Below are 1,028,808 nucleotides of genomic sequence, written 5' to 3' on the forward strand. Positions count from 1 at the left end.
TAAAATTCTTTTTTAAGTGTGTGTGTGTGTGTGTGTGTGTGTGTGTGTGTTTAGAATGGTAGAGTGTGCTTTTGAGGAAGAGCCTGGGAAGGTTGTACATTAGACTTCAGGATGAATAGCTTTGTCCTAGAGAACATGCTTAGAAAAAGATACAAAAGATTTGCAGAATCCTGGACACAAACTGGCATAGAGAACAGAAATCCTGAACAGAAGCACAGAAGGAAAATGTAGCAGACTAGACATTCTGAGAATAACGTGGGGCAACAGAGGAATTGCCAGAGTGACAATTTGGAGATTATAAAAGATACTCTTTACTTTTTGTAAGCGGTAGTTTTATTGGTATGCTCATAACATTTCATAACATTAATTTAGAGCTTGTACCAGAATGAAATAATGTGGTGATATGTTAAATTTTCCACTTTAACATTCACCTTGTAGTAGAATTCTGAAGTACCACTGCTGCCAATGGTTGACAATCCCATTTGCACTTCAAAAATTATCAAATCAGGATGACAAAAATGATAAGTGTTTATACATCCTGGGCAGGAGCTGCTTTATCAAATGGCAGTACACTACCTAAATCCTAATCTTATTATTTATTATTGGCATTACTATCTAGTATGTCCATTGGAAGAACTGTCTCAGCTTGTTTGAATATGCCATCTATACATAGGTACAATGGCAGTCCTTTTTAAAATATTGGTACTTTTCATTTGCAAAGAGGAAATGATGACATCAGATGGTCTTGATAAATCATGTCACTGTGAGCCACCTCTCTCCACAAACAGCATGAATCAAGAGAAATGCAATAAAATACCAAATAGTGTTAATATGGTAGTATTAATAGAAATTAACATATGTTCAAGAAATTCCAAAATATTTAATTTTGTCTCACTAAATGTATTTTTTCTGCTTCAGAATGTATGTTAAAGGTGCCCTGATTTAGTAATTTTATAAAGAGCAAATTATAAACATGCAGTAAATTTCAGATTCTTGTAATTAGATTTTTAGCTTAAGAGATATTAAACTCTGTATGTAAGCGACATTATTTAAAAGACTGTCTTCTAAAAGAAAATTGCTGTTTGACAATTCTATAGAATATTCAAGAAAGGTAATTATACTGTTCTGGTTGTTGAAGATGCAGGTGTTGAATAAGGTCACTGCTTCGGCTTTTGCGGAAAACTCCAAGGAAGAAGAGAAAAGAGATGCGGTGACAAAACTCCACTGCCAAATCTTTATCCTCAAAACATCAGAATGTTGGTTCACATTGTCTCCCTCTCCTCTAATGGGTAACACAAAAATGATCAGACGAAAAATTCCCAGCGAAGGGCTTCCCTGGTGGCGCAGTGGTTAAGAATCTGCCTGCCAATGCAGGGGACACGGGTTCGAGCCCTGGTCCAGGAAGATCCCACAGGCCGCGGAGCAACTAAGCCCGTGCGCCACAACTACTGAGCCTGCGCTCTAGAGCCCACGTGCCACAACTACTGAAGCCTGCGTGCCTAGAGCCCGTGCTCCGCAACAAGAGAAGTCACCGCAATGAGAAGCCTGCCACCTCAACGAAGAGTAGCCCCTGCTCCCTGCAACTAGAGAAAAGCCCATGTGCAGCAATGAAGACCCAACGCAGCCAAAAGTAAATAAATAAAATAAATTTTAAAAAAATGTTTAAAAAATAAGAAAGAAAAATTCCCAGCCAATCTATCAACGCTGAGAAGCTGTGATAAAAGAAAGCAGATTTCTCTGTAAAATTCATATGGGACACTGCTATTTTCAAATCAGATATTAAAATAAAACATCAACCACAAAAGGGGGGGCATTTTTTTTAAAATCAAAGGCCATATAATAAAAGGGGAGAAAAAAATGACCACAGTAAAAATTCATCTCGACTGACCGAGTTTTACAGAGATGCTTACGGCTTTTACATTCATCTATTTACTCAGATATAGGTAACACACCTAGAAGAAAATATAATTTTGAGAATTACAAATGTAATTAAAATTTAACTAAATTATTTAATTCAACTCTAATGTTTTGTAATATTAAGAAATGTTGGGCCTAGAGAAGCCCTAAATATCTTTATCTTTTTGAAGAGTAAAACGCTTTTCATGGACAGTGGGATGTAAATCCCCAAATGCGCCTGTGCACAGGTGCACACACACACAACTGAGTGGCCACAGCTACTGAAAAATATGTTCTAAGAGATATCGAATCTTTAGCTCAACAGCAACCATAAGGCTTGTTCTGAGTTTGAACACATATAAAGGTTCCAAAAGACGTTTATGTCATCCCTTCAACATTGGATGAGAACCAGAACTGAAGAGATCATAGGTCAATAAAAAGACAAGACGAACACAAAGATTTTAGGTGTTTGCACTTTGTACTTCTGGCCTTTCCCACAGATACTTAGAGCTGTTTTTGAGTTGAAAAAGAAAAGGCGGGTGCCACAATATTTTAAGTCCCTAAACTATTCCCATATTTTGAATAGAAATTTAAGAAAAGAGCAAGAAAGTCACATCATTTTCTCTTCCTCTTGATGAAAACATACCCAATGATTCTTATACTCTTAATTTTATGAAAGGTCTTTTGTCTCTAGTCTCTTTCCCATGAGTATGTTTCCTCTTCTACCAAATAGCTGAAGTCCCATCATTTCTATTCATCTTTTTTCAATGTCTCCAGCCACTGAGCTCCTAACAGTACTTAACTGCTTATCCTTTAATTGATGCTAACATACATTATCACTTAATTCTTTCAAATATATGCTTAAACCACAATGCAAATGGCACCCCCTAGAGTTGTGTAGTACAGTGGCCCCTGAATGCATGGACCTCCACTCTAGTATAATTCCTAGCTCTTTAAAGGCAAAGGGTTTATTTTTCACACACCCAGCCCCCCTACCATGCTTCCTCAGTGCTCTTCCTGTAACTGACGGTCAATTAAAACACACTCACCAATTTGAAACTACTCCATTTCTCACTCTTTCCATTTATACATAGCAGCTTAAGTTCACAAAGCACTTTCCATGGATAAGAGCGACTTGATTCCCACCAAACATTGTCAGAACAGCAGGGAAGGACTTTTGTCCTGACTGCACACCTCAGGGAATTGAGGCTCTGAAAGTGGCAGCTTCTAAACTTGAACTCTGTTCTTTTGACTCCCAATGCAGTGTTCTTGCTACTCTCTCTTTGATGCCTGTTTTCACAAAGTTGAATCATCAGAATTTGATTTAAAGAAGTGAAAAGCACCTGCATGCTGGCCAAGGCAGGGTTTGGGGGTGCTGCTTCTCTTAGGCTAGGGCAGGGAGCCAAGGCAAGGGCAATGACAAAAGGCTGCTGCTATATTGCCTTTCTTGAAAACAGGCTTAAATCTGTGCTGGGCAGGGTGAGGGGAAGGAGGGAGTAGGACACAATTGCGGTTGATGGACTGGATGATTCAAGGGTCCTTTGAAGCAAGTAGGTCTTAGAGCTCCCCAGCTACCTCTTAGTGACACCTATTACTGAAAGAAAACTGCCAGGGGAATGTAGACATAATGGTGACGACTTTAGACGTTGGGTAGTTTACCTTCTCATGAACAGAAATGCTGTCTGAGAAACCTGACGGGCAGAACATTTGAAGCTCTTTTCTGGTACTTGCACAAAGGAAACTGGCTTTTAGCTAATGATGAAAACATGTTGGTTATGATTTCTCCTTTGAAGTCCAGCTTCACCAAAACAAGACTTCAGGAAATAGCATGTAGGTGTCATGAAGTTTTTATTAACCTGTACAGAGCAGTTGGCCCCCAGGATTTACTCTAAATCTTTTTAGGACAGAAGTAGCTGCACCATTTTATGTGAACAACCTCCTTAGTCTATACTACTCCAAACTTCTAGCGCAGGGGGACTTCCCTGGTGGTCCAGTGGTTGAGACTCCACACTCCCACTGCAGGGGGCAGGGGTTTGATCCGTGGTCAGGGAACTAAGATCCCACATGCTGCCCATGGCCAAAAAAAAAAAAAATACCCCCCCGCAAAAAAATTCTAGAACCTTCTATGGCTTTCTGGAGACTGCAAGTCCTACTTCTCTGAACTTATCTCACCTCACCTTTGCCAGTGCTCGTTACACATCAGCCTCACAGATTATTTCTGTTTCTCAAACATTTGAAGTTGGTCCTTTCCTTAGAGTCATTGTATTTGCTGTTCCTATGGAAGGGAATACTCTTCCCTAGGTGATCTTGCTGGCTGTCTTTTTATCCAGATTTCAGATGGAAAATCACTCCTCAGAGAGAGGTCCATTTATAACTGTCCCTCAACTGTCACAGCACCTTATGTCATTTTTGTGGTAACAGTCATGACCACCTGAAATCATTTGTTTATTACTTTTTAATGTTTTTCTTCCCATTGCTCCATGAGAGTCTTGTCTGCCTTTTTTAAAAATTGAATTTGGCTTTTAGAACAATTTTAGGTTTACAGAAAAACTGAGCAGATACTACAGAGAGTTCCCATGTATCTCCCTCTCCACCTCCCCTCCCTCACACAGCTTCTCCTGTTAGGAACAACTTATATTAGCATAATAAATTTGTTATAATTAATGAACCAATATTGATATACTACTATTAACTAAAGTTTATCATTTATTCAGATTGCCTTAGTTTTTACCTAATGTCCTTTTCTGTTCCAGAATCCTATCCAGGATAATATATTACATTTATTCATCATGTTTACTTGGGCTCCTTTCTGCTGTGACAGTTTCTCAGACTTTCCTTGTCTGCCTTTTTGACTGCTGATTGCCAATGCTGAGAACAGGGCCTGCCATATAGCAGGTACTCAAAATATCTGCTGAGTATATGTGAATGAGTTAATAGCTTAAGTGAGGAATTCACAATTAGTATTATGCTACTTTGCATTTGTTTAGCACTTTACAATTTACGAAATGCATTCATTTAATTTATTCTCTCTCCTGATAATCCTGTAAGGTGGACTAGAAGTTAGCAAATTGCCTTTGGCAGTGACTTGCTGAGACTGCATTCAGGTTCCCTGATGATCCTATTCTTTCTACTACCCCAGTGGAAAGGATGGACCCAGGAAGAAAATAACAATGAAATCAATTTTATCTCAGGTGGTGGGTAAATCAAACGACAAAAGTGTCTATAATCTTCACTAAAATACAACAAAATGAATACACAAGCACAACACAGTAGATAGATAAATAGATGATAAACAGATAGATAATTCATGCTTGACTTAAGTTTTGGGGTCAAGTTGATTTTACAGGTGTAATTTTTTCAACAAACACCTAAACCTGTGTTTGTTGAGTGACTGTTTAATGACTCGATTATATATACATTGTTAAGGTTTAATTGGAAAATATAATTTATTAGCCTAAGGCAAAATTTTAAGAAAAAGCACCATAGTAGAATTGCTATAGCTTTGGTAAAACATGTTATAGTTCTTAATCCTGGTAAGGGCAACAGTTAGTGGGATATCGGTATACAATTACTTTATTTCTGGGGTTATAGAATAATCAAACTTTTAAAAGATAGAAATCTAAATTCTAAGATTTTACAGAAATTACTTCTTTATTATGAATAATGGTATGGACTCTCACAGCTAGAAGGGACTTCTGTAATTTAACTTTCATTTTACAAGTGAGGATACAAAAAGCAGAAAGAGGTTGAGTAACTTCCCAAAGTCAACACCAAGTTACAGTAAAAGATGAGTCTTGATCTCAGGCATTTAGTTTCCATTCCAGTGTTCTTTCACTTTATCAAATTATGAGTTTAATACCTGAATCAAGGGAGTTTGAATGGAGTTGTTATTCTAATAATAAAGCTTTGCTTTTTAATGGAAGTGTAACCATTCATTTCCTTCTAAAAAGTGATAGACCAATTCTTAATGATTAGCAAATACTTTTACTTCTACCTATCAAAAGTATGTTGGATGAAAAAGGGCATGATTCCCCATTTTTTATGGAAAACTATAAAGGAGGAGTAACATACTTGTGTCAATCATCATTTCTATTGAATTTTCATTCTATTTCTCCTCAAGAGAAAAATTAGCAACCTTTGTGGTTGCTTCTGAAATAGAAAAAATATTCCAGAATAATGAAGTATTTTAGATACCAAATCAATACTTGCTGTATTTGAGTGACACAACGATTAAAAATACCATTATAAATAAGCAAGAAACATGAAGTGCTCTCTAGATGGTAAAGAATGGTTGGGACTTGATACTACTGTTACCATCCTCCTCTATTGCAGGAATTTATAATGGAATAGCCAAGCCTACGTGAAGCTGGTGAACGTTATTTTTCAGCTCCGTGTGTGATGCATAATGCCTCCTGACCTGATTAAAAAAGCTTATTGGGAGGCAAATGCTATAGCTCAAAATGTTATATGGCATTTGGTGACGGTGAGTAGGTTTACGTCATAAGAATGGGAAAACCCTACTGATTCAGGGAAAGAAAAAGAGGAATATATTTGTTGTTATTAACAAATTAAGTTACTTCAGACTTTTGACTGAGCAGGTTATTGAAGAACAATATGTCCAAAAGAGATGATAACCTGGACATAAAATAAAGAAACCCATAAGGAACGGTGATAAGACTCCTGGGGCAATACCCCAACTTTATTTTATCCTATCAGTGAAGGTGAACGTGAAGGATTATCAAGAGAGCCTAGATCATGATTAGGGGAAGGCAAACACTCACTTATGTAAGGAAGTAGCAGCTATCAATAGAGTTATGCTGTGATGTGCTTTCTTAATTAATGAACTGATTTATTTATAGGCAATGCATGCTATTTTTTCATTCTAACTTACAAACACAGGCACAGACTTGTTCACTTTTGTTAAGAAACTAAAAGATGCAAAAAATGTCAAGGTATTTGCTCAAGGCCAACATGTGAGCTATCTACAGCTATAGTCTTGCAGAACCTGCGTGGTCAGAGAAATTAGTCAGTCAGTCAGGTTGTTGTCATTTATTGAGTTTTCTCTGTGTCTGTGGTTTTGAAGTAGAAAGAAAGCCAGAGGCAAAGCTACTGTGGACAAGAATTTAAAATTAAATCTTAAATTAAAAATTAGAAAGCCGTCTCTTATGTGACTTTGGGCAGGCCACTTAACTTTTCCATTTTCCCTTGTTCCAAGAATAAAGTGAGAAGAGAGATTTGCTCTTAGAAGAATCATAGCATAGTGTTTAAGACTATAGGCTTTGGATTCAAACCAAACTACACTTGATTCTTGGTCAACATTTACTAGTTACGTGATACAACCTTTCTATGGTGCCTGATATGTATAGGTCCTCAGTAGATGAATGACAGATCAGTTTTACTAAACACAAACAAATCAGAGAGTTGCATGTAAGTACCAAGAAATTTTTGACGTTCTTACTACAAATAAAAGTTTTCGAGGCTAATTCATAAAAGTGATGCATTTTATAGGAGAAAGAAAAAAATTTGTCATTATCGATGGAAACTGTAAATATGCACATGTAACAACAGAGCTGTGGAATAGTGTAGCGATAACAGTATGATATAACAAATAGCACAGGGATATTCATGGCTGGTTATTTGAAATAGCAAAGATTTAGGAAAAATTAAATATCTGTAATAAAAGTTATAACTGCTAGTTTACTGAGTGTTAACTATATTCTAAATATTATTATAAGTTTTTAAAAATTAGTAATTTATTTCTCACAAAACCCCTATGGAGTAGGTACCATCATCATTGCTACTTATAGTCATATCACAAAATTATGTATATTTATGTATACACTCCTGAAACGTTATTCAAGCAAAAATAAGTGAGATTCAAAACTCCGTTATACACACACACACACACACACACACACACACACACACACACACACAAAGATTGTCAGATTGGGTTTAAAGAAAACCACAACAATAGATTTCTTACAAGAGATTCATTTTAAATATAAGGACACAGAAAACATAAAAGTAAAAGGATAGAAAAAGATATATCATTCAGACATAAACAAAAGTCAATTATATTTTTATATACCAACAACAAAAACATGGAAAGTAAAAGACTAAAAATTATTCACCTACAAAAGAATAAAATATATCAAGAGCTTGGTAGAAAATCGGACAAAGACATTTAAAACTTCTATACTGGGCTTCCCTGGTGGCGCAGTGGTTGAGAGTCCGCCTGCCGATGCAGGGGACACGAGTTCGTGTCCCGGTCCGGGAAGATCCCACATGCCGCGGAGCGGCTGGGCCCAGGAGCCATGGCCGCTGAGCCTGCGCGTCCAGAGCCTGTGCTCCGCAACGGGAGAGGCCACAACAGTGAGAGGCTCGCGTGCCGCAAAAGAAAAAAAAATTAAAAAAAAATAAAACTTCTATACTAAATACTACAAAACATTATTAAGGTCAATTAAAGACTACCTGAATGGAGGCAAATACCATATCGATGGATTAGAAGACTGAATAGTATAAAGATGTCAAAATTCTCAAAAATTTATCTATACAATCAAAGCAATCTCAATAACTATCACAGCCAGGGTGTGTGTAAGTGTGTGTGTGTGTGTGTGTGTCTGTGTGTGTGTGTGTGTGTGTGTGTGTGTGTAATTTGAAAAGCTGATTCTAAAATGTATGCAGAATGTGAAGGGTTTAGAATAGCTAATGCAATCTTGAAGAAGAACATAACTTGGAAGATCTAAACTACCAGACATAGTAATGACTAGTAAATTGGTATTGGTGCAAAAATAGACAATGAACCAATGGAACAGACTACAATTCAGAAACAGATCCAAACACATGGGGTCACCTCATGTTTGACAAAGATGACACTACAGTGCAATGGGGAGAGGATGACAATTAGTTTTTTCAATAAATGGTGCTGGGTCAATTGGATATCCATTTGGAAACAAATGAATGTTGAACTTTTTATCTCATATCATCAACAAAATTCAATTCTAGTTGGATTGTAGATCTAAATGTGAAAGGTAAAAAAAAAATAAAGCTTTTAGGAGAAAACTTAGGAGCATATGTCATGACCTTGGAATAGGCAAAGATTTCTTAAACAGGACAGAAAAACACTAATCATAAAAGAAAAAAAGGATAAATTGGATTACATTAAAATTAAGAACTTCTGTTCATCAAAAGACACTATTAGGGGAAGGAAAAGGCAAGCCAGAGTGGGAGAAATTATTTGCACTACATATATCAGACAAAGAATTCATATGCAGAATATAAAGGACTCCTAAAAGTAACAATTAAAAGCAAACAACCCAACATAAAAATGGGTGAGACTGAATGGCACTAAACAAAAGATTAGCAAGTGGCCACAGGAAAGCAGAGGAATGCACACCTTATCTGCAATGAGATACTTGCAGTGGCTAAGTTTGAAATACAGGCAATATCTAGAGTAGTAATAATGTAGAGCAACTGAAATTAATTTACACTTTTGGTGGAAGTGTAAATTGGTACAATCACTCTGAAAAACTATTTGGCAGTATCACCTGAAGCTGAATATTACGTTCCTGTGAAAGCATAGCTAACCCTTCGTCCTGCTACATAATGAATAAGCGTATGTGTCACTTACACAGAGATGATAAAATATTTTGCACTCTGAGATACTGTCAATGTAACAGGACTCCCAGTGCAGTTCTGGGACTCATTAAACAAAACCTTGAACATTTCCTATAAGCCTTGCCTGCCTTGCAAAAACAACTTCATCTCTGACTTTTGTGATGTTCGTATCTGAAAACAGATCATGACATTTGTGGATATGGTAATCATGTGAGAAAGCTGAACTTTCCCACCATGAAAAGATGAATCAGCTAATGCAAACTTGGAAATCTTGAGGGTTTTTTCCCATTCCAATAACCTCTCGGTTTTCAGTTTTCATGAGCCTTCTGAAATATGAATCTTTTTACCCGTTTGCAAATAAACTTCTTTTCTTTTTCAAATCTACAAGTCTTCTTTTGACAATCTTAAGACAGTAATTCTGCTCTTAGTTATATACCCAACACATGAATGCATATGTTTAACAGACATGTATGACTGTTCAGAGGAGAACATGAATAAATGAATTGTAGTATCAAATGGATAGAATAGAATGAATAAATGAATTGTCACATATATTCAATGGAATACTATATAACATGAGAATGAACAAGTTATTGTTGCATACAACAACACAGATATATCTCACAAACATAATTTTGAGCAAAAGAGGCCAGACACACAAAATACTTACTTTATGATTCCATTTATATAAAATTTTAAAATAGGAAAATTTATCTATGGTGCAGGATGTCAGGATGGTGTGATATGGTTACTCTCAGAGGTGAATAATGATTAGTTTGAGTGATTCATGTGTGCTGGTAATATTCTTGCTTGACCCACATGCTGGTTACGTGGATGTACTCACTTTCTGAAAATCCAACCAAGTTTACATTTAAGATCTGTGCACTTTTCTGTAAGTATGTCATACTTTAGAATAAAGTTTATTTTTTTTAGGCATTTTTCTTTTTTTCTTTGCTTTTTTCTGGCCACACCGCGTGGCTTGTGGGGTCTCAGTCCACCGGCCAGAGATCAAACCCGAGTCACAGCAGTGAAAGCAAGTAATCCTAACCTCTAGGCCACCAGGGAACTCTAAAGTTCATTTTTAAATGAAAAAGGACACAGATTGATGATGGAAAGATGAAAGCAGATGACATGACAGCTTGGGGTGAGGAGTAGCTCAGTGCCCGTGTGAGTGAAATTGGTCTGGCTTGTGTGGAGAACAGAGCTGCGTGTGTGAAAGAAAGATAAGCTGAACAAGTTTCTTAGAATCCTTCCTAGAATCCAGGAAGACATTTGTCAGGGATAATGGGGATGGGTGTAGAGGTTGGTTGTCATCTGAAATAGTCAGGAGAAATATGGAATTAAATTTCAACAAGAGCAAGAAGAGACTTGGGCCTGTAGTGAAAGGAAGGCAAAGGAGAGTCAAAATGTTCAGTCATGATTCTAGCCTTTTCCAAGAGTGGATGAACAATACATTTTCAGCTGCATTCTTTTCTCTTCCATTCTGGCTCATGATTAAACTGATCAGCTTAATACAGCTAAAAATTTCATGTATGTAATATCCTTAAATGATGGGTGTGAATGTAGCCAAAACAGGTTACACAACTGCAGGTTCATTTGCTAGAGCTTCCTGATTATACTATGCAAATGTCTGAATCGTCAGATAGTATTTAATGATCAGCTCCTATATGCTCAGACACTGGGAAAATAGAATAAAAAATAAGATGTTAGGTCCACAGAAGAGCTGTCAACATACGTGGAGATATAAGGCTACCACATAGAAAACCATGGAGTGGGTGAAAGATGACATTCCAGTGTCTACCTTGTGTGAAGATCTAACACCAGCACCCAGCAAAGGATCTCAGCTGTATGAAGGGACTGTGGGGTACAGCACCAGGAAACATCCGGGAGAATTTTCTTGACCACACCTCTGGAACTGCATATATCTTTACGTTACAGTCATACTTAGACCATTCGTGGTATCAAACGTAAGTTTTGCATAGGTGTGAAGACTATTTATTATTTTCCAACATATTCAGGAAGGATACCAGCTTGATGACCTTAAGCAACAAAACCTATGCATCATGGAACATGGATGACTCCAGATATTGGAGCTCATCTTGACCCTGGTCATTCTGGCAGTTTTTACATGAAACGGAAGGTCAGTAACACTTTGGAGCCCTATGGACACCTCTTGCTGATCATAACACAGAAAGAAGATGTGCCCATTCTCTCACTTTAAAAGGAACTGAGCTGCCAAAAACTGAGAATCAAGACAGTACTAGAAGAAGTAAACTTCCCTCTCAAAACCAGCAAAGCAAAGATCAGATATGGAGTCCAGCTTACAGGTGAGCACCTGGACTGTAGTGCCCTGGCAGGCAGCAAGAGTTATGAAGATGGATTTGCAAGCAGATATAAGGACCACAAGAGAGTTCCAGAAATATTTGGGAAGAGTCACTATGAGAAATGACCAGGCTGCCTTTCAGTGAAGGTACTCAGAGCATCAAATTTGGAGGCTTTCATATAAATCTCTCTCAATCCATTCCCTCAGCAGATATTTATTGAGAATCTGGAGTGCCTAGAATAGGGTGAGTGGGCGAGTCCTTCAGCCAGGGCTGCTGGCCAGTGCACCCTGCAGACCGAGTTGATGAGAACAAGGTAACAGTGAGAAGACCTGGGGGGAGAAACAACAGCACAGGAAACCTTGGACATGCTGGTTACGGCAGCACTGGGGAATTTACTTGACTTCTAGGGTCACTGGTGAACATATAAACAACTGTCACCAAAGGTTCTTGGGGAAGTCCTATAGCCTCTGATGTGTGCTAATGGATGTGCTGGAGTCGAAGGGGAAAGACAGAGAAATTGTGTACAGTTGGCAATGCCCTCACATTGATAACGTGTCTGAAGACAACCTATCCAAAGATACTCCCTAGCTCTACCCCGACAAGCACATGCAGAGGTAAACTAATCCCTGAATCTTGTGGCGACTCTGCAGCTCTCAGAGTGCACTGAAACAACCTTTACTAATGCAGCCACATTCAGTGTCACTACAGAGGCCTCATGTTTTAGTGGAAAGGACCCAGACTCAGAGTTTGAAGACTTGAGTTCAGGTCTGGGCTTCACTTGTCAACATTAAATAAAACTCAGACCAGCTACTTGAGTCTCAGGTTCTTCATCTATATCCAGAAGGATGAAACTAAGATCACAGAGTTATTGCAATAATGACATGAGGTCAATACCTATAAAGATGCTTTGTTCATTCCAAAACATAATACAAATATTTGTCATTAGAATTTATTCACCCTGAACCAAATCCAGCCTTGCTGCATTTAAGATCATCCTCTTAAATACCTGCTACTATAGACATATGCTTATCCTCTCTTTCCCTAAGAGTTGCCAACCAAGAAGAGCTGACTAGCATTTTTACATGAAGCATCTGACTCTGGCTTCTCTCCATAAGGACAAATTAATTCTCAATTTTTTGGTTCAGGTGCTGTGTTTATCCAGTGCACTGTGCACAAATTCAGGGCATGATTCCATTCAGCCCTAAGCAATTCACATTAGAAATATGCAAGCCACATCTCATTCATTCACCTCTGTTTCCGATGGAGCCTGTGGCCATTCTTGACTCATCATTCAGTCTCCAGGTGGGAAGGAGGAGGACTGCAGCAAGAATGTTTCTGTAACAGCAAGAATGTAACAGGGATTCAATGTACCACTGATAACTAGTCCTACTGTGGGTCATATTTTTCTGGTCGGCTACATTCCTCAAAGTTTCTCTAAGTTTTTTTGAGAATATATGAGTTACTCCTTTCCAGAAAATGAATCACAGGGCTACCCATCTCTGAAAACAAGGTACACACAGACAGCGCAGCTTTATAATGAACCTTGTATTTTTAGTACAAAATGATTAGAATGCAAAGAACAGAATCTCCACAGATGGTTTAAACCAAGTATGAATGAAGTGATTGCCAGGACATGTATGGCCTGCCCAGCTTTATAATAAAGCTTATGATCTAAAGTCAAAGCAAAATGATTCAGTGGGAAAAGGCTCCCAAGTACTCCACATCATTTGTAAGGAACCTGGACATGTGCCTTTCAGCCAGGTGGTGCCAGGGCTGTTCTATCATATATAGAGTTGAGTCCTGGCATCTGGCTCTTACGGGAAATTAATGGTATCTGGGCTCACATTCACTTGGTGTATGTGTTTCCTACTCCTGTTGTAACAAATTATCACAAACTTAGAGCTTAAAACAATACAGATTTGTTCTCTTACATTTCTGAAGGTTCGAAGTTAAAAATGAGTCTTAAAGGGCTAAAATCAAGATGTTGGCAAGTGTGATTCCTTGTAGAGGGTCCAGGGAGAATCAATTCCATGGCTCTTCCAGCTTCTAAAGACTGCCAGCATTCCTTGGCTTGTGGTACGTCACTACAATCTCCGCTTCTGTCATCACACTGTCTTCTCCTCTTACTAACTTTGATCTCCTGCCTCTCTCTTATGAGGATCCTTGTGGTTACACTGAGCCCACCCAGATAATTCAGGATAATCTACCCATTTCAAAATCCTTAGTTTAATCACATCTGCAAAGTCCCTTTTGCCATATTAGGTGACATTCAGAGATGTGGACATCTTTGGGCACCATCATTCTCATTATTGATTGCCTGGTTCAAACTGTCCTGCCTAGCTGAGGACGAGACGAATCTAGCCAGAGAGGGAAAAAAGCTCAGACTGGCTTAAATTGACAGGCAGTAGCCATATTTTCTTTTTTTCTTTATTCCGTATCTTAACTATATAGGTGCTTGACACAATAGTGCTCAAAATAACAAAGATTGCTAGTTGCTGCCCAATATGCATTTCACACATTGTCCTTTGTTAACAGAATGTCCTGGTTTAGTTGAGTGCAAGGCTGCTCACCATTAGGTGTTTTTAAGTTCTGGCGAATGGGAGCAGAAAAGATGTATACAACTTCCAGACTGTGCTCCTAGAGTAAAACAGGGAGCCCTTCTTCCCTTTATCCTTCCCTTCCTGCTGACTGGAATTAAGATGTGGTAATGGGAATGAAACCATTGCATTAGACCATGAGATGAAGCTGTGAGCTGAGGACCAACAAGTAGATGGAGCCTGGGTCCTAGACATTGTAGAACTGTTCTATCAGCCTGGGACTGTTTGTGCCCAGACACTTATAGACAACTGAATTAGAAAGGAATAAACTTCTTTCTTGCTTGGGCCTTTGTTACAGGAGCCAAACTTGTAGCCTAGCATAGTTCTCAATGTATGAACTTGATATTAGAACAAATTATTTCTCTCCACAGCTTTGCCACTAAATGGATATATGATCTCACATAGATCAGTTTGCCTCTCTGAACCTTGGTTCCTTTAGCTGAAAAATAGAAATGATAATAATATGGACCTCCTGTGTTACAGATAGTAAATGAGAGTGGACATGTGGCCATCATTTGTGAACTCTAAGGCACTTTACAAATATAAGGGTTGAAAGATTAAAATGTAATTTCTGATTCCTCCTCAAACATGCTTGGCTTTTTAACATTTTATTGCCTAAAAGGCTCTGCCAATTTTCTCATTGACTTTCACTTATTTAATAAGGTCAGCAATATAATTTGTAGAATATATATAAATTTTTTTCTTCCAGAATTTAATAAATATATTTATTTTGAATGGAAAAGAATGAGACCCATTAATTTTTGTTTTTTGAATTAGCCTTTGTATAAATGTTTGCTCACCACAGTGGAGGGGAATAAAACTAACCTTTCCTTCTATCCTTATAAATTCTTAGCTAGGGCTCTTGTAACAAAAGACAGATTAAGAGGAGAAAAGCATACAAATTTATTTAATGTAAATTTTACATGACATGGGAGCCCTCATTAGGAAATGAAGACCCAAAGACGAGTTAGAGTTGAGTGTTTATATACTGAATTGGACAGAGTGGTAAACCATGAAAACGTGACAAAACAAAGGGGCTTGGGCTAGGGCAGTTAATGGTGGAAAAGAAACTAGGAAGATAAGGGTTAGTTTAACAATGTACAGATTTTTCTCCACTTCCACTTCCCATCTTTGATGATAAGAATGTTACTTTCCTCCTGGTGTAGGATGGACACCTTCCTCGTGGGGTTTTACCTCCTTCTTATCAGAGCACCCATCTTGCATCTGCTGTTTTTTAAGTTCTTTAGCTAAAAATAAGCCCTGTGCCAGAGTGGTATATTTTGAGATGACATGTTTTACACCTTTCACCAGGCTTAAACAATATCTATTCCTCCATTGGTGACTACATGTAAGAGAACACGGTTCCCATCTGTGGATTCTGAATGACGAACTTGAAAAGGAAATGTGAACAGCTGTGTGCTGGATGGGGTGAGAGGTCAAATTACAGGAACTCGGACTGGTCACTCAGAGTGTCAAAGTGGTAAATAAGCAACCCTTTCCACAGAAAGAAGGTCTAGAACACCCTGCCCAGGGAGCAGGGAGACAATAGTCTCTGATGTTCTCAGTAATGTGTTTTGTCTCCCAGCTTCAGATCTCTGAGCTCTGGGTTATAAGCCACAGCTTAAACTCCATGTTCAGAACATGCTTATAGCAGAGTTTAATGAGCATAAATATAGAAGGGCACAGGCTGGCTGCTGGACACATTCTCCAGTGTCCCAGTGGCCATTTGAGTTTGGATCAGGGACTGACAAGCAAGGATGCTCTAAACTTCTCAGGATGGCTTTTTTTTTTTTTTTTTTTTTTTTGCGGTACATGGGCCTCTCACTGTTGTGGCCTCTCCCGTTGCGGAGCAGAGGCTCTGGACGCGCAGGCTCAGCGGCCATGGCTCACGGGCCCAGCCACTCCGCGGCACGTGGAATCCTCCCAGACCGGGGCACGAACCCGTGCCCCCCGCATCGGCAGGCGGACTCTCAACCACTGCGCCACCAGGGAAGCCCAGGATGGCTTTTTGATTACTCTTTATACTTTGTTTTCATTCCTTCCCATTCTACCCTCTGTGGGACCAGAGGTGTGGCAAAATAAAAGGAGCATTTCAGAATAAAAGAAAGAGGGTAAAATTGAACTCTTAAGTTTTGGTATCAGCAGTACTTAAGTAAAGCCTTTATCAATGTGTAATATGATGGGAGAGTGAAGTGAATATATGGTTCCTTCTGTTATCCTCTTGTCCACACATGTAAGACTCATGCTTGCATTTTTTTCTTTTCTTAACCAAAGTTTCTCATTGACAAATTTTACCATGTTTCTGTGCAAATTTAAAGACAATCCGTAATAGGTAATTGAATTTCAAATTTGCAACTCAGTGGTCATGCAGAGCCTTCTTCTGTTTCTTTTGTGTTTGCTGTGTATTGGGCACCTTTTGGGAGCTTTTATGTATGCAAAAGGTTGTTCTTCTGGATGAATAACAAACTGGTGCACGCAAAACCACCCAGTACACTGTAATTACAAACTGGAAGCTCATAACTGGTGCATGAACCACTTCCTTTACGAATTGCTGGGCTTTATTCACAACTTTTCCCATTGGAAGGGCCATGTTTCCTGGCTCTACCTTTAATAATGATGATAATCATAGTAACTGTAATGATGCAGCATTACTCCCTAATTACAAAGAAAATTTCTTCTAAAGAGCTCAAAGCACTTCACAGACATTATCTCATTCATTCCCATAACCCCTGTGTGCTGCTTGTCGGCCACCAGCATGATCATAGTAACAAGATGGTCATGTTCACTTCTCGACACTCTCATAAGGCCAGGATGGCAAGGGGAACCGTCACACTTCCCAGAGTGGCTGAAGCTTTCAGCTATTTCTGAATAGTCTTCGTTATGCAACTTTAGACATCAGTAATGAGATAGAAAGCATTATCTGCCAGTGCACCTTGATGGAAGAGAAACTTTTTATGGTATCGTCATGTCCTTAGAAGGTGTCCATTCTAAGGCAACAAAATAAAAAAGAGATAAACTAGAGTTCATCAAATTTAAGAACTTTTCTGTATTAACAGACACTATCAAGAAAGTGGAAAGACAGCTGACAGAAAGGGAGAAAATATCTGCACATCATACATCTGATAATGAATTAATATCCAGAATATATAAACAACCCCTACTGCTTAACAACAACACCGAAAAACAACTCAATTTAAAAATTGGCAAAGGTGACCCACAGAAACTAGCCATGGTAAAATGTCAGCTCCAAACAATATGTTGTAGGGGTCATGTCGAGCCAGATTCATTGAAAAATCTCTCATGTGCTTCTGTAGACCACATTTGACTAAAGCGTGGTTTGCTAACTCTGTAGAGGAAAGATAACTGGGTTGAGAGTCAGAAGAAGGGGGTTAAGTCTTATCTTTGCCTTTTACTAATGTTGGGCTAATCACTTGGATTTCCTGCACTTCAGAGAATCAATAAAAATGGAGAAACAGGGCTTCCCTGGTGGCACAGTGGTTAAGAATCTGCCTGTCAACGCAGGGGACATGGGTTCAAGCCCTCGAACGGGAAGATCCCACATGCCGCAGAGCAACTAAGCCCGTGCGCCAACTACTGAGCCTGTGCTCTAGAGCCCGCGAGCCACAACTACAGAGCCCATGTGCCTAGAGCCCGTGCTGCACAACAAGAGAAGCCACCACAATAAGAAGCCTGCGCACCGCAACGAAGAGTAGCCCCCGCTCGCCTCAACTAGAGAAAGCCTGCACGCAGCAACGAAGACCTAACGCTGACAAAAATGTATACAATAAATAAATTTATTAAAAATATGGAGAAACATGAAAAAAATAGGCAAAGGACCTGAATAGATATTTTTCCAAAGAAGATATACAAATGACCAATAAGTACATAAGAAGATGCTCAGCATCATTAGTCATTAAGAAAATGCAAATCAAAATCACAGTGAGATACCACTTCACACCTACTAGGATGACAAGAAGAATAGTAATGACAAAAACTGGAAAATAACAAGTACTGGTAAGGAAGACTGGAACCCTTGTGCGTTGCTGGCGAAAATGTAAAATGGTGCAGCCATTGTGAAAAATAGTTTGGTGTTTCCTCAAAAAGTTAAACACAGAACTATGATATCACCCAGTAATTCCACTTCTAGGTATATATCCAAAAGAATTGAAAGCAGTGACCAGATATCTGTACATCAATGTTCATAGCAGCATTATTCACAATATCCAAAATGTGTAAACAACCCAGTGCCTATCAACAGATGATGGAATAAACAAAATGTGGGATATACAGACAATGGACTGCTATTCAGCCATAAAAAGGTACAGCATTTTGATATATGCTATAACGTGGGTTTGTGATTAATGAAATAAGCCAGACACAGAAGGACAGATACTGTATGATTCCACTTATGTGGGGTACCTAGGATAGGCAAATTCACAGAGACAGAGAGTAGAATAGAGGTTACCAGGATTGGGTAACGGGTACAGAGTTTATGTTAGGGATAATGAAAAAGTGTTGGGTATAAATAGTGGTGATGGTTACACAACATTGTGAATGTATTTAATGCCGCTGAACTGTACACTTACAAATGATTAAAATGATAAGTGTATATTGTTATATTTTATGTATATTTTACCACAATGAAAGAAATTTTTAAAAATAATCTTTGATATTCACTTCAATCCTTGGTTTTTGCCGAAGAGCTAACATTTTTATTCTGATTTTGGGCTTTTGTTCTTATGATTAGGAAGGTGGTTTCTAACTGGAAACTGACAGCAAAGCTGCCTGAAACAGCAGCTGTGATTCTTCACTGCTCTCCAGGAACTGGAATCGTGTCTGTAGTTATAATTTCAGCACATGCGGACTGAGCTTGTAATACGTGTATTATGGAGCAGAGCTACAATTCATCTTAATGATGGTATGTGAAAGAACATCTCGGCAAGGCACCTTAATGAAATGACAATTGGTTGAAGACTTAGAAGATTAAAAATACCCAAGACTTTCAGAAGCCATATCTACTTTCATTTGGATCCTTTAAGGGAGAGTGTAAAATAATGTTCTCTGCCAAATAACAAGAAAGCTTATAGCAAATAGAGTAAAAATCTTTTAAATATATTTTTCAAGGATGTAACCATTAAAAATATCTCATCAGAAAAGCTAAAAATAGGAGCCAAACTCTCAAACTTGAATATATCATACAGACACCTTCTGACAAAAGCTTCCCCTGAGTGGACTAAAATATTGCCAAAAATATTTAGATTCTCTTAAAATGAAATGCCTTTAATTTCTTCCATAGAGGAGATATTATTGGTCAAACCCTGTGTTAGACACAGTACGCACAGTCTTTCATTTAACTCTGAGACCAGTCTTATGAGGCAGGTGATAGTAAACCCGTTTCGCTGATGAGAAAACTGAGGCTCAGAAATGTTAAGTACATTGAGTGGAGCTCACAGTAGACAAGACTTCACTGTTGTTAAGGCATGATTGTCATTTAATAGCAAACTGTGGCCATATTGTATGTCCCATTTTATAATCATCACATTAATCAATACTACAAAGAGAAAAATTATGGTCAGGCAAGACTCCTTTTCTAGGTCCAATATGGCAAACAAAAGGCAACACATTTCATGACAAGAATTCTAAATTCTCTCCCTGGCTCCCTGGCTCCACCTCAAGCACACTGGATAACTTGAGATAGCCATTCCCTGTGTTAGTTTCCCCAGGAAAAATATCATTGAGTACCTACTTGTTCCTAGTACTCCACTAACCATTTTCACATGCATTATCTCACCTAATTGATTCAACCTAATTAAAAAATTTTTTTCCTTCTGCATAGCTAGCAGATATGAAAGGTGTGATAATATCCTGTGTGAAAAATTATGTGCCAGTATTTACTGATAACATAACAAACTACCATCATGGTCAATTAACCAACAATATTCCTTGAATTTTTCTTATACTAAATACATTTACCAACCCTAAAAAATTTTAAACTAATATATTTCAGAATTAGTAAATGATTTTCAAATTAGTACCCAATGCATAATATAAGTCACATGTGGTGTTTGCCAATAACTGTGACTAATATTTGGATATCTTTTCAAAAAGTAGGCTATTCTGAAAACTTCTTAATATTCATATCGCTAGGTGAATTAGAGATGAAGGCTATTCTCTAAGGGCCAAAAATGTAGCAGAATTGCATGATTGTTTACTTTAAGTCTATCTTGCACATTCTGTAGAGCCATGATTTAGTACGTAATGAGACCTAGAAACAAATATTAGAATATACTCATAGTCCTGTGAGTAGACTGGGAATTTTATCTAGAGTACATGAGTTAACAATCTAGATTTTAAAGTATAGCCTTGTCCTACTGCGCACCTTTAAGCCCTCAGGTCTTGCTGTGCACCATGTAGCCAGCACACAGAGAAGTGAGATTCTACAATCCATGCATTGTTCTCTGTGTTAATGCAGAACCATTTGCCTTTGGCTGTTTTTATTATACATCCTTACCTGCTCCCATTCTTCCTGGCTTCTGACTTTGACCCAGCTTTGCTTATGCCCTCACCTTGGCTCTCACACTTGCTCTGCAACACTGCTTTGATTGCTTCCAACATCTTTTGCATTTCCTATCATGATTTGAGTTTTCCCCTAGCAAGTCAACCTTCAGTTTCTCTGCATTAAGGTTCAGTATGGTCTATGTTAGTCCTTAGAACACTCTGATTTGGCATGTTTCATAAAGGTAGTACTACTGTTGTGCTTGTGCTGTCCTTTGAGCAGAAATCTAGACGTACTAAATGTAATTAGGATGATGTTATTAGGTCAAAGTTATCCTAAATTCAACAACATAAACTAAGCAACTTGTTATAAATCAGACACTGACTCTACAAAGATCTTCAAAGGAGAATCATCTTTCATTATATTAGATTATTTTTTCAATATACACACATACATAAATGTGTGAGTTGGCAGATGAAGTGGAAAACCAGATTTTGAGGGCCATTATGTCATCTGGAAGTATGGGTCAGTATGGTCAAAGAACTGAGTATGTGAGAGATCCCCTATTTCAAGCCTTTAGCAGTTTTGCAAAGATTATCTCTACATCATGCTTAGTAGCAATGGTTACATGTGGTGGTTAATTATAAACTTTTGGGACCACAAGAGTCGTCATACTAACTGAGAGCTGAAGAGTAGGCTAGAGATGAGGGAAGAATGGTTTAAAGTAAACACATAGCTGCTAAATATGAACCAGAAGAAATGCTGATTAGATCTTAGCCACTAGGGAGAAAAACACAGATTAACTGAGACCAGCAGTTCTCAAACAGGGGTTATTTTGTACCCCAGAAGACACTTGGCAAAGTCTGGAGACATTTTTGGTTGCCACAACTGTGGGAGTGGAGTGTGTGTTAATAGCATCTTGTGGGTAGGGGTCAAGGATGCTGCTAAACATCCTACAATGCACATGACAACTGCTCACAACAAAGAACTCTTCAACCTAAAAGTCCAGCAATACTGCCCAGATTGAGAAATCCTAATCTAGAGTAGAATATTCTGAAACAAGCTGGCTAATATTTAATCAATGTGTTAAAAGGAGAGCCACGTATGAATACAGCTTGCAGAGTATAAATGTACTCTGGGCCACGTATCAAGATTGCCTCTGCTGTTTCAGTCTTCTCTGCTATCCTAAATCTACTTATTAAGTATAGAGTTCTTTGCGATGTTTCTATTTACCTTTGGGTCAAAATCTTACTCAAGAAAACTTATAAAAACCATCAGTCCCAATATAAAATGGCTTACCACTCCATGAGCAATTCTCTCCTAGAAGTGGAAATATTTTCATAGGCAACGAAATACAAAAGATCACAAAGAATGAATCTCTAGTTATGGAATCTAGGCATGAATCAACTTAGTGTAGAAGGTTTTAGCTTGAGGGGGAAGTATTTATGCATGCAAACCAAGTAATGGGTAAATGGACACTTGGTAATCTAGATATCTCAGGTAGGTTAATGGGAAACAAACTAACTTCATAATTTTAAGTGAAAGCCATGCAGGTATAGGTAATTTCAGGATTCTGCAGGCCAAGTTTCAGATTTATATGGGCTCAAGACCCTGGCTGTACAAGTCTCCCCAAAAGGAGGAAAGGACCACCACCAACAAAATAAGATTAGGTTGTACAAATCTATATAAATCAAAACTAATGAGTTATCCACAGTTCTAGAAATAGGACTATTTCATTTCTTTTCCTTTTAATGTTTGTGAGCATCATAAGGCTAAAGTCAAAGTATCCTGAAAATGTACTTCTTTGAAAATAATGTTGATTCAAACGTATTATTAACATGCGTTAACATTATTAATATTATTAACATATGTTATAGGACTATAGGTTATAAGCAGTAACCTATAGTTTGTATAAACAGCAGAGTCTGAAACTTTATGTAGAAAGGATCATGGAGACTAGCAACAAATAAATAATATAGAAAAGAAAAGATAGTCCCAAATTCTATTAGAAATATACTCTACTTAGCATCCAGTAATCTGGGATTTCTGTAGCATGCTCTGGAATGCACAACCCTTACGCTCACTTTGGCTTTGCTCTCCAGCTCTTTTCTAGCCTTTGTCTGTGTTTTTCTCATTTCTGGCTTCTTTCCCCACCCTCTCCTTTGTATATTTTCCCTTCCGTCTCTTGCTTGAGCTAACCCCTGTTTTGTATTTCTTCTCATTCAAATTCCATCATGTAGTCAAAACACACACACACACACACACACACACACACACACACATACACACACATACACACCAGTCTAGAGTTTCTACGTTGCTCAAGATCACTCATTCAGTCTCAGTGCAAATTTTAGTATTTCTTCTCAGCATTAAAAAGCTGATTTCATTGTGAAAGTCAGACAAGGATTTTAGTCCATGAATAAAATATGCAAAAGGGACACATGCCCAGACAGACTGAAAGGAAAAAGCAACACAACACATTTTTAAACTAGGTAATGAGGACACATAAAGGAAATATATTTTTCTCCTTATGAAAATAATATATATTCTTTTGAAAATTTAGAAAATATAAAGAAGAAAATTAAAATCATCTGTAATACTTCCACAAAAGATATAATCAATGCTCACCCTTTTCTATATTTCCTTCTAATCTTCTTATATGTTCATATACATGTATAAATACACACATTAAAAATAACAAAATTGGAAGCTTACTCTTTGTATAGTACATACACACATACACATATATTTAATTATACATTTAAATATATAGTTAAACATCTATAGATTAAGCAGTTTTTAAACATTCTAAAATAATTTGAGATTTTTTCAAAAAGCAAAGCGAAACAAAACACGCTCCCTAAGGAATTTGCTGTATATCCTCATAGTAAAGATGTATCACATGATTGGTTGGTAAGGCATAGCACAGATCTAGAACGGTGCTGCTTTTTTTTCTCTTCCAGTTTTACTGAGATATAATTGACATACGGCACTGTATAAGTTTAAGGTGCACAGCATAGTGATCTGACTTACATACATTATGAAATGATTACGTCAATAAGTTTAGTGAATATCTACCATCTCATACAGATACAAGATAGAAGAAAAAGATATTTTTTCCTATGATGAGAACTCTTAGGGTTTACTCTCTTAACTTTTATGGATAACCTACACCAGTGTTAATTATATGAATCATGTTGTACATCACTAGTACTTATTTATCTTATAACTGTAATTTTGTATATTTTGACCACCTTTGTCACCATATAAAGATATTACATTATTATTGACTATATTTCCCACTATGTACATTTCATCCCTGTGTTGCTAATGAGATTAAGGCCATGAGTTCAACCTCTGAATCGGTGAGTTTAGCATCACACATACAAAAGCTCTATTCTGTGGCCCCAGAACACCCCCCAACCCCAAACAGCGACTTCATACATACGCATCATTGCTCAAGAGATGTGCATCAGGAGAATGTGAGTGGCTGGTGAAACCCACTATCTCATAAGCCTATCTGGGCACCCGAGCCCTTCACTTAGAGTAACAGTGTTCCCATCCTGAAGGATTACTATTCCCCAGGATGCACTTTAGGAAATGCTGGCCATACTATTTAAACTTCCCAACATCATATCATATGAGGAGCTTCGTGATCTGGCTCCATCTAACCTTAGAAACATAATGGGAAAAAGCTTATGCTCTGGAATCAGATAAATTTGAGTTTGAATCCTTAACCTTTAGAAACCTCATTTTTCTCTTCTATGAAAGAATTAATCACAACACTTTGCACATAGCTATGAGGATGAAAAATAATGTGAATAAGATTTATCATAAGAGCCTCTCTTATGATAAATAAATGGTGGACGTCTTCATTATTATTGTTGTTGCCTTTTTTTTTTTTAAACACATTTATTCTATTCTCCCACATAATCCCTCTCCTCAAGCCCAACAGTCGTCCTGGCAATCATATGCAAGTTACACCACCAAGTTTTGACAAAAGTGCCAACTTTCTTCTTGTTAGAACTGAATGTATATTGTGTTTTGCCATTGCCTATCAGGTCAGCATACTTAAGCAAGGGAGTAAACTGCGTCATGAGCATATTTAAGCAAGGGAGTAAACTACTTAAGCACAGTCACATTGCTGAAGAGTGACTGCTTAAGTAGTGTGATAACTATGGGTAATTTAATGTATGCTGGGAAATATTCTTACAGTCTAGTGCCAATTGGGTTATGATGATTGCTGGTTAGTTTAGTGTTGCCTTGAATCTTCTCATCCTCTAAAGAGTGCTGCCCACAATTCTGCAGTGCCAGGAAGAACAGCACTTGAGAATCACTGCACTAGTCATGTCAAACCCCCAAGCTTGCTCTTGCTTCCTTGACTTGGCACAAAAAAACAAAAATTACTCTTCTTCTTGTCTGTCTAGTAAGCTCTACTTTCAGCACTCTCTTTAAATGTTTATCTACTGTTTAAAATCCAGGGTAGATGTAAATTATAAATGGTAGCCTAGAAGACAGAAGACAAAGATGAGAAGATAATAATGCTATAGGAAATTTAGAAAAGATAGGGCACTTGGTGAATGCAAAAACAGATTTTCAAAATATGAGCATTTAGAGCCAATGCATGGTTCTCTGTGACAGAATTTACACATATTATTGGTTCTGAAGAGGAAATAACAATGCTCCACAGGCATTGCTATTGGGGGATATTTAATGATACTATACACAAGAAGTGTCATGGCACTTAAGCTCATATACCAGAAGGGATTGGTTCTTTCCTTTGATGGCTGGGGAGTATAACCCTGGGCTGGAGAACATGAGCTCAGGCCAGGTTGTTTAGTTACTCTGAAGTAATAATTCTAAGGTGAAACTCAGGAATCTACATTTTATATAATGCCACTAATTTATTCTGATGCGCTTGATCCATAAACCACAGTTTGAGAAACAAATCTAAAAGTCATTTTCCAGTCGATTAAAAAAATTCAAAAAAGATATAACTGAAACACAATTTTGAAACTTGGAGGAAACACATACATACACATACACACACACATACACACACACACACACACACACACACACATCTATGTTTCTAGCATTGGAAACTAGAACCATGACTCCTATATACTCAGAACCATTCTAGCATCCTTTCTCAACAAATGGCAATAAAATCTACTTGTTATGGACTGAATTGTATCCCCCCCCACAAATTCATACACTGAAGCCCTAATTCTCAATGTGACTGTATTGGAGATAGAGCTTTTGAAGAGATAATTAAGGTTAAAAGAGGTCAGAAGGGTGGTCCCTAATCCAACAGGACTGACGTCCTCATAAGAAGAGGCAGAGATACCACCCACACACAGAGGAAAGGCCATGTGAGGACACAGTGAGAAGGCAGCCATCTACAAGCCAAGAAGAAAGTATCACCAGAAACTAACCTCCTGGCACCTTGATCTTGAACTTCCAACCTCTAGAACTGTGAAAAAATTAATTTCTGTTGTTTAACCCACCCCGTCTGTGGTATCCTATATGGCAGCTCAAGCTGACTAATACATCTACTATTCTAAAAACTAAGAATATATCTATAGCCCAGAGATAAGGTCTATTAATGGAAATTACTGATGTGGACACAACTATTTATCTCTAAAAAAAATTTCTCAGAAAACGATGTTTTCACAGGTCTTTACCCATGGAGAAATTTTTTTAAATGATGTTTTGGTTTCAGTATCGTATTTACATACATTAAAAATTATTGATAAAAATGTATAATTTTTTAAATAAACAAACTGAAAAATAAACTCTTCTTAGATCCATCACAGAAGTGAGGTCACAGGGAAGAGCCCTGCCCCAAACATAGGAGAGACAGACAGAAGGCTACAGAGAATCACAACTTATTGGAATAGAAACCTACAAGCAGAAAACACTGTAAGAACCAGTGCTGGGGTAGGAAATCTTGAACTGTAACTGATGAATTGCTGGAGGTCCAGTGGGGACGAGTCTGACAGTTAAAAACTCCAGGTGGGTCCAGTCATAGGGCAGTCCCCACACTTTTGAAGCTTTTACCTCCAGGAGCTCTCCGAGGTTCTCACAGTAAATATTAGAGAAAAATCCCCTCACGCTTCCAGCAGAGGGGAGGGCAAAAGTAACCATTTTGAAATACTCTTCTCAATAATTTCTGCCCATAAGAGAAACTTTTATCACAGATCAACCTATCAGGATTTTATTAGAGCCTAACCAACCTGAGGGAAGGGAAATACCTAATTCTAGCATCCTCTAGCCATCCTGTCCTTCTTAAACAGGGAAGAAAACTGAGATGTACTTGTGAAGTTCACAACCCAGAGGCACGGACTAACTAAGAGACTGAGATCTAACCATAGGACTATACAGTGCTTCACCTTCCCCCTCCTCTCACCTCACCACCACATCACTAAAGACCTATCTAGTTCCTTTATCTAGTATATCATGCTTGGTTTTCAACAAAAAATTACAGGGTATACTAAAAGGCAAAAAAATAGTTTATAGAGACAGAGTAATCATTAGAACTAGACTCAGATATGGCAAGGATGTTGGAAGTACCGACTGGGAATTAAAACAACTATGATTAATATGCTAAGGGCTCTAATGGATTACACGGACAGCATGTAAGAACATATGGGTAATGTAAGCACACAGATGGAAATTCTAAGAAAATCAAAAAGAAATGCTAGAGATCAAAAACAATGTCACAAAAATGAAGAGTGCTTTTAATGGCCCACTAGTAGTCTGGACATGGCAGAGGAAAGGACCTCTGAGCTCGAGGATATGCCAATGTAAACTTAAAAAAACTAAAAAGCAAAGAGAAAAAAGACTGAAAAAATGAAACAGAAAACCCAACAACTATGGGACAACTACAAAAGTAGTAACATATGCAAAATGGGAATACCAAAAGGAGCAGAAAAAGAGAAAGAAATTGAAGAAATATTTGAAGCAATAATAACTGACAATTTCCCTAAATTAATGTCAGTTGCCAATCCACAGATGAAAGAAGTTCAGAGAATACTGAGAAGGATAAATGCAAAAATTAAAAAAAAAAAAAAAAAAGACATCTGAGCCTACTATATACAAACTGAAAATCAAAGAAAAAGAAAAAAATTTTGAAAAAAGCCAGAGGAAAAAACACTTTAACTATGGAGAAGCAAAGAAAAGAACTATATCCAACCTCTCCTCAGAAAACATGAAAGCAAAAGAGAGTGAAGTAAAATATTTAAAGTGTTAAGAGGGAAAAAAAAACCCACCAACGAAGAATTCTATATCCTGTGAAATTATCCTCCAAAAGTGAAGGAGAAATAAGACTTTCTCAGACAAACAAAATTGAAGGAATTTGTTGCCAGTAGACCTCCCTTGCAAGAAATGTTAGAAATTCTTTAGCGAGAAGGAGAATGATACAGGTTAGAAACTTGGATCTATTTTTTTTTTAAGGTAACATTAGAGAAGGAATAAGTAAAGATAAAATAAACACTTTTATTTTTTATTATTTATTGATCTAACAGATAAGAGTTTGTTCAAAATAATAATAATAGCAAAGATGTATTTGGTGATTATAGCTTATGTATAAGTGAAATGAATAACAACAATGTATTATTTGAAAGTAGACTTAGATTGCTTGTAAATGTATATTGTAAACTCTAGGGCAACCACTAAAAAAGGAAAAAAAAGTAGTATAATTACTATACTAAGAAAGGAGAAAAAAATAGAATCTTATAAAATACTCAATTAAAGCCACAAAAGATATAAAGAGTGGAAGACTGAAAACAGGAACAAAGAAAGAAGGCAATGAATAGAAAACAGTAATAAATATGGTAAATATTAATTTAACTAGCAGCTTTATTCATAATTGCCAAAACATGGAAGCAACCAAGATACCCTTCAGTAGGTTAATTGATAAATAAATTGCAGCACGCCCAGACAACGGAATATTATTCAGCACTAAAAGAAAAAAAAAAAGAGCAATCAAGCCATGAAAAGTCATGGAGAAACATTAAATATCTGTAATTAAGTGAAACAAGCCAATCTGAAAAGGCTCCATATTATATCATTCCAACTGCATGACATTCTGGAAAAGGCAGAATGGAGACAGTAAAAAGATCACTGGTTGCCAGAGGTTAGAGGAAAGGGGTGGATGAATAGAAGAATACAGAAGATTGTCAGGGCAGTGAAAATACTCTATTTTAGAGAGTGCCACTGGAGAGATATCTGTAAGTCTTTTGCAAATACAGGTTTAGTACATAAAAAAACTTGGGTTAAAGACAGTGGTATGCTAGAGCCTATTCTAAGCTTACTAGATTTGATTGTTAAATATTCAGGAATTTTGTGTGCTGGTTGTTAAAACATTGTAGCTTGAAACCAGATAATGTGGGATTATTTATGACACAGAAATTGGCAAAGGCTACAAATCAGGCTTCGGTGTTTTTTTGTTTGTTTGTTTAGCTTTGTTTTGTTTTGTTTTGTTTTTTAACCTCTTCCAGAAGTAGTCTATCAGCACGCCACTGCTTAGAGACAAAATTTGAGAGCTATCAAAATAAAAGTAATGACAGTGGTTATATTTTCTGCATAGTAACTTACTTTGAGGTGTATCAGTATAAACTAGGAACATCTGTGAATTAACTTTAATCCACACCCTAGGGGTAATTAGTTTGCATTTGAAGCAACCTAATCGTGAATACACACTCCAGCGATGGTTATAACTTGTACTACACTTTAGATATTATTACAGAAATCTGCACCAGGGGTTTATTAGCTTAAGAAATATTCAAAATAACTTTTGTTGGTGGTAGTGGTGGTGAGATGAGGGGTATTGAAGACATGTGCTAGATTAGAACAGGTTACAAAAATCCAGCCAGCTCCAAAAGCCAAAACCTGAACTGCCCTCTTAAGACCAGAGTTCCATTTGATCCATTGTTCCCTACTTCCCATCAAAGGAACCGGTTAAAAAGCTGGTGGTTCTTACCTAAAGAATTTTCTTGTCTCCATCTTGGAGTGACTCTTCCATGCAAGGTACTTGTTAGAGTGTTTAAGGATAGAAAGCAGAGGTATCATCATCTTATAATAACAAGGTTTTTAAACTGTTTTTGTGCCTTGATAACAAGTGGATATATATTTGACATTGGACTAGTATCTGGTGGAAATGGTATGGCGAAGACATCTTCTTTGAGACACCACTAGCTACCAATTTTTACCAAAAGAATCTGGCAGTTTCTGAACTGCCACTTTTTTTTTTTTTTTTTTTTTTTTTTTTTGCGGTATGTGGGCCCCTCACTATTGTGGCATCCCCCGTTGCGGAGCACAGGCTCCAGACGCGCAGGCTCAGCGGCCATGGCTCACGGGCCCAGCCGCTCCGCGGCATGTGGGATCTTCCCGGACCGGGGCACGAACCCACGTCCCCCGCATCGGCAGGCGGACTCTCAACCACTGCGCCACCAGGGAAGCCCTGAACTGCCACTTTGACTAAGGTCATTTTGTGGTGGAAGAAAGTAAGAGTTGATAAAGAAGTTAGGGCTTCAGCCCCTTACTTCTGGGATTATGTCAAGTCCCCTCTAAAGATTTTGTTTCCAAGATGCCTTGTCTTTATTGACCTTACATATTGCCTTAAGAGCAATCTTTGAATCATGTTGTTCCTCTGCTCTAAAACTTTCCACGAGATTTATTAACTTAAAAATTACATCTCTTAATAAGGTATTTGGAATCATTCATAATCTGGTTCTAATCTAAAATCCTAACTAAATGTCTGGCTTTTCCTTCATTCTAGCCAGACTGCTTTAGACAGTCTTTGAAACATACTATGTGCTTTCCTTTATAAGCAATGTGTTGTTTTTATGATGCTTTACTTGAAGATTCTCAAAGTGTTGTCCCAGGACCAGCAGCATCAGCATCACCTGGAAATTTGTTAGAAATGCAAAATTTCAGGTCCTATCCCAGACCTGCTGAACGCTAAACCCAGAGGCTGGGCCCAGAAATCTGCATTTTAACAAGCGCTCTAGGTGTTCAGATGCATGTCTTGAGAACCACTGATACATTCTACGTATTCTTTTATTGAACATCTGTTGAGCCCCTTACCATTAGGCTTTAAGTCCCAGATCAAACCCAGCCTCTCTGTGAAATCTCTATCTTCTGAAAATCTAAAGTACTCATTGTTCTTACCACATGTTCATCTTCTACTGTTTGGTCCTTTCAAATGTTCTAAGGCATATATATCTAATTCCCATCTAGACTGTAATACAACAGAGAAAATTTTTTTGTATCTCCCTTATCACCTAGCAAGGTAGTTACTGTTGAGTAAGGAGAGGAAAATGGACTTTGATGAGGTGTCCAGTATAGGCCCTGATCCCTGTAAGGGAAGTGTAGTCAATGCTGTGGTGCACACCCAGATTTCCCTTACAACACTGAGACACTCCTTACCCCAGCTTCCTGGGTCAGCCTCTCTCTAGGAGTTTCCCACAGCCAAAGAGCACCAACATGTCTCACCCTTCCCCCAGGGGAAGTCCAGTGACTACTCATAAAACGTTAAAAGGCCAGGCCCCCCTCAAGGTAGGACAATTCTGCAGTACCATCCCAGCTCCAGAGCTCCCCAGAGGATAGGCCAAACCCTCTGCTACAACTGCCTTGCAGTTTAACTTCCCCCCTTCTCCTTCCTGCTTCCTTTTCCCCTTACAGCTGTTATTCCTGAGAGCATTTCCCAATAAACCTTCCTATAAATCTCAGAGTCTTGGAGCCTGTTCTCTGGGAAACCCAACCTATCACAGAAAGCTAGAGGGCTTCTGGGCACTGATGGCTTTCTCCCCACATCATGATGCACAGTTTGATTCAAGAACCAAGAAGGCATGATACAGATATATATAAACCTTCCCTTAAAGGGAAGCCCATGGATTGTGAGTATAAATTCCTTCAAAGTAGTAATCTAATCTTGAGTGTAGTAAAAGAATAGTGGCACAGAAGGAATTTGGCCTCTCCACTCCTGTAGGACCCTGCCCTGTGCCTACAGCATCCTTGGAAGCTGATTCGTTCCATTAGAGATTCTGGGGCCTGAAGGACACCGTACTGAGAAGCAATGCATCTGCTCCTGCTCTGAAGCTCCTCACTTTGGATCAGTTCCTGTTACCTGGGCTACTTAAATCTGGAGCATAATTTAATTGAAAGGTGGGTGTGTGGGGCGATGTTCCTTGTCATATTCTGTATCCACCTGAAGTTCTATAGTTGCTACAGTGGGCACACACATTTTTAAGAGAGAGGCCAAGGCCCTACACTTCATTTTGTTTAGGCAGAGTTATGACAGATATAGGTTGAGTAGACAGACAAAACCAGTAGACGCGACTTATGTAGTGTGATTTGAGATGTGTCAGGAAGGTGAAGTTCTCATTTTTCTCATATGAACTTTGAAATTCAACCATTCCACCATTAAACGTTTCCTCCTTAAATAACAGAATGCATATGGAACAAGACAGGCAATCAATAGCTGTTGGCTGAATTCAAATTTAACTTGTTGGATTTCTAGGTAAGTTTCCCACTGAAGTTTCCTACTGAAGTTCAAATACCTTATGTGCTTATTGGATAAAATGTCTCCAGAACTGAGTTGTAAGATTAATTTCAAGATGTGGACAATTGAGTACAGGTCCATGGAGGTAGAATGAGAGGCAAACCTGAAACATGAGGGCAGGAGTGGGGAGAATGGATGCTTAAAAAGAGAGATAAGATCAACCCAAAGAAAACTTTGTATTCCTCACAATTTTGCTGCTTCATAAAGGTAATGTCAAAATTTTCATATGAAATCCACATTGGGAGACACCATTGTAGGTATATGCTTACTGCTGTGGGCCACATTGAGAATAATTATTTAGACTATAAGTCCAATGAGAATGTTATGCAATTATGGTTGGCCCTCACTATCCACAGATTCTATATTTGTGAATATTCCTACTCTCTAAAATTTATTAGTAACCCCCAAAGCAATACTCCTGCTGCTTCTGTGGTCATTCACAGACGTGTGTGTGCAAAGAAGCAAAATTATTTCGCTTTTTCCCACTGCACATTTCCCAGTGAGTATGACCAAGGCAACAACTCTGCATTCTTCTTTCAGCTGTCCTACTCTTAATGAGTGTCCTATTTGCAATCTACTTAGTGCCAAATTTTCTCATTTTTGTTAGTGATTTCACTGTTGAAAATGGTCCCTAAGCATAGTGCTGACATGCTGTCTAGTGTTCCTAAGCATAAGAAGACTGATATGCCTTGAGGAGAAAATATGCATGTTCAATATGCTTCATTCACACGTGAGTTATAGTGCTATTGGCCGTGAATTCAATGTTAATGAATCAACGATATATATTAAATGTCTTCAAACAGAAACACACATTAAACAAGGTTATATATTGGTAGGTTGACAAAAATGTTTTGACCAGAGGATTGCAGGAAATGAATCCTGTATTTCCACTAAGAACAAAGGTTCAGTGTTTGTTAATTCAGTGTTCCTGGTGACTTTGGAGAACATAACTACTGCAAAAAATGGAACTTGACTGTATTTCCACAGATAGTCTCTCCATGTCCCTATAGAGTGCACCAAAAAAACAATCATTTTGAATGTTCCTCAGATTCTGCAGGTCCTTCGACAATCTACTAGGCTTAGAGTCTTACTTTTTCAGGTTTAAGAAGCTGCTATAACAGAACTGTGTCCCCACCCCAACCCGCCAAATTCATGTGTTGAAGCCATAACCCCCAACATGGCGGTAGTTGGAGACGGGGCCTTTACAGGTCATTACGTTTAGACGAGGGCTAAATCCCTCATGATGGGATTAATGCCCTTATAAGAAGAGACACCAGAATGTCTGCTTCCTATCTTTCTCTTCATCTGCATGCACCAAGGAAAGGCCATGTGAGGACACAGCAAGAAGGCAGCCATCTGAAACCTGAGGAGAGAGCTCTCACCAGATACTGACCCTACTGGCACCTTGATTTTGGACTTCCAGTCTCCAGAACTATGAAAGATGAATTCTTGTTGTTTAAGCCACCCAGTCTGTGGTATTTTATTATGGAACTTGAGCTAATTAAGATGAAAGCATCTGTATAAGAAGCTCTGAACTCACATATGTATTATTCTTTCACTAAACATGTGTGCATTCCTTTCTTCCCCCTTCTTGATCAGGGCCTAGGTGAGTTCACCAGTGCAACAATCCAAGTCCAACTAACTAATAACCCTGTCAAGACCATGAAGGTAATGACATATAGTGAAATGAAACTCCCCAGGTCAGGAGGCAAGGAAGCCAGGAGAGAAAGAGTAGGATGTGAGTAAGCAAAAAAAGAGTACAGGATTAAAGAGTGCTGGAGTTTCCCAGCTTTGTATTCCAGTGGAGAGTGCCGAGGTGGCTTAAAGGTACAGAAAAAACAAGCTAGGATGGTGGGCTAGAACCTGAAAGAGGATTCTAGGGGTGTGATGTCCTTCTCTTTATCCCAGAGGAAATCCTCTTCATACTTCCACTGATCTAAATTAAAACTAACCACCCAAAAAGACAGAGGCACAACTTTCTTTTCAAAAATAATTTTGAAAGATTAAAATTTTTTTTCTGATTATAAAATTTATATGCAATCATGAAAATTCAAGCAATACAGAGAATCACAGAAGCTATCCCCACAAATTCCATCCATAAGAGACAACTATTGTTTGCATATTAGTGGCCATCCTTCCAGCTGATCTCAACAATATGTCCTAGACATCAATAGTTATAGAGCAAGATAAACATTTTAAACATATGCATGAATCAATGGCATTTATGTATCATAATTTATTTTTAATTGCCTATGCAAAAACAATTAGATTTTTTTCCACAAGATAGACTACAGTGAACAACTAACTCTGTACATCTGGGCACACTGGTTGAATTATCTTTCCTTATTAAATTTCCAAAAGAACTATTTCTGAGTCAAAGTGAATACACATTTAAATTTTAGATTGATATTGAGAAAAACAACCTTATCACAAGCCTGTCAAAGGGCATTAAGAAAATTTAATCCAGGAGAGATACTAAGTTTAAACAAATAGATTGTGCACACTCTTCACTTCTTTGGGTTTTCTGACTGGTATGAAGTCTCTGATATTGGCTGTGGCATGAAATCAACCACTATTTACATTGCAAGTAAATTTATCTCCACAATGCATGTGTCGATACTCTAAAAGTCCTAACTTCCTACCAAAAGCTTATTCAATTATCAAAGTCAAGTTGATGTAGAAGCTGTGAATGCAGAAATATCAGTAGCAGTCTGAGAAAAGCCTCACAGGAGATGCCTTAACCTCTTCTAAACTGTCTCTACTCATAATTGCTTGTGAATATGTGCCTTAGTCAATTTGGGCTGCTATAGCAAGATACTACACACTAGGTGCCTTAAACAACAAATAGTTCTTATGTTTGGGGAAACTGAGAAGTCCAAGATCAAGGTGTCAGGAGATTCAGTGTCTGGTGAGTCCAAGATCAAAATATTGTCAGATTCCCTGTCATTTTCAGATGGCCATCCACTCCTTGTATCCTCACATGACACAGAGCGGGCCAGCTCTCTACCTCTTCTTGTAAGGACACTAATCTCATCATGGGAGTTCCACTCATAACTTAATTAACTCCTCCAGGCACCACCTCCTAATACCATCACATTAGGGGTTCAACATATGAATTTGGGGCAGGGGGACACACTCAGTTCATAACAATATGTTCCAAATAGTTGCTCTATGTAATTAAAGTTTTAAAATTTGTGAATTGTCTCAGTCTTTCATTTTCAACATCTTATCAGACATTTCCACTTGCATGTTCTATAGCCTCTCTAGACCCAATCAAAAATAGGGGGGTTTCCCTGGTGGCTCAGTGGTTGAGAGTCTCCCTGCCGATGCAGGGGACATGGGTTTGTGCCCCGGTCTGGGAAGATCCCACATGGCGCGGAGTGGCTAGGCCCGTGAGCCATGACCGCTGAGCCTGCATGTCCGGAGCCTGTGCTCCACAATGGGAGAGGCCACAGCAGTGAGAGGCCTGCGTACTGCAAAAAAAAAAAAAAAAAAAAAAAGGAATACTAACAAATAATATTATTTGTGTTTTTTTAACATCTTTATTGGAGTATAATTGCTTTACAATGGTGTGTTAGTTGCTGCTTTATCACAAAGTGAATCAACTATACATATACATATATCCCCATATCTCCTCCCTCTTCCATCCCACCCTCCCTATCCCACCGCTCTAGATGGTCACAAAGCACTGAGCTGATCTCCCTGTGCTATGTGGCTTCTTCCCACTAGCTATCTATTTTACATTTGGTAGTATATATAAGTCCATGCCACTCTCTCACTTCATCCCAGCTTACCCTTCCTCCTCCCCATGTCCTCAAGTTCATTCTCTACAACTGCGTCTTTATTCCTGTCCTGCCCCTAGGTTCTTCATGACCCCCCCTTTTTTTTAGATTCAATATATATGTGTTAACATACGGTATTTTTTCTCCTTCTGATTTACTTCACTCTGTATGACAAACTCTAGGTCCATCCACCTCACTACAAATAACTCAATTTCATTTCTTTTTATGGCTGAGCAATATTCCGTTGTATCTATGTACCACATCTTCTTTATCCATTCATCTGTCGATGGACACCTAGGTTGCTTCCATGTCATGGCTATTGTAAATAGAGCTGCAAAGAACATTGTGGTACATGATTCTTTTTGAATTATGGTTTTCTCAGGGTATATGCCCACTAGTGGGATTGCTGGGTCATATGGTAGTTCTATTTTTAGTTTTTTAAGGAACCTCCATACTGTTCTCCATAGTGGCTGTATCAATTAACATTCCTACCAACAGTGCAAGAGATTCCCTTTTCTCCAAACCCTCTAGAGCAATTATTGTATGTAGATATTTTTGATGATGGCCATTCTGACTGGTGTGAGGTGATACCTCATTGTAGTTTTGATTTGCATTTCTCTAATGACTAGTGATGTTGAGCATTCTTTCATGTGGTTGTTGGCAATCTGTATATCTTCTTTGGAGAAATGTCTGTTTAGGTCTTCTGCCCATTTTTGGATTGGGTTGTTTGTTTTCTTGATATTGAGCTGCATGAGCTGCTTGTAAATTTTTGAGATTAATCATTTGTCAGTTGCTTCATTTGCAAATATCTTCTCCTATTCTGAGGGCTGTCTTTTCATCTTGTTTATGGTTTCCTTTGCTGTGCAAAAGCTTTTAACTTTCATTAGGTTCCATTTGTTTATTTTTGCTTTTATTTCAATTTCTGTAGGGGGTGGGTCAAAAAGGATCTTCCTGTGATTTATGCCACAGAGTGTTCTGCCTATGATTTCCTCTAAGAGTTTTAGAGTGTCTGACCTTACATTTAGGTCTTTAATCCATTTTGAGGGTTTTTTTGTGTATGGTGTTAGGGAGTGTTCTAATTTCATTCTTTTACATGTAGCTGTCCTGTTTTCCCAGCACTACTTATTGAAGATGCTGTCTTTTCTCCATTGTATAGTCTTTCCTCCTTTATCAAAACTAAGGTGACTATATGTGCATGGGTTTATCTCTGGGATTTCTATCCTGTTCCATTGATCTATATTTTTGTTTTTGTGCCAGTACCATACTGTCTTGATTACTGTAGCTTTATAGTATAGTCTGAAGTCAGTGAGCCTGATTCCTCCAGCTCTGTTTTTCTTTCCCAAGATTCCTTTGGCTATTCAGGATCTTTTGTGTTTCCATACAAATTGTGCAGTTTTTCTAATGCTGTGAAAAATGCCATTGCTAGTGTGATAGGGATTGCATTGAATCTGCAGATTGCTTTCGGTAGTATAGTCATTTTCCCAATGATGATTCTTCCAGTCCAAGAAAATGGTATATCTCTCCATCTGTCTGTATAACCCATGTCTTATAGTTTTCTGCACACAGGGCTTTTGTCTCCTTAGGTAGGTTTATTCCTAAGTAATTTATTCTTTTTGTTGCAGTGTTAAATGGAAGTGTTTCCTTAATTTCTCGTTCAGATTTTTCATCATTGGTGTATAGGAATGCAAGATGTTTCTGTGCATTAACTTTGTATTCTGCTACTTTACCAGATTCATAGATTACCTCCAGTAGTTTTCTGGTAGCATCTTTAGGATTCTCTATATACTGTATCATGTCATCTACAAACACTGACAGTTTTACTTCTACTTTTCCGACTTGGATTCCATTTCTTTCTTTCTCTTCTCTGATTTCTGTGGCTAGGACTTGCAAAACTATGTTGAATAACAGTGGTGAGAGTGGGCAACCTTTGCTTGTTCCCAATCTTAGTGGAAATGGTTTCAGTTTTTCACCATTGAGAACAATGTTAGCTGTGGGTTTGTCATATAAGGCCTTTATTATGTTGAGGGAAGTTCCTTTTTTGCCTACATTCTGGAGGGTTTTTATCATAAATGGGTGTTGAATTTTGTTGAAAGCTTTTTCTGCATCTATTGAGATGATCATATGGTTTTTCTCCTTCAATTTGTTAATATGGTATAACAAACTGATTTGCGTATATTGAAGAATCCTTGCATTCCTGGGATAAACCCCACTTGATCATGGTGTATGATCCTTTTAAACTGCTGCTGCTTTCTGTTTGCTAGGATTTTGTTGAGGAGTTTTGCATCTATGTTCGTCAGTGATATTGGCCTGTAGTTTTCTTCCTTTGTGATATCTTTGTCTGCTTTTGGTATCAGGGTGATCGTGGCCTCGTAGAATGAGTGTGGGAGTCTTCCTCCCTCTGCTAATATTTTGGAAGAGTTTGAGAAGGATAGGTGTTAGTTCTTCTCTAAATGTGTGATAGAATTTGCCTGTGAAGCCGTCTGGTCCTCGGCTTTTGCTTGTTGGAAGATTTTTAATCACAGGTTCAATTTCAGTGTTTGTGATTGGTCTGTTTATATTTTCTATTTCTTCCTGGTTCAGTCTCGGAAGGTTGTGCTTTTCTAAGAATTTGTCCATTTCTTCCAGGTTGTCCATTTTATTGGCATATAGTTGCTTGTAGTAATCTCTCATGATTCTTTGTATTTCTGCAGTGTCAGATGTTACTTCTCCTCTTTCATTTCTAATTCTGTTGATTTGGGTCTTCTCCCTTTTTTTTTTTTTTTTTTCTGGTACATGGGCCTCTCACTGTTGTGGCCTCTCCCGTCGCGGAGCACAGGCTCCGGACGCGCAGGCTCAGCGGCCATGGCTCACGGGCCCAGCCGCTCCGCGGCATGGGGGATCTTCCTGGACCAGGGCACGCACCCATGTCCCCTGCATCGGCAGGCGGACCCTCAACCACTGTGCCACCAGGGAAGCCCTCTTCTCCCTTTTTTAATTGATGAGTCTGGCTAATGGTTTATCAACTTTGTTTATCTTCTCAGAGAACCAGATTTTAGTTTTATTGATCTTTGCTATTGTTTCCTTCACTTCTTTTTCACTTATTTCTGACCTGATCTTTATGATTTCTTTCCTTCTCCTAACATCGGGGGTTTTTTGTTCTTCTTTCTCTAATTGCTTTAGGTGTAAGCTTAGTTTGTTTATTTGAGATGTTTCTTGTTTCTTGTGGTAGGATTGTATTGCTATAAACTTCCCTCTTAGAACTGCTCTTTTTGCATGCCATAGGTTTGGGGTCATCGTGTTTTCATTGTCATTTGTTTCTAGGTATTTTTTGATTTCCTCTTTGATTTCTTCAGTGATCTCTTGTTTATTAAGTAGTGTATTGTTTAGTCTCCTTGTATTTTTTACAGATTTTTTCCTGTAATTGATATCTTGTCTCATAGCGTTGTGGTCGGAAAAGATACTTGATATAATTTTAATTTTCTTAATTTTACCAAGGCTTGATTTGTGGCCCAAGATATGATCTATCCTGGAGAATGTTCCCTGAGCACTTGAGAAGAAAGTGTGTTCTGTTGTTTCTGGATGGAATGTCCTAAAAATATCAATTAAGTCCAACTTGTTTAATGTATCATTTAAAGCTTGTGTTTCCGTATTTATTTTCATTTTGGATGATCTGTCCATTGGTGAAAGTGGGGTTGTTCAAGTCCCCTTACTATGATTGTGTTACTTTCCATTTCCCCTTTTATGGCTGTTAACATTTGCCTTATATATTGAGGTACTCCTATGTTGGGTGCATAAATATTTACAGTTGTTGTATCTTCTTCTTGGATTGTTCCCTTGATCATTATGTAGTGTCTTTTTTGTCTCTTGTAATAGTCTTTATTCTAAAGTCTATTTTGTGTGATATGAGAATTGCTACTCCAGCTTTCTTTTGATTTCCATTTGCATGGAATATCTTTTTGCATCCCTTCACTTTCAGTCTGTATGTGTCCCTGGTCTGAAGTGGGTCTCTTGTAGACAGCATATATATGGGTCTTGTTTTTTTATCCATTCAGCCAGTCTATGGCTTTTGGTTGGAGCATTTAATCCATTTACATTTAAGGTAATTAACAATATATATGTTCCTATTACCATTTCCTTAATTGTTTGGGGTTTGTTATTGTAGGTCTTTTCCTTCTGTTGTGTTTCCTGCCTAGAGAAGTTTCTTTAGCATTTGTTGTAAAGCTGATTTGGTGGTGCTGAATTCTCAGCTTTTGCTTGTCTGTAAAGGTTTTAATTTCTCCATCGAATCTGAATGAGATCCTTGCAGGGTAGAGTAATCTTGGTTGTAGGTTTTTCCCTTTCATCACTTTAAATATGTCCTGCCACTCCCTTCTGGCTTGCAGAGTTTCTGATGAAAGATCAGCTGTTAACCTTATGGGGATTGCCTTGTATGGTATTTGTTGGTTTTCCCTTGCTACTTTTAATATATTTTCTTTGCATTTAATTTTCAATGGTTTGATTAATATGTGTCTTGGTGTGTTTCTCCTTGGATTTATCCTGTATGGGTCTCTCTGAGCTTCCTGGACTTGATTCACTATTTCCTTTCCCATACTAGGGAAGTTTTCAACTATAATCTCTTCAAATATTTTCTCAGTCCCTTTCATTTTCTCTTCTTCTTCTTGGACCCCTATAGTTCGAATGTTGGTGTGTATAATGGTGTCCCAGAGGTCTCTGAGACTGTCCTCAATTCTTTTCATTCTTTTTTCTTTATTCTGCTCTACAGTAGTTATTTTCACTATTTTATCTTCCAGGTCATTTATCCGTTCTTCTGCCTCAGTTATTCTGCTATTGATTCCTTCTAGAGAATTTTTAATTTCACTTATTCTGCTGTTCATCATTGTTTGTTTGCTCTTTAGTTTTTCTATGTCCTTGTTAAATGTTTCTTGTATATTCTCCATTCTATTTCCAAGATTTTGTATCATCTTTACTATCATTACTCTGAATTCTTTTCCAGGTAGACTGCCTATTTCCTCTTCATTTGTTTGGTCTAGTGGGTTTTTACCTTGCTCCTTCATCTGCTGTGTGTTTCTCTGTCTTCTCATTTTGCTTAACTTACTGTGTTTGGGGTTTCCTTTTCGCAGGCTGCTGGTTCGTAGTTCCCGTTGTTTTTGGTGTCTGCCCCCAATGGGTAATGTTGTTTCAGTGGGTTGTGTAGGCTTCCTGGTGGAGGGGACTAGTGCCTGTGTTCTGGTGGATGAGGCTGGATCTTGTCTTTCTGGTGGGCAGGACCACGTCCAGTGGTGTGTTTTGGGGTGTCTGTGAACTTATTATGATTTTAGGCAGCCTCTCTGCTAATGGGTGGGGTTGTGTTTGTATCTTGCTAGTTGTTTGGCATAGGGTGTCCAGCACCATAGCTTGCTGGTCATTGAGTGAAGCTGGGTCTTAGCACTGAGATGGAGATCTCTGCGAGAGCTTTTGCCATTTGATATTACGTGGAGCCCAGAGGTCTCTGGTGGATCAGTGTCCTGAACTTGGTCCCCCCTCAGAGGGACCTCAGAGGCTCAGGCCTGACACCCGGCCAGAGCACCAAGACCCTGTCAGCCATGCGGCTCAGCAGAAAAGAGAGAAAAAAAGAAAGAAGGAAACAAAATAATAAAATAGTTATTAAAATAAAAAATTATTAAAAATAAAATATTAAAAAGTAATTAAAAAAGAGAAAAAAAGGAAGAAAGAAAGGAGAGCAATCAAAGCAAAAATCAAATCCACCAATGATAACAAGCGCTGAAAAGTATAATAAAAAATTTAAAAAAAGAAACCAAAAAAAAAAAAAAAGAAACAAAAGACAGACAGAACCCTAGGACAAATGGTAAAAGCAAACCTATACAGACAAAATCACACAAAGAAGCATACACATACACACTCACAAAAAGAGAAAAAGGAAAAATATATATATATCGTTGCTCACAAAGTCCACCACCTGAATTTTGGGATGATTCATTGTCTATTCAGGTATTCCACAGATGCAGGGTACATCAAGTTGATTGTGGAGATTTAATCCGCTGCTCCTGAGGCTGCTGGGAGAAATTTCCCTTTCTCTTCTTTGTTCACACAGCTCCCGGGGTTCAGCTTTGGATTTGGCCCAGCCTCTGCACGTTGGTCGCCTGAGGGCATCTGTTCTTCGCTCAGACAGGGCGGGGTTAAAGGAGCAGGGGCTTTGGGGGCTCTGGCTCACTCAGGCTGGGGGGGAGGGAGGGGCATGGAGTGCGGGACGGGTCTGCGGCGGCAGAGGCCGGCATGACGTTGCACCAGCCTGAGGCACGCCGTGTGTTCTCCCAGGAAAGTTGTCCCTGGATCACAGGACCCTGGCAGTGGCGGGATGCACAGGCTTCCGGGAGGGGAGGTGTGGGTGGTGACCTGTGCTTGCACACAGTTTCTTGGTGGCTGCAGTAGCAGCCTTAGCGTTTCATGCCCGTCTCTGGTGTCCGCGCTGACAGCCACGGCTCGCGCCCACCTCTGAAGCTCGTTTAGGCAGTGCTCTGACTCCCTTCTCCTCCCGCACCCCGAACAATGGTCTCTTGCCTCTTAGGCAGATCCAGACATTTCCTGGACTCCCTCCTGGCTAGCTGTGGTGCACTAGCCCCCTTCAGGCTGTGTTCACGCAGCCAGCCCCAGTCCGCTCCCTGGGTCCGACCTCCGAAGCCCGAGCCTCAGCTCTGAGCCCCCGCCCGCCCCATTGGGTGAGCAGACAAGCCTCTCAGGCTGGTGAGTGCTGGTCAGCACCGATCCTCTGTGCAGGAATCTCTCCGCTTTGCCCTCTGCACCCCTGTTGCTGCGCTCTCCTCCATGGCTCCAAAGCTTCCCCCTGGCCCACCCCGTCTCCACCAGTGAAGGGGCTTCCTAGTGTGTGGAAACTTTTCCTCCTTCACAGCTCCCTCTCTGAGGTGCAGGTCCCGTCCTTATTCTTTTGTCTCTGTTTTTTCTTTTTTCTTTTGCCCTGCCCAGGTACGTCGGGAGTTTCTTGCCTTTTGGGGGGTCTGAGGTCTTCTGCCAGCGTTCAGTAGGTGTTCTGTAGGAGTTGTTCCACATGTAGATGTATTTCTGATGTATTTGTGGGGAGGAAGGTGATCTCCGCGTCTTACTCCTCCGCCATCTTGAAGGTCTCAGTATTATTTGAGTGCATGGTATGTATCAGGTGTTGCCACAAAAATACATGATCACTCAAATTCTCAGCAATTCTGCATGATAAGAAGTATTACCTCATTTTTATAGATGAGAGAGCTGAGGTTCCTCCACATATGATTGCCTAAGGCCACCATCAACCATTAATACAGGGAAGAGGAACTATTTATTTATTTATTTATTTAGCTGTGCTGGGTCTTAGTTGCGGCACGTGGGATCTTTAGCTGCGGCATGCTTGTGGCATGTGAACTCTTAGGTGCAGCATGTGGGATCTAGTTCCCTGACCAGGGATCGTACGCAGGCCCCATGCATTGGGAGCTCAGAGTCTTAGCCACTGGACCACCAGGGAAGTCCCAAGAGGAACTATTATTATGAAAACTTCCTATATTCTAGTTGTTTTATATACATGCAACCCTTGTAGTTACCCTGTGAGTTAGGTGTCATCTGTAATGTATAGGTAAAGAGTTTCCCACTCATCCCCTCCATTTTCTAGCATCTACAACGGAGCACCAGGCACACAGCAGGCACCAGGGAATGGATACATGGGTAACAGTGCCCCTCAGCAAATATGGGGGCAAATATCCAGCACATGGATACAAAATAGCCATTTAAATGTCTCATCAAACTTATGTCCTTCAAAAGAAAAAAAAAACTCTTAAATGTTCAGGTTTAAGAAACAAAAGCAAAACTTTAAAATAAAGTGATCACTTGCAGTCATTTTCAGATGTCCATCAGCTCTCTGAAAGCAGTCTCCTTGGTAAAGAATTACAACAGCATCATACTGATGGTGGGAGGGGATGTACATAGTAAATATATTACCTTAATACACAGTTTCCTCTCAAATTTAATCCTAAAATCGTTACACATTATTTACAAATTTCAAGATGTTATCTCACTGTATCATGGGCTCCATAATAAGTAAAGACTAATGTTTAAAAAAAGATGAATAAGACAAATAATTTCAAGGCCAAGTACTTGTCGCTTGTAGATTAAATTTGCAAATCTATTCATTTAGCACACTCAATTGGGAAGATGGGAGATACAGAGTTAGTCCCCTAAGTGACCTTTTCCTGAGAAATAATTAATTGGCATGTGCTGTGCTTTGTTAAAGAAAGCAAACACCCTTCATGAATATGAATTTAATGCCTTTTGAAACAAATAGATCTAGATTTTTTAACCACTTCCTCCTTTTTTCGGTCTCTGCATTTTTGAGAAACCTAAACAAAATTCTATTTAGTCAATATAAGTTTTCACAAACAAATAAAAGGCTTCTGGAACCAGTCTCCTATTCATGGGTTTCCATGAACAATTACTGGAGATGTGACCGCAGTGTATAACTCATGTGCAAGGTATTCAAAATGCATCAGAAATGAGGAATGTCTGAAAAACACTTGATTCACGATCTCCATTCACAGAAGCCAAAGACAGAGCTAGAGACAAAACTAAACGTTCAGTTTCTATAGCAGAGGGAAACGTAAGTATTATGATATTGTATTTAATGCAGACTACAAATAAGGAGGAGGGGATATCCCACCTGCCTTGCCTTTCCCTTTCTCTCTTCCTGAGGAGCAAAATGCGAAACCTGAGGGCCTGGGACATGTTTGGGACTCTATGATAGCAAACACAACAAACAACCATGAAACATTTAAATTGTTTGTGTGCATGTGTTTTATTAGGATACTGGAAGAGCTACTATTTCTTGAAACAATGTGGGACAAATCTTGATGTGCAAGCAATTTTAAGGCTGAGGAAATCTACAGAAACAACTTTTAAAACGTGCAGAAAAAAAGCCTTAGGTGAGAAAGAGGTTGGGGGGGAGAGAGAGGGAGAGAGGAAGGGAAGGGGTGGAGGAAGGAGAAGGGAGGAGGAGGGAGAAAGAGAAATAGAAGAAGATTAATCTTCACACAGTTTATTATGTAAGGCAAAATGCTTGGTAGTTATTATTTGCCCAGACTATTTAAGACAAATGAGTCTATCTCCTGATGAAGGGGGGGGGGGGGTGGAGAGAAGAAAAAGGAGAGAGAGATTGAGAGAGAATGGCTCCGTCCATTTTAAACTTAATCAGTATCCATGGTGATGTATTTCTCCAAAATAATAAAATGGATTAAGCAGGAGCTAAGAGAGAAAAGAAGGCGACCATTTTATGCAGCCCCCCACAAGCCCAATTCGGATGAAATATACATAACATAAGAATGTCTGCTGGCAAGTAGCCACAGGAAGAGCCCCTGGAAGATTAAAGCTGTGGCCATAACATTAACAAAGTACAAACCACACTGAATTAATGAGCACTGGAGATAGACATTCAGTGGAGTCTTAATTTATTTTCCTTTTCTAGCTCATCCTTTAAGAAAATGACAGTGTCTTCTTATCGATTTTACACTCAGAGATCAATCAGAATTGCCCTGACTCAGACAAAATTTACAGCAGGCTCTGACACCGCCCCGAGCATGTGGGCTCAAACAGACATTACAAGGAAGCAATAGATCATGTTTGTATGTAGAGCTTGACATGCTTAAAAATAAGCTAATCTGTAGTGGAATTTCCTTCTTTTTGACAAGTTGCTCTGCCCAGCTCTTCGGCCCCTTGTTATGAATTTCTCTCTGGGCTCCACTATTAATTATAACATGCGAAAAGGATTCATGTAGTTAGGCCCTGAGGGAGGTCCTCTGATCTGCAGTTTTAGATAAAATATAAACTAACAGATCACTCCTACTTAAACAATGTGAAATGTCACTCTGAGGCACTCCATAAAAAAAAAAAGCTAGAGGTGTTCTGTCAAGAGCTATGATCAATTCTGACAACCCAACAATATCAGGGCTAAATGATGGGCCTGTACATTCCTAAACAGCCCCCAGTGGAAATTGCCGTATCCGGAAGCTCTTTTGTGCAAGTAACTAGCTGTATTAAATGCAATAATTACAGAAAAGACACTGATGTGGTGCTCAGGCGGTTGTTGGCTAACCTGACTTGTTTCCACAACACCATTTATCTTGTAACTGGGGCCATGTGTGCCCTGACTCGACACATTGGAGCAAAAGTCTATGGAGCTTCCCTTTCCGAGCCCACAAGAGGTTCTGGCTCACAGTGTGCCAGTGGAGAGAATTATTCTGGGAGGCATTTGCTCATCAGGGACCGAGGAGAAACATGGAAACAGTTGCCTGGGGAAAAAGCATTTTGTGTGTGGATCTGGCTGCAATGTGGCTGCCTCTGCCAGCAGCTCAACTCCAGGGAAAGCCCTTGCTGGCTGGGTGAAAGGCCTGCTTCCCGCCCAAGGCGTGTGGCACCTAAGCCCCCAGCAGACGCAGGCGCTGAACAAAAGATAGTGGAATAGATCCAGTGACACCTTTTCCTTATGACTGACTGACCAATAGTATAAGACGATGTTACTCTATACCGTTACCTGGAAGGAAATGAAACCATTTAGGTATCAGAATGTTTATCTTAACAAAGCAAGTGATTTACCGCAGTTGGGGAGACCTCTCTGAGATCACTGTTTATGACCATATCACAAAAGAATGACAACTAACTTTAAAATGTATGTGGAGAGCAACACAGACATTCTCTCCTATATGGAGGAATGCCACAATTCCTAGAGTTTGATTCTTAAAGTTATCTTTTTCTTAAACCTGCACACTAGAATATAGATTGATATCTTAGAAATTTTCAAATGGTTAAGGAGGTAAATTCACAAAGGACTTCTCTAACTTCTTGTAAAAGAAAACACCACTGCATTAAGGCTCAAGGTATTTCAAGGAGCGGGTTTTTATTTTGCTTTGTTTTTGCTATAAACACCCATACATGGACCTTGACATTTTATTTTGCCAGCAGATAATAAATATCCATAAAAATCATATCCAATAGCACCAAACATAATTTAAAACTATTTACTGAGAAACTCCTCTGTGCCAAGCTCTGATAGATGCTGAGGATACAGATGAGGAAGTTATGACCACTTCTTAAGCTGAATGTAAGTAGGAGAAAGAGACAGGTCAACAATTATCTTAATACACTGTAATAAGTTTTTCATATAAGTATGCAGTGCTACGGAAACACTGTTGAAAGGGATCCACACTGCTTGGAGAAGAAAGAGGCTTTCCAGAAAATAACAAAGAAAAAAATAACAGACATTTCATTTGGACCTTGAAAGATGAGCAGAAAAAAAAAGAAAGAAAGGAAGAATGATGAGCAGAAATTTTCCACGGTGACCTGGGAGAATGGAGAAGAAAGGTGTCCTTGTCAGTGCGAACAGCATGAGCAGAGAGAGGTATGGAGGTGTGAGAGTGTCCTGCACTCTCAGGACATGGAGGTGTGAGGTCCTGCAACAGGAAGTACTCAGGGAGACCAACACAAAGAAGAATGGCAGAGGAGGAGCTAGGATGGAGGTTAGGTTAGGTCAGTTCATAGGTCTCCAGGAACAGAGACAATGCGGAGCCTGTGTGTATGTGGCAGGGAGCAGGGAACACACACACGTGCACACATACACATGATCCTGTTTAGAAGGAGCTTAGCATGACTGTTTCCCAGAACAAGAACTCTGGCAAAAGTGTCAAAGGGACCGAGGACACGGCTGAGATAGTTCAGGCAAGGGATACTCAAGCCTTCATTTCCAGGTGGGTTTGCTATATTTATATGTCCCCCAAATGCTTTCTCGATCTGGGCAGATTAGTTTCTCCTGCTCAAATTTTGTAAATAGCCATTTTCTCCCTGTGAGTAATTTTGTTGTGCTTGTTCTAGAAAAAGGTTAGGGACCCCTGATCTCTGAGAAAGGTGAGGGAGTGCAGTGGTTGAGTGCCCAGACTCTGGAACCATAATGATTCGATTCAATGCTTAGCCCCACCTCTTATTTGTGGTTTGACTTTGGGAAGTTGCTTAGCTTTGCTGTGCCAGGTGCTGTCCAGTGTAAGATGGCGATAATAACGGCACCTACCCTTTACGCTTGTGAGAATCAGATTAGTTCTCATATTAAGTGCTTAGAGTAGCATCTAAATTGCCAGATCTCTTTGTCAGATTTGAAGAGGGGTTTCAAAATTAGCATAATGGAAAATTATCTAGATCTAAATATTATAATATGATCAAATAAGTTGATCAGTGATTTCAGGGAGGTCTCCCAAATTGCTCCAAATCATTTTATTCTTAAGCTAGATATTCTGATACCTAACTGGGTCTTTCCAGGTAGGTCTAAATCTCTTGATCTAAATATTGCTCTCCATGATGATTCAGATCCATTTTAATATACATTGGAGCTGTTATAAAATATCATGGATCTAGAACCTGAGGTTGCTGGGTCCTGGCAGAAAACCAGGAGGGTAATTAAAACTTGTCAGGCACAGGGACTTCCCTGGTGGTGCAGTGGTTAAGAATCCACCTGCCAATACAGGGGACACGGGTTTGAGCCCAGGTCTGGGAAGATCCCACATGCCGCAGAGCAACTAAACCCGTGTGCCACAACTACTGAGCCTGCGCTCTAGAGCCCGTGAGCCACAACTACTGAGCTCATGAGCCACAACTACTGAGCCCACATGCCACAACTACTGAAGCCTGCACGCCTAGAGCCTGGGCTCTGCAACAAGAGAAGCCCATACACTGCAACAAAGAGTAGCCCCCGCTCACCACAACTAGAGGAAGCCCACGCTCAGCAACGAAGACCCAACACAGTCAAAAATAAATAAATAAATTTATTTTAAAAAAAATTGTCAGGCACACACAATGCTGTTCCATGCCTCCCTCCACATCCACAGCAGAGAAAAACCAGCAAGAATGCTGATCCAGAGAGTAAATGTTCTAAAAGACAAGATAAGGATACACAAAGTCAAAGCGGATCACCTCTGAAATGCAAGAAAGACAGGTGATTCCACCACATCAGTATGAACATGATGTAAATGTGGTGTTGTTTAAATTGGAATTTGACTTATCAGTTGACAATAAGATGAAATGTCAAGGACCGTGCACAAGATCTCCAATAGTATACTTGAACATATGTCAAATGTATAACTTAATATTTCAAAGTCTATTAACTTGTAGACTAAAACAAATGGCTTTAAAATGGATGGCACAACAATATAGGTATCTACTACCTTCAGATTTCTGTGGCCTGTAGACTCAGTCTCCCCTCTTCAAGTTTTTTCAGATAATCAAACATTACTTTATGTTATCATTTCAAAGTGATGGCTAGGTAACCAGTACTCTTTTTATGATGTTACTCTCAGGCATGTTAACTCACTGGCTTTGCTTCAATTTCTTCTTATACATAAGGATTAATTCTTTTTAAAATAAAAAAAAACTTGGTGGTTTTCTTACATTCATTCATTCATAGTTGTGGTAGAAAAACATGTAACAGAAAATTTACCATCTTAAACCATATTAATGGTACATTTCAGTAGTGTTAAGTATATTTCTATTGTTATACTACCATTACCACCAACTATCCACTTAACTCTTTTCATCTTGTAAGACTGAAACTCCATACCTATTAAACAATTATCTATTTCACCAGCCCCTTGCAATCACCATTCTACTTTCTGTCTCTATGATTTTGACTAAGTATCTCATATAAGTGGAGTCATACAGTATTTATCTTTCTGTGACTGGTTTATGTTCACTTGGCATAAAGAGATACCATAATAAGTTTCTACCTCATGTCCATTAAGATCGTTACTATCAAAAACAACCAGCAGACAATAACAAATGTTGGCAAAGATACAGAGAAATTGAACTGTTGGCAAAAAATGTAAAATGGTGCAACTGCTCTGGAAAATATTATGGTGGTTCCTCAAAAAACTAAAAATAGAATTACCATATGATCCAGCAATTTCATTTCTGGGTATATACCCAAAAGAACTGAAAGCAAGAACTTAAGCAGATATTTGTACACCTATGCTCAAAGCAGCTCTCTTTACAGTAGCTAAAACATGGAAGCAACCAAGTGTCCATCAATAGGTGAATGAATAATCAAAATGTGGTATATGCATACAATGGAATATTATTCAGCCCTAAAAGGGAATGAAATTCTGACACATGCTGCAACATGCATGCACCTTAAGGACAAAGATTGATTTTTGCAGATTACTACCACTGCCACCTCACCCATACCTGAGGTTGTTGTGGATACCAAATGAATTGTGCACTCATGAAATACTCATACTGTACAATACACAAACGGATGGGTAACTGAAGGCAAGTACTTATTTTACCTCTAAACTTTTCACTTTCGTACAAGGAATACACAGATGTTTACATTTGCTCAGCCAAATGGTAGAAGAGTTATCCTTTTTCCCTTATCTAGCCTCATAACAAATATTCAGCTGCATTTCCTTTGTTAGAACCAATTCACAGTATATTAATGAAAACTATATTAGTAGTTTATTACATTAGTGAATACTCTGAAATAATGGATGCTTGACAGTTTCTCTTTCTTTGTGACTTATGGGTCTTTGGTTCTTTCTTATATATTTATATACTCTACAGTGTACATATAAGTTTCATTTTTAACTTCTGAATTAAATATTATAAAGTTGCATAAGAGAAGGAACGACTGAACAGATAAACTGTTATACTAAAGTGAACATAACTTGACCCCAATCACAAAATTTAATAATGTTTTGCTATGTAGCATGTAATCATACCTAGTTTAATTTAAATCAGTGCTACTGTGAATAAATTGTAAAGATCTGGTCCCTAAAGTGATGAGATGAAGTTATATTAATTCATTCTTTCTTTTAAAAAATTCAACCCATAAATGTATACTGAGAACTTCATGTGTTCTCTGTGTGAGTCAGCCACTGGCTCCTACTTTTATTTTTATCCTAAGAGATATTTCCATATGTTCACTATCCTTCCCATAAAAATCCTATTTCCATTCATTTGTCCTATCATGTACATTTGCCTTATGAAATCATTGTTTTATCAATTTGTTCTATACATTGTCTTTTCAGAATGAAGTTCCAATGTCTTTTGGCCATTGAAATCATTCTTTCTGTGGCAAGAGATAGCAGAAGAAATAATGCTTCTGAAATATCTCCAAAACTAAGTTCAACTAACCCCACTTAATTTCTTCCCAGGTAGAATGTTTCCTGTTTGCCAATTAACTTTGTTTGCCTTCTTTAGCAACTTAATTACTGTTCAGTGGTATAAGGTAAACAACCCAAAATGGGTGGATTTAAAAGGTACAAGGGATGTAGAAAATTACTTAAATTTGCTTATTTGCTGTCAGTCCCTTCCCAGAGGTTTGCTTTCCATCTCTCTGCCTCTCTTGTCATTTTTTCTCTTGGTGATTCAGACTCTCCTAAACTTCAAGGGAAACTCCCATATGGATAATGTTCCATTTGATTTTTGTCTGTGCTAAGGGTCCCCCATTATGCAAATACTCAGGAATTGCCTTAACTTATAAATCAGATGTTTTTTGAAAATGAGTGGGAAAATTAACTAAATATTCTTTGTGTTATTTTATTTTACTTTTTTCCTTATCATACAATTAATACACATTCATTGTAGAAAATACAAATAAAGAAAGATAAGGCTTCAAAATCGTCCACAAATCTTAACCTTACACCCAGAAATAATCACTAACAACAGTGTATGTGATTCTGGTCTTTTTATGTATCATGTTTATATATTTTTAAATATGTCTATGTTTGCATATATCTATATTTATGTCTTCAATGAGATAGTAATGTGAAGCTATTTTGCATCCTTTAAGTAAATACTTTTTCACCAACTTCTTTTCCATTTGATAGATACTTCCTTTCATTTTGTATTATGGAAGGATTATAGTTAACCAAACTCCTATTACTGGTCTTTCAGATTATATTCAAATCTTTGGTATTATAAACTATTAACATTGTAGACTAAGTTTTGTCCATAATCTTATTTCCCTAGTGTACTTTTCTAGAAAGTAAAAATATTTGGTGAAACAAATTGTTGGTAATTTTTTCAGGGTACTCTCTACCTTTTTTTCCAGAATAACTGAAGGTTGAGAAACGGATCCACTGAGTATCTATTTAAGTATTTTGTATTTCTGTGAAGGCAGAGTGAACTCCATTGAGAACATCTGGACTCCCCGTTTTCTTCCCACTTGGGGCAACTCTGACTTTCTTAGGAGATCATAATGGTGAAGCAAGCAACAAGTGCCTAGAAATATAGACTGAACTACATAAAACTGCTACTTTCGTAGCTCAGAAATGGTTGAAAGTTGACAACTTCATGTTGTTTAAAGTTAAGTCACTTTATCCAGTAGTGAAATAGCCTTTTTTCTGGCCCTCCTCACTTAGAGCATTTTGCTATTCTGATGTGTTTTGGTGCCCTGAGCAATTTTTATTTTGAGGCTTGTGATAGAAAACATTGTCGTATCAAAAGTAGTTAACTGGCTTCAGTACAGTATATGCATTAAGTCAAATAAAATATCCCCCCAAACTTAAGTAGGTTCTAAGTATGTCCGTAACAGCTCTAAATTGTATTGAAGGAGAGTAATAAGAATGCTCAAACGTAGTTTAAAGATGTGCATGTTAGTTGAGAGGATGTTCTGATTTCATTTTAAGTAAGAAACTATTTCAAAGCATCTGTGTATTCTGAGCCACCTAAATAGATAAATGCCAGCAGTTATACCCTTGACTCAGAATTTACAATTATGGAAGTTCTACATTGGCATGCTGTGCGGGCCACCTTAAAGGTACTGTAACGTATGCCTGTGAAGGAAAATATAGAACTTTCATGCATCAAATGAGCAAGGCTTGACAGGCAGTTCCATTTTGATATGGGTCATGCTGCTGATAACTACTGCACTTTTTAAAGGTTACATTTTAAAGGTTACATTAATGCTGAAGTTGTGCATGAAGATGAGTACCCTGTGTAACCATAAGCTTTATATTTCACTCATCTTCTGTCATCTCAAAAATATAGCTAGTGATACAAGTGGGACATAACATTTTGAAAAGCTCACTTGGCATGATAAGAACTTACCCAACCAAAGCACTGTTTTTTTCTGAGTAGTAATTCCATTAAGGGGAAAAAAAATCCACATGACCTTATTTCTTTCCTATCTTCTTTCAATCATACCACAATATTATGAAACAAATTGCTACTAACAGTGAGGCTGTCATATTCAGGAATGAAATGGGTGAGCCTATAAAGGCAAGTGATTGGCACAGTGCAAGTTTCTTTTTATCAATTATACCACTCAACAAAATACCAATGTTTTAAAGGGCTCTACAAAGTCATGAACTAAGATGCAACCCATTCATCCGTTGAATACTAGGATGTCCTCATGGAGATTCTTCCTAGAGCTTACCAATAAACACATCAGAAATTCAATAACTATAGATCATAATTCCTGCCTGCAAATAGCTAGGTTATGTCCATGAATTTCATGAGGGGCTGATATTCTTATCTATAAAATAGAGATATCAATGTCCAATTTCACAACAAAAATACGTATCAATATTATTAAAATCAACCTGATAAGGCATGAACCCTAGTTTTAAAATCTGTATCTGTTTACAATTTCAGAATCTTCATAAATATCCCCCACCAAACACTTGTCACTTCGATACATTTTAAAAAGTGACTTATTTGTTCAGTAAATATGTATTGAGCACCTGTTTTATACTAGGTACTGTGCTAGATGTTGAAGATAAAGCAGGGAACTGGACAGAAAGAGCCTCGTTTTGTTGTGTTTTCATTCTCTGAGAGTAAAACATTGAACTGAATGAAAAACAGAGAGAAAGACATTGCATCTTTGGTTTCATTTCTGATCACTATTGCTCACCAGTAGTCCCCAGAGCAAAGTCTAAGATTGGGTTATTGAGTAGAGTGGTTTTCAAACTCTGTTCACTGGAGTCCTATGGGTCTATGGATGGGAATTAGGAGGAGGAGTTCAGAGTGATGAGCAGGGTATGTAAGACCCCCAACCATCCCCCTAAGATTCCACCACAGCAGTCCCACTTTTAACAGTTTTATATACTATAAAATTTTATTTGGGAGATGAAGCATTCTGTTATTTGTTATTAAAAGGAAAAAACTCTCTGGATTAACAAATCTTTCCAGATATGACTGAGATATTGAGAAAGAATAATAAATAGATTTGTTTAAGGTGTTAAAATAGTAGCACACCAAGGGTTCAAACACAGGTCTCCCAAATTAGTCGAGGGCTCTTTGTACTTTGCTACTGAATTGCTCAGGCATACACTCAGTCACCAGTTGGGTAACTTGCAATTTTTAACTTTTGAAAATTACAATCTTAGAGCTAGAAAAATGTTAAGAATTATCTACTGCAACCCCTCATGCTATATAAGAGTTTCTCAAATTGTGGCTTGTGATCCATTAGTTGGACAACAGATTGAATTAGTAGTGGATAGGAACCAACATTTTTTTTCTTTTATTTCTTTTTTCTTTTTTTTTTTGCTTTACGTGGGCCTCTCACTGTTGTGGCCTCTCCTGTTGTGGAGCACAGGCTCGGGACACGCAGGCTCAGCGGCCATGGCTCACGGGTTCAGCCGCTCCGCGGCATGTGGGATCCTCCCAGACCGGGGCATGAACCCACATCCCCTGCATCAGCAGGCGGACTCTCAACCACTGCGCCACAAGGGAAGCCCTATTTTTTCAATGGAAGAGAAAAAACCAGAAAATATCAGAATGCATACCATGTGGGATAAAGGTAAGAGTTATTTCATGAAATTTGTGTAAAATATACATGTATACATAAAATACATATAGGTACATATGTATGTGTGCATATATATATATGCATACATATATACAAGATCATGAATAAAATGTATTTCTTATGGAGGGTCATGATCAAAAACACTCAAACACCATTGATATATACGAATCCCTTTACCCTTATTCAAAGATGAAGACTGCAGTAACAGAGCCACGGAGCTCTCATCCCTTCCCTAGGTAACCATTTGTAGTTCTACTAGATCAAGACAGTTATATAGCATTATCCCTTGATCACGTTATATTTTTGTCCATTAACCATTCCTCATTTTTTTAACAGCTGCCCTGTGATAATTTCTAGACCTTCCTCCATCGTGTATGTTGTTAGTGGCTTTGTTAGAATGAGACGTCCTTAAATTTTAAATAAACCTCCTAGGAGCACCTCAGTACATAAGGCAAATGCTAACAGTTATAAAAGAGGAAATCGACAGTGACACAATAATAGTGGAGGACTTTAACACCTCACTTACAACAATGGACAGATCATCCAGACAGAAAATTAATAAGAAAACACAAGCTTTAAATGACACAATAGACCAGGTAGATTTAATTGATATTTATAGGACATTCCATCTGAAAACAACAGATTACACTTTCTTCTCAAGTGCACACGGAACATTCTCCAGGATAGATCACATCTTGGGTCACAAATCAAGCTTCGGTAAATTTAAGAAAATTGAAATCATATCAAGCATCTATTCTGACCACAATGCTATGAGATTAGAAATAAATTACAGGGAAAAAAACATAAAAAACACAAACACATGGACTCTAAACAATACGTTACTAAATAACCAAGAGATCACTGAAGAAATCAAAAAATACCTAGAAACAAATGACAATGAAACACAACAACCCAAAACCTATGGGATGCAGCAAAAGCAGTTCTAAGAGGGAAGTTTACAGCAATATAAGCCTACCTCAAGAAACAAGAAAAATCTCAAATAACCTTATGCTTAAAGGAAGTAGAGAAAGAAGAACAAATAAATCCAAAGTTAGTACAAGGAAAGAAATCATAAAGATGAGAGCAGAAATAAATGAAATAGAAACAAAGAAAACAACAATAAAGATCAATAAAACTAAAAGCTGTTTCTTTGAGAAGACAAACAAAATTGATAAACCTTTAGCCAGACTCATCAAGAAAAAGAGGGAGAGGACTCAAATCAATAAAATTAGAAGTGAAAAAGTAGAAGTTACAATGGACAGCGCAGAAATACAAAGCATCATGAGAGACTACTATGAGCAACTCTATGCCAATAAAAGGGACAACCTGGAAGAAATGGACAAATTCTTAGAAAGGTATAACATTCCAAGACTGAACCAGGAAGAAATAGAAAATATGAACAGACCAATCACAAGTAATAAAATTGAAACTGTGATTTAAAATCTTCCAACAAACAAAAGTCCAGGACCAGATGGCTTCACAGGTGAATTCTATCAAACATTTAGAGAAGAGCTAACACCCATCCTTCTCAAACTCTTCCAAAACCTTTCAGAGGAAGGAACACTCCCAAACTCATTCTACAAGGCCGCCATCACCCTGATACCAAAACCAGGCAAAGATACTACAGAAAAAGAAAATTACAGACCAATATCACTGATGAATATAGATGCAAAACTCCTCAACAAAATAGGAGCAAACAGAATCCAACAACATATTAAAAGGATCAGGGACTTCCCTGGTGGCACAGTGGTGAAGAATCCACCTGCCAGTGCAGGAGACACAGGTTCAAGCCCTGGTCCGGGAAGATCCCACATGCCGCGGAGCAACTAAGCTCGTGCACCACAACTACTGAGCCTGTGCTCTAGAGCCCAGGAGACACAACTACTGAGCCTGCGTGCCACCACTACTGAAGCCCACGTGCACCTACTGAAGCCTGTGCTTCACAACAAGAGAAGCCACCGCAATGAGAAGCCCACACAACGCAATGAAGAGTACCCCCGCTCGCTGCAACTAGAGAAAGCCCACGCACAGCAACGAAGATCCAATGCAGCCAAAAATAAATACATTAAAAAAAAAGGATCATACACCATGATAAAGTGGGATTTATCCCAGGGATGCAAGGATTCTTCAATGAAAGCTAACCAATCAATGTGATACACCATATTAACAAACTGAAGAATAAAAACCATATGATCATCTCATTAGATGCAGGAAAAGCTTTTGACAAAATTCACCACAAATTTATGATAAAAACACCCCAGAAAGTTGGCATAGAGGGAACTTTCCTCAACATAATAAAGGCCATATAACCACAAACCCACAGTAAACATCATTCTCAATGGTGAAAAACTTAAAGCATTTCCTTAAAGACCAGGAATAAGACAAGGATGTCCACTCTCACCACTATTATTCAACATAGTTTTGGAAGTCCTAGCCACAGCAATCAGAGAAGAAAAAGAAATAAAAGGAATACAAATTGGAAAAGAAGTAAAATTGTCACTGTTTGTAGATGGCATAATACTATACATAGAAAATCCTAAAGAGGTCACCAGAAAACTACTACAGTTAATCAATGAATTTGGTAAAGTTGCAGGATACAAAATTAATGCACAGAAATCTCTTGCATTCCTACACACTTACAATGAAAGATCAGAAAAAGAAATTAAGGAAACAATCCCATTCACCACTGCAACAAAAAGAATAAAATACCTAGGAATAAACCTACCTAAGGAGGTTAAATACCTGTAGTCAGAAAACTATAAGACACTGATGAAAGAAATCAAAGATGATACAAACAGATGGAGAGGTATACCATGTGCTTGACTGGAAGAATAAATATTGTGAAAATGACTATACTACCCAAAGCAATGTACAGATTCAATGCAATCCCTGTCAAATTACCAATGGCATGTTTCACAGAACTAGAACAAAAAAATCTTAAAATCTGTGTGGGGACACAAAAGACCCCGAATTGCCAAAGCAATCTTGACGGAAAAAAACGGAGCTGGAGGAATTTGATTCCCTGACTTCAGACTATACTACAAAGCTACAGTAATCAAGACAGTATGGTACTGGCACAAAAACAGAAATATAGATCAATGGAATAGGATACAAAGCCTGAGGAAAACATAGGAAGAACACTCTTTGACATAAATCACAGCAAGATCTTTTTTGACCCACTTCTTAGAGTAATGGAAATAAAAACAAATGGGACCTAATGAAACTTAAAAGCTTTTGCACAACAAAGGAAATTATAAACAAGACAAAAAGACAACCCTCAGAATGGGAGAAAATATTTGCAAACAAATCAACAGACAAAGGATTAATCTCCAAAATACATAAACAGTTCATGCAGCTCAATATTGAAAAAACAAACAACCCAATCAAAAAACGGCCAGAAGATTTAAACAGACATTTCTCCAAAGAACACATACAGATGGCCAAAAGGCACATGAAAAGCTGCTCAACGTCACTAGTTATTAAAAAACTGAAAATCAAAACTACAATGAAGTATCACCTCACACCAGTTAGAATGGGCATCATCAGAAAATCTACAAACAACAAATGCTAGAGAGGGTTTGGAGAAAAGGAAACCCTCTTGCACTGTTGGTGGGAATGTAAATTGATACAGCCACTATGGAGAACAGTATGGAGATTCCTTAAAAAACTAAAAATAGAATTACCATATGACTCAGCAATCCCACCACTGTGCACATATCCAGAGAAAACCATAATTCAAAAAGACACATGCACCCCAGTGTTCATTGCAGCACTATTTACAATAGCCAAGTGTCATGGAAACAACCTAAATGCTCATCGACAGACAAATGGATAAAGAAGATGTGGTACATATATACAATGGAATATTACTCAGTCATAAAAAGGAACGAAATTGGGTCATTTGTGAGACGTCGATGGATCTAGAGACTGCCATACAGAGTGAAGTAAGTCAGAAGAGAAAAACAAATATCGTATATTAACGCATATATGTGGAATCTAGAAAAATGGTACAGATGAACTGGTTTGCAAAATAGAAATAGAGACACAGGAAAAAAAAAGAAAGAAAACTATATTAAGTATAAAGATATATATATATATATATGAAAAAAATAAAAAAATAAACCTCCTATTACATAATGAAAATAAGGAGCTTCTTGTTTAAAAATTACTAAGAACTTCAGAACAGTGACTACAGAACATTAAGCTGAGCATGGACAGCTTTTAAGCATAGGGCCCTGTGCTACCACACAGCCTGTATGCCCAGGAAGCCAGCCCTGCCTCAAGGTACAGCCTGCTTATTACAAGGTATCCCTGGGTCTTTCAGGGATCACACCTCTATTACTGAAGCTGTGACCACAAGAGTTTGTTATTTCCAGAGCGAGCAGCAACTGCAAAGGTTCCTGGCCTGCAGAAACTCCATCTAGTCTCTGAACACACCAGGAAGAACTCTGCCTGTTTTGTGCATTCTCTTTTGCCCTGGACACACCACCCCCTTGCATCTCTGCTCCTCAGGCATGGAGGTCTTTGATGTGAAATTTCATGCTCAATCTCATGGTAGCCAGACCCATGAGTTATGTGGTGCTCAGGGTTCCAGAGACAGCAGTGTTCAGCATGCCTGGCTACCGAGTTTGTTTCAAAAATGCTCTGTTCAAACAGTGAGCTGCTCATTAAAATGCTGTGAGTTGGTAAGATATCCCTAAAATAGATATTTAAAAAAATCTCAGCAAGTCTGTGAAAACCCAACACTTATGATATTACTTAGAGTGCTGAAAAAGTCTATCTCACATTTATAAATAAGCCAAAATAAGATAATTTCATCGTAAAATGCTGGAAGCATTCAGGGTTTTATCTTAGAAGGATATCCTAAGTAAGAAAGTCTCAATCTTTTATTTTAGAAACATTAATCTAAATTGCAAATACTTTAAAACACAGGCCAGTTAAAATTTTAGATTAAATATTCATTGAATGTCAAAATGAAGTTTAGGAATCAAGTCAAGTTAACTATATTCTTAAACAAATTATTATTATGAAATTTGCCTTATATCTATTAAAATGATAAGTAGAAATAAATATTGGCATGTGAAATTTAATGTGTTAAATGTACTGGCACACTTTTTATAATGAACCATCCTAGGTAAAGCAAGTCTCCATTTAATGCAAAATTTTATTCTTCGGTCTGCAACTTTCTGCTTTTTCCACTCCCATTTAAACATACATGGTTCTCAAACTGACTTATTTAATTAAAAGAAAATTCTTTCTTCCAGATAGCACTGCATTCTAAAAGAAGTGCCTTTGTAGCTGACTCCAAAGCATGTCACCAGAATACAAGGCTCTTAGAGAGGAGCTATGACTCTCACTATGTGCCCCTACAGCGTTGGACTCATAAAAAGTACTCAGCAAATGTTCACTGAATGACTGAATGGATTCCTCCACCCATGTCTCCAAGACTGAAGATTCTCCTTGCTGAGAAATCATCACTCTGGTTCATACACATTTTTGGGTGTGAGAAAAGCCCATTTTGATTTTGGAATGACTTCCCAAATAGCTAAACATGAGTGGAGGGCATCTCAAAAACATCTCTCCTTAAATATCCTCTTATACAGTACACGTTAAATAGAATGAGTGCCTGTATCATTTGGGACCCGGGCAGAAGTAGTACGTTAAATTTGTCTTGGGGTCCATCTCCCTGGATTTTAACACCATTCTCTCTCCTGAGTCTTGCCTTTTTCTCTCTGCTGCTCAGCTAACTTAAGAAGAGCCCTTGAAAAATCCATCTTAAGAGAAAGAAAGGAAGTATTTTTACATAGGGGTCTCCATCGATAGCTTCTTGCTGCGTGGAAATTTGCTTATGTTGAGATACCAATACCATCTGCTACACCATTATGTGATTGACAATAACGTTTGCCACCCAGAAGCTAAAATGTAATGAATCTTTCATTGGTCAAGAGTCAACTGAAGGGCTTCCCTGGTGGCGCAGTGGATGAGAGTCCGCCTGCCGATGCAGGGGACACGGGTTCGTGCCCCGGTCCGGGAAGATCCCACATGCCGCAGAGCGGCTGGGCCCGTGAGCCATGGCCGCTCAGCCTGCGCATCCGGAGCCTGTGCTCCACAATGGGAGAGGCCGCAACAACAACAAAAAATCATGTTTAATATTTATTTAGGGTTTATTATGAGCCAGCTATTGCACTAAGTACTTGACATCTATTAATCCATTTGATAGTTCCAGTAACTCTATGAGGGAGATACTGTTACCACCCCTGTTTAATAAATGATGAATCTGAGATTCAGAGAGATTAAGCAGCATTTCTAAGATGGTTTGTAAGTAGTGGATCTGGGATTCTAACAGGGATAGTCTGGAAGTCATTACTGGCTTCCAGTTGAACAAGAAGAAGGAGGAGGAGGAGGGGAAAGAGGAAGGAGGGAAGGAGAGAAGGGAAGGGAAGGGTGCATCTTAGAAATTAAGAAAACCAACAAGGGGCTGTGTTATCATTAACAAGCTCCCAAGTGCCTGATCATGCACCGTAAGATTTAGAATTCTCCACAGGTTTCTGTGAAGCCACTTCTTACTATACATCCCTGACTGGGAATCAGTAATAATTCTTGTCTTTACAATCTTTTTTTTCAGTTGACTCTTTTTTTTTTTTTTTTTTTTTTTTTTGGTGGTACGCGGGCCTCTCACTGTGTGGCCTCTCCCGTTGCGGAGCACAGGCTCCGGATGCGCAGGCTCAGCGGCCATGGCTCATGGGCCTAGCCGCTCCACAGCATGTGGGATCTTCCCGGACCGGGGCACAAACACGTGTCCCCTGCGTCGGAAGGCAGACTCTCGACCACTGCGCCACCAGGGAAGCCCTAAACATGATTATTTTTACTAGCATATCAAATAGATAATCCTCCCTAAAATATACAGAACCAATGATTATCAATCTGAATATCTCAGATTGTTGATCCTGTTCCACAAATTGTATTGTCTCGTCTACAGCATACCATTTCCATTTGTTTTTAAATTTTATGATCTTTCTGACGGCGCACCTCAGAAAAATCATTTATTAATTAGAAATAAGAGTTGTGGGTTATTTTTCTTGTGAGGATGTTTCATAGTTTATCTTCTTAAAGAGAAAGAGTGAAGGCAACTAAGCTCAGAGAATTTCTGCTTCCTAGGAAGGAATGATGTCATTATGAATGATGAAAGCACATTGCATCATACAAGTCAAAGAAAAGTTTAATATCCGTGAGTGGTCAGTTAGTACCTGCATGTTCAATCTAGCTTATTCCTTATTCTTGTTTGGAGTAAATGGATGCTGTTTGTTATGAAGGAACATGTGATGAGAGAAAACAGATGATCCTCACAGATTCACGCCCTGCAAGAGTGCAAGGAGTTGCAGCAGTAGTGCAGCACAGAAGGGCACAACACAAGAGATACATTCCTACAACTGTGAGCAAACGAAAACATTACACTATTTTTTGTTCATAAATGAAATAAGGTATTAAATCTACTCAGGATATTTATTAAATAAAGACGTCATAAATTCTTATATAAATGATCCTTTTCTAAGTTAATATTCCCCCCCCTTACCAATCCTTCAACCCTGTATTAATCTTTGTGGTAAATCCAGAAATTGGTATATGAGTCTGTGTAAAGGGGAAGATATAGATAGAGTGCTCTCCAGCTTCCTGCTTTTTTCCAAGTTTCCCCAACATTTTGATCACTGAGCCTAATATATGATCCTCTGGGATAGAACATGCCGTTACCTGCCATTTAAAAGATTAGAGAATATGCACAAGGCTCCCCACTGGCTGTCCATGGCTGAGTAAGGATTGGAATATTAAACAAGAAAACATCTAGGTTTCTGCTTACATCAATTTGACAAATGTCTCATGTACAAACTCAAAGAACATTTCCTTCATGCTATAATTTACTTGCAGATTACTTGAAGTGGAAACAACTCCCATTTCCCCAACCTCATTCCAGCACCACCCCCTAGCTCCACCAACCCTACTCATTACAGGAAGAAATCTGTTAATTATTCTTACTGCAATTACTCTGAAAGAGCTCTGGACTAAAATGAGGTACTTGCAAACATCAACAAACAAACTCCAACAATAATTCTAGCGTACATTATTTAACAGAGGTGATAAGAGGGACTGGCTGGATATTTACTATTCCTACAGTATTCAGGTCCCTCTTTCCAAAGGAAGAAGAAGGAGAAGGAGAAATAGTTGCAGGACCGTCTGTGAGCGTTGGCATGCGTAAGAATTCTTTTGCATGCAGAAGCTGAATCTGAACATCTGAGTTTCTTAGAGTTTTGCATGTAAAACATGAATATCAGTGCCAAATCTGTACCATGTACAAAGAGGTGAAAAGAGGGAAAGACTTCTGGGTACACTCTATTTTCTCAATAACTACTTTAAATATTCTGGAAAATCAGATATTTAGATTCTATGTAAGCCAAGCAGCTTTCCTTCCTTAGTTCAAGAAAGAAAAATTAGAAACTGGGAAACTAAACTCTTCAGGCAGTAGAACACAGGCTCTAGGGCCATACTGCCCAGGTTCATATCCCAGATGCATCACTTATGACCTGCATGTCCTGTGTCAGCCTCTGAATCTCCTCAGCCTCAGTTGCCTCATCTATAAAATGGGAATAATACTAGTACCTTCCCGATAGGATTGGTGGGAGGGTTAAAATGAGATGGGTCAGTTAAAGAGCTTAGCACAGAGCCTGGCACATCATAAGCCTGGGCTCTGTTAGCTGTTGTTGTTGTTATCCATTTCACCATCACAGGACAAGTACTGGTCTAGAAAGAAGAATGAGGAGAATGAGCATTCACAACCAACCTCTTATAGTAACGTCTGTGCTACTCTATGTTTCTCCCCTATAAATGAAAATAAAATTGTCTTAAAAGTCTTTCCACAAGAGTTATTTAATAAAGTCCCTCCTCAAGGTAAGAGTTTTTCTGGGTCCTGCTCCCAATTAGCAGGACACTCAAAGTTTGGAAACTGAATCATGGGTCTAATTGTTCCAAAAGAATATATGTTGCCTATACAAAATAATAACTGTATTAGACCTCAATATCACAGTGAAATTGGTTGTTATGAACACTTTCATAAGCAGCAGATAATAAACGCATTTCTTTGCTTTCAAAGAATAAGATGCTGTGCTGTAAATAAATCATTACATTACATCAAAGATACTAAAATCAACAATCACCTGATTATCATTGGCAAGCCTTGTCTAAACTCCATTTTTTTCCTAATTAAATGAGAGGATAGAGTAAAAGAAATCTTTGCAAAATGTCCCTCATACAATAGAGTTTCTAACTGTAGGGGGTAGAATGATGCATCCATTTCCACTTACTGTATTAGGGAATGACTAAATTACTTGTAGCTCCCTTTCTGCACATACACTTATGAGTAATGATATAATTTTCTAAATCACATAAAAATACATAAACAGGATTCAGTACCGTTCTGTGCCTCATTTTTGTGAGAATTCATGTGGATGCTAACTTTATAGAATATATCTTATGAGAATTTTTAAAAAGAGGCCTTCTTAGTTCTGTTACAATTCAGGCTATATATCTGCATTATACATAGTTTTAGCTCTGAACTAATAACATAGTCATGTTTTGCTGTGTTTTGTCATCTATATTCAGAACCTGAGATCATAAAAATTCACTATTTCTCAGCTTGCTCATAACTTTCTCTTATAAAATTAAGCTTTTATTCCAAGTCTTAATATTTGAATCATTTAAGGTTCCTTTTTAAATGCTGAGTAGCCACAAAACTAGCAATGTAAATTTTATTTAAATTGATTTTATATCTTCATCACCACTCCTTATAAAAAAATCTCCTCTTATTACTAGAGATAATGTATGTGTCAAAAAAGAAGCCTCAAATGCACTTCCTGTGCACTTGACAGGGTGACAAAATATTTCTCCTATCCTTTCCTAATTGAGCTGCAGTACAAAGGCGGACATTATAATAATATTAATAATAGTTACATGGATATTTGTAGGTACTGTGTAACCCTTCAGTCCATTTTCCCAGACAATAGTGGCTACAAAGAGGCTTCAAAATAGAACATCGCACAATATGAATGCCACTTTTTTCTATCTTACATTTTAAAAACATCATTGAAATCAGAAAGTTCATTTACAAAGGACTGGCAGTTGCAATCACAGCAATAATGTAGTGCTGAGAAAAAAAGGGTAATTGGTTTGGTAAAGATCGCTTTCCATTACACCATAAAGCACTACACAATAGGAAAGGTCGCCAATTAAGCAATCATGAATACCAAGTACTGAAGCTGATGAAAATAGGGCAGTGGTTTAAATAGATTTGCAAGCAATTTACCTTTTCACAATGTTGGCAATCTGATGCAATTTGCTTGCAATTTTGTCTGCTTTCAGTAGCACTCGAAGCTGACACTACACAGACCAAATGGCAAAGAGGCCCTGCATAGAAAATGTAAAACTATCTTGGCTGCATCAGGAAACCAGAATGGTGGTTCATCAGGAAAATTACAACAATTAACATAAGTGCTGCAAAAATCAACACTTTAAATGTCACACTCACTAGTCTGTCCAAAGACTGTAGAAGTACCATCCCCATCGCCGGACTAACAGTAAATATGAAGCAATCACCACCAAACCTTGGGGCTGATGGCTTTACAATTGACGTGACATTCTCTGAGTGATAAAATAGCCTCTCATTTTACAAAAGTAAGTATTTTTCTTTTTTAGACTTAACCTGAATTATGTCAACACAAAATTTACGTTTAATTTTTTTCCAACTTTTTCGACAAAGCCATTCCATGCCAGTGTGGGTGTAGTTGGTCTTGACATTTAAAAAATAACTTTATATTTCAGAGAATTAGAGCCGAGTTGATAAAAAATAATCCCTCCTCCAATATTGATCTGGTGCTTTCAAATGTAAATCATGTTCCAGATTCATGTCGAAAGCTGTTATACTGTATGAGGTACAGTGTGTCTGACCAGAGCCTATTTTATTATCTTAGAGAGAGCTCCAAAAAAGCATCCGTGGATATTCCCTTGAGGACTGGCTAGAATTACAGATGCCATCACATATCTATATCAATGTATTCCCAGCTAAAAGTTAGACACCTTGACAATAATTGATAACTTCTGCTTTGGCGTCCATGTTTTGAGAAGCTATAAATTTGTCAGGCTTCGAGGAGAATTGGCTTATAGTGTAAACCTAATGATTTCTCAGTGAACTGGGAGGATCTAGTGGTGAGAAAACAAGAGTGGAGTGTCAGAAAATCTAAGTTTAATTTTCATCTCTATATTGGCTGACTGTTATTTTAGGGCTGTGTCTACAGAGGGCCCATCTTTTAGTTTTGAGTGAATTGACTGATCATTTAGGCTTAAGAACAAAGTTGGATTTCTCTGCTTATGAACATTCCTGCCTTGCTTGGGTTCAGACACCATAATTTCCACAGCAGCAAAGAAAGAAGAGTATCAGACACACATGTATATGATGTGCTCAAAGTTAAGGGTAAACAATTTTATTGTGAATTTAGTGAAAAGATCCATTGTGATAACAGCCACTCCATCCCCTATCAGCTTTTACTGCACAGCAAGGCTCATCTTTTACTCTTAGGTCTGTAGAAAAGCATTTCTTAAACAGAAATTGAGACTTGGCCTGTAGAGCCCAGATGTGTCCATAACTATGGACCTAATACATGGTGGTGACACATGACTCTGGGATTCTTCCCCCACATGACCCCTCAAGTCATCACTAATGAGGCATTTCATTTTGTCAGGAGTTACCTCCCCCCTACGCCCTGACCTGCCCTGAGTACCTTACTCCCTACTACTCTGTACTAAGCAACAGTGTCAACTCCAGGGAAAAGTTTTATCAGCTGCCTCTTGCTATGATCATCTTAATCAACATCAACATAGACTACTCCACTGACAGAGTCTCCAGGGCTGTCATCCATGCTGCCCAATGAAGGCCGTCCCCAGACACCGAGACACTGTCCAGAGGACTGGGGCCCAATGATGGCCATGCTAGCTCTTCCAGATGCCATTCATTGCTCAGCTGAAAGTTGAGGGCTCAGCCTCCATAGGAGCTGCACAATCCTCTTAAAAGGGTTTACATTTTCTGCAAAGTGAAGCTTGCAGAAGGAGGTAATTATTCCCTACCTGGTTTTAGGTGGCCTGAATGCAACCATTTTCTGAAGGAATGCATGCATTTGATATCTATTCTCTGACAGACTTGGAGAATAAGTCACTCCAGGAAGGGAGTGACCTTCTGTTGCCATCTGCAACATGACAGGGATGATTCTATGAAAGGATGGCATCAGCAGTCTCCAGAGTAAATTACAGGCTTGGAATAGCAATAAGACATTTGCTATCTCACCAATACAAAATATTCAAAAGTTTCTAAGACTGCTTCCAGAGAAACAAACGTTGAGAAGAATTAGCTATTTTTTCCTGTGTGTGTGTGTGTGTGTGTGTGTGTGTGTGTGTGTGTGTGTGTGTGTATGTGAAATGCAGCGTGATCAAGAGAGTGGTATACAGGAGGGTGGGGAGAAACTATCGTTAATTTTGATAAATGTAATGACCTGTGGGTTTTTTTCTCAGCTGTTGATTGGTACCACCGAAAACAATTATTACTGGTTAATTTAGTTGCTGGCATAGTGCATAGTAAATATTGCTGTTGTATCACTCTTTATTAACTGCAGAAAAAGCCTTTCATTTTATTTATCAAGTTAGTCAAAAACACACACAGCAACCGTATGACCATAGAGTGTGTCAGAATCTCAAAACTATTTCAAAGTCTCCTATTATAGTCCTCATGGTCTGTCTCATAGAAAGATTAGCATTTACTGGAATCCAGGCCTCAGAGACTTTAATTTAAAAGATGAAATTTCCCAAAGAGGAGGTTTCAGAATCTTTACTAGTTTGGGTTGAACTACATATATACATTGATTAGACTTGCCCAATCAAATGTAACAGCATGAATAAAATACCATGTAAATTCTTGTAAAACTACTCCATTGGACTTGCCACCATCAAGCAAGCAAGATACATAAAAACCGTAGCCCTTTTTGGGAAACAATGCCATTTACACAAATAAATATTCTTAGTCTTCAGAGTAGCTTAAAAAGACAGTTAATTAATAATATTTATAAATAAAATAATAAGGGTTTAAAATATGAAAAGAGATTTCCTCAAGTGGCAGTTACTCGAGGAAACTGACTACTTTGAGGTCAGGTATGAGTTGAATTTTGGCTCTGTTATTTATTAGTTGTGTAGCCTTAGGCAAATCACATAATCTCTCTGAGTCTAAATTTTGTCATTTGTAAAGTGGAGATGATAAATCTTACAGAGCCTGTGAGCAGTAAGAATATCGCATGGCAAGTGGGCTGTACTAGAGGTTTAAATAACGATCGTCAGCTATTATGATTGTGGTTGTTGATTTTGGGGTGTGCGATGATGACGATGATGATAATGGTTGAGAATCTAACCTGGTAAGCATCCAAGGGCCTCCATTTTAGTGTTTTTTCTATGCATTTCAAGGGCAGATAGTGTACCCATGGGCAAAAATGGAAAGTAGCTGCTATATTCAAATGAGCAATGCACCTTGTATTAAAATTTTTTTAATGTGCAATAAAATTCAAGAAACTTTTAACACGTCTTTTTTCAAAAAGAAAAGAAATTACTCAAAAGGTACTTATCAAGTCAGTGAAATCACATTGCAATTGTTTGTCTTTTGGTGATTTACTACAAAGCAGTTTTCAAAATAGAATGAACAATATTCCAAAAGCTTGGCATATGTTTAAAAATGTAAATTGTTTAGTTTCTCCAAAAACTACAAAATTAAGCATAAAATTTCTGTTCTTATAGTATTTCCTATACTCTTGGCTCTTGATAAACCTACACACCAGTGTGGAAAACTCTAGAGAATGTCATTGGAAAGCAGAAGGGGACAGAGGAAGTCAGACTTGAAGCCCAGTCTGTTCCAGAGCATCTCTGAACCTCCAAGCAGGATGGCAACCCAAATCCAAATCCTGAACAAGCTGGGACGAGCCCAAGACCAGCAGGATTCACAGTGTCCTCCTGGGATCACAATTCTGAATGCTTTAGGAAGTCCGGGTGGCTCTATTAGAAGGAGTTTGGCCATTCCTCACTTTAGTGGAATGCTGGTAGATGTTTCCAGTACCATACCTACAAGACACCTTAAATCTCTGAAACCAGCCTCTCTCAGCCCCCAGCTGGCCTGTGGTGGCTGTCTCCCGGCAGCTGGAAATACCAGTGAGTGTTCAGGGTTCACAGAGCTTAGTTCTAGTGCACACTTTCACCCAGAAACCTATCACTACTTTTGAATATTTCCGATCTGAGCCAAATTATATTCATTCAAAAAACATTAACTGAGCACCTATTATGAACTACACTTTATGGGGTGCATAAATAATGAATTGCCTGTCTCCAAGGAGCTTATAGTCTAGTATAAGAGATCAGAGGTACTCTACGGCATTACAGATATCTAAATAAAAGATTAGAAATGGCAAGTATCATAAAAGAATTGCAAAATGTCAGTCGTTGAGAAGAGGTAGATGATGCAAGTAAGTATGAAGTATAAAGCATAGTAATTTCACTAAGTTTTGCTCTTTCCTTTAAACTAGGTTGATAGTGTTATAGAAAAGTTGGTGTTTGAGACCGTACTTAAAGGCTTTATTAGGTAAGCTTTGGATGGATAGGAAAAGTATTTCAAGGTGAAAGAAAGATCATAAGAAAGAAGGAAGGAGGAAAGGAAAGGAAGGGAGGGAGGAAGCCCACTTAGATCAGAAAATTCAAGTCCAGTTTGGCTAGAGTTCTATAACAAAAACATTCAGAATTCTACATGTGATCCTGTGTGAGTTCATCTAAAAATCCTGAATGCTCTGGGTAAATAAGTTTCCCCATTTATAACTTCACGCATCAAGCATTTCATAAAGCATGTCCTCAATTACTGAACTTTATCATACATTGTAATTACACCTCACGTATGCTTGGGAATAATAATAATCCTGTACTTGAATTATCTTGAAAGGATGATACTAAGTCAGCAAAGGGCTGATTTTTCATTCTTCTTAGGTCAAATCACACTCTAATAAAATCTGATGCTGTAATCTTATATATTCTTAATCTTTTTCAGGTTGAATCTGAACTTGGCCCCGGGCAATGCAGCTCATATAAACAGCTGTAACAGAGCAAATGAGGATTTTACCAGCTCAAGAACACTTCAAACTGCATTTTCCAGTTTACTGCGAGCTCGAACAAGAAGTTATGATTTATGCTCACCCACAGGTCAACGAAAGTTTTTACTGACACTGGAAAACCCTGTGTACAATGGCCTAATAAACCTGATAAAATCAGATCTTTTGGTTTCAATTGCCTCCTATAGCTGTCTATAGCCACAACATATTCAGCTATGAAAATCCCACTTTCAGAACACTCTGCTCCTTTTTCTTTTGTTCCTTTTTAGTACCTGATCATACAGTATATGTCACTTCTGCAAAATCAGCTGAGAGCTTCCCCTATTCAAAACAAACAAAACAAAGATCAATTCTTCAGAAGCTATAGATTACCCTTCAGTCACCACAGATGGTGACTTCGGGATTCTACGAGTCTTTCAAATGAAGTTCTTGGGGCCAGGATTATCAAATGTCATAGACCTAACAGGTCTAACAGCCTCACTGCTATTGAACTACTTTATGTCTCAGCTCCCAAGTTTGGTGGGAATAAAAATATTGCACAGATGGGACTATAACTGACCGTAGCCTGCTCCATTGTATGTCCAACCATCTCTAATTGCAGCAACACACGAGAGGAAGAGATTTGAAAGGGCAGGTGACGGGAGAGGAGGGGAACCTGGTTTGACTTAAACAGCACAGGATCCCTCACCATCAGGCCTGATGTACATCAGCCTGACAGCTAATTAGGGTAGACATGAATTTTTCCAATGTAACAGATGTTCGCTAATCAGGCCAGATTTGGAGCCCTTGCGCCAGCAACATTTCATGCACAATTTAACTATCTAAAAGGAATAAACTACTTAATGCATTGTACTGAAGGCACAGCTGTTTCACAATCAGAAAATTTGCTGTCAAAGATGTTCTCTTTAAAACTGACATGTTTTTATATAACTCTGATGGGGTGTTTATAATGTATTAATAGTTGTCAGCAAGAGCTGCTGTCATCATCAAGAAGTAAAATATTTCTGAAGGTATATTAAAACGAACAGACTCCTTTCTCTTCCCCCAAAATACATTCAGATAATTTAACTAGGTTGGATGTGGTCTGCTGTGTTCCAAAATATATTTGAAACAAAGAACATCGATGTATTTTTTTAATTTATTCTAAATTTAAGACTGAGACCATGCCTCTGCCTTGCTTGTGGTTTAAAGGTTTAAAACAATTACAGGTCCACATTTAGCTACAAAGTGGGATTTTTTTTTATCATTTTAGTTTTACGTAAATACACTAGGGGGAACATCATTACCACACCAAAAATGCTTTACTGGGTAAAATGAAGGTTTGACATCTTCATAAGCACAAATTAATTTGGTTATGAATGAAATGGGATTTTTCTCTCTCTTTCTCTCTCCCTCTTTACACCTTAAGTACTAACTGACCTTCTATTATAAGAAAAGTCCTAAATATGAATTTGACAGTTCAGTTTTCTTTGACAGTTTAGTTTTACAATTTATTTGCATTTTTTAAATGATAAAGCAAAATAACATTTAATACCCTATGAATATTGAAAAGTTCACATCATTTAAAAATATGGCTTTGTAAATCTTAAAAGTCTGTATTTGAAAGAGACGTTAAATATAAGCCAGTGACTTCAAATTCCACAATAAAGACAGGGTGTAGGGCTATAATAATCTGTTTGTATTGTCTACATAATTTAGCGATTTGCTTATTTTAGTAACATTTTTAGCAGTTTTTCCAACCATTTTATGACACAATTTTGTTACATTCTTTTCAACCAATACTGATATTGGTTGAATTCAGAATCATGAATTATGATTTATCTGGCAAGAGAACTACTGTAAGTAATGTAGTTTCTATGCTGACTAGGGTACTGTTGACAACTTCTCCCTGTGCTGGCCCAAGTGGATATGTGACTCCTAAAAGGCCCTATATTGAATTAGTAGTATCAGTAGCCGAGATCTTCTGGTAAATTCAAGAATAATATCTTTAAAATCCAGTCTCAGGTAAAGAAATGTTTTCAGGACTGATAAGGTCATCTAGGAGTCTCTGCTATGACTTGAGTTTATTATTTTTATTGTATGTTTTCCTGATGTGATGACTTATCCACTGGAAACTGGCTATAGACCAAATGTTTAAACGTCATATGTTTCCAGCTGATGACAAATCATGCCACACCTAGAAAAGAGTTTTCAAATCTGCATTTCATAATTGTGCAGTTTAGCCCTGAGAGATATTAAAAATTAACTTCACCAAAGATTAAAAATGAAATGCTGCGCTTCCCTGGTGGCACAGTGGTTAAGAATCTACCTGCCAATGCAGGGGACACGGGTTCGAGCCCTGGTTGGGGAAGATCCCACATGCCGTGGAGCAACTAAGCCCATGCACCACAATTACTGAGCCTGTGCTCTACAGTCACGAGCCACAAGTACTGAAGCCCCTGCACCTAGAGCCCGAACTGCACAATGAAGAGTAGCCCCCGCTTGACACAATTAGAGAAAGCTGCGTGCAGCAACAAAGACCCAATGCAGCCAAAAATAAATAATAAATAAATTTTTTAAAAAAAGAAAAGAAATGCCTCGAGTCTATTACTCTTCTTTTGGATATTCTATGTAAGTAGATTGTTTGCCATCAGTAATTACAATATCGTGCGGACATGACTCTTTGAATCTTTAAGACAATTTCATAACCACCAGCAGCTCTTTAACACGGGGCTCATTTTCAATTAAACTGTAGAAAAATCTCTTTCAAGTAATAAAGCTCCAAAATATCACCCATTTCCTCTTTAATAATTCAACTTTGCACACAAGTATTTTATAGGATGATTTAATTTTTTAAATATTATCTGTAAATTTGGATTTCATTTAGAATAAAATCCATATTCTTTACTACAATCTACGAAACTCCACATTATCTGGCCCCTCCCACCTCCCAACATCATTGCATGTCACTAGCTCTTTGTTCACCATGATCTAACTAACATTGATCTGCTTACTGTAACTTGAACACACCAAAATCTTTCTCTGCAGGGTATTTTTTTACTTGCTTCTTTCACTCTAGAATGCCCTTCCCCTATTGTTGGCATGTCTGGCTCCTTATCCTCACACAAGAATCAGTTAAAATGGAACTTATTCAAAGAAAACTTCCGTGACAACCCTAATTAATGTTGCCACTACTCCAACCTCCACCATATCACCCTGCTTTTTTTCCATAGCACTCATCCAAATAAAAATAATTTGCTTATCTGTTTATTTTCTGTCTCCCCACCACCTCAAATCTTCAAGAACTGTGATGACCAATACCATAACCACTAACCACATTTGGTAATTTAAGTTGAAATTAATTAAAATTAAATAAAACATAAAATTTTAACATAGCATTAAATCAAATTCCATTCCTCAGTTGGTCTCAAAAACACAGATACAGGGCTTCCCTGGTGGCACAGTGGTTGAGAGTCCGCCTGCCGATGCGGGGGACATGGGTTCGTGCCCCAGTCGGGGAGGATCCCACGTGCCGTGGAGCGGCTGGGCCCGTGAGCCATGGCCACTGAGCCTGTGCGTCTGGAGCCTGTGCTCCACAGTGGGAGAGGACACAACAGTGAGAGGCCCGCGTACCGCAAAAAAAAAAAAAACAAAAAAAAACCCACAGATACAGAACATTTTCATCGCACAATACGTTCTATTGGACAGTAGTGATCTAGAATATAATCTCTGAGAGCAAAAGAAAGCTCTGAGCAGTGACTACAAAAGCAACTGATCCGTAATAGTTCTTTTCTATTTTTTAAAAATCTTTATTGGAGTATAATTGCTTTACATTGTTGTGTTAGTTGCTGCTGTATAACAAAGTGAATAAGTTATATGTATACATATATCCCCATATCCCCTCCCTCTTGCTTCTCCCTCCCACCCTCCCTATCCCATCCCTCTAGGTGGTCACAAAGCACCGAACAGATCTCCCTGTGCTATGCGGCTGCATCCCACTGGCTGTCTATTTGACATTTGGTAGTGTATATATGTCAATGCCACTCTCACTCCGTCTCGGCTAACCCTTCCCCCTCCCCGTGTCAAGTCCATTCTCCACGTCTCTATTGTTGTCCTACCCCAAGGTTCTTCAGAACCTTTTCTTTTTTTTTTTTGGTTCCATATATATGTGTTAACATACGGTATTTGTTTCTCTCTTTCTGACATACTTCACTCTGTATGACAGTCTCTAGGTCCATCCACGTCAACACAAATAACTCAATTTTGCTTCTCTTTATGGCTGAGTAATATTCCATTGTATATAGGTATCACAGCTTCTTTATCCGTTCATCTATCAATGGACACTTAGGTTGCTTCTATGTCCTGGCTATTGTAAAGAGTGCTGCAATAAACATTGTGGTACATGACTCTTTTTGAATTATGGTTTTCTCAGGGTATATGCCCAGTAGTGGGAGTGCTGGGTCATATGGTAGTTCTATTTGCAGTTTTTTAAGGAACCTCCATACCGTTCTCCATGGTGGCTGTATCAATTTACATTCCCACCAACAGTGCAAGAGGGCTCCCTTTCTCCACACCATCTCCAGCATTTATTGTTTGTGGATTTTCTGATGATGGCCATTCTGACCAGTGTGAGGTGATACCTCATTGTAGTTTTGATTTGCATTTCTCTAATGATTAGTGATGTTGAGCATCCTTTCAGATGTATGTTGGCAATCTGTATATCTTCTTTGGAGAAATGTCTGTTTAGGTCTTCTGCCCATTTGTGGATTGGGTTGTTTGGTTTTTTGATATTGAGCTGCATGAGCTGCTTGTATATTTTGGAGATTACTCCTTTGTCAGTTGCTTCGTTTGCAAATATTTTCTCCCAATCTGAGGGCTGTCTTTTCATATTGTTTATGGTTTCCTTTGTTGTACAAAAGCTTTTAAGTTTCATTAGGTCCCATTTGTTTATTTGTGTTTTTATTTCTATTTCTCTAGGGGGTGGGTCAAAAAGGATCTTCCTGTGATTTATGTCACAGAGTGTTCTGCCCATGTTTTCCTCTAAGACTTTTATAGTGTCCAGTCTTATATTTAGGTCTTTAATACATTTGGAGTTTATTTTTGTGTATGGTGTTAGGGAGTGTTCTAATTTCATTCTTTTACATGTAGCTAACCAGTTTTCCCAGCACCACTTATTGAAGAGGCTGTCTTTTCTCCATTGTATAGTCTTGCCTCCTTTATCAAAACTAAGGTGACCATATGTGCATGGGTTTATCTCTGGGATTTCTATCCTGTTCCATTGATCTATATTTCTGTTTCTGTGCCAATACCATACTGTCTTGATTACTGTAGCTTTGTAGTATAGTCTGAAGTCAGGGAGCCTGATTCCTCCAGCTCCATTTTTCTTTCTCAGGATTGCTTTGGCTATTCGGGGTCTTTTAGGTTTCCATTAAGATTGTTAAATTTTTTATTCTAGTCCTGTGAAAAATGCCATTGGTAGTTTGATAGGGATTGCACGGAATCTGTAGATTGCTTTGGGTAGTATAGTCATTTTCACAATGTTGATTCTTCCAGTCCAAGAACATGGTATATCTCTCCATCTGTTTGTATCATCTTTAATTTCTTTCATCAGTGTCTTATAGTTTTCTGCATACAGAACTTTTGTCCCCTTAGGTAGGTTAATTCCTAAGTATTTTATTCTTTTTGTTGCAATGGTAAATGGGAGTGTTTCCATAATTTCTCTTTCAGATTTTTCATCATTACTGTATAGGAATGCAAGAGATTTCTGTGAATTAACTTTGCATCCTGCTACTTTACCAAATTCATTGATTACCTCCAGTAGTTTTCTGGTAGCATCTTTAGGATTCTCTATGTGCAGTATCATGTCATCTGCAAACAATGACAGTTTTACTTCTTCTTTTCCGATTTGGATTCCTTTTATTTCTTTTTCTTCTCTGATTGTTGTGGCTAAAACTTCCAAAACTATGTTGAATAATAGTGGTGAGAGTGGGCAACCTTGTCTTGCTCCTGATCTTAGTGGAAATGGTTTCAGTTTTTCACCATTGAGAACGACATTGGCTGTAGGTTTGTCATATACAGCCTTTATTATGCTGAGGTAAGTTCACTCTATGCCTACTTTCTGGAGAGTTTTTATCATAAATGGGTGTTGAATTTTGTTGAAAGCTTTTTCTGCATCTATTGAGATGATCATATGGGTTTTATCCTTAAGTTTATTAATATGGTGTATCACACTGATTGATTTGCATATATTGAATAATCCTTGCATTCCTGGGATAAACCCCACTTGATCATGGTGCATGATCCTTTTAATGTGCTGCTGCATTCTGTTTGCTAGTATTTTGTTGAGGATTTTCACATCTATGTTCATCAGTGTTATTGGCCTGTGGTTTTCTTTTTTTGTAACATCCTTGCTGGCTTTGGTATCAGGGTGCTGGTGGCCTCATAGGATGAGTTTGGGAGTTTTCCTCCCTCTGCTATATTTTGGAAGAGTTTGAAAAGGAGCGGTGTTACCTCTTCTCAAAATGTGTGATAGAATTCGTCTGTGAAGCCATCTGGTCCTGGGCTTTTGTTTGTTGGAAGATTTTTAATTACAGTTTCAATTTCAGTGCTTGTGATTGGTCTATTTATATTTTCTATTTCTTCCTGGTTCAGTCTTGGAAGGTTGTGCTTTTCTAAGAATTTGTCCATTTTTTCCAGGTTGTCCATTTTATTGGCATAGAGTTGCTTGTAGTAATCTCTCATGATGCTTTGTATTTCTGCAGTGTCACTTGTTATTTCTTCTTTTTCATTTCTAATTCTGTTGATTTCAGTCTTCTCTCTTTTCTTTTTGCTGAGTCTGCCTAATGGTTTATCAATTTTGTTTATCTTCTCAGAGAACCACCTTCTAGTTTTATTGATCTTTGCAATCATTTCCTTCATTTCTTTTTCATTTATTTCTGATCTGATTTTTATGATTTCTTTCCTTCTCCTAACTTTGGGGTTTTTTGTTCTTCTTTCTCTAATCACTTTAGGTGTAAGGGTAGGTTGTTTATTTGAGATTTTTCTTGTTTCTTGAGTTAGGACTGTATTGTTATAAACTTCCCTCTTAGATCTACTTTTGCTGCATCCCATAGGTTTTGGGCCGTCGTGCTTTCATTGTCATTTATTTCTAGGTATTTTGTGATTTCCTCTTTGATTTCTTCAGTGATCTCTTGGTTATTTAGTGGTGTACTGTTTAGCTTCCATGTGTTTGCATCTTTTACAGTTTTTTTTCCTGTAATTGATATCTAGTCTCATAGTGTTGTGGTCGGAAAAGATACTTGACACACTTTCAATTTTCTTAAATATACCAAGGCTTGATTTGTGACCCAAGATATGATCTATCCTGGAGAATGTTCCAAGAGCACTTGAGAAGAAAGTGTATTCTGTTGTTTTTGGATGGAATGTCCTATAAATATCTTTTAAGTCCATCTTGTTTAATGCATCATTTAAAGCTTGTGTTTCCTCATTTTCATTTTGGATGATCTGTCCATTGGTGAAAGTGGGGTTGTTCAAGTCCCCTACTACAATTGTGTTCCTGTCGATTTCTCCTTTTATGGCTGTTAGCATTTGCCTTATGTATTGAGGTGCTCGTATGTTGGGTGCATAAATATTTACAATTGTTACATCTTCTTCTTGGATTGATCCCTTGATCATTATGTAGTGTCCTTCTTTGTCTCTTGTAATAATAGTCTTTATTGTAAAGTCTATTTTGTCTGATATGAGAATTGCTACTCCAGCTTTCTTTTGATTTCCATTTGCATGGAATATCTTTTTCCATCCCCTCACTTTCAGTCTGTATGTGTCCCGAGGTCTGAAGTGGGTCTGTTGTAGACAGCATATATACGGGTCTTGGTTTTGTATACATTCAGCCAGTCTATGTCTTTTGGTGGGAGCATATAATCCGTTTACATTTAAGGTAATAATCGATATGTATGTTCCTATTCCCATTTTCTTAATTGTTTTGGGTCTGTTATTGTAGGTCTTTTCCTTCTCTTGTGTTTCTTGCCTAGAGAAGTTCCTTTAGCATTTGTTGTAAAGCTGGTTTGGTGGTGCTGAATTCTCTTAGCTTTTGCTTGTCTGTAAAGGTTTTAGTTTCTCCATTGAATCTGAATGAGATCCTTGCTGGCTAGAGTAATCTTGGTTGTAGGTTTTTCCCTTTCCTCACTTTAAATATGTCCTGCCACTCCCTTTTGGCTTGCAGAGTTTCTGATGAAAGATCAGCTGTTAACCTTATCGGGATTCTCTAGCATGTTATTTGTTGCTCTTCCCTTGCAGCTTTTAATATTTTTTTCTTTGTATTTAATTTTTGATAGTTCGATTAATATGTGTCTTGGCGTGTTTCTCCTTGGATTTATCCTTATGGGACTCTCTGTGCTTCCTGGACTTGACTGACTATTTCCTTTCCCATATTAGGGAAGTTTTCAACTATAATCTCTTCAAATATTTTCTCAGTCCCTTTCTTTTTCTCTTCTTTTTCTGAGACCCCTATAATTCGAATGTTGGTGCATTTAATGTTGTCCCAGATGTCTCTAAAACTGTCCTCAATTCTTTTCATTGTTTTTTCTTTATTCTGCTCTGTAGTAGTTATTTCCACTATTTTATCTTCCAGGTCACTTATCTGTTCTTCTGCCTCAGTTATTCTGCTATTGATTCCTTCTAGAGAATTTTTAATTTCATTTATTGTCTTGTTCATCATTGTTTGTTTGCTCTTTAGTTCTTCTAGGTCCTGTTGAATGCTTCTTGTATTTTCTCCATTCTATTTCCAAGATTTTGGATCATCTTTACTATCATTACTCTGAATTCTTTTTCTGGTAGACTTCCTATTTCCTCTTCATTTGTTTTGTCTGGTGGCTCTTTACCTTGCTCCTTCATCTGCTGTGTGTTTCTCTGTCTTCTCATTTTGCTTAACTTACTGTGTTTGGGATCTCCTTTTCGCAGGCTGCATGTTCGTAGTTTCCTTTGTTTTTGGTGTCTGCCCCCAATGGGTAATGTTGTTTCAGTGGGTTGTGTAGGCTTCCTGGTGGAGAGGACTGGTGCCTGTGTTCTGGTGGATAAGGCTGGATATTTTCTTTCTGGTGGGCACGACCGCATCTGGTGGTGTGTTCTGGGGTGTCTGTGAACTTATTATGATTATAGGCAGCCTCTCTGCTAATGGGTGGGATTGTTGTCCTGTCTTACTAGTTGTTTGGCATTGGGTGTCCAGCATTGTAGCTTGCTGGTCGTTGAGTGGAGCTGGGTTTTAGCGTTTAGATGGAGATCTCTGGGAGAGCTCTTGCCGATTGATATTACGTGGGGCCGGGAGGTCTCTGGTGGTCCAATGTCCTGAACTCAGCTCTCCCACCTCAGAGGCTCAGGCCTGACAGCCCACCGGAGCACAGAGACTCTGTCAGCCGCACAGCAGTGAATGTGCAGTCTCCATTATGAAGTCAGATTATGAGGGTCTACAATAGCTATTCAGCGAGAACAGGCTGACTTGGTAGCAATTTGTCTACGAGGCTGTCCCCAGCAGCTGGTGGCTAAAACAGTAGGTCTCCGCATGTGATGCCAGAATATTAAACGTTTATAGAGATGTTTTCACTGGGTTCAGTCACAGATTCGGTACAGAGAGTTTCAAGAACACCTTACTCTCTCAAGGTTGTGTGCTTGAAATAGCTCCTAAGTCTGAGTGTCTACAAACTGCAGGAAGATGAGACCACCCAGGGTGGCCTGCAAGCCGTGATTCTTGCCACGAGCCCTGCTGCTGCCGTCATGGAATCCAACTTCCCCCGAGGCTCTGCAGTGAGTTTTCAGTGAAGCTTTCTCTCTGTGCTGATGAGATTCATGTTACCTGAGTTGCCCAAAGCCATAGAGTGCTTAAATGTTGGGGCGGGGGTACAAACCCAGCAAATCTGGCTCCAAGGTCTGTGTTACCTCACCCGCTATGAGTGTTGGGCCAAGGCTTTCCATAATAGTTCTTGATTACTTAAATGGATGGATGGGTGGGTGGATGAGTGAACTCCAATTTATACATAATCATTGAGAAGTATGACATTCCAGCTAATATAATACTATGGTTTTGATTTAACCTTCTATTCCTAATATCAATTATTTTAATGGGCTGAGATAAAGTATACTGACACTAGGGTATATCTAATATGATTTCATCTTTTTCTGGAAAATACTCAAGAAAGAAATTCCCATGTTGACCAAACTAGAACCACAGGACCAAAAAAGGTCCCTTTATTTTATTTTTTTAAATTTATTTATTTTTATTTAATTAATTTACTTATTTTTATTTTTTGGCTGCCTTGGGTCTTTGTTGCTGCGTGCGGGCTTTTCTCTAGTTGGGGCAAGCGGGGGCTACTCTTCATTGCAGTTCGCGGGCTTCTCATTGGGTGGCTTCTCTTGTTGCAGAGCATGGGCTCTGGGCATGCGCACTTCAGTAGCTGTGGCACTCGGGCTCAGTAGTTGTGGCTCCCGGGTTCTAGAGCACAGGCTCAGTAGTTGTGGCACAAGGGCTTACTTGCTCCGCGGCATGTGGGATCTTCCCGGACCAGGGCTTGAACCCGAGTCTCCTGCACTGGCAGGTGGATTCTTAACCACTGCACCACCAGGGAAGTCCAAAAAAGGTCCCTTTAGAATCAAAGGAACCTTAGGCTTTAGATCACAGCTAATGTAAAAGTAGAAAGAGCAGGAGTTTGAGCTCTGGTAAATGCAAGCTCAAATCCTAACTCTGATATTTACTAGATGATGATGATGATGATGATGATGATGATCCTAATTTTGAGGAATTGACCTAGTCTCCCTGAACCCCATCTGCCTGAAATGTAAAATGGAAAAATAATACAACTTCACGGGGTTATTCCAAGATTAGATGTCTTGAGAATGCTTGGCTTACAGTAGACTCACATTAAATGGCAACTATCATTATAAATCTCCTTGAATTAATGGCATGATAGCAACTAGGTCTTTGGAAATCCTGGTCTATGTTATTTCACTCCTTTTCTGGCATTATTCTTCAACTCAGGAATTTTTAGAACTGAAGTCCTACCCCAAAATAAACACTGTTATGACTTTTAGAGGCTTGTCATAAGCATTGTACTCAGAATGGGAGATGGAAAGTAGTTAGGGCTGTGGATGAAGGTTGTGGGAACAAGCTAAACACAGAAACAGCTGCTTACCAGACAGCTCCTAAAACAGACTGGCTCATGTTTTAAATTTTTTAAAAAATCACTGAAAGTATGAAAGATTTCTAAGGCTCAATAAGTACATAATTTATATACAGTATCTGCTTCATCACTTAACTTAGAGAGTTAGGTAGCTGCTGTTAAGCTTAGGAAGCAGAAAAAATGGAACCTACGAGATCAACAGAGAGGAGATCCCAGTTTTACGTGTTTTTCTGTTGATTTAAAAACAGGGCAATTTTATAATGTCATCAGAGACAATGAAAGTCTACAACCTTTATTATAGTTCCCCTTAGGAAGAGTGTTTATGGAGGATCAGTCTGCAGTTATCAGAATCAATGTGCTCTTAAGCTTATAAAAAAAAATTGGTAGATGGTACAAACTTGGAAAGGATTGATTGAAATTAGCATATGAGTATAAAATGAGAATTTTAATTACTAGTGTATTTACCTGATTTTCTACATTTCCAAAAGATTGGGGGTTTTGTTTTTAGTTTCTTTCTTTAATAGTTCCCATGTTACTTTAGAGCTTGATCTTATCCCAGGGAAGGAGCTCCAGGGAAGGAGCACAAGAAAATTCCGCCTTAAAGCCCTAAAAGTGATCACTCTTAAGTACCCCTGATTCTTCAGGATATTTGAAAGTTATTTAGTTTAGAATGAAAATATAGGACGTTAAATATTTTCTTGAATGGCAAATTAAGTAGCATCTGTTCTGTTTGTTTTTTCTGAGAGTTAAGCCAAAATAAACAGAATGGTCTACGTTATAACTATTTGGAATTGGTCAGTGTTATTAGTGACTCAATATTATTGTTAAATCACATTTAAAGATTGTGAGCATCTTTGATGTGAACCTTTGTATGATGTGGGTCCAGGAACTGCGATAGAAAACATATTTTTTTAATTAACTGTGAGGAGGAAAGAGTTCATATTCGTGCGACATTCTCCTATTTCTGGAACAAAATTTCGAACACTTCTTAGCCTACCATAGAGAAAAACATATATGAAGAATAAACTTAAGCTTTATTAAAAACAAATTGCTATTTATTTATTTATAAATAAACAACAATATGGAGGTAAAAACCTGCCTTAAACAGAATTTACTGAGGAATATTTTGGAAGAATTTTTGTAAGACACCTGTAGCAGAGTACACGTTATACAGCTAAAAACCGTGAAGGGGCAATTCCTTCTTTTTTGATTTATAGACAATTAAGAGGATGATTTTTTTAAATGCTTTGTAATCATTTTACAAAAAAGCCTTGGAATGAGAAAGGTACAGAGCCACTGTCATGCATCTCTTGCCCTGTGATTCCCAGAACAAGCTTTTCTAGGCCCACTTTCAGCACAAATGATATTTTTTGTTTATTTATTTCATATGCATGTCCACTATTTGCTGTTATCACTTTACTTTCATTTGCAAGATTTAATCTCTCTCTCTCCCCACCACAACCGCCCCCCCCACCCCCGCCCACTCTCCTCCTATTTTCTGGAAACATAGACGGTGATTATGCATGTTAAAATGAAAGCCTCCAAATGAAATAAAATGGAGAATTAGCAAGAGACACTAAATGAAAGTAAACAAGCAAGTGAAGAACAAAACAAAACAAAACAAAAACGGTAGGCTGAAGTCTCAGACATGATTTTGGTGTGATCCTAAATGGTTCTCTTCACAGCTTAAGGGCTTGTCTTCCTTGACTATAAAATGAGGGCATCGCAATATTGCAGCCCTAACGGTTCAGGTCTGCTCCTTGGGGATCTTTGGGATATTTCTCAGTCATGACCTCCAGATAAATCAGTGTTAACAGCCTCTTGCCATTTGCATTTCCCTGCGGATGAGTTTCCTCCTTTCCCTTCCCCTATTATCTTTTGGGTCTGTAGTTTCTTTGGACTTTCCTAGATCCTGTCTGTCTGCATGTGGGTGATGATTTGGGCATTTCATTCTCCCTTCTCATTTCCTTCAAGTATTTCTCTCTTTCTCTTTTTAAATTCACTTCCAGTGTTGTTTCTTTGTGTGTCTTCTAGGAATACTTAACCCATTTTTAAAGCAAAAGCATGTCAAGCTTGAATAAGAACTCAATCATTTTAATGTCCTGGAACCTTTCCTCCACACACAGCAAGTATCAGTTTACCGAAAAGCTTTGACCATAGGGCAGAGAACATGTCAAAAATACTATTCCTCCTGTGATTTCCAATCCTCCCCATATTGCAATGCATGGAAAATGTTATGGGCAGAGGCTCTCTTAGTGATTTTACTCGGGACCATAGCTTACAAAGTTAACCACTGGCAAAGGAGAAAGAAAAAAGCAAATACAAAACCCCAGTGCCTGAAATGAATAAATAAGCTAATAACTGAAGTATCAAAATGCTGAGTGAGACAGAGGCAGATTCTTTAAAAAAATTGTGAATGATTAATATATCTTCATAATTTAAAAACCAACAAATATTAAAACATATACAGTAAAGGCACTTGCTTCCACCACTGTTCCCATTTGTCAGTTCCCAAAACCTTCCATACAGAGTACAATTTTTAATAGTTCATCTGCATAATTCTTTGTATAAATAATATTATGCAAGATAGAATATACATTTATATTCTTTCTCTTGGAACAAAAGGTTTATACACACTGTTCAGCACAATGCTTTTTTTTCACTTCATATATCTCAGAACTCTATCCATATTACACAGAGAGGTTGTCCAGTTTGTTTGTTTTTTAACTTCATTGCATATTATTCCATTGCATAAATATACCATGATTAATTTAACCAGTCCCCTATTGGTGGACATTTGAATTGATGCCAGTCTTTTGCTACAGAAAACAATGCTGCAGTACATAACCTTGAACATATGTGATTTCACATATGTATAAGTTTATCTGTAGGAAAAATTCCCAGAAGGGGGATTGCTAGGTCAAAGTACATATGATTTGTTACTTTGACAGATAGTGCCAAACTTTCTTCCATAGATGATGAGCACTTCATATTGCTGTCAGCAATGTATAAAATTGCCTGTTCCTCCACAGCCTTGAAATCAAAATGTTAATAAATTTCTGCATTTTAGAAATTTGGAATTTTGATTATGTACTCTGGTAAATTATCGTACCTTGCTGTGGTTTTAATTTACTTTTATGTTAAGTGAGGGTGTGCATTTTTTCACATGTTCAAGGGCCATTCCTTTTCTATAAAATGCAATTCAACTCTCTTTTTTTTAAATTGAGTTTTAAATCATTTGTAGAGTGTCTTTACATATTAGGGCAATCAGGTATTTGGTTGACAAGAAATTATTTTCCTGTTTTGTTGTTTTTCTCTGGATTTGCTCATTGTTTTTGCTTTGTTTACATTCAGAAGTTAAAAAATTATTTTTCTATAAATGTATCTAAATTTTTTATTATGGTGTAAAGGCTTTAGTCACAATTTAAAAAGCCCTTGTCACTCGAAAGTTATACAGAGATTTTTCATGCTGTCCTCTCTATTATTATGGCTTCATTTTTTAAATCTTTGAAACTTTTAGAGATAATCCTAGAGTATGATATAAAGAAAGGATTAAATGTAACACTTTTCAAATGGCCTTACCATTGCCCAGCATTACTTACTGAATAATCCACCTTTTCTCCCAATGACTTGAGATTCCACCTTTAGAAAATGATATGTTCCGGACTTCCCTGGTGGCACAGTGGTTAAGAATCCACCTGCTAATGCAGGGGGCATGGGTTCGAGCCCTGGTCCGGGAAGATCCCACATGCCGTGGAGCAACTAAGCCCATGTGCCACAACTATTGAGCCTGCCCTCTACAGCCCGTGAGCCACAACTACTGAGTCTGTGCGCCACAATTACTGAAGCCCGCACGCCTAGAGCCCGTGCTCTGCAACAAGAGAAGCCACCGCAATGAGAAGCCTGCGCACCGCAACGAAGAGTAGCTCCCGCTCACCGCAACTAGAGAAAGCCCGCATGCAGCAATGCAGACCCAACCAGCCAAAAATAAAATAAATTAATTAAAAAAAAAAGAAGATGATAAGTTCCTTATTCAAGGGGGGGTCTTTAGGTTTTCTGTGTTATCAGTCTGTACAACTACTTTGGATTTAGCTAGAGAGAGTTTCCTTGCCTTTTCTCTAATAATCCATGCTTTAGCCACTCAGAACTACAGTTGACCCTTGAACTACGTCAGTTTGAATGACCATTTTTCAACAGCAAATACTACAGTACTGCACACACAGCCCATGGTTGGCTGAATCCGTTGATGTGGAAGAACTGATGATATGAAGGACCACATATAAGTCACACATGGATTAACGAGCTAAACCAGCTCACCCCTCCTTGTTCAGGGGTCAGCTACACTCACTCTTCCACACCAAGCTCTTCAACAATGAAGCATCTCAGTTACCTCCATGCCTCTGCCCATGCTGCTCACCCTGCATGGAATGCCCACCTTGCCCTTGTCTGCCTAGTAAACCTTGATTTGTCTCTTAAGACACAGAAAAACTATAACGCTTCCAAAGAAATAAAGAGCAGAAAATGCTACTATAATAAAAAGGGGAGAGAATATTATGTGTATATGTAAACAAGAGGTGATGAGAGCAGTTGGCTCTGAAAAGAAGAGTTATTAGATTAGGATGAAAAGGGGATACACTTTTCCCTGAGTTCCTTCTGTATCATCTGCGTTTTTACCATGTGAATGTATTAAGAACAATTTCGTTTTCAAGGAATTATAATTAGACAATTTGTTGTCCAAGGAAATTAAGAATATAACAATATAGTAAATAAAAGACTATGAGAGAATTTTTTAAATTAATAATACATCGTCTCCACTGTGAAGCATCCTTCACCATTACTCTATTCTCTATGGCAAATAAAGGCTCCTTCTGCTATGTTCCTATAGCACATCATAAAAACTTCATAATAGAAGCATACTGTGCATTATGGTGTTATCATTTGCCTGTCACTCCACTGAACTTCTGGATTCTTGTTCGTCTTTGGAGCTCAGACACTGAACACCAATTAGTGTCACTTAGTAAGTGTACAATAAATGTTTGAAGAAGAAAGGAAAGAAGAAGCGGAGGGAGAAAGGGAGGAAGACATTCAGGGACATTACATTAGAAAATGTGCCTGTTGGGAAAAGGGGAATGGGAAAGGGAATGGGAGTGTAAATAAATAAAGCAAATAAAAAGTGACCTTACACAGACCAGTGATGAGAGTGTGCCACGAGCTGAAGTGTATGGTCCAGGGATTTCTTTCTCTCGCGCTCCACTCCCACTGTTTCTAGTCTACATATGGCAGCTGGAGTAATCTTGTTAAAAGTATGCCAGATCATGTCTGTCCTTTGGTCCAATCCCCACCCATCACCTCCAGCCAATGGCACCCAATTTTTACAGAGCATAATTCAACATTCTTATAACGGTCAGTGTGGCCCCGTGTGATCTGGCTTCTTGTCACTTCTCACCTCCTCTTTTACTCTTCTTCCCCTAAATACTCTTTTTCCCCACTCACATTGTCTCCTGGCTGTTCCTCCAATGCTGTGGATACGCAACTTTTGTAGAGCCTTTGCATTTGTTGCTTCTTCTGCCTGGAACATTCTTTCCACCGATTGTTCCATGACTCTCATAACCCACTCAAGCCCCAGAGAGCACTTTCAAGGCCTCATTCAAAATTACGAGCTGTCCCTAAGCCCTGACCGCGCATTCCCATCTACTTCCCTTGCTTTATTTCTCTTCACGGTACATATCAGCTTTTAACATACTATATAATGTGCCAAATCATTTTGTCTATCCCTACTAGAATGTAAGCGCATGAATGAAGGGGTAATCTGGTACAACTTAGATATCCAGTAAATACTTGTTGAATCATAGAACAAAAGCATTTTAAGTTTATCAAGTGAAACTGAGCTTTCAAGAAACAATACTGTATTTACTTATGTTTTGCAAACTGCTGATCCATCAAAGAACATGTCCCGAGATCTGGTGGGTTTGGGCTTTGGTCCAAAGTTCTTCTCACTTTCTTTTTGGATAGTCTTATCTACTACCATGAATTCAATTTCCATCCATAATATAAAGTCTACATTTGAATGATATCCAAGTGGAACTCTAGCCCAGAGCTGGAGGTTCCTGAATTCTAGATGGGTATATCCCAATACCTTTGGACATTTCCATTCTGATAATTTACAGGCACCTCAAATTCAACATGTCTAATACTAAACTCATTCTCTTCTCCTTTAAACCTACTCTTTAAGTTTCCTTTCTCAGAGTAATACATCGTCTCTCAGAGAACAATGTGATATTCTTGCCAGTTGCCTCAGTCATAAATCAGAATGTCATTCTTGACTTCTTTTTTGCACCCAAACTTATCCAATCAACCACAAAGAGGTACTAATGCTCATTTCTCAATATCTTTTGAAGCATTCACTTTTGCCATTGCCACCATCCCCATTTCAGCCATTACTCTCTCCCATTTGGATATTGCTACAGCTGCCTCACTTTTCTTTCTAGCTATTTAAATCTGATCATAGTAGTTAACTTCATTGGGCATGTTCTATGCACTTTACATCCATTTAAACCCCACAATAATCCTATACCATAAGTTCTATCATCATTATTCTCATTTTACAAATAAACAAAGGCATGAAGTGTCTATGTAACTTCTCAAAGTCTTGTCACTAGAAAGTGATGGATCTGAAATTTAAACCCAGGGAGTCGGGCTCCAGAGCCCATGCTGTTTACCATTATCTTATTTAACTCTGGATTAAGTCGTACCCTTGCTTAAACACTTCAATGCCTCCCTATTACTCTAAGGATGATGCTCAAATTCCTTACTATCCCCTCCAAAATCTGACTCTTACTCATCCCTCTGTCTTTATCTTCAACCTCAACAGCCACCCTCACCCCTACTTCCACCCCTACTTCCCCCACCCCTACCCTCTGCTCCATCACTAATGAACTTCTTTCAGTCCCTTGAATGCTTCTGTGCTCTTAAACACGTTATTCTCTGTGCCTAGAATACTTTCATTATCACTCAATCCCAATTTGCCTGTCTTATCCCCATTCACCCTTACTGTTTCACCATAGGTCTTTCTGAGGGAAGACTTCCCTGATCACCCCCTCTTGCCTCCACATCTAGCTGTGGGGATGCTCTATTTTGCTCTTATGCAAGCCTATGCTCTAGGATTCCTTCTTCCTTCTCACTATACATGGTCCCACTGTGAGCAGGCCCAGCCATGTGCCAGTGGCTCCTAATCTCTGTGTGATCTCTCCCTGAACTCTAGCCTCAGATATCTGACTGCCAACTTGACTTCTCTCCATGGAGGCCCAACAGGCCTCATTCAAACTTAACACAGCCAAAACAGAATTCTTTCTCCATCACCATCTATTTATTTGTCCAAATCTATTATTTTATCTTATTTTTATTCTTGTTATTACTTAGCACTTTAATATAGCCCTGCAACAAGTCCTATTAATCCTATCTCTAAAGAATATCCCAAATCTATCCACTCCGCTCTGTCTCGCTTGCTTAGAATATGTCAACAGCCTTATAACTAGATGCCATGCTTCGCACTTGCCACATTCAGCAAACAAAGTAAATTTTAAAAAAGTAAATCAGATCATGCCCTCTCCTCAAAACATGGCTTTCCATCATACTCTGAATAAAACTCGACTCTTACCCTGGCTCAGCTATCTCTTGGACTTCATATTATACAACTCTGTCCTTGCTACTATCCCCCAGTCATACCCCTCTTCTTTCTGTTCCTTCCTTCTTAGCATCTGTGTCTGCTAAATTTGGATTCATCTGCAATGACAGAAAACCCCAAATAAAGATGACTTACATGTATTGCTTATTTTATCCTCAAATAAAAGAGATCCATGGGTAAGTAGTTCAGGCTGGTATGGTAGTTCCATAATTGTCAGGGTCCCACTCTACTTCTATCTTGTGGTTCTACTATCCTCTGTACAGGGTTTAAACCACATAGTCTAAGATGTTAGCTTGAGCTCCAGCCATCACATTCACATTCCAGCCAGCAGGAAGGTTAAAAGGCATACTTCTGCTCTTTTAAAGGTATATACATTTTTATCCCACCAGCCAAAACGTAGTGACATGGCCACATCACCTTTCAAGGGAAGCTGTATCAATAGTTTCTCTTTTTTGCTGAGTAGTATTTCATGGTACAGATACACCACCAATTGTTTAACCATTTACTCACTGAAGAACGTTTGAGTGTCTTCTGGATTCTAGCTATTGCAAATAAAACTGCTATGAATATTCATGTATAGGTTTTAATGTGAACATAACTTTTCATTTCCCTGGGATAAATGCCCCAAATCACAACTGCTGGCTCATAAGTACTTGTTTAGTTTTGTAAGAAACTGTCAAAACTAGCATAGTTGTACCATTTCACATTCCCACCAGCAAAGTATGGGTGATCTAGTTTCTTTGCATCCTAACCAGCTTTTGAGGTTACCACTATTTTTTATTTTAGCCATTCTGACAGACGCATAGTAACATTTCATTGTGGTTTTAATATGCACTTTCCAAACGGCTAATGATGTCAACCATTTTCCATGTATTTATTTTCCATCTGTATATCCTCTAGTGAAATGTCACTTCATGTCTTTTGCCCATTTTCTAACTGTCTTGTTTCTTTTTCTACTGTTGAGTTTTGAGAGTTTGTGATGTATTTTAGACACACGCCCTTTGTCAAATGTGTGGTTTGCAAATGTTTTCTCTCAGTCTGCAGCTTGTTTTTTCATCCTCATCATAGAGACTTCCACAGAACAAAAGTTTTTAATTTTGATAAGTTCCAATTTATTAATTTTTCCTCTTTCGTATCATACTTTTAGTGTCAAATCTAAGAACCTTTCCCTAGGTCTGAAAGATTTTTACTATGTTTTTTTTTTTCTAAAAGTTTCATAGTTTTGCATCTTATGTTTAAGTCTATAATCCATTTTGAGTTAATTTTTTATATAAGTTATAAGAATTACATCAAGTTTCTTTTTTTTTTTTAATCTATGGATGCTCCAGAAAGAAAATATTTTAAAAGGAATTTTTAAACAGATGGCTGTCCACAAATTTTTAAAAACATGGTGATTAACAAGAGCCAGAATGGGTTCACTAAAACCAAGTTAGGCTAAACCAACTTCTTTTCGTTTTGAAAACACTAGATTTCTAGGGCGATTTGGAGAATGCTGGCAAAATAAATCAAACTTAAGTTGAACACATACCCCTAGATGGAAATACAGAACTCAGAGAGGGAACTATAACAGCCCCACTGTATTTAATACTTGTCAGAGCAGTTCTGGAGTAAGGCTTTGACTATGGGCGATATGAGCCCATGTGCCACAATTGCTGAAGCCCGCGTGCCTAGAGCCCGTGGTCCGCAACAAGCCACCGCAATGAGAAGCCCGTGCACCACGGCGAAGAGTAGCCCCCACTCGCCGCAACTAGAGAAAGCCCACACGCAGCAACAAAGACCCAACGCAGCCAAAAACAAATTTTTAAAAATAATTTTTTAAAAAAACTTGAAAAAAAGAGTACATCAAAGCATTTGTGGAGAAGAAAGGCCAAATGATAAGGTCTGCAATTATGACTTTTGAGGACTGCTGAAGGACCATGTATTGCTTATTTCACTTTCAATGGACAGTGAGATAGTGGCTAGTCAGGCTGGAAAACAGTAAGCATAAAGAAGACGTGAAGCAACTTTGAAATGTTTGGCAGGCCATCTCATGGAAGAAGAAGAGGAAGGGTTATGCACAGCTTTGGGGAGGCCAAGCTAAGACAAGAGGGTGGAAATAATGAGAAGCTTGATTTCAGCTCAATGTAAGGAAAATCTTTCTAATACTTGTACTAGTCAATCACAAGGAATGATCTAGCTCAAAAATATAGTGAACTCCCTGTCAATATAACTGTCATGAGAGGTTGATCCAGATGACCTCACCAGTACGTAGCCAGGATTAAAGATCTTGAATTTGGAAGAGGAGAATTTTCTTATAGGCTGGAGAGGTGAGGCATGATTTCACAGAGTGAAGAGTGCACTTTAGGTTTATTAGATGGTTGGAGGCGTTGTGCTTTAAAGACATGAAAGTAGGGATCTTGGCCAAGGAAGAGATACAGAGGTGTTCATCTTGACTGAAGCAGAGATTTTTTGTGGGGAAGTATCTAAAGGTACCTCCCAGCTCTGAACTAACTATTAGGTCACATCTAGGCTGTGATTATCTAAAGGAATATTATTCACAGACATAACACTCAACCTAATGGTTGCAATGAGGACATACACGGTAGACTAAGATCTCAACTGGAGTCTTTTGCCTGGAATCAACCTGCATACACTCTTCCAACTATATTTTATTTTATTTTTCAAATTACTTATCTTTTTTTTTAGGGTATATACTTAAACGTATTTCTTAAAATTAATTTACTTTATTTTTGACTGCGTTGGGTCTTCGTTGCTGCCCACAGGCTTTCTCTAGTCGCGGGGAGCAGGGACTACTCTTCGATGAGGTGCACAGGCTTCTCGTTGCAGCGTATTCTCTTGTTGCGGAGCACGGGCTCTAGGCACATGGGTTTTGGTAGCTGTGGCACGTGGGCTCAGTAGTTGTGGCTCACGGGCTCTAGAGCACAGGCTCAGTAGTTGTGGCACACTGGCTTAGCTGCTCCGCAGCATGTGGGATCTATTAGTGAGAGATATTTAGGCACCCTTATTCCAAAAAGTTGATGTTTATTGGTTAGTTTCCATGTGTAGAGCACTTCATGTGGATTATATAATTTAATCCTCACAATAATTCTATAATCTGGGTATTTTCATTAATGCCGTTTGCAGATGAGAAAACTGAGGCTCAAAGAAGAAAAATTACTAGCTCCAAATTGCACAGCTGGAGAATAGAGGAGCTAGGATTTAAAGCTAAGCTATCAATTTATAAGACTGTATGTTTTTAAGAATATTTTAAGTGTATTTTATTATTAATTTTTAGTTAGAAAGGTAATTTGAGTCCAACAATACAGAGACATATAAAGAAAAAGTTAATAATCTGCCTCTCTCCTCTCCCCAACCACACTTCTTGGGGTCAATAAGGTTTCCAGTTTGGTGCATATGATCTTAGACTCTTCTCCAAGCAATACCCAAATGCTTAACCATTACATTACGTGGTCTCCCTAGTTCTGCCTCCTTTCTAGTATAGCAAACTACCTCCAAATAAAAGAGAGAGAAAGAAAGGGAAACTTTAGAAAGGACATGGTAAATAAGTGTCAACTGCCCATATTTGATTAATATTTAACAAACTAAACTAAACTCACCTGGAGGCTCCACAAATGTGGGGATAAACATTTTCTGGTAAGATTTATTCTGATGAATATGTGCAACTAAATTGAAATGGGCAGGTCTAACTGTGTGACTGTGCTATGGAAAATCATTAATTTGTCCTCATAACAAACAATTGTTCCTTGTCTGAAAACCAGATTTGGATGTTAAGTTTGACTCTGGAAAATAAATGATCATGGGTAATTGTAGGAAACTCTGAAAATTTGTCTTTTCTAGTGGGGATCCAAAGGGGCCTTATTTAATGTGGTAAGATCACAGTGTCCAGCTCTCTCTCATCCTATCAGGAAACAAGGTGCCCCTTTTACTTTTCAGGTAAAACAGATTTCCATTTGTCATGAGACAACTGTATTCAAATACTGTTTCTCTTCTAAAGAAGTGCCAGATTGAAAGGGATAAAATTAGTTCATTCCATATAATCAGATGTTTAGGAAACAGTGCAGAGATTTGTAACAATCTCACAAATAAAAACACATTTATCCAGAGTCTTTCCTATTTGGATTCCTATGTTGCTTTTAAAATCTGGAAAAAAAATATTTGTCACAAAATTATTCTGACTTAATTGAGCACAATTCCCCCAAAATGTGCTATTTCCAATCTTTCTTGCCACAAAGTTTTTCCGTAAAACTTTGTGCAGAATAATGTCTCCTTTCACAGTTTCAAACAGCTTAACAGCAGATCAAAATTTAGGGTCAACATCAGCATATTGAGATGTACCCAAAATAGGAACATTTTTCTTGTATCTAAAAATAAACTACGACTACTTCATTTTATGGAATAAAATGGATCGAGAAGAGAGAGCTTATAGCACTACCTACAGTGTGAGTGACCGCTTTTTTCATTTCTTGTAAATTTACCAATGCAAATTCAGCAATGGTTTTGCCCAATGGTTGCCAATTTAGGCACCAACTTTCTCAAAGAAATAGCCTGATTAGAAAATAATTGTACTTCTTTCTCGCTACTGTTACCACACCTGCACTTTTCATTTCCTATAAGGTACAGTGGCAAAACTGCATCTTTCCACTCTGCCTCTTTTATCTGATGTAGTGGATGACAGGTAATCTAGCTGAAAGTTCCAACAATTGCACCACCAGAAAAACACTGGCTGATGAAATCTGAGCAGTTATCACACTAACCATCACCTGTCAACCCTCTTGCTTCAATTTAAGGGCGCATCAATTTTCTGAAGAGGAAATCAAGGGCAAAGAATAAAAGCGCTTCAGATAAACACTGACAAAGGCCCTTTCTGCCTTTTTTTTTTTTTTTTTTTTAATTTATGATGGGATGTACTATCATAGGTTGCTCGGTGAGGTTTTATCAACCATCCTGATACATCCCAGATAGCTCGGAATTCTTTGGCCGTTGATGAAGTGTTATACTTGCACTTACTGAAAGGGCAGAAGATTTCCAACTGAAAATTACTTTCACTAAATACTACAAAGATATTGAAGCCAGCGAGAGCCAGGGGATGGAACAAATGACAGCTGCATATAACAATGAACCTCTCGGTTCTCGAGGCTGGCAGACTGAGTAGAGTAAGAACATGAACTAATGTTTTCTTAAAGCCAAGGAGCATATTGTGTAACGTGTTAGGCACAAAGAGTTCGTATGTTTTTTGTGGTAAGTTGGGAACAGAGTGCTGCCAATTGTACTTACAGTGTGTCCTGTCACTGCTTCCAGACCAAGATTTTTTTTCTAAATGTATCTGGTTACCACATTCAAAATACACATCAAATAATGGTATTTGGTGAGAGGAAAGATAAGGGCTAGGGAAGTAAAAGATATAATGACATAGATTTTATGAGGCACTTGGAACTTGGCCCTTAGCAAAACAGATCTGTTTTCCTTCTGGAGTTGAAAGCCATAGGGTTGAGGTGCTGAGCCTTCTGTGTTTAAGAGCAGTTTCCAAAATCAGGCAGATCTGGGACTAAAAGCTGTCTCTAACTTTACTAGCTGTGTGGCCTTAGCAAGTCAGTAAACTACCTAAACCTCCATTCCTCCTTTCCAAAATGTCGCTAATAACAGTACCTAACTTGTAGCACAGTTAGCAGGATGAAATTAGATATTGCATTTAAAACATTTAACAAACTACCTGGCACAACACAGGCCTATAGTAAATGTCAGATCCTCTCACTCTAGCTCCTAGTAATGTGTTGCGAGGCCAACCGACCCTGAACTTATTTCTCCTCGAATAGGAATAATTCCTAGAAGACCCTTCCCACTTTTTGAATCTTGCAGTTTGTCCCCAAAATAAGATTCTCCCAGGTCAAAACAATTAAAAGAGATGTATTCTAAACTCTGGTTTAACTGGGGAAAAACTATTGCTTGTTTTTGATTTGTTTATACAACACATTTCTCGTTTGCATTTTCCATGAGAACCTGAAACCAAACCACAAATATGTTTTGCTATCCACTCTTAAATGATGAGATTGTTTTCATTATTATTCAAATGTAAAAGGAAAGTGTGGACTTCTTAGAACCTCACAGTATTTTTGTATTTGTTTATATCTTTTAAGAATCCTGAAGTACTTGGAGACATCTCCTCAATTTGCACAATATTCCTGTGACTAATGAACAAGAAAAGAAGAAGGTGGAAAAAAAAATGAGGTATAGAGACAGTTGATATGGTGCCCACATTACTCAAGGAAGCCATGCTAGAGTGGGACGGCTGCCAGGACACTGGGCAACCAGCCTGATCCCCCACCATTGCTGTGCTTCCTGAACGTGGCAAAGCATGTGGCTCTCTGGTTTCAATATTTCTCACAGTCCTCCTTATGATGACATTCCTTCTGCCTGTGCTTGTCGCCCTCTTTAGACTGACGATAAACACTTAAAAGGCAGGGACTGATACTACTTACTATTTCCCCCAGCACACCATCTGATAGGCTAAAAATGTGTGTTTCATCTGTTTTTACTTGATGAAAAAAGCAAATTCACAAATGTGCAAATTATCGACTAGACTGTTCATCATCTCTATAAGGATAAACTCTTGGGATTCTTATCTGTTTCATTTTTTCCAAGAAGTTAGGAAAGGTAGGTTTTTTGGGTTTTGTTTGCTTGTTTGTTTCACTTTTGCTGTCATTTCCCAAATATCTGTTATATGGCAATCTTGCATTTTCTGCTTATTTCCAGTCTCCCTGTCCCAGAGGTACTAAACAAAAGTGAAAGGAGGAAGGCAATTATATTTAGATGGAACTAGACCCAACTGCCATCATTGGGCAACATTCTTAATAGCTCTAACATTTGCTTTGCCTTTTTTTTTTTTTTTGGCTTTTTAATGGCTTTACTAATGCATAATTTTCTTCTTTTTTTTAAGATTTTTTTTTTTGATGTGGACCATTTTTAAAGTCTTTATTGAGTCTGTTACAATATTGTTCCTGTTTTATGTTTTGGTTTTTTGGCCGTGAAGCATGTGGGATCCTAGCTCCCCGACTATGGATCGAACCCACACCCCCTGCATTGGAAGGTGAAGTCTTGACCACTGGAGCGCCAGGGAAATCCCATCAATGCATTATTTTCATAAAAATATACTGTACTTATTTAAAGCAAACAATTTAATAAGATTTGACCTACATACATACTTGTGAAGCCATTGCCATAATCAAGATAATGAATATTTTGCATCAACCCCAAAAGCTTCCTCGCGTCTGCCCCTTTGTAATCCTTCTCTCTACCCTCTCCCCACCTCCTGCTCCCATTTTTATGCAACCCTTCTGTGAAAAATTAGTTTGCATATTTCATAATATCACATTTCATTTCTTGTCTGAAACTTCGTAAGTTTGTTAGGCTGCTTAAGTAAGATGATATGATACAAGTGCACCTAAAAAAAATCACTCAAGAATGTTCCCTTCGTCTGCTCATTTTCCCTTCTCTATTCAGACAACAGTGTTTATTCCAACAGTATTTATACTTGGATAAATCCATCTGAAGGCAGCATTTCTAATATTTTGTTTGTTTTGTATGGGAATTTTTAATTTATTTAAAGCGGCACTGCTTTCCTACAAAAGCCATGCAGGGTGCCAGTGACCCACGGGCTGAACCTATAAATAGGAAATATTTATTTTGGAACAGTAGTGTTTCAAGTATGATTTGACTCTAGGCAGTTTTTTACAACAGTCATTGTACTATTATCTTTGCCATAGTTTTAACAAAAAAATAGGGACTACCTCATTTATGAGCAGAGCCATCAGAGGAAGTACTATTCTTTTTCATCCTACAGAAATATTTTAATGATGGTAACTAAGGATAGGGGGGCATAAGGCCTTTTGTCGTGCTGATTTACAGATTAACAAAGACTCGAGAATCACTGCTTTACAGCAATTAATATACACTCTTGGTGAGAACTAGCAAGAATGAAGAACCAACTATTTCAGTTTGTCTGATTACGTAAGAAAGCAAACTGATTAACTTCTCTCTCCTGGACAGTGTCCTCCTTTGGGAAGGAAGGTATTAGCAGCCTTAAAACCAAGGAGGAAAACTGTTCTTTTTATAGTGAGGTGTAGAAAATGAGACAGCTTTCTTACCTCTGTGGCTTTGGGGGGGTGCTCTTTCCATTCAGTGTAAGTTGAAAGAAGTATTTTTCTTACAGCATTGTATTTCCAGCTCTAGGTTAAAGTTGCTATGTCAAGAGAATTGATAATATAATCCAAGGTACTTCTTCCTATCACTTCAAATTTCTGGGCATGTCTCCCAGGAAAAAAAATTAATCTGCATTTCCATTTTTAAAGTGCTTTTAACTTAATGTAGTTAATTCCTCCATTTTTGCAACCAAAATATCCCCATTGTTGTTCCGACAGTTCTACTTTCCCCTCCTACAAGTAGTCTGGGGCACAATGGAAAAATTACAGTAAACTGAAAACAACCTTGGTTTTCAGAATTTTTTTAGAAAGTTGTATTATTGGTTCACGACTGATAACCAGTTTTACAGACAAAACCATGGCAGAGAATCTTATCTTAAATAAAGTCAAACTAATTTACACACTGTTGATGACAAATAAATGATGGTGGATGCCTCTATTCCACAAAAACCAAGCAATCAAAATGTTCAGATTGGGTGGAACCAACCTTTACCCCAAAATCAGTGAGACCCTCTTCCCCAAGCAGATGCTCTTCCCCTCTTATAAGGAATGGCATTAAAGGTACAAGTTCTATGATACAGGGAATCCCTTCTCATGCTTCTATCAGCCCAAAGAGAAGTCGCTTCTGATTGGCATTGCTGGAGCCCATTGAAGTCTTGTTTGCTGCCAATGGTCATTATGACAACATCTGTGACTAAGATGTGGAGGTTTAACTGCCTCATTTTCCTTCAGCTATGAAACCCCTTGGTTCATATAAAAAGGCTTGGTCAGGAAATTCCACCAACAGCGTGCATCGGTTGGTGAAAATCACATGATTCTGACCACAAAATAAGCTATTTCTAAATCCTTGGCTCAGTTAGGCCATGCACAAAATCTGGATGCAGACACGTACTGGATTTCCTTGACTTGATAAAAAGAACTGCTCTCCTAGAAATATGCAATGTATGACTTCTTTTTTCTTCCTTGGTCACATAGAGTTTGTAGTATGCTTGCATACGGGCCTGTTTCCTCCAGGGTGTGTGTTACACCTGCTTGCTCCTTATTTCTCTCCTTAGGCTGCATAATTAATTCTTTTTTTATTCAGAGAAATTATTATATTTTTGTATTCTAAAGCCCCATTTCAAATAAGAGATGCTAATGTTGTTCAGAATTGCCTAAGCTAAGCTCTCGTGCATATTACCGCAAGCAGTACAAAATGTATATATAAAAGGAGTTTCTCAGCTAGAGGTAATATTTGAGTAATTACTACCAAATCATTACACTGGGGGCCATTAAAGTAAACTGTATTAACAAACTATTAAACATTTTTAAATAAAAAGAAACCAATATATTAATACATGTTTAGAAACTTAAAGATTATATTTTAAAATATCATACATTTTTATGACATCATAGATAAAAAGTTTGTTTCTTTTCACCATAAAGCTATACTTTAAGATTTTTTTAATGAAGAAAACCTGAAATGAAATTAGTTACCTACAAATACAGATTGCAATTACTCATTGGAAAATCATTTTTCTAAGCCTTCAACTAAAGTCTCAAAGTCATAGAAAGTTAGAATTCTTTCAAAACTAATTTTTGGTTAAATTATATTTCATTTAGCATCACAGCCTTGTTGTTCAGCTGGTTAGCCATCCACTGACTTTTAAATGTACAATATCCTGTGATGGAGACAATTATTTGTCATTTAATTAAATCCTAAAGCTATTGTGTTCCACTCAAAATAAATTCTAAAAGTAACAGTTTAATAAAAAGATTATTGCAAAACATAAACTTATTTTATAAACCCTTTAAGGGTGGGGAATTTGTCTTCTACCATGTTATCTTCGACACACTCCGTGGCATATAGTAAATGGTTTTTGAAAAAAAAAGAACATAATAGCTCCTGATTCCATGATTCTAAAATCTAAGAAATTCCTATTTTAAAAGGAATAGTAGTAAACTATATGCTTATGACTGTACATTGATCTGAATGGGAGAAATGATACAACCTCCTTTTAAAATACAAAGAGTTAGTGAATTGTCTTCTTCTGATCAAGTGGGATAAGATACCTAAGTTACAATAATGGATTTTATCATGAACATCATTTGTACTATTAACACAGAAAGTTTTGTCTAGTACTTAGAGGTTATTACTTTTAAGTAACTATTACTTTTAAGTTAATAATGATAATTCTGAATCCTAATATCTTACTTTCAATGAATAACATTCCTATTCAAAGAGCAACTAGATATACAGAAAGTGGTCTCAGTGGGATTGCAGTAGACACAAAATGAAAGAATAAACAGTTGAAACACCCTACAGAAAAACCTGAGAGGTCTGGTTTTAATTTTTGTTGGTGCTTTTATTTTTTCATTTCTGAACTAGTTTCACATCAGTACCTCTTACACACACACACACACACACACACACACACACACATACACTCTCACCAAATTCATAAATGATGAGAAGGCAATTGGTCGTTTAACAGGAATTACTAACTAAATTTTTCTGTGATGCTAGTTGTACATACTGAGTTGCGTGATGTGAGTTATGAACATGAAATTGCCTAGAAAGCACAAGAACCTTGGCAAATATTCAGAGTAGAGCACAATGCTTTAACACAACTAAATGGTTTAATGACAAGTGGGGAATTACTGTAAAATATAAAGCTGGCAAAAGGCAGCAAACAGCGCCTGCTGGCTAGACTAAGAAATCCAAAATGGATTCCAGGAAGAGAGCACAATGCCCGGCTGCTGCGGTGGTTGCCTGTTCCTCCTATACTGTTATTACTGTTCAACGGTCCTGAAATCTGAATGACAGTGGCCTGAGCCCTTTCAAACAACAGAAAGAAGGTCAATTTTTGTAATGAGGAAATGGAAGTGGTGGCACCGGAGATCACTGACCCTTACAGTTTCCTGTGCGATGAAGGAGCAGTGAAGTGCGCGGGGAAATTACGGTGTAGGAGAACAGTGACACCACCATCATGAAACACGGAACCAAGGAACAAGTAGCAAATGCACGAAAATGTGCATAAATCAAGTATATGCCATCAACCCTGGGCTTATTCCTGGGCTTATTCCTATTCTCAAACTGTGAAAAATTGGGCCCAACAGTTCTGCGAAGAAAGGAAAAGGCAAAGGGCCAAAAATCAAGTTCAAGAGTATAAAATGATATTTTTAACCATGGGTAATATTTAAAATATTCTGCAACTAGAAGTCCTAGGTACTGACCAATCAGAACAGATGCTGGTCAACGTGCTGAAGCAGGATCCTCGAGACCAGCTGTCCTGCCAGGGGCTACCTAGTTAATTCCTAGATCCTGGGTGGGTGTAGAGGTCCAGACTGAAGCCAAGGTAGCTCAGGAAAACAGGTGAGATAGGTGCAGTTGGGACTGGGCCAGTGATTGTCTATCAACTGATGCAAAGTTATTTCAATATTGTAACATCTAGTGCAGGCTACCAGTGTATCCCAGTGCATTAGTGCTGGTCTTAACCCTGCTCAGTCTACTGCCATTGCCTACTCACAGGGTATTTTGTGGTGTAAAGAAAGGTAAGAGTAGCTTATTAGCAGGGCTAATTGAAAACCTGTCTTTGATATCTGATGGCCCTTTCATATTTCATGTCCCTCAGTATTATGTTACAAAATCATTGTCACATTCATAACCCAGGAGTTTCTGAATTAGGAGATGTGCTAAAGTCACTAACGTAATTAATGAAGTTTAGGGACTAGCAGATGCAAACTACTATATACAGAATGGATAAACAACAAGGTCCTACTGTATAACACAGGGTGCTATATTCAACATCCTGTGATGAACCATAATGGAAAAGAATACAAGAAAGAATATATATATACACGTATGTAAAGCTGAATCACTTTGCTGCACAGCAGAAATGAATACAACGTTGTAAATTAGCTGTACTTGAATAAAACAAGTTTTAAAAAAATAAAATAATTAATATTAAATTTTTTAAAATGAAGCTTATTCCACTGGATAATAATGATGGTTATCTGATGATTCAAGGAGCTCAATAGATTTTTTTTTAAACTCCAAATATTTAGTAAAAAATTCATAAAGAAATCAATTGAAACAATAATTTTAAAGATCTTTCTGAAAAACGTGAAATAATATTTAATCAGTTTTCTTTGCCTCACCAGATACTGCAATTTGAACATGCCACAAGCTTTACTTCATATTGAGATATTTTCCTTTCAGCCAGAGTTTTCATATAATTTATTGATCTTTCTCAGTTGCCAAAAAGGCATCCAGAAAGAAAAGTTTATTTAACATTCTTAGACAACACCTTCTAGGGTAATGTTAGCTGATTTCTCATGGAAAAATGTCAAGATAGGGCTTCCCTGGTGGTGCAGTGGTTGAGAGTCCGCCTGCCAATGCAGGGGACACGGGTTCGTGCCCCGGTCCGGGAAGATCCCACATGCCACAGAGCAGCTGGGCCCGTGAGCCATGGCCGCTGAGCCTGCGCGTCCGGAGCCTGTGCTCCGCAACGGGAGAGGCCAGAGCAGTGAGAGGCCCGCGTACCGCAAAAAAAAAAAAAAAAGTCAAGATAAGAGAACACATTTTGATTCAGATGATAAGATATCTTGAATATATATTTAATACTACTGCATTTTTTTTTAAATTATGGAGACTATTTTTGTGATTTGATTGCCACAAGAATTCAGGTGAAGCAAACAAAAAGTAGAAGGTTTGGTTATGAAAGTTGCAACATATTTCATAGTCAGGGCCTGCAAAATTTTTAGTTACATTTTGATTTTCTCTAAAAACTGACATATCATTGAGACTATACTGATGTTGACAGACCAGGCTTACAAATATATTTATGGAAAGAATTGTTGCATTAACTAAACAAGCTATTGCACCAGGAACAGCCCCTGGGCATTTATATTCAACTTCTGCTACATTTCCAAGGGCAGGCCACCCTCATATGGCATGTTTATGAAAAGTAAGTAGCATTGAGTACCGGCAAGTCCCAAAATAACCTCTGCAGAAACGTTGTATGGGAGCTCAGAAGACTTTTATGATGGCATCCTAGACTTCTCTTTTGCAATAAAGCAGAACTGCAATCATGACTATAAAGCAGACCTAGCAACAACATTTATGGATTTGACAACTTTGCATTTATACTTAGCATGTATCAGTTTAGTACTTATAGTAATTTTAAAGGACAAAATGTGAAATATTAGCAAACGGGATATAGAATGAAGATTTGGAAGTATCAAGACGTCAGAGGGATACAAAGACCAAATGTTAGTTATCTTCTCTTTTTTTTAATTAATTAATTTATTAATTCATTTTTGGCTGCGTTGGGTCTTTGTTGCTGCATGCGGGCTTTCTCTAGTTGCGGCAAGCGGGGGCTACTCTTTGTTGCTGTGCACGAGCTTCTCATTGCAGTGGCTTCTCTTGTTGCAGAGCACTGGCTCTAGGCACACGGGCTTCAGTAGTTGTGGCTTGCGGACTCTAGAGTGCAGGCTCAGTAGTTGTGGCTTGCGGGCTCAGTAGTTGTGGCTTGCGGGCTCTAGAGCACAGGCTCAGTAGTTGCGGCGCACGGGCCTAGTGGCTCCGCAGCATGTGGGATCTTCCCGGACCAGGGATAGAACCCGTGTCCCCTGCATTGGCAGGCAGATTCTTAACCACTGCACCACCAGGGAAGTCCCTAGTTATCGTCTAATATGGAGTAAATGTGATCACTTAAAGATGATTCAAGAGACAGTGGCTAAGATTTTAAGAGCACCTGGAAGGACAAAGAAGCTGTAACAAAAGCAGCGACTTTTCTAAATTTTTTTCCCACGTGTGACAAATGGAGGAAATGCCCATCCTAGTAGAGAAAAGGAGACACCTAGTCACCAAGAGGAAAGCCAGGAGGCATGATGGCAGAAGAACATGACACACAATTTGCACAATGCACAAGCCTGGACTGTCATTCATCTACATCTAAAAGAAATATTTGATCACATGAACTGAGCTTCTAAGTAAGTAAATTATCACAGAAAAAAATTTTTTCAGGCCATAAAGAAATGAATATTTGAGCCATATTTTCAAATATAGCTATTAAACACTCCAAAAGTGCCACCACTGAGCAACACACTGTCTTTGACTTCACGTGCTATGGGAGGGCAATAAGCAAATACAGAACAAGGACAGGGATTGGTGGTGGAAATGAGTGAAGAAATCATGTTTGTCTATATTCTACCTTGCAGTGTACCAAAAATTGAAGGTTTTTTTAAATAGTCAAAAGAAGATAAACTGAAGTCTAAACTTCTTTAAAGGCTCAGCCTTCAAGGAGCATCTTCTTTGAGGCTACACACATAAGGAGGCAGGAGAAAATGCCCATAAATTTGAAAAACTACGTGTCCCTCATACATTTCAAGTTGACATCTTAAATTAATCATAAGCGAAAATAGTTGTAAAGGATATAATACTGACATTTTAAAATACAACTTTACATTACCTTTTCAAATGAATTCAATGGGACATAAATGCCACAGTGATTTGACACTCATCAACATCCACTGAAAAATAGATTCAACCAAGTTTGCTTAAATAGTTGCAAATTTTACATGATTCTTTTTTCCCACTGAAATTGTGTTTCCATTTCTCTTTTCTCATACGGTTTTATCTTACTATAATAAGTGTTTAATATTTGAAAGTCCTTTATTGATTATGCTATCATACTTCTCTGCAGCAAAAAAGTATATAAACTGAATTTTTTTAATTTAAAAAATACCCTGTTATCATGAGGTCTTAAGTATTAAAAAAACATTATTCTGCACAGAGGGTTTTTTTTTTTTTTTTTTTTTTTTTGCGGTACGCTGGCCTGTCATCATTGTGGCCTCTCCCGTTGCAGAGCACAGGCTCCGGACGCGCAGGCTCAGCGGCCATGGCTCACGGACCCAGCCGCTCCGCGGCATGTGGGATCTTCCCGGACCGGGGCACGAACCCGTGTCCCCTGCATCGGCAGGCGGACTCTCAACCACTGCGCCACCAGGGAAGCCCAGAGGGTTTTTTTTTTAAGCATTAGTAGTACACAGTTTAACAAAACAATATAAATATTTCAAAAATGTTTGATAAAGATCATTAAATATAAGAAGTAAAATTTTATTGGAAATGCATCTCCTAATGAGGCAGGGGCATAATTATAGTGTCTTAATTAGAGATGGCTTCTGCACACCAAAAGATAAACTGTCCCTTCGTTTGGCATCCTGGGAGTTTTTAAACCCTGGAGCTGTTGGGAACATTGTGATGATGTGGCTAACTTTGGGGTATAATATAAACCTAACACTGTGTAATATAACTTTGTAATATAATATAATAACTTTGTAATATAACTGTGTAATAAACTTTGGGGTGTAATATAAACTTAACAGAGCCTTCCACTGTTCAGCACAGCTCCCAGCACCCAACAGGTAATCAATGAATGTTCATTTTCTTGGTCTTCTCCTTTCTCATCCTTTCAGCTCTCAACCATGCTGGGGCAACCACTAGCCTAACAAATGAAGCCATCCCAGCTCCAAGAGCATCGTTTTAACAAGGATCTCCTCAGACAAACCAGTGTAAATAGAAACTTCCTTGATGTCACCATGTTCTCTTTGTAGCAGGAAACAAAGATTTATAAAAATAGGTTTATATGTGTAGATATACTTTTAATCAAATGGCTTAATGTAATATATACACATATAAAACTCTAAAACCAATGTTACTGAAAAATTAAGTTCTATGTAAGGGCATTAAAACTACAACATTTACTGAAAAAATACACCAACTTAAAAAGCTATATTTCTTTTCCAATATTAAATGCTTACAGTATGTCAAGCAAGTAGAAACTGCACTTGGATATACAATGCCTGGAACATTTGAGTCATTTTTAAAAACACTGACGGTGTTTTAGAAGGATTGACCCTTCTATTAGCATAAGTAGGCTGTGGATTTTTTCACATGTAATGACTTCTGTTTCTACCCCCTGCCTGAGTATACCGCCTACTACTGCATCGTCTGACTCCACACTTCCCCGCTGGTCTCCCTGTATTCTTCTCACATGACGAAAACACTCTACGAAGTAGGTACTTTTTTTTTTTTTTTTTTGCGGTACGCTGGCCTCTCACTGTTGTGGCCTCTCCCTTTGCGGAGCACAGGCTCCGGACGCACAGGCTCGGCGGCCATGGCTCATGGGGCCTAGCTGCTCCGCAGCATGTGGGATCTTCCCAGACCCGGGCACGAACCCATGTCCCCTGCATCGGCTGGCGGACTCTCAACCACTGCGCCACCAGGGAAGCCTGGTACTCTTTTTTTTTTAACAGATAAAAAAAAAATTAATGGCTCATTATTTTTTTTGCGATAGATTGTTTATTAGTATTTTTTTGGTTTTGTTTTTAGCTAGAATATTTCTGCTTCTCTTTCAAAGAAATGTGCAAAGGATGTCAAAACTCTTTAAAAAATAAATAGAATCTTTTTTCAAAATAAAGATTTTAGGAGAACTTCTTTGTAAAAGCAAACTATTGCATTTTAAGTGTCTTTGTTTGTTAGCAATCCCTAATATAGCAACTCAACAGTAATTGCTATTTTATAATCTCCTGAATATTGAACTATTTATTATGCAAGTTAATACTCTTTGGAGTATGCACCCGCCTAGCCATGGAGTTCTTTTCTGTTTACATATTTTACTTTTGCAGCTTTTGCCAGTCACTGTAAAGAAGCATCTTGAAATTTACTAATTCCAGGCGTAAACAGACTTCTGCCAGACACATAGCAGCTACACTTCATGTCTTTGTTTTTAATTAAAGAAAGACATACGGCAGACTGGCAAAATTTGGGGAAAACATTTTTTTGTAACAGCTAGGAGTTCTCTTCAGCAGAATTTTATTGTCATCATGACTACAGGGCCCCAGGACCAGGCTGTGACTCCATAATCCCCAGCAGAATGCGGGGGTGTAACAAGAGGTATCGGGTTGAATTCCATATAATTGTCCTTTTGCAGGTCAAAAATGGTTGAATATTGCAATTTCATGTGGTTCAACCAAATAATTGCTCTGCATATAGGCTCTTTCCTCAAAGAAAGCTCCACAACATAGACTCCTTCAGGAACATGCTAGAGAAATGCTCCCCAGGAACTATTTCCTAAATTTGGTAAAACTTCATAATACAATATTTATTAGTTTCAGTATAGTCTACCAAGTCATTTCATGCAGCACAGACTTGGTGGGCAAGTGTTTTGCTATTCGACTGGATATCTGTTCAATTCACCACAGCCCTTCTTCTCGCAGAAGCAACTGGCCCCATCACAGTCCTAGAAGTATCAACAAGGAGCGAGGGATGTGCACCCTGGTCTGAAGTGCACAAAGTTGGTGTATTAGAAAAGTTTACTGATTGCATTAAGAATGGGCAAAGGAAGGAAAATAATTCCAATGCTGAGATCCTAAACTCAAACCTCATAAGACACCTCCCCCTTCTTGAGCTCAGTATCAATTTTCAAACAAGTCAGTGCCCAAAAGGGTTGAAGAAACAGCGAAGAATAAACGCCCTAAGTCCTCACTCAGTCAATGTAACCTTCACTTCTAATAGAGGCAAAAGTCATAATTACCCCACATCACTTAATATTAGTTGCAAATATTAAGTGCAAAATAGCAATTGTCCAAGTCCTAGATTTTTATTTATAAAAATAAATAAAATTTTGCTTATATTAAATCCCATCAAAGTCTAATTTCCAGAAGTTCCCCTGGACTTCCAAGTGGTCAAAATAAACCTATCTCAGTCTCAGAAGGAAATTCATGGAATGATTCAGCACAAATTCTATCTCCAGACAAGACCTTCTCCCAAGGTTTCAAGAAACATGGATGTTCAGCCTGTTCTCCAGGTTCTGCAGAACTGGGTCCTACAATTACCCTTGTTATCTTATCTGGTTGCAGTACTTAATCAGCCTTGTTGTCAAGTCTCTTTCTTCTGGCTAGCCTGTGGCATTTCAACCCATTTTTTCTGCCACATGGCATTTAACTGCTCAGCACCTTCCAATGTGTACCCCTTCCCCTTCTGTGTCTGAATGGCAAGCCCGCCTGTTGTTTGTTTCCTGTAATATGTAATCTAACATCTTTCATAGATGACTGTATTAGTCTGAGTTCTCCAGAGAAACAGAACCAATAGAAGAGAGAGAGATTTACTGTAAGAAACTGGCTCATACAATTAAGGAGGCTGAGAGTACCAAGATCTATAGTCCACAAGCTAGAGTCCCAGGAGAGCCAATGGTGTAATTCTAGTCCGAGTCTGAGTCCAAAGGCAGAAGCAGACTAATATCCTAACTCAAAGATAGTCAAGCAGAGAGAAAGAATTCTTTCTTACTCAACATTTTATTCTATTCAGGCCTCCAATGGATTGAACGTAGTCCACTTACATTGGGGAAGACAATCTACTTTACTCACTCTATGGATTCAAGTGTAAATCTCATCCAGAAACACCATCATAGACACATCCAGAAATAAAGTTTAACCAAATATCTGGACACCCCATAACCCAGTCAAGATGACACAATGCACACTGCAACCCTCAAACTAGCATGGTCCTCTCTGAACCTCTCAAATATCTCCACAATCTTCTTAACATGTGGAGACTAACACTGACCACAGCATGTGACGACAACTGGACCAGCTCAGAGGCAGGAAGGATCGCTTTCCAGCCCTGAAGAGGCACATCCCTGTTCACACAACCTGCCACCAAAGGTGAAGTTGTGAACACAGAGAGAGAAACAGTCCTTGCTCCTTGCTCCTGCCAGCCACAGAGGGAGCCCACTAGTCTGCTTTCAAACCTCTGCAAGCCTGAGGATTCCCCTTTCATTCCATATGGCCCCAAGAGTACTGCATGTTTCAGATCTGGACCTAGGATCCAATTTGGGTGCTATTGATGATAACAATAGTGATACTGCAGCTACCCTTTATTGAATACCTACTCAGTGCCAGACATTTTACATAATTATCTCACTTAGTGTCATCTCACATGGTTAATATTTATTACCTCACTTTCACAGATGAGAAAAGTGACTCTTAGACAGGTAAATAACTTACTTCGGGCAAGTAAAAGTTCTCTAATTCATTCCCAGTCCCAACTCCAAAGTCTGTGCTATTTTCACTGTCTGCACAGCTCCCAGACTTGGCTGAGCAGGAGGACACCCACTGGGTGGCTTAAGTGTTGCCAGTCCTCTCAAAAGATTCTGGACTATATGGGCTATGACAAGGGACCGTATTCAGTCCTAGGGAGCTTCTCCAAACTCCAGCCCAGGATTATAACTGGAGAGTCCGTTTCCAGGGATGAAAATGACTAACTGATCTTGGCATCCCTCACAACATCAGACAAAGACACCTTACACTTAACAGACAATCAAACTTATACTGAATTAGTGTTCCTTGTGCAGAGGCAGGGTTAGCATTCCCCTTGGGTCTTCCAGAATTTGCATAGAATGACAAGGCTGAAGATGAGAAATATCCATGGCGGAGCAATTTTCAAGTTCTACTTGTAGGACAGTAGGGTTGTATTTTAAATTTTTCTAATAGACTAGCTCTCCTAACCACCTTTGTCCATTATTCTATTCATGCAATCCATCATCAATGAATATATGAATATTTATGTGTAGCTCTAATACGTATAGCACTTTAGCAGGCAATTCCCTTAAAGACTGCTGCAGTGGTCTGTGAACAAATATCAGTGGGGTCTCATGACCCTCTTCTAGGCCAATTTTTAACCTGATTAATTGGAATTATAATATCACCAGGCAAGCGATAGTGGGTAAAAACAAAATTTAAGTCAGATTACTAAGACAGTGAGTTAGAAACACGAGTGTGTGCCAGAATGCCAACTGCTGTAACTAAGAGAGTGAGGTTTGCAGACCCAGTTCAGCAGAGGGGAGGATAGAGAAGGGAGGGACAGCGAACTCGGCCTTGACACTGATGGGTTATTCCAGGAAATTCTCAGGACTTCTTTGTTTTCATTTTCTATCTTAATGAACACTTACAAACTTAATGTTGCCACAACCCCAAAAGGCTAAATATATGCTTCCCAACATTTTTTGTATTTTTAGACTGTTTCCAACAATTACGTTTTATCAAGAGTTACGTGGGCACAATATTCATTGCAGCTCTATTTACAGTAGCCAGGACATGGAAGCAACCTAAGTGTCCATCGACAGAGGAATGGATAAAGAAGATATGGCACATATATACAATGGAATATTACTCAGCCATAAAAGGAAACGAAATTGAGTTATTTGTAGTGAGGTGGATGGACCTAGAGACTATCATACAGAGTGAAGTAAGTCAGAAAGAGAAAAACAAATACTGTATGCTAACATGTATATATGGAATCTTAAAAAAAAAATGGTTCTGAAGAACCTAGGGGCAGGACAGGCATAAAGACGCAGACGTAGAGAATGAACTTGAGGACATGGGGAGGGGGAAGGGTAAGCTGGGACGAAATGAGAGAGTGGCATGGACATATATACACTACCAAGATGTAAGCAGCCGCATAGCACAGGGATAGCACAGGGAGATCGGCTCAGTGCTTTGTGACCACCTAGAGAGGTGGGATAGGGAGGGTGGGAGGGAGACGCAAGAGGGAGGGGATATGGGGATATGTGTATATGTATAGCTGATTCACTTTGTTATACAGCAGAAACTAACACACCATTGTAAAGCACTTATACTCCGATAAAGATGTTAAAAAAAAAAAACAGTTATGTGGGCAGACCTCAGGAAGGGATTATATGTATGCCCTCTGGTCCTACCTTCTCTCTCCAATGCTGGGGAACAAGACAAAAGTCTAAGGGTCTGAATTAGGGTATGCATGGTAAGGGAAAGGGTCCAATGAATTATTCTCTTTCCCCATCCGTGGTCAGAACCAATTAAGCGACAGATAAGTCAGTCTGGCAGAGGAGGACCAAATTGTCAGCTTCATGACTGATCAAGCCCTGGAGAATATGCTTAGATGTGTGAGCACAACTGTATTCCAAATTGCAATCTAGAATTCAGCTAGGCTTACCCCTAGGTCCTGGCATAGGAGCTGACTGCTCTACCGCACCGCAGAGAACAGCTGGGTGTATATTCCACCTGCAGGAGGGAGACACAAAAATAGGGCTCAGCAGGGATGGAGCCACACAGGCCTGCTCCTCCTCTACAACCCACCCATCCCACGTGCGCTGCTTTGCCACACTTCCTTCCCTCGGCAAGCGAAAGCGAAGAGCGGCCAGGAGTGCATCTCTAAACTAGTAGTTCTCCAAGTGTGCTCCGAGGACCAGCAACATCAGTGGCGTCCGAGAACTTGTGAGAAATGCAGATTCTCAGGCCTCACCCTTGACCTACTGAATCAGGAATACTGGGGCCCAAAAAGCTGTGTCTACAAGCCTTCCAGGTGATTCTGCTGCTCACTAAGGTTGAAGGACCACTACTCCAAAGAGTCATTCTAAACCTAGAATCACCTGGGACATTTTTAAAATGTCAGGCCGTCCAGGCCTTCCTCCAGACCAATAAGACCAGAATCTCTGGGGTGAGGCCAGGTATCAGTATTTTTAATACCTGAGGTAGTGACTGAATATGAGAGCTTTCTGGACATTGCAGATGTTTAAAACTAACTCTTTTATGGACACATTTGTGGGTGAAGAGACCTCCTCCCTCTCCCACCTGCACCGCTCATTGCTGGGGATCTCCCTTCCGTACTTTGCTACAATGGTAGTTCTCAACTCAAGGCAATTTTGTCTCCCAGGGTACATTTGGCAATGTGAGCATGCAGTTTTGATTGGCAGGACTGGGAGAGGGCATGGAACTGGCATCTAGTGGGAAGAAGCCAGGGATGCTGCTAAACATCCCACAATGCACAGGATAGCTCCTCACAACAAAGAATTATCCAGTACAAAACGTCAATATTGCCAAGGTTGAGAAACCCTGCCCTGCACAACAGCCTATATTTCTGAATCTACTATATACAGTAATTGTATATACCAAAGTTTGGCAGTAATAAAACTGCATTTTTAAATGATTTACAAAACTCTTTCCTACAAATTGGACACGTTTTTCTCCTCCCCATTTAGAGTGGAGGTTCTGGATCCTTTATCAATATTTCTTCAGTTATCTCCTTTATGATTGCATTTCAGTGTAGATGTCTAGACTACAGGCTGACAAAGGCTATCTGCCATATCTGTTTTCTCACTTTGTAAAACACCTTGCAGGGTCCCATGCAGACAGGCACTTGATTAATGCTATTTGATGATGACTGAATTAGCTTTTCTTAGTTGGGAAAGACAACTCTTTTAAATGCAAGTACCACCTAACCTCAGTATAATTTCAAAAGCATTTTATTATGTGCAACCTTTGTATCTGTAGTTCTATAATTCTGCACTTAATATATTTCTTGCCATATCACAGGAATTCCAGAGCAGCTCTTTGTCAAGTATGTTCAGGTGATCTCAATGTGCTGGGCTCCTTTCTGTTCTCTTTCATTTACATTTTCAATAGGATACTGATACATTTCCAGCTAAATGCATTCTGTTTAGGGTTGCCAGATAAAATACAAGGCTCTTAGTTAAATTTGAATATCAGATAAACACTAAATAATGTTTTAGTATAAGTTTGTCCCAAATATCTCTTGGGATATACTTACATTAAAAAATTTGTTGTTTATCTGATATTCAAATTTCATGCACATTTCAAATTTCACAGAAATTTCATGAGTTTTCCTTTAATATATGCCATCTTTTTGAGAAAATTTACATTCTTTTTTCAGTAAAATTACTAGTTAACTTTCTATTAGAATAAGGGCTGATATTTTAGATCGTGTACACAGAAGGGCCATACTGTTTACTAAAATATTCGTATCTTCCAGACATGTTAGAAAATGGGCACTACTCTGAGCCTCCTAAGTGGTCTTCCAACCTCCCCCAAATTTCTTCTGAGTCAGCAACTAAAGGGTTAACACCTGGCAACTGTATAGGGTCACCAAGACCTGGCTCAGGTACCTCCCCTGACATCCATTCTGAATGGTCAGTGCCTAGATGCACTGCTATTAAATGTTTTTAATATCAGCCCTAAGTACGACTCTCAGTTTAAAGTATACAAATGCTTCCCCAAAGAATCAAAATACAGATACAATTACATCCCGTGTATATATTCGAATAAATATATTTTTAAAGTCAAGCACACTTTCATCTCATTTTACACCCATGTCTTCTCCCCATCTTCCTCCTTCCTAAGTAAACAGGGATGGTGCCTCCTTTTTCGAGGTTGCTTTTGCTACCATAACAATTCTCCAGCTTTCCCAAGGGATTAGCCATGGTGCGATTTACTTTTCAAGGAGGGCCCATTTATCTTCCCCCTGACAAATTTCAACACAGGCACAGCTCTAGCATGAACATTTCTGCAGATTAATCTCTCACCCTTCTCAAAGAGAAGAATTATTCTTAAACAATCTATTTCAATACAGAGTTCCTGGTGTGAAGTTAATTTCTACAAACCTTGTGAGCATGCTACTAAACACCATCTCAGTTATTCACTGAGAACAACAGAAGCCCTCTGGTTTGTAGTTTTTCATCCTTATTGTTTAAATGTAAACAGGAAAGAAAAAAAGGCCAAAGCATGCTTTTTAAAAAATCAGTGTTTCTTGCAAACTCTTGAAATGGTTACTGTGTACAATGGTCTGTGGACATTAACTATCAATAAATATTTATTCAGCATCTACTATACATAACATACTATGAAAGGTGATATTTTGCATACACAGGTGAACAGACATTATGTGGTTTTGAAAAAAAAAAAAGCTAAGCAAAATTAGCCATGTGTTCAGATCAGTGTTTTATAAAGCATGACCCTATTTTGCTGTTAGAAGAAATTAACACTTGACTATTAAGAACAGCTAAAAAATATTTAATAGGGCAAGAACAGAGTAATATAGCCTGGAAAAACTATCAGGCACCACAAAGACATGATGGGGAAAAGCAAATAAGAACAAATAAAACAGAAAGAGAGTGGGTGGATGGCCAGAAGCCGAATATGAATCACCAATTCAGTGCTATTGTGTTAAAAGTCAATATGATACCAGCACAAATCAATAGGAGTAGAGTAGGCAAGGCTGAAACATAATTCTTCTTCTCTCCTCCCCATTAGTCAGAGTGAGAAAAGTATCCTGTTTTGAACAGCACACTAAAAAAAACTGTACACAACCCAACTGTATTCAAAGAGAAAGCTGACTAGCTAAAGGGACGGAAAAGGAGCCTGACAAGGAAAGATGAAAACAGATTCAAAAAGAGGCTCCAGGGTGACTTGAAGTCTATTTTTAAGTATCTACAGTTTTTGAGGATAATTCTGGCCAGTTCAAATGAGAAAAAATATCAGTCTGAAATGAACCTTATAGTCATTTCTGCTAGACATAAGGAAACTCTTACTTCGCCACTAGGACAATAAAACAATGGAATAAGTGTTACCCTAACACAAAGATTGCCAGGTGTCCATTTCTTAATTTTTTTAATTAAAAAATTTTTAAAGGTAATCTTTATGAGTTAATCATTCGTATGAAGGTTAGGGGATCTCTCATAGTCATGTCCAACTATATTATAATTATACAGATTTATACAGACTATAAGACTCACATATCTACATGTTAAATGAACATTTTCTTATAAAATGCCCAGAGTCTAGTGCAACAAGGGGAAGCTGGAAAAAGTTGTACTATATTATACAGCTATTTCTCAATAAACACACATCACTAATATAAAAGCAAACCATATCCCTCTCCCATCAACACCTACATATACACACATTCCCCACTCCTGTTCCTAGCTCAGGCACACAGCCATTGTAGAACTGCATAAGAGCTAACAGTCTAACTACATTCTCGATCATCTTGCAATTTGTTGATGATTAAGGAGATTGTGTGTGATAAATAATGATATGTGGCAGGCACATTTTTGTTATTGGATGTAGAAAAACAATACTCATTAATTTGACTAAGTTTCTGGCTATTTTCTTATGGTTAGTTTTAGTTTCATGGATACGCATATCACATTGAATTGGGTAGCTAGAAGGTGGTCTGTTATGATGTGGTTAAGCTTTTTTCATTACAAGTCCCTTTTAAGGAGTTTTTTTTTAATATTAAGAAGATAATAATAGCACATTCAGCTTCAATTTCACTTTTCACTCTTTCCTGAAATTGCCTTACTTTTTACACATTAATATTATGCTCATCTGAATATTAAGACACCCATAAAAGGAAAGGTAGGCTCTGTGGTCTGGATTATATTTTTAGGATGAGAAAGAATGTTACTTTGGTACAGAAGATTAAAATGCTGATGGCGCTCGACACTGCTTGCTAGAACCCTAAGAAGTTTTAGTGAGAACATACTACCTCACATTAAAAGTTCTTTTGTAGTATTTGAGAATTGTTTATAGTCTTGGATGAAATGATTGTCCATATTTCTCAAACTGTAGCTGCATTAGTACTTCAGCTCATACCTGTTCCGCTATTATGTCATATAAGCACTGTTCTTGCAGTGGTCTCATGCATACTCATTAGATGGTCCAAGGAACCTCCCCCCGCTACCCATCCCCAGTGTGACACAGAACAATCGAGTGTGAAGAGGCCAAGAAGTGAGAAATGTCCTGCTCTTCTCACATTTATATTCCCACTCTTGTTTTCCTGGGAGTTCTTAAGGAAACATCCTGGCAACCCCCAAAAGTTAGTTACTCATGAATATTAAAGAAGAATCAGAATTAAAACAAGTGACTGTGGGCATAGTGACTGCATATATAGAGGAAATACTGAATGCTTACTAAGGTTCAGACATTGTTTTAAACACTCTCTGGGGATCTAAAGATACACCAGAAAGAGACTCTATAGGAAAATCCAAAGTCTGGGATTTGAAACAATGATTTTCGAAACTAGCCTTTTATTTTCACCCAAATTTTCTACAGAATATTTTTGTCTTGAGATAGCTTCAACTCCCTAACACACAGGGAATTTCATATATTCCAATATCAAAACCTACGCAAATAATAAATACTTAGAGAACACTATGAGCAACTGATGCTACATGGTCTTCTGATAAGTGGAAATTCTTTTCACACAAGATCATATTATGGGATTGCATTGATTGGGAGAGATATTTACTTTTACTCACCACCCTTCACCACTGAGAATCTTAATTTAGGATGTGTGTAGCCAGCAGACAGGCTCATGAATTGTGACTTTCACCTGAACAACGGATAGTCGAAACAGCCTCACATACGTTTTGGCACTGATGTGTAAAAAATTGCCAGCGAAATGTCTTGGTATTGCCCGAGGTCTTATATCTTACAGCAAAGTGGCGGATTAAGGGTACAAACACACTACAAATAACTGCGTTACAGTATCTCGGGTCAGAGACTGAAATGTGAGTCCTTATATTTCAACTCTTTCCCTTTTATTAATTTTTGCATTTTGTTTTGTCTGTCTCTTGGTATGTACTTTAGAAATCAGATAGAAAACCATAATTTGGGGCTCAGTTTCCTCAATTAGCCCTTCCTATACTTGCTTTGGGAAGTTCTTTTAAACACTGAAGTATTAAGATCAAAGTTCTGGTCAACAATTTAGAACACTTTGATTTTCAGAAAAAATACCACATAGTTATTAGGCAGCAAATTCTAGGTTGTAAGTCTGGGTTTGTCAGCCTAAATGTGTATATACATGGGCAGAGTCCTAAAATTCAAGCTTTGTGTTTTGTATGTACAAAATTTTAAACATTTGGCCTCCAAATGAGTTAGAGAAATCAGTGGTACCTTATAAATGTGATGTTCTAAACAGATATTTCAGTCTCTCAATCCAACTACAAATTCCCTTCCTGGTCTTCTGGTGGTTCTAACTGGTATCAGATCTTTACTTAAAACACTTTCTCCTGAAGCCAGTTCATCTAATCACCATGTAGTAGTTTCCTATCGATGTTGCAACAAATTACCAAAAACCTAGTGGCTTCAAACAAAACAAGTTGTTTATCTTAACAATAACTTTTAGCAATAACAATAACAACAATAACTTGTAATCTTTACTGTAAACAGCTTACAGTTCCGGAAATTTAAAGCCTGAAATGAGTTTTAGAGGGCTAAACTCAAGGGGTTAGTTGTGCTACATTTCTTTCTGGAGGCTCCAGGAGAGAATTCATTTCCTTAACTTTTCCATCTAAAGGCTGCCTGCATTCCTTGACTCATGTTCCCTTCTTCCATCTTCAAAGCTTATCACTTCAGCCTCTACATTTCAACTGTGCTGCTCCAAAGTGTGTTTGTATTCGCCTCTTCCAGGAACCACAGACCATCTCAGCCTGGATACCTATAATGTACAGTATCAGTCTGAGTTTTTGTTTTTCTTTTTTCCACGTAACAGTATGGTAGAATGAATCCTGGACCAAACTCTTGGGAGAATAGGCTTTGAGAACCAATCCTCAGAGGAGACTTTCTTTTTAAACTCTTTACCCAGAGCCAGTGTCAATATGGGCAAGTACCTGCATGCTCTCTCCCTCTGCAGGGAAGCAGTTCCAGGTCAATCTCTGAGCATCTTTTTGGTGCCCCTTCTTCATCAATCCCCATACAAACTCCCACACTATTCCAGCCTCAGACTTTGCTTCCTGTCTACCTGCAGATGTAGTCTAAGCTTTAGGGTTTCAATGTTTGCTTAACTCTCCCCATTCTCACTTTCTGGTTTCTGGCCTCCAAGAATTCTCCTTACTTTCCATTCAATTCAGTAACGTGTTTAAATTATTATTTTAAAAACTTTATCCAAGCATTCTTAAAAGTTCTGTACTGAGAAAATTTATCTGAATATTCAGCCCACCTTAAGTAGACCCCGTAAAAATTAAACTTTAACAGAAGGGTCTTTAGACTTTAAAAGCCTCTTACATTCAAAAGTATAGTAGATATTTTTAAAAATAAGATGCCCATGATTATACAAAACAGTTCTATTATAAAAGTCATAAAGTGAAGCAGAATCACCTAAGTCAAGTTAGGTTGTATTTATTTGGTTTTAATTCTAAGAAAGCTATAAAGATGAAGAGAAGAAAGAGAAAGAGAGAACACTCAATTACAAAGCCACTCAATAAGGAATTGAGTTCTAAAATAACTTGTTCAATAGATAAATTGATCAAAAGGTAAACTCATTGTGGATAATATGGCTGTTCATGAAATGACAGCTGTTCTAGGTCTCTGTTGCATCTTCTTTCTACGTGAACTTTTATCTTAGTTTATTTTTTTTTTAATGAATTTGTACAATTAACGTGAGCTGAATGACATGTGGTCCTGGCTCACTTTCTATTGAATAAAAGTGTTATTTTCTTCACCAAATACAATAGATACTTGAGAAACCCCACAAGGAGATATTAATAAAACAATTGAAGTATTTTACTTTTCTTTGCTTTACATATCTGATAATTATTGCCTAAAAATATTTCACACAAATCAGCTAGTTTCTATAATATTTAATTTGATGAAAGCATTGTTAGAAATACATGACTGCCATCAACAGAGACATATTAACATACACAATAACCAGCATCATAAAACAACTGGCCAAGTAGCTATACTGTTCAATGATTCTGGCTCCTTCATTTTGAAACTGCCTTTGAGTACTCAATGTTGAAAGATGACTGACCACAAGAGACGCTGAAATTTAAAATACATAATACAATTGATTCATAAAGCCAAGGTTGCTAATTGGGTAATATTGTGCCTGCCTATGAATTGGCTATCATAAATTTGACTAAGGCACCTTAGGATATTACATGAATTCTTTCACCCATAAAGTATATTTCATTAAACTGGACATTGCCCGGCACTGCCCAGGCAAAATAGTATATTATATATACTATAGTTTAAACAAAACTATTATACCACCACAAAACTGTTTCTTGAATCACTTAACCACCCAGCATAAAATCCATGGACACATAACAGGAGTCACTACAATAGGAAGTAAAAAACTAATTAAAATGCCACAGTTGTGTGCCAATTTTTCTTCCCTAATGGCAATATTAGAGACCTAACATAACTTTGCTTCAAAAGATTAAAAAAACTTTCCTCTTACCTACTCTCACATAAATGAAAAATCATTTATACATATCTGGCAGAAATTACATGCTAGTTTAATAGGATATTTTATTCTCTTTGTTCACTCATTAAATATTGGTTTGTACACTAACTTATTCTTTTGTGCTGAAGGAAGTTATGTATCAACTGTCTATGAACTGGTCACAGAGATGGCATTTCCATGTTACCAAGCCACCTCTATAGTTAGTGACTGTTCAAACCTATATGTACATCCAGATAAGGAGTACTATTTTTAGGATACAGCTAGCTTAATGTAAAAGGCAAGAGCAGACAACATAAATGTGCTACACTGTGAGATCCTTGAGGGCTAAGACTGTGCTTCCTTGGCCACTCTCAGCACAATGCCTTACACACAGTGGACATGCAATGCGTATAAGCTTAAAAAATCATTTGATGCTTACTACAGAAGAACCAGTTCTCTAAAGCTCACCATGTACACGCACATGAGTATGTGTACAGCTGCACGCACATGCAGACACACACCAGTGTGCCTCTTTTGAAGAGAAATAAGATATCCTTCAATTTCCTGCCCCAATCTCAGCTAATCTTTGAAAACTAAACCAAGACTGAGGAATATCTCAGCAATTTGTAAAAATTCAACTCCCCCACGTCCATCTTTTAAAGAGTGAGTGCAGAATTCTCCAAGCAACGAATACCCATTAAAATAGGCCCAATGCCACAGAAATCTTGACTGGGAAAAAAGATTAACAAAGCCCATCTCCTAGTGAATAGAATTTCTTATCTCTTCCGAAGGCGGAGCACCTCTGGTTGTTCCATATTTTACCACACAGCCTTTTTATTTGAGGAGGGATGGCCAGAGCCACAGGTCTAGGGACAAATTGAAGACAGGTTATTCCCCTTCCTCACAGAAGATCTAGGCACAAAAGTTTTTAGAATGGTGTTGTGAGACTCTACCTTGAAAAGGAAAGAATGTTTATTGAATCTTCAATATAATAATTATGTTTTTTCTATCGGCTCCTCAATGGTGAGGAAGTGAATACCTCTTAAATTCAATGCTTGTGTCCAAATGACTCATGAGTCTGGAGACAAGAATATCAGTATATTAAGAACCACTTTTTGAAAGCCTCCCTGAGGCTACCCAAGTATATTAATAGCTAAGACATGTGCTGGGACACTGTCAAATGAGAATTTAAGGTGAAAAGGATCTTATTTATCTTAACTGAAACATGATTTTAGAAGACTACTATTTAGCTTCATTTATTGACTTTTTGAACTTTCTAACAGCTTCTAGACTTCTTCTGCCGAGTTTTGCAATCTTCTGCTCTTTCTTCCAACCTTCCAAACACTATATTTTTATAAGATTATTATTTCTCTGAGCTGAGACTGGAAAATGTTTTATCAAGAAGCATTTTCAGTTGCCTATAACTTGGTGAAAAGATACTTACTCTTGTTGTTGAAATTTTGTACTGTTATGGTGTTTGAAGAAATATTGATTAATATGAGTATATTTTAAAACTGTTTACTTAAGCTTCACCAGTCAACTTTCAGCCTTTCTTTAGGTTGCACTCCCATAGCCAGATGCACTAAGGAGTAGTTTTTGCTACTACTTCCTCTTCTTTCCTCCACTTAAAAAAATCTTTTCTACTTAAAAAACTTTTTAAAAATGTTTTTTGCTTTTAAAAAACCTAAATTCTTACATTTAGAGACCCAAAGCAATCTGAAACCACCATCACTAGAACAAAACAACTACAGAAAAATGACAAGAAGTGTGGGTAGGTATCAATGTATTTCAAGCGTTTCAAGCACACTTACTTTCCTGTAGTTAACAAATACACAAGTGAGCAGCACATGTATAAGTCGTGAAATTGAGATGGGTCATTCCTATGTATAGAATCTCTGGAAATACCAATCACTATTATTGTCAGTCATCAAGTGATTTAATTTTCATAACTGCCAAAGAAAATAATTTTAATTTCTACCACTAAAAAAGATGCTGGACAAAATATATTTGCATGAACAAAATGGACAAGTTAGTAATAAGGAATGGACATTAATCTTGTAATTTTCTTTTTACATTTATGTACCGTACTAATGAAAATTGCTGTCATCCACTACTAAGTGACTCATGTCACTCTCTATACCAGGGAATTCAGATCCTTTCCCTAAAGGACCTGGAAATTAATAATGCAGCCCTGTTCTTTATCTTTTTATATGCTATCTCAACAATCTCACTTGAGAAGCTGTTTCCTCATTGTCTCAGTTACCCTTCGCTGCACAACTAACTACCACAAGACTTAATGGATTAAAACAACAATTCCTCTGCTGGCTGTGCTTACCCATGTGGCTGCACCAGGTGAAAGATGAGAGAGGCTGGAAGATCCAAGGTGACTGTACTCGCATGTCTGATACTTGGTTCTATATGTCACCGGAAGCCTCAGTTCACCAAATGGCTTCTCGTCCTCCAGCAAGCAAAAGTTGCTTCATATGGAGGTCTCAGGGTGGCATTCCAGGAATGCAAAGGCAGAAACGCAAATCCTCTAGAGTCCTAGCCCCTAGAATTCACACATGTTGTTTCTGGTACCTTCTATTGGTCAAACAAATCTCATGATCAGCCCAGATTCAAGGTATAGAGAAAGACTCCATTTCTGGATGGAAGGAACAGCAAAGTCATATTGAAAAGGGGCCTGGTACAGAAACTGGAGGTATTTGTGGCCATTAAGCAATCTACCACATCTGGTTACAAAGGCCAGCTTCTCAGCTCATAGGGCAGGTGGACATCGCATCCCAGGTATTTGAAATGGCAAATGTCTGATGTCTCCGTGTGTCAAGCATTTGAAAAACACTGAGTGCAATACTAGAAATAGTAAACATTCCATACAATTTTGAAGAAGAAAGAAGGAGTCATCTAGAACTTTGGTAAATACTTTTTTCCTGATCAAACCAGGAACTGATGTCATCAGCCTCATGTTTCATGCTGTAATCCAACATTTCCTGTTGTGTGACAGCCACCGTGGTATCTTGTAAGAAAGGTCACTGACTCAGAACTCAGCAAGTGCTCACCATGGGCCTACTGGGCGACCATTTCTAAACTAAACCGTGCTTTAAATACTCTTTTGAACCGGTACTATATGCACAGAATTGTGATACAGGCCTTGGATGGAAAATATAGGTAAGGGCATACAGAAATGGGAGAGATTTGTCCTGGGTACTTTGAGAGAACAGAGGAAAGGAATCTCATCCATCCTTACCTGGAAGACAACAGAAATAATGATTTGACCACTATAAAAGATATATCCACTTTCTTTGTTATCACCCTTTTTACTATATTTTTCAAATATCAGATTATCTCCTAGAGAAACTACAGTTAAAAGCATAAATTTTTTTTCAAAGCAATGTCAACGGTGAAAGTTGGGTAAAATTCACGTCCCCTTTATGTTATTTAAATTCCAGTGACAGCATCTACATTTTATACCCTAGTAAACTTTCACCTTGATGTATATAAAGATAGATAAATAACAGAATTAATTGCATTTATTTTATCTAATTCAAAGATCTCCATTATTTGTGCTATAAATAACACTAGTCATTAATACTTGTCTACAAACTGTAAGTACATTTTAATTATATCTCATTATGGCAAACAACTACAAAACATAGCTTTCTGTCTCTTTCCTTCGGGGTGAAGAATCTCTAGATTTTGAGAGGTTCATTTCCTACACATATGCATATTTCTTTGTGCACTGAAAGTGGAAGATTTCTTTCAAGTTTAAATGTTTCCCTTGGACAATGATCAATTTTTTGTGAGTGGCATTTTATCTTTTAATTTATTTTAACTGCCTGAAATGGACCAGCTGCAGAGTGGGAAGTGTGCTGACATTTATCTGAAGTCTTATCTTTATTAAATCACTTGTATTATTACACTACATAAACAACTTAATAAACACGGCAAATACTTATCTAACTGGAGTCAGTAAGTCTATTGAGCCAGCCAATTTACTTTTAATTTTCTGAAAAAGATAAAACCTGTATCAGTTGAGTCACTAGGGAAATTAAGTCTTCAGTTATCAAATCTGTTACCAAATCTGAAGTACCCCCCATGAGTACCTGGACGGCTTTGATTCTTTCTTTTCTATAGATACCCAATGGAACCTTAAACTGACCTTTCTCCTCATTCCACTTTACAAATGTAAACAGTCAGGAAGGTTTCTTTTTCTAACTTCCCCCAATACCCCAATAACTTCCAGTTGCCCTTTGCCATACTTGCTATTAACAAAAGATTATTGAGTTTTCTTCAAATATTCACACTCACATTCGTATTAAAAGAACAATGAGATATGGTCTTCACAAAATTAAGTTAAATGGAAGGTTTGTGGTCTAAATCTGTGCTGCCTAAAATGGTAGCTACTGGCCCCATTAAAATTTAAATTAATTTAAGATTGAGATTAATTAAAATTATACAAAACTTAAAATTCTGCTTCTCAGTCACACTAGTCACATTTCAAATTCTCAGTAGCCGTATGTGGTTAGCGGCTACCTGATTATACATCATACAGATAGAACATTTCCATCATTGCAGGAAGTTCTATAAGACAAGACTTATCTGAATAACATAGAAAATGACCATTAGCCTAGTCTAAGCACCTCCATTTTTTTTATTCCAAGGGTATTACTTCCAACTGTATTTTAAGGCACTTTTTATTGTTTTTTGTTTTTTTTTTTTAAGTAAAAAAAAGTATGTTGAAGCATCCTTTGTTTCTTTCCTCAACGCAATTCCCTTCATCCCCAGGGGGAACCACTATCCTGAAGTTGATGAGCATCTCTTCCACACGTTTTTGGGGTTTTTTTTCCCACACATTTTTTAAATATATTTTTCCTAAATTAGCGTATAGCAGCATTTTATTATTTTATATTAATAACAATCCAATTAAAAATTTTCACTCAAAATTTTAATTTAAAAATGTTTGCATGTTAATAGGTTGTTTAGTATTCCATTGCAGGTAAGTCTCAGGTAATTTTTGATTCCATTGAATGAATATACCCTATTATTCAGTCATATTTCACCTCATATATATTTTTAAAATATTTCCCTTCTCAGAAATAGCCATTGATTAGGTACTCAGTATAGAAAAAGATAATGGAATAAAAACTATTATTTCATTTGACAAGTATATTCTACTCTCTTATTCCTCACAGCCAAATCCCCTCTACAAAGTAAAGGCCTGGGTAATCAAGTACTATTAAACATAAAGGCTTCTGTGCTTCTCTTCCCTAGATACTGTTTACTTCAAAGAAAGCAAATAATTGCAGAGATTAAGGTATAAGGTAGTGAAAACTCTCAGTGAAAAGAAAGAATTGATAATATTATCTTTTCATAGTTTAAAATGATATTTCTGACACTTATTTTTGACCTGCTAGAGGATAGGAATATGATCTCTGCCATGTGGTGAAACATGCTAGAATGAACCACTGATGGTAGGGTTAAGGAGAAATCATCCTGTAATCAGTGTGATCCAACTCACCTTCTTGGGGAACAAAAAAAAAGCAATATATTTCTTTTTAGTATTCAAACTAGTCACTTGAGTTCTTGTAGTATCCGGGTTAGACTCTGCCACCTCCCTGTGGCTCACAACAATCAGGTGAACTTGCTTAGTTTGAAGATGGAAGACTATTTCCAACTGTCTCTTAGAGAGAGCTGGAGAATATGCTGAGCCTGTCTCAGATCCTTGTTCACCTCCCCAAGTCTTCTGTCGCCAATATTTGGCAGCCATATTAAAAACAGGTCATCTGGGCTTCCCTGGTGGCGCAGTGGTTGAGAGTCCGCCTGCCGATGCAGGAGACACAGGATCGTGCCCCGGTCCGGGACGATCCCAGATGCCACGGAGCGGCTGGGCCCATGAGCCATGGCTGCTGAGCCTGCGCCTCCGGAGCCTGTGCTCCGCAATGGGAGAGGCCACAACAGTGAGAGGCCCACGTACCGCAAAACCACCCAAAACAAAACAACAACAACAACAAAAAAAGGTCATCTATATAATCAGAGGCTGCCTGTTTTGAATTATTATATGCCAAGAACTTTACATATCATATTTTACTAAATCCTCATAAAAATCCTCAGAGGAATGCATTACTTTTATCTCCAATTCACCTGTGACAAAACTGAGGCTCAGAGAAATTAAGAAATTGGAGAAAATTGTGCAGCTAGGAAATAACAGATCTTAAATTCAAATCCAGAAAAACTAGATACTAGTTCTAGTTTTGAACAAATAAGCTATGTGAACCTGGCAAGAATATTAATGATCACAGCTCTTTCCAGTACTTTATTTTTAAAAATTCTATCACCTTAAGCCTCCCTTGTCTCACCTATACAATAGGAAGATTAAATTATATGATCTTTAAGGCATCTTCCAAGGCTAAAATTGTGTGTCTAAATGACAAAATCATTAACAAGTGCTGATTAAGATACATTTGTTATAAGCAGGCCTCCACCAGAGACAGAAAAAGAAAAATCCCTATTCTCGAGGATCCAATAATCTAAAACAAATACCAGTGTCACAAATACAGACGATGAAATAGAGAGCAAAAAAATATACGATATACCTTTAAAACCTAGTGAATGCTAAATGTACAAATAAATACTGGAAAATGTGAATTATAATTCTACTTTCAGTATACATTGACAAATTGCTTTGTTTTTAACAAACAAGACTGTAAGCCCCATGAGGGCAAGAAATGGTTTGCTCCTCCTCATTGTTTACCTAGAATTGTGATTCACATCAAAAAATATTTGTTGCCTAGACAAATGAATGAATGAATGGGCATCATCAAACAATGGGGGGGGGTGCCCAATAGGAAGGCCAGTTCAGCCAAGGGGAGGTGAAGGAGGAGTCCAAGAGAAGATCACAAGGTTTAGATCAGCTAAACCTACTTCTGCAAGAGTGGATACAAAACCTAAAATGGCAACAGGAAAGGTTAAGTCTTCAGACAAAAACAAAAGGGAAGAGGAGGGAAAAGGGAAAACAGGCTAAAGTGTGTAAACAAGAAACTAAAGATTAACCTGCAGAAAATGGAGAAATTAAAAATGAGGAGAGTCCAGCCTCTGATGACGAAGAGAAAGAAGCTAAGTACGATTGATATCATATGCCAGATCTTACCTGTGGTTCCTATTTCCCTTTTTGTAAAACCCAGAGAAATATTTTTAGTCAGCTATTTTCTAAGTGGGAGTTTTTTAACAGACACACTTTTAAAAAAGAGAGAATCCCACCTCATCCCATTTTTAAGTGTAAATGCTTTTTTTAAGAAGTGAAATAATTTGCTCATTGTTTATTTCTTGGTACAACCAGAGAATAGTGAAGTATTGAATTATGCGAAGCTTTGACGGTCTTCAGTGTCAGCCTAACATTACATAGAAGGAAGGGGGGAATTTTATACCCTATAATACAAAGCATACCAACTGGCAATTTGTAGTCACAGTTGTATGTTTAATATGTCCTGAACATTTTAAATTAATTCTATTCCCATGTAGTAGAATTGTCCACTAAAGAAAACCACTCCTTGACCTTGGCTTTCCTTATCAGAATTATGTGACTTCTGTCACATAACGGTAGTAGTAGTAGTCCAGTTTGCCTAATTACTTTGCTAATGTGTGATGAAAGACTGAAATTTGGGGGGTGTAGTGTAGATGATATTATATTTTGAGTCAGTGGGACTTATAATGAAACAGCTTATCAATACAGGAAGATATTGATACTTGGTATCCTCTTAAGGAAAATTTGCCTCCCAATTTTGAGCTGGGAAGTCACTGGAATAACAGTTTAGCAAAGAATCAAAACTACAGAGCTTTTTAGATTTTCAGTGTATATGTCTAAAATTGTGTGTAAATTGAAATGTCTATGTACTGATTCTCAAAATAACCAATAAAATATCAATTATAAAAGTAAACAGGGACTTCCCTGGTGGTCCATGTGGTTAAGAATCTGCCTTTCAATGCAGGGGACACAGGTTCAATCCCTGGTCGGGGAAATAAGATCCCACATGCCATGGGGCAACTAAGCCCGTGTGCTGCAACTACTGAGCCCACACCACAACGAGAGAGCCCACGTACCGCAACTGCAGAGCCCACATACTCTGGAGCCTGCGCACCAACTAGAGAGAAACCCACACGCCACAACTAGATAAAAGCCTATGCACCACAACAAAGAGCCTGTGTGCCACAACAAAAGATCCCACATGCCATAACTAAGACCTGACACGGCCAAAATTAAAATTAATTAATTAATTAATTTTATGAAAAGATTTTTAAAAAATAAAATAAACAAAATAACAAGATCCTTTATATCTCACTTCAGTACCTCTTAGGGCCTATGCAGCAGGAAAGAGTCAATTAAAGTATAAATTACTGACGTCAGTTTGCAGAGGTTAAAAGATTGAGTTTTACATCTGTTCACTTACTTATACAGTATAAGGGAGATAATACCCATCTGTCTTAGTCCATTACAAAATACAATAGACTGGGTGGCTTAAACAATAAACTAATTAATTTCTCATAGTTCTGGAGGCTAGGAAGTCCAAGATGAAGATTCTGACAAATTTGATGCTTGGTGAGGACCCTCTTCCTGAATTGCCACCTTCTCCCTGTAAACACACGTAGTGAAAAGCAGAGAGAGGTAGTAAACTCTCTCACATCTCTTTGGTAAGAGCACTAATCCCATCATGAGGGTTTCACCCTCAAGAGACCTAATCACCTCCCATAGCCCCATCTGCAAATACCATCACATTGGGGATTAGGGTTTCAACATATGAATTGTGTGGTCCAGAGCACTACCTTAATGGGCTCTTATTTTGTAGTTTTGATTGTGTGTTTGTTATTAATAAGTTATGCTTCTCCAGCCTGACCTGGAGAGAAACTGGAAGGTAGAGCATAATTTTGGGGGATTGGAGGAGAAGGGATATTACTAAGAGACAGCTTACCTGGGAGAGCTACACTGGACTAAGTACTATTACTATAGAGGCACAGATAAGCACTCTCAGTGTCACGTAGATGCCTGCATTTCTTCAGGCCATAATTGGGGAGTGGTAGTTGTCCTCTTTAGAAGTTTTCACCACTGTGGGCTGAGAGCCTGCTTTTCCAGCTGCCCACCTACATCAGCATTGTCTAACAGAAGGACTTGCATCCCTCCCCTGAGACTTTGCTGAGCCCATCCTAACTGCCCAGAATACAATTAGCAAGTACCCTACAGGAGAAGTTGGGGTAGTGTGGCATTTCAGCCTACACCCCAGGTACTAGGTGGGACCAGCTGTTAGGGAACCCCCATCCCAGTTACATTAGAGTTTCTAGATCTGAGATACTTTAACAGATAATCTGTACTATGTATTTCAAAGCAAAAAAAGAACACATAGCCATAGAAACTACATATCCATTCAACACTGATTAACATTTAACACATATTATTAAGCAAAAATTTCTACCACCAAAAATGAACAATTAGCAAAACAGAATAATGGTGGGTGTTTAGTCTAAATTGTTTATTTGATTTTATGGCTAATTGTAGCCCACATTTTAAAATATTTCAACACTGTATGAAAGCTTTTTAGAGTAATAATTTGACCTGGAAACATTTTTAAGAATCTTTACTCATTTCTACATTTTATGAATGAGAAACTGGGGTGTAGCAAGGTTAAATAAGTTGTGATATTTGGGAGCTCAATTCTCCCTTTCACCATATACTTGACCATTTCTCTGGCCAGTAGTTCTTCTACTGCCCAGGAAATAAAGCTGCGGGATTCTCCAAACAGCTGGAAAATTTCTGACTATGAATAATATTTTAATTCTCTTTGAACTCATCAAGCCATCTCTATTTTCCATGACCTGGGTAAATCATGAGAGAAAAAAAAGCAATTCCTTCACTACTTTCAAAAATACATGGTAGCACCACATGATCATTGAACATCTAAAAACATTCTAGTTGTGTTGCTTTGATTCCAGTTTTATATATATATATATATATATTTATATATATATATATATATATATATATATATATATATAAAAGTGTGTGTGAAAGAACTCTGAACCAGGAAATTTTTGGCAGTTTTAAACAGGGAATTAAAAAGACGATTAGAACCACCAGAATGTGAATCCCCCCGCCCAACACTCTAGAATGGACCCACTAAGTGTCACTCATTACCAAATAAAGTTTAAGGGATGATGTCCTTAAAGCAGTTCAAGAACATCTTGAAGGAGAATTAAGAAATGGGTGATGGAAGTCCCCTGTCTTGATTCCTATTAAATAAAGCTCTAGCTATAATTATAGCTACAGGCAGAAGAAGATGGATTAACTCACTTCCATCAGAATTAACTGTGTGGCAACAGAAGGAGTTGGCTTTGGCTGGAATTATGGAAACCCAGTGCTAGATTAGCTCAGTGACCTCAGGCAAGTAATACCACTTCTCTGAGTCTCAATTTCTTCCACTGTAAAATGGGGATGATAATAGTAACTTCTTCCCGGGATCACTGTGAGCATTAAAGGGGTCATTTGTAAGTGCTATGGGGTTGGACTTTGTTTCCCCCCAAAACAGGTTGATGTTCTAACTCCTAAAACCTGTAAATGTGACCTAATTTAGAAAAACAGGGTCATTACAAATACAATAAAATTTTAAGATGAGGTCATACTGAATTAGGGTGGGTTTTAATCCAATTTGACTGGTGTCCTTATAAGAAGAAAAGACACAGAGGGAAGACAGCTGTGTAAAGACAGAAGCAGAGACTGGAGTGATGTTGCCACACACTAAAATGCCTGGAGCTACTAGAAGCTGGCTTTGGAGGGAACTAGGCCCTGGCAATAACTTGATTTTGGACTTCTAGTCTCTAAACTGTAAAAAAAAAAAAAAAAAAAAAAAAAAATTGTCGTTTTAAGCCATCCAGTTGTGGTACTTGGTCACAGCAGTCCTAGGAAACTAATATAATAAGGTTTTAACATAATGCTTGGCACATAGCAAGAGCTCAATATATTATTATTATTTCTCAAGAGTGATGTGTACTTTGTTTTATACAAAGATGGATGAATCATTATGTTATAAATCATACCATAAGCTTCAGGGCCTTTCTTTAGCAAAGACCACTTCAGAGGCCCTATGTTACATCTCACTTTGTATTTCTAAAATTGTGTCAATATAAGCTTCAGTCCCCACAAAACCATGATCCACTCCTGCCTCTGAAAAGTTTGAAGTTTCCACCTTTGGGTCTTGCTGTGTTTCCAGGAAAAGGCTGGGCAAGCTGACTTGGCTCTACTTTCAAGGCCTATGGACTCTTGGGGCCCTAACCTTGCCCTTGCTCTCTCTCATGAAGTTGCAGCTCTTTAATCATTTACCTCCATGCTTGGTGTTCTTGCCTCTGAGTTTCATGAACCTGCTTCACGGATTCCCATGAAACGAAAAGTAAAATGACCCACAGAGAAGTTGCCTTTTCAGCTTCCAGGCCCCTTAAGAGTTGTCTTATCCCACTTAGCAAGTACTACTATTTGTCTTGTTACATAGCAGAAAGGGCTGTGGAATCCCTTCTGGTTCATGACCCAAACCAGGGAATCTGTTTCTAGCTCATTTTCAAATCTGCACAACTGCCATTCCCCTCCCCCACCCCCAAAATTACCAACACCATCTGACAAGAAGTGCTGGATTTCCATAGTTGTGTGGAAAAGCCACACATTTGCTTGTGGTTGCAAACACTCAACTTAAACGTACTGAAACATACCTCACTCCATGCGCTTCAGAGTACGCCTAGACATTTTAAAATGTAGAAAACCCTTCGGAACTAAGCAAATGGATATAGGTTCTTCAGATTATTAAATTCCTCACAGACTCTCAAGGGATTATTCCTTTGTAAAGGGCAGGTTAAATTTGGATTTTCATAAACTGGATTGTCTTAAAGCAGGTTACATCTGCACAGCAGCTGTGAGGAGAAATCGATAAGATGTGCTTACATACTTCTTTCTGCTTATCAAAGGAACATGTATGGATGCCATCAAAAAAATATCTAAGAAGGCATTTGGGGGCCAGCTGTTAAGTCTTTATTCCTTTTCTTGTCACAATTTAACATCACACAAACCAGTAACCTTAGGTTGGGGCTATGGAGTCAAATTTGGATGCAGTACTCCAAGGAGATCCCAGTCAATCAGCTTCACTCACCAGTTAACAAGGCTGCAACTTCACTACATGATCCCCAGGAAAACTGTGTGTGGGGAATGCAATACTTTCCTCAACACATTCTGCAAAAGTCTGAGAATCCTTGGAAACTGCTAAATCACCTTTGACTGACATCCCTCCTGCTAAAGAGGTGAAAATCTGATTCCCTGATTCAAGGTGGAATTCCCTTTTCCAGGAATAAAAGGGCATAAAGCAATGCGGCACAGCCATGATGAAAAACAGTCTGAGAAACATGATGTAATACCCAGAAGTAATGCAAACTTGAGAGCACTCGTACATGCATTTCCATTTTAGGTCAGAACACCAAAATGAAGTTCTAATACTGTTCCAATTCATTTCGACCTTAAATAGATTAGGAGTTGGATTTTTGAAAAATGTGTGCCACGCTACATTGTTAAATCACTGTAAATCAAGGGATGATGAACTAACCTGATGTTAATTGTGAATACTGCTTCCAGGCCTCATTTTTAACAATGTAGGACTATGCTTTATTTTCAATAGCTTTTCAAATATGCTTAATTGCGTATTATAACAGAAAGCTCTTTGTAAAATTCTAAAACCTTATCTATTAAACGTTTTTCCATTATATATCTGCGTTCAACTCTCACACAGAAAACCCTCCCATTTACTTCCCTCAAATAAAGCTTTAGTAATTGTGAGTTTTCCTAATATAAAGATCTTTACACATCCCAATCAACTCCTCTCTCTCCCCTTTGATTCACAGAGATTTTAATCTGATAATACAACTCATCAGGTATCCACTTTAATAACTATTAAATGTAAAACACAGAAACATTCATGGTTAGAATATTCCTAAATCTTTTGATTGAACAGATCCTAATACTAAAAGCACTTTCAAAGGAAAAGGGGAAAGACACAGTCCCATTATTACATTATTTTCTTGGCATTGAAAAAAAGTTCCATGACCCACTTTATTAGCAGTTTTCCAAATCAAGCTTATAATGATTTCTGGCCTCTGCCCTTGGGTGCTTTCCAAGGGATTTAGAGGAATATATCACCTTGGCTGATATGTGATATAACTATTTAGTACAGCTATGAAATTAACTGTTCACCCCTTAGCCTGGGGCTTAATGGGATCCAGGCTTGATATCATGGGCATTATTTAATAACACAACACTCAACCCCTTTGCTTCGTGAAGTTTAACACTTTAACAAATGCTGACCACTTGTTGCTTTTGCTGAGAATCCCCTCTTTAAGCCTCACAAAGAATATTCTTCCTATTCATTTAACAAATATTTGTTGAGTACCTACCGTGCGCCAGGTGCTAGGTGCTGAAATCTGATGGTGAACCAAATAAACCCAGTCCTCACGGAGCTTACGTGAGACCCTTTCCAGAAAACTACATAGTATTCATGCTCTTTAAAGGTATCTATATACTCTCACTACTACATTTAGCTAGTTCTTGCTCATCTGAAATTCTGGGCTTTTTTTTCTAAGTCTTCTCAAGTCCCTGTGTATTATATTTACATGGGAGAAAAGCTGAAGAAGTCCAAATAATTCAGTTTGTTGGGAAGACATTGTATTACATGTGACACCATATTTCTAATCATGCTTTTCCAAGACAACCTAAATTTATGAGACAGCATTGAATTCCATGCTAATATTGTAGTGTTTTGGAATCATCATCTCGTCACATGACTTTGCCTCATTGTTCCTCATGAATTGGATGTGGAAGGGAGGTGGGAGAGAATTAAGAAAGTTAGCAACTTTGTTTTAAGGTATCACAAGCATTTTTTGCTATGTGTCCCCACAGCACTCAACACATAAATCTATATATATTGCATATTATTTTCTATAACCTGCCTTTTCCATTCCAATTGCCAATTCCTACCCTGTAATTTCTAAGTACACATAATTACTACTTCAGGTGTTAAATTCTACATTCTCAAGTATCTACACCCCAGCCCTCCAAAACAAAAGACATCAGCTAGCAAAATACAATTACCACATTATAAAATGTGCAAACTTTAGCAATAATCATGGTCTAAGAATATTCAGACACAGACACTCTTCCTCAAGGAGCTGAATTAAAAGACCTACTGGTGAAATCTAGGTTTTACCTTCAATAATTTTGAAGGTAAAACCTAGGTACCTTCAATAATTTTGACTTCAGGATACACCTTTAATAAGTGACCAATCTCCAAACCTTAGGAATCAGAAAATAGGTATAATGAGAAAAATAACTGTTACTATGTGAATATTCACAACTTTTCACTGTCCTTGTAGGGAAGATTCTCTATCTTCCTGATACTCAGTTCAATATTAATTTATTTAATCAGTAGGGATCAGTTGGATTTGAGCTCCAACTACCACCAGGCATTTTTCTAGGTGTTGAAGATATTGTTGTGGGAAATAAAAACAACTTCCTGCTCCAATGAAGCTTACCTTCTAATGAGAGAGGCAGATAAGCCCTCTGCTCTAGTCACCTACTCAGTCACATGGGCAGCTCTGCATGGTGTAAACATTGATAGACAATTCTGAACTTGGCTTTGTTATATACTACATTTAATATGCAGTCTGAATATAGCACCTGTACCACTCCAATCCACCAGTGTCTCCAGGTAACGTTTTATTGGCAATAATGTTCATACAAAAACCATTGAGATTTAGCAAATTCTGTAAATGGAAATAATAATGGAAGAGCATGGTATCTATTCTCATAAAGATGATTTAAAGCAGACCAATCAATTAGTATGTCTTTGGAGGGCAATTTGACAGTGTTCACATCTGATATCCAGCCTTTACCGGTTGCCTATGGCTGGCATCCATCCTGATTGATTGGAGCCCGTGCTCTAGTAAATTGTTAAACATTCAAATATCACCCTGGCAATGCTTCCCAAAATTTTAGTTAAATATGCCCTTTGACCCAGCAATTCCACTCATGAGTATAACCTACAGATATACTTGCACATGTAAGAAATAATGCATGTAAAAGGAGAGTCATTATAATATTATTCAATATAGCAAGGGATTGGAAATGACCTAAATGTCCATCAACAGAGGTCTGGTTAAATAAATTGTGGTATACCCATAGAATGGATTATTATGCAGTTTTGTAAAGTACGAGGCAACTCTGGGTGTAATGATATGGAAAACTCTCTAAAATGCATCGTTAAAGGAAAAAAGGTAGAAAACACTCCACACATACAGATACACACTTATGGTTCATTGAAAGTGCCTCCGGTGGTATATACAAACAACAGGTAACTAGTGGCCTGCAGGGAGGGATCAGGTAGCTTAGCTACTAGATGGTAGAGGGGAGGCTTACTTTTACCACAAATCTCTTTGCTACCTTTTGAATTTTATACTATGTGCATGTAGAGCCTGCTTACATTATTTTTTGAAAGAAAACCAAATAGGACTCCCTGGTGGTGCAGTGGTTAAGAATCCGCCTGCCAATGCAGGGGACACGGGTTCGAGCCCTGATCCGGGAAGATCCCACATGCGTGGAGCAACTAAGCTCGGGCGTCACAACTACTGAGCCTGTACTCTAGAGCCCGTGAGCTACAACTACTGAGCCCACAGGCCACAACTACTGAGCCTGCGCTCTAGAGCCCACGAGCCACAACTACTGAGCCCGTGTGGCACAACTACTGAAGCCCTCGTGCCTAGAGCCTGTGCTTCGGAACAAGAAAAGCCACCACAATAAGAAGCCCACACACCGCAACGAAGACTAGCCCCCACTTGCCGCAACTAGAGAAAGCCCGCATGCAGCTATGAAGACCCAACACAGCCAAAAATAAATAAATAAATTTATTTTTTAAAAACTGTCTGTATGGGGCTTCCCTGGTGGCGCAGTGGTCAAGAGTCTGCCTGCCAATGCAGGGGACATGGGTTCGAGCCCTGGTCCGGGAAGATCCCACATGCCTTGGAGCAACTAAGCTCCTGCACCACAACTACTGAGCCTGCGCTCTAGAGCCCGCGAGCCACAACTACTGAGCCCGTGTGCCGAGAGCCTGTGCTCCACAACGAAAAGCCACCGCAATGAGAAGCCCGCGCACCGCAACAAAGAGTAGCCCCCACTCCCTGCAACTAGAGAAAGCCCGCGCACAGCAACGAAGACCCAACGCAGCCAAAAATAAATAAATAAATTTAAAAAAAAAAAAAAACTGTCTGTATGTGTCTGAGTCACTTTACTGTACAGCAGAGATTGGCATAACACTGTAAATCAATCAACTGTACTTCAATTTAAAAAAACTCAATAAATAAATAAATAAAATGAGGGATATAAAAATCAAACACTGTCAAGTAACTTCTACTCTAACCAGAAGGTATACCATGCATACATATGCTGTGGGGATTTTTTTCCCTCTTTGTCTTATAATTCTAATAAAATGCTACTAAGCTTTATATTTTACATTCTTCCATGATGTATAATTCAGAAGACTGATACACAACCCACATGTACTTTAGGTCTAGTTCCTGATTTTTTTCTTTGGGCTTAATGTTGTTAAGTAGAATAGAAAGTTGCTTGCAGAGCCAGCACACTTTTTGATAAAAGCTGGTTCTTAGGGACTCTGAGTCAAGGTCACACTCATTATTCATCCTTCAGCACATCACTTGTCAATGTCTACTCACTCACAGGTATACAGAAAAGATTCAAACCCGTTGAACTTTACCTTTTGTTTTCAGAAAGTTCAAAATTCCTTTACAAGGCACAAAGGTAGATAATTGCAATGGTTTTAAAAAAGAAGAAACTTAATTCAATTATTTTAAGGGCAATGTCTTTAATTTTTCACTTTACTTACTGTCTATTGCTGACACATATTGACATAAGTACAAATTTTTATTTTTTTTTATTTTTATTTATTTTCAAAGACTGTCAGGGAATATTTTTAATCTATAATAAACAAAGAAAAGTTTGCATCTCCAGGAAAGTAATGAAACTTTGTGTCAAGATAAATTTTGCACTTAACATTGCTGTAGATTTAAATCAATGCAGATAGCACTAAATAAAGCAAAACAAAACAAAACAAAAAAATACAAGGGAAGATTCAGAAACATTGATCATGGCCAAAATACACCCCTACACTGTTAAGAGGCTTACTTCAGTAATATTTGTGGTCATTGACTAAATCAATGAAACTCATTCTTTCAAGAGTATCTAATTATAGTTCACAGTAAAGTGAGCCTTCTAATAAATCAGCATACTTTACATAGAATTAGACAAAGCCAACATGGAAGTTAATAACACAGCACGAAGAATCTAGGATCAACTCTCAGTAGGCCCAGAAAAAAGTCTCATGATAAATTATTTCATTTAATTCATAGATGGAAACATTTCAAAGCTATGCCTTTCTGATAGATAGTTTATGGCTAGCAGTATTAACAGAGTTTGATTAAGCACTTAAGAGAAGAGATCAATATACCTGTCATATTTACACAATAAAAAAACGGCATGTTCAGTGAGTGCAAACCAACATGAATTGAGGTACTATACTATTCAGGAAGTTAACTAATATTTCTCACAACTACTCTGATGATTTGGAAAATAGGCCTTCTTAATAGAATTCAACAGCTTAGAAGCAATGGACTGAAACATGAGTGAAGTAAGAGAAATATCAGAAACAAAATAAATCATGTCAGTTAATATTGGCTTGAATTTTTTTCCCAAGAAGTATACACTTATCATGGGTAAAAAATATTTGGTTGACAGCTAAGCAAAACACTAGCAACAAATGGCTTACTGGTTTTTGGCCACTGGTGGTAAGAGAAGAAATTCAGACATTGAACCAAATTTGCCCTGGAACAACACGGGGTCTCTTGCAAGATGCATTAACAATTACAGTTCATTAAAATTGAAATCTGATTTTTATCCAGTCAGACTGCTGAATGTAGACGGCCAATCCGGATCATTAATATCCCAAAGTGGACTGAGACAAAATGTGCTATTGAATTTAATTCCTGTTGATTCACAACAAATGTTTCCAGAAGCAAAAAGCAGCATCTGAAAATGCTTATCAAGAAGGTCATGGGAATCTCTGTTGTTCCTCTAGGGCTGGAGGCACTGGAATGCTCCTAGGAGCTGAAGGTACTATATTATTGTACCTTCAGTACAACAGGGTTTGAGGACTTAGGCTGATTGACACAGTCTTGATTCCAAAAAGTAGACCAGTAAGGCTGGGTCATGACTGGATTGAGTCTTAAATTTAGGAGCTGGAGCTTTAGACTGGAGAGACAGAAATCCAAAGTTACTGCCTTGGCTTTGCTCTGTATCAACAGGGAGTAAGAATCAGGTATTGGGAAGCGAATGAAAGGAGAAAGCTTTTGAAAAGCAGTTCAGTAGAGATGAAAGATTATAAACTTTGGAGCCCAAGAAATCTGAGTTTGACTCCACTAGCTACATCCCTGCCTAGCCTCAATATTCTCATCTATAAAACTGGGGATATTAATTACGCTTTGCTGTAGTATCGTAAGAATTTAATGAGAGCATACGGAAAATATCCATGACAGGGCTCAAAATGGGTATTATTTAGGAAGGTCCACCCACTGTTTTCTCATATTATAATTCAGAGGTACAGGTTTCATTATTTAATCTTTAAATACTCATAATAGGAAGTGCGATGGGGAACTAAATACACAGTCCAATTTGTTTTAAACTTTGGTGATTCCAAAAATTTAAGCTAGTGATTCTCGTCCATAGCTGCTGTTGAGCTATTATAAACACCAATGCTCTGTCTCATGCTTCACCAATTAAATCAGCATTTATGGGGGTAGATCCCAGGCTTCTGCATATCAGCAAGATGGAGAACCATTGGTTTATAGAGTCTCTTTTGGGCACTTTTCAGTCATTTTGGATAACTGTAATTTACTTAAACACTCAAAATTCATCCCTTGAAGCTGGGCACAAAGGTTGGATTCTGTTAGGAAGATTAGAAATGGGGGGTGGGGAGATAGCTATTGGATAAGCAACAATGCTGTCGGTCACATTTGCTAAAGAGATTTCCAATGTCCTTTAGTATCCAAAACTGGTTTCAAGATTATTGCTAATCCTGTTCTCTCCTGTTTGGAACAATTAACCTCATGACATAATCTTGGAGGTAGAGGTTTGCAAACATGAAATAAGGAGGAAATCAAAGCATATCAATTTAATATTTGCCAAAGTTTATTCCCTACACGCCATTTTATTACCAAAAATGGACCACTTGGCCACAACCATGGCAGCTGGAGCTCACATGTTTGTGTGCATGCATGTCAATAAACACATCTAAGCACAATTTTCCATTTCTCCTCTATTCTGAGCCCCTATTTCCTCTGACATACCATCGGGCAGTGGGCTGTTTGTAGGTGCAATAGTTGCTGGACAGTAATATGCATTTAGAATGGGAGTTAAAATTACAGGGCATCAGACTCTAGTTGTTATTCTGTCAAGCATTAGGGAAGAATGCCGATTATTAAAAACCTGAACAATCAATTAAAATTGATTCTGGTTTGCTCCCCATTGATTCTCTGGCTGAAACTTGAACAGAGGGGAGGGCTTTTAGAAGACAAAAACTATAAAGCAGAGTTCCTCCTGTTCATATTCTTGCATGCTGAGGGATATTGAACTTCTTTTCTAATTGGCAGGTACTTCAAGATGCAGATCATTTAAATGCGAAAAACTCTTATGTGGAAAAAAATGCAAGAAAAGGAGATGTTTCCTGCCAGCCAATATTCTACAATAGCCCATTCTGTTAGTAATCTATCACTGTTATTCCTATTAGAGAAAGCTAGAGGGAGCATTACTAGTTGAGAAAGGTGTAAATTGATAAAAGCTGATATTTGACTAGTTTAATGTAATAACTCACCTCCAGATTATTATCCTGTAAAGAGCCTATTGCTGCTGCCGATTTAGCCTCTTACCCGGGTGGCTTCTTCTCTAAGCTTAGCTACTACATCTCTGACAGCCAATTTCCACAAGGACCACCTTCAGCTATTACCTTTAACTTCCACATGCTCTATTGCGTTACTTTGCCGCTCCCTGGGTTAGTCTCTGTAGAATATCTATTGCCAGCCCTACCTGTAATCACCACCCTTCACCTCTCCTTATAAAAGCTACTTAACATCCTGTTGCTAGCTCACCTTTCATTCAAATGGAAGGCATCAGTGTGATTACAGTGAAGAGTGCTTCAAATCCAGTAGGCCAGTGATTCTCAAAGTCTGGTCTTTGGACCAGCGTTCTCAGCATATCTGGGAACTGAAAGAAATGCAAATTCTTGTGCTCCATCTTAGACCCACTGAATCAGAAACACTGGGGAGAGAGTCCAGTAATCTGCCTTTTAACACATGGTTCTGTGCGTGTATATATATATATATATATATATATATATATATATATATATATATATATATATATATATATATATATAACTGAATCACTTTGCTGTACAGAAGAAATTAACACAACATTGTAAATCAAGTATACTTCAATAAAATTAAAACACAAACACACATGGTTCTGATACATGCTAAAATTTGAGAACCACTGTGGTAAAACAAACTTTGCTCTGAGATCTTTCTCAGAGGGTTGTCCCTTTCCATTAGAGGGTGAGAGTAGATGGCTGGTAAGTACTGCTCTTGTTCTTAGAAGAGATGTCGTTAGCAGTTCTCTAATGTCATAGCTACATGATAACTTGGCTACAATTGCCACTCTGTAAATCTTTACTTTAGGCTGAAGATCAATGGCAAATTAATTCTATATTCCTCTACCTCATGCTCCCAGAGACATTTGGAACTTCTTGATCAGTTTTGTCTTTATCTATTAGATATCATTTGTCACAGAATGGACAAGTGACTGATGAGTGGGCCTTAGTGGAAAGCTGCATGTTTCCCTGTATGGGCAGATGGAAGGTTTGGGTTATTAATGCACAGAAGCTTCCAGATAATTTTCTCTGGAACTTTTCTTGAAGACTGTGATACATAGAGCTGGAAGAGTTTGCCAGAGGATGGGAAGTGGACTTAAACAAAACTGTCAGGTAACTCAGTACTTCCTCAAGTACAAGCTGTATGAACTAGAACAACTAGAACTGAGCCTAAGAACAAGTAAAGCTGTGCTCTCCTCACTTGCAAATAAAGGATGGTTTTGATGGGATGCTGATAGCAGAAATCCAATCAGCCCCATCTTTAGACAGTAGCCTTTGTCCAATTTCCAAACATAAAATCTTCCAAATATTAAAACAGAGAATTTGGGGATCAGAAGGAAACTTAATAAATATAATTTTATAGATTCCCTCACTTTATAGGCTAGGAAACTAAGGCACAGAGATGTTAATGTTGCTGATGTCATACAAGATGATGATGGAAAAGCTGAGACTAGAACCCAGGAATCCTGTCTTCTATTCAGCGTCCTTGCATTACTCTGTGCTGAACCACCTGAGACCTGCCAGGACACATATCTACTCGTGCTGAGAGATGTTCTTATTAACTAATGACAACTGTTCTTGACGGGCATCCTATGTGTCATGATTGAAATTAAGACAAAAGTTATATCTCCTACATTTCCTGATTGGCTTGACCACCTTGATAAGAGTGGGGGTAACAGACCAAACACAATTGGTCCTTAGTAATTTCACTTTCGGAAGTAGAGCCTGAGAAAATTATCCAAAATATAAACAGTGGTTTATACTTTTTAAAATTGTAAAGAGCATAATTGTTAGACAACAGAGGAACTGTTGCACAAATTTTGCAATTTCTGTATGATGGAATGCTATGAAAGTATTAAAATTATATTATAAAGAATTTTTCATGATATGACTTAAACATGTTTAAGCATAATGACAAGTGAAGAAAAGCAGGATATAAAAGACTAACATAATACAATTTCAACTACATTTTAAATTATATAAATTTCTGTTGTATATTTAGAAAAATCCTGGAAAGATATATATCAAAATATTAATAGCACTAATCACAGTTGTTCAGGAAAATAAAGATTTTATTTTCTTCTTACTACATGTATGTATACTCTATATTTTATAATCTGAACCTGTATTACATTCAGAATAAGAAATTGGGAGGGAGAAAATGTGAGCAATTACTCTTATATCGGTGTCTTGCTAAATTTCCTTACTCACAGGAAAATAAAGCAAATGTACTGTCAACTTTCATGTCTCCATATCCACCATAAAAGCAGGTTCCTTTGAAAAAATAAATTTAAATTACCCTCAAGAATGTCTTTTATAAGTCCACTGAAGAATTTAGTTAAAGTTTAGCTTTTGAGATAATTCAAATTCCCAAACTCAGATGGACGAGTAACTATGATAAGGTGAACACAGACTGCAGGAGCTTCTGATTAACCTTAGGAATCAACATTCCTCTAAAGATATACGTAAAAGTTTAGAAGCTATACCTGCAATTATCTATACTATTGAACATGACTTTTTAATTTACTTATTACACACCTAGTATTTTAGCAACTATTTCAATATCAAAGTGCTTCTGATAAATTTGTCTGGTGTATATGTGTGAGTTTGTGTGTCCATAATTTAAAACCCTCATACAATATTCTGGCCAGTCACTAAATAACTTTAATATAGTCACAGTTAAGTGCCTAGAATCTCCTCTGAAATGAACTAGAGTATAAATAAATAACAATTTTTTTAAAAATGGCCTCATGTTGTAACTGAGAAGGGATGAGTTCCTGAGAGGGGTGATTCTAGGGAAATATTCAAGATAGAAAAATCTCCATATTCTGAAATCTGTTACCACCCAGGAGTAGGGGGAAGTGGGATCAGATCCATTAGCCTGTTGAGAAAGGGAGCTCACAGAGAAGCTGGACTCAGAAAGAGGCAAGATTGAGAGCAGGAAAAGATAAGATTATTGTAAGGTCATCCAGGCTTTCAAATAAGGGGCAGCTCAAGGAAGGAAAGGTGAGTCTTTACTTCATGGACCCTCTGAGTGAAATGAAAGAAACTTCACTGTTGCACTCAACATTTATGGAATCCCTGCTCCAAGAAAGGTCAAATGTTGAAGCTTTGTATATTGTGGTGGAAGGCAATTTGGACAAGAAATGGGGAGGTGAACCAGAAAGACTGGGCTTCTTCAGAGGCTAAAAGAACTGAATGTGAGAGATCATGCTGGAACCAAAAAAACTAGGAGACTTAGCCTGATGTAGCCACCCATACCACACATCTATGAAACGTAATGAGGAAGACCTGTAAACACTGCAGAGGAATGAGTGAGCCCAGGGATGCACCCTTAGGTGGAATAAGCAAGAGACACAAGGATATGTGTATTACAGGCTATCTTTATGTAAGATGGAGAAAGGGGCATTCTGTGTTGTGTGTGTGTTGTGTGCGTGTGTGTTTGCACACATATGTATGTGTGTATTTACTAAAGAAATGGTGAAAGGATAACCCAAAATACAAATTTAAAAGTTACCTACATGGGAAGTGAAAGAAGGGAACAAAGACAGGAGTTAAATCTCTCTGAATTATCGTATGGTTTTGATTCAGGAACTGTGTAACTGTTTTACGTAATTAAAATAAAATTTTTTAAAAAGGGAATCCTTTAAAATTGAAAACAAACTGAAAGTGAATCTAGCCATTTATTAATATGGTGGAATAGCCATATTAATTACTTAAGATCACTTTAGGACTTCCCTGGCAGTCCAGTGGTTAAGACTTCGCCTTCCAGGGGAAAGGGGGAAGATGGCGGAAGAGTAAGACGTAGAGATCACGTTCCTCCCCACAGATACATCAGAAATACATCTACACGTGGAACAACTCCTACAGAACACCTACTGAACGCTGGCAGAAGACCTCAGACCTCCCAAAAGGCAAGAAACTCCCCACATACCTGGGTAGGGCAAAAGAAAAAACAGAGACAAAAGAATAGGGACGGGACCTGCACCAGTGGGAGGGAGCTGTGAAGGAGGAAAGGTTTCCACACACTAGGAAGCCCCTTCGCGGGTGGAGACTGCGGGTGGCGGAGGGCGGGGAGCTTTGAAGCTGCAGAGGAGAGCGCAGAAACAGGGGTGTGGAGAGCAAAGCGGAGAGATTCCGCACAGAGGATCAGTGCCAACTGGCACTCACCAGTCCGAGAGGCTTAACTGCTTACCCGCCGGAACGGGCGGGGGCTGGGAGCTGAGGCTCGGGCTTCGGTCAGAGCACAGGCAGAGGACTGGGGTTGGCAGCGTGAACACAGCCTGAAGGGGTTAGTGCACCACGGCAAGCCGGGAAGGAGTGGGAGGACATACTTAAAGTGATGAAGGAGAAAAACCTACAACCAAGATTACTCTACCCAGCAAGGATCTCATTCAGATTTGATGGAGAAATTAAAACCTTTACAGACAAGCAAAAGCTGAGAGACTTCAGCACCACCAAACCAGCTTTACAACAAATGCTAAAGGAACTTCTCTAGGCAAGAAACACAAGAAGGAAAAGACCTACAATAACAAACCCAAAACAATTAAGAAAGTGGTAATAGGAACATACATATTGATAATTACCTTAAATGTAAATGGATTAAATGCTCCAACCATAAGACACACACTGGCTGAATGGATACAAAAACAAGACCCATATATATGCTGTCTACAAGAGACCCACTTCAGACCTAGGGACACATACAGACTGAAAGTGAGGGGATGGAAAAAGATATTCCATGCAAATGGAAATGAAAAGAAAGCTGGAATAGCAAGTCTCATATCCGACAAAATAGACTTTAAAATAAAGACTGTTAGAAGAGACAAAGAAGGACACTACATAATGATCAAGGGATCGATCCAAGAAGAAGATATAACAATTGTAAATATTTATGCACCCAACATAGGAGCCCCTCAATACATACGGCAAATACTAACAGCCATAAAAGGGGAAATCGACAGTAACACAACCATAGTAGGGGACTTTAACACCCCACTTTCACTAATGGACAGATCATCCAAAATGAAAATAAATAAAGAAACACAAGCTTTAAATGACACATTTAACAAGATGGACTTAATTGATATTTATAGGACATTCCATCCCAAAACAACAGAATACACATTTTGCTCAAGTGCTCATGGCACATTCTCCAGGATAGATCATATCTTGGGTCACAAATCAAGCCTTGGTAAATTTAAGAAAATTGAAATTGTATCAAGTACCTTTTCCGACCACAACGCTATAAGACTACATATCAATTACAGGAAAAGACCTGTAAAAAATAGAAACACATGAAGGCTAAACAATACACTACTTAATAACAAAGTGATCACCGAAGAAATCAAAGAGGAAATCAAAAAGTACCTAGAAACAAATGACAATGGAGACATGACGACCCAATATCTATGGGATGCAGCAAAAGCAGTTCTAAGAGGGAAGTTTATAGCAATACAATCCTATCTTAAGAAACAGGAAACATCTCGAATAAACAACCTAACCTTGCACCTAAAGCACTTAGAGAAAGAAGAACAAAAAATCCCCAAAGTTAGCGAAAGGAAAGAAATCATAAATATCAGATCAGAAATAAATGAAAAAGAAATGAAGGAAACGATAGCAAAGATCAATAAAACTAAAAGCTGGGGTTCTTTGAGAAGATAAACAAAATTGATAAACCATTAGCCAGACTCATCAAGAAAAAAAGGGAGGGCTTTCCTGGTGATGCAGTGGTTGAGAGTCTGCCTGCTGATGCAGCAGACACAGGTTCATGCCCCGGTCTGGGAGCATCCCACATGCCGCGGAGCAGCTGGGCCCATGAGCCATGGCCACTGAGCCCGCGCGTCCAGAGCCTGTGCTCCGCGATGGGAGAGGCCACAATGGTGAGAGGGCCGCGTACCAAAAAACAAAAAAAAAAAAGAAAAAAAGGGAGAAGACTCAAATCAACAGAATGAGAAGTGGAAAAGGAGAAGTAACAACTGACACTGCAGAAATACAAAAGATCATGAGAGATTACTACAAGCAACTCTATGCCAATAAAATGGACAACCTGGAAGAAATGGACAAATTCTGAGAAATGCACAACCTGCCAAGACTGAAATCAGGAAGAAGTAGAAAATACGAACAGACCAATCACAAGCACTGAAATGGAAACTGTGATTAAAAATCTTCCAACAAACAAAAGCCCAGGACCAGATGGCTTCACAGGCAAATTCTATCAAACATTTAGAGAAGAGCTAACACCTATTCTTCTCAAACTCTTCCGAAATATAGCAGAGGGAGGAACACTCCCAAACTCATTCTACGAGGCCACCATCACCCTGATACCAAAACCAGACAATGATGTCACAAAGAAAGAAAACTACAGGCCAATATCACTGATGAACATAGATGCAAAAATCCTCAACAAAATACTAGCAAACAGAATCCAGCAGCACATTAAAAGGATCATAAACCATGATCCAGTGGGGTTTATTCCAGGAATGCAAGGATTCTTCAGTATTTGCAAATCAATCAACGTGATACACCATATTAACAAATTGAAGGAGAAAAACCATATGATCATCTCAATAGATGTAGAGAAAGCTGTCAACAAAACTCAACACCCATTTATGATAAAAACTCTGCAGAAAGTAGGCATAGAGGGAACTTTCCTCAACATAATAAAGGCCATATATGACAAACCCACAGCCAACATCGTTCTCAATGGTGAAAAACTGAAACCATTTCCACTAAGATGAGGAACAATACAAGGTTGCCCACTCTCACCACTCTTATTCAACATAGTTTTGGAAGTTTTAGCCACAACCATCAGAGAAGAAAAGGAAATAAAAGGAATCCAAATCGGAAAAGAAGAAGTAAAGCTGTCACTGTTTGCAGATAACATGATACTATACATAGAGAATCCTAAAGATGCTACCAGAAAACTACCAGAGCTAATCAATGAATTTGGTAAAGTAGCAGGATGCAAAATTAATGCACAGAAATCTCTGGCATTCCTATACACTAATGATGAAAAATCTGAAGGTGAAATTAAGAAAACACTCCCATTAACCATTGCAACAAAAAGAATAAAATATCTAGGAATAAACCTACCTAAAGAGACAAAAGACCTGTATGCAGAAAATTATAAGACACTGATGAAAGAAATTAAAGATGATACAAATAGATGGAGAGATATACCATGTTCTTGGATTGGAAGAATCAACACTGTGAAAATGACTCTACTACACAAAGCAATCTACAGATTCAACGCAATCCCTATCAAACTACCACTGGCATTTTTCACAGAACTAGAACAAAAAATTTCACAATTTGTATGGAAACACAAAAGACCCCAAATAGCCAAAGCAATCTTGAGAACGAAAAATGGAGCTGGAAGAATCAGGCTCCCTGACTTCAGACTATACTACAAAGCTACAGTAATCAAGACAGTATGGTACTGGCACAAAAACAGAAAGATAGATCAATGGAATAGGATAGAAAGCCCAGAGATAAACCCACGCACATATGGTCACCTTATCTTTGATAAAGGAGGCAGGAATGTACAGTGGAGAAAGGATAGCCTCTTCAATAAGTGGTGCTGGGAAAACTGGACAGCTACATGTAAAAGAATGAAATTAGAACACTGCCTAACACTGTACACAAAAATAAACTCAAAATGGATTAAAGACCTAAATGTAAGGCCAGACACTATCAAACTCTTAGAGGAAAACATAGGCAGAACACTCTATGACATAAATCACAGCAAGATCCCTTTTGACCCACCACCTAGAGAAGTGGAAATATAAACAAATGGGACCTAATGAAACTTAAAAACTTTTGCACGGCAAAGGAAACGATAAACAAGACCAAAAGACAACCCTCAGAATGGGAGAACAGATTTGCAAATGAAGCAACTGACAAAGGATTAATCTCCAAAATTTACAAGCAGCTCATGCAGCTCAATAACAAAAAAACAAACAACCCAATCCAAAAATGGGCAGAAGACCTAAATAGACATTTCTCCAAAGAAGATATACAGATGGCCAACAAATACATGAAAGAATGCTCAACATCATTAATCATGAGAGAAATGCAAATCAAAACTACAATGAGATATCATCTCACACCAGTCAGAATGGCCATCATCAAAAAATCTAGAAACAATAAATGCTGGAGAGGGTGTGGAGAAAAGGGAACACTCTTGCACTGGTGGTGGGAATGTGAATTGGTATAGCCACTATGGAGAACAGTATGGAGGTTCCTTAAAAAACTACAAATAGAACTACCATATGACCCAGCAATCCCACTACTGGGCATATACCCTGAGAAAACCACAATTCAAAAAGAGACGTGTACCAAAATGTTCACTGCAGCTCTATTTACAATAGCCAGGACATGGAAGCAACCTAAGTGTTCATCAACAGATGAATGGATAAAGAAGATGTGGCACTTATATACAATAGAATATTACTCAGCCATAAAAAGAAACGAAATTGAGTTATTTGTAGTGAGGTGCATGGACCTAGAGTCTGTCATACAGAGTGAAGTAAGTCAGAAAAAGAAAGACAAATACCGTATGCTAATATATATATATGGAATCTAAGAAAAAAAAATGTTATGAAGAACTTAGGGGTAAGATGGGAATAAAGACACAGACCTACTAGAGAATGGACTTGAGGATATGGGGAGGGGGAAGGGTAAGCTGTGATAAAGTGAGAGAGTGGCATGGACATATATACACTACCAAATGTAAAACAGATAGCTAGTGGGAAGCAGTCGCATAGCACAGCGAGATCAGCGCAGTGCTTTGTGACCACCTAGAGGGGTGGGATAGGGAGGGTGGGAGGGAGGGAGACACAAGAGGGAAGAGATATGGGAACATATGTATATGTATAACTGATTCACTTTGTTATAAAGCAGAAACTAACACACCATTGTAAAGCAATTATACTCCAATAAAGATGTTAAAAAAAAGACTTCGCCTTCTAATGCAGGGAGTGCAGGTTCAATCCCTGGTCAGGGAGCTAAGAGGCCACATGCCTCGGGGCCAAAAACCCAAAACATAAAACAGAAGCAATATTGTAATAAATAAAGACTTTAAAAATGGTCCACATCAAAAAAAAAAAAAACTTCATTACAAAAAAATCACTTTAAAACGAAGTATTTGTACAGTCTGGTAATAGAGATCAAAAAGGCAAAAAGAACCACAATGAAATATTAAACTGCATTCAGTTTAAGAGTTCCTTACTAAGAGCTGTTAGTAACATTACTATATATGTAGATATATATGTATATATGTGTGTGTGTGTGTATATATATACACACACACACATATAAATACACATACAGGTGGAGAGAGAAGGATAAAGCAAATAAAATGATTATAGATTATGTTAATGTTAATTAGAAAACCAGATACTCAGTTAAGAGAAAAGAGAAGCAAATATAGAATCAAAAGGATTAAGTAAAATAAGCTGCAATTTTATATTTGAATTGGAAATATCAGTACACCTTCATAATTTATTTCTCTTTCTTAAAAACATATCATAACTGCCAAATAAAAAAATTTAAAACCATTGACAACCCAGTAGCAACGAGAACTCCTAGGGCCCAGAATATGACCTTTAATACCATTTCTCACTAAAAAGAAACCATTGCTAATTCCAGAGGTACAGGAGAAACTAAACAGAATGTACCTAGGATACCTAATAGCAAGTATGCTATCAAAGTTTACTAGAGTCACATCAAATGGGCATAACAATCAACTTCAAGTGGTTCTTCCATTCGGAAATGGGATAATGTAAGTACCAAGAAGAATATGACTGCAATGCATTGAAAGCTGTTAAGTTTATAAGGGCGCCAAAAAACAAAACAAAACAAAGCCCTGAGTTTCTTTTAAAAGTTGCCAGGACACCAAATTCACTAATCTGAAAACTGATGGGCAAAAAAATCAAAAATTTTACTGCATATTTTGTACAAATTGATTTCAGATTAATTAAAGAGCTGATGAGCAAAAGTTCTCCTTTACATAAAGAAGAAACGTGGCTAATAAATGAAGAAGGAATGGTTTAACTGGAATATCGCCATTTTCAACCCCTGATGAAATAACTGATATTGCAACCACCTTCAGTGGCTAAAAGCCATTAGGCAAAAGGTTGATGGGGAACTTTATAATGGAGGTTTCAGACTGGCAACATTTGAACTCACTGATCAATCTCATCATCCACTAAAAGCAGGACAACCAGGTATTATGCGCATCCTGCTGTGCTGCAGTAGGAAATAAACATATTTATGAAGTATGCTTGCAAAAAATCAGAATCCACATGCAATCAAGGGTCTAGATCTTATCAACAATTTACAGGAAGCACAGTGAATAGAAAGCATGCTAAACGACAGCAGAATACAATCAGCCAAGTTTAAATCATAGGTTATTCTATAGGAGAAATGGCCCCCAAGGTTTTCAACAGATAAATAGCCTGATAAGGGGGAGAAGGCTACTATATATCAGAGTCACTTAGACCAAATGTAATGCAAAGACCTTATTTGGAACCTGATTCTAGCAAACTAGCTCTAAAAAGACATTTTTGATACAATTTGATAATCATATTAATAAGGAATCTTTAAAATTATGTTGGTTGTGATAATAACTTGTGGTTTTGTTTTTTAAAGAGTCCTCTAAAATTAATAAATCGAGTTATGAGGGTTTACTTAAATTTACCCACCTGGAAAGGTCTTGCCCTAAGGTTTCTTCATAGACATGTGCAAAGTATATTGAATGGTTGGGATATATTGGAGAATGACTGCGTATGAAAGGGAGTAGGGCCCAGGGATCCCAGGGTCACTAGGTTGTTAAAATTACACCAGTGGTGAATCAGGCTGGACATCCAGGAAGCCTTCTGTCTGGGTCTGTCCTAGGCCAACTGTTACCACAATTTTGATCTATTCACAAATACAGAGACCTGGGGTCTGTAGAGTTCGACTCATGGACACTGAGAATCGGCACCTGAGGCACTGCTTCCTGCCAGAGGATTAGTGACACGCTTTTACAACCTTTAGAAACTGTGGGTGATGGGCACAGACAGGAGGCAGGTGGAGAACAGCTCCCACCCCAGGGCCTGGAGCAGGACTTCTTAACCTTGGCTGCACGTTAGAATCACTGAGGGCGGGTAGCGGGGTGGGAGAGGTGGGGACACTTTGAAAAGTGTCCTTGCCTGGACCCCACCCCTCAGACATTAATGTTTTCTTTTAAAATCCAACCTCTGTCCCCCTCCCATATCAAGTGATTCTAATGAAAATCCAGGATTGAGCACCATACTGACCAAAGACATGGGCATAAAAATATCAGCCAGTCCTCTTCAGACACCACGGTTAAGAGCTCAGCTGTGGGGCCAGACCACTTCAGCTTGAATTCCAGCTCTGCTGTTGAACAGTTATATGATCTTGTACAAGTTATATAACCTCAATGCCTCAGCTTTCTTATCTGTAAGATGAGGATAACTAAATACATAAAGTTGTGTTCCTCGTATGACTGTTGGGAAGATTAATTGATTTAGGCATGTAAAGCATTTAGAAGAGAGCCCAGCATTAAATAAGGATGACTATTATATCTCACAGTATCTTCTAAAAGAGAACTGCCTTTAAAGTCTCTTTGGCTTAGTGAGGTACTTAACTCAGGGATGGATTTCAGTCATGCTTACTGAATTCTCTGATGTAACCAATGAGACTAACTACTCTTTCTAGGATGCTTTAACTGATCCCCAGGTTGGGTAAACGTCCTCATACTTTGAACTTTGCAATCTGACATTTACATTTCTTACAATATCCCAGAATATGTCTTTTCACATCTAAATCCTCCCACTACACTAAGTTCTCCAGGGCACTCTACGGTGAACAAAATATTGATAAAATCCAGAACAGGCAATGATGTGGGGAAATGAGCACTTTAAAAGTGATCATGGACTCCTTAGCTGACTGTCACTCTGGAAAACAAAGAATGAGAGACTGAGGGATAAGTTACAGAACATGTAACTTTTAATGGCAGAGAAAGAAAATAAAGGGGGAGAACAGAATGATCTGGCAAAGAGAATAGTACAGACTAGCTTAGGACATCACCAGAAAGGTGAGAAGGGAGATACACAGGATGAAGTGGGTGACAGGGATCCAAAGATAAACCTATTATTCTTCACAGTACTACAAAGGTGTTAGAGATTCCATTTTTCCTAATTTTTTAGCCAGAAGGTTACTTAGAACCTGAATCTTATACAAAATACAACAGCCTTGTAATGTTAAGGGTTAAGAAGTGAATGAATCAAAATATGCAACCAGTAAATTAATCCCCATCCTTGATTATCTTAACTATGAACACTGTCATCAAACACTGATATTCAGAGGAGGGAGCAATCCATAAGCAGAAACCACAGAGACACTAGTACCATAAAACACAACTCACATTGTATGCTTTTTAGTCGCTACTGTAGGCATCCAGTTTTCATTTACCCATCAGCATAGATCCTGCATAAAATGTGGCATGTTTGCAGATGATTTGTTACCTAAGTTTCACTATACGCTCAACTGGAACATTTCTTTTTACTTAAACAGCTATATAAACTTTGTTTTTCTTTTCAATCACACCACAGTCCTCACCTCATCTTACACATTAAAAAACTTGTGTGGAAACTATGAGTTCATTGCTTGTACCTATTTTGAAATTTTAAATGATTTAAACTTAAACCTGAGTGAAAACTGGATCAGTCTTATATGAGAAAAAGGTAACAGCCATCCATACAAGTGATTGCCTGGTATGTATTTTTGCATTGATGATTTGTTGATTTCTTCTGTGATTTGTTTTATATAATACTCTGTAGCACGTTAGGAAATGATCTAAGCATTATCGATTTCCTACACGGGAGGCTACACTGAATGCAGGCATAGCGCACCTTGATATTTCCCTGTGCATCATTAGCAGAAAGCAGTGACTCTGCAGAAGAATAACTAGGAAGAAGAAAATCAGATTAAATAATTAGTGTCAATTAGCTCTAGCAAAATCATTCGATAAACAATTGGTCTCCAGTGCCCTGCTTAATTATGTGAGACTTCCATGTTCCTTACCAAGCCTGCTTTGATTCATGTTGACTCTTGAGCTTCCCAGAGGTATAATTAATTATTGTCTTGTAAATAAACCCTTGGTAATTAATGGTGGCAGAAAACACTACAGTACCTTTTTTTAAAAAAGTATTCAAGGAGAAGACCTTGAGTATGTGAATGACTTTTGCAGCATTTTTCAGGAGGAACCCATCATATAGTTACAATAAATGGCTGGGAGTTGTGACTGAGAGCTGACAAGTGAAATCATCCCCCCCACTTTACATATCAGGAAAGAAAACACTTTATGTTCTGTTGCCTTTGAAAATGTTTGGTATTCACTAGTCACCATTCTAATTTGGTCTTGGACCTAATTAAAATACATTTTCAAACACCCAATTATAAATAATCAAATAGTTTATTTTGAGGGTATTATAGATAGTGCATTCACAGCCCAACAGGGAAAAAAAAAAAAAGAGACAGAGAGAAAGAAAGAGAGACTGAAATGGAAATAGCATTCCATTATTCAGGTGTGCCTTTAAAAGCTGGCCTCTGGTCTCATCAGCTCTTAAATGGCATTCTAATCTCCTTCCAAGAATGGTAGATGTCAGCAAGGTTATCACCCCGCACAAACATAGCTCAATATTTTGCACATCAGTGATGACAGTTTCTTTCATATGTATATTTAGATCTTATAAATAATTTACCTGTTTTTTGTTTGTTTGTTTTTGGATCCTTAAAAGCATTACAATATCATATGGGAGATCATTTTTTAAAGAACCCATAAAGCTTCCAATTTATAAGATATTAGACATACAAATCGAAATATAGGGAAATTCCAAACCATGGTCATCAGTATACAACTGTCATACTGGGATATTTTAGGAAGTTTTAGGTCTCTGTCCAGATTACTAATTTGCATGTGCACTCACAGGATTCTAAAAGAAGTACAACGTGGAACCCATTCACTAAATTCCAGTAGCCAAAAATTTTAATATTAAGATTGCTTCCAACCATGGTCATATTTCCCTTGCCATGTCCTTCCCTGCAACAGACACTAATGTTATGGCTGAGATCTTGGCCTCTAATTCACTGTATCCCATAAATCTTTGGTGACCAGGAGAGTCTACTTTGAAGTGAGAGTGATGAAGCATGATTGTATTGAATTCTACGTATTAGATAACAAATAAATAACGTGAAATGATAAATCACAGGGTTTTTAGTCTTTTACATGGAAATACTTTACTCCTTTTATAAGCTATCAAATTATATTCAGTACTAATAAAATTAGCAAATTTAATTTTGAAAAAAATTAAATATAACCAGAAGGCAAAATTATAGCTCATACTTTTAAATAAAGGACTCATCATGCCTAGAAAAATTAAGATCATTGAAAAAATCTCTGAAACATATAAACTTTACAAAGCATTCTATCATTTACCATGCTTGGTATATTTCCTAAAATGACATGGAAATATGTGCAATGACAATTATGGTTTTTGTTTTTAAATTTATTTATTTTTGACTGCATTGGGTCTTCATTGTTGAGCAGGGACTACTCTTCGTTGTGGTGTGCGGGCTTCTCATTGAGGTGGCCTCTCCTGTTGTGAGCACAGGCTCTAGGTGCACAGGCTTCAATAGTTGTGGCACGTGAGCTCAAATAGTTGTGGCTCGCTGGCTCCAGAGTGCAGGCTTGGCAGTTGTGGCGCACGGGCTTAGTTGCTCAGCAGCATGTGGGATCTTCCCGGACCAGGGCTCGAACCCATGTCCCCTGCATTGGCAGGCGGATTCTTAACCACTGAGCCACCAGGGAACTCCGACAATTATGTTTTAAATAACATTCTAATACATAACAAAATTACTAATAATGTACCTCATGTCATAGTTTGGCAGTAATATTTGCCCAAACCTAATCAAATTTTAAAAATGGGTGCTATATAATAAGCAAAGAATAATGAGAAAACCACTGAGAAGAGAATGATGAGAAAACATTTCTTGTAAATTTGTACTGTGAAAGTGGTATTAACTCTAGCACACAAATAAGAGTACTAAAAATTAACATGGATTGAGTTAATAATTTCAATAGCTTTTTCCAAGTCACATCAGATTTTAAGACATATATATGATTAAGGGAAAAGAAAAACTCAAAAGGTGAAGAATTTCCTAATAAGTTTTACCATATATAGTGTGAGGGGAGCCCATTACAAAAACAAAATATATTTTTGTCCCAAAACATATTAAATAATTTATATGAAATGTTTAACATGTCTAAAAAATTAAGTATGCATAATAGAAAATGTGCAGCAAAAGAAGTATGAGGGATGCTTCTGTGTAGAATTCAGTGAGCCAGAGATACAACTTTGAAACTCAGGGCTGTGCATCGTCAAAGCAGACAGCCGGCACAATGACATGTTAAATTACCCACATGATGTATGGCTTAATGAACCCCCTTGTGTTGATCACGCTTGGCATTAATCAAGAGCCATGAACAGATTCCCTTATTTTCTCAATGCTGTTCTGATAAACTGCAATTTCATTTAACCTTGGACAGCAACTTTAATAGCTTCAACGGGACAACTGTCGATACCTTCCTGGGTATACAGTGATTAAACCGCAACACAAGGTGCATGTCATGAATTTTCTTCATTTGAAATTAGAATTTTTATTCTTAACAACTATTTGCATAAAATATGCTAAACATGCTGAGATGTGTAAAGACTTGCACTAATCTGAAGTTTAGACTTGCCATGCTATACTATATAATATTAATTAATAACATATTCATGTGCATGTTTATTGGTGTATTTGCTTTACTTCTTTCAAATAACCCTTGCCCTGGACAGAAACAACAAAAGAAAGAAATTCAAAGTTGAAGTTAACTTTCAAGCAAATCTCCCCAACTGTCTATTGTATGTCCCAAGATACACCCTCCAGGTACTTGGGTACAAATGGGAAGATCTTCCCACCAGGTCCAATTAGGAAGTGAGTGATGCCTTCCCTTCTTTAAAACTTCACACGTAGTGGTGAGGGGCAAGATAGGGGTATGGTATTAAGAGATACAAACTACTATGCATAAAATAGATAAGCAACAAGGATATATTGTATAGCACAGGGAAATATAACCATTATTTTATAATAACTTTATATGGAATATAATCTATAAAAATACTGAATCACTATATTGTACACCTGAAACTAATATTGTAAATCAACTATACTTTAATTTAAATAAATAAATATTCAAGCAATGAAAAAAACTGCACATGTAATAGTCACATACTATGACTAAATTCAACTAAGAATGCATTGCTAAATAAAACAAAACCATCATTTTAATTTCCTTCCTATAACTTAAATGTATTTGTTTGCTAAATATATCTGATGGCTGGTCAATTTCCTAAATTTTAAAGACAAGAGCTGGATGAAGAATATTATGAGGTGATGTTCTTTACACATGATGATCCATACATAATGCTAAGACACTTCCACCAAGTCAATTCACTTGACGTTAGATTATGTGGAGTTTTCAGATGTGAGATTTTATTTTGAGAGTTCATAACATCTCTGATGCCAGTAGAGGGTGAGATTAAGAGTAAGGGGCCAAGATTCATCATAGCAGAATTTCTTTCCCTCTGAACAAAAGGAGAAAATTAATGAGCCAAGAGGTATAAGAGTGAACAGGATGGGGAGCAGGGAGGCACAGTAAAGGTACAGATGGGGTCACACACATATACAATCCTCTATTTTATGAGAAAATACTCCTGACCATCAGTGTGATGTGAATACTATTTTCAAAAATCTGAAAACTGGCATCAGTGTCTACAAATTACACTGCATGTGTTCAAGAGACATTTTCAATAAGGTACCCCAGATTAGACATAACCTTAGGAATCACGTTGGCTTTGTGTTTAACAAGTTTTTTCCTTTTGTAATGTTGATATAAGCATTTGGTTTTTTGGGGATCAGTAAGCCACAGTGGAAAAGGTTTGGATTAAAAATTAGGGCACTTCAGGCACATGGAATGGTCTCCAGCACAGATCATACGCTAGGCCACAAAATGAGACTCAATAAATTTAAGAAGATTGAAATCATATCAAGCATCTTTCCTGACCACAATGCTATGAGACCAGAAATCAACTGGAAAAAAAAAAAAAAAACCTGCAAAATCCCAAACAACTGGAGTCTAAACAATATGTTACTAAACAACCAATGGGTCACTGAAGAAATTAAAAAGAAATTTTTAAAAAGTGGGAAACAAATGAAAATGGAAACACAGCAATCCAAAATCTATGGGATGCAATAAAAGCAGTTCTAAGAGGGAATTTAATAGCAATACAAGCCTATCTCAGGAAACAAGAAAAATTTCAAATAAACAACCTAAACTTACACCTAAACTAGGAAAAGAAGAATAAACAAAATGCAAAGTTAGTAGAAGTAAACAATAATAAAGATTATAAAAAAATAATAAATGGGACTTCCCTGGTGGTACAGTGGTTAAGAATCTGCCTGCCAATGCAGGGGACACGGGTTCAAGCCCTGGTCTGGGAAGATCCCACATGCCACAGAGCAACTAAGCCTGTGAGCCACAGCTACTGAGCCTGTGCTCTAGAGCCTGTGAGCCACAACTATCGAGCCCACATGCCTAGAGCCTGTGCTCCGCAACAAGAGAAGCCACCGCAATGAGAAACCCATGCACCACAACGAAGAGTAGCCCCCTCTCGCTGCAACTAGAGAAAGCCTGTGCACAGCAACAAAGACCCAACACAGCCAAAAATAAATAATAAATAAATAAATAAATTTTCAAAAAAATGAAATAGAGACTAAAAGAATAATAGAATAAATCAATGAAACTAAGAGCTGGTTCTTTGAAAAGATAAACAAAATTGATAAAGCTTTAGCCAGAGTCATCAAGACAAAAAGAGAGAGGGCCCAAATAAATGAAATCTGATGTGAAAAGGGAGAAGTTACAGTCAACACAATACAAATACAAAAAATCACAAGAGATTACTATGAAACATTACACGCCAACAATTTGGGCAATGTAGAAGAAAGGGGTAAATTCCTAGAAGCATAAAATCTCCCAAGACTGAATCAGAAAGAAATAGAAAATATAAACAGACCAATTACTAGTAATGAAATTGAATCAGTAATTTTTTTTAAAAAATTCCCAACAAAAAAAGTCCAGGACCAGATAGCTTTGGTAGGTGAATTCTACAAACATTTAAAGAAGAGTTAACACCTATCCTTCTCAAACCATCCAAAAATTGAAGAGGAAATAATGCTTCTGAACTCATTCTATGAGGCCAGCAACATCTTGATACCAAAACCAGCAAAGACATCACACACAAAAAAAGAAAAGAATATTACAGGTCAATATCACTGATGAGCATAGATGGCAAAATCCTCAACAAAATGTTAGCAAATCAAGTTCAACAATATATTAAAAGGATCATGTACCATGATCAAGTGGGATTTACCTCAGGGATGCAAAGACAGTTCAGTATCCACAAATCAATCAGTGTGATACATCGCATTAAGAAACTGAAGAATAAAAACCATATGCTCATCTCAATAGATGCAGAAAAAGCTTTTGACAAAATTCAACATTCATTTATAATTAAAAATTCTCAATAAAGTAGGTATAGAGGGACCATACCTCAACATAATAAGGGCCATATATGACAAACCCACAGCCAACATTCATACTCAATGGTGAAAAGCTTAAAGCATTTCCTCTATGAACAAGACAAAAATGCCTATTCTTGCCACTTTTATTCAATGTAGTACTGGAAGTCCTAGCCACAGCAGTCAGACAAGGAAAAGAAATAAAAGGAATCCAAGTTGGAAAGGAAGAAGTAAAACTGCCATTATTTGCAGATGACATGATACTATATATAGAAAATCCTAAAGATGCTACCAAAAAATGATTAGAACTAATAAATGAATTCATTAAAGTTGCAGGATACAAAATTAATATATAGAAATCTGATTCATTTCTATACACTAATAACAAATTGTCAGAAAGAAAAATTAAGAAAACAATCCTATTTACACTTGGATCAAAAAGAATAAAATACCTAGGAATAAATCCAACCAAAGAAGTAAAAGCCTTGTACTCTGAAAACTATAAGACATTGATGAAAGATTGAAGGTGACACAAATATACCATGCTCATGAACTGGAGGAAATAATATTGTTTAAATGGCCATATTATTGAAGGCAATCTACAGATTCAAAGCAATCCCTATCAAACTACCAAATGCATTTTTCACATAAATATAACATATAATTTTAAAATTTGTATGGAAACACAAAGACCCTGAATAGTCCAAATAATCTTGAGAAAGAAGAACAAAGCTAGAGATATCATGTGCCCTGATTTCCAACTATACTACAAAGCTACAGTAATCAAAACAGTATGGGACTGGCACAAAAACAGACACATAGATCAATGGAACAGAATAGAGAGCCCAGAAATTAACCCCACTTATATGGTCATTTAATCTATGACAAAGAAAGCAATAATATACAATGGGGAAAAGACAGCCTCTTTAATAAGTGGCTTTGGGAAAACTGGATAGCTACATGCAAAACAATCAAACTGGACTACCTTCTCACACTATATACAAAAATAAACTCAAAATGGATTAAAAGACTTACACATAAGACCTGAAAACATAAAACTCCTAGAAAAAAAACATGGGCAGTATGCTCTTTCACATCAGCCTTAGCAATATTTTTTTACATCTGTCTCCTCAGGGAAGGGAAACAGAAGCAAACATAAACAAATGGGACTACATCAAACTAAAAAGCTTTGCCTGATGAAGAAAACTATCAACAAAATGAAAAGGCTGCCTACAGAATGGCAGAAGATATTCACAAACAATATATCTGATAAGGGGTTAATATCCAAAAAATACAAATAACTCATACAACTCAACATCAATAAAACAAACAACACAATTAAAAAAAATGGGCAGAGAACCTGAATAGACTTTTTTCAAAGAAGACATACACATGCCCAATAGACACATGAAAAGATGCTCAACATCACTACTCATCCTGGAAATGCAAATCAAAACCACAAAGAGATATCACCTCACACCTGTCAGAATGGCTATCATCAAAAAGACAACAAATAACAAGTGTTGGAAAGGATGTGGAGAAAAAAGAACCTTTGTGCACTGTTGGTGGGATTGTAAATTGGTACAGTCACTATGGGAAACAGTATGGAGGTTCCTCAAAAAATTAAAAATAGAACTGCCATATAATCCAGCAATTTCACTTCTAAATATTTACCCAAAGAAAACAAAAGCACTAATTCAAAAAGATATATGCATGCCAATATTCATAGCAGCATTATTTAAAATAGCCAGGATATGGAAGCAATGTAAGTGTCCACTGACAGGTGAATGGATAGAGATGTGGTGTGTATATATATATGTATAAATAATGGAATATTACTCAGCCTTAAGAAAAGTGAAATCTTGTCATTTGTGACATCATGGATGCATCTAGGGACATTATGCTAAGTGAAATAAGCATAAACAAATAAGCTGTTTTTAAAGGAACAAAGAGTGAAGGGTCTTCTTAGAGCCCATACAATGATTTGAACAGGGAAGTAAAGACTAATATCCATAAAATAAGGTCATCCATTTACAAAAGAATGGTATTAAACCAACTCAACAAATATTCACTGAGTTTGTAGTAAATGATAGTCAGTGGAAGGTGTGAATAAATCCTGACTTTAGGTTAATATATTATAAGTAGGACATAAACATGTTTGGGGGCACAGAGATGGATGTGCTTTTTCTCCCAACAATAAAAAAAATCCCACCAATATGGTGTTAAAATTAATGTGTTCATTTTATCACTTAGATGAGGGCTTTCTGCTTGACTCCAATATTTAAAAAAAATAAAGGTACTTCCCTGGTGGCGCAGTGGTTAAGAATCCTCCTGCCAATGCAGGGGACACGGGTTCGAACCCTAGTCTGGGAAGATCCCACATGCCGCAGAGCGACTAAGCCTGTGCACCACAACTACTGAGCCTGTGCTCTAGAGCCCCTGTGCCACAACTACTGAGCCCACATGCCACAACTACTGAAGCCCGCGTGACTAGAGCCTGTGTTCTACAACAAGAGAAGCCACTTCAATGAGAAGCCCACGCACCACAACAAACAGTAGCCCCCACTGGCCACTAGAGAAAGCCAGTGTGCAGCAATGAACACCCAACAAAGCCATAAATAAATAAGTAAATAAATAAATTTAAAATAATATAAGTTGCAGCCCATGTTTCTTGAATCATAATTTTGATTTTTGTTTGAGGCCAAATAAGCATCAAGTCATAACATATAATGTTCTAAAATTTGGATGTTTAGGGGATTTCCCTGGTGGTGAAGTGGTTAAGAATCATCCCGCCAATGCAGGGGCACAGGTTCAAGCCCTGGTCCAGGAAGATTCCCACATGTTGCAGAGCAACTAAATTCGTGCACCACAGCTACTGAACCTGCACTGTAGAGCCTGTGAGCCACAGCTACTGAATTCGTGTGCCGCAATTACTGAAGCCCGCGTGCCTAGAGCCGGTGCTCCCAAGAAGAGAAGCCACCACAATGAGAAGCCCACGCACCACAATGAAGAGCAGCCCCCATTCACCACAACTAGAGAAAGCCTGCACGCAGCAACGAAGACCCAATGCAGCTAAAAATAAATAAACAAATGAATTTATTTTAAAAAATTTTAATGTTTATACAAATACTTAATAGTTAAAATGTTAATTGTACCATGATAGTGAGAAAACAAAGACACTTTTTCCAATACAAAAGCTTAGATTCCTTGGATATAGTATTAGAAGCACAGAGGGGTTTGTGGAAGGGTTTTTTTCTTCTCCACAAAGATGAAACCTCACAAATCTGCGCTACAGAGAAAGCAAGATAAGGAATTTTTTTATTTGAGTCCTAAAATAACAAAACTATATTTATTTAAATAATTTAAGTTAAAATTTAAATCACTATTGCTGGAGGAACCTATGATCTATAAAATAACAACAAGAATTTTCTACCTTCTGGTTTTAATAAAAATTGATCTTCAGTGGGCATTTACAGTGTGTTAGGCACTGTACTCTACAGGTACTTTATAATCAATATTTGATTTTATCTCTGTAAGAACTCTATGATGTAGGTATTATATGATGTAGATATATCTCTCTTTCTCACTTTGTTTTTTACATCTTCAGACAGTTTAAATACTTTCCCAAGAGCACACTCTTAATAAGTTTCAGAGCCATGATTTCAGCCTGAGCTCCTGTCTCTAAAATCAGACCTCTCCATCATAAGCAGTAATATACTGAATCACCTCCATTCCACCACTGGGGAGCAGTGCTAGTAGAAAGAAAACCAAATAGAATTTAAAAGGCTTCCTAGGTTGTCATATGTTTGATTTAGTGAAATACAAATCATGCCAATTTGCCACATAACATCAACAAGGCAAAGTTTAGAAGGCAAAACACCAGATCCCAAGAATCAAAACATAGAATTTCTTGGATATATGTATAACTAAGTCACTTTGCTGTACAGCAGAAACTAACACAACATTGTAAATCAACTATACTCCAATAAAAATTTTAAAAACACACACAGAAAACACAGAATTTCTGTTCTCACTTATCCCTACTGATTTATAAATTAATCTCGAAGAGCTTGACTCTCAGCTTGTGCATATGCTTTTCAATTCATCCAATAGGAATTGTGATAAATATCTCCCACCTACCATATAGAAAGGTTCTGAAAATTAGTAATGTTTGAAAAGATTTAATTTCTCTTGAGAAAGAAGCTGTGAGATATTGTATATTTTTATCCCAAACAACTAAATTGAGTACCAATGAAAATTCATTTAAAAGGGTGAGAATTGTCCCTTTAGAGCATGTGAAACTAAGAATTAAAAATTAAAGGATGAAAGTCATAACCCATTAGTAAGAGATGTTCAATGCTAGGCTAGCAAAGCTTAAATATCAACCACACTCAAACAATCTGAAAGAAAATTTGCTTGAAAGGCTGGCTATCTGCTGGTCCAATTAAATATCTTTAAGATACAGATTTTGTTCTACTATGATATTTACCCATGACCTACATTTACATTATTAGATGCCTTAATTTTTATTTTTCCCTATTGACTCTATTGAGATTTTAGCATTAAAATCTCAACTTTGTTAACAAAGGGAAGACATCCTACAAAACAATACTTATATTTATGTTCTTGCATGCTTAATTATAAGAATCCATCTATGTTTTCATGCTTTGTTGTAAAATAATTTTTAAATATAATTATAACTTATTTTTCCTTCTCTGAATTTTTCTTTTTTTTTGGCAGTATGTGGGCCTCTCACTGTTGTGGCCTCTCCCGTTGTGGAGCACAGGCTCTGGACGCTCAGGCTCAACGGCCATGGCTCACGGGCCCAGCTGCTCCACGGCATGTGGGATCTTCCTGGACCAGGGCACGAACCCATGTCCCCTGCATCGGCAGGCAGACTCTCAACCACTGCGCCACCAGGGAAGTCCTGATTTAAAATTTTCTCATTCAAAATCTCTGTTAACTTTAGCACTCTAAAAAAGGAATCTTACACCAAGACAATGGAATATAATTCAGCACTAAAAAGAAATGATCTATCAAAGCCATGAAAAGGGATGGAGGAACCTTAAATGTATATTGCTAAGTAAAAAAAGCCAATCTGAAAAGACTACCTACTGTACAATTCCAACTATATGACATTCTGGATAAAGTAAAATCATGGAGACAGTAAAAAGATCAGTAGCTGTCAAAGATTATGGAGGAAGGAGGGATGAACAGGCAGAGCGCAGAGGATTTTTAGGGCAGTGCAAGAAACTATTCAGTATATGATAATGGTGGGTACATGCCATTATACATTTGCCAAAACCCGTAGAATGTACAATACCAAGAATGAACCCTAATGTAAAGTATGGACTTAGAGTAATAATGATGTGTCAGTGTTGATTCATCAATTTCAACAAATGGACTATTCTGGAGTTGGTGGTGGGGGGTGGGTGTTCATAGTAGGAGAGGCTGGGGGGAGGTTGTGGAGGGAGTATATGGGAAATCTCTGCACCTTCTTCTCAATTTTGCCATGAACCTAAAACTGCTCTATACAAGTCTGGGGGACTTCCCTGGTGGCACAGTGGTTGGGAGTCCGCCTGCCAACACAGGGGACATGGGTTCAAGCCCTGGTCCAGGAAGATCCCATATGCCAGGGAGCAACTAAGCCAATGTGCCACAACTACTGAGCCTGTGTGAAACAACTACTGAGCCTGTGCTCTAGAGCCTGCGAGCCACAACTACTGAGCCCATGTGCCACAACTACTGAAGCCCGCACACCTACAGCCCGTGCTCCACAACAAGAGAAGCCATTACAATAAGTCTGTGCACCGCAATGAAGAGTGGCCCCCGCTCGCTGCAACTAGACAAAGCCTGTGTGTAGCAATGAAGACCCAACGCAGCCAAAAATAAATAAATAAATAAATAAATTTATTTAAAAAAAATAAAGTCTGTTGAAGAATTTTTTTAAAGGAATCTAAAACAAGTCTTGTGTTCCTCATTTAGAAGATTTGTCTTACTTTTCATTTCTATATCATATTATTTTATTAACAGTGAATCAAAAATGCTCTGGCCCTAAGCTATTTTCAACAGAGGTGAAAAGAAACTGGATTCCTCCATTATTTATATATTTAGTGAAAAAAAATGAATAAATGGAAGGAAAGTAAAGAAAACCTACTATCCATCAAAGTGAATGTGTTGCTCACCTTTTCAGGTGCTATAATTTGGCCTGGTCACTAGGGATCCACTTAGTGTCCTGGAAGAAGTAATTAAATAAATGGGCCCTTGTGGCCCAAAGAAACTAATAGAGCTGCCTTTTCAATAATAAAACATACCATTTCATCCTGACAGCATAGCAGTTAATTTCTAATCTGAAAAATAGGAGCTGCCAGGCTTGGCTGTGTTGTTCCTTTCAGATATGCTGCTGATGACTCAGAATTATAGTTTTTTAGCCAACTTACCTATATTCAATTTTAAACTCTTCACTGAGTTTAGATGAAATGGAAAATGTGAAGATGCAAGAGATCTGCTTTTTCTCAGCTTCCGACTCCATTCCCTTAATACCGCACATGATAATTTTCTGCTTTCATGTCTTTATGTATTTAATTGACTGTTTTACAGAGCAGCAGCCACCTCTGCATTCCAGTCTTGGCTAGTGCAACTTTGGGTAAGTAACTTGAACTTCTGGGGCCTCAGGAGGACTAGATGAGTTATCTGGTTATTTACAAACTTAAAAATCATAAAACTATCATAAAATCATATTAAATCCTAAAGATTGCCTCTGGAACAACATTCCACACCCTTTTACGTGACTGACTTCTTCTCATTCTTCAGGGCTATATGATGCCCTCCAGAGAGGACTTCTCTGACTACACGATCCACAGTATCACATACATAAATACAGATGACCCCTGAACAACACAGGTTTGAATTTCACGAATCTACTTACACACAAATTTTTTTAATAAATATATTAGAAAAATGTTTGAAGATTTGTGACAATTTGAAAAAACTCACAGACAAAGCACATGGCCTAGAAATATCAAAAAATTAAGAAAAAGGTATGTCATGAATGTATAAAATATATAGATACTAGTCTATCATTTACTAACATAACATATAAAAATCTATTATAAAAAGTTAAAATTTATCAAACTTACGCACACAAACACTTACAGACCGTACATGGCGCCATTTGCAGTTGAGAGAAATGTAAACAAACATAGTCATTATTAAAATCATTATTAAAAATCCGCTTAAAATGCCATGTGACACTAATCCTCTCCACATGAGCAGTTTGTCTCTCCAGTAAATTGCCTATCACAGTAAAAAGTAAAAAGTGATCTCTCATGGTTCTTGCTTGTTTTTTATTTAGTCCAATACCATAAGCCCTGGATAACACCATGGGACCCATATGACACACCACTAGTGATGCTGGAAGTACTCCCAAGAAGCAGAGAAAAGTCATGATGTTACAAGAAAGAGTTGAATTGCTTGATATGTACTGTAGAGTGAGCGCTGCACCTGCCGTTGCCTGCCATTTCAAGATAAATGAATCCAGTGTAAGGACCACTGGTTTTTTTGGTGTTTTTAAAAAATTTATTTATTTTATTATTTTTGGCTTCATTGGGTCTTTGTTGCTGTGCACGGGCTTTCTCTAGTTGTGGTGAGCAGGCTTCTCACTGCAGTGGCTTCTCTTGTTACAGAGCACAGGCTCTAGGCACCCGGGCTTCAGGAGCTGTGGCTCATGGGCTCTGGAGCACAGGCTCAGGAGTTGTGGCACACAGGTTTAGTTGCTCCGTGGCATGTGGGATCTTCCCGGACCAGGGCTCAAACCCGCGTCCCCTGCATTGGCAGGTGGATTCTTAACCACTGAGAGACCAGGGAAGCCCTTTTTTATTTTCTTTTTTAAAAAAAAGGAAACTTGTGAAGCCATCACCACAGCTATGCCAGCAGCCATGAAAACCTTGCCCTTTTGGCAAAAATACCTTTTAATCTTGCATTGAAAATGCAGACATGCAGGTGCAGGATTGCTATAAGAAAGGCATACCTATATACACACATACGATTCTAGAAAAGCAAAATCATTATATGACGACTTAAAGCAAAATGAAGGTGAAGAATCTAAAGCTGGAGAATTTAATACCAACAAAGGATGGTTTGATAATTTTATAAAGAGGTTTGGCTTAAAAAATGTCAAGATAACAGAATAAGCAGCTTCTGCAGACCAAGAGGCAGGAGACGAGTTTCCAGAGGCCATTAAGAAAATCACTGAGGAGAAAGGCTATCTGCCTGAACAGTTTTTTAATGCAGACCAAAGTGCCCTATTCTGGAAAAAAATGCCACAAAGGACATTTATTAGTAACGAAGAGAAGCAAGCGCCAGGATTTACAGCAGAAGGGATAGGCTAACTCTACTATTTTGTGTAAATGCAGTCACGTTTGTGATCAGGTCTACCCTTATCTGTAAAGCTCCTAATATCCGAGCCTTGAAGGGAAAAGATAAACACGAGCTGCCAGACTTCTGGCTGTACAACAAGAAGGCCTGGACAGTGTGAACCCTTTTTCTGGATTGGTTGCATTGATGCTTTGTCCCTAAAGACAGGAACTATCTTACCAGTAAGGGATTGCCTTTTCAAGTTCTTTTGATATTGGACAACGCCCTGGGTCACCCAGAACCCCATGAGTTCAATACCAAAGGCATCAAAGTGGTCTGCTTGACCCCAAACACATCTTTAATTCAGCCTGTAGATCAGGGGGTCATAAGTAGTTTTAAGACTCATTACATATGGTATTCTAGGGAAAGGCTTTTCAATGCTGTGGAAGAAAACCCTGACAGGGAGAACATCATAAAAGTCTGGAAGGATTACACCACTGAAGATGCCATCTTTGTTAATAGAAAGAGCTAAGAAAGCCATCAAGCCCAAAATAATAAATTCCTGCTGGAGAAAACTGTGTTCAGAGGTTATGCATGACTGCACAGGATTTACAACAGAGCCTATCAAGGAAATCATGAAAGAGATTGTGGTTATGGCAAAACAGGTGGCCATAACCTGTTTCAAGGATTTCAAGATATGGATCTTGAAGAAATTCAACAGCTTACAGACACCACACCAGAAGAATTAACAGAAGATGATTTGATGGAGATGAGTGCTTCTGAACCAATGCCAGAGGAGGAAGAAGAAGTCATAGAAGAAGCAGTGCCAGAAAAAGACTGACATTAGACAACAACTGGAAGAGTTCCAATTATCCAAGACTGCTTTTGACTTCTTTTTATGACATGGACCCTTCCATGATACAGGCACTGAAACTAAAGCAAATGGTAGAAGAAGGACTGGTACCATATAGAAACATTTTTAGAGAAACGAAAAAGCAAAAAAGTCAGGCAGAAATTACTGTGTATCTCCATAAAGTTACACCAAGTGTACCTGCCTCTCCTTCCTCCCCTTCGACCTCCTCCACCTCTTCTGCCTCTGCCACCCCTGAGACAGCAAGACCAGCCCCTCCTCCCCCTCCTCCCCCTCCGCCAACTCAACATGAAGATGATGAGGATGAAAACATTTAAAATGATCCACTTCCACTTCATAAAGAGTAAATAATTATCATGCCATACAGTTAATAAATGTATCTGTTGGGTACGTGTGTGTCTTCATGTGAAAATCTAGTAACTCTACAGCAAGAATTGTATGAGACATTGTTGTGCCGTCATCATCACTGCCTAAGTATTCATCATGTAAAACATCATGTGCAAGACCTGTATTGAAGTGGATAGCCTATCCTGCCATAGGCATAAGGTGAGTGACGTTTAATATAAAATTAACATGTTAGTTTCCTAACACTGTTTCATAACTTTCAAAGAATTACATTACCATACAGTAGGCCTCTCTGTCTTATAATTAGAGAAACCACATGTCAGCCTATCATCACAGGTAAGTGGTTTTTTGAAAAATGTAACAATGTTTCCAAAAATGTACTATGAACATGGTAATCATGTATCCCATAAAAACTTATTCAATTCATTCATTAATGTATAGGCTAGGCTACTGTGAAGAAGTTGTATCGATTATACTAGCAATCATACTGCTGCTTCTTCGTTATCAATGCGTGAATAACGTTATACCTGTAAATAAGTATGAATTTCTTTTTTACATTATCATTTTTTGATGTCTAGTATTAGTAATATGTATAACATCTACAGTGTTTTTTATCTTATAAGACAGCATTGACATAGGTAATGACAGAACACTCATCTTCTTAAACAGATGATGTAAACTTATAGTATCAATAAATACAGTACAGTACTATAAATGCATTTTTTTATGATTTTTGTAATAACATTTTATTTTCTCTAGCATACTTTATTATAAGAATACAGTATATAATACATGTAACATACAAAATGTGTGTTAACAGTTTGTGTTACAGGTAAGGCTTCTGGTCAACAGTAGGCCATTAGTAGTTAAGATCTGGGGGAGTCAAAAGTTATATGCAGATTTCTGACTGTGGCAGAGGTCAGTGCCCCTAACCTCCTCATTGTTCAGGGGTCAACTGTACGTACACATGCAGACACAGAACACATCCATACATATACATACACACAAACACACAGGGGTATGCACACATACACAGGCACACACTTAATTGCCAAGACCAGTTACTCTGGGCAGTTTTCCTTCATGGTTCATGAAAATATTTAATTATGTTGCTTACCTGTGTACTTATTTCTTTTCTGTCTTTCTTACAAAAATATAAGCTCCCTGAAGGCTGAGGGTCCATATATCTTACCCAGAGATGTATTTCTGGAGACTAGTACAGTGCCTGGCTGATGGATGGCCCTCAAATATTTATTAAATGTATGAAATAAACATAAAACCATATTGAAATTTAAAGTTCGTTTTTATAATATGCAATCTGTGAGGAAGCCATGTCAGCAAAATGCACATGTGGATGTGTGCGATGTGTATAATGCATTAAAAGCATTATAATGACTGTTTATTAAACAATTTCTATGTGTCAGCACTAAATAAATGTTCAAGATGAATAAATGAATGAATCCTAGAATTTCAGTGCACCACCATAATCAGGTGAACCAAAACAGAATTCTAAAGACTAAGCTGTAATCAAACCACATTGCCTTAATTTCGGCTTAAGTTTCTTAACATGAAGTCATCACTTTTAACTTTTGTTTCCTTTCATGTACATTATGGTATACATATGGACAAAAAATTACAAGATAGTTAATCAGATAGCTAACCAACTCTAGGGTAAATGGGCCATTCTCTTTGGTTACATATTTTTAAGGCTAAAAATCCATACTCATAACATTTTTAATTTATCTAATAGAATTTTTAAAATTTAACATGTACAAATAAATGAGCAAAACAAAAATGTCAAGAAGCCAAAAATGATCTCTGAAATTATATGAAAACAATAATTATAAAACCATCAAGGTTATATAACTTTATATTCTGGGTTTATTCTCACAGAAGTGCAATCAGAAAGGAAAAAATATAGTGAAATAATGAATAAAGCAGAGGACACTCATTAATTCACTAATCTTTCAGCCCATCACTAAACTGATCAACAGCTGAATACACAGATTCACTGGTTATTTTATGTGTACTTTAAAAAAATCATGAAAAATATTTTTATTGCCTTCTATATCAGCACCATTTTATAAAGAGAAGACACTTGGTTTCTAATACTTTTCATATCCTCCTTCACAGAAACAAATCTCGTACTATCTTATTGTTGCTTCCAATGAAACACAGCTGTCTTTTATTAGAGATGTTTAGCTTACTGACTGTATATAGGTGGAATTTTACATGCTTAACAGAAGATTTTAATACAGTTTTAGCTCCTGCTTGAGATAAATCAAACTCAAACTGACAAATAAGCAACTCCGTCTGCGAGAAGTGGGGGCTGTCTAATTTAAAACTCCAAGAAGCTGAGAAAGCCTTCAATCTCAGGTTGCACAAAATACACATTTTATTCAGCAAGACATGATAGATACTTTATTGCAGAGTCATTCTTTTTTGAATTCACTAGATGCAACTGAGACTAATCTAAAGCTACAGTTTATTAATAAAATTAGCCAGAAATAGAGAAAGAATAACTAGTAATATAAGTAGTATCATTTATCAATTGCTTTAGAAATTTTATGTAAACATCTTCCAATCTTAAATGCCTTACTTGGTTCCCTTGTTTTCATATTTCTGTTCTATTATACTTGGTGCCAAGCTCTTTTTTTTGTACAGTCCAAACATTTTCCTGATTATTACTGTGCATGATTGTGAATAAATGCAAAGCAGTTTAAGATTATGCAGGGGGAAATGGCTGATGCACGCATTACACTTCATAGACCTAACTTATTACCATTCTGCTGCTTGATGAAAAATTCAGAGCATTTGTTGCAATAGCTTCGTTCTTCAATGGAGTTATTCTTTTTTTTTGCCTTTCCAGATTAATTACCTGTAGTAATACTGTGCCCTTCTTGTTGTCTACAGATGTATTAATCCCTATGATAACCTGTTTTACACTCTTTTTTAAAAAAAAAAAATCACTGGTAAAAATTTCTGCTTGATCAAAATTGGTAAAAATAAAATATTTGGTAACCAACATAGTAATAACTGATTTAGGCAAAAATTATCAGTAAATGTTACAGCCTCTGGGCAAAAGTTAGTTGGGGAATAGGACCTAAGTATGTCCTCTTGGTTTACATATTAGTTAGCAAAGGGAATGGCATCTTTAAGTAGAGACAGTTGCAGACACCTCCTTAGGAAAGTAGTAAAGTTAGCATCACCAATAATGAGATAAACTGGCATTGTGTTACATGGGGTCATATGTTTGAGAAGGACAACACCATGTAGACAGTACTCCTGACAGAAATGCACAACCTGAATCTAATCATGAGGAAACAATCAAACACAAATTCAGGGATGTTATACAAAACAACTGGCCTGTTATTTTCAAAATGTCATGAAAAAAACAAAAGGATTGATGGGCTGGTCCTGATTAAAAGAGACTAAAGAGACGCAATAACTAAGCACAATATGTAATTCTGGATTGATGCTGAGATAGGAAAAAGGGTATTTTGTTCTAGTTTTTTGTTTTTCTCTAAAGAACATTATTAGAACTATTGGAAAAATCTGAATATGGACTGTATATTAGGTAATTTGTGTTGTATTAATATTAAATTTCCTGAATTTTATAATTAAGCTGTATTAAATGAAATTAATACATGAGGCTGTAAGGACATATATGCTTCAAGTATTTAGGGGTGAAGAGTCATGACATCTTCAACTTACTCTCAAATAATTCAGCATGATTAGGTAGATAGAGATAGATAGATGATAATTATGCATATTCATAAAGAGATAAAAATGTGAGAAAACACTGATAAATCTAGGTGAAATGTACACGGGTGTTCTAGAATTCAGTAAAGTTTCTATAATTTTTCTGAATGTTTGAAATTTTTCAAAATTAAAAAGTAAAATAAGAATTTCTGCAAGTCATATCACAATGACAAAAGCATCAATATTCTTGGGGAAAAAAAAGGAGGAAATCAAGGTTTAAAAAATTAAGCATTCCACAATCTAGTGGACTTATTACCTTCCTTCAACATTGAACTATATTGTCAATGTGCTTGTTTTTCTGTAAGCGTTTAAGAATTTTCCATTTGTTCAGTCTGGTATATATGTCTATCAGTCTAAAGTAAGGTACCTTCTTAACTGCTGAAGTTTCTCATTTACTTTTGCCATAGTTAGCCAGTTAAAAATTGTACTTTAGAGTCACAAACTTGAACACCGGAGACACTTTTCAAATTTTTTTTCTTGCTTACAACTCAGCTTAACTTTTTTAAAAAAACCTTTTTCTCTCATGGAGAAAGTACTGCTGCTTAAATACAAAACTAAAGTTTGGTTATCAGTTTTATGTCTTTACAGAATCTTCTTTTACCCCCACCCATGCATCTCTCAATTCCAATTGCGTGTGTGTATGTCAGTTTCTATCTATTTAAAGGGAAGCCGTTGATATATTGCTATATTCTTGATCCGTTGATATATTCCTGGTCTGCTTCCTCCATCCTAATCTTCACTTTGACCTAAGTTTCTGAAGAAAAACACCTTTAATAATTCTACTTCTTTACTCTTCTACTCAAGTCTAACTCCTTGTCACTTCTTTGCTAACTTTTCTGTGAATCCTTATAAATTACGTTAATCATGAAAAGCAAATATTTCATTCCGGAAAAATCTCTGTTATTTTCTTCTTTTGCATTTTGGGGTCAATAAAGAATGGATGAGAAATATGCAAAGAGAATCGCAATATGCTCTCTTCCCAAGAGCCAATTATTATACTAGAATGTTTTACTTGATAAAGGCAAAAGGAAAGGACTTCAGTTTCAGCTGGATTCATTATAAAGATGGAAACTGCCCCAAACAGTAATACTCATGCAGTTAGGAAATGGAACAAATGACCAGTAGACGCCAAAGTAAAGTGTAGTCCCCTACACTTTTCTATAAACTCCAACCTCCAACCAGTGATGTTTGAAAAGAGATCCCCTAATCCTTAGCACCATAATGTAAAAGCTTTCTCATTATACTGAGAGGAGGTCATGCTCCCTAGATCTAAAAAAAAAAAAAAAAAAGTGCTTTTCAAATTCTCAATGTTAATTTTTCTGTTGTTAAAAGAGATAATGACATAATCCATGAAAGCTACTAGCACGGTATCTGGCACATGACCAACACCCTGTAAATGTTAGATAGTATTAATTTTTGTTATTTTTCACGCTGTCTACCCTCAGAAGCATTTTTCTTTCTATCCCCTTGCATTTTTGATAGCTCAAGCTCCAAAAGCAGAGAAATCTATATAGTCCTGATATTCAGCAAGTATCATTTACCAAACTTGGAGCCATAACTTGAATTTTCCACGGCTGTATCAACGAGCTGCGTAACCAGTCACCCAAAACTTGCAATTTCAGCAAACTTAGTGACCTTTTAGCACGTTGGCAGCTCTTTTGCTAGCATAGAAACTTGGCAGGCTTTCTATGCGTCAGATTGTAGTCTGTTCTATTTAGCATAAGACTAGCAAGCAGATTGTTGCCATAATAGCCCCGAATTTGTTCACACCTTTCTGTACTCATCCCGTCCTTCAGTGTAAGCCCTCGGGTAATTCCACACTCACTTTGGTCTGGACTTGGCCATGTGATTTGCTTTAACCAATGTGACAACAGTAAATGTGACACAGCAGAGACTTAAAAAGTGCTTGCACATTGGGGCTGGCCCTCTCTGGCTGATCTTGGAATCCCTGCCATCACCACTGCTTGAACAAGCCCAGGCTAGCCAGCTTGATAATGAGAGACACGTGGCCCAGTCTCCCTGTTGCCCCTCCGCAGCCAGCCAACACTTGCAGTCAAGCCTCTTCTCTAACTGTCAAAGACTGCGGATGTATGAGTGAGTCCAGCCAAGACCAGCCAAGTTCTGCCCTGCTGAGCCCAGCTCAGATTTTCCAGTACACATGTGTCACAAATGATGGTTTTAAGCCACTAAGTGAGTGAGCACATGAGTGACACAAATGATTGTTTTAAGCCACTAAGTTTTGGAATGCTTTGTTTTGCTGCAACAAGAACTGATAAAGAAATTAGTACAAAGAAGTACGGTGCTTCTGTAACAAAAGCCCAAAACTGTGGCATTAGCTTTGGAATAGGTGGCTAGTGGAGGCTAGAAAAGCTGCAAAGAAACTATGCCAACTGGAAAAGTGGTGAGCACAGTTAGCAGAGGCTATGAAAGTGGTAAGGAAACCGCTATAGCAGGCTAGAAAAATAGTGACCTAAATTACGTAGTTGTGAAATAATTAATAAAAACTTTGCCCGTAGTAGCTCATAAACTTCTGGATTTGGCTAGGGAGATCACCTCACAAAAAGCTAAACTTGTCAACTGGCTTCTTTTAGCTGCCTATGGTAAGGTACTGGAAAGGAGGGATGAGCTCAAGAAAATTCTTTTTGGAAGCAGAACTTAGGGGGAATATAGAGGGGCCAAGACATGCTGGGCAAAGAGTTAACTGTTCTTTATCTTCAATCTCCCCAGTCAGTAAAAAATTGTCAGAGTAATAAATAGCTTCAGGATAAAGATCAAATCAAAGTGTGACTGTAAGTCCTTTGTTAAGAACTCTAAAATTTTTAAGGACATTTATAGTAGATACTCTCAGACCAAAAAAAAAAAACAATGACTTTCAAAATTCTTCAGGGTGCTTCCCCAGCAGCCTGACACACCCAAGTAAAAAAGAAAACTGTCTCTGTAAGAATTGTGAATGTGGCTTCTAGACCTGAATCAGATTCATAGGAAACTCTCAAAATGTTGAAGTCAATTACACTGATCAAAGCACAGCAATCCTGGGTTGAAAGAGACCACGTCAGCTCAAACTAAAAAGAGCCTCTGGGCCCCTAAAACTCCATAAGAATGAAGAAGGCTGAGGACGATATTCAGCTGCATACACAATCCTTTTTTTTTTTTTAATAAATTTATTTATTTTTGGCTGTGTTGGGTCTTCGTTGTTGTGCACGAGCTTTCTCTAGTTGTGGCGAGCGGGGGCTACTCTTCATTGCAGTGTGCGTGCTTCTCATCGCGGTGGCTTCTCTTGTTGCGGAGCACGGGCTCTAGGTGCGCGGGCTTCAGTAGTTGTGGCACGTGGGCTCAGTAGTTGTGGCTCGCGGGCTCTAGAGTGCAGGCTCAGTAGTTGTGGTGCATGGGCTTAGTTGCTCCACAGCATGTGGGATCTTCCTGGACCAGAGTTTGAACCCGTGTCCCCTGCATTGATAGGTGGATTCCTAACCACTGCGCCACCAGGGAAGTCCCACACAATCCAATTTTTATAAATAAGGTATGACATCTCAGAGGTCAGAGTAAAGAACTGTGAAGAACAATGGACTAGGGTACCACTCCCCGAGAGCTGTAAACAAAACAACAGACTGGAGAAACACTCCCAGGAAGCTGAGTCTCAGCCTAATCAAGGAAAATCTCCTGATCCTGGAGTACAGGGGATCTGGTAGCACACGCCTGGCAGGATTTCAGAATTTCTATGGACCAGTGACTGCTATATGTCCACCATTCTTCCCCTTTCAAATGGTTCTCTCTAGTGTAGTTATCATATTCTTGTCCTAACACTGTATGTTGTAACTTATCTTTTTAGTGTAACGAGATAAAGAAGAGCTGCATCCAAAAACTTACTTCAGACATCATTATATATCAAGAGATCCTGGACTTTGAGCCTGATGTTGTGACTAGATGAAATTTAGGGGGTTTTAGGAGGGAGGAAATGTATTTTGCCTATGGAAGGGATATAAATCATCATGACAGGGGCCTTCTATGGTAGGTTATGGCAGTAAGACTCTAACTGTTCACACTTGCCTGTATCCATACCTTAGTTAGTTAGTCCTCTCCCACACACTGGACTTGGCCAAGTGACTTGTATCAGCCAATGAGACAGTAGCAAAATGGACAGCACAGAGCCTCGAAAAGTACTCAGACATAGGGGCTTGCCTATTTTGGCTTCTCTTAGAACCACCATGTGAACAAGCATAGACTAGCCTGCTAGCTGATGAAAGATACATGACCTTCAATTGCCTTGATTACCCCAGCCAATAGCCAGTAACCCCTAGAAACAGAGCCAACTATATGACCAACAGCTGACCACAGACACATACATGAAACTAGACAAGAACCGCGCAGTGGAGCCCATCCAAATTGCCGGCCAACAAATGGCAAGCTAAATAAATAAACAGTTTTTGTTTTAAACCACTAAACTTGTGGTGCAGAATAACATGGCAAAGAATAATGTTCTAGTTCACATCCAGCAAATTACAGTCTGCAGGCCAAGTCTAGCCTGCTCCCTGTTTTGGTACAGCCTACAAATTACGAATGGTTTTTACATTTGTAAATGGTTGATAAAATCAAAAGAAGAATATATTTCAAGACATGTAACAGTTTGGGAAACTCACACTTTAGTGTCCATAATTAAATTTTATTGGAATGCAGCCACACCCATTTGTTTATCATTATCTCTGGCTTCTTTTGCACTGCAACAGCAAAGTTAAATAGACAGAGACTATATTGCCCGTGTTGAGGAAGAATGTCACCTGCCATATCAGTAAACAAAGGATGCTGCAGCCATCAAGCCCTCAGCCACTGCAGCCACCCCCAACGGTGCACCCTGAGAGGATTCAGGGTAAATAAAAGGAGGATACCCGGTCCTAAATAGTTAACGTGCATATCAAAGGAAGGATTTCAATGAGCCCAGACTCTTGCATCTTCCCAGGCATAAAAAAATGCTAAATTCACTATCTTGTGGTATCTGTTTTTCTTCAAATCTTCTTCAAAAGATTAACAGTAATCTTTTGCTGTTCTGACTACCTGTTTTGTCTTGTTTTGTTTTGTTTTTGCAAAAACTCCTGTATATCCTGGCTCCTCCCTTACCTCTTGGGAACAGTCCCTCAGAGCTAGCTGAGAGGCTGTCTCCCAGGCTTAAGTCCTCAGTATGTCCACTGAATAAAACATAATTCTCAACTTTTAGGTTGCACTTCTTTTTTTCCACTAGATAACTGCAAGCCTAAAATATTCACTATCTGGCCCTCTACAGAAAAAGTTTGATGACCCCTGTTTTAGCTATAGTTCAGTTGTTTACACATGGTCAAAAATAGCGCCGACAAAGTTTGGCATTAAGAAGGAAGGTGACTGTTCCATGTCTTGGCAGCCCAGGCACAAGCTTCAGGCTACCATCCACACCCACAGGACACCACCCATAGGTGGAGTTCAGTGAGATCCTATTAGAAGAGCAAGGGTACACCACAAATGACCAGGACCCTTCAGCAGTAAGTGAAATTAGAAGGAGAAAAGGAAACAAGGCACAAGTGACCTAAGAGACCCTGAGAGGAATCTGTGTTTGCTGTCACAGCTTTTTTCACCTCCTTACAATATAGCTGAAGCAACACAACTAGCAACAAAACTCCAACTTTAGCAATTCAACACAGTTATTTACTGTGAGAGAAAATCTAAGTTTACATCAAAAAAAAGCAAGCAACTAAGATTTCTAAATATTATGATAAATTATAAATTTATAATAAATAAATACATTTATAAATTATAATTTATAATAAATTATAAATATTCTACAAGTACAGACATGGTGAAAGAGAGGACAGTGCTTTGGAAACAAATGCCTAATATAACTTTTATGGCCTTACCCTCATTATTTCCATGGTAGTATCTTTGCTTACTCATTTTCCCTCATGTTCTTTTTCCCTGGCTCTTCCTTTTGATTGCCCCAACAAAAGAAAACTGGTAATTGAAACTCATTAAACTTGAGTTTGACCACTGATGAAGAAACCAGAAAAGTTACCAGTGGGTGCTCTAACTATATCCCTTCATAACTTCACTAGTAACTGATGATCCACTATTTTACGTATGGAAAACAGAGCCAGAAAGAAAGAACAGGTAGAATAAAATAAGAGAAAGAAAAACAGGAGGGAAATGAGAAAGAAAGGACAAAAACTAAAAAACAAACCCAGGAACCTATTCTGACCTCTTTACATGTGCTAAGAAATCGACATAGAAAGGAATTCCAGCTATCAGGAGGACAAGAACATTGTTCTCCACATTCCCTATTTTGGGAACTGCCTCCGATCTACAAGTACAATAGAATGGCTACAAATTAGGACCAAACTCACCAGGGACTTTGAAGCATATTGGTCACTTAGGTTCCTGAGACATCCTGTGAGTTGGTACAGAACATCTGAAAAAAAAAAAAGAGTGATAAGCTTCTGACTGAAATTCCTACAACATTTGCCTTATTTTTTTTTTTTTTTTTGCGGTACGCAGGCCTCTCACTCTTGTGGCCTCTCCCGTTGCAGAGCACAGGCTCTGGACGTGCAGGCTCAGCGGCCATGGCTCACGAGCCCAGCTGCTCCGCGGTATGTGGGATCTTCCCGGACCGGGGCGCGAACCTGTGTCCCCTGCACTGGCAGGCGGACTCTCAACCACTGCGCCACCAGGAAAGCCCTACCTTACTTTAGAGTTTTTGCTTATTTCTAATGACAGACCACGGTAGGAGGGTGGGAGGAGCAGTCTGCCTGGATGCCTGTAATCAGGAGACACATTCGTAGCAAATTCAAAAAAAAAATAAAAGTGAAAAAAAAATCTGCTTTTTATTATCACCCGGCACAGAAAATTCTAAATGATTCTAAATAAATGATAAAATATTCCTTCCTACCCAAGCAAACTGTATTCTACTTCTTAGTATACCACTGCTTATTTTACCCAAAACTCTAAAAGGTTCCCACTCTTTTCATAGCCACTGACACTTTAAAGCCAGCCTCACACATACATCCAAAATCGTAAACAAACATAAACACTCCAAAAGCATGGACCAACAACTGAATTTTACTAGAGGTTTTCTGGGGTGGCTGAGAAAGGAGTTACATAATAGATGACACAACAAATGTTTAAAACTCTTTCCCTCCTACCCCTGATCCCTTTTATCTTTCTTTGAAATCCCTCAGATTATCCTCCCTTTTCCTATCACCTGAAACTCCTTCCTTTTTCTCCTCAAACTCCAATCTCCCTTTAGTGTCTCTGTCCTTTTCTTATTTAAAGACATTTATCCAATTTATATCTTCACCCATTAGCCCCTCCACAAAACAAATAATAAACATGTTCCTGGGATACTCTTTCCTTCTTAGCCTAAAAAAGCACGAGGTAGGAAGTGGTTGTAAATAACTAATACTAATCTAAACCATCTAGTTGATAAAATAACAATGTGTGACTACATTTTAAAAAATGTATAGGGCAAACTGCAACAGCTGTTTAAATACATCACAGGACTTCCCTGGTGGCGCAGTGATTAAGAATCCGCCTGCCAATGCAGGGGAAATGGGTTCGAGTCCAGGTCCCAGAAGATCCCACATGCCACGGAACAGCTAAGACCGTGCACCACAACTACTGAGCCTGTGTTCTAGAGCCCATGAGCCACAACTACTGAGCCCACGTGCCACAACTACTGAAGCCCACACACCTAGACCCCGTGCTCCACAACAAAGAGAGGCCACTGAAATGAGAAGCCCGTGCACTGCAACAGAGAGTAGCCCCACTTGCCGCAACTAGAGAAAGCCCGCACACAGCAACGAAGACCCAACGCAGCCAAAAATAAATAAATAAATAAATAAATTTATAAAAAATAATAAATAACTAAATAAATACATACATTACAGAAAAACATAGAAGTAATAAAGTATGAATGGGAAGTATTTTCTAAGGGTATTTTTAAAATTTATATTACACCTTCTGCTACGAAGATAACATATATTTTACCCAAATTAGTTTGGCATTTGTGGTTTTCAATTTAATAACATCTATAATATCAAGGGAAAACTCCTGATAAATTGAAAGAAGACTTGCATTTTGACATTATATAAACCATCTAAAATGCGTGCCACAGACTGTGTTTTTCTATATTCTCCCTCTTTGTAAAGTTGCTTATAGTGAAATTCTTCAATAGTGAAGTGGAGTAAATGGTCTAAATTGCTTCAGCACAGTTCAGCAAGGTTTCATTACAATTACTGAAGTATACTTTTACCTACAAGCATGTGCAGTATTAAGTGATATACTTGTCATGCACCGCATGGGTGAAAAGTACTTATACTGAAATGCTCCCTTTCTCCTCTCCCAGAGTACAAGAATGGGAAATAAAACTGGGTTCCCTTCCCAAGGGTTAAAATGACCAGAAAACTCTTCAGGATGAAGTTTAGCTTCTCCCTGATAATGCTTCCTTCCCCCCGCAAACCCCTACTCAGCATCAGGCTAAAAGAAAAGAGAAAAGAAAAAAAGAATTAAAAAGTCCATTTTGTCAGGTTTTCATCATCACGTGGTCTATTTTCAAGATAGAAAAGAAAACATCAATTCTAGACTATAGAGGTAGTAGCTGACCCATTTGGAAATGTGTTATCCCTTGTAGTATATGCTAAATACAATTCTCCTAAGGTGCCATACATGCATATCTATGTTATCTTAGAATAGATGCTAAAATTATCAAATCCAAGTGATCTGCCAAAAGATAAATCTAACCCAGAACCCCAGTCTTTTATATATGAAAGGCCTAAAAATATGTTCCTGCTCTGTAGATTCTTCGTCAACCGACAATCAGAAATACATTACTGGGAGACCTTCAGGATGGCGGAGGAGTAACACGTGGAGATCACCTTCCTCCCCACAAATACATCAGAAATACATCTACATGTGGAAAAGCTCCTACAGAACACCTACTGAATGCTGGCAGAAGAACTCAGACTTCGCAAAACACAAGAAACTCACCACGTACCTGGGTAGGGCAAAAGAAAAAGCAGAGTAAAAAGAATAGGGACGGGACCTGCATCTTGGAGAGGGAGCTGTGAAGGAAGAAAAGTTTCCACACACTACAGGGCCCCTTCTGGGCAGAGACTGCAGGTGGCAGAGGGGGGAAGCTTCAGAGACACAGAGGAGAACGCAGCCACAGGGGTGTGGAGGGCAAAGAGGAAAGATTCCCAAACAGACGATCAATACTGACCAGCACTCACCAGCCTGAAAGGCTTGTCTGCTCACCCGCCAGGGTGAGTGGGGTCTGGGAGCTGAGGCTCGGGCTTCGGAGGTCAGATCCCAGGGAGAGAACTGGGGTTGGCTGCGTGAACACACCCTGAAGGGGGCTAGTGTGCCACAGCTAGCCAGGAGGGAGTCCAGGAAAAAGTCTGGAACTGTCAAAGAGGCAAGAGACCATTGTTATGGGGTGCACAAGAAGAGGGGATTCAGACCACCGCCTAAACGAGCTCCAGAGACGGGTGTGAGCCGCGGCTATCAGCGTGGACCCCAGAGACTGATATGAGACGCTAAGGCTGCGACTGCAGCCACCAAGAAGGCTGTGTGCAAGTGCAGGTCACTATCCACACGTCCCTTCCTGGGAGCCTGTGCAACCCGCCACTGCCAGGGACCCGTGATCCAGGGACAGCTTCCCCAGGAGAACGCATGGCATGCCTCAGGGTGGTGCAACGTCACACTGGCCTCTGCAGCCGCAGGCTCACCCAGCATTCCGTACCCCTCCCTCCCCCCAGCCTGAGTGAGCCAGAGCTACCTAATCAGCTGCTCCTTTAACCCCGTCCTGTCTAGCGGGGGGAAGAGGCGCCCTCAGGTGACCTACACGCAGAGACAGGGCCAAATCCAAAGCTGAACCACGGGAGCTGTGCAAACAAAGTAAAGGAAAGCTCGCCCAGCAGCCTCAGGAGCAGCAGATTAAATCTCCACATTCAACTTGATGTACACTGTATCTCTGGAATACCTAAATAGACAACAAATCATCCCAAAATTGAGGCAATACACTTTGGGAGCAACTGTGCACTTGCGGTTTGCTTTCTGCATCTAATTTGTTTCTGGTTTTATGTTTCTCTTAGTTTCATATTTAGAGTTTATTACCATTGGTAGATTTGTTTATTGATTTGGTTGCTCTCTTCCATTTTTCTTTTTTTAATATATAGTTTTTTTTCCTTTTTCTCTTTTTGTGAGTGTGTATGCATATGCTTCTTTGTGAGATTTTGCCTGTATAGCTTCGCTTTTACCATTTGTCCAAGGATTCTGTCTGTCCGTTTTTTTTTTTTTAGTATAGTTTTTAGTGCTTGTTATCATTGGTGAATTTGTTTTTTCTGGTTTGGTTGCTCTCTTCTTCCTTTCTTTCTTTCTTTTTCTTTTTTTCATTACTTTTCAACTTTTTTAACTTCTTAATAATTTTTTTTTATTTTAATGATTTTATTTTTTCTTTCCGTCCTTCTTTTTTTCTCTCTTTTCTTCTGAGCCTTCGGGCTGACAGAATCTTGGTGCTCCAGCCAGGTGTAAGGCCTGTGCCTCTGAACTGGGAGAGCCCAGTTCAGGACATTCATCCACCACAGACCTCCCGATTCCACGTAATATCAAACGGCAAAAGCTCTCCCAGAGATCTCCAACTCAACGCTAACATCCAGCTCCACTCAATGAGCAAAAAGCTATAGTGCTGGATACCCTGTGCCAAACAACTAGCAAGACAGGAACACAACCCCACCCATTAGCAGAGATGCTGCCTAACATCATAATAAGGTCCCAGACACCCCAAAACACACCACCAGACGCATTTCTGCCCACCAGAAAGACAAGATCCAGCCTCATCCACCAGAACACAGGCACCAGTCCTATCCACAAGGAAGCCTGCACAACCCATTCAACCAACCTTATCCACTGGGACTAGACACCAAAAATAAAGGAAACTACGAACTTGCAGCCTGCGAAAAGGAGACCCACAAACACAGTAAGTTAAGCAAAATGAGAAGACAGAGAAACAAACAGAAGATGAAGGAGCAAGGTAAAAATACACCAGACCAAGCAAATGAAGAGGATATAGGCAATCTACGTGAAAAAGAATTCAGGGTAATGATAGTAAAGATGATCTAAAATGTTGGAAATGGAATAGAGAAAACACAAGAAATGTGTAACAAGGACCTACAAGAACTAAAGAGCAAACAAAGAATGATGAACAACACAATAAATGAAATTTAAAATTCTCTAAAGGAATCAATAGCACAATTACTGAGGCAGAAAAACCAATAAGTTACCTAGAGGATAAAACAGTGGAAGTAACTACCCCAGAGCAGAATAAAGAAAAAAGAATGAAAAGAATTGAGGATAGTCTCAGAGACCTCTGAGACAACATTAAACAAACGAATATTCAAATTATAGGGGTCCCAGAAGAAGAACAGAGAAAGAAAGGGACTGAGAAAATATTTGAAGACATTATAGTTAAAAACTTCCCTAATATGGGAAAGGAAATAATCAAGTCCAGGAAGCGCAGAGACTCTCATACAGGATAAATCCAAGGAGAAACACGCCAAGACACATATTAATCAAACTTTCAAAAATTAAATACAAAGAAAAAATATTAAAAGCAGCAAGGGAAAAACAACAAAAAACATACCAGGGAATCCCCATAAGGTTAACAGCTGATCTTTCAACAGAAACTCTGCAAGCCAGAAGGGAGTGGTGGGACATATTTAAAGTAATGAAAGGGAAAAACCTACAACCAAGATTACTCTAGCCAGCAAGGATCTCATTCAGATTCATGGAAAAATTAAAAACTTTACAGACAAGCAAAAGCTAAGAGAATTCAGCACCACCAAACCAGCTTTACAACAAATGCTAAAGGAACTTCTCTAGGCAGGAAACACAAGAGAAGGAAAAGACCTACAATAACAAACCCAAAACACTGAAGAAAATGGTAATAGGAACATACATATCTATAACTACTTAAATGTAAATGGATTAAATGCTCCCACCAAAAAACATAGACTGGCTGAATGGATACAAAAACAAGACATGTATATATGCTGTCTACAAGAGATCCACTTCAGACCTAGGGACACATACAAACTGAAAGTGAGAGGATGGAAAAAGATATTCCATGCAAATGGAGATCACAAGAAAGCTGGAGTAGCAATTCTCATATCAGACAAAATAGACTTTAAAATAAAGACTATTACAAAAAACAAAGAAGGACACTACATAATGATCAAGGGATCAATCCAAGAAGAAGATGTAAATATTTATGCACCCAACATAGGAGCACCTCAATACATGAGGCAAATGCTAACAGCCATAAAAGGGGAAATCGACAGTAACACAACCATAGCAGGGGACTTTAACACCCCACTTTCACCAATGGACAGATCATCCAAAATGAAAATAAATAAGGAAACAAAAGCTTTAAATGATACATTAAACAAGATGGACTTAATTGATATTTATAGCACATTCTGGGCTTCCCTGGTGGCACAGTGGTTGAGAGTCCGCCTGCCGATGCAGGGGACACGGGTTCGTGCCCTGGTCCGGGAAGATCCCACATGCCGTGGAGCGGCTGGGCCCGTGAGCCATGGCCGCTGAGCCTGCGCTGCGCAATGGGAGAGGCCACAACAGTGAGAGGCCCGCATACCGCAAAAAAAAAAAAAAAAAAATATAGGACATTTCATCCAAAAACAACAGAATACACTTTCTTCTCAAGTACTCATGGCACATTCTCCAGGATAGATCATATCTTGGGTCACATATCAAGCCGTGGTAAATTTAAGAAAATTGAAATCATATCCAGTATCTTTTCCAACCACAATGTTATGAGACTAGATATCAATTACAGGAAAAAATCTGTAAAAAATAAAAATACATGGAGGTTAAACAATACACTACTTAATAACCAAGAGATCATTGAAGAAATCAAAAAAAATACCTAGAAAGAAATGAAAGTGAAAACACGACGACCCAAAACCTATGGGATGCAGCAAAAGCCATTCGAAGAGGGAAATTTATAGCAATACAATCCTACCTCAAGAAACAAGAAATATCTCAAATAAAAAACCTAAACTTACACCAAAAGCAATTAGAGAAAGAAGATCAAAAAACTGCCAAAGTTAGAAGAAGGAAAGAAATCATAAAGATCAAATCAGAAATAAATGAAAAAGTAATGAAGGAAACGATAGCAAATATCAATAAAACTAAAAGGTGGTTCTTTGAGAAGATAAATGAAATTGATAAACAATTAACTAGACTCATCAAAAAAAAAAAGGGAGAGGGCTTCCCTGGTGGCACAGTGGTTGAGAGTCCACCTGCCGATGCAGGGGACATGGGTTCCTGCCCCGGTCCGGGAGGATCCCACATGCCACGGAGTGGCTGGGCCCGTGAGCCATGGCCGCTGAGCCTGCGCGTCCAGAGCCTGTGCTCCACAACGGGAGGGGCCACAGCAGTGACAGGCCAGCATACTGCAAAAAAAAAAAAAAAAAAGGGAGAAGGCTCAAATCAATAGAATTAGACACAAAAAAGGAGAAGCAACAACTGACACTGCAGAAATACAAAGCATCATGAGAGATTACTACAAGCAACATTATGCCAATAAAATGGACAACCTGAAGAAATGGACAAATTCTTAGAAAAGCACAACATTCCAACACTGAAACAGGAAGAAATAGAAAATATAAACAGACCAATCACAAGCACTGGAATTCAAACTGTGATTAAAAATCTTCCAACAAACAAAAGCCCAGGACCAGATGGCTTCACAGATGAATTCTATCATATATTTAGAGAAGAGTTAACACCTATCCTTCTCAAACTCTTCCAAAATATAGCAGAGGGAGGAACACTCCCAAACTCATTCTACGAGGCCACCATCACCCTGATACCAAAACCAAACAAAGATGTCAAAACGACAGAAAACCACAGGCCAATATCACTGATGAACACAGATGCAAAAACCCTCAACAGAGTCCAACAGCACATTAAAAGGATCATACAGCATGATCAAGTGGGGTTTATCCCAAGAATGCAAAGATTCTTCAATATACACAAATCAATCAATGTTACACACCATATTAACAAAGAGAAGGAGAAAAATCATATGATCAGCTCAATAGATGCAGAAAAGCTTTTGACAGAATTCAACACCCATTTATGATAAAAACCCTATAGATAATAGGCATAGAGGGAACTTACCTCAACATAATAAAGGCCATATATGACAAACCCACAGCCAACATTCTTCTCTATGATGAAAAAACAAACCATTTCCTCTAAGATCAGGAACAAGACAAGGTTGTCCACTCTCACCACTATTATTCAACATAGTTTTAGAAGTTTTAGCCACAGAAATCAGAGAAGAAAAACAAATAAAAGGAATCCAAATCAGAAAAGAAGAAGTAAAGCTGTCACTGTTTGCAAATAAGATGATATTATACATAGAGAATCTAAAGATACTACCATAAAACTACCAGAGCTAATCAATAAATTTGGTAAAGTAGCAGGATACAAAGTTAATGCACAGAAACCTCTGGCATTCCTATACACAAATGATGAAAAACCTGAAAGAGAAATTAAGGAAACACTCCCATTTACCACTGCAATAAAAAGAATAAAATATCTACGAATAAACCTACCTAAGGAGACAAAAGACCTGTATGCAGAAAATTATAAGACACCGATGAAAGAAATTAAAGATGATACAAATAGATGGAGAGATATACCATGTTCTTGGATTGGAAGAATCAACACTGTGAAAATGACTCCACTACCCAAAGCAATCTACAGATTCAATGTAATCCCTATCAAACTACCACTGGCACTTTTCACAGAACTTGAACAAAAAATTTCACAATTTGTATGGAACCACAAAAGACCCCGAATAGTCAAAGCAATCTTGAGAAAGAAAAATAGAGCTAGAGGAATCAGGCTTCCAAACTTCAGAGTATTCTACAAAGCTACAGTAATCAAGTCAGTATGGTACTAGCACAATAACAGAAATATGGATCAATGGAACAGGATAGAAAGCCCAGAGATAAATCCACACACATATGGTCACCTTATCTTTGATAAAGGAGGCAAGACTATACAATGGAGAAAAGACAGCCTCTTCAATAAGTGGTGCTGGGAAAACTGGACAGCTACATGTAAAGGAATGAAATTAGAACACTCCCTAACACCGTACACAAAAATAAACTCAAATTGGATTAAAGACCTAAATGTAAGGCCAGACACTATCAAACTCTCAGAGGAAAACATAGGCAGAACACTCTATGACATAAATCACCGCAAGATCCGTTTTGACCCACCACCTAGAGAAATGGAAATAAAAACACAAATAAACAAATGGGACCTAATGAAACTTGAAAGCTTTTGCACAGCAAAGGAAACCATAAACAAGACGAAAAGACAACCCTCAGAATGGGAGAAAAGATTTGCAAATGAAGCAACTGACAAAGGATTAATCTCCAAAATTTACATGCAGCTCAATATCAAAGAAACAAACAACCCAATCCAAAAATGGGCAGAAGACCTAAATAGACATTTCTCCAAAGAAGATATACAGACTGCCAACAAACACATGAAAAGATGCTCAACATCACTAATCATCAGAGACATGCAAATGAAAACTACAATGAGGTATCACTTCACACTGGTCAGAATGGCCATCATCAAAAAATCTGCAAACAATAAATCCTAGAGAGAGTGTGGCGAAAAGTCAACCCTCTTGCACTGTTGGTGGGAATGTAAATTGATACAGCCCCTATGGAGAACAGTATGGAGGTTCCTTAAAAAACTAAAGATTGAACTACCATATGACTCAGCAATCCCACTACCGGGCATATACCCTGAGAAAACTATAATTCAAGAAGAGTCATGTCCCACAATGTTCACTGCAGCTCTATTTACAAGAGCCAAGACAAGGAAGCAACCTAACTGTCCATCAACAGATGAATGGATAAAGAAGATGTGGCACATATATACAATGGACTATTATTCAGCCATAAAAAGAAACGAAATTCAGTTATTTGTAGTGAGGTGGATGGACCTAGAGCCTATCATACAGAGTGAAGTAAATCAGAAAGAAAAAAACAAATACCATATGCTAACACATATATATGGAATCTACAGGAAAAAAAATGGTTCTGAAGAACCTAGGGGCAGGACAGGAATAAAGATGCAGACATCGAGAATGGACTTGAGGACATGAGGAGGGGAAAGGGTAAGCTGGGACAAAGTGAGAGAGTGGCATGGACATATATACACTACCAAATGTAAAACAGATAGCTAGTGGGAAACAGCCACATAGTACAGGGAGATCAGCTCGGTGCTTTGTGACCACCTAGAGGGGTGGGATAGGGAGGGTGGGAGGGAGAGAGACGCAAGAGGGAAGAGATATGGGAACATATGTATATGTATAACTGATTCACTTTGTTATAAAGCAGAAACTAACACACAATTGTAAAGCAATTATACTCTAATAAAGGTGTTAAAAAAAATGAAATACATTATTTTCCACACAATAATATGCATGGAAGATACTACAGAATATCCTTAAGGTTCTAGAATGTTGGTTCTCAAACTATTTGGATAGCACAGTGCAACAGTAAGAAATGTTCAAGCATGAAACTCAAATAGTCAATATTTACTTGTTTTTAAATTATATACATGTTCTATATTATCTAAATATACATCTAAAACACAAAAATTGAAAAATTTTTGTAAAAAGATAATGAAGCACACAGTATTTTAAAGTATTTTATTGGTCATTTGTATTTCTATAAAATATGATTCTCACTAAAAACATAATATTAAGTTATTAATATAATAATACACTTCAATTGTTTCACAAATTTTAGTTTAACACCTGATGACAGGATGTTAAAGCCTGCTTCTAAGTTGTTTCTTTTATTTATTTATTTTTAATTCTTATAAATATTTATTATAGATAACACTGTTAACATTTGATGCATTTCCTTCCGGTCTTTTCTCTCTGTAATTTTTTTTTTTAAACATCTTTATTGGAGTATAATTGCTTTACAATGATGTGTTAGTTTCTGCTTTGTAACAAAGTGAATCAGTTATACATATACATATGGCCCCATTTCTCTTCCCTCTTGCGTCTCCCTCCCTCCCACTGTCCCCATCCCACCCCTCTAGGTGGTCACAAAGCACTGAGCTGACCTCCCTGTGCTACGCGGCTGCTTCCCACTAGCTATCTATTTTACGTTTGGTAGTGTATATATGTCCATGCCACTCTCTCACTTTGTCCCAGCTTACCCTTCCCCCTCCCCATATCCTCAAGTCCATTCTCTAGTACGTCTGTGACTTTATTCCCATCTCACCCCTAGGTTCTTCATGACCTTTTTTTCCCTTAGATTCCATATATATGTGTTAGCATACGGTATTTGTTTTTCTCTTTCTGACTTACTTCACACTGTATGACAGGCTCTAGGTCCATCCACCTCACTACAAATAACTGAATTTCGTTTCTTTTTATGGCTGAATAATAGTCCATTGTATATATGTGCCACATCTTCTTTATCCATTCATCTGTTGATGGACAGTTAGGTTGCTTCTATGTCCTGGCTATTGTAAATAGAGCTGCAATGAACATTTTGGTACATGTCTCTTTTTGAATTATAGTTTTCTCAGGGTATATGCCCAGTAGTGGGATTGCTGGGTCGTATGGTAGTTCCATTTTTAGTTTTTTAAGGAACTTCCATACTGTTCTCCATAGGGGCTGTATCAATTTACTTTCCCACCAGCAGTGCAAGAGGGTTCCCTTTTCCCCACACTTTCTCCAGCATTTATTGTTTGTAGATTTTTTGATGACGGCCATTCTGACCAGTGTGAAGTGATACCTCATTGTAGTTTTCATTTCCATGTCTCTGATGATTAATGATGTTGAGTATTCTTTCATGTGTTTGTTGGCAGTCTGTATATCTTCTTTGGAGAAATGTCTATTTAGGTCTTCTGCCCATTTTTGGATTGGGTTGTTTGGTTTTTTTGATACTGGGCTGCATGAGCTGCTTGCAAATTTTGGAGATTAATCCTTTGTCAGTTGCTTCATTTGCAAATCTCTTCTCCCATTCTGAGGGTTGTCTTTTCATCTTGTTTATGGTTTCCTTTGCTGTGCAAAAGCTTTCAAGTTTCATTAGGTCCCATTTGTTTATTTGTGTTTTTATTTCCATTTCTCTAGGTGGTGGGTCAAAACGGATCTTGCGGTGATTTATGTCATAGAGTGTTCTGCCTATGTTTTCCTCTGAGAGTTTGATAGTGTCTGGCCTTACATTTAGGTCTTTAATCCAATTTGAGTTTATTTTTGTGTACGGTGTTAGGGAGTGTTCTAATTTCATTCCTTTACATGTAGCTGTCCAGTTTTCCCAGCACCACTTATTGAAGAGGCTGTCTTTTCTCCATTGTATAGTCTTGCCTCCTTTACAATGATAAGGTGACCATATGTGCATGGGTGTTTCTCTGGGCTTTCTATCCTGTTCCATTGACCTATATTTCTGTTTTTGTGCCAGTACCATACTGTCTTGATTACTGTAGGTTTGTAGTATAGTCTGAAGTCAGGGAGCCTGATTCCTCCAGATCTGTTTTTCTTTCTCAAGATTGCTTTGGCTATTTGGGGTCTTCTGTGTTTCCATACAAATTGTGAATTTTTTTGTTCTAGTTCTGTGAAAAATGCCAGTGGTAGTTTGATAGGGATTACATTGAATCTGTAGATTGCTTTGGGTAGTGGAGTCATTTTCACAGTGTTGATTCTTCCAATCCAAGAACATGGTATATCTCTCCATCTATTTGTATCATCTTTAATTTCTTTCATCAGTGTCTTATAATTTTCTGCATACAGGTCTTTTGTCTCCTTAGGTAGGTTTATCAGCTGTTTCCTTTAAAACGTGGTTTTTATAAGTGAAAAAGATTTCTCATAAATATATGTATTTCCCAAATGGATGAAGTGCCAACATTTGGTTGCTCTTACTAAATCATGATGCTCATTTTGCAATGCCACCCAAAAATTTTACGGTTTTTGGTGAAATTCAGCTAATAAATTTCCAGTTGTTGCAAACTAATCACAAATGTATTCAAACACACAAAACCTAAGTTGGAAGATTTTTAAATGGATTTTTAAAAATTTTCTAAGTTCTTACATGCCAAAATAATCATTTTTTAGGTACCGAACACATCATTTTATGCAATACCATATGACAGTAGAAACATTTCCCACTATTTTGTTTTAAAATACTCCTTTTTGAGGCCTTCCCTGGCAGTCCAGTGGTTAAGGCTCCACATTTCCACTGCAGGGGGTTCGGGTTCAATCCCTGGTCAGGCAACTAAGAGCCCACGTGCCTCACAGCATGGCCAAAAAAAAACCCAACTCCTTTTTAAGAAAAGAAAGGAATTTTCTCACTAATTATGAAAACTGTCTCTGTTTTGTTGGTACAGAGTAAATGTGTTAAGTGGGTATATGTTAATTTTCTATTAGGTTGGAGTCTACTCATAGTTACTTATCACAGAAAGGTTAGCAAACTTGGAACCTTGTATTTTGTAAAAGAAATATGCACTATTCATCTTTAAATTTGACAGCTCCTCCACGTGTTTTATCTCAAAATAACCACTGAACTTCTGTAAGGCATAAGAGATGCCCATGGTCACTTCCCACCTCAGTACTAAACATTATGAGGATTCTATTATTTAGGATAGTACACTATAATCCATATATCTGCTTAGGAGGGACACACAAACGGCAATATTCCGAGAAAACTGAAAGACAACAGCAACTTCTCCCTGCATTAGAAGTTCCCCTGTATTCGAAGAAAAGCATGCCCTCTGAATCACGACTACCCAATATACAGGGTATAGTTAAGCTTAATTTCTTTATAATTTTGTAGACTAGGGAAATATATAAAGAAAAATTCTAAAATTTTCTGCATACTTAGAAATAAGTAACTTTCTTGAGCAACCCCTGGGTGTTCTTCAGAGTAATGGTTCCAAGCAGTGACTCTGAAAGTACTACCTGCAATTTGAATTATTGCAGGATCTTGTCAAAATAGCAAATCTCTAGGCCTCATCCAAACCTACTAGGTCAGAAACTCTGTGGAAAATGCCACATAATACATACATAATGCTATGTATTAGCATTAGTAACAAGCAGGTTGTTTTAGTTACTTGTTGCTGTATAACCAGTCATCCCAAAACATAGTGGCTTAAAATAATTATTTTTTTCTTACAATTCTGTGGATTGGCAGGACTTGTGATCCACATGGTATCAGATTTCATTTATACAACTGCATTCATCTGGGAACTGTACCAGCCTGAATTATCCTCAGAGGTCTCATGCAGTATGGTGCTGACCAAGGATGGGGCACCCCAGTCCTCCTCTTTCCCATGGTCCCTCATGGTATCTCTCTTTCCCATGGTCCCTCATCATTCACTAGGCTAGCCTGAGCTTCCTGACATGGTAGCTGGTTTCTAAGACCATGGAAGCACAAATCTCTTAAGGGCTTGCTCCAGAACTTAGACTCTTCTGCTGCATTCTATTAGTCAATGCAAGTCACATGGCCTGCCCAGATTCAGGTGGAAGGGCAAGAAGATTCCACCTTTTTTTTTTTTTTTTGCGGTACGCGGGCCTGTCACTGCTGTGGCCTCTCCCATTGTGAAGCACAGGCTCCAGACACGCAGGCTCAGCAGCCATGGCTCACGGGCCCAGCTGCTCCACGGCATGTGGGATCTTCCCGGAGCAGGGCACGAACCCATGTCCCCTGCATCGGCCGGCGGACTCTCAACCACTGTGCCACCAGGGAAGCCCCAAGACTCCACCTTTTGATGGAAGGAGCAGTATGCATGTATAGAGATAGGAAGAACTGTTGGTGGCCACCACTGGAGACAAACTCTTACACAGATGATCTCACAGTTAAAATTTGAGAGCAGCTCTTATAAGGTGATAAATCTAGCCGAGACTGTTAGATTCAAAGTAAGAGCAGTTTTCAGCATTCATAATAAGTTGTTACATAACTTTTGCATCAAACTAACCGTTACTGATAAGAGTAAAAACCCTATATCAAAAAATATATACACGTATATATATATCAAAATATATATCAAAAATATATATACGTAATATAAAATATTCTTCTTTTCCATGATGCTAAATTATATGGTAATAATTAGTTTTTTAACCATTCTTTCCTAAGACATTGGTCTTATCCTTGCAAACAAATAAATTGTAAATAAATAGACTAAAATTTATTAATGAAAGAAAAAACAAACTATTTCAATGCCATTGTTTTACCTTAACCAAACCAGCCATATGTATTGGTAAATCTGTCAGCTGTCCTCAGTGCAAAACCCTACCATTTATGGCCAAATAGCAGCTGAAATTCTACCATGAGAGGGTTAAACTCACTGGTGGTTTTTTCAGAGGGAGGCCATGCTGGCACTGGATAAGAACAGAAAGCAACAGAGATGGTCCTCCAAATCACCAAGGGTTAACCCAGTTTCCAAGTACAGGAGATACTTGGTTTCAAAGATTTCATTCAAAGTTTCCATTAGAGATCTTGAGACCCATGGCTTGTAGAGATGTGTCGTTTTCCTAAATCGTGAATTTGAATCACATAATTATATAAAGGAGTATTAAAGATTGAGCCTGTATTATCAAAAAGACAAGAAATAACAAGAATTGGAGAGAATGTGGAGAAAAAGGGGACCGTCATACACTGTTGGTAGAAACGTAAATTGGTACAACTACGATGGAAAACAATATGGAGATTCCTCAAAAAATTAAGAATAGAACTACCATACGATCCAGCTATTCCACTTCTGTGTATTTATCCGAAGAATATAAAAACACTAATTAAAAAAGATTTATGCACCCCTATGTTCACTGCAGCATTATTTACAATAGCCAAGTTATGGAAACAACCTAAGTGAAGACATGATATACAATACAATGGAATATTACTCAGCCGTAAAAAGATGAAATATTGCCATTTGCAATGATATGGATAGACCTTGGGGGTACTATGCTAAGTGAAATAAGTCAGAGAAAGAAAGACAAATACCCATGATTTCACTCATATGTGGAATGTTTAAAAATAATAAATGAACAAACAAAACAAAATAAAAACAAACACAAATATACAGAGAACAGATTGGTAGTCATCAAAGGAAAGAGGGGCTGACAGAGGGCGAAATAGATAAAGGAGGTCAACTGTTGTGACGGATGGAAACTAGACTTCGGTGGTGAGCACGCTGTAGTACATACAGAAGTTGAACTATAATGTTGTATACATAAAACTTATACAGCAACGTTACCTCAACTTAAAAAAAAAAAAAAAGACTGAGCCTGGCTGATTGTCCAGAATCTGCTCTCAGTTAGGATTTGTTGTCCTCTACTTGTCATGAATGAATTTTCTAGGAAGAAATTATATGCTTCAAGTCAGATGTCAAAAACTAAAGACCCATAGGCCAGATACAACGACATGTATTTAGTTTGGTCTAAACTTTTTTTTAGAACTAGAATTAGTGGCAACTTTACATTAAAAAAGAAAAACATAGCACTTCAAAAATTTTTTAAAACATCATGAGAACTTGCAATACTGGACTCACATTTCTGCATGGCAACACAAGACTGGAGCTGATTATAGCCCACCCCCTACAGATAGGGCATGTGCATTCCAGCTTGCCATTGTCCCTACTGCTCCCTATGAACTTACTCTAGAATGCTTCCTTCATTTACATTATCTACCTGACCTTTGGAAGTAATTTAGTTTTTTACCCCCATAGTGGTTTTTAAAAATTCAGGGATTTTAAAGTGACTAGAAGATGTCATTTGTAAAGACTTTTGAATATAAAAGATCTACTCTATTTAAGACCAGACTTTTCTGATATACATCCTAATACATATTTAATATACAATACATGTAGTACAAATTGAAACTTTTTCTTTGTTCTTGTCACAAAAAAAAATAGCTAATTTCACTTATTTAGAGTAATAGACTTTTTAGGGAAAAAATCAAGCTAATAACCCCTTTTTATGTAGTATCATTTTTTTCCAGTTGAAGAGATGAAAGGGGAAAAAAATACCCTGAAATTATGCAAAGGGCAAAAAGAGAGAAATGCAACATATGTGGAGTTTTTTCTATAAAACAACCAACCTACTTACAGGTCATTATCGTTATAAAATCTAAAAAAATAACCCAGGAATTTGTCCACTTCTGTGATAGTTAACTTAAATATCTGGGTGCCCAAATATTTGGTTAAACATTATTTGGAGGTGTCTGTGAGAGCGTCTTTGGATGAGATAAGAATTTAATTTGGTAGACTGAGTAAAGCAGATTGCCCTTCCTAATCCAATCCATTTAAGTCCTGAACAGAACAAAAGGTGGATTAAGAGAGAATTTGCTCTCTCTGCCTGATTATCTTCAAACTGGGACATTGGAGTTTTCTCCCCATGCCTTCAGACTCAGACTTGGACTAGAACTTACACCACTGGCTCTCCTGGTTCTCAGGCCTTTGGACTCAGACTGGAATTATACCATCCGCTCTCCTGGGCCTCCAGCTTGCTGACTACAGATCCTGGGGCAGATCCTGGAACTTCTCAGCCTCCATAACTGTGTGAGCCTATTCCTTATAATTTTAGGTGTGTGTGTGTATATACATACATATATATACATACAAACATATATGCATATGATCTCCTTTGGTTCTCTTTCTCTGGAAAACCCTAATACAACTTAATATTTAATATCACCCCTACTGGCATTAATATGACTTCTGTGCTTACCAGAATTGTCTTTCTAACATAAAATTAACTTTTTAATCTAAAGGATAGTAATAGCAGAAAAAGCACTCAAATTGGAGTAATCAGAAGACCCGGATTCAAATCTCAGCTCTACCAGTTACTGTCGGCAAGACCTGGCAAATCAATTTACCTCCACGGATCTTCTTTATTAGTGGCAGGGCACAGCTAGGGACTCAATATTTAACGTCCAACTAATTCTTATGTTTTAAGATTTTATAATTTATTGTTCTAAATAGAAACTTTCTCCCAGTCTCACTTGTGTGTGAATCTCCAAACCACAGGTTTCACTGACACCTTTGAGGAACTGAATGCAGTTACTGATCTCTTCTGATGTCCTCAAAGAGAGCTCTCTCTGTAAGTTAGTGTTTGTATTAGAAAGAGGCATTGTATTTTAAAGATACAGCACAAAGCACTGGCATTAGCATAGAATAACATTAAACTCTAGTACAAGATTTGAAAAGCCTAGTCGGGGTAGAGGTTCCAGTGACTCTTAGCTAGAATAACCAGCTTGATAGGACTGAAGAGTCATTTGGCTACACGTGATTTTTACACATCTGTCAACTAAATAAGAGCTCCAGATGAAAAATCTGGCACCTAGAAACATTATGAGAATTTGTGAGTCCCCCTGGAGAATTCTGGGTCCATAAACCAATGAATAGATTACTATGACACATAGAGTATTTTCATCTGTGACAGATATAATCTTGCTCTGGTATTCTCTGTGTCATGTTGTAGAAAACTATACTCACTGTCCTCAGACCAGCTTTAGAAAATGTTGAAAGATGAGCGACAACATTAAACATGGAAGCCCATTTGTGAAGACCTAAATCCCCAATCTTTTAATACCACTAACTTCGATCTTTGAGTTACTCCACTGACTCCAGCCCTAATGTAAGTACTTTACATTTCAAATCATTTCAACAGTTAAGATCTCATTCATCCTTCCAAAAAATCTGTGACATAGTAAGTGTTACTAGGAAGAAAACCAAGATTCACTGATTTTGTGACTTACCTAAAGGCCCACAGATGATAAAGATGCTTCTATCCAAATCCAGGTATTCTTTCACCAAGTAATAAAATGTTTTTAATCCATAAAATGAGAATATAGCAACTCAAGTTTTGGATTTCATTTATCCATTCAGAAAATATGTTATTTATAAGTTGGATGGACCAAAACATGGGTATATAAAAAGAGGATTTATGTGTCTCTAGAAGACAAAGATTACAAGGGAAATATGTAATGTTCTTTGGAAATTACATTAGTATCAAGTGCTGCAGAAGCACCCCTAAATGTGGCAGTACCAGCAAAACTGCACCACGGGCTTTGGGAACACTTCTTAGGGAATTTTTTGAGGTCTCTCTAAAAATTGTCAAGGAATTACTTACAAGATAACAATAACATATACAAGTGCCTGAAATGCTATCACATATTTTCTTATCTATTTTTGGACACAGATCTATATGGATATATTATGTTAGCCTTTTGGAAAGCACGGTGTATAAGTCTAAGGTTTAATGAAAACAGACTGATGCCTCTCCTTTTTATCGATATTTGAATTAACGAGGTGTTTGAAATGTTGTCTACCTTCTACCGTGTCCAAACCCTGGGTCAGTGACCTGCCTTGAAAGCCAAGCTCCCTGGGTCTGTGACCAAAGAGAGAAACCTGTCTCCCTGGATGAGATCAAACTGCCACCAGATACAGCCTCTCTCAAACCCCACACTGCTCAGTAGCTCTATCTACCACTCCTGTGTTCTCTTCACAGCATTTTGTAGCTGTGGTTTTGATCATCATAGAGAAATATTAGAGCTGGCAACTACAACATTCATGACCTAGGAGAAGGTTAGAGCTGGGTGGAGAGAGTTAGCTTCTCAGTGTCTAGAGAACCCTGATTTCATTGTGCAGGGGAGTGTTTAACTGAACGGTGACATCTTTTTAGAAAGTCTCTGGAAGTGTGCTTAGTGCTCCTTGAAGATGGGTAAAAACTCTGTAAAAGTTTGAATATTCTGTAGGAGCAAATTACTACCATTTTAGAGTAGAAAATTTACATTTTTCAAGAGGAATTTTCTATGGATTTTATATTCTTTCTTGGAAATGCTTCCACAAAGAGATAATGTACGGAAGACCCATTTTTTCAAGTTTAAGTTTTTAAGTTAAATAACAATTGAAAATAAAATCTTCCCATTGGGAATATTGGGATCTTGATTTTAGTCCTTTTGCCAACTTAACAATTATTGATACAGCTTAGCAATGACATACAGCTAAGAGCGAAGTGCTTATGGTGTTACCCTCATCTCCTCGCCTCCCTCCCACTAAAGAGCAAGATAACATGTTTCCCAAGCTAATGGTCCCAATATGGGACTGATTTTTTTTTCACTTTTTATTTTTCAATAATTATAGAACCACAGGAAGTTACAAATATAATATAGCCAGGTTCCATGTACTGTTGACCCATTTTCCCTCAAAGGTAACATCCTACATAACTATGATAAATATCAAAACCAGAAAACTGACACTGGTACAATAAACAACCTTGTTCAGATTTTACCAGTTTTGATATGCAGTCTCACGTGTGTGAGATTTTATACCATTGTACCACATGCAGATTTACATAACTACCACACAGTCAAGGTACAGAACTGTTTCATCACCACAAGGATCCCAAGTGGTACCTTTTATAATCACACCCATGTTTCTCCCTCCCAGGCACTGTCCCTAACCCCTAACAACAACTAAATCTATTTTCCATCTCTATAATTTTGTTATTTTGATAATATTATATAAATAATTACTTCAGTACATAACCTTTTGTTTGTAAATTTTTTCATTCAACATAATTATCATGAAGCCCCCCCCCAAGTTATGCATGTATTTCAATAGTTGATTTCTTTTTGTTACTGAGTAATTTTCCATGGTATGGATGCAACACAGTTTTGTTTTGTTTTGTTTAACATCTTTACTGGAGTATAATTGCTTTACACTGTTCTGTTGGTTTCAGCTGCATAACAAAGTGAATCAACTATATGTGTATATATATATCCCCATACCCCCTCCCTCTTGTGTCCCCCTCCCACCCTCCCTATCCCACCCCTCACAGTTTGTTTAATCAGTCATTCATCCATAGAAAGATATATGGGTCATTTCCAGTTTTTGGCTATTACTGTTGCTAGGAACAGTCACATAGATATTTTAATACGGACATAAGTTTTCTTTTCTCTGGGATAAATGCCCAGGAGTGTCATTTCTGGGTTGCATGGTAAGAGAATGTTTACATTTCTAAGTAACTGCCAAAACATATCCCAGGGTGACTGAACTGCGTTTCATTCCCACTGGCAATGCATGAGTGATTCAGTTTATCAGCATCCTTCCCAGTATTTGGTGTTATCAATTTTTTTTTATTTTAGCCATTATGATTCCGACTGGATTGTTTCCTTTTTTTTACTGTTGAGTTTTGAGAGTTCTTTATGAGATATATGGTTTACAAATGTTTCCTTTCAGCCTGTAGCTTGCCTGTTCATCCTCTTAAAAGGATCATTCCTTGAGCAAAAGATTTTGAGGAAGCCCAATTTATTAATTTTTTTCTTATATGAGTTGTGCTTTTGATGCCGTGTCTAAGAACACTTCATCTAGTGCTAGGTCCTAAAGATTTTCTCCTACGTTTTCTTCTAAATGCTTACACATATACCATACCCTACGTACTAACACTTATCCAAATTCATATCCCATGTACTTAGGGTCTCAGCAGAAACAAATGATACACTTGAACAGATAATTGGAAAAAAGTTTAATAAAGTGATCATTTATGGGTATAGAAGGAGAAAAGAAAAATCAACAAGGGTGAAGCACCCAGAAAGTAGCAACAGTGGGACACTGTTACCACCCCTAGTCCTAATGAGGCAAGAGGGAAAGCAGGTACTAGGACCCAGAAGGAGCAGCTGTAGCTCAGAAAGTCCCCACAGCAGGAGCTGCGGCCTGCCTGTCAACCCAGCAGGGCGGGAGTTAGGAGAATACATACCTTAACTTCACTTTCTTCCCTCCTACCTGCTGTCACTAGAGGCCAAAGAAGCTAGTTCATGTAGTCCATAAAGGGCATGGTATCAAGACAAGTTGGATTTTAGAAAAGGTATCAGAATTCCTACATTTAGGTTCTTAAGGTACAAACATAAATAAAAGCAAGCAAGAGGCAGAAAGAAAGGAGAAATCAGAAATTCCAATCAATTTGTTAGACTCTTCGGATTACATCAATGCTGCATGTATTCACTGCATTTAAAATAAAGTATAAGTGACATAAGAAATGCTTACTCCAAAAGCAAAGCAAGAACTGCAAGCTTCACTGAAGCTATTTACTATCAACTGTTTTTCTTTTCTCCAAAAGCAAGCAACTCTCAGCAAGGTTGAGTAATGGCATTGCTTTCCCCAGCCTACAGGCACTTTCTGGACTGTCAGGCAGTAATTAACTTGAGTGGGGGTGGGGGAATAGGCAGAGGTTGCTAGGAAGGAAAGTGAGCCAGTGGATGGCAGATGGTTATCATCTAGGCATTTTGTCCATGTGGAGGGAGATCCTTGCCAAGAGACAAGGGGGTGTTAGAAAACAAGCAGCAGGATAGTCCTGAAAATTACAACCAATGGAGGAGGGCGTAACTGTGCCCACTGCAAGGTCTTAAGGTCATTTGGGGACACAGAGTTCCAGATCTAAGAGCAGCCTATAAGACTCTCCGTCCTGATCAGGAGAGGGGTCTGCAGAACCCTGTGCTGGGCTGGTGACCACTGCACCACCAACACTACACACCCACACCCTGGGCCCCACCTTGACCTGAAGGGGGATCTGAGGCTGTTTACTTTATACCTCTTTTAGTTTACATTGGTCTGGAAAATGGAGAGCTTGAGCAAATCAAATGTGACAGCTGAGAAAAGCAAGAATGGGGCACTGGATAAGAATTTGTTTTATTCATTTATTAAATACTTATTTATCAGGTTCCTACTAAGTGCCACGTACTGGTTTGGGTACTAGGGATACAGTGTTAAGTAAGTAAGGTCCAGCTTCCATGGAGCTTACATTCTAGTAGGGAATGCCATCAAAGAAAAAAAAAAAGATAACAGAGAAAATTTCCAGAGTGACAAATGCTATGAAGAAAATAAAACAGAGTAACTTGATCATAACTGGGGGTGAGAGATGGGAGGACTGCCATGCAAAAGACCTTTCTGAGAAGATGATTCGAGTTGAGATGGGATGAGCTACTGATGGGATGAGTTACTGATGGGATGGAGTGAGTTCCGCAGGGGAAAATCTGGGAGAAATGCAAACAGCTGATGCAAAGTAGCTGCAGCAGGCACAATCTTGCTCCATTTAAGAAATAGAAAGAAGGTGGTTAGGCTGGAGCAGAGTGAGCCGAGACGAAATCATACAAGATGAAATGAGAAAGGTAGGAGGCTGATACCAGATCTTACCAGCAGAAGGGCTGGAAGTGCTCCTAGCTCCATCTCAAACCTCAGCTGCAACACTCAGCCTAGCTGCTGATCAAGTGCAACCCACTGATAATAATGTCCTGTAGCTTCTGACAATTATCACAACCAAGTTGATTAATTTGTAGTCAAGAGCCACCTGAACCAAGACCCTCATGCCCTATTACCCTTAAGCTACTCAGTATAAAAAGATAGTGCAGACCATTGAGGGTGAGTCGACACAGGTTTGCTACAAGACCGCTCGAGATTTGCCAGGCACTCGTGTCGATCATGTTCCCTCTATGTTCACCCACTGGAGCCTGTCCCATTTCATAATTACAGGGGCTCTACTTCAAAATTTGCCTCCATCCTAACCATCTATCCAGAACCGGGATTCAATAAGAATATACTCTGAATGCTGCTCTTAAGAAACTTTACCTTAAGACTTAGCTTTTGCTGGGAACTTCTCCCACTGTGATTGAAGGGTATGAAACTCACTAGCTGTGGACAGCAGATGTGCTGGCATCATGTTGTCACGTTAATCCCCTCTCAAGGTATTCATTCCAGGGAGACACAGGGACACAGAACTACCTGATGCACCACTTCGAGAGTTCTCTGGTGGTGGTTTTTTGACCAGGCTTCCCGAGGACAGCACAAAAGCAGACTAGAAAGGAAGAACTATGTCTTCCTTGACCGCCTTCACTGCTTAATGTAGTCACAAGACTATCACAACCATAGAGGTGTTTCTCAAATACCTACTCTTCTAATTGGCTAAAAAATCGCGGAGAGTTCTGGTTCCACATAAAAGGAATTTGGAAGTTACCACTTGGTGCTAACAACATGTAAAAAGCTGAAGAGACTGAAAATTCAACAATTCTTCTTGGATCCATAAGAGAGAGGAGGACACAGGTCAAACTGCCACCCCCAAGATTGGAGACACAGACTGGCAAATACAGACAGTCACGGCGTCCTGGAGCGGAGACTCACAAGCAGAAACCGCGGTGGGAAGCAGTGCTGGGGGAGGAAAGCCTGAACTGTTAATTAATGAACTGCTGGAAGCTCAGTATGGAAAAGTCTGAGATTTTAAAACTTCAGGGGGCACTCAGAAGCAGAATTCCCACAACATTGTGACTTACCTTCACGAGCTCCACCAGGTTTCCAAAGTAAATAACGGAGAAAAGTCCCCTCATGCTTCTGACAGGAGAAGGGGAAAAGCAACCATTTTTAAATACGTGCCTGCGCTCAGGAAAAACTAGTTAACCAGCCCCTAAAGTGTTGGAGTATTATCAGAGCCTTACTGACCTGGGGGAAGAAAAATACACAACTCCAGCCCGCTCTAGCTATACTGTCCCACTTAAGGGGACAGAAAAAAAAAAAAAAAACAACTGAGAAACTCTTGTAAAGTTCACAGTACAGAGGCACAAGCTCACTAAAAGACTAAGACCTAAAAAAAAACCAAAAAGACTAAGACCTAATCACAGGATTATAGAATCCTTCCTCTCCCCCAATACCTCATCACCACATTACTAAATACTTATTTATTGCAGTTCCTTTTACCTGATACATATGTCTGGCTATCAAGAAAAAATTACATGGCATACCAAAAGGCAAAAAACACAATTTGAAGAGACACAGCAAGCACCCTAACCAGACACGGCAGGGATATCAGACTGGGAATTTAAAACAACTGTGATTAATAAACTAAGGACTCTAATGGGTAAAGAAGACAGCATGCAAGGACAGGCAAAGGAAGCAGAAAAAGGGAAATCTTAAGAAAGATCCTATCTTTCTTAATCTTAAGAAAGATCCTAGAGAAAAAAACAAACAAACTGTGTAACAGAAGTGAAGAATACCTTTGATGGGCTTATTAGTAGACTGGATATGGCTGAATGGCTGAGGAAGAAATCTCTGAGCTAGAGGATATATCAATAGAGTCCTCAAAAACTGAAGCAAAGAGAACAAAAACTGAAAGAAAAAAAGAACAGAATATCCAAGGACTGTGGGACAACTACAAAAGGTGTAACGTATGTGAAATGGGATTATCAGAAGAGAGAAAAAGAACAAAGAAATATTTGAGAATATAACTGAGAATTTCCCCAAATTAACATCAAATACCATACCACAGCTCCAAGAAGCTCAGAGAACACCAAGCAGGATAAGTTCCCAAAAAAACTACACCTAGTCATATCATTTTCAAACTACAGAAAATCAAAGATAAAGTCATGAAAGAAGCCAGACTCTTATCAGTAGAGGAACAAAGATAAGAATTACATCCAACTTCTCAGAAACCATGTAAGGAAGAAGAAAGTGGAGTGAAATACTTGATGTGTTAAGAGAAAAAATCACCAACCCAGAATTCTGCACCCTGTAAAATTACCTTCAAAAGTGAAACGAAATAAAGATTTTCTCAGACAAAAAAAAAATTGAAGTAATTTGTTGCCAACAGACCTGCCTTTCAAGAAATGTTAAAAGAAGTTCTTTAGAGAGAAGGAAAATAATATGTCAAAAACTTGCATCTACATAAAGAAAGGGAGAGCATCAAAGAAAGAACAAGTAAAGGTAAAATTAAAACTTTTCTTATTCTTTATTGATCTAACAGATAACAATATGTTCACAAAAACAATACCAACAACGTACTTGATTATGTGTGCTTATGTATATATCCACATGCAAAATATTTAATCTGGACAGACCTTATACCCTTCACAATAATTAACTCAACATGGATCACAGACCTAAAAATATAAACTCCTATACTACAAATAGATATAAAACTATAAAACTCTTAGAAGGTAACACAGGAGAAAACCTAGATGACTGTTTAGATACAATACCAAAAGTATGATCCATGAAAGAAACAATTAATAAGCTGACCTCATTAAAATTAAAAACTTCTCCTGTGGAAGTTAATGTCCAGAGAATGAAAAGATAAGTCACAGAGTGGGAGAAAACTTTTGCAAAAAACAACTGATAAAGGACAGTTACCCAAATATATATAGAACTTTTAAAACTCCACAATAAGAAAACAAACAACCCAGTTAAAAAATGGCCAAAGACCTTGGCAAACACCTAACCAAAGAAGATATACAGGTGGCAAATAAGCATATGAAAAAATGTTCCACATGATATGTCATCAGGGAAATACAAATTAAAACAACAGTAAGATACTACTACATTCTTATTAAAATGGCCAAATCCAGAAAACTAACAACACCAAATGTTGGTGAGGATGTGGAGCAACAGGAACTCTCATTCATTGCTGGTGGAAATACAAAATGGTATAGCTACTTTGGAAGACTGTTTGGTACTTGTTTATAAGACTAGACGTACTCTTATGATATAATCCAGCAATTGTGCTCCTTGGTATTTACCCAAATAAATTGAAAACTCATGTCCTCACAAAAACCTACACATGAATGTTTATAGCATCTTTATTCATAATTGCCAAAACTTGGAAGCAACCCAGATATCCTTTAATAGGTGAACGGATGCATAAACTATGGTACATCTAGATAATGGAATATTATTCAGCACTGAAAAAAATGAGCTATCAAGCCATGAAAAGTCATGGAAAAATCTTAAATGCATATTACGAAGTGAAAGAAACCAGTCTGAAAAGGCTACATACTGTCTGATTCCAACTATATGACATTCTTGAAAAGGCAAAACTATGGAGACAGTAAAAAGTTCAGTGATTTCCAGGAGTTGGAAGGGAGAGGGAGATGAATAGTTGGAACACAGAGGATTTTTAAGCAGTGAAAATATTCCATATGATACCATAATGATGTATACATATCATTAAAATTTGTCCAAACCCATAGATTGTACAATGCCAAGAGTGGATTGTAACATAAACTATGGACTTTGGGTAATTACAATGTGTTAATGTAAGTTCATCAGTTGTAACAAACATGCCACTTTGGTGGGGGATATTGATAATGAAGGAGGCTATGAATGTGGTGAGCAGGAGGTATACGAGAAGTCTCTGTACCTTCCTCTCAATTTTGCTGTGAACCTTAAAAAAAAGTTCTAAAAAATAAAGTCTTAATTCTTTAAAAAATCTAGGAAAAACAGTAATGTTATATAGACACACATGTCCATTGGTATTATGGTCCCAAATAAAGAAATTTTCTGTGGATTCCTACAGTTGTCAGCTATTAGTGGAATTCCTCCCATCTCTGCCCCAAAGCTCCACTGTTACTGAAGGATTGTGTTTAAGAGTTACCTCTTTGCTGCTGTCTCAATGCTTTTGTAGGACATTAAAATATCGTAAGTATTTATGAATTGGCTTCCATTAAAGTATTTGGCACTATTCTTTAAGCAAATTTCTCCTGTTGTTTAAAAAAAAAATAGCGTTCTCACCTCTACAATCAGCAATTATACATATTTATAATTTTGAATATTTCTGCCAATCTGCGATCTAAATTATAAGCACTAGAAATAGGCTCATGAGAGAAAATTACGTGATTAGTAACGAGTCTAATAATATTTTTTAAAATTCAAAACTACAGTAATCTCTAGCACTGAATATTTGCTACATGTTCATGGAAATAAAAAGACCTATACAATCTAATATAATCAAAATACACTTCAAGATTAAAATCTTCATTTAAATGATCCATGTTGCCTGACCTTCCTTCATGAAAGTTCAAGGCTTTTTGTGGAAAAGCCTTTCTTAGAACGCCCCAAATTGAATAGCCACAATTGAATGGCAATTTTCTACCTTCCACTAGGAGTCAGGTTGGCCTGCCTTTTTCAGATGTCATCAGTTTATCTGGCTAAAACTCATGCCTCTCCTGATTGCCCCTTCCTACACCATGAAAATGTCAAATCAAAGCCACTTTTCAAGGAAATGTCCTTCTTGGGAGAGGTTGGCCCGGTCCCTTCCCTCCTGATGTGCAGGACCATCACTTCTCAGGAAGAAAGATAGAAAGGGATATGAGAGGGAAAAAGAAATTCCTTGACCAAGGCCTATAAGTAGACAGGAAAATTTTCTCTTTTCTTAGTAATTCAGAGATCCTGACTGGCATCACCTCCCAGGACTCCAAATGCTTCCTTTCTTGTTATAATCCTCTTAAGTTCTTTTTTTCCATTCCCCCTGTTATTCTGTCAGTGTTTCTCACTCATTCTCTGCTGGGCTTGGTGCCCCTCCTCCACCCTGCAAGCCTCACCCAGGGACAGGGAAAGAGGCCTGGGAGGCTTTCAAGTTTATGACCCATTATAGGTGAATGCTGGGAGGTGTTGGCAGGGCTGCGGAACTAATCAGTTTTCTTAACACTAAGGACAGTACGGGTAGGGTTTGTAGATGGCTAAATGTCACAGCTTATTTTAATTGTAAGAAATAAAGAAAATCAGTTTTATGAATCATTGATCGGTGCTTTGAATGACAACAAAAACAAATCCCCAAAATCACCCACCAGAGCAGACCAATTAAGAAATGGGAAAAAAAAAACTCAAAAGAAAATTCTTCGCTTAGTGAACAAAACTAAAGGTAAGGTAAATCAGTGCTACTGCAGAAAGTTTAAATGAAACAAAGAGACATGCTCCATGTTCAGATGAGCCTCATGAAACCTACACCAAGATTCCATATTCAGAGTTAATCACAAAACCACAGAATTTGGATTAAGCTACTGTGAAAGGTAAAATACAAAGAAACAGGATAGAGAAATTTTAATCAGGAACAAAGATTACCATAATCCCCAAATGGGCTTACTTTTGAAAGAAGAGACATTTGTAGAGGACAAACATTCTTAAAACAATAGGAGTGGTGTATAAAATTAACCCAAGTAAGATCTAGGCTACTGTTTCCGTGACTAAGGAGAGGTACTTTCTAAAAGCAACACATTTTTCCATAACTTTATCTACTCATCTGTTCAGCTTGGTCCAACTTTTCTAAGATTAGAATGTGAGTTTTTGGAAGCAAGTGTTTCTTCATGCTTCAAGTCTTCTAATATGCAGGGATTACCTAATTAACAAAAACTTAAGTTATTCACTCTCTTAATACTCTCTTATATTCTTGGACACTCTAAAGGTATGATTGTTACTGTAAAGTTCCTCTTCCATTCGTTTTTCCTAGAGATTGAGAGAAAATTCCACATAAAGAGTGCAAAAATGAAAATCACAGGCAATTATAAGAAGTAATTATTGTTCGACAACAATCACATCATTCAACAATGATAATAGAGCATATTATAAGAAAAAATGAATTGGTTATTTTAAAAATAAATGGCTTTTTTTTCCTTTTCCCAAGAAGAGGCAAAATGTTTACAGGTTTCTTCTCACTCACTAGAACAGGCACACAGCCACAGGACAAACAAGCTCCTTTTGTTGGGAGATCTGTCTATGGAATTGTTTCTTCTCCAAAGGGTTTCTTCTCCAAAGAACATTCTAAACAATTATGAGAATCTTGGATGAAAAAGATAGTACCACAGTAAACAAAAGTAAATTTTAAAGAAGATTTTTCTGAAAGAGTAAGACCAAATTGTAAGAAATAAACATAATTTTGGGAAACTAGTGTATTAACAATATAGGAAATTTTATGAGTTCAGTACAGGAAGGTAAAACTGCATAAATATATAGATTATGATAATGAAAGCAAAGGGTTTAGCTATATTATTCATTTCTGTGACAAAGTCTGTTATATTTATCATCATATTTTAGTCACCTTTGCAGAGCACATGGAACTCTCCAGGATAGACTGGAAAAGTGAACTGGAAAGGTCAAGAACAAAATGTCTGTATATGGAGTTCAACTCTTTCTTAAGCCAATTCACATAATATCCTATAAGGAATATAACACTTTCACTTGTGTGATAATAATACTATAATAATAACAATCTTGCATTGGTACTAGGCTTCACACTTTCCAAAGTGCTTTTATATTCATTATAGTTTATTGATATCCCCAAGTAGTAAGTATTTATCTTTGGCCCCTGAGGAAAAATGTATTCTTCATCCAGAACATTCCTGGGCGGGCTTCCCTGGTGGCGCAGTGGTTGGGAGTCCGCCTGCCGATGCAGGGGACGCGGGTTCGTGCCCCGGTCCGGGAGGATCCCACATGCCGCGGAGCGGCTGGGCCTGTAGGCCATGGCCGCTGAGCCTGTGCGTCCGGAGCCTGTGCTCCGCAGTGGGAGAGGCCACAACAGTGAGAGGCCCACGTACCACAAAAAAAAAAAAAAAAAGATTCCTGGGCTATCTGGCTTTGCTTGAGAAAACTCGGCCCACATCAGTGAGTACTTTACTCCCAAGCATGAGTTTTGTTCTCCACATAGCATGATAAAATAGCAAACCAATGGACTATGAAAGCAGGTTTGAGTTGCTACGAATGAGTGAAAGAAAAAGTTTATTGAAATAACAAATTATTTATCTTGGAGATATAATTCTGCAAATCAACAAAATAATATATTTGGGGAAACTGCTAGCAATCTACCAAAATCTGTTTTCCTTCTATTTCTGGGCATATGACTATGGAGCTAGACATTTCCCAGCATCCCTTGTGGTTAGGTGTAGCCTCACAATGTGAGGAGAAAGATAAATGCCACTTGGCCTGAGCCTTAGGACACTGGGCATGTTTCCTCATGTCTTCTTTTCCCTTTCCAGTTGAAGGGAACTGGTTAGGAGGCAATCCCACTTTGATCAAGCAGATGGCAATAATGCCCTAAGGGATGCTTGTGCAAGCTGAAGAAAGGTACTTGGGTCCCTGAATGATCTTATGGAGCCAAGCTGCCCTGAACTGTTCTCCTTGTTATATACAAGAGAGAAAAATAAACTTCTATGTTCTTTAAGCCATTGTATTTAGCATCTGTTTGTTATAACAGCTTGACTTTAGCTAATATATTTCCCTTGAAGACTCAGATTTTTCTCATGATAATGAATGTCATATATTTGTGAGGACACAGGTAATGGATAGAGGATACAGGCCATAACTGTTAAATGGGGCAAAGTTCACACATCCACACTGGTATCCAATTATGATCAATGCTAACCAATTAAGTTAACCGTCCAAGAATCCTTACAAATATTAGTAATATTAATAAATGAATTTTGGTCTTAAGCAATTAAACATACAGTTTATTAAAGGAAACTAGGAAGCAAAGGGAATAAAAAGCCATCAGCGTTTCACACACAAAAAGATTTGGACCTTGTCTGAAACTTAACATCTGATAAGTGTTGCCAGAGTTAAATATTCAATCTTGGGATGTTTACAACGAGCTCCTTGTTTATCCAGAAAGTAGTCTGGGAAAATGTAAAGCATACTTTATATCTTACGTCTGACATTCATGTACTTATTGAGGTAATTTTCAGCCTCATTCATTTATTGCTGGCTCTGCAACCCTGCAAATGACAACCCTGATTTTGTGACATAGCAAGTCTTTGAGACCACTCATCCCCTAGAAATGTTTACATTTACTCGTGAAATGTTTACTTGCTTGTGAAATCTGCTTCTAGTTACTGGGGAAAGGGAAATGCTATGAATTTTTTAAGCAGAGAGGGGCTTTTGCATTAAAAAATTAATAGAAATTTAAAAGCAAAAGATTCTACCATGTCAGTCTACCTCATAAATAATAACTAATATTTACTGAGTGCTTATTATGTGTGAGGCACTATTCTAAATATTTTACATGTATTAACTCATTTTTCCTCACAACAATCTTGCAAGTAAGTGGCAGAGCTAAGATCCAGCTGAGACAGTCTGGCCCCTCTGACTACAACCCTCCTCTGTCTCGTTGGGGCTAGAAGACTAAAAAGAACAGTAATTAGTAACATGTTGTTATATACTACAGAATGTATATTATTAAACTGAATCCTCACAGCTCCATGAGGTAGAAGATATTATATCTGTTTCACAGATTAGGAAACATTAAAGAATTCCATCACTTGCCCAACATTACAGAACAAGAAATTAGCAGACTAAGGGCATAGGATTTGAACCTAAATTTTCTAATCCTAGTCCATCCTCTTTCATTTCAACAAGTTGTCAGAATTTTATTTGTCCAAAATATAAATAAGGTCTGATAATAACTTTGGTTTTGTTGTTTCCTATTGCATTCCCAGCACACAGCACAGTTCCTGGCACACAGTAGGGATTAAATAAATATTGAATGCATAAATGCATGAAGTAGGCCTTGAAGGTTGAGTAAATTTTGGTTTACCCTGTCAGGTTTGGAGTCAGGGGCTCAGGGGTCATATTTAAACAAAACCAAACCACCACCACCCTTACAGAAGGGCCTTGGCTGTATGTGTGGAGGCTCTTTGCCTTCTGAGCATTGGGAAAAAAGCCCTAGGGATATACCCAAAAGAAATGGAAACATATGTCCTCACAAAAACTTGTACTTGAATGTTCAGAGCAGCATTATTCACATTAGCCAAAAGGTGGGAACAACCCAAATGTCCACCGACTGCTGTGTTGACAAACAAAATATCATATATCCATACAATGGAATATTATTCATTCATAAAGATGAATGAAGTACTGGTACACGCTACAATAGAGATAAACCTTGGAAACATTATGCTAAGTGAAAGAAGCCAGTCACAAAGGCTACATGTCATATGATTCCATTAATATAAAATGTCCAAAACAGGCAAATCTATAGAGACAGAAAGTAGTAACTGTGATGGGCTGGGGTGAGGAAGAGATGGGAAGTTTGGGAAGTGACAGCTAAAGGGCATGAGTTTTCTTTTGGGGGTAATAAAAATGTTCTAAAATTTACTGTGGTGATCGTTGCACAACCCTATGAATATACTAAAAAACATTGAATTGTACACTTTAAATAGGTGAATATTATGGTATGTGAGCTACAGCTCAGTAAAGCTGTTATATATATTTTTAAAAAAAAGAGTTGATTAGGAAAGTCCTGGAAAATAGTAGAAACAATCCATTTCTCCCTTCCTTTCTTCCTTCCTTCCATCCTTCCTTCCTTTCTTGCTTGCTTGCTTTTCTACCATCCTGTAAGAGAGCTCTTTTCTGAAGAAATGCCCGATTTGTTTTCCTTTATTTTACAAACTCTTGTAAATCTGGTTTTCTCTGACCTCTCTCTGACAGCTTCTAAATCCCAGGGAGTTAGTTTCCTTGGTGGAATGATTTTTAATTGCAAGTTCTCTGTTGACTTTCAGTGGGTTCTTTGGTATTTGACAGTGGAGTCTGATGGTTTTGGCATTGGCCAATTCTTTCTCCCAGGTATCAACCAAACAAGTCTATGTATATCACAAAAGAATATAGTTCATGTTTACATGCAGCTTTTTAGGAAAAAACTTACTGCAATCCAGGCCTTTCTGTTTTCTCTGGAGTCATTTAAACAGCTATTTTGAGTATCAATTCACTATAAGAACATTGATCATGTATAGATTATATGTCACCCACTGTGTTATGCTCTAAGATTATAAACATAAGGTCTCTTCCATAAAGATATCTCAATTTAGAAAAGAAAGTAATCATGAACTAACTCTACATGCCATAAGAGAAATTCAGTGCAAGAACCCAGGAGATAGGGCTGGCAGTCTTCAGACAATGAAGGGGCAGGATGGGAGAAGGAAGAAGCAAGGTGAGGAGGGTGTCAACAAGTAGGGCCTTAAGGGATACGCAGGATTCCACTAAGCAAGAGAGGAAGTGAAGCATTCCAACAAGTGAAGAGCATAGGCCAAGGGCTTGGGGTTGTTGGTATGTTCCAATACAAGGCAACATAGGTTACCAATGGTCCAGTGACCTCAACCACCCTCTTCTGTGCGTATATACCCTGTCCATATTCTACCCCTCTCAGTCTCATCCAGGTTGCCAAGGCCTTTCCTTCTACCCCATATCCAACAGTTCAAAAAGAGAACACAGTAAGTGGATCCATGCTCTGCTTCATATACTCCTCATTTTCATGTACCCATAATTCCATTTAAAAGGAATTCCATTTCTGCCATCTGTCTAGCTCCAGAGTAGAGGAATCAGAGATGGAAAAACTTAACTCCAATACTTTGCCATTCAGATCATAGGCTTTATAAGGGTCCCATAAAAGCTCATTACCAGAGAGACATTTGGCATGGGGCACAAATTGGCATAGAAAGGATGCTGGAAACCTATTAAGGCAAGCTGAGGCAGCTCTAATATCACGCTGGAGCAGTGGTCTAGGATCACCGCCTCTGCTTACGCCCCATTGTACTGTTCAGATAGTGATGGCATATACTGACCTCAATTCTGCAGCAGCCATGTTTTCCAAGAGCGTTCTTCAACATCATCAGGGCAATGAAATTGAGTTACCTAAGGTTCTGAGGCCTTCATCTCTGATTCTTTGGTAAACTTGTTGGTACTAATTCCACTTGCACTCCCCAAAAGATCCTACCCTCGCTTAAGCAAAACCATTTCCCTATTTATTTTGGTAAAGTTGGGGATGCCTAGTTTAGACCCTATATCTGAGCACCTTCTTAGCAGCTACACCACTGGATCAGATGGTAGATGTTTAACCAATAACTAACCTCATATAGTTTAGATTCTTAAAATGTAACAGTGATTGAATATTAATACAAAACCAATAATTACAAGTATTAATATTAAATGGATAATCTAGGAAGATTCTTTAATTCAACTTATTAATTTTTCTTATACTCTGTAAAAATGAACTTAATTCAAATATGCAAAATAATTATTTTTCCAGTCATACCCCAATCACATTATTTATCATTCCTTCTATAGAAATCATCATGTATTGAAGTCAAAGATTTATGGAATCTCTTTAAAAAATAAATAATTCATTGAATGCAGGAGCTGAAGTACTGTAAACTTTATGAAAATCACCTGTACCGATCTTTCTTCTTGCTCATTCTAGTTGAGATACTTTTAGTCCTTTAACAGTTTTATGGAATCATGCTGCATCAATGGGGGGATAAAGAGTCAAAAATGGAAGGTACAAAAATGCATTTAAGAGGAGAGAAATGATTTATAAGATCATGCTAAATTGGTAGTGAGAGTGATAGATAAATGATATTTATTCCAAGATTAAATAACAAATTAATAAATGGACTATTTTAAATTTAAAAATTAAAAATTGCAGAATAAATTGGGCTCAGTTTTTTGTGTCCTGATTTGTTTTTTAAAGATATTTCAAGTTCAGTGATAAGAGCATGACCCAAAATATGTAAGTCAAAGTCAACTGACCACATAAACTGGCTTCCTGCTGCCTTGCAGACATAAAAGGGTTAAGATGGACTGTGATGAACTAGTACATTACATTTGAAATAACAATATTGTGGTTAATGTGAAACCACAATGTTCACTGACTTCTATAGGTCACTTTATAAATTCAAAATATTGGTCTCTCAGCAAGAGGTAGATGGTATAGTGAAAATAGATCAACACTCCCTCTGTGTCACTGCATGAGGCAGGAAGCTGCGATATTCTCCTCCAAAGGTCTTATGAATTATTTGGCTGGGATTGCAAAATCATACCCAGGGATCTGGCAGTAATTTAAGAAGGACTATACAGTGGGACCAGGCTGAATTTTCTGAAAGATGGTTTTTTGATCCTGAGATATGCTCAGTCACTTTAATTTAGTATCTATGTCTTGGAATTTGATTGTTGTGGTTGTTGTCACTTCATTATAAATGAGAAAGGTATTCAGTCATGCTGAATGAGGATATTTATATGTAAATAGAAGATGTTTTGCTTTGAAAATATCACTATTTCTGGGACTGAAGTGTATATGATTTTCCAAGTGCTACGGTAGCCATTTAAGAAAAAAAGGAAGAAAAAAAGAAGTCAAGATTTTAAAAGAACCAAAGACACTATGTATTTTGAATATTAATTTCATTCCATTTTATGTCTAATATTTAGTGTTCAAAAAAAAACAGACTTAGAAGCAGTCTACCTTACACAAATGATTCCATATGTTCATCTAAACCATTATTTTACAATGATAATGTTGAAGAGATATATGTTCATCAAAATATTTCACTGAGCATATCTTGTCCACAAACCCAGTGTTTTAATTGTTTTTTTTCCAAAACAACATGATGAACCCTGTCTAATGTTGCTTGATCTTCTACAACCTAACCAAAAGTGATAGAGGTTAAAAATAATATGAATAAGAATTATTAGACCCAGATAAAAAATTACATTAGAGTTCATTCCAAAAATTTCAGACCTCAATTTCATCATGTTTGATGTTCATTGAATTCATTTGAGTATTCATTTAGGATTTTCTACGTGCAAGGCAAGATAACATATGCTGGGAGGGAAATAAAGAAGCCTAAGATACTGTCATTGCTCTCAAAGAACTTTCAAACCAATGAGGGAGACATACATACAAAGTTCTAGGAGATGACTAATTTTAGCCTCTTAGTAACTCAGCAAACACCATCTTTGACTCTCGTACTTATATGTGTCATTTAGACCTCAAGTTGATTCCAGATCTACTTTCAAGGGGAACAAGTATTTCAAATTTTGCATCAAATATTCTTTCTTTAAGAGTTGTCTCATGAAGGGACTTCCCTGGCAGTCTAGTGGTTAAGACTCGGTGCGTCCACTGCAGGGGGCATAGGTTCAATCCCTGGTCTGGGAAGTAAGGTCCCGTGTGCCACAAGGTATGGCCAAAAAAAATAAAGGTCAAAGAGTTGTCCATGAAAAATTCTGTTTTCAAAAATTCGTAAAGCTTAAAACCACAATGAGATATTAACTCATGCCTGTTAGAATGGTCATCGTTAAAAAGGCAAGAGATAACAAATGCTGGCATGGATATGCAGGAAAGGAAACCCTTGTGCACTATTGTGGGATTATTAACTTATACATCCACTATGGAAAACAGTATGGAGGTTCCTCAAAAAATTAAAAATAGAACTACCATATGATCCAGCAATTCCACTTCTGGGAATATATCCAAAGGAAATAAAAGCACTAACTCAAAAAGATAACTGTGTCCCCATGTTCATAGAAGCATTATTTACAATAACCAAGACACAGAAACAACCTACGGATTCATCAATGGATGAATGGATAAAGAAGTTGTGATATTGATATTACTCAGCCATAAAAAACAAGGAAGTTCTACCATTTGCAACAACATAGATGAATCTTGAAGGCATTATGCAAAATGAAATAAGTCAGACAGAGAAAGACAAATACTGTGTGATCTCATTTATATGTGGAACCTATAAAACAAAAAACCAAACACCAAACTCATAGGAAAAGAGATTAGATTTGTGGTTACCAAAAGTGGGGGTGGAGGGATGGAGAATTGGAGAAAGGTCGTCAAAAGGTATAAACGTCCACTTACAAGATAAATAAATACTAGGGATATAATGTGCAACATGGTGACGGCAGTTAACAAAGGGGTATGATATATGGGAAAGTTGTTAAGAGTAGGTCCTAAGCATTGTCATCACAGGGAGATTTTTTTTTTTAATCTATGTGAGATGATGGATGTTAACTAGACCTATTGTGGTAATCATTTCACAATATATGTAAATCAAACCATCATGTTGTACACCTTAAACTTATACAGTGATATACGCAATTATTTCTCAATAAAACTGGAAAAAACACTAAGCAGTATTTAGAAAATTATGCTTGCTGATTAAAGCTTTAAAAAAATTATATAATTAGTAAAAACTGTTAAAGAGAAAAAATTCTTAAAGAGATGTAAAATATCTATTATCAAAATATAAGTAAGCAAATGATCATTTTTGTAGCTGAAATTTTAGCATTAAAATGTTGGGATTTGGGGGGCTTCCCTGGTGGCGCAGTGGTTGAGAGTCCGCCTGCCAATGCAGGGGACACGGGTTCGTGCCCCAGTCCGGGAAGATCCCACATGCCGCAGAGCAGCTGGGCCTGTGAGCCATGGCCGCTGAGCCTGCGCGTCTGGAGCCTGTGCTCCGCAACGGGAGAGGCCACAACAGTGAGAAGCCCGCGTACCGCAAAAAAAAAAAAAAAGTTGGGATTTTTATGGAATGTATGGTTAAAATATACATATGATTCAATAAAAATATTCCACACTATTCTTACTTGCAAAAAAATTACTTTTGTATTTTCAGAGTCACAACAATCCATTACTTTTGTTGATATAATAGAGAAAAAGCAATATTTGTCATACTCTTAATTATTAGGTACTCCATACTATATAAACCAACATTTAAACACACACTTTTGGGAATGATGTTACTAACCTATTCACAATTTTTGAGGCTCTGTATAAATTTTCGCTTGGTGCTATGATACACTTGTGGATGCAAGTTCAAATAAAAATATGAAAGGACTCCTGGGAAATAACCACCAGACAAGTGAAATTCAACAAGTTCCCAATATCCCAATTAATATATCCCCGAGACTTACTTATAAAATCTCACAGTAACTGCAATTTCAGGGACGGAAGGACAGTAGGAAGGTCTCCATCTGTAGATCCAGTCTCTGGAAATGAGGCAAATACCAAAGTGAGACGTGCTGGAGAAAGGGCACAATCCTCTGATCAACCACAATAGAGGGAAGATACAGAAGAAGTGCTAGCAACCTCTGCCTACTTGTATTCTCTGCAAAAATTCATGCCCAGCAAGGATAGAGCAAACAGTAAAGCCAAACAGTCTGCTTTAGGTACTTAGAATGGTTTATTCTTCACAACTGTATGAAATTAATACTACTATGCTCTCCTTTCACAGATAAGGGAACTGCACATAGGGAGTTAAGTAATTCACCCAAGATGACCGTGAACAAGAGCCAACATTCACATCACTGTACTCTTAGCCAGTACACTCCACCTTAAATTTTTGGATGATATATCAGCCATTGTGGTCACACTACACCTATCTGTAACATTCCAATATCAGGAAGTCACAAGGACAATGGACAGACCAGGGCAACACAAACAAGCTAATGCAAGTCATTAGGGGATCATTATGGAAATCCCATATTCCTCCTATTTATAGAGACACTGAAAATGTGGAGTCAGAGGTAGTATAATGTAGCGATGGAGCATAGAATTTGTAGTCATGTTTGTCAAGTGCCTCCATGAGCTGGACCCCAGAAAACTAAACCCAGTCTGCTATTCACTTGAAAATTGGTATCCAAAGCCAACAAGCCAAGAGCCTTACAAACTAGAGGCCCATTCATTAAGATTAAGATTGAGATTAGAATATTGACCCTCATAGTAGAGGATCCGAGAGAAACTGGGGGGCTTGGGGCAGGGGGGCAGGTAGTCAAAAGGGCTATTGCCAGAAAGGAGCGGGAAATGTCATGGCCCTTTCCCTGAGAAAAGTTTTTTTAAAGGGTAATGCCAATGCAATGTGCCTGGGGTCACTTCTCAGAGAGAGGAGGACAAGTTCCAGAGGAGCGGTCCTGTGCTCCCAGAAAGTCTAGGAGGGACTGGCCTAAACCAGGTCTGACTTTCTCTGGATACACCTAGGTGCTAGTATTCTGGGAAACTTGTTCACATTTGCATTATGTCCTTGACAGCATTGTGCTGCAAATGCATACAGACAGATCTCCCTACTGGACTGCTTGAGGGTAAGAACCATACCTTTTCCACTGTGGATGCCCAGCCCCAAGCAGTGTCTATCATACAGTGAGCACTCCATAATTATTGAATGAATAAATGTACAAATAAACCAATCAAAGTAATCAATGGGGAAAAGCCTTACTGACCCTGCAGCAACCAAGGGTAGCCCTACAGCTCTTTAGGATTCAAAAATGTTATCCAATTTGTGGCACAAAGTTATCACTAACTGCATATTCAAGTTTTGAAACATTGTTTTATTAGCTATTCAGCAGCACTTATGATAGTGCGAAAATGATGAAATCAAAATGAATTAAGGCATATAAAGTATTATACTATAACAGAACAAAGTGCCTTTTTAAAGATATAAACTATATAGCCTATAAAAATTATATACCCTCTTCAAACCTCAGTTTTCTCATCTGTCAAATGGGGATAATAAATTACTCAAAGGTTTAATTGCATTTTATACATATAGCAATTTAAGCTTGACAAATGAAAGTCATAGATAATTATAATTAATATTAAATTTACTCCCTCAGAACATCAGAAACTAGTTACCTGTTCTTGCATAACATATAATTAAGACACAGTAAGAAATTAATTCAGTTGTACATCTTACAGTGGTCCATAATTCATGTGCTTATAAAAATAGATGTAGAGCTTCCCTGGTGGCGCAGTGGTTGGGGGTCCTCCTGCCGGTGCAGGGGACGCGGGTTCATGCCCCGGTCCGGGAGGATCCCACAGGATGCGGAGCGGCTGGGCCCATGGGCCATGGCCGCTGGGCCTGCGCGTCCAGAGCCTGTGCTCCACAGCGGGAGGGGCCGCAGCGGTGAGAAGCCCGCGTACAGCAAAAAAAAAAAAAAAAAAAAAAAAAGATGTAGCTAGAGATAAAGAGACAACTATCTAACAGGCCAAGTTAAAAAGCATCTAGTTACCCAGTGGTAGAAGACAATGCATATTAATAGAGCTGTTAGAGAATATTCTGTTTTCTAGGAAGAAAGAAAAAGGGAAAGGAAAGGAAGAGTAAAAGCAGTTAGGAGTAAGTAATGCCTGTGATGTTCCAAACACTTTGCTAAGTAATATACTTCCTTTCATTTAATCCTCACAACTGCCCTATGAGATAGATACTCTTATCATCCGATTTTTAGAGAAGAAACTGATGCTTAGAGAAGTAAAACTACTAGCCCGAGATCACATAATCAGATCACATAATCAACCCAGGAACGTTGACTCCATTGTACTTCATCACTAAGAAATCAAAGAGGTGCAATAAAAACTGCAAGTAAATTACCTCCTTCATTGTTATAACCTGTTTCTTTTTTTAATTGTTTGATTAGAACTCTGAGCCCATTGAACTGAGTTTCTGAGGCCTTTAACTTTGCATTCCCAAAAATAACAACCTGAAAAGAATATTTTGAGTTGGGAAGGCTTAAAAACAAAATCACACATATACATGTTAACTGCTTTGGAAGTGAAAGATTAGTTTGAGGGTGTTTCTTCAAGCCACATGTTTGGGGTTTTTTTAAAGGTATTTCTTGAAATTAATTTTAATTTTTCTCTATGTAATACATGTACATGGTGTACAAATCAAATACTATTAAAAAGCCTTCCCTATCCCATTCCCACTTCTGTCCACCATCCCCCCAACAAAATGCTACAGCCCAAAGAAACCACTTTTAGTAATTAAGTACCTATTTTCAAATTGTAAGTATATAAAATTTTTTCGTATCACCTATTGATTTTCTAACATGGATGATATGAATGATGATTGAGATCTCTTATACCACCTCACCTCCCTTCCAAAAAAATACACATTTATCTCCCCCATCCACCCAATATAATTACCTCAAAAATTTTATTTAGATCAATAATTGATATTTACTCTATTACAACTACATAAATATCGTTTACTATTGAGCCAAGTGGTATTTTCTTATTATGTTTCCTCTCTCATTAAGCTTTTTTGTTTTTCCTGTAGGTATTAATTTCATTGATTTCACATTGATTTAGTTTTCTATGTGCTTATGGCTATTTTTTCCCCAAAGGCTATAACATTTGTCAAATGTTCATCAATTTTTCTAAAGGTTTATGCACATCAAATAACCCATTACTTCTGTATTTTTTCTTGAAATCCTCCCTCCCATAGCTTCCTGTTTCAATACAGATTGGTGGCTCTCTCTAAACCTAATTACCCATTTGTCACTCTTTCCTTCACCTATTTTCTTTGGTTGGATTGTTTCCTGGATTCCATGACTATTTTTTTCTCGGTTTACTTTCTGGTTCTACTTTGCTCTCTCATGTTCTTCCATTATTATTTTGATAGGTTTCTGAAGAGAAGACAAGAAATAATACATGTTCAATGTGCTATATTTAACTAGAAGTCCCTAAATCTCATTTACTTCAGAAACTATTCACATCGAGGTAGCTTTTGATAATGGAATTAGATTTGTTGTCTTTATTCATTAAAAAGAAACCAACATGATGAGTATAGGTGCAATTTAAAATAATCATCATCACCAGTAGTTAACTGACTAGATTAAGTATATAATTTGATTGTTATGACTACCTGCTATACAGCTGTATAGCTTCCCAGTGGCCTTTAGTTAGGTGAAGGGAGGATAAAAGTATTTCATGCTACTTTTCAGAGTCTATATGAGGGATTTAAACATATTTGGATAAAGGCAAACTCTAGTCAACTTTATTCTTTTGAGTACAATTTTTCTCCTTCAATACATAAAGCTTTTGTCGCAATTGGTGGCTGTTTCCTCTGCTGAAGAAATATGGCAGAATCAACTTCACCATCATGAAAAGTAGAAAAATCAACCTCTTCATGACTAGAAAAGAACTTAGTGCCAAATGCATGCACAAAATAGTTATAATTTTAGATTAGATTTTCAATAAAAATTATTAAGTAGGGATTTAGACAGTAAATAGGAATGTAAAGAGGTAAAAAACTAAACACATCAAGGTAAAGGAATAAATACAGTCCACATTCTTTGACTCTGGGGTTAGATATATTCCAGAATTTAAAATTTTTCACATTTTAGAAAAGTTAATTTTCTACATACTACATAATAACAGAAACTGATGCAGCAGTCTGTAATCAACAATATTTCTACATTAAATTGTATAAACAGTGACACAAAGTGGAAACAAAAAACCAAAACAGCCTCACATCCATTCAAGTAAGGTTTTAGTGCCAAACTTACAAACTTTCCACTTTCAAAATTAAATGCAAATAAGAAATTGTAAACTATGATTAAAGGAGAGACAAAATTAGGATTACCAGTAGACCACCCAAAAACACCTCAGAGGATTAACTGGAAAATTATAATAAGAATTTATAAAGGAGTTTTTAAGAATTATTATAAAGAATTTATAAGAATTTTTTTAAAAGATAAAGATCAAGAGTACAAGAGTAGGTTTCTACAGATAAAGTTCTGAGAGAGGATTCCTTTCCCTGTAACTATCAATGGAGAAATATTCAACTTCGACTTTTTTCCCTAATACAATAATAACAACATTAGGCTGAATTTATTGTACATGTGTCAGGGGAGGGGTATGATGAAAGAGAGCTGAAATAACTATTATTTAAACATATCTACAACGTGCTTCCAGGTACATGGTATTATATAAGGAAAGAACAATGCCTTTTAAGAGTTTAAAATCTAAAACAACACATTAGAACAGATAAAATTAATAGATATATAGAGAGAACATTACATCTTTTTTTTTTTTTTTTTTTTTTTTTTTTTTTTTTGTGGTACGTGGGCTTCTCACTGTTGTGGCCTCTCCCATTGAGGGGCACAGGCTCCGGATGTGCAGGCTCAGTGGCCATGGCTCACGGGCCCAGCCGCTCCGCAGCATGTAGGATCTTCCCGGACCAAGGCACGGACCCATGTCCCCTGCATCAGCAGGCAGACTCTCAACCACTGCGCCACCAGGGAAGCCCTAGAACATTACATCTAAAAGGAGCAGAATACACATTCTTTTCAAGTGCACACAGAACATTCTCCAATATAGATCACATGATAGGCCATAAAATAACTCTCAGTAAATTTAAGAAGACCGAAATCATATCAAGCATCTTTTCTGAACACAACAGTTTGAGACTAGAAATCAACTACAAGAAAAAAACTGCAAAAAACACAACACATGGAGACTAAACAATATGCTTCTAGACAATGAATGGATCACTAAAGAAATCAAAAAAAAAAAAAAACCTGGAGACAAATGAAAATGGGAACACAATAATCCGAAATTTATGGGACAGAGCAAAAGCAGTTCTAAGAGGAAAGTTTATAAGTGATACAAGCCTACCTCTGGAAATCAGAAAAATGTCAAATAAACAACCTATGCTAATACCTAAGATGATACAAACAAATGGAAAGATACACCATATTCATAGATTGGAAGAACTAATATTGTTCAAATGGCCATACCACCAAAAGTAATCTACAGATTCAATGCTGTCCCTATCAAAATACCAATGGCATTTTTCATAGAACTAGAACAAATTCTAAAATTTGTATGGAAACAAAAAAGACCCTGAATAGCCAAAATAATCTTGAGAACGAAGAATTTGCTCCCTGATTTCAAACTATAGTACAAAGCTACAGTAACCAAAACCATATAATACTGGCACAAAAACAGACATAGATTGAGAGAACAGAATAGAGAGCCCAGAAACAAACCCACACTTCTATGGTCATTTAATCTACAACAAAGGGAGCAAGAATATACAGTGGGGAAAAGACAGCCCCTTCAATAAATGGTGCTGGGAAACCTGGACAGCTACACACAAAAGAATCAAACTAAACTATTTTCTCATACCACACAAAAAGAACTCAAAACAGATTAAAGACTTAAATGTAAGACATGAAACCATAAAACTCCTAGCAGAAAACACAGGCAGTATGCTCTTTGACATTAGTCTTAGCAATATTTTTTTTACATCTGTCTCCTCAGGGAAGGAAAACAAATGCAAAAATAAACAAATAGGACTACATCAAACTAAAAAGCTTTGCACAGTGAAGGATACTATCAAGAAAATGAAAAGATGGCCTATTGAATGGTAGAAGATCCCTACAAATAATATATTTGATAAGGGGTTGATATCCAAAACATACAAAGAACTCATATAACTCAACATCAAAAAAGAAACAAATTTTAAAAATGGGCAAAGGACCCAAATAGACATTTTTTCAAAGAAGACATACAGATGGCCAATACACACAGGAAAAGATGCTCAACATCACTAATCATCAGGGAAATGCAAATCAAAACCACAATGAGATATCACACCTGTCAAAATGGCTATCATCAAAAAGACGACAAATAACAAGGGTTGGTGAGATAAGGGAACGCTTGTGCACTGTTGGTGGGATTATAAATTGGTGCAGCCACTATAGAAAAGAGTGTGGAATTTCCTAAAAAAAAATAAAAATAGAACTACCATAGGATCCAGAAATTCCACTTCTGGGTATTTTCCCAAAGAAAACAAAAACACTAATACGAAAAGATATGTGTACCCCTATGTTCACTGCAGTATATTTAAAATAGCCAAGATATGGAAGCAACCTAAAGTGTCCATCAATAGGTGAAGGGATGAAGAAGATGTGGTATATTTATACACAATGGAATATTACTCAGCCATAAAAAAGAATGAAATCTTGCCATTTGTGACAATATGAATGGACCTAGAGTGTATCATACTAAGTGAAATAAGACGAAGACAAATACAGTATGATTTCACTTACATGTAGAATCTGAAAAAACGAACAAACATAAGAAAACAGAAACAGATTCATAGATATAGAGAACAAACAGGTAATTGCCAGAAGGGAGAGGGATGGGAGATAAGTGAAAGAGGTGAAGGAAATTAAGAAGTACAAACTTCCAGTTGAAAACTAAATGAGTTATGGGGATGAACTGTATAGCATGGGGAATATAGTCAATAATATAGTAATAGCTTTTTGTTTGTTTTTTTTTTTTTGCGGTAAGCGGGCCTCTCACTGTTGCGGCCTCTCCCGTTGCGGAGCACAGGCTCCGGACAGGCAGGCTCAGCGGCCATGGCTCACGGGCCCAGCCCCTCCACGGCATGTGGGATCTTCCAGGACCGGGGCACGAACCCGTGTCCCCTGCATCGGCAGGCAGACTCTCAATCACTGCGCCACCAGGGAAGCCCAGTAATAGCTTTTTTATGGTGACGGATGGTAATTAGACCTATCATGGTGATCATTCTGTAATGTACAGAAATAAAGAACCAACATGTTGTACACCTGCAACTAACATATTATTGTAGGCCAGTCACACTTCCGTTTAAAAAAAAAAAGAGTTTAAACTCTAAGGCAACAGTTTTAACACAAATGGAGTCATTTAGTGCAGGATATTAAGGTCATTAAATGAGAAAAGTGTCTAAACTACAGGGCTCTGAATCCTGTTTACTTTGGCCCCATTCTGAATTTATGTAACTTACCCTACCTGCTTCTCTCCTGTAGATATTTGGGATTGTCAGCTCTAACTGAAGACCTGCAGGAAAGACCTGGAGAGGAGCTGCCAAACTCCTCAAGTAAGCTCTTGAGCATACTCCAAACAGTCCACCCTTGAGTCCATGGTTTCCTACCTCAGCTGTAAATTAGAATCATCTGTCAAAACTCTTTGGAGGAGTTTTCAAAATTCCAATCCCCAGGCCACATTCCAGACGAATTAAATCAACTTCTGAGTGTCAGGCCCAGACATCAAGATTTCTGACACCTTCTCAAGAGAGTATGACAGTACAGCCAAGGTTAAAAACAACTGAGACTCAAGGGAGAACACAAAGGATGTGATGGCCATGCTTCAAGATTATGCATTCAAGTTCATAGCAATTGAGCAAGGACTATCAGATAGCACCCTCGCAGATGCCTTATTACAATGCTTCCTGGGGATTTGGGTAGAACATAATAGAGTAATTAAGGCAATTTTCTGATTTCTCTGCTGTTGAACATTTAACAGTTTAGAATAGAAACGAAGCTGAAAGAAAAAGAACAGGCAAACCTAAGAGTTACTTGAAGCTGAAGTCCGGATGCAGTCACAGCTAGCTTTAGGTTAAATGACTCCCATCTTGCTAAAATCTACAGTACAGTTGTAATAGCTGACAGACTGATCTTCCAAATAACAAAAAGTCTTCTCATTTTTTCTCAACAATTAAAAAGAAGTAATAAAGTTCTTTTCTTTTTCTTATTTAGTGTTTTATTTAGTTTTAATTCTAGTTACTCTGCTCAAATCTCTGGGTATGTATTCGTGTGTGTAGAAATCTCATATTCTTGGTTATTTATGTCACTAAGTCTCTGGAAGGTAAGTAGCTGGGCATGGTATTCTTTGGCAAAATACTCTTAGGTCTAGAAAATAATTTTGAATTTCTAAATGGAAAATATCTTCAGAATTCATGTATTTCTCCCACAATTTGTATTTAGAGTCTTCCTAGGAACTTGGTGTGCTGTTTGTTGGCTCTAAAGTCTGTGTCATTGGAACTGCCCCAAACCCACCTGTAGAGTGATCTAAATTTCTGGGGCAAGAAATTAGAATTACTACTTTACCATCAAAAATTTTGGGATGATTAAAAACTAATTCAAACACACAACCACACACCAGCCAAGGAAAAAGAAAGTGCAAATGAACTTTGATTTTGTCTCCACCAATTCCATTCAACTCAAAGCTGCAGAGTTTAGCCAGAACGAGCCCAGTCACCAACCGATAGAAAAATCATTTGATTCTCTATATTCAAGTTCCTCTGACAAATCCAAGCCATTAATTCCGAATTAGTAGAATTTGCTACTTCCAAACACAAAAGACTCTTTGCTTATGTCCACATGTCTTATGTGGGACGTCAACAGATTAGTCCTTATTTGGAAGGAAACCTAACCTGAACCTTGTCCTTTCCTCTTCCATTCACTAACTATTCCTGGCTATGCAAATACACGAATGTGCATGGTAGAACATAAATTATGGCTAACAGTTTGACATCATTGTTTTATTAACAAACACAACTCAAAGCAAAATAATTAAATAGGGACACATAGTAAAATAAACATTCCAATGACCTTTCAGACTGAAAAGTTCTGCTCTACAAATAAAGGGGAGAACAATACAATTACAGGATAGTACTTGTACAGAAGTACTGAATATGCGATAAACCCTTGACCAGCCAGCCAGTCATCTCATCTCTTCCATCACAGAAAAGGTTGAAAAGAACAGGACAGCTGTAGTGTCCTGACTTTGAGACTCACTGGTGAATGGAATGACAGATGTAGAGCAGTGTCCCAAAGTGGGCAGGACCTCACCCCTGACAAACAAAACAGAATGACAGTCTTGGAGCCCCATTTACTTCAATGAAAAAAAAAATTTAAGCCAGCTGTCTTTTTTATGTATACAAGATACTGGTACAAGGTAGTATTTACAGATTAAGTCTCAGAACACCATTTTACCCGATAATCCAAGCAAAACACCAACAATTAGTTTTTCCCTAACTCATTATTACCTTTTAATTATATGTGTGTGTGTATATATACACATATGTATATATTATATGCTACAGCTCCATCTATAGCTTTATCACATGTGTCAAATAATAAGGGCAGCTCTAGATGTGTCTTAGGTTTACCCAAAAAAAATCTGAAAAATGAAAATTTTAATCTTCAGAATGTTCCACATCTGTTACATGTATCTTCTTATAATCCACCAAAGACCCTTAGGTTTTGTCTTCTTGAAACTCCCTACTGACCCAAAGTAATGATTTGTACAACTCATTAAACACATATTCAATTCTCTACCATATGTTGTGCTGGTGACTTCCTGCACTTTTCCTCTCCTACTCAGTGACTGTAAATATCTTGAAATCAGGTGTCTATTGATTATTTTTTTTGTTTTGGGGGATTTTTTTCCCTACAGTAGGTGCTCCGTAAAAAGGGCTATTTCAGATACCTTATCTCATTGGAGCCTCAGAGCCATCTTGTGGAGTTGGCAGGGCAAGTAATAGCCCTATTTTAGAAATGAAAAACCTGAGGCTCAAGCAGGTTAAGTGATATGTCATCTAACCTAATACAGAGAATCAGTGGGGAAACTGGAAATAGAAACCAGTTTTCCCAATTTATAAGTCAGTATTCATTATACATATAGCTTCTCCAATGTATGGACAAGTATATCAATTGTAAAAGTACTTTTATTCTCAATTTCTTTACGTTAACTAGTACTAAGAAATTTCCCAGGGACAGAGACAATAACCATTACTAGTTGTCAAAAAACATGTTTTATAATTTAGGTCATACATTTCTGAAGCTTAAATTCTGATTAAAATTATTCATTCTGCAGTTCTTGGCTTAATAGGATTAACACAACCATCAGCACTTTTGCTTTGCCTTGACAAATAGCTTTAGAAGATAAAGACTTTATTGAAATATAGTAGAGAGACATGTTTAAAAATGTGAGCTATTTACATAAGAATAAAAGAAAACATTAAATTACATTTAAATAGTTAAAGTAACAGTGATTCTAACCCAAGGAGGTAATGGTATGTATAAAATTTAAAGTTCCCGCTAATTCTTACATAAAGCTGTATGAATTTCACATCTGAAAAACTGCAAAAATTCATCAACATTTATTTGTAAGATGGCTTTAAGGTCCACGCAGTTAGAAGTTGACTTTCCATAGAAGAGAGAATGATGCTAATGAGTGAATATTAAGTATAAGGCACTAACACTACAGAGGTAAATATGTAATTATATACATTTCCAAAAGTGGGATAAATCACACATTAAGTTATACCATAATTCAAGCACTTGTAAGAGGCAAGAAGATGTACTTGATAGCCTTTGGATAATTACTTTTAATTAACATGCCTATATTATAAAAGATATAAGAATATTTTAAATTAGGAATGTAAAAATATTCAATACAAGAAAAATATGGATCTTTAAAGCTAGGGGAGGGCAACCATTGGAAAGAGGAGTGGGTTTACTTCTTCTGCTTATCCATAAAGGCCAAGTCTAGACATTCATAATTACACCAATTAATTGGCCATTTTGGCTAAATTATGTAAATTGTCTGCATACACTTCTCAAAGTACATAACTGCCAATGCTATTTTCAGTTTGGTCAAGTCTACACTAGCTAGCAAAATGAAGTGGATAATTAACACAATTATTCTGCAAATTTAGATCAAACATTAATTAAGGTAAAAGCAGATTAAATTTGCGGGGGAGAGGGGCTTGGATTGGAATATAAATGTTCGTCTCGTGTTCCATAGCATGTCAAAAAGGTCTTCTGTTTCTTGAATTGTTTTTGAAATCTGATTTCAAAATACTTAGTATATATTGTTTCTATAATAATTCTTTAATCAGGTTCTTAAATTCCCAAGACACCTAGGTAATACAATAGTATTTTAGATTATTTATGCCAGCATTGGCTTAAATCTCATTTCCTAAGTTCACAGACAACACTGATAAAATTTATGGACATTCTGAACTCAAAAATAAAGTCAATAGAAAGCTTTTTAAAAATCAACAATAAGAATATATTCTATATAGGCATTATAGGTAGACAAAAGAATGTCCTTTACCAGAAGTGTGCTGAAGCATTTAAGAGTGAAGTGCAATGATGTTCATAATTTAAATGGGTAGAGACAGAACTATGTGCATGTACATGAATATACAAACAAGAAAACAATTTTATTCCATATCTACCTATTTAGGTACAGTATGTTGACACCTATCTATCTATCTATCTCTCTATCTATCTATCTATCTAAAGGGAGAGAGAGAGGGAGAGAACCTAAGCAATTGTCACAAAATGTTAACAATGTTAACCTAGATGAAAGGAATATGGGTGTTCACTGAAATGTTTCATTGTACTATTATTTCAACTTTTCTGTAGGTCTGAAATTTTTCAAAATAAAAAGTTTGGGGAAATATACACTTTAAGCTTCACATTAAATAACTAATAAATATTCAGTACCCATCAAACCCCCACGAATATGATACCCTGAGATCGAACATTCGGCAGTACCTCATTTCTTAAAACCATACTGTGAAATCTATACTAAAGATTCTTTCCAATAGACCTTAAGTGAGCACTTTAAAATATTCCCAAGGTTTCCCATGCAGGGTATAGTTAAAGAGCATTCCACTTGAGATCTTTGCCTGAAAGGCCCTATAGAATTGCAAAGTATCATTATTAAGCAAATGTTCCTGGGCCCTTGGGTGGTTCACTTAAAACACATTTCACTGTATTGAATATTCAGTGCCAAAAGCACACTGTTCACTGTTAAGATTTGCAATTTAAACTCAGTTGGGAGAAGTAAAAGGTTCTTGTAATTTGCCTATACTGTATTGCACTGATGTAGTGGCTTTCATTGATAATTAAGTTCCAAAAATATGAGTTAGAGTGTGTGAACAATGGAGGAAAGCTAACCTTTCTATTATAGCTTTAGCTCTTGACTTCTTGTATTTAAGATTACAGATGCTCCATTAAATCGATTTTGTGTTTAATCTCCTCTTTAAAAACAGTGAATGCAAGTCCCCAACTTTCTTCCCTTTGAGAGAACCCAAGTATTTGACAATGAAACCTACAAGGCTCAAACCAGATGATTAACACCGCCCACTGGGGATAAGAAAACTTTAGCATGTCTCTTTTTCGGGAGTTTTCCTCAACTAACGCTCACTGGATTGGAATGTCAAAATACATTTCACACTAGATTTTCAAATAAATTTTTTGGCGTAATCAGATTTGAGAGTGCAGGGGGTGCATTTAAAATGATAAGATTAATTATGTTCCCTTTAAATACATAGATACGCTTTTAAAAAACAACAGAGAAATTTTCAACAGTAATGTGGCTTTTTAAAAAAGTTTCTTTCCAATATCTTTTCTGCTTACCTAGTTCTTGTGCCCTGTTTTAACACTTTCAGGTCCCTCAGTAAAATATAAAACAAAAATATGGAGAATATAGGACGGAAAAAAATCAAAAATTTAGAAAGAAAAGCAGACAGGAGATTGTCTTTATACCAAAAGGAAATTACTTGATTCCCTTTTGAATTTGTGCTGGAGAGGCAGGACCTATCTCTCTGGTTCAGGCTTTCAGTGTGGGGAAATGACCAGCTGAACTATGGCGTTCACATCTATGCAGCCTCACTTTCTCAAGCACCACTGGCGCTAGGATTACACTGCAGCATTTGGTCAGTCTCGAATTTAGAGCTTCTGGCAAGAAAATCCCATTCATACTCGATATACAGCTTACCTTCAGGAGGTAAGACTGCCTTGGCAGTGAGAACACAAGCAGTGCATTTGGGAATCCCTGTGGAAGATCCTCTCCCCACTTCTACGGGAAGAGTGGTGAGGAAGGAATGGTGTAGCAGTGATTCTCAAGTGCGGTACCCGAATCTGCAGCTCAGCATCACGTGGGAACTACTTGGAAATGCAAATTAGCCGTCCCCACCCCAGACCTACTTAAGCAGAAGCTCTGGCGATGGGGCCCAGCAATCTGCGTTTAACTAGCCCTTTGGGTGATTCTGATGTATTATCGCTGACAGAGAAACGAGAATATAAATTTTCCAAAGGAGCTTTTACATCCAGTCGGGTCAAAACCTGGAGGGGGAGACGAGGGGAGCAGGAGGTTCAACCACCGCCCGGGTGGGATGGGTCCCAGGCCCCCTGACCTGTCCGCGACCCCCTCCCGCACCCCTGCGGCCCCAGCGGCGGGGGGTGGGCACCCCGCCCCGGCCTCACCGCCCACCTCTCTCCGCCCCTAGGCCGCGCCGGCCGCCCAGCAGGAGTCAGGTCGACGGCCAGGGCGCGGCGGGCCCCTCCCGCGGCCGCGCGTGCCGGCCGCAACCCCCTTCCGCCCGGCCTGCCCCTTTGTCCGCCCCGAGGGCGGCACCTTCCCGCCCGCGGGGTGTGCGAACCCTCGGGGGGTGGGAGAGGAGGAGGGACCGGGGAGGGAAAGAGGAGGAGCGGGGCGGGCGGCTGAGTGCCAGGGTAAGGAGCCGCCGCCTCACACCCGACTCCCGTCCCGTCCGGCCCGCGGAAAGAGGCTTCTGTGGACGGCCCGGGAGTCCCCGCGAAATGACCGCCGCGGGGCGGGATGGTGCCTCCCCCTTGGCGGGAGCCGACACAGCCTTCCAGGCCGGGAAGCCGCGGAGGCCGGCGGCGTCCGAGCCGGGCCAAGCGCGGAGCCGGCGGCGGCGCTCGGCGGGAGAGCGCGGCTAAGCGGAGGGGAGGGCCGGAGGGTGGGGCGGGGCGGGGCTGGGCCGGGCCGCGGCGGAGCCCTGCGCCCGCGCCTCCGCCTCCCGCTCCGGCTGCCGCCGCAGCCCGGACCGCGCGGGCGGGCGGGGACGCGTGTGCCCCCCGGCGGGCGGCCTGCGCCCGGGGCCAGAAGGTGCGAGGCGGCGCGGGCCTGCGCGCTAGGCCGGCAGTGGCTGGCGCGCGGGTCCCGGGACGGCCGGCAAACGCGGTGGGGGCGGGGGCGAGGGGAGAAAAGAAGGGGGAGTGCAGGTTCTGTGACTGCTGGGTGCCGGTCTGTCAGAGATTCCGGCTCCAGGCTCCGGAAGACTGCCGGGAAGGCCGACGACCCCTCGTTTGCAAGGTCTTCCTGACCGCCTCCCAGACAACCGTCGCTCATTTCTTCCCCACTGCGACGGGTGGGGAAAGTTGTCCACTACTCACCTTTTATCCTAGAGTCCCCAAGGACGGGATACTAAGCTGACTTCTTGGGGAGCTTCAGCTGCGGAAAAACGCTGGGCGGTTGCCACCTTTGCAGGCGGATGTGAGGGGGAGCGTCTCCTCTTCCTTCTAATCCCCCTACCCCACCCCTCGGCTACAGTCTTGGGTTTTTCCTTGCCTGTCTCCCGAACTCTTAGATAGCCACAGCACAGAGAAGGGACATGAAACCAAAAGTACCCTCTGGAGGGCAAAACACCCCGGGGATACGTGCAAGCCGAGAGCGGGAGCACCTCTGCGGTTGCCCGGACAATTAATCGCGGGAACGCAGGGATCTTCGCGGCTTCCTGTGGCTACGGCGGTCTCCGCGAGTCTTGCCCCTGCGCAAAGCGTGGTGGCTGGCGACGCATTACGTGATATCCGCGAGGTTCTCCCCTCCAGCTGAGTTATGAACTTGCACAGATCAGGCCTTTTTAAAGTCGACAATTAAAGTTGACTTTAATTTCCTCCCGCAGATTTCTAAACCTACAATTTTCCTACTTATTTCTGACCGTTCTGGAATTTCTGTTCTTAAATCTTAGGTACCTAAGGGGAAGGAAATTCGAATCACCGAAGCTTACGAGAAAGAACAGTTTTGGTCAATACTCAGCTGGTCAATCAACAGCAAATCGCCTAATAAAACAAGTTGTGCATATCTGTCTAAGGTTTATTTTGAAACTTTACGTATATCAATTGGCCTATTTTCAGTTCAATCTGCTAAAATCTGTTGAAACACTGAAATTGAGCAAAACACTCTTTTTAATGCCATGATACCAGTCAGTCAATAAAATCGATAGTGCGGGTGTCTTTTAGCAACAACAAACAATGCTTCTTTTGCTTTGACTTTGGCTTTTATTAGTTTGCTACAAGAGTTCCAATTGATAAGTATGCCAGAATTGCAGAAATCAGTTTTGTCTTCCTTTTGTTCTCTGAAGCTTCTTCTTGAACCAGAGCAGAAAAAGTTTTGAAGTGGATTCCTTAGTTCTTCCAACATTTTTATACAGAAAGCTTCAAATAAACTGACCTTGGACAGTACTAGTCAAATCGTTTCAATTTGCAGCAACTGTTTTTTCCAGCTTCACGGTGGTGAGGCTGAGGTGAGGTGGGGGTTATGCCTCTGTTAGGATAGGTGTCATCTTGAAAAAACTACTTGAAGTACCACCTACAGAAAAATGAGAACGTTCTGCCGTTAATAGCTGCCCTTTTGAAGGTAATGGCCATTCCATTTCAGGGCTGTAAATGTAGAGTGTAGACTCCAAAGTAGTGGGCTTTGGTCCTTCCAATGTTTGCTTTCTTCAGTGTTGATCAAAGAGCTATGTGTTTGCGTTATGAGGCCCCTTTGGAAAATGTTTTTAGAGCAATTACAGACATGACAATAATTAGTTCAGCTTATTTATCTCACCTTAAGAAACTGCAAAAAATTTGAGAAAGAAACCTTTAAATAAAGACAACGGGGAAGGAAAAAAGGACTATATTGCCTATTGCGGGTTAAGTGCAGACATTTCAAGAGGAAAAAGTTGGAACCTCACTCTCCCACTCTCTAAACCCTGCAGTCCTGGTCTTGTTTTGAATTAAAATGGGGCAGCAGCCTTCCTTGGTGGCCAGCAGGGTCCTTGTTATTTAAGAGAGAGAATCTTCACAGCGACGTTGGGGGAGGGGTGGTGCTAAGTGTTAGGGAGAAACCGAGCTGCAAAATGCAATTCCGTGAGTCGGTTACGTTCCGGTGAGGCGATTGTGGAAAATTGCGTTCTCAGTATCTGAGCAAACTATTACTTTTCCAGAATCCATAAGCAAGAATCAAGGTTTTATTTCCTCTTGAAAAGTAACCTCTGCTGAGTACAGAAGTCGTTACTTGTCAAGCCTTCAATGAAAACGTGCCACCTCCTTTAGTCGAGATGGGCGTTTCTGTCTGGATTTGGAAGGGGGACCGCGCGGGTAAGGTAGACGCCCTTGAACTCAAGTGTTTAGCGCATCATGTCACGAATTTCCTAGAATTGCTGTAGATATTTTATTTCCAACACCTTCTAGAGTGGGGGCGGTATCTGCTAAGTGGGTCCCCCTCTCTGTAGGCTTGTATCCATCCTTCCCGCTAACCCTGCAGCCCTGAGCTCCTGGAAATGAGCCTGAGGTGGCTAGCGCCTGTCTGAAGAGGGAGGAGGACTGCATAGACGTGATGCCGTAAGCAGCAGTAACCCAATTTGTAGGCTGCGTTGACGAAATTAATCACTGAGGTTCCTTCCGTTTCCATCTAGAACTCTCCAGTCACAAGCCAAACCGTCTCTGTCTTCCCAGAAGGAGGACACTGGGCATGTGAGGCTGTTTGGGCCAAGACCACTGGGAAGTCCTGCAAAAATTCACTGAAAACAGGCATGAAAGATGCTCACACATGACCTGGGCGATGCGTAGGGAGGAGCGGGGTATGGGGGTGTGGCGGCGCTAACCCCAATCCACTAGGGTCTGCGGGGGCGGGACTCACCCCGACGGCTGTGCGGGACCAAGCTACTCCAGGGTTCACAAGACACCCTTTGCAGTGACCAATGCAGACGTCCAGTTCGATTACCATGGAAGCTCTGCAGGCCGATTCAACTTGACCCAAACGCATAACCCATCTCTTTCACAAGGGAAAGAGGGACCCGTGACTCCCTTCACTTTGACGGCACTGGAACGCGTAGAGCTGTGAGCAACAGCTTGTGTGTGTGTGTGTGTGTGTGTGTGTGTGTGTGTGTGTGTGTGTGTGTGTAGGTGTTGGCGCACATATTCGATTTCCAAACATCTTTGAATCTGTTTTCTCCTTTGTGACTTACAAACCCAGTAAATTCCAAAGAGCTTGATGGTGTTATCAGACACCTAAATGCACGGTCAGCTTTCCTCCAAAATTGGGTTTTCTGTTTACTCTTCAAAAATCTTTTAGAAATGTGTGAACTCACCATATGAATCCCCCTATAGGAATCACTCAGTCAAGAGAAATGAGTTACATATATAAAATGACTGAGGTAGATTTTTAAATAAAAAGTTAAAGTGAGGCACGCAAAAAATATTCCAATATACTGTACAACCTCATTCAGAAAAGCAGATATCTTTCACGTCCCCACAAGCATTCTTTGCCCTAGTGTCCTCAGAGTGACTTCTGATATCCCCACTTCTTCAAAAAAAAAAAAAAAAAGTTAGAGAAAGCCTGTACCCAAGTTTTGGGTGGGATTCAATATACTAAGCAAAATATGCTCAACAGATGATAGTAGAGATGAAGCCAGAAAACAACTCCAGCTATTTAAACTGCCAAATGAGACATAAAGCTGCATTGTAAAAATCATCTGGAAAACAGGTTTTCCCATTGAAGTCGCTATGTGTTAATTACTGTGAGCTGGAAGACTGGAGATCGAACGCCTGGAAGCCGACTTTCACCCCGCATACGTAAACGGAAAAAGTGCTGAACCGCAGCCAGAGGGCTCCTGCTCGGACTCATTGCCATGCATGCCTGGACATTAATATGTGTTCATGGAGAGCTCGTACAGTACGAGGTGTTATTTCCTTATAAAGAAACACCAGGTCTCGCTTTCCATTCTTCTTACAAAATTATTCGCATTATTTATGCTACATTGAGCGATCTAATTTCTTCGTGATAGTCAGCTAATTGCTCTGGCAGGTAATTAGAAGCGGTTTACAACGCAAAGGGCTTTTGCATTGCCCCTCGGATTATTAAGTTGCGCTGTAAATTATACCATATTTGCTGGGGAAAAATTCTTTTGAGCAAGTTCTGTTCCTGCGATCCGAGATGAAATCGGCTCCCCACCCCAGCTCCCCCTCATACACACCCCTCCCTAGCCACCCCCACTGCCACCACACCCCCTGCTTTTCCTGGACTCAGAGTCGAATGATTCTAAAGCACGCGATTTTGTTCGTGTTCACTGGGCCGAAATAACGTGGCCATTATGGCCTGAAATGGGCCAGGTTTGAAGCGAGCTTCCTGCGCGCCTGCAATATCCAGCAGGCATGTGGGAAAAGAACGGCTTAAATGGGGACATCTGTTCAGTGCTGCTCATCTTACTCTTACAGCCAGGTCAGGTTAAGAGAATAACCTGTTCGCCACCTTTTTTTTTTTTTTTTGTTAATAAGACTATTAGAAAAAAAAAGCGAGCACACACACAAACAACACTAATTGAGCTGCCGTAGAAGCAAAGAATCAGACACACAAAGGTAGCAGCTGAGTTACAAGAGGAACTGTAAAAAATAACCATTGGGCTATTTCAGTGAAAATCTACAGGGCTGCGAGGAAAAAAAAAGAAAGAAAGAAAGAAAAGAAAATTGAATCTGTGAGTTTAGAAATGCTCTCTACAAAAATGGTTTTACATTAAGAGATTTTAAGAACTCAACAAAGACTGGTTTATTTTCAGGTTTTCATTTTCATAAAATTGATCTGAAGGTAAACGTCAATGGAAAAAAATTTTCTTACGCTTTCAAGTACTCTGAGGCCCCAACTTTTTGTTATTGGTGTTTTTTGGTCTGTGTTATCTCTGAGACAAACCCCAAGTGGGGGCATCCTAGTTTGTCCCCTGATTTTAGAAAAGCGAAATGTATCCCCTTTCACAAATATCACCCATTTGTAAACCTTGTACAATGATGTGAACACATGTGCAGTTAAACCTAGAGACCCGGTGCAGCTCCTAGATTATTTGTAATTAAACACAATTCCCAGAGTAACATTTATCTTCCCGAAACTGCGATTGCAATTGTCACCCGTCTGGTGGAGACGACGGGGTAATCTGGGAGCATTACCTCCTCTAGTAATAGAACAGAATGAAAAGAAATCAATATTGTTGAGGATAAGAATTTAGTAGTTTTTAAGTCTGCGTGTTAGCTGTGAGAAAGTGATATATAATACCAAAAGAGAAAACAGCCGAAACAAATCCACTCTAGGAAAAAATCAGGGACAAACTTGTCTGAATGTCTAAGCCTCTCTCTTTCTCTCTCCTGCCTTGCACAACAAGAATACACACACACACACACACACACACCACCCCCAAATGAGCAAACTCTCTTTTCCCTACATGTGTTTCCTTCATTTACGTGATGAAAGAGAAATATGAAGTGCTGTAGAATTAATTATCAATTTCATCTGTGGGCTGTCAGGGAGATGAATACGACATATACCATAGAGTACACGTCTGCCTGTAGACCTAGCACACGATCATATCAACATACTATGATGATATGAACATTATGCATGCATACAACAAATAAGGAATTATGATTTTTCTTCCTTTACTATAGGAAGAAATACCAATTTGGCTAAATATCTTCATATTTTTCCTATCTATGAATTTACCAATACATTCATATGATTGATATACTGGAAAACTCTCCCTTGTCTTTCTGAATATAGGCAATTTGAATGCCCTAGCTAAAGGGAATCAAAGGATGTAATATCCTAAGTTAGATGAGTCTCTTTCAATTAAAACGTCCCTAACTTTTGAATGTTTCGAAGCGTCAGAGAAAAAGAATAAATATTAAGCAGTGTGATGGTGGGGGGGGATCGAGTCAATTAAGAAATAATGTGCTTTCTCAAGCAGTCCTATTTATTTAAAAAGAGTCACCAAGGCAAGGCTTTGCATCCAGCCGGAGATCCTATGCAAGTAGATCAAGAGTCACTACTGCTTCGCTGTGGTCAACAAATGCATCCAATTAAGCAGTACCAGGAAAGTAAGGACTCGGCTGTAAACGTGGCCGGATAGTTTGAAACCGAATAGCCTCACTAATAGGGGCTATTGTTCAGTATGGAAGTTCCCATTTTCCTATCAGGAAAATACAGCCCTCTCTGGGCTCTGGCTGACTGATCCCTTCCCACCTACAGCTCAACAATCTGCCACCAGCGAGGGGCTTTTATTACCTCCCTTCCCAGGAAATGTTAGGCAACTTCCTAGTAAAGCTGCCCGAAAGCAGGAATGGACAGCAAAAGGGCACTCCTCAGGAATCCACAGGTCCATGCCTGGCCAGATTTTCTTTTCAGCAGGAAAGAAACTTTGACTAGAGAGCTCCGGGCGAGGAGACACCCCCAACCTGGCCCAGACCGCTCCTCCCCGCAGCCGCCGGCGGCGCTCGGCTCTCTCCCCACCCTACTTCAGGCTTTATTTAATAGCCAACGAGTCCGCGCACGAGGTCCCCGCACAGTGTCCAGGGATTGGGGGCTGTCTCCCTATTTGGGGAGAGGCACCCACCAGGGCACCTGGGTCTTCAGCGGGCACTGGCCGGTCAGCTTCCAGAGCTTGCGCGTCCCTGCCAACGCTCAGGAAAGCCGAATGCGAAGAGCCCGGTTTAAACGTACCCAGCAGAGACAGGCGCCTATATAGTTCATGTGTCCTTTTTTTTTCTATTAGGCTTTTTCAGCGCTGTGTATTTACCAGACCACACTTAATACGTTCAAAACCTTATTTGGTGTAGATGTGTGGCCGGACACTTGAAAGCCTGGATAACTTTGATGTTTTCAACTATAAATCCCCACTTGTACTTAATGGTTACAAATGGTTTTATTTACTTGTCGTTCTATCTACACATTTTAATCTATTTAACCAAACAGCAGAGGCATATTTCATTCCCCACTCCCCGAAAAGGAAAAGCAGGGATAGAGGCCTCTAATTTTTTTTGGACCTTCCATTTCTTTGGTTGTGAAAGCGTAAGAGCTCCAGATTGCAGCATTGATTAGTCTTCAAACCCGGCTGCAAAAAAGCTCCCCTTCTCCACTCCATCTAAGGAGATGTTGATGTATATTGTAGCTGCAAGGTGTTAGATATACTTGAGCAAGTTGTCCCCAGGATGTAAATTAGGTCCCAAAAGCTGTTGTCCAAATCGAAGAAACAGAGAAATTAATCTGGGAGACTATCCATCATCACCGGTAATAAAGAGAGCGACATGGATGAGACAGATGATATGATTAAGGGGCTGTGGTCGTTTTAATTAACTTTTTGCTGTCCTGTAATGATCAAACTGGTCACCAGACCCGGTCAATAAGCATGTTAATATCAAACAAATAAAACCAGGGATGATTAAAAACCTCCTGGTTTATTAAATTTGAAATTCAAATGAAATTTATGCTGCAGATGCATACAGAATGCTAATAGATTTTAGCTTTATTGAAAGTGGATCTCACAGGTTTGCAAGAAACAGCAGAATATCCATCTACCCCTCTCCCTGCCAGCACTTAAACTTCATATGCGGTGGGGAAACTTTTAATTAATGTTAGAAAGGCTGCACTTCCTGTCTTTCTTCCCCTTCCAAACCTCCATATTATTATGGTATAATACTCAAGAGCAGTGATCAATATCACCAAAAGTAAACTGAACTGGATGTGCCATGAAATGCTTTGCTGGACAGGCTCTATCTACAATGGATTACAGATGTTCCCTCCTGTGGGCGATTCAAAAATAATAGAGTCACTTCTGCAAAGTGGAGAAAGAGCTGCTATTAAGACCAGTTTCACTGAAACCAGAAGCAAGATTATTGTTGTTTTAATTTTTGGTCAATTATATAATTCTCTTTGTCTTTCCTTTTAAATTCTGCTGTCTTATGCCTTATGACAAACACTAACCACTTCTTTTGGGGTGGGGGGGTAGGATGAGAAAAAACCTTTGACACTACTACTATAAAATAAACACCTAACTTAAAAATGGGAAAAAATGGAATACACATATACATGAAAACATAAATATATTTTTCCATAATGAAGAAAGATGCACGTGCAAACCTTTGTGAAAATCTGCTGCGAGCCAACCTTACGCAAACTGAGAAATCCAGTGTGTTCATTAAATCCATACCAACACTGTGATCCATTGTTATAGGCAGAATTACATGATTCTAAAGTGAATTTATATAAATGAAATCTTAGAGGTAGATACTCAAAATTGTAATCACATGATGCTGTTTTTCTAATTCCTAGCATTTTTAAGGAAACAGTGGTTAATGCCTCTGTTTACTCTCAGAATCAGTATTTAACTTTTCAATAGTCCTGCCACACTTCCTACCAGAGATAGGAGGATAAAAAGATAAAATAAATAACTATTCATAGAAGAGAGTCTTCCCTCAAACCTTTTTTTCTCCACCTTTGAGGATGATGGTATTGATTAGAATTAAACCCCAAATTTGAACAACTGTATATTAGGTTCTTAAAATGAATATCATTATAGAAGGAGACCAAAGCAATGAAGTTAATTCTCTTTTATTTGTTAAACAGAGTTCCCTCCTTTCCCCCACCCCTTCCTCCTTCTGGGCTGGCCTGTCACGCCTTCTCAACACGCTAAAATCATTCAGAGTGGCTTGCAGGGAGAAACACGACATTTATGGTAAGCGTCAGCCTTCAGAGAAAGAAAGCAGTTCATTAATTTACTTCACACTTACTTCAAAGTATAAGAGTGTACCTTACCCCCTTAATCAATAGATATATATGATATACAGTCAATATCCCAACACTGTTAAAAAGGGGTCAGAAACACACTCTCATACCACAAACATCAGCCTCAACTCTGCTCCATGAAACAAATGCTACAACCTGACTTTGGAGTTCAGTAAACCCCAGGAGGATTTTTTTTTTTTTTTGACATCTCCAGAAGCTGTGACGTACTTGAGGAAGGTTCAAAAACAATAATAAAATTAACATGTTTCTCCAGTCAAAACAAAACACTTCTCTCAGCTAGTATCATTTTAATCAACTCCGACTTAAAATTAGATTTCTGGGAGCATTTGCAACTGCTTCAAAATGTGAATTACTTTTTTTAAACATATGAATATTCAATAGGGCTCCAAGGGCTGTGGACTTTTTGTTACACTGGTATGGTGCTTTCTGTAGTTTATGATGTTCCCTTGTGGTGGCAGTGAAATTGTAATTACATTTCTGAAGGCAACTAATAACACAAATGGCAAGCAAGTTCTAAAACCCACCAAATTTGAACTGTCTATTGACATGCATACACACTCATAGATATCCGGCCCAAACGCCATTAGACACAGACGCCTCCATACATGTGGTCCACGATTTGTCAACAGCTTGTTTCTATTCTCAGATAAATAAAACTCAAAGATTTCAGTCAAAATCCTGATTTTTTTTTCTCAGAAAGAGGCGGCGGGATTTCCTGCGAAAACTCCTAAATACCATAAAACGCTCAATTTCTCACCCCCAGAAAAAACAATACTCTCCCACCCCCTTCTCTATCTAATCCTTTTGTATTGAAATTTACTCATCGCCACGGGACAAACACACCCTCTCCCCTAGAGTGAGACTTGCACTTCCAAAGCCGAATCCCACCTCAGAAGAAAAAACAAAAAGCTACCGCAGCAAAGTAACAACTCTTTGACGCAGGCGCACACAAGCCCTAACGCTCTTAAAAAAATACCCCTCAGCCTCCCTAAATTTCTACCCTTCGGCTGTAGAGCCAGGAAAGGAGAGGAAGGTATTAATACGATTTTCTTTTAAAATGTAGTGATAGTATCCATGAAATTAAGGGGGGAAAAATCACTCAAGATTTGAGCTACAGGAAACCAGAGGAAGTTGGCGACAGTGATAGCGTTTGTGAATATTTATTTATTCAGCCTCACTCAACTTCGCAGTTTCACTCTTCAAATCACCATGTCTCTCTTTTACGTATGTGCACTTCACTGCACTGTTCCTGTTCTCCACCCCCAGTTCTGTGGCACAGACACACACAAGCACACACGATTCCCCCCTTCTCTCTCACACAAACATTCACACAGCCTTCGTCTCTCCCACATCAAGCGGACACACACTCATCCACCCTCCCCCTCTTTTCACACACTCATATTCACACTCCTTCCTCTCCCACAACACCAAACACACTGAGACACCACCTCCCCCGTCCACGCACACTTTACTGCACTGTCCCTCTTCTCTCCCGAGGTTTGTCACTCACAGTTACACTACACTCACACCCTTCCCCTCAACACTTTACTGGTCCGTCCCTCTTACCCCCCTTTGTCACACATGCAGCTAAACTGTCACTCACAACCCCCTCTCCCTCTCTGCACTGTCCCTCCCCTCCCCCCGTCACTGTTACACTGCTATACTCTTGCCCCAACCTCCCCCCATCCCATCCCTCAGTCTGCAGTGTCTTCTTCTCAGCTTGGTCACACTTGTACACAGTTACACTGTTATACACACACACAACCGCTCTGCAACACACACACAGTAACCCGCGCCGCTCCCGCTCCAAACACCACCCCCCCACACCCCCCCGAGGCGGCCGGCGGCGGCGCCGATGACCTCACGGCGCGCGCGCGGCGCGGCCAGGCGAGGCCGCAGATTGGCTGGCCGCGCCTCCGCGGCACTTCAAAGCCGGAGAGGGAGCTACAATTGTGGTGGAATGGGCGGAACTGATCATTGTATTGCACACCTCTAAAAAAAACACTGCCTCTGATTTATCAATATAAAAAAGATCCTCTGAGAGGAGGAGGGCACTTTTGTGTGATGGCAACTTCACTTCTAGGGGTGAGTCTCAGGATTTTCTCTTGCTGGTTTAATTAGTTTCCTTTTATTGCCGATCGGAGGGGGTTAAAGTCGCCCCGGCCAGGCCACGGGCTATCAGTCTCTATTGAGAGCTTTTTTTCCCCCCTTTAAATACAAGTGAGTTTGGAGAAAAGAAAGAGGGGGAGAGGGGGGCAGAGTCACTTTTTTCAGAGTAGGAAAAGGTTCGAAGGGCATTTAGACAAGCCACCTCGCAGCGCCCGGCCTCTCCCCGCCCGGGAGACGTGCGCCCAGCCCATTTTACGTGCGACGATTTCGAGGGTAAAGAGAGCAAGTTTTTCCTCCTGGGCAAACTGCAGATTTTCCCTCTTCCCCTTAGAAAATTCCGCAGCCCGCCTTGTCTTGCAGGTACGTTGAACCCGTCTCTCTTTCTCTTTTTTACTATTGTAGACTTTTTTTTTTTTTAAAGAAAATCAGGAAGAGCGAGCCAGCCCTATAGTTTGACGTCTTTTGGCCTGGGAGAAACAACCCAGGATGGGTTTGTGGGGACCGGAACAGGATTTTCAAAGCTCTTCTGTGGATTACAGGGGTAGCGCTCTTAAAAGCAATCCAATGGTTTTTCCCCAGGCTTCTCCGCAAAGGAATCTTCCTTCCTCCCCAATCTGGACTTTTTGCTTGCTTGTTTGTTTCGAAGTGCCTGGGGCCTTGTGTGCGCAAGAGTGTTGTTTTAGCTGAGAATACTTGTCAAACTCTTCTTTAGCATGGCGCTTTGCTCCCGAATCAGACGCCGGCAGCCAAACTTGTCCCCTCCCGTAGAGTAGAAAGCAGCCGGGCGCCGGGGCTGTTGGGGGAGCCAGGTGAGTTGGTGGCGCCGCGCCGCAGCGAGAAATGGGGTGCAGTGGGGCGTTTTGGAGGCTACCGGAGGACTAATGCACATTTCCTTCCTCCCTCCCCCACTGGCCCTTTGCCCACCTCCCCTCCCCCACCCCGTCTCCTCTCCTCCTTCTCTCAGGAAGAACCGAGGTTGGGATCGACTCCTTTGGCCATGCTTGCTGCTACCTGTAATAAGATCGGCAGCCCCAGCCCGTCTCCCTCCTCCCTCTCGGACAGCTCATCTTCCTTCGGCAAAGGCTTCCACCCCTGGAAACGTTCCTCGTCCTCCTCCTCCGGCAGCTGCAACGTAGTGGGCTCCAGTCTCTCGAGCTTCGGCGTGTCGGGCCCCTCCAGGAACGGCGGCTCGTCCTCGGCCGCGGCGGCTGCCGCGGCGGCGGCGGCTGCGGCTGCGGCCCTGGTGACCGACTCGTTCAGTTGCGGCGGCTCGCCGGGCTCTAGCGCCTTCTCCCTAACCTCCAGCAGCGCTGCCGCCGCTGCCGCGGCAGCCGCCGCCGCCGCCTCGAGCTCTCCCTTCGCAAACGACTACTCGGTGTTCCAGGCCCCTGGCGTATCGGGGGGCGGCGGCGGCGGCGGGGGCGGCGGCGGCGGCGGCTCCTCCGCGCACTCGCAGGACGGCTCCCACCAGCCAGTGTTCATCTCCAAGGTGCACACCTCTGTGGACGGGCTGCAGGGCATCTACCCGCGCGTGGGCATGGCGCACCCATACGAGTCGTGGTTCAAGCCCTCGCACCCCGGCCTGGGCGCCGCCGGCGACGTGGGCTCGGCCGGCGCCTCCAGCTGGTGGGACGTGGGCGCGGGCTGGATCGACGTGCAGAACCCGAACGGCGCGGCGGCGCTGCCCGGCTCGCTGCACCCAGCCGCCGGGGGGCTCCAAACCTCGCTGCACTCGCCGCTCGGAGGCTACAACTCGGATTACTCAGGCCTGAGCCACTCAGCCTTCAGCAGCGGCGCCTCTTCACACCTGCTCAGCCCCGCCGGGCAGCACCTCATGGATGGCTTCAAGCCGGTGCTGCCCGGCTCCTACCCGGACTCGGCCCCATCGCCGCTGGCCGGAGCTGGGGGCTCCATGCTGAGCGCGGGGCCGTCTGCGCCGCTGGGGGGCTCCCCGCGTTCTTCCGCCCGCCGCTACTCCGGCCGCGCCACCTGCGACTGCCCCAACTGCCAGGAGGCGGAGCGGCTGGGTCCGGCCGGGGCGAGCCTGCGGCGCAAGGGCCTGCACAGCTGCCACATCCCGGGCTGCGGCAAGGTGTACGGCAAGACGTCGCACCTCAAGGCGCACCTGCGCTGGCACACGGGCGAGCGGCCCTTCGTGTGCAACTGGCTCTTCTGCGGCAAGCGCTTCACGCGCTCCGACGAGCTGCAGCGGCACCTGCGGACCCACACCGGCGAGAAGCGCTTCGCCTGCCCTGTCTGCAACAAGCGCTTCATGCGCAGCGACCACCTCAGCAAGCACGTGAAGACGCACAGCGGCGGCGGCGGTGGCTCGGCGGGGTCAGGCAGCGGCGGCAAGAAGGGCAGCGACACCGACAGCGAGCACAGCGCCGCGGGCAGCCCGCCTTGCCACTCCCCGGAGCTGCTGCAGCCCCCCGAGCCTGGGCACCGCAACGGCCTGGAGTGACGCGCACCCCGCCCCTGCCCCTCTCGCCTTCCCCCTCCCACCTTGGTCCACTTGGGCCCTGTGGGTCCTGGCCTCAGTTCCAGCCTCTCTACACTGCACCCTGCTCACTCTCTCTGTCTCTTTCTGCCCGTGTCCCTCTCTCTTTTAACTCCCTCTGTGACAACTTTGTAAAGGGAATGTGGACATGTAAGTAACACGCGTTGCTCTCCTGGGCCCTGGCTGTCTCTCTCCACCGGGTGACACTGTCGGAGCCCAGTACAGCCCAAGCCAGCGCCTTGCCGGGCCTTTAATTTTGGTCCTCTCCTCCTCGTCCTCCCCCCGTCATCCCCAGCTTTGACGGGCACATCTTTTAGAGGAAAGCGGCCACTGGAGGTAGAGCTGGACCGATCCAGTGCCTGGGAGACCGGGGGCCTCCGCACGTGCGGTAACAACTAGGCTGAGCAAGGTTGAGCAGCGCCGTGGGGAGGGCGAGGCAGTAGGCCCACCCATGGCCTCCTCCCGCCCCCCCCCCCCGGGCTAGCGACTTGGTACCAGAACCTCAGTCTTGGGCGTCTAGGCTGCGGAGCGCCCTGCCCTGCCGCTGCGCGCCGCTGCCTGTCCTGCGCTGAGCCGTCGGGAGCCCATCTGGCGGCACCGAGACCAGAGTTTCCTAGTTTAGCTCTCCGACGTCAGCTCTGCCTCTTTTTCTTTGTTCCCTGGGGTGGAACCGAAGCAAGTTTCAGCTAAGGGCAGTCTTGGTGAATCGCTGCAGCAGCCTTCCTTTATCTTTATAACTTTTTTTTTTTAATGAAAAAGAAAAAAAAAAACTAAAGAAAATAAGAAAAACAGCATCCTTCCATTTGGTTTCCCTTCTAGATAGCTTTTCCTCTAGCAGTGAGCAAGTCTTTCTCTCGAAACTTTGCTAATATTGATCCCAAAGTTATTTTGATCGCATTAACTTAACTTATGGGTTGGGGTTGGGGGTGGGGGTGAGGGTAGGTGTCTTTTTCTTATGCAAAAATACCCCTTTCCGGTGAGACCAGATTAACTATCTCCGTGTTTGTCCTTTTCTACCTCGTTTTCACCACTCCCGAGCATAATCTCCTTTTTTTTTTTTTTTTTGCTAGTCTAGCCGTCAATTTGTATAGTACCCATTTCTGTAAATTTTTGCAATTCGTTGAAGATTCTTAGGGTTAAACTTTTTTTGTGTGTGTGATTCAAACTTATAAAGAAGTGAAGAAGCTGTCGTTTATTTCAGACGAGGCTGTAGTTTAAATGCCAAAAGGGAAAATAGAAAAAAAAATTGTAAGATATATCTGAACCTAATGGTTTGTACAACTGGAGAATCGTTCTAGATTAGGTATCAATTAACTATAACTCCACCAATGTATGGGTGCGAGGTGCAGTTGTCCAGGAGACGATTTTGTATAGTATTTTTCTTGTACATTACTTCCAGTAAATATTTGAAAATATATTGAAGTAAACTTGATTTTTTTTTTTTTTGGTCACAAGAAAATATTAAGAGTTATTCTTGCAGTTCTGATGAGCTGCAGGTTTATTGAACTCACTTCTGGAGGTGCAGAGCCACAAACGCACTTTCCGGGCCTAGTTTTGCTCGAGTATGAATTTAGATAGGTATCAAACTGTAACTAAGACAATATTTGATAAATGTGGGATGACACTTAATTTAATGGAGCATGTACTTATTTGCATTTGCTGGCAGTTCAGGCATAGTTAAAGTGAGAGTTCACCTATATTTCATAATAACTGGGTCTGCCAAAACCCATGTGTTAAATAAATTGTCCAAGTGAATCTCAACTAATTTTGGCCTTTGTGTATTTCCTAAAGGTAATATTGTTAACTGTTAATAAACACTCCTGACACTACATTTAAATGTTTGCAGATTCTGCAAATTAATTGCTCATTGTAATGTTGAAATAATTTGGATATTTCACATTGAAATGAAAAGCCTTTCTCTGGAACATTTTAGACTTGCATTTTAAATGCATGAAATGTAATTGATTTATTTGTAATATTTTAAATGGTATTAATAAACTCAGATAAAAGACTAGGTCAGTTAATTTGTATTTTTTTTCCTTTTTAAACTACGGACATTTGCATTTATCTTCAGTTAAATGTCTAATTTAAACAAAATATAATCCTGTTTGTGGTAATATTTAAATAATTGCCTTTAAGATATTACTTAGATGGAATGCTATATTTGGCAAAGCTGTGTTTTCTCTATTTACCAAGATAAAGACTGTAGTGTCTAAGAAATGTAATTAATTATTTACCAGTAGATTTAGCTCCAAGCATCAGGATTTACTGACCTCTTAAAATTTGTACAAAGTCACCAAACAATCTAAAGAAATTTCTCTGTTCTGCTTCTTCTCACTCTCCAGAAGGATTCAGGTTGTTGGCCATTGATTGCATTTGGTATTTAAAAGGCCACATCTTACACAAGAAGATCAATACATCTAAAATAAAAACATGGGTTTGGGGATAACTTTTGTTGTTAGGGGGTGGAGGAGGTCAGGCTAACAAAAGCTGGTTTTTGGCATTCCATGTCTTAGCTAAAGATTATGTAGAGGTAAATATCAGTAGTAGATTCCTGTTGAAATGAGTTATCTGTTCTTTTAAAGTCTCTAAACAGCCACCAAAGAAAAGGAAGGTTAAACCTTAATCTATCTACTAGGCTACTGTCCATAGGTGTCAATGATGCCAATAAAAAAATATTGTCTTGTTATGTCTAAGTGCATTTAAGCAATGGGTGTTCCTTGAGCCATACTTTGAAACATAAAATACTTTAAATGTTGATTGCTGTTTTATCAAACTATTTCACTATTAGATTAATATTATTATTTTGAAACAAACTGAATAAAAAGTTAGAGTGTTCAGATTCTCATAAGTTTAGCTTCTTTCTTTCTGTTTGCATTCCCCCACCCTAAGTTCAGTCTCGGTGTGCATCTTGAACTAAAAATTTTCCAGTGAAATTTATATAGTCTTTATGATCCATAGAAACGGAAGTGAAAATAGAATGCTATAAATACTGTAAATTCAGAAGAAAAAAAACAATTAGGGATAAAATATTTTAGAATAATGCAGTTTGTGCCCAAGTAGCAGAGTGCCTTAATCCTGTTGCCTATGCTGATGTTTGAGACTTCCAATCCTATGGTTTTAGGCAAGCAAGTTAGCTCTGATTCTTTGCTGTACTATAGCTCTAAATAATGTTTTTAAAAAGTAAAATAGTCTCCTTCGTCACTTTCTTCCTAGGAATCACACACAGAACACAATTTAAGTGTTGCTTCTTTTTTATTGAAAGTTGCAGAGCTGAGGGATTCGGAGAAAACAGTTCTGAATGAGTTAAATGTAGTGGCAGGTAAGCAGAAAGCAGCTTGGTACATTTATAATATCAGTTGTATTATACACAGAATCACATTTGATTTACGAAGTGGGTGATGACAAGGAGAGATATTGTCTGGAAGAAGACTTCTTTGGGGTGGATGAACGGGGACAGATTTTGCTGTAGCATAGATGTTCAAACTTTCACTTTCTTCCTTTGGCTCCTCCTCTCTGTTCTACCTTTGGTTTATTTTGTATTGTTGGTTATTGAGCAATATTTCTAGATTCATTTTCTGCAGGGTGGGCAGGGTTCCCTTTTGGGGATGAACATCTTTTTGGAGGATAGAGGATGAAGTGCAAAATTGTGGTTTCTTCCTGCTTTATCTGTGCTAAAGCACCTCTTAACAGTGCCTGCAGGCTCACTCAAATGAAGCCAAAGTCTTGGTCTCACTTTGAACCAAGGGACCAGCTTCCAGTCTTACAGATCAAGGTAGAGTTAAACTAGTTGTTGACCCAGAGGTCAGGCCAGCATATATCAGTCCACCCTCTGGAGACTAGAATAGGACTGCAGCTCAGTCCAGCTTTTCTGTTAACCTGTCTCATTTCTTCCCCAAACATGAGTGTTTCTTCCTTATCCTGCTTTTTCCTGTTCTGGTCCAACTTCTTTTTGGATGATGTCTTTTGCTTAGGGACGTGACTGTGATTTGTTAAGGTTGGGCTATCAACAAAAATATTTTAGGCTAAAACTTAATTTAAACAAATGTGATGAGTTTTTCTCATCCCTCTCCTATAACAACTGATATTAGAAAAAGTTCCTGGATGGGTTTGCCCTCCTTCCACTGTCCTCTTAACTCCAATCTTGGTATAACTTCTCAACTGAGGTTCCCGTGGGGACAGAATGCTGAAATTAAAAAAGACAAGCACGTGATGAGACTGGACTCCTGGGCGGACAGATCGATAATCCTGCCATCAACATTTTCATCTCCCCGTGGATCTTTTGGTTTGATTATTGAATGGAATGTTACAGAAGGCCACTGGAGGAATTTTTTAAACAAATATTTTATTTTAGAGGATTAGCTCAAAGGTCAGATGATCTTTTAGGCTGGTAAATTAAGGTAGGAACTTTACAGAAAAAAGTAGATTTGATTATTCTCTGGTGGCCTAAAATGGTAAAGATGAATATTATTATGAAAGAAGTTCTACATTTTGCTCAATTTTTCATACAAATAGCCTCAAAGAGGGGTTAATTTGATGCAGGTATTTTGAATAAACTGGGGCTTTTAATTTCCTGCTGGCTTTTGCTGCTTCTGTCCAAACAGGCAGGAATTATTATTTCTTCCTACACCCCTAAGAAAAACTCAGGTATGATCAAGTCTCCTCTCTCTTTTAAAAATATGGTTTCTATAGTTGTTTGCTTTTTTCCCCCCTTTCTTTAAAAAATGCCCCAGCAGATTAATTCTATCGCTGTCTTTAAAGAAAATCGTATTAAGGGATCAACAGGAGTGAAGTGTACTCATTTTTAAGTTAGGACTGTAGTTCTGGGTGGCATCCTTTGAAGACTTTGCTCGATATACAATTGTTGCTGTTGTTTAAAAAGTAAGATTCAGAATTTGCTTTCGCCCTATTTATTCCCTGCTTCCGGATTAAAGGAAAGCCGATAATTCCTTGCTGTCCTGGGCTCCAGCGGCTGAGGTTTAAGGGGATGCGCGTCAGTGGCCATCTCTTTAGGTTCGCTGTATTCCCTGCGCGCAGAAGTGTTTATTTGCTTGGGGGCGGGGTGGGGTGGGGTGGTGGAATCTATTTCTTTTCGTCCCTGGGCGCGTGTTTAATTTAATTTAATTTTCTGCGGAGTCTCCTGGCGGTGAGGAAGCAGCCTTATACATTTTACTTTGGTTCCTAATGACAGTCGGGGCTTCTAGAGCGCTAGAGACAGCGAGGAGAGCTGGTGGGGCGTGGGGAGTGACTGGGAACAAGAAATAAAGCGCCCGCTCAAAACTGCCGCTTTTCATGGTGTTCTTTCAAGTCCATCTTATTGGGGCTTCTTTTAAGCCCACTCCCTAACTTTACTCCTCAGACAAGCATTTCTTGCTGCGCAGGAGGGAAGGGTGGAGGCGCCCTCTGCATCCCTTGCGGGGTTCGAGGCGGAGGTCTGGGCTGCCCAAAGTTCCCCTCATTCTCTGTTCCATTGAGTTCAAGGGTAGGTTTTGAGCCCAGGAGAATTTCCCAGCCTTTCTAAACGCTACCTCCTCTTTCCTCTCACTTCTGGACGTGCCGGCTGCTCTCAAAATGAACCTCCGAGGCCCCCGGGAAGAGTTCGGAGGAGGCGAGGCGCGTCGTCCGCCCGAGGGTTGCAGTGAAGGGTGGGGCGGCAGTCGGGTCTACCCGCGAGCCCCGGTCCCCTCCCGCAGTCCCCCCCGTGCTGCTGGACAAGCCGCCCTGCGCGGTGCCAGCGCACACAAAGGCGTCGCGGCCGCCTCCGCCCGCTGCGCGGACTGCGAGCGCCACCACGTGCCCCGCGACCGCGCTGCAGCGCGCCCGCCGCAGGCGACACCAACCCGAGCAGCCCGCGCTTCCCGGAGCCTCTCTGGCTCCACCAAAACCCACCGTGGGAATCGCCGCGGTGAGCCTCCCCCGCGCTCACCTCCCAGCTCAAAAGACACTCGAGGGGCTTTCCTGGTGGCGCAGTGGTTGAGAGTCCGCCTGTCGATGCAGCGGATACGGGTTCGTGCCCCGGTCCCAGAAGATCCCACATGCCGCGGAGCGGCTGGGTCCGTGAGCCATGGCCGCTGAGCCTGCGCGTCCGGAGCCTGTGCTCCGCAATGGGAGAGGCCGCAACAGTGAGAGGCCCGCGTACGGCAAAAAAAAAAAAAAAAAAAAAAAATACTCGGGCCGGATAGGGATGGGGGGATTCCCTTCCCTTCTTTTTCTCTCCGAATCCCCAAGCATCCTTCCTCTGTCCTTGGCCATCCGAGCGCCTGGACCCTGGGGCCTCTGTCCCACCCTATCCGGGGCTGATAGGCCAAGTTCTGCGTCTTGCCGGTGCCACCCGGGCCTGCCGCGACGTGGACGGGCTGAGGGTGTTCATCCCGAACTTGTTGGATATTTCTCTCCTGGCTTTAGCAACGACTGTTCTCTTTTCTTGGCCAAACTACTTTGTTCACTCTCACCCGCCTCCTCCCCCTTTCCTCCCCCGTGGCAGATCAACAAACTGCAGCGTCCTCCGTCGGCAGGAAGTGTTCTTCTTGTCATTTTATTATGGGTTTGCCAGGAACTTGTGCACCTTTTCTCACGCTGTTATCTTAAGGGAAGCAGAGTCAAGTCTGATTGGCTGTGATTTTTGATTTCAGGAATCAAAAGAACAGTTTAGCCACTTAAGGGACTATCTAGGGGAGAATCTTACCGATAGGTAGATATAGACATATAATCACTGTACCTGTTGAACAGAACTCAACTTGTCTTTACCAAGTTGTACCTAAATCCCAACAACCTCTCTTGGGCTTTCTTCCCTTCCCTTCTTGCCCCTCCACCCTTCGGGCAGCTGGATATTTGGGGAGCGCTAGCCACATTCTCCAGGCTCCGTATTTTGGTGACATCTGAAGGAAGGGGAGGATGGATCAATCTCTAGGAAAGAGTACCGTACTCCCTTTAAAGATCTTTACTTTGAAAACGTACCTGCCGCTCCCTGGGGGCGGGGGGCTGAGGAACAGAGCCCTCTCCCAGGAAGCCTCTCCCTGCTCCTGACTCTCTTAGGCGCCTCTAGGACTTGGGCCCTCTGGTCTTGAAAGCTCATCGTGCAGGTTTGGATCTATGGGTTCCACTTTGTACTCTCTAGATATGCCAGGGATTCAACTTGGCATGTATTTTTGGTTATGCATGCACCTTCTATACGCGTTTAAGGCACCCTGTGATGCGCTGCAGTATAAGCATCTTCCTTAATACTCAAGAGTTCTCAGAGCTGCACACCTGAGTGTGATATGGCTCCAGCCATTCCCGCCTGTGGTTAAATCCACGGGCTCCATTGACCCCAATCCCAGTAGCAGGGAAGGGAGGGGAATGGCCTATCTGGTCTGCAGTGAGGGCCTCGCGCGCCAAGCCCCTGGAGCCTCCCAGTAGAAGCAGTCTGGCCTCCTGGAGCTGCAGGATATATTTGACACATCCACCTCCGGAGCCTCCATCACCCTCCCCCCTCAAACCAGCCGGTGACGAGACCCCCACCTCCACCCCTCTCTCCAGGGTCCGGAAAGCCGGGAAGCGCTGGAATGTCGCGTTCTCTCACCCTATTGTGCCTAGGTGTTGCAAACCACTGAAGGACAGAGCTTCGGGCTTTGATCTCATGTCCCGGTCATTCTTTAGCACAGAGGGGTGAGTTTAAATTAAATTTCTTTCTCTGCTGATAAGTTCTAATGGGCCTCAGAAGGTGAATAATTATGCAGTAACATTTCATGGGTTGTTGGAGTGGGAATTCCCACTGCGCTGTCACCAGGAACAGCATTTCCCCTGTACCTCAATGGTAAATGAAGCTTCACAAGTAAGCTACAAGCGTCTTTCAAAATCTACGAGTGGATAGATTTTGATCCTTCCCTGCCCTCGCCTTTCTTGCCCCTGCAAAGCAGTTTGGTGTCACTTTTTAAATTTAAGTTCTATTCGTGGCTTAAAAGTACTTTAAAAATCTCTACTAAAGGATCTTATGTCTGAGTGTAAAAAATTTTTGCTTTGATGATTAAATATGCATTCCTATCAAGACAAAGTACACATTGATGAAAGCGGAGGCCGCATTTTCCTGGAAAAAGGCAGACAAGACACCTGGGATTTGCCACCAAATACCTGGACTTAGTCTTGCTATCTCTCTTCACTTATTTTAGTGAATTAGTGCTTTTTTGCTTGCTTTCTGAGAAAAAGGGTCAAGACCTGGAACTGCTACAATCAGTGTTCTGAACCCACCTGGTTTGCAGTTCAGAAATGTACTTTCTGTGGGGGAGGGGGAGGCTAAAAACCATAATGCATTGCTGCTTCATTCAAAATAGCCATCTACCTATTTGAGACTGTGGGCTTCTTTAAGATTTTGATTTATAGTTACTTTCCCCCTAAGATAGATAAGAAACAGCATCAACAGTTTGAATATTTAAATGGATCACGACATTTTGACAGACATTTTAAAATCAGACTCTTAGCTTAAATCAAAGAAATCTAAATTTGTAATTTAAAAGCACAGGGGAACTCTTTATGGTTTTCTTCTTTAAAGAAAATCCTTTATACATCAGTGTTTCATTGCTTAGCATTTTCCTTGTTTACTTTTCTTCCCTTTAAATTTCTTCCTTTAAATGAATTGAGCTCCCACAAGTTTTAAGATTTCTAAATCAACACATAGAAACTGGAGCCTGCTTATCAAGTTTTCACTCCTCTCTTGGCAACTAATTTGAAAGGGCCCAAACAATGAGTTGATTTACATTATGCTCATTTCACCCTGTACTCCATGTGAATGTTGGAAAAAACCCTCAATACTTTATCTAGGGTTATCTTTACAGCTTTGAGGCAACCGATCCTTCCAGCTTTAAGTTTTTTAGCCACTCCATTTTAAGCACTGAAATAGAAGAAAGAAAGTAGATGTCGTGCCCTCCGCCTCCCCCAGAGTTCAGGTGATTGTCTAGTTCAACTGAAAATAAGGGATTTGTACTGCCCAATTTTGCACCCAATTTAATGTCCCTAATTATTCAGGTACCCTATCATCAGGTTTCCCATCATTTCAGGAAGTTTTGTGCTCATTCTTCTTCAATGCTTCGTTTCTCTCTTACATACCTGTCCCTTATTTTTTTGTTTGTTTTGTTGTTTTTATAAGCACTTTCCCCTTTCAATTAAACAAACAATGGCCTTTGTAAGGGAGGGGGAACCTAGTAGGTAGAAATGAATTTAAGTTATTCACATTGATTTAGTGAATGAATATTATCAAGTTATACATACTCTAACAGAATTTGACTATAGATATATGAAGTCTCAATGTAAGAGAAAATAATCATTTTTATAACATTAAATTCTATTTCTCCCAAACTTTAAGAAAATAAGGTTCTTGTAGGTGACAATTCAATAGCCTTTGTACTATGAGGCAAACTAAGTTTTGCTCTTTCTCCCAGTAAATATTTGCTCTTTCTCCCAGTAAAAAAAAAAAAAAACCTGTAGTGGTTAAGTAGAGGACTGTACACATATATTTCCTATACCCTCAATAGTGACATATTTTAGTTTATTATCACAATTGAATGTTATAATTGTAATGAATAGGAAGCAGTAAAACCACCTTGTAAATATTTTGGCAACAGAACATTATATATTCTTCAGCTGCATACACTTTGTAGAAAGCATATGATATAATTTATTTAGTATATGGTGTAATGATTAAATTTGAACATACTTTGCTTAGTGACATGTTCATTTGAATGTTTTAATATGTATACCCAGGAAAATCAGAATCAGTGAAGTGTTCCATTCTTAAAATTCACCTGTTGTTTTGTAGAGAAAATTTTAGTTTCAAAAGAGGGGTATAATAGTGATCCCTGTTGTAGAGGAATGGCATTTATGTCTGTAAAGTGGTTTAGAATGACTTATTACTTTATACTCCAAAAGAAGTAGCAATTTTACTTCATTGTTTTAACGTAAAGTTTTCATTTTGGAATAATTTTAGATCTACAGAAAAGTTGTAAAAATAGTATAGTGAGCTCTAGTAGTTTTCTCTGTTATTAACATCTTACATTATGATGGTATATTTGTCAAACCCAGGAAATCTATATTGGTATATAATTTTTTAAAATAAAGAATTAAAGGCAACAAGTGTTGCACTGCACATCAGTCAGTGGTAGACTGCAGCTTAGGAAAATGCTGACTTCTTTTTGCTCAACTTCTTATATAGCCAACTTGCCTATGCAGAGGCTATGTACTACATTAGCAAGTTATGTAGAAAGCTATTCCTCAGGAAGGTTTTTAAAATATAGTGTCTTAGAATAAAAAGTTTTTTATTTCTTTCATAGTTAATTAAAATCTAAGAAAATATATCTAGTTCAGTTTTCATTTTTTATTTTATGTATGGAAGCATCAGATTAAATTTTGAATGGTTGACAGTTTCACTTAAAATTATCAAAAATTTATTCTTAGCAATGTTCTACTTGTAGCCTAGACCTATTTTTTGTTCTACAATTTAAAATGGCTTATTTACTCATTATTGTACTACAAAATACGAATAATCTAATGTTTCTATTTATTTCCTCCATATTTTTGAAGTTAAATTTTAGGATCATTTTTACTAAGGAACTGAGTTTGTCAGAATATAGAAAGCTTTAAAACTTAATGGTTGAGTCTTTTTTTTTTTTTTTTTTTAAGCACAAATAAATGTGTCTCTACACTCCATGGAGCAATACACTTGCATGGGTCTTTGTCTTGTTTAAGTGAGATTATAAGGAGTTTCAGAAAAAAGGAAAGTATCCTTTATTTAAAATGTATTTTCACTCTACATAGAGTTGTTGGATAAAACACAGGAAACGCAGTTATATTTGAATTTTAGATAAACAACAAATAATTTTTTTTAGCATGAGTATGCCCCATGCAATTATACTAAACGTGATTTGATGTTTTTTTTAAAAATTCAGATTTAACTGGACGTCCTGATTTTTCATTTTTTTTTCATTTTTGAATGAAATTCATGTATCTATAAGGACAAATCTAAAAATAGAAGACAATATACAAACAAAGTAACTCATGCCTGTTCATGAACATGCTAAGGATAGCGTGCTGTACTATTTAAAAGGGAAATGCAAGACATAATGAAGTTAAAAGTTACTTGTTACCTGTAGGGTGAAAATATAAAATTGATTTTCCTATCACTCTTTTCTGTTTCTTATTTTTCAGCTTGTTTGGCTTCCATCTGGGCTTTACACTTTTAGAATGCTAGTACTACCTTGCCATACTAAGAAACTACATTCATCTAGCTTTCAAGAAAGTAATATTATACTGATGTGTGCACTCTTCTTTTTAATATTAATGCTATAAAAAAGGAGGTATCTAAAAAATCACCCTAATTCATTAGTTTCATGCAGTTAGGACCCTATACTGAAGTTTTGCTTTTGCAAATTCGATTCCGTAGATACTTTACACTACCCCCGGTTTAATTGCTCTCACTTAAACTGCATAAATGTGGATTCCTATATTTCCAGAAGTCATGTATAAGTTGTAGTAGCAGTACTGCATATGAAATTCAGTTGCCAGGTATTCCATCGATTACAACTAAATAACCAGAAGTTAAAGTTCTCTGTACCAGGAGAGTTTGTTTTTCCTTCTGTGCAAGTAGTGCTTTTTAGGACATAAAGGTAATAGCCACTTATTATTTTTTTTATAGGGTTTTTTTTTTTAATATTAAAGTTTTGGTCTTTTTTTTTTTTAATAAGTAATTCAGTGAGGAAGGCAGAATAATTCTTTATTTTATTTATTTATTTTTGGCTGTGTTGGGTCTTCGTTTCTGTGCGAGGGCTTTCTCCAGTTGCGGCAAGCGGGGCCACTCTTCATCGCGGTGCGCGGGCCTCTTCACTATCGCGGCTTCTCTTGTTGAGGAGCACAGGCTCCAGACACGCAGGCTCAGTAGTTGTGGCTCACGGGGCTAGTTGCTCCGCGGCATGTGGGATCCTGCCAGACCAGGGCTTGAACCCGTGTCCCCTGCATTGGCAGGCAGATTCTCAACCACTGCACCACCAGGGAAGCCCATAGCCACTTATTTATTCATGACATTTTCTCAAGAAGCAATCCATTAACCTAATGTAAGAGTTTTCTTTCTTGCGATTCATTTATACTATTAATTTAATTTTTCTAACAATTTCCTATCTTTTGATAATTATTGTTTGTGATTATCCCCAGAAATAATGAGTAAAATTCTGTGTAGCTTAGACACGATACAGGCTAATAAAAAGTGAGGGGGAGAATGAACCTGGCATCTGAGGTTTATCCATCTTGCTTTCACACAGCTCAAAGGGTAAGTAAAAACAATATTTACAGGCCATGTATGCCAATCAGGTAGATCATTAAGAACAATACAGGCAGTCTTTTATCCATAAACAGGAAATTTATCAAAAACCCAGGCTTTAAAGGTAGCTGCTTTTACCAGGCAATACACCTATTACTGTAAGTGTCCAGAAGAAATGGGTAAGTGGGAAGTGTAGGAAAATTTACTTTGGAGGCTGCCTTGATGGTAGCACTCCCTGAAAATTAAATTGTAAGCAAGTTTCCACAAACTGCCCTACTTTTTTTCCCCACTTTACTTTGTTTTATAAAACTAATTAGATATTCATTTGGATTAATAAATATTTTTTAAAATGTAATTACCTCTGTGAATTTTGAGGGAGGCCTTCACATACAAATGCAAATTTGTCAACTCATAATACCTCCATCCTAATCCAAAGATTTTCCATTTCAACAGAAGTTTTCAACTTCATTTTTTTGGAGACTCTTAGATGCTCACTGAAGATACCCTAGAAAGTACAAGGAATTGTGAAGAAGCAGAGAAAACAAATTACCTTAAAGCTACTTCTGAGAAACAAAAATTATGTCTTATAATCTTTGTTCCAAGTGACTTTTTTCTTACATGTATGTACAAGAGTATAACCTACTTTTTTCCCATTAATATTAAAATAAATTCCCCCCACTATTAAAAATTATCTGCAAACACAATTTTAAATGGTATGGACCTCATATATCAAAATTTTACTACTTCCCCAATATGGGGCATTTAGCTGTTTCCAAATGATTGAACATCCTTTTGCATGACTTTTTGTTCTAATTTCTGATTATTTCCTTAGGATACTAAAAGAGGAGGGAATTCTTGAGGGATAAGAACATTTTACAGGCTCTAGATAGGGATGACCAGATTACTGTCCCTGTAGCAGTTTATACTTCAGGAAACAGCTGTTAAAAGAACCAGCCTTAAGTGCACTGAATTCTTTGTTCACTTAATAAGGAAGAAATGAATCTCATTATTGCTTTAAGTTGTATATTTTAGATCCCTAACCTTTTCTTCCACATCTTTATTTGCTATTTTTATTCCCTCTTTTGTGAATTGTCCTTCCATGGTTATGACCTTTTGAATGAGGGTCCACTTGGTTGCAAAATCAAGCAGATGATCTGGGCCAATGGAGAACATTGTGGGGAAAGAGAGTGCTGGCTCTGGAAGCAGAAACTCCTTTTAAGGCTTTGCACCATACAGTTCCAGTAAACTGAAACCTGCAGATCAGTTTCCATTTGTTAGTACCAGATTAATTACAGTAAGTGGGCAAAATGGAACATAATATGTGTTATCATTTTACAAAAGAATTTTGGGAAACAATCTGTTGTATTTCCCAACTGAGAGTGGACACCACTGTCACATGGTACTAAATATAGATTCACTTGAACATGTTAGCTGTAACTGGTTGAAAAGTTAAAAAAAAAAAAGATTTCAATCAATGAGTCTATAGGATACCCCCCCAAAATGACATGATTTTTATAGTTTACTTTTTTAACTGAATTAGCCAGATGTTTTGGCCCCTGGCTGCACGAAGCCACAGAATTGACCTTTAAAGAGAGGTAATTCATTCATGGCCACCATACATAATGAGTCTGATTTGAATCAGCTGTCTTAGCGGGACAAAAAGATCTGTTTTAAAATGTTGATATTTTATGACTGTTGGAGAAGTAACGTCCAAGAGTAAAGTTACGTCTACTTAATCACTAATTAATTCTAAGTTTCTTAAAAAGGTTTTCATAATTCTACATAAGTTATTCTTTAACAAGCTTGAAGTAATACCTGCATGACATATTCATTAGCCCTTGAAAGGAATGCTTAAATGCAGCCACTAAAGAGGCTGTCACTCTTGAATTGTTGGGAAAAGAGAAGGAAGAAGGGGGTAAGTAGATTGGACATATACCGTATCTCTAATATAGCCTCAGCTTGTAGTAGAGTAAACTGTATCTCATAGTGATTTTTTTTTTTTTTTTGCGGTACGCGGGCCTCACTGCTGTGGCCTCTGCCGTTGCGGAACACAGGCTCCGGACGCGCAGGCTCAGCGGCCATGGCTCACGGGCCCAGCCGCTCCGCGGCATGTGGGATGTTCCCAGACCGGGGCACGAACCCGTGTCCCCTGCATCGGCAGGCGGACTCTCAACCACTGCGCCACCAGGGAAGCCCCATAGTGATATTTTAAATGATACATTTGCTGCTGTTCAAAAAATTTTAAAAACAAGTCAACAGCCTACTTTGTGTTCAGTACTTTGGGTTAAAAATAACCCTTAAGCATGATCGTGAATCACAGTCATAATTGGAGAACTTACTTAAAATTGTAAAACAGAAGTAAAATATTTCTTGTGTCCTTTCTTTAAGGAAAAAATGATCATTTGAAAAAAATAAAAAATCACCCCATCATTCTGACCTTATGACTCTATTTAAAAATTTAATAATATGTACGCATTATAGCATTATAATTTTAAAATGCTCAAACTGTGTTAAAATAACTTAAACCTTGGTCTGTGAGTCTATATGTATTTACTTGGAATTAAGCCCAATCTATTTTGATCTAAAATTGTTACAAGGGGACAGAGGTTAATTTAGTTTGTCCTCCAAATAAAGTTACTTGATTATTAAGTAAATTTAAATATTCTATTGCGTATAACAAACTAATAGAGCTCACTGATGTTGCTAAATAGACTTTTGTAAAAGTAACTGCTCTTTCTTCTTTTAACTATATATAGGAAATTCTGAATACACCAAAAAAAAAAAAAAAAAGGATACAAGAGCCTATGCCTTTTAAAAACTATACTACAGCAAAGAAAATAGGTGAACACTTATTGGACTTCATTAATTATTCTATCCATGCTCAGGTTTACAACTTTTATTTATGAATCCTATATTTAAAGTGGCTGGTTTTGGAGATAGTTTTTTTGTTTTTGTTTTTTAATTCTGGTCTAGAACAATGGTTCTCAATTTTGTTGTTGTTAATAAACCCCTTTGAGAATTTGATGCAGGCTATAGACCTTAATTTAAGAATATGTTAATCTCAAATCAACACCTCTCTGACACCTATAAATAGACTTAAGATTTAGAGCTAGAGGTGTACTTTTGAGTCCTTAGTTTGTATGCTCTACTAAAATGTTACACATTTTAGAAGAATTTTACCTGAGTAAATCAAAGAAAGTGTCTTTTATCTTTGGCTTTGTAATCTACCTTGGTAAAAATGAATGTGGAGAAAGGAGAAAGGTTAACTCTTTTCTGACGAGACTGGAGTTTCTCTGAAGATTCCAATATTCACTTAAGGAGCAACTTGAAATACAAAACATCAGCGAAGAACCACGGGATTGTTGTCCTTCACATTTCAGAAGTTAATGATTAACATTTTGTGATGTTTTGTACTTCTCTTGCTTATTCTGTGTATGCTGGGTTCCGAATGTTTTGTCTAGGTTAATGTCATAGACCTTCCATCAGTATGGAAATATATGGAATTTTATAGTTTTTATAGTCCATCATTAAATATCCCTTTTAAAATAATTTTATTACTGAAGCAGTATTTATTGTACAGTATCTGGAAAGTTGTTCTTATGAACAGGAGCCTCAGTATAGTTGAGCAAACCTGAACCACTTTTGATGGCTCCACCTTAGCCAATACATTACCCAATGCATATGTTACTACGTTTTTTTTTTTTTAGTTGCAACATTTGTAAATCTGTCTTAGTTTTTGTATAACATAGCTGTCAAGATCTTTTTTATCTTACGCAAAGAGAGGAATGATGCATCAGCAAGTGGGCTGCAAATGGAACAAAGAGTTATGATAAACACCCTGAAAATAAGATAGCAGGGGTGATTCAACAGTGAGAGAAACAATCTATGTACATCTCAGGGTCTAATCTTCCTCTACACTTGTGAGTGTGTGTGTGAAGGTAGAGAAAACTGAACACTTGTGGGGAAAATGTGCTATTGCCAGAGCAGCTATATTTCTAACCCTTCCGAATTGTAATCGGGTTGTGTACGAGAATTTTTTTCAGTGTGGGTGGGCAGAAAATAAAATCCAGCTTCACATCAGAATGTTAACCAAAGAGGAACCGTGCACCTTTGTATGTCTGCAGTGTAAGGGGGAGGCACAGTGCAAGTTGTTTTCTATGTAAATAATTCAAAAGTTCTACTTTACCACCTCCGGTTCCATCTTAGAGGGCTAATGGGTTAGTTGAGTGTGGGTTATAGAGTCAGATTTTCTGAGCTGAATCTTCATTCTGTCACTTCCTTGGTGTTTGACCTTGGGAAGATTCCTTAATTACTCTGTGCCTCAGTTTCCCCATTTGGTAAAATTTGACTAAAAGAATGAATCTTACCGTCAGTAAGTTAATGCCTATAAGGCTCAATTGTAGTGCCTGATAGATGAGTGCTCAGTGTGAACTTAATTTTATAAGTTCTATATAAAAACTATATATTGGATATAAAAACTAGAACTTATGAATCTAGCTTATTTTATATTATTGATCTTATTATTGCTACTACTACTGACAGGAACATTTCATTTTATAATAGAAAGCATTCTCTGTTACTTTGGAGGTTTTTTTTTCCCTGTCTCCCTCCGTGGGAGCCCTGTCGACCTTGCTCTTATTTGGTGACCCCCTCTTGCTCCTGTTTTCCTTTGGTGTCCTGTACATACCATCCTGTGAGAGCCAGGCTTTTTGGCTTATATGTTGCTCTTAACCTATCTCTTCTCAAGGGATTTAGCCCTAGGAAACTGGGGACTAAAGGAATTTATGAAACTAATGTAGGCAAAGGTGTAATTCTGCTTTACCTGGGGCCATGGAAGTAAGAATTTTACATTTAAATTTGTACACCTTTTTTAGGTTTTCTGAGGATTTGATGGTAGAATATTTTTTCCTTCCAATCCTAAGGGGATTGCTTGAGTGTATTTCATTCTTTATTGTTTGAGTATTTTCAAATAGGTTTTTCTTCTTTCTCTAGTTCATTCTTTCTCTTGCTCTCTCTCTTTTTTGCTTTACAATTGTCCAGAATGTTCTGGTAATTTAACAACTTCAACTCTTTTCCTAGAATCTCTTCTTGACTTTCAACTGGGAAGAAAATATTTTAGCCATGTATTACATTACTGGATTGTAGTAAAGTTGATGATCAAACAAAATACCTCCATTCAATAGCAAATTTTACTTGGCTTATAAAGAATAGCATTCCATCATTTACTACATCTACAAAAACACAGATCAGTTTACAAGACCATTCTTTCCCTCAGTTTAATAATGCAGCAGTGATTGCATTCATTTACAGAATTTCACACCTAATTGTCTAACTTTTGCTTTTCTGAAATCTCAATAAACAGATCCTCAAGCAGTTTAAAAAGTAAAACATTTTAGAAGGATTAAATTGGACCTTGATAATTACGTATAAATCATTAAGAAAACATGCCTAACAAACTCAATTACATTGGTGATGCTTTTCAGCATATTTCCATAGACATTATAATCACAGATACCATGCTTTTGTCTAAGAAGTGTGACTCTTTCAAAAATTTTTTAGCTTGGAATTCTCATATTTCTACAATTTTACCAGGGTAAAACGTGTCCAAATCCACAACACTTATACATGTAAGTAAGCACAAAAGGAAAAACATATCTCGTAACTTGGGCTGAATTCAATCTTGTTTCAGCAGTGTGGATGTAGAGAATATTTTTAGGGTGTGGCTTGTTAATTTTATTAGACTACGTAACTGCTGGCAAAACTTTACTTTGATCCTCACATTGATATACTCCTGTGAGCAATGACTATACTCTCAGTTTGGCTAGCCATCTTCCTGAATAAATTGTGGACAGAAGTACTTGGTGCTATGATGGAGACTGTGGGCTCTGGAGTTAGATAACGCTGTGAATACCAAAGCCCAGGCCTCAGCAAATTACTTAATTCCCTTAAGCTTCAGTTTTCTTCTCTTTAAAGAAAGATAATGTTAATATTTGTCATTATAGGGTTGATATAAGGACTAAAGAGACAATGTACATAAAGTGCTTATCCCATGCCTATGTGAAAAATTTCACACAAAAAAATTAGCTCTGATTAGAAGCAGTAGTTTAAAATGGTTTTAGGAAAATTCAAAAGTATACTGAGTCAGAAGTGTGTGAAAGCTCATATATTTACAGTATTAAGGATGCTATTTTTACTTGCTAATGCATAAAGCATTTTAGTGGAAAGAGAAAAAGGTTAAGAAAGTAGAACTTAGTATAAACTTCTATTTAATAAATCTAGTCTCAGGATAAAAGCGAATACCAGCAACAGCAGAATCCAGTAGCAAAAGTGAAGGGAGAAAGACAAACACATTACAAATCCTTGCCTAGCAATGAGGATGGGTAGCATGTTGCAGTGGAAATAGCACAGGGCTTGGAGGCAAGATTTGTGAGTTTTTGCTCTCTCATCAACATATAACGATGATGTTCGATTGGATGTTTTCAGGGTTCTTTTTTAGCTTTTATTCAGTGGAAATCTAAGAAAAATTGTCTTTTCTTTTCAATGGAATAAAAGTTTGAATGCTTTGTAGTAAGCTGGGCCTCCCAAAGATAGCCACATGTCAAAAGGGTCTTTGCAGATGTGATTAAGAATCTTGAGATGGGAAAATTATCCTGGATTCCCTACGTGGGCCCAATGTAATCGCATGGGTCCTTATAAGAGTAAGAGAGGAAGGACAAGAGCAGAGAGAGATGGATGGAGGTATGATGAAGGAATCAGATATCCTCAGGATGCACGCTGAGGAACGTGGGAAAAGAACAAGGAATAGATTGTTCTCTAGAGCCCTCAGAGACTGATTTTAGACTTTTGTCCTCTAGAACTGTAGGATAATAAATGTGTGTTGTTTTAATCCACTAAGTTTGTGGTAATTTGTTATAGCAGCAATAGAAAAGTAATACAGGCTTTATCAGTGTGGTTTTGCTAAAAGGTGGCAAGCTGTGTTACTTGAGGTACTATGTAGATATTTGATGATCCATGCATTTTTTTTAATAATTATGGCTTTTAAATGAGCTTTTTAATTTCTGTTTTATTACTTCCAATTTTCCCAGTTTCTTCCCTTCACCAGTTCTTATAAGTGAACTTTCCAGTCAACCTATGATTCCACTTCAGTAGCCCTCTGGGAATAAGAGCTCAAATTAGAACAATGAATACACAGGTGGACACTAACAGGAAATATTTTCATATAATAGGTCATATGCAAAGCACGCTATACATACGATGAAACTGACACATTGAGTAGGCTAAAAACCAGGTTATTAGCTATGACCTAAGTTGACTTAACATAAAAACACACCACAGCTTGTTTTAAGGAATAATAAGATATAAGGTAGGTTGGTTGGGCTAGTTATAAAAGTGTGACATAGTGGCTTATTTCTTTTTGTTAATATCTGTGCCTTATCCTTGCTACATTGGTTCAGTTTCACTGGTACCCTCATTGGTGTTTCAATTATTTTAAGACTCAGTGAACAGCCCTCCTTTCCAGGAAGGAAAGGTGGTGCAAAGGACAAGATGTGGCGATGGCTGAGAGCTACTACAACATACTAACATTTAAAGGATGACTCCGATGGATCCTGACCTCCCTGGTCTGCTGCCTTCACTATATTTAGGGCTTTCCAGGCCAGGTATTTAGAGGTTCTCCTGTACCCACCCCACTGCCCACCTTCCCCTGCTCACACCACCCCCCCTCCACTGGTGCTTCCTTTTTGTCTCCTGTAACATATCCAAGCCCAAAGGTCAAGTAGAAGCAGAGGGCAAGAGTGCTTGGACAAGTTTGGACTGAGGTCAGCCTAAATGAGTATTAGGCTATGAATCATGACGGCAGAAGTCAGTGTTTTCCTGAGACCAGGAAGTCCTCAAGACTAGTGAATGCCTAGTAAGATAGATAGAAGTCTTGTGGGAAGTTAGGCCCACAAGGATCTAAAAGGGATTTGGCAAGGTACACTCAAGTGCCAAATTATTTCAAAATTAAATAAATTAAACCAACTCAATCACTATGATAAAAGACCATAATTAATTAAATTAAAATTGAAGTTAGTTAAAGTAAAATTAAAATTGCGTGTGAGTGGAAAGAAAACATTTTTATGGACTTAGGCTAGCCTAGAATAAAAGCTAACCATCCAATGGGTCACCAGTGATGGATAATACCCGTGACAAAGGGATGGCAATATGTGACTGTTGAAGCAAAAACCATTTGCAGCTCACTAGCTCATCCTTTCAGTAAAATGTAAGCCTCATTTCTGTATCAATAAAGCATACCTGCTATGAGAGACGTCCTTCTGAGCTGAGTCACCTAGTATTTATTTAATATCTACAATATCTAAGGCACTATAAGAAGATAATGCTGAATCAGCTAAATGTGCTGATTTGGTGCCCTGAATAATGCAGCATTCATTACTTACAGCCCTTACGTAAATATCAAGTTGGGAACTATAAACCTAAACATATTATTATTTAATAATTAATTTATAAGAGCTTTAAGGAGTGATTTAAAATTTAAAACCTAGACTTAAATCTGCTAAAGTACCTTTTCATTTCATTTTTTTTAAGATAAAAATCTCAGTTCCTAACTTAGCTTCTTTTCCAGTTATAGAATACCCCGATTTAAGAAAAAGTATATGGATTAAAAAGTCAGACTTACAAAACTGATAAGGTATGTGCAAATGGTAGTTCATTTTGAAAAAATTTCTACAAGTATTCCTAAAATCCTGACCTCACTGAAGTAATTCCATAGCTGGCTGGAATAATTTTGGGGATGGGGTGCCTTGGTTCTATTAAAACTAGTGTTTTAAATAAAATGATATATTATAAAACCATTTTAAGAACAGTACAGCAACTTTAAACTTTTAAACTGCGGCAGTCCCTAAAAGCAGCTGGTCTCTACTTATTTTCTGCCTTCATCAGCTGATAACCCCACAGATCCTTGTAGACTCTCTGGGACCCTAATTCTCAGCATGGTTGCTTGTTCCCATGAAGGCAGTGACTTTAAGAGAATGCTGATGTGGAGCATTCTTTAAAATCTTTTGAAATAAAAATGCAAATAAAAAATTAGACAGGTCTATTAATTAGAAAGGAAAGTGTTTCTCTGACATCTGTAGGTATGACGGTAGGATTGCTATGGATAGGCTCAAGGGGAAAGTAGGCATTGCAGGTATTTGCTAATCTAGGAGGCATTACAGACTTGGGCCTGGGCTGCTCCTGTTCTGAGGAATTAAGCATATCCATATCATATTGCCCTTTCCCTCCTTCCCATCCTACTCTGGAAAGAGAAAACACCAAGGGCTCTATATCCACACATAGCAAAGGGGCCACAGGCTTTCAGTGCCAATGCTTTTAAACAATAATCTGGTTCTCAATCCCCTAAGCCTATTTTTATTTTGCATTTTCTAAAAAGTGGCATAAGACAAAAATGGTTTTAATTTTTTTCACAAGATTTCAGATTACTGGTAGAGGGTACTTTAGAGAGGCTGGCTGTAAGTATCACTGTAAATGGAAGAAAATACAATTAAGGATGGAGATAAATCATTAGATGAAATGACATATTTAAGTAAATGGAAAACATGATTCAGTTTACCAATATTGTTATTTACACAGAATTTTTAAATCATACATATATTACATAAAATACATATAAAGTTTAAAGAAATTACTTGATTGAATAATAATAGAGAAAGGCATTTAAAAATTTTCACCCGTAATAAACGTAGCTCTTATTTTAAGTAACTAAGTGTTCATACACGGGTAAGCTTGTGACTTATTCTGCCTAACCGAAAGCTTGGAATAATGGAATCTTCAGAATGGATCATGTAAGGCATTTCACTTACTGAAGTGGAAGATAACTACTTAATTCTGCCAGAAATTTTACACTGTAATCCTATCCCCCTGACAAAGGAATATAATGGAATTTTGGGAAACAGTGGATATTCACTGAAAGAAGCATTGAGAGATATTATGAGAACGTCCTATGGTCTGGAGTGAAGGACTACCTCAAAGTACTCTAATTTGCTACAAAATTTGGGAAGTTCCAAATTAAAATCATTCTCCCTGCAATGCCACAGGCCCAACTACATCTTACTCTCTCTTTGCTAAAATCTTTTAATTTAGTTAACTGGGTAATTTTTCCCTCTGGGAATATATTCCCAATTTCATAGTGGAAGTTTAAAGGAAAATATTCACTTTGCAGCAAATTGCTTTATAAGCAAATGTGCTTTTTATAAAGTGAAGGATACAGGGATTATCTCACTTAAATGAATTTAGTAATTTTTGTTTCCTTTTAAAAATCTGAAGGGGGGCTTCCCTGGTGGCGCAGTTGTTGCGAGTCCGCCTGCCGAGGCAAGGGACACCGGTTCGTGCCCCGGTCCGGGAGGATCCCACATGCCGCGGAACGGCTGGGTCCGTGAGCCATGGCCGCGGGGCCTGCGCGTCCGGAGACTGTGCTCCGCAGCGGGAGAGGCCACAACATTGAGAGGCCCGCGTACCGCAAAAAAAAAAAAAAAAAATCTGAAGGGAAGATGGTGTGTAAACAGAACATGTCTGTACTTGAATAGCATGATTCTATTGATACATGCAGTAAAGGAGATCAAAGCATGCCAAATAATTATTAATTCCTAATTCCTACTAATTATTCTTTGCATTACACAAAGATCAAAATATGGGTTAACTCCAACAGCATCACTGCACTGACTGTGCATTTACTAATTTAAAATGTATGTCTCGATTTCTCAGGAGCTCTTGATGAGTTCCTTGTTCCTTTATTTTTCCACTGTGCAGAACCACTATCAGATCTGCATTCTGTATCGTGGAGAGTCTGTGAGCCACAACTAGGCATGTCCTCCCCTTACTGGCCTTATCAAGGGCATGCTGAACCACCTGGAAGAGAGAAGGACCTGTGATTGCTACCTTGGGTTAAATGTTAATAAACTTGCACAAGTCAAATTAATTAAGGTAATCTAATAACATTCATTGTGTATTTGCTTATCTCCAAGGAAACTACCCTACTTTGTGAAATACCCTACTCAATAGAAATCTAGAAAAAGTAATTATAGACACATTAAGTAATACTTTTAATTTGAAGAGCTTTCATGACAATGAATAAAAATTAGGTGGTTATTTGTGTGTAAGTAAGTGGTTCCAAAGTCAAAGCTGGAAAGTAGTATTTCCATACCCAAGTGGAATTGTCTAATTTACTTACTTCGTTTCTTCTCACAGTTTTATTTTTTTATTTGTTTGTGTTGGTTTTTTTTTTCTTTTTTTTTAATATTTAGTTGTAAAACTGTCCTGGCTAAAACAGCATCTCAGCTACAATGAGGTTATAATGCTATATAAGAAGAAATGAGGGAATTCCCTGGTGGTCCAGTGGTTAGGACTCTGCACTTCCACTGCAGGGGGCATGGGTTCAGTCCCTGGTTGGGGAACTAAGATCCTGCATGCCATGAAGCACGGCCAAAAAACAAACAACGACAAAAAAGAAATGAAAGTGGAGGGTGAAAACCAATATTTGCTGAGTATATAAAATATTCCAATGATGGATATTTCATTTAAATTCTTTCAGTAACTCTGTGAGGATTATTTTCATTTCCCTGATGAGTAAACCAAGATTTGAAAAGTCCAGGTCCCTGGACCTAGGCCACACTGCTAGTAACTGATGAATCCAGGATTACAGCCCAAATATGTCTGGTTCCAAAAGTCCCATTTTTTTCTTTCATAACACACTGTTTCCTTGGAAATAAAGAATGATAATCATCTACAAATAGCAATTGTGTGGTGATTAATCACATGGGATCTTAGGTCAGACACCATCTATTAAAATTTAGGGAAGTTTCTTAACTTTTCTAAGCCTTAGTGTGCTAATCTGTAAAATGAGCATAAAATAAGCTAATTCATCAAGTTGTTGTGAGGATTGAGATAGTAGTATATAATAAGCACTTGATAAATATGAAAGATTATAATTCATTCAACCAACATTCATTTAACAAATAAGAACATGCTATATGCAAGAACTATTAGGGGACAAGGACATAGTAAAATTAAACATCTGAAGCACCTTGCAGTGTAGGTTTATTGTTACATGTCTGTTCGCCCCCTTGTTTCCTTCTCAAACAGAGCTAATAGTCTATAGAAGGTAGAGTAGCAGGCTCCAACATTGCAGGGTAGATCACTCTTTTATATATGTAGATTGCCTTATTATTTTGTTTGGTATCATTAAAATAATAATAAAACAGGAAAGTAATTTTCATTGGGCTTTTTCCTTGAGTGGAGAAACATTTCAAGAATTGGGTCCCTTTTGAAAATGAGACCAATTCAAATGAGAAAACCTTTCTAAAACATGAGATGCCCTGTGTCCCAACTCTCTCCCACCTCCCCACCAGCCTCTAACCTTTTTATAAAGGCCAAAACTTTAATTACAACTGGTGACCCTATGACTACAATTCTCTCCAGGCCTTTCTTCCCCAAACTGAGCTTCATTTCTTCCACAATACTCCACTCTCATACTTCATATTACATCCTGAGATGAAAGAAGAGGCTGTTACCTTTTCACTCTCATTATCAAGGGCTGAAGTGGCCTCATCCAACAAGAAAATTTTTGGTTTTCGGAGAAGAGCCCTTGCAATAGCTAGTCTTTGTTTCTGGCCACCAGAAAGCTGTGTTCCTTTCAGTCCAACTTGTGTGTTGTATTTCTATTACAGGAACGTGTAATTAAGAAAGCAAGGCTTGGTTATTTAAATTAACATGGCGACTGTGGGCGAGAGCCATCTAAATATTTCAAATTTTGCTACTCTCTAAAATTTGTGTCCCAACAAGTACTAAAATCTATTCTTGGGCTTTGTTGCTAATAAATGCTAAACCAGCAGTAAACACTACCATCTCATTTACATATCTAATCTGATCACAAACAGTAGACCTTTGCCATTGTGCTTCTACAAAGGAATTGTTCAAATTAAAGCATAAGAAAAAAAATTATTAGGGAAAAAAAGTTCCCAGTAAGCACAAATCTTTCCCCATTAAGTTAAATTGTCTTCTGTTTTCAGATCAAAATGATTTAAAGTATCATTTTAAAGGAAATCATTGGGTTCTGTAACTTTGACTTTCACCAACCCTCTATGGGCACATCTCTCCAGATGCCATGATGCCCTTCTCAGAGGTCCAGGTATCATCCTAGCAGTAAGTTAGGCTGACATCTTGAGACAGTCCATTCACCTTTTCAGGCCATGATAGTGACATTTAGCACTTCACAATGTTTCTACACTCTCCTACATACTAATGACCCCTTTTTCAGTATTACCCTCCATGGAAGGGTAAAGGAAGTTTTTCACTTATCCTGAAGCCATCCTAAATCACAATGGATCAGCAAGCAGGCTCCCACTTGCTTTCTAGGTTGTCCTATTAACTCTGCTTCCCTCCAAGGTTTCACACTGCTTTCTAGTAGCCCTTGCCAGTTTTCTGAGAAATACATGCCATTGGTACCCCGACAAGGATGTGTGGATGGATGAGCTCCACTGGGAAAGTGAGTCCAAGTGTACAGCCTTCTAAAGGTGGATCCTTTAAAGGTAGCAGCATTATAGAGAAGATGCAGCACATGACTGATGTGCTATTTATCTTAGTGCCCTGGAGAAGCCTGATTCAATTGCTTTCCCTCCATACCTGACTGCCTTTAGGAGGTGCCTTTCCAGCAGAGTGGGTTTCCAGAGAGCCTATGATATAACTTTATAACAAATGTGTCTGCTTCATGTCAAAGTTCATTTTTCAACTTAAAATGCTCAGTTGCTTACTTTATATCAAACAATGGGTATCTGAATTACTAACGCCCAGTAAAAGTATCCTTTCTGAAGTGAATGCTCTACGAAGAAAACAGACTTTAGCTAGCTCCTCTGTGATTTTTATCTGGGACTGCTAGCACGCTGGGTCTCTTCCTCCTAAAATGCATTTTATTAAAATTGGAATCATAGGGCAACAGATAATCAGATAAAACTCTGTAGTTCATTTCCACACACTGCAAAGTTCCCATCTCATTAGGGAATTCAATCTTAAGCCAAAAATTGAGAGAGGATTGGGTGGGAATGATAATGGGCTTGTAGCTCTTTCTGCCAGTCCAGCTTAAATTGTATGTGGATTCCTCTATTATAGCTGAAGAAGATACAATACTAGCTTAGAAATCACTTTGCATCTCTTGGCCTTCTCTGGCTTGCAGGGAGATGTAAGTCTCAAGAATGAATTGGTTGAAAATACAGTTCAGATGTTTTTGCCCATCATTAAGCAGAACAGATTATAAATGTGACTATACACGTTGTCTCAATAGCAACCCCAAAACATTTTCAGACACTTAAACTGAAGGCTTTTGTTTGTTTTTAATGAAGAACTATAGGATTTCATTCCTTCCTGTTTAAACTGAAAAGCTAAATTTTCTGGCAAACACTGGGATAGTGAGTGCCCTGAAATCACCTGTTTTATGAGACACTGAAGGGGCAATGGCTGTTCAATGTGAACCTGGGTCTAAATACCAGTTGGATCCTGGAGGGAACATCAGAAAGAGTCTAGTCCTAAACCAACTGCATTCTGGAGATCCCTGCAGGCCCTGGAAAGGAGTTTCAGTGTGGTTCCAGCGGGAGACATCATGTGGCTTGACTGAGAGCTGCCACCCTGTGAAATTGTGGCCACTAGGGGACATCTACACCTGCTGTGTTTCTCCGAGGATCCTCAAGACCAAGTCAGTGTTATGCCAACTCGTCTTCCAGGCTGATATTTCGAAATGCCTGCAGGTTATCTCCATGGCACATACAATAGATGTGTTACCCTTAGCATGCTCTGAGTCGATGCTCTGCTATTCACCCTCCTGCCTTGATCTGCCAGATAGGTCCATAATCCTTTATCTGAAACCCACAGGGCTATATTTGTTTAAGAAGTCTATTTTTTTTTTTTTTACTTTAGAAAAAAATATACTGTAAATTGTACATACTATATATTATTTATATTTAATATGTGATATATATTATTTAACACCCCCAGAAAGGGCTGGGTAGCAACCAGTAATCAAATATATGAATATTTCTGTAGAAATATTTGACAATTCATTCTAAGTAGGACTAATAAAGATTTCATAAAGCCTCACATCATTTTGGCCACCCAACAAATTGATATCAAACACATGGTCTTTGTGCGTGGAGGGGAGAGGAGGGCATGGAGTTTAAGAACTTTTGGAAATTGGAGCTGGGGGAAAGAAAATGCGGACCTGAATTTCTCTCATCTAGACTGTTGTAATGTACCAGGACTTGCCCCTTTCATGCAGTGTATGCCATTGCCACAGAGACCACAGAGCCTCTTGAATGAGCAAACAAAAGGCTGAGCTGCAAATGCAATTATTTTCTTTAAAAATTTGATCATGTCAGTTCTCGGCCTAAAAATGTCTAGCGGTTTCCCATTTCCAAACGTAGCCTGGTAAATCAGAACCTTCGCATTTAGTCCATGTGCATATTTTGTTTGGCTTCTTCTTCTCAATTCCCCAGTTTATGCTTTATGCTCAGAATTTTAAATTTATTTTCCCCAAAATACCTAAAACCCTTTCACATATACGTGTTTCTTCATGAGCTTATTCTGCCTCCTAAGAATGGTGTTGTCCCCTCTCTGCCTAGTGAACTACTCATTCTTCAAAACCCAGTTGAAAGCAACATCCTCTGTGTGGTATTCTCTGAGCTCCAGTGACACCATCGAGAACATGAAGGCCAAGATCGAGGATAAAGAAGGCATCCCCCCTGATCAGCAGAGGCTCATCTTTGCAGGCAAACAGCTGGAAGATGGCCGCACTCCTTCTGATTACAGCATCCAGAAAGAGTCGACCCTGCACCTGGTCCTCCGTCTGAGGGGTGGCTGTTAATTATTCAGTCTTGCATTCATAATGCCCAATGATGGCATCACTCTGCACTCTAGCCATTTGCCCCAATTTAAGATTAGAAGTTATCAGTTTTAGTAATAGCTGAACCTGTTCAAAATGTTAATAAAGGTTTTTTTGCATGGTTAAAAAAAAAAAAAAAGAAGACTTTGTCATTCCTTCTTCTGTACTCTCACCATATGCTCTGTGTGTTTTCATTCCAGCAAGCTGCCCAGTGTATTAGGTACTTTCTTGCTCACTTTCTACAGACAACCTTAAGGCAAGTCCTGACAATCCACTTTTATGACATCTTTTACATCCTTTTCCTTGTTTTACTTCACTTTATAATTATTAATTCAGGCCTTCATAACTTAACCCTGGAAGTAGCTCCTAAGTGATCTTCCAAATTCCCTATCTTCTCTTCACTCCAAATGGTCATTTTCATTGCTGCTAGACTAGTAGTTCTACTGTCCTATTCCAGAATGATATTTTGGCACCAGATTTCTCTATGGTTGTATATATTTTAGGGGTAACAGTGATATGAAGGTAAACTAAAGTTAAAAACACTGAGAAACAAGCTATTCTTTCTTTTGGAAATAACATCATCTTGATTCTCAAAGTTTATTGTAAAAAGGACACTGAATCTCTGCAGTATGTAGTTTTGGGTAAATCTGAGAAATAGTACAACGAAAAGAATGAAAGATAATAAGCAATTTAAGGACAAAAGTCAAATGGTACAAATATAAAATGGATAGCATTTTACCATGTATAAATTAAAGAAAAAAACCTATCAGGAGTATGTGGATAATAATCTGACCCTGACTCAATAACGCAATGAATGCCTTAGTAAAAAAAGGGAAAGACATAGGGTCACAATATTGATAAAAATATGTTACTCCTTCTATTATAGGTAGTAATGAAGAACCTTACTGGAGTTAGGGAAATTGTATTAAAGGCCCATTTATAGTTAGAGGCATCAATTAGTGTGGACAGGAGATGGTGAGGGAAGATCTGGTAGTATAAAAGAAAGTATGGTGACCAGTATCCTCCCCCAAAGAACAGGGCACTAGATTAGTTGTTTGATATAATGCTTACTAAACTTTGGCATTTCCTTTTAAAGTGAGCTAGAAAATCACATTATAAAAGTTGTTTCCAATCAAAAGTAGGTATCTATATTTTTATTTTATCTATGTGTATATGTAGGTTTAAACAGATATTGCAAGAATTTTAAGCTGCAGTTACAGTGTCTCTATGCACTACTTCTGGATTTGTATCAATGCTTGCTATGCTAAAGGCTTCTCTACAGTTAGCCAAGATTTTTAACTTTTCTGAGATTTTGTGTCAGCCGTCACAGCCAATACAGAGAGGTCACAAAGATGGCAGGCATTTACTTAACATTTGAGTGGGAAAAGGAGGCCCTAAACAAGTCAATAAGCACCAGGGTAATTTTAGACTGCGATGAGTGCCCTGAAGACTATGTGATAGGCTGTAAGGGCTGGTGGGGACTCTTTCAAATAAGGTGGCCAAGGAAGGCCTCTGCAAGAGTGACATCTGAAAGATCTTGAAAGTTAAGGAGCTGCCTCTTCAAAGAGCCAGAGGAAGGGAGGCCCCAGCTGAAGAAATGGCAAATGTAAATGTCCTGTGGTAGGGAAGAACTTGGCCAACTGATGAGACAGAAAGAAGCCAGTGTTGCTGGAGCAGAGGGAGCACATGATGTGCAAGGCGCTGGAGAGGCAAGCAGGGCCAGATCATCGAAGGCCTTGCCAGCCACATAAGGAGTTTTGACTTCATTCTTCGTGCAAAGGGATGCCATTAGGAGGTTTTAAGCAGGGAGGGGTATGATTTACTTTATGTTTTTAAAAGATCCTTCCAGTTGCTGTGAGGAAGAATTAGAAAGGGGCAAGACTGGAAGCAGGAAAATAGATTAAGAGGCTACTAAGGTTGTCCAGAGGGGGATGATGGTGATGTAGACATGGCAGAGTATAAATGAATAGAAGGTGTAGAATCAAAATATGAAAATTAATTCCGTGAATATTAATACAGTTTGGTCTTGGAAAAAATAGTCACACAAAAATCTCAAATTTTGCTTTTTATATCTAACTTTACATTAGATGCTAGCAATAACTAAATTGTATAATCCATGGAGCACATAAAAATAACCACTTAGGCCCAATAAAATACTTGGGCTTACTTGACAGCTTTGTAGTTCAAGATTTCAGACATTTTCTTACCTCAGGGAGACTCTCAATAAAAGAGTGGATATTCGCTGCATTTGCTACTTCTTTTATCTCATTCAATGGCACAACACGGCTGTTATCACCATAGGCAATGTTCTCAGCAACGCTACAGTTGAATAGCACAGGCTCTTGAGAAACGATTGCTATTTGGGAACGGAGCCACTGTACGTTCAATTCCTTTGCATCCACACCATCAAAGAGCTGAACGGAAAATGGTATGTGAAGATCCAACAACTGTATCATGTTACGGTTCACTGTATTCAAACATATACAAATCATAACAAGAAGGTTAGGAATTCAAGCTGTTTCATAGTATAATGTTACCCAAGGAAGGTTCATAAATCATATGTTGTATAGAAGCAGACAGCATGTAACTGACTAAAGTACCGACTCCTAAACTTACTTGACATTTCTAGGAATGGCTATATATTCTAGAGACCTGCTCAGAGTCTAGGATAAACGTCTGGTGCTCTGTACTGAAGTCAGATGAAAAAATACCAACCTCCACTGCAACAGGACCCCACTTTATTAAAGCCTGGTGAGAGAGTAGGTGCAGAATGATACAGTAGTCCACATGCAGAAATAAGTCATTTTGTACAAAGCCATGTTTATTCACATGGACGTATAACAAAATTCAAGTGACATTTGATGAGCATACCTATTATGTGATGGGGACTCTTCAGACACTGGGGAAACAGTAATAAACAAGACAAAGCTCTTACCCTCCTGTAGCTTATATTCTGGTGGAGAGAGGCAGGCAATAAGCACACAAACAACTCAATAACATCAGAAAAAGAAAGTGTCATGAAGACAAGATAATGGGATAGAGGGTGACTAAGGATGTGGTGAGGATTTGGGAAGGGGGCGACGGGATGCATTATATTCTATCTAAGGAAGTAGCATTTAGAATGAGACATGAATGATGAGAAGACATTGGCAAAGAAGTTAGAGGAAGAACATTCGAAGCAGGGGAATAGCAAGAACAAAGGTCCACAGTGTGTTTAAAGGACATAAAGAAGCCAGTGAGACTGACACACAGTGCATAACAAGCTAGGAGGGATAGGAGAGGACTTTGGAGAGAGAGGCAGGGGCCAGATCATGAACGACCTTGATTTGATGGTATGGACTCTGGTTTATTGTAACTGTGGTGGGAACTCATTGGAAAGTTTAAAGGAGGGAGCGTGCTATGCTATGTGCAAATAGGTGAATGTCGCCTGATTTTCATACTCATTGTTTTCTCTTGTAACAAGGCAGCCATTTTGGACTGTTCCATTTTTCAAAGAGTCTTTGAGACTCTGTGATGGGGAAAAGACTGTAAATTGCAGCAGAAGGATGACTAACATGACAATTTTTGACTTTTATGGACTTATGGTTTTTTGTGGCAGTAGGAGAAGGCAGAACAGGAAATTGTCTTTGTGTGTGTGTAATTTGGTGGTGGTTGTGGGGAGAGAATAATTGAAAATCTGAATACAAGTTAAAGTAAGAAAAGTGCCAGGTGAGAAAAACAGTCCTTGGAGTTCAAAGGAGGGAGAGGTTGCATTTTTTTGAGATCAGGATGCAGAACTTAACGGAGCTGATTCAAAGAAGCTCTAATCATGTCTAAGGTTTTGAGAGTTGGGAGGTGGAGATGGCCAGAGTGAATAGTCGGAAGCCTGAACCAGGGAGGCAGAACAGAGTGACAAAAGAGCCCAGATGTTGATATTACACCCATCTTCCAACACCTGTATTCTAAGAGAATTCCATGGCTTATAAGATCAAAATTTCTGCTCTATAATGGCTGAAGAATCTTTGGAGCTTTGATCTTAGCCTCAAAGTCCTAGCCATCATTTCTTTTATTGGTTTGCTTATCCTCTTAGTTAAGGCATAGAGTTTTTTTTTTTTTTTTTTAACTACTGCACTGTTTGCCCTCCCCAAATCAGCGAGGATGCTTAAGCCCAAGGGAATGTTTAAGAATAGCCCCACTAACCCCCAGATAAGTTGTATTTGAATTCAGTCTTACCACCTGTCCTTTCACTGGGTCATAAAATCTCTGTAGAAGTTGGACAGAAGTGCTTTTCCCACAGCCACTGCTCCCAACAAATGCTACAGTCTTCCCTTTCTCAATGCTGAGGGATAAACTGTGAAGGATTAGAACATCTGGGCGGCATGGATAGAAGAAAGAGACTTTTCGGAACTCTATATTCCCTTCACATGTGTCCTGTGAAAGAAAGTTGGCAGTGTTTAGAGGATGACTTAGAAAGGCTGTAACAAATTATAGCACATTGGCTGAGTGCTTTCTGAAAATTGTGCATGTTTCCACAACCATTTTAATTTTATTATTTTTTAAATAAATTTATTTATTTTTGGATGCATTGGGTCTTTGTTGCTGCGCACGGGCTTTCTCTAGTTGCGGCGAGGTGGGGCTGCTCTTAGTTGCGGTGTGCAGGCTTCTCATTGTGGTGGCGTTTCTTGTTGCGGGCCCTAGAGTGAGCGGGCTTCAGTAGTTGTGGTACATGGACTCAGTAGTTGTGGCTCGAGGGGGTCTAGAGCAGAGGCTCAGTAGTTGCTGCGCACGGGCTTAGTTGCTCCGCGGCATCTGGGATCTTCCCGGACCAGGGCTCGAACCCGTGTCTCCTGCATTGGCAGGAGGATTCTTAACCACTGCGCCACCAGGGAAGTCCAACCATTTTAATTTTAAACATCGTATTCCTTTCTATAGAGTTGCTGACTGCATATTTGTTTCTGTCACTTCTGTTGAGATTTTTATATCTGTAGTTCTTGTCTTCACTACGGGACTTCACCAAGTTCCTAAAATCACTAGTTTCCTTTGGCTTCAGTACCCAGTCACAGTGCAATCTGTAAATTAGCTGTTTGACCAGCTGCTCTAAATAAATATATTTTTTAAAAATTAGTTTGTGCTTTATAGACATTTATTGCTTAATTCAGCATAGCTGGGGTCCTCATCAACTGTACATATAAATGTTTTTCTTTTTGTTTTTTTTTTTTGCGGTATGCGGGCCTCTCACTGTTGTGGCCTCTCCCGTTGCGAGGCACAGGCTCCGGACGTGCAGGCTCAGTGGCCATGGCTCACGGGCCTAGCCACTCTGCGGCATGTGGGATCTTCCCGGACCGGGGCATGAACCCGTGCCCCCTGCATCGGCAGGCGGACTCTCAACCACTGCGCCACCAGGGAAGCCCCTATAAATGTTATTTTTGTAGGTTGGACCATGTTTTACAGTTAATATACATTATATTTTGAATTCAGATTTATGTTAATTGATCATTTTTTGGCAGTGACACTTGCCTAAAAGTTTATCTTTCTCTCTATGCTTCTTTCTCTTTAGTGGTTGGTAATTTGTAAACCAATACTTATGTACACCAGGGATGTTTATAAAAGACTTTCCAGAATGATCAGTAAATGATGATTAACTTTCCATTTATATATTTGGTTCATAAGATTTTAGCTTCTTTTGAACTTCATGTTTGCCCTCAATCAACTGCATTTTAAGTAGTCAGGTTTAATAGTCATGCTCAGCATATTCCAAGCCCAGTATATAGGTAGGAGGCGGGGGTAGGTGGAGGGGAGGAGTACCAAAAACTGTTTGACAATGAAATTATTCTGTTGTCAAAGGAAAGAAATGTTAACATATGGTTAAGAGGTCTAGAATTAGAAAAAATATATCCTAGAAGGATATATGCCAAAATATTAAGTTATAGTAGTAGCTTATTTTAAGCTTATTCAATGCTTTTTGTTTTGCCCACTACAACACATGAATATTATTTGTGAAAAAAAAGTTTTTAAAATAACCTCAGGATACTGCAGAATAATGAGAGTGCAATTATTTCTGTGTATGCTCTGGTGCCTTTTGGAAAGGCATAGAGAGATGTTCTAAATTTCTAGACTTAATACGTTTAAAAATTTATTCCTACTATTTTAAACATTTTGTTATGGAATATTTCAAACTTCTATAAAAGTAGAGAGAATAATATGTAACAGACTGCTATATGCCTATCTCCCAGCTTCAATAACTATCAATATTTGCCAATTTTGTTTTATCAGACTTTAACTTTTTTAAAGCATAGGGACTGATATTTATAAGTATTCATATATTAAATAAAATAAAGATTAAATAACAATTTTGTAGGCTTTATAAGGAACATTTCCACATTCTATGTCTTGTATACAGTTCTATGAGGACATTTATCAATGAGATGCTCAATCCCTCTATTGTAATGTTTAGAAAGAAATGAGTAGTAATATTATTAAATATCTAAATTCTAAGATTAAAAAAGTTTCCTACATACTTTACTTTCCAAAAGACAAGTATAAAATCTTATTTTGACAATAATGTATCTTAGAATATTCTATTTTGAGAATTTCATGATCTTTTTGTTTCTAACAACCAGGATTCCTTTTAATAATTATGAAGTTCTAGTGATAATGTACTATTTTAAGCTATCGTACATATAAATCTACTGTTAAAATTCTAGAGGGAAATACTTTCAAATGAAAATTTTCTTTTAAGTATATACCTAATAGCTATTCTTTTAAATTTAAAATGTCTAGAAAAATTGAATATATGTTTAATGTATAAGACTACTACTGAGAGGCTTATTTTGAAATTATACAATCTTCCTATTGCTTCCCTTTTAATATTCACAGTCTTTTAGAGTTTGTGACTAAATATGTGCATGTGTTTTAATATTTAATAATTTAATAAATATAGTTCCCTTTTTCTCTCTTTCGTTTGCAGATATATTTCCCATGAAAAATGGCATCTGAAGTTGCAGGGCACTATTTACTTTGCATATGTTACCAGAGGCAAAAAATGAATAAATCCTAATGCAAATCTTTATCCCAGACTAAAACTTTTGCAGTCTAAGTAAAATGAAATATATAAATCAATCATTTGTTCCAGAATATTCTCACGGCATCAGGCAAATAAATAAACTAGAAGCACATATTTTTAAATATAAAGTCTGTACATTTTAGTAACAGAGGTGAAAATTTGATTAAGACCCCCTTTCTCCCTTTGTAGCCGTAACAATTATTTATACAAGCTTTTAATTCTTTATAGCACTCTCTTTTGCAGTTATCAGATAATGCCTTCATTTAAGTCTCTATTTAGAGAGCATGCATATAGACAATTAATAATAAGTGGACATTTAAAATCAGAGTTGTGCTTACGGGTTTTTTCCATTCTTGACTATAGCTGTCTATAGTTGGTTTCTTTTCCAACAAAGCAAACAGATGTGCAGCCCCAGATTTGGCTCTCGAATATTCAGGTGCCAAAACAAGTGTTTCTCCAATGGCCATAGCTCCATATGCAACTGCAGTAAAAACTCTATCAAAATATAAAGCATTTGAATCTCAATTAGGTCTGTTTTCAAACAAGAGCTGTAAAAGCAAAGGAAAAATCAGGCACTGGAATATAATCTTTTGGCCCAGACAATACCATCAATGCTGAAGGCCTAACAATGGTATCTCTTTTGTAATTTTCTACCACATAGTGATCATCCCTTACCTTGTACACCAAAATAACCTTTGGAGCCCAGGTAATCTTAAAAATTTCTTTTCCAATTAGAAAGATAGCTCAAAGGCTCTAACTAATGAATATAAAACTTCTTAGCCTCCTTGATATAAGGCTCATTTGCTTGGAGATTTAACAGAGAATTCAACTAACAATAGGAAGAATGTGTCACCAGTAGTGAGATCTGAATTTACACAGTAGATATGAATGTTTTTTTTTCTTTTTTTGCATATAATGTAGTTAGAACAGATAACTGATGTCAGATGATTGGTTATCTGTCTGAAGTGCTACATGATTTAAAGAGAGCAAAGCATGGAGATTGTACTTTGTTAAGGTCCTCAAAACAATATCTGACTAAAATATACCTTAGCCAGGCTGGAAGAAGAGCTTTGATCTTTGGTCTGCTATAGATTATGATCTCAGTCTTAAAATATGTTAATTATAAAATGGTAAGTGTGCAAATGATGTTTGGAAGCACACAGATTGTTCACAGAAATGTGGCATATCATGTGGCCATGGTTAAATATTTTCCTCTCATTTCCTTTTTCATTTTAGCCATGAAAACATATTACTAGAATGAAAAATAATGCATCTCAGTGGCAGAGCTAAAGGTATAATTCCGTTTCACTGGCAATATTTAAACATTAGGCAGTAAAAAGACATCACAGAACCCAGTTGTTTGTTTGCTCTGCTGGATCACAGCAAGGTAAACACACTGGTCTCCTTGTGAATTTCTTCAGAGATGGGACCTACTAAGCGCTGGATTTTGATGCAATCTCTTCAGTGACACAGACCTCAGATCTTGAATCTTGTTGTCTTTACAAATGTCAAACACAGTATAAAATATAAAACCAGCTTACTGGGATGTGAGACGCTAAAATTTTGTAGCCACTAGTTCTGTGATGTCAAGGCAGTTTTAGTACTAATATTTAGTAAAATTATTTAGAGCTCAAAATGCCATTCAAAATACTTAATACTCAGCTATAAATATCAGAAGTGGTTATTGAATTTAGGTTACACATCAGAGGTTTTTTTTTTTTTAATGCAAGGAAAAAAAAAACAGGCTGAATCAGACTCCAGCCTCAGTCTGATCCAAGAGTCAGCGGGTAAGATGGGAAGAGAATTGGATTATGAGTCAGGAGACCTGGATTCTAGTCCCACAGGGATGGAGGCTTCTCAGAACAACTAAGAAAATACCATTTTCCTCTGATTTGAGATGTGCCAAAATATCTACCTGTCGTAAAATTTGTGTCATTAAAAGTCAATTTAATCATTTGGCATAAATGTACAAAGGCTGATGTCTTTGTTAGGTCTCCCATAAAATGAAATTTACTGAGAAGGGTAGAAGGGAGAACTTGTTTCTGTGAGAGGTAAATGATCCAAAGGATGCACAATAGAGCAAGAAGAAAAGTTTTAGTAGAGAAGGGAGAGTACCACCTAAAAGCCCTGATGCTGTCTTTATTGTGTATATGTTGAGGAGAGGCTAAGTGGGATGGGGGTTGACGTTGATGAGGATTACATTGAGGAACCTAACTTTGTGGTGATGGGACTATCTGGGGGTTGAGTCAGGGACATTAATCTCCTTTATACTTTTTCCCCAGGTGCGTTCTTTATAAAGAGGCCAAAGCTGGTCTGCTATAGAATCTGTCCTAACCTAGTCTGGCCCAATTAGCTAGAGTGAACTAAGTTGCATTTCACTTCCACTTAGAAAGTATTTATTGCACAATAACCAGTGCTCTAACTCCATGAGAGAGTTAAACCAGATCCTTCAAATTGGTCCAACCTCCTGGAGGCATCTGAGCCAAGAGCTTACTCCAGAGAAATATTCAGGCCGACTTCCCATGCCAATGTTGGTCTTGGGAATTTCACCCATTTGGGATATACAAAGAGGAATGATTTGCTATAATGATGAATGTTTTAAAGTCACTAACAACACATTTGTCAAAGTATTAACCTATCATAAATGCTTATATAGCCCCTTCATGCCCAAATAAGATTACAAGAAACATTCCACCGTTCAGAAATGATTTTCACGTTGAAACAATTCTTGAACCATAAATATGTAAAGCAGGAATTCAAAAACCTAAAATTTAACTTCTACAACTTTCTTAATTTAAATTGTCCATGGAAGAAGAAATCTTATCTATAGTTTATCCTTATATGGATTTACACTGAGTTTATACTGCTTTACTGAATTTATAGCAAAAACCTCCAGGTTGGCTGGGGTTGAGGAAAGAGAATATTGAGCAGGAAGAGGTCTGGAGAGGGTTTTCACGTGCTAGGCTTCTTCTTTCCTAGTTTTATGGATTCTTCATGGGTTCATGGGGCCGTTGTCACTGCACCATTGCTACAATGATCCTTCCAAGCATTTTCAAGCAGTGGGGAAATCCCCTTGCCCATCATTGCTGCTGAAATAGAATTAGAATTTTTTTTTAAATAAATGTATTTATTTTATTTATTTATTTTTGGCTGCATTGGGTCTTCACTGCTGCACGTGGGCTTTCTCTAGTTGCAGCGAGCAGGGGCTACTACTCTTCATTGTGGTATGCGGTCTTCTCATTGCTGTGGCTTCTCTTGTTGCGGAGCATGGGCTCTAGGCGTGCGGGCTTCATTAGTCGTGCCTCGCAGGCTCTAGAGCACAGGCTCAGTAGTTGCGGTACACGGGCTTAGTTCCTCCGCGGCATGTGGGATCTTCCCGGACCAGGGCTCGAACCCGTGTCTCCTGCATTGGCAGGCGGATTCTTAACCACCACGCCACCAGAGAAGCCCGAATTAGAACTTTTAAAGGATCTTTTGGCTGGGAACAACGTAAAAAAGCATAGAAATGAATAATCCTAATTTTAATACAATTGATCCAAATAGAAATACCCAGCATAGTTACTGGTTCAGGTCTATTTGTCTCCCCTTAACTCTGCTCCCATATCCAGCTTGTATACCTTTGGTGACTTATTCTAAGAGGAAATATACTGGGCAGTTCAGAGACTGGACTCTGAAGCCAGATCACTGGGACTACATCCAAACTCCATCATTTATTTGCTAGTTCTGTGACCCTGTGCATGTTCTTTGTGCTTCTGCTTCCTTACTGACAATTGGAGATAACAAGACCATCTACATCTTATGGGGTTGTCGTGCGAATTAAATACATTAATAATATGAAGTGTTTAGTATAGTGCTCATTAAGTGTTTAAGTTATTGTTATTCCTCTCATAGAACTGAAAGTTAATGGGACACTTTCTGTTGGAAAGTAAGTTCTCACATTTCTATGGATGTAGATTAGCATAGCAGGTCACACCACAACTTCTGAAGTCCCCACTCAGTAAGTTTCTTTTTTTTGATCGGAAGATAGAGTATCTTTCCTCACAGGGGTGGCTATTACAATTATTCCTATACTCATACTCTTTTCCCCTAACATCCATATAACAGTACAAAGATCCTTTTCTTTTCACCATAAATCTCTTTCTCAACAGAAGGGAGAGAGAAAATATACAACTTATATTTATTTGGTACTTCGGGTTTTACAGAATGTTTTTGTATACATGTTACCATTTGATCACCTAGGAGTAAGGCACACACATCACTTTTTAATAAATAAGGAGACTCTTTATCTCAGAGAAATAAGTAATTTGCCCAGAATCACATAGCTATGAAACTGTAGGACTGGAACTTGAACCTCCTTGTTAACTGTTTTCCCTTACACAGTGCTCCTTCTAGTGGAAAGCTGACCTGAACTGTCTCTCCCTGCATGTTGGGGTTTGTTACCACTTGTTTCCCATTTTAGAATCTTCAGAGGACCCTAGAGAGCAAATCCCCCTTGATTTGTCTCCTTTAGATCCCTTCAATGGTTGATCCCTCTATCTGGTCTCCTTATCTTTTCCTCCTAACCTCTGCATAATCTCTGGGGAGGAGCCTGGCAGAAGCTGGGTGGCTGCCATGGCAACGAACACAAAGAAGACTTTCCTGTTTTCCTTGTTTTGGCTAACTAAGGTTGTTTTCCTAATTATGTTAACACAGTTCCATGGCTGCCTGGCCTACCAGAGCAAAGATGATGGTGGAGACCTAGCTTGCTTTCTATCCCTTTTTATTCCAAGCTGTTAACTTACTATTAATATTCACTGAAAACCCACCTATTGTTCTTTTGGCCAATAACCACATTAAATATTCAAAGTTCAATATGATTTCCTGTCAAGAACTGCATTTGGATTTTTGGAGGACTAGGCCACAACACATAAGCTGCTTGGCTCTCTGCTTATCAGGCAGTTTTCAAAGCTGTGGCTTTTATAGTTACTGTACTGAAGGCTGTCATGACTTGATTCTTTCTTACCCATCTGCTCTACTTAGCTTCCTGCTAATATGCGTAGCAAAGAAGGAAGAAACAGAGAGAGGAAAGTTCTGACGTGGGAGTATGGAGAATAACAGAAACCTCTGCTGGAACACTAATGGTTTCTGGACTATACTGCAAAAGGCAAGTTAGCTAGAAACTAACCTAAAGGCACTAAAATTCAGATGGGAGAAAATAAATTTATGTTGTATTTCTCAAAGTCTGTACATTTAGACTGAAGTAAATCCAAAGTGTTGCTACGGCTAACAGAAGCAGAAGGGGAGATTTTTACTACACGTATGTGTATGAGAACGTAAGAAAGAGATTTTCTGAATGCCTATGCATTGGCTGCAAGGCAGCAGAGGGAAAATGTCACCACCTTTTAAAAAATGCTCATTTCAGAGAAACTTCTACAATAATAGAGATGGATGGAGACAGTTTCTACCATAAGAAATGTATGTTGCCTATTTTTTTAGAAGAAAAAGCTAAGGTTTTGGTTAAGCAGCTTTGCTGATAACGTAACTTTATGAGCACATCAAGGGATTCTGCTGTTAAAACTCCCGTTGTGCATCTCCTTCTATAAGGCACACTGTCATTTCTGAAAGAGAGACAGCTTATCTATCCTGGTAGCTATAAATCATGAAAATACATTCACATTTTATACAGTGAATAAAGCATCTTTATTTTATACAATAAACTAAAATATGACTTCCCCAGTTCTTATATAATTCTAGAAAAGTTTCTGGTAATGGCCAAAAGAAAACCCTGAGGTTTCAAGTAGCTGTGGAGAGCAGCCTGGAATTCAGTCCCTATGCTCATATTTCTTAAAGAGTGATCTTCAGATCCTGTGCCTCAGAACAGTCTGGGATGTTTGGTAAAACGTAGTTTCCTGGCCCTACACCAGATCTACAGATCTCTGGGTTAGATCTGTAGGGTGAGCTCCAGGTATCTGCATGTTTAACCAGCTCCTCGATTGATGAGTTGGGAAACCATTGATTTAGAGAATGGCACAAAGTTCTTTTCATGTAAGGAGGGTTCTAGTAGGAGAGAGTTTTCTTTGTAAAATCTTCCATTCAATTAGCTGATTATATAGAAAGCTGTCTCTGTCCTTAGATTCTGGAAGGCACAGAGTCCTTTAGGCCAGGTGTAGTTTAGTGTGTCTAAAGGGACACTTGTGATATGTTTATGGTAGCTGGGGACCACTTTGGGTCTCTAAGAAAACTGAAGATTTTGCTATTGAAGACAAATCTCATCTGTTCACATTTTGCACAGCCCCATACCCATATTTCCCAGAGCCTCTCTTCTTTGTCCATACTATAAAAGTATGGGTATCCTTACTTTGTTTGTAGTCTGGTTGAATGAAACTCAAATCAAAAATGATACTCGTGGTCCAAGCTCAGATAGCTCCTTGTTTCTTCCTTCCCTCAGGGCACTAGGAAATACCAGTGTGATTACTGTTCATTAATCGTTGCTCTCATGTTAACAGTCCTACATATGTTCTGACAGCTAAAATTCTTACGTCTCCAGAAATGACCCTTTTCAATGAACTTAATGAAAAAAAAATTCAGGATATATGGTAGTCCAGCAGGAGGAGGAATTTTTGTATGGGGGCCTTTTGATTCTGCTATATTTTAGGGTCATAAACTAATATTAAGCAAGTTACTTGTTCCATTTATGGTAAGAATCAGCCCAGCTCTGGATATTTAAATGTTTGGAAAACTATACAAGAATTTTTAAAAAAACAATAATTTTATAGAAAGGTTCTATGAAAGTTTGTCACAGAATTAGTAATAATAATTAATAAAAATAAATGTCAACTAAGCAAAGCCCCTAGCATCTTGAGTCATGAACTTGAATCTGTGCTCTGCCACTTGCTGATTAACTGACTTTGGGCAAGTTAGGTAACTTCCTTGAGTGTTAATTTTCCCCATCTGTACAATGGGAATCATAGTATTTCACAGGGTAGTGGAGAAGATTAAGCAGAAAATGTATTAAAAATCCTTAATACTAAGTAAGGACTCAATCAAGTTTGGTGTTATAGTGATTATCATATGAAACAGAATTGTTGGCAGCCTTGAGAGGCCCCATTCAAGAAATGTCCTGCCTGATGTCATTTGCAGGCATGATAGTGATTGCATGATTTTGAAGTTGTATCATTCTTTAACTAAGAAAATTCTTTGCTTAGTTTTAATCTAAACAAATCTCAGTATGGAGAAGTAGACTCCCAGCTACAAACATTCTACTTTTCTATAAATGGCTGTCTTTGACTTACATCCAGTCCTTATGCCAAAGCACTTGGATGTAGAAGGGAAGAAAAAGAGAAGAATCTGTAAAAAACAGGAGTGATGTGGAAAAGTTGAATCTGGGAATACATTTCCAGGAATGACTGGACTGCTTAATTATGCACCACTCCAAGTCTCTCCCTTTATTTTTGGTTCAGTCTTTTATTCAGTGAATATTTATTGCATGCCTATGATGTTCCAAGCTCTTGTTTTTGGCTCTAGGGAAACATCAGTGACCAAAACAGGCTAAGCTCTGCTCTGACTGAGCTTACAGTCTATGCACTCAATAAATCTGGAAACAAAAAAGATAATTTCACATAGTGGTAAGTGCTATACACAAACTAAACCATGGTAATGGGATAGAGAGTGATGAGGAGAAGGGCTAAGAGGACTACTTTGAGCCATCAGCAAAAGTCCCTCTGAGGAGTGGACTTGGGAGCAGAGGCTTGGATGGTGAGAAAGAGGCAGCCCAGTAAAGAACTGAATGATTATTCCAGACAGAGGAAAGAGCAAGTGCAAAAACACTGAGAGTTCCAGGGACAGAAATGCAAGTAGGGGTCTGATGTGCAGATCACAAAAAAAGACAATGGTAGATGAGGTTAGAAAGGAAGGCAGAGGCCCAAATGTGTAGAGCTTTCAGGTCAGAGTAAGGAATTTGGTTTTATTCAAATTTCAATGGGAATTCATTACAGTATTTTAGTAAATTGATGGAATTGGATTTGTGTTTTAAAAGATTAGCCTAGCTACTGTGTGGAGAATGGATTACAGGGAAGCAAGAGAGTGAGTACTGGGACATCAGTGAGCAGGTAGTTGCAGTGGTCCAGTCAAGACAGGCAAAGAGATAAAATGGAAGGTAACATGGGTAGAGATGGTAAGAAGTATTTTGGAGTTACAGCTGTTAAGACTTGGTGCTGTATGTGGTGGGTGAAGGCAAGAGAAGAAATAAGGGATGACTCTTAGATTTTTGGGCCGAGCAACTGCATAGATGGTGGTGCTGTTTATTAAGATGGAGAAGTCTTGGAGAAGAGACACTTTGGGAAGGAAAAACTTCAAATTCTGTTCTGGACACATTAAGATATGATTAGATGCCTAAGTGGAGATGTCCAGTAGGTAGTTGGATAAGCATGTGGTATTTAGGAGTGGGGTCAGAGTTGGAAATACACAGAAGGGAGTCATCAAGATACAGGTAATATTTAAAAAACCATTAGATTGGATGAAATTACCAATTAGAGTGTGTGGATGAAAAGCACTGAGAACTCTAAAGCCCCCCAACACGTGGAGGCCCAGCAGAAAATCAGGAGCCCGTAAAGGAAATAGAGGAGGAGGGGCCAATAACAAAGGAGAAAAAGCCTAGAGAAGAAAATGTTTCAGGAAGGAGAGTATAAAATGCTGCTGAGAGGTCAAGTTAAATGAGATGGGAAAACCGGACACTGGATGGGTCATGGGTGGGCAAGATGGAGGTCAGTGGTGACCTTGACAATGAGTCTTTCTAGTGGAATGGTGGGAATCAAGGCTTGACTGGAATGAGTTTAGGAGAGGTTGGAGATGAAAAGGTGTAGATAACAAGAATAGGCTACTCTAGAATTTGTTTTGCTGCAAAGGAGAACAGAGACATTGAAAGTAGGCAGAAGGGGACTTAAGGTCATGGGAGAGATTTCTTTCTTTTTCTTATGACAGGTGATTATAAAGCAAAGAAACAGTAGTGACAGAAACTGATGTGAAGAGATGATTGCAGGAACCTATTGCAGACGAGGACCTTAGTTCTTGCATGGAGATGGCAGGCATGGTGAGTCAGTGGTACCCTAGTGAGTTTGGTGATGGGAAAATGAGGTGATTCTCTCTTGATTGCTTTGTTACACTATCTTCAGCTAAATCCATTAGAAAGTAACTGGGATTATAATTGCTTTTATAAATGAAAATTCTTCTGTGAGAATTGATAAAATCATCAGACATCCTACATTAGTATAAATATATTTAATTGGCTTGCTCTCTACTAATACCAAGGAACAGTTATATGAAGGAATGGGACACTGGGGATTTAAAGATGCCTGCAGAAAGTTTAGAGCAACGTAAGGAAGACATGTTCTGAGTTTCAAACGATTGGCTTGCAAGCAAACTTTTGGAATACAATCAAATTTTAAGCTTGTGATTGCCTGCATTTCATAAGAACCAAAGAAACAACTTGCTAATTTAGTGCAGGCTGGTGAACTGAATGAAGTAATTTAGGTGATTCTACATTTGGTTTCTTGCTAATTTATCTCTGTAAACTAGTCTGTGTAATCAGAATGAAGTCCAAGGCTAAATGTCATAATTGTGATTTATATGTTCACACGGACAGTACTGCACACTGTTTTAGAGGGTAGGAAAACATGGTAGAACAGGGAGCCTAAAATTCCTGTTGACATTTTACATACAGATATTCCATTTTATAAGAAAATCTGCTTCATGAAACCTCTAAGTGGCCCCACAGATTCAAAAATATTAGGTTGGTGAACTGTGGATGCTTTCCTTCTGAGTGCCTAGCAAAGAAACTTCCTGGGAACTCAGTTAATGTTTGATAGATAAACAAACAAACAAACAAACAAACACATGAAGAGGAACTGAAAATTATTCCAAGTTATTCTGAAATTATTTGGCTTCAAATGACTTTTGGCCATTTCTTCAAATTGAATATATCCTCAAAGTACAAATATGTGCCACCAATAAGGATATTCAAAAGAATGTGTCTGAGTGTTGAGAGGTAAATCCCAAAGAGGAGTTCCCGACATTTTTTGCCAAATGGAAGTATCCTTGAAACAGGTGTAACCTCCCAAGTCATTATATTGAAGAGGCTGATCCTTGCTTTGATGTGTATGTTTTGGTGGGCTTCTTAAAAAGAAAATAACGTTACTTTTTGGAGTCAAATATTGTATGGATTTCTCTAGCTCTAAACATTTAGCAGTGACATTTATGATACAGATTAGTAACAATCTGACATTTTAGGGAGACTTAAGAAGCTCAGAATTAATACCCAAGATAAATTTTTCTAATTTCAGAATTTGAATTTAGGTGTTTCTGTGAAGTAAAGAAATTCATAACTATGTGAACAGAGTTCCAAATAGAAGCACCAACAAATGCTTTGGGAAGAGACAGCCTCATTGGGATGCCATGATCAATTCTCAATGTGACTTTTCTGAAGAGAAATACTCATTTACATGTGTTTCTCCTGGAGTATTTGCTTAGCAAGGAACTTACCTCACTGATTTACAGTCACACTTGATAAAGCCATCTCCACCTTGGAAGACAATGGATAACAAGAAGGCTTTTTTTTGTTTTTTTTTTTGTGCGGGACGCGGGCCTCTCACTGCTGCGGCCTCTCCCGTTGCGGAGTACAGGCTCCGGACGCGCAGGCTCAGCGGCCATGGCTCACAGGCCCAGCCGCTCCGCGGCATGTGGGATCTTCCCGGACCAGGGCACAAACCCGTGTCCCCTGCATCGGCAGGCGGACTCTCAACCACTGCACCACCAGGGAAGCCCAAGATGGCATATTTTACCCCTACATTCCCAGGTCTAGTAAACTGAAGTAGGAAGCAATTCATCTGGGAGTTTAACTCAGAGTACCTGTGTTATATCAGTATTTTACCAGCTTGACTGCACTTATATCAATAGATATTAAATAACAAAAAATTTTAAAATTTCCCCAACATGTCTTTTGCACATATATGATTTAAATGATAATACACTCTAAACTAGACATCTTTCTGGTTAATTTAAGTACATAACCCATTTACAGGGTTTATATATTTGTCCAACTTACCTGAACATGCCCTCTGGGGTCATTCGTCCTGCTTGAATTAAATAAGTTCCAAATCGAAAACACGCTGCATAGGCAAAATATACAAAGGCATGGCTGAATGCGTAACAGATTCCAATGATCTGTGCTTTCTTCAAGGTATTTCTGAAATGCACAAAATTTACTAGATAATGGGGCATGAGGTATAGTAAGGTCCTTTAAATAAACGTAGAGTAATGAGTACAGAAGGTAAAACATGTTATCATTTAGGGGGTATACACTTTTTCTAATTATTAAAGAGAAAATGACTTTTTTTTTCTTTTTTACTTTTTTTTTTTTTTTTGCGGTACGCGGGCCTCTCACTGTTGTGGCCTCTCCCGTTGCAGAGCACAGGCTCCGGACGCGCAGGCTCAGCGGCCATGGCTCACGGGCCCAGCCGCTCCCGCGGCATGTGGGATCTTCCGGGACCGGGGCACGAACCCGTGTCCCCTGCATCGGCAGGCAGACTCTCAACCACTGCACCACCAGGGAAGCCCCGAGAAAATGACTTTTTAACTACTGAGAATTATTATAGAGAAAACAATAAATGTAATGATTTTCTCTATAGGTATATGCTTTATAGTTCAATGTAACAAAGCTGCCTCTATGTATTTTCAAATGAATGGACAAGGTCTGTGAAAGGATAGTTACTGAAAGAGTTAAAGAGATTTGGTTTAAAAATATTTTCTATCCTAATGTTGCACTAATAGAATAGTGGGAATTAAATGGCGGTACCAACCACAAGCGTGAGTGTAAAAGAGTACAAAGCTATCTTTCTGATAAAGTAATACAAAGAGTATCACTAAGTAAATGTGGTAAGGAGGACTAGTTTAAAATTAAAAGAATTGATCACATTTGTTGTGCATATATTCATTTTAAAATGTGAACTCTTTATAGAGATTCAATATAAAGGGCTAAGCAATATTATTTTCTTTCTTAAATATGTTATTTCCTCAATCATGTTTCATGGAAATAAGAAAAATATGCACACTTTGTTATAGTTCATGGCAATGTGGGAGGACCTAAAACATATATTCTAAATGTGCTTGCTCTCAATCCTCTTTCTAGTTTCCTCTTGGTGGAGTCATATAAGGAATTACGCTATGCCATTACTAGGAAAGATTCCAGAGCAAATGAGTTGGCAGGCAAACCACTGGAGTCACCCAGGAGTGCTGCCTTTATAGGAACAAACTATAGTTAACACAGTCAGTATGAATCTACAATCACCTGTGCTGAGTCTGAAGCGTCTCCTCATACATTTGCCCGAAGGCTTTTTCTCTTGTTAATGACACTGTAGTGCGTATATTCTCCACAGTTTCGGTTGCTATGTTATAAAACAAGATAATAAAATAGAGAAATAAAATTAGTAATGGCTGAACTTCTGGTTGTGAGTTACAGTCACAATGGGGACATAGTAAGTACATTAAGTCAATAAGTTTTTCTGATGAGTTTTCTTAGCTTCTTGTTTTTCCTTCCCCAAAATAAGACAGGAAAATAATATATTAGGATAATAAGCTCAAGGAAAATTCCTTTTGAAAAGATTTCGTCCACTGGTCTAAATTTAGCCCTCTTTAAGTCTTCATTGAGTTTCTATTTAAACTAGTTCCATAAGCAGAGAGATCAAACATTAGTGAGCATTATGTCCGTATGTAATTATGCAAAGGAGCTGTCCTATGAATTATGAGCTGATTTAAGAAGAAGACAGAAGAGAGAATCAAGTAAATAATTATTTTATTCTAGCACAGAAATGCAAATAGCAACCAAAGTTCTCAGGAACACTGCTGTAAAGTAACATGGAGTGTGGCTTTTGAATTCTGTATAAGATATTGTATAGCTGTTTTTCATGTTGATGTCTGTGAACTTAAAAAGATATTTAGGTCAAATGTAATGCTTCTTCATAGTTATATAGTTTTCAAAAAGAAGGGGGATCAAAAATGGAGGAGACTTTTGGCGCAGAATAACTTCTTGGACATGAGAACACATGTTGACTTGAAAGAGAAACTTTTTGCTTCCACATTCTCTTTCCAGGCTGGCAGAGTGGACTGTGGGACAGATGAAGACCTAGGTGGATACCCAAGGTTGTTTGAAGGAGAACTTGGGTTACGGGAGAGAACTGATATGTAGACCATGGTCAGGACACCTGGATTCTGCTCTAAATTCTCATAATTTCAAAATGAACTCAAAGAAATCTCCATCTGTAACATTTTGTAGTGCATGAGGAAAATCGATGAGAATGCTGAAATCTTGAGGAAAACAAAAAGAAATGAATGAAAAAGTCTTGTGATCATTTTTCACAATAAAGAAAGGACTGAAAGCAGAACCTTAGAAAATAGTCCTTTTTTAAAAACTAATATGGTCATTTTATTTATTTTTTACTAATATGGTCATTTAAAACCTGAAAAATAAAACACTTGATGATTTTTCCAAATCTACACATGCAACCAAAGAAGGACCAATATGTTTTATTGGTCCATATTCTAAGTTTTGGTGTTTGGTAAAGTGACTGATTGAAAAGCTAGTGGGAAAGGACACATTGCTTATTTGATTGCAGTTATTGATTGTATACTCTGAGGTTACTTTAATAATACAAAAAGGAAAAAAATCAAATGGCACATAAGCAACTAAAGCTCATGACATAAAAATTAAGATGAATAAAATATAATTAATTATGGCCAGATTAACTTGGAAATTGTGATAATTTGCTCACACGGAGGGCTGAACAACTTTTCTGTGTTTCTGAAGCAAATATATGCTATGTAGTTCAGTCTGTACTGCTCAAGCAGACATTCCAAGGGTCCTTATCTAGTGCAAGAAAGGTGGAAAAGTCCAAGGGTCATGAAAACCAGATTTCTATGAGTCCTGTGCTTGGTTGGATCCCTATTCATGAATATTCATGCTATTTATAATATGATACAATCACTGTGATACAGACCATAATGATACTAAAATCATCTTTATATTCAGGCCTTTCACCAATGTGATATAGATCTTTGAAACTATATCATGAGAGGAGTTGGGGCTGGGTGACCAAGAGAAGACTTGGCATTTACATGATGCGGCTTCATAGCGTCACGAGAAGCAGGTTTTGGACCTCAATCAAGATGAAAGGCAAGAAGAGAAGGATAGAAGGCCACCAAAAAAAAAAAAAAAAAAAGAACTCCCTACCATCTAAGGTGTAGGCAGCAGCCTGGGAAAGTAATGCACTGCCTGCCACTGGAGAAAAGGGTGGATAAAAGATGGATATATGCTCAACAGGGATGTTGTACAAGAGATTTCTACTTTGGGTGAGTGGCTGGATCAAATGACATCTCTTTCAACTTTTAGATATTATGGTACTACATTACTAATGTTTCTCTAAATCACTACTACAATGATTATCTTTATGAATATGATTGATTCTGAGAAACTTATATATGTCAAAAAATTTTCCAAGTAAATACATTGTTCATTTTGATCATTTTAAAAATGGTCCTTGTCTCTAAAGCTTTGTTTTAGGCACTACCAATATCAGTACCTTGCCTTGAATTTAGTAACTATTATATTTCCTCTTTATTTTGAAAAATAAAATACCCAGAATTATTCAAGACATTCAATTATTCAATAATCAGAGAATGTAGAATCACAATGTTAACAAATTCCCCCACGATTTGGTAACAGTAATAATGGCTGACATTACTGAGTGCTTACTGTTTTCCAGATACTATTGCATATACTAATAAGACTAAGTGTTTTCTGTAATAGTCATAAATATCTCTAAGGGGATACTATTTTATTTCCACTTTACAGAGGAAGAAACTGAAGTCCAGAAAGGTTGATGTAACTTGCTCAGATCACACATTTGTTAGTAGTAGAATCTGGATTCTAATTCAGCCAGTTTGACTCCAGAGCCTATGCTCTAAATTATGCACCCTATTGCTATGACATTATCTAAACCCCATCTTAAACTGATCTGTATGAATTTCAATACATATACATCACTTTACAGATTCCTAAGAAAGGAAGTTATGTATTGTAAGGATAGGAGCTCTTATTGATTTTCTCTTAAAAGGTTATGATGGGAACAACAGTCTTTATTTTACCTTTCCAGCATGCTTAAGTTCTTGCTTATCCTTGTTGGCAAATCCAGTCATTGCTGCCATTTCAATCATTCCTGTCAGAGCAAGTACCGGAGCAATACTCAGAATCAAGAGTGTCATCTCCCATCCATATATGAAGGAAATGATAACTGAAAGTCCCATGTTAGTTACATTTTGTGTTAAGACACCAACCCTTGAACCCGTTGCCTATAATCAGACATATTTTGGAAAAAAGTCAGCTAATTTTAAATTTACAAGAATTGCTATTATAGTTTCTTGCAAAATAAGATAAGCTTTCTTTTTTAGGATTTATACATAGATTTTTATTTTGAATTTATACTTAGAGATTAAATAATAGTTATACTTTAAAAATGTCCACTACTAAGGAGTCATTATGTTTTATTTGTCTATATTATGTCTGATATTGTCCTTTGACATGTTCCTATTATTTTTGAATATGTTCTTACTTTCTGGCACAAAAAGATTTTCCAGGCCCTACACCTGAAATCTGTCATTTCTCCAAGGAGTTCCAGTTCCTGTTAGTGGAGAATGTTATTTAGGACTTACTATATGAAGAAAAAAATTTTTTTAATTAAAAAAATCAATATATGGTGCTAGTTGTACTCATTATCAGTGGAATGTTAGTAGATAGAACTGGGGAGTGTGTGTGTGTGTGTGTGTGTGTGTGTGTGTGTGTGTGTGTGTATGTGTGTGTGCATAGATGCAAGCACATATTGAAATCTATATTTATTTCTCTATTTATATTTCTTGAAATCCGTGAGTTCATACCAATACCTCCAGTTCCAATCCAAAAACACAAGGTTATTTCCAGCTTTCTCCCTTCTAATATTTGTTATCCCCTTCTTCAACAGTCAGAAACCTGGCTCCCATTTTCTTTAACAGAGTTCCTTGATCAATCTCTCTGCTATCATGCAGATCGTGACCAATCTGCTATCATGACCCCTGTCTCTCCCCTGCATGCATACCCTCCTCACTCTTCTCTGGCTTGGCTTTCCCACATGAGGCTGCTGCCTCACATGGATGCCCAACTTACCATATGTGGGCTCCAAAACCAACCCTGCCCCTTCCCCTTACACTGAAAAAGGGCCGGTACTTTTTAGTCACTACACTGTAGTAGTGCTGAATGGAATGATTGAGGATATTCATTGAAGTATATACTTTGGATATGATATCTTGCGGTCCCTTTTCTGCACTTCATAACTTGGTTTCACTCAGCAAAGGTCTAAAGAGGCAATATCAAGACAGAAAAGGAGTTGGAAACATCATGGTATGAGGTAACTTAAAAGAAATTTGGAAAAAAATCTTAAATTAAGTAGAAATATCTTCGTAACTGCTTTACGAGAACTGCATGTCTTATGAATTAACTTTCAGTGGGACACATGTTAAGTAATAAACTGAAATGTTAAATTCCTTTATGCTGTGATGAAAATATGAAACACCTATTTACCTAGAAACACAGCTATAATCAACCAAGATATCAATTCACATTTTCAAACATATGTTTTGCTCTGATCATGAAAACATGGCCATTGGAAAAGGTCTAAATAATGTTAAAAATTACATCCTTCCAGACATAAATACATACACACATTCAGATTAGGATTATTGTGTGTATTCAGCTTTGTATCCTGCTTTTATCTCTTTACATTATACAGCAAGCTTTTTCCTGGGTCACTAAATAGTCTTCAAAAAATATCTAGTAGATTGCTTCCAATTTTTCACTATTGAAAGCAAAGATGTAATGAACATCTTTGTGCAAAATATTTGTGCTCATCTTTTATTTCCTAATGTTAAATTCCTAGCCTGGAGTTATATGTTAAAGGGTATATACTCTTACATTCTTCATAGATATTGTCAAATTGCTTCTCTACAAGGTGATATCAATATTCACTGAAGTATCCCCCAAATTAGTATCATCATTAAAATAACAATAAAAAGCCCTCTTTCTCCACAGGGCTCTGACTTATTCCTAAAAAACTTTTGTGGTTTTAGTTTCAAGACTGCATCTGATAATGATCCACTATTTTCCCATTTTTTTCACTGAACTATCAAAGAAAACCCCAAAAAAGTAAAAACAAATAACAATAACAAACACCAAACAAACCACTAAATACTGAAAACTCAGACAGGTAACCCATTTTACATGCTTTAGGGCGTTATACACTAACTCTAAGCTATGAGGCTGAAATAAAAATGTCATTTGGTACTAATGCTTGCTTACACTCTGCCTCTTGAGAGTTTAAGGATGATGCAGAGATAAATGATGCTGTATATTATGGACTGAATGGTTCTACACCCCCCACCCAAATTCATATGTTGAGGTCCTGAATCCCAGTTCCTCAGAATGTGACTGTATTTGGAGATAAGGTCTTTAAAGAGGTAATTAGATTAAAATGAGGTTTTGAGGGTGAGCCCTACTCCAATATGACTGGTGTCCTTATAAGAAAAGGAAATTTGGTTGCAGACATGCTTGCATAGAGAAAAACAATGTGAGTACACAACACGAAGAAAACTATAAGTCAAGGTGAGAGGACTCAGAATGAAACCAACCATGCCAACACCTTGATCTTGGTCTTCTAAGCTCTAGAACCATGAAGAAATAAATTTCTGTTGTTTAAGCCACTCAGTCTGTGGTACTTCGTTATGGCAGCCCTTACAAACCAATATACTGTACTTGCTCCTCTCCTCCCACCCTCACCATGAGTTTCAAAGTTATATAGGTCAGATAGCTGGATGAAGAGGCTGTGGAACTTAAGTACTTGTACTGTTGAAGGTCCCACCCCACATCAGATTAACTATGGAATGCTCCTACAGCCACATAAACATATATATTTTTTGCTGTAAAATAGAAGTATTTTTAAAAATTACAATCAAGTTTTGTTAAGAATAAGATAGTCACTGTTCTTTTAATGTAAAATTTATCTAAATATTACTAAGAAATTACTTGCCATCAATTACTTGATAGCTATGTTTTTAGGCCTTTATACATTCATTAATTTCCACTTTGTACTTTCTTATTTTGAGGTCAATGACTTTTCCTTTTTCAGATCTCAGTTTTTGGCACGATATCTATATTAACAAAAGTGGAAAACATATCCAGGGAACAGTTATTCTTTTCTGTTTGGGTATTTCCTATTAGGTGGCCATAATATAGTTCCTTTTTTCACCACCTTCCTCTGTTTTTATCCTATTTACTTTAAGATTACAGCTCTTTACAGGAAATCAAAAGAAAATGAAGTCAAAAGGTGAAAAATAGGAAAAGTAAAGACAGAAAGCATGCTGAGGATTGTAGTTTTTGAGTATAAAATTATGCGGCGTGTTGGAAAAAGAGGTAGAGGGAATTATCAGAGGCACATCAGATGAACATTTGAGAGTCACTTAAAATTAGTCTAAGGAGTATGCAAACCAACCTCATGTCTAAAAACATACAAGTGTAAACTTGCCAAATTTTTAATGGAACGGTCTTGTATTTGAGCTTTTTGTTTGGGACATAAGAACTTTCTATAAAGTGACTTGCACTTGCATAACCTTGCTTATTCAATAAGCTTGATTTATTCACTCTTGTACTAATCTGCTTCTTGAAAGTAAGATCATATACCTTTCTAAATGGCATTTTAGTTTAAGCTACCAGAAACTTACTGAAATATTCAGTCAACGCAGCCATGGACAGGCCACAAACCCTGCCTTTTGGTGATGGTAGTAGGATAAGAAGGATCTGAATATATCTTTCCTGTTCCAGGAAGAATTAACAGAAAACAACAGACATCTGGCCTTGAAAAATACTACAAGAACTAAAAGACAATTTAAAATTGCCTTAAAGACCTAGAGAAATAGTGTAGCTCTGGAAAGAATTTAGAACTGCAATCAGAGGAAATTTAATTAAACTTCTTTAGATTCTTTATCAACGTGCATGAAGATAGAATTTTTCCTTGGAAATCAAGAGCAGAAAGTCATAATTAAATAGTTCTACAGATAACAATTATTTATGGAGTATCTACTATGTCCAAATACTATGCTAAATGTGGGTCATACAACTTTGATAAGAAAGTTCCAGAGGAATGGCTGCCATAAGGAAATAAATGGAAAGATACTCAGTAAGCAATTGTAGAAATAAAATTCTATATAGCAGGATTTCTGCTTCTGGCTAACATGAAGAGAGGGAATGGATTTGTCCTCCCATCTGAAACAAATAAAAAATAGACAAAATATATGAACCAATAGTTTTCAAGATACTAGACCTAAGGCAACCAAGGGTGAAATGGGAAACAAACGAGGTGAGCCCTATGTTTGCCACGGTTTACCCCTTAAAAGAGCTTCCAGGCTTCAGGATAGGAAAGGTAAACTGAGATAGAGCCTAACAGACTCCATAAGTGGAGTAGACAAAGCTGAGTCTGGAGAGGCCAAGGAAGCTAGAGTTTGCAGCACAGAACACTGAAGAAGAGAGAGGTATACAAAAAGAGAAATCTGGATATCTGCAGAGGGTCCTCCTTGAGTATTCAACTGAACAATGCATGTGTGAGGGCTAGTCATACCAGTCATACCAAGACCACACGCTTGGTCATACCAGCCTGACTGAATAACCTCATGATTCACTGGTCATAGGGTAGAGTATATTGAAGGGTCTTGCCTCAGTTGTTGGCTCCAGTCCTGCTTAATAAATCTTAAAATCAAGACCCCCCGCAAGATCAAACTGTTCCCAAGTAACTTAACTGCATCCCAGAACAAAACAAGAATATTTCTAGAAATACAAAAATATTCAGCACCCCAAAACGCTAAATTCACAATGTGTGGCATCTACACAAAAATTACTAGGTATGACAAAAAGCACCAAAAACGACCCATAATGAGCATAAAAATCAATCAGTTGAAACTCACCCAGACAGACAATGACATTAAAAGTTATTATCATTGTGTAACATACATTCAAAAAGTTAAGAGATAATGAAAATAAATGAAAACGACCCACATAAAAATTCTACAAATTCAAATGTCAGTATCCATAAAAAAAGTTTTATTGTAACACAGCCATGCCTCTTTGTTTACCTATTGACTATAGCTGTCTTAGGACTATAATGATGGAGTTGAGGGGTTGCTAGAGAAACCATATGTGCCGCTCTCCTTGCTTTGTACTGCTGCTCACTGTGATGACATTGTATATAATTTGGCAGCATGTTGAGTGCCCTGTGTGTTGCTGTACTGTGATATTTCATCCTAGTTTTAAAAATTACCATTGTATGCCCATCATCTAAAGACAAGAAAGGAAGAGAAAAGTGGACTTTGGATGTCCTGCTTTTAAGGAAGGCACAATGGACTGTGGATCACTTTGTGTTCTAATTAGATGTCACAGTGCTGTGTTTATTATGCCATGAGACTATACAGTCTTAAAAATATACAAAACAGGTCGACATTAGCAGACTAAGCACGCATCACAAAATTCCTGTTTCACAGGAAAGTAACATTTATAAAAATTAGAAATGGGAAACAAATGGAATGGAAATAACACAGAATGGAATAACAGCAGAATTTCTTCATAAAACTAAAAAGTGAAAACAAGGCTGAATCTAAAGTAAGTTTCTGAGTGGCTCATTTATTAGCTAAGCAAAGAAAGTCACTCACAGATAGTGAGTTAATTAAATCATGTTTGACTGCAACAGTGGAAGAAATCTGTTCAGAAAGCATAAACTAATATCAGATGACTAGCGTTTTGATGAGAAGAACTGCTCAAAAAGCTGAGAAAAACGACAGCAATATCAATTATCAACTGAAAAACAACATAGGTCATTTTGAGTAGTTTTCCCTGGCTCTTGATGGGTTGACATAGGTTACTGATACTGCTCAACTGTTGGCTTTTTTGAGGAGTAGATACTGAGTTTGAAGTGACTTTAAAATTAGCTGCTATGAATAGTCTGTGTGGAACAACTGAAGGTGAGAATATTTTCAAAGAAGTTGAGAGATAAACTAGATGAGTATAACCTGAAGTGTAATCTGCTAAGATGTATTATAACTGATGGTGGCAAAAATATTTGTAGAGCAGAAAAAACAAAAAGGTTTAGTTGGACAAATTACAAAGTTTGTGAAAATGTAAGGTGTTTAAGGCCTATTGTTATTCACCCTATTATTCATTAGCAAGTATGTTGTGGAAAATAAATGAATTTATCACACATTATTGGACCAGTGGCGAAGTTCATTTGCTCCTGTAGACCTTACTATCTTTATTTCTTTTTTTGTCAAAAGTGGAAGCTGAATTTCTTGACTTGTCTTCCCAGACAACAGTTTGAGGGCTTAGCAGTGGTAAAGTTTCACTGCAAAGTTTTGAGTTCAGGGCTGAGATTGAAATTTTTTTTTTATAGGAAGGACCACCTTTAACCACTATGGTTTTGGATATTAGCTTTTGCTGTAGACTTGATAATGTCTCAATTAATTCAACCTAAAATTGTAATGCAAAACAGCAATTATATGCCAACCTTATACTGTGGTAAAGTGATTTCAAAGACTACTCACATTGTTTGAATTATAAGTAATGTTAAGCTGTTTTATACACTTTCCATGTCAAAAAGTTAAACCAACAGGTGAGGTCACCATTGTCCATGTAATGATACCCTAGCTCTACCTAATCAATTCACTGGGCTCTAGGAATTAATAAAGGAAATTTTTATTTCTTGGGGCAATGTAACTGTAGTTCTGATGAGAATTCTCGGAACTAACATTGTGTCTGTCGGTATATCAAGTGTACACTGTGGCATCAGTCACACACTTTCATGTGGACAAAAGTGAGGTAAGACTTCTGGTTGATGAAAAGGGGTTGCTAAAATATACAGAAATAATACTTTGTAACTTTGTGAAATTCAGTCTCCCAAAGAATTTAAAATGGCTTTATACCTTTAATAAAACTACATACTACACAGAAAATAGTCTGTTGACAGATGTACTGGCAGTAAGCCATTGCCTTGGGCTGAAATAATACCAGTTAAATTGGTTGTATTCAATCAACTATTTCAGGAATCATTTTGTCCTATAACCTTATTTCACTAACATGTTTTTCTCATGACTCTCAAAGTATCAGAACATCTAAAAATAGCCAGGAGTTTATATTTTTGGTAATTAGTAAGGGCTTCAGAATAAAATTTACTGTTATTAAAGGGTTAGTTTATAAACATTCATCCTAATACATTTGATAAAATAACATGTAACTGAAATTACATGATGAAGAAACTGAGATGGAAATATCTTAAGTTGATATGATAGGATATATGACCCCAAATTATTGTTTACTGATTCATCTCTAGTGTGGTGTGTCTTTGTGATAAAAGAAATAGTGGACAAATAGGATTAGTAAATAATCTTCCTTCGATAGAAAGAGAATCCATTCAAGTTAGATATGAACCTACCTATATATGGCAAAGCAAGGGTTTATGTGAATTATATGCCAGTAGACACAGTCTTATTTTTGGAATCCTTCTTTGGTTGCTATGCTTTCCAAATTCTTCAACTTTAAATGTGCCATCAGTATTCCACCCATCTAGTGTTTAGCTACTACTTCTTATTTAATGAAAATGATTTGACTTGCCCAGAAGTTATCATGAGACCAACATTTACTAACTGAAACAGGAAATTTTCAAATGATTCAAATAGTATTAGTCAAAGGCTTATAAGGAATCACACTGACAAATATTCCCATTAATTCTTCTTGATGAGAGACAACATTATGTATTAGAAACAACTAATGGGTATTTGGAGGGTAATGTTCGTCTTTAGCACTAATTTGTTCTTTTCATTTAAGTAAATACTAAAAGAGATGTCTCACGTATCAAGTATAGCTTATAGTAAGAATACCTATTTCACTGGAGTCTTAAAAGATCTGAATGATGATAGGTAGTAAGAGAAAAACGTGCACACAGCAAAGGAAAAAAAAACAAATTTTGTAGAATGGGGATTCAAAGGGAATTATAGGGATTGATACTTCTGCCAAAAGTAGTGAACCATTGAATTTCTAAACACAGATGTTGTTATTTATCTGATTCTATTGTGCTATGGAAGATTAATGCTATGCTCATTAGTTACCTATTAAGTGAAATTTTATCCATCATTTTCTTCCCACTTATACAAGTACAATCCAGCTCCTCAGCCTTACTTTAAAATTTAAATACTATCTAGTGAAATTTGGAGTCTTGTTTTCAAAATTATCAAAAAAAGTTTCAGGAAGAGATGAAGATGATGCCCCCTTTCCTCTTGAGCTCTTTCTACATCATAAAATTAGTTTTCCAAACCAATACAGAAGCATGTGAATATTCATAATTGTAACCAACTTGTTTTATTCTCTAGTAATATAAATCTATCCTTATATGTATATATTGAACAAAGAAGTCTTGCAAAAGTTACAAAAATTAGAATAGTGGCCATGTCCTGTGGAAATAGCTTCCAAAAGAAAATACAATTTTGAAGAGCTGTTTCAGTTGACAATTTGTTGCTCTGGTAGCAATGCTGTAATCAACATTTCAGTATTTCTAACCAACAAAAAAATACTTTTAAGATTTTTCTGTCATTCAGAGGTGCATCATTGACTTTCCTTTTCTCCCACATGAACGATAAGGAAAAAGGAAAGTCTATAATTCTCGTAGAGTTCTTATTTTAACAGAGATCAAAAACTTTACCTCACTTAAAAGTGGGAGGGCTTCCCTGGTGGCGCAGTGGTTGGGAGTCCGCCTGCCGATGCAGGGGACTCAGGTTCGTGCCCCGGTTCCGGAAGATCCCACATGCCGCGGAGTGGCTGGGCCGTGAGCCATGGCCGCTGAGCCTGCACGTCCGGAGCCTGTGCTCCGCAACAGGAGAGGCCACAACGGTGAGAGGCCGGCGTACCGCAAAAAAAAAAAAAAAAAAAAAGGTGGGAAATCTTGTTTTGCATTCCTTTTCTCAATTATAGTTGAAATCCTGCTTGTAATATACAGGTTAATTTTATTAAAATAATTGGAAGAAAACTAATAAATTACTCTTCATCTCTTCCACACTACTCTACTCCCCATAAATATTTAAGTGTCACTTTGACGTACATACATTATGCTGGTCATTCTGTCATTGATTTTGAATATGGTTCATAAAAATGAATTTTATTTATACGTATTGTGACCAGTCATGATCACACATATCTCTTTAACTTGATCTGTATAACAACTAGCACAGAACCATTTCCAGATGCATATGAATTTAACATGTTACATATTATGCTAAATAAGATTTTATTTTCTGGGGGGAAGGAACAACTAAACTTCATTCTTTTATTAAAACTTCTAAGTTACGTGTGTGTGTTTTCATTTTGTTACTTTTTCTTATCTTACTATTTAATTCTGAGCTCTTTTCTCTAACTCATTCTTGGTATCTTCTTTAGTCCTCTGGTTATCCTATTACATGTCCTAAATCTTCTTTATTTTTGGTTAAAAATGTCCAGAACAGAAAGGCTTCTTTATATCTTTCACTGCGAGCTCCCTGTTAGCCCTGAGACATATCTGGTCTCCTTAATGATGTGGGTCATCTCAGCATAGCTCACATATATGCACAAACACATGTGTGTACACGCATGCATGCATACCATATACATACACCATTTAAAAATAAAAGCAGGGACTTTCCTGGTGGCACAGTGGTTAAGAATCTGCCGGCCAATTCAGGGGACATGGGTTCGAACCCTGATCCGGGAAGATCCCACATGCTGTGGAGCAACTAAGCCCCTGGGCCACGACTACTGAACCTGCGCTCTGGAGCCCGCCCCCCACAGCTACTGAAGCCCGCGAGCCTAAAGCCCATGCTCCGCAATAAGAGAAGGCACCGAAATTAGAAGCCCACGCACCCCAATGAAGAGTAGCCCCGCGCACAGCAACGAAGACCCAACGCAGCCAAAAAATAAATAAATAAATAAATTAAAGATAAAAGCAATATACATACTCCTTGAATTTGTGCTGTATCTATGGCTAATATTGTTGTCAAGGCTCCTGTGCTGTTTTCCTTATCATCAAACCAGGAGATATCCTAGAGAAAAAAGGGAATTAACATATGGTCATCAAAAAGATCCTTTTCTGACTTGCGATTTTGCTACATTAACTTAGAAGCCATTTGCCTGCCTCCTTACTCACAGGCGCTTAATTCTTGTAAAAACTATGGATCAAATAACTTTTGTTTCTTACTTCACAAAGATCTATATTTAGATACAAACTGAAGAACTTAAGCCCAACAGCTTGGACTCATTACCATGCTGCAATATTGTATAATAATCAATGTTTAAAATGGCCATTTCGAACCACAAAATAATTTGTAATTTTACTCCACAAGTAATTTGTGGAGAGCAGATTTTACCTAAAAAGTAAAGTAATGCACAACACAGTTTAGAAATATTTCCAAACCTTTCTGTCTAAACATATAAATGATAAAAAATAAGTCTGTCTCCTTCTCTACAGGACCCAGATAGGTGAGATTTTCCCTGACACTTCATATTGCCCCTTAGATCTTATAAGTACTGGGCCTTGTGGGAAGCTAAAGATGCAGAAAGGCTGCTGTAAAAACCCTGCAGCCAAAAAGCATGCAATTTGAAGGAGACAGGTCAAAAATACAAGCAATAGGGCTTCCCTGGTGGCGCAGTGGTTGAGAGTCCGCCTGCCGATGCAGGGGACACGGGTTCGTGCCCCGGTCCGGGAGGATCCCACATGCCGCGGAGTGGCTGGGCCCGTGAGCCATGGCCGCTGAGCCTGCGCGTCCGGAGCCTGTGCTCTGCAACGGGAGAGGCCACGACAGTGAGAGGCCCGCATACCACAAAAAACAAAAAACAAAAAACAAGGAATAAAAGCCTAATGTTATAACCAATTTCATTTTCAACAGCAAATAGAGATAGCACTTCTTAGCACCTCTCAACTTGAGGAATGCTGATTTCCTTTTATTAGTTATTGACTGTTTCCTCCCATGTACTCAAACCAGTTATATCTCTTGTGGATTAAACTACATGCAGACTGTCTCCAAAAAAATGACTGATTTTTAGTGAGTGAAGAGCAAAAGAACTGTTGGCTTACTACAACCCAGCCAGGGCCCTGATGCCCACGTTACACATTTTTGCCAACTAAGGAAACAAAAGCAAGAGAGATAGAAGGCTGTGCATTAATCATGCTGTTGTGTGAGAAGAAAGCCCCCGTGGAGGAATACGGCAGCGGCCAGGGGGATTACAATCCTGGCATGACATCACCACTCTTTAAACCCCTGGATTGGGAAGGTGTCCCAAAGAGTTTAGGGTCCTAGACACCCAAAGGGCATCTTATAGAGATCATGATATGCACTACACAGTAGCCACTTTGAGAATACAACCCGAGTCAAGAGCCTAACATACCATGAACACACATCAGCAATGACAGTAACTACAGCACTCTTGATCTAGAAGACATTACCTGTTTTTTTATTGTATACTAAAATATATATATATATATTTTACATTGCATAATTCTTTCTATATTTCAACATGACATGGAATACACAAAGAATTTCTAGAAACAATATAAAGTAAAAATATAGAAAAAGAATTTATCACTTACTATTACATTCCTGATTCTATAGTATAGTAATTGCTATAATACGCAAGGCAAAGGATACATATATGACTAGTCTTAGTCTTTCTCTGATGTTCAGTCAGCAAGATATCCAAAACTGCTTTTCAACAAGTCAGCAATTATGCACTCTAGAGATTGTTTTCCATCATAGGCATTATATGCTAAAACACTTAGCAGAGTTTCTGGAGCACAGCTGGTATTGAGTAAAAATTAGCTTGCTTCTTCTCTTCCTGATGGTAAAATGATTATAAGCTAGGCTAGCAGGTTTTCTGATACTAGTAAATCCATTTTTTTCCTGCCAATAATTCTATTAGAAATAAAAAATTACAGTAGCACTATCATAAGTGCGTGGTATGTCTTTTCTCATTTAATCATCACAACTCTATGAGATGGATACTGACTATCCATATTTTATATATGAGGAAACAGAGGTACTGAGAGATTAAGTAACTTGCCCAAGGCCACATAGCTGGAAAGAACTGAGGCCAGGATTTAAACCTAGGCAATCAGATGCCAGAGTTTTTAATCAACTATCCTGTTCTGCCTCCCATCTAACTGAAACGTTACAGCTGAGTTTCCTGACATGTTTTTCCTGCTTCAGGATTTGTTACCTCAAATCCTTTTGGAAGTAGCTTTTTGAGATTCCTTAGTGATCTCCACTAATGCCATCAACTTATGATTTAGTGACCCTCCACAGAAGCCCTAGCCAATCCAATTTAGAGAGAAATAGGCAAAAAAAACCTTCATATCTTTTAAAAAACCTAATAGATTTATAGGTCAATATTTATCATTAAGAAATATAAATTTAGCTTTAAACACAATAAGCAATGGATTATTTATAACCACTGAAGTCAGCGACAATTAGAACATTCTTTTCAACTGGAGGGATCTCAAGTCATCAAATAAAATAGAGATTTTATACGTACAAAAAGACCACACCTGATTCCATAAATACCTCTATTTCAACTGAGGTTTCAAAATGGTTATAAAAAGCACTGCAAGTTTCAGCATGATTTCTAAGACTTAAAATATCTTATCTTAGGGGAAAAAAAAACAAACAGGTAATAGGAGTTAGGGCGAAACTGTACATTAGGAACTTCCCTTACTACAGAGAAAAGTGAAATTCGTTAAGACATTTATTGAGAAAAGGCCAAATACATTACTCTTTTCTTTCAATTTAAGAAAGCAAATAAGCAAAAAGAGTGCTAAAGAATGAAGAGGTAAAACAAATGGTAAGCTGAAAGGGGCTCAGGTGAATTTATGGGAGAATTTAATAACATCTGCTGAATAGCACAGAGTTTCTGTCTGTTTGTCTTTCTATGTGTTTTGAAGAAGAGTTTATGGTTTACAGATTGCTGTATTCTTATGGGCAGAAGCTACTTAATCCAAGAATGTTACTGTCCTACTGTTCACGTGGCTAATGCTAGGCAACGGAGTAAGATCCAGTATCAGCCATCAGGATATTTGATTAACAATATTCACTGGTTTAACTGGCTTGTGGTCTTGGGACTCCTCCACCAAAAGCATCCTGTAATCCTCTAGAAAGAAAGTTCAAAGTAATGATCGGAAAAGTTAAAGTTTATACTCTTTAAGACATTCAGAAAACATTTTCAAAAGTTCCTGAAAATTGAAAATAAATGTCCTTGAATGTATAAAAACATAAATACACAAAAACCAAAAATGACCAAAATTGTCGTGTGAAACATAGTATTAGTTAATTAAAATCCCACCTAATTTCATCAAAGATTTGAGGTAGACATAAATTGTTCATAAAAAAAAAACCCAAAAGTACAAGCTTAATGTGAGCGAGACAAGATGTGCAGTCATTAAATCATTTTATGACCCTTCAAGTAGATTTTTGTTTTTCTGGATTAAGGAGTGTCTGCAGTTGTCTCTGACAGGACCTTTTTGAGAGAAGAGGTTAGGCACCAACTGCTTCAGAGCATTAAGTTGCTATGGGAAACGTCCCACTCGCTTCATTTTATATCTTGTTGTCCTCTAAGAGCACATAAAGGTGGAGGAGTTTTGTTACTCAGCAGTCCTTTGAGCACTACTGCTAAAAGTCACAAGATGTAAAAACTGGTTTTGACAACTCGGCTGGAGTGACAGTAACTCTACTTTTGAAAAGAAATGACCCTGGCAGGAAGCTATTTGCCCCTACACGGTGAGCTCTGGTGACAGAAAGTGTGGCAAAGGGCTTCAAATGATTACTGGCTTTCAGGGTAACCCAATATACCTTGGCCTTCTGAAAGAATTTTAGAGGTGCCAGTCTGAGACATTCCTGTCATTTGCCCCCAAGACTCACTTTTCAGGATTACTATTTGATACACCTAGTTTTAGTTATTTCACAGGTGTGAATGATCAGCTGTGGCAAGCCAACCTGCCAGCTAGACTGATGTTATCTGAATTCAGAGAATGGCTGCCTTCAGAAGTCAGCAATGAAAAAACTTAAACTGTGCAGATGGATGAGAACTATAGAAATTAACTCCTTTTTAAACATGTTTCCCCAGATACTGTAGTTCTTAACACTCCTTTTCAGTTTTAATTTAGCCTCCATTCTGATTCTAGAACAACTACATTATACATTAAAAGAGAGTTGTCAAGATAAATGCAAGGAACAGGGAGTGGACTCTAAACCTTGTTTTCTATAAACTGCATTTTTGAACATAACAATTTTGGACTTGCTTCTGTTAGAAAATACAGTACAATAATTCTAATACAGTTGCTGCTTGGTACACAAAAAAGGATGCTTTTAAATGATCAAAGGAAAGCTTATGTCAAGAAATTGATGTGAAGAAAAACTAAAAGCTAGAATATTTTAAAACACATTTAAAATAAAATAAGAAAAAAGCCCAACTAAACACTGACCTGACATAACATGGCTTTAAATGCCAAGTGTCTTAATCTCATGGTTAAAATGTCCCCTGCTCTGCCATAAAATAATCCCTGGAAAAGAAACAAACAAACAAAAATCTACATTTATTTTTAACTGTCTTATTTATTTCTTTGGAACATTTAGTTACTATATTTACATATTTGTATTTTATTTAGTTATTATATTTAGTTACTATTTTTAACTCAAATAGGATGACATAAAACAGTAATCACGTACATATTTGTTTAATTCATTAAAAGTTTACCTGAATGAAATAACTGACAAAGCAAATAATACCCCAAATTACAAATATCATGGAATAAATTTCTGCATCATGCTTTAATGTGGTTTTATCATCATTTTCAAACATCTGAAAAGGAATAGATTTTTTTAATCAGGTGATTGGAGGAGAATATATTATAAAAGAAGGAGAAAAAACTAAAATGTCTATTCATCAGGATTTTAAAAGTGAATTCCAACACAGTAATTTCCACATATTTCTGGGGGAAAAAATGCACCATTATTCTATCCTTTACATTCATTACATAAAAAAAAATTCACTACTTCAATAAAAAAAATAATTCACTCTTAATTCTCTCACTTAAGCTATGTAAATACAGGATCAGACAAATGAGTCCTCTATCTGCTATTAATATCACCACATATTTTCAAAGAAACTATTGAAATTAGTTTTCTGTTTGAGTTATTATTTCTAATAACTTCTCATAACTCAGGTTTCTTGATATTCCTCTATTCAGAGTACTACCTGCAATATGAGACCTTTATAAATTTCTCCAGAAATTGTTCCTAAAATTAGTAGTTATACATATACTGGCATCTATGTTGACACAGTGTAGCAACAGTCCAGGAGACTGAAGACTTAAGGTGGCTCTAATAAGATCCATGAATTCATCAGCTCTCCTGGGTTCCCCAGCACAATCCCAAACTCTCATTATTTCCTCTCTCTGAGCTGGCTGGTAATAAAAAATGGCCATTGTTCAGACCAGTTGAAAGAAAGAGTGGTCGTATTTGTCTCTTTTATTACTTCAGTGCTTTGGAATGCTGATACAGCACTGGAGTCAGAATTAGAAAACAAAGCAATTTCTTTACTGATTGCCCAGTCAACAAGGTCCAGCCAAACACTTCACAATAGAGGCTGGCTTATCCCCTGAGAACATTAGTTAACCTTTCTATCATGGATCCCACACTAGGGGTGACCTACTACACGTCCCAATTTTCCCCTTGCTGGGTCAAAGTATACCAAGTCTGTTCTCTCAGGTTACACATTGTTTAAAATTGTTAAAAATATTAGCAAATAAATTTTACTTACAGTTACAATTTTTGCAAAGATGATGGAAAATACTGGATGAACAGTTCCATTTAGAACAGAAGCCAATATCCCCAGAACCACAGAAGGCCATTCAGACTTGTTTAATTTAAAAATTTTTTAAAGAGAAACTTCAGGAAGACTTGTCTATAAATAAAATACCTTGGTTATAACCCCAGTTTGAGAGCATAATGGAACCTAGAGAAGTTAGCCAATCTTGAATAAATCTATAATGTAAAATGTCAAATATAATAGGTAACAGAGTAGAAAGTAGAATTTTTCTTAGAAAAATTTTACTGCCCATATTACTGATAAAGATCTCAAAACAAAATAAATTTTACACAAAAGTGACTATTTGTGCAACTTATCACCTTTTGGCATTTCACTCAGCCACTATCATTAAAAAAGTACAAATTAACCCACATGTTCTGAGACCTAAGACTCACAAAAGAAATGACAGGCATATTTTCCTTTACACCTGTTAAACTGGATTGCACATCATGCTCTAGCATAGGACAAAATCTAGATAGGAACTAAGCAGAGACAAAGATAAAAGTTCTTCTAGCATTTTAAGCTTGAAAATTTTGTAGCTTTGTGACTTATTTATGGAAATATTTTTCTAATATCTTGGTTAAAAGCTTGTTTTGGGGTTCCTATTTATAAGTTATGTGTTGCAATATCTGAACATATTATTTACAATCACCAAGCCTCAGTTTCCTTATCTTTTTGAGGAAGGTATCAGTTCCTAACTTACAGGATTTAAAATAAAAATTTTATTTTATATTGGAGGATAGTTGATTTACAATGTTGTTTTAGTTTCAGGTGTACAGCAAAGTGATTCAGTTATGCATATAACCATTCTTTTTCAGATTCTTTTCCCATATAGGTTATTACAGAATATTGAGTAGAGTTCCCTGTGCTATACAGTAGGTCCTTGTTGATTATCTATTTTATGTATAGCAGTGAGTATATGATCCCAAACTCCTAATTTATCCCTCATCGCCCACCTTTCCCCTTTGGTAACTGTAAGTTTGTGAGTCTGTTTCTATTTTGTAAATAAGTTCATTTGTATCATTCTTTTAGATTCCACATATAAGTGATATCATATGATATTTGTCTTTCTCTGTCTGATTTACTTCACTTAGTAAAATAATCTCTAGGTACATCCATGTTGCTGCAAATGGCATTATTTCATTCCTTTTTACGGCTGAGTAGAGGATTGTTTTTATTTTTTTATTTTATTTTATTAAATTTATTTATTTATTTTTGGCTGCATTGGGTCTTCGTTGCTGCGCGTGGGCTTTCTCTAGTTGTGGTGAGTGGGGGCTACTCTTCATTGCGGTGCGTGGGCTTCTCATTGCTGTGGCTTCTCTCATTGCAGAGCAACGGCTCTAGGTGCGTGGGCTTCAGTGATTGTGGCTCGTGGGCTCTAGAGCACAGGCTCAGTAGTTGTGGTGCATGGGCTTAGTTGCTCTACAGCATGTGGGATCTTCCCTGAGCAGGGTTTGAACCCGTGTCCCCTGCATTGGCAGGTGGATTCTTAACCACTGAGCCACCAGGGAAGCCTGAGGATTGTTTTTAGAATTAAGCTTAACTCAGTATTTGAAAACAGTATGTACCCAATAAATGTTAGCTGTTGCTGATGTTATTATAAAAGGAAGGATAATATTATGCAAAATCCCAGATCTTATACAGAGAAAGAACACTGCAAGTAGCTCTGGTGTCTGCCAGTCTTTCCTGGGATCCATGGAGGGTGCTATGGGGAGGTAGTGGTCACAATAATCAGAGGATAAATAACACAATGGTGAATTCCCCTTACTCTTGTCTGGAATATGTAGAGGATTTATTTCAGAAACTTAAAAAATCTATGAATAATTTTGTAGTGAGTAATTATTTTGAATAGGAAAGTAGACAGCGAACTACTAGGCATTTCATATGTTAAAACTTCCTCATGGTATTCACTCTTGAAGTAATGGCGTTTATGAACCTAATAACCAGAGAAACATGTCAGGAAAGACTATAAAATAGTTTATAATTCTTGCTTTAATTTTAGTCTGGCAACTATAATAGAAATTCCATTGTTTGAACAAAAGAACTTTTAAAATTCTAAAGCCTTTAAAGTCTATTTTCAGGATTGGCTAAACCTGGGGTTACTTAATAATTTGATTACCTATTATCTTTCTGAAGTTTTCTGAAGATTAACATCATAAAGAGCCTTATTTTTCAGTTAGGTCACTGTCCAACAGAATATACAGAAATTTTAAAAGTTCCATTCCAACTCTTTGTGGAGCACTAAATACAGATTTTCTTTTTTGTCAAATTCTTTATAAAATTACCTCATTTTGTAAGGAAACTAAGGCTTAGCATGTCCTAGGAACAATACCAGTAAATTACAGAGCCAGTAAATGTAGGAGGGCTGTCTTGCTCCTACAGAATAATCTACCCTTTTGCCTCTAAAAATATAAAACAGATGGAAAAAAATGGGTATTACTTAAATAAAGTTATAAGATAGAAAAGAATAAAATGAAATAGGATCAAAACAAAATGAAAATTTTTAGTAAAATCATGAAGGACTCTGTGCTACCTAACTGTGTTACAGGTTATAGCATATTTTAACAGAATTTGATATAAAAATATATGAAATTAGAGGCATTTTGTAAAGAGATATGAAAACATTTAAAAAAGCTAAACAAATCTCTTAAAGATTTAAAAATTTAATCTGATATATTTTAGAGCTTTATTGCGTTATAATTTTCATGCAATAAGCTGCACATATTTAAAATGTACAATTTGAAAAGTTTAGACATAACTACACACCCATGAAACCTTCACCACAGTCAACATAGTGAACATATCCATTACCCCTGTAAGTTTTCTCCTGCTTTTGTATTCCGTTTCTTCTATACCTCTCAGCTGCCAGTGCTCTTCCACTAAAACCACTCATGTGTTTTCTGTCACTATAGATTGTTTTGCAATTTCTAGAGTTTTCTTTTAATAAATGGAATCACATAGTATGTGCTCTTTTCGTCTGGATTCTTTTGCTCAACATAATTACTTTGAGATTTACTCATTCTGTTGCATGAATTAATATTTCATTCATTTTCATTGCTGAGTAGTATTCCATTGTATGGATATACCAAAATTTATCTGTTGACATAAGTTTGGGTCATTCCAAGTTTGGGGCTATTACAAATAAAGCTACTATAAATACCCACATACAAGACTTTGTGTGAACATATGCTTTCATTTCTCTTGGGTAAAAACCTAGAAAAGGAGTGGCTGGATCATAGTAGGTATATGTTTAACTTTTTAAGAAACTGCTAAATGATTTTCTGAAGTGGGATTACTAATTTTTTATTCCCACCAACAAAATGTGGAGTTCTAGATGCTCCACATCATCACCAATACTTGGTACAGTCTTTTTAGATATAACCATTCTAACAGATGTATCATGACATCTCGGTTATGATTTAATTTGCATTTCTCTAATGCCTAATGATTTTAGGCATCTTTTTGTGTGCTCATTTCCCATATGCATATCTTCTTTGGCAAAATGTCTATTAAAATCTTCTGCCCATTTTTCAATTGGGTTATTGGTATTTTTATAACTGTGCTTTGGGAGTTCTTTGTATATTCTGGACACAGTCCTTTATCACATATGTGACACAAATATTTTCTTCCAGTTTATGGCCTATGTTTTCATTTCTTAAAAAGTTTTACAGGGAATTCCCTGGCGGTCCAGTTGTTAGGACTCAGCTCTTTCACAGCTGGAGTCCAGGTTCGATCCCTGGTCAGGGAACTAAGATCCATGTGGTGCAGCCAAAAAAAGGAAGTTTTACAAATAGCAATTTTATGGACTTTGGTGAAGTCTAATTTATCAATTTTTTTCTTTTATGAATTGTGTTTTTGGTGTTTATAGCAAGGAAATCTTTGCTTAATTCAAAGTAATAAAGATTTTCTACTGTATTTTCTTATGAAAAGTTTCTAACTTTAGGTTCTTCAGTAAGGTCTGTATTCCATTTATAGTTAATTTTCATCTGTGCTTTGAGGTATGGATTGAGGATGAGTCTTTTGAATAGATATGTAATTCTTTCAGCATCATTTCTTAAAAGGACTATACATTCTCTGTTGAACTGCCTTTGCCACTTTCGTCTAAACAGTTGACCATATGTGTGTGGGTCTATTTCTTGACACTCTATTCTGCTCTATTGATCTATTTGTCTATTTTTGTTCCAATAGCACATTATTTTGATTACTATAGCTTTGTATTAAAAATTGGAATTAGGAATTATAAATCCTACAACTTTGTTCTTTTTAAAAGTTGTTTTATCCATTTTATCCTTTTGAATTTCCATCTAGAATCAGATTGTCAAATTTTACAAAAAAGCCTGCTAAGATGTTTACTGGGATTGCCTTGAACATATAGACCAATTTGGGGAGAACTGACATCTTAATAATATTGAATTTTTTTATTCACATACATGGTATTTCTCTCTATTTAGGTCTGCTTCCATTTTTCTTAGTAATATTTTATATATTTCAGTGTGGGGGTCTTATAATCTTTATCAAATTTATACCCAAGTATTTAATATTTTTGATACTACTGTACATGACACTGTTTTGAATTTCATTTTCCTACTTTTTGTTTTTAGATTATAGAATTAGAGTTGATTTTTATATATTGATCACATATTCTGATCAGTTGTCAGCCAAACTCAGTTGTCAGTTGTAGTACCTTTTTTTGGTGTGACACCATAGTACCTTTTCTTGTGGATTCCATAGAATGATAATCATGCTGTAATTATGTTGTTTGTGAATAAAGACAGTTTTATATCTTTCTTTTCTATATGGAAGCCTTTTATTTTCTGGTCCTATTGCACAGGCTGGAACTTTCAGTAGAGTAGAAGTGGTGAAAGTGTACATACTTGCCTCATTCCTGATCTTTCACCATTTAGTATATTGTCAGCTGTAGATTTTTGGTTGATTCCCTCTATCAGGTTGAGAGAATTTCTTTAAATTCCTAGTTTCCTGAGAGTTATCAGGAATGGATGGTGCATTTTGCCAAATGAGCTTTTTGCTTTGATTGAGATGATTGGATAGTTTTTTCTTTTATATTTTTAGTAAGGGAAATTACATTAATTTCTGAACTTTAAACCAAGCTTGCATTCCTTGGATAAACCCTACTTGGTGATGATGTATTATTCTTTTCATACATTGTTGGTTAGATTTGCTAAAATTTTGTTAACAATTTTTCCATCTGTGTTCATAAAGGATATTTGTCTATAATTTTCTTTTCTTGTAATAGCTCTAATTTTGATATCAGAGTAATGTTGTGCTCAGAATGGAATCTTCTTCCTCTTCAATTTTCTACTTCATAGAATTCACAAGTAAAGCCACCTGGGCCTTCAGTTTTCTTTATGAAAAAGGTTTTAACTTCAAATTCAATTTCTTTTTAATTGATATAAGATTATTCAAGCTATTATTTTATTCTTGAGTAGGCTTTGGTAGTTTGTGTCCTTCAAAGAATTTGTCCATTTCATTGGAGTTGTAGGATTAGTTTCCATAAGATTACTTTATTATTCTTTTAATAGCTATAGAATCTATAGTGATATCACCACTCTCATTCTTAATATTGGTAATTTGTGTCTTCTCTCTTTTCATTTGCTCAGTCAGTCCAGAGCTTTTCAGTTTATTGATGTTCTCAAAGAAGCAGGTTTGGATTTCATTGATGTTTCTTCTTTATAATTATTTTCTTCCTTTTAGTTTCGTTTTTTTTTCTTGCGGTATGCGGGCCTCTCACTGTTGTGGCCTCTCCCGTTGCGGAGCACAGGCTCTGGACATGCAGGCTCAGCGGCCATGGCTCACGGGCCCAGCCGCTCCGCGGCATGTGGGATCTTCCCGAACCAGGACACGAACCTGTGTCCCCTGCATCAGCAGGCGGACTCTCAACCACTGCGCCACCAGGGAAGCACCCTTCTAGTTTCTTAAAGGGGAAGTTTATTCATTTGAGATCTTTCTTTTTAATATAATATAGGTGTTTAGTAGTATAAATTTCTTCCTCAGTACCACTTTAATCTTCATACCACATGTTTTGATTATGTTTGGTTTTTATTTTCATTCAGTTCAAAATACTTTTGAATTTCTCTTTTGATATCTTCTTTGATTGTGTATTATTGAGAAGTGAGTTATTTAGCTTCCAAATATTTCAAGATTTCCCAGGCCACTTTTATTCTTGATTTCTGATTTAATTCTATTTTGGTCAGGTAATATACTTTGCATTACTTGAAATTTTTAAAGTTTGTTGAGACTTGTGTTATGATCTATCTTGGTAAATGTTTCAGGTACATTTGAAAAGAATGTGTATTTTTCTGTTGATAGGTGGATTCTTGCATAAATGTCTGTTAGTTGGTTGTCAGCTTGGTTGTTGTCAAGTTAGTTGACAGTGCTATTAAAGTCATCTATATCCCAGTTGAATTTTTATCTACCTATTCTATCAATATTTAAGAGAGGGTATTAAAATCTGTGAATATAATTGTGAATTTGTCTGTTTCTTTTTTCAGTTCTTGATAGGTGGATCCTTTTATAATTTTCAAATAACCTTCTTTATCCCGGGTAACTTTTTTGCTCTGGAATATACTTTGACTGCCACTAACATCACAGTCTACCTTCAAGTAATATAAGTATATATTACTATAAGTAATATTATAAGTAATTATAAGTACTACCTTCAAGTATATACCATTTAAGAACCTTGAATAGAATACTTCCATTTCCAGTCTTTTGGCTATTGTTTTTATACATTTTTACCTTTACCCCACACTATAATGCTTTTTTTCTTTAAAGTAGATTATTTAAAAAACATTATTGATACTCTTCATTCCTTTGTATAGGTAGAACATTTTTTTTTTTTTGCGGTACGCAGGCCTCTCACCGCTGCGGCCTCTCCCGCTGTGGAGCACAGGCTCCGGATGCGCAGGCTCAGTGGCCATGGCACACAGGCCCAGCCGCTCTGCGGCATGTGGTATCCTCCCAGACCGGGGCACGAACCCGTGTCTCCTGAGGGTCAGCAGGCTGACCCTCAACCACTGCGCCACCAGGGAAGCCCCTAGATAGAACATTTTGATACTCTTCATTCCTTTGTATAGATTCAGATTTCCACCTGGTACCATTTTCTTTTGCCTGAAGGACTTCCTTTAACATTTCTTGTAGTCTGCACTACATCTACAGGTGATGAATTGTTTTAGCCTTCTTTTACCTAAAAATTCTGCATGTTGCCTTCATTTTTGAAAGGTATTTTTCTGCAGGTAGTATTCTAATTTGAGTTTTTTTCCTTTCATTACTTTAAAGATATTGCTCTATTGTCTTATGGTTTGCATTGTTTCTAATGAGAACTCTGTGATATTTCTTGTTTTTTCCTTTATACAAATTGTGATGATTTTCTCTGGATGCTTTATAATTTTTCTCCTTATCACTGTTTTTAAGCAATTTGACTATGGTGTGCCTTGGCGTAGTGTTCCTTGTGTTTCTTGCGCTTGGAATCTATTGAGCTTCTTAGATCTGTGGGTTTTCAGTTTTCATCAAATTTGGAAAATTTTTTTCATTATTTGTTCAAATGATTTTTGGTTCCCTTTCTCCTTTGGGAACATATAAAATATAGTTATAATAATTGTTTAATGTTCCTACTATTTCTATCAAGTGTGTCATTTCTGGGTCTATTTCTATTGATTGATTTTTTTTCTTCATTTTGGGTACTATTTTCCTGCTGTTTTTCTTGCCTGGAGATTTTTGATTAGATGCCAGACATTGTAAATTTTACTCATTGGTTATTTTTGAATTCTTATACATATTATTGAACCTTGTTCTGGAACACATTTAAATTACTTGGAAACAGTTTGATACTTTTGAAATTTGCTGTTGGGTCTTGTTTGCTGGGCTCAGAGCTGAGTTTAGTCTGGGAATAATTTTCCTACGCTGAGTTAATACTTTTCTTAAGATTCAACTAAATTCCCCATGAATTTAGAGATTCCTCACTTTGGTTGGTTTAATAAGAACTATTCCTGGCCCTTTGTGAGCTCCAAGAATTTTTCCTTCTTATACTTTCCTTTGCCTTTGTCAGTTTTCTCAGTAAATGCACTAATTAGTACTCAGATGAAGAGTCAAGGGAGAACCTCTGCATATTTGTGGAACTCTCTCTCTGAGCTGCTCTCTTCCCTCTACTTCTTTGCTCTGAAGACTGCCTACTTTGGCCTCTTGGGCTCTGCCTAGGTTCCCGTTCCAGCTCTTAGGCTTATAACTTGACAGTAACCTGGGTCAATGATAAGATTCATTTCATTTGTTTCCCTTTCCTCAGGGATCACTGTCTTGTTATGCCTGATGTCCAATGTTAGAAGACTGTTTCACATACTTTTTTCTAGTTTATTAGGTGTGTCAAGCGGGAAGGTAAATCTTGTCCCTGTTAACCTATCTTGGCTGGAAGTAGAAATCTCTAATTTCATCTGGTTTCCACAGCAATTGACGTAAATGATCTATTCCTCTTTTTGTAGTACTTTTCTTAGTTGGCTTCTATGATGCCACACAATCTTAGCTTTCTTTTTATTTTCCAGCCATTCTTTAGGTGTCCTGTTCTGGCTACTGCTTTTCTACCTGAATTTAAATTTTGCAGTATCCTGGGTCTCAATCTCCTGTCCTAGTTGCTCCTCCATCTATTCTTTCTCCTTACACTGCTTTAGTCAGGCATATCAGTCCATTTGTTTTCACCACTATCATCTCTTCTCTGCTCTGCTCTCCCTGATCCCACTTTGGCTCCCAAGTGCCATTCTCCACACAGCAGCCACATCAAGCAACTCAGTTCATGCACTCTTCTGAATAAGACCCTCTCATGCAACAGGTTTTTTTTTTTAAGTAGATTAAACATTTTTTTTAATTTGAGTATAGTTGATTTACAATGTTGTGTTAGTTTCAGGTGTATAGCAAAGTGAATCAGTTCTACATATACCTATATCTACTCTTTTTTAGATTCCTTTCCCATGTGGGTCATTAGAGTTCTTAACCTGTTTGTGTCATGGACCCCTTCAGAAAACTGATGAAGTCTATGGAATCCTTCCTAGAAGAATTTATAACAATGTACCAAATAACACATCTCAAAGAAAGCCAATTATATTGAGATATAATATTTAAAATGTTTAACAAAAAATTCAAAGCTCTGATACAGTTATGTGCTTCATTATTGGCACATTAAATAACAAGATCTAATAGTGATGAATATAAAGATATTCTGGGGAATTCCCTGGTGGATTAGGGCTCTGTGCTTCCACTTCAGGGAGGATGGGTTAGATTCCTGGTTGGGGAACTTAGATCCCGCATACTGCATGGCATGGCCAAAAAAAAAAATAAAAAAAGATATTCTAAGATATCTGTAATAACTATAATGTGATATAAATATTTCTGTGATTTTCATTGGCGACATCGCAGGCCCTGGTAATACTAATGTAGTCTGTTATTTATATTCATAATTAAAGTAAATTAAATTTCTATCAAGTACAGGTAGAAAAAATAGTTGTGATTTTTTTTTGCCCATTCAGGTTAATTCCTGTGAGTCATGAACCACTGGTTAAAAACCCCCAATGACATTCTGTTAGAGTAAGAATAGAATCCAAAATTGTTTTTATGTCCTACAAGGTGCTACATGATCTGGTCCCTGAGTATCTCATACACTTCTCTGCTCACCTCTCTCCTCCTTAGTCACTGTGGCTCCCAATTCCAGGCCCTTATGTTTGCTGATTCCCCTGTTCAAAATAATACCAGCTCTGTCCTGGTTACTGATTTTTTGCTTCTCAGGTCCAAATTCATCCTTTTGTCTGATAAACTTTTCTCTTTTACCACTTGGTAAGATGTCAAGCTCCATCAGTAGAGGCTGCTGGAAAGACATTGTAGGAGGGGATTATTCTTCCTGCTCTTACCGGTAGCTTACTGGGAAAGCTCCTGCAAGATGAACTTTTTTCTCCGCTGTTTTGCCTGAACAGTTTTTTCAGAGTTGGGTGCCTGTAGAGTGCAATTTTCTTCTGTGTTTGGCCATCAAGCGCTTTCTCCAGCTCTTGGCTTACCCATTAGAAGTGTAGCCATGGGGCCCAGACAGCACAGGCTTATGTTTCAGCCAGGTCGCTGATGTCTGCACCTCTTATACACAGAACTGCACTTGACTCCTGCAGAAGGCAACCTCTCCAGCCCCTGGTTTCAGCAGTGCCCAGTAGCTTCTCCTGGCACCTAGTGGGTTTTGAAGCTCAGAACCTCCCTGTGGAAGGTCTCCCTTGGCACCTTGGAGGACAGATTTCAAGCAAGCTCCACCAGTGAGGTACCTGGGCATCTTCTCTGCTATCCAGTGAGCCAAAGCTGTGCCCTTTGCAGTAAGGCCTGTATCTCCACTTCAGTTTCGGGCAATAATGAATGCTCTTCCTTGGGTCTCTTTTCACCCCAGGGGTGGTAGTTGGTACTTTTTATTATGACCTCTGAATTCTTTAGAGTTCTCTTAATTTCCACTAGCCAATTCCTATTACTCCAATTCCCTACTGATTCATTACACTAAACTTTCTCTGTTCAAATCATTGTGTGGTTTCTGTCTTCTGACTCAACCCAGACTAATATAACCTCCCATTAACTATTCTAAAATCCTGTTTCACATTTTTCATTTCGTTATTCACTTTTAAAACTTTTTTTTTTTTTGCGGTACTAGGGCCTCTCACTGTTGTGGCCTCTCCCGTTGCAGAGCACAGGCTCCGGACGCGCAGGCTCAGCGGCCATGGCTCACGGGCCTAACCGCTCCGCGGCATGTGGGATCTTCCCGGACCGGGGCACGAACTCGCGTCCCCTGCATCGGCAGGCGGACTCTCAACCGCTGTGCCACCAGGGAAGCCCTCGTTATTCATTTTTATAGTCCTTTCATTTCCTTGTTCACTTTTCACTGCAATACCACAGGCTGAAAGAACCCTTTACAAATATGGCCATGGAGCTGGTGCTTGGCTTGTTTCAGTTCTTGGTTGTTAATACTATCTTTCCAGGCTCTCAGCTTTGTACTCGGTATAGCTCCAGGCACTGGTAACCAAGTTTGTAGCCTCCTGTTAAGAGTAGGTCCATGACTGTAGCACAGCTCACCACTTTGTACTTTTGCTCTATTTCTGGTTGGTAGAGATCTTGTTTTGGAGCCTGGGTATATCTAATTGGCTTTTCTCTTTTTATGTTTTATGTATCATTCCTGTGTGTATGGAGCAGAGCAGTTGTATCAGAGTGTAAATTTACCCTACCATTTTCTCCAAAGTCTGGAAATTGCTTTTTAATTTTATGAATTTCATCTTTCTTAGGTTTTGAAAATCCACTTTATAGACCTAGTGAATTTGCAGACTTTGAGGTAGATTTTCACTTTGTTTGCAGCAATTACGGTGGCAGGTCCAACAGCTATTAATAGATGTTTTCACACAGTGTTTTTACAATATGGTACAAACCCTTTTACTGTATTCTTATACTCAGGCCTTTTGCCATATGGCAAATTATCTACGCTATTATTTACTTAATATTTTTCTTTGCATGTTTATGTAAATGATTATTATTATTATTAGTTTTTGGCTTTCAAATGCATTTTATTTATTTATTTTTTTATACTTAGGTTTTTTTTTTACATCTTTACTAGAGTATAATTGCTTTACAATGGTGTGTTAGTTTCTGCTTTATAACAAAGTGAATCAGTTATACATATACATATGTTCCCATATCTCTTCCCTCTTGCGTCTCCCTCCCTCCCACCCTCCCTATCCCACCCCTCCAGGCGGTCACAAAGCACCAAGCTGATCTCCCTGTGCTATGTAGCTGCTTCCCACTAGCTATCTACCTTACGTTTGGTAGTGTATATTTTAAAGAAAATTAATAGATAAGAAAAAATATAGGGGCTTCCCTGGTGGCACAGTGGTTGAGAGTCCACCTGCCGATGTGGGGGACACGGGTTCGTACCCCGGTCCGGGAAGATCCCACATGCCACGGAGCGGCTGGGCCCGTGAGCCATGGCCGCTGAGCCTGCGCGTCCGGAGCCTGTGCTCCGCAACGGGAGAGGCCACAACAGTGAGAGGCCTGCGTACCGCCAAAAAAAAATTATATATATGTGTATATATATATATATATATATATATATGTTATATATATATAAGTGTGTGTGAATGCTATGTATGACCACGTACCTAAATGGAAAGTACTGAATCTAGAATTAAAAGCAGTAGACTGGCAATGCCGGAGAAGGGCAGAGGAGGAGGTTTGGGGCAGATAATCCTAGGGCTTCAGGCTGATAATTGGCAGATGAGACCGAGAAGAGTGGGTAGGAAGATGGTGGGAATAGTTAATGGGCGGTCAACCTCAAGTATCTGTCAGACTCAAGGAGAAGAAGGGAATTCCAGTTTGGGAGGAAATAGCGGACCAAAGAGAGGAGTGGGATGATGTGGAAACTGGTGGTTAGGAAGACAGAAGCTAATATTCAGGGGCTGGATGAGAGATTTCATGGTGTCTGAGGTTAGTTAGTTAGATAGTTGGTAACATGATAGTTGGTAACAAGTTACCAACATGTTGGTAACTTGTGATAGTTGAACCATTACCTCTTTATTTTGGATGGATTCCTCAGACTTGTCAGTAAAGTCTGACTTGATGCTCTTCATAGAGCACAGAGGAATTGAGCTGATATCTTTTTCAGTAGAGTATGCCATTGAGTTCATCTGTTCATCAGCATTTTTAATATCCTAAATGAAGAATATACATGTTACCACTAGAAGAATGCCTTAAAAATTCAAAGCAACTTTATTAAGCATCCCTCTAAAATTGTACTGCTTCTGTTATTGAAAGTGGTGTATTCCTGAGCAGTTCTTGCTAACGTTTTCGGACTCGATACAGAGACAGTAAGTCCAACTCATACTAAAATGTTAGTGAGTAACAATAGCTTTTATTGTGCCTTTTCCCCCAAAGACCTGTACAATTAACTAGAGAAAACAATGTCTTAATTCAAAACAATTATTCCACTAGCAAGGACGGATCTTAGTAAAAGGAATTTGTGAGGGAGATGACTCAAATATACCCTCTCTCTGATCCCTTCTTCCCAGCCTTCTGTGGAGCTTACAAATTGATAACATATAGCAAGGCAGTTAAATGTGAGGTTGGTCCTGGGCCTGAGATAGATCTCAGGAGACAATAACATTTTCCAGGCTTGCCACTGCTGCCCATTCCAATCTGACCAAAAAGCAAAATTGGTGGGTCCACCTCCAAAAGAAATGAGAAATTCCGAAGCCATCAAGTTAACCTTAAAGCTGCTTAAATCATAGAACAGGATAAAGTTCTAAACCAGATTGCTCTAAGTCTAGTTTTTTTTTTCCTTGTTACTCCAAGAAATAAGACCAGTTTCAGTGAAATAAAGGAGTTACGTATTCTCTGCTTATCTGAATGTGGTGCGAGTAAATTTGTGACTTCCTCGTGAAGAGATGGGAGGAGGGGAGAAGACAGAAATGAAGAGGCCAGTTGGGGTGATGGTGGCCCTGACCATGGTGGGGAGTAGAGATGGAAAGACTTAGATAATTTTGGGTGCAAGGGAGAGTATGTACACGGAAGGTTTCCCAGGGACACTGTGATTCTTTAACAAGAGTAACAACTGTTAATCAGGCATTTCAAACTAACATGAACTTTAACCAGCTATCCTAATATCTTTAATCAGATATTCCTTTATGCTATCACTTTCTTTTTTTCAGTAAATTTCTCTACCGAGAAAGAAATTTTTTATTTGGCATTTTTTCAGGAGCTATTTACTTTGTGCCAAGTTTAAAATAAAATTTTTACTTCTCATAATAAAATTTTCTAAAGAGGTGCTTTAACAGATCAAAGACAATTCCTTTTCCTGAGAAGGCTGCTAGACAAAATAAGAATGACAAGAAGTTTTGGTATGTATGTGTCTCTACCAGTTTTTATTTCACTTTTGTATGAAAACTCACTAAAGGAAGCTCACAGACTCACTATGTCTGTAAATAATTATGTACATCCTAGATAAATAATTACAGCATTGAATCTGTACCTGATTGCAGCAATAACCATGGTTTGAACTTTCTTTAAAAGTTTGATTGGATAACAAACGCTAATGCTAAGAATGGTAATATAATAAAATTTATTATGCTAACAATAATTCTAGGTACTTTACATAATTGAACTCATTTACTACTCAATGTAATTAATTAATATGTTATTATTTTCCTCACTTTACAGTTTAGAAAACTGAGGCACAGAGAATTTCAACAACTTACCCACAGTCCTAAAACTATTAAATGGCAGAGTAAGGATTTCAACTTGCTGTGTCTCCAGAGCTTGTGACTGTAACCATTTTCCTATGCTGCTTTTTGGGATTGATTTTCTTAGCAGCATTAACTTTGTAATACTTATGAAAATCATGAATTGTCATAAATTAATTCATTTGGACACTATAGGCAATAGTGGCAAATAAATGCATCCAGAGTTTCAGAAATGTGGTACTGTTTATGTAGATATCACGTATGTTATGTTTACTATATATTTCCCAGAATATTAGAGCTGTTCATTGAGTATTAATATTTAAAATTGTATTATTATATCAGAATGAAAATTATTTTAGGTAATCAGAGAGTACTAATCCATTTTGAATATGGTATTTTAAATTTTTATACACTTATACCACAAACACTCCATTTTTGTTTTCCTTATGTTGTGGAACTCTTTCACCTAACACCTAAAAATGGAGTTTTAATTTAGTTATAATGAAAAATAAAGAAGTGTTGCTTCAAAGAAAGATCTGAGTGTAGTAGTTTTTTAAAATCTCAAAGTAGTGTTAATTTGACCACAGTTATTTCCTTTTATTGTTACAACTATTAGTTTGAAGATACTGAACTTAATAACTTCATAAATTATTAATTCTACTGTGGAATGAAAATCATGAAAATTCAACTGGCAAATAACATGTACATTTTATTTTTAAAGAAAAATATAGCCTAATATAAAATAAAATCGGAATCAAGTGTTTTTAAATCAATATAAGATTACATTTTCAAACTTTTAATTTTTTTTTATTATCATTGCTTTAGAGGATGTGTTTAAAAATCCTTCATTCTAGAATTGTGGAGAAAGCTGGGGTTTGAAATTCTAAGTTTGATGAGATGGAGACTCATAACTTTCTAAATTTCCTAATTTGTGAAATAATAATATTGATATCAAAAATATAATCAGAAAGTTGAAGAAGTAAAATAAACCAAAAAAGGTTGATATTAGTTGTCTGCAGAAGACCCCTTGGAAAGAAGGCTGCCTTCCAGACCAAGAGATGAAGGCAGAATGAAGAAGAGAGCTAGAGCCTAATCACTATCACTTACGTTAATGCACCCTAATGGAAGAACCATGTGAAATTCAGTAGGCTGGGTCATATGCATGCAAACATGTGGATCCTCAAAAACAGGAGTTTGTCAGTGTGCCTCCAGGATTATCGTGCCTCCTCTTCATTGCCTAATATGAGCTTTCTGGTCTCCCTGTGAGAATTTGATGTATACACGGTATGGATATATGTGTGCATCCTTTCATTCAGCAGATAGATTTTGAGTGTGCCAAGCACTGGGGTAGGTGCTTCCGACACAGGAAGTCTCAGCCTTTTCATAATCTGACCTTCATTATCCAAATTTTCAATTATTCCCCCAACACTCATTACTCATGGCAGGCTGGTCTCCTTTCTGTTTAGCTACAAACCAAGTTCCTTATTACTTCCACATTACCTAGATTTCTCCTCCTTTTCCACCTCTTACCTTTATAATTTTTAAAATTTTATTTATCTATTTTTGGCTGCATTGGGTCTTCATTGCTGCGCACGGGCTTTCTCTAGTTGTGGCGAGTGGGGGCTACTCTTTGTTACGGTGCATGGGCTTCTCATTGTGGTGGCTTCTCTTGTTGTGGAGCATGGGCTCTAGGAGCACAGGCCTCAGTAATTGCAGCATGCAGGCTCAGTAGTTGTGGCGCACGGGCTTAGTTGCTCCACAGCATGTGGGATCTTCCCAGACCAGGGATTGAACCCGTGTCCCCTGCATTGGCAGGCGGATTCTTAACCACTGCGCCACCAGGGAAATCCCCCTCCTACCTTCTTGCCTTCAAGATTTCTTCATGAATACTTCCATGGGTAATCTAGTTCCCTATATCCCCATCAATCTTGCTTCTTATTTCTACAACTTGTAACATCTGTATGCATGATTCTGCATTTTGCCTCTGTAGCTAAGTTTTAAGTCTTTAAGTAGGGATTGTGTGTTATATTTCTTTGTGTTTTAACAAAAAGATCACGGAATATAGAGTTAGATTGCTCTGGATCTGCCACATACAAGATTTGAAGCCTATTTGTAGTGTGCCTGGCAAATATTAGGTACTATGTAACAATTAGTTCTTTAACTTTCATCATTGTCTAGCACAATGCTGAGGATATTAGACTCACTGAATTTCTTCACTAAGGAACTATAAATAAACCTTGGTTGCCTTGTGAAACCTAAGATTATAATTCAAGACTTCTATTTTCTAGCATGGCGTGATTTCTGAAAAGTCAAAAAAAATCTGCAAACATACATTATGTCATGTAAACATTACCTGTGACATTGCAAGTGAATAATATAGACCCTGTTTTGCCATTTCCACCACCATCCCATCTTTTATAGTCACAATCATATCTACACTTCGAATAGTGGAAAGCCGGTAAGCTACCACAATTGTAGTCCGACCTTCACTTGCCTATAAAACAATAAGCAAAGAAAATAAATATAAATTAGCAGAAATAACAAACTCTGAATATTCAAGAAAACTTCTTATAGTATTATTTGAGTATCAAAGAATCTTACCTCTGGATATAGAAGTTTGAAAACTTTGATTAGGGAGGCCAATAGAAATTAAAATAAAAAGGCAGGAAGTTAGGTTCCAAACTGGTGGATTTATAAAACCATAGTATCTTAGAACTAGAAAGGAAACTAAAGACCATTTAATCTGAGCCACCTAACAACCGCCTGGCTATTAGTAACTAAAAATAACTAACTTTAAGTAACTTAAACTTAGTATTTCTTATTTTTTCATCTCTAAAATGGGGTACAGATTCAAGATAATATGTTTTTGACTTTTTAACAAATATTATATATCAATACATACGGAAAAGTACACATAAGTGTACAGATAATGCACTTTCACAAACCAATTACATCCAGATGCATAGTACCCCGATTACAAAACAGATCATTACCAGCACCCTGAAACCCTCTTCAAGCTCTCTTCTAATCACTGTTACCACTCACCTACACCAACGGTAACCACCCTCCTAACTTCTAACAGCTTAGATTTATTTTGTTTAGTTATTTTCTTTTATATAAATGGAATTATACAGTACATACCCTTCTATGTCCAGGCATTTTTGTTTAACATTATGTTTTTGAGATTCATCCATTTTGTTTTATATCATTGGAGATCATTCTTATTGCTGAATAGTATTGCATTGTGTGAAGATACCACAATTTATTTTCCATTCTACTGGTCATTGACATTTGGGTAGTTTCAGGGTTTTCCTATTATGAATAGATTCCTACACATATTTACTTGGTGAACATATGTCCCCAATTCTAGTAGATGTATACCTAGGAGGGGAATTATTGAGTCATATGCTCAGCTATTTTAGATTCTGCCAAACAGCTTTTCAAAGTGGTTGTCCCAGTTTATAAATGTTTTCCAACAGTGAAAGAGAGTTACGTTTACTCTATATTCTCACCAACACTTGGTATTTTCTTTGTCTGGCAGGTGAATACTATCATATTGTGGCTTTTATTTGCACTTTCCTGGTGACTGATAAAATTGAAAAACTTTTCATATCGTTAGTGGCAATTTGGATATTCTCTCCTGTGAACTGTATGTTTTTGTTTGTTTTTCTATTGGAACTATCTTTTTCTTGTCAATTTTCAGAAGTTGTTTATATATTCTATATATGAGGACTTTGTCAGATACTATGTATTACAATTATTTTTCCCCCTCTATACTGTTGTTTTCGCTCTCAATGGTGTCTTTTGATGAATAAAATTTAAAATTTTAATGAAGTCCAATTTATCAACCTTTCTCTAATAATTTATATTGTGTCATGTTTAAGAAATCTTTATCTACTCCAACGTCACATGAATGTTTTTCTATCTTTTACAATCTTTATCATTTTGCCTTTCATATGTAGATCTATAATTCATCTGGAATTGACTTTTGTGTGTGGTGTCAAGTAGGAGTCAATGGACATTTCCCTATGTAGTTAACCAATTGTCCCAGCAGAATTTTTTGGAAAAAAAAATCCTTTCTCTATTGCACTACAGAGAAGTTTTTGTTATTAAATCAGGTGACCATTATTTTGGGTCTGTTTCTGTATTCTGTATATTGTTCTACTATTCAGTTTGTCTATAGGTCTTTATATATACTAATCTAAGTCTTCTAGCTTTATTGCTACTCTACAAGATTGTCTTAACTATTCCTAAGGTAATATATTTTTTGTAAATGCTTAGCACAATAACCGATACGTTTGGCATACTACAGGCACACTAAAAATTTCTGGATATTCAAGGACTGACAGTTAATATTATTACAATTATTATTACTGCTATTTATTTTTATCATTCTCATATTTTATCCTTATCTATTACAGAGAAGGAAATTGGAGCTCAGAAAACTTTAGAAGCTTGCTCAAGGCTTCAGCCAGTCATGGGAAAGACTGGTATACTAGAATCTGGTATGATGTTCTCTATTCTCTAAAAAGGGTCTCTCCATTGCAGTAGTTGATGAAGGAGATAAGTATTTCTTTCAAACTCCTCTATTCCAAATCTATAAGAGAAGGAAACTTGAAAACAATAGTTATTAAGATTAAATAACACTGTGGAAACAGATTTATGATATAATGTTATATGGAAAAAATACAGGAAAAAAAGTTGCATCATGTTATAACTAAGTTAAAAAAAAAAACTATCCATAGAAAAAGACACCTATATAGTAATGTAGCAAAATACTAAGAGTGCCTATATTTAACTATTGGGCCTATGTGTTGTATTCTTCTTGTTTCAATTTTCTCAATTTTATTTAATGTATATGTATTTCATTTTTGTTTAAAAGAAAGCTAAAACAATTTGGAAAAATATATTCCATTTTTAATAGCTTTTGTTTTTATGAGTAATATCTATATGCTCATGAGCAAAAAGTAGGTGCTATTATGAAAAACTGAAAATACACTGTTTTGATTAAAGGCCTTTTTAACTATTATATTTACAGCACCTTATTTAAAATAAAAAAAGGATGAAAGTTATATTCTGATATATTTGGCTAATATTAAGGTGATCATCTAAAGTATCATCAAAAGAAGGACATTCTTGAGTGGGACAAAAGGGGCAAACTGGAAATTTTTCAGGACAACTGGGAGATGTAATTATAACTTAAAATCATTTGAATTTATGGTCTAGGGTCAGGAAAGTTAAAGAGAAATCATATATACCACTCAGGTTCCAAATAGCAGTAGAGAAATGCTTACTACGTATATCGAATATTCTACCTGGGCATTAATTTTAAAAAATACCCAGGGAAATAGGACTGGGAATGAAGACACTATAACTTATCAAACCTAGGTTTCTGCATTAAGCAAATATTGTTACTAAGTTTGGCTCTTGAAACAGACTTATCTGTAAATATCATATATATGTATGCACACATATATTTATGTCAGGAATACATGCACATATATAAACATATTCAATATATGTATAGACATATACATACTTGATGTGTATGCATGCGCATTTTGCATGCACATTTTGTACTCAAGCCAACCAACATGCATGTGCATTTTGTACTCAGCCAAACAACAACCAAGAATGTTATAATTTGGGTTAGTAATGAGGAATGATGCCTAAAGTTCATAGGAGGGGCTAGGTCACTGTATCACAGTCATCTAAAGTTCCTCCTAGTTGTGGTGGCAGTAAAGAGATCACTGGCAGAACCAGCTTCATGGGTGTGTGAACTATGCAGTTGCTCAGGGCCCCATGCTTAGAAGGGTCCCACTCTTGGTTTAATGCTCTGCTGTTCCATCTTGTAATTCTTAATAATTTTTGAGCAGGAGGGCCCATATTTTCATTTTCACTAGGGCCCTACAATCATGTAGCTGGCCCTGATCATTGTTAAAGGTAAAAAGGTTTCCATGTGGGTGTACCTAGCTGGTTTGTCTCAAGCATAGATATTAAGAGAGCTCTTTAAACAGGTAGATAAAAAGAAAAAAAAAGAAAATTTAACATCTATCCAAGGTAGGATTCCTTTTTGTCACGACCTCAATAACATTCTAATAATCAGACTGTAATTATTATTCAAAGCATCTAAATTTGTATTACAGTTAACCTACATCTCCTGTCACATAGAGTAGATAGAATAGATAGTTACTTCTGCCCTCAGCAGCCCTACCTGTGTTTCAGACCTCTTTTTTAAAAATACAAGATAATGAGACAATATGACTGGCACCAAATTCCCCTTGATTTTTTTAGTCTGAAAGCAGATCATCACACTGCATGAATAGCTAAGCAAACAACAGACTAGGAATGGAGTCCACTGTTTCAAGTAAAACTCACAATACAGTAACTCTGACATATATAATGATGGACATAACTGTTATTGTATTACATGCTAATTAAGTACAAATGGTAAGCAATCTCATATATAGACCATAAAGAGTACCATGTTTATAGAGGAAATCTTAATTTTCAATAATTTTTTCATCACTTCTGTTCTCTGGAGTCACAGTTTCTAGGTTTGAGTCTTGTTTCTGCCATTTTTGGGGGTCTGCAATCTTAGACTAGTTGCTTAACTTCCCTGAGTCTTAGTTTCCTCATTTGTTAAATGGGGAAAATTATGCTACCTATATTTTAGGGTTATTGCACAGATTAATATCCTTGGTACCATGCCTCAAACATGGAAAGTTTGCAGTAAATAATAGCTTTCATACTATTAACTGTCTTCAGGCTGCAGACCCTTGACTATTTACTGAGAGCAAGCCCAAAGATAAGTCAAGGTCTTTAACTTTGAGAGAGCTAATAAGGGAGGCAGAAAAATAATTACAATGTAAAGTAATAAATCTGTAATTGAAGTTATATAAAAATACCACAGGAGAGCAGAAGTGATTAACTGTCTAGTTGAATGAAGATTGTCAAATAGATGATTTTGAGTAGGGTCTTAATGAAAGAATAGAAGTTTGCCAGGGAGGAAAAGATGAGGGGTAATTATGATAGAGGCTATAGCAAATCAGGCAGTTGGGCTTAAAAGGGCATGCATTCAACAGGTGAATGGATAGGTGCACATATACAATGGAATATTACTCAGCCATAAAAAAGAATGAAATAATGCTATTTGCAGCAACATGGATGGATCTAAAGATTATCAAACTACGTGAAATAAGCCAGACAGAGAAAGATAAATATCATATGATATCACTTACATGTGGAATCTAAAAACTGATACAAATGAACTTATTTACAAAACAGAAACAGACTCACAGAAATAGAAAACAAACTTATGGTTACCAAAGGGTAAAGGGGGGGGAAGGGATAAATTAGGAGTTTGGGATTAGCAGATACAAACTATTATATATAAAATAGATAAACAACCAGATCCTACTGTATAGCACAGGAAACAATATTCAACATCTTGTAATAAACTATAATGGAAAAGAATCTGAAAAAGAATATATATATATATATATATATATATATATATATACACACACACACACACATATACATATATCTGAATCACTTTGCTGTACACCAGAAACTAACACAACATTGTAAATTAACTATACTTCAATTAAAAAAAAGGGCATGGATTTGTGAAGAATATTGAGGTTCACATGTAGCAGAGTTGTTTGAAGAATGGAAGGTCATGGAGCTAGGAATAGAATTTAAGGCTAGTTAACGTAAAGCAATTTTAAAGAGTGTTTCTTCTGTACGGAACAGAATTTACGGGAAGTTTCTGAACAGGGGAAAGGTGTATATAAATGAAATTTGTTCTTTACAAATTATCCATCACTCTGTATTTACATATGGTTTCAGGACTTTTAAGGTCTTTCTAAACCCTTAGATTCTATTTTTTCCATACAAGTTATTTTATCATGTTTTTGAGATTTGAGTGGTTATAAAATAATCAAGGTAAAAATGTTGATGCTGTGGTAAATAGCTACAGACATAATAGTTTGAACTGTCTTTATTGCTTTTTTTCTCTTTTTACTCCTTAAGACAACTTAATTTATATATATATATGATTAATTATTAACTACTGATGGCAAAAATAATTATTACTTTTGAAAATATCTTACATTTTAAAGAATGTTAGAGTTTAAAAGGTTCTATAACTAACAGTTCTCTGTTTGGTTTTGCTCACACTGTCCCATGAGCTGATTTGGAAAGTATGCTTATTTTCCTCTAAGAGATAGAGAAACTGAGGCTCAGGAAGTTATGTAATGGATGTCAGTCCACATAGCAGGCAGTTGGTAATGCTGAAATGCACACTCAGGTCGTTTGAATGCTTTAAGTCCACAAACCCCGCTGCATCTCTGTGAGATGTCTTCCTGTTAATGTGACTAAAGCCCTTTGCATTGACTGCTTCTTATACCCTACAAGTTTTCTTTTCCTGTACCTTACACCAGCACTAAGTGTAGGCTTTTCATTCGGCCTACTCTTTTTGTACACTTCTGTAAACAGTTTTACACATGAACAAAGTAGAACTATTTAAACTCCTTGTGTTGAAATGCAGGTAATGATGAAAATTACTGATCCTTAATAGTGATCTTACAATACTGAGCATGCATACCAAAGAGCTATTTTCAATTCTATAATATATACTTCATTTAAATAATATTTATAAACTCTACTCTCTAATAGTTTATACTGTATGGTTTTAAAAATGGGTGATTTCTGAATTTTGTGAAATATAAGAAGTAAATATATTGGGAAAGGAGAATACCAAGGCAGTGCCTCAAAAAATGAACAGTCAACTGTATAAAATAAAAGACAGAATTTTCCTTTGAACCAAGATGGAGTATCATGGATAAGATTTATTCTCCCACCTGAAACCAACAAAACAACTGGAAAAATGGTTTTCAAAACACTGAATATTTATTAGGCAATGAAGCACAGTGACCCCTTGAAACACAGAAGGTGAGTACTACAATTGCCCCAGTTTATTTCCTTGAAAGAATTTTCAGGGTGCAGTGTGTGGAGGAGGAATGCAAGTGGAGTTGGTTGACTTGCTGAGTTAAGGAGGTGGGGTTAAGGGTCTGGGAAGACCATGACAGCAAGAGTTCACAGAGAACAGTGCTAGAGAGGAAAAAAATGCAGAGAGAACTTGGGAAATCTTTAGAGGATCCCTCTCATGTATTCAATGGAGAACTGACTGTAGAAGAATGTGGAAACTACTCAAGGCTAGAGAAGGAGGCACCTGAAAGGATTAGAGGGTATCATACCTGTTCCAACCAGCATGACTGCGAAACTTTATAATTCACGGGGGCATTGGGTAGAGTACTCAAAAGAGTCCTGCCTCCATAGTGGAGAATACTTTGCTTTAGACTAAAAATAGCTCTGGTCTAGCCTAACAAAAATTAAAAGTAAAGAAAAAATGTCAACTTGTTTCTAAGTAAAAGCTGCATCTCTCAGCAAAAGTCAAGAATATTTCTAAGAATATAAAAATAACCAGAATCCTACAAGGTAAAATTCACAATTTTTTTTTTTTTTTTTTTTTTTGCGGTACGCGGGCCTCTCACTGTTGTGGTCTCTCCCGTTGTGGAGCACAGGCTCCGGACGCGCAGGCTCAGCGGCCATGGCTCATGGGCCCAGCCGCCCCACGGCATGTGGGATCCTCCCGGACTGGGGCACGAACCCGTGTCCCCTGCATCGGCAGGCAGACTCTAAACCACTGTGCCACCAGGGAAGCCCAATTCGCAATTTTTGACACCCAATAAAAAATGGCCAGGCATGCAAAAAAGCTAGAAAATACAACTAATAACAAGGAGAAAAATCAATTAATGGAGCCTGCTCCAGAACTAACACAGATGTAAAATTTAGCAGACAAGGACATTAAAGAAATAAATAGCACTGGAAATGGTAAATACATGGGAAATTATATAATTTTTCCTTATTATTTAAATCTCTTTAAAAATAAATGATTTAAGTAAAAGAAAACAACAACAGTGAAAACAATGTAGCATTGGGTTTATAATACATGTATAACTTTATAACACATGTATATTACTATTAGATAATTAGATAATTATAATAATAATAGCTTGAAGGCCATAAATGGAGGAATGGAAGTATACTAATGTAAGTCCTTTTTACTCTATGAGAGGTGATGTAATATCATTTGAAGGTAGATGGTGATAAGTTAAAGGTATATACTATAAACCCTAAACCCATCACTGAAATAACAAAGAGTTATAGCTAATAAACTTACAAAAGAGATGAAAAGGAATCATAAAAAGTACTCAGGTAATCCAAGTGAAGGGAGAACATGAGGAAAACAGGAGCAACGGCAGAAAAATAGCAAAGATGATCTATTTAAATTAATTCATATCAATAATCACATTAAATGTAAATGGTCTAAATACTCCAATTAAGTCAAGGATTGTCAGACTGAATACAAAGCCAAGAACCAACTGTATGCCACCTACAAGAAACACATTTTTTAAATAAAGACACAAATAGGTCTACATTAAAAGGATGGAAAAAGACATACCATCATAACTCTAAGTAAAAGAGAGCTGGGGTGGGCTATATGAGTATCAGAAAAAGAAGACTGAGGAGCAAAGGACATAACCAGAGTAGAGAAGTTTACTTCATAATGATAGAGGGATCAATTTATCAAGAGGACCTGACAATCCTGAATGTTTATGCCCATCATAACAGAGATCCAAAATACATGACACCAAAATGGATACAACTGCAAGGACAAATCCAATCTACAATAATAGTTGGAGAATTCAATACCCCTCTCTCAATAATTTATAGAACAAGTACACAGAGAATCTATAAGGATAAGGAAGACTTGAATAACACTATTAACTGACTTCACATAATTGATATTCATAGAACACTTCGCCCAACAACAGCAAATGCACATCATTTCCAAGTCTACATAGAATATTTACCAAGATAGACCATATTCTGTGTCATAAAGCAAGTCTTAATAAATTTTTAAAAATTCAAGTCATACAAAGTATGTTCTCTGACCACAAAATTGTTAAATTAGAATTCAATATAGAAACATCTCTGAAAATCCCAAAATGCTTGGAAACCAAATAACACTTCTCAAGTAAATTACCTCAGATTCAACCTAAGAAAACAAAGAGGGAAGAGCAAGTTAAATTTAAAGTAAGCAGAACAAAGGAAATAATAAAGATCCAAGCAGAAATCAATTATATATAAAGAAGGAAAATAAGCCATAGAGACATCAGTATAACAGAGAGTCCAAAGATAGACCCATACATATGTGGACAAACTGATTTTCTACAAATGTGTAAAGGCAGTTCCGTGCAGAAAAACAGTCCTTTCAACAAATATTGCTGGAACAACTGCAATGTGCAAACAAAATAAAACAAAACAACAACAAAACAAACTTCTCACCATACAAAACACCATGAACAGAAATTAACACAAAATTTATCATAAACCTAAATGTAAAACTAAAACTATAATACTGCTAGAAGAAAACATAGGGGAAAATATTTGTGATTTTGGATTTGGCAAAGATTTCTCAAGCAGAACACTAAAAGCTTGATTTACAAAAGAAAAAAATGATAAATTGAACTTCTTCAAAATCAAAGTCTTCTGTTCTTTGGAAGATCCTTGTAAGAGGATGGAAAGACAAGTCCCAGATGAGAAGAAATATTTTCCAATCAGTTATCTGATAAAATCCTTATATCCAGAATGTAAAGAATATATAAAGAACTCTCAAAACTCAAAGACAAGAAAACAAAAGACCACTCAAAAAATGGTATGAGGATAACATGTGAACAGACACTTTAACAAAGAAGAGATATGGATGGTCAATAAGCACATAAAAATGCTCAACATCATTAGTCATCGGGATAACTCAGATTAAAAGAAAAATAAGACACCACTACATATTTCTAAAATCAAAATTTCCGGATATATCAAGTATTGACAAGTATGTGGAGTAGCTGGAATTCTCATATATTATAGGAATGTAAAAGGAAAATAGTTTTGCACTTAATTAAAAAGTTAAACATACTCCTATCATAAGATTCACCCATTCAAATCCTAGGTATTTACCCAAGAGAAATAAAAGCTCATGTCCACAGAAAGACTTACACGTGAATGTTCAGAGCAGCCTTACCTATAATATTTAAAACCTGCAAACAAACCAAATAACTCAAGTGGGCATCAATACCAATAGCTCAAACTGTGGTATATCCATATAATGGAATACCATTCATCAACAAAAAAGGAAGGAACTACTAATACATTCCACAACATGCACGAGTCTCAAAACAATTATGCTTAGTGAAAGGAGCCAGACAGAACAGGATACATACTGTCCGATTTCATTTACATAAAGCTCTAGAAAATACACACTAGTCTATAGTGGCAGTAAACAAATCAGTGGCTGTTAAGAGTCAGGGAAGAAGCATTGGGAAGGTTGGGATGCAGTGATTACAAAAAGCATGTAAAAATTTTTGGGAGTGATTGGTTGACAAGCTTGACTGTGGTGATGGCTTCACAGGTATACATATATGCCCAAACTTTTCCAATTGTATACTTTAGTATGTGCAGTTTATTGTAAGTCAATTAAACCTCAAAAAAGCTGTTAAGAAAGAGAAAGTCAAACAAAAGAAACATCAGTACACAGCAACCCAGCTGGCCATGCTTGAAGTTCTGCAAGAATCCCCAATGAGACTGAGACATTTTAATGAATGTTATGTAAATATAATGAAAAAGCAGATTGAGGAGCAATTAACTGCATTGTAGGTAGGAAGATTTCTTTTTCTTAACTTCAGCAAGGTCTGATAATGGACATATGTGGTTTCTATAGATGATATTTATGTGTAATATACTCTGCGGTAGAAGAGAGGTCTAAGTACTGCAATGCTTAGTGCTTCCTTTATTTTTCATATTGCCAAACACAGACATTTTATTAAACTGATGAGTGGATAATACTTGGGGAATGATTTTTTATTTGCTTTTTGTTTTCCTCAGTCTCTTATTTACTTTTATGTGGTAATTCTAAGCCTTGCTTATATAAAAACATTCTTATGAATGGTATGAAAAATTAGTAAAAAATGTAGTTAGCTTTTTCGTTTTAGTTTTTTTAAATAAAATTTTTATTTTAGAATAATTTTAGACTTATAAAAAATTTGCAAAGGTAGTACAATATCCATGTACCCTGCACATAGTATACTCCAGGGTCAACATCTGAGATTTCTATAGTGCTTTTGTCACAACTAACAAAATAATATAAAACTAATTATTAACTAGACTCCAAACTTTATTCAGGTATCCTTAATTTTTATCTATTATCCTTTTTCTGTTCCAGAATCCTCTCCAGAATACCACATTGCATTTAGTCATTATGTCTCCTTAGGCTTCTCTTGGCTGGGACAATTTTTCAGATAGCTCTTATTTTTGAGGTACTAGACAGTTTTGAGGAATACCTGTCACATACCTGATAGAAGGTCCCTCAGTTTGGGTTTGTCTGATGTGCCTAGTTTTTAGGGGTAAGACATTCAGCCTATACTGATTCCCTTTCTCTCATTCAAACTTGAAGTTTGAATTCTACTTTGGGTCTTGGAGACCCTAGGACTTAATTACAGTGCCTTAAAAGATAATGTTAAGAACACTGTTGTTGAGTGTGAATGCATTAGAAGAACTATCACTGCAAAAGTGAAAACACCCAGATACCCAGGCTCCCGGCCCATATCTCTCCCATTGATTCAATTACATTTCCTTGAGGTTACAAATATTATTTCCTAAAAGCAAACAGAGCTCAAACCTTATTGATGAAACTATGTTACCAATTAGCTCAATGGTTTTCACAGTACTAGCAAACATTTCTTAAAACAAATTAATGCATATGAAGTTTAATTTAAAACTATAAAAGGGCACATATAACACATCATACTCAAAGGAGAATGTGGGGAGAGAGAATGCTGTAAAATGAAACAATTAGGAGATTGCAACTAGAAAAGGTCAAGAATGGTGTGCAGCCTCTTGTGACAGAATCAGAATCACAAGGTTTCCTGGTGCAGGTTTGTACTATTCCAGCCCTTCTCGTCTTCAAAGAGGGGCTCACAGGCATTTTTATACACATATATTCTCATATTTCCTCACTTATTAGGCATTACACATGGTGCAGGTTTACTTATTTTGCGAAAGTTCATACTGTTGTCTGACACCTGAAAACAGACAATAAGTGATGACCATTTCTACATTTGTGCCTTAGTGTGCATTGATGTTCCCCAGATGGGAACGGCCTGAGCTTACCCATTTGTATCATCTTTATGCTGCCAGGCTCCTGGCCTAAACTACAAACATTTGAATAAAGTCTATGTTATGTTACAAGTTAATTTGTTATATCATGAATTAGTGTCTGAGTATATGAAATAAATTACAGAAATACCTAATACTTTAAAAGGGAAAAACTGCTCCAAAGGCCTATCAAATGAGCCTACAAGTACCATACACACTTAAGGTACTATAAAGTATACTACAAGAATACAACTTCACTACATCATATGTGTGACCTAAAACTTGATATAATAGCCATAGGGGAGAAAACAATTTCCAAACTAATCATTTCAGACTTAAAACAGAGAAGAGATTTTGGAAGCCAAGGCCTCTTAGAAAACTGATCAAAGAAATGAGAGCATATGCTTTGTCTTTTAGCAAGAATTACTGTAAAGATAAGGAAGGTAGTGCAATCCATTCCACTGTTTTCCTCAGATGCCTAGGTGTGATAGATTTTCAATATGTCTTTGTTGCTATTATTTCTTCTAGAAAGTACCAATTTGAAAGGATTTCCTAGCATCTCCTCTCCTCCTTCACAGTTTATACAAAGCTAAAAGCCACACAATTAGTTATATGACCAAAGAAAGGTCAACAGGAAGATCTGTACTTGACACTGCTGGCATTTTCAGATTACTTCACAATTCCATGCATAACCATAAATCATCAGGTAATTAGCTTGGATTTTGAAATAGAGGGTGCTTTAAAACATTCCTCCCAGAATTGCTAGGGCAGAGATAAGGGCCTGAGGAGACCAGCTAGCTTCTCACCATTGGTGGCCATGGGCCTTGAATAAGTGTGGGCAACAGGAAAAGAAAGGAGAACAATGCAAAGCTGTGAGCATTTGAGAGGGCCTGCATTTGACTGCTGGGTCAGTTAACAGGAGTAATATACTCTCTGGAGAAGCCTGGAAACACAGAGTTCTAGTGTCTCACAGAAAGCATAAGGTGGGAAACCTATGGGACCACAAGTTCCCACTGACTGCCTCCTAGAAAATTGCCTCAGGTGGACTTGGGGCCCACTGATAACATTTGCTCCATGATGCAGTCCTATGGTCTTCAAACTCTTTTTTTTTAAGATGAAAAATCCTTTCATCAAATGAAAGCACATGTGGAAACTTGATATATGTAAATAAACCATACAGGTTAATGAGTAACTCCTCTATATGAATTGTTGATGGCGGGGGTGGGGGGAGGTGCAGCCCTACCTGCTCATCTACCTCACCTCCCCACCTTCTTTCATACCTCAAGAGGCTCCTGGAAAACCCTAGTACCCAATACTTCAAAAATACAGTCTGACAAATCTCTCACTACTCTTTAACAAATTTCCACATCTTTTAGCTACCAAATTTTAACTGATCATCTACTACAAGAAAGTCTCTATGGTAGTTATATGGGGAATACAGGGTTTTTGGTGTCTTAACTACATCATTATGATGTTGAAAGCCAATTGGCCTGGCATTCTTCTGGGTCAATATTGGTACCGTAGCTGAACAATATGGAATTACTGTCACATCACTATGCCTGTCTGAGAATGCTTTCTCTTTTGTAAAACATGGTGACAAAAAGAAAAATTTCAGGCACTTAGAAGCTATATTTAATAAGGGACTCACTTCCTCACCAATCTCTTCCTTTCAACTTGCATGTGAATATGTATGCATGCTTAGGTTAAGACCCTTTAGAAAAGAAAACACATTCAAAATCTAAACTCTTTGCTGAGTTGAAGCCATGTGTACTACCTAATTAGGAACTTGGAATAGTACACTATAGTACAATGTTTTCTTTTTATAGCCTGGAATCTGTTCATTCTCACTTCTAAAAAACTTAACAAACAACTGAAGATAATAAAATTATTTATAGTCACTTAATACCATTTTCCTTCTCTTAAATTTATTAAAAAGCTACTATTTGTGAAGAAGTTTACAACAAAAAGCAAATGATGAAGTAAACAGTGAATAAAAAAACACTACAATAATTAGCTCATCTTTCTTCTAGGAGGCAATACTGTCTTACCTAGCTCAGAGTGCTGACCAATAAACAATACATTAAAGATGTCTTATTTGGTAAGAGTTAGGATAATCAGTATTTTATATAGGAGTTTTCCTTATTTGTGGGGGAGGACAAAGCTTAGGAATAATTTAAATTCACAGAAATCACTAAGATAAGTATCCGTATCATGGGAAAATACCTTGCTGTATATTTTTAAGTTTTTTTCCTATGTTTTTTAAAGACTTTGAAATGTCCTGCTAAGTAATAATGATTTAAATTCATTTGTGGAAGAAAAATTTACTAGCTATATATACAATAGGGTCAAAATAAGCAGCTTAAGGGGACAAAAACAAGTCTATTACAGTCCTACATAGCAGCTTCAATTTGGGGTACAGTTTGAGTTTCTTTTCTAAGAAGGCAGTGTGGTTTTGTATAGAAAATAGTTGTTCTTTTTTTAATGCTGGTAAAGTACAGATAACATGAAATTTACCATTCTAACCATTAAAACTATTTTTTATTGACATATACCTGACTTACAATATTATATTAGTTTCAGTTGTACAACATAGTGATTCAATATTTTTATAGATTATACTCCATATAAAGCTATTATAAAATATTGGCTATATTTGCTGTGCTGTCATTCTAACCATTTTTAAGGGTAGGGTCCTCCTGGATCTGAGAGGTCAATTCCTTCTGTGTCACTATCCTTTTATGCTCAGGCTTAGATCATTCTTTTTTTGTGTGGTAAAATAACACAACATAAAATTTTAAAGTAATTTTAACATTTTTAAGTGTACTTTAGTGGTTTCATGTATATTCACATTGTTGTGTAACCATCACCACTCTCAATCTCCAGAACTTTTTCTTCATCCTATACTGAAACTCTGTACCCTTTAAACCATAACTGCTGATTCTCCCTTCCCTTAGCCCCTGGTAACCTCTATTCTACTTTCTGTGTATGAATTTTACTATTCTAGGTATCTCATATAAGTGTAAGCATACAATATTTGTCTTTCTGTGTCTGTCTTATTTCAGTTAGCATATGTCTTCTAGGGTCATCCATGTTGTAGCATGCGTCAGAACTTCCTTCTGTTTTAAGACTGAGTACTATTCCATTGTATGTACATACCACATTTTGTTCATCCGTTCATCTGTCAATGGACATTTGCGTTGTTTCTACCTTTCAGCTATTGTGAATGATGCTACTGTGAACCTTGGTATACACACGTATCTGTTTGAGTCTGTCCTTCCAGTTTTTTTGATTACATGTCCAGAAGTGGAGTTGCTGGATCATATAAGTAAGTCTATAAGAGGCTAGTTTAAGAGCGATCTGGTTTCAAATTTAGCTTCAAACCCTAGCAGGTGTATAATCTTGAGGCAATATACCATGGTGGTTATATGAATGAGCTAGAGGGCTGACTGTCTGGGTCTAGGTTCTGACTTCATTGCTTCCTATCTACTACTCAATCTCCGTGCTTCAGTTTGCACATCTGTAAAATAGGAGAATACATGTACGAATCGCATTGGGTTCTTGTAAGGATTAGTTATTATTGTTCATTTGTTCCTTTATTACACCTAAAATAACGACTTATGAATGGCTTCAGGGGGTCTGTGAACCCCTCAATATTATATATAAATCTTTCTGTACAAGTGCACTTTTAGATTTTTCGGAAGAGTTACAGTGGTTTATTTTTCCCTTTCTTAGTCAGATTCTCAATGGGACCCTGATCTATCAAAGGGGGAGAAGTGCTATCCTAAAAGAAGTTAGTGGCCTATAATTTAACACCAAGCCTTATAAATGTGAGCTTGATTAAGCAAGCTTGTAAAATGTCCCATGATGCTTTGGGATGAGGTATTCTCTGTGTTGCCTTTGTTCTCCTGGCTAAATTCCAGCCAAGGAAATCCCCTTGCAGCAATCCCTTGTCTGTTCCCAACTATTATAGTATTGCTACAAATGGTAAAAAAGAAAAAATCTAAAAAATTCCCAATTCCATATATAAAGAGAAAGTAAGATATCTGACAGACACACCAAAACATGTGTGAGTGTGTGTGTGTGTATGTATAATAATTAACCTAACTTCAGCTTTGGAAAACCACTTCTTGGGCTTAATATAATAAGGTAACCCACAGCCTAATGTAATATACCAATTTACTTATTAATTCTCCAAGTAGTATAAACATAATGTAAGGCACCTCAGAGGAAGACAAACAATGCACCACATGAGAAAGAGAAGTGATGATAAAGAAAAGCCTATGAGGGCTGCAAAAAAGCAGCTCAGTCTCTTCAAAGCATAAAGCTGTGATGGAAACCCATCTTTCATAATTAGCAAAGGGTCTTTTTAAAGGTACTCCATTAATGTGGTGTAGCTGAATCTCCCTTAATAATAATTATTCCTTAGATTTGCATACTACTTTTAACATTTCAAAGAGATTTTACAGGCTTTATCCTAAAATCAGTGTGGGCTTCCTCTGCTTCCCCAGGGGCCTGCAGGTGTTCACTGCCACGACTCCTCATGGTAGGGTAACCTGGAAGCCTGCTGCATTGGCATGCTGGGTCTAAACAAGTAGCAGAGTGGAACTCCATAGCTTGCAGTATAGATCTTTATCCACTAGTCCTAAGTCCTCCTCTTGAACAAGATTAGTGAAGCAAAACTAGATTGCAGCAAGCCTAAACTAAGAAGTCCAGAAAAGAGCACTTCAGGCCTTGGAACTATTCTGTATCACACTCATCCAGATACTATTCAACAAATATTTATTGGCTGTCTAATAGTGGCCAGGCATTGTTCTAACGCTGGGTATGCTGCAGTTAACCAATTAATGCCTTTGACAACAAAGAGTAGATATTCCAGTGGAGGAAGGGAGATAACAAAATAAACAAATACATATATAGTATGTTAGCTGATGAAAAGTGTTAAGGTATGTTTAAGGGGCAGCCAATGTGGGGTAGAGTGGTAGGGTGTCAGGTTCCAGGAGGAGCTTGGTACCCAACTCCATAGAACCTTGTAGCTACTGTAAGGAATTTGGTTTTTACTTAGCGTAAGAAGTGAGATAAGGAGGCATTGAAGGATTTGAAGCAGAAGCACGACATGATCAAATTTACATTTTAATAACATCGTCTGGCTGTGGTGTTGAGAACAGATTGAAGTGGGCATGAGAGACAGCTATTGCAATAATCCAAGTGAGAACAAGAGTGATATTTCCCTCATGCCCCTTTTCAATCAAAACCCACCCCCTGCCCCAGTAAACTATTGATCTGATTTTTTTTATCACTATAGATTAGTTCTACTGGTTTTGGAGTTTCATATAAAAGGAAGACAATGAGGTAATGGAGAGGAGGGGCTGGGAGGATATCTGAAGGCTGGCTCTGGAGGGAGGTGGATGCAGCATTCACCAGTAAGAAATAATACATTTTATTGTTCCCTCTTTGTTGGTTAGTGGTTTACATGGTATTTTGAGCTATAAAACAATCTGTCAACTGCTGTGGGTTAGGCCATGTCATGCCACAGCGTCTGAGAGTTTTTAGACAGATGAGCAGAAACAAGACATGTTGAATGCCCTACCCTTCTTAGGTGGGGACCTCTTTAAAGACTCAGTTCTGCAACCACCATCTGTGTAGTGGGTGTACGGGACTGTCATGGCACTAGAGTGTTCATTTCCTTGCCTGTATTTTAACTCTCCTCTTCACCACAAGTCAATTATATACTGAAGCATATGTATTTCATGAGTTTACTGCACTACTTGTCACCTCATTTGCTACCATTTACCCTCACTCCATAAAAGATCAGCAAAGTCTATTTAAAGCAGTTTTACACCCATACAGCTCTACAATGTTAATTTAATTACACCCTTTAAAAACTGGAAAACAATAACATAATTGAATTTTAAAAATATATACTTGGAATAATAGCTTACAAACATTTTGTATTCTTTTCTTTTCACTTATGATATAGATTTCATTTCTACCAGTAGGAAAATAATATTTATTAGTTTATCATGTCACTAAGCAACTGTTTATTTTAAAAGTCTGAACAAGTTTTGATTGCCTGAAGTGATTAACATATTGGATGAAAAGACAATGGGTACAACATTTAACCTCTAAACAACTTCACAGCCTATTACAGTATTTTTAAAAAATTTTATATATGTATATCAATTATATCTCAATAAAACTAGAAAAACTGTAATTTGAGATGGTTAAGTGTAATCATTTTTCAGTACGTTCAAGCCCTAAGTAACTAAACATCACCGTTAATAAACACAATTTGAGTGTATTCTATAAATAGAGCCCTGTCCTAGTTACTAAGTATAAAAAAATGAATAAAGTATGAGACATGCTTTTGAGGGAATCATCGTTTCTTCTCCACCAAAATGAACCAAATTGGCAAAGTGTCCACAATGAAAATGGATTTTCATATCACTTGCTTATTTTATGAAAATAAGAAATATCATGAGCAACATGTGGCACTCTCATCATTTGAGATGGAAACAATGGTAAAAACTTATAAAATCTGATCTGTAAGTTGATAATAGTAACTAATAGATTTTTCAATAAGCAGTGGGCAGTCTGGCTGCCAGTATCCATTTCTGGTCACACAAAATCAGTGTTTAAAAAGAAGAGCCTGTAATTTTCTTACAGAGAAAAACACAACCCATTTTCAGACAAGCACAAAGTAAAAAGTTCCATTAAGCCTTCTGAAGAGTTTGAAGGTTATGATTTAAAAGAGTGTTCGGCCACTGAAAAAACTATTCTGTGGCTTTTCATATCACCAAAGGGCCAAAGAATTGGCCCTTTACCATATTGCACTGCATCAGGGAGGGTAGTATCACCAGGGAGGGTGATACTACCCTCCCTGATGCAGTGCAATATGGTAAAGGGCCAATTCTGCATTGTGGCCATGAAGCATGTGTAATAGCTTGCAATGAGCAGGAAGTCAGTGCGAGGGCCCCAGGGCTGTTGAAGGAGGATGGTTCAAGGTCAAGGCAAACCACACTGTATGCTTCTCCACTTGAAGTGAAATTAAGTTAAAATGAGTACTCTAGGGTTGCCCAAAGAGGAAAAAATGGCCAGAGAAGAAAATCCCACGGGTGTATATGGAAGAGACAAAGGGTGGATGCGATTATAATTCTGATAGTGGTAGAGGTGTGGAATTACTCTGGGGAGGTGGGAAGTGCAGACCTGTTGGAATGGAGGTATATATGGGATGTTTGCTTGGATATGAGCCTCATATATATTTTTAACACTAAGTATAGCATCTTGTTCTTTCTTCCAAATCACTGCATCCATACCTTAAGGAGGGCTCTGAAATTAATAAATAATCCGCTATGGAGCCATACTTTCTTGTATTTAAAAATAATGCTGAAAGAAGAATATGAAAATAATAAATGAATCTTCTCACTTACCTTCTCCAGTGTGGCTTGAACCATTGATTCGCTTTCTGTATCTAGGGCAGAAGTAGCCTCATCTAAGATCAGAATCTTCGGGTTTCGAACTAAAGCTCGAGCAATCGCGATTCTCTGTTTCTGTCCTCCACTCATTTGAGCTCCTTTTTCCCCTACCAAGGTATTAAATTTCTAATGAAAAATAGGAAAGAAAACAGAAACAGAAGGCAGCATGGTTAGATGATTAGAATAGGAAATGGCAATCACAGTTGTGTTTTAATGCCAGCTTAATCTCTACTTCAGCCTGGCTGGTATTGACTTATGATTTGTTCTTTGTAAAAACAAACAACTATTTTAAAAGAGTGTAGTGAAGAGAAGCCCTAAGAAAAATTTGGCTAGGACTAAAAGACATGAGAACATAGGATAATCAAGGATTTTAAGGAAGATTAATAATAATCTGAACCGATTTTCAAAGTTTTAAAGACATTTTTTGAATGCACTGGTATCTTTAAAAGAAACACTATCCGGACTCTGTTGAATTGATCTATTTGTTTTTCTTTCACCAATACTGTACTGCCTTGATTACTGTAGCTTTATAATAAGTCTTGGAAAGTTGGATAGTGTAGTCTTTTAACTTTGTTCTTCTTCAACATCGTGTTGGCTATTCTTGGTCTTTTGCCTTTCCACATAAACTTGAGAATCAATTTGTTGATATTCACAAAATAACTTGCTGGGATTTCGATTCAGATTGCGTAGACTCTATAGATCAAGTTGGAAGAACTGACGTTTTGACAATATTGAGTCTTCCTTTCCATGAATATGGACTATCTCTCCATTTATTTAATTCTTTGATTTTATTTGTCAGAGTTTTGTAGTTTTCTTTATATAAATCTTGTATGTATCTTGTTCGATTATTACCTAAGTATTTCATTTCTTAGAATCCTAATATAAATGGTATTGTGTTTTTAATGTCCAATTCTACTTGTTCATTGTTGGTATATAGAAAAGTGACTTTTGTATATTAATCTTGTATACTGCAGCCTTGATATAATTGCATTCTGTACTTTTTGGTCTGTTTTCTTTTATCTAGCATAATATTTTTGAGATTCATCCATGTTGTGTGTATGAGTAATTCACTCCTATTTATTCACAATGTGCATCTATCTTGGGTTGCCAGATTTAGCAAAAACAAAAACACACCAAGAACCATGGAGCTCATTTAATTTTGATTTTCAGGTAAATAATGGAATACTTTTTAGTATATTTCATACAATACTTGGGATATACTCATACTAAAAATTATTATTTATCTGAGATTCAAATTTTACTGAAAATTCTGTATTTCATCTGGCAACCCTATATAAATCACAATTTGTTTATACATTCAGCTGCTGATGAACATTTGGGTTATTTCCACTTTTTGAATATTATGAACAAAGCTGTTATGAACATTCATGTACATGATATTCTTGTAGTCATATTTTCATTTCTTTTGGAAAAATATGTAGGAATAGAATGCTGAGTCATAAGTGTTATGTTTAACATTATAGTAAACTGTCAAATTTCTTTCTAAAATGATTGTACCAATTTCACTTTATTCAGAATGAAAGAGAGATCCAACTGCTTTATATCCTAACCAGAAGTTACCATTGTTATTCCTTTTAATTCTGGCCATTCTATTGAATGTGAAATGGTATCTCATTGTGGTTTTACTTAGGATTTCCCCGATGACTAATAATGTTGAATATTTTTCATGTATATTTTCTCATTTGATTATTTTTTGGTGAAATGTCTGTTCAAGTTTTTGTCCAGTTTTTATTTTATTTTATTTTTTGGTCTAATTACCATTTTGCAAAGTTCTTTATATATTCTGGGTGCACATCCTTTGTCAGGTCTGTGTATTGAATATTATCTTTCACTCTGTGTCTTGCCTTTTTATTTTCTAAATGGTATCTTTCAAAAGGTTTTAATTTCAATAAAGCCCAGTTTATCATTTTTTTAACTAGTAAGTGCTTTTCCCAGAATTTTTTGCCTACCTTAAGGTCACAAAGATTTTCTCCTAAGTTTTTATTTCTGAAGTTTTATGGCTTAAGTTTTTACAATTGGCCTAAGATTCATGGCAAATTATACGTGTATATAGTATGAGGTAAGGGCCACATTTCTTTTTTTTTTTTTCCCATATGGATATCCAATTTTTCCAACACCATTTGTTGAAAAGACTTTCCTTTCTCCCATTGAATTACATTGACCTTGTCAAAAATCAATTGACTAGGTATGTGTGGGTCTATTTCTAGACTCTCTATTGTGTTCCACTGACCTAAAAGTCCATTGTTATGTCATTACCACTGTCTTAATTGCTGTCTTAAAATTAGCTATTGTAGGTCTTCCAGCTTTGTTGTTCTTTTATCAAAATTGTTTTGTCTATTTTTGGTCCTTTAAATTTCCAAATAAATTTTGTAATCAGCATGTTGATTTCTGCACATGCAAAAAGACTGCTGGGATTTTGATTGAAATAGCATTAAACTTATAGATCAATTTGGGGAGACTCCATGCCTTTAAAAATATTCAATCTCTAAATCAACGAATAAGGTACATCCTATTTATTTAGGTATTCTTTATTTTTTATTTTTTTAAACATCTTTATTGGAGTATAACTGCTTTACAATGGTGTGTTAGTTTCTGCTTTATAACAAAGTGAATCAGTTATACATATACATATGCTCCCATATCTCTTCCCTCTTGCATCTCCCTCCCTCCCAATCCCACCCCTCTAGGTGGTCACAAAGCACCCAGCTGATCTCCCTGTGCTACGCAGCTGCTTCCCACTAGCTATGTATTTTACGTTTGGTAGTGTATATATGTCCATGCCACTCTCTCACTTTATCACAGCTTACCCTTCCCCCTCCCCATATCCTCAAGTCCATTCTCTAGTAGGTCTGTGTCTTCTCATCTTACCCCTAGTTTCTTCATGACCTTTTTTTTCTTTCTTTTTTTTTTAGATTCCATATATATGTTTTAGCATATAGTATTTGTTTTTCTCTTTCTGACTTACTTCACTCTGTATGACAGACTCTAGGTCCATCCACCTCACTATAAATAACTCAGTTTCGTTTCTTTTTATGGCTGAGTAATATTCCACTGTATATATGTGCCATATCTTCTTTCTCCATTCATCTGTCGATGGACACTTAGGTTGCTTCCATGTCCTAGCTATTGTAAATAGAGCTGCAATGAACATTTTGGTACATGTCTCTTCTTGAATTGTGGTTTTCTCAGGGTATATGCCCAGCAGTGGGATTGCTGGGTCGTATGGTAGTTCTATTTGTAGTTTTTTAAGGACTGTCCATACTGTTCTCCATAGTGGCTGTACCAATTTACATTCCCACCAACAGTGAGAGAGGGTTCCCTTTTCTCCACACCGTCTCCAGCATTTATTGTTTGTAGATTTTTCTCCCTTTTCTTCCTTCTCCCTTTTTTTCTTGATGCATCTGGTTAATGGTTTATCAATTTTCTTTATCTTCTCAAAGAACGAGCTTTTAGTTTTATTGATCTTTGCTAATGTTTCCTTCATTTCTTTTTCATTTTTTTCTGACCTGATCTTTATGATTTCTTTCCTTCTCCTAACTTCGGGGGTTTTTTGTTCTTCTTTCTCTAATTGCTTTAGGTGTAAGGTTAGTTTGTTTATTTGAGATGTTTCTTGTTTCTTGAGGTAGGATTGTATTGCTATAAACTTCCCTCTTAGAACTGCTCTGCTGCATCCCATAGGTTTTGGGTCACCGTGTTTTCACTGTCATTTGTTTCTAGGTATTTTTTGATTTCCTCTTTGATTTCTTCAGTGATCTCTTGGTTATTAAGTAGTGTATTGTTTAGCCTCCATGTGTTTGTATTTTTTACAGATTTTTTCCTGTAATTGATATCTAGTCTCATAGCATTGTGGTCGGAAAAGATACTTGATATGCTTTCAATTTTCTTAAATTTACCAAGGCTTGATTTGTGACCCAAGTTATGATCTATCCTGGAGAATGTTCCATGAGCACTTGAGAAGAAAGTGTATCCTGTTGTTTTTGGATGGAATGTCCTACAAATATCAATTAAGTACATCTTGTTTAATGTATCATTTAAAGCTTGTGTTTCCTTACTTATATTCATTTTGGATGATCTGTCCATTGGTGAACGTGGGGTGTTAAAGTCCCCTACTATGATTGTGTTACTGTCCATTTCCCCTTTTATGGCTGTTAACATTTGCCTTATGTATTGAGGGGCTCCTATGTTGGGTGCATAAATATTTACAATTATTATATCTTCTTCTTGGATCAATCCCTTGATCATTATGTAGTGTCCTTCTTTGTCTCTTGTAATAGTCTTTATTTTAAAGTGTATTTTTTCTGATGTGAGAATTGCTACTCCAGCTTTCTTTTGATTTCCATTTGCATGGAATATTTTTTCCATCCCCTCACTTTCAGTCTGTTTGTGTCCCTAGGTCTGAAGTGGGTCTCTTGTAGACAGCATCTATACAGGTCTTGTTTGTGTATCCATTCAGCCAGTCTATGTCTTTTGGTTGGAGCATTTAATCCATTTACATTTAACGTAATTATCAATATGTATGTTCCTATGACCATTTTCTTAATTGTTTTGGGTTTGTTATTGTAGGTCTTTTCCTTCTCTTGTGTTTCCTGCCTAGAGAAGTTCCTTTAGCATTTGTTGTAAAGCTGGTTTTGTGGTGCTGATTTCTCTTAGCTTTTGCTTGTCTGTAAAGGTTTTAATTTCTCCATTGAATCTGAATGAGATCCTTGCTGGCTACAGTAATCTTGGTTGTAGGTTTTTCCCTTTCATCACTTTAAATATGTCCTGCCAGTCCCTTCTGGCTTTCAGAGTTTCTGCTGAAAGATCAGCCGTTAACCTTATGGGGATTCTCTAGTATGTTATTTGTTGCTCTTCCCTGGCAGCTTTTAATATTTTTTCTTTGTATTTAATTTTTGATAGTTTGATTAATATGTATTTTGGTGTGTTTCCCCTTTGATTTATCTTGTATGGGACTCTCTGTGCTTCCTGGACTTGACTATTTCCTTTCCCATATTAGGGAAGTTTTCAACTATAATCTCTTCAAATATTTTCTCAGTCCCTTTCTTTTTCTCTTCCTCTTCTGGGATCCCTATAATTCGAATGTTGGTGCATTTAATGTTGTCCCAGAGGTCTCTGAGACTGTCCTCAGTTCTTTTCATTCTTTTCTCTTTATTCTGCTCTGCAGTAGTTATTTCCACTATTTTATCTTCCAGGTCACTTATCCGTTTTTCTGCCTCAGTTATTCTGCTATTGATCCCTTCTAGAGAATTTTTAATTTCATTTATTGTCTTGTTCATCATTGTTTGTTTGCTCTTTGGTTCTTCTAGGTTCTTGTTAAACGTTTCTTGTATTTTCTCTATTCGATTTCCAAGATTTTGGATCATCTTTACTATCATTATTCTGAATTCTTTTTCAGGGAGACTGCGTATTTCCTCTTCATTTGTTAGGTCTGGTGGGTTTTTGTCTTGCTCCTTCATCTGCGGTGGGTTTTTCTGTCTTCTCATTTTGCTTAACTTACTGTGTTTGGGGTCTCCTTTTCACAGGCTGCAGGTCCATAGTTCCCGTTGTTTTTGGTGTCTGTCCCCAGTGGCTAAGGTTGGTTCAGTGGGCTGTGTAGGCTTCCTGGTGGAAGGGACTAGTGCTTGTGTTCTGGTGGATGAGGCTGGATCTTGTCTTTCTGATAGACAGGTCCACGTCTGGTGGTGTGTTTTGGGGTGTCTGCGGCCTTATTATGATTTTAGGCAGCCTCTCTACTAATGGATGGGGTGTGTTCCTGTCTTGTTAGTTGTTTGGCATAGGATGTCCTGCACTGTATCTTGCTGGTCGTTGAGTGAAGCTGGGTCTTGGCGTTGAGATGGAGATCTCTGGGAGATTTTCGCCACTTGATATTACTTGGAGCTGGGAGGTCTCTTGTGGACCAGTGTCCTGAACTTGGCTCTCCACCTCAGAGGCATAGCCCTGATGCCTGGCTGGAGCACCAAGAGCCTTTCATCCACACAGCTCAGAATAAAAGGAGAAAAAGTAGAAAGAAGGAAAGAAGATAAAATAAAATAAAGTACAATAAAATAAAGTTATTAAAGTAAAACAGAAAAAATAATTGTTAAGGAAAAAATTTTAAAAAGTAAAAAAGCCCCCAAAGAACAGACAGAACCCTAGGACCAATGGTAAAAGCAAAGCTGTACAGACAAAATCACACACAGAAGCATACACATACACACTCACAAAAGGAGAAAAAGGGGGGAAAAATATATATCTTTGTCCCAAAGTCCACCTCCTCAATTTGGGATGATTCGTTGTCTCTTCAGGTATTCCACAGATGCAGGGTACATCAAGTTGATTGTGGAGATTTAATCTGCTGCTCCTGAGGCTGCTGGGAGAGATTTCCCTTTCTCTTCTTTGTTCGCACAGCTCCCCGGGGCTCAGCTTTGGATTTGGCCCCACCTCTGCGTGTAGGTCGCCCGAGGGTGTCTGTTCCAGCTCAGACAGGACGGGGTTAAAGGAGCAGCTGATTCCGCGGCTCTGGCTAACTCAGGACGGGGGGTGGGGGGTGGGGGGTGGGGGGGAAGGGAGGGGCACGTGGCGGGGCAAGCCTGCGGCCCGCAGAGGCCAGCGTGACGTTGCACCAGCCTGAGGCGCGCCGTGCATTCTCCCAGGGAAGTTGTCCCTGGATCCCGGGACCCTGGCAGTGGCGGGCTGCACAGGCTCCCGGGAGGTGAGGTGTGGATAGTGACCTGTGCTCGCACACAGGTTTCTTGGTGGCGGCAGCAGCAGCCTTAGCGTCTGATGCCCGTCTCTAGGGTCTGCGCTGATAGCTGCGGCTCGCGCCCGTCTCTGGAGCTCCTTTAAGCGGTGCTCTGAATCCCCTCCCCTCGAGCACCAGGAAACAAAGAGGCAAGAACAAGTCTCTTGCCTCTTCTGCAGCTTCAGACTTTCTCCCAGACTCCCCCCCGCGGCTAGCCGTGTTGCACTAGCTCCTTCAGGCTGTGTTCACGCTGCCAGTCCTCTCCCTGGGATCCAACCGAAGCCCGAGCCTCAGCTCCCAGCCCTCGCCCGCCCCTGCGGGTGAGCAGACAAGCCTCTCAGGCTGGTGAGTGCTGGTCGGCACTGGTCCTCTGTGCAGGAATCTTTCCGCTTTGCCCTCCGCACCTCTGTTGCTGTGCTCTCCTCTGTGGCTCCGAAGCTTCCCCCCTCCGCCACCTGGAGTCTCCGCCCATGAAGGGGCTTCCTAGTGTGTGGAAACCTTTCCTCCTTCTCAGCTCCCTCCCACTCGTGCAGGTCCTGTCCCTATTCTTTTGTCTGTTTTTTCTTTTTTCTTTTGCCCTACCTAGGTATTTGGGGAGTTTCTTGCCTTTTGGGAAGTCTGAGGTCTTCTGCCAACATTCAGTAGGTGTTCTGTAGGAGCTGTTCCACATGTAGATGTATTTCTGATGTATTTGTGGAGAGGAAGGTGCTCTCCGCGTCTTACTCTTCTGGCATCTTGAAGCTCCTCTCTATTTAGGTATTTAATTTCTCTCAGCAATGTTCTACCTTTTTTACATAGAAGATTTACAGATCGTTCATTATTCTACTTTATATTTTTTGTTGCTATTGTGAATGCCATTTTTAATTTTATTGGTAGTTGTTGCTACTATTTAGAGATCTAGTTTATTTTTTTCATAGTTATAGGTCTTACTAAAGTTATCTATCTACTTCTCTTTGAGTGAGTCTTGGTAGTTTGTGTCTTTCAAGGAAAAGAACTTCATCTAAGTTAGCAAATTTATAGGCATATTTTTGTTCATTAGTATTCCTGTATTAACCTTTTAATGTCTTTGGGATTAATAGTGATGTACCTTCTTTGATCCCTGATATTGGTAATTTCTCTTCTCTTTTTCGTTTCTTCATCAGGCTTCCTACAGTTTTACTGATTTTATTGATCTTTTAAGGAAACAGTTTTTGGTTTCACTGACTGTTTCTAATGTTTTTCTCGTTTTGATTTCACTGATTTCTGCTCTAGTCTTTATTATTTCTCTTGTACTTGCTTTGGGTTTAGTTTGCTCTTCTTACTCTAGTTTCTCAAGGTGGAAACTTAGTTTACAGATTTTAGATCTTTTTCTTTTCTAAAGTAAGCACATAATGCTGTAAGTTTCTCTTAAAGCAGTGCTTTAACTGTACGTTGACGCTTGAACAATGTAGGTGTTAGGGGCACCAACCCCCGTGCAGTTAAAAACCAAGTATAACTTTACAGTCAGTCCTCTGTGTCCACATCCTTGAATTCAACCAGCTGTGGGTCGTGTAGTACTACAGTATGTATTTATTGAAAAAGGAATCCACGTATAAGTGAACACATACAGTTCAAACTCATGTTGTTCAAGGATCAACTGTATTCCACAAATACTGATATCTTGCATTTTCATTTACTTCAAAATAGTTTTTTATTTTCATTGAAACTTCCTCTTTCTGCCATAGGTTATGTAGAAGTAGGTTCTTTAATTTTCAAATATTTGTGGATTTTCCAGATATATTTCTGTTATCGATTTCTACATTTTAATTCTGTTATGGCCCAAGAACATACTTTACATGTTTCCTTTGAAATTATAAGTTTTTTCTTCCAATGGTAAAATCGATAGCTAATGGGAAGCAGCCACATAGCACAGGGAGATCAGCTCCGTGCTTTGTGTCCACCTAGACGGGTGGGAAGGAGACTCAAGAGGGAGGAGATATGGGGATATATGTATATGTACACTTGATTCAGTTTGTTATAAAGCAGAAACTAACACACCATTGTAAAGCAATTATACTCCAATAAAGATGTTAAAAACAAAAAAAGAATATTGTTTAGCTCAGTGAACAGTCCATGTGCACTTGAGAGAAATGTTTTCTGCTGTTATTGGGTGGAGTGTTCTATAAATATCAGTTAGATCTAGTTGGTTGATAATATTGTTCAGGTCATCTATATCCTTAGTGATTTTTTGCCTGCTTGTTCTATCAAGTACTAAAGCCTTCAGCTAAAAATGTGGATTTGTCTCTTTCTCCTTTCAGATGTACCAGTTTTTCTTCTTGCATTTTGAAGTTTTTCTTAAGTGCATCAACATTTAGTTGTTGTTTTTTTTTTTGCCTATGGATCATAGTTTCCTGTTTCTTTGCACATCTAGGTATTGTAGAAGATGTACTGAATTCTGTGCATGAATGTTGAAGAGACTCTGAATTCTGTTTTCTTAAGAAAATGTTGACTTTTATCCTCATAGGCAATTCAAATATTGACTGATCATCTTGAACTATGTAATCTTGGTTTTATGCTTTGTTGGGGTTAATCTATAGAAAGTCTCAAAACTTGGCAGGACCCAACATCCAAGTTCTATCTCCTTTAGGGATCTTGTCATGGCTTGGTTTTAGGATTTGTTAGAGCAGGTCTAGAGTCAGCCTTACTCTAAGGTGTGGTCTTTACTCCTAAGGTGTGACTTTTTTTGGTGTCTCAGCTATATGCCTGAGGTATTAAAAATGGTGTTAATGTGACCTCTCCACTCTGGCTGGGTTGTGTTTTCAACATCTCCACTATACTGCTTGACTTCTATCTCGGCTCTACTCTCGGCTTTGTAGCAGCTGCTCTGTGGTAAGCCACGGGTAATCTTATCCTCAGAGAAGGATTCCCAAGGGATGTCTACATGGACTTCTGCCCCCTACCTCATGTCCACAGCTCTCTCATTTTGCCTCTCCAGTTATTTAAGCTGCCCTGAAATTCTACCTCTGCCTTTTAGCTCAGTGGGACTGCCATGTTCTCTCTGGTTTCCATTTTACAGAAATATGGTCAGAAATTTGTTCCCAGGAAGCATGCTGAAAATTCATGGACTTTCTTAATGAGTTTCCTTTCTCTCAGGAATCACAGTTTTGTGATATCTCTTATCCAGTGCTTGGAAACAATTGTCCTATGTCTCATATATTTTGGCCAGTTTTATGGGTGTTTATGGGAAAAGGCTAGCAAGTATCAGTTAATCCTAATATATTAATTCAAAAATATGTGTATATCATAGAAGGAGTAATGGTATTTATTTCTGAGTATAGTTTTCCCTAAATTTTCACCTATACGAATTAACCACTTCTGTAACTTTTATTTATTATTATGCTCATTCTTATTTCCCTGGTTAACCATGGCTGTGGAATTTAGTTTCTATCATAATAACCCAGCATCTTTAATTTGTTCTTTGGATTATATCTTTAGGATTTACTATTAGATTTATAGCAAGTGACATCTTTGTGTAAATATTGGACTTTTAGTAAAAGCAAGTCATAACTTATAGGGAATGACTTAAGAGGCACCAGAAAACTTTCTAATTCCAGGTGGGAAACTGAAGATCATTGGTGTTTTGAGGAAAGGAAGTCACTGAAAATGTCAAAAGGTCAAAGAAAGGAAGTCTTTGTTTTCCCAAACCACACGGCAAAGAATGACCTCAAGCCTTTAATGTTTTCTGTCCTAATTATGACCCTAAATAATGGGGATAGGTGGTAATGAATGGCAAACATAAGTTTTTACGAAATAAACAAAAGAGAACAAAATTATTATGACCTATGGAGTGTAGTTTGTAAAATATATCCATTAAAACAAACTTTTTTTGTTATGGTTGCCTTCTGGCATGTTGGAATTTTATTTGTGTTTTTAATTTCAAATCTCATCCTTTCATATTTCACGAGGTTCTCCCCACAACAATTTCAGAGGATGCCGATGAACAAATACTTTGAGAAATAGAAATATTTTTAGAGCTCTCTATCAATTTTAAATAGCCATTAGGATCCTATATGTCCTAATACCCAAAATTATAGTTTACTGTATCTCTTTCCAACTATCATTTCACATGTCTTGTCCAATATTAGTTCCATGTACTTCTAAAGTCAATGGTATTTTTCCTTTGCCTTATCACAGAACCGATCTGAGCACTGTGTGTGACATTCCCACACTTAGCCACAAGATGGCGTTGCAAACCAACATTTTTGCAGATACATGATCTCCCTCAGCTTGCACTGATGATTTTGTTTCATATTTCTTTGTTATATTTTAACATTTCCCTTATTTTTTTCTTTTCCATTTGCAGTGAGAACCAGTAAGAACTAAACAGATTAAAAATTGGACCTTTCAAGGATGTATTTCTTCTTTTGGTTGTTACCATGCTCTCTCATTTTCAGATGTGTCACCTAGGACAATGCAAAAATTAATCACACTCCCCCTACTCTGTAGATGTTATTGTTATTTAACTTATTTTGGAATATTTCAGTGCTTTACACTTAACCTAAGGATTTAGGCTACATAGTGTACTTACCATGGGGAACTGCATTATAAAATCATAAGCATTTGCTTCCTTTGCTGCTTTCTCAATGTCTTCATCAGTCACGCCATCTCGCCCATATCTAATATTGTTATTAATGGTTGTCCCCCAAAAAACAGGCTCTTGGCTGACCACTCCAAAATGTTCTCGATAATGCTGCACATTTAAAGTTCTGATGTCGTTACCATCCACCGTGATCTGTGAATCCAAAGGAATGAATCACGTTGTGATGTCTTTCACTGCATTGGGTTAGAGTCCTTTTTACTACTGCAGAACATAAGCTGAGAAGCAGGTTATTTCAGGAAACAATGACTGACTATATTTTGATAAAATATTTATAGCATGTATAATGCCAATAGACTTTTTCTGGTAGTTGGGAATTAATAAAACCTAAAAAAAATGACTTAAAATTTGGCCAAACTACCTGAATATCTTTACTCTACGATCCACAAATTAGGTATTATGAGGATATATACTCTAGGAGCCACAAATATTATCATGTAAACACATGCAAAAAACTGCAGTTTTGTTATTTTAAGACTGATGTGACCTTTGCACTTTTTTTCCAGGAAACATCCTTTCTTCCCTTCAACAGCCCACTCCTCTGCAAGAGGTAAAAGTGCATTCTATTCACTGCTATAAGTAATATTAAATGAACATTGTCTTCTCCATAGATAGTACCATTACCTATTATCCCAACATACTCCAATGACAGAAGCCAAGGTTTGATAATTATAACTCTGGTATTTCACACCAACTGGTATTCTGTCTGGGCATGGATATTCTATGCAACTGCTTTATGTAAGGAATGCTAATCCAGTAATTTATTTATTCAATATTAGCATGGATACATGAGTCTAGTAAACTCCAAATGAAGACTTAAGAAATCAAATTTAAGTTTTAGAAGAGTAGATTTTCTTTTAAAAATTACAGTTGAAAAACTGAATAGAAGCATTAAGAGTTATGCTTCTGTGACTATGATAGTCTTGTACTCTATGCTGTTTACAAGGGTGAGAAAGTTAAGTGCAACATATGGATGACAGAAAAAAATGAGACAGTATATTTTCTACAGATATTATTCTTTTGGGATGTTTTGAGAAACTGAAATTCTTGATAAGTTCTGCGTACTACAAATTACTATTTTATTTTTCTCTATAGCATTTATTATCTTCTAACATATTATATAATTTACTTAGTTTATTTATTGTCTGTCTCTACTTATTAGAATGTAAACTTGATGAGGGAAGAGAGGTTTTTATGCTTTGTTCACCAATGTATTCCCAGCACCTAGAAGAATGTCTGGCACTTTGTAGGTGCTCAATAAATATTTGTTGAATGGATGAATATGCAGTAAAGAAAACAATATGGTTTCTCTCCCAGTTCCACTGTTAAAAATTAAAAGTTGACACAGGTGTAAGCTCTCTGTAATAGGTGGAATTTCCAAATCTTGTCGTGTGGACTGTGTGTGATCTTGCTAGGTGCACTTACAAAGTTGTCATCAGGATCACATAACCTCTGCAAAAGTTGGACTGCTGTATTCTTCCCATTGCCGTTGAGGCCAACCAAGGCTACTGTCTCTCCAGACTTAATTCTGAGATTCAGACATTTCAGAATCTATTTGGAAAGTATGGGGAAAAAATTCCATAAAACTAGGATAAGAATATGATTTACCTATCTTCAGAAATGTAATGTATAATTATAAACAGGAAAAAATTCTCTGGCACTTAAAAACAAATTTAGATCTTATTACGTTTTTTTCATGTATGTGTATAATAACCTACAAAATTTTGGAGAAAAACACTAATCATCTCTCTATATAAAGAGGAGATCTAAATTGAGTACTTAAAGATTATTAACTAGCCACAGGAATCGTTTTTTCATATTTTCAACCAAAATAATTTATGTGAATTTCATGACTACGAAGTTAGTGAAAGTTGTATCTTCTAACTTGCAACAATTGAATGAAATCTTGCCAGATATCCCTGTGAGCTATTTAAGGAAGTTCTTTCTTAGAATATATGTAACATTGTTGCAAAACAGACTCCAAACTAAAACAATTGGCAGACTTCTTAGCGACTCCCACGAATAGGATTTCACCACTAGAAAGCCTCTTTTTCTAGCGGTGGATCTCACAGGGACATTTCAACTTAGGGGGACTACTTCTACAATTTTCTCAATAACTGAGGGTTGTTACCAGCATTTAGTGTCCCAGGGACCTGCAATATGAGAGAAACCTCACAAAAATTACCTTCCCAAAATGACAACAGTAATCCTGTTGAGAAACTCTCACCTATCTTTGCTTACATTTTCCCAAAACATGGGACTATCCCCTTGGATTCTTTCACTTTGATCTCCTCATTTGTAAAGAAAGAGACTCCGTAAACAAACCAAATGTAAAACCTTCAAAGGGCCAAGCAAAGAAAAATTCTCTAAAGGAGGTGACAAATCAGGGACCCCCAGTGAGAGTACCTCCTCTCCCACCTGCACTTTTACTCTAGAATTCGCATCTGTTCTTTCTTTGGAAGAATCTGTGTTTTGTTTATTTAAAGTGGGTGGACTTTCGGGGGGGGGGTAATTATTTATTTTTCAATTTAACAAAAAAGCGTATGTTTCAAATGTTCATTTAAAAAATACTTGTTTAAAACCCATACAATGTAACGACAGAGTCGGTGCTTAAGTCTTCAGGAAGCCAACCCAAATGTAGTTGCAAAATGGAATTAAAATGCTCTATTTATGTTAAGAAAAATGATAGAAGACAACACTATTCCAATAATGGTAATTAAGTAACAAAAATTTTTAAAAATAAAGACCTTTGAAAAAAAGAATTTCAATCAAAGACTTACAGAAAAATAAGGAAGTAGGAGTAGGTATATATTTTTTTGATGCAAATTATGCAGGAGATATTTGGACACTTTAAAAGACATTGAAGGTTGATGGCATCAGTAATTTTACCAATTTCACTTAAAATCATGTCATCCTTTTTCTATAAAGCAGGTGTTTTATTAGGAAGTACTCTTTGCAATCTTTAACAGTAACTACCTTTTTAGATAAATACACTAATAAGATGAAAGGATGAAGACAATAGAAGAGACAGACACATTTTTACAAGAATTTGTCAAAGGCTGAATGATAGAGGGAGAAGGATGCACTTTATGCTGAGTGTGTGTGTGCCTGTGTAAAAGTGAGAGAGAAAGAAACTGAGGCAAAAATGCTGGTGTAGTAAAAGTCCTAGGAAAGGGATAATGGAAAGACACAATATATGCACAATTCCCCCAGGTTAGAAACTTTAGAAAGTTCAAATAAGTTATCTATGCTGAGTGGGAAAACATCCAGGGACCACCAGTAGGTGGCAACATCAATCCAAGACACTTTTGCTGTGCTCCCAAACCCAGAGTGAAGGAATTCCAGGAAGTCAAAAATGCTTTAGTCATTTCAATATAGAGAGGAGGCTGCAAAATGTAACTAGCTCTCCTAGAGTTATTTGTCCATTACGAATCTATCCTTCCCTCTTTCCTTCCTCTCTCTCTTCCTCCCTCCCTCTCTATCTCTGTCTCTGTCTCTCTCTGTCTCTCTCTCTCTCTCCCCTCAAGTCTCTAAACAAAGTAGCCAAATCTTGGTCAAAGTGATCCTAAACAATCTCATATGAGGAGATCCTAGCCAGTGGAAGGTAATTAGAAAACTGTACATTTCCATAATTAAATTTTACTTACTTTGATAGATGGTCTTGATGGATAACTGAAAGAAACATTTTTAAATTCCACATTTCCTACTATGCATTCCAATTTATAGCCTGTTGTTGAAAACTTATCTATAGCAGTTTTCTTGGAAAAACAAAGAGGACATTATAAATCTTAGAGAAACTAGGCTGACATGCTCTATATTCTAAAAGTAGTTTAAAGATGGGTTTTCTTTTACAGTGTTCTCCTTTCTGCTTTAGAAGTGCATTGAGTTAGATATGAAGGTTTCAATAAAACACAATCTCCTTGTTGAAGAGTTAAAATAATCTGTCTTTCCATAGCCAACTGGGCAACATGGATTTTGCCCATCTTTTTAAGTGTAATGAAAGTGCCTGTTTTTTGGTTTCCTTCTTGCAGTAATGATAGTTATCTTTCAAGGCAGTTAGGAGTCTTACCTTAACAATAATGTGGAAAATATTAAAGGCGGCTCCTCTGGCTATAGTGAAGGTTTCAAAGCTAGGGGCTGCTGCTCCAATGCAATAACTACTATGGATTACACTAATAAAAACCTACAGGAAAAAAAATAATATTTATCCGTCACAGTTATATAAGAGGGACAACAGAATGAAGTGTATACTTGGTTGAGACTCAGGTATATCAGAGAAATTAGGTAGGAAAGAATGGAAGATGCTGCCAAATATAAAGGAAATATTAGTGAATCCAAGTGCAGCTGGCCTTTTCCTAATGTTGAACGACTTCTAATTGTCCCCTAATCTTGTCGTTATTACCTGTTGGGAAGCTGAGCAGAAAAATCTGCTTACTGAGGAGTGCTGAACATACATGAACCTGGGTGGGTAAGGAGGTGAGCTGTACTTCCCTGCATGCTGGTTAACTCCTTAACTTTAAAGAAAAGGATATTATAGATTTCATTGTCTTAGAGATGCTGTACTATTTTTTCCCAAACTTTTCTGAATTCATATATTAGTGGACACCTGTTCATTTTCAGACAGACACATCTCTGCCAAAAGTCAAATAAGCAAAGAACCCCACAGGCTAAGTGCTATTTTCCCTGTCTTATAGATGAGGAAGCTAAAGCTTAGCAAGTCATACACCTATAGTCACACATAAATTGAGGAGGAAAAATGTGCTAAAAATTCCTCATGCTCAAGTTTCATTTATCAGAAATAAATGAATAAGCTTAAAGACTTAAAAATGAAAGTCTCAAGTTCAAAAGATGACTTTAGTTGACAGAAAAGAAAATCTACATACAATGGGAAGGCCAAATGAGAACTAAAGTATACAGACCAGATCAATTTAGTTCAGCAAGACAAATGGTTCTTAATCCTGAGCCAATCTGTTTATTATTGAAACTTGGGAGCATAACTGAAAAAATTACAATTTAACGTATAACCATTAAGAGTTTAAAAAACTCTAAATTGATGTTGGACAGAGCTGTGTATAGTCTGTTTTTAACATTACTGTATGCTGAAAGGACAGAGGAAGAGCAGGAAATTCCAATCTACAGAATATTTCCAGAAGAAAACATTTAGCAAGGTGAATGTAGAGCGCTCTCTTATTTCAGCAAGATGGAAAGGAAGCAGTCTCACTACAGGCTGGTCTTTTTGACTTCTGGATTAAGACAACTCTGTCTCCCAGTGGAGAATTCAATTATGATTCTTTTAAAAACATCATGCTTTTAGAAGACACTAAGCATGCAGGATGAGTAAATCCTGCCAATGTATAACTATAATTTAAAGGTGTATACAAATCATTTGAAGGAAACAAATATTTGTTTATTAAAAACACTCATCTTCAAACATTCAGTCATTCAGAGAGAAATTTTTAATAAATTCTAGGTAAGAAAATATTATCCAGGCCAGTTACCTTTGTTCTCAAATAAGACTTACAGCAAGGAGAGTTCCGATGGTATAATCAGGTTCTCCACTAAGAATCAAGGAGGTTCCATACCAAAAAGCAAGTCCGTAGGTTCCATTCATAAAGAAGTACACAGCACCAAGAGAGAGTTTTGAAGCTATAGCTTTTTTCATGCCAACATTCTTTGCACCTTTTAGATTCTGAGTATACCTTAAAAAGACAAAACACAATATAATAGCCTTGGGGGAAAATAAAACCAAGCAGATATTATCATAATTAAAGGAACAGACCTTTGAATTTCTTTTTCCTGGGCCCCAAAGGCTATGACTGTTCAGATTGATAACAAGACTTCTGCTACAGCCCCAGCTTTGGAATAAGCATTTAATTCCTTACTGGACAATGAGATAACTATCTGTAATAAACAAAGACCACAGTTAACCAAAGAATAACCTGGGATGGCCAAATATCATATGATATCACATATATGTGGAATCTAAAAAAAGGCAACAAATGAACTTATCTACAAAACAGAAGTAGAGTTACAGATAAAAAATAAACTTATGGTTACCAAGGGGGAAGGGGAAGGGAGGGATAAATTGGAAGATTGGGAATGACACATACACACTACTATATATAAAATAGATAACTAATGAGGACCTGCTGTATAGCACAGGGAATACTACTCAATACTCTGTAATGGCCTATATGGGAAAAGAAGCTAAAAAAGAGTGGATATATGTATAACAGATTCATGTTGCTTTACACCTGAAACTAACACAACATTGTAAATTATACCCCAGTAAAAAATTAAAGTGTGATTGATTATCAGAAAAAAAAAAAAAAAAGAATAACCTGGGGTAGTAACAAGGTGCAGAGAATTCAATTCAGGTAGAATCTAGAATAACAAAATTTTACTATTGAAAAGGTACTTATCACTTATTCTAACACCATCAGTTTGCAAATGAGGAAACCAATGGTCACGGGTATTGACTTTTTAAAGCCTCACCACAGTGAACAAGCTTAGCTTAACGTAACCTAGAGTCTAAATCTCTATTTTTCCTTCTAATAGAGCTTCACTGTTTTTTCTCTGTGCTTTTAAAAGCTTAGAAAATGAGTATCTATATTAATACAATTTAGAAAAATTTGATTTGGAGAAGGATATCAGGGCCACAGTTCTTCTTATGTGCACCCTGGAAATCAGTGTGCCTGATGTGACTTGATTTGATTTGTTATTATGTAAAAAACAAGACTTCCAGAGAGTATGAGTCACAGAGTTGTGGCACGAAGAGGAATATGACTCCTGAAACTAATACTACATAATGCAGCCTGCCTAGTAAACACTGTATCGCCACATAGTAAAATGTGAGATTTTAGAGAGAGAGAGAGAGAGAGAGAGAGAGAGAGAGAGGAGACTATCATTCTTGGTGATATTAGTCAGGTTTACCGGATTTATCAAAAATTTTAATACAGAATGTGCCTTTTTCTTTATTATACACCCCACTTACTATTCCTTTAATTGGTAAAGGATTTAATTTAGTAATTAGCATAAGAATTCAATGAAAGGAAGAAAGGAAATTGTCTTCAGAGTTGTGAGTCTGTAACTACAGCTTGCTCATATAACAAATCTATCCATTTTCAAAATACAGTCCAGGTAATTGGAACTAATTTTATGTAAGACATGCACAGATGTTTGTTAAAGCAGAAGGTAGTATAAACTGAGTAATACTCATTATTTACTGATTTCACTTAATAAAGACAGCTATCACTGGAGGGGAAGCTGCACATAGCACAAAACCTTGTACATAGCCAGTATTCAATATGTGTTTGCCCAATTAAATTGAACTGAAGGATGCTAGAAACCATCCAGCCTGGCTTCTTTAGTCATTTAGATAATTTTGACTTTACTTGCTTCCTACTTGCAATTAGTTAACAACAATAGCAGACTTTAGTTTCCCCACTGCTGTCCTTTTAAATTTCATTGTCCACTTCACTTCTTGGGCAGTTAAGGCTCTGATTTTAGTAACATATTGTGGGTAATCTTCCTACTGAGGGGTCCTCATTTCAAATAAGCTGGGGATGAAGATTTTGACAAGGGTTACAAGGTCAACACTAGAAGTCACACTAAATAAAGATCTGCTGTCTATACACCCAAGTCTATTGTGAAGGAATTATTCAAACACAGAATATTTTTGTTGCTGAAAATTCTTATTTGGTTGAATTTGTATGTTGCTAGCAAATAAACTCAGCGAATTTTATGGCTTTGACTTCCATAAAGAACAACTGGTTTTGAAAATTTTTTAACTCCAAAAAAACCCCAAAACAAAACAAAACTCCATCTCTTAAGAATACAGTGTGCCTCCAATCTAGGAAATGGGTATACACATTGGTAGAACTATATTGGCAGAGGTATATATATTTTGCCTTGCACAAAGAGCATTGGTTTCAAAACCAGGCTGTAAATAGATTAATATCTTGTAAAGAGATTAAAATTAATACAGTATAGCAGTGCTAAAAATATAATTTAAATGTAAATACAAAGTTTGTTTTAAAAAATTGAAACAGATTTACATACTACATAAAAATATACATTAGCAGACATTTTAAATGTTAATTCAGAGCTTTATAAAAATATAAACTTGAAATGGCTGACATAAAATAGTCACATAATAGCTCAGGTGTTTACTGTTTTAGGATTGTCTCATTCTGTTCTAGTGAAATGAATTGAAACACATTTATCTGGGAATTTAGACAACACAAGGCTTTCCCAGCATTCAATGTATAACAGCATAAAGCTTTATCCATGCTATTATTTGAAACTGCATTAGGTTCTAAATGAAGTGGAATGTTTTAAAATGTTAGTAAGGTATTAAAACCAAACCTCACTGTAGCCAAATAACTTGAAGATAGAAAGGTAGTTAATATTCCTTCCTACTTTGGGACACAGGAAAAAAAAATAGAAATGCCTTCTTTTTTATACAAACTCAGTAAAATATCTAGTTCACATTCCTGCTTCCAGTTAACACTACATTAGTCATCTTGCCTACCCTAGAAAACATGGCTGCTGAAGCAATTATAAGAGGTGATGTGGACAGAGTCACCAGGGTGAGTTTCCAGCCCTTCACCAAACCAATCGCCAGGCCAGCCGAAAAAGTAGACATGTTTTGAAACAACAGAGCAATCTTGTCTCCAATACCATCATTGATTTTGTTGATGTCACTGAAACAAGAAAATAAATGCAGTTAAGTCATTTATACATCATATATGAGAACAAAGTTGATAAAATGCATATCCATCCTCTTACTCAGTCATGCGAGTATTAAGTTCACCGATGCCACAACTGTCAAACCAGCTGGTGTCCTGAGACAAAATTGAATGAAAAAACTGTTTTTGAATTCTCTTGGTCTGTCGAGCTGCAGTCATAACCCCAAAGGAAATCTGTATGTAGCCAAAAACCAAGGCAGTAACTCCTATTCCAACATAATACAGGATCAACCTGAAAAAAAGATTATTGGAAATTTTAGTGAGACTGAAGCACAACTTTTTTCCCTTGTTACCAAAAAAATGAAATCTGTCATAATATTTGATTAAGAGTATTTGGGCTAAAGCCTATAAGATAACTAAAAATAAACCACCATGAGAAAGACTGAAGTATGCTGATGTAGGAATCTAGGTTACCCTTGTAAGATGTTTAGAGTATGTCTCTCTTATACTATTAGCAAAGATTAGCATTTCAAAACATATTCGCTACTTATAGCTTCTGTCCATATTTTTAATACTTTCATTTGAAAATGTTACATTGATGTAATTATGATAGCTGTATGTGGAAAAGGAGGGTAAAGAAATGATAGTAGTCAAAAGCATTTTATAAAACTCTTTAAATACATATACTTAAAATCCAAAATTCAACTTAAGGAATTTACCCTAAGGAAATATGTACAAAGATTAATCTAAATGACTGTTCATTATAGCATTAATTATAATATATAAAATTGAAAACATTCTAAATAGCTACCAGTAGGAGACCAGATAAGAAATGTAGTCATTTCATACCAAAATCTATGGAATGCAGCAAATGCGATACTAAGGGGTACTAAGGGGAAGTAGGCCTATAAACAAGAAAAATCTCAAATAAACAATCTAGCTTAACACCTAAAGGAACTAGAAAAAGAAAACAAATGAAGCCCAAAGTCTGTAGAAGGAAGGAAATAATAAAAATCAGAGCAGAAATAAATGAAATAAAGACTAAAAAGACAATGGAAAAGATCAATGAAAAACTAAGAGCTGGTTCTTTGAAAAGATAAACGAAATGGACAGACCTTTAGCTAGGCTCACTAAGAAAAAAGAGAAGGCTCAGATAAACAAAATCAGAAACAAAAGAGGAGAAATCACAAGATACCACAGAAATACAAAGGATTATAAGAGAATATAATGAACAGCTATTTGCCAACAAATTGGACAACCTAGAAGAAATGGATAAATTCTTAGAATCAGGCAAGCTTTCAAATAAACAAATGGGACTACACCAAACTAAAAAGTTTTGCACAACAAAGGAAATTATCAACAAAATGAAAAGATGACCTATTGAACGGAGGAAGATATCTGCAAGTCATATATCCAATAAAGGGTTAACATCCAAAATATATAAAGAATTCATAAAAATCAACAACAAAAAAACAAACAACCCAACTAAAAAATAGGCAGAGGATCTGAGTAGACATTTTTCCAGAGAATGCATACAGATGGCCAAGAGACACATGAAAAGATGTTCAACATCACTAATCATCAGGGAAATGTAAATCAAAACCACAATGAGGGCTTCCCTGGTGGCGCAGTGGTTGAGAGTCTGCCTGCCGATGCAGGGGACACGGGTTCGTGCCCTGGTCCGGGAAGATCCCACATGCCGCGGAGTGGCTGGGCCTGTGAGCCATGGCCACTGAGCCTGCGCGTCCAGAGACTGTGCTCCGCAACGGGAGAGGCCACAACAGTGAGAGGCCTGCGTACCGCCAAAAAAAAAAAAAAAAAAAAACCCACAATGAGATATCACCTCACTTCCATCAGAATGGCTATTATACAAAGACAAGAAATAACAAGTGTTGGCGAGGATGTGGAGAAAAGGGAACCCTTGTGCACTGCTGGTGGGAATTTAAATTGGTGAAACCACTATGGAAAACAGTATGGAGATTCCTCAAAAAATTAAGAATAGAACTATCATATGATCCAGCTATTCCAATCTGGGTATTTATCTGAAGAAGTCAAAACCACTAATTTGAAAAGATATATGCACCTCTACATTCATTACAGCATTATTTACATCCAAAAATATATAAAGCCAAGATATGAAAACAATCTAAGTGCCCACTGATGGATGAATGGCTAAAGAAGATGTGGTATACACACACACACACACACACACACACACACACACACACAGTGGAGTACTACTCAGCCATAAAAAAGAAAAAAATCTTTCCATCTGTAGCAACATGGATGGACCTTGAGGATATTATGCTAAGTGAAACAAGTCAGATGGGGATAGACAAATACTGCATGATTTCACTCATATATGGAATATTTTTAAAAAGCAAAATAAATGAACAAACAAAGCAAAAATAAAACTAACACATAGATACAGAGAACAGAGTAGTGATTACCAGAGGGGAAGGGAATGGGAAGAGGGTGAAACGGGTGAAGGGGGTCAACTGTGTGGTGATGAACGGAAACTAAACTTTTGGTGGTGAGTATGCTGTAGTATATACAGAAGTTGAATTATAATGTTCCATTATAATTATAATGAAACTTATATAACGTTATAAACCAATGTTACTTCAGTTAAAAAGAAAAAGAAATGTAATCATTTAATAAACCTATACTGGGTGTCCACTAGTATGAACTTCTAGAAATAAATACAGTCAAGAGCAAGATAAGAAGTCCCTATTCATGAAGAGTTTACATTCCTGTGTGAGGAGACAGACAACACACAAAGAAAAAGAATTTTAGGTTGTTTTATGTGGAAAGTAAACAGGGTGATAAGTCATGGAATAACTGGTGGGTAAAGGTGAGTTGGGAGAGCTAGTGAAGATAAAAAGAGTGATTAAGAAAAATTTCCTTGAGGAAATGATATTATGGCTGGGATCCAAAAGGAGAAATGGAGCCAGCCATAAAAACGCAAGAAGAGCATTCCAGGGACAGAGAACAGCAAGTAATAAGGTCAGAGGCAGGAAAGAGCTTAGCTTGTTCCCAGAAGAAAAAAAGTCCAAAGAGTTATGAAATTATGAGGCTGGAGAATTTGGCATATCATAGGGCTCTTAGCTATGGTGCGTTGTACAGGTTTTCTTCCAAGAGAAACAGAAGACCATTTAAGCGTAGAATGTTCTTATCTATTCAACTTTTAAAAATATTAGTCTGGGTCCTCTGTGGAGAATGGATGGAGGTTACAACAAAGCAAAACAGACAGTTTACTTAGGAGGTTACTGCAGTGGTCAAGGTGAGAAGGATGGAGGCTTGGATGTAGATGGTAGAAGCTGATTGCCAAGAAGCAGACAGATTCTAGATATATTTTGGCAATACAACAACAAACAAGAATTGCTAATGTAATGGATGTGAGGAATGCAGGAAGGGAAGAAAGTAAGGATAACTCCTTAGATTTTGTTTTCAGCAACTAAGTGAATGGGGTGCCATTTACAGATGTGGGAGACTGAGACAGGGACAGATTTGCAGGAGATATCAAGTGTTTTGATTTAGACATAAGTCTGACATGCATATTAAACATCAAAGCGGTTATCAAGTAAGAAGTTGAAAATGAGAGACTGAAGTGCTGGAGAGGGGTATAGGCTGGAGATGGAAATTTGAAAGTCACCAGCTTACAGGTGGCAATTAAAACAAAGTATTGGCTGAGATCATCCACAGAGACACAGAATAAAGTATAGATAAAAAAGAGGACAAAGGACTGAGCTCAGGGACTCTCCAAACATGGTAGAGTTTAAGATGAAGGCAAAGAGCCAGTAAAGAAAGCTGAGAAGTGGCCAATGAGGTAGTTGGAAATCCAGGAGAGTAAAGTACCAAGAAAAGCACAGAGGACCATACACTTGAGTCTCATTATTCCCAGATTCTGTGTTGGCAAATGTGCCTGCTCAATGAAATTTATTTGTAATCAAAAATCAATTTTTTTTTGTTTTCATTGTTATTTATGGACATGTGTAGAGTGGCAAAAATTTTGAGTTACCCAACACAGGTACTCCCAGCTCAGGCTGAACAAGGCAACACTCTGCTTTTTTGTTTGTGCCCTCATACTGTAAACAAGTGTCATTTTTGTCATCTAGGTAGTGGCAAGTTTTTCTAATTTTTGTGCCTTTTGTTATGTTTTCACTGTTTAAAACGACTCTCAAGAAGCATGCTGAAATGCTGTCTAGTGTTCCTAAGTCCAAGGAAGCAGTGATGTGCCCTATGGCACATGAAAATACATGTGTTAGTTAAGCGTCGTTCAGACATGAGTTATAGTGCTGTTGACCGTGAGTTCAATGATAATCGATTGATGAAAATGTTGTGACTGGAGGTTCACAGAAACCAGGAAGCAATGGTTCAGTATCTGCTTATTCAGTGTTCATGATGACTTTAATAGAACATAATTATTACAATAACAATAATTGACTGTTTTCTAATAAGAGGGACTGTTCAAGGACAGCATAGAACACTATAGGTTTAATAGAAATCTTACTGAACTTTTTTTAATGTTGTGGGGAAAATGTTTGCAATATTGTAAGAGAAAACTGGGTTAAAGATCAAATGCAAAGGAGAAAATAAAGACTTGTACACCGAAAACTACAAAATATTGTTGGCAGAAATTAAGGAAGATCTGAATAAATGAATTGGAAGACTCAATGTTGTTAAGATGACAATCTGCCCAAATTAATCTATAGATTCAATTAATCCCTGTCAAAATCCCAGCAGGCTATTTTGCAGAATTTGAAGAGTAATCCCAAAATATGTGTAGAAATATATGTGGAAATGAAATGTCTAAAAAGAAGATTGAAGTTGGGGGACTTTCATTTCCTGATTTTTAAAAATTTATTTATTTATTTATTTAAACTCTAAAACTATAGTAATCAAGGCAGTGTGATACCAGCATAAGGATAGACTGTCAGTAAATGCAACAAAAATGAGAGAACAGAAGCTAGCCCTTACATTTATAGGCATGTGATTTTTAGCAAAGGTGCCAAGGCAATTCAATGTAGAAAAAATAGTTTTTTCAAGAAACAGTCTTGGGAAAAATGAAAAAAAGAAGTGCAAAGAAGAAGTGAGGTCCTTACCTCACAACAGTCACAAAAATGAACTCAAAATGGATCATAGACCTAAGTGTCTGAGCTAAAATGTTGAAATTCTAGAAGAAAATGTAGACGAGAATCTTCACGATCCTATGCAAAGAATTCTTAAATCCAAAAGGAAAATCCATAAAATAAACACCTGGTAAACTGTACCTAATCAAAATTTAAAACTTTTCTGTTTCAAAAGAAATCTTTAAGAAACTGAAAAGACTAGCCACACATTAGGAGAAAATATATGCCAATCATATATCTTACAAAGAACTTGTATCTAGAATTTACAAAGAACTTTCAAAATTCAACATTAAGACAAACAACACAATAAAATAGGCAAAATATCTGAATATGCGCTTCACCAAAGAAATATATGAATGCTTAAAAAGTAAATAAAAAAATGCTCATTAGGGAAATGCAAATTAAAGTCACAATACGATACCACGTCATACCTACACAATAGCTATAATAAAAAAGACAATAACAAGTGTTGGTGAAGATGTGGAGAAACTGGAACACTTACACATTGTGGTGGGAAAGTAAAATGATATATCCACTTTGGAAAACAGTTTGGCAGTTTCTTAAAAGGTAAACATAAACTTACCATGTGACCCAGCAATTCTACTCCTAGGTATCTAACCAAGAGAAATAAAAACATATGTCCACACAAAGATTTATATATCAATGTTCATAGATTCATTATTTTTAAATAGCAAAGAAATGGAAACACTCCAGAAATCCATCATCTGGTGAACAGATAAACAAAATATGATATATCCTTGCAATGGATTACTATTAAGCAATAAAAAGGAATAAACTACTGATTTACATCATAACATGGATGAACCTCGAAATCATTACATTTAATAAAAGAAGCCAGGTGCAAAACCCTACATGTATGTTTCCAAGCACACGTAATGTCTAAAAAATGCAAAGCTTTAAAGATAGCAGATAAGAAGTTGCTTGGGTCTGGGGTGGAAATGGGGATTGATTGCAAAGGAGGAATCTTATTTTCAGAATAATTGTTTGATAAGTAAGACAAAGGCACAGACAACATTAAAACATTAAAATTACAGAAAACCATAAGTCATTGTATTTGGAAAATAGGTAAAATAAAATTTTTCAGTTCTTGATTATTATAGACGTAAGAGGTATTATCTTATCCCCACCAAAAAAGTTATATAAAACAAGGTTTCCCAGAAATGTGTTCATCAAAACATTAGCTCAGCAGGATGTTTAGTTTCCATAGTCAAACAGGTTTGGAAAGCTTTGATTAAATTTAGCCTTAAGTATGCTTATCTGTCCTAAGTGTATCCAAAGAAGCTGTCATATACAGTGTTTTCTGAACCATTTTGACTATGGAACCCTCCTTCACCATATACCTCAAATATTTCCAAAACAGTACACTGGTTTGAGAAACAACAGCATAACAAATACAACATTATAAATGTTAAGAATGTTTCCTTATAAGTTTAGTAATCTCTTAATAACCATACATAGATTACATAGACATACCTTATTCTCCCTTTTATTATCTGTTTTTAAGATAGATGCCCCTATTTTTAAAAGTTCCAAACATTTTTGTAAGAAACTCATACTTAATGATTGTAACATCAGAACCCTGCTTTAATATTGTAAGACTAGAATTCAGTAGAAGAAAGTTCCTGGATCCTAATCAGGAATTTTTAAAAGATGCAACATAAATACACTTTATGTAAAAAGTGCTAAAAAATAGAAAATTTCCCTCAAAGAAAGTTGAGACTACAGCAAAGCACAACTTGAGGCAGCATTATTCACACTGTAGTCCAGAGCAGCACTGTCCAATAGAATGTTCTGTGATGAAGAAAATGTTCCATATTTGTGCTGTACAATATGGCAGCCAGCCATATGTGACTTGAGCACTTGGCAAGTGACTGAGAATGAGAAACTGAATTTTAAATTTTATCTAATTTTAATTAATTGAAGATTAAGTAGTCACATGAGGCTGTGGCTAACAGTGTGGAAGGTCAAGAATTATGGCCCAGAGGGTGTCACTACAATGTGATGGATGTCTCTTGGGGTTGCGTAGGATGGAGGCTTCATTTTTTGGGGAAAAGATTAAGAGATCACTTAGGTCTGATAAGACTCTGTTAGTTTCAGTGAGACACTACTGAAATCCAGCGAATATACTCAGTAAGTTTGCACAAACTCAACACATGTGACAGAGGAAAGCATATTGCTTAACATACAAGCCTACAAAAACAAAATGTCCCTATAAATTATCTGTTTCAGACTTTACAATTAGTAGTCTGAATACAACTTTACTATAATAGTCTGAATAATTAGTCTCCAAAATTAGCCTGAGTAAAACTTTACTCTTTTTATTTATTTTTTTATTTTACTATTTGTTGCACACATCTTCCTGGCTTTTAAAGTTTACAGAAGTGGCATTTTTTCTGTAAGTTTTGTAAGAAAAAAATTTTAAAAAGGAAAAAGTAGTAATTTAACCTCTAGGTTATGTACCTTCAGTCCTAGGAAACAAAATTTATATAAAAATGCAAATCCCAAAACAACATTTCTATTGATGTCAATTTTGTCAAAACTGAAAGCATATGAACTTATATACCTTTCAAGTAGGAGAAAAAATTATAGTTACACAATTATAATTGTGTAATTATATTTTCTATACCAAACAAAAGAAGAGGACATGTTTGCTTTACTCATTTATATGCAATATTAATGATCAGACAAACATTTCAGTTTTCTTCCTTATAAATATTGAATAAAGCAGCATGCAATGAATATGATATTAACATTTCATTTGGACTTACACAATCATATCTTCATTCACCTTCTCTTGAGACTGAGTACAGTTCCGATAATTTGCTGTAAAAAAGTTTTTTTAATTATAAAGGAAATTAATAAACTTATAATTGGCCATGATGTCTTTTATACATAGCCCTCCAAACCAAATATGGTCCCTTCTCAAGAAAATGGACTTAATGACTACACACTGGTTAATGATCATCTTATTTTCTATTCTTTAACCTAAAATTTGAAATTGTTCTCTCTGGTCTCAAGAAGCACACATGCAACATGAAAAATTATAAGGAAATATTAACCATGTAGCTCATAGGTGGAAAGAATTCTTTAGGACATCTCTGATTTCAGGTAACAGGCACGTAAGTAATAGTAATAGAATTTTCCTTTCCTGTCAAAATTATGCATTTAGAATTCAGTTTGAGATACTCCAGGGAGTAATTTAGAAAGTCCAAGAAAAGCAAGAACACAAATGAAAGTTGTAGAGGTAGGAGTCACAAGAAAAATTTAAAAGAAGCTCATCGAAATTTGTTGGGTATAACAAGGATAGCAACATCATAAAATGGTATTTAAATAATCCTTGGTTTACCAGTTTGCCATGTAAACTTTTCTATATATATTCTAGCAAAATCTACTTCATACATTAATTAGTATACCAAGGTTGTAATTTTACCAGAAGCACAAAACAGTGGTTGATATCAACTATCATAATTTTCTTTCTTAAATAGCCATAATAAACATTTGTAATAAATTGCAGACAACATGTTCTTCGTATCTTACATAACCACAGTATCATCACATATGATGATGTCTATGATCTTTATTTATGTGCAAACAATCATTTTTCCTTTATTCCATTTCGGGAATTGTGGCAGGAAGCACTTTTAAAGCAGCTTATTACAAATATCAGAATTGACATAGAAGTATTGACATAGAATTGACATATAAAACTCAGTAGAAAGTTTTAATGAAATTTAACTGAGTTAATAAAGAGAATACATATTGTTTCTAAAAGTAGTTCCTACAGTCACACTAAAATGACATAATGTCATTTTGGAGATTATATTAATAGACGTAGAATGTGCGAAAGTTCGGTGCTGGCATAAAAATGGGCCTGTGATCAATATGATAGTTACTATTCATATTTTCAATGGTAGGAGCAAAAAAATCTTCCTCTATTATTCTTTAGAAAACAAATGCTAGAAGGTTGACGACATATGCCTTAATATCTCCACTTCTCTTTAATAATATGTTATACCAGTAATATCCATACATTTATCTAAATCTTTATCAACCTCTTTATGTGTTCATTACATTTGAAAAAACACACAATGAAACTCGAGAAACATGGAGAAGGCTTAAACAAAAACAAAATTAAAATTCAGTAATATCAGTCAGGTATGTATTGACTATTCTATCTAAAACTGACAAAGCAATTAATTATAGAGCAAACCTAACCAAAGGAGTACTCCTAAACAGACTGCCTTAGGTTGCTAGGTTTATTCTTTCTCCCTCCTGCCCTCCTTCCCTCCCTCCCTCCTTCCCTTTCTTCACTCACTCATTCACAGAGAGAGAGAGAGAGAGAGAGAGAGGGAGAGACATATTTGGCAATCAATAAATATCTGCTCAATGAATTGGCAGTTCCATTTGTTTAACAAAGTGGCATCGTTACCTTCTGTCATTAAAATATCAAAAAATTAATAACTGTGTAGACAGGAAGACACATGGAAGATGGAAGCTATGGATTTATTCACGTAAACAAGACTAGGGCATTTGAAAAATTAGGCTTTGGGTGGGAAATAAGAGGGTATGAATTAGTATTTAAAGTCAAATAGGGGGCTTCCCTGGTGGCGCAGTGGTTGAGAGTCCACCAGTGGTTGAGATGCAGGGGACACGGGTTCATGCCCGGGTCCGGGAAGATCCCACATGCCGCGGAGCTGCTGGGCCCGTAAGCCATGGCCGCTGAGCCTGCGCGTCCCGAGCCTGTGCTCTGCAGTGGGAGAGGTCATAACAGTGAGAGGCCCGCGTACCGCAAAAAAAAAAAAAAAGTCAAATAGGGCACAGATGGTCTCCAGCCTGCCAACTCACCTTACAGATTTTGGACTTGCCAGCTTCCATAATTGTGTGAACCAATTTCTTAAAATCTGTCTCTCTCTCCCTCTCTCTCTACATAAACACACACACAGACACACACACACACACATTGTATTGGTTCTGTTTCTTTGAAGAATTTTGACAAATACAGATTTTGGTTCTTTGGTCCCTGGCAATACAGAAGAATAAATGACTTAAATGTTATATAGATATTGTTTGACAAGAAAATAATCTGTATTATGAGTTTAATGTTTGTTTTATTTAATGCTTTTGAGTCCCTAGCAATATAGAAAAGTAAATATTGTACTCACTTGTGTTGGTTTTGACTAGACATCCACTGATAAGGCTGTCACTCATTTCTCCTAAAATCAGTGACATTACAGGAAGACAGGCCCCATTTACTAGTGATGCTAGTAATCCTAGGATCATGAGTGTGATGTCCAGTCCATCAGCAAAGCGAAACTGAGGAAAACAAATAAAACATCGTAGCATGACAGCTGTTAAAAACAAACACCAAAAACCAACCTACAGTTTTTGCCATCAAGTAAATGTTATTTTACAAATTAAGAGGCTAAATAAATGTATAAGATCATGGATAAGTATTTATATATTAAGTAAAAAAAAGCCCCTGATCTTTAGGATTTACAATGTACTCTGGAGAAACTATTGACAAATAAGGTAGAAAAATCAGTACAAATTGTAGATCTGTGACACAAGTCAGGTCAGTTGTGCATATAAATCAGAAACTTCCTTCCATTTGGTTGATTCTGAAATAAATTATGATATTTGAAAAGTCTGTAATGACAATATCTTGGCTTAATGAAATATCTTGCCTTATGAAAGTTGATCTTCAAATTTTCAGTGCCCTAGGTGTATCAACGTAACATCAATGACACAACTAAGTGCAGAGAACAGTAACTATCTAGTAAAAATTAGTTCACCAAATGTAATGAATCATATTTTTCATCCTTATTTTAAATTCCTCAAATTTTTTGTATCCAGGACAACATCTATCCTGTAAGTAAGGGTCTATGATAATTTTAAGGTTGTTTGGAATGAGAAAGGAATGCCTGAAAGTCAAATAGTAAACGCTTTGTATTCTATGCTATAATGGGTCCCTACAGCACTATTCCAAAACCAAAACATGAACAAAACTTGAAAAAGTGGATTACTTATCTTACTGAGAGAGGTCAAGATAAAACATATAAGGTATTGAAATAAAATTAGATTTGAATAGCAGCAAAAGGAACTTAGTACATATTTTATGAATGGATATTGAGAAAATTTCATGTTTTTCCATTCACTCATGCAATAGCTAATAAATATTTATGGAGTAACTGCCATAGCATTGTACTCAGTACTACAGACCATAAAAAGGTATCTGCTCCTCCACCTTCCCCTAGAATAGTGTGTTATCTCCTTAATAAAGCTTGTCATGCTCTGCTACTTTCCAAGTTTTTAAATTTTTGACTTTTGAAAAAACAGGCACTGCTGCCTATGTATTTCTAATGACAATGACAACCAGGCTGACATAGAGATTAGGGTCAGTGGAGGTGATGTTTTAGGAACACGTCTGAAAATGTTCCTTGAACATAGTCCCAAAGAATTGTGCTGCCACACTTTTTGATGCATAGGATTTATAAAATATTTATGTAATTTTTTTTATTTTAAAAGGATTTATAACATTTTAAAAATAATAAAAGCAACTCATTTCAATGTATTATCATTGGAAAGTACTGAAATGTAAACATACAATAGCAAGAGTCACTCATAATTCCCCACTACTGAGAAATAACCTCTGATAACATTTATGCAGCACACACACACACACACTTGCCTGCACACACATACACACATATACATGCTTTTTTGGGCAAAATTGGATCATTGTATGGATATTATGTTATTTTTATTATCTCTTATTGTGCAACTTATGGGTTATTTATATATATTGATATTTTTCCTATTGGAAATAATAGTTTAATGAATTCTTTTCTTAAAATTCCCCTTTTCCCCAAATAGATGTAAATTATCAAACAAAAACAATCATTCTATGCACTCCTGACAATTCTCTAAAATTTTCTGATACATAGACATATTTTCTAACTAATTTCACTTACTTTCTCAATAGGTCCAACAACTTGCTGTCTTACTTTGGGCAGTTCTTGCAGTTTTCTGGAAAACAAATGTTTACAATGGAAGGATTACCATGTGAATATAATTTGCAAAAAGTTTTAATTAAAATTGTGTTGAAGTGTCAAATTTCACTCATTGGTAACCAGTTTATATCAACACTGACATTTTCAAAGCAAACTTAATGACAGACTACAAAGATTTTTAGTATAATCACTGGGAAAGTTTAAGTCATCACTGGTTGTCTCTACATTATTTAGGTAACAAGACACACATCTGGAGTAGAATTTTTTTTTTATTGTGATAAAAGACACATAACATAGAACTTACCATCTTAACTATTTTTAAGTGTGTAGTTCAGTGGTATTAAGTACAATCGCACCGTTGTGCTACCTTCACCATCACCCACCCATAGAACTCTCATCTTGCCAAACTGAAACTCTATACCCATTAAATAACTCCTCCCCCATAGCCATTGGCAATCACCATTGTACTTTCTGTCTCTAGGAATCTGACTTCTATAGGTACTTCATTTTAGTGGAATCATACAGTATTTTGTTTTTTTCCTGAAGGGCTTATCTTGCTTAGCATAATGTCTTCAAGTTTTATCCATGTTGTAGCACATGTCAGAATTTTCCTCCTTTTTAAGGCTGAATACTATTCCATTGTGTGTGTGTATATATATATCCCACACTTTTTTCATTCATTCACCAGCAATGAACACTTAGGTTTCTTCTACTTTTTGGCTATTGTGAATAACACTGCTATGAATATGGGTATACAAATATCTCTCTAAGTCCTTGTTTTCAATTCTTTTGTATCCAAGAGTAGAAAAGCTGGATCATGTGGTAATTCTATTTTTAATTTCTTGAGGAATCACCGTACTGTTTTCCATAGTAGCTGCATCATTTTACATTCCCACCAACCCTGCACAAGTGTTCCAATTTCTCTATATCCTCAACAACACTTCGTATTTTCTGTTTTATTTTATTACTATTTTTTTAATAGTAGCCTTCCTAATGGGTATGAGGTGGTAGATTAGAATTTTCAAACCCTTTGTAACAAATTACTCAAGAGCAACTGAGAGGTTTAAATGAAAGAAGTTCTATTAAACACACATTAAACAAATGTACTGAGAATTTTGTCCCCCATTGAAAATTTCATTTCTTAGCTCACATTTCAAGGAGTTCCAGATGAAGAATGTAAATTTTTGCCCATTGATTTCAGAGAAATCTGTAATCTGTCAATTACACACACACACACACACACACACACACACATAAGATTATGAAACTTTAAAAGAAGGGTGGAGGGGATCAGATTAAATTTTCCAAGAGAGACGTCACAGAAGGATGAACTTCCAAGTCTTTTCTTCAGCTTTATAACATATTGTTCTGGTGGCTTTGATAAATGACAAGTCACTTAATTTTATTCCATCTGAAGTTAATAATTTACTTATGTATTGGGCCAGCTTTCTCTGAGATGATTCATAGATGACAAAAAAATATTCCTGCAAGATTATAAAGGCTACAACCCTTTCTCCCTACCCAGATGTGGATTTTAAAGCTTAAGACCTAGTAAGTTATCTTGTTTTGATAAATTTTGTTTCAGGAATATTAAATAACTAGTGATCTAGAGGGGTTCACTACCGTTTTACAGTTTATACATCAAAATGTAACACAATTATTATGGTAAAAGTGGAAATTAAAGATTTTAAATCATTTCCATTTTAAATCTCTAAATTAATGAATTATAGGTGTAGGAAATTTTATAACACACATACGAACACACACATAGACACCTATTTATGGAAAAAATAATCAGAATCCAATATTTTGTTATGTACCACATGGAATGAAGGATTCATGGAGAATTAAAATATAAATATTCAAGTATTTTCTCTCTATATGCTGGTAAACTATAAGAAATTCAGAAGAATAAATATCTGAAGTAAATACTAAATCAGTAAATCCTGTAGCTATTACACTTCCTAAATTTACTATTAAACCACTTATAACACTGATTATGTTGAAGTCCAGCAAAATGCAAACAGCCCTGCTATTTTTGGAAAAAAACTATAAACACTTTTGCTACAGTTGAGAAAAGGGTAAGGTGTATTTGAAGTTGCAGAACAGTTTTTGTAGAATTTAGGCAAAGCTTACCTATTTCTCTGATAATTTTCTTGCATTTCTTCAACTCTTTCAGAATTTGCCATCTTATTTACAATGTAACTCTTCTGAAATAAAATATTAACAAGTATATCATGATGATGTGAATTTTTATCACTTAGTCGATATAAAGCATTCTTTACATCCCTAACAGCTTCTAAAAAAGCATGCTTCTGAATTTCACCCTGCCCCCACCACCCCCAACTCCAAATAAAGTTTCTGGTTACCTAACTCACCAACTCAGAGTTTTTTATGAATTTATAACTTCTTTGCTTAACTCTGGGCTTAGATTTGGAGCTAATAAAATTCTAGAAATGGAATAAAAGGAGGAAATCCAGACTCCATGAACAATGCATGTTTTCCCAGAATGTTAGATTTTATTCCTACTCTGACCCTGATTTTATTGTTACTGATGAAAATCTTTAAATTAACTATTGCTTAGTTTTCTCTGTAAAAAAACTGATGCAGTAGTTTCTGTTAGCCAGCAGCTTGAAGGACTAAGGTTTTTAGTTCACCAAATATAAGGCAGTTAGAGCTTCTATCATATATGAATTAACCGCTCTTAAAAATTAGAATAGTAAAAAACCTCATTATTAAAATTATATTAAACATAATGTATTATTCCTTTAGATGATACTTTAGGATCTTAGCTTGTCTTAAGTTGCAATTATCAATATAAACTATCATTTCATTGCAAATATGCAGAGATGTTTTTGCCTCAATCTGATTTGTTAGACCATGTAACATTATTACCTATATTAGGATGATTATAACAAATACAAATTTAAACTCTAGAGTGAAATTAGTAATTAATTAAATACTTCCTAAGCCTCTGTAAAAACCTGTAAAATACACTTTCAAATAGTATGTTTGTCCATGAAGAAATGATCACAATGAGTCAGAAATGGTTTTAGCACTTGAGAAGGAAGACATGATACATATACATTGGCATATGCTTCCTGTTTTGGAAACCAATGGTCATAACTTCATACAAGAAATCTTCATAATTGCTGTACTGATGTTATACCATCTCCAGTTATTTAACGTATATGTAAGTAATTAAACTCTATCAATCATTACACTTTATAGAAATTAACAGTTATATAATAAAACTCATAAATTCATAAAAAGGAACCAAAACAATTTAGGCCTACCTTGGTAAGTGCATGATCTCTTCATTTACACCAAAATTATGTGTAATTTCCCCCCTCAACAAATAACTAACTGCTCTTTCAGAACCGTGTTTTGCTAAGCTTATTTTCTGATCACGCCTTAATATCTGATTACAACAATGGTGAATTTCCAGGTAAAGCACACTGTGTTCTTGTCATACTGTACTTGGGTAACAAAGTGAGCAAAGAAAATTCATTGAGCCAAATAACACTTTTTTTTAGAATTAAAAATTTTTTTTTAGTTCGCTACAATTTAGATTTATTTATTTATTTTTAGTTCTCAGATGGCTTTTCTTTTTAAAAATTTTTCTATCGTTATTTTTTATATCTTTATTGGAGTATAATTGCTTTACAATGTTGTTAGTTTCTGTTGTACAACAAAGTGAATAAGCTATAAGTATACATATATCCCTATATCCCCTCCCTCTTGAGCCTCCCTCCCATCCTCCCTATCCCACCCTTTTAGGTCGTCACAAAGCATCTAGCTGATCTCTCTGTGCTATGCAGCAGCTTCCCACTAGCCAACCATTTTACATTTGGTAGTGTATATATGTCAATGCTACTCTCTCACGTTGTCCCAGCTTCTCCTTCCCCTTGTCCTCAAGCCCGTTCTCTACGTCTGTGTCTTTTTTCCTGCCCTGCCACTAGGTTCATCAGTACTGTTTTTTTTAGATCTTTTGACCTACATCCTAGAGTAATGGAAATAAAATAAAAAATAAACAAATGGGACCTAATGAAACTTAAAAGCTTTTGCACAGCAGAGGAAACCATAAACAAGACCAAAAGACAACCCTCAGAATGGGAGAAAATATTTGCAAATGAAGCAACTGACAAAGGATTAATCTGCAAAATATACAAGCAGCTCACACAGCTCAATATCAAAAAAACAAACAACCCAATCCAAAAATGGGCGGAAGACCTAAATAGACATTTCTCCAAAGAAGACATACAGATTGCCAACAAACACATGAAAAGATGCTCAACATCAATAATCATTAGAGAAATGCAAATCAAAACCACAATGAGATATCACCTCACACTGGTCAGAATGGCCATCATTAAAAAATCTATAAACAATAAATGTTGGAGAAGGTGTGGAGAAAAGGGAACCCTCCTGCACTGTTGGTGGGAATGTAAATTGATATAGCCACCTTGGAGAACAATATGGAGGTTCCTTAAAAAACTAAAAATACAGCTACCATATGACCCAGCAATCCCACTACTGGGCATATAGCCTGAGAAAACCATAGTTCAAAAAGATTCATGTACCACTATGTTCATTGCAGCACTATTTACAATTGCCAGGACATGGAAGTGACCTAAGTGTCCATCGAGAGATGAATGGATAAAGAAGATGTGGCACATATATACAATGGAATATTACTCAGCCATAAAAAGGAGTGAAATTGAGTTATTTGTAATGAGGTGGATGGACTTAGAATCTGTCATACAGAGTGAAGTAAGTCAGAAAGAGAAAAACAAATACCATGTGCTAATGCACATATATGAAATCTAAAAAAACACTCTTTTTAAAGATGGGTAGTGTCTATATACCCAGTTTTCTATTGTTTAGCCCCATAATATTTTTTAGTTAGCTGAGTTAGTAATTATAATAAGTAAAATAAATCTTTTCAATGTCAATGGCACATTTGCACAACAAATATTCATTGACTAATCCTATATGAAAAGCATTCATTTAATTATCTCACTGTCGTTACCTGTAAATAATCACCTCCTTCTCTGATTTCCTTCTGAACTTTGCTCAAAGCTGTATTATGTTCATTGAAGCATTCTGACTTGTATTACAATTCATAGTTACCCTATTAGATTATATTTATTTACCTATTCCTTCATGAATTCATTGAAACAAATTTTGAGCTTATATGATGTGGCTGCTAGTTTATAAAAATAAAAAGATATTTTCCCATCTCCTAAGGAACTCACACACAGTTTTTCTCTGTACTGCAGCCTCACTACTCAGTGTGGTCCCAAGACCAGCAGAATCAGCAACACCTGGGACCTTGTATAATTTATTCATTCATTTATTTATTTATTTATTTTGCGGTATGCAGGCCTCTCACTGCTGTGGCTTCTCCCGTTGCGGAGCACAGGCTCCAGACGTGCAGGCCCAGCGGCCATGGCTCACGGGCCCAGCCGCTCCGCAGCATGTGGGATTCTCCCGGACCGGGGCACGAACCTGCGTCCCCTGCATCAGCAGGTGGACCCCCAACCACTGCGCCACCAGGGAAGCCCCCTTGTATAATTTAAATTAAAAAGAAAATTGTGGTAAATCCTGTTCCATTGATTTAAATATCTGTTTTTATGCCAGTACCATAATGTTTTGATTGCTGTAGCTTTGTAGTATAGTCTGAAGTCAGGGAGCATGATTCCTCTGGCTCCACTCTTCCTTCTCAAGATTATTTTGGCTCTTCAAGGTCTTTTGTGTTTCCATAGAAATTAAAAGAACTTTTTCTCTGATACTGTGAAAAATGCCATTGGTAATTTGATAGGGGTTGCATTGCATCTGTAGATTGCTTTCAGCAGTACGGTCATTTTAACAATGTTGATTCTTCTAATCCAAGAATACGGAATATCCTTCCATCTGTTTGTGTCATCTTTGATTTCTTTCATCAGCATCTATAGTTTTCAGGTCTTTTGCTTCCTTAGGTAGGTTTATTCCTAGGTTTTTTTTTTTTTATGTGGTGGCAAATTGGATTGTTTTCTTAATTTCTTTCTTTTTTTAAATTGAAGTATAGTTGATTTACAATGCTGTGTTAGTTTCAGATGTACAGCAAAGTGACTCAGTTACACATATGTATATATTAGACTCTTTTCCCTTGTAGGTTATTACAGAATATTGAGTAGAGTTCCCTGCGTTATACAGTAGGTCCTTGTTGGTTAACTATTTTATATATAGTAGTGTGTATATGTTAATCCCCAACTCCTAATTTATCCCTCCCCCACCCTTTCCCTTTGGTAACCATATGTTTGTTTTCTGTCTGTGGGTCTATTTCTGTTTTGTATATAAGTTCAATTGTATCATTTATTTTAAGATTCCACATATTAATTATATATTTCTCTGTCTGACTTACTTCACTTACTATGATAACCCCTGGGTCCATCCATGTTGCTGCAAATTGCATTATTTCATTCTCTTTTTTATGGCTGAGTAATATTCCAGTGTATAAGATGTGATATAGTTAATTTTTCTTTCTGATCTTTGTTGTTTGTGTATAAAAATGCAACAGATTTCTGTGTATTAATTTTGTATCCTGAAACTTTACCAAATTCGTTGATGACTGTAGTATCAATAGTTTTCTGGTAGTATTTTAGGATTTTCTATGTATGGTGTCATATCATCTGTGAACAGGGACAGTTTTACTTCTTTTCCAATTTTTGATTCCTTTTATCTCTTTTTCTTCTCTGATTGCTGTGGCTAGGACTTCCAAATGTATGTTGAATAAAAGTGGCCAGAATGGGCATGCTTATAGAAAGCCCAGAAATAAACCCACACACTTATGGTCAATTAATCTATGACAAAGGAGGCAAGAATATACAATGGAGAAAAGACAGTATGTTCAATAAGTGGTGCTGGGAAAACTGGCAGCTACATGTAAAGGAATGAAATTAGAACATTCTCTAACACCACATACAAAAATAAACTCAAAATGGATTGAAGACCTAAATGTTATGACTAGATACTCTAACACTCCTAGAGGAAAACATAGGCAGAACACTCTTTGACATAAATTTCAGCAATATTTTTTTGGATCCCTCTCCTAAAATAATGGAAATAAAAACAAAAATAAACAAATGAGACCAAATTAAATGGAAAAGCTTTCGCACAGCAAAGGAAACCATAAACAAAACAGACAACCTGTGGTCTGGGAGAAAAATATTTGCAAACAATGCTACTGGCAACGGATTAATTTCCAAAATATACAAACATACAGTTCATACAGCTTAACATAAAAAAACAAACAACGCAATCAAAAAATGGGCAGGAGACATAAAAAGACATTTCTCCAAAGAAGACATACAGATGGCCAATATGCACATAAAAAGATGCTCAATATTGCTAATTATTAGAGAAATGCAAATGAACACTACAATGAGGCATCACCTCACACCAGTCCGAATAGCCACCATTAAAAAGTCTACAAATAATAAATGCTGGAGAGGTTATGGAGAAAAAGAAACCCTCCTTCACTGTTGGTGGAAATATAAATTGGTACAGCCACTATGGAGGACAGTATGGTGGTTTCTTAAAAAACTAAAAATAGAGCTACCATATGGTCCAGCAATCCCTTGCCTGGGCATGTATCCAGAGAAAACCATAATTCAAAAAAATACATGCACTCCAATGTTCATTGAAGCACTTTTTACAATAGCCAGGACATGGAAGCAACCTAAACGTCCATCGACAGAGCAATGGATAAAGAAGATGTGGTAGATATATACAATCGAATATTACTCAGCCATAAAAAGCCGAAATTGGGTCATTTGTAGAGATGTGGATGGATCTAGAGACTGTCATTACAGAGTGAAGTAAGTCAGAAAGAGAAAAGCAAATATCATATATTAATGCATATATGTGGAATCTTGAAAAATGGTATAGATGATCTTATTTGCAAAGCAGAAGTAGAGATACAGGCGGAGAGAACAAATATATGGATATCAAGGGGGAAAGGGGGGGGTGCAAGGAATTGGGAGATTGGGATTGACATATATACACTATTGATACTATGTATAAAATAGGTAACTAATGAGAACCTACTGTATAACACAGGGAACTGTACTCGATGCTCTGTAGTGACCTAAATGGGAAGGAAGTCCAAAAAAGAGGGGATACATGTATACGTATAGCTGATTCACTTTGCTGCAGTAGAAACTAACACAACATTGTAAAGCAACTATACTCCAATAAAATTAAAAAAAAAACAAGCTCCAATTGTTTACATATCCTCTAATATTTATATTTTGTCTTACTGCATTTCCTCAAATGCTGTTATCTTCTTCCCTCCACATGTCTACCTAGATTGCAGAGTTGAGAATTATATATAAGAGCTCCAAAGTTATATATATCTGATGTGATGGTTTATTTTATGTGTCAGTTTGGCTAGGCAACGACACCCAGTTTTTTGATTAAACACCAATCTAAAGGGTGTTGTGAAGGTATTTTTTTAGTTGTGATTGATATTTAAGTTGGTAGATTTTGAGTATAGCAGATTACCCTTCATAACGTGGGTGGGCATCATCTAATCTGCTAAAGCCCTAAGAGAGAAGACTGAGGTCCTCTAAAAAGGAAATAATTCTACTTCAAGGACTGTCTTCAGACTCAAAACTTCAACTTCTTGCTAGAATTTCTAGCCTCCTAGCTTGCCCTGAGGATTTTGGGCTTGCCAGCCACCACATTCATGTGAGCCAATTTTTAAAAATCAGTGCTCCCCATTTCCAATCTCTGTCTCTCTAGATAGACAGATACAGATAGATATAGATATAGACAAAAATACGTTTTTCTGGAGAATCCTGACTATCACACCCAGCAAGACAGAAGTTATGTGATGAATAGTACATAGAGTGACTATTCCAGCATCTACAAAGAACATTATGACCTAAATGGCTTTACCACAGATGAGAAGGGCCCTGAGGTTAGTCTTTGGAGGGTGGTTAAGATGTCAATAAATGGAGATTTGTGGAGGAGGAACAAGAACATAATTTCAGGAATGCAAAGGTGAATTATTTCACAAGAGGCATGAGATCGGTCTGGTTAGAATGAACAGTTCATGCCAAAATCAAGAAAGAGATAAGGTAGATAAGATTGTAGAAGGCACTGCCCAATTTTTCAGGCAATTATTATAATCTTCTGAGAATGAGAGTGACAGGGCCATTGATATTTGATATATTTCATCTGATGTCAAGGGTTGACTGTAAGGACTTGGGAAAAGACAAGATTTAGGCAGACCCATTATGGTCTAGTTTGATAGCAGTAAGAAAGTCATATTTGAGAGATATTTTTAAGGAAAGGTTGACAAGATACAGATTCAGAGGACAAGAAAGAAGGAATCAAAAATAAAAGTTCAATGACTAAACTTCAGAGACTGGGAATAAAAGAGTAGGAAAGATGGAAATGGGGAAGTGAGGAGAGGAAGCTGGTTTGGGGGAAAAAGTGACATTCTGTTTAAAAATTAAAGTTTGGGTTTATATTAGAGTGTCCAAGTGAACAAATCTGCCATACAGATGGAAATGTGGCACTGATAATTAGGAAAATTGCCAAGCTAGATATATACTTGTAATAGTCATCTGCAGAGAAGGAATAATTAAAATTTTGAGAATAAACTTGCTTTAATACTCTGACAATATTATATAAAAGCACAGGTGAAGTGGTGTAGTAGAGATGTCGAGTTTTGCTTCTAGGGCAGTGCTGTCCAATAAAGGTTTCTGCAAAAATGGAGATATTCTCTACATTGTCCAGGATGGTACTCACTAGGCATGTGTAGCTATTGAGCACTTGTAATGTGGCTGTTAAGGGAACTGAATTTCTAGTTTTATATAATTTAATTAATTTAAATTAAAAAGCCACACATGGCTAGTCACTCTCATGTTGGAAAGCACATTGCTAGAGTCAAACTACCTAAAGTCAAATTCTGGATTCCCCACACATATAACTTTGGGCAAGCTATTTAATTCTTACTACAGCACTAAGCACAATGTCTACAACTCAATAATATCTCTCTTCCTTTTTGAATTATGTCACTACTTGCTTAATTTTGTCAGTTTAGGACAAACAAGCCATATCAATTACCACAAGATGTCAGTGTAACATCATGATTTAAAAAAAAGAGGTGAAGGCAGAGTTAGATATCAAAATGGTGAAGTAGGAGCTTTCTACCATCTTCCATCCAAAAAACACTGATTTAGACAATCACTCACAGACAAGAGTGCCTTTGGAGATGTCTGGGGGTAGTCCAGCGGAAAAGTTCCTTTCACTGTTGGAGCAAAAATCTGAGGTTGAATGGATTGAAGGGGGTAAGAGGAATAGTTTTACTTTCTCAGCTATGCAGGAGGCCGTTAAAGATACCAATTCCTTTCTTGCCCCATCTAGAACAGTGAGGTGTGCTGCATGACTAAGGGACAGGGAGTAGCTGGGATGATAGCAGTCAGAGCTCAGAATGGAACATATCGAAGGGATGCAGATCCTACTAGCCATATGGCAGACTCCATCAAGAAGACAGCTCTTAGGCTGCTTCAGATACCTTGCCTACAGATCTCCCCAGTTGGCCCGTGGGTACCCCCAACATTCTGCATGCTTCACCCACACTCTACTACCTCCCAACCCTGTGGCTGGCTCCCCGTGTACACGCCTGAGGATGGTGGAAGCAAGGCTTTGCAAATAGCTCGGGAGCATGTATGCACATGTGTAGAAAGCTGACCCAAGTTTACAGGACTGGGAAAAAGCACACAAAACTGAGAAGTGCCCTAGGAAAATAAAGAAAATGAGAAGCTGTCAGAACCTGGTCTGGCTTTGCAGGATCAAGAGAAGGCAGTCTTAAGAATTTCCCTCCCAGAGGGAGTAAGAAGTGTGGAGTAGACATACCCACAGAAAAGCTCTAAGAAAACCTCAGAATCCCTAACAGGGCTGATGGAGTACATTTCTCTCCTGAAGTCAGTCAGTAAAGACTAGAAGAGGTGGCTGCTTCTTCAAATGCAAAGACAGCAATGTAAGACTTCAAGAAATATAAAAAATCAAGGAAACTGGACACTACCAAAGGCTAATTACCAAGGCTAATTTTCCAGTAAGTGATCCCAAAGAAATGGAGGTCTGAGATTTGCCTGATAAAGAATTCAAAATAACTGTTTTAAGGAAGCTCAGTGAGCTACTAGAAAACAGAAAGACAATTCAACAAAATCAGGGATACAATACATCAACAAATGAGAAGTATAAAAGAAACAAAAATCATAAAAAGAGAACTAAACTAATTCTGGAGATGAAGAATGCAATGAATGGAAAAAATGAAATAGAAACTGTCAACAGTCTATCAATGAAGCAGAAGGAAGAATCTATGAAGTAGAATACAGGTCATTTGAAATTACCAGCCAGAGGATAACAAAGAAAAATTGAAAATAAAATGATAAATGAAAAAGAGTGAAGAAGGTGAAGAAGGCTTACATGAACTATAGGATACTATCAAGAGAAATAATCTATGTGTTATTAGAGTCATAGAAGGAGAAGAGAGGGAGAAAGGGGTAGAAAGCTTATTTTAAGAAATAATGACTGTGAACCTCCCAAATCTGGGGAGAGACTGGACATTCTAGTTCATGAGGCATATAAGTGTACAAGCAATTTCAACTCAAAATGATCTTCTCCAAGACATATTATGATAAAATTGTCTAAAATCAAAGACAGAGAATTTTAAAAGCAGCAAGACAAAAGAAATTCCTCATGTATAAGGGAACCCTCTCATAAGGCTAACAGCAGATTTTTCAGCAGAAACCTTGCAGGCCAGGAGAAAGTGGGATGATATATTCAAAGCACTGAAAGAAGAAAACTGCCAACCAAGAATACCTTGGCAAACCTGTCATTCATAAATGAAGGAGAGATAAAGACTTTCCCAGACAAACAAAAGCTGAGGGAATTCATCACCACAAGACCTGCCTATGCTGACAGGAGTTCTTAAAGTTGAAATAAAAGGACATTAATTAGTAACATGTAAATATATAAAAATATAAAAACCACAGGTAAAGTTAAGTATATAGTCAAATTCAGAATAGTCCAACACTGTAATATGGTGGCACTACTTAACTCTAAGTATAGAGGTTAAAGGACAAAAGTATTAAAATAACCATAGCTACAATAATTAGTTAATGGATATGCAATAAAAAGAGTTAAATTATTACATTAAAACATAAAATGGGGGGAAGGAATAAAAGGGTAGAGTTTCTAGATGTGATCAAAGTTAGGTTGTTATCAGCTTAAAATAACTGGCAAAAGATGTTTTAAATAACCCTCATGGTAACGAGAGAGTAAAAACCTACAGTAGATACACAATAGATAAAGAGAAGGGAATTAAAGCATACCACTATGATAATCATGAATTCACAATGGAAGCTAGCAAGAGAGGAAGAAAGAAGCAATGGAAGTACAAAATAGCCAGAAAACAATAAGATGGCATTAGTAAGTCCTCACCTATCAATAATTACTAAAATGTAAACAGATTAAATTCTCCAATCAAAAGGCATAAAGTAGCTGACAGAATAAAAAAAAAACGCAAGACCCAAGTATATGCCTACAGGAGATTCACTTCACCTTTAAGGACACACATAGGTGCAAAGTGAAGGAATGGAAAAGATATTCCATGCAAATGGAAATCAAAAGAGAACAGGGTTAGCCACATTTACATCAGACAAAATGGACTTTAAGTAAAAATTGTAACAAGAGACAAAGAAGGCAATCATTATATAATGATAAAGAGGTCAATTCATCAAGAGGATATAACAATTGTAAATATGTATACACCTAACACTGGAGCACCTAAACATATTAAGCAAATACTAACAGATCTAAAGGGAGAAACAGAGAACAATATAATAATAGTAGGGAACTTCAGTATTTCACTTTCAACAGTGGATAGATAATCCAGACAGAAAATTAATACGGAGATATTGGACTAGAATTTTACTTTAGACCAAATGAACCTATCAGACATATACAGAACATTCCATCTGACAGCAGCAGAATACACATTCTTCTCAAGCATGCACGGAACATTCTCCAGGATATATCATATGTTAGCTCACAAAACAAGTCTTAGCAAATTTAAGAAGATTGAAATACCAAGTATCTTTTTGGACCATAATAGTATGAAACTAGAAATCAATAACAGAAGAAAACTTGAAATTCACAAATATGTGGAAATTAAGACAACATACCCCTAAACAAACATTGAATCAAAGAAGAAATCAAAAGGGAAATTTAAAAAGTCTTGAAAGAAATGAAAATGGAAACACAACATACCAAAATTTATAGGATGCAGCAAAAGTAGTTCTAAGAGAGAAGATTATAATGATAAATGCCTACACTAAGAAAATGAAAAATCTCAAATAAACAACCTAACTGTACACTTCAAGGAATTAGAAAAAGAACTATGCCTAAAGCTAGCAGAATGAAGGAAATAAGAAAGATCAGAATGTAAATAAATGACATTGAGACTAGAAAAACAACAGAAAAAAAGAAACTAAGGGCTGATTTTTTAAAAAGATAAACAAAATTGGGACTTCCCTGGTGGTCCAGTGGTTAAGACTCTGCAGTTCCACTGCAGGGGGCGTGGGTTCGATCCCCGGTCAGGGAAACTAAGATCCCGCATGCCGCGCAGCGTGGCCAAAGAAATAAATAAATAAACAATAAAGATAAACAAAACTGACAAACCATTAGGTAGACTAACTGAGAAAAAGAGAGGAAAGACTCAGATAAATAAAATCAGAAATGAAAGGAGTTATTAAAATCAATAACACAAAATACAAAAGATCATAAGAGTCTACTATGAAAAATTACATACCAACAAACTAGATAACCTAGAACAAATGGATAAATTCCTAGAAAAAGATACAATCTATCAAGATTCATGACAACCAATCAAGAATCATGAAGAAGTAGAAGATCTGAACAGACCAATAATAAGTAAGAATATTCAATCAGTAATCAAAAACCTCCCAAGAAAGAAAAGGCCAGAAACACATGGTTTCCCTGTAAATTTTACCAAGCACTTAGAGAAGAATTAATGCCAATCCTTCTCATACTCTTCCAAAATTTGAAGAGTAGGGAACCCACCCAAACTCATTTTACAAAACCAGCATTACCCTGATACTAAAGCCAGTATGGAGGTTGCTCAAAATATTAAATGTAGAACTGCCATAATGATTCAGCAATCCCACTTTTGGGTAGATATACAAAGGAAATAAAAACAGCATATTGAAGAGATATCTGCACCTCATGTTTATTAGAGCATTACTCACAATAGCCAAAATATGGAAACAACTTAAGTGTCCATCAATGGATAAATGGATAAACAAGATGTGGTATATGTATACAATGGAATACATTGGAATACAATGGAATACAGCTCCAAAGTCATATACAATTTTCAGATCTAACAAAGAATATAAAAACTATGGAGAAGAGGGAAAAAAAGTATTGTGGGAAAATATCTTTGTCTTTTACTTAGAAAAATATCTACTCAGTAAGGCAGATGTGCTCTGTAATAACTGTAGGAGCTGTTAGCAGCTACAGTGTTTGGAAAATTATGGAAAAGGAGGAAATCTTGCTATTTTTAACAACATGGATGGACCCATTATGCCAAGTGAGATAAGTCAGACAAAGACAAATACTGCATGATCTTACTTATATAGGCATGCCTCATTTTACTGCATTTAGCTTTATTGCACTTTGCAGATACTGAGTTTTTTACAAATTGAAGTTTTGTTGCAATCCTGTGTTGAGCAAGTCTATCAGTGCCATTTTTTTCCAAGAGCATTTGCTCACTTCATGTCTCTGTTTCACATTTGGTAATTCTTGTGATATTTCAAACCTTTTCATTATTATTGTATTTTGTTATGGTGACCTATGATCAATTATATCTGATCATAGTATTGTAAAAACATTACAACTTGCTGAAGGCCCAGATGATGGTTAGCATTTTTAGTAATAAAGGATTATTTAATTAAGGTATGTACATGTTTTTAAAGACATAATACCATAGCACGTTTAATAGACTGTAGTACCGTGTAGACATAACTTTCATATCTTTTGGGAAACCAAAAATCTGTGTGACTTGCTTTATTGCAGTGGTCTGGAACCAAACCTGCAATATCTCTGAGGTATGCTGTATGTGAAATCTAAAAAAGCTAATTCATAGAAACAGAGTAGTATGGCTATTACAAGGGCTGGGAAGTGGGAGAAATGGGGAGATGGAGGTGATAGCCAAAGGGTACAAATTTGTGGTTAGAAGATAAATAAGTTCTGAAGATCTAACGCACAGTAGTGTGACAATAGTCAACAATCATGTATTATATGCTTTAAAGTTGCTAAGAGATTAGATCTTAAATGTTCTCACACAAAATGAAATTATAATTATGTCATGTGCTACAGTGGTAATCATATTGCAATATATAAAGGTATCAAATCAACATGTTGTACACCTTAAACTTACACAATGCTGTATGTCAATGATATCTCAATTAAAAAAAGATAAGAGTTAACAAAGTAAGAAATTTGACTGAATGTTAAAAGAAGAGAAGGTACTTTAGCTAGATAGATTTAGGAAAACTATTAAAAACAATTATTACATTATTTTAAAGATAGAGTACAATAGAAATAAAATGGTATTATTCTTTTAATCTTTATAGAATTATTGGATACTAACATTCATCCTAATACTAAACGATGGCACCAATATAAGACATATTTTTTAACTTTTAAAATATATTTGAGCCATGAGTTCTTTCAGGAAAAAAAAGCCCCATTCTCCATAACTTATGAGAAAGAATTAAGAGCAGAATATCAGCTTCCCATCTCAAATATTCCTGAGGGTGAAAAAGCTCCAAAGTCATATACAATTTTCAGATCTAACAAAGAATATAAAAACTATGGAGAAGAGGGAAAAAAAGTATTGTGGGAAAATATCTTTGTCTTTTACTTAGAAAAATATCTACTCAGTAAGGCAGATGTGCTCTGTAATAACTGTAGGAGCTGTTAGCAGCTACAGTGTTTGGAAAATTATGGTTCTTCACTGTCATGTTAGACTTTTAAATTTTCACTGCTATAGTCAATAAAAATTTTTTAGAGTTATTCTTTTATACTGGAAGTTTGATATTTGATATTCAGCAAAATATCAACTTTATGACAACCTTTGGCATTGGTACAAAGTATAAATATTATGTGTGTATATATACAGATATATATTCAAAACACTTCTAATATTATGGGAGCATAACACAGTAGGAACTTTTGTGAGAAAATTCCTTTGTGAGAAAGTTCCTTTTAGTGACACCATGGTCACTTAATGGCCTGCAGTATCAACCAAATTCTCAGTAGGCTTTGCTTACCACATTTCCTCTGAATTCTAACCCTTGTTCCTCTAAAATCCATGGGAATAGATTGGTCAGTTTACTTTGGTTTGAGCCTAAATGAATGCTTTAAAGTGACTCTTTAAAGAAACCCATTAAAAAATCCTCCCACTCTGGAAGTGTTTTGCCAAGACTAACTCAAAGCCACAAAAGATTTAGGGTTGGTTCCAAACTGGAACCTGTAAGAACTGTGTGGGCCTTTAACTCAGCAAAAACTCCATGTTTAACAGAAACTCAGAATATTAAACATCAGAGTATAAGGTAATTTTCCAGATCCCAAACATTTGGTATAAAGCCATGGAACTCTACGAGGGAATTCTCCAAGTGAAAGTCTTTCTTTTGAGTAAAATGAAAGGATCGCAGTGATCCCTGGAGAAGAGACAAGGTCTCGGACAGGGCAGAAATCTGACCCTGCCATGGAGTCATTTTGTGATCTGGGCCTAGCTACATAGTTTCCTCATGTTTACTCTGTTTCCTAATAAAGTAAGTGGTTATAATACCGACTAATAATTCTTCCATTAGCTATCTGTTCACATTAATAAAAAATTTATTGCTTTACTCTTTGTTAGTAACAGTAATAACCGTTCCTATACATTAGCAGTACCTGTAGCATGTGTGGGCGGCTGGTTTCTTATATACTAGCTCTATTCTGAGCATTACTCTGCTATACACTGTACAAAATATTTTATGGAGGCGTCAATAAATATTAGATATTATTATTGCTATTGTGAAAATTATCTTATTTAATCATTGCTTTATTAGTCTCATTTTTATAAGAAGCTATCGAGGCTTAGAAGACTTAAATACCATTGTCAAGTTAACACAACTATTAAAGTGGCAGAGCCAAATTTGTCTACTCCAAACCTATGCTCTTAACCACTACTACTCTGCCATTCTACAGATTGGAAATTCACCTTGAGCTCTGAAGTTTTAAGAAGCATTCGGGGGCACACTAATTCCTTGGCTTCAAAAGGCAAAAGAAACTCCTACTCTCTCAACCACTTTGAGGCTCATTTTTTCCCACTAAGCCTATGATCAAATGATCATGGCAGCAGACTAAGATTAAACTTCATTTTAAAACTGGAACAATAATCTGTACCCTCTACCTCACATGCACATTGTGAGGATATAATTGAATGATGTGTTTGAAAGAGCTCTGGAAACCATACAACAATTTCTTTACAAATGTATAAAACATCAATCAGTTGTATTGTCTCCACTCCTATCCTTGTTCTTTGCTGGGTACTGGGTTAAATGCATTATATACAAATGCTCCTTTAATCCTCATCACAATTTTGTGAAGTGGCATTATAATTCCATTTAAAAAATGAGGAAGCAGATTCAAAGTGTTTAACTTGGTCTGACTTGGATAGTCAGTAAGTGACTGAGCTGGAAATTTTACCCATTTATGTCTGGATCAGATGAGGTGGTATCAGTAACATAACTATATCTAGGTATCTAGATCTACCTACCTATAAATGTATATATACTATATACATGAACTTAATATTATCAACCCGATGTTTAGAGAGAAGCTGCTACTAGGAGATACTTTAGAACCCAAAAGCTGGCAGCTGACTGCATACATGGCTCAACAACGAGTCTTCCAAAGCAGGCAAAGCAGGCTAGTGGTTTCCCTGTGACTATTATATTGTGATTCTTGGAACACCTGTGTCAGGATACAGACTTCTTGATAAAAATGCAGATTCTTGACCCTCTCTTCAGACTTTTGAATTAGAATCTCTGGAGAGTATGGCCCATGAATACACACTTTTAATAAGCTCTACAAGTGATTTTATTTAAATTAGAGTTTGAGGTCCATTGCATAAAGGAATGGGCCCACCTGGCTCTACCCCTGGTTGTTTTTATATACAGAACTTTTTTCAAGTTCCTCTTCTAAATGGAGGAAAAATAACTTCTCTGGGACAATGATGTTTTTATTTCATAATATGAATTATGAAAGGTTACATTAATGTAGCTCTTGTATGTAGCTCTTGTGTGTAGCTCAGCCAGGCATTTATAAATATATTTTGTCCACATCCAGGCCATGAACTCCATTCTCATTTAAACATCAACTAAAAGAAAATGCATAATTTGTCGCAAGATTAATTTCCTCCAGGGGAGGAAACACTAGCTAGTCACATGTGAGGGTCACTTGCTTCTTAATAGCTCCTTCCTAAATAAATTACAAGATAAACCACCAGTTCTGAATGAACAATTAGGGAAGTTGTTAGAAGCAATGCCTTTCCCCTTGAGTTTTGTAAAAATTTCTGAAATCACTTCTAATCTACAAAAGGGAAAATTATTTTTCCTTAGGTGACTCACAGTATTTTATTCATATCAAAAAGAGATTATAGAGATTATTAGACCACTAATCCAACTCAATAAACTTTATTACTGAGTTTTTCCTAAAGAATATGGAAGTGATTCATTCCAAAATAGTCTCAGTGGGGTTGAATTTTCCTCTCTTGAAGTCTTACTTAAAATGTTTCACAAGGAAACCTCTGAATATTGTAGAAAATATTAGATTAATAATACATTTACTACTAGAAGCTATTTTGCTGAATAGTTAATAGGATTAGGATGTATTTTTAAATGTACCCAGGATTTATTTTAATCAGATATGGTAAGACATATAGACACAGAAATGACTTTCATGAAGGAAGAAGTTCATACCCACAGATCCCTAGAAACATGAAGCATACTTCTCCACCAGTGCCACCCAAGAAAGCACCAGAGTTGGAAAGCAGGCAGAGGAAGCAGAGGAAACTGTGTGCAAGAGCCTTTACTGTAGTTTCTGTGAAAAAGGCAAGGCAAAGCAGGATAAGCAGGCTTAGAATTGGCCAGTGTGAATAATTTCAGTGGACTGTGGGGTGTAGGGGCTGTCTCTAGTTGTCTTGGCACCTTACCTTCCTTGTGGTGATTAGGGCAGGATAGTGACTTGCTCAGCATGTGATAGCCTAATAAAGGAGATGGCTAAAGGTATGGGCTCTGGATTTTATATGGCTTGCATATAAAAGGAGTACTCCAGGATGAATTGTCTGCTATCTCTAGGAATTAGCTAACCATAGGACGGGTAGTCCCTCTAGGGTCAATAAGGCCCCAAGGTGTCAAAGCATCAGAAAATAAAGAAAATAAAAATACATGACTAACATAGAAGTTCTTGTGCTACTGCTATAAAACAAGACAAATTCTTGTATTCATATATTAGATGTACTTGTAGCATATGTCTGTGGGTGGTTTTCTATATACTAACTCCATTCTTAGGTAATGTGTTAATGTACTACTACTTCTCCAGGAGTTATAGGGCACTTTTTAAAAACAATAGCTTTAAATTCTTCATAGACTGAGTATTATAGTGACATTTTAAATTTAGAGCAAGAAAAACGTCAAACTTTACAGCAACATTTGGCATCCAGGTCCATCTGTTCTGAAATTCTGTGTGTGACCAAAGAAGTAATAATTGGAGCAGCAAAGAATTGAATATCATGAGTTAAGGATGGAGAAGACCTGCTTGAGAAACTTGTAAATCTAAGGAATGGCTACGTCTCAACAGCTGCCACTACAGGCATGAAGGCGAGGGGAGGAGCTAAGATTGGGTTAGTTTCTTGATGAACGGGATACCTTCTCACACAGAGCTAATGCTATCTAAAGAATCTCTTGAGAAAAGTGGGACTTGGTAAAGGGCTCAGGCGTGGAGTATATCAGAATGTAGACAAAAGGGACAGGAGGGGAGAGTCAGAGAAGCTTAGAAGAAAGGCTCTTTGAGCACGGCATTCCTCCATTTTCCAAACGTCCTCATCTGGTCAGAAAGGTGGTTTTCCTTTTACCTTCCTGGAACACCTACAACAGATTTTATGTTTCTTGGAAGTCTGGCTTCTAGCACCATAGGAACTTCTGTAGGTGACCGAAAGGCCTCAACATCAAAGGCAACAATGGTATGGCATGAATTGTTTTAGCACTGGTAGTCTGAACAAGGTTACCTACCTGGTTTACTTTGCAAATTTTATGTGTTAAAAGTTGAATATTCCTGACATATTAGTTAGGACTCTAGGTTACAAGTGACAGAAATCCAGGGCCAAATAGTTTAAGCAAAAAACAAAGTCTTTGGGTTTGCTGGGACTAGGGTCTAGTTTATTTTCCCCAAGTCTCACCCTACGAGTGGATATGAAAGTCTGGTGGGCCAAAGCACTCGTGTTAGAAACCCCAAGGTGCTCACTGGATTAGGATGATCTTACCTGTAGGTTTTCCTGGGTGGTAACAAAGAGTCAGAAGTCTGAAAGGTTTTTTTTTTTTTTTAAGTTATAGGGAATAAAGTTTATTTTGGCAGAGAGTGTTAAAATTACAGTTGCATACATTAGTAACATAACTCAACATCCTTAATTTGGTATGTGTGACACATTTTCTTGCTTTCCTGTGTTCTGCTAAATCACCATAACTTAAACTGCTTTATAAAATTGATGTGCTGAAATTTAATTTTACTGTTTTCACCTATGCTCTGATTCCAAACAAAACTTTTCATAAGCTTCTTCTATCTCTGGGTCCATCTCATCTGGAGAAGAAAAATGCTTCCTGATGGATACTGGGATCATGAAAGTCAATCAGGAAGCCCTAATTTTTCTTGTTAAGCTGCCTAATAAATATTTATTGGCCACCTAGTTTGTGTTGCTTATTGAGGGTGTAGTATGTAATAAACGAAGGAGAGCCTTTGTCTTCAAGTTGCTCCAAGGCTAGTAAAGACTATATTAGATGTTAAAATGATAAGAATAAATATTCTTCTTGATCTCAGCAAAGGGTCAAAAATGATAATGAGGAAATAACCTCCCACTGGAGGCATGTTCTGAGTGGGGAACAGGATAACATCTCTTGGACAAGTCTGCTGTTCCAATGAAACTTTCTCTCTCTGGGAATGACCTCAATTTCTCCACTGTTAAAACACCCTGTGTCTATAAGTCTCATAGAGGTCCCTGGATTTTGTAAAGAAAGATACCCCAGCTAGTTTTTTGTTAGCTATCAGATGTTGTTGATTGGCTGATTAAAAAAAAAAAATCTTAGTTTAAGGAAGCTCACCCATAAGAATCAATGCCATTAAGTCACTATTCTAATTTGGTAACTCAATCAGCACTGCTGGATACTGTGGGGAGTTTGGGGTGGAAGGTGAAGGAGAGTCATGATCCAGAGACTGGCATGTCAGATGTACTCTTCTGTGAGGGATGTGATGGCTAACTGATGTAGCCATAGGACAAGATGTGCCCTTATCAAATGATGGGCATCAGTAACACGACTTTTCACAACTACCTTAGGAATGCTTAAAATTATTTTTAAATGACTTTGAGCCATAAAATTGTGAGAGTCACCTCATATCTCTATGCTTTAGCTTGCTCAGTAGCTAAACAAAGGAGTTTCCTGGATGTTACTAAAAACTCTGGGCTCCAAAATTTTATGTTTCTAGGGAGGCTTCAGGGATGCAATGGAATATACATTAGTTTATAGCCATAAGATGTGGGTTTGACAGTAATTTCTACCTGTTTGTTACATCACTTTAGGCCAGTGGTTCTGAACCGGGGGTGATTTTGTGCCGCTCCCCCCTCTTCCTCCTCCAGAGAACATCTGGCAATATCTGAAAACATTTTGTTATAATTGGGGGTGGTAGTTCATCTAGTAGAATCCATGGTTGCTGCTAAACATTAGGCAATGCATAGGACACAGCCCTGCAACAGAAATTATCCAGACCAATAATACTTACGTTTGGAAATACTGATGTAGATAAATCACCTCAATCTTGGCTTCTGCATTTTGATGAATACTGTTTTTGAGGACAGTAAATGAGACAGTTGTGAAAGCACACAGTAAATGACAAAGTGTGGCAACACTTGTGGTCATCAGTCTGAGTGTTGCCTTCACAGTGACAGTGGCAGAAAGGGAAGTCTGGAAGTGGAGCGGAAGCCTCTGGGACACAGCAATGAGGGGAGATCACTGAGATGTTGCCACCTGGCAAATACTACTTGACGATTTTGTTACTCTTTGCTCCCCCACCTTTTGTGGCCTCTTTGATGGAATTTCCTGGAAGGCGTATGTGACACTGACATCTGGGTACTGCTGTGGCTGAGATCCTGTGCTTTGAAGTTAGACAGACTTGAATGTGAATCATGCTTTACCACTTCTATGTGACTCAACTTTTCTGGCACCCAGATTAATATAGGTATAATATTTCCTACTTCATAAGGCTATCTTGAGGCTTCATGTTAAGCCAGAGCCTGTGATCACAGAATAAATAGGTGCTGTCATTACTGTTACTTCTGCACTCAGTGCTATATAGTCACTTTAAGTATCTCTCCCCTTTACTTTTCCTCTTTACTTTTTGTCACCCATCTCTTTCCCCAGCTGAGCAAACTTTCATTACGACTTTCTTATGAACAAATCAATACCTGTTCTTCCCTGGTTAACATTAGTCAACTCAATCTGTATTAGATTGAGATACAAAAAATGAAGTTTCTAACAGAAAGTTATATAAGCAATCAATAAAAATTCCCTGCTCCCTGAAAAAAAAGGGGAAGTTATTGACTACAGGTTGCAGAATTTTGTTGTTGAAAAGGATCTATAGCTCAGGTTTTCCTGCCTGGTCTTAACTCAGAATCTCACAGGAGCTTTTAAAAATACAATATCTGGGGCTTCCCTGGTGGCGCAGTGGTTGAGAGTCCGCCTGCCGATGCAAGGGACACAGGTTTGTGCCCTGGTCCGGGAAGATCCCACATGCCGCAGAGCGGCTGGGCCCGTGATCCATGGCCACTGAACCTGCACGTCCGGAGCCTGTGCTCCGCAACGGGAGAGGCCACAACAGTGAGAGGCTCGCGTACCACAAAAAACAAACAAACAAAAAAGAAACAATATCTGGAACTCCATCCCAGTCCTGGTGAATCAGAATCTTTGGCTTATATGAGGCCCAGAACTATGCATTTTCTAAAAGCTCTCTGGGTTCTGAGATGCACGGGAACATTTAAAAAATAGAGACAGTAGAGTTCCACATGAGACTTACTTACAGAATCTCTGGAAAAGGATAAAATAACAGACACACACATAAAAATATATCCATAGTCTTACTTGATCTTTACCACAATCCTGAGCTTAGGCTGGAGAGGATTGTTACCGGCAACTTTGGGGTTAAGTCTTAGGACTAAGAGACCACAGGTGATCTGTTTACAGTCACATAATATATTTCAGTATTTGTTCAAAATATTTGCTGACCTTCCCTACTTTGCCCTTCTCTGGAGCTCTACCCCATGAGAGGAGTATACTTACTGTTCTATTGACATCAGGCTTGGCCCTATAACTTGCTTTGATTGAGGAGTGTGAGTGCAAGAGGCCCATGCCACTTCCAAGCAGAAATTTTCAGGCATTTCATTGGTCAATTTATTTTTTCCTTCTGTCACCAGACTACCATGTCCCTGTCAGTGGCTGCTATTTCAGTCAAGTTCACAGAATGAAAAAGACTTGGAATGCAGTTGCAGTCACCCTGCAGTGGTCATTAATGTGAGCACAAAAGAGACCTTTGTTTAACCTTATGGGATTTGGGGATGATAATCCCCACTCCCTTCTCCTATAACAGAAAAAAGAGTGAGAATTTGAGCCCAGGTCTTCTGTCCATGACTTGCCGTTTCTGTTATAATTCTCAGCAGGAGAAGAGAGTTATGTCTGATCTAGGTGGAGAGGGGATTATTTGCTCCCTTTGCTAGGGCGGCAACTGGGGGAAGGTGTGTTTTTGGTATGCTCAGTTGGAATTTAGAATAGAGATCTCAAATTTCTTCAAACCCAGAAATTCTATTGTTCTTTGACCCTCCTGAAGAAACATCACTGTCCATTGTTGCTACTTGGGCTAATACAATTTGTGGGGCTGTATAGTTGAGGCTTAACTGTGGCATTAATCTGGGATTGACAGCAAAATAAATCACCATATATAACATCCCTTATATGGAAAAAAGTTTTCCAAGTTCCATATAATAGGTAAAAAGGGTAAACTTTTGAAACAAGTTCTTGCTTTACCTTAGGGTTCAGGTAAAGCTCAAATGATATTTTCTAAAAAAAAACACATACATTTAAAAAGGGTGTTATTCACATTTCGCCCACAGGGGGGCCACACAAGTCAGTACTTAATATTTTTTTTCCCCAATGTTTCTAATATTATTATTTTTTACCTATTTATTGGCGTATAATTGCTTTACAATGTTGTGTTAGTTTCTGCTGTATAACAAAGTGAATCAGCTATACATATACATATGTTCCCATATTTCTTCCCTCTTGCGTCTCCCTCCCTCCCACCCCTCCATCCCACCCCTCTAGGTGGTCACAAAGCACCCAGCTGATCTCCCTGTGCTATGCGGCTGCTTCCCACTAGCCATCTATTTTACATTTGGTAGTGTATATATTTCCATGCCACTCTCTCACTTCATCCCAGTTTACCCTTCCCCCTCCCTGTATCCTCAAGTCCATTCTCTACGTCTGAGTCTTTATTGCTATCCTGAGCCTAGGTTCATCAGAACCATTTTTTTTTTAAGATTCCATATAAGTACTTAATATTTTCTTGTGATAAACTTGTTTACATATTTATTCCTAGTGCTTTTTTCTCCCTCCAGAAATCCAGGTTGTCTCACAATTTATAACTTGAGCTGAAGAGGTTGTTTTTCAAGTTCTCTATATAAAGATAATTTCAGTCTGCTTCAGTTCTTCTAAACCCTTCATTACTATTCAAATTTTGATGTCTATGGTAGATTAAAATTTCTATTTTATTTTCAGAGATTTAAAGTAGTTTTCCCAGACTCATTTTTCTAGAGCTGAAGCCTCTGAAACCAAGAGAGATGAGGTAATTTTAATCAGAATCAAAATCAGTTACTGATGTTCCTAAATTTAAAAACCAGGATTTTGTTTTTAAAAGATGTCAAATTGGAAACATGATGATAATAATTCTTAGCAAAATGTAAATAATAATAATAGTAGCTATCATTTATTGACTACCTACTCCGGACCAGAATTTATTGGTGCATGATTCTATTTAATCCTCTCCAAAGAAGCTTGGCAAGGTATATGTCATCTTCATTGTTTGGGATGAGTCCCAGAGATGTTAGTTGTCATAACTACCACATGACTTTAACGGAAAGACCTGGCATTTGATCCCAAGTCCCTCAGAAGCCAAAGTCCACAAGCTTTCCTCTACACCACAGTGCCTCTCCCATTTGGCTTTGAAATGAGTTTCTACTCTGGCTATCATATTTGTCATCTCAAGTTTCTTCCTCAATTACATATTTTATTTCCAAAATAAATATTTATGCACATAAACGTCTATCTCAACAGGAAGCACAGAATTAAAAATCGCATAATCACCATGAAAGCTTCAAGTGATCTTCCTACGGGAAAGGGAAGTTGTGGTTTGCAAGGAGCACATGCAGGGACCCCTTACCAGCAGTTTGTGGGCCACTGGACCACAGGAGAGCAGGGAAAGCACTGGGAAGGCAGAGATCATAAATTTGCATTTGAAGTCCCTTCATGAGCAAGCGTAATTGATAGGAATCATTTGGGTTCATTACTTAATCTATATCGTTCTCCTTATAAATGCAACTATTAAAAAGTCAGAAGAATCCATGCAAACTTTCAACCACTAGATGTCACTGTTGCTTACGAAATGGAATTGCCCACTCAGGTGAACTCTATAATGTTCATCAAGAGATTAAACACATGTGGCTCCTGACAAGGATCTTGTGTTTTTCTTGGAAGAGACAAGACACACCTATGTGAATAGTTACAGAGGAGCAAAGGAGTGTGCATTCATTCGTGACTGGTTGCAAATAGTAAGGGTAGAGGTAACAGGAGCTGTAAGATGTGAGAGAAATAAATGTAAACTGGAGTCGCTGTGGAAGTTTCCACAGATGTGTGACTAAGATGATGTTCTAATGATGAGTAAGAGCTGACCAAGGTAGGAAGAGAGCAAGCTGATCCCTACGAGGAGTAGTGACATGAGCACAAGTAAGGAAGTGGAAACAAATACTGACTTCCGGTGAAGGGGAAGATTCCTTTGGGGAAGAGTGGGAGTTGGTTGTGGAGGAGACAGATTGTATAGAAACAGAAATAACAAAGAGGAGGAATTTATTCTCCTTCCTGAATGTGCCTCTAAAAGTTTCTGAGCAGAAGAATGATGTGATGAACATTTCACTGTAGGAAGATGAACTGTTTGGGTACTGGGGTCAGGTACCAACGAAGGATCACGACTTGTCGAGCTGCGTGATTTGGGTTTTCTTCCCCATGTAATTACTTTATCCCGGTCCTTTCGCCATTTTTCATGTTCCCTTCCCGCCAAATCTCGATCTGGAAAGAGCAGAGATAACCCCTCCCCCGCTTCCCCGCGCCCAACATAAAACTGGCACCTGTCAGTCTTCCTATAGAGCAGGGGCTTCTGCTTGTCTCGTCCCCAGAGACTTGCCTTCCTCTGCTTGACCATTTCTGACATAATCTGAATTTGTGCTCTGATGTATTCAGCCAGTCAGCTCCCCTTTAGGAAAAAAAAAAAAAAAAAAAATCAAAGCTAGGCTTTCACCTCAGTGAGAGAAACGTCTGCAAGCAAAGGCGCCTCTATTCCACTTGTCCTGAACCAAGTGCGCGACAGTTTCAGGGATTTTCTTTTTTGCCCAAACGTCACCTAATAAAGATCTGAGAACACAAGGGAAAAAAAGAACAAAACAAAACAAACCAAACAACTTTCAGACTTTCAGCTCCTTTACCTAGATGCTCTGAGGAGAGTGCAGAGGGCGACCAGCGAGTAGAGAAGGCGGCCTTTCTTGAGCCCCATGCAGCAACCGGTCGGTCCTCCCCTCCGTCCGGCAGGCAGGCGGACCTTGCTGGGGTCGAAGCAGACGTGGAGCCGTTGGCCTTTCGGACTTTCACAAGCCTCTCAGTTTCGCAGGCGACCACTCCGGCATCCTGTCCTCAGGCAGAGAAGCCACGAAACGCGTCGCCAAGGACCAAGATGATGGAGAAGCCACAGGGGAAGACGAGCAGCACGTTCCGGAAGGCCACAAACGCTCGCCGCGTTCACCCTGGGAGCCCGAGCTCCTCTCACAGAGGGCGTGTCCTCAACATCCGGTTCCGCCGCCGGCGTCCGCTTTCCCGCCACAGCGAACTGACGGACGCGGCCGTCTCAGTCCTGAGGTGGCTGGGTTCCTACTCAGCGGTGTGGACCACTGAAGACCCTGGCAGAGGAGTTCACGGTAAGAAGGCCATGTGCTGTTAAACAAAGCGGACGGCAGCGGTGGTGTCCAAGTGGCGGGCTGTGGCAGAAGACGTGTACGCTCAACGCCAGCTCCCGCGCCGTTCCCGCTTGGCTTTCTCTAGTTGAGAATTACGTGGTGCCGAACGCAGTGAATGTACAAGCCTAGCGGCTTAAAGCATGTGAGTGGCTTCTCACTGTCCTCAGGACAGAGGCCCTCCAGGCTCCCCTAGTCCCACAGTTCCAGGCGTCCTGGGTGCTGTGCCTTCTGTCCTGGGGTTCACCAGGCTCCGGCCTGCGAGGCCCCAGCTCATTTTGTTCTGTCTGGAACGCCCTTCCGTCCCTTTCTTCCCCTTCTTACCGCGGACTCCAGGTTAACGCATACTCATTCTGCAGCTTCAGCCCAACTGTCACTTCCCTCAGGGAAGCCTTCCCCACCGTAGCCTTTCTTCGTAGCATTAATGGTGCTTTTCCTTCGTAGCATTTATCTTCTAAATTACGCCCCATATTTGTGTGACTTTGGTAAACCTCTGCCCCTCCTATTAGAATGTAAATTCCTTGGTAACAGGGTTCCTGTCTTCGTTTGCTCACCATTATTTCTAATCTCATCACCGTGGGAGACCGTGGTGAAAACATTGGTGCTCTAGTCTGGGTCTCTCATGATTCCATGGGAGTGGGAGGGGACATGGTTAAGAAACTGAAAATTCAGAGCGAAATTCTTCTAGATAAGAGGGCTCTTATCTTTTTAGCTTCATTCCAAGTTGCCTGAGAAAAGCCACTTTACATTTTATTAACAGGGCATGAAATACCGAGCCACTTGTACTCTGAGCCCTGTAGGGCATAGAAACCTCAGCGTCTTACAACTTTAGGACTAAATGGCGTGGGGCTGTGATTGTTGTTGTACTCCGTAAGTGAGATGAAGCTAAAAGTGTTCAAACCGTTCTGAAGACATTTCCACAAACGATAAAACCCTTCCTGAAATGACTGCAGAATCATTAGGGATTCTTGGTCAAGACGTAGAGATTACTGCCTAGAGAAAGAGAGGCACCCATGGCAGTCTGGGACAAACAGGTTCAAATGGTCTTTTAATTGAAGAGTCAAATTCAAGCCTTTGGACACAATTTTTAGCTGAGTCCTTGTTGCAGACAGTTCATGAATGTGTTATTTGGATTTTGTGCAGAGATGACAGGATCTCCCTGTGCCCAGCTTATTGTGTGGATAGTGAATGACTTAAATTCTTTTCTTGGTTTAATGCTGTTAACCTCCTCCAAGAAAGATACGAGTCAATCAGTGATCTCATCCAGCTAATAGTGTGATTAGATCAGGAATGACAAAATTGTTATGGGAGAGGGCTATATACATTGTATATTGTTCTTTCATGTTTATAGTTATGTCCAATTGTATATTGAAAAAATGATCACAACCATATTTCCAGTGCCACATGCTCCTCCAAAACCTTGCCATACACCCTCAAGGGTTGAGGTCTTTGCTCTGTTTGAAACTGGATGGTGTTTTGTGGCTGTCTTGACAAAGAGAAGGTGGTAGAAGTGACACTGCATGACTACAAGGCTAAGTCAAAAAACGTGATATGGCTTCTACCTGGTTTACTCTCTCTCAGGATGCTCACCCTTGTAACCCAGCCACCATGTTGTGAAGAAGCTGAAGCCAGAGGGACAGGCCAGGGCTAGGCTGATCAGGCCACAGACTCAGCTGTTGCCATTATCAACTCACATATGAGACAGCCTTCATTGATTCTAGCTCTAGCCTTTAAGCTCTCCCAGATGAAGCCAGGCAGTGCAGAAATAAGCGGTTCCCACAAAGCCCTGTCCAAATTGCAGGTTCGTAAGCAAAATAACTGCTGTTATAAGACACTAAGTTTTCAGGTGGCTTGTTACACAGCAGAAGGTAACTGGAGAAATAGGCCTAAATAGGGAGCAAATCATTCTGTTTAAGCTTGCCTATGTGCTTTCGTTGATTCAATTTCTTGGGCCTGAAAGACCCTTTATTTTCTTCCTCTCTCATTTCTTTCACTTGCCTAAACTTCCTGCTTAGCCTTCTTGAATCACCTCAGGTCTTAATGTCTTTAGGAAGTCAGCCATAATCCTAGTCAAATGCCCTGCCTATGTGTGTAAACCTCAGTAACAGTCCTAGCCACATGGGCTATCAGGGTCCATTTAAGTGTCTGATGTCTACATCTTATTGGTGCATTCATCTTTGTATTATTCATCTTTGTATCATTAATCTTTGTACACCCAGGGACTCACATAGTGCCTGGCTCCACCATCTACTACCTGTGTGAACTTAGCCAAATTAATAAGCATATCCAAGACTCCCTTTCCTTATCTGTGAAAGGAGATAAAAGTTCCAACTCATAATGTTTTGTGAGGATTAGAGGGTAAAGTCATCTAAGGTGCTGACGCATAGTAAATGCTACATAAATGTAGCTATTACAGTTATTAGAGTAACCTCAAAATAGGAGAAACAACAGCATTCCAGAACACATATCCAGCAAATGATATTTTGAGATACATTTGTCAGAGTTCTTGACCCCGCTTTCCTGTTCCTCTGTAGGGCAGCGTGGAACCCATTACCTTTTTTCCGTAGTATAATTTTCTTTGTACACCACCCACAGAGGGAGGACATGTGTAGCTTTGAAAGGGAACATCAATTGAATTGATGAATGGATTTTGAAACGTAGAGCCGAGATGAAATTTTTGGAAGCCAAGTGCTTGAGACAGATAAGGTGCTTTAAAGTTCAAGTGCTTGGCTTTGGATATCAGAATCCAAAGTCCTGAGGTAATAAGGCATGGAGATTATGCCAAAATCAAAGAATGTATGATGATGTAAGAGTTAATGAGAGAGACCCAAATCCTGCCCTGTATTCCCTCACTCCCACCTCCCAAGCAGAAGGGAATTGGTTCATCATGTCCCAGGGTTCCAAGGTGTAGCCAGGGGAGACTGGAATACTGTTAGAAGCCCCTTGGTAATCTTGGGGCTGGAGTAGCAGACCAGCCATGGCCTGATGAAGTGCCTGATCTAATAGCTCTGAGGATCTCCTCAGAGTTTTGTGTACCCCAAGGGTGAGAGAAAGGACCCAGTGGAGGTGCAGAAAGAGATCCAATGTAATTGAAAGAACTTGGGGCATAAAAGGAAGACATGGGGAGAGAGAGAGACAGAGAGAGAGAGAGAGTGTGTGTGTGTGTGTGTGTGTGTGTGTGTGTGTGTGTGTGTGTTTGCATGTGTTTGCTAGAGGCCATTTAACATCAGCACCTGCCAACCCATGAGAAGCACCTATTGAAGAGATTTACAGCTCAGCAGATACCAGACACTGTAATAGTTACTTTTTTCTTGGTATGATTGGTGTAAATTCCCAGGTGTGGGTAAGTGAGTAATTTGAATACAATTTATTTAGGCAGAAGCTCATTTTTTCTTCAATTACTCCGCCTTTAGAACAGAAGGGGTCCTTTAGTCTTCAAGTGAATGGACAGCATGGTAATGTCCAGCCCGTTGCAGCAGCAGCCCTCTGCGAGCTCAGTGGATTTAAGGCAATCTAGTGACCATTTCCTGTTGATGGCCCTTCCAACAGCATGAATCTCTTAAGTGTGGTTTCCCAACAGTCTTAGCCAGCTGCTCCCCAAGAAACCATTGCACAGGCTTTTGTGGAGGCCAGCGGAAATATCCCTCTCCTGGAGACGTGCTGCTTCGTTAGGACTTGCAGCCCTCAGCAACGTCGACCTTCTTAGCACTGTAATCTGGAAAAGCACATGCTGTTCTCAACGATCTTGGCAACAGGCTTTATGAGAAAATTTTGTGGAAGTTGTCTTTTCCAGTTATAGCTAAACCACCAGGGTCAGTTTCTACTTTGCAGTCAAGATCCACTGATGAATATAGTTGCAAAGCCTGCAGTATCCAGAAATAAAATGCTCTAAACTCTGAATCTTGTGCAATTCAGAAGAGAAACACTATAGGGGAAGTAGTCTAGGGGAGCAGTTCTAAGAGGGGGTATTTATCAGATTGTCTCGTTTATTGTCCTAGCTCCAACAAGTTACCAGCTCTAAGGTCTAGAAAGGTATTTTACTTCTCCGTTCTTCAGTTTTGTTTTCTAGAAAATAGACAAACACTTTCTTGGTGGGATTTTGGGACTAAATGCATACAGAACACAGTGACTGGCATTTTGTGAGTTCTCAATGAATGTTGGCTATTGTTATCATGTTTATTATTATTTCTAGCATTGATGGTGGCAGAAAATGTTGGCTGCCTACCTGTAGGCACATCCTGCTTCTCTATCTTCCTTTTAATCTGAGCACTGATTTTGTGTATTTATCTGGGAGCTGTGTGCTGATAAATCTTGACTGAAAACTTCTCACTAATAAGTAGTTCCCCTCTGTTTCTGATGGTATTTCCCCACCTGCTTGAAGGTAGCCATGGCCAGATGACTTGCTGTGGCCAAAGAAATAAGAGAGATGATACTTGTCACCTCAATCATTGACACTCCAGAAAGTCCCAAGAGAGAACAATGGGTACAGAAACCCCTGCCAAAATGTGATAGACATATAGCATGAATGAAAAATAAACTTTTCAGCTTCAAACCACTGAAGTAATTGGAATGTGTTTGTCATCTGTTACCATAGCTTTACTTGGTCCATCCCAACTCATATAGACAAGCTAACTGCATAAAACCTATTTCACTCGTAGATAACTATTTTGTATAGCATACTTATGTCATTTTAAAAGTTCATTTTATTTTCTTCAAAAATTATTTTTACAATCAACTGTTTTTTGTGTAAATTCCTAGAAATTATTAATTCATAGTTGTTTTGTTCATATCATGTCACACTGATTTTAGCTTTTGCATTGTGAGTTTTGTGGCTATTATTTCTAAGAAGCTCAATTTGCTTGTGTCAAAATTTGCAGATATAAATTCTGATACGAAGATGTGAGTCTTCTTTAATGTTCTAATCAATAATAAAGTTTTATTAGAAAGGGAGCAGTACATAGAGCAAACTCAGGGACTAGATTGATGGATTCCAAAACTGCCTCTGCCACTGCCAGCTGTGTTACTTGGGATAAGTTTCTTAACTTTCTCTGTTTTACTCCTCTCATCTATTAAAAAACGGGGATAATTTTAGCATCTAACTCATAGGATGTTTTTACAATGTCCCGTGATAAGTCTGTGATTAATCCTATGATGAGAGTTAACACATGCATACCTCATTTTATTGCATTTGCTTTATTGCGCTTCGCAGATAATACATTTTTTACAAGTAGAAGATTTGTGGCAACTCTGTGTTGATCAAGTTTATCAGCACCATTTTTCCAACAGCATTTGCTCACTTCCTGTCTCTGTGTCACATTTTCTAATTCTTGCAATATTTCATATGTTTTCATTATTATATTTGTTATGGTGATCTGTCATCAGTAATCTTCGATCTTACTATTATAATTGTCTTGGCATTTTTTAGCATTAAAGTATTTTTAAATTAAGGTATGTACATTTTTTAGACATAATGCTGTTGCATACTTAATAGATTACAGTATAGTGTAAACATAATTTTTATAATATGTACTGGGAAACCAAAAAATTTGTGTGACTCACTTTACTGCAATATTCACTTTATTGCAGTGGTCTGGAACTGAACTCGCGATATCTCTGAGGTGTGCCTGTAAACTATGCTTTTTTAAAGCTCTCAGAGTAGTACCTGGAACTATAGAAGCCGTATAAGTATTTTTAAGTGAAAAGATACTGAGGCTTAACTACTGTTAACTTTAATTTTTTATTGTTTATTTGTATAAAGTACAGTTGTTACTTGCTGTGCTTTTGTAGCTATATATTCTATCAATAAGATACGTTTTAGTCAGTTTTTAATCTATAAAACATTTTACCGTGAATAGAATATTTATATTGATTATTTCTACTAGTAATATTTATTATAAATTATATAAAATGTTATATTTATTTTTTATTTTTATTTTATTTTATCTTACTTTTGGCTGCATTGGGTTTTTGTTGCTGTGCACGGGCTTTCTCTGGTTATGTCGAGTGGGGGCTACTCTTTGTCGTGGTGCACGGGCTTCTCATTGCAGTGGCTTCTCGTTGCGGAGCATGGGCTCTAGGCGTGTGGGCTTCAGTAGTTGTGGCATGCGGGCTCAGTAGCTGTGGCACATGGGCTCTAGAGCACGGGCTCAGTAGTTGCAGCACGTGGGCCCTAGAGCACGTGGGCTTCAGTAGCTGTGGTATGTGGGCTCAGTAGTTGCGGTGCGCAGGCTCTAGGGCGTGCAGGCTTCAGTAGTTGTGGCACGTGGGCTCAGTAGTTGTGGCATGCAGGCTCAGTAGTTGTGGCTTGTGGGCTCTAGAGTGCAGGCTCAGTAGTTGTGGTGAACAGGCTTAGTTGCTCCGCGGCATGTGGGATCTTCCCAGACCAGGGATTGAACCTGTGTCCTCTGTATTGGCAGGCGGATTCTTAACCACTGCACCACCAGGGAAGTCCTCTGCATCCTCTTTTAAATCATAAACTTCTCAAGGTGAGAGGCGGGGTCTGGTTTCAAGAGGTGTCTCCAGCTTTGAAGATCATGTCTGGCCTTAGTAGACCCCAATACTTCCTGAATGAGCAAATGAGCGAAGTATTTTTCTCATTAAACACTCAAAAGGCTGAAGTTGAAACTTCCCTTGTGGCACAGTGGTTAAGAATCTGCCTGCCAATGCAGGGGACACGGGTTCGAGCCCTGGTCCGGGAAAATCCCACATGCTGCGGAGCAACTAAGCCCATGCACCACAAGTACTGAGCCTGAGCTCTAGAGCCTGTAAGCCACAACTATTGAAGCCCACATGCCTAGAGCCCGTGCTCCACAACAAGAGAAACCACCACAATGAGAAGCCCATGCACCGCAACAAAGAGAAGCCCACACTCAGTGAAACTAGAGAAAGCTTGCGTGCAGCAGCAAAGACCCAGAGCAGCCAAAAAAAAAAAAAAAAAAGCTGAAGTTGTATGAAGTATAGTAATTTCCCCAAAGTCAAACTGCTAATAGGTGGCATAGTTGATGTGACACTCAAAGACTGCTGACTCCCTAAGGATTTTTCCAGTACTTTACTTGTCAGGGGTAAGAAGATGAGCTGCAGAATAAGTTACTGCCATTGTGTAATCCCTTATCAGATTTAAGGTCTCAGCAGCTTGGGGCTGACCTAAGGTGGCATATAACTGTGCAAAGTCCCCTGATACATGTTCTAAAGGGGAAAGGGAAGGGAACCTTGAGGTCAAGAGGGGCTTCTAGAGAGTAAGATAACACATGTGTTAGTGAAATGGAGCAGGACCCTATGGTCCTTGCTGCCCCATGTCCTCAGCCTGCCTTTTCTCTGTGGAAAAACTTTAGCCCAAAATAAGTTTAATCAGAGAAGTGAGAAAATGCAGAAACAAAGGAAAACAGTCAAAGGAGACCAAATAATAGTAGTTTAGTCATTAAGCATAGTCAAGGACCTTTAGTTCTTCCTTAAGGGGTATGAATAGTATTCTGAGCCATATCCTGTGAGCTGTCTTATAGATAATGAAACCCCCACCAGGTAGAAGAAGTTAACTACTTGATGACCAGGCTGTAGCCATGACATAAGCTGCCACAGTTCCGAGAAGTGGCCTCAAAGGAATGGAAACAAACGAACCTGGAACTGAAGATTAACTGTACCTAAAACAATCAAGATGATGCTGGTCAGACCACTGAGGACCAATTTCAAGATGACTGCAGAGCTGATTGTATTGTTTCTGCATGTAGCCCCCTCCGTCTGTCTATAAAAGCTCTTGCCCCCTAATTGTCGGGGCAGGGGGAGTCGGCCTTTGGACAGATGTCCACCCTCCCCCCGCAACTGGTTGCCGTCATCCAAAATAAAGCAAACTTTCCTTTCCACCAACCTGGCCTCTTTATTGGCTTTTGAGCGGCTAGCAGCCAGACCCCACTTTTGGTTACATTAGGAAATTGTCATATTCTTGAAAACAATGGCACATCTAGGATTTGTAGAATATTGACTCAAAATGTGGTTTAATCTCCTTAGAAGTTAAAGTATTTAAGAATGTGAGATACTTAAGTATTTTATTCTTTGATTATTTTAAGAAACATCTCTGATATCAGATTGCAAGCCCAGTTAACTGGTTAACTGGTTGACCCCAGTTAAATATTCCTGTTGGCTCACGTCTTCCACCCACACCCCCATCCAATTTCCATGGAAAAGGTCTCTTTAATGTCTTTTGTTCATGACATGTCTGTGTCGTTTCTACAATTTTTTGTGGAGTAATAATCATGTTCCTCCTTGTTTTACGAATGAGAATTTTGAATGTGAAAACAAAAGATGAACTTTACTGATGCCTTAGTCTTTATCAACTTGATCAACACAAATGGTTTCTTTATGGTGAGTGGCACAGAAGACCCAAAGTGTCTTGTTTAATAGCTGAAACAACTCTTCAAGTCACTGATTGGTTTTCTTATTTTATTTCCATTTAAAGTTCTCTAAGATAGGCTTCTTTTTTTTTTTGGCTGCTTTGGGTCTTTGTTGCTGCACAGGGGCTTTCCCTAGTTGTGGCGAGCGGGGGCTACTCTTCCTTGTGGTGCGCAGTCTTCTCATTGCGGTGGCTTCTCCCGCTGCGGAGCACAGGCTCTAGGCCTGTGGACTCAGTAGTTGTGGCTCGCGGGCGCTAGAGCGCAGGCTCAGTAGTTGTGGCGCACAGGCTTAGCCGCTCCGCGGCATGTAGGATCTTCCCAGAGCAGAGCTCGAGCCCATGTTCTTTGCATTGGCAGGCAGATTGTTGACCACTGCGCCACCAGGGAAGTCCCCTAAGATAGGCTTCTTGAAATTTGCCACTTCCCTCAAAATAGAAAACAAGCCAATAGAAGATGTTTCTCAGAAAAGCCAGCCACTAATGTGAGCAAACTCGATTTGAACATATTACTGTAAATTTACTTTGAAGAGTGATCTCATATTTAGCATGGACAACCTCTAAATGCAAAAGGTTGAGGGGATGCTGTTCAGAGAATAGTCTAACTTTTAGAGGAATTTCAGTCCCTTCCTGTTTTGGAGATACATAAAATATGCCAGTAAGTTGTGCTTTTGTTGACTTTGGTTAAAAGTCTGTTTGATGATAAGTATCTTTTCAGTTTCTTGGATGATTCATTTTGAAGTCTGGAATTAAGAAAGCATTGGAAAATATTGAGGAAAGAGAGGCTCACTACTTCTAGCTTTAGGGCATTTGACCTTCATCTCTTCCTTTCTCTTTTTAGGTTAATTTCTTAATCTTTAGGTAATCATATGTTGACAGTGAACATTCACCTCCAAAAAGCAACAGCAGCAGTTGTGAAATATCTCTTTATGTATAAGTATGTTCATAGCATGGGATCAGAATTAATTTGTTTTAAGATTAGACTAAGCAATATATGGTGTGAACTTCTGTGGGAACAAGAATTCTCAAGATTTCTTACTGAGAAAACGATTTCTGACCATTGCCTTAGATTGCCGTCATTGGTGTTCTAAGGAAGTTACCACTTCTTATTAACAGATATGGGGATCTGTGATGCCCAGCATACACACACACACACACAGAACATTAAATTAAGGTAAATTTAAAGTACTAAGAAAAATAAACTTATAAGCATAGTTGTTAAGATACTTACAGGATAAAATCAAGTGTTCTCCAAGACTTAAAGTCATGTCAATTTCTGTTGTTGGTCTAAAATATAGCATTTTTTTGTTACTTGGAAAGGCAAAATATTAAACCATTAGTTCTCATTAGCTCGATAACAAAATTTGTTAGATTAGCTGACCATTGCAAGGGCCCTGACAAAAAAGAACATGGAGCATATGAGTTTACTTAACTTTTTCTCTGTTGGGGCCTCAGAGAAGCTGAAGGAAAAAGAGTATCTGTGACAGTCTAGATTCTGTAGCTCTGAGAGGGGATTAATGGCTGGGATGAGGAGCCTTGAGTGGAAATTCCAGGAGGGGAGTGGTCAATGCTAATCAGCATTGTGACATTCTTTAACATTGTGCTGAGCTCCAGCCTACAGAGAAGGTACACCTCAAAGGAACAAATGAGACTTGAGTGTATTACTAGGAGTCACTAGAATTGTGTGAGGTCATAGCAACATCCCTGCCATTTTCTCTTTGTCTGTCAGGCAGGTGGAAAAAGCATTGTGAAAAAGCAATTTGAACAAAAACAAAAATGGAGGGATGGTGATGGACTGAGAGAAAGAGGGCTTCCCATATAAAAACAGGAGGTGTTTGCAGTAATCAAAGGGGGTACGGAAAATGTGCTAAGCACTTCTGTAAGTGTTTTTCTCATGAAATCCTTAAGATAAACCATATGAGACGGATCCTATTTTCATCTCCCTGTTATAGAGGAAAACACTGAGGATTAAAGATATTGAGTAACTTTTCCAGGGTCTTTAGTGTCTTTAAAGACATATAAAGACAAATAAAGCTGGTAAGTTGCAGAGCTAGGATTAAAATCTAAGGACGGGCAAGGCAGTTTTAATTAAATATTCAGAGGAGGAACATGATTTAAATGGGAGTTAAAAAAAAAATTTTGTAGCTCTGGAGAGTAGAAATAGTAGAAGTAGGAATGAAAGGGAAGTTAGACAAAAAGGTAGATTTCAGTACATCATTAGGAAGGGCTTTCTGAAGTTTGAATTAATTCAGGGAAAAGGTGTCTTTGTGTAACAGTGAGCTTCCTAATACTAGACACATTAAAGTGGAGATTAGATGACTAAATGTTAGAGAAGCTGTAGAGGAATTTCAGATATGAGTGGGAATGATAAACAGGTGAACTTCAAATCCCTGTGACTGAAAATTACCACCCTTGGAGTTCCTTAACGCCAGCATTCATATGTATTTTTGGGCCTAGAAAGTAAGAGTTTAATCTCAAGTAATTCTGATCTTCCTAAGAGACAAAACAAAAAAGGAAAATGTATCCTCAAGTTGATAAACAGGTAGAAAATGAGTTTATCAGTGCAAGTGAACCTTTTCTTTGCTCTCATCTCAGAGGGCAATTGAATGCAAGTGTCTGTATTTGGTTGCTGGTGTCAATCAACGAAAGAAGTATGGCATAGCAGGGACTTTAAAATGATTTTAAATTATAAATATTGTCAGTCTTGCTTGCATTTGTATCTGTGTGTCATTGATCATCACAATTTTTAATGGACATCCAGGGCCCAGTTTCTGACACATGCTTAGGGTTCCTTGGGCCTGAGAGACATAGTCTTTAAAAATCATGTATTTATCACATATTTATGTTTTCTGAATTGAATCAAATAATAATGATGCCTCATTAGCACTGTCTCTGTATAGCTTTAACAACAAAATGTTAAAATGAATGAATAGTTCTCAATTCAGTTGAGATCTTGAGCTCTTTAAAATCCACAGTGGCACAGTAGTCACAGCAGGTGGAGGATTAAGGGTGCTTCCTGTCCCATAATTATTTGTGAGCTGGATCTGCTCCTTTTTGAATAAGAAAAGACCTCGTCACCCACTCTCTTTGAAAGACTTTTCTTATGTATTTACACAGAAGATTTTGGAGGAATGAGACCTATATAATCAGTGATAGGCTAACTTTATAAGACAAAGACAAAAAAGGAATCATATTTAACACTGCTTGGTTGAACAAAATAAAATAGTGAGCATATGACTTATGGGTTATATATCTTATAGCAATGGACTGTTATCCAGCTAATGGAGAAGTGAAGTAAGTTGAATATGATGTAGATAAGGAGAGTAAAAACATTATTTATTCTAATTTTTTGGCAATTAAATTAAAAAAATTCCTTATTGATAATGTTCCTAAGGAATAAGAAGACTTTTACCCACAAAAATCTAATGCATATTTATTGGGAGTGAGGCTTACTAATTTAGTTCAATTAAACAAATTAAAAAAAAATCATTCTGCATGAAATCCTCGATTTGACCCTGAAGAAGACATAAAATCGAACATAATATCCAGAACTTCAAGACGTTTACCATCTAGTACAGAATCAATCAAATGAGCCAATAACTCTAATAAAAGGCAGTATATTACACATATTGTAACTGAGGTATAAACAAAGTTCAGCGAGATTCAAAGGAGAGAATGCTCACTTCTGTTTGGGGTTGGAAAAACATACGGCTTCATGGAAGAAATGACATTTGAAAAATAGATGGAATATTTATAGGTGAAAAGAGGGAGAGAGGGCATACCAGGGAGACAAAGGATTAAAAGCAAGATGATAGGCAGGTGAGTCAGTTCTGAGAAAGTGTGCCAGCTAGAGTGGAGTACAGGTATGTAAGGAGGTGAGAAATAGGAAATAATACAGGAGATTCAGGCTGACGCCAAACATGGTGAATTTCCTGTACTAGGCTGACAGGTGTACATTTATTTTCACGGGTGATGAGGTTGTTAAAATGTGTAGAGTTGAGGGATGGTACGGTCATAGGGCTGCCCAGTATTGTGTGCAGATTGTCCACTGAAAATCTTAGAGGGTGCCATTTACAAGATAACTCTGTATATTTCTGTATTTATTATGACCAGTCATTGTAAATATGTTATGACAGGTTTCCTGACAGATAAGTCAAGTCTGTTGAAGATGGGGTGTCTTTTCTGATTTGTACAAAAGCACCAGATGGGCTAGTGGTAGCCTGGGACAGCTGTGCTGTAGGGAGACATATCTTATAGCAGAATATAGGACCAATTGCTTCAAGGAGAGACTGAGGGCTTTGACAATAGTAGACACAAAAATAGGAACTTAGCTTGGTAAAGACAGGCTGATGTAGCATCTAGATGGAAGAAGGATGCATACATGACTTCAAAGACAGATGACAGATAGTGGTGGCAAATAGGAAACAGAAAAGTGAGAAAGGAGGTTTCTTAAGATAGGGGAAAGGGAAGTAGATGGAGGGCAGAGATGAGAGGCTCCATTTTTTTTTTTTTTTGCGGTATGCAGGCCTCTCACTGTTGTGGCCTCTCCCGTTGCGGAGCACAGGCTCCAGACGCGCAGGCTCAGCGGCCATGGCTCACGGGCCCAGCCGCTCTGTGGCATGTGGGATTTTCCCAGATTGGGGCACGAACCCGTGTCCCCCCTGCATTGGCAGGCGGACTCCCAACCACTGTGCCACCAGGGAAGCCCGAGAGGCTCCATTTTGAACATTTTGGAGCCAGAGGTGTTAGCTGAACATCCAGTTGGAAGTGTCAACTGTTAGGTTGAAAAGCTGAAATGTTGGTCTGGAGGGCAGGGCGGGAGTTGGGCTAGAGTCAGCCACATCAAAATGATCGCTGAGATAACAGGAGAGCCTTTACAGAGAGACAAGTGGAATACAACTGGTGTCAGAAGCAATAATCCTTCTTATCACATTTTGCTCTCTAACCCCAAAAGAATTAGGGATAAATCTTGCAAAAGGAGCCTGTTTTCTTAGTACTGTGGTTGTTGGATAATGTGTTTCCTTTCCAATTCCTGCCAACCATCAAACACAGTCAGCATGTCAGCTCTTATATGTAAACATGTAATTTTTTTCATTACAAGATTAGATAGGAGTGTTGGCAGGAGAGGTTTTCTGACCAAAGGTAGAATCACTGATGACTTGGTAATATTTTAATGGAGAAATAGAGGCATAGAAATCAGTTATAAAATCCACTCAACTTGTCACTCAAGAAAGTAAGAAATGGCAAAAAACATACAAAAGTATTTTTCTTTGACCTTCTTATGTACTCTATGTGGCTCCATATTTTTATCTAGGTGTTTTTCAACATGATATATGACAAACCCACAGCTAACATCATACTCACTGGTGAAAAGCTGAAAGCATTTCCTCTAAGATCAGGAATAATAAAAGGATGTCCACTCTTGCCACTTTTATTCAACATAGTTTTGGAAGTCCTAGCCAGAGTAGTCAGAGAAGAAAAAGAAATAAAAGGAATCCAAATTGGAAAAGAAGAAGTAAAACTGTCACTGTTTGCAGATGACATGATACTTACTATACATAGAAAATCCTAGAGATGCTACCAGAAAACTACTAGAGCTCATCAATGAATTTGGTAAAGTTGCAGGATAAAATTAATACACAGAAACATGTTGTATTTCTATACACTAACAATGAAAGGTCAGAAAGAGAAATTAAGGAAACAGTCCCATTTACCATCGTATCAAAAAGAATAAAATACCTAGGAACAAACCTACCTAAGGAGGCAAAAGACCTGTACTCTGAGAACTATAAGACTCTGATGAAAGAAATCAAAGATGACACAAACAAATAGAAAGATATACTGTATTCTTGGACTGGAAGAATCAATATTGTGAAAATGACTATACTACCCAAACCAGTTCACAGACTATGCAATTCCTATCAAGTTACCAATGGCATTTTTCACAGACTAGAATAAAAAAAGTTTTAAATTTGTATGGAAACACTAAAGTCCCCAAATGGTGAAAGCAATCTTGAGAAAGAAAAACAGAGCTGGAGGAATCAGGCTCCCTGATTTCAGACTATTCTACAAAGCTGCAGTCATCAAAACAGTATGGTACGGGTACAAAAACAGAAATGTTGATCAATGGAACAGGATAGGAAGTCCAGAAATAAACCCACGCAGATATGGTCAATTAATCTATGGCAAAGGAGACAAGAATATACAATGGAGAAAAGACAGCCTCTTCAATAAGTGGTGCTGGGAAAACTGGATACGTACGTGTGAAAGAATGAAATCAGAACATTTGCTAACACCATACACAAAAATAAAGTAAAAATGGATTAAAGACCTAAATGTTAAGACCAGATACTCTGAAACTCCTAGAGGAAAATATAGAACACTCTTCGACATAAATTACAGCAATATCTTTTTGGATCCATCTCCTAGAGTAATGGAAATAGAAACAAAAATAAACAAATGGGAACTAATTAAACTAGAAAGCTTTTGAACAGCAAAGGAAACCATAAACAAAACAAAAAGACAACCTATAGAATGGGAGAAAATATTTGCAAGCGATGTGACTGACAAGGGATTAATCTCCAAAATCTACAAACAGCTCATACAGTTCAATATCAAAAAACAAAAAACAAAAACAAAATACAAAAAAAACAACCCAATGAAAAAATGGGCAGAAGATCTGAAAAGACATTTCTCCAATGAAGACATACACATGGCTCATAGACACACCTAAAGATGCTCAGTATTGCTAATTATTAGAGAAATACATATCAAAACTACAATGAGGTATCACCTCACACCAGTCAGAATGGCCATCATTAAAAATCTACAAATAAATGCTAGAGAGGGTGTGGAGAAAAAGGAATCCTCCTACACTGTTGATGGAAATGTAAATTGGTACAGCTACTATGGAGAACAGTATGGAGGTTCCTTAAAAAACTAAAAATAGAGCTACCATATGATCCTGCAATCCCACTCCTGGACATATATCCAGAGAAAATTTGAAAAGATACATGCACCCCGATATTCATAGCAGCCCTGTTTACAATAGCCAAGACATGAAAGCAACCTAAGTGTCCATCGACAGATGACTAGATAAAGAGGATGTGGTATATATATATATATATATATATATATATATATATATATATATATATACACAATGGAATATCACTCAGCCATAAACAAGAATGAAATAATGCCATTTGCAGCAACATGGATGGACCTAGAGATTATCATACTAAGTGAAGTAAGTCAGCCAGAGAAAGCCGAATATCATATGATATCACTTATATGCAGAATCTTAAGAAAATGATACAAGTGAACTTTCTTACAAAACAGACTCACAGACATAGAAAACAAACATGACTATCAAAGGGGAGAAAAGGAGGGATAAATTACGAGTTTGGGATTAAAATATACACACTAATATATATAAAATAGATAACCAACAAAGACCTACTGTACATCGCAGGGAACTATACTCAATATCTTGTAATAACGTATAATGGAAGAGAATGTAAAAAAAGAATATATAATATATATGTATATAATTTCAATAAAAATTAAAGAAATCTGGTACTAAAGTTAATTTATGTTTCATCAGGCCAAAAAATTGATGATAAAAGATAGTCCAGAAGTACACTGGGTGGCAGATAAACAATTAGGAGATGAAAATGTTTGCCTTATGTAAGTCTTATGTAGAGAATGAAGGCTTATTTTAATGGCTGTCATGGGCTTGTCTTCTCATGTTTTTAGACTGTCTGGCAGGAATATTTCCTCGTATTAGTGCTCTCATATTTACTTTGTTAGGATGATCTCAGAAGCCAAGAAGACATCAGTGTTCTGAAAGTTAGGTGGAAGTTGACATTTAAATACAATCTATTCTCAACTCATCCTATCCCCTATTTTATGCTGTATTAATGGACACCAGTGTCCAATGTAATCTGGGAGTTATAAAAAATTGGTTCTTCTTTGTCTTCAAGGAAAGTTAAAAAAAAGGGGAGCAACATATAGGTCATCATCACTATTTCCTTGGTGTTATCATTTTAAATACTAATATGACATTGCTTTGTTTCCTGAACTTTTCAGGGAGGTAGAAAAATATTGTGTGCCAGTATCTCTAGGTTGATAGAGGAAAATTTGATATTATATCGATCTATTTGAAATTTAACATTCTGATCACCTCACTTGAATGTTCTATTATAGATATTCAGTTCTGTAGCTGATATTCCCATTGAACTAGAATGGCTTTTTTCTTTAATGTAGTAAGTATTTAAGAATGTTATTAGTGTAGTAGAGAGATTAAATGAAATATTTAGTAAGCACTTTAACCTACAAATAGAAATATGTAACTTTTAAAATAATGTTTAATGTAGATCAATATCTGTAAGATAAAATTGTGGAAAAAAATTTGGGCCTTTGTAAACAGTATTTGGGGTGTAAAGTTCATGAATTTGATTGTACATTTAAAAATACAATGGTTGGAAACATCAAATCTGTATAAACAAAGATGTTCTAATGGATATGGTGAACTGGTCTCTCAGATTATATTTAAATTTGAACAATCTCATTTTCTCATCCCTTTAGAAATTGTTCTATATTATTATCCTATAATTTTCTATTTTATAGATTGAAAAATGTGCCAGATCTTATATTATTGAAAAGGGAATATATTTAGTACATAGCTCTTCATAAATTACACAAAGCTGTGAATTGGGTTGTTTTCCTCATTTCTGTGAATTTACATTAATAGAAACTAAACCAACAAATAAACACGCACATTAATATTCACTTAAATATACCATTTAGCCTCTTAAATTAAAAATAGCTCTTGAGCTGTATTTTGTCAAGAATATATTTATTTAGTTAATGCAGCTTACCCAGCTGGTCTTTATAAATATTTACTGATATCAGTGACAACTGAGAAAATTAGTCAGTGTGTGCAAGAATATAATTTTCTTAAGAATTTAAATCAGGTAAAAATTCAGAAGAGAAAATAAATGGCTGTTGAGTGTATTATAGAAATGACTGTAAAATGAACCTGGAAAAGAGAAAATATATCTGGTTTCCAGGGGTCAGAATTAAATTGCCTTTTCATTTAGAATATTAAAAAAAATCTTTTGAAATATTTCTACAATTCTTTTAAATTTCATTTAAAAATACTTAGGGACTTTCCCAGTCCAGAGTAAGTCTGGAGGGCAGAATATTAAAACCTTTTGAGGAAAAGTTTTGCTTTCAGACTTCCCCAAGGATGTGGTGAAATCTCTTGGGAACAGTCTTGCAGAATTATAGAGATGTTGTTCTTCCAAGCTTTCACTTGGCCCTGACAGCCTGCTTTTTGATGTTTTTTTCCTGCTACTGAGTAAAACGTAGAATAGCTAACCAATCAACTAACCAAACAAACAAACAAAAGCTGCATCTGTAGAAATGTATAATTTGTGAAATTGCCTATAGTGAATGCCTCAAAAATATGGTTTGAAGCGTAAGTGGCTGGTGATGCTGAGAGCAGAAAATAATTACATTCTCCTGTTTTCCCTGGTTGACAGCATATGACCTGAACTATTTGTCTATAGCTCTTCTGTTTTTCTTTAGGAAAAACCACATGTACAATTAACTAGGAGATTAAACTGTGTGCTTGATATGGATTGAATTGTATTCTGCCTAAATTCCTATGCTGAAGTCGTAACCCCCCATTACCTCAGGATATTACTGTATTTGGAGGTAGGGTTTTTAAAGAGGTAATTATGGTTAAGTGAGGCTATTACGGTGAGCCCTAATCCAATCTGACTGGTGTCCTTATAAAAAGAGATTAGAACATACAGAGAGCAACATCAGGGATGCATGTGCACTGAGAAGAGGTCATCAGCAGGCCAAGGAGAGAGACCTTGGGAGAAACCAAACCTGTTGACATGTTGATCTTGGGCTTTCAGCCTCCAGAATTGTGAGTAAAAACACCAGAATGTGGTATTTTGTTATGGCAATCGTAGCAAACTAATACAGTGATAATAATGAAGTAAGTACTAAATCTTTGAAGAGAAAAAGCATTGAGTCATTTAAATCTATTATAAAGGTACACATCCTGACATCTGAACTACAGGCTCCTGTATATATTGGTACTCATGTAACAATTCTAGTTTCCTCTCATGTTATTCTCATTTAACACATATAACTGTTGATACTTGTTTATCTGACCACTTCCTTCGTTCCACCTGGACTGCTTACTGTTTATTCCTTTCAGCCACCTCCAAGTGCATGTTGCAGGAAAACGTCTGTGAAAAAAAACTGGTCATAAAAAAAAAAAAAAAAACTGGTCATGAGTTCTCTCTCCACTTTTAAAAACTTGTAAAAAACACATGACATAAAATTCATCATCTTTACCATTTTTAAGTGTACAGTTCAGTAGTGTTAAGTGTGTTCATATTGTTGTGCAATGGATCTGCAGAAATTTTCATATATGGCTTTTCATATATGACCTTTATTATGTTGATATTATTTCCTTCTATTTCTAGTTTGTTTTAAAATCATAAATAATTGTTTTATTATCATTAATTAAAAAATGATTAAAAATGACTAAAATGATTAAAAAATGATTAAAAATGATTAATTAAAAAAATGATCTCAGTTGATGCAGGAAAAGCCTTTGAATTTTGTCAAAGGCTTTTTCTGCATCAACTGAGATCATTTTTTGTCCTTCATTTTGTTCATGTGGTGATCACATTTGATTGATTTTTGTATGCTGAACCATCTTTGCATTGCAAGAATAAATACCACATTTTTTGTTTGTTTGTTTGTTTTTTTGCAGTACACGGGCCTCTCACCGCTGCGGCTTCTCCCGTTGTGGAGCACAGGCTCTGGACACGCAGGCCCAGCAGCCATGGCCCACGGGCCCAGCTACTCCGTGGCATGTGGGATCCTCCCGGAACGGGACACGAACCTGTGTCCCCTGCCTCAGCAGGCAGACTCCCAACCACTGTGCCACCAGGGAAGCCCAAATATCACGTTTTTAATGCACTGTTGAATTTGGTTTGCTAGTATTTTGTTGAGGATTTTTGCATCAGCATTAATCAGAGATAATGGTTTTTAAGTTTTCTTTTTTTGTAGTGTGTTTTCTGGCTTTGGTATCAGGGTAATGCTGACATCATAAAATGAGTTTAGAAGGGTTCCCTCTTCTGTTTTTTGGAAGAGTTTAAGAAGGATTGGTATTAATTCTTCAAATGTTTGGTAGAATTCACCAGTGAATCCAACTGGTCCTGGGTTTTTCCCTTGTTGAGAGGTTTTTGATTACTGATTCATCCTCCTGACTAGTTATAGGTCTGTTCATATTTTCTGTTTCTTCATAATTCAGTCTTGGTACCTTGTATGTTTCTAGAAATTATCCTTTTCTTCTAGATTGTCCAGTTTATTGGTATAATTTTTCATAATAGTCCCTTGTGATCTTTTTTATTTCTGTGGTATTAGTTATAATAATGTCTTCTCTTTTGTTTCTGATTTTAGTTGAGTATTCTTTTTTTCTTTGTTAATCCTCCTGTAGATCACAGATCCTTTTCTCATTCTTTTTCAAAAGAATCATGAACTCTAAGTTCACATGTATTATTAGTATTCACTGCTTAGGAATTTTAAATCTTGGTGCTGTTTTGTCTTATCATTCTTATATAATTCTCCTTTTAATTGTATGGCCCTTCTGTGCACACGTTTAACTCCATGAGGATAGATTACTTTCAGAAGCCTTTCATTTTTCGTTTGTTTATACATGACCATGGGTTGATACCTCACCAGTAGAATTTTTTCTTTAAGTGTTTTTCCAACTGTATTTTCTATTAAGTATAGTAATTTCATGGTCATTCCATATACTATGGGACATTATGTTCATATATAACTCTCCTGTAAATTTAAAGAACTTGAGAAAAGTGAAAGCTTATTCATTCCCTGTATACCTGTTTTTAGTAGATGTGGTTTCAATTTTTAGGATGCAAGTGAATATAAGCTTTTTTTAAAATTCTTTCTGGATTGCTTTTCATGTGTGTTGGTTGGGAATGCTCTTGTTTGATTTACAGCTTGAGTACACATAGCTGAGTTTTAATTTTGATGTAATTAAGCTGTCTGAAAACAATTATAGCCATGGATAATGCATATTAGAATTTTTCTTATTAAATCCCAACCCAAAAGCAGTATTTGGCTTTATAAACAAAGGGAAAATCATTTGATTCCCATGATTGAAAACTATATACAGTGAATTTTATTGGCAATGTTGGTTAATCATTGATTGTCCTACAAATCATGGTGGGTAAAACATTTATCTTTGGAGGGTGAGGAAAGGGAACTGGGTATAGAGTGAGGAAATATAGCATTATTGTACTTTCTTAAAGTTATACAAATATATTGCAAAACTAATAGTGAATTTAACAATTCCTACCTTAAACTTTATTTTCTAGCCCAAAGCTATTCAAGGCTAACATTGCAGGCATATGACTTAGAGTCAGATCAGCTTAGATTTGATTTACAGTTTCAACTTCTGCTGTGTCAACAAATAATCCCCAAATTTCAGAGGCTTACTGTAATAAACATTAATTTCTTGTTCCTGTTGCGTGAGGGCTGTGGGTTGGCTGTTGCTTTGTAGGTATCAGCTGGGCTTCATGTCTCTTCTAATTTCTGGGGCTTTCTCTTCTTATGGTGAAGAGAGGTCAAGGGGGTAGACCACACAAGTACATTGGACCCTCACATCCCATTAACCAAAGCAGGCCACATGACCTAGCCCCAAATCAGTGGGACAGAGAAGTGAACTTGGCCTCTAGGAAAGCATGGCAAGGGTGAGGAGGGAATGACATGAATAATTATTCAATCTACCACAAGAACCTGTCTTGGAAATACTGTGGACCCTTTCTGGGTAATCCCATAATAAGCTCAACTTGTCAGTTCAGACTAGAAAATTATTTCTAAGTCAGAGAATTTTAGAAACAAAAGAATTTCTAAAGCAATGATTCTTTTATTCAAAGTGATATTGTATTTTGAGGCCCCAAAGTAGAAAGATTGAAGTGGGGTGGAAGACCCAATATCCTACTTGCTGACTGCTTCCTCTTCACCACCTTGCTTCCCCTCACTCTGGTTGCTGGCAAACCCTGAGAGGATTTTACAGAACATAATTTGAAAATCACCAGTGCAGAGTTTCTCAGTGCAGGCTTCACAGATGTTTAGGGATGTTAGGTTGTAAAAAATGTAAAATATTCTGTATAGGTTGAACAAAACTAAACAGAACTGCAGGAATTCTCAGAACTTTTACTGTGTTAATGTTCCTTGTGAATTTCCAAGAGGGCTATATAGGTCTCAGTATTGCCCAAACTTACTGTGAAGCAACTTAGTGCTTTGCAGTACATTTTATGAACTGCTATGCTAGACAACTGCTCTTTTATTAAAAAAATTATATGTGAGGCAGAGGCTTGAGACGGAACAATTAGCTGAGTTTTTCTCATCTAGATAGTAGCAGAGATCAGATTAAAATTCTGGTCTCCCCCCTCCCTTTCCTGGAGTCATGTTGCTGAGTTTGTTCCTATGACCAGGACATACTTTCAAAGTGATGTCATGGCTCACAGGGTGTTTTAACCTTTGAGAACAATAGGCCTGGTGAATGCCTCTGTTAGGGTCCAATAAGAAAGAAATTGAAACTGAGTGACCATGAGTAATTGGTTTCACAAAGTGAATGAAGGATTGTATAATCTGATGTGAAGTAACTGTTGGGACAAATCGCTGCATGAGCAAATGCTCAGGGATTTTTTTTTTTCTCTAGTGAATTTAAGGCTCTATTCATTAAGAAAATCACAGATATTGAAAACTGTGATTTTCCATTGTACGCAAACTCTGCTCCTTTCTTTCCCTTTATCTTTTGTTCACAAGTAAATGACTGTTGTGAATCTGTATAACGTATGTCCTAGGTTATTGTTTGAAAAGTTCTTTAAGAGTAATGATACACTACTTAGGGGCTAAATTTGACCCTAATTCTTTTCAAGAGTTTCATCGCTATTATACATCTAGAGGGAATAATCATCATCAATTGTATGTATCTAAGAAAAATCCATGAGGATAGAATGAAGAGAACCTTATCCTTATATAATTACCTGTGATTTAGAAATCCAAAATTTCAAGTGGATTAAGGTATCAAAAATATATTAGTAAATGGGAAATACCCAAAAGAATTAGGATGAACATTTGGAAGAAGTTGTTTCATGTTTCAAAATATCTGCAAAATACAAAAGTAGAGAAAAGAATAGCAAAATGAGTCTCGAGAAAGAGAAATACTTTTTAATTTAACCTAGATTGTTTCATAACTATTGAGTAAATACAACTTCAGATTTTCCTCCATTGTTCTTATAGACTAAGCATCCTGTTCCTTTTATTTTTTACTTGATAGATGAAAGATGCAAGTGTAGTGTTTATAGTTTTATGAGCACTTGCCTTAGACATCAATGATTCAAATTGCAAAAGAGCAAATTTAAAACTTTACAGGTGTGTGTAAATGAAGACCATATGTGAAGATAAAGCTATGATAAGAACACAGATTAAAGGATGACATTGATTTTTAAAATCTGCAGTTAAGATGAAACTTTATTTTAGGTAAATACAATGACGTCTCATTTCATTAGCTTTTGTGTACCTCTTGAATATTCTCCCATTATTTAAAATAAGTAACATGCTTGGCGACGGCTTACTCACTGATTCACAATTTTGTAAAAGCTGCTCTAAATTTTCCTTTTAAGATTTTGTTCTAGTGTGTCCCATAAAAGATGTCTATTTTCCTGGACTTGACTTTTTTCCCTCTCAGACTAAAAAACCCCAAACAAACCACTTTTAATTGACATTGACATATTATATACAAACAGAAAAGTTAGTACAAATCGTAAGTGTATACTTGGTGAAATTTTCACACATTTAACACACCATATAATCTGCACCCCAGGAGGACCCCTTCATATTTCCTTCTATATGCTTACAAACTTTTGTATATAAAAGCAAAATTTGTAGGCCCATTATCCTCTAGTTAGGTCATTCAGAGTTTAGAATTCTTACCCTCCTTTGGGAATTGACAGCATTGTGAATTTGATTGTACATTATACCCAAATAAGTTTGTCTGCTTATTCTGTAAGTGCTATTTGAAATTACTCTGATATTTTTACCAGAGCTAGGTGCATCCACTAGCACTCAGAATTCTTCTATCAACTTGGTAGCCTCTGATCTTGAACATAGGTGCCTATTTGAGTCTGCCTGTTTGCCCAGATTTTAGCTGTTATATTCAGATTGCATAAATAGTAACCAAGATTAAATATTGATGTTTTAGAAGTAGATACACCTATGTATAAGTCGTATATGGGATTTTCTCTTCCCTCCTTATCTTCCGGGTCTCTTATGAAGGGTTAAGTCTTCTCTTACATGAGAGGAAAGGTCTTTAAGAATCCAGCAGTAGTGTGTTTTATTTCATGGCAAAACCAGTCTTTTGAAAGTTGATTTTAGTTGTTTGCCGTTTGTCATTGGACAATAATCCCTCTATAGTAATGTATCCGTATATCTTCTTATATATTACTATTGTACATCTATACAATCACATATATGATATATAATATTAAAGTTTAAATTTATTTAAAATATTCAAAAAGAATTTCTTATGTTTTTCTGTTGCATGTTCTTGGAATACACCTTCCTTAGAAAGATCATTTTTTGGTCTCTTAACCCAAAGTAGTTGGCCACCTGGCCCTATTGTGCTTTCTTAGGACAAGCCTTCTGTTCTTTTCCCGTGTAGTACTTACTGCAGTATGTAAGAAAAGATTTGAATTTGTTACTTAATGTCAGTAATAGTTTACAGAAGAGACCTATTTTGTTCATGGTGTATCTGTAGTGCTGAACACTATGCTCCTCATGTAGTGCAGATTCAGTAAATATTTTTTCATGAGTGAATGCTTGAACAATACGAGTATTGTCCTTTTAAATAAAGGACACTATAGGTATTGGGCCTCCTCCTTGCATAATGAGAGCCATCTGCCTTGTACTCAACCCTAGGTCCCTTGCTGACCTGAGTTTGAGCTTCAAGTTTCTCTTACTTCCTTCCCTCTGTCTCTGCCCTTGTGTGCCATTCAGAGAACCAGTCTCTGGTTTCTTCTCTCCATTGGATCATCCCATCTGGTATTTGGAGATGGAGGGTTACAGAAGTGCTGAATGCCCAGAGCCAATTCTGTGAGCAGCTGTGTCCATTTTTGTAAACCGAGAAGCAAGAAGGTTGAACTGCACTGTCCTAAGTCTGTTTCCTGTCATAATACACTTTCAAAACCCTAATAACTCTAGGGCTGAGCATTTGTTCTACTTTTCATAGCCATGGGCTCAGAGACTGGTATTTACCCTTGAGCCCTGACTAGGTGGCTGAGGTGCTACTCTATGCTGATGGACTTCTCTGGTTTTACCTGTCAGCCTCTCTACCAGAAGTTTGACCACTGCCATCACTGGATTTCCCATGACTGCTCAGCTTGTATTATGGATGATCAATGAATTGAGGTCAGATTCCCAGATGCGAACTGCTTATTACAAACTGTGGTGCCATAGTCCCTTGGATGCCATGCCTTGGCTGCCAAATTATCATTCTGTTTGTTTTCACAGCTTGGTCTTTCCCTCCTCTAAGCAGTTCCAGATTCAAACTGTGTCTTCTTTGTCTACCTCTTGGGCAGCAGGGCTGTGCTAGGTGATGTTCAGAGATATGATATTCATGTTATTCATGTATTGTATTCTTCACCCCTGCCCCCATTCATGATCTATCATATAATAGGAAAGCACTCCAAACTCATTTACACTAAAGTGGAGTTGATTGATATCAGTAAAAAGATCACCATTTCCAGTAGTACCTATTTTTTGCCATGGTTCAGTTTTATACTATTAAGATGGAACTCTAATAGTGGAAATACAAGCTTTTGCTTATAAATGGGCACTTGTTTTTCTGGGCAAGTGGCTCTCTTTGTTATTTCTGAAATGCACTCTGAGGTGACTGCCTCCATGGCCCAGGCTAAGGTGCTCTGTGGTTATGGCATTTGACCTATATTTTAATTTGAGACACCAAAACGGGCCTGTGTTTCCAGATCCCAGTTCCAGAGGAACTGTATTGGCCTAGTATTACCTATTTGCGTATGAAAGCAAATCCTCCAGAAGATAGCAATAAAGATTAAGCATGTGTGAGCTAGCAGAAACAATGTGCAAGGCATAGAGTCAGGTTTTGCAGCCTCAGGCAGGACATCTTACCTCACTCATCTAATTACGGAGTAGTTATTTAAAGGAAACACTGTATTTATTTATTATTGTTTTTCACATCTTTATCGGATTATAATTGCTTTACAATATTGTGTTAGTTTCTGTTGTACAACGAAGTGAATCAGCTATGTATATGAATCACCATATCCCCTCCCTCTTGAGCCTCACTCCCACCCTCCCTATACCAACCTTCTAGGTTGTCACAAAGCATTGAGAAACACTGTATTTAAATTGCTTCATTTGATAACTAAGTTATTAAAAAATAGAATTTTAGGAAATTGCTTAAATAAAATAATTGGTTATATTTGATTTTTTTCTTCCTTAGGGTGATCCTGGAACAGGTCCCCTCTGTTGTTCTGATGACTGTGCCAAGTTTTACAGAAGGCAAATTAATCAGCTTTTGTGAAAAAACACATGCTATCATGTGCTGCTGATATCAGGGTGAGGGAGGGTTATGGGAGTTGATAAAGTAAATAAGCTCAGGACAAAAATAAATGTACACTGTGTAGAGTAAAAAAAAATATTTTGTTTTAGGGGGATGTATTAGCATTACTAACATACTTTTTACAATTCTTTAAAGGAAATAATATGGTAGATACTGTCAATTATTTTTTCTAACACCCACTTCCACCCCTTCTCCCTTGGGCACTTCTCTTGAAGTTAAGCATGTGATCTATTTCCAGTTATTTTTTATATTGAGCTGCATGAGCTGTTTGTATATTTCAGAGATTAATTCCTGTTGGTTGCTTTGTTTGCAAATATTTTATCCCATTCTGAGGGTTGTCTTTTTGTTATGTTTATGGTTTCCTTCGCTGTGCAAAAGCTTTAAGTTTAATTAGATGCCATTTGTTTATTTTTGTTTTTATTTTCATTACTCTAGGAGGTGGATCAAAAAAGACCTTGCTGTGATTTACGTCAAAGAGTATTCTGCCTGTGTTTTCCTCTAAGAGTTTTATAGTGTCCGGCCTTACATTTAGGTCTTTAATGTATTTTGAGTTTTTTTTTTTTTTTTTTTTTTTTGTGGTACGCGGGTCTCTCACTGTTGTGGCCTCTCCAGTTGCGGAGCACAGGCTCTGGACGTGCAGGCTCAGCGGCCATGGCTCACGGGACCAGCCGCTCTGCGGCATGTGGGATCTTCCTGGACCGGGGCATGAACCCGTGTACCTTGCATCAGCAGGCAGACTCTCAACCACTGCGCCACCAGAGAAGCCCTTGAGTTTATTTTTGTGTATGCTGTTAGGGAGTGTTCTAATTTCATTCTTTTATGTGTAGCTGTCCAGTTTTCCCAACAACACTTATTGAAGAGACTGTCTTTTCTCCATTGTATATTCTTGCCTCCTTTGTCATAGATTAGGTGACCATAGGTGTGTGGGTTTATCTCTGGGCTTTCTATCCTGTTCCATTGATCTATATCTCTGTTTTTGTGCCAGTACCATACTGCTTTGATGAGTGTAGCTTTGTAGTATAGTCCGAAGTCAGGGAGCCTGATTCCTCCAGGTGCGTTTTTCATTCTCAAGATTGCTTTGGCTATTTGGGGTCTTTGGTGTTTCCATACAAATTGTAAAATTTTTTGTTCTAATTCTGTGAAAAGTGCCATTGGTAATTTGGTAGGGATTGCATATTTCCAGTTAATGAAACGTGGGGATGGGGCTGGCTAAAGAACATTAACGTGATGATCAGAACTAAGGAAGTCATCTTGTAACCATGAGTTTACAAACATAAGAAAAAGGCTATGAGTCTAAGATGTGACTCTCATAGTGTTGAGTCATTGAGCCCATGTGTGCAACTGCCCACCTTCAGCAACTTGGTGTATGAGTTCAACGTGCAGTTACTCAGGAATTCTGGTACTTGCAGCCAAAAGCGTGGTTGAATACTATTATATGCTATGAAAGTTAAACTCATTATATTAAATTTCACCCTTACCACATGATGAGCCAAGTATTATGTGTGAATGAGGTAAAGAGATGTATGAATGAGGTACAGAGGTAAAGAGATTTGCTCTTCTGGGATCTTTCCTGCATTAGAGTTGGAATTCAAAATCAAGTTGTCAGATTCTAGCACATAATGCTGATAAATACTCTGATGGAATTCATACAAACTATGTCTGTTTTGGAGTCCAGGTGCAGTAGAACATCCTTCATTAGATTTTTCCTCCCTAAATGGTTCCATGACAAAGTTACCCACATTTATGAAATTTTTACCTTTGAAAACAGAATGTAAAGATTCTCATCTTCAGAAAAAAGCACAGCAAAGAGAATGATGATCTAGATTAGGAATTTGATTTATTTTATGAGTCATAAAGCACACAGAAATAATTGGTTTGAGTTTACTTAAAATTGCAGGTACATTTTGGAGAAGAGAATTGGTCAGAGCAGCTTAAGAAGCCTGGTAAGCAGAGAACTCATCTTGTTTTATTTAGGTTGTTTTGCTCATAAGCCCCACTAGTTTGTAGTGAAGTCAACTCCTACCCCAGGTGCTTCTTACTGATACAAGTTTGAAAAGCAGAAGGAAGAAGTGGGAATTTGAAATCTGGGGAGATGAATCTAAGAGAATGTGGCACTTTTAGTTTATTCTGCTCAGTAGGTGCCCTCAGTTTTTGCTCCAAGTAAATCACCACCAAATAAATGTTAAAGGCAGCTGCTCCCTTCCTTGGAGATGTAGTAAAGCTTTAAAAAACAGACAGAAAGTCAAGGCTGTCTCTGACTCTTCTTGGAGTGTTTAATGATTTTCTACTCTGAATAAAAAACAAAAAAACCCTTCATCTGTGCCTAGCAGCTCTTACCATGTTTTCACATTCCCTATTCCAAGGAGTTTTGAATTTTTTTCTTAGTTGGCCATTCTTTTTAAAACTTTGACTTCGGGATTAAATATTACAATTTAAAGATGTGAATTAGTTGGATGATTTAGGCAGGGAGGGTGTAGGATGGGCTGTCAGGAGGTGGGATGGCTCCAGGAATATTTTAGTCCAGAGTTGTTGGTAATAGCATCAGCAGACAATACATTTTAAAAGAAGAATTTTTCAAATTAAAACCTAATTATCCTTAAAACTGAAGCTAAGAATGAACTAAGCATTAAAATTTATATACAGTGTTTAAATTTCTTCTTCCACATTATTCAAGTGAACATGATGCACAAATGAGGTATCACATTTGATTTGGTTTGGACATTTTTTTTTCTGTCTTGCTTTATTTAAAATTCCTTATTTCCATAAGATGAACATTATAAGTGAATTATCTGCCAAGCCCTTTTAAATTTTTATCTTTATCTGTAATTTAGCTAAATGTAATTTTGTTAAAAACAAAATATTTTAAATAAAATATATATAATGTAATTGCACAAAATAAATAAAAGACTTCCTTACATAACCACACAGAGGGGATTGAAATGAAATGATTATAAATATTGTTTACATAATTCCCAACTAGTAGTTTTTAAAAGCATTCTCTAATTGAAAAAATAAAAAACTAAACAAAAAACCCCAAGTAATTGTTAAAATTGAGTCAGAAATAGATAAGAATGACTTTTCTTATTAAACTAAGAAAAATTGAAATACATAATCTCTTTTTAAAGGGAAAGCATGACATACCTTTAAAAATTAATCTTTCAAATTTTGAATTGGTAGAAAAGTTTATATATGTATTTATATATATGTAATTCTAAAGTACAGTAGCAGTTATGGTGAAAATTCCTTGGCTAAATACCCACTGAGCATAGGTTCTTTATTTTTTTCTTGGAAATATTTGAGAACTCCTTATAAATAGAGCTTATTAAGCTATACATCATACATATTGTACAATAAAGTTGTGATGCAGTCAGTAGATACAGACTCAGTTGTTTTTCTTTATTAACATTTAAGAGAGTCCATTGCAGATACGGAGAAATCAGGTATTGTGGTGGCTAAAATTCTGAAAGTTTAAATAGAAAAGAAAGATTTTATTTAGGTGAAGAAGTAAGAGAACTGAGATTTCCACTCATATTTGCTCCTTACAGCCCTATGCCCCCTCTCAGTACTATTGTACATTAGGTTAAACTTCATTCTAGTATTGTATTTGTTTGACTAGAATGCTCTAACTTTAATAAGAGTGTTTATCAAATGTGGTATTTATGCATTTACAAAGTTAAATATTGACTGTCTTTTACTGAAAGCTGCTGGAATTTCCTGTTTCACCAGTCTCTGTTCAGAGAAGTGGCCATGATGTCTGCATCTTGTATAGTTGTCCTGGAATCAGCCTTAACATGAGTACTTTTATCTTTTGTGACATCTTGCAAGGTTTCCTGAGCAGTCTGTACAGCCATGCAAAGAATATTGTGTTTTGTTTCTTTTTTTAAATAGATTGCTCCTAGCAGTCCCCTTATTGATTCAATTGTTAATCCCATTTCTCCCATATTGGTGATTTCATTGTAAATTGTCATGGTATGAAGGGTAGGTTTTACTTTAAGCCCGAAGAATGCTTCAGCAGAAGGGAGTCTTCTTTTCCCACAGGTACTGTACTCAAACTTTGAGAAAATACTTGTTCTTTAGCCTTTGCTATGCTACTGGAAGATCTTCACACTGTTAAACTTTGAAAAATGGCAGTAGGCAAATTAACTTTATGAATCTGTGAGATCAGAATTCTACAGACTGTAAATGTGTTTGAATTCATTCATTAAGCCTCCAAGAGAAAAACAAGGACCTTTCTACTTTTCTTCCATGATTATCATATAATAAAAGAGCTCATTACATGTTAATTCTGTTATTTGTATATTCTCCTAGTTACCCATTTCTAGTAGGTAGCTAGGCTGTGTTACCATAGTTAAAGAATTTTTTTTTTCTGTATAGACATAAGACATTCTATTATGTTTGTTCATAGTTATAAATCTCTGTTGGCACCTAGTGCCTTCGGGGAAATAAAATGGCTCTTTATAACTTCTGGGGGTCCATTGTATTTTTTTTTTTTTACATCTTTATTGGAGTATAATTGCTTTACAATGGTGTGTTAGTTTCTTCTTTATAACAAATTGAATCAGTTATACATATACATATGATCCCATATCTCTTCCCTCTTGCATCTCCCTCCCTCTCACCCTCCCTATCCCACCCCTCTAGGTGGTCACAAAGCACCGAGTTGATCTCCCTGTGCTATGCGGCTGCTTCCCACTAGCTATCTATTTTATGGTTGGTAGTGTATATATGTCCATGCCACTCTCTCACTTTGTCACAGCTTACCCTTTCCCCTCCCTGTGTCCTCAAGTCCATTCTCTAGTAGGTCTGTGTCTTTATTCCCATCTTGCCCCTAGGTTCTTCATGACATTTTTTTTTTCTTAGATTCCATATATATGTGTTAGCATATGGTATTTGTATTTCTCTTTCTGACTTCACTCTGTATGACAGACTCTAGGTCCATCCACCTCACTAAAAATAACTCAATTTTGTTTCTTTTTATGGCTGAGTAATATTCCATTGTATATTTGTGCCACATCTTCTTTATCCATTCATCTGTTGATGGACACTTAGGTTGTTTCCATGTCCTGGCTGTTGTAAATAGAGCTGCAGTGAACATTGTGGTGCATGACTCTTTTTGAATCATGGTTTTCTCAGGGTATATGCCCAGTAGTGGGATTGCTGGGTCATATGGTAGTTCTATTTGTAGTTTTTAAATGAACCTCCATACTGTTCTCCATAGAAGCTGTACTAATTCACATTCCCACCGGCAGTGCAAGAGTGTTCCCTTTTCTCCACACGCTCTCCAGCATTTATTGTTCCTAGATTTTTTGATGATGGCCATTCTGACTGGTGTGAGATGATATCTCATTGTAGTTTTGATTTGCATTTCTCTAATGATTAATGATGTTGAGCATCCTTTCATGTGTTTGTTGGCAATCTGTATATCTTCTTTGGAGAAATGTCTATTTAGGTCTTCTGCCCATTTTTGGATTGGGTTGTTCGTTTTTCTGATATTGAGCTGCATGAGCTGCTTGTAAATTTTGGAGATTAATCCTTTGTCAGTTACTTCATTTGCAAATATTTTCTCCCATTCTGAGTGTTGTCTTTTGGTCTTGTTTATGGTTTCGTTTGCTGTGCAAAAGATTTTAAGTTTCATTAGGTCCTATTTGTTTATTTTTGCTTTTATTTCCATTTCTCTAGGAGGTGGGTCAAAAAGGATCTTGCTGTGATTTATGTCATAGAGTGTTCTGCCTATGTTTTCCTCTAAGAGTTTGATAGTTTCTAGCCTTACATTTAGGTCTTTAATCCATTTTGAGCTTACTTTTGTGTATGGTGTTAGGGAGTGATCTAATCTCATACTTTTACATGTACCTATCCAGTTTCCCCAGCACCACTTATTGAAGAGGCTGTCCTTTCTCCACTGTACATTCATGCCTCCTTTATCAAAGGTAAGGTGACCATACGTGCGTGGGTTTATCTCTGGGCTTTCTATCCTGTTCCATTGACCTATATTTCTGTTTTTGTGTCAGTACCATACTGTCTTGATTACTGTAGCTTGGAAGTATAGTCTGAAGTCAGGGAGCCTGATTCCTCCAGCTCCATTTTTCTTTCTCAAGATTGCTTTGGCTATTCAGGGTCTTTTGTGTTTCCATACAAATTGTGAAATTTTTTGTTCTACTTCTGTGAAAAATGCCAGTGGTAGTTTGATAGGGATTGCATTGAATCTGTAGATTGCTTTGGGTAGTAGAGTCATTTTCAGAATATTGGATTCTTCCAATCCAAGAACATGATATATCTCTCCATCTATTTGTATCATCTTTAATTTCTTTCATCAGTGTCTTATAATTTTCTGCATACAGGTCTTTTGTCTCCTTAGGTAGGTTTATTCTAGATATTTTATTCTTTTTGTTGCAATGATAAATGGGAGTGTTTTCTTGATTTCACCTTCTGATTTTTCATCATTAGTGTTTAGGAATGCCAGAGATTTCTGTGCATTAATTTTGTATCCTGCCACTTTACCAAATTCATTGATTAGCTCTAGTAGTTTTCTGGTAGCATCTTATAGGGTTCTCTATGTATAGTATCATGTCATCTGCAAACAGTGACAGCTTTACTTCTTCTTTTCCGATTTGGATTCCTTTTATTTCCTTTTCTTCTCTGATTGCTTGGCTAAAACTTCCAAAACTATGTTGAATAAGAGTGATGAGAGTGGGCAACCATCTCTTGTTCCTGATCTTAGTAGAAATGCTTTCAGTTTTTCACCATTGAGGACGATGTTGGCTGTGGGTTTGTCATAATGGCCTTTATTATGTTGAGGAAAGTTTCCTCTATGCCTACTTTCTGGAGGGTTTTTATCATAAATGGGTGTTGAATTTTGTCGAAAGCTTTCTCTGCATCTATTGAGATGACCATATGGTTTTTCTCCTTCAATTTGTTAATATGGTGTATCGCAGTGATTGATTTGCGTATATTGAAGAATCTTTGCATTCCTGGAATAAACCCCACTTGATCATTGTGTATGATCCTCTTAATGTTCTGTTGGATTCTGTTTGCTAGTATTTTGTTGAGGAGTTTTGCATCTATGATCATCAGTGATACTGGCCTGTAATTTTCTTTCTTTGTGACATCCTTGTCTGGTTTTGGTATCAGGGTGATGGTGGCCTCGTAGAATGAGTTTGGGAGTGTTCCTCCCTCTGCTATATTTTGGAAGAGTTTGAGAAGGATAGGTGTTAGCTCTTCTCTAAATGTTTGAAAGAATTTGTCGGTGAAGCCATCTGGTCCTGGGCTTTTGTTTGTTGGAAGACTTTTAATCACAGTTTCAATTTCAGTGCTTGTGACTTGTCTGTTCATATTTTCTATTTCTTCCTGATTCAGTCTTGGCACATTGTGCATTTCTAAGAATTTGTCCATTTCTTCCAGGTTGTCCATTTTATTGGCATAGAGTTGCTTGTAGTAATCTCTCATGATCTTTTGTTTTTCTGCAGTGTCAGTTGTTACTTCTTCTTTTTCATTTCTAATTCTATTGATTTGAGTCTTCTCCCTTCTTTTCTTGATGAGTCTGGCTAATGGTTTATCAATTTTGTTTGTCTTCTCAAACAACCAGCTTTTATTTTTGTTGATCTTTGCTATCATTTCCTTCATTTCTTTTTCATTTATTTCTGATCTGATCTTTATGATTTCTTTCCTTCTGCTAACTTTGGGTTATTTTTGTTCCTCGTTCCTTTATTGCCTTAGATGCAAGGTTAGGTTGTTTATTCGAGATGTTTCCTGTTTCTTAATGTAGGATTGTATTGCTATAAACTTCCCTCTTAGAACTGCTTTTGCTGCATCCCACAGGTTTTGGGTCTTCGTGTCTCCATTGTCATTTGTTTCTAGATATTTTTTGATTTCCTCTTTGATTTCTTCAGTGATCACTTCTTTATTAAGTAGTGTATTGTTTTGCCTCCGTGTGTTTGTATTTTTTACAGATGTTTTCCTGTAATTGATATCTAGTCTCACAGTGTTGTGGTTGGAAAAGATACTTGATACAATTTCAGTTTTCTTAAATTTACCAAGGCTTGATTTGTGACCCAAGATATGATCTATCCTGGAGAATGTTCCATGAGCACTTGAGAAAAATGTGTATTCTGTTGTTTTTGGATGGAATGTCCTATAAATATCAATTAAGTCCATCTTGTTAAATGTATCATTTAAAGCTTGTGTTTCCTTATTTATTTTCATTTTGGATGATCCCTCCATTGGTGAAAGTGGGGTGTTAAAGTCCCCTACTATGAATGTGTTACTGTTGATTTCCCCTTTTATGGCTGTTAGTATTTGCCTTATGTATTGAGGTGCTCCTATGTTGGGTGCATAAATATTTACAATTGTTTTATCTTCTTCTTGGATCGATCCCTTGATCATTATGTAGTGTCCTTCTTTGTCTCTTGTAATAGTCTTTATTTTAAAGTCTATTTTGTCTGATATGAGAATTGCTACTCCAGCTTTCTTTTGATTTCCATTTGCATGGAATATCTTTTTCCATCCCCTCACTTTCAGTCTGTATGTGTCTCTCGGTCTGAAGTGGGTCTCTTGTAGACAGCATATATACATGTCTTGTTTTTGTATCCTTCAGCCAGTCAGTGTCTTTTGGTGGGAGCATTTAATCCATTTACATATAAAGTAATTATCGATGTGTATGTTCCTATTCCCATTTTCTTAAATGTTTTGGGTTTGTTATTGTAGGTCTTTTCCTTCTTGTGTTTCTTGCCTAGAGAAGATCCTTTAGCATTTGTTGTAAAGCTGGTTTGGTGGTGCTGAAATCTCTCAGCTTTTGATTGTCTGTAAAGGTTTTTTAATTTCTCCATCAAATCAGAATGAGATCTTTGCTGGGTAGAGTAATCTTGGTTGTAGGCTTTTCTCCTTCATCACTTTAAATATGTTCTGCCAGTCCCTTCTGGCTTGCAGAGTTTCTGCTGAAAGATCAGCTGTTAACCTTATGGGGATTCCCTCGTGTGTTATTTGTTGTTTTTCCCTTGCTGCTTTTAATATGTTTTCTTTGTATTTACTTTTTGACAATTTGATTAATATTTGTCTTGGCATGTTTCTCCTTGGATTTATCCTTTATGGGACTCTCTGTGCTTCCTGGACTTGATTAACTATTTCCTTTCCCATATTAGGGAAGTTTTCAACTATAATCTCTTCAAATATTTTCTCAGTCCCTTTCTTTTTGTATTCTTCTCCAGAACCCCTAAAAGTCGAGTGTTGGTGCGTTTAATGTTGTCCCAGACGTCTCTGAGACTGTCCTCAGTTCTTTTCATTCTTTTTTCTTTATTCTGCTCTACAGTAGTTATTTCCACTATTTTATCTTCCAAGTCACTTATCCGTTCTTCTGCCTCAGTTATTCTGCTATTGATCCCTTCTAGAGTAGTTTTAGTTTCATTTATTGTATTGTTCATTGTTGCTTGTTTCATCTTTAGTTCTTCTATGTCCTGTTAAATGTTTCTTGCATTTTCTCCTTTCTATTTCCAAGATTTTGGATCATCTTTACTATCATTATTCTGAATTCTTTTTCAGGTAGACTGCCTATTTCCTCTTCATTTGTTAGGTCTGGTGGGTTTTTATCTTGCTCCTTCATTTGCTGTGTGTTTTTCTGTCTTCTCAGTTTGCTTATCTTACTGTGTTTGGGGTTTCCTTTTTGCAGGCTGCAGGTTCTTAGTTCCCGTTGTTTTTGGTGTCTGCCCCCAGTGGCTAAGTTTGGTTCAGTGGGTTGTGTCGGCTTCCTGGTGGAGGGGACTAGTGCGTGTGTTCTGGTGGATGAGGCTGGATCTTGTCTTTCTGGTGAGCAGGTCCACGTCTGGTGGTGTGTTTTGGGGTGTCTGTGGACTTATTATGATTTTAGGCAGCCTCTCTGCTAATGAGTGGGGTTCTGTTCCTGTCTTGCTAGTTGTCTGTCATAGGGTGTCCATCACTGTAGCTTGGTGATCATTAAGTGAAGCTGGGTCTTGGTGTTGAGATGGAGATGTCTGGGAGGTTTTTGCCGTTTGATATTTGTGGAGCTGGGAGTTGTCTTGTGGACCAGTGTCCTGAAGTTGGCTCTCCCACCTCAGAAGCACAGCACTGACTCCTGGCTGCAGCATCAAGAGTCTTTCATCCACACGGCTGAGAATAAAAGGGAGAAAAAGTAGAAAGAAAGAAATAGGATATAAGAAAATAATATAAAGTAATATAAAATAAAGTTATTAAAATAAAAAATAATTATTAAGAAAAAAATTTTTTTAAAGTAAAAACAAAAACGGACAGATAGAACCCTAGGACAAATGGTGAAAGCAAAGCTATGCAGACAAAGTCTCACACAGAAGCATACACATACATACTCACAAAAAGAGGAAAAGGGGAAAAAATAATAAAACTTGCTCTCAAAGTCCACCTCCTCAATTTGGGATGATACGTTGTCTATTCAGGTATTCCACAGATGCAGGGTACTTCAAGTTGATTGTGGAGACTTCATCTGCTGTTCCTGAGGCTGCTGGGAGAGATTTCCCTTTCTCTTCTTTTTCTCACAGCTCCAGGGGCTTAGCTTTGAATTTGGCCCTGCCTCTGCGTGTAGTTTGTGGGAGGCGTCTGTTCTTCGCTCAGACAGGTCGGGGTTAAAGGAGCCGCTGATTCGGGGGCTCTGGCTTACTCAGGCCGGGGGGAGGGAGGGGTACTATGCGGGGCAAGCCTGCGGCGGCAGAGGCCAGCGTGACGTTACACCAGCCTGAGGCACACCGTGCGTTCTCCCGGGGAAGTTGTCCCTGGATCCTGGGACCCTGGCAGTGGCGGGCTGCACAGGCTCCCCAGGCTCCCCGGAAGGGAGGTGTGGATAGTGACCTGTGCTCGCACACAGGCTTCTTGGTGGCGGCAGCAGCAGACTTAGCGTCTCAAGCCCGTCTCTGGGGTCCGTGCTGTTAACCGCAGCTCGCGCAGGTCTGGAGCTCCTTTAAGCAGCGCTCTTAATCCCTTCTCCTTGCGTACCAGGATACAAAGAGGGAAGAAAACGTTTCTTGCGTCTTCGGCAGCTCCAGAGTTTTCCCCGGCCTCCCTACCGGCTAGCCGTGGTGCGCTAACCCCTTCAGTCTGTGTTCACGCTGCCAGTCCTCTTCCTAATCTCTGACTAAAGCCCGAGCCTCAGCTTCCAGCCCCGCCTGTCCCGGCCGGTGAGCAGGCAAGCCTCTCGGGCTAGTGAGTGCCGGTCGGCACCGATCCTCTGTGTGGGAATCTCTCCGCTTTGCCCTTTGCGCCCCTGTTGCTGTGCTCTCCTCTGCGGCTTTGAAGCTTCCCCCCTCCGCCACCCGCAGTCTCCGCCGCGAAGGGGCTTCCTGGTGTGTGGAAACCTTTCCTGCTTCACAGCTCCCTCTCACTGGTGCAGGTCCCGTCCCTATTCTTTTGTCTCTGTTTATTTTTTTTTCTTTTGCCCTACCCAGGTACTTGGGGAGTTAGTTGCCTTTTGGGAGGTCTGAGGTCTTCTGCCAGCGTTCAGTAGGTGTTCTGTAGGAGTTGTTCCACGTGTAGATGTATTTCTGATGTATCTGTGGGGTGGAAGGTGATCTCTGTGTCTTACTCTTCTGCCATCTTCCCCCGCCCGGTCCATTGTATTTTAAAGAAGATAGAATGTCCAATTTATTTGTAAAGTCTGCTTGTTGAGTTGATGTTGCCAAATAATTGGTGAAATTTGAATATGGATTGTGAATTAGATAACAGCATCAATGTTAATTTCCTAAAATTGTTCATTGTACTAGAGCTTTGTAAGAAATGTCCTTTTCTCAAGAGATACACACTGAAGTATTAAAGGGGTAATGAAGTACAATGTATAAGATTTTCTCTCAGTTGGTTCTGGAAATTTTTTTACGTGTACATGCACATACAAATAAATAGAGAGTGAGAGAGAGAGATTATGCAAATATGGCCAAAAATTAACAATTGGTGAATCTGAGTGAAGGGTACAAGAGTCCTTTGTATAATTCTTGCAACATTTCTGTAAGTTTGAAATTATTTCAGAACAAGAGAGAGAACATGCCTTCAAATTAAGACTTAAGCAAAAGCAAATATATATTTCTGGCCACCATGTGTATTTTATTAATCCATGTATTTTATTTTTGCATTTTTAAAACAATGAGAAAGCATATCTATGACTTTTTAGGACATCTGGAAGCAAGGAAGGGCGAGAGACTTCCATTATGGCTGTGGAGACTGATAGTAGTAGCTACCGGAATTGGATTCTCTGAATGCTTCCTTCCTGTCAGACTGAAAACAAGTACCCCTGGAGAGCTGCCTCTTCAACTCTGCACTGGGGGGAAGGTAGGGGTTTTACTTTTTCTAGTTTCTTCCTTCTAGTAAGAAATCAGTTATGTGAATGTGCTAATCAAATTCATTCATACACAATAATAATTTAAAGGAATAAATAAGTGGAACACCTTAAACATGCTATACTCTTCTGAGTAATCAAAAATCTTGATTTTTTTCTAATAAAATATAAAAGTATTGCATTAAATTAGAATTTTGCATGTAATGCTATCAAACACTTTTAGTTGGTTATACATCAATTATTTGAATTCAAAGATAAGATTAACTGTGATTATCTCAGTTTTTCCTAGCCTTTATTGCATGTGATTTTATGCTTTTCAATACAATTAATTTCTTACATGCTTGAATGAATATATTTAATTGTTATGCCTTTGCAAGACTTTCAAAAATTAGGAAAAACATTCCCACCAGACTGTAGGTCGGAAAATAGGACTGTTGTGTTGTAAGCTTGTATAAATTAAGCCAGGTAAAGTCAGGGTTAGTAATCAGTGTTAGACAAATTGGCTAAAATGACATGCAGAGGACTGAAATAACTTCTACAAAGTAAACAAATCTCTACTTGAGTTTACCCTGTAATCTATGGCTTCAAGCCGTAGAATTCTTTATAAGGCTTACAAGGTCTCTTAATTATAGTGAGTTTATAATTAGATGTTATATAGTCATCCTTGGTTATTCCCTGCATTTGTTTATTCTAAACTGCAATTTAAAGGACCCAATGTTTTTTCTGATTGAGAGCGCCAGAATCCAAGCTGCTTTCTAATTTGCAATGACAATATTTTGAGCTTTAATAATATTGTGATTTTATACAATTTACATATTGTAATTTAATAATGTGATATTTTGGTTGTTATGATATCTTACATGTTATGTTTTTAGCAATATGGTTCTGAGTGTTTCCCCATTTATAGAATACATTAAAAAAAGAATCACTTTGAATATTGATTCATTCGTAAAATCAAAGTATGATACACACATATTACTGGTACTCTCAACTCGTGTTGCAAGAAACCTTGTTAAGTCCTACTTTGTGTGCTAAGAAAAGTGTTGATTCCTCATATCTGTCTGGATGCAGGTCTTCAGGGTTCAGTCTTGCCCATATCTCTGTGATTGTTTCCTTATCCTTGGCCACCCCGAATCTTCTTCTGAATGTTGAAACCTAAAGTTCCTATTCTGTGCCCTCCTGTGTCCTCTGAGTAGCCATTGTATGTAACTCTGTTTCTCCTCACTCTTCTTATTTCATTGTTCTTTTTAAATGGGGTTTTCATCTTTACCTCTGTAAGCGAAGCCACAACCTACTCTGGATATATTTTCTATTATTGCTCCATAATGGCAGGTCATGCAGAATTAGGAATTACATAAACAAATTATATAATGAAAAAGAAAAATTAAGAAAAGTTTCCATGGTGCCTTAGGCCAATATCAATGAAGCCATGAATATTTTTTCTTTTATCTGCCTCTTCAGCCTCTTCCTGGCTAATAATCTTTATAGCATTCCCATATTTAATATTTTGAGCAATGCTGTAGTCAGAATCAATGCCAAACTGGGACCTTACACAGTGGCCATTTACCTCTTAATGTCAGCTTTTTTTAAGAATTAAAAAAAAGAGGCCCATTTTATTTAAATAATTATTAAACACAAGCAGTGTTAGCTGAGCCAGGTAGCTGTTGCTATTTGTGGTGGACTTTTGTATCTTGTTTAAAATTCAAATCTGTGTGTGTGTGTGTGGTTTTACAGTTTAATACATATGTATTATGTAACTTATAAATACCATATATTTCTCGAATTAGGTTCTCTTTCATTTCCTGCTTGCTGAACTATTTAAGGAGACTTGGGCATTGTTCATCTTTACTTCCTTGTAAACACCTCTGCCACCTAGTGGACTGTATGAAATTAGTCAGGTTGGCTCAGCAGGTGTGTGATTAAGCACAGATGCTCAAATGTCAAGTATAATTGGAGATGGCTGTAAATCCTGGATTTATATGTTAACCTATACTAAGATAAATTGAGTAGCCAGCCTGTACTAGGTGAAATATATTGTACCCTGAGATCTCCACACAGAAAGAAAAGTGGCCTCTGCACTTTAAGTAGCTGTTTGGGGTAGCTCTACTGAAATGAGCTGTGAAGGAGGTCTCATAAGAAGTATAAGGAAAGACCCTTAGGACGAGGAGTCAAATGCTTGAAGAAGAAGCTCTGACCCTTGGGCATTGCCAGTGGGGGATAATGGGACTCTATGGAAAGCTGGGAATTTTTTTTATTAAAAATTTTTTTTATTGGAGTATAGTTGATTTACAGTGTTGTTTTAGTTTCTGTTGTACAGCAAGGTGAATCAGTTATACATATACATATATCCACTCTTTTTTAGATTCTTTTCCCATATAGCCCATTACAGAGTATTGATAGAGTTCCCTGTGCTATAATCGTAGGTCCTTATTAGTTATCTTTTTTTTTTTTTTTTTTTTTTTGTGATATGTATGCGGGCCTCTCACTGTTGTGGCCTCTCCTGTTGCGGAGCACAGGCTCCGGACGTGCAGGCTCAGCGGCCATGGCTCATGGGCCTAGCTGCTCCGCAGTATGTGGGATCTTCCTGGACCAGGGCACGAACCCGTGCCCCGTGCATTGGCAGGCAGACTCTCAACCACTGCGCCACCAGGGAAGCCCTAGTTATCTATTTTATATATAGTAGTATGTATATGTCAAACCAAATCTCCCAATTTATCCCTCCCCCTTCCCCCCCAGTAACCGTTAAGTTTGTTTTCCACATCTGTGACTCTATTTCTCTTTTGTAAATAAGTTCATTTGTACCATTTTTTTAGATTCCACATACAAGTGATATCATGTGATATTTGTCTTTCTCTGACTTACTTCACTTAGTATGATAATCTCTAGGTCTCCATCCATGTTGCTGCAAATGGCATTATTTTGTTCTTTTTTATGGCTGAGTAATATTCCATTGTATATGTGTACCACATCATCTTTATCCATTCCTCTGTCGATGGACATTTAGGTTGCTTCCATGTCCTGGCTATTGTACATAGTGCTGCAATGAACATTGGGGTGCATGTATCTTATAAGATATTGAGGAAAGAAATCAAAGGTGACACAAAAAGGTGGAAAGCATTATCTTGGATTGGAAGAATCAGTATTGTCAAAATGACTGTATTACCTAAAGCAATCTACAGATTCAATGCAGTCTCTACCAAATTGCCAATAGCATGTTTAACAGAATTGGAACAAAAAAAATTACAATTCGTATGGAAACACAAAAGACCCTGAATAGCCAAAGCAATCTTGAGAAAGAAAAATGGAGCTGGAGGAATCAGGCTCCCTGACTTCAGACTATACTTCCAAGCTACAGTAATCAAGACAGTATGGTACTGGCACAAAAACAGAAACATAGATCAATGAAACAGGTTAGAAAGTCCAGAGAAAAACCCATGCACCTCTGGTCACTTAATCCATGACAAAGTAGGCAAGAATATATGATGGAGAAAAGCCAGTCTCTTCAATAAGTGGTGCTAGGAAAACTGGACAGCTACATGTAAAAGAATGAAATTAGAACATTTCGTAACACCATACACAAAAATAAACTCAAAATGGATTAAAGATCTAAATGTAAGGCTGGATACTCTAAAACTCCTAGAGTAATGAAAGTAAAAACAAAAATAAACAAATGGGACCTAATGAAACTTAAAAGCTTTTGCACAGCAAAGGAAACTATAAAGAAGTCGAAAAGACAACCCTCAGAATGAGAGAAAATATTTGCAAATGAAGCAACTGGCAAAGGATTAATCTCCAAAATATACAAACAGCTCATGCATCTCAATATCAAAAAAACAAACCAATCAAAAAATGGGCAGGAGATCTAAATAGACACTTCTCCAAAGAAGACATAACAGATGGCCAATAGGCACATGAAAAAATGATTAACATCACTAATTATTAGAGAAATGCATATCAAAACTACAATGGGGTATCACCTCACACCAGTCAGAATGGCCATCATCAAAAAATCTACAAAGTAAATGCTGGAGAGGGTGTGGAGAAAAGGGAACCCTCCTGCACTGTTGGTGGGAGTGTAAACTGGTACAGCCACTATGGAGAACAGTATGGAGGTTCCTTAAAAAACTAAGAATAGAGCTACCATATGATCCTGCAATCCCACTTTTGAGCATATATCCGTAGAAGACCATAATTCATGTATTTATTTTAAAGTTGCCTTTCCTAATATAATTTCAGGAAAATTAGGGCTTGCCTAGAATTCTGTTAAAATCTGAGGGAGAAGGAAACCCTTTAATGTGGAAGATGGAACTGGGCAGGAAACAATTGTTCTATCTCTTGGGTTTCAGCTTCTGGCCCTTTGATCACTGGGATGACCTGTGTAACATTCTCAGGTTCCCTGGATTCCAACCTTGCTCTGGTTCTCTAGTTCTTAACTTGCTTTTGGCCTTTGTTCAGGTTTCCTCCTTGATTCATAACTTGGCTCTTCTAGTGATTTGTCTCAGTTAGACACACCTGAACATTCTGACAGAGTTTGGAAGCAGAAATGTCAATAGAGAAGTAGTCTACTTATCTTTAAAAAGATACTTGCCACTATTTATATAGGTTTTATTTTTAATTATTATATACTTTATTATCATATAGATAATGTATACATTGCTAGAAATCTTAGAAAATACATTTAATTTCAATGCAAATAAACTACTGTAAGTTTATATCACATTGAGAAAAACACTGGTGAAGAGAACTAAAAACCATTTTTCTGGTGCATAAGTACCATTTTTTAAATTTTATTTTTATTTTATTTTTTTAAAAAATATTTTTATTTATGTATTTATTTGGCTGTGCCGGGTCTTAGTTGCGGCATGCGAACTCTTAGTTGCAGCATGTGGGATCTACTTCCCTGACCAGAGATCGAACCCAGAGCCCCCTGCATTGGGAGCGTGGAGTCTAGCCACTGGACCACCAGGGAAGTCCCATAAGTACCATTTTTTAAACAAGAATAGGATCAGCTTATTATTTTTTTTTTCACTTAATGTCATATGCCAGTTTCCCCACGTCATTATATTTTCCTACAATATAAGTCTTCAATGGCTGCAGAATAATGTACTGTGAATGTATGTCATTCATCAGTTCCTTACTTTGGACAAATATAGATTTTAAATATTTTTTTCTATTTTAATAATATTGAGTGAACATCTTTGGTAGACACATGATATTTCTATAAGATATATTTCTAAAATTAAGTATTTTTGAGATATGCATTCAGAGGTGAACACGTAGGATTAATAATATTTCCAAAGTGTAGCTATTTTCATATTTAAGAGTAAACTTAGGGATTTTGAATTTTTTGTGAGAAAGACCACTCTGTTTTGACAAACTTTGATTATAATCAGAATGAGCAGAAAACTTATTATATGGTTTCTTTTTCCTATTTACATGCAAGTCATGGTTCTGATTTTTATTGCTTTATGCCTTCTTCTTTGCTTTGGTCTTTGTTTACTTTTGGATTTTTGCCTGTGGTCCAAAAAATAAAAATTCTTGAGGCAGAATCTTTTCCTTTGCCAAAATCTGGTGCAAAATTGATGATATATGAAACAATACAGCATGTGAAATATCATGTCATTTTTATATGGAAAATGTCCCTAGTTTGTTTCATTTGATCATTTTCCTGTAAAAAGTTTACTAAAAGCTTCTCAAGCATATCTGGAATTGAAACAAAAACAGAAACCTCAGCATGCAGAGTAAATGTATAGACTTCTTCAACTCTCCCATAAAGGTATGCGGTGTAAAACAAGGTTACAGTTAAAATTATTCCATAGCAAATGTACTGTGCCAGCTCTTGGTGCTAACTCATAAATATTTCCATCCACATACAGTTTCCAAAGCACAGTTTTCCAGTTGCAATTAAACTTCAAGCTGTTGCATATTTTGCAGCTTCAGTAATTTTGCCTGTACACAATTAAAATTTTGAAAATTGTATCTTTAATTTATTATAGTTATAATACTTCTTACAGAAATATGGTTTTAAATCCTAGGTATCATGGTACAGTAGGCTATATTCCATATCTCAAGACCTCCACGTTAATGAAGTGGTAGGTATGCTGTATTCTTCTGTAGGTAAACTCATAGGGGAGAGTTTCAGACACAGTGATTGTAGTAACAAACACTAATAAATTCATTAAAACCAAAGATTAATGTGATGACCTCAACCTTAAAACAGCAGAAGCTCAAACTTTTGGTTCTAAAGAAATGCATACATTTTGACTTCCTAAGTTTCCTGTGGCAACTAAGTTTTTATGATTCTAGTCGTCAAACAACTAGACATTGTGTGAAAATGCTCTGCCTGTCTTCTTTTGTAGTTGTAATTGGTCTTTATTGTTATTTAGTTTATTTTTAACTATCCGTAGTATGTTAACAGTTCTTATTTGTTGAGTGCCCACTATGTTCCAGCATTGGTCATAGATGCTTGCTTAATTTAATCCTCACAATAACTGAGCAAATTAATGTTATTTCTGTATTACACATAAGAAAATGGAGGGTCAGAGAAACTGAGTCGCATTGCCAACGGCACACAACTAGAAGCAGCAGAACCAGGGTTCAGACTTAGTTCTGGATGAAATAAGAGAGTAGGTTATTGTCTGAAAGAAATAAGCTACAAAATAAAGTACTAGTAAAGATAATTTGATCTCATTTTTGTTTCCAAATATTTATTTTTTTTCTATAGGAGAACTATAAGTGAAAGATGGCAAAACGAATCCTAAATATATATCAAACCTACACTGAGGCTAATTTTCTTATATTTTTCTGTTGATGCTGGTGAAATCTAAATTTGGAAACAAGAATTACAGCTATAAAGTTAACTGAAAGGTTAAAAAACCTTTCTGGCTATGCCAGTAGTCATTTCAAACAAGTATTTCATATTCCTTCAATAATGTTTTAATGACTATATCATTCTATTCTTTCTTAAAGTTTACTATCATTTGCTTTCCATTAGAAAATCATTTTAAATTAAGAGCTGCTTTAAGATGAAAAGTCCAGAGACTGTGAGAAGTTAATAAATGAGAGAATATTCTTTTGTATTTCACCAACCTGAACCTGAACCTATATCAAGGGTGTATATACATGAAGATTAAAGTATAAACTACCCAACCTTTTACATTTCTTTGCTGTCCTCTTCCATAGCACAGCTGTTATGCAGTGTAGAGAATATACTCTTTTAGCCTCTTCCAAGGCACTTATGTCTCATGAAGTGTGTCCGGTAATAGAAGGTAACTTACATCTATTTGAAGACAGAGTGACAGCTGGTCAGGCCATGATGACTGAAGCTATCTGCCAGCCACATTCACAAGGAACCAGAAAAGCAGTAAGTCTCTATGACAAAGCTCAGGTGAATTCCTACTGCTTGGAACATAGTACCTTATACATTGTTTTTTTAAGTTTTGAATTTCTATCATGATTTTTTTTGCAAATAAATGTCATTATTGCCCACAGAAGGCTCAAAATGTCAAAACGAACTGGTACCAGTGGAAAATTCAACTAGTGACAAGTAGAAGATAAATCATCGAGGAAATGAGTAGTAGCTTTGCTTCAATGCATAGGCGTTTAAGAAGACAGACAGCATTTTAGAGCTGTAGCATTTCTAGCAGACAGTATTTTGCTCTTAGTCATATTGTGGAGGAGAAAGAAAACAAGATTTGGAGTGCGAAGATCTGAGCTTTAAAAGGGTGGAATGAACGACAGGGTGCAAATGTTTTCTGAGGGCTTTGTTGAGTAGTAGGCACTGGGTTAAGGGCTTTAACATTTTATCTTATTAAATCCTCACAACACTGGGGCTCAGTGGGTTTAAGAGATTTGTCATAGGTCAGAGCTAGAAAGCTGCAGAAGTAGAACATAACCATCTGTTAATCCAAACCTGGAGCGCATCTTCTCGCCACTCTTATTATTTAAATATGATTATAATCATATTCAGTTTACCATGGAGAAGGATAAAATCCAATGTTTTTCCTCAGAGTGTCATCTGAACACCACCTGCATCAGAATCATTTGGAAAAAAAAAAATCCCCAGTCCCATTCCAGACCTACAGAGCCAGAATCTTGGAGAAAGGTCTGGGATACGGCAATTATAACAAGTCCCATGTCACACTTTATTATGCACATTAAAATTTGAGAGCTGCTGCTTTAGAAGAGGGTACTGAAGGCTGGAAAAACATAAATTGAAAATGATACTTGCACCATTTCACCTTTTAAAGTTATTCAAAACCGAGTGTAACACACAATTTCCTGAGAACAGGAAGCTATTTGAAAGTAAATCAACAGCCCCAACTCCATAAAGGAAGCCTGAGGGAACACATGGATATTCACTGGTAGGCACAGGCAGCCAAAAGCAAGACAAGGAGTCTGTAGCCCAAGATCAACAGAATTCTTGTGTTTTATTCTGGAGTCTAAAAGACTGTCAAGTGTATATTATATTTTTCACACACTTGGGTATAGACATACTTATTTGGATTTGGTTTTATAACCGACTGATGAGCAAGGAAATGCAAATTAAATCATGGAATGGAGGAAAGATTCTGGACTCTCAAGAGAACTACAGATTAGGGATTGAGTGTTTACTGGGTAGATGACCTAATAAAACTTTTGTAGTCTCAGATTTGATTTCTTTAAAATGAAATAACAACAACAACTAATACCTTGTTATGTTGCCATGAGGATTAGAGATAAATCATGTAAAGTACATGACACAAAGCCTGGTACAAAGAAGATAGTTAATGGTAACATGACATCATTATTAGCAACATTCATTAGAGAGTAAATAGAAGTGAAATGTGCTCATAACATGTATGGTATTTAAGAGCATAAGCTCTAGTGTATATGATGGTAAAGCAATGAATAGACAGATATACCTGACTTTGAGAATTGTCCAGAGGAAACCAGTACATTCTATAAATAATTCTCTCATCATATGTCTTGAAACATTACTGAGAATTTTAATATAGTAACAATATTGTTAACTTTTCTTAGATTTTTATTCCATATAATACTTCATATTTCTGATACATGTATGGAACAAAAATTCTGCCATGTTCCATAGCTACAGTTTGAGCATCTAGCTTTTTTAAAGTTTTGTTCTAAATGTCAGAAGACAATTTAGACTCCAAAAATGTTAGTTTGGTAGCTAAAGTTGTGTCTATCAGATATATACTGGACATATTTTAGCCAATTACTCTTGTTCTAAAAATAACTTTGGAAGTTGTATCCACATAACTTAGAAAAATATTTTAACTTAGTGGTATTCCTAATTATCTGTACTTAAGTATTAGTTCTGTACAACTTTGTATGTAACATACCAGTTTTACCAGGGAAAATACATTTTAAGTTGGTCAATAAAGTATCTGTAGCATTTATGCAATCATTGTGTCAACCGATGCCCCATGAAATAAAAATATTGTTTTGTTTTTGCTTGTTGAAGTTGTGATGTTGTTTCTGGGAGGCCTATTAAAATAGGTGTACTTAAACTTTGACTGATTTAGGTGGGGAAAGGAAAATCTTAGGAAAAGAATTTTATTTATAAAGCCTTGTTTATTCAGGCTCTTCATATCCGAGTATCTTTTTGTTTGGAATAATTGCTGCTGGGAGAGTGATCTCAAAAATCAGGAACTCTCTGACAGTTCTCCCATGGAAATAGATATGGAGAATTATGTATTTATAAGAATAGCTAAAAAAATGTTTGGCTTTGTTAGCTTTTTTACCTGTAGAACCATTCATGTTTCCTATCAGATAGAAATTTATTCTTACTTGTGTTTTGGTACTGATATTTATAAGCCCAGCAGTCCTTGAGAAACTGCAAAGCTCTAATATACTTATCTGTGAAAAATTTTATTGTGTTATAGGTAGTGTTTATAGCCTTATCATATTTCATGTTTCTTAGAAATGGATAAAATATGTGGAAATATTTTTTAAACTTCTATTATGATTTCTCCTTTGACCAAGGAGTTAGTTTCTAAATATATGGGCTCTAACTTTCTTTTTGTTATTAATTTCTAAATTACATTCTAGTCACAGAATGGGATTTTGTGTGACACATTTTTTTCAACTTTGGGGAGCTTTTTTATGGCATTATACATCATTGATATTGTAAATGTTCCATGTGTGCTTGAGAAAAATGTATACTCTAATATTTGGGTCCATTTGTTCAGTATTATTTAGTTAGGTTGTTGAAATTTTCTATAGTAAGCTGATTCTTTATCTGCTTGACTTATCAATAGTTGGAAGAGATATGTTCAAATCTCTCATTATGCTTGTGAAATGGTCTAATTATTCCATTAGTACATTTTTCTGTATTGTTTTTATCAATTTGCCATATTATTAACTATTTTTTGCTCTATTATTAATTTTTTTATTATTAATTTTTAAAATAGCTTTCTAGAAATACAATTCACGTATCATACAGTTCACCCACTTAAAGTATAAAATTCAGTGGTTTTTAGTATATTCACAGATATATGTGACAGTTATCATTGTCAATTTTAGAACATTTTCATCATCTCAAAAAGACACCCCATACCCTTTGCTATCACCTGCCTAGCCCTCATACCCTTCCTTCCTGTCCTAAGGGCTACTAATTTACTTTCTATTTCTATGGGATTCCCTACTCTGAACTTTCATATGAATGAAATCATATAATATGTGGACTTTTACGACTGGCTTCTTTCACTTAGCATAATGTTTTCAAGGTTTATCCATGTTGTAGCATGTACTAGTATTCATTCCTTTTTATGGACAAATAATATTCCATTGACTGAATTTACTACATTTTGGTTATCCATTTGTCCACTGATCAACATCTGGGTTGTTCCTAACCTTTTAGCTATTAGGAACGATGCTGCTATAAACACTCATGTACAATTTTGTGTGTGCATATATGTTTGTATTTCTTGAGTATATACCTAGGAGTAGAACTGCTGGGTGATATGATGACTCTGCGTTTAATTGTTTGAGGAAATGCCAGGCTGTTTTCCAAAATGGTTGCATCATTTTACATTCCCACTATCAGTGTATGAGGATTCCAATTTTTCCATATCTTCACCAACACTTGTTATTATCTGACTTTTTGATTTTAGCTATCTTAGTGGGGATGAATTGGTATCTCGCTGTAGTTTTGATTTGCATTTTTCTGATGAATAATGATGTGGAGCATCGTTTGATGTGCCTATTGGCCATTGTCGTATCTTTCTTGGAGAAATGTGTATTTGGATCCTTTGTCTGTTGCTTAAATTAGGTTGTCTTATTGAGTTGTAAGAGTTTTTTTTAATATATTCTAGGTATGAGTCCTTTGTCAGATATCTGATTTGCAAAACACACATTTGTGTGTATATATATGTATATATATATATTTCTTTATAATTCTGTGGGGTTTTACTTTCTTTTTTGTGTTCTTTAATTTAAGCACAAAAGTTTTTACTTTTGATCAAGTCCAATTTATCTGTTTTTAAGCTCATGATTTTGATGTCAAAACTAAGAATCCATTGCCAAATCCAAGGTCCTGAAGACTTATCCCATGCTTTCTTCTAAAAGTTTTATATAGTATTAGCTCTTATGTTTATGTGTTTGATCCATCTTGAGTTAATTTTTGTGAATGTGTGAGGTAAGTGTCCAGTTTTATTTTTTTGCATATAGCTATTCAGTTGTCCCAGCATCATTTGATGAAAAGACTATTCTTTCACCATTGAATGGTCTTGGCACCCTTGTCAAAAGTCAGTTGACTATAGACACAATGTTTTCATTTCAGTACTCTCAGTTATATTCCATTGATTTATATGTCTATCCTTGTGCCACTCCTACATTGTCTTGATTACTATTGCTTTGTAGTTAAATTTTGAAATCAGGAAGTATGAGTTTTTCTACTTTGTTATTCTCTTTCAGAGAATTATTTTGATCATCTTTAATTTCTTTCAACAATATTTTTCACTTTTCAGAGTATTCTTCTTGAGTCAATTTTGTTAGAGGGTGTCTTTCCAGGATTTTTTCCACTTCCTCTAAGTTATCTAATATGTTGGCATTTAATTATTTATAGTATTCTTTTATAATTCTTTTTATTTCTATAATGTCAGAAGTAGTATCCCTTCTTTCACTACTGATTTTAGTAATTTGAGTATTCTATTTTTTTTCTAGGTCTATATAGCTAAACATTTTCCAACTTTGTTGATCTTTTCAAATAACTAGCTTTTAGTTTCATTAATACTCTCTCTTGTTTTTCTGTTCTCTATTTTATTTGTTTCTGCTCTAATCTTTATTATTTCTTCTGCTTGCTTTAGTTTTAGTTTGCTCTTCTTTTCCAGTGTTTTAAGGAGGAAGACTAGGTTATTGATTTATAATCTTTACTATTTCTTAATTTAGGCATTTATAAATTTCCCTCTAAGTTTTGCTATACTGTGTTTCCATTTTGTTTTCTTCTCAATATATTTTATTATTTCCCTTCTGATTTCTTCTTTGACCCATTTGTTATTGAGGAGTAAATTGTTTAATCTCCATGTATTTGTGATTTTACCAAATATTTTTTCTGCTATTGAGTTCTAATTTCGTTCCATTGTGGTCAAAGAACATACTCTGTATTGTTTTAATCTTTTCAAATTACTGATGTTTGCTTTATGGCCTAGCATGTAGTCTGTCCTGGAGAATGTTCCATGTGTACTTGAGAAGAATGTTTATTCTGTTGTTGTATTGAATATTTTATGAATGTCTGTTAGGCCTTGTTGGTTTAGAGTTTTATTCAAGTCTCCCATTTCCTTGTTGACCTTATGTCCAGCTGTTCTGTCCAGTATCAATAGTGGGTTATTGAAATGTCTGACTCTTATTGTTGAAGTGTCATTTTTGCCTTTCATTGCTATCAATTTTGCTTTGTGCGTTTTGGTGTTCTGTTACTAGGTGCATATATAGACTAATGACTTTGTGTCATGAACCAACACATAACATTAATTCAATGCTGTTCAAAAGACTTCTAAAGATAAGAAAATAATGGAACTCTATTTCTTTTACTTTAAGATGTCATCAGTTATAAGATTTACTGGTGAAAAAGGAACATATATTATTTAAGGTTCATTTTAGGTTGATTTTATAACTGGTACAATTTCTTAAAATGAGTCAAAATAATAATAATAATGTTGTAATTAGTAATTAGAATTAATTGAACTTTTAAGTGGAATGATCATTCCTCAGCAATGATAAGATATTGGAGAAATTGCTTTGACTGGGTTATATTTGGTTGGGTGGGATTGGGACATGTTTATCAAGAAATAGGCCAGACTCAGTTTGTCTCTGAACAGTCTTAAAATGTCATGGAACCAACAGTGGCAACTGGCTCATTTGCTTATGAATCTTTGGAGTTAATTGAAGAAATGAAGCAGTTTGGTCTCTGCTACTTAGAAATTATTAGCATTCACCTACTCCATTGTGATGAGTCACCCTGGATATATTTCCTAGCTTTGACAATACCTGTTTTTTTTCAGACAAGTGTGAATAAATCTCCAAAGGCCAGGTTCTTCTAAAAAATGCAGGCTAAATATTTTAAAATTAAACAAAAATCAATCCAATATTAATTTCACATCTCAAATATATCTTACTTGCTCTGCTACCCTTTACAGTCAAGGCTGTTAGGAAAATATTCCATATAAAACTGTAAAACTATCAATTTATATGAAAAGGGTAACACCTCACTTGGTACCATTTTGGATAAGTATTTTTTTTTCTTTTCTGTCTGAAGTATGTACAGTTTGGGCTGACTGTTTTTGGCATAAGTAATCTCACAAAGCTAAAATGGTTGCCAAGGGGTAAGGGCCAAACCTCTCAGAGCTAGTCATATTTTTGACAGATATTTATAGAACTACTTAGCTTTCTCAGTTAGAAGTAATTGGAGTCAAGTCATGCTTACAGAAGGTTCCTTCTTTGTTCTTCATGCTGCCTCTTAACCCGGTTCAGAGGGGCTATTAACTCCACTACAAATAAATGCCAAACATTCTTTGGAAATAAAAAATAAGGCTGAATTGTAAGTTCATGTATGTGCTTTAGCATTTAGTATAGTGTATGCAGTTAAAGAAATATATAATCAAATAAGCATTTTAAGAAGTGAGAGGTCGTGACGGAAATATTGGTATATTTTTGCTTTGTTCAAAACAACTAAATATTATTAAGGGAAGGGAATTTCAATTCCTTTGACATTCTAACTCTAGTATATGTATATTCATCTGGTTCATCACTTTATAGCAGGGTTTCTTCATGTCTCCCTGTTCAAAACTTAGTCCCAAACTGTGTATCACACGGTGCTTGCTAATAATTCTAATAAAGGTTTTATGGTTAGGTAGGTTTGAGAAATTCTGGGTTTGACAGACTTGAATGGTTGTGTTTTATTTTTTTACTTGCAGGATTTCTCAGGGCCTTATGTATATCTCTGTAAATTGTGAGTCCCTAAGTGTGTGATAGAGAGGGCAGTATTTTCAAAAGCCATTTGATCATGAAACCTTTCTAGTGAGGAGCATCTATTGAATCTAGAATTCTAAGAGGATCACTCTTTGAAACACTGCTGTGGTCTACAAGAACACATTAAAAAGGTTCCCATTCAGGACTTACTCCTTCTTTCTGCTTTTTGGATAGCAGTAAGACAAATTATCCCTTCTTAAGGGACACAGATTGAAAATTTCCCAGCCACCTGTTCCTCCTCTTTCTCTGTTCATAGTGAACAGTGTTCATAGTGATGTTCTTGATGAACAGTGTGGTTTACCAAATTCTGCTTTGGTGCATTTTGCCCAAAAGATAAGGTCACCTTGAGAAGCAGCCTCTAAATTTAAAATTGCAAATTGTTGGGGTCCCTAGCATAAGACTATCTAGACCCAAGTATTGCTCTGAAATCAAGTCCTTTAAAGGGGTCCTTCTCAAGAGAAGAGGCTACTGGTACAAAGACTTTTTCTAAGAGGGAATTTTGTCTTATATTTTAGAGCTTGCCTTAGAGGACTGTTTCTGCATTGATGCCTGGAAGAGTGTCATCTTAATTGGGATACTATGGGCCCCACCATAAATCATTTTTGATTTTAAGTGACCTTTCATCCAAGTCCCTTGGATAGGATGGCTATCTTCATTCACAATAAATTTCCTTAATCCACTCTAGAGAAAAGCAAAGTTGTCCTAGGAGTTGGGAGAGCATCTGTTTGAAAACACTGAGGTGCAGGATTTTAGGTAAACATGGGTGTGTTAGCTTGCTAGGACAGCCATAATGAAGTAGCACACACTAGGTGGCTTAAACAACAGAGATTTACTTTCTCAGAGTTCCGAAGGCTAAAAGTCTGAGAGCAGGGTATTGGTGGCATTGATTTCTTTTGAGTTTTCTCTTCTTAGCTTATAGACAGTTGTTTTCTCTCTGTATCTTCACATGGTCTTTCCTCTGTGCATGTCTCTGTTCTGATCTCTTCTTCTTATAAGGACACCAGTCATATGACATTAGGGCTCACCTAATGAGCTCATTTAACTCTAATTAATTAATTTAACTCTGTAAAGGCCCTGTCTCTAAATATAGTCATATTCTGAGATACTGGGAGGTTAGGACTGCAACATATGGATTTTAGGGAGACATCATTCAGCCCATAACAATGAATAATCCTTGGGCAGCAGTCTTCTGAGTGTATTCCATTAGGTCAAACATATTGGGAACATTTCACAGACAAGCAAAATTTCAGAGCAAAAATATTGCAAAATTTCGTGGCCCATGGATAAAAGCAAAGCCTCACTTTGCTTTTCTGTGAATTTCTCTAGATTTTTGCAAACTTGATGATCTGTAAAAAACGGAACTGTCATCTTGCTGTATGAAACTTAAAAAATCAGGTCTAAGTATTGTTTGTATACTTATCTTAGTAATTCTCTCTATTTCAAGCTCAGAGGATGTATAGGAAATGGTAGGTAATATTGGTCTTCACACAGGGATCAATGTAACAGATGCTTGTGACTGCTGAAGCCTGAGGGAGTCCTCTCAGCATACCCATAACTTTTTCCTCAGCAAAACCATGTGTTATACACATTGACTTAAATGTAAATGATTACCTGAAACTGAGGAACTTGAGAGAAGTCAGACTCATGAAGTAGAGTAATAGAATTTTAACTTGGAAGGGATCTTAGGTATCACATTTCAGCCAATTCACAAACCTATTGCCACATCAGTGAAATTCAGTAGTGGTATTGTTAATTATTTAATGGCTCTCTTTATATTGTCTTACTTTATAAAAAAACCTTTAGATTTTGCCACATCATAATAAAAATATACTTTGAATTAGAATTCAGTGTATGTTGGAAACATCCCTTGACTCCTAAATAAATATATGTATATATATGTGTGTGTGTATATACATAAATAACATTTATATTATTCCACACTTGCTTTCTTCCATCATTTAGCAGTGGGAGGCAGTGGGTTCAGGGAAGAAGTTGAAGAACTTTGAGGTCCTAAGGAATGGTAGAGTCACTAATTAGAAGAAACCTGGGTCTCTGAATGACTGCAAGAGAATGTGACATGAACAAGAAATAAATCTTGTGTTAAGCTTCAGTGATATTGGTACTGTTTGTTATAGCAGTTAGCCTACCGTGACTAATATGGCCAGTTCTGTAAGACCGTAGATATTTCAACCTCCAATGATCTTTTCTTGCATTTGAATTGTAGAAACTTCTTTTCATTATTTATCCCTAACTAGTTTTTCCTTACGTTAGTGCTTTTGTATAAAGCCATTATAATTATATTTTCAGTTGTGAACCTACTTTGAAGGTAGTATTGAAGTAAGTGTATTACTCAATCTTATCATTCCTTTGCATATTATAATAAATATTCCAGTTAAACATTTTGATTTTTTATTTTCATAAATTTAACATTCAAATGTGAAAAAGACAAGTGTAGTTATATGGAGGGTACAAGCTGCCATTGCCCTTGCCTATGCTCTGGTTAAAAATCCTAGAATCCAGGCTTCCCTGGTGGCGCAGTGGTTGAGAGTCCACGTACCGATGCAGGGGACACGGGTTCGTGCCCCGGTCCAGGAAGATCCCACATGCCGCAGAGAGGCTAGGCCCGTGAGCCATGGACACTGAGCCTGTGCGTCCGGAGCCTGTGCTCCACAACGGGAGAGGCCACAGCAGTGAGAGGCCCACGTACCGCAAAAAAAAAAAAAAAAAAAAATCCTAGAATCCTACTTCAGGATGAATTCTCACCACCTCTAGGCACTCAGAGTTAATCCTTAGCACATGAAACTTGAGAATAGGTGAGAATTGTTCATCACCAAGGTTTTAGGCCAATTTGAAATCACTATCACAAGCAAAAAGCAAAATTTAATTATATACATACCTATCTATGTAATACAGAGGATTGATTAGCTTGAAGACTAGGTCCCTTCTATTTTCCTTTAGCAGTATTTTTACATGATTTTTAAATTTTATTTGCTTAATGAGCTTGGAGTTTGACAGGGCTGTTTTGGGTATGTGTGACTGTGTGTGATGGAGTGGTTGTATTTGTTTCCAGGTGCCACTTGCAGATTAATGCCAGATATAGCTGTCCTGGGGATGGGGATGCAATAATAAATATGAACCAATGTAAACAATCTAGATTTTAAAGTAAATACAATGACAGCATGTTAAAGATGAAGTGGAATCAATTTGCTCAATAATAATGTTGCCAACAGGGTAGTTGGCACTACTATATCACTAAGATATAATGTGAATCCAAAAAGCACCATAGCCTCTCCTTTCATGGGGCTCATAGACTGTGTATTGAAGTATAAACAACACAGAGTCAGTGGACTTAATCAACATTTGCTTGTGCCAGAATTGCTCCCATGTATCACAGTCTAGCATGTTCCTTCAACACAACACTAAAGCATCCCCTCAAGACTGAGGGAGAAGTGCCTCTACTGCTAGTATCCCTGTCTTTCCTTTTCCCTTACCACTTCAAGATGACCTTACCCTGGGGACTTGCTCCTGTTCCCAGAGCTTTATTTCACTCCTTCATTGGGCTGCAGGACTCTAATGACTTATTTAGGAGTTGAAAATCATTTTTACCAGCATGATTATCATGACTGGTCATCCTGATAACTACTAGATTTGCATTAAATAAGCCTCAAATGTCAATTATATATACACAACCTTTAAAAATGCCACTTGGCAGAGGAATCTATGTGATACCTTGAAAAGTTGTGAAAATTAAGTGAAAGCAAACAATAAAATCATACTTTTTTATACAAAGCAAAATTCAACCTTAAAATATTACTAAAATGCCCTCATAAAAATTCACAAGATAATGACAAAAAGTCCAAGTCTATGAGGAAGTTACAGAGGTAGAGATTAAGATTGCAATAAGGAGTTAGTTATGTACATTAGACTAATTGCTCAATAATAAGCAAGCAACCCCTGGAAAGAGAATCTTAAATCTAGCAAGAATTTCCATTAGATATAATCATTGGAATATAAACCACCTTAGTTTTATGATTTTCTAGGAATTTAACCTCATAAGTCTCTATTTAATACTATTAGAAGATTCTTAACTTGGCCTAAATACTTTATGCTGTAATTACTATTTCAGTGCTTAGTATCTTCAGTGGAAATAATTACTAATCATATTCTAAAGTGCTCTTCCTAGATTTCCCTGAAAAAGAATATAATTGTAATATCATCAAATTATTACAAATATAACTTGAGAAATGAAAAAGCATAGAGTAAACTAGTATTCATCATTAGATATCTGTGTATCTACAGAAATTTTTAACAAGTATATATATATTTTGAATTAATTATTTTATTTTTGGCTGTGTTGGGTCTTCCTTGCTCTGCGCGAGCTTTCTCTAGTTGCGGTGTGTGGGGGCTACTCTTTCATTGCAGTGCGTGTGCTTCTTATTGTGATGGCTTCTTTTGTTGCAGAGCATGGACTCTAGGCATGTGGGCTTCAGTAGTTGTGGCATATGGGCTCAGTAGTTGTGGCTTGCGGGCTCTAGAGCGCAGGTTCAGTAGTTGTGGTGCATGGGCTTAGTTGCTCCACAGCATGTGAGATCTTCCCGGACCAGGGCTCGAACCTGTGTTCCCTGCACTGGCAGATGGATTCTTAACCACTGCACCATCAGGGAAGTCCCTACAAGTATATATTAAAATAAATCAATTTTGGTCCTGAAATGGATCAAATAATTTTCTTTTTAATACGATAGTTTTATATATGCATTAGGCTGCTTCTTTAAGCAATGTGAACAAATCTCAGTCTAAAAGGAGCAGAGGGCTTCCCTGGTGGTGCAGTGGTTGAGAGTCCGCCTGCCGATGCAGGGGACACCGGTTCGTGACCCGGTCCGGGAAGATCCCACATGCCGCGGAGCGGCTGGGTCCGTGAGCCATGGCCGCTGAGCCTGCGCATCCGGAGCCTGTGCTCCGCAACGGGAGAGGCCGCAGCAGCGAGAGGCCCGCGTACTGAAAAATAAATAAATAAATAAATAAAAGGAACAGAGCTTGGTTGCTATTTGAAGAGTAAAAAATAAACATTCCTATTAGAGATATCATATCTTGACTCTCTTTCTTCAGAGTTGGCTTTTACCAACTGATAAAAATTACTGCAGTTATATCAAATATTTAGTAGTATTCAATACAATACATGAAATGCAAAACAAAATTAATCACTTGCCCTCTCTGCTAACTCATTATACCTCGTGAAATTTTAAATTTTATTTTGTCTTTCTTTTTAATTACTGATCAATGCAATGAAGTGGATCAATATGTTAAGGGATTATAAATTTGATATATAAGCCTTAAGAATCAATAGTGCTATCTTTCATACAAGGGGAAGGAAGTTGAATTTATGACTGCATTGATACTTAGATTGCATTGTTTCACTTCCTTTATTTTATTTATTTTTGTTTATTTTTCTTAGCTAGAAGTTACCTGTTTATTAAACAGAATACGTAAAATATAAACAACAGTAACAAATAAAAATTATCCATAGTCTCATCACCATCCAAACCCAGCCATTGTTAAGATTATGACATATTCCTGTCTGTAGTTTTTTTCTTTTTTTCATAAAGCTGTAGTTGTATGTGTGTGTATGTGTGTGTGTGTGTGTGCACAATTTAGGATCCTGATATTTAACTTTATTTTGATATTCATTTTCCCAAATTTTATATCTTTAATGGGTATATACCATCTACTCTTGGCTCTTTCCCTTTCTTTCCTTCTTTCCTTCTTCCTTCCTCCTTCCCTCCCTTCCTCTCTCCCTTCTTTTTTCTTTCTCCCTCCATCTTTCTTTCTTTCTTCTCTCTCTCTCTTTCTCTCTCTTTCTTTCTTTCTCTTCCTCCCCCCCTTTCTTTTATCTTTCTTTCTATTAAAGTAGTTCTGCAACAATCATCTTCATGTATAAATGTTCTAATTTTCATGTCTCAGTTGAATTCAAGATCAAAGTACATGAATATTTTCAAGACTCTTGGTAAATATCATCAATTTTATTTTACAGCAAGATTAGACCAAATTAAATTCCCACCATATATATGAGAACAATTATTTCCTCAGGTGAGCACTAGTATTGGAAATTACCTGATTTTTTTTGGTGTTGCTGTTGCTAATTTGAGAGGTTACAAACAGCTCACTTTAATCTGCCTTCTTCTGATAATTGGTGATATTATTTCTAAATGGCTTTAAAAACATTTAGAGTAGGCTGATCCACATAATGCATTTTTATTGCTGAAGTGTGATGAATTCTAAATCTTTCATTATTATTTTCCCCTCAAAGTCTACTCTATGTTGCACTCACAGGGTTTCTCCTATCAGAAGGATGAACATAATTACAAAATTTCGGAATGGCTCAGTTTGGAAACAAAGGATACATGTTAAATTCGTGGCATGAAAGGGTGCAAATTGCTTTGTAGAAGAGAAGATAATAAAGAGAAAAATTTCTCTCCCATAGCACTTTGTATTTCTATTCCACTGATCATTTTTAATAGCTTCTGTCCTTGTTCATTTTATAACAAGATGACTATTTTTTAAAACATTTCTATTGGAGTATAATTGCTTTACAGTGGTGTGTTAGTTTCTGCTTTATAACAAAATAAATCAGCTATACATATACATATATCCCCATATCTCCTCCCTCTTGCGTCTCTCTTCCACCCCTCTAGGTGGTCACAAAGCACCGAGCTGATCTCCCTGTGCTATGCGGCTGCTTCCCACTAGCTATCTATTTTACATTTGGTAGTGTATATATGTCCATGCCACTCTCTCACTTTGTCCCAGCTTACCCTTCCCCCTCCCCATGTCCTCAAGTCCATTCTCTAGTAGGTCTGCGTCTTCATTCCTGTCTTGCCCCTAGGCATGACCATTGCTACTATTTTGTTTTTATATTCCATATATATGTGTTAGCATACGTATTTGTTTTTCTTTCTGACTTACTTCACTCTGTATGACAGACTCTAAGTCCATCCACCTCACTACAAATAACTCAATTTCGTTTCTTTTTATGGCTGAGTAATATTCCATTGTATGTATGTGCCACAGCTTTTTTATCCATTCATCAGTCGATGGACACTTAGGTGGCTTCCATGTCCTGGCTATTGTAAATAGAGCTGCAGTGAACATTGTGGTACATGACTCTTTTTGAATCATGGTTTTCTCAGGGTATATACCCAATAGTGGGATTGCTGGGTCCTATGGTAGTTCTATTTTTAGTTTTTTAAGGATCCTCCATACTGATACATGCAAATTGATACATAGTGGCTGTATCAGTTTACATTCCCACCAACAGTGCAAGAGGGTTCCCTTTTCTCCACACCCTCTCCAGCATTTATTGTTCGTAGATTTTTTAATGATGGCCCTTCTAACCAGTGTGAGGTGATACCTCCTTGTAGTTTTGATTTGCATTTCTCTAATGATTAGTGATGTTGAGCATCCTTTCATGTGTTTGTTGGCAATCTGTATATCTTCTTTGGAGAAATGTCTATTTAGGTCTTCTGCCCATTTTTGGATTGGGTTGTTTGTTTTTTTGATATTGAGCTGCATGAGCTGCTTGTAAATTTTGGGGATTAATCCTTTGTCAGTTGCTTCATTTGCAAATATTTTCTCTCATTCCGAGGGTTGTCTTTTCGACTTCTTTACGGTTTCCTTTGCTGTGCAAAAGCTTTTAAGTTTCATTAGGTCCCATTTGTTTATTTTTGTTTTTATTTCCATTTCTCCAGGAGGTGGGTCAAAAAGGATCCTGCTGTGATTTATGTCATAGAGTGTTCTGCCCATGTTTTCCTCTAAGAGTTTGATAGTGTCTGGCCTTACATTTAGATCTTTAATCCATTTTGAGTTGATATTTGTGTATGGTGTTATGGAGTGTTGTAATTGCATTCTTTTACATGTAGCTGTCCAGCTTCCGAGTACCACTTATTGAAGAGGCTTTCTTTTCTACATTGCATATTGTTGCCTCCTTTATCAAAAATAAGGTGACCGTATATGTGTGGCTTTATCTCTGGGCTTTCTATCCTGCTCGATTGATCTATATTTCTGTTTTTGTGCCAGTACCATACTGTCTTGATTACTGTAGCTTTGTAGTATAGTTTGAAGTCAGCAAGCCTGATTCCTCCAGCTCTATTTTTCTTTCTCAAGATTGCTCCGGCTATTCGAGGTCTTTTGTGTTTCCATACAAATTGTGAAGTTTTTTGTTCTAGTTCTGTGAAAAATGCCATTGGTAGTTTAATAGGGATTACAGTGAATCTGTAGATTGCTTTGGGTAGTATAATCATTTTCAAAATGTTGATTCTTTGAATCCAAGAACATGGTATATCTCTCCATCTGTTTGTATCATCTTTAATTTCTTTCATCAGTGTCTTATAGTTTTCTGCATACAGGTCTTTTATTTTCCTTGGTAGGTAATTCCTAGGTATTTTATTCTTTTTGTTGTAATGGAAAATGGGAGTGTTTCCTTAATTACTCTTTCAGATTTTTTATCATTAGTGTATAGGAATGCAAGAAATTTCTGTGCATTAATTTTTTATCCTGCTACTTTACCAAATTCATTGATTAGCTCTAGTAGTTTTCTGGTAGCATCTTTAGGATTCTCTATGTAGAGTATCATGTCATCTGCAAACAGTGACAGCTTTACTTCTTCTTTTCAGATATGGATTCCTTTTATTTATTTTTCTTCTCTGATTGCTGCGGCTAAAACTTCCAAAACTATGTTGAATAATTGTCATGAGAGCGGACAACCTTGCCTTGTTTCTGATCTTAGAGGAAATGGTTTCAGTTTTTCACCATTGAGGACGATGTTGGCTGTGGGTTTGTCATATATGGCCTTTTTTATGTTGAGGAAAGTTCCCTCTACGCCTACCTTCGGCAGGGTGGTTGTTGAATTTTGTCGAAAGCTTTCTCTGCATCGATTGAGATGATCATATGGTTTTTCTCCTTCAATTTGTTAATATGGTGTATCACACTGATTGATTTGCATATATTGAAGAATCCTTGCATTCCTGGGATAAACTCCACTTGATCATGGTATATGATCCTTTTAATGTGCTGTTGGATTCTGTTTGCTAGTATTTTGTTGAGGATTTTTGCATCTATGTTCATCGGTGATATTGACCTGTAGCTTTCTTTCGTTGTGACATCTTTGTCTGGTTTTGGCATTAGCGTGATGGTGGCCTCGTAGAATGAGTTTGGGAGTGTTCCTCCCTCTGCTATATTTTGGAAGAGTTTGAGAAGGATAGATGTTAGCTCTTCTCTAAATGTTTGATAGAATTCACCTGTGAAGCCATCTCATCCTGGGCTTTTGTTTGTTGGAAGACTTTTAATCACAGTTTTGATTTCAGTGCTTTTGATTGGTCTCTTTATATTTTCTATTTCTTCCTGGTTCAGTGTTGGAAGGTTGTGCTTTTCTAAGAATTTGTCCATTTCTTCCAGGTTGTCCATTTTATTGGCATATGGTTGCTTGTAGTAATCTCTTATGATCCTTTGTATTTCTGCAGTGTCAGTTGTTAACCTCTCCTTTTTCATTTCTAATTCTATTGATTTGAGACTTCTCCCTTTTTTTCTTGATGAGTCTGGCTAATGGTTTCTCTCTTTTGTGTATGTTGTCAAAGAACCAGCTTTTATTGTTATTGATCTTTGCTATCATTTCCTTCATTTCTTTTTCACTTATTTCTGATCTGATCTTTATGATTTCTTTCCTTCTGCTAACTTTGGTTGTTTTTTGTTTTTGTTTTGTAAAATTTTTATTTATTTATTTATTTATGGCTGTGTTGAGTCTTCATTTCTGTATGAGGGCTTTCTCTAGTTCTGGCAAGCGGGGGCCACTCTTCATTGCTGTGCGCAGGCCTCTCACCATCTCGGCCTCTATTGTTGCGGAGCACAGCCTCCAGACACGCAGGCTCAGCAGTTGTGGCTCACGGGCCCGGTTGCTCTGTGGCATGTGGATCTTCCTAGACCAGGGCTCAAATCCATGTCCCCTGCACTGGCAGGCAGATTCTCCACCACTGGGCCACCAGGGAAGCCCTCTTTGTTTTTTTTATTCTTCTTTCTCTTATTGCTTTAGGTGTAAGGTTAGGTTGTTTATTTGAGATGTTTCTTGTTTCTTGAGGTAGGATTGTATTGCTATGAACTTCCCTCTTAGAACTGCTTTTGCTGCATCCGATAGGTTTTGGGTTGTGGTGTTTTCACCGTCATTTGTTTCTAGGTATTTTTTGATTTCCTTTTTGCTTTCTTCAGTGTTCTCTTGGTTACTTAGTAGTATATTGTTTAGCCTCCATGTGTTTGTATTTTTTACAGAGTTTTTCTTGTAATTGATATCTAGTCTCATAGTGTTGTGGTTGGAAAGGATACTTGATACAATTTCAATTTTCTTAAATTTACCAAGGCTTGATTTGTGACCCAAGATATGATCTATGCTGCAGAATGTTCCATGAGCACTTGAGAAAAATGTGTATTCTGTGGTTTTTGGATAGAATGTCCTATAAATATCAATTAAGTCCATCTTGTTTAATATATCATTTAAAGCTTGTGTTTCCTTATTTATTTTCATTTTGGATGATCTGTCCATTGGTGAAGGTGGGGTGTTAAAATCCCCTACTGTGAATGTGTTACTGTTGATTTCCCCTTTGATGGCTGTTAGCCTTTGCCTTATGTATTGAGGTGCTTCTATGTTGGGTGTATAAATATTTACAATTATTATATCTTCTTTTCGATCGGTCCCTTGATCATTATGTAGTGTCCTTCTTTGTCTCTTGTAATAGTCTTCATTTTAAAGCCTATTTTGTCTGATATGAGAATTGCTACTTCAGCTTTGTTTTGATTTCTATTTGCATGGAATATCTTTTTCCAACCCCTCACTTTCAGTCTGTATGTGTCTCTAGGTCTGAAGTGAGTCTCTTGTAGACAGCATATATACAGGTCTTGTTTTTGTATCCATTCAGCCAGTCCATGTCTTTTGGTTGGAGCATTTAATCCATTTACATTTAAGGTAATTATTGATATGTATGTTCCTATTACAATTTTATTCATTGTTTTGGGTTTGTTATTGTAGATCTTTTCCTTCTCTTGTGTTTCCTGCCTAGAGAAGTTCCTTTAACATTTGTTGTAAAGCTGGTTTGGTGGTGGTGAATTCTCTTAGCTTTTGCTTGTCTGTAAAGGTTTTAATTTCTCCATTAAATCAGAATGAGATCCTTGGTGGTTAGAGTAATCGTGGTTGTAGGTTTTTCCCGTTTATCACTTTAAATTTGTCCTGCCACTTCCTTCTGGGTTGCAGAGTTTCTGCTGAATGATCAGCTGTTAACCTTATGGAGATTCCCTTGTATGATATTTGTTGTTTTTCCCTTGTTCCTCTTAATATTTTTTCTTTGTATTTAATTTTTGATAGTTTGATTAATATGTGTTTTGGCATGTTTCTCCTTGGATTTATCCTTTACGGGACTCTCTGTGCTTCCTGGACTTGACTGACTGTTTCCTTTCCCATATTAGGGAAGTTTTCAACAATAATATCTTCAAATATTTTCTCAGTCCCTTTTCTTTTCTCTTCTTCTTCTCGGGCCCCTATAATTCGAATGTTGGTGCATTTAATGTTGTTCCAGAAGTCTCTGAGACTGTCCTCAATTCTTTTCATTGTTTTTTCTTTATCCTGCTCTGTGGTAGTTATTTCCACTATTTTATCTTCCAGGTCATTTATCCGTTCTTCTGCCTCAGTTATTCTGCTATTGATTCCTTCTAGAGAATTTTTAGTTTCACTTATGGTGTTGTTCATCATTGTCTCTTTGCTCTTTAGTTATTCTAGGTCCTTGTTAAACATTTCTTGTATTTTCTCCTTTCTATTGCCAAGATTTTGGATCATCTTTAGTATCATTACTCTGAATTCTTTTTCAGGTAGACTGCATATTACTCTTCATTTGTTTGGTCTGGTGGGTTTTCACCTTGCTCTTTCAACTGCTGTGTGTTTCTGTGTCTTCTCATTTTGCTTAACTTACTGTGTTTGGTGTCTCCTTTTCGCAGGCCGCAGGTTCATAGTTCCCGTTGTTTTTGGTCTTTCCCCAGTAGCTAAGTTTGGTTCAGTGGGTTGTGTAGGCTTCCTGGTGGAGGGGACTGATGCCTGTGTTCTGGTGGATGAGACTGGATCTTGTCTTTCTACTGGGCAGGACCACGCCTGGTGGTGTGTTTTGGGGTGTCTCTGGACTTCTTATGATTTTAGGCAGCCTGTCTGCTAATGGGTGGGGTTGTGTTCCTGTGTTGCTAGTTGTTTGGCATGTGATGTCCAGCACTGTAGCTTGCTGGTCATTGAGTGGAGCTGGGTCTTAGCGTTGAGATGGAGATCTCCTGGTGAGCTTTCACCATTTCATATTATGTGGAGCCGGGAGGTCTCTGGTGGACCAATGTCCTGAACTTGGCTCTTCCACCTCAGAGGCACAAGCCCGCCATCCGGCCCAAGCACCAAGACCCTTTCAGCCACCCAGCTCAGCAGAAAAAAGGCAAGAAAGAGAAAAAAATAAAATAAAATCATTAAAATGAAAATATAAAAATTATTACAAATTAAAAAAATTAGAATGTATTTAAAAAAAAGAAAAAAAATGGACAGACAGAACCCTAGGACAAATGGTAAAAGCAAAGCTATACAGAGAAAATCACACAAAGAAGCATACACATACACACTCACAAAAAGAGAAAAAGGACAACATATGTATATATCCATATATTAAAAAAAAGGGAAGAGAGCAACGAAATCAATAAACAAATCTACCAATGATAATAAACTCCAAATACTAAACTAAGATAAACATAAAACCAGAAACAAATTAGATGCAGAAAGGAAACCCCAAGTCTACAATTGTTCCCAACGTCTACCACCTCAGTTTTGGGATGATTCGTTGTCTAATCAGGTATTTTACAGATGCAGGCTACATCAAGTTGATTGTGGAGATTTAATCCGCTGTTCCTGAGGCTGCTGGGAGAAATTTCCCTGTTTTTTCTGTGTTCGCACAGCTCCTGGGGTTCAGCTTTGGATTTGGTCCCGCCACTGTGTGTAGGTTGCCTGAGGGCGTGTGTTCTTTGCTCAGAGAGAGCAGCGTTAAAGTAGGAGCTGATTAGGATGCTCTGGCTCACTCAGGCCGGGGGGAGGAATGGGTACGGAATGCAGGGCGAGCCTATGCCAGCAGAAGCCAGCGTGATATTTCAACAGCCTGTGGTGCGCCATGTGTTCTCCCGGGGAAGTTGTCCCTGGATCACGGGACCCTGGCAGTGGTGGGCTGCACAGGCTCCCGGGAGGGGAGGTGTGGATGGTGACCTGTGCTTGCACACATGTTTGTTGGTGGCTGCAGCAGCAGCGTTAGCATTACGTGCTCGTCTCTGGCGTCCATGCTGGTAGCTGCGGCTTGTGCCTGTCTCTGGAGCTCGTTTAGGCGGTGCTCTGAAGCCCCTGTCCTCTTGCACTCCAAAACAATGGTCTCTTGCCTCTTAGGCAGGTCCAGACTTTTTCCCAGACTCCCTTCCGGCTAGCTGTGGTGCACTAGCCCCCTTCAGCCTGTGTTCACCCAGCCAACCCCATTCCTCTCCCTGGGATCTGACCTCCAAAGCCCGAGGCTCAGCTCCCAGCCCCCGCCCACCCCAGCGGGTGAACAGACAAGCCTCTCAGGCTGGTGAGTGCTAGTCGGCACCGATCCGCTGTGTGGGAATCTCTCTGCTTTGCCCTCTGCACCCCTGTTGCTGCGCTCTCCTCCGTGGCTCCGAAGCTCCCCCCTCCGCCACCCGCAGTCTCCGCCCGCGAAGGGGCTTCCTAGTGTGTGGAAACCTTTCCTCCTTCACAGCTCCCTCTCACTGGTGCAGGTCCCATCCCTATTCTTTTGTCTCTGTTTTTTCTTTTTTCTTTTGCCCTATGCAGGTACATGGGGAGTTTCTTGCCTTTTGGGAAGTCTGAAGTCTTCTGCCAGAGTTCAGTAGATGTTCTGTAGGAGTTGTTCCACATGTAGATGTATTTCGCATATATTTGTGGGGAGGAAGGTTCTCTCCACGTCCTTCTCCTCCACCATCTTGAAGGTCCTCCCAGAAAATGACTGGTTTCAGAAACTACACATAGTATACATTATTTGGAATTTTTGATTAATCATAATCCCAAAACACAGCAAGTAAAATATGCTTGTTCCTGGGTTAAATGTTTAATTTGCCTTCTTGAAAATAGATGCTATTTTCTGGCAGTGATTGGCTGTCAGTAGAAAATATACTTTATTTATGTGAAGCCTTTTGACTATTTTAAAGATGGATTTTTCATTTGAAAATTTAAAGTCAGATTTCTCTTAAAGTTTAGAATCAACTATGGCCTGAAAAGAGTCCATTTGTTATTTCAGTTGTGTATAGAATAGTATTAATCAGGATGTGGCATTCAGTGAGTTGTTTTTATGACTTTAAGTTTTAAGAAAGTTTGAACTTGAACAGTTAGATGCATACTGTAATTTCCAGAATTAAAATGCTTCATCTCTAGTGTACTTTCTTTTTTTAAATTTTTTAAATTTTTTTTGTTTACTTTTTTTATTTTTTGTGGTAAGCGGGCCTCTCACTGTTGTGGCCTCTCCCGTTGTGGAGCACAGGCTCCAAATGTGCAGGCTCAGCGGCCATGGCTCACGGGCACAGCCGCTCCACGTCATGTGGGATCTTCCTGGACCGGGGCACGAACCCGTGTCCCCTGCATCAGCAGGCGAACTCTCAACCACTGCGCCACCAGGGACGCCCTCTAGTGTACTTTCTGTTAATTAATGTCTTTTGATAGAGTTATAACTTACACTAGAAAACCTCCTATAAACTGATGTCTGTTCATTCAGATGCTCCCTGAACTGTATTTGGGGTTTTTATCAACCAGGTTAGGTTAAGTCAATCTATGATACTGTGATTAGTTGTTCATCAACATTAGTCAACACTGATCAGAGCTCTAAGGATGATTAAAGAGGCCAATCAGCCAAAATGCCATTTGCCTCAACCAGTCTTTAGATCTTTTCTTACTTGGCCAGATTTCCTCCTTTAGAGTCTCTTCTTTGGGTAGAACACAATGCAGAGATGATCTGTATCCAACATCCTGTAGAATAAATTCATTGGTTACTTGGGAATGGAGGAGCATACTGAGAAATCTTCTGCCCTCTTTCTTGTATCATTGCCTAGATTGTCATAGCATCTCTTGGGAGGACTCTCTTTCATTTAAAACAGTTATAGAGTGTCTCACGTAATAGATAAAGCATTTCCCACTATATTATGTGATTTCAAGGAAAAATTACAATATTTTTGTAGATTTTTTGTTTGCTGTGGGAGAGGGTATTGAAATTACCTTTTATTTAGCATTCGTTTAATATTAGCCTAAATGACATAGAGCAGGGACTTTGGAAATCTGTATTTGCCATTTACTAGTTGTTCTATCCTTGGACGAAACCCTTATTCTCTTTAGACCTTTTATGATCTCCTTTGTAAAATGAAAAACGTAGCACTTCACCTATTTGACTGGATTTTTGCAGTCAAATAATATGCTGTGAATAAAAGTGCTCCTTATTTTCTTCCTAAGGGCAAATCTGTTGTATTTATATTGAAATAATTTTATTACAGTTCAAATTAGAAAAATACTATTTCTTCAATGTTTTTGTTCTGTCTTTTCACTGATATTTTAAACCTGGCATTTTTGAAAGGGGTTGCAAATAGCTGTTTTCTACTTTGTAGATTATTCTTTATAAAGAAATATTTGTTCATTGTGGAAAATAGAGTTAAGCAAAAATTTTATTAAAAATCACTCATAGCCCCACTATTCAGAAATAACAATAACCCAAGGTTATACATAAGGTGGTATTTGGTGTTGGGGTGTATGAAACTGATATTTTCCATGCTGCTGACACGTAAACATTGTGGAAGGTTTTTTGAGTTTTTTAATGTGACTTTTCAGATCTCTATTTCTGAAGACAGTAGAAAATTTTAGCAAAATTTTAATTTAGACATTTCCAATCCTATATTTTTGGTCCTTGTATTCAGTATGATTAGTCTGTCCTTGTGGGAATGTGCCATAGCTGCTTATGTTTTATAAAGGAAAAATTTAGTTTATTACTATAACTACATCCAGCTCTGCAGCTGGCTCATTGCCAACTCTTTACCACTTAACTGAGGTTGAATTAGACTAATAGTTTCCTGCACTGAACAGTGAGACTTTCAGCTCCTTATAATAATGATTCATGTGTCACAGCTGCAGTCCGTACTTGTTAATAACATCTGACTTTTCATTGAACCACAGAGCTTCCTGTTGTCTCAGCTAATCTTTTGATAGTGTCAACTTTTCAGTTTTCTAGGTGACTATTTGAAAGTTAACAAAACTCATAGATCTGAAGAAATCATTATTCAAAATAGATTAGATTGTGAGAAAATTAACCATTTTTAGTGTTTACTAAGATTTACATTTAGGAAATATTGTATACTTTCCCTGGGAAGATACCTTTTTTTATGTTTTCAGAGAAATTGTTCATGTTTAAAATGACTTTTTATGCAGAATAAAAACTTCATTATGTTCTGTTCCAGAATTTTTGCCCTAAGTAAGCCAAAGTTGAGTTTTATGATTTTAGGAGTATTTATGGGTATAATTTCATCTTCCATTTACCCAATTTGCTCTATGTTATGTCAGCACATAATGAGAGAAAATGGTTCAAACCAAGAAGTAAGGAACCTAAAATATATATTCTCATTAATCTCTCTGGAATATTTAAAAATATTAAAAATTAAAATAATAAGCATACAGTACCAAAATATTATACATTAATTAAAATTATGGAATTCTGGGGCTTCCCTGGTGGCACAGTGGTTAGGAATCCGCCTGCCAATGCAGGGGACATGGGTTTGAGCCCTGGTCTGGGAAGATCCCACATGCCACATAGCAACTAAGCCCGTGCGCCACAGCTACTGAGCCTGCACTCTAGAGCCTGCGAGCCACAACTACTGAGTCCATGTGCCACAACTACTGAAGCCTGCACGCCTACAGCCCACACTCTGCAACAAGAGCAGCCACCGCAATGAGAAGCCTGCGCACCGCAACCAAGAGTAGCCCCCACTCGCTGCAACTAGAGAAAACCTGTGGGCAGCAAGAAAGACCCAACACAGCCAAAAAATAAATAAAATAAATTTTAAAAAATATTATGGACTGCAAAGTAACAGTAGCAAACGAGAATTTAAATGTTTCTCTGGCAAACATATATCAGAATAGACTCAAATTTTATAATATAAAGAATGTTGATTGAATATAAATAAGGAAACGATTGAAGCATTGTATTAGCTTTAAAGAAATATAACATGTGTTTGTGTAAATAATTTCAAGGATCACATTCATAATTTTTAACAAATGAGTTTGAATCCAAAGCGTATTTCCCTTGGTTCTAGTGATTTCGGATATGGTTCCTACATGTGATCTTCTGTAACACAGCAGATAAATCAGTCTTTTTCAACATTCACGGTTGAGTTGGGAGAGTATAACTTCTTCAGTCTGTGCTTTGACTTCTTTATTCACCTGGTAAAATCATAGTAAGCCTTTGTGGTAGATCATCTGGATTGTTTTTTTAAACATGGATTCCACCTTCTTACTCCTGTGACTTCCAGTACTGCAGTGTCTAGAGGTTAAAAAATAAATAAAACAAAAAAAAACAAACCAAAACTTATCCTTATTGATAAGGTTCCAGTTGTCATTTGGGTTCTTCCAATCTGGTACACTCATGGGAGACTTGAATTTGGGACTAATAGGGATAGAGACCATAATTCTGCTATTCAGATGATGTCAGAGTCAAGCATGGGTTTAAGTAACCAGTTTCTTGCTCAGGAACTTTTTCTAGTGGCACATGCAACATCCCCAACAGCAGAAGTGGAATGATTCTTGGGCTGGGAACTTTCTTAGGCATGATACCTGGAGCTTCTTCTGATTCTCCAGATTATCCTACAATTTTTAAGCCACAGAGTAGCTGGTAATATGTCCCTTTCTGTATAACAGGTTTCTGTGGTCTGTAATGGAGCCTGAAACAATTAAGAATCTTCCTAGATTTTAAGCTATTCAAGGGAATTTTGATTTTCCATTTCTGTTGATGTAATGAATAGATGTTCCATAATAATGTCATTTGTCATTTGACCCATGATATAAGTGAACATTACTAGCACATAAGGCTCTGCTTTCTGAATAAGTTTTTGGCAACAGAAATATTGAGGAGATGAGGGGAAATGTTTTTTTTTTCTAACGTTCTTTTTATAAGAAATGATAATTTTATTCAGTGATGCAATCAAATATATACATGTACACATGTGATCCATATGATTTCAAGTCTCCCTGATAAAGAAGAAAGATCCATAATGGGGATGCCTGGGAGTGAGGAAAAGGTATAGGATGATCTTGATAGCCTGAGAGAGGAGGGAGGTGATAATGCATAAAATAGAGATGAACAAAGCAGAAATGGAGAGACACCAAAGATAAAAGCTGCTTCCTTCCCATGACTCTGGGCCGGCATTAATGCCTGTTACAATGGAGATGGATTACAAAGTTTCTCGTGAACCGTAAAAAAGATGAAGCGAGGAAGAGAAAAGAGAGGAAAAGAAAGGGAGTGTGAGAGATGGAATATGAAGCTGTATGGATCTGTTTACATCAGCTAATAGTTAAGACAGAAGTAGGGGCTTCCCTGGTGGCACAGTGGTTAAGAACCTGCCTGCCAATGCAGGGGACATGGGTTCGATCCCTGGTCCGGAGGAAGATCCCACACGCCGTGGAGCAACTAAGCCCAGGCGCCACAACTACTGAGCCTGTGCTCTAGAGCCCGCGAGCCACAGCTACTGAGCCTGCGTGCCACAACTACTGAAGCCCACGTGCCTAGAGCCCATGCTCTGCAACAAGAGAGGCCACCACAGTGAGAAGCCTGTGCACCGCAACAAAGAGTAGACCCCGTTCGCCGCAACTAAAGCCCGCACGCAGCCACGAAGACCCAACGCAGCCAATAATAATAAAAAAAATTTATATTAAAAAAAAAAGACAGAAGCAAATTATCCTTGAAAAAAATAGAACCTTCTACCTCTAATATTCTCTGTCAATGGCCTAAAAATAATTTGGAGGCAGGAAAATGAGAGATTCAAAACTAAAATTTCCCACATTCCTTTATGTAGAACTCAGTTACTTGTCCCTTCACCCACAGTGGCAGGGGAGATTGGGAAATGTACCTTGAGAGCTGTGTGCCCACAAGGAAAAAGAAAGGTGATTTAGTCAATACACAGCTGTCTCTACAACACAGGATGCAAATAACATATGGCTAAAAAATGACTTATACCAAGCCTACCCTCTGAGAGCAAAGATGAACAATTTTAATAAAATTAAGAGAACAGTTAAAACTGAAGTTTATAAAAGATTATGAATTTATCTGTGGTCAATTTGATATAAAATAAATGCACTGGTTTTCCTAGAAGCTTACTTAATTTCAGCTTTAGTTGCATTTACTTTTCCAAGTGGAATATTATGTGTTGTTGACACAGCAAATAATGTAGGCCCATGGCTTATAATGTGTTATTTTCCTTAGCTGTCTTAGATTAAATGTTCAAATATCATAGCCATCTAAGTAATCTCCAAAAAAGAATGTTAATGGAAGAAAAATAGTTTAACAAAATATAATTTGATTTAAATTTGGTTATAATTAAAGTTTCAAAACATAATACTAGAGAACTGGGGAAAGATATTAAGCATTTTACTGAATGTTTAAGGGAATGGTGGGGTATTTGATTAAAGTGCCATCTCAGACACTTTCCAGTTGCTTAACCTTGAGTAAGTTACTTTGTATTCTAAGACTCAGTTTCTGTATCTTTGAAGTATGGAGGGGGTTGAGAATTTGGATTAATTCCTAATGCCCTTTCTAACTAAAGGTTTAAAAGGTATTGATATTTCAGAATAAAGGAAGGCTTTAAATGTCTTGTGTGCAGAAGAGTGTAGCAAAACCTCTCTTTCATTAGGTAGGACTAAACCAGAAGCATTTCAGGTACATTGCTATCTGCAGAATTTCCTTTCTGGGAAAGGAAATAGAGTTACTGGAAGCATAATGAGATAATTAATATTCTATATCTGTAAAGAACTTAGCATAGTGCCTGATACAAAAAGGGAGCTCAATAAGTTAATTAACTTTAGCCAATAGAAAATCATTTCAGAACACTTCACAGGCCTCAAATTCAAAAAGTTGTTTCTTATTAGCCTATCACCTAAAAAAATCCCTCTAGGTCACTTACCATTTGGACTACAACTTTACATATCCCAAGGAGTTAGGTTGCTAGGAAAGGCAGAGGAAAATTTCATATTTAACTACCTCTCCCTCTCTCTCCCTATTGTTTACTCTTTTCTCCTTTCTTGCTTTCCCTCCTTCTGTCCTGTAAATCCATGGTTATGAATTAAACCTAGGTAATCTGCTTTCAGAGCCCAGGTTCCCACCTACTCTTCTATGCTGATTCTTTTGAGTACCTTTCAGAGTGCCTTGCACATAGACACTCTGTAAAAGTTGGTTGGTACTAAAGTACAATTTTTGGCTTTTTTCTTTTGCCTGTTTAAAAAATTTTTTTTTAATTCAAAATTGTTCAGTTATCTTTATTAATGTTATAAACGTTTTTATTGTATATGTGCTTGCTAATGCAGCATTTATTTATTTATTCAACCAACATTTTATTTCTTTGGGTTACTCAGAAGAGTTATCAGTGAACCCTCCCTTTTTCTTACCCACGAATCCCATCAATGATTAAATCTTGCTTTTTCTCTTCCCAACAGCTCTAGGTCTGTCCTGTCTCTTCTTCTCCATCGCCAGCACCCTAGTTAAAGCTGCCAGTATCATGTCCTCAGACTCCTGCAGTAGCTTCCTAACGGATCTCCTCACATAACTCTTGATAATCCCAATACAATCCAGTTTTCTTGCAGCAAAATGGTCAGTTGAAAAATGCAAGTGGATTTTGGCTGTTCTGTTGAATTATCACTCACTATTCAGGCAGGAAATGGACATCAGTTTAAATGTTACAAGTGTAGAGATTATAATAAAAGATCCACTTGACACAGTGGTCACAGTTAGGAGGAGCAATAAGAGATACTAAGGAACATAAAGATAGCCATAAGTAGAAGTTGTTTACCATCCCTCAGATCGAAGGATCAAGGGAAAGGAGATATATTACCAAAGCTCACTGAGAGCTAGCCTAACGAGGAGGCTCCACACAGCAAGAACTGTAATTGTGGAGAGACAGAATACCACCAGTGATACTGTGGTGAGACAGGGAGGAAGTACCTTGATTTTCATTTCTTCTCCAATCTCAACTCTCCTGTCATTGTCTCCTGTGGGCCAAATCTAATGGAGGGCAAGGAACCTGAGTAATTTAGTCTGCAGGGGTCAACCTGAAGAAAAACAGAGTTGGGCAGATAATGTGAAGACTAACCAGTATACCATAAGACCAAATCCTTGATCTGACATGCAGAATTCTGCAAGATCTGATCCTTTTCAGCCTCATCAGACTCATCCTCGGCCAATTTCCTTGTGTTTCACTGAGCTTCAGCCATATTTGGATCTTTCATTTTCCTGAATATACTGTGCTTGTTCCCACCTCATTGTCTTTACACATGCTGTTCCCTCTGTCTGATGAGTTCTCATGCAACTTTTCACTTCATTAAATCTTAATCATCTTCCAGAGCTCAGCTCAAAAGACACAACCTCAAGGAAATCTTTTTTTTTTTTTTTACCATCTTTATTGGAGTATAATTACTTCACAATGGTGTGTTAGTTTCTACTTTATAACAAAGTGAATCGGGCTCCTTAGTTAAGCCTTCCTGGCTCCTTAGTTGTGGCATGCATGTGGGATCTAGTTCCTTGACCAGGGATCGTACCTGGGCCCCTGGCATTGGGATCACGGAGTCCTAACCCTATGCCACCAGGGAAGTCCCCTCAAGGAAATCTTACCTGATTCTCCAGACTAGGTGAAATCTCTGCAAAATATGTGTAACTGCATCCTGCTCTTCTACTTTGTAGTGCCTGTCATTCTAATTAGATATCTACTTATTTACTAATTAAGAGAATGTTTGTAGTCCTAGATATCAACATAGAGATTTTGTTTTACGTGTTCGCCATTGATTTTTCAAGGCCTTATTCAGCTTTCTGCACATAGTAGGCACCCAATAAACATGACTGATTGAATGAAAGAACAAATGAATTTTTCACGGTTTATCCAAAAATGCAAAAATTTTATGTATGTCTGTTTAACTTAATATAAAAACCACAAATGAAATATCATGGTGGAAGAATAATCTTGAACTGGCTTTCTTCTGTTGTACCTATTACTGTAGTGTTCTATTTATTTAGGAGACTAAAAAAAAAAACAAAGAGGTGACTTGTATTTAATGTCTTACTTCTTTCCTGCCTATTAAGATAAACTGAATGACTTTTTGTAAAGCCAAAGTGTAGCAGAGTGCTTGGGAGGTTACTAGATTTTATTACTGTACCTTTCCCAATTCCTCAGTATTGTGCACCCCTTCCCCTTAGTGTTTGGTAGAAGATCTTTAGGGGGAGAAAAGCCATTTTCATTCATCCCTTACTTCCAAATATCCCTGTCCCTCACCTGCTCCAGATTATTTGTACCTACAAAATAGATGAAGAAAGGGAGGATTTCCTGGGATAGAGGTACATTGAAAGCATGTTGTTTTGCAACACAACGCATCATGCAAGAATTTTAATATCTCATTTGGTGTGCAGATATTAAACATGGATATTATTTTTTCTGCTAAATCTATTGTAGATAATAATTTTCTCTATTTGATAGCCATTTAAAGTCATTTAAAATAATTCTCTCAGTGTCACCACAAAGTGAATGCATTAATATCCCTACATTACACGCAAAATAGCCAAAGAATGAAGTGGATATCTGTCATATCTCTTGAATACTGGGGCTCCTCAGACTTATTTTCTTGGACCTTTTACTTCATCTGCTTGCATGGTACATGCACACACACACGTGACTTCTAAGTCTTTATTCCTCCTCTTTGGCTCCAGGTTCACATTTCCAAGTGCCTTTTTCCCTTTCTCCCAATACCACACTTCTTAAACTTCTTGTATTTTTCAATCTCAGTTAGTGGATCACTACCTACACAGTTTCCAAAACCTTGTTTCTTGGACTCATCCTTAAATTCTGTCTCTCTATATCTAACCAGCCACCAGGTATTTTCAATTCTAACACCAAAATGTTCCATTAATTTAGCTTCATCATTTTCTCCCCATTGCTATTTCATTGGGTCCATTTCCCAATATCCTAATAAGTTTCTGTGATGTTGTTCCTTTTACCCTTTTCATCATGATCTGTCTTCTGGCAGAGATAGCTACCTACAGAAACAAGATTTATATCACTTTTTGCTCAAAAAATATTTATTGCACCTTGAGCTTCTCTTTGCTTACTCCATAGTAAGATTGACATAAAAAGTTCTTTGAAGTATGAACCATGTGAATCCTCTCTACCATTCTATCTGTCCTAACTTACTGTCTGCCATTTTCTATCTCACCCAAAGGTTGTATATCAACATCTTATTGACATTAGTTACCATGTGCTTTCTGTGACCTTGTTTAATGATGGAAGAACTCAGAAGTCCTTTGAAAACTTGCATTTCTGTGCTTATCTGCAAGGCAGCTTGATGGCCAATTTTTGGCATATTCCAGACCCCATCTTATCCCATCCACCATTTGGTCTTTCAAGAGAATATATAGTTTTCAACTATAATCTCTTCAAATATTTTTTCTCTATAATCTCTTCAAAAATTATATATTTTTTCCTCTATAATCTCTTCAAATACTTTTTCAGTCCCTTTCTTTTTCTCTTCTTCTTCTCGGACCCCTATAGTTTGAATGTTGGTGCATTTAATGTTGTCCCAGAGGTCTCTGAGACTGTCCTCAATTCTTTTCATTCTTTTTTCTTTATTCTGCTCTGCAATAGTTATTGCCACCATTTTATCTTCCAGGTCATTTATCCGTTCTTCTGCCTCAGTTATTCTGCTATTGATTCCTTCTAGAGAATTTTTAATTTCATTTATTGTGTTGTTCATCATTGTTTGTTTGCTCTTTAGTTATTCTGTGTCCTTGTTCAATGTCTCTTGTATTTTCTCCATTCTATTTCCAAGATTTTGGATCATCTTTACTATCAGTATTCTGAATTCTTTTTCAGGTAGACTGTCTATTACTCTTCATTTGTTTGGTCTGGTGGGTTTTCACCTTGCTCCTTCATCTGCTGTGTGTTTCTCTGTCTTCTCATTTTGCTTAACTTACTGTGTTTGGGGTTTCCTTTTTGCAGGCTACAGGTTCATAGATCCCGTTGTTTGTGGTGTCTGCCTCCAGTGGCTAAGTTTGGTTCAGTGGGTTGTGTAGGCTTCCTGGTGGAGGGGACTGATGCCTGTGTTCTGGTGGATGAGGCTGGATCTTGTCTTTCTGGTGGGCAGGACCACATCCGGTGGTATGTTTTGGGGTATCTGTGACCTTATTATGATTTTAGGCAGCCTCTCTGCTAATGGGTGGGGTTGCGTTCCTGTCTTGCTAGTTGTTTGGTATGGGGTGTCCAGAACTGTAGGTTGCTGGTTGTTGAGTGAAGCTGGGTCTTAGTGTTGAGATGGAGATCTCTGGGAGAGCTTTCGCCATTTGATATTACGTGGGGCCAGTAGGTCTCTGGTGGACCAATGTCCTGAACTCGGCTCTCCCACCTAAGAGGCTCAGGCCTGACACCCAGCCGGAGCACCAGTTCAGCCACATGTCAGGCTCAGAAGAAAAGGGGGGAAAATAAATAAATAAATGAATAAAATGAAATAAAGTTATTAAAATAAAAAAATTAAAATATTATTAAAAATAAAAAAGTAATAAAAAAAGAAAGAAAGAAGAGAGCAACCAAACCAATAAACAGATCCACCGATGATAACAAGCACTAAAAACTATTCTTAAAAAAAAAAAAAAAAGAACGTACAGACAGAACCCTAGGACAAATGGTAAAAGCAGAGCTATACAAAAATCACACAAAGAAGCATACAAATACACACTCCAAAAAAGGAGAAAAGAATATATAAAAAAGATGGAAGAGAGCAACCAAATCAGTAAACAAGTCTACCATTGATAATAAGCTCTAAATACCAAACTAAGATAAACATAAAACCAGAAACAAATTACATGCAGAAAGCAAACCCCAAGTCTACAGTTGCTCCCAAGGTCCACCACCTCAATTTTGGGATGATTCCTTTTCTATTCAGGTATTCCACAGATGCAAGGTACATCAAGTTGATTGTGGAGATTTAATCTGATGCTCCTGAGGCTGCTGGGAGAGATTTCCTTTTCTCTTCTTTGTTCGCACAGCTCCTGGGGTTCAGCTTTGGATTTGGCCCCGCCTCTACGTGTAGGTTGCCTGAGGACATCTGTTCTTCACCCAGACAGGACGGGGTTAATGGAGCAGCTGATTAGGGGGCTCTGGGTCACTCAGGCTGGGGGGATGGAGGGGTACAAAATGCGGGGCGAGCCTGCGGCGGCAGAGGGCAGCATGACGTTGCAACAGTCTGAGGCGCGCCGTGTGTTCTCCCGGGGAAGTTGTCCCTGGATCATGGGACCCTGGCAGTGGCAGGCTGTACAGGCTCCCAGGAGGGGAGGTGTGGATAGTGACCTGTGCTTGCACACAGACTTCTTGGTGGCGGCAGCAGCAGCCTTAGCGTTTCATGCCCGTCTCTGGGGTCTGCGCTGATAGCTGCGGCTCGTGGAGGTCTCTGGAGCTCACTGAGGCGGTGCTCTTAATCCCCTCTCCTTGCACACCCACAACCAATGGTCTCTTGCTTCTTAGGCAGGTCCAGACTTTTTCCTGGACTCCCTCCCGGCTAGCCATGGCGTACTAGCCCCTGCAGGCTGTGTTCACGCAGCCAACCCCAGTACTCTCCCTGGTATCCAACTTCCAAAGCCCAAGCCTCAGCTCCCAGCCCCCACTCGCCCCAGCCACTGAGCAAACAAGCCCCTGAGGCTGGTGAGTGCACGTCGGCACTGATCCTCTGTGCAGGAATCTCCCTGCTTTGCCCTCTGCACCCCTGTTGCTGTGCTCTCCTCTGTGGCTCTGAAGCTTCCCCCCTGCCACCCGCTGTGGGCTTCCTAGTGTGTGGAAACTTTTCCTCCTCACAGCTCCTTCCCAGAGTTCCAGGTCCCGTCCCTATTCTTTTGTGTCTTTTTTTTCTTTTGCCCTACCCAGGTATGTGGGGAGTTTCTGGCCTTTTGGGAGGTCTGAGTTCTTTTGTCAGCGTTCAGTAGATGTTCTGTAGGAGTTGTTCCACATGTAGATGTATTTCTGATGTATTTGTGGGGAAGAAGGTGATCTCCACATCTCACTCCTCTGCCATCTTGAAGGTCCCCCTAGTGTTGTTTTATGGTTACCATTTTTATCTTTAATAATATTTTTTGCATTTATATTTACTTTACCTGGTTTTAATACAGTTCCTCCAGCTTTCTTTTGCTTAGGATTTGCCTGTTATATCTTTTCCATTCTTTTAGCTCTCAATATTTTGTTTGTTTATGATATATGGGTCCTATAAACAAAATTTAACAGGCCCTTAAAACTTTTTTAATTTTGTGTGATGAATTTGTTTTTCATGAAGAATTAGTTTATGTTTATAATGATCAGTAATATCTTTTGATTGGTTGTATCATTTTATTATGGGCTATTTGCCTCAGCTTTTCTGTTTCTCCCTAATGCCTTTCTTGCACCTTTATTGTTATTTTTTTACTTTCCTTAGTTTTTTGCCCATATAGAAGTTTTAAAGTTTTATTGGTTAAATTTAACAATTTTTGGAATTGCACTCAGGTTTTAAATTCATAGTTGCTGTTTCTCATTCTCATGATTAGTGTGTTTCAATATTTCTGAAAAATTCTTGGCCTTAATTTCTTTTAGTATTGTCTCATCTCAGTTTCTTCTGTTATTTCCTTTGGAGCACTTACACATATGCCATCTTAACCTCTCATTTTATTTACCATAGTTTTCTTTCTCTACATTTTGGATAATTTATTTGAATATTTCCTTCAGTTCACCAATTCTCTCCTTAGATTTTCACTTGCTTCTTTCAATGACCTTTGCATTTCATTAAATTATTTAAGTTTTATTCTCTACCTAAGATCTTTCAGACAACAGAGGTGTTATAAATTCAACTATAGATCCATGAATGTTACTTTGTGGTTATGAATTTTCAGGAGAGATACTCCTCTCCTCTCCTTCCTGTGCCCCCTACCTCATCCTCATCTATGTCCTGGCTTAAGACAGGTGAGCTTCTTTGCTACCACTTTATGGGTAGCAGGTTTTATTTATTCTTCACCTTTATACTACTGATAGGAAACCTTATTGGATTTCCTACTTTGAGCAATTCCTAAGCATTATCACCTGCCCCCTGCATGCTGGTCAGTCTTTAGAGAAAACTCATTTGTCCAGGATTGGGCAGAAACTCTCAGAGAGAAAAGCTATCTGGCTTGTCTCCCAAGTTTCCTGTGCAGCTGTGTGGGGGATCCTTTTGTTCCTTTCTTAGTTTTTAACTCATTAATACATTTAAAGTTAAAATTATACATATATATTTGTTTGTGATTTTAGTTGATTTTATCTAGAGAGTAGTTTAGAGTATCTGATGCTGGTAGTAATGAAATTTTAGACCTAGCCCCTTATATCTTAATTTTACTTCCACTGCAAAATCATCATTCCTTGCTAATTTCTGTGTTAGTGGGTGGCTCTGTTATAAACTAGCATCACCATACCCTTCTGCAATGAGTCAGCTAGTTGGGGATTAAAAGGAGCATTATAATTCCATCTGCTTGTCATCTAGGTTTTAAAGTAGAGAGTTTCATCTCCTGACTTGAAAAAAAAATTTGTTTCTATGTTTTATGAGCAGCGTGTTAGCTGTGGTAGGATTCTATTTCTGTCTTTTTTCCTTAAATTTTTAAAGCATTGTCCATATTTTGGCTGGGGAGATGATCAGCTCTCCCTTAATACCAGATCTGGATTGTGGTTTCTCATTGTTGTTTTTCTAACTTGTCATTGTTTGAGTATCAAGAATTTACTTTGGGGCCCAAAGCAGACACAACACAAAAATTTAGGAAACATATGGTGACAGCCTGTAATTTTTCAACAAGTTCTGGGTTTTGCCTCCAACAGAAAATTGTCTGTTCCTTATTTAAGTTAATACCACTCTCCTTGCTGGTGCTGAATATTGTCAATTTGGGATTTCTTCAGCTCCTCTGAGGCAAAAATTAGCAACCCACTTTTCTGGGAGGTGTTGGTCACACTTAACAAAGTTACGGTTGGACAATGACCACAATGAAGTCACTTCGTGTTAGTGTTTCCAAGATCTCACATGGAGGACAAGAGGAGAACACTTGATATTTTCCAGTTCCATGACTTCAGCCCCAGGCCCAAGTATGAATGTCCCCTAGAAACCCTGTACATTGTGTAGGGGTGGTGAAAGGGGGCCCTCTGTTGATGCCACCAATCTTGTGGTGACCTGTGGGGCTGGGGGCAGTAGTATGGGGCTTTAGTACCTGCTTCTTCGTGCAAATATCACTTTTGCATCAGTTTATTTGCCTCATTATGTTATGATTTCTGTCTTGATATGCTGACTACTAAAGGATTTCTTCCAAATTTTGGAGACTGTTTCAGGGGAGATGAGAAAATATTATATCTAGCCACTGTGTACAAGAGAGTCTATTAGAAAAAAAATTCCCAGCCGCATAGAGTCACAGGTCAGATTCCTTCAGATCAATCAGAGATTCTTCTGCTCTCTAGTCTCAGCTTTTACTTGTGTATCTGTGTTTATGGCCACATGTACTTTTCTAATTAAAAATGGAAGACAGGAAGGAAGGGAAGAAGAAAAGGAAAGAAAATGTTTTCCTAAATTTTTCAGTTATTCTTGTTTAATCACCCAATACATTAGTTATTTATAAAGAAGTCACATAAAGGCTTCTGTAGAAATCAGATATTCTTAGGTAGAAATATTTTCCCATTTGCACCTACTCCACCCACCTACACAAATAAAACAACCATCCTGGTTATCGTTCATGAATAGATGCTGAAATCACGGGGGAAAAGAAAATCATTCTTTTCTTTTCTCTTTTGTTTCCTCCTCCTTCCCTCCCCTCCCCTCCCCACCCCTCCTCTCTTCTTCTCTCCTCTTTCTTTTTTTCTACTCTTCTCTCCTTTTCTTTTCTTATTTATCTTAAAGGTGGAGGACTTAGCAATTAGAAAGTCTTCAGTTTAGTTTGGATTCAAGTCCCAGCTCCAGTTCTTCCTCCTCTGGTTATACTGTCTGTGGGATAATTCATGCTAAATACTGTACTACATGGTTAAGTACAAGTTACCTATAGTCAACACTTTAGGGAGAGTTAATTACTAGATGAGTTCCTTATCCTAAATAAATGCCTTAGCATTAGTTAATTAACAAAATGTTGTTTTTGGTGAAATTGAAATGAATGATATTTATGTTATGCAGTTGGTTGGAATGGTAATACAGGACCTACTACCTTGGCCTAAACAAATATATAAGTGAAGACACCCACTAGCCCAGAAGTGTCTGTCAGTGGAGCCGAACTCCAGGTTTGTGCTCTGGTGGACCTGCAGACCTCTTTGCCCTAGCAGATGGGGATCAAACTACAGGATTCGACTTTGAGTCCCCTTTTCAGTGGGCATTCCATGCAAGGGGCTGCTGGCTATTTTTTAGGTCGGAGAGAAGAACTCTGCAGCTTCAGAGTGGTCACAACTACTTGCTAATAAATGCCTTTCCTTTTGGAAGAAGGTGGTCTGAGATTTCTCTTATTGAAAAAGACCCTTTGGAAGTGAGGGATGGGGTGGGGACTATTGCCTCCCCTTCTACCTCTAAATATGAGAGGTTTCCAATATCTACCAAAAAGAACTTGACATTTGTTAAAGAGCTAGGCTGGCTGGCTTCCAACACTTTAGTTTTATAGTCATGTATATTCCTGTCTGCTTTCCTGACACAGCACATGGTAAGTAAGCCTTCAAAAAATCCAATAGAGTCTTTTGAACTCTGTAAGTGATGGTGACAACTTTTCTCATAAGAAAGAATTAAAAAAACAATAGAAAAGAAACAGAGTGTATTACTCTTCCTCCTTTTCAAAGTCACATCCCCCTTGGATGTATCTTCCTGTGTCTTCAATCCTTTCTCTTGACCTACCAGCACTGCCTTCAGACTAAGGGATAATTATTATGTGTCCATATTAACATTCCAAATAGCAACACATCTGTAGGTGTTTATGATACAAAAAGCCCAGTATTTGCAAATCACATGTGATTCATTGTTCCTTGGAAATTAGCTAGAAATTAATTATATTATAGCCAATGCAGCCAGTGTGTATGTCATCCATAAATTGCCATATTATTAATTTTTCTGGGTAGTCATTTTCTTCAGCTGTCACATATTCTTTCCCTGATATCTTGCTGTGCTTTGTAGCAAATATGTAAAAAAAGCCTTTGTTCTGAAAAAAGCTACCCATTGAGTAGGAGTGTGAATTCAGATGTTAAGGTCACCATGGATCCCATAGTTATTCAGCTCAGTAAGATCTGTGTGACATCACACTTTTGTTAAATATCTTAGAGGACAAAAAGAGAGGGAGAAAGAGGCCAACACTTGCTGCCTTCAGTGCTGAATGAACCATTGTTTCCTTGGTCTAAATTCTCTCTCTCCCCACCTCTGACCAAGGCAAAGAAGCATTTCCCAACATATTAAACTTATTTTATATAAAAATGGGACTGATTAATCTATATCTGGAGTATAAAACACTGACCATTTCACCATGGAGTGGTCTCTTTTATAGAGATTTTTCTCTTTTTCAATGTGCTTTTCGTGGAACACTATTGAGGTAGATGTTAACTTTATGCTTAAAAAAGGATCCTGTGGATTTCTTGTATTTTTTTATTATTGTAGTAAAAAATGCATAACATAACACCATCTTAACCATCTTACAGCTCAATAATGTTAAGTATATTCACATTGTTAGGCAATAAGTCTCTAGAACTTTTTCTTCTTGCAAAACTGAAACTCTATACCCACTAAACAACAACTCTCCATTTCCCTCTACCCAGGCTGCTAGTAACCACCATTCTACTTTCTCTCTTTTTTTTAATTGGAGTATAGTTGCTTTACACTGCTGTGTCAGTTTCTGCTGTACAGCAAAGTGAATCAGCCATACGTATATGTATATCCCTTCTTTTTTGGATTTCTTTCCTATTTAAGTCACCACAGGGCACCGAGTAGAGTTCCCTGTGCTATCAGTAGGTTCTCGTTAGTTATCTGTTTTATACATAGTAGTGTATATATATCAATCCCAATCTCCTGATTTCTACTTTCTATCTCTATGAATTTGACTTCTCTAGATATCTCATTTAAATGGAATCATACAGTATTTGCCTTTTGTGATTGGCTTATTTCACTAAGCATAACGTCCTCAAGGTTCGCCATAATGTGTCAGAATTTCCTTTGTTTTTAAGGCTGAATAATACTCCATTGCATATATATACCACATTTTTATTTATCCATTCATCTGCCCATGGACACTTGGGTTGTTTTATCTCTTAGCTATTATGAATAGTGATGCTGTGATCATGGATGTACAAATATCTTTTTGAGATTCTGCTTTCACTTCTTCTAGATATATACCCTGAAGTGGAATTGCTCAATCATATGGTAATTCTGTTTTTAACTTTTCAGGGATTTGACATACTGTTTCCCACAGCACCTGTACCATTTTACATTCCCACCAATAATTCATAAGGGTTCTAATTTCTGCACAGCCTTGCCAATAGTTGTTACTTTCTGTTTTTTTTTTTCTTTAACAGTATCCATCCTAATGGGTGTGAGGTGATTTTGCACTGTACTTTTGATTTTCATTTTTGTTAATGATTAGTGATGTTAAGTATACTTCCGTAAATTTATTGGCCATTTATATATTTTTCAGAAAAATGTCTACTTAAGTCCTTTGTGCATTTTTTAGTCAGGTTATTTTGTTGTTGTTGTTTAGTAGGAGTTCTTTTTATGTTCTGAATATTAACCGATTATCAGATATATGATTTCCAAATATTTTCTCTCATTTGGTAGGTTGCCTTTTTACTCTGTTGATTGTGTCTTTTGATGATCAGAAGTTTTTAAGTTTGATATAGCACAATCTATTTTTACTTTTGTTGCCTGTGCTTTTGGTGTCATATTCAGGACATCCTTGATAAATCCAGTGTCATGAAGCTTTTCCCATGTATATTCTAAAAATTTTATGGTTTTAGGTTTTATGTTTAGGTTTTTGTTCCATTTTGCATTAATTTTTGTATATAGTATAATTTAAAGGTCCAACTTCATTCTTTTGCATGTGGATATCTAGTTTTCCCAGCACCATTTGTTAAAGAGACTGTCCTTTAGTTTTGGCACCTATATTAGCCTATTGGGGCTGCCATAACAAAGTACCATAGACTGAGTGGCTTAAACAACATAAATTAATTTTCTCGTAGTTCTGGAGAGAAGTCTGGGTACTCTATTCTATTTTATTTGTGTATATGTCTATTTCTTATGTTTTTGTTTTACTATTATAACTATAAATTTTAGTACTTTATATCGGAAAAAGGAATGAAATTTACATGGGAATTTAAAAATTAGGTACATAGATGTTCTGAAAATTTCCTGTAGACTCTCCTAGTTTCAAAGTGGGTAAGATTGTAATATTTTTTTGGACTTCTCTGGAGTGTCTATTACTAGGTAATAAATTCTAGTTTATTTTATCAAAATATATTTTTAGATTAACTTAATCAAACTCCATAAGTGTTCTAGCATGTAATTCCCACTTTTACCTAGTTATTTTTTATGTTAGTATTGTTTCTAAATATTATAAGAAACATATTATAGGTTATAAAAATTAGATCTACCTAAAGTTTTAAGAATTTATTCAGATAGCACTTCCATTTTTTTTTGTTTAATATTTAAATTCTAGTTTATATATGGCTTACAAACAATCATTATTTTCCTCCATGTAGAAAAGAACTGTATGTACTCAAAACAGATACAAACCAAGTTACATAGTAACTGGGTATGAATTGACATTAGGCTCTTCTTCTTCTAGCCACCTGATATTTAATAATGCATAATCACAGAACTATCAAAATAGAAAAGATTCAGTAAATGTGGGATAAAGGAAAGAAGACAAAAGAAACTCTGAAAGAAACTTCTGATTCTGACTAAGAAATGCTGTATACATTTTTGGAATTCATATCCACATTTTCTTTGCAATTTCTTATAAAGAGATTTCCATGTCATAAACTGGTATTAGTAAACTAGAAAGAAGTAGAGTATTGGATGGAACCAGTGAAGGGCTGGTCTCATTATAAAAACAAAATATCTTTAAAAAAATATGTGCCATGTAGTTATACCTATATTTAATGTTATCAAATGTATGCATAACTTAGCCTATGTGCTAAAGCAGACCCCAATCACAACACTGATTTTTCAAACTTCTGTGCCTTTTTTAAAATAAATTTTAACATCTTTATTGGAGTATAATTGCTTTACAATAGTATGTTAGTTTCTGCTTTTTAACAAAGTGAATCAGCTATACATATACATATATCCCCATATCCTCTCCCTCTTGCGTCTTCCTCCCAGCCTCCTTATCCTACCCCTCTAGGTGGTCATAAAGTACCGAGCTGATCTCCCTGTACTATGCAGCTGCTTCCCACCAGCCATCCATTCTACATTTGGTAGTGTATATATGTCCATGCCACTCTCTCAGCTCGTCCCAACCCACCCCTCCCTCTCCCTGTGTTCTCAAGTCCACATTCCACGTCTGTGTCTTTATTCCTGTCCTGCCCCTAGGTTCTTCAGAACCTTGGTTTTTTTTTTTAGATTCCATATATATGTGTTAGCATATGGTATTTGTTTTTCTCTTTCTGACTTACTTCACTCTGTATGACAGACTCTAGGTCCATCCAGCTCACTACAAGTAACTCAATTTTGTTTCCTTTTATGGCTGAGTAATATTCCATTGTATATATGTGCTACATCTTCTTTATCCATTCAGCTGTTGATGGACACTTAGGTTGCTTCCATGTCCTGGCTATTGTAAATAGAGCAGCAATGAACATTTTGGTACATGACTCTTTTTGAATCATGGTTTTCTCAGAGAATATGCCCAGTAGTGGGATTGCTTGGTCATATGGTAGTTCTATTTCTAGTTTGTTAAGGAACCTGCATCCTGTTCTCCATAGTGGCTGTATCAATTCACATTCCCACCAACAGTGCAAGAGGGTTCCCTTTTCTCTACAGCCTCTCTAGCAATTTATTGTTTGTAGAATTTTTGATGATGGCCATTCTGACCGGTGTGAGATGATATCTCATTGTAGTTTTGGTTTACATTTCTCTAATGATTGATGATGATGAGCATTCTTTCAAGTGTTTGTTGGCAATGTGTATATCTTCTTTGGAGAAATGTCTGTTTAGGTCTTCTGCCCATTGTTGGAATGGATTGTTTGTTTTTTTGATATTGAGCTGCATGAGCTGCTTGTAAATTTTGGAGATTAAGCCTTTGTTAGTTGCTTTGTTTGCAAATATTTTCTCCTATTGTGAAGGTTGTCTTTTCGCATTGTTTATGGTTTCCTTTCCTGTTCAAAAGCTTTTAAGTTTCATTATGTCCCATTTGTTTATTTATGTTTTTATTTCCATTTCTCTTGGAAGGGGGGGTCAAAAAGGATCTTGCTGTGATTTATGTCATAGAGGGTTCTGCCTATGTTTTCATTTAAGAGTTTGATAGTGTCTGGTCTTACATTTAGGTCTTTAATCCATTTTGAGTTTATTTTTGTGTATGGTGTTAGGCAGTGTTCTAATTTCATTCTTTTACATGTAACTGTCCAGTTTTCCCAGCACCACTTATTGAAGAGGCTGTCTTTTCTCCGTTGTATATTCTTGCCTCCTTTTTCAAAAATAAGTTGACCATACGTGCGTGGGTTTATCTTTGGGCTTTCTATCCTGTTTCATTGATCTATAGTTCTGTTTTTGTGCCAGTACCATACTGTCTTGATTACTGTAGCTTTGTAGTAGTGTCTGAAGTTGGGGAGCCTGATTCCTCCAGCTCCATTTTTTTTTTTCTCAAGATTGCTTTGGCTATTCGGGGTCTTTTGTGTTTCCATACAAACTGTGAAATTTTTTGTTCTAGTTCTGTGAAAAATGCCAGTGGTAGTTTGATAGGGATTGCACTGAATCTGTAGATTGTTTTGTGTAGTAGAGTCTTTTTCACAATGTTGATTCTTCCAATCCAAGAACATGGTATATCTCTCCATCTATTTGTATCATCTTTAATTTCTTTCATCAGTGTCTTATAGTTTTCTGCATACAGGTCTTTTGTCTCCTTAGGTAGGTTTATTCCTAGGTATTTTATTCTTTTTGTTGCAATAGTAAATGGGAGTGTTTTCTTAATTTCACTTTCAGATTTTTCATCATTAGTTTATAGGAATGTAGGAGAATTCTGTGCATTAATTTTGTATCCTGCTACTTTACCAAATTCATTGATTAGCTCTAATAGTTTTCTGATAGCATCTTTAAGATTCTCTACATAGTATTCTCTCTATAGTATCATGTCATCTGCAAGCAGTGAGAGCTTTAATTCTTCTTTTCCAATTTGGATTTCTTTTATTTCTTTTTCTTCTCTGATTGCTGTGGCTAAAACTTCCAAAATGTTGAATAATAGTGATGAGAGTGGGCAACCTTGTCTTGTTCCTGATCTTAGAGGAAATGGTTTTAGTTTTTCACCACTGAGAACAATGTTGGCTGTGGGTTTGTCATATATGGCCTTTATTATGTTGAGGTAAGTTCCCTCTATGCCTACTCTCTGGAGGGTTTTTATCATAAATGGGTGTTGAATTTTGTCGAAAGCTTTCTCTGCATCGATTGAGATGATCATATGGTTTTTCTCCTTCAATTTGTTAATATGGTGTATCACATTGATTGATTTGCGTATATTGAAGAATCCTTGCATTCCTAGAATAAACCTCACTTGATCACGGTGTATGATCCTTTTAATGTTCTGTTGGATTCTGTTTGCTAGTATTTTGTTGAGGATTTTTGCATGTATGTTCATCAGTGATATTGGCCTGTAGTTTTCTTTCTTTGTGACATCTTTGTCTGTTTTTGGTATCAGGGTGATGGTGGCCTTATAGAATGAGTTTGGAAGCGTTCCTCCCTCTGCTATACTTTGGAAGAGTTTGAGAAGTTTAGGTGTTAGCTCTTCTCTAAATGTTCGATAGAATTCACCTGTGAAGCCATCTGGTCCTCGGCTTTTGTTCCTTGGAAGATTTTCAATCACAGTTTCAATTTCAGCGCTTGTGATTGGTCTGTTTATATTTTCTAATTCTTCCTGATTCAGTCTTGTCACGTTGTGCATTTCTAAGAATTTGTCCATTTCTTCCAGGTTGTCCATTTTATTGGCATAGAGTTGCTTGTAGTAATCTCTCATGATCCTTTGTAGTTCTGCAGTGTCAGTTGTTACCTCTCCTTTTTCCTTTCTAATTCTATTGATTTGAGTCTTCTCCCTTTTTCTCTTGATGATTCTAGGTAATGGTTTATCAGTTTTGTTTATCTTCTCAAAGAACCAGCTTTTATTTTTTTATTTTTTTTAATTGATCTTTGCGATCATTTCCTTCATTTCTTTTTCATTTATTTCTGATCTGATCTTTATGATTTCTTTCCTTCTGCTAACTTTGGGGTTTTTTTGTTCTTCTTTCTCTAATTGCTTTAGGTGTATGTTTACGTTGCTTATTTGAGATGCTTCTTGTTTCTTAATGTAGGATTGTATTGCTATAAACTGCCCTCTTAGAACTGCTTTTGCTGCATTCCATAGGTTTTGGGTCGTTGTGTTTTAATTGTCATTTGTTTCTAGGTATTTTTTGATTTCCTCTTTGATTTCTTCAGTGATCTCTTGGTTATTAAGTAGTGTATTGTTTCACCTCCATGTGTTTGTGGTTTTTTACAGATTTTTTTTTCCTGTAATTGATATCTAGTCTCATAGCGTTGTGGTTGGAAAAGATGCTTGATATGATTTCAATTTTCTTAAACTTACCAAGGCTTGATTTGTGACCCATGATATGATCTATCCTGGAGAATATTCCATGAGCACTTGAGAAGAAAGTGTATTCTGTTGTTTTTAGATGGAATGTCCTATAGATATCAATTAAGTCCATCTTGTTTAATGTAGCATTTAAAGCTTTTGTTTCCTTATTTATTTTCATTTTGGATGGTCTGTCCATTGGTGAAAGTGGGGTGTTAAAGTCCCCTACTATGATTATATTACTGTCGATTTCCCCTTTTATGGCTGTTAGTATTTGCCTTATGTATTGAGATGCTCCTATGTTGGGTGCATAAATATTTACAATTGTTTTATCTTCTTCTTGGGTTGATCCCTTGATCATTATGTAGTGTCCTTCTTTGTGTCTTGTAATAGTCTTTGTTTTAAAGTGTTTTTTTTCTGATATGAGAATTGCTACTCCAGCTTTCTTTTGATTTCCATTTGCATGGAGTATCTTTTTCCATTCCCTCGCTTTCAGTTTGTATTTGTCCCTAAGTCTGAAGTGGGTCTCTTGTAGACAGCATATATACAGGTCTTGTTTGTGTATCCATTCAGCCAGTCTATGTCTTTTGGTTGGAGCATTTAATCCATTTACATTTAAGGTAATTATCAATATGTATGTTCCTATTCCCATTTTCTTAATTGTTTTGGGTTTGTTATTGTATGTCTTTTCCTTCTCTTGTGTTTCCTGCCTAGAGAAGTTCCTTTAGCATTTGTTGTAAAGCTTGTTTGGTGGTGCTGAGTTCTCTCAGCTTTTGCTTTTCTGTAAAGGTTTTAATTTCTCCATCAAATTTGAATGAGATACTTGCTGGGTAGAGAAGCTTGGTTGTAGGTTTTTCCCTTTCATCACTTTAAGTATGTCCTGCCCCTTCTTTCTGGCTTGTAGACTTTCTGCTGAAAAATCAGCTGTTAATCTTATGGGGATTCCCTTGTGTGTTATTTCTTGTTTTTCCCTTGCTGCTTTTAATATTTTTTCTTTGTGTTTAATTTTTGATAGTTTGATTAATATGTGTCTTGGTGTGTTTCTCCTTGGATTTATCCTTTATGGGACTCTCTGTGCTTCCTGGACTTGATTAACTATTTCCTTTCCCATATTAGGGAAGTTTTCAACTATAATCTCTTCAAATATTTTTTCAGTCCCTTTCTTTTTCTCTTCTTCTTCTGGCACCCCTAAAATTCGAATGTTGGTGCATTTAATATTGTCCCAGAGGTCTCTGAGACTGTTCTCTATTCTTTCCATTCTTTTTTCTTTATTCTGCTCTGCATGAGTTATTTCCACTGTTTTATCTTCCAGGTCACTTATCTGTTCTTCTGCCTGTTATTCTCCTCTTGATTCCTTATAGAGAATTTTTAATTTCATTTATTGTGTTTTCCTCATTGTTTGTTTGCTCTTTAATTCTTCTAGGTCCTTGTTAAATGTTTCTTGTATTTTCTCCATTCTATTTCCAGGATTTTGGATCATCTTTACTATCAGTATTCTGAATTCTTTTTCAGGTAGACTGCCTATTTCCTCTTCATTTTTTAGGTGTGGTGCGTTTTTACCTTGCTCCTTCATCTGCTGTGTGTTTCTCTGTCTTCTCACTTTGCTTAACTTACTGTGTTTGGGGTCTCTTTCTCACAGGCTTCAGGTTTGTAGTTCCCATTGTTTTTGGTGTCTACCCCCAGTGTCTAAGGTTGGCTCAGTGGGTTGTGTAGGCTTCCCGGTGGAGTGGACTAGTGCTTATGTTCTGGTGGTTGAGGCTGGATCTTATTTCTGGTGGACAGGTCTGCATCTGGTACTGTGTTTTGGAGTGTCTGTGAACTTAGTATGATTTTAGGCAGCCTCTCTGCTAATGGGCGGCTTGTGTTCCTGTCTTGCTCGTTGTTTGGCATAGGGTGTCCAGCACTGTATCTTGCTAGTCGTTGAGTGGAGCTGGGTCTTGGCATTTAGATGGAGATCTCTGGGAGTTTTTTGCCATTTGATATTATGTGGAGCTGAGAGGTCTCTGGTGGACCAATGTCCTGAACTTGGCTCTCCCACCTCAGTGGCACAGCCCTGACGCCTGGCAAGAGCACCAAGACCCTCCTGAATTTGGGATGATTGGTTGTGTATTCAGGTACTCCAGCGATGCATGGTACATCAAGTTGGTTGTTGTAGAGCTGGTTTGGTGGTGCTGAATTCTCTAAGTTTTTGCTTTTCTGTAAAGGTTTTAATTTGCTCTTTAGTTCTTTAGGAGATTTAAACCACTGCTCCTGAGTCTGCTGGGAGAGATTTCCCTTTCTCTTCTTTGTTCACACAGCCCCTGGGATTCAGCTTTGGATTTGGCCCTGCCTCTGCGTGTAGGCCACCTGAGGGCGTCTGTTCTTCCCTCAGACTGGACCGGGTTAAAGGAGTGGATGATTCGGGGGCTCTGGCTCACTCAGGCAAGGGGGAGGGAGGGGTACGGAATGCCGGGCAAGCCTGTGGCAGCAGAGGCCAGCGTGACGTTGCACCAGCCTGAGGCGCGCCATGTGTTATCTCCGGGGAAGTTCTCCCTGGATCACGGGATCCTGGCAGTGGCGGGCTGCACAGGCTCCCGGGAATGGAGGTGTGGATGGTGACCTGTGCTTGCACACAGGCTTCTTGGTGGCTGCAGCAGCAGCCTTAGCGTCTCATGCCCGTCTCTGGTGTCCGTCGTGATAGCAGCGGCTTGTGCCCATCTCTGGAGCTTGTTTACGCGGTGCTCTTAATTCCCTCTCCTCGTGCACCACGAACAAAAGAGGCAAGACAAAGTCTCTAGCTTCTTTGACAGCTCTAGACTTTTTCCTGGACTCCCTTCCGGCTAGCTGTGGCACACTAGCCCCCTTCAGGCTGTGTTCCCGCAGCCAACCCCAGTCTTGTCCCTCGGATCCGACCTCCAAAGACAGAGCCTCATCTCTCAGCCCCCGCCCGTCCCGGCCGGTGCGTGAGCGGACAAACACCCCAGGCTGGTGAGTACCGGTCGGCCCCGATCCTCTGTGTGTGAATCTCTCCGCTTTGCCCTCCACAGCGTGCTGCTCTCTTCTCCATGTCTCCGAAGCTTCCACCCTCCACCACCCGCAGTCTCCGTCTGTGAAGTGGCTTCTTAGTGTGTGGAGACCTTTCCTCCTTCACAGCTCCCTCCCACTGGTGCAGGTCCCGTCCCTATTCTTTTGTCTCTGTTTATTCTTTTTTTTTGTTGCCCTACCGAGGTACGTGGGGGAGTTTCTTGCCTTTTGGGAGGTCTGAGGTCTTGTGCCAGCGTTCAGTAGGTGTTCTGTAGGAGTTGTTCCACGTGTAGATGTATTTCTGATGTATTTGTGGGGAGGAAGGTGCTTTCCACGTCTTACTCTTCCGCCATCTTGAAGCCAACTTCTGCGTCTTTGTTCATGTTCTCTCTTGAAAAATTTGAGGATGATAGTAACATTGTAAGCTGAGCATAGCAGAAACAGCACAGGCTTGGGGAATTGCATGGAGCAGTGTTCAAATTCTTGTCCTGCCTTTTAGTGAATGTGGTACCTCAGGCTAGTTACCTAATTTTCTTGGGCTTCCATTTCTTTACCTGCTTGCAGCCTTGTAACAAAGAGATTATTTTCTTAAAGCATTTACCAATGGTAAGAATTAAAAACGAGTAGCTATTATGGTTGATGCAAAAATCTAAAACTCTATATTTATGCTAAATATAGAGAGATGTTATTAGGCAGGGACTATGGTTAACCTTGTGTCTGTAGAATTTATTCTGTTGTTCAGGTCCTTTAAAAAATACATTTGCTTATAATAAGGCATATTTAAAAGTTGCTTTAATAATGTGGAGGCAAATGCAATTTGCCTAGAATTCCACTGTCTTGCTAGGTGTCCCTTCCTTAGGACGAAGCAGGGTATATCTTAATTATTTCCTAATCGCTGATATAATTTTCCAGCTGGGAAAATTGCACTATCATTTCGGTCTGGATGTATTGCAGAGATGTGTAAGTTTGGAGCCAACTCTGAGAGTTACTGTTTACTGTCGGGGTGAAGTCTGGTGACTGTTACTTTGTGGCTCAGATTTTGAGCTCAGGAGGTCTAGAGCATTTGCCATGGGCCCTATTTTAGTGATTTTTTTTTTCTTTTCTTTTTTTGGCTAGAGAGGGACAATCATACCTCAAGAAATTCTGCATCGTGATCCAAATCATTGCAGATTTCTGTGTTGAATATGAGACTCATAAAAATATAAAATAATATTGTCCAATAAAACTGTAGCTTGCAGAAATTTCCCTCAGTTATTTTCTGCTAGTAGCAGAATCAAGTTAGGAACATATCATTAGGGCTTGTTTTATAAGCAGTACTTATTTTGATTTAATGTGGCTTCATAAAAAAGTATATGTGGACAGAGGAGATGAATTCAAATATTCAGTTTATTTTTGATGGAAGAGAATCATTCCTTTTTAATTTTCTTTTCTTTATCATCTAAATTCCTATGTAAATGTCAGTGATTACAAATTACAGTAATTTGAGAATCTTGAAGGTAGGCTATTGATACACATAAGTCTGTCATCTATATTTATTATAGAGCAAACCATTTTCAAAATGGAGCTGATTCTTGACACTTTTATTGGTAAAATAAAGTGTGTGTATCCATATCTGAAAATAAAATGGAGCCTTTTCCCCACTTAATCCTCTCAGGGCAAATTGTTTCAATATCTTTTAAGGAAATTATAAGAGGAATAACGAGTAAAGTGTTTAGACATTAAATGTTTCTATAGATGTCAATAATTTTATTTTTCTAGTTTAAGTGCTTTAAAAAGGGAAAATGGAAGCAAAATCTAATTTTCTACTTATTGTTCCTTTGGGGGGGCACTGTCTTTTCTTAAGCATTTTTGCATCTCACTCTAAAAAACAGATCTGATAAGAAATAATTTATTCATTTAGAGGAAGGGCATGCACTCTGGGTTGTTTTCCTGGTCATGCCAATAGATTTCTGCTGATCCGTGCACACCCTCTTGCCCTGTTCCCATGGTCAAACAGTGGCTTTTATTTGTGATGTGATGAACCAGGCTTGGGGTACATTCTGCAACCACTGAACAAAATGAAGCCATTGGCCTAAATATGAATTGAATCTTTGACATTTACCCTATTAATATTTTAAATAATGTGGAAACTACCAGAAGCTTGAACTTAGAATTCTCCTGAACCACATGATGTGGCAGATTACACTATTTAAATGTCATTATGATTAAAATGCCCTGTTTGTGAAAAAATTATAAGAAAACAGCTTACTGTTAAATCAGTTTTGGTGCCTTACTGCCTTTTGAGATTAATACATTATTTAATAATAATAATGATGACGATAGTGATAATCATAATAATAAAACTAGCAGCAGCAACAATGACAGTCAACATTTATTGAGTGTTTCTTATAGGCCAGTTTTATGGGCTGAATTGTGTCTCCCACCCTCATCCCCAAATCATATGTTGAAGTCCTAACACCTAGTTCCTCAGCCTATCACTGTATTTGAGATGGTCTTTAAAGAGGCAGTTAAAGTTAAATTAAGTCTTCGGGGTAAGCCCTAATCCAATATGACTGCTGTCCTTGTAAGAAGAGGAAATTAGGACACAGACACAGAGGGAAGACCAGGTGAAGACACAGGGAGAAGATGGCTGTCTACAAGCCAAGGAGAGAGGCCTCAGAAGGAACCAACCCTGCCAAAATCTTGATTTTGGGCTTCTAGCCTTTAGAACTGTGAGAAAAAAATCAATTTGTGTTGTTTAAGCCACCCAGTCTGTGGAGTTTTATTGTGGCAGCCTTAGTGAACGAATACAGACAGACTAATAACTTATAGAATACACTTATTATTATTCCTACTTTGCAAACAAAGGAGTTTTGGATATGATAATTTTTCAAGGGCAAGTGAGTGGGAAAGCCAGGGAGGGAACCGTTACAATTGAATTCTAGCATCCACAGACTTATCCATACAGACAATGCCCCCCCTCCTACCATATCTCAGGTAATTGAAACAATAAAACTACCAACTTCAGGGATGTACTGTTATTGTTCTAATTTGGCTCTCATTTTATGGATGAGGAATTTGAGACTCAGGAGTGTCTCATCTAAAAATACTCTTGCCATCACATGCCTGAGTCAGAATTCCATGTCGGATGTGTCTAACTCCACGGTTGTAAATCATAACCATCAGACTATCCTGCCTTTGTTTCCTTTTGTCAGGAGGAAAGGAATCATCTCTTAATTTATTTTTGGATCTTTAGAACCTGGCATAGCACTTGAACAAAATTGAAATTGTTGAAAATGACCTACCTTGTTCTGCTTACTTTAATGCAGCATTTGAAATTTTAATAATTATTCATTATTACTTATATGTATAACTGAAAAAAGTTAATAACAAAAAAAACAACTAAGGGGAAGAAAAAGATCCAAAAGGAAATCGCAAACAGTGTAGTCACTTCCTTCTGATAAAAGCAATACTTTATGATACTGACTGATTTTATATTTTAGTAATATTCTCAAAAGGATCCACAAAAAGGCAGTAATATTTTATTTTTGCTTAATCAGTAGAGGTTTTAATGAAATTACTGAATAAAATAAGAGTAAGAAGCATTTGGAAAAATTTTAATTTAACTGAAGAAACATGTAATGGGGGAAAAATTAAAATAACTTAAAAGCAATTCTGTTAGATCATTAAGTGACTCATTTAAATCCAGCACATTTACACAGCATATCTGTAAAAGTATCATCTTTTAAGACCATTCTGTTACATTTTTAAGCCTGTTATCATAAACAACAACAGCAAACATTCATGAAAATTCCCAGCAGAAGGAAAGAAATATAAATGTGGATGGAAATGTTTCAGTTAGCTGAAATTTGCTTTTCTGGTAAATTTCACTCTTTAGAACCTGTCTGAAAACCATGAAGTTTGCAAATATAGGCCTTATACTTCAAAAGGAGACTTCACATAGTCCATGTGTTAAAACTCCTGTGCTCATAGAGCAAGTACACCAGGTTCTTGGCGAGAGCATATTTCCTCCTGACACATCTAACAGAATTGTTGTTTGCTCTCCCTAGCTCACTACTTGTTAGAAGCAGCAAATTAAAAAGGAAGGCTTGGGGTATTATTAAACGCACATACATTGTTAGGAACAAACAGGATTTCAACATAGGAAGAGATTAAAAAAAAAAAGTAAATTTAAAAACTCCATTTAATGTCAGACATCAGGGAGAAAGCAATATAGAGTGTGGCTTTTTTTTAAAAATACATCTTTATTGGAATATAATTGCTTCACAATACTGTGTTAGTTTCTGTTGTACAACAAAGTGAATCAGCCATATGCATACATGGGGGATATCCCCATATCCCCTCCCTCTTGCGTCTCTCTCCCATCGCCCCCATCCCACCCCTCTAGGTGGACACAAAGCACCAAGCTGATCTCCCTGTGCTATGAGGCTACTTCCCACTAGCTATCTATTTTACATTTGGTAGTGTATATATGTCCATGCCACTCTCTCACTTCGTCCCAGCTTACCCTTCCCCCTCCCCGTGTCCTCAAGTCCATTCTCTTCATCTGCGTCTTTATTCCTGTCCTGCCCCTAGGTTCTTCAGAACTCTTTTTTTTTTTAATTCCATATATATGCGTTAGCATGCGGTATTTGTTTTTCTCTTTCTGACTTGCTTCACTCTGTATGACAGACTCTAGGTCCATTCACCTCACTACAAATAACTCAATTTTGTTTCTTTTATGGCTGAGTAATATTCCATTGTACATATGTGCCACATCTTCTTTATCCATTCATCTGTCAATGGACACTTAGGTTGCTTCCATGTCCTGGCTATTGTAAATAGTGCTGCAGTGAACACTGTGGTACATGACTCTTTTTGAGTTATTGTTTTCTCAGGGTATGCCCAGTAGTGGGATTGCTGGGTCATATGGTAGTTCTATTTTTAGTTTTTTAAGGAACCTCCAAACTGTTCTCCATAGTGGACAGGACAGGAATAAAGATGCAGACGTAGAGAATGGACTAGACGACATGGGGAGAGGGAAGGGTAAGCTGGGACTAAGTGAGAGATTAGCACTGACATATATATACTACCAAATGTAAAACAGATAGCTAGTGGGACAGCTGCATAGCACAGGGAAATCAGTTCAGTGCTTTGTGACCACCTAGAAGGGTGGGATAGGGAGGGTGGGAGGGAGACGCAAGAGGGAGGGGATATGGGGATATATGTATACATACAGCTGATTCACTTTGTTATACAGCGGAAACTAACACAACATTGTAAAGCAATTATCCTCCAATAAAGATGTCAAAAAGAAATTAAGCATACACTTATCATATGACTCAGCTATCACAGTACTAGATGTTTTTACTCAAGAGACATGAAAATATATGTGCATTCTAAACTCGTACACAGATATTTACAGCAGTTTTATTCATAATCATCAAGCACTGGAAACAACCCAGATGTCCTTCAACTGGTGAATGTATAAACTGTGGTATATTCATGCAATGGAATACAACTCAGCAATAAAAAGGAACAAACTGCTGATGCACATATTGACCTGAGTGAAAAAAGCCTAATTAAAAAGGCTACATATTATATGTACCATTGATATGATATTTTGGAAAAGGCAAAACTATAGGACAGAAAACAGAGCAGTAATTGCCAATGGTTAGGGGTGGTGAGAGGGTTGCCTACAATGGGGTATGAGGGAACTTTCTATTGAGATGATCCTATGGTTTTTATTCTTCAGTTTGTTAATATGGTGTATCATAGTGATTGATTTGCACATATTGAAGAATCCTTGCATCCCTGGGATAAATCCCACTTGATCATGGTGTATGATCCTTTTAATGTGCTGTTGGATTCTGTTTGCTAGTATTTTGTTGAGGATTTTTGCATCTATGTTCATCAGTGATATTGGTCTCTAATTTTCTTTTTTTGTGATATCTTTTTCTGGTTTTGGTATCAGAGTGATGATGGCTTTGCAGAATGAATTTGGGGGTGTTCCTCCCACTGCAGTTTTTTGGAAGAGTTTGAGAAGGCTTGGTGTTAGCTCTTCTCTAAATGTTTGATAGATTTTGCTGGTGGAATCACCTGGTCCTGGACTTTTGTTTGTTGGAAGATTTTTAATTACAGTTGCAATTTCATGACTTGTGATAGGTCTGCTTATATTTTCTAATTCTTCCTGGTTCAGTCTTGTAAAATTGTACCTTTCCAAGAATTTGTCCATTTCTTCGTGGTTGTCCATTTTATTGGCATATAATTGTTTATAGTAGTCTCTTAGAATCCTTTGTATTTCTGCGGTGTCAGTTGTGATTTCTCCTTTTTCATTTCTAATTTTATTGATTTGTGACCTCTCCCTTTTTTTCTTTTTGAGTCTGGCTAAGTGCTTATCAATTTTGTTTATCTTCTCAAAGAACCAGGTTTTAGTTTTATTGATCTTTCCTATTGTTTTCTTCATTTCTATTTCATTTATTTCTGCTCTGATCTTTATTTCCTCTTCATTTATTTGGTCTTATAGTTTTTTACCTTGGTCCTTCATCTGTGACATATTTTTTTGTCATCTCACTTTTTTTTTTTTTTTTGATGGGTGGGATTGTGTACCTGTCTTACTGGTTGTTTGGCCTGAGGCTTCCAACACTGGAGTTTGTAGGCTGTTGGGTAGAGCTCGGTCTTGGCTCCAAGATGAGGACCTCCGGGAGATGTTATTCCGATGATTATTCCCTGGGGTCTGAGATTCTCTGTTAGTCCAGTGGTTCGGACTCGGAGCTCCCACTGCAGGAGATTTGGCCTGACCTCCACTTTGTGAACCAAGATCCTGCAAGCTGCTCTGGCGACAAGAAAGAAAATGAACAATAACAAAGAGTAAGAAATAAAATTAGACTAGGAAACTAACAGGTATGTTAGAAAGAATATAAAAATAAAAATATAGATGAAACCATAACCAGAAGGTAAAACAGAACCCCAATAGTAAAAAAGAGAAGAAAAAAAAAAGGTGGAAAAGGCCTTGGCTGTGGAGGGCGGAGCCTAAACAGGGGTGGGGTTTGGATGGTGAGCAGGGCCTGTGCTTAGGACCCACAGGGCTGGAAAAGGCCCTGGAGGGTGTGGGAGGTGGGGCTTAAGCTCTAGGGAACAGAAGGGGCCCAGGCATGCCTCTGGTCTCAAAGGGCCAGGGACCCCACCTGGGAGCCCAGCAGGCTTCCCGGGGTCGAGTGGGTGGGGCAAAAGCCCTCTGTTCCTCTCTGGCTCCTCCGGTCCCAGAGGGCCCCTCCCACCTGCCTCTCCTGTTCTGCCCCAGCCTTCCTCCTACGTCCCCAGGACCAACACGGCCCCGAGGGGGCCTCTGAGGGCATAGGACCCGGCCCAGTGCAGGGCAGACTTCCCTGTCCGATTAGGCAGGGGAAACGCTCAGCGGGCTCCCCCCTAATCTGAGCCGCTGAGGGTCCCTCCAAGCGTGGGAACCCCTCCCACATCTCAGCCACCCCTCAGGGGCGCTGGTCCTGTCCAGCCTCCACTTCTCCTCCCCACTTAGTCCCTCATGTGTTACTGGTTCACTTGGGGGTTCCTCCCATCTCCTTGTACTTCGAGGTCCCCCACCAGTGTCCAGCAGGTGCCCTAGTTGTGGGGAGACACGAACTAAGCGTCTTCCCATGCCGCCATCTTGATTGAGAGTGTGGCTTTTTTTGACAAAGAGTCCTGCATGTAAAATCTCCACTTACCACCTATTGATTAGCGTTATAACCTTAGGCGAGCTATTTAAAATCTCTATGTCTGTGTTATCATGTGTAAAATGAAAATTGTATAATCTAACTTGTGGAGTGGTTGTAGGGATTAATTGAAATGACATGCAAAATGCCTGGTCAATTTTTGTTTCATTCTCAGGCCCAAATGTGTGTCATTGTGTACACTTCAATAGCTTTCATAACTCAATGGATCCTGCAGTAGTTCATGTTCATAATAATGACTGATGCTGGGTTGTTATAAAAATGTTAAAGCTATGTACAATATATAGTACTTAAGAATTATGCTAATACGTAATTCATGTTAGAAAAACACATCAAAATGTTTAATGTTTAAATCATTGCTGGAATGGGCTACCTGTTCCATTTTTCTCTTTGGCACCTGACACCAGCCTCTGGGGACTTGTATCCACACTGTCCTTCTATGAATTCAGAAGGAGAACATGACTGTACATGAGCCTCATATCTGCCATATGAGGGCTAAAGAAATAAGGACAGATTAGCAGTGTGCCCACATCACATCTGCAGATAATGGTGGTATTGTTAGTCACCAAAATTGTCAGCCCAGGAAGAGGAGAAGTAGTATAATTTTAGAGCAGAAAGGACCTTATTGGCATCACTCAGTATTATTCTGAACATTTTTATGTTCACGACTATGATCAATAAATGCAAAAGGACATGCTGATTAAGTACATTTTCTTTGGAAAAAGAAAAAAATATTTAACTTACTGTGTTTAATCTCATGCTTGTTGAAGAAATATAGAAAGAATGTTCCTTCTTTTATATCTGGAGATGAAATTAGAGCTAAAAAGGAACTCAGTACTTACAAGGTCAATACTAGTTGATATGTTTCCAAAAAAGTTCTTAACATTAGTGTACAAGAAAAATGTTTCAATATTTCATTGAGCAAAAATACACAAACTGCTCTCTTGGGAGCTGATCATCCTTGACTGAAAAAAATTCAAGGGTAGAATGGTCTGTACTCAGCTTTCCTGCTAACAGAAGGCCTTGAGATATGGGATATGACAGAAATATCACCAGTAGGAGTGCCTTTCTTTAGGTCCACCAGCTGGTGTACCTTACATAGGGCAGGCTTCTACCTCTTGCTGGAAATGTCACAGAGTAGGTGGTCAGGATATTTGACTCACTGTCTACTAAAAATGTCATGATGGGGTTATAAGAAAAGTTATTGTGTGGTGAGAACTAAACAATGTCAATGCTAGTTTTTACATTTCTAAAAATGTTCTCAAAATCAATGCAGAAGAAGAAAGCTTCAGTATTTCACTGAGCAAAAAATATATACTGCTTATTCAGGGATTTGATCATCCTTGACTAGGGGAAATATTTCTGGGGAAAAATTGTTTACTTACTCTAGGAGTCTCTTGTTTCCAACAGTTGTGGAGACAATGTGAGGCTGAGCAGATACAGGATCAATTAATCACTGGCCACAGTTCCCGCTTTCAGGCATTTCAAGTTCATTACCCTGCCATGTCCTATGAAGTAAGTAGGAACACCAGCCTCTCTGATTTCCCTGCAATTACCTATCCATATGGGTTTATAACAAATCACATTCTTTGTAGTTAGTGTTTGTGAATTAGACTTCTGATGAGGCTGCCAGAAGAGAAGAAGCCTGAAGATTTAAACCAAATAACAAAAGCCTCGGAGTATGTTATCTCTCCATCTCTCTTTGTTCATAATGCCTGGGTCCAGTGTGGTCTTGAGTATGGAATTATCCTGGCATGTAGTGAGCTTCACTGAGTCATTAATCTTGATCCTTCCCAAATCTACCTTTGGGAGTATTCATTCAACCAACATTTATTTAATACATAGTTTGTACCAAGCCCTAATTTGCATGTAGTATAGAAATTCTAAAAAAGAAAAGAAAAAGACACAAGGAGATAATGGTTTGTTGAGGAGGAGAGACAGGCTTATAAGGAAACAATTATAATAAAACAGTTATTTACCTCGGTTCAGAATTCTGAGGAAACCCAGAGTAAATGGAATGTTGGGCAAGTTTCCACTGGAGAGGTAATGAAATTGCTGGATCTTGAAGATGAGAAGGAATTTGTCAGCCAGCAAAGGTGATATGCAAGTTACATTAAAGAGCTTGGAGCACTCAATGAACAGAAAATAGGAGAGAGGTCAGTGCACATTGGAAGCAAGATCTGTGGTTTGGGAGTGTGAGGTTAGTTGATGAAGAACAGAGGCAGGAAAGGGATATTCAGATCATGTCATGAAGGTTCTGAATTCCACAGTATGTGTATGAGACTTTATTGTATTGGCAGCAAGGAAGCCACTGAAGTTCTGAAGCCGAGAAATGCTATGATCAAACCTCTTCTTCAGAAACAACCCTCAGGTTCATAGGAGCGTAGGCTGGAGGTGGGGAGGAACCTGACCAAGAACATGGGTTAGGAGGCTATCACAGTGTCCCCATGGGAGTTGATGGAAATCTGGTAATTGGCTGCTTAGAATACTGAATTGGCAGGACCTGGTGACTAAGGAAGAAGAAGATATATTCTTACATTCATTCAGTAATTATTCATAGAACTCCTATTCTGTGCCAGACTCTGTTATAGGTGCTGGAGATACTGAAGTAAAGAAAGACAGTCTCTGCTCTCACAGATTTACATTCTATTGAGAGAGACAAAAATAAAGGAGTCCTCTAATATACATCATCACATCATATCATGTGATATTAAGTGCCATGAAGAAAAATAAAGCATGTGGTGGAAATGATGTTATGTGACTTCTGAGCTTGAAGCTTCTGCTTTTGACCTATGGAATGCTCCCAGAGATGGCCATGTCGGGAAGCCAGTGTAGCAGATATGAAGATCAGAGGACGAGGAGATCCTGGGCACTCCAGCCAATAGCCAGTATTATCTGCCAGAGTGAGGAACATTGTAACTGAACTTTCTGCTGAAAGCAGCTTCATGAGTGAGTTCAGAAGAAATCAGCAAAGGAACTGCCAACCAACCCACAGAGTCATGAGAAATCATAGATCTTTGTTGCTTTCAGGCACTAAATTTTGGAGAGTTTTATTACTCAGGAATAGATAGAAAAAATGAAGGAGAAGAAGAGAGAGGTAGTATTCAAGAATGATTTCTGGATCACTGACAGAGTGATAGTCTGGCCAAGTAGTGCAATTAGCTAAGAAAGGCCTAACTTGAAGAAAAGGAAATTCAGTGTTGCCCCAGGATGGAAAGTCTTTGGCCATTTCAGATGGCGGCAAAGTTTAGTTAGTATCCTTTGGTATTGAAAGGACAGATTTAACTAGAACACGGTTTTTCCTTTAACAACTTGAAAAAGTAAAGTCCTCAGTGAGATAGCTCATTGGTTCAAATGCAGTTTTAATTAAAGAGTAATCACTAATCAGTCATTAAAGAGTAATCACTAATCAATATGTAGCTATAATTGTTCATCAGAACTTTTCATATTTTGCTTTGTGTTGTTTTGTTTAAGTAGGAGGACAGGGAAAGTAAGGAGAACAACAAGGCTTCTGAAATGGGTAGAAATGAGTAAGGAGACTAATACCAAGAGGAGAAAGGATGGAAACAGTGGAACCTGGGGAAAGGATGAAGTTTGCCTTTGTTAACTTTCATGCACTAGTATAAAAGGCGGTTGACTGCAGAACAATGTTTTGTCATTAAGTCTGCTTTGGCATGATAGATGAAAAATTTTTAAAACACAGATTGAATTTTCATAAAGTTGCCTTCATTCTTTGAACTATATTAATCCTAGAATTACTATCGTGCGTTTATATGCACGATAATATATAAAAATCTTTATATATATAAAGATATATATCTTTATATGCCTGACATTACCTAGTACAGAGCCACATACATAGAATGAGATCAGTGAATCAGCTTAAGTCACACATTTTGTTAGCTTATAGCACTTGTAACTGTTGTAATTGTCATGTTAAATGTGAGGATTGCTGTTTAGTGCCTAAGTCTCCAATGGGCTGAGAGCTTCATTAGGGTACATATGGTGTTTGTCTAGCTCAGTAATGTTTTCCCAGGATGAGCACAGTATATGAGCTGGAATATGGTTGCTGCCCAGTAAGACGAAAGAATAAAGAAACACAGCTTCAGTGTATCATCCATTTAGAGAAGGAAAGACCTCTCTCTCTCCACAGATAGAAAACTTCCTCCTACAACCTTTCCTTCACAGTGACAGTGTTGGCTACCACATCTTTCTGTTATTCAATAGCTGAGTTCTGGAAAAGTTTGAGGATTCTACTGTTCCTAGGCCTTTCAAGGATATAAAATAGGGTTGCCTGATAAAATACAGGATACCCAGTGAAATCTGAATTTCAGAAAAACAATGAATAAGTATACTAAGAAATATAATTACGTTCCATTTTAATTTTTTAAAAATGGTGTTTATCTGAAATTCAAATTTCACTGGATGTCCTGTATTTTCATCTGCTAAAGCTGGCAACCCGAGTATAAAGCTTTCTGTATAGGACTAGGAAGGCTCTGTCTGTCCTGGAAGGTTATCTCTGAGTTCCGGGCTTTGTTCCTGATTAGGAATTCTGCTACCTCTTCACAGAGTTACATGCAACGCAAAATCATGGAGCAGGAGAAGTTGAGCCTCACAGACTCCAGTTACCTTCCTACATGGGTCCTTTTCTTGGAGGAGCCAGGAAGAGACCTTACTTGCATGTTATTTCCTTCTTGGATATATTTGGTCTCATAAAATATTACCTCAGAAAGTCATTCCTACTGAAATGTAAATAACTTATAAGGTTAATGTGTTATTTCTGTTGGGGCATTTATACTGTAAATAAGTACCATCAAAATAATTAATAAAAATTGATTTTGAATTGAGGAATTTTAGAATTTCTTTGTTATAGTATGTGGTTTTAGAGGTAAACATTGTTTTGTTCTCTTGAAATTAAGCATTTGGTGTTTGACGACTATAACTTCTCAGGCATGTACATGTAAATATGGGTTTTAGGCTCCAGAATGCTGGGGGATTGTTAAGGGAAAGGAGTTAACTCTAAATTATTCAAAGCTTTTCATCCCGTGACCACAGAGGAAAAACAGACTAACTTAAAAATAAACACTTTTATGGAGTGCCTTCTTTTTGTTAGAGTTCCTTCTGCTAAGTGTTCTTACATGTCATTCTTGGAAAAAGCCCTGTGAAGAGGACCATATTATGTCCAGGTTTTAGATGAAGCATCCGGAGTTCAGAGAGGTTAAGTGACTTGCCCCAAGCCAGAGAGATGGTAAATGGCAGAGCTGTGATTCAAGCTCAGGGTTTTTTGACTTTGAGGCTAGTGATCTTTCTGTCACACCACAGTGACCACCCATTCCCACGGATCCTTTTTGGGAAGCTTCAGAACCCTCCTGAAGCTGTTTAGAGTGTGGGCCTAGGTTGTTGGGTACTAAATGCCCTGTGGTTAAATGACTTTTGATTGCAAAGTTTTGGGAATAAGTAAAAATGCCAGATTACTGTGTCAGAGATGGGAAAATGATTCAGACTCATATGCTGTTGGGCAACTAAATTCAGTTGCAAGATTTTTTTTCAAGAAGTTGGAATGCTCTTTATCCGTGAGTAAAGCCACGGTGGAGGGTAAAGGGATCATAACACCACCACTGAGATACATTTCCAAGCCTATTGGGCAGTAAAGGGGAAATGAAGCAAAATTGTGATGTAAGGGAACTTCGTCTTTGGTGTCCTTTCACTGACCCTTTAAGGGAACTTCTTTCTTCTTCCTGAGCCCTGTAGTGCCTGGCTAACAATCTGAAAGTTTGTTCTACTGTTGTGTTAGCTCAGTATAGACCCTCTCCTTGGGATATGAGAATTTTAATGTGGGTAAATGAAAAAAAAATAAAGATTGAATCTCTACATGTTAGCATCCTAGTAGGTCAATCAGGAGGTTTTTGTGGGGTGGGAATCTACTGGAAGCCTTCTTTGCAGGTAGTACTAGAGAAGAGTGACATAAATTAGAATTAGACACTTAAATATTAAGTGTTGGTTGGTTAGTATTATTCAATTAGTAAGTTAAAGGCAGGACTTAAAGGCCATGGCTTGAAGGTTTTATAAATATGATGAGAATCAACAGCAAATTTAAAAATATGAATTTAAATGCTATGAACAGTTGATGAGTATTGGCATAAATATTTGGTCTGCAGAAAATAAAAACAAGACATAATTTCCTATATAAAGTAGGAATTTTGGAGATTTGGCTTGGTCTCCTTTATCTTTATGAAAAAAACAACTAAGGAAAGACAAAAATGAATAGGATTTGGTGCAGAAAGAATTAATGGGGCATTTTAATGTTGAATTTCTTGATAGAAAATTGTCTGGAGATACTGGAATTTGTTATTTAGCCATCACTTTTATGAGGAAGTGGTGTGATACAGTAGAAACAGCCTAGTTGTGGAATCAGACAGACCTGCCTGTTGTTTTGACTTTATGTCAATTATTTTATCTTTTTGAACCTCAGTTTCCTCCTCTGTAAAATGAAAACAGTAATACATAACTGAGTTATTCTAAGAATATTCTAAGAACTAAATGAGATATTATTTATAAAATACCTAGTAAATGAATATTTAGGACTTCAGTGATACTCTTAGTTTCTAGATCAAAACCATGCCTTCTAGTAGTGAAAAGACAATAAAAAGCCTAGGAGATTAAGAACAATGTGCACACAGAGTTAAAAAGACAGAACTGAGCTTTCAAATGGAGAAGAGCTTTTAACCTTAATTTGGTCACACTATGCTTTCACATTGAATTAGGAAATAAGCATATCGATAGGCATATTCTTCTTATGTATTTAAGAGGAATAAATTACGTGGATTTTAAGTCAATAACCAATAGACCAAGCTGTTTATATTCCCAAATTTGAACTCCCCACATAAATTTTAATTCCTCAAGTTCAGCAAATATGTATAATTATATATATTTGATACTGTTTTATATATATACTAATATACAAAAGTATGTCTATCTAGATAGATAGCTGATAAAGTAAATACACCTCATTAAGCATGCTCTTACTGTCAGCAGGGATTCATGAAGTATTAATAGCAATAATGATAACCTCTTTCTTGAATGGAATAAACCCTTTTGGAATTGAAAACTTTGCCAGGGTCCTAATACTTAAAATTCTATAAATGCAAATAAAATGAATGTGGCAGGAGGAAGGGACTGCACTTGATATACTTGACTAAGAGTACATGGCAAAATATTACAATTAGTGAAATGTGTAGCAAGATATTAGGAACCACTGAACTTGAACTATCTTCATAGATAGTTTCTAGCTGTTTAAATCTTCTGTTTTAGAAGGAACAGCCAGTAGGCTGGATAAGAGCACGATAAGAATTGAAGGCATGATTATGTAACAATTTTAGGCTATTTTGAGAACTTTGCCTTTTGCTCATGATCTGACATGTTTAAAAGTTTTTTGGGCACTGTGTTGAGAATAGACTGTAGGGAACAAGGACTGAAGCAGAAAATATAGTTAGGAGGCTCTTCCAATAATCAGGTGAGCAATGATGGAAACTTAGACCAGGTATCACTTGAGGTTGTAACAGATCCTGAATTTATTTTACAGATAGAGCCAAGAGCATTTCTTAGTGGATTGAATGGGAGAGAGTAAAAGAGGAATCAAGGATAACTACAGATTTCTGCCTTGATTAACTCAACAAAAATATTGCCAATGAAATGGGGATGTCTGTGGAGGAGCAGGGTTTTGAAGGAAGGATTTGAGGAATAAGGAGTTTGGTTTTAGTCATGTTAAGTTTGAGATGGTTATTAAAATATCAACTGGGAAGTCAAGAGACAGATGGATAAATAAATCTGGGGTTCAAGAACTTGAGAACAGAATTTAAAATTGTCATTGAAACAAGCCATGAAACTGAATGAAATCACACAAAGAATGGGAAAAGTTCTTAGGGAGTGAATCTTTGGGTTCTCCAGCATTAAGAACCTGAGAAGATTAGGAGGGGCCCCCAAAGGAGATTGTAAAGAAGTGGCCAGTGAGGAAAGAGAAGATTCAAGATTTGTATCCTAGAAACCAGGTGAAAAATGTATTTTAAAAATCAGAGAGAGATAAACTATGTCAAGTTTTACTGGTTGGAGGGAATGAGGACTATAAATTATTCAGTTAAGCAATGTGGAAATCATTGTTCACCTTGATGAGTTATTTCAGTGTAGGGAATAGAGACAAACAGCCTTGTCCTTAACCTTTGCAGGGTCCACAACAAAACTACAGCTTGAGGTCCATGCACCATATATCTACATTTTAAAAATTAAAAATCAAGATAGCAAATAGCAGATATCTTGTGACCGCAAGACAAACAGCAAAAGAAAAAGGCCAAGAAAATAGCAGAAATATTGGCCCTGATACAGTCTAACCACTTAACCAATGCCAGCAATCACCCTCACACACCCAAGCTTGGCAAGGGAAAAGAAGGACCAGTCTCCCATCTTCCCATCCTCATACTGGGAAACATTCAGGGGCCTGACAATCTCTGGAACATGCAGTGTAGGTCTACACTCTTCCTTTCCTTAGAGTGCAAGCATTGAGAACAGCCTTGTCAGTGGGACAATACATAAGCTGCTTAACTTTGGGGGTGTCAGGTGGCACATGAGTCTTCTGGGAACAGAGCTGCCTTGAGGTTCATAAGATGGAGGAAGCCATGAGTCCTGTGGGGGGCCAAGCTGGGGTGCAGCCCCTCCTGCTGAGAGAAAGGGGATCCCCAGTCTCAGATACTTTGTTCTCTAGAGTGAGCTTCTAGTCATTTTGGGGCAATCCTGATCTTGCACTATGAGATTTTCTGTTACTTGCAGCTGAATAAATTCTAACTGCTTTATAGGCATTTAATAAATATTCCTTAAATGACTGAATGATTAAGGAAACATTACTATGATATGGTAATACAGCCATTAATAATGGTGAATCAGAGCTCTAAAAATGATGTTTGTTATGATGTCATTTATGTATGTTTGTGTATATGTTTGCATGTGTGTATATATTTAGTATATGTCTAGAATGTCTGCATATGTACATAGAGAAATGTACATAAGCACATTTGTCTTTATCCCTTTTCACCTAGTACAGTATTTTGCTCCTAGCAAACACTTGAATGCTTATTGAATCATTGAACACTAACATACTATTTCAGAGTATTAATCTGATAAGCAGAGTAGGTTTAGGTCCTCATATCAACCACTGGGTTCACTCCAAAATTCAACTTTTCCAGCCTGGAGAAGACACCTTTCCCTTTAAAGCCACAAATATTTATAGCAAGAGCTCTTTCCAAATTCCTGTCCAAAGCTCTCATCTTATTTTGCATTCTTTCTACCAGTGTTCATTAAGGGCTTCAGAAAATACTTGTTTCTCACATCCACTGAGATTTGTGCTTGCCAGGACCACTTCCAGTGATGGCTCTGGACTCTTTTGCTCTCTGCATCCTGCTGCCACCTAATAGCCCCTCAATGCTGCTGCAGCTCCCCATTCTCAGACCTTAATTCTCAACTCCCAACTGACATTGGCCTGTGGTTTTAACATAGGTTTCATTAAAGCTTAAGGACACCCAGGGTATTACAATGCAGAGAAAAACTTAACACTGACTCAGTCTCTGCTCTAGGTCTGGCTTCTTCAGAGAGTGCCCCCTCCTGGCTGTGCTTCTCCTGAGGCCCTGCGGGTTGCTAGAGGGCAGGTTATCTTCCCTAAAAGAGAGCATGCCCTTCAGATTTCCTCTTCTTTCCCTTCTTGTCAGGGCTACATCAGAGTTCCAAACTTTTCTGCCTTTAGCCTAATACAGAGGAAAGAAAACATCAACACATAGACAAACAAATGAACTAGAACAAACCGTTCAATAGTTGTCATTGCCATTTGGCCTGAAATGAAGACTGCCTTTTATATCATGGCACAGATGGATTAAGGATTTAGTCTGAAACATATGCATTTAGATACTCCATTATTACTTGGCTTTCCTGAGAACAAAGTCTACCTCTCCATTCCTTGTATTCTGTTCATTGAACAAATACTTGTTGAGTATATACTATGTGCCAGACACTCTACCAAGTATTTGGGATACAGTGGTAATTAACAGATACATACCCTGTTCTCACAAAATGTACATTCTTACAAGTAAAAGACTCAACATGGTAATCCTTTCTAGACATTTTAGAGAGTTGGCCCCAAGAACCAAGACCAGTGTTTCTACTCTAAAATGCAGAAACTGCGTACCATCCTCTTAATAGAAGCAATTTCCCAGCTCACCTGCTCGGTCCAAACACCATCTGTAGCTATAGAAAATGGTGCCTTGCTGCATTAATAAGGAGAAGGATGCTTGTGGGGTAAATCTCCAAATTGAGTCAGTAGTAAATAATTTAATCTAAATGAAGTAATTTTCCAATCCAAGGCCCAAGGACAGAATGCATCAGAACCACTTGGGAGCTTACATACACAGAACCCACAAACACAAAACACACACACTATGTATACACCACATGCAGACATCACATACACAGACCCCCCACACACGAACCATCCCTCCCCCATCCCATCCCCACACAGGACAGGGCCATACTGCTAAAGTTTCAAAAGGGAGTATTACACATGGAGGTGGGGCAATGGAGGCAGGGACTCCATTTGTTATATTCAAAAATTCACTGGAAATCTTAATTATTTACCAGATTTGGACATCAATCCAATAGAAAGATTAGTTGATTTGGGAATCTGGAGAACTTGGTTAGAGGAATGGTGACCATGTTCTCTGTGGTAATTTTATGTAAGTTGCATATTCCTGCACTTGCTGGAATGTAAACTCTTAAAGATCTCTCCTTCAAATCTTTAGCTGGTATTTCTTCCCCATCTTTGGGAAAGGCTAACTCTGGCCATAGGGAGAAACTACCTCTTGATACTTGGTCTTTGTCAAGCAAAGTCCAGGGCCTGTCTGGATTCTAATGAGGCTCCCCTCTGGTCAGGCTCTAGTCCCAAAAGCAGGAGAGAGAGTTGGATTTAGACCTGTTCTATCTCCAGCAAGAGCCAAAAAAAAAGCCAGCACACACTGCCAAAACTGGGCCCTTAATTTTTGCCCCAGAGACAACATATTAAGGAAAGTGTAGTCCTGTTGTATACATGTCTTGGATCAAATTCTTAGCCTAAAAATAACCCTGGCATGACTAGGTTATTGAGCATCTGATTCTTTTCTGGGCCTGGTTTATTTCAGGAATCACCTCATTAGTTGTGCATGACTCTGTCGTAGCCATCCTGATGATGGCACCAGCTGCACTTAAAATTTCTTTTTGTTTTTCTAATTAAAAATGTTTTAATTACAAAATACTTCAACATACAGAAGATAATATAACAGATGCTTATTTTTCTATCACCCAGATCTAACAATTCTTTCAGCTCATAATGTTTTTTTATGAAAAACTTATAGATACAGCTAAAAAAAACCTCCATCCCTAACCCTTTGTACTCCCTGAATCCAGCAAGAGCCATTATCACAAATATGTTGTGAATATAGCTTATCATTTTCACTGCATGTGTTATGTATTCATAAATAATATCTAAAAATGTTTTGTGTAAATAATAATAAACACAGTTAAATTTAACTAGGTTTCCATGAATTATGATTAATATATTTTAAAGCATAATGTTTAATTAAAAAAAAATCTCTCCTTATTAAAAAAAGTAGAGGGGGAATGTTCTTCACTTCTTCCATCACATAGAGTACTGTACCTTCAGTTACATGGGACTAGATTATATTAGTGATGGCCACTTAAAAAAATTAATGAAATCACACGCAATATCAGATCACAGTTGAATGTGAGGGGACAATAATCTGTTCTCAAAAAACAGTGAAGAAAAGGAACGCACTTTTCCCTGCTATCATAGAACTGATGGCCTGGTTAAGACATAATGACAGCTGTAAACAATTGGGAAAGTGCTTCGTCAGAAAGTGCCTCATAAGTTAGCAAATATGGATTTGAGTTTGGGAAATCCAAAATGCATATTTGGAAAAACCCATCATCATGGAACTATTTCCAGTTGCTTCATGATCTTATTAGATTGCAAAACATGATGCAAAATAGATTAGCACATATAATCTTCACTTTGCCACTGGGAAAATTTTATTACTGTTAGACATATGAGCATTTTGGTAATGTAAAATATAGATAAAGTAATGCTGCAGTAATTTGGAAGTACTTGCATGAAGAATAAGAAAGACTTGACCAATGGTTTGAGTTCATTTGTTTTTTCCTAATGTCAAAGTCTATGTGTATTTCTCATACGAAGTGTGGATGATATAGAAAACCGTGAAGGGAAACAAATTTCTCACAATTCCTTTATCTTGAAATAATCCCATTAACATTTTTCAGTTCTATGTTATTTCAGTTGCTGTATATTACATATTCACTTATATAATTAGTCTTCTACAATCTCATTTTCTTTCATAGTTTTAAAGTTATAAAATATATGATTATTATAAGAAATTCAAGCAACACAAACATTAAAAAGTCTGTTCCTGACTACCACTTCCCATGCAAATTTCACTCCAGTGTTTCAAACACTGCTTGTTATGTGTTCTTCCCTATATATTCTATGTACACACTTTGAAAATGATGGTTAAAATTTTTTTTTAAAAAACAACAATGTTTATCCTATTTTACTCTTCTGCTTTTTCATTTGTTCGCTTAATAATTGTGGTAGACTGTTACACATTCATTAGGTGATGCCTAATGAATCATGCTTCCTGGACTCACAGCCTTGTGTAGTCCTTTCCCACACTGTGTCTGGGTTTGACCATGTGTCTTGCTTTGGCCAGTGGGACATTAGCAAGCTTGATGCAAGAAGAAGCTTGATAAGAACTTGCACGGTGGGGCTTGTCCTCTTGGATCACTCCCTCTTGGAACACAGCTACCATGCTGTAAGGAAACTGGTCTAGACTTCTGGATGAAGAGAAGTTTCATGGAAGGGAACTGAGGTGTTCCAGGTGACAACCACACCAAATGACAGCTGTGTGAGTGAGGTCTTCTTGGATGTTCTAGCTCCAGCTCACCTGCCAGCTGAATGCAATGCTTTGAATGGCCCCACCCAACACCAGAAAGATCAGAAGAATACCTTTAGTCAATTCACAGCATCCTAAGAAATTGTGAATAATTGCTTTGTATTTGAGTGATTTGTTATGTAGCAAACAATAACCGAAACAATAATGTATCAGTTCATTTTCTTCTACCTCATTCTTTTAAATTTCTGCTTAGTGTGCAGTTATGTGAATATAGAATCATTTATTTAGTTGCTACCTGATAGATAATTTTCTTATTGTACCAACAACATTGCAACGGACATCATATTTAACACTAAGGTCAATATCTTACCATACAAATTTTAATGTATACCTCTGAATATGTCCTTAAATTTCCAGATACCTCTGAATCAAAGACTAGTCAGTTTTAAAGACTGTTGATAGATATTGCTAAATTGCTCTCAAAAAGAGGTAAGAGGTCTTTATTTTTCAGAATGGCTACACCAAAGATAAGAAAGGCCACATTTAAAAAATTGAACTATATAGTTGACTTACAATATTATATTGGTTTCAGGTGTACAACGTAGTGATCCAGTATTTTTATAGACTATACTCCATTAAAAGTTATTATAAGATAATAGCTATAATTTCCTGTGCTATACAATATATCCTTGTTGCTTATCTATTTTATATATAGTAGTCTGTATCTCTTAATCCCATACCCCTCATTTTCCCCTCTTTTTTTCTTCTCCCCTTTGGTAACCACTAGTTTGTTTTCTATATCTGTAAGTCTGTTTCTGTTTTCAATATACATTCATTTGTATTATTTTTTAGATGCCACATATAAGTAATATCATACAGTATTTGTCTTTCTCTGTCTGACTAATTTCACTAAGCATAATATTCTCTAGATCCATCCATGTTGCTGCAGATAGCATAATTCCATTCTTTTTTATGGCTGAGTAATATTCCATTGTGTATATACATATCACATCTTCTTTATCCATTTGTCTGTTAATGGCATTTGGGTTGCTTCCCTATCTTGGCTACTGTAAATAGTGCTGCTATGAACATTCGGGTGCATGTATCTTTTTGACTTAGTGTTTTCGTTTATTCCGAATATATACCCAGGAGTGGAATTACTGGATCACATGGTAGTTTTATTTTTAGTTTTTTGAGAAACCTCCATACTGTTTTCTTACGTGGCTACACTAATTTACATTCCCACCAACAGTGTACAAAGGTTCCCTTTTCTCCACATCCTCGCCAGCATTTGTTATGTGTAGATTTTTTTTTTTTTTTTTTTTTGTGGCACATGGACCTCTCACTGTTGTGGCCTCTCCCGTTGCGGAGCATAGGCTCCGGATGCACAGGCCCAGCGGCCATGGCTCACGGGCCCAGCCACTCCGTGGCATGTGGGATCCTCCCGGACCGGGGCACGAACCCGTGTCCCCTGCATCGGCAGGCGGACTCTCAACCACTGTGCCACCAGGGAAGCCCTATGTGTAGATTTTTTGATGATAGCCATTCTAACAGGTGTGAGGTGATATCTCATTGTTGTTTTAATTTGCACTTCTCTAATAATTAGTGATGTTGAGCATCTTTTCATTTCCCTGTTAGCCATCTGTATGTCATTTTTGGAAAAGTGACTATTCAGGCCTTCTGCCCATGTTTTGATTGTTTGTTTGTTTGATATTGAGTTGTATGAGCTGTTTATATATTTTGGATATTAATCCCTTGTTGATCAAATCATTTGCAAATATTTTCTCCCATTCATTAGGTTGTCTTTTCATTTTGTCAGTGGTTTCCTTTGCTATACAAAAGCTTTTAAGTTTAATTAGGTCCATTTGGTTTTTTTTTCTTTTATTTCTCTTGCCTTTGGATACAGATCCAAAAAACTACTGCTATGATTTATGTCAAAGAGTGTTCTGCCTATGTTCTCTTCTAGGAGTTTTATGATTTCAGGTCTTATTGTTAGGTATTTAATCCATTTTGAGTTTATTTTTGTATATGGTGTGAGGAAATTTTCTAATCTCATTGTTTTATATGCAGCTGTCCAGTTTTCCCAGTTCTGCTTGTTGAAGAGACTGTCTTTTCTCCATTGTATGTTCTGTATATTCTTGCCTCCTTTGTCATAGATTAATCGGCCATAGGTGTGTGGGGTTATTTTTGGTTCTCTATTCTGTTGCATTGACCTATGTTTCTGTTTTTGTGCCAGTACTGTGCACAGTACTATTTAGGTCATCTCTCTTTTGTTCTTGGTGAGCCTGGCTAAAGGTTTATCAGTTTTGTTTATCTTTTCAAAAAAACCAGCTCTTGGTTTCATTGAAATTTTCTGGTTTTTTTTTTTTTTTTTGATCTCTATTTTATTTATTTCCTCTCTGATCTTTATTATTTCCTTCCTTCTGCTGACTTTGGGCTTTGTTTGTTCTTCTAATTCTTTTAGGTGGTATGTTAGGTTGTTTTATTGAGATTTTTCTTGTTTCTTGAGGAAGGCCTGTTTCTCTATAAACCTCCCTCTTAGAATTGCATTTGCTGAATCCCATAGATTTTGGAATGTTGTGTTTCCATTTTTATTTGTCTCAAGGTATTTTCTGATTTCCTTTTTGATTTCTAGGTTGACCCATTAGTTTTCTAGTATCATGTTGTTTAGTCTCCACATGTTTGTTCTTTTCCATTTTTCTTTCTCTAATTGATTTCTAGTTCCATACTGTTGTGGTCAGAAAAAATGCTTGATATAATTTTTCTCCTCTTATTTTGAGACTTGTTTTGTGGCCTAGAATGTGATCTGTTCTGGAGAACATTTCATGTACACTTGAAAAGAATGGGTATTTTGCTGTTTTTGGATGGAATATCATGTCAGTATCAATTAGCTTTAACTGTTTATGACCACTGTTATGCTATTTATGACCACTGTTGTATTATTGGTTTCCTGTCTGGATGATCTGTCCCTTGATCTCAGTGTGGTGTTAACATTCCCTATGATTATTGTATTATTGTCAATTTCTCCCTTTATGTCTGTTAGTATTTGCTTTATATATTTAGGTGCTCCTATATTGGGTGCATATATGTTAACAAGTGTAATATCCTCTTCTTGTATTGATTCCTTTATCATTATATAATGCCTTCCTTTGTCTTTTGCTATTGCCTTTGTTTTCAAGTTCTATTTTGTCTGATATGAGTATTACTACCCCTGCTTTCTTGTTATTTCCGTTTGCATGAAAGTTATATCCCATAACTTCCCATCTGTGTGTGTCTTTCTCCATGAAATGAGTCTCTTGTAGGAAGCATATTGAAGGGTCTTGTGTTTTTTATCCATTTGGCCACTCTGTGTATTTTGAACATTTCGTCTATTGTCATTTTAAAGTAATTCTTGATAAATACATACTTATTGCCACTTTATTATTTTTTCTATATGGCATAATAGAAATATAGTTGTTTTTGTAGTTCTCTGTTCATTTCTTCTTTTGTTTCTTCCCTTGTGGTTTGATGATTTTCTTTAGTTATTTGCTTGTGTTCCTTTTTGTGTATCTATTGTATGTTTTTGGTTTGTGGTTACCATGGGGTTCATATATGTTAACCTATAATTATGTCTTGTTTTAAACTGGTAGTCATTTAAGTTTAAACACATTCAAAAAGATCTTTTTTTTTTTTACTCTCCTCCTGCACATTTTGTTTTCGATATCATGTTTTTCATCTTCATGCTTATTCCTTAACTGTTTGTTGTAGTTATAGATGATATTACAATTTTTTGTCTTTTGATCTATTTACTGCTTAATTTATTATTATTATTATTTTTTTTTTTTTGTGGTACGCGGGCCTCTCACTGTTGTGGCCTCTCCCGTTGTGGAGCACGGGCTCCGGACGCGCAGGCTCAGCGGCCATGGCTCACGGGCGCAGCCGCTCTGCGGCATGTGGGATCTTCCCAGACCGGGGCACAAACCCGTGTCCCCTGCATCGGCAAGCGGACTCTCAACCACTGTGCCACCAGGGAAGCCCTTTATTGCTTAATTTAAATGATTGATCATCAATCTGTAGTGTTGTATATATTTGCCTTTCTCAGTGAGATTTTCCCTTTCCTTTAGCTTCTTACTTCTTTTCTATTTAGAGAAAACCCTTCAACATTTTTTAGGGTAAGTTTAGTATTGATGAACTCTTAGTTTTTGCTTGTCTGAGAAGTTCTTTATCTCTCCTTCTATTCTAAATGATAATATTGCTGGCTATAATATTGTAGCTTGAAGGTTTTTTTCTTTTAAAACTTTGATTATATCATGCCACTCCCTTCTGGCCTGCCAAGTTTCTGCAGAGAAATTAGTTGATAGCCTTACGGGGATTCCCTTGCATATAACTCTTTGTTTTTTATCTTGCTGCCTTTAGAATTCTCTATTTAACTTTCTCCATTTTAATTATGATATATCTTAGTGTGGGACTGTTTGGGTTCATCTTCTTTGGGACCATCTGTGCTTCCTCTTGTACCTGCATATCTGTTTCTTTCTTCAAGTTTGGGAAATTTTCAGCCATAGTTTCCTCATATACATTTTCTATTCCCTTCTCTCTCTCTTCTCCTTCTGGAATACCTATAATGCAAATGTTGGCATGCTTAATGCTATCTTAAAGATCTCTTAATTGCTTTCATTTTTTAATTTGATTTATTTCTGCTGGTTTGATTTGGTGATTTCTATTATTATATCTTCCAGATCACTTATGTGTTCTTCTGTATTACTTAGTCTGCTAAGTGTGCCTTTTTATTTCAGCTATTGAATTATTCATTCTTGATTGGGTCTTTTTCTTTTCTTTTCTTTTTTTCTTGTGGTACGTGGGCCTGTCACTGCTGTGGCCTCTCCCGTTACGGAGCACAGACTCTGGACATGCAGGCTCAGCGGCCATGGCTCACGGGCCCAGCCGCTCCGCGGCATGTGGGATCTTTCCGGACCAGGGCACGAACCCGTGTCCCTTGCATCGGCAGGCGGACTCTCAACCACTGCGCCACCAGGGAAGCCCTGGGGTCTTTTTCTTATATTTTCTAGTTCCTTGTTAAAATGTTCACTGTTTAGATCAATTGTTTTCCTTAATCCAGTTAAGATTTTTATTACTAATGTTTTGAATGCTTTATCTGGTAAATTGCTTATTTCTGTTTTATTTTTATATTTTCAGGGATTTCATCTTGCTCTTTCAATTGAGAGTACTTCCTATGCCTTTTCATTTTGCTTAACTTTCTCTGCCTCTATGAATTTATGTGAAGCAGTTACCTGTTGCTGTGTTGAAGGGGTGTTGTTACGTGGAACATCTCTATACAAACTGCATGTGCCCAGTGCCTAAGGTGGGAGAGCTGGATTTGATGTGGATGCAAGACACAGTTTTCCTCATGGTGCTGTCAGCTGTCACCTTGGTAAGGGGTCGGGCTGGAGATGGAGGGGCTAGAGCTGGCACTGGGTGTGAGGAAGGACTTCCTTTCTGCTCAGTGGCTGTCACTGCCTTATCAGGGTCATGGTCTGATCCCAAGTTGCTAAAGCAGAAGCCATGTGGGTCATGCTTGAGCTGGCTCTGTTCCTTATGTGTGTGTTTTTCCCTCTTCCTACACTCTGACCTTTGCCCCAGAGGGGACAGTGCTGGAGGAAGTGGGGCCTGTGTGCACACAAAGGTCTGATATGCTGCCTGTGCATGTGTTCATAGCTCTGCCCAGACACAGTCTCAGGCACAAGTCTCCTCTGTCTGTCACATCTGATGACTGCCCACCACCTTTGCTGCCCACTGCCTTACCATGAAACTGCTCTATAGGGCTGGAGGAGGCCCATGTGGACTCTCAGTGTGTATCAGTAGGCCAGCTGTGATGGAGCAGCTGCTGTCAGAGATGTAGGTAGCTCCTGAGGTGCTGCTTGAGTAAGCATCAACAATGGCTGCTACTGTCCCGCCCAGGGCTCTGCCTGTGTTCCCAAGTCGAGTCTTTCCTCTAGTCGTGACCATCCCAGATCCAGTGCTGCACTATGGCATGGAGTGTGGGGGCTGGAGCATTTGCTCAGTTTGGGCTGGGGCATGTGGCGAGGTGGTTGAGGAAAACCAGGCAGCCACTAAGGCAGACCTCTCTCTTCCCTGTCTCAGGGGCTAGCCAGCATGCACTGTCCTCAGGAGCAGAATCCAGGCTTCTCCACCCAGCCTTCTGTTTGTCCCAGCAGCCCTTCAACCAGCCAATTAAGCTTGTCTACTCCATGTTGGACCCCAGGACTAGGTCCCCAATCTGTGACTCAATGCGCTCACTCCTCTGGCTAGATGTCCACCTGTGTAATCTCCCTTTTCCTCTGAGTCCCTTCCCGGGGGCATAGGTCCTGACCCATTTACTTTCCTTCCCTTCCTACCCAATTACGTGTATATATTTCTTACAGTCTTCCTTGTACAGGAATCTTTCTGCCAGTTTCCAGTTAGTTTTCTTCGAGAATTGTTCCACACATAAATGTATTTTTGATGTGTTCATGGGAGGAGGTGAACTCCACGTCCTTTTCCTCCACCATCTTGATCCAATCCCAAGAAAGGCCACATTTAATCACTGGCAATCCCTTTGGACTCTGGCCTGATTAACTTAATTACTTTGGTTGAGGAGATGGAACATAATTATGGATAAAAGAACAAACTTCTTTTAATGTCTGTTGGAATGAGGATTCACCCAGAATCAAGCATTGTTGTAGTTGAAATTTATGTTTGGTAATATCTATTTAAAAAGGTGAAAGAGAGGGGTTGTGAATTTGTTGAACTTTCTTCCATCCAAAACAGTTTTAATATCTAATTTAGTTGAAGATGCACATAACTTTTTATCCAGAAATCTCACTTTTATTTATTTATTTATTTTTGCGGGGGACACAATTCAGTCCATAACAAACATTAAACCCTCATAATATCCTTTTTTAAAAAAAAATTCTGTGTAACTTTTATATATTTATTTTTTATAAATTTATTTTTGGCTGCATTGGGTCTTGGTTGCTGTGTGTGGGCTTTCTCTAGTTGTGAGCGGGGGCTACTCTTTGTTGCGGTGCGCGGGCTTCTCATTGTGGTGGCTTCTCTTGTTGCAGAGTGTGGGCTCTAGGTGTGCGGGCTTCAGTAGCTGTGGCTAGCGGGCTCTAGAGCTCAGGCTTAGTAGTTGTGGTCCACAGGCTTAGTTGGTCCGTGGCATATGGGATCTCCCTGGACCAGGGCTCGAAGCCGTGTCCCCTGCATTGGCAGGCGGATTCTTAACCACTGCGCCACCAGGGAAGTCCCAGAAATCTCACTTGTAAGTGTAGCCTCGGGAAGCTCTCATGTATGAATGCAGGTATAAAAACATTTAGAACAGCATTATTTATAATGGCAAAGCAATTCTGTTTGTCAATAGGAAAAAGGTTATATATTGATACAATGGAATCATGCAGTTGAAATGTTATTACAGATCCTTCTATATCAACATCTTTGTGAATCTCACAAACATATGATCATCAAAAAAAGAAAGTTGCAGAAGTGTTTGTACTGTGTAAAACTATTTGCATTTAGTTTTGGAAACATGTAAAGACTGTGATACATGTTGTTTAGGAATATATACAAATGGAGTAAAAGTATAGATAATATATGGAAATAAGCATAAATTTAGAATGGTAGTTATATTGTGAGGGAGTGAGGGGCATGTGATCAGGGATCAAGTCTCAGAGCTACCAAAGTTTTGGTAATGTGTTATTTTTTTCATGAATATGACATTAATTAATGTTTTGAAATAGAGCATGGATAAATGAAAATCTTTACATATCTCAGTGTTTTTAGCATACTTTACACAAATAGTCAAGAATAAAAATTCTAATTTCAAATGAAGAAAATTCATGGCATACTTCCTGGGTTGTGGTTTAATCATTGTATACCCGGGAAGGTATCAGCAGGTGTCCCGTGGAAGCTATTAAAGTTGCTGTCCAAGGTTAAATGAAATTGGTTTATAAGAGAAGCATTGAGAAAATAAGGGAATCTGTTCATGGCTCTTTGATTAATGCCAAGTATGATCAACACAAGGGGGTTCATTAAGCCATCCATCATGTGGGTAATTTAACATGTCATTGTGTCTGCTGTCTGCTTTGACTGTGCACAGCCTTAAGTCTCAGAGTTGTATCTCTGATACCACTGAGTTCTACATAGAAGCAACCCTCTTAATTCTTCTATTGTACATTTTCCATTATGCATACTTAGTTTTTAGACATATTAAGCATTTCATATAAATTAGTTAATGTGCTTTGGGACAGAACTATATCTTGACTTTTTAATGGATTTCCCTCACACTATGTGTAATAAAATTTATTAGGAAACTCTCCTCCTTTTGAATTTTTTCCCCCTAATCATATTTAGTCTTAAAATCTGATGTGACTAAATGCTGTTTGCTAAGTTGGGATGTGAGTGGTTGGCTATATATTGTTTTATTCTGCACACATTTTTATATGTTTTAAATATCCTATATATACATTTTTTAAAGACTGTGTTGGCAGGGAAGATAATGAGGGGAGTGTTGGTGTCTTCTATGGTATAATGTTTCTTCATGCTAGGATGGGGAAAATAAAGGTGAAAGACAGGGAATCCGCTATCATATGTACAATCAGCTCTTTGGTGTCTGGTCTCTGCTGACTGGTAGAGGAAGCCCCAGCATTTTGGAAATATTTAGTATATCAAAAAAGCTTTTCAGTGGATAGGGCCTTTTCTCACTTCCTTTGAAGTACTTCTTAATGTCTCTGTATCATAACAATGCATTTTTGGCTCACTTGGGAAAATAATCTATGGGTCAGTTCTTCACCTTTCTATACAAGGAAATGATAGAAGGTAGTATGCTGTAATGAGCAGAAAATGAACTATGAAGCCGGACCATCTTAAAATCAGATCCTGCCTTCTCCCCCAGAAAGCTATATCAACTTGGGCAAGGGATAAATTATTCAACTTTTCTGATTTGTTGTGAGAGTCGAGTGAGATATCCTCTATAAAGTGCCTGACACATAGGGGCTCAGTCATATCCCATTTTTTTCTTAAGGCATTTCCATATCATTTTAATGATACCTGTAGTCACAGAATTGAGTGATTGTATTGAAAAACCAGATTGAAAGTCATACATTGAAACCAAATCAGGGATTCTCAGGGTACTTGTTTTTTCCTGACTAAACATTAGAATGGTATGCTGAAAAAGTCAATTAGGCTACTCCTTGATCTTACTATTGAGTGAGCTGTTACTTATCAAAGCTAAGGACTTTTTCCTCATATATAACTGCATAGTAGAGGGTTCTTTATTTATATTAGAACAGATAAGAGTACATGTCTTGGTATTTGTACTTTCTACTTGCAAATTGGTATTTATGATAAAGATTTTCTTTAACTGGAAAAATTATAGCATTTAAATCCATCAGAATTTTAGATTTTAAGTGATCTTTAGAGGACATTCTAAGCTTGTCATTGCTACTGTTCCTTGGCCCCTCTCCATAGTTTATCGGGACCTACTATGGGGAGGGTGATTCCTGGGGCCTGCTCACAAGGACTTGATTGATTCATCACCAACAACATCCTTTTCGTGCCTTCCCTCTTTTAAGTGAGGGGACCCCTAGAGACTTATTCTCTAGCCATCACACTCACTGTCCGTCTTCTTCATCTTGCTGTGGTTTTAAGACTTTTAGAAAGAAAAGTTACTCTTCTTTGGGAGGAATTTAGGCTCTCCTTACCTCATCTAAGCCCCTTCAGCTTCTGCATCACAGTTTGGTCACTGTGTATCACCTTTCACAGCTGCTATTCTGCTTTGATCCCCATTACTAACTTGTTTGATTTTAATTAACTGCCTCTGATAGGAAGAACTAGATAAATAGAAGTTTAATAGAACCTCCCAAAAGTTAAAATTCTTTTGTCTTGACAAATTTGAAGGGCAATAAGGTTGAATTAATTGCTGTTTTATATTAACAGAGAGCTTTTACTAACAGAACTGTTGTAGCACTAAAGCACTAAAGAAAAGTGAGATAAAGCAGAAGAGAAAGCACTAAAAACAAGACCCAAAACCAATCAGATAAACAAAATTCCATTATTTTGATTTTCTTTCCAAAATTTATGGATGGCTAGTTCATTTCTATTTGGCTTATAAACAAAGGAAATATTTGTTAACATCTCATAGCACACTTTTTTTTCCATTTCTGTATCCTCTGGTTAGAATGTCGTTGTGATTTATGTTTTCACTCTTCCTTGTTATTCTTTACATTTTATTTGATTAGCTAAAGCTATGTCTTCCATTATGGTAAATGTTCCAGAGAAGGAAACTAATCATCAGATGACATGAAAGCAAAATGGAAAGAAGAAATGACATAGGTGGCCCATTCAGCAAAGTAATGACTAAAAGTTCCACATATTTAATGTCAAAAAACAATTGGTTTCACATAAACACATTTTTCAAAAAATTAAAGGTAACTGTTTTAAGCACATTAGTAAAAATATTTGTTAAAGATATCTTGAATGCAAGTGTCTTTATCATGGTATAAACGTCAATAGAATGTTTTCTTAATAACTTGAGGGAATACTTATGAGTCTAAGTTTCCCTTTAGATGTTCCTGTAGAGAAGCCAGTGCACTAAATGGGCTAAGATGATTTTTAGAGCTCAGTTCTACTTTTATAGATCTTGTATATGTTTCCCAGTGTTTTATAGGTCTTCTAATGTTTCCCAGTCTGCAGAGACTATAATGAGGCATGTAACATATCTGACATATGTACCTGATACACTAAGGGATTCAATAAGTGTTAATTTCTGAGAAGTAGTTTACAATTAGATGTAGAATAAAAGTAGGTTGATCTTGAGGGCTCTTGTATGGGTAAAATTTTTATGCATGGATCTTTTTTGATACCTCTTTTGCTTCTTTTTTTATTGCTTACTTTTCAGTTAGAAAATGGGTGAAAGACGGGATATATTTCCATAGGGAATCATAACAAAGTTTGCAGAGTAGGTTTTCCTAAATTAAGTAAGCTTCTGTGGCAACGCTAGATTCTGCCCTAGCTGAAACTTACTGCCACAGTGACTCCCTATTAATGCGAAGTGTGTAGGTCATGAGGGAACTCGGGATAAATTAGATATTAAGTTTCATGTGGTTTGAGGAAAAAGAACAAGCTTATTGCCAATTAAGGAAAGACTTAGAGTTGAGAGTCCAGGAATTAAATTTATGTAACTTTATGTTTTGGGTTGCTTCTGATTGGAATTCCACTTAACTTAATCATTTGTGGTAGAAGTTAAGCATCTAGCAGAAAATGAGAAACAGCCAAAATGTCCAACAGTGAGGGAATAAGTAAAAAATTTATGATATATGCATACATTGGAGTATTATTAAAATTAATTAGTTTTAGACTAATATTTACTGAATGAAAAATGCTCACAATGTCATAAAAAGTGGAAAAAGTAAGATAAAAATGGTGTCTGGACTTGGATATCAGTTTAAGAAAATAAAAATATATGTGCATAGAAAAACAAAAAGCAAAACAAAATGGATAAAACTTGATGGTGGCATTGGTGGAGATTTTAAGAGTTTATTTTCATTTGTATTTCTGCAACTTTCTAAAATATATATTGTATATCTATTATATCTATCTGATATATCTGTCCAAATGTATATATGTACCTAATATATATTTTATATTAGATATATACATATATTATTGAGGGGCTACTTTAAAGAAACAGGCAGCTAACATCCATATACTACCACTACTACTACTATAATACTTCTACTACTGCTTCTTCTACTACTACTACTACTACTAATATTTCTACAGAGTTGTTATTCTTCTTAGCACCTTGCATATGTTAACTCATTCAACCCTTTCAACAACCTGTTGGAGACAGTTAGTTCTCCATGGGTCTCTTGCACTGCTATCTATCTTGCTGAGAATGCCAAGAATGCAAGACCCTGAGAGCTTTTTACCTGAGTCACTTTTCAAGATTGTGTTTGCAGTGCTTGGGAGATGAGGTAATATCCAGCTCTGGGACAAAGAGTTGGCTTGCTTACAGTCTGCTGTAAAGCAGCAACCTCTCCAGGCCCAGAATTCCTCTTCTGTAGCACAGTTCTCAGTGTGTGCAAGCATTCATCTAGCCAAACCTGCAGTGCCACTGGGAACTTTGTTTTGGGGAACTGACACAGCAATGTTGACACTTTGGCTATCTGCTTGTCTCAGATTCAGAAGTTTTGTGTCTTCTGTCAGTATATGTGAAACTGTGGCAAGTTAATTTGTTAGCTTGCACATAAGGTAAAATCTAAGACTCTTCACGGCTCTTGACAAAATCCCGTTATTATCTGCATTATATAGATGAAGAAAGAGAGACACAGTTTAAGTAACTGGCTTGAGTTTACGTAGCTAGTAAGTGGTAAAGTCAGATGTGAACCTGATAGGCTCCAGTGTGCAGGCTCTCAATTACTACGTTATACTGTTACTTTATAGCAGCTGAAACTAGGTACCTTGAGTGGTCAGATGTCCACCAACTGCCTGTATGGTCGACAATCCTGTAAAATAGCTGAGGGGTTCCTAAGAGTTGCCATATGATGATGCTTCCTTCATCTGCAAACATATGAAAGTGACAGATTATCACTATGAAAGCCTGTGAAAGCAAGTCATAGGTCCTTTTATACCTATAAGATAAACTAAATGTAAAAACAAGGGGGTGGGATAAAAGTAGGTACTATTCTATCATCTTTATATTTTTTATTATATTATTGCATGCTTGCTATTTTGTAATATTTCTGTTAGTGACTAGAAGAAAGCCCTCTTCAAAGAGAAAGGAAGTTTTGTTTGGACATCATCACTGTCAGTTATCTCGGTTATCAAAAAAGGTGTGTCTCCTTATCACTTCAAAGCAGTCCCCAGGTTCAATTTTCAGAGCTTGACTCTGAATGAATGTCTGGTTGCACTTGGATCCAGGGCTGCTGCTTTATATGATTCCTGAGGGCACCATTCACATGCACACAACATGAATGGTCCTTTTTAGAGTTGTGCGATATAGATACTATTTAACCTTAGATACAGTTCACAAACAGGGACATCACTGGCAATGGGCTTAAGACAAAAACAATGCAAGTAATATCTCATTTTTATTAATATCATCTTGACTTTGAAATAAAAGGATTTTGTTAGAAAGCACTTCTGAGTGAATTTTCTTTTAGACTTCTTTCTTCCTGTCTGATTTTCAGATTAAAAATTTCCATATAATACAAGCTATTCATATTAAAATATTAGAGGCAGATTCATTGGGTCTAGGCAGGGAGTTGAGATGCTACATTTTTTTTTTTTTTTTTTTTTTTTGCCGTATGCGGGCCCCTCCCTGCTGTGGCCTCTCCCGTTGCGGAGCACAGGCTCCAGAGGCACAGGCCCAGCGGCCATGGCTCACAGGCCCAGCTGCTCTGTGGCATGTGGGATCTTCCCAGACCAGGGCACGAACCCGTGTCCCCTGCATCGGCAGGCGGACCCTCAACCACTGTGCCACCAGGGAAGCCTGAGATGCTACATTTTTAACAGGTTCCCAGGTGATGACTCTGCCACTGGTCCAAGGAACCCATATTGAATAGCAGGATCAGCATTGCACAAAATTCTCTGCTTATAAGAATCACCTGGGCAACTAATGTTTTAGGGTGTTCTCAGGTCCCACCATTAGAGAGTCTAATTAGGTTGCTCTCGGGGATGACTTAAGCCTTTTTTAATGAGCAACCCAGGTGACTTATCATCAGGAAAGTTTGGATATGCCGTTCTAGATTAGTGGTTACCAAATCTATCTGTGCTTTACCATTACAATAGGGCTTTTTGAAAAAACAGAGAGATGCCTATAACCAGAAATGAGGCTCAGGTAACTGTTAGAGGCGTAAGAAATAGTTACCTCCGTGAGGGCAGGGACAAAAGTTGTTTTGTTCATTGTAATATCTGAAGGACTTAGCACAGTATCTAACAAAGTGAATACTCATAAAATATTTTCCAATTGCCTTATTGTAGGCTCCCCGCAATCTAGCCCTGGATTAGTCAGAGCTCTTGTGATCTCAAGTGACAAAAACTCATCTTAAATCAGCTTATGCCAAACAAGGGAATTTGGGGTCTATAAAATAGAACAGTCCAGGGTTGTTCTGATTGGCATAGGTGGATTCAGATGGTCAAATAATATTATCAGGTATCAAGTTTTCCTCCCTCCCTCCTCCCCTTCCTCCCTCCTCCCTCTGTCTCTTTCCCCCATTCTCTCATTCTCTCTCCCTCTTCCTTTCTTTCTTCTTCTCTCCCCTCCCTTTTTATTCCTCCCTCCCTCTTCCTTCTTCTCTCTCTCCCCCTTTCCCTTCCTTCCTTCCTTCCTTTCTTTCTTCCACCTACTCTATTTCTTTCTCTATTTCAACTCTTATTTCTTCTGTATTGTCAGTAGGATTCTGTACATGGGAAAAGATGTCTAGGCACATCTACAGGTTGACATGATCTTTAAATTTTATGTCTATGGAAGATGGAGTCTCTTTCCATGATAAATTCCTACAAAATCCTACAGAGGAATCTAAATGTCCCATCTGTGTATGTGTATATATGTTTGAGGGAGGGGATACTTTGATTATTGAAACTGCGGTTAATTCTCCCCAAACCATATGGATTGAGGAAGATTAAATGGAAAAGGGGGGCAAGTCATGCACAGCTGAGAGGTGGTGTTGTGGAGACAAATAAATGTCCACCATAGGCTCAGATCTACATTTCCAGCTGCATTGTTCAGCCTATTAGTCAGTGGAATATGACCTACCCTAAACTAGTTGCCAGTCTGTGACTATTCTGTATCTTCCCAATTCCATCCTTTTCCCAAGGTATCCTCTTGATTTAAGATTCCCTAGAATTGTCCCCCAATTCCACCAGTTTATTGTAATTATTCATGTTATTGTTCATTTCAAGTGATCTTTCTCTTTGAAGACTTATTTTTCTAAAGTTGTGGTAAAAAACAAATGAAATTTATCACCTTAATCATTTCTAAGTGTTCAGTTCAGTAGTGATAAATGTATTCACATTGCTGTGAAACACGAATCTCCAGAACTTTTTCATCTTGTAAATCTGAAACTCTATATCTATTAAACAACAGCTCCCCATTTCCCCCTACCCCCAGCCCCTGGCAACTACCATTCTGCTTTCTGTTCTGTGAATTTGATGACTCTAGATATTTCATATAATTGGAATCATACAGTATTTGTGTTTTTTGACTGGCCTATTTTTCTTAGCATAATGTCTTTAAGGTTCATCCATATTGCAGCATGTGGAAGAATTTCCTTCCTTTTTAAGGATAAATAATATTCCACTATACGTATGTACCTCATTTTGTTTATCCATTCACCTGTAGATGGCACTTGGGTTTCTTCCACCTCTTGGCTATTGTGAATAGTGCTGCTATAACATGGGTGTACACGAAGCCTTCTTTAATCCCTTCTTCTCTCTCCTCCAGGGAATGAATTTCTCCCATTTTTATAAGAATGCTGGTTCTTCCCATGCCATAAACCATCCTACCAATGCCACTCTGCCTGCTATGGTACATAGATAATATTTGAGGTGAAGCATGTATGGGATTTGAACACCATTCGTATTGCTCTTGATATATTCATTGACATTCATTCTTATGGATGGCTAACTAGTTGTAAGATTCCACAGAAGAACACTGCCCCAACTATGTAAAAGCCAGTTTCTGTATTTTCCATTTCATTGCAAATTTAGACACCAATTTTCTTTTGAAAAATAGAAATGAGCAATTGAAAACTATGAGGTGAATGTTTAAGCCAGATGGTCATCTAAGGAAGACAAATGTTTAGGATCATCTGCCAAAATTACTTCTCCATGTTGCATGTTAAAGTAGAACGTCTGATGTGTGAAACTCTGTGTGTGTGTGTGTGTGTGTGTGTGTGTGTGTGTGTATGTGTATGTAGGAAGTGTTTAATAAATTTCACGTTTCTGTTCAGATTAATTGCTATAACTGATTTTCTGAAGAAAAATCATAGTTTACCCATACCATTTATAGTTAACAAAGTAATTCTTAGAAATATATTGCCAGAGAATTACAAACCCTTGCAGGAAAAGGCATAACCAACTGCATGGGAGTTAATGGTTTTTTATAATTTTAGTCCTAACAACTCTATTTGAAAGTTTTGGAAGCTATCTGAAATTGCACTTAGGGGTAAACCCTTAAGATGTAGGAGTTGCCTCTCCAGTCTTTCTTGCTTTCAGAAGCTGATTTAAATTTTGATATTTTCCCATAAATTTATTTTTTAAAAAGGAGAGAAGCAAAATAATACTACTTGAATTAGGTTAGATATTTTTAATTCATAAAACTTGAATAAATGCAAGTATGAAACTTTCTGTTATAAGCACATTAAGTATTTCATAATTTGGAACAGAATTATTTAGTTAAAAGGAAAAGGATTAGTGATATGTAATCCCATACCTGCTTCAATAGCTAGGAGCTAAATTATGGAACATAAAATACGGGCATTAGGTAACCTAGAAGACATTTAATACTGCAGAAGGCCTCTGTTTAGTGCTATTTCATCTTTTCCAACCAGGTAACTACTTTCTAGCCATAGATAATTTTTGTTTCCTTTTACTCTCAAAATCTGTGAGGGGAATTTGTATATTTCTTATAAAAATCAGACTCTGTATGAAAGTGAACAAGTTCTACAAGGTCCAAAATATGTCCTGTAAGATAAAAAATCTGAGAAATCTCAGGTCCCAGTCCAATGTGGAACCCCTTAGTTTGAATATCAAAAGGCATCTCTTTTCTCCTAAAACTTTCATATGCCATGTGATAATCAGAATTAAGAAGCAAGTTTATGGCAAATTTCCATAACTCTTGGAGAGATGAAGAATTCAGCTGTGGCAAATTGAGGACAATATTTGCTTAGACCACATAATTTCCTGTTTTAACATAAAGGTATATGCTCATATCAAAACTATAATTAAAATTCAGGTAGCCTGTGTCTGCAACCAACAGAGAATATAGGATAAAGCTTCAGTCATGTCCTTATCCGAAAGGAGTGATTAGCTAGACCCATCAAATGTCTGCCTGAGAAAAGAGATATTTATAGACAATAATTCTTGGCATAAGCAGCTCATCTTGCACATAAGCTGTATGAGGGCAGAGGCTGTTATGAATTATTCAGTGCTCCATCCCCAGAAAATAGAACAGTATCTGTTCACAAAATATCTGAACAAAGAGGAATATTGAATAAATGAATACATTCAGGTGTTCCGAATTTGCTCCTTGGATAGATCTCACTCCCAGGACAATCATGATTTAGTCCTCTCAGTTTTAGTTCCTAAGTTACTCCCAAATCTGTCCAGAGTTCTGCATATTGACCACACCAAATCCAAAAGCCTCTCTCCTCGTTCTCCTTGCTTCCACTCTGGTAGGTAGACCCAAAGATGTCTGTGTCCTAATCTCTGGAACCTGTGACTATGTTAGGTTATAAGGCAAAGGGGTATTAAGGCTACAGATGGAATTAAAGTTTCTAATTAGTTAATACTGAGATGGGGGAGATTATCGTAGATGATCTGAGTGAGCCCAATCTAATCAAAAGGGTACTTAAATGTGGAAGAGGGATGCACAGTAGTCAGTGGCAGAGGTATGTGATGTGAGAAAAACTCTACTGGCTGTCGCTAGCTTTGAAGATGGAAGGGTGACATGAGCCAAGAATTGTGGGTAGTGTCTAGAAGCTGGAAAAGACAAGGAAACAGCTTCTATCCTAGAGCCTCCAGAAAGGAATGTAGCCCTTTGGCAACTTGATTTTACCTCAGTGAGACCCATTATAAACTTCAGAACTACAGAACTTTAAGATAATAAAATTTGCATGGTTTAAGTACTAAGTTTGTGGTAATCTGTTATACCGGCCATAGAGAACTAGTACATCCTCCAAATGAGTCTTATTAGCAGTACCTCCTCACTCAGCACCTCCTCACTACAATATTTCAATGATTCTCCTATTTCTGTCAAGATGAAGACCACATTCCTTAATATAATCTACAAGGCTCTGCCTGGGCTGCCTTTCCCTAATGCCATATTCTCATCTTCTTTCAAGTTTGCCCTCAGCATCTGTCTGCACTGTAGTCAAACGAGCCTTCTTGGTGTCCTGTGGTCCCTTCTAACACTGGGTCCGTTGCCCTTTTCTGCTACAATTGGCTAGCTCCTACTCTGCCTTAAAAAATAATCACTTCCTCATCTCTGACCATCATGCACCATCTCTGATGCATCTCTGACCTCCATAACCAGGTCAGTTTCCACTACTAGAAGCTTTGTTAACACTGGAGAGTGAGCCTCTCTTGTGTGTAATTATCAAAGGTGTGATTTCACATTTGTTCATCATGTGATTCTCTGATTAAAATCTGCAATTTCTTTGGGATCTTTCCCGCATCTCATAATATTTCTTGTGCCTAGCAAAATACTTTGCACACATTAGGCACTCAATAGCTATTTGTTGAATAGAGGAACAAATCAATGAATGAAGCTGGATCACCAGAAGACTGGGCCCCAGGGTTGTTTGTGGTTCGCCCCTTACAGAATCTGATGGAGAGGCATATTAATGTGATTCTCTTATCAAGGACACTGTAGAAAATAGCCCCATGAAATCTGTTAACTGTGTTTCCTGTAGGGCTATTAGTGAGAATTTTTTTCCATCATACAACTCTGTTTTCTATATACCAAGTAATGAAAAATAATTTATTTTTCATCCTGTTTTGGAATAACTTTGCTTTCCCAGAGAGAGTAATCTGTTTTCTTTCTTTTGTAAGTGAACAGTAGGGGTGCACCAAAACCATGACCTTCAGGATTGAAGCACACATAACAAATCTCCTGGGAGAATGGACAGCTGATGACTCGCAGCTAAGGCCCTTCCCATCTACCCTCATAGCGCTCTGTTGAAGAGAGCCACCTGGCCCAACATTACTCCACTTCCCAGGAGCAGCCTACATCAGTGACAGCCCAGTCTGAGGGGGTGGAGTGAGAGTTATAAAGCCTATGTTATCCAATTGGAAAAACTCTGAAGAGCCACCCCAACTTCAGTGCTCCCCATAGGGAAGCTTTTGTTGGCTTCACAGTCCCATTTCTCTCTACGTCCGTTGGACTTCCCTCACTCCCCCATAGGTGCTAATCCCAAGAGCCCTCCCCACTAAACTTCTTGAAAACAAATCTTTGCCTAGAAGTCTCCTTCCTAAAGAACCTGACTTATGACCTTCTCTTTCTCCAAGGTGAGAATTGAGTGATTATATTCTTTCACTTCACCTAGAAACTCAGAAACCCAACTAAAGAAGCTAAGGTTGCTTATATGTTCTACATATTAATAGATTTGGTCTAGGTTGTCTATTTGCATGCCTGTCTGTCTAGATTTTCTCTTTCTATTCATGTTATACAGTTATTTTTATTGGGCATACTCTGACTTTAAAGTATCTCAACTCTTTTGATTGAACAAGGCAGGATTTCATGAGCAAACAAACCAAATAAATAGGAATATAGTCTGTTTGGAAGACAAAATAAACACTAAGCACAGAGATTTAGGCTTACCAAGGGCATATTGAAATTTTTTACACTAAAGGGTGATAGGTATGCCCAAATATTGAGCATATTGATTGTTTTCCTTCCAATATTCTGCCATGAGGGTACAGTTATTACTATTTGAAGTAAAAGTTAGCTGGGCAGAAAAAGGAGGTGTGAGTGCACTTGTCTTTTCCTTAAAATTTACCTCCTGTCTAAGAAGCAAGCTGGGAAAAAAGAAAAGCTAGCCAGGAAATGAGAAAGTTAGGAGGCACATGGTCCATGGTTCAGTCAACCTTCCACATTCTCTTCCTCTTAGACAGTTATCCTTAAATAACTACTTTAAGCCATTCATCTCCTGAGAAATGAAGCAATGTGTACTGTTAGACTGCTTCTATAAAGTGGGTATGACTCTGCTTCTCAGTTCCTCATTTTTTCAAACCCTTGGTGTAACTGAAGTTACCAGATACAAAAATAGAGTGAGAATTAAATAACAAACATTTCCTGAGAAGCTGTTTAATCCATTTACATGAATCTCATAGGCTCATCATTTTTAGCAGCTAGAAAGCAAAACTTTTGACACTGGGTTTTGGCTTGGGTAAGTAAACTATGTGCTCTGCTAACATTCCTGGTACATTGCTCCCTGTGCCCATATCAAAGACATTCACATTCTCTGATCCTGTTTCCTCATGGTATGGTTTTCTGATTATTTCCTTTTTTGAAATTTCATCTCAAAAAATGAAATCAGAAACATGAACTTCCTTGATAATGGTGGGGGAAACGCTAGAATCTTTTTTTTTTTCTTGCAGTTAGGGTCTTTCCTGAGAACACTACATCCTTGATAAGGGAAGCTTTTACATAACCTAAGGAACTTCGAGTCTAATGCATTTCCCATCAATGGCAAATTACTTCTTGCAGCCAGGAGTTCATATATGATAGTTAACGTAGTCCTCAGAGACCGCTGTAACTTGGATACCTACCTAGATAATATGTGCGTGTCCTAGCAGAAAAGAGATGGAGTGATTCTAGAGGTTCATTAGACTATTGCTATTTGTTTATTACTCTATATTATGGATACAAATTAAGATCTGTTTATAAAAATAATAGTATAGTTAAACATTTCTTTTACCTGTCAGGCAGAAGAAGAATTTCTCCTTCAAAATAGAACTGATCTAATAATGTAAGTTAGCAAAAGAGTGCTAAATCATAAGAAAAATCTTCTTTTAAAGTCAGTTTATTCTGATAATCATCCTAAGGAATGTAGCTTCTTTTAGAAGTAAAGGATTTTTTTTTTTAAATAAACAAACTTTAGGAGATTAACATAGTTACTTAGCAAAGTTAAGATGGTGTGCAGAAGCATGGCTTGGGGAAATGAATCCTGATGGGAGAATATCACCCCACCACCTAGGAAGATAACAGGGAAAAATAACAGTATAAGATGTGACCTCCTTAACCCAGTTATACTTAAAAAAACCACTATCTCAGTCTTACAATTTGGCTATAAAATCACTAATAGACGATAGAAAGCAAAAAAGAAAGACTTATAAGAATTCAGAATATAAGTAGAATGTGACATGATTTTAATTAAAAAAGGGACTGCAATGGATGCTGATACTAACTAGGCCTAACTTCACAGATTAGGAGCACACTCCTCTGTAAAACTGCCCTAATTTCAGACATAGGCTATAATACCAGCTAGCCACAGATTTCCACCCCCACCCCCTCAACGTTTGATAATTTGCTAGGATGACTCACAGAACTCAGGGAAGTGCTGTACTTATGATTATAGTTTCATTACAGCAAAGGATACAAATCACATCCAGCTAAAGGGAGAGATGCATAGGGCAAGGTCTGGGAGGGTTTCAAACAAAAAGCTTCGGTTGTCTTCTCCCTCTAGAGTCAGGACTTGTTACCTTCCCAGCACATCAGAGTTATGTCAGGATTTTAAGGGTTTGACTTTGCTGAATAAGAATATAACAGGTGGTATTCACTTGGTTCCAATTAAGAAATATGTGCTTCTTGCTTTACGTTTCAGGATTTTTCATTTTCTACTTAATGATTTCCAAAACATTAGACTGTGTTAATCTTATTTCATTTACCAAAAAGACAATAATGAAAGCTATTCCTGAATAATTTTGTAAAGTCTTAGCTCATTGGGTCTAAAAACAAGTTTTGCACGTCAGTCATTTCACATGCAAAGGCTTTACGTTTTCTAAAGGTGATAATTTTTGCAGACAATTTTAGTTTTCAGAACTGTACTTCCATCTGGAGAATCTCCAAAGTAATTTTTCCTCAAAGATATTCAGGAAGGTGGCTTACAGAAAGGCATACTGATAAAAGAAAAACAAAGTAAAATACAGAAATGAGAATTAAATCTGATTCTTTCATTGGAAATATCACTTGGAATTACTAGTTGTGTAAGAGTTTCTTCCATTTTTCTTCCCTCCCTCCTTTCCTTTCATCCTGATTTTCAGTCAAATGGTGCTTAGTGAGAGAGAAGTTTTGTATTTGCAGATAGAGACTTTCTTTCTTCTTGTTATTTACAGTTATTTAAAATGCTACTAATATTCTACCTAAAGGTATCTCTTTGTAAGTTAAATTTCTGCACTTTTTGAAAAAATACTCAATATCTTAGTATCCTTGAGTAAAAGTAATAAAGCTCTATACTTTCAGAAACTTAGCAAAATGCTTTATAATCCAGCTGTGTAATAATGAAATCCAGAATATTCTACTCTTCATATCCCAAGCATGCAGCCCTAGGCAATTCGGAAAATGTGTGGGTATTGAGCCAAGCTCCTTGTCAAAGCATTTCTTGCTCTATTCTTTCTTGTCATCAAGTGGAGTGGAAGCAGTAGCTAGATGGAGACCTGGACAAGGGCCAGGTTGATAAGTGGGAAGGCCACTGGAGATCAGAGCGTTCCCTAATTATCATTGTAGAAGACAGAACAGATTTCTTTGGTATTTCCCCAGCCAAGATTAATAGCTTTGTTCGTATCTTACCTCCACAGGCTTAGAAACAACCCCAGCCTTTTCTTTCTACCAGTACATTTTCTCCTTTCCCTGTTATTATCTTAATTAAATATCCTCCTATAAAGGATCTGATTAGTGAATTCACACTAATAAACTAATAAGACCCGAATACGTTTTTTTTAGTTTAAAAAACCTATTTATTAATAATGCATTTAATATTCATTAATATACAACTGAGAGCATTCCTTTCTTCACATAACTATGCCCCTGTTTTTTTTTTTTAAACATATTTATTGGAGTATAATTGCTTTACAATAGTGTTTTGGTTTCTGCTTTATAACAAAGTGAATCAGTTATACATATACATATGTCCCCATATCTCTTTCCTCTTGCATCTCCCTCCCTCCCTATCCGAATATGTTCTTAATGTCCCAGAAGGATGTTGCTCCTTAGAGACATTGCTTTGATTCAAAGGAACAAACATTTAATGATAGAATTTTATGAAGACAGAAGAGATGATCATTTTTACAGATGATTCGGTTATAACCTAGCCAGCACAAGAAAATAATAAAAAATGCTTAGAATTTAAAAAATCGATTAGATAAAATAAGAGGAATTTTTAAGAATCGGTGACTTTCTTATGTGCAGTTTTATATCTAGCTAAAAGATATAATGAAGAGAGGATGTGAGATATTCTTTACTGAATAGCAAAAATGAAAGCCGTACAACGTATCCAGGAATAATCCTCTAAAACATTTGTGTGTCCTGTGAATAAACATTTGTGTGTCCTGTGAATAAAGCTACAACAATATATTGAGAGGTATAAAAGAAGAGTTGAATTTGCAGATTTGTACAGGAAGACTGATTTTGTTTCTAAAGGTTAATTCTTACTAAATTAATTTTTGAAATCCTAATATATTTACTGACAGGATTTCTTTCTTTGGTGGGTGTGGGACTTCATGCAAAAATTCTGATTTTCACTTGGAAGAATGAAATTAGCTAAAAACATTCTGAAGAAAAATATAAAAAGGAGGGATTTGCCCTAAAATGCCTAACTATTGTGATTAAAATATCAAAGTAGTGCAAGACGGGGAGGGGGAAGGGTGAGCTGGGACAAAGTGAGAGAGTGGCATGAACATATATACACTACCAAATGTAAAACTGATAGCTAGTGGGAAGCAACCTCATAGCACAGGGAGATAGCTAGGTGCTTTGTGGCTGCCTGGAGGGGTGGGATAGGGAGGGTGGGAGGGAGGGAGACGCAGGAGGGAGGAGATATGGGGATGTATGTGTATGTGTGGCTGATTCACTTGGTTGTAGAGCAGAAACTAGCACACCATTGTAAAGCAATTATACTCCAATAAAGATGTTAAAAAAAAAAAGCAGTGCAAGAGTTGATTGACAGAGTAATAGATCAGAATAATCACCCTAGAATAGACAGAATGGATAGAGTAGATGAATAGATCATCCTAAAAAGTAGTCACACTTCCATCACAAGCAATCACAAGGGACTTATTCCTAAAGATTTCCCATAATTCAGCAACTCATTCAGGATGAATGCTGACTAATGGCGTTTCTGTTTACCATTGGAGCAGAAAGCAGCCTTAAATCCCTATCCCAGTCCCCTGAGCTCACTATTGTAGTGCACCCCCCATTCTCTCCGCCGTCATCTGGCTGCTGAAGCAAGGTCTGCCTCCAGAGGCAGCTGGAAGTGTTGAAGAAGTAACACCACTGCCAGTAACTTTTAACCACAGACTGATGAGAGTTGCTGCATAAAATCTCCAGCTCCCTCATTCCTAGGGTAGACACCTCCAAGGAATGAGGTCTGCACTGACAGGTTTAAACTTTGCCCACAGCGATAAAGAGGTTTTTTTTTTTTTTTTTTTTTTTGTGCGGTACGCGGGCCTCTCACTGTTGTGGCCTCTCCCGTTGCGGAGCACAGGCTCCGGACACGCAGGCTCAGCGGCCATGGCTCACGGGCCCAGCCGCTCCGCGGCATGTGGGATCTTCCCGGACCGGGGCATGAACCCATGGCCCCTGCATCGGCAGGTGGACTCTCAACCACTGCGCCACCAGGGAAGCCCCGATAAAGAGTTTGATAAGGCACTCTTCCTTGGTCATTTTCCATTTATCTTTCAATTCCCCATTCCCCTACCAGTGTTTCCTCAGATCACCTCTCAAATAAACCATCTCCATTCGAATTTTTGGGGGTGAGGGATGTGGCTTCTGGGGGAGCCCAAACTAACTCACCAGTTACTGGTTACAGGGCTTCACAGACCAGGAACATCATTTACTGGAATACACAACACTGTGCTTCAGGCAGCATGCAGCACGGGAACATAGATGGTATATCATTTTTTCCTACTTCTCTTTTTGGAATTACCATATTCTTGAGAGATTTTAAATTTAGAGTGCAGGTATTAAATTTTGTGCACAAATAATGCTTTGTTAACATTTTCATAGTAGAGTATGTTTTCATATTCCCATAATTCAAATTTATAAGCAAGAATGCCCCTCAGTTTGTGTAGTTACAGTGAATTCACATATTAGTAAAAGAACAAATTATGTGATGAATGGTGCTGGGACAATTGGTTATTTATTTGGAGGTGAAAATCAAGTTATCCCTAACTTCATATTAAAAACATAAATACCAAATTGATCAATGAATTAAATGTTATTTAAAAGCACTCTAAAGCAACTAGAAAATATCACAGAATATCTTATCTTGGGGAGGGAAATGACTTTCTAATCATTAAAACAATGAAAGAAACTACAAAACATTGTTAGATATTACTACATAAAATGAAACATTTCTGTTTCGTAATTAAGGAAAGCTAATAGGCAAATTATAGAATGTGAAATATTTAAGAAGTTTTGATAGGGACTTCCCTGGCAGTCCAGTGGTTAAGACTCTGCACTTCTACTGTAGGGGACATGGGTTCTGTCTCTGGTCAGGGAACTAAGATTCTGCATGCTGCACGGCGCTGCCAAAAAAAAAAAAATTTTGACTGAGGGCACTAAAGCACAATATTAACAGTATGAACCTTAGAGACAGAAATGGATAAATTCATTGGTTTAAGATTTGTCTATATGTTATAGCTGCGTGACCTTGGGGAAACTAATTAATAATGATGTTTCCATTTTCTTATCTGTTAAAGTGACATAATAACGAATCTACTCATAAGGTTGTTTTGAGTATTAAATGAGATTATCTAGATAAAGTACTTTGCAGAATGCCTGGGACATGGCAAGAGTTCAATAAAGTCTAATTCTAAGTAGTATTATCTTTATAACTGGTTTACATCTTTTATAAATGGTGAATGCTTACAACATTATTCTCTTAAAGATGAATATGTCATAGAGAAATCATAAAAGGACATGAACAATTTACAAAAGAAGCGATTCAAATGATTAAGTACTAGGCATTTATTCTAAGCACTTTACATGCATTAGTTATTTTAATACTTATAACAACCTTATGAGATAGGTACTATTGGTATTTTCATTTTTATGGGTGGGATGAGAAAACTGAGGCACAGAGGGGATAAGGAACTTGCCTGTGATCACACATCTAGTATTATATTAATTTCTCTAGGAGTTTCAATGATTATCAAAACATATAATTTGAAAATTCCTTTACATAATGCAAAGTACCAAAAAAACCACTTTTAACTATTTTTACAATTAATAATAAAATACTTTAAATGTTTTTTGATGGAAATTGGTTAAATTATTTCCTCTCATCCTTACCAGACTTGGGAACAGTGTAAAAATTAAATTTGGTTGAGTGACTTGAGTCATTCTTTTTTATCTACTTTCTCCTACTCAAAAAACTGAAAATATTTGCTGTTTGTGGAAAAAGAAACTGTGTGACTAGGGCAGGAGTGGGAGGAAGACTCTCAATAATGTAGTGAAAAATTTCTCCAGTAATGATCTAAAATAGAAAAATTATTTATGACAAAACTAATAAAATGGAAAACTGGCAACCTAAAGGTTAGAAAGAAATGGGAGATTATGTAAGGAAAATTAATCTACTCATATAAAAAATGTCTCAAGTATAGGAAAGTGCTTTGTTGTTTAGGCATAGATGACAGCAAGAGGGTCTAAGTCTGGAGAGCTCAACAGCATCATTGAGATCCTTCTGGATTCCTTAAATACCTGTCATACTCTACACCAAACAGGACTGCAAGGCTGAGAGTCAACATTGGAGGTGGTGGAGATGCGGTGTCATATAGGGAAATTACAGTTCAATGGAAGCCTGCAAGTATACAACCAGAGAAGCTTTCCCAGAGGTCACAGAACAGAAAGACTCAGAGACTAAACTCAAATCATCAAAATTTATGATTTATTGAATCAACTTAAAATAGAGTGAGAAGTAAGAGAAAATAGGTGGGGTAGGTTAATACATTTAGGAAAGGATAGAGAGTTGGAAGGACCACACTATGTGAATTCTGTGCTATACAGTGTTCCTATGTCTTATCTTTCTCTCTTCCTCATCAGTCATTCCCACTGTCAGGGTAATTACAAGGACCAGAGTTGAGAGTGAGCAAGGAACTCAGCCAATATAAAGTGTCTGAAGTCAATAAATGCTTGTGCTTTAGGAGAGACACAGAGGCAAATATTCCTGGCCACAGCTGTAGCTTGCCCATTAGCTTGCAGAGCAGTTGTAGATTTTATCTGCATGTCTTAGGCAGAGGACACGTGAGCCAGAATGGGTGTCACCAATGGGTGGGGGGCAATTTTAAATCCCATGAGTATTGAGTATCTCATAAATATTTGATATCTCTTTTGCCTCATAAATATTTAGTAGAATATGAAGCTTTGGTGTCTCATGTGCCATATGAATATTTGGTGTCTTTGGTCTTTCCATCTCCACCTATATTTATCACTTATGCTCTTCTTACTCTATCTGTGTCTTGTAATCTCACAGGGTACTAACTTACTATCTATGCTTAACATGAGTTTCTCCTGTGTCTCATAGCTACTTTTATACTTACTATATATATTTAATGTTTCTCATGAGTTTCATTGATTCCATTTGCTTTTCTTGTCTTTCATAGGAGAATTGAATATTCTTAAATAATACAGCAAACACACCTTACAGGAAGGGATCAAAGGTTATCCCTTTGAGAGAAGACTTCTTTGTGTTTGTGGAGGTTATTTCCTCCTAAGTGTGGCATGGCTCTGCAGGAGCTGGCAAAGGGTGAACAAGGTATTCCTCTTCCCTTGGGTAATTCCTATATTACCTCTCAGCTCAAATACTCTGAACTGTCTATACTGGTTTTCATTGATGGCTTATAAATAGGCACTGAAGAAGACTCTACATAGCTGCAGACTTTTGAAGCATTCCTTTCATAAACGGTTCTATGTTGTTTCTTCTTTTACCATCATATCTTTACTAGAACTAATAAATTATTTACTTTAGGTTGACAAGGCTTAGCTAGAAAAACAGCAGAAAATCAATATTATTTCAAAGGATAGAAGAAAGTCTATTCACACAGACTTTCTCATGCAGATGATTCCTAAATTATTCAAGGTAGAATTCAGACTTGCACACAGAATTTGAAATGGGTAACATGTAAAACTAGGATTCATCAAGTATCCTGGTCTACTACTCTTAATGCAGTTGACTTGTAGTTCAAGTCATACATCTGATTTTGACCACTGAGTACTGTAAATTCCAGCTGAACTTTAATTAGCTGAGTTTTAATATAAAGGAGAAAAATCCCCACTATCATTTACAGTATCAGACTTTCTTCTTTGTTTGTCATCTTGGATCATGGAAATCACCAAAGTTTTACTGTTGTGTCTTAAGATTCTGATCTGAGGGGGGTAGTGCTAATCCAACATTTGGCAATTTCTGCAGTTAGTCTGTACTATGTCTGCCATACTAAGACAAATAAATTTCAAAAAGAAATACTTAACAGTTTGCAGTTCCTTACCCAGGTAATTTAATAATCAGCTGGAGACTGTTATTAAGGCCAAAGCTGCAAATGTCCAACAGCATAGGTGGCAAAATACTTCCATGAAAACAGGTGCCAGTTTCATCACAGAAATCCTGACAGAGCCAAAAGCTGCACAGTTCAGAGCTCCCATATGGTTTTAATTCTAAAAGCTGGCTTTAAACAAGGTGCTTTTCATTTTTATTAAAACCAGTCTGCTATGTTTTAAATGGGTTTTCTAGTCAAAGATTATGACAAAATATTCAAAATTATTTTTACAAATTAAGGATTATATTTCACAATTGTTTGATAATGAAACTGGTTGTGTAAACCTATGCAAAATAGTGCTAAATTGATGTTAATAATGTTTTTATGTGATCATATATTTTAGTATTTGTATATTGAATAGCACTTTTCCATGGGTAGAAGGAAGCTGAGTGTGTGTTTCTGGGGTGGGGGAACTACAAAGGAATAGAGATTTCAACACAAGAAATAATAAGTAAACATAAGTATACATAAATTGCATTATGTGTAATTTAAATTCAGATATGTCAAACAGATCTGATCTTTGTATCCCCTACAAAGGTTAGCACAATGTTTCATACAAGGTACTGCTGAGCATTTATTGTATAAATATATGCAACATTTTATCTTTATTTTATCCATATTTTTACAAAGTATTTTCAGAGAAACAGGAGGTTCTCTTTATCTTTGCAGTTCCACCAAAAAAAAAAAATGAGCACAGTCTTTCAGAATTGCTCCAAGAACAGTAAGGGTGGGAGGAGGATTATCTATGGGCATAACATGACTGGAATCTCCCCAGAACTAGAACTAGAAATTCCCTCTGTTATTGTGCTAGGAGAAAAACACCAGTTGTGATACTCAAACATTATGCTACCCTACTATCCTCCACTGACTCTTATCTCCATTTGCTGGCCTCCAGCAATTTCTCCCTTTTCTTGATATTGCTCCTTGATAATAAAAATTTGGAAGAGTGCTCATCTTCAAATGATTGGCCCATGGAGAGAGAACTTAGATAACTGGAGAAAGGCTCATGGAAGAGGTGGAATTGAACTGGACCTTGAAAGTAGACAGGGGTCCAGATAGGTGAAGGGAAAAGAGGATTGTGGGTCAAAGGATGAGTGTCAGTCAGTCAGGATAGTGAGGTCCCACAGCTTAGGGTTTGTGATTGCACCTTGTGCAAAATTTGGCTGAATATATAGAGAGTAAGTTTATATTGTGGGGGGTCTTTACAAACAGCTAGGTTAGTTGAACATTCAAAAAAATCAATTAATGTAAATCACCATATCAATGAGGAAAAAAATATGATCATGTCAATAGATGTAGTAAAGACATTTGAAAAAGTCAACAACCATCATGAAGGAACTCTTAACAAATGTGGAACAGAAGGGAATTTCCTCAAGTTGATAAAGAGCATAACTATAAAAGCCAACAGCTCATAACTAACTTAATGGTGAAAGACCAAATGCCTTCACCCAAGAGTTGGAGACAGTGCAAAGTGTATGCTTTAATTACTTCTGTTCAACATTGCATTCACTAAGATGTGAGTTTAGAAAGGTCATAAGATAAAAGGTTAATACACAAAAATCAATTGCATTTTTCTATACTGATAATGGAAAATTAAAATTGAAATTAATAAAACGTATAATTAAAATTGAATTAAAATATAAAATACATAGGGATAAATCTAAAAAAAATTTGTGTAAGATTTGTATGTTGAAAGCTATAAATCATTGAGAAAAATCAAAGAACATCTAATTAATTGAAGCTGTATCTTGTTCATGGACCAGAGGAATCAAGATTGTTAAGATTTCAGTTCTCGGATTAGTTCAAGATGGTGGAGTAGAAGGACGTGCGCTCACTCCCTCTTGCGAGAGCACCGGAATCACAACTAACTGCTGAACAATCATCAACGGGAAGACACTGGAACTCACCAAAAGACATACCCCACATCCAAAGACAAAGGAGAAGCCACAATGAGATGGTAGGAGGGGGGCAGTCACAATAAAATCAAACCGCATGACTGCTGGGTGGGTGACTCACAAACTGGAGAACACTTATACCACAGAAGTCCACTCACTGGGATGAAGGTTCTGAGCCCCACAGCAGGCTTCCCAACCTGGGGGTCTGGCAACGGATGGAGGAATTCCTAGAGAATCAGACTTTGAAGGCTAGTGGGATTTGATTGCAGTACTTTGACAGGACGGGGGAAACAGAGTCTCCACTCTTGGAGGGCACACACAAAGTAGTGTGCATATCGGGACCCAGGGGAAGGAGCAGTGACCCCATAGGAGACTGAACCAGACCTGCCTGCTAGTGTTGGAGGGTCTTCTGCAGAGGGGGAGGGTGGCTGTGTCCCACCGTGAGGACAAGGAAACTGGCAACAGAAGTTCTGGGAAGTACTCCTTGGCATGAGCCCTCTCAGAGTCCGCCATTAGCCTCACCAAAGAGGCCAGGTAGCTCCAGTGTTGGGTTGCCTCAGGCTAAAAACCAACAGGGAGGGAACCCAGCCCCACCCATCAGCAGACAAGCTGATTAAAGTTTTACTGAGCTCTGCCCACCAGAGCAACAGCCAGCTCTATCCACCACCAGTCCCTCCCATCAGGAAACTTGCATAAACCTGTTAGATAGCGTCATCCACCAGAGGGCAGACAGCAGAAGCAAGGAGAACTACAATCCTGCCTGTGGAACATAAACCACATTCACAGAAAGAGAAGATGAAAAGGCAGAGGGCTATGTACCAGATGAAGGAACAAGATAAAACTCCAGAAAAACAACTAAATGAAGTGGAGATAGGCAACCTTCCAGAAAAAGAATTCAGAATAATGATAGTGAAGATGATTCAGATCCTCAGAAAAAGAATGGAGGCAAAGATTGAGAAGATGCAAGAAATGTTTAACACGGACCTAGAAGAATTAAAGAACAAACAAACAGAGATGAACAATACAGTAACTGAAATGAAAAATACACTAGAAAGAATCAATAGCAGAATAACTGAGGCAGAAGAATGGATAAGTGACCTGGAAGACAGAATGGTGGAATTCACTGCTGCAGAACACAATAAAGAAAAAAGAATGAAAAGAAATGAAGACAGCCTAAGAGACCTCTGGGACAACATTAAACACAACAATATTCGCATTATAGGGGTCCCAGAAGGAGAAGAGAGAGAGAAAGGACCTGAGAAAATATTTGAAGAGATTATACTCAAAAACTTCCTTAACATGGGAAAGGAAATAGCCACCCAAGTCCAGGAAATGCAGAGAGTCCCAGGCAGGATAAACTCAAGGAGAAACATGCTGAGACACATAGTAATCAAATTGACAAAAATTAAGGAGAAAGAAAAATTATTGAAAGCAACAAGGGAAAAACAACAAATAACATACAAGGGAACTCCCATAAGGTTAACAGCTGAATTCTCAGCAGAAACTCTACAAGGTAGAAGGGAGTGGCATGATATATTTAAAGTGATGAAAGGGAAGAACCTACAACCAAGATTACTCTACCCGGCAAGGATCCCATTCAGATTCAACAGAGAAATCAAAAGCTTTACAGACAAGCAAAAGCTAAGAGAATTCAGCACCACCAGACCAGCTCTACAACAAATGCTAAAGGAACTTCTCTAAGTGGGAAACACAAGACAAGAAAAGGACCTACAAAAACAAACCCAAAAATATTAACAAAATGGTCATAGGAACATACATATCCATAATTACCTTAAACGTGAATGGATTAAATGCTCCATCCAAAAGACACAGGCTTGCTGAATGGATACAAAAACAAGACCCATATATATGCTGTCTACAAGAGACCCACTTCAGACCTAGGGACACATACAGACTGATAGTGAGGGAATGGAAAAAGATATTCCATGCAAATGGAAACCAAAAGAAAGCTGGAGTAGCAATTCTCATATCAGATAAAATAGACTTTAAAATAAAGAATGTTACAAGAGACAAGGAAGGACACTACATAATGATCAAGGGATCAATCCAAGAAGAAGATATAACAATTATAAATACATATGCACCCAACATAGGGTCACCTCAATACATAAGGCAACTGCTAACAGCTATAAAAGAGGAAATTGACAGTAACACAATAATAGTGGGGGACTTTAACACCTCACTCACACCAATGGACAGATCATCCAAACAGAAAATTAATAAGGAAACACAAGCTTTAAATGACACAATAGACCAGATAGATTTAATTGACATTTGTAGGAAATTCCACCCCAAAACAGCAGACTACACTTTCTTCTCAAGTGTACATGGAACATTCTCCAGGACAGATCAATTTTGGGTCACAAATCAAGCCTCAGTAACTTTAAGAAAATTGAAATTGTATCAAGCATTTTTTCTGACCACAATGCTACGAGATTAGAAATCAGTTATACGGAAAAAAATGAAAAAAACACAAACACATGGAGGCTAAACAATACATTACTAAATAACCAAAAGATCACTGAAGAAATCAAAGAGGAAATCAAAAAATACCTAGAGGCAAATGACAATGAAAACACGACAATCCAAAACCTATAGGATGCAGCAAAAGCAGTTCTTAGAGGGAAGTTTATAGCAATACAAGCCTACTTCAAGAAAAAAGAAACATCTCAAATAAACAATCTAACCTATACCTAAAGGAACTAGAGAAAGAACAACAAACAAAACCCAAAGTTAGTAGAAGGAAAGGAATCATAAAGATCAGAGCAGAAATAAAAGAAATAGAAACAAAGAAAACAATAGCAAAGATCAATAAAAATAAAAGCTGGTTCTTTGAAAAGATAAACAAAATTGATAAGCCTTTAGCCAGACCCATCAAAAAAAAGAGGGAGAGGACTCAAATCAATAAAATTAGAAATGCAAAAGGAGAAGTTACAACGGACATCGCAGAAATACAAAGCATCCTAAAAGACTACTACGAGCAGCTCTATACCAATAAAATGGACAACCTGGAAGAAATGGAGAAATTCTTAAAAAGGTATAACCTTCCAAGACTGAACCAGGAAGAAATAGAAAATATGAACAGACCAATCACAAGTAATGAAATTGAAATTGTGATTAAAAATCTTCCAACAAACAAAAGTCCAGGACCAGATGGCTTCACAGGTAAATTCTATCAAACATTTAGAGAAGAGATAACACCTGTCCTTCTCAAACTCTTCCAAAAAATTACAGAGGAAGGAATACTCCCAAACTCATTCTATGAGGCCACCATAACCCTGTTACCAAAACCAGAGAAAGATACTACAAAAAAAGAAAATTTCAGACAATATCATTGATGAATATACATGCAAAAGTCCTCAACAAAATACTAGCAAACAGAATCCGGCAACACATTAAAAGGGTCATACACCATGATCAAATGGGATTTATCCCAGGGATGCAAGGATTCTTCAATATATGCAAATCAATCAGTGTGATACACCATATTAACAAATTGACTAAGAAAAAACACATGATCATTTCAATAGATGCAGAAAAAGCTTTCAACAAAATTCAACACCCATTTATGATAAAAACTCTCCAGAAGGTGGGCATAGAGGGAACCTACCTCAATATAATAAAGGCCATAGACGACAAACCCACAGCAAACATCATTCACAATGGTGAAAAACTGAAAGCATTTCCTCTAAGATCAGGGACAAGACAAGAATGTCCAATCTCACCAGTATTATTCAACATAGTTTTGGAAGTCCTAGCCACAACAATCAGAGAAGCAAAAGAAATAAAAGGAATACAAATTGGAGAAGAAGAAGTAAAACTGTCACTATTTTCAGATGACATGATACTATACATAGAGAATTGTAAGGATGCTACCAGAAAACTACTAGAGCCAACCAATGAATTTGGTAAAGTTGCAGGATACAAAATTAATGCACAGAAATCACTTGCATTCCTATACACTAATGATGAAAAATCTGAAAGAGAAATTAAGGAAACACTCCCATTTACCATTGCAACAAAAAGAATAAAATACCTAGGAATAAACCTACCTAGGCAGACAAAAGACCTGTATGCAGAAAACTATAAGACACTGATGTAAGGAATTAAAATGATACAAACAAATGGAGAGATATACCATGTTATTGGATTGGAAGAATCAATATTGTGAAAATGACTATACTACCCAAAGCAATCTACAGATTCATTGCAATCCCTATCAAATTACCAATGGCATTTTTCACAGAACTAGAACAAAAAAATCTTAAAATTTGTATGGAGACAGAAAAGACCCCGAATAGCCAAAGTAGTCTTGACGGAAATAAACAGAGCTGGCAGAATCCGACTCCCTGACTTCAGGCTATACTACAAAGCTACAGTAATCAAGACAGTATGGTACTGGCACAAAAACAGACATATAGATCAATGGAACAGGATAGAAAGCCCAGAGATAAATCCACGCACTTGTGGTCACCTTATCTTTGGTAAAGGAGGCAAGAATATACAATGGAGAAAAGACAGCCTCTTCAATAAGTCGTTCTGGGAAAACTGGACAGCTACATGTAAAAGAATGAAATTAGAACACTCCCTAACACCATACACAAAAGTAAACTCAAAAAAGATTAGAGACCTAAATGTAAGACTGGACACTATAAAACTCTTAGAGGAAAACATAAGAAGAACACTGTTTCACATAAATCATAGCAAGATCTTTTTTGATCCACCTCCTAGAGTAATGGAAATAAAAACAAGAATAAACAAATGGGACCTAATGAAACTTAAAAGCTTTTGCAAAGCAATGGGAACTACAAAGAAGACGAAAAGACAACCCTCAGAATGGGAAAAAATATTTACAAACGAATCAATGGACAAAGTATTAATCTCCAAAATATATAAATAGCTCCTGTAGCTCAATATTAAAAAAACCAACAGCCCAATCAAAAAATGGGCAGAAGACCTAAGTAGACATTTCTCCAAAGAAGACATACAGATGGCCAAGAAGCACATGAAAAGCTGCTCAACATCACTAATTATTAGAGAAATGCAAATCAAAACTACAGTGAGGTATCACCTCATACCAGTTAGAATGGGCATCATCTGAGAATCTACAAACAACAAATGCTGGAGAGGGTGTGGAGAAAATGGAACCCTCTTGCACTGTTGGTGGGAATGTAAATTGATACAGTCACTATGGAGAACAGTATGGAGGTTCCTTAAAAAACTAAAAATAGAATTACCATACGACCCAGCAATCCCACTACGGGCATATACCCTGAGAAAACCATAATTCAAAAAGACACATGCACCCCAGTGTTCATTGCAGCACTATTTACAATAGCCAGGTCATGGAAGCAACCTAAATGTCCATTGACAGATGAATGGATAAAGAAGATGTGGTACATAGACACAATGGAATATTACTCAGCCATAAAAAGGAATGAAACTGGGTCATTTGTAGAGAGGTGGATGGATCTAGAGACTGTCATACAGAGTAAAGTAAGTCAGAAAGAGAAAAAGAAATATCGTATGTTAACGCATATATTTGGAACCTAGAAAAATGGTACAGATAAAGCGGTTTGCAGGGCAGAAATAGAGACACAGATGTAGAACACAAATGTATGGACACTAAGGGGGGAAAGTGGCAGGGAGTTGGTGGTGGGATTAATTGGGAGATTGGGACTGACATATATACACTAATATGTATAAAATGGATAACTAATAAGAACCTGCTTTATCAAAAAGTAAATAAAATTCAAAAGAAATGGAAGGCTTATCTTCATAACTAGAAAAAAAAGAGATTTCAATTCTCACTACATTGATCTATGTAGTTAATAGAGTCCTGATTAAAACCTCTTCAGCCCTTTTTACAGAAACTGAAAAATGTATAATTTAAAATGTGTGTGGAAAGCAGAGTACCAAGAATAGCCAAAGAACTTTTGACAAAGAAAAAACAAAGTTGGAGAGTCCATACTGATTTCAAGATTTATACTTTAAAGCTAGAGTAATAAAGCCAATGAAATACTGGTAAAGGATATACAAATAGACCAATGGAATAGAATAGAGTCTAGAAATAGAACCACATACATATATGGTTGACCCTTGAACAACATTTGGGTTTGAATTGCTCAGGTTCACTTATAGATGGATTTTTTCAGTAGTAAATAGTACAGTACTACATGATCCATAGTTGGTTGAATCTGCAGATACTGAATCACAGACAAGGAGGAACCATGCACACAGAGGGCTGAGTATAAATTATGTCCAAATTTTGGACTGTGCAAAGGATCAGTTCCCCTAATCCCTGCATTGTTTGAGAGCCAACTGTAGTCAATTGATTTTTTTTTTTTTTTACAAAGGTACCAAGTTTATTTAATGGATAAAGAATAGTCTTTCTAAGAAACGTTGCTGGAATAATTAGACTTTGAAAAAATGAACTCCACTGTATTTTTAAAAAACTTAAAAATGGATTGCATATCTAAAAGGAAAGCCTAAATTTATAAAACTTCCTGAAGGAAATATGGAAAAAAATATTTTGACCTTTCATTAGGCTAAGATTTCTTAGATATGACACCAAAAGTAGGAACCACGAAAGAAAAAGTAGACAAATTGGACTGCATCAAAATATGAAATTTCTTTCCTTGAAAGAGTCTGTTAAGAAGATGAAAGAAAACAAGCCAAAAATCTGGGAGAAAACGTTTGAAGAACACCTATCTTATAAAGGATTTATACCCAAAGTATATAAAGAAATCTTTTAACTCGAGAACAAGAAGACAACCCATTAAAAAAAAAATAGACTGAAGGCTTGAACATACATTTTACCAAAGAAAAGATATGAATGGTGTGTTAATTATCTATTATCACATAACAATTTACTAAGTAACCTAGTTGCTTAAAATAATGATATCTGAGTTTTTGTAGTTCAAGAAATCAGGAGCATTTTTTTTTTTAAAGCTGTGGTTTTACTTTTTTTTTTTTGAAGATGTTGGGGGTAGGAGTTTATTAATTAATTCATTAATTTTTGCAGTGTTGGGTCTTCATTTCTGTGCGAGGACTTTCTCTAGTTGTGGCAAGCGGGGGCCACTCTTCATCGCGGTGTGCGGACCTTTCACTGTCGCGGCTTCTCTTGTTGCGGAACACAGGCTCCAGACGCGCAGGCTCAGTAGTTGTGGCTCACGGGCCTAGTTGCTCCACGGCATGTGGGATCCTCCCAGACCAGGGCTCGAACCCGTGTCCCCTGCATTAGCAGGCAGATTCTCAACCACTGCGCCACCAGGGAAGCCCATGAAATGAGGAGCATTTTAACTGGTGGTGTTGTTTTATAGTCAAGATGTTGGTGGGGTTGCAGTCATCTGAAGCCTTAACTGGGGCTTGAGGATCTGCCTTCACAATGGCTCACATGGCTGGCAAGTTGGTGCTGGTTAATGTCAGGAGGCCTGACTTCCTTATCATGTGGATCTCTCCATAGGGTTCTCTCTTTAGGCTTTTTGTTTTTGGCCACTGTGCTTACCAGGCGGCATGTGGGATCTTAGTTCCCGGAATAGGGATCAAACCCATGGCCCCTGTAGTGGAAGTGCAGAGTCTTAACCACTGGACTGCCAAGGGAAGTCCCCTCCATAGGGTTTTCTGAATGTCATCATTATATGGCAGCTGGTTTACGTGGAAGTGAGTGAGCCAAGAGCCATCAAGGAGGAAGCAACAGTGGCTTTTATGACTTAGCCTCAGAAGTTACACTGTATCATTTTCATGGTATCCTATTTGTTATTTGTTACAAAGCCCTATTAAATTTAAGGAGAAGTACATAGAGGTGTGAATACCAGTATCTAGGGATCATTTGTGGGGGGGGGGCGCGAAAGGTGGGGAAGACTTGGATGTTGGCCACTACAGATAGTAAAGAAGCACATGAAAAGAAGTTACAGATCTTTAGTCATTAGGCAAGTGCAAATTAAAACCAAGATAGAGCAGTACACAGCTGCTAGAATGGCTTTTAAAAACCTGACACTACAGGGCTTCCCTGCTGGCGCAGTGGTTGAGAGTCCGCCTGCCGATGCAAGGGACGCGGGTTCGTGCCCGGGTCCGGGAAGATCCCACATGCCGCGGAGCGACTAGGCCCGTGAGCCATGGCCGCTGAGCCTGCGCGTCCGGAACCTGTGCTCCACGATGGGAGAGGCCACAACAGTGAGAGGCCCGCGTACCGCAAAAAAACCCCAAAAACCTGACACTACAGAGTCCTAACATGGATGCAGAGCAACTGCAATACTCATCTGTTGCAGCTGGGATTGTAAAATGGTACAGCCACTTTGCAAAACAGATTGGTAGTTTCTGATAATGTTAACCATACACTAACCATTTGACCTAACAGTTCTACTCCTAGGTCTTTAAACAAGAGAAACAAAACATATGTCTGCATTAAGGGCTTTATGAGAATGCTTATAGCAGTTTCACTCAAAAATCATTAAAAACTGGAAGTAGTCCAAATTCCCATTAACCAGTGATTGGATCATCAAATTGTGGTACATTCATACAGTAGAATCTTACAGTTCAGCAATATGTATTACTTATACGTGCCATTACGGTTGAATCTGAAAATCACTATGCTATGTGAAAGGAGCCATACACAAAAGGCTATATACAGTATAATTCCATTTGTATGACATTCTGATAAAAGGAGACTATAGGGACGGAAATCAGATTAGTGGTTGCCAGGGGCTGGGGATAATAAGAAAGAATTGACTGACTATAAAAGGGGCATTGGAAACTTTTGGGAATGATTCTGTATCTTGATTATGATAGTGGTTGTACAGTGATATACATGCATTTGTTGAGATCCATCTGAAAAGAATAAATTTTTCTATAGGATAAATTATACTACAATAAACCTGACTTTTTAAAAAAACAAAGGTAATTTATTTAAGTATTATGCTAGCTTCCATACTTAGTTGCTATGAGAAGATTGGGTGTGGATAAATGTCAGGGGAAGGTCTGTTAATTCTGAGGGAAATTACAAGTAAGAAAGCTGTTTGGTTATGGTAAGAGAAAGCAGTCGATTCAGTGACAGAACTGATTCAACTTCAATTTCAATTGATTGGATGAGGCCCACCTACATTATGGAGAACTTGAAGTCCACTGATTTAAATGTAAATCTCACCCTAAAACACTCTTACAATAATATCCAGAATACTACTTGACTAAATATCTAGGCACTGTGTCCCAATCCAGTTGACATAAAATTAACTATCGTAAGAAGGGGACTGATTGACCGGAAAGGGGCATAAAGAACCTTTTGAAGTGACAAAAATGTTCTATGGTGGTTATACAGGTGTATACATTTATCAAAACTCATCAAGTTATAAACTTAAGATTTGTGCATTTTATTGCATGTAAATTAAACATAAAGCAAGAAAATCCAAAAGGGATGCTGGGCAGCTATGTCATGACATGTCATATCTCATACAGAGTAGTATATGTAAGTGTGTGTATGAGAATGAGTATGTGTTTGTGTGTGTTTGTGTGTGTGTGTGTGTGTGTGTGTGTGTGTGTGTGTAAGGGCTGGTAGATAAGTGATGGAGATTTTTCCTGCTGTGACTTTTTCTTCACCATTTGTCTCTCTTTTATTCTTGAACCACCTACACCCATCATAAAGACTCACTGATGCCTTCACTCACCATCATTTTAAAGAATGCATTTACTTTCTCCCCATATCTTTGGAAGTGTGTGGGTTTCTTCTTCTATCTACTCTTGTTTTCAAATGATTACTTACTAATTAGGCCATTATCTACTCATTACCAGAACAGAGAGTTAAGATGTATGCTTATTTTACTAAATGACTGAGGAGCTAGGAAGAAACTTAAATTGCATATATTTCTTTTATTAATAAAGGAAATTTAAAAGCTGACGTATATAGTTACCATTCTAGTCATACAATTTTGACTTGAAGAGTTGTACATATTTTTTCTACCCAAATAGACTCAATGTCATCAGAGGACAAAGTAATGAAATCTTGAAGCTTAATAATTGGCCTTTTCACAATTTATCCAAGGGCAAAAGAGAGTACTGTAGTCATTTTAAATGTTGAATAATAGTCTGTATTTCTATTTTTTAAAAAATAAAAACCGTAGTCAAACCAAAGGAAGCAAGGAAATTGCCAAGTGAAAAGTAACCAATATTTGCAAAATCAATCTGTAGATTAAGGTGAATATTTTTTATACAAAGTAATCTCATGCATATTAAATGCACTAAAAATAAACTCTAAGTAATTTTAAAAACATAATAAACAGTATTATTCCAAATGTTTTCAATACATGTTTTTCATTGTTCTCAAATTCTCTGGTCAGGGTGAGGGCATTTAAATTACACCTAAAATCATTCTTGAGAAGAGTCTGATAGTATTGTTTCGGTATTTGAAATGAAAGAAAATGACACTTATTTATTGTTTCAAATTATATATAATTGTATATATAAGTGCCATTAAATAGAGAATTTTATATATATATATATAATGATTATATACTTGTAGAGTAAGAATGACACTTGGTTAGAATTAGGACAGACATACCTAATACTTGCCATTCTTCCCCTCTAGTTTTCATTGGGGGAGATAGGACCCAGGCCGCAGCCTTATGTGTTATGAGCACTAATCTATGATGAAGCGTCTTTTTCTGGCATGAGCTAGGCATCAGAATTCTGTCTCCCAAGTGTAGGGAATACATTTCAAAGGTCCTAAGAGTTCTCTTGAAGCCACACTAGGCTGCAAGTTAGAGGGAATATCCCCTCCTATCCCCAAAGAAAGCTGAAGTGGAGACCTAAGGCAAAGGGTCTCTCAAAAATTATTTTTAACAGTATCCATTCCTTCCTGTCTCTGCCCTCTCTTTATATCCTCCTTGGCCTGAGGGATCCAGAGCCCCAGAATAAGTTCTCAGTACCATTTCTTATTCTTTGGGTCTGTCTGCCCCTATATACACATATGCATATGTTTCCTTTCCTTTTTTCTATTCACTGATACTGTACAGGTTATTTTCCCTTGTCCAAGTCCACACTAAAGCAGAAATACTACCAAAATAAGTTCAAAATTTAGAGGACCAGAGACAAATTTGAATGCATGCCTGTAGAGCTACTTTTTTTTTTTCAGGATGAGATAAAACTGGATCTGGGGTAAGGGAGAAAGGGGTGACTTAGATATTTTTCTTAGAGAAGAGTTAACAAATGTGATTCCTCAAAGTAAGAGGGAGCAGAAGGGTTTTCTACTCCAGTGACCAGTGGGTGGAATGGAAGGGATGCTGCACCCAGCTGTCCTTGGTATCGCTGTCCCACTTGTATTCCCTATAGACAGCCAATAGACCTTGACACTTGCAAGTGTCTCTGAACAGAGAGGAGGGAGAGAAGTTGTATACTTTGGTGGACATGAGAATATGAAGAGAAGATTCAGCCCTCTAACCAAGATGGAACTCCACAGACCATGTTAGGAGTTTCCCTATTAATTAGGGCAGTGGTAGAGATCCTCCACTATCTCATACACCCACACATAAATCTGTATGCATTTAGCTTTTGGGAAGAACAGTGTTTAAGTGACAGAAAAAAAGATAACTGCCTGTAGCTAATAAAAATATTTAATGTGGGCCTCTACATACACTGGATATGTTAGACTTGTTTTAAAAAGTAATTGAAGTCAATTTTATTTTCTTAAACAACATACCAGACAATCATTTTATTACTTTGATTTTAGCTATAATAAATGACAGACAAATTTTGAGCACAATCTTTTCAAAGGGACATGTCTGAGGGGCTCAGAGAAAATAGAACATCACTGACTCATTCAACACTTAATAAATAAGTACTTGCACTGAGTATTGAGTATCAGGTACTCGTCTATGTGCACCAGTAAGCATATTCTATAGCTTTTGGTTTCCTGATGCTAACTTTTACTCTTTATGGAAATGGTTCTTAAACTTTGGCAGGCATCAGAATTACTTAGAGAGCTTGTTAAAACACAGATCTCTGGGCCCCATTCCCAGAGTTTCAGATTCAGAAGATTTGGGGTAGAGACTGAAAATCTGCATTTCTCACAAGTTTTCATGTGACACTGATGCTGCTGGTCTGGGAACTACCCTTTGAAAACCACGGACCTATAGATTATTCTTAATTTAATAAGGGAAAATATTTTTAAAAATGTTAATGGCAAATTAAGATTTTCTTAAATGGATAATTATCTCTCATGACTTTAATGATGGTTAGAATGTATTTTGTACTCATAACAATGGAAAAACCGCACAAAGTATGACAAAGCCCAATAAAGAAAGAGTTTTCCTCTCACCACTATAGACAGATAGTTTTTTATGACCTTTAAGCAATTCATTGGAAAAAGTCTAAACAGCACTGGGCCCTGAGTACGAAATAATGCACCAGTCCAAGTAAGTGCTAAATAGGATTGCCAAGTTGGAAGCCAAGGTGCCATTTGTTTTTCTTGTGCAGCCCACCACTACTTCTGATTATGATCAAAATATTCATATATAAATAACTAGGTTAAAAGGAGATACTGCTTATCTTGCGCTTAGGCTTATTTTGGTAGTACTGAAAGCATGACCATTGACATGGTTTAAAAATTTGCAGCTTTGGTTTTGTCTGGCCAAATATTTTGATGAAGTTAGAATTTAGTCTAAAAGTCATGGACTGGCAAGAACAATGTGGTTTGTGAGACCAGATTGGGAGTTTTATCCAATTTGGGTAGAAGTTTGTAGTGACTTTCAGAGTTGGCATTAGAATTCTGTTCAACTAAATTCTTTCCTTATCACCTGTATCTAGCCAATCTCCAAGTTCTCTCTAATTTTCCTTGTAGCAGTAGCTCTTATTCCCTCCCTTTGTACTTTTGTCTAAATCTTTATTTCCTCACGAAAATTCTCTAAGCTCATTTCACTGATTCCACTTTGTCATAATTTGAAATGCTCCCCTATTGTACCTTAGACCAATACAAACCATCCCAATATAAACATTTCTCTCTGCACTGGTTCCCTCTCCTCTGCCATTATAAATGTGCAAATCTCTCCCATTCAAAAACAGTTTACTTAACCAGTCTCCTCCTATTGAATACTAAAGTTGTTGACCATTGTTTTATATTTGGTATCATTTCTTGCTCATTCTTTTTGTCATTGAACACAGAGCTATGATTGTGGCACATTCTTGGATGGGATTATATTCACCTAGTAAAACTATAGTTTAAATCTTGACATGGAAAAATGTTTGAAATGTTTTCGAAGAAAAAATATCTTTATACCATACTATTAATAGCATATTTCTTTCTTAGTTACAAACACACGCACACATAATATATGGCAATGGTCAACTCTGAGTGGTTGGATTGGAGTAATATTTATTTTAATTTTAATGTCAAGGTATTTTTAGATGTTTTACCACAAATATGTGTTATCTGCATAATAAGCTATAAAGTGCATAGAAAAATAAAGTGAAAATATGCCTACATATGAAAGTGATTGCGGTTAGGAAGTTGGATTTTCAAATTTTTCTGCTTTTGTATACTTCAGTTTCTTTTACATTAGTATTAAATAGTATTTAAATTTATTATTAAATGGCATTTAATAGAATTAAATATTTAACATTATTAAGTGGTATTTATATTTAGTGTTAGAGGGGATAAAATTAATGTTTAATTAAAAGTTATATTTAGTTTATGTTAGTATATTCCAAACCATGTATAGTTCCAGTAATACCACTTTTCTGTGCAAAAACTTCAGGGCTTGCTTTTTCCTAGTAACCAAAGTTCAAACTTCTTAGTCAGGAAAGCAGGCTTTCCATAGACTAGAACCTGTAGGTTACTGTTTTTCAGTATCCAGTGCTGCATCTCAACAAGATTTCAATGTTCTTGGATGGAATCCCCACCCTTTTCTACTTTACTATTCCCTTACCTCTCCATGACCTTGCTTTTCTGCATGGCTACACTTACCTTTCCTGCAAGGCGTAGGCCAAATGCTATCCTCCATGGACTGCTCCAGTCTAGTTACAGCATCTGAGTGCACTTAACATTTTGTTTTTCATTTTTAAGTTCCATTCACTTCTTCCTGTGTAGTGTTTCTGCACATATATTAGCTCCTCAACTTTATTGCACCTTTTTTTGGTTCATAAGGACATAGTTAAACTAGTAAAACTAATTAACCTAGTAAAAATCTATCCTCATAAAACATATGATCAGTCATTTATGGAATGAAAAACAGATCTTCCTATGAATCCGGCCTTGGCCACCTACTGGCTGCGTTCATTTATACACGGTGCTTAACCTCTATGTGTGTTGTTTTCCTTATTTGAAAAATTGACAGAAATGGTATTTATTATCGCTGAGGAGTAAGACAATTATATAAATAACACATCATTAGAGTACAAAATATCTGCTATACCATCAAATGCAATGGTTTAGCTAAACAGATTGTTTCCCTACCAGGGTTCAGTTGAGGAGAGCAGTTCTTGGCTGAAGGGGAAGCTCTGAATATTTCAGCACAGGGTTTCCTTTGCCAAGACACCACTAGTGGTCGAGATAGCAAAAACATGGAAAGGGGAAGTGAGATCCTGGGTTCCTCTCGCATCTGCCCCACTGGCCAACATTTAGTCCTGTAACCACATTTAGCTGCAAAGGAGTCTGGGTAGTTAAGTCTCAGCTGTGTGCTCTATTCAAACTCAGGGTGTGGGTCCTATTGCTAAAGAGGGAAGGGGAAAATGGGGCCAAACAACACTCATAACAAAATCAGTATTCTGAGCCTGAAAGACTGTAGCCCAAACCCAACTGGGATGAATCCTCAAAAACAAAGGCCTTGTTAAACCTCCTGATAGCTTCCATCTGATCTCTCCAGTGAAACCCTTTTATCTATAGTATGCTACACATATCCTTTCCTTCAAACTATTAAAACTCCTTAAGGACAGGAAATCTGTCTGCATATCTTATTTAACTTTCAGTGTGCTCCCTCATCTGCTTTAGTTTTTCCACTAGATTAAATAAAGGAAAATCACAACACAAGGGTACTCCATAAATTTCACTTGTTTAAATATGGCTCTGGAGAATGTGCAGTTGAAGATTATGAACATGATATGTTTGTATCAGGGTGATGGTAGAAGCCTTTGTCTGCTAGAAAAAGCCCAGTTTGTCTTTTAGCTAATTTTTCAGTTTTTGTAATTAGGATATTCCTTCTGCTTTCACCATTGGGTGGCTATTGAAGGGAAATAGAGTAATTAGGATGGCCTCACATCTTTATCATTGGCTCTACAGTTTTCCAGAAGTAGTAGCTTTTTGGAATTATGTAATGTCCTCTACCAATGACCATGTATGAATGTTATTGCATTTCCTTGTGTGACAATGTACTATTGTCTGGCAGTGCTGAGAGTCATGTAGCACACAATAAGAAATAAAGAAGCATTCTGTGCATACTTAGATCTTTACATTTTTATTTTAAAACATAGAATTTCATATTGGTTAACACCTACTTTTAAACAGAATGATGCATTAATTAAATGCCTTGTCATAACTGTTATAAGCTCTGTTATAAAAATAAACATCTCAACAAACTACAGTGTCAGCTCTTTAATAAATACATAAACCAAAGTTAGTAGTCAATCAGAATTATATGAACAGGCTCATAGTATACAATGTGAAATCATCATATTCCCCAATCTTCTATGTCATTTAAGGCAATTTAAATTTATGTATAATTCAAAGCCAGAAATAATAAGAAACTTGCTTAATGAGAAATAGTTTCTTTCTTAGAACTATTTTATATTCAAATATTTTAATTTAAAAATACACTCTATATTAAAAATTTTTTTTTTACAAAGGCAGGACTTAAATGAAACACATAGGTTATATTACTGAAATTTAAAAACATTTCTACTTTTTTTGCAGACATTTAAAAAACTTTAATGAAGTAGCTGGTAAATGTAAAATGGTTTTAAAGTTATGTTAAATATACACCAAATGAATTTCTGTATTAATATGTGCAAATTTATATTTTATTTTAATTTAGAATTAAAATATTTTATATTCAATATTAATAAAATCTATGTGCCATACTTATTGTGTGGAATTGTTATCAAAATCACATTTATCTGTTGTACAGTGTAACGTTAGTAAAGATTTTTTACACAAGTCATACAATTTCCATCCTTGATGACTGCAGTGTTTTGGGTTTTTTTATTGTTGGATTAGATGATTTTAACTGAAATAGGTTATGGAGGTTAGAAACCTGATTAATAGAATTACCTTACAAAGGTAAATTTTTGTGGGAAAAAGTAATCCAGGTAGATAAAAGAGTAGTGTTATTACTCTCAGGTATTTCATTAACAGCTGCCCAGATAGCTGAACAATTGTTTCATATAAGTCAAATAATTTAAATATGCAGTTTTATGACAGTTGTTACATGGGCTTAAGGTGAATTTATCAGAGCCAAAGAAAAAAGTCAAACAAAAGAACAGAAATGATAAAGAATAAAAATGTAAGAGAACTTGAAAGGAAAGTTTTCCTACAACACTGATTGGTTATATATTTTTCTCCTATCATTGACATACAACATACAAGATGCTGCAAAACCTAAATATGCAAAATCTAAATCTGATGGTTTTATGTAATATTTTTCCAGTTAATTCTGTCTAAAAGTGAGATGATCATATGCAAGTATTCTTTAGGAAGTAATAGAAAGAATAAAAATTTGTTAACAAACCTGGGAGAAACTCACTCATTCTTGTCAGTTAGGTTAGGGTTCGCTGAAATTGTAGCCACTAGCATAAAGCATAAGTAGGAGGCTGAAAGAGCTTTTATAACCTAAAGGTCTACAGGATTTGAACTCATAATCAGATGGTTAGGCTCCATGTTGAGTTGTATGTGATCCAGATGTACTGAAAACTGACTTCACATGTTATCATAAATGTGTTATTAAATATTTATACAAAAATGAATGGCCCTATACCCATGAACATTTGGTTAAAGATAAATTAATATAATGTTTATTTAAGCAAAACTTCAAACACTGCATTAAGAGGTCAACAACTGTAAGATACATTTTAGAGATGTTAAATTAAAAAGTGGATGTCTTAGAATTAATGAAATATGAACATGTATAATTAGTTACCCATAATAAATTTACCATTGAGGAATTATAAGAGAAAAGGGAAATGATCTGAAAGAATGCTAGTTTTATATTTCTTTCAAAATATATCTCAGTTTGCATTGCATGAAGTGGAGTTCTTAAGGTCGATATAAATAAGGATAGTTGTAAATTAAATGTTAAGAGTAAATAAAACAATATAATATGCACATGATTGAACTCCCAAGTGGTTGTGTTTCACTTGATACTTTTATTAAAATATATAGATCTCAAATCCTTTAAAATTGAAAGAAGTCGAACAGTTGTAAAAATTTAAAATTCTTCATTTTTAATGGGTCTTTGTTCAGGTGCATAGATTCAAATAACTTTTAAAATCATTAAGAGATGTATGGAAATGAAGAACTTCATTATACCATTACAGTCAGTTATTTTTCACAATTAGGCTTATTGAGCTTGAAGTTTTGGGGCACTCTCTTAGGAAAAATGAATAGAAAAGAACAGGAGTAAGGAAAAGAAGGAAAAGCCATTGAGTTTAACTTACTATATCAGGTAACAGGAGGAACATAATTCTAAGGAGAAAAATTTTCATAGTCCATCATAATCATATTTCAACATCTTATAGATGCCCATTGTCATACATAAGAATATCTTCAATAGATATTAAGTGTATATTAAAAAATTTTGAAATTTATTCTTTAGTGAAGTGTTGCATCTGATGCATCCACTAATTTTAATTTTGAATTTTGAAAAATTTGCCTCCAGAGAAATCTATTCTGTTTAACCTTAGATTTTTTTTTTATCTTTATAAACCAAAGCTAAATTAAACATTTAGGACATAATCAGAGTTTTAGTGAATTTCTGAGTGTTTCAGAGAATGTCTGAGACTTCATAAATATTAATAAATTTCAAAAAAAGATATCAGATGCTTATAAATGCATGTACACTGCAGTGTAAAGATATCCCCAGAGAAGTAAAATGCATACAGTTATATTGTAGTGCATATATGGCACATTTCTAAATCATGAAATACTTTAGGGCACAGAAATGCTGTCGTACCAAAAGTGTTGTTGAAGTTCTTAACTTTGTTAATCATTTAAAGTTTCATAACTCGTGTTTAATATCAGTGAATCTCAAAAGGCTCCTGTGTTCATATTAGTTGAAAATAGGCTTTATTTACATAAATTATTTAATCTAAGAATACCCTGTTTCCCTTAACTTTTAATTAATTCTAGCTAGTCAAATATTAATTCTTTTCTCACAAGGAAAATGTCAATTATTCAAGTAAATGTAAGCTCTAAAATCTTTTAAGAATTAGACCTTTAAGTAAAAAAGGAAAACACAAGACATCACAAGCGTAACTGCAGTCATCATCTAGCATTGAACTGCCTATCAGAAAGTTTGTCCCTTCCTATGAGAAGAGCCTTGTTCCACTATAAATTAGTGCAAACTAGTGAGAGTGTCAGAATATATATCCCTTTATTTTAAGAATTTCATTTTATTATGCTATTTTGGATAACTCAGCCCACATAGAAATTAGCTTATGAACATCATAATGTTTTAAAATTTTTAAATGTTTTAAAATTTTCAGCATTTCACTGAATGGATATTTTCCACTTTTTCCTTTTTGGGGGCTGTCAAATATCCATTTATTTTCTTTTTTAAAAAGGATGCTGTGACAGGCATGCTTCAAAAAGTTTTGCATTATCCTTGGTGATCAAAGGTATTTTACATAAGTGAGTCACAGTACTGAATTATGTCAATGCTGCTTATTTCTCATTTGGGGAAAGACATACAGTTCAAGCTAGCATCATAATTGCTTGGCTGCAGGGGACAGCTGATGGAGTTATTGTGTTTGTTGGCTGCAGAACAACTTATTATATGTTTTTAAATCCTCTTTAGGGTAGAATATGGAGTGGGATTTAGTCTTCATCGAAATGCAAATATCTGGCACTTTAACTCAAGTGCTGGAAGACAGAAAGTCTGGGAAGCTGATTATAAGAAGACATTTTAAAGGAATTTAAAATAAATTCCTTAGTTGTCATAGGCAAAGCTCTGTACTGCATACAGGACTGTTGGACTTCTAGCCAATAAAATCAGACTGAATAAGTCTGTAAGGATATGGTAATTGTGAGGAAGTTCCTGTTGGGGAGGATAAAAGTTCATGGCCTCTGTCTGTATCAAGCTCTCTGGCTGAGCACGGAGCACTGCACAACTCCAGGGGGCGCCGTTCACACAGGCTATGGTGTGAATGGACTTCTCTCTAGTTAGGCTATTTTGCAGTCTCTTAGAAGCTGATTAGCAGATAGACTGGAAGCCAACCATGGACAATTCTGTTTGAATTACTCTTTTCTGCTTTGTTTTGAAATTTTCTTATACTTAAGACTTCAGTAAATCACATCTAAAAATACTTGCCAATTGATTATTTTAAAGATTTAAGAGGTAGTATGACATTGTTCAGTGAACACTGGCCTGGCAATAAGAAAATAGTTCTCTTTGAATGTTGCCACTTGGTCACTTAGGGGTTTTTGAGAAATCATTTAAACTTGCTGAGCCTCAGTTCTCTGACTAAGTACAAGAGTGAATTAGCTTATTTCTAAGATATTGTCTATCCTCCTCCAATTGTGTACTTTTAGAATTCTGGTGAGTAAGGTTGAGGTGATTCAAAGAAAGAATGTCCTTAGACTGCATTGAAGGGCAAAACTAATATAGCTTAATTTAGCTTTTAATTTGAAAAATGCTACTATCTACTTGGAATAAATATTGGAGAAGACTCAAAAGTGTGGCACTTTGCTTAGAAACTCCACAGAGTTTCTAAATATCTCGTGAATTTCAACCTGATGATTAGACAAATGAAATGGTGAAAAAATCCATCCAGTTTACCAGGTAAGAAGATATAAAACTCCACATCTGCACACAACAAAGCTGTTCAAATTTTGATTTACTTGAAGTGTCCCTTATTAAATGTTTGGCTTTTAAAAGTATTCTAATAAAGTGACATTGTATTATTATTAGGTTTTATGGCAGTAGTAACTTAGCACTTATTTAATCCAGTCATCTGTGACATTATATAAACTTATCCTGTAAGAAAGAAAACCAAAATATAAAGGCGAAGAGGAAAGCATGTTAGAATTAATATCCATCTTGTAAAAGAAGAAAACAAACACACATGCATGAAACTAGTTTCAAAAGCAATATCCCTCAAGATTAAGGTTTTATCTGTTCATCTCTTGAATGAGTGAAACACTAATCATTTACTTATCTATCTGTTCTTGTCTATTCACTGCCAATTGTTAAAGTGTTTGGCAACATTAGTATAACTGCCATATTATTTTTTCATCTGCATGTTTGTTGCAGGGATTACTGTACCCTTGTAGTGACACAATGCCAAAACTATCTCACAGCATTGTCTCTCTGGGAAGTGTAGAAATGGCGGGTATCTGTAAAGTGTAATCAGTGCTCTTCAGATGATCTACATTCTATGCTGATCTAAATAAGTTATATATTACAGTAAAGTGCTACAATGATACTAGTATCAAACAGTAGTAAGACACATTTTTCTCTGAAGAATTCAGCAGCAGTGTGAGTCACATGATGATGAGGATGCTTGTCAGTCTTCATTCGAGTGGACAACCAGCAACTGGCATGATCTAGAAAATTTATCTCCTCCTGTGACTTATAAAATTATTATTTTATAATAATAATTTTTAGGAGCGATCATTAAAAATCCAGTTTCCCATAAAGTACTTTTTTATCTTTTTAGAAGTTGCACCTGAAAGTTTCATGAGTGTTTAATTTGCTAATGTCCATTTTTATTTCTTCAGGTTTCTCACGTCGGTAGGTTACTGCTCTTGTGCAAACACCTTGCAGAATCAACTTGTCCTTGATGGAGAAGAAATATCATTAATTAAGTGCCTAAATATTGAAAGTAGACAAAAACATACTGAAAGTATTTCTGTTTTAGAATTCACTGACCTTTTTTGAGGCTGACACCCTGTAATCTGCCGAGGACTTAACTTTATTACTATTCCATTGTAGTATCACCTGTCTAATAATAAGGACTTTAAGCAACCCAATCAAGAATGTAACTATGAAGATGATGAAAAATATCCTCAAGTAGCTTGGGCTAGAGAAACATTCTGTAAAGAAGCAAACGAATAAATGGTTTAAAAAACTGGAATGAGTAAATCAAAAGGTTCTAACAATAATGTTAGAAGTAAATAGTGTTCATCATCTCAGTAGGATCAGAGATATTTGCAAATCTACATTTTCAAAATAGAGGACTGCCATTGTTGATTCAAGAAGTAAACTAATTATTATTACACATTTATTATTCAAATCTTTTCAACAGAAAACTCTCTTTTGGAGAGTAGCCACAATTAAGGTATTCAATAAGATTATTTCTTTGCAGCTTGATTCTTTATTTGAACTAACTGGAATATGTCCAAATCCCTTAACCAAATATAATTTTATCCATGACAGAGAGAGGGACAGTATTTTGGTGTGGTGTGGATCACTAAGTGGAAAATAGGATTTAAAAAATTATTTAACAGCTCTGTGCATTAACGTATGTTTTTCTTGTTATGCTTACTCCTCATTTGTTACACATCAGTAATGGAAAATAAAGTAAACATCTGCAGAAGCTAAAATCAGTACTACTTTAATAGATGAATAAATATTTCCTTTGAAACTGCAGTGTAAGTTTTCATTATTATTACACATAGCTTCTCCAGGAAATGGGAGTGTATAATTTGGGACAATACCCAAATCTCTTTCCTCAATTGTTATTAATTTATTTTTTACTTGTCTGTTAACCACATCTATCCTATTTTGCTTCTAAAAATTCTGCTTTTTTTTTTTCAAGAACAGATAATTACTAGCTGGAAAAGGAAATGCTACATTAAGAGGAGGGGCATTCTAGGTCTCTGTTTTAGCCCTAGACCTTTGGCAAACTCTAGTTGGAAAATCTGCAGGCTCTGTGGCTGCCAGAGGTATTACCCTAATCTAAGAGGAACATGGTTGCATAATACACAAGTACTCCACAGAACTCACCAGCTGCCCCACACTCACAAAATTACCTCCTGGCCTAAAGAAGCATGTGTTTTCCGTGCATCCTCCAGACTTTGGGGACTTCACCTAACTGTCTGAAGGTCTCCTTGAGAATGCCTTTTGGGAGGGGACCTGCCAAGGCTTAGAAGAACAGTCAGTCATGAGTGATTTGTGTCTGAAATCCCAGGGATGACCAAGCATTTCTCTTGAATACGCCAAGAATTCAGTAACAAGGGCAGGGGCTCTTCTCTAAGTGGGAAGACTTAGAGCCCAGTTTTCTCTTGGTCATAGTGATAAGGTTCCTTGAAAGAAATGCTAAAAGGAGGCTGGAGGACTACTAACTGGAATAGAAGCACCAGATGCAAGTGCAAGTCTCCCTTTGTTATAGTCTCACATGCAGAGAGAATCCAAGATGCTCTGTTCAAAAGTGGTACCCTTGGTGGTGCCCAGGTTTGTGACATGCATGCCTTTCATTTCCCTTGGCTGACTTAGAATACTTAATCAGCTAAGGTGGCACGTGGCTTGATCTCACTTAATGGCTTCTTGCCTAGTAGGAGCTTAGCCAGAAAGACCAAAAGAACACCCTTTAAGTGTGATCAAGTGGATAGATAATAGAGGTGGCTAACAAATGCCCTTTCCCTCTCCTTGCACAATAGTTGTGAAGGGGAGGGTAGCCCCCTAGCTACTAATACATTTTACAAATATTTCTAATGGACATTTTTGGGACTCAAATCTGCATGCATTTTTAAATTTCAAAATTTGGGGAGCCAAAAATTTAGCCCTGGCCATGCCTCTTTTCTTAGTTTAGGTCAAGCAAGGGCTTTTCCTAAGGAGCTTTAAGGGAATAGTTTTTGTAACCACACTTAGGTCAGAATAGGTTTGTTTCCTTAACATAATAAAGTACGTGTTGACAATAAGAGCTTTATTTATTAGAAAAGGCACTTGGCTTTGGGGTGTGATTGCTGCAGCCCCAGCTGGCAGCACATGGGCTCTTTTCAAAGCCAAATTTATTATGGGCTAAGATTAGTGTGGATGTGAGGGGAGAGGGAAACAAAACTCTGGAGAAAGTTTATTCTCCTGTGCAATCTCTTTAAGACCTGGAATTATTCTTACAGGTTAGAGGAAAGACTAGAAATAGTAGTAGCAGTAGGAACATTTTAATGAATACATAATTTCAAGCTTCATTTCTAATTCTTATATAGTTTAACACCTTAAACCTGAACAAAATGGGGGTGCTGGCTTTTGAGTTCTAATGAACTTTTGTCCAAAATGATCTTTGAACTCAGCTTTCACATGTTTCTTCCATTCATATATCATCTTTTAACTGAAAAAGTTTTTTCATGTTCACTGGCTCATTTAATCCACACAACTCTTTGAGGTTAGTATTATTATCTCCATTTTACAGATGAGGAAACTGAGGCTCAGTGAAATTTTGTAAGAGGGCTGATATTTCTTAGCTACTAGTGTCAGGAGACATGCCTTAAGCTAAGGTCTTCAGACTAAAATTTCCATACCCTTTCCACTGTGTCACCTTTATATTCATTCACCCCTAAATTATATTTATATCAGAATGAAAATTATCAGGGAGGAATGGCCCTTTTGAAATTATGTACTTTGCAAAATTAAATCATTGCTACTTAGAATTTTTTGGCATCACCTGAAACATGAAAATAAATGTTCGTTTGACATGAGGAAGGTTATAACTGGAAACAAGTTTGGATTGTGAAGGGTAATGATGGCTCCATAGACCTTGTCTCTAAGGGTGAAATGGACTCTACCTAGGAAACTCCTATTCTTGGCTCACTGAGGTCTCTCTAGAAAATCTGTTTGGTATACTTCCATGGAGGTGCACAGCATGCGAATTTAGCTGGGTAGTTGAGATGGTAGTTTAATTGTTAGGTGGGAGATCTAGCAATTCAGCCATACCATGGCAAATATCCTCAGCTGGTTTTATAGAGCACTATTTCTTGGAGGTTGAAAACATTGAAGCAGTTAGTTCTTTCTTTAGGATGGTTGATTATGAGCCTTTTTGGGGAATATGATTCTCTACAGATACTCTTCAGTACTTTGATTATTAACCTTTTGTTTACCTGATGTTTGGTCCACATAATGCTGTTCCTTGAGAGTACATGAGGTTTTACACCGATCAAGTATAGCTTGAGACAGATTGTGAGGGTGAAGGCATTGCATACAATTCCTGTAAGGGGAAACAGAAGTGAAAACATTTAATTTTTTAAAAGGTTGTAGCCTATAGTATTTTCTGTAAAAAATAAAATAGGGTACTGCTTTAGGACAGCAGAATTGTAAAACGGGGAAAGAAGACTATGACATTTATTTGTAATCTTGGCTGAATTTAATATCATGGCAAAGTTACATTCTAACCACTTAAAATATTTTAATGTATAAAATTAACATAATGATTTTTCTGTACTGAGAAGAAAATCTCTAGGAAATGAATAAGATACTCTCACTGCAAAATCAAAAACAAAACCAGCTAGCACAGATGTTTTAGAAGATGAATATTATGATACTACTAGAAAAATTTAGCAATGAACATACAGTTCAAATTTTGGTTGGGTTCATTAGAAATACCTCCATCACTCCATCGTTATCTTCCTAGTGTGTTACATAACCTACAGTGTATAATTTAAAAAATTTTACTTGAGAATGTCTTTTTAAAAATTGAATAAAACAAATTGTAAGGCACAGTGATATTCTGAGTAGTGGTCTTTGAGCAGGACTCAAATTGTTATTGGAAAATTAATTATTGGCACAAAACAACAATGCCACCATTATTTAACATCACCTTTCCCTTATCCATCACTTCTTTCTAGAATGCTTCGTAGCCACCACTTTTTATCTTTAAAAGAATAAAAATAAAACAATAATAACAGCTAACATTTATTCTATGATTACTATGCACCAAGTACAAAGGTTTAGGTATATTTTGCATGAACATCTAATTTAATTATCTCACAGAATTATACCACAGTATTATTATTATCCTCACTTTTAATATCACAAAACTGAGGCACAAAGAATTTAAAAAATCTTGCCCTAGATTAAACAGCTAATTAATAGTAAGTTGGGAAGCAGGCAGCCCCTAAATCATCACATCGTACATCTTAAACTTACATGAGGTTATATGTCAATTATATCTCAAAAAAACTGGGGAAAAAAAAATGAACCTTTATGAACACTGAATATTATTCTTTAAAAAAAAAAACCTATTTCAAAAAAGGCAGTGAATACCTAGATAAATTTTCATGCATGGCCAAAGATTGGAATCTAAGTCTTCTAATTCCTAAATTCCTCATTCAGTTCTTTTTTAGCGTGATGATAACAATTTATCTGGAGAAGATCCTGCTTTTAGGTTAAGGTAGGCAAAATAGAAAAGGTCGAACATGACTATAATGAAGGACTGCTTTATGTATATTTGGAATCAGGAAACACATACCAGTTTTCATTGCAGGCTGTGTGACATGTGGGACAATGTTCACAGAAGCGGCCGATGCTCCTGGGATCGGTGCACTCACACCTGCCACACACACATGTGCCTCTTCCACTACACACTTGGCCTTTTGGACTGACACAGTGCTGGGCAGATGCTGTTGGGCACTGGCACCGATCCCCTTCCCAGCCCCTGAAGCACTGGCATTTGCCTGCCTCACACTCTCCATGCCCTGCAACAAAGACACTCCAAGACCTAAGTTATTGAGGTCACTGACTTTGTGAAGCATTTCCAAACATGAATTCCCCTTCCATTTCCATGGAAATACACTGACAGTCAAGTGAATAGAAACAGCATCACTTTCTATTTGTCTGACATAAACAATACCAGGACTTAGGAGTGTCTATTTTCAAAGCTGTTCTGTTGTAGATAATCTCCCCATGGTAATCTATTGTGCTGACAATTGTGAATTCTGCCCTGCTGCAGTGGCTGCCCAACTACTTGAAGGTCGTTGTACATTCAGTTTTAAATTAAAAAGACAAATATAAAGAAGCTACAGAGGCTGATGTAATGTTGCCTGATTTGAAATTTGAAAAATGGGTATTTTATGAATAGCTTCCATAATTTTTCTCTTAGTCACTCATTATTGCTCAGGGCCTGGGATAACTTTGAAGGTCTATTTGGCAAACCCTTTTAAGTGCTTCAGTTCTGCTAGTGCCTTGTTTAAAGATAAGATCTCTGGGGAAGTTGAAGTAATCCTTTCACATCTTCAGCACATTATTTAGCAGGTTTGTGGGACATGTCTTAAAGTATGCTGTGAGGTGTTATTAGGTGTTAAATGAGAGAAGGCAAGAAAGAAAGCAAGGTGGTATGTGTGTGCATGTTGTAGTTGAAGAAGAACACTGATTATACTCAGTTAAGTGGATTTTAGCTTGCAGGAAGTATGCAAGATTTAATATGCTAATATGAACTAGAAATCTTCAAGAGAGGGTAAATTTTCAGGGCTGTAAAATGTTTTTCAAGTTTATCTGGCCAAAGACTTTCCCTTCCTTCCTTCTCTTTTCCTCCCTCCCTCCTTCTCTTCCTCCTTTCCTTCCTTCCCTCAATTCCTGGCTTCCTCCCTCCTTCCTTTTATTGTGGAGCACGTCACAGGGTAACTGTTCCTTAGCATCTACTGTTGGATCAGCTCAATTTGTTAAATGTAGAACTAATGATATCCAGGCCAAACAAATGCCTGCCAGACCCGGTTCCCTGTATATGGGCTGCATGCCTAATCCTAGCCAGCATATCTGTGATCGTGTGTTCTTATTCTCAAAGGACGCTAGTGAAGAAAATGCTTGTCAGCCTACAGTTTGCATTTATAACTTATATACAAATAATTCAAAGCAGATTCTCAACTGCCTGTAGGTCAGTAGTATCATAGTCATATAGAAGGACCAGTGCATTGATTTTTAATTCTACTATTAACAGAGACTGGGATTCTCAGTGTATTTCAAAGTTCATTGAGAGCTTGACAGCTGTGGGAAATGATGATCTCAGAATTCTTTTTCTGCCCTGTCCCAAACAGGATTAACACTAAAATATTAGATGACAATTGCAGTTTGTTCTAAAGTCATCTATAATCCATTCTACCTAGATACCAGGTACAGCTGAATAAATGTTTAGAATATAAAATATTATGTGTATAAGATAGAATATAAAGGAAATTTGCCATCACGTATTTATGTGATATAGGGCACATTTTTAATTTACACAAGAATAAAAATTTATTTTGTATAGGTTTGTTACTTTCCATATGCTTATTACAATGAAATATTTCATTTCATCAATAATTTAATTAATATTTGCTTACCAAAATGCAAACTTTAAAAAGGTGCTTTAACAATAAGTGGATTTAGCACACTGTCACAGAAAACTTAATTCATTTAAAAATAATATTTTGTATTAATTTTCAAATGTTGCATATATTTTCTAGAATCTAACCTCTAGGTGGCAGTAAACTGAATTAGCCAAAAAGTACTTTTGATATTTTCATTTTAAATTATCTCATTTTTAAATCTGGTCTTTGTGTGGCCTCTGGGCCTAATCTAGATTTCTTATGAAACCAGCATTTTCTTGAAGAATTCTGTCCTTTGACAGTTTTGTTGCTGGCGTTGTTCCAAAAATAAACTAGAGAAATTTAAATTACTACAGATTTACAATGCCATCTATGATAATGCATTAAGAATTTTACAATGAATGAAAAGTATATTTTTATAGCTAACTATCCTCTGAGCAAGATGGAGGGAGTAACCACGTATGAGAATGAATCAGATCCTTCTAGAAGAATACCCAGATTATAGAAAATCTGTCAGACATTATCAGTAATTTCCTTTTCTGGTATATGTCTTTACAAGAGCAAGGCATACTTGAAAATAACAATTAACTTTTGGTTTTAATTTTTAAATATTTCCTGTATAAAATAATTTAAACTATAAATATCAGAATCATGTACTGTAAATCTGTAGCTATGTCCTAATTTCACAGACTTTGAATATTAAATTCATAGTCAAAGTTGGTAATTATAAAGATGTGATTTAAAGATACTTTAACATATATGCTAGTTTAATATATAACTATATAAATAACTGCATGTACATACTTATACTCACCAGCACACAGATTTCCATGGTGATATGGACAAGAAAAGTCATCTTTTTCACAGTATTTTCCATACACTTTTCCAAGCTTAATTTTGTGACATAAACATTTCCCACAAATACAAACTCCTCTACCGCTGCAAGCAGGTTGATCCTTGTGTGACTTGCAACTTTCAGAAGGAAATTGATCTTCATCAAAATGACATTTATTCTCATCACACTGGAAGCACTTGGCATCTAGAAAAGTTTCTTCTACACACTTTCTTTTAGGTCCTCTGCTGTCATCACACCGACAGCTGCAGTTTCTATGTATATGAATTTTAGTGGTTTCATTGAAACCAATAGGTTTGATTATTGCATAGCTCTTTCCTTCCATGACATCACAGTTTTCCATTGTAACTGTTACATTGAAAAGAACCTAAATATTTGGGTGGGGAGGAAGAAAATATATTTATATGTCTTGATAATTTTTATTACCAATATTATATCTGTTAATAATATTTAAGTCAATAATATACCATCTTATAGAAATTAATATTTATAAATTACACATGCATTCTCATATGTAGACATAACATTCCTTTTTAATTTCATTTATTTCCTAATTAATGAACTGGAGAGTTAAAGGATGCAATGACTGAGACTTGCGTGTATTACAGCATTAAATGGACATGGGTTCAAGCCTATTTGAAATGTGTACTCTACTTCCGATCATTAATTTATATCCTCAACTGACTTCTTAGTAAACTTGAGAGAGAATAGACCATTTTCTGGATTCAGTTCTTAACATGTGGAGTTACTGAATATATTTGGCACTAAAGATAGATCAAATAAAGTCAAGTCAAGAGCTTCTGCTCTACTGGTTTAAAACTCTGAGATGAACAATTGTTCAAATGAACAATTTTTATTTTGTTTCTGTTTTCCAGGGGCCCAAGTAAGTTTTAGAGTTAAATTTTAGTTTATACATGGTGTTATGAAGAAAATATGGGGCTTTCCCTGATGTTACTCAAGGGAAGAAGATTTAGGATTCTCACTTTTAGATCTTAAGATCTCAATAAAAGGTCATACATTTGTCTCACTGGAAGACGTTAGTCCACAACTAAGGATCTGGCCTGGCAGGAATTGGTTTCCCCCATGCAAACTACAGAATGTCTTTCTCCTGCCAAATTTTTCCTTTTTCTCTATTTTGCCTTCCTGTACAAAACGATTGGCTTAGTGTGTCTATTTATATTTGTTAACTCACCTTATGATCTTCAGGTACTTTGGCAAATAAGAAGGTTACATGTTTTTTTTCCATGTTAGACTGAGATAAGTTACAATTTAAAAATACTTTGTGCTAGGCTTTTTGGTTGGATGGAATTAGATTAGATAGATAGATAGATGATAATAGATATGGATGATATATATAGATGGATATATATATGAATATATAGAGATTCACGCTCTCTCTCTCTCTATATATATATGTATGTGTATATAGATATAGATAGATAGATATCCATCCCAACCAAAAAGCCTAGCACAAATATACACACTGATATGAAAGGTCTAAATTTAGGTTTATACGTTATATATATATCCATTCGGAATTAGAGTTAGTCTCATAATATTAAAATCAATACAGTTGGTGTCAGAGTTGAAATGTTTTTTCTCTTTAAAAATATAAGGATTAACAGACTGTAGGATAATGTGGTCAACTGCCAATATTAATAGAGCAAAACTTGGGGTTTATATAATTAAGTGGTCAAATGACTCTTCCTTAGTCAAACTGTTTATACTACTTGGTTGAAAGTGAGGGGAAAAAAGGGATGTAGACAAAGAAAAAGGAAAAAAATGTAAGGAGTAAGGAAAACCATTCTGCCAAAATCGATTTTGAAAGAAAGAGCTACTTCTAAAAAGGTAACCTTTTCTCAGAAACTAACTTAGCACTATCTTTTGCTAGCACAAAGTTTCTCTATATTCAGTGGAAATTAAATATGTATTTTGTAAACTGGCATAAAATATCTTTTGAACAAAATTCAAGGAGTGATTATGGAGGAGCCTACAGAATTTGAATTTGAAATAATTAATTTCAAATATACAGCTTGTTGGAACAACTATACTACCTGCAGATTCTAAACTTCCCAAGAGAGAAAATTATATTCTAACTAAAGAGAAGGAAGATTCTCCTTTATTCAACCTTAGAATACTAGGATTTTTAATCTCTTTCAATAACTTTTTCTTTTTGTCTATAGCATGATATTAAAATAATAACATCATAGAACCTTGGAGATGGATGGAGGTAGGATTGGAAATCTTCTAGTTCTAGCTGTTTATTTAAAAATGGGGCAACTGATGCCTCAAGAGGTAAATGACTCACTGAAAATCACTTCATTCTACAAGAATTTCTTGTAAAAGCATATTTCTGTATATTTACTTTCTATTGTGCCAATCCTGGGAGAATCCATATCTTCCCCAGTCCTATTTCCTGATGCTGCTATACCCAGATCTCTCTTTTCCATATCTCATTCCTTTTTAGTTAAATGATGACACCTTTTTTGTTGTTGTTGTTGTTCTTAACAAATTTCCGTACCTCGTAGGTCATTGTATTGAGCTAATACAAGTGTACTGGGACAATCACAAAGTGAAAGATTTTGTAATTCTTAATCTTTATCAACAGCATTCTTCTCTGTCGTTTTTACTTTCAACTTTCACATTTACTCTGAGAATTTTCAGATTTGAAACAAAAAGGTATTATCATCATCCTAAGTATAGGCACTTCTTGTTTGAGGAGATATGATTTCCTAACATTCACTGTCTGTGTCATCTAAGTTTAAAGTTATTATTATTAAATAATTATTTAATATGATATATATTTATTTATTTTAGCTAGAGAGTTTGAGAAAACAGTCAATGGAGTTACAAGAAGTAGGAACTTAGGGATTAGATAATAAAAGTTACTTTGAAGTGTAAATGAGATTCTTGAGGTCGGTAGTAAAAAAAGTTTTTCTGAATGGTTTGATTTTTCTGTAAGAAAGCATGCCAAACAACTTAGTTTACTTTAAATGGGAAAAACGCACACGCACATACTTCGTCATTGCTTGTCACATTTCCGCATCCGTCTGTGCCTGGCTTTCTGCTCCCATCTGGACAGATGGCAGTAATGTTAAAATAGATGCCTTTTATCTGGTTTTCCACCTGAACTTTCACTTCTGAAATGAGTTTCTGCAGAGATGACATTTTTTAGTTGTATACTATAGCAGTTTCTAATGTAAGCAACAAAACAGAGTCAAGTTTATCATGTCATTCTAGATTTAATTTTTAACTAAATCAAAGAGTTTGTCTCTGTAAAAGGTCGATTAAAAACAGTGTTTCCACGTAATGACCCAGTTACATTTGAAATACATAAAAAATACTGAAGGATTATCTGCATTTAAATGGCTCTATTTTTTCACATATTTCCATGACTGCATTTTGATCACTTCAGAGATATTTCTCACTCAGCTTGTTAGGAAAATAATCATTTTAATCCAATAACATTTATATTTTTTGGTAAAATTTAAATAAAGCATTGAGAATACATATATCATCACAGAGGCTAAATCTTGACAGCTTAAAATCTGGAACATGCTTCTGACATTAACAGCTGTTAAAGAAGCATTTCCGTTTCAAACATTTTAGACTATCATGAAAGCTAAACTGCCTTACTGATACAGAATTGAAAGGTAAATTTTTGGGAGGGCATTTCTATACGGTAGGTATAAGAAATACCTGCCAGTTATGGCTCTATAAATTCTCCAAGAATGGCCTAGAATTTTTGCCAAATCCCTGGTGCTTGCTTATGTCAATCAAATTTGTTCCAATCCTTAATACTGAAATAGAGCCCCTTACTGGGCAGAAAATCATTTGCTCATTTATTCACTAATTTATATAATCATTCAAAAACCATGTATGTATTGCCTATTATGTATCAAGCACATCCTAATTTCATCCAATCTCTGGGTTCCAAAAGTTCTAGCTACATTAAATATATTCTGTAGATCTGTGTGAATTTCATCTCATAAAACTAAGAGTCTATCACATGCAAAAATCCTTAACTTATTTTTGTAAACAAAAGGAAAGGGAAAAGATGAAGTATGTACCTAAGGAAAGAGTGAGTAGCAGGGTGTGAAGGAAAAAGAAATCCCCATGGTTTCTAATTCTTTACTTGAGTAATTTTTCTTCTTCAACTGTATAATCAATAAAGAGATGTGTGCTTACTGATTAATAATTGATCATGGAATTATGGTAGTAAATCTTTAGAGTAAGATACTTCCTCAAATTTTATTTGAATAAAGGTAAGACTATATTAGTCACATTTTTTATCTACTAGAGAATTCATACATTGTAATCACTTAATTAAACAATTTCAGTAAAAAATAGAAACTTCTAATGGTATACAAATGGTATTGATATGGTTGGTTTGACAAATCAGAAGGAAGTTCCTAATACCATGACTGTTCTTTTTGCCCTTTTGAAATTCTGCTTCCCTTAAAACCTTAGTCTAGTTTAACCAATGTTTTTCAAACAGGGTATGAAGACAAATATCTAAAATTTTGCCCAGTTTTGAGATTAAGAAATTAAGTTTCAGGGCTTCCCTGGTGGCGCAGTGGTTGAGAGTCCGTCTGCCGATGCAGGGGACACGGGTTAGTGCCCCGGTCTGGGAAGATCCCACATGCCGCGGAGCGGCTGGGCCCGTGAGCCATGGCCGCTGAGCCTGCGCGTCCGGAGCCTGTGCTCCGCAATGGGAGAGGCCACAACAGTGAGACGCCCGCGTACCGCAAAAAAAAGAAATTAAGTTTCAGACACAGTCTTAAGCTTGTCTTTTAATATCTAACAGGAACAGAGGCAGAATTTATTTTTTCTAATGTATAATTATTTTTTATTCAACATAATTTTTTTATGTCTTAATTTCAGCTAAATTACTATTAAGTTATTATAGTCATGATTTTTATATAGTTTTAATTCTAATGGCAATGCAGATGTAAAGGATAAAAAACAAAATGCAATCACATTCACCTGTACTAAATTTGTATATAATTTTATAAAAGTCTTAAAAAGGAAATGCAAAGTATTAAAAGTTAGAATAAAATATTTTTATTATTTTTTTCTTCAATGAGCTGTGAACAGTTTCTGTTGAGCTGTGAAGACAAAATGAAATTTCAGAAGAATTTTGAAAGTATAGACATATATAAAATAGTAACAGAATCCCAACTTAAGGAGATTGTTTCGCCAGAGTTTTTGTTGGTTTTATTAAAATTGTTATTCACATTGTTTAAGGTTAATCAGAACTGCAATTAGATAATGCATCACATACCTATCCTAGCAAATAAAGAACATGAAAAAAAACCCTGCTGTTTCCCTTTCCATGGGTGCAGTTTGAGATACAGGAAAGTTTGTCGACTTATATTTTTTCTTTGGGGTAATAAATGGGTTCATACTATGAAAACTAGGGTGACTTCTAACACTGTAAGCTCCGTTCTTATTTTGATTATACTTGGGAACAAACTTCGGATGGGAACGAATTGTACACAGGTTTGGTTTTCCTTGATAAGAAGCTCCACCAGTCTTAATGCTTTTTGTTTTTGTTTTTGTTTCGTAACAGTGAAGAAGAAATATAATTAAAGATGCTTTTCTTATTTCATCCAACATAGTCTTCAGATATAGAAAAATTCCTTGGCAAAAAACAGAAAAACAAAAAAATCTCGCAAGGTTTATTTTCCTTTTAAAAAAAGAAAGTTTAAACAAGTCCCTCATTTTCTATCCCGTGTCTACTTCCTGCCTTTCTCTTTTGTAATTGAGTTGAAGGCAGATGTTCCATGAAGAAAATGAGAAGAGAAGCCTGCGATTTCTCACAATGCTTGGGCTACTTTAACACTGTTCAACTCTACTGTGTCAGGAAGGGAAAAAGAGAATTTTGGGAAGTGAGAGTTTATCAATGGTGCATAAATTCAGGGTAGAATAAGGCATATCTTTAGACACTATGTAAAAAAGAAAAAAACAACAACAGAAAAACAGATTGTGTAACACAGGAGGAAGCATGTGGAAGCTAGAATTAAGGAAGACCTAGGTTCTGGTGCTGCTGCTTCTGCTTGTTAGCTGTTTGGCCTTTGATTGATTTGCTTAGCTTCTTTGAAGTTCTACAAATACACAGTGGGAGTACTAATACTTGCCTTATAGGTTGGTTGTGTGGATTAAATGAGGTCATGTATGGAAAATAACTGGTTCTTAGTGGTATTAAAATGACAGCTACTATTATTACAACTTCTTAAAAGAGATTATTCTATCCAGAAATGACTTAGATTGAGAGAGCAGATGTTTCTTAAATCTTTGCATTTGGTACCCACTCTACACGAACTGGGGACAGCATACAACTGTCATCTCAATAAAGTAGTGTATCTCTTAGGGTGATTCTTTTAATCAAACTAGTTTAGTAAAACTGCTAAAGTAAACGATTGAACAACCAAGTTATTGATCTAGGAGACCCCAACAAAGTTCTCTTAGTAATCTCTGTATCTCATATAGTTCATTTTCCCTGGAAAGTTGCTGTTTATAACACTGTGGATCGATTACTTTATCTTTATGGCACTGGAAATTGTGAAATTTCTTGGTAATAAAGTATGTTCTATAGCTGTGATTTGGTGACTCACTGAACATTTGATGAGGAAGGAAATTTAGATAGTCTGTAACTCAACCTGAGTTTAGTAAACTGTGTCATTGAGACATAGTGAAGCACAGAAAACTGAAATGACTTTCCCAACGTTCTATAGCTAGTTAGTGGTAGAGCCAGGGCTAAGCTCAGTTTCCTAATTCCTAATCTGTTTTTTCCACCACTCCTCTCAAGATGATAGGGCATTAGTTTGTACCTTGCCATGGAAATTGGGGTTAAAAGTTTATTTGAAAAAATGTGTACAGTATATACATACCTTATAGGCTTCTACAACCAGATTATTGAGGTTTGCAGCCTTTGATTCTATTTCACCAGCAATGGTGCCAGGCAAGAGGGGTAGAAGATCCTAGAAAACATACCAATAACCTGCACTTAATGACAATAGTATACAGTGGTTTAGCAATCAACAAATATTTAAAAATCTGTAGTTATCAGTGCAAGGTGAGTCATTACATGAATCAAAAAATATGAGACACAAGAAAAATATAAGCAACTAAGCAGAGCAGCCAAAACATATGTTCCTGAAATAGTATGTATTTGTATGTGCATGAGTGTGTGTGCGTTCACAAGTTACATGCTGACCTAAAACTCAAAGCACAGACCGGCATTTCCCAAACTATCTCCCATAAAACATGGTCCCAAGAGATTTTAAAATGAAAAGGGTTCTGAGGGCAAATAAGTTTGATAAGTTCTGCATATGGTTTATTCCACATAGAGACTCAAAATGTACACCACTGCAATTCAGAAATAATTTAGCATTATTAAATGCAGCATTCCCTAACATTTACTTAATTACAAAACTCTTTTCTCATGTAACATATACAACTATTCTGCAGAACTACTTTTCCATGGAATGGTCTTTAGGACATATTTGCCCAGACAGGAGAAAAAAATCAAAGTCACAAATGGAAGCTTCATGGAGCGGGTGTTCTTGATGGATGGTACATAATAATTATGGAATCAACTCTAGGTATTCCTAGTGAGAAATGAGAATTAGCAAAGGCTTAAAGGTTTACTCAAGTTGTAGATGAAGTAAGGATAGAGAAGAAACTAGTCTGACTAGAGTGAATGGTGCGGTGCATATTTATATGGAATCAGATTATGAAAAGTCTTGAAATACATTTATATACTCATTTTACCATTCACAAGTATCATTAAGTTCCTGCTGTATGCCAGCTACTACTTGGTTACTAACAATTTGGTATCTCAGGTAATAGGGAAAATGTATCAGTTAAATATTTTAAAAATTCATTTATACAACCTTGATTAACTAACCACCATATACCACTTTGGGAATGCTAAATTGCTATGCCACATAGTTTCCATCCTTAAGGATCTCACAGGAATATAAATGACAGTTTCAAAAAACAACGTACACCTGAAGCAATAGACATATGTACAGACCCTAATGAGAGGGATATTGAGCAAGCATTTGAGAGCTGGGGAAAGTTGTCAGGGACTGTTTCCTGGAGGAGGTGATTCATGAGCTGTGTCTTAAAGGATGAGTAAGAGTCACGTAATGATGGAGAAGGGCTTCCAGGCATGAGAGTTAGGTAGCAAGAACAAAGTCACAAAGGAAAGAAAGAGCCTGGTGAGTGTGTGTACACAGGAGGATTAGAAGCACGACTGGAGGGACAAGTTTAACGCAGACAATATTAAAGACTTGATCCTCTAGATCAGAGGGAACCACTGGAACATTTTACTCTGGGGAGTACTGTGCTCACACCTGTGATTCAAATAGCTCATCCTGCAGCCGAGTGGAAGATAGATTTGGGAGATGAGTTAGGAGGCTGTTACAATCCAAACAAAGATAATTAATAAAAATATCTCTGAGCAGCCAAATTAGGTGACTGAAACGGCATACACAGGACTCTTAGCAGAGCCTGTCAGGCTTTTAGAACCTGCTGACTCTTACTTTGCACACAATTCAATTAATAATAAACCTGGTTTTATGGTTTAAGAGTCAGTGGAAATTTTCTTAAAGGAGTAGGGAGAAACTGCTAGAGCTAATATCACCATCAAGAAGTAATAGCAGAGAAAAAGGAGGTAAAAGCAATAAAGAGCTGCACAGTAAGTTGAAATTCAATTTGAAATTTAAGCTTAGGGGTTAAGAACACAGGATTTAGGCTGTTAGGAAAGTTTGGGGAAGTATATAACTTCCCTAAATGCATTTCCTTCATCTTTAAAATGGGCATACTAGTAATATTGCCCTCATTGTTATGAGTTTTAAGAGTATTAAATGAGTTAATGTTAATAAACTCAGTGCCTGACAATAGTAAGTGCTCAATAAGTGGAAGCAGTTACTATTGTTAATAAAGTGATTCGGGCATTTAATTTGGGTCAGAGCCCTACTTCTGTGGATATTAATGGTTGTTTGCTTAAAAAGGGGGTTCCATGGTATATAAGTTTGGGAAAACAGGGATTTATATTTTCACTATAAATTTCTAAGAGAAGAAATGGTATAATTTAAGTAGCACTTTCAGATGATAAACTTGGTAGTCAGGTATTAGGGAAACTGTTGAAGGGAACACCAGCTTTGTGGCAAGTTAAAATGGGTTCAAGTATTTGTTGAAGCCGAAAGAAAATGTAGTTTCTCTGAAGTATTAAAAAATAAGTAAAGGACATTAGGAGTAGAAGGAAGAAGCAAAGACAACAAAGGAGATGAAGAAGACCCAGTGAACAGATATGTGTAATGAAAATTAGGGTATCACAATATTGTAGAAATGAAAAAAAGAGAGTTTTCTGGAAAAAAGAACTTTAAAGACTGTGAAAAGAAAGCTATAGCAGGATCACAGAAGTTACAGGTTTGGGGGTGACAGGGGGAATCCCATTGGGTGCTGCCAGAGTGACATAGGTGCCAAACGTCTTTTGGGCTTGTAGGACTCACCTGGCCCAAAAGATACTGGACAAAATCAACATTATTCTTATGTAGGAAGGCTTTGACTGGGTTAGCCACTTCCATGGCTCCTCTTGTTCCTTTACCAGATGACCTAGACCAAACCTAGGTACATTGGTGCTATTTTAAAATATGCTGCTATTCCCCAACCTAATCTATTATAAAGATATGCCCATGGGCTAGAAAAAGCAGAACTCTGGACATGAGTGGTATACTTGGAGTGTGAACTACTTTTCACCTGATAAAAGTCTCCTCCATTATTGTCACAGTCAGTACAACACCAAGTATCAGTGCCCACACTTGGTTCTAGGTGTTACAAACATAGAATTTATACTTATTTACACTTAACTGCTAACTTAAGACCCTGTGTAGTATACATTACTTTTTTTAAAATTTCAACATCTTTATTGGAGTATAATTGCTCTACAATGGTGTGTTACCTTCTGCTGTATAACAAAGTGAACCAGCCATATGTATACATATATCCCCATATCCTCTCCCTCTTGCATCTCCCTCCCAGCCTCCCTATCCCACCCCTCTAGGTGGTCACAAAGCACCGAGCTGATCTCCCTGTGCTATGCAGCTGCTTCCCACCAGCCATCCATTCAACATTTGGTAGTCTATAAACGTCCATGTCACTTTCTCATCTCATCCCAGCCCACCACTCCCTCTCCCTGTGTCCTCAAGTCCAGTTTCCACATCTGTGTCTTTACTCCTGTCCTGCCCCTAGGTTCTTCAGAACCATTTTTTAAAATTAGATTCCATACATATGTGTTAGCATACGGTATTCGTTTTTCTCTTTCTGACTTACTTCACGCTGTATGACAGACTCTAGGTCCATCCACCTCACTACAAGTAACAAAACTTCGTTTCTTTTTATGGCAGAGTAATATTCCATTGTATATATGTGCCACGTCTTCTTTATCCATTCATCCGTTGATGGACACTTAGGTTGCTTCCATGTCCTGGCTATTGTAAATAGAGCTGCAATGAACATTGTGGTACATGACTCTTTTTGAATTATGGTTTTCTCAGGGTATATGCACAGTAGTGGGATTGCTGGGTCGTATGGTAGTTCTATTTGTAGTTTTTTAAGGAACCTCCATACTGTTCTCCATAGTGACTGTATCAATTTACATTCCCACCAACAGTGCAAGAGGGTTCTGTTTTCTCCACACCCTTTCCAGCATTTATTGTTTGTAGACTTTTTGATAATGGCCATTCTGACCGGTGTGAGGTGATACCTCATTGTAGTTTTGACTTGCATTCCTCTAATGATTAGTAATGTTGAGCATCCTTTCATGTGTTTGTTGGCAATCTGTATATCTTCTTTGGAGAAATGTCTATTTAGGCTTTCAGCCCATTTTTGGATTGGCTTGTTTTGTTCTTTTGATATTGAGCTGCATGAGCTGCTTGTATATTTTGGAGATTAATTCTTTGTCACTTGCTTCGTTTGCAAATATTTTTTCACATTCTGAGGGTTGTCTTTTCGTCTTCTTTCTGGTTTCCTTTGCTGTGCAAAAGATTTTAAGTTTCATTAGGTCCCATTTGTTTATTTTTGTTTTTATTTCCTTTTCTCTAGGAGGTGGGTCAAAAAGGATCTTGCGGTGATTTCTGTCATAGAGTGTTCTGCCTATATTTTCCTCTAAGAGTTTTATAGTGTCTGGCCTTACATTTAGGTCTTTAATCCATTTAGAGTTTATTATTGTGTATGGTGTTAGGCAGTGTTCTAATTTCATTCTTTTACATGTAGCTGTCCAGTTTTCCCAGCACCACTTATTGAAGAGGCTGTCTTTTCTGCACTATATATTCTTGTCTCCTTTATCAAAGATAAGGTGACCATATGTGCGTGGGTTTATTTCTGGGCTTTCTATCCTGTTCCATTGATCTATATTTCTCTTTTTGTGGCAGTACCACACTGTCTTGATTACTGTAGCTTTGTAGGATAGTCTGAAGTAAGGGAGCCTGATTCCTCAAGCTCCATTTTTCTTTCTCAAGATTGCTTTGGCTATTTGGCTATTCAGGGTCTTTTGTCTTTCCATACAAATTGTGAAATTTTTGTTCTAGTTCTGTGAAAAATGTCATTGGTAGTTTGATAGGGATTGCATTGAATCTGTAGATTGCTTTGGGTAGTATAGTCATTTTCACAATGTTGATTCTTTGAATCCAAGAACATGGTATATCTTTCCATCTGTTTGTATCATCTTTAATTACTTTCATCAGTGTCTTATAGTTTGCTGCATACAGGTCTTTTGTCTCCTTAGGTAGGTTTAACCCTAAGTATTTTATCTTTTTGTTGCAACGGTAAATGGGAGTATTTCCTTAAATTCTCTTTCGATATTCCATCATTAGTGGATAAGAATGCAGGATATTTCTGTGCATTAAATTTTGTATCCTGCTACTTTACCAAATTCATTGTTTAGCTCTAGTGGTTTTCTGGTAGCATCTTTAGGATTCTCTATGTATAGTATCATGTCATCTGTAAACAGTGACAGTTTTACTTCTTCTTTTCCAATTTGGATTCCTTTTATTTCTTTTTCTTCTCTGCTTGTTGTGGCTAAAACTTCCAAAACTGTGTTGAATAATAGTGGTGAGAGTGGACAACCTTGTCTTCTTCCTGATCTTAGAGGAAATGGTTTCAGTTTTTCACCATTGAGAACGATGTTGGCTGCGGGTTTGTTGTATACGGCCTTTATTATGTTGAGGTAAGTTCCCTCTATGCCTACTATCTGGAGGGTTTTATCATAAATCGGTGTTGAATTTTGTCGAAAGATTTTTCTGCATCTACTGAGATGATCATATGGTTTTTCTCCTTCAATTTCTTAATATGGTTTATCACAGTGATTGATTTGCATATTGAAGAATCCTTGCATTCCTGGGAAAACCCTACTTGATCAGGGTGTATGATCCTTTTAAAGTGCTGTTGGATTCTCTTTGCTAATATTTTGTTGAGGATTTTTGCATCTATGATCATCAGTGATAGTCGCCTGTACTTTTCTTTTTTTCGTGACATCTTCGTCTGGTTTGGTTATCAGGGTGATGGTGACCTTGTAGAATGAGTTTGGGAGTGTTCCTCCCTCTGCTATATTTTGGAAGAGTTTGAGAAGGATAGATGTTAGCTCTTCTCTAAATGTTTGATACAATTCACCTGTGAAGAAATCTGGTCCTGGGCTTTTGTTTGTGGAAGATTTTTAATCACAGTTTCAATTTCAGTGCTTGTGATTGGTCTGTTTATATTTTCTATTTCTTCCTGGTTCAGTCTGAGAAGGTTGTGCTTTTCTAAGAATTTGTCCATTTCTTCCAGGTTGTCCATTTTATTGGCATAGAGTTGCTTGTAGTAATCTCTCATGATCCTTTGCATTTGTGCAGTGCCAGTTGTTACGTCTCCTTTTTCATTTCTAATTCTATTTATTTGAGTCTTCTCCCTTTTTTTTGTTGATGAGTCTGGCTAATGGTTTATCAATTTTGTTTATCTTCTCAAAGAACCAGCTTTCATTTCCATTGATCTTTGCTATCATTTCCTTCATGTCTTTTTCATTTATTTCTGATCTGATCTTTATGATTTCTTTCCTCCTGCCTCCTTTGGGTTTTTTTTTGCTGTTGTTCTTCTTTCTCTAATTGCTTTAGGTGTAAGGTTAGTTGTTTATTTGAAATGTTTCTTGTTTCTTGAGGTAGGATTGTATTGCTATAAACTTCCATCTTAGAACTGATTTTTCTGCATCCCAAAGGTTTTGGGTCATCGTGTTTTCATTGTCCTTTGTTTCTAGGTATTTTTTGATTTCCTCTTTGATTTCTTCAGTGATCTCTTGGCTATTTAGTAGTGTATTGTTTAGCCTCCATGTGTTTGTATTTTTTACAGATTTTTTCCTTTATTTTATGTCTAGTCTCATAGTATTGTGGTTTCAAAAGATACTTGATAGAATTTCAAATTTCTTAAATTTGCCAAGGCTTTATTTGTGACCCAAGATATGATCTATCCTGGAGAATGTTCCATGAGCACTTGAGAAGAAAGGGTATCCTGTTGTTTTTGGATGGAGTGTCCTATAAATATCAATTAAGTCCATCTTGTTTAATGTATCATTTAAAGCTTGTGTTTCCTTATTTATTTTCATTTTGGATGATCTGTCCATTGGTGAAAGTGGGGTGTTAAAATCCTCTACTATGAATGTGTTACTGTCGATTTCCCCTTTCATGGCTGTTAGCATTTGCCTTATGTTTTGAGGTGCTCCTATGTTGGGTGCATAAATATTTACAATTGTTATATCTTCTTCTTGGATTGATCTCTTGGTCATTATGTACTGTCCTTCTTTGTCTCTTGTAGTAGTCTTTATTTTAAAGTCTATTTTGTCTGATATGAGTATTGCTACTCCATCTTTCTTTTGATTTCCATTTGCATGGAATATCTTTTTCCATCCCCTCACTTTCAGTCTGTATGTGTCCCTAGGTCTGAAGTAGGTCTCTTGTAGACAGCCTATATATGGGTCTTGTTTTTGTATCCATTGAACCAGTCTGTGTCTTTTGGTTGGAGCATTTAACCTATTTATGTTTAAGGTAATTATCGATATGTACGTTTCTATTACCATTTTTTTAATTGTTTTGGGTTTGTTATTGTATGTCTTTTCCTTCTCTTGTGTTTCCTGCCTAGAGAAGTTCCTTTAGCGTTTGTTGTAAAGCTGGTTTGGTGGTTTCTCTTAGCTTTTGCTTGTCTTTAAAGGTTTTAATTTCTCTGTTGATTCTGAATGAGATCCTAGCTGGTTAGAGTAATCTTGGTTATAGTTTTTTCTCTTTCATCACTTTAAATATGTCCTGCAGTCCCTTTTGGCTTGCAGAGTTTCTGCTGAAAGATCAGCTGTTAACCTTATGGGGATTCCCTTGTATGTTATTTGTTGTTTTTCCCTTGCTGCTTTTAATATTTTTTCCTTGTATTTAATTTTTGATAGCTTGATTAATATGTATCTTGGCATGTTTTTCCTTGGATTTATCCTGTATGGGACTCTGTGCTTCCTGGGCTTGACTGACTGTTCCCTTTCCCATATTAGGGAAGTTTTCAACTATAATTTCTTCAGATATTTTCTCCTTCCCTTTCTTTTTCTCTTCTTCTTATGGGGCCCCTATAATTTGAATGTTGATGCATTTAATCTTGTCCCAGAGGTCTCTGAGTCTGTCCTGAATTCTTTTCATTCCTTTTTCTTTACTCTGCTCTGTGGTAGTTATTTCCACTATTTTATCTTCCAGGTCAATTATCTGTTCTGCTGCCTCAGTTTTTCTGCTATTGATTCCTTCTAGAGAATTTTTAATTTCATTTATTGTGTTGTTCATCCTTGTATGTTTGCTCTTTAGTTCTTCTAGGTCCTTGTTAAACATTTCTTGTATTTTCTTTATTGTATTTCCAAGATCTTGGATCATCTTAACTATCATTACTCTGAATTCTTTTTCAGGTAGACTGCCTATTTCCTCTTCATTTGTTTGGTCTGGTGGGTTTTTACGTTGCTCCTGCATATGCTGTGTGTTTCTCTGTCTTATTTTGCTTAACTTACTGTGTTTTGGGTCTCCTTTTCGCAGGCTACAGGTTCGTAGTTCCTGTTGTTTTTGGTGTCTGCCCCCAGTGGGTAAGGTTGGTTCAATGGGTTGTGTAGGCTTCCTGGTGGATGGGACTAGCGCCTGTGTTCTGGTGGATGAGGCTGGATCTTGTCTTTCTGGCAGGACCATGTCCGGTTGTGTGTTTTGGGGTTTGTGTGAACTTGTTATGATGTTAGGCAGCCTCTCTGTTGATGGGTAGGTTTGTGTTCCTGCCTTGCTAATTGTTTGGCATGGGGTGTCCAGCAGTGGACCTTGCTTGTCGTTGAGTGGAGCTGGGTTTTAGCTTTGAGATGGGGATCTCTGGGAGAGCTCTCGCCGATTGATATTTCATGGGGCTGGGAGGTCTCTGGTAGACCAATGTCCTGAATTCAGCTCTCCCATCTCAGAGGCTCGGGCCTTACAGCCGGCTGGAGCCCCAAGACCCTGGCAGCCACACGGCTGGAGAAGATGGGCTATGAGTTGGGTGTCAGCCACTGCCCTGTTGTAGCTCTGTCTCAGCTGTCTCCAAAGGTCACCCAGATGCATTGGGTTATTCCACCAGCAGAACTTGCACATGCCAGTCTGGGATTTATAGATGTCCTCCTGATACTCTTAATTGAAATACCTTGCATTCATGGTGGTGCGAGATACGCTAATAGTGTTGGTTCTCTTTAGTTCAGAGTCTGTAACAGTCAGCCTTCATGTGACCAAGTCAGGAGTAGCTGGCCAATGGTCCCAGAGTGATAACATGTCAGATTCCAAGAAGGCTTTCTGCAGCACCTGAGCAGTAGTCCCAAGCAGCCACTCCACTCAGCTGCAGTACTCTGACCGGGGAACTCAGTGGGACCCTCACACGAGGATTTCTGCCGGCCCTGGAGCCTGAGTTGCCCACCCAGGCAAGGAGTTGAGGAGAGCATCTCCTGCCCCATCTCACCAGAGGAATGGACACCTGGGCTATGTTAGTTAATACAGTATTAAATTTAGATTGTACAAAGTATAATAACTCCAGAATCCTTACCTGGGGTTCTAAAAAGTATTCTAATTTTAACTATAGATGCAAACATTTTAATTTTTATATTTTGGGAGTTAACATACCTTATACCAGTGAAACTGTTTTCCTTGAACTGCAAATATGACATTAATGTTGTTGTCTATTAACTTTTCTGAAAGTTGGCCTAACGAGGGATGTTCCTGTAACAGAAAATGAAATAAAGAAGGGAGTGAAATTTAGTAGCTCAATTCCACACACTTCCAAACATCTGTTATGAGGAAAACTGTATGATTAACATAAAAATGTATTGTGTTGGGAAGGATTATCATTTTACTAGAGGCATTTAAATTCTTTTAAAAAATAAGGTCAGGGCTTCCCTGGTGGCGCAGTGGTTGAGAGTCCGCCTGCCGATGCAGGGGACACGGGTTCATGCCCCAGTCCGGGAAGATCCCACATGCTGCGGAGCAGCTGGGCCTGTGAACCATGGCCGTTGAGCCAGCGTGTTCGGAGCCTGTGCTCCGCAATGGGAGAGGCCACAACGGTGAGAGGCCCACATACCACAAAAAAATAAATAAATAAATAAGGCCAACGTCAACATTATTAAGGATATTTTAAAGACAAAGTCTCCGTAAAAACCTTAGAAATTCAGAAAAACGAAGAGGGTTGCATTCAACATAGTACAAAGAGTGTTTAGCACTTCTTTAGATTAACATTGGACTCCAAGTAATATAATTGACAGATTATTTAATATTCAGAAACAGAGACCTATTAGTGACAATCACATTCTGAGGTGAAATTCAGTAACAAGTTTTAAAATGCAGATATATGCATGTATATATATACATATTTACATACATATAAAAATTTGATATATAACATGGCATAGAACAAAGTTTGTTTAAAAGAAGAAAACCCTGTATTCAAATCTCGGATTGTCAGTTTATGATAAAAATTGTATTTCAGGTCTATCCTCTATAACATGTGAATGGTATCTGCCTTCCATGATTGCTGGCAAAAGTAGAAAGATAACAATAGTATGTGAATTATTTAGAGCAGTTTCTTGCATATACTCAAAGCTAATAGCAGTTATTATAATTTTTATTTCCAAGAGCTTATACAAGGTGTAGGTTACAGATCTTTCCACTTATTATCATTATACTTTTTTGTCATTTATGTATACATATATTTTATTACAAATCTGTCTTACATTGATATATAAAACTTAAGTGGCTCTAACTGTGACACTCTTTGCAGTAGTGGGAAAGAAAGCAGGGGATGAGTAGAAAGGGAATAAAACTTAGTAAATATGAGAAGTCTGACAACTATGGAATTTGCTATATAAAGTTATGTAGTAAGACATAGTACTTGATATTTTTCTTTCTATAAATGCTCTTTTAGATATTAAAGCAATCTCAAATAACAACTCTAGATACCTTTAGAGAAATGATGTCAAACTTCACCTGCAGTTGGGCCCACCTGGTTTTGGTGCCTAGTAGTGTAAGCCAAGGATCATGTGACTGAGCCTAATTAGTATCATCTGATTCAAGTTCAGATTACGCTGTAGTTTTTGTTTCCCCTTTCACCCTCCAATGCTAACTGTGCTTTTGTTAAGGGAAAAGTTTGTTTAAACCATCTTGGTTAATATTTCTGGATTTTGGCAACTATATGAACTTAGAAAGAGCTAATTTTACTAGTTTCACTTACAGCCTAAGTTCTTTGACCCACTTATTAAACTTATATATATAAGTTTAATAAGTTATAAGACACAGCCTTGTGCTTAAAACTACCATCACTAACATGAGTAACTGGTGTGATTTGAATATCTACGTCCCGCTTTCCAGATTCATACATTGAAATCCTAACCTCCAAGGTGATGTAATATTAGGAGGTGGGCCTTTAGGATGTGATTAGGTCTTGAAGGTAGAGCCCTCTTGAATGGGATTAGTGCCCTTATAAAAGAGAGCCAGTGGAGAAAGTTCCCTTGCACCTTCTGCCATATGAGGTTATAACTAGGAGGTGTTGTCTTTGAACCAAAAAGTAGGCTCTCACCAGACCCCGAATCCTCTAGTGCCTTGATGTTGGACTTACCAACCTCAAAAACTGTAAGGAATAAATTTCTGCTGTTTATAAGCCACCTAATTTATGATGTTTTGGTATAGGAGCCCGAATGGACTAAGATAATAATCATAACAAATATCCTTTATTTCTATATAATCTATAATTGCTTTGTAGAAACAAATAAAATTTTCTTGAACTACAATTAAATGTGATATGACTCCAATTTACGAAGGGGTATAAAAAGTATTACCACATGGATTTGCATAAGAAAAATTCTACCCACAGCAATTCTTAAGAATATAATTTTAGAGTAATAGAAGAACAATCCCCAAAATATAAGTTCTATCAGATAAAGTTTTATTCCTTGTTCCTAATAATATGCATACTCTTAAAATAGACTTACGACAGTTTGCATAATGCTGGTAAATTAAAGAGAACAACAACAAAAAAGAGAACAAGTAAAAGAAGGTAAGTCTAGCTGTATTGGGAATATTTTTTTAAGGGCAACAACTACTTTTCAAATATTTTTGCTTTGACAAAAAATAATCACAGTTTGCCAAGCATTCCCCCTTCTTAATTTTTAAAACCATTCATATTTTCAGGAAAATTTAATCCATATGTTTTTAACCAGCTTACATTTAACTCACATAAAATCAATATTAAAGAACAGTCCAAAATGTAAGCAGCTTTTGGAGGCTGCTTAATCTCTTTCCCCTTTTCAAAAACAGGAAGTCACATTGACCAAAAGTACACAAAATTTAAATCTAGAAAGTTCTTGTTTGCTCCGAAGATCATTAAGAAGGTCAGTTGGATTTTTAAGCTTAAAAGAACACATTTTTTAAGCCTAGAAAGAAATGTTTTAAAAGAAAATTCCAAGTACCTCGAGGCAGATTGTTAAAACTACAAATGTTTAATAGATGTTTAAACAAACCATCGTTGATGGGAGAATTTTGGATTAATGGCCATTGTTGAAGCCCCTTCCCCTTTCCTCCATGAAGCATAGTATCTTTTAAGTATTTTATCTTTTATGTCTTGTATTTCACTAGCAGGAACACTCCCTCTCGGCCAGCTGTCCTGTGCTGGTGACGTCACTGCTCCTCAGCTTTAACTCCCCCTCTGTCTAACCCATTACATATTGTTTCTCTGAACTCTGAAAATAATTAATGGAGATAACAAGCATTTCTGGGGCAGAAGGGAGAAGGGAAAGCAATGTGCCAAGGCAGCTGCTAAGTAATTAAGGGCAAAAGGATTCCATTCACATTTTTCTTCTTCACCAACACCTTCACTGTGATTTGTGGGAAATAACTTATAAATGTTAGAAGGGAAGATGAGGTAAGAAAGATTCAATGGAGACAGTTTCGGTTAAAGAGATAACTATGTAGATGAATTTTAATAATGTGCCTGTGTAGTGACAAGAAAATAAGTGTTTAAGATTCTCCATAAAAGTGAGTTTCATTATAAAAAGTTCTTATAAGATAATATAGGATTTGAAACATTGAATATCATAATAAGATACAAAACAAAAAACCAACGTCTTGGTTAAATAAAAGTATTCAGTTATCTGGATTATATTTTTATAGTTCACTTTTTAGAGGACAGAGACAGCATGAAAACAATGTGATAGCACAGATTTATTTAGAGATGAAGATTTTATGTGTTGTCAGTCCCCATCTCTCCCAATGGCCTATTTGTCTATCTATATGGCTGCATAGTCATAATCGCATAGACCCATGTTTCCCATTAGTGGTGCTATGGACAGTTTGTGTTGTGGGTGTGAGGCTGTCCTGTGCATTGTAGGGTACTTGGCTACATCCCTGGCCTCTACCTATAAGAGGCCAGTATCTCCCTCCTCCCCCAGTTGTAACAACCAAAATGTCTCTGGACATTGAAATGTTCTCTGGAGGGCAAAATCGTTCTGGTTGAGAGCCATACCAAGAGCAGGGGCTTGGAAGCAGACCACCTGGGCCTTCAACTCTTGGCTCTGCAATTACTAGCCATGTAACACTGGGCATCTGTCTTAACCTTCTATGATACAGTTTCTATATATGTAAAACGTATAAATACTAGTATCTACCTCTCAGGGTTATGGTGGGAATTAAATGGGTTAACATGTGTAAAGACTTTCATTTACCATTTTCTAATTATTAAGCCCATATTAATGGTAAGTAGAAGCTCATGTCCTGATGTCACACTGCTTGTCATTTACCTAGGCACTATTATGCAGGGCTGTGTGACCACAGACAAGTTCCTGATCCTTTTAGTGCTTCCATTTTCTCATTTATAAAATGGAGGTAATAACAATATCTACACTTCACTGGGAGGCTGGGTGGTGCTCCCTACGTGTAAAGGGACAAATACCACAGGGCTGCTTAATAAAAGACAGCTTTCAATAAAAGACTGCTTAATAAAAGACATTTGGAGGCCATTACTAAAGGCTAAATGCTGGGCTCTTGGATATGCTTTAACTTGCCTCATTTATTTACCTTTTGCACCTGGCTCCTGAAGTGTTCGAATTTGTGGCTCTTGCCAAACATGCTATCAGTTGCATTCTTGATATCCTTGCTACTGAATGAGGGGCATGGAATAACCATTTTTGTAAGCTTTTCAATGAGAATGGTAGTAAGTTTTCTGCTTAAATATGACTTAACCAAACATATAATTTATTTGGAACAGTCTATTTCATAAGTATTTTCATCAATTTTTGGTTTTATTGAGTCACTTCAGAAAATCAATATTTTTTCTCATTTTCAGGGGCACTATAAAAGCAACATGAGACTACTCTGAGCCTAGCTCAGGTGATTCTGTGTGAAACTTTTGCTTTCAATTTTAAAGAAGAAAAAGTAAATATTGTTTGCAGAAATAATTTCCTGGGTAATTTTCTGCAAGCATGACAAGCATTAAAATTAGGTCTATTCTAAAGTTATTATTAAAGTCATTATTGTTCACATGCCCCCTCCATCCCGCTCCCCACTGGTAACCACTAGCTTGTTCTCTGTATCTGTGAGTCTGTTTCTGTTTTGTTATATCCATTCATTTGTTTTATTTTTTATATTCCACATATAAGTGAAAATATGCAGTATTTGTATTTCTCTGTCTGAGTCATTTTACTAAGCATAATACCCTCTATATCCATCCATGTTGTTGCGTATGGCAAAATTTCATTCTTTATTATGGATGAGTAATATTCCATTGTATATATATACCACAAACTTCTTTATCTATTCAGTTGTTGATGGACGCTTACGTTGCTTCCATATCTTGGCTGTTTTACATATTGCTCCTATGAACATCGGTGTACATAGATCTTTTTGAATTAATGTTTTCATTTTCTTCAGATATATATATACCCAGGAGTGGAATTGCTGGATCATATGTTAGTTCTATTTTCAATTTTTTGAGTAGCCTCCATACTGTTTTCCAAGTTGGAGGGTTCCCTTTTCTTTATATTCCTCACTGACATTTATTGTTTGTGGTCTTTTTGATGATGGTCATTCTGACTGGTGTGAGGTGATATCTCATTGTGGTTTTGATTTGCATTTCCCTGATGATTAATGATGTTGAACATCTTTTCACATGCCTGTTGGCCATCTGTATGTCTTCTTTGGAAGAATGCCTATTCAGGTCTTCTGCCCATTTTTTTAATCAGGGTGTTTTTGATATTGAGTTGTATTAGCTGTTGATATATTTTGGATATTGCCCCCTTATTGGACATATCATTTGCAAATATCTTCTCATGTTCAGTAGGTTGCATTTTCATTTTTTTGATGGTTTCCTTTGCTGTGTAAAAGCTTTTAAGTTTGATTAGGCCCCATTTGTTTATTTTTGCTTTTGTTTCCCTTGCCTGAAGAGACAGGTCCAAAAACATAGTGCTAAGATCTTTGTCAAAGACCATACTCCCTATGTTTTCTTCTAGGACTTTTGTGGTTTCTGGTCTTACATTTAGGTCTTTAATCCATTTTCAGTTTATTTTTATATATGGTGTGGAAAAAAATGTTCTAATTTTATTCCTTTGAATGTAGCTGTCCAGTTTTCCCAGCACCACTTGTTGAAGAGACTGTCTTTTCCCCACTGTATATTCTTGCCTCCGTTGTCATAGATTAATTGACCATATGTGCATGGGCTTATTTCTGGGCTCTCTATTCTGTTCAGCTGATCTTTATGGCTCTTGTGCCAATACCATACTGTTTTGATTATTGTAGCTTTGTAGTATAGTCTGAAGTCAGGAAGCATGATGCCTCCAGCTTTCTTCTTTTTTCTCAAGATTTCTTTGGCAATTTGGGGGTCTCCCATGGTTACATACAAATTTTAGGATAATTTGTTCTAGTTCTGTGAAAAATGTTATTGGTAATTTGATTACCAATAACAATTGGTACCAATAATACCAATAATAATTGGTAATTTGATTGCATTAAATCTGTAGATTGCTTTGGGTAGAATGGCCATTTAAACAATATTAATTCTTCCAATCCAAGAGCATGGGATGTCTTTCCATTTCTTTTTATCATTTTCAGTTTCCTTCATCAGTGCTTTATAGTTTTCAGAGTATAGGTCTTTCACCTCCTTGGTTAAGTTTATTCCTAGGTATTGTATTCTTTTTGATGTGATTTTAAATGGAATTGTTTTCTTACCTTCTCTTCCTGAGAAAATATATAATACTAATACATTATTAGTGTATAGAAAAGCAATAGATTTTTGTATATTAATCTTGTATCCTGCAACTTTACTGAATTAATTTATTAGTGCTAATAGCTTTTTGATGAAGACTTTAGGGTTTTCTATATACAGTATCATGTCATCTGCATATAGTGATAGAATCATCTATATTCATCAGACATATTGGCCTATAATTTTCTTTTTTTTTTACTGTATTTCTTTGGTTTTGGTGTCAGGGTAATGGTGGCTTCATAGAATGAGTTTGAAAGTGTTTCCTCCTCTTCAATTTCTTGAAATAGTTTAAGAAGATAGGTATTAACTCTTCTTTATATGTTTGTTAGCATTCCCCTGTGAAGCCCTTTGGTCCTGGACTTTTGTTTGGGAGGTTTTGATTACTGATTCAATTTCAACACTAGTTACCAGTCTATTCAAATTATCTATTTCTTCTTGATTCAGTCTTGGAATATTGTATGTTTCTAGGAATTTATCCATTTCTTCTAGGTTGTCCAATTTGTTGGCATTAACTGTTCATAGTATTCTCTTATGATTGTATTTCTGTGATAACAGCAGTAGCTTCTCTTTCATTTCTTATCTTGTGTATTTGGGTACTCTCTTTTTTTTTTCTGAATGAACCTGGTTAAAGACTTATCAGTTTTGTTTATCTTTTCAAAAAATAAGTTCTTGGTTTCATTGATCTTTTCTGTTGTTTTTTGGGGGGGTAGTGTCTTTAATTTATTTATTTCTGCTTTGATCTTTATTATATCCTTCTTTCTGCTGACTTTGGACTTTGCTCTTCTTTTTCTAATTCCTTTAGTTGGTAAGTTAGGCTGTTTATTTGAAATTTTTTCTTATTTCTTCAGTTAGGCCTGTATCACTATTAACTTCCCTCTTAGAACTGCTTTTGGTGCACCCCATATATTTTTGAGTGTTGTGTTCCATTTTCATTTGCCTTGTCTCAAGATATTTTCTGATTTCCTCATTGGTTTCTTCATTGACCACTGTTTTTTTTAGTAGCATGTTGTTTAGTTTCCATGTGTTTGTTCTTTTCCTGTTTTTCTTTCCATAAATGATCTATAGTTTCATGCCATTGTGGTCAGAAAAGATGCTTGATATAATGTCTATTTTCTTAAATTTGTTGAGACTTGTTTTGACAAGCATGTGATCTATCCTGGAGAATGCTCCATGTACACTTGAAAAGAATGTGCGTGCTGCTGTTTTGGATGGAATGTCCTGTAGATATCTATTAAGTCCAACTGGCCTAATGATTCATTTAAGGCCACTGTTCCCTTATTTATTTTCTGTCTGGATGATCTCCCCATTGATGTCATTGGGATGTTAAAGTGCCCTACTGTTATTGTATTACTGTCCATTTCTCCCTTTATTTCTGTTAATATTTTATATATGTATTCCTGTTTTGGACACATATATGTTAATGAGTATAATCTCTTCTTGTATTGATCCCTTTATCATAATATAGTATATAATTCCCTCTTTGTCTTTTGTTATAGACTTTGTTTTAAAGTCTATTTTGTCTGATAAGGGTCTGCTGCTTCAGCTTTCTTTTGTTTCCATTTGCATAGAATATCAACCCCTTCAGTCCGTGTATCTTTAGCTCTCAAGTGAGTGTCTTATAAACAGCATATAGATGGGTTATTTTTTATCCAATCAGCCACGCTGTGTCCTTTGATTGGAGCATTTAGTCCATTGACATTTAAAGTGATTATTGGTAGGTATGTGCTTATTACCATTTTGTTACTTTTTTCTGGTTGTTTCTCTGTTTTGTCTTCTTGTTTTAGTCTATCCCCTTGTGGTTTGATGATTTTCTTTAGTTGTATGCTTGTGTTCATGTCTTTTTAGTTTTAGTCTCTCTTTAGTTTAGTGGTGTGCTTTAGCTCATCTCTTTTCTTTTTAGTTTTTGTATGCCTATTGCAGGTTTTTGATTTGTGGTTATCATGAAGTTCATATATTTTGACCTTTAACTATATCTACTTGTTTTAAACTGATAGTCATTTAAGTTCAAGGACATTCTAAAAGAGCTACATTTTTTACTATCCCCTCCACATTTTGTTTTTGATATCATATTTTATATCTTCATATCAATCCCTTAACTATTTAATTGTAGTTTTAGTTGCTTCTACAATTTTTGTCTTTTAACCTTTGTAGTAGCTTATTTAGGTAGTTGAACCCCTGTCTTTACTATATATCTGCCTTTACCAGTGGCATTTTCCCCTTCCTATAATTTATTTCTTTGTTAGAGCCTTTTCTTTTTCACTTAAAGGACGCCCTTTAATGTTTCTTGTAAGTTTGGTTTAGTGTTGATTAACTCTGTTAGTTTTTGCTTGTCTGAGATGCTCTTTCTCTCTCCTTCAATTCTGAATGATGACTTGCTGTATAGAGTATCCTAGGTTGTAGGGTTTTTTTTCCTTTCAACACTTTAAGTATATCATGTCACTCCCTTCTGGCCTGCAAAGTTTGCTATAAAACCAGCTGATAGCCTTATGGGTGTTCCCTTGTATGTGACTCTTTATTTTTCTCTTGCTGAAGTTCTCTCTTTACCTTTAACTAAAAGTTGTAACAATATTTTTTTAAAAATCAGCTGCATATGGACTTAAAACTTTCTGGGTGCATTTAGCCTGAGTGATATTCCCTTTACTTTCCTGATGGTGCATGTTCATAAAACCCAAAGGTGCTAACACTCTAAACTGATCTTATCTTTTTAATTAATTTAAAAAGTTTTTCTTATGCAGTGTTAAGCAGAGAAAAACAAAGTAAGAATCAGGAAATAAGGTGAAAATTTTTATTATATGCTTTAGTTTTGACATATTAGAATTTTAATGTTATTATTCTTATAATTATGTATCAGTAATTTCCATGAGACTAAATAAGTAAAGGAATTCTGAGGAGTTAAATGATAGGAGGGGTGAAGAATCACTGACCATAATATGATGGGGCACAAAAATATGCTCAGAGAAAGAAACACCATACCTGAGCTACTAATATAATTAGAAGTGTGGTAGGATCTTGCTTATTTGCATCTCTCCATCAGGACTGAGAGTCACAGCAATATTTGAAAGTCCCATTAATAATGGTTCATTGCATGACCTGTGTGCCTCTTCCAAATATTTGCTCTTTGGGCCCCTTTCATTGTTACTGGAAACTCTGGTGTTATTCTTGGCCAAGGATGGGGTGAATGGTTGTGAGGAGGGCTTTGCATGAAGTTGGGAATCACCCTGGAGGATCTGGGTAGGGAGACAGGGTGAAATTCTAGGACCTCAGTATTAACCTGTCTTCTACACCATTAACAATTTTTATACTAACCTCTACCATTTTAGAAACAAATCCTTATTTTAAGCTGGCATTATTACTGGTAAATTATAAAACTACATTACTACTCAAGTTTTTCTTACTGGCAACTGGAGAAAAAGCAGTGGAAAAGGTAATTTATTTAATACTATAATATTATTTGCCAATGGCCATATATAAAATGTAACAATGCTTAAACTGTTTAAAATTTTATCATGTTATGTAATTTAAGTAGGCCAGATTATCTGCTTTATTTCTTCTATAAGTAAGACTGTAACTAGAAAGTTAGAGCAGAAACTACAGCAAGAACTTCACTGCTCTATTTATTCTAGTTTTCCCTTGAGACACTGTGGCAAAGTGGTTAAGAATATAGATTTTAATAAAAGATTGAACTGGATTGAGCCCTACCTCTGCCACTTATTAGCTTCTTAGCTGTCTGTCCTCAGTCAACATTCTTAGTTTCTTCTCCCCTCAGTTTTTCTGTTTATAAAAGAAAGATAACTATGACTACCTTACCAAGTTGTTGTAAAGATAAATTTCATACTGTATACACTGTACTGTATGCAGTATACTGATACTGTATGTACATATGTGGTTTCAGTTAATAAAAACTGAAAACAGGGTAGATGTTATAATTCTGGAATTCACATTGACCCTCATGAAATACCTAGGTGAATAAGCAGTAGAACTCTGGATTATGTAATTTAGACATGTAAAAGATCTTTTATAATTTCCTTTTATAAATGAAAGGACCAGAGTCTTGGCCCAAGAAGCTCAGGTACTATTCAACATTACTGGTATTGGCTGCTAGACATAAAGCCAAGAAGCAAAGTGTTTGATTGCTTGTCTAAATAATACCCTTTTAAATTCCTCTATAATGGCTGAATAGGAGAGAATGGAGGTCATTTTAAAATAAGCAGGTACATATGCTTATTAGGCTCAGGGTAGCTTTGGATGTAGGAGGTTTCAGAGCAGTCGTACACCTTGTGTATATAAACACATAGTCAAGGAATCAATCAAAATGCTTCAACTTCTTTTGTTTTAGGGCAGTGTCCCTGGAAATGAAGGGAATGAACTTCTTAGGAAGAGGATCTCTTAAAACACAGACATGGGATAAATGAGATAAAAATATTCTTCTAAGCTATTAATAAACACACTACTCCTTGGTTTATTCAATACATATCAGTGACATGTGGAAGGTTCATTGTTTTAAGTAGGTAAAACAATTTTCAAGAGAGCAAATAAAGTTCATGATAGTTTGTCCAAATTCCTGATATCATAAGAGCCCAAACAGTGTGTAAAATTCCATCAGAATTATAATTTGTTTCCATAAGGTTATATGGCATGGCATATGTCTAAAAGTATGAGAACATTTCTTTGCCTTAAGGAATCCGTCCTATATGAGCAACAGCACCCTCTAAAATACAATTATGGAGCGATGACTTCAATGACTTGGCAAAACTTCAAAACGATAATGCAATGCAATTTGAGAATAATGTGATTATTATTTTCCCTTTAAAAAAAAAAAAAGCTTCTACTTGTCTCACAATAGAATAGTTCCTCTTGTCTTCTCCTCCACTCCCAGTAAATGAATTAGAACTCTGTCTCAGATTAAAAGAGGTTGGATGGAAGGAAAGATAATAAATGACTTAATTAAAGTGGATGGGTCTACCAAAGTGAAATGTGGCTGAGTAGAAGAGAATTAGCAAAGAGAAAAACACTAAGGGAATAACTCCAAATGCTAAAATTTAAAATTCAAATTCTAGTTATTTTTAAAAATCTTTAAATGTTGAGGCTGCTTTCAAGACTCTAAACCAACCAAGGGTTGAACTTGTTTTATGCGGTAATAACAGTTGCTCCTCTAGACTTTCAAAAAGTCTGGTAGAATGTTTCAGATTAACAAAATTTAAACTATTTAAATTTCACTCATGGGAACCACACACATTTCAGCATAATTTATATGTTTCTAATATTGCATTTCCCAAACTGTGCATGAGGTGCCTTAGAGCACTGCAGTACACTCACCAGGATACCTCAAAATATCTTGAATTTTTAAGGGAAGCACAGTAATACGTGGCATCTGTCAGGTACCCATGAACTACTAGCTGGAGGTGGTTCACAGCTTTACCATTACATTCGTCTCTGTTGTTTTAGATGATGCCATATCTTTGCAAAACTGGGCAACATGAAAATCAGTGTGGAACAGGAAGTGAGGATGGTTACATCTAGTCTGATTCCAAGGCTTGGGAAGTTCCCATTGTAACTTATTTACTAAGAATGACAAACTATACATATATATATATATATATATATATATATATATATATACACACACACACACACACACATATGTTTTTTGATGTTCATGTGTATTATTTTTTTAACTGGCTACTAAGTTTTTAGGACACAAATAGTTATGTTATTTGGACCTAACTACTTAATAAACAGAACTGTCAGGCTCTTTGTTTGCTTGTTTTGCCTACGTGTACAAGGGGAAAGATTACTAAGACACTAGGTACCGCAATATGAGAAAGTTTGGAAGCTTTTGTTCTAACATTTGCATGCCTGTATAAGTAGGTGTCATGTCACAAGTAAATGATGCTTTATGCAGTTATTTTCTACATGAAGAATAGCTAATGCTGGGAAAGATGTTCTAAGAGATTGAATTTAAATATATGATTCAGAGCCGAAACTAACCCTCAGGAAGCAATCCAGATATGCACTGTTTAAACAAAAGAGCCCTTAAATATAAATAAACTTCAGAAGGAAGGAGTGAGGTATAAAATTGAAAGCCGGTTTTGTTTTACTCCTTTTTTCCCCTAGTCTCTACTTTGATTCTGTCTCTTTTACTGCGAGGATTCCTCAAGCCAAATACGTTCTTCTTAATCTCTAATATGTTTTTCAATACTAACCCTGTAGAAGTCGTTATAAGTAAACTAGTAAGGCTAACGTATATGTATATGCTCTTTTCCTTTTAAGGTCCTTCAGTTGAGTAAAAAGTAAGCTCTTCTATCACTCTTATTTTCATAAATTATACAGTGCTTTGTAGGATATTAGAGAGTCAGCTACTAGATATTATCAAAGTATTTCAGCCTTATATTTTATTGAGCAGAATTTATAGACTGCATTGTTTTGTAACTTGTCTTTCATGACTTATCCTGACGCTGCATCATGATCCTTTAGGTAATTTCTCGGTACAAGGACAGCTGAATTGCCAATTTAAACTTATACTATAACCAGAAAAGTCATAACTACTAATAGGCTGTTGCTGTATTACCATGCTCGTTGATCTGACGTAGACGTTGTTTTTCAGATGGCAGTTTCCATCATTTGGCACGACTATGCCTGCCAATTTGCTATCTAGAGCAAGATGAGATGTCTGGTCTGTCATCACCAGCAGCAATCTTTTAGCTTCTTTTCGCCATCCAATGTGACTCTTAAAATAAACATGTAATTAGATCTTGTACAATAACATAGATCTTTACTATGGTCTTCATTTCAAGTAAACATTAAATTTAAAACATTAAGTCAGGCTAGAATGATGTGCATAAATTCAGTGCTGTTTCATAAATAGCATTAACTTTTATTTGTATATCCTCTTCCACAGCCGTTTGACCACACTATCTCCTGGCTAGAGACTTCTGGTGTTCCACAGAGGAAGAACAAGCCAGGTTTATGAAGTGCAGACTGCCCACTGTGATGTGAGTAGGACAACAAGCTACTTCTGTTTTTTTCCTTGGAGAGTAGTGAGTGAAAAGAGCAGCCCTTTTGGAAATGATTTTCCAAGTGCATAAGTTATTCTTTCCCTTTTATCTTTTCCTATTTATAACCCTCTCCTAATTTAGCCCCTCTGTCCTGAACACATACCAAAATGAATAATACTGGTGACGAATAACAGATAGGAGAAGAATGTATTCTTCTATGCTATGTTTTCACTCCATAAATCAAAGGGAAAAATCCTAAATTCTTGGAGAATTTTTCATCTGAGCAAATATTCAATAATGTGAAACTTCTTACCTCACAGACAGCTGCCTGAAGCATAGCATCAAAACCTCCTTCAGGTGTATCTATATTTCCAGAGATCTTCTGTCTGTGAACTGCTTTTTCAAACTCAGTGATGTTTTCCGTCAAAGACAGCACATGGATATACCCATGGGGAGGCATACAGTCTAAGTTGTAGTCACTATATGGGTAAAGAAGAAATGCAAATTCTGTTTTGCTATGCGTCCTTCAAAGATCCAAAATACTACTCATGGTCATAGTAAAAGTGTGTGGTTGATGTGAGAAGGGAATACCTTTTTTATTTTTGCCAAGAAAATTTTATTAGAGAAAATCTGTATTTTATAAAATCAGAGAAAAGCTCAATATTGGTGAATATTTCTTTGCATGTAGCAATATAATGCTTTGGTCGTCAAAACATAAAGAAGATTAAACATGTTTAATATAGGACACCTAAGGGCTTTTATTATGCAAATATGCACTGTTAATTTTTAAGAGGAGATGAAAATTTACAGTGATTTCCTATCACATTTGCCCATGGAACAGCTGAAAAACACTTTTTGGGAAATGTTTTTAGGAATTTAGTTAAAATATTATACTACTGTTAGAAATTTTAAAATATTTTGCTAATTTTAAAGTGATGCTTGGTGTAGAATTATTGATGCATGGTCAAAATTCATTAAAATTGTTTTGAGAATTCCATAATGTCCCCAAAGGTGAGGATCATTCCTCAGGTGCATTTGTATTCAGGGAGAAGGTGTGTGAAGCTCCATGTGGAGAGGCATCAGTCTTGTTCCTCTACAACAGAAAGCAGAGTTGTTTTGGTAAATTAGAGTATATGCTGTAAAGTGATCTGGGCAATTCATGAAAGTAGGAAAGAAGACGATAAAATGAAATGTTTTGTTAAGGAAGAACTGAACACATTTATAGTTCTCTCTGAAAATTCAACAGGCTAAGTATCGTGTGAGAAATTCATATTTTAAAGGTCTGTTTTCCTTTCATAGTAGGGAATATGCTGTTCCAAAATGATAAGGAAAAGGGCTCTTTCTAGCAAACAAATTCTCTCTTTTGACCTACCTATCCTCCATGTGCTAGCTGAGTTTTGTTTGAAATCACATCATAAGCAATGTAATTATAAACAGTCACAATACAGTAATGGAAATACAGATGCAATACTGGCAAAATAAGTACTTTAAATTTGATAAACCTTAATTCAGCAAATTTGGATCAATCAAAAAAGGAATACAGAAGTTTCAAAGATGTATTTTTTATATATATATATATATATATATATATATATATATATAGTAGCCTGATTATTGGAGGTTTATCCAAAATTACTAATATTATTTGTGTTTTTTGTAATAGAAACTAAGTGAATGATATTTGAAAAAATATAAAGTAAAAAGCCACCCTTCAGTCTCAGAAGTTTTCAGATAGAAACATACTTCTTCTATACATATTTTCATTTATCATTTAATTAAAACAAAAATATAAAATTTAGTAAGTCTTTGATTTAAAAACAAAATGAGGTTTTATAAGATTTTAAATTTGTTTAGCATTAGGAAGTCCACGTCAAATATTAGATACCTGCATTGATTATGAATTCTTTCTGGATGGATACTAATGTATGGTGAAACTGTTTTATCAACGTATGAGCCAAATCCAAGGCGGAAGTCATGGGAGAAAAATGCCATTTTTCTAGATAAATCATTTCCAACTGAATTTAATTTTTCAATATTATTGTGCATTGATGCTGAGACATCAACCAGATAATAAAGATCCACAGGATATTTCTTCAGAGGATGAATTTTCAGCATAAAATTAGCTTCAGCTCCTAGTTCAGAGAAAGACAAACATAGTATAGTATTCATTTTAAACATCTCAGGTTAAGCTATCAATCATCCGGTCACATTTTAGGTATAGAACAATTATCACAAATTTGTGCACAATGAATGAAATTGGGAATATTCCAGAATAATTTCAAGGCAGTTTGGAAACTGTACCATCCCAGACATACCAATGTCTTAGTCTCCAACTTCTACAGTGCATTTCTCGTAATTCTATAGGGCAGATAGAGATAATAACAAATAGACCAGCTCAACATAAATGTAATAGGTAATATATTTATCACCATATGAACCTGTATTTCTAGTGTCTAGTAAAGCATAGGACAAACAGCAAGCAGCATTCTATCATAAGAGAGAGTAGGTGTCTGTGCTTGTTTTCAGGTCGCATTTAGATATGAAGACAGCCAGAAAGGTATTCTAAGAAAATTTACCCCTTATTGGATGCAGGTGTAGATTCATTCTTTTGGGTTAAGGTATATTTACATATGAGATGTGAAAACTCTGGTACTGAGCAGTACATTAAGCTATTCAAAATAATTCCTACCTCATCATGTTACTTGATTAGATTCTCCCCAACAGTTAGTTGTAAGAGGAAATGAGACAGTGGTCTGAAGAATGATATGCAGCATTGCCACATTGAGGACCAAGACAATGTAGGGGACAGCATTTGTCCAATGCATAATGGGTGCATGATAAACATATGTTGAAGAGGGATCACAGGGGCAAAGAAACTGGATGAGTAGAGAGGGTCACCATAAGGAGAATTGTTGGAGCCTCCAAAAGACAACTGTCTTTGCAATACAGTTTTATTTAGTTTTCTGTCCATTATCAAGTCATACAAGGATTTGGTACCCTACAGAGTTAGTACTTCTGTATTTAACTTTTTAAAGTACATGATGAAAAGTTATCAATTTAAATAGAGGAAGTTTGTGAATTTTACTTTTTTAAATAATAAAGCAAATGCTTGTAAGTCATTAATTATTTGCACATGGGGAATATTTTGAGTGTAAAAAATTTTTTAATAAATACAAATTTGTATACATAATTGGTAGCCTGATCTACTTATTAAAGGAATCTTACAATTTATCAAATCATATTTTCAGTCTTAATACGCTTAAAAATAGCAATATTTTAAAACTTCACAAATCAAATGTTATACAGCCAGATTATGGAATGTATTAAAAATAGTAAGGTTTTTTGGTTTGTACTATTAATTATGGGAGAAAGGGGCTATTTACTTATTCCTAATTTGCCTTTAAATGCAGGAAACTTCTTTATTATAACATTCTTGGATTTTCAGCCCAAGAGTTTGGGAGGAGAAATTAGGCTTGCATAGCCCAGCCCAGTCAATTCTTTCACTCCTTTTTTTTAGGAGCTGGGCTGCCTCCGGTGAACATATATTTGGCTCTGCTTTCCAAGTATCTGGTGAAAAATCCTGCCCATGTGGAAGTGTCCTGCAATTTGGGTAGAGAAGTTTAATTCAGAAGAATGATAGAATCTGGTAGATAGGGCTGGATCGATGAGAAATAGAAATGGAGCGTATTGGGGAGTGTGGTTCATGTGGAGGAGCTTGAATTTTAATGTGGGTCAGCATTTAATTTTTAATTTTTTTAAAGTTGTGTAGTTGTTTTTTAACTGTTGACTTGGACATATGGCTGAAGGCATTAGGAGCTGGCCACATGGTATTCTCATCTTGATGGATCATTATAGTTTATGGTGGCTCTGTCTAAAGATGAATGGCTGCCTATTTTTATAGAGTCATCGAAAAATGTACCAGATATTCAGCGTGTTGTGTGAGTTGTTATATTATTGGTTGGTTATCTCAGCCAACAGGCAGAGTCTACATAGCATCAGCAAAAGCACAGGCCTTGGAGGCCTGAGCTATTCAGGGAGCTCCAGTAAAATGCTAGCCACACAGGAGCCTTCAGCACAGGTCAGCTGCTCATAGCCTAGCAAGTGAATCCTAGTCTCACTGACCTCAGCAAAGAAGAGGGCTTTTAGGAAGCCTGGCCAAATGGCCATGGTTAGAGGGTGCAGGCTGCTGTAGCTTTATTTTGATTACATAGATGCTGGCGTTAGCACATGTACCTGGGTCAGTTGAAGACCTCAGCGTGGGCTGACACCTCAGTAAGACAAGTTTTCACTAAAGGAGAAAGGAGAATCTTTCTGTACACAGGCCTTTTACTCATTGCTGGAGAGAATGATAATCGCTACTTTTAAACTGCAAGGCACTTGAGTTTCCTAAAAGGTTCTAGCTTTAAGTAGTAAGCTTAAGGTGGGCAGCCCTACATAGGCTGACCCCAAACCCCACTCTGCTTGTTAAGGAGGAAGCTGAAGGGGCCAAGCTTAGATTACCATATTTTGCCCATGAGCCTGAGACACTCCCCACATTATGCTCTCAAGTTGGCTTTGGATTGGATAATTATATATGACGGAGAAACCTTCTCTTGGAAGCAGTAGAAATATCTTTTCATGGGAACATGGATACCATGTCCTTGGATAAAATCTCCATTCAGTTCCTACTGTGGTGCCACCAACAATGGGCTCAAAGGGAAGATGACATTAAAGAGGTTTTGAATATATTGAATGAGAAAGAAACACATCTAAAAATAAGACAATATCTGCGGCCATCACCACTGTGATATAAATTCCAGCAGCAATGTCTTAAATGCTACTCTGAGAGAAGGAGCTATGTGGGGGTGGATTCTTTTAGTGGGTAAGAGCTACTAAGTGCAGTGATCCATATAAAATATTTACCACAGTATTTGGTACACAGTAAATATATAGACATTAGTAATTATTACCATTAGTATTACTAGATTCTAACATTAGATCTGTTCTAATGTTAGAATAGATGATAGATAGCACTGTTCTATCTAACATTAGATAGAACAACATTAGGATAAGAACTGTTTATTTATCTCTGAAGCCTCTGGGTTTGGTACATGCATAGCCACTCATAAATGTTCTTTAAACTATATTGGAAGAATATTTTGATACAGCATTTCAAAAGGCCCATATATATACCACAGTAAGAAGCTAATATTTATAACTTCTTTCCCATAGTTTAGGGAGATCTTAAATAGTTTCTCTCTATAAGAGGAAAAGAGTATCATCTGGCCCCCAAAATATTTATGCCACCACTTACATTATCTCCAGGAAAGCTTCATCCTCATAATTTGAGATTCTAAAGGCTCAAGTCCTATTCCTTTGATTAACTTTAAAGGCAAGAAAAGAGTCTGTGACATAGAATAAGAAAGAGGACTTGGAGGAAAGTTGAGACCTACTTAGAACTATTGCCAATATTGGTTTGAATAGACCAAAAAAATAAAGTTGTTCGAATGAGTTTTAAATCACTCAAATAATGGCGTGAGCATCTCTGAAGAGCTGGCTACAACAAACATGACTGGATATTAAGAAAAGATAACTAAGAAATATTCTGCATAAGATGAAAGTGAAAAACCGTAAGAAAATATGGAGAACTGTAGCAGGAGGAAAGAGCTGCCAATTTCTATTCATTATCCTTGAGCAGGGGAAGGAGAAGGCCCAAGAATTAGACTAGTTTGAAACAGCAAGGTACAGACTCCAGCACATTTCTGGATTTCTGTGTGGGATAAAATGGGGGATATGTGCCAGGTGTTGAGGAGGAAAAATGCATGACTCTATAGTTTTAGGTTTTTTGAAAAAAGTTTTGAATTCAAGAAGAATACCTGAAAAATCTTACATTTTAAATTAAGCTACACTAAAGAACTTTTTTTCTTTAAAATATTAAAATGAATCAAGTTTGAAACCTTTTCTTCAATTAGTGAAGTACAAATTATACTCATCCTTGTCATATACATTATATTACTTCTGAAACAGAAATCGAGAATTATCTTCTCTCACCTATCTTCCTAAAGATTTCATTTCATTTCACTGTTCTTAGGGGACATAAACTAGGATTAGTCACCTATTTCTGTTATTATTTTTCCATAAAATTGATAGGTAAAAATTTTAAAAAGTATAGTTTAAGAAGTAAAAAGTAAATATCTTTTTAAAATCTCATTTAAAATATTCAATTATATATATTATATACATATTTTATATAGCCCTAACATTCCTTTAAAAACTTAGTATATGATATAGTGGAAATATTTTTATTTTTAAAAATAAAAACTTTTTAAAATCCTTAATAAATGCTACATTGAAGGTCATGAATTTTTATCAGGTAAGAATAAAGTGGTTATCTATAAATAAATCTAATAAATCAAAATTAATATTAGGGAATAAATGTATTTTACACTTAGGTATTCATTATACCAGACCCTCAACTCTTATATATATATTAGGGTGCAAAGGACTTTACATTGTAAGGAATGAGGTTCCTGTATATCTGGAGTTGGTAAAATACAGCTTTATATATTATGCCCCAAAGCTGGCATGTCTTTGATGCCACGATGCACTTTTAGATGAACTTATTAAATCTATTTTAATAATTATTTGCTATATATGCAGATTATAAAAATATAGTTCTGTCATAGCTATGTTGGAAAGATAACATACACGTTAGACAGTTAGTAACTATTTCCACACAGAAATTCATGAGGATTGGGGAATTGACTAAAATCAAACCCTATAATGATTGACATAGACATTAAGCATTTGTGTTTTGATTCTCCTACTCCCATGATCTCATTCATACTACCTTCACTTACTACCTCATGTTGACATCTCCAGCTTCTCAATCTCCAACTCTGTCTCTCCCCAGAACACCTAATGGGTAAGTCACTACCTTAATTCAAGATGTCTGTTTGAACTCAGACTCACCCCCTCCACAAAGAGCAGCCTTCTCCACCTCACCTAGATGCTCGAGCCAGAGCCCAGGTGTTCCCATACTCATCAATCACCAATCCCTGGGGATGAAACCTCCGGATTATCTCTCAAGTCTGGCCATTTTTCTCCTGCCTTGTTACCATTACTGCCATTGCTTATCTACAGCACTGAAATAACTTCCCAACTTTTGAACTGTTAATTTATAGTCTCAGGAGGATTCAGCCACCATTATGTCTACAGAAGAGAACAGACTAAATTCATTTAAGTGTATAAATTTAAAAGTAACATACCAGTATAAAAAAATGCACCTTGTAATTTTCAAATCTCAAGTATTTAAAAAAGAGCAAGACATTTTTTAAGGCTATTAGTCATTTTTTAGAGGTAAATAATATATGATAAGCCTCATCTGTAAGCTGTTGAAAATTAATATTCAGTGAGAAAAATAAGCAAATTTATATGGAGGGGCAAATCACACACAAAGTGGAGAGATAAAGATAATTAATAAGCTTAAGAAAAATATTCAAGCTTTCTAGTAATAGGAAAAAGACAAAAGAAAACAGCTAATAGACTAGTTACACTTAACAAATTAAAGAGATTAAAAAGAATGAGAATGGGTGAGGTTGACTCTTGAAAGCCTAACTGGACATGAATTTTTCTTGTGAATAATCTGGTAATACACATGACCTAGTAAATCTATTCCTAGGAATGTATCCTAAATAAATATGTTGTTACATATATGGAGAGATAGATAGATATAGATAGATACATGTATAATGAGTATCACTGAAGATTTGTTTAAACAAACTGCATTTAAATTTGATTGGGACTGTCTTACATTTATTGATTCACTTAGATTTTGTTACATTACTAGAATATATTTATAGAAAACTGTTATTTTTATAATATTGTTTCCCTATTCAGGAACATAAAATTCTTCTGCATCTATTCATACTGTCTTTTACGTAGCACAATAGACTCTACATATTTTTTAGAAAGTTTATCACTAGGCAGTTTACATTTTAGGTTGCTGCTTTGAAATGATCCCTTTTTAAGTTATATTTAATACTATATAAGAAATTCATTGATTTTTGAATATTTAAAAAATTTCCTGCCATGGCCTTTTATTTTTAATTTTAATAGTTAGTTTTCGTTGATTTGCCTGGATTTCCAGGTAGAAATATAATGATAATTTTGCTTTATCTTTTCAAAATGTTGATAACACATACTTGATTTTCTTGTCTGATTGCTTTTATGTAAAACTTTCAGAAGGATTTTAATACATATTAAAAAAGTAGTCTTCAATTTTGGTTTGGGCAGGAATGGATACTAAATTTTTTTTGTATGATTTTTGGCATCTATTGAGATAACAATATATATTTTTCTTCTTTTGGCAAACTAAGATGATAAAAATACATTAATTTTAAGACAATCAACTACCCTAGGTTAGATCTACTTGTATGGTGACATTGCTCTTATTATCACATGCAGTTTAATTTGATTTCTTAAAATGTTATTAGGGATTTGATACTAGAGTTATGATAAGCTTGTAAAAATTGAGTAGCTTCTAAGCCTTCTCTAAAACCATGGAAGAGTTCATGTAGCATAGGGATAATGTGTTCTTTAAATGTTTAGGGGAACATGAAATCATTTCTCCCCATGAAATCCTTTAGACCTAATGTTTTTAGGGGGAGTTTCTTTTATAATTTTCTTAACTTCTTATATCTTTATTAGGTTTCTTAGGGGTTTCCCTCTTCTTGAGTCAATTTTAGTCATGTATATTTTCCTAGAAAATTATCTTTATTATTACGATTTATATATTTTACCACATTTAATGCATTTTACCATTTTTAATATTTTCTTAAAGTTTTTTTTTACCCAATATTTGTTTCTCTGGTTATGGTCTGTATAATCAGGTCATTTGCTTTTTGTCCTTTTTTCTTAATTAGCTTTGCCAACAATTTGTCTATTTCATTGGGCTTTACAAATAACCAGATTTTGGATTTATACGTTCGTTTTACTTTTTTATTTCTATTTTGCATTCCATTTTGTTTTTTTTCTTAACTTATGAATTTCTTCCTCTGTTTTCCTTATGGTTATTTTGTTTTTGTTGTTTCTATACCTTTATCTGGATGCTTCATTCTTCTTTAATAATAAAAGCATTTAAAGTTTTGAATTATCCTGAGAGCAACTTTGAACACATACCATTATGTTATGATGTGTGTTGTTATTATTGTTATTATCAAATAGTCTATGACTAGAGTTTTGATTTATTCTTGGAGATAGAACTTATTTAGGAAAATCTTTTCTTTGTTTCTCTATTATTTAATATTTGTTTATCCTCTTGTATTGATTTTAAATTTTATTGCGAGGTGTTCAGAGATGTTGGCCTATAAAAACAGTTTCACTTTTTGGAGTTCAGTTTTCTTGTATAAAATATAATTAATTTCTAAAAATATTTCATAGCTTTTGAAACCATTATTTTATATATCAAGAATTATGGATTGAATTTTGCCCCCTCCCTGCCCGCCCCCAGCCAAATTTCTATGTTGAAGCCCTGACTCACAATGTGATGGTGTTTGGAGATGGAGCCTTTGGGAGATGACTAGATATAGATGAGGTCCTGAGGGTGGGGTCCTCATGGTGGGTTCAGTGCCCTTATATATAGACAACAGAGAGCTCCTTTTCTGTCTGTCTGTCATTCTCTCTCCCTCCCCAGAAACCGAATCTGCCAGCACCTTGATCTTAGACTTCCTAGCTCCTAGAACTGTGAGAAAATAAATTTCTGTTGTTTAAGGCACATAGTATGTGGTATTTTGCTATGGCAGCAATAGAAGGTGGCAAGTGTCATAATCTTACCAACCTAGTTACTTTAATTTTTGTGTACCCCTTTCCAGCTGTCACTCATTTATGTCCATACTGGGCTGTATAATTGTTGGATATGGTGAAGTGCACAGTTTTAATTGGAAGCTGGGAATATGCCTAGGGCCAAGAAAGAAATGGGTTTCGTTATTTTGGTAATCCAAGAGTCTGGGAAAAATAGCTCAGCTTTGGAATTGGGAGGTCATATGTTGATAATGGTTATTCAAAAGTTTAATGACAGGACAATACCACCCAAAATGAAATAATGATGGCTTGAAGGCAATCGCATACCACTTAAAACTAAATGTATCTAGTTGAGTGATGCATATCTTTGTACCTGAACTTATCTTGCCATATGTAGTTAGTTCATTGGGATTCTCTGGCACTGGAGAAAATGAATAATTTCCAGTGGCCTGCTACATGTGCAATACAGTGGTGTGGAAGGACAAGTATAAGAGAAGTATTGGAGGAAAAGCGTACGTTACTCTCAGGGGCCAAATCAGCTCAAGTTAATTATGATAATTATGAATTATAGTTTTCTGTTACAAGCTTATCACACAGGCTCTAAGACTTAGCTTAATTCACATCTCTTACTAATTAATCAACTAACAAATTCAGCAAACACTTATGGAGTGCTTACTACATGCCAGCACTCTGTTAGGCATTGGAGAAACAGAGTGGAATAAAACATGTTCTCTTTCTTCCAGAGCTGGCAGTGGCATAGGAACACAATTACAGTACAATGTGATCAAGTTTGGAAACACATAATTATAATATAGTGTGGTCAGGTTTGCAGAGTGTCCGAGGCCACACAGCTAGCTATAGGCATAAGAAAGACTAGAATTCTGATTTCTTGATTCTGAGCCCACTCTTATTTCTACTGTAGCAATACTGCCTGCCATAAAATGTTAAATATGAGCAAATAAAGCTAGATATAATTTCAAATGAAGAATCATCATTGATTTATTTGAAAATAACCATACCTTGACGTAGCTGAATCAGCACTTCTCCTGGTGTCACCTGGGTATTGATTTCATTTTCACTTGGTGTTACATGCACAGATGGGTATTCTATCAAATCAATTGAGCAGCCTTTGTTTATTAAATTGGAAACAATATCACAACGTTCATTCTTTGATCCACCTGAAATGAAATCCTGTTTAAAAGAAGGAAAATCACTGATGTTTTTAGTGCATATCATCTCAGTTATAACCAAAGAAAACCACATAACGAACACTGCAAAGAAGCCATCTTCCAATATTGTACAAATTATACAACTGTTAAGAATAGCTGCATGTTTCCAATAAGAATACTGGCAAATTTGTCTTAAATAAAGCTTTAATTTCTAAATGTTATTTTGAAAGAAGAAAATGAATATTAAAAAGGAGATTTAAACTAAGTACTTTAAATATTGTTAACTGATCACTTTAAAATTATACCAACTTAATTCCTTCTAAATATTTTATTTTGGAAATACTGCTCCAAAAGAAAATTTAGCCAAAATAGACCATTCAGTGTGGTTCCACATGTAAGCTTCAGTTCTCAAAGAACCCAACTGGTATGTTTACTATATACTATTATGTTTGGAATGTGAGAGCAAGTCCTTAGAAATCACATGCCTAATTAGGTACTGAAAATTCATAAAAGAATGAATTGGAAATCTATATTTCTTAGACTAAAAATTCCCCGACTTCTTATACACGTAACAGCCTGTAATTCAGTAAACCAAGGAAGATGCTCATAATGAGACTGGGAGATATAAAAGTGCAGCTCAAAGTCTCCTGATTTTGAACAGAATCTTGAACTTTCATTACCATTCAGCACTGGTTAGTTGATGGTAATCCAATAGCCATCCATTAAACTTGGAATTAATGGAGCAAGCTTAAAATATAATTTATCTTGACTGAGAAAGATTTGATATTTTTATTTTTGAATGTAACCATTCAAGTTTTTTCCTAAGAACAGGAAATGTATTGAAAAGTATAGAAATATAGTTTATTATATATAATGTTGGCCTGAATTATTTGGGATATTTGCTTAGTGATCTTCCTGGATGTGGCTATTTTGATCTGGCATTCAGTCATTCCTCATCTAGTTTAACCGATTCAGAGAACTGGGTTTCTGATCAATTACTCATTCAATCGAAGAATGTTGACTGAATACTTACTCAGGGACAGTAGTTTGTTAGGTGCTGAGGATACAGACTGGAACACGACAGATTGAGTCCCTGTTATCAGAGTCAACAGACCATCAGTGAATTCAGCCATTAAGCAAGTAAATGTAATTATCATAGGCATTAAATTTAGGGGAAGCACAGAATGTCATAGGGTTATGGAGAAAAGAGATTATATTCACGTTTAATATTACTTGACTATGAGATCACTAATTATGAATAAGGAGATCCTTGGCACTGGTGAGGAATTAGATGGGATGGTGGTAGGCAATATAAAAACATTCATACAAAGATTTTAATTTAATTCTTCTCTCAATTTAGAAAAAGGGTTGGAAAACTAGAGACAGTGGGACAAACACAGCTCATGGCTTGTTTTTGTATGGCTTGAGTGCTAAAAAATACTTGTTACATTTTTTAAATGCTGTAAAACAATAAAAACGGAGAAGAAGAATGTACAACAGAGATAGTATGTGGCACAAAAAATTTTACTATGTGACCCTTTACAGTACTGATCCTGAATTAGAGTGTGGTGCACAGTTGCAATATAAATATAATTAAAAGACAAAAGAGAGGGCTTCCCTGGTGGCACGGTGGTTGAGAATCCACCTGCCAATGCAGGGGACACAGGTTCGAGCCCTGGTCGGGGAAGATCCCACATGCTGCGGAGCAACTAAGCCCGTGCCCCACGACTACTGAGCCTGCGCTCTAGATCCCGGGAGCCACAACTACTGAGCCCACGTGCCACAACTACTGAAGTCCGTGTGCCTAGAGCCTGTGCTCCGCAAGAGAAGCCACTGCAGTGAGAAGGCAGCACACTGCAACGAAGAGCAGCCCCCGCTCGCCACAACTAGAGAAAAGCCCACACACAGCAACAAAGACCCAACACAGCCAAAAAATAAATAAATAAATAAATAAATTTGTTTTAAAAAAAGACAAGAGAGAATAGGTTCTTTTCAGTCAAGATCTCCAGGTGTCATTGGTGAATGACTTCATGGGAATAGAAGAATTCGATTTGCCTTGCTATTGACCTTGCTTGCTGAAGTTTAAAATGTTTAAAGCCTTAATTTCTCATTTCCAAGTTTATCCTATCTGTTGTTAAAACTTAGAGGTTCTGAATGTGAGATTTAGTTTTTAAACAACTTGGAGCTCCTCAGAGAAAGGTGGCATGTACTGCTAGATATAAGGGGCTGGATGGGGGATCTCAGCTGTCCCAGAGCCTGGGGAATACTGAGGGCGCATAAGGCTTGGTACATGTATGCTCATTCATGCCTCCCATGAAGGCCACAGACCAAGGGCCACATGCGCTTTAATTTAATTAATTTAAGTAAAAACTGCAAGCCTTCAAATCAGGAAAGGAAATAAAGTACAAATAACTCTGATTTTTCTTTTCAGCTGGAAATTTTGTGATTTATATATACAGAATGAAAAAGAGGGGAAGGTGGTTAATTCACTGCAACTATACATCAATCTATGCCATTTGACCTTTAAATGTCAAATCATTTTGCTGAAGTAGGCAAAAAAATATCATTTGTTTTGCAGTGTCTGAATCAGCATGGCTGTTTTTACTCTACTGTAAAAACTAAGTTAGAAAAACATTGCCAATTTGACAATTAGGTTTGAAAAGGGAAGAAAAGATCGTGGCATCAAAATAAAGAATGGAATGCTGCCCCTACCCACTGTGGCCTACTTTCCACTCCGTATAAAAGAAAAGAATTTGAAACCACACCCTTTTAACTTTTGGTGTTTTGTGTCATTTTAATGTCTTCTAATTCTTATATTTTACTTTTTCTACAAGAAATACTCAAGCAAACTTATACTCCAGCTGTCTAAAACCTATTTGAGAATGAAAAGCCCAGGTTAGAAAGTTACCCTGGTTGGCTTCTCATCAATTGTTACTTTCATCCATTTAATGTAATAGTCTGGAGATATAAATAGGAAAAGGTTTTTCTCCTACTCGTTTCTGAGTCTTTCTAACCTCCAAGCATGGCAATCCGTACAGAAATGAAAGAATTCCTTCATCTTCCTTTTTGACAGTGAATGCCCTTTGTATTGTATTTTGGTTTAATTATGCTCCAAGGCTGCCCTGTAAACTTCTGACTATGTAATCACAACCTGTATCTGACATATCAGGCAGAAGAGGAGAAGTCTTCAAAACTTTCACATACGTTAAGTCATCTTTTTTTTCACATATGTTATGTCCAGTCTTTCACATATGTTAAAATGAATATGAGGCATTGAACTAGGTAATATTGATACAATTTTGTCTATCCTAAATATTTTCCAGTTCCTTTTATGTAGCATGGAAAGAAAGAGAAGTCAAAATATACAGAATGGCAGATTGACATGCCACACAAGAATGCAGACAAATTGATTATACTCTGTGTAAATTTTCTAGTGAACTTTTACTTTTGACCAGCTTTGAGAATTATACAAACCAGGCTTAAGTTGGTCATGTTTATCTTTTCTAATCATGAACAGAGAAAAAAATGCCTCTTTCTTTCTTGTCCCTCTTCTCTTGCTGGCTGAGAAATAAAACCAGCAGTTGCATATGTGACTAAATGGTGGGCAATCTTTCAAAATTAACCATTGCATTTTTCCTTTCAGTGGTGTCAGGTCAGCATGTAGGGAGTGGACAGCTCCTTCTGTTAATGATATGGCCAGTGACTGAGTGCTAACATGGGTTGCTTCCCCTGACGTTGTATTCTTAACACAGGCAATTTTCTTAGTTTCCTAAGTCTGAATGAATTGCTCTAGAGTCTCACCATAGTTCTTATAGTAACTTAAGCAATGCCTGTGTGCTAAATGCCTTCCACATACAGTTTCATTTAAACTTCACAACGGTGTGTCATAGTTACAGTTATTATTTCCATTTTAGAGCTAGGGAAAACTGAGGCTCAGAGTGGGTAGGTTAACATGGCCAAGTTTACATAGTTGGAAATGGATGGCACTGGGATTTGAATCCAAGTTGATCGCATTTCAGAGCCTGCTTTGTCAACACATAAATTAGACTACCCTGTACCACATAGAAGAATATTTCGGGATATGAACAGCCAAGTCATTTCTGGATGTTTTCTGAGATCCCCTTCTGAGGATTGGACCAACAGCAGACACCTCTGGAAGCCACCCTACGTTTCCTCCTTGGCTTACCTCCTTCCATTTGACCACCCATTCCTCTGAATACACAAAATCCCTCCTCCATGGCAGGACTGACATTGCTCCTCCCATAACTGTGACTCTCCAGACTTTTCATGCCAGTAGAGGTGTGAGATGGAGAAGGGTGCTCTCTGGAAACTGACATTCTATATGGCTGGCGTGTTGCATTTAGCTGGTAACTGGGTTTCTGAACCATCTTTTGAAAATCCCTCTAAACTATAGTCACTAAAGTTCTCAGGAGCTGAAGTTAAGTTGGCACAGTCTTCACAACTCTAATGATCTTCCTTGGTCATGCAGTAGAGGTCTAAAACGGAGTGTTGGGTGAGGGTCATGAAATATCAACATATCAACAAATGTAAAACATACCTGACAAGGAAAAACTGGAAGTAAACTTCAAACTCAAGGTTATAGAGATGCGGAAAGGGAGGCTCAGAGAAAAGAGTGAATTCTGTCTGGTCATTTGGATCATAGGAGGGAATGAGATTGGTCCTGGAAACTGTGGAATTGTCCTCTCTATGACATTGCCTGGCTCCATGGGTTCTGGCAAAGCACTGCCTAGTTTTGAGTGACATCTGATTTTCTGACCGATAAAGCCCAGAGTACGTCCAGGAAGCCTTTGGGCTGTCAGTAGGAGGGCTGCTTACTTCCAGAAGACATGGCTACTGTTTCATGATCCCCTCCCCTGCCTTTTTCCTGACTTGTTGCATAGAAGAAAGTAATGTCCATCATCCTTTGCTACTTTTCATATTTCTGTTTCCTCTTGGGGGATGTATAAAAGGACAAGTAATAACAGGAGAGATTGGAAAGCTAATGGTAGATACAGTGTTTTCATCTAAATCAGAGGCTGCAAAAGCTAGAGATTTCTCTTCATGTCAAGCAAAAGGCCATTAAAAGTCTGTTTGTTTCAATTCTCAGGAACTACATAAATAATTGTAAAGTTACCTAGGTAATCTCATAAAAAAAAAACCAAATTAGCAGTTGGCTTCCTCATTGAAACTTATTATATAAGGTAGTTTTGATTGAAGATTACCAACAAAAGAAAAAACTCAATACAAGTTTAGAGCCAAGAAGGAAGGAACACATTATAATCGTTTTACTATAAAGTTTGTTATTAGGACATGTTTCTCTTTATTTGACTATAAAAACATAAATTTTGAAGAATAAACATTTTCTGGTTATTCTCCATGTAACAGAATTTAATGTACACAATATTGCATGAATAGGGTCGCATGTCAAAGAAAAGCATCCCATTTTGCATAAGTAGCCAGTGAACTGATGTACAGTGTTATGAAATGGAGCAAATCACTTATCTCCAAGTATTTCAAATAAAAACAAATGAGATGGAACAATAAATTAGCTTGCTTTTCTTTAATAAGCAAGCACAAGACAACGATCCAACTTGGATATATAACCTAATGCCCCAAGCTGCAGCAAGAATTTCGCACAAAGCCTACTGACCTATCAAAAGTTACTATCCGTGTTTGCCAATTCTCTCTATAGAACAGATGGAAAACATAAAATGGTTTGCACTTCATTTCAAAATTACCATAATTTTCCTAATAAAAAGGTTATACTTATATTCAGCCAGATATGCTGTTTCCAAGCATGAAACCAAAGAAAATTTTCCTGATGCTCAGCAGTATCTTTCTTTTTCCTGATGCATCTTCAAGGCACAGAATATTAGGTCAGTGAAATCATGCTAGAAAGAAGGTCAACTTTAAGGAGAAGAGAAAAGAGCAAAAAAGGAAAGAAAGAAAAAGGCACACCTCTTGAGCACACCATCCACATTCCGGACCCAGCGCAAGGCACTTGGTGCAGGACACTGCATTCGAAGATGCACATCTATTGTCTTCTGTAATGGAGGATAAAATGAGGCATTACGGTTTACTCTGATATTGGGAAGTATGTGCAATTCTAGACCAAAATGTATTTTGAAAACTGACATAAGCTGACCCATAGTTTTAAGTATACGACATCAAAAATATATAATTTCTTTGGGAATTGTTAACCTGATCACTGCAATTAATATGTACCGTATTTTCTGGATAGCTATCATCTGGTTTTATAAAATTAGGGAAAAGAAGGTGATAAAAATATGACTTTAGGTTTTGGGGTTTCGTTTGAAACTCTGTTGCAATGGCAGAGGATCCTCCAAATATTTTAGTGTGCTAAAGTTTCACTGTAGTTCATATTATCTGAACCAATGAGGTGTTTTTGGATCTAGAATTTTTCTGTAAAAATAATCATATACAGACCTCAATCTCAACATGTAAATCCATATTGAGTCACAGTGAATGAAGTTTCTGAGAAACATTCTTGATGGACATACACAGTAGTTCGCTTGGTAATTCTGACTGCATTAATATTGATTATTTTGGCATGAAGGATATCAGAACCAGACAAAATGGCAATGATTCAGTATTTTAGAAGTAAAGTGGTTAAAATGAATGGGTTGTTTTAGTTAACCTAATTTAGTTTCTCTGACTGGACCACTTTAAGATTATGACCAATTCACTTTTCCATAGCTACCCACACTTGTCTGTTATGTGTTAATAACATAGTTGTGCCTGGATACTATTTACCTTTATCCTTCTAGCTACTACTTAGATCATTAAAAAGAGGCTCATATTACAGACTTAAACACAAAAAATATAATAAAGAGAGAGTCATAAATTATTTTATCATGAGGTTTTAGTGGAACAATCACATGCTTCCCATACTCCATCCTTTACAATGAAATGTCCCAAGGACATGGGAAATCACAGCATTCTACCCATCTCACACGCACACAGTAAATAACATAGACATCCTGGCTTTAAGTAGTTCACAGTCCAGGTGAGGTGAAAACTGTATAAGAAAACAATAAAATACAGGGTGATAAGCATAACAAAATATCACCAATGCACTATGGGAATATGGTGAGGATCTTCTCACTCTACTTAGAGGGAAGGGCAGGGGTCAGAGAAGAGGGCATGTTTACAGATGGCTCACCAGAGGCAGTGATACCCAGTACGTCTCTTTGCCCTCTCATTTTGTTTCTTCTCATTTGTGTTCATCTCTTTTTAAAAAATGTAATAGGCATGAAAGAAGACTGTGTGTGTGCCCAATCACACATGTACATCAGAGTTTGAAAGGGGATAGAGTCTACAAAATCTCTAGCTATCCCCATCTAATTGGTTTCTCTTTTCCTTCTCTCTCAACTTGCCCCAACATTCTTGAAGACAGGCTTAAAACGGTTCTGACCTGGAGGTGGCATGGGATGGGTGTTGGCAGTGAAAAGAGAGAGAGGAATACAGAGAAGTAAACATAGCAGAGAGGTGCATTGGGATATTGGGAAGTATGTGCAATTCTAGACCAAAATGTATTTTGAAAACTGAAATAACTGGGGTGGTAGTGAGCACTCTTCCCTGTATTTCCCCAGGTACCAATGAGTTAAGCTAAAAGCATTCTTCCTTAACATCTCATTGTTCTATTATCCATCTCTTCTGTCCCCTTCATCCTTTGTCCTTGGCTTTACATCAGCTTTTAAAATACACCATCCAAAACATCTTCCCTGATCTAGATGCACTGCACTGGGCTAGAATTTTCTTCACTGGCCTAGAATTCCAAGGACTAAAAAAACTAAGGTTTGGGCTCTCTTTACTACAGTGTGGTCACCAACTATGAAGACTCCATAACCTAAAAATCTTCCATCTGGCTTATCCTCCAAAACTGTAAAACCTGCTTATTCCTAAAGTATTCAGAAGAGGAGTGACCTTTTTAGTTTCGTTCTCAGAAAGCAAATCAGTTTAGGTCTAGAAGTCAAGCACATTTGCAGACCTAACTTGACCTTTACCAACTCTTAAGCTTGACCCAGCTGGAAAATGGAATTAAGTCTATTTCAGATCAGAGTTGAGCAAGCCTTTCACTGAATAGGTAGGACTTTTGCTGTGGCAAAAGACAGCAGTCTGCTAGAAGGGAAGCTGCATATTCTATGACTTTGGTCTTTGTTTCAAATGGTTGTCTGACTCTGTCTTAAGTTAACCTGGTTCAAGTTCAAGTCAGGCTCCTACGTCTATAGCACATGTAGTAAATAATGAATTTATAAGCAAAAATCTGTTCTCTCTGAATCTTTTTTTTAAATTAATTAATTAATTGATTTTCAGCTGTGTTGGGTCTTCGTTGCTGCGTGTGTGCTTTCTTTAGTTGCGTTGAGCGGGGGCTACTCTTCGTTGCAGTGCACGGGCTTCTCATTGCAGCTGTTTCTCTTGTTGTGGAGCACGGGCTCTAAGCACATGGGCTTCAGTAGTTGTGGCACGCGGGCTCAGTAGTTGTGTCACGTGGGCTCTAGAGCGCAGGCTCAGTAGTTGTGGTGCACGGGATTAGTTGCTCCGCGGCATGTGGGAACTTTCCTGACCAGGGCTCGAACCCGTGTCCCCTGCATTGGAAGGCGGATTCTTAACCACTGAGCCACCAGGGAAGCCCTGTTCTCTCTGAATTTTGCTTTCTGTTTTCTTTTAAAAGTTCTAGTGCCAACCTCTGTTCTCAAACTTCAGACACCTAAGGATGATGACCAAGGGACACAGAGACTTTGGTTCTGTTAATACTTCCCTGGTTCCAAGGCTGACATTTCTCAGTCTATTTAACTACAAGAAAAATGATCCTGTTTAGATGATATGTTTATTAATATTATTTTGAGGGTGTTTAATCTACAGAAGTGAAAGGAAGAAGAAAATGGACCAGGAAAAAAATAACCTAAAGACCGTAGAAATTTCAACGTTTAGCTTGGGAGCTTTCCATAAGTCACGTGATCAGATCAAGTGAAAGTTCTAGGAAACATTTCTAATGTTTTTATGGTCTAAAGTCTACACCACAAAATTTCAACAAAATTTAAAGGATGTCCATAGTTATCTGGAAGAATGAACCGAAAACTGATAAAGATTATCGTCTGTGGTATTTAGAATCAATCATTCTAGATCCTCCTGTTACTCCTAGACAGAATGATTTGTAAAAAACACAGAAATGCATTTTTTCCAGACAGCATCCTCTTCCTAATTGCATTTACTATACTAATTAAATTAAACTTGTATAATTATGTAAAATTGCTTCCTTTAAAAAAAAAACAAAATAAACACTGTTATAATGGATATGTATTCTACTTTGATAACAGTCAAAACCAGGCAAACTGAGTATATGTAGAATAAAGTTTGGAGTATAACTTCAGGGTTTCCTTGTTCTAGGTGTATATCATAGTCATGTAAATGTTACAGATATCTTCAAAATACATTACCTGATTACTGAAAGTTCTTGCATACACGACATTTAATGTGTTACCATTTGATATAAAAGTTAAAGAAATAGATTCGTGTTTTAATCACTTGTAATTATCTACTTATTCCAAGTTTTGACTGAGGAACTGTTTCGTAAAGGCCCCTACAAAAATATAGGGAGGGAGGAGGTGGTTTAGGTCTCCTTCTTTGAAAATCAGGCACAGGAAACAGAACCAAAGTCACAGTTAAATTTCAATAGCGATTAAGTAAAGGGGCAAGGGAGAAAAGGTGGAAGCATGGGAAGCTCTTTGGAAAAGATGGATCTGAGTAGGGAAACGTGGAAGAGCTTAGAAATGTATTACAAGGTTGGTTCAGTGGGTTGTGTAGGCTTCCTGGTAGAGGGGACTAGTGCCTGTGTTCTGGTGGATGAGGCTGGATCTTGTCTCTCTGGTGGGCAGGATCACATCCGGTGGTGTGTTTTGGGGTGTCTGTGGCCTTATTATGATTTTAGGCAGCCTCTCTGCTAATGGGTGGGGTTGTGTTCCTGTCTTGCTAGTTGTTTGGCATAGGGTTTCCAGCACTGTAGCTTGCTGGTCGTTGAGTGAAGCTGGGTCTTGGTGTTGAGATGGAGATGTCTGGGAGGTGTTTGCCGTTTGATATTATGTGGAGCTGGGAGGTCTCTTGTGGACCAGTGTCCTGAACTTGGCTCTCCCACCTCAGAGGCACAGCCCTCATGCCTGGCTGGAGCACCAAGAGCCTTTCATCCACATGGCTCAGAATAAAAGGGAGAAAAAATAGAGAGAAAGAGGATAAAATAAAATAAAGTTATTAAAATAAAAAATAATTAAGAAAAAAATTTTTTTAAAGTAACAAAAAACCGGACAGACAGAACCCTAGGACAAATGGTGAAAGCAAAGCTATACAGACAAAATCTCACACAGAAGCATACACATACACACTCACAAAAAGAGGGAAAGGGGAAAAAATAATATATCTTGTTCCCAAAGTCCACCTGCCCAGAGATAAACCCACGCACATATGGTCACCTTATCTTTGATAAAGGAGGCAAGAATATACAGTGGAGAAAAGACAGCCTCTTCAATAAGTGGTGCTGGGAAAACTGGACAGGTACATGTAAAAGTATGAAATTAGAACACTCCCTAACACCATACATAAAAATAAACTCAAAATGGATTAAAGACCTAAATGTAAGGCCAGACACTATCAAACTCTTAGAGGAAAACATAGACAGAAGACTCTAAATCACAGCAAGATCCTTTTTGACCCACCTCCTAGATAAATGGAAATAAAAACAAAAATAAACAAATGGGACCTAATGAAACTTAAAAGCTTTTGCACAGCAAAGGAAACCATAAACAAGACCAAAAGACAACACTCAGAATGGGAGAAAATATTTGCAAATGAAGCAACTGACAAAGGATTAATCTCCAAGATTTACAAGCGGCTCATGCAGCTCAATAACAAAAAAACAAACAACCCAATCCAAAAATGGGCAGAGGACCTAAGTAGACATTTCTCCAAAGAAGATATACAGACTGCCAACAAACACATGAAAGAATGCTCAACATCATTAATCATTAGAGAAATGCAAATCAAAACTACAATGCGATATCATCTCACACCGGTCAGAATGGCCATCATCAAAAAATCTAGAAACAATAAATGCTGGAGAGGGTGTGGAGAAAAGGGAACACACTCTTGCACTGTTGGTGGGAATGTGAATTGATACAGCCACTATGGAGAACAGTATGGAGGTTCCTTAAAAAACTACAAATAGAACTACCATATGACCCAGCAATCCCACTACTGGGCATATACCCTGAGAAAACCATAATTCAAAAAGAGTCATGTACCAAAATGTTCATTGCTGCCCTATTTACAATAGCCAGGACATGGAAACAACCTAAGTGTCCATCATCAGATGAATGGATAAAGATGTGGCCCATATATACAATGGAATATTACTCAGCCATAAAAAGAAATGAAATTGAGATATTTGTAGTGAGGTAGATGGACCTAGAGTCTGTCATACAGAGTGAAGTAAGTCAGAAAGAGAAAAACAAATACCGTATGCTAACACATATATATGGAATGTAAGAAAAAAAAAAAAGGTCATGAAGAACCTAGGGGTAAGACGGGAGTAAAGACACAGACCTACTAGAGAATGGACTTGAGGATATGGGGAGGGGGAAGAGTAAGCTGTGACAAAGTGAGAGGGTGGCATGGACATATATACACTACCAAACGTCAAATAGATAGCTAGTGGGAAGCAGCCGCATAGCACAGGGAGATCAACTCGGTGCTTTGTGACCACCTAGAGGGGTGGGATAGGGAGAGTGAGAGGGAGGGAGATGCAAGAGGAAAGAGATATAGGAACATATGTATATGTATAACTGATTCACTTTGTTATAGAGCAGAAACTAACACACCATTGTAAAGCAATTATACTCCAATAAAAATGTTTAAAAAATTTTATCTAGGTAACAAGAACTAATAATAGTAACTAATATTATATTAAAAAAAAAGAAATGTATTACAAGGAAGTTAGTGCCTGAGGCAGTATCTCAAAACAGGGAGAGCAAAGAAATAATACAACTATTGGTATTTCTCTTTTTTCTTCTAGTTTTTTCCTTGGAGTTCACATAAATAATACAAAATTGAATTGTTCATTTATGTGTTCTTCATTTCCTCTTTTAATTAGTATTCAGAATACATGAAACATAATTTTACTTTTGAAATAGACAAAGAAGCAGATATAATTAAAATAATTATAATAATACTTATGTGGCAAAACTTCAACTACTAAAATAATTTTTATGCAACAAATGCATATTTCAAGTGTGCTCATATAGAATTAGTTGAAAAAATTCACTTTAATATTTGTAGTTTGTTACTAAACTATAATTCAGAAAATACTATTCTCCAGCAGCAGCATCTAGCCTAGATTGGCAAATTTTTCTCCTCTACCTCTAACATACTGCTTAATTTCTTTTGAACTTGTAGCAAATAAGCATTCAGCCCATATAAATGAAAATGAGTACCTTTATGGGAAAACCATTTTGTCTAAATAATTTTGCCTCTACTTGCACTTGAAGAAACATACACCTACATTTATGTTTAGTGAAAAACACCTTGGCTTTCTTTCTTTCTTGTCTCCCTGTTAGTATTTCCAGTGATTAGGTTTGATAGTCTAAAGATGTATTTGGAGAAAAGGTGGTGGTATGATAATGTTCAATTCTTATATAGTGGCTCAGGAAAAAGGGTGAGGGGATTCTAAGAAAAAATAATTGTCTTAGATCCTCAGAGGAAGAACCTGAGAGAGATTCTTGGCAAGTGATTTTTGAGAAGGGAAGTGAGATGAGAAGGTCAGGACAAGGTGCTCAGCAAAGATGTTGGTGCAGTCCAAGTCTGATCTCAGTCTGATCCAACCCAGAAGTCATACCCAATTGACACCATGGAGTTATCCCACCTTGAGGCAAGGGTGGTCTAACATTTATACCCTCATACCAGTCAGTCATTGGCTGCAGGCAGCCTGGAGGGCATAGGGTGGGGTCAGGGTAGGTTAAAGTCCCAGATATCTTTGAGCCACGTAGTTTGCTTTGGTGGAAGCCAATTCTGAGAAGGTGGCATTTGTGAGCCATTAACAGCCAGAATTCACAGTAGCTGGGAATGGTGTGCCAACCTATAAAAAGATTCCAGATGGGGTGCCAGCAACATCTACTAAAATGATGTACCCCAGAGAGTGATAAATAATTAGAGTAGCAGGCAGAGATTGCTATTTGCCTGCCTGTTCTTTACTAAGAGTATCTTAGTTTTGCTGAAGATGGCATTGAGAAGAACTGGAACATCACACTTTCCAGCCTCACTTACATGGTCATATGACTAGTTGTGATGACTAGGATGAGGAGGCAGAAATTGCTGAATGAGGCTTCTGTCAAAGTTCTTCAAAAAGAGGGCTGATTCAGCTGGAAGGCCCCTTTTGTCTTATGCTTGTCCTGCTTCTTCCTGCCTGGAACATGGATGTGATGTCTCAAACAGCAGCAGCAATCTTCATACTTGAGGTAACCTTTTTCATAGAAGCCAATAGTAAAGATGGCAAAAGTAAAGAAGCCCAGGCCGCTCATCACTGTGGAGTTCCTGCCCCCTTTCTGGGTTGTCTCTCAGAACTGTTTCTGACATTAACAGGAAAATTCACCCCAATCTTACTTAAGCCACTATTTTTAAAGGCCCTCTTACTAGCAGATGAACACAATGCCTCAGACAGTTTTTCATCTGAGATTCAAAATATAAATTAATGAGATGTTCATAGCAGCATTATTTACAGTTGCCAAGATATGGAAGGAACATAAGTGTCCGTCAATAGATGAATGGATATAGAAGATGTGGTATACACACACACACACACACACACACACACACAATGGAATATTACTCATCCATGAAAAAGAATGAAATTTTGCCATTTGCAACAACATGGATGGACTTGGAGGGTATTATACTAAGTGAAATAAGTCAGAGAGAGACAAATACTGTATGATGTTACTTATATGTGGAATATATAAAATAAAACAAACTAGTGAATATAACAGAAAGGAAACAGACTCAGAGATATAGAGAACAAACTATTAGTTACCAGTGGGGAGAGAGAAGGGGAGAGGGGCAAGATATAGGTAGAGGATTAAGAGTTACAAACTATTATGTATTAAAAAAAAAGCTAGAAAGATATATTGTACAACACAGGGAATATACCAGTATTTTACAATAACTATAAAAGGAATATAACCTTTAAAAATTGTAAATCACTCTGTTGTACACCAGTAACTTACAATATTGTATGTCAACTATATCTCAATGAAAAAATGAAAAAAAAATTAATAAGAGAAAGACTTGAGCAGAATTAATATAACTGCTTTTTTAGAAATGTTAAGTATAACATTACTTTATATGAAACAGATCATCCACCCTAAAGAGACTGTGTTTTTTCATGTTTTGCTGTTCTTTGGAAAAGTAAGACTACTAGACTGTCAGTTCCTAGAAAACAAGTGCTTACATGTATTTTCTTTCTTTTCTCAGTGTCTGAGCCTAGCACCTGGTACACACTCAATTAATGTGGGATGATTAATTGATATTCTAAGTTGAGTTTGATTTGTCAATTTAATTTCTCAGGTCTTTCTAGCTCCTGAATATGCATTTTAAAATAATCTTTCTTACCGAAACCTATTTATTGCAGAAGGCAATATAACTATGTTTACTTAATGTTTCACATCTGGATGACCTCATCTTGATGTTTCCAAATGTGAAAAAAACCAAATATACCTATAGTGACAAATTTCTTTTTTTTTTAACATCTTTATTGGAGTATAATTGCTTGGTGTGTTAGTTTCTGCTTTATAACAAAGTGAATCAGTTATACATATACATATGTTCCCATATCTCTTCCCTCTTGCGTCTCCCTCCCTCCCACCCTCCCTATCCCACCCCTCTAGGTGGTCACAAAGCACCGAGCTGATCTCCCTGTGCTATGCGGCTGCTTCCCACTAGCTATCTATTTTACGTTTGGTAGTGTATATATGTCCATGCCACTCTCTAGTGACAAGTTTCTTTTCCTTACATTTGGTCTTCTGATATTGTACAGTGCCGCTGATTTATTTTAAAGCAAGGCTAGTTTCTTTCTAAAGAACTCTGAATATGTGATAGAATGATACTGAATTGAAATAGCACTTTTGAATGCTATTTCATTTTATATTTATCAGATGCAAAACTACCAAATTCACTTTTTTTTTTCTTATTGTTGAGATCTAAATCAGATTCCATTTCAGCAAATGTTTTATGCCCCTATGAGGTTGAGTACCTTCTTACTGAGAGGAACTTCCTTATAATGCCAATGTTAGGAAATAGCATTAGTATCTTTTCTTCTTATTAACCAGGTGTATTAGACTTTTATTACATGTAATCCTCGTTTCAGGGACAAATTTCAACCTCCCTTGTTATATAGCAGAAAATCATGTGAGTACAATAGGGTTTTATGCTAGCATAAAGATTTTTGGAGCACAAACGGGGAAAATAAAGCCACTTTCAACACTGGGCAGGTTAAGAAATGTCAGGGCAATGCTTCACATTCCATTAGTCTGCCCTGCCCTGTTTGGGGCAATCCCAACATGAGTCAGTATTTAAAGTACGCTGGGATGGCATAAATCAAAACTCTAGTTCATGATGGAATTTACAAGAAGAACCATTGTGAAGCCACTGATGACACTCATTTGTGTTGAAATGGGCCACATCAAGAAGGCTAGTCTGGAGGGGTCATATCAGAAACTTTTATTGTGACTCATTTACACACATTTTAACCAACTTTGCTTTGAAAAAGTTCTGATTGCAGGCCATCTTCGGTGATTGTGTAATTTATGCTCTATACCAGAACAATTTTAACTTGAAAGGGGGAACTATTAATTACACTGGTGAAACAAGTGTAAACTGAAACTCCTCAGGCAAGCTGAGGCCTCAGGTTACCCTAAATGCACAGTAGTTTGGTGTGTAGAACAAGAAATAAAAACAATACACAAGGCAATCCGTGCTCAGGTGATAGAAAATGTACAAGGAGAAATAAAATACCATGAGTTATTATTATTATTATTTTTTATAGTGTGATCTATAAGCTTCATGTATTTGCATATCCAGTTCTCTCTTCAGGTTGAGAAGTTCTCAGCTATTATTTCTTTTTTAAAAAAATTTATTTTATTTATTTTTGGCTGCATTGGGTCTTCTTTACTGCACGCAGGCTCTCTCCAGTTGTGGCGAGTGGGCTTCCTCGTGGCGCACAGGCTTCTCACTGCGGTGGCTTCTCTTGTTGCAGAGAAGGGGCTCTAGGCGCTCAGACTTCAGTAGTTGTGGCACTCGGGCTCAGCAGTTGTGGCACGTGGGGTCAGTAGTTGTGGCTCCCGGGCTCTAGAGCGCAGGCTCAGTAGTTGTGGCGCACGCGCTTAGTTGCTCCGCGGCATGTGGGATCTTCCCAGACCAGGGCTCGAACCTGTGTCCCCTGCATTAGCAGGTGGATTCTTAACCACTGCGCCACCAGGGAAGCTCCCATGAGTTATTATTGATGAGGGGATCTCTTCACATTAAGGACAAACCGTCAGGTTTGAAAGATAGGTAAAATGCAGAAATCTGGCTGAAATTTGTTTGATTGTTTTTTAGGTTATATCTTCTTTGAAATGGGAAGGAGACAAAAGAGTATAAAGAGTACTTGTCATTTGCATTTGAAAATGACTTTGCAGTTCATATTATTTCGTAACAGTGAATTTTCTTTTGGTGGGCCAAGCAGGTATTCAACAAGATAGTTCAACAAGAAGAGGCTCGAATCAAGTTTTGCATTTACTCCTTTGCCTGTGCATATCAGTTTGTCTTCTGACATTCACTCACCTGGTGGGAATTTGTGACAAAGCGAGGGAAACTCAGGAAGAAAGATGAGGGGCAAAAACACAGCATCTCTCAATATTGCTTTCCTACTTCAGACTTGGAACTTGAAAAAGGATCAAAATCTCAAGATTCAAGGAGGGCTCCAGAGGCCCCTCTGAGGCAAATTCTGGTTAAAGCTGCATTTGTCTAACTTGGAAAAGCAATATTAGTCATGTGCTTTGTGTCTTGTTTTAACTGGAACTTTTCCATACATTCCAACTGTCCTGTTTATGAGGCACACTCCCTTTTTATAAAAGCCAAAATATTCACCGGTTTCCCACTCTGTTCCTCTAAATAATGTTTTTTAATCTAACACACTAGAGTTCTAGGGGCTCTTCCTATTTTCCTCTCCAACTCTTGGCATGTATGAATTTCCTTTCTCCCCCCTAAAAAAAAAATCATAGTGCTATTCATGTCAAAACCCAAATGCCCCAGGATAGTAGGAATACATTTTTTTCATTGTATCTTTTAATCTTGAAGTCACGTTGCAGGTGTGCACTTGATTAGAGCAGCAGGGAAACACCCTATATTGTAAAGAATTTTATTCTAAGTAAAAAAATAAATTAAAACTCAAAGTGAATTTTAGTTAATTTAGCATTTGGTTTTCCTGTAATTACACTTCAAAGACCAAAAAGGTATCTATAGTTGACTCTGCCACTTGAAAATCAAACCTATATATATGATAGGATAAAATTAGGGAAAAAAACCCAAATATTTATTAAGTGATTACTCTCATTTGGGCCCTGTCCCAAGCACTTTATATGTATTACCTCACTGAAAATTTATAAAAGTCCTATGAGGAAAGCACTACTAAGCCCATTTTAAAGATGAGGAACTAACTAAAACTCAGGCAAAGTCTCATCTCAAAGTCAGAGAGCTAGTAAGCACAGAGACCAAGTGTGAACCCAATTCTGACTACAAAGCCTCTTCTCTTAAACATTGTCCTGTATAGAACAGAGAAAAACATAAAGAAAGACAATTATACCGAAGTATGATTTAAAACCTAAAACCCTTGTTAATTAGTACTATTATTAATTCTTAAGTGATGACTCAATAATAATTTCCATGTAGCTGAAGACAATTCTTTCATACTAGTAGTATGTCATTACTTTCCTATCATCAGTCCCACTCTAGAGATGAGGATGTTAGATTCTCCCCAGTAGGATTATTTTCTGTCCTCAGTGCCAAAGACTTCCCTAAGTACTTCAGTGCCCTTTTCAAAATTCACTTTATTTCTAAGCACAAGGAAACTTTGAGTTTTAACACCAAAGCCCCAGCTTGAATGTCTTACCAAGTGCCTGAATCAGATTGGTTGGCACTTTTTCAGCAAGGGAGAGAGCTTCTCCTTTTACTACTGTGTTTCCCCAATATCTTGCCAGGGGACAGTTCTGGGCTGCATGCTAATTAGGCAGAAGCACTTGAAATGGTGTTTGCAGTTGCAGTTTCCATTTGTGAATTTCCAGTTCTGCCCTGGAAGCCAAATCTGGAACAGGGAAGCAAGCAACTTGTTCTTGTCCTAACTGCCTATTCTCAGACCTTGGCTTCATAATTTAACTTTGCTGAGGTTTTGCTTCCTTGCTGATGAGGTAGGGAAAATGCTCCTGCTCTTTATATGCTGTATTCATCTACTGTGTTGTGAAAACACTTTAAAAAGTAGAGTATGAGTTAAAATGACGATTGGTGGAAAACTTTTGCTTTATAGCATGTACAGTCCTGTTAGTTTATGCGGACATTTTAAGATGTAATTTATAATATGAAAGATGTGTTTTTAAAGGTCATCCACAACCCTATATGTTATATATATCAGTTACTCATCAGTTGTCTGTAATGCGGAATCATTCATTGTTTTATGTTTTAACCTTGTCAGCAAAGAAGTACAAACAAACTTTTGCTGGGATGAAAGTGTTCTGTATGTTGTTTGTAGTGTTAGTTTCGCAGGTCTATACATCTGTCAAAAACTGTTCATTTGACGCTTTAAATGATGTAAATTTTATCAGTAAGGTTGATTTATTGATATAATATTTATCAATAAAGTTTATTTAAGATTAGCATTGTAAATTAACTTTGATAGAATATTATTCGTTAGATAAAGGCCAGAGCACAGTGGGGAAATATATTCCTTTCTTGAGAATATATATAAAAATATTAAATTACTTTATGTGGTTTTTAAAAAGTATGCCAATGACACATTATATAAATCTTTTGACTTACAGATCAATTTGTGGTTAACTAAAGTCATTTATCCCTATACTATATTTACCTGGTTTATATAACCTATTCAGATCGAGGGGTAAATTATTGTAATGCTCCTTCAAACAGATTGAGCTCAGCTGTGAGATGATAAAAATTTTTTTCAGGTTAAAAAATTATTTTTTATATTCTACTTGGAATTCCTTGCAAGGCTTCAGCAGCATGAAAAATTGAAAGGAGTGTGTACTAATACCAAGTGTAAGATTAAGTATCTTAGTAATTAGTATTAATATTAGCACTAATACTAGTATAGTTTGAAGTACACATTAATAATATATTTTATAGTCCATTCTCTATAATAAAATCACTTCAATCTTCAAGCCAAAGATGATTCTAAATACTTCAGTGTCTCTTATAAAATTCATTTTACTTTTGGACTCAGGAAAAGGAAATTCTGAATTATAATTTTAAAATTTTCACCTTACTCTACCTTATAGGAATGAAATTTAATATTCTATAACATTTAAATTACCTAAACTATTTCAACTAATTGCCCAGTTTACTTCCATTGGCTGGAATTTGACTAGGTACTTCTTGCTACATACATATATCAATGATCAGTACTTTACCTCATAATCTTCAAGGTGTACTTTCCAAGGACAAGGATATTCTCTTATAAAACCACCAAGAGTTGGTGAATTTAGGACATTTTATATTGATACTATAACACAAACTAATCTATAGTCCATATTGTCCTATGAAATTCTTGTTCCATAGTCTCCATATTTCCCCAAATGGTCCAGCTGTTGCTTCCACTTCATCAAAACTCAGCTTTATTAGAGTTTATCATTCTTTGGGTAAATCTTCAACCAATGCTTTAATCTTCTTGCTCTCACTAGCTGTTTGTAGGCTTCTCCCCCCATTCCCCCAGTCTCTGCCTCCCAAAACGTGTCAACTTCTATTCTTTCAAAGTTCACAGCTCGTATCTAATATGCTCCTCCCAATCTTTGTTATCATCACCAGACATTTTTCTACATTTTACAAAGTATTATCTTGCTCATGATTTTCAGCTTACCCAATTACATAAAATCACCCAAATCACCCCACATCTCACTACCTCCACCTTAGACAGAGTTGTTGGGAATCCCTGGGGCCTGCAGCAGGGAATTCTCATGAGCTATTGGGGCCAATGGATCATGAAACCATGAGAGAGTTATTAGACCCAAAGACCAAAAGTAGGATAAAGGACAAATTCAGGAGGAGCCAGAGGATGGGACAGAAGGCAGGCTCCTGAGCCAAGAATTCTAAACATGAAGTTGAAAATAAACAGAAGTAGTGTTTATGCATCCCAAGCAACAGCTTATACCTTAGCATCTGAAGCTGCCTTTGTGGGGCACTGTTTCTTCCAAATTTCTTTCTCATTTCACCTAACCCCTAGGCCTTGTTGATTCATCTCTTGTTGACTTTCCATCATAGTTTCTCACATTCACTATTCTAATTCTTTCTCTTCAAATCCGCAAACGCTTCTGCCAAGTCCTCATACTTAAGATATGACCCAACCTTACCTTTATATTACCTAGAATATCTAAATTACTTTTTTTTTAAGTCAAATTTGTCTTTGTTCTCTTTTCAGAGGAAGAAGAGTTTCGTACTTGCCAAGATCATTTCCTCTATCTGTCTAGTGAATTCCTCACTCAAAGGCAAACGATAATTTCCTAATTATATCTAGCAGCTAGTATTTAGTAATGTTTAAATGTGCTCTGCCTTTTAACAGTGAGTGGACACTATCACTTCTCCCATTCCCACAACTAATTCTCTTTTTATGTCTGGCTGTTTTTACATCTCTCTAAACTCTATACCTTGATGGCTTCATGAACTAACATGACTTTAAGTCTCATCTGCTTGCACATGACCATCAACTTAGTATCTGCAGTTCCAAATTCTCACTCAAGTTTCTGTCTTGAATTTTCAACAGTCTTCTGGACATTCCACGTAGGTTCCTACTGGAACTTCAAAAGCTGCAAGTCTCAAATAAAAATCATCTTCCCATCTATCAGTAGCTCTTCCTGACTTGACTGACCTATTTCTGTTAATTACAGTATTTTCCTAGTTATTCTGCTTTAAATCTTTATGGTCAACATTGACTCCTCCCTCTGCCATAATCCCAGCAACGTGTTAGTCACCAATACTTCTTGCTTTTACCTCAGTATCTTTAGCATTCATCTTTCCCTTATTGGACTTCAACCTAGTTTAGACTCTCATTTATCATTTGCTTTACTGTTAACAATTTTCTCAGTCTTTTACCTTGGGCATCTACCACTGAAATACTTTAAACAGATGTTCCTCAGTTTCTCCAGGGGGTTGGTTCCAGGACCTTCCGCCCCATACCAAAATCCACGGATGCTCAAGTCCCTTATGTAATATAAAATGGCATAGTATTTGCATATAAGCTATGCGCATCCTCTCATATACTTTAAATCTTCATGTTAATGCTATGTAAATATTTGTAAATACAGTGTAAATATTATGGAAATAGTTGCCAGCATGTGGCAAATTCAAGTTTTGTTTTTGGAACTTTCTGGAATTTTTTTTCTGAATGTTTTCAATCTGTGGTTGGTTGAATCCAGGGATGTGACACCCCTGGATATGGAGGGTTGACTGTATACATTATTGCCTACCCTACTGAACAATCAGATAAAAAGCCTTCAATGATTTCCCACCAGCTGAGTAGTCAAGTTCAAACAAATTCACCTATATCTAACTCAATGGCTCTCACTTTCACTTCTCCCCTGATGCCCTAGTCATGGCCAGTATGTATGCCTCCTCTCTCTGCCTGAAGAGTCATCCTGGGCATTTCCCTCTATTACAGTCCTTCCAGTTCTTCAGCATCCAGTTAAGACACTTATCTTACTTTTACATCTCTGCCATCAGTTCCTTCCTGTTCCTTTCAGGTGTGGCTTATCTTGCTACTTTTGAGTCCTTACAGAATTTGCATTGTGATTCTTACATTCTTCATTAAATTATAGTTATTTGTATGTATTTTATTTAGTTATTTGTGTTTTATTTGTTTATTCAGTTAGTTGCAGATTGTGCAAGTGTGGGTATAATTTACATATTACGTTTGTAAATATACTTAGCAAGAAGCAAATTCCCCCAGGGAGGAGATGATGTTAGATAGTTTGGAAAGTCTTCAATAAACCCTTTCACTTCCAAAGCGTTGTCTCGGATAATCAGCTCCAGCTCATTGTCTGAGGAGGTAGCCCAAGGCATTCAAAAAAAATGTCCATCTCCCGCTCAGTAGGAGATTGAGTAGCGTGAGCATCCTCACACCAGAACAAAGTCAGGCTTCCTCAGACCGTTTCTCTTCCTTCCATAGAATCAAGAACAAGCCCCAGAACATCCACCTTCCTCTTGCCACTCACAACTTTATCACCACTATCTACCTTGAGTTCACAAAGACTAATCTGACTTACCCGTGTTCACCTCAGTCGCTTCAAGGAGTCTAAGACTTGCAAATGCCCCTCTAATCCCTATTAGGCTGTACACAATCTCTCTTCTCCCCTCATCTGCGCTCTTTTACAACTCCAGAAACCCTCTTCTTGTGCTCTCCAAAATTGTTAGCCCATTTCCAGAAGAATTCCCTGTATATCGGTCTCTTCTATGAATTTTCCCACTCCTTGCTCTAATGAAAACTGAATCACCCCTGAGGTTCGCTTCCTTTGCTGACCTCATGAGTAATGGCTGTTTCTCCCATGACCCTCATGACACTGGGCCTAGAGGCAGATAGCGGCCCTCCTTAGTTCTTATTGCCACTTCCAGGGCACTCTCACTTCTCCCAGTTTTGACACTCTTAACTCAGATTACATCACTCAAAACCCTGAATTACTACGGGCATTTACTGACGCCAGGGTGATACCTTCTCATTTCTAGAGAATTTTGACTTATTGCTTATCACACTCTCCAATACTACTACTATTTCAGTTCATGGCAATTTCAGTATATATGCAGAACATCTTTGCAATACCTAGATGCCCCACTTCCTCATTCTCTTCTCCAGTTATTTTGTCCTCCACTCTGATTTAGCTACTTGCTTAAGCCACGGTCATAGCTTTAGACCTTGTAATTACCAGTAATTGCAACCCCTCTACAATCCCAATATTTCCCATATTACCCTCTCTGACCACTACCTCCTGTCTTTCAATCTCACTCACTTCCAGGATCCTGACACCAAAAATCTGCCACCTCCACTCCTTCCATCTTCCCATCTATGTCACATCTCTTACATCCCTTGATAGCCTCTCTTTTTTTTCTGATCCCCTCCACCAAGTATCCACAAGGCTAACTCTCACTGCCCTTAAGACTTGGCTCAGACATCCCCTTTCTTAATGATGTCTAGCCTGTCTAATCCATTTAAAATGGCAACTCCCACCTATCCCCCTAATCCTGGTCTACTATTTTCCATAGCACTTAGCACTTTCTAACATACTATGTAATTATGTATAACCATGTTTACTTTTTATTTTGTTTCCTCTTCCCCCAAAATATAAGACTCATGAGGACAAGGATTTTTGTCCTTTTGTTTCCTAATGTTTCTTATACATCTTGAACTATGCTTTCCACACAGTCATTGTTGAAAAATTATTTGTTAAATGATTAGCACTTATTAGATTTTAGTTTAAATTATAGAACCTATTAGATTATAATTCACGTTTAAGTGCCAGTCTCTTCCTTTCAAGTGACATATCACTGAGGCAGTTGCTATCCTTTCATATTTCCCTCCAGGACTTGGCTCAGATATCACATTCTGATGGGAGGAGGCAGACCATAGACAAAATAAATAGAAGGTCTAGCATTCTAGAAGGTGCTATATGTCTAGCACTTTCTGTAGAGAAAAACAGACTCAGATGGGGAGTGAGGAGTGCTAGAGAGGAAGGTGTGAGCACTGCTGCTTATTCCCCAGCTGCGTTTGTTTTCACTACAGAAGGTGCTAGACAAATAGCACCCTCTAGCACGCTGGACATTCTATTTATTTTGTCAATGGTCTGGCTCCTCCCATTAGGATATAAACTACATGTGGGCAGATATTTCTGTCTATTTTGTCCACTGCTCTATTTTCAGGACTTAGAGCAATATCTGGCACATTATAGAGACTCACTACATATTTGTTTAATGAGAAGATGAATGCATGTCTCCTCTGCATTGACCAAAATGTCCCGTGTGTGCCCTCTCCCCCAATCCCTTCTCTCTCTGAGTTGATGTGTTTACTTCTGCATCATTCAGTTAACTTTCTCCCAATTGTGTCCCCTTCTCTCAGTCAACTCTGGAATTCAGCTCAGGATGCCTCCCCTTGGGGAAGCTTTGTCCTGTTACTGCACTTATTCTCTCTGGCCATTCTGCACTGCTCCCCAGCACTCATAACACTTTCTTTTTTTGACACGTTGTCTCTGAATTTTGCCACTTTGATATCCCTAGTCTACTCATTCGATAAATTAATCCTTATATTTCTGTTCTTCCTGTTTTTATACACTCATTTAACAGTTTTCTGCTAATAGCTAAAGACAATGCAAGTAATCACATATACCTTTAGGGTAAGGGATACACAACCTGGATTTGCTTTATGTTGATGCATTTTATGATGGTTTCTAGGAATACATTGTACCTAAAAAGGTGAACCATATGTATAGTAAAACCTAAGTAGTTGAAACCTTCAGTTAATCAAGGCTCTGCACTTTAATTCTCTGCTGAAGCATAGGAAAATTTAAAATTAATATTTAGAAGGTACTTTGAGGTTGTGTCTCGGCATCAGGACACACTTGACCTATATCCTGTCCAATTCCGGAGAAGTCAAAAGCCCTGCAACACTAATGACCCAGACCACCCATCTCGGCCCCACATCACTATCTTGTTTTACGTACTCACACAGTTCCCAAGCTCAGCTATCCCACCTGCATGATATCTTACATCTCCTCTGTCCCCATAGCAACTAGTACAATGCCAAATGTACTGAGTAGGTGTTCAAACAATACCTTCTGATTTATTGATTGAATGATAACTGTGAGGCTTTTCTCAAATCTCAAAGTCTGAATGATGTACTTACTAAGATAGGAAAGTTTACAAATACAGCCTTAAAAGGTTTTCAAAAGAAAGCATCAAACTATGAATGACCATGGATTTCACATACACTGTAGGTAACCAGGGTTTTACTATAACTGTTGCTCACCTTCTCATGGGCAGCACTGTTAGTATTATTAAAAGATTTCTTGGGCTTCCCTGGTGGCGCTGTGGTTGAGAGTCCGCCTGCCAATGCAGGGGACGCAGGTTCGTGCCCCGGTCTGGGAAGATCCCACATGCCGCGGAGCGGCTGGGCGCGTGAGCCATGGCTGCTGGGCCTGCACTTCCGGAGCCTGTGCTCCGCAACGGGAGAGGCTATAAGAGTGAGAAGCCCGCGTACCGCAAAAAAAAAAAAGATTTCTTGAGTAGAAGGAAGAGAATGGACAGAGATTTGGTCAAAAGAGGAAAAGATTATCATCTGGGAACACAGCAGAAAATTCCACTTCTTAAGGAATTTGAAGTTATAATGATTTGGATGGCCTTCGTCCATTCATGAATTATTTGGTAATTGTTTAATACCTGATAATCATGGCATTGTGAAGGGTCTTAAGAATAGGTTATCTACCTTGTGAAGCTTCTAGAGTAATAGCAAAAACTAACATATGACAGAACCTTAATAAGTGTGCTGTGAAAAGAACAGGCTAGGTGCTATGGCAGCAAACCATAGGAGGAGGATGTCACCTAAAAGGCAGACTGGGAGGGTCAGTAAAAACTTCCTTGAGGAATTTGCCACATCCTTTTCTTACATAATTGCATCTCTATTCTGTCTTGTTCCCAAATATATACTGTCTGTTAGAAATCACACAGTACTGTTAAGTTGCTACAGGGGGTCAGCCCATTCAGCTGGATCAGTTAAAGTTGGCAAAACAGCAGCAACCCATTCAGAAAAATGAAATCATTCCCCAACATACAACACCCCAGGTCTAATCTCTGAACCCTTCTGTTTTCTACTCAGCTTCCCCTTGGCCCTTATATCCCTTTTGTCTTCTGATACTTAACCACCCCTTTCAAGTTCAACCTCTATGCTTCTGCTAAAGACTCCCAAGCTGCCTTTTAAAATACATAATCAAGTATGATTATTTTTGAATGGTAAATAGGAGCTGTTTCCTCACCATGACTGAGGCTCTTGAGTGCCTCTCTATCCTGTCAGACCCATTTTGCAGATCCACTGAGTGTGCAGAGATAGGTCAGTTTATCTACCCCTTCTTCCCTGGAAGATTGTATTCTATTCCCAAACAAATGACAACCTGACTCCAAACTCTGTTCCTAGGCTTCTGTGCTCTCACATGCATGTGTACCTGTGGCCATTGATTACTTGCCTCCTGAACAACCCTGAGACACCCAGATTCCCACCACACTTCACCTTTGCACACCAACAGTTGAAAAAGGAGATGAATGAAAGGTCTTTTTCAAAATATATTTTTAACATATAAATTAAGTTATATACATTATTGATAATGTCTTCTCAGATTCTAGAATTCCCTGCCAGTCTCCCAGTGTTCATGTGGTATCTCCTGTGATCTTTTGGATGGAGGGGGCCACTGTATATCTGGGCAATATCCAACAGCCTTCTTTGTATAACCAACTAATTCAGACTATCCTAGGCCAATTACTGTATAGCATCCTCAAAGCTTTGGAAAGGTGAGTTTGTGCTATTAAGGGTAAAGTTCTTGGGAACCCAAATTCCTCATAGGTAAGTCATATATAGGAGTGCCACTGTGCTGTAGAGGTAGGCTTCCAAATTTTAGGTAATTCCATATTTCTTGGGATTTTTCTGGGTGTTTTAGTTCTCTGCTCGTCAATAAAGACCCCTAGGAAATATCCTAAAGTGGATTGACCAGTTAGTAGGTCATTTGCCACTATGGCAGCTCCACAGAACTCAAAGGCCCAATTCTGGAGTACTCTGGAGCTTGAATTCTTTAACATAGAGCTAGAAGCATCTACAGGCTTACCTCATTTTATTGTGCTTCATCTTATTGCGCTCTGTAGTTACTGTGTTTTTGCAAACTGCACGTTTGTGATAACCCTGCATCAAGTGTATTTGTTCACTTCATGTCTCTGTGCAGCATTTTGGTAATTCTTACAGTATTTCAAACTTTTTCATTATTATTATATTTCTTATGATCTGTGATCAGTGATATTTGATGTTATTATTGTAATTGTTTTGGGGCACCACGAACCATGCCCATATAAGACAACAAACTTAATAAATATTAAGTGTGTTCTGACTCCTCCACTGACATGCTGTTTCTCCATCTCTCTCCCTCTCCTCGGGCCTCCCTATTCCTTGAGACACAAGAGTGCTGAAATTAGGCCAGTTAATAACCACGTGGTGGCCTCTAAGCAGCCAAGTGAAGGAAGCGTCCTATGTCTCTCACTTTAAATCAAAAGCTAAAAATGATCAAACTTAGTGAGAAAGGCAGGTTGAAAGCTGAGACAGGCCGAAAGCTAGGCCTCGTGAGCCAAACAGTTAGCCAAGTTGTGAATGGAAAGGAACAGTTCTTGAAGGAAATCAAATGTGCTGCTCCAGTGAACACACAAATGATAGGAAAGCAAAACAGCCTTACTGCTGATATGAAGAAAGTTTTAGTGGTCTGGATAGAAGATTAAACCAGCCACAATATTCCCTTAAGCCTAAACCCAATCCAGAGCAAGGCCCTAATTCTCTTCAGTTCTGTGAAGGTTGAGAGAAGTGAGGAGGCTGCAGAAGAAAAGTTTGAAGCTAGCAGAGGTTGGTTCATGAGGTTTAAGGGAAGACACAGTCTCCATAAAGTAAAAGTACAAGGTGAAGTAGCAAATGCTCATGTAGAAGCTGCAGATAATTATCCAGAAGATCTAGCTAAGATAATTAAAATAAAGGTGATTGCACCAAACAACACATTTTCAGTGTAGACAGAATAGCCTTATATTGAAAGAAGATGTCATCTAGGACTTTCATAGCTACAGAGGAAGAGTCAATGCCTGGCTCCAAAGCTTCAGAGGGCAGGCTGACTCTCTTGTTAGGGGCTAATGCAGCTGGTAACTTTACTTGAAGCCAATGTTCATTTACCATTCGGAAAATCCTAGGGCCCTTAAGAATTATGCTAAATCTACTCTGCTTGTGCTCTATAAATGGAAAAACAAAGCCTGGATGAGAGCATATCCGTTTATGACATGGTTTACTGAATATTTTAAGCCCACTTTTGAGACCAGCTACTCAGAAAAAAAGATTCTGTTCAAAATATTACTGCTCACTGACAATGCACCTCATCACCTAAGGGCTTTGATGGAGATGGACAAGATTAATTTGTTTTCACGCCTGCTAACAAAAGATCATTCTGCAGCCCCTGGATAAAGGAGTAAGTTTGACTTTTGAGTTTTATTTAAGAGGTACATTTCATAAGGCTATTGCTGCCATAGATAGTGATTCCTCTGAAAGATCTGGGCAAAGTCAATTGAAAACCTTCTGGAAAGGATTAACCATTCTAGATGCCATTAAGAACAGTTGTGATTCACGGGAAGAGGTCAAAATATCAATATTAACAGAAGTGTGGAAGAAGTTAATTCCAACCCTCATGAATCACTTCGAGAGATTCAAGACTTCAGTGGAGGAATAACTGCAGATGTGGTGGGAATAACAAGAAAATTAGAAGTGGAGCCTGAAGATTGAGTGAATTGCTACAGTCTCATGATAAAACTTTAACAGATGAAGAGTTGCTTCTCATAGATGAGCAAAGAAAGTGGTTTCTTGAGATGGAATCTACTCCTGGTGAAGATGCTGTGAAGATTGTTGAAATGACGACAAAGGACTTAGAATATTACGTAAACTTAGTTGATAAAGCAGCAGCAGGGTTTGAGAGGATTGATTCCAGTTTTGAAAGAAGTTCTGCTGTGGGTAGATGTGATCAAACAGCATTGCATGCTACAGAGAAATCCTTTGTGAAAGGAAGAGTCCATCGATGCAGCAAACTTCATTGTTGTTTTATTTTAAGAAATTGCCAAAACCACCCCAACCTTCAGCAACCACCATCCTGATCAGTCAGCAGCCATCAACATCCAGGCAAGACCCTCCACAAGCAAAAAGATAATGACTCACTGAAGGCTCAGATGACAGCATTTTTCAGCAATAAAATATTTTTAATTAATGTATGTACATTATTTTTTTTAGATATAATGGTTTTGCATACTTAATGGTCTACAGTATAGTGTAAGCATAACTTCTATATGTACTGGGAAACGAAAAATTTCATGTGACTTGCTTTTGCAGTATTTGCTTTATTGCAGTGCTCTGGAATCAAACCCAAAATATCTCCAAGGTATGCCTGTATGTAATTTAGTAAAAAGGCCAAGAAAACCCAAGTTCTGTACATGGGCTTTTCTGTTTTAAAAAAATTAAACCCAAAGGAATTGATAGGTGCCCAGTGTAGGAGAAAAAACCCATGTCATCTGGGCAGTATTTGAGAAGTCTATCCTGTGGGGAAGCGGGGTGTAACATCCAGTTATAGGTCTAACCGACAAAACATTTCTGCACTGCCAAGTAATTCAGTCAGAAGCAGCACTTGTCTTTTTTTAACTTCAAAATCAAACACATCTCTGAGAGGCAGGATTTGTCCAAAAAGCCCTGATATCTGACTTCTGATAATGCCCATAAGTTGATTTCTACCCCAGTAAGTCTACCACCAGATGATCTAGCCTGCAGTCTTATCCTCAGAGAGTAATGATTTCTGGCATCAATGCTATGCTGACCTGCAAGTAGCCAAGGGTCGGCCCTGGACATATATATTAACACACATGTGCTCCCTAACAGTGGGTGCTGGGCTTTATTCTCCAGCTGTGTCATGCTGTCTTCATTGGGGCACAGGTACCTATTCAGGACACCTCACCCCTTCTAACACCCCGTCTTAGTCCCATCAGATGTCACCAAGCATCGTGTGGCCGTGAAGTCTTCAAGAGGCATCAAACAAGTTATATCCTCTGAACTAAAGACTGGTACTAATAACATTTAATCTTTGTGTTTCCATTACCAACCTCAGGGGTTGGGCCCTGTGATTATATACATTGTCCTTCACCTTAGGGCTCTGTTTCTAGACGGTTGTGGTTGAAACACTCATCAAAAGGGACATTTTAAACCAAAATTCAGGATGCCTGAAACTGACTCCCTTCTTGAGTGTGTTTTTCAGTGTTATCATCTTCCAGATAAATTTTCTTGGAACTTGAGCCTCTTGTATCATTTCTTGAGGGTTTTTTTTGCAAATTATGATTCAGTTGTCTTCAATTCACCATATAAATCCAAACCAAATGCACAAAAGACAATAGAGTGATACCTTGGGAGGTATGCCTTGTACTAAGAAAGAGACCAGGTAGGTCATTTTTCAGCCAATAATTCAGTTCTGCTACAATGAGTTCTTTGTTTCCAACTAGAACAGCGAGTTCTACAGCAATTTCTGCACACCCCAAAACTTTCCTGCATTCTTTGTTTTACTGCAATCAATGAATACCTTACACCATTAGGCGTAGCCAGCCTGACCTCCAAGCCTGACTTGAGTAGGCAATTAAAAAAGACAATGCCTAGTCTGGCACTCCGTAAGGTACTTCCTTAAGGTTCTGTAGAATTTTGAATTTTTCTTTTAATTATTTTCTTTGTTTGAACTCATAATATTCTAAAGCTCCTTCAGAGCATAGTAGTCATCCCTCATTCTATAAGATTGAAGATCTTTTCCCTACCTAGTACCTGCAACAGTTACTAGGGAATTATACTGAATATATGGCCCCCACTGAAATCAGGAAACATGCTTGTACCTTGGAAAATGTTTGTGGTTCAATTCCAAGGATAGGACTCTGTTACCGTATGTATATTTGGAACAACAGTACCTTGACTGTGGCTGTATTTTACCATCGGCATATCAACTCTTTCAATCCTAAAAGGAGACTGGGTCCAAAATATCAAAACATCCCTGACCAAAAGCTACTGCACACCTCACATACGTAATGAGAAATATTTGGCACGTTTCTTCGGAGCTGACATATTTCTAGTCTGCTATTCTCCTGTCTTCATTACCAGCCTTTCCCATTTCCAGTCTTTCCAAACTCAGTCTCTCTCATGGACTTTAGCTTGAATTAGCCTTTGGTTGCTACTCTCGTTCCTCACTCTGTACTACCTGGGTGCTGTGATTTTTTTGGGCAATTCTCCAGAGTAATCAAACTGTACCAGTACTGATCTAGAATGGCAACAGACTCTATCTTTGACAACTGTTAACAGTGGATTAAAACAACAAAAACACCTGGGAAAGAGTGTAACAACTCTCTTCAAAATAACTATAGTAATGATAGTTTGGCTCATTGATAAGGTCAGCATGAAAGATCACTTTTTAAGACTTTATATGCTTTTTTAAAATATGAACTTCTAGTACTTTGAATAACAGCATTGAAAATAAAAGCGTCCTTTAGAATCATCTTAAGAGTATATATCCAATAAGACCACTATAATTTAACACTGCAATTTTAATTTAATGATCTTATTCGTATTTCCTAAACTAATTTCCTAAAGTTAGAGAAGATAATTTTAATATATCTATTTAATATTAGTAGTTTCCTAGCAAGAATCGATCCTAGTACTTTTGTTGAAATGTAGGACTGTTTTAATTAAATTATAAAATCCCAATGGAAATCATTTTGACTTTTATTACATTTTTCTTTCATATGTAAATTAGAGTAATTTACTTGCTGTAAAAACAGAAAGGAGGTCACATTAAGACTGATATTTATTATACTCCAATAAAGATATTAAAAAAAAAAGAATTGTAGGAAAAGAAAAAAAAAAAGACTGATATTTAAATTGGAAAATAGTCCTTTTAGTCCATAAAGGCAGTCTGGCAGTATTTTTTCCACACATTCATTTACTTATAGATATTAAATATATGCCAGCTGAATAATTCAACCGAATTTGGCTAATTCATGTCAGTAAAATGTTCTTTTCTGTGACATGTTTTAAACCAATAAGGGGAAATAAAAAGTAAAACTAAATTAAAAAATGTATACACTAGACTCTCTGTATGACACTGTTTTTCAGGAAAATAGAATTTAGTGTAATCTGTATACATCTCAGAGCTTTACCAAATAGCACCTCGACATAAAGTAGTTCTCTTTATTCAGTGATCTATGGTGCATTCATTGTCTGTCACCCTCCCCCCAGTAATATTTAATGTACTAGACAAATCTGTCCCTAACTTTTTTTAGGACAGGAGCAAGAATACAAATCGTTGCAGGCATAACAGGATTAAATATTTAACAGTTAAAACCCAGGCTAAGAAACTATTACGTAAAATATGTTCTGTTTTCCTACATTGATAAACACGCATTGATAGTGCCCTAGAAGGCTAGGTGTGAATTTAGAATTTCAGATTCTTAAGATTTCTGGTTGGGAACTTTGCAGTGTATGTTGTTCCTCCAGCCCTCAAGCTGCCCCTCTTCTCTCTCACTTCTAGGTTTATTCTGCAAAGCAAATAGCCTATCACTTACCTGCATGGATACTCCAGCCTTTATGCCCAAGCTCTATTTATTTCCCCTCTCCTTGGGCTTGGCATATGGGTGGCACAGTCTAAAGAAAGTAGGTTGGGGCTGCTTGGGCAGAGAATTCTAAAGATGATCTAGAAGGGAATTGAAGACTCTGGACAGGCATGCCCCATGGATTCCTTGCCTGTGGAGAGGGCCAGAGCAAGGCCCTCCAAGGCCCGGGATAGAGACTCTGGAAGATACCCCTGGAAGATAGTCTGTTGTGAGGTTGAGCATACAGAGTCAAACCCACGCAGGTCTGAATTCTGGTTCTATTACTTATTAGCTAAGAGATCTTGAAGAAGTTATTCAATGACTCTTTAACTAGTTTGATTACCTATAAAATGTGAATTATCAGAGTACATACCTCAGAGGGTTGTGGGCATTAAAGGATATATTTTCCTATCATATATACAGGAGTGTGTCTGGCATAGAGAAAATACCTTACAAATGTTAACTATTGTTATTCTTTTAACTCCAGAACAGTGTCTGACACAAAGCTATAGATGCTTTAAGAAAATCTGAGTGTATAATGACTAAATTGATTAGAATATCTTGTTTTTTCATTACTTTTTCTAGTATTTGGTTAAAATGACTACAAATTTCAGTTTGTATAATCTAAGTAGAAATCAATTTTAAAATACACACTGAGGGTAAAGGATCAGGATTACTTTTCATATTAATTAAAAACAATGAAAATAATTATCACAGAAATTTGAAAGCAAAACAAATTTGTAAAAAGTAGATTAAAAAACTAAGTCTCTATTGTGATCTTTGCTAAAGATTTGCCTATCAAGTCAAGAGACTGCTTTTTGGAGTGGACTGGGAATGCAGAAACAAACATCCTTTCATGGTGTTAAACCTTTTATAGTAGAACTCACATTCAAAAGAAAACTGTATTTCTTAAAGTTCAAATTCTAGTGAGGATTAGAGCTGAATAGGGCTTATTTGCTTAGCTGCCCAATTTAAAACTGATCACTATTATCCTCACCTCATTCACTGAGTCATTTACTTCAAATAATTTATTAGGGCCTATTGCATGCCAGGTATTGAAAATGCGGAATCAACAGGCACAGTTTCTCCTCTCAAGGAGGTCACAGGTTGATGTGGAGACAGGACTTGAACGAGGAGCCAGAATGTTAGGCATGGGATGTTCTGGAAGGGCTTTGCATACCATGCAGAGGAGCCTGAAGACAATGGAAGCCATGAAGATTCTGAGTAGGGAGGTAAAGTGTGGACAAAGGTTTGAAATAATGGAGACTGGTTAGGACACTCATAGATTTTGCCAAAAGATTTGCCTCATGGAATGAAGACTATTTCAGGCTTTCTCTACTCTATTGGCATTGTATTAAAAGGAGCAGATAGATTCGAGAAACCATTATGGACAGAGTTGATGCTAAAAAACAAAAATCTCCATTTTCCTTTAGGCTTTCCTTTAGGCTTTAAAAGAAGCATGGCCCTTGGACACTCAAAGAGATCTGGAAGTTTGCCATGAAGGAGGTGGGAACTCCAGATGTGTGCATTGACACGAAGTTTAACAAAGCTGTCTGAGCCAAAGGAATAAGGAATGTCCTATACCATATCCATATGTGGGAAACAAGGGTGAAGATTCACTAAACAAGCTCTATATGTGGATAACCTATAAATCTTTCACCACTTTCAGAAATCTATAGACAGTCCATATAGATGTGAACTAACCGCTGCTGTCAAATAGTTATAAAACTGAAATCATTCACACACACACACATACAACAGAGCAAAAACTTCTGCCTGAAGAAAGTACAGCAGTAGACGCCTTGAGCCTGGCATATACTGGAAATGCCATGCTCTAAATGACCAATATTGGTAGACTACTGGCTATGGCTAATCACTGTAAATATTTAACAGCCAAAAAAACACTTACTTTGTAAAAATGCATGGAGAAAAAATAATATGAATATATTAAACAACATAGAGTATCAAGCTATATAATAGAGTGGCTCCAAATGGCTAGGAATGCTTTGAGCCCTATGTTGATCAATGGTGTGATGCCTTGTACCATGATTTTGTCCCTTTGAACACTGACTGAACTGGTTACCAGCTACTTAGTAGCTCAATGTCTTTCTCTTTTCCTTTCTTATAACCACAAGTCAAACACATCTGTAACACATCGGAAATCCTGTGGGAGGCAGAGTTTCACTCCAGTTTACGCCCGTAAGGCCACATGTCTTCTCGCCCTTTCTTACTCCCATATGAAAACAACCATAGTGAGGTGTATATGAGGTTGAGAGTATTTGCCTCCACAGGAGGTATGTTTTCACCATGCCCTGATTCACAAATCTTTATCCTCCTCGCTGCAGTTACTCCGTGAGGGTAACAGCATTACATGCCATAGCCCAGCAATCTCCAGGGAAGGAGGTCCAAACTCTGTTCCTAGGCTTCCGTGCTCTCACATGCATGTTACCTATGGCCATTGTTTCCTTGCCTCCTGGACAACCCTGAAACACCCAGATTTCCACCACAATTCACCTTTGCACACCAACAATTAAGAAAGGGGATGAATGAAGGGCCTTTTTCCAAATATGCCATGGGCCTCCTCATGAAGGTCCTCTATCTGACAGTCACACTGAATGTATAACTTCAACATCTAGAAACTTTTTAAATCAAGTATGAGGCAGCATAACCGAATTCAGATCCCATCTTTTCTACTTACTAGCTAGGTGATTTTCAGTGAGTTACTTATCTCCTCTGTGCTTCAGTTTTCTCATTTCTATAACAGGAATAACAATTCTACCTCTCTCATAGTGTTAGTATGAAGGTTAAATTAATGTGGTAAATCATTTATATCAGTGCATGGCACAGAGAGAGAGCTACCCAGTTGTTTGTGAAATTACATGAGCATTGCACTTTCTTTCCACTACATATAGAAGCCATACTTATATGACATCTTTAGGATACAACTGGAAAAGTTACATTTTTAGAGATTAGCAGTTAGGTCACCTACTTAAGAAGCTCAGTATTTAATTGTTCAATTTAATAAAATGCAATATGCATAAGCATAAAATATTTTTTCTATGGCTTCTTTTATAATCAATAAATAGCTTACAGAATACATTTCATATATAACTGGAGAAGATACATAGGGCCTCACAGTCCTCATGCTGGCAAAACTCCTCTAAATGTGTAGACTTGGGCTGCAACAGGGACTAGAGTTCTGAGGACCAAGAAGGACTGAGCATAAACAATACAGGATTGGTTATGAATGTTGTCAGGTCGTTCAATGAACATATAAAAAGACTATTTCCTTATGTCACTTTGTTAAGGTAAGATTCAATAATATCAAAAATAACATAATTTTTATATAAGTTACTCATTGAGACCTATCACTGAGACCTATCAAACCAGTGAAAAGACATCATTTAAATGACTGAGAATGCTATACAACAGGCACTTTCAAAGAGGATGCTTTGAGCATCTTTCCTTAATAAGTACAAACAAGAGAAAGACTATATCACAAGGCAAACAGTTTATTACTTTTTAAGAAAACTGGATGGTCTCTGCATATCAGGCCCCATTTATTAAAGTTTAAAGAACTTTAGATAAAAACTGTACCCTCTGAGATCCATCTAGTGATCAATAGAATGGCCCTGGGGGAGAGGAGTGGTGAACAAAGTGAAAATTTAACATAAACTATACCTGGATAAATCTAATTTAGCAGGTGGGGCAGAAAAGGCTGTTAAAAAACACAGACCAGATTATCTCAAATACTTTATTTGCTTCAAGGAAGGTTCATTCAAAATGGAGTACAGGAAAATTGAAAAGGCAATATACTGTTGCTATATCATGTTATTTCTTATGTCTCATAAAAATATCAAATTGGACTGAAAACTGATTATCTTGTTAACTGTCTACATTAAATCCTATTCAATAGTGTCCCTTTCTCTTCTAAACTATATCCTCTGACTTTCCTTGTTTTATTAAAGTTACTAATTTTGTTTTCAGTCCAATCAAGGCTTAATTAGCTTAATAGGTATATATATTCATGAATAAATAATATATCTTTAAGACTTAAACATACATTTAAAAAAATATCAGCTGGTTAATATTATTCTAAGATCTTTTTCTACCTGGTCAGTCCTCTTATTCTTCAGAGTGCTATATATGGCTCTACCACTTGAAGATATCCTATACTTAAAAAAAAAGTTATGGTATTAATTCAACTCAACTTTTATCAAATCTGAGTGGACGAAAGAAAATCACAGCAAAACCAGCTTTTTAGGCAATTGAGGTGGTGAACTGACCATGGAATGTGGGAGAAACAGAGAAATCAAGGGTGCTGCCAAAGTGTTATCCCAAACTACTGGAAGACTGACATCGCTTACTGAGATGAATAAGTGTGTGAAAGGAGCAAACCTGAGGGAGAAAATTGGAAGTTTGGTTTTGACTATGTTAGGGTTAACTTTGCCTTTAGACATACAGTGGAGATGTTGAATAGGCAGTTTGCTAGACCCTCTGGAGATGAGATGAGAGGGCAGGACTGGAGTTGTCAGCATAGAAATGGTATTTAATACCCAAGACCTGATCAGTCCACCTGAGACCAGTATATATCTAGAAGAGAACATCTGAGGGCTGAATCCTGGGCCACTCCTATATTTGGAGGTTGGGACATGAGAAAGAACCAACATCAGGGATGGAGAAGGAGCTTAAACCAAGAGAATGTGGGTCCAGGAAGCCAAGGAAAGAAGTGTTTCAAAGGTGGGAGTGATCAGCAGTGTCAACTCGCCGACAGATGGTAGGTCAAGAAGGATGAAGACAATGAACTGACCATCGGATTGACAATAGGAAGGTCACTGATCTTAACAGAGTGGTGTAACTTCAGGGATGGTAAAGAAATCCTGAGCAATGGATTAAAAGAGAAGGTGAGGAGAATTGGAGATAGCAAGTATGGACAACTCTTTCAAGAATTTTTGCTACAAAGGAGACAGAAATAGAAGATGAGAGCTATTACAGCATGTATGGATATGCATATGCTGCAAATGATCTAGCAGAGAGGAGAAAACTGATGGTGCAAGAGACAGGGGGAACATTCCTTAAAACTGAAACTCAAACAAGGTATACTTGCTGTGATTCCACTGGAATAAAGTAATTACATTTGTCTGTATTTTTTCTTTTTCATATGCATGCATACTTTTTAAAGAATATTTTTAATGGAGCTATATAATAGAACCACTGAGAAGCAAATACTTGAAACTGTCTTTGCCTTTGCTTGCCTCCCTCACTTCCGCATTCCTCCCTTTAAAGATAGTGGACGTTCTTGTGGCCCTAAATTTTAGCTAAAAAAATTCGTGTTATGGGAATTAATGAAGCGTGCTTCTCCTCCAGTAGTATTTTGATTTACTGATATATTTTAGGACAAAATGATATGAGACATTTGCTTCAAAATAGTCTTCTTGGGGGAAGGAAATGAAATGCGTGGGGGAAGACATGAAAGAAGTTGGGCTTCAGTTGATAGTTGATGAAGCTGGGTGATGGGTCTGTGGTGATTCCTTACACCATTCTTTCTTCTTCTCTGTGTGTTTGAAAATGTCCGTAATATAAAGTTAAAAATTAGAAGAAACATAGTGTCAATACCATGCTTAATCCAAAGAAATCCATTAAATGGTGAAAATTTTGATAATTTGGTAACAGGTGAAAGAACTGTTTAGGGGCGCAGGAATTTTTATGTCATTTTTCAAATCATATCACCTACTTTGCTGGTATGATTTGAAAATATACAGCACAAACATAGCCTTTTCATATACAGTACAAGCTTTTTTATCGGAAAGTATCTCAGTTGCTTTAAGATAGAATTAATTTGGATGCTTATTGTGCAAATAATTTGGAAAACTGTATTTTTAAAAATGAAGCGTTGGTTCTCTTAAATATCCTCTCACTTTAGGTAAGCATAAAGAATTCTGAAACTTATTCTATAAAACATGTTCTGAGGTAATATACTACACTTATAAAACAATGCTAATCCAGTTGATCGTTATGTAAAAGAATAAATAGTTGATTATGCACAGAAGGTGAAATTTCAGCGCAATAGTTACCACTTTCCAAAAAGAAATGGTAGTTTCTGAAATTTGTCACTCTTATGTTGCTATATAAAAATTTAGGTTAAAAAGATTTTTAGCCTTTCAAAACTAGCAAATGTAGAAACAGCAGTGTTAGTACATTAGCTCTTCAAATATTAACCATTACGTATTCTCTAGTGTTTTCCAGTTACTCATTAACCATTTTATAGTGTTACTGTTTCTCTGATTGTCGGTAATTTCCACCAAGGAAAGTTGAAAAACAAACTCCAATAATTTTTTTTCTAGATCAGAATAATGTTCAGATTTTATTAATAACATCCCCCTTTCTCACTATATATTCATTATTAAAAGTCCACTATGTATTTGGGACCTGTAAATTCTACTTCAAAAATTAAACCCAAAGTTGTGCTGTTTATGGTTTCTTTTGTATGGCTTTATTGCCCTCAACATTTCCTTGGTGTAAACTACTGAGCAAGGGAACAAGATTTCCTTTGTAAGTGATACCTAAATTCCTATTCTGCTTTAAGCATCTAATTTGTACTGTGAAGACATATAATTTGAGACTTGTAGCTATATCACAAAAGTACAACAGTTTACGCTGATCTCTAATTTTCTGAGTTGTACTGGCTATAATTTAAATTTTTTGCATGTTTTTAACTGCAGTGCAAACCAGTATACATCAGAAATCTTTGTATATTGACAGAGACTAGGAAAAGGATGCCTTGTTCTGATTTCAGATAAGCATTCCCTTTTCACAACTGCAGGTGCAAGAGAGCTCATTCATAATATTTGCTTCAAATCAGCTACAGTCACTGGATGGAAATACAATGCTATTACACGAGAACTTGACTAATCTTTACAAACACAATGAATATTTTTTAAAAACTCACAATTACTAGCAAAATCTGGGGGCAAGTAGCACTTTTTCTTTTGCCTAAGTATTGGGAACAAAATATACTCTGTTGACACGAGTTTTGGTCATCTTACTAGTGTATGTGCGTGTGTATGTATTTACTAAATCCAGAAAAATACTTTGTCACTTATTGACACAGGATGGAGTTATGCTCAGTGGTGTCACTTAACCGATAATTGATAATGTTACTTTTTCCTTTGCCTTAAGTTTCACTTATTTTGAAATCAACTTATAAGCCAAAAAAGAGCCACAAGATAAAAATTAACTCTAACTGCTCTCATTTCACACAGTTGGATAAATCTTCTTTGGAAACAAATATTAGACAGCTGTGTATGCAACCAATAAGTGAAGCTAGCATGTTTCCATTATAAACCCTTATTTATAAGGTTATGACTTGATGGTTTTAATTAGCTTCAGGCAGAAATTTGGCTCATCAATTCAAAGCATAGGAGAACATTTTAGTATACAGAACAATTACAACTCTCCTTCAACAGGAGAGGCCAGAGAAAGGCTCTAATAGAATTTAAGTCTCAATGACCAAACACAGATAAAGTAAACATGTTCCAAAAAGTATGGCAATAATCATTGCATTGGCAAAAATAAATATTTGGCCTACATTTAATACCAATAAGAACTCATCCTAAATTCATGATTATTATTATCACTTACTTTATGTCTTACTGTTTGCTAACAATCCAGTACTGCCACCTTAAATTTGCATCTAATTCACAAGTGCCAAAGCACTTTTTCATACACTATTTGACTTGAGCTTCTCTTTGTGATTTGTAAAATGAGGGGACAATATCCTATATAAAGAAGTATCCTCTCCAAATCAGGTAGTTCTGACAAAAGTGGCTTGCCTGGACTGAAAGGTGTCAATCCTGCTCTCGGGTTCTGTCTCAGGGTCTCGGTCTCAAGGATTGATCTCACTGAGGGATGAGTTAGCTAGGAATTGTTTCTTGAGCTGAAAAAACAGTGACTTAAAGCAAGAATATTCTTCATATATGTTTAAGTCATTCAAGCTGAGCACTATGGTAGAGGAAACTTGTGTGCAGCTATCCTTTTCTTTCATGGACTCAAAAACAGAACGCTCACTCTCATTATACCAATTTATCCTCAGGCTTGAATCAAATGCAAGCTAGGGGTTAGTGGGACCACATACTAGAAAGATGGGGAGCATCTTCAAGGATGCCTTCAAGGAGGATGCTTTCAAGGAGGATGCTTTCAAGGACGGGGCAGAACCCCTAAACGGGCTTCTGTAAATACGGCCCACCACCCTCCCAAACTTCCATGCTATTACTGCCTCCCTCAGCAATACACAGGGTCTCCTCAGGTAATCAGTTATTGCTGTCCCTTTAGGGAGGAAACGCTTGACACCTGGCCTCCCTCGAGCCACCTGCAACGGAGAACGGCGCCACACACCCACCCTTCTGAAGTTCTCTGCAGATGGAGGCTGTCACCGGGCCGCTTACCTGGCCGGGATGCTCTTCGTGACAGCCCAAGACCTTTGAGGAAGGGAAGAAAACAAAAGAAAACAAAACAACTTACCACTTTGGCCCAGTCCAAGAACAACTGAAAACACCCAGGCCGCCCGGAGGAATGGGGCAGGACCTGGCCTGCAGTTTTGCAGGCAGACTAATGTGGCAGTAAAAAAAGCCAGGGCCGAGCGGCACATAATGCAAAGCAGCCCGCACTGCACCGCGCCCGCCGCCTGGCTGCTAACCGGATGCGCGCTCGCGCTCCCGGGCGCGAAGTGCCAAGTGTTGCTAGGACGTTTCCAGCAGGCCCGGCAGGCGGACCCCGCGGCTCGGAGCAAACGATGCAGGTACGGCGGCCTGAGCACAGCTCGGCATTTCAGGGCCCCCGCGGCCCTCCCAGCTCCGCACGGCTGGTCCCGCGATCTCCGCGAGAAGCACCTCCTCTGACGGCCAAAGGCCCGGGGCGGCGACGCGAGCTCTGGGACAAAGAAAAGAGCTTTTGTCTCTCTCCAGCCGATGGGGCTTCTGCTGCATAAATCAGCTTAGCGAAGAGCCAAACACAATCAAACCCAAACAAAGCCCGAAGCTGGGGGGAAAAACCAGCCTAATGTACATTCAGTGGGTGATGCTGCCTCTGTGGGAGGGGACGCTGGCGAGGCCGAAGGGGAAAAAAGTCGATGGCGCATCAATGAGGTCGAGCTTCTTCCACAGGTGGGCAGGGAAGCCAACTTCACTTAATTGCAACTTTGCAGCCTCGTCAGCTGAGCAGCGGGCAAAGTCGAAGAGGCAGCGTCCTGGTTGGCGAGGGAGGAAGCTTGATGTGCCAGCAGCTGGGGGAGGCGGCCCCGGAGCGCCCTAGAAGCCCCCGCCGGCGCCCGCGGACACCGAGTGAGGCATCGCAGCTCCCTGCTTGACCGGGAGTGGAGCGCACGGCCGCGAGCGCAGGAGGAGAGGTCCCCCAGGGGTGCAGGAGCCTGGCTTCACGGGGGCGGGTGCTTCGTGCCCTTGTCCTTTTGGCTCCAGTGTGCTGCTCAGGCGTCCCGCCGTCCGGAGCCGGGACAGCTGTCGCGCTCTGGGATGCACCCCGGAGAGGATGAGAAGGAGGCGAGGCTGCCGAGGGGCGGGGGAGGAATGGTCCTGCCCCGGCCCCGCTGGGGTGGGGAGGGAGGGTTGGGGCTCCCAAAGTGCGGCTAGCTAGGCGCGTTCGGGCTGCGAGTTGCTAGGAAACCGCCCCACGCTACAGAGTTCCTTGCCGCGGAGGCTCGGGCTGCAGCAACAGCTCGGAGCAGCGTGGGCGGGACATTGGTGAGGCATGAAGTCACCGCGGCCCACACTCGCTCTTTGTTTTGCTCACTCCAGCTCTTTTTCCTCCCCTTGGCTCTGAGAGTTGCCATTCCCATCGTTCACAAGAACTCCTGATGCGTAGCCGCGCAGCAGGAATCTCACACCGTGTTCTCTTTCCCCCTCCTCTCCGAATCCCTACATCCCAACGCTCGCCTAGGTGGCGCGGAGACTAGCTCAGCAAGACTGGCAGCTGTGCGCAAACCCCAGCCTCTGACCCCGAAGCTGCGCGTTCCTTTGTTGGGAGATACTCACTGCTCGGCAGCTGCCACAGACTACGTGGAGTCCAGGCACCTTTCCCCGCCCCCCAACACCCTCTGTTTCGCTGGTGAGCACTGCCCACTTTGCTGGCAGAGTTCGGAGCTCACCCTTTGCCCCACCCCGAGACCGTCGTCTCCCCAACCCTTGGAGAGTTGGGCCGGTCCGCAGGGGCTGTACCCGGAGTTGCAGCTGAAATTTCTCACGGCTCCTTCTCCACTCCGAGCCTCAGCCCTTGAGGTGGACAGCCCTGCTCTGCCCAGGGTCTGGTGGTGGCTCTGGGCTTTTGCCAGTCACGGTGGATCTTTTGACCTTAAGCGTCACCTTCCAAATAAACGGAACAAAGAAGTTACAAAGGGCGGCGGAGCAGAAGAGTGAGACTAAAGAGAGGAGGTGGGAGGGCCGTTCTGCCTGTTGGCAGCTCAGAAATATCGGTTCAAGCCTGGAGCGGGTGTTAAGCCCGGCAACTGTCGGGGAAGCCGCGCGCCTTCTTGGGTCCCATTCCTACGACGTTACGTCGAGGGAGGGAACCCAGTCCCCCGGATTGAAAACAAGGCGCTGTTTCCAATCTGAGACACAGGCTGGTTCTCTTTTTCCTCTAGGGGCAGGAGAGGTTCCCCGTGGTAAAGTCTGACCTCTCATTTTTCCACTAGCAGCCTGCCCGATATCTTTCATAGAGCACCGCCTCTTACAGGCATCAGAGCATTCCAGCCAGGTCAAGGTGAAATATGCGGGAGTTTCCCTCCTTCTTATTTGTTTAATAGTTTCCATCTCCATATTTGGAGTAAAAAAACAAGTAGGAGGCTTTCTCGCTCTTTATTTTTCTTTCTTTCTGTTTTCTAATTGTTAACTGAGTGAATGGAAAGTACCTGGTTAATAAACCACGACATTAAAAACTCCCCCTTTTCAGGTGTGGACTGCACATTGGGGCCCACAGGCTTAGCTAAGCAAACCAGGAACGCAGGTGGAAAATTACAAGTGCCCTGGATCTACAAAGCAGGTCCTTTTGAGAGACCAAATGAATGACCCAAACCTGAAAAAACTGATGCTTGTAAACGTAATTCCACTCTTGGCAATGTACTCTATATAGAATTAAATCCAGCCCAGCTTCATTTTTTATTTTCTTTCCTTAGTTCCAAGTTTGAACAGCTATAGTTTTGCTTTCGGTGGTCTTAAAGGAAGGATCCTGAAAAATGGCTGGAGTGGGGATGAGGATTTGAAATTTGAACACAAAAGGAACATATTCAGGCTTTGATTAGTGACTCTTCAGTGAGGCAGCATGTGTATTCTCCAGAGATTAGTTCACAACCCTAAGGAATGCAGCCACCCTTGAGACAGTGCAGTGCTACAATAAAGAAAAAAGGTCAATCCGTAATCCCTATAAGGATGCATGTGTAAGTACACTCTGCATTGTTGAGTGACTATCACATCAGAGTTTTATGACATTTTTAATTCTTAGTATTGGAAATGTAAATGGAAGTTACAATATTAAATAAAATAAATTTATGCAAATAATGAAAGTAACTGTGAAATATGATAAGGTATGTACAAATTTCTTAAACTCTATATTGTTAGATGTTGATATATTCTATATACTAAGCCAAAACAACTGTGTAGCAAGAGGAATAAAACAAAGCTTGTAAATCGGTAAGCTTGTAAATTTTGAAGCCCTTTGGAAAGAAAGAATTCTGTGTTGTGTTATATGAAGCCCATGCAAATATATGTCAGTATACCAGTTTTATGGAGATGTTGAAGAATAAGCACACCTCCATATATTGTCACTCCCCCGTTGCAAAGAGGTTATAATTCCGATTATCAAAATAAAATAAGAGAATATTGCAGCTGTGAGACTATGATTGCAAATTATTTACTAACAAATTATCTATACATTTGGGGCTGTATTACAAAGACAAAAGGGAATTCTCCCGAATCTTCCAAATCATCTGTAAGGGTTTCTTACAGTAAATATAACTAGTGGCCCAGGAGCAAAAAGTTTGCTTGTTTCCAACAACAACAAAAAAAATTTCACCACAACTCGTCCTTTTTCCTGTAAGAAAATGTACAGGATATTGTGAAGAAATGTAGTATTATTCTCTTCATATATTACCTGAAGAATTCTAACAGAGAAAAAATGTTCCAGAAGATGGTGACTTGAGTAATTTTTGTTTCTTTGGTGTTCTGCTGTCTTGCTTTGAAATTTCTGACAGGTGATTTTTCATCATTTGTGTTAATGAGAGCAAGTGAAATTCACAGATAGTCTAAAAATAACATTTTAGCTATTCATTTCAGGCTTCCTATCATCAGAATCTTTTAGTTGCTAATAAGTCATAAAATTGGATGAATTAAGTTTCTGACCTACTACTCCTTTAACCTTGATTTCTCACTAATAGTTTATGGTGAGAAATGAATAAGCTATAGACAGTTAACAGGAGTGAGAGAGACATCTGAGAGACTGACTGCTCCTTTTAGTGTGTGTTCAACCTTTAAGTAGATTTTGTCCAAATTATTGACCCCATAGTTACAGCTAAAACCATATTCACATTTTAATATTGTATCTTTCTGAAGTTGGATCAGAGATTTTCAAAGTTTTATACAGAGGTTTTAAGCTGATGTTCACAAGTTGTCTACGAACTTGCTTCATCTACAGCTTTTAGGAGATGAATGATCTGAATGATCAAGCCAGTGGGATATAGTATTATGACTATGACTTCTAGATTCTTCCAATGATAAAGAATGTAAGCCATCAGGAGGTAATTTACAGAAAGTAGTGTTCCTCATACTGTGAACTGAGGACTGCCTACAACATAGTCACCTGTAGAGTGATTCCTTACTCTATTCCAGGAGATTCTGAATTCATAGATTTGGTGTGATGTCCAGCAATATGCATTATTACAAACTTCTCAAATACTTCTTTATTTACTGTGGTTTAAGAACCCCTGTCATAATGGATTAATGCAGAGACTCCTCAAAGGCCTCATGTGTGCTTAGTGATAAACTCCAGTGTCAGGTGCAAAGTCAAAGAAAAATGAACTGCTGGAGCCAATGCCTCTTTCCAAGGTATTCTATGGATGAATAACTGTGTGAGATGTTAATATTTTCAGAAATAAGACTTCCATGATTAAGTTTAGGAAATGCTGGGTTAAAGTTAAGTTAAATCCTTTGCTGGACAATTTTTTAGGAACTTAAATAGGCTAACATGCAACTGGATTCTCCAAAGGAAGAATCCTTTATTCAGAGAACATCTCACAGACTAATTTTACATAAAGCACACTGCTGAACTAATACTACTGTAGAAATGTGGAAACTAAAAACCAGGTTGATGAAGAGGCTGACCTCACTTCTTCAAGAGAATTACTGAGCAAGCATGAATCAGAGCTCTGATTCTTCACCACCACCTCATATCAGTGATGACTTTTGGTTTCAAGTAAGAGTCAGACTGTAACTGTCATAAGTAAGAAAAGGAAACTATTGGAAGTAAATTGGGAGCTCACAGAATTAGCAGGAGGCTGAGAGACCAAGATTAAATAAGGCCAGAAACCAAGGAAGGCGTAAGCAGTAGCAGTAAGTCTCCAAAAAATAAGAATGCTCTCTAATCATCCTTTCATCTTTGGACCACTTGCTTAAGATTCAGAATCCTGGTTGAGAATATCTAATTTTCAGAACTTTCATCACATGCCAGTCCCCTGGCTTTCTGGGAGTGGAGAGAAGGAAGGAGGAGCTCTTTTTGCCTTTGGCTTCCTTAGTGGAAAATAAAATACTATTTTCCAACAAGATGACACAAAATTATCTTAGGTTGATGAAGGAAGCCCTGTAAAGTGACAGATGCTCATTACTCACATATCCTGAATTCCATGGACTACTGCTTTGCATTACAGTTGAATTTTAGGTAATGATGTAGCTTTAATTTAGCTACCCTACCCACTAACCAATGCTTTGGTTGACAATATTAGTTATTTTCATGGGTGCTTTTGAATGAAACATTTTATCTGTGCATAGTCAAATTCTAGCTTTCTGTTATCCTTCTATATATAGCACATAGCAAATTAATGCTTATTTAGCCTTTAACTGATTATCAGTATGATTATAGAGATGTGATGATGTTTAGATTAATTAGCTTAGTGAAATTTTTCATTGACAAAGTTTGTAGTAGACACTACTGTTGACATTCATGTGTCCCTCTGGGCATACCACTTCATTCCACCCAGGCAGAAGTGCTGGGAAATGAACACTTCTGGACACTGTCTCAACCAAGGACTGACCTGATGGGAAGTGAGGTATGAATACCCCAGCTCCCTTGCTCCTTGAAAGGAATCATTTTGGGCCTTGTGTTCCATACTAGTGCTTCTCAAACTATTTTTGGACCAGTTTTTCATTTTCAATCCATCATGGATTGGAAAAAAATAAAACGAATTGTTAGAAAAATGGATGTTGGGGCTTCCCTGGTGGCACAGTGGTTAAGAATCCACCTACCAATGCAGGGGACATGGGTTCAAGCCATGGTCCGGGAAGATCCCACATGCCGTGGAGCAACTAAGCCCGCATGCCACAACTACTGAGCTTGTGTCCCACAACTACTGAAGCCCACATGCCTAGAGCCCATGCTCTGCAACAAGAGAAGCCACCACAATGAGAAGCCTGTGCACAACAGTGAAGAGTAGCCCCCGCTCACCGCAACTAGAGAAAGCCCACGCGTAGCAACAAAGACCCAATGTGGACAAAAATGAATGATAAAATAAATTTGAAAAAAAAGAAAAATGGAAGTTACAAAAATGTCAAGTTGTTATCAAAGTTTCTAAGTACTTACTTTTACTTTTTATATATTCTTTTTCCTGGGTGCGTCTTAAACAGTTCAAGGACTGGTTCTGTCACACGCTATATTTTGAGTAATACTGAGCACTGTTTCCCTAGGTTCCCTGTAGGAGTAAGCTGTAGTTGCCCACAGGGATAACTGTATTCAAACATCCTTCATTCACTGCCTTTCCCTCCTTCCTTTCTCCACTGTTCCCTGATACTTTCTTGTCTCAGGGTCCTCTTCTGGAGGAACCTAAACTAAAATGAGTAATAATGAGCCTGGAAACTACTCTATGGTGTTCTCTGTGTGTGAATTTGAATTTTATTCTTGTCTAGCTATAAGGCAACCTGCAGAATAAAAAGCACCAAGGGCTTTGGAATCTGTACAAACTAATTTTTAATCTGCTACTTAGTAGTGTAGAATCATGGGCAAGTTATTTAACTTCACTGAGATTGAGTTTATTCATTTATACAGTGATAAAATTAAAATAGCTACCAAAATTGCAAATTAAAACAAGATACTACTACACTTCTATTAGAATGGCCAAAATCCCAAACACTGACACTACCAAATGCTGGTGAGGATGTGGAGTAACAGGGACCCTCACTCAGTATTGGGGGGAATGCAAAATGTTGCAGCCATTTTAGAAGAGTGGTGATTTCTTACAAAACTGAACACACTGTTACCATATAATCCATCACTTGCACTCTTTGGTATTTACCAAAAGGAGTTGAAAACTTATCTCCACACAAAAATCTGCACTTGGGACGTTTACGGCAGCTTTATTTATAATTGCTAAAAGTTGGAAGCAACCGGGATGTCCTTCAGGAGGTGAATGGATAAATACAAGGGGGTACATCCAGACAATGGAATATTATTCAGCACTAAAAAGAACTGAGCTATCAAGCCATGAAAAGACATGGGGAAAAGTTAAACGTATGTTGCTAAGTAAAAGAAGGCAATGCGAAAAGGCTACATACTCTATGATTCCAACTATATGATATTCTAGAAAAGGCGAAAGTACGGAGACAGGAAAAAGATGGTTGCCAGGTTAAGAGGGGAGGGAAGGGTAAATCGATGGAGCACAGGAGAATTATACTCTGTATAATACTGCAGTGGTGGATATATGTCATTGTACAATTGTTAAAACCCATAGAATGTACAACATCCAGAGTGAACTCTAATGTAAACTATGGACTTTGGGTGATAATGGTATGTCAGTGTAGGTTCATCCATTGTTTTAAGCATACTGCTGTGGTATGGGGTTTTGATAGTGGGGGAAGCAAAATATGGGAGGGTAGGGAGCAAAAGGGAACGCTGTACTTTTCCATCAATTTTGCTGGGAACGTAAAACTACTATAAAAAGTAAAGTCTATTAACACGTGCACACACACACGCGCACACACACACACACACACACACACACACACACACACACTACTAAGTAAGATTATTATGAGAATCAAAGGAGAATGAAACATGTTAGAATTCACCATACATTATCCCAAGGGTTTTTGGGATGGTAATTTAGGTTACTTTAATTTCACAATGTAAACAACATTGAAAATGCATAAATACTTATTTCAAGACTTGCATATTGTCATAAAAATAACATCAAATATCTTTGGTTTTGCTGAATACATAACTTTCCTTTTCTGGTAACTATACAATTCTTTACCCACATTAATAGCTGTAGTGAGCATGTCTTTATATAGAAGCCTGTAATCCTAGCATTCTTTATGACAGCCTAGTTTTATGTCTCCTTAATCAAAAAGATTGTTCCGCAATCTTTTCAGCCTGAAGTCATCCTGTATAGTTTGACAGAAAGCTAACTATATGAAAGCTTCACATATTTGTACATGACAGGGACAACATACTTAATACTGCCTTTTATTTAAAATTTAGCATGTTTAAACTTATACTTAGTCAGGAGGGGAAATGAATATGTAATATGTTTTAAATATCATTGCTTTATTGCTCAGTACTCTAAATGTATAACAATGTTAAGGATCCACAGCTGGTTCTCCCAAATAAAGGTATCAGCAGACATTATAAAGACAACATTTCACCATTGACATAGTTCATCTGTTGAGCCATGGTGGTATGTGGACTGATTTGCACATCACCATACAGCTAAAGGGCTTTCTGAACTTCAGTAATTCAGAGTAAGCCCACGACTAAAATTCTCTCAGTATTTTCTCATGATCACATCGCCTCTGGAGAATGAAGTCACTACAAAATTTAAATTATTCTAATCAAATTCACATGGCATTTTTATACTTGGAACGCTTCCATTCTCAGCCCTGTTCTCCAATTTCAAAATTACTTCATGTTTCACCTTGAAGAATGTGACCTTTTAACATGGTGAGGAAATTCTTTGTAAATTAGGCACAGGATATTCAATTTAAACATTCATTTAATAGATATGTCAATATTTATTGAACGTTTACTATGTGTAAAGTGATAGGTCCTATGGAAAATACAAGCATTAGTAAAACCCAGTCCCTTTTCTCAAAGATATTATAATCTGATTTGGGAGTAATATATAATAATAAAAAAAAAAGATGACTGAGTTGGTAAATAGAATAGCTCAGCTGTTGACTCTACTATCAATGATGATTTAATATAACATAAGATATGCTTTGAATATCAATTAGAGAGAATAATAAATTTAATAAATAGTGATGGGACAATGTGAGTTATTTGGAAAACATCCAACATGAATTTGAAATTTATTTTTTTATTTTTCCATCTGTAACTAAGCCTTTTTTCTCTTTTTTTCTTAAGTATAGTTGATTTACAGTATTATATTAGTTTCATGTGTACACCATAGTGATTCAATATTTTTATATATTATACTCCATTTGAAGTTATTACAAAATAATGGCTATATGTCCATGGGCTGTAGAATATATCCTGTTGCTTACCTATTTTATACTAGAAACTTACTTTATACCAAAATGCATTCATGATGGATTAAAGAGCTTAGTGTAAAACTTCAAAACTATATACATATAATTGTTTTCTGGTGTTGGTAATAAAAGTTCTTTCTAAATGTAAAAATAATGTATGCAATTTCAAAAGAACAGATCAACAAATTTGATATGATTTCTTTAAAACTTAGGTGTTTATAAATATTTCAAAAAAGGGTAAAAATACTTAACACAGAATATGTCCGTACAAATGGATAAGAAAACATTTAGTCTGCAATAGATAAATATATGCAGAAAGCATCAGCATATGATTCAAGGATAGGAAATACAAATGCTTAAAAACATGGCAGTTCAGTGCCATCAGCTATCCAAAAAATACTAATTAAAAAACTGAGATGCCATTTTTACCCATTAAATGCTCAAAGAATTTTTAAATGACAATACTTAATCTAACAATAGAAGGCTGAAATAGAAACTCATTAATCTTAGAATGGTAAATTGGCTCAAACTTTCTTACAATCCATTGACAGCATGTAATAAATCTTTAAAATATCTGAAACACTGATTTTATATCTGGAAAATTAGCCCCCTAAAGATTCAGAAATATAATAAAGTTATTTATAAAGATACACATTTCAGTATGATAGAAATCACAACAACAACAAAAAATGCAAACGATATTTTGGTCACTAGAAGAATGCTTTTTAAAGCTAGAGTAGCAAAGAATATTATCAAGATTTTAGGTGTGCCCTAGGTATTACTGTTCTCTCTTAAAGATATGTACTGCATAACCCCTGTCTTTCATTAGTTAACAAATTTTATTAATCCCACCTTAGTGAAGCGTCTGCAGTCTTTTCCTTCCTATTTTATTTCTTTATTGCTGCCTTAGTTCAGGCTTTTCTCATCCTTATCTTGAACTCCCAGCCATCTCATTGCCACAGTGCTATGAGAGTTTTCCTTCCAAAATACAAATCTAAACTTGTTATCCTTCCTAAAGATTACTCTGGCTATTTGGGGTCCTTTGTGTTTCCATACAAATTTTAAAACTTTTGTTCTAGTTCTGTAAAAATGCCATTGGTAATTTGATAAGGATTGCGTTGAATCTGTAGATTGCCTTGAGTAGTGTACTCAGTTTCACAATATTGATTCTTCCAATCCAAGAACACGGTATATCTTTCCAGCTGATTGTGTCATCTTCAGTTTCTTTCATAAGTGTCTTGTAGTTTTCTGAGTACAGGTCTTTTGCCTCCTTAGGTAGGTTTATTCCTAGGTATTTTATTCTTTTTGATGTGATGGTAAATGGGATTGTTTCCTTAATTCCTCTTTCTCATCTTTTGTTGTTAGTGTGTAGAAATGCAACCAGTTTCTTTATATTACTTTTGTATCCTGCAAATTTACTGAATGCATTGAGCTCTAGTAGTTTTCTGGGAGCATCTTTAGGGTTTTCTATGTTTAGTATCATGTCATCTGCAAACAATGACAGTTCTACTTCTTCTTTTCCAATTTGGATTCCTTTTATTTCTTTTTCTTATCTGATTACTGTGGCTAGGGCTTCCAAAACTATGTTGAATAAAAGTGGCTAGAGTGGGCATCCTTGTCTTGTTCCTGATCTTAGAGGAAATGCTTTCAGCTTTTCACCATTGAGAATGATGTTAGCTGTGGTTTTGTCATACATGGCCTTTATTATGTTGAGGTATGCTTTCTCTGTACGCACTTTCTGGAGAGTTTTTATCATAAATGGATGTTGAATGTTATCAAAAGCTTTTTCTGCATCTATTGAGATGATCACATGTTTTTTATTCTTCAACTTGTTAATGTGGTTTATCACACTGATTGATATGTGGATATTGAAAAATCCTTACATCCCTGCGATAAATCCCACTTGATCATGGTGTATGACCCTGTAATGCATTGTTTAGATTCAGTTTGCTGATATTTTGGGGAGGATTTTTGCATCTGTGTTCATCAGTGGTATCAGCCTGTAACTTTCTTTTTTTGTGATATCTTTGTCTGGTTTTGGTATCAGGGTGATGGTGACCTCATAGAATGAGTTCAGAAGTGTTTCTCCCTCTGCAATTTTTTGAAATAGTTTTAGAGGGATAGGTGTTAATTCTTCTCTAAATGTTTGGTATAATTTGCCTGTGAAGCCATCTGGTCCTGGACTTTTGTTTGTTGGGAATTTTAAAATCACGGATTCAATTTCAGTACTTGTAATTTGTCTGTTCATATTTTCTCTTTCTTCCTGGTTCAGTCTTGGGGGATTGTACCTTTCTAAGAATTTGTCCATTACTTCTAGCTTGTTCATCTTGTTGGCATATAGTTACTTATACTACACTCTTATGGTCTTTGGATTTCTGCGGTATCAGTTGTAATGCCTCTTTTTCATTTCTGATTTTATTGATTTGGGCCCTTCCCTTTTTTTCCTTGATGATCTGGCTAAAGGTTTATCAATTTTATTTATCTTTTCAAAGAACCAGCTTTTAGTTTCATTGATCTTTTTTATTTTATTTATTTATATGTTTGGTCTCTATTTTATTTATTTCTGCTCTGAGCTTTATGATTTCTATCTTTCTAGTAATTTTGTTTTTTTGTTGTTCTTCTTTCTCTGGTTTCTTTAGGTGTAAGGTTAGGTTGCTTATTTGAGATTTTTCTTGATTCCTGAGGTAAGCTTGTATCACTATAAACTTCCCTCTTAGAACTGCTTTTGCTGCATCCCATAGGTTTTGGATGGTCAAGTTTTCATTTTCATTTGTCTCTAGGTATTTCTTGATTTACTCTTTGATTTCATCAGTGATCCACTGGTTGTTTAGTAGCATATTGTTTAGCCTCCTCATGTTTGTGATTTTGGAGTTTTCTTCTTGTAATTGATTTCTAATCTCATAGGCATTGTGGTTGGAAAAGATGCTTGATATGATTTCAATTTTCTTAAATTTACTAAGGCTTTTTTTGTGGCTCAGCATGTGATCTATCCTGGAAAATGTTCCCTGTGTACTTGAAAAGAATGTGTATTCTGCTGCTCTCAGGTGGAATGCTCTATAAATATCAATTAAGTTCATCTGGTCTAATGTGTCATTTAAGGCCTGTGTTCCCTTATTGATTTTCTGTCTAGATGATCTGTCCATTGGTGTAAGTGGTGTATTAAAGTCCCCCACTGTTATTGTGCTACTGTCAATTTCTCCTTTTATGCCTGTTAACATTTGCCTTATATACTGAGTTGCTCCTATGTTGGGTGCATATGTATTTAAATTGTTATGTCTTCCTCTTGGATTGATCCCTTGATCATGATGTAGTGTCCTTCTTTGTCTCTTGTAACAGCCTTTATTTTAAAGTCTATCTTGTCTGATATAAGCATTGCTACTCCAGCTTTTTTTTGCTTTCCATCTGCATGGAAAATGGAGCTGGAGGAATCAGGCTCCCTGACTTTATACTATACTACAAAACTACAGTCATCAAAACAGTATAGTCCTGGCACAAAAACAGTCATATAGATCAATAGAACAGGACAGAAAGCCCAGAAATAAACACACACACCTGTGGTCAATTAATCTATGACAAAGGAGGCAAGAATATACAAGGGAGAACAGACAGTATCTTCAATAAGTGGTGCTGGAAAAACTGGACAGCTACGTGTAAAAGAATGAAAGTAGAACATTCCCTAACACCATATACAAAAATAAATACAAAATGGATTAAAAATACCTAAATGTAAGACTGGATACTATAAAATTGCCAGAGGAAAACATAGCAGAACACTCTTTGACATAAATCGCAGCAATGTCTTTTTGGATCCACCTCCTAGAGTAATGGAAATAAAAACAAAAGTAAACAAATGGGACCTAATTAAACTTAAAAGCTTTTGCACAGCAGAGGAAACCATAAATAAAATGACAAGACTGCCTACAGAATGGGAGAAAATATTTGCAAATGATGCAACTGACAAAGGATTAATCTCCAAAATATATAAACAATTCAGGCAGCTCAAAAGCAAAAAAACAAACAGCCCAATCAAAACACGGGCAGAAGATCTGAAAAGACATTTCTCCAAAGAAGACATACAGATGACCAAAAGGCACATGAAAAGATGCTCAACGTAGCCAATTACTAGAGAAATCCAATTCAAAGCTACAATGAGGTATCACCTCACACCAATGAGAATGGCCAGGATCAAAAAGTCTACAAATAATAAATGGTGGAGAGGGTGTGGAGAAAAAGGAACTTTCCTACAGTGTTGGTGGAATGTAAATTAGTGCAGCCACTATGGAGAACAGTATACAGGTTCCTTAAAAAACTAAAAATAGAGCTAACATATGATCCTGCGATCTCACTCCTGGGCATATATCTGGAGAAAACCATAATTCGAAAGGATACGTTTACCCCAATGTTCATAGCAGCACTATTTACAGTAGCAAAGACATGGAACCACCTAAATGTCCATCAACAGATGAATGGGTAAAGGAGATGTGGTATATATTATACAATGGAATATTACTCAGCCATAAAAAAGAATGAAATAATGGTATTTGTAGCAACATGGATGGCCTTAGAGATTATCATACTAAGTGAAGTAAGCCAGACAAAGACAAATATTATATGATATTGCTAATATTTGGAATCTAAAAAGTGATACAAATGAACTTATGTACAAAACAGAAATAGACCTATAGACACGGAAAACAACCTTATGGTTACCAAAGGGGCAAGTCGGGGGAGGGATAAATTAGGAGTTTGGAATCAACATATGCCCACTACTATATGTAAAATAGATAACCAGCAAGGAGCTACTGTACAGGAAACTATATTCAGTACTTTGTAATAACCTATAAGGGAAAGGAATCTGAAAAAGAATATGTATATATATTATATATTTATAATATACATATATATATATATATCTGAATCACTTTGCTGTACAAGCCAAAACTAACACAACATTGTAAATCAACTATACTTCAATAAAAAAATAAATAAAACTGTGCAAAGAGGGAAAAGTTTTTAAATTAAAGAAAATAAAAATAAACTTGTTATCCTTTTCTTAAACCCATCTATGATTCATCTTATGCCATTCCCAACCTCTCTGCAGGCCATGAAAGAGACCATTAGCTTCAACTATGAAACCCTGAATATTCTGGTCCCAAATCACATTCTGGGTACCACTTTCAATGGCATGTTTCTCCCCTCTTCTCAACTTCACCTACATGCTGTACAGAACAGAATCCTGATTTTTGTACAAGCACTTTTACTTGTTTTTTCCATAGGCTTTTTCCTCAGCTGGGCATTTTTTTCTCCTTTTCCTTCTCTTTTGTCCTACTTTATTCTCAAGAATTATTTCTAATTCCACTTCTACATCTTTCTGGATTCCTGTAGGCATAATCTAAAGTGTCTTTCACTTTTAAGTAATTTTTAAAGGAAATTTTTTATTAAAAATGTAATGTGTTTTCTGTTTGTTTGTTTGTTTGCGGTACGTGGGCCTCTCACTGTTGTGGCCTCTCCCATTGCGGGGCACAGGCTCCGGATGCGCAGGCTCAGCGGCCATGGCTCACGGCCCTAGCCGCTCTGCGGCATGTGGGATCCTCCCGGACCGGGGCATGAACCCGTGTCCCCTGCATCGGCAGGCGGACTCTCAACCACTGCGCCACCAGGGAAGCCCTGTAGTGTGTTTTTATAACAGAAAATGTGAAGGACGTATTACATTTTCATGGTGAATTTCATTTGTTTTATTTTTATGTTGCTTTGTTCATACTGGACTTACCAGTTTTGTTAATATAGATTTTTCAGGAATATCTTTCTATGTTATATATTATTCCCAAATGAGTTTACTTAAATATGCTCCTTGATTCCACTAGATTCTTGGCAGTGAAATAGATGGTATGCTCAAACTGGGTAATTTGAAGAGAATTTGACAATAAAGGGGCTATTCGCAAACATAGTGATAGGGTTTTGTAATAGTGCTGTATCCTTGAGTTAGAAACCATGGGGAGACACGTCGCTTTCCTTAGGCTTCAAAGGGCAAAAGAAGGGTGCATCACTGGAACCCAGAAGTACTTAGTGTGTGGATATCACCTGACAAGTTCTGTCACCTTTGTTGAAGAGTCACAGCCAGCCTGAGGTCATCTTCAGGGAGGGACAGGAAGAATAACTACCCCTACTTCATTCTTTTCCCCTTCTCTGATTTCTGATCAAGACACACAATTGGCAAAGCTCATCCCTAAGCCAGGTGGTAGTGGAGTCCAGAAAGGCTGGCACCTCAGGGCAGAGAAATGGGGAATGATTGTGTCCTTGGAAATGGCATCTTAAGGCAGGCTCCCAGAAGGAAATAGAAAGCAGAGTTAAGCTGGGTAGTTGAAGCCTGCAGGGCAGGTTTTATGGAAGGGAACAAGTGATGGTGTAGTCCCCTAAGCCTTATAACAGTGGGGAACCCTTAGGACCCTTGTCTTGAGGGTCAAGAAGAGGGAGTATTTCAAGAAACACACACACGCAAAGGGCATGGAGGATCTGTATAATAGAGAGCCTCCAGATGGGAAGAAAGGAGCTAATCAGTGAACCAGCAGGGAAAAAGCAGAGCAAATAAATGCCCTGATGTCCATCTCTTCCTACTCTCCAAACTCCTGTCAGTGCCCCAGATGGGCCAAACAAACACGGTGTAATCCAGAGAGGAAGCAACCCTTTAATGCAATCTACACTGGCTAGCTTCCTGGGACACAAAGAGGGTAGAGAAGGGAACTGGGTGGGTGAATGGAAAATATCTAACACATTTAGCTTTAAAGGAGGTCAAATGGCCAAGGGAAAGGAGATTGGCTTTATTAAGATAGTCATAATCTATCTTGGCAAGATTAGCCAAAGAAACTTGAGAATTGCTTCTTAGTCTGAGCTTCACATCTTTGCTAATCGTTGAGCTTTTGTATTGCTGCTAGCTGAGGTACCTTTCCTCTCAAATATACCCCTAATTATTTGCTTGGATTTCCTGGATCTTCCTGACTGTGAAACACAAGTTTCAGAATCAAATATGAACACATTTTGTTTGGCCCTCATACTATCTGCCCATAGAGTGTTTAAAAAATTATTGATTTTTTGCCAAATGTTTTAAAATCAAGAGATTTCATAAAATCCTACTTTCAGCTTCTATTGAACAATGAGAATATTAGGCACGACTAGGCTTACATTTCTGCAAGGCAATGAGCTGGAACTGCATATTAGCTGCCCCCTAAGGAGCCCAGGCTCTCCAGTTTGCTACAGTCTTCACCATTCTCTGTTGTCTTTCTGAGAGTCAATTACCATTTTTCACTGCAATCATGTTACTGCTTTTCATATACCTAGACAGGATTTGCTCATATCTGTTACATGCCTGAGTCCTGTGGACATTTAACTTGTGATCCCTGCACTAGTGGCTTATGGACAAAGGGGCAGTGCCCAACCTCCAATTCTTTATTTCCTTAGCATCAACCAAACATTTAATATCAATGCAGCAGGAACTACGTTATGGCCAATGGAATTTGGCGTAAGTAAAATTACTGACAATCTTTTCACAGTTCCTTTTACCAAATAGTGATTACCTGTTACCTGTTCTGTGTCCTGGCCCTCACCGCTTTCCACTGTGCCTCTTCTCTCTGTGTTTTACTCAGCCTGCAAGAAGTGGTTTAGAATTATAACAGCTTCTCTCCTGTTAAAACAGATATACTTTTATGAAACTAGATCCTGCCTAGCTGGTTTTAGGTCCTGAAACTAAATAACAATATTGCCTCCATCATGGACACTGAAGACAGTATTAGGGACATGCTCAAGCAAAGATGTACATACAACTGGTCAACAACAGGTTTTGTTATTTACATAAAGTATTCAGTAAGACCTTTAAGAAGGCCTAACACCTTTAAGAAACTATTTATAAGTATTCTTTTGAGTACTAGCAAGCTGAGAAGATAACAAGAGTTTGAAGAACTTAAAGTTCATTTTACCCACATAGCTAACAATATGTCTCTAGAGAAGGGAGAGGTGTAACAACTCAAAGCATAATTGCCATACAAACTTCTTTTAGAAGGATCCCAGAGCTTGAAAACTCATTCCAAAAACCTTACTCTGTTTTGGTTTTCTCTTATCTATTTTAGGCCCAAGGACAGAAGATTTAAGGACATATTAAAATACACATACATTTATGTTTTGAGGAGGGTGAAAAATAATTTTACTAAGTAACAAAACACATTAAAGATTCTTTCTGGCTTTGGGTTTAATGGGAAAGAATTAAAAACAGAAAAGTTAGAACTTGATTATTATTGAGAAATTTAATTTATTCAATTGGTGTTTTCCTTCAACAATACATTTTTAAAAGAAAAACATAGTTTTGATTTTTTTCTTTTTACCATAAATGTAATAATAACATGTTCAGAAAAGATTATTGTCATGATGAAATAACACATTTTTGCCAAAGTAATTACTATAATAATAGCCTATTTCACATTTTTCCCTTCTCCACCCAACTCATTTTTTTTAATGAGCAGACTTTCATCTGCTTAGCATCTGAGGCAGATGACAATGCATTTGCCTAGCTAATGGCTTTTTGGGGGGATGGGGCAAGACAAGTTCTATATAGAAGGAGATGAATCTGACTCAGCATGATAACATCCCATCAACAACTTCAGTCTCATCTTAAACTTTGTAAATCGTATAAACTATTTGGTGTAGCTTGACATCCAAGTGGTAAAATTCTAAGAATATTGACCGATATTTTTATATCTACCTCAGGCTTCTAATGGAAAATCTAGTAAATAGAGCTGATTTTATTGGTGGAGAGGTGTGAAGCAGAGTGATCCTATTATACTTGAATTGGCTGTTCAGCATTTACCAAGTGGTGCTTATTACTGGCCTACGAAGCATTTACTGAGCCTTAGGATTTGCTTCAGTCCCAAAGAAGGGACTGAAGGAGAGTGAAGTGAGAGTCTGGCACAGGTCCTTTTCTTGCCATAACATGGCAGGTAAGTTCAGGAGAGCACTTAGGCCAAAGGTTCTCAGTGGGGGGAGAGGAAGAGGGGTGCCAGCAGAATCACCTGTAAGTATTTTACAGTTTCACTCTTTAGACTCCACAAATACTTCTCCTCAAGTTAGGAGTCATAATCTCCAGTTGAAGGGGCTAATATTCTACACATTAGAATCACCTAAGTAGTTTTTAAATACTACTGCCTTTCCAGCATTTTTTGAATCAGAATCTTTAGAGTTGGGGATTGAGCTGGTATTTAAATACAGTTGGTATTTCAAAAGGAAAAGAACTGATAAATTATTCTAATTTGTAGCCAGTTTTAAGCACCATAGGCTCACTTGTGTAAGTTGAAAATCTTTACAGATAATCCTGATGTTCCAACTCTAGTGCCCCCACCCACCCCTTTTCCTCAACTCCTGGTTGAGAACTCCATACCTATATAATGAAGAGAATCACAGGTAAGTATGGAGTACCTCACTGCTGGGCCAGGTCTAGGTGCAAGTTTCTCAGTCTCCTATTTAGGCTTGATAATTCTTTGTTTTGGGGAGGAGGCGCTGTGCTATGCACTGCAGTGTTTACCGACATCCTTAGCTTTTACCCACTAGATGCCAATTGCATTTCCTTCCCAGTCGTGACAACAGTTAACTGTGTCCAGACACTGCCAAAGGTCTCCTGAGGGGCAAAAATCACTCCTGGTTGAGAACCAGAGGTCTAGCCGATAAACTAAAGCGAGACCTAGCAAGCAGGTCTGGGACCTGGGGAGACCTGGCTGGATAGAATTTGAAATCCTTAAATGGAAACTGGCATGTGTGAAGATTTATCTGAAGCTTTATGTTTCATCTGAGGAAGCCACACAATATTTTGAATTTGTTCTGGTTATTTATTGCTGTATAAAAACTGCCGTACAAATTAGTGACTTAGAACAGTGACAACATTAATTCTATTCACAAAGCTGAAATTTGGCCATGGCTGGGTGAGAGGCCTTGATTTTGCTCTACTGTGGTGGCCAAAAAGCAGGGAACCAGAATCATCTAAAGGTTCACTCACATGTCTGGTGGTCGATGCCTTGCTGTCAATGGGGGCTTCAGTGGGAGCTATGGCTGCGAAACCTTCATGTGGCCTTTCCATGTGGCTGCTTGGCTTTCTCACAGCATGATGGCTGGATTCCAAGGACAAGCGTCCCAGGAAAATTAGGTGGAAGCTGTATTGCATTTTATGAATTGGTCTTGGGAGTCACATAACATCATTTCCACTGTAGCCAAAAGTCTGCCCAGATTCAAGAAAAAGGAACATAAACCCCATCTTTTGGTGAAGAGATGCCAATGTCACCTTATAGGAAGAGCATATAGGATGGTATGCATTGGTACAGTCATCTTTGGAAAATACAAAGGCAGATTGTTTATGATTGATTACCTGGTGTCTATGACAATGCTAACGAAAGATTGTTCTATGGAACACCTACATCAATAAGCTGGGGAATTCTTGTTTCAAATACTAATTTCTAGACCTCTCTCTCAAGGACTCTCATTTCTCAGGTCAGCTTTAGGCATCTGGTATCTGATTTTTCAATAAGTCCTCAAAATAATTCTTATGCGTGTTAAGAATGTTCTTTGTTTATACAGATCCTTTAATCATTTACACATTTCCATTACACATTTACACATTTTCTTCCATGAAACAAGGTCGTGATATAGAGAGAGGAATGTGGCTATTTAGAAGAGCTGCTTCAAACATATCTTTGGGTTTGTAATCTGCACATATTATTTGTCAAGAGACACTTTGAAATTAGTGTTGCTAATTGGGATTTTGTGAACGTTTGATTTGTTTTAGTTTCCATGCATGGCAAAATGAAAAAAGGAAAGAGATAACATTATAATCCAAGTCAAGAGATTTGGGATTTTTTTTTAGTCTAGTCTTACGGTCAAATTTTATGTGCTTTTATGTTACATTTAAAACTATACTTTTGGCATCAAACAAAAAAAAAACAATGTTTATAATGATGTAGTTGAAGTTGTGTCATAAGGAAGGATCCTTTGCAGATACCTAAAATGATAATGTATGTGATAATGTGAATACCATTTTCAAGAAGCATCATGAAAAATGTGGGAAATAAAATGCTAGTATAGGGACATTTCCCTGTTCTAAATTTTGCTGATCAAGCAACTTCAGTGACCTAAAATATACTTGAGAAAACAGCATGTTAACAAAGCCTCTGTACAGTCAAAATAGAATACAAAAGTTCATACTTTACTTGGAGTCTACATACTGTTAACTTGCATGAAAGTCTAGTAGCAGGTTTCCGAGCTTACAGCCAAAGAAAAGCATCGTGTTAGAATGGGTCAGAAGTGGATGTCTACAGTTTGGCACAATGAGGACTAGGACAGCTGAGACGACAATAACACAAAATGTAATTATTTAAAAGCAGAATAGTTTTCAGTTTTTCAGAGTAGAGGAGACCCACTTTTTTTGTTTGTTTTGTTTTTCTGTTTGTTTGTTTCTGCGGTACGCGGGCCTCGCACTGTTGTGGCCTCTCCCGTTGCGGAGCACAGGCTCCGGACGCGCAGGCTCAGTGGCCATGGCTCACGGGCCCAGCTGCTCTGTGGCATGTGAGATCCTGCCGGACCGGGGCATGAACCCGTGTCCCCTGCATCGGCAGGCGGACTCTCAACCACTGCGCCACCAGGGAAGCCCCAGACCCACTTTTATATCTCACTTTTTTTAGGGGTACCACTAGGTACAGCAGCTATTTTTCATCATGGTGACCCAGAGTTTTTGAAAAGCTTAACTTATTGTAAATATATTCTATTTAAGAGATCAGGGAAATATTTAACAATTTTAGAAAAAATTCTTCTAAGTGGTTAAAATGAACTAAGCTTTGGTGCTTTTAGTAAATAAACTTCCAGTATTCATAAAACTAATTTTTGTAGATTGCCTCATATGCAGAAAATGCTAGATAATAAGTGTTTATTGATGTACAAATAGGTCATTCTATTAAAATATTTTCTTAAAAAATTTGTTTTTGTTTGTTTGTTTGTTTTTGCGGTACGCGGGCCTCTCACTGTTGTGGCCTCTCCCGTTGCGGAGCACAGGCTCCGGACACGCAGGCTCAGCGGCCATGGCTCATGGGCCCAGCTGCTCCGCGGCATGTGGGATCTTCCCGGACCGGGGCAAGAACCCGTGTCCCCTGCATTGGCAGGCAGACTCTCAACCACTGCGCCACCAGGGAAGCCCTCTTAAAATTTTTTTTACTAAATTTAAAGCTCACATTTGACGTAAAATCTAAATTAGAAGTCTAAGTCTAACATGGAGAACTATATCAGCATTTCAGTTATATTCATATCAGCAAATGTTAACAAGCTGGGAGGGAACAGCAGAAGCAAGGGGTCATTTAACACCACCAAATCTTATTGAATTTAGCTCCAAAATTCATCTCCAGTGTGTTCATTTCTCTTGCCTCCACTGCCACCACCCTTGTCCATGTCACCATCATCTCTCCCATTTGTACTTCTGTAATAGACTATTAACTGTCTCTCTCTTCCCTTGGCCCATTCCAACCCCTTCTTCATGCAGCCATCAGATCAGATTACTTCTCTAATCTGTTACTGTAGATTTCCATTCTACTTCAAGTAAAACCCAGCGTCCTTACCCTGGCTCTCAAGGCCCTGCATGATTGGGTTCCTTGTTACTTCTCCATTCCCATCTCACAAAACTCCCCTTTGCTCATTCAGCTCTGTATCCCGTGGCCCTCTCTTTGTATTTTGGCCTCATCATAGACAATTCCCTCTGCCTCTTTCTCTGTGTTCTTGGCAGAGCTGGCTCCTTATTCTTCAGGTCTCATTTTGAATACTGCCTCCCCTTAGAAACTTTTCTTTATTACCCTGATGAAAGTCTGTCTCCCCTCAACATTATTCTCTATCACAGTACAGTGTGTTAAGTTTAAGTTCCTTTATATTTCCTTCCTTCCTTCCTTCCTTCCTTCCTTCCTTCCTTCCTTCCTTCCTTCCTCCCTCCCTCCCTCCCTCCCTCCCTCTCTCCCTTTCTTTCTCCCTTCCTTCCTGTCTTTCTTTCATCTTCTTCACAAACCCCATGAGGGCAAAGAGGTCTGTTTTATTGAACACTGACAATGGTGAGTGCCTGACACACCTACTAAATATTTTTTGAATTGATGAATTAATGATTAGTGGTCTATAAATAGGTCAAGGGATAAATACATAAAATCCATAGTGGTAAGTATACATGCTAATAAAACATGCCTACAAGTTTGGGAACAACTTGGGTAGTTCATAGATGCTTTATTCATATGAATTTTGAAATGAGAAGTTTGTAGAGCTCATACCTAACTTTTCACTATGATATCGTATGGCATTTATTTCAGTCTCCAAACATGACTTTGTCAGAATACAAGTAGGGGGCTTCCCTGGTGGCGCAGTGGTTGAGAGTTCGCCTGCCGATGCAGGGAACACGGGTTCGTGCCCCGATAAAGGAGGATCCCACATGCCACAGAGCGGCTGGGCCCATGGGCCATGGCCGCTGGGCCTGTGCGTCCAGAGCCTGTGCTCCACAACGGGAAAGGCCACGGCAGTGAGTGGCCTGCGTACCGCAAAAAAACAAAACAAAACAAAACAAAACAAACAAAAAAAGAATACAAGTAGGGAGTTGGAGATATTTTGCCTGATTCAATCAGGTGTTTCTTAGGAGGCGAATAAAGGGAGTGAGAATAGGATATGGAACAGGTCAATTATTAATTCTGATATCTTATTTACCCTTAAATATAATCAAGAGGTTACACCTGTTATTTATGTTTTCTGTGGAATTCAAAGAGTTTAGCATATACATTACATTCAGCAATTGTTCAGTAAACATGAGTTTAATTGCATTTACCTTGGAAAGTTGGAAATGAGAAACATTTCTCTTTGTTCAGGCTTCTCCTTGATTTACTCTATGGCATCCAATTAATGATAATTCTAATACAGATTATGACAAAAGAGAAGCCAGTTTCTTAAAACATCAGTATCTGGGACATTTTTCTTGAAGCCAGAAACCATGATTTAAATATTTTTATTTCTAAGATGGACCTAGGAGTGGGAGTGATACATAATAAGGACAAACTATTTCTTGAATGAATGGAAAATTTCAAACCACTCAGAGGCCCTAGTTTAAATTGCCTTTGAGTACCAAATAGATTGAGAAGTGGATATAATTATATTGGCTGCTGATACAAGTATACAAAAGTGAAAAGACATTGTGAAATAAGTCTCTTTACCCTATACTTATGTGAAAACATGTGATGTTGCAGGCAACGGTTTTGTTATAAATGGAATGCACAGTAGGTCTTATGTAAAATAAAACAAAAAAGAAACCTTTAGGTGGCGGCCAAGAGCTATGATTATGAATTCCATAGTCTGCTTTTATGAGAATTTATGATCTTGTTTGAAAGTGGTCATGTTAAACGGGCTATTTAAACCACAAAAATTCAGTGCAAAGCAAATACAAGAAACAAAATTAGGACTGGAAAGAAATGGATTTGAATGAGAATATCGTCAAGCAATCAATCAAATCTTAATTTTGCTTAAACAACGGGTATTTTGATTATGAGTATTAGTTAGGAAACCAGATCTGGGAAGTCATGGAATTATTTATTCTTGGCAGTTAAATAATTGTTTTAATCTTGAAAGAAATCATCATCTTTAAACAAAATGGTAGCATTTTAAGAACTCAGAGAGTGTAATAAAGATGTCAAAACTGTCCAGATGCTCATTGTGCAGTTGGAAACTCCACTCAAAGTTGACACAAGTCTCCAAAAAAATAAATAAATAAAAAGAGGCCAACGAGCTAATTCATTTTTGCAGCATCTGCCAGAAGCTATGGCTTCTTGGAGCACTAATATGTTCTCTTTCTCTTCTTTTGCAAAATGAAGAGCCGACCAAACCCATCATTTACCTCTTTCAGTTCTAAAAAAAAGGGGGAAAGATGAAATAATTTTTTAAAAAGCATTATGATTTTGTGATGGTATGCACCAGTTTTTCCTCTCTGCTTGTTTTCTCCATCAATATGCATTAACCTACTTGAAGGAGAAACAATTTTAAGCATCACTATTATATATTGCTTTATAGTAATTTCCATTTTAAAGTTGTTACATTAATGATTAGTTCCACTGGCATTTAAATTCATTACATACACTTTTGACAATGTTTTTGGCAATGTAGACTAAATTTAGATATTTGTTTCCATTTAATCAGAACTTCGGTGATGAAGTGTCAGGTTCAATTCTTGTCCACTTCAGTAGCACACATTTAACATGAACCGTATGCACACCGAGGAGCATGGAGGAGAGAAAACAAATAAAAGACAAACTTGGTGTACATGGAATTGATAAGCTTTTTAGATGCAGCAAGAGAACAGAAACAAATTAAAATACTATAGCAAAAACCACACATTGTTTTTGAATAATAAAAAAGAAGAGAAGGAAAAATATGGGCTGATATTAATGGAGAAAATCTCTATAGAGAAGATTAAAATTAAACTGGTAGTTTCTCAGTACATTATTGGGAAACATTTTAATTCCTAAGAAACTCTATTTCAATTACTTAATGTTAATATTCCAAAATTATACTGTAGTAATATAGGTGTAACAGTAGCATTGAACAGTTTCTTTTCTAAGTATTCTTCACTGTGTTAGTCAATGGAGATGGTGACCATCCCAGCTCAAAAAGCCTTTTAATATGTTGCTGGATTACATAGCAAGCTGCATAAGGAGGATTACTCAGAAATTATTTCAGTCCTCTAGCAGTTTGCAATGTAAAATTGTCTAGGAGTAAAATTAGGCTAAAAATCTAAAAAGTTGAACCAATGGGATTTGTGTGGTAGAAATATTTTCTGTATCACCATGAATGTATTCAAAATGATATTCCTGAAGCTAGGATTCAGAGGGTTGGCTCTAACGCTGACTCTGATCGTGGATATGGTGATGAAATTGTGGTCAGGATACATCATTTCTCTGGAATTATCTTCCTTCTATGTAACATGAAAGAGGAGAACTAGACCTTTAAATTTCCTCTTAACTCTAAAATGTTACATTCCAGGATTTTTAGAGAATAAAAACCAAACATGATTCAGCATTATTGAAGCAGAAATTTTTGTCCATCAGATGAGTAAAAACAGGGCATCGTTTCAGTGAGAATTGCAAAATGAATCCAACTGTATACAGGACCCCACACATAGGTCAAGAATGACCCCCTAGCATTGTGCAATGTTCAGCTTGCATGACTGTATATGTTGGCTCTATAATTATATTAATAATAAGGAAAAGAAGATACTGTATGGAAAATTCCTCTGTACTAAAAATTTTATTATAACAGAATATTAAACTAGAATAGGATAAATTTGGTTTAGTTACCAAGTCATGGTCTTTTTTAAGAACCTGAGGTCTTTAAGCAAGATAAAAACTGTTAAATGCAAAAGCAGTAAACTGAAGAAAACAGAAAGGGCAGATATCTTAACTAAGGTTAGTGAAAATGATTGAGCAAGTCTTTGAGTGCTATAAAACCAGTAGATATCATGGGACATGAATATTTTCTTATGGATTTATAAGACTGAAAATTTGTCAGGGGATGAGTGTGACCTTTAGGTGCTTAATAAATGTAATTTACATTAAAATTCAATTTTAAGTATGACAAAGCAAGCATACACAAAGAATCTGCCACTATACTAATGGATATATATATATATAATGTATATAGCTATATGGTCATGAATAATTCAGATATTAGGATGTATATCTTATTAGTTCAAAGCAATGCATTGAAACCTGAATGACCATTTATCTTTACATGCAATTCACTATTGAATACTTTTAGAAATTATGTAAAAGTTTATAAAAGAAAGATGAACATCCTACTCCCAAAATTTTTTGTAAAGAAGCAACTCAAAGTACATGCCATTTGATGACAGAGGATCAAAAACAAGTTCTGAGTTTAAAACATTTTTATTATTCTATCTGCCGTATGGAATAAACAATATAAAATGATGCAAATGCCCCCACCCGAATACCATACAAAAATAAGTGGGAGTAAAACCTGTGTTTTCTTTCCTTGTTAACTATTGCTTCAACAGCTACAGCAAATCCTGGGCCACATCTTTATTCTTCTGCTTGTCAGTTGACCAACCGTATAATATACAAAAGTTATTTTTTCTTGAGTGGCAGCAACTCAGCATGCTGGACTTACTGATTTCAAAGTCCTGTTCTTCTCTACATGATTAGGGTGAATAACACCTGATCTAGACAGATAAAGGTGACAAATCTCATTGATTCTACTCACTGTGAACCTACAGGGAGGACAAAGAGACTGGTTAACAAGAAGGCAACCTACTGTTTAAGATGCTATTTCCTAAAGCTAATTTTTCTTCCACTTTTATCATAATAAAGACAAACTTTAAATTGCTCCTGTCATAGTCTTTTGCACAAGGTCAGTGGGACTGGGGTTCAAACAATCAGAAAAAAGTAATACATGGAAGGAGAAAGAAAAATAATTCATCCAGAAACAATACATAATAATAAAAAAGATAGAGCAAAATGTACAAACTTCTAGGAGAAGAGGGGGAGCATAGAGAGGATGAAAAGGTAGCAAGATTGAAAATAAACTAAAGGCAGGTAAGGAGACTGAAAATAAGGATAATACAAAAAAAGGTAAAGATTGAAGAGGGAAGAGAGTAAGAAACAAGAGTGAAGCTAGGAAAAAAGTGACAAAGATGTAGAGTAGGAACAGCAGAACAAAATGGGAAAAAGGAGGTCAGGGTTTTAGAGCAAAAACACAAGAAGGCTAGCGGATAGCAGACAAAGAAGTGAGATACAAATGGAGAGGATGAAGTCTGGATTATAAAGTGGGGGGCAAAGAAGGCAGGCAGGAGGGTGGGAGGTCACAGAGCAAAGAGCCACCAGAGCCAGTGATTTCGCTTTGTCTCTTATTAGTGGAGTTCATGCCACTTGCATGGAGCTTGCAAATGAGTGTGAATTATTTTACTGGTATCATTTATCATTCCAAGTCCTGCTATAATAATGTTAGGAATTTGGCATAGTGGTGTGAGCCTTAACTGAGGCTATCAACTTCCCTTCATATTCAACCAAAGCAGCCGAATTTCTATCCATTTGCAGTTTGCAAGCACTATTCAGATAGCATAAACTGGCAATAGGTTGACTAGGAAAATTCTGGACATTTAAAAAAAGAAAGAAAAATAAACTGTTTTTATTAAAAAAAATAATCTTATGCTCATTTGCTAACAGTCTCACTGTTAGCATATAGATTGGGTGGTTTGTTTGTTTCTCAAATCAAGTTGACTTAAATTTAGGCAGTTTCATGTAACATGTAATAAAAATTGCCATTACGGGGACCAAATTGCTAAAATAAAACAAACCATCCAGTCACTATTTCAAAAGGCCCTTTGCCTAGGTAGTGAGTTTTAAAAAGTGGTTTTGGGAGAAAAAAAAAAAAAATTTCTTTAAAGTTGCTGTTAAGGACACCAAGAATGCATTTGTTACTTAGGTCAAAAGAGATCAGAAGTAGTTTCTTAGCTTTGAGCTGGAACTTGAAACCTAGATATATTTTCTGCTTTTCTTTCTTTTCATTTTGCTCCTTAATAGCCTCTGATCAAACTACCCATCCTGTGAAGTTTTATATCTTCAAGTTCAACTCTGTATAGGTGTTCATTTTTGTTTCTCCATGGGAACAAACATGTTGCCAGGGAAACTGGGCAGCACAGAATATAGATAGTACAGAAAGCTTTATAGGAAGAATCAAGCTCCTAACACAAAGTAAACTACGTACTGCAGGTACTTCTAACACCTAACAAATTATGGCAACTCGAAAGAGTAACTTTTATCAAATTTTGGAACAATAAAACAAAAGGAAATTATACTATTTTCTCAATAGAAAAAAAATAAAGGTTTATTTTTCATTAAAAAAAATAGAAACCACCAAACAGATTAATTGTGGTGATTATTTGCATTGAATAAAAAAGATGCCTTCAAAGATTTTCTTTATATGATGGGATATAAATACACTGACATGTCTTATCGCACACCTCACCTACTATGAAGTACGCTGGACCTCAGGTCAGGGAAAGAGAAATAAGCAGGAAAAAGGGGGCTGGGATCTAAAGTGGGTGGGTTACCAGCATTCCTAATCGTAATATCTGAGATTAGGAAGACTGAGATTGTGGGCCAGGAATAATTTATAAGGGGTTGGAATCTGGTGGGAGACAATATAGCAATAAGAATTCATGGCAGTGCTAGTGTTTCAGCTCCAGGCAAGGAAAGGAAAGAGCTCATTTAGTTGGAAGCAGAGCTTCAGTCAGTGTCTAGGGAAGGGGTGTGAAGTGCCAGGCCAGATTCTAGTCAGGGACAGGTCCCTTGTTAAACCAGTGGTGGTTTCGCTTAGGACACGCGTTGCAGCCCGAGGAGTGGAGGATGTCTGCAGGGACAGGAATCCGATAATGAAGATTGGGCAACAGAATGTTGGGTGGGAGAGTGGTTGCAGCTTGCCAGGTGCATGAATGCGTAGTCACTCCACAGACACTGGATTCTGGGCACAGTAATGCGTGTTTAATTCCAGGCTCCATTTAATGATTGTGGTTAGAAGTCTTAATATATTGCCTGATTGCATTAGGATTGACTCCGAGAGTGGGAGGGGCAGAGACTGAAACAACGAAGTTTTAGGCAACAGGGTGATGCTGATACAGCAATTGGAGACAAGAAGAGACTTAATATGCCCCAAATCAGCCCACAATAAGAATTCTACATTTATGGTTTAATGCTAGTACAATTGTGTATAGGAAGAAGCATTTGCAATTCAGTGGCAAAAGAAGGATGCTCACACAGGCCCCACATTTAGTTTCACGTTTTCAGTGGTAGGCTATCCCAGCAATTATTTTATATTACCTTTAAGTAAGCAAAATGTCTGATGTGACAACAACCCCTTTAATAAAAGTAAGAAAATAAACTTCAGTAAAAGAGTTAACTTTCTAAACTTGTGCCTAGGTGCCATCTCCGTACCTTGTAGTTTTCAGTCCTACAGTGTGTTTGGCAGAAGCTCAAAGCCACTGCAGGGAACCAGTTTGAGGTGCACTTTGGTTCATGAAGTCTGAGATCAACAGACTGGCAACTCTTCAGCTTTCCGAAATAATGTGGTCGTGCTGCGTGTGCCTCATCACACTTTGGAGTTATGGTTCATTTAATTTCATGGAATAAAATAGGCTTCTATGCAAAGTAGCATTTTCACCTATAAGTTAGTAGCAGTAAAACAAAACTATCAATAATTTTGAAGTAAAAACCCAGTGTCTCCCATAACTTGCATGTAAATTCCCCATGCCATAGTTATAGAAATCCTCTTACTAATATAAAACAAAAAATACGAAAAGTCATAGACAATTTCATTTTAAAAGGAAGTGAACATCCAAAAGAGGAAGATGAGAGGTTAAAGGAAACATTGGAATTAAAAATGATACTGACAAAGTTAAGGAAGAATGAAAATAAAGATTTTAAAATTATTTTTAAACTGTAAAACTTAATGTAATGTGTGATGTCCCTCTTATGATTTGTAGGTTGAGAGAAAAACGACAGCAATATGTTAGATCCTTTCCACATGGCCCTGGTCACAGTAGTCACATAGCAGTGTTCTCCCTTTTTGTGTATGCAGTTATTTAAAGTTAAAAATTCCTCTCAAGGAAATATTGCCTCAGTGGTGGGTCTTTGTCTATGTGACAAAATATTGTTTAGCTATTTCATGCATAGTACACATATAGTACAAAAACCTATCTGACAAAATATTGTTGAATCATTTCACTTCATTAACCTGTGAGCAAAAGAGTTTGCCATTTCTAATATGGGAGACACTGTACAGGTACTGATCTGGGCACTTGGAGTACACCAGTGAGCACAACATAGCAAGAAAGAGGGATGGTTGAAGATTTACAATGTAGTGAATTAGGAGCAGATGTGAAGTGCTGTGAAAGGTAAACAAAGGCAGTCACAGTTAAAGTGGTAAAAATAGACTTAATCAGCAATAACTATTGCGGTAGGGAAAGCAGTCCAGCATGCTGTCAACTCAACTTTAATTTGTACAGAGGAGACTTGGTGTTTTAAAAAGAGAATGAAGGAGTAAGGAAGAGAGCAACAGAATTTTTCAGGGAAGTAAAAAAAAAAATTACAAAAGCAAGAAGGGGGCATTTGGTCCACATGAAGTCCATCTGGGTTTCCTAACTGGCACTTATCAAAATTAGGGTCCTACCCTCCCACAGAGACTGGGAGATGGGGGCCCTATCTTTAGGCGTCGACTGGAACAAGTAGTGAGTTCTTTTGGAAGTCTTGAGCTTTCTCAGGCAGGTAATTTGAGGGGACTAGGGTCATCCTGGGGATGTGGCCTTGAGCTGTTATAAACCATACTAGCATTTATTCAAATCGTTATAGGCCAAGGTTGAAACCTAGTTGAGTCGAGGACTCAGAAGAACCTGACTAGAGTTTAGTCCATGAGGAATGTTTGTCAGTGCTAAGGAGAAATGTGCCTGGGAGGTCCCTCTAGACTTCACATCTGAAACCTCCAGAGTGAGGCATTAGAATTTTCCCAGCAGACACAGTGGGGAAATTAACGGGGCCAAATTTAGTCAGGGTGTGTGGCTTGTGGAGTGGCAGGAAATTATGTTGAAAGGTAGTCAGGAGTGAGATCATATCAAGCTACTGAGTTTGGATTTTATCCCATGGTCCAGTGCTTCTCAAAGTGTGGAACTTGTCTACAGATGACCTTTTGATGGTACAAGGATGCTGCATTAAATCATAATTAAGTCACACAATGAAAAAATAATTTCCTTTTCAATTATCTTTTAACCCCTCTAATTAAGGAGAAAAACTTAGGTTGATACTAATCTGTATCAAATGGTATTTGCTAATTATCTTTTTGAAAAAGAGGGAGTGGATTTCTACTAAAATTTATTGACATTGCTTTATTTTCATTGAATTTTTAAAGATAATTTGTTTTATAGTAACTAATGGAGGTTTTTCATTTTAATTAATAATATGAAGATTTCCTTTTAAACACATTTAAGTTAAAAAATGCTGAGTTCATTTAAAGACAGATATTAGGTACACTAGCTGAAGGAAGAGTCAAGATGAATCCCTTATTTTGGAGTTGCTCAAAGGAGAGAATGGTGGTGTCATTAACTGAAATAGGAGTTACAGAAAAATAACCAGAGCAAAAGAAAAGGAAAATAAAAACCAAGAATAAGAAATGCCTTGCCAGTTGTTACTGGATGTACAACAAAGTTTATTTAAACCTATTGTCTTCCTAGGTCCCATTGCTTTAGGGTCAAACCCAACACACTGTAACATTTTCTACTATACAGCCAATAAAAGCAAGCCATGAAAACAGCCTTATTTGCAAAACCTGACTTCTCACTGCTTTGGTTCACCTACATCATGCCCAGGTAACTTTTTGTTCTGCCAGGCATTAATTCTAGATTATGTCCTTGGTTTCTAGTGTAGTTTGGCCTTAAACTTCAGGATTTTCTTTGGTCTTTATTTTACTGCTTTTACTTTTGGACATTTGTGAATACTATCCCCAGCCAAGCTTTGGACCCTTGTGTATCAGATCCTGGCACCAGTGTTCCTACAGTAAAATAATTGTCTTGTATATGTACCCCCTGTCTCACAGGATGATTCCTCCCTCTTGCATGCCAGCTTAGTAATGGGAATTTGTAGCATAGGACTTTTTATGTATCATTCATTAAGGTATCTGAGGTCAAGAACGCCAAAGCTTTCTTCATCTTTGGATATCAGCCAGCCATTTTCCTTTTTTGAGTAGTTTAAAGCAAAATCTCTCTTTGGGAGCAAGACCTCAAACATTTTTTTCTTTCTTTTGAAATAGATTTCTTTTCCTTTTGAGTTTCTCTTTGAGGCGTGCATCTGAAGGTATTCTCTCTGTCTCAGGAGATGCTGTGTTTTTTCTTATCAAAGAATACATATTGTATACGGCTATCATCACCTTGAAGGTGGCTTTTCCTTGCTGAATGGCTGTGGTGAGGTCAGTCTGCCTTTTAGTTTCAATGGACCTCTTCAAAATGAGTCTTAGAATAGCTAAGTCTTTAAATGAAAAATTAGCACAGTCATAGTTTCAGTTCATCATGTATTATTTGTATTCAAATGAAGTACTTCATGGTTTCTCATTTTCAACATTTTTGGAAATTTTGTTATATTTGGAGATAAAATAATAGATGCACACTTAAAAATAAGTTTTAAATTTTCATATGAAACATATAGATATAATTAAACCCAAGAATAGATGGTCCTTTCTACTGATAATCTATTTATTTTTCAATTTTGGGCTTACTTTTACTGAAATTTTGACATAGGTGCCCAAGAATTAAAGGCCTGCACATGAATTAGACTTGTAAAAACACAAGTGCATACTTCCTGAACCATATATAAAGAAGTACTTTGTCTTGGCATATTTTATGTTAACTTTAACACTTTCAGTTTTAAAAAGAGATGAGTCATTTCCTCTGTTTGGGGGATGACTGTGAGTGGTAAAAGTCTGGATAACTATATTAAGGTCACAGACATTTGTTAGACTACAGGATCCAAGTTCAGTTTTGAATTTCATCTGGACTTAAAATAAGGTGATTCTGTTATTAAGATAAATCAATGAAGGAATAACTGATTTAGTAGGTAAAAATTTAACTCTTTCCCTTGTTACCATCTCCAGTAGAAACAAGGTGATATCCCAAGCCTTGGGTTTCTGAACTTCTCTTCCATGAGTCTGTAATGAGCTTAAATTCTTACAAAGGCATATCCTCCTTGCTTAATTTTTGGTCAGTTTGCAAATGCAGGACCAAGACTTTAGGTTGACGAGTGATGTCATAGCTATAAAAAAAGAGATGCTAAAGAAAACTTATACATCTATTCCAATCTTTAGTTCAGCATTTCAGCAGAATAAAGTAACTTCACTTACCATACTGATGTTAATAGCTGTTGTGACCTTGAGAAAGTTACTCAGTCTCTTTCAGCCTCAGGAGTCCCATCTCATTCATTTGCTGTGAAGATTCAATTAAAAAGGTTATTGAATGTGGTAATATTTGTAAAATGCCTCAGATGTCACCTAGCATATAGTTTTGTTTTGTTTTTTCCCCAAAATTGTCTATCTCATCCCCCATTCCTTCCTTGAAAGAGAGATAAAATATTTTGCTTCTCCATGTCATCCATTTCTTGATGGAAGATGATGTGTTAAAATCTATAAAGATGAATGATAGGTAATGATAGATAATGACAGATAATGACAAAAAGCAAACAGATCATGACCTGGGTAAAATATCAGACCCCATTAGGCAAGATTGTCTTCTGCATTCACATGTATTACACATATAATGAGACAACAGTTTTTATTTGTTTAGTAGATGTAGAACAACGTTTATTTGGGAAGTTCTTGATAAGTTCTTAGATGAGGTAAGTTTTTGCAGGTATAGTGTTGGCTTCACCAGGGATTAGGAGTAGTGTGTGTGATGTAGAGATAAGGTTGTTTGTATACAAGGGAACAGAGGAGGACAGAATTAAGGGATGAGAATGGGAACAAAGCAGAGGCAACAGGAGATGGGAGAAAGCCGTTCTATGAATATCATTACTTTCCTCATGACCGTTGAAGTTACTAGACTCACAGAATGCTTGTTGTGAATGGGTTTTTGTGGATATCAGAAAAGTGACACACCTAAATCCATGCCAGGCCAACAGGCTGCATGGATTTAGGAACGGAAGCAACAGGGACCTAAAAAAGTAAACCCTAAGAAATTTACAGGTATAGTCATAATCTTCACAGGGAGGATTTGGAGCATCAAACTCAAACCAGTGGTTTGAATGAGACTCGCTTTGGTCTCTGTGTGGGAGGGTCTCGGGTGACATTTGCTTTATACATGGCCACATGACATTTCAGGCATCAATAGTCATGATTTAGAGTCATGATTTACTGCCTATATGAAAATCTGTGACATAATATCCACACTAGAGTTATTTTGAAATAGAAATGTTAAGTTCTTAAATTTTTATAATAAATATCTTCTCCATATATAAAGGAAAATCCTTTAATAGTGTTCTAATTGTGAGTTATTCTATAGCTCAAATTATATTCCCCTATCACAACAACAGACGTAGTAATGGAGATCCCACCCTTGTTCCTAGCTACCACCATTTTAAAAATATTTAGTCTTTGCTGTATTCATGAAAGGTCCATTATGTACACTGACAAAAGATTTTTCAAGACTTAGGTATATACCTATAAAGACAAAGATAATCAAATGACCAACAAGGCTGTCAAATGAAAAGAAAAATATCATAGTGGAATGAGAAAAAACTGTTGCAGTGGGTGACTTTTGGAAGAAAACATAGAAATGGTTGACTTCAATGCCATGGCTGATGGTAAATGATTTGTTTACACATATGTCATTAAATATACTTGACTGATTTTTAAAGAAATGTGCATTTTCATATGATATTTCAATCAATCAAAAGAATCTGAGAAGTGTTGGATTCTTACTCTGAATCTTAACAGATCTCTATGGAAAAGGCAAAATTGTTATACTTAAGGACAGTATAGAAAATGGCACATGGCTTCTTTTTCACTGCCACTGACCTAGCTCAGGTGAGGAACTTTTGGGTTTCTGTGACAGTCTCATAGTCACCTCTCTGTCTCTAATCTTTGTCTCCTCTGATTTATTCTCTGTGGCTCTGTGAGTGATGCTTTACAATCCATTGCTATTACGATGAAAACAAAACTCTGTACAAGGCTCATTGTTCCTCAGTCTCCTTTGTTTACCCATACAGACATAATTGCAGTTCATCACACATGTGCTATGGATGCTGTCTCATCTTTGGACTTTTATGTAAGCCTTGTGAACTTTCTTCACCATTTCCCCAACACTTTCCCCTTCATTATTTTTTTTCAGTCCCAGTTTACAAGTCTCTTCCTTCAGAAAATCTCCCCAAGCCCTCAAGAGGGTTAATAATAGTTACCGTTTATTGAACATTGTAGAGGGACTGGAGATGTCTTCACTGAGGTGGTAACATGTGAGATGAGTCTTGAAGGATGAAGGGTCAGGCTGCTGAAGAACAGAAGGAAGTTTCAGGCAGGAGAAATGATCTCCGTTAATATGAAGAAGAGGCATGAAGGGATAAGGAGAGTCAAAGGAACAGACAGTAGTTTGGTAGAGTGTAGGATATCAGGGCAAGGGAGGGGAGAGGTTGTTGAGAATTAGGAATGTCCGATTGTGCTGGGTGTAGAGAGGTTTTAATGCCTAACCAAGAACTTATATAGGCTGTAGACCTTTCAACTTATATAGGCTGTAGACCTTTACTGATAGAAATTTTAAGTTTGCATTATGAGGCAACATGGTCAGACATATTTTAGAAAGAGTATTCGCCAGAAGTGGGGGTAAGAGATTGAAAATATTAGGTTGAGAATGGTAGTTGGAAGACAAGTTTTTGGTTAGGCACAAATGAATGAACTGGAGAAAATGAAAGAGTAGCAAAATAGTCTTAAAAGTGAAATAATCCTTGGCAGTATAGAAAATAGCTATAAGAAAAATACAGGTGATAAATGCTTGTAAGATTTCAAGAAACTTTTTTGTCTGTAAACTTTGAGGGGAATTTATTGAAGGGGATATTAGATGATGACTGTATTGGTTGGGGTCGTGGCTGGAAACAAAATTCCTGTCAAATGAAGAGACATTGATGCAGTGGTTCTTAACCTTGGCTGTGTTGGGGAGCTTTAAGAAAACTGATGCCTGTATGCTGCCCCCAAAGGTTCTGGTTTAGTTGGTCTGGTTTGTGGCCTGGCCATTGGGATTTTTAAAAGCTTCCCAGTTGATTCTAATATGCAACTTGAGTTGACAGCCAATGCTTTAATGAAAGGACTGATTTCAGAGGTGTGAGCAGAGTTAAGAAATAAAGGATGGTAAAACACCAGAGACTAGTAATGGGGAAGAGGAGGGGCATCATTACTACCCTTATGGCCAAGAGACAAAGAAGACAGTAGAAATAGATTGACCCAGTGAGAGTTGGACTTGTGGAGAAGGGGCCATTTTACCAGAGTTCTAGTTTGAGGAGGATACAACTACTTCCAGACACTCAGTGCTGAAGCAGGGTGTATTTGTCAGGGTTTTCCAGAGAAACAGAACCAAAAGGATCTCTCTGTCTCTGTCTCTGTCTCTACACCACCACACGCACACACACACTTCTCTCTCTCTCTGTCTCTCTGTCTCTGTCTCTGTCTCTGTCTCTCTCTCTCCCTCTCTCTCTCTCTCTCTCTCTCTCTCTCTCTCTCTCTCTCTATATATATATATATATATATATATGTAGAAAGAGATTTATTTTAAGAAATTGGCTCATGTGATTATGGAGGCCAGTAAGTCCAATATCTGCAAGGTGGGTCTGCAGGCTAGAGACCAAGGAAGAGCCTATGTTGCAGTTTTAAGTCTGAAGGCTGTTGGCTGGCAGAATCCCCTTTTATCTGGGGGAGGTCAGTCTTTTATTCTATTTAGGCTTTCAGTTGATTGGATGAAGTCTACCCACATTATGGAGGGCAATCTGCTTTACTCAAAGCCCATCAATTTAAATGTTAACCTCATCTAAAAACCCTCTCACAGAAACATCCAGAACAATATTTGACCACATATCTGGGCATTGTTGCACAGCCAAATTGATATATACAATTAATGGTCACACAGGGAAGGATTAGAGAAGTAGTCCAACTTCTTTCTCTTCCCTCTTTCCTTCCTTTGGCCAAACAGCCTCCCAGAAGGGAACAGAGTGGAGAAGAATGGATAATAGATCTGGAGGGGCAAATGGAAGATGTTCTGCACATACCACTAACTCATTTATCATAGACTTGACCATTATTTTGGAAATGCCTTTTCTATTGTTACAATTCCAGTTTTGTTAGATTGAGCAATATTATAAAATTCTTGAATTTATTTTTTTAAAAACTATAGTAATGATCTAGTGGTTTCTAAAATGATTTTCTAAAGACCTTTGCTGAAATAGTTTTCCCTTTCGACTAGGGTAACATAAGGAGGCTTGTGTCACAAGTGCTAATGTGGCTTTTATTAACAAATAAGAGCAGTATTAAAATTTATTGTCAGTTTAAAAGGAGATACTATCCTCTTAAATTTTATATTCGATGGTATGGCTATTTTCAGATTTTTAGGAAAAAATTTATTGCATATTATATATTTTAGATGTTCAGAAGGAAAAGATGTCTGTGCATAAAGGTGTAAAGAAACAGTATTTGCTATACAACCTGGTTGGTGATTGCAATAATTCAGGCGAGAAATAATGTGTCCAAGTAAGCAGCTATAGAAAGAAAAAAGAGAGCTTTGAGTCCTGTGATATTTGGTCTAGCAGCCTCACCTATTTCTTGCTTGTCTGTTATAATGTACTCCATTAATAAATGAAGGAAGGGCATGTGGATATTGATGTATCTGTAATTCATTGAAGTGAAGATAGTTGAGGGGCAAAGGAAAATCTTGTTTGAAACATGGAAGAGTGTTGTGGGATTGATGTTTATAGACTGGGCAGTCATTTTACACCTATTTTACATTTTTAGGTATAATAATTGCAGTGGAGAGGCTGTTTTAGAAAAGAAGAGTGTACTGAAGGAAAGTAAACACAGATTAAACTCTGGAAGCCACTAATATTTAAGAGGTATATAGAGAACTAAATGAGGAATACTCAGAGAAGTGAGAGACAAACTAAAAGAAAGAGAAGTCAAGAAAGCCAAACTAAGAAAGGATTTCAAAGATGAGGTAGTATCAAGTGATAAGGAGGAAGATGTTAACCTTAGTGAGAACAGTTTCCATTGTTGCGGTGGAAGCTGAATTTCATCAGGAAAGAGTGTGAAGTGAGGAACTAGAGATAGTGAGGGCAGATAATTCTTTTAAGAAGTATGCCGTGAAAGAAAGGAGAAGGAAATGAAGCAACAGGTACAGAGGATGAGTGGAATTTCTTTCCTTCCTTCCTTCCTTCCTTCCTTCCTTCCTTCCTTCCTTCCTTCCTCCCTCCCTCCCTCCCTCCCTCCCTCCCTCTCTCCCTCTCTCCCTCCCTCCCTCTCTCTCTCTCTCTCTCTCTCTCTCTCTCTCTTTGTCTATTTCTCTTTCTTTCTTCTTCTTCTTTTTTGTATGGAAGAAGAGAGTTAAAATAGCACTTTGTAGTCATAGTTTAATATTCTGGATGTGGATGTGAGTTAATTTCAGATGTTGACTGACCCAGGGTATGACTTGTGGAAGTTGAATAGTGGTAAAGATCTTTGGAATAGAGGAGGTCAGTTGAGTAGCTCAGATGTGGAATAGGATGTTGGATAAGTAAGGATGAAGACTGTTGGTCAAATGACAATATTATTATTAAATGTCCAAGGGTTAGAAGATGAGAGCAGTAGGTTCAGATAAATCGATGTAAAGCCACACAGCATGAGCTTAAAAGAAGAGACTTCTTGAATGAAAATAGATGTGTGATAAACAAAGAGGCAGTAGGGAGACAGGAGGATGCCAGCCCTGCCTCAGGGGCTGAGGTGTTCATGTTGATATATGGAAGAATGTACACCCCCTACTGGAGAAGTCAACATGAGAAGAATTGACCTCCCATTGATGTAAGGTTTCTATTTTTTTTTTTAGAAAAAGGCATTCAGGACATGACCTGAGAGAGCTTAAAGATTTAAGGATATAGAGGATTTGGGTTTGCTTGCTTCTTTTTCAGAATGGAGGGTTCCAAAGACCTGTGGAAGGGTCTGGAATGAGAGCAGAACTGGAGGGAAAGGAGCAGAATGAAGATGGGACTCTAGGACTAATGATCTTTATCTGTAGTATCTAAGGTGGATAGGGAGGTAAGAAGTTGTAGGTTAGCCAGAAGTGACATAGATGGGATTCCATTTATTAATGGAAATTTGATTTCTAGTCATTTTGGTAGTGGCATGGGCCCAAGTTTCCAGGTATCTGATTTCATAGATAGCCTGCTTCCTATAGGTACTAAGATGATCAAGCCTGCCAGGAAGCCATGGTGATCATTAAGCCCTCTTGTTGCTTTTTAGCCTCTAGCATGTGTCAGATGGGTCCAGGTTTCAGGAGGAATAAATAGTTGTTATAGTTAGTGGCAGTCATTATAGTAAGCTTGACTAAATGTGGTGATTCCATTTTTCTCACTTATCCCTCAGCAGGACATATGGGAATCTCAGAGATGCTTATGGAAAACCTGTGGTTGATCAGTGGGATTGTTGAGGAATGCTTGTTTCCATCTCTTTCCCACAGGAGTTAGCTGTAATTCCCCAGTAGCCTCATAACACAGAGTTAGTCCCTTTCAGTTCTAAGAGGGAAGAAGTAGGGATTTTCCAGGAGAAAGGAGAATCCCCAGTCTCAGTCCCACCATTGTTTATAATCATAAACAAAGGGACAAAATTCCTCAGTTCACAGCATGTGTTTTCATACTTCCCACTAGAACTTCACAGGACATGTATTTTCATAATCCATATCCTATCACCTCAGAAACTACATCTGGGTATTTTTATCTTATTGCAGTTTTGTGCATTAATTTCATTCTTACCTAACAGATGATGTCTCTTTTAAAAACAGTTATGTGTACATGTCATTTTTTAAAAAAAAATATGACTCAGAGTATATTCACTTCTTGATTTTTTACTTCTTACTTTCCCCCAATATCTAAGTTGGGAGTGTGAGAGCAAATAGTTTGGATTCTAAAGGCACTATTGCAAGGCAAGGAAAATTATTCCTGTCATGAGGCATTTATGGAACCCACAGGGAAAGTACACTCCTATTGTGTTTGAGATGGAGAGTGACTAAGTAGAATAATCCATAAGAAAGAATACCGGAAATGAAAATTATTGAAAATTCTTCAACATCAGTTCTTCAACATATCTATTAGAGTACATTTTAGAACCACTGAAAAAAAGAATCAAAATTATACAAATGTATTGAGAAAACCATAGGACAATGGTCTTAGCGTCATACTTCATCTTCAGTTTAGAAATTATTTTATGAAAATTATATTTGCATTTTAGTGAGTCATTGTATTCATTGTGAGTTCAGTGCTATTGATGACCCCTAAAAAAGTTTATCTGGGCATGATAGGATTCTGGGAAGATGGTGCAGTAGGAAGCACCAAGAATTCATCATCCCACCCAGACAAAGTTACAGAGACAGAATTTGGCTGATGTAATTATTTTGAAACCTTGGAGTCTAATGAAGACTTGCTACTTCTAGGGGAAGGCTTAGATATTAAATTATGCTTAATTGCAATTTCAGCACTTATCAGCTACCCATCGCACACTCCCCAGGCCAATGGCAGGCAACTGTGCACATGTTTCTGAAGCAGCTTGCACACAGCTTGCAGGAGCCAGAGTGGCAATGAGAACCCTGTCTTTCAAATATCAGGGATCTATGTTCTGATTGCTGATTGCTATTTCTGATCATGGATGTGCAGACATAGAAGTGGGCAACTATGTGTGTTGCACCACCCCTTATTGTTGGAAACCTCTCCTGCTTCCAGATGAAGTGAATTCCAGGAGATTTAAAGGGCTGGCACTCTCCCTGCCCCACACTTTATTTTTCTCTTTTTCACATTTTGGGAACCAGGCATTAAAGATTAGAATATTCTAAAGCAACCATGTGTATGGGGGGAATTAGAAAGCCACCATGCATGCCCAGAGAAAGGTGCCTGCTAAGAAAAGACCTGGTAAGACCTTAAGTTTATACCTCACATTCATCTTTGGCATAGAGACATACTCCAATAATCAAAACAAAACAAAACACCTCAGCAAACCCTGGGGAAGGGGAAGAATGTAATTTTCAGAATTACAGGATTATTAGATTCTAATGTCCAATTTTCCAAATAAAATCACAGGGCATACAAATAAACAGGAAAGCATGTCCCATTCAAATGAAAAAAATAAATAAACCAACATAAACTTTTGCTGAGAAAGATCTGATGACAGATCTACTATAAAAAGCCTTTAAAACAACTATCTTAAAGATGCTCAAAGAACTAAAGAAAGATGGGGAGAAAAAGATGTCTGAACAAAATGGAAATATAAATAGATAGAAAAATCTATAAAGAAACGAAAAATAAATTCTGCAATTGATAAGTATAACAACTGAAATAAAAAAATTCACTAGAGGGCTTCCCTGGTGGCAGAGTGGTTGAGAGTCCACCTGCCGATGCAGGGGACACGGGTTCGTGCCCCGGTCTGGGAAGATCCCACATGCCGCGGAGCGGCTGGACTCGTGAGCCATGGCCGCTGAGCCTGCGCGTCCAGAGCCTGTGCTCCACAACGGGAGAGGCCACAACAGTGAGAGGCCCGCGTACCGCAAAAAAAAAAAAAAAAAATTCACTAGAGGGGTTCAGGGGAAAATTTAAATAGGCAGAACAAAGAATCAGTGAACTTGAAGATAGAAAAATTGAAATTACTGAGACTGAGGAAAAGAAAGAAAAAAGATTGGGGAAAAGCGAGCAGAGCCTAAAAGTGAATGCCACTCTTCTAGAATCTCCATGTGTTCAGCAACCCTGCAGCTCTCAGAACCCTATATAAAGTGGATCGACATATGCACAGTGGGAGTCCAGAAGGAGAAGAGAGAGTGAGAGAAGAGTACAGATAATATATTTGAAGAAATAATGGCCAAAATTCTTCTAAATTGGATGAAGGACATAACTGTAAACATCCAAGAAGCTCAATGAACTCAAAGTAGTATGAGCTCAAAGAGACTCACACTGAGACACATCGTAATAAAACTGTTGAAAGACAAAGACTATCTTGAAAGCAGTGTGAGAGAAGTGACTCATCACATACAGGGGAATCTCAATAACATGATCAGCAGATTTGTCATTAGAAACATTGGAGGCCAGAAGTCTGTCAACCAGGAATCCTATATCAGATAAAAGTGTTCTTCAAAAGTGAGGGGAAAATTAAGACATTCCCAGATAAGCCAAAGCTGAGGGAGTTTGTTGCCACTAGACTTGCCCTTCAAGAAATGCTAAAGGAAGTCTTGCAGGTTCAAATGAAAGTACACTAGACAGTAATTTGAAGCCATGTAAAGAACATAGTAAATGTAAATGCATTAGCAATTGTAAAAGCTAGTATCGTTGTAACTGTAAGAGAAAAACACACTCCTTCTGTGTGTCTACTTTATTCTGCCTACTACTACCATACTCACAACACTTCTGACACTAGATGTGTGGGTTTTCCACACATCAAACAATTCTCTACAACAACACCTGAGTGTCCTACAATTTAACTTAATTCTAACACTATCTATGTGGAGATGGCCTCAGCTCCCACAGGCTAAGGACTCGTCCTAGAGGACTGCTTCCCCAACTACAGATACCAATCACAAGTCCCAGGTTTTCCCCTGTACTTCTGACTGACTGGTTATAAATCAGGAATCCTACAGCCCCCCTCTTTGGGCTTGATAATTTGCTAGAGTGGCTCACAGAACTCAGGGAAACATTTATGTTTACTGGCTTATTATAAAAGGATGTGATAAAGGATATAGATAAGCATCCAGACAGAAGAGGTGCATAAGGCAAGGTATGAGGGAAGGGGCTCAGAGCTTCCATGCCCTCACCAGGCATGCCACCCTCTCAGTACCTCCATGTGTACAGCAATCCTGCAGCTCTCAGAACCCTGTCCTAACTGTTAACTCCTGTCTCCTTCTTGAAGGATGGGGGTGGAGTGGCATGGAAAGTTTCAAACATCTAATCATGGCTTGTTCTTTCAGGTGACAAGCTCCTATCCAGGAGTCTACCAGGAGTCACCACAATAGGACAAAAGATATTCCTGTCAGTCAGGAATTACAAAGGTCTTAGGAACTCTGTGTCATAAACTGGGGTCAAAGAATAACTGTTATAATAAAGATTCTTCTACCACCCCTATTCACAAAGGTTTTAAGGGCTGTGTTTGAGGAACTGGGGACATTATATCTATATCTATGTATCTATATCTATAGGTCTATGTTTCTCTATATCAATATCAATATGGATTTCCTTTTATTTCACGGTAACTTTGGCTTGCAACTCCACATTTTGATTTCTATGTAATTTAAGAGACTAATGCATGAAAAAACCCAATAATTAGTTTGTAGTTTTGGACACACAATGTATAATTTTGTGACATCAAAAACTGAAAGGGGTGGGAATGGAACTGTAAAGGAGTAGAACTTTTATATGTTATTAAAGTTAAGATGGTATAAATTCAAATTAGTGTTATAACTTTAAGATGTTGAATGTTATCGCCATGGTAACCACAAAGAAGATAGCTATAGAATATACATAAAAGGAAGACAGAAGGGAATTAAAACGTTTCACTATAAAAAAATTAAACATAAAATAAGACAGTGATGCAGGAAATGAGAGACAAAAAATGCTGTAAGGCATATAGACAACAAACAGCAAAATGACAGAGGTAAGTCCCTCCTTAGAGTAATTACTTTAAATGTAAAAAGATTAAACTCTCCAATCAAAAAACAGAGATTAGCAGAATGGATTTTTTTTTTTTTTTTTGTGGTATGCGGGCCTCTCACTGTTGTGGCCTCTCGCTGCAGAGCACAGGCTCCGGACGCGCAGGCTCAGCAGCCATGGCTCATGGGCCCAGCCGCTCCGCGGCACGTGGGATCCTCCCGGACCAGGGTGCAAACCCGTGTCCCCTGCATCGGCAGGCGGACTCCCAATCACTGCGCCACCAGGGAAGCCCTGGATTTCTTTTTAATGATACCACTATATGCTGTCTACAAGAAATTCACTTTAGATCCAAAGATGCAAGGAGTTTGAATGTGAAAAGGTGGAAAAAGATATTCCATGAGAATAGTAACCAAAAGAGAGCAAGGGTAATATACTAATATCAGACAAAATAGACTTTATATTAAAAAAAGTTTATAAGAAACAAAGAAGGACAATTTATGTTAATAGAAGATTCAACACAGCAAAAAGATATAATAATTACAAACATTTATGTACTTAATAACAGACCATCAAAATATATGAAGCAAAAATTGAGAAACAGTTCTAAATAATAGTTGGAGGCTTCACTACTCCACTCTCAATAATGCATAGAACAACCAGACAGATGATAAGTAAGGAAATAGAGCACTTAAACAACACAATAAGCCAACTAGATCTAATAGACATATAAAGAACATGCTTCTCAACAGCAACAGAATACACATTCTTCTCAAGTACATACGGGATATTTTCCACAACAGATCATATATTAGGTTGCAAATTAAGTCTCAATAGATTTTTAAAAGATAGATATCATATAAAGTATCTTTTCCAACTACAATGGGGTGAAATTAGAAGTTATAACAACAAAAATTAACTCAGAATGTATTAAAGACTTAAATGTAAGACCTAAAACTATAGAATTCTTGTAAAAAATATTGGGCAAAAGATTTATGACATTGAACTTGGCAATGATTTTTCTAAAATTCAACATAAAAAAAAACATACAATCTGATTCAAAAATGGGCAAAGGACCTGAATATTTCTCCAAAGAAGATGTATTATATAAATGTTCAGTAAGCATATCAAAAGATGTTCAACATCACTAATCATTAGGGAAATTCAAGTCAAAACTACAGTGATATACCACCTCACACCCACTAGGATCAGTATTATCAAAAAGAAAAACAAAAAGCAGAAAAATAACAAGTGTTGGCTAGGACATGGAGAAATTGGAACTTTTATGCACTGTTAGTGGGAATGTGAAATGGTGTAGCCACTGTGGAAAACAGTTTGAAGGTTTCTAAAAAAATAAAACATAGAATTACCATATGATTCCATAATCCCATTTCTGGGTATATAGCCAAAAGAATTGAAAGCAGAGTCTTGAAGAGATATTTGTACACCCATGTTCATAGCAACATTATTCATAACAGCTAACACGTAAGAAACCCAAGAGTCCATCGATGCATAAATGGATATGTAAGATGTGGTATTCCATGCAATGGAATATTTTCAACCTGAAAAAGGAAGGCAATTCTGGCACATGTTCCAACACAGATCGTCCCTGAGGACATTATGCTTAGTGAAATACACAAAAAATAATGTATGACTCTACTTATGTGAGTTACTTAGAGTAGTCAAAAATCATAGAGAACAAAACTACATTAGAAAGATGGTTACCAGGGGCTAGGGGGTGGGGGTGTGTGATGGTGAGTTGTTGTTTAATAGGTAAAGAGTTTCTGTTTTGAAAGATGAAAATAGTTGTGGAGATGGGTGGTGGTGACGGTTGCACGACAATATGAATGCACTTAATAATACTGAACTTTATACTAAAAAACTGTTAGTTCTGGGTTAGACATATAGTGTTTTGGAGTCATTGAGTAGATGACAGTTGAAGCCATAGATTTGAATTAGGTTACTTAGAGAGAGGAGGCAGAGTGAGAGACCAGAGCAGGACCCAAGGTTTTCACAAGCCAATTGAGAAAGAGAAGCTCATGCAAATATCTAAAAAGTAATTGCCAGAGAAAATGGAAGAAAACTAGTGGGCAGTAAGTAGTAGTAGGCAAGCCTGGAGGAAAAGGAATGGCCTTAGTCTAGTAAGCTAAGTAAAAGCATATACCTGACATAACAAAGTTCTGGCTAAATATTCTCCTTTTACATATGTGCTTAGTTCATTCTTGCAAACTAAATTTCAATAAAATTCATATTACAGAAATTATACAAGATATGCATATATCTCTACAGCTTAGGATATATCTATAGTTACATTAATATCTGCATTTATATTTATATCTGTATTTTTTGTGTGTGTGGTACGCGGGCCTCTCACTGTTGTGGCCTCTCCCGTTGCGGAGCACAGGCTCCAGATGTGCAGGCTCAGCAGCCATGGCTCACGGGCCCAGACACTCCGCAGCATGTGGGATCTTCCTGGACCGGGGCACAAACCCGTGTCCCCTGCGTCGGCAGGTGGAATCTCAACCACTGCGCCACCAGGGAAGCCCTATATCTGTATTTTAAAAATATATTGTATATTTACATATACCAATCTTTAAGAAATTCTAGGCAACATGTTTTAGCAAAAGGAATGGTGACCCTCATCCCAAATAAACCAAAGAATGATATTTTCAAGAAGCAGGTGTTGTAAACATTATCAACGTTGTACAAGTGAAGTAAGATGGAAACTGAAAACTGATTGTAGGTAAGGTTGTTACAAGATTATAGGTGAGCCAAAGAACATGACTTTTAGAGGGATGGTGACAGAAGTCAGTGGATTGAGGAATGAATGAATCTAAGGAAGTGATGAGGATAAATTATGTAACACTTTCAAGAAAGTTGATGGTAAAGACAAGGAAGGGAATCAGCAATAGTTTGTATAGTGTATAGGAGGAAGGATCTTCTTTATCTGAATACAAAGATTTAAACGTTTGTGGGATGACAGAAGCTGACTCTGGAAAAAGGCATATTGAAAATAGAGATGACAGGATAAATTGGTAGGCTATCATGTCAAAGGAGATAAGATCTAGATTTAGAACACAGATTAGCCCACCACAGATAAAGAGTATTCTTTCTTCCAAGATAGGTTGCAAGACCATGAGAATGGGTGTCATTACTGAAAAGTTAGATGTGTAGAGGGGGAAGCTTGAAGGCATTCGTATTTGATGGCCTATAGTTGTCTGTGAAATGGCAAGCAGAAGTATTTGCTGAAAGATGAGAGTGAGAGTCATGGTCCTGAGACAATGCTAGAGATTTAGGACAGTCCCTCAGAGAATGTGAAAAAGAGTTTACCAGGAACAAGACAAATGAAAATGAAAAGATTGATGATGAAAACTGTTTATGTATCTAAGTTACAATCGTCTGTCAAAAACTAATTTGAAAATGCAAGCACTTCTGCTACCCTGAAAAAACCCACTAGATCTGGAATGTGAAAAATTCTTTTTAGTAACATATACAGTATGTTTTATTTGTCATGTTGATGTTTCTATCCACAACTCTGACCCACATATGTGAAAAGTCAGCAGCATATTTGCTCACCATGAAAAAAACATGGCAGAAATGGAAAACATGAGAGTAGATGTTGTGTTGAAGAACTCTTACATTCCTAAAAAATAAAGTTAATTGAAATAAATTTAGGAGCAAGCTCTGTAGATGGACAGACTGGATTTGAATTGAAGTTTCACTAATTGTTAGGCAAACTATGCCATTGCTCTTGCTTCTCCTTTTATCTGCAAGATCAGAGTAAAAATAGTGCCATCTTCACTGGGTTTTGTGAGGACTATGAAATAATGCAAAATGCCTGTTTTTAAAACCAATACTTGACATATTAAATGTTGAATAAATTTTAGCTATTTAAAAAAATTTTTTTCCTAATACCAGTTCTAAGAAAAAGTGAGGACAGAAATCTTTGTCCTCTAGTGGGAGGTTCATACAAGTTAATTCTTCTGTTGTTCTTACTGTGCTCTAACTTTGTAAGATTATGGAAAGTCTCCTCACCCCCAGCAATATGACAAACAACAAAAAGCAATATATTCCTTTCGGCTAAATGCAGGGACCAGTAAGGAAGAAGGAGTAAGGAAAGACCTCCTAGTCCACATCCTTGAAGATAAATTACAGTATTTGCATGGATTTCAAAGGGAAAAAAGATTTGTAGTGAACCCATAATTTTTATCTGCTAGAAATCAGTAGATCAATGAGTAGACTTTTGGCTTTCTACAAGAGTAGGAGAACTGAGAGTAAAAGTCGTTTTTCCAACTTCTCAAGTCCTGAATGAAATGTAGAAGAAAACAAATAATGAATCGGAAGGCAAAAAGGTGAAGTTTTGTATACTGAGAAGTACACACAAGATAACATGACCTAAGCAACACTTGGAAATTTCATTAAAAATATATTCTTTCTTTGATCTGATACCAAAGAAATTAGCCTTGACTATATTTCTTATACCTCAAGGTTCTTAGAAGATTTCTTCCAAATAATGAGCATTGTCATTTATTTATTTTTTATTTTATTTTTATTTATTTATATTTTACAATGAGCTAGTGGTGTATTCATGTTAGTAGAGCTCTACAGCTGGCATTTACTGGGCCATATCAGGAGAGATATCCTCTTCTTGGATCATGGTAGAATTCCCTCCCCATTCTGAAATAGAGCAACTGATACAATGGAAAAGTAAACACTCTGCTTCCTCTAATTAAGAAAGCAGTGTAGAAAACCAGCAAGTATATTGAATGTAGAGTTAGAAGACTTCCTTAGACTCAGCTGTGTGGCTTCACTCAAAAGTCACCTTTTCTCACAGCTAAAAAAGCAAAACAATACCTACTCCTAGGGTTGTGAGGTTCAAGCAGGATAATGTACTTATGAAAGCATACCATGTCTGACGGCTATAAAATATGAAGTATCGTTGTAATAATGAAACTCAGATATAATGAAACTCCCAACTCAGATTGGGACTTGAACCCACATGGTGGGACTCAAACCTGGCTAAAATCCAGACTGGGACTTGAACCTGCAGGTTTTTAATTGAGATCACACACCTGGTGTCAGGACTTAATGAAGCTCTTGATGTCTCATCACAGAAAGAATTCAGTGAGAGACAAAGTGATCAATAAGAAGTGGATTTATTTAGAGAGAAACACTCCACAGAGTGTGGGCCATCTCAGAAGGAGAGAGGCACCGAAATGTGCCATGGTTAGTTTTTATGGACTGGGTAATTTCATAAGCTAATTAGGGGGAGGAGTATTCCAACTATTTTGGGGAAGGAGTGGAGATTTCCAGGAATTGGGCCACCACCCACTTTTTGATCTTTGATGGTCAGCCTCAGAACTGTCATGGCGCTGGTGGGTGTGTCATTTATTTTTTGCTAATGTTATTACAATGAGTGTATAATGAGGCTCAAGGTCCACTGGAAGTCAGATCTTCTGCAGTCTTGGATGTAGTTGCTTCTAACCAGTTTTTCTCATGTCCTATAGCTATGTCATTCTTTTAAAGGTTGTGCCCTGCCCCCTTCCCTCCAGTTTCATTAATAATATTTATTAATATCTACCTTTAAAATAACTCTCCACTTTAACAAATGATCCTAGGAAGAAAGTTTTCCTCTAGTAAAAATATCAGTGTCAAAATTAAACTTTCAAAAATACACAGGAAATAGTTTTCAGTGACTTTTGTAACAATAAAACTGAAAATGTTCACAAATTCCAATTTCTGGTAATTTTTTGTAGCCTAAATTTTATGGGTGTAAGTTTGCAAAAATAATCAGCAGCTTTCAGATAAAAGTGGCAATCTAAGAATATGTGCTTACTTCTTCCAGTTTTCCTACAGGCCATTGAAATGACAAAAAAAAAAAAAAAAAAGAAGATATAAACAAGGGAATACATCATAACCACTCTAGGACATAATAGAGAGCTGACAGTCAAAAATTTCTGCAAATTAGAAAGGATTTGCATTCAGTTTGAGAAGAAACCAGAGCAAATACACAAGTAAAATCATTCTCCAGTAGAGACAGGAAAGTGCTGCTAAAGGAAAGTAAAGGTGAATGGTTTTTTCCCCCAGTGCATCCTAGAGAATTTAAGCTCATAGTCACTGAGAGCAAGATGATGTTTACTCTCTAGATCTCAAAATCCTGGGAAAATAGCATTATAGAAACAGTGAGAATCTCCCAGGGGTGAAGAAAGAAAGAGGACCTTGCAGAAGCAGGGACAGAGGAAGATAAGAAAAGTACGTTCAGAATGCCGTTAAAGACTCAAGTGAAGGAGAAGTAGAAAGGGCACAGAGTTTTTCAGCTTCTACCCTATTGAAATTTGGGGCTGGACATATTTTTGTTGCGGAGGACTGTCTTATGCATTGTCGGAGTTTTGCCAATATCTTTGGCACTACTCACTAGATGCCGGTAGCTCCCCTACCCCCGCAATTGTGACAACTAAAAATGTCCATAGACCTTGCCTTCACATTTAGATGTTAGATGTTTATCTATTCCTTTAACATCTGTTAGATGTTGCTAGTTATTCATTGCAAAATTATGATCTATAAAAAATATATATTTGGTCCAGATGACCAAAATATATTTTTCTTATATGGTCTTTGTCCATAATTCCTTGCTTACAGCTCCCCAAACCCTTGGAGTTTCCTCAGTGTTAAGAGTGATTAGAGTGGCTTTTGTTATATTAATGAGATGGCTTTTGGTAAGCACCTTAGGATGGTTGCCAGAGAAACCACCCTTGTGATTAGAGGGTGGAACTCCCACCCCTGACCTCAGAGGACGGGAGAGGAGCTGGAAGTTGAGTCAATCACCAATGGCCAATGAGTTAATCAATCATGCTTATGTAATGAAGTCTCCATAAAAACCCAAAAGTAGAGGGTCCAGGGAGTTTCCATTTTATGGAACCAGAACATTTACATATGCCACAGTGCCAGGCCCCAAAGCTCCACAAGGACAGAGCCTCCCTTGTCTAAGATTTCACTTTATATATCTTTTCATCTGGTTGTTGATTACTAGCCTTCAATATCCTTTGTAATAAATTGGTTATCTGGTGAGTAAACAGGTTTTCCTGAGTTCTGTGAGCTGTTCTAGCAAATTAATCCAACCCAAGGAGGGGATCATGGGAATCTCTGATTTATAGCCAGTCAGTCAGAAGTACAGGTAACCTGGGCTTGTGATTGGTGTCTAAAGTGGAGCATGGTCTTGGACTGAGCCCTTTACTTGTGTAATCTTGATTCTATCTCTGTGTGGATAGTGTCAGAATTGAGTTGAATTCCCAGACACCTGGTTGGTGTCCAAGAATTGCTTGTTGGTGTGGGGACACACACACACACACACACTCACATGTTGAAATTAGGTACAGGGATCTAATGTATTAATCTTGATCATATTCTTGATTTTTCTTAAATATTTTATGATCCTTCTTATCTCTTCATATTTTGCACTGAATTACTAGGTTGATTCATAGTCAGCTATCACAGACTTTTCTCTACAATTCTGTAAGTGCATTTCCTTAGTTGGCCTTTTGCCTGAGGGAAGAGCTATTATGGGCACTATGTCAGTGATGGCACAGTACAGCCTTGCAGAAGTTCCTCTCAGGATTGGTAGGCATAAAGTAGACAGGCAGTCTTGAGGGTCTCACAATTGGTAAAAAAAGAGAAAAGGATTTTAATCTGAAGGTAGAGAGCTTCAGTGTATATCACTTGTGAGCAAAGTTGTCTTTCCTTTCTAAAATAACTCCTCTTCATCCATTGTGGACTTTCCACCCCTTTTTTTTTCAGGATTTCCATAACTGGCATGATACCCAACCCATGAGTCATATTAGAAAAGAGTCTGCATTTTAATTTTAGAGCAGATTACGAACACTGTCCCTACATGCAGACAACTACTGCTGATATCTCAGTATGATGGGGCTGCGGAGAGGTTTTTCTGCTCCAGCTACCTAGTAAAGATATCTTTAATTAAATTATCTTTAATTAGGTCATATAAAAATATATAGTATAATTAGTTATAAATTAATGTGGTTAATTGGATAATAGCTACTCAATTCACTCTTCTTCCCTGTGTTCATTCAGTGCAAGATTGGAGTTTTTCTGGGCCTCCACTAGGAAGACAGTTCTCACCTCAGTAGTTTTTTTTCTGTAGACTGGGTTGCTCTCTTTTGGTTTCTCTGTTCATTTTATTCTATCTCCTTTCTGTATAGAAAGTTCCTTTTGCTTTTACAAACTGTTAGATGAATCCCATCTACTCTCAGGGCTTGGACTCTACTACTTTCCTTCATTACTAGTCTTCCAATTATCTTCAAGTCCTTACCACTGTGGATTTCTAGAAAATAGACAGTACAAAATAAATAAATCACCAGAACCAGGAGCAGCTAAAGAAAAATAAATAGAAATAAAGAAGCAGAAAAAAGTCAAAAAAGAGCCCAAATTCCAAGCTAAATAAACAAACCTGCAATAGTAGGAACCTTTAAACAAGATATCAAATCAATGTATATCCCGGAAACCATTTAAATCAAGGTGAAAGAGTCAACTCTTGAGTTTCTTTAGAAAAAGTACTATAATTAAAATGATCAAGGAAAAAAGAAAAATAGTTGACTTATATTAGACTCTTGATTTCCTAAGTTACAATTGAAAATGAGCTATATGAAGTTTCTATCATCTTGAGAGACTGATTTTTATCTGTAGTTTGTTTTCTCCTCAATAATTTGATTGATAATAGATATGTGTTCTGCTGCATTCCAATGCTTTTAGGTTGCCCACTGCTTTCTTTTTTATTAACTCATTTGTTACTATAGACAGAACTTAAGGGTAGGCTAGGCAAATATTAAGTAAACATTATTAGATTTTACACATGAGGAAACAGATTCTTCTGTTACTATTCCAAGGTACATATTTAGTAAATTATAGAAGAAATGTTAATCACTTTCTGCCTACCCACAGCTCCAATTGATCACATGACTCTATCTTACTACAGTCACAGCTAAACGAACCCATAGGTTGACCACATGTTTATCATAATCTGCAGTGACAGACAGACTTTGGGTAAACGTTAAAGAGAAGAACAATCAGTTAGAAGTTTGGATTCAAAGCACTGAGGAACCTGGTTCATTCAGAATTCAGCCCAGAACTTATTGGTGATTATACAGAGTTGGGCTTTCAGCCATGTTAGGCTATGGTAAAGATGGGTAAGCAGAGGCAGATGATAAAAAATACTACAGAGTGAGCATATTCATAGAGTAAAATAGATACATAGTCTAGGCAGTTCTTGAAAGACTGAGTAATTTAGGTTTCCAATCTGTAGTCTCAGGTCACAGAAAGCCCAACTATACTTCATTTCTATCTTAGTATTCTGGGATATTTTATATTCTCTAATGAACCTGTTTTTTAATTTTGTTAGTTTGAATATGGTTTGCTTCTTGCAAATAAAGGAGACTTGTCAGGAGCAATGATCTAGATTAATGCTAGTCACAGTATCACTTGCTAAGTGCTCAACGTGGCAAAGACAACCAATATTACATATTAAAAGGAAGCAATGTAATATGTCTATACATCAATAAATACTAAAGTCAAATATTTTGTAAATTTGATACTGGAGAAGTAGACACTTTTATTAAAAAACAAAATAATATTTAACTGGATCCAACAATAAAAGCAAGCCCATGTATTAAACAATACATAAGTGATATAATACTTTTTATTGCTCTTTTATTGTTTTCCAGCTTTACCCATAAAGAAGAATTGGGTCAGTTATGGGGCTGTGAGAATCATTCATGCTTCAGTTATATAGTTTTTGAAATTATGTTTTAGAAAATTATACACACTGAGACATATATAATGAAATGAGGATTTTCTAGAATCTTGAAAAGCAAAAATTTGCTCTCACAAAACAGGTAGAAAATTTTAGCAATAATATTGAAGAAACATGCCTATATCATTGAAACTGAGTTCCCCTGCTGAGTTCATGATTAATCTCTCTATCCAAAACTTTATTGCCTTTCCTGTCTTGCCTGTTCCCCTAACGATTGTGGATTATCAAGGAGAAGCGGGGACTGAAACCAAGCAAGACCTTGTGGTGCCTTCCCAGGTATAAAAGCCCCTCCATGTCCCACATTACTTGCTTATAGAAAAGAAGGCTTTAGTTTCCTAGGCCTTCTCTGAGTTCCAAAGAGCAGGCTCAAGCAGTTAATAATTAGAACAATACAGTCACAGGACTCCTAATTCCTCCTAAAGGGATATAGATAACAGTCTACTGCATATCTGAGTTGTCCTATGGAAGCTAAGATCCCTACCCAGGTGGAGGATGGTGATTACCTGCAGACCACAAGCACTTAGACCCCAGACTGCTTGGAACCAGAAGGTTGAGATTCCCAAAACATCACCCTGTTACCTCACCACCAACCAATCAGAAGAAAGTCCATGAGCTGATCACACATCCTACAACCTCTCCCCTAACGCTGTCTTTAAAAACACTAGCCTGAAAGCCAATGGGGTGTTTGGGTCTTTTGAGCATGAACTGCCCATCTCCTTTCTTGGCACCCTACAAATAAACCCTTACTTTGTTGCAAACACCCGCTTTCAGAGTTTGGCTTTCTGTGCTTTAGGCACAGGAGCCCTTGCTCCATAACATCACCAGTAAGCAAATCATGCACAAAGCCAACAGTACTTCAAGTACACACATAGTAAGTTTATTTAGTGACTTGATTTCCTGTCCCTTTCTTGGAATAAATTGGATTCAGCCTCTGGATTTTCCCTAAGATTCCTCCACCATGTGTTTAAACATCTTTTGGTTAAGAGTTGTTGGCTGTTTTTAAAAGAATATGTTTATTTATAAGATTAAGGTTGAGTAAATGCCTATCAATAAGTAAAAGGCAGAAGAACTTGTGCCTTACTAATCTTGAAAAAGAAAGATTGTATCTGTACCTTAGTTTTAGATTTACCAATCTGAGTCCTTTTGAGGACTTTTACTCTATGATATGAATGAAACTAGCTTGGATTTTGATACTCATAGGGTGAGTGCCTCCCTATGCTTCATGATACTTGTGTTGGAAGTGATGAAAAGCCTTGGGTGAGATATGTTACTTTACATAGCTCTGGCTTCTTGATCTGTAAGACAGTAACCTCATTATCCATCATTCTTGTGTTCTCTTTTTAGATATGAACATAAAACTGATTATTTAAAATCTATTTATTTATTACTTCCTGAAAGATTTAAGTGGCTTACAGTCAAAGCAAAAAAGAAACAGGGCAAAAAATAGCCAGGAACATATGAATACAGAATAAAGGAAACAAAAAATGAAGTAAAAGAATGACTATTATGTTTAATTGACCTTATCAGTGAAGTTACCAAATGCTTCTTGGTAGTCAAGGCAAAGACTGAACTATAATGAGTTACATATTATTCTCATTATTATTAAGATATAAACCACCTAGTTTTTCAGGGCATATAATCCATACTCACCCCCTGCTGGAAGCTCTCAAAAAATTGTCAAGAAAATCTTTATTTGGGGAACACAAATGGAGTATGTATTCTTTTCTTTTCTTTTCTTTTTATTTTAGCAATTTAATACTTTGGCCTTTGATTAAAAATTTAGGATTAAATCTTCATCCTATAAAGAAACTTAATCTTGTTCATTACAACTTGAAAATATTTAAAATTTCAGAAACATTATAAATTTTAAATAAGTTCAATGGAAAAGTATTATATGTTTGTGGGAGATTATTTCTCACCATGATCACAGCAGCCCCTGCTATCCTGTGTACTCTTTTGCAATGTGACTTTGCCCCTTCACCTATCAAGAGATAGAGTCTACTTCCTCTTTTCTTGACTTTGGTCTCTTGATTTATTTTGACCAATAGAATGCAACTTTTAAGCCTAGTACTTAAGGGGACTTGCAGATTCTGTTTCACTCATTTGGAAGCCAACTACCATGTAAAGAAGTTGAAGATACTGTATTTGAAAGGAATGAAGAAAGAGACCCTTGAGGATAAAAGGCCAAATAGAAGAGAAAAGGAGGGATTTTAACTGACAGCCAGCAACAACTACAAAAGATGTAAAGGAAGACATCTTGGAAGTTCCAACCATAGCTGAATTCCCAGCTAAATGTGGCTACATGAATGATCCCAGTCAAAACTAAGTAGAGCAGAAAATCAACCCATGGAACTGAAAGAAATAAAAAATCATTGTTTAACTAACTTTTGGGATGGCTTATTTTATGCAGCTTCAGATAACTTATATGGGTTTTTTGAAAACATTTTCCCCAGCTTGTGGCTTGCCTTTTCATTCTGTTAACATGTCTTTTGTAGAGCAGAAAATTTTAATTTTAATGGAGTCCTGCTTATCAATTCTTTCTTTCATGAATCATGCCTTTGGTGTTGTATCTAAAAAGTCATCATCAAACCCAAGGGCATCTAGATTTTCTGTTATGTAATCTCTAAGGAGTTTTATAGCTTTGTGTTTTACATTTAGGTCTGTAATCCATTTTGAGTTAATTTTTGTGAATGGTGTAAGGTTTGTGTCTAGATTTATTTTTTTGCGTAGGGATGTACAGTTTAGTCGTTTCAACATCAATTGTTGAAGAGGCTACCTTTTTGGGACTTCCCTGGTGGTCCAGTGGGTAAGACTCTGTACTCTCAATGCAGGGGCCTGGGTTCCATCCCTGGTCGGGGAACTAGATCCCACATGCATGCTGCAATTTAGAGTCTGCATGGTTCGACTAAGAAGCCTGCATGCCACAACTACAGATCCTGCATGCCACAATTAAACATGCCACAATGAAGATCCCTCATGCTGCAAGTAAGACCTGGCACAGCCAAAAGATAGAAAGAAAGGAAGGAAGGGAGGGAGGGAGGGAGGAAGGGAGGAAGGAAAGAAAAGACTATTTTTTCTCCATTGTATCTTGAAAGAGGCTATTTTTGAATTAAAAACCAGTATGACAAACAAAACAGTTAAACTTTATTTGGTGATGGTATGGAGAAAAAAATATATATCTTTTCCTAGTTTGTTACTATGTAAATGCTTCCTTATTATAAATGTGTGCAATCAATAAAGTACCAACTTCTGGGACTTCCCTCATGGTCCAGTGGTTAAGAATCTGCCTTCCAATGCAGGGGACACGGGTTCGATCTCTGGTAGGGGAACTAAGATCCCACATGCCGCAGGGCAACTAAGCCCGCGTGCTGCAACTACTGAGCCCGTGTGCTCTAGAGCCCTAACGCCACAACTAGAGAGCCCACATGCTCCAACTACTGAGCCCACATACTCTAGAGCCCACACGCCACAACTAGAGAGAAGCCGACACACCGCAATGAAGAGCCTGCGCACCGCAACGAAAGATCCCACATGCTGCAACAAAGACCCCACGTGCCGCAACTAAGACCTAACGCAGCCAAATAAATAAATAAATAGATTTTTTAAAAATGTTAAAAAAAAGTAAAGTACCAACTTCTGAAGATATATCTAAAGAACAACAAACAGACACAGATAACCACCTGGCTTTACTGGTATCCAGTGGAAATCTCATGATGATATTTCCTGGGTCTCTTCAGTATAACACTAATTAAATCTATCATTTTTGTGAGTTAAGAGATAGAAGCTATAAAAGGAAATGTCCTATAGATTTCTCAATCTTTAATTTATCCCTTATTTTGTTAAGCAATGAAGAGCCTTCTAGATTTCCCCAGCTTGGCAGGGTTCTGAATTTTGTTCCCAACCCTGAAGAAGGCAATTAAGAAACCCATGGGGCTCCCCAAGGAGGGAATATGAGCTGAGATCCCCAACAGAAATGGGGACATCCAGTGGGAATTCACCCACTTTCAAGGGAGTGTCCCTTTCCACCTGGGGAATACCTGGGGTGTTACTCTCCTAATTCTAAACCAGTGAGGATGTATGTGGATATACATAAAGTTTTCTTGAATTTGTGATGGTGACTAACTGCTGCATGTTGCCAAGGTCTGCTAATGACTTCAGATGACAAAATTCCTGATTGTAGAATTGACTAATATTTATTCTCTCCTTCCGCCATATGGTTGTGAGAAATGAAGTGCCCAGCTCTGACCTATATCCTAGTTTCCACTTCTTCAAAGACTCAAGAAAGAAAAAAGAAAAAAAAGATAGAAAGAGGGACGAGAGGGATAAAGAAAGAAAAGTTAGGAGATCAGTGAGTAGAGAGATGATGAGCAATCTGAGTTTAGATGTAGGTTTAGATTTTGTCTGCTTGGCTCCTTCTAACTTGACAAATTATTATGGTTTCTTTGCCAAATCCCCTAAATATGAATTCAAAACAGCATGCTGCTTTAATGTGTATTATTGCTGAGTTGTTTTGTGGCTTCATCATGAAAGTCTGGTTTCAAAAACAGTATGAAACAAGGGTTCTCAGCAGGATTGTGAAGTTTCATTTAAAAACCAGAAATGAATAACACACCACAGAAGAAAGATGAAACCGCTATATACATTATGACCTAGCCCCCCCAAAAAATGTGGAAATGCATTTTATAATTCATCAGAGGCTTAAGAGGCATGCAGCAAGTGTATTTTTGACTCCAAATTAGCTGAATTTCTTCTTGTTTCAGGTTTCAAAATGAAATACTTTCTCACAGTTCTGGTTTAGAGTCCTTGAAACTGATAAATACTGTATGTTTTGTATTCATTTGGCAGATAAATAGACACATTCCTAAGTATTCGTATAAACATAATTATTCTAACTAAAAATTCCCTATGCTTAACTAGAGTACCATTTCTTCAGATGTTTTTCCCTTTGAAGTAAAATGTTGGGAAGAAAATGCCATTGATATAACTATCACTATAAATAACTCATTGTTGCATATTTGTAAGTTTAAAGTTCCTAGCATTATGACTTCATGTTTTATGCACATTCATTTAGCTACCAAATAATGAATACAGCTTAGTAAGTCCTTGGTATAACATAACTTGATTTTTTGACAGTAGGCAATATTTTGGATTTTCCCATATGACTTGATATTTTTATAAAAGCTCTTAATTTAGGTATTGTTTCACAGTTAAAAATTTTGCAACACTAGTGCAAGATTTACAAGTTGTTTGTTTATATTTTGCCTTCTTTATTACTCTCTCTCTCACCTCTTTCTGTGTATGTGTGTGTAGATATATATACACATATAAATGTACATATGTGTATATATATGAATATATATGGATATGTATATTTTTAATATGTGTGTGTGTGCATGTCTGTGTATGTATGTGTGTGTATATATATATATATATATGAGGGTGTAAGAGTTGATGTCAAGTGTATATAGGATTGCTATATGGAAAAAATTCAAAACATATTCTGTTGCTTGTAGTGATCAGATAATCAATAAGTTGTGAGGTAGGCTTTGGTTTAATATAAGGAAGAATTTTTTCAGCATCTCAGCTGACCATAGATATGATACTTCGTTAATAAATAAATACCTCCTTTACTAGAAGCTGAGGCAGAATTCAGTTTTATTAAGGATGTGGAAGAGAAGAATTATATATTTTCTAAGTTCCTATAGTGATAGGAAAGAAAACCTTTAAAATTTACAAGAGAGCTTCTTAGTTTTTGACTTAAGAGTTTAATTTTCGGTGAAGTAGGGTAGGCATCTTACATGACACTCTGTATTTTAAATTTATATGAGAAGGGCAAATACAGTGGAAATAAGTGGTTGTCAGTAGTATTATGACTTTCCAAAACACCTTCAGGTCATGATATATGGAGTTAGTAAAAACTCTTACATCTTTCACACCTCTGAAGAGAAAAAATATTTAAAATTATTGCCTTAAAGAATTGTAAGTTCCTAAAATTTCATCAAAAAATAAATCAGTGTTTAGCAGAGAGCTAAGAAAAGAGTAAGTTATTTATAAATAATTGTTGAAATAAAAATGAATTAATCATGTAAGTTTTAGTGTTAAATGCATTTTCTTGTATTTTAAGTGTTTTAAAATGGATAATCCATGTTTGGTTTTATGTGCTAACACTCTATTAATTTTAACATTTGATTACCTTATTCTTGAAACATGCCAGATAAAGCTTACTTAACTCCTCTTTTTTTAATCTGCCAAAAAAATTATCTAACAAACTAACATCTGTTTTGCATTATGGTGTGGCTCACTCTCTTTCTGGGCCTCTGCCCCCAATACAACCAGAGTCAAGAACTCACATTTATACATGACGTTGTTATGTTTTACCTATGCCATATTTATACGTATGTGTATATACATGTACAGCTGCATATGCAAATGCTTATGTAATATGTTTGTGTATCTATATGTAATAAACAGAGAGAGAGAGAGGCACCAAAAGACAGAGGGAAGATTGTATTAGCTGGATCTTCTAAGATAATAAGACTTGATAGTTGCTGAGTATTTACAGTGCTAAGCAATACGCTGAGTACTTTATATGCTTTTTCTTGCTAAATGTTCATAACTGTTTGAAATCCTACTGTTAGCATCATTTAAAGATCTCAAAGCTAATATGTGGTAGAATTGAAGTTCGTAATTGGTCAGTGTGATTCTGACTATTCCTAACCATTGTACCATATGACCCACACGAACACAGTCTTCTCCCTTTCCGTACCTAGACACAAATTCATGTCTCCTTATCACAGCATTCCCTTATACTTATCTATTTCTATGTCTATCAAGGACAGTAGTTGTCAACTGTAGGCAATTTTACCCCTGTGGTATAATTGGCAGTATCTGAAGACATTATTAGTTATAATTGAGAGGGTATTATTGGCAGAGGCCAAGGATACTGTGAAAATACTAAAATGCACAGGATATCTCCCCAACCCTGACACACACACAGAGCGAAGAATTATCTGAACGAAGGTTGAGGAACCCTGAACTGGAGAGACATATATATGAAGAGAAATGTAAATGTTTATATGTGTATACTTATGTAGTTATGTTTCTTTAGGGGACTCTTTTAAGTTGTTAGAAGACAATGGCCCTTAGAATGTTTTAGAATTCTCCTAGCAGGTTATTTTGACCCACAAAACACATAACTTTATTTCTAGTTCAGAGAACAGCATTGCCACATTGTCCTTGATACTGAACTGTGTTATGTGTCCCAAATGTCTTGACTTGGTGTTGTTGACTATGCACATTAAAAACAAAACCAAAAAACTACAAGCATGGACAAGAAACCTGTTATCAATTAGTCTTTATCTTAGTCCATCTAGTATGATTTGATCTGTATTGTGTTGAGAATGAGATAAAATAGCCAGCAATAGATAAACAAGTCTCTACACAATCATTTACTGCTTTTAAACTGTTTGAGGCCATCTCCACTCCCTTAACTGGTTACAGCAGAGCGCATTTCCTGTATTAAAAAAACCGACAAGTCATCGTCATACTGCAGTGCCCTCTGGCCTACCAAACTTTCTAGTAATGTGAATCTTCTGAAATAGGGCTTAATTCTCAGCTTTGCAATGGGGGTCATCAACAACCATAAACAATTCTGGGAGGAAGAGTTACTGGGAATGAGAAAAAGAACTAAGATTTATGGAAAAGATATATATGAGTATAGATTGATGCATATGAAATAGTCAAAATTTGACGTTTTTCCCCTATAAAAATGGCAATTTCACATAGGTAGATCTAAATTGGTTTTGGTCCTTGAACATATAGTGTAGGAATGAGCAGGGGCTCTGCAATTAACCTGTTAATTGTTCAGAGCCTGGCTCTACATCTTACTGCGTCTGAACTTGAGACCATTGTTTAACCTGTCTAAATCTCAGTTGCCCAAAGCCTTCAGTTTGCATATTTATTGAATAAGTGTATTTTGTTTGTTTGTCTTTACAACAGCAGGGAACTTCTCTATTTTTTCGTAGTTCCATTTCCATTCCTTAGACAGAGTTGAACAGAGTTGTTGTGGTCAATGTATTTTAAACATGCGTTGAATGAATGAATGCATGAAGAAAAATAGTATTTACCTCATGGAATTGTTATGAAGCTTAAACAAAATTATGTATGTTAAAGTCCTTGGTATATGCAGTAAGTTTTAAATGTTAGCCGTAATTATTATTATTTTTTTTAATTAATTAATTTTTTTTTTGGCTTAGTTGGGTCTTTGTTGCTGCGTGCGGGCTTTCTCTAGTTGTGGCAAGCGGGGGCTACTCTTCGTTGTGGTGCGAGGGCTTCTTATTGCAGTGGCTTCTCTTATTGCAGAGCATGGGCTCTAGGTACACGGGCTTCAGTAGTTGTGGCTCACGGACTCTAGAGCGCAGGCTCAGTAGTTGTGGCGCACGGGCTTAGCTGCTCCGTGGCATGTGGGATCTTCCCAGACCAGGACTCGAACCCGTGTCCCCTGCATTGGCAGGTGGATTCTTAGCCACTGTGCCACCAGGGAAGTTCCTGTAATTATTATTAATTCAAAAAAAGCAAAAGATTCCAGATAAGTTTCAGAGGTTTATTTTATTTATTTAGTTAGTTAGTTAGTTTTCATGTATTTTTATCTTCACTTTGAAGGTACATTTTTGGTTCAATGCCATTACTTTAAACTTCTCTCTGATCCTGGTAAACTTGTGTGTCAGACTCTCCTACTACACTTTGAGAAATGTTGCCCTAATCCTTTTGTGCATATAGCACTGTATAAATTGTTTAGTAAATGAATAAATAAATAAATTCACTTCCCCTTTTCTCATTCGTCTTTCTACTCAAGACTGTGGGAGAATACATTTTCTTCAAAAATATTTACAACCAGGCACGTTTCCATTGTGAATAGACACAGTTCCAAGAAACCATGTAGTATCTTAGTTTTTAGCCACCATCTTTCCATGGTTCCTTGGCCACAATGGTCACATCAATCTTCTTGATGTCTTTGTTTATCTTGAGCAGGATCACATCTCTCTGTGCATGATGTGAGGATGATGATGGCATTGCACTATTCAATGATTCACAACTTGTTTAAAAACTGACATTCCCTGTGGTAGACTAGGGAGTATTTTTCTAGCTTTTGAGAAAACAAAGCAGTATTAATGAATCAACTCTCAAAATTGTATTCTTACCTTTACTATTGCCTTATCTTGTTTCACTGAAGTTGTTTTTAATGCAAAATTCTGTACCCTGCAGCCACCTCTGGACCATATTCTTAACATCTAAATGAGTGGTTAGTGTCACAGGTACCTAGTTTCACAATCATTTGTAGAATTTCTGAAAATTACTTTTGCTAGGCTCTACCCAATGGAAATTCTGACTCAGTAGGTGTAGGAAAGGGTCCCGGTATAGATGGCATATATATAGATGGCATATATATATATATATATATTTCATCCTTGTTAGAATCTTTATTCTAGAGCAGGGCTTCTGAAACTTAAGCTGAATACTCATTACCTGTGGAATTTATTAACCATGTGGATACCCAGGCCTTATCCTCAATGAGCCTAATGCAGTAGTTCCGAGATGAAGCAACCAGATCTGCATCTGATGTAAATGTCCTGGCCAACTTGTGTTTCACATTCTCTTGCCACATTTAGAGAAATGTGGCCCTAAATTTTTTGCACATGTAGCACTCTGCAGATCGTTTAATGAATGACTGAGTGAACACATGCACTTCTTAAAACTGTTGTGAGGCTTGAAAGAGATAATGTATATAATGTGCTAATTAAGGACACTAAATGTTCGTTGTTAGCTCTAATTATGATTTATTTGTAGAACTATAGATCCAGATGTTTTGAACTTTTTTACCTTCTCCACATTTATCGTTATTGTTCTCATCAGTTTTACCTTTGTCTAGTGATAGAGTCAAAATTCAACAAATAATTACCTGAATTATTATTTGGCTCATTATGATGATGTAATAAGTAAAATATTTAAGATGCTGTGGCAATGAATAAGGGAAAAGGGCTGAACCCAGTTTAAGGATTTGGAGAGGTTTTCTGAGAAAGAGAAGTATTTTTTTAACTGGAACTTGAATGATAAACAGAAATAAGCCAGGTGAAAAGTAAAGGAAAAGAGTCTAAAGTAGCAGGAACAGCATGGGCAAAATCCGTTTGTTAGTGGAATTGCTCAGAGATGGACAAGAAAGGATGAAGGCCAGGAGGAGACTGTTGCATTAATCTATGTAAGGGATGATGGTGATCTGGACTGGGGGCAGCAGTATTTGGGGGAAAATGTGGAGAGATTCCTAAACCATATGGTTTTCAGTGATGTATTAGCTGAGGGCAGTGGATGAGGAAATGGCGGTGTTGGTGTGATTTCTAGGTTTCTGGCATAAACTGATGAGTAGTGGTTCTCCAACTTAACAACATATAATCACCTGTAAGCTTTTGAAAAGAACCCACACCTGGATCCCACTTCTAGAGGTTCTGAATTTGGATGGGGCTCACACACAGATGGTCACTAATAGGAACTATTTGTTTTCTGATAGTATAATATTTGTCTAGATTAAAAACTGAGACACACTGACAAATAAAAGTACAAAAGTTGTCCTTTGCTGATTCAGATAACATTTTCTTTGCCTAGTTCTCAAGAAAATGATATTTTCCATATATTGAATATATATATATCATCAAATATGTATTTGAAAAATGTCTTTTAGAAAAGAAAAATTTTTAGTTAGTAGGCAGCTGTGCCAGTTATCAATTTATTGCCTCTCAGCTCCAAATTCACCTTTTTTTTTTTTCTTCTGCTCTGTGATAACAAAAGTGGGCCTGGTCAAACACTGTAAGGACAGGGTGTTGAAGGGACCATGGAGGAGAGAGTTTCCTTCTTCCTGGTTCAGGTGTGCTCATTTCGTTGAACTCCTGCAGGGTGGATTGGCTTTTTTCAGCAGTGTCCTGGCATCAAGCAGCAAGTGGCACCTCCCTAGCTTCCTTCAGCACAAACCCCACTTTGTGCAGTTTCCAGCAGTAAGTTCGATGGCATTCCTGAGGGCAGCTAACAAGTTCTATGGATTCACCAGCTTGTTTCCCAGTGAATCATCAGCAACCCCTTCTCACACCCCTGCTACTTCCAGGTGGCTTTCCATGAAGCCAGATAGTGCGCAAGCCGGCTTTCCAGCAAGTCAGTAACAACCTGAACAGGTAGCTTCTCAGCTACCCTCTTTGGCTTGGAACGACCCATTGAACTTTTCCAATAGCCAGTGGGATTCAGCTATACCCTCTGCAGTGAGATTTGAGTCCTAGCTTTGGTGAAGGATTCTTTCCCTCCAAGTTTGTTCTTTTCTTGAGTACTCTCCCTCAGTAGCACTTGAGTATCCCTTAGAGTCCACCCCCCTCCTCTGACCTTTAACCAATTCCCTATTACTTCAATCTTCTGTTGCTATTTCTTTATCCTAAATTTTCCCTGTTTAAACTACTGTGTGGTTTCTGTCTTCTGATTGGAATGTACCTAATACACCAGAGAACTAAGAACAAACATTTTATCTGGTAGGCAAATTAAGTTTTTGCAAGTACAAAGAGCCCAGGAATTGAATAGACTTTTGGAAAAGCCTTAAAATGAAATTACTGAATCATTTTCTGCTTCTGAACATGATCCCTTTGGTATATGAGACTACCTCTGGGAATTATTGTTAACAAAAACAATTGGGCAGAGAAAACGCTCATAGTTCTCTCAGCCTCCTAGAGATAGCAAGGGCATACAGGGAAGCTTCTAGTTTTGGTCTTTTGTGCTGAAAATTTTGTTTGAGTTCTGTTTATATCTTAGTTCTTTCACGTATTAGCCGGAGTTATTCATATCATTCCATGTGAATATTATGACTTCCTCCCTTCTCTCCTGGTCCATCTCTATGTAGGAAAGAGACAATCCTGCAGTTGGGAGAGAATATTTCCCAAAACTCCATCTCTATGCCAATTTCCACCCAGAAACAAAGTCAGTGTTGAGGAACCTTGTTACATAAAGACTAGGGTTTTCTTTATTCTCCTTCTCTCCTTTTCTTTTTTGAGCTGCCTTCTTCCCAATCCTTCACTTTATCCTCTGCAGACTCTCCAGTTAGGTACCTCTTTAGAAACGTAATATTCAAAGGACATCTATTGTACTTTCTCCCGTTTATTTGTCAAACTGTTAGGTGCTTCTTGTATCTGTAGTATCTATTCTAGATTAGCAGCTTATTTATCTGCATTTAAACCTTCAGGTTAAGATTTCTTTGAATATGGTCAGTATACAATGTATAAGAATGTAGATTCCTGGATCCTATTCTAGAATTACTGAGTCAGAATCCTGAGAGAGCCAGGATCCAGAAACCTGCCTTTCTAACAATGCTTCTTCCATCCTAAACTGGTGGCCTAGTTAATAACAGTTTACAGTGTTGCCCCCAATAGATATTTGCATATTAATATGACATTTCTAGCCTTAGAAGCAATTTTCCATTGGTTCTAGCACAGATTAGAACTGGACATTTAAGCTTTTGTTATTAGGGACCTTGGAGCCTTTGCATGAAGGTGTGCTATAGACATCTTTAGCCCTGGAGGCTAAAGTCCCTAGGCTCAAAGGACTGTGAAGGTGGGCTTCCCACTGGACTGCTGAAAGAAACTTTTGGGTTGCTTATTTCCATTCCAGGCAATACAAACGTATATAGACCAGTGGAATAATGATGGATGTTGCTGATACCAAGGAGATTCAGAAGCTGTAAGGTCAGAGTGTTGATGGGTTCTCTATGGAAACAGACATGAATAGAGATAGAGGATAGAGATAGAGACATGAAAATGAGTAGAGAATTCGGACACAGAAGTAAATGTATTGCTATTTAGTCATGCCTGGATGGGGAAGTGAGTGTGGGGCGGGAGATGGACAGATACTTAGTGTTCCTCTAACTCCCACTACTCCCAGAAATGTCACAGTAATTGAATAATCCATTATCAAAAAGAAATTATTTGAAAACTTCCTCTGACTTCTGTACAAGTATTGTACTGTGGAGTCCAGTGGTTGCCAAACACAGCAACACATCACAAGCATCCAAAGTACTGATTTAAAAATATGGATTACTGGATCCCACTCTATTTTTAAACTTTTTATTTTGGAATTATTTTAGATTCACAGGAATAGGAAGTTGCCAAAAAAAAATGTTAAGTAAGGTCCCATGTACCCTTTAGCCAGTTTCTCCCAATGGTAACATCTTGTATAACCATGTTACAGTATTGAAACTTGGAATATTTATTTATTTTTAAATTTTATATATTTATTTATTTATTTATTTATTTTTGGCTGTGTTGGGTCTTCATTTCTGTGCATGGGCTTTCTCTAGTTGCGGCGAGCGGGGGCCACTCTTCATCGCGGTGCGCGGGCCTCTCACTGTCGCGGCCTCTCTTGTTGCGGAGCACAGGCTCCAGACACGCAGGCTCAGTAGTTGTGGCACACGGGACTAGTTGCTCCGCGGCATGTGGAATCTTCCCAGACCAGGGCTTGAACCCGTGTCCCCTGCATTGGGAGGCAGATTCTCAACCACTGCGCCACCAGGGAAGCCCTGGAATATTTATTTTTATAAGCTCCCTGGATGATGATTATTCAGTTAGCCAGAAATTTATTGAATAAATAAATGAGTAATTATTCAAGGAAATGGGTTAACTTGGCTATTTGTAATACTGGAATATTTAGCAACCTAAAATCATCCTTTTTCCTCAAATATATTAGACAGTTCATTCATCACTCTGATTAGAATAATAATTCAGAATAATTCATTGGAATTCTTTAATTAGTCATCTTTTCCTCCTTCTTTTGAGATTTGTAACCCTTCATTCATTGAACCAGTCCATACTGAAATTTCTCTGTCATCGCATACTAATACTTTGCAGAGAAATGAAAGTCAGAGATATTAGAAAAGTGAATTTGTTTTGACTAGCACTATACAGATAACTGCTGAAATCTTTTCATCTTTCTTTTGAAATTGATTCTGTCTTCAGAAAGTTTGTCTCATTCCGTGTTACTTTTCATTTCCCCATGCTATATTTACTTCATAATAGTGGCACTAAATTAAAAGGATTTCGCCTCTTGGCAAGGCATTCAACTATTAACTCAATCAGTTCCTTTCATCTCAGTATAACTTTAAGCATTGGGAAGTATGAATGCTAGTCTTAGTTCTGCCACTTACTGGTGGTTTGACCTTGACCAACAAACTTAACCTATCTGATTTAACATTTCCATCATAAGAACAAAATGAATACCAATTTCCCCGTTAACACACAGGCTTATTTAGTGTCATCCACAATACATTGTGTAAACCATGAAATAAAGTAAATATTAGATGATGAGATTAAGAATGATGACAGTAATGGTTAGCAATTTTCAGCATGAATCTGCTTTTTTAGGGGAGTGATTTCTGTTGTTGTTGTTGTTTTTCCTTCTTTCTTCTCCATGTATCTTTTTCTTTTTTTTTTTTACATCTTTATTGGAGTATAATTGCCTTACAGTGCTGTGATAGTTTCCGCTGCAGAACAAAGCAAATCAGCCATACGCACATACATATCCCCATATCCCCTCCCTCATGCGTCTCCCTCCCATCCACCCCCATTCCACCCCTCTAGGTGGTTGCAAAGCACTGAACTGATCTCCCTGTGCTATGCAGCTGCTTCCCATGTATCTTTTTTTTTTTTTTTGCGGTACGTGGGCCTCTCAGTGTTGTGGCCTCTCCCGTTGCAGAGCACAGGCTCTGGACGCGCAGGCTCAGAGGCCATGGCTCACGGGCCCAGCCGCTCTGCGGGACACGAACCCGTGTCCCCTGCGTCAGGGGCAGGCGGACTCTCAACCAGTGCGCCACCAGGGAAGCCCCCATGTATCTTTTCTTTTTAACACAACCTAGAAATTCTTCAAAATTATATGCCATAAAGTTTCATCATAAAGTTTGGCATGCTATTTAAATTATATAAGTACTTGCTCTCTTTCCTAAGTTATATAAAACACCCATATATTTAGGCATTCTTTCCAGTTGGTGGTGAAAGAATAGTGGCAGTCTACCTGAAAAAGAATTCGGAGTAATGATAGTAAAGACGATCCAGAATCTTGGAAATAGAATGGAGAAAATACAAGAAACGTTGAACAAGGACCTAGAAGAACTAAAGAGCAAACAAACAATGATGACAACACAATAAATGAAATTAAAACTAGTCTAGAAGGAATCAATAACAGAATAACTGAGGCAGAAGAACGGATAAGTGACCTGGAAGATAGAATAGTGGAAATAACTACTGCAGAGCAGAATAAAGAAAAAGAACGAAAAGAATTGAAGACAATCTCAGAGACCTCTGGGACAACACTAAATTCACCAACATTCAAATTATAGGAGTCCCAGAAGAAGAAGAGAAAAAGAAAGGGACTGAGAAAATATTTGAAGAGATTATAGTCAAAAACTTCCCTAATTTGGGAAAGGAAATAGTCAATCAAGTCCAGGAAGCACAGAGAGTCCCATATAGGATGAATCCAAGGAGAAACACGCCAAGACACATATGAATCAAACTTTCAAAAATTAAATACAAAGAAAAAATGTTAAAAGCAGCAAGGCAAAAGCAACAAATAACATAGAAGGGACTCCCCATAAGGTTAACAGCTGATCTTTCACCAGAAGCTCTGCAAGCCACAAGTGAATGGCAGGACATATTTAAAGGGATGAAAGGGAAAAACCTACAATCACATTACTCTACCCAGCAAGTATCTCATTCAGATTTGACAGAGAAATTAAAACCTTTACAGACAAGCAAGAGTTTAGAGAATTCAACACGACCAAACCATATTTACAACAAATGCTAAAGGAACTTCTCTAGGCGGGAAACGCAAGAGAAGGAAAAGACCTACAAAACGAACCTCAAACAATTAAGAAAATGGTAATAGGAACACACATATCCATAATTACCTTAAATGTAAATGGATTAAATGTTCCAATCAAAAGACATAGACTGGCTGAATGGATACAAAAACAAAACCCATATATATGCTGTCTACAAGAGACCCACTTCAGACCTAGGGACACATACAACTGAAAGTGAGGGAATGGAAAAAGATATTCCATGCAAATGGAAATCAAAAGAAAACTGGACTAGCAATTCTCATACCACACAAAATAGACTTTAAAATAAAGACTAGTATAATGGGCAAAGAAGGACACTACATAATGATCAAGAGATCAATCCAAGAAGAAGATATAACAATTGTGAATATTTATGCACCCAACATAGGAGCACCTCAATACATAAAGCAAATGCTAACAGCCATAAAAGGGGAAATCAACAGTAACACAGTAGTAGTAGGGGACTTTAACACCATACTTACACCAATGAACAGATCATCCAAACAGAAAATGAATAAGGAAACACAAGCTTTTTTTTTTTTTTTTTTTATCTTTATTGGAGTATAATTGCTTTACAATGGTATGTTAGTTTCAGCTTCACAACAAAATGAATCAGTTATATATATACATATCTCTTCCCGCTTGCGTCTCCCTCCCTCCCACCCTCCCTATCCCACCCCTCCAGGCAGTCACAAAGCACCAAGCTGATCTCCCTGTGCTATGCGGCTGCTTCCCACTAGCTATCTACCTTACGTTTGGTAGTGTATATATGTCCATGCCTCTTTATCGCTTTGTCACCGTTTACCCTTCCCCCTCCCCATAGCCTCAAGGAAACACAAGCTTTAAATGACACATTAGACCACATGGGCTTAATTGATATTTATAGGACATTCCATCCAAAAACAACAGAATACACTTTCTTCTCAAGTGCACATGCAACATCTCTGGGATAGATCATATCTTGGGTCACAAATCAAGCCTCGATAAATTTAAGAAAAGTGAAATCGTATCAAGTATCTTTTCCAACCACACCATTATAACACCAGATATCAGTTACAAGAAAAAAACTGTAAGACATACAAACACATGGAGACTAAACAATATGCTACTAAATAGCAAAGGGATCACTGAAGAGCTCAAATAGGAAATCAGAAGTTACCTAGAAACAAATGACAATGAAAACATGATGACCCAAAACTTATGGGATACAGCAAAAGCAGTTCTAAGTGGGAAGTTTATAGCAATACAATAAGACCTCAAGAAACAAGAAAAATGTCAAATAAACAACCTGACCTTACACCTAAAGCAATTAGAGAAAGAAGAACAAAAAAACTAAAAAAATAAACAGAAGGAAAGAAATCATAAAGATCAGATCAGAAATAAATGAAAAAGAAATGAAGGAAATGATAGCAAAGATCAATAAAAATAAAAGCTGGTTCTTTGAGAAGATACACAAAATTGATAAACCATTACCCAGACTCATCAAGAAAAAAAGGGAAAGGACACAAATCAATAGAATTAGAAATGAAAAAGGAGAAGTAACAACTGACACTGCAGAAATACAAAGGATCATGTGAGATTACTGCAAGCAACTCTATGCCAATAAAATTGACAACCTGGAAGAAATGGACAAATTCTTAGAGAAGTACAACCTCTCAAGACTGAACCAGGAAGAAATAGAAAATATGAACAGACCAATCACAAGCACTGAAATTGAAACTGTGATTAAAAATCTTCCAACAAAGAAAAGTCCAGGACCAGATGGCTTCACAGGTGGATTCTATCAAACATTTAGAGAAGAGCTAATACCTATCCTTCTCAAAGTCTTCCAAAACATAGCAGAGGGAGAAACACTCCCAAGCTCATTATACGAGGCCACCATCACCCTGATACCAAAACCAGAGAAAGATGTCACAAAGAAAGAAAACTACAGTCCAATATCACTGATGAACATAGATGCAAAACTCCTCAACAAAATACTGGCAAACAGAATCCACCAACACGTTAAACGGATCATACACCATGATCAAGTGGGGTTTATTCCAGGAATGCAAGGATTCTTCAATATATGCAAATCAATCCATGTGATACACCATATTAACAATTTGAAGGAGAAAAACCATATAGTCATCTCAATAGATGCAGAGAAAGCTTTCGACAAAATTCAACACCCATTTATGATAAAAACCCTCCAGAAAGTAGGCATAGAGGGAACTTTCCTCAACATAATGAAGGCCATATATGACAAACCCACAGTCAACATCATCCTCATTGGTGAAAAACTGAAAGCATTTCCACTAAGATCAGGAACAAGACAAGGTTGCCCACTCTCACCACTCTTATTCAACATAGTTTTGGAAGTTTTAGCCACAGCAATCAGAGAAGAAAAAGAAATAAAAGGAATCCAAATTGGAAAAGAAGAATTAACACTGTTAACTATTTGCAGATGACATGATACTAAACACAGAATCCTAAAGATGCTACCAGAAAACTGCTAGAGCTAATCAATGAATGTGGTAGAATAGCAAGATACAAAATTAATGCAAAGAAATGTCTTGCATTCCTACACACCAGTGATGAAAAATCTGAAAGAAAATTTAAGGAAACACCCCATTTACTAGTGCAACCAAAAGAATAAGATACCTAGGAATAAACCTACCTAAGGAGACAAAAGACCTGAATGCAGAAAACTATAAGACACTAATGAAAGAAATTAAAGATGATACAAACAGCTTGAGAGATGTACCATGTTCTTGGATTGGAAGAATCAACATTGTGAAAATGACTATACTATCCAAAGCAATCTACAGATTCAATGCAATCCCTATCAAACTACCACTGGCATTTTTCACAGAACTAGAACAAAAAATGTTACAATTTGTATGGAAACACAAAAGACCCCGAATAGCCAAAGCAATCCTGAGAAAGAAGAACAGAGCCGGAGGCATCAGGCTCCCTGACTGCAGACTATACTACAAAGCTACAGTAATCAAGACAGTATGGTACTGGCACAAAAACAGAAATATAGATCAATGGAACAAGATAGAAAGCCTGGAGATAAACCCACGCACATATGGTCACCTTATCTTTAAAAAGGAGGCAAGAATATACAATGGAGAAAGGACAGCCTCTTCAATAAGTGGTGCTGGGAAAACTGGACAGCTACATGTAAAAGAATGAAGTTAAAACACTCCCTAACACCATACACAAAAATAAACTCAAAATGGATTAAAGACCTAAATGTAAGGCCAGACACTATAAAACTCTTAGAGGAAAACATAGGCAGAACACTCTATGACGTTAATCGCAGCAAGATCCTTTTTGACCCACCTCCCAGAGACATGGAAAGAAAAACTAAAATAAACAAATGAGACCTAATGAACCTTAAAAGCTTTTTCACAGCAAAGGAAACGATAAACAAGATTAAAAACAGCTTTCAGAATGGGAGAAAATATTTGCCAACGAAGCAACTGACAAAGGATTAATCTCCAAAATGTATAAGCAGCTCATGCAGCTCAATATCAAAAAAACAAACAGCCCAATCCAAAAATGGGCAGAAGACCTAAATAGACATTTCTCCAAAGAAGATATACAGAATGCCAACAAACACTGAAAGGATGCTCAAGATCACTAATCATTAGAGAAATGCAAATGAAAACCACAATAAGGTATCACCTCACACCAATCAGAATGGCTATCATCAAAAAATCTACAAACAACAAATGCTGGAGTGGGTGTGTACAAAAGGGCACCCTCTTGCCCTGTTGGTGGGAATGTAAATTTATACAGCCACTATGGAGAACAGTATGGACGTTCCTTAAAAAACTGAAAATAGAAATGTCATATGACCCAGCAATCCCACTGTAGGGCACATACCTTGAGAAAACCATAATTCAAAAAGAGACATGTATCACAATGTTCACTGCCTCACTCTTTACAATAGCCAGGACATGGAAGCAACCTAAGTGTCCACAGATAGATGAATGGATAAAGAAAATGTGGCACATATATACAATGGAATATTACTCAGCTATAAAAAGAGATGAAATTGAGTTATTTGTAGTGAGGTGGATGGACCTAGAGTCTGTCATACAGGGTGAATTAAGTCAGAAAGAGAAAAACAAATACCGTATGCTAACACATATGTATGGAATCTAAAAAGAAGTGGTCTTGATGAACATAGGGGCATGACAGGAATGAAGACACAGACGTAGAGAGTGGACTTGAGGACACCGAGGTTGGGAGGAAGAGTAAGCTAGAACTAAGTGAGAGAGTAGCTTTGATATATGTACAGAACAAAATGTAAAATAGATAGCTAGTGGGAAGCAGCTGCATAGCACAGGGAGATCAGCTCAGTGCTCTGTGACCACCTAGAGGGGTGGGATAGGGAGTGTGGGAGGGAGGCGCAAGAGGGAGGAGATACGGGGATATATGTATACATATAGCCGATTCACTTTGTTATACAGCAGAAACTAACACAACATTGTAATACAATTATACTCCAATAAAGATGTTAAAAAAAGAAACACTAGATTATAGACGGTGGTATTCATTCTTTTTTCTTTACTGGTAATAAGAAAAGAGTCTCAGGAAAGGCTGTTAGGTGTAATGCCTTTGTGACTCAAGAACTTGTTAGTTTAGGGGGTACATGTGAGAAATCTTTCAATCAACAGGGCATTGCATGGTTACCACTCATGGAAAAGACGGTTCATCATGTTTCTTTAAATGGATGCCCTGCTGTCCCCTCTTGTACCATAAGTCCCAGGCACACTGAGTCCATAAATGCCTTCCTGGTAGATGTTATCATTCCATGGAAACAGGCATGACTGTGAGGGAGAAGATCATAAGTGGTGTGAAATGTGGGTAAGCAACTGTATCCATTGTTGGGTGTATCTTCTGTGGTTATCAATTATGCATTTTGCATAAAAACTGAGAAAATGTTTACCTAGAAGTTCACAGTGAAAATGCATTTCTTCAGTTGAAATAAACAAGAGAATAAAAGCAAGAGGATATGTATAATATAAAAATCAGCTTTTTGTTTTACTTTAATCTAAAATAAACCTGAAGGAACTTTTATGAATATCCATCCTTGGATTCCTTCATTCAATAAATATTAAATCAATTATTTCCTATATATTCTTCCATTTATCTATCTACATATCTGTCTTCTGAAAATTTTTTTTTGCGGTACTCGGGCCTCTCATTGTTGTGGCCTCTCCCGTTGCAGAGCACAGGCTCCGGATGTGCAGGCTCGGCAGCCATGGCTCATGGGCCCAGCCATTCCACGGCATGTGGGATCTTCCCGGACCGGGGCAAGAACCCGTGTCCCCTGCATCGGCAGGCAGACTCTCAACCACTGCGCCACCAGGGAAGCCTTGTTGGAAGATTTTTAATCACAGTTTCAATTTCATTACTTGTGATTGCTCTGTTGATATTTCCTATTTTTTCCTGGTTCAGTCTTGGAAGGTTATACCTTTCTAAGAATTTCTCCATTTCTTCCAGGTTGTCCATTTTATTGTCATAGAGTTGCTTGTAGTAGTCTCTTAGGATGCTTTGTATTTCTGTGGTATCTGTTGTAACTTCTCTTGTTTCATTTCTAATTTTATTGATTTGAGTCCTCTCCCTTTTTCTTGATGCGTCTGGCTAATGGTTTATCAATTTTGTTTATCTTCTGAAAGAACCAGCTTTTAGTTTTATTGATCTTTGCTATTGTTTTCTTTGTTTCTATTTCATTTATTTCTGCTCTCATCTTTATGATTGCTTTCCTTCTGCTAACTTTAGGTTTTGTTTGTTCTTCTTTCTCTTGTTCCTTTAGGTGTAAGGTTAGATTGTTTATTTGAGATATTTCTTGTTTCTTGAGGTAGGCTTGTATAGCTGTAAACTTCCCTCTTAGAGCTGCTTTTGCTGCATCCCATAGGTTTTGGATCATCGTGTTTTGTTGTCATTTGTCTCTAGGTATTTTTTTATTTCCTCTTTGATTTCTTCAGTGGTCTCTTGGTTATTTAGTAACGTATTGTTTAGCTTCCATGTGTTTGCGTTTTTTACGTGTTTTTCCCTGTAATTCATTTCTAATCTCATAGCTTTGTGGTCAGAAAAGATACTTGGTATGATTCCAGTTTTCTTAATTTTAGTGAGGCTTGATTTGTGACCCATGATGTGATCTATCCTGGAGAATGTTCCATGCGCACTTGAGAAGGAAGTGTAATCTGCTGTTTTTGGATGGAATGTGCTATAAATATCAACTAAATCTATCTGGTCTATTGTGTCATTGAAAGCTTCTGTTTCCTTATTTATTTTCATTTTGGATGATCTGTCCATGGTGTAAGTGAGGTGTTAATGTCCCCCACTATTATTGTGTTACTGTCGATTTCCTCTTTTATAGCTGTTAGCAGTTGCCTTATGTATTGAGGTGCTCCTATGTTGGGTGCATATATATTTATAATTGTTATATCTTCTTCTTGGATTGATCCCTTGATCATTATGTAGTGTTCTTCCTTGTCTCTTGTAACATTCTTTATTTTAAAGTCTATTTTATCTGACATGAGAATTGCTACTCCAGCTTTCTTTTGATTTCCATTTGCATGGAATATCTTTTTCCATCCCCTCACTATCAGTCTGTATGTGTCCCTAGGTCTGAAGTGGGTCTCTTGTAGACAGCATATATATGGGTCTTGTTTTTGTATCCATTCAGCAAGCCTGTGTCTTTTGGTTGGAACATTTAATCCATTCACATTTAAGGTAATTATCGATATGTATGTTCCTATTACCATTTTCTTAATTTGGGGGGGATTGTTTTTGTAGGTCCTTTTCTTGTCTTGTGTTTCCCACTTAGAGAAGTTCCTTTAGCATTTGTTGTAGAGCTGGTTTGGTGGTGCTGAATTCTCTTAACTTTTGCTTGTCTGTAAAGCTTTTGTTTTCTCCATCGAATCTGAATGAGATCCTTGCCGGGTAGAGTAATCTTGGTTGTAGGTTCTTCCCTTTCATCCCTTTAGGTATATCATGCCACTCCCTTCTGGCTTGTAGAGTTTCTGCTGAGAAATCAGCTGTTAACCTTATGGGAGTTCCCTTGTTTGTTATCTGTCATTTTTCCCTTGCTGCTTTCAATAATTTTTCTTTGCCTTCAATTTTTGCCAATTTGATTACTATGTGTGTCGGTGTGTTTCTCCTTGGGTTTATCCTGTATGGGACTCTCTGACCTTCCTGGACTTGGGTGGCTATTTCCTTTCCCATGTTAGGGAAGTTTTCGACTATAATCTCTTCAAATATTTTCTCGAGTCCTTTCTCTCTCTCTTCTCCTTCTGGGAGCCCTATAATGCAAACGTTGTTGTGTTATTGTTGTCCCAGAGGTCTCTTAGGCTGTCTTCATTTCTTTTCATTCTTTTTTCTTTATTGTGTTCTGCAGCAGTGAATTCCACCATTCTGTCTTCCAGGTCACTTATCCATTCTTCTGCCTCAGTTATTCTGCTATTGATTCTTTCTAGTGTATTTTTCATTTCAGTTACTGTATTGTTCATCTCTGTTTGTTTGTTCTTTAATTCTTCTAGGTCTTTGTTAAACATTTCTTGCACCTTCTCGATCTTTGCCTCCATTCTTTTTCCGAGGTCCTGGATCATCTTCACTATCATTATTCTGAATTCTTTTTCTGGAAGGTTGCCTATCTCCACTTCATTTAGTTGTTTTTCTGGGGTTTTATCTTGTTCCTTCATCTGGTACATAGCCCTCTGCCTTTTTATCTTGTCTGTCTTCCTGTGAATGTGGTTTTTGTTCCACAGGCTGCAGGATTGGAGTTCTTCTTGCTTCTGCTGTTTGCCCTCTACACTAAGAAACTCTTTTTACAGAAGTGTCTCTTGGAACCCATGGATAATTCTTTGAAAAATTCTGGTTTAGTGTATTTTGCCCTGGACAGAGACCTAAATCCTATATTCCTGTGTGTTTTACTTGCTTCTGGTATGAAATTCAACACCTCACTGAGCTTTACTCTACCTCCAGCTTATAAATGAAAACTATAAAACCTGACCTTCACCAGCCTCTGAGGGGTTATTGTAAGATTCAATAAAATATACACAGCAAAACATGAAAAGCAGATGTTATCCTTTCTCCCTGTTGGAGCTTCAATAGTAACATGCCACAGAGCAACATTCCCTACTGCTACCTTTTAAATCACTTGAAAACATAAAAATTCAACAGATTCTAAAATATACTAAAACTACTGCAGTGTATTTAAAAGGAACTTTAGAGAAGTAGGAGACAGAGATGTACACTTGCATGTAGAGGGAAGGACCAAAGGAGCGAAGTGCCACTTTTTTTTGCCAGTTCTTGCTATTTCTTTCAAGGATTGTGTGAGGACTGAAGAGAGGGGTCACCTTGAGTAACTTTATTCTACTGAAAGGGGAGTACTCCTCCCCAGGGCCTCTTCAAGTCCTGCTGAGATACTTTTTCTAAAGAGACTGCTTTTTAAATATAAGTCTGTGTATTCACTGATGAACGACTGAAGTATCGGTTGGCTTGAATAGGAGTCAACCAGTGCTAAGTTTCAGGTAGCAAGAACCAAAAGCTGAAATTAAAGTATAAGTTTAGAGGTGAAATTGTAATTCTTATTGGCATTACATTTCACGGTGTTTGAACTTGTTTCTAACTCCTCACCCACCACAGGAAGACTTTGGAGCAATTCCATGAACTTGCTTCAGTCCCACCTTGAGGGTTTTGTCGTCTGCCAGAATTGAGTCCAGTTGTACCTCTGCTGGTGATTGGAGCCCTCACCTCTTCATCTTTAAAAATGAAATTTTGCTCCGTTTGCAGAGTTGTTGTGAGAACTATATGAGATAATGTAGATTCAACCAAGGGCACTTAGCAGCCAGTTAATAAATGGTAGCCTTGTGTTTTCCTTTATTTACAGGGTTCATCAGATAACACATTTCAGGCCTAATCTTGGGGCAACTCTGAAATCTAATTGCCGTTTGACAATAGAAAGGTGGAATTTTTACAGGTTTGCCCAATAATTTATGTAGTAATTCTTTCTTGATTAGTTCATTTTTATTTTATATAGAGACTTAAGATTATTACTTCACATACTTATTATTCAGGTATGAGCTTTATTTTAATTTTACTGTAGTGTGTAACAGAATAACCCTTCTGTAAGTGAGCTTTTTATTAATGCATGTATGTTATATGTTAATTATTTGTTATGGTTATTGTCCAATTAAGGTATTACTAAACTGGGCCCTTGTAATAGACAAGGTCACATACTTTAGGTGAGATGGTGGCTCTGATGTGAGCCTCTATAACTCTGCAAATTATTTACTGAGAAGGAGGGTCTGAGGAGGCTGGAGTTTGATTCTTGCCTTGAAGGCCATGTGTGTTCAGCAATTGTATTTATGTGGTGGTAAATATATACCATAGAGAGGTAAATGGGGAGATGGAAGTAATTACAGAGATACTAATTTTGAGACATCAAATCAATGTGTTTTAGTTCTCAGCCATTCCCAGTTCCTAGGAGTCCAGGTCTCCAAACCACTGAGTCAATAGCATGCATAGCTTTATGGGGAGAACATAACCCTGTTACAACCAGGGATGTATTGGCTTAGAATTTTAAAATGGAATACTTTTTATAGTCTAAAAGTAAGCACTTGATTGTTGAGAATGCCTGGCTTGCTTGAGAAGAGGATGATTTTCTCAGAATTTCCAAAGCAGACATTCAGCTTGGAGAGGATCAGGCAATTTATATGATGGAACTATAGCATAGGAGAAAAAAGTTGCAATGCAAGGCAATTTTTTGACACATAGGAAGAGGAAAGCCTATCTAGACATTGAGAGATGGAGCCTGGGAGTGAGACAAAGAGAATTACCAAAGATCAGGCCCCAGTATTCTGATTCTCCCCTTAAGGGTAAATCCCAAAGAAGGTGTTAACAACAACCAAGTGAGTTTCAGGATTCCAAAGACCATAGGGGCTGATGGCCTGCTTTCTAAGACATAACCTAGGATAATGGAAAGTTTCACAAAGAAGTTTCATGCATGTGAAATGCTAGGAGCATTTACATAGCAATAGTTGAGGAGGTATCAGAGAGGGTGGGCCTGAGTGAAGTCTCACTTTGACATGGTGTGGAGAAAACAAATAAAGAATCTTAGGCCCCCAAGACCATCCAAAAATGCTATGTTTCCTAGTGACCAGCAGGAGGACTACACTAGCCATATAGACCGGAGAATGTAGGATCTTTGTAACTGGAGGCTAGAGGCTAGGGCAAAGTCCATGGACATTGGCAGTGGTTACAGGATGCACTCTAAAGACAAAGCAGGACAACCCAACTCAGAAGGATACTCGGTGGCCACGTGGTTACAACACTGCAGAAGCAGCCACAACAGAGGCCAACTCAGAGGCCAACTCAGAGACCAAGCAGGATGTGATATATCACCTGGAGGCTTGGATGTTCCACCTTCATTTCTGCAGACATGTCAGCTTCATTCTGCAACCAGATACTATATTTGGAAGGAGAATGGAAAGAATTTGAACCATTTGAGAATCTTAAATACAAGATAAAAATATATATTCTGACTTTTATGGTAAGGGAGTTCTAGAGTAGATAGAACATATATTAGTTATAAAACTAAATTGCATTTTTGATATTTGAATGTGTGTTTATTAAATTCATATCTGTGCAATAGGCAAGAGAGCTGTGAAGTTGGGTAAGCCCTTTTAGGATATAATTCATTTGTCCTGGAGCAAAAATCTTGAAATATGGAAAGTTAACTAAAAATGATTAGGATATTCTGTAACTGATTTATTTTGTTTCCTCCTTGGAAGTTTAAAATTATCCTCTGTGTGCCAGGGCATCTGAGGCCTTAGTTTTTAAAGGGAGATTAGCATCTTTTTACAGGCTGCATGTGAGCTTGTGGGACTCAAAGTGAGAAAATTCTGATGTCAACATTATAGTCTGTGGAAGCACCTTAAGAACTTCTCCACTTGTGGAATCTCCTAGAGCTCATATCTTCAAGCTCAGTCTTGAAGGGATTTGTATATTGCTTATTCGTGAAGGCCTTTTCTTAAACATCTTCATGGCAATGGTGGACTCTTCTCTAGCCATCCTGCCATAGTCTCTTGAGTGGTTGTAGAGGAATAGCCAAGAGTGATTGTAAGTGTAATGCATGGATGGCCACAGGACTGGATTTAACAGGAGGAGTCAAGAATTGAGGTCTAGTTAGACATGGAGGGTCTGGAATATAACAGGCTTAGGGCAGGCAGGCAAGGTGAAGTCCAGAAAACTGTCCTTAGACAAGAAGTAGCCAAGTATGAGGGAAGCCTATCCCTCAATACGTCAGCTCTAGGTAAGGGGTTTAGATATTGAGCATTGACTTAATTTAATATTAAGCAAAATCCCGTGGCAAGCAGTGAACCCCAATTTGCTTCTTGCTCAGCTGTAGAGCTGGAGTGAGTAAGGATGGGCCTGAGAGAAAAAAATACCAGAAATGAGGCATAAAAAATGGAGTACCCTGTGACATGGTGAATGGTTTCTTGTTTTTTCTCGAACAGTGCATGTCTGGAGGCATGTCTAGAGCCATGGTTGGTAAGACAGACCTCCTTACCAATCTTCAGGACCAATGTGATCCACTGGCCAGATAAATCTGTATGATTCTTACCCTTACATACCCTGGTTGTTGACCAGTTCCTTCCCTGTATTTATCCCCAGTGCTGATTAATAGACTTCTGCTTGTTTGCCGTGCCTGAAGCCTCTTATTAGTAACTGCCCATTCCAGCTGTCTTCATGTGCCAGTATTGTATTTTGTTCTTACTGTAACTCTCCCCATTAACCTCAGCCTGGCCCCCAAAGTGGTTTGTTCTTGGTATTGATAGGGCTGGTGGTGGCATGCCTTGTTACCTAATGCTTTCAAACTCACAGTACTTATGACATTCAAATGAGATTTTACATGGGAGGACTGGAAAACAAAATCACTATATAAATTTGTTAATTGCAAACGTGATGTTAACAGACATCAATAATACCTTTCTTTTTAAAAACATCTGTAACAGCTCATAAAAAACTTAGAATTCAAGAGGTAAACATATTAGGGTCACCAAGTAAGTCAATGACTGAATAGCAATTAGTTTAAACCCTTAACTTTTCAGAGTTTTAAGACATCTCTTTGTTTTTCTCAGAAGGACACTTTTCTTAAAAAATAAATGTCTCTTGGCTACTCCTCTTTCCTAATTGTGAAAGAAAACCCAAGAGGAAGTCACAGAACTCACTACTTCTCCTTGTGCCAACTCTCTCAGACCAGACAGAAGCAAAAGCTAGGTGATTTGGCAGGGCTATCAGACCTGAGGAGAAATGCGGCAATGGGACAAGTGAAAGGGAAGCTGATTGTGGTGTCACTAGGCCACAGTGGAGTGGTTGCAGGCAGTGCTAGTAAAGAGACTACACCCTGGGTGGGAGCAGCTGGGTAGGGAATTTGACCCACTGAGGGGAGAGGGAACATGTTGGTCCAGTTGATGTCAGGATAAATGGGAGTTGGCATTTTAGGGAGTTATCAAAACCACAAAGATTGCTTGTGGAAGAGGAAGGCGTAGTGTAGGCAGAATGCTTGTGATCTATTTTAGGTTGCGTTAAATACTTGATACTACTACTTTCTAGGATTAAGGCCATGTAAAGTAATGCTATCTGCATATTTTGTTGGGATCAAGTCCCAACTTAGAAACAAAACAAAACATTAAAAAAAAAAGTACTAGATGCAAAGATACTTTCCAGAGTAATACTTCTTTATATTATGGTTAACTTTGAAGAAATCAGATTTATCTATTTTAAAAAATTATTTTAAAGCACTTTCATATGTTGGGTAAGATATATCCTATAAAGGCATAGCATTATTTTTATGGTCTTTAGAAGTAAACTTAATATAAGGTAAAAAATTTATAACCGTATACATTCTGTGAAATAGGAATAATAATAATAGTTAACTTTCCTTGAACACTCACTATAATCCAGGCACTATGTTTGGTGCTTTATGTTTATGTTCTTTTTAAAGTTCAAAATAGGGGCTTCCCTGGTGGCGCAGTGGTTGAAAATCTGCCTGCTAATGCAGGGGACCCGGGTTCGAGCCCTGGTCTGGGAGGATCCCACATGCCACGGAGCAACTGGGCCCGTGAGCCACAACTACTGAGTCTGCGCGTCTGGAGCCTGTGCTCCGCAACAAGAGAGGCTGCGATAGTGAGAGGCCCGTGCAACGCAATGAAGACTGGCGCCCGCTTGCCACAACTAGAGAAAGCCCTCACACAGAAACGAAGACCCAACACAGCAAAAAATAAATAAATTACTAAATATATATATATATATATATATATATATATATATTTTAAAAAACTTAATGAATTGCCTGTCAACGATCCAAATATAATTTAAGTACTCTGACTTCTGACTAATTCCACAAGAATGTAAAACATGGGCATAGCGAACAGCCATTGCATTTTTGCCTATCTGGTAACCATGTCCCTTTCTTCTGGCATAATAGCATCTTGGCTTTCTTTTGGAGAGCCACCCCTCCTTACATTTAGTCTAGTCTCTAGAGATGGGCACTCCAGGCCTGGTTAATCAAAATCCTCTAGATGTTATTAGGAATGAAGAGCTCATTCTCATTTTGGGCTTGTTAAAGTGGAAGAAACCTAGCCTGAAGCTACTGGGACCATCTTGCTACCAGATGGAGAGAGCTTGATGAAGTCAACACAGAGAAAATGGAAGCTAAGAAATGGAGTGATATAGATTCCTAATAATAATTCTTCACACCAGTTTTAGCCAGCTTTACTTTTGCACTTTAGTGAAGTAAGCCAATATTTTGATTGATTGATGGATTGCATAAGCCTGTCTGATTTGAGTTTCTGCTACTTGTAACTGAAAATGTACTAATCAGTACAATGTGTGGATGGATGATAGTAACTTTAGTCCTTCAACATGACTGAGTTCAAAGTTAATAACCCTGAAAAATTCATGAAAGTGTATGTTGAACCTCAAGAATGTGTCAGGGCCTTAAATATGTTGCTGTGTGATAACAGTGACATTCATTCAACTATACATTCTGGTAAACCAGAAATATGAACACTTATGCTAGTATGGCAGTTCAGTGTTATACAAAGAAAAATAGGAGGATTTTCTTTGAGAATAGCAGGTAAGTAGAGAATACTCAAATTATATAAATTAAGGATCAATCAAGTCAAATGAATATTATTTACAATTAAAAGTACATGACGTTTTTTCTGAAAGTTGGTTGCCTACTCTTCAAAGAGTACAAAAGCATTATGCTCCTGTAAAGGGCACAAAACTTTTTTAGAACATATTTTAACTTTCTTCTTCAAAATACCTATAGAAATTTGCTCCTTTAAAAGTGGTAGCCTTTATGTTTGATTTCTAAGCCTTTCCTCCTTTCCTTTCCACTCTCTCACCATAAATACTTATGATGGTTCACTCCATGCCAGACACTGTGCTAAGTGCAAGGGATGCAGGAGTAACGTCCGACATGAGTGCCCTTCTGGTAGATACTTCTAAATTTTATTATAAAGTTAATATAGAAAAGGTAGGAAGAGATACAGCCAGTATGGAGGTTCCTTAAAAAACTAAAAATAGAACTACCATATGACCCAGCAATCCCACTGCTGGGCATATACCCTGAGAAAACCATAATTCAAAGAGACATGTACCACAGTGTTCATTGCAGCACTGTTTACAATAGCCAGGACATGGAAGCAACCTAAGTATCCATCGATAGATGAATGGATAAAGAAGATGTGGCACATGTATACAATGGAATAGTACTCAGCCATGAAAAGAAACGAAACTGAGTTATTTGTAGTGAGGTGGATGGACCTAGGGCCTGTCATACAGAGTGAAGCAAGTCAGAAAGAGAAAAACAAATACCGTATGCTAACACATATATATGGAATCTAAAAAAAAAAAAAAAAGGTTCTGAAGAACCTAGAGGCAGGACAGGAATAAAGACACAGATGTAGAGACTGGAACTGAGGACACAGGGAGGGGGAAGGGTAAGCTGGGACAAAGTGAGAGAGTGGCATGGACTTATATATACTACCAAATGTAAAATAGATACCTAGTGGGAAGCAGCTGCATAGCACAGGGAGATCAGCTCGATGCTTCGTGACCACATAGAGGGGTGGGATAGGGATGGTGGGATGGAGACGCAAGAGGGAGGGGATATGGGGATATATGTATACATATAGTTGATTCACTTTGTTATACAGCAGAAACTAACACACCATTGTAAAGCAATTATACTCCAATAAAGATGTTAAAAAAAAATAAGAAAAGGTAGAAAGGTATTCTAAGGTCTACCAAAATTGTGGATGCTTCTATTTTCTAGGCAAGACTGTATTGTAGTTATTATATTCCAGACAATGAGGTAGAAACTGCATAACACCATTTACATTATCATCAGGTTAAGAAATGATCCTTAGGAATCCTCTTTTTAAAATATAAGATGTTTTATCCCCTATCAGAGTCAGTACCAAGTAGCACCTCTGTCACGGGCACTGCTCCTGCCCTTTGCCTAAGAAGTCCTTTTCCAAATATCTGGGAAGTCCTGGACCTTGAGAAGTGCCACGGCTCACTTGGACATGAGGATTGATGACAAAAGGTTGCCCATGGTGTGCTGAAAGCACAAGCAGGCAAGCTTACCAAGAAAGGAAAAGCATTCTGACCTCTTTTATTACTCTTCTCAGGGAAGACATTTTTGTTTTGGTGACCAAAAAAATTGTTACAACCTACTTTAGATGAATTTTGGATACTGATAAGCAAGTCTCTCCCTATTCTATTAAAGTGACATAAAAAGGCAAACAAGCAAGAATGACTACCAGGCAAAACAAAAGTTACTTTAACAAAGAATTTGTGGTGTGCTATGTTCTTCTTCCTCATTAGATATGTAGGCTATTTCTAGGAAGGGTCATGATTTTTGACATTGTTTAAGAACAATATATAGCAGTCATGGTGGTCAATCTCATTAGTTTTCTTTGATGGAAAAAATACTTTTTATGTGATGTTGTAAGGTGATTAGGTCCTTTTAAATGATTTTCTCAAGGATTTCCTTAACAACTTCATGGGTGCTGAGCCCATGCCCAGTGAATGGTGACTCTAGTCCCGTGACTGAATCTATGCTAATAAACCCTCATCTAATCCTGGGTTAAAGTTTGCTTGTTGATTGCTCTGTTTACTTTGGGACTCCTCAGAATATTAACTATGCTAATAAAAATAATCAGTATTCAATAGGGATAGTAGGTAGCCATTTCCCCAAATTATTTGATCCCTGACTCTTTTTTTTGCGGTACGTGGGCCTCTCACTGCTGTGGCCTCTCCTGTTGCAGAGCACAGGCTCCGGACTTGCAGGCTCAGTGGCCATGGCTCACGGGCCCAGCTGCTCCGGCGCACGCGGGACCCTCCCGGAGCGGGGCACGAACCCGCGTCCCCTGTATCGGCAGGCAGACTCTCAACCACTGCGCCACCAGGGAAGCCCTGATCACAGACTATTTTTTTTCCTTCTCATGGAGTTTCTTAACACTAGTATTCTAGAGAACAATTATGAAGGTAGTTGCTGATCTAGAAATGAGCATTTTCTTTGTTAAAATCAACTAACTGTTTCCATTTCAAATAATGTCAGGAGTATTGCCATAGTTAATGTGAAAATTAAGAGTTTGTATGAAAGCAATGACTGTATGTCATTTTTCTTTTTCTCTCCAGCTTTGTTGAGATGTAATTGACATATAACATTGTGTAAGTTTAAGGTGTACAGTGTGATGTTTTGATATATGTGTATATTATGAAATGATCACTGCAGTAAGTTTAGTTAACCCCTTCATTGCCTCACATAATTACTTTTTTTGTGTGCTGTGAAAACATTTAAGATGTACTCTCTTAGCCACTTTCAAGTATATAATACAGTATTAACTATAGTCACCGTGCTGTACATTAGGTCTTCAGAACTTATTCATCTCATAACTGGAAGTTTGTACACTTTCATCAACATCGCCCTGTTTCCCCGAACCCCCAGCCCCAGCAGTCACCACACTACTTTCTGTTTCAGTGAGTGTGACTTTTTTTAGACTCCACATATAAGTGAGATCCTTCAGTATTTGTATTTTTCTGTCTGAATTATTTCATTTAGTGTAATGCCCTCATGGACATCCAAAAGGATGTTGTCCCAAAAGGCAGAACTGTTTTCTGAATAATATTGCATTGAACATTATACCAGTGTGTGTGTAAAAATATATACATTATTCTCTCTCTCTCTCTCTCTCTCTATATATATATATATATATGTATGTCACAATTTCCTTTGTATGTATATACCAAATAATATTCCATTGTATCTATATACCACATGAACATGAAAAATATTGCAATGAACATGAGGGTGCAGATATCTTCTCAAGAAAGTGATTTTATTTCTTTCAGACATATATATTCAGAAGAGGGATGGCTGGATAATATGATAGTTCTACTTTTAATTTTTTTAAACATTTTTATTGGAGTGTAATCGCTTTACAATGTCATGTTAGTTTCTGCTGTATAACAAAATGAATCAACTATATGTATACATATATCCCCGTATCTCCTCCCTCTTGTGTCTCCCTCCCACCTGCCCTATCCCACCCCTCTAGGGGGTCACAAAGCACCAAACTGATCTCCCTGTGCTATGCGGCTGCTTCCCACTAGCAATCTTTTTTACATTTGGTAGTGTATATATGTCCATGCCACTCTCTCACTTTGTCCCAGCTTACCCTTCCCCCTCCCCTTGTCCTCAAGTCCATTCTCTACGTCTGTGTCTTTATTCCTGTCCTGCCCCTAGGCTCTTCAGAAGCATTTTTTTTTTGAGATTCCATATATATGTGTTAGCATATGGTATTTTTTTCTCTTTCTGACTTACTTCACTCTGTATGACAGTCTCTAGGTCCAACCACCTCACTACAGATAACTCAATTTCATTTTTTTTATGGCTGAGTAATATTCCATTGTATATCTGTGTCACATCTTCTTTATATATTCATCTGTCATTGGAAACTTAGGAAGCAACAAGGTTGCTTCCGTGTCCTGGCTATTGTAAACAGAGCTGCAATGAACATTGTAGTACATGTCTCTTTTTGAATTATGGTTTTCTCAGGGGACTGCTGGGTCGTATGGTAGTACTATTTTGAGATTTTAAAGGAACCTCCATACTGTTCTCTGTAGTGGCTGTATCAATTCACATTCCCACCAACAGTGCAAGAGGGTTCCCTTTTCTCCACACCCTTTCCAGCATTTATTGTTCGTAGATTTTTTGATGATGGCCATTCTGACTGGTGTGAGGTGATACCTCATTGTCGATTTGATTTGCATATCTCTAATGATTAGTGATGTTGAACATACTTTCAAGTGTTTGTTTGCAATCTGTATCTCTTCTTTGGAGAAATGTCTATTTAGGTCTTCTGCCCATTTTTGGATTGGGTTGTTTTCATGATATTGAGCAGCATGAGCAGTTTGTATATTTTGGAGATTAATCCTTTGTCAGTTGCTTTGTTGGCAAATATTTTCTCCCATTCTGAAGGTTGTCTTTTCATCTTGTTTATGGTTTCCTTTGCTGTGCAAAAGCTTTTAAGTTTCATCAGGACCCATTTGTTTATTAGTGTTTTTATTTCCTTTTCTCTAGGAGCTGGGTCCAAAAGGATCTTGCTGTGATTTATGTCATAGAGTGTTCTGCCTATATTTTCCTCTAAGAGTTGTATACTGTCTGGCCTTAAATTTAAGTCTTTACTCCATTTTGAGTTTATTTTTGTGTATGGTGTTAGGGAGTGTTCTAGTTTCATTCTTTTACATGTAGCTGTCCAGTTTTCCCAGCACCACTTATTGAAGAGGCTGTCTTTTCTCCATTGTATATTCTTGCTTCCTATTCAAAGATAAGGTGACCATATGTGTGTGGGTTTATCGCTGGGCTTTCTATCCTGTTCCATTGATATATATTTCTGTTTTTGTGCCAGTACCATACTGTCTTGATTACTGTAGCTTTGTAGTATAGTCCGAAGTCAGGAAGCCTGATTCCTCCAGCTCCATTTATCTTTCTCAAGATTGCTTTGGCTATTTGGGGTCTTTTGTGTTTCCATACAAATTGTGAAATTTTTTGTTCTAGTTCTGTGAAAAATGCCAGTGGTAGTTTGATAGGGATTGTGTTGAATCTGTAGATTGCTTTGGGTATTATAGTCATTTTCACAATGTTGATTCTTCCAACCCAAGAACATGGTATATCTCTCCATCTATTTGTATCATCTTTAATTTCTTTCATCAGTGTCTTATAGTTTTCTGCATACAGGTCTTTTGTCTCCTTAGGTAGTTTATTCCTACGTATTTTTTTGTTATTGCAATGGTAAATCAGAGTGTTTCCTTAATTTCTCTTTCATATTTTCCATCATTAGTGTATAGGAATGCAAGAGATTTCTGTGCATTAATATTGTATCCTGCTACTTTACCAAATTCATTGCTTAGCTCTAATAGTTTTCTGGTAGTATCTTTAGGATTCTCTATGTATAGTATCATGTCATCTGCAGTGACAGTTTTACTTCTTCTTTACCGATTTGGATTCCTTTTATTTCTTTTTCTTCTCTGATTGCCAGGGCTAAAACTTCTCAATCTGTGTTGAATAATAGTGGTGAGAGTGGGCAACCTTGTCTTGTTCCTGATCTTAGTGGAAATGCTTTCAGTTTTTCACCATTGAGAATGATGTTGGCTGTGGGTTTGTCATATACGGCCTTTATTATGTTGAGGTAGGTTCCCTCTATGCCTACTTTCTGGAGGGTTTTTATCATAAATGGGTGTTGAATTTTGTCAAAAGTTTTTTCTGCATCTATGGAGATGATCATATGGTGTTTATTCTTCAATTTGTTAATATGCTGAATCACGTTGATTGATTTGTATATATTGAAGAATCCTTGCATTCCTAGGATAAACCCCACTCGATCATGGGGTATGATCCTTTTAACATGTTGTTGGATTCTGTTTGCTAGTATTTTGTTGAGGAGTTTTGCATCTATGTTCATCAGTGATATTGGACTGTAGTTTTCTTTCTTTGTGACATCTTTGTCTGGTTTTGGTATCAGGGTGATGGTGGCCTCATAGAATGAGTTTGGGAGTGTTCCTCCCCCTGCTATACTTTGGAGGAGTTTGAGAAGGATAGGTGTTAGCTCTTCTCTAAATGTTTGATAGAATTCGTCTGTGAAGCCATCTGGTCCTGGGCTTTTGTTTTTTGGAATATTTTACGCAGGCCTCTCACTGTTGTGGCCTCTCTCATTGCAGAGCACAGGCTCCGGACGGCAGGCTCAGCGGCCATGGCTTACGGGCCCAGCCGCTCCGCAGCATGTGGGATCTTCCCAGACCGGGGCACGAACCCGTGTCCCCTGCATCGGCAGGTGGACTCTCAACCACTGTGCCACCAGGGAAGCCCTGTTGGAAGATTTTTAATCACAGTTTCATTTTCAGTGCTTGTGATTGGTCTGTTTATATTTTCTGTTCCTTCCTGGTTCAGTCTCGGAGCGTTGTGCTTTTCTAAGAATTTGTCTGTTTCTTCCAGGTTGTCCATTTTATTGGCATAGAGTTGCTTGCAGTAATCTCACATGATCCTTTGTATTTCTGCAGTGTCAGTTGTTACTTCTCCTTTTTCCTTTCTAATTCTATTGATTTGTTTCCTTTCCCTTTTTTTCTTGATGATTCTGCGTAATGGTTTATCAATTTTGTGTATCTTCTCAAAGAACCAGCTTTTATTTTTATTGATCTTTGCTATCATTTCCTTCATTTCTTTTTCATTTATTTCTGATCTGATTTTTATGATTTCTTTCCTTCTGCTTAACTTTGGGGTTTTTTGTTCTTCTTTCTCTAATTGCTTTAGGTGTACAGATAGCTTGTTTATTTGAGATGTTTCTTCTTTCTTGAGGTGGGGTTGTATTGCTATAAACTTCCCTCTTAGAGCTGCTTTTGCTGCATCCCCTAGGTTTTGGGTCATTGTGTTTTCACTGTCATTTGCTTTTAGGTATTTTTTGGTGTCCTCTTTGATATCTTCAGTGATCTCTTTGTTATTTAGTAGTGTATTGTTTAGCCTCCATATATTTGTATTTTTTACAGATTTTTTTTTCTGTAATTGATGTCTAGTCTCAAAACGTTGTGGTCGCAAAAGATACTTGATACAATTTCAATTTTCTTAAATTTACCGAGGCCTTATTTGTGACCCAAGATATGATCTATCCTGGAGAATGTTCCATGTGCACTTGAGAAGAAAGTGTATTCTGTTGTTTTTGGAAGGAATATCTGATAAATATCCATTAAATCCATCTTGCTTAATGTATCATTTAAAGCTTGTGTTTCCTTATTTATTTTCATTTTGGGTAATTTGTCCTTTGGTGAAAGTGGGTGGTTAAAGTCCCATACTATGATTGTGTTACTGTCGATTTTCCCTTTTATGGCTGTTAGCTTTTTCCTTATGTATTGAGGTGCTACTAAATTGGGTGCATAAATATTTAAAATTGTTATATCTTCTTCTTGGATTGATCCCTTTATCATTACGTAGTGTCCTCTTTGTCTCTTGTAATATTCTTTATTTTAAAATCTATTATGTCTGGTGTGAGAATTGCTACTCCAGCTTTCTTTTGATTTCCATTTGCATGGAATATCTTTTTCCATCCCCTCACTTTCAGTCTGTATGTGTCCCTAGGCCTGAAGAGGGTCTCTTGTAGACAGCATAAATACTGGTCTTGTTTTTATATCCTTTCAGCTTGTCTGTGTCTTTTGGCTGGAGCATTTAATCCATTTACATTTAAGGTAGTTATTGATATGTATGTTCCTGTTATCATTTTCTTAATTGTTTTGGGTTTGTTATTGTAGATCTTTTCCTTCTCTTGTATTTCCTGCCTAGAGAAGAGCCTTTAGCATTTGTTGTTAAGCTGGTTTGGTGGTGCTGAATTCTGTTAACTTTTGCTTGTCTGTAAAGGTTTTAATTTCTCCCTTGAATCTGAATGAGTTCGTTGCTGGGTAGAGTAATCTTGCTTTAAAATTTTTCCCTTTCATCACTTTAACTGTGTCCTGAACTCCCTTCTGGCTTTCAGAGTTTCTGGTGAAAGATCAGCTGTTAACCTTATGGGGATTCCCTTGTATGTTATTTGTTGCTTTTCCCTTGCTTCTGTTAACATTTTTTCTTTGTGTTTAATTTTTGGTAGTTTGATTAATATGTGTCTTGGCATGTTTCTCCTTGGATTTATCCTATATGGGACTCTCTGTGCTTCCTGCACTTGATTGACTATTTCCTTTCCCATAATAGGGAAGTTTTCAACTATAATCTGTTCAAATATTTTCTCAGTCCCTTTCTTTTTCTCTTCTTCATCTTGGACCCCTATAATTCGAATGTTCGTTCATTTAATGTTGTCCCAGAAGTCTCTGAGAATGTCTTCAATTGTTTTCATCCTTTTTTCTTTATTCCTCTCTGCAGTAATTATTTCTACTCTTTTATCTTCCAGGTCAGTTATCCGTTCTTCTGCCTCAGTTATTCTGCTATTGTTTCCTTCTAAAGAATTTTTAATTTCATTGATTGTGTTGTTTTTCCTTGTTTGTTTGCTCTTTAGTTCTTCTAGGTCCTTGTTCAACGTTTCTTCTATTTTCTCCATTCTATTTCCAAGATTTTGGATCATCTTTACTCTCATTACTCTGAATTCTTTTTCAGGTAAACCACCTATTTCTTCCTCATTTGTTTGGCCTGGTTGGTTTTCACCTTGCTCCTTCATCTGCTGTGTATTTCTCTGTCTTCTCATTTTGCTTAACTTACTGTGTTTGGGGTCTCCTTTTCACAGGCTGCATGTTCGTAGTTCCCGTTGTTTTTGGTGTCTGCCACCAGTGGGTAAGGTTGGTTCAGTGGGTTGTGTAGGCTTCCTGGTGGAGGGGATCGGTGTCTGTGTTTCTATGGATGAGGCTGGATCTTGTCTTTCAGGTGGGCAGGACCACATCCAGTTATGTGTTTTGGGGTGTCTGTGAACTTCCTATGGCTTTAGGCAGCCTCTGCTAATGGGTGGGGTTGTGTTCCTGTCTTGCTAGTTGTTTGGCATGGGTTGTACATCACTGGAGCTTGTTGGTCATTGAGTGGAGCTGGATCTTAGTGTTGAGATGGAGGTCTCTAGGAGAGCTCTCTCTGATTGATATTATATGGGACTGGGAGGTCTCTCATGGACCAATGTCCTGAATTTGGCTCTCTCACCTCAGAGGCTGAGGCTTGATACCCGGCCGGAGCACCAAGACCCTGTCAGCCACATGGCTCAGAAAAAAAGGGAGGGGAAAAGAAAAGAAAGACAGAAAAAAATAAAATAAAATAAAGTTATTAAAATAAAAATTTAAAAATATTATTAAAAATTTAAAAATTTAAAAGAAAGAAGAGACCAACCAAACCAAAAATGGTAACAAGCTCTAAAAACTATTAAAAAAACAAAACAAAACAAAGAAAGCGGACAGACAGAACCCTTGGACAAATGGTAAAAGCAAAGCTTTTGGGAAGTTCAGGTCTTCTGCCAGCATTCAGTAGGTGTTCTGCAGGAGTTGTTGCACATGTAGATGTATTTTTGATGTATCTGTGGGGAGGAAGGTGATGTCCACATCTTACTCCTCCACCATCTTGAAGGTTCCCCCTATTTTTCATTTTTTGAGGGAACTCCATTCTGTTTTCCATAGTGGCTGTACCAATTTACATTTCCACCAACTGTGCACAAGGATTCCCTTTTCCTCACATCCTCATTAACGCTTGTAAGTTTGTCATTTTCATAATAGCCATTTTAATAGATGTGAAATGATGTCTCATTATGGTGTTGATTCACATTCCCTGATGATCAGTGATGTTGAAAACTTTTCATGTACTTTTGGCAATTTATATGTCTTCTTTGGAAAAATGTCTATTTAGGTCCTTTGACCATTTTTAATATAAGATAATCTGGAGTTTTTTGCTGTTGAGTTGTATGAGTTTATTATCTATTTTGGATATTAACCCCTTATCAGATATAGTATTTGCAAATACTTTCTCCCATTCCATATATTGCCTTTTCATTATATTTCATTTTGTTGATTGTTTCTTTTGCTGTGCAGGAGCATTTTTGGTTTGATGTACTCTCACTTATTCATTTTTGCTTTTGTTGCTTGCAGTTTTGGTGTGATAGCCAAAAAATCATTGTAAGGTCAAAAGCCAAGACTTTTTCCTATGTTTTCTTCTGGGAGTTTTAAGGTTTTAGATCTTATATTTAATTCCTTAATCCATTGTGAGTTAATTTTTATGAGTGTTGTACAATAGAGGTCCAGTCCATTCTTTTGCATGTGGATATCCAGTTTTCCCAGCACCACTTTTTTGAAGAGACTGTCTTTTCCCCACTGAGCATTTTTGGCCATCTTGTAAAATATAAGTTGACCATATATGCATGGGTTTATTTCTGGGCTCTCAATTGTGTTCCATTGGCCTGTGTCTTTTTCTAGTACCATACTGTTTTATTAGTATAGCTTTGTAGTATAGTTTGAAATCAAGAAGTAGGACACCTCTGGCTTTGTTATTCTTTCTCAAGACTACTTTTGTTCTTCAGGATCTTTTGTGCTTCCATATAAACATTAGGATTATTTTTTCTATTTGTGTAAAAAATGCCTTTGGAGTTTTGATAGGGATTGCATTGAATCAATAGATGGCTTTGCGTAGTATGTATATTTTAACAATATTAATTTTTCTAGTCTATGAACATGGAATTTTTTTTTCCATTTATATGTGTCTTCTTCAATTTCTTTCAACAATGTGTTATAGTTTCAAATGTACAGATCTTTCACCTTGCTTGCTCTGATTCCTAAGTATTTTTTAGTTTTTGATGCTACTGTAAATAGGATTGTTTTCATTATTTCTCTTTAAGATAGTTCATTGTTAATGTATAAACACAACTAATATTTGTATGTTGATTTTCTATCCTATAATTTTACTGAATTCATTTGAGTTGTAACAGTTGAGAATTTTTGCATTTATATTCCTTGGGTATATTGGCCAACAGTTTTTCTTTTCTTGTAGTTTTCCTTATTTGGCTTTGATATCAGGGTAAGGCTGGCCTCATAAAATGAATTGGGAAGTGTTTCCTCCTCTTCAGTATTTTAGAAGAGTTTGAGAAGGTTGGCATTAGCTATTGTTTAAATATTTGGCAAAATTCATCAGGGAAACCATCTATTTTTATTAATGGTATCCTGTAATTCACTCCTTCTCGTTCCATTTTTTTTTTCTTTTTACTCCTCTGACTAGATGATTTTAAATGACTTGTCTTCTAGGTCATTAATTCTTTTTTCTGCTTGGTTGAATGTCTTGTTGAAAGTCATTGTATTCCTCAACTCTAGTATTTTTGTTTCTTTATTTAATGGTTTCTATTTCTTAGTTAAACTCTCATTTTGTTAATGCAGTGTTTTTGTAATTTCCTTTAGTCGTCTGCATTTCCTTGTAGTTCACTGAAATTCTTTAAGAGGATTATTCTGAATTCTTTGTCAAATCATTCATAGATCTCCATTTATTTAAGTCAGTCATTGGAGCTTTATTTATATCCTTTGACGGATTAATGTTTCCTGTATTATTCATAATCCTGTGGCTGTCTCGGCATTTAGGAAGTAAGCACCTCTTCCACTCTGTATAGATTGGCTTAAGGAGGGAAGTCCCTTTATGAGTCAGCCCATCCAGAAGTTCTGGGTGGGCTGCCTTGTGTTTTCTGTGGGCAGACTTGCTGCTGGAGTCTTTGCACAAGTAGGTCTGAGCCTGGGTCAGCAGGTGGGCAGATCTGGTGCTTGGATTCATGGCTCCTGTCCAAGGTCCTGGGTCCATATGGGCAGCCTGGATCCTGGGTCTTCAGAGGCTGACTAGGTGCAGGAGCTGACTAGAAGTGATCCTGGTGCCTGTGTCTGCAGAGCCTGCCCCAGTCTGGAGCCTGGGGCCATGGGAATTGGCCTATAGCTTGAGGCTTCAGGGGCCATCATGGAGCCTGTCTGGCATATGGGAGCCTGTCTGGCACTTAGGTGGCCTGAGATCCTGGGACTGTAGGAGTTTCCCTAGCACTGGGGTGGGCTGGGGACCTGGGTCTTGGGATCCAATCTGGTTCTATGCGAGCATGCTTGGCAATGGGTGGGCTAGGAGTCAAGGACCAGTGTAGCTGGCCTAGCAGTGGGGTCAGCAAGGATTCTGGGCTGCAGGGAACCTGCCTGGGGTTGGAGGAGTCAGCCTGGCACTGGTGCAGGTGGGTTCTGTGGTCTTTGGTGAAGTCAGGTGCTCATTTCATTTTCTCTCCCCCACAGAAGGATACCTCTCTCTTCGCTGGGCTGCTTGGGCCTAGGAGAGGGGTGACAAGGGCAAGGTGAAACTGTCTTTCATACTCGCTCAAATTCATCTTATATCTGTGCTTTGTCCAGGTGCTGTAATTCCTCACCTGAAATCCTTAGCTCTTGTGGTGATATTTTCATGCTTGTATAGCTGTTCAGATTGATGTTCCTGGGAGGGGAGAAGCACTAGAAATTCCTATATCACCATGTTGCTGACATCACGTTCCCTTCATGAACCTTCTAAAATACTCCATCCCAAGACAACTTCCAGCTTTGAGCAATAGGACCTTCGCAGAAGGAGTCTGGAAGTATATATTATCAAAATCAGAAGTTGGTAGGAGAGGGAGGGAGTTCCTCAGAGGCCGTCCAGAAGAGTCTTTAAGTTTGTTTGTTAAGGAACACCTTTCCTTGGGCTGTTTCTGAATATAAATTCCACTTTTAAAAGATAAAGATTTAGTTTTCACTCTGGTCAAGATGGAATAACAGGATCCAGATTATGATCTCACCTGCCTGGAGGTTATTCCTTCAGGTACTACTGCACCTGCATTCTTCCTCCTCTCCCCCTTTTCCAGGGCGGTCTCTTTGTCTGCAGTTAAAGACTGCATTTTCTTGAAGCATAAAAAGAACAGCCTTAGCAACTTTCACCCTGAAGCATTTCACATACTTGCTCTTTCTTGTTCTGTCTGACTACCTCACTGGAATGATGGTAGGTAAGAAGAAGTCAAAACTGGGGTGAGCTGTAGTTTCTTAAACATAATACATTGTAATAACTACTTACAAAGAGGAGGAATAAATGAATGAATAGTACTAAGGTAATATTTTTACTCTTCCTTCAAACTTTTTTTTTGCATTTTTACTCTTCCTTCAAACTCTTTTTGGCTATGATATAGAGGATCGTCCAGCTGATATTCCATTGTGTACACTTGTACAACTGTGAGCAGGTCCTCAGAAATTCTAGGCTGTCTTTCAATTTCTGGCTGTGAATATGTTATTTCCTCCTTCTAAAACATTCTTTGCCTCACTTTTCACTTACCTATCTCCTATCATTCCTCCAGATATCAGCTAGATATCACTTCCTCCAAGAAACCTTAGAGTTTAAGGTTGGGAAAGATGTTAATTCTACCTGCTCCCCCTAATACATTCTGCTTACATTTACTGTAGCCCTTAAGATTCTCTGTTTCAATTGCCAATTCTTTTCTGATTCTCCTGTTAAACTTTAAGTTGCTCTGGGCATGGGCTATATCTTGTTCATTCTTTTATACCCAGAGCTTAGCATAGTGCGTGGAACATGGAAGCTGCTCAGTAGAGCTCCGTGATTAGTCCAAGGTTACAAAGCTAATGAGTGGCAGATTTAGGATTCAAATCCAGCTCTGTCTGCCTATGGGGCATTTGTTTTGTGCTGTCCTGAGAAGCACTATCTCTCCCTCCCATCTAAACACATAGCTATTAAAATCTAGTCTTTAAAGTATTGTGTGGTACAGACTACCAGTCTTTGTTAGGGAAAGATCCACAGCTAGAGCAAACTATTTTAAATCCCTCCACTGAAGTGTGACAAAAGTTGGCACCACATGTGGTATTTCTACTGCAGGGTGCTTTAGCCGAAGAATGGGCCCTGACGTTTTTCCATGTGGTGGAACAATAATAATACCTATGATCCAGCCATGTGGAATGAATATGTCACGGGTGAATTGCACAAATATGTCCACCCCCAATCAAACAATGTTATTCCATAAAATATATCTAAAACATAGTGACTTGTTCATTTGTGTTAGCAGGAATGAACTGTTTTTCTGGTGTTTTTAATAATGAAAGGAATTACATTTTTAATCTCTTCACTTAAGTGTATTTAACTAAATTTTCATTGTGTGTTGTAGTTCGTAATGTATTTGTGCTACAAGACAACTTGTCTTTCAGTCTCAGCTGCTATGATGAATTATGCAGAAGTCTCTAAGTATTTTTACTTCTTAATCATTTTAATGTTCAACTTTCAGATTGTGGTAACATTACAGACTGCTGAAGCTGGAAGGAGAAAAAGAGATTTTGACAATAATTCCTATAGCTGCACAGAGTGTATTTTACACCCTCATTAGTAAGAAAGTTTTTTTTATAATTCAGATGGCACAGGCTGAACACATAATCCGTTCATTGTAATTGTTCACCTCTTTTAATGGATTTGATGTTTAAAGACCTTAACTGCCAAGTATCTACCTAGAGCGGAGGGAGTCAATCACATGGTATTTTAAAAAGCAATTGAGTTTAAAATTTTTAACTAGGAGACAGCCTCAGAATACATATTTCTGAGATCTCTTGAAAGATCAGGTGATCTGGGACCAGATGCCCATGCAGCATAACATCCTGGATTAGTGTAGTGCTGCCTGTCCCTTTTTAGGCACATCTATCTCTAGTACCTTATACTCACACATTTTCCCCCTTTTATATTATCTCCTTGACCCTGTTGGCATTGATTTCTTGATATCTGGACTCAAGTATTCCTGTCTATATAAATAATGATAAGTTTGTCAACCAATCAAGTGGATCCAAACAAAATTTATTTTCAAGATTAATAGTTATTGAGTTATTTAATGTGTTTTTTTTAAGTGTTGGGGAATATTTTTTAAAAATAGGATGACATCATCATAGGAATAAGGGAATTTTGGGCCAATATTATTTTGTATATGACTCAATTTAGTTTAGTAAGAATTTGTTGAACATCTATGTTGTCCTGAGGATATAGCCATCTTCCTTCAAGGAACTTATAGACTTTCTCTGCCCATATCAATCAACTCTCAACAAACCAGTAATAGGACTGTAGATTTGGGATAGGATACACTGTGACCTGTTAAATAAAACAGAGTTACAAGAATTCAACTTTTTAAAAGCTTTATATTTAGAAATGTGTTAGTTCATAAAAAGCGTAGACTTTTCATCAAAATTAAAGGAAATATAAATCCTTAAATTATATTCTTCATTAAAAAAACCTAAGTGTTTTATGAATAAGCATTTTTCTTCTTGGAAAAAAAGAGCCCTTGAAAAGTAAGGTTTGCTTGTTCTCTTAATGAGCATAGTTATAGAAAGCAGGTCATTGCTTTCCTCACCAAATTAACTAAACATGTTAGCCCTTGAAGTTTACACAAAAATTTTACATTGTTAATGCTAGAATGGACATGGTGTTCTTCATCTACTTCATAGTTGGGAAGAGCTGTTTACATGTTCTTTGTCCTGCTTTATTGGCTTCAGAATGCTTCAGTGTTTCTTCTACTTTCAAGATGGAAAAACAGAGATTTCCTGATTCCTGGCACCAGCTCTCCTGGTTATGGTCATTATGTGGCATTTTGACTTTGGAATATCTCTTTAGTTTTATCTAATTTTTTACAGTCATGGCAACATAATAAGTAAATCCAGAGTGAATAGGCAAAGTTATAAATCATTTATCAAACTTGAAGTCTATCAATTTATTTTTTTCACTGCAAAACTGCTTCTTAATCTCCTTTAAATATCAGTCCTTACAACCAATACCTCTTCCCTATAACATGGTACTGGTCTCATAAGCAGAAATTTTATACTTACTTTGTTGTTTCCCTACAGCCATGTTGACTTTCTTGATACCGCTAACAAACTCTGCACACAGAAATCAGTATTTTTACTGATGAAGTAACCCCTGTATGGAACCACAGTACTTTCTTTCTATTCAGTGAATTCCGGACTTTCTCAACTGTAGCACAACTTCTGCTTTCACCATATCACCAATACATCCCCTTTAGCTGAGGTCTCTGTGGAGATGCATATTGACAAATTCAGTAGATTCTCCTCAGTCCTTTTCTTACTTGATCTTGATCTTACTTGTTGACCCTCTCTTTGACACTTCTGTTACCTTGATTGACACTACAGTCCCCTAGTGTCCCCTTCCTTTCTTTGTTTCACAGATTTTTCTTCCTCTGCCTATCTTTTAAATAAAGTAAATCACATTTTATTTTTGGACCTTTCATGTATTCACCTCTTCCCTGAGTGGTCTATTATACACTTATAGCTAAAGGCATACTCCTATGCCACTAATTCTCAAAGCTGTATCTTCAGTCTTGATTTTTCTTTCTTGCCCCACACTTTTATGCTCAACGCTTGAATATACATACTCATTTATGTAGACTACAGTGCTTCAAATTCAACTCATAGTTTTACACTCAAGCCTGATCATCCTCTTTTATTTCTTATCCTGGTGAAGAATACCTTTATATATGCAAAAACCCAAGCCAAAACCTGGGACTAATCCTGATCTGCTTCTTCTTAATCTTGAGTCCAAGCGTTTACTCAAGGGAGATGAAAAATAGTTTTAGAGACCACTAACTTTCTGTTCCAGTGGCCTGCTTTCCATCCCACCTGCTGCCATCTTGGAATAGGCTCTCCAGATCTTTCACCTTGGCAATCTAATTATTCTTAGGATCTGACCTCAGGCTCCTTTCACCTCCACTGAAGACCCAGTCATTGACTTCTTAAAATATAACTCTGCCTCATTACTCTCAAAACAAAAACAAAAAATACCTTTCACAGGCTCATTGCCTATAACAGAGGTTTTGAAACATTTTTTTCATAAAGGAAAACTTAAGTGGAAGACTGAACAGATATAAGCTAGGAAACTTTTATTCCCCAGCAGGCTCTGAGGGGATTCTATAATTTGAAAACCAGTGCCCTGCAATATAAAATCAAAATTCTTCCACCTGGCAAACAAGGCCCTCCTTATTATACTTCCCCCAACCCTCCCATCCCCTTTCAACCTGCTCTCCACCACATTGATCTCCCTGACTTTCCCTAAACTGGCCACTTTTGTTTTGGGCATCTCTACTGTTCCACATTATTTATGGGCTGCCTGCATGTTCTTCCTTACCTTGTATGACTCATAACATCTGGCTCATCTTTGAGACCCAATTAAACTGTCCCCTCAGAGGCCTGTCTCCCCTTTCCTGCCTACATTCTGTTCCCCAGACAACATTGATTATTCCTGCTTCTGAGCAGTGTAGTATTTTTCTATGCATATATTTGTGTATGTTATAAATACACATTTATTTTATACATGGATTTCAGTTTGTTTATGTTAATTTCTCCCATTATATTTTGAACTTCTTTAAAATAAGTGCCATATTCATCTTTCTATTCCCAACCTCTAGGAGAATGCTTCGATCAAGTTCAGCATCTGGTACCTTTGACAATGATTTTAAGTAATATTCCTTTATCTGGATACATTATTTACAACATCTGATTCTCTTCCTCAAAAACATAGATGCACTTATCCACTTTTGCACAGTTATTCAGTATTCTACTATAGTTTCTTTAGTTACGATATCAATAAGTACAAACCAAATAATTCACTTTCATAGATTCTTATTAAATTTTTGGAGTATTTTTTTTAGATCATCCATCCATTTGTTAATCCATCCAACAAGGATTTATTGCGAACCTATAGTGTACTGGGCATAGAGAAGTAGAGAGAATTGGGGAGAGAGAGAGAAGCAGGAATATTCATCTCCCTGTGTTACGTTTTGCTGTCCATGGTGATAGCTTTCAAACTTAACACATTATGGATCCTTCAGAGAGAAACTAAATTTGGTGTTTAATACACTAACCCTTAGAATGGATAGTGAAATTCAAGAAAGGGAGAATAACATTTTCACAATTCTGCTTTTACTTTGTTTAAACTGAAGTATAGTTGATTTATAATATTATATTATTTTCAGGGGTACAGCATAGTGATTCAGTATTTTTACAGATTATACTCCATTTAAAGTTATTATAAGATAATGGCTGTAATTCTCTATGCTATACAATATATCAATAGCTATCTATTTTACACATAATAATTTGTATCTCTTAATCCTATGCCCCTAATTTGCCCCTCCCTCCCTTCCCTCTCCCCAACGGTAACCACTAGTTTGTTTTCTATATCTGTAAGTCTGTTTCTGTTTTGCATGTACATTCATTTGTATTTAGTTTTTAGATTCAACGTCTGAGTGACATCACGCAGTATTTATTTCTCTATTTGACTTACTTCACTAAACATAGTATTCTTTAGATCCATCCACATTGTTGCAAATGGCATAATTTCATTCTTTTTAAAGGTTGAGTAATATTCCATTGTATACATGTACCACATCTTCTTTATCCATTCATCTGTTGATAGGCACTTGGGTTGCTTCCACATCTCAGCTATTACAATAGTGCTGCTATGAACACTGGGGTGCGTGTATTTTTTTGAATTAGTGTTTTCATTTTTTTCTGGATATATACCCAGGAGTGGAATCATTGGATCATATGATAGTTCTATTTTTAGTTGAGGAACCTCCATATTGTTTTCCATAGTGGCTGTGCCAAGGAGGGTTCTCTTTTCTCCACATCCTCTCCAGCATTTGTTATTTGTACACTTTTTGATGACAGCCATTCTGACAGCTGTGAGGTAATATCTCATTGTTGTTTTGATTTGAACTTCTCTAATAATTGACGATGTTGAGCATCTTTTCATTTGCCTGCTAGCCATCTATATGTCTACTCTGGAAAAATGTCTATTCAGGTGTTCTGCTCATTATTTGTTTGGGTTGTTTGTTGTCCGTTTTTTTTATATTGAGTTGTATAAGCTCTTTATATATTTTGGATATTAACCCCTTGTAGATCATATAATTTGTAAATATTTTCTCTCAATCCATAGGTTGTCTTTTTGTTTTATTGATGGTTTCCTTTGCTGTGCAAGAGCTTTTAAGTTTAACTAGGTCCCATATGTTTATTTTTCCTTCTGTTTCTTTTGCCTTATGTGACAATTCAAAAAATATTGCTATGATTTATGTCAGAGACTGTTCTGCCTATGTTTCCTTCTAGGAGTTTTATGGTTTCTGGTCTTACATTTAGGTCTTTAATCCATTTTGAGTTTATTTTTGTATATAGTGTGAGGAAATGTTCTAATATCATTTTACATTTAGCTGTCCACTTTTCTGAGCACCACTTATTGAAGAGACTGTCTTTTGTCCATTGTACATTCCTGCCTCCTTTATCAAAGGTAAAGTGAGCATATGTGTGTTGGTTTATCTCTGGGCTTTCTATCCTGTTCCATTGATCAATGTGTCTGTTTTTGTGCCAGGACCATGCTGTTTTGATTACTGTAGCTTTGTAGTATAGTCTGAATTCATGGCGTGTGATACCTCTGGCTTTGTTCTTTTTTTCCTCAAAACAGCATTGGCAATTTGGGTTATTTTTGGTTCCATTTGAATTTTAGGATTATTGATTCCAGTTCTGTGAAAAATGTCATGGGCATTTTGATAAGGATTACATTAAATCTGTAGATTGTCTTGGGTAGTGTGGTCATTTTAACAGTATTGATTCTTCCAATCCAAGAACATGGTATATCTTTCCAACTGTTTTGTTGTGTTCAGTTTCTTTCATCAGTGTTTTGTAGTTTTAAGAATATTGTTCTTTCATCTCTTTGGTTAAGTTTATTTCTAGGTATTTTGTTCTTTCTGATGAGATTTTAAATGGAATTCGTGCCTTTTTTTTTTCTTTCTGATAGTTCGTTATTAGTTTATAGAAAAGCAACAGATTTCTGTATATTAATCTTGTATCCTTCAAGTTTGCAGGATTCATTTAATTAGTTCTAAAAATATTTTGGTGGAGACCTTAAGGGTTTTTGTATAAAGTATCATGTCATCTGCAAATAGTGACAGTTTTACTTCTTCCCTTCCAATTTGGATGTGTTTTATTTCTTTTTCTCGTCTGATTGCTGTGGTTAGGACTTCCAGTGGTATGTTAAGTAGAAGTGGTGAGAGTGGACATCTTTGTCTTTTTTCCTGAATTTAGAGGAGAGGCTTCAGCTTTTCTGTTGAGTATGATGTTAGCTGTGGATTTGTCATTTGTTCCTTCTATACCCAGTTTGATGGGAGTTTTTATCATGAATGGAAATTGAATTTAGTCAAATGCTTTTTCTGCCTCTATTGAGGTGATCATGTGATTTTTATCCTTCCTTTTGTTAATATGGTGTATCATATTGATTGATTTGTGAATATTGAATCAATCTTGTGTCCCTGGAATAAATCTGACTTGATCATAGTGTATAATTCTCTTTATATATTGTTGGATTTGGTTTGCTAAATCTTTGTTGAGGATTTTTGCATGTATATTCATCATAGATATTGGTCTATAATTTTCTTTTTTTGTAGTGTCTTTGTCTGGTTTTGTTATAAGGGTAATGGTGGCCTTATAGAATGAATCTGGGAGTGTTCCATCCTCTTCAATTTTTTGGAATAGTTTGAGAAGGATAGGTATTATTTCCTCTTGATACGTTTGGTAGAATTCCCCTGTGAAGGCTTCCAGTCCTGGACTTTTGTTTGGTGGGAGTTTTTTGTTTTGGTTTGGTTCGGTTTTTTTAAATGACAGATTCAATTTCATTACTAGTGATCGGTCTGTTCAAATTTTTTCTGTTTCTTCTTGATTCAGTTTTAGCAAGTTGTATTTTTCTAGAAATTTGTCTATTTCTTCTAGGTTGTCCAGTTCATTTTCATATAACTATTCATAGTATTCTCTTAGGATCTTTTGTATCTCTGTGGTATTGCTTGTATTTTCTCCTCTTTCATTTCTTATTTTGTTTCTTTGAGTCCTCTCTTTTCTTCTTTGTGAGCCTGGCGAAAGGTTTATCAATTCTTTTATCTTTTCAAAAAAACATCTTTTGGTAACATTGATTTTTTTAATCGTTTTTTGGTCTGTATTTTATTATTTCCACTCTGATTTTTACTATTTCCTTCCTTCTGCCAACCTTGTTCTGTGTTTGTTCTTCTTTTTCTAATTCCTCTAGGTGGTAGGTTAGGTTGTTTATTTGAAATTTTTCTTGTTTTTGAGGAAGGCCCATATCTCTATAAACTTCCCTCTTAGAACTGCTTTTGGTGCATTCCATAGATTTTGAAGTGTTGTTCCCATTTTTATTTGTCTCAAGATACTTTTTGATTTGCTCTTTGATTTTTTTCATTGACCATTGGTTTTTTAGTAGCATGTTGTTTAGTATCCATGTGTTTTACTTTCTGTAGTTGATTTCTAATTTCATACTGTTGTGATTGGAGAAAATGCTTGATATAAATTCTGTCCACTTAAATTTGTGGAGACTCGTTTTGTGGCCTAGCATGTGATCTATCATGGAGAACAATCCATGTACACTTGTAAAGAATGTTTATTCTGCCGTTTTTGGATGTAATGTCCTATACATATCAATTAAGTTTAATTGGCCTATTGTATCATTTAAGACCACTGTTGCCTTATTGATTTTCAGTCTGTCATATTGATTTTCTGGGCTCAGGCTTGCGGCATGGTAATCACAGGGGCCCAGCACCTGTAGGGCAGACCTCTCTCCACCCTGTTGTGTGCACTCTCCATGACCAGAGTCCAGGCTTCTCCAGCCTTTCTGCCTCACCCAGAAGTTCTCCAACCAGCCAAAGGGGATTCTCTCTTCCAATGTAGGACCCCAGGACTGGGATGCCCAGTGTGTGGCTTGACCCCCTCCCTCCTCAGGGTGAGTGTCCACTCATGTAATCTCCCTTTCCTCTATGTGCCCTCCCAGGGGCACAAGTCCTGTCCCTACCACTTTTCTTCCCTTCCTACCCTATTACATGTGTATCTTTCTTACCACATTGGTTGTACAAGAGTCCTTCTACCAGTTTCCAGTTAGTTTTCAGTAAGAATTGTTCCACATGTAGACATATTTTTGATGTGTTAGGGGGGAAAGGTGAGCTCCACATCTTCTTACTCCACTATATTGATTTCAATCCTGCTTTTACTTTTAAATGTGTCTACTATATTGAAGTCCATACGCTTCAGACTATACTCACATGATACAAAACTAAAGCCAGAATTCATTTTACGTCTAAAAATTCTATGATGTCTTCTTTATGTTAAGGTAGCTGTGAGGGTTCCTTTGGATTTCAGTATTTCATATATGTTATTTATGTATATAAACAAAATCATTATTATCTATTTTGGTGGGGTAGTTTATGTGGCTGAAGGTCATTAAACAAGGAATTAAAAAGTGATTATTATCATTATTTATGTAAAAAGTGCTGAGTTGATTTTTTTTAAACCCTCTGATTAAAGATCACTCATGGCTGCCAAACTCAAGCTATTTATTACTTAAAATGTTCAAATTTTTATTCAGTAAACATGGAAAACACTTGGCTTTCCTTAGACTGCTCTGTATTTTTAGTAAAGGAAAAAGGGAAACTAATGGTTATTGAATGTACTAGGATGGTGCCAGATGTTTTGTCTTTAATCCTCCCAGCAAACCTTGGAGCAAGAGGTATTACTTCTATTTTTGCTAATGTGGAGAATGGATCTCAAGGGAAGTGAAGTAATCTGTCTCAGATTGCTCACTAGAAATTGGCAGAGTCTAATTTAGAACTTGGCACTCCAGTGTTTATCCATATTCTTTCCTTATGCAATGTTACCTTAGTCACAACTGTTCAAGGTCAAGAGTGAATAGTATTAACCAAGAAAATGGGCTAAAATATATCATTTTAAGATGATAACACTTCAGGCCTGACCTTCCTATTGCTATTTGTCTCATTGGCACATTCTATCTGTATGTAACTGTGATTCACTTTTCACTATCTATAGCTCTTTCTAATTCTTTCCTAAGGCTGTGAAGCTTGTTAGAATTGTTTTCATAATGTAAAGTACAGGACCTATAGGTCTACTAACAGGAAATTACAACTTAAAAAATTATTTTGGCTGTCATTATAACAAACATGTGTTTTTCTTATTGTATAAAAGGGATATGGAATGAACAATCCCTTTTTCTGCCTTAATTGACCCTGACACAAACTTATCCTTCTGATTTTGTGTTCTTTTAAATTATTATGTGTTTTGTTGTTACTAAGACTTTCAGAAATCTCACGTTCTTTTACATTGTTATAGTACATTGTAATTCAGTTTTTGTATATCATGGAAAGAGATTTGCTGTCCAAATATGAGATTGCTATAGGGGAAGTCAGTTCTAGAGCAGAATATATTCAGGCCTGTAACTGATGTGAAGTTTAATAGTTTTTTACTGAATTTGGAATTTATATTATAATTTTATTTCAAAACATTAAAATACATTGTAATTGGCATTTCAACAGTGGAATACTGTGTAAAAATTTTAAAAGATGTGTCTGTTACCCTGATTTCCACTATTTCTTTCTGGATCATATTAAATAAGGTTGGATTTCCAAATACTCAGATACAACTAAATATACTTCATTAGTACTTATTCACAGACTTACTATAATACTGCGCATCTGTCATGAGAGTAAGACGGCCACAGATTTTCTTAGGCAAGCAAAGAATAAGACAGATGCAGCTTGTGCTTTTCATTGCACTTTCAGGAAATTAAAGGAATTAAAGGAAGCCCATTATTAAAACAAATTGTAATCTGAATTAATGGAATAAAGAATGGGAGGAATTAAGGCTATATTTTAATGTGCTTACTTTTATGTTTCCATAAGCTTTAATAAAAAGCCTAAATTCGAACTATAAATTAATAACCGAATATTTGGAATACTTGTACTATAAACAACTTTATTATGTTCTATAATTTCAATTAGATTTTGCTTTGAATTCTTATGAATTCTTTTATTTTGCAGAACAGAGAATCAAAAGAGGAAACTCGTATTTGTAGGTAGTAATAGGATGACAAAATTACATCAGTGCTTATCCTGTTCTCTCTGCTAGTCAGTATAACTTGCTGAATGTAAAGACTCATCTGAAGATACTGTCTTCCCCTACTAGCCATCACCTTCCCGTGCCCCCATAACCCTAACCCCCCAAATAAACTATCTGAGTCTGTTAAGAAGCATTAAGAAGGCATGTTTAGTGAACTGAACCAAGCACAGCAGAGAAGAGGCTTCGCTGCTCATCTATGTCATTTGGCATATGTGAAAGCCATACTCTCTTTGCCTGAATTCTCACATTTGGTGGCAGAACCAAGTCTAAACATCTAAATTTCCAGGCTGATATTTATACCACACCATACTGTTGCTTATACTGAGTTCAACCAGTGATTTGTCTAGAGTCTGTGCTGTGCATATAAATATATTGCCTCAATATTTTACAGAATTTAAGGGATATTCATTCATTCCACAAATATTTATTGAGCAACTACTATGTGCTAAAGATATAGCTATGAATGAGACAGACAAATTCCATGCCTTCCTTAGGGCTTAAATTCTAGTAAGGGAGATAGGCAGTAAATAAACTGACAGATCTATAATATAATAATAGATATTCAAATCAGGGTACGGAGATAGAGTATTTTGGAAGTAACTTCATAAATGCATTGTGTGGCTGTATTATTTTTTCAAGTGAAGATGGAATTGAGACATTTTGGGGGAGATATTAACGGAAAGTATGCTTTTATCCATCTTGGCTTTTGGACTTTATTTATTATATTCACACATTCATGAACAAACACACACAGTGTGTTAGTAAGATTCACACAACAATGGCTTTTCTGATGAAAAATTGTTAAAATGCTATTTTAAATTCAGACTCATCTCTTTTCATTGTGTTGCCATTGTCACTTACTCCAATTTATTTCAATGACAATGTCATCTAACAGTGTTAACATATTGAAATGTTGATGCAAAATTTGCAAGAACAAGAGAGAGAGAAAAAAATACAATAGAATGACTTCGCAAAACAGAAAACACACTGGTCTGTCCTCAGTACTTCTATGAGGAAGCTTTTCCCATTCCTGGAGAATTTCAGTGTGTTGTGGCAAAGAAAGGTCTTAGGCTCCATCTCACCCTATTTTATCAGGAAAGAGTAATGATGGTATTTATAGCTCTTGAGTGGTTGTGAGGCAAGTGGAAAATTTGTTTCCCCTCTCTACTTTTTTCAAATCTCTGAGAGGTTTCCTCTACAGTTGAAAAACAAATATCAAGTTGATAAAGATAATAACTAATATCCAGCTAAAATCAAGCCCTTAGTATATTCCAGGCACTAAAAAGTACTAGTCACTAATAAATTCCTGGTACAGTACATATACAAAGCACTTTACATGAATTATTTCATTATTGAAAAGAAATATCCTATGAATTAAGCATTATTACGTTCATGTTATGGGTAGGAGTTTACAAGAGGTTAAACATCTTACTCAAGGTCACACATGTTATCAGGGGAGTTAGACAGGGACCCTAACAACTGGACTTATGGCCTCAAGTCTAAAACACAAGCCATCTGTGTGAGTCTTTTAGTCTGTTAAATAAACACATGGATCAGGTTCTAAGTGAAAAGTGGAAAAAAATGAGTTACATGGCATGAGGCACAAAATGTCTGAGGGTGGTCATTGGTCACAATCAGAAGGAAAGTAATCCAGTGTGGTGAAAGATCATGGTTTTTCTAAGTATCTGTCTACTCTTCCTGAGGGTGATCCCCATGAGCACAACAGGGAAGTTGTTAAGCATAATAGCACATGTTGATACAAACAGAAACCTTAGAGAAAATTAGATAATTTTTTCACTGTAGAAGTTTTTTAGCCAAGTACTCTTGGTGAGGCATTTGTAGGGTAAGTTTGGAAAGACCAGGGAAAAGCCTTACAAATATCAACCAGAATCAAAAGGGTACTTGTGGTTGGTGGCTACACAGGCTTTATAGCATGACTTTCTGGTCCCTGCTGCTGCTTCTGTCTCCTGTGGTTACTAAGAGTGAAATTATTCACTTTTGCAGACACTTCTCTGAGCACCAGTGTTTGCTTAACCAGTATTTGTGGAGCACCTATTCTATGTCAAGCATGGAGCTATGAGGGTGAGATTTATGGAAATTAAAGAGAGAATTTCTGCTTTAAAAGAACTTGTGGACTGTTCCTTCTTTCTTTCCTGTAATGATTTAATACAAATTATGAGAGTAAACTATGCAATATACTGCTTGGTTCTGACTTACAATCCAAAACAAAGGAGAATATCTCCCAGAGCTTAAGCACTAGGTATTCTAAAGGGGAGACAGAATATAATCAAGTAAACAAATACAGACAAATTGTGATTACTGTTATGAAGGGATTAAGCAGGGTGCTGTGAGAGAGAAATAACAGAATGTCCTACTTTCTGGAGGGGAGATTAACTGGGATGGAAAGTTGAGGTGGAGGCAATCATGGAAAAAGCCAGTCAGAAAGAAGTCCAGGCAAGGAAATGAAAGGCTTAATATGGGAAGTAAGAGAAATAGGAGGAGGGGGATTTAGTGACTTAATATAGATTAAGAAAAACCTTGGTATTTGCAGAGCCAAGAAAACCAGTTTTTCAGACTTATTCTTATGATTTCTGTTATACTTTCCTGTTTCTAATACAGTGAGATGAGCATTAAATGGAATAAAGAGCCATGAGGAGGCCAAAGGAAAAAAATTCTGCTCAAATTTTAGCAGATCTTCAAGATATTAAGGGACAAATTATATTTCCAGAGAATTAATAACTCTCCATAGAATAATATATCAAGGTAAAATCCTAGGATCCACATTCTATACTTGCAAAAATATGTTATTTTCCAACAGTAAATTGAGACAATGAGGATGGTAGATTGTTATAAAAAAGCATTTTAAAACTTTATTCAAAAGGCTTTATTGAAACTGTTTGTCATGACAACACCCCACTTGATGTTTAGTCATTGCTGAGATCAGTATCTATGGAAAAAAATGACAATTTTTGTTTGAGGTCAAAAATTGAAGAAATAAATTTTCACTAATGATTACTTCCTTATTTTAACGAGGTACTTTTTAGTATTGTCACCCTAAGGGACTGACACCTCATTACTTGGCAAATTTATATGTTTTCCAGATCTCTGAGTTATAGAAGGAAGACATTGTGAAGCCCTAATTGACTAAGTTTCATTATTGATATGACTGATGAAAAATTCAGTCAGGAAGGAACTACTAACAATGTGACTGAAACTTTGTGGTCAGTGACTAGGATGTCAAAAGAATCCAACATACACACACAATGTGAGCACCCATGCCTGCACGCACACACACACATGCGTACACACACACACACACACACACACACACACACACACATACATACACATGAATGCCACGTTTTTATTGAGCATGGGTGTAGGAAGGACAAGAGGGTAACAGACTCGACTTTCCTGCTTCATTCTTACACTAGATGAGCCTCTGGTTAGAATATTCTTCAAGTATTCTTAAAAGATTGTTGGAATGTCCCCAAATTACTCCACAATACTGCCTTGTGCCTCTCTGCTGGGAACATGGCTTAATATAGGGGGCCAAAGAGGAGCACTGTCTGGGAATCTCTAGTTTTCATCTTTTCTTTTTTTGCCACACCTTTAACCTCATTCCTTTCCTGATGCCTAATTCTCTGTATTGTTGCTTCTCAAAGTGAAGTCCACAAACTTGCAGCATCATGGGGAAGCTTGTTTGAAAGGCAGAACTTCAAGCCTTACCCCCAGATCTGCTGAATCAGAATGTGCATTTTAACAGCAAGCCTTTTATGTACATTAAACTTTGAAGCTCTCTTCTACATTCACACATGCACAGGTTTTCTTGTCTGGAAAAGCTATCATTAGACCTTACCCCTGTTTCTTTGCAATAGTTATATTTTTCACTTCTTTCATGACCAGACTTCCACGTGCTCCTTCATATATTCCAATTCCTTCTTGCTTTCCCCTCCATAACACTCTGGAACCTGGCTTCATGTCCATCTATAGTACACATGTAAGAGTCATTGCCTCTCATCATCCTTTCGCCTTTCATCCTCCACTTCTCCATTCTCAGACCATGGGGTTCACACCCCTCCCCCAGGATGCAGCATACAACCAGGTTAGGTTAAATAGTAGATCACATTCCTCCTGGCTAAGGTGATTTTTGTCCACAATGAGTTAATGGGGAGGGAGATTTCTTAATTTTATTTCTATAGGGTTTCAAGATGACAAGATACAAATTCTGGAGTTTCTCCTGCAATCCATCCTGCCTTTAGACTCAGGTAGAAGTGTCTTCTGCCCTGGCCCCCATGTTCTGGTCATCTTCCAGCCATGCTTCATCCTATGGGCCATAGAATCTCCAAGGCCATAGGGATGGACCAGGTAGAACCCATGACACCCCCTTATCCAGGACCCCAGGACTCTGGAATTCCTTGTCCAGCTGACCCCAAGCCTGCTTCTAAGGCTTGTGCAGAAAGAAGGGTGCTTGTGCACTTCCTGAGCTGTCTCCTAAAGTGCATTTTGCATTTTGCACTTGTGTGTACTTGGTGTAGGCGGTGACCAGGGGAAGATTTCTTTGAAGGGTGTGGACAAAGCTTGCTCCTATGGGCTATGTGTTCACACAATTCTGTGAGAATCCCCTGGTGGTGCTGGATGGAGCCAGAGACGAAAAGAGAAGCAGCCACCAAGAGCCTGTTACCTACCTCCTTTGTTGAGGCTGCTTTGACTGCTATCTCCTTACCAAGCAGATGGAGGTACTCTCTCCTCACACTCCCCTTTCCTGGCATGAATTTCTACTATAATAACCCTGTTATGGTATTGAGCTTCACTTAACAGCAGAGGCATGTTTTATCACCTTGTTTTTCTAGAGTCTTGCATCTATTACACATTCAATGAATATCTATGTAAATGGATGAAGGAAACTTTCTTTTGAAAATCTCTCATCTCTTCAAATCCCCATACCACTGTCTTCTAATTCTTTTCAAAAACTCTGAGACTTCCTTATTTTTCTTCTTAGTGGGCTTTTCTTTCTCTTTCTCCTCCCCATCATGTCTTTAGGATTTTCTAGGGCTGAAGACTTAACAGCTTTCTAGTTCAGAAATCCCTTGAATTTTCAGAACTTCAACAGCCATTTCTGTGTTGATTTAAAAAATTTTATTTTCAATAAGATGTTAGTGTTTTCTTTAAAAATTCTTTATTCATATTCATTCAGTTGATATTCAGTTCCTGTCGTTAAGATCTTAAATACTACTGCGAGAAGAAAAATACAGAGATATTGTAGTAGGCATAAAAATCAAAGTCAATGTGTATTTTCAAGGAATCCCTGATAGCTATATGTGTAACAATTGTCAAATAGCTTTGAGTCAGACATGCTAAGTGCTTTATAAGTACTAGTCATTTAACCTTCACAAAGGTCCTATAAAGTAGGGAAGTTTATTACTTCCATTTTACAGATGGGTCAAATGAGGCTTAGAGAGATTGTGAATTTGCTCACAGCTACCAGTCAAGGCTGAAGTCTGGATTCTAACTCACATCTGTCTGATTCAGCATTCAACCAATAGTCCAAGAGGACACATAGGATGTGGCTTAAACATTAAGCATTTTATGAAAATTCTGTGCCTCCTGAATTTATCATTCTATGTCTATCTTTCAAGGGAAGCCAGGAATGCAATAGGTCTTAAATATATGCAGTCATTTAGTAACTGGGATTTGTATGCAGCCCTTTACTATCTTGTTTTGTTCCAGAAACAAGCAACTAAGTATTTTAAAATTTTTATTCCTGAATCCATCTACAACACTTTGTGTTTCTTACATACACTGAAACATTTGTACTACTGGAAACGGCAAGACCAGGACTCATATAGTGGCTTGGCAAGTTTTTTTACTATATAATTTAAGTGGTGGAAATTGGAATTCACTAAGACTGCTAAGAGAGGTACATTCTGTAAATCAAACAATGATATAGTCAGGTTTCAGATATACCAAATGGCTTCTTCTAGACAATGTTTTTCAGATTAAATATGCTTCCCCTAAAATGTGACAGCAGTCATGTTCCTTGGCTGAGTAAATACTTGGTGAGCAACTTCATATTTTCCTCCCCTGCAGACAGCTCAGGGGCTTATGTTGGGGCATCACAGTGGCCATCCTGTGAGGAGAAAGGCAGTTAGGCTATACGTGATCACTATAGAAATTATAAGTGACAAACCAACTCACAAGCAGAGTAGATTCCACCCTCCTTCTCAGGAAGAGGTAAACAGCCAATTGTGACTTCAACAGCGAGTCAACCCACAGACAATCCAGAACTTCTGATTTCTGAAGAAGTAGCTTTGATCAGCTGTTTGTCCCCTCTTAATCTGAGAGTGAAGAATAGTTGAACTCGGTAGTGGTGAATTCTTGTGACTGTAAATGTCTCAGCATGTATGCACCACAATGGATTTGAGGGTGGTTGTGAAGTTCTGCGTTGTTGTAGGCATTGTAGAGGAGGTTGCTAGGGTAATTGTGTGTGTGCGTGCATGTGTTTTAATTTTTGGCAGCGTCTTGTGGCATGTGGGATCTTAGTCCCCCTACCAGGGATCGAACCTGTGCCCCCTGCCATGGAAGTGCGGTGTCTTAACCACTGGACTGCCAGGGAAGTCCCGGTAATTGTGTATTTTTGAAGTAAACAATGATGGAAGCTATGCTCATCTTCAACTTTAGTTCTGCCTTTCTTCTTCAAAATATTTGGGAAAGCTGTGCAGCACATGTGGGAAAGCTGAGACTCTGGAGTTAGGCTACCTAGGATAGAATCTTGACTCTATAACTTATTAGTTGTGTGACCTTGGATGAGAAATTCACTGGCTCAGTTTCTTCACCTATAAAATAAAGATGTAAGAAATACCTGTCTTATAGGATATTGAGAGGATCAAAATAACAGATTCACATGAAGAAGGTGAAGGGCTTCATGTGGTATTTGGCACTTGGTGGCACCCAGTACATGTTACTGTCTTGCTGTTGTACTCCCAGGCGAAATGGAAGAAAGCTGGCTTTGCCTCAGGTTACATTTGATAATGGTGAAGATGATGACCATGCTATTTCCCTTAGAGGAAACACATTACACATTAACCATGCTGTGCACCAGGACACAAAGAGAAGTGCACTGAACGCAGTTTATGCATCTCCACCACCTAGATTTGCTTGGCATCACCTGTCTCCTTATGGCTTACACCTTTACTATAGTCATCAAGGCCATCACAGTCATCACCTCATTTCTGATCAACATGAGTTATCTCTGCCTCTCTTGAGATGAGAGAAGAACTGGACTGAAGTGAACTATTATAGCTCATCTCCAGTACCTAGATCCAATCTTACTGGTCCCATGGAGGCTCAGTTTTGTCTACTGGCTGCCCAAAGGGGCTGGGCAACACACTTTGGAGATACAGGAGTTAATTCCCTGTGGGGTGACACTTGGTTAATCAAAGAAAGAAGAAGGGGAGAATAAATTGATAAGTTGCTCACTTTTCTTTTCTAGTTGGCCTGGTCTGAGGTACTGTGGTTCCATGTGGTCAGTTCAGCAGCAAATCACCTAGCATTTGCTTCACTCTTTTCCTACATCACTTCACTTTCTTCTCCTCTCTTGCTTTCCTGGGATTATATTCCCCAATAAAATGTTAGTAGCTTAGCGTTGCCTTAGGTACTGTTTTCTAGGGATCTAGGGACTAGAGGCAAGAAATACAATTTTTTAAAATAATAAGCTGATAATTTAGCTTAAAAAATATAAATACTTTATCAGTAACTTTAAAACAATGTATAATGCTTCTTCTATTGCCATGGAAACACAGAAGATCCAGGAATGTAGTCCTTAAAAAGGAAAGAAAGAAATGTCAGGCAGGCTTCCTGAGAAGGAGATTTTTTGAAGGACAGATAGATTTTTTGAAGGATAAATAAAGATGGGCAAGAAAGAACAAATTAAGAGAAGGCAAAGGTATATGGACAAATGCAAACTTGCATTCAAGGAATAAAGGGTCCCATATGACTGGAGTGGGAAATGCGTGGAGGGGATGGTATAGATGAGCTGGAAGTATACGCGGATTCAGATTGTGAAGGTCCCTGGATGCCATGCTAAGGAGGAACTTTGGTATTATACTCTAGGATGAAGGGAGCTTTCAAAGGTTCCGAGCAGGGAGGTGATATAATCAGATCGTAGGATGTTGGAGGCAGGGAGCCTGCTTAGGTGACTAATTGCAACAATCCACATGTGGCCGTAGGAACCTGATCTAAGTAAGAGAGAGACTGGAAAGTGAAGGATAAATACCAGATATATTTTGGGGACAGAATCAAGAGGACTGGAAACACTTTGCATGTGGAGTGAGAAGAGGAGTTGATGTTGATGCTCAGATGCTAGCCACAGAGCAGAGTGAATGATGATATCATTTACCAAGATGGAAGATGGAAAGGAGGACACATTTTTGAGGAAAAAGTTAAGTTTATAATAATGTTGCTACATTTCCCAATAAACATCTAGGTAAAATTCCTAGTAGTTGGAAATACAAATCTAGACCTAAAATATGTTGTCACTCTAAAGTTGACTGCTGACACTCACTAGTAACAGACTCCAAGGTTTTATAGAAAAATCAAATTTAAAAATATCAATTTAGCATGTAATCCAAGTGTCTATCCTTCCCCCACTCCACCACACACACCAAATACATTAAACTGCTATGGAAAGCTTTATTAAGTTTGAATGAGGATGATGAGTTGTGTGAAGAGTGGCAGAAAACAAAGAACTGGATTGAGATGAAAACTCACTAGGCCATTAGATTCACTCTCACCTGAGCATCTGGGTACTTTATAGAACACAGGAGCCAGATACAGGACTCAGAGAAATGACAAATTATTATGCCTTTGAGACCCTTTAGAGTCCTTCATGAATATTCAAATTTGGGACTATTAAGAGTTATTTGTACATGTAAAAGACATTCGTACTCAGGTGATGAATAAAGGCAAAATAGACCAGGAGGAGTTTTCAGAATGAAAAGATTTATTAGGGAGGGAAGAAAACCTTGCATATATTTATATTTCAATAATCTAAATTGTCAATTTTCAGAAATAATAATGACTGACATTAAGATATTGTCATCACATGTCAGACATTGTTGTAGGAAGTTTACATGTGTTAAAGTTAACCCTTGCAAAATCCTAATGATATAGGTACTATTGCCATAACTTTTGAGATGAGAGCACAGGAAGCTCATAGATCACATGGGTCATGAGCCAGGATTCAAACCAGACCATGCTGTGCCAGCACTCCGCCTTTAACCACTGTGCCATGTCAACTCCCTAGTAGTGTCAGAAGAGCAAAGACAGTGCTTAACATTTACATAGCAATTGATAATTCTTCATGCATTATTTCATACTGACACAAAGCAGACCTATAAATTAGAAAAGACGAGTATTAATTATTAAGGAAATTGAGACTGAGAAGGTTGGTATTCTATAAGGCTACACAGCTGTTTCACAGCTCTTCTAGTCATAAACTGACTTTGAGGGCAGAGGCTATCAAGGCTATCTGAGTAGAGAAAATAAAAAATCCAAAAGTGAGTGAACCCATAGCATGGTGAAGACAAAATACAACCTATGAAGTGTGATTTTTAATTCCTAGATTTGGCAATAGCTCCAGCGGCTTCCTTGGGTTCTGGTGGTCCTTGGGAAAGAGGCTATGAGAGTGACCAATGCCACAGTTCCCTTGTGGTTAATAATAATATCTAGATCACATGGTTGTTATGAATATGAGATGCCTGGCACATGGGTGCTACATTAGTGTTAGTATATTACTGAGTGCCTGCTATGTGCCAGACACTATTTCAGGGACTGCGAATAAAGTCATAATTAGGTTAGACAAAACCCCTAACTTCACATGGCCTAATCATTCTAGTCGGGAAGACAGATGACAAGCATCAAGTTCCGTATACATTATGATTTCAAGTTGTGATCTAAATTGCATAACGGCTATACGTACTCATATGTTTAACAATATAATACTTTATATTAGACAACACTCCATAGTTTCCAAGCACCTTCCACATCTCTTATGATCATTGCAATTATTCATTGGCCCAGAATTTATTAGGCACATATTATTTTGAATCCTCCCCCAAATCCTGAAAGGTAAGACACTGAGTCTCAGAGAAATTTTCTAAAAGGGTAAGTGGTAGAGGTAAAATCCAAACCAACATTTGTCTTACTTTGAAGTCCATGTCATGCAACTGCTCTATGCTGCCTCACAACCCTGAGATGTGGTGGAACAGAAATTACACCCATTTCCAGCTGAGGAAATGTGACTCAGGTTAAGTGTCTTGGATCAAAGTCGTACAACATAGTAAATGGAAGAGCTGGGACATGAATGTAGGTTTTTAGATTCCCATGTCAGTGTTTTATCTAGTGTAACAGAATTGCAAAATCCCACAACCTTTTGAAGAATGGTTGGAAATGTTACTCAGTCCCTCAAATCACCCTCGTACTTCATTGTTATTATTTATATCATTCTAGGGCTTAAGTCATGTACACTTTAAAAATCCATATCAACTATATGTGAATCGATTTTTTAAAAATATTTATTTATTCATTCATTCATCCATTCATTTAGTTATTTTGGCTGTACCAGGTCTTGGTTGCGGCACATGGGATCTTTGTCGCGGCACGTGGGATCTTTAGCTGCGGCATGCGGGATCTTTTTGTTACAGCATGCAGACTTCTTAGTTGCAGCATGCGAACTCTTAGTTGCAGCATGCATGTGGGATCTAGTTCCCTGACCAGGGATCGAACTCGGGCCCCCTGCATTGGGAATGCAAAGTCTTAACCACTGGACCACCAGGGAAGCTCCGTGGGTCAATTTTTTGAAATGGAATGCAGCTTCTCAAAGAAGCAATGTTCAAAATAGTTCCATGCCCCCTTAACATTTAGGGGCATGGAAATACAATGTTAAAGGAAGCCACTAGCTACTAATGACGTGTTAATTTTTCTGATTTTACATAAGGAGAGTTACCTTTCTAGGGCAATGTGAAAGCCCTGGGATCAGTGTTCAGTTGGGAAAGGAAAGATGGAGAGTGATTATAGAGAAGGATGACTCCATCACCCAACAGGCCATTCTTTAATCAGGGAAGGTCTGCATTTTCATTCTTCTGGAACAAGCTCATGACAGAATTAGCATAAATGTTTCTGACTTTTGTGTGAGACAATAGTCATATTCTCTACGGTTTTTAATTGTTAAAAAATAGCAAGACTGGGCTTCCCTGGTGGCGCAGTGGTTGAGAGTCTGCCTGCCGATGCAGGGGACACGGGTTCGTGCCCCGGTCCGGGAAGATCCCACATGCCGCGGAGCGACTGTGCCCCTGAGCCATGGCCGCTGAGCCTGTGCGTCTGGAGCCTGTGCTCCACAACGGGAGAGGCCACAACAGAGAGAGGCCCGCGTTTCCGAAAAAAAAAAAAAAAAAAAAAGCAAGACTTTTAGTGTATGCAGGCAGTGATCTGTCAACTCCCCAGTGCCACCCCTATACCTCCCAAAAAAGAGATTATGTGTAGAAAGATTCTTTGGAAATCGCTTTCAAATCTATATTTCTCCGATACTCTTACATCCGCAAAGATGTTGGAAAAGTTGGCCAGGAGAGAGACCGATAGGCAAATCAATATCAGCAGCATGAATATAAAAGGAAGTTGTGTGGTGTCACCACAAACTATCCTCCTAAGCCTGTTAAATTGGCCAGAAACATTCTTTTATATTATGTGGTTTACCTTTTGGAAATACAAGCAAATGTATCTAAGTGAATCCCAGAGCTCGTTCATATTTCAGAACTTTTACACTCATCTATTCATCAGTGGATAAGAAAGGGACTTTTCTCTGTTTAATTTCTTCTTTGGAATCCTAAAGCATTTTCCTAATGTATTTTTGATCCTCAAATACTTTTTTGAAAATCATTCTTTCCCTTTTAAGAAATGGTTACTTTCAACCACTTATACAAGATATTTATTTTAAACTATGCAGTATTATGTTTCCAGAGTGTTGGAACATTGATGATTCCAGAAAGAAGATTATCTTAAATGTCATCTTGGTAAAGTGGAAAGAACACTGAATAAAGAGCTCAGAGACCCAGGGTCCATCCTGGTTCATCCACTAAAAGGATTCCCTTAAATCTTTTGATTCTCAGTTTGTTGTAGTGCCTGGTACATTGTTGTGTGTTGTATGAATAAATAATGTTGTATGAATTTTCAAACTAAAGGTAGTCTTGAACTTGAAAAATTCTAAGTAACTCTTCGATGGTAAGAATCTCTTTTTAGACTCTACCCTCCTGTCTTTCTAATAACTTTCATTATACCCATGAATGACTTAAGCATCATTAAAATCTTGTTCAGCAGGCCTTTCCCAGATAATTAGTAAACTGTTATTCTTCTACAAAGTTAAATGGAATAGGAGCAAATCTATTTTATAAATTTAGATAATATCTATTTTATAGGTATAGATAATAGAAGCAGATAATGTTCTTATAATAGCACCAAAATTCACTAATTAGGTATCTCCAAGAAATTAATGCTCTAAGTGCTAAGGTAAGTTCAGAATAATTTAATTGCTCACAGTAATTAATGTAAATAATAGCCCTCTGATTTTAGTCTCATACATATTTGATACTCATTTTTCTTACATATACTGATATTCTTTTAATCATGCTCATTTTTAAATGTCTGTTGATTACACATGGACTTTAAATATGGATTTGAATCTTAAAAATGTAAAATTTCTGGTGCCTAGTCTATTACTGAGAAGTTCCTTACTTTATTTCAAATGCAAATTATACCCTTTGGGTGAGATGAAACATATTTGTTGAACAGCATTTAAAATTCCACCAGAGGGGGCTTTCCTGGTGGCGCAGTGGTTGAGAGTCCGCCTGCCGATGCAGGGGACACGGGTTCGTGCCCCGATCCGGGAAGATCCCACATGCCGCGGAGTGGCTGGGCCCGTGAACCATGGCCGTTGAGCCTGCGTGTCCGAAGCTTGTGCTCCGCAATGGGAGAGGCCACAACACAACAGTGAGAGGCCCATGTACCGCAAAAAAAAAAAAAAAAAAAAAAAAAAAAATCCACCAGAGGAGCCTTAGTAACTTAAAAGAGTTAGTGTTTGTCCAAACTGAGATAAATGATTTCCTTCTTACTGACAACATTGGTACTTAGGATAGCTACCTAAAATTATCAGCTTGGAATTTAGGGTGACACATTGCCTTATCACTTGTGTGGGGGGCTAATTTCATTTCCCAGATATTCAGTGAAATCTTAGGCCTGTACTTATTTAATATGGCATCCATGACTTTAAACTGTGGCTTTGGAAATTTATAAATTTCTTCTGAAATGAAAAGAGGGGAGATCACTGTAACAGTGTTCCAGTTAGTTGTTCTTGTTTAGCAATGCCATCTGGATATGTATGTAGTCTCTACCCTAAGTATCGTGTTAGGAGAATGTCCATGAGATATAATTGGGAAAAGATGGGCAACTGTGCTTCTTTTGTTAATGAGGTTATCACTAATAATCTTGTAAACCAGTACATTTTAGCAAAAGCCTCATCCAGTTCTAAAAAATATTTCTTTATAAGTTTCCCTAGTGATAAGGACCTAACTCACTCTCTTTCTTTTTTGGAGCAACTTTAAACAAAGGTACAAATTTTGTTTCCACTAAACTCTAGTATACAAAAGGAATATAAAATTTTCCATTCAGTCATACATTCAAACTATGTTTAGCAAACATCTATATCCCAGACACCATGCTAGCAGCTGGGAAAATAATGGTGAAGAAACAAAAACACAGGCCTTGGCCTCATGGAGGTTATCTGAACAATGGACAAGAATTATTTACAAAAATTGTCATGGAATTTAAAACTTTATATAAATGCTCAAAAGAAGGCTTTCCTGTGGATAGCCAAGATCTAAAGGGAAAGAGGGAGGAGAGTATTCCAGTTAGAGGAAATGTGCAAGACCGTTTGATGGAAGAAAACTTGGAAAATCTAGGAATTAAAAGAAATCTCCTTTGGAGTAGAGCAAATCATTAAGAGTAATATATTGTGAGAGTGGACAGATAGGAAGGGACTTAGAGACCATGGAGAGGGCCTTACTGGCCAAATAGGGATTTTAGCTTTACCTTGAGAGGAAGGGAAAGCTATCTAATTTTAAGGTGGGAGCATTGTATTTACATTTTGGAAAAACAATTCCATTTTCAATATGAAGAATGGATTGAAGAACATCGAAGGCGGATTAAAAGAGGCCAATTAGGCTATTGTATTCTAGGCAAGGGAAGTAGGTAGGTTGGAGTAGGGTAGTGACAATGAACATGGAAAGAGGTATATGGGATGAATTACCTTTAGGAGGTGCACCTGACAAAGGCTGCTGATGAAGTAGATATGGAGTGAATGAAACAGGGGATCTGTCTTGGGATTTTGGCCTTCAAAATTGGACTGCTCATGGTGCCGCTTCCTGAGGTAGGAAACACAGGCAAAGAAACCATTTGGGGGCAAATTTATGCTTTTTTTTTGGATTGAAATGTATGGGTAGAAATGAAGAAGAATGAAGAGCTGGATATCTGAGTTTAGGGCTCAGAGGGGAACACTGATATAAATTTAAAACTGTTAATGTATAGAAGGTAATAGAAACAGTGGCAAAGATGAGATTGCCTGGAGAAAGAGATAAGCTGCTAGGACAAGCTGAGTAGAGGAGAGTGAGTCTGCAGAGACAGAAATAGAGCAGCTAGAAAGAGGAAAACCATCCAAAGAGTTCAGTCTGTCAGATGCCAAGGGAGAGTACGTTGCAAGGAGGGATCAGTGAACCTCACTGTAGGAACTGTATCCAACTCATCAAATTTTTCCAGCTCTCTGTCTACGGGAACATGTTAGATGGCTCTCCTTCCTGGCTCAATTGTGGGTGGGTGTGGCTATGCATTTAGTTTTGGCTGAAGAGTTATGAGCAAAAAGAATGTGTGTTGATTCTGGGCACAGTCTATAATTGCCTGTATGTAGTTCACCAGAGGTCTCCCTCTACCAGGATAACAGGCAGTGTTCAGATTAGAGACTGCTCTGAGGGTCTAAGTCCCTGAGTGATTCAGTTGAGCAAAGCCCTCCAGCTAACCCTCAATGGACAGGCAGAGTGAGCAAGAAAGAGATCTTTGTTATGGTGAGGCTGAGGGATTAGAGTTGGTTTTTTACTGCAGCATCACATAGACCATTCTGAATGATACGAGTGTTAAAATCTGCTGAAAGATCAAGAAACTTGAAGAGTTAAAAGAATCCATTGGATTTAGAAAAATGGCCATAAGCGAGCTTAATGGAAGCAGAAGTCAGATTACAAAGGGTTGAGGACTGAGAAGATAAGGAAATTGACAGTAAGTTTATATAGAGAGATTGTTGAAAGGATATCAGTGATGGGAAGGAAAGGTTATCATGGGTCCTTGAGAGAGATGTAAAAATTTGTGGTTTTTATAAAATGGGGGAGATTTGAGAGATATATGGATAGGAAGGATTCTGATGAGAGAAAGAGGTAGAATATGAAAGAAAATACAAAAGAAAATAAGAGGTGATTGATGTTGAAAATTTCTTGAAAAGGTAGGAGGGAAGTGCCTTGAGAACTACCAACAGAGTTAGGCAAATTTTGACTAACAAGTAATTCTTGGCTCTTTAGAAAAAGAATCATTTATTGGAACAAAAATGAATGAATGAATAAATACATAAATAATTCTGTAATGAGTAAACAAGAAACAATGATGAAACCTTTATATTTAATTTACCTCATTCTTTTCTGGTCCCAATGTTATCTGCAAGAAGAGACAGCTCTTTTTCTTTGAATTTTATTTTATTTATTTTTTATACAGCAGGTTCTTATTAGTTACCTATTTTATACATATTAGTGTGTATATGTCAATCCCAATCTCCCAATTCATCACACCACCACCCCGCTCCCCCCCACCCCACAAGAAGAGACAGCTCTTACCTCACCCCTTTGGAATGAGACTTGTGTACATTTAGAACCAGTCCTAAGCAAAATGCTAAGTAATTAACTTTTAATTCAGGCCATATCAATTAAGCTCTTTCATGTTGCAAAAAATACAATGAAGAGGGTGTGCTGAAAGGATAGAGAATAAAGTGAAGAAGCACAGGAGGTCACTGTGACATTTGTACAATCAGGAAGAACTCAAACATTGTTTAGGATGTAACTCTGAGTACATATCCACTAGAATGTAGGGTCTGTGAAGGCATGGATTTGTGTTTATTTTCTTCTCTAAGTAGACCTTATCAGTATCGCCAGGTCTTAGAATAGTCCATGGTGCATAGTAAGCACTCAGTAAGTATTTGTTGAATGTGAGGATGACTAACACCTTGCCTTGCCCTTATAAATGGCTAATACTTCTGAACTCGGATTCTGCCATTCCTGCCTTTATCTCACTCTGCTTCTTTCTCTGTCTGTTTCTACCGTCACTGCCAATCACCAGCCCTCCACCCTGCTGCTCTCTTACTCCCACGGTCTCTGCATATTACTCAAGCTTTTGACTAATAATTTGTGGTTTCTGTTTTCCATCTTGTCAAGGTGTTTATCTCGGTTTTGCAACACTCCAGAGCCTGTAACCCTATTTCAAGTTTTTCATTTTCATACCATAAGAGAGATGATTTGATTTGTTAGTTAGTTATTTACTACTCAGTATATATGTTTAAAAAACCTGATAGGGCATAGCTGTCTTGTCAGAACACCTCATAAGACCACTATTTAAATCTGTAGCTTTCAAATTTGCCCACATAAAGGAAAACATTTTCCATTTGACCTAACACCTGAACATACACACAGACAACAAACACACATACACACATTCACATACACACTGAAATGAATACTTCATGAAACAGAACCGACCCTTTGAATGTACTCTGATACTTTATATTCTAGTGTAGTCTATCTTATTTTATTCATTCCATTCCATCCATTCTGTTCTGTTCCATCTCCATTTATTCTCTTTCAGTTAAAAATGTTGATGAGTTTATTCATGGCCCACAAACAGGTCAAACATAGTATGAAAAAACCTGGTCTAGGTTGCATATGGCCAACCTTTGTTTGGACATCAATTTTTAATCCAGTCTGGGATCAATCATCTGTGGTCAGCCACGGCAGTAGAGTCATGTTACAAGGCATGAAAAATTATATCTGTGGCTAGGTTCTTTCATGAGAAGGGAGGGGCACTCCTTTTTCATGTGGGTGTGAGAGGTACTTCATATGGTCTCTCTGATACAGGCAGGGATTGAGGGACGAGATGTGATGACAGGATCAGAAAGATGTGACTTCAGAGGATTCCACCTGCTGTTGCTGACTTTGAAGATGGAGGAAGGGGATCTGAGGTAAGGAATGGGGATGGTCTATAAAAGTTGAAAAAGGCAGGACTCTCCCCAGAGTGTCCCAAAAGGCATGTGCTTCTACTGACACCTTGGTTTTAGCCCAGTGAGACCCATGTCAGCTTCCTGACTTCCAGAACTGTACGATAATAAATTTTTGTGGTTTAAGCCACTACATTTCTGGGTACTTCGTTACAGCAGCAATTGAAAATGAATACACTCAGAATGAATTTGTCAGTACCAGGAGAATGTGTGGATATAAAAGCAGCCAACTCATAGGTTCTGACATCCCAAAGGGGATCCTTACAGGGTAGTGGATGGGTGACATAAGGCACTGCTTTTCTTCTATGCAAGAGAACACCGGGATTTTGTATTTTGAAGGTAAACCTATCTGTCTCTAAGGAGTTCACTCTGTTAACCTCAAGTTAGAGAATAGAGCTTGCTGTGGTTGAAAATGTATCAGGAATGTACAAAATAAGAGGCAGGATAAATACTGCTACTTTCTTATAGAGATTCAAATCGACAGAAAAATTACTGCTGAAAAATTCCAGTAATGGTGTCCATAGCACATAGCAGTCTGTGAATGGATGTTAACATTAAAAAATATTTTGTGTCTTCTTGTGCAAAAATTTTAAAATGTTCAAGAAACATATATATGTATAGTGAAGCATATTATCTAAACTATATTGGCAGATAAATTAGGAATATTTGCCATTCCCCTTTGTCTTGGCTTATAGATTGTGAACTTTATAGAATACAATTAAAAGTTGATATTTTACTCTCAAATTACTTACATTCTGGTATATCAGGGACTCAGAGTAAACTCTTCTTTTCCCCTAAAGTGGGTGAGGTAATCAGTATGCTTGTACACACACACACAGACACAGACACACACACGTACACACGCACACATACACATAAAGACATCTGTTAATGGAATGAAAAAATCACTATTTTAATCAAGGGACACAAAATTCTACACTTTTCTAGGACTTAATGACAAATATATACCTTGGAAATTTTCTGGAAAATCATTTAAGTTCCAGGGAAGTTGATGTAAAGACAGCTGAAGATTTTTCCAGAGTGATCTTGGTATGAAAATGGCAATTGTACCAATAAAAATACAGAGGAGTCAACAAACGGACAACTCTTTAGGTTACTGTTCTGAGGCAAGTAATCCATAGACATTCCAGCAAAAACTAAACAGAGGGTTCTTTGTTGTTGATTAGTAGCAAAAGGGCAGCATGGAAACATCTTATGAACAGGCGAGTTGGCACATATTCCCTTACGTGCTATTCTGAAAGCAGCAAGTGAAAGAAAACAGCAATGAAATTCTAAACTACATCTTGGCGGGGGTCAATTTATGGATGATTCATCTTACGGCTGAGTAAGGAACGAGAAAGATCTAATGAAGGAAAATATGAAATTGTAAGAACAACTTGGCTCCCTTTCTTAATCTAGGGAATTTAGGGTCAATCTAACCTAAATTAACAGATGAATTAACACTCTGACTTGAGATACTCACTGAAATTAACTGGTAAATGGCACAGTATTAACTGTTTTTAGCAAGTTACAGTATGATCATGACTCAGGGACAAAGTGACCCAGAAAACATGTGTCATAGGCAGCCCAGGGGTCTAAGAGTGAATGCATACTGATACAGGACAGAGAAAAAACTCCAGGGGGAACTTTCTTATAAGCTTGCAAATGTGGCCTTTCTCTTTCTAAGATAGCCTCACATGGGGAAAAATCTGATCTTGTGGGGAATATGGCGGCTTCCTATCAGTCTTTCTGGTATATTTGTACTATAGGGACCAAACATGAGTGACATTTAACATAGGTCATTAAAGGATACCAAGAAAGTCCCCTTTTAATTATTAAGCAACACCCTGGGCATATTCAAACCACTTTTTCTGTTTGATTTCCCCCTATGGGTGCAGGGAGTCACCACCTCTGCTCCCTACCAGATAAAGAGAGGGGGTAAGGTCTAAATTGTAAATCAGATGTAGCATTAGGAGAAAAAAATTACCTCTGCATTAATGAGCAATTGACAGCTTCCATGTGGTCAGAAAATTTTTAAGTTAGAAGAACTTTAAGCAAGCCTTCCTCATTTTACTGGTCAGTTCAATTTAGGTCAACAAATACGTACCATTGCCAGGCACTGTGGAGCTTTTGGATATTTAGGGATTAAATAAGATCCAGTCCTTGATCGGATGGAGTCTAAATAAAGTGGGGTAGGCAGAGGTGATATCTGTTACAGTGAGGTAAGAACTGCATTAGATGTATGTATCAGTCAGTGTTCTTTGTTCCAAGTATTAGCAAATGACTTTGGCTGATCTAAATTGAAGCGCAACACACCAAACTCCAGTCCCACAATTGCTGAGAGGGCTAGAGAATCAGGCACATGGCTTGTGAAGCCAAAGCAGCAGCCAAGATAATGCTGCTGGATAAATTAGTTGTTTCTGCTAAGTCCTAGAAACCACAGTTTGCAGGACCATTACCAAGAGTCCTCGGCTCTACTCTCCACAGCTCCAGCGGACACATCCAAAGCAGGACATTGTTTGCACAGCTGCCTCTGTTCACTTCAAGAGTGGATTCTCCTCTGTCTCTGCTGCTTTGTGTCGCCAGTTCCTAATTCCAGGTCCCAGATAACTGTATCTGATTAGCCACTGTAAGTGCTTTGCTTCTCCCTTATCTACCAGGCTGGCTGGGACAGTGAGTCACTGGCATTTTAGCTTAAATGTTGGTTGTCACCATTAGAGTATGGATGGAGCACAGCAGATTTTAAACTCACAGTTTAGTACATCACAGTCTCTTTTAGCTTGAAAAATCTCTTGGGTGACTTTTTTATTATTCTCAGTCTTGCAGTTTCTCCTCCTCCTTCTCCAGTTTTAGGTGGTACCTAAGTGTACGTAGGAGGACAGACATAATATTATGGTATGGGGAAAAGAAGGGAGTCTGAAGCCATGTGATGCTATCTGGATCCTAGGTAGTCACTTGCTATGGAGGAGTTTGCTTTGACTCTGGTGCTTGACCAACAGGTCTTTTGGGGATGTTGTAAAAGCATTACATCCATTGATGTATGGTTCTTACCATTTTTCTCAGGTCACAAAAGCATAATATAGCCTCTTTGTCCTAATCGCTAGCATCTGCAGGTCCACTTGCCCCCTCGACACCTTCACACTCCCACATGAAGAATGTGAAAATAGTTACTCCCTGATTAGCTCTCCTAACTGGGCAAATAATACAAGGGTGTCAGTTGTGTGATTGAACATGGAGGCCCTGCACCTGATATATTTCACTTTTCAGTACCTACTAGTATGTTTCAACTGAAGCCCCCTTAAACTTCCACTCACCCTCTGGGTTTCTTCTTCCCACACACTGGGGTAGGAAGGGCTGGCTTTCCATACCCTTTTGCTATCTGTCAGGAAATAACAGATGTCCATGTTCTACTTATTTTTTACGTACAATAAATCTCATGGCTACAAGTGATCATGATTTCAGAGGAGATATGAAAACATCTTGGTTTAGCGTGAACAGAATATCAACCCAGTCAGACATTTGTGTAAATCAGTATAAGAAACATGTAAGGGTTGTTAAGGTAGAGGGGTCAGAAAAGACTTTCTTAAGGAAGCAACCCTGAACTGTGTGTTGAGGATGAACTCCCTGCCCAATGTTAGATAGCTTAGATAAGGGGCTAGCTGTCCTTACGATATGTTAGAGGAGAGTTGGGAAGACTTCCCTGACAACAATCAACTTCATTAGCCTGCCTTCGCGTCTGATGGCAGAAATTTCATTGTGTGTCAGCAGTATCTAGAAGGTTCACTTCCTCCACAGTGACTGACAGATAGATGACAGAGCAGACTGTGGGAGGACTGGGAGAATCCCATAGAAGCAGACATGTGAGGAACTAACAACTACTGAGAGAATTCCCTTCCTGGGTGGGAGAGATCAGTGATTAAGAATTATTCAAAGTCTAAAGGTCAGAGTTTTGACTTCAGAAACAGGAGATTAGATTGTAGGGGAAGGGAGCCAGAAGTGCTGGAGATGATGATCAAAAATTGTAGATGGCGGCAGGACCAGGTCTCCAAGATACAGTCATAGGACTGGGGCCAGTCCTTGGGAGGCTGTTAGCAAGCCAAGTGCGCAGCGTGAGGCAGAGCTGGTAAAACAATTAGTTCTGATCCAGGAAAGCATTCATTTCAGGTATTGACAGGGGTTAAATTGATAGACCTAGTACCTTATCATCCTGCAAATAACGGTTGTGGAAGCTACACCAGACTAGACTACAGGAGCATTCTGATAACAGTATTCTTTCTAGGTATTTAGAAAGTTCTTTAAATGCAGATATTTCTGGGAGACATAAAGATAGTATTAACATCCAGTTTAGAGTTAATATCTCAGTTATTTCATTCATTGGTTGTTTATCAGAAACATTTACATGTAAATTACTGAGTTAGTGAGTGGGAATAAAATAAGGTCTTGCCTTCAGATTAGAAGGTAAAACCACGTACACACACACACACACACACACACACACACACCCCAATGAAACAAAGTATAAAATCTGCTATGAGAGGACTAGATAATATATGGAATTTGTTAGGAGAGAGAGAATAATTCAGATTAGGGCAGACCGGGGAGGGCTTCTTGGAGAAGAATGTTTTTTCATTGGGCTTTGAAAGAAAGGAAGGATCTGAACTTTTAAGGGTGGGCAAATAATATTTCAGAGAGAAGAAACAGCATGGAGAACAAAATCTATAGGGTTTAGGGAAATGGCGAGCGGTTTGTTTTGGAAGTAATATAAATGACATAAGGGCAGGTGAGGTTCTGGTCAGGAAACTGTGGTACCTGTGACAAAGAAAAATAGAATGACTCAGTTTGAATTCTGGAATGACCCAAGAGGGAACTTCAGAACAGCTCTGGGTAGGTCAAGTAGGTTGGGCCACATGAAGCCTGTGTTCCTTGGGGGGGGGGGGGGGGGGCAGCATTTAGGGAGGAGAGAGAGAAAGTGCAGAAAATGGAAAAGAAATTTCTCTTTTGTCACCATTCTGCCATCTGCTTACTTTAGCTGAATCCTTACATTAGGTTCTTGGGTTCATACCAGGACTTGTCTATTTCCATTTTATGGGTTGTTTCTAATGAGAAATAAAGGAGACAGATGCTGTATGTAACAAATGGAGAATACACATTTCTTAGTTTTTGTTTGTATTTATCACTTTCTGTTCCCAATGTGGCAAAGAAGCGAAACAATAGCGCCTTTAATTTTACCCGTTTTAAAATTTCTTTTTTCTATTTTTCCTTCCAATTTTTTTGCTCTTGAATTTTGAGCAGTCAGAAGTAATCCTGGAATGTACAGAAGGAAAACACAACATCAGGGAATGGAAAGGAAAATGGGAGAAAATATCAACAAAAGTTTCATCTTGCTCACATTTTTAACAGCATATTTAAAGAAATCCAGGCCATTTGGAAAATGAAGGGTAAAATGTCTCCATTATATCCTTAGCACCTGTGAATGACAATCACAATGCTGATGCAGGAGGAACTAGAAGCTTTTAGGCCTCACCTGGGAAGTCCTCATTCACCTGTTCCACCAGGTAGTGAGGCATCCTCAGCTCTGAATCACTGAAAGAGAAACTGGTGATGCAGTTTCCTCGGCTGCATGAGGATTTGTTTGTGTAACGATTTTTTAGTTCTTGGCAACACTGAGGGCGCCTTCTTACTCCTTGGCAAACATCAAACTTTTTTGTTTTCTTTTATAAAAATAGTTTCATATTTACAAATTGTTCTTAGATATGCACACTTGATACATACATGTTTATTTTTTGCTTTGCTTTTCGATCTTCCTAGGGTGAAACTGCAGCCACCCACCCTCTTCTCCTGGTTTCAGGTGAGGAATTTGAATTGTGCGTATTGTAGTTCTTCTGCCTTTTAGGGTTTCCGGTTAGGCAGCCTGGAGCCATACCAGGAGGACCCCTAGTCCCAGGTGGCTGGGTAAGCAGTAGTTCAGGCGCCACATTCAGAGTGAGGCACGTTTGCAGAGTCCTTGGTTTTGGTAGAACGACTTCGATTCTTTCTACCAAATAATGTTCCTGAACTGAAGAGACTGGGGTTCATTTCCACAACTGTAAGTGTTGTTTTTAAAAATTAATATCCTTTTCACTGTTGATATATGGTACAAATAGGAAATTGTGTCATTTCCAGAACAATTGACCAAACTAAATGTTTCTCCCTTCCCAAGCCCTCCTTGGGAAGGAAAAAGGGAAGGTAATTGATATCCTGTGGGTTTGTGGGACATGGTTTAAAATAAATTTTAACACATATAATAGACTAATACCTTGAGAGATGGCATAGAATGAAATGATGTATAAAAAGAAGAGTAAGACATGAAACATTCAAAGTCAAATGTAAACAACAGAACCCCACTTTGACTTGCTTCAAATATGTAGACGGTTGAAATCCTCTGAAATTTTTAAGTATTTCAAAAGGCAGCAGGTGTCTTGAAAAGAGTGTGGGCATTGAAGTCAGATAAAGTTGGATTCAGTGGCTCCACTTCTTTTTTTTTTTTTTTTTTTTGTGGTACGCGGGCCTCTCACCGCTGTGGCCTCTCCTGCCGCGGAGCACAGGCTCCGGACGCGCAGGCTCAGCGGCCACAGCTCACGGGCCCAGCCACTCCGTGGCATGTGGGATCCTACCGGACCGGGGCACGAACCCATATCCCCTGCATCGGCAGGCGGACTCTCAACCACTGTGCCACCAGGGAAGCCCGACTCCACTTCTTATTAGACGTGTGGACTTTGGCAAAATAGTTCACCTTGTCAAGACCCTGTTTCTACACTTATAAAGTGGGTATAAAACCTACCTCACTGGATTAGTAGAATGAAATTAGCATAATGCATAATAGTAAATAGATGCTTAGATAATAGCTGCTGGAGGAGGAACTTGGCTTCTTCCTAATTAAGTTTCAATTAAGCTTCAAAAACAGATTAAAGAGATAATTTGTTGTAGGATTCCACTTATATGAGGTATTAAGAGTAGTCAAATTCATAGAAACAGAAAGTAGAATGGTGGTTGCCAGGGGCTGGGGAAAGGGGGAAACAGGAAATGTTTAGTGGGTAAAGAGTTTCAGTTTTGCAATTTGAAAATGTTCTAAAGATTGGTTGTACAACAAGGTAAATATACTTAACACTACTGTACATTTACAAATTGTTAAGATGGTAAATTTTACATTATGTGTTTTTACCACAATTAAAAAAACAGATCAAAGAGCATGTAGTGAAAATTCTGGTGCCTCCCATTTACTAAGGTGTCTCTGACTCCTTAAAAGATGTCTAATTCCATTTTCAGTGGGTCTAACTTTAGGATCGATATTGGATCACCTATGTTAGTGTCTGGTTCTTACATAATAATTAGTGGAGAGGATAATACATTTTGGGTATATTCTTTTCTTTTATAAATTGATTGATTGATTTTTTTGGCTGCATTGGCTCTTCCCTGCTGCGCACATGCTTTCTCTATTTGTGGCTTGCAGGGGCTACTCTTCTTTGTGGTGCGCGGGCTTCTCATTGCAGTGGCTTCTCTTGTTGCGGAGCACGGGCTCTAGGCATGCGGGCTTCAATAGTTGTGGCACACGGGCTTCAATAGTTGTGGCACGCAGGCTTCAGTAGTTGTGGCACGCAGGCTCAGTAACTGTGGCTCACGGGCTCTATTACCCCGTGACATGTGGGATGTTCCCGGACCAGGGCTCAAACCCATGTCCCCTGCATTGGCAGGTGGATTCTTAACCACTGTGCCACCAGGGAAGTCCAATTTTTGGTATACCCTTAAAGTTATCTCCACTTTTGTGGAGATCCTTGTATACCCTCCATGAATTAATTATGTGATTATCTCTAATTCATAATAGTGATTTTTAGGGCTTCCCCGGTGGCGCAGTGGTTGAGAGTCCGCTTGCCAATGCAGGGGATACGGGTTCGTGCCCCGGTCCAGGAAGATTCCATATGCCGTGCAGCGGCTAGGCCCGTGAGCCATGGCTGCTGAGCCTGCACGTCCAGAGCCTGTGCTCCGCAACGGGAGAGGCCACAGCAGTGAGAGGCCCGCGTACCGCAAAAAAAAATAATAATAATAATAGTGATTTTTAATATAATTTCATAGTTACGGTACAGAATATAGGAATTGTGAAGTCATAAGTTGGTTATAACTTACTTGAAAACTTTAGATACAGCTTAAATGTATTATTTATTTTGGTGTTCTCACCTTCCCTGGAGCTAATTTATAAACAGATAATTTTATGTGTCTGTCTTAGAGATAATAAAGACTATTAAGACAGGATCTGTTAAACACTATCCTATCTTAAAATACATTAGCTAATTTGGAGGACAAAAGACAATTTGGAATTAAATTGATTTTAAACTTGAAAGCGTGTCATTGTTGAATTTTTGGAAAATCTTTTCTTGAAAAACCACACAAATGCCTAGCTGTCTATTAAAACTAAGTGTCCCCTGTGATATTTGGTGATAGCAACTAGTATTTGTGACAAGTATGCAAAGTTTTGCGCGTGATATACCATTTAAATGTAAACTCTCTCAGGAACTGTGTCAGGAAGTCCAGGGTAGCATTAGAATGAAAACAAAGGAGAAGGAAAGCTACAGAAGCAGTTGATAAATATAGTATACTATCTAAAAGGGCAGCATTGTTTTTGCTGTTGAATGCCATCTATAGTCTACTCTCTCTAGGAAGTGTCATTTATTCACTTAACAATTACTTCTAGCAATCCTACAATGTCCTCCCACTGGGTTGGGCTTTGGGGTTAAAGAGTGACTGAGGCATAGCCCTTGAGGGGATCCTGGTCTACTAGAGGAGATATGTACTCATAAATAGCTAAAGGGAGAAAGTGCTAATTCATCAATCACTCAAGTCATTCCTGGCCTCACTGTTGGTTAATTCCTACTGCTTAGAGTATATGATGCCCAGTATCATGAGATTAAAGAAGCTTCCATAAATTTTTGCTTGAACTGTAATCATTGGATACCTGAAAAAAATAAATTTGAAAACTTATATGTGAGTCAGTCAAAAACAAAGTGGAGTGACTTCCCAAAACTTGGAAGAAACGCATACCCAGAATGCCAGAGGAAAGAGAGGTCATAGTGTACTGGATACCAGGTGGGTACTCTGGGAAGTGGTAGAGCTTTATTTTTAGCCAGACCTGGAAGGATGTACAGAGTTGAAATCATCAGAAAAAGTTGAAGAAAATATCTCATCTATAGCAGCATTTCCCAAACTTTATATGGATAATATGATTCTAGGCAATATGTGGACTGGGCAGTCAATAACATTGGGTTACACAGTGAGAAAGTTACTATATGTTTAAAATTACTTTCAGTTCTTCAAGGACAAAGTCTTATTGTTGTAGATATGACTTTAAAATTCTTTTAACACTTGTTTAATCCTTTATAACAACAATAGAATAAGTAACACATTCAATGATTTTAGCAGGCAAAAAACGTTATAACTTAATAACTTTTAGGATAACAGTTATTTTTATAGCTATTGCCTATTTATTCCAATAGATACTGCTTTTTTTCACTTATGGTACTGATAGAAATGTGCTTTTAAAAGACTTATCTGAACTAAAATGAGAGTGGATTTAAAGAAAATATTAAATAAAAAATAGTTCAGATGGTAATGGAAGAATCATGAAGAGGTACCAGAATGCCTGAAGTTTGTGAAACACTGAAGTATGGGCAATGCCACGTACAAAAAAATCAGGAAGTGCAATTGAATAGGCTGGTTTTATGTATATCTGGAAAGGAGGGATATTGAGCATTCTGTGGAGGGTAACCTAGGAGGCTTTGTGTGATGATGCTGGAATAAGTTTGATTGTGGAAGATTTGAAGGGATTTGCACATCAGCTTCTAGATGGTGGAGCTCCACAAGGGTCCTGACCCAGGGACAACGTGTTGAAATCTGTGCTTAGGAAGATCACACAAGGAATGGCATATGGGTAGGTTGGAGCACAGGGAACATGAATGCAAAGAGAGCACTTTGGAAATAGGTTTTAATGATCTGAGCATGAATAAATAACAGGTGCTGGGAATGAAAATGGAAGAGAGGGATGGGGAAGTCATTCAATAACAAAGAAAATAATAATAATGAATGATGACAGACAAGATGCTTTTGAATTTTTAAGCTTGGTGGCCTGAGAGAATAACAGTAACACTGAGGCAAAAGAGAGGGAGCTAGTTCTTGTGTGTTGGGGGGAATGATCCTTTGTACTTCAGGCAGTTTGAAATTGAGCTGAGTTGACCTTCCAGTGGAAAGGGGAACTGCGTTGCTAATCACGTGGAATTGGAATTCTGGAGAGCCATCAGAGTTGGCCAGAGAAATAGAGACAGCAAGCAAGCACCTCCCTTCTTAAAATGAAACTTAGTTCTGTTCTTCCTCCTGCCTAACTCATAGAGGAATGCTGAAGAAAGAGAATCTCCAATTATCTAGGGATGGAAAGGCGAAGGAAGAGTTGACTGTTTGCTTTCGATATTTTATTTTGTCCTGGGTGTTCCCTCTTGATTACTATAGCTGCCACCTTGCTCAGAGATGACATTTCTTTGTAGGGTCCTCCCTGGGAATAAACAAAAACATCTTCATCTCTAGCCAGGAGAATGGCCACTAGGGTTACTTTCCAGGAATGGTAGAGGGGAGTTTTGTGTGTCTTATATTTCCACTGGGAAGAGCGCTTAATTTGGAAATTTTCCTAGAAAATACAATACATAGTAGATTTCTGTTTAAAGATAGATATTGCAAAGACTTGCACACTCACCTTCCAGCTTAACAAATAAAATTTTAGAAATTTTAAAAAATGAAGTGCTCTACCTGATTCTGTTTCTCCCTCTCCCACCTCAGCAGTCACTACCTTCTTGTCTTTGTAGATTTTCTCTCCACTGTATGCTTTTATTCTTTCTTCTGCTTTTATTTTTATAATTTATTCTTTCCACTGCTATGTGAACATATCCATAAATACTATGTAACATTGTTTTAATGTTTCAAAATGTTATATAAACATTAGAGTTACAGTGTTCATCTGCAACTTGCTCTTTTCTTTCAACCTTGTACTTCTGAGGTTAATCCATGTTGATTATTTTAGCACCACTTATTAGTTTTCATAGCTGTATGGTATGATGCTACTTACATTATTTATAAGTAGCATTATAAATAATATTCTTATACATGCCACTTGTGTACAAATGTAAGAATTATTCTAGTGAATATTTCATAGATTTGCTGAGCCGTAGGCTATGTATCTTCAAATTTATGAGATACTGAAAATTTGTCTTCTAAAATATTTATGCTAGGGCTTCCCTGGTGGCGCAGTGGTTGAGAGTCCGCCTGCCGATGCAGGGGACATGGGTTCGTGCCCCAGTCCGGGAAGATCCCACATGCCGTGGAGTGTCTGGGCCCGTGAGCCATGGCCACTGAGCCTGCGCGTCCAGAGCCTGTGCTCCGCAACGGGAGAGGCCACAACAGTGAGAGGCCCGCGTACCGCAAAAAAAAAAAAAAAAAAAAAAAAAAAAAATTTATGCCATATTTTATTCATAGACAAAATGGATCTGAGTTCCTGTTTCTCCCATAATCTCAAGACTCTTGTTTATCTTAAATGTTCTAATGAAATAATCTTTCCAGATGTAACTGAAAACCAGACACTTGTGGCATCTTGCAGACTCAGATATGTTTGTAGCACTGTAATCTGTAAAATATAGTGCAAAATTTGATCTCAAATCAACTTCCTTGTTTCTCAACCTATGGTGTGAGAGATTGACTAACTTTTCCATTTAACAGACATTACTTTTGTATTAATAATAATAGTGATAATGGTATTGATAACACCTGTTAACACCAATTGACTGCTTACCATGTACCAAGTACTGTCCTAAGCCCTTTAATTAAAATATCTTATTTAATTAATTTTGGGGTAAGATAATGAGATTATGCCAGTTTTAGAGGTGAAGAAACTGATTCACAGAAATAGCATGTCAACAGTAAGTAGAGATGGTGGAATTCATATCTAATCAGTCTATTTCAGCTAAGACAAGTGATAAAGGTTAGGTGGGAACAGACTGGGAAAAGAGACATCAAAGTACCATACTCCTTAACTTCCAAAAGTTTAAAATCTAGTTAATATTTAATAACATCAAAAGAGCATAAGTCTGTATTTGTATTGGGGAGAATTTAATTTTGTCTAGGAAAATTGGAAATGATTCTCATATGTGATCAAACTTTACTGAGCCTTGGAGATGAGAGAAAGGAAGTTAAAGCAGCAAAAATAAAGGGAGTAGCTGTTTAGAAAATATAAGGCAGTGGAAAGTACAAGATAGATTTGGTAAAGTTACTTTATCCAGTCATTAACTCAACAAATAATTTCTGAATATCTGTTATATGAGAGGCACTGTGAGCTAAATTGTGGGACACAGTAGTCAACAAGAAAGACACCATCTCTCCCCATAGATGGGTGTGCTTGATGATGTAGTATTTGGGGAACTGGGGGGAAAATATGAAAGGAATACGATTGGAAAGATAGGTTACCTCTAATTATGAAGGATTTTCAAATATCAGCCTAAGGATTGTGTACTTTATTCTGAAGGCAGTGAGGAATCAGTGTGAATCACTGTGAGATGAGTGGCATTATTCTTTTATTTATTCAGTAAACATTCTACCTGTGCTTTGCTTAGTGCTAGGGATATAGGGATAGAGGGAGTGACAAGTATGTATATAAAATTGATAATACTATGTGAGAAATAAGGCAGGGGGTTACACAAGATAGAGAAGCCTAACCCAGGCTGGAGAGAGTGGTGAGAAGAGGGGGACCACGGTGGGAGATTCCTTAAGATGCTTTGGGGGATAAAGGAAACTGCTTGGAGAAATTTTACATTGGAGTTTAGTCTTTTATAAAATAACATTTTATACTGTGGTATATGTTGTCCTGTAGATTATTTTTCCTTCTTAATTTCTTTTTTCTTTTGTATGGAGCTAAATACTTACCTTTGTTTAATTCTATATCATAGCTTTCAATTTCTCCTCCTGACTGAAGTTACAGGAAATATTTTATAACAAAACTTAACATTACTAGAAACTAGCCAGTTTGACCTCATGAAAATTTATCAGAATAAAACTTTAGGTGGGTTTCCCTTCCCACTTTCTGCCACTCAAAAGAAAATAAATTTTGTTAATTTACATATCATTTCATATATCAAACTTCTTTTTCTGAAACTTTCTCCTTGATACCTATAGCATAAATATTATTCTAGACCCTAAGACTAGGGTGCCGAGAGGAGCCTCTTTATCCTTTGCTACTTGAAAAATAGCAGGTCTCAAGCAGAGTGAACAGTCTTTGCTTACTAGATCATTCTCTTTTTTGGATGATTTTAATAAACTGAATATTCAGTAAAATATTACTTGTTTTTGAATATCAAGAATTAAACATCATTTTCCAGTTGTAAAGGTTAATTCCTCAGTATTTACATGTAGATTACAAACTTAAAGTATGAATGTATTTTTATGTTATGCCTGTAATCCAGCCTATGTTTCTGTATTCTCATGGGAAAAAAAAGAAAGCATGTTTGTTAGAGCTCACCTACTTATAGACTCATTTATACTGTGTGTGGTGTTTCATTCAAGTTTCCAAATGTTATAAATGACCTGGTCAATTATTTGGGAAGGGTATTTCACTTGAATATAGACACACAACTGTGTCAGGATGTCAGGGCTGAAAAAAAAGATGTTGGAGACTTTGTGCCAAATAGAAAGACTTGAAAATAATGTTTAAAAAATTAAACAATGAATAGAGGCCTTAATATGTATCCAAATATATTTACAAAGATATTAAAGAAAAAATGTACAGTAAGTTTTACCACAATAAAAAATTCAAATAATATAAAATCATATAGAATGTAAAGTAAGCTGAAACTCCAGGTTTCAGATTTTTGGTCTGCTAATCCTCTCCTCAGAAGTACAGCATGACAGCTTTCAGTTTCTCCTGACTCTTTCCAGTAAGAAATATTCTAAACATGGAATGTCTAGTGCCCTTCGTTTTTTTATTCAATATATTTCAGTGATTGACCCGTATCTTTGCATATGAAGAGACCACATTATTTTTTTACAACAATGGTTATGGGTAAGCCAAAGATTTTTATTGGTCTATTATTGATGATTTTTATATAATTTCTTGTCTTTGGCTACTATTACCACAGCTGCAGTGATCAAGGATGTTAAATTAGAAAAGTTGGCCAAGACTCTAAGATAACTGTTTTCAGATATCAAAAAGAGATATCTGACTAAAATCCCAAATTGGGAATATTTTCACAATTCTTGACTCCTCATCCACCTCCAGGTTATAAAGAAAAATAAAGGGAGAAAAAATACTGAGAGGATTTTGTGAGAATGATTTTTGAAGGGCTAACCCAGTGTAGAAAGGTAGACATGAGGGATGGTCCTTTTTTTTACCTCAAACTTAGAGGAAGTGGCTTTGTTGTGTACTCTTGGAAAGCTTGATGTGTTTTCCTGCTAGAAAACCAGAGCTGAGGGAGGCATAGCTAACAGAAGAATTGGATGCATTGCTCACTTCACAGGCGGTGCAGTCATAGACTTCTGAGGATTCCCTGAAGCTCACCCGTGTACATGTGCACACCCCGACATACACAGTATCAGTAATAACATTGCAGAGGCAAAGCCAGCTTTCAATCATACCAGTAGAGTAAAAATGTTCTGTCTTATTTCTCCCTTTTCTTCCCTCTTCTCCAGTTTTGGAGGCTTCAGTAAGAGGAGCTTGCAAATTGGGTGATAGAGGAGGTGAGGCAGATAAAGGGAAGACGTGCACAGCACCCCACTCCCAGAAGGCTGTAAACATGTAGGGCACGAGGGCAGGGAGATCGGTCTTACACTGGAATGTTGGTGTGCTTGATGGAAATATTGGATGGGGCATTCTAACTCACGAATCAGAACTGCATTTTGCAACTTTAAATAACCACAGAATTTTCTTTAAATCTAAGAGTGACCAGAAGGTACACGGGGCCAACTGGGGAATTTTCATCAGTGGTATTGGGAAAAACTCCCCCCAATGAATACATTTTTAAAAGGAAAGTGGTGGACAAAAATACAATTGCATTCTGATTCATCTCACAAATTGTTTAAAATGGTTACATATATATCTTTGCCTATATGTAAGGGAAACTCGCATTCTTAAACAAGGACAATATATCTGTGAATTTCCAGAGCAGAGTATAGAGTTAATTAACTTGCCGTAAGAATAACTGAAACTAAAACTCTACTGGAGAGAGAATATGGAGAACATTTCCAGTATGATAATCCAGTATGGTAATCTGGTGTCTTTCAAAATTTAAATTAATTAAAATTAGCTAAAATGAAAAGATTTAGTCTCTCAGTTGCACTAGCCTTATTTCAAGTGTTCAGAAGCTACATGTAACTATTGACTACCTGATTTGACAAAGCAGATATAGAACATCCCCCAAATCACAGAATATTTGGTCCCTGTCACAGACATTAAATCATTTGATTCTCACAAAACATGGGGAAAAGGTATAGTTACTATTCACACTTAATAGGTATGAAAATCCAAGATCAGAGAGGTTTAGAATCTTGATCAAGTTCTTTGATTCCAGGTCCCATGTTCTTTCCTCTAAACCACATTGGTTGACCCTCAAGACAAGAAAATATAAAATCAGCTTCACTCTACTTTCAAAATACAACGGGGAATATTCTAAAATCTAGAAATCCCTAAGGGAAGGAAGCTTTGCTCATCTCTATATCATTACTGGATTGGTGGGAAACAGTCTTGTTTCTTGCTTCTATTTTACAATCCATGAATTTATTCACAGATGTAGATTCAACTAAAAGACTGTTTTAATGAATGAAAAAGGTTTTAGTAGCAATAGCAAAGTACTAAATAACTGCACTTATCTATATTTCCCTTCGCTTTTGTATGGTTCTCTAAGAAACTACTCAGTGACTTGGTTATGCATAGATTGTTTTCAGACCAGATTTACTTTCTATTGTTCTTACAAATAAGGTATATGAAATTCATAATAAAACTGTTGCTTCACGCTAAACATCTAATGGTGTGTGGGTATGACTCTTTTATTGGAGAAAGAAAATACAGGAGCAAATTGAAAAAAAAAGATAATTAGCAGTAAGTGAGGTATGAACACCCCCCCCCCTTCCATTATAGGAGGCTAGAGAGGTCCAACTGGAACATGGACTAAGGGGTTTCCTCCAAGTCTTGCATCCTCAGAGGCTGAAGCCCATAAATGGGATATAAGGAGGTCCTGAGTGCAAAAACTCAAGGGATGACTTGGAATCCTTAGGCAGCTCAGGAATGGAAGACAAGGAATGAGTTGGGCTCTGTCCACTTCTCTCCATTCTCATGACCAGACTGCTTTCCTAGTTCAGGCCACTGCCACCTGTCCTTATCTCTAATTCTGCTCCACCTTTTGCTTTCTATCTTTCTAAAATGTAAATCATAAATTGGATCACATCATTCCCTTATTTTAAATTCCTCTGTGTCTTCTTTCTTTTAGGCTAAAGTTCAAGTTCCTCAGGATGTCTCACAAGGCCACTCAGGACCAGGCAGGTCTCTGCATCCTTTCCTCTTGCCACTTCCCCAGTCTTCCTACCTCTGTCCCTACCCCACTGCTACAGCCCAGCCTTCCTGAACTACTTGTTGCTTCCTGAATGAGCCATGCTCACTCTTGTTTCCACGTCCTGTGTATCATATTCCTTTTAGCTGAAGCACTCTTTACCCTTCTTCTCCCTACAAACTCCATCGTGGAGCTGGCTTGTGAAGCCAGATAGCTCAGCCTCCAGAACCCATTTCATAAACACTGCATGATACCATGAGGCACACAGGATGAAGGACTTCTCCTGTCCTCTTGTATTTCATGATCCCAGCTGTTACTTTCATCCCTCTCTGCCCTCCCTGTTATAACTGCAGACTGCGTCCACCTTCCTCTGGGTCTCACCAGCAGCCATTAAGGTTGTCTTTATATTTGATTCATCAATTCAGATGATATAGTGTCACTACTTTCCCTTTACAAGGTATATTTTTTAATAAAGAAACATAAAAGTAGAAATTCATCCTGCCAAATAATACGCAGTCATCTTTGAAGACTTTAAAAAAGAGAGATGAACAACTACCTGAGTAGACTTAGGTTGACACTTTCCTAGATGCAGAATAATGTGAAAAATACTCAACAATGGACATGGCATGGACTGACCTATCAGAATGGATGCTGGTCAGCCTATAGTACCTGGTGTTCTCACTGAATATCCACTCTGCCTGGAAGCAGTGGATAGGCATGAAAATATTGCCTGGCTTTTATAAACTTCCATTATTGGGTAACACCCATGTTTCTAGTCTAGGATGGCAAGGGATGTCTTAGGAGCCTAACTATGAGGATATTTCCCTTGGTTCAAGCAAAAAGGAAATTAGGTACTGATGGTTGAGAGCATTGCTTCCACTCTCCTCTTATGTAATGACTGATACATTGCTTGATCTTGCATGTCTTGAGTTGAGTTGGCTGTTTTCTGAAGTTGAAATTGCCTATAATTAACCTATGCACTCCTGCCTGTTGCAATTTGACAGCAATTTACTTTCTCTTCCAGGATTTGTTGTTATGATCAGTAAGTTGGTTGAGAATGTTGATACCGGAGTTCCCTCAGTAACCTGTTTTTTTCTTGGATGTCATGATTTTCTTCAGTTTTTATTATTATTATTTTGAAATATAAATTAGTGTTTGTTACTGGAAGAGACATTTTTATGTTTATCTGTAGCTCTCTGTTTCTAGTAATCTAAATGAGTAATCTAGTAATAATCTAAATGAGTGTGTGTGTATGCATATAAAATTATATAACCACTTATTTTCCTTTATTCTCTATAATGCTAATAATTGTAGGATATAGTTAACTCACAGCTGCTTTAAAACTATTCACAAGGCCTTTTTTCCTCTATGAAAATATGTTTAATTCACAATTTTCTTACTGATTAATTTTATAGAACATTTAGGTTTATTTATTTTTCTATTTATTTTAATCATTTTTAATTTAAAAATAAATTAAAATTATTTTAAAATAAAAATAGTCTATTTTTTATTAAAAGAAGGTGGTGAGAATTGAAAGTGGATTCCTTAGTATTATTTTTGAATGACACTTTATGTACTCTTGACTCACCTCTGTGAGTTCCTCTTCATTTATTTTTGGTGTTTAATTCTCATGTTAATAAGTTCTTTGTTGTTGCTGTGTGCTTCTCATTTAATTTGAGCAATTGTAATTATTCCTTCATGCTAATTCTTATTTCAGAGCATGGTTCTGAAGTAATTGTTTACTCATGTTTATGCGATGATCTTCCTGGTGTGGGAGGGTGTGATGGCGGAGGATGGTGCTAGAGCACAGGTGAAGAGGATGCCAGGGTGTCCGTTGTGCTGAGCAACGGAGGCCAGGCGCTTCACCAGTAACTGCACTGGTATGTCCTGGGTTGAGCTGCTGCCTCCAGCCCTCTGCCCCATGCTCCCAGGTCCCTGTGTAATTCCCTTTTGCCCCAATAGCTTTGGCTGGGATGGTGCCTTTTTTTTTTTTTTTTTAATGTGCCTGAACAGGAGAAAGTGAAATCTGCCAACTCTTTATCTGTGGACCACATTCCCACCTTTGTAGCTAATGTTTTTCCTGTCTACTCCCAGCTTCCTTGCACAAGCATTGTATAAGCCACATAATCTGTCTGTGTCTCAATTTCTTATCTGCAAAAGGAGCTAATAACACTGGCTACTTTTCTGCTAAGATAGTCCTGAGGATTAATGAACTGACTTTCAAATGCACAAGTGTCTAAGATGATAGGCCCTCCATAAATTCAAATTACTATTCTTACCATCCTCCCTTTTTACTGCCACCAGAATATTAGATCACACAGGATCTAGTATTTATAAAGGGCTTTGCAGTTTTTACAATATCTTATAATCTTTAATAATTTAGAAAAGCCTCTCTCTGCACAGTCTCAGCCTCATACGTCTATGGACAAAGGATTTCTGTAGATCTTTTTCATGAACTCTTCATTGTTTTGCCAATTCAGATTATTATTTTTTGAATCCTATTTTGTCTCTCGAAGGATTTGTTCTATGTCAAGGCTGCTTGGGGTGTATGGGATTTATTCCTCTGATTGAATAATTTGGATAATACAAATATAATTTGACTTATAAATTGGCAACGCTTATAAAAATATTGCTTCATTAGAAAGGAACTGGAGAGACTAAAAATGAGGCTGAGACCTGAATGGAGAACTCCAGAATGAAGGCTTAGACCAGGGACAGACTTCAGGAGCTTATCAAGTCATGATTGAATAATCAAAGGGCGGAGCCTGGACAAATGTTCACTTGTCTGGTTAAGCCTTAAATGTTTACCTTGGCCAGTTGATTCCCTTTCATCCCCTCTGGCCCAATAGGAGCCCAACATCCATTAAACTGATTCCTTGGCTACCCAGCTTTGTTCATTGTTTATACCCTGAACTAGCAGGATACAGTTGGCTCTTTATCCCTCTTGATCTCCCATGCTGCCTTTGGATCCAGTGCTTAATTCTGGTTCAGAAAAGTCCCTGGGACTTTACCCAGGCACTAGTTTAATTAGTGGCAGGTTTTTCCCATCACTCATAGAAGGAGATCAGGCATTGCTTTGATCTATATCTTTTTGGCAATGGCTTGCTTCTCTTTCCACCACTTTCCTCCATGCCCCAGGTGTCCTGTGCTCTCCAGGACATCCAGATGCATGTAGTCTTCTTGAGGTTTCTTTGCTAATAACCAAACTTCAGAACTTCCTATTATTTCCTTCTCTACCTGGATGAGTCAGTGCAGTAACTGGAAGGCAGTCTGCCCTCATGACTTTGGTGTTTCAGGGTTTCACCACTAGAGAGTGGTATTTTCTGCCTATGATCCTTGAAATTGTTTATGTTGAAATGGTTTTTTAAATAAATATTTCTATAAGTGAACTTACCCATATATTCTAGTGGACAAAGTAAGCCTGTATACTGTAAGGAATAAAAATGAAAACAATAAATGATAGCTTTGGAAGCATTTCTCCTAAAAGCCATAATGTTAAGTCTACTATTAGATGATCAAAATTTGGTTCAAACTTTTCTGTTCCATCTGAAGTTGAGTGTGAAGAATAATGACTTTGAACTTTGTAGCTCAAATATGGCTTTTTAAAACTTTACATGATTTATTTAAAGTTTGTCTAAAATCTTTGTGCATCATGCAATTACATTCTATTTTCTTAGTTTTCGTCTGGAGGCATTTGTAAAATAAACCATGCTCCCAAGTTTATTCAGTCCTCAGTTTATTGATAGTGGTTACACGAGGACATGTACAGATTTTACTAACAGACAAAAGAATTGGATATGTATTATGTGAAAAATCAGAATTGGGTCAACATTTTAAAATGTCCAAGAAAGAAAAATAAGTTGTCACTAAGATTCCACAGAATCTTTATCTTAGCTATGCTTATTTAATACAGAAAAAATGCAGAGCCATATGATTTTTACTCAGAGGGTCAAAAAATTTAGATCTGTTAGTTTCGCATAGGGAATAGGCAACGCACAGAACCAGTTGAAAGCAAACCTGAAAAGAAGAGAGGCCTATCCCCCGCTGGGTGGGCCTAGAAGGAGGAAAAAAGAAAGAAAATAATGTTTGCTGCCTTGTTGAGTTTAAGAAAATCTTAGACTCTCTTTAATTTTTAACAAAATTCAAAACTACTCAATCCTTTTCAAATAACACAATTTTAATGTTAAGCCCATATTGGGATTGACCTTTCTGTTGTAACAAAAATAAACATCTGGCAATCAGGGAACCTAACCTGAGAACTGATGTTGACCTCATCACCACCTTGGTAAGTGTTTTTAGATAAATCACAATTTCAAAGCCTCAGTTTCCATATTTATAAAAGGAGACAATTGAATTTGATTGAGAGTTTTCAAATATGTACCATGGGAAACTGTAAGTTCTGTGGAGTGACTCCAGAGCCCCCCACTGCAGTGAAAATGGTGGCTAGCAAGTGAGGGTGGTGGGCTATTCTCCCCTTACGTTTCAACCAGATGAACTCTGCTTTTATTGTTTACTTTCCAAGTATATTTCTTTAAGTTTTGCATACTATTTCATTTGAAGAAATTGGTCCTCAATGCATGAGAGAATTATGTTTGAAACCAGTCAATTAAATTATTGCTAAGGTCCTTCATTTATAAAGATGTGTTTTCTATGACAATTAATATATATTATATACAGCACACATATACATATACCAACACACATTGTTCTATATGTATATACTACCTTTACCCAACCTAATCATAAAAAATACATATATAATAAAATTGAAAACCCTTAACAATAAAAACTAAGCGTCATATAATAATGAAAAGGTATAGTGGGTTGGGTGACGAGATTAATTATATTAAACAAACAAACAAACAAAAACCAGGGATATGGGAAGCTATTTTAAATGCACTAAAACCCAGTCTAACTTTCCCTAGTAGCCAAGGTAAAACCCAAAGCATGAGGGGATACTAGTCTTTAAGAGAAAAGATTACAATTTGGAGGAAGAAACGTTTCCTACCCCCCAAATCTGAGAATAGTTTGTCACACATGGCCTTATGTGAAACATACTGGGCAAGTTCCCTGATTACACTTTTACAAAAATATAGAGAAATTTCATATATGGTCACACCTCGTCTTTACCAGGAGTAAAAACCAAGGAAGTAGTGCTAAGCCATCATTCTGTAAAGACCATTTTGATAACAGGCTGGAATAATATGCTTTACTTTTAAAGCTGCCTTCTGATTGGAATTGATCTAGGGATAAGCCTAGAAGAATTGTGTGCTGTGAATAGTTCATATGCCCTGTTCTAGGATTGGCATGGCTTTTGATGGAAACTACATGGTAGGCCATTTTAAATTCACATTGTGAGACCATATCCAGAAGGCAGACTTTCCTTATTGTTTGTGAATACAGCAAAATGATGTTTTGTGTGGAAATAAAGTTCCTGACATGATCTTGCTTTCATAGTTGTCTGCTGGACCTCAGCCACAGGACCACACAAGTTGAGCTGGCGTTCAGCCACCACCTGAGTGACTCAGGTGTGAGCTTCTAAGGGTACAGTAAAAGGAGTGAGGACTACTTAGGGGCTCTTTATACCTCTGCCACGGGGCCAGATTAAAATGTTTCTCCTTGTGTTTATCTCTAATGAAAACTGAAAAGAAAGAACTTGGAAGGGGGCCATCACTTGGCTGTGCTGTTTTCTAAGTTTGGAGAAGAGAAGAAAAGCTGGGTTCCTTGCCTCTGTCACCACTGAGCTGTGTGTTAGAACCTGGCTTCCTTTTAATTTCTTTCCATCACCTAAAATTGTATCATCTAAAATTCTATGATCTAAAATTATGTTGTAAAAAAGAGATAAAACCCCTCGGAGCAGCATGGCTTCACAAGTTCCCTGGTTTTAAAATGGATCCCATTTCATTTGTGAACAGAGTCAGATGATGGTGACAGGAGATGAGATCTTGATGATCACATCATGAGGATCCCCTCATTTTTCAGACAGAGACATGAGGCTCTCAGCAAGCAAGGAGTCACTGCAGGTCATAGCACCAACTGGGCACAAACCCAGAACTGGCCTCCAGATCTTGCTCTTTCTGTTCTACCACTCCACAGTATCCAAAAAATTATTACAATAGCCAATGTTTTCTTTAAATATATCTACTTGAAGGGGTGTGTGTGTGTGTATGTGTTTCTATATATATTTTGTGTGCAGGTGCATCCCTATTTGTGTAAAGATGGCAGATACAGGGATGGAGAACAGTGTTGGCTTTTTTTGTTTGTTTGTTTTTGCGGTATGCGGGCCTCTCACTGTCGTGGCCTCTCCGGTTGCGGAGCACAGGCTCCGGACGTGCAGGCTCAGCGGCCATGGCTCACGGGCCCAGCCGCTCCGCGGCATGTGGGATCTTCCCGGACCGGGGCACGAACCCGTGTCCCCTGAATCGTCAAGCGGACTCTCAACCACTGCGCCACCAGGGAAGCCCTCAGTGTTGGCTTTTTGATTTCTGGCTCCTGGTGGTTTTACTTTGCTGTTCATGAGGCGAAAAGGGAGTGGAAAGAAGTCAAACTTTCCCAAGAGTCTGAGTTTACCTTCTTTTTTTTTTTTTTTTGAGTTTTTTTTTTTTTTTTTTTTTGAGTTTACCTTCTTAACGACATGTTTATTTTTCCACATTACACTTTGCAAAGAAGTGAGAAGTGGCCTTCCACAACCTGGCCTGCTTTCCCTAGCTTTGGGCATTACAGTAATTCCCTTAGTTTAGCTGCATATTTTACAAGATATCTCATAAAACCTCAGAAGCTGATTTCTGAGAGAGCTTGCATCACTTACCAATGACTGTGATGGGATGCAACTTAGAAGGTAAATGGCAAAAAAAGAAATTGAAGATATGGACTTCCCTTTGAAGATATGGTGGTCCGGTGGCTAAGACTCTGCGCTTCTAATGCAGGGGGCCCAGGTTCGATCCCTGGTCAGGGAACTAGTTCCTGCATGCCACAACTAAAAAAGATCCCCCGTGCAGCAACTAAAAAAGATCCGGCATGCTGCAGCTAAGACCTGGCACAGCCAAATAAATATTTTTTTAAAAAAGAAATTGAAGACAAAGTTGCATTTTATGACCATTACCTCAACATAACTGTTTTTTCACCTCTCCAAATTTCTTTCCAGTTTTTATCTGTAATATATACATTTTTAATACTTGCAACCATAATTCATATAAACTTTCAAGATCAGCTTTTTCACTTATACTATAAACAATTTCTCATGTTGTTAGAGACTCTGCAACTATTTTGTGAACAGAGGACATCGTGCTCTAAGTTGATAGCTTATAATGTATTCAATTATTCATCTGTTAAAGAACATTTGGGTTATTTTCAGTTTATTTTTCTATTTTATATAATGCTGTGAAAGAGAGTTTTATAAACATAGCTGTCCATCTTCCTTCTGAATTATTTTCTTGGGGAAAATACAAATTACTTAGAAGGACTATTAGAAGAATTATTGATGTGTCTTCCCCAAAGACAGACTCTATTTTATGGGGCCTGAAATTTATATAACTTGGAGAAAGGGGATCTTTGGGAAAAAGAATACAGAATTATAAACATAACTTGTTAGGGTCCCTCCCAGTGCCGTGAAGGGACTCATCACAGTGAGGGGCCATAAGCTCAACTTGTAACAGCTTAACATTATCAAAGTGGTTCCCTCAAATACTGTAATAATTTCAATTTCATCAGTAATATGTGAAATACTTCATCCCTGAAATTTCAAGAGTACTGTGTTTTGTAATTTAATTACTTTAGTATTTTAATAACCTGGCTACATTTAACATGGATAATTTGCTTTAGTGTACATCGTTTTGCTTATTAGAAAGACCATGTTTCATCATCTCTTGCTGTATAACAAACTACCCCAAAACTTAGTGGCTCAAAACATGCGTTTTGTTATATTTTACAATTTGATAGCGAGACGTTTAGGTAGGATTGGCTCGGCAGTCTTCTACCCTTCATAGTATAGGTTGTGGCTGTAGGCTTGCAGGTGGGCTGGTCTGGAGGGTTCATGATGGCTTCATATTCTCGTCTGATACTTTGCACATATGAGTAGAAGTTGGGGCTCAGCTGGGACTGTTGACCAGAGCACCTATATGTAATCTCTCCAGCATGATATGGCCTCAGGGCAGTCAGACTTCTGACATGGCAGCTGGTTTCACCCAGAGCAAGTTTTCAAAGAGAATTGGACAGAGCCTCCACGACTTTTTATGAGCTTGGAAATCTCACAACATTGCTTTTCTCACACTCTATTAGTCAAGCAAATCACTAAGGCCTGTCTGGATTCAAGTGGAATCTCAGTGAGAGGATAGCAAATAATGGAATTGGAGATCATCTTTAATCTACCACAGGGTAATAAATTTTTATTGATTGTGTTCTTATATAAATTACCTGCTTAATAACATCATATATTGGAATGTCAACAGAATTATGAAGGTTTAAGTAGAACATTAACGTGGCTTTATTACAGTCAGGAAAGAGATATTTTGTAATTTGCTAAATCTATTAAATATGCCTTTAATAAAGTTGAAAACTCAGAATTATTTCAATAGCTGGCTTAAATAAGGTCACGAGTTTACAGTTATATATTACATGTTTTATATATATTATATCCTTGTCTTCCATTTCTTTCTTTCTTATTTATTTTATTCCTTTAGTAAGATGATAAAAATAAATGCCAGATTGTCATTAGCAATTTTAGGTATAGTCATGTTAAATAAATACTACAGAAAAATTGGCGTAGGATATAGGACATATGAGCCATTTGCCTGTTTGCCCTTAGCCTCCATTTCTGTCCTTTTCTGCTCTGCTATGTATTGTAGGTTTCTGATACCCCACAGATAGCCTTTCCAGGTTTTTATTGCCAGCAAGATTCCAGTTAGGTCTTGCCAATGAGAGGTCCCGGCAAAAAACTGAGAAATGAAGGAGGGGGAAAGTGACTCACTTCCTGTTTTCAGCTTTTAGGCCTCCATCTGCAGCAACAAAAAGCTATGAACTCCAAGCATCCTCTGGCCGTTTCAGCACCATAGTACAAAATTCTTCCTTGATTGCAACACTTGCCTTTTGCCTCACTCCTTGGCTATACCAGCACCAGGATGTGCAACAGAGACCCTTGGTAACCTTGGCTCCAGCTCAGTGGTACTTCCTCAGCAGTTCCAGCACCACTTACACAGGGCCCAGTTATATTTCCAGCCACCCACCTCTCTCCAGCACCGTATTCGTGGTCCAAGTACTGACACAGGGGTCCCTGCTTGGTGTTTCCAAGATCTCTTGAGGCACCACACAAGTGCATTAGCAAGTGGGCACCTGGATTCCACCACCTCATCCTCCCTTTTGTTTCCTTGGCCCTGGGGATAGTAGCTCCTTCCTGCAGGTGTCAATATTTAGATTAGTTCACATTCCACGTTTTTGCTCTTTCACACTTCTACTCCCCTCTGCTTGAAAGACCTCATATAGTTTCTGTTTTCCTTACTGGACCCTGAGTGATACTGGAGGAGCTGTGTTACTACTAGTCATTTGCAGATACGGATAAAATGTGTACTAAGGGAGAATGTTCAGATCAGTGCAGCTGGTGTGACAGAAAGGTGAGCAAGCCCCCAACAGAACTGGCACAGATGTGAAAAAATAAAACAAGAACTCTCATTTTCAGCAGTGATTGGTGTTAATTGGGGATTTATGTTATTTAATATAATCTTTATAGCAACTTTTTGTTTAAAAAAACAGCTTTATTGATATATAGTTCACATACCATTAAAACAACTATTTAAAATAAATATTTTTATACTCTATTGTTGAGAAAGTGATGCTCAGATCAGTGAATTCATTTGTAAACTTTGCTTGGAACACAAAGCTGTCTAATTTCAAGGCCTGCATTCTTTCTACTGCACCCCAGTTCCTCTGTTGTCACGAGCCTACCACTCTTTTTGGCAGGAGTAATACAGATACCTATTAAAATATTCTATGAAGAATGATGCATAGGAGATAGGGTCCCAAGACACAACTGGTCAGCAATCATTTTTTCCCTTAGGGAGTGAGGTCAGGGTCTCAAGCCATCTGAGTGATAGGAGAAGCTTCTGGAATGGGCCCAGTTGGAGAAATTATTTCTATATGCACAGGAATAATAGGAAGGAGGGACAAGAGGGAGAAAGGGAATCACCTGGTCCTGCCACTTTTTATACAGTACTTCATTTGACTGTTAAAGCAGCACTATGAAGAATGCAGGCTCATGAAGAACAATGGCAACAACAACAGCAACAATAATAATAGTTATTATTATTATTAATTTTTTACAGATGATAAGCGGAATCACAGAATGTTTAGTAACTTTCCCAAGTTTATACCCAGGGGTCCGAAACAAGAGAATTCTAATTCCAAAGCCTAATTTCTTTGTACTTTGCCAAAATGCATTTACACATAAGGAAAAACAAACAAGTGAATACTGCCGATAGTGGAAAACCAGTGAGATCTCATGATGTCAAGTATTCTATAAAGTAGTGGAGTTTTTCAGGGTATAAATCTTATAAGAAAACAAGTACAGAATTAGACACAGGGCCCTGGAAAGGGCCATGCAAGTCAGAGACCTACAGGTTCAGCTTCCTTAGTCACATTGTAAATCCGACTCTGGCTCCACTCCTTCTGAATCAGTACTTGACCTCTGTACCTTTTGAAAAATACAAGCCAAGAGACTTCTCTTGCATTTAACAACGCAAAAAAAGAAAAAAAAATGGCTTAAGGTCACTATTATACAGCCAAAGTCATATCCAGCAACTCGTGCAATAATTAAACTTGTTCAGTTACCTACCAGCTCTCTGCAAGTGTCACCCTAATTTATTCACTTACTTGTTTTGTTTTCTAACTTTTTTACTGAAGAATGATGTACACTTACTTGCTGTTTAAGTGCATTGTGTTGTTTGAGTATTTGTAAGCATTCTCAAATTCTTTGTAAACCAAGAAGGAGTGTGTGTGTGTGTGTGTGAATGTGTGTGTGCATGTGCACATTAAAAAAAGTTTTGTAGCTAATTCATCTTCTAAGTTTTGCTAGGAACATATATTGCTTAAAGTTAAACTTGAGAGACATATCACTAGGAATATACCGTGGCAACAGCAGGCATTTGATAACACCTTCATTAAACGTTTTCCACAGTGAAAGTACTAACCTTGCTCTATGGCTTAGAAAGTTAGTACCTATATGCTTCTATGGGGAAGCATTAATACCACTGTGATCTCAGGAAAGTTTCAGCCCATGTCCTAACTGCAACATGCAGAAGTAAAGTGATCTTCTGTTCAGGTCTACGATTTAGCTACTCCTCTTAATTTCCCAAGAGAGAGTGACTCCCATCTTTAGCTTAGCTCATTGTTTGGATCAAGAGAAAGTGATTCTTTGGTTCCTCATCAAAAGCTAGAACATATAAATCCACGTGGGTTGAAATGTGGAAACAGAAACTCAGTTGAGAGAAACTAAGTAGGGTGGGCTTTACTGGCCCTGATGATCTATGCTGTCCTTTTGTAACCTAACGTGTTTTCTTCTGTTAGGATAGGAAAACAGCTGCTTAGCCGGACCCACTGCTCTCTATCCAATTTGACAGAATTGCCCCTGGGTGAGATGCCATCAGCGCATATTAAGAAAGAGTTCTGTGACAGAGACTCACTGTTGAACATATGATAAAGGGTGGGGTAAGGATGTCCTTCCCAGCAGTCCTTCCTCACCACTCCGGGTGATGTTGGTGCTTCTGTTAAGTGGTTTGTTTGTATCATATGCTCACTATGTAGCTTGTAACTAGTAATGTTTTCCTTGTTGTGGTCTCTGAGAAAGTGGAGAGCCAAACTTTTGGTCTATTGCTAGTAATATACTGGAACTTAAAGCATGATGTTTGTAAAATCATTTATTTTTATTTTCCTACCAACTTTCTGCAAGTATCACCCTAATTTATTTACTTATTTGTTTTGTTTTACTTTTTACTGAGGAATAACATACACTTACTTGTTGGTTAAATGCATAGTTTGAGTATTTGTAAGCATTTTCAAATTCTTTTTTAAACCAAAGAAGAGTTTATGTGTGTGTGTGTTTGTATGCATCCACACACAAAAGAAATCCATCTTTAAAATGAACATACTGAAGGGACTTCAAATTAATAAAACAAATGTCTATTGATCATCAGTTATATATGCTTAGGTCAATATTAAAAGATTGGTGATTTACTATGAATATTTATCAGAAGTCTATAATATTCTCTTAAACACTTCTATCTCCATGGAATAGCCTCTGAACTTTTGAAAGATTTCTTACCATTTTTTGAATGTTGATTACATAGTTCTGCTCTCTGAGGTGAAGGCAAGATGTTGCAAGAATGAGGTAAGGTCAGGATGAGTAGAACCAACCTTGCCAAGGACTTGATTTTCTTTTGCCTTGGCCAAATGTCCTATCTAAAAAGTCCTTGTTTGGAGGAGGTATGGTGCGTGAGGCTGGGGACCACTTTATTTCACTCTCATTGAGTTAAGCTTCTTATCATTTTTGCCTCAAAGTCTTAAAATCTAAGCCATTGTTACTTTTTTTTTTTTTTTTTTTTTTTTTTGCGGTACGCGGGCCTCTCACTGTTGTGGCCTCTCCCGTTGCGGAGCACAGGCTCCGGACGTGCAGGCTCAGCGGCCATGGCTCACAGGCCCAGCCGCTCCGCGGCATGTGACATCTTCCCGGACCGGGGCACGAACCTGTGTCCCCTGCATCGGCAGGCGGACCCTCAACCACTGCGCCACCAGAGAAGCCCCTGGAAGCATTTTTAATATCACATAGGTCGAGAATTAAATGCAGTACAGATCATAGAAACATAACGGAGATCTGAGGTATTCAAGGACTAGTTGGAAAATACTTTGAACCTACTGGGTGGCTAAAAATAGCAATCTTCACTGTATAATGACTACCATAATGACTTCAAATGAACACATTTTAAAGGGATAATTCTTTAGAATGGTATTGCTTGCCTGGTTACTCTTGCAAACACCACCCCCCTTCAGAAAGAATCTGGGATCTTTTGCTAAGTTATACAGTTGGTAAATATTCCCAGTCACTTAAGGCCTAGTTTAAACAGTAAAATAAATGAAGATCAAAACTTTATTCATTGGTTCTTTAAGAAAAAAAATAGTGGATCATGTAGAATCAGAATAATTGTGTTCTAAAAAGCAAGAACATGTCCCCAGTTAAGTGGGTAGTAAACTGCTCTTTTCCCACTTAGTCATTCCAACAAAGACTGACTCATGCTTCTTTAGATGAGGTTTAAAAAATTCCCGTTTCAGACAGCAATTGCAATTGAGTATAAAGTTTAATTGGAAGAAAACACAAGGAAAAGATAAATGTGCCTAGTGCTATTTGCACCTGTGTAAACATGCGCTGCCCTCTGTATGTCAGAATCACAGTCCTTCCAGTCAAGGGATTTTCTCTTATACCACCTTTCCCTGTATTCACAGAAAAAAAAAAAAAAAACTCCATGTTTAGGACAAAGTCCAGTGAGGTGTGTGTGTGTGTGTATACACAAAAAGATTGGGAGAAGAAGGATTCATTGGGGGATAGTGGGAAGAGCCAGAGAATAGAGAGAAGTCTATTTGGGAAAGAAATTAGCATGGTGGTTTTTAGAATGTGATTCTCAAAATGTACCCCTCAGAACCACTGCATTACATCACTTTTCCACTTTCTTAGAAATGCAAATTCTCAGGTGCAACCCCAGACCTTCTAGATCTGAAACACTGCGGTGGCTCCAGCAAACTGTTTTGTATTGTGTTTGTTCAAACCCTCCAGGTCATTCTGGTAGGGTTGAATTTTAGAACTACTGGCTTAAATGACAGTGAAGATCTGCTTGGGTGACTGGAGAAGAGGACTACTCCATAAAGAATTCCAGCTAACAACCACCTTGTCCCTCTGTTTCTGAAATGTTATAATTCTCCAGGAGCATAACTTCATAAGGCATCATTCCTGGTTCTTATGTTTGAGACATTCTCACTGTATTCCACTGGGTAATTACTATTTTTTATATTAAAGATTATTTGCCTCAAAAGAATCCTAGGTATAAATTGTTCCTTTCTGCTCTTTTCTCCACAAGAAATTAAAGAGTTTAGGTAGACTTCTGTCTAAATTGGTTTTCCATTTAAAGTGTACTTTATCTTTTTGAAAAGTACGTTTTTATTTAAATATTTTTTCTCATTTTAATTTAATCTGCTTAATTTTGCAGAAGGATGTGAACTTAGTTTTCCTATTTCAAAGTTTTGGCTACCTACTCTGTGCTAAAGACTTTAGTTTTGGACATTACATATGGTAAAATCAACCACATAATTTTGAGGATCTGCCAGGAAACTTGAGGTTCAGTGTAAAATGCATAGTGCAAAGCTCTACTTTTCATCCGAACTTTCCATGTAGTTTCACCTATCAGAGAAAAAAGTTGCTATTGCAGTATTTGACTTTTTTTTATGAGATAATTTTTGCATTTGTTTATCCACCATGTTTGGAAAACATTACCCCTTTTTCCGTTCCTTTCTTTCTCTTTCTTTTTCTTTTCCTTCCTCCCTTCTCCTCCCCTCTCCTCTTCAATTTGTTCTTTCTTTTTTTATACCAGAAAAGGCTTTTGATTTCTCTAAAAAAATAAACTGCTTTGAAATAAAATGTCAAGAACTTGAAAGAAATGTATGGCTAAAAAGACAAGTCAAAGGTGAAGGAGGTATGATTAACAGATGAAGGACGACAAGAAATAAGGTTCAGCATGACTGGAAACTGGAAATGGAAGGTGGGATAGTCTCAGAATGTACTCCTGGGAACCTAGAGTCTGAGAAGGGGTATATGGCAACCTGATTATGGGCTATATGGTGTAGCTGTAATGTGCATGAGTAATTATGGCTGGTCAGTCACTCACCAGCTATTTGACCTTGTAGGTTACTTACGTCATATTGTTGAGATTCATTTTTGTACTCTATGAAATCTGATTTAACATACGCATTTTTCAGTGTTGTCATAGGGCTCAGAGAAAACATATATGTAAAGAAGACTGAAGCTCAGCAATGCCATATCTACAGTTAGTACATATGGATACTTTTACTGGTAATCCATCTGTTTTCATAGTTGCATGGTACTCCAGTGTATTAAAACACCACAATTTATCCATTCATATGGCAAAGGATATTTTGATTGATTCCCATTTTTTAAAATATGTAATGAACATTCTTGTATATATCTTCTGATGCACATATGGAAGGTTTTACTAGAACAAATAACTGGAATTGAAATTGCTGAGTACTGGGCTGTAAGCACCTTTCCTAGATAATACCAGATTGATTTCTAAGTGGTTGTACTTATTGACAGTTCCACTAGTAGTGTATAAAAGCTCCCTTTGCTCCTCATCTTTGCCAATAATTAGTGTTGTCAGATTTTAAAACTTTTGCAAATTTGATGGTTGATAATTGTATCTCATGTGGTATCATTTAGCATTTCCCTGATTACTGATAAATTGAGCATATTTTAATATACTTAGGGATCATTTGTGTTTACTTTTTATAAGAAATGCTTATTCAGATCTCTTTTCAAATTTTTCTGTAATGTTGTTTTTATTTTGCTTATTAATTTGTAGGAGTCTTTGATGTATTTTAGGATACAATCCTTTTTTCTTCTTCAGTCATATGTAATGCAAATATCTTCTCCCAGTTTTTACTTTTTGTAAACAATGTCCTTTGATATGTAGGATTTCTCTTTTTTTTTTTTATGGTTTGCATTTTGTGTGTGTGCTCTGCTTAAGAAATTCTCCATTTCCAGAAAGCATAAAGATAATTCCTTAGACTCTATTTTTAAGTTTTAAAGTTTTGTTTTTCAGTCTTTAAATCTCTTAGAACAGATTTCTGTGTATGATCAATGTAAGTTTTTTCAGCATGGACAACCAATTGTACCATCACTGTTTATTGAATAATCTATTTCCACACTGCTCTGCCTGGCTACCTCTGCCATATATTCAGTTTTCATGTGAGGGTGGGTCTATTTCTAGGGGTATTGTGTGTCCTTAGTCTATTTCTGTTCCAAATCCACATTGTCTTACTTAGCACAAATTATAATAAATACTGATATCTGGCGGCACATATAACTTCTATCGTGTTCTTTTTCTGGTTTGTCTTTGCTTTTCTACATAATTTTTAAAAAGCCTAAGTTACAAACACATATACATAATATATGATTTTTCTTGAACTGCATTAAATGTATAGAAAGATTTGGGGAAAATTTTGTTTTGTGATTTTTAGACTTCCAATCACCAAACAAGGAATGCCTATTTATTGAAGTTTCAACTTACTATTCTTTTTGTTATCCTTGGGATTTTCATTATTACTTTTCTTTATAGGATCACTAATGTATTTCTAGGTTTGCTTGTTGGTATTAATCCAGGATCTGAGGGTTTTTCAATGGAGTAATAATACCTATTTCAGGATACCTAGTCCAGCATCCTATCAGAAGTAGAGGACCTATGCAGAGTGTTTTTATATGCAGTTTTCTATTTAAATATGTAGATTACTTTGAGTTTGGTTTCTATGCCAACCTGTTTATGTATTCTTACAAGAAATATATATATATATATATATATATATGTACACATATATATTATATTTACTTTGTAGGTGGAATAATGTTAACCAGTGAAAAAGCCCATTTTTGGTCAGGAGGAATTTCACGAAGTACGTCTGAAGGAAATTTGTTTGACATGGAAGCCCAACAAGCCTCAAAAAATTGCAATATTACAGGTACAAGAATTTATAATTATTGTAATTTTTTCCTCTACCACCACTAATTATTGGAGAACTACCTCTGAAAAGTGCTACAGAAGATTAAAAGAATGGTAAAATCTAAAGTTTACCGTGGAAATACTTAAACTATCATTAAAAAGATGAGGAAAATAAAATAGTCAAACAACATATAATAAATATTATGAGGAGACAAAAACTATTACATGAGTGGTATATTGCAGTAAATATAATGAATTTTGGGGTTAAAGAGATCTCTGTATGTTGGAGTGGGCTAATAAATACAGTATAAAAGAACTGAACAGATTCTCAGACAAAAAGTAAGTTTTAAGAGAGTCCGATGGAACTGGGTTTGAAGAAAAGTGTAAAAATAAAAGAAATGCAACATTTATTTTTCAAAACACGTCTTCTGATTTTTAATATATGACACTTAAAGCTCATTTCAATCAATGTATAGTTCTATATATACTAAACAAAAAAGTCTGAAAGCTTATTTAACTCATTTTTCTATTTTAGCTTTCATTTTCTCTAAAGCAGCACCAGCTTCACAAAGTCCACAGAATCATTATCAATATTTTGCAAAACGGCCAAGTATAAGTTGCTCTAAACATAAAAAAATTCAAGATTTTTGAGATATATAGAAATTCATTATAGTTGATATATAAGTATTTTAATGTGTTGCTGATGCTTAAAATACCCACTTTCCAAAGTAACGTGTTTCCATTTTATGGTGGTAATAAGCATGTTCTTTGCCCTTTTAAACTTGAAAAATTTCAGGGAATCCTTTCAGGTAGTAAATCTAATGGTGGTCTATTTTTTCAACGTTTATTTTCATGAAATGTTCATTTTTCATGAAAAAATTCAGTGTTATTAAAATTTATCATTATGAAGTTATCAGAAAATAATCTAAGAAATGCATGATTGTCTAGTTCAGCATATTATTTTTTAACAAATTATTTAAGCTGTTCACAGACGTATTTGATTTTTTTTTACATATTGACTATTATCAGAAAAGAAAAACATTAAATGAATAATTTAGATGTAATGAGACGAACCATTCAATGTTTAGAAAAATCTGGATAATTGACCAATTATTCTGTTTGTTCAGAGGTATTCTTTCATGAAAATGAAATATAAAACAACGCATAGGAGAGAGGGGGAAGATGGCGGAAGAGTAAGACACGGAGATCACCTTCCTCCCCACAGATACATCAGAAATACATCTACACGTGGAACAACTCCTACAGAACACCTACTGAACGCTGGCAAAAGACCTCAGACGTCCCAAAAGGCAAGAAACTCCCCCATGTACCTGGGTAGGGCAAAAGAAAAAAGAATAAACAGAGACAAAAGAATAGGGACGGGACCTGCACCAGTGGGAGGGAGCTGTGAAGGAGGAAAGGGTTCCACACACTAGGAAGCCCCTTTGCGTGCGGAGACTGCGGGTGGCAGAGGGGGAAAGCTTCGGAGCCACGGAGGAGAGTACAGCCACAGGGGTGCGGAGGGCAAAGCGGAGAGATTCCCGCACAGAGGATCAGTGCCTACTGGCACTCACCACCCCGAGAGGCTTGTCTGCTCACCCGCTGGGGCGGGTGGGGCTGGGAGCTGAGGCTCGGGTTTCGGTCAGACCACAGGGAGAGGACTGAGGTTGGCAGCGTGAACACAGCCTGCAGGGGGCTAGTGCTCCACGGCTAGCCAGGAGGGAGTCCGGGGAAAAGTCTAGACTTGCCAAAGAGGCAAGAGACCTTTCCTTCCCTCTTTGTTTCCGGGTGCGCGAGGAGAAGGGATTAAGAGCTTAAAGGAGCTCCAGAGACAGGCACGAGCCGCCGCTAACAGTGCAGACCACAGAGACGGGCGTGAGACGCTAAGGCTGCTGCTGCTGCCACCAAGAAGCCTGTGTGCGAGCACAGGTCACTCTCCACACCTCCCTTCCGGGGAGTCTGATTAGCCTGCCACTGCCAGGGTCCCGGGATCCAGGGACAACGTCCCCGGGAGAATGCATGGCACGCCTCAGGCTGGTGCAACGTCACGCCGGCTTCTGCCGTCGCCACAGGCTCGCTCCGCACTCTGTACCCCTCCCTCCCTGTGGCCTGAGTGAGCCAGAGCGGCCGAATTAGCGGCTTCTTTAACCCCGTCCTGTCTGAGCGAAGAACAGAAGCCCTCCTACACGCAGAGGTGGGGCCAAATCCAAAGCTGAGCCCCGGGAGCTGTGCGAACGAAGAAGAGAAAGGGAAATCTCTCCCAGCAGCCTCAGGAGCAGCAGATTAAATCTCCACAATCAACTTGATGTACCCTACATCTGTGGAATACCTGAATAGACAACAAATCATCCCAAATTGAGGAGGTGGACTTTGAGAGCAAGATTTATGATTTCTTTCCCCTTTTCCTCTTTTTGTGAGTGTGTATGTGTATGCTTCTGTGTGAGATTTTGTCTGTATAGCTTTGCTTTCAGCATTTGTCCTAGGGTTCTATCCATTCGATTTGGGGGGTCTTTTTTTGCTTTTTTCTTACTTAAAAAAATTCTTTTTTCTTAATAATTATTTTTATTTTAATAACTTGACTTTATTTTATCTTTATTTTATTTTATACTCTTTCTTCCTTTCTTTCTTCCTTTCTTGCTTCCTTCCTTCCTTGCTTTCTTTCTTTCTACTTTTTCTCCCTTTTATTCTGAGCCATGTGGATGAAAGGCTCTTGGTGCTGCAGCCAGGAGTCAGTGCTGTGCCTCTGAGGTGGGAGAGCCAACTTTAGGACACTGGTCCACAAGAGACCTCCCAGCTCCACATAATATCAAACAGCGAAAATCTCCCAGAGATCTCCATCTCAACACCAAGACCCAGCTTCACTCAATGACCAGCAAGCTACAGTGCTGGACACCCTATGCCAGACAACTAGCAAGACAGGAACACAACACCACCCATTAGCAGAGAGGCTGCCTAAAGTCATAATAAGTCCAAAGATGCCCCAAAACACACGACCAGACATGGACCTGACCACCAGAAAGACAAGATCCAGCCCCATCCACCAGAACACAGGCACTAGTCCCCTCCACCAGGAAGCCTACACAGCCCTCTGAGTTAACTTTAGCCACTGGGGACAGACACCAAAAACAACGGGAACTACGAACCTGCAACCTGCAAAAAGGAGACCCCAAACACAGTAAGATAAGCAAAATGAAAAGACAGAAAAACACACAGCAGATGAAGGAGCAAGATAAAAACCCACCAGACCTAACAAATGAAGAGGACATAGGCAGTCTACCTGAAAAAGAATTCAGAATAATGATAGTAAAAATGATCCAAAATTTTGGAAATAGAATAGAGAAAATGCAAGAAACATTTAACAAGGACCTAGAAGAACTAAAGATGAAACAAGCAACGATGGACAACACAATAAATGAAAATAAAACTACTCTAGAAGGGATCAATAGCAGAATAACTGAGGCAGAAGAACGAATAAGTGACCTGGAAGATAAAATAGTGGAAATAACTACTGCAGAGCAGAATAAAGAGAAAAGAATGAAAAGAACTGAGGACAGTCTCAGAGACCTCTGGGACAACATTAAACACACCAACATTCGAATTATTGGGGTCCCAAAAGAAGAAGAGAAAAAGAAAGGGACTGAGAAAATATTTGAAGAGATTATAGTTGAAAACTTCCCTAATTTGGGAAAGGAAATAGTTAATCAAGTCCAGGAAGCACAGAGAGTCCCATACAGGATAAATCCAAAGAGAAACACACCAAGACACATATTAATCAAACTGTCAAAAATTAAATACAAAGAAAACATATTAAAAGCAGCAAGGGAAAAACAACAAATAACACACAAGGGAATCCGCATAAGTTTAACAACTGATCTTTCAGCAGAAACTCTGCAAGCCAGAAGGGACTGGCAGGACATATTTAAAGTGATGAAGGAGAAAAACCTACAACCAAGATTACTCTACCCAGCGAGGATCTTATTCAGATTTGATGGAGAAATTAAAACCTTTACAGACAAGCAAAAGCTGATAGAGCTCAGCACCACCAAACCAGCTTTACAACAACTGCTAAAGGATCTTCTCTAGGCAAGAAACACAAGAGAAGGAAAAGACCTACAATAACAAACCCAAAACAATTCAGAAAATGGTCATAAGAACATACATATCGATAATTACCTTAAATGTAAGTGGATTAAATGGTCCCACCAAAAGACACAGACGCCTGAATGGATACAAAAACAAGACCCATATATATGCTGTCTGCAAGAGACCCACTTCAGACCTAGAGACACATACAGACCGAAAGTGAGGGGATGGAAAAAGATATTCCATGCAAATGGAAACCAAAAGAAAACTGGAGTAGCAATTCTCATATCAGACAAAATAGACTTTAAAATAAAGATTATTAGAAGAGACAAAGAAGGATACTACATAATGATCAAGGGATCAATCCAAGAAGAAGATATAACAATTGTAAATATTTATGCACCCAACATAGGAGCACCTCAATACATAAGGCAAGTAGTAACAACCATAAAAGGGGAAGTCGACAGTAACACATTCATAGTAGGGGACTTTAACACCCCACTTTCACCAATGGACAGATCATCCAAACAGAAAATAAATAAGGAAACACAAGCTTTAAATGATACATTAAATAAGATGGACTTAATTGATATTTATAGGACAGTCCATGCAAAAACAACAGAATACACATTTTTCTCAAGTGCTCATGGAACATTCTCCAGGATATATCATATCTTGGGTCACAAATCAAGCCTTGGTAAATTTAAGAAAATTGAAATTATATCAAGTGTCTTTTCCGACCACAACGCTATGAGACTAGATATCAATTACAGAAAAAGATCTGTGAAAAATACAAACACTTGGAGGCTAAACAATACACTACTTAATAACGAAGTGATCACTGAAGAAATCAAAGAGGAAATCAAAAAATACCTAGAAACAAATGACAATGGAGACACGAAAACCCAAAACCTATGGGATGCAGCAAAAACAGTTCTAAGAGGGAAGTTTATAGCAATACAATCTTACCTTAAGAAACAGGAAACACTTCGAATAAACAACCTAATATTGCACCTAAAGCAATTAGAGAAAGAAGAACAAAAAAGACCTAAAGTTAGCAGAAGGAAAGAAATCATAAAGATCAAATCAGAAATAAATGAAAAAGAAATGAAGGAAACGATAACAACGATCAATAAAACTAAAAGCTGGTTCTTTGAGAAGATAAACAAAATTGATAAACCATTAGCCAGACTCCTTAAGAAAAAAAGGAACAAGACTCAAATCAATAGAATTAGAAATGAAAAAGGAGAAGTAACAACTGACACTGCAGAAATAGAAAATATCATGAGAGATTACTACAAGCAACTCTATGCCAATAAAATGGACAACCTGGAAGAAATGGACAAATTCTTAGAAATGCACAACCTGCCAAGACTGAATCAGGAAGAAATAGAAAATATGAACAGACCAATCACAAGCACTGAAATTGAAACTGTGTTTAAAAATCTTCCAAAAAACAAAAGCCCAGGACCAGATAGCTTCACAGGAGAATTCTATCAAACATTTAGAGAAGAGCTAACACCTATCCTTCTCAAACTCTTCCAAAATATAGCAGAGGGAGGAACACTCCCAAACTCATTCTACGAGGCCACCATCACCCTGATACCAAAACCAGACAAGAATGTCACAAAGAAAGAAAATTACAGGCCAATATCACTGATGAACATACATGCAAAAATCCTCAACAAAATACTAGCAAACAGAATCCAGCAGCACATTAAACGGATCATACACCATGATCAAGTGGGGTTTATTCCAGGAATGCAAGGATTCTTCAATATATGCAAATCAATCAATGTGATACACCATATTAACAAATTGAAGGAGAAAAACCATAGTCATCTCAATAGATGCAGAGAAAGCTTTCGACAAAATTCAACACCCATTTATGATAAAAACTCTCCAGAAAGTAGGCATAGAGGGAACTTTCCTCGACATAATGAAGGCCATATATGACAAACCCACAGTCAACATCGTCCTCATTGGTGAAAAACTGAAAGCATTTCCACTAAGATCAGGAACAAGACAAGGTTGCCCACTCTCACCACTCTTATTCAACATAGTTTTGGAAGTTTTAGCCACAGCAATCAGAGAAGAAAAGGAAATAAAAGGAATCCAAATCGGAAAAGAAGAAGTAGAGCTGTCACTGTTTGCAGATGACATGATACTATACGTAGAGAACCCTAAAGATGCTACCAGAAAACTACTAGAGCTAATCAATGAATTTGGTAAAGTAGCAGGATACAAAATTAATGCACAGAAATCTCTGGCATTCCTATACACTAATGATGAAAAATCTGAAAGTGAAATCAAGAAAACACTCCCATTTACCACTGCAACAAAAAGAATAAAATACCTAGGAATAAACTTACCTAAGGAGACAAAAGACCTGTATGCAGAAAATTATAAGACACTGATGAAAGAAATTAAAGATGATACAAATAGATGGAGAGATAGACCATGTTCTTGGATTGGAAGAATCAACATTGTGAAAATGACTCTACTACCCAAAGCAATCTACAGATTCAATGCAATCCCTATCAATCTACCACTGGCATTTTTCACAGAACTAGAACAAAAAATTTCACAATTTGTATGGAAACACAAAAGACCCCGAATAGCCAAAGCAATCTTGAGAACGAAAAACGGAGCTGGAGGAAACAGGCTCCCTGACTTCAGACTATACTACAAAGCTACAGTAATCAAGACAGTATGGTACTGGCACAAAAACAGAAAGATAGATCAATGGAACAGGATAGAAAGCCCAGAGATAAACCCACGCACATATGGTCACCTTATCTTTGATAAAGGAGGCAGGAATGTACAATGGAGAAAGGACAGCCTCTTCAATAAGTGGTGCTGGGAAAACTGGACAGGTACCATGTAGAAGTATGAGATTAGAACACTCCCTAACACCATACACAAAAATAAGCTCAAAATGGATTAAAGACCTAAATGTAAGGCCGGTAACTATCAAACTCTTAGAGGAAAACATAGGCAGAACACTCTATGACATAAATCACAGCAAGATCCTTTTTGACCCACCTCCTAGAGAAATGGAAATAAAAACAAAAGTAAACAAATGGGACCTAATGAAACTTTAGAGCTTTTCCACAACAAAGGAAACCATAAACAAGATGAAAAGACAACCCTCAGAATGGGAGAAAATATCTGCAAATGAAGCAACTGACAAAGGATTAATCTCCAAGATTTACAAGCAGCTCACGCAGCTGAATAACAAAAAAATGAACAACCCGATCCAAAAATGAGCAGAAGACCTAAATAGACATTTCTCCAAAGAAGATATACAGACTGCCAACAAACACATGAAAGAATGCTCAGCATCATTAATCATTAGAGAAATGTAAATCAAAACTACAATGGGATATCATCTCACACCAGTCAGAATGGCCATCATCAAAAAATCTAGAAACAATAAATGCTGGAGAGGGTGTGGAGTAAAGGGAACAGTCTTTCACTGCTGGTGGGAATGTGAATTGGTACAGCCACTATGGAGAACAGTATGGAGGTTCCTTAAAAAACTACAAATAGAACTACCATATGACCCAGCAATCCGACTTCTGGGCCTATACCTTGAGAAAACCATAATTCAAAAAGAGTCATGTTAAAAAAAAAAAAAAAAAAGAGTTATGTACCACAATGTTCATTGAAGCTCTATTTACAATAGCCTGGAGATGGAAACAACCTAAGTATCCATCATCGGATGAATGGATAAAGAAGATGTGGCACATATATACAATGGAATATTACTCAGCCATAAAAAGAAACGAAATTGAGTTATTTGTAGTGAGGTGGATGGACCTAGAGTGTGTCATACAGAGTGAAGTAAGTCAGAAAGAGAAAAGACAAATACCGTATGCTAACACATATATGTGGAATCTAAGGGAAAAAAATGTCATGAAGAACCTAGGGGTAAGACAGGAATAAAGACACAGACCTACTAGAGAATGGACCTGAGGATATGGGGAGGGGAAGGGTAAGCTGGGACAAAGTGAGAGAGTGGCATGGACATATATACACTACCAAATGTAAAACAGATAGCTAGTGGGAAGCAGCCGCATAGCACAGGGAGATCAGCTCAGTGCTTTGTGACCACCTAGAGGGGTGGGATAGGGAGGGTGGGAAGGAGGGAGACGCAAGAGGGAAGAGATATTGGAACATATGTATATGTATAGCTGATTCACTTTGTTATAAAGCAGAAACTAACATACCATTGTAAAGCAATTATACTCCAATAAAGATGTAAAAAAAAAAAAAAAACCAAGGCATAAATGTTTGTAGTCTGGATCATTTTCAAGAAGATGTATTAAATGATTATTATCTAAATTGCTATACATTTGTTTATAAATCATAATGTCTTAAGATAAAGTAACATTACATATGGTCAAATAATCTGGTCAAACAATATCTCTTTCCTCACAACATGAAAATTTGACCAAATTTAACATTAATTTTGTAGTATTCATTAGACTGGAGATCAAAAAGCAAATAAAAACTCTTCAATTTTTTAGCTATAATAAAAATTAATCTAGGTTATATCTCAGAATGCCACTTCATCTTTGTTTTTCTTTGTTTTTGTTTAAATAACAACCAGACCTAGGTTTGCCTCTCAATTGGCCCGATGATTTCACACTTCATGGCAATAGTGCTTCCAGTGCTATGAATCCATTCTGGAATGAACTGTCTGCATCTAACCCATTTTTGGATGACATAATTTAGCTAAGAAATAACCAGAAGAGAGATAATATTTCCAACTTGAAGGAAGATCCTTTTCTTTTTTTTAGAGAAGTAGAAACTGGAAATTCTTTTGGTTCTTCTGGTGATGAACTTGACATGCATCAGTTGCTTAGGCAGTCTTCCTCAAGGAAATCTGAAAGATCTAATTGTTTCAGAACTTTTGGACATTTTAGATGACACAGCACTTGCCCATCAGAATATACATAACTCTGACCAGATCTTAGAACAAGACTTAGAATGGCTTCAAAATGATAAAATGGCTTGGTTAAGTCAACATCACCTGGCCTGCTCCTGCCTAGATTTGAATACAATTAATCAGAGTCCTGGATGGGCCCAAACACAAGTTGCAGAGACCACAATAGTTTGCAAATTAAACTACCAGGGAGGGTCAGTACAATTACCTGAATCAGATATCACTGTTCATGTGCCCCAAGGCCATGTAGCTGTGGGAGAATACCAACAGGTATCTTGAAGGGCTTTTCTAGATCCTCCACAGATGCTAAACCATGATCTTTCGTGCACTGTAAGCCCACTGTTGGAAATCATGTTAGGTAACCTTAACACAATGGAAGCCATTTTGCTAGAGATGAAAATTGGAGCTGAAGTGAAAGAGGATCCTTTCAGCCAAGTCATGACAGAAGTGGTGTGTTTTCACAGCCTGGGTAAAGAAGGCCCTTTTAAAGTATTAAACAATTGCTACATTTATAAAGACACCATCCAAGTCAAGCTAGTAGACTTGAGTCAGGCAATGTATCTAGTGGTTGCTGCACAAACTAAAGGTACTCAGTCACCAGCTGCCACCATTTGGGATTATATCCACAAAACCATCTCAGTTGGAACTTATGGGCATAAATATATCCATCCCAGTTTCACTGCTATTTTCACGGTTTGTGGACATAGTTATATGCCAGGAAGGCTTACAATCTCTGATATTAAGAAGGGTGAGGTGCTTCCCTGGTGGCGCAGTGGTTGAGAGTCCGCCTGCCGATGCAGGGGACACGGGTTTGTGCCCTGGTCCGGGAAGATCCCACATGCTGCGGAGCGGCTGGGTCCGTAAGCCATGGCCGCTGAGCCGCAAAAAAAAAAAAAAAAAAGAAGGGTGGGAAACAGCACATCTCCAGTTGTGTTTCAGCTCTGGAAGCATTCCTTCTTACTTGAAAAGCCACAAGATTTAAGTATTTCTGTCTTTTCATGTGATCCTGATTTTGAAGTAAAGGTAGAAGGAAAAGGGAAAGAAATTAAACAAAAGCAGTTGCAATCAGGTCAAGTAGTTCATCAACAATTTTTATTCTCCTTAGTTGACTCCAGAGAAATGCACTTGTTTGTTTTCCGTGTTCAAGTGGAGCCTCCCAATGGTAGGCCAGTTACACAGTTCTTTATTACTGCACCTGATCCAGCCCCAAACCTAAAAAGCCTCTCAAATCTGCCAGGTGATTTGCAGAAGGAGAAGGAAATCAAGTCTGCTCCTTTATTACCAACAGTGCGTGTTAAATATCCTACATTTCAAAACAAAAATTTGAACTTTGCCAACTGTGGGGTAACCCTGAAGACAGTGCTAAGACAAAGCAAGATTGACTACTTACTTGAATATTTCAAAGGGGACACAGTAGCTCTTCTTGGAGAAGGTAAAGTAAAAGCCATTGGATGGTCCAAAGTGAAAGAATGGTAAGTGGGAGTCCTGAGAGGTAGGATTGGACTTTTACATTGCAAAAATGTCAAGGTGATTGCAAAGGAACAAGTAATGTCTATGTCAGATAATGTCTTCAAAACCAGGAATCTTCTTGAACAAATTACCCTGCCTCTTAAAAAACTGACTTACATCTACTCAGTTGTATTGACCTTGGTGTCAGAAAAAGTTTATGAGTGGAAAGTTTTAGCTGATGTCCTAGGTTACTCACATCTGGCACTGGAAGATTTTGATCGAATACAAGCAGACAAAGAATCAGAAAAAGTTTCTTATGTTGTAAAGAAGTTAAAGGAAGATTTTCATGCAGATAGAAATACCAGGAAGTTTCTTTATGAACTTACTGTGGTGAGTATTGCTTGATCACAGTAATTTATTTACCATAGAGAACTTTATTGGCAATATTTATAAGTAAACATATGAGAGTAGTTAAAAAATTCTCAGCAGTCTCAAGTAAATTGAAGTCACTTTACAGCAAATATAGAGCTTTGCCTACAAGATCATATAACTGGTTTCTTAGATTTGACATTCAATTGTGATTTTCCCAGAAACTAGGCCCCCAAGGATCATCCTTTAATGGAAGATTAAAGATTCTGTTTGTGCTAGAGCATAACAGTTAAGAGATCCCTTCTTTTCCTTTTTCAAATATTTAGATAGCTCTTAAAATATCAGAGAAGCTCCAATTACATGAAAGTAAATAAGAACAAACTGAAACAAAGCTAGTTAACTTGGCCATTGGTATAGGTTCACTTTTTAGTGTTTTTTAGACATATCACCAATGTCTTTAACTTTAGCAATTTAATATTCATCCTTTGTATGCAATGCATCACAATCCAAAAATGATATTGCTAATTCCCTTCTTAATCTTCATGTTTTAATAGGACTGTTAGGATTCTTTTTTTTTTAACATAGCATTCACCCTAGTGTAAGGCTCAGCAGAGATCTATAAAAAAGATGAAGAACTATTTTGCCTTAAATGTAGAAATTCAGTATTTTATAAAAGTAAAAAAAAAAAAAATCAAGAGCATTATTTCTAAAAATGGCTAAAGTGTGACTGTATAAATAATAATAATGATATATACCACTTCTCTAGGGTTCTCTATGTGTTTGGCACTGTCCCCAACATTCTATACATGCTCTCTCATTTAGTCATTTTAACCACTCTACAGGGTAAGTCTAGTTAGTATCTTCATCTTCGAATAGAGGAAACTGAGTCTTGGGCGGTTGGGCAACTTGCCCAAGTTCTGACAGTTGGTTAGTATCAGAGATGGGATTTGAAATCTTTTTGGTTCCAAAGCCACACATAAAACCACTATGTCTTCCTGAAACAAAGGTATTAACAATGCATGCGTGTGTGTAAAAATATTTGTTTGAGTACGTATGTTGGTGTGTAGTAAATATCACTATAACTGTGCAAAGCTTGTGCTGTGTAAGAGATGTAGATCTTCACATAGATGAGGCAGGTTCATGTAGAGGAGCAAAGTTTTAACCAAAGTGCAAAAGGAGGAGAGAAATTTTTGGAGAGAAATTTATTCTGTGATGTTAACAATAATTTATATAATAAAGAACTATATATATAAAACAATCCCTCTCCTTCTGTTATTTTTATGTTTCTACAGTGATACTGTGAGGGGTGAATTTTTAAAGTCCAATATCTGATTGTTAAATAGGTGGTTTTATGATGGTGTGCTGCATTCTCACTTAACCCAGGCCATTTACAGTCATTGGCTGATCTACCTGGTTGAAGCTGCACATGCATTTTACAATAGCTCATTACCTCTCATAGCTCATGTTCAGCATGGAGCCATGAAAGTCTGAATTGAAAATTGCTTTCTTGTTTCTCTTAGTGGCAAAAAAGGTTATATTGGCCAAATGATCTGAAAGTTTAAGCCTGGTTACACCTGCTCTGTGTTGGTGTGTGATAACTGAGTAGCTTTGGTGACTAACTAGACAGTGCTGGAGAGCTCATTCAAGGGAGTAGTTCCTAAAATTTTATATTTTGCCTCAGTGGAGGCTTCAGAATTTCTGAATGGAAAGAGCTAAGGCCTGGCTATCTGACCAGAAGACAATGAAGCATATTGTATAGAGGCTACCCCTTGAAACTTCATTTGCATAGTAAGTGTACTTACTTGGTAATTCATTTTTACTTATTGTTTCATAATGATAAAGCTTTTAAGTGCCATTAAATGATGAAGGGCTACCAAACATCTTTATCTGAACAGAAAAGAGATAAATAAATCTAATCTCGTATTTTAAAAATATATTCAAGGCAAAAGAGAAAGTCATAGACTTGTTTTAAAACATGAATGGTGACTGACAAATCTCAGATGCTTAATTAAGGAAGAAAGAGTCTGAAGGTTTTCCAGTATGCATTGTTGAAACCTCAGTGTTTTATATTTGATACCTTGAGATTTAAATTTAGCAAAACTACACTGGTGGTGAATGGAGAGAGTAAATTTTTTTTAAGTCATAAATATCAATAGCTTTGTTCAAGGTTGTCGGAGTGTTTCATTTTTTATTCAATACACATGACTCTGGGAAGTTTTAAATCATATTTTGATTAAAAAAATAGAATAATGTACCAGCAACTGTGTGCTCCCTCTATAGAAATCCTGTAGCCAGTCCTCTGGTAAGGAAAGTAATTACTGTTCATATAGTAAATAATCATCCCTGGGTTGATAAATTATTGACTGCTAGAACCTCAGGGTATCTTTGGAAGTGGCTAATTCAACTTCTTCCTTTTGTAATTAAGGATATTAAGAAATATATTAGTTCAGTGGTTTACACAAGCCCCTATAATTAGTTAATGAGTTAGTCCTAAATCTCCCCTAATTCTGGTCTAGTTGTGGTCTCTGTACTTTGCTTGTTGGATTTGCTTAAAAAGTAAATCAGCTCTTTGAATTTTAGAAAATTCAAATATATGTGTGGTGAGAAAAAGGATGCCAGTTTCCAGAATATGTAATGACAAATTTAATTTATAGAAAAAAGCTCAAATTAGTTGCTTTTAATTATGACATGCAATTGTTGCTGCAGGCTCTGCTGAAGACTGATTGCCAGGGGTTAGTAGCACATCTCGTCCAAGAGGCTGCTAGTCTGACTTCAGCTGTCAAGCTTGGAAAAGGCTGGAGGAAACTAGCTGAAAAATTAGTACGACTCACAAAGCGACAAATGGAGGCATATGAAATTCCTCACCAAGGAAAAGCTGGAGATGTTGCTGTAGAGGTAAGATTTCTATTTGTCTAAATAGTGAAAAACTGCAGACCAGGTAAATCAAATGCAATCAAGAGTGCCCTGCATACGTGGATTGATTGAGTGTTCTGGAGGATCCACTAACTGAAGTCACTGCCCCTATAACCACTGATATTATCTGAAATATACACACATCACTCTTTAAAGGTATTAAGAACCTTTAAAATATACTGATGTTTCTCCTATTGGATTGCATATCTCCATGGCCTTTTATCAAATAAATTGACCAAATTAAATAGGCAGTTAGTATGTAGGGCTATAATAACTTGAGGCAGAGAACAGATAAACTTTGAAGGGAAGAGTTAGGACCCAGTCATGACAAGGAAAAAGGACATAGTAATTAATATTTATCAGCCTCAGGCACAGACTTAGTCATTGGTGGTAAATAATGTTTGGTGACAAAAAGCATTAAGAGAGTAGATGGTGTGGGGTTCATTGGTAATGATAGCTAGAGATATCTACGAGCATTATCTCCTTTACAGTTTTGCATACAATAACTATAGACATCAAATACAGAATGACAGCATGTAGAACTAAGTAAATATTTAAAATGCAAATTTTTATTAATATTAAAACAAAGGTATACTATTAGGTGTAAGTTAGATAAATATTTTCTCTATTTAATACCATAAAGAAATGTGAATCAGTGTTTATTGACTTAAATAAAAATATTCCAGTGATGAGCACATATAAAATTTTCTGTATCTTTCTCTTACATGAGTGTAAACATTTTCAAGATATTTCAGTTAAGGAAAGATTATCTCTCTAGTTAGATGATGACTTGACAGGAGGCAAAAGCTGTATTCGCTACTTCCTTTATGAGCACAGAACTGGGTATTAATTTCTTGAGAAAATTTTCTTACTTTGAAGTAACTATGTCAGCTGGGTGTGCAGGACAAGACAAGCTTTTCCTTGAAGGGTCAAGAGTCAAATCAAGTTAGTTGAATTCTAGCAGCTACAGTGGATGTCTCAGCAGTCTGGCTTCTGGTTTCCTGAAACCTGACTCTCTAAACAAGATTCTTTAGCCACGACTAGCCAAAGGCTGAAGCCATATTTCCTTTGCATAGGTTACATTTATCTCTATATACTAAGAAGGGCATTACAACCTACAGATCAGTTTTTACTGAATGAGCCAAAAATGAGAAATCTTTAGGAAATAAAAAAGGAACAGTACTGTACGTGATATGCTACTCTGATATTTTAGTTAACTGACTAAAAAATTGTGTAATTGAGATACCTCTACATACCTATTAGAGTGGCCAAAATTCAGAACACTGACCACACCAAATACTGTTGAGGATATGGAGTAGCAGGAACCCTCACTCATTGCTGGCGGGAATATACAATCACTTTGGAGCACCTTGGCTGTTTCTGGCAAATGAAACATACTCTTGGTATGTGATCCATCAGTCATGCTCCTTAGTATTTATCCAAAGGAATTAAAAACTTTTGTCCACACAAAAACCTGCACATGAATGTTTATAGCAACTTCATTCGTAATTACTAAACGTGGAAGAAACCAAGAGGTCCTTCAGTAGGTGAATGGATAAATAAACTGTGGTACAATGGAATATTGTGTGATAATGGAATATTATTCAACACTAAAAAGAAATGAGCTATGAAGCCATGAAAAGACATGGAGGATCCTTAAGAGCACATTACTAAGCAAAAGAACCCAATCTGAAAAGGCTATATACTGTACGAGTCCAAATATATGACATTCTGGAAAAGTCAAAACTATGGAGACAGTGAAAAGATCAGCGGTTGTCAGGGGTTGAGAGGGAAGGATAAATAAGCAGAGCACAGAGGATTTTTAGGGCAGTGAAAGTACTCAGTATGATACCATAATGATGGATACATAACATTTTATATTTGTTCAAACCCATAGAATGTACAACACTGGGAGTCAACCCTACAGTAAACTATGGACTTTGAGTGATTATGATATATTAATGTAGATTCATCAGTTGTACCAAATATACCACTATGGTGAAGGATGTTGATAATGGGGAGGCTGTGCATGTGGGGGGGGCAGGGCATAAACAGGAAATCTCTATACCTTCCTCTCAATTTTGCTGTGAACCTAAAATGGCTCTAAAAAAAAATCTTTTAAAAAACGTTGTCTCATTGAAATCAGGACTTATTTTTTTCTTAATAAGCTCTGTTTTTAAAAAGGTTTTATTTAGAGTTGTTTATCAGAGTGCTATTTATCAAAGAGTTTTTTGTTAAGTATCCAACTTCTCTCTGATTGTGGTTGTTTACAGTTTGTCCTCCCCAGAATCTTCATGGAGGCCAACAAACAGGCTACTTTTCCTTTATTTACTTTTGCACAGCCCAAATCACAAATGACTAAGTCTACGCCTGAGGCTGATAAACACTCAGAAGCAGAAAGGAAAGCCCCTATGTGTCTTTCTAGGGGCTATTGTTCAATCTATTGGGATTAACACTAACAATCATCACTTTGATGCATATTGTTAAATGTTTAGAAAATAATTCACGGCATATTGGCCTGAAGCTATTCCAAATAATCTATGAGAATCTTTACCTTTTAGGCCATGTAAAGTAAGGGTAAATATATGCTGATTTCCATCTCTCTGAAAAAAATATAGTTGTACAGTCTTTTTCTCCTAGGAAGGAGATGATTCTTAAATATGATCAATTTACAAGTTAAGCAGTTGATTTCAAAACATACTTATATTAGTTCTGGGTAGGGTGTACAGAGGGAGGGAATTGAAATTGGGGCAGGGAGATAACAAGTTCTTGTGGTTCCCATGCTGCTTTTATTTCCTTTATCTCACTTCCTCAGTGGGCACAAATTTAGAGAATTTCCTCCTATGTGTGCCAATGTCTACAATCATGTTCTTTTCACTCACTTTCCTTGCTTTTCAACTTCTCCCTTTTTCCTTTGTTCTATTTTTATTTTATCTAATAGTTATGTGGCACTTACTCTGTGCCAGCCACTATTCCAGTAACATTTCAAAAATTAACTTATTTAATCCTTTCAACAAAAACTTGTGGGGCAGATACTAATGTTATCTAAGCTGTAGGGAGGCTAAGTAACTTGCTCAAACATGCATAGCTAGGAAGTCATGGAACGAGTTTTGGAGCACAAACCTTGACTTTGGGGTCCTTGCACTTTAACCATTACACTCTGACCATCCAGTCCAAATCCAATATAGTGGCTGAGTGGCAGAGCTGGGAGTTACGGTTAGGATGGAGAGTTTAAGCAACTAATTCCACTTTTTCTTTTTTCAAGCTATGATAGGATACTATCAAAATTTGCCTCAACATCTTCATCAAGCCTCAGCCAATTAAAGAATGGATTATTAATAGTGTGTCAGATTTTTCTTCAGTACTTCTGACCACTTCTTATTCTTTTCTTTTTTTTAATTTTTTAATTTAATTTAATTTAATTTTTTATACAGCAGGTCCTTATTAGTCATCAATTTTAATACACATCAGTGTATACATGTCAATCCCAATCGCCCAATTCATCACACCACCACCCCCCACGCCCCACCACCCCCCACGCCGCTTTCCCTTATTCTTTTCTAAGATGAAAAAAGTCTCTCTCTGGAGACTTCTGAGAACAACACTTTTAAATTAACCGTCTCCCTAAGTAAAATTTTAAGAAAATTTTAAGAAATTTTCTAATGACATTGTAATTCCTACGTGAAAGCAAAATTATAAAACTTGGAATATGATTATAAACAAAACATGTTTTTCAGAGTATTTCTTTTGGGAAAAAAACCTATTTATACTTATACAAAGACGTTTAACTCTTGCCAAGGTTTTCCTGTGAAAGTTAGTAAAAATGCATTGGAATTTTTCTGAGCTTTAATTTAAAAAAATAGGTATCAATAAAATGCTAGAAAAATAGCGCATTTTAAAAACAGTTGTATTTTACAAGTGGAAATGCTGGGGATTTCAGGACCAAGATATTCACAGGTCTAAATTAGGTACTCTTTATTTAACCTTCTGGAGATTATTACCATATATGATAATAACTTCCCTAGCAACTCTCTCACCTTGGTTCCCTGCCTAACAATAAAGGTTATGCTCTTTCCCTCTTATTCAATATGGACATTTATTCACTAAGGACACTAAGGGTTCGCTTCCCCTTTTAAATTACCTACTACCAGTGCCCACTGGGCTCCAATAAACCTGTTGAGGCTGATTTCTTATTTGACTTATCAGAATGGGCCATCCTCCCTATGAAAGCCCAATGAAGTGAACATTCCTAATTGTAATGTTTTCATCTCAGAAACCACTCACCTATAGACAGCTGTAACCAGCAAGATATATTTATGTCTTCTTGCCATCTGTACTTAATCAGTGAGGATCTAATTCTCTGTTCTGTCTTCTAGCTACAATCTTTTCCCTCCTCATTCTCTAACTGACAGCTGTAGTGTTCAGAGCACTTTATTCTAAGTCTAGATTAAAAATGGGAAAGTAGGTAATCCTCAAACAGCTAATTTTATTAGTACTTTTATAGGTGAATAAAAATTCTATATGGAGTTCTTCCTACTTTTTTAGAATCTTGCCTCTGTATCCTTGCTTTCAGTATTAAATTAATCCGTACAATTAATATGTTTTCTGGGATTATCAGTTCTCTGCATTATCAGTTCTCAGCATCCCTGGGAGCTACAACAAACACAAACAGAATGAAAAATATGAATTTTTTTCTCTAAAGCCAAGTTTCATTTGGCATGGGAATTGGGATAAGCTGTTAATATTTGAATTTTTATATTTTAAACAAGTATATGATTAGATGCTGAAATAAGTAAATGTAACTAATAATGAGAATGATAATAGTTGTTGCAATTTATTGCATATTTACTGTGTGTCATCTAATCATTATGATCATTTTCTTTGTAATATCTCATGTACTTTAACAGAGTTTGTAAGGAAGACATTAGAACCATCCTCTTTTCACAGATATGCAAACTGAGAGTGAATGCATTTGTGTAAGCTATCCAGAATTACATGGCTGTTAAGTGACAGAACTAGGATTTAAATCCAGGTTTGTTTTACACACAGTTATTCTCTTGCTCTGCTGATGATAAATTCTTTCAGAGTTAACTAAACGAAAGAAGATCAAAGAGGCAGGAGCTGTCAGAGGGCACATCCTAGTCCTGAAGGATGGGTAACATTTGAATAATTGGAGAGGACTAGAAGGGGAGTTCAGTGCTTCTGGATACAATGACTTCTAGAGACCACTGAGGAGAATATGTGTGCTTGAGGAGAGAGTGCATCTTATTAATTATGGGGAGACATGGTTAGATATATATATTTTGGAGAGTCTTGAATGACTGCCAGAGCAGAGGTTAAGATTCCTTGTCTGGATTTCTGTTTCAGCTCTACCATCTATTAGCCCTAAGACCTTGGACAAGTCATTTGACTTTTTTAGGAATCTTTTTTTTTTCTGTAAAAAAATCATTTTTTTTGTAAAATCATTTTTTGTAAAATGATAGTAATAATACTGTCGTATTCATCAGATGTTTGGAGGATTAAGTGAGATAATATATGTGAAATATTTGGGAAAATGCTTTGCACATTGTAATAGCTAAATATATGTTATATTATTATTATTTATTTTGTCTAAGAGGAAGAGGTAAATTTGACAACTGTGTGACACTGAGTGATTTTGGAAAAGGGAATAAAGTATACTAATTTTTTAGTAATATGGTGGAGAGTAACTATAGAAAGAATGTAGGTAAGGGGAAAGTCAGCAGTGATTTTGAGCCCTCTCTTCTGAGAAACTGGCAGAATAGTAATGCATGGAAAAAATGAGAAAAAAAAATCCTGGCTGACCAGCTTTTTCTTACTGGCTTAACAACATTTAATTTTCCTTGGAAAATATCTCTTGCAAAAGGTAAAAGGAATGTCCTTCAAGTCTTATGGTTTTCTGATTTTCCGACTCACACTGCAATGCCTGGATTCTGCTTACAGGGATGTGGCATTGTCTGGTTCTGTATCTGGGCCCGGCTCAGTTCTAGCCTTAGTACTTAAATTTATGATTTGCTGTTCTTTTACAGTAAGAAGTATATTTATAATTTCTTTAAAAAGGGGAGAGTATTATATGGAAATTCATCTACCATTGGTAAAATGTATAGAATAATTTCTCAAATCTTCATTGTTTGTATTAGAGATTTGGCACAGTGACATAATATTTAGATTATCATTGTTTATTTTGTACAGTACTATAATGCTTTGTGCTATAATCTTTAATTCCGAAAACATACTCCATTTTTTGAGACGATGGAATAAAGAAAAAAGGATATCACAGTGTAATACATTGGGGTAACACATTGTATTCCTATGATCTTTGGTTTAATTCTGCATTATATATCTGATTACCACACTGAAAATCAAATAGAAGTAATAATCATATTAGGTTAAATATTACAAAGGTATTTAAAAATGTATTTAGAGACACTAATATTTGAATTCGATTTTAGATTTTTCTTTATTAACATTTATTGTTAGGGATCACAAACAATAGGAAATTTCAGAAAACCAAAGCCCAGCTAATTATAAGACTTAAATTAGCATTTATTAAAACTGTTTACTACTGAAATAAATTTGTTGCAATACAATAGTGAGATGGCCTCGGATTTATAACCAGGTGACCTGTAGTCTCTTCCTAATTAAGAATTGGTTGGAATAGCTTAGCCAGCAGGTTCTCCTAAGATGTTAGACTATTTTGATGCAGTAGTAAGGAATATGTCCTCTGTCTTCCTGTGGCTCATGCTTAACCCCTGAAGTTTCAAGTGGTTATTTCTAGAGCAAACACAGCTGGCTGTGCCCAAAGAGACTTTTCCAAGAAAATCTTAGGTCAAGTTTTAACCAAGTCCAGTACCGTTTCCTTTCTAAGGAAATAGGGACCCCAGATATGTTAGTCTCCCTTCTTTTCTAAAGATAACGGCAACCTCATTTCAATAATATTTATGTAGTTACCAATTAAAGGTGATGGAAGGCCCACCTCGATATTGTAAATGATGCACTGAAGATAAAATGCATATAATAATCATTAATGAGACAAATTTCCCTTGATACTTCTTCAGATAATTGTACTTGAAATGTTGCTCCAATCGTTTTATGAGGAAAGTAGGTGGATTATTAATCCTTTAATGTGGCAAAATGTAATTATCCAAAGGTAGTTAAAACCACTTGCATTCTTTATACTATTCATATTTTATGAGCTAAAAAAAGACATAGAGTGCTTTGCTCAAATTTGAATTGCTTTTGTTCATGTTGCATTTCGTTATCTAGTGAGTCTGATTGGCTTTTGGAAACAAGCACTCTAAATTTAGAAAACTTTTTTTTTTTAATCTCTATTCCATTTCATTTCTTTTGGCATCCCATTTATTACTTTTTCATTGCTCCTTTACCTTCTTATTTGTCTTCTAGTATCTGGAAGATAAACCAAAGACATATTCCTACTACACAAATTCTGGGAGCTTAGAAACTGCTCAGCTTTGGTAGATTAAATGCCTACTGATGCTGCTGCCCTTTATATAAAGAGATCAAAGCACATAGATGAGAAATTAATAACACTCTGCTTTTATTAGCCTCGTCCTTCTTATTCAGAGATGAATCCATAAAAACCATGAAGTTAACATCAAAAAGCTAAGAGTAAAGGGGCAAGAATGATGCTTGTGTGTCAGATATTTGTGATAAAGATGAGAAGCCTGATGGAAGTTGTTTTGTGATCAGGAATAATTCAAGAAAAACAAACCCTGAAGAGCATGCTTTCCTTCTGATTAGTCAAAGCATTAGTGCAGCGTTTCTGCATATCTTCCATTAAATCATAACACTGAGCAAGAGAGGAAGAACTATTTTTAGACCACTGAATAGGTATAAGATAATGTAAACCTGGAAGAGATCTTGGCAGTCCACAACTCATTTCCAGTTTTAGATGACTTAACTTAGATCATTCCGGAACGAAAATTGTTTATTCTACTCATTTTATTCATTCAAACTTTTCCAGAGAAAATGATTTCATTTTCCGTTTAATTTATTACAAAGTTTAGAATCCTTGTGGCCTTAATGTGTATGTATATTTGGACATAATTTCATAAAGTCTGTAGTTAATTAATGTATGGAAGTTACCTTTTGTGTCTTTGCCTATGATAACATATGTTCACTTGCTGAGTACGAAAATAGAATGATCTTAGAAAATTAAAAAATGCTGAAGAAAAATGTAAGTATTTAAGAACTTGAGTCCAAATGTCATATATCTATACCGCAAAGGATGACAAACAACTGATTAGACTTTTGCATTGATGAAAGCTGGACTTCTATCAGGCTTTGTTAAGGCAATCTCAGTATAGAAAAAGTTGTATTTACTCTGCCTGGCAGAGACTTTCTTATTGAGGGAAAACGTAGTTCTTAATATTTTTCATCAGTGTATCAAGTACATAACTACAACATATGCTTTTGAACCCATTCCTTCTCTATTTTTCTTGATACTTGCCCCCTTAGTTACATGCCCCAACTCCATAATTTTTTTTTTTTTTTTTTTTTTTTTTTTTTTTTTTTGCGGTACGCGGGCCTCTCACTGCTGTGGCCTCTCCCGTTGCAGAGCACAGGCTCCGGACGTGCAGGCTCAGCGGCCATGGCTCACGGGCCCAGCCGCTCCGCGGCATGTGGGATCTTCCCAGACCGGGGCACGAACCCGTGTCCCCTGCATCGGCAGGCAGACTCTCAACCACTGCACCACCAGGGAAGCCCCATAATTATTTTAATGTTTGTCTGTGTTTATGTCTTTTCTGTCTAAAGAAAGTTAACTTTTCTCCTTGAGTATGTTGCGTTTGCTACCTCTCTAGTCCTCAACAACCCTAAATTCTCCATCTGGCTAAGTTAGGATTCAAACCAAACGCTCCTTTCAATTAATATTACTTTATACAGACCTTTTTCCTTTTAAACATACTTTTCATTTTCCACTGCTTCTACTTCTAGCTTTGTCTCTCTTCCTTTAACTTCCAAATTCCAGACATGACCCATTTGTTCTGTGGCTTCCAGTTCCTTGGCACCTGCTCATACCTGCAGTCTGCCTTCCACCACTCTCTTGAAACTGCCTCCTCCAAGGTTACCAAAGTCCTATCAATTGCCAAAATCCTGAATTTTCTCAGTTTTCTTTCATGTTTCCACATCACTTGATGTTCGAGGTAGCAGAAGACGTAACAGAAAAGAGATGTCCTGAGTGAGTGCCATGCTGGTAGATGTTTTACAAGTTCTTCAAGGGAGGAAAAGCCCTAACTTAAAGCTTTTGCCCATTTCCTTGGTGTAAAAACTCCCAACATGGGTGATTTTAATCTTACAATGTGATGTCACTGAACATGGAATTGGGAGGCTATATGAACAATAGGCTGGTGTGAGCCAGCTCCAGCAAACCACTGAATGTCCTTTGGGGGATACTATCAGCCCTTAACTTTTGCAACATGAAGCAATCTGCTTCATTTTCTATTACTCTGACACTAGCTTCTCTCCATCCTTTTATTGCTTCTCTTTCTTAGTTGTGGTCCCTAACTGTAGACTTAATTAAAGGTTAAATTTTTCATCCCTTTTTTTTCCTCCGTGGCATTTTCCTCTACTCTCATGCTTTTCACCATCAGTTTAGCACAAGTGACGCTAAACTCTTGCCTACTCCCTAGAGATCATCTCTCTATTCCAATTTCTTATTGGAAATAAGAGATAGCCCCTTTTTACTTCAAACTCAGTAAGGCTAAAATCCGACTGCTTATCTTTCCCTCACCCAAAAAGTACCCACTTTCCACCATATCCTAGTGAAAAGCATTAAATGCAAACAATATGCCAGACACTTCATGAGGTACTTTGGACACAGACATGGAGATTATTATCCATATTTTATAGATTAAAAAATTCAAAGCTCAGGTAAGTTAATAAATTTACTCTAACTGACCCATCCAATACCCAATGGAAATCAGATGTGAACCCAGGATTCTGAAATCAAAACTCATCTTTCTTTCTGTTACACCATAGTGCTTCTCGGTTGATGGAACTATCCTTTTTTTTCTTACACTGAATTAGAATGTGCAAGTAATTTTTGAGTTTTTCTTAATCATCATTTAGTATAAAACCCTGTCTATTCATACATTGGGCCAGTGTTTGTGCAAGTATGTATCTCCCTTCTATGCTTTAAAGCTTCTAAAAACAAGAGCCCTGCTATATATCAACATTTTATTCCTTTTTGTAACAAAATTCCTTATAGCAGTAACTCAGTAATTTTGATTTAATAAGTGAAATAATTAATTAATGAACAACAATGTATTTCAAATATTTTCACTGTATGTGTACTACAGTGGTGTTTCTCTGTCATCTGTATTGAGAGCCACCAATGATGTTATATATAGCAGAACAAATTTTGCACTGAAGGAATATTCAGGCTTAATTTGCTACAAAGAGGAGCAAAAATGGGATGCAAAATGTGCTCGTATTTTAGTACAAATCATGCAGTTTACCATTGCCATAGTATTTTTAGCCCAAAGCCACTGTACCTATTTCTAGGTAGCTTATGGTTTAGACTCCAGGGGATCTCCAATGAGTGTAGAGCAATATGCCTCCTTGTATTTCTGACTAATTCAGAGGACTCCTGGAAAGTCTTTTTACACTTTCAGAGGTCCTAACTAGGGTCCAGGACTCAGCAATCTTTCCACATTTCTCTGAATTGCAAGAGCTGACCATACTGTTCTGCTATCAGTACAAATTGCCAGACTTGAGGAGATTATGTGGCCCTCTGCATAAGTAAGTTGGTAAGTGTATCATTGGACTTCTGCATCTGTAGTTTCTAATTCCCATATCACCTTGGTGTATTTCCTGCTTCTGACAGCAGCAAGGGGCTCCTTCGTCATTGAGTTTGCCTCAGGCCTTTTCTATACATAGCAATGCACTGTGCTGCAGCAAGATATGTGATGCAGAGCTTTTCTACCCAGGAAAGTTAGTGAAGATGTGTACTTTGAATCTGCACTGTAGTGCACAACCTGTAAATTAACCATCTGCAATTCTTAAGAGACATCTGTTTTCAGTGATACTGTACCATTATCTTGGTACTGAAATGCTCTCAGTTGCTGTTTATCATAAAATATCTTCAAATACATCTTTTTATCAGACTCAGTCACTAAGGGGCTTAGAATAAAGTCTTAGAAGCCTTTAGCTATAAACACTATTATTTTAAACAATATATAACAAGTTGAAAAATAATGTAACAGCTAGTTGAGCATCAGGGAATTTTAAATGAATGCAACATAGAATACAGGTCTCAAAGCTTTTACAGTGGGTCACGGGATTATTCCCACTACAGAATAATCTACTCATTTAGTGCTTTTTTGCATCTTAGCAGTGATAGGCAAGATTGAATCTGCCAAAAGGCTCTATTAATATGCCTCACCTCATCTTCCATTGCAGAGTATTCGTGGGACTTACTCTTTGGGAGGTTTGGTTTCAGTGTGAATACTCAGAAAAATAGATGAGAGAACACCTCATTCACAGTTCTTTATAAATCAGCTTAGTGAGGATAAAGCTTATATACAGAAATATGGAATGATTTCTGTTGCTGCATTATGACTACATAGATAGGGTTAAACTTTGATAATTATCTTCCATTCAATACCTTGAAGACTCGAGCTTTGTCTAGAGAGGTGAAAATATGGGTGTTCATGGCTTCCCAGGAATGCTAATTGGATAAATAACATCAAATTATCCTTTGAGCCTGATGCATAGCCTTTCATATAGATTGAATTGAAACATAACAGAACTCCTTATTTAGGTCTTTCATTCTTTTAACTTCAATTGTAGGGTATATGGGGGTATCAGTGGAAGGTGAAGGATTATATCCCAATGCCCTTTATCATGTGATATTACTGTTAATTGAGTCTCTGTTTTAAGAGGGCAACTCTGTATAATATGTAGCTAACAATCTGTGTTCCTGCAGTTTGAAAGTGATAAAATCACAAATGAATTAGTTTAGTGAACCCAAATAAGTAGCAAGTAACAAAGTTTATATTCCAAATATTCCAGTTACAAGTGCAGAGATCGTTTTGTTGTTTTCCTAGAGAAAATGTATTTTAACCTGGGTGTGTGTCTGTGTGTGTGTGTTTTCCACAATTTGTCTTATTTGGTCGGCCTTTGTCTCTATTCTCGCTAAGCCTGGTTGCCTTGGTTACCATTACATACACCCTTGTATGTGAGGTTCCTCTTTGGCGTACATTTATTTCTATGGAAACAATGAGGTCATTGGTATGGGTAGGTGCTTAGGGAAAGCATAATAAGTATTGAATATCTATCTTTCTTTTGGTCATTAAAATGTATCATTAAATTATTTTTTAATTAGAGAATTATATTTTTGCTTTCCTTTTGACTTGATCGTGAAGCTACATTTTTCCTCGTTTATAGACTTTGTCAAATAAAATGACTTAAATCATTAGATATACTGTATACTTCCTTCTTGTTATATGTGGTATGGTAAAGATCTCCACAGACACATAACAATAAAAGAGTTATTATTTCAACCTTAAAAGTCTGTCAGAGAGCAAAAAGTTTATCGCAATAACATCTGTTACAATAAAAAAATTGCACAAGGAATTTTGTATTCCTATGAAGACAATGAACAATGTTTAGATCATGAATCAAGAAAAAAAAAAGCCCTACTTCTGGTCATTATTTTTTAAATCTTGAGGTTTAGAAACAGGAATATAACAGAGGAGTGATAGTTATTAAAACATGTTTTCTGTGACATTAAATAAGTATATATGTAATTGGTATTCCATTTTCTTCTTAAGTTTTAAGAGGCTTTTAAACCTTTTTTTAAAGCATCTATTTTCCTCTCTGATTTATTTCCAAACTACTCCAGTTTAATGTTTTTTTTCTTTATAGATGATGTGGAAACCTGCCTGTGATTTTCTCTATACTTGGAGTGCTCACTACGGAAATAGTTACAGAGATGTGTTACAAGACCTTCAATCAGCTTTGGACAGAATGAAAAACCCTGTGACCAAACAAAGGCGAGACTTAACTGGAGCTTTAATACTAGTAAATTCTTTAGAGGTTTTGACAGCAACTACATTCTCCACTTCTGAGGAAGTATAGAATTGAAGAGTATGTTTTGGAGGAGGGAGTAGGGGGAGAAAGGAAAATAAAGGGGTGTGTATGTGTGGTTGTGTGTGTGTGTGTGTGTGTGTGTGTGAAAGAGAAAGAAACTCAGAAAAGGATTACTTTTTTTCATGTTTGAAAAAGTATTTTTTCCTGGTGAAAGCACAGCCTAACACAAAATCCAAGGATGTGTTTTATAATCAAATATGCATTTTTATCTATGTTTCAAATGCAAACATTAAGATGCTTTGTTGCTGAGAAGGGAAAGAAAAGCCCTCTCTCCCTTTCAAAGTTACTTTTAATTTCTTTTAGTTAAAACAATTGACAACTAACATAGTTACATCACACAGATACCCAGGTAGGTAATCTAGAGACTCTCAATGTGAACACTGGAATTTTGCCAGCAGACAGGTAGGGAGAGAGGAGAAGCAAACAATACTCTGTGGCCAGGGACAGGGCTACAGGCTTTCTATGCCTGATCGCTTTTATTTCTCAGTGGTGTTTGCCAGCATTATTCCCATTTTTCATGTGAAGAAACTAAGGACTGGAGAGGATGCTCAGGGCTCTACAGCCAGTGTGAAGGAGGTTTTCTGTTTGCAGAACTTGGTTCTGGATTTTTAAGAAAACATAGAACATAGGAATATAGTTTAAAAAAATCAAAATGCATATTAAAACTTATAGGGAAATGGTAATGCTTTCATTTTCATTGGAGCTCACTGCTCTTTTGTACCATCTCTTGAAAGACTGCCAGAAGGAACATATGATTTATCAGAAATCTGTTGTCTGTACCCACTAGCTGGAGTTTTCACCACCTTCCTCCAGCATCTTGAGACCTAGCTAATCCTGCCTAAGTTTTGGACTTTTTCTTCAGGATCATAGTGCAGAGTAGTTCTTTAACTCTCAAAGATTTTTAAAAACAAGAGTTATTTTTTAAAAACCTGATTTATCACTGCTGAGTGCAGTAGTCTTAACCACTAGAACCACTGATAACTGTGTGTGTGCATGCTCATGTGTTCATGTAAACACGTGCGTGTGTGTTTGTTTGTGTGCACCAGAGTGTTTTCTAAAGCTTTTGGAAGACAAAGATGATATAGAAATTTGGGCCAGTATAAATGCTAACTGTTGGAGAGTTGATAAAGAGATAGTCTGTGCTTACTCCTATGTTCAATCCTCTGCCGCGTGCCAGTGTTTATGTGTTTTAGACAGTCATTCATTTATTGGCATTCAGTTGGCAGGTGGAGTGTGTGTACCTACTCTGTGGCAGACACATAGATGTTTGAGGTTAATAATGGGGAAAAAACAGCATGATCGTTGACTTCAATTCTGCTGAAGTGATAGAGACAATAATAAAAAAAATACACAGTTAAATCTAAAATGACATCTGCAATACCTGCTGCAGTGGAAAGGCTGGGAAGCTAAGAGATATAGATATTGGGGGACATCATATAGATCAGGGAGATCAGATAAGTTTTCCCTGGTAAAGAAAGGATGAGCCTGAAGGAAGATTAGACACTGCTTCTGGTCTGGGGAGGTTGGAAGAGGCAGTTCCTCAATGCACTGAAGCCCTCAGGCAGGAGGAGAGCCCAGGAGATGCAGGGAGCCAGGATGAAGGGCTGGAAAGGGTGAAGGAGTGAAGGAAGGAAAGACGTATCCTCAAAGGTAATGTGGATGAGCTGAATAAGGATTTTATTTAGGGATCCTGAATAAAACATGTCCATTTGGCTAAAAAGTAAAAGCAGAATCTTTTTAGAGCTTTTAATAAACCCACCCTGGGGTATTTGGTATGCTGGCAAAGGTAATTTGAATTAGGGTTTAAGATCTTTAAGGCTTTTAATATTTATATTTGATGATAAGAGAATATAGCCTGCCCAAGGAGTTATGTACACACATTCAAGGACAGAATTTATTTTAGTTGAAAATGAATTCAGGGAGAAGAAAAAAGACAATTTGTGACTTCAGAACACAATCATTTTTAGTAGTGATTTTTCTTTTTTTAGAACATTCTTGGAATCTTATTAGCACATCAGCAAACCGGAGAATTTCGGGAAAGGATAATCAAGAATTAATAACTGGGTTTTTCCAGGCTCTGAGATCTGAGATGACAGAGATTTTGCTAGCTGATTAGGGCAGTAAGATTTTATAAATCACTTCAGGTTTATCGCATCATCTGTTGTGATTGTGGTTGGGAAGTTTAAGAAGAGTTTATAAAATGAACAGCATGATCTGTGTAATTTAAGGATGAAACAACAGTTTAAATATTAATATACACAAAGATATTTTATAATCTTGTAACAAATCCTTTCAGAGGAATTTTAAACCCATGTCCAAACATTCTGTTCTTTTAAATATATTCTAACATTTTTATAAATCATTTCCACTTTTCTGAATTTTATATTTTTCTTCCTATAATGGATTTTCATAATCAGAAAAGATTAGCTCAGTAATCACGAATTGCCTTTTAAGATTTGGTGGCAAATCAAGGGAATTAATAAGGCACTTAAATCCCATCCTTGACATCATTAAAAGCATCAAAAGCCATTAATATAAAACTTCTTTAAACATTTCGAAACTGGAAAAAGCATAGATGGTTCTTTCAGTTCTTCAGGCTCTTCCCCTAATGATGCATTAGGATGAGATTTTTGTTCAGTGCTCAGCTTGCAGTGTAGTAATTTTTCTATGTAAGCCACAGAGCCTCCGCTTCCTTCTGTTAAAGCCTTAATATGAAAGCCAATTAATGAGGTGCAAGCAATAGTGAGTCATTAACTGTTCATGCCAGTCATGAATACAGCACACTTTCATGTCCTGTAATGTAGAAAATACCTTATTAAGTTTTGAACTTGGGGATGTCCAGGTCTCTGGAAGGAACAGAATGCATTACATTAATGGATGGTGTTGGTCTAAGAAATTTTGCTGCTACTAAATAGCTTTGAATATGTTATGTGAAAATACAGGGGCTTCCCTGGTGGTGCAGTGGCTGAGAATCCCCCTGCCATGGCAGGGGACATGAATTCGAGCCCTGGTCCGGGAAGATCCCACATGCCGCGGAGCAACTAAGCCCGTGCGCCACAACTACTAAGCCTGCGCTCTAGAGCCCGTGAGCCACAACTAATGAAGTCTGCGTGGCTAGAGCCCATGCTCTGCAACAAGAGAAGCCACCACAATGAGAAGCCCACGCACTGCAACAAAGAGTAGCCCCCGGTCGCTGCAACTAGAGAAAGCCCACGTGCACCCAGCCAAAAATAAATAAACAAAAAAAGAAAGAAAGAGGAAATACAATAAAGAAAATACATTCAAAATCATACGATGCTATACATAATTAGAAGTTTCAGAATGAATTTTCATACTGTGCTACTGTAAATTATATTTTCCATAATTTTTTAATGTCCAAGGAATATTTAAGGCACTATAAAGGAAAAGGAGAATAATAAAAAGTATGTCTCTGAAGCCTTTTCTAATTAAAATAGATTTCTTTTCTTTTTATATGTGCATACTTCTTCCCCCCTCTTCTGTATGAAGTTTCCTTCATGTGCTGCTGTATAATTTAGTGAGTTCCAAAGTTCTAAAGAGGTGGGGTCAACCCAAAGACATTCTTCAAAATAACATAATTGTTGAAAGTTGGTTTCTTGCATGCTTATTTACTAGTCCACAATACAAAATAAAAAGTGACTATGTATACACTACAATATTTTATTATTTCACTAAATGTTATGGAAATTTGTGGCTTTTGCATGCATATTTTACCTTTTGTTTTTATGTATATCTAGGCTTATGTAGGCCAGAAAGCTTTAAATCTAATAGCTTTGCAATTCTGAATAATAGTTTATACATGAGGGAGTGCAGAAGGAGAGATTAGTACTGGATAATAATTAGTAAGGGCAAAGGAGAAAATTCCAGAGTAAGCACTGCTGTTGTAGTAGTGAGTACAACCTGAATGGCTTCTTCTGTAAGATACTAGTCCAGGAGTTGAAGCTGTGGCTTCTAATCTTTGCCCATTACTTCCTAAGAGACTTTTGACCTGTCATTCAGCCTCCCTGGGCTTCAGTTTTTTCATCTGTAAAACGAGGGGCTTGAACTGGGTAATCTTGAAATTCCTCTTAGGCTTAAATGTCTATGAATGTATAATGAGTAGGATATTTTGTGGGTTTTGTATATTTATTTTGCTGTGAGGGAAAAGAATGTGAACTAAGACTAATAGTTTGAATATCAATTACTTACATTAAAATAAGGTCCCCTCTGTGTGAGGCATAGCATGCACACATAAGCACACTAATCACTTTACAGATAGTATCTCATTTATTACTCATGTAGCCTACTGAAACTGGTTATGCAATATGCACAATTTTGAATAGTTGAAAACCACCAGCTATTGAAAACAAACTCAAATATGAGTATGAGGACTGAGTTAGAAGGTCAGCAATGGTTTTACTAGGAGCTACCCAAAGCACATTGTCAGACATGCTCCAGTCTCATTGCAAAGGCCTTAGACCAAGCAACCTCTACTACAGAGGTTCTTCAACTTTAGCAGCAGCAGAATCATCTAGAGGGCTTGTTGGAACACAGACTTCTGGGCTCCACCCCAGAATTCTGATTCAGCAGGTCTAGGGTGGTGCCTGAGAATTTGCATTTCTGATAAGTTCTCAGGTAATATAGATGCTGCTGGTCCAGGGACTATACTTGAGTACCACAGCATTAATTTCCTTCATCTCTATAAGAATAAAGGAATCTTTGCTAAACCAGAAAACCTTACTTCTAGGTAACAAATTTTTATGTCATTCCATCAAAAAAATAGTTTTTAAATTGTAAAACAAAAAAACCCCTGCAAATCAGATTATATAATGGCTCCATTTATATATATAAAGTGAACTTTTTCATAATGACTTCCTAAACGCTTGAAGAATAATTTTTATTATAAAACTAATTAAAATAATTAACATCTCTACATCTCGTTTAAAATGTAAACACATTTGAATAAAAATAGGTTAATAATTTGAGACATTTAATGTGTGTTAAGATGATTTTGCAAAACATATGCACTGTTTCTATAAAATATTTTTGGAGAAAGCCTTGTTTTTACTGGCCCATCACTTATGTCTTGTTAAATTAATTTTTCCCCATTGGAAACAAAAAATGTTTCTAATGTGGTCAGTACAACTCTCTCTATGCCTCACCTTCTTTGTAGAATTACAGAGTGATCACAGGCACTTGTTAATAAGGTAGAGAGATGTTCTCTTTCCAATGAGGAATTACACATTTAAAGGGATGGTGACTCTGACAGGGGTGATGAGCTGAGCAGCCTCACTTTGACATTAATGTATCATATCTCATCCTCTGCCAAAATTTTCTTTTTAATTGTTCTTCTTTGGGTGACTAGGAGGATTTATGACTTATTTTTTCCTTCTTAGATACATTTGAGACTCTCCTTTTGGGCTTGGAAGCAGATTTTAAATGTGCTGAGACATTTAACGTATTTATATAAATATGATTAGTAGTTGAAAATCAAACTTAGCCATGATGATATTACTCATTTTACTTAAACTGGTTCTACCAAAGTCAGTCATTTAAGCAGAATTTGGGGTTGACAAGTTTGGTATAATGTTGACCTTACACTTATTATGTTAAATGGCATAATAGAATTATCTACCACACTCTTTCTTAGTATAGTAGAAAAATCCATTATAAGAGGAAAATATACTCTTTTACTCCAGAAAATATGTACTCAGCGCTCACTCAGTCTCCTTACATCATGGTGGAAAGCAAGGAAAGTGTGAAGGAGAGATAGGAAAAAATTTGATTGTGGTCTAATGAAAGGAACAATGGAAACTTTCTCTCTTATTGCTGGTCTTTTTAAAAACGGAAAATATCTTTCATTGATTCTCCTTATCTGATTAATAATAAGATACAAATTAACTGTTGCTTGGTTTCCTCCAGGATGGATTTAATGCTGCTAAAGACTGTTGCTTAAAACTCTTAAGAAACTTCAGCAAGAGCAAACACAGCAGCCCTACGTTAAGATTGTAATTTAGCAGTCTTTCGGGAGCTAGTGTCAGAAAACCTATTTCAAACTGGCTTAAGCACAAAGAATTTATTGTCTCTCACAACTGAAAACTCCAGGGGTAGTTTCAGGCATTCCAGGATTCAGGGCTTGAAGGGTGTGATCAAGTTGCTCATTTGTTTTTCACTCTTCTCTGACTTTGATTATATTAGTTTAATCCTTGGGCTCCACAAAGCAGCCCAGCAGCTCTGGGCTCTCTCTGGGGCAAGATGGCTGCAGCAGCTCCCACCTCATATTTCTCCATGTTCCAGTTTCAGGCTGTGGTGGCTTTGTAATGTGTCGACTTGGCTAAACTAAACTATGTTTCCCAGAATTCTCTTCACTGAATATTTCTGGGTAGGGTTAGCTACAAGAGAAATCTGTGGAAGATTTGGAAGGTCACTGTGGAGCAATAGCCGTTGTGACTCTTGGAAGGTGGATGTAGGTTAGGCTCCATAGCAGCTTCTGACTCAGCTTGTTGGTGGGCATCTGCAGCCAGAGCACCACCTGTCCTGAGGGTTATCCACAGCAGCAAGGTTGCGGGCTTGGAGACAGGGAGGGACCAACAAGGGTGCGAGTAACTGACAAAGGCAGATTCTAGTTGTCCCTGCTCTTCCTCAGTCAGGTGTTCATCTTTTCTTTCCCTCAGCCTGACCTATGACTTCTGGCTCCACACCAGAGACAGAAGAAAGCGCCAGGCCAAGACTTTGACCAGCTCTCACATATGTGTCAGGTCAAATCACTGCAATAAATCCTTATTGTATATCATTGCTGATGGTCCTGCTTTTCTGAGTAAACTTTGATTGATAGGTAGGGCAATACTGAGTATTTCCCTATAACCCCAGAAGAAGAGTGCCTCTGATTAGACCAGTTTAGGTTTTGTGCTTCTCCCTCAGCCAGTCACTAAGGGCTGTAACCAGCAATCCTTTGACTGGTCAGACCTGGGTCACAAGCTCCTTCCTTGACAACCTCCCCCCTCATTCAAACCACTGGGTTTGGGAGTCACTGGTCACCAGGTGAAATTGAGATCTGTTCCTGGAATTGGGAGGAGGTTGGTGTTGGGGACGTCAACAACAATTTTCCATTAAAAATGTGATGTGAGATAACCTCAGAACTATTTTTCCTATACCAGGAAAACTTTTTCCCTCAAGTGTAATTCAAGAATCTAGTCATCTGAGTCCTTCTCACGAGACTGGGCAGTGGGCCTGCTTCTGTAAACTTCTGCACTAAATCAAACGCTAAGTAAGTGAAACCTCACCGGCAATCTACCCTTTACATACCAATTTATAAATTGCTGATGACAGGACAGAGCCATCTAAAACCCCATCAAGACTGTGAATTCACCTGACCCAGGAGGTCCAGCGGTAGATCTCCTATTGCTCCTAATTGTTCGGTCTCAAGCAGGACCTGTAACCTAGTCAATGCACCTCAGCTGCTGCCAGAAAGAAGCTGACTGGGAGAGAGGGATAGAGGAGGAGCTCCCAGAGTGCCTGATTGAGAAAATTGTAAAGATTGAGTGGCAGGTATCACCTGCTCGTGAAAAAATCACAGCACAATCCTTTGAACATTCTCTGAATGAAATTATGAAAGGAAGTCCAAGGTCAGGGGTATTTCTATCTTTGTCAGCCATCTGACTTTTCATTGGAGACCTTTATCTCCACTTTTGAATCAGTAATAACCTCTAAATGCTGCCCAAGGGGAAAGTAGAACAGCAAAGTAAATTAGATGATTCTAAGACATCGGTGAAAAATAGGACAAAATGACACAAAAGGGATACACTGACAAAGGTGGTGTATTTATTTGCTTGTTCTATATACAGAACAAATTTATTAAGATAAAGCTCATATTATACAATTCATTCTGTCCATTTTTAAGAACCTATAAACATTTTCTTTCTTAATACATAGTTCCTGTATAATATGTGTTTAATATGTGTTCAGTTATACTTATGATTTACTCTGAGTGGAGAAATGCTCTTCAGGAAAGACTATCATACTGTTGTTTTTCAGGTGGAGTGGAATGCTGTGGGTTGTGGTGAAATAAAAGATGATTGATCAAGGTTATCCATGAGAAGATGAGACAGCACTTGATGTTACATTCCTAAAGCTATTTTCAAGAGGTTTCACTGATAGGTTGGAAGAAAAAAATCCATACTCTTAAGAGAACCTTTCTATTTATTTCCATTTGGATTGCTGAGAAGTTTACTGTGTGCCTAGGGATAACAGTCCAAGTACTGATGTGAGAGCTACAAACCCATACAAGTAATTAATCCATACGCCCTGGGTTCTTGCCTTGAGCAAGGTTCTAAATCTGTATTTAATGAGAGTTCATTTTGATCACTTAGTATTTCTGTATTTATCCACCAGAAAATTTTATTAGTTTGCTAGTGCCGCCATAACAAAGTACCATAAAATGGGTGGCTTAAACAACAAGAATTTATTTTCTCCCAGTTCTGGAGGCTAGAAGTCCAAGATCAAAGCTTTGGCAAGGTTGGTTTCTTCTGAGGGCCATGAGGGAAGGATCTGTTCTAGGCCCGTCTCCTGGCTTGTAGATGGTTATCTTCTCTGTGTCTTTATGCGGTTTTATCTTGGTACATGTGTCTATGTCCTAATCTCTTCTCATATTTGATTAAGGCTTACCCTAGTGACTTCATTTTAACTTAATAACCTTTTGAAAGACCCTATCACCAAATCTAATCACATTCTTAAGCATTGGGGGTTAGGAGTTCAACATATGGATTTGGGGGGACACATCCAGCCATAAATCCATAACAGAAATGATATGGTCAAATTTTTTTTAATTTAGTGAAATCATCTACTTTCTTTGAATGTATTTTAAACAATCCCACAATGAGCCTTTAAAAAATTTTTCTTCCTTGCTTCTCTATCACAGGCAAATCATAGATGCCTGAGAAATGATGGATGTTCCAGAGCCACAGAATGAATAGAATTATATTGAGATGGCAAACCTAGACAGCTGGAACCTTTTCACTACATTGCCCTTTTACTTCAGGCAAGACACATCATCAAATTCTGCTTATTAGAACTAATGAAAAATATTGGTGTAGATAAACATACTCATAGATGGTTTCCCTTGGGTTTTCTTTGTTGTTATTATAGGATCTGAGTGCTTTAGATAAAGAATGCTCTTTCTACAGGTGGGCAACGTGAAGACAAAGAGCAGAGTGTTGTGGGTAAGGATTATGACATGTATCTGGACCCTTTTTTTGTGAACACTGAGATGCCTAGGAAGGTGAATGTCTTTTACTGAGCAAACTAAAATAATGGAAGGCTTAGATCACCCAGAAAGCACGAGGAGCAAATCTGGGAAATCTGTCTTGAAGAGTGTGGTGGGGAGGAAAGAGAAGATATCCTGAGGGGGTCAAGTACATCATACTGAAGAGAGATCTGAGAGAAGCAGCAGCAACTGGGAACTGCAACTGGGAACTGCATTTGAGAGAGAAGGCTAAAAAGTCTTCCCCAGCTGTCATTTTTTCCAGTCCTTTCAGGGCAATTAGGGTAAATAAGCTTGGAACTGAGGGGTTTCCTGAGACTTGGAATTTCCACTGCTGAAACCAGGAAAGTCCCAGGCAAACTGAAACAGTTGGTCACCCCAGGTATAAAACACTGAAAGACAGTGCTAAAAATAAAAGTGGCAACTGGGGGCTTCCCTGGTGGCGCAGTGGTTGAGAATCTGACTGCCAATGCAGGGGACACGGGTTCGAGCCCTGGTCTGGGAAGATCCCACATGCCGCGGAGCAACTAGGCCCGTGAGCCACAACTACTGAGCCGGCGCGTGCTCTGCAACAAGAGAGGCCGCGATAGTGAGAGGCCCGCGCACCGCGATGAAGAGTGGCCCCCGCTCGCCGCAACTAGAGAAAGCCCACGCACAGAAATGAAGACCCAACATAGAAAAAATAAATAAATTAATTAATAAACTCCTACCCCCAACATCTTAAAAAAAAAAAAAAAAAGTGGCAACTGGGAAGGATATCACTTTCAATCATTATCAGGCATTTTGCACCATAGCTCAAACAATCACAATAGTTAAACCTTTGTTAGCGAAGGACATGGGATATTTTTATAGGTGAAGGGAGACATGCAGAACACCAAAAATGTGTCACTGACTTGGGGACAGACTGTCTTGAGAAAAGGGCAAAACTTAAAGTAAGTACCAGTGCAGAAGGTGATAGGGAGAGATAATGAATGCAAACCTTGCTAATTACAGTTTTGGCTGAGGACCAGACCTGATAAAACTCATGCCACTTTGATGTGGGTAATCTTTGAAATGATTATCTGTAAGTGTATTACTTAATTATCAGTTTCTCTGACTACAAAGCACACCAATTATTAACTCAGTTCAGTCAAAAAGATACAATGGTCCAAAAAATTTGCGACTTTACTGAGCAGTTTATGGGAAGGGTATTTGTCAAAGTGGTTATTTTGGTTTATAAAGACCAGTGTTAGGCATAATCATTTGCACATTTAATTAACTAATTAATTGAATTATAGTTGATTTATAATATATTAGTTTCAGGTGTACAGTGATTCTGTATTTGTATAGATTATAATCCATTTAAAATTATTACAAAATAATGGCTATAATTCCCTGTGCTATACAATATATCCTTGTTGCTTATCTATTTCATACATAGTGGTTTGTATCTCTTAATCCCATACCCCTATCTTGGCCATCCCACCTTCCTTCTCCCCACCAGCATCCACTAGTTTGTTTTATATATCTGTGAGTCTGTTTCTGTTTTGCTATATTCATTCATTTGTTTTATTTCTTAGAGTCCACGTTAAGTTATAACATACAGTATTTGTCTTTCTCTGCCTGACATATTTCACTAAGAATAATACTCTATAAGTCCATCCACATTGTTGCAAATGGCAGAATTTCATTCTTTTTATGGCTGAGTAATATTCCATTGCATATATATGCCACATCTTCTTTATCCATTTGTCTGTTGATAGACATTTGGATTGCTTCCATATCTTGGCCATTGTAAGTAGTGCTGCTATGAACATTGGAGTGCACATACCTTTTTGAATTAGTGTTTTCATTTTTTTTCTTTCAGATATATCCCCAGGAGTGGGATTGCTGGATCCTATGGTAGTTCTATTTTTAGTTTCTTGAGGAAGCTCCATACTGTTCTCCATAGTGGCTGTATCAATTTACATTCCTACCAGCAGTGTACAAGTGTTCCCTTTTCTCCACACCCTCTCCAGCATTTGATATTTGTAGACATTTTGATGATAGTCATCCTGAAAGGTGTGAGTTGATATCGTTGTTTTGATTTGCATTTCTCTAATAATTAGTGACGTTGAGCATCTTTTCATGGATGTTGAATTTTGTCAAATGCTTTTTCTGTGACTAAAGAGATGATTGTGTGATTTTTATCCTTCCTTTTGTTAATGTGTTGTATCACATTGATTATTTGTGAATATTGAACCATCCTTGCAACCCTGGAATAAATCCCACTTAATCATGATATATGATCCTTTCTATATATTATTAGGTACAGATTACTAATATTTTGTTAAGGATTTTCACATCTATATTCATCAAAGATATTGGCCTGTAATTTTTTTTTTTTGTGATCTTTGTCTGGGTTTGGTATCAGGGTGATGGTGGCCTTGGAGAATGAATTTGGGAGTGTTCTATCCCCTTCAGTTTTTTGCAGTAATTTAACAAGGATTGGTATTAGCTATTCTTTATATGTTTGGCAGAATTCCCCTGTGAAGCCATTCGGTCCTGGACTTTTCTTTGCTGGGAGTTTTTTAATTACAAATTTAATTTCACTACTAATGATCTGTCTGTTCAAATTTTCTATTTCTTCTTGATTCAGTCTTGGCAGGTTGTATGTTTCTAGAAATCTGTCCTTTTCTTCGAGGTTGTCCAATTTGTTGGCATGTAACTATTTGTAATAGTCTCTTATGATCTCTTGTATCTCTGTGATATTGGTTGTAACTTCTCCTTTTTTGTTTCTAATTTTGTTTATTTGGGTCTTCTCACTTTTCTTCTGGATGAACTTGGCTAAAGATGTATCAATTTTGTTTTTCTTTTAAAAAACCGGCTCTTGATTTCATTGATATTTTCCATTGTATTTTGGTCTCTATTTTATTTATTTCCACTCTGATCTTTATCATTTCCTTCCTTCTGCTGACTTTGGGCTTTGTTAGTTCTTCTTTTTGTAATTCCTTTAGGTGGTAGGTTAGATTGTTTATGTGAGATTTTTCTTCTTTCTTGAGGAAGGTTTGTATTGCTATAAACTTCCCTCTTAGATGTGCTTTTCCTGAATCCCATAAATCTTGGAAAGTTATGGTTTCATTTTAATTTTTCTTAAGGTATTTTCTGATTTTTCTTTGATTTCTTCACTGACCCATTTTTTTTTTTTAGTAGCATGTTGTTTAGCCTTCGTGATTTTTAGTTTCATACTGTTGTGATTGGGAAACAAATGCTTGATATAATTTCTATTTTCTTAAACTTTTCAAGACTTGTTTTGTGTTCTAGCATATGATCTATCCTGGAGCACTTTCCATGTGCATTTGAAAATAATGTGTATTCTGCTGATTTTGGATGGAATGTCCTATAGATATCCATTAAGTCCAACTGGTCTATTGTGGCATTTGAGACCACTGTTGCCTTTTTGATTTTCTCTCTGAATGATCTGTCCATTGATGTAAGTGGGGTGTTAAAATTCTTTACTATTATTATATTATTGTCAATTTCTCCCTTTATTTCTGTTAATATTTGCTTTATATATTTAGGTGCTCCTGTATTAGGTGCATACATGTTAATGAGTGTAATATTCCCTTCTTGTATTGGTCCCTTAACCATTATATAATGCCCTTCTTTGTCTTTTGTTATAGCCTTTATGTTCATATCCATTTTGTCTGTATGAATATTTCCACTCCTGTTTTCTTGTTGTTTCCATTTGAATGAAATATCTTTTCCCATCATCTCACTTTCAGTCTATGTGTGTCTTTAGCTCCGGAGTGAGTCTCTTGTAGGCAGTATATAGATGGGTCTTGTCATGTTTTTTATCCAATCAGCCACCCTATGTCTTCTGATTGGACCATTTATTTCATTGACATCTAAATTAACTATTGATAGGTATGTACTTACACCATTTTATTGCATGTTTTCGAGTTGTTTTTGTAGTTCTTCTCTGTTATTTTTTCTTGTTTCTTCCCTTGTGGTTGGATGATTTTCTTTAGTAGCATGCTTGTGTTCATTTCTTTTTAGTTGTTGTGTATCTGTTGTAGGTTTTTGATTACTGGTTACCATGAGATTCATATGTGTTGACCTATAACAATATCTACTTGTTTTATACTGGTAGTCAGTTAAGTTCAAACATATGCTAAAAGATCTACATTGTTTATTCTGCTCTCCCATGTTTTGTGTTTTTGATGTCATATTGTACATCTTCATGCTTATCCCTTAACTGTTTGTTATACTTATAGTTACTTTTACAATTTTTTGTCTTTTAATCTTCGTACTAGCTTATTTAAATGGTTGATCCTCAGGCCTTACTCTATACTTGCCTTTCCTAGTGGGATTTTCCCTTTCTTATAGATTCTTACTTCTTTTCCACTTAGAGAAGATCTTTTAACATTTCTTTTAGGGTAGGTTTACCCTAAAAGAAATGAGGAACTCATAAAAATATTGATGAACTCTTTTGGTTTTTGCTTGTCTGAGAAATTCTTTCTCTCTCCTTCTATTCTAAATGATAGTCTTGCTGTGTAGATTATCCTGACTAGCAGGTTTTTTCCCTTTCAGTACTTTGAATATATCATGACATTCCCTTCTGGCCTGCAAATATTCTGCAGAAAAATCAGCTGATATCCTTATGGGGGTTCCCTTTTATATGACTGTGTTTTTCTCTTGATACCTTTAGAATTCTCTCTTTATCTTTAACTTTTGTCATTTTAATTATGGTTTGTCTTGGCATGGGTCTGTTTAGGTTCATCTTATTTAGGACCCTCTGTGCTTCCTGTACCTGGATATCTGTTTCCTTCTTCAAGTTTGAGAAGTTTTCAGCCATAATTTCATCAAATACATTTTCAATCATCAATTTTCTCTCTTCTTCTGGGACCCCGATAATGCAAATATTGCTTTGCTTGATGTTATCCAAAAAATCTCTTAAACTGTTTTCATTTAATTTTTTTTCTTTTTGCTCTTCTGATTGGTGGTGATTTCCATTATTCCAGATCACTTATGCGTTCTTCTGTATTACTTAGTCTGCTATTCATTCCTGCTAGTACGTTTTTTATTTTAGTTACTGAATTCTTCATTTCTGATTGGGTCTTTTTTTTTTTTTTTTTTTTAAGGAAGTGGCTAAGGCAACTATGGGGGTTGGTGAGTCTGAAATCTGTAGACCAGTCCCTCTGCCTTTTCATTTTGCTTAACTTTCTCTATCTCTATGAATTTAGGTTAAACGGTTACCCATTGCAGATTTGAAAGGGTGTTCTTATGTAGGTGTGTCCCTATAGAGACTGCTTGTGCCCAGTCTCTTTGGTTGGAAAGCTAGATTTGATGTGGATGCAAGTCATGTCTTTCCTCAGATTATGCCTACACCCATCACCTTGGTAGGCAGTGGGGCTGGAGATACAGTGGCTAGAGTTGGAACTGATTTTGAGGCAGGGCTTCCCCTCTGCTCAGTGGCTGTAACCATCCTATTGGGGACAGGGCAGATCCCAAGTTGCTGGAGCAGAAGCCCTGAGGGTCTAGTCTGAGCTAGCTCTGTTCCCTTTAAGTATGTGCTATCTCCTCTCTATGTACTGGGACTCTTGGCTCAGAGGGGAGCGGTGCTGAAGCAGAGGGGCCCATGCAAGTGCTCTCATGATAGGGCATGGGCTATGGTGTGTCAGCTGTAGTGGTCCAAGCTGCCTGCAATGTGCCACCTGTGTAGGCATGAGCAATTGTTGCCTTCACCTGGTTTAGACTCAGCCTCACATTTGAGTCCCCTTTATTCCACACAGCTGATCACTCCTTCCAATCTCCACCGTCCCTGCCCTGTTGTGAAGTCTCATCACAGTGCAGGTGGGGCCCACATGGTCTCAGTATTTATCAGGGTGTGGGTTATGGTGGACCAGCCACCATCAGAATTCCAGGCTGCTTCTGATGCTCTGCCTAAGTATGTGCCAGCAGTTGCCACCCCTACCCCACCCAGACACTGTTCTGGGTCCAAGTCGCCTCTGCATCCCACAGCCGAGCTCTCTCTCTGGTGTTGGCAGCCTAGGTACAGTGCAGGGCTGGGACATGGAGTGATGGGGCTTGACCATTCATTCTGCTCAGGCTTGGGCACGTGCCAGGGTCGTCACTGGAAACCAAGCAGCCACTGGAGCTGTCTTCAATCTGCCCTGTCCGTCCTACCTCAGGAGCAAGACAGCATGCACATGCTCCTCACAAGCAAAGCCCAGCCTTCTGATAACCCTCCTGTTAGTCCCAGCCAACCAGCATAGGGGGCTCTTCTTCCCTGTATAGGACCCCAGGGCCGGGGCACCCAATAAGTGGCTCAAACAGCTCACCCCCCAGGGAGGATCTCTGCCCATGTAACCTCCCTTTTCCTCTGAGCCTCCTCCCAGGGGCACAGGTCCTGACCTGATCACTTCTCTTCCCTTCCTACCTGGGGGTTTGTTTGAAAGGTCCAGCTTCCAGGCTCAACTGTGAGCCACTAGTGGGGATGGAAGCGAAGGCCTTCAACCTCAGCAGCTTCACTTCTGCAGGCTTCTGCTGCCCTCAGCTCTGTGCCTCTGAGGGTGAGGCGTTGGTTGCCCAGGTAACTTGGCCCTCAGGTGATCAATTCACCCCAGCATGGCTGCAGGTGCTTGACCTTCTTCCCCTTTCCATCCTCCTACTTAACTGTACTTAGTTGCTAAGTCAGTGTTTAGTAGGGCTGGGTTGGTGTTTAAGGTAAGGGTTTTGGCCATTTTGGTGAGTTACAGTCTTGGTTGTGCAGAAGTCTTTCTGTGTTCTTCAGTTAGTTTTCAGTGAGGATTGTTCCACATGTAGGTGCTTTTTTGATGTGTTCATGGGGAGAGATGAGTTCCATGTCCTCCTACTCTGCCATCTTGATTGATTTCTTCTGCACATTAAGTTTAAAACATGAAGAAGGTTTGAAAAGCTTTTGTGTCTAACTTTGTGATCTTTGCAAAGGTTTTTGGAAATCCTTCTAAGGTTACCTAGAACATGACCATGACTTCATATGGTTACAGTTATCAACCAAACTATTAATTAGCATTCAAGGAACACTAATTTGTGCTAAGTCAAGCACCATATGACTGAGAAATGATCCAAATAAATTTAAATGGGAATTTATTGTTTTATTATGACCGTCTTGTCAGGATCAGTCTCCTCTGCTTATTTTTCATTCTCTTCCTCCTCCTCCTCCTCCTCCTTATCCTCCTATTCTTTTTTTCTCATTGTCAAAAAGAAGTAGACCTATTACTCTTGGAACAATATATGAAGTATCTACTTCTGAGAAAACAATGTTCATTGCTTGTCTATCATGTCTAAAGTACTATGCAGGGCATGGAACACAAGCAAAGAAAATCTTTGTATTCTGACATCATTTTCTGTCTAGTGGAGGACTAGACATGCAAGCAAATAATTATAGACATAGCAGAAAAAAACAGTTGGTCAACACTTGAAGTGACATGTAGAAAGCCCTTGAATGAATGTTTACTATCTTAAAGTATTTACACAACATACTAACGTGAAAAGTAGCGAGACTGGTTGCCATCGTTACTGCAGTTCATTCCTGTTGCTCCTCCTGTGGTCTGTGGCATAATAACAGATATGCTTGTGTTAACCATAAGTTGTTCTTTTTTATATTTATACTTAGCTAGATTCAAAGCTCATTCGACAGTTAATTGCAACTGTTGCACATAGTAAAAACAGCGGACTTGGAAGACTTTACTTCTCTCTGGACTACCTACTTCTTAAATTCCATTTTTCTATGTGCTGAGAATGCAGAATAAGTACAACCCACCAGCTTTCCTGCCTTCTCAGCCCCATTTGTATATTGATAGTGTCTGTATTATTTAGAAGCAAAAAACACCTTCAAATGGAAAGTTTCTAAAATCTTACACAAGGTTCCTTATTAAATATTACAGTGACAGCTACATTAATGCACTCCTTGATTCCTTGGGAGCAAAGGGCACTTGGAACACAACATTTAAAGCTCTGGGTAAATTCAGGAATCTATGTAAGTCCTGACTCAACAGAATTAACTCAAGTTTAAGGGCAGGGCTCTTACATTAATAAGGGAGACTGTATTTCCAAAATATTCCAGTGTTTAAAACGATTTGGAAAAACTGTAGCCCTGCCTAAACAGTGCTCAAGTAGAAATAATCCTGTGACTAAGTACTTTGTACAGGAAAAGATCTTGGGAAGGGCCCAGTTATAATTAACTGTGAAGGTGTGACTTTGACAATTTTTCCTCTCTTTAGAAGAAAAATAAACATTTTAATGATTGGGATATAAAAAATACTTTCTGGGACATTGGATAAGGTATTTGGAAAGAATCTCTGGAGCAAGAAGGGTCAATGTAATATGTCTCCCTAAAGCACTCTAACAAATAAAACTTTAGACTATCAAAGCGTATCTATGAATTGATTATCTAAACTTATACATTATATAGGATTATACTATAGGACAGCCCATTCCCATCTGTCTACATACTATAGCAAGTTTTAAATGGAAATCTGTAGTACAATAGATTTTTGATGTTTTAATAGGCTATTTATATAAACAATTTTATTTTCCATACAAAAGCATACTTTTTATTGTTCATAGCACTTTATGAAAAAAATCTAATAGAATACCTACTTTGAAGTCTTGTTATTGTCATGATGTCTTCCTTTTGGTAGTAATGATAGATTGAAATTTCTCTCTTTATGCTTCTTGTCTGGTGCTGGATCAATGCCATGATTTCCAAGAGGGTTGGATAAATTCACTGGTAGAGCAATTTGTGTGAATATCAGTCACATTCATATTGGGCATAATTATTAGAACCGCTTTACCCAGAAAATATATCATAACTCATTGGAAGCATGGATCAGAAAACTTACAATTGAAAGAAGGCTGCTATTTGATCATCAGATTTTATTTCAACAGTGTAAGTATTGAAAAGCTCATCACCCAGAAAGGCAGGTCATTCCTAAAGAATAAAGTGTTTTGAGGAGTTTTGTCAGACCAAAAACATGAATGAGGCAACAAGTAAGAAGTGTAAAATAATTTGTCATTAAAGGGAGGATGTTTGCAGGAGAGCTCTTGGGGCAGGTGGGGGGACTTGTTAGGAGGTTTCGTTGGGTGGCAAGGTTTCAAGAGAAAGGAAGAGAAGGAGCTTCCACTGGCGTCTCCTGCCAGGGCTAAAACTCAGAACTGTGCCAAGGGAAGATAAAGAGGCTTTGTACGCACAGCAGATGAAGGCAGGTGGGAACAGGAGTAAATGGAGAGGCACAGGCAGTGAGTGGGTGATAAGCCTAAGGGCTGAGCAGGACTGGGATCTGAGAGCACTTGGAATTTTCTACACTTCTTGGTGGTTCCCCCTTATCCTAGATTCTCTAATGATGTTTTACAGCTGATTCTCTGCATAATGCTACTGCTACATCTCCACTCCAATTTTATTATGTTAATTTCTCATCTTTTATTTTAGAAGTATACCACCTGCATTAAAGAGTACAAAATATATAATTTAAGATATACAATAGACTTTGCCTTATGGGGCTCTGCTATTTAAATATTTTTTTAAGAATTTATAATCATATCTTATGCTCATACTTCTCATATGCCTGAACACCTAAGTATATAATTTATATACCTAAAGACAATGCTTTCTAACTAAAAGCTAAAAAAAAAAACATAATGTTGAGAGAGAAAAGAATGTAAGTCAAAAAAGGATTCATAAAGTATGTAGCCCTTCATATACACTTTAAATATATAAAATTATATATTATTTATGATTACATGTGTACATAGGTAGTAAAAGTATAAAAGACATGCATGGGGGAATGCATGGCAAATTCAGAAGAGCGATCACATTTAGAGAAAGGAAGAAACAGATGAATAGTGGGGCATTGGCTGTTTCTATTACATTTTAATTTTTTCTAAATGGAGCTTTGAACCATATGTAGCAACATATTAGCATGCATTTAATCTAGTTCTGCATATAGATGCTTGCATGAACAGTATATTCTGTACTCTGTGTTTGAAATACTAGATAAGTAAAAATAAATTTAAAATTAAAACAAAAACAAAGGAAAGCCTAAACTCCTATTTTTCTGCTAGGAAAAATCCTAGCAGAATTCCTCATCAAGCAGAATCTTGCTTAAAATGCTTCACTAAGCGGAATCTCAAATCACTCACCACTCTTGGTTACCCTCTCCACTTGGTAGTTGAAAAATACGCTTTCATTCAACATACAGTGATAAGGATGCTACCTTGAAAACAATTGGTTGTTATGTATTACTGTTTTATAAAGGATAACTCATAAGCCATGAACGGAATATACCAGGGACTGAGAAACTTCAAGATCACTACAGTTTTCCTCGAAAATATTAAAATTGCATACAAATTACATAGTATATGGATTGCCTCCCATACAGGGAGGTATGTTATAGTGAAAGAAGTCTGAGCTTAGGACCAGAAAACTAGGTTCTAGCTCAGTTCTACCATTTAATAGTAGTTCGACCATAAGCAAGACAGTTAGTTACCTTCTCTGCATCTTACCTCTTCATCTGTAAATTGAAGACTTGAAATTCTTCCTAGCTCTGGGTCCTCTCAGTAGGAGGCAAAGCAGCAGAATGTTTAGGAAGTAGCTTCTGAGGTCAGAGTGGGGCAGACTCTCATCCCTTCCTTACAGGGTGCTTGTGAGGACTGAATAAAATAGTACAAGCATAGCCCTTAGAACAGTGCTTTGCAAATGTGAGATGGCCTAGCTCTTTTTAAGCTGTGATAAAATGCTCTGATTCAATTTGCCCAGAACCATGGTAGGCTGTGAAAGCTTATGATACCAAATGCTTTATTTTGGTTTATTGCATATAAAGTACTTTCACACTATTTCATTGCATCCCAGGATAGAAGAGACCTGGGCTCTTGGTCCTGGGCCTTGAGGAGTTAGCATGCAGTTGAGATATAAAAAACAAAGTACATAGGATAATTACTAATACACATAAAGCTCTGTCAATGAAGAGCTAGGTGGTGAGTTTTATAACTAATCTAGGAGATGGGGGATGAGACAGCAGCATTGGAGCTTGAGCTGAAACAAAAATGATTCAATGAACAACCTGGGAACTTAGCTAAGTCCCGGTGTCCTTTGTTATCTTAGTCTTTTCCCAGCTATCGTCAGTGCTAGTTAACAGACTGGAATAACAAAGTCCTGAGTGCTTTCATCACCAACGCCGGAAGGCTCTGGGCTCTGGGAAGAATCTCGCTTAATTATTTACAACTTGGGGCACGGATTGATAACTTCTTTCTTAAGCAAGAAGGTTATGTGCCAAAATGTTACATTCCTCCACTTAAAAGTATGAATTCCATTCTGTTCTAAAGCTCAAACACTCTTTCCAAACATGCTATTTACTTTTTAATCCTCTCTGCCAGGAATCTTTCTGCATGCTCATTACTGATCTCCCGCTCAGTGAGGCAATGGTCTTATGCTTCTTAGGTTGAACCAGAGGAATCATTCAACCCTCACAAAAGAAGGAAGTAAGCCTGGAGCAGAGGCTTACTGCCCACCATTGTTGTCTAGAATGGTCAATGCCTTCCCCTCTAGAAGCAAGGCAGCATCTATTGGAGGGCTAGCCATTAGGTCCTTGTAGGAATGAGATCCCAGAGGAGTTTATGCAGGGTCTCTCTAGCTGACTGTACAATGTGGTAAACTGCAATAAGCAAAGGTTCACAGGCAGGTGGATCTCAGTTGGCCTCTGCCTCCTATAAGCTACTGAGTTTATTTTGGCAAATTACATAACTTCTCTGAGACTATTTTCTTATTTGTAAAATAGGAAAAAATAGATCTACCTCAGTGGATTATTGTATGGATTAACAAGATAATTCATGTAAAGTACTTAGCAAAATAATCAAAAAGGGTCATCTATGTGTGTGGCACACAGAATTGAAGATATCCATATTCCCATCACCTTTCCCTTTCCTCTCTTTTGATAAAATAAACAGCAGCATTTCAAAATAGTGATATTTAATATTTTACTATTATTCTCTAGTAAATATAAAGAGGAAATTCAGATCTCAAAAAATTGAAATAAAAACCCAAGACTTTAGCTGGTCAGGAGAGAGGACTGCTCTGAGCAGAACAGATTCACACACAGTTCTTTTATGCAGCCCAGCCAATTTAAAGAGGTATGGTGTTTGTTTCCCCACCCCACCCTGTTGTCCACATTTATTAACATTTTGTTTCTGTGAGGATCACAACTTCCCTTTGCTAACACCTGTGGACATATCCTTCCAACATCTAAGTTTTTGTTTTGTTTTATAGTTACTCAAATTTCTCAAGTTATTTGGTGTAAAAGGATTTTGAATGAAGAGGGTTTTCACTGAGCTGAGTCAGGTGATCTCAGAAATCTGATTTAGAATCCAAACTGAGTTAGTGTTTCCTTTTTAGTCCCATACCAATCATTTTATTCACTTCAGCTGGCTCACTAATCCACAAAACTAATCAAATCTTTGAAAAGCTTCCATCGCCTCTTTTGTGCTGCCTTTTACAAGGAAGAACAAACAGTACTATTTTTGAGTGAAAGGAAACTACACAGAACTGATAATTGACTTCTATTTTTACATCATGGTTCTGTCTGTATTCTTAGTGTGGCATTGGTCTCAGAAGAGTAATGGCTAGAGAGTGGCCCCAAGCATCTGATAGCCTGTCATCAGTGACGGCATTTCTGGAACTCAAGTATTTTCTTTTGTTATCCTTGGCTTAAAAAAATAAAAAATATCCAGACCTCTTCCTGAAATGATCCTGATGAAAACATATATGGCTAAGGAGAGTAAGGATATAATTTGTACTCTCTAAGGTTATCAGTTAACGGTAATGAAATAGATTCCACAAGGGATTTTCAATTTTTACCAATGCCTTCTTTTTTTTACCTTAGTGATTGAAATGTTTCAATAATGAAAGTTTATCAAGCAGTAACTGTATGCCAGGCATTTCTACTAAATGAAGTGTCTTAATGTGCATAGTACCTACCAATGAGGTGCAGGTGCTATTATCATATGTGCTTTACCAAGGAGGACACTGAAACAGAGAAGTTAAGTTAATAGCTCGTGGTCACACAGCTTGTAAAATTAAAGTGGCAGACCTTGGAATCAAACTTGAGTCTTTGGATTCTCACTCAAGCAGAACCACATTTGGAGAGTGTTCTTACGAAAGGCTGAAATTTGTCCAAGGATGCTGTTGCTCCCAGATGTTGTTTGGATTGTGTGAATAAGATAGTTTTGAAAAAGGGACTCCCCACCCTGATTCAGGCTCCATTTTGGACAGCCTTGCCTCAGCTACAGTTACTTCAGTGTTTCTCATATGCAGTGAGGCTCCCAACTCTCTTTCAACATCAGATAGTTGTAGGGATTAGTAGAAAAGACACATGATATTAAGTTACTGATTGAGGACTTATTATAAGAAGATTATTTTCTGAACTTATAAATTCTCTAGTCATGTACTAGATATGTTTGCTATGTTAATGCCCAATTAATTTTTTTAAAGATTCATTATATTAGGAAGAGAAATAGTAAGTTGCTGCAAAGAATATGTATTTTCACTCTCTTTCAATGTGTATATTTCATCATGTATATAAAAGGTAGACAAAATGGTGTTTTTGGGGGGGGGGATGCTAAAAAAAAGAACTAAAGAAGAACCTTAAATCACAGAAATGTGTTATATGTAAGCAGGCCCCAACGGAGAAATCAAAAAGGAGAGTGTGAATCAGAAATATTCAGAAGAAACTTACTTTTCCCCCCTACTAGGTAATAGGCAGTGAAATAAAAGGGCTTTTCCAGTTATAGCTTGGAAGGAAATGAGTAGTGATATCATAGTTAATGCTAAGAGAGAAAGTGACCCTTCATTACTGAGAACGTTTTCTCCTTTTCTTGTGACGCAATGCAAGACGTTCTGTGGATCCTTTTTTAACAGAAATGTGCATTAATGAAAACAAACGTCCCTTTTCTCAAGTCTTTTGTGGGAACTATGATGGGGCATGGACTGTTCTTCTGAACCACCATCTCCTTCAGTCGATTTAATTATCATTCATTCGAGCCACCATTTCCTTCAGTCAATTTAATTATCATTCATTCTTACAACTGCATGGATTCCAGTTTACCAGAGCACCTAGGAAGTCGCCATTTTCCTGATTTTCTTGCCTCAGTAGCCGTACAGGTATTTACGGATTTTAGAATATAGCTTAAGCAAACCAGAACTGTTATCATATATAGATACCTGACCCTATGCCTCTCTTTAAATACAAATATTATGAATTGGTATAGCTGAGGATAAAAGTTATTAATGTCATATATATTTATTTTTCCTTTGAAAAGGTATTGTCAAAATTCAGTACAATTAAGAAAGAAATATATGTTTCTTGGGGATTTGGAATCTTCCACTATAGAACAACTTATTTTTTTTATGTCAAGACTTCCAAATAAAGTAATATTATACTTATCTAGAATTATGCAATTCTAAATAAGTTTAATCTGTTTAGATAATAAAGTCTCATTCTTTATAAACCATTTCTTTCATGGTTTTTAAACATCTTATCACATTCTTTCTAAAATATTTTATAACATTTCCTGCCAATGTATACTAAGTAAACTCTAACCTTAATTTAACTATTTCTGAATGGTGTAGGTTGCTCTATATTCTAACCTTTTACAAAAGTTTAAAAACTCTCCTGGTCTCTTCATTTTCTGTTACCCAGCTTTTTATATTTCAACTCTTGCTGATAACCAGGGCTTATCTGTCAGCTTCTTTTTTCAAAGTTGCTGTTTCTAATCTGTTATAGCCATAGAAACCATGTAATAGTTCTTGTCTGAACTTAGAGTTAACAGGCTCTAAGTTAGGTCTCTCTTTGGTCTTTGTAACATTGATTTTAGCTTATTTGGGGACCTATTAAATTTCATCCCAGATGGTAGTCCCAGTATTCTGGATGGTTGACATTTACAAATATGAAACCTCTGATTCAGTTAGGGAAGTGAAGAGGTGGAGGTGGGGTATTTAGGCAGCCCAAGCAACATGAATAGAGGCAAGAATGGGTATTGGGAGTATGGTATGTTTTGAAAACTGCAAGTAGTTTAGGAAGGCTGCAACCTCCACTGTAAGACAAAGAGAAGGAAGGTGGGGTGTGGCAATAAGGGACAAGGAATGAAGCAATAAGCAGGGGCAAAATAACAAATGTTCTTGTATTTCGCGCTAAGGAGTTTTAACTTCAACACTGAAGTGTAAGATGCCTCTGAAGTATTTTAGAGAAGGCAGCATCACAATCAGATTTGCATTTTAGAAAGATTACTTTTGTGTCACTGTGAAAATGTTGATGTAAATGACTAAGGAAATCACATTTATATTAGATATTACATTAGTTGGCAGCATTTGATTCAATAGCTGGAATAATGGTAGAGGGTTGTGTTTAACACTTCTTTATAATATGACCTCATATTCATATCTAAAATATAATACAACTATGAAAACCTGAGTTAAAACTCAAATGTGACAATGATAGATTACCTCCTACAAGGAATACAGAGAAAAGAATCACTAATATTCTATATGGCCTCTTTAGAGAGTTCCAGAGTACTCTGGTGTTTTTTGGCATCTGGCATATATCAGTAAAGTCTGGAGAAAGGTCTAGAATGCCCTCCTTCATGTAAAGCATTCTAATTGAAAAAGAATGCAAAAAAATGTAGAAAGTTGAGTTGAGTGAAATATCATGAAAAGCCAATTACCAATTATTAAACTTTTTCATCATAAATATCATTATTACCATACATATATAGTAATCATTATCTAAGTGTTAAGTGATAAAAGAGGTGTTAAGAAGGTGGCTTGCTTAAGAAGTATACAGCAAAGATAAATGTACAAGTAACTCTTCACCTAAAGTTATGTAAGCATTTGGTCATAAGAATGAATTATTTCCTTTGTACTGGTCAAAGACAGTAACCCCCAGGTAAGCTAAATTGCCTGTTCTAAGAAACTGAGAATGGAACTCAGAGAAACCTTCTACTATGTTGTCATGAGCATGGTAACAATAATAACAATGAAAACATGATGATGATGGTGATGGTGATGGAGATAAGGATGCTGATTATTTAGTTTCATTCGCTGGTAGCTGTGTCCCTTTGTTTTCAGGTATGGAAAAATCGTTTGAAAAGTATAGGAGGAGCTAAATAGATGAAGTTGATTCCAATCTGCTTATTATTTAAAGAGCTAGATGAGATCATTGAATTCCATCCTTTAATTTTGCTGATTAGGAAACTGAAGTTCAGAAGATATAAAAGGCTGCTTAGTTGGACACAGAGTTTCAAAGCATCCTGCTTTATATACTTCAGAATGCAGTACATGTTCTCATGTATTTAATGTCCCTTAAAATAACTGGTCTTTTGGGACTCAGTCCTTAAATCAATAGGAATAGTGACGGGCGATAAGATAGAAACGGTTTAACACCACTGGAATCTATTCCTACATTGATTGTTTCCTTGAGTCTACTTAGCAGCTATATGGACATCCTGAGGCATATTTCACTTCTCTGCAGAAAGGAAGGGAATGTGGGAATCCACTAATCAACAGAGGGATGAAAGGCATAGATTAAATGCCCAAGACCTACAGGTCTGTGCCTCATCTTTTTGCTTATGTGTTTCTTGAGATGACTTCAGGATTTTGCTAGTCAAATGCTATATGTTTGATCACCTAATGGTACCAGTGTCTTATGGCAATGTTCCAGGTTTTATTTTATTTTTTAATAGATCTTTATTGGAGTATAATTACTTCACAATTCTGTGTTAGTTTCTGTTGCACAACAAAGCAAATCAGCCACATGCTTATACATATCCCCTCCCTCTTGATTCTCCCTCCCCCCCTCCCTATCCCACCCCTCTATGTCATCGCAAAGCACCAAGCTGATCTCCCTGTGCTATGCTGCTGCTTCTCATCAGCCAACTATTTTACATTCACTAGTGTATATATGTCGATGCTACTCTCACCTCACACCAGCTTCGTCCTCCCACCCCTTGTCCTCAAGTCCATTTTCTATGTCTACCTCTTTATTCCTGCCCTGCAGCTAGGTTCATCAGTACCATTTTTTTTTTTACATTCCATATATATGTGTTAGCATATGGTATTTGTTTTTCCCTTTCTGACTTAACTTCACTCTGTATGACAGACCCTAGGTCCATCCACCTCACAACAAATAACTCCATTTTGTTCCTTTTTAGGGCTGAGTTATATTCCATTGTATATATGTGCCACATCTTCTTTATCCGTTCATCTATTGATGGACACTTAGGTAGCTTCCATGTCCTGGCTATTGTAAATAGTGCTGCAGTGAACATTGTGGTACATGTCTCTTTATGAATTATGGTTTTCTCAGGGTATATGCCCAGTAGTGGGATTGCTGGATCATACGGTAGTTCTTTTTTTAGTTTTTTAAGGAAGGTTTTCTATTTTTTAGTTTTTTAAGGAACCTCCATACTGTTTTCCATAGTGGTTGTATCAATTTACATTCCCACCAGCAGTGCAGGAGGGTTCCCTTTTCACCACATCCTTTCCAGCTTTTATTGTTTTTGATTTTTTGATAATGGCCATTCTGACCAGCGTGAGGTGATATCTCATTGTAGCTAGGACTTCCAAAACTCTGTTGAATAAGAGTGGTGAGAGTGGACATCCTTGTCTTGTTCCTGATCTTAGAGGAAATGCTTTCAGTTTTTCACCATTGAGTATGATGCTTGCTGTGGGTTTGTCATATATGGCCTTTATTATGTTAGGGTAGTTTCCCTCTATGCCCATTTTCTGGAGATTTTTTATCATAAATGGGTGTTGAATTTGTCAGAAGCTTTTCTGCATCGTTTGAGATGATCATATGGTTTTTATTCCTTAATTTGTTAATGTCGTATATCACATTGATTGATTTGCATATATTGAAGAATCCTTGCATTCCTCATATAAATCCCACTTGATCATGGTGTATGATCCTTTTAATATGCTGTTGGATTCTGTCTGGTAGTATTTTTTTCAGGACTTTTGCATCTATGTTCATCAATAATGTTGGTCTATAATTTTTTTTGTGTGTGATATCTTTGTCTGGTTTTTGTAACAGGGTGATGGTGGCTTCATAAAATGAATTTGGGAGTGTTTCTCCATGTGCAATTTTTTGGAAGAGTTTGAGAAGAATTGGTGTTAGCTCTTATCCAAATATTTGATAGAATTCACCCGTGAAGCCGTCTGGTCCTGGACTTTTGTTTGTTGGAAGATTTTTAATTATGGTTTCAATTTCATTACTTGTGATAAGTCAGTTTATATTTTCTAATTCTTCATGGTTCAGTCTTGGAAAATTGTACCTTTCTAAGAATTTGTCCATTTCTTCATGGTTGTCCATTTTATTGACATATAGCTGTTCGTAGTAGTCTCTTATTATCCTTTGTATTTCTGCAGTGTCGGTTGTGATTTCTCATTTTTCATTTCTAATTTTATTGATTTGCGTCCTCTCCCTGTGTTTCTTGATGAGTCTGGCTAAGGGTTTATCAATTTTGTTTATCTTCTCAAAGAACCAGCTTTTAGTTTTATTGATCTTTGCTATTTTTTCTTCATTTCTATTTCATTTATTTCTGCTCTTATCTTTATGCTTTCTTTCCTTCTACCGGCTTTGGGTTTTCTTTGTTCTTCTTTCTCTAGTTGTTTTAAGTGTAGGGTTAGATTGTTTGAGATGTTTCTTGTTTCTTGAGGTAGGATTGTATTCCTATAAATTTCCCTCTTAGAACTGCTTTTGCTGCATCCCATAGGTTTTGGGTCATCGTGTTTTTGTTGTCTTTTGTTTCTATGTATTTTTTTATTTCTTCTTTGATTTCTTCAGTGATCCTTGGTTATTTAGTATCACACTGTTTAGCCTCCATGTATTTGTGTTTTGTACAGTTTTTTTCCTGTAATTGATTTGCAGTCTCATAGTGTTGTCATAAGAAAAGATGCTTGATATGATTTCAGTTTTCTTAAATTTTCTGATGCTTGATTTGTGACCCAGGATGTGATCTATCCTGGAGAATGTTCCAAGTGCACTTGAGAAGAAAGTGTATTCTGCCACTTTTGGGTGGAGTGTTCTATAAATATCGATTAAATCTATCTGGTCTCTTGTGTCATTTAAAGCTTGTGTTTCTTTATTTATTTTCTGTTTGGATGATCTGTCCATTGGTGTAAGTGGGGTGTTAAAGTCCTCTACTATTATTGTGTTACTTTTGATTTCTCCTTTCATGGTTGTTAGCAGTTGCCTTATGTATTGAGGTGTTCCTATGCTGGGTGCATAAACATTTATAATTGTTATATCTTCTTCTTGGATTGATACTTTGATCATTATATAGTATCCCTCCTTATTTCTTGTAACAGTCTTTATTTTAAAATCTACTTTATCTGATATGAGTATTGCTACTCCAGCTTTGTTTTGATTTCCATTTTCATGGAATATCGTTTTTCATCCCTCACTTTCAGTCTGTATGTGTCCCTAGGTTTGATGTGGGTCTCTTGTAGACAGCATATGTATGGGTCTTGTTTTTGTATCCATTCAGCCAGTCTGTGTCTTTTGGTTGGGACATTTAATCCATTTACATTCAAGGTTCTTATTGATATGTATGTTCCTATTACCATTTTCTTAATTATTTTAGTTTTGTTTTTGTGGGTCTTTTTCTTCTCTTGTGTTTCCCACTTAGAGAAGTTTCTTTAGCATTTGTTGTAAAGCTGGTTTGGTGGTGCTGAACTCTCTTAGCTTTTGCTTGTCTGAAAAGCTTTTGACTTCTCTATTGATTCTGAATGAGATCCTTGCTGGGTAGAGTAATCTTGGTTGTAGGTTTTTCTCTTTCATCACTTTAATTATATCCTGCCACTCCCTTCTGGCCTGCAGAGTTTCCACTGATAAATCAGCTGATAACATTATGGAGATTCCTTTGTTTGTTACTTTTTGTTTTTCCCTTGCTGCTTTTAATAATTTTTTAAATTTAATTTTTGTTAGTTTCATTATTATGTGTCTTGGTGTGTTTTTCCTAGGGTTTATCCTGTATGAGACTCTCTGTGCTTCCTGGACTGGGGTGACTATTTCCTTTCCCATGTTAGGGAAGTTTTCCACTACAATCTCTTCAAATATTTTCTCAGACCCTTTCTTTTTTCTCTTCTTCCAGGATCCCTATAATTCGAATGTTGGTGCATTTAATGTTGTCCCAGAGGTCTCTGAGATTCTCTTCAATTCTTTTCATTATTTTTTCTTTATTCTGCTCCTCAGCAGTTATTTCCACCATTCTGTCTTCCAGCTCACTTATTCATTCTTCTATCTCAGATATTCTGTTATTGATTCCTTCTAGTGTATTTTTCATTTCACTTATTGTGTTGTTCATCTCTATTTGTTTGTTCTTTAGTTCTTCTAGATCTTTGTTAAACATTTCTTGTACTTTCTCAATCCATGCCTCCATTCTATTTCCGAGATTCTGCATCATCTTTACTATCATTACTCTGAATTCTTTTTCAGGTAGATTGCCTATTTCCTGTTCATTTGTTTGGTCTTATAGGTTTTTACCTTGCTTCTTCATCTGTGAGATATTTTTTTGCCTTCTTTTTTTTTTTTTTTTTTAAGGCATGGGATTGTGTTCCTGTCTTACTGGTTGTTTGGCCTGAGGCTTCCAACACTGGAGTTCGCAGGCTATTGAGTAGAGCTGGGTCTTGGTGCTGAGATGAGGACCTCCATGAGACCTCACTCTGATGAATATTCCCTGGGTTATTCTGAGGTTCTCTGTTAGTCCAGTGGTTTGGACTCAGAATTACCACATCAGGAGCTTCAGCCCGACCCTGGGTTCATGAACAAAGATCCCACAAGCCACCTGTGGTGGCAAGAAAAGAAAAAAAAAGTGAAAAATAAAATTAGACTAGGAAACTAACAGATATCTTAGAAGAATATAAAAATAAAAATATAGATGAGTCAACAACCAGAAGGTACATCAGTACCACAATAGTAAAAAAGAGGAGGAGGGAAAAGAAAAACAGTAAAAGGGGGGGAAAGGTCTTGGCTGTGGAGGGTGACGTTTGGGCAGTAGGTGGGGCCAATGCTCAGGACCCACAGGGCTGGAAAAGGCCGTGGGGGATGTGGGGGGTGGGGCTTAGGCTCAAGGAACAGACGGGGCCCAGGTGTGCCTTCTACCCTTGCTCTCAGAGGGCAGGGGACCTCACCTGGGAGCCCAGCAAACTTCCTGGGCCCCAGTGGGTGGGGCAAATGCCCTCCTCTCCTCTCCTGCTGCTCTGGTCTGGGAGGGCCCCTCCCCTCTGCCTCTCCTGATCTCCCTGGCCTCCCTCCTATGCCCCCAAGGACCTTTGTGGCCTGGAGGGGCCTCTGGAGGGCAGGGGACTGGTCTGGGAGCTCAGCAGGCTCCCCTGCCTGAGTGGGCGGGGCAATCACCCTCTGCTCCTCCCCCGCTACTCCTGGACGGCTCCTCCTGCCTGCCACTCCTGATCTCCCCAGCCTCAGGGGTATCGATCCTGTCTGGCCTCCACTTCTCCTCCCCCCTCAGTCCCCCTATGTCCTACCAGTTCACTTTGGGGTTCCTCCCTTCTCCTTGGGCATCAGAGCCCCCCGTCAGAGGCCGGCAGGCACCCTAGTTGTGGGGAGACGCTAACTCCACATCTTCCCACACCGCCATCTTCTGAATTTGTTCTAGGTTTTAGATTTTGTGAGCTTGGTGTATAATCTAACCCAGGAATACCTACTTTTGCTCTTTGGGTATTTTTTTATTAGTCTGCTCATTTTCAACCTAGAATGACAGTTTTGATTTATTATAAAACCATTCTAGTACAATAGAATCAGCTTGCTTTATTTCAGTTAGCTTATAGTTGTCTCTTTGCCTAACTAGGAAAAATCCTGAGAAAATATTCAGGCAATCAAAAAGTATGACTAAAAATTGTATGAATCTAAAGATTGTATGAATCTGAAAGTTGTATGAATAATTGTGTCTAGGATTCTGCCAAAAATGACTCATAGAGATAATGTGTGGCCATCCACAAGACGTAGTGTGTTCCATATTATAAGTTGTAAAATACAAATGTTATACATATTGTGAGTATGAAAGCTTGATAGATATTCTTAGGAACACATTTTCATGAAATGCATGAATTGTGTGTACCAAATCAGCCTGTCTAAATGAGATAAGGAAAGCTGAATCAGCTTCATTCTAAACCATCAACATCTGTGACCTTGGAACAAATCAATAGAATCTATTCAGCTTGTCTTTGGGAAGTGGTGTTAATTCAACTTCTAATTCAAGTCAATTAATATCTATGGATCTCCCACAGTTTTCCAGGCCCAAGAGATACAATAAATGGTTAATTTTCTTCTCCTCCAGTAGCCTACCATCTAGCTGGGAGACAGATTTGTACACCCTGAACCAAAATACAAATGTGGGCTATGACCATGACACAAGTAAAGCATTAAAGGTAAATAGATGATAACTGAAGGTTGAAGAAAACTGAGGGAGGGGAAAGATTCACAGAGGACATGAAATTTAAGTTAGATATTTAAAGAAAAGTGCCTTTTTCCTTAATTTTTACAAAATGCTCAAAAATCCTATAGAGTCACACATCTTTTCTTCCTAGCTGATCAGATATTTCCGGTTTTCTAATATGTGAACTACTTTTATTGCTAGAAAAGCGATGAACTAAATTGACTTTTTAAAATGTAATCATCCTGTCTTGTATTTATTTGTAAAGACTAGAGTTGGGAGGAAATAGATGTTCAAATGGGAAATATGAGTCAAAAAATTTTCATTAGCACTCAGTGGAAAACTAGAAGAGGATTGGCATTTCTGTCTCTACAAAGAAAACACTGTATTCCCTGGACATTTTTGTTATCAAACCAAAACAAACTAACAACAACAACAAAAAGCAAGCTTCTCATTTAGGTTTCCTAAACATTTATATATTTGAATATAATTTGTATATGCAAGGGGCATTTTAACTAATTCTGTTCAGGTTCAGCTGTCAGATTAGGACCAGTGATTTGTTTCTTCGTTCGGGCTTCATAACAGTAAAATTCTAACAATGAGTGGCTCAAAATTCAAATGGAGTGCCTTGTAAAATAAATAGTTAAGGCAAGGGAGTTCCATTCCACTGACTAAGATTAAGTAAGATGACTGGCTCAAACATTAAAAATAAAATGATCAGCTAAGTTAGGAAAATGAGCAAAAAATACCATTTCTTTGTTTGAATCATTTAGAAATGTTATATATCCACCAAATATATAAAAAGATAGGTTGAAAAAACTGGCAAATCTTTTTCCCCCTTCCATTATGAATTAAGAACCATCTGAGCAAATACAAACTATTCTATCATGCAGTAGATGAAATGAGATATGTGGATGTATATGCAGATTTCTTTGACAAACACTTACAAAATATATTTAAAATGTGCATTTAAGACATCAGGGGTAGGTGTAGATTAACCTCTTCAGTGTTTAATTATAATTTTGCTTAACATCACAAGACTAACATTTGTTCAACCTAGAGACAAGCAAAGAAGCTGAACTCAAATTTTAGCCAGATTGTGCTGGGCATCATTTTTCAGACCAATGAAAATGAAATGCTGAGTTGGATTTTTCTATTAATAAGGATTGATTTGATATTAACTGAGATTGGATGACTTCTAAGTTTCTTCCTATCAACCATAGGGAAAAGAGGACTTGTGTTATTTCTAACATTCTTTCCTGGTCAAAGGGAAAAGAGGTCTTGTAACATTTGGAATATTATTTCCTGCTATGTCTGTTGACCCTAGAGATCAGACTCCTTGTATTTCTACACAGGGCTCTGACAGCGTTTATTGGCTATTACCTCTTATTTTCTCTGAGCTTCAGTGATAATAGATTTGATGGTAGATATAGAAGGGTTTGGACACTTTTCAGTTCTAGATATTTGGTTTTGAGGATACCTAAAGCTCCCTGGTACCTTTGCCAAAAAGACTCTCTTTGGCCTCTCACGCTCCCAGCTAATGGCCTTACATCCTATTTCTCTTGTTGAGGGCCACCAGCACAATTGTCCTAAACTTTCACTCTCTCCACTTGCAGTCTCTCTTCAAAGAGAAATATGTCTTCATCTTGACATGACTCTAGTCATTTTCATATTTTTATCTTCCCTACCGAAGATTGTAATTGACTTTAGAATGGAATTATTTTCTATTTCTTGTTTAGTGTGGTTCCCTACACGTAGCTGTCACCAAATGGTATTGTCAAAAGACACGAGGTAAGTTTGGTAGGAAATTGGTGAGAACATTGTTTTTTTCAAACTCATCTCATTTCTTTCTTTTTTTTTTTTTGTGGATTACTATATGGGGCAGTCAGAGGATGTCATAGATACAATACATCTGGTTTTAATGAATTGTCATGTCATATCCTTAAATATAATAAAAGAAACATGAGCTCAGTGATAGCATGGTTAGGTAGATTTTTAGCTCACTGAACAATTAGATTCTCAGTCTCTTGATCACTGGCTCAATGGAAGACGCCATTCTGAAACTTCTCTACTGGAGTTACACAAATCAGAACAGCATTCTAGAGACTTGTTTGTATCATCGTTTAAAAGCGCACAGTATATATTATTAAAGTAGAAAATTCTTTTATATCTTCATATCTTTATGTGAAACAAAATAGATCATTTTATAAGATACTTTCTAAGTCAGTGTGATACTTCTTTTCTTTCCTGGGTCACATGTTGGCCAGCCTATTTTGCAGACACTACTGGGAAAATAATGGAAGACATGAAGATAACAGTGAAACTATGGATTCAATATTTATTAATTTGGGACATTGCAATAGCTAAGTGGTAACCCAGGCTCAACTCATGGTTCTTGGTATGTGGTGGAGTGGCTAGTGAAAGAGGGAACCAGTCAGAAAGAACTAATATATGCTTCCCTTTCATTTTCTCACTCTTGTTAGATAATTAAGTCAAACTGTAATACAGGAAACTAACCTATGGTAATACACTTCAGAAAATAATTCTCTTTGAGGATGGTGATAACTGGAAAGGCAGATGAGGTAGCCTTATGGGGTGTTGAAAATATTCTGTACCTTGGTATGCGTGGTAAGTACATGCATTTACATATATTAGATAAAAACTGAGTAGTTTGTACACTGAACTGTATTTACTTTATTCTTCATTTTTAAAAATTACGAAGAATATGATGATTAAAGGCCTTAGGCAGTAATAAGCAAATAAACAGACATTAAACCAGTTTGTTTTTTTTTATACAGCAGGTCCTTATTAGTTATCCATTTTATACATATTAATGTATATATGTCAATCCCAATCTCCCAGTTCATCACCATTAAACCAGTTTGACTAGACTGGATAGTAGGCAAATGGAAGGAAGAGTTGAGAATATTGTTTCACCCTATGTTCTTAGAGTTCTGAATGCCATGATGAAGAAACCAAACTTTATTCCTTATATCTGAGGCAATTTTTATGGATTTCATTCTTGAATACTTAATCCTCACCTTATTGGGGTCAACTGATGACTACGTAGTTGGTTTGGGATCCTCTGGAATGCAGATTGTTATTCCTACAGAAGGACACCCTCTAATGGGCACGATTCCTGAGTGGAGGGTCAGAATCACCGACCTCCACCTCACCTTGGGCAAGAGTGGGTCAAGAGTTTCCTCCAAGAGATTTCAGGATCTTCAGTAGCTGGTGTTAAAATGAGCCAAGTCTGAAGAATTAAAGGCCTAGAGGAGAAAATAAAAGGGAATGGAAAGAGGTACCTCCTGGGCAAATTCCTGGGCAGAGGAACATGACAGAGGCAATCCAGGGCTACCTGGGAGTAGTGGCCTTTCTGCATACGATGGTTTTCTCACCTTCTCCTCTCAGAATCTAGGGACTTGTTTTTCTGAGATAGGGTCAGCACATAGTAGGCATTTACTAAAGTTGTTTGAATGAATGAATGAATGAAGATTGAATAATCCCTGCTAAAACGATACAATTTCTACAGAAGAGTTATTTGTTGTTTGGGGGTTTTTTTTGCTTTTTTTTTTGCGGTACGTGGGCCTCTCACCGTTGTGGCCTCTCCCGTTGCGGAGCACAGGCTCCGGACGCGCAGGCTCAGCGGCCATGGCTCACGGGCCCAGCCGCTCCGCAGTATGTGGGATCTTCCCGGACTGGGGCACGAACCCGTGTCCCCTGCATCGGCAGGCGGACTCTCAACCACTGCGCCACCAGGGAAGCCCCTGTTGTTTTGTTTTTTACTGGCAAGATTGTTTAAAAATTGTGACCACTCTAAGTTAACATATTGTATTTCCTTGCAAAAATATGTTTTCAGTGCCAGATGTAGCAAGAATTTAACAACAGATTTTATTGACAGAGGGGTGTATGTGTGTAATAAATACTGCATTAAATAGTCATAAATTGCATCCCAATTTCAGAACTATTAAAAAATGAAAAATCTTGCATCTTAGAAATGAGAGTGAACATGCATAAGTTCCCTTCCCCCACCCTTTCTAGAAGACCTATATCACACATTCACGACACACGCATCTTTCTCTAACGTCTTCCATGACTCTCAGGCTCAGCTGTAGATGTCTGTATTCCTGCAGACTCCATGGGAATATCCACTAGATCAAAATCTGAGAGAGAAAAAGGTCATCACACACTTGCTCTGCACAATTTATGGGAAATTGAATGCTGTCCCAGAATTTACACCTTAAAAAAAAAAAGACAAAAAAAAAAAACTACAATTGGGAAAGAAGGAAAAACTTGGAAGTCCCCTCCTCTAAGATTTTATTCTTGGCAAGAGAATTATATGATTATTGTTATTTGCTTGAAAGTTGAGTTTTTCTGCACATACACTTACAGTAAAACCTTCTAAAACAAACCGTCAGTCTTGACTTTACCTTGCTTGTCCTTATGTAGATTTCCCACCGTGAATTTACCCTTCTCTGTTTACTACTGGAGCCTCATCACTATTCATTCCCTCAGCTTCTTCAGGGCTTTGGCTCAGAAAAACGAGATTTCATAATTATATTTAACAGTAATAATATAATATTATAATTATATGGTATATATAATTACTATATATATAAATATAAACCTGCTTTACAGTTTAAAAAATACCTTCATACACCATTTCATTTAATGTGAGTAGGGCAGCTATTATTAATTCTAAAGGTGAAAAAATGGAGGCATATATTAAGCAACTTGCCCCAAATCACACAGCTATTAGATGGCAGCTGAGGAACTAGAACTGAGGGTATGGCAAAGCTTTGACAAGTACATGGGAAAACCTTCCTACTCTTTCTGATTCCCTTAGCTATGACTTTCTTTGTGATTGATTACTAAAGGAACCACCTAATTAAATAAAACAAATACATCTTACATCCCCCATTAATGTTGAATGAGATCACCATATCCAATCGTTTACCAATTCAGGTTACTTTTCCTCCTAACCACCTCTTGAATCAAACCACTTTCCATTATTTCCAGGACACATTCCTAATTCATATCATCACCTCTCTGTTAAGATGTCTCCAGTAGTTATCTAACCCACCCCCGTATTTCCGCACTCTCCTCACCTCTAATGCTCCTGTCTTTCTCTGTGCACCCCCATTAAAACTATTGCGTCACTTCTCTCAGCTTTTGAAATAAAAATAACTTATTTATCTTGCCCTGCCCATGGTTTGACCCCTTCAGATCTCTCTGGAATAATTTTCCCCCTGTTTTCTATCTTGTTCCTCTAGTCCAGCCTCACCAGTGTATTTCAGTTTCTCAAGCAAGCCTGCTCCTTCCCAACCCACATGCTATTACCTCTGCCTGGAGAATTCTCTCTCTCCTTCTGTCACGTAGTTAACCCTTACTCTGCCTTCAATTCTCAGTTCAAATACCACTTTTTCATGTCAACCTCTGACTCCCCTGACGTGTCATTTCCCCCTTTATAGCAGCATGCACATTCCCCTGGGGTGCTCACCACTGTGGTAGGTTTACTTTATGTGCTTGTTTGATCATGTGCCGAAAAGGAAAATGTTAACAGTGGGTCTGTGACATATTCTTTCTGCCTTGGAAACGCCTGAGATAGTTTTTTCTTTTAACCCCACCACACCTTCTTGCAAATATTAACTGATGAAATTTACTAGCTCCTGAATACTGAGCTAGGAATGCTTTTAACAAAATGCACCGGATCTGTCTGGCATGTTTGTTGTAAATGTATCTGTAATTTATGGATTTATTAACAGCAGCTGTGCTGATGAATACAAATTAATCACATGGCTAGAACTGGACTGTGAGATGATATGTATAAGCGGTGAGACCACAAACCCTAAGAAGCTTCCCTTTGCTAATTCAAGCCATGCAAAGTAAGTACCCTTCACTCCAAAACCAAAACTCATCATAGTGCAGAAAACAAGAGGCTGCATCTGATGGGTTTAGGTCTGCCAGATATTGCTGTAGCATATTTTGTTGATATTTCTTTCTAATAATTTGAAAAGTTGGATGCTGGGTAAAATTTGTATTTCATGTGAGTTACAACTCTGTCTTTTGTTATTATATAAGTGGAATATCTGTATTTCCTCCTCATTGTCTCATGAGCTCCATGAAAGCAGGAAGGTAACTGTTTTATCTGAACGCTAATTCCTATTTTCTGGCCCAGTAGTTAGCACATAGTATGTGCACAGTAAATAGTTGTGTGGCAGAGATCGCTAGAGCTCATCATATCCAATTCTTTCCTTCCTGTACTCATGAGAAGACATCCAACTTCCCACACAATTAGGTTGGGTCCATATGGTTAATTTTGGCCAGCGGACTTTGAGAGGAAGTAGCATACATAGCTTCAGGGTAGAGGCAGGTAGATCAGATGTAAATTGTCCACACTATTTCCCCTTCTCTAGGAAATGCTGAAAACTTGTGTTGATATGGTTGTATGGAAACACAGCAGAGCTTCTGTTATTTCTGGGTTCCTGACTAATATGTAGAGAATAACCATCCTCCTACCCATGTTGGATATATACCATGAGCCAGAAATGCCAACTGATTTTGTGAAGCTCCTGAGATCTTGAGGTTAATTTGCTACTTGTATGTAACATAGCTTACGCTGTCTAACGCATGTGTGAGCAGTCGGCAGGCAAGACCATGTCTAAAAGCACTCTGGAGCACACTGCCTTCTTCTCTTCTCTTGAGTCTTCCATTCTCTCCCTTCCTTCCCCAAATACAAATTAGTAACTAAAGAACAAGAGAGCTTCCAGATTAACTATTTAGTGGCAATATCTCACCTCTCTATGCCACGTCAGTTAAGGTGATCTTAGACCACCTGGCCTTGAGGAAAATTTAAAAGAGTAGGAGCTTTTCACTTGTAACTAACAAGTACCTCCTATGTTCCTGGTCTCTATCCTCACAGGGAATTCAACCACATCTTTTATTGTGGCTCTCAAAACTTTTGGTATGCATAAGATTCATCTTAATAGTTGGTAAAAATGCCAATTTTAAGCTGTCTACCCAAGAATTCATTAGATTTATGTGAGTCTAAGGGACTTGATTTAAATAGCCCACCCTTAGGTGTTCTGATTTCCACAGTTCTCAAACCTCACTTTGGTAAACACTACTATAAACAGTAGTTTTAAAAGGTCTAGCCACCATTTATATCAGTGGTTCTCAAACCTGACTATATATCAGAACCACATGGGGAGCTGTGAAAACCATATCAAGGCACAGGCCAAACCACAGACTAATTATATCTGATGATGTATATAAATGAATTTATATCCTGAAAACTATGGCAAATTATTGCTTAGAAAGTGTCCTACTTACTGTGGCATTACAGGAAATCGGTAAACAGGTCCTATGTCAGTCAACAGCTCCTTAACTGAGAACCATGGTGCAGAGTATCCTGGGACGAGGCCAAACAAATGCCAATTTCTTAAAAGTTTAGAACCCGAAGAGCAAGGTTCTTGGTAATATACTGACTTCGTGCATCTTGGTTCCTCTACTTCTAACTCCAACCCATCCAAGCTGCCGCCGCAACCAGCGGACAGGTAGAGACTAAAAGCGGGAGCCTTGGGCTCTCAGAGCCATGACAGATGCAGCTCCAAGTTGGGTGAAAAGGCAGAAGTCAGAGTTAGAGAACCCATGGTGAATATCTGAAGGCTGTGAGTCCTTTACTTAGCTTAACGTGATCCTGTTTTGATGAGGGTGTATGTGTGAGAGTGAGGATAAAGAGACCAAGATGAGTCCCCCTGAGTGTGCTTCGTTTCTTTGGGTTTTCACAAGTGGAGAAGTAGTTGGAGTTGTAGGTTGTATTTTCTATCCCTGGAGATGAGAGGCCTGTGGACACCAGGGAACAGAAAGACTTCCTGCTGCAAGGGAGGACAACCTGGCACCTGCAACATGGCCAGCCCACATGTACAGAGTCTACTTCCTGTGGGACTACTGTCATTTAGTGTTCCACAGCAGCTGGATTTTAGCTGCAATGAGCAGAACCCAGAAAATTACAACTCACCTCCAGGGGCCCATCAAATAGAGAAGAGAACAGATCAACGCCTCCAATCAGGTTCCTGATACGGCACACCTGCTGGACATTTCAATGTAGAAATGATAAAAGCATTTAAGAAAATTTAAGTACAATCCAAAGCAACTTAGTGGAGCTTCAATAACTCCATCTTCAAGTTTAGAGGTTCAGCGTGTCAATAGAGAGAGAAGATATTTACAAGTGACTACTGAATTAGTAGCTTAGAAGAAAAAGTGCAGGAAATATCACTGAGTAAAATTCACTGGGATAAAAATTGTAAGGGAAGAGTTAAGTGACATTTAGGAAACTGTCAACAAATGGGAATTCCAGAAGACGAAAAAAAGGGGAGATTATGTTAAAACGTTAATTAAATAACAGAAAAACTTCCCTGAGTTAAAGGAAGCCCAATTTAAAGAACTTTCCAGGTTCTAGTCAGAATTTATAAGAAAGCAAGGTAAAAATCCCTGAATCTGGTGCATGAAGAGAACATATTAAGATTTCCAAATAGAAAGAACAGGTAAATTACAAAGACAGGCATGTCAGCATGGGATTGGGCTTCTCATCTCCCACGCTAGAGACCACAGTACAATACTGTCAACAGCAGAAAACAATCGCAGTAGAATAGCATCCACAAGATTGCAACCCTGGCTGCACTTCAGAATCAGCTGGGGAGCTTCAGAAAATGCTGATACCAGGCTCCATCACAGATGAATTAAATCAGAATATCTGGGGGTGGAACAAGGAATTGGGATCGTTTAGCTCCCCAGGTGTTTCTAATAAATAGCTAGCATTGCCATCTGATCTATAGACTACTGGGAGAAAAAGGAATGCAATCTATAAATCCTATGTCCAGCCAATCCTATGCCCTACCAATCCTATGCCCAGCCAGTCCTATTTCCTATTTGTGTGCCAAGGCGAAGGAATTATCAAACATATATATATTTGCAGATATATATGTTTTTAGAAAATATATCACTGTTTACCTAATCTCAGGAAAAAGAAGCTATCTACCCAAAGAGCAGATAAATGAGTATAGTCAAGACGGAGAAAGATGAAGAGTATAGGAAGAGTGGTAAGCCAGGAGCCATACAATGCCTGTTTACATCTGAATGGACAATGATAGAGGCAGTGATTGAAAGCCTGCTAGTTTACAAGACACCTTAATAAAGGTTCTTGAAATAGACGGGACAAATTGTGTGGGGAGATTCTAATAACAGTTTGGAATTGAAAGTCTCAGGTTTCTTCAGTAAAATTCAAAAGTTGGGTTAGACTCATGATAAGAAAAGAGAAGTAAAAGGATTCCAAAAGTTTCCCCTAGGGGTCAAAGGAAAAAACAGGGGGTGGCAGGGGAGGGAGGGCTGGAAAAGGAGAAGAGTATTCTAGAGTTTTCATCTTTTATGGGTGGGATATCCCAGGGGAATAGAGAATTTTGGTGGAGGAAATAGTTGGTATATGTTTTCATACATATTGATAGGGTATTTTTAAATAAGCATCAACAATGGAAAGGTAATCATGAATAGCATGGAAAAATAATACATAACCCATAACAATGGAAATAAAGAGCACTATGTCTAAAAGAGCAAAACCTAAGTAAAAGGGTATCTGCAGTCCCATAACTTCTCTTCCTACTTCTTAGTGTAGATGATGTCTTGAATATCTAAAAGTGCACTCTCTACTTGTGCACTGGGACACATCCCCTCTATCTCTTCAATGATATATTTCCAGAAATTTCCCTTTCTCTCCTATATTACCACTATTTCACTATCTACTGGATCACTCACATCAGTATCTAAACATGCTATTATATTTTTCCATATTTAAAAATATCTTCATTTCACTTCCCCTGTGAGTTGTAGTCTTGTTTATATACTCTGAAATTCTTTCTCTTCTAAACTTTAACTGAATCAAACTTTCTGCACTCCACCAGAGTACCAGTATTTTTGGTCAAATTTCCATGTCACTAAATCCAACATTCGATTCTCAGCCACATTTTACTGTCTTTCAGTCACACTTAACACAGGCAATCCCCCTCTTCACTTGATAATCATTCTTCACTTGCCTTCTAGGACACCATATAGTTTTCCTCCTCCCTTACTCTTCTCCTCCTTCCCTACTCTTTAACAGTCTCGTTTGCTGTGTCCTTATGCTTTCCCCAACAACTTTATCCTGAATTGCCCCCAGGTTCAGTTCTTCTACCTCTTCTCCAGCTATATGCACAGTCTTGGTGATCTCATCCCATCTAATCACTACTGATTCCCAAATTTTTATCTCTGGCTAAATCTAGGCTTGATATCCAAATGCCCACTTAACATTTCCACTTCGGTGTGTAATACACATCACAAATCAATATGTACAAAACTAGTTATCTTCTTGTTTCTATGTGTACCCTTCCCCACCTGATTTAATGTCAATTCATCCTTTCAGTTGCTCTTGCCAAATAACCCATTTGACTTCATTACTTCTTTCTCTTCCCCTTGCTCAGTTTTCTCAATGACACTGGCTCCTTACAGTTCCTCAGATTTGTTATTCATGTTTTCTTAGGGTCTTTTGCCTGGCCATTTCCTCTACCAGCACCACTCTCCCCTCAGATATCTCGGAGGCTATCTCCATGATTAGTTTATAGACTTTGCTCAGATTCCTTCTTTTAAATGAGGCCCACCCTGAAGACCCTATTTAAAAATGATTCCCACCCTCACATCACAACATTTCCAGTCCCCCTTACCCTACACTATTTTCACAGTACTTATCACCATGTAAAATACCACCATATAAAATATTATATAATTTATAATTTTGTTATGTTTATTATGTTTCTCCTCCCATTAGAATTTGCTGTCTTAAGGCCAGGGATCTTAATTTGGTTTCCCTAATTTATTTATCCCAATAGCTTAGAACAACACCTGGTACTAAATGAGTCAATAAATATTCATTAAATTAATTAATTAAATATGTATTGTATCTAAGTACCATGAAGAAGAATGATTCTTGGGATATAATCAGAACCCAATTTTATTTTAATCTCTTAATAGCTCCTTAACATTAATTAATTCTAGGAAGCCCATCCTCTGCCCCTGCATGAAAACTCATTCCTGCCCCTAAGATCACGTTAATGCAAACATCTTTAGGATAATCTTGAGAATGACTATTTAATCCATGTTGGAATGTGTTCTTTTAGGGTCAAATTAGTCATTTTTGAAGATAAATTCCGTTCATGCTTTTGGTACCAGGATGCCATTATTTAATGAATGCACCTGAAATCCAGAAAGAGAAACCCATGGACCATCCATCCCACTGACTACCTCAGACCTATGGCTTTGTTGGATCAGGCAACTCCCCCCCCCCCCAAAAAAAAAGCTTGGTGCTCAGGAAGAACAAACTGAAGATAAAGGAACATGTTTAATAATTCTGTGACATCATTGCCATTATTTGCCTCTAAATTCACATCATGATTACCTTGGATTTGTGTCAGGAACAACTCAACAATGAATATTTAATTCTAGAAAACAATTAAAAGACATTTTTTTTGTAGAAACCAAAACCCGCTTTATAAGACCGAATGGCCATCATTGGTTTTTCTGCTGAGATATGAGGTGACAGCCAGGCAGACAAGTGACAGAGGGTGAATCTTCTTCACCTTATTCCCATCTCCACCACCTCTTCCTTCACCCCTCCAGCCCTCCAGATACTCACCTCTGCAATTGAACCATTTCAAAAAATACTCTGCGGGGGGGCAAGGTGGATGCGCTGGGGGCTCAGGCTGGCTGCTGACCTGTTCTCAAGGAGCTAGTGCTCCTGGGCAGTGGCTGGTGGAGAGAGGCCAATCCTGGACTCACAGCAGCTAGAAGGGAGTTAAATTTGTAATAAATACTTCCCTCAGCAGGAATGAGCTGTAGGACAGAGCCTTCATTTGTGGCTGGTTGCTTCTTACGTGCTGGCTTGCTGTTCTTACTGATTTGTTCAGGGTTGTAACACCAAGGGAGATGGTGAAGGGAAGGATAGAAAAAAGTTCTCACTTGACAGGTGCTGTCAAATGCAGCTTTGTGCTCTCTCAGCCTGTCCATGTGTGAATCTGGTTCTTTCTAGGGCACTTTCTTGGGCTCTTCAGGGGTTCCTCAGACTACAACTTATTTTTCAAGGGAGAGGCAGTCTTCCTAGCCTCAAGTTTTATATTGGTTTTCTGGGTAATATTGGGAACACTGCCTTTTTAAGCTGTACTCTCTGACAGAAGCCAAAATAACTCCAAGTCTACCATCTCCTCTGTAGCTTTCACATGCACACCGTGCCCTTTTCACCATTGGAGGGGATTCCGTGTCTTCTCGGAAGCAGCTCTATTTGCTGCCCCAGGCTACTTTTAGTTTTCTTTGAGGTGAGTCACACACCAGTTATTTCATTGCTTAGCTCAGAGAACACATTATGCTTGCCATATGGCAGTGTTTTAGCCTCTCTTGACAGACCCAAGGTTATGAAATGGTCTTCAGTCACGGAACGGCTGGACCCGTGAACCATGGCCGCCGAGCCTGCGCGTCCGGAGCCTGTGCTCCGCAACGGGAGGGGCTACAACAGTGAGAGGCCCGCGTACCGCAAAAAAAAAAAAAAAAAAAAAAAAAAAAAAAACTCTCACCCTATTTCCACACTCTTCATTTTTTATGGCCTCTTTGTGGTGAATTTTCAAGGTCATATTACTAGTTCTCATCTCTTTGAAATTTCCTCAAAAGATATGCCCTTAAACTTGAAATTTTATGTCCATTGTATTATGGTATCCCACAGGAAACTTTGTTTAACATCTTTTAATATACCTTTGTGTATATATATATTTCATTTTTATATACATGTGTTTATCTACAGTTAATGAAATTTGATATAAGCTTGCTAGGTTGTTTACATGGGTTACTATGAATCAGGTGAGGGTGGGGGGATGATTCAGGGAGAGGAATGAGAAAAGTGAAAGATGGAAGGACATTCAAGAAAAAGTTGAACGAATAACGTATTTCCCTAAAATCTCCCAGCATCTTATGTGATTGCCTTTATAAACTACTGTTGTGTGTATTAGTATGTGTGTATTTGTATGATCAGGCCACCCAAGATGCCCATTCTCTTGCTCTCTGTACATCCCCTGCTGGAACAGTGCCTGCTTCACCTACACCCTGCTCACCTGACTGACATTCCTACATACTTGCCTCAGCCCCAGCTAATGCTTGTTCTAACCTGGAGTTCAGAACATCTCCACCTGATAGCTTATCAAAGGGGCGGTGAGGGGCGGGACCCTCTGCTTGTTTCCCTGGTAACCAATAAGCCAACCCGGCGTCAATTCCCTCTATAAATGGTAACCTCCCCCGCCTCCCTCGGGCGAGTGAAGTGTGCCGCCATTTCCTCCTCGTCTGCTGTGCACGTTGAGAAGTCCCTCCGGGCCCTTGCTTCAGACAAGTAAGCTACCCCATCCATTAAACCATTGACGTCTCTGTTACTCAAGGTATTCGTCGTCTTGAGGCTGGCCGAGTACAGGGCTTGCAGGCCTGCGGGGGTGCAGCCCAACAGTATTCATATAATACTTTTTTTTTGCGGTATGCGGGCCTCTCACTGTTGTGGCTTTTCCCGTTGCGGAGCACAGGCTACGGACGCGCAGGCTCAGCGGCCGTGGCTCACGGGCCCAGCCGCTCCGCCGCGTGTGGGATCTTCCCGGACCGGGGCACGAACGCGTGTCTCCTGCATCGACAGGGGGACTCTCAACCACTGCGCCACCAGGGAATCCCCATATAATCCTTTTTTTTTTTGCGGTACGCGGGCCTCTCACTGTTGGGGCCTCTCCCGTTGCGGAGCACAGGCTCCGGACGCACAGGCTCAGCGGCCATGGCTCACGGGCCTAGCCTCTCCGCGGCATGTGGAATCTTCCCAGACTGGGGCACGAACCCGTGTCCCCTGCATCGGCAGGCAGACTCTCAACCACTGCGCCCCCAGGGAAGCCCCCCATATAATACTTTTGAGAGAAAGAGGTCTTAAGGGAAAATTAGGTTCAGAGTGCTGTTCAGATTGCTAAAAGTGATTCTGTTTAGTTAAAATAAAAATAAGTCCCCAAATGTATATAGTAATTTTTTAATTTTTTTTGGTAAGAAGATGTGGAAGAAGTCATAGAAGTTTGACGGATACTAACATTGGTGACTTCAGGAAAATGGAATAGGAAATATGAAATAAGAGGAAGGATTTATCTTTTGTGATGTCTTTATAATTTTTCTTTTGCTATAAGTAACATGTCTTGTAACTGTATGAATAACCTACAAGTACTGGGAGAGTAGTTATGGGAATCACCTGTTACCCATCTTCTCATACAAGTGGGTAGAAAGATCATCTGCTGACTAACAAGACAAAAAGGATGGATTTCTGGATGTGAGTAAAATGGGGGCAATCTGAAATAACAGCAGTGGGGTACTAAATTGATTTTGAAGGGAGAAAAGACTAAGGTGAAAATGGATGGGATGAACCTTAAAACGTTCTCAATTTACTAATGTCTTTTGTTCATTAGCAACCAAAAACTTTGGACTAAGAATTTTGCACATAATAGAAAACAAAATAAATTATAGATCATCTCAGTTTGGGGCATCGACTGGGGTAGGTAAAGAAGTTAAAATGTCATAGAGTGTTCATGAAAGTTTGGTTGATTTAGTTGGTCATAGGGATGCAGGCTGAATAGGGAGACAAGAAAAGCATTAAAGAAATTAAGCTAGGAAAATAGGTAAGGAGCAGGTGTACTTAATTAATGGTAGTGGAGAACGTGTTCAATAGGACTGAGAGAGTAAAAAGACCAGAAAGAAGAGTTGTCTTTTGTTCCAGTTTGCTTGAGATAATTCCAGTAAAGTTATGAATAAGGTCCTGTTGCACTCTCAGAAATGTCTTTTTGTGCCTGATAATTTAAATGAGGTCTTTGGAAGGAAAAAATGATCATCGAGCATAATAAGCAACACAGGACTCAGGAGTGATCACACCTGCTTAGGAAGAAGAAGGTGGGGGATCTCAGCTGACAGTGTCCCCTATGGGACAGAGCAATCAACTACGTAAAACGTGGTTTACACTAACTTTTGTGTAATGAAGATTCACAGATGGGATGTGTGCTCTGGTTATTTTAGGCCATATTTCTCAAACTCTAAGATTATCTTCAAAGTTCATCAAATTTTCAGAATTTTCTCAGGCACTTATTAACAAGTCAGAGCAGTAGGTTCCTTCATACATTGCAGAACTATCTGAAAAGGGAATCTGCACTCTAAGAGGACTCATAAGTCAATAAACATGTCTTTACCTTGATGTTCCATGCTTCTGTATCTTTCAAAATATTGCCTTTGTTCTCCAGTTGTCCCGTAAAATACTAGGTATCTGGAAGTTGTAGTCCATAGTATGTGATGATTTCAACCTTGTGGATGAATAAAAAACAAAGAACTTGAATTTAAACTAAATGTGATAGGAACCTTTCCATTCAGAATGACAAAGATTAGAATTTTAGCTGAGCCATCTACGAGCTATATGACATTGCATAAATTACTTGAATTTTTGTGTTTCAAGGTCTTGAATATCTAAAATATCACTTTTTTAAGAATTTTTGTAAGCTATAGATGACAGTATATGTAAAGCAAGTGGCATGGTGGCAAGCATACGACAAGTGCTCAAAAATGTTACTTCCTTTATTTTCCCTGGTGTATTTAGACTTATTTTTTAACTGATTACATTTATTTACTCAGCATCCTCAATTTTTTCTTTTGCAATAGTGGGTATTGAATGTCTAACACCCAAGGCTAACACCACTGTAGCCTTTTTAAAATCAAAATCATGTGCAAGAAAATTTATTCCCAAAATAGGGAAAATAAACTCACTACTCCACATCATTTCATATATTTGTTTTAAAGAAACTTTCAAACGGACATTGCAACATTTTTCATCTTGCCTATTTTCATAAATTGACTCAAGTCAGTTTGTTTTAGATTGTTTAGTTTTAAGAGAATACAAAGACTGAAATTATGTTCAGTTTTTTTTCAGACTCGGCAGTAGTGTTTTTGTTTTATTATTTTAGAGCCTATGCTGCTGAAATTTAACTGGAAATAAAAGGACATATTTCATTCTAGTTAATCATATTCATTTTCTATTGCTGTGTAACAAATTATCAGAAATTTAGTACCTTAAAACAATATCCATTTATTTTCTCAGTTTTTGAACATTGGCAGTCTGGGCACAGAGTAGCTGAGTTCTCTGCTGTAGTTGTACAGAATTACATTCAAGGTTTCAGCCAGGCTGCCTTCTTATCTGGAGCTTGGAGTCCTGTTCCAAGCTCATTCATGTTATCATCAGATTCATTTCCTTGCAAGTATATGCTGAAGCTCTCCCTTGCTAGTTTTGCCATGGAACTTTTCTCAGCAACATAAGAGACTGCCCTCAGTCCTTGCTGCATGGTCCCATCCTCTCTCGGCATGGAAGCTGGCTTCTTGGAGGCCAACATGAAAATCTTTCTCACTCTGAATTTCTTCCTTCAGAAAAGGCAGGGTCTCTTTTAAAGGCTTACCTGCCTATGTCAAGCCCACCCAAGGTAGTCTCCTTTTTGCTTGCCTCAAAGTAACTAACTTGGGACCCTACCTGTTCGGAAAAATCCCTTTACCTTTGTGATTTAGTATGATTCATTTGTTGTACATATTGTCTACCATGGGAGTGAATTGCATCATGTTCAGTGCCTGCCACACTCGAGGACTGGGGTATTACACTGGGAGCACACTTAGGGGTGGCAATCTTGGATGCCACCTCAGAACTTGCCTACCACAATCAGATTCAGGTTAAACATCATATTAATAGTGTTTTCGTAGCAAATGACCATTGTATCATGTGGAAAAATCAAACAATATGTGTGATGTGATTATATTGTACTTCTTTCCCCTTTTACCATTCTAATAATTCACAATTGAAAACACATTTTTCCCTTTTTACTCCATGTTTAAATAACAATTTTTTTTTCTTTTTTTTTTTTTTGTGGTATGCGGGCCTCTCACCGCTGCGGCCTCTCCTGTCGCGGAGCACAGGCTCCAGACGCTCAGGCCCAGCGGCCATGGCCCACTGGCCCAGCCGCTCTGCGGCATGTGGGATCCTCCCGGACCGGGGCACAAACCCATGTCCCCTGCATCGGCAGGCAGACTCTCAACCACTGCGCCACCAGGGAAGTTCAAATAACAATCTTTAATGATTGGTACCTATGCAATTTAGACAGAAAAAATATCCTATGGTCATAGTTATCTTATTTTGCTGTAGAATATTTAAGAATGGCAAAATTATTTCCATTTATTTTCCAGTAATAAGGAGGGATATAAATTAGAAGTATAAAAGTTCATTTTTAGACATGTAGAAAAACAGACATTATCCCATTAGATGAATAGTGTACATGAGAAATTTTAAAAAAAATATTTAGCATTCTTAATTGTTGCAACATTTTTACCGTTACTTCTGGTCACATTAGTTTACTTATTAAATTTTAGGTATTTCTGTCAACAATATTGTTTCTCTGGAATTTAGCATTTATAATACTAATAAAAAGTGGTTAGAATTTGTATTGAAATAAAAACCAGTTAAACTGTTCAGAAACGTGTGTTATTAATATGTTAAATTAGCCCAAGAAATACTCTAGGCCCCACCATCAGTTAATAATTTACTGGCAAAATATGACAATTTAGTTTTCTTCTAAAAATTATCTGTAAGACCACTGATAGAACAAATCAGGTAATAGACTCTCCCTTCATTTTGAATTTATTATTTCTAAACGGAATATATTTTTCCTTTTTAAAGAACTATAATTATCTGGAATGATTTAGGTTTACGGTTAATTGTTATATATATCAGGGAGTCCTAATGTCTTAATTTATGCCCCCAGAAAGCATAGCAAGAGAAAAAGGCTTGCATGAAGGTAGTTTGTTTTGCTCAAAGATTCCAAGTAGCTGGAGGGGATGAGTGGAAAGAGTGGAAGAAGAAAGGAGGTAAAGCCATTCCAAGAGTGTGTTACTGAGCTGATCATAACTGTGAACAACTGAAAGTCCACACTACAGACATTTTAAGGTCCTGTGTATAATGCACCTCAAAATTAACTGCCTAAGGGATAAAGCACTGTTTATTCACTAACTCTCACCCACTATCAGTCAAGTGTTCCCTCATAAGGTATAAATTTCCTGACTTGTATATGCGTCAGAATAGCTCAGCAAGTTCTTGCATGCCTCCATGTGGTAGTAGCAGAGAAGCAGGAGGACAAGTGACCAACTTGTGGTACAGTTGAGGTGAGATACCATCAGATTACCCCTGCTTGCAATTGATTATTCAGAAATTGCCAGAGTATAACACTGGTAGAATCTTTGGTCATGTGTCCAGTTTTTCAACTTCTCTACTATAAAATGGGTCCCTTATTTTGAGGCAATGTTATGTGTGAACTCATACTAGTAAACCAAGCATTCTGTAAGCATCCCATATTGATGTTGTTAGAGTCACTAGAAGCCAGGAAGGAAAAGTCATATCCAGAACAGGTGTCAACTCCATTAAGGATGAATTGCTGTCCCTTCTGGGGCTAACGTATTTCAATAATACTTTATTCCTAGCGTCAACATAAGAACTTGTTGCAGACCTCAGGATTCTCTTGATTATTTTAACACACAGTAACTAAGTAATTAAAGGAGTTTCCAGGCCTCATCAATGCCAGGGACAGTTTCACATTAGAGACTGACCAGTGTGGCATTTCCACGTTCTTTAACACTGAATGCACTCATCATAGAGCAACTTGATAGTTGCAGAATTTTATTCTATAAAAGATGGTTGCTGTTTGTTTATTTTTGTGACTACATTGCCATGGCCTCACCAGAGACATTGAGGGGAAAAATTATTTAATTAACTGCAGCTGCCAACGTTGAGTCACTTGCCATCTCTATATATATTAGAGGAAAACATGCCCCTTTACTAGATAAAAGTTTATGGAATTCCCTCAACATTTATCCAGTAAAATTTTAGTACGTGTTCACTGTATGCCAGTAGATACAAGCTTGTATGTGGGAACACAGCCGTGAATCAGAGAGAGAGATGGCTCCTGCTCTCTGGCAGCAGATAATGTGCTTATGAAGAAAGGAAGTTCATATATGTGATTAGGTGATGGTTTGCAGTGTGGATGGTTTTGTTTTTTTAATGGATGTAGTGTGTGTATAATAATTTAGGGTGTATGTGAAGACTAGCATTGGCCTTAATGAATAACTCACTGGGCTGATGGTCCTCCAAACTTTGATTATTGCTATCCAAAACAAAATATGTTACTCAAGGATTCTTCAAAAGAGAATACATGTCATTTCCTGTCAGTAGTAAAATATATTAGAAAGAGGATGTGAAAAGGCTGTTAGATGTCAGACTGCCTGGTCTGGTCTTCTAATTTTCTTAATTTTTTTCTTACAATTTCTTTGTCTTTTTGCTGTCCTTTCCTAAGCATTCTTACTTGTCTATTTTATAAAAGCAACTTGAAGCAGTTTAAGCAATATCTTCTCATATCTGTGCATATGTGAATGATATCGTTTGTTTTTGTCCCTTATTTGATTGCTCACAGCATCATAGTCCACTTTAAAGGCATCTCTTCTCTCAAAGGTCAGTCAAGACTTGGCATTGTGCTCATGGATAAGAGTGGGAGGCAAAAAATTGACCGGAATTCCTATATGACTTAAGTTGCTCTCTAAGCTTTTCTGAGTGGGTTGTTTTCTGAGGAAACTCTAGGGTCAATATGTTGGGACAGTGAGATTGTTCAGGGTTCTGAGTTCCGAAGTTTTGGCAGCCAACTGAAGGGGGCGCAATGGGGATGTTTTTGCCTTCAATGTTTGCAATGTCAGTGGTCACTTAATCCTCCTGTTGCAGAAATACATCCTCCAAGATCCACCTGGAGCTCCCAATACAGAGACCCTCTTTTTCCTCTGGGCCAGAGACTAAACCTGCAGACTTCTGTTGGGGATGGTGAACTTCTGTTCAATTCCCCTGAGGTGTGGTATGAGAGAGGGACCCAACTTCTCAAACAGTGTTCACTGTAGTCCCTTAAGTTATTACCCACTTTCACACTTAGTGCTGCTGCCATGGTGCTTCTTGAAATACAAATTGTGTTGGTTCTTTGTTTTCCCAACTTTAATTTTGGCCTTCTTGGGTGTGCTAAGCCAGTTATTCTTGTGAATTAGAGAAAAGTGTTTCTCCAAAATACACAGGTCTCCCTGGGTGAGCATAGAGTGAAGAGCTGGATTTTACATCCCACTGGCCCTCATCCCAGCCTCTGTCATACACAGTGGTCATTGTCAGCACAGGCTCACCTGCTGTGTTTACCTCATCCTTGTGAAATTTTTTTTTTGTTTTTAACTTTCCTTTGCAAAAGCTTAAATGAGTGTGTGTGTTTTCTGGAGGAAGATAAATTACATATATTTATTTGACCTGCCATCATAACCCAGAAATGGTATTTAGAAGTTTTAAAAGTCAGATAAATAGAATATTCTGGAGCCATTATTCAGAGATTTATGTTCCACCTTTGTGGCTAAGTAGAATTATCGGGTCAGAACTCTTAAGACAGATCATGTAGCAACTGTGATCAGAATATTGCTGCGTAAGCAACCCTGAAGAACATACTATTTGCAAAGCAAATTCAAAACCACATACTTAGCTTGAATCAGATAATGAAGCTTAGACGTCAGCTAGGATAAGCTTGATATTTAAAACTAATTAAGGAGTTGTGAAAATTGCACATAAATATATTACTCAGCATGCCTTGCATGGCTCAGTAATTGCAGAGCATTATTCATCTCACTTAGTGACCTCCCATTCAGCAGTGAAAAGAGTTTTTTTCTTCTCAGTGATGGAAGCCAGGAGCTCTTTACTTTTAAGCTAAGAGTTCCCACACTCCAGCTCTTCTAATAGGTTGGAAATTAGTACAATCACAAGGGACTCTGAACTTTCTTTCTCTTTGCCACAGAGATGTAGGCAGGAATGCATAACATGGATTATCTTTATCAGAATTTAGGAATGTATTTTAGACAGAAGGCCTGTATAAGAGACAATTCCCTCATATTCTCTCTCCTTCCCTCCCTCCCTCCCTCCTTCTCTCTCTCTTTCTAATTTTTTTTTTCTTTTTCTAATTTTATTTTTCAGGTTAGAGAATGCTTCAGTGACCACATTCTCTGCCTGCAACCAATAAGTGACATTATCTATGCCCACCTCTACAGTGGCCAGCTCCCTCACACAAACTAAAGCTGATGTCCTCCTATAGTAGCCCATTACATCACAGTGCTCACTCTTCTCCTTCAGAACAACTTGCCCATCTGTGTTCCATGAACTCCTGTTCATGGGCCCCGTTCTGAGCATAGAAATATCTTCAGCCAAATAAAATTTTCTGAAGTATGATTTATATTTGTTTTATTTTCTCCTTATCACCTGTCCATTAAGGTCTGTATTCATTAGCTCAGCTTCTAACGCTCCCAGAATTTGCCTTCTGTATAGCTTTACCACTTACAGTCTATATTTCCACCAAGTTGGATGACTTGCTATTTCTCTAAAAATGTACACTTCCCTGATTTCATAGATTAGCACTTGCCAACCTCTCCATCTGGAATTTCTTCTCCTTGCCCATCTAAATTGTATCCATCGATTAAGTCCCACATCAAGAGTCACTTCTTCAGCCAAACTGGTCTTCTGACTTTACAAACTTTGCAACACTAAATTTGATCTTATGTGCAATATTTTTATATAATTCCCCTTACTCAATTTCAGTCACTTTAGACAAATTCTTTTTTTAAAAAAAAATTCCCTCCAGGCAAACAGTAGATACCGAATAATTCTTTCCTGAATGAGTGACATACTGAGTCTCAGATTATTATATTTTTTTTGGCAGTTAGATTTATACTAGATTCTGTTTGGTTAGAGAGAAGACATTTGTTTTATAAGAGAAATTTTGTTGGTTTTGTAACTTAAAGGTTTAAATGGGCATATACATTGCTTCTTCATGAGTGTGAGATAAATTGTGAATTGGTTGAATTTCCTTTGTGCCTGATTGTCAGGCAAATTCTTGTAAATAATTCCACAAGTGTTTGAAAACAATGTGTACTATTTCTCTTTGCTGGAAACAAGTTTATTTAAGAAATACCTTATTGAAGAACTATTATATGCCAGGCACTGTTTCGGGCACTGGGAAGTATAGTGTCATACAAGTACTCATGGAACCTTTTTTCTAGTTTAGGGATAGGCAAACAAATGAATAAACATATAGTATTATGTCACATCGTGTTAAATGCTAAAGGTGATTATAAAGAATTGTTAAGGAAAGTGGTCAGTTAAGTCTTCTCTGAAGAGATTTTTGAGAATAAATCTAAGTACAATGAAAGAGCAGGCTATGTTACGATGTGGATGAGTATCATTCCAGGCAGAGAGGACAGCCACAGCAGTCGCCCTGAGGGTGAGATTGAGTTTGGAATGTATGGCTAGAAATGATTAATCAAGAGGGAAATCGGGAGGAGTCAGAGATAAAGGTGCAAGGTCATGTAGCATTTTGTATGCTGTGGAAAAGAACCTGGACTGGACTTTGAATGAGATGGAAACCACCGAATGCTTTCAGCAGGTACGTGGTATAATTTAATCATAGGGGCTAGGCACGGCACTGGGAGATCAGTTGTAAGTTGATTTCAGTCCTTTAAATGAAATATGATGAGGTACTGGGTTAGGGAAAGGGCACTGGATGTGGTCAGAAGTGTTCAGATTCAGGAGACATTTAGAAGTTGTAGACAAGCAGACTTATTCTGATGATTGAATAACATCGTAAATAGGGGACTGAAGCATGACTCAGAGGTTTGGGGCCTAAACATCTTAGGAAATTTGTCAACCACTTAATGAGCTAGAGAAAACTTGGGCAAGAGCCAGTTGCTGATGAAAAACCTGCTGTCAAATCTTTCCATTTTAATGAGTGGTTTTAAATTTTTTTGTCTTTTGTCTACTAACTTTAACAATGATGGGCATAGGTACAGATCTGCTTTTTTTTACCCTGCTCAGATTATCCTGTCTATGCTATAATAACTTTGGTGTTTTTTTTGCAACCTTGGGACATTTTTTTGAACGACAGCCATTCTTGCTCTTTTCTCTTTCTAAAATTCCTGCTGCATATATGGATCTTAACTTCCTATTCTCCATGCTCTGAAACATCTTGAATCTTTGAACAGAGTTTTATGAATTTAAGTACTTTATTTTTCAATTTATAAATTTCTTTAGCTGGCTCTAATCAGTTACTTTTTTGGAAGTTCAACTTGGTTTTTGTAAATCTGCTTATTGCTTTTTCCCCTTATTGTATCCTTTTAATTCATTATGGTTTGCATTTTCTCTTTTAGTCTCTAATTCATTTAAAATACTAATTTATAGTTCTCTTTGAGATTCTTGTGTGCTCTCCAGTTCTTTCAGTTCTCCCACACTTCCATCTTGCCCTTATTATATCCCCCCCCCCACCTCCTCCTCCTCTTCCTCCTTCTGCTTTTGTGATTGTGAACTCCCCCTAAGTAGGGGATATTTTTCCTATCTTGGTTCCATGTGCCTTAGGCCATGAAATTGTATCTATACAACATTTTTTGCCAGGACAAAAGGGGCATAGGGGCTCACTAGACCAGAACTGGTTTTTATACTAATTTCTCAATTTAGGTTTTATACACCATCCATATAAGCAATTCTACCCATGTATATGATAAAAGCTTGGGGGTCTTGATTTACCATAAATGACTTTATCTTTTAAACTACAGCCTTGAGTAAAAGAAAAACTTTTCATTGTTTTTTGGGGCCAGTGGGTAGAGTTTTCCGGGAAGAGGCAGTAAGTTTTCTAGCACCCAGGATCACAAGTTTTATTTCACCTTCAATGGAATTATAATCCTAGCCCCAGCCTCTATAACCTGTGTCTGTTCAATTGAATACATTGAAGGGACAATGCAATGCCAGATTCAACGCACCTCTCTCAGTTGAATTCCCAACATATTCCTGGTACACAGGCATATATTTTCTTCTTTTTTTCTAGTTCAGATATTAATTTAATTTTATTGTTGCACATTGTCCAGCATTTCTAGTGTTTTTAGCACGAGGGGATTCATTTCCTGTCAACTTAGAGCACTGTGTTGCCCAAAGTCAGAAACAACTGTGATTTCCACATAGCAGAGTATTCAGGAGGACTCTTCCACACCCTGAAACCCTGGAAAATATACGTTAATCCTCAGGTCCTTAGACCAATGTCAGATTGCCTTTGTTGGATGGTCTAGCCTTAGGTATGCTAATGTTCCCTTGAGAATGAACGGCAAACCAAATGAACACTTCTTGACATCGAAAGTCTATGGAAGAACTGAAGACAAGGGAAGAGATATCCCTCATCTTGCCGTTAATAGCTTCATCCAACACAGCACCAGGAACAATGGATTTTCCTAAAGCCACTGGTGGTTCTTAAAAATAGAAATCATTATTTATAATTCAAGAAAGAGTAGGTTGTCTTTTTATAACCTTCACTTGTCCTTCATAAGATTGCTAAAATTCTTGAAACAGGTTTTCTTTCCTTAGTTTTACATGAATATCAAATAGTAAATATTTTTTGAAGTTGTATAAATTAGTTTGTAGTTCTATCCCCCTTCCCATCCAAAATCCCACTCAAGAAATATTATTTAAATGATTAAATCAATTTCATTCTTAAGTATCCCTTCTATACAATCGTATGGGACCATTTTAGTAAAAAAACAAAAACAAAAACAAAACTTCCAAAGTCAAGCATTCCTGGTCTCTTGAGTTCATAAATATTTCTCCCCTGGTTAAGTAGAAGGGAAGGGAAACACATTTCTCAGCCCCCACTATGAGTTGAGCACTTTACAAACATTATTTTATTTAATCCCCACAACCACTAATGCAGGTAGTTACCATTACTCTCTTTTGGTGGAAATGAGGAAATGAAATTCATAGAGATTAAATACCCTTCCCAATGTCTAAGAGTTATTTAGCAGTTGAGCAGAGTTAGGACTTAAGCCCTATACTAATACCTTGGCCTTATGAAGTATATAGAACAAGAGAAATCCAAAACACATATAAAATCTGACTAGTGATTTCAGGTCATTGCTAGGAAAAAAGATGGATGAATAGAACCAACATTAAACATCTTAACTACAGCATGCTTCATTTCTCTTAATTTTCATCTTCTAATAAATGGTAGTACCTTTTGAAAATCCTTTTCATTTCCATGAACTGCTTCAGAAGTATCAAATCCATAAAACCTTTTTTCTTAGGTATTCTAATCCTAAAATCCAAGTAGATAGTCTTCTTGTACATGTACCTTCTTTTGCTTATATTGCAAAGCAAGAGTTTTATCGGGCTAATCATAGGTGACTATTTGAGCTACATAAATATTTTAATTGGTTTAATATTTGCCTTAATATCCTGAGATACAATAGTAATAAAATAATACCTTTCAATATCATAATTACTACTGTTTACTTTGCGATATCATACACAACACATTTTCTAGGCACTCTACACACGTCGTCTCAACATCAGGGGTTTATTGCAGCAGTCCCTAATCTTTTTGGCACCAGGGACTGGTTTCATGGAACCCGAGTTTTCCCCAGATGGGGGGTGGGTGTGGTTCAGGGGGAAATGGGAGCTATGGGGAGCAGCAGATGAAGCTTCACTCACTCGCCTCCTGCTATGCGGCTCGGTTCCTAACAGGCTGCGGCCCTGGGGTTGGGGACCCCTGATTTATTGGACAATCCTCACTTTTCAGCCAAAGTTCTGCAGTTAGATAATTTTTCAAAGTTAGCCGGATGATTAGTGGAGACTGCAATAACCTGATCTGACTCCAAAGCCTAACTTAGTGCTCCTATAGTACATCGTATAAAGGACTCTTGGTGAGAACACTTCTATTTGAATATCATTCAGTCTCTGAACTCAAAGTGATTATTCTGCTCCTGTAGGTTTTCGTGAACCTGAATAAAATATAGATGCAATCCCAATTAATATTTAATACAAATGCACAGGGAAGAGTGGATGGTTACTGCCCTCTCCTTGTGTGTTGCCAGTGTAATCTAACTACTTTGCCTTTTGTGGAGGAGGAAGTGTTCCTCTGTTACTGGAAGCCATTACTGGAGTGTACACTATGCATCGTATAAAATAATAGTAAAGCCATTTTTTTAAAATAGTGCGCTTTATTTTATATTTTGTTATGTAAGTGTGAGGTATCCAGCGTTATAATTGGACATGTGTACCTACTGCAGAGCGATTACCACAAGTCTAGTTACCATCTGTTACCATATGTTTGATGGCCTTCTCCCATTCTCCCCCCCAAATACCTTCCCGTATGGTAACCACTAATCTATTCTCTGTATTTAGAGTTTGTTTTTGTTTTATTGTGTTTGTTCTTTTTTTTTTAAGCTTCCATAATACAGAATTATGTTTACAGAGTAAAATAATACAGAATTTATCTTTCTCTGTCTGGCTTATCTCACTTAGCATAATACCCTCAAGGCTAAAGCTGTCCCTGTAAGGGGCAGCACTTGACAGTGCTTGTTCAATGTTATTAATTTTTCCAATACCTTTGTTTCATTGAGTTAATATTTGCCAACCAACATCTCAGAGCTACACACAATAAGACTCTGAAAGTTGTACATTCAAGCAAGTTTGGTAAAACCAGTAATTCTTTTCAGCTTGTCTAACTTGCCCTGCTCTTAAATTTTGTTTTGTACCTTTTCCTTTCACCACTGTGTAGGTATTAGATTAAAATAATTGGATCAGAAGTTTCTGTGCATATCTTTCTGTAATTGTATATGTAATTTGCAATGTCCAAAAACAAAATATTCCATACAGTTTTGTTTCTTTATAACACTTTAAGCATTTTAAACTTCTTTCATTAACTACCAGTAGAACTTTTTTTTTTTTTTTTTTTTTTGCGGTACGTGGGCCTCTCACTGATGTGGCCTCTCCCGTTGCGGAGCACAGGCTCCGGACGCGCAGGCTCAGCGGCCATGGCTCACGGGCCCAGCCGCTCCGCGGCATGTGGGATCCTCCCGGACTGGGGCACGAACCTGTATCCCCCGCATCGGCAGGTGGACTCTCAACCACTGCGCCACCAGGGAAGCCATACTAGAACTTTTATTCAGGGGTATAATCTGGACAAAGTTTAACTTAGTGGGGTTTTTTCCTAAATTCAATGGAAGTCACATATTTGAATACTAATAAAAGTATTATTTTACTTAAAGGAGGAGAGAGCTACCTCTTTTTCTACAGTGAAAGGTAATACAACTAAGCCATAAAAGAATTTTTTTTTCTGTTTGTGGCACTAAAACAATAAAACTTAAAAGTATCACGTATTTCTCTTCTCTCCAGGACTATGGAGATTTTCTTCCCCAGTAATACATTGTTTTCCTTCCTTTTATTGATACCTTTAATCTTCTATACACCCTAAACCCTACCTGACACTTTTTCTTCTTTCTAATCTTGCTTTTATTGCACGTGGTCTTTGGACTTCATTAGCATTCTAATTGCATGGGTATGTGCAAGATAGTCTGGGCCAGCTACCTGCAATAGATCACAAACTCTAGATATTTAAATACTATTAGTCTTTCTGGACAAAGCTGGTTGAAATATGGTACTGTGTCCATGGAACTCCTGTGTTTTTGTTATCCCCTTGGTGACAGAAGTCTGGTCTTTATGTCTCTCAATAGCTTTTATTGAAAAAGTTTTTTATTTTATTCTGCAGACAGTAAGTACTCAACAAATACTCAACTTAGTAACCTAAAAGTCTCAGAAATACCTCGTTAGTTTTTGAGGAAAGTGACACCATATGTCTTGATTTAAATTGCTATGGGAGCAATCAATAGAATCTGGCTCCCCAGCAAGAAATTAGATGTATTAAAATTCAAGCACTTCTGTAACTGACTTCTTGTCCATTGGAGAAAAAGCTGATAAGGATGTGTCTCTATTAATGCTAACAAATTTTGTTACTTTTATACTACTTCCAAAGCACAAAGCAAGTAGGGTTTCTTTATGTTAAGCTTATTATGTATTTTGTCAGTTTCTAGATTTATTTAAGAAAGCAGGGTTTTTTTTGACAAAATAAGTTTTTTTTTAATTCATTGTGTTCAGAACTATTCTTGATCCAGACTTATTATGAAGTGTAAGAAATGAGGCATTTTGATACATGGTGTCATTTCTAACATGGTCACTGAGATTTTACTGGAGAGCGTGTGCTTTCCCATTGTTATATTTTAAAATTTTATTTTAAAGTAAGATATTCTAAGGATTTTTGGTGAAGACTCCTCTCTGTAAAATCAGCACATAGCTGAGATTAGTTAACAATGAACAGAAGTCACTTGTCCATCTAAGAAAGAAGACAAGGGAGATTTTTGGTCAGTATTTTTGTTTCTAAGAGATATGCTGTCAGAGAGACTGCTTTGTAGAGCAAACTTGAATATTGTGGTGATTGAATTTAGAAATCTCTTCAGTATCAATGAATAATTTGCTATTCTATTTAATACAAGTTCTCTTGTGGGTTTCATTAGAGCTGGTCAATCCCCAAGAGACTGATAAACCCAAAGTATATGGACAAATTCCTACTTCTTATATTGCAGAGCTGGGAATTATAACTAGGTTACTCCACCAAGAAAACACAGCCTGTAAGGACCACCTGTGTAAGGTGACAAGCCTGCTATTGCAAATGACATCTCTGTTTCATCTCTCCAACTATGCAAACACCAGATAACAAGTAAATTAAATCATCTCCAATAATTTCTCCAAACCATATATGAGGAAAAGTAATTGCAAACGGAAGAAGAATCAGTCCATCAGTTATTCAGAATGCTCTTTTAATTCCTTTTATTGGTAGCTCTCAGCTGTTTGCTGTACTTCTGTTAAGAACTAGAAAAATTCATTAATATGAAACCTATGTCTTGATTATGGTAGCTACTATGTGACATTTTCAGGAGAATGTGGATCCTTGAGAAGAGGTTATGGTTGAAAAAGAACCCACAAAACTTGTGTTTTTCGAAATGATAAGTATTAAAACCTGTAATAAATTGTCATTCAAACAAGAAAATTAAACTTGATAGCAAGATGCAAGTAGGACCCTAATTAACAAATCTGCTCAAACATCATAATAATGATTCTTGAGTGTGGATCAGTGTCATCTGAAGAGTTTGTCAAAACGGATATTGGTGGGCCTCATCCCTAGAACTTCTGAAGGTTAGGATAGGGCCCGAGAATTTGCATTTCTATAGGATCCTGGAACCACACTTTGAGAACAACTATATTGGAACAGTGTGATATTAGTGTGTTTTTATCCTAAGATTATTTATTATGCTATTGAAAGAGGAATTTACTTTGGCATCTCTATAATAAACACTTTTGAATAGAATCCAAGTGGAAATCCCTCTCACGAGTTTCTGTTTGTAGTGAACAGCATTGTATCTTTAAAAATCTTAACCTAAGTTTATTCTTTAGTTATAACATATGTTACATATTATAAATAATGTTGCTAATTTATTGGGAGAAGAGATTTTTGGCAAAATCAGTAAGCTGGAATAAACCAAGAGGTGCACAACAAATGAAGATTCATCAGTCTGTGAGGAATGTGGAAAATAGGCAAACCGTAGTAATTCCCATTGTCTGATTTATAAGTCTAACCTGAAGGGAAGGAGCTGTGCTGAGTTCCATTCTAGTGAATGGCAAGAAGTGTAAGAGAGTAGAGCAAAAGTTCAGAAAAGTTAAGAGAAAATTGGAAAGAGGGAGATTAAAAACAGAGAACCAATGATAGCAAGAAGAAATCTGGTTAGAAGAGGGAGGTAAGAAAAACGTAGCATTGGGCTACAGAATTGAATAAATAGTTCAATACGCCTTGCCAGCCCTTGAGAGAAGCACCAAGTCAACACCAAAAGCACAGAGAAAATGAAATGCTGCTGTGTCCTGTGGATCATTTAGTGAAAAGGCAAGCTAATATTCTCTAAAATATTTGGTTATAGCACACTAATTGTTGACCTTGACAGATAAAGAAAATCTGAAATGTTTGGCATACACTGTTCACAAGATAGTGAAATATGTAGCATCCTTTAGATTTTTCTATACATTCTATTTCAATAAAAATTATTTTAAACTCCCAAGTGTCGTGTTAAATTGCACATATATAAGTAGTTAAATGTTGACATGTATGCTAGACAAATAACTTCTAACCCACAAACAGAGTAGGGCTATGAAATTTGCCAAAGTCATGGAGCTAGGAGTAATAAAGATAAAAATAATGAAGATGGAATAATAACTAACATTGGTACACAGCTTGGTACCAGTCATTATTTTAAGTACTTTACATATATTTTATTAATCTTCATTATATATCTTTTCAATTAATAATTATAATTAATCTTCAGAGTAGATAATGTTACCATCCCTATTTTATAGATGAGGACTCTGAGATACAAAGAGTAATAGCCCAATGTCACACAGCTACTAAGTGGCAGAATGATGATAAAAGTCAACATCATCTGCTCCAGGGATCATGATCTCAAAAACTATGGTTTACTGTCTCTTTCAGTAGTGGAGCTGAGATTTCAAATTCTGTCTATACTTTGTTCTGCTCTCTGGGATATTAAGTTATGTGGATCACAGAGATCAAACAACACACACATCATAGAAAAATAACGGTAAATAAATGTCAGTATGTGTGACAACTGATTGTTAGGCAAAAACTGCCTGGAATGCTGTGTTGAGAAATATCATGAGGCCATGTTTGGACTAGTAGAAAATAGTACTATGGTCAGTTAGTGACATCTGCTAGAGATACCGGAGAGAAAAAGGGTCAGAGGAGTGTCGTGAATTGCCATTCCTATAGTAGAATAGAACGAAAGTTGGAAACTGTATAGATCATGGTGAATAAAATGAAATTTTTTTTTTAATTGAAAAGCTTTCCCAAATGAAAATTGTTTTATTGAGTTCCATGTTAGCAAGGCAGTGGTGGTGGAGGATTTTATTTTCTTACATAACAAGTAATCTATTTTACTGAATAGAAGAGTATCCTTTGCAAATTTGTTGTACTTTAGTGAATAAAATGTTAATTTCTACATGCTTTTGAGAAGTGGACACATGGAGATAGCTTTCTAATCTTCCAACCTGAAATGAGATTCCTACTGTTAAATTGAGCAGAGCATTTATGGCCTGTGCACAATGGGCTAGTGCTTACTTACCACTAAATCAGAGCATTCTCATTTTACAGATGAATTAAGTGAAGTGAAGAGAGGTTAATTAATTTGCCTATGCTAGTTACTTGATTTGCTAATGATTCAGATGTTATTATGGATCCTATATATGTTTGTATCAAGATATTTTTATAGATAAATGCATATATAGAGGTCACTATTCCATAGCAATTCTGAAATACAGATGGACACTTGTTGTCAGGTCCTTTATTAACGCCCAGTACTCCTACTTGGTAATGATTCTTTGACCCTCTTACCTATGCTCGTTCTTAACCTATGCTCTCAAAGCTCCATCCTCTGAGTCATTCTCCCTTTTCCATAACTGGTACATCTTTGCACTTAACTAGGGTAGCTCTTACCCTGTAAGGTTGGGTTCTCCTTTTTTTTTTTTTTGGCCGTACACGGGCCTCTCACTGCTGTGGCCTCTCCTGTTGCGGAGCACAGGCTCCGGACATGCAGGCCCAGCAGCCATGGCTCACGGGCCTAGCCGCTCCGTGGCATGTGGGATCTTCCCACACCAGGGCATGAACCTGCGTCCCCTACATCGGCAGGCAGACTCTCAACCACTGCACCACCAGGGAAGCCCCCAAGAAATGTTTTAATTTTGAACTGTCTGTGTCCCTTTTAGTCCATGCCCACAGTGCTTCCAGTGATGTCATTTTTTGTAAACATTGTGGGTTTCCTATGAATCTCATTGAGGTTAAATCCATAAGACAAAGGCATTCTTTGTAAGAAGCCTCTCTAACTTAGGCTGAGAATCAAGGTATCATGGGACAGGATCCTTAAGATTTTTAGAAGCTGTTCTGAGTAGTTGAGAAGGTCTATAAGGCAACTTAAGTATTTCTGTTGTCTCAACAGAGAGTCTCACAGTCACACGTTAGATACGAACTTTATCCTGAAGCCAGGGTTTACTGGTAGTGCTCTTGCTCTGATCCTTGCTCTGAGGCCATTTCTTTGAGTCTTTTGCTGTCTAGAGAGGAACAGTTTTTTATTAGCCCAGGAAGTACTGAATACTTCATATTTTCTCTATATTCTTTTTGAAAATTGGACAGTTGTGACTCTGACTTCCCTAAAACTGGATCCAGATTCAAAGGTGAAGTAACTTATGGTTAAGGCTGATCAGGTGCTGGCACCATTGGGCTATAGGAAAGTAGAAGAAGGAAGAAACCTGGTGCCTGTTTTATAAAAAAAAATTAACTAAATAAAAGAGGAGAAGTTTTACTTACTCCAGCTCTTGAAACATGAAATTTGTGAAAGAGCCTTTGCACTTAGTAGAACATCTAGGGTTTAGAGAGATAAAGTTGAAAAGAGCATTAGAATTACAAGGAAAAGTATTTTTAACTTACTTCCCTGGAACACTGGGACTAAAACATAATGATTATGAAGTGCTTTGAAGATGTAACTGCATTGTATAACATCAGCCATGATGCTAACCTCTAGTAGGATTCACAACAAATCAATTAGTCCTTGATCATCCTGGCAGCCCTGCCAAGTACCATTAGTGCTGGAAGCAGTAAACAGCCACCAAGGACCTACCCATGATTACTTCCTGGAAGTCTTAGTTTTCAGTCTGTGGAATGGAGCTGGCCCTGACTGCACATTATAACAAAGTAATTATTCATCAAAACTTGTCTTGCTGCAAGCAATTTATTCCTCTCACCACAGATGTCCCGCATCCTGACCCAGAGCAGCATGAATGTAGGCTAAAAATAGTAGCTACACAATGCAGCAGGCGGCCATGGTGAGACTTCATTTAAGTGGTTCTTATGACCTTGGTTTCAGAGCACTTTCCTCACATGAATTAACCCTTAAAGAAGTCCTGGAAGGTGAATACTATGTTATCCCCTCTTGTGCTTTAGTCCTCGGAGTTATAAATCACATTTCTTTTTGTGAATAAACTCTGCTTTGCCTAATTGACAATTCTTCCTTTCTCTATGTTTTATGCACTTACCATTTCTTGTTTTCTCCTTTTTCCATAGCTGAAATTGGAAAATGGGAGTGTCCGTTCTACAACTGTCACTCCACTCTCTCATCACACCACATACTCAAAGGAGCATATTCATTAACACCTATTATGTGCAAGTATGTGCTAGGCACTGTGGAGGATAAACATAACCCTTATTCTCTTATCACATCAGCCTCAGGAAAATCAAATCATTAAAGTAACAACCAGAGAAGCATTTGATTCCAATCTTCAGTTTTGCTAATGCGATTTTAATGTCCCTGATCTCCTCGTCCTGTTTAGTTTAACTGTCTTCTAATATGAAGGTCTAGTGAAAGAATCCTGATTTTAAGGATGCCATCAACATCATCCAAGTAAATCCTGTTAACAACAGTCTTCTACCATCTTTTGCTGACACATCTTTGTCCTGTTGATTCGGGGAGCTGACTCAAAATCCCCTTCACAATTACTCCAAAGTGCCTGGATTCCCTCATGCTAATACAACTGCTGGACATCCCAGAGTTTCTAAGATGCTTAGACTGGTTAAGCTCAACTCTAAACCCTCGAAAAGGAGGATGATGGATAAATGTGGTCTCCGCTCTCAAGGAATTTGTAATCTTGCCATGTATGCTGAATGTGGTTATGAATAACAACATCACATGTAATTCGTTTGATTTTTAGAGGTTTAAGACTAGACACTTTATATTGTCATTCAGTCTCCTTGATGAGTGTATATGATAGTAATTGTTTTTTTCCCCAGTTTTATTGAGATATAATTGACATGTAACATCATGTAAGTTTAAGGTATACAATGTGATGATTTGATACACACATATATTAAGAAATGATTGCCACAATAAGATTACTTAACACATTCTTCACATATTATCCACTTTGTTGTTATGGTGAGAACGTGTACATCTCATGTAATTCTATTGCCAGATTTTTGGTGGCTTGATGGGCAGTAAGATGGCCCCTAAGTTCCAGTCAAGACCAATAATGGAACATGAGCTCTACCTTGTGGTTCTTGCTTAGGCAACTTTTCTTAATATTAATAGTTAACACTTTTGAACACTTACTATGTAGCAGGGACTGTCTTATGTATGGTTAGTCATTTTATACCCACAACAACCACATTTTTATCATCTCCTTTTGAAAGATACCCTTGGTGAGGGTGGGTAGTCACTGGAATCAGGAGAGGCTTCTGGGCTTCCAGTAATACTCTGTGTTTTGATCTGGATGTTAATGGCACACATGTATTCATTTTTCTGAAATTGATTTAGCTGACAGAAATGACATGTATACTTCTCAGCATTCATATTCACACAGGAAAAAAAGTAGCAGACTCAGGATTCAAGCCCAGATATTCTAATTTGATGACACCTTTTTTTTTTTTTTTTTTTGCGGTACACGGGCCTCTCACTGTTGTGGCCTCTCCCATTGCGGAGCACAGGCTCCGGACACGCAGGCTCAGCGGCCATGGCACACGGGCCCAGCCGCTCCGTGGCACGTGGGATTCTCCTGGACCGGGGCATGAACCCGTGTCCGCTGCATCGGCAGGCAGACTCTCAACCACTGCGCCACCAGGGAAGCCCGACAACACATATTTTAACTATAATAGTAAACAACCACAGTTGGTGTTGCATTTCTAGAACTACCATGTATATTCATTGAAATATTAGTGCTTTAGAATGCTGTTTGAAAAAGGAGGTTCTTTGACTATGTTTGAGAAACATCGCATATGCCCTACATGGGTTTCATGGCATATTTTTACATGGTAAAAGCTTATATATAAATACTGCATGGAGGAAAACAGTTTAACTTTGTATAACACAACTTTCCTAATCATTTTTGCCTACAAAACACCTTTCACTACATAGTACTTCAATATACTGCTGAAAAAGAATTTTGAAAAATCCACTTTGAGAATTAATGTCTTGCGATAAGGAATATAAAAACAAAGTCTCTGAAAGATTCAGTGATAAAATGAGAAAGACATTTTACAAATCAGGAATTTTGAGAGAAGTTTCTGTGTTATGTTTCAGTAAAGCATGATTTATATATTAGCTGACTGGGCTTTTTATTTCTCTCTACCTCTCTTCCCATCTGTAATTCATCTTGTCTTTTTGAAAGATGTTTCATGTTGGTCCTGTCTACACGGAGAAGGCAAAACTTTCTTTATATATTTATTTTAATGTAAAATGTTTAAAGAAGAAAAACATACATTTAGAAAAGTATACCTATCATATGTGTCAGCTAAATTAATTTCAGAAAGTGAACACGTGTGCCATCAGCATCCAGATCAAAACACAGAGCGTTACTGGAAACCCAGAAGCCTCTCCTGCTTCCGTTAACACCCACGCTCACCAAGGGTAACCACTACCTGGACTTCGTCTGCACAGGTTTGATTGTTTTTTTGTTTACAGCTTTTTTGAGGTATAATTGGTATCTACTAAACTGCATATATTTAAAGTGTATTTTTATGAATTTTAACATGTGTCACACACAATCAAGGTAATGAGTATATCCACCATCCTCCCAATTTTCCTTCTGACCTTTGTAATTTTCCATCCTCAAGCAACCCCTGGTGTGCTTTCTGTCACTCTAGTTTGCATCTTCTAGAATTTTATATAAATGGAATCATACATATGTACCCTATTTTTGAGGGGGTTTATTTCACTATGCATAACTACTTTGAGATTCTTTCATTTTGTATTGTGCTTTAGTTCCTTTTTATTGCTTAGTAGTGTTTCATTGTATGGATATATCACAATTTGCTTACCTGTTCACCTGTTGATGACCATTTAGATTGTTTGGGGGCATTACAGATAAGGCTTCTCTGAATGCTTGTGTACAAGTTTTTGTGCATAGGTTTTCATATCCTCTTGTGAATACTTAGGAGTAATATGGCTGGGTCATACGGTGGGTGTTTAAATTTTTCAGAAACTGCCAAACCGTTTTCAAAAGTGGGTGGACCAGTATGCATTCCCACCAGTAGTATATAGAATTCCAGATGTTCCATATCCTAACCAACGCTTGATATGGTTAGTGACATTGTATTGAGGCTTTAATTTGCATTTTCTTAACAGCATCCTTTCATGTGCTTATTTGCCATCTGTACATCTTCTTTGGTGAACTATCTGTTCAAATATTCTTCCCTTTTTTAATTGGGTGGTTCATTTTCTTATTATTGATAAATGAAAATTCATTCTCTATCTTGGATACAAGCTCTTAGTTAGAAATCCGTTTTGGAAAAGTTTTCTTCCAATCTATGGCTTGCCCTTTCATTCCTGTAACAGTATCTTTTGAAGAGCAAGTGTTTTTAATTTCTAGTAAAAACTAGATTTAGCGTCTATGAAAAAATTTTGATTGTTTTTTGTTTATTGTGAGGTAGAGTCAAGTTTTTCTGTTTGTTTTGTTTTGTTGGTATGAAGTTATCCAGTTGCATTACCAGACTTCTCTCCCTTTAAATTGCCTTGGTCTCTTTGTCAAAAGGCAAATGACCATATGTGGTGTTGGTTTATTTCTGAATTTTCTTTCCTGTTCCATTACCTATTTGTCTATCTTTACACTAAAAAAACAGCATCTTAATTACTCTAGCTCTACAATAATTTTTTTGTTTGTTTGTTTTTTGGGTTTTTTTTTTTTTTTTTTTTTTTTTTTTGCGGTACGCGGGCCTCTCACTGTTGTGGCCTCTCCCATTGCGGAGCAACCGCTCCGGATGCGCAGGTTTAGCGGCCATGGCTCACGGGCACAGCCGCTCCGCGGCATGTGGGATCTTCCCGGACCGGGGCACGAACCCGTGTCCCCTGCATCGGCAGGCGGACTCTCAACCACTGTGCCACCAGGGAAGCCCTACAATAATTTTTGAAACCAGGTACTGTACTTCCTTGAGAGTGAAGTTCAACATTCAAGGCCACACAGGAAAGCAAGTAGCAGAGGCAGGATTCAAACCCAGGTGGTCTAATTTGTCAGTACACATATTAACTGTATTCTTTTACAAAGCTGTTTTAACTGTTTGAGGTCCTGTGTATTTTCTTTAAAATTTTAGCACCAGCTTGTCAGTTTCTTTAAAAAAAAAAATGCTTTCTGGGATTGTACTGAATTTGTAGATCAATTTGAGGGAGAATATACATCTTAAAAATATTAGTCTTCTGATCCACATACTCCGTATGTTTCTCCATTTGTTGAAATCTTTAATTTATTGCAGCAAATTTTTGTAGTTTTCAGTGTTTAGGTCTTATACATCTTTCATAAAATGTATTCCTAAGTGTTTTATATTTTGATGCTACTGTAAATGGTATTTTAAAATTCGAGTTCTTATTATTCATTCCTAGTATAACATAAATTAGTGTTCCCTGCTTGACAAGGCATATTATTTTCTGAAACATTAGAGAACTCATTACCAGTATTTGGCCTGTCATTTGTAATATTATATTTTAAAAATATATTTTGCAAGGGATAATTACAAAAAAGCTCATTGTCTTTGAGACAATCTGTGAATCAGTTATATTCACTCATTCATATTTTACCCATTTATTTATTCCCATTGAAGTTTATGAAGGAACAGTTTTTCTTCACTTGTTTCTTTTTTTTTTTTTTTTTTGTGGTGCACGGGCCTCTCACTGTTGTGGCCCCTCACGTTGTGGAGCACAGGCCCCGGACGCGCAGGCTCAGCGGCCACAGCTCACAGCCCCAGCCGCTCTGCGGCATGTGGGATCTTCCCGGACTGGGGCACAAACCTGTGTCCTCTGCATCGGCAGGCGGACTCTCAACCACTGCGCCACCAGCGAAGCCCATGAAGGAAAAGTTTTAAATATTCTTAAATATTTTAAGGAAACTTAAGCTCAGAGGTGAAGAGAATTTCTGTGAAAAGAAAGATAGCTTCAAGAAAAAGACCATTCTTTGGCTTTGGACCTAAGCTTGCTATTGACCACACACAGATGGCTCAAACTGTACTATTTATACCATGAGTTATACCATTATATGAGTCTACTAAATGATCAAAAATCTTTCCAGTTGGCCTTGTAAATATCTTAGTAAAATTTTAACATTTTCACCTATTCTAGAAAGTCCTACTATCAATATTTTGGCAATATTAAATACTTTCTCAGAACTCCTTCCCCCAACACACACACACACAGACACACACACACACACACAAAACAGGCTGCTATGGACTAAATGGTGTCCATATTCAAATACTGAAGCTTTAAGCCCCAGTGTGACTGTATTTGAAGAGGTGGTCTTTTGGAGGTAATTAAGGTTAAATGAGGTTGTAAGGGTAGGGCCCTAATCCAATAGGACTGATGGTCTTATAGGAAAAAGAAGAGAGAGATCTCTTACTCTCTCTCTCCAAGTACATACACGGAGGAAAGGCCCTGTGTGCACACAGATAGAAGGTGGCTATCTACAAGCCAAGAGGAGAGCTCTCACCAAAATAGATCACGCTGACATCCTGTTCTTGTACTTCCAGCCTCCAGAACTGTGAAAAAATAAATTTCTGTTTTTTAAGCCACCCAGTCTGTGGTATTTTGTCATGGCAGCTCCAGTAGACAAATATACAAGGCAAATCTAATCACATTTCCTATAGCTTTCCTTGTTATATGATTGTTTAATCTGCTGCATGCAGTGAATGTGCTGATTACTCTGGCAGATTTAGGATTCGTTTACAGGTAGCCCATTCTGATGATCCTGGTGTTTCCTCATTGATTTACTGCTGAGTGATTGTTATTATTACCACAGGACCATCAAACTGCAATTCATTCAGCAGTTTGTTAAATGACATCTCTTCCCAGAGTGTGAAAATTTGCAACCCTTCTTAAAACAAGACATTAAAAAAATAAACTTTTATAATAGTTTTAGATTTGTAGAAAAGTTACCAAGATAATAGTGTTCTCAGGTGCTCAGTACTGTTTCCTCTGTTGTTAAGATCTTACATTAGTATGATAGATTTGTCACACCTAGCAAACCAACATTGATACATTATTATTACCTACAGTCTGTACGTCATCCTGATTTCTTTAATTTTTTACCTAACGTTCTTTTCCTGTCCGAGGATCCTATCCAGGGTAACAGAATGTGACATTCAGTTGTCATGTCTCCTTAGGTTCCTCTTCTTGGCTGTGACAGTTTCTCAGACTCGCCTTGTTTGTGATGAACTTGACTGTTTGGAGGAGTGTTAGAAATGTATTTTGTAGAATGTGCCTTAACTGGGATTGTTTGATATTTTTCTCATGGTGAGATTAAGATTATGGGTTTGGGGGAGGAAAGCCTCAGAGGTAAAGTACCATTCTCATTCCATCATATCAAAGGTGAATGTTATCAGCACCTATCACCTGGATGAGGTTGTGTTTGTCAGGTTTCTCCACTGTGAAGTTACTCTTTTTTCCTCTGTTTCAGACTGCACATGGAAGTCACTAAGACAGCCTACACTTATGGTTGTGGAGTTATGTTCCATCTCTTTGAGGTGGCAATATGTACATAAATTATTTGGAATTCTTCTATATGAGAAATTTGCCTATTTCCCTCTTTTACTTATTTAGTCAATCATTTATTTATATCAATATGGACTCTTGTATATTTACTTTATACATTGGGTTGTAATTCAATACCAGTCAACTGTTTCTTTCTTGTTTTACTAAGGTATAATTGATGTATAATATATAAGTTTCAGGTGTACATCATAGAGAGTCACAATTTTTAAAGGTTGTACTCCTTTTATGGTTATTATAACATATTGGCTATAGTCCCTGTGTTGTAGCTTATTTATTTTATACATAGTAGTTAGTACCTGTTAATCTCATAACCCTATCTTGCCCTCCCCCTTTCCCTCTCCCCACGGGTAACCACTAGTTTGTTTTCCATATCTGTAATTCTCTTCCTTTTTTGTTATATTCACTAGTTTGTTTTATTTTTTAGGTTCCATACACAAGTGATGTCTTTCTCTGTTTGATTTCTTTCACTTAGCATAATATCCTCCCAGTCCATCCATGTTGTTGCAAATGGCAAAATTTCATTCTTTTTATGATTGAGTAGTCCATTTTATATGTATATATACACACATACCACATCTTCTTTAACCATGCTACATCTTCTTTATCCATTCATCTGTCGATGGACATGTAGGTTACTTCCATATCTTGGCAATTGTAAACAATGCTGCTATGAGCATTGGGGTGCATGTATTTTTTTAAATTAGTATTTTCATTTTTTAAAAATAAAAACTCAGGAGTGGAATTGCTTGGTTGTATTGTAAATAGTTCTATTTTTAGTTTTTTGAGAAACTTTACACAGTGCCCACATTTGTTATTTGTGTTCTTTTTGATGATAGCCATTCTGACAGGTATGAGGTGATATTGCATTGTGGTTTGCATTTGCATTTCTCTGATTATAAACGATGTTGAGCATCTTTTCATGTGGCTGCTGGCCATCCGAATATATTTTGGATATTAACTCCTTATCGCTTGTATCATTTGCAAATATTTTCTCCCATTTAGTAGGTTATCTTTTCATTTTGTTGATGGTTTCCTTTGCTGTGCTTTCAAGTATACGTTCCATTTGTTCATTTTTGCTTTTATTTCCTTTGCTTTAGGATACAGATCCAAAAACACGATTGCTATGGTTTATGTCAAAAAATGTTTTGCCTATGATTTCTTCTAGGAATTTCATGATTTCTGGTCTTATATTTAGGTCTTTAATCCATTTTGAGTTGTGTTTTTTTTTTGTATAGTGTTAGAGAATGTTCTAATTTCATTCCTTTAAATGTAGCTGTCCACTTTTCTAAGCATCACTTAAACTTATAAAGACCATCACTGTCTTTCTCCATTTTACGTTCTTGCCTCCTTTGTCATAGATTAATTGATCATATAAGTGTGGGTTCCTTTCTGGGCTCTCTATTCCATTCCATTGATCTATGTATCTGTTTTTGTGCCATATTATTTTAATTACTGTAGCTTTGTAGTATAGTATGAAATCAGGGAGTTTGATACCTCCTATTTTGTCTGTCTTTCCTAAGATTGTTTGGCTATTCATTATCTTTTGTGTTTTGATACAAATTTTAGTTTTTTTCTAGTTCTGTGAAAAATGCCATTGATACTTTGATAGGGATCACATTGAATCTATTGGTTGCCGCAGGTAGTATCGTCATTTTAGCAAGATTAATTCTTCCAATCCATAAGCATGGTATATCTTTCATCTGTTCATATCATCTTAAATTCCATTCATCAGTGTTTTATAGTTTTCCCAGTACAGGTTGTCTACCTCCTTAGATTTATTCTCAGGTATTTTATTCTTTTTGATGAGATTGTGAATGGGATTGTTTGCTTAATTTCTCTTTTTCATAGTTTGTTGTGAGTGTACAGAAACAACAGATTTCTGTATGACAATTTTATATCTTAGAACTTTACTGAATTCATTGATGAGCTCCAATAGTTTAGGTGGCATCTTTAGGATTTTCTATGTATAGTATCATGTCATCTGCAGACAGTAAGAGAGTTACTCCTTCCCTTCCAATTTGGATTCTTGTTCTTTTATCAATACTTGTCTGATTGCTGTGAGTAGGACTTCCAATACTATGTTGAATAAAAGTGGCAAGAGTGGGCATCCTTGTTTTTTTCTTGTCTTAGATGAAATGCTTTCAGCTTTTCACCATTGAGTATGAAAGTGTGGGGTATATCATATAAGGCCTTTATTATGTTGAGGTATGTTCCATCTATATCCCAGTTTGTTGAGAGTTTTTATCATAAATCGATGTTGAATTCTTTCAAAAGCTTTTTCTGCATCTATTGAGATGATCGTATGATTTTTATTCTTCAATTTGTTAATGTGGTGTATCACATTGATTTGTGGATATTGAAAAATCCTTGCATCCCTGGGATAAATCCCACTTGATCATGGTGTATGATCCTTTAAATATATTGTTCAATTTTGTTGGCTAATATTTTGTTGAGGATTTTTGCATCTATGTTCATCAGTGATATTGGCCTGTACTTTTCTTTTTTTGTGATACCTTTGTCTTATTTTAGTATCAGGTTGATGCTGGCCTCATAAAATGACTCAGAAAGCTTTCTTCCTCTGCAGTTTTTTCGAATAGTTCGAGAAGATGTGTGTTAACTCTTATCTAAATGTTTGATAGAATTCATGTGCTACCTGGTCCTGGGCTTTTGTTTGTTGAATTTTTAAATTACTGATTCAATTTTATTGCCTGTAATTGGTCTGTTCACATTTTCTAATTCTTTCTGGTTCAGGCTTGGAAGATTGTACATTTCTAGGGATTTGTTCATTTCTTGTAGGTTGTCCATTTCTTGTAGGTTGTCCATTTTTTTGGTGTATAATTGTAGTAATCTCTTATTATCCTTTGAATTTCTGTGGTGTCAGTTTTAACTTCTTTTTCATTTCTGATTTTACTGATTTGGGCCTTCTCTTTTTTCCTCGGTAAGTCTGGCTAAAGTTTAATGAATTTGGCTTATCTTTTCAAAGAACCAGCTTTTAGTTTCATTGATCTTTTTTATCTTTTCAGTCTCTAACTTATTTCTGCTCTGATCTTTATGATTTCTTTCCTTCTACTAAGTTAGGAGGTTTTTCTGTGTCTTTCTTTTTCTAGTTCCTTAGGTATAAGGTTAGGTTGTTTATTTGAGACAACCTCTTGTTTCCTGAGGTAGGCTTGTGCCACTATAAACTCTCCTCTTAACACTACTTGTACTACATCCCATAGATTTTGGGTTATTATGTTTTCATATTCGTTTTTCTCGAGATATTCTTTGATTTCCTCTTTGATTTCTTCAGTGACCCATTGCTTGTATGGTAGCATATTGTTTAGCCTCCTTTTGTTTGTATGGTTTTGTTTTTTTTTTTCAGTTTTGTCTTGATTTCTAGTCTCATATGTTTGTGGTTGGAAAAGATGCTTAGTATGATGTAATTCTTCTTAATTACTGAGACTTGTTTTGTAACATAGCATGTGATCAATCTATCCTGGAGAATGTTGTATGTGCAGTTGAAAAGAATGTATTCCGCTGTTTTTGGATGGAATGTTTTTTATATATCTATTAGGTTTATTTGGTCTAATGTGTCATTTAAGGCCAGTGTTTCCTTCTTGATTTTCTGCCTGGATGATCTCTCCATTGATGTAAATGGGGTGTTAAAGTCCACTACTGTTATTGTATTTCTGTCAATTTCTCCCTTTATTTCTGTTAATATTTGCTTTCTGAATTTAGGTGCTCCTATATTGGATGCATATATATTTACGGTTGTTATATCTTCTTGTTGGATCAATCCCTTTATCATTATGTAATGCCCTTGTTTGTCTATTGTTACAGTCTTTGCTCTAAAGTCTATTTTGTCTGATATAAGTATTGCTACCGCAGCTTTCTTTTCATTTCCATTTACATCAAATACATTTTTCCATCCCCTCACTTTCTGTCTTTGTGTGTCTTTAGATCTGAAATTAGTCTCTTATAGGCAGTATATGTATGGGTGTTGTGTTTTTATCCATTCAGTCACTCTTTGATGGGCACATTTAGTCCATTTACATTTAATGTAATTATTGATAGGTATGTACTTACTGCCATTTTGTTAATTGTCTTCAGGTTGTTTTCGTTGTTGTGTTCCTTTCTTCTTTTTCTCTCTTTCCTTGTGATTTGATGAGTATTGTTAGTGTTATGTTTGAATTCCTTTCTCTTTTGCATGTGTGTACTTACTAGAGATTTTTGGTTTGTGGTTACCGTGAGGTTTATATACAGACATTAAGGTAATGATCATAAAGATGCTCAAAGAACTTGGGATGAAAAATGAATAGAGTGAGAAGTTAGAAGTTTTTAACGAAGTGTTAAAGTCTTTATTGGTAGATTGCTTATCTCCACTTCACTTAGTTCTTCTGGCGTTTTACCTTGTTGTTTCATTTAGAACCCATTTCTCTGTTGCCTCATTTTGACTAATTCACTGTATTTATTTCTATGTATTTGGTAGGTTGGTTACATTTCCTCATCTTGCAGAAGTGACCTTATGTAGGAAATGTCCTATGAGACCCAACAGCAGACTCCTCTCTGGTCACCAGAGCTATATGCTTTAGGGGTGCCCTCTCTGTGGACTGTGTGGGTCCTTCTGTTGTGGCAGGCTGACTGCTGTGAATGTGCTTCTAGGTTTGCTTGGCTCCCAGCCCAGTTGGTTACCAGGCCTTTCCTTACGTGGAGGCTGCTGGCTGCTCGTGGGTGGGACTGTGTCCTGGCACAGCTGGCTGCAAGGACAGAGGAGTTCCATTCCTGGTGCTGGCCTGCAGGTGGGTGGGGTTGGGTCATGAGGCAACTGCATCATGAGATCTCTGGAGGGGTCCCAGGGCTAGTGCTAGCCCAGTGGTGGGTGGCACTGAGTTCCAGGGTCTCTGACTACAGGGCCCTGGATGTTCCAGAGTTAGTGTCATGCTCCAGTGGGCAGGGCCAGGGCCCAGGGGATCCCAAGGATAATTCCCATCTCCTGGTGGGTAAGGCCAGGTCCCAGGAGTAGTGCCATTCCAGTGTGGGCAGGGCCATGTCTGATAGCTAGCTGATGGGTCCCTAGAAATCCTGGGGCTAGAGCCTACTCAGTGGTGGGTGAGGCCTAGTCCTTAGCTCTCTGGTAGGGGGAGCCAGGTCAGGGGTGGCTGGGGGCTTAGGGGGTCCTAAGGTAGCTGGCCTGCTGGTGGGTGGGGCCATGTCCCTGCCCAGTTAGCTGCCTAGCCTGCACATCCCAGGACTGGTGCTGACCAGCTGGGTGCTGGGGCTGTGTCCTGACACTAAGAAACGAGAGCGAGGACTCCAAAATGGTGCTTACCAGCACTAGTGTCCTCATGGCAGCATGGCTGCTGCCAGCATCTGTGTCCCCAAGGTGGATTTCATTTGCCTCCTGCTCTCTGGGATGCTCACCAAGTTCATCAAGTGGGTCTGACCCAGGCTTCTTTCAAGCTACTGCTTCTGCCCTGGGTCTTGTAGTGTGTGAGATTTTGTGTGTGCCTTTAAGAGTGGAGTCTGTATTTCTCACATCTGGTTCTCCTGAAAGTAAGTAAATGTTCTGGGGGCTTGTCTTCCCAGTATAGAACCCCTGGGCTGGGGAGCCTGATGTGGGGCTCAGACCCTGCAGTTTTAGGGGAGAACCTCTGCAGTTGTAATTATCCTCCCATTTGTGGGTCACACACCTGGGAGTATGGGGCTTGACCATACCAGATATTTGCCCCTCCTACCCATCTTATTTTGGTTCCTTCTTTATATTTTTAGCTGTAGAAGATCTTTTCTGCTAGTCTTCAGGTCGCTGTCTGTCTTCAGGTCGCTGCTAGACTTTTCTGCTAGTCTTCAGGTCGCTGGATTGTTGCTCTGTAAATAGTTGCAGTTTTGGTGTGCCTGTGGAGGAGGTGGGCTGAGGGTCTTCCTACTCTGCCATCTTGGCCACTCCCCAAAACAAGGCATATTTTGCTAAGAAATTACTTATTATAGTGAATGGCTAATAGCTTTTGGCTTAAGAAGTACTGGATAAAACAAGATAGACAATTATGTCAATAATGTTTGTAAATTTGATTTGATTGTTTAGATATCTGATTTCTGGTAGGTCTTTTTCAGTCGTTTCTAAGATTTTTATTTGTTTCTTCCCAATACATTTTGAACCACAATTTATTTTTATGAGAGAGGTAGACAGTCAAGACTGGTCTCATGGAAATTCTTTTAAGTACCACAAGCTAAGTGATTGTTCCACTGCAACTACTCATGGCAAGTCTTTAATTTTCTTAAGAGTGTCTTCTAATATAAAATTCCTGAGTAACTAGTCCATGTAGTATTTTGAAAGTCTGGTGCTCCTGAAGATACCTGTCTCTGTTCATTGGTGAGCAAAACTGTATTATGCTGTTTACCTGGTAAAATATCAGTCAATGCACTTTATTATTTTACTTATTTATTTTAAATACATTTATTTATTTATTTAAAATAAATTTATTTTTGGCTGCATTGGGTCTTTGCTGCATGTGGGCTTTCTCTCGTTGCGGGGAGTGGGGGCTACTCTTCGTTGTAGTGCGCAGGCTTCTCATTGCAGTGGCTTCTCTTGTTGAGGAGCACAGGCTCTAGGTGCACAGGCTTCAGCAGTTGTGGCACATCGGCTCAGTAGTCGTGGCTCATGGGCTGTAGAGCGCAGGCTCAGTAGGTGTGGTGCATGGGCTTAATTGCTCCGTGGCGTGTGGGATACTCCTGGACCAGGGTTCAAACCCATGTCCCCTGCATTGGCAGGCGGATTCTTAACCACTGCGCCACCAGGGAAGTTTCAGTCAATGCACTTTAAATACTAGCAGGCTCCCACTTGCTCAGAATTCCAGAGGGATGGATACTCTTCATAGAAACCATGATGATCAGGCATCCAAGCTGGAATATTATTTTGAAAAGATGAGGGCTTTTTTCTGAAAATAAATAGAAAAGGAGAAAACAATCTCAAATGCTAAATATTCTAATGAAACAGTTATGCTTATTTTATTAACTCCCAGTATTTTTTTTTTTTTTTTTTTTTGCATTACGCTGGCCTCTCACTGTTGTGGCCTCTCCCATTGGGGAGCACAGGCTCCAGCTGTGCAGGCTCAGCGACCATGGCTCACAGGCCCAGCCACTCTGGCATGTGGGATCTTCTCGGACTGGGGCACGAACCCGTGTCCTCTGCATAGGCAGGCGGACTCTCAACCACTGCACCCGCCGCCAGGGAAGCCCAACTCCCAGTATTTTTAATGTACATATTCTGCATACACTATTGTAATTAGATTAACGGTTAATTAATGCAAGTTTAACAAGATTAAAAGATTTATTACACAATTATAGATATTCGGTTCTCTTTGAAATATACTTCTCACTATATTAGAAAAAGACCTTCGAGAAGATCAAAACTCTTCTTAAAATATTAAAAATAATATCGTAAATAGTTATTTGGGAAAAAAACCTTTTCTTTAGAATTCAACACTCCCCTCACCCTGCCCTTACTTACTGACACTGCACCAGATTAGGTTGCAGCTACATGAAAATAAATATCCATATAAGAAATGAAGTATTTAGGTAATTGTGAAGGTCTCTCCAAACCTCCAGATGTTTGGCTTTCTGTAAAGAAACTGTCACATGACTGACTTTTCCTCTTTACATCTGGATGTTTTACTACCACAGACATATTCTCTTGTCTGTTTATGTGAAATGCTCATTTCTTGTCATGATTCTTTACAGTAGGATCGATGTTAAAATGACAGCAGTGAAACAAATTATATATCTTCCATGTATCATTCAAGCCACAGATAAAATAATGTTTGGCAATAAACATTTAAAGAGATTTATTGTAAGTGTACATTTAGTAGCGTTTGGTCTTTTAGAGCTATGTAAGATAGGAATATCATTAACTTAAGAATTAATTTATGCTTTGACTGACAATTAAAAGCCATGATACAGCCATTAAAATATTTTTGTATTTATTCCATGTATAGCTCCTTGTGGACAGTATTCTTGGACTTGAAAAGGGATCCAATACCATGAATTCTAGCTTAGATGCCAAAAGATCCCGTGTTCCCCAAGGACCAGAGTAAAAAATAGTGAAGAGTTTAATGGGCTGGATGAAGGACAATAGGAACTCTTTGGGACAGTCTGGGGATAAACTAAATTCCCAAATTCTCTACTAAAAAAGATATTAAAAAAAAGTAAGGACCTAAGAAAATATACCTGAGAACTGAATTTTGTTCAAGTGCTGTTCAGTTTTAATGCTTTAATTTTAGTCTAATTTCCCTCTTTTATGGAAAAGGAGATTGAGGTCCAGTTTATAATACTGGGGAGCAGCCTACATAAAACTGGAACCCAGTACTTGTGATCCCTAATCTAGTACTTGCTCCATTCCTACTACCTTTCTTTATGCTGTTGACAGTGCATTTCTGCATTCTTCTGCAGATTCTTTAGATTCTTTCATAGAATTATTGGGTTATCAGTACCTCCACTAATATAGACATGAGTTCAGATAGTCTATCTTTAAAAAAGTTACTGTGTTATTTTTGTATAATACAATTATTGCAAGCATGGGCTTTGGAGTACGAATCAATTAAAGACCCAAATCTATCATTTAAAAGTTGTGTGACTATGAGTCACTTAAACTCTGTGAACTTCAGGGTATGCATTCATAATACAGGAAAACTAAGAGCACTCCTTCAGACGGTTGTCTTGAGAAATAAATGATGATGTTCATGAAGTACTTAGCTCAGTGCCTGGAAGGATACTAAATACTCAATAAATATTGCTTGTTATGGTTACATTATAGTAGCTGTCAATATAGAACTGTTGTTTTAGGAATTATCTATACACTTATTTCTCAATATCTCTAATTTTCTCTACTATTTCAGATTTTGAAAATAGATTTATTCATTATTTGATACGTGCTAGGCATTTTTCTAGGCACTGGGTTTATAACGTAAGAATATACACAAAGTCCATGCCGTCATGACATGTGCAGTTTAGAGGAAGAAATAGAATAAATTACATGTGAGAAGAGAAAAAGGGAGAGAAAGGGTGGAGGAAGAAAGAGAGAGGGAAAGAAGAAAGGAAGGAGGAAAGGAAAAAGGAATGATGAATGCAAATGTCGATGCTTCTTTTAATGAAAAGAAATGATTTGGGATGTTCACGGCAGGTCCAGGGTTCAAGAATCATAAAGTCTCAAGTAGAAACAAGTTAGAATATTCAAGAAATGAAATGAAGCTTAGTGAGACTGGAGCTAAGGATTATCAGGAGATGAGAGGTCAAAGATGAGTCAAAGAGGAAATCAGGGGCTAAATTATGTAGAGCTATAAGCCATGACAAAACATTTCTACATTTTTCAAAATGGGAAAAAGAAGGTATTAGAGGGTTTAAACAGGGAAATGTTTGGATCTGACATATTTTTAAAATGTTTACTCTGACAGCTAAGTAGCAGGTTGTAGAGGGACAAGAATGGAAAAAGCAAGTGGACCATTAGGGATCTATTGTAATAGTTGAGGCAAGAGATGATGGCAGCCTGATCTAGTAGCAGATATAGTGAGACACGCTAGAACTCAGGAGGCATTTTGGAGACAGAGCCAATACAACTTGCTGATGTGTTAGAAGAATACAATCAAAAGCAAAGAATTAGATTCGTGCAGTGAATGGCAGCCACACATTGATTTGGGGAAGATGGGGGAGCTGGAAGGAAAAATGAAGAGTTCTGCCTTGGCCATGTTTGTTTGAAGTGCTTATGCACTCCCAGGGAAACATGGCATGGGCAGAGTTCAGGAGAGGAATGAGGCTGAGATTTCTTTTGGAAGCATCAGCATATAGGCCTGGATGAGGTCATCTAGGGAGTGAGTAAAGGCACAGCAGAGTAAAGCTGAGAACTGAGCCCTGGCATGTTCCAAAATGTGAGGTTCAGAAGAGAACTTAAGGAAGGGAGTCTGTATTTTTTAAATCTAGCAAAATGAAACAACATTGTGTGTTGCTTAATTTTTTTTTACCCTCTACCCTCCCTTTACCGGTTAGTTCATACTAATTAGAACTTACTATTGCATACTTTGCTCTCTTTTTTGAGTCATTATTTACTTCTGGCCCTGTAATTGTGAAATAGCATTCAGTGAAATCGACTTTAAGCCATTATGTTCTCCAGTGTACAAGGAATTTACTGGTGAAAGTGGACAGGACAATAGTCATACTCTGACCAGCCTATTTTATTCCCTGAGGCTGAATAGAAATCAAGGTAATTATTTTACAATTAGTGGAAAACAATATAATCAGAATCTACTTACGGGAATAATTTAAGTAAAGGACCTTAGGTGACATCTTTTAGTGAAATGAAGATTTCCCATGAGAATGAAAATATCTTCAGTAGTAGAGTGAATATAAGTGTTAATATTAATAGCTGGAACCAATGGAAACATTCTCTCTTTAGGAAAATACCCAGATAAGTTACATGGAGTGGAATATGAGACCATGAGAAGGGGGTTAGGAGGAAGCCCAGGAAATAAAAGAGATAGTTAAGCCCCACTGCATTAGAAATGCACAGACACCCGGAGCAGAAAGTTATGAAAAAAGAGCCGATGCCTGGGCAACATTGTGAAGTTGCCCAAGTAGTAGCCATGTCTAATGATTATTGTTAAATTATTTTTGCTGCAGCAATTTAAACACCTTTTAATTCAAAGTCTAAACCTTCATCAAAGTGTGCTACACGTACAATGCCTTCTGTAAGTACTTTTGTATGTTGTGTCTCGGTGTCTGAACGTGTTTATGATTTTTTTAAATGTGCGAAACAAGGTAAAGTGCTGAGGTTAACTCCAAGACAGATGATAAAAAATTCAAAACTTAGCATGGAGAATAAGATTCAATAGGGTTATAAGTGGGAGCCAGAAATGGCTAGAAGAGGTAAATCTCTTCCTCCATCTTCTTGTATTTGGAAACTAGAGGCATATTGGTGAGGATGTAACTAAGGTATAAATTGTGAATTGAAGGTTTGAACCAATCTTGAATAATCCTAAGAAGCAGGGTATATAATAGTAGTTGTTTTATGTTTTTTAAATTGTGCTGTCTTGACTCAGTTTTGAAGCGCTGGCTAGAGATAGGTCAGTTTCCCTTTCTGGGCAGCAGTTAAACCCACACCTCAACCACTTCCCTTATCTGTCTCTTACACTTGAGGTTACTAAGCGCTCTTCTTAATGCTCCATGGCCAAGTTCCACACAACCAGAGATGGCCCCTATGCTCCAGGGCCTACAAAATTATCCACATTAGCCAATCTACAGGGAGCCCTGGAAACCTAGCTGTTCCATCCCATTTGCCATACATAAGCTGCCTCTACAGCTCCAGTTTGCTGTTACCCTTTCCCTACAACCCTTTGTATGGCCTTGTCTTTGTTCTGGAGCTATTAGTAACAAAGTTCTGCCTTTCATCTCTTCATGTGTCAGCGTGTTGTGTCCTACCATCAGAAGAATCTTTAAATCTTATAAAATTCAAAGAAGCATCAGCTTGACATCTGGCGTATACTTCAAATTTTTAAAAAAATATATTTATTCCCTACTATATGGAAGACATTGATTTGGTGACCCTAAAATTGGCTGTGTAGGAATCATGTCAAGGGATTTGTCAGAAATCTAGATTGATGTTCTATCCTAAACCAACTGAATCAGAATCTCCAGAGATCCAAAGTGGGAAACTATGTTTCTAAGTTTTTCAGGTGATTGCAGTGCACATACTTATATAGGAACTTCAGATGTGGAAGATACACGAAAGATACTGCCTTACCTTTAATGATTTAAATTCTGGATTAAAATCCCAGATCTGCTATTATTATCATGTTACATGGAGCAAGTTATTTAACCTTTTTTGAGATTCAGAGTTCTTGTCTGTAAAATGAGAATAATAACTTGCTGAATTAATGTGATGATTAAATGAGAAATTGTCTCAAGCTATCCAGCAAAATGCCTAGAGCTTGACATAAAGTAGCTATTAATAGTATTATTTAGAGGGAGCAAACACTAGAAAAAAATAATAATGTGTAACAAGGGTCAGGAAAAGCAGACATTTACAAATTTTGAAAATAGAAGATAAAATTGGTAAAATCCTTCAATACTTAAAGGTTTATAAGGCCCAGATATATTCAACAGATTCTTCCCTACAAAAATTGTAGACATTAATTCAGTACGTAATCCTAAAAGTTTCGCTCATGAATATGATGCCTCTCCGATGTTAAGTATTTATTTATCAGTAAGTGTTCATTGAAGATCCACCAGTATGATTTAGTTCTGTTGCTTCAACAGCAGTTTTGATGGTCTCCTGCCTGCTGACATACTTTTCTTTGCCTGTGTTATCTAGACAGCTGTGACGTATCTACAGCAACCCTTTTCTCTCACATGCTCTCACAAGTTTCTTCTTCTTTGAAGTCTTTATTTTCATCTTTTAAAAAGCACATCACACAATTAAGGCATGCCAAATCTCAAAGATGAAGTGATTACTAAGCAAGTTTTCAATAAAACTTCTACACTTGGGGCCCATCGGAGCAACTGGTAATGAAGATGCTTATAAATATGTACATACTGGGATGATCTAGCATCTGTCTGGAGTGGTATACATGACACTAAGTTTTCTATACTCTCTCATTTGACTATAAATGGTCCAAAGGACGAATTCTATTTTCTATTAGATTTTTTTAATGGTGACAACCAACCTGGTTTGATATTAAGCACAATTTCCTCTTACCCTTGAAAACATATTGAGGCTATAATATTTTGTTTGAAGTTACTCACATTGCTCTAAACCACAATTACTGCCAGTACTCCCTTATTTGCCCTTCCCTTTTACAAAAAGAAAAGGAAAGAAAAGATGCAAATTTAAGATCTTTATTAAGTCTGTTGCTCTTACTTTCTTCACTACTCTGGCTAGATGTTCATGAGCAAGTTTTTAGCTTCTGAGTCCATTTATTCATTTATAGGATGAGAAATGGCAATACTTGCCACAAAGGAATGTTTTGACGATTAGATCAAATAATAGATGTACACGAAAACTAATTTGTGAACTTACAAGCATAATACACATTCATTGCTTTTTTATTTTAGGTGCATGCAGTTAGTGTAAGAGTCACAGTATTTGGCTAGACTAGCCTTCCTGACATGTTCCATCACTTCCATTCAGACACAAACTCACCCAGTGTTCTCATCTTCTGCCCTTAGCCCCACACTACTAGGATCCTTATAGGTTGCTGCCATTTGTTCACTCTATAGAAATAGAAATCATCCAAGGACAAGTAGAGATTATACTCCAAGTCCTGTTCCTCGCAGGGAAGCACAATGAAGGGCTGGGTTCTTTGCACACCTGGCAGTCAGAGGTACTGTGAAGTTGGCAAGAGCTATTTTCTGTCACTGCACTTGGATTCCTTCCAGGCCCAGTGGGGTTAGTCCAACCTTAAATTGAGAGACCTACATTCTAATTTTAGGCCCACCATGGGCAAAGCAATTTTAGTCATGTTATTTAAACTCCCTTGTTCTCAGTTCCAGCAGATTGCAAGTAATCTCATCCTACTCCTGGCCTGCCTCAGAGACTCTGAGAAAATTTTCTCATGGATACAGACTGCTGTGAAATTGAGAGACAGATGTATTTTTGTCTTGTGAGCTCAACTACTGCAGTTTAAGGCTCAGGACTGTGTTTGAACCTCAGAGCATAATGTTGGTAGTTAGAAAGCAATTGTCTGTTTCCCTCACAACAACACTTCCCTGTGGTCCTTTTATTATGCTAAAAGGACCTTTTATAATGTAAAAATAGAAATGAAGTATCCAGCAATTGTGAACGTTTTATTTTTCTACCTTTTTCTCAAGAAGAAGGATCTATTTTGAAAGAGTCATCTTCTAAAGAAGCTTATCAGTGCATGAAACTTTTTCTTAGGACAGATACACTGGCTCAAAGCTAAGTAAAACGCTGACACAACTACATTGCTTTTCAGGCGAGTTATCTCTTGTGTTTGCCTCTATTGCCAAGGTATAAAAACTTGGAGGGGATGAGGTAGAACAGCATCATTACCTCACCCTCAGTTAAAATGGCAAATGCATTTCTATTCAATGCAAGTACCAAAAACAGTCACTTTAAATTTCCATTCAAGCGCAAACATTTATGGAGACCTCCTTTGGTGCCAGAAATCCAAAAATGATTAAAACATAGCTCCTGTCCTCTGTCAGTTAACAATCAAAATAATTTCAGGAAATTATTCTTTTGTGTTCCCGGAATCTGGACTGATATCCTTAACGAAGAAGTAGCTGTTAATAAATTAATTAGCTTCCTGTCTTTAATGTTATTGTGAATAAAAATCAGAAGGAGAAAAGACTATGCAAATAACACAGTTTTGTGAATCTCTGACTAATCTTTAACTACAGAAACTGTAACAAACTAAGGAGACTTCAGTTATACACCAGGCTCATAAACACCAGGTGTATACACCAGGTGTATAACTTCAGTTATACACCAGGCTCATAAACAAAAACTCTTAACAATTTTGTTAATGCAGTACAGGTTTCTATTTTATGGGCATTAATTCCCATTCAGTGTATAAATGTCACACATAGACACAGTGAATCAATACAACTCTGAAAAAATTTTCCTGTGAAAACATCAGATATATAGGATCAAATATGCAAAAGGAAAAGTGCATTTATCAAGATGAAGAGCAAGGCATGTTTTTCAAGAAGATAGTACCATCTCCTGTTTCGCTGTGAAGGATTTCTAAAGTGGATATGATTTCAACTAGGCATTTAAATGATGAATGGAGAGTGTTAAATAAGAACTCTGGGTAAAGTATGGCAGCTTGGTATAATCACTTATTTTGGATTCTTCTCCATTTTCTTTGAGATGGTTGTAAAGAAATCAGTATTATAAACTCACAAGGACAAAGAGCAAAGGAAATGGATGATAACATTTTGTGAAATGGAAAACTCAAAAACTGAAAGCTGCAGACGGAAAAGCCCAGCAGAGGCAAGAAGATTAATTCTGCACAACTACAGCGAGGCGCTCCGATTAGAGGCTTTAGATAGCTCAGAAATTAGGGATAAAAGATAGGTCTGAGAACCGAAAGATTGAAGGATATGGTGAACATATAACTGAACATATTAGGATGCTCTTGAGAGTAAAAGAGTCAATTATTAACTATTAAACCATGATAAGTGACGTACATTAGGACTGTCCTGGGCAATAACACATTAATTCTACATTGAAGTACCTGTTCAAATCTTGCTCTCGTTTTTTAAATTATATTCCTTTACAAATTGATTTGTAGGTGATTTACATATAGTGTTTTTGATACTAACCCTTGTTTGATATGTGTTGTATATCTTCTCCTATTTTATGACTTACCGTCTAATTCTTAGGGTGTTTTTTTAAAGGCTAGAAATTCTTTTTCTTTTTTTCTCTTTTTTTTTAGGAATAGACATTCTTAATTTCAATATTGTCAAATGTGTTCATTTTCCCCTTTCATATTAACACTTTTTGTGCCCTCTTTAAGAAATCTTCCTCTAGATAAGATCATGAAGATATTTGTTAATATTTCTTAAGCTGTAAACCTTAATTTTCATATTAAAGTCTTTAGTTCACCTAGAATTGATTTTGTGCATGATGTGAGTTAGGGGCAAAACTAGATATATTTTTTTTAATATTCCTATGTCAATATCATTTTTTCAAAAAGCTTCTGTTTCCCAGTTATTCTCATAAGTTGATTGCCCATGTATAAAAAGTGGCTTTGTTTCTAGCCTTTTTAAATTAAACTTTATTTTAATTAATTTTATTTTTTCCTAGGTCTTTCATCTACATGCAACAATAACATGATGAATTTATTTTTAAATAGCTTTAAAAAATTACCTACTAAAGCATGTCTTCTCACCCGATTCTTCTTCAAGAGGGTCATGGATACAATTGACTCTTTGCATTTCATTCTACTTTTTATACTTGGTTTGTTCCACAAAAATCCCTGTTGGAATTTTCATAGGGGTTGAATCTATAAATCAACCTAAGAAAACTGCCATTTTTACAAAAGTGTGTTCCCCAGTCCATCAATTTATGAATTTTCCATTTATTTAGATTTTCTTTAATTTCTTTAAAAGTTTTATTATTTTTGCCATGTAGGTCTTGCCTATTTTCGTAGGATATTTTTGATACTACGGCAAATGTAGTCTCTAAGTGTTTGTTCCTGGGGGATATTTGTATATTAATTTGTTTTTTTATTTTTGAATCCAGCAACACTGCTAAATTTTTATTAAGCCTAATCACATAACTATAGATTCCTTTGGATTTTCTTTGTGCACAATAATGTAACCTACAAATAATGGAAGTTTTATTTCATTGCTTGCATAATTTACTGCTTCCTTTGTGTAGCACCTCCAGAACAGTATTTCACAGGAGATAGTGGGCATTCTTGTCTTGGTCCCTGTCTTGAAGGGCAGGCCTTTAGTGTTTGAAAAAGTATGAGCACTGCTCTAAACTATATTGCAGAGAGCCTTTATCAGGTAAAGGAAATTTTCTTTTTTTTTCCTCTAGTTTCTAAGCATAGTGAACATGAAAGTTAATCTTTTCAAAACTTTTTCAACATCTGTTGAGACAACTCTATGATTTTTTTCTCCTTTAACCTGTTTATGTGGCAGAATACATTCAATTATTTTCTAATACCAGTCTAATGTTTTTAATGTTAAATTTATGCTTCTCTGGGATAAACAAAATTTTTTCATGACATCCTTTCTGCATATTACTGGATTCTTGGTTTATGAGTTTTATCAGCCATAAAAAAAGAATGAAATATTGCCATTTGCGGCAACATGAATGGACCCAGAGAATGTTATACTTAGTGAAGTAAGTCAGACAAAAACAAATATTACATGATATCACTTATATGTGGAATCTAAAAAATAATACAAATGAATCTGTATACAAAACAGAAACAGACTCACAGACATAGAACACAAACTTATAGTTACCAAAGGGGAAAAGATGGTGGGGATGGACAAATTAGGAGTATGGGATTAAAGAGATGCAAACTACTATACATAAAATAGATAAGCAACAACGATTTACTATATAGCACAGGGAACTATATTCAATATCTTGTAATAATCTATAGTGGAAAATAATCTGAAATATATATATATATATATATATAACTGAATCACTTTGCTGTAACCTGAAACTAACACAATATTGTAAATCAACTATACGTAAAACAAAACAAAAAAACGGTGAAGTTGGCCTCTAATTTTTCTTTTTTCTCCCTGACTTCTGGCTTTCATTGTGCTTATAAGAGATCAGATACGGCATTATTTTGAAGGCAATGTGCCTGTTTCTAATCATCTTTAATTTTCTCTTTCTCTTGGTGTTTTGAGTTTCATTTTAATGTTTCTGTCTGTGGTTATCTTCCATGTCTTTTACCCACTCTTATCCCCTTCCTCATTTTCTTTTGATTTATCACGTATCATACTTGGTTGTTATCTACCAGTCCATAAGTCTCTTTTCTTTTTGTGTTTAAACTGCTGCTAAATATCTCCATTACTAATGTCTTTACTTTGATTATTGTATATTTATTTCTAGAAAATCTGCTTGATAGTTCTTTAAATCTCCCAAGTCACTTTTTATAATTTTTTGTTCCCTGCAGATATTTTCAAGTCAACTATGTTCACCACATTTAATGACACACTTTCTTTATGTGGTAAATGTAGTTTTATTTGTTTCTGTTTTTTTTGGTTAATGTAGTTTTTAAATATATGGTTATAAGTTTATACATGACATCATTTGGATCTGATGTTTTGATGTCTATTTTTGCTGATGCACGTGTTTAAGAAGGTATATTAACAAGTGATGGAATAACTGGTTTTATATCAAAGTTCTACTTAAATAGATGAATTAGGAGAACTCAACTAGCTCTGCTAAGCATCCTTGAAATCTCAGTCAATTAACACAACAAAGTGTATTTCTCATTCACATAGTCTTCTGTTGATTTAAGTGACTTTCCTGGGTAGCTACCCTCCAGCTAATCTGGGAACCAATGAGTATGTTTCTTTAACATGGCAGAAGGAAGTTTTCAGATTTGATTAGTTAAGCATCTTGATAAAGGAAGATTTTCCTGGATTATTTGGATGTGCTCAATATGATCACAGATTCTTATAAATGAAAGAGGGAAGCAGGAGAATCAGATCAGAAAGAGATTTGAAGATGCTATGCTGCTGGTTTTGAAGATGAACAGGGCCACCAGCCAAGAAATCCAGGCAGCCTCTAGAGGCTGAAAAAGGCAAGGAAATGAATTATCCCCTAGAGCCCTCAGGAGGAATATAGCCCTGCTGACACCTTGATTTTAGCCTTGGAAAATCATTCTGGACTTGAGAGCTTGAAAGTTACAAATTTGTGTTGTTTTATGCCACTAAACTTGTAATAATTGTTAAAGGAACAAGAGAAAACTAGTGGCAGTATTAATGTATTGACATATTATTAAAGTGTGTCTCTAGTAAATAGAATAGAATGAGATTATACGCTTTTTTTAATCCAGTCTTCTAATTTTTGTCTTTTAATTAGACTAGTCAATTTATATTTAATATTACCATTTATATAATCAGTTTAAAATAAACCACTTTGCTATTTGTGCTTTAATAATCTAATCTATTATTTGTCCCCTTCTCCTTGCCTGCCGTCTTTTTATTAATCAAGCATGATTTATTATTTTATCTCCTTGCTTACCTTTTTAGTCATAAACACTATTATTCTTTTAGTGGTTACCCTAGATATTATAATATGCATCTACGATTTACTACCAATGTAACCTTAAGTTAACACTTTTAGGGCACATTTGAGGACCCTAGAAGTGTAACTCCACGTACCCCTATTTTGCCTTTTTCGCAGTTTTTGTCCACATATTTTCTTTCTACATATCTTAAAGCTCCACAAGGTACTATTATTACTACTATTGGTGTTTTAAGCAGTCAGTATTTATTTATATTTACCTATATTTTACCCTTTCTGGCTCTCTTCTTTCTTTCTTATGGTTCTCTAGTTCTATGTGGGATCATTTTCCTTCAGTATAAAGACTTTATTTCAGTGCTTCTCATAGGGTATATGTGCTGGCAAAGAATTCTAGCCTTTTATTAGTCTGAAAATTCCTCTATTTTTCCTCTGGTAGACAAAACAAAAGCAGTAACTTATTAACTTCAAAAACATAAAAAACTCTTAAAGAATTAAATGGAATCCTTGTCCAGCATGTGGCTCACCTGTGAACATTATCTACAGAGTTACAATAATATTAAAACTGAATATTGTGTTTTTACAAGTTGCTTATTTGGTGAATGCTGATGAGGGAAGTGTATTTATTTTCTGTAGTAGAGAGGAGGATAATATATTGCATTGTAGACAGTCAATAAATAATATTTAAAACTGGATAATTAAAGCACAATATATGGGCATAAATTTGAAAATCACAAGATATCCCCCAAAACAGCTAAGACTTTTGAATATTGCTGCCTCTGCAGAAGGATTTCGTCAGAAGTTGGGAGGGGAAACTGCTATTTTTCAATATAAGCCCATTGGACTATTTAAATTTCCAAATTACCTTTATGTGCTATTTGATAATTTACCTTTTACTTTATTTTTTTCTTCTGAAGATGCATTTTTAGGTAAGATGTAAAACTTCTGACAAAAGATATACTGAACAGATTTGGAGTAGGACAAAAACTACCAGAGTAAAAATGAGGCAGTATGATAAAAAAAAGGGAGATACGGAAGTATCATTTCAGGCCTTCTGGTAACAAGCATTTTAGAAAGTAAGATCTTACTCCCAGTACACGTTTCAATGGGAGATTATTATCTGTACATGGTAAAAGTGTAAGTGTGCAATCACTGTTTGAGAAGTGTCACTGAAGTACGGATGTCATAAAAGTGAGTAATTTGAAGACAAGAAGGCTGAGGGGGCACTCCCTATGATGTATGAACCAAATGATGGAAAATGATAGAAACAAGGATAAAGCATCAGGAAATATTCTAATGAACAAAAGGTGCTGGTTTGGAGTTTTTAAGAAAAAGTAGTAGTGAATTGATATGGGGCGCTAAGCAGAAGGTACACTTCTATAGTGTAATTGCCAGATGTGACAAAAGAGTAGTTTCCATGGATGAGGAAAGAAAAACCAATTTGTCTTTTTCAGGCTTTTGGTATCAGTGCTGTCCCTGATTCAATATTAGATAAAATGTCAAAATAAAACTAAGCCTCATCATGTGGGCACCCTACCGGACACAGGTTGTGACACAGTCCCAACTGACCAAACTTTTGAATCCGCTGTTAATTTTCTTTATATTTATCCATAAGCCTGGTTGAAAAAGGAAATGACATCACACATTAAAATTCTTAAGGGATAATTAAGGGCAATACATATAGAAGATATTACAATAAGTACAAGTGCTGGGTCGTATGGTAGTTCTATTTTTAGTGTTTTAAGGAACCTCCATACTGTTCTCCATAGTGGCTGTATCAATTTACATTCCCACCAACAGTGCAAGAGGGTTCCGTTTTCTCCACACACTCTCCAGCATTTGTTGTTTGTAGATTTTCTGATGATGCCCGTTCTGACCGGTGTGAGGTGATACTTCGTAGTTTTGATTTTCATTTCTCTAATAATTAGTTATGTTGCGCATCTTTTCATGTGTTTGGTCATCTGTATGTCTTCTTTGGAGAAAAGTCTATTTAGGTCTTCCTCCCATTTTTGGATTGGGTTGTTTGTTTCTTTGATACTGAGCTGCATGAGCTGTTTGTATATTTTGGAGATTAATCCTTTGTCAGTTGCTTCATTTGCAAATATTTTCTCCCATTCTGAGGGTTGTCTTTTTGTCTTATTTATGGTTACCTTTGCTGTGCAAAACTTTTATGTTTAATTAGGACCTAGAGACTGTCATATAGAGTGAAGTAAGTCAGAAAGAGAAAACTAAATATTGTATATTAACACATATATGTGGAGTCTAAAAAAATGGTATAGATGATCTTATTTGCAAAGGAGAAGTAGAGACACAGATGTAGAGAACAAATGTATGCATACCAAAGGGGGAAGGGGGTGGGAGGAATTGGGAGATGGGGATTGACATATATACACTACTGATAACTAATGAGAACCTACTGTATAGCATGGGGAACTCTACTTAAAGCTCTGTGGTGACCTAAATGAGAAGGAAATCCAAAAAAAAGAGGGAATGTATGTATATGTATAGCTGATTCACTTTGCTGTACCATAGAAACTAACACAACATTGTAAAACAACTATACTCCAATAAAAAATAATTAAAATTTTTTTTAAATTTAAAACACAAAGGAAAAGGAACATTACATACCTCACAAACTTTAAAAAATTGTAAAAAAAAAAAAAAAAGTAAAAGTGCACAGGACAGAGACATTTTGTTAGGTCTTTGACTAGATAAGTACTTTAGATATTATTGGAGCATTAAAAGATCTGTTGCAGTGTAGAATTGTGGATAAAATACTTAGCCACATATTTGGGGGAACAATTTCTCTAAGCCTCAGTTTCTCATCTGTAGAAATAATGACACAATTTTAGGGTTTTAAAGAGTTTTGAGAGCATTTTTATCTGTAACAAATGTATCATACTAATGTAAGAGGTTAATAATAGGGGAAATGGGGTGCAGAGTGTATGGAAAGTCTCTATACTTTTCAATTTTTCTGAAAACCTTAAACTGTTCTAAAAAATAAAGTCTATTTTTAAAAAGCACATATATAGCATTCAAAAGAAATGTTTCTCAAAAGAATGATTAAATAAGAACATATGTAAAATAGTTAATAGAATGCCTGGCACATAGAATACGCTCAATAAATGTTGTTTCCTTTTCTTTTGTCCTTAAGGCCTCAGGAAATTGATCTGCCATCTGCACATTAATCTCCATGCTTATTCAGCCTTCTTTCTTATTCCTGTCTATTTTTTTACCATTTGATTCACATTAATTCAGCCCAACACACATCTTTTCTGGGTTTTCTCATTTTGGACAGCCTTCAAATAGTGATTTCTCTAACAGGGCAGCTAGATCACTTTTCAAGTCTCTATTTGTTAGAATCTTTTAATAAAACACCCTGAGAAACCCATTTTTCATCAAATCCCTTGAACATTTACTCTCATATTTCACTAAGGTACTAAAAAACAATGAATTATTAAAAATACTCTGAATATCCTATACAACCCAGATCCTTACTCATTTACCTGAATGCTTGCTATAAGGCTAAAACTTACACAAACAAAAAATTTCTATTCAAAATAGAAAGGCAATGTCAAGAATGATGTCAATTTTCCAGTGTAAAGAATGATGATGATAATTTGCATGTCCTAAATGATAGTTTGTGCAGGAACAATTGTTGTTCCAGAACTTGATGAGAGGGCCCTAAGCAGTTGATAGAGTGGGACTTGCTTCATTTGGGGGCCCCTTATCAGTCTTACTATCCTCTGCTTGTAAGATGCCTTGTAGCAGCTCCACACCCTCCAGTTTGAGTAACTTATCTTGAGCACTTAAGGAAGTCTCTTAATACCTTTTTTATCCAGTCTGTTTGCAGTGTTTCTTTCCTTACATAGAATTTACCAAACTGCTTCCTTTTCAACCACTGCATTCATGTCCTTTCCGTGTATTTCTGTATGATGTTTCAGAATCCTCCCTGGAGTGATGCACTGGGGCTGGGGTTTACTTATCAGAGATTGCACCCTTGGGAGTGACTAGGACCATTCACCAGCTCTGTCTCCTCCAACTCCCATGGAAGTCTACGCTCTCCAGGCTTTTTCTTTGTTATCAAGAGCTTTTTTTTTTTTTTTTTAATTTATTCTCATAATTTTTTTCTGTTGTTTGCAGCTATTATCTTCTTTTAAAAGTTTTATTGGGGTATAGTTTTGATTTATAATGTGTTAGTTTCAGGTGTACAGCAAAGTGAATCAGTTACACATATACATATTTCCACTCCTTATTTTTTTAGATTTCATTCCCATATAGGTGATTACACAGTATTGAGTAGAGTTCCCTGTGCTATACAGCAGGTTCTTATTAGTTATCTATTTTATATATAGTAGTGTGTATATGTCAATCCCAGTCTCCCAGTTTATCCCTCCCCCTCCTTATCCCCTAATGACCATAAGTTTGTTTTCTACATTTGTGACTCTACTTCTGTTTTGTAAATAATTCATTTGTACCTTTTTTTAGATTTCACATATAAGTAATATATGATATTTGTCTTTCTGTGCCTGACTTCACTCGGAGAAAACCATAATTCGAAAAGATACATTCACCCCAAAGTTCATTGCAGCACTGTTTACAATAGCCAGGATGTGGAAGCAACCTAAATGTCCATTAACAGAGGAAAAGATAAAGAAGATGTGGTACATATACACAGTGCAATATTACTCAGCCATAACAAAGAACAAAATTTATTCTCATAATTAAGACCATTTCAACAGTTCACAGTGATATTAGCCTTTTAGAAATTTGGAACCACAAAAAGAATGTATTGAACAGACACTCATTCTTATTTTCTACCCAACTGTAATAATCATCTCTCTCCTGTAATTATTTTTCCCCCAAAATTTCTTTAGGAATTGAACTGCCTAAGCTTAGTTTGAGGTAAGAGGTTTTTGAATCTTAGACAAATGGATATGTGTATTTTTGAGTTATAAAGAGTAAAATAAATCACACTTCCCTAAATATTCTCACTTTATGAGCTATAGGAAAATGTTTTTAAAAAGGTTTTAAAAAAAACTTTAAACTTGGCATGCATCTAATGCTCATTAGGGAAGCAGAGTTAAGGCAAGTCTAAGTGGAAACTGTTGACTGCTTTTAAAAATAATTAGATTTAGAATGATATGTTAGGTCACAAGCTCTTAGCCTGCCTCAGGGGAAGAAAATAAAAAACTATGTGAGGAAATTACATGAAAGTTGTCATATACCATTACCATTGCATCCTTTATTCACCAACACTCCCAATATAGCACTCAAGACACTCCTCTGCAATTTTAAATTTTGGGAACTATTCAATTATTCACTTACATTTTTCAAAGGCTTTCCTATTTGGGAAAACAGTAAGTTAATTCATATTGAGATATATTTTAACATATAGCCAAAGTGCCTGACATATTGTATTCTAAAAAGTTTGTGTTTAAACAGTATGAGTGTAATATAAGTATTTATGCATATATAATAATTTAATATACATAATAAATTAACATATATAAATATATGTACATGCATGGAAATTGATATTATAACTCATAAAACATGACTAATTAGCAACCTTAATATTACCCATGTAAGAAAACTATTATTAAGGAAAGATAAGTGAAATTTCCAGTGTAGCCCTCCTAATAAAATATGGAGCATAAGTTTAAACACAGCCCTTTGAGGTGGGTACCATCTGAGGATGTTTGCAGGTATTCGTTCCACTCATCACCCTCACTCCCCTCACCCCAAGCCTCAAAACTTGAGAAAGAAATATATCTCTCTGTTTTTACTCTAGGCAATGAAAAATGTTAAGAACGTGTCTTCACTTATACTACTTGCAACTGATTGGAAGTAAAATGTGACACTGTGAGAAATGCAGTAAATATACAATTCACAAAAGCCGATAGAAAAGAGAGGGAGAAAGAAAAATAGGGGTTTTACAGATTTCGGATAAATTATTAAACACTGGCATTCTCTCTTACATCTAAATGCATACCTCCTGTTGGTTCTGTTTCTACGGAGAACCCTGACTCACATGGTTGGTAAGCACCAATAGATATCTGATATAAGTTCACAGTCTAGGGATATGAAATATGAGTGTTTCTCTAGGATATCTGTTTCCTTCATTATCACAAGTGTAATTCATAGGGAGAATATATAGCTGTACTCTCTTCTACAATTTGGAATTTTGTTTTAGAACACAGCTGATCTGTTCTTCTTTGTCGTGTGTGTGTGTGTGTATGTGTATATATATATATATATATATATATATATATGATAAATATCTGTAAAATATATATCAGCTTCCAGAGTGTTGGAAAGAGGTCATAGGGAGATATATTGACAGTCCTTCCTGAATAATAATGATAATTTTATGTTTTTCAAACTCTTTCATATACGTTATCTTTACTTATCCTCTTAATACTATAGTGAAACAGGTATAATTATCCCCCTTGAGGTACAGAAAGATTATGTGACCTGCTCAAGGTGACCCAGGTAGATAGAAAGATAGATCTGGGCTACAAGAGAACACCAAAAATTTTTATTTCAGTTTAGGAGACTGGACTTTCTAAAAGTCTTGTCTTTATAATTTAGTGTTCTGAAACAAGTGACTTTATCACATGGATCCTCAGTTTACTTACTTTAGGAGGGGAAAAAAAAATCCTCGCATAACCTCATGTTGTTATTATGAGTCAAATGAGTAAACAACTCTCTGTGAAAAGACTTGTAAATTCTAAAACACTGCACACAGCTAGATGGGCTGTCCAGTTTTTAGTATAGTGTTTTAGTGGTTAATTTAGAGATGAAAGTTTCTTGAAATCAAACTCACATTATTTCTCATGATCCTCTTTATTTTAAACATTTGGTCAGAACTGTATCAAAGTGTCAAAGCAAGAATAATAGCCTAAGCATCCTGTTATTTCCATCTACCAGAGCTGCACAATAGGAAAACTGAGAAGAAAACACAAGAGACAAAAACTATGCAGCACCATTAAAAATGATCAATGTCTTCAGAAATCTGTCCCGTAAGGAGCTCTTCTGAATATGAGCCACAATTTCTCAACAAAGGAGGAAGAGATGAGACCTAGTGGTTTTTTTTAGTGCTTTATGTTTGTCAGATACCCTGCAAATGCATCGCATGCATTGCCTCATTTCATCTTTGCAGAAACCTCTTGAAGTGATATATTATCCCCAACTTATCATAAAGACATTGAAGCCCAAAAATGCTAAGCAGAGAACTCCGTCGATCACATATCAGGCAGGCAGACTTTAAACTCTGGTTTGTGCCCTAATCATGACTCAAAAGCCAGAACAACAACAAAATTTACCAGTTCCCTGATACTTTTCAACATATTCCTTGGTTTGCAAAAGAGTTCTTTTTAATAACCATAGTTGTGTTGTCCTTTGCCAAATAATTATCCCTGCTATATTTTAAGGGCAATCAGCTCCTGAGTGATATAAGAAATGGAAATTTTAGTACAGTTGGTAAGATAACCTCATGATGATTTGTAGCCTCGGCTCTATGATTCCAAAAATAGAGCTCAGTGAAGCAACAAAGTCTTTGGCTGACAGAGCAGAGAGTAAAAGTCATTCCAGCCCAAGGCTTCCTAGCTGGACCTCCCATTTGTTAGAGCTGCTTATGGATCTCCACGTTCCCTTAACAAGAGGGAGCCACGTTGCCCCCTTTAGCACAGACATTGCCTTTGATTTAAAATGCCTGTAGCCTGCTAAGGCCAAGGAAGGTATTTGGGAAAGCATTTTCCTCTCTGGAAAAATAAAATCCCTCCTGAGGGAAATATGCAGTAGAAGTGACATTTTCAACATCTGCAACTCAGTAGGATGATCTCTGTTGACTGCATTTTCTGTCTGAAAGAGCTTGATATAATGCAGGCGATGGATTTGTTTAGCTGTTTTCTCGAAAAGTGCTTATCTTTGAGTTTGGGTTCTAAAGAAATAATTGAATAGGCAAGTGAATGCACCAGACTTCAGCGGTGTCAGATTGATTTGCAGAGGAAATAACCTGAAGTCTTTAGCTGTAGAGACAGCACAGCTCAAGAGGGTGGTAAGGGGAGCAGCTTCTGTCTCTCCTTCCCTCCATTCCATGCTTTCTCCTTGAACATGGGCTCAAGTGCTGAATAGAAATAGCAAAAGATATTAATGTTTCATACTCAGTTACTTCACTGGTATTTTACAGCTGAAAATAGCAGTGAATCATGCTTGGTTTCAAGGAAGTAAATATCTGTCCACTGGGAGGAAGATTTGGTTTGAGTTCTAGCTATTGAGTGGGTAGTGTTTTCCTTAACATCTACAGATGCTCTTCCCTTCTCAATTTATCACACACAAATCAGATTAAAAGACTTCCACAAAATTTCCGGCCTCAGCAAATGCCAATCTTCGGTAAAAGACGTGAGATAGGGTAATGGGACTTCATTTTACGGGTCTAGTTTTAAGTTTTCAAATGCTTCAAAAGATTATCCATCTCTGGGAAATGGGGATGTGATACAAACTCTGCAACTCTTGGTGCCACTCTCATTACATAGTCTAACCAAATGGGATTTCAAAAGTAACTTTCCAAAGTATCATTATAAGGACGTTTATGTCTGACCAGATGGATCAAGATGTCAGATTCTCATGGTCTTTGCATTAATTCAAACAAAAGTAAGCCCTTGTCTGAGATTTTGAAATGTTCAGCTTCTTTTCTACTACAATATTGACTTTTGGAGTGGAAAGTGATTGAAGTAATGTCTTATTTACAGTGTTGTGCAAAATGAATAAGTAAAATGGAAAATCTCATTTGAAAGTATTTTGTGGTTTGCTAAATAAAAGCAATATATTGTGATAACCACAGCAAGGAAAAGAATACCATGCCTTAGGAATTATAAATGTTATCTATCAATCTATTCATGCTACAAATACCTTCAGATTGTTTGTTATGTGCTAGGCTCCAGGCAAGCCCAAGAGGTAAATGCCCTTCCTGTTGTTACGGAACTTGTAATCTAAGGGTATTTCCCCTGAGAACTGGAAGACCTAGCATGATAGGACCTCAGCCATTTCTCCTTACCCACAATCAAAACCTATACTTCAATGATGCCATACACCTGATAAAATCAGGTACACATATTAAGATGACTTTTTGGTGATCTGTGAAAACAGCCTTATCTAAGTTATGATTTAGCAAAAGCAATCAAATATGTAATCATATAGTAAAGTTTTAGCAGAAATGTATAGGAAGTGTCAAGTGATAGGACAAATTGAGTTGGAAAATTGAGTTGGAGAAGAAAGCAAGAAAGGGCCACTGTAAACTTGATAGGCAGCCAGGCTAGATAGGGTTGACTTGTGCTTATCTGTTTAAATTGAGATGATATCCTGAAATCTCTGGAATCTGCAGAGTGGTTTTGCGTTTTCAAGGAGAGGAAACTTGCGTGAATATGAAGAGGATATATGTTCAAAGCCTATATATGCCTCCCTCGCCCAAACAAAAAAATTGTAATCTGAGTGAAAACTAGTAAGTACATCTTGGCATGGATAGAAAAGTATTGCTATTATAGGTATATTAGGAGTATCTCTTTCCCCCTAACAATCTTTGTTAGTTATGGCATATAAACAATTCTTTTAGTTATATTCACAGAAGACACTGATAATCAGTCATGATATTCTTTCTTCTGAATCTTTCTTAGGGTCCTGGCAGTGTGTACCTGACACCATCTGGGAGGTCAGGAAGGGTTTCCACTGTACTAACATTCAAATTTCAATCTGAAAGACGTTTGTTAGCTGAGAAATGGGTGTGGTTAGAGTATATTTCAGGCGTTTCAAATAACTCTATCCTTGTTTCTGTAGTTCTCCAGGTGAAAGGATATTCCAAATATGAGAGGCTTAGGAGACGCACTTTAAATTCCAGTTTTCCTTAGAGTGTAGAGTTTCTTAACACATATTTATCTACTGACATTTTGCTAACATCTGTAAAAGGAAGGAAAGAGTGAAATTTCCTAAATATGTAGTAGCAATTAAATGTAGTTGTGACACCTTCCCAAATTAATTGCTTCATAAAAATATTTCTTAAAATGAATATGTTCTAATGACAATTCTCCGGACTCTTTACACAGTTGAGGTTGCTAATAGTATCTATTTTTAGTGGAGTTTTTAAAATTTACAATTTAAATTGTGTGTGACCACTATTGTACCCCAAATTAAATTTGCTGAGAGAATTTTAAAGACATATTTTCACTTAAAAATCTTAAGTTTAAACCTAGGATGCTAGAGCCAGAAAAAACTTCAAGAAACCATTTAATTTATTTTCTACTTCATCGTTCCTGTTTTCTTCTTAAAAATTACCACTAAAGCCCACATTTAAGTCATTGGATTGAAAGTCATCATTTTCGTGAACAATGAAAAGTAATTTCATAGTATATAAATTTTATGGTATTTTAATTAAACATTGCAACCACATTTACTTAAACGCAAACATTTAGGTATAATGTTTACTATAACTTAATTGATAGACTTGATTAAAAAAAAACGCAGATCAACAGATAAGCAACAACAAGAAAGATAGCTGTGAGTTTGAGGAAATGTTGAAGGGACTCTGTAGGTAGTCTGTCCAAGATTTGAATTTTAACTTAACCTCTTATCTACCTATGTGACATGTGGCAACTCATTTTCTTCCTGCAAAAAAAAGTGAGATAGTAGCATCCATCTCAGTGTGCTGTTGTAAGGGTTCAGTTATTAGCAAAATACCTAGCCTAAAGGTCAGAGTAAAAGGTCATGTGATTAAATAGTAAGATAAAGGTAAATTACTCTTGCCTTCTTTTCCATCATTGCCTCCAACCCAGTGAAGCAAATGATGGCCTTAATAAGAGCCTCACACAGAATCCCCGCCTACCCCATTCTGCAGTCATTTTTCATACAGTTCAACTAACCCACTCAACGCTGCATCAAGAAATCTCGTATATTAAGAAAAATTTCCCTTCAGCATTTCTATTTTTTCCAAGCCATCTTTGCATCTTTTTCACCTCTTTGACAAAACTAGCTCTCCAGCTTTTCTTTCTTTTCTCTTTGGATAACCAATAGAGCTCTTCTAACTCTTCTGACTCACAGGGAAAAGACCAGTGTCTTCTTTGCTGCCTGTGGCAATGTTTAGCTCACCCCTTGATACCCTCTCTTTACAACAGCCCCTGGTATGAAACTGATAGGATTTGCTCCTCTGACCTTCCTTATTACCGTGAAATTCAAAGAGCTTGCCTATACTTTCATGTTTCTATCTTAATGTTTCTATTCACTGTCATTCTGTTCTGTGATTTCAATAGCTGTATGATAATCAATTAATACATATGTACCTTATAAATAAGCAAATCTTGTTGTATTTTTGTTTTTTGTTTCTTTATGAACATAAGAACGTTTTCAGAACCACACAATAGCGGAGATGGGCTGTCTATTCAGCAGCCATTTCCTCTTCTTGGGCGTGCAGGTAGACGATATTTTCCAGCCTCCCTTACTGTATGGCCACATGGCTGAGTTTTGCCCTATGCAGTGTGAGTGATGTGTGCCACGTAGAGGCCTAGATCATCAAAACCTCCTATATATTATTCTGCCCGCTTTTACCCATCCACCCATTTAATGCTGATGAACACACTGAAATTAGAAGCCAAGAAGGCAGAAGTATAAAATAGAAGGTGCCTGGAACTCTAAATCACTACTGGAAGGGGGAGTTCTTACTAATCTGGTATTTGGGTTTTATGTGAGTGAACAAGAAACTTCTGCTGTGCTTGTGCTGTTGTACATTTGGGGGGTTGTTGATTACAGTACCTGGCATTACCTTAACTAATACATTCATCAGTTGTTTATATGATGAATATATATTATTCAAAATTTAGTGAGAATGGACTGATATTTAGGGGCCATTTATTCATTTTTAATTGTTTCCTGCTTTATTGACTTTTGGAGCTTGGTTTTGGAAATCAGTCATTAATTCCTTGCGAGGACAAGGTAGAGAAGTTCAAGAGGAAAGAACAGTATGTGCAACAAATAGAGAATTAAAGTGACGAGTGTTCAGAACATCACAAATTGTAAAGTGGAAGAAGCTAACAGGACATAAAGTTGCAGGGGTAGTTTGTGGCAAGATCATGAAGAGTCTTTTATATTAGGCAAAAAATTAGTAATGTGACAGAGTCAAGGAAAATGTCTCGAGTCCCCAAGTACTTCCTGCCTACCTCTATAACTACATTACTCACATTATATCATAATTTTATATGTCAAACGTTACCTTCTAAGGCTGAGCTCTAATATGTCAGTGGTTCTAAATTGACCACAGAATGAATTCAAAATCTTTAAGTTGCCCTTGTTCCTGTTTCACCCTGCTTCACAGCTGTTAGCTTAGGACTGGGTTTCTTAACTTCCTTGGCAGTACTGATATTTTGAGCTGGATGGTTATTTGTTGTAGGTAGCTGTCCTGTACACTGTAGAATGTTTAGCAGCATCTCTGGCCTCTATCCACTAGATGACAGTAGCACTCTGCCCACTGCCCCACTTGTTATATTACATTGTCTCCAGACATTGTCAAATGTCCCCTGGGAGACAAAATCACTCTCAGTTGAGAAAAACTGTCCTAGATGTCCCATCACCATATTTGGGGGAATTCTTTTCATTTTTGTTTTGTAGGGAATCTTTTTTATGGATCTTTTGTTTTTTGGGTCCCCTCCTTTCTTCTTTCTTAGTTAGCCTCTTCATCTTAGTTGATTATATTCTCTTGCACCTTTCTGAGATAGAACGCATGGGTGGGTGGTAAGATTACTGCAAATTTACATGTCTTTAACTTGGGATAGTCTACTTCATTTAGTATCTTGACTGGATATACAATTCTTAGTTGAAAATTCTCTGAGAATTTTGAAGGCATTCCTCCACTGTGTTCTAGCTTCCAGCATTTCTATTGAGAAACCTGATATCATTCTCATTCCTGAATGTAGGCTCTTTTTACTCCTCTTGGAAAGGTTCTAGAATCTTCTCTCTGTCCCCATGTGTTCTGAAATTTCACAGTGATATGCTTTTGTGTAGTTCTTATGTAACCTTGTGCTGAGCACTTGATGAGCCCTCTCAATGTGGAAATTCATATGGTTCAACTTGGAAGAATTTTTAAACATTTTCTCTGATAAATTTCCTTTCTTCATCTTGTTTCATTTTTCTTTCTGGAATTCTAAATGTACAATGTTTTAAGTCCTGGAACTATATTCTAGTCTTTTCTATTCCTTTTTTTTTCCCCTGCTTTCTGAGAGGTTTCTTCAACTTTCTCTCTAACCTTTCTATTGGACTTTCTTATACTGTCATAATTTTACTTTCCAAGATTCTAGTTTTTCTGTGCATGACATTAAAAAAAATTACCTCATGTTCTCATTTTATGAGTACAATAACCCTAACCTATCTGAAGATCTAAAGTGCCAGTTTAAAAAAAAAAAAGTCTTCTGCTCTTCTTTGCTGAGATCCTTTTGTTTTTGTTTTATTTGTTTTTAACTTTTAATTTTATATTGGAGTATAATTGATTAACAATGTTGTGTTAGTTTCAGGTGTACAGCAAACTGAATCAGTTATGCATATACGTGTATCTATTCTTTTTCAAATTCTTTTCCCATTTAGGTTGTTACATAATATTGAGCAGAGTTCCCTATGCTATACAGTAGGTTCTTGTTGGTTATCCATTTTAAATATAGCAGTTGTTACTTTTGTTTACTTCCATCTTTATTCTTTATGTTAGAGGCTTTCTTCAGATGCCTGGTTTTATATGACTTTACATTCAGACTTAAGAAATAGATATTAAAAATTGATTGAAGGTATGTATGAGTATGTGGGTCTTATCTACTGGTAGAATTGACTGTGTAGTACTTTTTTTTTTTTTTTTTTAATTTATGTTTGCTGTGTTGGGTCTTCGTTTCTGTGCGAGGGCTTTCTCTAGTTGTGGCAAGCGGGGGCCACTCTTCATCGCGGTGCGCAGGCCTCTCACTATCGCGGCCCCTCTTGTTGTGGAGCACAGGCTCCCGATGCGCAGGCTCAGTAGTTGTGGCTCATGGACCCAGCCGCTGCGCGGCATGTGGGATCTTCCCTGACTGGGGCACGAACTGCAGGCAGACTCTCAACCACTGTGCCACCAGGGAAGCCCAGACTGTGTAGTACTTAATTTGGTTTTACCCGAAGATCCGCACTTGTCAATATCTGCTGTTCTATTCTTGTATATTTCTTCAGAGAATGTTCATTCATCCTCCTGTCTGGGATGTATCAGCCTATGAATAAGTGTTTTTAGAGCCAACTGGGAAAAGTTTTCTGGGTTTCAATGATAATTAATGAATACTCTTTATTTTCCATGTAGTGTCATTTTCTTAGCAATGTTCAGTGTCCCTGAGTCCACCACATTAGAAGGGAGGGGCTGTGATCTGACTGCCAATGTTTGGGAAGATGATCTGAGGAATCTCATGATTTCTCCCATGGCTAACCAATTCTCTTGATTTCCACCCCACCAAATAGCTCCACTGTCAAGGTACCTGAGAATAAGTGTATGTTGTTTTAAGCCATCAAGTTTGTTGTAATTGTTCAAAGCAGTCATAGGAAACAAACACACTAGCCACCCACCTGCTTCCTAGTTTCCAAAACCATGTTGTAGTCACTTCCTTCTCATATTGTCTTTATCCTTGTGCACTATGTCCTTTAAATCTTTTTTATACTTTTTGTGGGAGTTTGGGTAAGAGAAATACTTAACACCTTTTTAATCCTCTATGTATTTTTCAGTAAGTTTCCTTTGTTCTTTTTAGAGGTGTCCAAATAATACCTTGCATATATAATATATTGAAAATGATCGTTGGATAATAAATGTACATTTTTGTTTGCATTTTGTGGGTTTTGAGTTTTTGATGAACTTTCGCTGTTTATGTACCAAGTTTGTTAGCATTCATCATTTGTAATGGGGGAGGTAGACATAATTAAATAGAAAAACTATCAGAACTAAGACAGGAATGCTACAATTTTCAGTAACATTCAACATTGTTTTGGAACTATTAGTTAATGTAGTTAGTCAAGAAATATGAAAAACTGGTATAAATATTGGAAAAAATAAAAAATTATCTCTATACACTAATGTTATGACCATATACCTAGAATATTTAAGATTCCGCTCTGGTAGATAATAATAACAAAAAACTACAAACAAAAAGAACTCTGCAAAATCAGATGGACATAGACTGCCAATTTTGAATGATCAGATATACAGACTATAAAATAAATTAAGTACACCCAATAAAGTTGATGGAATCAGAGTGGGTATTATAAAAGTAATAAGAAAAAAACAAAAGTCTATCAAAATCAACTAGTTGATCTGAAAAAAAAATCAAGTAACTCTACTAGAAACGAGTACGGGATTGAAACTAGAAACTTAGTTGAGGTGGTATTCTTGCTTAGGAGTAAGTGAAGAAGAAATTAGTGAACTGCTTATCTGAAGAGATTACACAGAAATACCACAGAGAGACCAATAAGACTGAAAATCGAAAGAGAGGTTAAGTGATAGAAAGGATTGAGTGAAAAGCTCTGTCTCTAATAGTATTTTATTTTTAACATCTTTATTAAAGGATAATTGCTTTACAGTGATGTGTCAGTTGCAGCTTTATAACAAAGTGAATCAGTTATACATATACATATGTCTCCATATCTCTTCCCTCTTGCATCTCCCTCCCTCCCACCCTCCCTGTCCCACCCCTCTAGGTGGTCACAAAGCACCAAGCTGATCTCCCTGTGCTATGCGGCTGCTTCCCACTAGCTATCTATTTTACGTTTGGTAGTGTATATATGTCCATGCCACTCTCCACTTTGACACAGCTTACCCTTCCCCTTCCCCATATCCTCAAGTCCATTCTCTAGTAGGTCTGTGTCTTTATTACCGTCTTGCCCCTAGGTTCTTCATGACCTTTTCTTTTTTCCTTAGATTCCATATATATGTGTTAGCATACGGTATTTGTTTTTCTCTTTCTGACATACTTCACTCTGTATGACAGACTGTACGTCCATCCACCTCACTACAAATAACTCAATTTCGTTTCTTTTTATGGCTGAGTAATATTTCACTGTATATATGTACCACATCTTCTTTATCCATTCATCTGTGGATGGACACTTAGGTTGCTTCCATGTCATGGCTATTGTAAATAGAGCTGCAATGAACATTTTGGTACATGTCTCTTTTTGAATTATGGTTATCTCAGGAAACATGGGTATATGCCCAGTAGTGGGATTGCTGGGTCGTATGGTAGTTCTATTTTTATTTTTTAAGGAACCTCCATACTGTTCTCCATAGTGGCTGTATCAATTCACATTCCCACCAACAGTGCAAGACGGTTCCCTTTTCTCCACACTCTCTCCAGCATTTATTGTTTGTAGATCTTTTGATGATGGCCATTCTGACCGGTGTGAGATGGTATCTCGTAGTCTTGGTTTGCATTTCTCTAATGATCGATGATGTTGAGCATTCTTTCATGTGTTTGTTGGCAATCTGTATATCCTCTTTGGAGAAATGTCTATTTAGGTCTTCTGCCTATTTTTGGATTCAGTTGTTTGTTTTTTTGCTGTTGAGCTGCATGAGTTGCTTGTACGTTTTAGAGATTAATCCTTTGTCAGTTGCTTCATTTGCAAATATTTTCTCCCATTCTGAGGGTTGTCTTTTCGTATTGTTTATGATTTCCTTTGCTGTGCAAAAGCTTTTAAGTTTCATTAGATCCCATTTGTTTATTTTTGTTTTTATTTCCATTTCTCTAGGAGTTGGGTCAAAAAGGATCTTGCTGTGATTTATGTCATAGAGTGTTTTGCCTGTGTTTTCCTCTAAGAGTTTGATGGTATCTGGCCTTACATTTAGGTCTTTAATCTATTTAGAGTTTATTTTTGTGTATGGTTTTAGGGAGTGTTCTAATTTCATTCTTTTACATGTACCTATCCAGTTTTCCCAGCACCACTATTGAAGAGGCTGTCTTTCCTCCACTGTATATTCTTGCCTCCTTTATCAAAGATAAGGTGAGCACATGTGCATGGGTTTATCTCTGGGCTTTCTATCCTGTTCCATTGATCTGTATTTCTGTTTCTGTGCCAGTACCATACTGTCTTGATTACTGTAGCTTTGTAGTATAGTCTGAAGTCAGGGAGCCTGTTTCCTCCAGCTCCGTGTTGCTTTCTCACGATTGCTTTGGTTATTCGGGGTCTTTTGTGTTTCCATACAAATTGTGAAATTTTTTGTTCTAGTTCTGTGAAAAATGCCAGTGATAGTTTGATAGGGATTGCATTGAATCTGTAGATTGCTTTGGATAGTAGAGTCATTTTCACAATGTTGATTCTTCCAATCCAGGAACATGGTATATATCTCCATCTATTTGTATCATCTTTAATTTCTTTCATCAGTGTCTTATAATTTTCTGCATACAGCTCTTTTGTCTCCTTAGGTAGGTTTATTCCTAGATATTTTATTCTTTTTGTTGCAATGGTAAATGGGAGTGTTTTCTTAATTTCACTTTCAGATTTTTTATCATTAGTGTATAGGAATGCCAGAGATTTCTGTACCTTAAATTTGTATCCTGCTACTTTACCAAATTCATTGATTAGCTCTAGTAGTTTTCTGGTAGCATCTTTAGGATTCTCTATGTATAGTATCATGTCATCTGCGAACAGTGACAGCTTTACTTCTTCTTTTCTGATTTGGATTCATTTTATTTCTTTTTCTTCTCTGATTGCTGTGGCTAAAACTCCCAAAATTATGTTGAATAATAGTGGTGAGAGTGGGCAACCTTGTCTTGTTCCTGATCTTAGTGGAAATGCTTTCAGTTTTTCACCATTGAGGACGACGTTGGCTCTGGGTTTGTCATATATTGCCTTTATTATGCTGAGGAAAGTTCCCTCTATGCCTACTTTCTGGAGGGTTTTTATCATAAATGGGTGTTGAATTTTGTCAAAAGCTTTCTCTGCATCTGTTGAGATGACCATATGGTTTTTCTCCATCAGTTTGTTAATATGGTGTATCACATTGATTGATTTGCGTATATTGAAGAATCCTTGCATTCCTGGGATAAACCCCACTTGATCATAGTGAATGATTCTTTTAATGTGCTGTTGGATTCTGTTTGCTAGTATTTCACTGAGAATTTTTGCATCTATGTTCATCAGTGATATTGGTCTGTAGTTTTCTTTCTTTGTGATATCTTTGTCTGGCTTTGGTATCAGAGTGATGGTGGCCTCATAGAATGAATTTGGAGTGTTCCTCCCTCTGCTGTATTTTGGAAGAGTTTGAGAAGGATAGGTGTTAGCTCTTCTCTAAATGTTTGATAGAATTTGCCTGTGAAGCCATCTGGTCTTGGGCTTTTGTTTGTTGGAAGATTTTTAATCACAGTTTCAATTTCAGTGCTTGTGATTGGTCTCTTCATATATTCTATTTTTTCCTGGTTCTGTCTTGGCAGGTTGTGCATTTCTAAGAATTTCTCCATTTCTTCCAGGTTGTCCATTTTATTGGCGTAGAGTTGCTTGTAGTAATCTCTCATGATCCTTTGTATTTCTGCAGTGTCATTTGTTACTTCTCCTTTTTCATTTCTAATTCTGTTGATTTGAGTCTTCTCCCTTTTTTCTTGATAAGTATGGCTAATGGTTTATCAATTTTGTTTATCTTCTCAAAGAGCCAGCTTTTAGTTTTCTTGATCTTTGCTATCGTTTTCTTCATTTCTTTTTCTATTATTTCTGAGCTGATCTTTATGATTTCTTTCCTTCTGCTAACTTTGGGGGTTTTTTGTTCTTATTTCTCTAATTGCTTTACGTGTAAGGTTAGGTCGTTTATTTGAGATGTTTCTTGTTTCTTACGGTAGGCTTGTATAGCTATAAACTTCCCTCTTAGAGCTGTTTTTGCTGCATCCCATAGGTTTTGGGTCATTGTGTTTTCATTGTCATTTGTTTCTAGGTATTTTTTGATTTCCTCTTTGATTTCTTCACTGATCTCTTGGTTATTAAGTAGTGTGTTGTTTAGCCTTCATGTGTTTGTATTTCTTACAGATTTTTTCCTGTAATTGATATCTAGTCTCATAGTGTTGTGGTCAGAAAAGATACTTGATACAATTTCAGTTTTCTTAAATTTACCTCTAATAGTATTTTAAACAGAGAGAATAAGAAGAAAAAAGAGAACCAGCCTTAGAAGAGAAAAACAGTGAATTTTTATAGAATTTATGAAAGACAAAAGCACTTATATTTAGAATGTCCAATTAATTCCTAAATATGTAAAGGCAATCCAGAGAAGAGCAAATCAGGGAAATGGAAATCTTAATTAAAATGAGATATTATTATATCTACTAAACTGTTACAAAATGTAAAAGCCTGAAAATACCAAATGTTGGTAAGACAGGAGTGATGAGAACCCTCAGACTGCTGCCAGTTGATATGACTATTCTGGAAAGCAGTTGGGCAGTATCTGTAAAAATTAAAACTGATGGGCACGTTGGCTTCAAAATCCTACTTTTAGAATTTAACCTACAGAAATGAAAGCACCAGTATGCAATATTCATATGTAATGTTACTTCAACTTTGTTTATAGAGGCAAAAATTGAAGGAAGAAGAGAGGGAGGAAGGAAATGTTGTGATGACGAAAACATCATTTATAATATGGTCCTATTAATGTAGATTCATATGAATGCATGAAGAGATTCATGAAAAGACTCTCACAAAATATTAATGGTGGTTATCTCAGGGCACTGGATTTCCTTTATGTTTTACTTTATCCTTTTATGTATTATTGAAATCTTCATCAGACATGCATTGTAAAAACATACAATAAAAATAATAAAGCCATTTTTCCTTGTGGAAAAATAAGGAAAAAAACAAAAAAGGTGAATATCAGGCCTATTTTTGCTGTGTTGATGTGCAGTAAGTTTAATTCTGTTCAGTCCTTTATATAATTAAAACTGGATCTAATCTTATAAAATGAGTAAGCAACCTTTATCTTGATTAACAAATACAGTCATCAATCACCTTTCAAGGTCAAAAAGAACAGAAACAAAATTTTTATAGTAGTTGCATACCTAGTGATGGTTTTACTTATTTGACAAAGAAAAAGCTACTTCAGAAAGAAGGTTACAATCCCATTCTTTGGCATCCACATAGCCATTGATAAATTCATTCATCAGTTCAAATTTAACCTCCATTACACTGTAAGTGCCGTAAAGACAAAGGCTTCATTTGTCTTATTCTCAATCTTTTGCCCGGTATCTAGCACAGTGGCTGCTTCATCATAGAAGTTCAATCAGTATTTACTAAAGGAGTGAATATATTCACACATTCATACAAGACATAATTTTGTGCTTTTGTTATTCTTTTGTTATTTAATATTCATTCTAAATTCTTTCCACAAGTATTTGTTTAGTAATTACAATGTTCAGAGGGTCTAAAAATAAATGTTAGAGTCAGTAATAAGAACAAATGCTAATTTAATATTTCTGTGTGTCGTGTCGGGTTTATGTATATTCACTCATTTAATCCTCCCAGCCAGCCATTATTACTCCCATTTTACAGATGGTAACACTGAAGCACTTAATTTATCTAAGGTTCCATAGCTACTGAGCTGCAGATGCTGAGTTTAAGTCCAGGTGGTCTAGCTCCAGAGTCCAGCTTTCCCTACAGTCACGTATCTCATCTCTGACAATATAGAAGTGTCAACAATTCAAGATCAACTCATTGATAACTGATGCACCTAATTTTCTCTGCTAAGATGTGTTTCATTTCCTACTTAGGTAGCACCAGAGTTGGGCACTGTGCATGGAGGTGGTTGGTTTGGGCAGGGTACAGAACTGATGTTAACAATATGCCGTGGAAATCAGATGTGTAAAGATAATTAACAGGAGGAAAACCAAATGATGCTGTGAATCTAGGGAGGCAAAGGGCAAAGGCCAGAGCAGAAGGCCAGAGGACAGGTGTGAGGATAGATTTGTGAGGACGAAGATTGACTGTGGTCAGGAGGAGCAGGCAGACATGTAGGTCCGTGTACACATAAATGCAAATCAGAATAATGAGAGAAAGAAAGAGCTCAGCCCAGGGAGATTGCTGGGACTTGAGTATCAGTTCAGGGTGATAGCAAGAAGAACAGCAGGAGACTGGCGATAGGTGTACGAGTCCAGCAGCAGCAAAGAGACTGATGCAGAACCAAAGGTTTTCTGAGGTACAACATACTGTACCCATTTAGCCCAAAGTAAGAATTGGCTTTGGCCGGCAAGTGGTTTGAGAGAGAAGGTGGCACTGTCAGCAACACTTGGGTGGAGTGCAGAATTGAGGAAACAACAAGCAAAGCATGTTTTTCTGTAGATTTAATTTTTGTTCATTTTTATTTTTTAAATATTAACTGAGTAATATGTGTTCACTGATAAGCAAAAAAGAGTGAAGAAATGTCACAGGACCACCACTCAAAGATATTACTGTTAAAAAGTAGCATGAAATCTTGTGTGTTTAAAAAAAGAAATGCTCTGAAAACTTTTCAAACGCACAAAAGTAGAAGGGTGAGTGTGATGCACTGTCATGAACCCATCACTCAGCTTCAGCATGCCACCATTCTTGTTCTTCTGTCCCCTCCCACATTTTAATACATTCACACACACAGAAACAGAAACCACTGTCATGCCACTCAAATGTCATAAATGTCCTTTTTCTTAATACTATAATCATCAATAAATTGCCATGTTAATAAAAATAAATTTAAATGATTATTTTTTTCTAGCTTCATAACACTGTAGTCTTTGGAAATATCATGCATAACCACATTTATTTATGCTTAGTTTGTTCCCAGTCTTAAAAATAAAGTTCTGCCTTGATATATACACATATATATGTACACACACACTATATATGTGATATATATACACATAATAAAGCACTTACCTTTCTGCATATATATATGCAAGATATATATGTATATATATGTATGTGTGTGTGTGTAGATATATATACACACATGCATATATATATATAACATTTGTACACTATTCCAATTATGTCCTTAGAATAAACTATTAGACATGAAAATTTCTGGGTCAAAGGGTAAGTCTATTTTTAAGTGTTTTTATATTTATTATCAAATAACACTCCAGAAATTTCCTACTGCTTTACGCTCTTACCAACAGTGTATAGATATGCATATATTTCAGTTGCCTCAGAAATACTGAGTAATTGAAATTCTTTGTAATTTTTTCAAGTTGATTATTTTAGGAAGTATCATTGTATAGCTATATAATTCTTTGAATATTACTAATATTAGATGTTTTAGTGTTTATAAGCCAAGACACACTTGCCAAAAATAAAAGGCTGATTTCATAAACTACACATTTCTTTTTTTCATATATTGGTTAACCTTATATGTGTATTTTTCTAGATATACTTCCCAAAGAAGAAAATCTGCATTCCAAAAATAATATGTCTAATAGTGTATTTAATTTTCTGAGAAAGTATAGATTGCTTTAAAGGAGATTGTTAGTAAATTAGATTAACTATATTTAGCATTCAGTTCCAAAACCATTGAGGTTTATATCCATTAAATATGAATTTGTACCCGAATACGTTTTGTTGCTCTGTATTGTTGTCACTTCATGATTGGCTGTTGTCCATTTTAGAAGGTTTAGTATTTGAGTAGGTCAGATAATGGTTTGATAGCTTACAAAACTTTAGAAACCAGCCACTGAAGCACTAAGTAAATTACATCTATATATAACCTCATTTCAAAAAATAAAACCATGTGATAGTAAAATGAAGTATATAAAATATCATTTGGTCTAATGACTGTGTTTTTATTTTTCCAAAGATAATTTATCCGTGACTGTTAATGCTTTGAAAAGCTTTGCTGTCAAAGTCAATTGGTGGAGGGGGAGTCAGCATGCTCAAATATTTTTCTGAATAATAAAAATGCCCAAAATAGAATCTAGCGATGCAAGTCAACAGGGAGTGATGGAAAGAGGGGAATCTAGGCAAATTGTTTTATATTTTGCATAACTGAAGAGCCAGATGGTTTAACTGGATTTTTATTTTCAGAACCACCCACTGCAGTATTTTAACTAAGTCTCAAGTCAAATACAGTACAGTACTGCCAAATTGAGTTTAACAGTGTCTAGACCAGAGCCCATTACCTTATCCAGGCATTCCCAGGTTCCTTTTCCTCGTGGTGCTGCCAGACCTACCTGCCCTCTTTATACTGGTTTAGAAACAGTTTTACACTAACTCACTACCTCTTCCAGGTAGAGATGAGATAAAGCAATAGGTATGGCACATGCTCAGGAAATGTTCACGGTTCTGCTTTTGACTTTTCTTGTCTAATATCAATCTGGCAGTAATATTTAATCAGTCTTATCCAGTTGTCATTTTTATTCCATTTTGAAGAATCTTATAATGACCATCTTGCTCATCAAAGAGAAGCAAGAAAATTGATCTGACATGTCAAAAATTCACTACTGTCATATTTCACTGTTCAATTTCAGGGAATATTTGGTCTCATATTGTTTTTAATCATCAATTTTAATCAGTAACCTAAATTAAAGCATATAAATTTTGTAAAACATCTTGCTTACAAAACTTTTATTTTCTTGCTGTTGTCTTTGTAAGGTCTTCACTTGATACACCAAAAGAATTCAATTGTCCCTTTCCTAGTTTTAAAAATTTCTGCTATTTCTTTTTTTCACTTTTTGCATCCCGTTTATCCCTATCTTTAACATGCTTAAATTCTGGCAAAGAATCGGAAGCTAAATGGCCAAATTCCTCAGGAAAGTCTGTACTTTTGGTATTTCCTGACCAACAAAAAACACGTTGGACCATGAGTCTAGCCAGAAAAAACAAATAGCCGTTGAAAATGATCCAGTCCAATTTTGTAGGTCCAGTCTAGAAAGGGATTTTGAGCTTCAGGTTAATATCCAAACTTTGTATGTCAGAATGAAAGCAAATCTACTAGGGTTTGATCATCATCAGTTAAACCCAAAGAGCTGACTGGTGAAATATATGCATACTTTCATTCCAAATGGCTAACACTAAATGTTTTTATGAGATTGAGTCACTTTTCTAAAGAAAGTTGCAGTAAACCAGTTTTATGTCAGAACGTCATGAAGGAATTGACTTTGGCATCTGCTCGTTTGGGCTTCTATCTCTTCTCATATCTGCTTTAAGGAATCTATGTTAGATTTGTCCTACTAGCTTCTCTGCTTCAATCTTTTTATAGTTCATTGGCTGCTTGAGTCCCTGGCTCAATTGGGAGCATCAGACAACACTACCCTGCTCTGGCCTCCCCGTTTGGGTACCTTCCAGTGTAGCCAAATTCCCCCTGGAATACAACTGTAACAGCATTAAACTTGTCAGGCTTGGAATAATTTTGCTGACTCAGTTCAGAATTGGATTGAATGAAACATAGCTGCCGTTAACAAACTATTTTATGTTCTATTACACTTAGGGATGAGAACAATGCAAAAACACAGGAGCTGAGACTAACCATGTGTATTATTTTACATACAGGAGGGAACCCCCCTTTGAGCCTGAGATACTGGTGTGCCTAAATGATAAAGGAATTAGCTTTTGGCTTCTGAGTATCAGCCCGGGCACTGCACTGCATGATCCTGTTGAACAGAAGGTAAGTGTGACAATTTCATCTCCTGATAATTCAGCCCTGAATTACTTTAAGCACTTTTTTTGGTTCTGTATATCCAGAAAAAAAAATTTTTTTCAAACTTATATTTGGCTATATCTAACTTTTAGGAGGAGCAATCATGAAAAATCAAGTGGGATAACCCTTGGTTACAAACTTACTGGTTAAGAAATTAGGCTGTGAAGTAACAGAATTGAAATTAATATGCCATTTCCACCACGTGCTAGCTGTGTGATTTGGGCCAAATTACTTAATCTCTGTTAATTTCAATTTATCTATTGACAAAATGAGTATAGCAGTAGAACTTAATTGTTGTGAGTATTAAAGAAAGTAATCCATCTGAAGACTCAAGGGCATGGCGTTATGTGCTATGTAAGGGATCACTATCAGTTTTAGTAGAGTTTATAGGGTGGGGGAATTGGAATGAATCACAATTACCTTGTCTTACTCCACCGTCCTGGCCTCCATGTGCCATCCCTGGTTTCATTAGACACACGTGAATTGTCAAGGGTGGGTCCTGAGCTGTAGTTTTGTAAGTCTCTTAACTTGGATCTTTCATTCTAATTCAGTTTGTTGAGAATACTTTAAACTTTTGTGTAACATCTCGGAATGCTGTCAAATGCTTCAAGTTCTCACTTTCTTTTGGAGCTTGCCAGTATTTGGTGAGCATGCTCTTTGTTTCTTTTTCTTTTTCTTTCCAGAATGTATCTTCTCCTTCTTTGGGATCAATCTCTTATACTTATTGTTACATTCTTTTCTTTCTCCTTTTCCTGTCATCATTCTCTATCCTTTATTCTCTTGGTGAAAGTTTAAGTTCCCTTCCTCCTTCTCAGGGTCATATAACTTCACCCTTCCTTTCCAATATAATTCTATGCACTATATTTAAAAATTTTCATTTTCTGCAATAAATCTTATTAAACATTTCTTAATTCTCTTCATCTTCTCCCTGACTATGGCTATTAGCTAGAAAGAAGTTCTTATTCTCAAAAGGAAAAAGACAGCATATCTCACAAACTATAGACTAATAACTTTATCTCAGCAAGATTCTAGAGTACATTGTAAACGAATAGTATTTGAGTACCTAGGGAAAAAACAATCATGAAATATCAGCATGTATTCATTTAGAACAAGTCATGATGGATATAGTTTATTTCTTTCCTTGATAGGATTACTAAACAGATGGTCAGTAAATATATTAAGGATGACATATTTAGGCTTCAGCAAGTGATTTAGAAAGATTTCTTGAAGTGTTCTTTTTTTTAAAAAAAACTACTTTTTAGAGCAGTTTAGGTTTACAATAAAATTGAGAGAAAGGTACAGGATTTCTCATTCCCTGCTTATAGACATAAATATCCTCCCCCCTTATCAATATCACTCACCAGAATGGTACACTTTTTACCAAGGATGATCCCACATTGACAAAGCGTAATCACTCAGTGCATAGTTTACCTTTAAGTTCACTCTTGGTATCCTACATTCTTTGGGCAAATGTACAATGACATATATCCATAATCATATATCATACAAAGCATTTTCATTGCCCCCAAAATTCTCTGTGCTCTGATTGTTCATCTCCACTGTGTCCCTCCACCCTCCCCCAATTCCCCAGTGGCAAACACTAATCTTTTTACTACCTCCACAATTCTTACTTTTCCAGAATCTTATATAATTGGAAACATACAGTATGTAGCTTTTTAAGATTGGCCTCTTTCACTTAGTAATATGTATTTAAGTTTCTTTCATGTCATTTCATAGCTTGATAGGTCATTCCCTTTTAGTGCTGAATAATATTCCGTTGTTTAGATGTATCACAGTTTATGCATCCATTCAGGAACTGAAGGATTTGGCTGCTTCCAAGTTTAGACAATTATAAGTGAAACTTCTGTAAACATCTGTGTGCAGGTTTTTATGTGGACAAAAGTTTTCAGTTCCTTTAAGTAAATACTAGAGCACAATTGCTGAATCATACGGTAAGAATATATTTACTTTTGTAAGCACCTTCCAAGTGTCTTCTGAAATGACTGTACCATTTTGCATTCCCACCAGCATTATATGAGAGCTCCTGTTGCTCCACATCCTTGTCAGCATTTGGTGTTGTCAGTGTTCTGGATTTTGCCCATGCTAGTAGTTGTATCTCATTGTTATTTCATTGTTGTTTTAATTTTCATTTCTCTGGTGACTTATGATACAGAGCACCTGTTTATATGCTTATTTGCCATCTGTGTATCTTTTTTTTGGTGAAGAGTTTGTTAAGATCTTTGGTCCATTTTTGTTTTTCCTTTAGCATGGCTCGTTTTTTAAGTGGGTTGTTTTTCATATTGTTGAATTTTAAGATTTCTTTATATATGTTGGATAACAGTTTTTTAATCAGATGTATCTTTTGCAAGAATTTTCCCCAGTCTGTGGCTCATCTTTTCATTCTCTTGATATTCTTTCACAGGGCAGAAGTTTTACATTTTAATTAAGTCCAAATTATCAATTATTTCTTTCACGGGTTGTATATTTGGTGTTTTATCTAAAAAGGCATCACCATAGCCAAGGTCATCTAGGTTTTCTATTATGTTGTCTTCTAGGAGTTTAACATTTTTGTGTTTTACAGTTAGGTCTATGATCCACTTCGAGTTAATTTTTGTGAAGGGTTTAAGGTCTGTGTCTAGATTTATTTTTTTGCAGATGGATATCCAGTTGTTCCAACACCATTTGTTGAAGAGATTTTCTTTGCTCCATTGTGTTGCCTTTGCTGTTTTGTCAAGGACCAGTTGACTATATTTATGTAGGTCTATTTTGGGGCTCTCTATTCTATTCCATTGATTTGTCTGTTCTTTCATCAATACCACACTGTCTTGAATACCATAGTTTTTAAGTAAGTCTTGAAATCAGGTCTTATCAGTCCTCCAATTTTGTTCTTCTCCTTCAGTATTGTGTTGGCTCTTCTGGCCTCTCCATCTAAACTTTACAATTAGTTTATAGATAATAGAAAGTAATTCAGATTATTTATAGATCATTGGAAAAATCCAACCAGAGAATTATGTAAATTTGACATCTTTAAAATGACTGGAAACAGATTCATGAAATCCTTTCTGAACCTTGAATCAATTCTGCAAGGTTGTAAAATATTCAGTCAACACACAAAAGTCAGTTGTGTTTCTATACATAAGAAATGAAAAAAAGGAAATAGAGTTGGAGAGAAAGAAGTAAACGTATATATCTATGCTTAACGGATTTTTGACAAGTGCCAAGATCATCAGCAGTTAAAAAAGTGTCTTCAACATGTGATGCTAGGACAACTGTATATCCACATACAAAACAATGAAGTTAGGTCCTTACCTCACACTGTATAAAAAATTAACTCAAAAAAGTTAAGTTAAATATAAGTGATAAAATTATAAAACTGTTATAAGAAAACATAGGGGTAAATCTCCATGGCCTTGCATCTGGTAATGAATTCTTAGCTATGACAACAAAAGTAAAAATATATTGAATTTTATCAAAATTAAAAACTTTTGTGCATCAAGGGCACTATCAAGAAAATGAGAACACAAGCTAACACAACATTGTGAATAAACTATACTTGAATAAAATGTTGTTTGTTTTGGGAAAAAAAGAAAGTACAAACACAACCTACAGAATGAGATAAAATATTTGTGAGCCATATATCTGATAATGGTCAGGAATCCAAAATATATAAAGACTTCCTACAGCACAACAAAAAATTAAACCACCCAATTTAAAAATGGGAAAAGAACTTAAATAGACATCTATACAAAGAAGATATAGATGCCCAATAAGCACATGAAAAGATTTTCAGCATCATTAGTCATTGAAGAAATGCAAATCAAAACTATAATGAGATAAAACTTCACATCCACAAGGATGGCTACAATAAGTATAAAAGAAAAATAACAAGTGTTGACAAGGATGTGGAGAAATTGGAACCCTGTATGTTGGTGTTGGGAATGCAAAGTGGTTCATCCGTCGAAAACAGTTTTGTGGTTCCTCAGCAAGTTAAATACAGAATAACCATATAATCCAACATATTCCACTTCTTGATATATGTCCAAAAGAATTAAAAACATATACGCAAACAGGTTTTTGAACATGAATGTTCATGTACCATTCACAATAGCCAAAATGTTGGAAACAACCCAAATGTCCATCAATGGATAAATGGAAAAAAAAATGTGGTATATATCTATATACCAATACACAATGGAATATTATTCAGTTGTAAAAAAAAATGAAGTACTGATACATTGTAAAATGTGGATATACCTAGAAAACGTTATGCTAAGTGGAAGAATTGAGACACAAAATGTCACATATTGTAAAATTCCACTTATATGAAATGTGCAGAATAGATAAATCTGTATAAACAGTGAGCAGATTGGTGGTTGCCAAGGTCTGAAATGGGGGAGAAGGGTCAAATGGGGAATAATTGCTTAATGTGTATATGGTTTTATTTTGGAGTAATGGAAATATTTTGGCACTAGATAAAGGTAGTGGTTGCGCAACATTGTGGATGTACTAAATGTCACTGAATTGTTCATTTTAAAACAATTTTGTTACCTAATTTCACCTCAATAAAAAAAATAAAATTTAAACTAAATTTAAACAACTTGATGTTTGGCCAGGATCAGTCAAAAGAAAGAATTTCCCAACTATAGCATGCCATGACTTTTTATTGTGATATTTGTTACAAATTGTAATAAAAAATAGTTTATACATGTAAGAGTTCAAATAAAATGCAATTCAGTGATGAACTATATCAATCACAACACAGCCTGTAAATGTTAGGAACCTAATCATCTTTGCTTGAAATCTGAAGAAATATGGAGGGCTCTTGGGAGTATCCACAAAACAATAACAGGTATTTTGTTTCTCCTACATTTATTTTTATTTGTTTGAGTGAAGTTTTTGATAATGGCTATGAAAAGAGGAAATTTTCTGAATCAGAAAGGGGTCATATTCTATAGCCACAAGCATGGATTACAACCTCATTAATTTTACCTCTTACTCTTGAGGGTAGTACTAATTGATGGAGGATGATGAGTATCTCTGAAACTTGAAAATTTTAACTGCTAACAACCTTGAAATATCAGGGAAAGCCCTTGCGGTCGTACTAAATTTAAGAACTAAAATGACACTTGAAGAATTTTTGAAATCTTTTTTTTCATTGTTTATTTAATGAGGGATCTTTCACACTGAAAGCAGTCCAGAGGTCGGGACGAAGGGACGATATTGCTTGAGAAACAAGAACGTTTGTTAAATCTCGAATTGTTCTTATTTTATTTTTTCGATCTTCATGTTGCATAGCTTAATTTAGTGGACTAGGTAACTAGTCAAAATGGGAGAGTTTGAGAGAATATTACACAAATCAGGTAAATTCAGTGAAAGCTGTATCACCAAGTAACTAGAATATGAAGTATTTGTGGGAAAGGTAGAGACAAGGTTGTCACCACCAGCTACCTCTTGTTATTACCTTTATTTACTTGTGCAACATTGGTCATAGATGACCACTCCCTTCATTTTAAGAACTTTTCCTCTTGTGGCTTCTGCAATACCACACTCTCCCAGTTTCCTCTAATATCATCAGTTGCCCAATTTCAGTTTTCTTCCCAGGCTCTTTCTCTGTACCCATACCATTTTCTGTTCTGGATTCATACACTGTACCTCATCATGTCCCATACTTTTCAGTTCTGTCTTTGTGCCCTGACATCAAAACCTCTATCTCCGTCTTTGACTTTCTAAAAAAACACCAGACTGTATTTTCTACATGAATATGTAGTGATCTGTAAAAAAAAAAAAAAAAAAAAGTAATGCTTCTTTGTAATTGTTTGTAAGTTTTTTTAAGAACTCTTGATTTCTCAACCCTAAATCTGCTTTTCCCTCAGTATTCCATATCTCAGCCTATGTCATCACTCATGCTAACTTAGGTCCAAAATCTGAGAGTCATCTTTTATTTCTCTCTTTTCTTCATCTAATTCTTCAGTTTGTTATTTTGGCTCTACCTCCATACTATGTGAAAAACTCTTCAGTTCTCTCTGTTTACACTATATACTCCTGATATTGTGCAAGTTATCATCCTTTCTATCTGTATTATAGCACTAACTTTTTAATTGGTCTTCCTGCTTCTGTTCTATCTTTGCTGTAATATACTACGCATAGAACAACCAGAGTGATATTTTTAAAACACAAATTGAATCTTGTCAATCTCTTGCTTAAAACTCTCCAGTGTCTTACTGTTGTACCTATTTATTACCATACTTCTTCCTCTGGCTTACAAAGCCTTTCATATTTAGGTCTTCAACTACCCGCTTTAAATTTATCTCCTACCACTCTTCACAGAGCCCTTCTTTCTGCTACTTGAGCTCACAGGCTTGTGTCTGTAAGGTGGTGAAATTTATATGAAATATTCTTCTGCATGATGACTCAATGGCAACCTCCCTTTTATCCTTAAAATCTCAGTTTAAATGTTATGTCTTCAGTGAGGCCATCCCTTACCACCCAAACCAAGGTAATCATTCGATCTCATCCTATCATGTCACCTGTTTTAGTTAGCTGCTTAGCTTTTTCACTATATGATATATAGTCTCATGAGAGCAGAGAATATGTCTATCTTATTCACTGCTGGTTGTTTAGCATACACTATAGTCTCTGGTTATAGAATTTGGTAAGTAAGTCCTTGCTTGGGAATTCCCTGGTGGTCCAGTGGTTAGACCTCATTGCTTTTACTGCCATGGCCTGGGTTCAATCCCTGGTGGGGAACTACGATCGCACAAGCCACGTAGTGCTACCAAAAATAAAAAATAAATCCTTGTTTAATAAGACAGATAGGAGCAATATTAATTCATTGAACAACTTGTAAGGGCTGTCAAGATAAGGGGAGGACATTTGAGAAAGATGGAGAGGTTAGGGTAGAAAGTTGAAAATTTTGCTTACTTCTCAGTTTAGCCTAAACTTAACACTATGTACTGTTAGCATTTCTTTGTTATGTACAACATTCTGTTCTCACTCTAAACTCTTTCCATCCATACCCTCCATTTTAATTCCCACCTCTATCAAGATAACTCAGTTTTGTATTTCTAGCCAACATCTTTCATCTGTTCTCCAAGTCTCTATATGCAAATGCTTATTTGGTATTTCTTCTTGAATATCTCAAACTCATTTCAGATCCAACGTGTCCCATGTATACTCATGATCTTTTCCTCTCAAATCTGATTGTCTTTCTGTATTCCTATGACTGATGCCTCTCTCTATCCCATTATGTAAGGCACAATCCAGAAATCTTTCTTGAAAGTTTACCCTTAAGCCTAAAATCCAATCTAGCAAGTAGTCTTGCTTACTCATCCTAAATATACACTGATTTTCCATTGCATCCCCACCTCTACCTCCTTAAAAGAAATATCTCAAATTAACAGAGCACTTACTGTGTGCCAGCACTCTTCTAAGAGCTTTTTATTTATTAACCCACTTAATCATCTCAAACACTCTGTGAAGGAGATTGTGTCATTATTTCCATTTTACAGATAAGGAATCTTGACATAAGGAGTTTATGTAAGCTGCTGGAAAGGCGTAAAGCCATGTGCAAACCTGAGCAGTTTGGAGCTAGAATCCATGTGTTTAAACATGGCACTCTCTGATTCCAAGAACCCAGTTACCTTTAGCCTTAACATGCAATAATCTTTTATGGGACCTACCATCATTGGCTCCAGCTCCAATTGGATTTGTAATTGGATTTCTAATCTGCAGCCTGATTAATGTTTTCAAGATACATATCTCTTCATTTCGCCTATTGTTGAAAACATTTTAATATTTTACATTGTTTTTGGTATAAAAATGAGTGTTCTCATTGTTACTTTCAATGTTTCTCCCTTGGCGAATCCTTCCTTGGCCTTCCTGACTAGATCAAATTCCCTATCGAATGTCTTGTTAACTCATGATCCCAGCATCCTCTGAGTTCACCTGTACCTGCAATGTACAGTTTCTGTGCACACTGATCTTCTCCCATCTCAGGTGTTTGCATCTTTGTTTCTCTGCTCAAGGGCTTGCTTGGATGCCACTGGCAAAACCCTGAAGTTGCCTAGAATTTAATGTTCCTAGAGGCAGACCTCATCCAGTGAGGAACAATAGTTTGTTGATAAATACCCCATCTCCCCCATATATTAGTGGGGTACTTCTGACTTGTGTTCCAGAGTCTTTTAACCCTTTAAAGCATCTCTAACAGAAATGAGTCTCTGTTGTTCACAGAGGTAGCTCATTCATGAAAGCACTCTTTATTAATTTTTTTCCTTCCCTACATCACTTTCTCTACTACCTCACTTGTGCTTCTGTGGTTAATTCCCAAATAAACCACCTGCATTGAGTTCTTATTTCAGGGTAAGCTTTTGGAGAAACCTAAAATATGGCATCCCCATAGTTTACCCTTTAACACTACCACGTACCTCTGCTTCATAGCACATGTAGAGTTTGTTCAGATGCATAGAAGGAGGCCTGGAATAGTGTTCACCAAATGGTCATTTTTTTGGAGGATGGAATTTTTTACTTTCAGTATTGCTTTTTTCTTTTATAGGCATTATAATTTTAATACAATCAATGGCATAAAAATTTTCCAGAGCCATAAATATTAATAAAATGATATACTTTGCTTTTAGTAAGACTGTCTATAGAATACAAACTTCCAACTTTAACTTAATTTGCATGACATACATGTTCACTTTATTATTCATATACTGGCTGAAGGAAATAGCTTCAACTTTAGTGGTGAGAATATTTAATTACCACAGCCTAGAGAGGGTCCCCTTATTATGCTTTGTATGAGGTTTTGCTGAAGTAAAAATTGAAAAATTCAGGTGGCTAAAGAGATAGCATTTTGTCATACTTGAATTTTTCTTAAAATAGACTTAATATGTCATTTTGTCTCTATTTTGTAGTCTGAGTTAAAAAGAAACTATCTTGGTGTCTATATTTCACAGTTAAACCATTAGCTTTGCTGCTATAAACAAACATTTTAAAGAGGAATGAATGCAGCTATATTTAGACAAAGTAGTATTGAAGTGTGGCCCTCAAGCTAATATGAAATGAATGGCTTTTCCTCCTTCTTTTTAACTGAAGGTAAAGTAAAAATAGAAAATGGAAAGAATTTAATCCACTCAGTATGACCCCAGCAGAAACTCAAAATACCAATAAGGGGCTTCCCTGGTGGTGCAGTGGCTGAGAATCTGCCTGCCGATGCAGGGGACACGGGTTCGTGCCCCGGTCCGGGAGGATCCCACGTGCCGCGGGGCGGCTGGTCCCCTGAGACATGGCCGCTGAGCCTGCGCGTCAGGAGCGTATGCTCCGCAACGGGAGAGGCCGCAACAGTGAGAGGCCCGCGTACCGCAAAAAAACCCCAAAAAAACAAAACAAAAAAACCCCATTAAGGCTAAATTATGTAACTGGAAATATGTTTTGTTCACCACCAATAAGGCCATCACACATAAATTCTGCTTTTTAAAATGTTTGAAGAAAATAGGGTCAATGTGAGCTTCAGAGAATAGGTATTTACAGATCACAGATTTTAAAAATGGCTTTGTAGTCAATAGAAAGCACAAGCCTTCTTTGGTTGATGAAAATGTTTCACTGAAGCCATGGAAAACTTTTTTGTTTGCTGTGACCCTAAAAGATTAATTCATAATAAGTCACTGAAAATATTATATTATGAAAATACAAGGTCCTAGAGGAGCCTCTGGAGTCAGAAGGTATGGGTCTAGTAATAAATCAAATGTGTTTTTCTTCTATTCAATTTTTAAAGATAAAAAATATTAATATTTTATGTTGGGAGAGGTTGGGACAGTGAAGACACTCATGAATTTCCAGGGGCCTTATACAGTTGGAAAATCTTAATGTGCATCTCCTTCTACTTAGAAGTATTATCCTATGGAGGGGAAATGGAAAAATGCTCAAAGACCTAGAGAGAAGAATGTTTTCATAATATGGCTTATTACAACCAGCATTTTTTTTCTTAAAGAAAATCACTTAAATGTACAATCACAAAAGAGTTAAATAAATAATTATACGTCTGTAATGAAAGATTTGCTAGCCTTTAGAAATAATAAACAAATAGTCATTGACAGGAAAAATGTTCACGATCTATTGTTAAGTGAAAAAAGTATGTTTCCAAATATGTAAGACATAAAGTCACGTTTAACAAGGACATATGTCTGCATATTTGAATATGTAGACAAAATCTGAATGAAACACAGTAGTCACCCCTTACCAGTGGGGGATACATTCCAAGATGTATGTGCCTGAAACTACAGATAGTGCAGAACCCTATATATACTATGTTTTTTCCTATACTAATGAGGGGTAGCATATACAGTGTGGATACATGGGACAAACGGATGATTCACGTTCCAAGCGGGAAAGAGTAGGATGGCGTGAGATTTCATAACACTATTCAGAATGGCCCACCATTTAGAACCTAGGAATTTTTTATTTCTGGAATTTTCCTTTTAATATTTCAGACTTGGTTGACCATGTGTAACTAAAACCAAGGAAAGCAAAACAGCAGTTGAGGGGGGACGAATATATACAATATTGTAAATCATGATCGATTTAGTATAAGATTGCAGCCTTCTTTTTTACTCTATTTTTAACTATCTATATTTTCTAATTTTTCTGCAATGACTATTACTTCGATAATAACAGGTAAATAAAAGTTACAAAAATAAGACGTAACTCGACTTTATATCTGACAAGTCACTTAATTCTCTCTTTTTGTATTACAGTGAAAGTTAACTGAGAAACACGTGTGAAACCTTTGGCAGAGACTGAGCACTTAATAAATTTGACTTTCATGGAATCTGAAAGTCATGCCTCTGCCACAATTTAGGAATGTGACCTTGAGCAAATTTAACTTCGAGTTTTATTTAACCTAATGGATAGTATTAAGGAGCTACACTGATTTTAAGGCTTCACTTCCAATCATTTTATTTTATGGAGAATCTAGTATAACAAACTGGATGTAGCAGTATTATTTTCAATATATTAGAAGTATATATGTTTATACAACCAGAGGAGGGGAAAATGAAATACGAGGAGTGGGCTTTTGTCAATCTGTAGAAATGTTTATGCTAGAATCAACAACGCATCCCACCTAAAGCCCACATGAATATAATTCAGAATGTAAAGTATGGGCAAGTTGAGAGGAGCAAGGGAGATGAAGTAATAAGTTTGCCAGGCTATGCTAGAAAAGAACTAGGCCAAGACAACTCAACTATTGCAGCCACTTAAAAGGTGACTGCACTGCTGGCCACTTCCATGGGTCAAAAGGATTAACATTAAAGAGAGATATTTCAAAATTTAACCTTTATGATATTCAGAAATAGAAGTAAAGTCCAACGTTCCATGGTAAGATCCCAAGCAAGAGCCCCAAGGCAGCCACCCCAGTTATTCTTCTCAAGGGATGAGCCAGGCAGGTTGACAATTAAAAATCTCCCAATCTTGAGTAGCTTGGGTATGCCTTCTGTTCCTGGTTCCTAAATTGATTTTAAAAGGAAACAATGGGAAATATATTGGATCATTGGCTTCAAACATCCCTGGCTCTTTGGTAGGACCTAGATGAATACTACATCCTATTCAATATAAAACTGTTTAAGTGAGAATAGATTGCTGGTGAAGGAGAATATTAGTTCTAGGAATTTCAGTGGCAAAGGTCATGGCTGCCTCTATTTGTGCCCAAATGAAATGTGAAAAGGAAGTGATGATACAGTGAATGAAATATTCTTAAATTGGCAGTGCAGAAACTTGGTTTTTAGCCCTAGTTTTTCTGCTAACTATGCAATTTTTTTTTTTTTTTTTCTTTTTTTGCGGTACGTGGGCCTCTCACTGTTGTGGCCTCTCCCGTTCTGGAGCACAGGCTCCAGACGCGCGAACTCAGTGGCCATGGCTCACGGGCCCAGCCGCTCCGCTGCATATGGGATCTTCCCGGACCGGGGCACGAACCCGTGTCCCCTGCATCGGCAGGCGGACCCTCAACCACTGCGCCACCAGGGAAGCCCCTAACTATGCAATTTTATGTGAGTTATATTACCTTCATGAACTTCGGTTTCCTTCTCTAGATAAACAGACTTCATACTATGTATTTGTATCCTATGGCTTCCATAACAAATACCACCAGCTTATAATTACAGAACTTCAGTCTCTTATAGTTCTGAAGGCAGCAAGTCTGAGATCAGTTTTACTGGGTCAAAATTAAAGCAGAAACTAACACACCATTGTAAAGCAATGATACTCCAATAAAGATGTTAAAGAATAAACAAATAAATAAAATATTGGTAATGACAAAAAAAAAATGAAGTTAGCAGAGCCACACTCTCTCTGCAGGCTATAGGGGAGCATCTATTCTTGTCTCTTCAGCTTCTGGTGGCTTTTAGCATTCCTTGGCTTATGGCTACATGACTTCAATCTCTGCCTCTTTCTTCACATTGACTTCTTGTGTGTGTGTGTGTGTGTGTGTGTGTGTGTGTGTGTGTGTGGTATGGAATCTTACTCTATGTCCTTTTTATAAAGATATATAGGGAACTTAGGGCCCATCCAGATAACTGGATCCTCCAATCTGAAGATCCTTAACATAATCAAATCTGTGAAGACATTTCATAAAAGATAACAGAGGTTCTTGGAATTAGGATATTTTTCAGGAGGCCATTTTTTGACCTACTATCACCACTTGGTTGACAAGGTACAGTTTTATAATTCAGTAACTCTTTAGGGAGAAGCACTTTGTTCTTTAAAAATTCCTTGGAGTCCTAGCGACAGAATGAGAAGTAAAACAGAGCTTCTTGGCTCCATTCTACTTCTCTTTCCACCCCAAACTATCTATTTCTGAAAAAAGGTACAAATGTGTGTGGGGGGGGTAAAAATTAAATGACTCCTTTAGCTATATCACAGAATATTTTAAAGTAGCATTCTAAAACCCAGTCTTGCAGAGGAAGCTGTGTAGACAGCCCATCAAGTATCTAAGTCAAAAAAGTATTTAATAAAAAATCCTAAACGAGATATTTTTTGCCATTTTTGCTAGCAGATCTGAAACTCATGATGGTACAAAAATTAGGAAAGGACCATAATATGTTTTGACAACAATAGAGAGCCCTCTAAAAACTGTTAAAATAAAATACATTAGAATAAACTATGAAATTTAGGTCTTTGCTTCAATTTCAAAAAAAGGCAAATCCAGCAGATCAATGAAAATACTTCCTATTTAAAAATGATACATTTATAGGCCATTTTCACAGTAACTAAGAAAGAATAGTAACTGGAAACTTTGGTTGCAGAGTATAATTTCAAGATCAGTTTCTCTCCAAGATTAAGTGGAAGGATCTAGAACTCCTGAAAGTGATTTCCTGTGACTTTTCCAGACAACATGACTGATGGACAAGGTTGGATTCAATGCAGATTCAGTAGAGCATTCAAAAATATAGTGCAAGTGGAGTAAGGATGCCATTAATCATCCAGCTGGGCTCTGAATTCAGGGTAAAGGAACTGAGGTCTAATACTTAGCAGCATTCAGTCTTAGACTTCGGAATGTTTTAAAGTGACTGCTATGAAATATGAAATATATTAACTAAATAGCATACCATCACCATCATCACAAATTTGGAATGATGGACCATTATTCTGATGATAATTCTGGAGTGTGGTGAGTGAAGAAAAACATCTAACATTTGATTCCCTTCCACCCCCACTACAGGCTCTTTTCAAAGCCTTAAACAATAAATATTCATTCATGTATTCGTTCAATATTTATAAAATGACAGCTCTACAATATGGAAAACACTGGGAATAGTTTGACTTCATCTTTGTCCTTAGAAATTTCCAGCTAATCAAGGTAGACAAACTAAAAAACTGAGATTCTGAGGATTGTAAACGGTTATGAGCAGAGAGACAGGGTTGATTAAGTCTGCTGGGGAAAAGTAATTTATATGTGTATGGGGAGAATGTCCCAAATAAGGTGTGATAGAATGTGAATAAGCATAGAGTTTAGAGATGTAGGGTAGCAAGGCAACAATATGCTTCTTCCTTGAATATTGGAGTTAAGGAAGAGATGAAGGGGGAGAGGTTTCAATGTTAAGGAGGAATTTTGAAAATTTCACATCAAATGATCATAATAAAATAAAATATGAAGTTGTCTACTGAACACAATGCAAAAGGAAATTGATGTTTAGAGAAACATAGAAATGATTTTAAACAGAGCACAGTGGAATCCACAGACAGTGGAAACACAAACAACAAAATCCATGACATGTTTAGAAAAAAAAAAAGGAATACTAAGTAGTAATGAGGAACCAACTTGAGAATTTTAATTACGTAGTGGAAAATTGTAGAATTATTAGAATAGAAAACATAACTGGCCAATAAATTAGAACAGATAAAATAAGTATTGGAGATTTCCTGGTGCTAGTGGTTGGAAAGGTTAGAAACCTAAAGGTCTGCTAAAGGATGAATAAATCAGGGGCAGTAATATGGGCAGTCATTATCAGAATGATTGTAGAACCCATTCTGTGAGAGAAGGTGCTGAATGGGAAAGAAGGGTAAGAAATGGAATAATAGCCTGCGAGACCAGGTTGAGGTTAAGTAACCAGGAATCATAATCAAGATAGTGACAAGTGCAGTTGGTCAAAAAGATAGGGACAAGTGAGAATGCAAGGAGTTGTATTCAGAAAAAGGAATTGCAGAGCTGGAAGGAGTTTTAAGTATACCTTTTTCATTAAATAGTTTGAGACACTGAAGATAATGGAACCTGTGTGGCTATGGTAAGCAGATGTGTTGCTGTTTAAATCATCGAAGGTAACAGAGGCCAGAGTTGAAAGGAAAATGAAGAGAAGCCTGGCACTGAATTCACTGAAGATAGTGAAATGATTTCATGGAGGTCAATGGCTATTTGTGAACACTGGGCTAGGGCAGGGCATTCATTCATTTATTGCACAAATACTTATTGCCTACTCTGTGCCTGGCATGCTTCAGTAGTGAACAAAACTATATCAATACAAAGCCTCTGCTCTCATATAATACACATTCTAGTTGGAAATTAAATAAATGAGCAAACAAAATAATGTCAGGTGGTGGTAAGGCATATGAAGAAAAATAAAGCAGGGTTATTATACTGTGATATATAAGCTTAGGGAAGAACTCAAATAGGGGATAACATTTGACAGTAGAGGTGAGACCTGATGAAAGAAAGTCAGATGGATATCTTCAGGAAGGGTGGTTCAGACAAATAAGAAAGCAAAAACAAAAACCCGGGGGCAGAAACATGATTGGAACATATGACTAACAGCAAAGAGGAAAATGTGACTCATGTACAGGATGTGTATATGAGATTAGGTGTGGAGGCAGAGGCAGAAGTAAGTGAGAAGGGAGAATCCAGAGGAAGAGTGTGTTGGGCTTTATAAACCAAAATAGTGACTTTGGATTTTACTGTGGGTGAAATGGGAAGTTGGCAGTCTAATTAATAAACTGTAGGGAGAGGAAGGGTGAGACTAGGGGAAATTATTAGGAAAGCAATTTAATATCTGTTGGCCAGTTTTGGTTGCTTGGGCTCTGGTGGCCTGGTGAAGATGATGAGAAGTGGTTGGAAACTGGATACATATTACTGAAGAATTGGATGTAGGGGGCGGGGAGTGGTTAATGTTGGCTCTAAGATTTTTAGCCCAAATAAATTGCCACTGGACTGGAGAATACTGGGTGTTGGGCAGGTTAGAGGGTGAAGAAAAATCAGTGATTCATTTTTGGTCATGTTAAGTATGAGATGTGACCAAGACAACCGTAAAATTCCCCTCAGATTGACTAAGCTTTAGGCAGATTTCTTCCTGACTGTAGGCCCCTGACATCCCTTTTTAAAGAGCATTTATGTTAGAAATACGCAAGAGAAAACTTCCTCTGCCCCTTTGAGATGCAAATCTTCTACAATCCAGAGGTCTTTCTCAAGGACCTGGGAGAAATCTCTTTGAAATAATCAAGGAAGCACCCTTATCTCACAGTTTCTGTGGGAGGTTTGGAGCCTAACTACAATAAGCACGCATTACCAAAGTTGATGGCCTAGTCACCTTGACCAACCTCACCCCAGTCCTTATGTACTCTTGCTTTTGTTTCAGTAGAATTGAGTTCAGTCTCTCTCCCCTATTGCAATAATCTTGAATGAAGTCTTCCTTGTCTAACTGGTCTAATGTGATTTTTCTTTTATATATGTTTATTAGCTATCTAAATCAAGATATCAATATATGAAGGCATATAAGTCTGGAGTTACAGGGAGCGGTTCAGGACAGAAATGTAAATTTAGAAACTTTCAGGGTAGCAATCATATTTAAATCTGTGAGACAGAGGCAGATCACTTGGGTTAGAGGATGGAGTTCTGCAGTATTCCAGTATTTAGAGATATGGGATATGGAAAGGATTAACCAAAGGAAACTGAGAAGGGACAGCTAGTTTGGTACTCCAAAGGTCAAGTACAGAAATCGATCCAAGTAACAATGATCAGCTGTATCAAACAATTCTGATTGACCCAATTGGATAACTGATAAATGACCACTTGATTGTATAATACAGAGGTCTTCTGTGCCCTTGGTAAGAGCAGCCTCAGTGGAGTGGCAAGTATACAAGTCTGAATGTAGTGGGAACAAGAGGGCATGGGAGGAGAGGAAGGAGGAACTGCCCTAAAAAACTCTTTTTGAGAAATGTTGCTTAAAAATAGCAGAGAAATGGGGCAGAAACTTTAAGGGATATAGAATCAAGGAAGATTTCTTTAAGATGGTATGTATTTGTATACTAATAGAAATAAACCATGAAATAAATAAAATAGAAGAGAGCAGTGACCTTGGGTATACTGAAGAGGATGAGTTCCACTACTTAAGTGAATGGATTGGCCTTAGATAGAAAAAAAAGGGTAATTTGTTCCTTGACTTTCAGGCAGAGTATATGGGTCTTGATGTTGGTAGACATGGTGGTACGGGCATCTGGGAATCTTCTAATTGCTTCCACTTCCTCAATGAAATCAAAAGCACACTCATTAGTTGAAAATGTGGTAGGGGAAGAAGGTGGTGGAAGTTTTAGGACAGAAAATTATGTTAATGATGAGATTTAGGTATGACCATAGCTGAGGTGGGATAGAGGCAATAGCACTGGATAGTGAGGCCATGTATTGGAGTAAAAAATTTGTGGCTATTGAAATCAATAAGAAATATGAGAGGAATAGTCATGGAGAATAGATAACTGGGAACTAAAATCTCCAGGGAATTATGACAAGCAATTCAGAGGCCTGTAGATGGCTGAGTCAAAGAGAATTACTGGGTGTTAAACGTGTTGGACAGCATCACATTCATAGAAATGGGGAGTTTTAGGAAGAAGGGAGGGGTCGTCAAATGAAAAAGCAATGAGTAGGAAGGAGGATACCCTGTCTTCAGTGACATTGATGTAAGACATATGAAAAGATTGGCAGATATCTCTTCGGATGGGCAATAGATGGTTTTCAGCAGGGACTTGTTTTACAGTTCATTATGTGTATTTATTCAGTGTTCTGTGAAATGTTAAAATTTGATATGGTACTTTGAAAATTAGTGGATATAAGAAACATCCAAGGAACTTGCTTTAAAATGCAGATAGATACTCAGTCAGGTGATCACCTTTAACACCATAAGTGATGTCTTGTTGATCATATGTACCATTGCTACCTATGATGTGATGAGCGTGGCACTTCACTTCAGTGGTCTTCCTCCCCCAAACCCATAAGCACGTTACAATTATAAGAAAACTGTCACACAAACTCCAGCTGAGGAATATACTACAAAATACCTGATCAGCGTTCTTCAAAATCGTCAGGGTCATCAAAAATAAGGAAAATCTGAGGAACTGTCACAGCCAAGAGGAGCCAGAGGAGACCTGATGATTAAATACAATGTGGTATCCCGGATGGGATCCTGAAACAGAAAATGACATTGGGTTGAGGGGGGACTAAAGAAATCTCAATAAATTATGAGGTTCAGTTAATAATAATATGTTAATATTGGTTTACTAGTTATGACAAATGTACCATAGTAGTGTAATATATTGACAATGGAGGAGATTAGGTACGGAGAATACATAGGTACAGGGACTGTATGTATTACTTTAGAACTTTTCTATAAATCTAAAACAATTCTGAAATTAAAAGTTTATTTTGATAAATGCAGATGCTTGGGTGGTAAGACACAAGAGCATACCTTTTAAAAAAATTGAAGTATAGTTTACATGCAGTGAAATGCTGAGATCTTGTTCCAATTTTAGTCAGTTTTTATGAATGCATATCAAGATATAGAGCATCTCTGGCACTCAAGAAATCTTCCCATGCCCCTTCCCAGTCAGTATCTCCCTCCCAGAAGCAACCACTGATCTGGTATCTATAAACACAACTTAGCTTTTCCTAGTCTAGAAAGCCATATAAGTGTATCACATACTGTGTACTTTTTTGCATAAACTTCTTTCAGTACATTTGTGAAATTTATCTTCGTTGTTAAGTGTATCAGTTGTTTGTTCTTTTTATTGCTAAGTAGATTTCTATTGTGTGAATGTGCTCCAATTTATTTAAAAATCCTTCTGTTGATAATTATTTTTAATAACCACGGAAGTTATTTTGAGGCAGGTGGACCACAGATACCATTTGCAGAAACATTACTGTAAAAAGTAGATGCTCACTCCACTGTCTCTTAATTAATAAACTTTTCCAAGCATGAAAAGATAACTGAATATCTGAGAACCTTAATATACCTGCAAAATAATGTGTCAAGCCTGTCTTACTAGCCAGATAAAGCTGAAAAATTAGCAACAGTAGTCTCATAATGAAAAAGCAAGATATATTAGAATGTCTACATAGGCAACAGAAAGAATTTGCACTCTACGAGGTCTCATTTGTCTTTAGTTAGTGTATGATGTTGATTTGTTTATCGGTCTTCAGAGGCTGCTGAGAACAAAGGATGAATGCAGGCAGTGTGCTTTCTGATGAGGCAGTAAACATCACTGGGAAGAGTTGGGTGGTCGGGCCAACGCCAATGACAAGGTAACCTTCTGAGTCTGTGTAACACCCTGTATTAGACATAATATGCACACTGCTAGAGTGTTTACATGAATGATGTGGGAAAGGAAACAGCCTGATAAACTGCAGGGAAGAAAAAAAGACAAACAGTTGGAAAGAATACATACCATAATTCAAAAGACAGGAAGAAACAAGGAGTTAAGGGTACAAACTTGTTACTTACAGCTCTCTGGGGTGCAATAATTGAGACTAAGAACACAAATAAATATTCTGAATAGGAAAAGAAAGCTGTTGCTGAAACTCTTGTTTAGGATGTATATTACCATGGCAGTAAGCTTCTTCTGTTCCCATAGAGACCCAGATTCTCCAGCCTCAGACTAACTAAGCATTTGGGACTATCTTCATCAGCTTTATGAGAAATGCAAGAATGAATTGAAATCTGTTTGTACTCTTTCCATATCCAGTGGCTGCAATTTTTCGCTCATGTGTATTTTCTCTTTTGCTCATTCTCATTATCTCTTTTTTCCCTTCTTCTGTTTGGATGTTTTATCTTGTGTATCTCCTTTTAATTTAAAATTTTTACTTTGTCGATAATATTTCTAAAGCTTATGTTGGTATTTAAATGAAAATTAGTATTTTAAAGTAGATTTGGAGGAATTAGGAAGTCCAAAAACTGAAGCCATTGAAGAAATGATCTGTATGGCTTTAAAAGAACATTTGTTTCCTCCTGTAGTATAGCCGCATGAATCTGAAATGGTGATGCCTTGTAAATGACCTCAATTCCCAGGGAAAAACCTAAGGGCCTTCCCTAAATTTCACAAGGAAGTCAGTTGATAAGAATCAGCCAGGATTAGCCAACCTTGCTTTCCAGAAGCAAGCATGAGCTCATCTGATTAGCTGTTTAGATAGGCTGCAAAATGCCCCCAAGATTATGTGATGGTTTAATGCTTGGCCTTGTTACACAGTAATAATTTGGTTTCCTAATGATTTGTGGCTATTTCATATACAGCCTGACTTTGGTACACTAGATTCAAGGGTAATTCTTAGACAGCTGGAAGTAAAAATCTCCAAATCCTGGAATTTGTGTGGACAACGGAGGTAATTTTAATTATCGGCAGAATCAAGAATAATGTGCTGAAGGATTATGAACCCTGTCTTGAGTCAAACTTTTCAATGACTTCTCATTCAGCTCACCAAATTCTTACTTCTTGGATATAATGCTTCTTGATGTCTGCATGCACATCGTTACTATGCTGATGAGCGTGTCAGGCTCAGGATTTCTTAAAATCTCTGACCATGCCATGACTGCAAAGTAGGCCACAAGACTATGCCTTACCTTGGGATTTTCTTGTTTTCTTTAGCCTCTATGCTGCAGTTAGGGCATATTTCCTCCTTTGATACAGCTAGCTGGTCAGGGTTTAGTTAAGAGGCTGTATCTCATGCTTAAAAATGAATAGTCAGGAGCCAAACTTGGGTTGGGTTCAAATCTCTCTCTGCTATTATCTCTTCAAGTGCCCTGGGAAAGTTGTTTAAGCTCTCTGTGTCTCATTTGCTCCATCTTTAAACCAGGAGATTAAAATAATACACACAAGTAGTGTACAGTGTTCATCTGATGATTGAATGAGCTATTATAAAGCACTTGGAACAGTCATAGAGTGTAGGAGGGACTTACCATATGCTAGCCATTAGTGTTTTTGTTGCTTTAATGTTTTTTTCTTTCTATCACTTCTATCTTAGTTGGCAGGATGCCTTTGATTGGTGATTTTTGTCCTACTCAGAATGCATTCCATTAAATAAACATGTGTACACATCTCAGGATTTACATAGAGCTTACTGCAGCATTCTTACGTTGCTCATGGTCGTGGTGATGTTTACTAGATTGCTTACTACAACTCTCTGTGGTGTATCAACATTAGAGCCTCCATTTCAGAGACGTGTGAGCTATAGCCAGAGAGGTAATATATATTGAGCAAGGTTGCCCAATTGGTTACAAGAACTCGTCTCATAGCTAACATTTTCAGACCCCTTGGGGAAAGACTTTAGACTAATCCATGAAGAACCTAATTTGCTAAAGAACACTCTGAAAGAAAAGAGCTTGTTTGTTTGAATGGTGTACTTATGGCCAATTTTTATAATTTATTTCTGACACTGCAATGATGTCATTTATACAATATAAGTTTTCAACAAGAAATAGTGCTGTTTTCTAATATCAATAATGACAATAAAGGAGGTCAGTTAATTCTGTCTGTCTTTTTCTATTTATTTGTTTGTATGTTAGTCAGCTCAGGGTTGCCATAACAAAATACCATTGACTGTGTGGCTTAAACAACATGAATTTGTCTTCTACAGTTCTGGAAGCCAGGAAGTCCAAGATCAAGTTATAGGCTGATTTACTTCTTTAGTAAAGCCTCTCTTCGTGGCTTGCAGATGGCTGTCTTCTTGCTGTGTCCTCACATGGCAGGTTGGGGCGGGGGGAGAGAGAGAGAGAGATGAGAGAGAGATAGTTAAGTTTATATGATGTCATGAGGGTGGAGCCTTCATAAAGAGATCAATGCCCTTATAAGAAGAGACACCAGAGAGTTAAAGAATCCTATGTTTTTAAGCCTAAAAATACAGCATAAATATGAGCACCAATTGTACTGAGAGAGGTTTAATAAAAGCTAAGCTATTTGAATGTGAGAAGTCTCAAAATATTTGTATTAAGGGGCAGACACATAAGGTAGACACCTTCCACATCAGATACAATCATAGTAAAAGTTGGCAGGTGCCTAGATGATATTATAAATCATGAGTTTCTTAAATTCCCTCTGTCTTTCTCAAAGCCAGTCAATTGCTAGAGTCTGAAATTACCAATGTGTGAGGGTCAAGATTGCAGTGTGAATATGTTCCCTGGAGAGTAGGAGATAGTAAGTCCTAAGCACAGGAAATTTCTCTTTCACAAGAGAGAGAAGGGAACTAGGGAATGGGGTATTTCCAAGTTTGGAAATGGAGGGAGAAGAGAAGGGTAGGGCCATGACCCTGGCGTGTCCCATTAGAATCCCATGGCAGGCCAGGAATAGGACAGACAGAATGAGATCCTCTAGGTGCAGAATGGTGCCTAAAAGATAACAAGGGCCCTTACTGGTATGGTTGGTTTATTAATGTTTCACATATAAAAATAACCCGATGACCATCAGGAAACCATCATAACATCACGTTTCATGACTATTGCTGTTTTTTTTAGATAAGTAAAAAGTTAGAGACGTGGAACTTCAGTTCTCTTTAGCAGGTAACTAAGTATGTGACAATCAGATGAGGAAAGGCTTTAAAACTGAAAAGTATACACTTTGGTTTTCTTAGAAGGAACTCTTTGGGTTTATGTTCACTTGAAATGCTGAGCAGCTTAAATGATATTTTATAATAACAATAATGAGAGACTCTGTAAATCTTTAGTTGTTTCCAACAAAAGGGAGGGCCTAATTAACTATTACTCAGTTAATTTACAATTAATAATTCATATTTTAAAATAGGCTTAATATGGGAAAATACTAAAAGTGAAAAGCTCCATTCCAATTTTATTATTGTGAAGTTGCATCATAATTAGAATTTCACCAGAACTTATGTTGTAGCATTAGCAAACTGAGACATGAAATAGTAAATAACAGTTGTAAGGATTTTGTTAACTTCCTAAACTCTTAGTGATTAACCATTCATAAGAATTATTTATAATGTCATTTTTATTATGTCACCAAGTAGTTAATATTTCAACATGGTTATAACCCAGCTAAAAATGTGAGTTTTTCAGTTAAAGTCAGAGCAGCAAAAATACCTTTTCAGTTAGTAGCAGTATTGCCCAATAGAGTTCCTGTAAAGCAAGGTTTCTCCACCATGGAATTATTGACATTTAAGAGTGGGTCATTTTTTGTTGTGTGGGCTGTCCTATGATGGTAGGAGGCTTAGCCGCATCTCCAGGCTCTACCCACTAGATGCCAGTAGCAGCATCTTTTCAGTGTGACAACCAAAAATGTCTCCAGAGACTGCCATTTGTCCCCCAGCCTGGGCCAGGGAGAAGGGATATGGCCCCTGGTTAAGCACTGCTATAAGGGAATAAATATTCCTGGTTTTTACATGGTGAATGGCTTAGCCTTTGGTGGTTGGCCCAATAATAGACTTAGATTTTATGGCCCTGAGTCACACTTCAAGTAGAATTATCTCATCTGACTCATTCTGAACCTAAGCTAATAGAGAGCAATGTGCACAGTTCTCAGGATTACTAATTTTGATGACTAAGTGCTTTAATGGTTCCATAATTCAGACTCTCTGTTGCTTGCTATATATGTACCTTGAGGAAATTATGAAATTTGAAATGACATTTCTTCTAAGCATCATGAAGAGTGACAGAGCCAGCATGATTACAACAAATATAGAAGGATTTTTAAAAATGTTTTTGTTCATCTTCTTGGCACGTTGGGCTAGTATCTTTCTGGACCTCTTTCATTGGCCCAGCTTCTTTCTTTAGTCTGATTCATTTTCTCAGGGATGTATCTATGAAAACAAAAACACACAGGTATTTCCAATTTTACTGAAGGTTCATTATACTGAAGATGGGGTCTAATGGATCAGGTGATAGATATCTGTCTCTGCCTCACACACACACACACACACACACACACACACACATTCCTGTGGGTGATGGAAAGCAAACATATATAAAATTTGAAAGAAAAATCTGAAAAACTATTTAAAGTTTTTTTTTTAAATGACAAAGGGAAAAGCAGTATGGAATTCTTTCTATAATAGCACTAACCAGATGTGAGTACACACAGAATGGCCAAATCTAGGAATAAAGTGCTCCCAAAGATAAACTCTACTGGAATAGCATTACTCTTTAGCAATCGCTATTTTTCTAAAAATTGCCCTTTATATTAGACTAAAACTTTTCACTGTAGGGTTTTAATATGTTGTGTTTTAATGTTAGCAATAAATGAATAATGCATGGGTGGTGTAGATTTGCTTAAAGACAATTATTTTAAAACTCTAGTCTGTCAACAGTGAAAGAGCATGTGAGATCCTTTAAAGTCTTTAGTGTACCTACTTATAGAGCACCAATAGTGGAGGAGTAGAAGGCAAGGCTGGGAAAGGAACCAGAATAATTTTTTGAGAGCCTTCACCCAACATAGGAGCACCTCAATACATAAGGCAAATGCTAACAACCATGAAAGGAGAAATCGGCAGTAGCACAATAATAGTAGGGGACTTTAACACCCCACTTACACCAATGGACACATCATCCAAACAGAAGATAAATAAGGAAACACAAGCTTTAAATGACACAATAGACCAGATAGATTGAACTGATATTTATAAAACCTTCCACCGGAAAGTGGCAGAATACACTTTCTTCTCAAGTGCACATGGAACATTCTCCAGGATAGATCACGCCTTGGGTCACAAATCAAGCCTCAGAAAATTTAAGAGAACTGAAATCGGGCTTCCCTGGTGGCACAGTGGTTGAGAGTCCGCCTGCCGATGCAGGTGACACAGGTTTGTGCCCCGGTCCGGGAAGATCACACATGCCGCAGAGTGGCTGCGCCCGTGAGCCATGGCCGCTGAGCCTGCACGTCCGGAGCCTGTGCTCCACAATGGGAGAGACCACAACAGTGAGAGGCCCGCGTACTGCAAAAAAAAAAAAAGAAAATTGAAATCATATCAAGTATCTTTTCTGACCATGACACTATGAGGTTGGAAATCAATGACAGGAAAAGAAGTGTAAAAAAAAAGAAATACATGGAGGCTAAACTGTGTGCTACTAAATAACCAAGAGATCACTGAAGAAATCAAAGAAGATATTAAAAAAAATACATAGAAACAAATGACAATGGAAACACAACAACCCAAAACATATGGGATGCAGCAAAAGCAGTTCTAAGAGGGAAATTTATAGCAATTCAATCTCACCTCAAGAAACAAGAAAAACCTCAATCTAACCCTACACTTAAAACAACTAGAGAAAGAAGAACAAGGAAAACCCAAAGTCAGTAGAAGGAAAGAAATCATAAAGATCAGAGCAGAAATAAACTGGAACAAAGAAAACAACAGCAAAGATCAATAAAACTAAAAGCTGTTTCTTTGAGAAGATAAACAAAATTGATAAACCCTTAGCCAGACTCGTCAAGAAAAAAGGAAGAGGATGCAAATCAATAAAATTAGAAATGAAAAAGGAGAAATCACAAATGACACTGCAGAAATACAATTGATCATAAGAGACTACTACAAACAACTATATGTCAATAAAATGGACAACCACAAAGAAATTGACAAATCTTGGAAAGGTACAATTTTCCAAGACTGAACCAGGAAGAATTAGAAAATATAAACAGACCTATCACAAGTAATGAAATTGAAACCGTAATTAAAAGTCTTCCAACGAATAAAAGTCCAGGACCAGATGGCTTCACAGGTGAATTCTATCAAACATTTAGAGAAGAGCTAACACAGATCCTTCTCAAACTCTTCCAAAAAATTGCAGAGGGAGAAACACTGCCAAATTCATTCCACGAAGCCAATATCACCCTGATACCAAAACCAGAAAAAGATACCACAAAAAAAGAAAATTATAGACCAATATCACTGATGAACATAGATGCAAAAATGCTGAACAAAATACTAGCAAACAGAATCCAACAGCACATTAAAAGGGTACACCAAGATCAAGTGGGGTTTATCGCAGGGGTACAGTGATCCTTCAGTATATGCAAATCAATCAATGTGATACACCACATTAACAAATTAAGGAATAAAAATCATATGATCATCTCAATAGATACAGAAAAAGCTTCTGAGAAAATTCAACACCCATTTATGATAAAAACTCTCCAGAAAATGGGCATAGAGGGAACCTACCTCAACATGATAAAGGCCGTATATGACAAACCCACAGCAAGCATCATACTCAATGGTGAAAAACTGAAAGCATTTCCTCTAAGATCAGGAACAAGACAAGGATGTCCACTCTCACCACTCTTATTCAACAGAATTTTGGAAGTCCTAGCTACAGCAATCAAATAAGAAAAAGAAATAAAAAGAATACAAATTGAAAAAGAAATAAAAGTGTCACTGTTTCCCGATGATACGATACTATACACAGAAAATCCTAAAGATGCCACCAGAAAACTACTAGAACTAATCAATGAATTTGGTAAGGTTGCAGGATACAAAATTAATGCACAGAAATCTCAGGCATTCCTATACACCAACAACAAAAAATCAGAAAGAGAAATTAAGGAGACACTCCCATTTACGATGGCAACAAATAGAATAAAATACCTAGGAATAAACCTGCCTAAGGAGGTAAAAGACCTGTACTCAGAAAACTATAAAACATTGATGAAAGAAATCAAAGATGACTTAAACAGATGGAGAAATATACCACGTTCTTGGATTGGAAGAGTCAATATTGTGAAAATGACTATACTACCCAAAGCAATCTACAGATTCCATGCAATCCCTGTCAAACTACCAATGGCATTCTTCACAGAATTAGAACAAAAATTTTTACAATTCGTATGGAAACCGAAAAGACCCTGAATAGCCAAAGCAATCTTGAGAAAGAAAAATGGAATTGGAGGAATCAGGCACCCCGACTTCAAACTATACCACAGAGCTACAGTAATTAAGACAGTATGATACTGTCACAAAAACAGAAATATAGGTCAGTGATACAGGATAAGCCCAGAGATAAACCCATGCACACATGGTCACCTAATTTATGACAAAGGAGGCAAGAACATACAGTGGAGAAAAGACAGCCTCTTCAGTAAGTGGTGCTGGGGAAACTGGACAGCTACATGTAAAAGAATGAAATTAGAACATTCCCTAACACCATACACAAAGATAAACTCCAAATGAATTAAAGACTTAAATGTAAGACGAGACACTATAAAACTCTTAGAGGAAGACATAGGAAAAACACTCTTTGACGTAAACCACAGCAAGGTCTTTTTTGACCCACCTACTAGAGTAATGGAAATAAAAACAAAAATAACCAAATGGAACTTAATTAAACTTAAAAGCTTTTGCACAGCAAAGGAAACCATAAACGAGACAAAAAGACAGCCCTCACAATGGGAAGAAATATTTGCAAATGAAACAACAGACAAAGGATTAATCTCCAAAATATACAAACAGCTCATGGAGCTCAGTATCAAAAAAACAAATAGTCCAGTTAAAAAATGGGCAGAAGACCTAAACAGACATTTCACCAAGGAAGACATACAGATGGCCAAGAGGCACATGAAAAGATGCTCAACGTCAGTAATTATTAGAGAAATGCAACTCAAAACTACAATGAGATATCACCTCACGCTGGTCAGAATGGCCATTATCAAAAAATCTAGAAACAATAAAAGCTGGAAAGGGTGTGGTGAAAAGGGAACCCTCCTGCACTGTTGGTGGGAATATAAATTGATAACAACCACTATGGAAAACAGTATGGAGGTTCCTTAAAAAACTAAAAAATAGAAAAGGTTCCTTAAAAAACTAAAAAAGAACTACCGTATGATCCAGCAATCCCACTATTGGGCATATGCCCTGAGAAAACCATAATTCATAAAAAGACATGTACCACAATGTTCACTGCAGCTCTATTTACAATAGCCAGGGCATGGAACCAACCTAAATGTCCATCAACAGATGAATGGATAAAGAAGATGTGGCACATATATACAATGGAATATTACTCAGCCCTAAAAAGAAACGAAATTGAGTTATTTGTAGTGAGGTGGATGAACCTAGAGAGTGTCATACAGAGTGAAGTTAAGTCAGAAAGAGAAAAACAAATACCATGTGCCAACACATATATCTGGAATCTAAAAAAAAATTTAAAAAAATATGGTACTGATGAACCTAGTAGCAGAACAGGAATAAAGAGGTAGACATAGAGAATGGACTTGAGGACACGGGGAGGGGGAAGGGTAAGCTGGGACGAAGTCAGAGACTGTCATGGACATATATACACTACCAAAAGAAAAATAGTTAGTAGGAAGCAGCCACATAGCAGAGGGAGATCAGCTCGGTGCTTTGCAACGACCTAGAGGGGTGGGGTAGGGAGGATGGGAGGGAGGCTCAAGAGTGAGGGGATATGGGTTCATATGTATGCATATGGCTGATTTACTTTGTTGTACAACAGAAACTAACACAGTGTTGTGAAGCAATTATACTCCAATAAAGGTCTACTAAAAAATAACATGCCTTGTGAGGAGATGCCCTAACTATGTATTATGCACTGTATCTTTCTAATTCCTTTTGGCCATTGCTCATAAAACTGACTTACACGTACAGTGGTTTACAGGTTAAAATTACCTCCACGCTCTTCCTAACATTTGTTTCTCATTACAACCCTAATTTGTGTAAGAATAAACTCCCTTAGAGGGGTTAAGTTACTTAGTTTGCTAATAACATGTAATGGTAGGATTTGAGCACAAGTCCTCTTGACACCAAACCCCACTACGCTTGTTTTCTCTCATTTATTTTAAAGAACTGTCACCCCTTTGGAGCCAGGAAAAGGAGATAGCTCATTATTTCTCAAAGCACGTGAGCGAGGAAGAGAGTGAGTCAGGCACACCTGTTTAGGAAGTTTTCTCTGAGAGGTTTATCATAACCAAACTTTTAGACTTTGCTAAAAGTTTTAGCTGGACCTCCCGGTTCGGGAGGATCCCACATGCCGCAGAGCAGCTGGGCCCGTGAGCCATGGCCTCTGGGCCTGCCCGTCCGGAGCCTGTGCTCCGCAGTGGGAGAGGCCACAACAGTGAGAGGCCCGCGTACCGGAAAAAAAAAAAAAAACAAAGAAAAAAAAGAAAAGAAAAGCCATACAAAAAGAAAAGTAATGAGAGGACTATACATTATATACATAAAGATATGCATTTGTAATACACTATAAAATTCATTAATTGATGTATAGTAATTAGTCACACCAATTAAAACAATTTATTATTTATGAACGAACAGATCAATGGAATCAAGTAGAAACTCCAGAGACAGTCCTAAAAATATCAGAATTTAGTATATGTTAAAGGAAATACTTCAGATCTGGGTGAAAAGAATAAATTTAATAAGTATTAGGAAAACTGGGCATTCGTCAAGAAAAAAAGAAAGTGAAGGACAAGATAAGGGAAGGGTATTAAGAGGTACAAACTATTTAGTATGAAATAAATAAGATATAGGATGTATTCTACAGCACAGGGAGTACAGTCAATATTTTGTAATAACTTTAAATGGAATATAATCTATAAAAATATTGAATATGTTACACAGCTGAAACTAATATATTGTAAATCTAATACTAATAGATATTACTATACTAGTAGTTACTAATATATTGTAACTATCCTTGACTAAAAAATAATAATAAAGAAACCATAAAAGTATTTGAAGAAACCATGAAAGAATTCTTTATAATTTTAAATGAGAAAAACCTTTCTAAATATGACATGTAACCCAGATGCCATAAATAAAAGAAATATTTTGAGGGCTTCCCTGATGGCGCAGTGGTTGAGAGTCCTCCTGCCAATGCAGGGGACGCGGGTTTGTGCCTTGGTCCGGGAAGATCCCACATGCCGCGGAGCGGCAGGGCCCGTGAGCCATGGCCGCTGAGCCTGCGCGTCCGGAGCCTGTGCTCCACAATGGGAGAGGCCACAGCAGTGAGAGGCCCGCGTACCGCAAAAAAAAAAAAAAAAATATTTTGACAAATTCAACTACCAAACAAAAACACACACACTCATACACACACACACACACATCTTCATTCATTGAAAAATACACTATGAAGAAAGAAAAACACAGGCAAAACCAGTAAAAAGTATTTACAACTAATACTAGAGAAAAGGCTAATTTCTTGATTAAAAATAAGAGTTCCAATAATTGATAAGAAAAAGACCAACAAACCCAATGGAGAAAAGAACACGTTTTATAGAAAATAAAATGGGAGTGGCTTATAAGCATGTAGAAACTTGCCCGACTGCACTCATAATAAGAGAATTACAATTTAAAACTATATTGAAGTACCATTTTACTCTTTGGAAAATATTTTAAAGCATGTTGGATCATGAATTGGTTTTTTCACAGGACGTGGGGAAATATGAATTCTCATGGAAATGTAACTTGTTACAACATACGTGGAAAGCCATTAGGCAATATCTAGGAGAATTACAAACACATGTGTCCTTTGACCCAGAATTGTGCTTCTGAAAAGTATTAAGTATATAAACTTTGTGTATGCAAGGTGACTTGTACAAGGTTATTTATTGCGGTTTTGCATGTAAAATCCAAAAATTGGAAATAACCCAATGTGCATCAGGATGGGACTGGTTAAATATACTAGGTTGTATCTGCTGCCGTAGGAAAGAATAAGGAAGTTCTTTATGTACTGACATAAATTAGTTTCCATGATTTAGTGATAAAAGCGTGTGTGCACACATACATGCACACTCACATATACGTTTATTCACATACTGTACACAAAATTATTCTAGAAGCAGATGTGGACAAGTGATTCATAGTTGTTGCCTCTGTGTAAAATGGGTACTCAGGGACTGGTGTGGGAGGGAGATTTTTTTTTTTTTACTATAAACACTTTTGTACCTTTGGAATTTTGTGCCATGTGAATGCATTGACTTTTAAAAAGTCAATTCTAAATTTTTTTAAAAAGAATTTGAAGTTGGGCCTCAGAAGACTTGAAATCCCTTCAGAACCTACCGTTGTTGAGGTGACTGCAGTAGCTCTGAGTCTGCTGGCATAAGAGCATTCTGATGATCCTTCCAGTCACTGTGAGCAATTAAAGTCACTAAGTTACATTATCTGGCTCTGCTTGATTTGGTGTGTTTTTGAGCTTCTCTTCTTCTCAATTCCTTCTGATTCAATGTTTCTGATTCAAATCCTTCTAGAAAAACTACAGTGTTGGCCCAGTTATTTACCACTATCTCTATAAGTCAGTGCTTTTTGGGCCAGATCATTATTTGCTATATTGTTAAGTCTGTATATTGTCTAACCTTGGGTCAGTGGCTCATTCTTTTTTTTTTTTAACATCTTTATTGGAGTATAATTGCTTTACAGTGGTGTGTTAGTTTCTTCTGTATAACAAAGTGAATCAGTTATATATATACATATATCCCCATCTCTCCTCCCTCTTGCGTCTCCTTCCCACCCTCCCTATCCCACCCCTCTAGGTGGTCACAAAGCACCATCTCCCTGTGCTACGCAGCTGCTTCCCACTAGCTATCTCTTTTATATTTGGTAGTGTATATATGTCCATGCCACGCTCTCACTTCGTCCCAGCTTACCCTTCCCCCTCCCCTCAATGTCCTCAAGTCCATTCTCAACATCTGCGTCTTTATTCCTGAGTGACTCATTCTTGGGCAATCAACCATGGCCAGGTAGATAGTATAATTTCAGTCATATGTGGTTGGAATCCTTTAGAGAGTGATTGCTATCAACTCCATTTCTCCTGCCAACAGTCACCCCATTTGTTTGCTTCCCTTGCAGCAAACCTCGAGAAAAAAAACAAATGAACAAAACTCCTTAATCTCTCTGTTTCTTTCTTCTCAACTGTTATTAAATCTTTTCTAATCAAGTTTTAGCCCCTACTAGTATATTAATACTGCTTATCTCACAGTCACCACAGACCTTTGCTAAATTGCTAAATTCAAAGAAAACAGTCATTTTATTAGACTACTCAGCTGTCTTCACTGACTATTTGGCAGGCTAGGATTTGGAAAGAGGGACAGATAGGAATGTCTCTAGAAATTCTACTTTATCTGTATTACTTGAGTATTTTAGGAGAATATATATATATATTATTTGTAAAATTTTTTTAACTTTAAAAACAAAATACTTTTTTGTTAAGTCTTAGAATATTAATTTAGAGCATGAGTGCATTCAGGGATTTAATAAAAATCCTAAGTAGTAGTCTCTCATTCTCAGCTCTACTCTTCTTTGTTTTAATTCATTTTCATATTGTCCCTACTTTATTGCAGTATGTCTGCCATTTACCCCCAAATTGTTATCTATTCTCAGCAGTTCTGCTTTCCTCAACTAAGAGGTTCAAAAGAGTCCTGGAAATGAGTCTTATTGAGTTATGACTGGGTAATAACCAAGCAGGATCTAATTACTTTAGTCAGGTGTGTTACTCTGGCCAGGGCAGATCATATGCTTCAGTAACACCACATGAATTAGGAGAAACAGAGAAATCGTTTTCAGAAAAAAAAATCAGGATGCTGGCACTAGAAGAAGGGTAGGATGTTTTAACTACTACCAAACCTATCTATTTTCCTTTAACTTATTAATAACATGTTTTTTCTGAACTTGTAAAGCTCAGCTTAAATCAGTGTAAAAGGCATTCATCTACATTCCTACCAACTGTTTATAAATAAATGTTACACTCTAAGGCTGTACTCAGCCTTTAAGAAACATATGTGGGGCTTCCCTGGTGGCGCAGTGGTTGAGAATCCGCCTGCCGATGCAGGGGACACGGGTTCGTGCCCCGGTCTGGGAAGATCCCACACGCCGTGGAGCGGCTAGGCCCGTGAGCCATGGCCGCTGAGCCTGCGCGTCCGGAGCCTGTGCTCCGCAATGGGAGAGGCCACAACAGTGAGAGGCCCGTGTACCGCAAAAAAAAAAAAAGAAACATATCTATTTTTTTCTTATATGATTTTCAGGTATCTTCTGCCAATAAATTGACAGTGAAATGTCTGATTCCTAGGGCACCATTGGTCAATGGGAAGAAGCAGAGTAATTTATTCACCAGCATTACTTTCTGAATAAAAATGCAAGATACTAATTTGACTGATCTTAAAGAAAAAAGTGTAATTGTGTTTTTATTTTATAAAAAATTTTTACTTTCAGGTCAAATATGCCTAGACTTTAATCAATGTGGATAAGAGTGTTATTTGGGTAATTCCTCTTAATTGGTGGGAGGTATATTGAGTATAAATTCCCAGCCTGTCTCATCCCAATAAACTCTACATCTGTGTATCTTAATTGAAACTGGAATGAGTGCAAAGGGAAGAATGTGATGTGAAAGATAAACTGATAGAAGCCATTAGCATTTATTATGACCATCCCTGTACATTGGCCAACAGATATTTTTAGAAAAACATAAATTAATGAATACAGAATCAGGCTGCCATGATTTAATGAAACATATCATTTTTCTTTCCCTGCTGGTTTTATGTTAGTGTGGAGGGAACTGTTTGGCAGAGCCTCTGTTTATCTCATGGAGCCAGCCAAAGTAATCTCATGTGCACCTTTTATGCAATTTCTGCAGTAAGTCAGGTGAATAAGAAGGTTACTGAAAATTATACCAAAAACACCAATACCACCACAACAAATCTATGCTGAGCACTTCTTATGTTGCAGGCCTTGGGAATACAATAGTGGGACAAGAAAAAACAGTCATGACCACAAGAAGCTGACGGTTTAGGGCTGCTGAAGAAATAAAATTAGGGCAGAATGAGGCCAACTCAGAGGACTCTTCAGTTTTACTTCAGGAAATCATGGAATAAATTCTTAGACAAATTGTGGATTTATCTTCTCTGCCTTTTCATCCTCAGCAAACATTGAGACGATTTTATATGAACAAAATTGCTGGTGATTTCCCAGTGCCAATATAAGTGTGTAAATCAAACTCCCAAGTGCCACAGCAGGTGGAGAAGGAGAAAGGATTCTTAGGCAGACCCAGGTTAACCCTAGAATCAGTCAGGAGGGATTCTTTTGCATCTGTCCACTCACACACACCTATATAACTTGTCATAACCTCAGCCTGAAATAGCCACAGGGTGCTGGTGAAAACAGAACAGAAAAATGCTTGCTCCCTGTAGATACAAAGCCTATGGAAATAAAATCCTTAACATGATATTGGACTTCAGGTCTCATATCACACTATTGACATCTCCTACAATAAGGAAGCCTGGATCTCCGTTCTGTGGTTGGAAGTTGGGACATTAGGAATTCACGAATGGAAGCACTATGTGGATAGAAGGAGTAAGGCATGCGTTTGCAAAGGAGCAATCCTTCCTTTTTATTATCTCACCCAAAACCTCTTAAAATTGAAACATATTGACTGGCAGTCTCCCCAAACAAACCAAAACAAAATTAAATTTAAAAACTTTGTGTAAAGTATTGGGTGATACACAGACTCCCTGAGACTTCTCCAAAAACCTGGTCTAAGAAACTCTGCTCTAGACCTAGGGTGCTCCTCCTTCCTGAAAAGCAGAAGAATAAGGACTGGTGGAATGGGGAGATGAGGAAAGTAAATGGGATCAACGTTTAAACTCATATTTGTTTTAAAAATAAGAATTGTAAAAAATTTTTTTCAATACTAAAATACTAATTTTTTAAAATAATAGCTTTATTGACATGTAATCTATGCATTCATAAAATTCACTCTTTTAATATATACCATTTAGTGTTCTTTTAGTATATTCAGAGTTATACAGCCATCACTTCTATTTAATTTTGAACTATTTCCATCACCCTCAAAAGAAACCCTGTATGCCTTAGCAGTCATACTCCCCATTCCACCCATCCCTTAATCTCTTAAAGTAAATCTATTTATCTACTTTCTGCCTCTCCGTATTTATTCCTCTATATATTTCTTGACATTCCATAGTAATGGAACCACAGAATACATGCTCTTTTGTGTCTGACTTCTTTAACATGTTTTCCAGGTTCATGCATATTATAGGATATAGCAGTACTTCATTCCATTTTATGGCGAAATAATATCCTAGCTTATCAGTTGATGGGTATTTGGGTGTTTTGACTTTTAGGTGATTATAAATAATACTGCTTTGAACACTGTATAGAAGTTTTTGTGTGAATGTATGTTTTTAATTCCCTTAGGTGAACAGCTAGGAGTGGAATTGCTTGGTCATATTGTATCCCTACATTTAAATTTTGAGGATATCAACCTGGGTCGCCTTTGAGGTTGTCTCTATTAATAGTCTTTTCTCTTGAATGGATCACATTGTCCACATGCTTTGTATGCCAAATACTTTTGAATTACAGTCTAAGGTATTTGCCACCCATATAATGAATAGGCAGAATACACACTGTGCATTTGATTGCTGTGCTGTAGAACAACATGTTGGCATATTGGGTCGAGGTGAGATTTTCTTATACTTCTTTGAAGAGTATTGGTTATTTTTCAAGCAGGATTTGGACTCAAGCAGGTTTCTTTTGATTGGACTCAAATAGCAAAATCTAGCTCTTAAATGACAGCTCAAATCTCATTTCAGATCCCTTTCCTTTACTTGGATTCTGTTCCATATATGCACGGGTCAGGAATTAGCAAGACATTTAGGGAGTGTTTATATGCAAAATTTGATTTCAAATTTATCTTTGGTCTTCTTTTAAAATTTTTTATCGGAGTATAGTTGATTTACAATGTTGTGTTAGTTTCAGGTGTATACAGCAAAGTGAATCAGTTATAGATATATAGCTTGTCAGATTCTTTTCCCATATAGGTTATTGCAGAATATGGAGCAGAGAGTGGACTTCCTTGTCTTGTTCCTGATCTTAGAGGAAATCCTTTCAGTTTTTCACCATTGAGAATGATGTTAGCTGTGGGTTTGTAAATATATGGCCTTTATTATGTTGATCTAATATTTTTAAAGACAGTGTCCCAAGAGTTCTATCAGATGAAGAGCTTTAAAGAGAAGTCATCTTGTCTTGAGTTTATCCATGTGCCTGTTCTCTCTCAAGCGTATATATATATGCTTAGGGGGTCTCTCTCATATATATTTATGTTATCTCTAATATATAGAAAGAGGTGGATATTCCAATTGCACTAGTGCTCTAGAGGTTTTCTCTAAAACACTAAAGCACTTGAAATACCTAATTTTCAAACACATTTGTAGAGTTGAAATTAGCTCACTTAACGTAACAGTCAGTAACAAATTCCGAAGTGGTTTTTGCATTGTGATTTTTTTTTCTCATAGATTTAGAGCTATAGCTTCCTTCCTTGAATCTTCTATGGCCAATGTTCCTAGAGGCTCTGATTTGATCAAGCCACTACAAAGCAAACTTTCTCTTGAGTTTACCTTCCTCTTATTTATCTAAATGGTCTTATTCATCTTCCATCTTTATTTTTTAAGTTTGTTCTTTCTCAGCAATTTCCAACTCTTCCAATGCTTCCAGAGTATTAGTATTATGAAAGGAAGCCTATGCAGTGACGGAAAAATTGTTTATCCTCATTAGGTTGAGGTTACAGTGGTGTATAAATTTGTTGAAAATCAACTGAATGTATACTTGAAGATTGGTAAATCTTATTGTGTGTAAATTAAACATTTTGATTTAAGCAAAGATACCCAGAAATATTACACGTCTTAAAGAGATTAAACTATGCCAATAAGTAGTTTGAGAATAAAAATTAATGAAGCAACCGTGTCCACCTCAGCTCTAGAATAGTAGAAATTGACTTCTGGTGTAAGGACAGTGGTGTTGCCTGGTTAAGACTACAGAGCTACTGAGACCTCTTAGAGCTGCTTGATATTTGCCTGCTCTGAGTCTTGTTTTCCAGTCTCTTTTGTTCTGTGAAGCTCCCCATATCCAGCCACATCCTTCTAATACTTTCCATTTCAGTTAGAGTCTGTGTCTGTTGCTCTCAGCAGAAGCACACTATAACAATTTATCCTAAAGAAAACATGATTTAGAAGCAAAGCTTCAGTAGTTAATAATGAGTTGCCAAATTCTCTCAACTTGGACATTCATAGATACCAGCATTAATTAATTTTTGTAAGAATTTCATTTCTGTTTTGTGGGGTGGAGAAAGAATTATTAAGTACCAGTTCAGTTTTATTTTTAGTGCTTAGTGAAGTGTCTGGCAAATAGTAGGTGCTCAATGTGTGTTTGTGGATTCTATGAACAAGCCAAAAATATTCCTGATACAAGGGGTATCAATAATCAATTAACAAGGAAAGGACAATTTAAAACACTGGTGGAGAATTCTGGTGAATAACTTAATTTTTGAACAAAAGGAAGAATTGTCAAATGAAGCCATAAGGTTACAAAGCATTTGGACATTGTGTTTATGACTTGATTTCTTTGTTTAAATGTGGGAAGCAATGGCAATTGTCTTTGAATTCCTTTTCACCATCCCAAAAATTTAAGTGACATTCCAAAATCATCAGTCCATTGTCACTGTCTTGTACCTTGTAGGTGTGAGCAAAGCTAATTTAGGAAGGAAACCACTATCCTCCTGAGGGTTTGGTTTTAACCAATGATACATATAATCATTTTTAATCATTGTCTCTTGCCCAGACTCTTGGCTCCAGACCTATGCGGTTATTCACCTTCAAACCTCCATTGCAGCACTGCTGACTCTGCACTCAACTATGCTGAGAAATAAGCTTCTTTGACGTTTAGAGGCCTAAGGCTTCTTTTCTCTTTGAAATAATTATGTAAATTAGCTACAAGCGGTTTTGTCTGCTCATATGGTTTTAAAACAGATGGTAAATTCTCACCTCAGCGGGACGGTGAGGCCCTCAAAACATTTAACAGTATTTATTGGTTGAATTTTAACTGCTTGTGCTTGGGGTGCCTTTGAGAACATGTGATTAACAATCACAGATATCTAAATCTAGGTAGTGGACAATATCAACTTCAAAACTAAAGCAAACCAACAACTCGTGGTTCTGTTCCTGATTTAAATCAAAGCCGCACAATTTATCCTAAGCAGATGTAACAAAAGCTCATTTAACTGAAATGTATCAAGCAGGAGATCCCCGGGACTCCCTTTCCTTGCAATTGTTTTACTCCTGACCCTTTGCAAGCTGTGGTAATATGACTTCACTCTGGTTGTGTTCACCAAGGTTATCTCACCTTTAGCTTTTTTATTGCTTATATTCTATTGGAAACTAGTTTAGTGTAGGAGTAATAGCTGCTGTGGACTTCATATCTTTTCACTTAAAAGATTTGTATTTTTATCCGTGTCCTGACGATACCATTTCATAACTCCTAGGAGATAGGCACAGCTCTTCTCTGCTGCAATGCAATCTAGAGGGTGTGAATATTTCTATAATAAATGTACACCTGATGTACACCATAGTCGTTTGCACAATCACTATTCTTAGTGAGCAAAGAAAAAACACATTGTAACCCCTTTCACCTCTTCCTTCGTTCTTAATTCTAACAGTCGTATTATTCTTAATTAAAACTGAGGTGTATTATCAGTCTAATCAGTCGCCAGTAAAGATGGCAATGTGATTTCTATTTCAGGTTTTATTTTGATACTTACTTGAAGTGAATCAGGACCATGTGGTGCCTGCATTGGTCTGTAGTCACATTTGTGATTTTTTTTTTTTAAACAATGAGGACATGAATCAATCCTAAATGAGAGAATGTTTATGTCTGGAGTTAGTGAAGTCCCATAGTTTGTGTCTTTAGAATGTTTCTAACGAATTCATATATTTAAAGAGTGTCTTCTAACAGCAACAGCAGAGTGGATATAGAAGGAATATGCCGAGAAGTTCAGGAAATGCTGTTAGAAAACTGCCTCTACTGTCGAAGAACATCTGTCTTAATGTGCTGTAGGTCTTCCATACAAAGTTTTGTTAGATGGCCTCTTGTAGAATGATTTTTTAAAAATAAGACTTAATATTAAAAATTTATCCCTATAAAAAGCAAAGATTAATGAGAAAAATTATATTCATTTCACAAATGGCAAATTTTCAGTTCTCAATCAGCTTATTATTACTTGACACAACTGACCATTCCCCGTTTTAACATGAATTCTTCCCTTGATCTCTGAGACCACCATTATGTCAATTTTCTTCTACTTTAACGGTTATTTCTTAGTCTTCAGCACTTGCTTCTCCTTCCCTTCCCAACTTCTACAAACTGAAATGTCCCAAGATTCAGTCCTTGGGTATCTCTTTCCTGTCTATACTTACTCCCTTTGTGATCTCCATTAACTATTCAGTTGTGAATATCATGTGTGTGTTGATAATGTTCAAATTTCTACTATAAGCTCCAACCTCTTTTATGACCTTCAGGCTTTTTGTATTAAATCACTTACTAAAAATTTCTTCTTAGATGTTCAACAAGTATCTCATATTAAATATTTCCCACAGTGAACTCTTGATTACCACACTCACCTCATATCTGCTGATGTCTCAGACTCCCTAATCTCAAATAAATGTCACACTGCCATTTACTTAGTTATTGAAACAGAATCTTGAAATCACTCTTGAACCCTGCTTTTATTTTAGAGTATACATTCAAATAATCAGTTAATCCTTGTTAGTTCTCCGGCTCCAGTATATTTTTGAAATTGAATAACTTCTCATTTCCTTCAATGTGAATACTCTAAAACACCATCATTTCCTACCCAGTTTACAATGGCTTGTTAACTGGTCACAGGGCTTCCATTCTTGCCCACTGATTCTCCATACAGCAGCCAGACGAAATTTAAAAAAATGTAAATTGGACCATGTCGTTTCATTACTCAAACCCTAAAAAGGCTTCCAATATTTCTTAGAACAAAATTCAAATTTACCATGCTTTTAATACACACACACTGGACATTGCCCATAACCAACCTCATTTCTTACTAATCTTCCTCTTTCTTATTCTATTCTAGCCATGTGGCCCTCCTTGGGCTTTCTTGAATCTGTCAAGAAGGTTCCCACCTGAGAGACTTTGCTTTTTCTATTTCCTGTGTCTAGAATGCATTGCCTCAGGTATTATCATGGGTCATTTCTCACTGCCTTTAGGTATGTACTCAAGTATCACCTCCTCAGAAGAGCCTTGAAACTATTTGAAATAACATCTACCACCCCATCACTTTATTCCCTCACACTCCCTTATATTTCTTCTTAACAATGGTCATTTCCTGGTATATTTTATGTATATTTGTATATGTATATATGTAGGTATGTTATTGGACTTCCATATTAGAATTTAACCTCATTGAAGGCAAAGACATTATCAGTTTTGTTCATTTCTGTTCCCAATGCCAAGAATTGTACCTGACGTATAGTAGATACTGAATAAGTAATTGTTGAATGACTTAAATGCAAAACAATCAGTGAGAGCACTACAATTATTGTCTACTAGGTAGAGCCTTCAAGTGACCATGCAGAGGTGCTTTTCATGCTGAGGAAAGTGCCCTCTGGCCTTTAGCAGAGTCCTCAAATTGTGATCGGCTGTTGAATCCACCTACCTAGAAGCGCATAGTCTAAAGAAACTTGCTGTAATAATGGAAATGTTCTATACTACCCATTTTAGTAGCCACCAGCAACTATTTTAGCACTTGAAATGTGGCTAGTGCAACTGAAGAATAGAATTTTTAATTAATTTAAATTTTTCAAATTTAAATAGCCATATTTGACTACCAAATTGCACAGCACAGGTCCAGATCATAGAAAGCAAGTGATTGCCTGCCTCAAACAACCTTGAGCTGGGTCTTTTACAGTCAATGTTAAATGAACCTAATTTCCTGGTTCCATTGTCTTATTCTTTGCAGCTTGTGTGTGCTTAGCTCATACTAACAATACAAAAGGAGAAAATAAAACATAAGTCTTTTTAAATGTGCTCAGAGCAGACGGCCAGTTCGCCAGCATGAGAAAGATGCTAATGGCAGAAGGCTCCCTTGCAAATACAGATTAGGCAAGAAAACACAGGGCACAATTGCTTTCAGTAGAGCCAGTGAGCAGAGCCATGGGTTTTTGTAGAATCCTACTTAATTATACATTGCTTTCTTCCTCTACAGCCAGTGCTGGTTTGAATCTGTGGATATACATGCATTTACTGAGCATTCCTTGTTAGAAAAGGTATACAAAAATGAATATTTATTTAACATCTCCCTTAAAGTAGTACATGGTTGCCAAAATTTGACACAATATAATTTAAAATATATGATCCTTACAGCTAAAAGGGCTAATAATTATAACACAAATAGTTCCACTCCTTCTCCTAATAAGAAATAAATTAAAAAACAGTATTAAAAACATGTACAATGGAAAAGGAGAAACGGATATCTATGTAACTTACTTTCATATAGATTGAACACAGGGTAGAGAAAAGACACATGCTTCTCTTTAAGTCCTCTCCTCCATCCAACCTCCTACAGCCTGATCTGCCTTCTGAGGAAACAAATAAGAGGCTGTCCCAGCTTGGTGGAATAAATGTCAAACATCCTAACTTTCTCCCTTTAAATCAAGCTGATCTACCGTTTACCAGATGACTACCCTACATTAAGCAGGGTTTCTCAACCTCAGCACTCTTGACAATTTGGGCAGGATAATTCTTTGCTGTGGGAGGCTGTCCTGTGCATGGTAGAATGTCTAGCAGTGTCACTAGCCTCTACCTAACAGATGCGAAGAGGAGCCACCCTCTAACTCCCAGTGTGATTACCAAAAATGTCTCCAGATATTGCCAAATGTCCCCCAGGGTCCAAACTCATCCCAAGTTGAGAACCAGTGAAGAAGACAGTCTAGGCATCAAAGCCTACTCTTCCTGTCTTTACCTGGGGCTTGACCTTTTAAGCTTCATCTGCTCTCAACCCCATGTTATTCTCTTGGACCTGAAAACATCTTTTCCTTTAATTGTTTGACCTTGGCATTCTCTTAGATGCAATTTTGGACTTGCCTACAGATGTGGCTGCCCCAAACACCTTTACCTCAAGATTTAACCAACCCTTAACATTTGCAGGACCTGTCCTCAGGGTGGGCTTTCCTGATTTGTGTCTCTAACAGATCCGCTTGAAATATCAAAGGCAGATTATACAACCCTCTGGGAGGAAACTGATCTAATTTCTCGTGACCTCAGTTCTAGTTTCAGCTGGTTATTACCTTGTTTCTGTATCACTTTATATTAGTTATGTAAATTCCTTGGGCCTCAATTTATCAATACTTGTCTTCAAAATGGAAGTACTGATTTTGATTCCAATTACCTCAAAGGTTTGCAAAGTCTAAGTAAAATAACCAATATTAAAGTGGTTTGGGAAAATAAAAACCTTTTTCTGCAAATATAACTGAGGGTAACGACAGTAAGCTTCCTTACTCCGTGGAAGCTTACAGCAAGGTAAAGATAGGTGAAGACTGGTAGCTCTCAAACATCCTGCGCTATCAGCACACATTTAAAAGTGAACATGAGCTTGCTCCCGTCTTTTCTCACATTCTAACAGTGTGCTGGAATTTTATGGAATGGTAATGGTGGGGGGTTTCTCTTTTACTGCCTTGGCAGCACCAAACTCGTCTGCCAAAGTTCAGCTTATCAACCCAAGTACCAAGGTCAAGTGGGGTTTATAGACCGCCTCAGGGAGAAAAATATTTTGGGTGTCCACATAGCCCTCCCAGAGAAGTGTGAGCTCCATACTCAGTGCTGGATTTTAAAGGACTGCAGACCTCTCTCTCCTGTCTTCTTAACTCCCTCAGCTCCTAAAAAATGGAGGAACACTCCCATTTCCTCTCATGGTCATGAGATATAACATGAGGAATGCTTGGTAGAGGCATCATGGGGCATATTCCAACATGTGGTTCTGTGGTGGCTTTCTAAGCAGACTAATATTGATATATTTGACTTGAGGGAGTCACCACATCCTTACCCCTGACCTTTAAAGCAGCTCCACTAGACCCCTGTGCACGATGTGTGTGTGTGCTTCTGTGTGCATTTATATATGCACACACTCAGAATGAAGATTCCTTTAGGCATTTGGGGAATGCAGAACCGGAAGATCAAGCATTCCTAGAACACATCCTTGATTTTATAAAAAAGGAAGAGGAGAATGTGACTTGCATTTAAGGGTCTCTTTCCCTGTGAATGATGTTTGAGAAGTGCCTTCTAGAACCACTGCACGTATGAAGCACGACTAGATTTCTCCAGTCAAGAGACACCACTAGCACAACAGGAAAAGTAAACTCCACGAGCCATGTCTGAGCTTGCCAAGAGAGGCCAAGCCTTTATTTCAGGGTCATTAGCCACCTTCTTCTACCCAACTTGGTAATGAAGAAAATATCTGCATAATGTTCAGATGACTCATCCTGAGGAATGTGAACATTGAAGATAACCAAGCAAGGGGAAATAGATCAAAAGATATTGCACATAGTTAAAAATAGCCACCACAGAAAATGTGTTTGTATTTGGCATCATGCCTCTTCACATTCACTTTAATTGGCCGTTTGGCTCACTGTACAAAGCAGACAGCTTTTCACACCTCTGTGACATGGGGGTTTTGGATCTCTGCTGGCTGCCTCAAACCACACAAATTAGAGACTATGGCAATTATTTCTACAATTGACACTAAAATTGCTTTCCTTTCATGTCAATAAATAGTCCATTTCCAATGCAGAAAAGATCACGCCTTCTCTGCCGATCACTGTCTGCAGAAGAATCATTCTCTGTTAAAGGTTCCCCTCCCTACTCTCTACACCCCTTCTTGCATGGTGTCAGATGATGTCACATGTCTAACCTTCTGTTATACTCTGGCTGAGCCAACACAGCTGGATTCTCAGTCAACTATGAAGTTTAAATTGGTAACTTCAAATCTTTTCTATAAATTCCAGCAATAGCTGATTTGGCCAGAATTTCAATATTTTTTAATTGAAGTATAATTGATTTACAATGTTGTGTTAACTTCTGCTGTACAGAAAAGTGATTCAGTTATACCAGTGTATACATTCTTTTTTTTATATTCTTTTCCATTATGGTTTATCATAGGAGATTGAATATAGTTCTCTGTGCTATACAGAAGGACCTTGTTGTTTATCCATTCTATATATAAAAGTGTAAATCTGCTAACTCCAAACTCCCACTCCATTCCTCCCCCACCCCCCTCCCCCTTGGCAACCACCAGTCTGTTCTCTATGTCCATAATTCTGTTCCCGTTTCATAGATTGGTTCATTTGTGTCATAATTTAGATTCTGCATATAAGTGATATCATATGGTATTTGTTTTTCTCTGACTTACTTGTCTTACTGTGATAATCTCTGAGTCCATCCATGTTGCTGCAAATGGCATTATTTCGTCCTTTTTATGGCTGAGTACTATTCCATTATATGTATGTACCACGTCTTCTTTATCCATTCATCTGTCAGTGGACATTTAGGTTGTTTCCATGTCTTGGCTATTGTGAATAGTGTTGCTCTGAACATAGGGGTGCATGTATCTTTTTGAATTACAGTTTTGTCCAGGTATATGTCCAGGAGTGGGATTGCTGGATCATATGGTAATTCTGTTTTTAGTTCATAATTTCAGTATTATCTTAATGTCTGAGTTAAGTCTCATTGATTTACCTAAGAGAATGTACAAACCATCACATTCAGCTCTTTTTGTTTCAAAAGAACTTTCCCATATATTTTTGGTCCCTCTTGCATATTCTGTAATTTATTATAAGTATAGAGCCAACAAACTTTGCCAATGGCTTAGGAAACTGTGTAACTCTGTATTTGTAACTAGACAAGTGCATAATGTGACCATACCATTTTTTAAAAAAATAATTTTACATTAGAGTTTTGAACTCAAAAAAGAAAGGATGTTATTTTGCTTGTAGCAGAGCCATAAATCAGCATATGCTTAAGTAATATGCAGAGAACAGCACTGTTTTGGGGAAATGATCTATCTACGATAACTAGTGAACAGAGCTTTTTAGGAACTAGGAGTTTGGGGGCTTTATAAAAAGCACTTCAGAGGACATTCTGGCATTTGTCCAAAAGGACATGACTGTTCTAAGGAGAGCTATAGGGTGTCAGTTGTTTTAAATTACTAAGCTCTCCCTCTGGACTCCTTCTCTACTTCTCCAAAGATAGCATTAGGCTATAGCCCTATATGTTTGAAAACACATTTCATAGCATATCCATCCCTGGGTTGCTATAGGCCCCTGCCTGGTTACTTGAGTATTAGTGGACCCCATGGAATGAGGTGGTGGGAGCCAGCTGCAAGCAATTACTAAAGGGTTTTGAAAAGCAATAACTCCAAATTACATTGACTTGAGGATTATGTGAGGAGAACTATTGTAAAACTGGCAATGGAATTACAAAAGAAACAAGCCATCTGCTGGTCTGTTAATTTTCTTGTTTGGAGATAGGGAATACCTTGAGGATTTCCTTAAAAATAGAACTTGTATATTTAAGGGACAAAAATAATGTATGAGTATAAATAATATTCTCTTCCTCGTGGTCAAAACAGATACCTTGTTTACAAGGTATTTCAGTATCTGTACACCACTAGAGATCCTGAAAATGGATGACTTTTCTTGTTATGTTCGCTTCTCTTAGTCATTTCACACATTTTCTGGTAATATATGCTTAAATTTATCTAGTTGTTCTTGGGTATCCTAAAAACAATTTTGACCTATTTTTCATCATAGAGCCCTATTTTTCCAGCATTTAATAAAATTACATTTGATTCATATAGTAAGAAAAAGTGAAATAAGTGAGCAGAGATTAAGGAAATATGAAACATAGAGTACCCAGAGAGTTAAAGGATGCTAAACTTTCAGACAGAACCTAATATGGCTAATTTCTCAAAGAGAAGCAATTGCAAAGTTTGCATACATATTGCATCTTTTTATGAGTTTTGAGTCACAAACTAATTGTATAAAAGCACTCTTCTCAGGATAATCCATTAATCATTAGTGGTTTGGGAGGGAATAGTTTGTCAGAGATGCTGTTTTAAGACTGACTGTATCATATTGCCTTAGAATGTAACTAATATGACTAAGAATATGACTTGGTTGGTCACTGCTTAGGCTGAAGGGTTGAGAGCAAGGAGAGTGAATTGCACTGTATCAGAAGAACAAGATATTCTTACTGACTGCTTTATCTGTGCTAGGCGCTGTGCTAAGTTACTGAATTATCACCACACATCCTGTGAATTAGGACCTTTTTTACTATCCAAATTTTATACATAAGTGAACTAAGGTGAAGCATGTACTTAGTTTTCGACTTCTAGGGCTTAAGTTTCTATAAGGCATCCAAATGGAGGCATCCAGTAGGCATTTGGAATATGAGCTAGAACCTGGATAGAAAAATCTGGTCTGGAGATAGAGTAATAGGAGCTATTGAATTATAAATGATAATTCAGGTCACAGAAGTAAGTGAGAGAGTTTCATGCCACTGGACGATAAAATAAAATAGGATGGGAAATTATCTTTGGTTATTAATGATTATAATAAAAACTATTTGGGAGAGTGGAAGGATCACAAGCCATATTGTGCTGGACTAAAGAATGAAGTGTACTCTTCGGAGGTGTTTACCAACCAATAAAAGAAGAGAAATAAATTAATGACTTTGGTTTTAATAAAACGTCTGACTGTGGAAAGAGAGATTTCAAAGAGACACTTTGACTGATAGTATGTTTCAAGTGCCATCATCTCAATTTTTGTTAACCCAAGGCCTTAATTAACTTTTGAAAGTAGTAGAAATACAGAATTAAGGAACTGTTATTTAAAAGTGAGCTGATTCTTGCATGTCTCATGTTAGCTTAGGAAATACATACCACTGAACAACTCTATGATGACGTATATTATTAGCTGACCTGGAGTCTTTTTACCTAGACCCTAGCCAAAACAGTTATGAATTCTCCAAATCAGCTGTTAACAGTGAGTAATGACAGATGGAAGTCTGAAGAACTATGTTTATTAGATGGAGATCATCATTTGAAAATCTCATTATTTATGAGAACTTACCCCTTTATTTGCTTTGTTGAGTTTTATGATAGTTTCAATTTAGTAAATTTGAGATTCAAGTACTAAGCAAGACTGTAATTGTATTAGAAAATAATTCTTTTGAAAATGACTATACTACCCAAAGCAATCTACAGATTCAGTGCAACTCCTATCAAACTACCAGTGGCATTTTTCAGAGAACTAGAACAAAAAATTTCACAATTTGTATGGAAACACAAAAGACCCCGAATAGCCAAAACAATCTTGAGAAAGCAAAATGGAACTGGAGGAATCAGGCTCCCTGACTTCAGACTATACTACAAAGCTACAGTAATCAAGACAGTATGGTACTGGCACAAAAACAGAAATATAGATCAGTGGAATAGGATAGAAAGCCCAGAGATAAACCCACGCACATAAGGTCACCTTATTTTTGATAAAGGAGGGAAGAATATACAATGGAGAAAAGACAGCCTCTTCAATAAGTGGTGCTGGGAAAACTGGACAGCTACATATAAAAGAATGAAATTAGAACACTCTCTAGCACCATACAGAAAAATAAACTCAAAACAGATTGAAGACCTAAATGTAAGGACAAACACTATAAAACTCTTAGAGGAAAATATAGGCAGGACACTCTATGACATAAATCATAGCAAGATCCTTTTTGACCCAACTCCTAGAGAAATTGAAATAAAAACAAAAATAAACACATGGGACCTAATGAAACTTAAAAGCTTTTGCAGAGCAAAGGAAACCATAAAGAAGTCGAAAAGACAACCCTCAGAATGGGAGAAAATATTTGCAAATGAAGCAACTGACAAAGGATTAATCTCCAAAATTTATAAGCAGCTCATGCAGCTCAATATCAAAAAAAAAGCAAACAACCCAATCCAAAAATGGGCAGAAGACCTAAATAGACATCTCTCCAAAGAAGATATACAGATTGCCAACAAGCACATGAAAGAATGCTCAACATCACTAATCATTAGAGAAATGCAAATCAAAACTACAATGAGGTATCACCTCACACGGGTCAGAATGGCCATCATCAAAAAATCTACAAACAATAAATGCTGGAGAGGGTGTGGAGAAAAGGGAACCCTCTTGCACTGTTGGTGGGAATGTGAATTGATACAACCACTATGGAGAACAGTATGGAGTTTCCTTAAGAAACTAAAAATAGAACTACCATATGACCCAGCAATCCCACTACTGGGCATATATCCTGAGAAAACCATAATTCCAAAAGAGTCATGCACCACAAAGTTCATTGCAGCTCTTTTTACAAGATCCAAGACCTGGAAGCAACCTAAGTGTCCATAAATAGATGAATGGATAAAGAAGATGTGGCACATATATACAATGGAATATTACTCAGCCATTGAAAAGAAACGAAATTGAGTTATTTGTGGTTAGGTAGATGGACCTAGAGTCTGTCATACAGAGTGAAGTGAGTCAGAAAGAGAAAAATAAATACCGTATGCTAACACATATATATGGAATCTAAAAAAAAAAAAAGGTTATGAAGAACATAGGGGCAAGATAGGAATAAAGATGCAGACATAGAGAATGGACTTGAGGACATGGGGAGGGGGAAGGGTAAGCTGGGACGAAGTGAGAGAGTGGCATGGACATAGATACACTACCAAATGTAAAATAGATAGCTAGTGGGAAGCAGCCGCATAGCACAGGGATATCAGCTCGGTGCTTTGTGACCCCCTAGAGGGGTGGGATAGGGAGGGTGTGAGGGAGACCCAAGAGGGAGGAGATATGGGGATATATGCATATGTATAGCTGATTTACTTTGTTATAAAGCAGAAACTAACACACCGTTGTAAAGCAATTACACTCCAATAAAGAGGTTAAAAAAAATTTCTTTCTCTGCTATCTAATAGACAATAGCAGAGCAAAAGATAAACAGCAATTCAAAAAAAAGGCAAGAAATTTTGTATATTTCACAGAATAGAAGGAGAGAATTCTAAAATTACATTTCAGTCATCTCCGCTAATGTAACTCGAAAGATGAAAATTGCATGAAAGTGTTCTTGTTCTAGCTTATTTTGTAATGGGCACTGCCATCTGTTCAGCACAGTCAGTTCTTTCATGGTTCTCTGGTAAATGAAAGTAATGCAAATTGCCATTGAAAGTATATAAGGGAAGAATAAGATCTGCTGAATAGAGAAGCAAAAAAATAATGAAGTAATATTAGATTTAAAAAACCCAAGATTATTTCTCGGGATATTAAAAATTCTTAATCCTATAACTTTTCTTAAGAAGATTTAACACAGTTGATCAAAAATCCCATAAAAGATAGTTCCCATCATCTAATCTGTAAATATATTTTGCCCATCTAAAAACTGCAGAAATAGTGGTTTTTCATAATCCTTTGATGTTTTTATACCCACTGCTTCCATAATCAAGCCACTTGAAAGTAATAAAACTGAAAGTTGTTTCTACCATTAGCTGTCACCTTTTTAAAAAGCTTTTTCATTCTCATCTAGCAATGCCAAATCATTTGATGCTCTGCGGCCAGAGCCCATCAGTTAGCGCTGTTAGCTGTGTACATAGTGTGATATGTCAGCCAGGTTGAGTTTGATTCTAGAAATGAACCACAGGCCAGAGCTGAATGGCAATTTCTACCTTTCCTTCAGTGTCAACCATACTTTCAATGGTAGGTTTGTTGTTTGTTTGTTTGTTTTCTAATCACCACGGACAGATTCTATTTTCCACCTTGGTTTTTAGTTCTAATAAAAACCCCAGACTCAACCCTATTGGATGAAGTCTTCTTTCCTGACCACCTAAAGTCATCTCTTTCCTTCTGGAAATGCCAGTGACACTTTAAAAATTCTTTTTACCCTTCTTCAAAAGTTTATGAAATAGTATTCTTATTCACTTGGTCAACACATATTTATCAGTTTTCTTCTAAATTTGGAAGCTATAGTAGTGAATCAAACAAACAAGCCCCCTGCCCTCACACTGCTTATAGTCTAGTGGAGAAGGCAGACAAAAAGCAGCTTACTGAAGTAAAGGGTGATGGTAAAAGGGAAAGAGCAGGATGCTGTTCGCTGGCTGGTCAGGAGGTTCCCAGGTAGTCTGTGGGATCAGAAAGGCCTCCTGGAAGAAATTAAAGTTTAAGGTAGAACCTGAAAGGAAAGGAGTCAGAGAGGAAGAGGCTGGTGGAAGGATAAGGAGAGCATCCCAGGCAGAAGAAGAAATAGCATGTAAAATTACCCATGGTTGAGCTTTCCCCCCAACTAAGGTATATGTGTCTCTCTTCTCAACTAAATTGAGGTCCTGTGGGCAGGAGGGCAAGAGCCATTTTATGCTTTTTTGTGTCTCCCACACATTTTGGAATAATACCTCACACTTAATAAACCTGGTAGTTGTTTACTAACTGGTGCACAGTAAGAGCACACAGAATTGCAAAGGTGTGACAGTCATGACTCTTTATTTAAAGCTATACTACTAAGGTACAGTAATCAAAATAATATGGTACTGGCAGAAAAATAGACACATATATCAGTGGAACAGAATAGAGAGCCCAGAAGTGAACCCACCCTTATACGGTCAATTAATCTATGACAAAGGAGGCAAGACTATAAAATGGGAAAAAGATAACCTCTTCAATAAATGGTGCTGGGAAAACTGGACAGCTACAAGCAAAAGAATCAAACCAGACTACTTTCTCACACCATATACAAAAATAAACTCAAAATGGATTAAAGACTTAAATGTAAGACCTGAAACCATAAAACTTCAAGAAGAAAATATAAGCAGTACATTCTTTGACATCAGTCTTAGCAATGTTTTTTGAATATGTCTCCTCAGGGAGGGGAAACAAAAGCAAGAATAAATAAATGGGACCACATCAAACTAAAAAGCTTTTGCACAGTGAAGAAAACTATCAATAAATGAAAAGGCCACTTACTGAATGGGAGAAGATATTCGCAAATAATATACCTGTTAAGGGGTAATATCTAAAATATACAAAGAACTAATACAACTGAACATCAAGAAAACCAACAACCAGATTTTAAAAATGGGCAGAAAACGTGAATAGATATTTTCCCAAAGAAGACCTACAGATGGCCAACAGGCACATAAAAGATGCTCAACATCACTAATCGTCAGAGAAACACAAATCAAAACCACAATGAAATATCACCTCTCACTTGTCAGAATGGCTAATGTCAAACAGACAAGAAGTACAAAATGTTGGTAAGGATGTAGAGAAAAGGGAACCCTCAAGTGCTGTTAGTGCTGCCACTATAGAAGACAGTATGGAAATTCCTAAAAAACTAAAAATAGAAGTACCGTATGATCCAGCAATTCCACTCATGGATATTTATCTGAAGAAAATGAAAACACCAATTCAAAAAGATATGCAAACTTATGTTTATTGTAGCATTACTTACAATAGCCAAGATATGGAAGCAACCTAAGTGTCCATCATAGATGAATGGATAAAGAAGATATTGTGGGTACACACACACACACACACACACACACACACACACACACACACACACACAATGGAATATTACTCAGCCATAAAAAAGAATAAAATAATGCCCTTTGCAAAAACATGGATGGACTAGAGGATATCATGCTAAGTGAAATAATTCAGACAGAGAAAGATAAATACTGTATGATTTCATTTATATGTGGAATTTAAAAAACAAAATAAATGAACAAACAAAACAAAAACAGAATCATAAATATAGAGAACAAAGAGGTGGTTGCCAAGGTGAGAGGGGTAAAGGGAGGAAAGAAATAGGCAAGGGAGATTAAGAGGTACAGACTTCCAGCTACAAAATAAATGAGTCATTGGTATGAAATGTGTAGTGTGGGGAATATAGTCAATAATTATGTAATATATTTGTATGGTGACATATGGTAACTAGACTTATTGTGGTGAGCATTTTGAAACACATAGAAATATTGAATCACTATGTTGTATAATAGGAACTACTGTAGAGTTGTAGGTCAGTTATACTTCAAAACCAACCAACCAACCAGCCAACCAAACTCATAGAAAAAAAGATCAGATTCTGGTTGCCAGAGGCTGGGGGTGGGGGAGAGGGAACTGCATGAAGGCTGTCAAAAGGTACAAACTTCTAGTTGTAAGCTACATAAGTACTAGGGGTGTAATATACAACATTATAAGATGATTAACACTGCTGTATGTTACATATGAAAGTTGTTGACAGTAAATCCTAACAGTACTTACTCTTCACAAAGAAAAAAACCCTTTTTTTCCCATGTCTTTAATTTTATATTTATATAAGATGATGGATGCTCACTAAACTTATTTGGTAATCGTTTCATGATGGATGTAAGTCACATCATTATGCTGTACACCTTAAACTTATGCAGTGATGACATATACAGTATGTCACTTGTATCTCAAAACTGGAAGGAAAAAAATCGATTTGCAGATTGAGTTAAATGTGTCAACATTAGAGTTAGTGCTTGTTAGGGGAGAAAAGAGGATTATGAAAAGGAAGAACATTATTGTGTAAAAAAATGTAAGATTATTTGGAGGGTTGGAGCTTTTGGCCCAACCAAACGCTTATCTCTGAAATTATTGATTTTATTATTGTGATTATGCTAGTTTGGGCAAAAGAATGGAGGGGAAGTGACAAAAGAGATCTGTATGAACTGGTAATCAGATACCCACTCATAAAAGCTAGAGGAGATTGTATATGTATATTTATATAAATATTTAAAATAATATTTTAGCTATTGACAATAAGTAGATGTTCTGTTTGCAACTGTGTAAAGCTAACTTCACAGACATAACAATAACAAACTGTCTTTAACTCTTCAGGATCATTGTAGAAATACATTTATATTTTTAAAAGGGTCCAGGGAATGCTGAAAAAACAGTACCATAGAGAAAAATGTTAAGCAAACTGATAGAAAACAAAAATCATTATTTAACAGAGATAGTAGGACACATATGCTAACAAATACAGATTTATCTTGAGTTATAATATATAGGAAGGTATTTAAGGTAATCAGAAAGAGCTTCCATGAATTTTTCCTGGCACCTCAGCACAGACTGTGTGACAAGAGCCCTTTGTGAATGTAGCTGCTCATAAGGGACCAACTTGTTGACAATGCCTAGCAACAAGTCTCCTCAAATACCTTCTGTTGACAATGCCGTCTTGTCCAGGATGTGTTGCCAGCAAGACCTATTAATCAGTGTTCATCAGTTCGCTCTCTCTATCAGAAATAGGTTTTTGTTAGATTATTTCATTTTTTCAGTACTAAATAAACCTTGGAGTTTGCTATATTTGATTTTTGTATTAATTGTTCAATAGCCTATGCCATTTTATTTAAAATTTATTTTTAATTTTTATATTTTATTTATTTTTGGCTGCACTGAGTCTTTGTTGCTGCGTGCGGGTTCTCTCTAGTTGTGGCGAGCGGGATCTACTCTTCCTTGTTGTGAGTGGGCTTCTCACTGCGGTAGCCTCTTGTTGCGGAGCATGGGCTCCAGGCATGCGGGCTTCAGTAGTTGTGACACACAGGCTCAGTAGTTGTGGCTCGCGGGCTCTAGAGCGCAGGCTCAGTAGTTGTGGCGCACAGGGTTAGTTGCTCCATGGCATGTGGGGTCTTCCCAGACCAGGGCTCGAACCTGTGTCCCCTGCATTGGCAGGTGGATTCTTAACCACTGTGCCACCAGGGAAGTCCCATGGCCTATGCATTTTAAAAACAGGTATGCCTGTGTAACATATTTCATTTTAGTTTATTAACTCCATGAAAAACAGGGGCCCTTGAACTGACATAGTCATAGACATATTCTGAATAAAAATAGTGGTAAATAGAATGTTGCAATGAATACTTATCATTAGTTACCTGAGTTAATATATCCTCTCACTGAGCACCATCTGTAAGCCAGGAACCAAATTTAATCCATCTAAAACTCTATTGTATACTCATTATTAGACATACCGTATAGATAAGAAACAAGATCTCAGAGAAATTGTGAAACTTACTCAACTTCTCAAGGACAGTAATAAAAGATTAGGACTCAATCCATGGCCTTCTAACCCCGCCCACCAAATCCTAATAAAATAAAGTTTTATTTCTTGTTTATTTTACAGTGTAATGTGAGTTTTTGGTGGCAAGTACTTGATTCCACATAGACATTCAGGTAACCAGGCTTCTTTCATCTAGAAACTCCACTCAGATCTTCCTTGGGCCTGAAAGACTATTTAGAATGCAGCAAACAACAATAAACAATAAAGTATATACATATTTTATAAAAAATATTTTTTATTGAAGTACAGTTGACATACAATGTTGTGTTAGTTTCAGGTGTACAGCAAAGTGATTCAGTTATATATATATAATACATGTATAATATATATATGTATTATATATATATATTCCTTTTCAGCTTCTTTTCAATTATAGGTTATTACAAAGTATTGAATAGAGTTCCTTGTGCTATATAGTAGGTCTGTGTTGTTTATCTGTTTTATATATAATAGTTTGTATCTGCTAATCCCAAACTCCTAATTTATCCCACCCCCACCCCCTGCCGTTTCCCCTTTGGTAACCATACTTGTAAATCCCCCACCAAATTTTCACACACACAGGAAAAAACCTCAGTTTATTCTAGGGCTTGAAGAAAATTTCAACAACTTTAAAGGACTGATGTCCTAGAAAACATTTTCTCTACTATAATGAAATGAAGCTAGAAATTATTCTGAATTGAGAGATAATGCAAATAACATATGCCAAGATTGTGAAAACAATAAAAACATTTCTTTCATGAAATGTATAAATGTAAATGTTTTCAATAAGATCATTTAATTCTTAGGGAGCTCAGTATCTAAAAGTTTAAAAAGATGTAAACCTAAGAAAAATAGAAGAAAATAATAGATCAAGGTGAGTTACCACAGAAATTCAAGGTTGTTTTAACACTAAAATAATTAACTAATAAAAAAACATTAATAGATTAAAGAGAAAAATTATATGATTGTCTTGATAAAATGATGAAAAAGCATTTGCTGTAATTCATCATCAGTAAACGCCTTTAAAAAACTTTATAGGGCTTCCCTGGTGGCGCAGTGGTTGAGAGTCCGCCTGCCAATGCAGGGGACATGGATTCGTGCCCCGGTCCGGGAAGATCCCACATGCCGCGGAGTGGCTGGGCCCGTGAGCCATGGCCGCTGAGCCTGCGCGTACGGAGCCTGTGCTCCGCAACGGGAGAGGCCACAACAGTGAGAGGCCCGCGTACCGGGAAAAAAAAAAAAAAAAAAAAAAAAAAAACTTTATAAAATGTATTTGCAAAAACTCTATGATAAACATTACAGTAAATGGTAAAATTACAAATCATTTTCTTTAAGGAACAATTTAAGATACTATTTATCATTATTTCTCTTCAACATTGGAGATTGTAGCTAACAAAGTAAGATTAAAAAAAAGAAGTAGGGCTTCCTTGGTGGCACAGTGGTTGAGAGTCCGCCTGCTGATGCAGGGGACACCGGTTCGTGCCCCGGTCTGGAAAGAACCCACATGCCGCAGAGTGGGTGGGCCTGTGAGCCATGGCCACTGAGCCTGCACGTCTGGAGCCTGTGCTCCGCAACACGAGAGGCCACAACGGTGAGAGGTCCGCGTACCGCAAAAAAAGAAGTAAAAAGTCTAAATGATGGGAAAAAAGAGACAAAACTGTTATTCATAATGACATAATTATATTTTAAATATTATTAGAGTTACTAAAAGGGTTTAGCAACTTTTCTAGATGAAAATCAGTATTAAAAATTAATTCAATTTCTGTACTTCAACAAGTTATAAAATAATATTTTATTAAATATTAAAATATTTCAAAAGGTATAACTTTTACAAAAACAGCATCAAAAATGTAAAGTGCAATTTTGTGAGTAGGACCTTAAGGGAGAAAAGTGTAGGACTTTATTTAACACATTAAAGATAAAAACAAATACAGAGAAGTACAATGTTCATGTATTGACAACTCAGTAGTTTAAAGTTGCCAGTTCTTTTCAGTAATTTTTGTGTCTGTGTGTGTGTGAGTGTTCAAATTGAAAAAATATACTATTTCCATTTTCTAAGGCTGTTCACTATACAAAAATCCTTGAAAAGATAGTGTGTGCCAGGTCTTTCAGAATATGTGCAGAAACAGGCCTATGAACTGTCTCCCAACAAAGGGAAATAAATGATTCTTGGACAACTCACTAACCACATGCAGAGAAATACAACTGAACCCTTAACTCACAATATTAATATAATTACTTTAAAGAACTAAATATGAAGGGTAAAATTATTAAATTTTTAGAGAAAATATAATATCATTATAATGTCAGATATAAAGGATATCTTAAACAGGATTCAAAAATCTGTAAATTATTATGTTGAACTTCATGAAGTTGTAGACATTCAATAGTTTTTGGACAAGAAAAATGAAAATCTGTGGTTCTTAAAAACAGAAAATAGAATTTGGGGTTTAAACTAATGTAAATGAAAAAGATTGATAAATTTGACTACAATAAAATCAATAATTTTTGTTCCTCAATATCCACCATATAGAGAATTAAAAACAAGCTATAAACTAGGAGCAAATATTTGTTACACATATACAAACAAAGTTGGTAAGTATCCAGAATCTATGAAGAATTGCTACAAATCATTAAAGGGCCAATTTGCAATAGAAAATTGAGCAAAGACTTGAATGGGAAAGGGAAACACAGTGGTCAATATCCATATGAAAAGATGCTCAACCTCATTAATAACCAAGGGATTGCTTGTTTAAACAACAGTGAGTTGTTTACATGCACTAGATTAGTAAAAATTTAAGTCTGTCTATATAGTGGGTTGACCACAATATCAAGTAATAGGAGTTCCCATATATTGGCTAGTAGAAGTCTAAATCAATGCAACCACCCTAATTATCACTACTAGATAAATAATAGTATGCTGATACAACAAAATACTATATAGTGGTGAAATAAACTTCAGTTTCCCACCTCAAAATGTATGGAACTAAAAAAGCTTAATATTGTGCCAAAGAAGTAACTCTCAGTGGAATAATAATGTCTGATTCCATTTATAGAAAATGAACAAGCAATCAAAATAAAGCAATATATTGCCTAAGGGAACATACATCAGTAGTGAAACTATGCATTTTTTCAGTAAAGCATGGGAAAGATTAGTAAAACTTCTGGAGAGTCACTGGTTGGTGGAGAGGAAGAGGTAAATGATGAAGGAAGAACCCAAGGGGACTTAGCTTATAGGAATACTCTATTTCTTCACTCAGCTGGTGAATACACAGATGTACACTTCTATTATTTCAGTTTGTTCATGTTTTTTATATTCTTCAAACCATATTTTATTGAAAAAACAAAGATTTTTAAGGTCAAAGGGCTTTGACCTACTAGTGAAATGGTCATCATCTTGAAGATCCCATGAAGGCCTAAGTAATACCATCACTGATGTATAAACATTTCAGTGTGCAATTAGCTTGTAAAAAAATTTTAAACTCTTAACTATGAAGCCCAATGAAAATAAATTAAGAACCAAGAAGCAATACTATATCAGAAATTATGAAGTGCCTTAGTCACTCTACAGATTAACCAAAGAGAAGATGCGGACACTACATATAGTGTCTAGTCACTCAGCTCTTACTGAGCTAAGGAGTCCCTGACTCAGGAGATCCTGACTTCCTCCTCTATATGTTTTCTTCGTTATTTCCACTGTTTGATTCAGATAGTGTCTATGTTTTAGTGAACTAAGTGGGCAAGCTAGTGGCTCAGGATATAATTGCCATGGCAGCATATGTTTTGGACCAAGGACTAGTGAAAGGTCAGTACTCCAAACTAACCATCTACCCCCTCTTCCTCCTGTGGGACTCTTAAGGTAGCCGACTCCTACTTCTCAGAATCCCAGTCTGGAGAAGTCACCAGGAGCAAAGCAAAAAGAGCAGAGCTGAAAGTCAGCAGTCTTGGTCTTTGTTCAAGAGTTGCTCATGACTTAGTTTGAGAAGCCATTCATCTTCTCTGGCCTTCAGTTTCCTTATCAGTTAAAAAAAAAAAAAAGTCCATTGGCTTAAATGATCTCTTTCTATGCCTGTAGGGATTCTGAAATAGTTTTCTGAAGTCTAATATCATATGGCCTATGGGGGCGTATGGCAGGATTAAAGACATTTAGATTTCTTTGAAATGATTCTAATCCCAAAATGTTCAGGCATCTTGCTTAATATAGTGTTAAAGCCACAGCTGGGTTTTGACCAGATCCCTCCTCGTGTGTTTTATCCCACTGGAAAGTTCAAAACCAGGTTTGTTTTTTGTTTGTTTTTTTTTTAAATTTCTGTCCCCTTCTGGGAAAGGACACTTTAAAACAGAATAAGACCAGCTGTTCTGCTGTGTGACTAATCCTAACACTATTTGCTGTTTCTGAGTAAATCTTTTCTGTTCCAAAGAAGGGTATCTGAAGGACAGTATAAATTGCTCACTGTAGCCTTACCTTTTATAGTTTCTACATGCCCCCAAGAATGTATTCAGACTCAAAGATTCAATTTACACCCCCTTGGCAGAAGACATAGCAAGGTCTGGATGATTTTTATTCTCTTGAGAGAAGAAGGTTTATTAGAACAAAATTAGAAGATGATTATAACAAAAGAGATTTTTGAAAAGGTAAACCATAATGTCCCCAAACTGGAATCCATGACTTAGTTTAAAATGAAACTGAAAGATTTGTTAGTAGGTTTGTTCCCTCTTTAAGACCATATCATTGAGTCAGAAATTTGTCAAATTTCCATCAAGCCATTCTTTTCTTGAGGGAGACTCAGAAAAACAAGGATTGGGAAAAACCAGCTGACAAACATTAACTACAAGCCTGCATTTTTGTAAGCCTCTGCAATCCTAAATTACAGAACAAAGTAGAGGTCATACAATGTGTCAGCACCAATTTCCACTTTGTTCCTGACTTGCTTTCCCAAAACATAGTTTGGCTTACATAAGCATTCTGTGATTTGTTATCAGACTCATGTAAATTTGGAATAAAAGCCAAACTTAATTATTGAGAGTCTGAAAATAAATAATCTGGTACCCAATTTTCCTCATGTCATTATAGTAAAGACTGCATTTCCTAGCCAATAACCAATGATCTGTACCTCCTGGCCCACTCGGTTAATAATTTCCCAGTTTCCCCAAAGCGGTAATGGCCATAGCAAAAGGGGATACTCTTCATGTCCTTAAAACGCTCTGCTACATAACTTTCAAAAAAGAAAAAGACCAGCTTTTTCATACATATAATATGTGGTAGAAGTCAAGATATTTTGGCTATGACCAATTAAATTAGAACAGGTTGCAGGACTTAGAAGAAAATTCAAAAGATAGGAAGCCTAATGGTGATAGGATCAGATCTTAAGTTCATTTAGTGGGATGTCTTAAGACAATAGAAAAGAAGACTTCACATTTTTCCCCTTTGTGGAAAATTTTTACGTAGAATTTATTTTATTTTTAATGTGCTTGAAGCATGAGAAGTCATACATATTGCATATACCTTAATATAAAATGTGTTTTATATATATTTTCAAAAATATGCCTCCTGGGTTAGACTTACCTTATATTTAAGTCATTTTGAAGTCTTGCCCTTTCACTGAATTTAATTTGAACAGCAAAGTTCGATTTGGACACAATGCTAACTTGAATTCTGAGCCTGACTGCATTAATGCTAATTTTGCTATCACAGAGTTCACCAAACAAAACTTGCATTTTTTTTAATCTTAAAAAAAAAAAGGTGTGGAAGAGGGGGTTTTAACAAAGATTGAATAATTATTCCTGAAGGATAACCTCACAATTGCATGTTTCAATGTTCCTGTAAACTAACCTTCTACAGATCATTTTCAAAAGCAATAAAAGACATACTTTGATTATGGAGAGCATAGACAATCTAGCTACAGGCCCAGCTGACTTTTTACCTACGTGCACCACTACAGATGAAGCAGTGGTCAAAATATGGCAAAAAATTCTGTGGTTCATAAATACCTATTGCTCAGAGTCCCAGTCCTGCCCTGGTTCCTCCCGTAGAACCCCACGGACCACCACATGACCCAGAAACAAAGGAAAGGGTGGTGCCTGGCACGGGGTTGGCGGGGAGGGGGCAGGGTCCAGAACTCTGCTTCAGCACTGTGGTCATTTCTATCCTTACGGAGCATGAAAATACCAATATTCTGAATGCAACCTTTAGCTATAGACCATAAAGTAAACAAAGATGATGATGGCGATGATGGTGGTGGTGTAGTTGGGCACCTGTAATATAAAATATCCAGTGAAAGTATCAAGTATGAACTTAAGAGCTTCTGAACTTCGAACAACTTAGAATGAGTATGATCGGCTCTTTAGAAATGTGTTAGATGAATTCAGAAATGACTTCACTGATTATTAATATTCCAGAGTTGAAGACGCATAAGAAAGTTTGAAATAAAATTGATTTAGGAATGTAAAGGGTAGAAAATTGATATTTTAATTAATTAATAAATGAATGTTTCTAATCCCTTATCTGAAATCTTTGAGATGAGTAATATTTTGAAATTCAGGCTTTAGAAAGTGCATATACTTTATATTATGTTATAATATAATAATATAATATATAATATAATTATAATACATATTATAATATAATTATATTATAATGCATATGATATATATATTGCAGCAGGTCTGGGAAAAACACTATAGTCTAATAATGCTTATGGAAATAAATTTATGAATATTCATATCAAATGAGTTATAAAAATCTTCATTCTCATATCCTTATAGAATTTGGATAGACAGGTAAGGAGTTATAGAGTCATATGTTATTTTATATAATTAATATGTTTTAAAATATGTATATGTATGAACTAATTCAATATTACAAATCAGTGTTCGAGTATTTCATTTGAATTTCTAATGATTTTCATATCTGTATTAGCCAGTATTATTTTGCTAGGATGTTTTTCATTAGGAAACTAGAACAGTTGTCTTACATTTTTGCATATATTTCTTGCATATATCATTGAATTAACTCTTATTTTGTAACTTCTATGTGCAAACAGTGTTAGAAACTGGGAAAATAGACATGAATAAGAAATGGTGATGTTTTTTAAGCTGCTGAGGCATAGAGCAAGCATAATGTCATGTGATAGGACTTTAAGAACAGATCCCCTGTCTATATTTGTGCGTATATTTTCATTCACACGATAGGAACACAAATGTTTAATGATTTCATTGAAATACAAGAAATATGAGCAGAATACTGGGAGGACTCAAAAAATAGCAATTAATCTACTTTGGAGGACGTAATACTTGAACTGCATCTTAGAAATTTAAGTAGGAGCCCTCTTCAGAAAAACAAGGAATGGCATTCTGGGGGGGAATATCATGTGCAAAGGCAGGATATTCATGATCAGCTGTACTTCGCCGAGACAAAGTAAAAGAGACTGCTAGTTATTTCTACAGAAAGAAAGAAAAAAAAGGTTTATTTGACATCAGCAAAGAATTTCACTCTGGGGTCTGCAACCATAGCAAGTCAGGTGCAAGTCCTCGCAGGCAAGGGAAGTCTCTTATAGAGGGGAAAAGGAAGTTGCGAGTGGCAGATATATTAAACAGAGTCTTGGCTGTCCATTGGTCGAGTTGTTGCCAGAAAAGTAGCCTCTCTTCTTCCTGTTGGACTCTGGTATCATCGCAGGGCATGAGAGCTCCCTCTTCTGGTTTCCCAACCCTATTTAATTAAGATTTCTTGTTCATAAATGTTTTACCTGTGCTTGGAATACCTGGGAATTCAGGGCGGGATGGATGTCAGTATGAGAAGGAGTTGGGAGGACAAAGAAGTACTTTTTTTCTAGATCCTCAGACCTTATTCATCTTACAGGTGGAAGTCTCTACGCTTGTACCAATCTCTTACTATTTCTCCTACGCTCCAGCCCCTGCAAACACTTTTCTCCTCTGTTCTATGAGTCTGACTGTTTTTGTTGTTTTGTTTCTTAGATTTCACATATAAGTGATACCATACAGCATTTGTCCTTCTCTGTCTAGTTTATATGTTACTTAGCATAATGCCTTAAGTTTCATCTGTGTTGTTGCAAATGGAAAGATTTCCTTCTTTATCAATGGGCTGAATAATATCCCATTGTGTGTGTGTGTGTGTGTGTGTGTGTGTGTGTGTGTGTGTGTGTGTATACACACCACATCTTCTTTATCCATTTATGTGTTCATTAGACACGTTGTTTTCACATCTTGGCTATTGTGAATAATGTTGCAATAAGCATAGGAGTCCAGATATCTCTTCCATATCCTATTTTCATTTCCTTTGGATGTAAGTGTCAAAGTGGGATTGCTGAATCATATAGTAGTTCTATTTTTAATTTTTTGAGGAACCTCCATACTGTCTTACATGGTGGCTGTATCAATTTACATTCCCACCATCAGTGCACAGGGGTTCCCCTTTCTCCAGATCCTTTTTTTTTTTTGCCACACTGCACGGCATGTGGAATCTTACTTCCCTGACCAGGGATTGAAACCATACCTACTGCAGTGGAAGTTCCGAATCTTAACCACTGGACGGCCAGGGAAGTCCCTATCTCTTGTCTTTTTGATGATAGCCATTCTAACGGTATGAGTGGTATCTCATTGTGGTTTGGATTTGCGTTTCTCTGATGATTAGTGATTGTAAGCACCTTTTCATGTCCCTGTTGGTCATTTGTCTTCTTTGGAAAAATGTTTATTCAGTTCCTCTTCCCATTATTTAATTAGATAGTCTGATTTTTTTTGTTTGTTTTTTTGCTATTGAGTTGTATGAGTTCTTTATATGTTTTGTATATTAACCCCTTATCAGACATATAATTTGAAAATATTTTCTCCCATTCCAGAGGTTGCCTTTTCATTTTGTTGGTGGCTCATTTTCTGTACTGAAGCTGTACTGTCCCAATTTTTTTTTTTTTTGCTCGTTGCCTTTGCTTTTGGTGTGAAATCCAAAAAAAGTCATTGCCAAGACCAATGTCAAGGAGCTTCTTCCCTACATTTTTTTCCTAGGCATTTTAAGGTTTCAGGTCTTACATTCAAGTCTTTAATCCACTTTGAAGTAATTTTTGTGTATGGTATAAGATAGGGGTCTAATTTCATTCTTTGCATGTGGCTGTCCAGTTTCCCCAGAACCATTTATTGAAGAGACTGTCCTTTCCTCATTGTATATACTTGGCTCCTTTGTCACAAATTAATTGACTTTTGAGCCCCTTGGTTTTAAACTTTGCCCTTTAGGATCTCCACATACATAGGTTGGGGGAGTAATGACTTAACTTTCAACACAGGCTTTTACCATGATGTATATATTTCAAAGAAAGGATTAATAGTATAGCAGATAAATCCAGTACAGTTTTATTTTATTTTTATCAGTTGAAAGTCTTATGGGCTATATAAGGATGATTTCTCCAAATAATGCTCCAAGTGATTTTTACATCCTATTTTAGTCTCTGTCATATATATATATATATATATATAGTTCAGGTTTGGTAAGAGTCCCTAATTGCTTTTGTCACATATGTTAACTCAATTCCTAATTACCTAAAAGGTTTCAATGATGGAGAAACACATTTTAAAGGCAAAACATTATGGATAGGCAGACTGTTGATAGTTCCTAGTTTATGCTTGGCAAAAACAAAAAGTAAAATCACACACACATGCGACCCAAACAATTTTTGCCGTGCATTTAAATACTGAAACTGTCTTAAAAATGAAAATAACAAAATTACAATTCGGCTCACTTCTAGAAATTTAAATACATTGTGATTTAAATGCTCATACTCTATAAGTTACCCCCAAATAATTTAGAACTATCTTCATAGATATTTTTCTGGGTTGTGTATAACGTGAACACTAAACAAGAGGTTATTACTAAGAAGGCACACACACATGAAACACCATATATGATCATTGTCAATAGCGGTTATAGCTGTTACTGTGTTCTCTGTAGTGCCTAGCTCTCTTATTGGTGTTACTTTCATTGTGGGTTTTGAAACCAAAATAATTACTGGAACTAAGTTTTAGGCAATCAAAATACCAAAAATCTAGCAAAATGATCTGTGCCATAAGCAAAAAGGAAACATGTATCCTGCTTTGCTTAATATACTCTCAATGGAGAAGAGAATGTGTAAAAGGGCCTGATAACTACAAACTCATTCATATTTGTGAAAAAAAAAATGTGCTTTCGTAGTATTTACTTTTTTCTCTAATTCAAAGATAACATTACAGAAAAGAAACATGGGATTGATTTGTGAAATATTACAAGTCACAAAAGAGTAGTGCTTTACTCTTTTTTCTTTTAAAAATAGGGTTGAAGACAGCTTATCAACAATCATGGACTTGTTGATAATTAGAAAGAGAATAAGGAGGTTATTCAAAATTTTCATATAGCACGAAGAGAAAACACAAGAGATTATGATATCTAGTATTTTTTTAAAAGAGCCAGCTTCAGTATAGAAATTAAAAGGGAGAATATTGTGGGTAGATTAGTATAAAAATAATAATTATATTAACTAGATCCTTAAAGAAGATGATAAGGAAGCTTTGACTGAGATATTGTTATCCAAGATTATATATTCACATCATATAACATTATATTTTTTAGAGTACACTGACCATGAAAAGTCTCTTCTTATAACTTAGAGAGAACATTCAGGAAAATAGCTATTAGACAGGAACCAGAAAATAATTCTGTGGTGGTAGTCTCCAATATTATACAAAAGATGTGTGTCTAAGAAAATCCTATTGTTAATCAGATCCATAAATCAAACTCCTAGGTATCCATGTGCTTCTTTTTCTTTCCTTTTCTTTTTTTTTTTTTAATATAATGCCTCTGCTAAACTTCAGCTTAATGGGACAAACACTGTTGCCCAATTCCCTATGAGACTTTTGCTAGACCACTTTCTATAGCTCAGTACCAAAATATTACAATGTAGAACCACTGAGAGTTTCCATGGTAACATTTGTATGTTCCCATCTGAATATGCCATGGCTACAGACCCTTAATCATCTGTCAGCTGATTCAGAAGATCCAGAGCTTCTAGGGAGTCCCACTGCCTTGGAAGAGGTACTAGATAAAGGTATGAAAAGGCAAGTTTTTCAATAGTACTTGAAGACATGGCCTTGCTTAAAATGGTGTAGAGGTACACTCATAGGATCCATATATATAATCAAAATTTCCCTATTTTCCTTCTTATTATTGTTTTAAGCCCAAGAGTGTCAGTTTTAGGTTTGTTAGAATAGCCAGCAAACCCTGCATTCAGTTTTGTAAAATTCTGTGGATTCAGGAGAGAGGCAAAAAGAGTATGGCCCACTGAACACATTAATTACTTTTCTTCAATTGTATATTGAGAACTGTCATAGGAAAACTGTGAAGAGGAAACCCTCACTTTTCTCTTCCCACTTCTTGTGATGTTTTTAGAACCCTTACCTATTGCCCTGAAAGGCTAATGTCTTAAGTGTTCCTTCGTTCTCCTTTTCATAAAACCTATTTCCCCAAAACAATATGGACCTATTATGCCAAGAAGTGAATGACTGATAATGTTAGTTCTTACTTCTCCCTAGATTTCAAGAATTTCTGATTCAGTGGTCTTTGCCTAGTTTGCTGCCCTCCTATTGGGTAATTGTGAAATAGTTAAAGGAGACATTCTAAGCTTCTGCACTTTGATAACTTTCAAGGGGAGTGACTTATACCTGTTTGTGGGCAGAGGTGGCTCCTTCTGAGCTCAAACTTGGTTTATAAGTTGCCAACATTTGAAGTAGTAAATTTACCTGCTATTTTGATGTGTGGCAGAAAAAAAGAAACAACTGAGGATATTAAAAGGGACACAGGATTGAGTGATGGAACAAGGAATCCTTCCGTAGAAATTCTTCCTTTCCATTGAATAAAGGAGCAGCATTAGTGGACCATGGCCTCCTCAGCCATCATTTAATAATTTCTCTGTATTTAGGGTGGAGGTATAGGACCAGCCGAGAATGATGTTACCCTATAGTTTTTAACATGCAAACATTCTATTAAAGACCAGGACAGGTCAGAACCCAAGGGGCACCAAGATGGGGAGCAAAAGAGATGAAATCTTTGGACTGAGTCATCTATGAATATGTCCTTATTCTACCTGACTAATTTTTAACCAATTTGTGGGCAAGAAGAATTAAACATTTGTATCAAAGCTCCTCTAAATGTCTATTTTATTGTTCTTGTATATAATGTTATATTTACAGTGTGATAATCTATGAAATTCTAAATCTATTAGATTTAGAGGGACAAGCCCACTAAATGAATCTTTTCATTATTTTACAAAATCCCAACTTGTGGAAACCTTAGGTATTGTTATTGATAGTCTTATTTTGTTTTGTTTTTTGCTTTTGTCATTGTTTTTCAGTTGAGTATGCCCCAGTTTACTAATGCTGTCAAAGCTCTGGTATCCAGAATGGGCAGTCCAGGCAAACATCCCACCTGGCAAAATGTTCCTTAAGCTATTTACTTCTAAGTGGTTCCTCATTATAGACACACAAGCTGAAGGAACAAACTTTAATTTGGGGATATCAGGGATGAGTGAGGAAGCAAGGAGATACAAGGGTTTCCTAGGAGAACAATTGCCTCCTTTGCCACAGAATAAAACTAATCAATTTGTATGCCCCAATTTTAATACTCTTAGCTAATTAAATAGAACACTTATTTCCCTGTACGAGAAACATAAAAAGCACATAAAAACAAATGAGCAAATCCAACTTTAGGCTTATGGATATACTTTTAGTCAGGACTATGGTTGCAATTGACAGAAAGTTAACTTAAACTAAATCAGAGAAATAGGAAAATGTATTGCTTCTTGCAAGCAAATTGCAGGAATTGCTGGCTACAGCTAACCTCAAGGTCAGTCAGTACCAGGGCCTAGAATCCAGAATGATTCTCTCTGCAGCCTTTAATTTCTGATTCTCTTTATGGGTTGCTTCTACTTTCTTCAGTTGTTCTCACATTGTTGGAACAGCCACCAACAACTCCAGGTTCATATCTTCTCCACAGAGAATGACTAAACTCACTTAAATGTTCCCAAGTTTAAAAATACCGAGGAAAGGATCTGATTAATCTAACTTCAAACTGGTACCCATACCTGGATCAATCAATTGTGGCCATAGCTGCAGGGTCTGAAAATGGGACCACACACTCCTGAACCGTATTGTTAGCAGGATCATTTCTCAGAAGAAGGAAGGTAGGAAAGCAATAATGTCCACTACAGGTTATGATGTTCCATACACGGATAATGCCCCACACATATCAATAAGTTTTTTGAAGATAAGTTATAACAAACTAACAAACCAAGAATTGGAAACTTGGGAAATTTTGTCTGTCCAGATGTAAGTATCTGTGCACATGTGAGAGAGAGAGAGAGTGTGTGTGTGTGTGTGAGAGAGAGAGAGAGAGAGACAGATGAATGACAGGAATAGAGTGAAAGAGAGGAAATAAAGGGGGAGGGTAGATGAGAGGAGAGTAGATCAATAATGGCATTGGAGAAAGCCCATATTCAGCACAGCCTAGTAATATATATGTTGAGGAATCACATGTGAGTTATACTTACTGAGAGACAGATCATTAAGCAGCATGGAATTCAAGCAGATTCCTCTAGTAAATGGAATAAATTCCATTATGAGGTGATGAAATATAAGAAGTACATATTTCAGTTCATCTCTTGTAGAAGTAAGGCACAGTCCAAAAGTAAAAATAATCTAACATGAATCCATTCATCTGTAGGTGTTTGCATTTGAATTTTTATCTTTCGGATAGAAGTATAAAATGACAGACCGTGGTTTATATGGCACCACAGACTATACTTTTGGAATTGTTTTATAGTTGTAGAAGAGAAATTGTTTCTAAATCTTGCTATCTCAATTTAAAAAATAGCACTTTTCTAAAGATACTGTTGCTGCTTCTCTACCCCCTTACCCAAATACAAAATAATTAAAATATAGTTTTCTAGATTGGTTCAAGATGGCAGGGTAGAAGGAGGTGCATTCACTGCCTCTTGCTGCAAGAGCATCGGAATCACAACTAACTGCTGAACAATCATTGACAGGAAGACACTGGAACTCACCAGAAAAGATACCCCACATCCAAAGACAAGAAGCTGCAATGAGATGGTAGGAGGGGCGCAATCACAATAAAATCAAATCCCGTAACTGCTGGGTGGGTGACTCACAAACTGGAGAACAATTATACTACAGATGTCCACCCACTGGAGTGAAGGTTCTGAGCCCCACATCAGGCTTCCCAACTTGGGGGTCTGGCAATGGGAGGAGGAATTCCCAGAGAATCTGACTTTGAAGGCTAGCGGGATTTGACTGCAGGACTTAACAGGACTGGGGGAAACAGAGACTCCACTCTTGGAGGGCACACCCAAAGTAGTGTGCACATCAGGACCCATGGAGAAGGAGCAGTGACCCCATAGGAGACTGAATCAGACCTAACTGCTAGTGTGGGAGGGTCTCCAGCAGACGTGAGGGGTGCCTGTGGTTCACTGTGGGGACAACCACACCAGCAGCAGAAGTTCTGGAAAGTAGTACTTGGCATGAGCCCTCCTGGAGTCTGCCATTATCCCAACCAAAGGGCCTGTAGCCTCCAGTGCTGGGTTGCCTCAGGCCAAACAACCAACAGGGAGGGAACTCAGCCCCACCCATCAACAAACAAGTGGATTAAAGTTTTACTGAGCTCTGTCCACCAGAGCAACACCCAGTTCTATTCACCACCAGTCCCTCCCATCAGGAAGCTTGCACAAGCCTCTTAGATAGCCTCATCCACCAGAGGGCAGACAACAGAAGCAAGAAGAACTACAATCCTGCAGCCTGTGGAACAAAAACCACATTCACAGAAAGATAGACAAAATGAAAAGGCAGAAGATTATGCACCAGATGAAGGACCAAGATAAAACTCCAGAAAAACAACTAAATGAAGTGGAGATAGGCAACCTTCTAGAAAAAAAATTAGAATAATGATAGTGAAGATGATCCAGGACCTCGGTAAAAGAATGGAGGCAAAGATTGAGAAGATGTAAGAAATGTTTAACAAAGACCTAGAAGAATTAAAGAACTAACACCTAGAAGAATTAAAGAACAAACAAACAGAGATGAACCATACAATAACTGAAATGAAAAATACACTAGAAGGAATCAATAGCAGAATAACTGAGGCAGAAGAACGGATAAGTGACCTGGAAGACAGAATGGTGGAATTCACTGCTGCAGAACAGAATAAAGAAAAAAGAATGAAAAGAAATGAAGACAGCCTAAGAGACCTCTGGGACAACATTAAACACAACAACATTCACATTATAAGGGTACCAGAAGGAGAAGAGAGAGAGAAAGGACCCAAGAAAATATTTGAAGAGATTATAGTCGAAAACTTCCCTAACACGGGAAAGGAAATAGCCACCCAAGTCCAGGAAGTGCAGAGAGTCCCATACAGGATAAACCCAAGGAAAAACACGCTGAGACACATAGTAATCAAACTGACAAAAATCAAAGACAAAGAACAATTACTAAAAGCAACCAAGGGAAAAATGACAAATAACATACAAGGGAACTCCCATAAGGTTAGCAGCTGATTTCTCAGCAGAAACTGTACAAGCCAGAAGGGAGTGGCACGATATGTTTAAAGTG

The 1,028,808-nt window shown here is 37.4% G+C and overlaps 5 protein-coding genes and 1 long non-coding RNA gene across 11 annotated transcripts in view; 3 read left to right on the plus strand and 3 right to left on the minus strand.

Annotated features, from left to right (window-relative positions):
• Positions 1-230,167, minus strand: part of LOC307191783 — a 265,880-nt gene extending 35,713 nt beyond the window's left edge. Inside the window, exons 1-4 of the long non-coding RNA XR_013829833.1 lie at positions 229,887-230,167; positions 215,037-215,111; positions 176,825-176,889; positions 110,349-110,416 (exon numbers count right to left, since the gene is read on the minus strand). This is a non-coding gene — a long non-coding RNA (uncharacterized lncRNA). The remainder of the gene's footprint in view (positions 1-110,348; positions 110,417-176,824; positions 176,890-215,036; positions 215,112-229,886) is intronic.
• An 11,011-nt stretch (positions 230,168-241,178) lies between these two features.
• Positions 241,179-242,950, plus strand: SP8 (Sp8 transcription factor). Its single transcript, XM_079931340.1, has 2 exons — positions 241,179-241,238; positions 241,394-242,950. Exon 2 carries the CDS (start codon positions 241,427-241,429, stop codon positions 242,891-242,893), a length of 1,467 nt encoding a protein of 488 aa, XP_079787466.1. The 5' UTR covers positions 241,179-241,238; positions 241,394-241,426; the 3' UTR covers positions 242,894-242,950.
• A 22,963-nt stretch (positions 242,951-265,913) lies between these two features.
• ABCB5 (ATP binding cassette subfamily B member 5) lies at positions 265,914-406,914 on the minus strand (the record flags this gene model as incomplete). Its single annotated transcript, XM_079932436.1, is given in 31 exon segments — positions 265,914-266,111; positions 267,773-267,919; positions 273,336-273,542; positions 275,341-275,538; positions 278,509-278,665; positions 289,248-289,388; positions 290,490-290,590; positions 293,342-293,545; positions 303,296-303,379; positions 307,807-307,884; positions 308,079-308,183; positions 309,144-309,260; positions 309,264-309,287; positions 321,770-321,910; positions 325,791-325,931; positions 345,145-345,315; positions 356,475-356,678; positions 357,969-358,094; positions 360,191-360,301; positions 360,613-360,726; positions 362,065-362,242; positions 362,323-362,363; positions 362,367-362,444; positions 365,077-365,248; positions 365,334-365,525; positions 373,155-373,209; positions 375,549-375,699; positions 377,358-377,412; positions 379,533-379,606; positions 404,245-404,369; positions 404,599-406,914. Coding segments are annotated over 29 exon segments (3,744 nt in total). The 5' UTR covers positions 379,586-379,606; positions 404,245-404,369; positions 404,599-406,914.
• MACC1 (MET transcriptional regulator MACC1) lies at positions 404,976-844,696 on the plus strand. Its single transcript, XM_079932437.1, is given in 12 exon segments — positions 404,976-405,084; positions 443,359-443,516; positions 607,215-607,308; positions 817,680-817,823; positions 826,488-826,603; positions 826,607-826,770; positions 826,772-827,093; positions 827,097-827,581; positions 827,735-828,290; positions 828,294-828,656; positions 831,342-831,530; positions 844,455-844,696. Coding segments are annotated over 9 exon segments (2,544 nt in total). The 5' UTR covers positions 404,976-405,084; positions 443,359-443,516; positions 607,215-607,308; positions 817,680-817,687; the 3' UTR covers positions 844,668-844,696.
• On the minus strand, positions 564,671-662,957 carry ITGB8 (integrin subunit beta 8). 3 transcript variants are annotated; one of them, XM_079932438.1, is made up of 14 exons: positions 659,523-662,956; positions 624,219-624,304; positions 618,111-618,282; positions 609,197-609,443; positions 607,625-607,790; positions 606,885-607,043; positions 593,698-593,793; positions 584,404-584,493; positions 580,529-580,663; positions 577,472-577,877; positions 574,827-575,052; positions 573,460-573,566; positions 570,296-570,459; positions 564,673-570,202 (listed from the first exon to the last, which is right to left on the minus strand). In XM_079932438.1, exons 1-14 carry the CDS (start codon positions 659,647-659,649, stop codon positions 570,080-570,082), a joined length of 2,304 nt encoding a protein of 767 aa, XP_079788564.1. In that variant the 5' UTR covers positions 659,650-662,956; the 3' UTR covers positions 564,673-570,079. The 3 variants fall into 3 exon arrangements, with proteins under 3 accessions (XP_079788566.1, XP_079788564.1, XP_079788565.1); XM_079932440.1 differs by lacking the exon at positions 624,219-624,304 and having other exon boundaries at positions 564,671-570,202; positions 659,523-659,659; XM_079932439.1 differs by lacking the exons at positions 564,673-570,202; positions 570,296-570,459 and adding an exon at positions 570,595-571,510 and having other exon boundaries at positions 659,523-662,957.
• A 37,466-nt stretch (positions 844,697-882,162) lies between the features above and the next one.
• TMEM196 (transmembrane protein 196) overlaps positions 882,163-1,028,808 on the plus strand; it is a 301,366-nt gene continuing 154,720 nt past the window's right edge. For 2 of the 4 annotated variants that reach the window (XR_013829720.1, XM_079931368.1), the window contains exons 1-3: positions 889,808-889,831; positions 959,315-959,429; positions 978,409-978,510. Coding sequence is in view for 1 of the 4 variants with exons in the window: in XM_079931368.1 (XP_079787494.1) it covers positions 978,428-978,510 (83 nt within the window). In the remaining 3 variants the exon portion in view is untranslated. Of the gene's footprint in view, positions 882,264-889,457; positions 889,832-959,314; positions 959,430-978,408; positions 978,511-1,028,808 lie in introns of those variants that run through there. The other 2 variants (XR_013829718.1, XR_013829719.1) reach the window with 2 other exon arrangements.

The sequence above is a fragment of the Stenella coeruleoalba genome, assembly GCF_951394435.1.
Source record: "Stenella coeruleoalba genome assembly, chromosome: 9".
Taxonomy (NCBI): domain Eukaryota; kingdom Metazoa; phylum Chordata; class Mammalia; order Artiodactyla; family Delphinidae; genus Stenella; species Stenella coeruleoalba.

Bases quoted from the DNA above. Each gene is read 5' to 3' on its own strand.
- ITGB8 (XM_079932438.1), bottom strand. From the start codon at position 659,649: ATGTGCCGCTCGGCCCTGGCTTTTTTTACTGCCACATTAGTCTGCCTG. The intron at 607,044-607,624 runs GTAAGAAGTTTC...GTTTATTTTAAG, and splicing joins TTCAGGCAGCTGTCTGTGAG to AGTCACATTGGATGGCGAAA. The intron at 580,664-584,403 runs GTATGTATATAC...TCATCTCTGCAG, and splicing joins TGGTTGTAGAAGCCTATAAG to AAACTCATTTCAGAAGTGAA.
- SP8 (XM_079931340.1), top strand. From the start codon at position 241,427: ATGCTTGCTGCTACCTGTAATAAGATCGGCAGCCCCAGCCCGTCTCCC.